General features: G+C 42.2%; 7 protein-coding genes and 3 long non-coding RNA genes across 27 annotated transcripts; 6 read left to right on the top strand and 4 right to left on the bottom strand.

Moving 5' to 3' along the window:
* Positions 1–20,664: 20,664 nt before the first annotated feature.
* On the bottom strand, positions 20,665–45,200 carry DYRK2 (dual specificity tyrosine phosphorylation regulated kinase 2). Of its 4 annotated transcripts, none has more exons than XM_073327843.1 (3): positions 44,758–45,200; positions 43,953–44,089; positions 20,665–26,726 (listed from the first exon to the last, which is right to left on the bottom strand). In XM_073327843.1, the coding sequence occupies exons 1-3, from the start codon at positions 44,810–44,812 to the stop codon at positions 25,125–25,127; spliced, it is 1,794 nt and encodes a 597-aa protein (XP_073183944.1). In that variant the 5' UTR covers positions 44,813–45,200; the 3' UTR covers positions 20,665–25,124. The 4 variants fall into 4 exon arrangements, with proteins under 4 accessions (XP_073183944.1, XP_073183945.1, XP_073183947.1 ...); XM_073327844.1 differs by lacking the exon at positions 44,758–45,200 and adding an exon at positions 36,728–36,834 and having other exon boundaries at positions 43,953–44,037; XM_073327846.1 differs by lacking the exon at positions 44,758–45,200 and adding an exon at positions 37,850–40,461 and having other exon boundaries at positions 43,953–43,996.
* A 165,637-nt stretch (positions 45,201–210,837) lies between these two features.
* Positions 210,838–263,005, bottom strand: CAND1 (cullin associated and neddylation dissociated 1). The gene is made up of 15 exons (XM_073327847.1): positions 262,652–263,005; positions 258,266–258,409; positions 237,095–237,249; positions 228,942–229,065; positions 228,191–228,447; positions 228,007–228,112; positions 226,879–227,024; positions 223,165–223,457; positions 221,830–221,971; positions 219,398–220,891; positions 218,309–218,404; positions 214,614–214,783; positions 214,358–214,522; positions 213,943–214,050; positions 210,838–211,727 (listed from the first exon to the last, which is right to left on the bottom strand). The coding sequence occupies exons 1-15, from the start codon at positions 262,717–262,719 to the stop codon at positions 211,503–211,505; spliced, it is 3,693 nt and encodes a 1,230-aa protein (XP_073183948.1). The 5' UTR covers positions 262,720–263,005; the 3' UTR covers positions 210,838–211,502.
* LOC140905140 (uncharacterized) lies at positions 262,112–269,391 on the top strand. Its single transcript, XR_012156766.1, has 3 exons — positions 262,112–262,701; positions 264,460–266,476; positions 267,608–269,391. It is a non-coding gene; the product is annotated as an uncharacterized lncRNA (long non-coding RNA).
* A 21-nt stretch (positions 269,392–269,412) lies between these two features.
* Positions 269,413–270,965, bottom strand: LOC140909760 (uncharacterized). Its single transcript, XM_073339864.1, has 3 exons — positions 270,383–270,965; positions 269,469–269,794; positions 269,413–269,436 (listed from the first exon to the last, which is right to left on the bottom strand). Exons 1-3 carry the CDS (start codon positions 270,963–270,965, stop codon positions 269,413–269,415), a joined length of 933 nt encoding a protein of 310 aa, XP_073195965.1.
* Positions 270,966–357,719: 86,754 nt separating this feature from the next.
* Positions 357,720–908,438, top strand: GRIP1 (glutamate receptor interacting protein 1). 9 transcript variants are annotated; one of them, XM_073327855.1, is made up of 25 exons: positions 357,830–358,305; positions 363,804–363,931; positions 745,783–745,863; positions 789,900–790,035; positions 791,021–791,166; positions 794,852–794,935; positions 795,962–796,037; positions 797,420–797,565; positions 832,076–832,223; positions 834,151–834,320; positions 837,156–837,311; positions 837,977–838,129; positions 850,479–850,665; positions 851,274–851,419; positions 853,198–853,278; positions 866,032–866,101; positions 866,432–866,577; positions 873,909–874,086; positions 875,850–875,989; positions 876,161–876,346; positions 882,549–882,705; positions 888,709–888,820; positions 891,443–891,676; positions 903,517–903,663; positions 906,606–908,436. In XM_073327855.1, exons 4-25 carry the CDS (start codon positions 789,932–789,934, stop codon positions 906,837–906,839), a joined length of 3,201 nt encoding a protein of 1,066 aa, XP_073183956.1. In that variant the 5' UTR covers positions 357,830–358,305; positions 363,804–363,931; positions 745,783–745,863; positions 789,900–789,931; the 3' UTR covers positions 906,840–908,436. The 9 variants fall into 9 exon arrangements, with proteins under 9 accessions (XP_073183952.1, XP_073183954.1, XP_073183956.1 ...); XM_073327851.1 differs by lacking the exon at positions 363,804–363,931 and having other exon boundaries at positions 357,720–358,305; positions 906,606–908,438; XM_073327848.1 differs by lacking the exons at positions 357,830–358,305; positions 363,804–363,931 and adding an exon at positions 542,465–542,597 and having other exon boundaries at positions 906,606–908,437.
* HELB (DNA helicase B) lies at positions 908,342–946,470 on the bottom strand. Of its 7 annotated transcripts, none has more exons than XM_073327862.1 (16): positions 946,033–946,100; positions 939,822–939,915; positions 937,916–937,961; positions 937,035–937,415; positions 936,119–936,348; positions 935,100–935,123; positions 929,228–930,106; positions 928,046–928,217; positions 926,839–926,980; positions 917,393–917,523; positions 916,130–916,214; positions 914,237–914,296; positions 912,603–912,861; positions 911,306–911,440; positions 910,097–910,600; positions 908,343–909,516 (listed from the first exon to the last, which is right to left on the bottom strand). In XM_073327862.1, the coding sequence occupies exons 3-16, from the start codon at positions 937,920–937,922 to the stop codon at positions 909,427–909,429; spliced, it is 3,099 nt and encodes a 1,032-aa protein (XP_073183963.1). In that variant the 5' UTR covers positions 937,923–937,961; positions 939,822–939,915; positions 946,033–946,100; the 3' UTR covers positions 908,343–909,426. The 7 variants fall into 7 exon arrangements, with proteins under 7 accessions (XP_073183958.1, XP_073183960.1, XP_073183963.1 ...); XM_073327863.1 differs by lacking the exon at positions 939,822–939,915 and adding an exon at positions 940,957–941,146 and having other exon boundaries at positions 946,033–946,053; XM_073327861.1 differs by having other exon boundaries at positions 939,822–941,146; positions 946,033–946,053.
* A 52,268-nt stretch (positions 946,471–998,738) lies between these two features.
* Positions 998,739–1,009,364, top strand: TMBIM4 (transmembrane BAX inhibitor motif containing 4). The gene is made up of 7 exons (XM_073327865.1): positions 998,739–999,026; positions 1,000,442–1,000,550; positions 1,001,975–1,002,080; positions 1,005,099–1,005,132; positions 1,005,754–1,005,871; positions 1,006,350–1,006,395; positions 1,007,884–1,009,364. Exons 1-7 carry the CDS (start codon positions 998,924–998,926, stop codon positions 1,008,088–1,008,090), a joined length of 723 nt encoding a protein of 240 aa, XP_073183966.1. The 5' UTR covers positions 998,739–998,923; the 3' UTR covers positions 1,008,091–1,009,364.
* Positions 1,009,365–1,010,235: 871 nt separating this feature from the next.
* LLPH (LLP homolog, long-term synaptic facilitation factor) lies at positions 1,010,236–1,013,549 on the top strand. The gene is made up of 3 exons (XM_073327864.1): positions 1,010,236–1,010,345; positions 1,010,870–1,011,062; positions 1,011,897–1,013,549. The coding sequence occupies exons 2-3, from the start codon at positions 1,010,882–1,010,884 to the stop codon at positions 1,012,058–1,012,060; spliced, it is 345 nt and encodes a 114-aa protein (XP_073183965.1). The 5' UTR covers positions 1,010,236–1,010,345; positions 1,010,870–1,010,881; the 3' UTR covers positions 1,012,061–1,013,549.
* Positions 1,013,550–1,020,939: 7,390 nt separating this feature from the next.
* LOC140905146 (uncharacterized) lies at positions 1,020,940–1,027,291 on the top strand. The gene is made up of 2 exons (XR_012156768.1): positions 1,020,940–1,023,994; positions 1,024,618–1,027,291. It is a non-coding gene; the product is annotated as an uncharacterized lncRNA (long non-coding RNA).
* Positions 1,027,292–1,034,665: 7,374 nt separating this feature from the next.
* On the top strand, positions 1,034,666–1,037,810 carry LOC140906793 (uncharacterized). Its single transcript, XR_012157250.1, has 3 exons — positions 1,034,666–1,034,879; positions 1,037,335–1,037,487; positions 1,037,593–1,037,810. It is a non-coding gene; the product is annotated as an uncharacterized lncRNA (long non-coding RNA).
* Positions 1,037,811–1,112,862: the final 75,052 nt, after the last annotated feature.

Raw genomic sequence — 1,112,862 nt, forward strand, 5'->3', positions numbered from 1 at the left:
TCGAGGTCAGGCTGACCGGTCTACAGTTCCCCAGCTCCTCCTTTTCCCCCTTTTAAAAGATGGGCATGATGTTAGCCCTTCTCCAGTCTTCTGGGACCTGTCCTGTCATCCATGACAAATATTATTGCCAGTGGCTCTGAGATTTCTTCAGCTAATTCCTTGAGTACCCTTAGGTGAATGACTTGAATTCATTCAAATTGGTCAGAAGATCTCGGATGTGTTCTTTACTTATCCCAATCTGCATTCCTTCCCTTGTATTTTCCATGGTAACTTTGCTAGTTGTCCGGTCACATGTTATTTTTTGTGAGCAGACTGAAGCAAAGCAGGCATTGAGCAGCTCTGCCTTCCTATCATCTTCCGTTACCAGCTCACCTTCTTCACTGAGAAGATCACATCATCCCTGATCTTTCTTTTTTGCCTGACATATTTGAAGAACCCCTTCCTGTTGTCTCTAACATTCCTTGCCAGCTATAACTCATTCATTGCCTTGGCTTTCTTGATTTTGTCCCTACATACTGGTATCCCTTTTTGTTTTTAGATACCTAAAAAGCTCCCTGTGCCTTATGTGGGCCACAGGAGGGGTTGGAGAAAAGCTTCCTTGTGGCCTCTCTGAAATCCCTTATACAGGTGCAGAGTATCTAGACAAAATCTGTCCTCAAATTGTTATTCATTGGTACCATCTCTGGTTTGTATTTCTTAATGCAGTAGCTGCAATATTTTAAAGGATAGCATGAACAATTTTACTGCAGACTTTCAGCACCTAAGATTTGCAAGCATATCTGTTTACTGAATACTAATAGTCTCTGTGGGTTAGACAGCTTGACTTTCTAATATCCATGCTCATCCAGCACTGATGATAGTAACTCCGTAGGGAAAAGAGTCATCTCTGCCAAATCTAAAAATCCGACTATTTCGCCTTCTTTTCCTTATTACAAACTCAATTCTGTATTTTAAAAGCCATAGAATCATAGAATCATAGAATCTCAGGGTTGGAAGGGACCTCAGGAGGTCATCTAGTCCAACCCCCTGCTCAAAGCAGGACCAATGCTCAACTAAATCATCCCAGCCAGAGCTTTGTCAAACCTGACCTTAAAAATATCTAAGGAAGGAGATTCCACCACCTCCCTAGGTAACGCATTCCAGTGCTTCACCACCCTCATAGTGAAAAAGTTTTTCCTAATATCCAACCTAAACCTCCCCCACTGCAACTTGAGACCATTACTCCTTGTTCTGTCATCAGCTACCACTGAGAACAGTCTAGATTCATCCTCTTTGGAACCCCCTTTCAGGTAGTTGAAAGCAGCTATCAAATCCCCCCTCATTCTTCTCTTCCGCAGACTAAACAATCCCAGTTCCCTCAGTCTCTCCTCATAAGTCATGTGTTCCAGTCCCCTAATCATTTTTGTTGCCCTCTGCTGGACATTTTCCAATTTTTCCACATCCTTCTTGTAGTGTGGGGTCCAAAACTGGACACAGTACTCCAGATGACGCCTCACCAATGTTGAATAAAGGGGAACGATCACATCCCTCGATCTGCTGGCAATGCCCCTACGTATACATCCCAAAATGCCATTGGCCTTCTTGGCAACAAGGGCACACTGCTGACTCATATCCAGCTTCTCGTCCACTATAACCCCTAGGTCCTTTTCTGCAGAACCGCTGCTGAGCCATTCGGTCCCTAGTCTGTAGCGGTGCATGGGATTCTTCCGTCCTAAGTGCAGGACTCTGCACTTGTCCTTGTTGAACCTCATCAGATTTCTTTTGGCCCAATCCTCCAATTTCTCTAGGTCCCTCTGTATCCTATCCCTACCCTCCAGGGTATCTACCACTTCTCCCAGTTTAGTGTCATCTCCAAACTTGCTGAGGGTGCAATCCACACCATCCTCCAGATCATTTATGAAGATATTGAACAAAACCGACCTGAGGACCGATCCTTGGGGCACTCCACTTGATACCGGCTGCCAACTAGACATGGAGCCATTGATCACTACCCGTTGAGCCCGACAATCTAGCCAACTTTCTATCCACCTTATAGTCCATTCATCCAGCCCATACTTCTTTAATTTGCTGGCAAGAATACTGTGGGAGACCGTGTCAAAAGCTTTGCTAAAGTCAAGAAACAATACATCCACTGCTTTCCCCTCATCCACAGAGCCTGTTATCTTGTCATAGAAGGCAATTAGATTAGTCAGGCATGACTTGCCCTTGGTGAATCCATGCTGACTGTTCCTGATCACTTTCCTCTCCTCTAAGTGCTTCAGAATTGATTCCTTGAGGACCTGCTCCATGATTTTTCCAGGGACTGAGGTGAGGCTGACTGGCCTGTAGTTCCCAGGATCCTCCTTCTTCCCTTTTTTAAAGATGGGCACTACATTAGCCTTTTTCCAGTCATCCGGGACTTCCCCGGATCGCCATGAGTTTTCAAATTCCCATCATCCATCTCTCAAGATATTTACCATAATCTGCTTTCATCACTATGGTTTCTGAGCACGTGTATCAAAGAGTTAGTCTGAAAAATAGAAAAAAAGGTATCCATTTAATTATGATCTAAGAAGAGGGGAAAAACACATTGGTGGTGCACTGGATTGCTGAAGGGAGCGGTAAAGGGACAGACAGCCTCTCCCCTTGAGATTGCCTTCTGAAATGAATGATTGTTCAGTGGTTCAGGTGAAGTGAGTTTGATGGTATGATGGAGTTTACAGACCCCTCTCTGCGACTTCCAGAGTGATGGAGCAATACTGGACCAAGAAGGCCCTGGTCCTCCTGCAGAGCATGCTCCAAATGGAGGACTGGCTTAAAACGGGACTCTGGCAAGTAAGCAGGGGGAGAGTGAAGGAGAGGCTGTCTGCAGGAAGGAAGCCAGTTAATGCTTCTGGGACAGAGAAATTCATAGAGGAAGAGCCTGCCTGGACTGTGGGTAAGACCTGGCTGGGTAGCCAAGGACCAGACCCCATTTTCTTTCCCCTTCTCCCTGACAAGAGGGGATAAATGAACACTGAAAATGAAGCTGAGAAGCCCCTCCTGACTAACTGAATAACCAAAACTGTTTGAGCAAACCTCTACTGAGAGGGAAGCAGAGTGTCCCAAACTGAGGAGAGGACAGGGGAGGTCAGAAATGGCCCAGGGGAAGCTGGTCTGGTTTAATCAGATAGGGGGAACTGAGTCACTCCACATCCCTTCAGCCTTGGGCCCAGACATAGTAGAGAGGGAGACCCCAGGTCCCCCGACCCTTCCCTCTCCCCTTTGTCTGACCGGGACAACCTGGGAATCACCGAGGGATGACAGACTGTAACTTGGCCGCCAGGCCCTCAGATTGTTCAGCAAGGCCACCCCAGAACTTTGGGGATGGTTAAGCTGCAGCCTGCCCACTAGGCCTGCTAGTCCCTAAGTCCGTTACAGGTGGTCTCAGCCAAGCTCCTGTTAGGTGGTTGTCCACCTCACAATTGACACCTGGTACTATCAGTGAAAAGCCCAATAGCTGAACAGCCCAGGAAACTGATCTATTACCAGCTCATTCTTAGAGGCGGACAGTTCAGAACAGGGTGAGACATCTTGGTCAATTTTGTGGGGAATCTTTCCCTGTCAATGGCTGGCTGGGCTGCACCTGTACTGGGGATAAATAGACTTTGTGCTCCAGGGCTGTCAAGCCAGCATTCCTTGTAAGAATTAAGTTAGTGACAACAGTTTTTAAAAAAAGAAAAGAAATCCCATGTGCAAGGAATAGCTTTAAAATAGCAACATTTAAAAAGCATGAGATTCAAATCTTTTGTATTATAATGTCTGTAAATTGCTCAAAGTCTAAGTTACATCTCACATACAGCCACGGCAGGGGAATCCAATTACAAACAAGATATTTCCAGAATTGTAATGCACGCTTCCATTTTATACTACATATAGGACATTTCTGGCTTAGAAGATACTATTGCTATACAAATAAGAACTAAGATAAGGGTAAACTAAAATAAGGGTCTATTTGTAACATGGATGGGCCCAAAGATTTCTTTAGGAGGCTCCACAACAAAGCAGAGGCCACATGAGCTGTCCTACAAGTCCTTAGCTTTGAGAACAAACCATATGAATTCTATAGTGCATTATTGATATAGGCTAGATTTTTAAAAAATAAGTCCAAATTTAGGCTCCTAAATAAGGTGACTGATTTTTAAGTGCTGAATATTGGCAACTGTCTTTGGAGTCAATGGGTGCAGAAAAACGTTGAAAATTTAACCACTTATTTAGGAGCCTAAAATGTTAGAAATTTTGTCACTGAGTGTTTAAATAGGTGTCATCTACATGACATAAGCTAATTAAGAGCCACTATGTCTTTCTAAATAAAATACAATAAGAGCATAAACATGACAACCTGAAAACCACTTAAGGGTTACATTTGCTTTCTATAACATGAGGCTACCCTGAAACAAAGTGCATTTCTGTAAGAATTGTGCTCTGACCTTCCTGTGCCCCAGTTGTCCTGGAGACTGTCCATCTCCACAACTGATAAGAATAGAGGAGCAGTGCTCCACTTCATTTACATACCAGAACCTGAGTTTGACCTGGGAATTTTGAGACTAGAGAAGCCGAGTTTTGCTTAGGAAATGCTCCTGAAAAAGAAGAGTTCTGCAATCTATGCACAGAAGGAAAAGCAGCATCTTAGGTTGGGAACTTAAAGACACGCTTGGCAGGTACCAAGGCAAGTTTATCTGGGTATTTTAACTGGCAGAGTGAAACTATTTTGAGAAAGTCTGGAAAGGCCCATTTGTTTCAAAATGGACTATTGCCAGTTGTAACGTTGCACTCTGTATGATTTTATGAAAACATGCTAATGAGTGTGAATATAATATAACTGGAATATGCTTCATGCAAAAGGTCTCTTGTAAGGTATCATTACAAAGCTTATAATCTATTGAGTGTGGTCATCCTATTTGTATAAATGTATCACTCTTGTATCTGAAACTAGAAATATGAAATATAACTCTGAGGGCCTATTGTAGTTATGCAAAGTGTGGGCCATTAATGGTTTGGAATCTTGATGGCTCCCATCAACCAGGACAATCGACTGTGGATGGCTCTGTTTGCTTGCAAGCCTTCCTGTGAGTCAGGCTGGGAGGCATGAAGGCTTGGAGTCTTACAATGACATGTGAACATGTTATCTGAACTGGAATCCATCTTAAACCTGGTGCTTTTCCATTTAGAAGGAGGGGTGGCAACCCAGAGAGGGACAAAGGATTCCCACCTTGTGCAAAGCTATATAAGGGGGCTGGAGCAGAACAAAGGGGGCTGCAGTCATGAGAAATCCCCTAGCTACCACCTGAGCTGGGACAAGGACTGGACCAGGGGAAAGAATTGTTCCCAGACTAGGAAGGTGTCCAGTCTGTGATAGAAGCTTATTGAAACATCTCTGAGGGTGAGATTTTATCTGTATTCAGTTTTCTTACTGTATTAGGTTTAGACTTGCGTATTTTATTTTGCTTGGTAATTCACGTTGCTCTGTCTGTTATTACTTGGAACCACTTACAGCCTACTTTTTGTATTTAATAAAATCACTTTTTACTTATTAATTAACTCAGAGTATGTATTAATACCAGGGTGGAGGTGGGGGGAGGGAGAAACAGCTGTGCATATCTCTCTGTGTTATAGAGGGCGAACAATTTATCAGTTTACCTTGTATAAGCTTTATAAAACAGATTTATTTGAAGTTTGGACCCCATTGGGAGCTGGGTATCTGAGTGTTGGAGACAGGAACACTTCTTAAGCTGTTTTCAGTTAAGCCTGCAGCTTTTGGGGGACATAGTTCAGAACTGGGTTTGGGTTTGTAGCAGGCTAGTGTGTCTGGCTCAACAGGCATGGTTCTAGTTGGCAGGGAAAACGGCTCAGGGGTAGTCTCAGCACATCAGTTTTCAGTTCCCAGGGGGTTTTCTGTGATCCAACCCATCACACCAGCTTCTATGATTTTCTCATAAGTCTCATAATATTTGGTATTTTTCTTAAAGTCTGAGATCTTGGAGTCATGTGATTTCATACCCTGATAGTTGTAGAGAAAACCTTGCAAACATGAAGCCTAAAGGCTCAACAATCAAGACAAATAAGAAAAACTCATTCATATAGGTCTCAATTTTTAAGCCAGACTTAGTTTTTTGAACATTTGAGGTGGGCAATACTCCAATGACAGCCCCTTTGCAGTCAATGAGTGTAGGTCTGCACAAATTAAACACATAGGATCCCGGCCTTAATGACAACTTCACTACAACTGAAAAGAAAAAGGAACTTTGGTCTTCGGTCTCTGCCAAATTCCAACCCATGGCTAGGAAAGTTACCTCCAATAGATTTACCTTTAACTGTAGAGAGATGAGGATGTACCTGTGTATGTGGTATTACTGCATTTATTCTCTCTTTAGGTTGTCCCCACCTTCCCTCCTGCAACTACACTTTACACTCTCTTGGGATTATTTCTTTTTGTTTTATATTACTAGGTTTCCTTTATAGATTTTTTCTGTTTATTTCCCCCTGTCTTGTGTTACAGAAGACAGCACACTAAGTTTTTCCCTTTATCAGCCTCGGTTATTTAAAACCAAAGAAAATTAAACAAACCACTAAAAACATTGACGCATCCCATTTTAATATAAAAAATACAAACTAAATTATATATACAATTAATAAAACATACAATTTACTCTAAGTGGGGATGGAGCAGTTCGCCTTCCATTTTAACTACTACTGCGTTAGTACCTGGCCCAATGGAGCTCTTACTAATCCTGCCCTTCCAATGCAACTAATATTGAGGTAGAAAGAGGGGGAGGAGGAGGTAGGCATACCCAGCCCTCCCCAAGCACAATGACAACATCACTCAGTGCTAGCATTGTGATGGATCCCTAAGGCAGAGGGACAGGCAAAGTGTTTCACATGACTGAGCACCTGAAGGATGATAACTGATTTGTATGTACATAAATGGTGATACCAAAGCACATTTCTTTAGCCACAGAACAAATCCAGGACAGTCAGCAAGAGTGCTGCAGCTGCCTACAAACCCTGCTTTTCAACCCCGTCTGAGGGGATTACTTCTAAACATAAGAGGCAGTTCAGTCTATCCTTTTAGTCCCTAGCTTCTTTATTCAACCTGCCATTCTGTTCCAATGGCCCTGGCAGCTTTGCGAGCTGGGTGAGAGGTAGGAGTTCGACTGAGACCATCAACTCATTTCACATAGGCCAAGTTACCTTTAGAGTAAAAGGACTTTAACAGTAAAAGATGGTTCCCAGTGAATGTATGACTCTAAATCCCATTATGAAGCGCCTAATCTAGCCAACTCCTCTGATAATGGATATTCTGTCATATATACCTTTCTAGTTTTTAATTCCATGTTACATGAAGATCTCTATTATACTGGATCATTAAGGATTCCTCGACCCATCCTGCCATTACCATGTACATTTTCAGATTAGTGTAGACCATAATGAAATGGACACAATAAACAGATTCCCTGCATCATAATTCAATTAGGCCTTTCATTGAGTGAGTTTACGATTATCTCCTATGAGATGGGCTAAAATGATCTGGGCTAAAAGAAGGCATATACCACATAATGAGGCTCTCCACTTTTCCGTGATGTGCATAGTATTGTAAGAGGGAACACACCATGCAAAAAAAGTTATGAGATTGAAGGAAGGTCTTTAGAAACTTTATTTACAGAAGAAGCTGAAAGATAAGTGATATCAGGCAGACTGCTACTTCACTAGATGAAAGGCAGACACAGCATATTACAGTAGAACCTCAGAGTTATGGACATCTCGGGAATGGAGGTTGTTGGTAACGCTAAAATGTTGGTAACTCTGAACAAAGCACAGTTCAGGCTCTAGATCCAACAGCTGACACTCCAGGCCAGACTCCAGCAGCTTCTGACCAACCTCCTCAGGGCTGGCAGCTTCCTTACAGGCAACTTCTTTCCCTGGGTTGAACTGAGTTTGGAAGCTTGTCCCCCTCCCAGCCAGAGGGGAGGGAGGATGAAAACAGTGCATCCCCCACCCAGCTGGGGGGAAGGAGAGGTGAAAGTGGCACAGATCCCAGGGCTGCTCTTGCTCTGCTGGCTCCAGCTGCCTTGGGCTGGCAGCCCCAGTGTCTTCACCTCCTAGCTGTAAGTGGCTGCCCCGCATATGGGGGTGGAGGTGGGGTAGGGTGGGGACAGGCAGCCCAGATGTACCTGTCTTTAAGATACAGTGCAGTATTTGCTTTTTTCCCCTCTGCTGCTGCCTGATTGGTTACTTCCTTTCTCACAGGGTGCCCAGTTGACCGGTCAGTCCATAACTCTGGTGTTCGTATCTTTGAGGTTCTACTGTACTTGGCATCTTTTAAAAACACTGTTCTCTTGGACAACAGGGGTCACCTTGCCAAAGTTAAGTAAGTTTGTTGGCAATAGGTTATACCGCACTTCCAAATTATTCCTCTGAAGCCAGAATCAGTGCTGCCTACGGTTCTACAGCTAACAGATTTCCTTCTGGAAAACTCAAGAGTTAAATCTCCCTCAGAGAAATGTTTACAACAGTTACCAAGGAGATGTACTGTAAAAGATACAAAGTTAATATTTCTCTTGAGAATAAGGAACAGAGCACTGTAAATAATTTAGCAACAGGACATCACAGTGGCAAATGAAATTGGGTGTACAGGATAATAAATAAAAAGAATCTAGCTCTTATATACTATTTTGTATCTTCTGCAAAGTCCACATGCCAAACTGCCCTATAAAAGGTATTAGAACTAATAGTTATAGACTGCCTTAATCACTTAAAACCGTGTGTAAGTATTTTCCATGAACTCTTAAGAAATGTATCTAATTTCAAAAATGAAATGTTGAATAACACTGCGATAAGAATTTTAACTTATAGGCTTTCACACAAGGCATCAGGCATATGCAGAATCTGCAGCACAGTTAAATCATTGAATAATCAAATCTCTAATCGGACATCTTATTAGCCCTTCCCTTATGGGAACTGCCAGTTAAGCATTTTAAATATACTATATCGTTTTAGATAAATATGTTATAAGAGTGGAGTGCTATTAATGTATCCTAAAAAAGTCTATTCCAGCAAGATCAGTTACCTTATTAGGCAGGAATATCAGACTTGACGTTGCAGTTATTTATCTGATTTTCATTTAGTTCCAATTTTAAATGAAAGTTAAAATATAATTCCATTTAATTCACCCAGAGGGTGAAATGGTTCATTTAACAAAGGGCATTCTGGCTTTATTAAATGATAACGAAGGAAGTTAGGAATCGCTTGACAATACTATTCCAAGTCCCATGAGATTTAAGTCAAATATGTTACATACATTTAAAGGAGTCAGTTCTAGAACCCCACTAAACGAAACCATAAATTACACTTTAATTACACTGAAAGTGCTGCCTTACTCAAATGGAATTTGTCACTCTCAAGATCAAGACAGAGAAAGTGATACTAAAGGGGCTTTATGGACAGCAATTCACAAGACAACGTCATTATATTGTGCTTTAATCTGTCACATTGGCATCACTATTTAAAATAAAGAGCTAAACAGTGTATTTCAGTCCTGAAGTGAAGTCTAGATATAAATAATTTGCTACAAGTTAATCCTCAGATTCAGGGAAGATAATGGAAAATAATGTCAACTAAACTCGGCAAATACATGTGGAAAAAAAGCATCTATAAAAATTATTGAAGCATTGAACACTCAGTGTGATTGTCATGGCCCTTGCACATAAAAATCAAAATGAATATTCCTTTCTATCGTGATTCTGCAGAAAAGATATTTTACAAGGCCTGCTCTTCAAGAACATTAGAAAAGTGAAACTGCTCTCAAATAATGCACAAATACCATAAACCAGTGGGTTGACTGGATAAATCACAAATAGAAGGCGGTAGGTAGCTGACAGCTCTCCATTTACCTACATAGGCAGCGAAAGCAGAGAGCCATGAAGAGTCTATTCTTATAAGTGTTGGATTTTTGGTAAGTGTTCCCTTATCTGGACTCCAGATGTAAGTGCTTTACTTCAAAGTCATTTCACTCCAGTCCTTCTGTAGGAACTGAGGTGGTTTGCTAATATTCGTATGCTGAAGCACTGAAAGGTTAAAAGACCTGCAGCATAGGTCCACATATATTAGGTATATAGCTAATCTATTATATTGTACAGCCAACTATTGCTGATACATCTATACTATTTTAAAAATGAATTTTTGTGATTCTTAAAAATAAAGGATGCTAATATACTTGTACTAATATATGTAGGGCCTAGTTTTTAGAACTGGCCTCCAGTTTTGTGCCTGAACTTCATTGTGGGCAAAAGAAATCTTAATGTAAATTTTAACACTAAAATGTTTGGGGTGAGATTTTCAAAAGCACTCAGCATTGGCCTAACTCTGTTCCCCTGACTTCAAATAACTACCCAGTTGCACTCACAAATCAGGTAATTAGATTATGTCATTTGTGCGTACAATTAATTTTGTCCATTTCTTCCCACAACCACATGGAATGTGTAAGGGTATTGTTTCTGACATTCCGTAACTGGTTCAACCAAATAAATTCATCTTTAATAAGCACAGAATAGGTGTCACATAGAAATGAAGGCAACTTTGGCCAATGTAAAATCTGTCATTGAAAAATAAAATACGAAATGCTTCAATTCAAAATGTTTCCCTCCCTTTTTCCTAGTTGTCCTTTGATACTGTAAGACAGTAAACCTCCTTAGAACAATTGTTACAGTACCTATGGCTGATGTCACTGTTCTGCTAGGTATGTTTCCATGGAAGAGGCATCCACAATTATTAATGTGCATTGAATGTAGTGTTTTAAATGGGCTGATTTTCAAGTGAGAATTGATTTTCAAAAGGGAAGAGGGTTGATTTGCTAGTTTAACTATGAAAACCTTCTGGACAGAGGCAAGAATGCTGATAAACAGTCCTTTCATGAGTCAAAGTATTTATTTATAACACGATGGTTTCTCTTTTGGCTCTGATGATTGTACTAGAATTAGCATGAGAAAAGCTATATTTTGTCTCTTTAAAAAGATCCTGAATTTTCCTTGTGCTTTTTCACCCCCTGTAATGTTCAACTTGTTTGGTGTTAAATCAATAATTGAAGAGATTATTAATCCCATGATCATCCTATATTCTGAGCACTTCTGTCCGTCCATCTCAAGATATTTATAGTACACCTTCACCAGGATATCCTTCTATTCACCTTTGTAAGCTGATACATTACTACTAGCATGTCATTTTTCAATACAACAGTTAACCTATATTTACAAAATAGTACATTTCAATTTGTGGTGGATCAGAGAATGAAAATTCCTCATTATAAATAGGTGCAAGTGGACAAGTTTTGAGTTACTATGGGAAACATAATGCTTAGCTCACTGACTTTTGAGTTTAAAAGTTTCCTATGTGCATCACTGCATTTAAAATGGGTTTCCTTGTCTCCCCCCACTCCAAGCCATGCACAGAGGAGACTTGCCATGCATGCATTTCCCCTGGACTGCACAGAAATGAGGGGGTAGAAAGGTATGTAAGTCACCTTCATGGTATCATTGTCCCCTTCCCAAGATAACCACAGAGGGACACTCCACAGGGGAACAAAAAGCTTCCCTGCATCAAAACAACAAATTTATAGTGGGTTTTCTGAAGCAAGGGATTATTCCCCCCCCCACTAGTTTTTTACTTTATATTTCAAACCTGTAATTATATCTATCCAAGTACTTGTAAAGTCCTTAACATGATTGAATCTGACTAAGATTATTAGTAAGTACATTTTTCCTGAGAACAAGTGAAAACATGAAATAAAAGACGTCTGTGTCAGTCTCTGGAAAATAATGATTCCACAACCCCAAGTGTAGACACTCTTAATACCTTAGTTATTGGGGAAAATATCTGGTACTAGGGTGTTCACAGTTATCAGACAATAAAGAAAAACAATCTGGATCAGCATAACATAAGGGCTGCTATACGCAGTGAAGTACACCATCCTTGGGAAGCTATTCTTGGGAATTAAAAGTAGACACAAGTCAGGCTTGTGGGCAGCCAGCATCTCCATAAATCAGTTTCCAGGTATCTAAATCTGGGTACCCAAAATTAGAGGCCACTTTGAATCCATGAACGTTGGTGGAAAATCATGCCCTGCACATAAGTAACAAGCATTTATAACAGTTTATTTCTAAGCCAACACTTCTTCACATATGTCAAAAGCATGTGTCCTCAGCAAGGACAAAATTCATGGGTTAGTCAGAGCTTTCACATGTCAAATGCAAAACCTAAACAAAAGAAGTATCAGAACAATTTGTTGTTGCATGGAAAAAATACGTATATGCTAAGAGAACTCAAAACAGGACTTCATCAAAAACTTCACCTTTGTCCCAGAAACAAGAAAGGAGAGCTTTAGTTTAATTGATTTTTTTCCCCAGAAATGTTGAGCATCTGAAAGCGGGGGCCTAGAGTGTTGGCTCAAGAATGAATTTCATTGTAACTGAAAGCTAGAGTCCAAAAGCCTTATCAAAACACTTCATTTTGATTTTTTTTTCTCCCTGAAAAGAAGCTGACTTGTTCCCAACTGAACATCTTGATTGCCACAAATTTTCAATGGAGTTTTTTTTAAAACATGCCCTTTTTTTCAGATCTAATTTTTATTTCCTGTCTCTCCATTGGCTTTACCCAGTTAATTCCCTTTTCCATTAGGGCTAAGTGTCATTTTTTCCCCTTTCATTAGCTGATGTGCCACGTCCTCGTAGCCTCTACAAAACTAGCTTTTCCTTTAGAGTTCGCTTTCAAGCTGCCTTCCACTTTCTTCTGACCCCTACTCTAAAATGCACTTTTATAAATTATGAATATAGTCATCTCCCTGAGGAGTTAGCACTTGTCTCTTCTATAGTGTCTGCCTGTCACGGGCTGTTACTGAGTTACATCAGCTGGACAGCAGCTGCTAGTAATCAAAACTTGTCCATTCTTTACCTTTGGTTTCTGTACCACTCAATACACACACGCTGATATATTTTACAAGTTTCATTCCCTTGCCTGTGCTGAGGTTCCGGCTGGATTGACTATTTGTCAATTCAGTCCAGGTATTAAAGGCATGCAATGAAAATTAGATAGCTTCTTCTGCTGATTGTATGGGCTTGGATGGACAAATGCACATACCAAAACCAAAATCCCTCCCAGACAAAGACCTTAATAGCTTCATATCTAACCATAACTTTGATACTTCATGTCATGTTGACATTAACACATTCTCTTAGCTCAGCTGGGTTTTATTCAAACAGCATTCTAGGCAAGCCAAAATATTATAGCCCCTTAAGCCCTACAATAAAAAGAAAGTAATAGTGGTGTATAAATATTTATCTAATACCATGGATAAGCCCTGGTTTTCATTTCTTAGGTCACTCATCCCCAGTCCTCTACTCCCCAGTAGCAAGTGTAGAGCAGAACAGATGATTATGGGAGAAGAAGATTCCATTTGTGGATTTTTGCTTTTTACACTTGTAAATATCCTTCAAGATGTCAGCACAGTTAAGTATTTCTCACAAAAGGCATTATGGTTAAAACTTCTAACACTCCCGAACAACAGTGAAATCTAAGCACAGTGTAATGCTTTTCATGTTTGATGCCTCTAAATTACATTTCCGTTAATATATTAGGTTTTTTGTTTGTATCTTTTATCTCCCAAAATTTATAAAAAACAAGCTACAGGTAAATCTAAAATTGATTGGAAATACATTTTATTTTAAAAAACCTCAAAACAAAACATGCAATATTTTCATGAAATGTTTCCTCCCATTTTAAACTAGCTCTGTCGGTAACACTTTCCTGTCCCCTCCCTCCACAGATTAACATTTGCTTAGTTAGCATAGAGCATTGAAACAATTGTTTGTAGGTAAGGGGTTTTTTTTCATATTGAAAAGCAAGGTGTGGAGAATCCAAACCCACTGTACTTTATTTTAAAATCTGCTGTACACCACAACAAAAAAGAAAAGTTGTAGGATCTAATTGTGAGAATTCCTTCTTGGTCATCAGTTCCTGGGCACATGACTTTGTGAGAAATCTGCATGATTTTAAAATGCAAAGTTCTAGGGAACATGCGGTACTGTTGGTCAATATACCAACTATCACACCTTTGGAGATGTGGTTTCAAATCCTGGACAGAAGTCACATATGAAAGTGAGACCTAATTTAGTTCATATATGACCCAATGGCTCTCATAAACAATAATCTTTTCTTGAGTGGTCGAGCTGTGGGAATAGGCAGAGCCAGGTGCCAGCTTACATCACAGACTGCATGAATTTAGCAATAAGCCCGCACCATGAAGCTCAGCTTAGCTGTTCCCCCCTCATAATCATCAAAAACTAAATTCACCGACCATTTTAAAAACACTCCCTATTTTCCACATCTAGTTTATTGTTGGCCTCTACAATTTCTTTGGACTTACCTAAGAGTATAAAAACTGTATTCAGCTGCTGAGTTCAAGGAAGTGGGGTGCAGCATGGTCAGTTACAACCATAACAGGGAAAGTCTGTGTGGTCTCTCTCCACAGCAGAGGGATCAAACATTTGTGAATGAAACAAAGCAGGTGCAGGGCCTTAGAAAACCAGATGCAGCTTCTCCTTACAACTCCCCCCCCCCCCCCCCCCCGCTACAGCACACATGCTGCTTGGTGTCCTTTTGAAGACAGAGAACCCTTTCTCCTCACCCTGACTTTGCAGAGGGCATGCAGACCACAGCACAAACTATGAAAAATCTATCAAAGTTACAGCGCCTGTAGAATTGATCATAAATCTTGGTTTTTAAAAGCCCACAGAGTGAGACATTCACTGAGCTGCAGTCATTGGGCACCAAGCTGTCACACTTGGCCAGTGTCGGGGGAGAAACTAAATGTTGGTCTGGAAAATGTGTGATTTCAAGAAATATGAAAATGCATTAGCATACCTTGATGATGACACTGGCTAGATTTGTTGGCTCCACGCAATTCTCACTGAATATGTGTAGAGTGCTGCTGTTAGTTAATTCCTAATTATGTCATTTCAAATAAAAATATAGCTCCTCAACTATGGAAGTGTGGATCACTTTATCTAAAGAACCTCACATGGAAAGAAAATGGAACACTGCACTGGGACAAGGGTAGGGGAGACGTTTTTATTTTAACAGGGCACGAAAAAGAAGGCCGCAAAATCCCACGTGAGGCGGGATTTTTGTTGCACCTCAAAGGCGTGTCTGGGCTGCACCCGTGAGCAAATCTACCAGCCTGGGTAGACAGACTTGCGCTAGCTGAGCTCACCTTAGCATGCTAAAAATAGCCGTGTGGATGTTGTGGCACCGTCAAAGGCTCCGGCTAGTGTGGGTCTGAGCTCAGGTGTCTAGACGAAGCCTTTCATGTCCACACAGGTATTTTTAGTGAGCTAGCACGAGCACTACCTACTCAAGTCCATCTACCTAGGCTGGAAGGCGCCCTCCCAGCTGCAGTGTACACCCACCGTCAGTGGCACAGGCCAAGGAGAGGTGGTGCTTAATAGGCTTGGAGACACTGTTGCATCATCCTGATTCTGCGATGCTGCTTGCGCCACCACAGACTCTGGAATAATTTAGACACCCCTGAAAGGTTCGTTAGGGGTTTCCTGACCACAGCGGTTTATGGACAGAAGTACTGCCCTAAATCCCAGCAGCGCTATGCATGGCAGCCCCTCTCCATTTGAGTCCTGAAATGTCCCTCCCGCTCCACCCTGACATGCCCTCTATGCAGGGCCCCAAGCTGATCTGTGTAGGTGGACCCCAGCACCAGACTCAGTGGGGCTCCGTGTGGGATGCAGGTCGGGCTGTGCAGCTCCTGTGTTGCGCGCACACACCCACACATTCCTTCCACATTTGAGCCAGAAACACTGCCATTTCTACATAATGTAACCTAAGGCATTCTGTTCCTGTTGGTAACAACAGGTTCTGTGCTGGACAAAGCTGTGTAAATTGATTTCTGAAAATATATCTAAAGCTTTGGAGACTGTATGGATTGTTTACAAAAAATTAAATGATCTTATTTTCTGTATTGCAGATGACCCATTTTATCATGATGCTAAGACACAAATTTAGCTCTTAAAGGCCATTTTGATTTTGAACCTGGGCTTTAAAAGCTCAGCACTGGCTTAGGTTATTGTTTCTTTGGTTAAAAAGTTTATAGACTCCTTTTGTATTCATGGACTCAGGCTTTAATTATTAAGGAGTCATTAGTTGCCAAGTGGAAGAAGCTAGATGGACAAAATCTTTTCCCCAGCTGATTAAAAAAATTAACATTGAGAAAATATTACTAGTGACTACTGTTGTGAATACTTTGGCTTTATAATTGTGCCCTCCTAGTAACTAGACACACTCTTCTTAGTACTTGGGAAGCCAAACTAATGTCTGTATACTTCATCCAGTTAAGCGGCTGTTCGAACAGGTGTAGTTTTTGTTAAGGGGCTTATTCCTTCACCCACTTACTTCCCTGGTCCTTCTCGCATGCACAGAGAGCAACAATACCCGAAGTCCAAAGGTGCAAACAATTCTATGTTTATTGGGGTGAACTTCCAGCAAGCATGATTCCAGTTTCCTTCCTTAGTATCCTCCTTCCCAGCTCTGACACCACAGAGCCTTACACCTGTGTCCCTGTTCCCATTCCTGCCCTTAGCCAAACATGATTCCAACTTCCTTACTCACATTCCCTGTTCCCATTTTCCTCTTTAGCAAAACATGATTCCAATTTTCTTACCCCCATTCCCTGTTCCCATCTCACACACCCACATGCCCACCCCCACCCACCTACTTCCTGATTGACTGCAGACTATATAGTAAAACTTGACTTCTGCTTTGCTATACCTTAACCAATCATGTTCCTGAAATTTAACTAACCAATCCTAACATATTGTAACATGATTATGTACCCAATTATATCCCACCACCTTGAATTAGTTTACACCCAGCAAAATTAATTATACAGCAGACAGGAACAATCACAGAACCAGACAGAGATTATACAGACAAACAATAGCAAAGTGGGAACTATAATGACAAAACAATACAGAAGTGAGGATTTCACATCCCAGCTATTGATAAATGAGTTCTTGCCAGACAGGATGCCATCAAACTAAGTTTCCCCTTTTACATTTTCTAGGCACTTCCCTTTCTCTGGAGGCGATAGGCACTATCAGGGCAGGATTGTATTCCTAACAGCCCAATAGCACCTTATTTCAGTGTGACTAGTTTGGAATGTGAGGATGTGACTGTTCACTTCCTAGCTTATGGCTGCCTCTGCTGCTTAGCCAAAGGCCTTAGCCTAAGAACAGGGCCTCAGACTGTCACAGTAAGAGAAGGCCCTTACACCAGCAGACAGTGATTTTGATTCTTTCCTTTATACCTCTATCACTAGCCAAGTGATAAGAATACACCTAAATTCTTAAAGTACAGGCCTTGGCAGACAGGCCTAAATATCTATATCCTAACAGTTTTCTTTGGCATGCTGCATAAATGTAATGATACTGTACTTATTCTGAAACGTCAAGGTGCCCTGCAAAGGGAGGGGGGAACAAATGAGATTGTGCTAATTTTTGCTTCTAAGTTTTTTTTTGCTTTTAAGTGTTATAAAGAAAGCCTGTGTTTTTTAAACAATAATAATACATTCTGCTTGCTTTTAGTGTTCAGATCTTGTCTACCCGATTCCCCCTCTCCTCCATAAACACACACAAACACACCCCATCTGGGAAGACACTCTGGATGACTGGAGAACTGGAAGGAATATGTCATTAGAGCCAATGTGATTATTCACGTGAGACAAGCTAAGTAAGTACATGCACAAGAGTTTGGGCACCTCCTGCAGGGATTTGGACAGTGAAAGATATAGCTCAGAGGTTGGATCTGAATCTGAATTTCTCCAAAATTTTGAGGTGTTCAGATAGCAGATGTTAGTAATAACTTAGATATAGCCACCCATAAGGATCATCTTCTGTTTGTAGTCAGAGCAAAGCCTAATAAATATGATTTTTACAGTGCTCTCCATTACGCATCTCAGAGTGCTTTAAATTCAGTGAAGGCTCAAGCCTCACAATGTCCATAGGAAGTCTGAAAGTATTTCTTAAAAACAACCCCCGCCCCCCATGTAAAAAGGGAAAATGACACAAGGAATTTGAGTTTCCAAGAGTTACAGAAGAAGACTTTGATAGAGCCAGGAACAAAATCCAGACTCTGAATAAGTCATGTGCTGAATCTCAAGATTTCCATTCCTCTCTACTATATGATGTCACTATGAGACCTTGATTACACAGTACTTGAAACTATAGGAATTATACTCTTCCTCCCATAACTTTAAAATATTAACCAGAAGACTGTGCTAACAGTATCATTACAGAAGTTGGTCCAATAAAATATCTTACCTCACCCACCTTGTCTCTCCCATGAATAGCAATTACATTTTTAAAGGAAAGTTATAACAATGTTATGAAGTTTAGCATAAAAAAATCACACTTTAAAATTATCCTTTAATTATTAGCGTAGGATTTAAAATGTCAAGCCTCAAAAAGCAGAGCAGTAATACTAATTTTGAAGACACTTTTATACTGAAATAGTTTAGTCAGCAATAGTTTTCAAATACTTATCCTTATTTAAGGTTGATCCTATCCCAGCCCCATCTAGAAGTCTGACCAGATCCTGCAGTGAAGCCATAAAGCCGAATGTGTTACACCACATTCATTTCCAAAGGAAACACACTGACCTCAAACACAACTGTCTGGTTTTCTCCTATCAGTGTCTTTGTGCGTTTCCACGCACCTCATCGTCTGCACAGACAGTCCTCCCTGACCTGCTTGACCAGACCATTAGCCTTGCTTGTCATGTTTCGAAATAGGATACGGGTGAACTTTACGCTGATTCAGAATACTGAAAAAAGGTCTTAAAACTGGGATTTAAAAGAAAAGCAGCAGCAGTAGCACATATTGAGGAATGCTGTCCTGTAACGTCATGAATATTTATGCTTCTCATATTCTGTATTTGGATCAATGTATAGGAAACCTGGAGAATTATAACCAGCGCCGACAGTACACCCCAGTTACCTGGCCATGGAAAGTGCTGCCAAGATAGAAGCAGTCACAGGAAATCTGTAAGTGTAACTCAGCCGCTGAAGTGCCATGCACATTTATGCAGCTATCTACTGACATTTTCGCCTCCTGGTCTTGCGACTTTACGGCTCGTATTGAAAATGCTGTTTAATATGTAGTTACATAGTACATGAATAAGCAGAAGTAGCAGATAGAAAGAGGAGTTTGCATAGAAGGATATAGGGCTGGGGGAAGGAAGAATAAAGGCAAGGCAACGCATTTAGGAGGAAAAGGGAATCCTTTAAAACAAAATACAGCATCTGTCATGACCCCAAAAGAGCATGGAGATGGACCAAATGGTGAACTTCTACCTCTTATTTACAAAGCTTAATTTTTACTCTTATACTATAAAATTGTATTGGAATTCGTTATGTGAATGTGGGAATATAGACTTCATTTAACTGGCATTTAGATTTCTATGCATTCATTGTCCTATTGCAGAAATTACTTTAATCTGTTGCAGAAATTCCCCAGCCACAGTGAGAAAAGTATACTAAAAGTGCCATCCAATTCCATAGGCCCTCAATGTCAGTTTATTCTCAGTTATACCAGTGTCTTTCTTCAATGAATTGTATAGTGACAGGTTTCAGAGTAGCAGCCTTGTTAGTCTGTATCTGCAAAAAGAACAGGAGTACTTGTGGCACCTTAGAGACTAACAAATGCGTTTGAGCATAAGCTTTCGTGGCCAACAGCCCACTCCTGTTCTTTCTTCAATGAAGTTACCGTGGATATACACTGGTGTAACTGAGAAGAGAATTTGGCCCATTAACTGTAATTGGGGACCCATATAATCTGGCATTGAAGAATAAAGTTATTCTTGATTCACATCAATTTAACTAAGAGCAGAATTTGGCCCAAAACACATATTTAGCACTGAGGAATACAACGGTCTCTCTGCAAAATCTGACAAATACATTCGTACAGTCTCCAGTATCTGTTTGTTGTCATGTTGACCAATGCTGTAACTGAGTCTGACATTTATTTTTTACTGGAAGTTTTGAAGTAAAGAAAAAACAAATTTTTGTTTTCATAAAAGTCTTACAACAATCACAGAAGACACTTAAAATTATTTTTAAATAGTTTTTAAAAGCAACTAAAGACCAAGTCCTGCCTTCTTTATACAGACAAAACTTTCATCAAAGGCATATTTTCTTTGGTGCGTGGCAACAACTTGACTTTCAAAATCATTTTAAACATTATACTCCAGCTCCTGAGATGAACATTAGAAATTTCAAGCCAAAAGCTGCCTTTGGACAAACAACAACAAAAATCAGGATCCATTAATGTGTCGATACTGTATAAAGGTCCCGCTAACCATTTAGGCCCAGATCCTCAAAGGTATTAAGGTGCCTAACTCAATCAATGAGAGTTAGGGACCTAAATACCTTTGAGGATCTTAGCCTTAGGGCCTCGTACTGCACTGCTGAAGACAAAGGGCACTTTGCCATTGACTTCAATGGGCACAGGAAGAGGCCTTTATTTGTCTAGGAAATGCCAGCATTCCAAGGGCTCCATACGGTCAGAGAAAACCCAAACTGCAGTAGAAAGAGGAAAAGTAGGACATAAAGTTTTATTCTGAAATGATCTCTGGCCACAACAATAAACTGTAACAAATATGCACTAAAACAGTCTTACTCCTGTCATCAGCTGTACAATACATACAGTATCATAAAACTGGCCACTAGGATTAAAATCCACTACAACATATTTCATGTTAAGTGGCGACAGCAGCATCTCACAGAAAATTATACAAACATATATACACAGTCCACATTCAATCATTTTTCACGTTTTCAGTACACACAGTTGCAGCATATTACAGTCACGTGTCTAAGTCGTTGCTCAATACAAACCCAAGCTACTGCTTAGACGTAATTGTAGCAGTTGAGCTGAGTAATTACAATTTGTAGCAGAGATGTACAAGCCCCTACAAACAATAATTCACAAATGCTTTTTTTTATTTAAATGCTACCGCAGCATCAAGTTGGGCAATATTAAAATCTTTACTGACAGCAAGAATTTAAAAAAAAAAAAAAGTCTCCTACTTACCAGAAATATTCTTGATGGGGACAAAAAGGTGTTATAAAAATGGAGAGCATCAAATAATACACACACTTTCCTAAAGATTCAAATATAGCCCAATGCTACTTATGTCTAAAGTGTTTTAACATTCTTATGGAGTCCTTTATCGCTCCAAACCACCCACCAAGTTAAAAGTGGCTTAAGTGCCTTGCACCCAAATTGTAAAAATCCCTGGCCATCTTTATTAGAGCCAGGCACATATAAAAGGAATGCACTTTGGTTCATACCAAATGCCCTGGGATTAAATCACACTATAAAATTAAGCAGTTTGAGGTAAATTTTTACAAATACAGTTGATTTCCACTAGTGTTACCATAACAAAAACATATTAAAAAAATCAGTCTGATGTTAAGATACAACTAACCATGAAGTGCCATCTTTAACCCCTTAAGCAACATAGAAGTTACTACAATAACAGAATGTTTTATCTGACATAGTGTGATTGCCTTATGTTTTCTATTAAGGCTTTGAAAACGTACAGGATGTTTTAAGATAGATCTAGCATTTAAAAATAGATTTCATCCTTATTATCTAGTATTCAAAGGGTTAAACAGGCCAAGATGTCTGCCCTACAAAATGGCATTTATAACAAAAGGCACATTGTTAACACCAAGAGCACAATCTATCCTCTGTTGTTAATCTACACGTCTTGCATCACTCTGTTGTTCCAATACACTTAAGTGGTAATGAACACTCCAGTGGTGCAAGAAACTGAGCCCAATGAGACTGCAACCAAAGACAAGACAACACTGTGCTATTACTAAATCTGAAAATAGCTCAGACATCTCTAGACAATGGTAACATGTGAGACTAAGCACTGTTTCCAAGCCACTTCTATCAGCCTAATTATCAGAGCCCTTATCATTAAATCACATCAAAGCAAGAGGCAATATCAGTTTCTTCCCCCCCCCTTCTTTTTACATTTATAAATAAGCTACAATAACAAGAGCTATATCACTAAAATCCATAATATAGCTGCTCTTTTAAATGGAAAAGAAGTTTACTGTATTTGGGTTAAAAATAGCTCCGCACACTATATTTTGGCTTAAAAGTTTCCGGTAGCATTTATGAATAAAGTCCATCACAAATGCATTATTGGTATTTAAAAAACTGGTTACATGAAAAAGAAAATGTAGTGGTTTTAGTCTACTAATGACCCATGAACATTATGTATATTTTCACCTTAAATTTACATTAAAGGCAGGTACAGGTTCCAATGTTTAATTTAGAAAACATACGGGGCGGGGGGGGGGAATCATTTTTTCTAACAGAATGGAATTCCTGATTTATCCCTTGCTGATTTCCTAAACAGCTGGAGGGTAGGAGCTTAACTGGTTTATTTTACATGTAAATAAATGTTTTTCCAAACCTAGAAATTACCAATTGTCAATCACCAGATATTTAGATTCCAGAAGCCACTGTTACCCTATTTGTATTATATTTCATTTTTGAATATGATTCCATACATGTTTATATATTGCACTTCCACATATTGTATAAAATTGTTTACATTTAACACTTTCTAAATAATTTAAAATTTGACTAGAGGCAGGAAACTATAATTTAAAAAATATAGTAAGAAAAATTAGTTTATCAGTGTTTGAATGTTTAATGTTATCAATCATCAATAAACACCATCCTTTATCAGAAATTAATTTTCAGGATTTCTTTGTGTACTGACTTTTTGGCAAATAGTTGTATTATATGTTTCCTGAGAGTAGTGTCATTTCTTTTCCATACCCCGCCCCCAGAGTCTTCAGTTAAATAAAACTTATGTTGCTTTCTTTTCAAATGAAAAATCTGAATGAATATGAATGAGAACTTAACCGGAAACTTTCTTGGCCTCTCTGGGGACCATGCTTTAAGTATTTTTAACAACTTTTACAAGTAATTTAATGCAATCTGTGCATATAAACATTGTTTATAATAAAGTTATTGAAGTTTTATTCAACCCACCCAAACTTCTCTTGTTCTGACATTCGCAAATCCTTCTAGATTATGTTCTACTTTCTTCAAAATTTCCTTTTCATGTACTTCATACATCCAAGGTAGATCACGGTCATTGCTTGAGATATAATACTGATTTTAACAAACTGTTACTAGTGAAAACATATTACATGTGTGACCATTCTCATCCTAACTCTAGAGATCACTCCTTGAAAAAGACCATCTTCCTTCTCTGAGTTCAGTTTAAAAAAAAAACCACACAAATACAAATCTACTTAAATCTCTACCACTCCTTCAAAGTTTTCTTCAGCTACCATGCTAAAGATTAATTCAAACCACTTATCTTTTCCTTAATGTTTTGTCCCCTAGAGATGTAGTGCATCAGTTTATTTCACTGATTAACTTTATGTCTTCCAATCATTCTACTGAGGAAACAATTAACACTTGCAGATGCTCAGAATTAACAATCTTTAGGTTAGTGACTTTCTTGTCTAGTGTCTTGTTTTCTAAAAATGAATAGTTATCTTGAAGGAGCAAAACAACATTTGCCCTTGTACACTGATTTGATCTGAAGTTAAAATGTGCCAAAGAATTCATAATCCATCAAACAGATTATCTGGAAAAAAAAATCTGTGAAATTTGTGTTGCATTAACAGTCTGGAAGATACAGTATGAAAATGACAGAGCAAACAGCTCTGAATGTATGATGTAGTGAGGCCTAGCTGTACTTAAGCAGAGAGAGAAGAAAACAGGAGAAAAAAAGGAAACCAAACATGAATATAGGTTGTACACCTAAAGTTATGTGCAAAACATTTTGCTTTATATAACTTCATCTATAGAAAGTAGCTCATTTGTCACATTAACACATATTCCCACCTTCATTTATTCTCCCACTGTCTGTTCATCTTTCTCTTTTTTACATAATATGAATGCCACTTGGGTAATTTTAGTGCTGGACACAGCTTCTTCTCTTTTTTTTTGGCTTACATTTGAACATTTATTTTAATCATTAATGTTGTTTTTTCTTTTCAAAAAAATCTATAGGATGTAGCTATATCATTGTTACAAAATATCATTTCTTCCAAGCTACTATATGGAAAATGAAAACATGCTATGGCCCCCATTCCACAGGTGCTTGACTGTACTCATGTGACTAGACTCACCGGCATCAAATTAAGCACTTGTGTAAGTGTTTGTAGGATCAGGACTTATATCTGTAAATGAATTCAGAGAAGGAAGAGTATTGCAAATTTACCCCAAGGGCAGGGGTGAAAGTAAGATAAAAGACTTACCAGTATGGGCCCCGGGAAGGGGCGGGGCCTTGGGTGGAAGGGGTGGGGGTGGGGGGTCAGCCTCCCCCAGCCAGCCATTCCACGCTGCCTGGCCTGCACCACCCAGGGCTCCGGTGGCAACTGAAAGGGCCCGGGGCACCAGCCGATGCTGCAGTAGCAGCAGCTAGGAGCCCCGGGCTCTTTTAAATCTCTGGGCCCTGGGGCAGCTGCCCCATCCCCCCCACACTGGCAGCCCCGGGGGGGGGGCCGGGGAAAACGGGGAAGTGACTTTAAGGACAGTCCTTAAAGCACTGCTGCCGGTACCAGCCCACTTTCACCTCTGTCCACGAGAAAACTAACATGAACCATGTGGAAAAAAATGGTTAACACCTTTGACACTAAGCTGTAATGCATGACAGTCATGTTGTAACCAGTGGCCTGCCACTGATGTTTATTACTGTACCACACTAATTACAGTAAGGCTAATTGTACTTTAGAAAACAAACACTTTTAAAAATAAGTATAAAAACTTAAAGCATTGTCCCCATATTTTTATAAAAACAAAATCAAAATTTCTTACATTTAAAATGAGTGCTGAAAAGATACAAATGAATAAAGTTATTGAGCAAATAAAAATCTGAGCTACTTTTTCATACGAATAAGGCTCAGCAATGTAGCATTTCTCGTATGACCAGCATTGGGTTATTCAAACTCAGCTAACGAGTTTTGGCAACACTGTTCTCTGCTGAATATTCCCATTGGCATCTGTCATCTGTGCCAAATTAGTCCTAAGTTTTGAAGCCGAGCTTGATGTTGGAGGTAACTTGGAAATTGACGTTATAGCACCAGTGCTTTCTGTTATTCGTTTTGCCGATGCCTTCTCTCCAGTTGGAGGCTTTGGCAAACGTCTCCTAAGCCAGGGATGCCGTAAAGCCTGGCTGGGTGTCATGCGTATAGCAGGATCCCATTCTAAACACTGTTTTAAGAAGTCAAGGAAGAGGGGATCATCACATCCCTTTAATGCGTTCCCCCACTCTCGGCTCTCCGGTGGGCCACGCAATTTTCCCCTTCGGGAGCGGCCACCATTGAGTATTATAGAACCATCAGACAATGTGGTAATGGTACAATAACGGGGATAACCTTTAGAGCTCACAAAATTTTTGGCTCGTTTGGATGAATCCAGTAGTTTTTGGGACGGCATGCCCAGTAGCTCTATCATACAAGCCAGTTGGTCCCCTTCATCTTCTCCAGGTAAGAGCGGGTAACCGGTTAAAAGCTCTGCTAGAATGCAGCCCAAGCTCCACATATCGATAGGCATCCCATAACGAGCACCCAGGATCACTTCCGGAGCACGGTAGAAACGTGACTGAATGTAAGTATAGACACGTTGATGCTCATAACAACTAGAGCCAAAATCAATAACTTTAATACCACTTCTACCCTGTTGCTTCAACAGAATGTTCTCTGGTTTAAGGTCACAGTGAATGATTCTATTCTTGTGCAAAGCATCTAAGCACTGTAAAATTGAGTGGGCAAACTTGCGGACTAATGGCAGGCTGAAGCCCTGAAATTTGTTTTTCTTTATTAGCTCGTAAAGGTTCATGCTCAGCAACTCAAATGTCATGCAGATATGGCTGCGGAATATAAAGTTTTCCAGCATGTGAATAACATTCATGTTGTTATCCTTATCCTGTTTCCTTAGATGCTCCAGAATTCTAATTTCTTCTGCAGCTTGGCGGTGGAAACGTTTTTCATTTCTCACCATTTTTAACGCCACATGTTGATGGGTCTTGTGATCATAAGCCTTCACAACTTGGCCAAAACTTCCTTTCCCTATTACTTTCAGGACCTCATACCTGTATGCAATATGATCATGGGGTACTTGCACGTAAGACCCCTGGTCATCATCATAACCACTATTGTTTGGACCTTGAATCACACCTGGCCGCTTCTTTGCATTTGGACCCAAAAAGTATATTTCAGGGTAACTGAAAATTTCATGATGCTCAAAGGTTGTTAGTTTTTGCATGTATTGCTTCATTGCTTGCTCTGGTATCATAAAGGAGGCTTTCACCTTCCCTGTCCCATCTGTCGATTTTAAAGAACTGGAGCTCCCCTGTCGTCTATGAGCACTGTCTATCTGTCTGTCCGGCACCACTGACAATCCAGATTTGCTTACTGCTGCAAGCCCATTTGGTTGTGTTGTTAGAACTGTCCTCTTGTTGCTATTATCTTCAAACAGCTGTTGAACCTGAATCTGTCCGTGGCTACCAACGTGCAGGTGCTCATTCATTGTGTGCTTATTGCCTCCAACCTAAAATTCAAAATAATATTTTTCCAATTAGAACATTCAGTTCTACACATTTTTTAATGTTTCAAAATTACTTCTTCTGTCCCCCCACCAGGCCCAATTTACTTCAATTAATCATTTTTCTAAAGCTGCTTACAGCTAGGTTAAACATATGACCAATATCCCAGGATATCTTTCGTTACTGGTCCCATTTTAAAGATCTTAGCATCTCTTATACTTCTAGACTTTCCTCACTGTCATGACCATTTAAATAAGAGGTCTGCAGCAAGGCAAATAAGGGTATGGTAATATCATGGACTTAATAATTTCTCCAGAGAATCTGTAAGGCAACAGCCCAGTAATATCAAAAAATATGCTGGAGGGAAATTAAACTTGACTCTAGAGAATACAAAGTAGCAGTTTCAGTTATGCTTGAGATTCACATCACCGGCAGGAACTTCTATTGATAAGGCACCTTTAGTTCCCCCAACTCCACAAATTCTTACAAATCAGGATTTTAACTCCTTCCAAAATTTGCTGTGGGACAAAGGCTGTCATATACAATTTTAAATGGAAGGGAATGAGTTTTGACATTTCAAAAGAAAAAAAAATCTGGATGTTACGAAAGTGCAAGAGACCAAGTTTAACATTTATAGACTCTATAGTTACAATTCAGCAATGCATTTACATCAGTAGGACTTAAAGCACATGCTTAAGCAGTTTGCCAAACTGGGTACTGTATTTCTATTACTATAGCACCTCTCAAGATTGATTGCTGGACACTGGACAAACACTAAACCATAAAAAAAAAAAATCCATGCCTCAAAGGGCGTACAATCAAAATCTATTTTCCGCTCTCTGTAATTAAAAAAAATTAGGACTGGATTTAGAAATTATGTTTTGTTTTTGTATAGTTTGTATGATGGATTAAGCATGAATCTCAAGCATTTTCAAACAATAAAATATGTGATCAGAGTTGCGAAAAGCAACTATTTACGTAACAGCTATTTGTAATGAGAAACAAGAAATATATAAGCAAACCCTTGTTCCTAACACAGATATCTTTGTAATTTCTCATTTGCTTTATGCGGAGGACATTCTCTCTCGTAAAAAGGGCCTTAAACAATCCATAAATACATTAATTTCAAGCTGTAAATTAAAATAAAAAATAACTTTCTGTAACTTTACAACTCAAATTCATCCTTAGTGTAATTCATTTGAAGTCAATGGAAGAATAAATTTGAGTCTTAGAGTAAAAGGGTAACAAAACTAAGTTTTAATGTAATTAATTAATTCAAATTACAGTAACAAAAATGTAGTCAATGTACTGATGGGATAAGCTTGGGTCTAAGGACCTGATTTTTGAGTGGTCTCAGAGCCCACAACTCCCAGTGACTTCAAGTGAAGTTGTGGATACTCAGTATTTCTGACAAACAGGCCTTAAGAATCGAAATGCATCTTCTTCATTCCTGCCTGTAATGAACTTGGATATATCAGTTATAATGACGTGGGGTCTGATTTTTCTATATTAATTTCTTGGAAAAACTTGCAAGGATAAAATAGTGAAGCTAATGCTATGCAACCCTAAGTGTTTAAGATTCATTTAACAAATACGGGTTCTAAGTCATTAACACAACCATATCAATCTTTGAAGTCAATTTCACAACTTCAGTATCAAGACATGGGCTGTGAATGACACTCACGGATTAATTTCAAAAATATTATTGAAACCAGAATGCCAGACTACCTCTGTGATATTACTCATGTGGGACATAAGCAAAATAAAGGCATTGTCTTTGGTTAGTTTTCCATTAACATACTGGACAAAGATTATTGGATGAATGTCTTGATAAAATCTTGTCAATAACAAACTTTCAGTTTTTACCAGTGACAGACACTAAAAGGTAGAACAGAGAGGCAAGATGGTTTTGCAGATAAAGAACTGGGCTGGGACTTTGGAGATCTCCCAGCTCTACCACAGATTTCCTTTAATCTCTTTGACCCCTCAATTCCATATCTGTAAAATAGGAAGGAAATACTTCCTTTCTTCCACTCTTTGACTGCTTGTCTATTTAGAGTAAAAAGAAAAGGAGTACCTGTGGCACCTTAGAGACTAACAAATTTATTTGAGCATAAGCTATCAAGAGCTTACAGCTCACTTCATCGGATGCATGCAGTGAAAAATACAGTGGGGAGATATATATACACAGAGAACATGAAACAATAGGTGTTACCATACACACTGTAACAAGAGTGATCAGGTAAGGTGAGCTATTACTAGCAGGAGAGCAGGTGTGGGGGGGGGAACCTTTTGTAGTGATAATCAAGGTGGGCCATTTCCAGCAGTTGACAAGAATGTCTGAGGAACAGAGTGTGGGGGGGGGGGGAGGGGGAATAAACATGAGAAAATAGTTTTACTTTGTGTAATGACCCATCCACTCCCAGTCTTTATTCAAGCCTAAGTTAATTGTAGCCAGTTTGCAAATTAATTCCAATTCAGCAGTCTCTCGTTGGAGTCTGTTTCTGAAGTTTTTTTGTTAAAGAATTGTCACTTTTAGGTCTGTAATCAAGTGACCAAAGAGATTGAAGTGTTCTCCGACTGGTTTTTGAATGTTATCATTCTTGACGTCTGATTTGTGTCCATTTATTCTTTTATGTAGAGACTGTCCAGTGTGGCCAATGCACATGGCAGAGGGGCATTGCTGGCACATGATGGCATATATCACATTGGTAGATGTGCAGGTGAACGAGCCTCTGATAGTGTGGCTGATGTGATTAGGCCCTATGATGAGGTCCCCTGAATAGATATGTGGACACAGTTAGCAATGGGCTTTGTTGCAAGGATAGGTTCCTGGGTTAGTGTTTTTGTTGTGTGGTTGCTGGTGAGTATTTGCTTCAGGTTGGGGGGCTGTCTGTAAGCAAGGACTGGCTTGTCTCCCAAGATCTGTGAGAGTGATGGGTTGTCCTTCAGGATAGGTTGTAGATCCTTGATGATGCATTGGAGAGGTTTTAGTTGAAGGTGATGGTGAAGCTGAAGGTGATGGCTAGTGGCGTTCTGTTATTTTCTTTGTTGGGCCTGTCCTGTAGTAGGTGACTTCTGGGTACAATTCTGGCTCTGTCAATCTGTTTCTTCACTTCAGCAGGTGGGTACTGTAGTTGTAAGAATGCTTGATAGAGATTTTGTAGGTGTTTGTCTCTGTCTGAGGGGTTGGAGCAAATGTGGTTGTATCGTAGAGTTTGGCTGTAGACAATGGATCGTGTGGCGTGGTCTGCATGAAAGCTGGAGGCATGTAGGTAGGTATAGCGGTCAGTGGGTTTCCGGTATAGAGTGGTGTTTATGTGACCGTCACTTATTAGCACCGTAGTGTCCAGGAAATGGATCTCTTGTGTGGACTGGTCCAGGCTGAGGTTGATGGTGGGATGGAAATTGTTGAAATCAGGGTGGAATTCCTGAAGGGCTTCTTTTCCATGGGTCCAGATGATGAAGAGGTCATCAATGTAGCACAAATAGAGTAGGGGCATTAGGAGACGAGAGCTGAGGAAGCGTTGTTCTAAGTCAGTCATAAAAATGTTGGCATCCTGTGGGACAATGCGGGTACCCATAGCAGTGCCGCTGATTTGAAGGTATACATTGTCCCCAAATGTGAAATAGTTATGGGTGAGGACAAAGTCACAATGTTCAGTCACCAGGTTTGCTGTGACATTATCGGGGATAGTGTTCTTGACGGCTTGTAGTCCATCTTTGTGTGGAATGTTGGTGTAGAGGGCTTCTACATCCACAGTGGCCAGGATGGTGTTTTCAGGAAGATCACCGATGGATTGTAGTTTCCTCAGGAAGTCAGTGGTGTCTCGAAGATAGCTGGGAGTGCTGGTAGCGTAGGGCCTGAGGAGTGAGTCGACATAGCCAGACAATCCTGCTGTCAGGGTGCCAATGCCTGAGATGATGAGGTGTCCAGGATTTCCAGGTTTATGGATCTTGGATAGCAGACAGAATACCCTGGTTGCAGTTCCAGGGGTGTGGCTGTGCGGATTTGTTCTTGTGCTTTTTCAGGGAGTTTCTTGAGCAAATGCTGGGAGTGGATGGGTCATTACACAAAGTAAAACTATTTTCCCAAGTTTATCCTCCCCCCACCTGCCCCACTGTTCCTCAGAGGTTCTTGTCAACTGCTGGAAATGGCCCACCTTAATTATCACTACAAAAGGTTTCTCCCCCTCCCCCCGCTCTCCTGCTGGTAATAGCTCACCTGACCTGATCACTCTTGTTAGAGTACATATGGTAACACCCACTGTTTCATGTTCTCTATGTATATAAATCTCCCCACTGTATATTCCAAGGCATGCATCTGAAGAAGTGAGCTGTAGCTCACGAAAGCTTATGCTCAAATTAATTTACTAGTCTCTAAGGTGCCACAAGTACTCCTTTTCTTTTTGCAGAAACAGACTAACACAGCTGGTACTCTGAAACCTGTCTATTTAGAGTGTAAGCTACTCAGAGCATGGGCTTTCTCTATGTGTCTGTATGGTGCACCAATGGACAAAATGGAACACCACTCTGGGATATTCTATCTACTACCCAAGATCCATAAACCTGGAAATCCTGGGCGCCCCATCATCTCAGGCATTGGCACCCTGACAGCAGGATTGTCTGGCTATGTAGACTCCCTCCTCAGGCCCTACGCTACCAGCACTCCCAGCTACCTTCGAGACACCACTGACTTCCTGAGGAAACTTCAATCCATCGGTGATCTTCCTGATAACACCATCCTGGCTACTATGGATGTAGAAGCCCTCTACACCAACATTCCACACAAAGATGGACTACAAGCCATCAAGAACACTATCCCCGATAATGTCACGGCTAACCTGGTGGCTGAACTTTGTGACTTTGTCCTTACCCATAACTATTTCACATTTGGGGACAATGTATACCTTCAGATCAGCGGCACTGCTATGGGTACCCGCATGGCCCCACAGTATGCCAACATTTTTATGGCTGATTTAGAACAACGCTTCCTCAGCTCTCGTCCCCTAAAGCCCCTACTCTACTTGCGCTATATTGATGACATCTTCATCATCTGGACCCATGGAAAAGAAGCCCTTGAGGAATTCCACCATGATTTCAACAATTTCCATCCCACCACCAACCTCAGCCTGGTCCAGTCCACACAAGAGATCCACTTCCTGGACACTACAGTGCTAATAAACAATGGCCACATAAACACCACCCTATACCGTAAACCTACTGACCGCTATTCCTACCTGCATGCCTCCAGCTTTCACCCTGACCACACCACACGATCCATCGTCTACAGCCAAGCTCTGCGATACAACCGCATTTGCTCCAACCCCTCAGACAGAGACAAACACCTACAAGATCTCTGTCAAGCTTTCTTACAACTACAATACCCACCTGCAGAAGTAAAGAAACAGATTGATAGAGCCAGAAGAGTTCCCAGAAGTTACCTACTACAGGACAGGCCTAACAAAGAAAATAACAGAACGCCACTAGCCGTCACCTTCAGCCCCCAACTAAAACCCCTCCAACGCATTATTAAGGATCTACAACCTATCCTAAAGGATGACCCAACACTCTCACAAGCCTTGGGAGACAGGCCAGTCCTTGCCTACAGACAGCCCCGCAACCTGAAGCAAATACTCACCAACAACCACATACCACACAACAGAACCACTAACCCAGGAACTTATCCTTGCAACAAAGCCCGTTGCCAATTGTGCCCACATATCTATTCAGGGGACACCATCACAGGGCCTAATAACATCAGCCACACTATCAGAGGCTCGTTCACCTGCACATCCACCAATGTGATCTATGCCATCATGTGCCAGCAATGCCCCTCTGCCATGTACATTGGTCAAACTGGACAGTCTCTACGTAAAAGAATAAATGGACACAAATCAGATGTCAAGAATTATAACATTCATAAACCAGTCGGAGAACACTTCAATCTCTCTGGTCACGCAATCACAGACATGAAGGTCGCTATCTTAAAACAAAAAAACTTCAAATCCAGACTCCAGCGAGAAACTGCTGAATTGGAATTCATTTGCAAATTGGATACTATTAATTTAGGCTTAAATAGAGACTGGGAGTGGCTAAGTCATTATGCAAGGTAGCCTGTTTCCTCTTGTTTTTTCCTACCCCCCCCCCCCCCCCCAGATGTTCTGGTTTAACTTGGATTTAAACCTGGAGAATGGTCAGTTTAGATGAGCTATTACCAGCAGGAGAGTGAGTTTGTGTGTGTATGGGGGTGGGGGGGATGTGAGAAAACCTTGATCTATGCAGGAAATAGCCCGACTTGATTATGTAAAGAGTTGTCACTTTGGATGGGCTAGCACCAGCAGGAGAGTGAATTTGTGTGGGGGGGTGGAGGGTGAGAAAACCTGGATTTGTGCTGGAAATGGCCCACCTGTTGATCACTTTAGATAAGCTATTACCAGCAGGACAGTGGGGTGGGAGGAGGTATTGTTTCATGATTTCTGTGTGTATATAAAGTCTGCTGCAGTTTCCACGGTAAACATCTGATGAAGTGAGCTGTAGCTCACGAAAGCTCATGCTCAAATAAATTGGTTAGTCTCTAAGGTGCCACAAGTACTCCTTTTCTTTTTGCGAATACAGACTAACACGGCTGTTCCTCTGAAACCTAAGTTTTACTGTAATACAAATAACTTGTCATTCTTTCAGCTTGGTCTTACACAAATGTGTGAAGATTTCTCCTGCTATCTCACCACCTGACTTACCGGCCTCAAAATGTATGCCAAATCAGTAACCAAAAGTGCACTAATGTCAAAATGAAATTCAGAAATGATAAGAGTACACTCTGAGATCAAGCAATGTTTTAACTGCGGAGGAAAGGGCTTCCCCAGGAGAAAATCCCCCGTGTAGTGCACCGTTAGCAGATTACATTGTTTTATCAAGGGTTTTACTCTAATATGACAGACATTTCTTTGTAAAATCATTTGTTTCCTGAAGAGCAGACAACCTGGATGAAAGCTTGAGGTTTTGATGATATTCTTTCAGTTTGCACATCTTTAGTTTTCATAATATGGAAACCCTCTAGAATTCTTGGTGATTCTTTCTGCTGAGTTTATTGTTTTTCTACATACATCTTGACTCAGCTCTAATAACAGGTCTATTTTATTTCAAGATTGTAACATGACTGCATATGTTTATTTGCAAAGCCATTTGGGCCCGGACAATCAAATCTGACTGATCTTAAATGAAGTTTTACAACATACTGGCGTTCAGAGCAAAGGAGCTTGTATCAGTCAAGCATAGTGGAGAGAGACAGAATATTGAACTAACTGCTTAAATTCTCAGAAACACCATGAATTAAACCACCAAGAAGACTTAACTGCCCTGTGACCCCTCCGGACAATTCCTCCAGGTTAAGTATGAAGAATATTGGTGTGGTAGGGTCTGGAAAGTTGCTCTGCTCCTGAGCATGCTATATTTCTTTGGTGGGTAAAGACAGGACTTCAGTCCACATAGCTGTCAGGAAGGCATATTTCACAAGCACGAAATTACTTCGAGGGTTTTTTGGTTTTGGGAGAGGGCTACGGGGAAGGGTTCAGTATAAGCAGAATTAAAAGATTGTGTAAATAAGAATCACATAAAAAAGTGGCGTTAGGGCAAAGTGCAGGTTACAAACACTAAAGCCAAGAAATCGGAGAAGTTAAGGTTTCTTCTACAACATTAATCCAACCACATATTATGATGCACAGTAACAACAAAACTAGAACATACTTAAGACACGAGTAGAAAATACTTCTTATGAGCAGTGAGACTGAGATGGTGTTGAGGAAGAAACCATCTCTCTGGCAATTCTTTAAGTGCTCAATGCCACAATCTAAACCTTTGAATTCATTTTATTTTTTCATTTGATTCGCCTGGTTTTAAGGACTATTTGGCTTCTTCATTTTACAAGTACTGTAGGTTTCACTAGAGGATGTACATTGCTTGAACTGTAGCTATTTGTCTTGTATCAGGAGTTAAAAAACAAATCCATTTATCCACTCACCACCAGTAGCGAGTAGGAATTGTTTCCTAATAAAGCTTTCAGATAAGCTTTCCAAATATTAAATATAGTTCTGCCTTCCTGAGCCTTTAGACAGTTTCAGTGTTTCTCTTGCTGCACACAGGTTTTCTAAGCAGAAGAATGAAACTAACAAGACTGCTCAGTTTTTTTACTGCTTCTCACTGGATTCTAGATAGCACTTCCCTGGCTGCTGACCAGTCATTCAGTTTCACTCAGCTGCTTCTTGAGACTGCATGTACAGAAGCAGAAGTAAGTACTAGAAAGCTATTTACAAGGGAAGAGGGCTCAAAAATAGCTGACACACCCTTCCCTACTCCCACAGCATCACGTAGTTCTGGGGTGGGAGAGAGCTCTTTCTCCCAACCAACAGCCTAAACGGGGTTCAGATTTATCAGGCCCCTGCTAATCAGATATGAAAGATGGCACCTCCCTCTCCCACACAGGATCCAGGGATAGCATATCATAGGAATCACAGCACTCTTCTTCTTCCAACCAGTTTGGAGGGATGGGGGTTGAATATTCACCTGGGGTTTTGCCTCTGTGCATCAACCTCTGCCTAGCACAGGGGTAGGCAACTTGTGGCTCTGGAGCTGCATGTGGTTCTTTGGCTGCCCCCTTGCGGGCAGCTGTTTTTTGTGGGGTGCGAGTTGCAGGCTCTGCCCAGGAGGCACTTACCACAGGCAGCTCCCAGCTGGCGGTGCAGCAGGGCTTAAGTAGTCTGCCTGCCTGCCCTGGCCCCACGCTGCTCCCAGAAGCAGCTGGCTGCTGGCACGTCTCTGCGTGCCCGTTGTGGGAGGGAGACAGCAGGTCTCCATGCACTGCCCGCGCCTGCAAGCACCATCCCCGCAGTTTGCCAAAGGGAGCTCTGAGGATGGTGCTGGGGGTGGGGGCAGCGTGCGGAGCCACCTCCCCCCACACCAGCGGCACGCAGAGACGTGTCAGCAGCCAGCCACTTCGGGCGCAGCATGGGGCCAGGGCAGGCAGGCAGTCTGCTGAGCCGTGCTGCACTGCCGACCGGGAGCCGCCTGTAGTAAGCGCCTCCCAGCCAGAACCTGCACCTCACACCCCCTCCTGCACCCCAACCTCCTGCCCCAGCCCAGAACCCCCCCTGCACCCAAACTCCCTCCCAGACCCCTCACCTACTCCTGCACCCCAATACTCTGCTGCAGCCTGGAGCCCCCTCCTGTTTATATTCAAATGGCTCATTACAAGGCAACTGTTGTCTACCAATAAAACTCATGGAAGTTCTTGTGAAAAGCAAGTGGACCTGCTCTGTCTGTACTAGTATGTTCCAACATCCAACAGTTTGAAAAAGTTTAAAGTCAGAAATAAAATAGATCAGCTAAATACCTTCAGTCAAACAAATGACAACCACAAAGAGAATGACAGAAGAAGAACAGTGAGAATTTCAAAATGATTGGACTGAGTCTTACGCTTTTATAGTGAGTTCAGCTGGACTCCCATTGTGCCCCGTTTGAGACAAGAAACTACCCAACAATAAGCAATCAAACCTAGAAAGACATTTTGAAAAGAAAGCTTGGACGTTTGCTGAAACCTAGCCAGCTGGAGATGCAAGGAGAAAATCAGTAGAGGAACTCCGACGCAAAGCAGAGCAAACAAGACGTACGTTTGCTAAATGGATGAAGGCGTCGAGTGGAACCGCAACTGCTAGTTTCGTGGCAGCTCAAGAAATTGTCAAACGAGGGAAGCCATTCACAGGTGGAGAATATGTGAACGAATGTTTCATTAAAACATTTGAGCACCTCTTTGGCGATTTTAAAAACAAAGGTGAAAGAGTTAAGAAAAATTAGAGAAATGCCATTATCTACGAAGACTGAAAGGAGAGAACTATTAAGACGGCCGCAGACATAACCAGCCAGCAGGTTAGTGACATTAGATCAGCACCAGGTTTTTCTGTTGCCTGCAATGAGACATGCAATGTGAATGACATCACTCAGGTTGCCTTACTCGGCAGATACGTTAATGATCAAGGTCCTCAGGAAGAGCTGATTGCGTTTTTGCCACTCAAAGGACACGCCCCGGGCGAAGATATTGCATCTGCTGTCACTGAATGTCTGAAACAAAAAGATACTGACATCAACAGAATAATTGCTATTGATACAGATGGAGCACTGAGCATGAAGAGCATAAAGGTTTTGTTTCTTTACTTAAAAGAAGTATGGAACACGACGTAATTTCATTTCACTGCATAATCCACCAGGAGGCGCTGTGTGCACAAACCTTTCCAGAGGAAATCTCAAAAGTAATGGAAATGATCATGCAGATTATTAACAAAATAACAGGTTGTTAACAAAATAATGGCAAGCGCTCTCAATCATCGGCAGTTTTGCGAGCTTCTTCAAGAAGTTAACAGCCAATATTCTGATCTTCTCATGTATAACAAGGTAAGATGGCTTTCCAGAGGTGCAGTCCTGATGAGGTTTGCGTCCTGTCTGGAGAAAACTAGGGTGTTCCTCCAAGAAACGGGCCTTAAATATGCGGTGCTAATGGATCCTCACTCGCTGCAGAAATTCAATTTCATGGTGGATTTAACTTCTCATTTAAACGTGTTGAATAGGAAGCTACAGGGAAAAGGAAATACTACAATTTCGGTTTTGGAAGAAGTTCTTCCATTTGAACGAAAGCTGTCTTTGTTTGTAAGGGACACTGAGATGGGCATATTCGTGCATTTCCCAACACTGAAGCAATACAAACAAACAAACAAACAACTGTGACATTGACGTTAGGTTCCTTGCAGAAACAGTCATCAAAATGCAGGCTGCATTTGCTGACCAATTTCACGAGTTCAGAAGGAAAAGGCCACTTTGTCACTTCTGTTGAAACCACTTGAAGCTGACACTTCTGCATTGAATTTTTCAGCATTTGCGGGAATCAGTCGAGCGCAATTTGAACTTGAATTAGCGGACTTGCAAGACAAGGATTTATGGAATTAAAATATGAAAGATCTTATCACTGAACTTGAAAATCTGGAAAGGCAGAAATCCACCCTGGGGCTACAACACAAGTGGTCTGAAATAGACAACCTGAAACGGCAAGACCAGATTATATTCAACTTTTGGAATTGTCTACCTGATCTGTAGTCAGCTAAAGAAATACGAATTAGGGCTTCTCTCAATCTTCGGTTCAACGTACTTCTGTGAACAAGTGTTTTCCAACATGAATTTCATCAAAAACAAACTGAGGAGCCAACTGCACGATGTTAGTCTTGAGTCCTGCTTGAAAATGAAAATCACGGCATATTCACCAACCATTGAGCAACTCTCTAAAGATGTCCAACAGCAGAAGTCACATTAAAAGTATTGGTGACTAGTAATAACTTTAATATATTCAATTATTTAGTTGATAAATTCTAACTCTACAAGTAGCTTTGCATGTGATGCAGCTCTCGAAAAATTTTGGTCAAAGACAAAAACAAAAAAATGGCTCTTCTTCTTTGAAAGGTTGCCGACACCTGGCCTAGCAGGTATAGTCCTCTGGATAGCAGGTGTTGGATATTTTTTTCAAGATCAGACTTGTAGAACTTACATGCTTCCCCAGTGAAGCTTGTAAGTTCCATGAACCATGCTTAATGGGCCTGTGGCGCTATAAAGGGCTATATGCTTCGTAGTCCCGCAGTGAACTGCTTGTTGAACTCACAATCCTTTCATCTGACAGTGTAAGCCTGAGAGGTTTATAAACGCCTTCTGCTTCTGCAGATGTGTTTGTAAATTCCTGTAACCAAACAGCTAGAGAGTTATACATCTGCATATACCCGCACAGCATATACATCTTAAGAGGATGTTTTCCTGCCCATATTTTCAAAATCATAACTTTTTTTATACATCATTTCTTCTCACACTTATCAAAGCACACAGTGTTCACTAAAACTTATCTACATATCATGTCTGAAGCTGAAAAATTCCTCTGCTTGAGTTATTTGGGAATATAAATTACAAAAGAGAAAAAAATAAAAGTAAAAATGTTTTCTCTCTTTACCATTTCATAATTCTAAACTGGCTGCTGCAAAACTTTATTTGTTCGTCTTATGGAAATGGGTAGGATGGGGTACATAACATCCACATATCCCCTTAAATAGAGACCCATCATGGAAAAATTTAGTCCAAAATAAATATATGTTTCAGAAATGTATCAATGTGTGAGGACAAGAGGTTTCAAGGGAAACTGTTCTACAACCACAACTATACTAGCTGTAAATACTTTAATAGTATAAATTGTGTCCAGTGTTTTAAAACCAAATGGGACTGATCAGCAATCAGTTGTACATGTGTGGGCGATACCCAGTCAATACATAAATCTATTTTAGGATTTTCTATACTGCCCATCACTGTAGGATCAAGTAAGCCTTATCCAGAGTAGACCATAATTCTTCCTGGCATTTTCCCCTGTTAATTGCATTTCCCAGGAGCAACAAGGTGCTCTATGTAGTCAACACTGAGGAAATTATTTTTCAACTTCAGTTTTTAATCTCAGTTGGTCTCAGGCGCTGTACCCTATAAAATCACCCAAAGGAAATAGTTGCGCTATAATTATTTACAATGACTTAATTCCACCAAAGCCCAAACAACAGTTTATGTTGTCATCAGAACCCCAAAATGATAAAGTGAATCATATTAAACAAGCAATGTGACGGGCTGACAAAGGCTCTGATTGTAGAGATATCAAGTAGAACCAGGACTTGTCAATCTGATGTTACAAAAATAGGTGGGGGAAAACATTTTGTTAAGGCAATAAAATACTTCTAGAAAGACTGTTACACAACATACTCTTCTCTCTAGGCTAGGTCAAGGCACTTGGCTTTCAGCCTTGTTGCTCACAACACACCAGAGACATATGGGTATCATGTGTAGCACACTTCATTGCTTATTTAGTGGCTTACAACACAAGCACGCATATGTATGAATGCCCTTTTTTTTTATAGATGGATTCAAGTGCTTCTGTGGTTCATAACTTCTAAAAATATCTCCTTATTAGCCAATATTATACCAATGTAGCAGCATTATTGAAATGATTTTGATTATTATCATGTGTTTTACAGATCTAAGACCAAGTCCCTGCCCTGAAGAGCTTGCACTAAGTATCAGATATTTAAAGCACACACAATTTTCATAGCGTGGACCACATCTTAATAAAGAGACTGTCTTACGAATGCCTCTCCTCGCATTCATGATTGTATAGACATTTCCACTCAAATTCACATAACGTGAGCAATTGTGGCAATGAGAGTAACTGATTATATGGAAAAGTAACAGTAATAAAGTAATGTATTTTCAGCTGTCTTAATGAGATTTAGCAACCAAAAACAAGGAGAACTAGCAGCCTGTGACCAATCAGCTCTTCATGGACCACAATTTGGGAACCTCTGTTATACTGTAATTTAAGTTAAATGTTAGAATTATGAGTTGAGGCAAAAGAATAGGGTGTAGATGCAAGATGGTCAGTAATGGAAAGCTAACTACAAACTGGGAAATTTGGGGAGGGTCATGAAGAAGGAGAACAAAGTTGCTTGATGCATTGTAGAGGAAGGTCAATCCAGTCCTAGGCAGTGGGAGAAGGAGACTAAGAATTGCAATAATACAGGAGAAGCTGGCAGAGTGGTGCGTACAAGAGTGGGTGCAACAAGTAATAAAAGCACAGATGTAGATGGGAGCAGAGGGCAGAGATAAGAAGCTGGTAGACGGACCCTGTAAGACATAAAAAGTTGAATTAATTCAAAATGAATATATATATATATATAAGGTCATGTGAGGTTCAGTCTGTTGGCAGTAATAGGAAGGCCTTGAAAGAATATGGCCTAATTGGAAAAACTGGACCTGAAAGGTAACTGATAAGATAACTGGGGCCTTTTCTTCCTTCCATGAGGCATAGTAAATAATATGGAAGGATTGTGTGTGTTGAACCAGCAATAACTCCAAACTGGCCAAAACCTGGTTTTTAGCTAAGTTAGAAACAATGACATCACTTGTTTGATAAAGGGTATAAGAGGGTGAACTCTTTAAGGGTTCATTGATAATAGCAGCCTGATCAAGTTGGAGCTGACCAGCATGGGTCCAAGCACCCCTAGGGTTAGCCCTTTTGTGAGTATTATGATCAAATGCTTATAAATGCTTGTTATTGTATGGATGTATTAAACTGCATTTAATTTAGGCTTTTTAGATATGTTTAGAGCAATTGTAGAACTACTATTCAGCCGTGAGATTGAATAAAGGAATTTATGGTGAAACTGGCATTGTGGCAGTATTCTATATTAATAATAATAATTCTAACAGACTCACAGAGGGATGGGGATTTACATGATCAGGGCAGCAGGTAAGGAAGATTATCTTTGTTGCAGCATGTTAATTGGATACAACAGTGGAGAGATGAGAGACTGAAGAGAAAAAGTTACAGTAGTTTAGGCAAGAAAGAAAGGATTTTGAAAGTAAGGAATAGAGAGGAAAGGGCAGATTTTGGAGAAGAGAAGGACAAAGAAGAATTAGTGATGCTCCCATGTTTTTGAGCCTGACTGACCAGAAAGACAGTGGCAGTATCAGTGGAAAGGGAGAAGGAAAGAATTAGGAGGAAGCCACACACTCTTTAAAAACAAAACAAACAAACAAAAAACCCTCTACTTGGTGCATACACAACAGCCTGTCTGGTTAGCAACACAGATTGCCATGATTACACAACCTCTGTCCTCATCTTCACACCTCTATCTCTCTGACCATGATCCCCCATGAAGCTATACTACACCAACAATTAAATTGTTGACCAACAAGGTGGGAGACAGAATTTTGACAGGAGTTGGACCTAGACTACTTAACTCACTCCTGTAAGAGGTAAGAATGACAATGGACCTCTTCACTTTCAGAATTAAATGCAAAACTCATTTTTTCCCTTGATAAATTCTTCATATACACAACACACTCAAATCCAGTAAACCAGCCAAGCTATTTCTCCTACAGTCTGGGAAGGCAAAAGGGATAGATTGTTATTTTTATTTTTAGTTACTTGGGAGGCACTCAGACACTGTGGTGATGGGGACCATTTAAGTATACGGATAGAGGGAGGGAAGACAGTTCAGATAGAAAGATGAGAAGTTCCATTTTAGACATGACTGATTTGAGGAAGCAGTGGGACATAAAGTTAAAGGGATTTTAATCAGTCAGTGTTAACTGAGGTCACTGGGACTACAGTTCCTAGAATGATCATGTAACAGACATATCCAAATGGTTTTTAAAGTTACAATCCGCTATTCTAATGTCACATCTGATTCTTACTATAAAAAGTTATGTTAGCATCTTCTACCAACCACAAAATAACAACCTACAAAATTTAGAGGGACAGCCTGCAATATTTCTAAAACAATATTCAAGGCTAAATATGTTGTGTGCAGTAGATCATATATCCCAAAAGTACAGATTCTAACAATCAGAAGTTATAAGGACCCGAAAGCTAACAATATTGGTGGTTGGCCACCCTTGTGCATTAAAAAAAAAGCAAAAAAACCCACCCCACTAGATTGGGGGTCTGTACTGTCAAGACTATCTCCCAACTCTGTAAGTAGAACTATGCAAGTGGATCACTATATGCCCATGCAGAGCCTCAATTAAGTCCAGGGAGCGCCACAAGAATGGACGCATGAGTCTGCACAATCATTACTTGTGTTTTTTTGTTATTATGTCTTATGTTCTGTTCTTAAAAGAAAATTTTAAAAACTGCCTCTAATTCTTTTTAACTCAGTCAGCACTTCAACTCATTCACATATGTGTAACTCAGAACAAAATTTGGCATTTGAATTTGTGGACACATACTGTATTTTACGTATATAGTGATGTTGATTTTATGCATGCAGACACAAATTGTAGACTATCACATTCTTTTCCAGTGCACCCTAAATGTGTTATTTCATTAAAAAAGCCTATTCTTATTGTAAATGGCCAATGCTTTTAACACAAAAGCATAGAAAGTCAGTGCAACAGTAATATCCAAATGCAGAGTTTCACCTTCCATCAGCCCATAATCACATTACAGTTTAAAGCTCTGCCATATGTTTACCATGATAGCATGTGAGCATCCAATAAAGTAAGTATTAGCTCAAAGAAAAATATTCTAGCAATGCTTTTTAAATCATACATTTTTCACCCATTTAAAATCTATGAAATAAAAACATGAGCTATTTAGTGCTAACATATAATCATATAGATCTACTATCCACTCAGCCACACGTTAAGGAGAGAGAGATGCCCTCTTGCATCCATAAATAGTGGTACACTTGTGAATTTCCATTCCAATGGGATTAGCTAGGACTGGAAGATAATGTGAGATATCACAGACCTGAAAAATAAAAATCCCCTTTAGGTCAGGCAGCACACGCCTCTTTAGGTACACTGTGCTGTAGCAGCACTGTCAGCCTTTCATCCACCTATTGCCCCTGAATACAATCATAGTTGTTACCCTGGGAAAGAGCTATCAGCCTGAGCTAATCAGACAAATGAGGAAAGAGCAGCTTTCATTCCCCACTGTAGTAAAGGCCATCCTCTAATGACAGTGACTAACCTCATTTTCAAAGCAATGTCATTTCATGGGAACCCATGTACCAGCACAGGCCTTCCATGCCAAATCCACGCAAGGTGCCAGCTTCAAAAGGAGTCATGCAACATTTGACCAGACCCTTTCAAATGAAATGAGCCCTGTCTATACATTATTCGTTTTACAGAGAACCACCTGGGAAACCCTCCTACACCAGAGGCCTGCCCCCCTTCGCACAGGACTCATGGCCGCCAGGGGTTCTATCCCAACCATGCAAACTTCAAGTGACAAAAAAGTACCCTCCCCAGCCCCATCAGAATACCTGTTGAAACCAGGCTGGTAACAGGAATAATGAGACATGATGAGACAGGCAGGATAATTAACAGGGATCCTACCGCCTTCTGTCCTTTCTAGCCTCATTCACAGCTCTCTGGCAGACGGGCAGGCTGGCAGCCTGACGGCACCTAGCACATTTATTTCTATTAATACGAAGGGGGAGGCGGCTGGTGGGAGGTTATTGCATTTGGAGAATGAACATGCTCGGGCGCTGCAGAGCCCCAGGCACCACGGGGAGGATAGGGAGGGTCCTATGGCCCGCACAGGGTCGCTGCAAATAGATCAAGCCAGGCCTTTGCCCCCTGCCCCCTCCATTCCCGGCTCTCACCGTGTGGGCTGTGTTGCTGGACCTAAGCGGCGGCAAGGCGATGGGTGATGGCGGGCCGGTCCCAGCTCCCGTCCGGGATCCCCCGGCTCCGATGCCCGGGGAAGACTGCAGCTGGCGGCCACTGTCCCCTCCCCTGCCTGCCGAGGAAGGGAGAGCAGACGGTGAGCGAGGAGAGGAGCCCGGTGGGGCGGACCTGGCTGACAGCACGCAGGCTGGGGAAGGGGGGAGGAGGGGAAGCCTCCTGCCGCCGCCAGACTCTGTTTTGCCGACGCAGAAAGCCCTGGGAAGCGGCCCGCAAACGTGGCACAGCGGAGGGAGCAGGAAGGGCCGGGATCGGGCCCCGCGTGTGCGCGGAGCTTGTCAGCCCAGCGCAGCCCTGCGGGCCGCGATGGACCCCGCCGCCGCCGCCGGGCACATGCCAAGGGGCAGCGCAGCCCGGATGGGCGCCGCCCGCGCCGTCTGGCCGAGAAACCCCCCACGCAGCCAATCCGATTTCCGCCGCTTCCCTTACTCCAGATCCCCGCTCCCCACCGCCGGGGATCCCGAGCCTGCGGGGGGACGGGCTGGGGATCCGCGCCCCTTCGGGGGGGGGGGGATACAGGCAGCCTCTGGGCGAAGAGGTAACACTGCCCGGGGCCGGGCTTCCCTCCGTGCCCCGGCCCGGGGCAAATCATTGTTCCGCCGCCCCGCCCCGCGCCGCTGGGGCCGGGAGGGCAGCGGGCCGAGCCCCTTCCCCCGGCCCCCGAGCAAAGGCCGCGTGTCCCGGCTGGCCGCTCCCGGGCGCTGCGCCCTGCCCTCTCCTTACCCGCCGGGTAGGCAGCTCCCGCAGCCGCGCTCGCCGAGGCTTTCCGGGCTAACATGGCCGCTGGAGAGGAGGCTGAGGGAAAGGCATGTCAGGGCTGCTCCGCTCCGCTCCTCCTCGGCCTCTCCGGGCGGCGGCGGCGGCGGCTTTCCCTCCCCGATCCGCTCCCCCCCGGCCCACGCTCCGCTGCATCCCCCCGGCCCCGGGCCCGCCGGACAGAGCGCAGCCCCGCTAGCCTCCCTCTCCTCCGCCGGCAGCAGCAGCAGCGCCGCCGCCGCCGCCCCTGCCCAGGCACATCAGCGCCCCGATCCCCTCACATAGAGCTCAGCGAGAGCAGGGGAAGGCGGCCGGCCAGGACCCTCCCCCCCCTGCACACACAGAGCAATAGGAACAAACAGCTCTGGAGGGGCGATCTCCGCCCCCAGCCGCTTCTCCTCCCCGCCCTCCAACCCCCCCCCCCGCCGCCGCCGCCGCCCCCCACACACACACTCGCCCCGCCTGGCCCCGCCACTTTCACTTTCAGTAGCGAAGAGCCACACGAGCACGCCCCGAAAGTCCCAGCAACCCCAAAGGGGAACCGCTCCCCGCCCCCACCCCTCCCTCCGCTCCTTCGCTCGCTCCCCAAGGGCCTGGGCTGGGCGGCCGCGGTGACCGTCTCCTGCCTCCTCGTCTGTGCAGGTCCCCCCGGGGCAGGCAGAGCTCCAGTGACCGTGAGCTGCATGCCAGCGGCTGTTGGCTGCAGCTCGCCGTGCAAAAATTAGCCCCCGTCCCAAAGAAATGATTTCCTCCCCCTTTTCCCCACTTGCCTGGCTGAGGGCAGTCAATTCTGTGACACTCACAAACGGTGACAACTACAAACTATGCCCGCCCCCCCCCAAAAAAAACCAACCACATTCTCAATCACCTGCATTTGGATGATGAGCAGAACCCATCATCTGGGCTCAAACCTTGAGAGCGTCAAGGTGGCCAGGGCATCAATGGGGAGAGGACAGAGAGGGGGAATAGAAGTGAATGGGGTTGGGAAGAGCTGAAACAATGTTGGGATGAGAGCGGTACCAGCTATGATTAAGACTACGTTTATGTCACGGAGGTCATGGAAGTCACGGAATCGGGAATCTGTGACTTCCAGAGACCTCCATGACATTCTCTGCTTCAGCCCCAGGGGCTGCCGGACTCTGGAGCTGACAGCCAGTGGAGCCTTGGCAGAGTTCCAGCGACAGGCGACAGCAAAGTGACAAGTGACAGGGAGCCCCCTGCAAAGTTCCAGCAACAGGTGACAGACTCCAGAGGGGGCCCTCCTCACGGTTCCAGAGACGTGCAACAGCCCCACGTGGGAGGAGGAGGGGGGATGCCTAGGGCAAATGGCTGGGGTGTCCCATTTTCTCCTTGGGAAATATGGTCACCTTGCAGCTCCTGCTGTGAGTGGAGCCCCCCCTCGCCTCCCTCCACAGCTTCGAGCTGCTACGGGCAGAGGGGGAACCCCACAACTCCCCACCACCACTGTTTATGGCGCTGCAGCATCAAAAGTCACAGACAGGTCATGGCTTCCGTGAATTTTTGTTTATTACCCGTGACCAGTCCATGACTTTTACTAAAAATCATGACAAAATTTTAGCCTTAACTATGAGACCCCCGAAAACTGAAGCAAAATTAGAAGGACAAAGGAGGAAGGTCTGGAGGAAAAATAAACTGAAACAGAGTCCTGCTTCTTTGGCAGTTATATTAAAAATAAACTAAATAAAGTTGTATAAATGCTGGTGTCTAACTACCATTTAGGATTCCAATTGTTCCAAAAAGTGGGAAAATGTATACAAGCAATGAAACTGCACATCAGCAGCACCCAAGATGGCAGTCACCATGGGAACATTATCATTTCCCATAAAATGCACTGATAGCACAGCAGTTCAGGGAATGGTCAAGAGAAGTGCAGGATTACTATATATGGAGAGAGAGAGAAGTGTGAGCAAGAGAAATATTGAGATGAAAAAGTAGCTAGTTTAAATTCAATCCAGATAAGAAAGATATTATGCTGATATGAAGAAAACAAGGAACTAGCAGGAGCTCTGGTCTTACCTTACCTGCCCTGATTGCCATGATGAGGTACAGCCTTGTGCTCCTTCTGGACTCATTGGATCTCCAAAACACTCAAATAGCAGAAATAATGGCTTTTTCCAGTTTCAGCAAGCTAGGAGACTGCACTCTTTCCTATCAGGTGATCAATACCAGTGCCAGTTTAAGGCTTGTCTATTGCAATTTGTTCAGTGTTGGACTACTCTGAAGGCTACATAGAAAAGTCAGCTGGTTCCTCATGCAGGGAACAGCCATTTAGATAAGTCCGACCAACAAGAGCACAGCATATTGGTGCTTGATCCTCCCATTCGGCTCCCTATGCAATTCTACATCCATTTCAAGGTTTTAGGCTAATCTTCTAATATTTCAATGGACTGGGGCCTAGATATCTCAAAGACTCTCTGGACAACCCAGCTTGACAGCTGAGATCAATGGGCACACTGTGGCTGATGGAGTCTACAGTGAAACTGGAGATCAGGACAAGCCTGTCATAGAACACAGTGCCAGACACCTCAACATATGCCTTACTGCAATGGTGATTAACGAATGGCTGACAGCGTTTTTTCCAGGAAAAGAAGTGAGAAAGAACATATCCCTTAGAAAAATGGTGGTGAGATCACAGAGAGCAGGAGAGTGTTATCTTTGTGGACGAAATTTTGCATTTCTTAATTGGGTACTTGATGGTTGCATGCTAGGCTATGGTGATGGTACTTTAGGAATGACAGGCAGAGAGACAATTCTTGAGAGGTGCTGAGCACCTGTAATTTGCATTAACTGCAACTGAGAGCATCTCTGTGAATTTGGCCTATAGACAGGGAGATGGAGGATGAAACAGTTACAAATGACACTGTAAGTGGTAACACTCAACAACAACCTCCACAAGCCTAGGCACACATATATGGAAGGAAATGTGAAGCATAAAGGAAGTCAATATGAGCCAAGGGATCCAAATATGTCACAAAAGCTGAGGCTTTTGAACAGCACACAAGAGAGCGTGGGGGAACAGCATAACCCAGTGACGAGGGTCACAGCTAAAAGGCAAAGCCAGGCCTCTCTTCATTCTTTATATACAGATATGTGGATATCTATCCAGCTGTGTGGCCACATTTCCCCCTTTCTGTTGCTGGCCAGCTGCTTTTGCTCTCAAGTTCTGTGGATACTGCAGTGCAGCAAACATTTGCTGTTCCTTCCAAACCAATGTTGAAAATGCTGGCATGGAGAGGATCAGCCAAGTTCAATACCCATCGTAGTAAAGTATACAAGACCCCGGCTGGAAGAGACGGATACAAAACTGAGAGATTAGAAGGAAAAACTAATCAGAGTTTTCTTAACCCGGTCTCCTGTTCCCATACAGTCCATTGCCAATAATGAAAGAGTAATGTTCCCGTCATCCCATGTACACTAGTGTGTTATTGTGTGGTGATGAGCAGTAGACTATTTGCAAGGGATTTAGGGGAAAATAGCATTGAAGCATTTGTTTTTAAAACAGTTATATGAAGATCCTGATCTCAAATGATCTGGCCGCTTTGGGACTTACAGTGCTCAAGCTCCACTGCAGATGAGAATAAAGACAGCTTATGGGGAGGCAGACACTATTGGTGCACAAGGGCTCAGCACACGGGGTGGCCCCAGATTCATTATAGAGGGAAGTAGGAGCAGAGGTCATTGGCTGGAAGGGAAGTGGGGCAAGAAGGCTACTGGCTGCAGAAGAAGAGGAGAAAGGTAGCTGGTTGCCTGGGAAGTTGAGCAAATCGATCACTGGCTGTTACAGTTAAAGTCTTAATCTGGTAAACCAGCACACAGTCTCTCCAAATGCTTGGCCACTATTAGTCTAAATCACAAATGATTAAATAATAAAATACAGCTAAAATTCTATCTTAAAACCACAAAACCAAGATAAGCTAGAATCAGGAAAATCCATTAGGAAAGTCAGCCTCTTGTATGTGGGTATTGCTGATTAGATGATACATAAAAAATGTCATTATAGAATTTTCCACCAATGTCCCAGTACAGCAGGGAGAGATACAGGGCCTGATTGTCTGTTACATTATAGACCATTTGATCCTCTCCTGTGGCACTATGGGGGTCATAAAGCTGATAGATCTGCCTATTGAGGAATTCCCTCCTAAAAAGAGAATCCGCATGCGGCACAAAGCTGGAGTGATAACGCTCTGCCACCCCCAGTGTAGGCTGCCTGGGTGGGGAGCAGGGGAACTGCTGTGTTCTGGCTATTCTCAGCTGTCATAAACAGCCCATTCTGGCCATAGCCAGCCAAGCATAAAGTAAGGCGACTCTAACTTACACTGGGGGCCGAGCCCAGAACTGGGGGAAGTACAAAGGTGGCTCAAAGCTACCTTTACTACTAACCCTGCCCTCCCTGCCCATGCCAAGCAGAGCTTGGGGAGAACAGAAAATCTGGAATGAATTTCAACACTGGGTCTGAATTGCCTTAAGACCCACTCCTGATGCCATTGAAATGTCTGGGAATTTTCTTTGGAAGCAGGGTCAGGCCCATCCTTTCAGAGTCGTGTACACTCAAACCCGTAATTGATGACCCCCCTCCACCTTTCTTCCCAGCATCTTATTTTCCCAACACAACATCCATTGCAGCCAGGGTTAAGATTATATTTCAACACAATTTTGAAAAATGGGGTTGTTTTTTGTAATATATAGCATCAGACAGGAAAGTATTGTATTTGGAGGGCCATTCCCAGAGAACTGTAGAAAGTGTGTTGGGAAGCCCCAGTGCGAATATAGTACCAAGCTGAAATAATTTGCAAGGTTCAAATATCTGCTGGCACTCATAAACCACTCCAGGTACATTCCACTCCAGCTACACTATATTCTCACAGTGTTTTCATTCTGCACTCCAAGAACACATAAGCTGCCACTTTTACTATAGCATTAAGATACAAGGGATTTTTTATTGGTCTATGAATATACCCCTGAAGGCATGCTCTGAGGTACTGTATGAAACTGCAGGCCTAATGGTAATTTAATCCTTATATTATGAAAGCTATTTTGTGAAGCAAGTAAGCTTCCAGTATACTTGCATCTTAGGACAGGGCCACCATCCATTACTGGAAATGCTTTGCCTCCTCCCTAGGTTACTCCAACATTTCTAAGTCTCTGTATTGCAGATTTGCTGTATCATTTCTGGAGTCTTATAGCATTAATGTTCAGTCTCACAGGATATGTATACACTGCATCTAAGAGCAAGCCTCCCAGTGTGGGCCCACAGACTTGTGTTAGCAGGGCTCCTGCGAGCATGCTAAAATTAGCTCTGTAGACAATGGTGCTGGGGCTCTGCAGCCACAAAAAAGAGGGGGTTTCAGAGCCCCAGTTCCAGACTGAGTCCCAACTTCAAAGCACCAGCTACATTGCTATTTTTAGCATACTAGCATGAGCTCTGCTAGCACAGGTCTGTGGAACCAGGCTGGGAGGTTTGCTCCCAGACTCAGTGTAGACATACACTGTGCTCATTCTCTTTTGGTTTTGTACAGATTGTTGCGGAAACTGCTTTGCCCCAGATCTCCCTCCATTGCTTGTTGTCATTTCTTTTCCCATGTTGTCTTCTCAAACAATTTTAGATTTATCCTTTTAACATCTGTTATTGTATAAATTCTCAGCAGGGGTAATTTGGAGACAACAGGTCCTGTTTTCTTCTCAGTTACACCCCTATAAATGAGGATCAACTTCACTGGAGTCAAGGAAGTAGCACTGGTGTAAAACTAGTGTGAGTGAGAGCAGAAGAGGATCAGGTCCAAATAGTTTTTAACACTTGTAATGAATTAATGTGTTATATAAGGTCAGTCCATTGCCTTTCTCAACCCACCAAACACGGAAAATGCAGCAGAATCCTGGTCAATCATGAAGTAGGAATAGGAACAACTTGGTTGCTTTTCTTCATTCTTTTCCCATCTTCCTTTCCCCCACCATGAGTTTTGTTTTCTTAGTTGCCATCTGTATATGATTTATATTAACATGTATCAATATGCATGAACAAGCAACTTCTTTGGATCAAATGTATGGAAGAGGAACAGTAGAGCAAGCAGAAGGAGGTGAAGGATAACAAATAGAAGCAGATGAAGGGGCAAAGGGAAAATGAAGGGAAAGAAGGGATGGAAGAAGAAAGGGTAAGTGAAAAGGATAAAGCTTTAAAGGAGATGATAAAAGGAATGAAGAGAGGGAACAGGTAAAGGATATGAAGACATTTTATTTTCTCACCTGGTGGGTCCTATCACCCCTTCTTGTGGAATTTTTTTTTATTTGTATGAGGAGAAAAAGCCATAAAGTTCTCCTTATAGATCTTCCTCCAAATCTTGCTGTCAGAAAGGGCAGAAGGAGGTTGCTTCCCTGCAGAATAAGAGGGATTACAAACTCCAGGGATCTTCCAGGGTCCAAAGGAAACCATGGAAATTCATATAGAGCTCAGCCTCTATGCTGGCCGTCTCCTGCCACTATTGCTGTCCCTTTGCTTTTCTGAAGCAATGACTTCTAGCCACAGCTGCCTCTTTACCTCCTCTTAAAATAATGTTCCACAGCATAAAGTCTGTTGGTTCTTCTCAATAGTTGATACAGCCTTCATCTGCATGAACTCCTGAGAAGATGTACTGCAGGACTGAAGAGAATGACGCCCATCATCCTAGCCCTTCTGGTGCCCCATTCCCATGCATGGACACTGGATCCACAACACTTCCTCTACATGCCCGGGGCAGAGATGGCTTTATAAAGGTGGCTCGCTTTCATTTCCAGTCATGTAGACAAGAGCAGAACTCAGGGGTATGCTCTGGCTCTTAGGTGTGGTTGCAAATGACTGGTTCTCACCCTCATATTGACTTTTACTAAAATTTTAATCTGAAATAACCTAAGTAGGATAATAATCAGTTGGGATAGTAGGAATTTATAACAGATTATTTCAGAGAAAAATCACCAGCTTGTTATAGCCTGTTTTCCTCTAATTTCCTCTCTCCACATTGAAAGCCAGTTTAGAAACTCTGTGAAATCTCTCTTGCACTTGGTGTGTGGGTGAATTGGTTTCTAGGGCTTTGTTTCCAAACCAGCTGTTCACACAAAGGTAGGGCTCATCCCAGCAAAAGAAACTCTTGTAATCTTTACTCCTCCCACCTTATGTGTAAGTATGACAATCCTTCACAGGGAAGGAGAGGGAGAAGGGAGCTCTCTTCCACTGCAATATTTTGTAGAGATCGGGGCTTAATTCTGTATGGTGCTGTGTGTCCTCAGCTCCCTTTGAAGTCCCTGGAAGCTGAGGGAACTCATTACCTCACAGGATGCACTAAAACGGTGAAATTACAAATCTAGGCCACTTATGATAAACCTCATTTAAATGATCATGCTACAAAAGAACCAAAGTGAGACATAATTAAATCGTGTCAGAGACCCTCAGTATCCAAAAGGAACTCACTCCAACCAAATTCTTTCCTCAGACAGGATGTCTCTGAGCAGAATTTATTAATCATAAAAGGAAAATGATTCATTACAACTAGGGAATGAACTGTGTCCCCCAAGGTCCGCTATCATTCACTGATGTGATCTACTGCCAGGATTTACACACAGGCTTCTGAGTTAAGCTGTGAACTAAGCGCTGAAAATCAAAGGTAAGGGTTCCTGCTAAGAAACACCTTTTTCATTAAAATATATTCAGGGCTCATGTTAGGGTAACAAGAAAGGAATCATCCTGATGTACTGGGCTAAATTATGCCTCCCTCTGGTATATCTGAAAGGGAGCAAGAGTATTGGGAATTCTTCAAACCTCTACTTTGTGCACTTGCCAGGGTGCAATGCATAATTGGAATGTCTCTAAGCACTTTAAGGGTGGCTGGCTCAGAAACACTAGAGGGCATTTCTCAGTGAAGCAAGAGCATGGTCCTGGCTCCACCCCCTGTGTAGTCATGCTGTAGGAAATGCTGGCTAAACCTGTTGTATGGGTGTAGCAAGGGGATCCCTTACCCATGTTCCTCCAGAGCTCTGAATGTATTCTGCCATTCAGAGGCATCAAATCTTTATTTGGCAATATGCCGTTTTACCCTCGAAAGTGCAGCTCAGGATTGGAAGAGCCGTAAATTAGCCCACTGTTTTAAGTGAAGAGGGTCAGACTGAGATTTGGGTGAGAAGAAAGGTTATGTGCGTGTGCGTGTGCCTGTGTGTTAAACTGCAGGCCCAATTTTTTGTGACAGAGTGAAAATTAAAGTAGAAGGTTTTAGTTCATTATCATTTGTACTCATTTTCCTAAGTTGATGTGTACACCTACATGCTCAAACAAACTGTTTGCAATCAATCCACAGAGGAGGAAACATTGAAAAAATAAATGCATGAAATTTAAAAATCACTGAATAATAAATTAATGCAAGGGAATTCTTCTCACAGACATTCTGCAAACAGAAAAAGAGAATAAGGTTCTCATCCGAGAAACAGGTACGCATGTGTGTGCAACTGCACAATCCCATTGATTTCAATAGAACTAAGCACATGCTTAAAGTTACACCTATGGTTAAGAGTTTACAGGATCTGGACCTTGATTCATTGAACAAATTGTTTGCTCAGCTCTAATTTGCTTTCTCAACTGTAGAAAGGAGGAAGCATTGGCTAGTAATCAGAACCTATTAGCTGGGATTTAGACAATATCAGAAGGAAATGTGGTTCTATCTGCCAATCTGCCATTGACTTGCTGTGACATCTTAAAGAAAAGGAGTACTTGTGTCATCTTAGGCACTTATGACCTAATTTTCAGAGGTGCTGAAGTCAATGGGAGTTGTGAGTACACAGCACCTCTGAAAATCAGGCCAATAACCTGGCTGCACCTTAGTTTACCCAGCTGCAAAATAAGTATAAAAATATTATCTACCTACTCGCCAGGGATATTGTGAGGCTTATTAATACATGTCTTTAGAATATTTTGAGACCCTAAGATGAAAGGCACAATAAGAGCATTATATTTATTGTTCCTTTTTGTTTGAAATGGTCTGTCATGTGGGGTACAGCCCATGAATTCTTGTCCTTTCTTCCCCTTGTAAAGAACTGTATTAAGAATACTGCCTCATGCAAGCAGTGCGTAATGTCTCCGTCAGTCAAAGGTGTTGGAATGTGATAAGTATATTTATATATAGTTTAACTTCAGTACATGGAGGTTAATGATCCTTTATCTATCTCTCTGATTAGAAAGCACAATGATGACTAGGTGGTAAACAGCTCAGACACCGGAAAAGCACATAACAGGCACTAAGAATGCTAAGAAAAAGGAAATTATGGAGATCCAGGTAGAAAGAGGGAGGAAGAAGGGGAAGCTAATAGGTGAAAAGATAGTCACCTTTTATCTGCTGGCATGCGCTTTCCTTTTACCTGTGACCTCTGTCTCTTTCTCTCTCCTTTAGTCAGTATTATCTCCAGCTGTCCTCTCCTGTTCTGTGTAAATTCATTGTCTCTCTCTCTCTCCTGGTGCTTTCTATTCTATATTTTCTCTCTTTGCCTTGTCTCTTGGCCCTTTTCAATCCTTCATCTTTCTGCATATCACTCAGTGTCCACATAACAATGTGAGAGATTAATAGAATGCACAAAGAATATCTTCTCTACCTTGTGTTTTATGACACAGCATTTCCAATATCAGTAACTTACAGCAATAAAAGGGAGATAACAAGGATTCAGTGGCCCTTGCAAGGTCTGGTTTATATGGGTTCATGAACTGGAATGTGGGAGTTCCCTGGCATGGGTTAGCTGCTGCTAATATGCTGAGAAGTTTGGATGTTTTTCTTGAGCCCATCCTAGTTCACTTGGAGGTATGTGTTCTAGAAGACCTGAATCTCCAGGAAACTGCATCCCACAGGGATGAGTGGAGAGCTCACTACCACCCAGGAGGTCCCTCATCCAGGCCTTGGGACTCCCAAGACTCCCAAATCTTACCTTTGCCGTCTTCTGGTGAGGCCGATGGCTTGATCCCCTCCATCTCTCAATGGGCTGTTCCTAGCCCACCATGCCTTTTGCCTGGAGACTCCGTAATATATCAGGTGACTGATTTATCCATTTTCTTGCTTTGGGGACCTTCTAGCATTAGTCACTTTCCTTCAGAACCCACACAGTCTTCAGAGCCATTAGGAAGCAGCCTGCCTTCTCTGTATAGACAGTCGAAAAGAGGAAGCATTCCTCTTCTGCAGCGGCCAGCTCCTAAACTAACTGCAAGAGCAATGTAGCACCATATGAGGCTGAGCAGACAACTCTAAGGGAAGCCCTAGTATGTAGCTCTACTTGCACATCCAGTTCATTCAGGGAGTAACAGCAGTTGGAGGAGTGTTACCTCTCTCTCTTGCTCACTACTGGAGGAGGGTCAGTTTGATTTCTAACATTACAGAAGAGTCTCTGGATTTGAGGGAACAATGGACCATACTAGACAACTGCCATCAAATCTAGAGAAAGCAGCTGCCTGATGCCCTCTGAAGATTCAGGAGAGGGGGGTTAGGAATGAGCAGAGGACTCAAGACACTAGTGTCTGGAAGATAACAAAACAGTGGTTTGGAATGAGGGCCCAGGGCCTCGGGTGGGTGGTAGGGTGCTGTACTGTGCAAATATCGTAAGTGCAGTTCCACTAAATGTTCATGGAGGGTTGGACTAGCATTCAAACCCATTCTGGGTTCTGATGAGAATAATTTATACATTATGTAGGATAATATAACAATGCTTCCCGGACAAGATGCTTGGGCATTGTATGGCATAATCAGGGCTGGCCCTGTGTGTTCTGCCACCCAGGGCCGAAAACTGTGCCCCCATCACCCCTACCTGAAGTGGTAACTGTGAAAACAAAGCAAGATGGCCGTTCCCTCTCCTCATGTTGATTTGGCACCCTTCCCAGAATTTAGTGCCCAGGACGACTGCTCTGTTCACCCATTCCTAAGGCCAGCCCTGGGCATAACAAAATGTAAGTAACAATGTAAAAACTGAGCAGACAGGTCTAAAACAAAATGCTGGGTTTTAAATGGAACTTCAGAAAGTTTTGATTCAAAATGTGAGACATCACTGGTAAAAAATAATTTCTTATTAGACTGTCCTTCTCAGCTGTAATTCTCTTCTTTTGGTGTTGAGTGTCTCTCCCAAGCCCTCTATCCCAGTCTTCCCTCCAGTTCCTACTTTGTCATCCCTGGCTGCTCCACTCTATTTGCACCATAAAGTGGACAAGTTGTATATGAATCAGTGTCTCCATGTGGCTAGTGGAATGCTGACTGATTTTTACAGTATAACTATTGAGAGTGACATAATCGGGCCTACCCTGCCATGTGCATATGATACCAGTGCTCCATAACCTGAACTGGCTGCCTCTGGGTTTCTGGGTGACATCTGAAGCATTATCTTTGTCTTTGAAATGGGGCTGCTAATAGGGAATTGTCTGAAGGGAGTCCCATGGCTTTGCAACTCATTCTTCTGCCTGGTTTGAAATGAATCAGATAATAATAATAGCTCTTATACAGCACTTTTCATCAGTAGATCTCAGTGTTTACAAAGGAGGTCAGTATCATTATCCCCATTCTACAGATTGAGAAACTGAGGCACAGAGCAGGGATGTGATTTACGCAAGGTCACTCAGCAAATCAGTGGGTTTCAGGGCATGCTGAAAACCACATTGTTTCCCCTCAACATTTGATGATGTCAAGAAATTATAATTGCTGAAGAGGAAGAGTGTTTTTAACTTTGAATTTGCACAGCTCATTGGTAAGGAATTATATGGGCCAGAGCTGAATCCTTTACAATGGAATCGCTTTTGTATATGTATTCATGGACACCTAAAGCTCTTTTTAGTGTGTATTATCAAAACAAATAAATACATACTGTCTGGAGCCAAATTCAGGGGTGAGGTGATGTACATTAGACTTCCTTCTATTCAGTTTGACCCATTTACCGATGTGTGAATGAGTGTAAAGGAGCCTACGCTAGTGAAATGTACATCCTGAGGAAAAGGAAAGAGCTATGAGAACGTGTACGGTAAGAAGGGGCTGGCCTGCTTTCACTGCCTCACACCCTCCCGCTGGCCACTTTTCTTGCTGTATTTCTTTTGCTGGTGTCCTGGCTTTACACCAGCTTAATCTCTGCTGCATTAAGTGAGCTCAATTCAGAGGTGATCTGTGAGGGAGGTGCACATGACATGTCTGGGAGAGTAAGTTGGGGTAACAGACTGGGGAGACTAGGAGAAGGTATCTGTTTCAGCTCGACTTCCCCCTCCCCCTCACTAAAAACTCTACCGAAGTACAAAAATAAAACCAATCCTAACACCCCCATACAAATTCCCCTTGCCTCTGAAATTTGTATCTTCACTTCAACAAAGATAGTGAAAATGCTGCCAGGGCTTCTGTGCAGATTCCTGGCTTTCCAAAAGGAGTGTCAATGAGAAACAAAGGAAACAACTCAGCAACGTTTGTTATTGTCGTGGTGCTTGGTAATGGCACGGTAGCTAAGAGTCTGCAGCCCCTGTTATTAACGCTTTGTTTTGGAACTTACAATCGAGCTAGTTGATACTGTAACAGGTAGAAAGCTACGGCCTGTAAGTTTTGTACATTTACCCATATTGTAATTATATAGTATAACTTATTTATAGACCCCTCTGCTGTGCTTATCACTGTAGCATCTGAGTGGTTCACACACATGTCTGAGTGGTAGGCAACTAATGCTACATGTTGTGACATAGGAACAAGGCCTGGATTGTTGGCTTCACCACAGCTGTGCTCAGGGCAGGATCCGAGAGGTCCTGATTAGAGGAAGCTTTAGGCTGCTTTCACACACCTGCTCTCGCCACCCAATTCCAGGGCTGGCCAGGCAGTGCTTGACTTCAGCAAAAATTAGAACAACTCTAAGGCCATGTCTGCACTAGCGAGCTTACAGCGGCAGAGTGGCACCAATGTAGCTGCTCTATGCCAGCAGGAGAGAGAGCTCTCCCGTTGACATAATAAAACCACCTCCACGAGCAGCGATAGCTACGTCAGCAAGTGAAGCCCTCCCACTGACATGGTGCTGTCCACTGCGGCACTTCTGTCAGGGGTGTTTTTTCACACTCCTGAGCAACATCGGTTATACTGACAAAAATGGTAGTGAACACATGGCCTAAGTTGCTCTCCCTGAAAAGACCCCTAGGCTAGCATTATACCACAATGGGAATCTCCTGTTGGCTCTTTAAGCCAGTTGTACAGGATTAAAAAAAGGATGGTAGCATGGCCTAGTGGATAATAAAATGGGATGGCAGTCGGGAACTTGGGTTCTGGGCCTGTCTCTGCTACTGATATGACCTTGCCTAAGCCACTTCATTTTTCTCTCTCTGCCTTTAGATTCTGGTGAGGAGCCGGTACAAAAACCTACAGGGAATATAATAGCTATGGGTAAGGATACCTTATGATACTGCTGAACGTGAAATCATATATTTTTGAATGTGAGGTTTAAAAAAAAAAAATCTAAAACATGTAGCCTGGTAGCATCACCCATTTATCTGTATGTAACACAGACAGGACAAAGTACCATGCTCCAAATCCAAATCAAAGGCTGCGCGGGTTAAAAAAGAAAAAAGAAAAAAATGGGGAAGGGGGGACAATTCTGTGAAAATGTTACATTATTTTCATTGTGTAGGTTTGAAATGGAGCAATTTTTAGATTTCTTAATATTTTTCATGAACTACATTTCTGAAGAATTTTGAACTGTCAAATTTTCAGGGTTTCCCTTTTTCCCCCACTTACTCATTTTCTTTTTCTTTCAATTTTTCTTTCTGCTCTCCAATTTCTCCAACTTTTGCAAAGTTAGAGCATTGGCTCTATGATGTTTCATGATTCCTTTGCCAACCTGAAACCCTTCCAAAGTTCAGGAGTTTTGAAGTTAGTTGCGGGGGGGAGGGGGCACAAAACCAAACCCAGACATCATTCATTCTTTTGCATTCAGTAGCAATAAGCAATAAAGAAAAGAAAAGGAAAAAACAAAACAAAAAACCCACAAATGAACAAACAAAAAACACATACAGTTAAAGCAATACAAAAACTGTGTGCAGACCATCCCTATTAGTTTTAGGTTATTTTTCCTCCAGGTATAACTTGCATTTTTTAAAACCAAATTTATTTCTCTTCCTTGGGCTTGATTCCACACAATTTTACAGCGCTTCTATTCTGGTGCAATTCCACTGACATCAGAAGAGCTACACCAACATAAACCCAATGTACTGCCATGGAGGATCCAGCCCTGTACTTGCTGTAATGAGAGCTGGAATTCTGTTTAACTGAAAATGTCAGGAGCCAATAGTTCAGAGCTTACATTGTACACAGTATGTTGTACAGGGTACAGAGACAAGTGTTGCCATGTCTCACGGCTTGACTATGTACAGAGTTGCCCTGGCTTCAATTAAGATTGTGATTATAAACAGATTTAGTTAAACCAGTGGAAAATGCTGTAGGGGCACTCTTACTTCAGTTTCAACCACACTTATTTGGGTTTAATTTGAGGCCATGTCTACACTATCAACTGCTGTGAGGCAAGTAACGTCAGCATAAAGCCACCACAGCTAGTCTGTCGCTAACATGCGTGCACACTCGGCTGCTTATGTCTGCACTGCATGTATTCATGAGGAAAGTTTGTGTCAATGCACACAGTAGTGCACGCTGGGTAGGTATCCCAGTGTGCCACTTGCCACCTTCTAGTGCACTGTCCTTTGGAAAATTTTGGCAATGCATGGTGGGGCAGAAATGAGTGGCACAAGGGTGACTAGGAGCATGAGGTCAAGTTCCCGTCATGCAACTTTCTCCATCCCATAATATCATCCATATCTCATAATTTTCTTTTTTTAAAATCCCACAAAAATCACACGGTACTTTTCACTGTCTGCCATAAGCATGAAGCCTACAGAGCTCTGCACTATTCTGACGAATGCTGCAACACAGGTTGAACAATCCGCTGGTATTTGCAGAGCTGCAGGAAGAACCACAACAACTGGGGGAATGAGGATTTTATCAAGGCCAGGCTGCTGAGGGTCATAGCTTAAAGCCATTCAAGGTTGTTGGTGGAATTCATGGAGCAGCTGCAGGTAATGGAGCAGCACTTCTAGGCCCAAGAAACAAGCCCGGACTGGTAGGATTACATCATAATCAGATATACCAAACCCATGGGAAAAAAAAAGAAAAGAAAGAAATTGGGCTTGTTTTGGCTTAAGAGTTGGTTGTTGGCTAGTTTTTGGCTTGTAGCTTTTTGCTTGTTGTAGCTTGCTGCTTCTTTTTTTTTTTTTGATCAGCTCCTGGCAAGCAGGAAAGGGGGGGCAAGAGAGTTGGGGTGCACAGCAGGCCCACTACAGTCCCAGACTGCACACTGGGGGGATCTAGTCACAGAGTGTTGGGGTTCTTAGGGACTGGCTTGTTTTGAAATGGGATTACCTTGATTTTTGGCTTATTGTGAAAGTCAGGGGTGCTTATTTACCTTGTGAAAGTTGGCAGCTGTGATTGTAATGCAGGTTAGGGATGATAAGCAGTGGCTGCAGAACTTTTGGATGTGAAAGGCCACGTTCTGGGATCAGTGGGCCAAGCTCACTCCAGCCCTCCAGTGCAAGGACACCAGAATAAGAGCTGAACTGACAGAGAATTGAGTGGTGATTGTACCATGGAAACTTGCATCTCTGGTTTGCTACTGGTCAGTGGGCAATCATTTTGGAGTTGGAAATTCCACAGTGGGGGCTCATGTCATGCAAGTGTCCAGGGCCATTAAATCATCTCCAAAATAGGACTGTGATTCTTGGCACTGTGCAGGACAGAGTGGATGGATTTGCAGCAGTAGGGCTCCTGAACTGTGTGCCTCACTGGAACCCATCAAGGGCCGCACATCTGATGAGGAGAAGCAGCCACAGGGGCCTGGAGAGGAGAGACATGTAGGGTGAGGTAGGGAATAGAGGGTGGTCAGGGAGCTCATAGTGTACAGGGTTGTGGTGGGGAGAGATGCCTTTCCCCCAGTCCTGGGCTGCTGTGGTGGGAAGAGGGCTCTATGTCTAGTTGGCAGCCTGTATCAAGTGGAGTGCCCCAAGGGTCGGTCCTGGGGCTGGTTTTGTTCAATATCTTCTTTAATGATCTGGACGATGGCATGGATTGCACCCTCAGCAAGTTTGCAGACGACATTAACCTGGGAGGAGTGGTAGATACTACTCTACTCTGGAGGGTAGGGATAGGGTACAGAGGGTCCTAGACAAATTAGAGGATTGGGCCAAAAGAAATCTGATGAGATTCAACAAGGACAAGTGCAGAATCCTGCACTTAGGACAGAAGAATCCCATGCACTGCTACAGTGGCTAGGCAGCAGTACTGCAGAAAAGGACCTATGGGTTACAGTGGATGAAAAGCTGGATATATGAGTCAACAATGTGCCCTTGTTGCCAAGAAGGCTAATGGCATTTTGGGCTGTATAAGTAGGAGCATTGCCAGCAGATCGAGGGATGTGATCATTCCCCTCTATTTGGCATTGGTGAGGCCTCATCTGGAGTGCTGTGTCCAGTTTTGGGCCCCACACTACAAGAAGGATGTGGAAAAATTGGAAAGAGTCCAGCGAAGGGCAACAAAAATGATTATGGGGCTGGAACACATGACTTATGAGGAGAGGTTGAGGGGGCTGGAATTATTTAATCTTCAGAAGAGAAGAATGAGGGGGGATTTGATAACTGCTTTCAACTACCTGAAAGAGGGTTACAAAGAGGATGGATCTAGACTGTTCTCAGTGGTAGCTGATGACAGAACGAGGAGTAATGGTCTCAAGTTGCAGTGGGGGAGGTTTAGGTTGGATGTTAGGAAAAAATTTTTCACTAGGAGGGTGGTGAAGCACTGGAATGGGTTACCTAGGGAGGTGATGGAATCTCCTTCCTTTGAGGTTTTTAAGGTCAGGCTTGACAAAGCCCTGGCCTGGATGATTTAGTTGGGGATTGGTTCTGCTTTGAGCAGGGGGTTGGACTAGATGACCTCCTGAGGTCCGTTCCAACCCTGAGATTCTATGATTCTCTCTTCTGCCACAGCCCCAGGGCAGCCTGTATCCTGAACCCCCTCATCCCCGGCCCTACCCCAGAGCCTGCACACCCAGCTGGAGCCCTTTCCCCCCTGCACCCCAACCCTCTGTCCTAGCCCTGAGCCCCCTCCTGCATCCTGAACCGCTCAGTCACACCCCTGCCACACATCACCTCCATATTGGTGCACATAACAGAATTCATTCCACACAGGGGTGGAAAAAACTAGTGGGAACATTGGCAGGAATCTTTACTCACAAGATTTGAGCTCAGTAAGAAAAATATCCCACTGGTTACAGCTGTCTGTTGTGTCCCACATAACAGCTATGAGGCAAAGGTGGAAAAATTGCTGCCAGGGTGGAGGGGAAGCACCTATCTGCTGAGTTTGAACAACTAGACACAAGGGCCATTAGAAGAACTCAATGCACAGGTAGGCAGCTGAGGAGGCCTTGAAAGAGCCTTTAATGGTCAGCCACAGTAATGCTGTGTTGTGGACAGTGCTCTCCCTGGCCCTGAAATTTTGGGAGCTGTTAGGAATTGCTAGGTACCGCTTGGTGTACATTTAGGAATATCATGCTGTCTTTTAACTCACCTAGAATTATGTGGTGCTTGCTGTACATTTATAACTATTTCACTGCTTTTCATTGACCCTATGAGTTCTGTGGTCCTGGACGATTCCAAGTAGCGGGTTCTTTGAGCCATGCTAGGCATTCTGCAGTATATGTTATGAAGTAATAAAGATTAATTATTTCCAGAAAAATAGAATGTTATGGAATATCAAAAATAGTGCAAACTAATGTGCAATTAAAAACAAATACAATACCAACTTCTAAAATGAATTAACAAAACAGAACTTTAAAATCAGAAAGGTAGATAAACATTCCTGTTTCAATCAATTTTGGCACCACATGCATGCTGTAGCACTCACAGGTATGTGAGCTTGTGGCTTTCCTTACTGTCCCTTGGCATAGAGTGGTGGGGGTAGGGGTGCAGCCCCTGACGCCACATGGTACGTTATGGGGGTAGGGAAGTACTAAAATGGAGTTCTCCATTAACGTAAAAGGGAGGCAACCCCATGACTGTTGGACCTAAGACTAGAGGCTACAGCAGTGCTCTCCAACCTTTTTACACCCAACATCACTTTTTGAAATTAAGGGCAACCCAGGATCTACCCCACCTCTTCCCTGAGGCCCTGCCCTGCTCACTCCACCTCGCCCCCCAGTTGCTCCTAGATGGAGGCATGGCCAAGCTTCTTTTCCATTGTTTCATGTTCTCTGTGTATATAAATCTCCCCACTGTATTTTCCACTGCATGCATCCAATGAAGTGAGCTCTAGCTCACGAAAGCTCATGCTCAAATAAATTGGTTAGTCTCTAAGGTGCCACAAGTACTCCTTTTCTTTTTACGAATACAGACTAACACGGCTGCTACTCTGAAACCTGTCATTATGCAAGGCACTGCATTTAGCCGTATGGAGTGGAAATCTATCAACTTCATGAAAAAACTCATACAGATACAGACAGACATCATCTTCCTTTCCAAATGCAAACAGATGGACATCGTACCAAAAGGACTGAAGGTAAAAAATCCATTACAATCTAGATACCTCACAGACTATGCTGACAGCTTGTGCCACACGCTCTCAAAGAAACTGCGGAACCACCTGATCAACATCCTCTACAGCAAACAGGGAAAGATTAAGAATGAGCTCTCAAAAATAGATACTCATAAAAAAAACAACCTTCCACACAAACTTCCTCGTGGCTGGACTTTACAAAAACTAGACAAGCCATTTACAACACACACTTTGCTTCTCTACAAAAGAAAAAGGACACTAAACTATCTAAATTACTACATGCCACAAGGTGCCACAACAGTGGTTCCCTTAACCCAACCAGCAATATTGTTAATCTTTCCAACTATACTCTTAGCCCAGCAGAAGAATCTGTCCTATCTCGGGGCCTCTCCTTCTACCCCTCCACCACCACGAGCATGATACAGTTCTGTAGTGACCTAGAATCCTATTTTCGACGTCTCTGACTCAAGGAATATTTCCAACACACCTCTGAACAACATACTAACCCACAGAAACCTGCCTACCAAGGACTACAAAAAGAAGAATTCTGGGTGGACTCCTCCTGAAGGTCGAAACAGACTGGACTTCTACATAGAGTGCTTCCGCCGTCATGCACAGGCTGAAATTGTGGAAAAGCAGCATCACTTGCCCCATAACCTCAGCCGTGCAGAACACAATGCCATCCACAGCCTCAGAAACAACTCTGACATTATAATCAAAAAGGCTGACAAAGGAGGTGCTGTCGTCATCATGAATAGGTCGGAATATGAACAAGAGGCTGCTAGGCAGCTCTCCAACACCACTTTCTACAAACCATTACCCTCTGATCCCACTGAGGGTTACCAAAAGAAACTACACCATCTGCTCAAGAAACTCCCTGAAAAAGCACAAGAACAAATCCACACAGACACACCCCTAGAAACCCAACCAAGGGTATTCTATCTGCTACGCAAGATCCATAAACCTGGAAATCCTGGGCGCCCCATCATCTCAGGCATTGGCACCCTGACAGCAGGATTGTCTGGCTACGTAGACTCCCTCCTCTGGCCCTATACTACTAGCACTCCCAGCTATCTTCGAGCCACTACTGACTTCCTGAGGAAACTACAATCCATCGGTGATCTTCCTGATAACACCATCCTGGCCACTATGGATGTAGAAGCCCTCTACACCCACATTCCACACAAAGATGTACTGCAAGCAGTCAGGAACAGTATCCCCGATAATGTCACGGCAAACCTGGTGGCTGAACTTTGTCCTCACCCATAACTATTTCACATTTGGGGACAATGTATACCTTCAAATCAGCGGCACTGCTATGGGTACCCGCATGGCCCCACAGTATGCCAACATTTTTATGGCTGACTTCTTACAACTACAATACCCACCTGCTGAAGTGAAGAAACAGATTGACAGAGCCAGAAGAGTACCCAGAAATTACCTACTACAGGAGAGGCCCAACAGAGAAAACAACAGAATGCCACTGGCCATCACCTTCACCATCACCTTCAACTAAAACCTCTTGCATCGAGGATCTACAACCTATCCTGAAGGATGACCCAACACTCTCACAAATCTTGGGAGACAGGCCAGTCCTTGCTTACAGACAGTCCCCCAACCTGAAGCAAATACACACCAGCAACCACACACCAGAACCACTAACCCAGGAACCTATCCTTGCAACAAAGTCTGTTGCCAACTGTGTCCACATATCTATTCAGGGGACACCATCATAGGGCCTAATCCCATCAGCCACACTATCAGAGGCTCGTTTACCTGCACATCTACCAATGTGATATATGCCATCATGTGCCAGCAACGCCCCTCTGCCATGTACATTGGCCAAACTGGACAGTCTCTATGTAAAAGAATAAATGGACACAAATCAGACGTCAAGAATTATAACATTCAAAAACCAGTTGGAGAACACTTGGTCACTCGATTACAGACCTAAAAGTGGCAATTCAACAAAAAAAACCTTCAAAAACAGACTCCAACGAGAGACTGCTGAATTGGAATTAATTTGCAAACTGGATACAATTAACTTAGGCTTGAATAAAGACTGGGAGTGGATGGGTCATTACACAAAGTAAAACTATTTCCCCATGTTTATTTCTCCCTCTCCCCACCCACCCCCCACCGTTCCTCAGAAGTTCTTGTCAACTGCTGGAAATGGCCCACCTTGATCATCACTACAAACGGTTTCCCCCCACACACACTCTCCTGCTGGTAATAGCTCACCTTACCTGAATCACTCTTGTTACAGTGTGTATGGTAACACCCATTGTTTCATGTTCTCTGTGTATATAAATCTCCCCACTGTATTTTCCACTGCATGCATCCGATGAAGTGAGCTGTAGCTCACAATAGCTTATGCTCAGATAAATTTGTTAGTCTCTAAGGTGCCACAAGTCTTCCTTTTCTTTTTGCAGATACAGACTAACACGGCTGCTACTCTGAAAGAAGTGTTATTTACTCCTTCACATAACACAAGAGCCAGGGGTCATCCAATCAAATTAATAGGCAGCAGGTTTTCAAGAAACAAAATGAAATACTTCATACAGTGCACAGTCAACCTGTGGAACTTGTTGCCAGGGGATGTTGTGAGGCTAAAACTGTGACTGGGTTCAAAAAAGAACTAGATAAGTACATAGAGGATAGGTCCATCAGTGGCTATTAGCCAAAATGGTCAGGGATGCAACCCCATGGTCTGAGTGTCCTAGCCTCTGTTTGCCAGAAGCTGGGAGTGGACAACAGGGGATGGATCACTTGATGACTCCCTGTTCTGTTCATTCCCTCTGAAGCATCTGGGATTGGCCACTGTCAAAGATGACAAGATATTGGGTTAGATGGACCATTGGTGTGACACAGTATTGCCGTTCTTAGGGGGGCATTGTCTGGTTTTATGGAACCAATACAATTTCAGCCCTTATTTCCATGGAGTGCAGGGCCATGGCACTGAGTACTGGTACTATTTGTGATGGACCGTGGTGATTTTAGCTGAAATCTCACTCCTGAGGGTCACAAAGGCTCAGAGAACACGGCTCTCACTGGTGTCCCAAAGCCACCAGGGCCATATGCCCCTAACCCGTTTACTGCAGTGGTGCCTGCTGAAGTCATAACAGAGTGGTGTGGGAGTGTTCCACCGCAGAGGAAGAAATAAGGCTGCCATCCTCAGAAACCGAGGAGAGAGGATTGCAGAGTACCTCCATGAAAGTTTCATCGAGATCTCTCAGGAGGATACAAGGGACATTCCAATGTACAAAAACAAACTGCTCCACTCTCCCCTGGCCCGTTCCTGTAAAGGAATGAAAAGCAGATACCAACTCTGTCTCAGTTTGTTGCACCACTACCTCTTCTAATGCAAGTAAAACAATGAAAAGTCAATATCTGTGTCCTGCTAACTTAGGGTTAGGTTGGGCACCATCTTTACATTTAGACACTGTAAGGAAAAATGCATGCACATGCTTAACCCAAGGTTCCTTCCCCTTCATTGGCCAGGTCCATGCTCAGCTGGCAGGAATGGCCAGACTGCAATAGAGTCTCAAAAAGATATTGGCTTGCAACAGAGCTGGACCTCCCCCTAGTGTGTCCCTCCCACCACCTCACTGTTCTGGGCAGGGGGCTGTGTCTCAGGGTGCATCTACACTTCAAAACTTAAAAAAACCACAGCAGCAAATCTCAGAGCCAATGTCAATTGACTTGGTCCTACACTATGAGGCTATAAATAGCAGTGTAGATGTCCCCACTTGGGCTGGACCCCGGGCTCTGAGACCTATCCCCCCACTGGGTTTCAAAGCCTGGGCTCCAGCCCAATCAGTAATGTGTGCACTGCTATTTTTATTCAGGTAGCTCTTTTTAACCCACAAGTCCGAGTCAGTTGATCCAGGCTTTGAGACTCACTGCCACGGAGTGTTCTTTTTTCCAGTATAGACGTACCCTTTGGCTTGTTGGAGGTATCCTTGGGGGTCTGTGGCATGCTGGTGGGGTCTCCGCCAAATATAGCATGCATAGGGTTGCCAACCCTCCCGGTTTCACCAGGAATCTCCCAGAATCAGGCTCTATCTCCTGGAGGCTACTGAAGCCAAAACCGGGAGATTTTAGGCCGTTAAACATGCAGCGGCACAGTGGGGCTGTCTTCAAGGTTCCTTCCCCACTCTGAACTCTAGGGTACAGATGTGGGGACCTGCATGCAAGACCCCCTAAGCTTATTCTTACCAGCTTAGGTTAAAAACTTCCCCAAGGTACAAACTTCGCCTTGTCCTTGAACAGTATGCTGCCACCACCAAGCATTTTAAACAAAAAACAGGGAAAGAGACCATTTGGAGACATCTTCCCCCAAAATATCCTCCCAAACCCTACACCTCCTTTCCTGGGGAAGGCTTGATAAGAATCCTCACCAAATTGTACAGGTGAACACAGACCCAAACCCTTGGATCTTAAGAACAATGAAAAAGCAATCAGGTTCTTAAAAGAAGAATTTTAATTAAAGAAAAGGTAAAAGAATCACCTCTGTAAAAGCAGGATGGTAAATATCTTACAGGGTAATCAGATTCAAAACAGAGAATCCCTCTAGGCAAAACCTTAAGTTACAAAAAGACACAAAAACAGGAATATACATTCCCTCCAGCAAAGCTTATTTTACCAGCCATTAAACAAAAGGAAATCTAACACATTTCTAGCTAGATTACTGACTAACTTAACAGGAGTTCAGAGTAGCAGCCGTGTTAGTCTGTATTTGCAAAAAGAAAAGGAGTACTAGGGGCACTTTAAGACTAGTACTCTTTTTCTCTTAACAGGAGTTGTAAGTCTGCATTCCTGATCTGTTCCCAGCAAAAGCATCACACAGACAGACCAACCCTTTGTTTCTCCCCCACCCCCATTCCAGATTTGGAAGTATCTTGTCCTCTTATTGATCATTTTGGGTCAGGTGCCAGCTAGGTTACCTGAGCTTCTTAACCCTTTACAGGTGAAAGGGATTTATCTCTGGCCAGGAGGGATTTTATAGCACTGTATACAGAAAGGTGGTTACCCTTCCCTTTATATTTATGACAGGGGCTAAAGAAGGCTCCCTGCCTGCCCTGGCTCTGTGCCATTCCCGAAAATGGCCGGCACATCCCTGTGGCCCCAGGGTGTGGGAAGAGGTCAAGGGGGGTCTCTGCGCACTGCCCCCACCCTGAGTGCCAACTCTGCAGCTCCCATGGGCCAGGAACTTTGGCCAATGGGAACTGCAGAGGCTGTGCAGGCAGGGTAAGTGCATGGAGCTCCCTGGCCCACCCCCCAGAGGCCGTAGGGACGTGCCGGCCACTTCTGGGAGCGGCAGGGGGCCAGTGGTAAGGAGCCTACCTTAGCCCCACTGCGCCACCACCTGGGAACTGCCCGAGGTAAGCACCGCCAGGCCAGAGCCTGCAACCCTCACTCCCTCCCACACCCCAACCTCCTGCCCAAGCCCTGAGCCCCCTCCTGCACCCAAACTCCCTCCCAGAGCCTGTACCCCACACCCCAACCCCTGGTCCCAGCCCACTCCAGCACCCAAACTCCCTCCCAAAGCTTGCACCCCACACCCCTTCCTGCACCCCCACCCCCTGCCCCAAGCTCAGCCCGGAGCCCCCTCCCACACTAACCCCTCGGCTCCAGCCCAGAGCCTGCACTCCCTCCCACACCCCAATTCCCTGCCTCAGCCCGATGAAAGTGAGTGGGGGTGGGGGGAGAGAGCGATGGAGGGAGGGGGGATGGAGTGAGTGGGGCAGGGCCTCGGAGAAAGGGGAGGGCAGTGCCTCGGGGCAGAGTCAGAGTCAGGGCCAGGGCCAGGGGTGGAGCAAGGGTGTTTAGGTGTGTGTGTTTAGACAGTTGGCAACCCTAAGCATGCAGCTCATTGTAAAAGCAGGAGGTTTGCAGGTCAGCAGCAGCTCAATTGTTGGTCTCCCTGGCCTTGTGGTATGCCTGCTAAAGGTCCTGTGTTTTCATGCAGCACTGCTATTGATTCCTGTGAGACCCTAAGACGCTAAGCTAGGCAATCAGGAAAATACATTTAAAAAACACACAAGGGTTTTGGCGGGGAGAAGGGGTTGGCTTTTGGTGTCTGTGATCCCTGGGAGGTGAAATTCACACTTGAGATCAGAGAGGTCATAGTCGGATAGCTGCTGGAGGGCTATTAGGATCAACATAGGTCTTGCAGTATCTACAGTCACACTGTGTCACTCTCAATAGGTTGACCACAGCTCAATCCCATTCGGGAAGGTGATATTACTGCATTGCCACGAGAGGCTGTTTATGTCAGCTGCAGACAAATTTGAGTGTCGACATATGCACAAATAGGTAGACGCACAGTGACTTACTAACTTTGTAGTACACACCAGGCCTAAGTTGACTGAGAACAGATTGAAACTAAGTTGAAATAAAGGACTCTTAAACCAGAATGAAGAGAGTGTCCACTTAGGGGTTTTGCACTGGCTTAACTAAAACAGTTTAATTAAATCAGGAAAGTTTTGCATGTAGACAAGGCCTTGGACAATTTCCTCTTTAGGGCAATACATACCTGAAGTTTTCTATGAAAAACAGTTCATGACAATTTCAACTCCACTGAGCTGTGAATGAAAGAGACTCAGAAGCCCATCGCACCAGATTGCCAGTACTGTTGAGTGCTCAGGCTTGTGTGTTACACAAGACAGTTCTAGAAGATGAGAGGCACTGGGGAAAAGAGTGAGAAAAGCATTAGAAGAGACTTACGGCCCCTTGGGAGTCCCAGCAGATATGCGCCATAGGCGTAGGAACTAGCGGTGCAGGGGTGCTGCAGCACCCCCAGGTTTCACGTGGGTCTCTGCTCCCATCCCCGCATGAGGGGTCCCAGCTGTTGGCCCCGCACCTGTGCTCTGCTCCTGGCCCCACACACAGGCTCCCAGCCCTGTGCCCAGGGCGCCACTGCTGGCCCTGTGCCTCAGGTCCCAGCTGCCAGACCCATGCCTGTCCCCACCTGTAGCCCCAGCCTCGGCCCCCTTGCCCCGTCCGGATCCCTCACTCCTGGAGACACGGCACTGCTCCTGGCCCCAGCTCAGGGGGAGGTGCAGACAGGAGTAAGGGTGCTGGCTTTCAGCACCTCTGCTATTAAAAGTGTTCCAGTGGCACTGTGCTTTGCAGATTTCTGAGAGAATACTGAAGCCAGAGAAGAAGATTGTAAACATAAGCATCAATCTAGAGTAGGTCCTGAGTTGTTCTGTTCCTGGCCAGGACAAAAGTGATCTGAGATGTGATTGCACAAAATCATTTTGTGCAAAACCTCTGCTGTGCAACTGAAGGTTATATGGGTGAAGGAACTGCAGAGAATACAAATTTCCTGAGTTTAGCAAGTCTGGCCAAATGGTTGTTGTGCTAATATGTAGTTTTTAATATAGTACTCTTCATCCATAGATCTCCCTGTAGTTTACAAGTGGTCTCCATTTTACATATGGGGAAACTGAGGCAGAGATCTGAAGTGACAAAGCCAGTCAGTGGCAGAGCCAAGAACAGAACTGATGGCTCTGGATTACAGTCCAGTACCCTATCCACTGGCCCATGTTGTTATAATGTAACCTATACTAACTGCAAGGATTAACCCAGCAAATATAGCATTGGTGGCATAAGCAGATCAGCTATCTGCACTGCTGAAATAATTATGTCTCTTTGGCAATCCTAAAGGCTGATTACAGGACAACTGGAGGGTGGAGAATAGGTCTAAGTTACACATAGGGGTGAACGGTCACTCTACAGGGCTTGGCGCTAAACTTCCTCATTAAATCTTTATAAATCAAAAATAAATGTTGTTCTCCTACAAAGGGTTCAGTAATTATATCAGGTAATTAATAAAAAGTACATCAGCAGAGCTTTGGATGAAGACATACATGTAAAGTGACATTGATGTGCTCTTGGGTATGACGACATCACCAATTAGCTTTCCTCATAAGATTTTCACCCTTACATTTAAGTTTCAGACACACAAGGCTCATGTCACTGTGAGAGAACGTACCACGTGGCATTCTCCACACGCCTCCATTGCTGGGGAAGTGCTTTATCTCACATTAACACAAATCTTTGAGTATCTGACCAAGATAGCAACTAAAGTGTAACCAAAACAGTTCCTTTCGTAACCACTATGCCGCTGCTGGCCATTTTAAGTGCATGCAGGTAGAAAAAACATCGCTATGCTGCTAAAATAAAAATGGAGTTCACCACATTCTTAGCAGTGTGTGCTGAATGGCACCAATTCCAAGAAGCCTCAGGGCAACCCATGTTATCAGTGATGTAATTTCATAGCATAATGCATTCTGGGAGGTCCTCAGCAAACTAGAAAGTGCCAGTGAATTTAACAGAAAGGAAATCTATTTTTTAAAAAGGTTAAACCTTTTTTCCTCTGTGCTGAATGTCCCTTAGAGCCTAGTTAGTGGGATCATTCAGCATATAAATCTGTGATTAACTCAATTTTCTTCATTTTAGCTATGCAGGTCACTACCAGTGACATACCAGCTTCATGGCAGATGGAGTTTAATGAAGAATGGAGTAAACTTCCTCTAGAGAGCTTTAATTTTCCCCCCCAGAAACCTATGCTCTAAAATGGAAAGAATGCACTCTTCTTCTCCACACCTTTCCAAATTCTCTGAGAAAGAAACTGTTCTGGGGTAGTTTACAGAAATTGTCCATGGCATCCTTTTAAAAAAAAATTGCATAATTTCTACAGTGCAGAAGCCTGAATTCAAGGATCTGAATGCAAAGTGGCCTTATAAACAGTACCCTCAGGCACATGGATGCACTCCCATTAGCCATGGATCTGAACTGGATCCAGGGAGACTAATTCCTAGGGAGAAATATTATCTTTTCCATATATTTTGTTCTTTAAAAATGGAGACGTGAATCATCAGGACACATTGGTCATTTGAGAAGACCTGGAGGAGGAGATATTGATGTATCATGACCATGGGCAAGGTATAAGAATGATAGCTGAATACAACAGATTCTGCCTACTTACAAACATCCATGACAAGAAGCTCTATGAAAGGATGATCAGTCCTTTTTGGGGGTATGAATACTGCCTGGCTATTTTCTACACAGAAAGATCACTACAAGTTTGTTTGTTTTTTTAAGAGGACCTAATGTGAGGATGAGACCGCGCCTTCCCCACATGCTTCACCCCACATGCCGTACACAGTAATTCAAGCACCTTCTTTACCCCTGTGAAAAAACGTTCCCCCAACATCTACGTGAGTGGATAAAGATCAACATCTGCAAGGGCAGACAGAACACCTCAGCGCATGAAATATGAAAATCTTTGAACAGACATCCGGTCAAGAGTGTACATTTGTTTAAGGGGGAAAAAAAATCTAACCTCAAGCAATCTAATCTCTTATGAGGAGGCCTTTTCATCTCCTGTCTCCCCTGTGTGCTGTGATGTGAAGTCCTTGAAGTGACAGTAATTGCAGAATAGTACAGAACTGGTACAAGGGCTTAGCCAGAGCGATTGTGGCCTGGGGCATGCAGTTGTGTGAGCTGTGAAGAAGAGATTGGATTTACAGGACAGCACCCAGTGCGGCAGATCTGCAATGAAAATCACATGAAAAAAGAGACACCAAGATGCAGGTGATTGTTCATGTTTGCAAAAATGCAAAGCCACCAGCAACTTGTGAACAGCACAGTTGTCAGTTACATATTCAAAGACATCAATCATTTGCATACAAGAAGCTTGCATGATTCACTTATTAAATTAAGATGGTTGTAGCCATTTATCCATGAAAGCTAAGCACACATACGTACATTCTCATGGTTTTGGTTTTCTCTATTGTATTTTTATCAAGAAAAATGGAGGTTCGCTTTTCTTTAAGAACATATTCAGAAATATGACAACTTTTACTTTTGTGACTAGATTGCTTTGGACACCTTGGGCCTTGCTCTCTATAAAAATCACCCATGCAGTATGCTTGTCAACTTAGCCCAGACACATCATACAAACTTGTCATTTTTTTACCTAGATATGAACAAACCCTTAAAAAAAAAACCTGTAGAAGCCTGAAAAACAAACTAGAACACTGTTTTTGCTTAAGAAAAGGTAACGCAGAAATATTTTACTTGAATGGGTTTTTTCCTTAGGGCTTGTAAATTGTCAGTTTCACCACTTTCTCCTCCTAAAAAAATTTCTGTACCTGATATTGATCCCAGTGAAGTAAATGGGCCTCCTGCAATGACTTTGTCTAAAAAAAAAAAAAAATTCTGGTACCTTCTCAAAGGAAATGCAGTGGATCTAATTTACCTTGATTTCAGTAAGGCACTTGATACAGTTCCACATAGGGAATTAGCTGAATTGGAAAAGATGGGGATCAATATGAAAACTGGAAGGTGGATAAGGAACTGGTTAAAGGGGAGATAACAGGTCATACTGAAAGGTGAATGGTCAGAAGGTTACTAGTGGAGTTCCTCAGGGATCGGTTTTGGGACCAATCTTTTTATTGCTGACCTTGGCACAAAAAGTGGGAATGTGCTAATAAAGTCTGCGGATGACAAAAAGCTGGTGTCACACCTCGAGGGCCCCCTCCCTCTAGGGGTCCCCTGGGGAAGGCAGATCAGCATTGTATATTGCTTATGCTGTTGCAAACATTGCAGGATTTTTTGGGATGGCCAAAGGTGAGTGAATGAGTGTGGAATGAAGGATTCCTTTGCAGGTCACGAGAGGCCGGGGTGGGGGAAGGGGTTGGGGGAGAGATGGAAGAGAGCAGAGAACGGGTTAACTCCACGCTCCTACTAGGCCCGAAGATAAGACGCTAACTCGAGCCAGCTCAAGGCAACAGCACACATCTGACTCTCGGCCACCTGCCAAGAAAGAGGAAATCCACCAACCAGCTGTGAGAAAGGAAGATGCAACAAAATAGACCTGCAGAGTCAGCCCATAACACGCAAGGCAAGCAAAGGCTGCAGAGGAGGAAAACAGAGAACAACAGAGTCTAGCCGGTGTGTTTTGGGAAAGTCAAAGAGACCACAGAGAGACAGTTTTGACTGGTACAAAAAACACCAGGAACAGAGGTCGCGGAATGGAACACCCCCAAAGGAACCCAGGACTTAAAACCCTCCTGAGAGCCGGAGCAACTCGGAGATCACAGCAGACCCTGGACGACCTGGGCCTAGGACCAGAACTCCTCTCCACCCCTCCCCCTCTTCTTCTTACATTACACCCAGGCTTGGCCAGTCTCAGGGGGTTTTTTTGTGTGTGTGAGAGAGAGAAAGTCAGTTACAGCTTGGGGTACTAATGTTTTCTTCCTTCCTCTGAGTGATGTGGGGAGCACCTATCAATCTCCGCTGTTATTTTATCAATAAAGCTTTAAAACTTAGACTCTTGGTGTGTTCTGTTATCTCCTCCCTTAACAATCCTGTGGCCTTAGACTGATCACCTGATGCTTCAGGCAGATTGGTAACAGAAATCTGTCACGCTGGGAGGTATTGCCAATACAGAGAGGGACCTGAATATCATACAGGAAGATCTGGATGGCCTTGTAACCTGGAGTAATAGGATGAAATTTAATAGTGAAAAGTGCAAGGTCACATATTTAGGGATTAAGAAGAATTTGTTATAAACTAGGGATGCAACACTTGAAGGTAACAGAGGAGGACGACCTCAGAGTATTAGTTGATCACAGGATGACTATGAGCCACCAGTGTGATATGGCCATGAAAAAAGCTAATGTGGTCTTGGGATGCATCAGGTGAGTTATTTCCAGTAGAGATAAGGAGGTGTTAGTACAGTTCTACAAGGCACTGGTGAGACCTCATCTGGAATAGTGTGTGCGGTTCTGGTCTCCCATGTTTAAGAAGAATGAATTCAAACTGGAACAGGTACAGAGAAGGGCTAGTAGGATGATCTGAGGAATGGAAAGCCTGTCTTATGAAAGGAGACTCTGAGCTTGGGTTGTTTAGACTAACCAAAAGAAGGCTGAGGGGAGATACGATTATTCCTCTGATATATTTAGAGAGAGCAAATACCAGGGAGGGAGAAGAATTATTTAAGATCAGTACCAATATGGACACAAGAACAAATGGATATACACTGGCCATGGGGAAGTTTAGACTTAAAATTAGATGAAGGTTAACCATCAGAGGAGTAAAGTTCTGGAATAGCCTTCCAAGGGGAGCAGTGGAAGCAAGATATCTGGCTTCAAGACTAAGCTTGATAAGTTTATGGAGGGGATGGTATGATGGGATCTGAGTTACTACAGAGAATTCTTTGCTCAGTGTCTGGCTGGTGAGTCTTGGCCACATGCTCAGGGTTTAGCTGATTGCCATGTTTGGGGTCAGGAAGGAATTTTCCTCCAGGGCAGATTGGTAGAGGTCCGGGGGGGGGGGGGGGTTCTCCTTCTTCTGCAGGGTGGAGCACGGGTCACTTGCTGGGGGGATTCTCTGCCTCTTGAAGTCTTTAAGCCACGAGTTGAGGACTTCAATAGCTCAGACATAGGTCAGGGATTTGTTACAGTAGTGGGTGGGTGAGATTCTGTAGCCTGTGTTGTACAGAGGTCAGACTAGACGATCATAATAGTCCAATCTGATCTTAAAGTCTATGATACTTCAATAAGAAGAGAAGTAAGTCCTCTGAGACCGATTCACAAATATAAACCATCAGAGAAAATACCAAACACACAATTCTTAGCACAGTTCTCAAAAGCTGGAGAAGCAGCACTGAAAAAAAAATACAAAATATGTTAGATATTTAACAAATGGTGAATTTCATCTAAGCCAGGTTGCAGGGTGACTACTCATCTCATGTTTGCTAGCAAACAGCCCTTTATATGTCAGTTGCCTCAGGCCAGCACTACTACACATCAAAACCCTCCATCATGTGCTGCCACCCTTTGATGGCAGCATCTGCCGAGAGGCCGGGGCATGGGACCTGATCCAAAGCCCACTGAAGTCAATGGGAATCTTTTCATTGATTTCAGTTGGCTTTGGACTCAACCCATGGAAACTGAAGTACCCTTAGAACTCATCGCAGTGGTCCTTCCAGGCTAGAGCAGACACACTGGTGTGGGAGTGCGGGGAAACTTTATGCTAGCACTGCCTATGATGTATCTATTCTCTGGTGAAACAAAGGACTTATCTACAGGGCTGTCAATACGCCACGTTTAACATTCAATTACTCAAGGTAAGAGGGAAGGTGCTCTCATGGATTGGTAACTGGCTAAAAAAATAGGAAACAAAGGGTAGGAATAAATAGTCAGTTTACAGAATGGAGAGAGGTAAATAGTGGTGTCCCCCAGGGGTCTGTACTGGGACAAGTCCTATTCAACATATTCATACATGATCTGGAAAAAAAGAGGTAAACAGTGAGGTGGAAAAATTTGCAGATGATAAAAAACTACAAGATTGCAGTCTGCTTGAGACTTAACTAAGAGCTACAAAAGTCTCACACAAAACTGTGTGACTGGGCAACAAAATGGCAGATGAAATTCAATGTTGATAATGGAAAACAATGGAATAGAATGGAAAACAATCCCAACTATACATATAAAATGATGGGGTCTAAATTAGCTGTTGCCACTCAAGAGAGATCTTGGAGTTATTGTGGATAGTTCTCTGAAAACATCCTATCAATATGCAGCAGTAGTCAGAAAAAGAGAACAGAATGTTGAGAATCATTAAGAAATGGAAAGAAAGATATATAAATCCATGGTATGTTCACATCTTGAATACTGTGTACAGATGTGGTCCAGAAAGATATATTGGAATTGAAAAAGGTTCAGAAAAGGGCAACAAAGATGATTAGGGGCATGGAACAGCTTCCATATGAAGAGAGATTAATAAGACTGGGACTTTTCAGCTTGGAAAAGAGACAACTAAGGGGGGATATGATTGAGGTCTATAAAATCATGACTGGTGTAGAGAAAGAAAAATGAAGTAGTGTCATTTACTCCTTCTCATAACACAAGAGCTAGGGTTATGAAATGAAATTAGGCAGCGAGTTTAAAACAAACAAAAGGACGTATTTTCCCCCACACACAATGCACAGTCAACCCATGGAACTTCTTGCCAGAGGATGTTGTGAAGACCAAGACTATAACAGGGTTCAGAAAAGAACTAGATAAGTTCATGGAGGATAGGTCCACCAATGGCTATTAGCCAGGATGGTGTCCCTAGCCTTTGTTTGCCAGAAGCTAGGAATGGATCACTTGATGATTACCTGTTCTGTTCATTCCTTCTGGGGCACCTGTCATTGGCCAGTCAGAAGACAGGATACTGGGCTAGATGGACCTTTGGTCTGACCCAGTATGGCCGTTCTTAAGAATATATAGACACAATGTGAAGAGAAAAATCAAAAAGAGACACTGTAAATGCTTTTTCTAATCATGGGTTAAACGGCCACCAGCCTTCAAGAGTTACCAAATCTTTGTACAAATGTGCCCTCCATTCAACTCTGACTAGGAATTGCATTAAAATAGCGCAGGAGTACTTCATCAAGCTTATGCTCAAATAAATTGGTTAGTCTAAGGTCCCACTAGTACTCTTTTTCTTTTTGCGAATACAGACTAACACGGCTGCTACTCGGAAACCTGTCATTAAAACAGAGCTATCCCCAGCGGTATTACATCTCTCTTTTGTATTTCTCTGTTGGCACTAGGAGCGACAGAGTAGCCTTTTAATCTGCAGTTTTAAAATGTGCTTTAATTCTAGGACATGATGTCCACTCTTTAGTCAACAGTTCATAGTATGGACTTCAGTTGTAAAAAATATATATATATATATAGCATTGTTCTTTTAGGGGTTGTATGCTTCTTACAGGGCTGACATCTTTCCTAGGGTGCTACAGAACTCTATGAGCACTGCAAGGCTCCATCCAGCTCACTCCCTCACCTCTGCATCCCCACACCAAATATATCCTCCCTCCAACCTGTGGCAACCCAACCTTCCGTTTTATGAGACTCTGAAGCCTTTGTTGCTCACGTAAGTACACCAGGAAGTCAGGAACTGGAGTGAGCAGGGGAAGGATGAGGCAAGGAGATGGATGTGATGAGCGTGACAGTGTCAGAGTGAGACCAAAGCCTGGATGGGGAACTAGGGACTGAGAGAGAGAGAGATGTCTATATGCCTGTGAAGAAGGGCCCATGGGAGAGGAGGGCTCTTTGTGGCTAGATAGACCTAGCATGCTAGGTCTAAGGTCATCACTGACTTGTTATTCCAGCAGGCTCTTGTCAGTTGCCAGGAACACATACGAACAAGCCTTAAGTTTAAAAACCCAGGCCAAGATTTTCAAAAGCAACAAGTGATTTTAGGTGCCCAAGGTTTTTCAGAAAGTGGATGCTCGGTGCTTTCTGAAAATCAGGCTCCTTTAGGGTCTTTCCAGTTGGACACCCAAACTTCGGCAGCCAAAGTTATGAATCATTGGTCCCAAAGTGCACCTCCAAGGGATTTCAATACTGCACAGGGATCTTTGTTTTTACAGTAATTCTCAGCACAGCTCTTGCGTCTTCTGCTCTTTGCAGAGCATAGGTAACATGAAGGAACTACACAAGAACAAAAGCTCAATGAAAGTGACAAAAAACGAAAACACCTGTTGCCTAAGAATTGATGAGCATCACAAACTGTGCAAACAGGACTTCAGGACTCATTCTTGCTTTTGGCATGAAGGAAATGAGTAATTTGGATTAAAGGGAAATCCTGTGATGGTGACCGTTCCATTTTGTAATGTGAACTTCCTATGGGTTTTGTCTTTCAAACCTGTCAATCAAAAAGTAACAAAGCAAAAACCTCTAGGCAACTAGCAGGTGTTGATGGAGACACAGTAGCTGCTGTAGACAAGAGCAAGGAGACGTGCACTAGTTGTGACCCACGATATCCGTTACCATTTCTTTCATCATGCACACTTTGCTAAAAAGGATGGATGTATATAATTTTAGAAGAGTCTTTTCCTAGTTCAGTATTTGAAGATCATGTTAGATATTATCAGTGTATCTAATCTAGATCCACTTGATTGATCATTCCATTTTCAGCCTACAGGCATTTTTCTTGTTAGACAAATGAAGGTCAGCCTCCAAATCTAGGTACTCTTCAAAGTTCACCTTATTCAACAGGATCTCAGCTTCAGGCAAGAGAAAGATGTAAGAAAGTCCATCTATTATAGAAAATAGAGAGGATTCCACAAGTGCAACAAGAGGATTACTACAGCTGTAGTTCCAAACCCGGAAGCTTTCAGGATCAAAGTTAAAACTAATCCACAGCTACCAGTGTAGTGGACAACCAAACTTTTGAGGCCTAATTTTTAAACAGCTTCAATTCAGGCTCTACATGTGTGTGTAGCTTTGCATGCACCTATCACTGGCACATGATAATTTTTCCTCAACAAGTCTGAAATAGTCAATAAAATATATTTCAAGCTTGATTTTGAAATATTCTATAAAAACAGGAAAAGTGTGCCTTATCCACTACTGTAGATTAGCATTATTAGATATGGGAATCCACTTTGTCAAACTTTGCTTAAGTGATAGCTAGCCTGTGGCTCACATTGACTGCCATTGAATTCCACAGCCCTTTGAATGGATGGTGCACAAAAATCTGGGTTGTTTTGATGTAGGGAAAAAAATGACAAACTCAAGACTCAAAAAATATCTGAACACTCCACTGCATGCCATCACCTGTAAAAAGAGGTTCAATAGAGTAAATCAGAAAGGAACAATTCATTCTAATTCCTTCCACCACTCGATCAACTAAATTTAACTTGTAAAGTTATTTCAGAGTATAATCATAAATTATCCTTACACTCTTACCTTGATTTAGGTAAACCGCAAGATCTCCTTTAAAAAGAAATTTACAAAAAAAGCAACCAGCTTCATCCTGCAATTACCTCTGATCTCTCTAGCCTTGACATTCAGTCTTTTAGCAGGAAACCCTTTGTCATATAATCACAACATACGCAGTAATATTTTAGATTATATTAGATTCTGCACTCCACCCCTGGTTTGCAGTCTGTGCTTCACATACTTAGGGCTTGATGCTGTTATGTCTCGTGATCACAATTAACTCAGTTGACTTGGTTTTATGCCTTTTTAGTGAGCATAAAATGCTACTAACTCAGAAGCATAGTGTTTTATATTTACACTCCACAGACAGAAATGGCTTCACAAAGGGCACGACCATGCAGAATCAGACCCAGTGAGATTACTCAGGTAACCAATGTTGATAGAACTGGACCATGAGTTTGTGAAATGGTTTGGGATCCTTTGAGATAAGTGCATTAGAACCTTAGGAATATATGGCCAAGATGACGCATCTTCAAGAAAGCCCAAAGAGAGTTCATTGAGCAAATCTTGCCAAAATTCATAGTAGCCACCCATCAAAATGAAATTAGGAAGTATCAGTAGAGTGGAATGTCTACTGTTCATCTCAGAGAAATCTGTACACAACTCTAAAAAGTAAGATCCCTGAAAGGATTTTTGGAAGTACATCTTTGACAAATATAAATACTAAAAATATTACCAGAACAGACATGTTAACACAATATCTACCAGTTCTATAGCTTTATTGAATTAAGCAAGTCAAAGGAAGAACAAGCAGCAGCAAATGTTTAATTTTTTGCCTTTCCAGAGGTATTTATTTGTGAAAAATAGAGGGGAAAAAACAAAGCCTCATTCTTAGGAATGAAACACACGGGTCTGATTCTCATTTACACTAAGACCACCTTACACCACTTTGGCAATGAAAAGGGGCCCTAGAGTACACATAAAAAAATTTATTCTCACTTTAAGATCCCTTCACGCTGCCAGAATGGTATAAGAGGGATGGGGTTAGTATAAATGAGAATCAAGCCTGCTAATATCAATAAACACACAAAGAAAAGGAGTTGAAATAAATAGTATGGGTGGGAGGGAGGAAGAAACTAAAGGGTATAATATTAAAAAAGCATAAGTTCATGTAGTAAGGCAAGACTCACTGGTGCAGCACCTCCTGCTGGTTATCCTGGGAATTAGCTCAATTTCAGCCCAGAACACCCTCTGCAGGCCCATGGCTCACCTGCCTCAGGCCCTGTGTCCTGCCCAGACTACAGTGCCCTTTACTTCAGGGTTCTGCCCCTGCAGTACCCCCGCTCTGGGTCTTCCCTCCCAGGCAAACCCCCACCCTCTAAACCCACCTTGCCCCAGTGGCTACTGCTAGTCATCATCTAACCCCCACTCACAGGAGCAGACTGCAGTCTGTAAACAACTCATCATTGGCAAGGTGCGCATTTAGACCTGCTGCCTCTGCCTAACCCCAGGCTGCACCTTTGCAACCCTAGTACCTGTTTTGGCCTTTGACCAGGCTGGAGCTCCCCAGCCCTGCTATCTCAAGTACCCTTCACAACCAGGGCCTTCTCTCTCAAGAACTAGAGAGAGACTGCCCTAGCTCCTGGGCTCACAGCCCTTTTATAGGGCCAGCTGTGGCCTGATTGGGCATGGCCCCAGCTGTGGATTCCTTCCCAATCAGTCTATTCTTATTGGCTCTCAGACCCAGCCCTCTCCAAGGGCTGGCTTTTAACCCTTTCAGGGCTGGAGCAGGGTCACTGCCCCACTACAGTGCAGTTTGCAGCAGGTGGCTATAAAATAGTATAAGAGTCCATGTTCCTAAGCAAGTAGTGAGAAATAAAAGAGAAAAGTGACATAGTAGTTAGAAAAACAAAAACCCGTTGGGGCTGGATTATTCCATTTACCTACAGGTCTGTTTTAGGGATGGTACAAAACTCCATGTGGAGTTCTGTGAAGCATTCTACACAGCTTAAGTGACTCAGAGTTGGGCTGCCTCCATTTTGGGGTGCCCAAATTATAACCTTTTGAAGGGACCTGCACTTGCAAGGGTGGGAGCTAAGCTCTTTCGGAAAATCAGGTGATACCCAAAAATGAAGACACCCAAAACCACTAGGCACTTCTGAAAATAGGTGCACAGAAGTTGCATGCCTGCTACTACACCCTTTCTTGCGGTATGACTGATTCCCCTCCACTGCATAGTGGACCAGCTCTGATAGCTGGAGTTGGGAGGCCAAATCATTGCACCTCTTCCTCCACACCCCCTTTTGGAGCATCATGCACAGGGGCTGCAATTCAACATAGCACTTAAGTGGGCTGTGCACACCTCAACGTGAGGAACAATCTGGCCCTAAACTAGGGAAGAACAGGATAAAATTCTGAGTCTCACACATCAAAGTGGTGGGAAAATTGAAGGTACACTGGCATTAAAAGTTACTATGTAGGGATTGATTGTCACTGTAACCATTCATAACACTGACCAATAAGATAAACTAAGCAAACAAAACAGATGGCAAATTTAAAACATCACCTGATTTATGGAGCTACCGCTTCAGCAATCGAGGCACCTCCTCAAGGTATGGATGTAAAACCTTACTGCCCAGTTCTTCTTTCCTTGTGCACTTAAAAGTGCTGATTGTGTGTCTCATTCTTCCTGGATTTTCTAGGACCTGGTCCTCCCTCCTTTCCCTGATGTCCCAGGGTGAGGCAATAGAAAACTGCCTGGCTCTGCAGCACCAGCAAGAATGATCCCGGAACATGACTGCTCTGCTGGAGCAAACAACATTATTTTCAGTGAAAAAAAGCAATTTGGATTGGAAGTGAATCCAGTGGTGTAAAATTAAAGATGTGTGGTGTTAAATGACATTCAGCAATGCAGGAATTCAACCTTGTAACCCTACCATGCTGCTTTCTCGGCACAGTCACAGTTACAACGGCCAGATCCTCAGCAGGTGTAAACTGAGCGAGTTCCATTGCGATGGAGCAGCACCATCTGAGGAACTGCACCAATGTATTTCATTCAAAGGCACCTTTGGATTCCTCTTTGGGAACTAATTTTATGTTAATTGGTTCTGGGTTATTACACAGCATTCTGGAACATGGAATACATCCTCCCTTATGGATAATAAGAACTTTAATAACCAGACTCCTCATTCTCCTCTCACTTATACCAGTGTTTACTCTGGTATAACTCCACTAGGGTGGATCCTCAGCTGGCACAAATTGGTATAGCTCCACTAAAGTCAATGGAACTATGCTGACTTACACCAACTAAGGGTTTGGGCCCAGGGTTGCCAACTTTCTACTGGCACAAACCCGAACAATCTTGCTCTGCCCTGGTCCCGCCCCTCCTATGAGGCCCCGCCCCTGTCCCGCCCACCACCCATTCCATCCCCCCCTCCCTCTGTCGCTCACTCTCCCCACCCTCACTCTCTTGCTCATTTTCACCAGGCTGGCTCAGGGGATTGGGGTGCGGGAGCAGGTGAGAGCTCCACCTGGGGATGTGGGTTCTGGGGTGGGGCTGGAGATGAGGGGTTTGGGGTGCTGGAGGGGGCTCCAGGCTGTGGGGGTGGAGCTGAAGGGTATGGGAGTATGGGAGGGGGCTGCGGGCTGAGGCAGGAGGTTGGGGTGTGGGAAGGGGTACAGGCTCTGGGCTGAGGGTGCAAGTTCTGGGGTGGGGCCAGAAATGAGGGGGTTGAGGGTGCAGGATGGGGCTCCGGGCTGCGACAGGGGGTTGACGTGCAAGGAAGATGTGGGCTCTGGTGTGGGGCCAGGGTTGTGGGATTTGGAGTTTGGAGTGTGGGAGAGGGCTCTAGGCTGTGGCAGGGGGCTGAGGCGAGGGGTGTGTGAGGGCTCCAGATGGGGGTGTGGCCTCTGGGGTGGGGCTGGAGATGAGGGGTTTGGAGGGCAGGAGGGGGATCAGGGCTGGGGCAGAGGGTTTGGGACATGGGAGGGGTGAGGGCTCTGGCTGGGGGTGTGGGCTCTGGGGTGGGGTTGGGGATGAGGGGTTTGGGATGCAGGAGGTCACAAGTCAAGTAGGGAACCTGGCTTAGCCCTACTGCACTGCCAATCTGACTTTTAATGGCCCAGTCAGTGGTGCTGAACGGAGCCGCCAGGGTCCCTTTTCGATTGTGCATTCTAGTAGAAAACTTGACACCTGGCAACCCTATTTGGCCTCCTAATTCCAATGAACAAGACAATGTCAAACAGGAGACTGCAGGAAAAAAGCTGTTTTGACTTTCTCTAGGAGAGGGGGATCCTAGAGAGGCTGTGCCTCCTGGCTGATATTAAGACGACAGCCTGCAAGTAGCTCAAAAACGTTTCCAAATATAGCCCTACTGTTGGCTAGAAGGTTGATTGTGACAATGTGGAACAGCTTTGCATCAACCTTCACTGCAGAGGATGTGAGGGAGATTCCTACACCTCAGCCATTCCCTTTAGGTGACAAATCTGATGAATTGTCCCAGACTGAGGTGTCAGTAGATGAGGATTTGGAACAAACTGATAAATTAAACAGTAATACATCACCAGGACCAGATGGCATTCATCTAAGGGTTCTGAAGGAACAAAAATATGAAATTGCAGAACTACTAACTGTGGAATATAACCTATCACTTAAATCAGCCCTCTGCATCAGATGACTAGAGAATAGCTAATGTGACACCAATTTTTAAAAAAGGCTCGAGAGGTGATTCTGGTAATTACAGGCCAGTAAGTCTAACTTCAGTACCAGGCAAATTGGTTAAAACTATAGTAAAGAACAGAATTATCAGACACATAGATTAACACGATATGTTGGGAAAGAGACAACATGCCTTTTGTAAAAGAAAATCATGCCTCACCAATCCCTTAGAATTCTTTGAGGGTATCAACAAGCATGAGGACAAGGGAGACCCAGTGGATATAGTGTGCTTGGACTTTCAGAAAACCTTTAGCAAGGTCGCTCACCAAAGGCTCTTAAGTTAAGTAATGAGTCGTGGGATAAGAGGGAAGGTCCTCTCATGGATCAGTAACTGGTTAAAAGATAGGCAAGAAAGGGTAGGAATAAAAGGTCAGTTTTCACAGTGGCAAAAGGTAAATAGTGGGGTCCCCAAGGATTTGTACTGGGACCAGTGCTGTTCAGCATATTCATAAATGATCTGAAAAAAGGGGTAAACAGTGAGGTGGCAACATTAGTTACAAAGGGATCTAACAAAACTAGGTTACTAGGCAACAAAATGGCAGGTGACATTCAATGATAATAAATTCAAAGTAATGCATATTGGGAAACATACTCCCAACTATACATACAAAATGATGGGGTCTAAATTAGCTGTTAACACTGAAGAAAGAGATCTTGGAATCACTGTGGATAGTTCTCTGAAAACATCTGCTCAGTGTGCAACAGCAGTAAAGAAAGAGAACAGAATGTTAGGAACCATTAGGAAAGGGGTAGATAATAAGACAGAAAATATCAAAATGCCATTATGTTAATCCAGGCAGGGGTGGCCAACCTGTGGCTCCGGAGCCACACGTGGCTCTTCAGAAGTGAATATGCGGCTCCTTGGATAGGCACCGACTCCAGGGCTGGAGCTACAGGCGCCAACTTTCCAATGTGCAGGGGGGTGCTCACTGCTCAACCCCTGGCTCTGCCACAGGCCCTGTCCCCCACTTCACCCCTTCCCACGCCCTCCCCCGAGCCTGCCGTGCCCTCGCTCCTCTGCCCCCCCCCCCAGCCTCCTGCACGCCATGAAACACCTGATCGGGAGGTGCGGGGAGGGAGGGGGAGGTGCTGATGGGCGGGGCTGCTGGTGGGTGTAGGTGCTGGGAGCAGGGATGAGGGAGCTGATGGGGGGCTACTGACTTATTACAGTGGCTCTTTGGCAATGTACACTGGTAAATTCTGGCTCCTTCTCAGGTTCAGGTTGGCCACCCCGATCCATGGTATGCCCATATTTTTAATACTGCATGCAGTGCTGGTCACCTCATCTCCCTCCCCCCCCACCAAAAAAAAAGATATTTTAGAATTGGAAAAAGTAGAGACAAGGGCAACAAAAATTATTAGCAGTATGGAACAGCTTCCATATAAGGAGGTATTAAAAACACTGGGACTGATCAGCTTGGAAAAGAGATGACAGCAGGGCAGGATATGCGAGTGGTCTATAAAATCATGAATGGTTTGGAAAAAACGAATAAGGAACTGTTATTTACCTCTTCACATAACGCACGAACCAGGGGTCACCCAATGAAATTAATACGCAGGCAGTTTAAAATAAACATAAGGAAGTATTTCTTCACACAACACACAGTCAACCTGTGGAACTTGTTGCCAGGGGATGTTGTGAAGGCCAAAAGTATGACTAGGTTCACAAAATAATTAGATAAGTTCATGAAGAATAGGTCTGTCATGGCTATTAGCCAAGATGGCCATGGTTTAACCTCATTGGGTGTCCCAAAACCTCTGACTGCCTGAAGCTGGGACACGACAATGGGGTGGATTACACGATAAATTGCTGTGTTCTGTTCAATCCCTCTGAAGCATCTGGCACTGGCCATTGTTGGAAGACAGGACACTGGGCTTGATGGACCATTGGGCTGACCCTGTATGGCCATTCTTCTGTTCTTAGATAAATAACATAATAGAATGTGTCCCTTTTGAAAAGTGAACAGTTCTTAACCAAATTAAATAACAAATATTCAGACAAATTTGGAAACCTCCTTTTTTCTTTATGGGGAGAAACAAAGTCTGAGGATTAATTTTCAAGTGTAATGGCTTGGAAAAGTTGTACTTCATTAAAGGTCAAGGAATGTCTTCTTTAGTGAAGCCTGGATAGGTGATATCATAAGTGCCAACTCCATAGGTGTGCCAGGGCAGGAGCACCCCCTGAAAAAAATGAGCAGATGTTTAGCACCTCCCTGCAACCAAGCTTCCCTTCTTCCCCCCACTCCCGCCTGCCAGTGGCCCTGCCAATCAATTCCTCCCCCTCCCTCCCACCCGCCATGGGTCAGCCGTTCCGTGGCGTGCAGGAGGCACTGGGAGGGAGGGAGAGGAGAGGGGATGGGGCACGCTTGGGAGAGGAAAGAGGCGGGGCAGGGGCGGAGTGGGGGCAGGAAGAAGCAGAGTGAGGGTGAGGGCTTGGGAGAAGGGATGGAGTGGGAGCAGGAGTGGAGTGGGGAGGGGAAGAGGCAGGGCAGGGGTGAGGAGTTGGGGTCAGGAGTGAAGTGGGGGTGGGGTCTGGGGCTGAGCACCCCCGGGAAAAATTAGAAGCTGGTGCCTGTGGGTGCTATTATCATGTATGCCGAGCTGCGTGTGAATTGTTTCACTGGAACTGCCAATATGATAAGAATCAGCTGTGCTTTGCACTAGTTCTGCATTCCTGAACCAGCAATGCTTTGTTAGAACTTTCCTTTAGGCCTGCTAATGATCCACCAGAGCTTTTTGAAAATTGTTTGGTTTATTTTGGCCTCTGCATTTTTTTGAGGCTGTTCATGTTGCAGTTGGAGTTTGAGCTTGATTTGCTGGGATTGGACCCACAGGACAGATGATCTCACTTCCACCTATTCCTTATAATCTCATACTCTGTGTTTTGTAAGGTGCCATGTAAATGATTAATGATCAACAATAGCAGTGATACATGCATAGGTATAATATCAGTAGCCATTTCCCTTTTTTTAAAATTTCCATTTCATAATAGCCTTGAGACACGCTAGGCAGGGTAGTTTGTAATCGATTTTTAATGTGCTCCAATCACTCATTGCTGTACAAATTCATCAGTTCTGCACATTGCATCCATTACCAAACATGTTACTACTTCACAGAAGCCAATACTGCATGAGTGCAAGCAAAGTAATTCTACTTTCGTCACATCTACAGCTCTGAGGTATTTGTCTACTAGTGAAGCTGAGTTTTTCGTCTTCTTGACAGCCATGTCATCACACTGTGCTAGCAGGGCATTCACAACACTTATGTAAGGGACATGTTGACATTTCAATTTCTATCAGAGATGTAGGGCTTGATTCTCCTCTCACTAGGGCTGGTCTACACTAGAAAATTAGGTCGACCCAGATACATCGCTCAGGGGTGTAAAAAAATCCACGCTCCTGAGTAACATAGTTAAGCTGATCTAAGTCGCCATTTAGACAGGGCTAGGTTGATGGAGGCATTCTTTTGGTGACCTAACTACTGCCTCTCAAGGAGGTGGATTACCTGTGCCGACAGGAGAACCTCTCCTATCAGCATACGTAGTATTTATACTGAGTGTCACTTCACCACAAAGTCTGTCCCTTAATCCCCAACATCCGCCACCTCTGCTCTGCATCTCTACTACTGAATGCCTCTGGAGAAAAACTCATGACCACATGGACTTCATCCATTACCAGTTTGTTCTCTCCTCCTTCAGTTCTGTCATAGCCCTTGCCAAACAGCACTATTTTTCCCGCCTCATCAGGTAGGTCTACATAGCTCACAGCAGTGAGCCTCCCAACCCAGGTTGACAAACTTGGGCTAGCAGGGCTCATGCTAGTGCTCTAAAAATAGCTGTGTAAACGGCATTTTAAATTTATACCTTGGGCTCTGAAGCCTAGTGACGGGGGTGGGCTTCAGAGTCCAAACTCCAGTGTGAGCCGCAACTTCCAAGTGCTGTCTACACAGTTATTTTTAGAGCACTAGTGCAAGTCCCACTGGTCCAAGTCTGTCAGCCCTAGATTCGGAGTCTCGCTGTTGCGGGCTGTGTGAACATACCCATTGCCTCCCCCAAGTACAGCCCCATTCACTCCCTCTTAAAAATTCTCCCCACTCCCACTTCCTCATTTCTCTGCACAAAATCTTATTGACTTTTCAAATAAGACTGACAGGATGTGTTGCCTGTCCAACTAACCAGACGGTGAAAACTCCAGTCCAGGCCCTCATCGCCTCTTGCCTTGATTACTGTGACCTCCTCCCCTCTATCCTATAACACCCACAACATTCTCATTGGGTTTGTACAAAATACAGCTGCTAAGGTAGTCTTCCTTGCCAATCATACTGACCTCATCGCCCCCCTCTGAGTCCCTTTGCAGTCTCCCCCCTTCATTACATTGTTTTAAAGCATCTCAGCTTCATGTTCAAAGCCCTTCACAACTCTGCCCCTTCTTATTTATCCTTTATCATCTCTTATCTCATCAACCGTGCCCCACATTTTCCAGCCACAGGTCCAGCCCCATTTACCTGTTTGTCAGCTTCTCATACAAACATCTCTGTGCCTTCTTCTGTGCTCCCACATGGAATGATCTCCCCACAATTGATCCATGAGCCCTCTTGTCCTTTAAGTCTCCCAAAACCCACCTTTGCCATAATGCCTACTAGAAATCAACAAATCAGTGATGTCTCAACGGGCACAGAGTTGGCACTTATATCTCTATAAGGAGAAAAATTGCACTTGTTATATGTATGTGTGACGGGTTGCCCCCCAACCCCACCCCATCTGGGATGCCACCTGATGTACTGGGATTTCACTGAGCCTGCTTGTTCCAATAGCCTTGGCTCCCTCTCCCTGTGTCTTGCTGAATCAGGCTCTCTGGCACACACACACAGGTAGGGATGCACCAGCTGCAGAATTGCACAGAGTCTGCAAGCAGCTCTCTATGGGAAGATTCAGCTAGGAAATTATCCAGCACTCAAGTGCATCTCCCCTCTGGAAAGTACAACCAAAATAATATTGTCTTGTGCTATAGAGAAATCTATACAACATAAGCTCATAAATTCGCCCCCTCCCTCAATGTGGAGGAAGATATGCACAAATTCTCCCCTCCCTGCACCCCACCCCCAGTTATAAATTGTACAAACTGGGTTTTAAAACAAACAAAAACAAGTTTATTAACTATAAAAGGTAAATTTTGAGTGATTATAAGGGATAACAGACAGAATAAAGCAGATTACCAAGCAAATAAAACAAAACACGCATATTAAGGTTAAGATCTTAAGGAGATTGGTTTCAAGAAGTCATTTCACACCCTAAATGTTGTTTCAGGCAAGTTGCAGAGTTTCTGTAGCTTAGAGTTCCAGTTATTTCTCTTTACAGACTAGACTCCTGTCTTAGTCTGGACTCAGCCCGGGCCTTTCCCACCACTCAGTTCCTTTGTCTCTTCAGGTACTTTCAGCAGTCTTTCTTCTTGGGCAGGAAGGCAATGGAGAACAGTCCTGTTTGCCTTACTCCCCAGCCATAAATAAGATTTACATACGGAGGGAATCTTTTGTTTTCCAGTCTTGACCTCCCCCACCTTTTAGTGGAAAATTACTAGAACTCCAAGATGGTATTTAGTACCAGGTGACAGGACCATCTGACCTAGTAGCGTCACAGCTATGTCCTAGGATACCTCTCAGGAAGGAGAGAAATTATATCTTCAAAGTCTTTGTTTCTTCTTAATGGCTCATCAAGGCTGATGGCCTGTTGTCTGGTGGGTCTCCCAAATACACACACAGTTGTAATTGTTACATAGTCAATATTCTTAATGTTAGATACAGAAATGATACATGCATACAGATTGAATAATCACATTCAGTAAATTATAACCTTTCTGATGATACCTTACAAGACCCATCTTGCATAAAATATATCTCCATTATGCCACTTCCATATCATAAGCATATTTCCATAAAGAATATGGGGTGTAGCCTCACAGTATGTAAAAATTGTATATAATCGATTGTATTCCTCTCCTCTCACACTTTGCATGTCACATGTCTTCTCAGCCTGTAAAGTCTTTAGGGTAAGCACTGTATCGTCATAGGTGTATGTGCAGTGGCTGGCATAAAGGCGCTCCAGCCTCCAGCGCTAGGGTAATAGCAATAGTTTAATAATAAAATGCTTCTAATAATTCAAACCTCAAGCACAAATAATGCCTCTGACTTCCTGGGTGCCTGCCATTTTGAAAACATTTACTCCCAAGTAGAGAAAGTCCGGTCAAATTATCCCAAGTGTGTTAAGTGCAGCTTTGAAACTGTGCCATTGCACATAAGCTGTAATTTGTTGCAGGCAGTGCTCTGCTGTGGGAACAGAGGGATGCAGATGAATATTGTTATTAGTGCAGGAGACTGGGTGTTTCTCGGTGGCTTTATCCTTCAGGCTGCTCACAAGCTTGTCACCTTGCCTGAGGCCACAAGTGCTTTCTCTTCCAGCTCTAATAACCCAGTGAGGGACTCCACCCCAGCATTCTCACGCTACTTAGTGCTGCCATAAACAGCACCTTGCTTGCTGCCAAGTAAAGGCGTTCTTCACAGCTCATTTCAGCATCAGCGCATTGTAATTCAGTTCTGGACAGAGGTCACAATTGGAACACTGGCAACAACTATCGTTTATTCTTAACTGTCCACGTTTCTTCTGGAACGATTTCCTATGTTTGTTTGTTTCTTGGTGTTTGATAGTGTTCCTGCAATCAATCGCATATTTCAAAGATGAGAAGGGAAATAATACAACAGGATCAAGCGAGCACAAGGTCTACTACTGTGCAAAATCCTTGCACACTGTAGGGGTAGGGCAATTGATTGTGCCTCTCCCCAACTTGTGCAGGGGCTGAGCACAATTTTAGACCTTGGCTACACTTAAAGCTTAGGTCGACATAGCTACAGCATTCCGGGATGTGAAGCTATGCCAATCTAAACCCCACCCCGCCCCAGAATGTAGACACGGGTCAAGAAAATAATTCTTCTATCGATTTAGCTACCATCACTAGGGGAGGTGGAGTTCCTACAGTGATAGAAAAAGCCCCTTCCATTCCCGTGGTCTGCATCTACACTATAGGGTTACAGCAGTATAACTACAGTACCATAGCTATGCCGCAGTAATGCCCATAATGTAGCTATGGCCTTATTCTTTGGCCACAGAAGACTAAGGCCTTGCCTACCCTGGGACTTCAGCCACAAATGTAGATGCACCAATGCAAATCCCTAGTGTAGAAATAGTTTACACTGGTATAAAGTATGTATATGATAGGGGTTTACACCAGTGGCTAAAATCCAAGGGTAGACTAGGTTTTATCAGGGATGGGTTAAGGCATAGACAGATACCATAGTCCAGGGATTGGAGCCCCAGGAAGAAATCAGAATCTAATTTTTCATTAAAAAAATGTTTCCTGCCCTCATGGATACAATCAAAAGCTTGCCAACGTAAGCCACGTGTAACTTGTCCGGTTGAGTCTTCATACGGCGTGAGTCACCAGCTCCAAGAAGTGTAAACTACTCCGTTCATCTTAATGCAACCACCCCAAGGTGATAAATTCCCCCACTCCCTTTTGGAGTGACCTACCCTATTATTTTTGCTTTGTGTTTGGTCCCAAATTCAGTCCCTATTAGCATGGAGCTACAAGAGAAGCAAATGGGAGCAGGCAATTGTGTACTTGAGTCCTAACCTGGTACATTTATTGGACAGAGAGCTACATATATGAATACTTACATTTCAGTGCTTAGATTCAAGCTTCTTGTCCTCATCCTGAAGGCCCGTCATGATTCTGCCCATCTGTACTTATCTGCTCTTGCCTGTTATTACCTTCTCCCCTGCCCGATCTGCTTCAACAGTGGTGTCAGCCTTGAATGCCCATTCTCCTGCTTCTCCTACAAAGGTCTCAGTGCTGTTTCCACATGATCTTTTGCATATGGCACACCCTCCCTGAACTAATCTGTTAGGCTACTACCCTCCCTTCTAGACCCACTCTGATGTGCCACCTTCAGGAAATCAGTTAATGGTAGTAAGGGATTGTTTGGAACCATCAACTTGTGCATGTAGCTAATTCATGTGTACTTTGTTACTATTACCCTTGTCCTCCTTCCCCACTTTCCTCCTATTGCTGATTACACTTTCTTATGGCATCCTGTGTCAAATCAGAATGTCGTTTCTTGGGGCTAGGACCATATTTGTTCAGTACCCAGAACAATGGGGCCCTCATCCTTACTGAGGCCCCACAATACAAATAAATCATAGTATTAAATATAATAATAAATAATCATCATCATCACTGTATTGCAGAAAGCCAGCAGTGGTCTTTGAGCTACACTTTGGTCACCTCAGACGTAGAGTATAAACCCACTTTATTTTTGAAGCTCAGGGTACCAACAGTAGAAGAAAGAGTTTAAGAGGGATATAAAGGGAGAGCTCTCTGAGACCTCTAAGATGACACTGGTCTTTTAATGGGTAGCCACATCCTTTAGGAGTTTGTATGGCAGAGATCAAGGGCATAGATGACCCTGCCTGGGAATGAGACTATAGGAATACTGAGACATTTCCTGTACAGCAGACAGGGAAACACTGCACATTGCCTGCAGGATGTTGTTGCCATGGGGAAGGTCAGAAGAGAGAGTCAAAGAGAATATACATAGAATGAGAATGAGGAGAAAAGGAATTGTTGATGATGCTTATACAATTGGGGACTAAACATGGATATACGTAGTCTTGGATTCTGACAGACTGCTTCAGATACAAACAGCTGGTACAATACTTTTGATCTCATTGTCCAGATGCTAAGATTCCTCTGTGTGGTTTCTTGGAAATATTTTGGATATGATACACACACACCCCTCTAATAAATCAGGCAATCTCAGGTCCTGCCTATCCCAAACTCTCAAAGGATGTACAAATAGATATTTTTCAGGACCCAGTAATAATAACAAAAAACGTAATGCTCTTTCCTGCCCTTTGGATTAGACACCACCATGCTAAATACTTTAGAAATACTCTAAAATAGAATTGAAACTAAAAAGTCAAAATGGCTGTCTTCAGCACTGATGAAATAAACAAAACCATCCGTAGACAGAGCTTAATGTGAGTGTCCGAAAAGGCATAGTGCAGCCCAGGTTTGACACTAGTAGAAGAAAGGTTTTCCCAGCTAATATTTTCTTGTTTCCACACCTCAAGGAGGGTCTGGCTCCTAGTGCCAACCGGGTCAACTCCCAGAGCTTTCCATTTTCTTCTCTTCAGTATATAGGCGTAATTATTGAATTTGACCCATGCTATCCCAACAATCTCTTCCCAGAGGACATGTTACTGTCGTCTTTGTATTATGATGAGTGGGAGTGGAGAAAGAGGGACAGGCTTCAGGAGGGACCTCATTTGGCAGGACACCTGGCACTCAGGAATGGAAGATGGTGGCTAGGCTCCTTGCAGACAAGCACTAGCCTCTCAGGGTGTCTACACAGGGATAAAAGACCCACAGCATGGCCATGGCTGGTGCAGATCAGCTGACTCCGGCTTGCAGGGCTCAGGCTGTGGGGCTATATATTGCTGTGTAGACATTCTGGCTTGGACTGTAGCCTGAGCTATGGGACACTCGATCTTCAGAGAGTCCCAGAGCTTGGGCTCCAACCTCAGCCCAAACATCTACACAGCAATTTTCAGCCCCAGCACTGAAAGGTTGTATCCACAGGGTCTGTCTACACTGCAATGTAAGCCCAGGGTTAGAACGTGAGTTAGCAGACCCTGGGTTTGTTAACATCTACACTAATTTATAACACCAGGTTAGGAATTGTTGAACCCTGAGTTCCAACTAGGGGCTCCAGTGTCTACACTGCATTATGAGGGCCTAAGTCCAAACACCCATATTCCAGACTTCCTAGCTCCCTCCCAAAATGTGGCTGCTCTAGCCCTTTGTTCATGGTGCAGTATGGGGAAAGTTTGGTGGACAGTCAAGTTGACCGTCCAGAAGACAAAGTCCCCCCGTGGGATCATGAAATACTTTTGGCAAACTCCCAGAGCATGAGTCCTGTGGGGTTGTATCTACACTACAAAGCTATGGAACTTGAATCCTGGCTTGACTCAGGCTTAGACCCTCCATCTCCGTATGATCCTGCAACCCTGGATCCGAGCTTTGGGTTAGTGAGACTTGTGTGTATACGGAAGGGAGCTTAGGCTTGAGCCTGAGTTCAAGCCTAGGCTTACATTGCACTGTAAACATACCCTCAGCTTATAATAATGGCCTCTCTGCATGGTCAACAAATATCTCAGTCCTACAACTCTGCCTGCCTCCTACATCATGTATTGCTAATGAAACAGTCTGTCTTCTGCTGAGACACAAAATATCTCCTTGCCAATCCCTGGTGAAGCCTATATATTCTGTTAGCATGTACTTTGAGCTTCAAACTATTTATTTACGGGACCACATTGTCGCAAGCAGAGAAAGCTAATGAGCAATATGCATTTCAAAGAGATATAGCCAAGACATTTACAATGATTGGGTTGATCATTTGTTTTTCACTGAAACATCTTTTTCACTGTACATTACCTTGTTTTTTAAGCTCAGTGTGTTGTATGAAATATAGCGGTATGCTGGGGTTGATGCTAATTCTCCTTTAATACTCAGCTGGGCGTGGCACAATTTTGACCCTTTGCACCTGCGCCATACTTCTTTTTCTTGATAGGGCTAGCCTTTGTCATGTAAAGCCCACTCCAGAATTATGGAGGAATGATTCCTAGTGTAGATGTGGTTGATAGCCCTAGAGGAAGTTCCAAAAGAAAACTTGCAACTGGTTCCTACTAGTTCCAGTTGGAAAGCCAATTTTGGAACAGAGCATCAGATTTATTACTGGTCTCTGGTCATTCTGGAGATACTAGTCTTCCAGTAGAAAGCACTAGAAATCAGTAGTAATCCATAGATCAGCTGAAGGAGTCTAACAGAGACTATTGGAATTTCCATTAGGGGGATGAGGACAGTTTTGTTACACTTCACTTTTCCTGAATTAGTCAGACACTTCCATTTGCAGGAAGAAAGTCATCTCAAAGATATAAACCAGTTAATTATAAAACAGCTGATCAAAAAGAGGTTTAATGATGGGTGTTTAAGTGAAGATTGGTGATAAGCCATTGAGATAGAATTTCTTTTCAGAGGGAAATTGAAAATGTAGAACTAAGGGTGCTGGAACTATTTGTACAGTGAGGGTTCTGAGATCCATTGAACCAAACCATAAATCCTGTATATGATGGAAACCATGTCAAGCCAGGGGGTGCAGCAACACATCCCAGAACCCCTAGTTCCAGCACCTATGTGTAGACCAAATTCAGGGTCCAAATCAGCACAAGACAGAGATGAATTTTAGAGAAGAGCCAAACCAGAGAGTACAGAGCCACCTGTAGAATCTAGGGAAGAGATGCTGAGGAGTGGATTGATTTTACGTTGTTTGAAGCATATTGCTTAAATGACAAGCCTCAGTGAACCTCTAGGTCTTCTCCTGGCATTTGGATGTTCCTATGTAACACTAAATTTACATCTCTAATCTCACTTGGTGATCTTGAAGTTCTTTGCTTAGACGCTGGTTTTGTCCTTTATATCATTTTCAGAAGGTTTCATTGAAGGGCTCTCTGTCAGTGCCATTTACATTATCTGCTGGAGTACTACAATGTCAACAGCTGATGCCAGCCCCACCTCCTCCTTTTCAGTCTTTCTGTTCATGACCTACACGGGACATGTGCTGAAATCTAAAATATTTATACAGGGGGATGACATTGTTCTTCTAATTACTGCAAATGATATTTCTTGTGTCTTTCATATTGTCTCCCCTGGGAGAAAATATGTGATCAGCTCAGTAACAGACTTGGTCTCCTGGTCTGTCCCTTTCATTCTCTTTCTTTCTGTGCCATGCCTGAAGCTGGCTTTAATTTTGGCTGAAATTCCTTCTATTTAGCACTCTCACATTTACTGAGTATCATAGAGTAAAATTTGATCATGTTTTCTCCATCAAGGAACAGACTGAATGACTGAATAATAAGAATATTGCATACAGCATGAAGAATACTACACTACCATCCACACTGCTAAGGTTGAAGCCATGGCATTCAGTTAATTTAAACCACCTCATTTTAGCTATAGTAATCTAAACTGGGCATGTGCTTTCAAACAGTCTGTAAAACAATGGTTTAGGTTTAAGCAACGGGAGCAGTTTCTTTGGGGGCCCTGCTTTGGTAGGCACTCACAATCCTGCACTGATCTGGTACCTCACAGGTCTGAACTGGATCTTCCCCTCTAGCAGCAGCACCAGAGCCTGACTAAATTCTCTCCCTTATGGCAGCTTGGAGCTCTTTGCTGGGATCCTACAAATTGTAATATCATCCCTGAAAATGAAAATTTGGTTTGTCGGGTATCTAGGGTAATATTAAATTGCCACAAAACTCTCCTAACAGCCAAGAGAGTGCATAAGTAGACCTTGAATGGCTGCCATTCCATGCAAGGAATAAGTAACAATACTTTCGAGGCTGAGGATTCTCAAGGCACTCTGCAATAAATCTCACAAGAGCTGTAGGATGCAGGGAAATATCTTATAACCCATTTTACAGATGAATAAACTGAAGCACAAAAAAGTTAAGTGACTTGGCTAAGATCACAAACTGTGGCAGAACAAAGCCAGGAGTCTTATTCCCAGCTACCTGTTCCAACTACCGTATGTCACTAAGAGCCAGAGCCTTTGGTCCAGCTGTGCTGCTCTCAGTGCAGTTTAGTGAGAGGGCTGTGCATACAAGGGTCACTTTAAGTCAACGTTCTGATCTTGAAGCGGCTGGGTATAACTTAAAGCAGCCCAAAGGCCTGTCTAAACTGAACCAGCTGCCCATGGCCCCCAAAGGGGCCATTCTGACATCCAGCGATTACTGAAGTACAGAGGTGCTCAGGCCACACTCCCTTTCCTCAGCTGTGTCCTCTACATTTCCTACACCTAGGTTCTATGCCAGCCCGTCACCATCTGGGAAATCCCTACCCTGAAGGAATTTTGGGACTGACGAATACGCTGGCTTCATGGCCACTTCATACCATTTAACTGACATAAAAGTGGCTACAGAAGGAGAGAGTCTGGGCCTACTGCTCTAGTTTAGTAGTGTAGCTAGATAACTGCAGTACAGACAGACTCTCCTGCTTTGTTGTTCTGGGTCTTTAGCTTCTGATATGTCATATGCATAGAGGCAAATTCAGTACTGACTCACCCCCACGCAACCTCACTGAAGAAAATCAGTGAAGTCAACCAAAGACTTCAGTTCAATTGTGTCGGGTGTAAGTCAGCACAGAATTTTGCCAATCTTCTAGTTTCTATCAAATTTGTTACTCCTGAGATTTCTCAGTGAATATAGCATTTCCTTTTCACATCACAAATCTTTGAAATCCTGTACTGATATGTGCTGTATTCACAGAAATTAGGTTATATGCTTCTTTACAATGTTATACAGGGTAACAATGTATTTTTTCAGGCAAAACATTCATGTAATAATATTTAATTTGTAATGAGGTATGTGTTATGCGATTTACACTGTGGTCCTGACTCTGACTCTGTAGTTTAGTTTTGGTTTTTCATTTGATTTGTTTTTAACATTCTTTATGTGAAATTAGTGCTTTTGAAAGAGGCAAAACTGAAATTCCCCATTTACAGACAGGTACAAAATGGACTGGCCTGTGCATGTTTCTTTACACACAGCCATGCCAATGTGCCTCAATCCTTTTTGAAAAGCACACCAAAAGAGGTTACAGGGTAGTACCCAGGCCCATTCGATTCTTATGTTGAGTGGGAGCAGGGCAGTTATATTACCTCTGGCTTTGGCACTGGTGGGATTGCTACCCAAATACTATGTTCAGTTCTGGTGTCCAGAAATCAAGAGGGAGGTTGAAAAATTGGACAGGGTTCAAAGAAGAGTCATGAGACTGATTAAAAGATTGGAAAAACACCCTAATTTTGAGACCCTCAAGGAGCTATATCTGTTTATCTTAACTAAGAAAAGGTTTAGGGGTGACTTGATCACAGTCTATAATTATCTACATAGGGAGTAGAAATTTGATAAGAGAGGGCTCTTCAATCTGGCAAACAAAGGTATAACACAGGGGTCTCAGACAAAAATGACCACAAGGGCCACATGAGGACTGTATCACTGCTGCACCACTGACCTCCCCCGCTGCCCCGCCCCCACTCCACCCCTTCCTTGAGGCCCCACCCCTTCCCACCCCTTCCCTGCCCCCATTCCAACCCCTTCCCACCTCTTCCCTGCCTGCCCTGCCCCCGCGCCTCTCTGCTCCACTCCAGGAAGCGGCCGGAACCTGGCGGGGGCGGGGGCACAGAGGTCTGTGTGTTCCCCTGGCTGTGCCTCCAGGCACCGCCCCCCGCAACTCCCATTGGCTGGGAATGGGGAATCGCGGCCAATGGGAGCTTTGGGGGAAGTACCTGGAGGCGCGGCGAGGGCAACACACAGACCCCTGTGTACCCCTCTCCCCCAGGTCCTGGCCGCTTCACCGCTTCGGAGCCTGGGAGCCTGCCCTGCCCCCGGTGCATGCAGAGCCACTCTAGGTAAACGCTGGGGGGGCCATGGAGAGCTGGCGGGCAACAGAAAATCGCCGCACGGGCCGCGTGTTTGGGATCCCTGGTATAACAAGATCCAATGGCTGAACGTTGAAATCAGGCAGGTTTAGACTGAAAATACGGCATAAACTGCTAACAGTGAGGGTAATTAACATTGGAACAATTTACCAAAGCTTGTGGTGGATTCTCCATCACTGGTCATTTTTACATCAAGACAGGATGTTTTGCAAAACTTATGCTCTATTTCAAACATGAATTAATTCAGGGAAGTCCCATTGCCTGTGTAAAGCAAGAAATCAGATTAGATTATCACAATGGCCCCTTCTGTCTTTATAATCTATTAATCTTATCCTCTGCTATCAACAATGAATGCCATCTGTGGTGCACGAGTCATGTGGATACCTGTTGAATAGCAACCACCCCTGATAGGACTAATTCCTTTTACATAATGCAGTGACAGCTGTCAGATAGTAAAGGCTTATGGTTTCTGCCACCCTGGACCAGAGGCATATAGGTGGAAGGCCTTGGAACCCAATACCAATCCCCTGAGTCATGCAGTCCCCCTCTCTGGTTTTGTTTTTAAACTGGACCTTGTTTTGTTTGGTAAGAGTTTCGCTTCTTGTTTCTGTATCCTGTTACTGATGCTGATCACCCGAGTAGGTTGTCTTCTCTGTTAAAGAGGATGGTGCTATAAACTGGTGGGCTGCAGACAGTTTGAGTTACCCTGTGTGAAGGTCTTACACTATAAGTAAGTGGTATTTTATGAATGAATTTAAAATACAAAGATCTGCCCTGACAAGGGTGTGCAAGAGGCGGGTGAAGGCACAAGGAGCCTCTTTCTCTACCTTAACACAGAATGCAGCTAGCATGCTAAAATGGGAGGGGGGTGAGCTAACAAGGCACTGTACACCCCACAGAGGGTGTACTGGGTGCTGTGGGGATGAGGCTGGAGCCTCAGTCACTTTGGATAACTCCTAGTCCTCAGAGGTTGGTGTTAGGGGAAACATGTGCTGAACTCTTTTAAAGCTGAGTCTACTGCCCCTGAAAGCACTAAGCCTTGTCTCAACACTCCTTAAAACAAGTGTCTCCAGCAACTGCATCTAAGCCACAAAGCAATCAAATGAAGGCTGCTTTTAATTACTATCCCGGGAAATCAGCAATAAAAATTTGGCCTCCTTTATAGAAATGAACAAAGGGGAAAAAATGCCCTCTCTGAAGAGCCAGGGTTGTGGGAAGCTGGAATGTGAGTGGGACTCTCCTTCAAAACTATTATGTTGAAGAAACTTAAGGCACACTACAAAGCTGAAAATAAGCCAGCCTTGTCCAATAACCAGGTACTGTGATGTACAGCACTGCGGATTCAAATCTGATGAGACTCTCCCCTCCAAAACAGACAGATGGCAACTCTAAGTAACAGTAAAAGCATCCAAGCAAAATAAAGGTAGTTAGTCATCTCCTATATAACACTTAATCCTAATCTGGGCATCGGAAACTTTATGGTGATTTGTGACCTACCAGGCAATCAGCTCTCTACCTGGTATACTTTTTCTATAACATACAGAAGATAGAATGCTTTCAGCCTGCACCTTTCAGTCCAAAGTCCTGTCATACATAGACCTGACACTATTTCCATTTTCATTGACTGTGGATCTGCTAATGCAGAAGTTTAGAACTGCTAGTGCAAGCCAGGTTATATCCACTGTTTACTCAACTCTCTTATGTTTCGTCTGTTGGGGCCCCATCAAGTCAATGGGAGCCTTTCCAGTGGTATCCATAGGCTTTGAGAAGACCTTTCAGTAGTATCTTTTGTTTGTTTGTTTTAAATAGCTACATCTGGAGCATGCTGAAGTCTCAATTTAGGTTTCTAAATTGAAACCTGCCTACAACACAGGTAAATGTTACTGGAAGAGGCAACCAGTGATTTCAATGTTAAAAACCAGGAGAAGGAGGCTGAGCACTAACTGTGACAATAAGAAATAGCAGCAGGAGAGGAGCGTGTTTCAATTTTTAATAATATGGATTTTAAAAAAAAACCAGATAGTGTTAAACACAAAATAATGACCATGCACACCAGCTGTGACTCACTCAAGAAGCCATGTTCTCAAGGGACAGAACGCCCTCATGGTTTATGTTTCATCAGAGCCTCTCGACAGAGTAACTTCCCTGTGTTGCTTATTTTTTCTATTTTCACCTGGAAGCTTTCAGGCCAACTCTGATATCAAGAAATGAGTAAAGTGATTTCCAGTGGTCACGATTCTTATCCACAAAGAGCACTTCTCCTTCTATATTACAGGGCATTCCAAAGTCTTCCCAGGCCCATCCCTCATTCAGGAGTTCATCTGTTCCATGCAGAAAGAACTGCACCCGCACTAATGTGTTCATTTCTTATCTTCTGGCTTTCAGAGCCCATAATATTAGCATGAGTGTCTTCTCCAAAACCTAGCCTTTCCTTTCAAAGCCAAATATCAAAACCCCTGTCCATTATCTTGGTCATCACCCACCCAGAATACTGTAACCCTCCATGCTTCTCATCTTGCTCTCCACCAACCCAGTTCAAAGTGCTGGTGTCAAAATTATCGCCTTTTCGAACTGCGCTGACCACAAAACCCTTCACTTTCCCAGTGACTTCTGCATCAAGTTCAAGTTTTTTGTACACACCATTAAGACTCTGCACAGTGCCACTCATGCTTGCACTGTTGTAAGAAAACTGGATTTGACATAGTCCACAGCCGTCTTGTGCATTTTAGCCCTCACCCCACCCAAAGCTGGAAGCAAGGACATCACATAGGAATAACTTAGCCTTGCTGAGGCAGACAGAACAAATGCAAGCTGCAGTTTTACTGACTGGAAAAAGGGAAGGACGCATTCATGAGAAGGGGGGGAAATGTGGAAAACTGACCTTGATTTTGATTTGTAAGCTTTTTTGTTGAAGTTGCTTTACTGATACATAGAATAATGAATTGTTACTGGCTGTTGCTAGGGAAACTGTTAGCCTATTAGGGGCTCTTATGAGTTATGTGCTTTGTTTGGATAAAATCTATAAAAGTTTAGTTAGAAATTATGCTTTGAAGCAGTCTGAGGAAGCTTTTCTTTGGCAAGAGTCTGGCACCAAAAATCCCCAGCGCTCAGATAGAAGGAGGGCCCCGGAAGGCTGGCTGTTGATTCCTCAAAACCATCTTAAACTTTGGTAAATTGGTAAAGGTTTAGGAGGTTCTGAACCTACTGCTACAACATGTGTGTGTGCATGCGTGTGCTCTTGACACCTAATAAAAAAGTAGTTTTAGGTAAAAATAGTCTTGTTTGTGCCAATCATTTATCAGATTGAGAAGCTGTGTCCCCATTGATTTATTCCAGACACCGTCTGGAGAGAAACAGTTAAGTTACCGGTTTCAGAGTAGCAGCCATGTTAGTTAGTTAAGTTACCATTGCTTTGGGTTCTGAAAACCCTGGGTAACAGCATCTCTGCTCTCAACTCCTCCTCCTACTCTTCTTGCTGCTTTGGTTTTGTCCTGAAGCCCGTCTAACTCTGCCCTTCATGCTTCCTTCCAGGTCTCCCCTTATACCTCGAACACTCTCTCTTTTCTCTTTTATTTTATTCCTTTAAAAAGTTAAGACCAGTTCAGAATGTTATTGGTTTTCTTGGGCCTTGTTCACTGTGTTACACCACGTTCACAACATTGTCACTCCCTGGAAATTAATCATAAAACCAGAGAAACACTGTGGGGAATCAGGATTGTTGCATTTTATTACGTTATAATCACTGTGGCACAGCATTTTGTTGGGCGGGCTACTTTGGAAATAAAATGATTATATTTAGGACCCAACCCTGAATTCCTTACTCAGGCAGAACTTTCATTGAAGCATTTGGAAGTTTTACTTTAGCAAAGAGTTCAGGATTAGGTCGGTAGGCTGAAATTCACCCCACTCCTCTGCACCAAGCAAGCAAATGGGGAAACATGTGGTTTGGAGAGAGGGAATCTATATCAACCTAGAGACAAAGTGGAGAGCAGCCTCTCGGAATCACCTACTAGAGTCCTACGCTGGGATACGATTCACAAGTCATATAGAATCACAGAGTTAAAAGGGACTGCAAGGATCATCTAGTCTAACCCCCTGCCAAAATGCAGGATGTGTTGTGTATAAACCATTCAAGACAGATGACTATCCGGCCTCCATTTGCAAACCTGCAGCAAAGAAGCTTCAACAACCTCCCTAGGCAGACTGTTCCATTGTCCTACTGCTCTTACAGTTAGGAAGTTTTTCCTGAGACTCAGTCTAAATCTGCTATACTGTAGTTTGAACCCATTGCCTCTTGTCCTGCCCTCTGTGGCAAGAGAACACTTTTCTCCATCTTTTTAATGGCAGTCTTTCAAGTTTTTGAAGACTACTATCATGTCTCCCCTTAATCTCCTTTTTTCCAAACTAAACATACCCAGTTCCTTCAGCCTTTGCTCATATGGCTTGCATTTTATCTCTTTGATCATCTTTGTCATTCGCCTCTGGATCCTTTTCATTTTCTCCACATCCTTTCTGTACACTGGTGACCAAAATTGGACACAGTACTCCAGCTGAGGCCTAAACAGCACCGAGTGGAGTGGTATTATTACCTCCCATGCATGCTATGCCTCTGTTAATGGAACCTAATATTGCATTTGCTTTTTTTGCAGCAGCATTGCATTGCTGACTCATGTTGAGGTTGTGATCCACCACAACTCCCAGATCCTTGTCAGCAGTGCTGCTGCCAAGCCAGTTATCCCCTAGTCTGTATTTGTGCATTTGGTTTTTCTTCCCTAACTGTAGCACCTTCCATTTGTCTTTGTTGAATTTCATTTTGTTGTGTATAGCCCAGTTCTCCAATTTATCAAGATCCCTCTGAATCTTAGCTCTATCCTCCAAAGTGTTGGCAACCCCCCCAGCTTTGTATCATCTGCAAATGTGATCAGTATGCTCTCTATACCTCCATCCACGTCATTCATAAAGATGTTAAACAACTCCAGGCCCAGAACAGATCCCTGGAACCCCACTTGGGACCTCTCTCCAAGCTGACATAATTCCATGAGTAGCTACTGTTTGTTTGTGGTTGTTTAACCAATTATGTATCCACTTAATGGTAGTTCCGCCAAGCCTGCATTTCTCCAGCTTACTTATCAGAATGTCATGTGGGACTGTGTCAAAAGCCTGCTGAAGTCCAGGTATATTATGTCCACTGCATTCCCCCTATACATGAAACTAGCTACCCTGTCAAAGAAGGAAATCAAGCTGGTTTGGCATGATTTATTCTTGGTAAATCCAGGCTGGCCGCTAGTGATCACCCCTTCAGCCTCCAGGTATTCGCAAACTGAATTTTTTATACATTGCTCTAGTAGCTTCCCAGGTATTGAAGTCAGGCTGATTGGTCTATAGTTCCCCAGTCCTCCTTTCCCCCCCACTTTTTTTAAAGATGGGCACTATGTTAGCCTTTCTCCAGTCTTCGGGGACCTTTCCTGTCATCCATGAGTTTGCAAATATTATTGCCAGTGGCTCTGCGATTTCTTCAGCTAATTCCTTCTGTACTCACGGGTGAATAGCATCAGGCCCCACTGATTTAAATTCAGATTGGTCAGAACATCTCTGACGTGTTCTTTACTTATCCTGGTCTCCATCCCTTCCCCTATATTGTCTATGGTAACTTCGCTAGTCGTCCTGTCACATGTTATTTTTTGTGAGCAGACTGAAGCAAAGCAGGCATTGAGCAGCTCTGCCTTCCTATCATCTTCCGTTACTAGCTCACCTTTTCCATTGTGCAGTGGTCCCACGCTGTCCTTGAGCTTTCTTTTTTTGTCTGACATTTTTGAAGAACCACTTCCTGTTGTCTCTAACATTCTTTGCCAGCTGTAACTCATTTTTCACCTTGGCTTTCCTGATTTTGTCCCTACACTACTCACACTATTCTCATGTATACTTCCATGGGGACATGCCCCTTCCATTTCCTGTATGTATCCCTGTGGGGTTTTAGATAGCTTAAAAGCTCCTTGTGCAGCCACATTGGCCTCCTGTGGTTCTTCTTACCTTTCCTCTGCGTCGGAATAGCTTGATGTTAAGCCTATAGCGTTACATCTTTTCAGAACTGCCAGGCCCCTTCAACTCCTTTTTTCCTAATTGGTCTGTCCATGGGACCCTGCCTACTATTTCTCTGACATGGTTGAAATCTGCCTTTCTGAAGTCCAGTGTCCTTGTTTTGCAGGTCTCATGTCCTCCTCCTTTCCATAGGATCTTGAATTCTATCAGATCATGATCACATATACGCCCTTGTGCAGTAGGCCCTGGCTCCTAAATCTCCATATAATGGATCCTCTAGCCATCCCCTTGCCTATGCTCTGCTCCATCCCCAAACCTGAACTGACACTTTAAAACAATGAGCTTTTTAAAAAATACAGTATTCTAAAAATTTGGTCCAGAACACAAAAGGCAATAATTATTATAGTGTCTGACACATTAACTGTAGAATACTATAGTGTTTTTCCAGAAGGCAAGTTGAAGACTGACATTCTCCAATCCAAAATGTTCTTGGGGGAAAAAGATACATAGTCACTTGACATCATCTTGCACTTCACAATATACCTGAGATGTACTGATATCAGTCACAACACAAGGTGTGCTGGGTTTAAGTGTATGTGCGTGTTAGTACATACAAATAATGGAAAGGGATAAATTGCCTTTGTCACTTTTAGAAGTGTACAAGTAATTTATCATGGGCACAGACATCAAAATAGTGCAAACAGGTTGCAAATACAATTTTGTGATAGTTGATTAACTTTATTACCCTGAACTGAAAGCCTAATTAGCTCTGACAGTGGTCGCTATGTCATGGCCTCCCATACCCCATCCCTGCTGCCACCTATGTTGATAACATTGCATTTAAATAAACATCACCTTTTGAAGTCAATACTGTTTCAGTAAAAAGACTGATGGAAAGAATTTGCTCAGGACTATGTAACAAAGTGTAATGCATGCTATTATCATCTCATCTAAGTAAGCATGCATATAAGCAGCTTGTTAAGTGAATCAGTCTTTTTGTAATGAATATATTTTCCTGCATGGTCAAAGAAAGCATTATGAATAATATTTTCATCTCTTAGATGTATCTCTTTTAAATAATGAATTACATTAAAAATTCATTTAAAAAAATCTGTCACTTGTTCTTTTGAACAAATTCTAACCATTTTGCTCTGTTCTTGGAAGGTTCTGCCAAACTATCCTGACATCATTTATGTGCTACGATTCTTGAATTCTCATGCAGTTTTAAAACAAAATTGTTCATGTTATACATTTCTCATCCAACGTAGCTGAGATCAATATTCTGACCTCCCACCTCCAGAAGATGTACAAAAAATGTTGAACATATTGTACCACATGCAGACTGACTTTGCTTTAGGAACAGCCCCAGAGGTTATCATTGCCCTTTGATTATACATCTGACTTTGTGCCTGGATTATAAAAGGTGAAAGGTTGGTCTCCTCCTGAATCACTTTGAAATACCAAAAACAGCAAAATGTACTCTAAACAAATTCCCACCTAGGTATTAGACCCATGCTTTGCAGAACACTGTGCAGAATTACACCCACTGGAGCAATGTACCCCCTGCCTGCAGAATTAATGTAGATAAGGCATGTCATCTCAATGTCAAACATATCACTGGCAAAGCCCATGAATTTTAAATCACATAGATGGCAGTGAAAACTGAATTGCAAAAATTTAGCAATGGGAAGAACCATGTGGTCAGCATTGCTGCTCAAAATAAGCTTGGTCCAAAAGCCCTCTGAAGTCAATGGGAGTCTTTCCATTGACTCCAAAGGGCTCTGGATTAGGTCCAATGTTAGCATTGTGGAAACAGAGTGGAATATGAAGGATTTTACCATGCATATGAGGAGACATGCAGCTCTTAACTTGCCATGCTATAAAGATGGAACAACAGGGAGTCTGAACAACTGCTCCAACTATGTAAACAAAAAACACCTGAGATTCACAGTAGGGGGGTTGTGAATTCATATAATCAGGGCACTTAATCGGTTAAAATTTGTACACTGCTTTGAATACCTAAAGCACTATGTTAAGATTTATGAACACTGTTAGGACCAGAATTTGTTCAGGGAGCTGCTGGCTCTAGAGTATCTACTATATCAAAAAGTATATTTATGTGGTTGTACCTTTATATTACTTCTGAACTATGTATTGCATTCATTCCCATCCACATAACTTGCTTAACTGCTGTCAGCACACTCTTCAATATGTTCCACTAACTTGTTCTGGAGAGTTGTACAGACTCACAGAAGCCTAGTAAATGTAAATGTTAGGAATGCATTGGCCCTGGAACTGTGATCGTCTGCTATGTTTAGTATCTCAGGAAAAATCAGTGAATTACTGCAGAGGCCAAAGTAAAGGTGCCGTCAGGGGACTCTATGGAACTTGGGACCCTAGATTGTTTGGGTTTCCTACTAAAGTAGTTAAAGTATACAAACAGGACATCCAAAGACCACACATTCTAGTTCTGCGTTGTCTGTTACTTGGAGACAATTGGCCCTGTTACACTGAACAATATTTTTTTATGTCAGCTCAGACAAATATCTCCCAGAAAACAATTGAAACATCTCCAGGCTGGTCTTCACTACGGGGAGATCGATGCTGCTGCAATCGATGCAGCAGGGGTCAATTTAGTGCAGAGGTGGACAAACTACGGCCCGCAGGCCACGTCCGGCCCACGGGACCCTCCTGCCCGGCTCCTGAGCTCCTGGCCGGGGAGGCTAGTCACCAGCCCCTCCCCCGCTGTTCCTCCTCCTACTCCGCAGTGTCAGCGTGCCGTGCAGCCGGCACAATATTCTGGGCGGCTGGGAAGCACAGTTGCAGAGCCGTGGCCTGACCCAGTTCTCTGTAGCGGTGCTCCAGGCAGTGCGGTACGTGGGGGGTGGGACAGAGGGCAGGGGAGTTCGGGGGCAGTGGTTGAGGGTGTGGATGGTGTTAGGATATAGATATTCAGGCCTGTCTGTAAAGGCCTATACTCTAAGAATTTAGGTGTATTCTTATCACTTGGCTAGTGATAGAGGTACAAAAGAAAGAATCAAAATCACTGTCTGCTGGTGTAAGGGCCTTCTCTTACTGTGACAGTCTGAGGCCCTGTTCTTAGGCTAAGGCCTTTGGCTAAGCAGCAGAGGCAGCCATAAGCTAGGGAGCGAACGGTCACATCCTCACATTCCAAACTAGTCACACTGAAATAAGGTGCTATTGGGCTGTTAGGAATACAATCCTGTCCTGATAGTGCCTATCACCTCCAGAGAAAGGGAAGTGCCTAGAAAATGTAAAAGGGGAAACTTAGTTTGATAGCATCCTGTCTGGCAAGAACTCACTTATCAATAGCTGGGATGTGAAATCCTCACTTCTGTATTGTCTTGTCATTATAGTTCCCACTTTGCTATTGTTTGTCTGTATAATCTCTGTCTGGTTCTGTGATTGTTCCTGTCTGCTGTATAATTAATTTTGCTGGGTGTAAGCTAATTAAGGTGGTGGGATATAATTGGGTACATAATCATGTTACAATATGTTAGGATTGGTTAGTTAAATTTCAGGAAAATGATTCGTTAAGGTATAGCTAAGCAGAACTCAAGTTTTACTATATAATCTGTAGTCAATGAGGAAGTGAGTGGGTGTGGGTGGAAGGGTGGGTGGGGGAGGGAAATGGGAACAGGGAATGTGAGTAAGGAAGTTGGAATCATGTTTGGCTAAGGGTAGGAATGGGAACAGGGACACAGGTGTAAGGCTCTGTGGTGTCAGAGCTGGGAAGGAGGATACTAAGGAAGGAAACTGGAATCATGCTTGCTGGAAGTTCACCCCAATAAACATCGAATTGTTTGCACCTTTGGACTTCGGGTATTGTTGCTCTCTGTTCATGCGAGAAGGACCAGGGAAGTAAGTGGGTGAAGGAATAAGCCCCCTAACAGATGGGGTCGGGGCTGTCAGAGGGCAGGGAATATGGGCGTTGTATGGGGCAGGGGTCCTGGGGGGGGCAGTCAGGAAGGAGAGGAGGGGTTTGATGGGGCAGCAGGGGGCAGTCAGGGGTGGAAGATCTGGGGGTGGTCAGGGGATAGGGAGCAGGGGGTGGTGGATGGGGCAGGAGTCCCGGGGGAGCCATCAGGGAGCGAGAAGTGGGGGGGGTCAGATAGGAGCCTGGCTATTTGGGGAGACACAGCCTCCCCTAACTGGCCCTTCATACAATTTTGGAAACCCGATGTGGCCCTCAGGCCAGAAAGTTTGCCCGCCCCTGATTTAGTGGGTCTAGGGAAGACCCGCTAAATCAACAGCAGAAAACTCTCCAATCAACCCCGGTACTCCAGCTCTCTGAGAAGAGTAAGGGAAGTCGGCTGGAGAGCATCTGCCATCAACACAGCACAGTGAAGACACCAGGGTAAGTCGACCTAAGCTACTTCGACTCCAGCTACATTATTCATGTAGCTGGAGTAGCGTAACTTAGGTCGACTTACCCTGGTAGTGAAGACAAGCCCTCCATCTCTCACTATAGGGCCATTCATTGTAAGGTCCCCTCAAGGATCCCTTTCTTCCCATTCCCAACCACTGCTTCTCCTTCTCACCGTCCTCCTCACCCCACAAAATCCATTCCTCCCCCTTCAGCAATCTAGCTCCCAATCTCACCAAAATCCACTATAAACTCCTTCTTAATAATTCACACCTCATTGTAATAATGAGCAAACTGGCTGGCTCCCAAATGCAGAGACAGAGCACTGGAACATAGCTATAAAATGAAAACATGTAAGGCACCAGAGTATACGAAATATTGATTAACTTATATATCAAATAATCATTCATTTTGCCCTCTGTCATTTGTGTTGCTTGTACAGGAGGTTCTTTAAACGTTTGGATTTATCAATTATCTTAATTGGTTCAAAGAGATATTTTCCTGCCATTTAATTAGCTGGATTCATTATTTCAATTCTGACTCCATTATTGTTATGAACCCGCTGCCTGACTGTCTCATTACTTGTTTTTTTCATTCTTTTGGAAAGGGTAATCAGCCAACTCTGGAGCATTGCAGTATGGGCACCTGGCAGTGCTCTGACAAAGGCAGAACATTGCGCTCTCCATGAGAAAATCATCACGGTGAGGAGTCCCACAATTAGAACCGATTCTTCCACAGAACCACACAACCAAGTTGTATAAACTTGAATGCAGAAGTTATTTGGAATAGAGGGCAAAATGAATTAATTAGCTGCTATATCAATTAATCAGTAGTTCATTCTCTCTTGTGTCCTATCTAGTTCTGGGATTCACAGCACTTTTTACACTCAATATAGCTTCTGCAAATAACCATTTTAAGTAGAGCTTGGCTTCCTCCAGCTCCCTTTAAACAGTCCTTCCCTCCACTTCCTAGCCATTGCTTCCCCTTCCCACAGACCTCTCCAAATGCCCGATGCCTGTTCCTCTCTCCCCGCTACTGTATCTCCCTCCCATTCCTATAGCTAATTCCAAAGACCCCCTTCTCCCTGTGCATCTCCTGACAGTGCACTGTGCCTAAACCACAAGATCATCCTTTTATCAAATCCAGATCAGCATTGGACATGATGGCTGGCAGCTGGGACACTACAGTTCCTAGAAATGTGGCTTAGTCACATCTGTATTGATAAAATATAGGAGAGGACGGCATGTGAAGAGAGTTGTCCTTTTAGGCCCTGGTTCAGTGAAGAACTTAAGCCTGTGCTGAAAGGTCCTTAAATATTTAACATCTGAGCTCTGCTTGGAAGATCAGATTGGATAACAAATGCTCCTGACAGGGCAGAACAGTGAAAACATGTGTCAGGTCCAGGACTGTGACCCAGTGAGCCCGTCAATGCCAACTAGCAGAGGGAGTGCCTTTTCATAACTCTTATCAGACCTGAAACATGCATTGCCCCAACTTGCTGTGGTCATAATCTGTATCTAAAAGGAGTCATTTAAGGCATCATATGCAAACTGGTAACACGCTGGTCATTATTATGATTGCATGACGTACATACGGGCAGTGTATAAAGAATTATAGATGTGTGCTGGAAATATGTTCCTAAAATGAGTTTGGCAGACAGTGCCTAAGCCCAGCTGTCCTAGATCACGGAATGTTTTGCAGGCTTGACCGTGTTTCCAATGTAAATTAAGCAAAGTCAGACCAAGGACAAAGAAAAGGACATTTACATGTAAGGTAAATAAAATTATCAGGTGAGCAAGTGGGGAAAAGATGACCACTTAACAATCTCAATGGGGGATGGAGGCTGTGCCCCCCAGGAAGCCTCCCTGCCTCTTGAAACAGAGTCAATGAAGTTTGGGAAAATATAAGCAAAAACAAAAAAGCCATTTTGCTAGCCATGACTGGACAGACACCAGGGAATAGAGCTCTTGTAATCTGAGAAAGTTGGCTCTTTCAACCAAAGGGGTTGAAGTCTGTGGGAACTGACTATAGGTGAGAAACCTGCTTAGACCAAGATCTTAACTTGCTGAAATTAAGTGTTATTCACTAGAAAGCATGCTTTGCTTTACTTGTACTCATAACCATGTCTTCTGTTCTGATTTATTATCACTTAAATATGTGTTTTGTTACTAAACTTATTCTTGTTTTATTAGAAAGCTATCTCAATGCTATGTATTAAATTAACAGGCTGGCACATGTTCTGTCTCTTTGGAGGCAGTGAACTTGATAACTTCTGTGAGAGGAATTGGACCTTGCACAAAGACATCTCTGGGCAATTTGGCGATCACTGATTGTTACCTGCAGGGCAAGGCTGGGACTGGCAGAGTCCTGAGGAGTTTATTAGGAAGGCAGACAAGCTGGTGGGTCAAGGAGCGGACTCATAGCTGAGCAGCAGCAAAGCTCACTGTTGCTGAAGCAGAGCAGTAACACAGTGGCTCAAAGTTTTGGGTGACCTAGGTTGGGCAGCATTTGGCTATGCAAGTGAGCTTTGTGCAAAAGGACATAATTCCCGCAGTGAACTGGCTGGTCCCCAAACTGCCAGTAGATTGGAGAGCAATGATATCTATCCTGACCCTGATCTGTATCAGCTACACTTTCTACACTGTCTCTTCAGGAAACCTGTATAGTAGCAAAGCTATGAAGTCATAGATAGTACTAGCATTGAAAGGACCTAAACGAAGCCCATTCCCCTGTGCTAGTACAGGATTGTCTCTTACACTAATCTGTAAAATCACTGCATGACCAATAGTGCCAGGTATTTGTGCAGTGATGCCACTTGTTCCAGTGTGCAGCTCACTGGGCACAGCCCCACCAGGAAAGAATCTCCTGCCTGCTTTGACACACTGAAAAACTAAATGGAACAGAAAGGTTGATCGGCAATAAAAACAATTGAATCTTTGCTGCTAAGTGAAGCTTTCAAAATGTATGGAGTAGTGGTTTGCTTATAATTGTCACGGATTCCCTGAGGCAACCTTCCGAGCTGTCCTATCTGTAGGAAGCCATGCGTTTCTCTCCTGAGAAGAAACGCACCATTAACTAAGGGCATAACACAAATCATGACTACACTGTAAATGGTTTTCTGAAACCTGCTAAAGAAGAACTCATTGTAGGGGTAGGTGAACTCAGCAAGGCTGTGATTTAGTTACTAATCTTTACTGAAGGTAAGCAGAAGTGTTGATGATACAAGTTATTTCCTTACACAAGCAGAAACAGAGTGTGTCAGATATATAAGATAGAGATGAGATGAGGCTAGACTACAATAAGAGCCATAAACATTTTAGGGGGCTAGATAAGGCTGTGTGGGTGCACAAAAGGAAGGGGTAGAGGGAGACAGCATAAAGAGCCTTCCCTACCTTCTTAAGCCTGTTTGTTGACCAGCCTTAGCACACAACAAACATCAACACTAGTGCTAGAAACCTCACAAGGATGGAGTAAGGGTGGCATCATGACCCCATTACTTCCTGGGCAGGAGCAAGAGGAAATGGCTCCGCAAAGTTCACACACTGCTTTCCAGAGAAGGGTGTATAGCAGCAGTGTCACAGGGCATTTCTTCAGCTACCCAGCAAGCAGCACTGCCTCGCCCATTTTCAAAAATGGTCTCTCAGTCACAAACACACCCAGGCTGTTTCCCTTTCACCACATGTTGTTCTTCAGATCCCAAGCAGAACAGAACATTGCACAGAAACAGCAGACTCAGGCCTTCATCTGCTTTCCCCTCCACCCCCAAGCATTTCCTGTTCCTCCAAGTTATATATCCTCCCAGTTACTGAGCCACTTCTCACCAGCCCAGCAATTACCATCCAGGTGTCAGTAATATCCCCAACAGAAACTGATAAATTGCTTCCAATTAAGCCTGCAGACTTTTTTGTGCTGCAGGAACCTCAGTGAGCATGGTATTACAGCTAGCACTCAGTCACAAGTACTCCTTTTCTTTTCACAATTTTAGTGAAAGTCTTGCACTCTTTGGTGTTTTTCTTACAGGAGATTCTCTTCCAGGTGTGATGAATGAGATGAATCTGAATAGCTTTGTCCTTAATTTCCATTCAGTTATCACTACATCTCCTCTGGGCAGAGCCTTCTGCTTGGAATCTCATCTTAATTTGCAAGTAGATTGTGAAAGACATCTGATTCTCACACCAAATCTGTGAGGAGTTTATTGTGGCCTTGTTAAGGAGGAACCACTTGTTGTGGGAGATTTATTTTCAGGTTTGGCTTAGTTGTTGACTTGAAGAATTTAACAAAAAGCATATATAATGGGTTTCTTCCTCCTAATGTTCAACTGCTTCTGCTCACTGAAATGGGAATATGGAAAAGATTAAAATTATGCTCATGGGTTTTATTATTTTGCCCAAAGGACACACAAATGTAATCACAAAGTGTTTACTGTGGGAAAAAAAATTAGCCTAATCTAAGAGCTTTATAAATTATCCATGGAAAATGGTAAACAGTGAATATGTTAACTTTTGATCCTTATAAAGAAAAAATGTTGAGGTATACCTATTGCCCCCCAAAAAATCATAGATTTGCAGTGGGATGTAACTGCAGTCTAATTTTGCATCATTTCTTTCCAATCATCTCTTTGCTTTCCTCTGCATGAAATATGATTAACATTTTATATTACATACAGAACTCAATGGTATGAATACAACCGTGTTTGGGGTTTTTTTATTGCACTTTTCTACAAAAGTGACTTGTCAGTTGTCACAAGATGCACGCTATTATAAATGCAGAGTAGACACTTCAGTCTGACACCTAGAATGCCAGACACACTGCATCCGGGAATTCTGCCACTGTTCCAAATCAGTTTCTCCATTGAAAGTACATGGATTCTGAAGTATTTTTGCATCACTGAGAGCTTATAGAAGAACTTCTATAATTCTGCACCCTAAGATTTCCCAGTAGGTTACAGAATTTCATGAGCTTTGATTGCTCATATTTCTCAAGCCAAGAATCACTTTTGGATATGTTTGTGCATATAAATAATCAAATGGCTATCATGGTATGTCAAATGGATTCCAGAAATGTAAAAACAACAAGTAGTAGTAATCTGGAGATTTCATATTCATATAATCAGCCCCTTTCATATTGTGATGTGTTGAAGGGGTTAAGAAGTATTCCGTCACCAATGACAAGGAATACCCATCTTGCATTCCTAATTTTTGTTTATATGCCAACCTCTTCATGGGCCACCTTGAGGAAGAATTTCTGGACAAATGTACCACAAAACCAATTATAAGATCATAAGAACATAAGAATGGCCATACTGGGTCAGACCAAAGGTCCATCTAGCCAAGTATCCTGTCTTCTGACAGTGGCCAATGCCAGGTGCTTCAGAGGAAATGAACAGAACAGGTAATCATCAAGTGATCTATCCCCTGTTACCCATTCCCAGCTTCTGGCAAACAGAGGCTAGGGACACCATCCCTGCCCATCCTGGCTAAGAGCCATTGATGGACCTATCCTCCATGAATTTATCTAGATCTTTTTTGAACCCTGTTATAGTCTTGACCTTCACAACATCCTCTGGCAAGGAGTTCCACAGCTTGACCATGCGTTGTGTGAAGAAATACTTCTTTTTGTTTGTTTTATACCTGTTGTTTATTAATTTCATTGGGTGACACCTGGTTCTTGTGTTATGTGAAGAAGTAAATAACACTTCCTTATTCACTTTCTCCACACTAATCATGATTTTATAGACGTCTATCATATCCCCCCTTAGTCGTCTCTTTTCTAAGATGAAAAGTCCCAGGCTTATTAATCTCTCCTCATAAGGAAGCTGTTCCATACCCCTGATCATATCCACTCTCAACCTTCTTTTTTCTAGGCCAAACAAGCCAAGCTAGACTAAAAAATCCAGCCTCCTCTCATAAAATAGGCCCTCCATTTCCCTGATCATCCTAGTAGCTTTCTCTGCCCCGTTCCAGTTTAAATTCATCTTCCTTGAATCTGGGTGTCCAGAATTGTACACAGTATTCCAAATGAGAGCTTACCAGTGCCTTGTACAATGGCATTAATATTTCTGTATCTTTACTGGAATTGCCTTGCCTGAGACGTCATCCTACAATCTCATTTGCCGAAATCTTGTACACCAGCCTGCACTTTCCTCGAGGGCCCATTGTACAGCCAGCATAACTCAGCTTTCTTTTTGCCTCTCAGTATCCTTTTTGAAGATATAGACTGTGGGATCATATCTCTTTTGAAAATATAAATTAAGCTTTCAAGTTACCTGTGCAGTCCCACATACTGACGAGAGGATCTGACCCATGACACTGTCTCTGGCCAGATTTCTCCCCTGCAAAATACCTGTAATTCAGTACTTGATATCTCTCAGCAGGACATGATTTCTACAAAATGGAGTCTTTTGTGTAATGAAACTTCAAGAAGTTCCACGCATGAGTATAGAGCATTCATATAGAGAAGAAGCTTTTAACTGAAATGCCGGGGGAAAAAAACATTTAATTGTAGTTACTGTGCAATGCAAAATATTGCAGGAACAACCTGCTTTCATTTCCCAGTAATTGCACAATAGCCGCTCTTCCGAGAAACTCAACAGGCTCACACTTGGCACTAATTGGCACCTTTGTTGGCAGTCTAAGCAGAGAAGACAAGGCTCGAATGAGTACAGAGGCTGCACTACTCTCGCAGCAGCACTATAAGTGGTCTCTCCTGAAAAGGGCTGAGGGATGCACATTGGTGGGGCCGGGTAGGGAAGCTTGCCTTGCTGCTCTGTGCTGTCCTTGTTCTGAGGATAACCAGAGGCTCAGTCTCATGGGCTCTGGCACCTTTCGTGAGTTCTAAAATATTTTTTACAAAATATAAGCAAAACAACTATTATCAATGCCATACTAATATCAGATGGGAGAATCATGCCAGGAATTTTACTTTAGTTAGTAACCTCTTAATATTCATGGACACCCAGACCCCAATTCAGGAAAGCATGTAAGTATATAAGTGCTTTCCTAAACTAGGGCCCCAAGTAGGATATGAACACTTCACTTGCTTTCTAATAGAATCCAAGAAGATCACAATGTTTCCCTGTCCTAACCTTTTGAGTCACTATTTTCTACCTTTCCCCTCTTCCAATTAACCTCCTCCTCTCACTTGCCAATTGGCAGTGCATCAGTTTCTCTTGCCCCTGAAGAAAAGTAATTGGCTTCCTCTGAAGTCTATGCCATTACTACTTCATGAGTCAGCCAGCTGAGGATGTCTCTTTAATTAGAAAACCACCAGCATTCTTGATTTCTTTGGAGACCAAATAAGCTTCCTCACAGCGTGACTTGTTTCCACCAGAATGACAGCCTCTTCCAGGGAAGTGCTGGGCACCCTCAACTCCCGTTGAAGTCAGGACCCAAGCCATTTTGAAGAAGAGTTAATTTATGAGGGTAAATGCTAAAACGGGATTCCCATAGTACTGGTACCACTTATGAGGTCACTTGTTGACCTAGACGGGCTCTGCCGCTATTAGGCTAAAATATGTTGCTTTTAATTAAAGACCTTGGGCCACGTTCTCATCTCAGATGCATGCAAACTTCACACTGACTTACATGGAAACCACTCACACCTTTCCTAGCTAATCTATCTTTACCAGATATTTCCAGGGTGTTCATCACTAGGCTTCCTGGGCACTGAAGCCTGAATCCACAAAGGTTCTTAGGCATTGCCATGCTCAGTGTCACAACATCTAACTTTTGGGTGCCTAGAAAAAATCACAAGAACAACACTGTGAACCTCAGAGCCCAATTTAGGTGCCTAGGTTCCCAGTGCAATAGACAGGCATCTCAGAATGCGATTCACAAAAGCCAGCATGCTAGGCAGGGAGCTGTCTAAGCTAGCCAATAGAAGATGCCGATGACAGAGGTGTGTCCTGAGGCATGCCCCTCTCACACAGTTAGACACCTAAGTGCAGTCTGCAGGGAAGTGCCTATCTCTGCTTAGCTGAGAGCCCTGCTCCTGGACTCAGGTGGTTTAGGTGCCTAATTCATTTTTGTGAGGATAAGTTAAGTGCCTGACTCACTCCACACAAAATGGCAGCAAGAGGAGGAGAAATGGTGATGTCTGTACCCACTTTATAATTTTTAGCCCAGTGGTTAGAGCACTCACCTAGCGCCTGGGAGACCTGGGTTCAATTTTCACCTCCGCTTGATGGGGAGAATGGATTTGAAGGGGAGTTTCCTACCTTGCAGGAAAGCACTTTAACTACTGAGCTTTGGGATATTCTGATGCAGGGGCACCCTCAGTCTCTCCTGTTGAAGCTGCTCCACTGTGGATACATAATTAAAGAGTCATTGGAGCTAGGGGACCCTGAGTCTTTCATTTCCCAGATGGGTATCCCACCCACAAGGTTACAGAGTCATTCTCAGTCTCTTGCTTTCTAGCCCAGTGATTTTCTACTACCAGTTTTTGAACGGGACCCAATCCAGTAGGCAGCTTCTGAGCATGCCTACCAGATCGGGCCCAACAGACACCTCTCTGCCTATCTTCCCCTGCTTCTTAGATCACTTAGGTGGCAGATAGGTGTCTGGACATCTAGAAAGAAAAGAAGTACTTGTGGCACCTTAGAGACTAATCAATTTATTTTAGCATAAGCTTTTGTGAGCTACAGCTCACTTCATCGGATGCTCGTGTAGCTCATGAAAGCTTATGCTCAAATAAATTGGTTAGTCTCTAAGGTGCCACAAGAACTCCTTTTCTTTTTGCGAATGCAGATTAACACGGCTGCTACTCTGAAACCTGGACATCTAGAGTGAGGCAGCAGCGTGCATGCCCAGAGCCAGAAACTTAGGCGCCAAGGGAACTATTACCTTGAAAATTTAGGCACCAAGTTTAGGCGCCTACAGGATTAAGCAGCTGCCAAGCAGGGGTTTTGTGGATTCCAGTGGGACCTAAAACTGAGACTTAGGTGCCAGAGTCTGGGATTTAGATGCCTAAATACGTTTGTGGATCTGGGCTTGAGAGTAGAATTAGTTTATGTTTTAATTTCATTGAGATGTGTTGTCCATTGGTATTCCACCATCAGGTACATACCTGTGCCCACATTTGGTCCTCTTGTGAAAAGGCCTAACCTGGAACTCATTGACAGGAATGAGAGTCTGTCCATTGACTTCAATGGGCTTTAGAACAGGCCAAAATGTGCAACTCCCCTAGGCTTCAAAGAAAGTTACATGGCAAGGTAGGGGAAGAACTATCCCCCTTGCTTAAAAGCTTACAGTTTATTGAAGGTGGGAAATGAGTCTCAGCTCCTGAACTGTCACTTAGCCATGGTGACAAAGTCTATATTATATATAGACTTTGAGAGAGAGAGAGAGAGAGAGAGAGAGAGAGAGAGAGAGAGAACTAGGGCTGTCAGAAATGTTCTGTCTAACCTGTTTTTGATGGAAAATTGTTTGTTTGAAGAAACAAAATTTTTCATGAAAAATGTGTCCATAGAAAATGTCACTTTTTGTCAAAAACTTTCTGGCCAAAAACCTTTGGTTTTTTGTTTTGTCTTTTTCAATAAAAAGTTGAAATTTTCCCACAAGGAATTGAAATTTTCCTGACAAGCTCTAATCATTGTACTACTATCTGTAATTACTAAAAATTCATACCTTTATGTGGAACTCAATTTTATATATACTCTAAATACTATTTTGACTGAAGATGTGATATGAACAGCTGTATTTTTAATAGGTATTCCTTGTGCATGGGGGCAAAATTTGTCTGCAAACTCTGTATTTTTGCATGCAAATAGGCATTTGCATCTCTAATTTCTACACAAGTTGATTACAATGAGATACTCATAAAGGAAGATACTTCTCAACAGAAGTAAGGATGGCAGATCTGGGAAACCAGTTTTCATGAATAAATATTTCTGTGTGTGCAAAATTTTGCAAATAGGTGTATATGCCATTTTTTTACATACACAAAAAAGGAAGGCCCTTTAAAAAATTGGACAAAACGTTTAAGTGCTACAGAGACAAATTACTAGTTAATAAAAAGGCAACATGATCTAGTATGCTGACCATAGGGCTAGGATATAAGAACTCCAAATTCTAACCTCAGCTCTGTCAGTGAGTCACTGTGTAGACATGGACAAGTCATTTAGCCTCTGACTTGGTTTCCTATCTATAGAATGAGGAATTAATGTTGAAAAATACTGCTATAAGGTATCATAAAAATTCAGGAAGTCAAGGGGAACTGCTGGGTGCTTGGCAGTTTTGAAAATAAAACCATTCATGTAGATGCCTGGACAGGGATTTGGGAGCCTAACTCTAGGCACCTGCTTTTGAAAATCTTAGTTCTAGTTTACAGATAAATCTGATGGCATTTTATATGAAAAAACTACATTAGCAATAATTGCACTGCAGGTCATACTAACTGGACTAGCAAATTATATTATGAACAGTGACAGTGAGCAAGGGGAATAAATGAATGTAATCAAGCATGACTTGTTCGTTGCGTTAAATGCTACCAAGTCTATTAGAACAGCATCGAACAAACAGGCACTGAAAATATTTTATATTTAGCACACTAGTTTTAGATTAAACAGATTGTGCTCCCTGTTCCCCAGTAATTACATATAACTGAGAAGCACAAAGGAACATACATAAAGCCACAATGAAGCAACAACTGTGTGAGCACTGGCTTACTTTAGCTCACTACTGTTGGTAAACTTCGTTTTGTTAAGATTAATTGATGAAAGGTTTGATGATGAGCACATGACAGGGGCATCTTTCCACAATGCTTTAATAAAGAGACAGAAATGAATGCTTTCTTTCAAACTCTCCAACACAAAAAAATATGATTAATTAAACAGATCCATCTAATTACTGCATGAATTCTTGGGAGGTAAAAAGGCATTCCAAGACAGATATAGTGAGTATCATTTCAGGAATTAGATTCAGTTTCCTATTTTATTTTTTTAAATGTAAATATAAAATTTAATTTTTGAGATATGTTCCCAAGTTTGATCATTTCCCTGCAATGGATCAAAACTGATTCTAATCATCATGATTAATCAAAGCTGCAGTAACTGCAGGCCACCTTGTAAAAGTTCTTCCTTTGGTGTCATCTTGCTTTTTTGCTATTGTACATCACCACAATCAAAGATAGTTATGAAAAAGTGCAAAAAAAATCATTCATTCTTAGCAACATCTTACTCAACCTTCTACCAGCCTCTATGTGAGCTGTGTTGGGTCAATGAAATGTCATAGGTAGTGTTCACCTTTTCTAATTCAATGCAAAAAGGGTGTCATATCATCAAGTTTGATATTGTTAGCAGCCCTGCGTTAAAAAAGCATAACAGGAATTTGGTATTGCTAAGAGTGATTTTCAAACATAGGAGTGCATTAAATTAAGGTCCTAAATCCAGACTTAGGCACTTAAGTGGCCTGATTTTCAAAAGCACTGATTACCCAATACGTCTCACTGAGTGGGAGTTCCTGGGTGCTCAGAATTAGGAGCCTAACTTTCGGCTCCTATTTTTAAAAACTTTGGCCAAGTTTTTCACTGGGGGCAAGATTCACAAAGGGCGTGATGCTGAATGCCTAACTCTTAGGTGCCTAGAAAATCATTGGGATTCCCAAAGCCTGGTGCCAAGTGTAAGCTCCCTATACAATATATGGGGAGAGCTAGGCACCTCAAGAGGGGATTCACAAAAGCCAGCATGCTAAGCAGGGAGCTGCCTAAGCTAGCCAATGGGAGATGCTGAGGAGAGAGAGGTGTGCTAAACCCCCATCCCTCTCAGGTAGTTTAGGACTTAAGCCAAGGCTGCAGGGAGTCACCTATCTCTGTTTGGGATTCTGTTGTGAACCCTCTTCTGGAGTCAGGCATTTCTTGCAAGAAGGAGGAGGAATTTAAACAATGATCTGCTACTTCTCAGGTGAGTGCCTGAACTGCTGAGCTCTGGGACATTCTGAGGCGGGGATCCCTCTGTCACGCTTGTTGAAGCTGTTCCACTTTGGAGAAACAATTAAAGAATCATTGGAGTAGGGGAACTAGATCCTGGGTCTCCCACCTCAGTGCTCTACCCACCAGGCTATCGAGTTCTTCTCACAGGCCCTATGAATATTTAAGTATTTACCCAGAGTGGACCAGCTTCAAAAAAAATAGATTGAAAGAGATCCCACCCCCTCACACCTACAGACATATCAGACAGCTGAGTAGTTAGGGCACTTACCTGAGAGATGGTAAATCCTAGTTCAGATCCCTTCTCCTCACCTGGTATAGGGTGGAATTAAACCAAGAGTCTCCCACACCCCAGGTGAGCACCCTCACCATTAGGGGTTTTTGTGAAGTTAGGCAGCCTCTGAGCACACCTACTGGATCCAGTCCCACAGGCAAGGTAGGTGGAGGCGTGACTGTCTTCCCCTTGTTTGGTGCCTACGGGGAGGTAACAATGTGCAGGCCCAGAGACAGAAACCTATGTGCCTAAGCAATTTTTACAACAAAAAATGTAGGCACCAAGTGAATTTAGATGGCAGCTGAACAAGGGTTGTATGAATATCAGTGACCCCTACATCTGGGACTTAGGCACCTAAGTCCTTATGTGAACCTAGCCCTGTATGCCTACATCAGCTCATTTCCCAAAGCCTGTCAGCTGAAAGGAATTTGAGGATTTGTGAATAGGATGTGAAAGTCCTTCACATACTGTAGGCCCCTTTAATGAAGACGGCTGTTTTCTTACCAAGAATGTTGCAAGACTATAAATACCCAGCAAAAAGAATGAGGAGTACTTGTGGCACCTTAGAGACTAACAAATTTATTTGAGCATAAGGTACATTGGCCAAACCGGACAGTCTCTACCCAAAAGAATAAACGGACACAAATCAGACGTCAAGAATTATAACATTCAAAAACCAGTTGGAGAACACTTCAACCTCCCTAGACACTCAATTACAGACTTAAAAGTCGCAATTATTCAACGAAAAAACTTCAAAAACGGACTCCAACGAGAAACTGCAGAACTGGAATTAATTTGCAAACTGGACACCATTAAATTAGGCTTGAATAAAGACTGGGAGTGGATAAGTCATTACACAAACTAAAAACTATTTCCCCATGCTAATTTTCCCCCTGCTGTTACTCACACCTTCTTGTCAACTGTTTGAAATGGGCCATCCTGATTATCACTACAAAAGGTTTTTTTCTACTGCTGATAATAACCCACCTTAATCGATTACTCTTGTTAGAGTTGGTATGGCAACCCCCATTTTTTCATGTTCTCTGTATATAGATAGATAGATAGATATAGATATATCTTCCTTCTGTATTTTTCACTGCATGCGTCTGATGAATTGGGCTTTAGCCCATGAAAGCTTATGCTCAAATAAATTTGTTAGTCTCTAAGGTGCCACAAGTACTCCTTGTTCTTTTTGCTGATACAGACTAACACAGCTACCACTCTGAAACCTATAAATACCCAGTCATCCAACAAACCATCACAATGCCTGCAGTAAAAAGAGATCCTTGACATCCTAATCTTTCAGTCCATGAATAAAGATCCAACAACGCTTACTTTATAAACCTCACCATATTTGCCTAATAACACCTAACAGTTCCTTGATCCTTTACTACCTTATCCATTTTTGTGGTCTATAAACGGCTGGTCCCAAGTGCATTCAAATCAATGACAAGACTTCCACTGATTTCAGTGAGCTATGGATTCATAAGGTAGGAAGTAGTTTCCTGCTAAAATATCTTTAAAGCAAAAAACTTAAAACACAACAGTGGAATATTTTTAAATGTACAGCTGTACACCGAACACTAGATCTGGGCAAATATTTATAATTTGGCCTTATTAAACTTCTCCAGGATTACACACAGTAGAAGTTTATACATATATATGATTTGCAACACAGACCATTTTGCATTTCCTTCCCAGCTGGAGGTAATACAACCATGAAGCTCAGGCACAACATAAATAATAAATGAAAGCAAAACCTTTCTTGGTCAGACAGGCAGTCTGCTGGCATTTCTGGTTTGCAGGAGAGAGAAGAAAGCCCCTTGTTATAATGCTTGTAAGGACACGCCTTTAAAACTTCTTAAATGCCTATCTTATACTGCATGCAATATCCATCTCTTCTTCTGTACAGTGTAATTCATTGCATTACTAATGCATTGAAAGGAGGGAAAATAAAATAATTGCTACTGATATAATTATGAGAATACAGTATTCTTGTAAAGACAATGGAGATGAGGTCAATGGAGTTGCATCTGCTTGCAATCAGGACTGTCTCTGGCACTGAGAGAACTCACGTTAGCAAACAGAGATCTAACTTGCTGACTTTATCCCTTGGAGTCTCCCACACCCTGAAAGCAGACAAGCACAGCATTACTAAGCTGTGTATGCAGGAGGAGTGGGTGAATAAATCTGCTTGTAAGGCATATGAGGGTGACTTCTGTCATCATGATTACAGTGCAATCAGTCCTTTATCATATACTTAATAACTATAGAATTTCCTAACACTGGCATAATAACTAGTGCCACTTCTGTCCTGCAAGCCCAAAATGGGAAACACAAGCCTGTCAGACCAGTTAAATGAATCAGTCTGAATGTGTGCCAATGGTCACATGCCTATGTGATGAAACTTTTTCAGGTGATCTCCTGGGAAAGAAAGAACCCTAATGAAGAAGTTTACTGTACACAAAAGCTGTGTGTTCATGAGCTGACTACTGCTGTATTCCTGAAGTACCTAATCATTGGCCAAACTCAGCCCCTCAGCTACTATCAAATCTATTCAAGAATATTGACATATTTTATTATTAGTGTATTAATTATTATGTATTTATTATTATTTAGGGTGACTATACAGCTCATGAAAGTTGCCAGATTGACAATGCATAGCCTGATGTCCTCTACTGATCCTCCAAACAGGGAGAGCACCAGTGTGAGCTTATCCATACGCCCCCATAGATCAAGAAGGAACTAGCTTCGAATCCATGTGGGGCTGTATAATCTACACATCCTTCAGAGGCAGTTAAATTGGATATCTTGCCATGAATTGTGTCAGTGTTTTGGATGAGACCAATGATCTTCCTTACATAGAAGACCCCAGGGGTTTTTTGCCCCCTAAGAGTAAAGCTTTGCCTCAATGACCTTGGCCAAAGTTGCTGTTTCCCACACTGTTGTACTGTTTGCTGATTTGCTACTTTGCACCATTCCAGAGGTGGCTGCATTTCAGGGGAGCTCCATGTGCATGTATAGTCTGAGAAGGACTTTAAAATGAACTATACAATGTAAATGTCAAATATATGCCTGTGGGTGAGGTAAGATCTTTTACTGGTCCAATAAAAGATCTTACCTCACCCCCTTATCTCTCTAATATCCTGGGACTGACATGGCTACAACTACACTACATACAAATACATGCCTGTGTTAATGTTATTGGATATATAGGAGCCAGTTCCATTTGCAGCAGCCCGGTGCAGAGAACAGTGTGGTCTTTTTACTAGTGGTACTGGTATTTTACAGAATTGTCTTTCTCCCCCTCTCCCTCTCCTCCCAATTAGTGTTTATTTAAGGACTAGATTGATTTTGCAATAAAGTACTGTAGGAGGTGTGGTTAGAGATATAACAACAGAATGAGTCACAACACAGATGGGAGAAAGTCTAAAGCAAAGGTGTGTTCTTATCTCACGATGGGTGTGACAACCCCTGAATTTGCCTGACTGATATTTTAAGTAATATATGAAGGTACCATACAAGGGGCTCTCACTGCCCTAGAGATTTCACAAGTAAAATCACTGTGTATGCCCCCCCCCCCCGGCACCCCAAAGTTACTGTCAAATGGTTTGAAACATACAACAATACAATGGCATAATCACATTTTGATGTAAGAAAATACTACACAAGAGAACTGTAAGCTAAGGTCTAGTGCAGTGCCTTTTTAATACTTGGTGGGGAAGGGTTGTTGCCTGTCAGGGAACTATTCTGCCCACGACCAGACACGTCCCTTCTTGGGTGAGCAAAGCCAATGGCAGTAGTGGTGATCTTTACTGTCAACTAGATCCCGTTGTTTATGTGCAGTGATGCACGCCTGACAACATGCACATTTTCAGATTGCTGGCCCAAATGAAGTGGAATTCAGAAAAGATCTATAATGACTGAAACCAGCTTTGGGCTGGGAGTTAAGGGCTCAAAACTCATTGCTACTCAATGGGATCTGGGTACCTAAATCCAGTATTTTCCTTTGAAAATCCCAGCCCAAAATGCTAATAGGTAAAAAGAAAATTACAGATCGGTCCATTTCACTTCTGTGATAAGAAGAATATAGTACTAACCAAGGACTCTTCCCACATACTGATGTTCATGGTCTTGTATTTCTCCCCTAAATCTTAAAGGGTTCAGATATAGTAAAAGGTCTCAGATATCTTCTCTACATGTTCAGTTACTGACGTCTCAGGTCTTTTTCCTTAGAAACCATGAGACTCCAAATATAAGAAACCTGATTCTTTTCTCATTTACACTATTTTGCCTGTCCCAAATTTCAGTCCCATGCTCACTGACGGATTCAGTCTGCAAGGGGGATGGGCAGCAAGGTGTGTTTGTGGAAAGAACGAGAAGAATCCAGACACTTACTGCCACAATGGATCCTGCTAGCAATGACATTTATATACACACATATGTCTTATGGTGTGGGCTGCTTCAGAGTGGGAATTAAATAAGGGTTTTTAAGGGCAACTCTCACACAAAATCACAGTCTTCAACAGCTCAGAGGAGGAGTCCTGTGGAGCCAACATTTGTTGTCTGTTCCCAATATAAATGCCGAGCTAATTAGCTCAAGTGGGGGAACAGGTAATGTTTTGAATTACTGGATTTTCAAACATATTTTAATTTAGTTCTAAGGATCATAGCAGAAAAGGATTCTGAAAGCTTAGATGAGGGTTAAGCACCTGTGTGTTTGTGCTATACAGAACAGTACATTTAAAAAAGGCCCTGCCTCTTTAATGGCCAAATAGAAATACAACAGAGCATCCCCAACCCTGGCTTACTTAATCCAACTCCAAAAAAAGGCCAAAAGTGTGGCTTTTTCAGCCACATTCCAAAGTGAAAAAGGACAATCTCTTGCTTCCCCTCTCATCTCCAGCCCACTTTATAAAGATCTTGACACGCTGCAAGACACAAGATCATTCTCCCCTGCACATCCACCTTACAGCATGCTGGGAAGAAGCAACAAATTCTCCACTGCTTGCCCACTTCTGCTAATCCGCAGATCACTACACTGCAGGCAGGCGACTGGGTTCTTCCTTTCAGCAGGAGGAAAAGATTAGCCCCTTGTCTGCCATTCTGCCTGGATATGTATTTACATATTTCTTCATCATCATAATATGTGAACATCTCTAGATGAGGTCTCCATCCTGTCACTCAGGGATTCTACAGATTTTACATTGGATCCTAATTTCCAACATGGAAATATAAATCCCTAAATCACTATAATAATCTTTTCTCCCAATTTAGCAACCTCAAAAAACAACTGCCTTCCCTAATAAAATGATAAATAGAATAACAATACCTCCCTAGTGGAAATTCCAGCTGAAAGTTTTCTACTGTTTTCATTAGCCAACTAGGATTGGATCATTTCAGTAGGTCTTGGTCTATTGGCTTCTGGGGCTACTGATATTCCAAATAAAACCAAAAACTCAGTGGAAATCAGGAGAGACCATTTAAAGGATTCTAATAGTCTATTGGCATTTCCACCAAGATTCCCTTATCTCAGCTAAATGTACTGCACACTGTTGTATAGTAATATTCTAATACCAAAATGTTATGGTAACACTACTGCTAAGCTGCAGTTTTGTACCATTACTGTAGAATAGCGTAGTGTATTTTTATAAAGGTTAAGGCATCATCCTTTATCTGAGAGATATGATGGGTCAATGAGAATTATGAATGAAAGTTCAGAAATTCTGGGCTCTGTTGCTTATCTGAATTACCCAGATATATTGTGTACTTCCCCAGCTCAGACTGCCCCCTCTCTTGTCCATACTCTCTCTGGACTTGGTGGCAACTCAGTGCTTTCCTTCCCCCATATCAATCTTTAGAATGAAAGCTCCATATGCTCCTCCTAGCCTCAACAAGAGATGGAAATGATGCCTGGGCCCAGAGTTATCCCAAACCAGTGTCATGCTCTGCCTCTGGGACTGTCTTAATATGTACAGTGTATTGGGGAAAACCCAGATTGCATGGCATTTAGGGTTTCACAGCACTCTTCTGAAGTGTCATAGTGGAAGTGCCAAAGTGAAATAGCAGGAAAGATCCTACCATCAGACAGTGAACAGTCAAGCAAACTAAACTTTTTTGAACTTCAAAAATATGTTTTGCTCAGTTGAAGCTGTGACACAGACATATGCAGGCAGGCATATTACCCATGTCCAACTATCTTTGCAGTATTGCACTGAAGGGTGTGCGTACGGATTCTGTTGAAAACTAAAAACCAGCTAATTGTCATGGTTATTGCGCGATGTTTGTATGGGAAATAGTTTCAGAGAAATGTAAAATATAGAATATTAGTTTGTAAAACAGTGAAGTGAGGCTTTTCACCTGACAGGAGGTGGGATCTCAGGATTAACTCAAGCCAAGTTACGAACAGTGGACATCAATGGAGACAGCACTTTGTTTGCCGTCTGGACCAGGTGGACACTGAGGTATTTACAAAGACAAATGAACCCCAGGAGAACTCTCTCAAGAGGGGGGCCCCTGAGCTAAGAGACAATAGCCTGTACCTGTATCAGAGCAGTTCTTAACCATTACAGAGGAGTGACTCTACCCATGGAGGGTCTCATGAAAGGTGGATTCCAGCTTTCTGAACTGGACAAGCATTGACCATTGGGTGAGAAATACCTATTAGCTGAGAAAGTAGCTTTTTAATACATATAGGCTGCAAATTAAGTTTTATATTTTTCTTGTACCTGTAATCTTATGTTTCCAAATCCTTTTACTTGCTTTTACTTGACTCTCTGTCTCCCACTCTGTTAAATAAATTTCAATTAGGTTTTACTATAGCCATGTCTATGTGCCTTGTGCTAAGGAAAGTGTTGAACTAAGGTGGAACCAGGGAACTGAGATGCACTGCTTCCACAGAGGCAGCAGATCGGTGTATGTTGTGGGTATCCAAACGATAAGGGACTGGGAAATTCCAGCATAACAAAGTGAGGTGTATACATTGCTACCCACAAAGGGGTAGCAGGGCTCAAGGAGGCCAGAGAGGAACATCTGTGTTGCCAGCAGCCAGTGGTTAGGGAGAATTTCCCTCTGTGGGGACAGACAGGGTTCCCACCCGTTGTAAGCAGGTGGCAGTGATTCATCTCAGACACCTCGGGTAACCCTGAAAAGTGTCACGGAAGGGAAGGTCAAAGTTTGGCTCCATTTTTATGTTGCCTAAGCTGGTTAGTCAAGGATAAGGCACTAGAAGGAAAACGTGGCTCATCCTCCCTCTGAAGGAAAGGAATGAGACACGCAGAGGCAGAAATGGTTTGTGCGCATACTAGCTAATATTACTTTAAGGAATTCCAAAGCTATCCACCTCAAAGGTTATTTACAGTACCCCAATGGTGTCGCCTCTCAGCCCTTGATCAACCATAATTATAACTCCCCCTGCAAAAATAAACTTTAATGAGTGGTTATCACAGACAGTCAGTGTTAGGTAAAACACAAACAGTTTGGCTATTGCTATGTTTTCCTGTTGGATACTCATCTTCCAGCCAGGAAGGTTACGGCTCTTAAGTACTGCCCTAATGCTATGGGACTCATATTCATGTCACTGTGCTGTAACTTCTTATCTTCACTTAAGCTGCTGAATGGTATGAAATTACATCTAGAGACAGACCACTCATCATTACTGGTGTCAGCCAAATCAGCAGTTCTTTCTAGCAGCAGTATCTTCCAGATGAAAAAATTCTCCTTGTTTACTTTTAAATATGTCACTTATTTCACATTCTCAAGGGGTCAGATGTGTCTTATCAAGTAGTAATCATATTCCCAGCTTCCCTGGAAATGCATTGCAAAAATACTGCAAAAGAGCAGCTTTCAAATACTTTACAGAAGCTGTATTCAAGTCTGACTTTTTTATTTAAAAAAACCCAAACAACCTATAAATCTGTGAGGTCAAAAACCAGCTTTCCAGAAAGGTCCCAAACAAAGGTTTACACAATACAATGTAAGGGCCAATTTTTTTCAAAAACACCTTCTGTATCTGCAGTCACAATGAAATATTCAGTCATCTGTGCTGGCAAAGGACAGAAGCTGCAACTGTTGAGCACGCATTACAAGTCAGAGATACAAAGGAGGCCTTAAGCCATCTTTGCACTACCCCAGTCCTGGACCAGTCCCCTTCCACGAGAGCCTCCTGAAGGCTGCTCTAAATTACACAAGCTGTCAATGGCCCCAAATAGCTAATATGGTACCCGGTAACCAGTGGGACATAAGGCCATTGGGGCATCAGCTCCATGGGATGGATAGTGTAGAAGCCATTATGCTAACTTTGCACTAGTAGAAGTTCCCCTTGATCCTCCTACAGCTTGGGTCTGTCAATTTTAGGACCATTTTGATCCAGTGGAAAAGTGCAATGCAGTCCTAATACTGGGGATAATCTGGGTAAAAACTTGCAGGATAGAGCTGTTCAAAACACATATTTTTCCCCATGAAAAGAATTCAAAACCAAAAAATATTGATTTCCAATTTATCCCTTGCACAAGAAATTTCTAAATGAAACATTTTTGCTTCATTTTGATTCATATCAAAGTTTTTGTTTTAATCCAAATAAAACATTTCTTTTCATTTAAAATTTCCTCAACTTTGGAAAAGTTTTAGAGTTTCGGGAGAATGGGGCATGGGCTGTAATTTTTCCAAAAATGGAGCCATTTTGCAATGTTAGAGTTTAAAAAGAAGAAGTGGTAACAAGAAAAACTAGGGGGGAAAAGCTCCCCTCCCCCTTCCAACACACACACACCACAAAAATAAAACAAAACAAAACAAACAAAAATTCTTGTAAAGGGAAAAATGGGGGCCAGGGGACAAAAATGCCAAATTCTGAGATTTGGAACATTTCTATTTTGAATTTTTCAATTTTTGAAAATGCAAATCAAAAATGTTTTTATTTCATTTGGCTTCTAAAGTTCTCAGTGAAAAAAGTGTTACCAGAAATGACACTTTTTCACAAAACAACCCAGTCACTTTTGATGAAATTCCATTTTTCAGTAGGAATATTTTCTAGCTGAAGAATTTGGACCAGCTTTACTATAGGGGAAAACAATGTATATGCATAGGTGCAAGTTTGTGTACACAATTTGTCCTTGTAGACACATTTAATTGTGCCTGCAAAATTGCAGGTTGAAAATTAAAGGCACCTTTGAAAATTTGGGAGTATAGGCTGTGTTGTCGTCACTAGAACCTATTTGAAAAATGAGATGCCTAATAAACAAACCTAACTATATATTCACCTAGCCATGAGGCAGGGGTTACCCCAGTTTACAGTGAATTGGCTTGCCCCAGTCCACACCAGAAGGTTGCGGTAGAGCTGAGACTTGATCCCTGCTGTGCTGAGTCTCAGTCCAGGGCCTTAACCACAAGACCTCCCTTCCACTTCCTACATAACACACTTTTTAAAAGTCGACAGTATCTGTTTACATGACAGGCGGTAATAGTTCCACTGGCAATATAGCTGCTAAATAATGGGGGGGGTAACTCTAAGCCTTCAGCTGTATAGCCAGGAAACATGGTCTTGTGGTTTAAAGCATAGGACTGGGAATCAGAAGACCTCAATTCTAATCCCAGCAATACAGCTAACTTTCTCTGTGACTTTGGGTATGTCTACACTACAATAAAAATCCTGCAGAACTGAATTTCAGAGCTTGTGTCAGCTGACTCAGGCTGTGAGGCTAGAAATTGCAGTGTAAACGTTTGGGCTCGGGCTGGAGCCCAGGGACTAAGACCCTCCCCACTTGCAGGGGCTGAGAGGCCAGGCTCCAGCTCGATCCCAAACATCTGCACTGCAGTGCAGCCCAAGCCTGAGTCAGCCTACCCAGACCAGCAGCGGCCATGCTGTGGGTCTTTTAACACAGTGTAGACATAGCCTTAGCTTCTCTGTTTCCCCATCTTTAAAATGAGGATAATAATATTTACCTATTTTCACAAGTATGCTAACAGGTGTAGCTTAATATTTCTAAAGTGCTTTGAGGTTCTTGGATAAAAGGAATTGAAAAGTATTATTGTATCTATGAGGGGGGGTTATTTAGAGATAATAAAACAATGCTAAAATATGATTAAGGCCTTGTCTACAGTAGAAAGGGCTTGCTGATGTAGCCAGACCAGCAAAACCATCCTAGTGGAGATGTTGCTTATATTGTCAAGTTCTTAGCTGTGCCAGCAAAAATTTTCAATGTGGACCAGGCCTAAGTAACAGTAAGAACCCATCTTAGATACAAAAGCATGAAACACAATAAATTTATATCTTAATGGAAGCTCCTTTATCAAGGTATCTTTAAAAAATGGGTGATTTTACACAATATATGTGATGACCCTATACCCATTTAGGAGCTCAGACAAGATGATCACAGTGGTCCCTTCTGGCTTTCTAATCTATGGATTTTCAGTCTTCTCTCTGAATTCTCTTGGATTTATTGATTTAAATCATCTCCTGTTATTTGAACCTATTTTGTATGTGCATGCTCACATAAGCAGGAAAAGGAAACTTAGTCAGTGTTAGCTGCCAACAGTTGGCTGACAACCCAGAACACTGGGTATGTTGGCTTTGGTTCAGAGTCTTGCACAAGGAGTTTATTTCGGGCTGGGAGAGAGTGGGGAAAGGTGGACTCAGCTGAGATTTTGTTACATGAGTACAGGAGCAAGGATTTAAGTTTTGCTTTGGAGGGCAACCCTGGAGATTCATTTATAGAGCAACATTTGAGGTTTGCGTCTTTGTAGTTCTGTTATGCACAGCAGGATACTCATCAAGATTATTTCTAGGGCTGTCGATTATCGCAGTTAACTCACACAATTAACTCAAAAAAATTAATCGCGATTTAAAAAAATAATCGTGATTAATCACAGTTTTAATTGCATCCTTAAGCAATAGAATACCAAGCTATGTTCCCTGTACGTTGTGTGGCCGCTCAGCACCCTATTTAGTGCGGCGCAGACACTCAAGGAACCTGCCCAGGGACCTGCCGCTGCTGATAAAGAGATTGCACTACAGTACTTGCAATGGGGGAATTGAAAAATACTATTTCTTTTGTTTTTTACAGTGCAAATATTTGTCATAAAAAATAAATATAAACTGAGCACTGTACACTTTGTATTCAGCATTGTAATTGAAATCAATATATTTGAAAATGTAGAAAACATCCAAAAATATCTAAATAAATGCTAATCTATTATTGTTTAACATCACGATTAATCACGATTCATTTTTTTAATATTCTTTATTGCAGAGATCAGGAAAGAAAGATTTCCAAAGATTACAACATTGATAGTCTGCAAAATTGTTAACACCTCTGGTTTTCATGCCTTCACCTCTGCCTCTTCTAGCTTGACGGACTAAAGAAGTTAGCAATAGGATAAAATGGGATCGTTTATTTATGCAAACTCAAACAACATACAGTAATTCCCTACGTGTCCTGATGGCCCCCTTCCCTAAGAGAACCTACAGGCCGGGACAGAATCTCAGCAAGGTTCTCCTCACTGATTTTCTTTTCCCATTGTTCTGTCAGTCCAGCTGGAGATTGATCCTCTTCCAGAAGGAGATTTAGGGACAGAAGACCTCAGAGAATCCTCTCATTGACGTTCCTTAAAAATCAAGACAGTGGGGGTGGGAAGGTTCCCCCACAATTTTCCTCCTAAAACTCACAAATCCCAGGTTACCTGTTTGTGCAGGAGGCTTTTAACCCAAGTCCCTGTGTCTCCACAATAGCACTAAGAACCCCAGTACCCTCTGTCACTTCTCTGTCAGTGCGCTCCATCAGAGCCATGCTACAGGGTTTTCCTAGAAACAGCTGGCCCCTGAAGTCCCTTTCAAGTGGGTGGGGGAATGCAAAACAAGTTAATACAGCCTTTTTGAGTAGTCTCTACAGGGTTGGCATGAAGACACAGTGCCATACCACTCTCTGCTACAGCTACCCAGTTCCCATCATCCACTCTGTCCCAGGAAGGAGGGATGGTGGCACAAGAGTGGTGCTCTCACTCTCAATCAACAGGGTCATAGGAGATCCATGCACGAGGGGCTCCCTAGATTAACTAGATTAGAAATATTAATGATACCTAATTAATAGTGGCAGTACCCCTTTGAGGTAGGATAAACAGGACTGTCCCTGTTTTACACAAGGGGAAGAAGCAGTCAGTGACAGAGCCAGGATCAGAAGACCAGGTCTTCTAATAAATGAATAGAAAAAATTGTAAACCTCAGAATGTTTTTGGAGGACCCTGTTTGTTCCGCCAAGCAGATTTAGCTAGTCAGAGGAGTGCACAGTCCTGTACTCAATGTTCACAGGTAGTTAGGGCTTTTATAAACACAGTATCTCTACCATGAGAGCTGGAGGCAAGGCTCCTTTAGCTCTTCTACAGGGAGCTTCTCAGTTTAAAGCTCCCCTTCCATAAATCACACCTACTTGTTGAGCATGAGGACCAAAGCTGCACTGTGTGCTATTAAGGGTCTGAATTAAAAACACACAAGTCAGTTAATTCATAGCTCAGGTTTTCAGCTAAGAACGAAGCTCAATAACTCAGAGTCATTCCACTCCCGCCTCATTTAGAAGCTCTGCCTAAATGAAATATAAGGGAATTGGGATTTCTTAGAGAATCAGTGTAGCCCATTCCTATCAATAAAATCATAGGGAAATCATTTCCTTGGCTGTCTACCTACTTGCTTTTTCTGTGTAGGTTATTTTAAATATTACAGGCCAGACCTCCAGCTGGTAAAAATCAGCATAGCTTCATTTACATCAGCTGAGGACCTGACCCATACACGTAGATTGACAAAGGATGTGAAATTAGTCTTTGATCTGATTCCAGTTCTTTATTTTGTTTTATCTTTTGTCTCCATTTCAATTATTTTACAACTGCCGTCTATAATTCTATTGTTAAACCCTTGCAGTCAATATACTTCTATGCAACATGCTTGACTGACATTTCTCACAAAAAGATACATTTACAGTTGTATAGAATCCAGAGAAATCAGCAGCTATCACTTAGCATGGGATCCCTATACTTAACCTGTGCAGTAAAATTTTGTTGAGCACACAATGGTGAGCAAGAGGTTAAGGAACAGCTCTGGGTCCAGGCAGCCCTGCCCAATCACACCTGCATTGCTGGCACAAGCTGCAGGAAGGGCTTAAAAGGAGATGCAGAGCATCTCAAGGGGAGCCAGGCTGCTGTGCGCTCTGGGGAGGAGTGCTGACAATGCAGACCTACAAAGGAGAGGCAGGTGACAACTATGCAGGTCGAGGTCAGAGACTTTATTTGAGATTCTTTGATTTACTCTGGGGGGGAAAGGAGACTTGGGTCAGAAGTGGTCCACGGTGCTGAGCCCTTTTGACCCTTTCCCTTCCCTTCCCAGCCTGATCTTCTCTAGGATTGTCCAGGCCAGCATGGCAACAAAAGCCGTGGCGAGAAAGGGGTCGTTGCACTCTTAACTGTGAGGTAACTAGTGGGTCAGGCTTTGGCCTGCTATAGAAATAAGCACTTCACGAGGTGATGTACTCATATGCATTATATAAAGCATTTGAGTACTGCTATAGCACCTACTTCTTATTTGGGATTTGTGGAGCTGCTGACGGCTAGGAAGAAGAATGTGCAATTAGCAGTGAAAGGCAGGAATCATTATTCTTCGTCTCACTGCCTCTACAGGGGCCAATGTGATTACTGCAGTCCTGAGTAACCCCCATAAACCTACTGCAAGGCAGGACACGAGGTTGGATCTCTGTGTTCCAAACAAAAAATTCCATCTTGCCTTGCAGGGGCATGACAGGCAGCCTGACGGGTGCTGACTCTCTCTAGGTCAGATGGAATAACCATCAGTGCACATGCACTGTTTCCTCTCACCATCATCCCCAATTTAACAAGCTTTGCAACGTCCTGCATTCCCTGGATATCAATCCATGCTGCATCCCATACTGCGACAGCTATAGGCTTCGGAGGGTCAGTGAGAGACTCTGCCTCCTGTCCAGGAGGCAGAGTTTGGTGCCCAATTAAGCACAATGCAGCCATCCTGAGAGGGAGAAATACCCTGAAGATCTGCTTGGTTACAAAGCCCACTTTGACCCCTCTGCATTACTCAGACCGCTTCCTCCTCCTGTCCTACATTTGGAACTGCTGCAGGAATCTATGACATTCTGATGCCTTTTGTTTTTTATGTTCTGCCCCTTCTGACTTCTAAGAAACCTCCCTGTGTGCAAAGTTCAATAGATATTTTGCTCTGAGCTACAGCAGCCTGAAACAAAGGATTCAGACTGTGTTCTTTCTTAGGGAGACATTCTTGTTTTTGTTTTCCTTAACCTGTCTTATAATAAGCGAAGATGATTTGGGACTCCAGAGCCCTGGAGTCTGTCTCTTTCACACACATCATTTTTTTAACAATGTGCAGACTCATCCACTGTGATGCTGGTTGCGCCTCCTATACTCAAGATTGCCAGACATTTCCCATTACAAGACCCTGTTTTCAGTTGCTCCTAACTTTGCCAAATATTAACTGTTCAGGCTGAAATTTTCCATATCGGATGTATGCTTCTGACTTAAATTTAGGGGGAAACTTCAGCAAAAATGATCGAATCACTGGGGGAAAATACATGGCTTTGCCCACATTAAAAAAAAAATTCTTACAAGTTTCCTTGAGACTCTCTAGCAACCCAACGCTTTTGAGCAGGGACTTGAAATTTGCTGGGGGGGAGGGGTGTCACACTGCATTTTGCTGGACTTGTTGGGGGGAAATCACAAATCTGGCCATGTTATAAGTCTTTGAAAAATTGCACTTTGCAAAAGCTGAGTAGAGACTTGGTAGTGTTTGGAGGCCAATCTCTGAAGATTCCGCCTGCAGAGAGCATGCCCCATTCCTAGGGTGGCAGGGAGTGAGCAAAACCATCCCTGCAATTACTCCTTTTGGCTATTAGGGGCTGCTGTGGCACCAGGCAAAGGAATTGAAAGCAGGGAGACTATCTACCCTGTGCTATCAGTGCTCCTGCTGCTGACTCCCGGGACAGCATTCAAGGCATTGACAGCACAGGAGAGACTAGCGTGGCCAGATGAAACGGACAAAATATCGGGACACATGGGGGAAGCAAAAAAAAAAAAAAAAGTGGCCGGAGCCGAGTTGCCGAAGCAAAAAAAAAAACAACCGCCGGAGCGGCCAAAGCTGTAATGTTGGGACAAATGGTCGAGACGTGGGACAAAGAGCTAAAAATCTGGACAGTCCCGATTTTATTGGGACATCTGGTCACCCTAGGAGAGACAGGAGGAGGTGGTTGTAAAATAGGAAGCAACCTGACTTAAATATAGAGGGGACAAGACTCAGACCTAGATTTGTGGGAAAAAAAACACTAAGATGTAACTGAATTATAACTCCTATGCCGACGTATGATTGCACAGCCAGCCTTAATTCATAGAATCTCAGGGTTGGAAGGGACCTCAGGAGGTCATCTAGTCCAACCCCCTGCTCAAAGCAGGACCAACCCCAACTAAATCATCCCAGCAAGGGCTTTGTTAAGCCGGGCCTTAGAAACCTCTAAGGAAGGAGATTTCACCACCTCCCTAGGTAACCCATTCCAGTGCTTCACCACCCTCCTAGTGAAATAGTGTTTCCTAATATCCAAACGAGACAGCCCCCACTGCAACTTGAGACCATTGCTTCTTGTTCTGTCATCTGCCACCACTGAGAACTGCCGAGCTCCATCCTCTTTGGAACCCCCCTTCAGGTAGTTGAAGACTATCAAATTCCCCCTCACTCTTCTCTTCTGCAGACTAAATAACCCCAGTTCCCTCAGCCTCTCCTCGTAAGACATGTGCTCCAGCCCCCTAATCATTTTCGCTGCCCTCCGCCGGACTCTCTCCAATTTGTCCACATCCCTTTTGTAGTGGGGGGACCAAAACTGGATACAATGTTCCAGTTTTGGAATTTCCTAACTTTTTAATACTTGATTTCGCATCCTTACCAGTCTTAATGTAGCTTGTGTGTTTATATATGCAAATACAAACTAGCTCTTATAAACCTGCGTGTATAATTCACTGCTTTTAAAACAGTGCATTTTGTACCAGCAAATCAAATCCACAAATTCTTTTTGCCCAACTCCTTTTGAAAATTCTAAAATGCATTTCCACATCACATTCTACTTAATGATCTCAGCCATGCTTTTTACACAGTCCATGAATCAAGATCTATAATGTCTGTATTTTGCAGAGCAGGAAACTGAACATAGATTGCATGAGTTGATCAGGGTGAACCATGAAGTCTGTGGCGAAGATTGGATCTGAGCCCGTATCTTTTGGTTTCTAAAGGCGCAGGCCTTAAGCACAAAACCAAGTCTTCTTCTTTGTAACCTTAGGTGCCTATTTTTAGAACGCTTCCATTTTCCTCTCCCGTTTTAAAATAGTTATCGACTGATGGAAATAATTTATACAGCGGAAAAGGAGATTCACTGATATGGACTGGTCTTATGATACTAACGTGACTAATAGTAACACCAGAATTCACTAACTACTCATCCTTTTTCTGAAAAAATTATTCGGGGTGGGCAAACTTAAAGAGAAAAGCTAGAGTGATCTAAAAGGAAATGAACTGTTTCGCCTGATGGAAAAACAGCAGCAGGAGGTTTGATGCTACTTTTGTTTAGATAGCTACAATATTGAGTAGACTAGTCTGGAACTCCTTTCACTAGGCAAGAGGCTGTAAAATAAGTTAGCGTCAGCAACATGCAGGCTGGCGCTATTTTTTCTTTAAAGAATCAAACCTGCTTGCTTGAACTCAGATTAAAAACAGAAGCATGATCTGCGAGTTATTTTAGTGTGTGGGAATGGAAGTGAGGGATGAACTAGAACAATAAATGAGTTGCTTGCTTAAAATAATAACGGGGGAGGGAAATCACATTCTTAGTATCCTGGTCGTGTAATCCTGTGACGGTTTTGAACAAACTAAAGTGGATTGCTTTCTTTCTGTGCATTCTAGTAAAATGGATTTTGTGGCCAGCAGACGTTGAGTTTTCCTGGCTAGTTTCTGGATTCTGGCCACATGTCGTTAGTGACCTATTTTCACTGCAGTGAGATCAGCTGTGTCTGCAGGACCCTGAATCAGCAGCTTTCTCCTTCAGTCCCTGGCTCTGTCTGCCAAGGCCTGCCACCAGTCCAGGTTTTCCGAAAGTGCTGCTCCTGTCTTCCTTGTATGGATTTGTAGGCAACAGCACTCAGTCATAAAGAAGTCAGATTGGAACCTGTGACTTTTTTCCAAGCAAGGCCATCCACTTTCACAAAATATAAGCAGCTGAGGCAGCTGAACTTGAAATTCTTTGTCTAATTAAAAGGGCCTAAAAATAGCAGAAGCCTGCTCTGTTCCAGGGAAATTATAATCCTTCCCGGGTGGTGATATTAGAAAAACAATTGATGGCAGTAGCAGCATCGAGAAGGATTATGGAGCTTCTGAGTACACTAGAATAATCCTGGGTACAACCCTCTTTAGAAAGAATTTACTAAGACTCAGCTCATTGTAAATTGTGCATCGTCCCCCACAATACATTAGCCATGTTGTCATTTCTGAATGAGATTTTGGGGTCATTACAGAGCATATATTCCTTGGTTCCTATAGCTTCTGATGGCTTAAATTCACCAATATAAGGCAAGTGCATAGTCTATACAAGGCCTTCTGTACAATTTAAACCCTATATTAAGGACTAATTAGTAGTAGTAGTGATCTTCAAGTGCCTTTCTGTACTGGGGTAAATTTCAGCTTTTGTGAATATTTTTAAATGCATCTGAAGAAGTGGGCTTTTTACCCACAAAAGCTTATGTCCAAATAAATCTGTTAGTCTTTAAAGTGCCACCGGACTCCTCCTATTTGATGATAAGAGTGTCTCTCTAATCCTGTAAGGCTGACACCACTGACCCAGCCAACATACATCAAAGATGGTTTTAGATGAAAAAATGTGATATGCTTGGGAGGATTTTACTGTAGCAGCTGCATACAGGAATCCCATGCTAAATGATAACAGCTAATTTCTGTGGATTCCACACAACTGTAAATGTACCTTTGTGAGAAACAGTTGTGTGGCACTCTGTCTTCTTTCATTCTTCCCTCCAGTTGAAACTTCACCTTCTCATGCAACTGTCTTCCTCCATGACCTCCCACCGAAGACCCCAAGAGTCTATCAAAATACTTTATTAATACATTTTAAAGTAAAACAAAGCAGGCCAAGTTCTCTGCTGGTATAACCCATTGATGCCAGTAGCTTAGTTACTTTTAAACTATTTAAGCACATTCTGAAAATGTCTGAGGTTTTTTAAATTCACAGTGTATTCCTTTTTGGCCACGCAAATGTTCTTGCTGCTGTCACAATGAAAACCAAGTTGAAATAGCTGCCTTCAGGCCTGTGGCAATAATATGGGACATGTGAGAAACCAAGTTCCTTCTCGTTCAAGAGGAATGATTACATGAAACAAGTCTTTGGAGAGTTTAATTTCGGTAGATACAATAATAAAAGTGACAAAAGCCGATAGGCTGTGGGTAGTAAAACATATGTGCTACTGGAGATTAGATGAATACCAATGGTCAAAGCATGCAAGCCTTCCTGTGCCAATTCACCTCACTTCTTGAATAGACTTTGGAAGATGCCCTTGAGTCTTTGAAATGATTTTATAATTAACTTGGCAGTATGCTCAGGCTTACTTTTGAAATGTAGTATTATTTTTGTGATTTCTTTGTTGTTTGCTGCCTCCAACAGGATTACTGCAGAATTTTTCTACAGAAATGGCAAATGTGCCTGTCACAATAAGCATAGCTCCCTTATATACTGATAAGGGATATAAATGGCCCTGAGATACAAGCCACATCTAAGATCTCCTTACACTACTGTTCATCTACTGAAATAACTGCAAAAGAGACTCAGATCTGCTAAAGAAGAGAAAACAATCTTCAAAATGAAAAAAAAAAATCACCATTTTTCTAAGGTCACTCTTGAAAGTTTCATTGTTGCTAGAGGAGAGAAGTAGATGGGAAAAGGGTTCCTCCTTGAGTTAAAACTCACCCTGGCATCTGAGCTTGCATATTGTGTGCAGAGTCTTCTGTCACTGAGGGCTTGTCTTCACTACCGGGGTAAGTTGACCTAAGTTGTGCTACTCCAGCTATGTGAATAACGTAGCTCGAGTCGATGTAGCTTAGGCTGACTTACCCCGGTGTCTTCAATATGCTGCATCGACAGGAGATGCTCACCAGTCAACTTCCCTTACTCTTCTCAGATAGCTGGAGTATCGGGTTCAACCGGAGAGCGCGCTGCCATCGATTTAGCAGGTCTTCACTAGACCCGCTAAATCAACCCCTGCTGCATCTATTGCAGCAGCATCGATCTCCCTGTAGTGAAGACCAGCCCTAAGTTCACTGAGACAGTGAAATCCAACTACAAGTCAGAAGCTCTAAGAAAGGTCAAACAGATTACTGGGTATTTGGAAAAAATAATAAGCAGAGTTCTGTCCAGTTCTCTTTGACTTGGAGAGTGACTGCCATATGTGGTTGCATGTATGATGGGAGTGAAATAAAAGCATCAGGTAGGGACATGGAATACCAACTCTTCTCCCTCTGTGAGAAAAAGTGAGCCTGGATAAACAGGTAAAATTAAAAGGGATTTCTCAGAAGTGGAGCACAAACGTTGGGTGCAGAGTATTCTTTGATCAGCTTAGGCCCAGGAGTGGCCCCAGAACTGAATCTGTGCCATCACTACCGCTCAGCATGAACAGTGCAATAATTCTTTTCACTTTCTTTTGAGAACAGTTATTATCTTCCCACAAAAACATTTTATGTAGAAAAACAAAACCAGCATGAGAACTTGGAAGGGCCAATAAAGAAGCAATCCTTAATTCTGCATTTAGCTCTGATTTTTCCATTGTGTAAGCAATTATTTTGGTGAGAACGCCATTCTAAGTTCCACTGAGGTATATAGGAGCAGTGTAGTTGTTATAGCTGTATTTAGATTAAAATGTTTATGACCTGTTAATGTTAACTGATCTAAAATTACATGTTTTTCATCACAGAGAAAGCTATAGTGACAAACTCCTTTTGTTCCAAGGCCACACCCAATGCCTGATATTACGTTATATGGGGTAGTAACAGTGTTTAGTGAAAAGCAAAAATGCCTTAATTCAACTGAGGACTTGTCTACATGGTGTCGCAAAGCGTGCCAGAGAGGTGTGATCTGTAATGTGTATTAACATGCTACGCTCTGATTGCTCCATGTAAACTGTGCTGGTGCTCTCTGAAAGCTCATATTAATGGAGTCCAATTTCAAACAGGACTAAGTTAACATAAACTAGTTACATTTTGGAGCACACCAGCAGAGGCTACAGGGGGCAGTTAGAGTACAACACCCTCCAGTGCTTTACAAACACAACACTGTAGCGCACTTTGCCAGCATGGCATAGACAAGCCCTCACACATGAAACAAAGGTTAAAGGTAGTTCCAAAGGCCTGGAGTATCCTCCATGAGGAGATATTCACTGTTGTGTTGTTGCATTTATTTTTACATTACTATACCTAGCCGGATAGACTTCCAAAATAGAATAAAAAGCAGTATAAATGAGAGATCAAACTGAGGAGCTGGATTATCTTTCATTGCACTCTTGCATTAGGGGCAGATATGGTGGGAAGGGAAGGTGGCTTCAAGCCATCTTTGCATACCCCGCATTCTGAGGTCATGAGAGGACATTCCTGGTCCCCAGTGTAACCAGGGGGAACCTCCAGGCCATACTAACTTATGCTCTGCTCCCTACAGGCACCTATGGGCCTGGGAAATAGAGAACAGTTGTAATACAGTGCTTGTCTGGCCACATGCCTGAACCATCCTCTTATGCTTGGGGATGGAAGCAAGGCTTGTGAAGAGCCCTTCCACCAGCCATGAAGACCTAATGTATGGGGAGAATGTGCAAGAGGGAGATTCTGCCTATTTTAAGGCCACAGTGGCATAAGAGGACAACATTAGTTTGCCTGAGACTCAGGCTCCAGCTGTGAAACCACAGCAAAGCTTTGAAAATGTTAATATCTCGGTTTAAACTTTGTGGCTGGCCCATGTTTTCATCATGGGCCAAACCAAACTACTGAATCTGAGCACCTCCAAACTTTCTGGCTCGGGTCCATCATGAGCTCCGCAGAGCAGCAACTATGTTTGTCCTTGTTGGCTTGTACAGCACTGAGCATCTTTTCAACACTTTCCTATGTACTGTGACAAAGTTCCTCCTCTACCTTGGTGGGCCTTGCGCTTATTAGCAGATTTGCTCACCTCAGAGATTCACGGCAGCCTCAGTTTGGCCGTTTTCGTGAACCCACAGTCCAGGTCAACTCCTCCCGTGTCTGATCAGCAGTTGGGAGGTTTGGGGGGAACCCGGGCCCGGCCTCTACTCCGGGTTCCAGCCCAGGGCCCTGTGGAATGCAGAGGTCTGGAGTGCCTCCTGGAACAGCTGTGCGACAGCTACAACTCCCTGGGCTACTTCCCCATGGCCTCCTTCCAACACCTTCTTTATCTCACCATAGGACCTTCCTCCTGATGTCTGATAATGCTTGTACTCCTCAATTCTCCAGCAGTACGCCTTCTCACTCTCAGCTCCTAGTGCCTCTTGCTCCCAGCTCCTCACACGTTCACCACAAACTGAAGTGAGCTCCTTTTTAAACACAGGTGCCCTGATTAGCCTGCCTTAATTTATTCTAGCAGCTTCGTGATTGGCTGCAGGTGTTCTAATCAGCCTGCCTGCCTTAATTGTTTCCAGAAAGTTCCTGATTGTTCTGGAATCTTCCCTGTTACCTTACCCAGGGAAAAGGGACCTACTTAACCTGGGGCTAATATAGCTGCTTTCTATCATTCTCCTGTAGCCATCTGGCCTGACCCTGTCACAGTACCCAGAGAGCTGTTGGAAAAGTTAACACGGCAAAAAAAATGTCCAGGAAGTTCTTGGACTGTACTGGGGACAACTTCTTGTTACAGAAGGTGGAAAAAGTAATGAGGGGAACAGCCATTTTTGACTTGATGCTGGTAACAGGGAGGAATCGGTTGCGAAGCTAAAGTTTGAAGTCAGTTTGGATGCAAGTGATGATGAAAATGATACATTTTATGAGTAAGTAAGCAAGATTTGAATGAGCTCTCTCCTGACAGCTAGTGATGAGCTGGGGAGGGGAAAAGACTTCAAGACGAGACTGTATTTACCTGAACACAGCCACTCTACCTAGATATAAACAGACAAAACTGTGTTGCCAAAGTGTTCCATTTTGGCTGGTGTTGGGTTACAAATCACTTTAGTATTGAATGCGGGGATGGGGGGTGAAATGTTATTCTTATTGTCTGAATAAGGGGCAACAAGACTGTACTTAGCTTGTCCTGATTGACATGATCACCTTCAACTGAATTGAACTCACTAAGCTGTGACGGGTTAGAGGGGTTGGGGACTGGTGTTCCTGCCTGGAGCTGGGGGCTCTTCCTAAGAATACTAGGCATTCTGTCCCTCTCCACTGTTTAAAGATAGAGATCATTAAGGCTCCTTAAGGGGTCTTTTTGTTTTGTTAAGTGATCACTAGAGCTGAAAGACTCTTCTGAGAGACAGTTTTTCTGCCCAGCTGACATCAGCAGTAAGGTTCCCCCACTAGGAGCTGAAATCACTGACAGCTGGGTAGAACCTCAAGAGACCAACTTGCAGAAGTCACCGTAGAGCGGCAGGAGGCAGCAGAAGGTGAAGGCGTGCAGCTGCATGGTGGAGTGAACTGTGGCATGACAGACAGCAGCAGCAGCAGAGCAAACGATGGCACAGGGGCAGCAACAGGCACCGACACAGAGTGAGGGGCAACAACTGGGAGCCAGTTGCAGCAGCAATGAAGGCGTTGCTTGATGTTTCTTTCTTCCCCCCTCCCCTTCCGGGTGGGAGGTGAACTCACATGAATGCACCTCTGGACTCTAGCTATGCGTTGACCAAGTTGACCAGCTGTGACTGGGGGAGCGGGGTATAGTGGAGGGAGAGGAGAGTAGCATATTAAAGGGACATTTGTTTGTTGCACTTTCACACCATAACGTGAGAATGGAGGCAAAGGGCACTGCTCAATGTACTCTGGGGCAGGAGTTTTGTTCATGTTTGTGGTGTTTTCCCAAATTAATGCCGGTTTCCTTTCCTCTTTTATTAAAAATTTTCTCTGCTATACACGGACTCAGTGCTTGCGAGAGGGGAAGTATGGCCTCTTAGAGGTGCCCAGAGGTGGTGTTTAATTTTCCCAGATTAGTGGGTGGGGGCTCAAGCCAGCACCACCTGGAAGAAGGGTTACAATTACAAGGAAAGAAAGGAGTGAGAACAACAGAATTAGAACAATGGATTTCAAAAAAAAAAATCAGACAAGCTCGTAAAACTGATAGGTAAGGTTCCATGGAAAGAAAAACTAAGGGAAAAGGGAGTTCAGCAGAGCCACTAGTTTCTGATGTAATATGGAAGGCACAACAGCAAATCATCCCAACGGAAAGAAAAGATAGGAAGAATAATAATAGACAATGTGGCTCTATCAGGACCTCTTTAATGACCTGAAAATCAAACAGCAATCCTACAAAAAATGGAAATATTAACAAATTGCTAAAGGGGAGTACAGAAAAACAGCACAAGCATGTAGGGGAAAAAACAAGACAGGGTAAGGCAAAAAATGAGTTACACCTAGCAAGGGACATAAAAGACAGTAAGATGATGATTTATAAATATATTAGGGGCAAAAGAAAAATGACAGAACATGTAGGTCCACTACTTAGCAGGGAGGGAGAGCTAAGCATATTTTGCTTCAGTAGTCACTAAAAGAGATTAATGGTGATCACATGCTGAACATAATTATATTAGCAACAAGAGGGAAAGAACAAAAACAGAGTAAGGAAAGAAAAGGTTAAAGAACATTTTGATAAGTTAGAAGTATTCAAGTAGGCAGCACTGATGAAATTCATCCGAGGGTACTAGCTGAAGCAATCTCAGAACCATTAGTCATTATCTTCAAGTAGTTATGGAGGATGGGTGAGCCAGGGTAAATGGGTGAGAAGGACAAGCATAGTACCTATCTTTAAAAAGTGGAACAAAGAGGACCTGGAAAGATACTGGAACAAAATTTTAAACAAACAATTTGTAAGCACTTTGAGGATAATAGGATTATAAGTATCAGAGGGGTAGCCATGTTAGTCTGGATCGGTAAAAGCGGCAAAGAATCCTGTGGCACCTTATAGACTAATAGACGTATTGGAGCATAAGCTTTTGTGGGTGAATACCCACTTCGTCGGATGCATGACATACATCAAATTGGGTATTCACCCACGAAATCTTATGCAGGATTATAAGTGATAGCCAACATGCATATGTCATGATCAAATCATGCCAAACCAATTTAATTTCCTTCTTTGACAGGATTACTGGTTTAGTGGATAGGGAAGAAGCTGTAGATGTGATATATCTTGATTTTGGAAAGGCTTTTGACACAGTCCCACATGACATAAACAAAACTAGGAAAATGTGGTCTAGATTAAATTAGTATAAGGTGGGTGCAGAACTGTATCCCTGCTTCCAGAGCCTTTCAGTAAAACTACACACCACAGTTTGGACACAGCCTGCTTTTCCCTGTGGCATGTAGTGTGGCAAATTGCCGGTATGATTATGATGGGTCCCGCAATTCCTCTTCTTGGTGGGGGTTCAGGGCACAGATTCCTGCCCCTGAACTGGGGTATTTACTGTCCCACTAGTAACCCAGAGAAGGGTAGTGGAGAGGGAGGGACCCGGGCCCTTGAACTAGTGCTTCCTTCCCCTGGGCTACTTCCCTCTCCCGCTCTTCAGCTTGTGGGGCTTCCGCCCTCTCTCTCTGCACAAGCCTCTTTACCTAGGGTCTTGGTCTTCTAGCCAGCCACGGCACTTCTCCAAACTCTCCTCTACTTCAATTCCTCCAAACTGCACTCTGCTCCAACTCCAAACCACTCTGCTCCAACTCCTTCCCCTGGCTGATTGAAGCAGGGGGGTTTTATCAGGTGACTGGCTTCAGATGCTTTTAATTAATCTATAGAAACCTTTCTTCCCTCTACAGGGAATAAGGCTTCTCCTCATCGTGGGACTTACATATCTCTCCTATATCACTCTCCTGCTGCCTTCTGGCCATGCTGTATCATAGTAGCTACAAATACCCTACATGCTGCACCAGTGGTGTGTAGTGTAGACATAGCCTTTAGCAGTTAAACAACTGAAAATAGGTGCATACAATGAAAATGCTGACAACTTTGCCAGTGCTATTGGGCATGACTAAATAAGGCCACAGTTCATGAGCTGTTAGAGTGATTGCCAAGGACATGCCATTGCTGCCCATATGTAACTTACAGCAGTGCTGTATTTTTGGTACTGTCAGCTTCTGGCATTATCTTTGGCTTCAATTGAGCCTAAATTAGCGTATAGCCAATAAACAGGCAGCTAAAGGCTTGAGAGAATGGTGGCCTAATTACATTTCATTGCCGCTGGGGCAAAATTCCCAACATGAAGTCCTAGGCAGATTTTTATAGCACTGCTGCCTTTCTAAATGTATTGTTGCAATTGATGGCACTCAAATACCTATTAGGAAACCAGCAGGTAAAAATCAAGTACTATATTTATAGCTGGAAAAAACCTGTCCTTCAATCAGTGTTCAGCTACTGTGCAGTCGCTGGAGGCAGGGATCCTGAATCTGTGCTAACATCTTGCTATGCATGTCACAAAGCAAATTTTCCCCACCTATCTGCTAGACCCAGATCTCCTGCCTACCACTGGCTTTATTATGGTTATACTTGAAACTGAATTGGTTGACTGTATATGGAACTGATATCTTATTTATTTCAGTCCTGAATTATCTGTCACCATTCCTTTGTCACTGCAACCACTGCAGTGTAGCACTTCCTTCAGAAAAACTCTCAAAACCTTCTTTCCCTGAGGGCACTAGGAACCAGGTGATGCCTCCACTCCTGTCCCACATGTGGCCTTGGGATGGAAGAGGGGGGAAATTCAGGGAGGAACCAACCAGAGACCTCAACCAGTAAGAGCAGTTGCAGAGGTAGCCAAAGCAGAGACTGCTGCACTGAGTGGTGGGGATAAAATGGGTCCCAGCCAGGTGTACTAGCTCCCTTCCCACCAAGAACTGTGCAATGGAGAGTCCCACACTCTGATGGCACTAGAACCTATGTGGTGCCTTCCTCTCCTCCCCCATGTGGCCTTAGAGAAAAACTTCAGGGAAGAGCCAGCCAATGATTAGCCCCTGGGAGAAGCTACTGAGTTCCCGGCGGGGTGGGCTTGTTCCCGCCCACATCTCAAGGCCCCTCCCCCAGCCTAAGGGGAGGAACCACTGAACTCAGGGCTCAGGTAAAGTCAGGGGACAACAAATGAGAAAACAGGGAGGGGAGTGAGGCAAAGCAGAAGCAGCCAAAGCAGGGACCTTGGGACATTCAGAGAACCATCTTCAGTTGTGGTTGGACTTTCTCTGTCCAATGCAGATTAGCTGTTTGCTCCACCCTCCCTCTCCCTCAATTTCTTCACATCAGCTTCACTCCACGCCGCCCTCCTCAATTCCCTTCCCTTCCATGTCTCCTCTCTCTCCCCTGGGCTTTCCGTGTAGCCGATCCCTTCCTAACTAAAACTACACACACACACTGAAAAATCATGGCACTGACATGATCTTTGCTGCCATCACACTGTTCCCTCTGCTTGTGGGTTCTATCCCTTCCCCCATCCTGTGTTTGTCTTGACTGTTTAGACTCTCAGCTCATTGGGGCAGGGATGGGCTGCTACTCTGTAACTGCCTGGCACAATGGGGCTCTGCTCTTGGTTGGACCTTACGCACTGTGGTAATAAACATGGTTAATAATGATGAATGGCCCTTTTCCCACAGATTATGCTGGGTTAAAGGCTTTTAACCCTTCACTCTCCACTTGTCAGGATAATCAGCTGCTTTTATTAGTTTTTTGTTGTATTATGGCAGTTCCTAGAAATCCCAGTCAAAGGCTCAATGCTTCATTTTGCTCAATGCTTTACAGTCAAGTAACAAAGATGACAGTTCACCGTTAGGGTGGGTGGAAGGCAGTACTGAATATTTGCACCAAGTAATGGCTGCCATGGGCCTATGCAACCTATTTTAGCTGAATAAGGCTAATTTGGAAGGGGCTGTTGGCTCCACATAAGGCTTTGGGGTCTAAGTAGGGACAACAGCTGAGCCTGCAGAGCCTAACCCAATCATGGGACCGGGGGCGGTTCTCCTAACCCAAGGAGGCTGCAGGCAAGGAGATAAAGACTAACAATGATATATGAGGCACAAAGATCCATCTATGGGGGTTGAGAAAGTTGAACAAGGCCCCACATGTCACTTTACATAGGGCTCTGTGACAGAACACAAATTGCAGTGGCGTGAACAGAGGACAAGACCAGTAGCAGAGCAGCTACTCAAGGAAAACTCTAGGTATTTTTTCCACATTCTAAATCATTTCATATTGTTTTAAAATATATTTCTAAATTAACAAATATAAAATTAAAGAACCTAGAGGCTTAGCAAGGAACCATTTTAGCAAGAATGACAGAGTAAGATGAACGGACCCTCAAACTCCATTGCAACATCTTGGGGAAAATAGGAGACCCTGATGTCTTTATTCAGGTATCACATTTTTTTCTCTTAGTAGCAGCTTTGGTCTAATATAAGCTATGTTTTCCCTCTGCAGCTGAAGTCCAGAATTTTTTTATGTGAAAAGAGGGGGAAAAATAAAATTGCAGAGTACACCACACTAGAAATGTCAGCTCATAGAACACTAGAGGTCGCTCTTTACAAGGCTGATGACTATGCATGCTGGATAGTTTCTTATCATGTACCAGAGCAGCCAACTTCCTCTGGACCAGATATATGTACTTTTTTCTGCCAGGATCATAATGATCTGAAAACTCCCTCTAGCAAATCAATAGAATACTTGAACTCTTGATCTTTACGCCTTTCTGTCCTGAGATGATTGAACCTCCTTGTGCATTTCTATCCACTTGCAGGTCACCTTTAGTTTACTGGGCCCTGTAGCAAAGATAGTATTACAAGTGTCACTTTCTTTGTTTCCTATTTAATGGATAGTTTATTATTTTCTTTGCATTTGTAATTTTGATGTTGCTGTTAAGTCAATAAATAACCCATAACAGGTGCCAGCCTGTCAGCCCTGGAGAATGAAGTCCTGGAGCTTGAGCTTCCCAACTTTGTTGATTGTCTCTCAAGCCACTACCGATGAGTGAGGATGCTCTGCCCACCACAGATGTGGTAGTATAGAGGAGGACAGAGATGGAGTACTTCTATAAATGTGTGGGTGTTTATTACACCAGCTGGCGAAGCTGCATAAAATCCAGTCCCCAAAAGGTTTCAGGAGAGCAAAGTGCTAATGGTTCCCCAAAGGGGTCTTGAAAAAAAAGTAAAAAAGCTTTCCAGTCAGGGAATCTCTAGTTCTGTGTTTCCAACAGGTCATTTGGACACCACCTCTTCCCCTGGTGCTGCTTTCTACAGATACCAAGAGGTAGCAGAGCGAGTATTATATAGGGAACCAGAATCCTCCCTGGCCCAGTATGCCCAGCTAAAAGGACATAATCAGGCCTCTCCTCCCCCACTCTTTCAGCATGACAAGTATTTTCTATATCATACCCTGAATCTTTCTCTGAAGTAGGGACAGGCTTTCCAAGATCTTGTTTTTTCCTGACAGAAAAGTAAGGTAACATTTGTGGAGAAGGGGAGCCTTGCCGCTTTCCCCACTACTCTCAGGGCTCCAACCCTGGGGCCTGTCATAGTGCAGCCCCCCCGGTGCACCCTCCAGGGAGAGGCTGCAGCACAACAGGCGTTTCTGTTTACCTTCTTCAGAGTCCCCAGTAACTCCATGGCTCCTTGGGTCTGGTTTATTACCAAACCATAGTTCAGATAATCCATAAAAAGACACACACAGTCCATTTCTTACACCCATTGTTTAGTCTCCTTCAAACCCCACACCTTCTAGTCCATCAACACAACACTCCAGCAACTTCCATCACACCCAGCTCTTCTTGGTCCTCTCCAATCCTTCTACCAACACAGTCACCACAGCCCTTCCAGCTGGAGTGCCACCTTGCTCTTCTCATCAGGAACCAACCCCTGATTAATTTCACACAAGTCACACAAGTCACTAACAGCCCTCAGATGGCAAATGTCTGTGGTCACTCAGCCTCAGTTCTAACCACTGACCTAGATTTGAAATGCTCCATATATTTTATTCCTTTTTGAAACAGACATATATTTTTTAAATGATGTGTACCAGTGCAATACAATCAGGATATATTTTCAATGAGGAGTATAGAGAATTAGACCTGTAATTAACTCAGAAGCAACTTGAACTCAGAAACTACTGTACGCCATGCTGAAATTATATTCTAGCCTTCTACAAAATTACACGTACCACATCAAAAGTAAGCACTCATATTTTAATTGTTTTTAGTTATACTTTGTCCAAGTTATAAATCATTTTAATGAGCATGTAAAAACAAGCAAATACCACATTATATTTTTATAACCTTTTTACCTGCTTTTGTATATAGTGCAATTCATTTTCAGCCAGTTCTGCAATATATAGCATAGGTACTTAAAGGGTTGAAGTCCTATAGTCTGGGGTATTTAGCAAGCTTTAGAATAAAGCCTTGTCTACACTACACAGTTTTGTCAACAAAAGTCAGTTTTCATCAACAAAACAGTGGAGGTATACACACAACAATACTCCTCCAGGTGATTTAACTCTCTTGCTACTCAAACATAAGAAAACCACCTCAACAAGCGGCATAGAGCTTTCTGTGACAAAGTTAGAGCAATGCAGTGTCCATGTAGACACTGTGCTTGCTTATATTGCCCTAAGTGGCCTCCAGGAGGTGTCCCACAATGTCCATCATGACTGCTCTGATAAGCAGTTTCTACTCCACTGCCCTGCATCCAGACACAGGTATTTGCCCTTCCTCCTTTTTTAAAGCCCTGGGAATTTTTGAAATTCTACTTCCTGTTTGCTCGGCATGGACAGCTCACATCGCATCTTCCCAGGTGACCATGCCAGCTTTCTGCAGCAAACGTGCTCCCACATGGAGTACACCAGTTACTGAATCTGTTGGGTCTGTGGGGAGAAGAGGCTGTGCAGTCAGAGCTCTGAGCCAGCCACAGGAACTTTGACACCTACAAGGAGATTGCTCATGGCATGGATGAGATTAAACAGAGTTAAAATCTCAGAGGTAGGATATGCAAAACCTTGAATGTAGATAGTAATAACAGCTGCCATCAGCCTTAGAGATACATTACCATACAGTTTCTTAGTGAACACAATATCTAATACAAACACATTTGCAAACTGCATTAAGCATATTTTTCAATAATTTTTTAAACATTTTATTAGAAAATAAGCCAACTGGTGTTTTGATACAGATGTCGCCACCGTGATGCTTGTACATATATTTCAGTGTGAGGTTTTGACAAAACATACGCACTTCTAAACTTTGGTACACACTTACAGACACGTTCCATTCTGATCTCCCATGGATGATTTTTCAGTCTTTATAATGTAGCTTCAAAATGCACGTGTGTGTTTCACCTGGACACTCCAGAACCTGAACAGAATGCAGCCTCCCAGACTCTTCCAACCACTCCTGAGTCTTCTCATCAAACAGTCTGAAGATCCTCACAGCCACAGCAATTTCAGTCCATTAAGCCAATAGCTGACTCTCTCCTCAGCTTTTCAGCGACATTTGGGAATCTGCAGCCTGTATCCAAAGTGGTACAGGTAGAGGGACACAGCCTTCACAGCAGCCAACTCTTAGTCCGGGACTAATCCGCCCCTGAGTTCACAGGGCTGGCTCCAGCTCCAACTGCTGCCCTTCCCTGGCACACACACACCCTTAAGCTTAGTTCTCAAAGATGGTGAATGTGTGAAACCTATAAGAAAACTTGCCCTCAATGGCAACCCGCTCCACAGATTCAGAACAGCTACTGAGTACATCTAATAACTGCCATACACTATTCTGGAATGTTTCTGGGCTCTTCTAACTAAGTTGTCCTGCACTGCTCTCTGCATGTCTGAAGAGGCGCAGAGGATTCAGTTAAAATCCATGTCTCCTCCCCACTACTTACCCCCCTTCGTGGGAGAGAGTAATGATTCTGTTGATTATGTTTTGTTTTCTTGTTACATACCTCCAGGCCTCTGCTAAGCCTGAATTTGTGTGCTCAGACCAGGCCACCATATGGATTGTTGTGCTTGTGCCCTGTTCTGCACTTGTTTACACCTGTGTGTCCTTCATAAATTTTGGAGAGCATCTCTTTCTGAAGTGCCATAGGGATAAAAATGTTCTGGCCTTTCAGAAGCAGGCCATTGATCATGTTAAGGTCGTTTAGGTACTGCCACTATGGTAGTAGGTCTGTGGGAAGTTGACTCCGTCAACCCCACCCTCGTTAGCAAAGTTGAGTATGTTTCTGGCAAGTCTCATCCTTCAGTGGTTCATCTCTAATTTGCTGAGGTCAGCTGGCCAATGCTGGAATTGTTGCTGGGACAAGGTCAGTGTAGATTTTAACATCCTTCTCTAAATCCTTTCTTCATCCATTGGTTATACTTAATCAGGGCTCTAGACAGAGTGTCTGCTGCCATGTTCAATGTTGACAGAAAACCGCATCAGTCATAGTCAAAATCTTTGACTCCTAGGTGGGAGTTCATTGAGAGGTTTTGAACCCAATCATGCTGCCAGCGGCTTGGGTGTCTATTTCTATGTAAAAATCCAAGCCATACAGATATGCCCTCACTGCTAGAGCTTCCTTTTCCACTTGAGACTGCTACTGCTTGGTTACTGTGAGGCTTTTTTATATGAACGCGACAGGACTCCGGTCCCCTTCTGGCTGCCTTTGTATGACCACTACTCCTAAACCATATGAAGATATGCCTGCTGCTACTGTTGTTGCATACTTTACTGAGTACTTTACCAAAACAAGGGGCAGTGGCAGTCGTTTTTTTATTTTATTAAATGTATTTTGTTGTGTGCTTCCCCAGAGCCACATATCGTGACCATTAAGGAGATCTCTTACACATTTTGTTAGATGAGCTAAATTTGGTATGAATTTTTCAAAATGATGAGTCATGCCCAGGAATCTTCTTAACGCAGAAATGTCTTGGGGTTTAGGTAAGGCAAGTAATGCCTTCCGTTTGTCTGAATCTTGCTGAATTCTCTATTTGCCAATTATGTGTCCTACAAATCCTAGCTGCTGCTTTCCAAAGTCACATTTCTTGTTCATAGTGAGGCTGGCTTGCTGGAAGTGCCTCAAAATTTTATTTAGGTCAGTCACTCATCATGTTCATTTTTATCTCTGCCTTATACCAACACACCAAAGGCTGCCAGGCAAACCTGACACAATCTGAGAGATTCTCTTTTGGAAATGTTCATGTGCTGAAGATATGCTGAATGGAAGCCAATTGAAACGGTACCTTCCAAATGAGATGATGAATGTAGTTAAAAATATAGATTCTTTACTGAGGGGGGATGAGCCAGAAGACTGCTGTAGCACCTAACTTTGAGAAGACTTTGACCTCTGATAATTGAGCTAATGTCTAAGTTAATTGCAGGAATCAAGAGTCTTTCTTTGCACATACCTTTATTAAGTTGTGTAGGGGTCCACACAAACGTGGATTTTTCCATTGAGTTTTCGTACTACAATTACCCCTGCACAACAGACAGTGGGCTCTTTAACCTGGGAAATAACCCCCATATCATTCATTTTCTTTAATTCTTCTTTGACTTTCCCTAGAAAGGATACCAGGATGTGGCATGGGGCTATCAGAGCAAAGAGAGTCGCTGATGGCATCAGTTTTATTTTGTACTTTCCTGACAGCTTTTCCTAGCCCTATGAAGACATGTGGATATATCTCCTGTATAGTTTTGCTTTTTTTGCCATTCATGCATTCCAGTTTTTCTAGTAGCTGTAGAGCTTGTTTTGCTGGCAACCCAAATGGGAGAATTGTTGGCTCTTGTACTACATATATTATTTGTTGAAGAATTTTCTGTCCTTCAGTTTCCCAAGGAACTGGTCATAAAACAACCAGCATAGCATTACTAGCCCCACAAAGAACCGTGTTTGGTCTTTGCACATCTGCATCCCAAAGCAATTTTTTTTTTGTTTGGAATTGAAGTGATTGCTGCACCGGTATCAATTGGAACTACAAGGTTTCAACCATTTAGATTCATGTTTGTGTACCAAGGTATTGTCTGTTCTATTGAGGATGTAAAACACATATACCAAAGAAAGGCATTAGGTATTGTGTTGCTCAGCATTTTGACTTTTTTTCAGTGGGCGGGTTTTAGGGGTTTTTTGGGTGGGAGCGGTTTTGAGTTGTTTTGTTTGTTTCTGTAATAGATTTCATTTTCTTCACACTCCTTTTAATGTAGGTGAAATTTTAGGGTTCTGGCAAGGTTTTCTTTGTATGCAAAGAAATGACATACTGCGTAAAAATTAACGAGCAAAATTTAGAACTTTAAAAAAGAGACTAGCTGCTTGGCTGTTTATCTCTATAAAGACTTATTGTGTAAACTGAGGAAGCACATTGTTGAGAGACAGGAATTTATTTACAGCTCAAGCCCGAACTTTTTAACATTTAGTAAAAGCACATTATGGAGTTGTTTGAAGATTTATCTCCATTGAGCAAGGCTGATATTTTGTGTTTATTGGCTCTAGAAACGATATCAGCATTGTCTGACAGAGAACATTCAGAGGTTACTTCCTGGAAAATAGCTCTTTTGTCCATTGTGTTATTGCAACAAAACTCTGATTTTTCAGATTTGAGCACCAACAACTCTCATTAATTTAAATTGGATGTGTGGGACTCAATATCTCAGCAAATTAGACTTTAAGTTTAAAGGGGGAAAATATTCTAGACTTAATGCAATCAAGAACAATTATTGTCTGGCCCAACGGTCTAATGGCACAGATTAACTAGCTGATTGAAGTCAATGGTAAAAATTTCAATGACTTCAATGGAAGGGTCATCAGGTCACAAATTGGCATATGGTTAAAACAAGGGGTTTGATATCTGTTTGCAGTTCCTTGCTTTTTGCCTTGGCAAGAACTTATATAGTTAAAGATACAGTAAAACATCTGCAAATGTCAATAAAATATAACTTAACATGTCATTTGGGACTATGTCCAGAAAACTACTGCCAAATTGCTTTTTATTTGGTTTGGGGGGAGAAACTTTATAGGATTGGATTTCAGAGAATCACCATTTCTCATCCCGCAGCTATTAAATACACCACCCCACAGCAAAATATCCTGATCCTAGTATCGGATGATACTAAACTGGGAGGAGTGGTAGATACGCTGGAGGGGAGGGATAGGATACAGAAGGACCTAGACAAATTGGAGGATTGGGCCAAAAGAAATCTGATGAGGTTCAATAAGGATAAGTGCAGGGTCCTGCACTTAGGACGGAAGAATCCAATGCACCGCTACAGACTAGGGACCGAATGGCTAGGCAGCAGTTCTGCGGAAAAGGACCTAGGGGTGACAGTGGACGAGAAGCTGGATATGAGTCAGCAGAGTGCCCTTGTTGCCAAGAAGGCCAATGGCATTTTGGGATGTATAAGTAGGGGCATAGCGAGCAGATCGAGGGACGTGATCGTTCCCCTCTATTCGACATTGGTGAGGCCTCATCTGGAGTATTGTGTCCAGTTTTGGGCCCCACACTACAAGAAGGATGTGGATAAATTGGAGAGAGTCCAGCAAAGGGCAACAAAAATGATTAGGGGTCTAGAACACATGACTTATGAGGAGAGGCTGAGGAGCTGGGATTGTTTAGCCTGCAGAAGAGAAGAATGAGGGGGGATTTGATAGCTGCTTTCAACTACCTGAAAGGGGGTTCCAAAGAGGATGGCTCTAGACTGTTCTCAATGGTAGCGGATGACAGAACGAGGAGTAATGGCCTCAAGTTGCAGTGGGGGAGGTTTAGATTGGATATTAGGAAAAACTCTCTCACTAAGAGGGTGGTGAAACACTGGAATGCGTTACCTAGGGAGGTGGTAGAATCTCCTTCCTTAGAGGTTTTTAAGGTCAGGCTTGACAAAGCCCTGGCTGGGATGATTTAACTGGGAATTGGTCCTGCTTCGAGCAGGGGGTTGGACTAGATGACCTTCAGGGGTCCCTTCCAACCCTGATATTCTATGATTCTATGATCCACTTGAGTACATATAACACATTCTTGTGTAACCTTCATATATGGCCTCTGATTTTTCTTCCATCCTCTCATTGTTCCATGTTTCATTTCCGTTTTTTCAAATGTTACCAGCCTTACTTTGACGAATGACCTTCCATTTTGTACCTGTAATTTTGTGGGTGCAAATAACTGGATGCGCAGTTTTGTCTCATTAACAATTTGTAAGTACAAATGACATCACTTGGAAATCTTGTCACATGGTTAAAGTAAATCTCAAATCTCTCATATCATTGGTTGAGACTGCATAGCTCTTGAAATACATGTGTCTCTGATACAACAGTTCTGTAGGGCTCATTTGTGTCTTATTTCAGTTGCCATGTGGGGAAGATTGGAAACAACCTATTGAATAGTGGAGAATTTATAGATTTTTGCAATTTATGGATTCTCATTAATGAAGCTATTAAAAATCCATCAGAATAGCAACATAAACTATTAAGAAATGAAAGTATAATCACCATAAAAAAAATCCTGTTTTTCAGACCCAATATATCCCCAGAGTTATAGACATTGAAAACCTCAGGATTTTTAATGAAGTTGTGTATCTATAGACTTCATGGCAACCACGTGAAATATGTAATAGCTTTATAGGTTAGGCATCTTCTAAGCTTAACAGAAAGTATGAAGATTGTTCTTTAAACAGGCATTTCATGTTCTTAAACACTCAGATATTAAACGTAAACATTTGTGGGTTTAGGGAAGTATGATTATCTTTGGAACTGTTCAGTTAAATATATTGAATAACCTACCAATATCATTTTATAAAGGCATATTGTGTCAGCTAAGGTCCAGTGAGTCTGGAATCCAATTAGGTCTATGCCAAATTTAGTTGAATGTTAAGATATGTTCCTTGTAATAAATCCTATTTAGGCATACATGCCACATTTGCTATTGCAGAACAAACTCTTACAATAATTATTGTATCAGCATCAAAGAGATGCTGCAGTGTGGGAAATTTTCAATTTCTTACTGCAAAGCTCATGGTCATATATGGCTCTGTACAAGATTGATATGAGGATGGAACGTAAAAGTGATTAATGAGGAAAAAAAACCCAGACCCATTTATTGATACAAAATCTTTCGGGACCTGGTTAATGGCTATTTCTACCTATCAGTGATGTTTACAGTTGGCTTGTTCTCATATAATCTTTCTCCAAGATTTCTGCAAATCTGGATTTTCCTTGTAACTGGGCATGGGCCTTCAAGTTAAAAGACTTAACTTGAAGATTTAATTGAATGCTTCTAATTTTGGCACTTTGAACTGATTTTCTCTGTAGCATTTAAGTACTATGTAATTTATGAAGATGATAAACATTAATAATTGAGCTTTCATGAGCTACAGCTCATGAGTGAGCTGTAGCTCATGAAAACTTATGCTGAAATAAATTTGTTAGTCTCTAAGGTGCCACAAGTCCTCCTTTTCTTTTTGCGAATACAGACTAACACGGCTGCTACTCTGAAACCTGTCATTAATAATTGAGTCATCTTAAACTGAGGGCCCTGTATAGTGTAGCTCCTGCCCTCCTCTGTATGCCCATCTCCTTTTGCTACTCTCCTTGCCTCCTTCATTCCATCCAAGCCAGGACTAACTACCACTTTGTATCCAGGCCTTCTTCCATGCAGCCCCATATGGCTAGAACCTGCCCATTTCCTCTGCCATGATTCCACATTCACCTCTAAGTCATTTCTTAAAACATACTTCTTCCAAAGGCCTGTAATCCCTAGACCCCTTTATTACTCCCCAACCGTAGAAGTGTTAACTGATCGATGTTTGAAAATCAAATTCTAAACATAACAAAATGGGGAGCAATTAAAATATCACATAACTAACAAGACAAGTGCTTAACTCCACCACCCTTCATACCTCTCTGTAAACGCCTACAATAATGTTGGCATTATACATATAATAATAACTTAAACACAATAAAAAAATACCTATCTGCATGGTGCAGATGGTGCTTCTTCATTCTTTAAAGTTGCTCTGTGTTTCTCTCCTGTTAGATCAAGCAAGGTTTGGGAATAATTGGTGCCAATAACCATCAACCGTGCTTTGTTTGCCCTACAAAATAAACAGCAAGGTATGTATAATAAAATAATGATCCTAGTGTAATTTAATTAAAATGCAGCAACAGCTAAATAATTATTACTTTGTCCTATTAGTATACATTCATAAACCAAAGGCATCAGCATTCAGTGACCACTTTGTCAATTATTTTAATGGTTTTTAAAATGTGTTAAAGGGGAAAATGTATGGTGCATTTCTAAGGCACTGTGATTATGAAAAACCTATTCATCAACTGCTCTGTGCTAACACTAGAAAGTCAGTTTTGAAGGAATTTACGCATATTTCCATTCATAATAAATAAGCAGCATTTTTTAAATATATACCAATAAATTGGAGTGGTGTTTGGGGGGGGAGAATATATTTGGTACTCATTCAAGAAAAACACCTACGTCAAAAAGAAAAGTAGGGGGGAAAGGGAGGTATTGGATACAGCTGGTTGATGTAAAAAAAATTTTTTTTACTAGAGACAAAATCCCAGATCAGACCACCACCAAACTGATTCTATCAATCCATTTTGTTTTCCTAAATGTGCCAGCACCATAGAATCTATTGCTAGTATCTGGATCTGAATTTTGTAGATGGCAGGGTTACCATACATCCGTATTTTCCCGGACATGTCCAGCTTTTTGGTTCTTAAATCACTGTCTGGGAGTAATTTTTAAATATCTAAAAATGTCCGGGATTTTGCCATTATTATTTTTCCCCAAAGAAGAGTTGATCATTCAAGAAAGAGTGAATGTTGATCATTCAAGATAGTGCCTGCTTTTTCCCCCTAGCTCCCAGTACTTGTGCCCCGAAGCAGCTGTTTTGCGTGGCTGGGAGGGAGGGGGGAGGAGGGGGAACGCGGCACGCTCAGGGGAGGAGGCGGGGCCGGGGCGGGGATTTGGGGAAGGGGTCCAATGGGGCAGGGAGGGGGCGGAGTTGAGGTGGGGACTTTGGGGAAGGGGTTGGAATGGGGGCAGGGAAGGGGTGGAGTTGGGGTGGGGCAAGGGGCATGAGAGAAAATACCCTCCCCCCCCGTGGAGTGTCCTCTTTTTTGAATGGTCAAATATGGTAACCCTAGTAGATGTCACTATCCCTTTAATGGGCTGAAACAAGTTCCCAGGTCTAAATATCTCAACTGGGGGCGACTAACCAAGGCTGCTTGACATGCTGAAAGAAAAAGATAAATTAGGAAAAATTTAGCAACACTCCCATGTTTTGTTGTTAATTAATGTTTGCCAAGATTAAGAGCCACATTAAATGTGCTCAGTTTAGACACTGAGCCAAGGCTTATTTTCTTGCCTCACACAATCGAGCCCCAGTTACTTCAACAGGGCGAGTTGCCTGAACAAGGTCAGCAGGATTAGATCCACTGTCTATCTAAGGGCATGTGCCAGTGCAGCCCGTCTGGAGAAGACACTCTGTGCTGATGGGAGAGAGCTCTTCCCCTGGCATAATAAAACCACCTCCATGAATGGCAGAAGCTAGGTCGGCAAATGAAGATCTCCCGCCAACATAGCGTTGTGCACACGATTGCTTATGTCAGTGTAACTGATGTCGCTCATAAATTTATGCCAACGTAAGCTGTAGTGTAGCCATAGACTTACTTTTTGAGGCATGGTTAGACAGAGTGAGGAGGGAAAGACACTGCTAGATTGCATATTGTATCACTGTTCAAGTAGTTACTGGTGGGTTTTCTTTAAAAGATTTCCTTCCGTTATTCCATTAAGTGTTGATGTACTGGGCCTATTCTCTACTGATTGAACTATTAGGGAAAATCAAGGTACTATCAGGACATCAAGCATTTTCTAGTACACTCATCGCCCTGATATTGGAATACAATGGAACACAGGTGAAACTAGTCAGGGTTGGACATTTTATACTATAATTTTGTATGGCTTTTAAGATAACACAACACAAAACCCTAACAGGAATCCACCCCTTGCTCCCCCTCTCCCCCCGGCAAAAAACAGTATTTGACTTTACAACTGTACAAGGTACACACATATATAAGTTGTAGCTGTTTGCATGTTGTCTAGTTGATCTCTTATTTAATTTCAGGTGATTTTATGCCCCTGAAATGTTGCTTTTCTGCAGAATTTCAGGGCAATTGTTGTTGGCTGATCTTTTTTCCTGCTTCAAAACGTACAAAAATTTGAGAAGTCACCTTCCATTCAATTTGTTGTTCAAAATTCCAAGTACAAGTGATACTGTTACAGAGGTATTCTTTGACATTTTTCTTTTGCACACTGTGAAGCCCTAAGTCAGTAAAACAATTATGCCCAGGCTTAATTATAAGACAGTGAAGTCAATGGGATTCAAGTGCTTTGCAGAATAAGAGACCAAGGCCCTGTCTTCACTGCAGAATTAAGTAAACCTAAGTTAGATCGATGTACAGCCACCATAATAATTACAGCAGTTGCGTGCATCCTCACTAGGAGTGTTTCAACCAACTTAACTATGTGAGGCATTGTGGGCACTGACAGCCGGAGGGCCCTCCCCTCTCTTTCCACCCCGCCCCCCGTGTGGGGCAGGGGTCTCCAGCTGTGAGCCCTGTGCAGGCTGCCAGCCAATAGGCGGTGTAAGTAATGTAATATCTACACAGACACTGAGTCATCCTAAGTGCTATACCTCTCGCATTGGTGGAATTATTAGGTCGGTGTCGTGGGCAACTTACATCAGCGAGAGCAATGTTGTAGACACTGACCAAGTTAGATTGGCATAAGCTACCTTACGTCAACCTAATTCTGTAGTGCAGACCAAGTCTAAGCAAGGATGGAGGTTTAAAGGAAGAAAACATTCTGGTTTGGGATTTTGCTGCTGCTATTCAGCCACTTACCTTCAGTGTCAGGGAAGAGACTTGAACAGGGAATGTCTGCACTTTGAGCTGCAGATGTAAATTCCAGCTCAAGGAGACATCCCTACACTATCTCTGATGAACTAGCACGCTAAAAATAGTGTAGCCACAGTGACACAGGCAGCAGGAGTGGTTAGCTGCCCCAACTATTTACCCACCCAAGATGCTAAGTATGGACCCAGGGCAGCTGTCTCCTGCCACCGCTTATGCTGCCACAGTTATACCCTATTTTAAGTGATTTAGCAGGGGTATGTCGTCTCGAGCTGGGAATTGCACCTCCAGCTCAAAGCATAGACATACCCTTAGTCATCAATAACAAACATGTAGTCTGGTCTGACCACTGACCCACGTGTCTGTTTTGAGGTGACTTGTCTTACTTACACATCCCAAGTCAACAACTGAATTTGCAGTCGAACAATCACCAGTACATTTATAACCTGCTTCCCATTAACCGAAAGGACCGTTATTTACATATGATAGAATGTTATGTTCCTAGCATACAAACAGAGAAATTAGATAAAAAACACTCTTTTTGGATGGTTGCAATGTAACACTACTTTGTTTCTTTAAATCCAGAACCTTAACACACAAAAACCCAAAACAGAGAGACACAAAGCAGACTGCTCCATAAAACAGAGGCACAATTTACCCCACCTTAATCTAGGCAGATTCTCTGCAGACTGACTGCTGAAAGACCAAGATGGCATACTCCCTACAGAGCCCCTGTCCCCTGCAAGAAGGATCAGAAAAACCTTTTGTATTTAAAATAACAGCTTACAATTTTTACAGGTTTTCAATACCCCAAAACAGGCAGCTCATAAATCAGCTTCATTTAGCAGAAAATACCACCAACCGGATTGACAGAACATGCAGAGTTTCAGGGGAGAGATGAGATATAGCCATTTTCCCCCTTGAAATTCAGGACAGTCTTCAGGTGAAATAGTAAGCAGTTTCATCCACGCCCCACACCCAACTGCAGCCAGGAACAACACAGAACAATTTCCTGTTACACCCACTAGCTAAAAGGAATCTGATACTAGGTTCTCTCTTAGTGATTCAGAGAGCACACAAAGTGACTTCTGGTGATCCTCCTTCTGGTGATCTGGTGATAGGTCCAGCCAATCGGAACCAGAAGAAATACCATATGACTCAACAATGACCTGCGAAAAGGTGCCTCATAGTTTTCATACATTTTCACTAGATCTTGAGAAAAACACTGAATGTTTATAAAAACAATGAGGAGTCCTTGTGGGACCTTAGAGACTAACAAATGTATTTGGGCATAAGCTTTCATGGGCTAGAACCCACTTCATCAGATGTATGGATTGGAAAATATAGGAGCAAGTATAAATATATGGAAGGATGGGGGTTGCCTTACCAAGTGTGAGATCAGTCTAACGAGATAAATCAATTAACAGCAGGATTCCAAGGGAGGAAAAATAACTTTTGAAGTGGTAATGTGAGTGGCCCATTACAGACAGTTGACAAGAAGCAATGAGTAACAGAAGGGAGAAATTAGTATTGGGGAAATTAGGTTTAGGTTTCGTAATGACCCAACCACATACTCCCAGTCTTTATTCAGGCCTAATCTGATGGTGTCCAGTTTGCAAATTAATTCCAGTTCTGCAGCTTCATGTTGGAGTCTGTTTTTGAAGTTTTTTTGTTGAAGAATTGCCACTTTTAGATCTGTTATTGAGTGTTCAGAGAGATTGAAGTGTTCTTCTACTGGTTTTTGAACGTTATGATTCCTGATATCAGATTTGTGTCCATTTATTCTTTTGCGTAGAGACTGTCCGGTTTGGCCAATGTACATGGCAGAAGGGCATTGCTGGCACATGATGGCATATATCATATTGGTAGATGTGCAGGTGAACGAGCCCCTGATGGTGTGGCTGATGTGATTAGGTCCTATTATGGTGTCCCTTGAATAGATATGTGGACAGAGTTGGCACCAGGGTTTGGTTCCTGGGTTGGTGATTTTGTTGCGTGGTGTGTAGTTGCTAGTGAGTATTTGTTTCAGGTTGGGGGGGCTGTCTGTAAGTGAGGACTGGCCTGTCTCCCAAGGTCTGTGAGAGTGAGGAATCATCCTTCAGGATAGGTTGTAGATCCTTGATGATGAGCTGGAGAGGTTTTAGTTGGGGGTTGTAGGTGTTTATAGAGGCACTGAGAACTTGTCAAAGGGAAGATTTAGACCTTCTGATTTAAAGTCAAATATTTTGCCCAGTTCTACAAGTAGCCATTTATTCTATACTGTACCCCACAAAAGACCCAAGGCATTTTTCATAGTAATGAGAATGCACAGATACTAGGTTCTTCACTTGATCTGCATGCAGAACGCCCATGAATGTAAATGTGGTAATTAGCCAACACATGGAATAATAGGAACACATGCTCCTTGGTTAACATAAAATCACCATTAGCTACACTGATTAATTGGGTGCAAAGATATACTTCAGTAACATCTTGAACCTCAGATATGAAGAGTGATTTTCTTATTGCTTGTAAGTCATTATATCATCACCCACTTCATTCTGTTACCTTCAACGGCTTGCTCCCAAAAGAGCTGACTGTTCATCAGATTGGTGTTGAACTTTCCTTCCAGAGTTTCTGAGCCTTAGTCCACTGGCCAGTGAGTCAGAAGTGCTTCTCATATTCCTGATACTGAACATGCTTCTTACTCGCTTCATATTTTTCATGCTTTTTCCTCTGCTCTCAGTTTTACTCTAAAAGACGTGAGACACAAGCATACGCTAGTTCAGGGGTAGGCAACCTGCGGCACGTGAGCTGATTTTCAGTGGCACTCACACTGCCCGGGTCCTGGCCACTGGTCCGGGGGGCTCTGCATTTTAATTTAATTTTAAATGAAGCTTCTTAAGCATTTTAAAAACCTTGCTTACTTTACATACAACGGTTTAGTTATATATTATAGACTTATAGAAAGAGACCTTCTAAAAATGTTAAAATGTATTACTGGTACGCAAAACCTTAAATTAGAGTGAATAAATGAAGACTTAGCACACCATGTCACTACATTAGATTTTATTTTTAAAAGCAGACTTAAGTATTAATCTAAAATTAAATGAGTTTAATTTCAGCCAAACATTTTGCCAAAAAAACAATGTTTTTAAAGTGACTAAAGAATATGTTCTCACTCTCACGTAGACATAGTAGTGAGAAAATATTTGGCAATCCTAATTCTTGCCTGTTTATGTATTTGCGTTGTAAAACCTGGAGATCTGTATGCAGTCTACATGCATAGGTCCCAGGATATTATAGAGACAAGGTAGGTGAGGTAATATCTTTTATTGGGACCAATCTTTTGGTGTGAGAGATGCGCTTTCAAACTTACACAGAGCTCATCTTCAGGACTGGAAACTTACTCAGTGTCACTGCTAAATACAAGATGAAACAGATTGGTTTTAGCATAATTAGTTAACACATATTTCAAGGGACGATTCAAAGTGAAATGCCCAGAGAGATCTTTAATTGAGCTAGACATGCTTGGTAACAGGAAATAAAACATTTATTCTGAGTTCACTGAAATCAATCAGCTGTTCTCCACAAAACATTGAATTTGAATGTCTTTTTTAAAATGTAATACTAGGACACTATTCCCAAATATATCAACATGCCAAGACATTTTTTTACTCAGTGCTTTTATATGGATTTAATTTATTCCTTATTTCCTTTTCTCAGCCTTTGTAACCTAGTAGCCTTTGTAACCTAACCACTAGATCACCAAAGGTAACAAAAAAACAAAAATATGCAAAACATTTTCATATTGCATTTACTCACCCTGGGTCCCAGGGGAGACAATTGAGGCCACTCAATTAGGGTGAACTGCAAAGAATGAAGCAGGCAATCCCCAAAGCTGGTGGATATTCCAATACTTAGATTTACCAAGCCAGCACAAAACAGCTTCTATAATACCTTACTGGTTACCTAGAAGCCAACAACACAGTTCCCTTAAAGTAACCCAGCCTCAGGCCACCACCCAGACACCCAAGTCAAATATGATGAGGATTACTAAAAATCTTATTCATCATATAAAAAAGTTCTATCAATCCTAAAGGATCAGACTGACACATTACCTCCCAGGTAAATGAATATTCCAGATCTTACCCAAATACACATTTACAGCTAATTCTTTTTAAGTGAACTGAAATTTATTAATAAAAGAAAAGAGAGAGTACTGGTTAAAAGATTAGTATACATACAGACGTGTACAGTTCTTGAGATTCAGATTCATAGCAGAGATGGTGAGCTTTGTAGTTGCAAAGAGTTCTTTTAGAATTTAGTCCATAGGTTATAGTCCAATGTCCAGTATATTATTCAGGGTGTTCCAGCTTAGGACTGGGATCTCAATCTTGCAACTCAAACTTACTCTGATGAAGCTCAAGCAGATCTGAGATGGGTCTTTTATACAGTTTTCTAGCAGCCTCTTAACAGCTCAGAGTCCTTAGGCAAACAGTAGGCACTCACGGGAACTTTTGAAGTAGATCCATTTCCTAAACATCACCAGTAATTAGTTACACAAATTAACATAAGGCAATTTGTTCATTAGGGAGTCTATCACAAACTTCAAAGGCACATATAGACAATGACACCATTGCATTCAAGATTCATCTAAACATTAATATTCCCTTTTGATCTCTGAATCAATAGCTATAGTAACAGACAGGAACGGTCTGTTTACATGGCTAACATTTAACAAGATTAATAAGTAAACACATGCAATTAGTATCACCTCTAATTTCTAACAATGTAGGTTTGCATTTCAAAGCTCTAGCCTGTCTACCACGGAGTGGCTCTAATCACCAGTCACTTGCCTCTATTGGTTGACTCTGTGTCATTTATCCTACAGGATGCTTACCCCTTTCTGGCCATACATCACACTTTGTATAAGATTTGTTGTAATTATACAACAGTGGTAGCAACAATGATCTGCATGGTCATATTTTAATTAGACAACGTCACACTCACATTCAAATGTGGGAAGCTATTTGTGCTGTTAGTTTCATGTCCATTATTGACAGGCTTCATAGAATTCAATTACTTGTTTTATTTTGGTGGATAATATCTGTTTATTTTTAGCTTTTTTTAATCTTTAAATTGTCACGGGGAAAATTATGGGGGTCAGACAATGGAGAGGTAAAACTAATTCCTGATTAACAGTAGACACAAATTCAGAAAGATTAAGCTTTATAACTATGAAAACACATATTATAGACCTATGTCAAAATATACAAGTAAATAGCATGAAAACAAACTAAGTTTTCAATCAGCATTTTTCTTACTTTGCCTATCTGTAAATTTCAATTATTATTGAGGGAGATATTTTTTCAGTGGTTTGTGCGTGTGGTGAAATTAACGTTAATCGACATTTATCAATTAAAAAAAATCAAATCTTCCCATACTTAATTATAGAAAACTTCATTCATAGTCAGCGGTGCGTTAAGCACTGTGCAAGGTCCCTAGGGCTTTGTTTACACAAGCATAACTACCAATGTGTTGCTGACCTAGGGCAGAACCCACATTAGCTGTAAATATAGGCCATGTCCAGTGCCAGTTCAGAAACTGAATAAAACTTGCTCAGGTTCTAATTAAAAATGGCAATTTTCCCCCTCTTCTCATCAAAGCATTAAAAGTTACATGCTCTAGGTCAGTGTTTCTTCCACCAGAAGCTTTTCTTACAGCCAAAGCCACCTTGGAGGTGCGGGGGGGGGGGGGGCACAAAGCAACAGCCCCTCCTCTGGGGCTGCCAGGAGTGGTTGGGCCCTGCCCCTCTCTGGAGGCACAAAAGCTGGAGGAGCAGACAGCCAGTGAGTTCCTCACCTTCCCAGGGGTGGTGGGGTTGGGCTTCAGCCCTGGGGTGGTGGGTGGCAGGCTCCAGCCATGGGGCTTTAGGCTCCATTCCCTGGCTGCCTAGTGGCGGGCTCTGGCCCCAAGCTCACCCCCCACACATATACAATCACCCAAGCCCCCACTGCCTCCCCCAGTGCCCCATCACCACTGGACCCCGACTGCTTCCATACCCGCCTCCCCATCCAGGGCTTAATTTGTCCCCAAGCTTGCCGGGGCTGAGTTAGTCTGCTGTGAAAAGTGATATTTGTAGGTATATTCCCTCAGATGAAATGTCTTGGTTCTGTACAGGATTCTCCAATAATGTATTGATTCTGCCCGTGAATACTGAAATGGCATAAATGAGGCTTGTCCATCAAGTGAAATAACTAATATCATACTCCTGTTTGACCTCTGGGGCGGAACCCAAGTACGCAGTTTTCCCTTGAAATGGGCCAGAGGATTCTTACATTTCCATTGGTTTTCTTTGTAACTGAGACTTTTGTTTAAAAAAATAAATTAATAAAATAAAGCTTAAAATAGAATATATTAAAATCCTGACAAGGTATAATCTGCAAATGAAATATCATGATTTTCTTATGGGCAGGGGGGACATATCAATGATTGCCACTGAAATCTATACAATTGCCTGTGTAAGTAATTAAAGGGATTTATTTTTAATTGAGTTATTAGAAAAAATCCAGTTCTTACAGTACTCTTACTAATTGTTGTGAAAGAATTTCTAAAAATTAAAGAAGAAACTTATTATAGACAGAAAACAGTGAAACTGGCTTTACACAAAGTGATGTAAAATGCACTAAATAGAAAAAAGAAAATGTGTTTTCATTAACTTTCAGTACAAAGTTTTCAAATAAAAATGTGATATTTTTGAGTTGCGTCCCTTTAAAGTAACTGCAGCATTGCCTCTGCTATGACTTTGATTTTCATTCATACCTTTGCAAGTAGATGGGATTACAGCAGTAATCCCTTAATTTAATATCGCCCAACAAAATTGTCCCAGTGCATTGCAATGTGCAAATTTCCATTATATTTATTACACCTGCTTATAGAGTGAAAGGAGAAATCTCATCCACATGAACCATTCTTACATTCCAGAGTCAGAATTTACTGGAAAGCCAAATACATGAATTCTGGAAGTGGACTTGGCTTGTGTTCAAGGTACTGTTTCTCTTCATGAGAAAATCAATGTCGTCAGCCAGTGATACTTTTTTCTTTTTGGCTGTCTCTGTTAATCATAGTCATGTTCACTAGTGGAAATGGAGGGTTTGAAATTGGCATAGTTCCAGGTTTTGTTTTCACAGACCTCAGAGCACTGAACTGAATTGTTAATGAAATGGACAAGGATTCAGTCAGCATTTTGTTTGCAGTTTAAAGATTCCAACCTGTGAAACTTGTCATTCTAATTACAAATCATGACAGAGAAGCAAAAATACCTTACCAAGAAACAGTGACACATGGCAGCATGGCAGAACAGTGCAGCATATGAAACAGATGTAAGCAGAGTCAGGATGAGCTCCATCCTGACATCTGGTGGTGAGGTGTGGCAAGTTGTGGAAAAGAACTTCAGGGGCCAATCTCATTTGCATAGGCACACCCACCCCGCCTAGAATGAGACCATAGCTGCCCAAATGGTCACTTTGGCTGCTGTGGGATCCCCAGTGTCTCTGTTATTGGGGCAGGAATAATAAATTATTACCCTGATTATGGGAATCAAGGACCGTGGAACTGTACTTGGCCTTTTGTTATGATGGAGGGACTCGCCATCAAGTAAGTAGCACTTGCTAGGCAAGGGACATGAGTTCCAAAACTTTGTGAATTGAGAGAGGTTGGAGACAGGTATTAATGCTTGGTGGTGTGGGCACCTTTGTGAGGCCTGAAATATCAATTGCACCTCTGTCTCTCTCCACTGTGGAATGTCAGAGCTAATTTTGGGTCTATTAAAAGTCTAGCTACAGGTACTGTGCTGAATTCACTTTGGCCTTATGGTGCACCAGCACTAAGGCTCCCACTACTGCAAGCTGAAATCACTGTGTCAAGTAGTGGGGAGCCTGAAGATCTAGAGCGCAGCAGAGCTGCTGGGGGAGGGGCTGGTGGAGCAGTTCATGGGATGGCGGGAGCTGCTTGTGATGCGGAGCAGTTTGTGGGACAGCTGGCAGGGCAGAGTGGCTTGTGGAGCGGCTCAGAGTGAAGCAGAGTGGGGCAGTCAGCTTCAGGTCACGTAAGGTGCCCCTTACCTCTTCTTTCCTCCTCTCCCCCCCCTTTGACACATGCACATTTTTACCCAGACTGGGGAGTAACACTCTGCAAATGAACTTTTGAACTCTGGGGCTGGACTTTTGGGATTGCTGGACTCAAGAACACGAGGGAAAGGACATGGCCCAATTTGCTGCGGTGGGTCTTTACTCATGGTTTGGTTGATGAACCCTAGTCGTAGTGTTTTCCCAATTTAATGCTGATGTCATTTACCTCATGTTATTAAAGATTCTCTGCTACACCGAGACTCTGTGCTTGCAAGAGGGGAAGTATTGCCTCTTTGAGGCGCTCAGGGGCATGTTTAAGATTTTCCCAGGTCACTAGGTGGGGGCTCGAACCAGTTTTGCATTTGCTTTGATGAGAGGGAACCTGTGTACTGAACCCGGCCCTCACTGCTATCAACTCGGCCTGGCAGAAAGGTTACACACTAAACCCACACAGAGAAAGCACACTGCAGAACATGTCACTTACTTGTATACAACAATGAATGTATATTTTGTCAGTTCACTTTACCAACAAAGGGATTTATGTTTAACATGGATGTGCAATAGTGCCAACTCTCAACATTTTATTTTGAGTCTTGCAATATTTGATTACTTAAGGCCCTCGCTCCTAGAGGCAAATGATTATGTGAGAATCTCAGCTTTGTTCACAAACACACCCCTCTCTATCTAAGCTTCTAATCCTCAATGTTGTGGAAAAAAGCTTGAAAGTGACCCAAATGTACCATAAAGGATCAAAAACCAGAAAGCTGGAATTTTAAAAACTCATGATTGGTTAGTTTTCAGTCTCAGGATTTCTGAATCATGACTTGAATGTTTAAGGTTGGCGATACTGCATATATACAACCACTAACACTTTCAGAGCTTCATGAGGTGTCTTAGACATGCAAACCAGTGGTAGCCATGAGGCTAAAGAGCAACAAAGACTTCACAGTATTTGCAATATGCAGGATATTGGAATCGTGTTCTGAATTCAAATCCACACTATATTGAACTATGGCTTAACAGTTTTATCTTTATGCATGTCAAGAAGTGTTTCTCACATCAATTTACAGAATGCTACACTGAGCAAAACAGGTGAACAGTCTCTTTACCTTTAGGCAAACAATAACGCTACAGTCCAAGACAAGTTCCACGCACAGAAAAAACTGAGACAGCATATGTCCCTGTTTAGGACACCTACATGTTTATAACAGAGCACCAGTCTTCAAAGGTTCAGTTTCTTAAAGCTGTTCATGTCATCTCTCTACTGTCAGTTTCAGGAGTTGGAGAAGAGGTTATTTTGATTCAAAAAGATCAATGGTGTCAAATTTGTGCCGTACTTGATGTACTTATATGGTCCACATGACTTTCAGATTCTGCAGAATCTAAATTCTCATGATTAAGAAGAGATCTTCCTAAAGTTAATTGAATGTAAACTAATGCAGGATTGTCTTCCTTAGTCTGAAAGCAGCCTGAAACAGTAGCTCAGAACACCTCCTAATCTCCTCTGAGGTTAACTCTAAAACCTAAAATATCAGAATTAAATTAGGTATTTCAGTGTGGATAACTTTAGCAAATGGGATAGGAAAGGCTATGGGGAAGATCTGGATGTCATTGTAAGGGAGGAAATGCAAAGGAAAATGACAGGGAAGGAGAAGACAGTGTGCTTCAATGGACAGGGACTCTTGGAAATCTGGGTTTTAGTCGTGTCTCTGCCACTGAGATGCTGTGTGACCCTAGGTGAGTCACTTCACCTTTTGGGGCCTCTGTTCCCCGCCCCCCCCCAACCCTTTGTCTCTCTTGTTTATTTAGATTGTATACAGGGACTGTATCTTATGTGTTTGTATGGTGTCTAGACAACAGGGCCCTGATCTCAGCTGCAGGCCTTAGGCAATGCCGTGATACAAATATTACCAGCAAGAGAGAAACAGTGAAAGGAGGATTGGAAGGAAGAGAAACAAAGGGCAAAAATAGCACTATATTGTCCAACTAACTAATGCTCAGTGTCAGAAGGTATGTAATAATCAAAAGATTGGTTATTCTAAGAACCATATTCTACCCTTGATGTGTGAGTAAATCTCCTTTTGACATCAATGGGTCCTCTGGTGTGAGTCAAAGGCAGTATTTAGTCCCAAATGTATACCACCACAGCTCATAAACAACAATGAAAATTGGCCCTCCCTACAGAATGAGTTCACTGGTGCATACAGCACTTTAGACATGTGACGTGCTACATAAATACTAAACGTTGTTAATGCTTGAAAACATGAATCCACAGTAAATAATTTAAATATTATACTTTCTGCTTCAAACATTCTAGGACTCCAACCAATATTGCGTTTTTTGCAGTTCTCATACAGGATAGACAGGATATGGACAAATCTCTCAGTTGGATCGATGTTCACATAGGCATCAAAAACCTAACAAATCTCTCAGTTGGATCGATGTTCAGATAGGCGTCAAAAACCTGACATGTTTATATTCAATTATTTGTAAAATTACTTACCTACCACGTTAGAGGAAATGGAAAATATACAACAATTTGCAAATATAAGATTAATTTAATTAAATGTGATAAATTACCCCTTGACAGCCTTCTGTCTTCCCAATTGGCAATACAACAAAATAAGCTGATCATTCCATCATTGGCACCTCCCCATTACAAGTGTGTCATGAATAATCATCATCTCTTTGCTACCAGTATGTATGGCAGGAAAAATGCTTGGTTTAGTTCCTGAGCATTTAACCATAGTCTTCAGCATTTTAGTTAATCATTTAATATGAAATCTGATGCCCTTAGTGCCTCATGAAAAACACATTTGGGGATGCACTTTCTTCTTTTAAGGCTGGCATTAATTTATTAAAGGGACCCTGACTTGGCAAGTAGTGCAGTAATGCTTCATGACAACAGCTGAATGAAAGGTAGGGCCCAAAATTAATAGAGCAGTACTTGCCTGATTTGACAAATCAGCTCAGTTGATTTTAAAAACTAACCTCAAGGGGTTCCAGAGTAGCACACAAAGGAAAGCATATGAAGGGAGCTGCAGTAATTCTACTAATCAATATTTTCATTCCACAAGAAAGGATATTATTTGATTCCTCTGTGTAGAATAAATTTTCATTGCATTATTAACAGTAAGCATTTCTAAAATGAAAAGCATGCAAATAAACATGCATGCCTAATGCTAATGGAATGATGTTTGTGCCTAAAACACTGGAAAATATTACTCCAAAATAGTTCACGCTTGTGAAAATATTACGTCTGGTACTGCAAGATCACTGCGCAACCTGTTGCTCAAGGGGTGGGTTTAATTATTCAGATTGTCCAGCCTGTTTTCAGGAAACATTTAAGCTCTGCATGGTGTCTGAGCTCTGCTCAGGTTCAGTGGAGAAAGGGCCTATCAGAGTCCACCTTAACTCCCTGATTCCAAGCTGCCCAGCGCCTGCACAAGTTAAAGCTGCAGAGTAGCAGTTTATCTCATGGAACTTATGCCAGTGGAAAATTGGGTGTAGGAGAACCTCACTTCACCATGCCCCTTTCCCTGTCCTTCACTGCCAGGCTCTAACATGCCCTGCCTGTCCCAATACAGCTCCACCTGACCTTTACACTGGTGGAACTTCCCCATAAGCCCTGGTCTACACTAGGACTTTAGGTCGAATTTAGCAGCGTTAAATCGATGTAAACCTGCACCCGTCCACGCGAGGAAGCCCTTTTTTTCGACTTAAAGGGCTCTTAAAATCTATTTCCTTACTCCACCCCTGACAAGTGGATTAGCGCTTAAATCGGCCCTGCCGGGTCGAATTTGGGGTACTGTGGACACAATTCAACGGTATTGGCCTCCGGGAGCTATCCCAGAGTGCTCCATTGTGACCGCTCTGGACAGCACTCCCAACTCAGATGCACTGGCCAGGTACACAGGAAAAGAACCGGAAACTTTTGAATCTCATTTCCTGTTTGGCCAGCATGGCAAGCTGCAGGTGACCATGATGGAGTCCCAGAATCGCAAAAGAGCTCCAGCATGGACTGAACGGGAGGTATGGGATCTGATCGCTGTATGGGGAGAGGAATCCGTGCTATCAGAACTCCGTTCCAGTTTTCAAAATGCCAAAACCTTTGTCAAAATCTCCCAGGGCATGAAGGACAGAGGCCATAACAGGGACCCGAAGCAGTGCCACGTGAAACTTAAGGAGCTGAGGCAAGCCTACCAGAAAACCAGAGAGGAGAACGGCCACTCCGGGTCAAAGCCCCACACATGCCGCTTCTATGATGAGCTGCATGCCATTTTAGGGGGTTCAGCCACCACTACCCCAGCTGTGTTGTTTGGCTCCTTCAATGGAGATGGAGGCAACACGGAAACAGGTTTTGGGGATGAAGAAGATGATGAGGAGGAGGAGGTTGTAGATAGGTTTCAGAGTAACAGCCGTGTTAGTCTGTATTCGCAAAAAGAAAAGGAGTACTTGTGGCACCTTAGAGACTAACCAATTTATTTGAGCATGAGCTTTCGTGAGCTACAGCTCACTTCATCGGATGCATACCGTGGAAACTGCAGCAGACTTTATATATACACAGAGAATATGAAACAATACCTCTTCCCACCCCACTGTCCTGCTGGTAATAGCTTATCTAAAGTGATCATCAGGTGGGCCATTTCCAGCATAAATCCAGGTTTTCTCACCCTCCACCTCCCCCACACAAATTCACTCTCCTGCTGGTGATAGCCCATCCAAAGTGACAACTCTTTACACAATGTGCACGATAAACAAGTTGGGCTATTTCCTGCACAAATCCAGGTTTTCTCACATCCCCCCCACCCCCATACACACACAAACTCACTCTCCTGCTGTAGATATTGTAGATAGCTCACAGCAAGCAAGCGGAGAAACCGGTTTTCCCGACAGCCAGGAACGGTTTCTCACCCTGGACCTGGAGCCAGTACCCACCGAACCCACCTAAGGCTGCCTCCTGGACCTGGCAGGCGGAGAAGGGACCTCCGGTTAGTGTACCATTTAAAATATTATACATGGTTTAAAAGCAAGCATGTGAAAGGATTAATTTGCCCTGGCACTCGCAGCTCTATTAGATGTACTCCCAAAGCCTTTGCAAAAGGTTTCTGGGGAGGGCAGCCTTATTGCATCCTCCATGGTAGGACACTTTACCACTCCAGGCCAGTAACACAACTCGGGAATCATTGTACAACAAAGCATTGCAGTGTATGTTTGCTGCCGTTCAAACAACATCCGTTCTTTATCTCTCTGTGTTATCCTCAGGAGAGTGAGATATCATTCATGGTCACCTGGTTGAAATAGAGTGCTTTTCTTCAGGGGACACTCAGAGGTGCCAGTTCCTGCTGGGCTGTTTGCCTGTGGCTGAACAGAAATGTTCCCCACTGTTAGCCACGGAGAGGGGGAGGGTTGAGGGGGTAAGCCACGCGGTGGGGGGAGGCAAAATGTGACCTTGTAATGAAAGCACATGTGCTATGTATGTAATGTTAACAGCAAGGTTTACCCTGAAAGAGTGTAGCCACTGTTTTATAAAATGTGTCTTTTTAAATACCGCTGTCCCTTTTTTTTCCCTCCACCAGCTGCATGTGTTTCAATGATCACAGGATCTTCTCCTTCCCAGAGGCTAGTGAAGATTAGAAAGAAAAAAAAACACACTCATGATGAAATGTTCTCTGAGCTCATGCTGTCCTCCCACACTGACAGAGCACAGACGAATGCGTGGAGGCAAATAATGTCAGAGTGCAGGAAAGCACAAAATGACCGGGAGGAGAGGTGGCGGGCTGAAGAGAGTAAGTGGTGGGCTGAAGACAGGGCTGAAGCTCAAATGTGGCGGCAGCGTGATGAGAGGAGGCAGGATTCAATGCTGAGGCTGCTGGAGGATCAAACCAGTATGCTCCAGTGTATGGCTGAGCTGCAGCAAAGGCAGCTGGAGCACAGACTGCCACTACAGCCCCTGTGTAACCAACCGCCCTCCTCCCCAAGTTCCATAGCCTCCACACCCAGACGCCCAAGAACGCGGTGGGGGGGGGCCTCCAGCCAACCAGCCACTCCACCACAGAAGCTTGCCCCCCAAAAAAGAAGGCTGGCATTCAATAAATTTTAAAGTTGTAAACTTTTAAAGTGCTGTGTGGCATTTTCTTCCCTCCTCCACCACCCCTCCTGGGCTACCTTGGTAGTCATCCCCCTATTTGTGTGATGAATGAATAAAGAATGCATGAATGTGAAGCAACAATGACTTTATTGCCTCTCCAAGTGGTGATCGAAGGGAGGAGGGGAGGGTGGTTAACTTACAGGGAAGTAGAGTGAACCAAGGGGCGGGGTTTTCATCAAGGAGAAACAAAGAACTTTCACACCATAGCCTGGCCAGTCATGAAACTGGTTTTCAAAGCTTCTCTGATGCGTACCGCGCCCTCCTGTGCTCTTCTAACCGCCCTGGTGTCTGGCTGTGCGTAACCAGCAGCCAGGCGATTTGTCTCAACCTCCCACCCCACCATAAATGTCTCCCCCTTACTCTCACAGATATTGTGGAGCACAGAGCAAGCAGTAATAACAGTGGGAATATCGGTTTCACTGAGGTCTAAGCGAGTCAGTAAACTGCGCCAGCGTGCCTTTAAACATCCAAATGCACATTCTACCACCATTCTGCACTTGCTCAGCCTGTAGTTGAACAGCTCCTGACTACTGTCCAGGCTGCCTGTGTACGGCTTCATGAGCCATGGCATTAAGGGGTAGGCTGGGTCCCCAAGGATAACTATAGGCATATCAACATCCCCAACAGTTATTTTCTGGTCTGGGAATAAAGTCCCTTCCTGCAGCTTTTGAAACAGACCAGAGTTCCTGAAGATGCGAGCATCACGTACCTTTCCCAGCCATCCCACGTTGATGTTGGTGAAACGTCCCTTGTGATCCACCAGAGCTTGCAGCACTATTGAAAAGTACCCCTTGTGGTTTATGTACTCGCCGGCTTGGTACTCCAGTGCCAAGATAGGGATATGGGTTCTGTTTATGGCCCCACCACAGTTAGGGAATCCCATTGCAGCAAAGCCATCCACTATGACCTGCACATTTCCCAGGGTCACTACCCTTGATATCAGCAAATCTTTGATTGCGTGGGCTACTTGCATCCCAGCAGCCCCCACAGTAGATTTGCCCACTCCAAATTGATTCCCAACTGACCGGTAGCTGTCTGGCGTTGCAAGCTTCCACAGGGCTATCGCCACTCGCTTCTCAACTATGAGGGCTGCTCTCATCTGGGTATTCATGCGCCTCAGGGCAGGGGAAAGCAAGTCACAAAGTTCCATGAATGTGCCCTTGCGCATGTGAAAGTTTTGCAGCCACTGGGAATCGTTCCAGACCTGCAACACTATGCGGTCCCACCAGTCTGTGCTTGTTTCCTGAGCCCAGAATCGGCATTCCACAGCATGAACCTGCCCCATTAGCACCATGATGCATGCATTGGCAGGGCCCATGCTTTCAGAGAAATCTGTGTCCATGTCCTGATCACTCACGTGACCGCGCTGACGTCGCCTCCTCGCCCGGTATCACTCTGCCAGGTTCTGGTGCTGCATAATGCGTGTGGTGTTTAATGTGCTCCTAATTGCCAAAGTGAGCTGAGCAGCCTCCATGCTTGCCTTGGTATGGCGTCCGCACAGAAAAAAGGCGCGGAACGATTGTCTGCCATTGCTCTGACGGAGGGAGGGGCGACTGACGACATGGCTTACAGGGTTGGCTTACAGGGAATTAAAATCAACAAAGGGGGTGGCTTTACATCAATGAGTATTTCAGGCAGGACTTCACGGAGGGTTCCAATAAGAAATGGTGCACTTAAGTAATTGTTCTTATTGGAACAAGCAGGTTGGTCTGGCCTCTGATTGATACATGGCTAGATTTATCTCGCTGCACCTTCTCTGTGAGTGACTGCAGTGTGACCTAGAGGAATGAGTCCCCTAGACGGGGAAGCGGGGGAAGCAAATGAGTACAAAACAAATCTGGTCTATTTCTTGTTTTGATCCACTCCATCTATCTTTTACATCTTTGGCTGGCAGCAGACGGTGCAGAAGGACTGCAAGCCATCCACATCTCATGGTTGCTTGGCGGAAGATGGTGCAGTAGGACTGCTAGCCATCCTCATCTCTTGCCTGCCTGGCAGAAGATGGTACAGTAGGACTGCTAGCAATCCATATCGCCCGCCTGCTCACCATAAGATGGTTCAATAGGACTGACTACAGGACTAAAGAGAATGACCTGGTCAAGTCACTTCTAATGTAGTCCCTGCACCCATGTCTGCCCAGGCGCTCCTGGCTGACGTGGCCAGGAGCACCTGGGACATGACGATGACGGCTACCAGTCCTACTGCACTGTCTGCTGCCACAAGGCAAGGGGTTGCTGCTCCTGTGTAGCAATGCAGTACCACGTCTGCCAGCACCCAGGAGACATACGGTGACGGTTACCTGAGCAGGCTCCATGCTTGCCGTGGTATGGTGTCTGCACAGGTAACTCAAGAAAAAAGGTGCGGAACGATTGTCTGCTGCTGCTTTCACGGAGGGAGGGAACGGGGGCCTGACAATATGTACCCAGAACCACCCGCAACAATGTTTTAGCCCCATCTGGCATTGGGATCTCAACCCAGAATTCCAATGGGCAGCAGAGACTGCGGGAACTGTGGGATAGCTACCCACAGTGCAACACTCCGGAAGTCGACGCTTGCCTCGGTACTGTGGAAGCACTCTGCCGAGTTAATGCACTTAGAGCATTTTCTGTGGGGACACACACACTTGAATATATAAAAACGATTTCTAAAAAACCGACTTCTATAAATTTGACCTAATTTCATAGTGTAGACATACCCTAAATGCGGAGAATTATCCTCTGGCAATTTCTGGCCTTTGTAAACTTGAGGCACCAGATAATCGATGGGAGTTAGCGGCCTAAATAGCCTTGAGGATCTGGCCCCCATTGACAGAGATTGTCTGTCTAGGGTCCAGATTACCTCTGCCCCGGGGCAATGAAATCTCTGGTAAACCTCCCTTGTGAAGTTCCTCCCTAAGAGATTCAGCAGGGAAGATTGGACCTCCCACCCATTTCTTCACCCCCCTCACCCACACACACAAAGAAAATGTTGTGGGATCCCCCCAGAAACCATGTGATTCCAGGGGATCCACAGAAGGCCAATGCCCTCAGTACCTCCCCTTCTCTGTCAGGTGGTATGTCTCTGGCTCAGGGGACTTCCCCCCCATAGAGGATCCCTGCCATGAAGGGGGCACTGTAAAATAGGTAAGATGGCCCAGGTTGTATCATCTGTTCCAGATAAGCTCTGTGGGGACAGAAGAGAGGAACAATGTTTCCATTCCCAGCCACGAAACTCACTGAAGTCAAAAGACCAATGATTTAAAAGAGGGAGATATATCAAAATATGATTGCTGGGAAATAAACTCAATCAACCTACAGAAGGTACAAGGCTGCTATAACCGTTGAGGCATGGCTCAGGCATACCCACACAGGGCAAAGTTTTACTCTGACATCTCTCGGCAGGTTAACTAAGGTAAGTGGTATTCCTTTATCAGTCAATCAATATAAATATGAGGAAGGAAAAATTCCAGCTTCAATATTAATTATTAGAAAAGTCAATGAAGTTACACACGGACAAGTGGAAGCAGAATTTCCCGACATATAAATCAGTATCAGCGCCCACAAAGGGCCATGTTCTGCTCTGACTTACACCCATGCAACCCATAATTCAGAGTTGCAGAGTTATGTAAAATCAAAGCAGTTTGGCTAAATGGCTCCAATTTATTCTTTGCCATTATAGGCTGGTTTATTGAACCATCCTCCAAAGCAGCTGGTGCTGGTCATTGTTCAAGACAGGATTATGGACTAGATGGGCCATGAGTCTGATCCATTATGGAGTTCCTATGGTCCTATTTAAAAACAATCACATATTACACAATATCTCTTGAAATCTCCTGCTTACTGAAATAATGTGTCTTTTTGGCCAAATGATTATACAAAAAACTCAGATTTTTTCATTTCCTAAATTATGTGCTTCAGGTACTTCAGCTCAGAAGAGACACAGAAATAACTTCTGTCCAAGTGAGGAATTGTTCTAGTTAGCGATTGATATGAAAATTCACACTCAGAGTTTAACCCTCTAATAGTCAGATGCTGCCAGTGTTCTGGGTCAGTACTTTTCCAAAAAACACCCTCACTTTCCTGAGATGTGAAAGTATTCAGAAGAGCAGAGTGGGTCAATTGCATGACTCACTTGATAAGCATCTGGGCTGTTAATTATTTAGCATGGAATAGATGTGTGAAAATGTTTAGATATCACACGTCACATTAATCCCAATTTTGCAAACACCCGTATGAAACTCACTGGAAGCAGACATCCATAGTTTTGGACCTCCGCTTTAATATTTCTACCCTTCCCTTCTGTGACTGTTCCTGCAACCCTGCCTCAAGGGCGGGCCCCGATTTGGCCATGCGCAAGGCTTACTCTCTCCCATGGACAAAGCTGTTGGGAACTGGATCTGGGGGGATCCCCAACCACCTCAGCGTTCTCCCCCCTCCATCATCACAGCTACAGCCACCAAACACCACTGCTGATACCACCAGCACCCCCACCAAGGTGGCAGCAGCAGAGACAGGCAGGGTCTCCACTACCAAACCTCCTGCCACCACCAAGGGAACACCCTCAGGCAGCCAAAAGAGCCAGGGGAAGAAAAAGGGCAAGTGGGATGCAACAGGGCTGCCCACTGGCCAGCCAGTTGTACACCATTGCTACTGAGCCCTTCCTCCATCTTCTCTACAAGAGGATGACTGGACTGGTGCAGCAGCAGCCGGACTTGTGGTTGGTCCTCTCAATGTATGCCAACAACATGCTCCTCATTGGCCCAGGACCTGGGAGACCTGGCATGGGAGGAGGCTTGCCAAGCCATCCATTCAGCAGCCTCCTCTGCCTGGGTCAACTGGGCCCAGAGCTCTGGCCTGATAGTCGGAGACAAGTAGCAGGCAAGCTCTCTTCCGCCTACACTTCAGAGCATCTGTTGGGGCAAGGGTCTGCCGGCTCAACGTGGGCATGTACCTTTCTGCTACTGATCCCTGGATTCGGACTGAGCAGGACCTGGCTGTATAGAATGGAGAGTGAGCAGGAGCCATTAGAGACAAATGACCCATTGGCATCAGGGAGGTCTTAGGAACTTTAAGAGTTACTAACAGGGGAATATTATACACCTTTTAACAAAGGAAGCACTGGTGACGTTAGTTTTCAAATGCTAGTTTACCACAATCTGATGGCTATCATTTCTAGCGCTAAAGGCTAAAACTCATGCATGAGTCCAGTGCTAAAAGCGTGGGGGAGAGGAGAAGACAACTAGCAAGGGGAGTATGTAAATTATGCCATAAAATTGCCTTTTCCTACCATCTGTTTTTCAAATTTTAGCCTAGAATTTAGGAATGGCCCTAACCTAGTTTCTCTAGGCACTAAAATGGAAGAGTGTGTCTCATGGGTTACAATCCAAGGAAGAACATGCATTTTGGAGAGAGAAACATCTGATAAAATTCAATTTTACAGGCTAGTCTTAAAAATGTAGCTTACATTATTTAAATGCAGTGCTTATGAAAGAGAATGAACCATTGAAATAGTGACTGGAAATTGTAAAAAACTCTAATAGATCAAAAAACCTTTGTGTGGTGGGCCTAGTACATGCTACAGAAATTAAGGTTGTAAATGACTCTTGAAAGCTTGAAATTGATCTTCATATGAGCCAGCCACAATGAGGAACTTCAAGAGCAGATGCCTGGTGAAAAAATAATTATTTAATAAAATTTACTGAAAGGCTGAGATTGCACATGCACTAGACTTATTGGTGTAGAAATCTTGCAGAGTTGTTTAGTAGCTTGTGGTCTGTTGATGAAGTTATATCGCCATCTTCTGGAAGAAAATATAAATAACTCATGTTTTGAATGGCTGCTGAAATTCAGTTGCTAATTTAAATTTCCATTGTGATGTAAATTGGTATTGGAATTATGCAGCACTTGTACAGCAAGACTATATAATTTGGCAGATTGTAAAGGAAAAAAGCATTATAAATAGGTTTAATGTTAGTAGATTTGTTCCACACCATTACAATGACTACAACAGAACAGTGATGATGCTGTGTACATGTTTTGTAATAATCCTCTGAGAGGAGAACTTTATGCTCCATATTGGAAAGGTGACATCAGATTCCATCCTGGTGGAGTGAGCAACACTGTGGGAGCACAGATCTGATCTCAGGGGGCTAATTTTTCCAGTAGCTGCTCCAAACAGAAATTAATCAGGGTTTCTGCATCTGAGATTATTGGACTGAGGAAAAAATCATAACCAGAGCTCAATTTTAAAATGTGAGAATTAAAATAAAAATAGTAAAGATTATAATTAGCTTGTTTCAATGTATTTTAAAGGTCTGTTTTGCATTGCAAAATCTTTTCCACCAGTGTAATACTGATCATTTGTTATTGCTAGTCTCAAAGAATCACATCCAAGAAAGAATAATTTGGGGAACAAATTACAAATTAACAAAAGCTCACCAAAGAATGAAAAGGACACAGACAGTGGTGATGCCACAGTGATAAACTGCAGAGCCACCTGGTAAGCAGAGAATCCATGATGGTGGCATAAAGGTTTGCTCAAGAAATTGGAATAACTGTTATTCATGCACAGTAAAGCAGGTGATCCCAAAAGAGTAGAAGTAAAGCTTGATGCCACACAATCAAGTATTCTTTAGGCACCACACATTTAACTAGTTTAGAAACACTGGAGAGAGTTCTAAAAACATTTCTAAACACTAATTTTGTATTATCCCATCGACATAGCCAGATGCATTAAAGTTACCATGTCCAACCACACAGGAGTCAGAGGAAGAATGAAATATATACCTAAAACAGCTTTTCCACAGGTAAAAATATCACAACTGTAAAGTTTGATATTGAAGAAAGAAGTGTAAAACAGCATAAAAAATGAAAATAAAATTATATACATGAAGTTGTTGTAGTGTTCAGAGGGGTCCTCAGTTAACAGCACAGGCAAGGAATTTGCTTGTGCTTTAACATACAAACAGCCAAATCCTGTAATCCTCAGCCAGGAACCAGGGGGATCCTTTGTGGCTGGATCTCCCCGTCCTTAAGGGAAATGGATATTATCTACCTTCTTTCCCCAGGCCCTGCAAAAGGCTCTGTACAATAGCAAGGAGGCAGGCCAGGATTACACCTTCACTGACCAAGTGGAGAAAAGTTAATGGAACCAAAGACTATTTTTTGTGGGTCTCATGAGGAACTACAGTCAGGGGAGTCTAAGACGGCTGAGCTGAGCAGCCAAATTATATGGGCAAAACTCTGCAAAGGAAAACTTCAGAGTTTTCTTCAAGTTATGTACTTTTTATGGGACTTTGGAAGCCTATATAGTTAATCATTTGGACCCTTCGCTCTTACTCAAGTAAAACTCACATTGACTTCAAATGAAAGTTTGCCACACATGGCTTTCAGGATTTCGGTCTATTATTTTAAACCTGTATATTGTTAGTTTATGGATCTCTGATGTAATAGTTCAATTTCTAGTTAAATATAGCATTAAGCATTTTATGTTTGCTACCTAGCTAGAAACAAAGTCTGTGAATTCATCCTCTTCTTTCTGATCCCCAAGGTAAGCGAACTGAGCAGAATTTGCAGGTAATTTCTTTTCTTTCAGTGTTGTATATTGGATTTTGCTTTTAAAAAAAAAATCACTGTAGCGAGGCAACGACTCACCAGCACGGTATCTCCTGCATGTCATCTGGGAATTAGCTCTTTTCCAGCATTGGAGCGCCCCCTGCAGGCTGGTGTCTCACCTGCCACTGGCCCCATGTCCCTCCTGGACCCCAGTGCCCTTTACCTTGGGGTGCTTCCCCAGCAGTACCCCACCACGCTCTGGGTTTCCCCTCCCAGGGGAACCCCCAACCCTCTAAACCCACCTTACCTCAGTGGCTACAGACAGTCATCATCTAGCCCCCGCTCACTGGGGCAGACTGCAGTCTGTAATGGCCACTCATCACAGGCAAGTGTGTAGGACCAGCTGCCTCTGCCTAACCCCAAGCTACACCTCTGCAACCCCAGTACCTGCATAGGCCTGGCCCTGCTCCACTCCAGGTACCCTTTTCTTTCAGCCCCAGGCAGCCAATTCTTTCTCTCTCAAGAGCTAGAGAGAGACTCCTCCCCAGCTCCTGGCCCACAGCCCTCTTATCAGGGACAGCTGGGCCCTGACTGAGCTGGCCACACCTCTGGTCAGCTAGGCAGTCAGTTTCCCCAGCTGTTCTTACTCCCCTTATTTCCAGCCACAGCCCTCTCCAGGGCTGCTTTTAACCCACTACAATCACAAACTTGAAAATATACTCAGCAATGACTAAAAAGGGATTTGGTAAATATTTACTTGTACTTACAAATGAATACATGTGTCAGTTCTTGTACTACACTAACATGTACCATTCTGTAACCATCCCAGTGTCTGCCACACCTACAAAATTTTATCTGTAACCAGTATAAAATTAGCAAATTAGCTCTGGTAACACTCTTACACAACGCAGCAAGCAGCTTTTGAAAACAAAATAATCTTCAGCATTGTGCAGTCTTTACCAATCCACTATATTCTGTTCACGAATACAATCAGACAGAAAAATTCATTTTTTTCTATAATCAAAAACAAAGACCAACAAAGTGACTTCACATTGAATAGTCTGTTTTTTGGCCACATTATCAACCAGCTGTAAAGTACAGATTTAATCAAGATTATGCTGTTAAAGAAAAATGTCCATTTCATGGACTAATATGATGTCTGTACATAATATAATATACACCCACTATATAAAATGGAAAGGAAATGTATAAACTGATTCACAGTTGCAAGATTTTTTCATGGTTGTTCCATGCTTGTGTGTATATATGAATAGTTCTTAAAGAAACTATGAACCATTATGGCAGCAAAACAATTCTGAAGGAAGGAAGAAACAATGGTGTCCAGGCAAGGATCCTTGCACTGAATCCAAGAGCTTTCATCATGCCTTGTGGCTGCCGTTCCCTCAACCTGGTTGTGTCAGATGCAGCGTCATCTTCTTTAGATTCAGTATCACTCTTTAGAGTACTGCAAAGGACGTACATCCTGTTTTCAGCATCAGTTACCAGGTGGAAGATCCTCACGGACAATGTTACAAAACTGTCCATGAAGCCAATGAGTGACACTCGCTGGGAGAGTCGCATTGACAACGTAAGGCCAGTGAGGTACCAAGTAACTGAGGTTTACAACGCCGTGAGGGAAATGACGTAGTTAAGTAAAGCAGAGGTCAGAATCCAACGAGGTAAAAAGCCTGGCAAATCAGATCACTGACTTCAAATTTCTGGTCTCAGTTGTGGTTTGGCACAATACCCTGTTCTAGTAGACGTCGTAAGAAAGCATTACAAACTCAGTTGATGGACATTGTGACCACTACTACTTTGCTGAGAAGTAGCCTTGATTTTGTTGTGACCTACAGAGACAACGGATTTGAAGATGCCATCACTACTGCTGAAGAAATGGCAGAAACTTTAGGAGTTGAGCCTATCTTCAAGGAAACTCAATCATTGGAAGAAGAGATAGTCTGGTTAGGAGAACAGAGATGAGGTGATGGGAAGCTTGGTAGAAAAATTCAAGAGGGAGATTTTTTTGGGTCACTCATTGACACCGCTCAAGTGTCCATCGAAGAAAGGTTTGGACAAATGAAGTGCCATGAAAAGACCTGGAAGGTTTTTATGACCTTAGTAAGCTGTTGGTGGACAGGAAAACACTCTTGAACAATTGTACAGACCTTCCCCAGATACTGACACATGGGGAATGTTCATAGGTCAATGATAAAGACCTCTATGTTGAACTGGACAACATCCGTCACATTTTGCAACACAGGAAGCACTCTCCACTCCAAGTTCTCCAGTTCATTCATGATGCAGGCCTGAAGGACACTTTTCCTAATGTGTGGATAGCTTTGAGGATTCTGCTCATGCTGCCGGTCACAGTTGAGCATGGTGAGCACAGCTTTTTGAAGCTCAGGCTCATTAAAACATATCTTCGATCTTTGATGGATGAGAGACGGACATCGCTTGCTATTTTATCCCTTGAAAATGCCCTTGGCCAATCTTTGGATCTCTCTAATGCTGTGCTTAGGTTCACAAGGGCAAAGGTGAGAAAAGTGACCTTTTGAATTAAAGGACCAGGGTTAACATTCTAAGGCTGTCTCCTACTGTAATATTAAATATTTAATATCCACTTAATGTTGGTGCACAGTTCAATTTCTTGATGTTTGTACATTTCAGTTATTCTTAAAATTAAAAAGTTTCTATAAGCTTAGAGGAAACGAATGTATTTGCTTATATATGGCATGAATAAGTACAGATTTACAAATCCTAGTGTGCAAATGTATCATTTTATATGACAGGGGTAAACCATGCATGCAAATTGTGCATCAAAGTTGTGAAATGGGCTACTAATACAATAAAAAACAAGGTATTCAAAAGCTTAACAAGTGGGGGGAGGGGGGTGCCAAAGATGCTCCTCGCCTGGAGTGCCTCTTGGTCTAGGGCCAGTCCTAGTGAGCGCAAGCATGTTGTGCACAGACCTGCCCATGTGGTCGCTGCTGGCACACACTAGAAGTTCCCTAGTGTGGGTTAACGTGGAACTGTTTGAAACAGGACTACATTAGCTCACAAGTGGGAACTTCTAGTGCATGCCAGCAGGATCTACACAAGCCAGTTAGTGTGCAACATGCTAATGTGCAATAGAATTTATACCCCGCTAGTGCAGACTAATTCACCATGTAGACAAGCCCTTAGTGCTTAAACATTAACCAGTTAATCTACTCTATCAGAACTCCTTGAGAGAGCATTATCCACATTTTACAGGTGAATAACTAAAACAAACACAGAGTAAGTGATTTCCCTAACACTATACACAAAGAGTCAGGAATGAATACTAGATCTAATAATTTTCAAAACTTGCAATTCTCTAAGTAAAACAAGTATATAATTATTCAGTTCTCGTCTAATAATTAGGTAGACTTACCCCTCTGATATCCACACCCTTCGGTACAGATACTCTTCCCAGTTTATGTACTGCATCAAATATCTAGCCTATTATGAAGTTTCAATGCTTACATACTACGGTTATAAGAATAATAAAAACATATATTAGAAAACCCACTGGCAGCATCAATCCATGAACTAAAAACCAGCCTCTGACTGATGCTAAGTTTAAAAGGATGCAGGTTGGGTTGTTTTGTTTTTAAAAAGACAATTCTGAATTCAATTGTGATTTTTAATTCTACAATTTTCCACTATTTCAATCCAAGCAGCAGTGAATCAAATTCTACACCTACGTAGATCTAAAATAGAAATGTGAACCTTCAGTTTTAAATGTTAGAAGGGAAGCAATACTCAAGTATGTTCAATCAGGTACATTTCAGCCTCTTCTTCCTATCCTGGGCTTACCCTGTGATGTTCATATTTGCAATCAGTCATATTGACTATGTTCCATAGCTTCTTTGAATAATTTTTAAATTTTGTCCTTGTGTATCATTAGAATACCAAGGTTGGAAGGGACCTCAGGAGGTCATCTAGTCCAACCCCCTGCTCAAAGCAGGACCAATCCCCAATTTTTGCCCCAAATCCCAAATTGCCCCCTCAAGGATTGAACTCACAATCCTGGGTTTAGCAGGCCAATGCTCAAACCACTGAGCTATCCTTCCCCCCTATTTCTAGTTGTGTTTGTAGGGGATGGTTTTTTAACTAAATCAAGGCAGATTTCCACTGAGACTATGACAGTAGTTCAGTCTTGTCAATTCCCTGCAAAACCACTTCCAAATGCATTTGTAAGCGTAATGCATCTCTGAAGAGTACCTTGTGTAAAACGGATGGTAAAGGGATTTTTTTTAAAAAAAATCATAGCCCTACTCTTACTGTATGCAAGTTTCACATTTATAGTAGTTGGATGAACGTAAAGGGGAAAAACCTTCTGGAAAGTTCCACCAGGCATTCTTGGGAATCTTGGAGAAAGGAAGGGTGGTCTTATGGGAAAAATATTTTGGGATTCAAGAGAAATGGGTCTGGTTCCCCATTCTTCAGACTTCCCCTAGACTTCCTGTGTGACCTTGGGCAAAACAAAAATCACTTTATAAAATGAAGATATTTCTTTATCTCACAGAGGTATAGCAAAAACAAAACATTATTTGTGAAGTGCTTAGTTACTACAGTTATAGGAACAATATAAGAACATATATTAGACAGACCCACTGGAGGCATCATTCCTTTTTCAATAAGACACTCATGAGGCTGATGGAGATTACAGAAGAATTCATGAATTTCCACAATGTGTTTAGGCATAAATGAACCTTGATGTTCTCAGAGTGGTAGCCATGTTAGTCTGTATCAGCAAAAACAATGAGGAATACTTATGGCATCTTACAGACTAACCAATTTATTTGGGCATAAGCTTTCGTGGCCTAAAACCCACTTCATCAGATGCATGGAGTAGAAAATACAGTAGGAAGATATATATAGCCTTACTCAGTGGGGCGGGGGGGGGATCAAGGCAAATCAATTAAAGTGGGCTATTATCAACAGGATGAAAAATCACTTTTGCAGTGGTAATCAGGGTGGCTCATTTCAAACAGTTAAGAAGGTGTGAGTAACAGTGGGGCAAATTAGCATGGGGAAATCAGTTTTTTTAGTTCTTGTAGTGACTCATCCACTCCCAATCTTTATGTTTCATGTTTTCATGTTTCATGAATCTTTAAGCTTCATGTTGGAGTCTATTTTTGAAGGTTTTTTTTTTGTTGAAGAATTGCCACTTTTAAGTCTGTTATTGAGTGTTCAGAGAGGTTGAAGTGTTCTCTGACTGGTTTCTGAACGTTATAATTCTTGACTTCTGATTTGTTTCCATTTATTCTTTTGCATAGAGACTGTCCGGTTTGGCCAATTACATGGCAGAGGGGCATTGCTGGCACATGATGGCATACATCACATTGGTAGATGTGCAGATGAACAAGCCCCTGATAGTGTGTCTGATGTGATTAGGTCCTATGATGGTGTCCCTTGAATAGATAGGTGGACAGAGTTGGCAACGGAGTTTGTTGCAGGGATAGGTTCCTGGGTTAGTGTTTTTGTTGTGTGGTGTGTAGTTGCTGGTGAGTATTTGCTTCAGGCTGGGGGGCTGTCTGTAAGCGAGGACTGGCCTGTCTCCCAAGGTCTGTGAGAGTGATGGGTCACCCTTCAGGATAGGTTGTAGATCCTTGATGATGCGTTGCAAAGGTTTTAGTTGCGGACTGAAGGTGACGGCTAGTGGCGTTCTATTACTTTCTTTGTTGGGCCTGTCCTGCAGTAGGTGACTTCTGGGTACCCTTCTTGCTCCGTCAATCTTGACGTTCTCATTATTTTCTTTTTTAAAGTAGTTATGTTTACATTCACAGACTGAAATTAGAAACGAATGTTTCTATTCTTAACACCAAAAAATTCATGTGCCTTGTTAATCTAGTAATGCAAGCCAAATTTCCTGTTTAGATGGATATGATGATCCCTTTGAATCACTTGGTGGTAACACAGCAGTTTCTATCAGTTTGTTTACAGTGAAAGAAAATGAGCAAGTCATTGAACCAGTTGGGACTGGAGTCTCTGATGTAAAGTGTTGAACAGTCTTACAACCAAATTCTAAGGGAGATGAACTTGACAGTAAAGACTATCCAGTGATAATGGGGATAAGATGATGTGAATCAAGAATTCTTGTGATAGCAGATCTTACTCTGTTCTTGGAATCTGGTGAAAATAAAAAATTCTTGGTACAATCAACTTTCTGGCTGCAGCACCTCTTTGTAACACGAAGAGGAGTCTGTCAGTATGGGTGTAGGTTAAGACCAAATAGATGAGGTAAAATAGTTATTTGTTCTGGCTGTCAGGCATAACATTCTTGTTCTCAAACAAGATCTTTAAGGGCTCAAGTTGAAACATTTCCTGTAAATGGCACCTATCCAGCAATGGGAAAGGCTATTAAACTTAGAACTTATCTCTAGCCCATGATTTCAGTGAGAGGTCTCTGTACTACACCAGCATATCCATAAGGCAGGTAGGCAGCCAAATGGAGTCTACAAATACTTCAGAGCCATGTCTCCAAAGGTGAAAGCCTCTAGCACATTTTCAGAAGATTATTGGATGGAGATAGCAGTTCTGACACCCATTGAATTGAAATCCCCCCCCCATCTCCCTGCCTCCAAAAATAAAAACACCTCTTGAATGCAGGAACACTAACGTCCTCTTTCCATGGTTTCCACTAGGATCCCTGCAGGAGGGAATTTAATTAAAAGCAACAAGCCAAAACTATCAGAAATTCTCTCGAACAATGGCTTAGAAGCTTTGAGTACAAGACATGCTAATATAAACTTACACTGCCTCAACATAAAAGGATCGTTTATTGGTTTTCTGTACTTTTGATCCTTTTTTCTTTTTCCATTTAATATCTTCGTAGTCGATTGGGAAAACTAAACCAAGACCTCTGGAAGTTAGGTGTAGAAACGTACAGGTCATGGTGACTTTTGAGAGGCAGATGAGACAAGGATACCTGGCATGCTTGCAAAATATATTGCAGTCTGATTACTCATACCTGTCCAAATGCAATGTAAGGCAAAATCCCATGAAGGTCACTTGCAGAAACAAGGAGGGTGAGGAAATATCTTTTATAGGACCAACTTCTGTTGACAAGAGACACAAGTTTTCAAACTACGCAGAGCTCTTTTCCAAGGCTGGGAAAGGTACTCCCAGAGTCTCATGGCAGGTCTTCACTAGAAACTTGCATCGCCACTGTAGCACTTCTGGTGAAGACGCTCGAAGACAACGGGAGAGAGTTCTCCCATCAGCTTAATAACTCCACCTCCACGAGAGGCAATAGCTGTCAGCGAGCTTCTCCAGCTGACATAGCACTGTCGACATGAGCGCTTAGGTCAGTATAAATATGTCTCTCTGGGGTGTGGATTATTCACACTCCTGAGCAACATAGTTATACCAAAGTAATTCTGTGTGTAGACCAGGGCTCAAGCAAAATGCAAGGTAGAACAAATTGTTTAGTATAAGTAGTTAGCACATATTCTAAGGGATCATTCAAAGTAGGGTGGCCCATTACCACTTCTGCAATCATAAGACAAAAGGAGGGGGTTAGTGGGTTACGGAGTGTTGTAATAACCATAAATCCAGAGTCTCTGTTCAGTCCATGATTTCCAAGCCATGTCTACACTACAGAGTTAAATTGACTTAAGTTATATCAATGTTCATAAACTGCTGTAATTACATCACTTGTGGATGCTCACACAATGCTCCTTGTGTCAGCAGAGTTCATCCACAGTTGGTGCTCTAGCACTGACAGGGAGAGCAGTGCATTGTGGGTAGCTATCCCACTGTGAAAATTGGCACCTTCTCCTGCTAGGGTTCTGGGAATGGATCACAGTGCTTCATGGGGGTAGAATCACCATCCCATGATGCAGTTTTCTCCATCCCCTCATTCCATGGACTTCTGACTATATTTCTCACCATTTTTCAACTGTCCCTTTAAACTTTGCACCCACCAACTCTGCCGGAAAGCATGGATCCTGCATTGTTCTTGTGATGAGCGTTGTGATGAGCGTTATGAATACAACTAAGCTGTTCCTGCAACGTTTCATGAGCTGCAAACCCAAATAGGAATCCATGGTGCCTGCCCTGCTGTGTACCATGGAAAGAAACAATTCAAGACTGATGCTAGCATTCAGAGAGCAGCTGCACATGATGGACCATCACTATTGGGCTTGAGAAACAAACACTGATTAGTGGGATCAGATCATGATGCAGGTATGGAATGATGAACCGTAGCTGCAGAACTTCTGCATATGCAAAGCCACCTTCCTGGAACTGTGTGTGGAGCTTGACCCTGTCCAGTGGCGCAAGGATGCCAAAATGAGAGCTGCCCTCACAGTGGAAAAGTGTGTGGTGATTGCTGTGGAAGGTGGCAACTCCAGACTGCTTCTGGTCAGGCACAAATCAGTTAGGAATTGGGAAATCCACCATTGGGGTTGCAGTGATACGAGTGTGCAGGTCATTAATCACCTACTACGACAAAGGACTGTGACCACGGACAATGTGCAGGAAATGGTAGATGGCTTTGTGGCAATGGGATTCCCTACCTGCAGTGGGGCAATAGATGACACACATATCCCAATTTTCGCCCCAGACCATCTTGTGACAGGGTACATCAACAGAAAGGGCTACTTATCTGTGGTATTGTAGGTACTGGTGGATCAACAGGGGCGTTTCACAGACATCAAGGCAGGGTGGTCAGGGAAGATGCATGACATACCCATCTTCAGGAACACTGGACTGTATAGAAAGCCACAAGCAGGAATATTCTTTACAGACCAGAAGATTTCAAAAGGGGATGTGGAAATCCCTATAGTGATCCTTGGAGACCAAGCCTACCCCTTACTTCTGTGGCTCATGAAACCTTACCCCGGAAACCTTCACAGCAGCAAGCACTTCAAAGGCTCAGCAGTTGCAGAACGATATTTGAATGTGCGTTCAGCAGATTAAAGGGTCGCTAGCACTGCCTTTTTGGCAGGTTAGACCTCAGTGAGGAAAATATTCCAATGGTCATTGCAGCCTGCTGTGATCTGCATAACATTTGTGAAGCCAAGGGGGAAATGTTTCCCCAAGCATGGAGTGTTGAGGTAGATCGCCTGGTGGCTGATTTTGAGCAGCCAGATACCAGGGCTATTAGAGGGGCTCAACAAGGGGCTATTCAAATCAGGGAGGCTTTGAAGCAGCATTTTGACAATGAGCCCCAGTAATGTGTCTTTCTGTAAAGCATTCATCTAGGTTTTTACTTGCCACTTTGAATGACCCTTGTAATGATTTCTGCCTGAGCACTAATTGTAGTCTGCAAATGTGCTGACTGCTCCTGTGTATGAATTTCTGTTGCAACCCACCCTGTGTAGGACACACATAAAAAAATCATTGTATTTTTAAGACTAATTTTTTATTAAACAGCAATACACATATTTCCATTTTTTACAAGGGACATGACACTAAGCAGCACTCTCTCAAATGAGGCTCTCACAGCTGTGTGTAAGTCCAGCTGTCATTATGAAGCACGTGCCTAGGGGTAGAGTACAAGGGGTACTGTGATGAGCCAGAAACATGTGAGAAATGGGCAGAGGGGACCTTGGGGAGGGCAAGGAAGGCAGTTCTCTATGGGCTGCAGGGGAAGTCAAGCACACAAAAGCAGGGGCATCAACTTCCTGAGTTCCCAGAAGGTGCTCGACCCCGCTCTGCCCCAGGCCCTGTCCCCACTCCACTCCATTCCCCCAAACCCACACCGCCTCTTCCTGCCCCACCATGCCTCTTCCCCTCCCGTTCCGCCCTCTCCCCCGCCTCTTCCTGCCCCTGCTCCTTCCCCCAAAGACCTCCTACACTCTGCTAAACAGCTTATCACTGACTGGTGGTAGGCGCTGATCGTAGGCTTCTGGTGGGTGCTGAGAACACACTATTTCTTTTCCGTGGATGCTCCAGCCCCGGAGCATCCACAGAGTTGGTGCCTATGTGCATATGATCTGCCTGCAGCACAGAGACCTGAGCAGCTCTGATTGGTCCTCCATGAACTTTATCTTCGCTCCTGCCCCTTTATTATCCATGCCTGCCCCCGTCTCTTCTCCTGGCTATCCATTCTGAGGTTTTTTTGTTTGTTTCTCTCCATGCTCTGTGCTCGCCATCTGCATAATCAGACAATTGAGGCACTGCTTGAAACATGTCCTCCTTACTCCTCCTCGTTCACCTCCTTATTTGATGGAGGTGGTCTGCCAGTGTGTAGGAGCTGGCCCTCAAGGGCACATCTGCAGAACCAAAAGAAACAATACACAGAATCAGTATTGTGAGTGCACTCACAGTCTTGAATCATAAAAGTTACATAAACATCTCTCTCATTTTCCCTTGGCAAGGACGTAGCATGGCAAGAGCAATAAACATGGTGAGTTCAGACCAGGGGAGAAAGGTGCAAGATGGGATAAAGGGTCTGAGTGGCTTCAAAAGGGAATCACAAGCATCTAGGGACACTATTCTGAATCCTGACACCATTTTCCGGGGGGAGAGGGGGTGATCGATGCCGACATCTCACTACTGAGAGTAACCAATGATGCAAGGGTGTATCTCCTGCATGCTTGAGGCTTCAGACTGGGTCTATATGCTGCTCTCCTGTGTGCTGCTTTTGCTCCTCCAGAAGCAATTGCCGATTGGTGCAGCAAACTTTCCTACAACAGGTAAAGAAACAAAGCAGCTCTGCCAGGGAACTTTTAGCAGAGGATTGCAGAGTATCTGCAGGAAAGTTTCCTAGTAATCTCTATGGAGGATTCCTGGGAAATCCCAGTGTGCATTAACAAACTTTTCCACAGGGTCCCTGATGCATAGCTGCACAGGGGAATGAGAAGCAGAGGCAAACAGTACCTCATGTGCACCATGTAACAAAATAAAAAGACACCTCTACTTCATGTAACTATGCAGTATCAAAGTAAAATGAGTACTTACTGGAGCTCCCTGCTCCTGCTTCAGGCATGCCAGAGCCAGCCTGCTGGGACTGGTTAGACCCCTCCAGAATCAAAAATAAGTCCTTGCTCAACACACCACCGGAGAACCCTGTCACCTACCCCACATCCTCCACCAACATCCTCATCCACATCCTCCTTGTCCACCACTTCCTTCTCAGAGTTGAGACTCTGCTAGCTGCTGCCTCCAATCCCCCCGAAGCATCCAGGGGGCTCTTGGCAGTGGAGGTGAGGTTGCTGCCGAGGAAGATGTGCAGCTCCTTGCAGGAGCAACATATTTTCGGCACACCAGAGAGTGACGGTTGGCCTCCCTTGCCTTCTGGTATGCCTGCCTTAGCTCCTTGATCTTAACACAGGACTGCTGCATGTCCTTTCATGCCCTGCTCATCCATGCCATGAGCAACCTGCTCATAGGTATCAAAGTTCATATGGCTGGATTGGAGCTGCGACTGCACAGCCTCCTCTTCCTACAGATTCAACAGATCCAACAAAACTGGTGTACTCCAGGTGGAAGCGTGTTTGCTGCGGAAAGCCAGCATGGTCAGCCTGGAAGTTGCAATATGAATTCTCCATACTGAGCAAACAGGAAGTGGAATTTCAAAAATCCCAGGAGCTTTTAATGCCACTCATCAAGGTGTTTTATTAGGTCAGTGTAGCAGGAGAGTTAAATTAGCTGGAGGAGGATTGTTGTCTGTACGCCTCTGCTGTTTTGTCAACGAAACCTGACTTTTGTTGACAAAATTATGCAGTATAGAAAGGCCTAAGTGTCTTGAGCAGAGCAATGAATTTAACCTCCCAGACTCATCTTTTCAAAATGTTGTACAGGTTTCCTTTGATGATAGGAACTGATAGATCAGATATAGAGTGATCATTCTGTGAAATCACACACAGATGTGATGGGGTGTTTTTGTCTTATCATTTTCCTGTGAGAGTTCATTTGAGAGTGTAGTGATTGCCTCATTTTACCCACTGGGGCATTTAATGCACTGGATGGTATACGTTGTGATAGGCATGTGTAAGATCCATGAATCATGAAAGGTGTGTTGTGTGGGGGTGTTGATCAATTCAATAAGGAAAAATGCAAAGTACTCCACTTAGGAAGGAACAATCAATTGAATACATTCAAAATGGGACATGACTGCCTAGGAAGGAGTACTGTGGAAAGGATTCTGGGGGTCACAGTGGATCACAAGCTAAATGAGTCAACAATGTAACACTGTTGCAAAAAATGCAAACTTCAGTTTGGGATGTATCAGCAGGAGTGTTGATTGAAAAAACTGGGTTTGCTTAGTCTGGAGAAGAGAAGACATAACGGTTTTCAAGTACATAAAAAGTTGTTTCAAAGAGGAGGGTAAAAAATTGTTCTCCTTTACTTCTGAGAATAGGACAAGAAGCAATGAGCTTAAATTACATCAAGGAAGGTTTAGGTTGGACTTCAGGAAAACTACCTGTCAGGGTAATTAAGCACTGGAACAAACTTCTTAGGGAGATTGTGGAATCTCTGTCATTGGAGGTTCTTAAGAACAGGGTGGACAAACACCTGTCAAGAATGGTCCAGCTATTAGCAGTTCTGCCTTGAGTGCAGGGGATTGGACTAGGTAATCTATTGAGGTCCCTCCTAATCCTACACTTCTATGATTCTGTGGTTGTAGCAGTAGAGATATGTCTGCAGGTTATATGGGTTACCTCAAAGAAGAATTTCTGGACAAATGCACTATAAAAGCAATGATAAACCTGAGATACCTCAATGATATTTTCAACTTCTGGACAGACACCTTAAACTCCCTCATAGAATTCCACCATAATTTCAACACATCCATTAAATTCTCTCTGGAACACTCCCAAACTAACATCAGCTTTCTGGATACCACGATCAGCTTGAAAAAACGGTTACTTTCTCGTAACTGTTGTTCTTCAAGATGCGTTGTTCACGTCCATTCCACATTACATGTGCGCGCGCCGTATGCCCCAGCGTCGGAAACTTTTTCCCTTAGCGGCTCCCGTCAGGCTGGTGGGGCCCCCGAGTGGTGCCACTATACCGTGCATATATACCCCTGCCGGCCCGACCCCCTCCAGTTCCTTCTTGCCGGCGACTCTGACAGAGGGGTAGGAGGGTGGGTGGTTGAATGGACGTGAACACCACATCTCGAACAACAACAGTTACGAGAAAGTAAGTAACCAGTTTTTTTTTCCTTCAAGTGCTTGTTCACGTCCATTCCACATTAGGTGAATCACGAGCTTACCTCTGGAGGAGTCATGGAACAACCGCTCGGAGGACCGCTCTGCCAACCGCCACGTCCTCTCTGGCCCGCTGGTTGACCGTGTAGTGGGTCGTGAAGGTGTGCACCGAGGACCAGGTGGCTGCTCTGCAGATCTCCTGGATCGGGACCTGTGCCAGGAACGCCGTGGAAGTCGCTTGTGCCCTGGTCGAGTGGGCCGTGACCGGAACACCTGCAAGCTCATAGCAGGCCCAGACGCAGCTTGTAATTCAAGACGAAATCCGCTGCGCCAACACTGGGAGGCCCTTCATCCTCTCGGCTACAGCCACAAACAGCTGTGCGGATTTGCGAAAGGGCTTGGTGCGCTCCAATAGAATGCCAGTGCTCGACGCACATCCAGGGTGTGCAAGCTGCGGTGACTTGAGTCCGTATGGAGTTTTGGAAAGAACACACCGGCAGACAAATGTCCTGGCCCAAATGGAATTGGGAGACCACCTTAGGGAGAAACTTGGGGTGCGGCCGGAGTTGCACCATGTCCTTGTGAAATACTGTATACAGTGGCTCAGAGATGAGGGCCCTCAATCTGAACACCCTTCTGGCCGAGGTAACGGCAACCAGAAATGCCACCTTCCAGGAAAGGTGGAGGAGGGAACAAGAAGCAAGGGGCTCGAAAGGGGGTCCCATGAGTTTAGAGAGGACCAGGTTAAGGTTCCATGGAGGGACTGGTGGGTGGGAGTACGGGAACATCCTCTCCAACCCTTTAAGGAAACATCCCACCATTGGGTGGGAAAACACCGAGCCCCCCGAGAACCCCGGATGGAAGGCGGAGATGGCCGCCAGGTATACTCTGAGTGAGGACGGGGCTAGCCCTCGCTGCTTGAGGTGCAGGAGATACTCCAGGATGGCCTGAACCGGGGCCTGGCACGGCCGCACCTGTCAGGGTTCACACCAACACGAGAACCTTTTCCATTTGGCCATATAGGCCACCCTGGTAGAGGGCTTCCTACTGCCAAGCAGAATCTGCTGCACTGGAAGGGAGCACTGGCTCTCCAGGGCGTTTAGCCACAGAACCTCCACGCTATCAGGTGCAGTGACTGTAGGTCGGGGTGGAGAAGCCGCCCGCCGTCCTGTGTAATAAGGTCCCGGTGTAGGGGCAGGACTACTTGGGCTGCCACCGACAGCTCTAGGAGTGATGTGTACCAGTGCTGGTGGGCTCAGGCTGGGGCGATGAGGATCACCGCCGCCCTGTCCCTGTGCACCTTGAGTAGGACCTTGTGCACCAAGGGGAGCAGGGGGAAGGCATACATCAAGCCCCCCCTCCACGGGATCGCAAACATGTCCGTGAGCGAGCCCAGGCTGTGGCCCTGGAACGAGCAGAAACACGGGCACTGGGCGTTGGCCCTGGTGGCAAAAGCACGACGTCCGCCCTGAGCGTCCACTCGTGCATGCGGTACGACCACCAGCTTGTTTCATACCCCCGGGAGATAGGACGCCTCAAGGTGAATTGCATGGGCTATGCAAAGGTCCCAGAGGAGGAGAGCCTCGAGACGGAGTGGCGAGGAACGAGCCCCACCCTGTTGATCATATCAAACATGGCAATAGTGTTGTCTGTCAGAACTGTCATGCTGTGACCACTCAAGAGTGGTGTGAAAGGTCTGGCAGGCGAGACAACCGCCCTGAGCTCCTTCACATTTATATGGAGCAACCTCTCTGCTCCGGACCACAACCCCTGCATCATGAGGTCCCCCAGGTGAGCCCCCCATCCATGGTCTGATGCGTCTGTCACCAGCGTCAGGTCCGGTTGTGGGGCGGCAAAGGGGATGCCTTCGCTAATCACAGGCTGGGACTGCGACCACAGCAGGGAGTCAAGCACGTCCCTTGGGGCTGTCACAAACAAATCCAGGGGGTCCCTGCCTGGGCGGTACACCCAAGCGAGCCACGCCTGCAGAGTCCTGAGCCTCAGTCTGGCATGCCTGACCACATGCATGCATGCTGCCATGTGGCCCAGCAGCCGCAGGCAGCACCTGGTCGTTGTCATTGGAAACTGGTGCAGGGAGGCCACCGCTCGCTGGATAGCCCAGAATCGGGATACCGGAAGGCTTGCCCTGGCCTGCACCGCGTCCAAGACCGCCCCTATGAATTCCACTCTCTGCGTGGGTACGAGCGTGGACTTGGGGACGTTGACCAGGAGCCCCAGCTCACGGAACAATCTCAGGGCCACCTCCACATGGCCCCACATTTCCTCCTTGGATCGGCCCGCCAGGAGCCGGTCGTCGAGGTACGGGTACACCTGGATTCTCTGCCTCTGTAAGAAGGCCACCACCACCACGCACTTCGTGAACACCCTTGAGGCCGTGGCTAGACCGAACGGGAGAACCACAAACTGGTAATGTTCTCGGCCCATGGTGAAGAGTAGGAATCGCCAATGTGCTGGGTGGATGGCGATATGAAAGTACACATCCTTCATGTCGAGGGTGGTGTACCTGTCCCCCGGATCCAGGGAAGGGATGATGGTGCTCAGAGAGACCATGCGGGACCGGGCCTTGACCAGGAATTTGTTGAGACCGCGCAGGTCTAGGATGGGGCCCAAGGCCCCCTTTGGCCTTGGGATGAGGAAGTACCAGGAGTAGAACCCCTTCCCCCTTAGGCTGTGCGGCACCACCTCTACTGCCCCCGCCTCTAGCAGCAAGCCGACTTCCTTCTCTAGGAGATGTTCGTGAGAGGGGTCCCTGAAGAGGGACGGGGAAGGGCGGTGAGAGGCGGGGAGGGAGGCGAACTGTAGCGACTACCCGTTCCGCACCATGCATAAGACACAACTGTCTGATGTAATGGTGGACCACGCACGGGAGAAAACGGGACAGGCGGTTCAGGAAACAAAGGGACTGATCCAGCAACTGGTCTGGTACGCTGTCCTCAAGCGCACCTTCAAAAGCCTGGCTTAGTGCCCGGCTAGGGTTTGTGCTGGCCTTGGTTGTGGCCTGGTGCGTTATTGTTGTTGTGCTGTCGGCTGTTATCCCTGCCTCGCCTACAGTAAGGCTCATACCTATGGTACTTGTGTACAGGGAGGCTGCAGCTAAAAGGGCTTCCTCTGGGTCACCGGGGCGTGCATACTCAGCGACTTGAGCGTAGCTCGCGGGTCCTTGAGGCTATGCAGCCTTGTGTCTGTCTCGTCCAAGAAGATCCCAGACCCTTTGAAGTGGAGGTCCTGGAGTGTATTCTGGAGCTCGGGTGGCAGGCCTGACTCCTGGAGCCATGCCGAGCGCCTCACAACCACCCCGACGCGATTGTTCTAGCTGCTGCGTCTGCCGAATCCAGGGAGACCTGGAGAGAGTTCTTGGCTACTGCCTTGCCCTCATCCACCAGTGCCGTGAACTCCTGTTGGGAACCTTGCGGGAGGTTGTCCTTAAACTTCTCCACGGCCGCCCAGGAGTTGAAATTGTGCCTGTTGAGGATGGCCTGATGGTTCGCAATCCTCAACTGAAGGCCCCCAGATGAGTACACCTTTCTGCCAAAAAGGTCCCGGTGTTTCGCCTCCAGGCCTTAAGAGCCAGGCCCTTCTGTCCATGGCGCTCCCTTTGGTTTACCGCTGAGACCACTAGGGAGCATGGACTTGGGTGCCAGAACAGGAACTCATAGCCCTTAGATGGGACAAAGTATTTACACTCCACTCCTTTGGCCATTGGCGCACTGGAGGCTGGGGTCTGCCATATAGTCTAATAGTTGCACTGAATGGTCTTAATGAGCGGGAGCACTATTCTGGATGGACCTTTGGGGCTCAAAATGTCCACCATGGGGTCCTCCTGCTCAATCATCTCCTCGGACTGAACCCCAAGTTTTGGGCGACCCTGAGCAGCAATTCCTGGTGGGCTCTATGGTCTATCGGCGGAGGGCCAGACACCTCTGTACCTGCCACCGCCTCATCGGGGGAAGACGAGAAGGTTAGCTGCTGTTCGACCCCCTCTGGTTGGTCCTCCTGCTCCCCATCTCCCGTGGGAGGGGCCTCCGGCTCAGGCTGGGCAGGGAGTCCATGGGACGGCACCAGGATCGGTGCCGGTCTCTCCGGTCCATGCTGGGGGGATGCTGGAGGCCTGGATACTGTTGCCTACGGCACCGTCTGGAGTCGGTGTGGGAACCGGGACCGCTGCACTGAGTAACTTGCCCTGGACAGGGCCCCTTGGCGCTCCTGATAGGCCAAGGGGGTCCAGAAGGGCCAATGGCTTGGCGGCCCCCATTGGAGTTGCCAGCTCCTCTGAAGGTCCCTGCTGTCCAGGGCCCAGTGCAAGTAGTTATAGTGGCCGGAGTCGGCGCCGGACTGCAGTGACACCGATCGCGAAGGCTACGGCAGTGCCAACGATCTGCGCCAGTGGGAGAACGAGCGGCTCCTGGCTAAGCGGGAGCAGGAGCGGTACTGGTATCCCCGGGACCAGGACCAGCGTTCCCTGGAGTGGGACCGTCTGCGGGAGTCCTCTGGAGAGGGCCATCTCAAATCCTCCTGGTGCCAGTCTCTGGCATGCCCTTTCCAGTGCTTCTTTGCATCGACCCACTGCCGGTGCCGCATCCTCCTTCTGGGCCCCTGGCAAGTGTGAGTCCGCAGTGTCGGAGCTCAACCGGGATCAACTCTGGGAGCGGTGCCAGGACGGTGTCCTTGAGCGGCACACCATTGCCAGCTTACCCCTCGACGGCACCCGAGGCATGGGTGCCGGAGGGTTCTCCCCATGCGGGAGGGGGCTTGCCGCTGACAGCTCAATGAGGTCCTTTGCAGCCTCAAAAGGTGCCAGGCATAAAGGGCTGATCCGTTATGCCCTCAAGCCCATCGTCCGTGCTGAGCTCATTTAGGTCTGGGCTCAGTGGGGCTTGTGCTGCCAGGACCACCAGTGCCAGTACCTCAGCCTTCCCGCTCTTATCGGCGCTTGGGGCCTTGGAGGCGCCGGTCTCCTGTGCGGGGAACGACCGCGCCTTTCTTAGGCTGCGCCGGGGGGCTGTACCAGGGGCCGCACTGGGGAGGATGAGCGGTGCTACAGGGCCTGGCGCTCCAGGGCCCACGTTTACGGTGCTTAGCCAGTGCCGGGTCTCTTGACAGCTCCGGGGCACTACACACCGAGGAAGCCTGAGCCGGCATCAGGTGCTCCGGGCCCGGCGGCTGCAATGCGGCCTCCATCAACAGCTGCTTTAGGCAAAAAAGTCTCCTTCTTTCCTTGTCCTTGGCTTAAAAGCCTTCCAAATCCTACACCGTTCAGTTTGATGTCCGTCCCCCAGGCAATGTAGACACGAGTCGTGGGGGTCACTAACTGGCACAGGTTTGCAGCATGTGGCGCAAGCCTTGAAGCCGTGGGCCTGTGGCATACCCCGTGGCAGGTGCTGGAGGCCTCCAAGGACCTAATGACTTAAGTGTACACAATCTGTATGTAAACGAACTGATAATAGCTACTCTAAAGGCTAAGGGACTGCTCTTCTACGAGAGAGAGAGGGGTTGTTCCAATGCCGTCACCAACGGTAAGAAGGAACTGGAGGGGGTCAAGCCGGCGGGGGTATATATGCACGGTGCAGTGGGGCCACTTGGGGGCCCCACCGGGAGCTGCTAAGGGAAAAAGTTTCTGACATTCATGCACGCGGCGCGTGTACACATAATGTGGAATGGAAATCAACCCAGGAAATCACTATGGAACGAAGGCTTTGGTCCCTTTTGGAATCTGTTTCTGGCTGTCTGCTTCAGTAATTCAGCACTTAATCCACTTAGCTATGGAAAATTTAGATGCTTTCAGACCCAGCAATTGGATAAAAGGAAACAAACAATTCTTTTTTTTTAATCAATGGGTTCAACTAAGTTATATTTTAACTGTTCTTCACGGACAACCATCTCTTATTGATGTTTAGGTTTGGGGAAAATGAAGAAAAAATGTTCTTCAGTGAGATATTGAAAAAGAGTTCAGTAAAGGCTTGTACTAGCGATATTTCAGTTCAATAATTAACAGAAAGTATGTCTTAATTAACAGAAGTACAGGGAATTAGATGCCATTGGTTCAAGTGGATGGGTGATGAGAACTTATAGTACTGTAGGCAGGTCCCAGGTAGGGAATGTAGGCTTAACTGTTTTGAAAAGACCAAAAAATGTCTTACCTGATAATTTTCTGTTAGCAGTTTCTCTCCTCATTTATCCGAAATGGGTAAGGCCTCTTGTGACTGCTGTGAGAAGGGTCAAAAGACTAGTATTTAATTGGGCCAGAAGCTATAGGCAGAGATTATTCATAAACTTTTGTCTATTAATGCGATGTGTAGCTTTGTGAGCTAGAGATTATATTTTAGCTCCATGGTGGGGGATTAATGAACTTCCTCTGGGAATTAAAATTAGTTGACGGTAATTACTACAGATCCAAAGACAGGTAAACTCCTCCAGAGAATTACCACCCCCATCCAGGGAATTACATATACTGGTTCAGATTGGGTCAAGAGCCCTAGCAGACAAAGAAAAAGCTTTGGTATAAAGCGTTAGTCCAAATTGGCCGAGACACCCTCTTTTTGAGCAAAGAACTGACATGATCCTGTAACCAAGAGGGCAAAACCCTGCTGGGAAGGTTGTGAAGGACTGGAAACCAGCCAAAATCTCCATGTGGACAATGGTTACACTGTGTAAGTTTAGCATGGCTGTAGACTAGTTATTGCTTTTTGTTTTCTCTCTGCATTTGTCGTAAAATAAATATACAGTGGTTTGTGAAAGCCGACTGGTCACTGGAAACCACTGTCACAGCCCCAGGGAGAGAGCAGAACAGCAGGTGCTGTACTAAAGTCAGACCTACCAGAATAAACTCAAGTGTATTGCAGGGGAACTGCAAAACTAAATCCCTGGTTTGGGAGGAGAGGAGCAGCTAAAGGCCTGAGACTTAAGAGGAGTGACATTGAGCAGACAGAGGAGCAGCTAACCCCAAAACTGAGACACCCCTCACCAATAGAATTCACAGACCGTCTAATGTTGTTTCTGGAGGCTCCAGGACTCAGTAAGCCCTGTCCATCAACTCAAGCCACCAAAAGTTCTTCCAAAGCTGTAGAAACCAATTATTAGTATTAAGTCAACTTGAAATTATCCAGACTAATCTTAAATCCGGCATAAATTTGTTTGCCCTCTAGAAAAAAGTTCCAATTTGTATTCTAGTCATTTACCAGACTAGCAGTGTTGATTGAATAATGAGGGAAGCTGCTAGCAGAAAGAAAATCAGGTAGAAAAATGAACAAAAAACCCCCTTCATTCTGCTGCACAGATGCTTAATTTAAATGGAAAGTAGCAAGCAGTAATTCACAGACATGCGAGCGGGGGGGAGGGAGAGCACAATTTCAATGAATACACTCGGCAGAAATAGAAGTTCCACCCCATATGAAGCATATGTTTTGTAATTTAAGAAATTATTAGGGAACCAAACCAGCAACACCTTTTTACCAACGCACGCCCCTGCAGATGAATGGAAAACTACTTTGCAGTTCTTACTTGTGCAAGGTGCAAGACTTTCCCTAACGGTCTGCTGATGGGTGTAATTCCCATGCTCCTGATAGGCCCTTCCTATGGTGAATTGTGACTTTGGGCCAGGGCCAACGCCCTGGCAGGCCAGTGTGTCTCAAAGCTGTATGTCCTAGCTGAGCAAGAGTGAGTTTGTGGCAGCAGTGCATATCTCACCCTCTGAAGCACCCGGAAAGCTGCTTATAAACACATGCATGCATTCCCCCCACCCTTGGGTTATGATTTGATACTTGCAATGTTTCTCTGCTGCAGGGGAGTTTGAGAGACTCTACCAGAAGAATGCTGCTCTGGTAATTCCTCTGCTCTGGAAAGGGAGACTGGAGCTAGAAGTTCAAATGAAGTAACTACTCATTAAGCACCAAAAATGAATAAAAAGTTATAGAACAATGTGGTCAGACAGAACTGAACCAGTAACTTTTTTTTTGCACCCAGAGGTAGCAATTCTGTGGGCCCTAGTTGAAGAGCAGGCCTTAGTCCTGGAACCTCCAGCAACACTGGATGAACTCTGAATTCCACAGGTTAGATGCATTACCCATTTGTGACATATGAGGAGAGAAGCTGTGCCGCAGAAATGCTGTCATACGGAACTTTGATAAACATTGGATGATCTACCAGAGACTTAGAAAAGCTTGCATTTATGACATTACTCAATCATGAAATGGGAGATATGGTAAAAGGTCTTAGGCACAGGTCTAGATTTTCCTTAAAAGAAATTTAAGTGGAGCTAAGATCAGTAGGAGGACCTGGATGCCCATATTCCTGCATAGACCAAAAACACTGAAGGTCTGCAGGAAGCCAGAAGCATTTCTGCTTTGGAGTAGTATACCATCTTGGTTAGGACTTGTCAGGCAATACTCAAGATGTCAAGTTCAAATCTAAGTTAGAATGCAAATGACAACTGTAGGCTAGAAGATCATTCCCACTGGGAAGATGGATCAGAGACTATATTCTTGGCCAGTCTGAGATAAATTTAACTCGCTTTTTGATTCTTTTTTTCAGGTTGTTTTAACACAATCATCATAGTTGTATGTATCACCTTCTCATTTTGTCTCAATTTGAGTTATGGAAGATGACTGTTACATCTCATTTGAAAGAGGTAATGTTCCCTAATACAAACACTGACTGAACCAGCTTTCTACAGCTGAGTTTTTTCTTGTGTTTAAGTAAACAAGCAAAATGGAAAGATGACATAAGTCAAACCTCAGCATGTAGTATTTACCATTATAGTCTTATTATTTTGTATCATCACACAGGTTAAGTACAAAGAAAAAACTGCAGATTATTTATTAGCAGATAGGCCAAGCTCATGAATTTGAAGGACCAGAGAAAGACAGTATGATTTAATGGAGGGCTTGTATAGTGTTATCTGCAATCCTGTTGCAAACACTATTTTTTTATTTTAAATAAAGACCAACTCAAAGCAGTATAGTTTAGACTGCATTTGATTTGAACCCACTACAGAGAGAAACTCAACACAGGCCCCTTTTTATTTTCTGGAATCTGTTTTACTCACGTTTACCTATTTGAAGGTAGTCATGGGCGATAAAGCCATTTAAAAAAATAGGCAAGGATTCAGCCTGAATCTGTTGTGTAGCTAGTGGGCATGATCTCAGTCAGACATTCCTGTCTGACTCATACAGGAAACTAGGTTTGGAGTAATGAAAAGTTTCTAATAACTCTCACTTATGAAAGGGCTGCTCCAACCCAGATGCTATAAACTGCCACCTTTTTAACAAACAAGATATTTAGGGACTTGATTATCATTTGTTCTGCAGCTCCTTTACTGTTCCAATAGTGTAAGAGAGTCTGAATCACATTTATACTCACTTCACTGCCAAAGCAGCATCAGAAAGCCTGTGATTAAATGAGAATAAAGCTCTATGGTGTTTTGAGCTAGTCAAAAAGAGAGGAGGGCAACTGACAGGTTCCAGACATGAGGAGAGCCCTGTTTAAACAGGAAGCACTTATTTGTCCCTGACACAGGGTAAGTAAAGCAAGTACCCTGAAGGATTTTTAAGTGGTAGAGAACCTTTTCAAGTCAAAACAGAAAAGGTGAGGGCTGCTGCATCTGGGCCTGGAAGACAAAGGATGCAGCATCCTGGCCCAATAGAAATCTCAGTATATAGAACCCTAATAGTTTCAACAGTTTCTCTACTGCTTTTGCTGAGTTTAATTCTTTTGATCTTGTCAACTATTGTATATTGGGTGTTATTCTTTGTTCAACCTTTTTGTGGAGGAAAGCTAAAATGTGGCACCATTAAGATATTCGCAAGTTTCAGTTTCTATTTCCAAAAAGGACCTCATTGTCAGATGTAACAGTTTATTTCTACATAAGACTAGAGGTTACTGAACACCTTTCCCATTTGAGATGATCTCATTTTGAAGACAGACAAAAAGCAGTTTAAGCACAATTTTTTACTAGTGGCAGGCCTCTTCACAACTTCTACTACTACTTGTATGTCACTTTAGTAAATTCCAGTCAATTGCACATGTGCAAATTCAAGGATGATAAGATTGTATAAGTATAACTAAGGACCTTATTTGGTCTGTCGAACTTTTATTAATGATGACGTGGGAGAAGAAAACCCACTTTAACAAAATATTTTTTAAATTGATTAGTAAAAGTTATTCAATAGAAGATTCTATTCTGGAAAGTAACTAAAAAGGGCACTGTAGTTTCAAGTTTCTTGATTCAGACTTCTTCATATCAAGTGTTTAATTTAGAAATTAAAATGTGTTTCTTCTATACTTCCAGTCCTGCAAACCAACCTGGCTTCTAATAGTGAAACAGGGTTCTTTTCTTCTCATATCACCAGTAACAGAAGTTCTGCAGGTCAAATAAGGTCCTCACAGTTATAGCTGTGAGTTCCCAGTATCTTCCGTGAGTCCATACAGGTTTAACAAGGAATTTAGTAAAACACTGATGCAAAATTAGTAGATGTATCCAACTCAGTTTCTTAAACACACTGGCTCTACAGCGATAATAGGAGCAAAAGGCATCAAAAACCTGTTGCTGAAGCAAAAAAGTGACAATACACAGGAGTATTCCTGTTGAACAGGAAGATGCCATTTTAATGGTCACTTTTGAGAGAACCATGCCTTAAATTGTTTATCAAAAAACACTTTGCATCCCAATGTTCCTGGTGCAGGCTTTGCAGCAGTCAAATAATGAATAGGGTTCTCAGAGCTGTGCTGTCCTTGTGCACTGGTAAACTAACTAAAAACAGCTGTTAGTTTCGGTGACATTCAAAAACTGAAAAGTCAGTTTGCTCACTGAAAGGAGGAAATAGATAGGGAAAGATCTGTAAGCAGATAATCACTCAAACAATGGGGAAAAAAATAAAATATTGTATGAGAATACTTTTCCAAAGCTTTCATTAAGTTTCTCTTTCCAATTCTCCTACCGCAGGCAAATTCATAATAGCCTAATGCTAAGACATTCAATGGAAAATACAATCACCAATTCAGCTATTTTTAGCCATTATATTTAAACAAACCAGGAAGCTAACTAAGGCTATGTCTACACTGCACACTTTACAATGGCGCAGCTGTGCCGCTGCAGCCATACCGTCGTAAGGTGTGCTCTGTGGCCACACTGTCACCAGGAGAGCACTCTCCCGGCTACCAAATAAAACCACCTCCAATGAGAGGCAGTAGGTTCACACCAGTAGGTCCACACCAGTACTTTTCATCGTTAAAACTTTTGTAATTCAGGAGGCATTTTTTCACATCCTTGGGCAACAAAAGTTTTAGCGATGAATGTGCCAGTGTAGACAAAGCCTACGTATGGAGATTTTTTCAAAAGATTTTACAAACACTCACCACTGTTTCAATTCATTCAAACTGAATGTTGCTTCAGCGACAGTTGCCATTTTACTGATACTTCCTAGCAGAAAACAAGTCTGACAAATTTGAGGGAGAAAATGTCAATCAGAATAGAAAACAAGCATAAGCTTTCAGAGTTGTACGTTATTTAATTTTTTTTAACAGTGGTTTAATATACATATTGTCAAATACTTACCTTAAAGTTTGAAAAACTCCTACATCATCCTTTCATATGATAAATAGCTCTGTCTCCATCACAAACTATGCTAGGAAAGAATGATGGGGGGCAGATTTACAAAAAGTATCGAGGTGCTGAAGGAGCAGACAAGCACTTTTGTACGCCCCACTAGGTGACTGTTTGCATCATTACGCACCTAAATACATGTTTAAATCTGATTTAGTGACTTCCTGCTTTGATGTAAGACCTTGAGTTTCGTTGTAATTACTGATCAGAAATCTTACTGAAGTTTAACTTCTGTAGTTTTGTCCTATGAAAGTTTTTTGCTGCATAAGAAAATTTAGTTCTCTCTTCCTTCCCTACCTGCAACTTCAAGGGTCAAAGTGGAAAAAGAATAGCTTATATACTGTTTGTTCCGCTTAATAGGCTACGCTTTCTTTCACATCTTTCAATGTTTGGCCTTGAAACTCTGCACTTTACAGAGAAATGTCAACCAAATAGAATCTCAAGCTCCTGCTTAGTCCTGGAGCTTGCTGTATTGCAATTTACTGTGGAACAAGAAAACCAAGTAAGTTTGAGTATCCACAACATCAGATACCTTGTAATACTGACTAATACGTAGCATACCAGTTTCTCCAAGGAGAAGTCTTATTACACTTATATCTAAATTTACTATTTCAGCATCCCTTACTAAGTTTAAATTTGAATTAATTTTCAGACTGGATTCCTTTCCTATGTCTAAGTCTATAAACCCTTCTTTCTTATTTTGAGTGCACGTTAGACAACATAAGATCCTAGTATTTTGCTGTTAACTAATAACCACAATACATTCTTAATTAATACAGTTGTTAAAACAGATAAGGTACACAGCAGAGAAAATACTCAATTCATGGTTCCAATAATAAAAAGGTGCATTTTCCAAATATGTAATTTCTCACTAAAATCAGCCATCACTACTTTTCACCCTTGATTAGTCCCCTTCCACTACATTTAAATATATTGGTAGCTCAAGGAGATAAACTGATAAACTCCATTTCCAGTCAACTTCCAGTTACATAAGCCTGAAGATTTTGAGGCTAGATCAGAAGCTACAATATCAAATGATGCTTCTGCACCATTATTTGAAATTGTAACTACTGTATGAGTTCATGTAAACTTTTCCTCTCAGTTCAGGTCCCTTTAAAGTAAAAGGCATCAAAACTCCACCAAGGTATAATCTGGTAAGTAAAATTAAACAATTCACCTCTGTTAGCTAACAAATCCTGACAACCTACTAAGCTCCACAGAATTCTTTGACAGAGCATGATACAGGTAGTCCTGTAAGAATTAATGTGTGCCAAAAAGGTGGTAGTATTGGGCTTCAAGAATTTCTAAATGGCGAAAAGTTATCAAGCCAAACGAAACTAGAGAAAAACCTGAAACAGAGATTGGAATTTTACATTAATCAGTTTAAGGCAGTGGGTTTCCAATCTTTTTCTGATGAAGCCACTTCCAACGAATTGAGGGACAAGCACTCACCACTTCAGTGTCCCCTTTCACTAGGCCCTGGCACAGTTGCTGCAATCTTTGTCCATTTATTACTACTTATTTTCTTGCGTATCTTTTTGCTGTCTAGTTTTCCAGTTTGGTCTTATTTCATGACTGATCCTCTGTTTCCCACTCACCAGATGCTTGAGGTATGGGAGTCCATTGATGGTTCAAGGTGGCCAGAACACATGTGCTATACCTTCTGACCACTACTAAAGAGAAGAGAAGAGTTTCCTCTGCACATTACTTGCACTATTAAGAGCTGAGGGATGGAAAGCAGACGCCTTTCAAGAAGCCACCTCTGGCACGTATTTATAACAGAGGGAGAGCTGGGCCCACGGTTATGCAGTTTCCTCCCACCTACTATTCTCTGCCCAACCATCCCAACCTCCTTGCTTATCTACCCCCACACCTCCCAGGGAATCCATCCTCCTTGTTGGGAAACACTGGTTTAACAGACAAGATTACTTTCACTGTAAAAATACCTGTAAAAATTCACTACACCTGCACCTAGAAAACCAGATTAAAATTTAACCCTCTCCCCTTCCTCTATGAATGCATTTTCTATGTAAAAATAAATACCTGAAAATTGCACTGATACAGTATTACTTATTTTAACATGTATTATGAATAAACTGCACATGCTGTTTTACAGACAATATATATTTGTAAACTTGCTCATGCAAAGTTAGTGTGCACAACAGGGATATTAATTTTCTAATCCCCACACCTTTAAAAATGACATTTACTTATGTCTGCACTTTTTAAACTGTGCCCAAACCCTCTGTAATATAATAAATCTTACACAGAACAATTTCTTATCGGCCAGCCAAATCAATTTATGTAGCTGAAACACAAAAGAATAAAAGTTATACAAAAACATGGTGGTTTTGTTTTTACAGAAAGAAGAAAAATTAAAAAAAAAGAAAAAAACATGGTCACAAAATTTTAACATTTTAATCCTAAACATTACAGGGCAAATGGATGTTGGAACCTATTTCCATACACCATATGTTTTAATCTTTTATTTTCATTTCAAATGTGGCCAAATCCACTAAAACATGAGTGGTTTACAACTTCTGGATCATGGAAATACGTATTTCTGGAATAAATGCTAGAAAAGCAACAATGGGAAAAAGCCAACTGTCTCCATAAAGGTAAATAAAGTGGAACAATGTGAAGATTAGATATTTTTCTGTTTCTTACTCTTAACCTGTCAATTCAGTGCATCATATGGTTCAACGTAATGGTCCCCATTTTGAACAAACATCTAACTAGTGTCCATTGATTCTAAGTTAGTGGATGATGAATCTTTCTGGATACTTTCAAAGATGGCTGCCAGCTCAGGGTTAGAGCTTATCTGTGATTGAAATTCACTCATTAACGGACTCTTCTCTGCTTCTGGAATGGTTAGAAGGGCTGCTACTGCCCTCATGGCAGACCGCTTCAGTTCATCTTGTTTTTCAAACTCCTGTTTCACTGAGTTTGCCTTTACCTGTAGAAAAAGTAGTGTATGTAGGAAGTTTACATTTAAAACTGAGCTCTTCTTAAACCAGTCGATGTAAGGTATCTTTCCTTCCATATTACCACTTTAATTTGACAAGCACTTGAAATAGTTTATACTGCACAAGATACTTTTTTTAGGATGAAAAGAATATAAAGATAACCACAGGAGACTGGACAGCTATAGTGCATCTGATGCTTAGCAGTCTTAATTAAAAAAACCTTACAAATAGGTTAGAGCCTGAAAATTGCAGATTAAGCAAAAACATTCCTTACAGAAAAATAAATAAATTTGATTTAGCAATTCATTACACAGATTCAAAGCAAATAGCAGCCAAACTGGTTCAATTTAGTAAGGTCAGTAATATTATAAAAATGACCACGAGTTGCTGAAGCACAAATTATAATACAGCAATGGACATACTGACCAAAGCATATTCTTGATCAGTTAGAAATTTTTGATATCATTCCTAAGCAAGAACTTTTAATGGTACACAGACAGGACTTCATCATTGAAAGTAATACTCCCTAAATCAATCAAGTGAAATAAGGAGCAGATTATTGGTGGAAGATGGGTAACAAGAAACTGTGTAGGTGATATGAAGGTGGAAGTTAATTATTACTGTATCTTAGGAGCCCTAGTCACAGACCAGGAACCCATTGTGCTAGGCACTGTATAAGCACAGAACCAAAAGATGGTCTTTGCCTGAACAATCTTAAATTTTTAAATAAGGAAGTTTTCAAAAGACGGGGTGAAAGCACCATTTTACACTGCTCTTCTCCCTTCAAACTGCTTATTTCACCTTCTAGAAGCAAGTTGTAAGTTTCTAGTAACTTTTAAACCTCTATAGTTAAAAATTAAAAACTATTTAAAATTCCACATTAAGTTTCTTCAATGAAATTTCAGTTTTTACATTGCTTAAATGGGCAGCCTGGCTTCTGAGGGACAGAGAGTAGACCAAATAATCCAAAGAATTTAAAAAAAATTAGAAAAAGTGAACAAGTATATTCAGATTAGAAAAGGGATTTATACTCTTTCCCTCCCTATCTTCTCTTATAATTTTACTAGGAACTATTTTTCATATGATGTATTACATGAGCCTCCCAAATTATTTTTGATCAACAACATTTTAAATTAAAGAGCCATACTCTAACTCAGGGGTGGGCAAACTTTTTGGCCCGAGGGCCACATCTGAGTGGGAAAATTGTATGCAGGGCAACGAATGTAGGGCTGGGGCAGGGAGTTGGGGTGCAGTGTGCAGGAAGGGGCTCAGGACAAGGGGTTGGAGTGCAAGACGGGTATGGCAGGGGGCTCAATGAAGGGGGTTCGGGGTTCAGAGCAGGGGACTGGGGTGCAGGAGGGGGCTCAAGGCAGAGGGTTAGGAGGCTCAGGGCAGGGGCTTGGGATGTGGGGTGCAGGAGGGGTTCGGGCTCCAGCCCAGCGCTGCTTATCTCAAGCGGCTCTGGGTTGGCAGCAGCATGCAGCAGGGCTAAGGCAGGCTCCCTGCCTGCCCTGGCCCCACGCCATTCCCAGAAGTGGCCAGCATGTCCGGCAGTGGCTCCTGGGGGTGCAGTGGGGTGGGGAGGGCGGGGCAGGCGGCTCTACTGCGCACAGCCCTTGCCTGCAGGTACCACCCCCGAAGCTCCCATTGGCTGCAGTTCCTCATTCCCGGCCAATGGGAGCTGCGGGAGTAGCGCCTGAAGATGAGGGCAGCGCACGGAGCCTTCTGCATCCCCCTCCCCCAGAGGTCACAGGGACATGGTGCTGGCCGCTTCCAGGAGAGACGTGGGGCCAGGGCAGACAGGCAGCCTGCTTTAGCCCTGCTACTCCACGGGGCTGGCAATCCCGCGGGCTGGACTGAAAGCCCTGACAGAGCAGATTCAGCCTGCAGGCCCTAGTTTGCCCTGCCATGCTCTAACTCAACCATGTCAGGGTATGCATAAACAGACTACAGGTGCACTTTACATGAGTGAAGCTACTATTTTGGGCATCTTGCCTTAAAATGCAGTGGAGTCATGCACAAAGTCTATGGATATAAATCTATTGTGGATCAGTAGTCCAGAACTACAGGTAATACTAAATTCATATGGACAGCTTCTCAGACACTAATATACTTAATATTCAAGTCTCAGGTTCTTAACATTTCTATAGAACCAAAAAGTTCAAAGTATTATTCAAGAACATAAGCATCAGTTTAAGACAGTACCTTTGTTGTACATGTGGCACGTAAGGGTTCGACAAGCCTATCCAACCTCTGCAGTACTGCACTTGGACAAAGAGTAGACAGTCTCACCAACATTAAAAATGTTAACATCTAGTTGGGGAAGATCAATTCAGAGATAATTAAGTTTTGCACAATTAAGGTCTTTTTTTTAGTTCACTACAAAAGGAGTTTTAAAACAGCAACATCCTAGTACAAGTATGATTCACTATACATCCCACTATATATTTAAAAACAGTTTTCAGGTAGTATTTATATCAGCTTTCTAGTCATCTGAACAATATTTGTACAGCAAAAACATTGCAAAATATTTAAAAGAAGTCACTGTTTAGCCAATATTTCATATTAATTGGGTCAGAACGCTCAAGTTTAAGTGTAAATGTACAAGATGATAATTTACCTTAATGTCATAATGATCCTTCAAACCATCTTCAACATGGTTTAGGAATTCAAATATGTCTAGCCTATCCAGACAGCTATCTAAAAGAGTGTACATGCACTCAAAAGCTGCCTTTCTAATGTCCAGCCCATCATCAACCGTATGCTTGAATGGTCCCATTTCCACCTGTACACAAAAAACATTAGACAAGAATATATTTACTAAAATTTAAAATCAGCTTATACAAATATTTTGCAGTCTCACCAAGTTCACCTACCTCTCTTATTAGTTCCTTTCTGACTTTTGTTTCATTGTAAAGATGAGGAAGCACAGTATCTAAAAGGTCTCTTATTAATGATGGTTTATTGTGTGCCGCTGAATTAAACGTCACTAGGGCCACTCTCCTTACATTGAGATCTGGGTCTTCCAATGTTTTTAGAAAATCACCTGTAAATATGCCAAGAAATTAATTACCACGACATGTTTCTATTTGCTACTCTCAGAAACCTGGAAATATTTCTCCACAGGGGATTTATTTTTACCTGTTAACAGAGAGCTTTTTACTGTGCAAACTGTTTTTGATTGAACTGACATTGCTACATTTAGCAGCAATGCTTTAAACTATAAACTAACTAAAATCAGCTTAAAGATTTTAATAAGTTTCAGTTTACACAGCTGCATAACTGCCTAGAACAATGTGTGATGCAAGGCATGACTGCAGAAAGCATGTACAGCACACTAAGGTGGCTGGGGAAATCCCGAGTAATATTCATATTTGAATATGAAAAGAGAAGAAATTATAAGAATCAATATGAAAAACACATGTACATGTAATCTATGGTGTGTCTCACAATTTGAGAGACACAACCAACCAAATAAGGTTTTATACCTTAGATATTTAAACTGAGCAGACAATATGCACTCAAAACAGCTACAAGGCCATAAAATCACATTACTTTTACAGAAGAAAGAAATATTAGTTATAGGGTTTTTATTTTCTTTGGGGAGTGGCATGGGAGAAGAAATATGGCAAACTTCCACATGGAATAGTAAAGCATATGCCTGTAATGCTGCACAAGATTGTGAGAACTGGATATAATTCTATGACGTAAAACTGAAACTATATCTTATATATAATATACTGGTATTAGTGTAATGAAGTTGAAACAGAAATGTTCTGTTATGCAAAAGTAAGTTTCATGAGTTTTACCAGCATTTATACTCATTTTTAAATTGGTAAGTTTTTATTGTTGAAAGGTAAGCCCTGTATAATTACGGAAAATTGTATTAAACAATCATGAAGACTGCCATCTCTCTCCTTATTTCTTTGTTCCAATTTTCTTAAAACATACATATGAGACAGCCATTGTAAACTCTGGAGTTAAAGATGAATTCTCTAATATAAATTCCTGGAAGTACCTTCCAATGTATATTTTAAAATACCCTAGCAGAATCATCCACGGAATCCTCTTAAAATTATCATGAAAACAAGGATAATTCAACATATATTAAGATAAAAACACCTCTACGGACGATCCGCTATCCAGATCCTGTGGAGATCAGTAACACAGTACTTCCTAGACAGAATAAATACACTAAGGATCGCATCAGTACTGCTTACTAAATATTATGGGACACTGCTATGAAGGAACAAAGTAAAAAGGGGGAAAAACAGGATGGATGAAAAGCAAAACAAAAATTCTAGATACCATCTTTCTTTTTGTGTAACAAAAAATAAAGAGGAAGCAAGGCTGACTAAGGGAGAGGAACACTGCTGGGTGTCCAGGAACACAACAAAAACTGGGTTCCTAGCTCTCTGGCCCAGCAAGATAATTTTGAGTTACTCTAGACTAGGGGTGGGCAAATTTTTGGCCCAAGGACCACATCTGGGTGGGGAAATTGCTTGAAGGGCCGGGGATGGGGGTTGAGGTACGGGTATGGGAAGGGGTGCGGTGTGCAGGAAGAGTTCAGGGCAAGGGTTGGGGCAGAGGAGTGGTGCAGGGTGTATGAGGGGGCTCAGGTCAGGGGGTTGAGGTGCAGGAGGGATATGGAATGCAGGAGGGGGTTTAGGCAGGGGTTTAGGCAGGGGGTTGGGGTGCAGGAGGGGTGTGGGATGTGGCAGGAGGCTCAAGGCAGTGAGTTGGGGTGCAGGGTGCAGGAGGGGTTCAGGCTCCAGCCTGGTGCCACTTACCCGCGCCGTGTCACTCCGGGAAGCGGCCGGCACCATGTCCCTGCGCAGTCCCTGGGGCGTGGGAGGGCCGCAGAGGGCTACGCGTGTTTCCCTCGCCTGTGGATACCTCCCCGAAAGCTCCCATTGGCTGTGGTAACCCATTCCTGGCCAATGGGAGCTTAGGGGGAGGTACCCACAGGCAAGAGCAGTATGCAGAGCTCTCTGCCACCCCACCCCCACGGGCTGCAGGGACGTGGTGTGGCCACTTCCCAGAGCGGCATGGAGCCCGCGGTGGTGGCAATCCCGCGGGCCGGATCCAAAGCCCTGAGGGGCCAGATCCAGCCGCAGGCCGTAGTTTGCCCACCCCAGCTCTAGACAAATTCAGACTGGAAATAAGACAAAGGTCAGAGTAATTAAATATTGCAACAAATTTAACCAAAGGTCATGGTGGATTCTCCATCATTGACAATTTTTAAATCAAGACTGGATTTATTTCTAAAAGATCTGCTCTAGGAATTATTTTGGGGAAGTTCTATGGCCTGTGTTGTACAGGAGATCAGACTAGAGGAGTACAATGGTTCCTTCTGGCCTTGGAATCTACGAATTTCTTCTGGCCCTATGAAAGAAGGACACTGGCTGATTCTGAAAGAAGGCCCCTCAAAAACTTCTAGGCCAGAGGCCTTGACGCCATGCAGCAAGGAGTTTAGACAACAAATAGTAAAAAAGTGACTAAATGAAACCGCTTGCCTCAAAGAATGCAGTTCTCAAAGAGAACTTGAGAAAAACAAACAGTAATGGAAGGGAGAACAAAATACAAGTAAGGCTGTAGGAAAAATGGACTCAAAGAAGGAAGGTAGTGAATTACTTAATTTCAGAGAAGGAGACTAACAAAGGCTTTTGGACTATCATATCATTCATGGCTATAGTTTCTTTTGGCTACCCAACCAATTTATGAAAGGCTTTACTAAAACTTGAGGAAGTGTAATAATAAAGCATAAGTGTAATACAGATACACTGTAATACCTATTCCAGATACAGTCTAAAATAAAGCCCAGTCGTATCATAAGAAAATACTCCATTTGGAAATATGAAAATCATACCAAGGTTTGTATTTGCTTTAAAAATATATGATTTTATAAAGACTGAAAAGCTTGAGATCTAAAATAGAGTACTAAACACATGTGTAGAAATGATTTACTTAATAGATTCTATAAATGTTCTCTCTAGTGGGTTTGACCATACTATACAATGCTAGAGGGTCGTGAACAAGAGTGGATCTAGAGGATCAGAAAGTCATGTGACAATGCAAAGCTTGTTTTTCCCCCTAAAGATTTACTGGATTCTCCAAGTATCTTGGCTATTTATGGATCAATAACACATTTTGACAGCTGACTGGTTTCTTCAAATAATGTATAAAAATTATATGTAATAGAAATCTCTCAGTTTCTAATGCAGTACATGACTGTATATACATTTTAATGTAAGATTAATCACTTGAAAAGAAATTTAACAATTAAAAAAGTCAATGGTTAGCAATCTTGCAGCTACTGCTATCTAGTTTGGGACCTCAGTGGTCTATACTGAAGAATTACCATTTCCTTAATGGCATCCAGTAAGCTTCAGTCTGCAGTCTTTAATAACAGCTCTCACTAATAGTTGTTATTGGTGATTGCTTAATTCAGATACTTGCAAAGCATTGTTTTAAATGGATTTTTTACACTGCACACCTGATATAAAAGTCTGAATATTAACTGCTTAAAAAGAAACTTGGTTTTAAATTTTAAAAAACATAAGAAACTTACCTATGCAGTTCTTTAATAGTGGATCTATGGGTTGTGGATGATCAGAAATAGTGAACTTCACAGCAGTAACAACTGAACTTCGAGCATATGATGACCCTAATACCAAACATGTTATTTTAGTTAAAAAAAAAAAATACTGAAATTGCTAAATAATTTAATTAAATATATTTAAATATTATAAGTCATCTTCTCTCTTCACAACAGGTCTTCTTTCAAAGTACTAAAATTAAACGTTACTGATTGGCTCGCAAGGTGTTAAGTTTTTTTTATAATTTTCCATTATTACATTGTAAACAGGGATTAATGTTAAATGTTAATTAGGAATACATTAAATAAACTTGTCTTCTATACCAAAGTCATTACATAATGAATGCCTTAATTAAAGAAATTCTTAGTTCTAAACAAATGCAAATATTTATTTCAATACAACCTTAGAGGTGGAATTACTGTGTTGAACTATGTACCATGACCATATATATCCCTCAACCCTTATCCTTATATTTCAGAAGTCTTTTGATTATGTCCCAAAACTATATGCTGCTTTTGAAAAAAAACATTGCTGTCTCCATGGTCTTTAAAACTATTTACATGATTTAGTTTACAACTCTTCACAAATAAAACCACCATTACATTATTTTGAAAGCCAGATTCTCATTATCAAAGTGTAGAAGCAATTCACATTACACACTATCTACTGCCTCCAGTGTAAGGAAAATGTTATTTTAAAAACAACGGCCATTCAAATACTTATTTGTAAAGTACAAATCTAATAAAATCTATACAATGTTCAACTGGATAATTAACAAAAATTTCAGATCACTGCTTCGTAATGTATCATGAAATTTAAATGTCTTATTTCTTACGCCTTCATGCATAATATGTAAAATCAGGTGGCAAGAGGTAGCATGATCTCATTTTCTGAAATTCTCTGGAAGCAGTCCACAATTCAAGAAGAGATTTTTCATACATTAAAACTCAAGGGCAAGCTATTGAGTATAACTTAAACTCTTTGTCAGAAGTACAAAAGTTCTTCCCTTCTCTTAACACAGAGCCTAAATATATATATATTTATTTTGAATGACAGCCTACCTGATGCCAAATATCCCTTGAGCCGTGGTAGCAGAGTTTCTGGGTCTATTAAAGTAAGTTTGCCCAAGCATTCAGCAACAACATTCCTGGTACCCTCTTCTGCACACTCACAGTGTTTCAGCAGTAAGGCCCAGATGTTCTCAACATATGGTTTGAGGCCTACCACCGACGCAGAGCTAATTATTTCTTTCAAGGAATGGAGAAGTAGGTATTGCCTCTTAGGCTGACTGGTTATTTCTTGTAAGACAAATGGTAGATATTCAGGAAGATTGCCGACACTAATACTGCCTAGAGCATAAGATGCTGCAGACTTGACTTCTTCACTAGGAGAGGAGAATGCTTCTAGTATTACAGACTTGAGCTCAATTTGTCCACTTAGGTCAATGTGATGCCCAACTTCCCCAAGAGACAGCAAAGCTAAAAGACGAATGGAATCTGTGGACCTTGAATTCTTGACATCTTGAATGAACTGACCTACTACAGCTGGTCCCTCTTTAGGGCAAGCGCGTGTAAGGGCAGCTACACATTTGGCAATGGAATAATAAGACTGCTTGTGAGTAAGTGCAGTGCTCTGCGAGTACACTGGACCTGTTAACATGCGTAATAAATCCATATATCCTAAATTATTTGTTCCAGTCACAACCAGAGCTTGGAAAAATTCTAGCATGGCACTAAGTGCTCCACCTTGCAATAATGGTGATCTCACAAGTCCAATAAGTTCATTAAGAATGGACCCACTGATCTTTGAGAGGGAGGAAGGATACACTTTAGCCAGTGTAGTCAGAAAACTGATGGCCATCTGGGAAACATGCATATCACTTTCACTGATAAGAGGTGGAAGCTCATCCAGGACAGCATCAATCATGGCAGCTGTCAAGCTGTCACTGTAATTTTTAATTAAGATATCTAGAGCAGAAAGCGTGCCTAGTTTCAAAGCTCGCTGGTTCTTTCTGAGGAAAGAGGCAAGGATAGGAACTCCTTCCCCAAGGATTGGCCTCAGATCTATCTTCAAAGGAGAGCCAGCAATCAGCGTCAAAGCCTTCACTGTAGTTAACCGAGTAATCTCATTCTTTAGTCTCTCTAGGAAGATCTGAAGAGTAGTAGGCAAGTCAGTGCCCAGATTATCACCAAGGCTGCAGATGATCTGGCCCATGCAGGAGATTGCCCTCTCTTTTACTTCCTGATCAATGTCAGCAGCCTTCAGTCTCTTGATGGTGCAAGTAAACAAATCTTTGATGTAAGGTGTGGCATCAAAGGAAGAAGGCTGGTCTAAAGGACGAATGACCTTCACAAGCTGCTGTGTAACCAGAAGTGCCTCTGATGTTATCTTGTAAAAAGGGTCTCCAACACAAGCTACAACTGGAGGCACCAGTGCTTGAACATGAGGATGGAAGACTTGGGGAGAATGGTTACACAGGATCACGTACAGACAAGACAAAGCATCAATCTTCAAATTAGAGGAACTTGATTTGTCATTCAGTGAAAAAATTATCCCTGTAAAAGAAAAGAGGTTGTGTTATTTATGTATTTATTTTTAACATCAGAAATAACAAGACCACCTAAAAAATGCAGCCAAATCATGCTAACATTTTCTGCTCTTAAACATTTCCTTCCAGAAAGCCTTTCCCACCTTTGATTTAAAGTAATACACTTTCCAAACTTCTTCCACTCAGGCAGCACACATAGGCCGTTCGATGGCTTGTGCTCTCTTTTTCTTTTAACTACTAGAGGAAATTCTGAACACAACTGCTCAAAATGACCATACTTAAAACATGTATGTGTACACACACATCCCTAGCTATTTCATGAGACTGAAACAAGTTAGAAGTTTTAGCTGCTTCTAAAGACTGACACATACTTAATCGTTTTATATAAAAAGTGTCATTATTCTCTGAAAAGTGATATAGAAGATTACATATTTGTAGCTTCTCAGTAGCGTCTATCAAAATTCGTCTAGTTTACCAATAAGAGCTTTCTAGCTACCAGCCCTATAAATTCTACAACAAATCTGAAAGTATAGCTTTTTTTTGGCTCATCCACCACAACCAGTGGTAAAGATTCTGCATGGGTGGTAAAGGGGAAAAATAAGGGCAGTATTTAGCCCTGCACAAGTGGAAATGTGGGCAGAATTTGGCCTTCTAATTAGACACAAGTTAACAATTCTGATTATAGACTAGACAAAATGAATCTAGCTTACAAGCCCAGGACATTTTACTTTGGTTCTCCAGAGCTAACCAAAGTAAAAATGCCACTAAACTATGCATGTGGATTCACAAAGAAGCTAAGCTGCCAATTACAGCTGAGTAGTATTGTCTTAATTTAGAACTACACTTCAAAAGCTTTTTCTTAAATATCAGGATTTAAGGTTTAAAAACTTTTGAAGTCGAAGTCACAGTTAACCTGTAACAGATTTACTAATACATTTTTCATACCTGGCACAAGTACAGGAATGTGTTGTGTTAGGGCTCCAGGTAAAACATTTACCAGCTCAGTTAGCATGTTAAAACAACACTGACGAGTCTTCACACTCTTCTCCTTCATCTGTTTGTGCAAGGCTTTAACTATGTTAGGAACCTGTAGCAATTACACACCTGTTAACTAGTTGGGCAGTTAGCATTTCCTTTACAGTTATCCTAAATTACAGAAAATAAAATGACAGGTTTCAGAGTAGCAGCCGTGTTAGTCTGTATTTGCAAAAAGAAAAGGAGTACTTGTGGCACCTTAGAGACTACCCAATTTATTTGAGCATAAGCTTTCGTGAGCTACAGCTCACTTCATCGGATGCATTCAGTGGAAAATATAGTGGGGAGATTTATATACATAGAGAACATGAAACAATGGGTGTTACCATACACACTGTAACCAGAGTGATCACTTAAGGTGAGCTATTACCAGCAGGGGCGGGGGGACACACACCTTTTGTAGTGATAATCAAGGTGGGCGATTTCCAGCAGTTGACAAGAATGTCTAAGGAACAGTGGGGGGTAGTGGGGGGGAAATAAACATGGGGAAATAGTTTTACTTTGTGCAATGATCCATCCACTCCCGGTCTCTATTCAAGCCTAAAATGTCTCTCTGGGCTTTGATTCTTCAGAAGAGCTTTATTTCTAGCTACATTGACAGCTTTAAGTTTCAGATCTTCAAATCAATTACTATTCCAGGAAATTTTAACTTGAAAAATTAAGGTCAGATTTAGCAAAACATGTTTTCCATGTAGCTTTTCTCTCAAATTTCTAGAATCAGATATATTAATTACATACTTACCCTATTAAATCAATTTGGAAAATGATTCTGATAGTACCGCCACTTCTCTCTATTCTGCAGGTAAAATGTGTTCTACTGATCAAGTGTCTCCTTTTTTTATTGTGAGAATTTAATTTTTCTCCTATTCTGAATTTAGCTAAACAGCTATAATAGGTCGCAGACTATGAATGTTTTGTTTTATAAAAGTGGGGCAAATAATAACTAGGTTCATAGACTCCACAGCATTTTTAGAGATGAGCAACCAATAATTAAAATAAAATAAGCACTCTATGAGTCCAACAGGTAATTCCAGTTTCCAGAGCAGCTGCAGGTATCTGAGCCAATTTACCATACACTCCCTCTCATATGAGTTAGCAGAGTCAGAACCCATAATCTGTGTACAACTATAAGAAGCTGGTGACAAAGTGATTTCACCACTTTCCACATGAACCCAGAGCACAATGAATAATCAAGCATCGTCTTCTCTCAAAGTCAAAGAACTAAAAAAAATCCTGACAGCTAACCTGACTCTGAAGCATTGTCAAAGGTGTCTCTCCTTGTTCCATTGCATCAGGATCACACAGCCAACTCTGCACAGGTCGAGTTTGTTTTAAAAGAGAAAGATATGCATGGAAAACATCTGCTTTTACGTTCTCCTCACGCTCTTTGAATCTGGCTATTAAAGCAGGAGACACGGTCTTGTAGAATTCTGGAAGCATTTCATGTCGTGTGCTAACCACAGCATCTAAACATTTAGCTGCTGCACGTCTCACTTTCCAGCTCATATCGTCATCATCACTATATTCATCATCGCTCCCTTTACAAAATAAAATGAACTTCTATTATACACAAATTCACAAATAGACATTCCATGCTAGCAGATTTGTACAGAAAGTTTTGTTGCAAAGAACCCAAATTTATTTGATGCAACAGATTGTTAAATGTGTAAAACTTACCAGAGACAGATAATATAGTAGCTTAAGAAATTTAAGAAGCAGTCTATAATCAAGATAAAGCAGAAGTATACAAAAGGTCGTTCAAAACTGCCTGAGTCCTAAAACTAATTATCTACTCTGCCAGCTTCCTCACACCAGCCCCTCTCATACATCCCCTCCTCAACTTCAGTTGCTAATTGGACAAAGTCATTCCCACCACACTTGTGGCCTTACTAAATTTTTTATTTTGAATGTTTTCATATATATTCATCACATGAGACAATAAGGCAATAATCAAGAGCACATCAAAATTCTGAAAACTAGCCTCTTCACATTTTACTCCCGTTGGGGGCATTATTACACCAGCAAAAATTGTGCACGGGTTCAACATGTGTGGTTGGTCCGATCACTTGTACACACACTACAATTATGACAGGTTTCAGAGTAACAGCCGTGTTAGTCTGTATTCGCAAAAAGAAAAGGAGTACTTGTGGCACCTTAGAGACTAACCAATTTATTTGAGCATAAGCTTTCGTGAGCTACTGCTCACTTCATCGGATGTAGCTCACGAAAGCTTATGCTCAGATAAATTGGTTAGTCTCTAAGGTGCCACAAGTACTCCTTTTCTTTTTACACTACAATTATGTGTGTAACCCATTCCATAAAAAAGGAGTCATGTCAATCTGCAGCAGTGACTTCTACAAGCCAAAACTTACAAGTCTCGGGTTCTTTCCGGGGTAAGAAACTGTACAGATTTTAATAATTTTACAAAATCTACATTGCTTTGCGAACAGAGACAAGATATTGTCTTTCAAAGTCCTAAATACTCCACAGTTTTGTTAAATCTCTCCTTATATCTCTACATCTTTGTTGTACCACTCTGGACTGCGTATTACAGTCAATTTCTACTGCAGTAATTTGAGTTAAATTGACCAATTTAGAAAGAACTAAATTATGTTTAATAGTACATAAGATTTTGTAACTCTTAGAATATATACTCTTACAGCCTAAACATTTAGTTCCCCTAAGTCAGACATTTATATTATAGACCTGATCAGAATATTCCATTTAACTCTCTTTTACTGGAGAACGAAGCCCTCTGAAGCAACTTCTATAGGACTGAAGAGGCTCCTTGTAAAACTATTTAGCAGCTTAAGAGAGCAAGACACTTGTTTATCAACAAACTCAACCACACTATTTCTCACAAAGAAAACAGAACAGAAGCAGAGCATTCAAGAAGTAGATTATATTAATATTTAAAAATTAATTTAAAGCAGAGCTAGATGGCCCAGTAGGAGAATGCTCTACCTTTCCACCTGAGACAGCTTAGGTTCAAATCTACCTGAGTCACAAGCATGTGAGTTCACTGTTCTTATGCTCTGAAATCCAGATTAAGTGATGGGCCAAAGTTTCAGTAAGTATGGCAAGCTACCCAGCAGCAATATAATCATTTTATACTTTTTATACCCAACCAAAAGAGGAACTGAGAAATGAACCCACTGATGGCAACTTGGAAACTTTCCCTGGCAAAAGTGGTGGCCTAGTCTCTGTTTCAGAAGAATTTAACATCTGATTTTTAACAAAAATCAAGTTTCTAGCCCTATAGCTGATAAGATAACCAAATGTAAACTTGGTTTCAGAGTAACAGCCATGTTAGTCTGTATTCGCAAAAAGAAAAGGAGTACTTGTGGCACCTTAGAGACTAACCAATTTATTTGAGCATGAGCTTTCGTGAGCTACAGCTCACTTCATCGGACGCCTACCGTGGAAACTGCAGCAGACATTATATACACACAGAGATCATGAAACAATACCTCCTCCCACCCCACTGTCCTGCTGGTAATAGCTTATCTAAAGTGATCATCAAGTTGGGCCATTTCCAGCACAAATCCAGGTTTTCTCACCCTCCACCCCCACACACACAAACTCACTCTCCTGCTGGTAATAGCTCATCCAAAGTGACAACTCTCTTCACAATGTGTATGATAATCAAGGTGGGCCATTTCCTGCACAAATCCAGGTTCTCTCACCCCCTCACCCCCCTCCAAAAACCACACACACAAACTGACTCTCCTGCTGGTAATAGCTCATCCAAAGTGACCACTCTCCCTACAATGTGCATGATAATCAAGGTGGGTCATTTCCATCACAAAATCAGGTTCTCTCACCCCCCCCCTTTTTCCCAGGGACACAGACACACACACAAACTCACTCTCCTGTTTGTGTGTGTGTCTGTGTCCCCGGGAAAAAGGGGGGTGGGGGTGAGAGAGCCTGGATTTGTGCTGGACATGGCCCACCTTGATTATCATACACATTGTGAAGAGAGTTGTCACTTTGGATGGGCTATTACCAGCAGGAGAGTGAGTTTGTGTGTGGGGGGGTGGAGGGTGAGAAAACCTAGATTTGTGCTGGAAATGGCCCAACTTGATGATCACTTTAGATAAGCTATTACCAGCAGGACAGTGGGGTGGGAGGAGGTATTGTTTCATGATCTCTGTGTGTATATAATGTCTGCTGCAGTTTCCACGGTAGGCGTCCGATGGAGTGAGCTGTAGCTCACGAAAGCTCATGCTCAAATAAATTGGTTAGTCTCTAAGGTGCCACAAGTACTCCTTTTCTTTATGCAAATGTAAACTGATGACGTTATCTCTTGCAGACTTCTCCATCTCTCTGCTGCTGCTCACAGCTTTGTCAAACAGCAAAGTGGTATTAAGACCTTCTGAGTCTTCTGCTCCACACCTCTACAACTGCAGCATTGTTTTACGCAATATTTTGTGGTGCTTTATCCAGTCTAACTGGACATTCTTTTGGTTCTGTGTTTGTACAGCAGCTAGCATGAGATCCTCATCTCTGACTAAGACTCTAAATGCTATGGTAATACAAATAAAAACAATACTCATCTCATGCAAAGAAGCAGCACTTTCCCTGATATACATCTTAAATTCATTCTCTAAATTTATTTCAACTTCTAGTCATGTCACACTAAAGAATTCCTATGCCTTCCTCATGTTTACACCATTCAAGTACTTTTAGACAGTTATGAGATTCTTTACTATAATCCCTCTAAACTCACAATACAGGCCAATGGATGCACTAAATACCTATATAAAATGTCATGCTGTTCACCTTACTGAGTGTAGTAAATGGCCATGCCCGCAAAAATAAAAGAGCAAAACATGAAAATGCCATACAATCATTTAAGTTTTGGAAAGACCTGAATTAAGATTTATAGAATTGATCATTTCCATTTCTTCTCAATTTAGGCTCACTAGCTCTTCTCCCCAAAACCAAGAGAAAATATACCTTGATCATCATCATCACCACCATCAGCATCCATCGCATTTTCATCTTCATCTTCATCATCATAATTGTAATTAGGATCATAGGTAAGGTATTTAAGACAAATGTTTATAATGGTAGACACATGAGGATAAACTTCCTTAGGACATCTGCATAATAAATTTAACAAATTAAGTTTAACGTACAATATTAATATTGAACAATTAATTAACAATTCTTCTTTAACAGAAGAAATGTTTATCTATATGCTTTAGTACTGATTCCACTAGCAAATCTAATACTATCAGAATTCCCATTACATATCATATTTTTTCTCAGAATTCAACTCAGTTACAAACATTCAGTACAATCTGAAACTTGCTATACAAGAACTCAGGCCAAACTGACACAGGGTAAGTTAGAAGATTGGAAAAAATACAGAGTTTCACCTCCATAGATAGAATCAAACAAAATATAAATGTAGTACACTAGCCACTTTGTGGTCCTGTAGTTCAGTTCTCATAATTCAGCTCCCAAAAGGTACTGTGAAAATTATTGCTGTTGCAATCTGTCAAAGCAGAGGTCAAGGAAACAAGAAGATCCTCTCACCTCTTCAGGGAATGCAAAAGTAGAGGGACAGGGAAGTATGCTCTGCTGCTGCCTATGATTTATATTCATAGATTTTACGGCAAGAAGGGACCATTATGATCTTCTAATCTGACTGCTATCGAATCTTATGATGTACCTTTGGAAATAAGAACGTTCTGTCTCCACTAATGGGAATCTAGCACTTTCCATAAGCATTATATTTATAAAAACAATTTTCTTATCTGTCACTATATACGAATAGCAAATCATGGCCTATTGTGCCAGTCTGTTTACATATTACACTGATTATCAGTTAAATTACAAGATAGTGATAGAAAAATCTGCTTTAGCAATTCAGGTATGATCTCTGATTCAAAATCAGCAAAGGTATTTTGCACCACAAAGACCATCACTTCCATAAGGAAAGGAACACATTTCTTGTGGCTTACCTCAACTCTTTTCAATTGCTCAAGGACTAGCAATGACTTCTTATACAGTCAGTCAAATGACAACCAGTCAACTTGTAAGAAGGGGAAAAAAAAACATACCTTAAAAGTAGCTTACCTCCTAACAAAAGATTCAAAAGCTTGAATGCAATATTCTCTTAGTTCATCATCATCTACATTACAAAATTTTACCACTAAAGGGATTATTTTCTCCAGATATTCACCTGAAAAAGGAAAATTAAAAATGATCATTCACATCTAAAAACATGCAGAATGAGAGAAAAATATATAAATTCTCTTACCTATTCTATGACCTGCTTGCCTACTGATAGCAGCAATACACTGTATATACGTCCTAGTTGTTGACATGGAATCATTTTTAGACAGCTCTGTCAACAGATGTTCAATGAGGTCAACAAAAACTATATTGCCACAACTCATAACCAGGTGACCAAGAGCAATGATGGTTCTTTTCCTCACAGCAAGCCTGGGACTAGTCAGCTGGGGGAGCAGACAGGTCAGAATTGAAGGGTGGAAGTTAACAAGCAGTCCTCCTTGCCTTAAAACAGACAAAACACAAACTCAAACCAACTGAATCTAGAACTGATTTCTTTCTTCTATTGTATCATTCTTATTCCAAGTATTCCCAAAATGCCATAGAAAATATATCAAGTGCAAGTAGAATTATTTGGAAAAACTAAGAAACTAATTAACTGCTTTCAGATATACCTTTAAAGTATACTGACAACTGAAACTGGTAACTAAAGAAGTTCTCAACAGCTTCAGAAGATAAATAATGAGTTATTTGATTAATCAGCTACGTTTAAATTAAATATATTTTAAATGTAACATTTGTATTCTGGTACAAAGTTTCATTTGTGTTCAATTTTCCTCATTTGAAACAAGTTACTCAACTGTTTCACATTTACAAAGCCTAAATTATAATCACCTAAAATTTAATTACTAGAAAAATCAAGTTCACAGTGATTTAATCAGTTAAAACATAGCATTAACAATTACATTCTATCACCATTTTGTAACAAGGATGCTTACCTGCTCAGCATATCAGCCATGATATCCAAGGCCTCTAATTGTACAGACACATCTTCCTGCTTGGCTATAGCGCTTGTAAGACGCCCTGTGATCTTTTTACAAACATTAGCCGCTAACGCAGATCCTGAAAAGTACAACGAAACCTTAGCATTTTGACAGTAAAAATGTGTAAATCTAATACCAAATGTCATATACCAAATGTCATATTTGCAACAGTTGGAAATTACTTAGCAAAAATTCCTCCCAATGAAGACTATTTAATTGTCCAACATAAGCCTAAATTGACTGCTTTACACTAAAACTGAAAGGTTGCTCTACCTAGAAAAAGTTACTGAGCAAGGTGTTCTTTCATTAAGAAATCTGCATCCAACTCAAAGGAACAGAAAGCTGCTGGCATGGAAGCAGCAGAAAGTAGAGGCCATTGAAAGCCTACAACAGGGGTATTTGTTGACTGAAAGTGTGTGGAGCCAGAAGTAGATTATAGGTGGGAATAAAGAGAAACAACAGCAAGAAAGTTTACTGGGAGAAGTAGGGAGGTAACTTGACCTGGCTGTGAAGAACAGCTGGTATAGTGAAGTGCCAAGGAGTTTAAGTAGGTCATCATTAATTTTCAGCAGGGCAGATAAAAATCAATGAATTTTATTTTTAAAAAATTGCTTTTTATTTAAATCCATGTTTGATAAAAAATGCTTTTTGAGGAAAAAACCTATCTAAAGATAGTTTTAATTAAGATACACTAGAGCTTAAAGATATCTCATCATGGAATAGGGATTATAAATTCTAATTCTATAGTATGAGACAATATATTCATGTAACGTTTAAGAAAAGTTTTGTAAATGAGTTCCAATAGTTCACGGATTGGGGACCCAATCTTATGGGGTTTCAAGGGCTTCTGTATAGATTATTTAGGTTAATCTTTCTATCTACCCAATGGGACTCAGTGCTCAGTCTAGAAGATACCACCAGAGATGCTTCGGTTTTTTTGCAGTTCTCATACTGTGGATTTGTGTCTCCAGAGAGAACATGTTTGTTAACAGCAAAAATGTTTTTAAATAAATAAATAAAAATATATAGAGGTGAGAAATAACAAACCTCAACCGTATTGTCCCTCTGCAAGTTTGTGTACACAGAGTCAATCCCTTACCTCTCTCTAAAAGTGCAAAGTTTCAAAAAGTTCAATGAAATTGTTGGGGGCGGAATAGATCTGGACAAGGAGAAGAAGTCTGGAGATAAATGTGAGAAGGGAGAGACAGGCCGTAGAAACGAAACTGAAACTGTTTGAGCAGCATATTCCAGAAGTCTTGAGGCTTTCTGAGTGTAGCCTTCATTGACTTGAGATCTACCATACCATTCTCGCACTAGAAGGGAAAACCTATAAATGGCAGCAGGCTGTAAAAGAGATCCAGTTTGTTAATATTTTAATGAAGTTGCTCTACCTGTGGATAAGACAGGCATGAATGCAAAATGCCAACAGTGCAACAAAGAAATGCAAGGCCTGATTGCCCGAATGAAACATCATAAGAAGTGTTACTTCTCAGGAGGAAGCTGTGTTGAAGATGATGAAAGGAACATGTCTGAACATGCAGGATCTTCAGGTTGGTAAACATTTTTATTTCATACTTCTTTTTAAGGACTGCCTGTCTTCTTTCTGGACTATTCTTGAATTCTGTAGTTGTTACTCTATGGTACTATCATTTCACATGCAGCTGTCATAAAAAAATAAATAGCTGAAATAGGCAGATCTTCCGTTTACAATTTCATCTTTAAAGTAATACTGTCAGTGAATGCAATCAGTAATACTAAATGAGAAGTATGGTAATAATAATTAAATAACTGCACTGACTTATTTTGTTTCGAAGACTCCATCCTCAACATACAGGATTCTGAAGACTACAGTAACTCCTCACTTAAAGTCATACCGGTTAACATTGTTACGTTGCTGATCAATTAGGGAACATGCTCGTTTAAAGTTGTGCAATGCTCCACTCTTACGTTATTTGGCTGCCTGCTTTCTCCACAGTTGGCAGCCTCCCTATGCCCCCGCCTTCTCCTCCTCCCCACAGCGCCTCCCGTCCACCGGCAGACCCCGCGGATCAGCGCCTTCCCCCTCCTCCCCCCGCCCGCAACAATCAGCTGGCTTGCTTTGGAGGCTGGAGCGAGGACTTGGCATGCAGGCTCCCCTCCCTCTGGAACACCGCAAGCCAGCTGATTGCCCCAGGCAGGAGGTGGGGGGGAGGAAAGAGGAGCCCGCACGCCAAGTTCTCGCTCCTCCCCCCACCCCGCCTCCTAAACGCTGCAAGACAGCTGATTGCCCCGGGCAGGAGGAGTGAGGCCTCAGCGCGCCTCCCCCCCCTTCCCCTATCTCCTGTCTGCGGCAATTAGCTGGCTTGCGGCGTTTTGGAGGTGGGGGGGAAGAGGACTTGGCGCACAGGCTCACCCTCCCTCCCCAACGCAGCAAGCCAGCTGATTGCCCCGGGCAGGAGGGAGGAGCGAGGACTCTCCCCTCCCTCCCCTGCCTCCTGCCCGCGGCAATCAGCTGGCTTGTGGCGTTTAGAACGGAGGGGAGGGAGGAGCAAGGACGCAGCATGCAAGGTAAAGGGAGAGGCGGTGTGGGGGAGAAGACGCAGGTCAAGGATGGGGACTTGGGGGAAGGAGGGGAGTGGGCGGGCTGAGGGTTGTACCCCCCGGGTGCTTGCAGAGTAGGGGAAGCTGCCGCTGCTGCGCAACATGCTTCTCCTAGCCTACAACACCTTCAGCCTCCTAGCCTCCTTGCCTGCCTCATCTCCAGTGCCAGTGGGCTATGCCTGTGTAGGGTAAGGCAGGGGCACCTCCTCTGTTTAAAACTTATACCTGTATTAAATTTCTTGTTTAAAATGTATATAATGCCTTTTGTCTGGCAAAAAAATTTCCCTGGAACCTAATCCCCCGTATTTATAATTAATTCTTATGGAGAAATTGGATTCGTTTAACATCGTTTCACTTAAAGTCGCATTTTTCAGGAACATAACTACAACGTTAAGTGAGGAGTTACTGTATCTACCTTCAAGATCACCATCATTTTCTATAGTTTCAGAGTTATCTGCCAATGACAGTGTTTCAGTCACATCATGTATGTCACATAGCCACAGTATATCACCTGTAGCAAAAAGAAAAAAAAACTCCATCATCCAAAAACCACCATAGATAAATTTGTGATAAGAACAAGCAGATTACAAAAAGAGGTAATTGGTGAAAAAATTGCCCAGTTTGTTTATGCAACAAACTCTCCTTTCTGTATGATTGAAAACCCACACTTCATTAACACGGTACATTCATTAAGATCAGGATACAGTCCACCCAATAGAGCAGATGTCGCAGGCAAATTGCTGGATAAAGTGTATGAAAGAGAAATTGAGCACTGTGCAAAAGGTCTAGCGGGTAAAATTGTTAACCTGAGTCTTGATGGGTGGAGCAATGTCCACAATGATCCTGTTGTATGTGCTTGTGTGACAACAGAAGAAGGGAATGTCTTCCTTATAGAAACAATTGATACAACAGGAAACGTACATACAGCAGAATACTTACAAGAGGTAGCAGTAAAAACTACAACAAATGGTGAAAAAAAATTCAGATGTCTAGTACGCAGCTTGGTCACAGACAATACTGCAAATGTATCCAGGATGAGAAGAAATTTAGAAGAGAGTGAAGAGAGTCCCAAGCTAATAACGTACAGTTGCAGTGCTCATTTGATGCACATCCTAACCAAAGACTTCAGTGTCCCAGAAATAAAGTCTAATGTTGTTGAAATTACAAAATACTTCCATAACAACCCACTTTGCAGCAGCTGCTCTGAAAAAAGTGGGAGGAACCAAGCTAACTCTCCCACAAGACGTGCGATGGAACTCAGTAGTGTACTATTTTGAGGACTAAACCTCTAACCCGATATAACGCTGCCCTCGGGAGCCAAAAAATCTTACCATGTTATAGGTGAAACCGCGTTATATTGAACTTGCTTTGATCCACCAGAGCGTGCAGCCCCATCCCCAGGGCGCTGCTTTACCGCGTTATATCCGAATGCGTGTTATATCAGGTAGCATTATATCAGGGTAGAGGTGTATATCAAGACTGACCTAATCTGATGACAGTTTGTGAACAAAATCGTGAAAAAACAGATGGCACTGTCACAGTCAAAGTTCTCAACACTGGGCTGAAGAGAAATGTTGAACACATGCTGAGTGCCCTGAAGCCTATTTCTGTAGCCTTGAACAAAATGCAGGGAAATAGCTGTTTTATTGTTGACGCTGTTGAAATCTGGAAGGAACTGAATGAGATCTTAAAAAGAGAAATATGCAATGACAGAGTTAAATTACAAGCATTAAAAAAAATGAATGGGACAAGCACTATCTCCATCTCATTTTCTTGTAAATATTCTCAATACTCAGTACCAGGGTAAACCTTAACTGCTGTAGAAGAGAAGTTGGCTATGATATGGACATCCAGCAATCATCCCTCCATAATGCCAACTATAATAAACTTCAGAGCTAAGGGTGAACCATTCAAGAAATATATGTTTGCTGATGATGTTTTTCAAGAAAGTCACACCAGTGGACTGGTGGAAGTCACTTAAGCACTTGGATTCAGAGACTGTTGAAGTGATAAGTTCACTTTTAACAGCAGTAGCTTCTTCTGCCGGTGTAGAAAGAATATTCTCTTCCTTTGAACTAATTCATTCCAAATTGAGAAATCGTTTGGGACCCGAAAAAGCAGGAAAGCTTGTTTTTCTTTTCCAGATTATGAACAAACGGGAAAATGAAGCTGAAGACAACTGAGTTAGCTGCAGAAGCCAATATTTTAAGTTTCTCATGATGACCTGGCTGACATAGTCGATTTAATAATTGTTGTTGTTGGGTTTTTTTAATTTTTTTTTTTAAACTATTTGAGTTAAAAACAATTTTAACAAAAACAAACCTGATTTTAAAAAACCTGAATGTTTAACTGAATTCAAAAATTCATATGCTTGTTTTGTTAAAATATTATATGTTTGCTGTTGAAGAGAAAAATCCAGAATACATAACAGTGTTGTTTTAGTTAAATAAAACAATGTAAATGTCTTTCTGGTGATGTTTTCCTCCTAATACAGCATGGCAAGAAAATCCTCCAAATATTAATGATTAACCTGTTGAATTGGAGATAGTTCACCTCCCAATGACTTCATAAATATCTGCTTCAATTACCTTTGGTAAATGAAATAACCAAACAATCATTCATTTTCTGATATAGCTGTAAAACTAAACTGAAAACTTTGCAGATCACTTTAAAAATGTATAGTGTGTACCTTCTAAAAAAGAAACCTACATCTATCTCTGAGTTGTGAAGAATATGTATTAAGGTTATAACAACCAACAAGAATGCACTTTTATGTAGGAATCCATGATTAAATCGAGTCTTCCTGACTAGTGATTTAAATCAAATCTACCCTGATTTTCAGGTTTTATTTTTCTGTTAATTCAGTTTTCTAAAAGTTAGTTGAAATAATCCTATAGCAATTACCTGGGGCATTTTATAGCGGAAAAGGTGTTTAAAATATTGTATCCGTAAAATTGAAATTACTCAGAGTGTGTTTTGAGTGGTTAGTTTATGCAAGATGCTAACAATTCCTTTTTAAACAATGAGAATAAGTTGAACTGTGTCCACTGTATCTTCACTGTGGCTCTTCCCCCAGCATGGACTGCTCTAAATTTGTACGTACAGTTGCATGAACTCAAGTATCCTTTGTGGTGATGGTACTCAATTGCCTGGTGGAGGCTTTGTATTTGTAAAAGTATTGACAGCCACCCAATGGCTGAAACTTTCAATGCTACCTGATTGGCCGTGTGTGCAATGTCTTCAGTAAACATGGAACATTATGAGCTACAAACAAACAATTTTAAAACTTAGGTTTTAGACACAATTTGGAAAATTATATCAGGCAGAAGTAACAATTTTACTGTTTTGACCTTAAAAGCCAATCCATTTCTTTATTAATTTAACAGATCCCTAACAACACTACATAAACTAAAAAATTCACCTCGTAAGATGAGCCACCTATTGGGTGATATATTTGCATCACCATGCAGGCTGGGGAAAAGGAAGGAAGCAAGCAGTCCAAATGCATTGTATTAAAAGAGCTATAAATCATAAGGCTGTATTTGACTCTTTGCAATAGAACCTTTAGTTTAATGAATATTCATTTTTTCCTTTGCCTCTAGATTAGAGAGAGCAACAAAACTGACTTATCTTTTTTTAAAAAACAGTCCAAATCTATTATCTATGAAATATCTATTTTCTCCCTCATTTCATGATTATTAGCTCTTTGTTTAGGCGTTTTTGCCAGAAGATTCATTAACCAGCATAAAAGCCTAACTGGAAATCACTTACTATAACTTTCTTCTTATAAATTATTGTATATGCTTATTTCTGCTAAAGGTTAAACAAGCATGACTGTTTTTTGTTTTATTTGAGGACCGTAAAGGGATGTAGGCACATCCCTGGGAAGGATTTTTTAAGTTAACATATGCTTTAATGGTGAGTCTTGTAATTTAGCATAAAACATCTTTAAATTTTAAAATATTTAATAGGATGTTTAAGAGGATTTTTCCTACATAATGCAAAATAGGTAACATTTAGAGAGACTGCTTCCTAATGTCTAATTAAACACGTGTCAGAACACCTAGCATACATCCAGTGGCTGTAGGTAAGTGGGAGAGGACACATAGCATGGCCTAGAAAGAGGCACAAAACCAGTTCTAATCCAATAACTAGGGACTGACAAGAAAATACGATGCCATAATTTCTTTCTGAGCTAGGACTGGGGAGAAAGTTGGGGAAAAGATTTGCTCCATATGATACCCAAACGCTTTAGAGACTACCGTATTACAGATTTCAGGAGAGTAGGAACGAAGGCCTGGTAAAACAGAGAAATTGGAAGTAAGTTCAAATCTTTCTGAAGATTTGAGTCAGCTTCTCCCCTGTAAAGAACAGGTGGAGGAAAGACGAGAGACTAAAAAGGAGACAAAAGAAATTGTATACCAGGGAATAAAGAAGCCAAGAAAAAAACAGAAATGGAAGTAGTCCTAAAGAACCCCTAAAGAATATCATCTGCGTAAGTGAGTTATGCTGAATAAAATTAAAATGTTAGATACTACATTGTGGCCATATTCTACCATCACTGTTTATGCTACTACAGTTGAGAAACTGTGCTGTGGATCAAACATAACAGAGTATTCATTTTTGGCCTGCAAACCATGGTTAAAAAGAAAGTAAATAGAAATTCTCCATCAGTGCTATTTGAAAAATTTCAAAACAAGCAATTTTTTGCACATTTTCTTCCAGTTTATAGCATAGTCAAAATTTCAGCACTTTTTTTTTTTTTTTAACCAATTCTACTTATCCAGTCTTATAACTGTGTTAGACTGTTTAGTTTTTCTGCAGGTTGCCCTTTGTAATCAACCTAACACAAGAACTCCAGTCCCCAAATCCATTTTGAGTTATCATTCCCTTCTAGCCGAGTCAAATTAACATACTGCACTCACTGTGGTATTTGAGCACCTTCTAGGTTTAAAAGAACAAAGTGACGAACATTTGGCAAGTGGCATTCCTCGAGATTGCCTTGTTAATTTTATAGTGGAAGTCAGGCTGTTTGAAGTTCTGTAATTCTATAATTAGAAACACTAGGTACATCTCAAAACACATACTGGGAAAAGAAATTATCACAATCCCATTAAAGAAAAGTCATCTCAATTTAAAAGTGTATTGTCAATTTTTTAAAAATTTACCCAAATGAGATTTAACTACTATTGTTAAAAAGCCTAGGAATATTGTGCCCGAAAATATTTAAGGTAGATATCTATAGCAGATGTAATCTGAAATTACTTCCAGCTGTTTTTACAGTGACTTGACTTCAAGTTTACCCCATCTCTTTACATATCATAAATAGGTAACAGTATGTATAACAGAAGCACCACACAAATGATTGTCTCCAACAAAAGTGAATTTCAAGTCAACAGTCACTGAAGGACAACTGAATCTTGTTCACTGAAGGACACTAGCTTACAATGAAATAATTGGATATAGAGAAATAAAGTCAGACCTCATGTTTTAAAAACAGAGAAGGGGAGAAGAATGTCATTTCTTACCACTGGAAGCTGGAGGAAGTTCTCCAATGACTGTTTTAAGGCCAATGCTTGAAATATCACGTAGCTGCTCTTTATCTGAAAGCATATTGGTACAGAGGGTATCCACAATGGTCTCCACTTGATATTCCTTCACTTTACTCACCAAAGGACCAAGACTGAAATAAAACAAAAAAATGATGCAAATAAATCTGCAGGTTTAAACAGAAGTGATATCCAGCTACATATACCACTTTTATATTAAGAATCCTTCAAAACATATTAAAAAATGTATTCACAGAGCCATTGTTAATACTGATGTTTGCAGGGTTGAGATATTGTTGCTATTATTTCTGCATTATTTCTATTTAGTAGTATTCTTGATGTGAAAACCAAGTTTCAGTTACTTAGGGTACAATCCTTCCCCACCCACCCCCTGTAAATCTTCTGACACAATGAATCACTGTTTTAGACACATTTGCTTTGTATCAGGAATTTTAAATCCTCCAGATCCAACAGACGTTGTATCAGTGTTGTTACTTCTTCATACTCTCAAACCCTGGAGTAAAAAAATAGAGTTGTCAGCTAATGCCACAACTTGTAACAAAATTACCATATCCACTGACATTAGTTTGTATGCTTCACCATCAGTACATAACATATTCATAGACTCACAGACAGATTCCTATACTACAAGGAACCATTGTGATCATCTAGTATGAAACTCCTGTATAAAATAGGCCACAAGACTTCTCCAAAATAATTCCTACAACACATCTTTTAAAAAATCATCCAACCTTGATTTAGTGAACCTTGGTAAATTGTTACAATGGTTAATTACCCTCACTGTCAAAAATGTACATCTTAATTCCATTTTGAATTTGTCGAGCTTCCATAACATTGGATCATCTTATGCCTTTCTCTGCTAGACTGAAGAGACCACTATCAAATATTTGCCCCATGCAGGTACTTATTAGGGATGTAAAATATTAAATGGTTAAATGGTAAGCATTAGTCTTACTGGTTCACCCACCCTGTTAACCCCCAGCCCCGGGCCACACCGGTTGGAGCAGCCCTGGCCCCAGACTGGCCAGAGCAGCCCCAGCCCCTCTCCCTTTAATCAGTTAACTGATTAAAAGATATAATTTTAATTGTTTAAACAGTTAACTTTTAAAATTATATTTACATGCCTAGTACTTATAGACTGTAATGAAGTCATCCGTTAACCTTCTCTTTATTATGCTAAATAAATTGAGCTCCTTGGGGGGTTTATCACGCTAAGGCATGTTTTCAAATGCTCCTCATGGTGGTTCTCTGAACCCTTTCCAATTTATTAACATCCTTCTTGAACTGTGGGCATCAAAACTAGACACAGTACTTCAGCAGCGGTTGCACCAATCCCAAAGACAGAGGTAAAATAACCGAACTATTCCTACTCAAGATTCCCCTGATTATGCATCCAAGGATAACATTAGCCCTTTTAACTACAGCATCACACTGAGAACTCATGTTCAGCTAATTATCCACCATGACCCCCCAAAAGAGTCACAAAATCAAGTATATATAGACATAGCAGGGTAACAGTGAATTATTTGATTGTGTCATTACTCTAGACATGCTCCGAGCAAGGTATAACCACACAAAGACTCCTTCCAGTGCCTTAATGTGTGTCAACATAAAACAGATGGAAGAACAAAGGCAATGAAACTTTGCATCCAAGTTCTGTTGACTCCAAAGAAAGCCCAGTAACTGGTGGAGTGGTTGTCTGGTTACATGCCTTCTTTGTTTTTTGAATCTGTGATGGTTCTTTTACTCAGTGCTTTACCCATTTGGGTGGCGATGCAATCCCATATTCTTTAATCAGCAACATCTATTTGCACAGAATGTTGTGATCATGAGTTTCTATATTAATGGGCCAATTAGCATTACTACTGGAAAACCTAGTATAGTGGTAAAAAGTAAAGCATGCCTTCCTTAAACATTTTCCCAGCCTTCCCCACACTATTACCTCTTCTAATGTATTTTCCATAATTGATGTGGTGGTTCTCCAAAAGGCTACAATGTAAAGTAAGAAGGTGCTGCTGTTTTTAACAGCTCTATTTCCCTCATGCATTAAAATGCATCAGTTTATCAGTGAAATATTAATTTTCTACTTTTTAGTTAGCATTCCAAAGTAAAAAAGACAGCTGAAGAATTAACTGGATTTTTTTTTACTTGCCTATCAAAAGGCTTCAGCACATTCCAACTATATGGCCAAGTTCTGTTCAAGTTACACAGAACTTTTAGAATTTGGCTGCAATCATTATTACTAGTGATAACCCAAGCCAGAAATCCCAGCTTGACTTTCAGATTTAGTTTGCATGGCTGACTACACCACTGGTGTGCTGAGACCACTACCTACCTAAGCTGATCAATTAGGTCTCACTGTTGCTTGTACAGAAACTCCTCACTTAAAGTCGTCCTCGTTAAAGTTGTTTTGTTGTTATGTTGCTGAGCAATTTGGGAACATGCTCATTTAAAGTTGTGCAATGCTCCCTTCTAATGTCCTTTGGCAGCCACCTGCTTTGTCCACTGCTTGCAGAAAGAGCAGCCCCTTGCAGCTAGCTGGTGGGTGGTTGGAAGCAGGGTGGACCAGCAGCCCCCCCATCAGCTCCCCGCTCCCCTAAGTTCCCTGTGCAGCAGCTGCTCAGCAGGCTATCAATTGCCGGCAGTTCAGCTGTCTCTCCCCCCACTGCCATGTGCTGCTCCTGCCCTCTGCCTTGGAGCTGCTCCCCGAAACTCCTGCTTGCTGTGGGGGGAGGAGGGGAGGGGAAGAAGAGGGAGGTTAATGTCAGGGTGTCCCCCTCCCCCCGCTTACCCCATCTTCCATAGAGCAGGGGGGACACACCGAGATAGGGAGCTGCTGCCTTACGCAGCAACTGCAGCTGCAGTCCGGTTTCAGCTTGCTGATTTAATTCACAAGGCAGTGTACTTCTGACCCCACTCTTCATACTTAAAGGGGAAATGTGCATCTCTCTCTCAAACACACACAGGGTGTGTGTCTGTCTGCCCTCCCTCCTTTCCTGCTGCCTTGTAGTGTGTGAGAGTTAACCCCTGAGGGCTCAGCCAATTGCTAGTTCATCATTTAGCAGTAAGGCATTCCCTGGGAAATATCCCACCCTCTAACTCCTCCACCTCAATCAAGCTTCACAATCATCACCACTGTGTAGCTGTATTAAAAATGAAAAAAATGGTGAAAAAAATGTACCTGGAACCCAACCCCCTCATTTACATTATGGGAAAATTGATTATGGGAAAATGGGATTCGCTTAACATCATTTTGCTTAAAGTTGCATTTTTCAGGAACATAACTACAACATTAAGTGAGGAGATCCTCTAGTCCTCTGATTGTAGCAATCTGTTGCCTCTCATTTTATAATTATATTGTAAACTCTTTGGAGCAGATACCATTTTTTGTTTTGTTTGTACAGTGCCCACCACAATGAGGTCTTGGGTATACGACTAGGGCTCCTGGCCACTATGGCAATGCAAATTATAAGTATTGATAGTTAGGAAAAAACCCTATACTTCAATATAGAGAAAAATTGATTAGGTAAATCACTGACACAATCATGGAACACAATGGGAACACAATGCTGTTTTTACATAGTCACTTTTTACACTAGAATCATACAAAGCAAATCTAGCTTGTCTACACTATGCAGCTTTTAGCGACAAGGCTGTGTCGACACAGCCTTGTTGCTAAAAGTCAGCGTGTGTGAACACTCTGTCGGTATTTTGTCGGCACTTTTGCTGACAAAATACTTCCAGCCGACAAAGCCGCATTCGCACTGCCACTTGCATCAGCAAAACTTTTGTCTTTTGCAGGGGGCTTTTTTAAGTACCAGTGAAAGACAAAAGTTTTGTCAACAATGGCGCAATATAGACATACCCTTAGTCTTGAAATAAAGGGGGGGGGGGAGTAATGTATTACTAGTATTCGTATTTAGTAATGTATTACTAAAGTAATGTACCACCTATTAAAAAAGACTCCTTGAAAAATTCTACTCATCTGCAGCAACAATGCATTAGCAAATGACAAAACTTCCTCCCCCATAAGATTTGTCAAGTCACCCCTTTCTGTCTCCCCCTTCCTGTTTTGGATTTGTGCATTTATTTTCTTCACCTTCTTATTTCTGCTAGTGCCCCCCAACAATGCATAATGTCTCTCCCAAGTAGTTAACCTACCTTGTGGATAAAGGACCCCCATTCTTTGAAGCAGGAAAACTTTCCAGATCCCTATTACCAACTCTTTAACCTCCCATACTACTGTCAAACATACCGCATAACAATCAACCTACCTCACTCCAGGGAACAAGTGTCATTCCCCAGAGTGTTCCAAACCCAAATTGGTCCCGACAGCAAGAGAGAGTTTGGTCCCCAATTACCATACACAATAACCAGGCTGTAAGTAACAGAGCTCCCCCCTCATTTTGTCAGCTTCCTGCCCCCTCGTTTTTGGTACACCTCTTATCGCTGCCAATTTTCTCCTTAAGATCAAGCCTACAATGCTGCTCTGAACAGAGTCCTTTGTCAGCCACGCCTGCAGACACATAGTATACACTTAACTCAAAACTTATTTCACGCCAATGCTGCTCTCCTCAAGCTAGTATTTGTTTTTCTCCCTCCAAATGAGTGGATGATTGTGTCTGTTTTGGCTGCCCATATATAGAGAGCTTCCCTAGTAGTTGTGCTTTGCAGCTGCCACTTCTGCAGAAATGCTATGGGTTAGTTCAAGAGCATATGGGTGTGACTCACCCAGGACTGGCAACAATAGCGAGTTGCACTCCCAGTTAATATGTAGCTACACCAGAGCAACTAAAGCCAAAACTAGAGGAGGCAAAAGACAATCAAGAGGTCGTACACAATGCTATCTTTAAGGACTGTAAAGTCAAGTCAGAGAGCTTACAACTGCTCAACAGGTGTAAACAGTTTGGTTAAGCCTGTGGGTGAGTATTCAGGAGGGGAGAAGAACAGTGTCTGACATATTTGCCAGGTCACGATTTTTACCCAAGTATTTCTCAAAGATTTCCACCACTTTGTTGCCATTGTTGCTCCTTGGGAAGATCACAACTACAAAGAACTGTAACTTGCTGATATCAAAATACGTATAACCACTGTAAGAGAAGAACACGATAACAAAGCAATTCAATCTAAAGACACTATCTGAGACCACATTACAAATGTTGGGATGGAAGCAAGATTTCTTTTTCACACTGAACTCAGAATAGCAGCTCTATATACCTGCTTCTCACACACGTTTGTTTTAGTTGAGGTATTCAGAAAACTAATATTTTCTGAGTTGTGTAGGGGCACTGAACATTAATTTTGAGTAGCTTTATTTTATTTCACTAACAGTCGAACTGAAAACCACCATGAAGCTTGAGTGAACTACACAGTGATCAAAGCAATTAAGAATAAGGAAAACACAAAGACAAAGCTTAAGTTTTCAAACCTTGACCGGCTCTTTCTTAAAGCATTTCACACTCCTGATACTACAAAGAAGTCTGATCCCCACACCGTGAGTCAAAAGCTTATTAAAATACGTGTGGCACTCAGAAGTTTAACAAGCTGATATCTATGGAAAAATAAAATAGAGATTATAGTGTATAGAGCCCTGTGCAGAAACAGAATTTGTATCCGCATCCGATCCGCAAACATGGTCCACAGATATCTGCATATATAGTGTATATCCACAGATTTGCAGGGCTCCAAGCATAGTCAAGGCAGTGACTATTTCCTCCTCTATGCTTGAAAAGCTCCTACCAACTTTCTGAGGTCTACTGTAAAACAGTAATAAACATCATGCAAATGACAAATCTAGAAGGACAACAACAGTGATTAAACTATCACACTTTTGGAAAGTAAGTTCAGACACAAATTAGTTTTATCTGATTTAAAGTGTGATACTTGCTTCATTTACATATCACAGCATTTGACAATGGGAGCCCTAGAAAAATCAAGATAAAATAAAAAAAAACTTTAATACCACAAGTTGCGTAGGTGTAGAAAATGTCAACCTCATACATTTTAGTTAACAAATAATACTGAAATTACAAGATCATTATACAGAATTTAATCTGATTTGCTGAATGTTGCGACACAATTGCAGTAAGATCTAGTGAACAAACAAAACACTTCTATACTTGAGCTGTAACTCTTTGAGATTACTAGAAAGATATACTATTTGGATGGGCAGAGTCCAATTCCTTTCAGACATTGATCTAGCCACCTACGAGAGATTGACACACTGCTTCCATGTAGACCCCCGCAAAGCTCCTGAACTTGAATGTCTTCTTTGGAAAACTGTAGTCCCACCTGGAGAAGAGTCACTGAAAGGCAGACATCTACAACACACTGTCAGAGCAAATGAAGAAGATGGCACTCCCATACCCAGTCCCAGTGCCAAGTGAAAGCAAAAGGCTCCAGCAGAAATACTAGAAGGAAAGAACCTCTGACAAAACTCCCACTATCTGCCTGTACTATGAGGAACTGTACCATATTTTTTTCCAAGAGATGCCACTGTTGTCTGAGATCCCTTGAGGTCGAGGATGATCTTTCACAGGTTTTATTTTTCATGGGTCCTTTGGTCACTGAGGAGTCCGATCCTTGAGCCACAGGCTCGTTGACAGACATTGCAGGTGGTGTTGGGCCGGTTGGGCCGTGATTGCTGCATGACAGTTGTCTTTTCTTTCCTTTCTTTTCTGGCGTTTTTCTGCAACCAGGGCAAGGTGATCTTCCTCAAGAGTGGACATTCCCTCTCTGGCAAGTCTTGGCCAGTTAACCATATCCTGGGCTGCTGTCTCCTAGTGTGTGCTGCTGATGCCACATCTCTTGATGTGTATCTTGAGGATGTCTTTAAAGCGTTTCTTTTGGCCTCCCCATTTCCTTTCTCCCTTGGTGAGTTGGGTATACAGCAGTTATTCTGGTAAGGGTCTATCAGGCATGCACACACAGTGCCCACTCCACCTCAGCTGGTGCTGGATAATCAGGGCCTCAGCACTGAAGATGTTGGCCTCTGTGAGGACACCGACATTAGTGCAACGATGCTCCCACTTTATGTTGAAGATCTTCCGAAGAAAGTGCTGGTGCTGGCATTCCAAGTTTTTCAGGTGTTTTCTATAGGTCACCCAAGACTCACACCCATAGAGGAGATTTGGGATTACCACCACTTTAGACACTAAAAGTCTAGTATGTGTTCTTATGTTGTGATTGTTGAACACCCAGTGAGACAGTCTGGCAAAGGCAAAGCTGGCACAGCACATTCTGTGCTGAATCTCGATGTCTATGTCTGTCCTCTGTGAAAGAGGGCTGCCAAGATACGCAAAGTTTTCTACATTTTCAAGTTCTTCTTTGTCAATGTAGATCTTCCTTGCTGGGCCTGATGATTGACTGGGCACTGACTTGTAGAGAACTTTTGTTTTGCCAGTGTTCAGAGTTAGCCCTAGGCTTTTGTAAGCTTCAGAGAAGCAATTAAGGGCTGTTTGTAGATCCTCCTTTGAGCGTGCAACTACAGCACAATCATCTGCTTAACCGAGTTCGGCTATTGTTGCCGATATTACTTTAGTGCTGGCACGGAATTGAGAAAGGTTGAAGACGTTGCCGTCAATCCGATATTGGATGCCAATGCCCTGTGGTAGACGGTCTGGGGTTAATGTTTTTATAGCTGCTAAGAAAATGGAGAAAAAGGTGGGTGCCAGTACAAAACCTTGTTTTACGCCAGTTCGAATGACAAAGTGCACAGAGGTAGAGCCACTGCACAGGATGGAGGCAGTCATCTGGCCTGGAGGAGTCTTACAATGGTGATAAATTTGCTTGGGCAGCCAAACTTTGACATGATTTTCCACAGAGCCTAGCAGTTAACAGAGGCGAAGGCTTTGGTCAGATAAATAAAGGCCATATACAGTTCTTGGTGGTGTTCTTGATTTGCGCAGTCAGGCAGATCCAGGAAAAACGTCATGTTGGTGGTGTCTTGTGATGTTCTGAAGCCACACTGGGACTCTGGAAGTACTACCTCTGCAAGAGGGAGCAGGCGATTCAGTAAGATTCTAGCAAGAATCTTCCCAGCGATGGAGAGGAGGGCAATGCCTCCATAGTTGCCACAGTCGGCCCTGTCTCCCTTTTTGAAAATGGTAATGATGTTAGCATTATGTAAGTCAGCAGAGATTTCTTTGGTGCGCCAGATTTTGAGAAGCAACAAGTGAAGCTTGTTAGTGTTTCTCCCCCACTTTCAATACTTCAGCTGGTATGCCATCAGGACCTGGTGCTTTATTGTTCTTCATTTGTTTAATTGCTTTGCAGACCTCCTCAGGTGTTGGTGGGTTGGCAAGAGTTTCCCAGATTGGGTGCTGAGGGATGGAGTCGATGGCGTCGTCAGTCACAGTGAATTCTCAATTTAGAAACTTTTGGTAGTGTTCCTTCCAGCGCTCTTTGATTGATTTGTTATCTTTAAGAAGGGTACTACCATCTTCAGATATCAGAGATGTGAGGCCACATGAGCTTGGTCCATACGGGGTCTTTGTCTCACAAAAAAAGCTCCCCATATCATATCTGTCAGCCAGGGGTGAAAATAAATTAGAGGACTTACCGGTATGCTGGAGTCCTGAGCAGGGGGTGTGGCCTCAACCAGAAGAGGCAGGGCCTTAAATCCCCGGGCCCTTTAAATCTTGATTTAAATGGCCAGAGCTCCAGCTTCGGTAGTGGCGGCTGGGAGCCCGGGGCCTTTAAGTCACCCCCGAGCTACCAGCTGCAAAGACGGCTGGGAGCCCCAGGGCTCAGGGGCGATTTAAAGGGCCCAGGGCTCCAGCTGCCGCTACCGCAGTGGAGCCCTTTAAATCACTGATCAGCCCTGGGGGCTCCCGGCTGCCACCACTACCCCAGGACTCTGGCAGAGCTTTAAAGGGCCTGGGGCTCCGCTGTGGTAGCAGCTGCCGGAGCCCTGAGCCCTTTAAATCCCCGCCTGAGCCCTGCTGCCCAAACCCTGGGGTAGTGGTGGTCGAGTGCCATCGGGTATTTAAAGGGCCCCGGGGCTCCAGCTGTCGTTACCGCCCCGGCCCTTTAAATGCCCGCCGGAGCCCCACCGCCGCTACCCCAGGGCTTTGGCAGCAGGGCTCCGGCGGGAATTTAAAGGGCCGGGGCAGTAGTGGTGGCTGGAGCGCCGGGGCTCTTTAAATCCCCGTCAGAGCTCCCCCACCCCTACCCTGGGGCTCGAGCAGCAGGGCTCAGGCGGGAATTTAAAAGGCTTGGGGCTCCAGCTGCTGCTACCGCCCCGGCCCTTTAAATCTCCTCCAGAGCCCTGCCGCCGCTATCCCAGGGCTTCGGCAGCAGGCTCTGGCGGGGATTTAAAGGGCCCTGGGGGGGGGGGGGGGGGAGGAGAGCGGTGACTGGAGCTCCAGGGCCCTTTAAATCCCCGCCGCAGCTACCCCAGGGCTTTAAATTGCCCTCTCGGAAAGCCGGACCTGGTACGGCGCACCAGCTCTTACTGGTACGCCGTACTAGGGCGTACCAGCTTACTTTCACCTCTGCTGTCAGTGAACATTTAGATTTCTTTTGCTTTGTCCTCCCATCATTGTTTTTAATTTATCGGATCCTCCTTTGAACTTCAGCTTTGAGCTGATGGAAAGAGCTCTGCTTCCGACTGGATAGTGGTTGCATCCCAAACTGATCTGGTGGACAGTTCTCCACAAAGCACTCTAGACAATACAGAACACAACCAAGACATCACAGAAAGTTCCCTTGACCTCACATGTACCATTGAGCCCAACCAGAAAGGGTTCTTGGCTGCCCAGAAAAATTATGACAGCAGATTCAGAGATTACACAAGAACCCCATGTAGACAGCCAGATTGAAACTGCTGTGGAGGAGGGCTCTACGAGCAAACAGCCTGATGATAATGCAGAGTGGAATTCTACCAGTATTACGTGCTGAATTACAATACAATGGTGTAGGAGGATTTAAAGTATTTTTTCCCCACGTAGTACCTGTCTGCCACCATGTTGAGTGGAGACAGAAGCATCTCTCTACCTGCCTGGCTGAGGCTGACAAATGTTTTTGTTTGTTTGTTTGCGGGGGGGGGGGAGGGGGGGGGAGGAGGGAGCTGACAAGAGGAAATGTTCAAGGAACTACTGACTGCATCCTGACAGAGAGCCATGAAGACAGAAGGGTGGAGAAATGGTTTCCTGGAGCAATCACAGAGACTTGAAAGGAACCTCATTGCCCTGGAAAGGGACATGATCCAGACAATGCAGAGGTGAAGAGCTGTAATGAGCTACAAAGGTCAAGCACTGCACCCCAACTTTTCACTGTACTGTACTGGTAAGCCTGGTGATCATACCATATTGGGACATCCATTTTAATCAACCTAACTGCACACCATTCCACAGATCTTAAGTTTACATGACATTCCTATAATTTGTTACCTATGGCATTTGTTAACTTTTTTTTTATACAACTCAAATGAAAAATTTCATGGAGGAACATTCCGCTTCCCATCCCCCAATAGAATCAATTCCTTATAAAACCAACACACAAACATTACGGTCATTTCCTTGGTTGTAGTACATTAATTACCCGCAGCTAACCCCTGGTCCAAATAAGAACACAATGGATTCCTGGCTGCTTGGAACACTTTTCTAAGACACACTCTCCAGCTTCCCATAAGGTACAAGAAGTCTGTCCACCTCCTGCTTCCGCCCACCACTGTTCAGGCTCTCTTGCTTCCTCTCACAGATGTGAAAAATACAGCAAGCACTTATCACGAGTCACATAATGATGATAAACCTCCAAACTTGTCACGAGGCACCATCACCTTTCCTTCAGTCTTCCAAACACACCCTCCACTGTCATTCTGCAGCTACTCAGGATACACAGTAACTCCTCGCTTAACATTGTAGTTATGTTCCTGAAAAATGTGACTTTAAACAAAAGATGTTAAGCGAATCCAATTTCCCCATAAGAAATAATGTAAATGGGGGGGGAGGTTAGGTTCTAGCGAAATTATTTTCACCAGACAAAAGACTATATTTTATACACACATACACACACACACACACAGAGTGTAAGTTTTAAACAATTTAATACTGTGCACAGCAATCGGTTGAGGTGGTGAAGTCAGAGGGTGGGATATTTCCCAGGGAACGCCTTACTGCTAAATGATGAACTAGCACTCGGCTAAGCCCTGAAGAGTTAACACGTTGTTAATGTAGCCTCACACTCTACAGGGCAGCACAAACGGAGGGAGAGGAGACAGTATGGCAGACAGAGACACACTGTGTGTGTGTGTGTGTGTGTGTGTTGCACATTGCCCCTTTAAGTTGTTTACCCTACTCTAAGTACATTGCCTTTTTAAGTAAATCAGCAAGTTGAGACAGCAGCTGCTGCCAGCAAGCTCCCTCTGTCCTAAGCCCTGTTGTCTCCCCACCATGGAGATGGGGTGAGCGGGGGGCAGGAGCAGGGGGATACCCTGACGTTAGCACCCTTCTCCCGCTCCTCCCACCCCACCCCACACAACAAGCAGGAGGCTCCCAGGAGCAGCTCCAAGGCAGAGGGCAGGGGCAGCACATGGCAGTGGGTGGAGGGACAGCTGAACTGCCGGCAACTGATAGCCTGTTGGGCAGCTGCCGCACAAGGAACTTAGGGGAGCGGGGAGCTGACAAGGGGCTGCTGGTCCACCTTGATTCCAAGCCCCCACCAGCTAGCTTCAACAGGCTGCTCTTTCTGCAAGCAGTGGACAAAGCAGGTGGCTGCCAAAGGACATTAGAAGGGAGCATTGCACAACTTTAAATAAGTATGTTCTCTAATTGATCAGCAACATAACAACGAAACAACATTAACCAGGATGACTAAGTGAGAAGTTACTGTAGTTAATCCACTCCTTTCCTTTGGTCAAGTGTCCAGTGAAAGGTTTCATAAGCTGGGTCTCCCAGAATCAAAGGAGGAATAACTTTTTTAATGTCCAAAGTTGTCTGGGAAGCAAAAATTCCCTTGATTATTTCCAGCAAACAGGCCTGAGTTTCTAAAGATCCTGTCATTGTGGATCTTTCGAGATCATGCACATTAATACTGGGGAACCTTCACAGTGAGCAACCGGGCCTGGCAGCACCCTGGAGAAATAGCCCTCCTTAAGGTGTTCAGCTTGATGCTGGGGAGAGGGAAGTGTGTGGAAAGAATAGGTATCTGGGGCCCATCAATAACCACTACAGAGTTCAGGAACTCTTTCTGTGAAAAACCATCAATCACCTGTGTATTGCCAAGCTTTATGATTTGGCAATGCTCTTAATAGCCCTGGAAACCATCATGACCACACCCATAGCAGCTGATCTACCAACTCCAAACTGGTTAGCTACTGATGAGTAGCAATTGAGGGTGGTGAGCTTCCAGATGTTGAGGGAAACTCTTATGTTGATTTTCTGCTGCTGCAGCTCCAGAGTGAGTTCCACACAGATCCCTACAAAAGCAGTCTTCCACATCCTGAAGTTCTGCAGCAACTAGTGGATGTCCCAGTTCTTCATCACTAGCCTGTCTGACCAGTCAGTGCTAGTTGGCCAACCTTAGAAGTGGTGTTCCACTGTGTAAAGCTGATCCAAATAAATGCCCTGCTCAATTTCATCTTCCTGCTTCTCCTCAACCTGTAGCCATATCACATAATTCAAAGACCTTCAAAGCTGCCAAGCCAAATATATCCACCTGCATGACTGCCAATACTGGTGCATCATCATCCTGTTTGTATTAATGACTCATGATCACAGTGATCAGCATTGCATCTTCCATGCTGCCTGATAACAGTTCAAAAATGGCACTGGCAAAATAGTTAGATGATGGCATGCCAGGAGAGGAATAATACGTGTTAGTTTGACCCCATGCCCCATATTTCCTGCAGGTTCTGGTGGGCATTTCACCATGTACTGCAAGAAAAATCCCAGTGCACAGACCAATCAGCAGAATACTGAACCATAACGGTGCAGCATTCTAAGCAGATAATCAGAACAAACGCAGAGGTTTGTGGACACAACGATTAACAAGGAAAGTACCTTAAGCCAGTATAACAAAGCAGTGTGGATGCACTTCAAATCAATATAGTTACTATGCTGCACTTAGAGCAAACAAACTAATCCAATATAACATCCTCATGTAGACAAGCATTTAATTATAAATAATCAAACCTAGAATTTACAAAAGCATGAATCATCATAGCCAGATCTGTGACCAATAGAAGGGAAGATGAGCCAATCATAGGTAAGGTTGCAAGTATGTCAGAGGTCTCAGAAGTCACGGATTCCGTGAGTTCCATGACCTTTATGACACTGGGGCCCCACACCTCCCCAGCCTCTGCCGGGGGGCCCCCACACACCTCCCCAGCTGCCACGGGCAGTGGGAGACTTTCTGTTTCCAGTCATGCAGATGGAGGGGGACAGACCCCTGCTCCTAGCCCTGCAGGGCAGCAGGGAATCCCCCCAAAAACTCCTTGCCCCGGGGTCAGGGATCCCTCCCAGCACATTAAGCAGGGGCGGAGGGTCCACAGCTCCCTGCTGCTGCATGCAGTGGGGCAGGGTGATAGATCCTCTTCCCTCTCCATTTTGTCAGGGATATTTTTTTGTAAAAGTCAGGGACAAGTCAAGGCTTTTTTGAACCTTTGGTCCTTGCCCGTGACCCGTCCATGACTTTTACTAAAAATATCCATGACAAAATTGTACCCTTAATCATAAGCAAAAGTGGGTGTTTTTTGCTGCTCTGACAATATGACATTCGATTATATTTAGATGACACTTAAGATTAAAAAATTGACATTTTTATTAATATGAAAGTTTCCGTTTCAACCTGTCTTGTCCAAAACATTTGGAATCTGAGACCACACAAGATATGTGAAATTTGATTTGTTATAGTGGTCTCAGTCCCAGCAAATGGAGACTGAATGGAACCTAAACTGATCTTTCTGAAGATTCCTCTTTGTCATGCACAGACAGTTCAGTGCTGTTTTGTGGATACACTGGGCTCCCCAACAAGTTAAGAGCCCATCATAATTGTCATTTAATCATGAAAAATTTCAGATCAACCTTACTGGATAGTTTAGGCCTGCCACCATCACTTCAAGGAATTTAAAGTCTGAAGGAGGATGCTGGACAAAGAGCCAGGCCAGCAGATAGTTACTAGTCAACACAATCCAAGCTTTACGTATACAAAGCTGGACATGCTGGTGATGAAAACATGCCAATCCATTAGACCCAGACTCAATATCATGGGGCTTAGAATGCAAAGATATCTAATTGCAACAAAATTGGCAGGCTCAAGGTAATTACTTATTTCACTGAGGATCTGAAAGGAACACTTTGTCAACTTAATGAGCTTACCCACAATGTGGATTAATTGCAGAGATGGGAAAAGAGCTCTGGGCTCAATTTATCACTCAGCTGTGAGATTCCAAGATGACAGCACCCTTCTCACGGTCAGGTATCCTCTCATCTATGCCAACCAATTGTTAAGGCACTGACGGATAGAGCCATAGCCAGACTCGCCACCACCTTTATGAGAAGTACAGAATGCCTAGGCAGACTGAAAAGAAGAGGCCTAAGCTACAGTGCCAACAAAATAACAAACAAGAATTTATCATAACATTTTGCAAGTCAGCAGCACATAAAACACTTCTTGGTTGACAACATGAACGTTGTAAATGAAGGATTGCCATACAAAAAGACACCAAAGATGTTCCAAGTGCTGCTGTGCTCCAAAAAGCGACTGTGCATCCATAATCAGATTTTTTTAGGGGTGCATTGTCAGAGTTCTACCTGTTGATTTCATTAATGATAAGGATTTACTGAATTTACACTCACGTCTGCTCCGCAGAGCCAATACAACTCAGGTAGGCTGTATTTTATTCCAACACTGTATCAACAGAATTGTTAATTAATGTTCTATCAATTAAACCTGTACAACTTAACATAATAGGGTTGCACAGGTATAAAGGAAGGCACAAAGTGCCCTGCAGAACCTTTTAACTGGTACTGTTGTGTGCAACAAGTAAAGATCCCAGTCTGACATTCAGATCCCAGGCTGAATCTGCAGTGCTGGCATTTTCCTGCCAACTGAGCGCATCTCATACAAAAGTAATTTAGAAACAAACATGAAAACCAACAGAAATAATGGGGATTACAAAGCACAGAAAACATGCACTTGGAGCCTGCTTTGTGAGGGAAGACATCAGACACTATTCTGAGCTTTAAAGGATGCTCCTGTATTTCCTTAATGGTCTTCCTCTGAGCAGATCCTTGGGGATAGGGAGGGAGAGGAGTACTAGCCTTGCTGGGGGTATTATGAAAAAAACGCAGCAAAACTGAGACAATACCAGTACAGCCCTGTGCAGATATAAATTGGTATCTGCGGAACCGCAGGGCTCTCCTGGGAACCGCAGGGGCGAAAGGAGTATAACATGGGGCTGCCGCTCCCAGGAGCCAGCACCCCGCGCCAGCAGCTCCTCCAGCACAGCTATACCTCCCCCAGCCCTGTCCTCCAGTGTGGCTGTACAGATCCCAGACAGGAGACGCAGTCATGAAGAAAGCTGCATGGAAGGGACAAGGTTGAGGCTGGGTGCGGTACAGCCGCATAGGAGGAGCTATTGGCATAGGGTGCTGGCTCCTGGGAGAGGCGGCCCCACGTTCTACTCCTTTTGCTGCTGCAGTTCCTGGGACAGCCGTGCAGTTCCGCATATACCGATTTATATCAGCATCTGCAGATATAAATTTGTATCTGCGCAGGGCCCTAAATATCAGTCTTACATGTGACTACATATCAGAGTCTTGCTGCCATTCTTGTCCCTTTTCTAGAGGAGCCAGAACAGTCTCATTCTGAAAATAACTGGGTTTGGGTGGAGGAGAGACAAAGGGTTCTTTTCGCCCTGGCCTGTAGGGTTCAAACCTAAAAACAGATCATCCATCAACACTTTGTCCAAAGAGTTACCATATTAAAGGACTTAACCTTTGGGAGGTGACCATCAAGTTATTCTTAAAAACATTTCATAAGATCCCCTTAGGGATGCCCAAGTTTATGTCTACTCTGCAATTAAACACCCATGGCTGGCCTGTGCCAGCTGACTTTGCAGATGAGACTTTGCAGGTCTCAGGCTCAGGGGCTGTTTAATTGCAGTAGATGTTTGGGCTTGGGCAGCAGCCGGAGCTCTGTGATCCTCCCACCTCACAGGGTCATAGAGTCTGAGCTCCAGCCTGAGCCGAACTGTCAACACCACAGTTAAACAGCTCCTTAGCCCAAGCACCGGAAGCCCGAGTCAGCTGGCTTGGGCCAGCCTCAGGTTTAAACTATAGTGTAGACATACCCCAAGACGACATTTTTCCCTTGTAGGGGAGCACTATTAAAACAGGTGCAGATGAAAGGTCACTCAAACAACTGTAGGGCCTGTGGGGCTATAAGTAAAAGAGAGGCAGCAGAAAGGAATCTGAATTACACCACAGATGATACAGAAAACACAGGTAAATGCAGAAATGAGGCAACCTGAAAGAAGGAATGTTCCCCAAAAGCCAGTTTTTGTAACCACATTTTACCCAGAATTGGGTTGTACAGACAACTATCTTGGAAGGAGCCCCCAGAACACTTGTAAACTCTCTTTAGAGTTTGACATTTATTCAACCAGCCACAGAATATTAGCATCCACCTGAGCAGTATAAGAACCTTAATAACGTATACTTTGAGGTGGAAAAAAAGCTCCTTGAAATATTTAAAGGAGTTTTGTTTCTTAATCGAAAGAATTCATTTCCTATTCAAAATGTTCTGAATAGAATGGTCAACAGGGGGAAAACTTGGAACCCTGCACATATGAGTCACTTTTACGTTTAACCAGAAATAGCCCTCCTCTTTAAGCTCCAGAGGTATGTTTTAGATTCTATGTGTAATAGAAGAGATATTAACTTCAGAAGTCTCAAGAGATTCTCCCCTCTTCAGGGTTATCAGTGACATCATCATTTATATCTATTGTGTCCACATAAGGATATTGGTCTATCTGGAAAGGAAAGCTCCTTTAGGCACTACTGTAATGCAAATAATGACGACAGACAATATGGTCACACATCCTTCCATATGGTGACCAGACAGCAAGTGTGAAAAATCGGGACAGACGGTGGGGGGTAATAGGAGCCTATATAAGAAAAAGACCCAAAAATTGGGACTGTCCCTATAAAATCAGGACATCTGGTTACCCTATCCTTCCACGAGCAGTACAACAAGCCAGTGGCGGATTAGCCAATCGGGGGGCCCTGGAAAAATGGGCACCCCCTACACCCCAACCCACTCCACCCACCCACACCTCTCCAGCCGGGGAGCGGGGTCAGGGGCTTGCCCTGTTCTGGCCAGCACTGTGGTCAGGGAGTAGGGTTGGGGCACGGGGGCTTGCCTGGGCCGGGCACAGAGGATGAGTCCCCATGCCCTGACCCATTCCCTGGCAGGAGCACTGGGGGCAGGGGGATGACTGCAGGCGCAAGGGGTAGGGAGAGGCCCCACTTGCTCTGGCCCAGGGGCCCCACAAAACCCTAATCTGCTCTTGCACCAAGCAGCTTTGGAAAAATGGCAACAATCACATCTGAAAGAGGTCCTTTCGGAAAAGCATGCCACTCCCTCCTAGAACCACTGCACCTATTACAGAGCCAACAGTGACTGCTTAGCATAAAATGTCCTTTGGCTGTTAGCCAATGGATTACTCTTCCATAAGGTACAGCAATGAACCAGGAGCCTATTTACCCCAACAGTGAGAAACCACAACCCGAAGGACCAATTTTGGTGGGGAGATTCCAGCAAACAAGATACCACTGTAGTGCTGCACGTTTTTAGAGCTCCGGGGGCAGAAGAAGAACAAAAGAAGAAACTTCACTAAGACATACATAAAACTATGTAACCTAGGAAGAAAGGAAAGGACTGAGCAGACAAGTAACCAACACAAAAAGTTAAAAAAGTTAAGTTGAGCCTACCCTCCAAAGGAAGAGGGCCTCAATCTGCTGAGAGACAAAAAACCACTGAGCAGGACATGTCAGAGAGCCCCCTTTAAAGGAAAGTGATATCATAAGAGTTTATAACTTCTTTCCTGCCTCATGCAGGAATTAATATAATGTTAATTAAGCAGAATTAATATAATGTTCTGCAATTGCTTGATAACCTTTTCTTTAATGTTTCTCTTCCCCTTTATGATAAATTGAATATTGTTCTGTAAGACTGATTGTTCTACAAAAGGTTACAATCCATTTCACAGAGTTAATTAAATAAAGTAAAATACAGGTACAAGCATTATGCCAATTGAACAGGCTGAAGCTCTTAAAAAGGGTAGGTTGGTGACTATGCCCAAACTGTGAACGACTGCCAATATTCCAAGAGATATTATGCAGGTAGTGTCTCACTTACACCAGCAATAATGTGGAATATTTGGTCAGTGCAATGATTTAGTTAAATTCCCTAACCTGCAAAATCATTTGTATTAACACTGAGCTCCAAAGACATTTGTAAAATTGCTTTATCTGAAACACAAACTGCTGCTAACACTCTGCTTGATCCTGTGGAAGTCAAAGTTGGCTACTTTTCAGAAGTAGAAGCCGTGTTAGTCTGTATTCACAAAAAGAAAAGGAGTACTTGTGGCACCTTAGAGACTAAGTTGGCTACATCAGTCTTGTTTCCATTTCACCTCTGAAGATGTCTGAAGAGTAAATTCAATAAGACCTTCTAACATAAACCAGTTACCATAATATTACAATGTTATTTGCATATGTGAAACAATGACTATAAGGTAAGACACGAGCAGAAATTTTCTTCCATTCACTGTCTGCAAGTGCTGCTACAGTAAAAATGCAAGAAACAAGCAGTATCTTAATGACTTTATATTTCATTGTTCTGTTTACTTCCTTAAGAATGAGGAATGAGAATGTAAAAGGTCAGCCTGCTAAACATTAGATTTGCAGGTTATTGAAGCAGGTTCCTCCAGAATCCTTGTGTTTAATATGTCCAGGATTTGAAAGAGTAGGAAAAGTGGAGATTTCATTTGAGCCTTTTAGTTACAGTGTGTCACCTTTGGTTTACATGTACTTGCATCTCTGTTGTTCCCTTTCAATTTATGCTCGGGTCTTTCCCTGCGCAAGGTTTATGCTTGCATCCTTCTATTTAACCATCACCACTTGTTTTTAAGTATTTAAGTACACATTCACCCATTCCCAAAGCAGTTTAGAAATAGACACTTTTGGCATGAACATTAATTTTTCAACACCATTGTGTCTAAGCACTTTTCTTCCCTTTTCTAACAAAACAAACAACAAATAATTGGCTAGAAAAATGGGATCAAGATCAGTTTTACATGGTTGCTACCAATGCTGGTGTACCAGAGTTAATGGAAAATGTAAGAAGATGCCTGGAAAAAGCTACTTCCATCATGCCATACACAATTTAATCCATTATAGCTTCACATCCTTCACCTTTCCTAAAAGGTTGCCTTCTATTGCACCAACAATGCTCATTAACACAAATTAAAGCTGCAATTTTCAAATGTGTGAGACTAAAGTCAAATTCCTAATTCCAGACCCCAGGTTTGAAAATTACAACCAAAGTGTTGAAATGTACACAATATGCAGCTGTTTTTTCATTTTTGTTTCCACAATAGCACATTTCCAGGCCTCAACTGAACTCCCATAAACAAACTATTTGTGTTTCAAATTCTGAAGCTATTTTCTTTGTGCTGTTGTCAAATCTGGTCATAAATACAATGTGCAGACTCTATTAGAAGGGGGTACAGCTTCAGTTACCACAGGTAAATTAATATTTCAAAAGTTTAAAATTCAGCCAAAAAAATGGCACTCTTCGTTCCCCTGAAGAAAGCAGTAATACTATATAACATGCTAACCTAGCATTGCCACTTCTGTGGGCTACAGTGAAAAGAATATTGATAATTGTATTACTATAATAAAATCATATGTCTGAGACAAAGTTCATGTTCCCTCCTCTGTTGCCTACAGTTCATTTTCCACTGTTTTGGCCAGCCTAATTTTAAATATCACAACTGAAGAAAATTCCATCACTGCTAGAATATTTAAAAGAAAGTAAATGTATGCATTAAATTTTATACCTTGTTCAAACTAAGGCTGACAAAGCCTAAAGAGGATCAAGCTCAAACAAACTAGACAAACACCCAGGTCACAGGGCGAACTGGCTGTTTAAGGGAGTCCTGGGTTCAGCCTCACCTGTAATAAGTTTACCTCTCAGTAAAGGAGTCACGTGATACAAGCATGTGACTAGGAACCAAGCCAGTTGGAAGGTATAAAGACAACCTGGGCTCAGTCAGAGAAAAGACTTAAAGGAGCAGGAAGATTGTGTGAGTTACTCCACAGACTAACTCCTTAGAAGGCCTAGGGAGTATAAGCCTGAAGGAAACAGGAGCCAACTAAAAAGAGCTGGGTAGAAAAATGTAAGTTGTTTTGAAATCTATGTTAATAAACCAGACTCCAAAAGGGGGAGGGAGAATTAATGAGAAAACACCCATAATGTGAAGACTCCTTAATTGGGGAAAAAAGGGAGACTGAGGCAATGGAGGTACATAAAACCAGACCAGTTGAGCTCCTGCTACTACTCCCCTACTCTTCCATGCATTTATCCAAGCCTACGCCTGAAATATTTTAAGTTTTGAATCTATTAACTGTGTGTTTTGATACCCAAACCTAGTCATTTGTTAGCATTCAGGTTTCTATTCTGAACTTTTCACAATACCATACTTCACCTCCCCAAATCCCAACTGCAATTTGAACCTTCCCACAGATCAAACAACATCCCTGTGGCAAATGCAGCATTTTTTAACATGGAAAGGTAATAGGAGGTCTAAGCTTCTTTTAATGATATTTAGCAACTGAAAATTAGGAGAGCCATCACCATTGAACCAGCTAGCTCTCCACAGACCACCAGCAAGTGCTATGGAAACTATTTGTGATCTCTGGATTGTAATTTGGATCACTGACATAAACCAAAAAGCTGTGTAAGACTAGGATTAAGGCACATCACTTATAAGGGTCTCTTGAAGAGATGTTAAATTTAAGAAGAATATTGCTATGCAACTTAATTTGAACAATGAAATTAGAAGTCAGTTATATTGTTCAAAGATTAGACAATTGTTTATACTGCAAAAAGAACACATACCATTTGACAGCCAAGTTTTGCACCTCACCATTCTTATCTTCCAGTAACTTCAGAATCATCTTCACTACTTTCCTTTCACTGTCATCATCCAACTTGATGGAATCCTTCTGTAGCTCAGTCATCAAGTCATTTGTAGCCATAAACCTATCCAAAAGAATATCCAAACCATTATAGCTAAACAGATATGGACTATTCACAATGTGCTACAACCCAAGCTCATCAGTTTCAGTCACGCATGATAAAATTTGTGCAATTGTCACTGTATGCATCCGATGAAGTGAGCTGTAGCTCACGAAAGCTTATGCTCAAATAAATTTGTTAGTCTCTAAGGTGCCACAAGTACTCCTTTTCTTTTTGCGAATACAGACTAGCACGGCTGCTACTCTGAAAAGTGATCAAATTTAGTATTAACATTTAATGCTACCACTATTCTGGGGTAAAAAGCACCAGTTTTAACTAATTATAGTTTTAGAATATAACAAATTGATACAAGAAAAGATTCTTACAACATTTCTAACAGCAATAATCTTTCATTTATCTTGTAATTTCTCCTCAAGAACAAAAGCAATCACAAACTTAATTTACTTCTACTGTTTACACTATGTTAAAGTAAAGGTCTGAATAACTATCCAAAATGGAATTCACAGGAAGCGTGAAGACAGAAATGTATCAAAGTTTAAAACAATACTTTCATTTGCTGCAAACAGATTTTGTAAAAGCAAACTTTTATAAACATAAAACCAACAGAAGTGTAGCTACAAGTCTTTATTTTAGAAAGTATCCTTGAGTTTCTTCAAGCTGCATGTGGCAAGTTGCTGAATATGTCACTGGGATCCTGCAGAACCAGAGAAAGACCTGTTGGGAACCAACTTTAACATGAAGAAGGCCAAGGCTGGAACTTAGTGAAGGAAATGGAAAAGTAGGGACATGCTGACCAGGGGTATGTCTATGCAGTTATGGCACTGTAATACCACAGGGTAGATGCTTCCTAAATCAACAGGAGGGATTTTTCCATCCATGTAGTTAATCCAACTCTCTGAAAGACAGCAGCTAGGTCATTCTTCTGTTGACTCAGCTGCATCTCAACCGAAGGTTAGGTCAGTCTAATTGTGCCACTCCGGACACAAGATTTTTCAGAGAACTAACCTAGCTGTGTTTCAGAGTAGGAGCCATGTTGGTCTGTATTCACAAAAAGAAAAGGAGTACTTGTGGCACCTTGGAGACTAACCAATTTATCTGAGCATAAGCTTTCGTGAGCTACAGCTCACTTCATTGGATGCAGCTCACAAAAGCTTATGCTCAAATAAATTGGTTAGTCTCTAAGGTGCCACAAGTACTCCTTTTCTTTTAACCTAGCTAAATCACTCAATCTAATTTTCCAGCATAGACCAGGCTTAAGACAGTCAAGTGAACTGTACACAAGTTCTCATGCCCTTTCTACATCTTTCCCCTAAGCCCTCTTAACACCTATTTGGGTTCGCTTTTCTTATTAGCAGTTCCCATTTATTTCAGCTCCAGGTTCTATAGACTCCCTCAGCACCTGTCCCCAGCAGCTTCCCAATGCCCAACCCATCTTGCACGTCAGCAGTGCAACAGCAGCCTTGACTTCCAACTGCAAAAAAGATCACCTTCACCATAGCTATCATCCCACACTTCCTGGGGAACAGAATCTGTCTGCTACAGCATGGGCTGCATCCAGGAGCTCCAAATTCTAAAAAGAGCATTTTGAGATCAAAACATGACAAATGACAGTATCAAAAAGGAGCTGAAGAAGAGCTCTGTGTAAGCTTGAAAGTTTGTCTCTCTCACCAACAGAAAGTGGTCCAAAAAGAGATTACCTCAACCACCTTGTCTCTCTAGTATCAAAATATGTAAAGTTTAGGACAAAATCTTGATTGGACAGTTAAAGCAAATGGCTACAAAATACTACTAATGTAACAAGTAAATCAATTTAATGTAGTTAATTCTGTCCTTCCTTGGTAATAGAAAGTGTGCATCTCCACCATCCCTCTTTAAGGTATGGTTTAAGCATTACTAAAAAAATCTACAGCACTGGGGGACTTAAAAAGCAGATTCTTAATGTACGATTCCATTCAATATGCAAATACATATTCCGAATATTTTACTGGATTCACAATACATAAAACTGAATTAAGAAAAATTGTTAGTACTTAAGTCACTTCGCAAACCTGAATTGTTAACCATATCTTTTATGGTTTGGGAATTCAAACATGCTTTAAACAGTCCAAAATTATTTTTCAATATAGACAAATGAATAAAATGTAAAAAACACTTAGAACAAATATACTTCTACTGTTTGTACTCAAACTGTCAAAGAAACTTTAAACACATTTGGCTGGAAAAATGCACTTTCTAGGCTAATACTGTATGTCAGTTTTCACACAGGCCATTTTTTTGTGAAAACTTTAAACCCATCAAAATCAGTAAGTATAGTGGTAAGCTATATCGTTAGAAGCTACCCACTCTCCTCACCAATGCAAAATATAAAACATTTAATCGCATGAAAAGAATTAATTTGGAAAAGCTCTAACTTAAACAGTTCTTAACATGAAGAAACAAGATTTAACAGAAAACATTTGAAACACCATTTTCCATGTTAGATTGTACTGTTACAATATTAGTCTTCTAAATCATTTAGAAAGGAAAAAAATATTAAACATAGCATCACTCCTTTGATTTGTAGAGCTATAGCTTTATTTTTAAAATAACATTCTAGGCCAGTTATCTAATCAGGCAAAAGACTCACCTGAAGAATCTGACCACTAAGTATCAATAGTTAAATCTAATAAAGCTTGTCTCTAAATGCTATGACTGCTTTATCGAGTGCACAAAGTTTTCTATATACTGTAAATTGAAAACCAGAGCTCACCTACCATCTTTATTATACAAAGATCTTTGAAATAATTTAATTAAATGATCTTTGAAATAGTTTTATTTGGATGTATGTATTCTCTCTCAGTGATTGCAAGCTAAACAATGTAGCACTGTGGTAATCCATGAGAACCAGGAATCAGATTTACCAGAAAATTCCTGTTAACAAAAATAAGTGATTAATCTCTTGTCCATGTTGAGTTAAATGCAAATGTACCATATACACAAGATGTAAATTAGATTTAACTTTGATTTTCTAAACTATTTAATACAAGCAAAGGAATAATTTTTTTAATTATCAGGAGGTAGCACCTTAAAGACTAACAGATTTATTTGGGCAAAAGCTTTCATGGGTAAAAAGCCGACTTCTTCAGATGTCTGAAGTGGGTTTTTTACCCATGAAAGCTTATGCCCAAATTTTTTTAATGATTTTTAACCTGATGTATTCAGTAGTTGACACATTTAGTCTTCCACTGCTGGTTAAAGAAATGTTTATTTTAAAAAAATTAATGCATGGAGACAAAACCTCAACTTTGTTTTCTACAATATATTTATAATGAAACAAATCAAATATTTTATGTCTTTATGTCGTACTGAAAATTGTAATTTCACTATCAAATATTCAAAGTTTATATGCACAACTTCTTTAATCTATAGTTATGTACAATTATGATTACTAGCAAACAGCTACTATTTGAGTGCACCTGCACAATTCTAGTTCTGTTGTGACAAATCCTAAACTGTAAGTCACTTTCTCCTCCATCAGCTATAATCTTCAATTAGGCTTCCTTTACAAAAACTTTAAGCATGGACTTTCGTGGTCGGCCTTGGAGCAAGGAACCCTCTGCCCACCGAACAGGTGCAACAAGGCTAGTAGGCACCAACGCTTTTCTATCCACTTCAACCCTACCCTCGTGGGACAGCCTCCCGATGGACCTAATGGACTGAAATCACAGGCAGGTCACCAACTACTGAGGTCAGCCCTTTGTGGCTCCCCACGTCCCAACCCCAGCAGGACTTCTGAGCGCGGCGCACTCAGCTCTGTCTCCCCACTTCACAGACACCGAGAAGAAGCCAAGCAACTGAGACTAAACTTTCATTGGACGCCAGAAAACTCGGGGCAATCCTGGGGGGCGGGGAGGCTGGGATTTCTCCCTGAGCCCAGACCCCGGCTCACCGCCCCCTGCAATGCTTCCAGACAGGGGAGCGGGGGAATGGCGCACTCCTTCCGCACATCCCTCCTGGCCAGCCCCCGCCGCGGCCCTGACAGCCGGGCCTCTGCCCACGAGCCACAGGCCCCGGAGTCATCGGCCTCCTGCCGCGGGGGCACAACAGCCAGGCCCGGGCTGAGACACGAGGAGGGGCAACAACAGCAGCAGCAGCCTCGCGGGTCGCAGGCGGAGAGCGGGCTCGGCAGACAGGGGCGAGAGAAGGGGCCTGCGCGGGGAGCTCCGGGCGGGCGGGGAGCAAGGAGGGGACGGGCCCGGCGCTCACCTGAAGTCTTTGTCGCTGGATGTCATTTTCTCCAGCAGGTTGGAGATGTGGTAAGAGGCGCTCGCCATGTTGATGGTCCCGGTGGGGGGCGTCTTCTGGGCCTCGCCGGCTCCACCTCGCCCGCTGCGGGGGACGGCGCTGGCTGGGTGCGGCGGCTGTGTCCCCGGGGGCGGCGCGGAGCGAGAAGGGAGGGGGATCAGTGAGGCCGCCGCCGGGGGGGCAGGCTCATCGCCACTTGGTGACACGGGTGGGGGGAAGGGAGCGGCCTCGCTCAGGCGGGAGGAGGGGAAAGGAACAGAACCCGAGACGGCCACAGCTCGCGCTTGGGGCGAGGTCAAAGTTCAAGTAGGCTCTCGCGAGCCGCCCGAGCGACGCGATTTTGTAGCCGCTGATTGGCTCCGGCAGGCTCGCGCTGTTGTTCGGGCGATGTCACAGCGTACGTGGCGCAGAGCGTGCGCGGGACGTTGAGGCAGCGGTTACAGAGGGGAAGAGGCGGAGGGAAGAAGCGTAAGCTTGGAAGACTACGAATCCCTGCATGCAATGCGCCGAAGCGCGCGAAGTGATCTATAACAAAGCACGCTGGGGCGTGTAGTTTTTCTAGAACATGCGGCGCATTGCATGCTGCGGTATAGAAGTTGCATTGTGAGACGCTGGCGGAGCATTGCATGCTGGGACTTGTAGTCTCCCACTGGTGTGGGGGCGGGGCGATCATTTTTCTGGTTTAGAACATGGCTTTGTATTGGGTGTCCATTTATTGTGATGGCAAAAAGGAAATGAGGGAGCTGGGAGAGGAGGTGTTAACCAACCTGACCTTTTTGCCCGTGTTCGAAGGCTGTGAATCCAAAAAAACATTTTCCAACAGTCTGAATAAAACCAATTCCCTTCTGTTCCTGACAGTTGTTTTTGTCTTTAAAACCCCAGCTCTAGCCTAAACGTGCTAACCTGAGCACCTCAACTTTTATTTAAAAACAAACATAACTTTCTAGACCTTCTGGTTGGCAAGACTGGAGCTCGAAAATCTGACCCAAGTGCAGTTTAAGGGGTCAGAAACCAGAAGGCAAATCAAAAGAAACCCAATGTATTTATTTTATCTTATTATTTTGTTAAGAGCTGACTCATGATTTTTGACTATCTGGATCATAATACTGGTGTCTACACTGGGTTTTCATTGCTAAAATTCTCTCACCACTACTATCCCTGATTTAGCTTCATTGGTGGCAATAATGGTGGTACTCTAGTGTAGACAGAACTCCTGGAGGTGGGTGGCGTTTCAAGCACTCTAATGTTCAGACATTGTCTACAGCCTGGTAGCAGCTGAACACCTCTATCGCAGCACTACTGTCTCACGGCATCCCTAATCCTCATGATTTTATTGTGAGGCTTCTAAAATGTTTCTAACCCTCATGGTTGAGGAGAAAAGCTTGAAAATGTAAACCCTAAAGGTTCCAAGACCAGTCAACTGAAAGGAACACAACATTTATTATTTTTTTAAATCTCATAATTATATAAGTGACTCTTGTAAATTGTATGAGCCTGATCCATTATTTTTGAATATTTGGTGGTGTTAATACTGCTGTTAGTCTAAACTGATGGGAAATATTGTGAAGACTTCCTAATTTAATGTAGATCAAGCTAGTCTCCTCATGTTTTTACATTGGAAGTGCAGGTATTGTACACCTTAGAACACCCGTCTTCACCTTTTCCAACCATTTATAAAAGAAAAAAAAAACAGAAATACCTTTCAGGCTTTATTGATACAAGAAAAAGAAACAAAAAAGGATTCAATCCCAAATATTTTTCCTTTTCAGATTATGTTACATGCTCTCCGACCATGTTGCCAGGATGGACAAAAACAACCCAGCATGCCAGGGGAAAGGAGCAGCAGGACACCTGGCAAGGGTGTCTTTGCTGGAGCAAAGGGAGTCTTTGCTGGAGCAGCATGTAGCTGCCTCTCAGAGGTCAGCAGAAGAGGGGAAACATGTTTTTTCCCTGCACCAGATGTAGATATGGCCTGTGCCCTTAGCACACTAGTCTTGAACACTTTGTAAAACTGGTTTTAACATCATTTAACATCTCCGTATGTTGGCCTCAGTAACTCATTAGTTTTAAAGTCAGGGCACTGCTTAAAATATTGTTTAATACTGCTCCAGGAAACATAAGCCATTGTGGAGAGACAGTGCTTCCTGTTCAAGACCACTTATTACAACTGGAGATCAGCTACAGTAGATGCAACTATTCTAGGGAAATTTAGAAATGGATAAGGCTAATGTGGAAGAGATTATTTTCCAAATGATCACAAACAACTTAACAGATGGAGTGGGACCCTAATCTGCTCCTGATGGACACAAGTGTTGGATCTTGTCCATTTAGTCTCAGAGATACTTCAAATCTTAATTATATATATGCTGGACGCTGAAAGGATTTATGTTGTCTTAAATTTTGAAATATATTTACAAAGTGTTGAAGGTGAGTGAAAAGTAAGGTTGGTTTACAGATACATTCACGGAGTTCACATTTGAACACCCAGGCGCTTGCACTTTCACTTGTTACAAGAACTCTGAATCCACCAATCAGGAAAGAAAAAGATGCACTGCATCTCTATATATCTGTGTAAAGAATTATTCTATAGTTCTGTATAAGGCTTTAAAGCTAATCCTTTAGGATGACAAATTTAAACCTGGTTATCAGTTTTTACAACTGGTTGTGCAGGAATAAAAGGAAATTATTGCTGTAATTCAAATGCACCTAGCTGCTACAATTTTGATCCAGAGAAAATGTTACCCTAACTTGTTTTGTCATTTATAAAGGGTGTTTTGCTTTGTAAGTGTGAATTTTGAATCTTGATAAGACACCTAGGAAACTCTAGCTTATTACAATAATGTTTCTCTGTTGATGACACTAAGGAATTATCTAGGTTTAAATCTGAAAAAAAAATAGTTTGGAAAAATAGAATAGAGAGAAATTCTAAGCTAAAACAAAAAATCACCAGTAATAGAACGCTATATTGGGTAGGGTACATGTGTGTTGTTGTAGGTGTCTGAATAAATAGGCATTATGGTTAACATACTATATAGAATACTATGTGCCAGTAAACAGAGTTAGAGTAGGTATAGCAACAGTAACTGAGTTTCCTGACTTTAGCATCTCAGCTAGAACATCACATTGTAGAGGGTTCATTTGGTTTGGTTTAGGGGGTTTTTTTGTTTAAATTTTCCTTATTTTTGAACTCAGGCTACATACCATGGCGAATCACAACAATTCAAAGTAGGCCATATTATAGGACTAAACAACCTGACAACTTCCTTTGACCTGTTAAAGAAAAGTCATTTTAAGTTTTCCTTTCTCCTGCACAGCCTCTACCTTAAGCTAATGAATTATTCATCTGAAAGCTAGGATGATATACTTTGGGATTCTATCTCCAGAAGTGCTTTTAAAATGTTGTGATAGTAAGAGATTTCTAGAAATTTACAGAGGAAAAGAAGCAACTCACACAACTTTAAACAAAAATGTCATATTCAGATAGTCCAGATACGCCCCTCTCAAAAGCAAAGGAAACTGTTTGAGGGGCCTGGTGATTCCATTGACTTCAAAAGAAGCAAGATCAGGACCAAAGTGCTGTAAATAGTAAATGCATGTGATTAAGTAATTGACTGAAAGGAACTGTCAAAATGTCTGAAATTGCTTTGCAAAAGTATCCAGCTACAATAAACTTTTCATCATCAAATTAAGTTTCAGCAAACAAAATACCATAAAGAGAGAAGTTAGAAGACTCTAGACAAGTGGTCTGGAAGTGGTTCCACCCTCTGGTTATTTTAAAAAAAAAAAGTAAGTATATTCTCAGGGTATGTCTACACTACGGAATAAGGTCGAATTTTTAGAAGTCGGTTTTTTAGAAATCGGTTTTATATATTCGAGTGTGTGTGTCCCCACAGAAAATGCTCTAAGTGCATTAACTCGGCGGAGCGCTTCCACAGTACCGAGGCTAGAGTCGACTTCCGGAGCGTTGCACTGTGGGTAGCTATCCCACAGTTCCCGCAGTCTCCGCTGCCCATTGGAATTCTGGGTTGAGATCCCAATGCCTGATGGGGCTAAAACATTGTCGTGGGTGGTTCTGGGTACATATCTTCAGGCCCCCGTTCCCTCCCTCCCTCCGTGAAAGCAAGGGCAGACAATCATTTCGCGCTTTTTTTCCTGAGTTACCTGTGCAGACGCCATACCACTGCAAGCATGGAGCCCGCTCAGGTAACCGGCACCCTATGTCTCCTGGGTGCTGGCAGACGCGGTACGGCATTGCTACACAGTAGCAGCAACCCCTTGCCTTGTGGTAGCAGACGGTACAGTACGACTGGTAGCCGTCATCGTCATGTCCGAGGTGCTCCTGGTGGCCTCTGTGAGGTCGATCAGGAGCGCCTGGACAGACATGGGCGCAGGGACTAAATTTGGAGTGACTTGACCAGGTCATTCTCTTTAGTCCTGCAGTCAGTCCTATTGAACCGTCTTATGGTGAGCGGGCAGGCAATACGGACTGCTAGCAGTCGTACTGTACCATCTTCTGCCAGGCAGGCAAGAGATGAGGATGGCTAGCAGTCGTACTGCACCATCTTCTGCCGAGCAGCCATGAGATATGGATGGCATGCAGTCCTTCTGCACCGTCTGCTGCCAGCCAAAGATGTAAAAGATAGATGGAGTGGGTCAAAACAAGAAATAGACCAGATTTGTTTTGTACTCATTTGCCTCCTCCCCTGTCTAGGGGACTCATTCCTCTAGGTCACACTGCAGTCACTCACAGAGAAGGTGCAGCGAGGTAAATCTAGCCATGTATCAATCAGAGGCCAGGCTAACCTCCTTGTTCCAATAAGAACAATAACTTAGGTGCACCATTTCTTATTGGACCCCTCTGTGAAGTCCTGCCTGAAATACTCCTGGATGTAAAGCCACCCCCTTTGTTGATTTTAGCTCCCTGAAGCCAACCCTGTAAGCCGTGTCGTCAGTCGCCCCTCTCTCCGTCAGAGCAACGGCAGACAATCGTTCCGCGCCTTTTTTCTGTGCGGACGCCATACCAAGGCAAGCATGGAGGCCGCTCAGCTCACTTGGGCAATTAGGAGGACATTAAACACCACACGCATTATCCAGCAGTATATGCAGCACCAGAACCTGGCAAAGCGATACCGGGCGAGGAGGCGACGTCAGCGCAGTCACATGAGTGATCAGGACATGGACACAGATTTCTCTGAAAGCATGGGCCCTGCCAATGCATGCATCATGGTGCTAATGGGGCAGGTTCATGCTGTGGAACGCCGATTCTGGGCTCGGGAAACAAGCACAGACTGGTGGGACCGCATAGTGTTGCAGGTCTGGGACGATTCCCAGTGGCTGCGAAACTTTCGCATGCGTAAGGGCACTTTCATGGAACTTTGTGACTTGCTTTCCCCTGCCCTGAGGCGCATGAATACCAAGATGAGAGCAGCCCTCACAGTTGAGAAGCGAGTGGCGATAGCCCTGTGGAAGCTTGCAATGCCAGACAGCTACCGGTCAGTTGGGAATCAATTTGGAGTGGGCAAATCTACTGTGGGGGCTGCTGGGATGCAAGTAGCCCATGCAATCAAAGATCTGCTGATATCAAGGGTAGTGACCCTGGGAAATGTGTAGATCATAGTGGATGGCTTTGCTGCAATGGGATTCCCTAACTGTGGTGGGGCTATAGACGGAACCCATATCCCTATCTTGGCACCGGAGCACCAAGCCGCTGAGTACATAAACCGCAAGGGGTACTTTTCAATAGTGCTGCAAGCTCTGGTGGATCACAAGGGACGTTTCACCAACATCAACGTGGGATGGCCGGGAAAGGTGCATGATGCTCGCATCTTCAGGAACTCTGGTCTGTTTCAAAAGCTGCAGGAAGGGACTTTATTCCCAGACCAGAAAATAACTGTTGGGGATGTTGAAATGCCTATATGTATCCTTGGGGACCCAGCCTACCCCTTAATGCCATGGCTCATGAAGCCATACACAGGCAGCCTGGACAGTAGTCAGGAACTGTTCAACTACAGGCTGAGCAAGTGCAGAATGGTGGTAGAATGTGCATTTGGACGTTTAAAGGCGCGCTGGCGCAGTTTACTGACTCGCTTAGACCTCAGTGAAACCAATATTCCCACTGTTATTACTGCTTGCTGTGTGCTCCACAATATCTGTGAGAGTAAGGGGGAGACGTTTATGGCGGGGTGGGAGGTTGAGGCAAATCGCCTGGCTGCTGGTTACGCGCAGCCAGACACCAGGGCGGTTAGAAGAGCACAGGAGGGCGCGGTACGCATCAGAGAAGCTTTGAAAACCAGTTTCATGACTGGCCAGGCTACGGTGTGAAAGTTCTGTTTGTTTCTCCTTGATGAAGCCCCCCGCCCCTTGGTTCACTCTACTTCCCTGTAAGCTAACCACCCGCCCCTCCTCCCTTCAATCACCGCTTGCAGAGGCAATAAAGTCATTGTTGCTTCACATTCATGCATTCTTTATTCATTCATCACACAAATAGGGGGATGACTACCAAGGTAGCCCAGGAGGGGTGGTGGAGGAGGGAAGGAAAATGCCACACAGCACTTTAAGCACAGCACTTTAAAAGTTTACAACTTTAAAATTTATTGAATGACAGCCTTCTTTTTTTTGGGCAATCCTCTGTGGTGGAGTGGCTGGTTGGCCGGAGGCCCCCCCACCGTGTTCTTGGGCGTCTGGGTGTGGAGGCTATGGAACTTGGGGAGGAGGGCGGTTGGTTACAGAGGGGCTGCAGAAGCAGTCTGTGCTCCAGCTGCCTTTGCTGCAGCTCAACCATACACTGGAGCATACTGGTTTGGTCCTGCAGCAGCCTCAGCATTGAATCCTGCCTCCTCTCATCACGCTGCCGCCACATTTGAGCTTCAGCCCTGTCTTCAGCCCGCCACTTACTCTTTTCAGCCCGCCACCTCTCCTCCCGGTCATTTTGTGCTTTCCTGCACTCTGACATTATTTGCCTCCACGCATTCGTCTGTGCTCTGTCAGTGTGGGAGGACAGCATGAGCTCGGAGAACATTTCATCGTGAGTGCGGTTTTTTTTCTTTCTAAGCTTCACTAGCCTCTGGGAAGGAGAAGATCCTGTGATCATTGAAACACATGCAGCTGGTGGAGAAAAAAAAAGGGACAGCGGTATTTAAAAAGACACATTTTATAAAACAGTGGCTACACTCTTTCAGGGTAAACCTTGCTGTTAACATTACATACATAGCACATGTGCTTTCGTTACAAGGTCGCATTTTGCCTCCTCCCACCGTGTGACTACCCCCTCAACCTTCCCCCCTCCCTGTGGCTAACAGTGGGGAACATTTCTGTTTAGCCACAGGCAAACAGCCCAGCAGGAATGGGCTCCTCTGAGTGTCCCCTGAAGAAAAGCACTCTATTTCAACCAGGTGACCATGAATTATATCTCACTCTCCTGAGGATAACACAGAGAGATAAAGAACGGATGTTGTTTGAATGTCAGCAAACATACACTGCAATGCTTTGTTCTACAATGATTCCTGAGTACGTGTTACTGGCCTGGAGTGGTGAAGTGTCCTACCATGAAGGACGCAATAAGGCTGCCCTCCCCAGAAACCTTTTGCAAAGGCTTTAGGACTACATCTAGGAGAACCGCAAATGCCAGGGCAAAGTAATCCTTTCACATGCTTGCTTTTAAACCATGTATAGTATTTTAAAAGGTACACTCACCAGAGGTCCCTTCTCCGCCTGCTGGGTCCAGGAGGCAGCCTTGGGTGGGTTCGGGGGGTACTGGCTCCAGGTCTAGGGTGAGAAACAGTTCCTGGCTGTCGGGAAAACCGGTTTCTCCGCTTGCTTGCTGTGAGCTATCTACAACCTCCTCAACATCATCATCTTCTTCGTCCCCAAAACCTGCTTCCGTATTGCCTCCATCTCCATTGAAGGAGTCAAACAACACGGCTGGGGTAGTGGTGGCTGAACCCCCTAAAATGGCATGCAGCTCATCATAGAAGCGGCATGTTTGGGGCTCTGACCGAGAGCGGCTGTTCGCCTCTCTGGTTTTCTGGTAGGCTTGCCTCAGCTCCTTCAGTTTCACGCGGCACTGCTTCGGGTCCCTGTTATGGCCTCTGTCCTTCATGCCCTGGGAGATTTTCACAAAGGTTTTGGCATTTCGAAAACTGGAACGGAGTTCTGATAGCACGGATTCCTCTCCCCAAACAGCGATCATATCCCGTACCTCCCGTTCGGTCCATGCTGGAGCTCTTTTGCGATTCTGGGACTCCATCATGGTCACCTGTGCTGATGAGCTCTGCATGGTCATCTGCAGCTTGCCACGCTGGCTAAACAGGAAATCAGATTCAAAAGTTCGCGGTTCTTTTCCTGTCTACCTGGCCAGTGCATCTGAGTTGAGAGTGCTGTCCAGAGCGGTCATAATGGAGCACTCTGGGATAGCTCCCGGAGGCCAATACCATTGAATTGTGTCCACAGTACCCCAAATTCGAGCCGGCAACGTCGATTTAAGCGCTAATCCACTTGTCAGGGGTGGAGTAAGGAAATCGATTTTAAGAGCCCTTTAAGTCGAAATAAAGGGCTTCATTGTGTGGACGGGTGCAGGTTTACATCGATTTAACGCTGCTAAATTCGACCTAAAGTCCTAGTTTAGACCAGGGCTCAGTGTTCACCATCCAAAACTTTTCAAATATACATCATCCAGAATAAAATTTGAAACCTTTCAAATAAAATTTTACTCTAAAATTGGAGTCGGGAATACAGTATATAGTTCTATTGTTTCAGAGTAGCAGCTGTGTTAGTCTGTATGCGCAAAAAGAAAAGGAGTACTAGTGGCACCTTAGAGACTAACCAATTTATTTGAGCATAAGCTTTCATGAGCTACAGCATCCGATGAAGTGAGCTGTAGCTCACGAAAGCTTATGTTCAAATAAATTTGTTGGGGTACTTGTGGCACCTTAGAGACTAACAAATTTATTTGAACATAAGCTTTCGTGAGCTACAGCTCACTTCATCGGATGCTCAAATAAATTGGTTAGTCTCTAAGGTGCCACTAGTACTCCTTTTCTTTTTAGTTCCATTGTTGACATTGCTCAATTATTTCTATACCAGATGAGTTCAGTTTACTGACACAAAGATTTTTTTTCTTAGGGCGAGCCCTGCAAACTCATCCTGGGTTCTGAAAGTCAAGCCAGGTTCTTTATTCACACACATCATCAGCTGATCACCAACCACTTGCATCTGCACTCTTTGTAAGACCTCTAAACCTGGAGTTTCTGAAGGCCAAATTATGCTTTCATTTATATCTATGCAATTCAGCTGACTTCCCATTATGTTAGAGAAATAAGGGGATTGAGGTAATATCTTTTATTGGACCTGCTGCTGCTGGTGAAAGAGACAAGCTTTCAAGCTTACATAGAAGAACTCTGTAAGCTCTAAAGCTTGTCTCTCTCGCCAATAGAAGATACTACTTCACCTACCTTATCTCGCTCATATCCTGGGACCGACACGGCTACAACAACACTGCATACTCCCATTATGTTCTCAGACACCCGTGTTGTCCCATTACCTTCAGTGAACTTGCAGATATCTATAACTGATTGGAAGTTTCTGCAGTAAACAACCCTGTTTATGATTCACACAAAGATAATGAAAACAACTCACACTTTAGCTGTGTTGATTGTTAAGACTTTTGTAACAGGGTTAGCCAAAATGCAGCTCCGATGACCTGTGCACAGCAGCTAGGCCAAAGTTTAGCAGCTCAGCATGAAATGATGTGCTTCCATTTGTTCCTGTTGTTGCTGTGAGTTACAGGCACAGAAGAAGTTTGCCTCAGTGCTGTAATAATGGAGTGTTTCACCCCAAAATTGTGTATATTTCTTTGGATATAAATGCAGCAACATAAAAGAATGTCTTTGCTGGGCTGTAAGTGACCTTGCCATTTTAATTAAAAAATACAATCTAGAATCATTACGAAACTAAACAAAAGTGAAGCACATTTCTCCCTCTACCCCACATAACCATTAGTGACCATACACACACACACACAATAATCTTCCACCCTCAACATCCGCCCCTCCCCCCACATACAGTCCAAGGCAGCTTGCTATGGTGGTGAGAAAGCAGCAGCCCTGAAAGTTACTTGCAACTTGAAGTCTCATTCTTTATTATTCTAGGTTTCACATGTCAAAAAGGTTTGGCCACACCTGTCCCTAGAAAATCCTATGTAAATAGCCAGTGTGTGAATCAAAGCTCGTCTCAGGACTAATCTGCTTTACGGGCTAGCATTTTTAAAGAATTGCTAGTTTTGGTTCTAAATTAGGGACGCTTCATGTGAGGAGGATATGGGTATGCTTTCCACCTCTTTTGTGGGGCTACAACTGATAGCCTGTAAAGATGACAAAATACACCAAAAGTACACTTTCATGAACCAAGCAGAATGCAAATGACTAAAAATAAATTGGAATGTATAAGTCAGATAAAACTAGACAGCATCTGGAGCGTGGCTTCAGGGAGCAAAATTGACTCATCAACAGTCACACAAGGTAAAGTGACTCAGTGCCACGTTACTTCAAGAGCAAATGATGCTAGTTGCCAGCATACATCACTTGAACAATAAAGGTAGTCCATCGCTTGTCAAGATGTGTCTCTGTTCACTGTCACAAGAAGGCTCATGTGGTTTTTCCATTCCCCGTGGATGTTTCAAAAAAGGGATATAGTAGCTCACAATTCATCTACGGCCCAGAAGGGAAGAATTTCTCTCTTGGTAAATTTCAGAGTAACAGCCGTGTTAGTCTGTATTCGCAAAAAGAAAAGGAGTACTTGTGGCATCTTAGAGACTAACCAATTTATTTGAGCATGAGCTTTCATACTCAAATAAATTGGTTAGTCTCTAAGGTGCCACAAGTACTCCTTTTCTCTTGGTAAAACCACATTCAGGATTTTTTCTTTTAAAAATGTTATTTGAGACATAAACTCAGAGAAGTAGTATTAACTCATTAGGCACTGTGAGCCAAATTCAGCCCTCAGTGACACAAATGTAAATCTAAGAATCTCCACTGATGTCAATGGATTTTCATCTGCGTATAAGATCACTGCATGCATCTCTATGCACATTTCCCAGGGAGCCTTAATCCTGACATCTAACGCCTGTACTATTCTGCACCTTGTGAGCAGAGATTTAGACCTGCCAATCATATTAGAATGGCAATTTAATTATGTGAATTAAATTTCACATTAATCTTCATTAGGGACAAGAATGGGATTACAAAAACTCATTGTAATTCTGACCAAATCAAGATTTTCTTGAATTTTTGGACTAATGGAAAAAGTTCATGTAATGTATAGGTCTAGGAACCGGATAGTATTCCTGTAGAAGAGTATGCTAACCTCAGGTTTGCCCCTTGTGGCTGGGCTTGGCATAGCTGCTCATTCATTGTTTCCTGCCTCCTTCCCAACAGCTGCTCTGGCCCTGCAGTGGTCTCCCTTCTTGTGGCTTGACCCAGCAGCAAGGTCACTTCAAAGTCTCTCCCCTTCCAGGGTATCAAAGTCCCACAAATGAACAATCCAGTGCCCTTATAACAAGGTCTTCAGCCCAAATTCCGGGCCCCATTGTCCTCCCACCCTTCTCTCAAGGCACTCTGTCATCCTTGTTTCCCTCTCTAGACTCAGGCCACCTTCCCAGTGACTGGTAGGGGGACCCAGGCCCTCTTACTACACTGGGTACCACCCCAGAGGCCCTATAACCAGCAGTCAAGGTGTGGTCAGTCCACCTCCTTGCTGCTGCTTCCTGGGCTTCTTCTTACTCAGCCTCTCTTAGGATTCTCCAAGCTTATCTTTCGTGCAGAACTAAGATTTGCAGAGCTCTCCCCTGGAATCTCTGAAGCAGTCCCAGCATGTAAATATAAACTTAAAAACCCTTCCGCCCTCCTCGGGCTCTTTTCACTCTGATTAATTAAAATTAACCAAGGAACTAAAGGACATGAAGAGAAGAAATTCTTGAATTGCCTATACACCAATGCTAGGAGCCTGGGTAACAAACAAGAGGAATTGGAATTGCTCATTTAAGAGCATAAATTCAATCTAGTTAGTATTACTGAAAACTTGTGGGATGATTCACATAATGTTGGCATTATCTGTTTCTGAGTCACTGATAACTCAGAAGGAACTGATCTTGAATACTGATGGATCAAGGTCCTAACAAAAGCATAAGAGGGGTATTAGTTGGTGTCTGCTACAGACTACCAAATCACATTAGGGAACAGGATGACCAGCTTTTTATCTATCTATCTGTAGTGTGTAGGGGAAAAAACTGTGGGATCATAGGAGACTTCAATTTGAGTGACATATGCTGGAGGTCTCATGCTGCCAGTTCTGAAACTTCTCTGGAATGTCTTAACATTACAAAATGACAATTTCCTAACTCAAAAAGTGTTGCAACCAATGAAGGGGAAATCTGTATTAGGTCTTATCCTAACAGATAATGAAGAACTGATCACAGAACTAAAAATTAATGGTAACTTAGGTACAATGATCATGAGGTAAATGATCATATTTATAATATGCAAGCAAAATAAAGTCCAGACCAGTACTATATGTACTTGATGCTTTAACAGGGCCAATTTCACAAAGCTGTAAATAATTATGAGCCAAATCAGCTGAGAGGAAGCATTTAATTAGAAAAATATGAATGATAATGGGGAATCCTTCAAGAACACCTTACTAGATGCCCAAAAAGACACAATTGAGGAAGAAGGCTGTGCTGGTTTAAAAATTACCTGGATAGGAGGGGAAGTGAAGGTATCTATAATAAATAAATTAAATAAATAAATACAACAAATGGAAGATGGGGAAGTTGATAGCAATTAATATAAATCATAAATTAGAAATTGTAGAAAATTGACAAGGGAAACAAAGGAACACAAGAAGAAATCTATGGCCACCAGAGTTAAGGATAATAAGAAAGAGTTTTTCAAATATATGAAGAACAAAAAGAATCCTGACAATGTTATTCGTCCATTACTAGATGGAAATGGATCCATAAAATAACCAATAATAATGCAGAAAAGGCAGAAGTGTTCAATAAATATTTCTGTTCTGTGTTTGGGAAAAAACAGATGATACAGTCTCCTCATATGGTGATGATATCACTCTTTCTATTCCACTAGTGTCTCCAGAGGACATTAAACAAAACCTACTAAAGTTAGATCACCAGGTGATTTTTAAATCACCAGGTCCAAATAACTTGCATCCAAGAGTTTTAAAAGGCCTGGCTGAGGAGCTTGCTGGACCATTAATATTTATTTTCAATAAGTCTTGGAGCACAGGAGAAGTTCCCGAAGACTGTAAGAAAATGATTGTTGTGCCATTTTAAAAAAAGGGTAGATGGAATAACCCAGGTAATTATAGGCCTTTCAGCCTGACATTGAGCCTAGGCAGGATAATGGACTGGCTGATACGAGACTCGTTTAATAAAGAATTAAAGGATGGTAATTTAATTTATGCAAACAAACATGATATCTTTGGTTGATAAAGGAAATAGCGCTGATGTAACATACATGGGCTTCTATAAGGCGTTTAACTTGGTACCATGTGACATTTTGATTAAAAAACTTGAATGATATATAATTAACATGGCACTCAATAAATGGATTAAAAACTGGCTAACAGATAGGTCTCAAAATGACACTGTAAATGGTGAATGATCATTGAGCTGGTATGTTTCCATTGGGATTCTACAGGGATCAGTTCTTGGTCCTAAACTACTTAACAGTTTTTATCAATGATCCAGAAGAAAACATAAAATCATCATTGATAAAATTTGGAGATGACACAAAAATTGGGACGTGGTAAATAATTAAGTGGTCAGGTCACTGATGTGACTAATAAAGTGGCCAAAAGAGTTAATGCGATCTGGAGAAGCATAAAGAGGGAAATCCTCAGTAGGAGTAGAGAGGTTGTTTTACCTTGTATTTGGCACTGGTGCAACCACTGCTGGAATACAGTTTCCAGTTTTGGTGCCCACATTTCAAGAAGGATGTTGATAAATTGGAGAGGGTTCAGAGAAGAGCCATGAGAATTATTAAAGGATTAGTAAACATGACTTATTGTGATAGACTCAAGGACCTCAATCTATTTATCTTAACAAAGAAAAGATTAAGGGGTGACTTGATTAAAATCTACAAGTATATATGTCAGGAACAAATATTTAATAATGGGCTCTTATATCTAGCAGAGAAAGGTATAGCACAATACAATGGCGGGAAGCTGAAGTAAGACAAATTCAGAATGGAAATAAAAGCATAAATTTTTGAAAGGGAGGGAAATTAATCATTGGAACAATTTATCAAGGGCTATATGGATTCTGCATCACTGACCATTTTTAAGTCAAGATTTAAGGATGTTTTTCGAAAAGATCTGCTCTAGGAATTATTTTGGGAAAATTCTATGACCTATGTTCTACATGAGGTAAGACTATATGATCACTTTGGTCCCTTCAGGCTTTCGAGTCTATGAATTGATGATCCCAGAAAGTGACTGCAGACTTCCTGTCTCTTGCTCCACAGCTCCCTTTTTATTACAAACTTCCTCTCTTTATAGTAACCCCCAGCTCCTCCCTCAGTTGGGATTCATCATCATATGGGGCTGGCCAACCCACCCAAAGTGTCCAGGTACTTTAAGTGAGCTCTCTAGCTCTAGTCAGCCTTTTTCATGCCAGTATGGGGTATACACCCCATCACAATCCCTTTAAATAGTTTGGAAGGCATCTAGTGGGCCTCCCTGTGTTCTGTTGCAGAAGCCACCACAATCCTGCTAGGCCTTGTATATTTATATATAGTTAGTAAACACAGTTATTTGGAACCCAACTGTGTTCATTAGGTTTCCTCATATTATTAACGTTGTGTAGAGAACAAAGACAGAACAGTATAGTAGACTGAGACTATGAGACTATGCTATGAGACTAGAGCAGGGCTTCCCTACCTTTTCCCATTCATGACTCCAAAACTGCCATTTCTTCCTCTGAAGCTCCCATAGCCAGGAATCCTTTGCATCTTATGCAAACAAAGTTTTAAAATGCAGCTGTCTCACTGCTCCCAATCATGTCTCTGGCTGCTGACCAAGAAAAATGTGCGTGCGTGCGCACACACACACAATCTCTGGCTCTGTCTTCACTAGGAGAAAAGGTGTGCTCTTCACTTGAGTTAGCTAAGTCATGGTAAAATCCAAGTGAAGACAAGGCAGCTGTAGTTTTTATGAGTTAGCAGGTCAAGTTAATAGTCTATAATTCAACCAGCTACCTTGTGAGAAATCTACAAATCTACAAACTGCCTTGTCTTAGTTACTGCTACGATTTTACCTTAAGTTAGCTAACTAATTAAGAACACACCTTTTTTCCGAGCAAAGACAAGGCCTCTGGGGTGATGGATTGCTTGACCACCATCCACAAAAGTCTCTGCATATCCTGCATGCCAGCAATCTAAACGGTCTGTGATTGTCCTGGGAAGGGAAAGCTGTACCTATAGGAGGACAATGGAGAAATTCAATTAGCCTGTCACTCTGGGTTCCAATGGATCCTAGCAGCCATCCAGATACTATACAGGATTATTTTTAATTGGGAAAATCTTAGCTCTGACCCCATACAACTAATTCCTTAAGGCACACCTTGGGGTCATGGTTTCTTTCAAAATTAATTTTCCTCTTGGGTACAGCCCTTTGAGTCCATCTTTGCATATTCAAGTGTTAATAGATAATTATAAAAACATTGATATGAACAGTTTTTGAAATCCATTTGATGATGATTCTCTTATGCCTTTGGCAATAGGAACAAAGTATAGGATTGATTAAACAATCCACTTCCCCAGCCCTCTCAGGATAATATTAAACTGTAAATATTTAAAGCTGCCAGGGCCACTGTTAGAATTGGTCCATCCATAATACATATGTATAAATTTGGTGGCTCATTTGTGAATTTATGTATATGAATGACAAATAGAAAACATGGTATCAAAAATGCAAAACCATGTAGCCAAGAATCTCTCATATCTCCCATTTATTACTCATGTGGGAAAAGCCTCCTAGAGGAATACTGCTGTGATTAGTTATACTGTCTTCAACAGTAAACAATCATGTGTTAAATAAGAATAAATGTATATTGAAAATACATTATCATCAGCGATCCTTCAAAGTCGAGGAGGATTGTTTTTCATGGATTGTCCATTTGTCCATAATCCAAGTTATCTCTGGATCTGCTGATGGCTGATAAGGCCTATTCTAGAGCCACAGACTCTGCCACATTGCAGACTTGTATTACCGAGCAGGGTGAGTGAACCTGGGAAGTTGGTTCGAGCCATGACACTCTCTTTCTGTCGGTCCTGTTTCTCCATTACATGTAGTCACATCTGGTTCTCAAAGTGCTGAGTTCCCTGTCTCAAGCAATTCCTCCAGTGTTGTCAATCCTGAGCTACAGATTCCCACCAGCTGATGTCAATATTACATTTCCTCATATTAGCCTTGAGGATGTCTCTGTAATGTTTCTTCTGCCCTCCTCTAACATGTTTGCCTTGGCTGATTTGAGAACAGAAAAATTGTTTTGGCAGTCTGGAATCAGGCATCCGAACAACATGACCTGCCCAGCAAAGTTGATAGATAATCATTCCTTGATGCTCATGATATAGCGAGAGGATGCTGATGTTAGTGTATCTATCCACCCATTTAATTCAAAGAATCTTACGCATACAGCATTGATATTTCTCCAGAGCCTTAAGATGCTTCCTATATGTTGTCCATGTTTCAGCCCCATACAATAGGGTGGGGATCACAACAGCTTTGTAAACCATAAGTTTGGGTTTAATTCTGATGTCGCAATCTTCAAACACCCTCTCTCTCAGAAAACCAAAAGCTCGGCTAGCACATTTGAGCCGGAACTAGATTTCTTCATCAGTGTCAGCTGCGTCTGAGAGGTGGCTTCCAAGGTATGGGAAATGCACAACATTCTCCAGGAGGTGACTGTGGATCTGTACGGCTGGTGCTGTGAGTTGTGCCCAGGAGCTTGCTGAAAGAGGACCTCTGTCTTCTGGATGTTGAGTGTCAGTCCCATTTTCTGGTATGCTTCAGCAAAGACACCGATGATCTCCTGAAGACTTGTTTCCAAGTAAGCAAACACTACAGCGTCATCAGCATACTGATGATTAACGACTAGGGGCGGCAACATTTTGGTTCTGGATCAGAAGCAGCCCAGTTTGAACAGCTTACCACGATCTGCCACCTGTGGATGCGCTGGGTAGTCGTGCAGCTCTGCCCCCAGTGAAAATACATACTTAAATTTCAAAAGAATGTTCAGAAATACCTGCTGCTGTTTCAATATCTCCATAAGTGTTAATGGTGTTGTTAGTTCACATTGAGAGCTGACATGTATTAATCATTTCCAGCAGAAAGTCACATCTGATGATATTGTTCGGGACACAAAATGCAGCTCTAAAAATAAGCAAAAAACATCTTTCAAAAACTCTGTGCACTAAAATATTCTTATTGCTCTCAGTGTGGTTCCTGAAGTCCTTCCCAGTCATGATATGCCTTCTACTTCCCCAAGTGGCCATATTTTACTCTAGCAGAGGTCTAGAAATAGCATAAAAGCCACATTTTTCTTCTTCAAAAGCAGAGGGCCTCTCCCTCTTGGGCTAAAGAAGAACTTTCACTAGCTTTCAGCAGCATAGGGCCTAAGGCATACAGCTAAGTGGTTCTGATGCCATCTCAGAGAAGTAGTTTGTACACATATAAAATTCAAGTTGAACATATAGCTAGTTTATTACAATAAAAAAGTCAGAATTTTGCAATAGGCACAAGCCAGGAGATTTATAGGAGGCCAGGGCTATTTGTGGGAGTCAGTTTTCTTTTCAAAACAATTGAAAGACATTTGTCCACAAACGAAAGAAGAGAACTTTAGCTTCAGGAAATCAGTTCCCAACATACATTACCATGCAGTGAGTTGTCTAATATTGTAATATCTGGAAGGTGGTCAAAATAGATTGGCAGTGATCCATGGTATTTTGTATTGCTGAGAAAAAGGTGAATTAAATAACTGGGTCAGAGTGTGTCAGCCAATTCAGCTGATTCATCATACTGAAACCCACTGACTTGAATACAGCAAAGCACTTAAGCATGTGTTTAGCTTTAAGCTAATAGGACTGTTCATGTGCTTGAAGTTACTCACCTGCTTAAGTGCTTTTCTGGTTCAGGTATATATTGCAGGTCCATAAAGCAAAGAGAAAAAATCTCTCAGTTCTTGTTCAGCATATTATATTTGAGCCTGAGAGGTTTAGCTTTATTTAATGAATATATTTGCTTTGCTCAGTGGTTTGAACACATCAGTTCAGAGCACAATAGAAATCATCACCTTTTAGTTCCCTTACTAAGGACCCGATTCTGCATAACACTGAATCAAAGGGGAGGCAATGATGCTAAGCAGATCACAAGATGTGCTCAGAACCTTGCAGAGGTGAATCCTACTTGTCAAGTTTTCAGAAAAAAATGAAGCCATGACTGGAGACGTGGTGGATAAATTTCTAAAGCTCCAAATTTTCATGGAAGGCAGTACTAAGCACATTTGATTTTCCTTTGTTAGTGCCCACTTGAATCTTCTAGATAAATAATTCATAACTAATTTACTCATTTGAAAGATTAGAAATAGAACTGGAATGAAGCTCCATTTTCACATGAACTGCTAGACATTGATCACCGCAGCAAAGAAAATGCTGAACCATACTCTCAGGGGATGGCGCTTGAAACGAAGTGTCTTTCAAGGCAAGGCACCAGGCCAGATTTGGTGCAGTGCTGCAAAAGAGAGAGAGAGAGAGAAATAGCAAATTGCAACTGTTGCCATAGTCTCCCTCCTTGTACAGTTCTCCTCACAAAATCACACTGTTTGTAGTTTCAGCCTTAAGACAATTTGTGCATCTGCCGCTCAAAGATTAAACCATGTCTGTTAAAAAGAAACAGGCTTTGGGGATCACATTAGTTAATCAATGACATGTTTTCTTTATTTGTGCAGCTAAGGATACAGAATTAGCACATTTTTCTTTTTGTGTTGTAATAAACTGCTTGCTATAAAATTGTTCTCTGGAGCCAGTGAAAATGCCCAGCCTGGCAAGCTTTACAGCTGGGGAAAAGGGAGAAAATGGCCTGATTATTCCTAAATTTCTCTACAACAATATAGTTTTCAGTCCCCACCCCACACAGGAAAGTACTGCTCTCTGGTTTCCACAGTTGAATCCTTCATTCCTTCAAGGACAGACAGCCTTGGTATTAGGCTCCTTTGTTTATTTTCTGCACTTTTTAAACATTGTTATTTTATTTTTATATTAAGCACCAACACAGCACCCTTCTTTGAGTGTGATATCCTAAAAAACCAGTTGAGCAATAAGAAAGTGGGAAATGTAGCTCAGCTGGAGCTTTTTGCTGAATAAGGGTTTGTACATAATTGACTATCATAGCTATTCCAAATAACTATTCTACAATAGCTATTCCACACTAGCTCCCCATGTGGACACTCTTATTCCAGAATAAGATTGCTTTTTTCTGGTTTATTTTAAGTCACTTCCAAAGTGACTTAAGATAAACCAGAAAAAGGCACTCTATTAACAAATGCAATCTTGCATATGTTGATCATGCATAACCATTCCGAATGCTGCTGCAAAGATCATTCTCCTAGCCCATCACTTTCAAATTTTCCACTGGCTTCTCCTTCTCTATCGCATCAAACATAAACTACAGAATAACTTGCCCAGATAGACAAGCCCTATAGGACTATAGGACACCATAGGACTACCTTCTTCATCTGATAATTCTCTAAAACGAAATTTATTTGTTAGAAATGGACCTACCTGACTTGGAAATCTCTAAACATGAAGGTACCTATTAACCAGAGCCTTTGACAGCAGGATGAAGTGGATCACGGATGCATGCCATGGTGTTGAACAAACTGATGGGCAGATAGGTCATCACGGGAGATGATAGCTTCAGGCACTCAACATAGCTGCTAGTAAATCATCTGGCACCCACTAGTAGCTTGTTAGTATAGATATACTGGTAAGCTACAAGGCCTGTAGTCCTCTTTCACACCAGGAACTAAGATTTCTATGAAGAAATAATCAGGGTACTGGTACAAGATGGCACCTTATAATGAAAGTTCACCTTATAAGAGCTCACTCTTGGAGTCCAGTCACAATTAATGCATACTGAAATCCAGTAGATAGCTATTTATTGCATATTTGCTTAATTTATCAGCAACTCCTTTGAGTCCCCAAAGTATATGAAAACTCCAAAAATAAATTCAAATTAAGTCACATGAAAGACAATATCTGTTTCAAATCTCCAAAGAATAAAAAGACCACTCTTTTGGGGTGGGGGAGGGAGGAGGAGTACAGTAGTCCAGCAGTCAACAAATTCTGAAGATGGGAAGGTGGCTAGATGTCAAATTGTGTAAGCAGTTCCAAAGCATTTCCGATGATTACAGACTGCAAATATCAATTCACGTAGCTGATGATGTCATAAGTACAAAATGATATCAAGAACTAATGGAACAATCAGCCCCTCTTTATGTCACAGTGTCCCCTTTTACAGAAGAAGCAGAATTATGTAGCAGTCCTAATCCCTTATGTGATGATAGAAGACTTACTGAAAGTGATATTCTGTTACAGTTCATATTTCATTTTTCAGAGTTGATCAACAAGTGCAACGAAGTCTGGATTCCAAATGCTAAAGACAGTCACCATTTCATCTGTCATTGCTTTTTCATTACTTGCAGTCCGTAAATAGTTTCTAATGAGAGATTCAGTTTTGCCTCCACGGTGTTCCCCTCATGAGCCCAGGCACATTTAGAAAGGAAAATATTATGTCAAAAGAACATTTAATAAACAGCAATTGAAACAAGGGGAAGATTTAAAGAAAATAATAAAATTGTACGCACTGAATTCCAAGGATTAAATATTTTCTGTTTGACAGTAGGACTATATGAAAATAAGGACCCAAAGCAGTAGATGTGTTTCAAGTCCAGTTCATGCTGCCAGGGTCAGGGACCCCAATATGTAAAGTTTATCACTCTCTTGTCTACACTATGAAATTAGGTCGAATTTATAGAAGTTGGTTTTGTAGAAAGTGGTTTTATACAGTCGATTGTGTGTGTCCCCACAAACGCTCTAAGTGCATGTAGTCAGCGGAGTGTGTCCACAGTACCGAGGCAACCGTCGACTTCCGGAGCGTTGCACTGTGGGTAGCTATCCCACAGTTCCCGCAGTCTCCGCTGACCATTTGAATTCTGGGTAGAAATCCCAGTGCGTGATGGGGCTAAAACATTGTCACGGGTGGTTCTGGGTACATATCGTCAGGCCCCCGTTCTCTCCCTCCCTCCATGAAAGCAAGGGCAGACAATCATTTTGCACCTTTTTTCTTGAGTTACCTGTGCAGATGCCATACCACGGCAAGCATGTAGCCCGCTCAGCTAACCATCACCGTATGTCTCCTGGGTGCTGGCAGACATGGTACTGCATTGCTATACAGTAGCAGTTTATTGCCTTTTGGCAGCAGACAGTGCAGTATGACTGGTAGCCTTCGTCGACGTAGTCCTGGGTGCTCTTTTAACCGGGCACCTGGGCAAACATGGGAGTGACTCAGCCAGGTCATATCCCTTGTTTCGTCTCATGGTGATTGAGTCCTACCAGCAGTGCACTGTCTTTTAATCTGCAGCTAGCAGAAGACGATGGCCAGTAGTCATACTGCACAGTCTTCTGCTGAGCACCCAGGAGATGAAGATGGCTACCGGTCGTACTGCACAGTCTGCTGCCAGAAAGATGTATAAAGATAGATGAAGTGGCTCAAAACAAGAAATAGACCAGATTTGTTTTGCATTCATTTTCTCCTCCCTCCGTCCCCCTGTGAAATCAACGGCCTGCTAAACCCAGTTTTGAATTCTGTCCTTGAGGTTTTGAGTTCTATCCTTGAGGGGGCCATTTAGTTTCTTGCAAAGCCACTCCCTTTGTTGATTTTAATTCCCTGTAAGCCATGTCGTCAGTCACCCCTCCCTCCATCAGGGCAACGGCAGACAATCGTTCCGCAGCTTTTTTCTGTGCAGACGCCATACCACGGCAAGCAAGGAGCCCGCTCAGATCACTTTGGCAATTAGGAGCACATTAAACACCACACGCATTATCCAGCAGTATATGCAGCACCAGAACCTGGCAAAGCGATACTGGGCAAGTAGGTGACATCAGCACGGTGACAAGAGTGATGAGGACAGGGACACAGACTTCTCTCAAAGCACGGGCCCTGGCAATATGGGCATCATGGTGCTAATGGGACAGGCTCATGTGGTGGAACACTGATTCTGGGCCTGGGTAACAAGCACAGACTGGTGGGACCGCATAGTGTTGTAGGTCTGGGACGATTCCCAGTGGCTGCGAAACTTTTGCATGCATAAGGGCACTTTCATGGAACTTTGTGACTTGCTTTCCCCTGCCCTGAGGCGCCAGAATACCAAGATGAGAGCAGCCCTCACAGTTGAGATGCGAGTGACGATAGCCCTGTGAAAGCTTGCAACGCCAGACAGCTACCAGTCAGTCGGGAATCAATTTTGAGTGGGCAAATCTACTGTGGAGGCTGCTGGGATGCAAGTAGCCCATGCAATCAAAGATCTGCTGATATCAAGGATAGTGACCCTGGGAAATGTGCAGGTCATAGTGGATGGCTTTGCTGCAATGGGATTCCCTAACTGTGGTGGGGCCATAGACGGAACCCATATCCCTATCTTGGCACTGGAGCACCAAGCCGCCGAGTACATAAACCGCAAGGGGTACTTTTCAATAGTGCTGCAAGCACTGGTGGATCACAAGGGACGTTTCACCAACATCAACGTGGGATGGCCGGAAAGGTGCATGACGCTCGCATCTTCAGGAACTCTGGTCTGTTTCAAAAGCTGCAGGAAGAGACTTACTTCCCAGACCAGAAAATAACTGTTGGGGATGTTGAAATGCCTATAGTTATCCTTGGGGACCCAGCCTACCCCTTAATGCCATGGCTCATGAAGCCGTACACAGGCAGCCTGGACAGTAGTCAGGAACTGTTCAACTACAGGCTGAGCAAGTGCAGAATGGTGGTAGAATGTGCATTTGGACGTTTAAAGGCGCGCTGGCGCAGTTTACTGACTCGCTTAGACCTCAGTGAAACCAATATTCCCACTGTTATTACTGCTTGCTGTGTGCTCCACAATATCTGTGAGAGTAAGGGGGAGACGTTTATGGTGGGGTGGGAGGTTGAGGCAAATCGCCTGGCTGCTGGTTACGCGCAGCCAGACACCAGGGCGGTTAAAAGAGCACAGGATGGTGCGGTGCGCATCAGAGAAGCTTTGAAAACCAGTTTTATGACTGGCCAGGTTATGGTGTGAAAGTTCTGTTTGTTTCTCCTTGATGAAACCCCCCTGCCCCTTGGTTCACTCTACTTCCCTGTAAGCTAACCACCCTCCCCTCCTCCCTTCGATCACCGCTTGCAGAGGCAATAAAGTCATTGTTGCTTCACATTCATGCACTCTTTATTAATTCATCACACAAATAGGGGGATAACTACCAAGGTAGCCCAGGAGGGGTGGTGGAGGAGAGAAGCATCAGGAGGGGTGGTGGAGGAGGGAAGGACAAGGCCACACAGCACTTTAAAAGTTTAAAACTTTAAAACTTATTGAATGCCAGCCTTCTGTTGCTTGGGCAATCCTCTGGGGTGGAGTGGCTGGGTGGCCGGAGGCCCCCCCACCATGTTCTTGGGCCTGGGTGAGGAGGCTATGGAACTTGGAGAGGAGTGCGGTTGGTTACACAGAGGCTGTAGCGGCGGTCTGTGCTCCTGCTGCCTTTCCTGCAGCTCAACCATATGCTGGAGCATATTAGTTTCATCCTCCAGCAGCCTCAGCATTGAATCCTGCCTCCTCTCATCACGCTGCCACCATCTTTCAGCTTCAGCACTCTCTTTAGCCCGCCACTTACTCTCTTCAGCCCGCCACCTCTCGTCCCGGTCATTTTGTGCTTTCCTGCACTTTGACATTGTCTGCCTCTACGCATTCGTCTGTGCTCTGTCAGTGTGGGACAGCATGAGCTCAGAGAACATTTCATCACGAGTGCGTTTTTTTCGCCTCCTAATCTTCGCTAGCCTCTGGGAAGCAGAAGATCCTGTGATCCTTGAAACACATGCAGCTGGTGGAGAAAAAAAAAGGGACAGTGGTATTTAAAAAGACACATTTTATAGAACAATGGGTACACTCTTTCATGGTAAACCTTGCTGTTAACATTACATACATAGCACATGTGCTTTCATTCCAAGGTCACATTTTGCTTCCACCCAGTGCGTGGCTAACCTCTTCCCCCTTCCTCCCTCCCCGTGGCTAACAGAGGGGAACATTTCTGTTCAGCCACAGGCAAACAGCCCAGCAGGAACGAGCACCTCTGAATGTCCCCTCAAGAAAAGCACCCTCTATTTCAACCAGGTGACCGTGAATGATATCACTCTCCTGAGGATAACACAGAGAGATAAAGAACGGATGTTGTTTGAACGCCAGCAAACATACACTGCAATGCTTTGTTCTACAATGATTCCCGAGTACGTGTTACTGGCCTGGAGTGGTAAAGTGTCCTACCATGGTGGATGGAATAAGGCTGCCCTCCCCAGAAACTTTTTGCAAAGGCTTTGGGAGTATATCCAGGAGAGCCACGAATGCCAGGGCAAATTAATCATTAAACATACTTGCTTTTAAATCATGTATAGTATTTTAAAAGGTACACTCACCAGAGGTCCCTTCTCCGCCTGGCGGGTCCGGGAGGCAGCCTTGGGTGGGTTCAGGGGCTACTGGCTCCAGGTCCAGGGTGAGAAACAGTTCCTGGCTGTCGGGAAAACCGGTTTCTCCGCTTGCCTGCTGTGAGCTATCTACAACCTCATCGTCATCATCTTCCTCATCCCCAAAACCTGATTCCGTGTTGCCTCCATCTCCATTGAAGGAGTCAAACAACATGGCTGGGGTAGTGGTGGCTGAACCCCCTAAAATGGCATGCAGCTCATCATAGAAGCGGCATGTTTTGGGCTCTGACCCAGAGCGGCTGTTCGCCTCTCTGGTTTTCTGGTAGGCTTACCTCAGCTCCTTAAGTTTCACGCGGCACTGCTTCAGGTCCCTGTTATGGCCTCTGTCCTTCATGCCCTGGGAGATTTTGACAAATGTTTTGGCATTTCGAAAACTGCAACGTAGTTCTGATAGCATGGATTCTTCTCCCCATACAGCGATCAGATCCCGTACCTCCCGTTCAGTCCATGCTGGAGCTCTTTTGCGATTCTGGGACTCCATCATGGTCACCTCTGCTGATGAGCTCTGCATGGTCACCTGCAGCTTGCCACGCTGGCCAAACAGGAAATTGAAATTCAAAAGTTCGCAGGCCTTTTCCTATCTCCCTGGCCAGTGCATCTGAGTTGAGAGTGCTGTCCAGAGCGGTCATAATGGAGCACTCTGGGATAGCTCCTAGAGGCCAATACCATTTAATTGCATCCACAGTACCTCAAACTCGACCCAGCAAGGCCAATTTCGGCGCTAATCCCCTTGTCGGGGGTGAAGTAAGGAAATCGATTTTAAGAGCCCTTTAAGTCGAAAAAAAGGGGTTCGTCATGTGGACGGGTGCAGGGTTAATTCGATTTAATGCTGCTAAATTCAACCTCAACTCCTAGTGTAGACCAGAGCTCTGTGACAGTTGCAGTCAAATTTTTTATGCCCATAATAAATCTTGTGAGTCCAGTAATAAAAACAATTTCACCCAAATTCTGGAGCTTTATTCTTATCTCTTCAAACAAAATGAGAGGAACTGACTGCATAGCAGATATGGGCATTATACATCACATCAGTTCAGAATGATCTGATCTGCTGTGATTCAGAAGTCCTGAAGAAATACACTGTTAAGATCCAATCAGTCAGTGGGGTTGTTTTTTTTCTGTTCTAGTGTAGAAAAGCTGAACATTCATCAGAAAATTAATGCTATGCCTTCCAGAGAGTTAACTTATCACAAAATCATTTGAGGATGGAGTGCAGACAACTTTCAGGGCGGAAAATAGATACTGAATCTACCTCATCATTATGAACATTTCTATAATTATTATTTTAATGATATTTTGTCAGAGGCATTCGTAACAAGCCAACAAAAAACAGAAATAAATAAGTTTCAATACTAGTTCACACCATATAAATCTAAATAACAACCCTCACTATAAAACACTCCACTGTAATGATGGGAAAAAAACATGATCTCCAAACCAAAAAGTGTCCAAATGATCTTCCTGGCATAAATGCAGCACAAAGAATGTCTTCAATGTCCAGTTGGTAAAATACAAAGATGTTGAAGTGTGTGTGCCCGTACAGAATAATAATAAAGTATTAGAGTTTAGAGAGCTCAGTGGATTCGTAATGAGCTCAGGAACCTTTGTCACCATGACATTGGTTCATATCCAGCCCAAGTTCATACAACAGTGATTGAATTCTGTTGCCATCTGATAGCTATTTAGTGACCTGCTCTCAGGATTCCTAGTGAAGAAGTGTGCATATCACACACGCACACAAAATTCTCCACATAGTTGTCACCCTTCGTAAGCTCCTCTGAATGAGGAAAGACTGAAAAAGACATAGAGAATGAAAGACCTTCTCAATCTTTGAGATGCTTCCCCCTCCTTTGGGTTGTGGAATATTGGCTGGGCAGCACAAGGAAGTTTGCAATGCCATTCCCCACCCACAGCCTTTCTATCAACTTTTTACTTAGTCAAATGAATTACATATTTCATCATTACTTCACTGTGGGAAATGGGTCACTATAGAAAAGGCATACTCAAATCCATCTAGTACTATTAAACATTAACTGAGATCATTAACAATAAAAATTAAAAAGATACAAAGCAAAAGTCTTTTTTCTCTCCTCAAGAAAATAAAAATCAGGCCTTGATTCTGCTTCACTCTTTTGGTAATAATTTCTTTTTTAATCTTTTGCTCCATGTCATTAGCTTGCTTAACAACCACCACACACTCGTCTGGGTGTGTAGGAAAGGGGCCGTATAGCAGAGGCAAAGTTAGAGCAGCTCTAAAACCTCGATGACAATATTTTGTGGAACCAAATCCAAAACCACTCCTTGGTTTTGACCAATTGTAATTGGTCCTTTATTAATTAAATAATTATTATTTATTTGTATGATCATTACTTCTAGAAGCCCCAATAATAGACCAGGACCCCATTGTGGTAGACACTGTACCAACATAGAACATTCTTATTAAGCATTGTTAAGATCTTGTATATTCTCCTCCACATGTTCAACCTTGTTCTCAGTGTCATCAACATTTCTTTTCAGATGCTTAACCCCAGAGGCTATGGCCCAAACTTTTCTGTCTTTGAAAGGCACTTATCATTTACTCTATTTTAAGGAATATTTAAACAGAGTCTGGATGAGCTCTCCCCTGACATCTAGTGATGAGCTCTGGAAAAAGACCTCAAAAGCTGATCTCATTTGCATGGACAGACCCACCCTGCCTAGGTGCTCAGCACGATGGGATTGCTTGCCCAAATGATCACTTGTGGCTGGTGTTGGATCCCCAGTCTCCTTGTTATTGGGGCAGGAGTAATAAAGGGTTGTTATCCTTGTGTGAACCGAGGGCAGCAGAACCTGGCCTACCCCAATGGAGGGACTCACCCTCAACTGAACAGCTCTCGCTAAGCAGGGGACATGGGTTCCAAAGTCCAATGAGTTGAGAGAGGGTGGGGATAGGTACTTGTACATGGTGGTGTGGGCTCTGTTTAAGGATCCCAGACACCATTTGACCCTTCTTCTCTCCATGGTATAATAAAAGAGCTAATTTAGAGTCAATTGAGAGTCTTGTTACATGTTGCAGAGCTGAAATAACTGATACTTAGGGTCTAAGTATTAAACCTACTTTGGGATAGTGTCTCTATTGCAAGAGACTGCCCAGTGTGCACCAGCAGTAAGGCTCTCCCATTAACAGCTGAAATCACTGAGAGCTGAGATTACTGAGAGCTGTGTTAAGTGTGGGGGAGGCCTTGAAGACATCTTGGTGAGAGGGCAGATGATGGAGAGGTGTGGCAAGTGGCCAGCAGGGTGGTTGGCGGAGAGGCGTGGCAAGTGGCCAGCAGGGTGGTTGGTGGAGAGGTATGGCAAGCGGCTAGCAGGGCGGCTGGCAGAGAGGTGTGGCAAATAGTTAACAGGGTGGCTGGTGGAAAGGTGCGACCAGCAGGGCGACTGGTGGAGAGGCATGGCAAGTGGCCAGCAGGGTGGCTGGCAGAGAGGCGTGGCAAGTGGCCAGAAGAGGCGCGGCAATCAGCTGTTAGGGTGACACGCAAGTGCCTGAGCAGTGCAGCCTGAAAGGTGCCTCCTTACCCCTCCCTACCTTCCACACAGCGTGGGAGGTGAACTCTGCAGATGAATCTCTGAAGTCTGGGGCTGCACTGGCCAAGGACGGCAGCTCTGAGTGGGGCACAGAGAAGGGACGGGCACGTTAAAGGGACTTTGGGGTTGCTGGACTTAAGAACCTGAGGGGAAAAGGACATTGCCCAACTTACTTGGGGGTGAGTCTTTTGCTCATGGTTTGTGTTTATGAACCCTAGTTGTGGTATCTTCCCAAATTAATGCTCAGTTAATTCCTTCCTTTTATTAAAAGTTTTTGCTACACTCAGACTCTGGGCTTGGAGAGGGGAAGTATTGTCTCTTAGATGCACCCAGGGGGCTTATGTGTAATTGTCGCAGTTCACTGGGTGGGGGCTTGAAACGGTTTTGTGCTGTATTGTTGAAAAGGAACCCCTCGATACTCAACCCAGCCTTTGTTGCAGCTAACTCCACCTGGCAGAAAGGTTACACTTACGAAAGCTCTCTTGGCCAGAGACACTCACTGAGAGAGATATAAGCAAATATGGTGTTCCAGCATTAACTAAAAAGTCTGACCACCAAGGGTTTTTGTTGTTGTTTTTTAAGGCATTTTTTCCCCAGCCTTATTTTTATTTTTTGGCATGTAGTGATATTTCCATACTGATTAAATCTGCACGGATAATTACATGCAAAAGAGCAATTAGCACCAGATCATTTAATTGTGAGGCATTTATCATTTGAACTGTTTATGACTGACAAGTGACTTGAAATGATGACAACTTGTTACCAGCCTGTTGAAGGAGCCCCGGTACTACTGTGTTGGAGGCCCTAGAAATAGATGTGGAAAGTGCAGCAACTTAAACTTAATTTCAGTGACATTGTTCCTGTGGAGCTTCCAGCTGAGGTTACCATTTCTAATTCACTAATTCTCTAGCACATCTTTATATTAAGCAGGTCTTTAAAACTGTCCCCTCCCAGTAGGTATATTACCTAAGTGAGGGGATGCGGTAAGTCAGCTGCTGCCAGAAGGCCAAACCTGGCTCCAATGTTAATCACACTGATCTGTGTCTGAATGACCTGTGCACACTATCTCCACTCCAGTCCAAGTTTCATTACTAAGTGTAAATTACGTTTCTTATTTGCAGAACGCCAGCAGAGATGAAGATCATGGATGATTTCTTTGCTTTTATTAATAGAAACTTTAATTACCTGCCCAGAGAAATAGCTCCCGGGTTCTGAAAATAGTATTCCAATTGGAAGCACAGTCACTGGAATAGTGGGTATGGGACACTCATGCGCTAAAGAAGAAAAGAAACAGATGAATAGTAGTGGTATGAAAAGCTGGCCATCCTGAATGACGAGCTTAGCAAAGATTTTCAAATACCACTCCAGTATACCAGACATCAGTAATCATATCTTCCATTTATACAGTGTCTTGCATCCCAAAGGGTTCCAGAGCACTTTGCGCATTAAAATACAAACCTGCATGAGGATGCAACAGTACTACCTTGTCCCTAGTTGTCCGGGAAGGTTAACTCAAGTTTCCTTGGCCCTGTCTTGCACAAGTTTTCAGGGGACAGGATCTAAAAGGGCTACTGAAGATACAGTAAGGGCGGGGGAGAGTGCCTGGGGAAGGCAGGGCTCCCTCCTAGGCTCTGAGGGGAGAGGCTTTAGTTTGTGACACTTTTTACCACTGTGCCTTGTTTTGATTTGTCTTTATGAAAAATCTCTCCTCCTTAGTAAACTTCCTGACAAATGCTAGGATTTCTGTGCTCAGTCATCCCACCAGAACCGTAGGATCAGTATATCTGTCATTGAAATGCAGCCACATCTGCAGTGAAATACAGAAACTATTTAGCATGGTAACAGTACACATCAGTTTAGAACACTAAGTGAAGAATGTAATACTATATCCATTTAAAACTGCAGATTTAGGAAGGTCAAATGTAATTACTCACAGTGGAAGTTAGCCAGGGCACCAGTTAATACCCTCTCTCTTGTGAAAAGTCCTGTGGATATTAATAAAAAGAAAAGGAGTACTTGTGGCACCTTAGAGACTAACCAATTTATCTGAGCATAAGGTTTCATGAACTACAGCTCACTTCATCGGTTGCATTCAGTGGTATTTTCCACTGAATGCATCCGGTATTTTCCACTGAATGCATCCGATGAAGTGAGCTGTAGCTCACGAAAGCTTATGCTCAAATAAATTGGTTAGTCTCTAAGGTGCCACAAGTACTCCTTTTCTTTTTGCGGATACAGGCTAACATGGCTGCTACTCTGAAACCTGTGGATATTAATGGTATCACTCATTCAAAAGACCTTAAGGAACACTGGTTCAGTACTCACAGAAAGTGTGCGATCTATTGATTAACTAACTCCTTCACTAAGTACCTTATAGTTTCATGAATATATCCCACCTAAGTAATGCTCTAAATAATACTTGCTTATCTCAGGAGATCTGATATGACCAAGGCCCAGGAGGGATCATAGAATCATAGAATCATAGAATATCAGGGTTGGAAGGGACCCCAGAAGGTCATCTAGTCCAACCCCCTGCTCGAAGCAGGACCAATTCCCAGTTAAATCATCCCAGCCAGGGCTTTGTCAAGCCTGACCTTAAAAACCTCTAAGGAAGGAGATTCTACCACCTCCCTAGGTAACGCATTCCAGTGTTTCACCACCCTCTTAGTGAAAAAGTTTTTCCTAATATCCAATCTAAACCTCCCCCACTGCAACTTGAGACCATTACTCCTCGTTCTGTCATCTGCTACCATTGAGAACAGTCTAGAGCCATCCTCTTTGGAACCCCCTTTCAGGTAGTTGAAAGCAGCTATCAAATCCCCCCTCATTCTTCTCTTCTGCAGGCTAAACAATCCCAGCTCCCTCAGCCTCTCCTCATAAGTCATGTGTTCCAGACCCCTAATCATTTTTGTTGCCCTTCGCTGGACTCTCCCCAATTTATCCACATCCTTCTTGTAGTGTGGGGCCCAAAACTGGACACAGTACTCCAGATGAGGCCTCACCAATGTCGAATAGAGGGGAACGATCACGTCCCTCGATCTGCTCGCTATGCCCCTACTTATACATCCCAAAATGCCATTGGCCTTCTTGGCAACAAGGGCACACTGCTGACTCATATCCAGCTTCTCGTCCACTGTCACCCCTAGGTCCTTTTCCGCAGAACTGCTGCCTAGCCATTCGGTCCCTAGTCTGTAACTGTGCATTGGGTTCTTCCGTCCTAAGTGCAGGACCCTGCACTTATTCTTATTGAACCTCATCAGATTTCTTTTGGCCCAATTCTCCAATTTGTCTAGGTCCTTCTGTATCCTATCCCTGCCCTCCAGCGTGTCTACCACTCCTCCCAGTTTAGTATCATCCGCAAATTTGCTGAGAGTGCAATCCACACCATCCTCCAGATCATTTATGAAGATATTGAACAAAACCGGCCCCAGGACCGACCCTTGGGGCACTCCACTTGATACCGGCTGCCAACTAGACATGGAGCCATTGATCACTACCCGTTGAGCCTGACAATCTAGCCAGCTTTCTACCCACCTTATAGTGCATTCATCCAGCCCATACTTCCTTAACTTGCTGACAAGAATACTGTGGGAGACCGTGTCAAAAGCTTTGCTAAAGTCAAGAAAAAATACATCCACTGCTTTCCCTTCATCCACAGAACCAGTAATCTCATCATAAAAGGCAATTAGATTAGTCAGGCATGACCTTCCCTTGGTGAATCCATGCTGGCTGTTCCTGATCACTTTCCTCTCATGCAAGTGCTTCAGGATTGATTCTTTGAGGACCTGCTCCATGATTTTTCCAGGGACTGAGGTGAGGCTGACTGGCCTGTAGTTCCCAGGATCCTCCTTCTTCCCTTTTTTAAAGATTGGCACTACATTAGCCTTTTTCCAGTCATCCGGGACTTCCCCGGTTCGCCACGAGTTTTCAAAGATAATGGCCAATGGCTCTGCAATCACAGCCGCCAATTCCTTCAGCACTCTCGGATGCAACTCGTCCGGCCCCATGGACTTGTGCACATCCAGCTTTTCTAAATAGTCCCTAACCACCTCTATCTCCACAGATGGCTGGCCATCTCTTCCCCATTTTGTGATACCCAGCGCAGCAGTCTGGGAGCTGACCTTGTTAGTGAAAACAGAGGCAAAAAAAGCATTGAGTACATTAGCTTTTTCCACATCCTCTGTCACTAGGTTGCCTCCCTCATTCAGTAAGGGGCCCACACTTTCCTTGGCTTTCTTCTTAGAGTGAATTTGTGTGGGGGGGTGGAGGGTGAGAAAACCTGGATTTGTGCTGGAAATCACTTTAGATAAGCTATTACCAGCAGGACAGTGGGGTGGGAATAGGTATTGTTTCATATTCTCTGTGTATATATAAAGCCTGCTGCAGTTTCCACGATATGCGTCTGAAGAAGTGAGCTGTAGCTCACGAAAGCTTATGCTCTAATAAATTGGTTAGTCTCTAAGGTGCCACAAGTCCTCCTTTTCTTTTTGCGAATACAGACTAACACGGCTGTTACTCTGAAACATACCTGAAGAAACCCTTCTTGTTACTCTTAACATCTCTGGCTAGCTGCAGCTCCAGGTGCGATTTGGCCCTCCTGATATCATTCCTACATGCCCGAGCAATATTTTTATACTCTTCCCTGGTCATATGTCCAACCTTCCACTTCTTGTAAGCTTCTTTTTTATGTTTAAGATCCGCTAGGATTTCACCATTAAGCCAAGGATGGCTAGTGTTATTTCAGAACTCAACAAACAAAAACACACATTTCTTTACATTAGCGTCTATTTGAAACATTCAGCTTTGAACATGATTGTCAATTATTAGGAACAAATATGCTGTTGCCTTCAATAGGATAGCAGTGAAGATCTGATGTGAGACTGTGGTATTCTTTAAACTTACCTACTCATGTGCTGTATTTTATCAAGCTGTTTTACACAATGGGAAACAGTTACCGTACCAAGCAAAGAGAAATATATTGGAAAGCTTCCTGCAGCACTGATTACGAAGACACAACTTGTGGCTCTGTAATAAGTTTTCAAGTCATAAGGTAGGAACCTGGGAGTTTTGGGTCTGACTGTAACTGTTGCTTCATATGCCATAGATCATTTGCCCCTCCCTGTACGTACAATGGATTTGCCAGTTGTTCTGTGGTACCATTTCAGAAAAGTTTGCAATCTTCGAGCCTATGACCCATTGCATAGGCAGAGTTACAATCATTTAGCTTTACCTCCTTGGAGACCAGTGTTCAGTTCAGTTTTTGCTTGGTTGTGCCTGCTAGCAGATACCTGAGGTAACTGTCAGACACCCAGTTTAGTTTGGCTTAAACAAAGGAAATTTTTATTGGCTATTTTACAGAAAGAGACAGAGAACCTAAAATAAGACAGCTAAAGACATAGACGCCTTGACAAACACTTTGGAAATCTTTGCTAGGCGATTTATTTATATTACATTCAGGCTTGGGGGGCCCAATCAGAGACTGAGGCCCCCTTTTGCTAGGCACTGTACATGGTCAAAGCAAAATGATGATCCCTACATCAAAGTATGTGACAAGGCACAAAATTAACAGAATAAATACTTAGACCTGTAGTATTATATATTAGCAGTGTTCTTGTAGCCTTGTTGGTCCCAGGATATGAGGGAGATAAGGTAGGTAAGGTAATATCTTTTATTGGACCAACTTCTGTTGGCCGAAGGTACAAGCTTTCAAGCTACACAGAGCTCTTCTTTAGTTATCTCTGGGGAAGAAAGCAGAGTCTCTGAGTTAAATACAAGAAGGGACAGATTGTTAAGCAGAATGGGCACTACCTGCGGGAGGTGGTCACTTGAAATGGAGAGAGCATTTGGGGGTTAGATTGTTATGCATAAGGGTTTGAAGTGGACAATTAAGGGTAGCTGTCAGTGCCTTGTGCTATAAATTGTTGTAAAGAGCCATAAAACCAGTGTCCCTGCCCTGTTAAATCCATGGCTTTTGGTGTCTAGCAGAATTATAAATTGAAGTTTCCAGGGTTGCCTTTTGTATCTTTCAGGTTCTCAAAAAGAGGACACTGCCAAGGAGGTGGGGGGGGGGGGAGAGGGAGAGGCAGCTGGAGGAGGGGTACATTTGGAGGATGCTGGAGGGAGTATTTGGGAGGGTGCTGGAGTGGTGTGTGTTCTTGTAGAGGTATGTGGGGTGTGGGGGAGGGAGTTTTGGGGGTATGTAGGAAGGGTGTATGTGTAGTGGAAGGGGTATTTGGGGGTGTTGGAGTATTTAGGGAGTGCTGGAGGGATGTGTGTACTGGGAAGGGTATTTGGGGTTGCTGGAGGGGGTACCTGCAGCTTCACTATTAAGCTGGGGGGCAGTGTTGCTCCCTGTCATGCTGGCAGGGCAGCTCATGCAGGCCCAGGACATAGCACCAGCCAGCCATCAGTGCCTCCCTGCCTCTCCCATCCCCAGAACTGGATGCCAGGGCCAGGGTGGGTGGGATCTGGTAGCTGCAGCTGCAGCGGAGGGACCAATCGTGACACGGAGCCTGCTCTTTTTGCACTGCAATGTCTGCTCCACAAAAATCCTGGACACTTCCTGTTATTTGAAAAATCCACCCAGAAAGAGGGCGGAGGATCAAAAAAGAGAAAATGTCCACGACAACCCGGACATATGGTAATCCTACCTTTTGTAGAGGTTGTGCAGGTTTCCCTTGAGGACAAGTATTGAAAAATCAGTCACAGAATGCAAAAAGAAAAGGAGGACTTGTGGCACCTTAGAGACTAACCAATTTATTTGAGCATAAGCTTTCGTGAGCTACAGCTCACTTCAGCATCCAAAGAAGTGAGCTGTAGCTCACGAAAGCTTATGCTCAAATAAATTGGTTAGTCTCTAAGGTGCCACAAGTACTCCTTTTCTTTTTGCAAATACAGACTACCACGACTGTTACTCTGAAACCAGTCACAGAATGATCGCTTTGTGGCAAGTGTTTGCCCACAGGTGATGTGGTGTTTTTGTCTTTTATCATTTTTCCGTGTGAGTTCATTCAAACGCGTAGTGATTGTCTGACTTCACCTACCAAGTTGTTACTGGGGCATTTCATCCACTGGATGAGGTAGATCACATGTTGTTATAGGCATGTGTAGAACCCGTGAATCTTGAAAGGTGTTTTGTGGGGGTGTTGATCATTGTAGCAGTGGAGATATGTCTGCAGGTTTTGCAACTGTTATTCTGGCAGGTGCTGGTGCCACTTTGAGTTGGTGTGTCCTGGTCAATGAGGAGCTTGCTTCTGATGATGAGCATGGTGAGGTTGGGGGGTTGTTTGAAGGCTAGAAGAGGAGGTTCAGGAAAGGTTTCCTTCATCATGGGTTTTAACTGTTTGATGACACCCCCTATGGGTTCTAGTGGGAGGTGGGTGGTGACAACTAGGAGTGTGCAGTCAATGAGTTTCTTTTTTCTGTATTGAAGCAGGTTCTCTTGGTGTATTTGGGTTGTCCTTTCCATACTGCACTCTACTTCTCAGGTGGAGTGTCCTTGTTTAGTAGTTTAGCCCCCTCCAGCTGCCCCTCTCCTGCCTTGGCAGTGTCCTTGTTTAGAAGTTTGCCAATGTAACCAAATTAGCTTTTAGATGCTAAATCTTTTTCATGTCTTAATTGCCTTACATTATGTATGCGACTATGTTCAGTTAACCTTAAGATCAAAGATGCAAGACACTCCAGGAAACTAATAATATTATCTACATTGTCTTCAGTTTATCTATCCCTGTTAGAATGAATGCCCAGCTGTTGCCTTATGTAAATGAGTGTAACTAGATTACCTGTGTATGCACAGGAAATTGAATGTTAACTTCAAAGTAGTGGGTCAGTGTGTGTTCAACAAAAAACAATCCTCAGTCATGTGCTGTGCTCAAAACACTTGACAGCCTGATTCAGCTATACAAGTGAAGCCTTGGGCCTGATCCCACATTTCTGGTCTGCTGAACTTTAAACAGGGAAAGGTTCAAGCTGGGGTGGTGGGTATCATAGGCAGGGGAAGGCTGTACCTCCTCAAACAGCCTGGTGTGGGCCCCCCCCACACTCCACCCCCAGGCCCTCTCCTGCCTGCTGTTCCCTTTTGTGGCTGAGATGCTGAGGCAGGCAGGGGCCGCGGTGCACAAGACCCCCAGGCTGGAGCCATGTTGCATCATGCCACTCGTCCTCCCAGTTCTGGGACCATGCTGCCTGTCCAGCGCTCTGGGGCTGGGAGTACCCCGGCCACACCGCCTGCCCACCCTCCCAGTGCTGGGGCTGGGAGCACTCCGGCCACGCCGCCTGCTGGCCCAGTGCTGGGGCTCAGGGTGCTCTGGCCATGCTGCTTTCCCAGTGCGCTGGGGTTTGGGGTGTGTAGGGGTGGGCGGCAGCCATGTGGGGGGGGGGCTGCGCTGTGGGCTCTGGCAGAAGTGGGGTGGGCAGAAGGGGCGGGGTCTCGGGCAGAGAGGGAGGGACTGGGGGCTAGCCTCCCCCAAGGGCGCATTCACCTACCACCCATGGTTCAAGCCATAGGACTGGGATCTCCAATTACTTTCTTGGAATACTCTGGAAAATGCAAGGAAAGACTCTAACAGACTCTATATCTAAGCTGTATTTGGATTCTAACCTTTTGGGATGATCCCAGAGAGACTTTTGCAAGCCAGCAGACTCATCCATCACTGCTACAAATCTGATATAAGGACCTAGCAAGCATTTGTAATATATATAATCTTTTAACCATTCAATAACTTTCTTCTTTCTTTTATTAATAAATTTTTAGTTAGTTTACTAAGGATTGGCTGACAGTTATATTTGAATAAGATCCGAGATACATATTGACCTGCGGGTAAGTGTCTGATCCCTTGGGATTGATAGAACCTCACATATAGTGAACTGGGTTTTCAGTAACCTCTCAGTATATTAGATCAATTTGTCTAGATGGGAACCATGGGCTGGAATGCCTAAAGGGGACTGTGTTTGGCTTCTTGTTAACCAGTGTGTGCTACAGAAGCTCTTTTGTTAATGGTTTGGTTAATCTAATTATAGAATAAACCATCAATTTTTTTGGAATTGTCATCCTGTTTCTTGCAGTCTGCCCTGCAAACCTCTAGGTTTCTCTTCCTCGTGACCCCCATTGGGGATTCTCCTCCTCCTCCTGGCTCCAATTTCTGGTTTCTTAAACCCCCACCCTGGGCAGGAAAGGGTTAAAGGACAGTACTGGGCCCAAGTAGCTCTGCTCCTCCAGCCCTGCAAGCATGCTCCAACTGGAGACAGGATTGAAAAGGGAGCATCCCAGCTCAGATGGGGAAGGCTGGGGAGGAGGACAGACCTACCCTGAAGGCTCCTGCCTCCCTCAGAGACTAAAACTGTACGGTGAGCCTGGTTGGAGCTGACAGCTTGGTTGCCTTTTGTTTTTCTTTTCATCTTATATTGGACTGGAAGCTGGGGGAGAATAGCATATGGTAGGAAATGATCCAGGGTGGATAACTCGGAGGACAGCTTCAGGGGTCAGACACTATCAATCCTCCTAGTGCCGTGGGTCGGAGCCCAGTAGAGTGGGTGGGCTTGGGCTCCCCTACCTTTGCCCACCTCCTTGCACCTCTGATTAAAAGAGGGTCTGGACAGTAAGGCCTGCCCAGTGGGAGGCAGCATTAGGCCACCTAACCTACCAAGGATTCTATTACATCTTGGCTGTTGGTGTCTAGCAGAGTTATGATTTTAAGTTTCCAGGGTTGCATTTTGAAGATGTTGTACAGGTTTCCCTCAAGCACAAGTACAGAAAAATCAGTTATAGAGTGATCGCTTTGTGAAAAGGGTTTGCCCACAGGTGATATGGTCTTTTTATCTTTTATGTCTTTTCCTAGTACTCATGGGAACACCTGTGGGTACTAGGATGGTTCTCCAATATGCCATTCTCCTCATGGGCCATCTCAAGGAAGAATTGCCAGGAAAATGCTTCACAAAACCCACAATATACCTTGTGGTCAGATGTTCAGCTGCATGTGTGTGTTCTCCCTGTGTGCTGTCCCAGCTCTTCGCAGACAGCTGGCACAGCAGACCTCGCGTGAACTGCTCAGTGACCACAAGATCCGTTAAGGTGTGAAGGCATCTAGCCAGGTTTATTGTCAATGAAGTTCCCAGGATCAGTGTCTACAATTATACTAGCACATGTATGCCCGTGACAATGGATGCAACTCAGTGAATGGTGGGACTTTCCCTTCCCCCCTCAGCTGGCCAAAGACACTCCCTTTGAGATACATCTTATTACACCAATACAAACAGGTTACGTATTGCTTCTGACATATCAGGGCGCCACACTCTGACGTATTAGGGTGCCACCCAATGCCTTGTACCTGTAGGTTCGATCAAAACATCTCCATACCCTGCTGTGGCCTGGGCTGTGGCAGTCCATACAGTTAGATATATGTGGAGAAATGACTCCTGCCCCACAGCACCAGTGGTTTCTCTTAGTAGCCTGCAATATTTTTTTCTAAATAGCCAGAGGTAACAGCACAAGTCATCGGTGATTGACTGAAGGAGTGGTTTTCTAGTTGGGGTTATCCCTACACAATAACTACTGATGATGGACTCCAGTTTGTTTCTGCTTGTTTCACCTACTTCCTAGCAGATAAAGAGATCTGGCATATCTGCACTTCCAGATATCACCCTCAGGCTTATGGGGGTGTAGAGAGATTTAATCGCACATTAAAGAATGAGCTTCGGGCTCATCAGTCCCAGGGTCTGCCTTTTCCGTATGCTTTCTGCTCACTATTAAAACATTACCGGCCTGTACTCCAGAGAGCTACAGGTCAGTCCCTAGCTTGCTGGGGTGAGACTTGTGCTTATCATTAGACTTATTACTCCCCTTTCTTAAAGATCCCAGGAATACAGGTCCGTGGGAGATTCACAACCACATACAGAAGTTTCAGGCACACTACAAAGGTTACACCAATGAGAAACAGAGGGCTACAGTGAAGACCCTGGTGGTGGGGCAATATGTATGTGCACACAGACCACACAGAGGGTCCAAGTTTGGGCCATAGCTTTCATTCCAGTGCAGGTTACGTGGCATCCAGGAGCGCTAACATATGAATTGCACGATGGGTCCCATCGGTATATCAAAAAGAAAAGGAGTCCTTGTGGCACCTTAGAGACTAACCAATTTATTTGAGCATAAGCTTTCGTGAGCTACAGCTCACTTCATCGGATGCATACTGTGGAAAATACAGAAGATGTTTTTATACACACAAACCATGAAAAAATGGGTGTTTATCACTACAAAAGGTTTTCTCTCCCCCCAGCCCACTCTCCTGCTGGTAATAGCTTATCTAAAGTGATCACTCTCCTTACAATGTGTATGATAATCAAGGTGGGCCATTTCCAGCACAAATCCAGGTTTTCTCCCCCGCCAATGGCGGCTGAGTGGTCTGTGTGTATAAAAACATCTTCTGTATTTTCCACAGTATGCATCCGATGAAGTGAGCTGTAGCTCACGAAAGCTTATGCTCAAATAAATTGGTTAGTCGCTCAGGTGCCACGAGTACTCCTTTTCTTTTTGCGAATACAGACTAACATGGCTGTTACTCTGAAATTGGCATATCAGTAATTTAGTGCAGGTATGGGAGACCATCACAGGTGAAGTAGGTCTGGAAATCCTCCCTGCACAATCAGCAGCTGAAGAGGTAATGCCTGCTCCCAACAGAGGCTTTTCCTGTCCCAGCAGTGGCTCCAATTTTACTTCCAACTCTACCTCCCCCATCTGCTGGTGTGCCAAAGGTGATGTGCATAGCCTTTTATGCTCCAGTGGGCCCTCATGTTGGCTGCAGGACTTTGTAGTTTAACATCCAAAGGAATTACTTGAATTTTGAAGGTTTAAATTGGATAATTTGTTATTGTATGGCTGTTAAAAAAATGTTTGGAGAGGGGAAAGACAGCATTTGTGAATGACTGTTTATGAGATGTGGCTTCTTTAAGAAACCAGGAGGAGGAGAAGGGGGCTGTGGGTGGGGGAGTGGGGAGGAGGAAGGCTATGTCATGAGGAACAGAAACCTAGAGAAGGTGCCAGTAAGACCCCTGGAATAAAATTTGTTGTTCTTTGCATTTAAACCTGAATGGTCTTCAAGTTACTGGGATACCACAACGATAATGAGTCTAAACCACATCTTGAAACCAGCTTTGATTAGCATGATAGTTAGTTAGTAGCTGACAGCCACCTTGAAATGATTATTTATACTTCCAACATCAAATGTTCAAAGAAAAAAGTTCCAAATATATATGAATACGTTTTTCCTAGGCATACAGGGCAACTATACCCACTTACCAAGATTTATTGTGGTTTACAGCAGTGGTTCTCAAACTAGAGCCGCCGCTTGTTCAGAGAAAGTCCCTGGCGGGCTGGGCCAGTTTGTTTACCTGCCATGTCCGCAGGTTCGGCCAATCGCAGCTCCCACTGGCTGCAGTTCACCGTTCCAGGCCAATGGTGGCTGCAGGAAGAGCAGCCAGCACATCCCTCAGCCCACGCCACTTCCCACAGCCCCCACTGGGGCTTGAGCGGCGAACTGCGGCCAGTGGAAGCCGCAATCGGCTGAACCTGCGGACGCAGCAGGTAAACAAACTGGCCTGACCAGCCAGAGGCTTTCCCTAGTTTGAGAACTACTGGTTTACAGCACATACAACTGAATGGGAGGTAGGCAGTGGTGCTGCAACAGCAGTAGAGAAGGTTATCCATTAAAGGCTTATCCCAAAGCTGATCAAAGCCTTTAGGAGCCACTGACTTCAGTGGACTTTGGACTGGTCCATAAGAGGGAGACTTTAGACTACCCAGGAAGAAAAGACTCATGTAGCTTTACTAGTACAGAGGTCAGCATTTGGGACCCCTATGCCAGTGCATTTCTGCCATTATCATAATCTTCAAAATTCAGCAAATTTGGACCAGAACTTCAGCGTCTGGGTATCACCCCATTGAACTCAACAGAGCTGCATCTGTTTTCACTAGCTGAGGACATGTTCTTATTTTCTTTGCCAGTTTTTAGGTGTTGGAATAGATAAATATCTAATGATAATACGTTTGTTATTTCTAATAATGTATGACACACATGCGTGTAAGAGACTGTTCTGTACTTCTTGGCACTAGCCTCATGACATAGGTCATAGTTTCAAAGACTATATTGCTATCATGAGGCAGGGGAGAGTAGCCACTGCCTCCAGCAGCTATTCTTACAATATTCACCCATGGTGATGAATGACTTGGCTCATTATTGTCTATTTAAAAAGTTAAGTAGAACACACTAACTTTCAATTTGGGATTTCTGTTTGTTCCATTTTTTGGAGACTGGAAATGAAAATTGCCTTATTTTAAATATGATTTAATTTAAATTCATTTTTAGAACATTCATGTATATTTTTGGGAGATTAAAGGAATGCTGATAAGCTAAGCAAGTGTGTGACTAATAGCATTTTAGGAGTTTCAGCAACTACTAATTGCAAACACACGGGACCTAAAGAAGCTTCATTCCTTTAGGGACCACAATTAGGTTTCCGTATTTAAAATGTGTATAGCTGACAACCCAAAGAAGAAAGCATGGACTCATCACTTATACTGCAGAGCCAAGACCAGATGGATTCAGCAGAAACATAAAGCATTGATCACTATGGGAAGAAACAGTATATAACATACTCATGAATACCATGTACTCTGAGTTGATTATTTTAAAATATCAAAAAGCCTTACAAACAAGTAAGCAGGTTTTCTCTAGTAATATAAACATAATAAGGTCACTATATACTTGGCACAACATGTTCTAATGTATTTCTTAGTGTGACTATCATCTCTATAAAGTTTTTCATCAGAGTATTATGTCATTTCTAGCCTAAAGTTCAGTATAATTGGATTCTCCTCTATTGGCAGAGAGGTATACTATTTTAAATGTCAACCACAAAATGGACAGTAGCTAGTAAGTCACTTGACTATATATATTTTTTGTTGTTGCAATTTTTTAAAATGTCAGTATTTGGTTTTTACTTTTAAATTTGAATGATCAGTTATACTCTGTTAATAGCCAGTATCAGGAATGTTGTAAAGAGATCAATTTTGACTTTTTAGGAAGCAACAAATTCATTAAAACCTGTCTGTAAAGCTCATCCTTTTGAATCAATGATCTTCTTGGCTCTTCCAGTTTTTATTTTTGTATAAAAATGTAATTACTGGCCTTTTAACTACCAAACATTCTGTAGAAGCATGATATTAGCAGTGTTCTCAGCTCTTGATGGAAAATTATCTTTGAGTTTATGTTCAGTAAAATTTCCTGATCAGAAGCAATATTTATGGCCACGGTTTTAAAGGGGCCTCAATCCAATCCATAATTTTGAACCCACAAAATTGCAGGTGCACTATCCCTTTCACAGATTCTTCAATTCAAGCACAGTGCTCTACTGCCAATATGCTCAGTGTTCTTACAGTGAAGAAAAAAAAGTGTAAAGGATTCTTTGTAAAGGAATAATCTGTTATTTCATCCCCTTCCTTGAGGACCACTTAAGATAAATGGAATGGTCCTCTTTGGGAATGTTTATTATGAATTATTTATATAGCATCATAGCATGCGCAGTCCTTACCAACATGCAGGAAGACAAAATTACTGTATTAGATGGAGATTACAGTCTACAAGTGGTGAGATACCATGCTGGAGAGGAGATCAGTGATCTTGCCCATATGCTCAGGGTTTAGCTGATTGCCATATTTGGGGTAGGGAAGGAATTTTCCTCCAGGGCAGATTGGAAGAGGCCCTGGAGGTTTTTCTCCTTCCTCTGTAGCATGGGGCACAGGTCACTTGCTGGAGGATTCTCTGCTCCTTGAAGTCTTTAAACCACGATTTGATGACTTTAATAGCTCAGACATAAGTGAGAGGTTTTTCGCAGGAGTGGGTGGTTGAGATTCTGTGGCCTGCATTGTGCAGGAGGTCAGACTAGATGATCATAATGGTCCCTTCTGACCTTAATATCTATGAATCTATGAAAGGGAAAGCAAAAGAAGCACATGTAAGGCAGGATTTGAGGAAGAACGGAGAGGCTGAATGGTGCAGGAAGTGTCATGGGAAAATAAAAGAAGTGGAATATGTCTTGGCAAGAAAGTATTGTTCCATTGGAAATGAGATGCAAGCAAAAAATCCTGTGCTGGGATTTAGCATGGCTTTTCCAACTGCTTTACAGTTTAGACCCTCCGGCAGAGGCTCTTCTTTGTGCATATATAGTTTCAGGTGTTCTGAGCTTTACTGTAGTATTCAAAGAAGCCTATGCTTGTTGTCCAGCGATTCAAACTGGACTGTCAGCAGATTATAACACAACTGAGTGGGAGGCGAGCAGTGGCGACACACCAGATGTTCAATACGAAGAGCCAGGCCTTGCAGCCCTGTGTCTGCTGAGCAGCACCTATTCTTGTGACTATTTTCATTGAAGTCACTGTGAATCAGGGTTGTAGAATCAGACCTCAAGAGAGAGGGAGGGAAACTGCCATGACAATCACAGAATCTGAAGCATTGTATAAATGCAGGTTTGCTGGAAATCACAGCACTTGTGGATGACCTGTATTTCCTCCCTTTTCTCCAGCACTGTTGAAATATCAGTACAAGAACAAATCTTTGCTAATCAAGACACTTGTCCTTCCCTCAGTGATACCAGAGGCCAGCAGTTACACACTTTCAATGGCTTTCGCTTACATAACAGACTTACTCTGACTGCACACTTATGGTTTATGTGAAATTACAGTAGCTAGCAGGCCTACAAATCTGAATACATTTCTGGGTAGCGAATAATATATAGCCAGATTTCCAAGGTGATGAGCACCTGTAGTCCCGTGGACTTGGATGGGGTTTGTGTGTGTTCTGAAGAAGAGCTCTGTGGAGCTCAGAAACTTGTCTCTTCACCAACAGAAGTTGGTCCAGTAAAAGATATTACCTCACCCCCACTTGTCTTTCAGTACTTCTGACAGCCAGACCATAGTCAGTAAAGCCCCAGTTCAGGAAAGCGCTAAAGCAGTGGTTCTCAAACTAGGGCCGCCACTTGCTCAGAAAAAGCCCCTGGCGGGCCGGGCCGGTTTGTTTACCTGCCGCGTCCGCAGGTTCGGCCAATCGCGGCTCCCACTGGCCGCGGTTCACTGCTCCAGGCCAATGGGGGCTGCGGGAAGTGGCACGGGCCGAGGGATGTGCTGGCTGCCCTTCCTGCAGCCCCCATTGGCCTGGAGCAGCGAATCGCGGCCAGTGGGAGCTGCGATCGGCCGAACCTGCGGATGCGGCAGGTAAACAAACTGGCCCGGCCCGTAGCTTGAGAACCACTGCACTAAAGCATTTGCTAATCCATCCATGCTCAGCACAACACTTAAATTTAAGTCCCACTGGTCTGTCCTGAATAGGGATTGTTTCTTGAATCAGGGCCTGAATGCATCTCTCAGTGAACTTGGTTTACCAGGATGCAATATGAAACTCAGTGAGTATGGGACTATCTTGTACTTATGAAATTGAAATTAACTTAGAAAGAGGAAAAGTAATACATGTGTATTTCATGGGAAAATACTGACACACTTAAACCAAGCTGATAATAGTACTCCCTTTTTCCCATCCTTTGTCTTGTCTATTCAAATTGTAAGGTCTTTGTGGTAGGGACTGACTGTCTTTTAGTATCTAATGCAGCGGGCCCTGATCTCATGGGATTTCTAGGCACTGCTATAAGATAAAAAATAATAATAACAATAAACTATTATTATAACAATTATAACACTATTAGCAGCCATTCAGAAAACTCCTATTGTGCAATACTAAAGATAGTTCACACCAAGACCTGTAGGACATTCAGAATGAGAGTGTGAGTTAGTTAACATAGGCTTGCGGGTTAGTGATCACAGTTTATTTAACAAAAGCTTTAAATCAGCTAAAGGGGTTGCTATTGAGTAATATGAAGCAGTTCCCTTCTTCTAGTGGCTGAGTGCTGCCTCTGCAGTATGCTGAGCATCTGCCAGCCTGGGAAGTGTGAGACTGTGAAAGAGAAAAGGGAAACCCTTTATCATAGTAGATCCATTTGGTAACGCATCAAAGATTGCATTTTAAAGACAGTTAATATTGGGAGACAGTGATGACATTTTTCATCCTTATTTTAAAAAGTGACACACACACACCCCTTAAATTAAAATGGAGACTGTCCTCTGTTCACATAAGAGTCAGACAGTTCTGGTCATGGGGTTGCAAAATACATGGTACACATTCCATGAAATGGTTGTGTGTGAATTTTAGTGCTGATGAAAGATGGTGCACTAACAGCCCTGGTGACTAAAAGCTTTTGTTTATCCACAGAACAGAGACAGCAGGCAGTAAGAGTGTGAGCTTTCCTATGCTGTCTTCCAATGTGCCTCAAGACTGTTCTGGAGGGGTGAGAGCATAGTTCACTGTGGCCCACTGAATCTTTGATTTCACTGCCAAGATTGCCAATAAGATTAGTAGTTAGGGCTTATCCACACGTACAGCGCTACAGTGGTGTAGTTGCTCCACTGTTGCACTTAATGAAGATGCTACCCATGCTGATGGGAGAGCTTCTCCCATTGGTGTAGATATTCCACTTCCCCATGAGGTGGTAGCTATGTCGATTGGAGACGCCTTCCTGTCAACATAGCACTGTTTACACCGGGTCAGTATAACCACACCCCGAGTGATGTAGTTGTACCTACATAAATTGGTAGTGTAGACCAAGCCTTAGTATCAAACATGTGCGGGGAGGAGGAGGGGACTTTCCTACAGACAGTGGATGGAGGCCACCAAGCTCATTTCACATAGGTCACTGAACAGCTGTTAGATGTTAGTAGCCTTAGGTTATTAGTAACATTTGATGGGGTTAAAGTGATAGTTAAAAGTCTCCTCAATCCATTACCAATACTCTGAGCCATCAGGTCCCCCTCCAAAATATGTATGGAAAGTAAAACAGAGATCCACAATTAATGCTTTGATAATAACACATTAATTCTTTCTGATAACTTAGTACCTTTTCTAACATGTCATTAGACTTTTTAAAGTACTTATTTATAGGAGTTTCCTTTATTTTCTTCTAAGATTATGAACCTTAAAAATGGCTGCTGACTTTTATTACAAAAGTTGATTTATGTTGTACAGTAGTTTAAACCTTCTCTTTGGAGAGGATTATTCTTTTTACTGCACACTGCTGGTCATCTGAAGCTATGGATAGATTTATATCTGAGATAACTCAGCTTCTGACAGATATCTAAAGGGACTCTTCTCCCCAGGGCCATTGCATATGTATTACTCACACATGCCATGCATAAAATCTATTCCAGAATGGAATCTATTAAGTTTGTGGAATGATTGATCAAACAGTTGGTTCAATTTGTTATCTGATTATCCTACTCATAAGGTGAATCTTGACTCGCTTAGCTTTGCCCTGGTGGACCAAGCATGAGATGGAGGTTGAATACTTTAAATCCTCACTGTAAGATTGTCAAGGTTCCTTCCCCACTCTGAACTCTAGGGTACAGATGTGGGGACCTGTATGAAAGACCCCCTAAGTTTATTCTTACCAGCTTAGGTTAAAAACTTCCCCAAGGTACAAACTTTGCCTTGTCCTTGAACCCTATGCTGCCACACCAAGCATTTTAAACAAAGAACAGGGAAAGAGACCACTTGGAGATGTCTTCCCCCAAAATATCCCCCCAAGCCCTACGCCCCCTTTCCTGGGGAAGGCTTGATAAGAATCCTCACCAATTGGTGCAGGTGAATACAGACCCAAACCCTTGGATCTTAAGAACAATGAAAAATCAATCAGGTTCTTAAAAGAAGAATTTTAATGAAAGAAAAAGTAAAAGAATCACCACTGTAAAATCAGGATGGTAAATACCTTACAGGGTAATCAGATTCAAAACACAGGGAATCCCTTTAGGCAAAACCTTAAGTTACAAAAAGACACAAAAACAAGAATATACATTCCCTCCAGCACAGTTTATTTTACAAGCCATTAAACAAAAGAAAATCTAATGCATTTTCTAGCTAGATTACTTACTACTTTACAGGAGTTGTAAGGCTTTTTAACCCTTTACTGGTGAAAGGGTTTTGCCTCTGGCCAGGAGGGATTTTTTAGCACTGTATATAGAAAGGTGGTTGCCCTTCCCTTTATATTTATGACCAAGATAATCAAGGAAAGGCTCAACATTACTAGCCATTTCTTTCAGTAAGTAGTTTAAGTAACATTCTGAAGCTTGATCCCCTACTACTTCTAGCAGTGTGGGATCATTAATGCCTGTGAAAAGTAAATGCAGATCACAATGGTACACCCACTTTGCTTTGGTATAAATGACTACACAAAGTGCAGTGCAACAGTGAACTGGGCCCAATAAGAGCATTTTAGGAGGAAATGGTTTTAGTTCAGATAATTCTGGCTACAGGTGTTCTCTTCATAAACTAAACAATCTTTGGGCTAACAGTAAGGCTCTGAATTAGAACTGATCTAAGGATGGTGCTGGATAGTGCACCAACGGTCTGTTAAGTACTAAAGCCTAGATCCACAAAGGGACTTAAGTGTTGTAATGCCTAACTTATAGGCACATAGAAAATCACTGGAACACCACCACAATCTGCAAATTCTGTGTTAGGCATTTAGACTCCCTATACAATGAATGGGGAGAGGGAGGTGTTTTAGAATATGATCCACAAAAGTGTGCAAAGCTAGCAGCCTAAGCTGACCAATGGGAGATGCCAATGAGAGGGGTGTATGCTAAGTCCCACCCCTGTCACAGATCGAGAGAACTCAGTTCCTGCTGCAAGGATGTGCCTATCTCAGTTTAGCGATCCAAGAACAGGAACCTGCCCCTTGGAGTCAGGCAGCTAAGTGTACAACTATGCTGCAATAAAAAACACATGGCACTCAGTTTCAGAGCCTGGGTCAGATGATTTGGGCTCACAGGGCTTAGGCTGCAGGTCTAAAAATTGCAGTGTAGACATCCAGGCTTGGGCTGAAGCCTGGGCTCCAAGGCCCCACAAGGTGGGTAGGTCTCAAAGCCCAGGTCTGAATGTCTACACTGTGATTTTTAGACCTACAGCTGGCACCTCACAAACCCAAGTCAACTGACCCAGTCCAACGATGGGTCTTTTATTGCCATGCAGCTTTACCCTCCAGGGCATAAGGCATTTGTTGGGGAAGTGAGCAAGGTGTCTCCCTTGCCCCACACAAACCAGCTGGAGGAGTGGCTCACCTTATCGCTCTAAGCCCAGGAGTTAGCGCACTCACTTGCAACATGGAAAACCAAATTCAATTCACCCCTTTCTACTTGAGGTGGGAGTAAGGATTTGAACAGAAGTCTTCCGTTTCTGAGGCGCATGCTCTAACCACAAAGCTATAGGATATTCTGATTTGGGGCTTTCTCAGTCTCTCCTGTCGAGCCTGTTCCACTGTGGAAAGTGAATGAATGAATGGATGGAGCAGTAGGAGTGGCCTTCAGATTCCCATGTGCATGTCCTAAGCACTAGACGACAGAGTCATTTTGTCTATCTCTCTGGCCCAGTGACTAAGTATGTATCCACAGTGGAACAACTTCAACAGGAGAGAGTGAGGGAGCCTCACATCAGAATATCCCATAGCCCAGTGGTTAGAGCACTTTCCCAAGCAGTGCGTGTGACCCCTGTTGAAAACCCTTCTTCCCCCTCACACAGCGTCTCCCACATCCCTTGGTGAGTGCTCTAACCACTGGACTATAAGTTATCTGTTCTGGCCAGATTTTGAATAGAACATGACCTGATAGGTAGCCTATGAGCACAGCTAGCAGATCAGGCCCCACTTGCAACTTAGGTGGATGAATGCTTATCTTTCCCCAGGTTATGAATTATCTGGGAGACAGTGTTTGGACAGTAGAGTGAAGCAGGAACTTAGGCCCTGAGTGAGTTTGGGCACCTACTGTCAGGGGGACAGTCCTGCTCAATGAATAGAACCAGGCTAAGGGGGCCAGAAACCAGAGCCAAGAGTGGGAACCAGAGTCAGGAACAAGGCTGAATCAAGACCAGCACTCATGCAGAACAGGAACAAAAGCAACCATAGCTACAAGCCAAAGCTTTGAGCAGCCAGCAGTTTGCTGCTATTGAGCTTAAAAGCAGGCCAATCAGGTGGGCTGGCCAATCAAGCAATCTGACTGCAATACAGTTGAGTTCATTAATACGCTTGGTGGTTGGGCTGACTTGTCCTCAGGCTCAGCTGAAGGTGCTCACTCCGGACACTTACAGGGTTTGGGGGGAGTTTTGTGGATCACAGTGAAGCCAAAACTGGGACATAGGCACCTGTACCCAATATTTAAGTGCCTAAATCTGGAGTTTCTGTGCCTACGTTTCTTTGTGGATCTGGGCCAAATTTTAGGATTTTTTTTGTAAAATGTTAGAATAAAACTTCATATCCTCTTCCTTAAGTCATTGTATTCCAGTCATTTTCCTTCTTTTTAGTAAAAATGAAATACAGTATCTAATTTAGAGTCATAGTTTAGGCATCATACTAGCCTTTCTTTTTCTTGCTACTTGTAAGTACAAAAGCATTTGAAAGAGTTAAATGGAAATTAATGTGTTGTATTGTGCACAAGATTAATGTCAATGATGAGACAATTAACTGGAGCAGTGCTTTTTATGATTCTTCTTTGGCCTCTGTTTTGACTGATAAAGATTCTTCTGTGCCTCTCTCTTGATTAAATAGCATCCATTGATCTATCTTTCCATGGCAATTCAGCTCCCTGAAAAAGATTGAGTGTATGTAATGGTGTATATTAGGAAGTGCATAAATAAGGGGTTAAAAGCTACAGGGTAGTAGTATCTAAGAGATATAACTGCAGTGCCCCTGTATGTTGAACTAGCTGCTAACAGGGTAACTGAGTTTGCTTAAAGAAAAGGAGTACTTGTGGCACCTTAGAGACTAACCAATTTATTTGAGCATAAAAAAAGCTTTCGTGAGCTACAGCTCACTTCATCGGATGCATACCGTGGAAACTGCAGCAGACTTTATATACACACAGAGAATATGAAACAATACCTCCTCCCACCCCACTGTCCTGCTGGTAATAGCTTATCTAAAGTGATCATCAAGTTGGGCCATTTCCAGCACAAATCCAGGTTTTCTCACCCTCCACCCCCCCCACACACAAATTCACTCTCCTGCTGGTAATAGCCCATCCAAAATGACAACTCTCTACACAATGTGCATGATAATCAAGTTGGGCCATTTCCTGCACAAATCCAGGTTCTCTCACCCCCTCACCCCCCTCCAAAAAACACACACACAAACTCACTATCCTGCTGGTAATAGCTCATCCAAAGTGACCACTCTCCCTACAATGTGTATGATAATCAAGGTGGGCCATTTCCAGCACAAATTCAGGTTTTCTCACCCCCCACCCCCATACACACACAAACTTAGTCTCTAAGTTAGTCTCTAAGGTGCCACAAGTACTCCTTTTCTTTTTGCGAATACAGACTAACACGGCTGTTACTCTGAAACCTGAGTTTGCTTATAAAAACATAAGATAATCAAGAAATTTTTGTTATAATCAGAGCTCTTTTATGGCCTGCAAATAGATTACTGAAAATGTAAAGTGGAAAAAAAGAATAAGTGCTCACCTGAGTTGTTAAATAATATAATTTTATATTTGGAATTGTCAACTTGCCTTTTGTGTTTGGTTTTTATGTAAAATAGATGCATAGAGTTATTGCTTATTGTATTGGGATTAGCCGAAAACCTGACACTGTCCCTTTTTGAACAAAACCCCCAAACAGCTTTGTGGCTGTATGGAACATTTTAATTACTTGTATCTATGAAAAAATGGTTGTGTTTTTGTTTGATTTTTAGTTATTTAGTTTTCCTAAAGATAAACAGAATTGTTTAATGAGAAAAGCTTTTTAAAATGTATCTTTAATATTTTAATTGAAATAAGAGAAATTTAAACAAGCAAATGCAGCACTTAATGGATTAGCTATTTGCTTTCTAATAAGCTTTAATTATATGTGATCATCATCATTCATTTAACCACCCATGCTATCAACTTTTGCATCATCAAAAATAATATGTTTGCTTCTTTGGTTTCAAAATTAATTCTAGCAAATCAAAGTTGTGTTTATTTAATATGAATGTGAAGTCACACTTCCTGAGGGTAGTCAAACTATTCTCCAGTCTAATTACCCTTCAGACTCTACTTTGATATTTGATATTTGATATTTGATACTTAGATATTTGTTTCTCACTTTCTCACTCTCTGTAAATGATTTCCAATCTGAATTACTGTTATGTGATAGAGGATCTATCAAAATTGGAATTGTTGCTCTTACTTAGTCTGTGTCACATACACAAGTAACCAAAGTGAATATATCTCTCAGCCTCAGACATCTTTATTTTTGTTTGAACAGAAGCCCTGTTTTCCTATACAAATCTTTATTAAGAGATTCTTATATGATTTTTTAAAAAATCATGAGCCAGCAGGAGTTAATTAAAAGGTATTTATCACTTCCTGAATTTAAAATTTCTTATTTAGGCTCCAGGCTAGATCAAACAATTCTGTCTCTTAAATCCAATTTTTCTTTTGTGATTAGGTTCAAACAAATCTCACACCTCCAACTCAAAATAGCGGAAAAGGAAGATTATCACCCTTATAATCCCTTGGTTCTTTGCAGAAGTTTCTATATGGAATGAAATGTACAATATGGAAAGAAACTCTTATCTTGTCTTATCTGACGTAAGGAAATAGCAATGGAGCCTTAGTTCTATATTGCTCTGGATTTACTACATGGAGAAAATATCACATTAACTAATGGGGGAAAGGGATGATTCTACATATGAAATCCATATCCCTATGAAGGCCAGCATCTTGTCAATATCTCTATTTATACATCAAATGGAAAGATGTATTTTTTGATACTAAACCCAGATGCTGTGAAGTGCTTGAATTGTTTTTGGCACCGTTTTCCCACAGCTTCCTGAAACTATCCAAATCTCTCTTATCTCCCTCAGACTTTTACGTTGAGACCCCTACCCTCTCCACTCTGGTTGTCTTCCACAAGTTTGGGTGGCTACAGAGAAGACAGAATGAGAGAGAGAGAGAAACATGTTGATGACCTTCACACTTTACATATGTAAATGTTTATGCACATTTTTATTATTCTAGTCTTCCAAAAATACAGACTTCAGCCCTGGAGCAGTTAGCCATTAGCCAGCACTGGAGCAGCTAGCCATTTTAGAAACCTGCGGTCCCATCACAGGTAATCCCTCCATCTGTCTAGAATCCCTGCTGCCCCCCTTCTACCTTAAGGTCTTTCCAACCCCACATCTTCTAGCTGCCACAAGGCTGGGGGGAAGTGAGAACAAGGGAGAGGAGAAGTATATACCTGCTGATGTCTTCAGAACATGAAACAACTGAGCAGTTAAAGACTATGGGTTTTATTGTGAGACATGTTGAATGCCCCCCACTCTCACTTACTTCAGGAGATGCTCAGCACGTTGCAGGATTAGGGACTTTAAATGTTGAACTCTTAGCTCAGTGACTAAAGACTTAGACTCTGAAATATTTATGTGCTGAAGACACGGAGTCTCATCTGGGCCCCCATATGGCCCCTTTGAACCACACCATTATTAATTATTATTTGTATTGCAGTGGTATTTTTGGGAATTGGGGGCCCACAGACCAGCAGCTTAAGCATATGATGAGAGATAAGAGGTGGTGAAAAACTAACAAACGGGTGGGAGGAGAAGGTAACAGTGAAGTGATGGAGTTTGGTGACATGAATAGCATTCAGAGCACGCTAACCTCTTAGCCATTGCTCTGGCAATGCAAAGAGGACATAAAGCTGCCCTAACTGGGCATCTGAGTGTTACTCTGGCATGAGTAAATCCCTACCTAGTCAGATTTGTTACCAGCAGTTGCAAACTGGAGCAGCCCTGAGGAAGACTGGTCCCAGGGGACTGGTGGGGGCATAAGGGTGGCACACAGTAATGTTTGAGTGTTCTTTCCCTACCCCTCTCAAGCCCTGCACCAAGTATAGTTCAGCCAGACCCAAGGATTGTATCTTTCATATACACTTTAGTATATACACTGAATTAGGGATCAGTACCAGGCAAATCTGCATCCTTAAATGCTTAGCATCCAGTATGTCTACAAATAATAGAATCATCCCATCCCAAGTCAAGCAACTGTTTGAGGATTTTTGCTAAGCTTTTCAAATCCATTCCAAGACAAAACTTCCTTTCTATCATATTTAAATCTTTTGATGGTCAGGAAAAACTGTAAAACAAAAAACAAAAAACAACAAACCCAAAACAAACTCTGTCACCCTGAACATCTTGCAACAGTGGCCCAGACTTTTACATGTATTTAGGCACCTGATTTCCATTGAAATCAGTGTGAGTCAGGTGCCTATATACCTTTTATTTTAGACTCTTGAGAATTTATCACAATTTTCCTTTTATACAACTTAGTTACAAAGAAATTTGTGAAGAACAGCTTTGAGATTCATCTTTTTGAGTTTAAAATATCCTGGTGTTTCAATGAGAACATATCATAGAATTCAAAACACAGGCTTATGCATTTCTTTGCAGCATATCATCTGAGTGACGCCCTGTTTAATAATACATACATTCAACACAGGACGGATTCCACAGTGCCAAAAATGTATGAAGCTTTACTCTAGCATATACTCTGGTTGTTTAATGAAGTCATTGTAGATACGCTACAGCCTGATTTAATCACATTCACTCAACTATCATGACTTTTTTTGTTATTTGTTTTAAACAAATATTCCCGCTTCAATTCAAGTCTATGCTTCTTTTGCTAACTAGCGCATTGCTATTTCCTGGAAGGCGCCATCGCCCAGCATAGACGTGGTTATTATAATTCTATACTTCATATGACAGTCTTGACTGATGTGGTCCATTTATTGCCCTCCAGTACATTATCTCCCAGATGTAGAATGAATTATTACCTTTGCTCTAATGTAATAATGTATTATGCTACACCATGAGCCTAATACTTTCAGTCTACTTTCCACAAGATGTTCCTTCATGAAAACTTTGAGTCTCTAAATGTATTCACATTGCTAATTGGTCTCTTTAGATATTGGTGCCATTTTTTCTATGATGTTAATAATCTTACAGTTGTATAGAGATTTTTATCTAAGTGGTATCTTTACTGTGCTTTACAATCTGAGAGTGAAATTCACCCCTATGTAGAGGCACATCCAGGAGCAGATTTACCCCGAAACATATGATGCTGCGGCACTGGGCCCCCAATGACAGGGGCCCCCAAAATGTAGGAGCAGCAACTAGGGGTGCGGGGGGTGCTGCAGCACCCCCATGCTTTATGCAGGGCTCCGCTGCTACCTCGCACCCAGGCTCTTTGGGCTCCGCTTCTGCCCCATGCCCAGGGTCCTGGTTGCCTCACCACACCCAGTGTCCCAGCTGCCTCCCCGGGGCACCCGAAGCCGTGCTTGGCCATGAAGATCTTGGTGCCTCCTGTGTCCTTCTCCAGCCCCATGGCGGCTCCGCTCGTGCACTGCCTCCAGGGCGCCTGGGGTGCCGGCTGCCAGCCCATGCCCAGGGCTCTGTGGGCTCTGCGGGCTCTGCTGCCACCCTGCTGGCTGGGCCGTAGAAGTGGGCAAAGACCTGCATGGGCTGAACACCCACCTGACGGTGATGGGTGGGGCACGGCTCCATCAGCGGCCACCTGAGCGCCCTGCTGCCTCTGCGCGCTGATCTCTGCTCGCCTCTCCTGGCTGCTGGGTCCTTGCAAAGGAGGCGGCTGTGATCACCCTTAGCTTCCAGGGCCACACTGCAGCCTCCGTGGCTGGGCTTGGGCACCTCCCTGTCTCCCCAGGACCCTGGGTGCTTCTGTGCTCCTAACAATATGTTTTAACATAAGTGGTGCGGGACAGCAGTGGAGCCCCGCAACAAATGTGGCCGCACCTAGGGCGGGCAAAAGGGGCAGCTGCCCCGGGGCCCAGTGATTAAAAAGGCCCGGGGCTCCCAGCCAACACTGCCACTACTGCAGCAGTGGCTGGAGCGCTGACCCCTTTAAATCACTGCAGCAGCCTCGGGAAGCGCAGCCCGGGCAGCGCTGAAAGGCTGGCTGCAGGAGGCTGACCCCCGAGTCCCGCCCTTTCTGCCTGAGGCCCCCCCACCTTGCCCAGGGGCCCAGCAATTCTGTCGGCAGCCCTGCCCACACCCCTAGTTCCCGTGTCTATGGTCCCGGCTGCCACCCCGCAGCCCACGCCCAGGTCTGGACCCACGCCTGGGGTGGACAGGGGTCTGGATTTCAGCACCCCCACTATTAAAAATGTTCCAGCACCACTGGCATTAAACCTAACTGGGTGGTCCACGGCCCACCCGGGCCCACCCATGGCTATGCTCCTGCTCTTTCAGACATTTTTAATCTGCCTAAAATCGAGGTCAGTTTTTTAGCAATAATGAAGCGACACTATGAGTCTGTGTGACGAAGTGGGGGAGTTTCTTGTTTTTCCTTGTTTCCTATGAGGGATTTTCTTGGTTTTCCTATGGTTTGCATGCAGAGGGGGTGGGACTCAGTTTCCCTAAGTGCTATGGATTTAACAAGGTGATGGGAGAGGGAGTTGTTGTTACAGAGGAGCGGCGAGGGAACTTGGGACCCCAACTACTGGCGTGGAGAATGGAGACCCCAGTGACTTGTGACCTGGTGACCTGGAGGCCCAGCTCAGGAGTCACAGCCAGTGGGAGGACAGTGGGCTGCGAAGAGAGGAGAGGAGGCCTAAACGACCCTGTTTACGACCCTGTTTACCTGGAAATAAGATAATGCACAGAGGCGGGGCTTGGGGCCGGTGATATCAGATGCCCAGCTGGGAAGCAGAGGGGCTCTGGGGTGGAGGGAGGGAGCTGGCAGAGCCCACCTGGATGCAGGGGAGACTTAGATGTGTTGTGCTGAGGGAGGCCAGGCCTGAGGCCCTGAGAGTTTCCTGTGCTGTGTTCAGCACTCAGTAAACCCTCCTGTTTTACGCTGGCTGAGAGTCACTCTGGTCTAGAGAACAGGGTTGCATCATCCCCTTTTGGGGGGTGGAGGCCCCGGTGGTCCAGAGTGAGTGGACTCCCTGAGGGGGCCCACGGCGAGAAACAGGTGTGCTAAGGCTCAGAGAGGTGTGGCTCCAGGAGGTAGAGGGGATTAACCCCGAGAGAATGTGGTCCCCCGGGAGAAGGGCTGTCTCACTGAAAGGGGCACTCCACCACGGACCGCACCGGCCAAGAGTGAGCACAATTTGTGAGTCTGTGACAGTCTGGCAGTCAAAAACACCAAAAAATTAAGGCAAGGCAAGAAGATGAAGCTAAGCAAAAAGACAGTTTGTCATCTTATTTTAATAAGCTTGAAGTATTGGATAGAGGACATTCATCAAAAAGTATGGGCGAGGAAACATCTGAATTATCTGATCACTTGACAAGTTGTGGGGATACGACGACGACTGCAAAAGTTGAACAAGTGGACACTGAAGTGACAGTGGCAGGAGGGGATTGAGCATGAAACAAACCATGCGGTGGCACAGGGCCCCCGACGACATGGGAGCCCCCAAAATGCAGGACAAATATCTGACAACCAGCCCCCGAGTCCCGGCCGGGGGCGCAGCAGGGCTCAGGCAGGCAGGCTACCTGCATGCCATGGCGAGTGGCCCCACGCCACTCCCAGAAACAGCCGGCTGGTGGCATGTCTCTGCGCGCTCTGGGAGAGGGGGAGGCAGCTCTGCACACTGCCCCCACCCCGGGCAGCGCACAGAGACCCACTGCCCCCCCCCTCAAGGGGCGTGCAGAAACATGCCAGCAGCAGGGCTAAGGTGGTTCCCTACCCTCTCTGCCTCCCTCCCTCCACGCCGCTTCGCTCCCGGAAGCAGCCGGCATGTCCCTGCAGCCCCTGGGGTCGGGGTTTCCGCATGCTGCCCCCACTCCAAGTGCCGACTCTGCAGCTCCCATTGCCCGGGAACTGTGGCCAATGGGAGCAGCGCCGGTGGGCAGCAGTGCATGGAGACCCCCTGGCTCCCCCTCACCTAGGGGCTGCTTCTGGGGGGGGGGGTGTTGGTCACTTTGGGAGCCCCTCTGCCTGAGGTAAGCACTGCCCCCTTGCTCCCCTTCCGCACCCCTGACCCAGCCCAGAGTCCACACCCTGTACCCAAACTTCCTCCCAGAGCCCACCCCCTGCACTCCCTCCTTCACCCCAACCCCCTGCCCCAATCAAGGTATCTCACTTGGGCCCAGGAGTGAAAAATAACAGATTTACTTGAAACTACAGCGGGGATGTAGATAGGTAGAATGTAAGTACCCAGACTGAAACTGAGTTAGGCTTTAGGGCAACAAGTTGACAGTTCAACTTTAAGAAAAAGTGGCATAGGATTTTTAATGACCATAAGACACCAGAATTGTTAGTTTTACATCTCATCTGAAAGCCAATACATCTAAGCACCACAGTGTGTCCTATAATCATTCTTGGTATTGCTTTATTAATGAGTCAGATTGACACTTTCTGAATCATCAACACTACTTCCTGCAGCATCTGGGTTTTCTCATCCAAATACTGATGCAGCCCAATCCTGCTTAGGTTGTGATATGTGATTAGATCACAGCTTGAGAGGCCCACTACTATAATTGTTACCAACTTAATTAGTTTGCCTTCCTATTAAATACTCTACTCCTTTCCCACTATGCCCTTCTGTACAATTAATTTGTTATCTTTCCAGTTAGAAGAATCATCCAAAAGCCATCTAACACTGAATAAAAGCCTACTAAGCCATCATTGTTGCTTATTCATTCTGATTTCTTTATGTGAAGGAGACTTCAGAGTTTCAGAGTAGCAGCCGTGTTAGTCTGTATCCGCAAAAAGAAAAGGAGGACTTGTGGCACCTTAGAAACTAACAAATTTGTTAGTCTCTAACGTGCCACAAGTACTCCTTTTATCAGAGTTTTGGGTAACATATGGCTGCCCTTAGGTTAATATACTTACAGATCATTTCATTTTGTTGATATTGTAAGGTGGTTTGGAAGAATTGTTTTCGTTGTTTCTATTTTGCATCCTTATAAAACTATAAATCCTAGCTATTGTGGAGGCTTATGTATAAATAGATGTGCAGAATTGATATTAATCACATCATTGTATATATTCAGTTAGAAAATCAATACACATATTTTGTAAAGAGAAATAGCAAAGTTTGGGAAGGATGGAGCTCACATGGGCCATTAAAGTCTATCTATCTAGCCAGCATGTGTATCTTATATATCTTCTTTCTTCTATGTACTTAACTCTTTTTTCTAATTCTGTTTACAATGGCAATTTCTTTTACTGACTCCTCCCTTTGCATTGGAAGCATTAGCAAAAATGCAAGGGAGAAAAAGGTCAAGACCACATTGTAGAATTAAAAAGATGCACAGCTAAATTCAAAGCCCCTAGTACTGTGAAGCACATTAGGACTACATTATATGTCAAAGTCCGCTGATTTATGCAGCAGAGCCATGCCACATTATGCACTGGTTCTAATTGATTACAAAATTATTTTATAACTTTCAGTTATATTGCATTAATTCTAAAAGCATACTACTCTAACCACTGCAGGTTATTTATTTGAATAGTAATACTGGAACATTTCTCCTCTGGGGTTTGGGAGCTCTTTGGGAGGGGCTTCTGTTTGGTCTGGTTGGAGAGACAAGTTGAGAATACAGCAACATGACGAACTACATACTACAGTTTCCAAAATGAAAAGGAGCAGAGATCTCTAAAGATTAGTAGTTCCACATGGCAGTGACCTTTCCCTTTTCGCATTTCCTAACCTGCACAGGAGCAAGGGTCCACTCTTGCAGGGTTTAGATTGTCACAAGGCAGGCCCCCTTGTCAGCTGCATAGATCTGAAAATTTTACTTCGGGACTGAGTAGCAAGAGAAGGTCCACAGCATACATTGTGAGTAATCGCCACAAGAGTAACTCCACTCCTGTATAATTTAGAAACCCTGGAGAGCAACCAACTCCTTCCTTCATTCTCTATCTGCTCCCGTAAGTGATCCCTTTCATTGCTTTTGCCCACTCTGCCTTTTAGAGAAGGCCTGATAGAACAGGTCACTCTTGTCTTTGCTGTTTTCCTTAGTGGGTTGAATCTTTTGTTGCTTCCCACTCTATTATTGAAAGGGCAGATGCAGGTAAAAGAAACTCACTGAACAGAGCAGGTGAAGAAAATCCACTGAACTATCCCGGTTATGGAAGACACCTCTTTGTGTGGAGAAGGACTGGCAGGCAGACATGCAGAGGAGTGGAAGATTGGGGAAAATTGACATTTTTTTGTGGATTTATGTGGCATCTCAGCAAAGAGGTCGACTAAGTAACCATTTGCACAGCCACAAAATCACAATGGGCATTGGCTAAATGTCACAAGTCTGCCACTTTTCTGTTTGTTGCATCCAATCCCCTATCATCCATCTTTATGTCATCCAGGACACAAATTGGGGGCAGAGGGGAGAAAAGTGGTAGTACTTTTCCAGGGTCTGCCCATAAAATGACACCACCATGAAACAGCACTCACAGTAGATTGTGCAAGTGCTGAAATTAGGATTACATGTGCTGGGTGGGGTTCCAGTGGCCTTTGTGGATTTGGCTTCTCCTCACTGGGGATCAGCTATACCCATGGGTTCTACTGAGCTCCTCCTACTTGACTCCCCTCAAGTGAGGCTCAGATACTCTTAGGCTTGACTGCTTGACTGATAAAAATAAACAATGGTAGTGTCTCCTGTGTGCCACCTACTCATGGAACCTAAATAAGACATCATGCTCAACAGATTGCAATCCTCCCTTTCCTTTCCTACATTCTTTTATTACCAATGAAATAGTTAACAACGCTGATATTTCTATTTTCATCATTTGACATCTGAGTTAACACTTACTGAGATGAATAGTGATAGTGTTCACCTCTCAGAGTGATTGTGCAGACATCACTGTATTGCTACACTCAGTTTGTGTTTTGAAAGCTTTCTTTGCAAACTGAAGTGGAAGAGACTTCCTTTTAAAATGTATTATGATGACAGGAAAGAGTTGATTCTAAAATACAAGATGGCATGTTGGGTAAGGTTATGGTAACCGTACCCTCATACACCCACTGATCACACCACCACCTCCCATTTAAGCCCTGATATAATGTATTTTGACTGTAAGTTCTTTGAGAGAGTGATCTTATCTTTAAACTTGTTTAGCACTACAGATATTAATGAATAATAATTTTGATAGTCCATTCCTCACAATAAATACCCTCTTTGTAAGGAACAAGAACAAGAAGCAATGGTCTCAAGTTGCAGTGGGGGCGGTCTAGGTTGGATATTAGGAAACACTATTTCACTTGGAGGGTGGTGAAGCACTGGAATGGGTTACCTAGGGAGGTGGTGGAATCTCCATCCTTAGAGGTTTTTAAGGCCCAGCTTGACAAAGCCTTGGCTGGGATGATTCAGTTGGTGTTGGTCCTGCTTTGAGCAGGGGATTGGACTAGATGACCTCCTGAGGTCTCTTCCAACTCTAATATTCTATGATTCTATGAATGTGTCTGAAATTCCTTAGTTCTAGTCCTTTCTTAATTTCAACTTGGAGTTTCCCAGCATATGTTTTATAAATCTGAATAAATCCCCTCTTTCTAATTAATATAATCCTAATTTTCTTAACCACTCCTAATAATAGTGGTGCAGACCTTTCCTCAGCATTGGAGACTGATGGACCCAATGTGGTTCTGAAATGGTCTACAGGATATTTACTGCAAAGTCATCAGGTCACCAGGCTGCAACAGTGGACAATTGTAACTATCTGTCCTCAAATATTGAAATGGTGGCATCAGGACACTTTCTTCCCTGCATCATCCTTTTAGGGAGTCATCATTTACAAGGTGACATGAAGCAGAGGAAGTGGAAGTTGGAGTTTATGTGGTGGACCTACCAGAATCCTACCAATAAGTCCAGGAGAGTTTGGAGTTTAACTCTTCTTGGGTGGCCTAGGCCCTGATGTCCAACTCCCTGTTCAGACCCAGGTAAATAACATTTCCCAGCACTAGAGCTGGTTGGAAAACCCAAAAATCTTCAAAGAAAATTGTTGGAAATTTGAAATTTGGAACATGTTGACCAGCTTTCTTTCTTCTGACTTGTTAGACAGACCCACATTCTTCATGGCTTAAGGCCAGTAAAAACTATGGGACCCTAATGGAGGTCTCTTATGAAGGGCAAAGTTCCACCTGACTTTAAATGGTTGATGGTGGTTAGATATTAATGACCTTGCTAGTACCATCCCATCTCAAACTTCCTTTTCTTAGGAAAAGTTATTGAGAAAAAGGCTACTGGGCAGCTCCAACCATATTGGATTCTACAGATTTACTGAATCCCCATAGTTGATTTCAGGTCTGGGTGTGGAATGAAGGTTGTATTGACAGTCTTGGTTGATTATCTCTTTCTGACAAAGGACCATGGTAAAGTGTCCATGTTGATTTTATTAAATTCACCAGGTTTTTTTACACCAGATATTACTGACTTGTTGGCAGGATCTGGTGGTGCTAATGGAGTGTCCCTCCAGTGTGTTTCTCTTTTCTTCCATAGAGATCATAAATGATAATGTTGTTTTTTTGCTCCCTGAAGACTCTTACCAGCAGACTTACAAAGGGTTCCATTTTATCACCCCTTCTGTTCAATGTATAAGTGAAGTGAGCAGAGAGATTGAGAGACATTTTGGACATCATTACTCTGAAAATATTTAGCTCTGTGTTTCCTTTTCATCAAATCCAGTTTTCTAGCTATGAACTCCCCTCTGTAAATCCATCAGACTATCTCTAACCACTTTGTACATCTCAAAGTGTTCTATTTTACCCCTTAGCAAAGATTTAGAATCTTTCCCAAAATCAAGGTCAGATATACAACATTTCCCAATTCTTCCCTTTGATGTCCATATTGTAAAAAAGGATTGTATTAGCTTATTTCCAGTTCTCATTTTTACTCTTCTTTAATACCATTATCTTGAACAAACTAGTTTTCTTAATGCTAATTCCAAGAGATTAGTATCAATATTTATACTGAATGTATTCTAGCAGAAGCACAGTGAACATTAGCTATCTGTAAGAATTAACCCCTTAGTGAAATGGATGACTGATAACCTGAAAATGTGGCACTTAGCCAAGAAAGATCAGTATATTGTGATCATTCATTTCTGCCTCTAGGAGGTACATATTCTTTACTCATGCTCTCCATGGAACTGCCCATTGACTGTATGTGAGAATAAAGGACAATATCCACTAAGTTATCATTACATTTAAGGCCCTAAATTAGCACTGTGAAACAAAAGGAATCTATTTAACAAACGCAAACATAACTAAACAACAGCATGTATCATATGATACCTACTGTGACACTGCACCCCATATTCTTCATAGTGATATTATTATGATATGATTATGACATAAGTATAATGTATTTTATGCAAGATAAGTCATGTGAGGTGTCCTTGGAAAAGTTATGATTTGCTAAATATGATCATCCTATTTGTGTGCATGTATCATTTTTGTATCTGAAGTTATGAATATTGATTATGTATCTGTATTTCAAATGTAGTTACATGTGGGCAACACCCACTAGGCAAAATGCTTCCACTCTAGATAGCTGTCTGTGAAGGGCCTATTCAAGGTAATGGATCATTAGGAAAAACAATAGGCGTTAGGAGAAGCTTATCCCCCACTTGGTAAACCTTTCTGAGAACATTCCAGATAGCCTGTAAGTAATGGTTGCTATGACTCAGTAAGTATAAAAGGGCATGTGACCAGGCCACATGACATGGAACTCCATATTGGATATCAGTGTTTTTCCACAAACTGAGTTTGGGACAAAGGGTTCCTACCATATGCTAAAGCTATATAAGGCAGGGACTGACATCACTAGTTGTTCTTCACTCCCCCATAACTGAATGCCTAGGAGAAGCTCCAAAAGAAAAGGACTTGAAACGGGGGGTGGGGATCCCAAGCTACAAAGCAAGTGCAGCTTGAGTTTTGAGAATCTGCTTATATCATCAGTCAGGGTGAGAGATTGTTAATTCAAATTCTATCCTTCTAGTATGTTAAACTTAGTTTGCATTTTTGTTTGCTAGGTAATCTGCTTTGATCTGTTTGCTATCACTTATAATCACTTAAAATCTATCTTTTGTAGTTAATAAACTTATTTTATGTTTTAATCTAAACCAGTAAATTTGGAATGAAGTGCTTGGAAATCTTAGCTCAAAGGGCAAAGGCTTATGCATTTCCTTCCCACATTGAAGGGGAGGTGAACTGGATAATGAATTCATACTGGTCTGGAGTCCTAGGCTGGGAAGCTGGTGGTTATTTTAGCTGTAGCCTCTCTATTGTTGGTTCACGCAGTGGCTAGTCAGAGTGCCTGTATGTAACTCCAGCTGGGTGTATCCCTACCTGGGTGAATGCTGGTGGAAGTGTAGGATCAGGAGCTGGTCTGCAGCTTGTCACAGCAGCACAGTGTGAGAGGGAGCCCAGGCTGGTGAGTCAGAGGACTCAGTGGTACCCCAGTTTCAGGTGGCACCCCAGGGGAAACCCATCACACCTACAAAAGCAGCTGTTCATAATAGTTTAAAGTTAATGTGTAAGAGCTTTAGAATTTTTTTTCTTAGACCAGTGGTTCTCAAACTTATTTGATCACACCCCCCTTCTTTGGGTCTGTAGTAGTTTATGCCCCTCCTCCCACCACACAAATACATATACCGATTTAAAAAATCAACATGAAAGTCTCACTAAATATTAAAAACAGTAAGGCATTCACTCAAACTGAGCCAACAATCCATTGTAATAAGAGCAAAAGCAAAACTGTGATTGTGGTTAATGGTTATAATTAAATGTTCACACCGCATCATAGCAAACAAATTAACTTACAGATGGCAACGACTTTGTATAATGCTATGCAAGCGTAACAGAAATCTGTCAAAATGCACAGTGCCACCTAGAATCAAATGCACAACACCACCTGAGGACCTGATATGTCTGGAGGAATCACCTCTGCTAGTTATTCATTGCTGTGGGTAAAATGTACACAGTACATTTTTTCCCCTAAAGTGTCTCATGCACCCTCAGAATACATTCTGCATTTTCCTAAGGAGGCCCATCCCCAGTTCAAGATCTCTGTATTGGACTAGCTGAAATATCCCTGGTACTTTGAAATTTTCAGCAATTAGCTTTCTCTTTCATGGCAACTAAAAATGTTCAGTTCAGTTTTTAATTTAGGATTTTACCCTGGGAGTTTCTATTGCAGCATCTTAAGATACCGGTAGAGATTCGAGAAAGCATACTCTTCAATTTGGGCTGGTAAGGAAGAAGTTGGAACTACTATTTGCTGTAACAGAGTAACTAGCATTACTATTATGTTGCCATAATAAAGAACTGCCCTAGTAAAACAGATTTCAACATTTCCCAGCTTTTTATTCAGAATTAATTGACATTTAAAATGTGTTGAAATCTACATTCACTAATTGCAGCAGAAGATCTGAGTCTCACTGTGCATTCAAATACATTGATAATACAATGCAAATTTAAAAGGAGAATTTTATAACTTTATATATAAACAGCAAGGACTGATTAAAGCCAGCCTATGATCATCTGTGAAGCCACAAAGTTGCGGCCCCATAAGCATCTACAGTGGCTACTGTTTCCATGAATCATAGGACACTTTATTCTGAAATAAAGTGATAAGAGTCAGTATTGGCCTCAAAGAAGAGTAGGGTGAAATTCAAAAGCTAGTTAAATGGAATTTCAAATCAACACATTTGTGGTTTTGTTCTGCATAGTTAGGTATATAGGTAGCCCTAAGAGTTTCAAGGATATGATATAAGAGGGAATGGAGGAAGGAGGTGTGTCTGAGAGAGTGAAATTGAATTGAACAGATCTTAAAAGCATCTGATAGTGCATACTTAATATATTAATTGGAACAGAAAAGGTATCTTATTTTCATGATGCCATCCTGATTCCTCATTGAATTGTAAAGCAAGCACTTTACTGACTAGCTATAACATACAAGTGAGAAATTGATTTTTCAGAAACTACTCTTTCACAATGTACTCACATGTATTGGAATTTTAATTTTTTACAAAAACATACAGCACAATACAGTCTATTTAATCTCAAAATAATGCACAATAAATAACACTATTGTATAGTTAATTTAACTATCCACAATGAATCTCTTTTCACTTAAAGAAAAGGAGTACTTGTGGCACCTTAGAGACTAGCCAATTTATTTGAGCATGAGCTTTCGTGAGCTACAGCTCACTTCATCGGATGCATACTGTGGAAACTGCAGAAGACATTATATCTCTGTGTATATAATGTCTTCTGCAGTTTCCACAGTATGCATCTGATGAAGTGAGCTGTAGCTCACGAAAGCTCATGCTCAAATAAATTGGTTAGTCTCTAAGGTGCCACAAGTACTCCTTTTCTTTTTGCGCATACAGACTAACAAGGCTGTTACTCTGAAACCTATCTTTTCACTTAGTTTTGCAAAGTACATGCTTTTCATACTTATTTAAAAGCAGTTCACATACAATCATACTTTTTTCCTGATAAAAGACAATTAAATTATTTTACATTTGGTATGATTTCTATTTGCTCAGTGTAAAAGGTAAGCACTCTGTATACTCAAGTACTTCAGAGCAAGCTCACACATGAATCTTGCAGGCTGCCAAATGTCAACTGAGACAAAGTGGGTGAGGTAATATATTTCACTGGACCAACTTCTGTTGGTGAGGGAGACAAGCTTTTGAGCTTACACAGAGCTCTTCTTCAGGTCTGGGAAATGTACACAGTGTCAGAGTTAAATACCAGGTGGAACAGATTGTTTAGCATAAATAGTTAACCCAGTGGTGCCCAAACTTTTCCCGTCACGATCCCCCTTACCAGTAATGGAATATGTCTGTGGCCTGCCCCCCACCCCCTGCCATTACTGCACAGTTGGCTCAGCAGAGGAGCTTGGGCTGAAGGTGAAGCTGGGGGCACAACTGGGGATGGGGGAAGAGCTGGGCTAGATCAGAGCTGGCCTGGGGGCAGAGAGGGAATCAGAGCAGAGCTGGGCTGGCGGTGGAGCAGGGGACAGAGTGTAGCTTCAGCTGGGGCCAGAGCTGGGCTGGGGGTGGAGTGGAGCTGTGTCTTGGGATGCAGTGGGGCTGGGTGGTGCTCCCTCCCTGCCCCCATGGGGGCTGGCCCAGGCCTGCTGCGCACTCCCAGGGTGATGAGCCGCACAGTTTGGGAACCACCGAGTTAACCCTTATTTCAAGGTATGCAGTGTTGTAGCCATGTCAGTCCCAAGATAGAGACAATTTGGGTAAGGTAATATCTTGTATTGGACCAAGGCAAGCTTGTAAGCTCAAAAGCCTGTCTCTCCCACCAACAGAAGTTAGTCCAATAAAAGATATTATCTCCTCCACCTTCTCTCTCTCATATTTCAAGGGACCATTCAAGGTGAAGTGGCCTGTTAACACCTCTCCAGTCATGGGAGGATTGGGAATTGGTCAGTTATAGATTTGTTCTAATAAGCCATAACTCCATTGTCTCTATTCAGTCCATGCTTTTTAGTGTCTAGCAAAGTTATGAATTTAAGCTCCCAGTCTTGTCTTTTGAAGGTGGTTTGCAGGTTTCCTTTGAGGATGGATAGGTCAGATATAGAGAGTATGAAAAGTGATCACCCACAGGTGATGTGGTGGTTTTGTCTTTTATCATTTTTCTGTGTGAATTCATTCGAGAGCATAGTGATTAATTGGTTTCATCCACATAGTTGCCGTTGCATTTAGTGCACTGGATGAGGTACACTTCACATTGTTATAAGCATGTGTAGGATTCAAGGATTTTGAAAGGTGTGTTGTGGGGGGTGTTGATCGCTGTAGCAGTGGAGATATGTCTGCAGGTTTTGCATCTGTTGTTCTGGCAGGGTCTGGTGCCACTTTGAGTTGGTGTGTCCTGGTCTGTGGGGAGCTTGCTTCTGAGGATGAGTTTGGAGAGGCTGGGGATTTGTTTGAAATCCAGAAGAGGGGTTCAGGAAAGATATATCTTTCAGCATGTGGTCCCCATCAAGTATGGGTTATAACTGTCTAATGATACTCCATATGGTTTGAGTGTGGGGTGGTAGGAGACAACTAGGGGTGTGAGGTCAGAGGGGGCTTTATTTCTGTATTTAAGGAGGTTGTCTTGGGATATTTGGGTGGCATATTCCATGGTGCTATATACTCTGGTGGAATGTTTTGGTTTAGTGAAGGCAGTTTTAAGTGTACTACTGTGTATGTGCCGGACTTTCTCTTAGGAGCATATTCTGTGGAATCTGAGTGTCAGACTGTAAATAACAGATTTTGTAGTGGTTACTGGATTTGTGAAGTTTCTTGTATATAGTTGTCTGTAGAGGTCCCTTGTTGAAGCTGTTTGTGGTGTCCAGGAAGTTGATACTAGTGAGGGATTGTTCTAGACAACTACAGTTGTAGTGAAAATCTGAGGGAGTTAAGGTCTTCTGTCCAGAAGATGAAAATATCATTGGTGTATCTGAGGTATATCATTGGTTTTATGGTGCATTCGTCCAAAAATTTTCTTCAAAGTGGCCCATGAAGAGGTTGGTATACTGGGGAGCCATCCTAGTACCCATGCCTGTTCCCATGATTTGGGCAAAGTGTTTGCTGCTGAACATAAAATTGTTATGGGTGAGTGTGATGGGGTACACAAACGCCACGCATTGGGCCAGAAACGGTTAAAAGACAATACTGGACCCGGGTAGCACCGTTCCTCCAACCTTGCAGAGCATGCTCCAACTGGAGACAGGGTTGAAAAGGGAGCAACCAAGCTCAGAAGGGGGAGGCTGAGAGGGAAGACAGACCTATCCTGAAGGCTCCTGGCAAAGGGGCCAGAGAAGCCTCCCTGAGGGAATAGGACCATATGCTGAGCCCTGTTGGGGCTGACGGTTTTGTTTCTTTTACCTTATCTGGGACCAGAAGCTGAGGAAGGAAAGTAGTGGTAGGAAGTGACCCAGGGAGGGTAACTCAGGGGGCCCCCTTGGAGGCCAAACACTGTTGACCCTCCAAGGGCCCTGGGTTTGAGCCCAGTGTAGTGGGCAGGTCTGGGCTCCCTACCACTGCCCCCATACTGGCTAGGCCCTAACCACTAGACCACCCAGCTCAACAAGGATCCTATTACATTTGGTAGAAAACAGGAGCACAATAGTGTTCCAAGCCTTATATCAGGTCAAAAGAAAGAAAAAAAATAAACCACACACTCAGCCATGGATGGATATTGAGGAACTGATAAAATGGTTCTTGAAACCAACAGCAGCATCAGCAACAGCAGAGCCAACTGCTCCAGCAGCTCTCTGCCCAACAGCGGCAGCAGATGATTAAGGATATGGCAGCATGACAGCAAGAGCAACAATAGTGGTTTATTCAGGGTGACCGTGAGACTATCCATTAGAGGGCGAATGCTGATCCAACCCCAGTAAAGCTGACAAAAATGGGGCCCACAGACAACCCCAAGATGTTCCTTGTCACTTTTGAGCAGATGGTCATCAGATTGGCCCCTTACTTTGACCGGACTGGCCCAGGCTGCACACTGGAGTCTCACCACAATGACTGCCCCAGACTACTTGCATGTCAAAGCAGCCATCTTTGATATCTTCAACATCTCATCAGAAACCTATCAATACAGTTCCACCTGGAGAAATTCCTCCGGCACACGGCCATGGGCAGTTGCTCAGAGCCTGAAGTAACACTGCTGGTGGTGGCTCCAGCCAGAGGGACATACCGGTGTTTAGGTGGCAGAAAATACCATCATAGAACAATTCCCCCAAATCCTTCCAGCAGGAAGACACAAATATGTGGTGAGACATTGGCTGGAAACATTGGCAGAGGCAGTATTGAGTTGGTAGAGAAGTACCTGATGTCCCTTGTGGCAGAGGCTGAAACAAACTGAAAGTTGGTCCTGTGTGCCCTGGGTCCCAGAGGAGCATCATACGCAAATACTGACAAGGTTAGCTGAGGGAACTTGGATGCACAATCCACTGATCAGGAAGGGCTCACCTGGCATGGCCAAGCAACCCTATCTAAGGGCATTTTCCCCCTTGGGAGAAACTACCGAGAAACCCACTCCGCTCACTGGGAGCTGTTTTGCATGTGGCCAGCATGTACACCTCAGAAATGCCTGCCTGTTCATGGACTTTAATTACGAGCAGACCTGGACAGCCGATAACAGGGCTTGAAAGAGGAGCCCTGGGAAGATCTTCATCCCGACACAAGTGGATGGAGTAGCAGTACAAGGGCTGGTAGACTCAGTCTATAGCCAGACCTTAGTCCAGGAGAGGTTGGTGGAAACAGGAGATAAAGCTGGTGACATAATCTACCTCCAGTGTATCCATAGGACATATGACCCTACCCAATGAGAAAAATATGACTGACCACACAAGAAAACCCAGAAACAGTACGGGCCATAGTGACAAAAGACCTGATCTACCTGGTCATACTTGAGTGCAACTGGAAGTTCTTCAAGGAAATGTGAAAGGGTGGTGGGATGCCTCAATGGAGAAAGTGGAGCTGAGGCCGGAAGACCTGAGAAGGCAGGAGATGGCCGTAGTAGCTGAGAGGAAGCCTTGGGAAGGGGGCTCAAAGGAAGATGAAGATAAGGACAAAGAACATCCTTACAGGTGAAGGACCTGTTGCCTAGACCCGAACAGGGTCATTGGGACAAGCCACCACCCATCAACTTAGACCTACTGTCCAATGAAGGGGACTTTGTGGAAGAACAAAGAAATGATCCCACCCTGAGCTGGGTTTATAAGCAGTTACAGTGAGGATGAAATTCAACATTCAACACCACTCTGCCCATACCATGGGAACAGCTATGGATACTAGGAATTTATACAAGGTATCATCAAGCAATTATAATCTATATTTGATGAGGATCACATCCTGAAATAAATCTTTCCCAAAACCCTTCTTCTAGCCTTCAAACAACCCCCCAGCCTTGCCAAGCTCATCATCAGAAGCAAGCTCCCCACAAACCAGGGCACATGAACTCAAAACAGCACCACACCCTGCCAGAACAACAGATGCAAAACCTGTAGACATATGTCCACTGCTACAATGATCAACAGCCTCCACTACACACTTTTAAAAATCCATGAGTCCTACACATGCCTATCACAACATGTGGTATACCTCATCCACTGCTCTAAATGCACCACGACCAACAATGTGGGGGAAACCAGACAATTGCTACGCTCTCAAATGAATTCACACAGAAAAATGATAAATGACAAAAACACCATATCACCCATGAGCAAACACTTTTCACAAAGTGATCATTCTATATCTGACCTCTCCGTCCTCATCCTCAAAGGAAACCTGAAAAACACCTTCAAAAGACAAGCCTGGAAGCTTAAATTCATAACTTTGGTAGACACTAAAAATCATGGAGTGAACAGACACTAGATTTATGGCTTATTACAACAACCTATAACCCACTCGTGATGCTTTGTACCCCAAAGCAAAACCTGGCACCCCCACATTTAGCATGATATAATTATGATGTATCTTTTACAAAGCATATCATGTGAAATGTCAATGGAAAAGTTATGGTTTGGTGAATACGATTATCCTATTTGTATGCATGTATCACTTTTTTGTATCTGAAGTTATGAATATTGACTAAGTACCTGTATTTTAAATGTGTTTGTTCCTGTGGTAACTCCCACAAGATAGTTTCACAACGTGCTGGCAAGATTGGATGTAATGAACTATTCAAGTTGATGACCCATCAGTGAACACAATGGGCCATGGGTGAAGCTTATCACCACCTGATGGACTTTCCTGTGAATATTCTAGCCAGAATATGGGTAATGGCACCTACTATGATTTATCAAAGCATGCAAGAGCATGTGACCAGCTCATGTGACACTGTACTCAATCTTGTGCCTATACTTTTCTACTAGCTATATTGGGGGCTTTCTCTGGGACAATGAAGTTCCTGCCACATGGCAGAAGTTATAAAAGGGGAAGTGACATCATCACTTGGCCTCACTCCCCCCAAACACCTGGAAACACCTCAGGAACAAAGACTGAACTGGGGAGGTAATCCCAGGCTGAAGGGATTTCTAGCCTGTGTATGGAAGATCTATGACTTGCTTGTATTATCTATCAGGGTGAGACACTGCTTGATTCAAATCTTGTCTAGTTAACAGAATTCAGATTGTGAATTTGTTTTATTTCTTAGATAACCAACTTTGATCTATATACTTATTACTTATAATCACTGAAAATCTATCTTTCTGTAGTTAATATATGTGTTTTGGGTTCGTTTGTTTGTTTTTTAACCTAAAACAGTGTGTTTGAAGTGGAAAAGGAAATCTGCTCAGGAGCAGGGGCTGGTGCATTGTTCTCTCCACACTGAGGGAAAGGTAGCTGGATAATAAACTTACACTGGTCAGGCTTCTGGGAGAGATATTAATGAGCCACTTCACTTTGAATGGTCCTTTGAAATATGTGCTAACTATTTATGCTACACAATCTGTTCCACCTGGTATTTAGTTGTGACACTGAGTACATTTCCCAGACCTGAAGAAGAGCTCTGGTTAAGCTTGAAAGCTTCTCTCTCTCACCAGCAGAAGCTGGTCCAATAAAAGATATTACCTCACCCAACTTGTCTCTCTAATATCCTGGGACCAACACAGCTACAACGCTTCATACAAATGTCTTTACTAACATTCCTCCACTGATATGCAGGCATGTTCATTAAGGAAAGGCTCAACATATATTCAGTAAAATAAAAAAATGGAAACAAAGTTGCTGTGTGTGTGTGTGTAATATATATATAGGTAATGTTTAATGTATAGAGTATGCTTTTTTTACAAGCATAAAAACTAACCCATCTATACAAACCACTGTACATTTTCAAGACTTACTAGTGGATATGTTCCTCTTCCTCAAGCAAAGTTGGGGGAGGAACACATTTGTTGACATTTAGCAACATATTCCATCATTTCCTAATGACTTTACTGTCTCTGATCTGTTTCCTCCTCCTTTCCCCTCAATAAGTTTTTGGCATGAAGAAAAGCTTGTAAACACCTCATACAAAGCATAGAAGAATAATTTATTTTCCCCAAATGTGATTATATACTCTTGATATTTCAGTAGTCTAAGAAGAAACATCTTATATGTTCATGCACTGACTTAGAGAAATTAACCTTCTTATTGGCTTCGAGCTGTTCAATAAAAATATGTACCTACCAATAACCAAACTAATCATTTCAAGCTTAAAATTCATTATCCATGATAAGTTAAATTAAAACTTTTAGCTTTTCTTCCTGTTAGACTAAAGAAGATTAATAAGTTTCTTCACAAGAAAAACTGGAGTAATTTGGATGAAACAATATTATGACATGGAAATTAAAATTCCAGAATTACAAATGAGCACCACGGTATTTCTTCATAGGGTTGCCAGACATCTGGTTTTCGACTGGAATACCTGGTTGAAAAGGGACCCTGGCAGCCATTAAAAGTTGAGTTGGCTGCACAGCGGGGCTAAAGCACGCTCCCTGCCTGCCCTGGCTTTGCGCAGCTGTCAGAAGCAGCTGGCATGTCCTTGCAGCTCCTAAGCGCAGAGGCGGCCAGGGAGGCTCCGTGCACTGCCTCCACCCCAAGCGCTGGCTCCGCAGCTCCCACTGGTTGGCAACTGCAGCCAATGGGAGCCGCAGGGGCAGTGCCTGTGGGTGTGGGGGCAGCATGCGGAGACTCTTTTGCTGCCCCTACACTTAGGAGCTGGACATGCCAGAAGGGGTGGAGAAAGCGCAGGACAGGGGTAGGGTGTTTGGTTTTGTGTGATTAGAAAGTTGGCAACACTATTTCTGCAATATGTTTTACATGTACCTCCATTTCCTACCCTGCTTATTTTGTGATATATTCCAAGATTTTGGGCATTTTATGTAGATTTTTTTTTGAGAAGTTACTCTAGCTGGACTTTCTTTCTTTTCTTTTGAAATAAACAATATATAGTATTTTGATGACACTTAACAGTACTCAGAATTGCACACACCAAAAAAAGCAAAATACTTTTTGTCATCTGTCTTTATTTAAAAAAAAAAATCTGGTGTATAAAATGCCACAAGGGAAAAGCATCACAAGCAAAAGTAAAGAACAAGATGGAGTAAGATACAGTGTAGGCACTTCATACATGCATGGTGTTCTCTTATGGTAGAATTTTCATTGTTTTTCTTTTTCAGTTATTGATCCGAGGTGTGTTTATAAAACTGTGATCAATCAATCCTTATTTCATATTTACATACGGTAGCACTAAAGGGCTGCATTGTAAAACATTCAAGGATACAGTCTCTGCCACAAAGAGCTTACAACTTATATCTCCTTAAGTAGAGTGGGAAAACATTGGTTTGCTTAAGTTGAATGGCAAAACATTAAAACAACTTTAATGAGCTTGTGGTCCCAGTTTTCAAACAGCAACATCCAAACCCTTAATTTGGGTACTTAAATGTAAATTTAAGTCCAGAAAATAGTTATTTATGCACCTTTCGATGGGGTTTTCACCCCACACCAGCTCTAAAGGGGTTAAGATGGACCAGAAGAGGCCAATTAACCTTCAGAATTGCACCTGAAGGGAGGCCCTGGGATTTATAAAAAAAAAAAAAAAGTTACTAACCTTTCCATAACTGTTCTTCGGTTTCAGAGTAGCAGCCGCATTAGTCTGTATTCGCAAAAAGAAAAGGAGTACTTGTGGCACCTTAGAGACTAACCAATTTATTTGAGCATAAGCTTTCATGAGCTACAGCTCACTTCATCGGATGCATTCAGTGGAAAATACAGTGAGGAGATTTATATACATACAGAACATGAAAAAATGGGTGTCATACACACTGTAAGGAGCGTGATCACTTAAGATGAGCTATTACCAGCAGGAGGGCGGGGGACGGGCAAAGAAAACCTTTTGTAGTGATAATTAAGGTGGGCCATTTCCAGCAGTTAACAAGAATATCTGAGGAACAGGACGGGGGGGGGGGGGGGGGGGGGGAGTTAATGTTCCTCAGATGTTCTTGTTAACTGCTGGAAATGGCCCACCTTAATTATCACTACAAAAGGTTTTCTTTCCTTGCCCCCCCCCCACTCTCCTGCTGGTAATAGCTCATCTTAAGTGATCACGCTCCTTACAGTGTGTATGACAACACTCATTTTTTCATGTTCTGTGTGTATATAAATCTCCTCATTGTATTTTCCACTGAATGCATCCGATGAAGTAAGCTGTAGCTCACGAAAGCTTATGCTCAAATAAATTGGTTAGTCTCTAAGGTGCCACAAGTACTCATTTTTCTTTTTTTTTTGTTCTTCGAGATGTGTTGCTCATGTCCATTCCATGACCTGCCCTCTTACCCCTCTACATCAGCGATTGGCTGGAAAGAAGGAACTGGAAAGAAGAGCACAGGGTCAGCTGGGCCCTTTATACCACACTATATGCTTGTGGCACTGGAGGGTGCCTGAGCTGCCCTGATGGGTACCACTGAGGGAAAAATTTCCAGTGACTCTGCTCAGGGCACGCACACACCTGCAGTGCAATGGACATGTGCAAGCACTTGAAGAAATTCTAATTTCTGATGAAGCCCATCTGGGGGCAAAGCTATGTAAGGAATATAACGAGAGGAAGTTTGTAGTACGGGGTCGAACCTGGAGTCACTCGCTGGGTGGGAGAAGAAGACAATGATGATAATGACAGAGATTGAAGCAACAACAATTCACAGGGGGAGAATAAGCCCTGGGATCCTAGCCTGGGAAGAAGCCCCAACCCCAGAGGAGTTGTAAAGAATAAGGACCAGAGAAGAAAGAAGCCCAGGAAAACAGCAACAATGAGGGGGGCTGTGTAGACCTTGCCTGCTGGTTATAGGGTCCTTGGACTGGAACACAGGGGAATCCAAGTTTTTCCTTTATCAGCCACTGGGAAGTGGCACAAGACTGTTGGAGGTGCCATCCAGGCAGTTGGTCTGGGGAGATTTGGATACCCTGGAAGCACGGGGGGGATGACCATATAGTGACCTAGTTGGAGGGCTGAGTTGTGAGAAGGGAACACTGATTTATGGGATGAGAGACCACTGCAGCAATGACCATTGATGGGGTTCCATATGGGGAGAAAGCTGCTATGCCCGACCAGGCCTAGAGAAGTTGCTGTTGTGGTTGGTGAACCCTGTTACACACCTACTGCAAATCTTCATTTCGGGGGAGACCAAATGCAGGGTTTGGATCTCTTATGAGAGTGCCCAGGTTGGAAAACTGAGATTCCTGTATCAATGACAGAGGACCAGTGTAGTGGAAATGTGATAACATCCTCAGTTTTGGAATTCACAATTTCCCTAAAGATGTCCAACACACGTTTTGATATACTTTTTGGTCAGAATTATTGATTTCTGTGGGGGAAAACCTGTGCTAGAAGGAACAGTCCTTAGAACTCAAAAACACAAGTGGGCAAGTACATACTGGTCAATATTGACTATCCTCCTCTCTCCCCCTGATTTCAAAGTGTGTTGCAGATGGTCAGCACTCTCCAGTAGGAGGGGGGCCAGCACCTTGTGGCAGCAGGCTTTTAGCGATAAGGTGCTATGATTTAATTTTGTTCATAATATCCTCAATAGATTGACTCCTCTGTTCTCATAAGCAGAAGGGAGTGAAAATCAGTAGATCTCTCTCTCCCCCACCACCCTAGCAGGAGGGGTGTGAGAGAGCTGCAGCTTGATGGAACATTCCTTTAGGACCCTGAAGATAACTCTGAGCTTCGCTGGGCTTGAAGAGGCAGGGGGAATGATACACAAGTGGAGCAGGGACCAGTTGCTCTCCACTGCATAGTCCCTTGCTGACCCTGTGGATTTCCATTAAGGAAGTAAAAATCATCAGAACCTCTCACATAAGCCTTGCCTGTATGAATAAAGACTGCAGGACTGGGGCCTTGGTGGACAACAGGAATGCAATATATGTTCTATGTTTGAATTTTTGTAAAACACTTGATTGCATCTTCTGAAATATTACTCAAAATTGTCAAACTGATTTGAATTCAAATATTGCCATAGTAGGACTGTAAACAAAGGGTAAAACTAAATGACAGTATATTGAGGTGGAAGGGAGACTTTTAAGGAGGAATTGCAGGGATCAGTGTAAGGTCCAGTTTCATTTAGCATCTTTATTAATGACAGAGTGAACATTAATGAAATTCACAGATGATCCCAGTTGAGGCTGTGCTGCCAGAAAGCCAAGAAGCTCCCTGGAGGTCACAGCCACTGAGGAAACACAGAACCTCAGCATGGATGGCTATCTCCTGGGATCATGCAGGTTTGGGAATGAGCCCAAAATCCTTTCCACAGGAAGGGAGCAAACCCTCCAATGGGGTCATGGGTGGGGGAAAATCTCTGTGAGGGAACCTTTGTGTAGATTTCCTCCCTGAAAGGCACTTCATGTGAATTTTAACATGGGTGGAGATGATCTGACCCTAAGGTTTTTAAGCCTGTCTGGAAAATTTGAGCTGGGGTATTATAATATCCCTCAGGAAGAATCTGATATATTAGAATCATGGGTGTTTGGAGTGGGGAGAAGGGGGGAATCATCAGGGATCGTGAGACACTAATTAATGATTGCTGACACTGTTTGTTGATCTGGGCATAATTAGGGGTAGTTGCAGCTTACCCAGCTAAATAGGTTGTGTTACAGTTTATTTAATGAGACATTTTATTGCACTGTAAAATTATAGGTCACCTTATTCGTAGTGTTTCAACTTCTTTAGTGTTATTGTTGGGACACTATTATTAGCTCGTTTTGACGGTTAATATGTTCTACCACTCACAATCACACATCAAAGGATCTTCTTTTGTTGCGTTATTCGGTCTTTGTTGTTACAAAAGGCTGTGATACATTTTATGGTATTTTGTACTCTGTTCCTGGAGCTTTCCAAGAAGAGAGAGAGTGAATACACTGTAAAATGTAGTTCTTCTTCTCCAGGTAGCACAATATTGTACTATCATCAAAGTACATCACAGTGAAAATTATTAGCTAGGGAGTTTCATTAAAAAATAAATATATACACTTGATATAAATCTGCCTATTGTATGATGCGAGAGAAAGGAACACAGCACAAAGCATCAGTGTTTGCATTCACTAACACAAGTGCTATTTTCTCTGACTACAATATATTGATTGATTTATTTTTAAATATGCTTCAGTTCTTAATTTTCAAGGTACTATAAAAAAATCTTAATGAGTTCTCCAGAATCCCAGGGTTTAATTCTCTGATGTACTGAGCATTCTCCTTCTGTAGAGAACTGAGAAAGCTCAGCATCCTGCAGGGTTGAGTCTTTACTCTGTGTAAGCTCGAAAGCTTGTCTCTCTCAACAACAGATGCTGGTCCAGTGGAAGGTATTAATTCACTCATCTTGTCTCTTTGCTGAGAAACAACCAATTAGTTTTCCCAACAGGTTCAAGTTTTTCAAAAGAATGTTACTTTAATGATTTTTTTTCAAATGTTTGGTCTCTTTTTTCAGGAAAACAGCAAGTTAGTTCCAAAGTTGCCTCACCCTACCTCCTTTTTGAAAGGTTACAGGGACAGTTTAAATACATTCCAATTAATCTGAGTTTAAACTTTTTAATGTAATTTTCATGTACAGTGATCCCAGTAGTTTGTGAAATGCTTTGGAATTCCCATGAGGGTGAAATGCACTACATAAATGTAAACTATTCTATAATTAATGCAATCAGTTGTTATTACAGCCATCTGTTATAGCAATCAATACAAAATACATTGTGAAGAGAAGCAATAAAATGTTCAAGGAAAACCCAAACCTACAATACACTTGTTACAAGATTTTTAGGAGGAGTATAACAGCATGGGAGTGGTAATGGTGATTGTCAGTCCCAATACATAAATAAAAATCAGCAGGTAAGCCAATTACCAATTCAAAATGAATCACATCATAAATATCTTCTTAATTTGTATTAGGGACTTGATCTTGTTCCTTCTTGGGTAAAACACACTCACAGAAATCAATTATCCAATTTTTGCAGTTCAAGTAACTTCAGTGGGTTTGCAGGGGTGAAACTGAGGGCAGGATTTGTCTGACTTATTTTTTATTTTTTGTCTCAGCCAGGATTGCAGGATAGGGTACTAACACCTTAAATGAATTTACCACAGTTGATTATTATTTTGAGTTCACAGCTCTGCATTAAAATATTTGGGCAGTGGATCTCAAAATAGATATTTCCTAAGTGCAACGGAACTATCGTATACATTATTCAAGTTAAAGAAAGTACCTAATTCTGCACAAACCTGCACCCAGGGTCCCTTGGCAGCAGTTGCGCTTGCCTTCCCTGGCTTATTATACCTGCCACCCATGCCTCTCTACTTGTATTTGATATTCCCCTGTTGATACAGCCAATGATTGCATTAGCCCTTTTAGCCACAATATTGCACTGGCAGTTTATGGTCAGCTGAGTATCTCAAGTCTTTTTCAGAGTCACTGCTTCCCAAGATATTCCTCCACCCTGTAAGAACGGCCTGATTCTTTGTTCCTAGCTGTATGACTAGTAGAAAAACACCTTCTTGTGGGAATTAACCATTTACAATTACAATTTCAGACCTGCCAGTTTTTAATCCATTGATATGTGCCATATTGATTTTATACCCATTGTCTAATGGCCTCATCATGTAGAGTGCCTATATTTCTAAAGGGTCAGTATTAACCATAATAAATGTGAATGTGTTACTGCTGTCCGTCATGTTGGGCCCTGGCATTCAAGCCCTCAGTGTAACAATAGCCACTCTTCCAGTGGATACAGACCCTTGTCCTGGGGCAGGATTTTTTTCTCCTTTTGTAATCTTGTCCCACATTAGGTGACTAGGGCCAGGAAATAAAGTTTTCTTATCAGCACTCTTCTGTATTACATTTTTTATTTACCCTCAGTGGATGAAACTCCCACTGACTTCAGTATGAGTTTGGCATATGGAGGCCTTGCTGGATTGACCCAATGGTACTGATTTAGGCCCTGATCCAGCAAAGAATTTAAGGATGTGCTAATTTTTAAGCATGTGAGTAATACCATTGAAGTCAGTGGGAATATTCAGATACTTCAAGTTACGCACATCCATAGTCTGTTGCTAGATCAGGACATAAGCAGGCTAAAAAGTAATGAAGTCTTACCTCAACATTCATAATTAATACTAAATCTCATTTTAAGGTGAGCATGCTTCAAGGCTTCTATTGTTGTGCATCCTTATTCAATGTTCTTCTGATGTATTATCATATCTATGTAAGAATGCAGTTGTTTTCAGTTATTAAATGCACATCTAGCATCCTTTTATTGGACTGTACATATAAAGGTTAGAAATATGTACTCTAAAGAGTATAATACTTTTCTTGATATACATGGAAAGGTCTTTCTATGATAATTTCAATACTGTATAGAGTAATAGTACTATAGAAACTATAGTAAGAATTTAATAAGGTTGGGTTCACTTACATTTATTTAATTTAATGAAAAATGCATCTCATTTACATTTGGGGAAGAAATGTGTGAAAAAATTCACCATGGTGGGTTTTCAGCATTAATGAACATCCATTTTTGAGATTTGGCGTAAAATTTTCAAGCATACATAGGGCCCAGATCCTCAAAGGTATTTAGGTATTTAACTTCTGTTGATTTCAATGGAAGTTAAGCACCTAGATCCTCAAAGGTATTTGGGTCTAAGTGACTAGGGACCAGATCTTTAAAGGTGTCTATGTACCTAACTCCCACTGAAATCACTAGAAGTTAAGCACTCTTTAAAATCCCACTATAGAAGCTTAAGTCCCATTTTCAAAAGAGACTTAGTCACTTAGGCACCTAAATCTCATTGAAAGTCACTTCAGAGCTTTTGATAATTTCATTCTTTATCCATTTTAGCCACTAACGCAAACTCTCTATGGTACAAGAGTTCTAAGTACCTTTATTTTTAAAAGACTGTTTCTAGTTAATAATCTACTTAAATTTATAATTCAATATCTGCATAAAAAGAAAGTAGTAATTTGGATTGCAAATATTCATAATTTAATGTTTTCATTAAGCTGATAGTTTTGTAAGTCATTTAAAGGGCTACAGAACTAATTTTCTGAAAGAACAAGATAGTTAGAGTCTAATTAAAGTATTTTATTTTAATGGTACACCAAAGCCAAAATTTTCAAATCTGGGTGCCTTAAAGTTAGTCGCCTGGCCGCTGAATACGTGCAGCCAAACACCAGGGTGATTCAAAGAGCACAGCAGGAAGCGCTGCGCATCAGAGAAACTTTGAAAACCAGTTTCGTGACTGGCCAGGGTACCGTGTGACAGTTCTGTTTGTTTCTCCTTGATGAAAACCCGCCCTCTTGGTTGCCTCTAAATTCCCTGTAAGCCACCATCCCCACCCTTCGATCACAGCTTGCTTGCAAAGGAAATAAAGTCACTATCGTTTAAAAAACATGTATTCTTTATTAACTGATTATAAAAAATAGGGAGATAACTCACCAGGTAGCCTGGGTGGGGTGTGGGAGGCGGGTAGGAGGGAAGGAAAAGGCCACTTTAAAACTTCTTGAATGACAGCCTTCTGTTGCTTGGGCTGTCCACTGGGGTGGAGTGGTTGGGTGTCTACAGCTGCCTCCCCGCCCCGCGTTCTTGGGCGTCTGGGTGAGGAGGCTATGAAACTTGGGGAGGAGGAACGGTGGTTAAACAGGGGCTGCAGCAACAGTCTGTGATCCTGCTGCCGTTCATGAACCTCCACCAGACGCCGGAGCATGTCTGTTTGATCCCGCAGTAGCCCCAGCGTTGCATCCTGTCTCCTCTGATCTTCCTGTCGCCACCTCTCCTCCCGTTCATGGGCCACTTTCCTGTACTCTGCTATTGTGTCCCTCCACACAGCTCTGTCAGTGCCAGATGACTGCATGAGCTCAGAGAACATTTCATTGCACGTGCATTTTTTTTCACTGCCTTATCTGAGATAGCCTTTGGGATGGAGGAGGGAGGCTTGAAACATTTGCAGCTGCAGGAGGAAAAAAAGGGAGTGAAGTATTTTAAAAGATACATTTTACAGAACAATGGCTATACTCTTTCACGGTGAACAACATTATTCAGGTTATATAGCACATGTAATTTTGGTACAAGGTCACATTTTGCATCTTATATTGAGTGCCTGGAGCTTTGGTGTTAGAGATCACACATGCAGTGCCGGGCAACAGAATTTGGCTTGCAGGCGGCCATGGTAAGCCATAGTCTTTCAGCTTCTGCAACCTTATAACAGCTGCGCCCTCCTCTCCCACACCAAGCAAAGCACGTTGAGTTGCCCATTGAGTGCTGCGGTTTTCCTGTTAACGTGCAGCAAGAGAAACCAAACTAACCCCCCCATCCCATCCAGTTATCTGGGATGATCGCTTTACCCCTCCCCCCACCGCATAGCTGGTATCAGGGAAGATCCCTGCTAGCCAAATGCGAACAGCTCAGCACCAATCCCCCCCCGCCTCCCCCCCAGCTAACTGCGGGGAGGATTTCTTTTCAGGCACAGGCAAACAGCCAAGTAGGAACAGCCACCTCTGAATGTCCCCTTAATTAAATTCCCCTATTTCAACCAGCTTACCATGAACGATATCACTCTCCTGAGGATAACACAAAGAGATAAAGAATGGATGTTGCTTGAATGCCAGCAAACACCGGGACCATACGCTGCCAGGCTTTGTCATGCAATGATACCAGATTACTTGCTACCAGCATGGCGTGGTAGAGTGTCCTACCATGGAGGATGGAATAAGGCTGCTCTCCCCAGAAACCTTCTGCAAAGGCTTTTAGAGTACCTCCAGGAGAGCTTCATGGAGATGTCCCTAGAGGATTTCTGCTCCATCCCCAGACACGTTAACAGACTTTTCCAGTAGCTGTAGTAGCCACAAATGCATCCCAAGTCCTCAGGGCTACTTAATCATTAACAAATGCTTGCTTTTATAACGTGTATTATATTTTAAAAGGTACACTCACCAGAGGTCCCTTCTCTGGCTTGGTTGGGTTGGGAGGGTATTTCAGTCAGGGTGAGAAAAAGATCCTGGCTGTCGGGGAGAACGGTGTGCTGTGTGCTTTCCTCATGCTCATCCTCCTCCTCATCTTCCCCATCGGCAAAATCCTTCGCCATAGTGGAGAGTATCCCATCATCAGAGTCCATAGACAGGGGTTGGGTAGTGGTGGCGGCCCCCCATAGAATTGCATGCAGCTCAGCGTAGAAGCGGCATGTCTGGGGCTCTGTCCGCTTGATTCTTTGGTTTTCTGGTATGCTTGTCTGAGCTCCTTAAGTTTCACGTGGCACTGTGTTGCGTCCCTGCTGTAGCCTCTGTCCCTCATAGCCTCGAAGATTTTTTGAAATGTTTTGGCATTTCGTCTTTTGGAACGTAGTTCTGATAGCACAGATTCCTCTCTCCATACAGTGATCAGATCCAGTACCTCCCGTTCGGTCCATGCTGGAGCTCTTTTTCAATTCTGGGACTGCATGGTCACCTGTGCTGATGAGCAAGCCTGGCCAAACAGGAAATGAGATTCAAAAGTTCTCAGGGCTTTTCCTGTACACCTGGCCAGTGCATCTGAGTTCAGAGTGCTGTCCAGAGCGGCCACAATGGTGCACTGTGGGATAGCTCCCAGAGGCCAATACCTTTGAATTGCGTCCACACTAACCCTAATTCGAAACAGCGATGTCGATTTCAGTGCTAATCCCCTCGTTGGGGAGGAGTACAGAAATCTGTTTTAAGAGCCCTTTATGTTGAAAAAAATGGCTTTGTTGGGTGGATGGGTGCAGGGTTAATTTGATGTAACACTGCTAAATCTGACATAAACTTGTAGTGTAGACCAGGCATTAGTCTCCTAACTAAGACCCCAATTCACTAAGGTTCTTAAGCACATGAAATCAATGCTGAAAATTAGGCAAATACTTAAGTGCCAAGCTGAATCGGGGCTTAGAAGTGGCCGTATTTTTTCAAGGTTGCTGAGAACCCACTGAAATCCAGGGGAGGTCAAGGTGCTCAGTCCTATAGAAGATTATTCCATTTTTATTTAGGAATTGAAATATTGATTTAGGAGCTTTCCTTTATGCATCTGGGTTTGAAAATTGGACCGATCTTATTAATGGTTTAGAAAAAATCAAAATAAATATAAAACGCAAACATTATTCAGGCTAAAATATGAAACATGCAGTTACTGTAACACAAAGTTGTTTATAAACTAAAGTTGAATTTAGATTAAAGATTAATACAAACAATAATAGCTTGCACTACATAACACACCAACTTCTCTCAGAAATATCAAAGCCTTTTTTTTTTTTTTCATATTGCCACTTGCCATTATCTGGACAAAAAATCCTTTAAAGTCAGAAGTAAATGAGACAATTCTGAGAGAACATGTTAATAAATGTTTAATTGTAAATCTTCACATTAATTGGTGTTGTCTTGTGTATATCATTATGGATGGAGAGGGAATCATTGGTTTTGTTTGTGTTAAATTAGTGTTTAAATTACATACAAACTATGTTAAAAAGTAGTAGTACTTTACATCAAACTTTTTTTTTTCATAGTGGATTCATTTGGATAAATTCTGAATTGTGTTTTAAGTATTTTCCCCATGTAAACATATAATAATTTAGTTGAACTGGCTGGGTTAGTTACTGCTGATTGTGGTCCCAATTCAGTAAACCATCCCTACTCAGCAAAGCACTTAAGTATGTGGGTGCTTAATTTCAAGCATGTGCTTGAGTCCCATTTACTTTAATGGGACTGAAGCAAATGCTTAAATACATTGCTGAACAGAGATGGAGTTAAGCCCATAGTTATGTGGCATGTTGAAGTGGGGCTAGGTTTGCCTGCACGTCTTTATAGTATTTCACTGTCTTTCCCCCAACTTAGTACCTTTTTGTATAGATAGTAAAGGTGTATGAGAGTGAAGAATCAAAATCCTAAAATGGCGAGAAATACTCTAGTTGTCAAACAGGGCAGCATAGGAGGCCATCAAATTTTTCATGGGATATAGGTTATACTGGTAAGGTGCAAGCACCTTAAGGCTGGGACGATGCCCAAGATTTCCTAAAATGATTAGTCATATTGACTAACTCCGTTTTTGGGTGCCCAACCTCACATACCTAAAAGATCTGACTTTTTTTCTCAGTACTTTCTAAAAAAACAGGCTCTTTTATGGTGTCTCAGGTTGGACAACCAAATATTGCAGGGCCAAAAACACTAGTCAGCCTGGAAAATCTTAGCCCCTATTTTTATTCTTTTTGTAAAGAACCATGCACACCTTTCATAGAATCATAGGGTTAGAAGGGAATGCAAGGGTCATCTTTGGTGCTATACTGCATATATAAAGACTCCACGTTTGGGCCATTGGTGGCTTTTGAACTCAGGACCTTTGGCACTAGCTTCTTTTGCTGAAGCTGGACTCCAAACCCTTCTAGCGTAATCTTCTACCTAAGGGTATGTCTATAGTTCAATAGTTAGCCATGTCTTAACAGCTATGAATTAACAAATATTAACAGAATTAGCAGCAGGGGCGGGGCCTTTGGGGAAGGGGTGGAGTGGAGGTGAGGCTGGGGCAGAGCAGGGGCAGGGCCTTTGGAGTGGGGGCGAGACTGGGGCAGACAAGGGGTGGGAAGAGATGGGGCTGGGGTGGATCAGGGGCTGGGGTTGGGGCAGGGGGCCATGGGGAAGAGGCAGAGCAGGGGCTGGAGCAGCATGCAGCTGCATAGGGCACTAGGAACTTGGTGACCAAAATTTCCTGGTGCCTATGCAGCTGCGTACTTTGCGTATGGGTAGGGACGGCCCTGTATACATTCTAGTGTGGACAAGATACAAGTATTTGTTCCTTGGTACTTTACGGTTCAGTACAGCTAGCAATACATGTTTGGGTACACAATTAACAACAAACATTAGTGTTTGCACTAGAATTGTAGTACTACCATTTTTGTTAACATTCAGGGGCGTGCACAAGAATTTAAATTTGTCCGCTTTTGGTGGGGCATGTTCTGTGCCCCCACGTGGCCCTAAGGGCAGAGGAGCTCTGTGTCCCTGATGATCATTGGGGGAAGGCGTGCCCCTGCTTGCCCACCATTAACATTTGCTAATTAATGTGTTAAAAAACACTGAAAACTTCAAATGTAGGCATACCCTGAATGTCTCATCCATGAACCTTTTGATCTGATCTGCTACACTGTGACAAACAGCTTTGAAGATAAGCAGCCTTTTTAATAAAAGAAAATACAAGAGAAGAAAAACAAACAGAAGTATACAGAGAAGACAATACTGTATACAATAGAGTTTCCGTGTGCCCAGTACTCAGGTATGACAAGATTTGTATCTTCCTCTTAATGAACTAACATCACATTATTAATGATTTATACATGTATATATGTAACCATTTGCTAGCACAATGTGGGTCTCTGTCCCCATATAAGAGGATAAGAACCTAACATAGCTGCCAGCTATAACAGTTTAGAGTGCACAGTGTAAATTACAGTGCCATCACTGTCCTAGTCCTGCAGCTGGATCTTCATGGGTGGACCCTTCCGTCTGTGTGGCGTCTCACTGAAGTGAATGAGCTCTGCATGGGCATAGGTGTCTACCTGCACAGATCCAAATGCAGTATCAGGGCCTGTAAGAACTGGAAGAACTTACCACAGAAATTTGCAAATGCCATTTTGGATGTCCTCTTTTGGAGGAGGGGTTCTCTTTGCTTTTGAAGCTTTGTTTTTAATCCCAAATGCCTGTGCGATACTGTTAGGTATTTTGAATACAAATATGTTTAAAGCTCCAAATCCTCAGATTTATTTATTTCAGTTTAGATGCATCCACATATTACTCCGATCACATGCACAGTTATTAGAAAGCTACTAAAATCCCACCCAATTTCCAAAAGCAATACTAAATTCTCTTAAATGCCCTCAACCTTTCCCCCACAGCTGAACTATCACCAGCATCCAACTACTTATTCCTCCTACTTAAGCTTTTGGAGAACAAATGGACTTTGCTGTGTGACTAGAAAGTCAACACATTTAGACTCTTAATTGAAATAGGTAGGACATTTCACATATGGGGACCTCATCAAGAATATCCTACCTCCATCCCCCTTGATCAAATCAGGATTTTTTTTATTTTAACGTCTCAGAAGAGCTCAGTGCTGAAGGATCAAACAACGAGAAAGGCTGTCTCTTTAGAAATCAGGATTCAATCCACTTGAAGCTTTTTAAAGTTAAAACATGTACATGCAAATGAACTGGAAGCCAGTGCACATAACAGTATTGGTGTGATATGTTCACTGTAAGAAATGTATCCTAACAAATGGACAAGCACTTTCTGGCCATCCAAAGCCAGTTGTCAATTCAACACAGCTAATCTGTTGCTAATCTGAACAACAAAAATGCATTCAAACTCACCTACATAAAGCAGTTGATATCACCCTGTAATTTCCTCCAGTGATTCCATGGAGATGCTTGTCAGAAAGAGCAAATAATTGGTTAAGAAGACTCTACAAAAATAAGCAAAAATAAAAATCTTGAACATTATAGAGGTAATGTATTAGTTCTAGTCAGTGGCAGAAATAACATCAGATGCTTCTTTAATATTCAATGTGCTTGTTCCTAAAAAGTCAGTCCATATTTAGAATTTTTTAATAGCTCTGGAGCAAATCCAAAACAGCAGCTGGGATTTTATGACTCCTGTGGGACCCTGCAAAATCCAGCAGTCAATCCCAAGGAATTTTTACTCTTTAAAGTGATGGCACTATGAATTAGGTGGAAACTAGGTGGTTGTAAACTGAAGACAAAAACATGGCAATCCACTACAAATTTGTATCACTGAAACGGAATTCTGCAGAAGTCTGACAATGGCAAAGAGCAAATTGCAGGATCAAAAAGGGCAATGTTAGGGCTCAATGGAGCTTTGTTCCATCCATAATGTGGAAAACCCATTGGAAAGGCAAGGAATTAGTGGTAGTGGAGGAGACCCAGTGATTTGGAATCTGGATGGTACAAAAGGATCTTGAAGTTTTATTCCATTTATTCTCCTGAGTACACAAAAATGAGGAAATGGGTTAAATAGAAATTAAAAGGTACAGTGCCAAAAGTGAAATCCCTGTAAACTGCAGAGAAACTTTTTTAAAGACACCATAAGAAAGGCTCAACTTAAATATATACCTTAAATTTAAAAACATAGCAATAGGACAAAAAAATACCACCGTGGCTAAACAACAAAGTAAAAGAAGCAGTGAGAGGCAAAAAGGCATCCTTTAGAAAGTGGAAGTTAAATCCTATTGAGGAAAATAGAAAGGAGCATAAACTCTGGCAAGTGAAGTGTAAAAATATAATTAAGAAGACCAAAAAAGAAATTGAAGAACAACTAGCTAAAAACTCAATAGCAAAAACATTTTAAAGTATATCAGAAGCAGGAAGCCTGCTAAACAACCAGTTGGGCCACTGGACGTTCGAGATGCTAAAAGACCACTCAAGGACAATAAGGCCATTGTGGAGAAACTAAATGAATTCTTTCCATCGGTCTTCACGGCTGAGGATGTGACGGAGATTCCCAACCCTGACCCATTCTTTTTAGGTGACAAATCTGAGGAACTGTCCCAGATAGTGTTATTAGAGGAAGTTTTGGAAAAAATTGATAAATTAAACAGTAATAAGTCACCTGAACCAGATGGTATTCATCCAAGAGTTCTGAAGGAACTCAAATGTGAAACTGCAGAACTACTAACTCCGCTATGTAATGTGAAACTGCAGAACTACTAACTCCGCTATGTAACCTATCATTTAAATCCGCTTCTGTACCAGATGACTGGAGGATAGCTAATGTGACACCAATTTTTAAAAAAAGGCTCAAGAGGCAATCCTGGCAATTACAGGCCGATGAGCCTAACTTCAGAACCAGGCGAACTGGTTGAAACTATAGTAAAGAACAGAATTATCAGACACATAGATGAACATAATTTGTTGGGGAAGAGTCAACATGATTTCTGTAAAGGGAAATCATACCTCACCAATCTACTAGAATTTTTGAAAGGGTCAACAAGTGTGTGAACAAGGGGGATCCAGTGGACATAGTGAACTTAGATTTTCAGAAAGACTTTGACAAGGACCCTCACCAAAGGCTCTTAAGCACAGTAAGATGTCATAGGATAAGAGGGAAGGTCTTCTCATGGATCAGTAAAGAAACAAAAGGTAGGAATACATGGTCAGTTTCCAGAGTGGGGAGAGGTAAATAGTGGTGTCCCCCAGGGATCTGTACTGGGAGCAGTCCTATTCAACATATTCATAAATGATCTGGAAAAAGCAGTAAACAGTGAGGTGGCAAAATTCGCAGACAATACAAAACTACTCAAGATAGTTAAGTCCCAAGCAGATTGCAAAGAGCTACAAAGGGGCCAAGGGATGTTGTGAAGGCCAAGACACTAACAGCGTTCAAAAAAACTAGATAAATTAATAGAGGATAGGACCATCAATGGCTATGAGCCAGGATGGATAGGGATGGTGTCCCTAGGCTCTGTTTGCCAGAAACTGGGAATGAGGGACAGGGGATGGATTACCTGATGATTACCAATTTGTTTATTCCCTCTGGAGCACTTGTCATTGGTCAATGTTGGAAGAAAGGACACTGGGCTAGATAGACCAGTATGGCCATTCTTATGTTCTGGGTGGGCTTGAACGCATACACTTAAAGTGGAGAAATTTCTTCCTGAAACAGGAAAGGAGCCTGTAGCCTTGAAATAATGTTTTCAAAAGCACCAAATGACATTTGCAAACAGGACTCAGGCTCCTAAGACACTTTTATGTGATTTTAAAAATGTTGCTCTTGGTGTATACTAGAACTAATGGCAGAGGGAGAAATATAGCCCACATGTTGTCTTTACAAATTAGAGCCTAATCCTTCCCCTACTGAAATCAATAGCAAACTTTTTTCAATTTTCCACTGACTTCAATGGGAGCAGGACTGGGCCCATAGAAAATACACAGAAGAATATGATCTCATGCAATAGGCAACTTTTACAAAAAATATATGGCAGGTGAAAGTAGGTACCTTAGGGACTTATATGCAAAGTTGAAACTGTCTCTACGTGCTTGGACTTCTGTTTTGTAGCCTATTGGGATTCTGTTTAGCATTTTAAAAAAATCAAAAAGAACTAAAACTGAAGCATAGTAGGGCCCTTCATTTTTTTTTTTTAATTTTTCCTGTGAATTTATCAGTGTTTATTTTGATGATAACAAAAACAGGTGAAAATCAGTAGAAAAAAATTAATAATTTTTCTGGATAAATATTGGGGTTTATTTTGGTGGACAGAAGGACAGGGAAAAAAGTATTCAGTAGATTAATGTTTTGGTGAATGGAATTCAATGTAGTTTGCTGCAGAACTAAAACAGAACTCAAAACACAATGCCACCTCTATTTAAGAAAACAATGTATCTCTAATCCCTAAATAAAACTTTTCATTTGAATAAACAGTTTACTGTTGTAGACTTAGAACTATAAGCCTATAAGTATTTACATTTAATAATTGGACCACATCATTTGCAGCGCATACATTCAAACTTCATCCTTTTCTCCTGTTTTTGTTTCTTTAAATTTTCAAATACTTCCTTGTATTCTGAAACATATTCTGATACAGATTTTCATTTTCTTCCCATTTTAGTGTGTCAGATCTGTAAACCAATTTATTTGAGCATGAGCTTTCGTGAGCTACAGCTCACTTCATCATGCTCAAATAAATTGGTTAGTCTCTAAGGTGCCACAAGTACTCCTTTTCTTTTTGCGAATACAGACTAACACGGCTGTTACTCTGAGATCTGTAAACGGTTATCTGTTAAGAGCATGAAACGTGTACATGGTGGGCATGAGATTCATCAGTACTTTAAGATCCGCATGCACTTCAGAGCTTGTGTGCGTATCTGTTTGTTTATTGTGTGTATCTTCTAAACCAGTGGCTCTCAACCTTTCTAGACTATTGTATCCCTTTTAGGGGTCTGATTTGTCTTGCATACCCCCAAGTCTCACCTCACTTAAAAACTACTTGCTTAAAAATCAGACATAAATATACAGAAGTGTCACAGCATAGTATTACTGAAAAATTGCTTGTTTTCTCATTTTTACCATATATTTATAAAATAACTCAAATGGAATATAAATATAGTATATAGAGCAGTATAAACCAGCCATTGTCAGGATGAAATTTTAGTTTGTACTGACTTCGCTAATGCTTTTTATGTAGCCTGTTGTAAAAATAGGCAAATATCTAGATGAGTTGATGTACCCCCTGGAAGACCTCTCAGTACCCTCAGGAGTACATGTACCCCCGTTGAGAACCACTGTTCTAGAATAATACGTAGCCTTGCTGCAACAGGTAGCTTTGCATATACACAAAGACTATTGTATTCTCATAATATATATATCTCATGCAAGGTATTGTATTTTCATAATTAAACAAGTTTTTTTTATATATTTGAATGATAAAAAAGTAGGGTGAAAATCGAAAAAAAACCTGAATAATACTTTTTGTAAAACCCAGGGTTTTGGTTTTTTTTAAATAAAAATTGGTTTAAACTGAAAACAAAGGGGCTTAAGCATAGTACAGATGAAAGCAAGATACCTTTGGAAGATTGTTTACATTAGCAGGATGAAAGCTAAGAAATATTGGGAAGGGGTATACAAGAAGAAGCAGAAAAAATGGAATGAGAAAATAATAGGCATAGATGGGTGGGAGGGAAGGGGAATCCAAAAAAGTAGGGTATATGAGTGTGTGAGTTTGAGGTAAAAGGGCAGATTTTAGGCACTGATCTACACTACAAACTGGCACTAAAATAAAAACCAGTGAATTAAAACAAAATTAGCTTTTTCAGTGCAAATGTGTGTGTGCAGACACTCTTATTTCAAAATAGGTGGCTAAAGTCAATTTAGCTTAATTTGTTACTAACCTTAGCATGTAGCCATACAAATGTAAGAGGTGTGATAAAGTAAGGATCTAGAACTGTATCTATTCAGAGAGGATTTCTTTCAATAAAACAGTTTTTTACATAGAGAGCATAGGCATGACAATTCTGCCTAAACCCGATGGCTGGCCAACATTAGATGGGGGAAAAACAGACAAGAAAATAGACCAAACACTGGTGGCTTTACACTATATTTTATATGTGCTTACTAAACAAATTTGGTCCAGAAATCACATTGGGAATCAGAGGGGAGGAGAACACCCCCCACATCTACCTTTGCAAGGTCCAGATTCCATATGCAACCAGAACCTTTCTTATTCTGGGGGAGTAGCACCACTATAGTTAAGGTTGAGACTAACTTAGAGTTTAACACTCAATTTTCAAAGTACTCTAAAATCTATATGCTTATCCAGGTTGCTTGAAAAGCGCTGTCTCATGAGAGTCTGGAGGAGGTCATTAGAGCAAAGGATTCCTGAGATTCATTTCCTTAAATCAAAATTGTATCTGTCCATCCATGCCCTATACCTGGGATCAAACTATGGCTCTGATCCTCCCTAAACAGGTATCATCCACTCAGAACTGATCTCAGCTAGCGTCCAGCACTTACTGTCCCTTTGGGGAAGCAATATTTAAAAAGTTATTCAGGGTAAAAGTTGGATCTATAATGTGATTTGGGCCAAGTTGACAAACTAGAGAAAGTCATTTGCACCTGTATAGCAGGATGGGGGTTGTGTTGCAAGCCAGTGAGTTTGCAAGCAGCCTGAGATCAGTGAGGGCACCCTCCATGGTGCGGGGAAACCAACCTTCTTCCTGGGCGGGGGCCCCACTGAAGATTGTCCACCTCCTGATGCCATGGCTGTCACACCTGCCATAGAGCCTAAGCCCGAGCCCAGCATCACAGAGAGCCCCCTTGCCACCCCCCAGACCCCTGAGCCCAACCGAGAGGGGCCACCTCCCAGCGGCCCAGTTACTGGGGCCCAGGATCCCGCCTCTGCCCCTCTCTCCAACCCTGTTCCTGACCTAAAAAAAAAACAACGGTGAGTGGGTGACATTGTGTGGCCACTGAACCTGACTGGCACCCATGTACTGTAAGTTTGAATCCTCACCTGGACAGCTTACTAAGAATATCACTAAGAATAAGAATATGTATTGTGCATACTAGTTGCTTTCTGCCTGCATTCTGCAGGAGCACCTTCTGGACATCTTGCCTTGAGAGCAAAGCTTCTAACTTACGAGTCAATATTTTGGAGTGCTCTAAAATTCAAATGTATACTCCAGTTTTTCTTTAGAAGTATTGGGAAGGAACATAACATTACCTAAAGAGAAGCTGAAAGACTCTAGGAAGCAGTAGCATTGGGGGAATGAAATCATGCTGCATGCTCTTTACCCTTTTCTTCAACAATGGGCTGGAGATCAAAGAAAAGCAAGTAGCTGTGACTCTCTTCAATGTCAATGTGATTCAAGGGGTATCTGAGCATCAGGAAATGCACCCATAAGAGAGCCCTATTTTAAGGACTGGTTTACTATCAACATTGACAAATGTGTTGGTAGGATGCTGTCATCAGTTGAAACACTAATTTGTTTATCATGAAAAATAAACAGGGATTTTCCCTTCCCCCAATTTTCTACAATAATTCATCCAATCTACACAAAGCAAAGGTTCACACTTATCAATTTCATCCCTCAAAATACTGTGGTTTCTGTGAAAAAGGAGTTTGAAGGGAATGTTAGACACTAGAAAAAGATTAGTTATGTAGCTCCCTTTTAAAACAGTCATAGAAAACATCTAACAATATTTTTCCCTCTACAACCTGCCTTAGAAAAATTAAGCAGTGCTCAAACTACAGTAAGGATTTTAAAAGGACATGCTACCGCCAAACCCAGAATTTTTGTAGCTCTTTTCCTCCCGCTAAAATATAAAAGCTGGAGTAACTTTAACTGTGGTGGTACTTCTGCCCCATCATAATATTGCTGTGCCTGGCATAGAGTCAGCAGTGCAAATTGAGGTCATTTGATTAAGGGGTCCCCAGATACAGCTCCCCTAATAAGGAGCTGGCTCTAGTAATCAAAGTGTTCTAAAATCTGCAGGCCCGAGGAGGTTGTCCTGAAAACTGGTATGCTGCAATAGGTCCTAGGAGACTGTGGTGCAAATATGGGTCTTTTAATCTTGGGGCTGTCAATACTATTCCCAAAGGGTGGTGTGTACCTTTGATTTATTTCTTGTTTTTTTTTCCCAGATGGGCAAGTATAGATGCATTCAGTATTCTAGGGCAAGGGGCACTGTGGCTCAATCTTAAATGTTAATGAAATTTTTGGGCATTGATTTGACTAGAATCTAAGCTGTGATTGCCAGTGCACAGTGACTCACCACAGTATCTCCAGGTTGTTTTTGGTCATTAGGAAAGGGATAGATAATAAGACAGAGAATATCATACTGCCTCTATATAAATCCATGGTACACCCGCATCTTGAATACTGAGTGCAGATGTGGTCACCCATTTCAAAAAAGATATATGGGAATTGGAAAAGGTACAGGAAAGGGCAACATAAATTATTAGGGGTATGGAACAGCTTCCATATCAGGAGTGATTAATAAAACTGGGACTTTTCAGCTTGGAAAAGAGATGACTAAGGGGGGATAGGATGGAGGTCTATAAAATCATGACAGGTATGGAGAAAGTAGATAAGGAAGTGCTATTTATTCCTTCTCATAACAGAAGAATTATGGGTCACCAAATGAAATTGATAGGTAGCAGGTTTAAAATAAACAAACGGAAGTATTTCTTCTCACAACACTCCTGTGGAACTCCTTGCCAGATGATGTTGTGAAGGCCAAAACACTAACAGATTTAATAAACAACAAGATAAGTTCATGGAAGATAGGTCCATCAATGGCTATTAGCCAGGAGGGGCTGGGATGGTGTCCCTAGGTTCTGTTTGCCAGAAGCTGGGAATGGACAACAGAGGATTGACCACTTGAAGATTCCCTGTTCTGTTCATTCACTCTAAAGCACCTGGCATTGGCCACTGTTGGAAGCCAGGATACTGGGCTAGATGGACCATTGGTCTGAGCCAGTATGGCTGTTCTTATGTTATTCTGGCAAGAAATCTCCTCTCCCAACCCACCTGTTTTGAAAGTGATCAAGTTATCTCATGATTTATGCTGTCAGAACAGATTTAGACCCTTCCCCCCCTTGGAGACAATGTAAGATGAAACAGCTGTTTCAGGAGAGGAGGGGAATCGAGATGCAGATGGCCTCTTTCCATCCTAAAACGGCTTTGATAATTGTTGCAGGCAGAAACAATGTCTCCAAATACATTTTCCATTACAAATGAGAAAGACCCAGTGCAGGACCCTTTGTTCAGCTGTGCCTGTAGTAGCTCCTTCTAAAAGGCCAAAATGGGCTGTGGGGGGGATGTCTTGGAAAGAGCAGTCCTGCCCTACAGCTGTAGGAGTTTTCCGAGCTGCAGGCTCTTGTTGATCTGTTTGTAGCTGTACACTCATCCTCGACAGGAGCAGCTTGATTGCCTCTACCGGCAAACCACCTGCCTTGCGTGGGCAGAAGTTGGTGTTTTGATAAATACTTTGGCCCGGGGTGACAAGGAAGCCAGGCGTGGGGCTACGGATTCGGGGCGCGCTGTTCCCCAAGACAATACACCGCTCTGCCTGCAGGCGGGGGAGGGAGAGACCCGCGGCGCTCGCCTCTTACCTGGAGGCCAAGGGGGGAGGCGCCGCCGCCGCCGCCCTCCCCAGCCCTGCGCGGCGCCTGGTTCACACCCCCTGCCCGCCTGCCTTGCGGAGAGTCCGCCGGGGGCCCCGCCGCCAGGAGCCCGGCGCCGCTCGTCCTCTCCATTGTGCGGCGGAGCGGAGAGGCGAGCGCCCTGCCCACCCCGCCCTGTCCCCGGCTGAACCGGCCAGAGGAGCCCCCCGCCCGCATCTAGCTGCTCCTCCCTCCCCGCTTCCCCTCCCTGCCACAGCGAGGCTGCCGCTGCCCAGAGGAGCCGCCGAGTTCCCCCGGAGCGCGGGGGAGGGAGGAGGAGGGGGCGCCGCCGCCGCCGCCGCCTCGCACTGCAATGTGCCGCCCGCCGCCGCCGCAGCCGTGAGGAGCCGGGTGCGCGCGGGAACCATGCCGGGCTGGAAGAAGAACATCCCCACCTGCCTGCAAGCCGAGCCGGAGCGAGGTGAGCCCGCGGTGGCGGCGGGCTGGGACCGGCGCCTTCGGCAAGGCAAGGGCGGGGGCTGCCATGCCGCCGGGGCCTCCTGCTCTGCCTCCTTCCCCGGCCGGCAGCCGCGGAGACCGGGCTCCGCCGGTTTGCTGCCTGGGCGGGTGTTGGGGGAGGGAGCGGAGAGCTGCTCCGGGAGCCGGGCACAAAGGGGGAGCGGGGGAGTGACAGGCATGGAGGCGCACCGGGCACGTTTCCCTGCTGCTGGCTGCTAACTTTCCCGGCCGGGGCAGCGCGCCAGCTCCCGGATTTGTGGCTTCTCCCTCGGGCCTCCCCCTCCGGCTGGCTGTGAGCCCGGGGGGGCTCGCTGTCTCGCAGAGAGGCTTTGCAAACTTTCCTCGTGCTCTCTGGAGCCCGACCCCTGGCTGGCCCTGCGCGGGGGGGGGGATTACAAAATTGCCGAGGCGGTGTGATCAAGGAGAAACCCGGGAGGGGAGGGGGCTGTAGATGGTATGTGTGAAATTCAATATCGGAGTGCTTTTGTAAAGGATGGGCCTGATTCGCTTCCTACTTATACCAGGGTAAATCGGCAGTAATCTCCTTAAGGTAATGGCATTACACTGGTGTAAACGGGGAAAATCTGGTTCAATGGGTGTAAAACTTTAATGCAATCCTATTGGTAAAAGTTGCTGCAGTTTTCAGCCTCTCAGTGGAGTTGCATAGGTACTGGATTGCAATTTTTACATGTCTACACGCAGAAAGTTGCACCAATGGAACAGTATCTTCATGTAACTCTTGAGAATGTTTGCAGAGTACTTGGCTTATTTTTGCGGTGTCTTGCAGGTCACGCATTTTATAAATTGCCATTCAGGAAGGTAAATTATAGGGTAACTTTTAAAGTGAAGCCTTTACCTGCTTTTGTGCAAACAGTGGCCTTTTTATTCATGATCCTTACTGGTGATCGATGTTTGTAACTTCTAGATTCTTAGCTGAACTTAAATTACAGATCGCACCTAGCTCTCCAGGAATATGTGGAAGTGGCTAGGAGGAGTGGGTCTAAAGGACTGGTCCTTGGAAGTTGTCAGAATTGCAGGACTTCAAAACTGTAAATTCTGAAACCGGGAAAAAATCCGGCAATTTACTTTCAGAGGGAATGATGGCATCTTAAGTATTCATACAGTTTTAATAACATTGGGGAAAACAAATGCAAATCCCATTCAGAAAACTCTAAGGAGATCAACAAGGGATTGTAGCAACATTCTTAAATAAAACCTTATAGTGCAGGATTATTTGCTTAAAGTTAAATCCTGTTACAAAATGATGGATCTGATGTTTTCTGGTCACTCTTCAAAACCAGCAATGCTTTGATTTCATTTTATGTGGAATAAAACAGCAACTTTGTCATTGTAACTGCAAAAACAAGTTCTGTCACCAGGGATTACTTTGTCACTGTTTCATGGAAGGATTATGTGTATGCAGAAAAAAATCCAGTAAAACATTAACATTTGGGAATTTTAGACTGCACTTATTCCATTATTATATGTAAAAAGTTGTATGTTATTACCACTTGTTAATCAACTTTCAATGTACAGTCGCATATACTCCTCTAGATGGTAGAGAAGGTCTTTGGTTTGCCTATAGACTAATGAGCCAGGGAATTTATTTCTTTTGACTGTTTTCTTATTGGATATATCTATGTATTGCTAAGAACAAACCAAGAAAATATTCAAAGTGAGATTGCTTGATCTGCTCTAAGGAAGAGACTTCTGGTCTCAGGCTGGATATTGAAGCCTGTTTCAGAAGTGTTGTGTGTGTTGTAAGTCACTAAAGTAGTGAAGATTACAATGTATGGTAATTAAAAAGGATAATTGAAATGTTAGTTTCTCATGGTTGAAATGAATACTAAGTATTCTCTTACATACGTTAATATAATTATTACAGGTGTATGCTAAACTCTAGATATTTTTGACATGAGTAAACATGTGTTGTGTTCTGGAAAAACACAGAAATGAGTAGGTGACTGAACTGTCACAATATGCTAGCTGTTTCTTAGAAATGTGGGAACTTTCAAAGATGATCTAATCTGTGTATTGCAGAGATAGTGAAAGCAAAAAATCCTTTATGTGCTTAAAAAAATCAGTCAGGAATGGGTATTGTGCTTTCTGCCTTAAATTTTTTTAGTAGTGTGCACAATTACTATTATCTCTTTTTTTAACTTTCTTTCTAAATCCGCTAAGATGCTGATTTGTAAACCGTTCATATCCTTGTTCATATTTTCTATGTAGTATCTTTTATTTTCATTATGACGCTGAACAAATTAAAATTTAGAAACTCTTATCATTGATGCTTTTGTTTTGTATTTTATTTTCATAGGGTAAATAAAGCTCTTCAGAACCTACAGTAAATAGTTTATTTCTGATGTATGTTTCATTGTATATTGCTCAAGCTTAGCTAATTAATTTACCAGAATTTCAGTGCTACTTAGAATTTGATCATATTTTTCTTTTTTGGAATTCAGGAAAACATAAAGTGATCAAAATAAGTAATCATTGTTGAAGCAGGTTGTCCTTGAACCTGAATGGTAGAGTAGATTAGATAAACCTTTCAAACTGGCCAGAAAAATGGCCAGTGTAGTATAATGAAATGAAATCAGATGCATCTCTAGCTAATGTGGCAGTTTGGTATGGCATTGACTTAAAAGGCAATTACAAATACAGTTAAATTCTGGTTTAGGGCCAGTTGTGCTAATATCCCCCTCTGCTGTTTTCAGACATTTTTATTCAGATAGCCTACAATCCACTTATATATACTTCATGTTAGTATAATTTTTTTGTATATAAGCTATTTATTCTAACCTAATATCACAACCATCTTTTACATCCAAATTAACAAAAAATTACAGAATAAAATTGAATTTCATATTAACTCTTAAGGAATAATTCATAAATACATATGTACTTTATTTTTAAATTGTATTATATATGTTCCTGGATGTACGGGGGTTTGTTGCGGGGGAGGGGGGCTTCCGGGTGCAGGGGCAATGGGACTCCACAAGGGATCCAGGTGAAGGTGATTTGGGGCTCAGCAGGGGGGACTGGGTGTGGGGGACTCAGTGGGGGGGTCCAGGTGCTGGGGGAGTGGGGCTTGATGGGGTGGCGGTCCAGGTGCAGCTGGTTGGGGCTCCGTGGGGTGGGAGTCTGGGTGTGGGGTCTTGTCGGGGGGATGGGGGGGTCCAGGTGTTGGGAGGTAGGGCTTGTCAGGGTGAGGGTTCGATGGGTCTGCTTAGTGGGGGAGTCCCAGCTGCTGCCAAGAGGACTGTGCATGCTGCGCTCCTGCTTCCCCCCACGATTCCCCTCTCCCCTTTTCTTCCCCATCTCATCCCCCTCCGCCACGACCCCCATTCCCTCCCCTCACTCCCACATTTCCATCCCCCGGCCCTATTCCATCCTCCCTTCCTTCCCATCTGCCTCTTCTCCCCACTTCCTCACCCCTCTTTCTTCATTTCCCCTGCCCCCTCCTTACCCAGCCCCACTGTGGGCACTCGCTGTGGCACAGAAAACAGGAAGGCTCCCAGCACACAGAAGGGGAGCACGACTGGCACTAGGACCCCACGTTCAAGAGGCCGCGTTCAACTACAGAATCAGGGGAGCCGAGACACAGCCTCCTTCAGCTGGGCAGCTCTGTGCTGGCAGAAATTGGGGGGGGGGGGCAGTGGCACATAACCCTGTGTCTCCCCCATGCCTCACCTCTGTTTGGGGGAGAGCAATGCCCTCACAAACTGTGCCCATGGCCACATGGCTTCCCTGTCCTTTTCTACAAAGAAGCACAGGAATTCTGCGGAGGGTATTTTCTGTGGGCACGCAGTCCTGCAGAATTTCCCCAGGAGTATGGTGTGTGAGCCCCAGTGGAATTATCAAATTAGGCATTCCCCATCTATCTTGCCTGCAGGGCCCAATCCCGGCATTCTTAGAGCATGCCTAATCCAAAGAGAGAAGGAAGTAGTGGTGGTCCACTTATGAGCTATAGCCCAGTGGTTAGAGCACTCACCAGGGATGTTTCAGAGTAACAGCCGTGTTAGTCTGTATTTGCAAAAAGAAAAGGAGTACTTAGTCTCTGAGGTGCCACAAATACTCCTTTTCTTTTCACCTGGGATGTGTGCAACCCAAGTTCAAATTCCTGCTCTGCCTGTTTTGGAGCAGGGACTTGAAGCTGTGTCTCCTGTCTCTTAGATAAGTGGCCTAACCACTGCTTTACAAGTAGTTTGGGGTACGTCTCTCTCAATCTCTCATGTTGTAGTTGTTCCTCTCTGTAGGAAATACGTAAATGATAATTGGACCAGAGAGAGAGTGAGAAATAACTCTAGCCACGTGGTTAGCGCACACTCTCTTTTTCTGGTCCAGTGAATATTTAAGTAGTTCCTACAGAGTGGAACAACTTCAATAGGAAAGACTGAGAGACCCATCCTACAATACCCTATAGCCCCATGGTTAGGCCACTCACTCAGGTTCAGATTCCACTTCCAAATCAGGCAGAATGGGGATTTGAACCCTGGTCTCTCACATCCCTAGTAAGTGCTAACTGCTGAGCTGGGGGTGTACGGGCATCGTGACCCTCCCCCTGCTTTTTTTTTTTTTTTTTTTTTTTTTTTTTACAAGAACGGGGTGACCTGGCTTAGGCATCTAATTGTAGGAGACGATTCATGGCTGTAAATCTGAAGGAGAGATAAGTACATAACTACCTTTGTGGGGCAGGGCTCCTCACCGTTTCCTACTGGTTACCTTAGACAGGTCCCTACTCAGTGTGCTGACGTCTAAGAGTCCCATTCTTAGGCACCTAACTCTCCATATGCATTGTATATGGAGACTGGGTGTCTTAAGTCAGAGATGAGGATTCACTGGATGGCAGGGCACCTAAAGTCAGGCATTTAAAGACTGAGCCTAAGTCTCTCCTCCTCCTTTCTTGGCTCTAGCCCTTATGTTTGTTTCTGCCCCAGTTCTCTATTTGTAAAATGGGGATAATACTTCCTTTCTCATAGATTCAAGTGTCAGGAGGGACCATTGTGATCACCCAGTCTGACCTGTATAAAATAGAACTTCCCAAAATAATTCCTAGAGCACAGCTGTTTAGAAAAGCATCCAGTTTTGATTTAAAAATTATCAGTGATGGAGCATCCACTGTCTTGTCTATTCAGAGTATAAAATCATTGGGCTAGGGACTGTCTCACAAGAACATAAGGATGGCCAAACTAGGGCAGACCAATGGTCCATCTAGCCTAGTATCCTGGCTTCTGACAGTGGCCAGTGCCAGATGCTTCAGGGGGAATGAACATCACAGGGCAATTTATCAAGGGATCCATCCCCATTTGTCCAGTCCCAGCTTCTGGCAGTCAAAGGTTTAGGGATACCCAGAGAATGGGGTTTTGTCCCTAACCATATTGGCTAATAGCCACTGATAGTTCATGGAGGATAGGTATATCTAAATTTTTTTTAACCCAGTTATATTTTTGGTCTTCACAGCATCCCCTGGAACTGAGTTCCCCAGACTGACACTGTGTTGTGTGAAGAAGTACTTCCTTATATTGGTTTTAAATGAGCTGCCTGTTAATTTCATTGAGTGACCCTTGGTTTGTATATTATGTGAAAAGGTAAATAACACTTCCCTATTCAGTTTCTCCACCCCATTTATGATTTTATATACCTCTATCATCTCTCCCTTAATCATCTCTTTTATAAACTGAAAATCCAAGTCTTATTAATCTCTCTTCATATGGAAGCTGTTCCATATCCCTAATTATATTTGGTGCCTTTCTTTGTACCCTTTCCAATTCTAATTTATCCATTTTGAGATAGGGTGTCCAGAATTGCATGCCATATTCAAGGTGTGCGCGTACCGTGAATTTATATAGTGGTGTTACGATATTTACTGTCTTATCTATCCCTTTCCTAATGGTTCCTCACATTCTGGTCACATTTTTGACTGTTGCTGCACATTGAGCAGATGTTTTCAGAGAACTATCGACATTGACTCCAAGATTTCTTTCTTGAATGGTGGTAACTAATTTAGACTCCCTCATCGTATGTACAGGGATTGTTTTTCAGTGTGCATTACTTTGTATTTACCAACGTTGAATTTCATCTGGCATTTTGTTGCCCAGTCACCCAGCTTTGTGTGATCCCTGTGTAACTTTTCACAGTCAGGTTTGGACTTAACTATCTTGAGAAATTTTTTCTGCAGATTTTGCCACCTGACTGTGTACCCTCTTTTCCAGATCAGCTATGAATATTTTGAACAGCACTAGTCCCAGTGCAGATCTTTGGGGGACCCTGCTATTTACCTCTCCATTGTGAAAACAGACCATTTATTCCTACCCTTTGTTTCCTATCTTTTAACCTGTTACTGATCCATGAGAGAACCTTCCCTCTTATCCCATGACTCCTTTCTTTGCATAGAACCTTTGGTGTGTGACTTTGTCAAAGGCTTTCTGAATGTCCAGGTACACTATAATCACTGGATCGCCCTTATCCACATGTTTGTTGACCCCCTCAAATAATTCTAATAGATTGGTGACGCATGATTTTCCTTTACAAAGGCTGTGTTGACTCTTCTCCCAACATATTGTGTTCATCTGTGTTTGATAATTCTGTTCTTTACTATAGTTTCAACCAGTTTGCCTGGTATTGAAGTGTATGTACAGTGCCTAGCACAACGGGATCGTGAACTCATTTGGGGGCTTGTAAGGGCTTCCATAATACATGTAATAAAAATTATTTGTGGTGTTAATATTGGTAGGTTATGTGGGCTAGCAAACTGAACTCCAAAGTTTAATTTCCCAATGCCTTACTATCTCAATGCTTATTAGTTTATTGGTATGGATAAGAATGATTTCCTATTGAGATCTGATGTTTCCCATGCCCCTCCACTCTACAGTTTCCCTTGCCCCTTGGAGAGCTGCACTCTTTCTCCATGTTCTCTTGTAGAACCCAGTCCCGCACAATGTTCTTTTAATTCTCTTCCATGTTTAGCTTTAACCATTAATGTGTGCATATCATATGCACAAAGTTGTTGGGTTTTTTTAAGCTGAATGTAATAGGGAAGTAGGAGGCATGATGGGGAGTATGTTGAGGAGCAAGGATCTGGAGAGTTTGGGGAGCAGTATACAGGAGTGGGGCATACGGGGATGTTAGGTGGGCTCCTGTGACTATGGAGCCATGGGATATGTGGTGATGTGGGTGGATGGGACTAGTAGGGAAGAATGGGGGGAAAATTGAACTTAAGGTAGGAGAAATGTTATTGAGAGAAGTGGAACAGAGAGGTCAAGTATGACGGACCACCTATGGCTTGTCAGAACATAAATCTTGTTTCCCCAGGCCCTCCCCCCCCCTCAAGTCCTATATTTTTCTTCTGTGATCCTACACACATTTCTTCTCACCCTCTCCTCAACATTCCTGCTCAACACACAAGCTCCTCTTTATATGTAGCTGCCTGTTCATCTTTGGCTCCACATGGAACCTCTTTGGTTCCCCATGGTGTTGTATACTTGGGAAATCAAGGGTGTGTGGATGGGCATGTTGTGGGATATACAGTGAGGAGAGAGAGAGGCCGTGCTAGGAGAGTGGGGAGCTGTGTGACAGTCCTTGTATGTCAGTCCCAGTGCATCTATGTTGAAGGATTAACTTTTAAAGGGCTTCCTGCTCCTGTTGCTTCTGCTCTCCACCACACCAATGCAGCAGTATCGGGGAAGCATTGCTGTGAGCAACGCTTCAAATGCTGTTGCATCAGTGCAGAGACTCCTCTTGTCCAGTACGCCAGAGGTGTAGTGCAATAGGCCCAGTGTAACCATGCCATAATTCCTGCTCTTCAGACTGTCTCCTTGGCTCAATAGAGTTATGTACAGAGAACATAGATGCTGAGTCAGGGTTACAGCTCGTCAGAAGAGTTGGAAAACAAAATTTCAATGGAAATTTGTTTTGACTTCAAATAATGTAACTGAGTTTTGCCAATGTTAGCTGATCAAATCTATCTCTATTCTGAATGAAGAGAATAACTTTTTGTGTTTAAGTTTCAAAGAATACCGATGAGGTAGGGTGGGTGTATGTATGTGTGGCAGGGAGTGACACGGGACTTTTAGTTTGTTTATTTAGAAGATCTAAAGCAAAGTGAGGAAAACAAGTTAACATTTAAAAATTCTCCTTTTTTAAAATGTCTTTCCTGCAAAAGTTGGTAAATATTTTTCTTTGTAAATTGTATGGAACATTCACTTGGCCTCTGGAGAATTATTGTGTCAAATCTAGAGACTAAATCCAGTAAATTAAAATGTGAAAGAGGGATTTTAGTCTTGTTTAAGTGCAAATTGCAACAGATCCTTTAACTGTGGAGTTGGTACTGCTGCCTCCATAATTAATACCATAATGAAACAGCATCTGTAGTGACTGGTCTTTCTTGGATTCCACTAGTAAGCTTACCAGGAGTGAGCTTCCTCTTTTAGAGGTCTGGAATTATGCTCTATGTTGAGTAATGAAACTAACATATGGCTGTTGTGGTAAACCTTGTCACTTCAGAAATGACATGTGAAGACTCACCAGTGTAAGATGTATCATTAAAATTCAGGGCACGCTTTCCCCAGTTTTTCTGTCTAAGCTACTAAACCAAATCCAGTTATAAAACGCTTTCTTAGGTGACATTTGAGCAAATACTTTGATAAGAAAAACATTTCTGGAATTCATACTATTCAATATGCCTTCCAATCAAGTTAAATTAGATAAATAAAAATATTTTATGGGACTCCAGTGTCAGCTTCATAGCTGATCAAGTTTGACAGGAATGTAACAGATAATCTAAGAACAGCCATATTGGGTCAGACCAAAGGTCCCTCTAGCCCAGTATCCTGTCTGCCAACAGTGGCCAATGCCAGGTGCCCCAGGGGGAATGAACAGAACGGGTAATCATCAAGTGATCCATCAGCTTGTCTTGTGTGTTCCCTGAAGAACTGCTTGGTATCACTTAGTGTATACACACAGTTTAAAAAAGTGTATTTATTTTGTTCTGTATAAAATAAGTGAGCACCTATTCTTAGTTCTAGGAATGCTTGACAGGTTAAATATACAGTTGTCATAACTGACTCCCACAATCTTGCCCCACTAACCAACACAGTGCTCAGTATCAGAAAAAACAAAAGACAATAACCCCTTTCTTTTCCTCTGCTGCTCCTCCAAAGACAGAAAAAATAGATGGATTTTGCAGCTTGGTTTGAAGGTCAGCAAAATTTGCATGAAGGGAGAAGGCCAAGTCCCAAAGCTGGCAGGCCCCCACGACACCATTCCCCTGTTTGCTAAACTGGGGATTGCTCCAGCTTGAGCATTTCCGCTGGCTGCCTCTCTCACTGAGCAATACTGCCACTTAAGAAATTTATCATCTGAGAGATTGTAAGTCTTTTGTGGCTTTGTAGGTCAAACCCAACACCTTGAAGTCTACCCAAAAACCTATGGGTATCAAATGCAGATTAGAGCAGTGGTGTAATACAACAGGATCAAGTGCTTTAACAATCGGGCTACAGACTTTGCACTACCTCCATTTCTGGATGATTTTAAAATGTAATCTCATGCAAAGCATGTTGCAATAGTCTAATCTGGAGGTGAGAAAGGAATGGATGACAAGGATTATATCTGAAAGAATATCTCCTAGCCATATATAAAAAAGAAAAAGATGGCTTGTCTGTAGTTGCCACCTGAAAATTTAACCTGACCCCTAATTTGCAAACTCAAACAACAAAAGGCAGATGCTATCTTTGGCATATCTTCTGATTGCTTTTCCCGGCCAACCAACATTTCAGTTTGATTTAATTGTTTCTCTGACAGCTAGTCCTCATCCATGCCTTAATCTTAACCAAACACTGGGTAGGGCCAAGACTGCTCCAGCTAGCTAGCATGAGATGGAGATTGAAAAACTGGGTGTCATCAGCATACTGATCTCATTGCCACACATGTCTTGTCACTAATCCTCCCAACAGCTACACATTAAACAAGATGAGACCTTGTGGAATCCCACACAAGAATCCCTTCAGGGATGCAAGAACAATTTCTCATTATCATCCTTGTAGCAGGAGAGGAAAAAAATCATACAAGAGCAAACCCCATTCACCTCCCCCGTGATCTGCTGCAGCCAAATCAAGGGCACTTCCTGAGCAACATCACTGTACATCCACATTCCTTCAATGATCATCATGTGTTCCTGATTTTCATCCATCAGCCAGAAAAGATCATCTACCATAGCTGTTTCTGTGTCATACCCAGTGGTATCCATATAAGACGAGGAACTCTGAAACCAACAAACACTTGGTGGTTTTACCCTAACTTTTTTCAGTAATATTAACCCAAAATGGAAAGCTAGATACAGGGTGTTTTGTCACCAGTTAATGATGGTTTATTACAGGGATCTGCAACCTTTGGCACGTGGCCCGTAACGTGGATTAAGCTATCCATTATCCAAAACAAATCCACTGTTCTAAGCCCTTCAAAGGGGAAAACATCAAAAGAGATCCATCACCTTAATAGGAGAGGTGCAACCTCAAAATGCAGGAGTTAATGGTCACTCCATGATCTAAATAAAATTTCCAAATTATTCATCTCAAATCCTGATTTAACCAATAGGTCAAGAACACAAATAGCTGTATGAAGTGAGCCAACAATGTCTGGGTTGTTTTATGGTCAACATGGTGGCAATAAAATCCTCAACTCTTTCAAAAGATTTGTTTTCCACATGTATGTTGAAGTTACTGAGCACTGACTGTCTTAACCCGTAGAACACCACACTGGTGAAGTATGTAAGCAGTTTGTGATGGTACTCTGTAATGTGACACGACAATGTGCACCACAGCTGGTTTTAACTGCATGCTGGGATTCTCACAAGATGAACTTCCTATATTCAATCTAGCTCGGAATAGGAGAACTGTATTTCAGGATGGATGCTCGTAGCACAGCCCTGCTGCTTCCTTGCTGATTTTCCTCCTTTGGCTTGTGCTAATTTTTCAGCTAATACAAACTACACTATAATAGCTGCTGCAGCATTGTCTACCTAGATGTCACTGATATATATGAAGGTGCACATCTAGTGTTTTACCGAATTGTGGGCTGTTATAACTTTGACCACCAACTTTACATTATTAATCAAAGAGAATGGAAGACCAGGTTCCTTGTACACTAACAAACTAATCTTTTGAGAGTGCATGCCAATCAAAACTACTGGCATCTTTTTGTGGGGAGATAAACTGAACATGAATACTCGCTCCATAATAGCAAAACACATTTTTGTATGTTCTAATATATTGCCAAACATGTACTCAATAACTTCTTCTTTTTTTACAAAACTTCTGATAGAAACTAATACTCCACCCCGACAAGTGGATTAGTGCTTAAATCGGCCTTGGCAGGTCGAATTTGGGGTACTGTGGACACAATTCGATGGTATTGGCCTCCGGGAGCTATCCCAGAGTGCTCCATTGTGACCGCTCTGGACAGCACTCTCAACTCAGATGCACTGGCCAGGTAGACAGAAAAAGAACTGCGAACTTTTTAATCTCATTTCCTGTTTGGCCAGCGTGGCAAGCTGCAGGTGACCATGCAGACCTCATCAGCAGAGGTGACCGTGATGGAGTCCTAGAATTGCAAAAGAGCTCGAGCATGGACCGAACGGGAGGTACAGGATCTGATCGCTGTATGGTGAGAGGAATCCGTGCTATCAGAACTCCGTTCCAGTTTTCAAAATGCCAAAACCTCCCAGGGCATGAAGGACAGAGGCCATAACAGGGATCTGAAGCAGTGCTGAGTGAAACTTAAGGAGCTGAAGCAAGCCAACCAGAAAACCAGAGAGGCGAACGGCCGCTCCGTGTCAGAGCCCCAAACATGCCGCTTCTATGATGAGCTGCATGCCATTTTAGGGGGTTCAGCCACCACTACCCCAGCCGTGTTGTTTGACTCCTTCAATGGAGATGGAAGCAACACGGAAGCAGGTTTTGGGGACGAAGAAGATAGCTCACAGCAAGCAAGCGGAGAAACCGGTTTTCCCGACAGCCAGGAACTGTTTCTCACCCTGGACCTGGAGCCAGTACCCCCCAAACCCACCCAAGGCTGCCTCCTGGACCCGGCAGGCGGAGAAGGGACCTCCGGTGAGTGTACCTTTTTAAAATACTATACATGGTTTAAAAGCAAGCATGTGAAAGGATTACTTTGCCCTGGCATTTGCGGCTCTCCTGGATGTACTCCCAAAGCCCTTGCAAAAGGTTTCTGGGGGGGGGGGGCAGCCTTATTGCATCCTTCATGGTAGGACACTTTACCACTCTAGGCCAGTAATACGTACTCGGGAATCATTGTACAACAAAGCATTGCAGTGTATGTTTGCTGGCATTCAAACAACATCCGTTCTTTATCTCTCTGTGTAATGCTCAGGAGAGTGAGATATAATTCATGGTCACCTGGTTGAAATAGGATGCTTTTCTTCAGGGGACACTCAGAGGAGCCCATTCCTGCTGGGCTGTTTGCCTGTGGCTGAACAGAAATGTTCCCCGCTGTTAGACACGGGAGGGTTGAGGGGGTAGCCACGCGGTGGGGGGAGGCAAAATGCGACATTGTAACGAAAGCACATGTGCTATGTATGTAATGTTAACAGCAAGGTTTACCCTGAAAGAGTGTAGCCACTGTTTTATAAAATGTGTCTTTTTAAATACCGCTGTCCCTTTTTTTTTTCTCCACCAGCTGCATTTGTTTCAATGGTCACAGGATCTTCTCCTTCCCAGAGACTAGTGAAGATTAGAAAGAAAAAAAAAATGCACTTGTGATGAAATGTTCTCTGAGCTCGTGCTGTCCTCCCACACTGACAGAGCACAGACAAATGCGTGGAGGCAAATAATGTCAGAGTGCAGGAAAGCACAAAATGACCGGGAAGAGAGTAAGTGGCAGGCTGAAGACAGGGCTGAAGCTCAAATGTGGCAGCAGCGTGATGAGAGGAGGCAGGATTCAATGCTGAGGCTGCTGGAGGATCAAACCAGTATGCTCCAGTGCATGGTTGAGCTGCAGCAAAGAGAGCTGGAGCACAGACTGCCACTACAGCCCCTGTGTAACCAACCACCCTCCTCCCCAAGTTCCATAGCCTCCACACCCAGACGCCCAAGAACATGATGGGGGAGCCACCGGCCAACCAGCCACTCCACCGCAGAGGATTGCCCAAAAAACAGAAGGCTGGCATTCAATCAATTTTAAAGTTGTAAACTTTTAAAGTGCTGTGTGGCATTTTCCTTCCCTCCTCCACCACCCCTCCTGGGCTACCTTGGTAGTCATCCCCCTATTTGTGTGGTGAATTAATAAAGAATGCGTGAATGTGAAGCAACAATGAATTTATTGCCTCTGCAAGCGGTGATCGAAGGGAGGAGGGGAGGGTGGTTAGCTTACAGGGAAGTAGAGTGAACCAAGGGGCGGGGGGCTTCATCAAGGAGAAACAAACAGAACTTTCACACCGTAGCCTGGCCAGTCATGAAACTGGTTTTCAAAGCTTCTCTGATGCGTACCGCGCCCTCCTGTGGTCTTCTAACCACCCTGGTGTCTGGCTGCGCGTAACCAGCAGCCAGGCGATTTGCCTCAACCTCCCACCCCGCCATAAACGTCTCCCCCTTACTCTCACAGATATTGTGGAGCACACAGCAAGCAGTAATAACAGTGGGAATATTGGTTTCGCTGAGGTCTAAGCGAGTCAGTAAACTGCGCCAGCGCGCCTTTAAAAGTCCAAATGCACATTCTACCACCATTCTGCGCTTGCTCAACCTGTAATTGAACAGCTCCTGACTACCATCCAGGCTGCCTGTGTATGGCTTCATGAGCCATGGCATTAAGGGGTAGGCTGGGTCCCCAACGATAACTATAGGCATTTCAACATCCCCAACAGTTATTTTCTGGTCTGGGAAGTAAGTCCCTTCCTGCAGCTTTTGAAACAGACCAGAGTTCCTGAAGATGCGAGCGTGATGTACCTTTCCCCGGCCATCCCACGTTGATGTTTGTGAAACGTCCCTTGTGATCCACCAGAGCTTGCAGCACTATTGAAAAGTACCCCTTGCGGTTATGTACTCGGCGGCTTGGTGCTCCAGTGCCAAGATAGGGATATGGGTTCCGTCTATGGCCCCACTACAGTTAAGGAATCCCATTGCAGCAAAGCCATCCACTATGACCTGCACATTTCCCAGGGTCACTACCCTTGATATCAGCAGATCTTTGATTGCGTGGGCTACTTGCATCACAGCAGCCCCCACAGTAGATTTGCCCACTCCAAATTGATTCCCAACTGACCGGTAGCTGTCTGGCGTTGCAAGCTTCCACAGGGCTATCGCCACTCGCTTCTCAACAGTGAGGGCTGCTCTCATCTTGTTATTCATGCGCTTCAGGGCAGGGGAAAGCAAGTCACAAAGTTCCATGAAAGTGCCCTTACGCATGTGAAAGTTTTGCAGCCACTGGGAGTCGTCCCAGACTCGCAACACTATGCGGTCCCACCAGTCTGTGCTTGTTTCCTGAGCCCAGAATCAGCGTTCCACAGCATGAACCTGCCCCATTAGCACCATGATGCATGCATTGGCAGGGCCCATGCTTTCAGAGAAATCTGTGTCCATGTCCTGATCACTCACGCGACCGCGCTGACGTCGCCTCCTCGCCCGATATCGCTCTGCCAGGTTCTGGTGCTGCATATACTGCTGGATAATGCATGTGGTGTTTAATGTGCTCCTAATTGCCCAAGTGAGCTGAGCGGCCTCCATGCTTGCCTTGGTATGGCGTCCGCTCGGAAAAAAGGCACGGAACGATTGTCTGCCGTTGCTCTGACAGAGGGAGGGGCGACTGATGACACGGCTTATAGGGTTGGCTTCAGGGAGCTAAAATCAACAAAGGGGGTGGCTTTACATCAAGGAGTATTTCAGGCAGGATTTTACGGAGGGTTCCAATAAGAAATGGTGCACCTAAGTTATTGTTCTTAATTGGAACAAGGAGGTTAGTCTGGCCTCTGATTGATACATGGCTAGATTTACCTCGCTGCACCTTCCCTGTGAGTGACTGCAGTGTGACCTAGAGGAATGAGTCCCCTAGACGGGGGAGTGGGGGAAGCAAATGAGTACAAAACAAATCTGGTCTATTTCTTGTTTTGATCCACTCCATCTATCTTTTACATCTTTGGCTGGCAGCAGATGGTGCAGAAGGACTGCATGCCATCCACATCTCAGGGCTGCTCGGCAGAAGATGGTGCAGTAGGACTGCTAGCCATCCTCATCTCTTGCCTGTCTGGCAGAAGATGGTACAATACGTCTGCTAGGAATCCATATCGCCTGCCTGCTCACCATAAGATGTTCAATAGGACTGACTGCAGGACTAAAGAGAATGACTTGATCAAGTCACTCCAAATTTAGTCCCTGTGCCCATGTCTGTCCAGGCGCTCTCGGACAACGTGGCCGGAAGCATCTCCGGCATGACGATGACGGCTACCAGTCCTATTGCACCGTCTGCTGCCACAAGGCAATGGGTTGCTGCTCCTGTGTAGCAATGCAGTACCGCGTCTGCCAGCACCCAGGAGACATACGGTGCCGGTTACTTGAGCGGGCTCCATGCTTGCCGTGGTATGGCGTCTGCACAGGTAACTCAAGAAAAAAGGTGTGAAACGATTGTCTGCCCTTGCTTTCACGGAGGGAGGGAGGGAACGGGGGCCTGACGATATGTACCCAGAACCACCTGCGACAATGTTTTAGCCCCATCAGGCATTGGGATCTCAACCCAGAATTCCAATGGGCAGTGGAGACTGCGGGAACTGTGGGATAGCTACCCACAGTGCAACACTCCGGAAGTTGACTCTAGCCTCGGTACTGTGGAAGCGCTCCGCCGAGTTAATTCACTTAATGCAGTTAGAGCATTTTCTGTGGGGACACACACACTCGAATATATAAAACCGATTTCTGAAAAACCGACTTCTATAAATTCGACCTTATTTCGTAGTGTAGAAGTTTGTGTAATTTTTTTAGTGAACTATAATAATAAACTACGATTCCTGTGTAATGTAGCACTTCCTGCAAAACTTTAGTGCCAGCTTTATTACTTTTTATTACCTGTGCAGCAGAGACATCAATTGGTTTGAGGTTCTGGTGGGTGCTGCATGAATATACAGTAAGAGATGGTTTCCTGTCCCGAAGACCTTACATTGTGAATTAAAACAAGGCAAGTGCAATGTGGATGTAACAAATGAGGGGAGAATGAGTGTAACAGTGACTGGAACATCTGGTTATGTGGATTAGCTGTCAGTCCAATTTTCAGGTTTCAAGACTTTTTTTTTTTTAAGGATACAAATTAGCAAGATATAAATTATATAACTAGTCCCTTTACAATTGCACTCAATAGTCCAGTTGTCCATGGTTCAAGGGTTTTTTTTTGTTGTTTAAAGCCTCTTCTGCCAGCCAGAGAGTATTGGTGAGAATTATTTTTTGCATTGGTGAATTATTTTTTAACTGGTGAAAAATGAAGTGTATATATATGATTTGGTAGGAGCTGATAGTGTGCCCAACCCTGTACAATGTCAGAAACAGTCGATTTCTATAGAGTAAAATGGAAAAAAAGGTATTGGGACGTCCTACCTCCCTGCACCTGAATTTTGCTTATTCTTGGAACGAATAAGCAGGCTGCATTTTGTTTTTAAAGAGAGCCTACTTAAAAATGAGAGAGATAAATCTGTTAAGATGTAGGGAATTCTTGAAACAGACGTACTGTTTTAAAACAGAATCACAGTTTACCATCACATCCAGTCAGCTTTATGTGGTAAATACTATAGCAACAGATGCCTCCTTTAAAGATTGGTTATATATGGAGTGTTGTAACCTTTCCAGCTCTAACAGATAAATGGCATCTTTTAATTTATCTTTGTAAAGGTAGACTTGCATCTCAATTAGTTTATATAGTAGGTGCTTGAATAAAACAAGCATTTTAAGCAATAGGTAAATTGTAACACCTCTCCTATTGTTTCTACTTCCCTCTTTCCACCCTCCCTTACTCCCCCCCCCCCCCAAAAAAAAAAAAAAAAAGAATTGGCAGAGGGATTCAGGCAGGTGTGTGACCTGAAACTACTTTGAATTTCTTTTTTAAATTAATTATATTTTGGATTGACACTGTCCTTTAATACTACTCAAATGTGTGCCTACACTTGAACCCAGGGAATATATTTTAGCATAGACAGGAAATGTGTATATATATGATATTCATGAATGACTCTTCATTCTGTGAGATATTGAGTGGCAGGATAGGAATGGTAGCAGTGGCCAGAGGATACTGTGAGCAGGAACTGGCCATGGTCACGGTATGCTTTCTCTCACTCTGTAGTAGGCACCATTTGATCAGCTGTTTCTTCTCCCATTCCCCTCCCACCCTGTGCCCAACTCTGTGCTGTAGGTTAGCAGGATGAGGGAAAGCACATTAGGTCAGCAAGGGGTAAAGCAGCCTCTGTCTGGGATAGCTGTGTTTTGTGAGGGAACTAATTTATAGGAAATTGGGAAAATACATAATAATTCATGTACCTTTGACTTGTTTGTCTTGTCTATTTATAGTGTAAACTCAGTCCATCAAGGAGTGTGTACTATGTGTTTGTATAGCATATCATGCAGTGGAGCCCTGATCCTGACTGGGTACTACTGCCATACAAATAAATAAACTTTGTATTCTTTAACTGTCAGCTTTTTAAATTGGAGAAGGGTTGGCCTCTTCATGGAGCTTGTATATTTCTCTGTCATCACCAAGCACTAGGAAGTAAGAATGGTCAAGGTATAGGCAATCTTGGTCATCACTAGCTAGTTGAGAAATTGCTGGCATCTGGACTTAACAAGCATAATTATAAGTGCAATGGATTGACTCCTCTGCTAAAATGTCGTTCTCCATCTGTCTTCTTGATATCTGTGCATAAACCATGGGCAGATGGCAAAGCAAAGGATCTAATTTTGTCCTTGTTTGCACAAACCTCTTGTTGACATCAGTAGGATGTGTCCAGATACAGTGAAGGCAGTATTGGGACCAATGTTTAAGGTAAGGTTATTCTTCTGGAGTAATCAGACCATTTTGTTACTCAATGAAGAATTAACTTCAATGATAAAATGTGTGTAAGTAAAGCATCTGTACTTTTATGTAGGGAATGGATTATTTACATGATAGCTTGAATAAAAGATCAGTTTGAGGATTTGTGATATAGTAATTCGTTCTGTTAGAGAGAAACTATGCTGAAACTAGATTGGTGATCACATGGAAAATATTGCCACAGAATCAGAGCTAAATGCACTGCTGGTAGAAGGTGAGTTTAACTCCATTGACTTGTGTTCGGTTGTGTTTGCTTATTCAGGCACTGAATTACGGTGAGTCTCTTGTTGCCTGTTCCAGTGAAGTCAGTTCCTTATATTGTTCCAATATCTCTTTCAGAGAAGGCCAAGAGAACTGTTAGCAAATTACATTGCCTTCACATCTCTTCCTGCCAGATTTGTGCCTTTTATTTTTTGTTTTTCTAGCATAGTTGTAGATAGCGTGATATCCTGTGTGTTGGTTAAGGAAACTTAGGCATACAACTCTTTTTCAAGATAACCAGATAATATATTCAAGAGACTTTTCATAGTTATTTGAGGAGTACATCGGTAAACTGCTTAGGCCTGGTCTACACTACGGGGTTAGGTTGAATTTAGCCGTGTTAGGTCGATGTAAAAATTAGTGCATCAACACAACCAACCCCGTTCTGTCGACCTACAGGATTCTTAAAATTGACTTCTGTACTCCTACCCGACGAGGGGAGTAGTGCTAAAATCGACCTTACTGGGTTGAATTTGGGGTAGTGTGGACACAAATCAATGGTATTGGCCTCCAGGAGCTATCCCAGAGTGCTCGATTGTGACTGCTCTGGACAGCACTTTGACCTCTGATGCACTAGCCAGGTACACAGGAAAAGCCCCAGAAACTTTTGAATTTCATTTCCTGTTTGGTCAGTGTGGTGAACTCAGCAGCACAGGTGACCATGCAGTCTCTCCAGAATCATAGAGCATAGAATGTTTCTACGCTCCCCCTATCATCTCTGTCTCTGAGGTTATCGCAGATTAGAAGGCGAAAAAAAATGCACTCGCGATGACAGGGCACAACTTAATGCATGGAGGCATTCAGTGGCAGAGGCCAGGAAAGAATTAAGTGAGTGCGAAGAACGGAGGCAGGATGTGATGCTGTGGCTAATGGGGGAGCAAATGGACACGATGAAGCATCTGTTGGGGGAGCAAACAGACATGATGAAGTGTCTGTTGGAGCTGCAGGAAAGCCAACAAGAGCACAGACCCTCGCTGCATGCGTGGTATAACCATCTACCCTCCTCCCCATATTCCATAGCCTCCTCACCCAGACGCCCAAGAAGGTGAGGGGGAGCGGGGGGAGGCTCTGGGCACCCAGCCACTCAACTCCAGAGGATGGCCCAAGCAACAGAAGGTGGGTCATTCAAACAGTTTGATTTTTAGTGTGGCTACAATAAGCAATGTGGCCTTGTCGTTCCCTCTTCCCCCACCCTACCCGGGCAACCTTGTCCATTATCTCATTCTTTTTTTTTAATTAATAAAGAAAGAATGCGTGGTTTCAAAACAATAGTTACTTTATTTCAAAGGGGGGAGAGTGGTTGGCTTACAGGGAATTAAAATCAACAAATGGGATGGGTTTGCATCAAGGAGAAACACACACAACTGTCACACCGAAGCCTGGCCAGTCATGAAACTGGTTTTCAAAGCCTCTCTGATGTGCAGCGTGCCTTGCTGTGATCTTCTAATCGCCCTGGTGTCTGGCTGCTCAAAATTGGACTCCAGGGATTTGCCTCAACCTTCCACCCTGCCATAAACGTTTCCCCCTTACTTTCACAAGTATTATGGAGCACACAGCAAGCAGCAATAACAATGGGAATGTTGGTTGCACTGAGGTCTGACCTAGTCAGCAAACAGCGCTAGCGAGCTTTTAAACGTCCAAAGGCACATTCTACCACCATTCTGCATTTGCTCAGCCTATAGCTGAATTTCTCCTTACTACTGTCCAGGCTTCATGAGCCATGGGAGCAAGGGGTTGGCTGGGGTGGGTGCGACCACGCGGTGCTGCTGGCTGGGAGAGCAGCCTGAGGCAGAAGCCTCCAGCTCACATGATATTCCAGGCAGGACTGAATCTCCATGAGACGAAACTTAAAGAAGAGAATGACCTGGAGTCTCTGGCTCCCATTTGGTGCTCTAAGAGGAGAATAGCCATGTCTGTCCATGTGCCCCGATCGACCTCACCAAGGTCTGCCAGGAGCACCCAGGAGACGTACAACAGCTATCAGTCCTACTGCACCGTCTGCCATGAAGGCAAGGAGCTGCTGCTGTGAAGCAATGCAGTAACGCGTCTGCCAGCAGCGCCCAGGAGATGTACGGTGATGGTGAGCTGAGCGGGTTCCATGCTTGCCGTGGTATGGCATCTGCACAGGTAACCCAGGAAAAACACAAAACGATTGTCTGCTATTGCTTTCACGGAGGGAGGGAGGGGGGCCTGATGACATGTACCCAAAACCACCTGGACAATGTTTTTGCCCCATCAGGCATCGGGAGCTTAACCCAAAATTCCAGTGGTCAGCGGAGACTGCGGGAACTGTAGGATAGCTACCCACAGTGCACTGCTCTGTAAGTCGATGCTAGCCACGGTAGTGAGGACACACTCTGCCAACTTAATGAGCTTAGTGTGGACATACACAATCGACTGTATAAATCAGTTTCTAAAAATCGACTTCTATAAAATCAACCTAATTTTGTAGTGTAGACATACCCTTAGAGTTGTTAATAACAACCCCCCACCCCCAACCACACAAATAGTATATAAGATAAAAGTTTTTGACTGTTTTGTAGTAGAAGCTTGTATGTGTACTATGATCTGGTAGAACCAGTAAAGTTTAGACTTTGTATTACACAAACACATTTTGAAATTAGAATTTTTAGTCCATTTAACTCTCCATGTTATTCACTTAGAGACTGATAAGTCTGTTCACAAACTGTGCAGGAGCTAGATAAACATCCAGGATTTGCAACTCAGCAGTAGAACAATTGGTTAAATGTATATGGGTGTGCGGATGGAGGAGGGACAATGCAACTGATCAGCTAATAGTATAATTTGGTAGCTTTAAATTTGGGGCTTTTGTGTTTCAGGCTCTTATTTGACAAATTAGAGGATATTTACCAGTAAGTAAACACTTAAGTCTAACGCATGCCTGAGATTGTCTTGTTCTCTTGAACAGTGCACTAAATTGCATAGGTGACTGTAATTTTCACATGGGTAAGATTGGGAAAGTATAGATGGTGGTATTTTCCCAAGCTCTGCCCATCCATGATGCCAAAATGAAACACCACTTAGATTCTCAAAAGAAAAGGAGTACTTGTGGCATCTTAGAGACTAACAAATTTATTTAATCATAAGCTTTCGTGAGCTACAGCTCACTTATTCAGATGTATTCAGTGGAAAATACAGTGGGGAGACTTATATACACAGAGAACATGAAACAATGGGTGTTACCATACACACTGTAACAAGAAAGTGATCACTGAAGGTGAGCTATTACCAGCAGGAGAGCGGGGGCGGAGGGGGGGGACCTTTTGTAGTGATAATCAAGGTGGGCTATTTCCAGCAGTTGACAAGAACGTCTGAGGAACAGTGCGGGGGTGGTGGTGGGGAATAAACATGGGGAAATAGTTTTACTTCGTGTAATGACGCATCCACTCTCAGTCTTTATTCAAGCCTAAGTTAATTGTATCCAGTTTGCAAATTAATTCCAATTCAGCAGTCTCTCATTGGAGTCTGTTTTTGAAGTTTTTTTGTTGAAGAATTGCAACTTTTAGGTCTGTAATTGAAGGATTCTGGGTGGACTCTTCCTGAAGGTCGAAACAACAGAATGGACTTCCCCATAGAGTGCTTCCGCCGTCGTGCACGGGCTGAAATTGTGAGAAAGCAGCATCACTTGCCCCACAACCTCAGCTGTGCAGAACACAATGCCATCCACAGCCTCAGAAACAACTCTGACATCATAATAAAAAAGGCTGACAAAGGAGGTGCTGTTGTCATCATGAATAGGTCGGAAGATGAACAAGAGGCTGCTAGGCAGCTCTCCAACACCACTTTCTACAAGCCATTACCCTCTGATCCCACTGAGGGTTACCAAAAGAAACTACAGCATTTGCTCAAGAAACTCCCTGAAAAAGCACAAGAACAAATCCACACAAACACACCCCTAGAACTCCAACCTGGGGTATTCTATCTGCTATGCAAGATCCATAAACCTTGAAGTCCTGGATGCCCCATCATCTCAGGCATTGGCACCCTGACAGCAGGATCGTCTGGCTACGTAGACTCCCTCCTCATGCCCTACGCTACCAGCACTCCCAGCTATCTTCGAGACACCACTGACTTCCTGAGGAAACTACAATCCATCGGTGGTCTTCCTGAAAACACCATCCTGGCCACTATGGATGTAGAAGCCTTCTACACCAACATTCCACACAGAGATGGACTGCAAGCCATCAGGAACAGAATCCCCGATAATGTCACGGCAAACCTGGTGGCTGAACTTTGTGACTTTTTCCTCATCCATAACTATTTCACATTTGGGAACAATGTAGACCTTCAAATCAGCAGCACTGCTATGGGTACCCGCATGGCCCCACAGTATGCCAACATTTTTATGGCTGACTTAGAACAATGCTTCCTCAGCTCTCGTCTCTACTAATGCCCCTACTCTACTTGCGCTACATTGATGACCTCTTCATCATCTGGACCCATGGAAAAGAAGCCCTTGAGGAACTCCACCATGATTTCAACAATTTCCATCCCACCATCAACCTCAGCCTGGACCAGTCCACACAAGAGATCCACTTCCTGGACACTATGGTGCTAATAAGCAATGGTCACATAAACACCACCCTATACCGGAAACCTACTAACCGCTATTCCTACCTATGTGCCTCCAGCTTTCTTCCAGACCACACCACACGATCCGTTGTCTACAGCCAAGCTCTACGATACAACCGCATTTGCTCCAACCCCTCAGACAGAGACAAACACCTACAAGATCTCTTTCAAGCATTCTTACAACTACAATACCCACCTGCTGAAGTGAAGAAACAGATTGACAGAGCCAGAAGAGTACCCAGAAGTCACCTACTGCAGGACAGGCCCAACAAAGAAAATAACAGAACGCCACTAGCCATCACCTTCAGCCCCCAACTAAAACCTCTCCATCCTCATCAAGGATCTACAACCTATCCTGAAGGACGACCCAGCACTCTCACAGATCTGGGAGACAGGCCAGTCCTTGCTTATAGACAGCCCCCCAACCTGAAGCAAATACTCACCAGCAACCACACACCACAGAATAGAACCACTAACCCAGGAACCTATCCTTGCAACAAAGCCCGTTGCCAACTGTGTCCACATATCTATTCAGGGGACACGATCATAGGGCCTAATCACATCAGCCACACTATCAGAGGCTCGTTCACCTGCACATCCACCAATGTGATATATGCCATCATGTGCCAGCAATACCCCTGTGCCATGTACATTGGTCAAACTGGACAGTCTCTATGTAAAAGAATAAATGGACACAAATCAGATGTCAAGAATTATAACATTCAAAAACCAGTTGGACAACACTTCAATCTCTTTGGTCACTCGATTACAGACCTAAAAGTTGCAATTCTTCAACAAAAAGACTTCAAAAACAGACTCCAACGAGAAACTGCTGAATTGGAATTAATTTGGAAACTGGATCCAATTACCTTCGGCTTGAATAAAGACTGGGAGTGGATGGGTCATTACACAAAGTAAAGCTATTTCCCCATGTTTATTCCCCCCCTCAACCCCCAACTGTTCCTCAGACGTTCTTGTCAACTGCTGGAAATGGTTCACCTTGATTATCACTACAAAAGGTTCTCCTCTCCTCTCCTCTCCCACCCCCCCGCCCCCGCTCTCCTGCTGGTAATAGCTCACCTTCAGTGATCACTCTCTTGTTACAGTGTATGGTAACACCCATTGTTTCATGTTCTCTATGTATATAAATCTCCCCACTGTATTTTCCACTGCATGCATCTGATGAAGTGAGCTGTAGCTCATGAAAGCTTATGCTAAAATAAATTTGTTAGTTTCTAAGGTGCCACAAGTACTCCTTTTCTTTTTGTGAATGCAGACTAACATGGCTGGTACTCTGAAACCTGTCACTTAGATTCTGAAAGTCTTCATAATTATCCCTCTTCTTTCTTACATGTTTTGATTAGCAGTGACAAAGTTAACAACGTTGTCATAATTTGACTTGAGGGGGGAGTTCATGTCTCTCTGAGCTATTGCTTAAGGCTGTCTGTACATTCAGGCAGACATCATTGCTCTGGTTTATGTTAATCTTCAATATGGAAACCCTATCCTAACAACCATTCGGGGGATACTTGACTATTTTTTTTAAATGAAAGTGTAGATTCTTGAACACAAGATGGAAGGCACCAGGCTAAAGTTTTGAGTCTCTGTGCAACCCAGCCCAATATGACCAATGATTATTGTCATGGAGTGGAGCTATGGGCAGCCATGCCTAGTGGTCGGAGCCAGAGACAGGCACTGAGCAAGGTTGGGAAAAAGGCAGGCACAGGAGTGGTTGCAGCTTTGGGCACAAGCACTGATCAGCTGCAGCCCTGATACTGTTGCTGGGTTTAAGAGCAGGCTTGTCGATGCCTCTCAGCCAATTGGGGTATGGTCAATCAGGTTGTACATCTGTTAGGTCAGTTAGCTGGTCCCAAGCTTGATTGCTGGTAGTTAGGATGTAGGTCAAACATGGGCTTTCAGGTCAAGGAAATGCAAATAAATCTGGACCTTAATTTTGGTGGTAAATATGTTGGTTCAAACTTCAAAAGAATAAAGCCTATGTAAGTCGTCTTAATGGCCTTTTGGCTTGTGGGATATATGTATCTACACACACATGCACACTCCCTATATTCTTTCTCTATATAATTTTAAAATAAAAAGCTGATGGACTCAATTTATTTTTCATTGTGTTTGAAAGAGTCGGGACAAATAGATGGAAAGACTCAATCCAAGCATTTAGATATGAGATGGTATCAGCTTTGGTAAACTGTTTCTTTGTACTGAGGTACACTAATCTACACTTTTGTGGTATGTGGGAGAGAAGTATGATCTGTATCCCTGTATAAGTTATATTAGTTCTTCATTCTGCTTAGATACATTTATATCTCTGTTTCCACCTGTTGGAGTACATTTATTTAAACATTACTGTAGTATGAAATGAGACAATCTGTGTACACACATGCATTTTTTGAAGATTATCTGCCATTAATTGTCTGCCCTGGAAATAGGGTAACCAGATGCTCCGATTTTATAGGGACAGTCCCGATATTTGGGGCTTTGTCTTTCTTATATAGGTGCCTAATATCCCCCACCTCTGTCCCAATTTTTCACACTTGCTGTCTAGTCACCCTACCTGGAAATAGGAAGAAAAGGGTCAGCTGGGGACTCAAGTGCATTTTCTTTCTGCTTTCATTTAACAGGCTAGTATTGATTAGTCACCCTGACCCCCATTTTTATAAGAAGTGATGGTCAGTAAACAATGAGTGAAGCCACACTTACAAAATAAAATTTACCTGGAAATATATTACTACAACATTACATACAATTAAAAAACAAACAAAAAGCCACAAGCAACAAACTCTCAGAATTTTAAGAAAACAACTTCCTCAAGTAGCTGGCTTAAATATAAGCAACTCCTTTACAGTTGAATTGTGGTGTACCAGACAATCTGAAAAATGTGTCTCAGTATGTTTCTTGCCCTTGACATCACATTGTATTTGAAATCTTTTTCTCTTCTTGCACTCCTTGCTCAGTTCTTCATGATCTTTTCAGGGTTGACAGTGTGTTTTTTTTTCTGACAGACCTCATTTTGTAACTAGATGTGTTTGTTTGGTTTTCTATGGCATAGATGCAGATCAGTAAAACAAATAATACAGTAGCCTGATATGCCCTGTTTCTCAAAATCATACAACTCCTTCATGTTTAGGCTAATACTCTAGAGAAATTAATTAAAAAGTAATCTTTAATTTACTTGTTTAATGTGCCTTTTTATTATTTGATTAATAGTAAATGCATACACTAATTATAAACAGTCTGTTCCCTGCAATTTTTAGTGTTGCTTCCAGTCTTCCAATTATTAAAACTGAAGTCCAATATATTTACGTGAAATGTGTGGTGCAAAAAATGTTTAATACGTCAGTTGGTGAATGGGAAAGCGTTTCTAAGTTTTATGTAATTACATACATACATTATCTTTCTGCAAAACATGTTTTGTAATCAGTTACATAGAATATATAACCTTTTTTTTTAAAGTGTACTTTTGGCTAGATTATTCTGAGCCGACAAAATCATTGTAATGTAAATGTAGGCTTGCAAGTTTAGTATTTTGAAGTTTAAATTTGACCTACCCTAAAAATATAGCAATCCGATTGATTAATATTTTCTTGATTCTATTTTTAAAATTTTTTGTTCTATGCTGTCACTGAAAATTATTGCAGATAAAGGTCCAATCCTGCAATCGCTTGCACATATGTTTAACTTTACTACTGAGACAAGGTGGGTGAGGTAATATGTTTCATTGGACCAACTTCTGTTGGTGAGGAAAAACAAGATTTTGAGTTTACACAGAGCTTCAGTTTACAGGTCTCGTTAGAGTACTCATAGTAAAGTTAAACATGCATAAGTGGTTATAGGATGGGGAAAAACATTTTAACTGTCTTTAAAAATGTACCCACTGTTTTTGTAGACTTGGGGTGTTCTGTGTGTTTCTGGTGGAGAATAGCAGAAGGAACACAGTCAAGCCCTGTCCCTCAAATTGTGCTGATATTATCAATTGTGGTAGTACATTTTTTAAAATGTAGTAAGCAAATCTGGGTGTATAATTTAAAAACTGAAATTTTCCTACTTTCACATGGATTCTCTTTGCAATCAATGAATGTTTTTATTCCAGCATTTAAAAAAACCCCGCAAAATGAAAAAAAGCTGACATGATTTACAGCAGGGGTAGGCAACCAAAGGCAACACAGCACGCAAGCTTATTTTCAGCGGCACTCACACTGCCTGGGTCCTGACCATTGGTCCGGGGGGCTCTGCATTTTAATTGTAATTTTAAATGAAGCTTCTTAAATATTTTAAAAACCTTATTTACTTTTACATACAACAATAGTTTAGTTATATATTAAAGACTTATAGAAAGAGACCTACTAAAAACGTTAAAATGTATCACTGGCATGCGAAACCTTAAATAGTGTGAATAAATGGAGACTCGGCACACCACTTCTTAAAGGTTTCAGAGTAGCAGCCGTGTTAGTCTATATCTGCAAAAAGAAAAGGAGTACTTGTGGCACCTTAGAGACTAACAAATGTATTTGAGCATAAGCTTTCGTGAGCTACAGCTCACTTCATCGGATGCATGCAGTGGAAAATACAGTGGGGAGATTTATATATAGAGAGAACATGAAACAATGGGTGTTACCATACACACTGTAACAAGAGAGTGATCACTTCAGGTGAGCTATTACCAGCAGGAGAAGGGGGGGGCAGGGAAGGAGGGAGGGAGGAAAGAGGAGAAACTTTTGTAGTGATAATCAAGGTGAACCATTTCCAGCAGTTGACAAGAACATCTGAGGAACAGTGGGGGCGGGGCGGGTAAACATGGGGAAATAGTTTTACTTTGTGTAATGTCTTTATTCAAGCCTAAGTTAATTGTATCCAGTTTGCAAATTAATTCCAATTCAGCAGTCTCTCGTTGGAGTCTGTTTCTGAAGATTTTTTGTTGAAGAATTGCCACTTTTAGGTCTGTAATCGAGTGACCAAAGAGATTGAAGTGTTCTGCTTGCCAGCCCTTGATTTACAGTATTGTTACACAGACCTGTTTAAGTGGGATACATCCAGCAATTTGCCAGACACTGGGGTAATCCAGCAAAGCACTTAAACGCATGTATGTGTGTTTTTCTGGATTGTGACATGGTGCTCCACACTTTGTCAGGTTTGAGCTGTGTGACAGGATAGGACACGTTGGGACTAGTTTGTTGTTAGTTTTAAATCCCCTGTACATTTTGGTTATATTTGATTAGGGCCCTGATCCAACAAACCTCTCAGAGCTCTTGTGTAATTTTGAGCATGAGTTGTTCTTTTTGAAGTCAGTGTGCTTAAAGCTATGCACAAGCATAAGTGCTCTGCTAGATCAGAGGCTAGTTACATAAAGAAATAAACAGTTTGTTTCATGTTAGGATCGCTCTTGTCTGGGGGCTGGTGGCTGGGGTTCCCGTTGTCAGCCTGACGTATGGCAAAGCTTACGCTTTTTAGCCCCGAGTGGTTGGTGGCTGGGGCTCCCACTGTCAGTCTGGTGCATTAAATATAACTGCAACAAAATGTCTGGTTATCAAAATAAATAAATAAATTTAAAAAAATTAGCAGGCATAACATAAATACTTGAGTGTTTATATTGTTCCAGCAACTTTTAATTAAACAAATAGGTCTCCTCTGCCTTCCAAATTGCCACAATTAATAAAAGGCCATTATTACTTTTCTGTGATATTTTTCCCGTGTTTTGTCCGCAACTCCGCTGCAGTGATTGACAATCATCCGTGATTTAAGTAGGGCCTTGAAATATATATATAGTGGGTGAGAGGAAAGGCACGGAGGTAAAAGGGAATGAAAATATCTTTAAACTTTTACCTTAGAAAAAAATGAGAGGATTTTTTATGAATGAAAAATCCATTTTCAAGAAAGGCATGTTTTAAATATTTCTTGGTGTCTCTTTAGTTATTCCTTGTTTACGCTGTAAGAAAAAAGTGAAACATGTTTAACTCTTAGTCAAAAATACTTTAAAAATGTTTTTAATTAAACTTATTGTGTTATGAGTGACGGATATGTGTAACAAACATACATTAAATGATAAAATAACACACAGACAGAATTTCATCACCATAGGCAACAAAAATTATATTACCGAGAATGAGTCTGAGATTTCAGTATGCTTAAGTGGTGCCTAATCATCAATAATTACACACAGGCTTTTAGAAGTCATTATCTAGTTGGGAAAGGGAGAATTTTTTTGGCAGGATGTTGGACCCACTCGAAAATTAAGAGTTCTAGATCTGGAACAAAACCTAAATTTTAAGTTTGGGTTCCATTTGGTTCTTACAAAACACAAGCTTTCATTTACTATTCAGTAAAACCTTAGAGTTATGAACACCTCTGGAGTGGAGGTAGTTGATAACTCTGAAATGTTTGTAACTCTGAACAAAACATTACGGTTGTTCTTTCAGAAGTTTACAACTAAACATGGATTTAATACAGCTTTGAAACTTCACTATGCAGAAGAAAAATGCTGCTTTTAATCATCTTAATTTAAATGAAACAAGAACAGGAACAGTTTCCTTACCTGGTCAAATCTTTTTTAAAAACTTCCACTTTATTTTTTTTAGTAGTTTACATTTAGCTGTACTGTTCAGTATTTACTTTTTTTGGTCTCTACTACCTGATTGTGTACTTCTAGTTACAAATGAGGTGTGTGGTGGTTTGGTCAATTTGTAACTCTGGTGTTCGTAACTCTGAGGTTCTGCTGTATTTTTTTTATGTATTCCCTTGATCAGTCTAGAAACTGGACAGATGTTAGTATTAAATAATTAGAGCGAAGTCTTGGCCCCTTTGAAGTTAATTGGAGTTTTATCATTGTTTTCAATGAAGCCGAGAGTTCACCCAAAATCTCTATTGTCCTAAAACAGGATTCCATTTAATGAAAATTTTACTTGGAAAGACTGCACTTTTTACTTCATCTTATGAGTTAAAGCATTTAATTACATGGTAGGAGAGGATCAAATGTTGGGGGGGAAAGTACATAAGGAATTGGGACTGAACCTGGGAACTGGTGTGAGTAGAAGAATTGTGAAAGAAGAATAAGGACAATGGAATCTAGTGCATTTAACTTAAAAAACAAAAGGTATCTAGGAGTTATTCACACTGTTACTTTGCTATATGTTGTACCCCTTTGTCTATTGCCTTTTTAGATTTTTTTATTCTTTGGGCACATTGGCTCTTTCTTCCTCTGTGTGGGAAGTGCTATAGCACGCTACTGCAATCTAATTGTATAAAAATGATTTCAAGGAGGAAAAAAGCTATTAAAAATTGAAGCTGCTTGGTCCAAGATACGAACAGCACACTCTAATAATAATTTATATTTATTTAGCATCGTTCAGTTTCTGAAATGCTTTATAAACGTTATAAAGTAACCCTTGCTATAGTGATGACAGGTAGGTAGTATCTCCTGGGGAAATGCAGACAGATAGTATGACTTGTGGAAAGTCATGGAGGAAGTCAGCAAATTGAAATTGGAACTTGGGCGTTACTCAACTCTATCTTGTTCTCAAATCAGTAGAATACTCTTCTCAATCTGTGTCCACGTCCTTACGTTGGTAAGGTTTTCTATTTGCTGCTTCTGGGAAGGTATAGGTAGAGCAGAGGTGGAGGAATGGATGCCTTTTCCGAGTAAAGTGCATAACAAGTGTTTCTGCCAAGGAAAAGCATTGGCATTTATCCTTAGGAGCAGAAAGTGAAGGTGAAGTGGAAAGCTGATTTGTAGAATCCAATACATTAGGCTTAAGACACATGAATGGCTTTATGTGTTGGCCCTGCCTCTTCGCCCATCAAACATAAATATGGTCACCAGACTTGCTAAATGCATCACACCATTAGCTGTGTTGAAGATGGAATCATATTAAATCATGGAGAAGTTGTAAAAGTAATAATATTTTGGGAAAGATAGTATTATTTTTTTTGTGCCCCAGACCTTCCCAGTTGATGAAAAAATGAGATTAGTCTTCTACTTAGCAGTTAATATTTGTATGTATTTGCAGGGTGGATAGATTTAAATCAAAGTGGATTTTAATTATGAATTGTATCATCAAGCAGGAGTGTTTGATTTAAATGATTGATCTTAATCTTATTTTACATTTGTACTTGTTTTCATAAAGAAAGGTGGATTCTCATTGGCTGGTAACCATTAAAACAAAGTTATAGTCTGTATAGTAAAATGGGTATTTTTTGCCAACCAGGATGATACAGTGCACTTATATGCACTTATTTAAATACTTAAATAGTTTAACATATATATACTAAGATTCATAATTTTTATAATCTTGGAAAGTGATGAATAATATGTTTCTTATTTACTAGATTTTTTTTTTTTACTTGTGATTTGTGTCAAGCTCTACTTGGATGGAAATTGTGATTCAATTAAAATGCACAAAACATTTATTATTTTATTAAATAAAACTAAAATGTGCTGGATATATGTGGAAAAAATGATCAAAACTTGTTTTGCATTTAAAAAGGATTTATTAAGCAAAGCAAGTATTATCTGTAGTTAGTGAATTGAACGGTTTCTTTAAAAAGAAAAATGTATTTAATTTAAATTTAAAATCCTAGTTAAATAAACTGATTTTTTTTTAAAAAATTTAATTATTGATTTTTATCTATCCTGTGGATTTGTCTCGAAGAAGACTCAAGTGTACAATATTAAGGATCCTCACTCTGTAGCTTTTATGAGCACACACATTTATTCATATGTATACCTGCTCCAACAAACCTCTAATGGTGCAGCTGAAAGTACTGAAAATTTTGCTAATAAAAGTTCTTAGGGAATCTCTTTGGAACTCTGAATATATTTTAGAACTAATGTCACCAGGACTAGATAGTAGGTGTTCAGCCCAGGAAGAGAATCTGTATGAAAATTTTTACACGCACTGAAATTATCTATAAAAAGGACAAAAGTGCACTGCTCACGTGAGTCTTTGCCAAGTAATAGCAAAACATCAGCGTTCCAGGGTAACATGGGGCGGGGAATACAGGAAAAGATTTGGAAGACCAGCAAGCCTCTTCTCATGAAAACCAAACTGTTTTAGTTTAATTGCAAGTTTTGAAAACTCCCAGACAATTTAGAGAATTGTCCTATGAAAGTTTGTTCCGCTCATATTGGGTATGTGTACTGGGAGGCACTGATATATGTATGGAACATGAGGAATGATATTCATTTTGACCAGATTTATACTACCTTGTCACAGTCATGGCTGATGAGACCTCTAACTAGGTCATCCTGGACTCTAACACACTGGGAATAAATTCTGTTGTTGGGCTATATTAATTTTCCTGATACTTGAGCCCCTCTGTGGTAATGTGGAATGGGGCATTTCAAGGTTGTGGTGAGCTAGAGAAGCTATAGGAAAGAGCTTGGGCCTGAAGAGTAGAGAAGACTTGTGGAAAAATGCTTATAAGTACCCAGGTAAGGTAGTTAATTATAAAGGTATTATTAAAGGTGTATATTACTGTATATGAAGACCACATTGCATATTTAAATCAATCCCCCACATTTGTGACATTTCTTTAGAAAGTGATTGTTTTTATTAAAATGTGTCAATTCAAGCATCTTTTTTTTAAAAAAATCATGAATTAGCAAAACTAAATGTTAGGTGTACTGTGATATGCAAAGATACAATTTTTGTATCTGCCCCTTCTTCCTTTCTCTGCCCTCCCTTGTTCCTATTTACTCACATGAGTTTCTTGTCATTCAGCTACATCTACTCATGCCCCCTGTCTTTATTAAAAATAAAGTAAAAATAAACTTAAAAAAGAAACCCATTTAATGTCTATCACCATTCTGATTTATCTTTATAACTTGTATCCTTTTCTCCAACCACATCTATTCTTGTCGGCTTTGGCTCCAGTCCTGCAATATGCAGTGCATTGGCCCACATAGAGCCCCACTGACTTATGGTGCTGTCTAAACAGGTGCAGTGGTTTGCCTGTGCACTGTACATTTCAGGATCAGGGCTTTAGACTGTAAGATCTTAGGAAAGAGAGACTGCTATTCTGTGTGTTTGTACAATGCCTGGCAAAACATGGCTAGAATCCTGACTGAGGTCCTTGGCACTGTTCAGTATTAATTTATTTTAATTTTATTTTATGGGGAGGGAATAACCGAAGGTTTTGAGTGTTGGGAAAGGAATACTTGAGGAGGCTTCAAAGGCAGTTATGCATTCTAGGAGAGTTTCATAAGGTGACTGTTTAGTCATAAGGTGATTAAAACATAATACCCACTGTCTGTCTGTCTGCCTCCATAAAATACATACACACAGTAGATTTCAAAGTGCTTTACAAAATAGGTCAGTATCATTAGCCCCAGATGGGGAAACGGAGACACAGATGTTAAATTACTTGCCCATGGTCACCCAGCGGACCAGTGGTAGAACCAGGAATAGAACAAGGACTCCTGAATCCCTGTCTAGTGCTGTATCCACTGGACCACACACAACACAGACGTTTAAATTGTTGTCTTTAGGTTCAGAGTTAAATTCTCTCACTGAGAATAGAGGAGCTGACAATTCTCAGGCTGACTGCAGACTCATATTGAACACAAAGCAAGAAGTGGATTTCTCAACTAATTCTGTGGACAATAATACATGAAACCCCGACACTCTGTGAATTTCAATACTGGGATGCCTACAAATGTAAGCTGTATCTGTGGTGGATGAATTACTTGTTTGTGTATGGCAATGATGGTATCTTTTCACTAAACTTATTAAAATATATATGTGTGTGTGTGTGTGTATGTATGTATGTATGTATGTATATCAGGCTAGAATACTGAAACCATTGTGTGTCAATCTTAATTCAGATCACTTTGCGCATATGCATTATAATATAGTCTTTAATTACATGATTGCATACAATTTTTGCCATGGGACTTCTGCCTCATGAAGTGCACCTGCTTTTGAGTGCTTGACTTTGTAACCTTAATACTCTGTGTGTGTGCGTGCGTGTTTTATAAAAACCCTGAAAATACAGAAATGCCATCGTGGCATTGCATCAATACCCACATGGTTATCAAGAGGGTTGGAACCTTTAGAACAATCGCTTGAGCTAACAGCGTAACAGATAGCAATAGTTAGTTGTCATTCTTTTTATGTGAATCCACACTAGAGGGAATGAGAGAAACACTTAATGGATTTCACACTACTCAGGAATCGTGGGTTCCATTCCAGGCTCTAGAGAGGAGTAATCTCTAGGAGTCCCATACCCACCTGCCTGTTGTCCCTCAAGTATGACTCTTCTGTCTCATCGCATTGTTGATTTAGTCCTAAGTGGAGCACAGGATCTGGTCCAAGAGGTGAAAATAGCTGGATTGTTTGGTAATAGTGACCATAATATAATTAAATTTTTAATATCCCTTTGGCAGGGAAAACATCACAGCAGCCCAACACTGTAGCATTTAATTTCAGAAAGGGGAACTTCAAAAATGAGGAGGTTAGTTAAACAGAAATTAAAAGGTACAGCACCAAAAGTGAAAACCTGCAAACTGCATGGAAACTTTTTAAAGACCCCATAATAGAGGCTCAACTTAAATGTATACCCCAAATTTAAAAATATAGTAAGAGAACCAAAAAAGTGCCACTGTGGCTAAACAACAAAGTAAAAGAAGCAGTGAGAGGCAAAAAGGCATCCTTTAAAAAGTGGAAGTTAAATCCTACTGAGGAAAATAGAAAGGAGCATAAACTCTGACAAATGAAGTGTAAAAATATAATTAGGAAGGCCAAAAAGAATTTGAAGAACAGCTAGCCAAAGACTCAAAGTAATAGCAAAAACATTTTTAAGTACATCAGAAGCAGGAAGCCTGCTAAACAACCAGTGGGGCCACTGGATGACTGAGATGCTAAAGGACCACTCAAGGACGATAAGGCCATTACGCAAAAACTAAATGAATACTTTCCATTGGTCTTCATGGCTGAGGATGTGAGAGAGATTCCCAAACCTGACCCATTCTTTTTAGGTCACAAATCTGAGGAACTATCCCCAATGGAAGTGTCATTAGAGGAGGTTTTGGAACAAATTGATAAACTAAACAGTAATAAGTCACCAGGACCAGATGGTATTCACCCAAGAGTTCTGCAGGAACTCCAATGTGAAATTGCAGAACTACTAATTGTAGTCTGTAACCTATCATTTAAATCTGCTTTTGTACCAAGTGACTGGAGGATAGCTAATGTGACGCCAGTTTTTAAAAAGGGCTCCAGAGGTGATCCCAGCAACTACAGGCTGGTAGGCCTGACTTCAGTACCAGGCAAACTGGTTGAAACTATAGTAAAGAACAAAATTGTCAGGCACATAGATGAACATACTTTGTTGGGAAAGAGTCAGAATGGTTTTTGTAAAGGGAAATCATTCCTCACCAACCTACTAGAATTCTCTCAGGAGGTCAACAAGCATGTGGACAAGGGGGCACATAGTGTACTTAGATTTTCAGAAAGCCTTTGACAAGGTCCATCACCAGAGGCTCTTAAGCGAAGTAAGGTGTCATGGGATAAGAGGGAAGGTCCTCTCATGGGTCAGTAACTGGTTAAAAGATAGGAAACAAAGGGTAGGAATGAATGGAGAGAGGTAAATAGTGGTGTCCCCAAAGGGTCTGTAGTGGGAGCAGTCCTATTCAACATATTCATAAATGAGCTGGAAAAAGGGATAGATAGTGAGGTGGCAAAATCTGCAGATGATACAAAACTACTCAAGATAGTTAAGTCCTAGGCAGACTGCAAAAAGCTACAAATGGATCTCTCAAAACTGGGTGACAAAATGGCAGATGAAATTCAATGTTGATAAATGCCAAGTAATGCACATTGGAAAACATAATCCCAAATATACATATAACATGATGGGGTCTAAATTAGCTATTACCACTCAAGAAAGAGATCTTGGAGTCATTGTGGATAGTTCTCTGAAAACATCCCCTCAATGTGCAGCGGCAGTCAAGAAAGCGAACAGAATGTTGGGCATCATTAAGAAAGGGATAGATAATAAGACAGAAGAAAATCGTATTGCTTCTATATAAATCCATGGTACACCTACATCTTGAATACTGCCTGTAGATGTGGTTGTCCTATCTCAAAAAAGATATATTGGAATTGTAAAAGGTTCAGAAAAGGGCAACAAAAATGATGAGGGGTATGGAACAGCTTCCATATGAGGAGAGATGAATTAGATTGGGACTTTTGAGCTTGGAAAAGAGACAACTAAGCGGGGATATGATAGAGGTCTATAAAATCATGACTGGTGTGGAGAAATTAGATAAGGATGTGTTATTTTCTCCTCCTCATAACACAAGAACTAGGGGTCACCAAATTAAATTAATAGGTAGTAGGTTTAAAACAAACAAAAGGAAGTATTTCATCACACAACTCGGTCAACATGTGTAACTCTTTGCCAGAGGATGTTGTGAAAGCCAAGACTATAGCAGGGTTTACCAAAAAAAAAAAAAAAAAACCTAGATAAATTCATGGAGAATATATCCGTCAGTGGCTACTATCCAGGATGGGCAGTGAGTCTGGTAGCTTCTTCTTGCACACTGCTTGGGTGGGTGCCAGCTGTGGGTCACTGAGATCAAAGGAGAGAGAGAGGCTCCCTGCTGTAATTTCTGCAGCCTGACTACATGCTGGCCTGGAGAAGCCATTGCAAGGGAAACCTTCTAGATTTGAACAGAGCATGCACAGCTGTTCTCTTGGAGATGGTGCATGCGTAGTCTGATCATATGTAGGTGTTGTGTGCCCAGTGTGGATAGAATCCTTGTGGAATTTAGCTGTTAATTTTTAAGCCTCTACTAAGCAGGTGCAGATTGCGACCCCCCCACCCCCACCCCCCAGAATCTTATAATTTGGCCAGTTTGGGGCAGATTTTCACAGGGACAGCAAAAGGCACATTCCTTACACAAAGGCCATGACCCTGCTTCTTAAGGAGCTTCTCAAAGAAGAGGTAACCAGAATTTTAACTTTGGCAGGGAGGAAAAAACCCACCAACATTTTGTAACCTCATTCTTGGAAATGGTTGACCATTTTGGCTGTAACTTTAAAAAAAAAAAAATGAAGCTTGAGACAAACTAGCATGGAAAACTTCAGCCCAAAAGATTTAAAGTTGGCAAGTTTGATGAGCAAGTCAGCAACTGGAGAAAGATCTCTTCATGGAAGCCTTAATAGGTAGTGGTAACAACACAGCAATTATACTGGGAAATAGTTCTTAAATGGCTAAAGAAGCTAGTCTTTTCTGTAGTCTATGGAATCTTATCTAGATAGAATTTATCTGCCAGTGCAAATACAAATTCCATTGATCCAGTATCTTCTGTTCATGTTAAGAGGTAGAAGTTCCTCATTTTCTCCTAGAATAAAAAGGGGGTAATCCAATAATATTAAAAATAATAATCAAACCTGGGTATCCTCACATTCATCCTGGAAGGAGGAAATGAGAGTTATCTGACTGGTTTTAAAAAATATTTCATTCTGATAATGGCCAAAAATGTAATTAAGATTCTTGGCATTCAGAATGAACAGGAGGTGATAAACAATCATTCTGGTAAAAATTTCCCCTTAGGAACCAAAAAGGAGCCTGCTATTTCTCTCCACTATGCTTTGGGAGGCTGTAATTAAAGCAGAATGTGAGCTTCTGAATAAACTGGGAGATATAACAGGCAGTTCATGAAACATTACAGATTTGAAACCGAAAAGTCAGTTCCCTAAAGTTGATGGGGCAGTGGCTTTCCTTACAAAAGAAATTTATATCTGCAGTGTGAAAGGGGAGGGAATTTCATAGGGAATAAATAGTTAAAGACATAGAAGCAGATCTCAGGAGAAATGATGTAGTATCAGCTACTCTTAAGACAACAGTCCTGATGAAACATGCAGAAATCACTGTAAAAATCTAATATTTGGAGCAACACACCCAGTTTAATGTGTGTGAGTGCCGGTGTGTGTATATATCCTGCAGTAAAGTAAAGCATAGTCTCTTGGAACAAAGAGAAGAATTTTGTGCCACAGCAGCAGAAATTTGTGAAGTATCTTCTGTTTTGGAGTGTGCGTGTACACATGCATGTGTATTTTCACAAAACTTTTACAAGAATACGTCCAGGCATATGCAGATGTTTGGGGATTCAACAGGCTAGAACCCCATGTGTTGCAGCCAGCTTAAAGATAATGGTGTGCTTAGGGCCTGAACCAGCACCATCAATGAAATGGGAATTTTGCCATTGACTTCAAAAGGAGGAGAATTGAGAATTTCTTAATGAGAAATTTTTGTGTTATGTATTATGTTTGCTATACTCTCTCATACTTTCTGCCTCTGTTCTGTGATTCAGTGGTAGAGATGTAAATGTCAGAGGATTTTCCTGTCTTTGTTCTCTTAAATGGTGTGCCCTTTAGTTAGTTCAATCCACCCTTAAAACTAGGGGTGACTTCTTGGACAAATTATTTATTCTTGATAAATTGCAGATATTATCCCTATGACTTAGCTTTGTTTTGCATACGTGCCGTGAAGGATTATATCTCAAACCTCTAATTACTTATTCTATGTCCCACTGGCATTCTGCCCTCAACGCTACTCTTTGCTTCTAGGGGCTGGTTACCAAACTTCAAATTTTGAATTTTTTACCCAAGAAATAACGAGCAGTTTTTCACAAAAATGTTCACTAAAAATCAATTCAATTTTTTTAAGCAGCTTTGACTGATTTTCTGCCTTTATACTAGACAGAACACGCAGAATAACATTTCTGTAGTAGAATATTTTACTTGTACTTGGGAATCTTTTTGTTGTTGTTGTCATTCTCTTAGAGCTGTTCTTCTGGTGTTTTATCTGACAGAACTAAAGCAAATATGAGTGTTTTCTATGGAAGTCCAAGTTTTAAAACCAAACTGTATCCATTTAGGCTAATATCATGTAAGAACATCTAGTGGAAATACAGAGACAGACATGTTTGTTGTCATAGTGCCTGGGGCCTTTTTTAGTTTGTATGGTTTAGTTTAGTTGGATACATTTAATACGTTTAATTAATTAGTTTCAGTTTTCTTATGAAAATTATGATGTAGATATATAATGTAAGAACACATCTTTACAAATTACTTAGAAATATCTGTATTCTCAAAAGGATGGGGCTGTGTGGCTTTCTGCAAAGCCTTTTATACCAATGTGATATATGTGTCTCACTGTTCCTTTAAAATATTCATCAGCACAATCCAAATAAAATCTTATTAAAGCACTGGGTCATCTTCCACATTGATAACTCATTCTTACATTTATTGAGATAAACCACGTATCATTTACAGAGACTGATCTAATTTCAAGGACAACATGGTTCTTTAATTCCCAACAATTTATAACATTACACTTTTATTAACATTACAGAGTAACTCCCCTGTAGAGAACTGGAATGCTTTAACAAGACTACAGGGAGACTTCTCATCTATAGTCAGTGCTTGACTATGGTTGTTATGAGGAAGAGTTCCCCAGTGACTCAGTCAACTGGAAAATCTAGTGTGCTTAGAAGTGTTTGCCACTGGGTTTTTTTTTATTTAGTCTTATGGCGCCTATGACAAGTAATGCTTAATAATTATTGAAAACCTACAGATGTGAATGTTGCTGATCATTGACAGGGCTGGCTGAAAACATTCCTCAAAACTGTTTTTTCAGTGGAACATTGGGTTTTCAGCTAAATGAAGTCTTTCACAAAATGTGTCTGCTTTCCATGGAACATCTTGACTTTTTGTTGAAAAACTGAACACCCAAAACTAAACACTCTGGGGTTTTCAATTGGATACTGAATAATTTTAGTTTGAAAATGCAGTTGTAGTACGGATACCTTGTGGCCCCATTCCCCTTTATGGGTGGGCCTCCCTGGCTGGACTACATCCCTCATGGCTTACCACAGCCAGAGAATTCCCTGGTGTACTCCTGCGGTTCAGATAGAGGGGAGAGTCTGGTGCATCATCTGAAATGTAGCTGAGCCAGGAAACCTGGCCCACAAAGAACGGGGGCATTATTCCTATACATTTTGGGGCAAGCGCATTGTTTATTATATTCTACAATATAGCTCTTAGTTATCAGCCTAGCTGTCAGTTTGTTGAAAACATATTGTGAAGTAGTAACATTTATTTGTCATTGTCTTTGAGTATCCCATCTATTGACTGTGTTTTGTGGGTGCACATTTTCTGTATTTCAGCTTCTTTTTTCTTTATTGCATATTTACTTCAGGCATTTGAATTGTCTGACTTCATCGCTTTTGATTTTGGAGTTGCTGATTCTGTGTCTTTTAGTCTAGACTCTGTCCTTTTAAATAAAAGTAAGAAAGTGCTGTCATGACAACACTGTTGAATCTTTGGAATATGAGAGAATATTTATTCTGAAAGTTTTTTATCTGAGGTTGTTCAGGTATAACTAACATTTTAGACAATTGTTTGAAGTTTATGCTTCGCTTTTCCACAGTTGTTCTACATATTGAGAACCGTTTAAAATTAACTGCATGAAATTCTGTGTAATAAGTCCCCCCCCACACTTCGCTAATGGCCTGTTATTACATGCACTGAGGCTTCAAATATGCCTTGAGACGGGCTCTTCTTAACACGCTGAATTAACGAAAACTCGTGCTTTCATGGATGCGGAGGGGCAGAGCTGTTAGTGCTGGTACGAGAAGGTGTAGGTTGCACCTCCTCGTGCCCTGCAGGAGACTGGCTTAAGAGGAGGCAGATGTTGAAGTGCCTCCATGAGGATTTCTGGTTTGTGCTAATACAGTTTATTTAAGTGCCATTTGTAGAAGCGGTTTTCATATCGTTCAATAGAAGCTGGCTTGAGTTGACAATGTGGATAGCCAGTAGTGAGACTTCAAATACCTGATTAGAAAATCCAAGCCATTCATTAATTACCACATGGTTGTGAATATAAAGTTCTAAATATTATAGAATCCTCTGTTCACTTGCTTTTTTCAAGTGAATGCGTCAGAAGTCCCATGCATCTACGCCTTAGCTCTTCTTTGCCTGTTATGTGACCCTTTATCGTAAGGGAAAATGGAGCTGTCCTTTGTTTTCATAGAAATTAGAGCTGGAAAAGATCTCTTAGGTCAGACGGGGGCAAACTACGGCCCGTGGGCCACATCTGGCCCGCGGGACCGTCCTGCCCAACTCCTGAGCTCCTGGCCTGGGAAGCTAGCTCCCAGCCCCTGCCATGCTGTTCCCCCTCCCCCGCAGCCATGCCAGCAGCACTCTGGGAGGTGGGGCTGCATGCTCATGCAGGGCAGCGTGGCAGCGTGTCTGGCTCCGGCACGGCTCCCAGACATGCTGCTCTGAGTGGCATGGTAAGGGGGCTGGGGCTGCGGGGTTGGATAAGGGGCAGGGGGGGCAGTAAGGGAGCAGGGTCCTGGGAGGGCGGTTAGGGGACAGGGAGTGGGGGGGGGGCTTGATAGGGGGTGGAGTCCCTGGGGGCGGTTAGGGGTGGGGATCCTGGGAGGGGACAAGGAGCAGGGGGCGATTGGATGGGGAGGTTCTGGGAGGGGGAAGGGGGTGGGGGTCAGGCTGTTTGGGGAGGCACAAAAAAAAGTCTGCCCACCCCTGTCTTAGGTCATCCACTCTATCACCCTGCAAATATAGGAGTTGTTCCTTGCGATACACTTTATTTTCAAATTTCTTGTCCAGCGTAGTTTGACATCACAGGCAATGGGGCTTCCACTACTTCCCTTCGGAGACTATTCAACAACTATTTTTCATGGTCAGGATTTCTTTTTAATTAATTTTATTACGTTATTCCTAATTACCTCCTTTCCTCCGGAATGTCCTAAATAAATCCTGTCTTTCCTTCAGTGTTATGAAGTTATATATCAGGGTTGGCCAAAACTTACTGACTATCAGAGCCGCATACAACAATCTTCAGAAGTTCAAGAGCCGGGGCTTGGGGCTTCAGACCTGTTCCCAAGACCCTCCTCCCTGCTGGGCAGAAGCCAGAGGTGGTGCATGAGGGCGGCACGTGGGGTCCCCCCATGATTTTTGTCAGGGTTTGCTGGCCTCTCTTGGTCACATGGTGCCACCGGGCCACCTCCCTGCATGGCAGCTGCTGGAGTCAGCGAGCTGGAGCCAGCAAGCTGGGAGATGTGCAGTCCTGGGGAGAGGCAGCAGCAAACAGCTGGGAGCTGCAGGGAGAGCCTCTGTTTTTTCTGCTGCCTTTCCCTGCTGAGCTAAAGCAATGGCCCCTCCCTGCAGTTCCCAGCTGTTTGCTGTTGCCTCTCCATGTGGAGCTAACAGCTGGGAGCTGAAGGAAGGGGCTGCTGAGGGTAAAAGGGGGGGCATGCTTACAAATGTGCTTGTAAATTACTGGTACTTCAAAATTCTTGTTTATATATTCACTGGAATTTATAGCCTATCTAGCCTCTCATTTTATTGTGCACATCCAAATGTATGATGCTAAAAAACCCCCCAAAAAACTGCTCGCCAACTAAAACTGAGAAAGCTGAAGACCCAATAAGTTGAAAATCATATTTGGCTGAAAATTATATTCCTCTTATAATTAGAAGTAACTCGAGATGGCTTTAACCAAAATAAGCTAGTGGATTTTTTTTTTAGTTCACTTTTGTGCATTTAGCAGACCTTTGTATGTAGTCATCTTCACTGGTTCCTTGGATGCACAGTGAGGAATTGCCAGTAGTGCCTGGAGTAAGAAACAGTCCTTTACAAACTAGTTAGACAAGACTGACAAAAAATGGGAGCAAAGAAGCCCCACATTATCCCCATTTCACAGATAGGAAGTTGCGGCACAAAGATTAAGTAACTTGCCCAAAGTTACATAAGAAGTCTGTGGCAGAGGTGGGGATTAAACACAGTTCCTTAACCATAAGACCAGCTTTTCTCACATCTGTTGCTGAAGAGATCCTTACAAATATCAACAGGAGTGGGAGTGTATTGATAAAATTTGCAGATGTCACAAAATTGGGAGATTTTGCCAATATGGAGGAGGACCGAATACCATACAGGAAGGACTATTTTGTAAACTGGAGTAATAGAAATGGGATGCAATTTAATAGTGTGGAGTGCAAAGTCACACACTTAGGGACTAACAACAAGAATTATTGTCATAAGATGGGGAATTATCAGTTGGAAGCGACGGAAGAGGAGACCTGGGTGTATTGGTTGATCACAGGATGACTATGAGCTGTCAATGTGATGCGGCCGTAAAAAAGGCTAATGCACTCCTAGGGTGCCTCAGGCGAGGTATTTCCAGTAGAGCTGGGGAAGTGTTAGTACCATTATACAAGGCACTGGTGAGACCTCCTGTGGAATACTGCATACAATTCTGGTCTGCCATGTTTAAGAAAGATTAATTCAAACTGGAAAAGATCCAGAGAAGGGCTTCTAGGATGATCGGAGGAATGGAAAACCTACCTTATGAGAGGAAACTCAAAGAGCTTGGCTTGTTTAGCCTAACCAAAAGAAGGCTGAGGGGAGATATGATTGCTCTCTATCAATACATCAGAGGGATAAATAGCAGGGAGGGAGAGGAGTTAAGTGCCAATGTGGACACAGGAACAAATGGATATAAATCAGCCATCAACAAGTTTAGGCTTGAAATTAGGTGAAGATTTCTAACCATCAGAGGAGTCAAGTTCTGGAACAGCCTTCCAAGGGGGAGCTATGGGGGCAAAAATCCTAACTGGCTTCAAGAGAGAGCTTGATATGTTTATGGAGGGGATGGTTTGATGAGACTGCCTAAAATGGCATGTAGCTGATCTGGCACTGCTAGTAGCAAATGTCCCCAGTGGCTGGTGATGGGACACTAGATGGATAACAGAGAATTCTTTCCCAGGCTTCTGGCTGGTGGGTCTTGCCAAAATGCTCAGGGTCTAACTGATCACCATATTTGGGGTCGGGAAGGAATTTCCCCCTGGGTCAGATTGGTCCCTTGAAGGTTTAAACTAGTATAAATGGTGGATTCTCTATAATTTGAAGTATTTATAAATTATGATTTGAGGACTTCGGTAACTCAGGCAGAGATTAAGGGTCTATTACAGCAGTGGGTGGGTGAGGTTCTGTGGCCTGCAATATGCAGGAGGTCAGATTAGATTATCGTGATGGTCCCTTCTGGCCTTAAGTCTATGAATGGCAAAAAAACCCAACTCTTTAAATAAAATATTTAACACATTATTGCAATTTAAAGGGTGCTCAAAAATATGCAATTGTGTGTCCCTTCTAAGGGAATAATTTTCAGAATTAGCTGCAGTTGTACAAAATGTAAAATATTGTTTATACAGATGTTACCCTTACTGTACCTGTAATAAAGGTAATGTCTACATTTTAAGCTGCAGAAGTGATTCACAGTTCAAGGAGACTACACACTGTAGCGCTGTTTGAGCTAGCATGCTAAAAATAGAATGTAGCTATGGCAGCATCAGTGGCATACCCGAGTACATACCCATCCAAGATGCTAAGATTCAGGGTGGCTAGCATCTCATGCTACTGTGACTGTACTCTTTTTAGTGCACTCGCTCAAACAGAGCTAGAGTATGTCTCTCCGATGTGGGACTCTCATCCCCAGCTTGCAGAGTAGACATACCCTTAGAATCAGCTGAGGGTATTGCTTTCCTTCTCTAAGCTTGAGAGAGGATCTGTGCTTTATTCTCCAGGCAGTAGTATTGTAGCTATACTAGATGTAATACGATTTGTCTCTGTGGAAATTAGTCCACTTGTTTCATCAGGAAGTGATTCTAGCAAGCTACTGGTAAATATTAGACACACTGTTGCCTTTCTAATATGTTTCTCTCAATTTGTGTATATAAACTTGCAATCTATGTTTCTAAACACACCACAACCTATTACTTTTATTGACAAATATGGCATACCCATCAATTACAAGCTTTAACCAGTCACCACAGCAGTAAGAATTTCAGGTAGAAAGCGGTAATTCAGTAAGAAAGCTACTTCATTGGAGAACAGGAAATTTCTGAATGTGAAAGTCTCTTTGACAAAGAGTGAGCGTATAGCAGTCCTACGAATATAGCAGTGATCTTTATATAATCTAAAATAAAAAGGAAAAAGTGAATTTTGGAATTTTAGGATTTTGGCAGCATCATAAACCACTTAAACTTGTGTTCTCTGGTTTATGAACTCTCCTAAAGTGTGAAGGAATCGTTGCCCCATAATTAGTTTTCTTTTGTTTGTTAGATGTGTAATACAGAAAGCAAATGTCAGCTTTATTCAGACACAAGAAGATCCTTCTCCAGGCCATAAGTGATTTTACCCTGGCACAACAAGTCATATATTTCCACTGGACCTGAAAAGGAATTTTTTTTATGTGACAGCTTCAAGCCACATATAACCTCATTTGCAGCAGAGCAATTTAATGCAAAGTGCTTGAAGCCTTTTGATGATACTTTTGACCTAAGCATAGAAAAATGTTTGTCTAGCCTCTAGATAAGGTAAAGTAGCAAATATAAGTCAGCAGCTATTAAAATATTTTGAAATGGCAAACTGTCTCTCATAGTTACAGGATTAGCTGCACCTATGGAGCTGGATACCCTTTCTCCCATAGGGGAAATCCCACAATTCTCCCACTCTTAGACCAGGTCAAAGGCTACAGTACCTTTTCCTTTGGGAACTTGTGACCAGTGGGGAATGAAGTGACCCAAAACAGCATTCTTAAAACAAAGTAGTGTTTAATGTTAACAGTGGTACAAAGCATAACAAGAGAAAAGGTTTTTAAAATGAAAGGTCTACAAACATGTGTATCTTACTTAAAGTCCTGTCCTCCCTTAGCAGTGGCTCCTGCTCTTGGCATGTTTAACTTTCCAGATACCCCAACCTCTGGAGTCTTGGTTCACCTTAGTTTTCTCTCCCCTCATTCTTGCAAAAGAGTGACACTCTTTTTAATCCAACTCCAGGTCCTGTTGTATCCCTTTGTTTTCCAAGTCTTTGGTTAAACCAGGTTGAGCAGCTCAGGAGGAGTTTGGGGGAGCAATATTATCTGGTCTGTTGTCCTCCTTCCTACCTGTATTTCCTGATAGTCTTGCTATTGAATTAACTCAATACATGCATACGGTAAATAGTCCAATAACCAGCTCACACATTTCATAAATTATTACAGAACAGCCCTCACATCGGCTATGGATTATGATAAATGTAATTTCAGTTGTAGCAAAATTCTTTCAGGAAGTTTAGTATTGATCAAAATTCTTTGGTGGAAATATTGTTACTGTTGTTGACCTGTTAGGGGTTCCTCAATGTGCGTGTGTGAGACAGTGAGAGAGATTCTTAACAGATTTGATTATAGAAGACCTATAAATTGGGACAACTGTTCTTCACCAAAGCATTATTAGGACTCAATACCATTAGAAGTTAGCTTCTTAACCCTGGTAAAAGTGGCAGTTCATGGGGGCGGGGGGGAACATATATATCAACACCTTCACCTCCTGAAAAATGCCCCTCTCCTCTTATGACCACAGAGAATGAAACCATGATTCTATTCCACAGAGAATGAAACCGTAATTCTGTTCAACTTTAGTATTCTATTATAGCAATCTTGTTACTGCTAGGTTTCAGAGTAACAGCCGTGTTAGTCTGTATTCGCAAAAAGAAAAGGAGTACTTGTGGCACCTTAGAGACTAACCTCAGAGACTTATTTGAGAGACTGCTCAAATAAATTGGTTAGTCTCTAAGGTGCCACAAGTACTCCTTTTCTTTTTGTTACTGCTAGTTGTGGAAGAGGGAACCTGGTAACATGGTTGGGAACACAGCTGGCTCTAGATTGACAGGGCATTATGTGCAATAACAAAGGACTGGTCTCATTCCTTTTTCCTACCTCCATATAACAATATTCAGCCATCCTGCTGCATCCTGCAGGCTGTGTCAAGCCTGTATTTGAGGCCTTCCATAACCCACAAGGCCAAAGAAACCCAGTGGTAGAGCTGAAGTACAACTTTTCAAAGAGGGAAAGTTAGAGGGCTCAGTCTCTCCCATGGCACACGGTTACTGGAGTCAGATGAGACCATAAGACGAGAAAAATGGGATGAAACTCTCATTTGCTCGGCTGGTTGGGTGGTAGAACACTGGCCTAAAGCTGTGACTGCTTTAGGAATCTCCTGGATGTTGAGTGTGGAGAGTTGGCTCTTCTCTGGCTGGCAGCGGGTCAATTAGCCAGGAAACACATTTAAAGGAGGAACTGCTTGAAGAGAGAACATTAGTAGCTCCAGTCATTTAAGGCCTTGCATCCTCTTCCGCCTGTTATTAGTTACTAGGCAGTAGGAGCAGATAAACCCTTCCAAAAATTCAGTGAATATTTGCTCAAATAAAAAAAATTGCATTTTCTTCTGCTGTGATTACATCCTTTTTGAGTTTGCTTTCTTTGACTAGTCTGTTGGACAAGTTTAGTAAAATAAATATTCATAGAAACATTACATTTTAAGGTAATTTAGAGAATATACAGGGAAAGTGAAATTTGAGCTCAAATTCAAGTCTTCTCACATGAAACCTGATTCTAAGAGTTAGTCATTTACATCCAGGAAGCAGAAATAATATTATATGATTTGTGTCCAAACTAAACAACATAGCTACAGCTTTTTATATTGCAAATACCTGCAATGAACAGCTTGAAGTCTACAAATCTAGAGTTATTTATAAAGCACTCTGGGATCTATATATGAAAAGCGCTGTTTGAGAGATCATTCTTATAATCTTCTTGTTCATATAGCTGATGTAGATATAGAGCAACAACTATAAATTCTTATAAGTTCAAATTAGTTAATTTGAGAATTGTAAAATGCTTGTGGGCAATTTGCAAATATAGCAAGGGGCCAAATTCATTTTATTTGCTACAGGTTATTTATATAGCTGAACTACACAGGGTATTGTTTTTACTAGCATTTAAAATATAGCAGCAGGTTGTTTTTGAGCTCTCATGCAAAGGTACAAAGTTTTGTGATAAAATAATTCCCAACTTATCAATGTACTTAACTGTGTGGATGCAAAAAGAGGGACAAAATGCTAAACAGCTGTGTTTTAGGAGAGAAGGCTCCATCTTATGATAAGACTTGAAACTTTCCAAGCCTTATTTTAATATAAAGTGTATTTTCTTCCTTTTCTTTACTGGATTTGTGTCAGGACAACCTAAGGAATAAATTGTCTTGCCACATGGTCCGGAACTGTGACCTCCTGCAATGTGGAATGCCTGAATAATATACACAAAATTGAGCCACTGGACTCTGATCCTGAAAACCTTTAAGCATGTAGCCAAGGATTGGAGCCTTTAGTTAAAGCACTAACTCCCTATCCTTTACAAAATCTTAATTGATTCACAGCATTTATACATTTCAATTAATGAGTTGTCTTATCTCTTGAACATGGACCAGAGAGAGTTGAAGATTCCATGTGTAAATTTGTAGTGTGTGGGCCTGAGCTAGTTGTGCAGACCCACAGAGTCACACACTGGCTTCAGTGGGACTATAAATCACTGTCAAGGACTTGTTCTAGTGGATCCTGGTGCAGCAACGTTGGGCCGCCTTAAAAGTTTATGGGCCTTGATATTCCGGAAATACGTTATTTAATTAAGCATAGCAGAAATGCAAGTTGCTGCCATGTAAAGGCTTAATGGTGATCTCAGCAATATTAGACTAATTTTCCAAATTAATGGACTATTTAATACTCAGATGTCTGTTTATGAGAGTATGAAGTTTCTAGCAAGGTTTTGCATGACAGAGTTAACTGGATAAAACTGGGGTACATATTGCTTTTTGGAATGTGTTAGAGATGGAAATGATTTGCCTTTTTGGAGTGTGTTATGTACAGTGCGGTAGATCTGTGAAGGTGGCAAGGAATGCTGGAGGCTTGTCTGTTAACTTGTTTCCATGTGTCTCAGATTCTAGTGAGTGGTCCCTACTGGCTACCCACTAGAACTGCCGTGAGGGGGAGCCAAGCCCCTGCAGCTCTGAATCCAGGTGTTTCAAGCTCCTGGAGCCTTAACAGAGTCCAGGAACAACCCTAATCTTGGGGTTTCTAGGCACACACTCAAGCACAAACCTTCTATCTGGCACCTCTTCCTCTGCGTTGGAACCCTCTGTCCAACGACCTAATCTCCTTGACCTTCAGACTGCTCGGAGTCGGTACTTAAACTCACCCGTCTCCCAGAACCATACTGGCTAACACTTTCAAATTAATTTCTGGGAGATTTGTAGTGGTACTTAATTTGCTAATAAAGCCTATCTGAATAGACACAATATGAGTTCCCTTGTATTACTCTGCTAAATGATCACATAGAAACGTGTGTTTACCTTATTTATGATCTTGCTGAAGTACAGTGAATGTAGCACTCTTTGCCCCTACACCTACCCCTCCAAATTAGAGTGAGTGGCATTGCATTGTGGTGCACATGGTATAATCGTGCCTTTGTGGGTCACAACTGAGAATGCCAAATTCAGGACAACTGCTGAGAAATAGGACAGACACACCCCAAACTGGTGGTTATTCCTCCATAAGATATACCTAACCAGCAACAACAGTAAACTTCTGTCTCATCACACTGGCTGACAAGAAGTCAGGTAAGCAGTTTCCTTAGATATTCCCGTCCTCGTATTCCCCCCAGAACACTGGATTTAAACACTGGTTCTTTACAACCAGTCTCATCAAATAAAAGGTTCTTCTGATCCCAAGGGATCAGCCACACACTGAGGTCAATATATAACTCTGATCTTACCCAATAATCACGCTGTTGCCAATCCTGTAGTATCTAAAATCTAAAGGTTTATTCATAAAAAGAAAGAAAGGTGAGAGTTAAAGTTGGTTAAAGGAATCGGATACATACAGTAATTGCAAAGTTCTTGGTTCAGGCTTGTAGCAGTGATGGAATAAACTGCTGGCTTGTTAAGTCTCTGGTTGCTTCCAAATCACTGGAAGGTCCTCAGTCCATTGGTTAGAATGCCCCCATTAGTATAAGTTCATAGTCCAGAAGCTTGAGCAAGAAAGAGGCAAAATGGAGGTGTTTCCAGGGCCTTTTATAGCTTCTGCCATGTGGAGGGAAACCCGTTGTTTCAAACAAAGCCTTCAGCACGGCTAGTGGAAAATCACAGGTGGCAAGATGGAGTATGGAATCACATGGGCAAGTCACATGTACCTGCATACTTTTGCTTGTCACGGGAGGTACTCATTACCTATACCCCAGACAGTACATTTGCAGGGACAGTCCATTCAGTGTAGATTTGTGTCTCCCATGGTTGTTTGTCAGTTGTTTGTCAGTTAAGTGTTTCTTGATGAGCCACTTAATCTGAATAGTCCCTCCAAGATGTGCTGGCTAACTACCTTGTGGGTGTTGTCCCAGGAGCAAACATTTGCAATCCAGGTATAGAGTCAATATTCATAACTGCAAATACAAAAATGATACATGCATACAGATAGAATAATCATAAACAGCAAATCATAACCTTTTCATAGACATCTTACATGCCACATTTTGTACAAGATCTGTTGCAGATATATAACAGTGGTTGCAACAATGATCTATATGATCATATCTTTTCATAGATTCATAGATATTTAGGTCAGAAGGGACCATTATGCTCATCTAGTCCGACCTCCTGCACAACGCAGGCCACAGAATTTTACCCACCATTCCTACAAAAAACCTCACCTATGTCTGTGCTATTGAAGTCCTCAAATCGTGGTTTAAAGACTTCAAGGAGCAGAGAATCCTCCAGCAAGTGACCCGTGCCCCATGCTACAGAGAAAGGTGAAAAACCTCCAGGGCCTCTTCCAATCTGCCCTGGAGGAAAATTCCTTCCTGACCCCAAATATGACGATCAGCTAAACCCTGAGCATATGGGCAAGATTCATCAGCCAGATACTACAGAAAATTCTTTCCTGGGTAACTCAGATCCCACCCCATCTAATATCCCATCACAGGCCATTGGGCCTATTTACCATGAATATTTAATTACCAAAACCATGTTATCCCATCATACCATCTCCTCCATAAACTTATCAAGTTTAATCTTAAAGTCACATGGATCTTTTGCCCCCACTGCTTCCCTTGGAAGGCTGTTCCAAAACTTCACTCCTCCGATGGTTAGAAACCGTCATCTAATTTCAAGTCTAAATTTCCTGGTGGCCAGTTTATATCCATTTATTCTTGTGTCCACATTGATACTGAGTTTAAATAATTCCTCTCCCTCTCTGGTATTTATCCCTCTGATATATTTATAGAGAGCAATCATATCTCCCCATAACCTTCTTTTAGTTAGGCTAAACAAGCCAAGCTCCTTAATCAGATAACGTCATACATGGTCACAGCACTGGTCTGGTTTGGCCAAAAAGTGGTTGGCATGGCCTGGGTGGCCCCCTGCCCTGGCTCCGCAGACTCTGCTGATTGCACATGTGGCTGACATATGGGTAACATAGCTGGATTTTTTGAATCTGGCATAAATGGATGCTTTTGTATTACTTTTATGCGGGAGATAACAGTATTAAATTAAGGGGGGATTGTAAATAGGAGTCTCTCTGACATACAGGATGGCTTGGTCACTGTGCCTGGAACTCCATCCCAAAGGTGTGAAGCTGCTGGTTTACTGTTTAACTCTTTCAAGGGTACACAGCTGTTGTGAAGCAATCAACATATGCACACACACTTTTCACAGACTAACACTTTTATGCTCTTTACCCTTCCCAGCTTCTGTGACCATGCTTTCTTTTGTCTCATGCATTGTCTTCTTGTTTGGCACCCTCTGTTCCTGTGTGGTTCTTTAATTAAATTCCTGTTAATCACCTGGTTCCACTCCAGGTAAGTTTCCATTGCTTCTGCCTTCTCTACCATCAGGAGTCAGCTAAACTGGTTTTCTAAGGAGGAAGCTTACCCAGTGTTCGGGATGTTTGTACCTAAATAGGATTGCTAAATCCTAAGCACCTTCTCATTGTGTCTATCTAGTGCAAGGGTGAGCAAACTATGGCGGGGGGCTGCATCCGGCCCTTCAGACATTTTAATCTGGCCCTTGAGCTCCAGCCGGGGAGCGGGGTCTGAGGCTTGCCCTGCTCCAGCCGGGGAGCGGGGTCTGGGGCTTGCACTGCTTTGTGCATGCCGGGGCTCTGTACGGCTCCTGGAAGCAGCAGTATGTCCCCCATCTGTCTCCTACGCATAGGGGCAGCCAGGGGGCTCCGCACATTGCCCCTGCAGTTCCCATTGGCCGGCAACCATGGCCAATGGGAGCTGGAGGGGCAGTGCCTGTGGGCGGCCACGCCTGGCCATGCCTTTGCATAGGAGCCAGAGGGAGGACATTTCACTGCTTCTGGGGTCTGCTTGAGGTAAGTGCCGTCTGGAGCCTGCACCCCTGACCCCTCCTATGCCCCATCCCCCTGCCCCAGCCCTGATCCCCAACTTGCCCTCCAAACCCCTCAGTCCCAGCCTGGGGCACCTTCCTGCAGCCCCTCATCCCCAGCCCCGCTCCAGAATCCCCACCCCCAGCCGAAGCACTGACCCCTTCCCGCACCCCTGCCCCCAATTTCGTGAGCATTCATGGCCCGCCATACAATTTCCATATCCAGCTGTGGCCCTCGGGCCAAAAAGTTGATCTAGTGTATACATGCTTCAGGGTCTGTCAGCATTGGTGGACACACAAATGTTTAGCACAGACAATACAGCAGATTTTGTAACGCAACTTCAGAATATCTATCAGAATTCAAAATTATACAGTCATAACCCCAATTCATCATACTGTGCTTTCAAGGATTTGGGTTGGTGGCATATGTGCTCCTGGAACCTTAGTTGCCAGTAGGGGTGTGTGTGTGTGTAATATAAATAAAATTGTGAGAGATTAAAACTGTGGAACCATATGACAAATTGCATAGCCATGTGATAAATTTATTTATCATCCAATTTTTTGACTATCTCACCTGTGCCCTGTTCACTAATCCATTTCCCCAGGTCTTATTCTAACATTTCAGACCTCTGTTCATCTTCAAACATCCACTTTTTAAAAATAATAAATCAACCTGCAAAAGAAATATTTACTCCCCTCACCCTGCCCCGCAATATGAAATGTCCAGACAAAATTAAATTGGTCTGAGGTGAAATATATAGGCAACTGTAAGTCTTGAAGCAACAAGCTGTCCGATGTCTTGCAACCATACGCGGTTAGGATTGGAACTTTATGCCATTGGGAAGAGGAAGTTCTCAGTTTTTCAGTGGGATACATGACATTTTGATGTCTCTGGAAGAGCTGAAAAAACTTATTGGCTGAAAAAACTTACATTGCAATGTACATAAAAGCCATTTTAGGACGTTTTGGAGGTGTTTTAAATTTATCAGTTATAATTTTTCTTTCCCTGATTCTTGTACTTTTGAATTCCTGGTGGAAAGGGAAACTGAGTTTCACAGGTGGAGAGATTAAGAAAATAGTCTCAATAACATTTTGTGTAAAATATTAAACCATTTCTAAAGTAGCTTTTTCTGTAAAATATTTTGTGTAGAAAACATGATGGTGTACTGGCATATAAAGTTTTTAACAGGAATGTAGGATGACTTGCATAACTCTTGTGAATAATAAGGTCTTGCCAAATTATTGTTGATTTTAAAAACCTGTATTCTACATCACCGCACACCATGTATGATCTAATTTAATATACTTTATATTTTTCATTTTGTGCCATAAAGGTGATTAATTTTTTCTGCAGCAGTAAGCTGTATGCATATTTTATTCATGACTTTAAAATGTTTGTTTTTAATATTTTATTTTGTTAAGAGTGCAGTGTGTTAACTTGCTTCCAAATCTAGCCTTGCCTTGTATCTTTCATTTATTGAATGCTGATGGCTGTTATGGGGACTAGAAAGCAGTTGTAGATGAGCATTAATGACTCTTGCATGCTGTGTATACCTCCTCCTGAGTTGGCAATATTTCTAACATTTAAATTGTCTTTATTTCTACTGGGATAGCCACTATATCAACTGCAGTGAAAAATTCAACATTTTTCATATTTGGCAAGACAGCACTGTAATTGTGAGCCTAAATCCCAGAGCAGTAGGGTTTAACAGTAGTAGTTCAGCAATGAAAGCATTAAAGTGCTGAGTCAACATACCACTCAAAGAAACAAAAATTTAGTAAGGTGGCTGCCAACATAATGTTGGCTTGCCATTCATTTCTTCTTCCTCCACATCACAGGGGGGTGAGGGAAGCAAAAATGCAAATTTGATAGTTGTTCTCCCACCCCCCGCACCATTAGAATCATAGAATATCAGGGTTGTAAGGGACCACAGGAGGTCATCTAGTCCAACCCCCTGCTCAAAGCAGGATCAATCCCCAATTCTTGCCCCAGATCCATAAATGGCCCCCTCAGGGATTGAACTCACAACCCTGGGTTTAAAGAAAAGGAGTACTTGTGGCACCTTAGAGACTAACCAATTTATTTGATGTTGCATCTGATGAAGTGAGCTGTAGCTCACGAAAGCTTATGCTCAAATAAATTGGTTAGTCTCTAAGGTGCCACAAGTACTCCTTTTCTTTTTGCAAATACAGACTAACACGGCTGCTACTCTGAACCCTGGGTTTAGCAGACCAATGCTCAAACCACTGAGCTATCCCTCCCCCATATTTATTTAATACAGATTTTTTGAGGTGGAGCCCTTCTAATTGCTATGACTTTCTTACATATAAAGATGTGCTCTATTACTGTAGTACTTTTGCTATTATACTAGAATATACTGACACAAACAGTAAAACTAAGATAATCAAAATAAATGAGGAAGGTACACTTTTGTGACATATATTCTCCCTGCTTTTTTCACATGATGTTCACTTTCTCACTAATTCCCAATCTTCAGTAATTTGGATGAACATTACAGTGCCAAGTGTGACTTGTGAGACACCTTTGTACTTATATGTAATCAACATAAAATCTCAAATTGCATGTAGGTGTGACAATACTTCGCATTCCTATAGCATCTTTCACCCACATACCTCAAAGTACTTTGCAAACATCATCAGCTTATACAGTTCCCTAGTTTTTGCAGCGAGACACTGTATTATCTGATGGTGTTTGTAAAGTACTTTGAGGTATGTGGGTGAAAGTTGCTATAGGAATGCGAAGTATTGTTAAGACAGTAGTAGTAGTTTAATTGTCAGATAAGAAATTAACATTTTCCAACAGTTGCCTCTAGAAGATAGAGTGATGGCTTGCTTTATAATATTTAGGTCAATGAATTGAGATATTTTTCTAAATCCCCTATGAATATTCACTGATTGAAGTACATTGCTCTAAGGTGTTTTGTGAATTTATTTGGCTGACTGACACTACAGTTTAAAAGTACTTATATTTTAGGTAGGAAAAGAATTACTTTATGGGATCTTTTGAAATAAGCAACTTTCATCTTTCAAAGTGACAGTTATTATGCTATAATAGCAAAGTACTGAATTTGCTTCAATTGATTTTGAATTGTATACTGTTCATTTAATGTTTGGGCTTCTAGGAGTCTAATCTCCATGTTCTTCTCATGATTTATGGTTCAGTGCAGATTTCCCGTGGGATATTTTTTCTCACTTCATATATAAAACTTGATTTTTTTTATCATATGCAGTAAATCCCGTGCTATAGTACCTACTGTGCTGTCAGCTAGAACAATTCATAGTCTAAAAACAGCATTTTTGTATGACATTGTCTTTGTCCAGAAAACTTCTATACGAGTTTGTTACCCATAAAAGGTGACTTTATAGCGAATGTTACTAAAAAGCTTTATTTTTAATTTGACTGCATTTAACCAAGAAATCTTAAATTTATTATAGCATTAATTTCCTCCCCTTTTGCATCAGTGTGAATATGGGAACACCTCAGTGCAATGTAGCTGTAGAGTCTGAACATTCTATCCCCCGCATCCTATCCAGTGGTCTGCAAAGTTGGTGGGGTTGTGAAATGGACCTGGTGTGGGGCCAAAAAAAGGGAGTGGATGGTCAGGGATCCAGGCCTTCAAAATTAGTGTGTGCCCAGCTGCATGGAAGGAATTTGACCCTTGCACTTGGACAGCTCCTGTTCTCTTATAGCCCGGGTATCACAGCAGGACTGGCAACCATGCTTCCAGCCCTTAGCTGTGCTCTGTGACTCTGCAGAGGAGGAGAACTGAGATGGAGAAACAATGCTGTCTCTTAAGTAGAGCTGACCAACATTTTTCATTGAAATGTGGGTTTCTGTTAGTTTTTTGTTTTTTGTTTGGACAAAAAATGGCTTATTGACCAAATCAAAAATTTAAGCAGAAACAACATTTTTTTTTAATCATTTCATTTTTGAAGGAAAATCCCACTTTCTCTCACCCTAACCTCTTCTTGTCCCCTTCGGTCTCTTTTTCTGGAGGGGGAGAAGTCAAAATTAAAAAGGGTGTGAAAATGGTATCCCTCCCACTGAACAGAATTTTTTTTCCAAAAAGATTTGTTTAGAATTTTTGTGTAGGAAAAAAATTGTCAGGAAAAATTGAACAAAAGGAAAATAAACATTACTTAATCAGCTGTGAGCTGTCATCGGAGGAGAGCTCCGGTCCTACTATAGCCAAGAGATGAGCCCTGCTACCACATCTGCTTGGAAAGGTACTTGCTATATGAAACTCCTAAGCTCAGCAGGAGCAGGGATTTCTCTTCCAGCTCTGGTGGCTAGGGACTTTATTTACTCTCTAAGAAGAGTGTATATCTAAAATGTTGTTGTGAGCCAGAGTTCTAGCGTGCAAAATTGTAAACATCCCTTCATTTAATGAAAGTGTTTTGTCTACTTACTTGAGTAGGAACAAGGTGGGTGAGGTCATACTTTTTATTGGACCAACTTCTGATGGTGAAAGAGACCAGCTTTTGAGCTTAACCAGAGCTCTTCAAGTGTGGGAAAGATAATCAGTGTCACAGCTAAAGACAAGGTGGAACAGATTGCTAAGCATAAGGAGTTAGCATGATGCAAGAGACCATTCAAGGTGAAATGGGCAGTAAACACATCTGCAGTTGTAGGACAAAGGAGAGTTAGTGGGTGACAGATTGGATTTATGGCTCATTACAACAGTGTCTTTATTGAGTCCATGATTTTTAGTGTCCAGCAGAGTTATGAGCCTGGGAACTTAAATTCATCTTTTGAAGGTATTGTGCTGGTTTCCTTTGAGGACGAGGACTGAGAGGTCAGATACGAAGTGATATTTTTATGATAAGTGTTCACCTACGGGTGACATGTTTTGTCTCATAATTTTTCTGTGTGAAAATCATACTGTCATTTTGAGCATAGTGATTGTCTAATTTCACGCACAAGGTGGTTCTTACACCGCATGTTGTGATAGGCATGTGTAGGACCCATGGATCCTGAAAGGTGTTTTTTTTGGAGGGGTGGGGGTGGGGATTGATGACTTTACCAGTGGAGGTATGTCTGCAGGTTTTGCATCTGTTCTGGCAGGAAGGTGGGTGTGCCATTTTGAGTAGGTGTGTCTTGGTCTGTTGGGAATTTGCTTTTGATGAGCTTGGGGTGTTTGAAGGCCAGAAGAGGGAGTTCAGGAAAGATTTTTCTTTGAGGATGAGGTCCCCATAGAGCATGGGTTGTAATTGTTTGATACCCTGTGCGGATTCTGGGGCGGGTGGGGGTGGGTTGGTGCAGTTGGTGAGGTTTTTTTCCCCTTGTATTGAAGCAGATTCTCTTGGGGTATTTGGGTGGTCCTTTCCATGATGCAATCTATTTTTCAGGTGGAGTGTCCTTTTTTGGTAATGATGGTAAAATATGTTAAGGTGTGTATCCCAGACTTGCTCCTTGGAGCATATTCTATGGGTATCTGAGTGCCTGGCTGTAGAAAACACGTTTTTTGGTGTGTTTGGAGTGATTGCTGGATCTGTGAAGTAGGTGTGGTGATCTGTGGATTTCTTGTAAATAGTCATTTTTAGCGTTCCATTGTTTAAACTGATTGTGGTATCCAGGAAGTTGATGATGTTTGGGAATGTTCTAGTGTTGGATCATATTAAAGAAGTTCTGTATTAAAATCACAAATGAGTTTGATTCCCCATAGTTTAAATTTCAGGGTATTACTAATTAAGAGGTCTCTTGGTTTTTGGTACTATTTCTCTCCCTCTATGTGTGAAACTTGCAAGCTGCTAATTGTGTTAGTACATTCTAAGACAGAGTCTGTTCTCAAAGCAGTTCTTTGTAACAACAACCACTCACACGGAGAGAGACTCAAAGCAATATTCTGTAACAACAGAAACAGCACCCAGAGACTCCCTGCCCTTTTGTTGTATTCATCTCGCTTTGTTAACAATTGTGATTAAAATAGAGATAGAGGATGTATGTGGATGGATGCTTGGTGTGGATAATAACTGAATGATCAGGGAGGTGCCAGCCTAAGAATGCAGTGTCCATCAGCTGAAGAAGGCGTCAAGTGGAAATAACCAGAGGACCCCCAGAGGGCAGACTGGAATCCACCCAACAGCCTCAAGAATGGGAGAACCAAAGAACAAGATAACATCTGGCAGCACGGAGCTGTCAGGAATGTGCCATCTGCTGATTGATTCAGCAACAGCATGATGAAGCAATTCCCATAGACTGGCATAGGAATAAATTCCTATAAAAATGGACTCTAGAAAGTGAGAACTTTGGGGTCTGATTCTGCAAACCAACTTCCAGGAGCATCAGATGTGCATCTGACGAGGCCCTGCTCCCTCCTCATGTCCAGGCCACCTGGCCAGTGGCTTGGCATGAGCAACTTTAAGGCTGGTAACTATGATAACAACCTTGCAGAACCTGTGTGTGTGTGTGTGTGTGTTTGTATGAATGAATGTGTGAATAAATATGAGATTGAATGGAATGTTATAGCTATAACTAACTGCTTACTATGATTCTTTCTGTATTCACAATAAATATGGTATTTTGCCTTTTCCCCTTTAATAAGATTCTGCTGGTTTTTATTTTATTGGTATAATACTAGAGAGAGTGTGATGGATGGGTGGTGGAAATATGAGGCAATTTAGGTCATCTCTCCAGAGGATGAAAATATCATGTATCTGAGATACACCATGAAACCAATGATATATTTGTCCAGATAGTCTTTCACAAAGTGGCCCATGAAGAGGTTGGCATACTGGGGAGCCATCCTAGTACACATAGCTGTTCCCATGGTTTGGACAGAGTGTTTGCTGAATGTAAAATTGTTATGGCTGAGTTTTATGATGTGTTTGGGGTAGATATCTGAATGTTGTCCATTGTCTTGTAGATATTTGAGGGAGGCAGCAAGGCCTTTATGGTGAGGGATGTTGAGGTATAGGGAGGTGTGACATTCATCGTGGCAAGGAAGATGTTCTGAGGGAGGTTGTTAATGTTGTGTTTCTGGAGGAAGTAGGTTGTGTCCTAGAGGAACTGGCCCTTTGTATGGTGAGTGGTTTGAGGATGGTTTCTATGAGTCCCGATATTCCTCTAGTAACAGTGCCACGGCAAGATATGATGGCTCTGCCTGGGTTCCCTTGTTTATGTATCTTGAGAAGCATATAGAAGGTCTCTGGAATGGGTTAGCTGGGGGATGAGCTTGGAGTTGTTTCAGGAAGGATTTGATGGTATCCTTAAATTACGGGGTGAATTGTCGTGTGACGTTGTCTTCGAATTCTTTGTAATAAGCAGTGTCGATGGGTTGTCCGTTGGCCTCGTTGATGTAGTTGTAATGGTTGAAGACTACGATGGCACCATCTTGGCCTGCTGGGTTTGATCTCTGTCTGGTGATTTGTTTTCAGGGACTGTATTGCTATCCTCTTGGCAGTGCAGAGATTGTGCTGGATGTGATGTTTAAGGATTTCACAGTCAGGTTTTTCCCCTGAAACAATCAGTGTAATGATTAAGTGTGTGGTTTTGTCCACTGTGGGTTGTCCAATAAGATTATTCTTTTTTCTAGTGACTGCCAGTGGGGACGTGATAGTTGTGGGTGGTGTCATCTTTCTTGTGAAATAATTCTTTGTCAGAGAATCTTCACATGTTAGTACGGTATCAGGTTCTGTGATGGGGAAGAAGTTCAGTCCTTTGGAGAGTACATGGCCTGTCTTGTGCACAAGACAGTATATGAGATATTAGGTGATCTCTTACTCCCTTGTCCTGTACCATCGCTTACTGTGTGCTGGGTGAAACACGCTTTGCAAAACCACTGCATTCAGCCATCCCCATGCAGGTAGGTGGAGACTTGACTCTATCTCCATCAACATGCCCTGGGTTGTAGTGACGCTGGTGAGTTGGGGTGTATGCTGCGACAGGTGGTCACCTGTCAAAATTCACTCCCTCTCCAAAGCAGCAGGGACACAAGGAGGGAGATTAACTCTTTGAGGCACAGTCTTCATCCTGGGATACTGTAAGAACAGCACCATAGCATAATGCCCCTTACTATGAGCTAAATCACAAACTGATCATCCAGCCCATAGTTTTTGGAACTAAATATTTTTAAAGGAACAATAGAAAGCATTATGTTTGTAGAGAATCAGCTAGAATTACTCTACTAATTTTAAAATATATATTTAAAAATCCATTTAATGTCTGTATAATATGTCAGAGGAATTAAATTAATTAAATTAAACAAATAATCTGCAAACTCGCACAGAGATAGTGTATCTTCAAGGTAGTGAATTATAGAATCATAGGATTGGAAGGAACCTCGAGAGGTCGTCTAGTCCAGTCCCCTGTAGTCATGTCAGGGCTAAGTATTATCTAGACCATCCCTGACAGTTGTTTGTCTAACCTGCTCTTAAAAATCTCCAATGATGGAGATTCAACAACCTCCCTAGGCAATTTATTCCAGTGCATAACTACACTGACGGTTAGTAAGTTTTTCCTAATGTCCAAACTAAACCTCCTTTGCTGCAATTTAAGCCCATTGCTTCTTGTCCCATCTTCAGTGATTAAGAAGAACAATTTTTCTCCCTCCTCCTTGTAACAACCTTTTATGTACTTGAAAACTGTTGTTATCATGTCCCCTCTCAGTCTTTTCTTTTCCAGACTAAACAAACCCATTTTTTTTTCAATCTTCCCTCATAGGTCATGTTTTCTAGACCTTTAATCATTTTTGTTGCTCTTCTCTGGATTTTCTCCAATTTGTCCACATCTTTTCTGAAATGTGGCACTCAGAACTAGACACAATACTCCAGTTGATGCCTAATCAGGGCAGAGCAGAGCGGAAGAATTCCTTTTAATGTCTTGCTTACAACACTCCTGCTAATACATCCCAGAGTGATGTTTGCTTTTTTTGCAACAGCGTTACACTGTTGACTCATATTTAGCTTGTGGTCCACTATGACCCCCCTAGATCCCTTTCCGCAATACTCCTTCCTGGGCAGTCATTTCCCATTTTGTATGTGTGCAATTGATTGTTCATTCCTAATTTGTCCTTATTGAACTTCATCCTATTTACTTCAGACCATTTCTCCAGTTTGTCCAGATCTTTTTGAATTATAGTCCTATCCTCCAAAGCGCTTGCAACCCCTCCCAGCTTGGTATCATCTGCAAACTTTGTAAGTGTACTCTCTATGCCATGATCTAAATCATTGATGAAGATATTGAACAGAACCGGACCCAGAACTGATCCCTACATCACCCCACTTGTTATGCCCTTCCAGCATGACTGTGAACCACTGATGATTACTCTCTGGGAACGGTTTTGTGAATGTCTGTCTGTAAAGAGCTGTGCAAGTGTACAGAGCTAGATATGTTTGTGTATATATATATTTTTTTACTAATGAGCTATTAAAATCAGAGAATCCTTTTCATTACTGTAAGTTTGAGACAACTACGTGAGAGTCACAAGAAGGAGTACTATGAGCCTGAGGGGAAGGGAGAACAGCTTATCTCAGTGTTCATGCAATTTATCTCCAAACTCTGTGGCTCAGTGCTGAGCAGTCACAAATATAGCAGTTTTGGCATGTTTATGAGAAGAATTCATTCTTCACCCCAAATTACTCATTTGGTTGTTATTTTGTACTGAAGTAGAGTGGGTGTACTGAATTAAGATTACATCTGGTCATTATAAAGACATATTTGACATCAAAATTCAAAAAATAAAATGGTATCAAATGCAAAAACATGATCATGTGGTAAGGTGAAGAGCACGTCTCTTATTGATTTATTTTTTTGCACTCCCAGAACAGGTGTGTCTGTTGTGTCGTCTTTTCTGCTCTTCATTAAGGGGCACCATCTCAAGTGCTCACATGCAGACAAGCCCACACCCACTGGTTTTGGCCAAGCTAACTTCTGTGACACTGCACCCTATATTTGTCACAGTGATATTATTATGATATGACTATGACATAATTATCATGTATTTTATGCAAGATAAGTCATGTGCGGTGTCATTGGAAATGTTATGATTTGCTGAATATGGTTATCCTATCTGTGTGCATGTATCATTTTTGTATCTGAAGTTACGAATATTGACTATATATCTGTATTTCAAATGTAGTTACACCTGGGTAACGGCCACTAGGCGAGATGCTTTCAGTCTAGACAGCGGGCGGGGAATGGGCCATTAGGAAAAAACAATAAGCCTTAAGAGAAGCTTATCTCCCACCTGGGGAGCTTTCCTGAGAATGCTACAGACAGCCTGTAAATAATGGCTGCTATGACTCTACAAGGATATGCGATGAGACCACATGTCTCTGGACTCCATCTTGGGATGTCAGTATTTTTCCACAGACGGTTTGGGAACCAAGCTTTGGGAACAAAGGGTTCCCGCCATATGCAAAAGCTATATAAGGTAGGGAGTGACATCATTTGGTGTTCTTGACTCCCCACCCAAGGAGACTCCTGGAAACACCTGAGAAACAAAGACTGAACTGGGGGAAGTGCTGGATCCAAGCTAAAGGGATTTTTAGCTTGTGAATGAAACACCTGGGAATTCCAAGCTGTAAAGCAAGTGCAGCTTGCCCCTTAAGAATCTGCAGCCTGCTTGTATCATCTCTTAGGGAGAGAATCTGCTATTCATACCCAATCTATTTATTCGATCCACAATGAAAATTAAGATCACCCCCAAATGGAGGGTGCAAAAGAAGCAGGTCAGGCACAAGTTGAAGATTCAAGATTTGAAGGATGCTATTAAGCGTGACCACTTCCAGGTAGTCTTAGAAGAAAAGCTTTCATCACAGTTTCTGGAAGAAATTGAAGAACACTGGAGCCAGCTGAAAGCAGTAGTCATCAATGTCTGTGAGGAACTATAGGCTACCAAACCAGAAAACATCAGGACTGGTTTGATGAGAATGATGCTGAAATTGAGCAACTCATTAAATGAGAAGAGAATGGCATTTCATGCTTGGCAGAATGACACAAATTGTAATATAAAGAGAGAAGCGCATGCCAAGGCGAGGGCGGAAGTCCAACATAAAACCAGAGAACTCAAGAACAAATGGTGGACTGAGAAAGCGAAAGAACTCCAACGTCTCGCGGACATGCACAATACATGTGGTTTCTTTAGTGCCACCAAGGCTGTTTATGGGCCAATTTGCCATGGTATGAATCCTCTTCTCTCTAAGGATGGAACCACACTTCTGAAGGACAATAAAGCCATCAATTCTCTCTGGAAAGAACATTTTGAAGCTCTCCTTAACCGTAATTCTATGGTTGCAGATGAAGTCCTTGAGCAAATCCCTCAACGACCATTTAGGGATGAGCTCAGAGACCCTCCTAATTTGTATGAGGTACACAATGCCACCAAGCAGGTGAAGAACAACAAGGCAGCAGGTCTAGATGAGATTCCCCGCTGAAATCTTTAAAGACGGTGGACCAGAGCTAATTCAGCATCTTTACCTGCTTATCCTTAAAATCTGGATAAAGGAGAAGATACCCAGTGAAATGAGGGATGCCCTGATTGTCACCCTCTTCAAGAAAGGGGATAAAGCAGATTGTGGAAATTATTATGGTATCTCCCTCCTAGCCATTGCAGGCAAAGTTCTGGCGCAGATCCTTGCAACTTGCCTTCTGCCCCTGTCAGAAGAAATTTTACCGGAGTCACAGAATGGTTTCTGACCATGTCGTGGAACTGTGGATATGATCTTCGCAGCACAGCAGCTGCAAGAAAAGTGTTGGGAGCAAAACCAACCACTGTACATGGCTTTTATTGATTTAGCTAAAGCCTTTGATCCAGTGAATCGCCATGGGCTCTGGACTGTACTCTCTAAGATTGGATGTCCTGATAAATAGATCAATATCCTAAAATTGCTTCATGATAATATGAAAGCGACTGTTCTTAGCAGCGCTGGCTCCCAGAGCAAACCTTTCAAAGTACAAACAGGAGTAAAACAAGGCTGTATCATCGCTCCAACCATGTTTGCGGTTTTTATCGCCATCATTCTTTACCTCCTTTTGGGAAGTTTTCAGCTGGCATTGAAATCACTTACAGAATGGATGGAAAGCTGTTCAGGCTTAGCAGGCTGAAAGCCAAGAGTAAGATCTCCACAACATCTATTGTGGAACTTCAGTATGCTGATGACAATGCAATCTTTGCCCACACTGAGAAGGATCTTCAAACTATCTTGCATGTGTTTGCCAATGCTTACGCATGTCTTGGTCTCACTCTTAATATCAAGAAGACTAAAGTGGTCTGTCAGCCCTCTCCAAATGAGGTATCACATGCACCATCTATCAAAATCAATGGAGTGGCACTGGAGAATGTTGATAATTTCCTCTACCTTGGAAGTCATCTTTCATCCAAGGCAGATATTGATGCAGAAATTCAACATCCCCTGAGCTGTGCCAGTGTAGCTTTTTCTCGTTTATGGCACAGGGTTTTTGAAGGTCACAATATTTGAACAGACACCAAGCTTCTTGCTTATCAAGCCGTTATTCTCCCAACATTATTGTATGGGTCCGAAACTTGGACAACCTGTAGACACCACTTGAAGTCCTTGAGAGGCACCATCAACGTTGCCTTCGTAAGATTCTGATGATCAAATGGGAAGACAGGTGCACCTAAATTAGTGTCCTGGAAGAGGCAAAGACCACCAGTATCGAGGCAATGATAATCTGTCAGCAATTCCTCTGGACTGGTCACATTGTCCGAATGCCAGACCATCGCCTCCCAAAACAGGTCCTGTTCTCTCAGCTGAAAGAATGGTACCGTAATGTGGGTGGACAATGGAAGCGATATAAGGACTTACTGAAGGACAACCTAAAAAAGTGTAATATTGACATTGACACTTGGGAGACACTTGCCCAGGATTGCTTAAAATGGAGTGAAGTCCTATGTGATGGTCCCCTGCATTTTGAACTTGTTTGCCAACAAGCTGAAGAGTACAAGAGGCGCAGAAGGAAGGAGATACTGACTTCCAGTCATGATCAACAGCCTTCTGCTGAGCCTGAAAACATCTGCTCTCATTGCAATAGAACTTGTGGTTCAAGGATTGGCCTTATTAGGCACCTGAGGATCCATAATTCCCATGGAAGATGGTCATACTTGGTAACGAGTGATCTCCCATCATTTAGTATATTAAGCTTAGTTTGTGTTTTTTGTTTATTTGCTAGGTAATCTGCTTTGATCTGTTTGCTATCTCTTATCACTTAAAATCTATCTTTTGTAGTTAATAAACTTATTTTTGCTTTATCTAAACCAGTGAGTTGGAGTGAAGTGTGTAGGAATCATAACTCGGGGCAAAGGCTGTTGCATATTCCTCTGTACATTGAGGGTGGAGGTGAATTTTATGAGCCTACTCTGTACAGTTCCCTGTGCAGCCCAAGAAGGTATAATTTTGGGCATGCCTGAGGAGCTGGGAGTTGCCTTGGCTGAAGCCTTCCTATGCAGGGACTGGTCAGAGAGCCTGCATGTAACTGCAGCTGGGTATGTCCCTACCTGTATGTGTGCGGGTGAAAGTGCAGGCTGGAGGGCTCTGCAGCTTGTCACAGCAATACAGTATGAGTCAGGCTGGTGGGGCAGAGGGCTCAGTCGTACCACAGTTCCAGGTGGCATCCCGAGGGGAACCCAGCACAACTCCCTCTTTTCTTTCTGTCCTGCTGTCATTTTTCTTAGATCCCATGGTGTCTCTCCTAAAAAGTCTTGACTCACCCCTCCTGCCATAGTTTTCATCTAAGAAGGAGAATCTGGTGTGAGTGCTCCTCTTCTGAGGCCATGAGAGTCGTGTGTGTGCGCCCATGCCTGTCTTCCTGAGCCAAAGCAGGGGAGGGGAGATCCTGAGGCAGCCAGAGCTAGGGAAAGCATTAAGATTAATCAATTTCAAATTAAGAATACTTAGCTGTTATATAGTACTCTTATCAGTAGATCTCAAAGCGCGTGACACAAGAGGCCAATATCATTATCTTCCCTTTACGTATGGGGAAATGGTGACACAGAGAGGTGAAGTTACCTCTGAAGGTCACCCAGCAGGCCAGTGGCAGAACAAAATTAATGAATTTGCATTTAAAATGTACATACATTATATGTAAAATGCGCTTTCCTTGGCTCACCATAGCTTGGATGCCTTACTGTCTCCCCTATCTAGGCTATGCTCAGAGACCGCCTACACCCTCCTTCCTGCTTCAGGAAAAGAGAAGACTTTTAGTTGGCTTAAGCAGCTCTCCTTTCCAGCTCCCACCACCTCAGCAAGAATGGCGGGTAGATATCTAAGTTAGGTCTAGATAGGAGAGACCCTGGACCTGCCTGTAGGGGGGAACCAGTAGACGTGATATACCTTGATTTTTGTAAGGCTTTTGACTCAGTTCCTCATTACAGTCTCATAAGCAAACTAGGGAAATGTGGTCTAGATGAATTTACTATAAGGTGGGTGCATAACAGGTTGAAAGACTATATTTGAAGTCTGGTGACACCTTAAAGACTAACAGATTTATTTGGGCATAAGTTTTTGTGGGTAAAAAACCCACTTCTTCATGCATGGATGCATGGAATGAAAATTACAGATACAGGCATAGATATACTGACACATGAAGCGAAAGGAGTTACCTTATAAGTGGAGAACCAGTGTTGACAAGGCCAGTTCAGTCAGGGTGGATGTGGTCCACTCCTAATAATTAATGAGGAGATGTCAATACCAAGAGAGGGAAAATTGCTTTTGTAGTGAGCCAACCACTCCCAGTCCCTATTCAAGCCCAAATTAATGGCATTAAGTTTGCAAATGAATTGTAGCTCTGCAGTTTCTCTCTAAAGTCTGTATTTGAAGTTTTTTTTGTTGAAGAATGGCTACTTTTAAATCTGTTACTGAATGTCCAGGGAGATTGAAGTATTCTTCTACTGGCTTTTGTATGTTATCATTCCTGATGTCTGATTTGTATCCATTTATTCTTTTACGTAGAGACTGTCTGGTTTGGCCAATGTACATGGCAGAGGGGCATTGCTGGCACTTGATGCCATATATCACATTAGTAGATGTGCAGGTAAATGAGCCCCTGATGGTGTGGTGGATGTTGTTGGGTCCTCCGATGGTGTCGCAAGAGTAGATATGGGGACAGAGTAGGCAACGGGGTTTGTTGCAGGGATTGGTTCCTGGGTTAGTGTTTCTGTGGTGTGTAGTTGCTGGTGAGCATTTGCTTCAGGTTGGGGGGCTGTCTGTAAGTGAGGACTGGCCTGCCTCCCAAGGTCTGAGAGAGTGAGGGATCGTTTTCCAGGATAGGTTGTTGATCGTTGATGATGTGCTGGAGAGGTTTTAGCTGGGGGCTGTACGTGATGGCCAGTGGTGTTCTGTTATTTTCCTGGTTGGGCCTGTCCTGTAGTAGGTGACTTCTGGGTACCCATCTCACCTGGGGAATTGAGGAAACAGATTGACAGAGCGAAGTGTAGTTATCAGTGATTTGCTGTTAAATTGGGAGGGCGTATCTAGTGGGATCCCACAAGGGTCATTCCTGGGTCTGGTACTAGTCAATATTTTCATTAATGACTTGGCTAATGGAGTAGGGAGTCTGCTTATAAAATTTGCAGATGACTCCAGGCTGGGAGGGGTTGCAAGTGCTTCAGAGGACAGGTTTAAAATTCAAAATGACTTTGACAAATTGGAGATTTGGTCTGAATTAAACAAAATGAAATTCAATAAAGACAAGTGCAAAGTAATTCACAAAATAAAATGCACAGCTACAAAATGGGGGAACTACTGTCTAGGTGGTAGCACTGCTGAAAAGTAGTTATAGTGGATCAAACTGAAAGAGTTGCCAATGTGATGCAGCTGCAAAAAGGCCAATACTGTATGATTCTGGGGTGTATTAATAGGAGTGTTGTATGTAAGGCACAGTAGTTAATTTCCCACTCTACTTGGCACTGGTGAGGCCCCAGCTCAGGGGTGGCCAACCTATGGCTCCGGAGCCACATGCGGCTCTTCAGAAGTGAATATGCGGCTCCTTGCATAGGCACCGACTCTGGGGCTGGAGCTACAGGCGCCAACTTTCCAACGTGCCAGGGGATGCTCACTGCTCAACCCCTGGCTCTGCCATGGGCTCTGTCCCCACTCCACCCCTTCCCGCCTCCTCCCCTGAGCCTGCCATACCCTCACTCCTCCCACTCAGAGCCTTCTGCATTCCACGAAACAGCTGATTGGGAGGTGCGAGGAGGGAGGGCGAGGTGCTGATCGGCGGGGCTGCCGGTGGGTGGGAGGTGCTGGGAGCGGGGGTGGGGTGAGGAGCTGATGAGGGGCTGCTGACATATTACTGTGGCTCTTTGGCAATGTACATTGGTAAATTCTGGCTCCTTCTCAGGCTCAGGTTGACCACCCCTGCCCCAGCTGGAGAACTATGTCTAGTTCTGCGCATCACAATTTAGGAAGGATGTGGACAGATTGGAAACAGTCCAGATAGCAACAAAAACGATAAAAGGTTTACGAAACCTGATCTGTGATGAAAGGCTGAAAAAAAGCTGTCAGGGCTGGGCTGGTTTACTTGGTCCTGTCACAGCGCAGGGTGCTGGACTTGATGACTTTTCGAGGCCCCATCCAGCCCTATGTTTCTATGATTCTGTACCTGCCAAATTTTGTGCAGTTCCATGTGGCATTTTAGACATGTATCTATTTTCTTATATGACAGGTAATTTGCATAGAGCCACAAACATCAGTTTTTAAAATCCTGTATAGATTTAGTGCTGGTGAAAGGTGTTCCCTTGAGGCTTTATTTCCCTGAAAGGGTTCTCCAAGCATGAAGAGCAAGTATGGAAGAGGCAAGGTCCTTGTTCCTTGCACTCCTCATAAGAAGAGGTCTAGGTCTCGGGCAGGGGGGGCGGGGAGGGGGACATAGGCATCTTGTGGGGGAGCTGAGGGAAGCAGTGGTGCTTGAGGGAGGTGTGGTTGCTGGGCAAGAGGGAACCTGTGTGAGAGCGGCTATAAGCTGGCATTGGCCCCTTTCACCCTCATGTTGTTCCCCTATTAACCCACGCTCCCCATAACAGCTCCAGTTCCCCCAGTAGCCCCTGTGCCTACCTTTCCTTCAAGTAACTACTCATTTCAACTACCCTTTTCCTCAGTAGCTCTTGTCCCCATTTCCCCTGCAATAATTCTTTTGTTCCCCTCCCCCCACTCATTCCCCCACTTGCTCCTCGTCCCTTCTTCCCATGGCAGTAGCTCCTCTCACCTCCGCTGTTGTGACACTGACACACACATCACTGAAGCAGGGGTGTCATTTCCTATGGGGCTGTGGTGTAGAGGTTTTCTTAAAAAAGTCGATAAACTAACCTAACCTAAGCTTCATATTCCTCAGATGAGAAGTGGATAAACTCTTTGCATTGACCCTAGACTACACGACTGCTATGGGGCAGGGGGGCAGTTGCTCCCCTAGACCTTGGTTCCTGACTCCTCCCCCTGATTTTTCCTAGCTCTTCACTGGCTGGCTCTGTGGTGCGTCCCCTGGAGATGTAAGGGCTGTTGTGGGGTTGACTGATCACTGCATTGTCAGCGCTGCTCCTCACTGGCTGGATGGGAAGCAGCAATGACAGTCTGCGCCGGAGCTGAGCGCAGATCAAGCCGAGTCCTGATCCCTGCCCGAAACTGGCCATCAGTGAGCAACTCCCACCCCAGACTGTTCTCCCTTCTCCCCCTGTCACCTCTAGTCTCTGGGTGGGACCTGCTTCAGGTAAGCGCTGCCCAGAACCTGCACCTCTGAGCCCCATCCCTGATCCCCCTCCCACTCTCTGAACACCTCGATCCCAGCCCGGAGCACCCTCCTGCACCCCAAACCCCTCAACCTCCCCACACCCTAAACCCCTGCCCCAGCCCAGAGCCCCCTTCTGCTTCTGAACCCCTCAGCCCTAGCCCAGAACCCCCCTCATTTCTGTCCCCACCCCAGAGCCTGCACCCCCAGCCCCCTTCACCTCCTCCTGCACCCCAGCCCCCTGAGCCAGCCCAGTGAAAATGAGCTAGTGAGTGAGGGTGGGGAGAGCGAGCGACAGAGGGAGGGGGGATGGAGTGAGCGAGGGTGTGGCCGCAGAGAAGGGGTGGGGCCTGGATGGGTCCTCAGAGGAGGGGCGGGGCAGGGGGGCAAGCATGTTTGCTTTTGTGTGAGTAGAAAGTTGGCAGCCCAAGTGGGACCAGTTCACTAACTCCCCACATGCAGCTGCGGCCTGTTGGGGTGGAAGAAGCAGGGATACTGACACAACTTCGCTCCCCTTCTCCCACACTAGAATTTTTCTGAAATGAAGCCCCTGTGCTGAAGCCACCTCCCTCTCCAGTGGGGTTCCCTATGGCTGGGGTTAACAATAGAAAAGCCATCTTGCTACATAAGTGCCGTGCTGGCCCCTAATGGTGGCCAAACTAAACTGCAGTCCAAACCCTTGTTCAGCCCAGAGTCCCACTGAATTCATAACATTTCAGCTTGTGCAGTGGGAATGCATGAAATGTCATGTGAGATGCATGATGCCTCAAAGGTCTGTGGGCTGAGGCCAGTGGATTCATGCTAACCTGGTTCCCATCAGTGAAAGTATAACAGCTTGGCTGACTTGCTGTCATTCTCTCTGAAATTGTGGCTGCACTGTGTGACCTTCTAAAGGGAGTCACAAACCATGAGTCAGTCCATCTCAGAGCAGCACTAACTCATATTGTTTATTTTTAAATGAACCTTCTTAGTTACAAGTGTAGGAGTGAGAATGCTTTTTAGAGCAGCTGCTGCTCTCTAAAGGAAGGAACTTCTCCTTCCCCTCTTAATTTTTCCACCTGTTCCAATGACTCCTGAAGTTTTGTAGAGGAGATGGTTTAGTGGCTATGCCCAAGTGTGGGTAGTTGGGAGAGTGGGCTCCTTATTTAGCCACATTTCTCTCCTGTTTACACACATACCCCGTTTCTGTGAGGTTAAAACGTTTTTGATCCTCTGAAGTTTACAATGCCAGGGCACATTTGAGCCATATTGCAACAGAACTGTGGTAAGGAAAGGTAAGTAGCTTCACAAACCTGAGCGCCTTAGTCTCTTTAAGGAGGAAGGGAGGGCAAGGAAGAAGAGAAGAGCAGCTGGTCCAGTAAGAAGAGGGAAAGAGCCAATGAAGATACCTGAGTTCAGAGCCCCAAGAAGATTCAGGATGACTTGCGGAAGATTGCAAGGGAGAATAAAAGACGAGGACTTGCAGCCAGAAAGAATGGGAGGAAGGCTGGAGAATCACACCATCACCAGGAAAAGGCAGATATACTAAGAAGAACAGATGGGCCTGTCACCATAGCTGACCCAGAGAACAGAAAGGTGTGCTGTCGGCCAGGAGCTAAGATACGGGATGTGGACCAGAGGCAGAAGAGGATCCTAATGGGAGCAGGAAAGAATCCACTGATTATCCTTCATGTGGGAACAAATGACGCAGCTAGCTTCTCGCTGGAACAGATCAAGGGAGACTATACCAGGCTGGGGAAGACGCTTAAAAAAATGGAGGCTCAGACTCAGTGGGATTCTGCCTGTCCCTACAGAGAGTGAAGACGAGAAAAGATTATGATGATCAACAAATGGCTCAGGCAATGGTGCTATGAGGAGGACTTTGGAATGGTTGACCACTGGGAGGCATTCATGAGCAGAGGACAGTTTTCATGGGATGGACTCCACCTGAATATGGAGGGAAATAGACTTCTAGGATGGAGGTTGGCACAACTCATTAAAAGAACTTTAAACTAGGAGCTCGGGAGATGCTGTTGTAATCTCCATGCCTGATTTTAACGTTGAGAGGGAGGAAAATCAAGTAAGAATGGATGCAGCAATGGAGAAAGGAACAGCAGAGGGTAGGGGCATGGACCTTAAGAGAAATGATAGTGCTGATACCAGTCAGATAGGCGATACTGACAGCAGAATGACTGTACTTGGGGTGAGGAACGTGGGCGAAGCCAAGCAGCAACAGTTAAGATATTTGTACACCAATGCAATGATCCTGGATAACAAAAGAGCTTGGGTTGCAAGTGTTTGGAGGATAGGTTTAAAATTCAAAATGATCTGGACAAACTGGAGAAATGGTCTGAACTAAATAGGATGAAATTCAATAAGGACAAATGCAAAAGTACTCCACTTTGGAAGGAACAATCAGTCACACACATACAAAATGGGAAATGACTGCCTAGGAAGGAGTACTGCGGAAAGGAATCTGAGGGTCATAATGGACCACAAGCTAAATATGAGTCAACAGTGTAACGCTGTTGCAAAAAAAAGCAAACATCCTTTTGGGATGCAGTAGCAGGAGTGTTGTAAGCAAGACATGAGAAGGAATTCTTCTGCTCTGCTCTGCCCTGATTAGGCATCAACTGGAGTATTGTGTCCCATTCTGGGCACCACATTTCAGGAAGGATGTGGACAAATTGGAGAGAGTCCAGATGCTAAGAGAAGTCCAGATGAGAGAAGAGCGACAAAAATGATTTAAAGGTCTAGAAAACATGACCTATGAGGGAAGACTGAAAAAATTGGGTTTGTTTAGTTTGGAAAAGAAAAGACTGAGAGGGGACATGATAACAGTTTTCAAGTATGTAAAAGGTTTTTACAAGGAGGAGGAATTAAAATTGTTGGGCAAAAGTCAACATGGTTTCTGTAAAGGGAGATCATGTCTTACTAATCTATTAGAGTTCTTTGAGGGGGTCAACAAACATGTGGACAAGGGGGATCCAGTGGACATAATGTATTTAGATTTCCAGAAAGCCTTTGACCAGGTCTCTCACCAGAGGCTCTTATGTAAATTAAAAGTTGTCATGGGATAAGAGGGAAGATCCTTTCATGGATTGAGAACTGGTTAAAAGACCGGGAACAAAGGGTAGGAAAAAATGGTAAATTTTCAGAATGGAGAGGGGTAACTAGTGAGTTCCCCAAGGGTCAGTCCTAGGACCAATCCTATTCAATCTATTCATAAGTGATCTGGAGAAAGGGGTAAACAATGAGGTGGCAAAGTTTGCAGATGATACTAAACTGCTCAAGATAGTTAAGACCAAAGCAGACTGTGAAGAACTTCAAAAAGATCTCACAAAACGAAGTGATTGGGCAACAAAATGGCAAATGAAATGTAATGTGGATAAATGTAAAGTAATGCACATTGGGAAAAAATAACCCCAACTGTACATACAATATGATGGGGGCTAATTTAGCTACAGCTAATCAGGAAAGAGATCTTGGAGTCATCGTGGATAGTTCTCTGAAGATGTCCACACAGTGTGCAGTGGCAGTCAAAAAAGTGAACAGGATGTTAGGAATCATTAAAAAGGGGATAGAGAATAAGATGGAGAATATCTTATTGCCCTTATATAAATCCATGGTTTGCCCACATCTTGAATACTGCGTACAGATGTGGTCCCTTCATCTCAAAAAAGATATATGGGCATTAGAAAAGGTTCAGAAAAGGGCAACTAAAATGATTAGGAGTTTGGAATGGGTCCCATATGAGGAGAGATTAAAGAGACTAGGACTTTTCAGCTTGGAAAAGAGGAGACTAAGGGGGGATATGATAGAGGTATATAAAATCATGAGTGGTGTGGAGAAAGTGAAGAAGGAAAAGGCTTATTTACTTGTTCCCATAGCATAAGAACTAGGGGCCACCAAATGAAATTAGTGGGCAGCAGGTTTAAAACGAACAAAAGGAAGTTCTTCTTCACACAGCGCACAGTCAACCTGTGGAACTCCTTGCCTGCGGAGGTTGTGAAGGCTAGGACTATAATGGTTTAAAAGAGAACTAGATAAATTCATGGAGGTTAAGTCCATTAATGGCTATTAGCCAGGATGGGTAAGGAATGGTGTCCCTAGCCTTTGTTTGTCAGAGGGTGGAGATGGATGGCAGGAGAGAGATCACTAGATGATTACCTGTTAGGTTCACTCCATCTGGGGCACCTGGCATTGGCCACTGTTGGCAGGCAGGATACTGGGCTGGATGGACCCTTGGTCTGACCCAGTATGCCCATTCTTATGTTCTTGCGTTATGTTTTTCTTAACCGCTGAGGATAGGACAAAAAGCAATGGGCTTAAATTGCAGTAAAGGAGGTTTAGTTTGGACATTAGGAAAAATTTACTAACTGTCAGTGTAGTTAAGCACTGGAATAAATTGCTTAGGGAGGTTGTGGAATCTTTTAACCTGCTTTTAAAAATCTCCGAACACCTGTCAGGGATGGTCTAGATAATACTTAGTCCTACCATGAGTTCAGGGGACTGGATTAGATGACCTCTGGAGGTCCCTTCTGGTTCTATGATTCTATGAATCTATGAAAATTAAGGAACTAGAACTACTGGTGCGGGAAGTGAAATCAGATGTTACAGGGGTAACAGAACATGGTAGAACACTAGTCATGACTGGAGTACAGGTATTGAAGGATATGTGCTGTTCAGAAAAGACAGAAATAAAGTCAAAGGTGGTGGAGTAGCATTGTATAGTAATTACGAGGTAGACGTAAAGAAATTAGAAGTGATGGAATGGATAAAACAGAGTGTGTTTGGGCCAAAACCACTTTAGGGAAGAAAGCTACTAAAGGTTCCTCTGATATAGAGCTTGGGATGTGCTACAGACCACTAGGATCCAATTTGGATATGGACAGAGATCTCTCTAATGTTTTTAATGAAATAAATACTGCTGGGAATTGTGTGATTATGGGAGACTTTAACTTCCCAGATATATATTGGAGGACAAGTGCTACAAATAATAGTAGGGGTCAGATTTTCCTGGATGTGATAAGTGACAGGGTTCTTCACCAAATAGTTGCTGAACTAACAAGACGTGATGCCATTTTAGATTTGGTATTTGGTGAGTAGTGAGGACCTCATAGAAGAACTGGTTATAGAGGACAACTTTGGTTCAAGTGCTCATTAGCTAACTCAGTTTAAACTAAATGGAAGAATAATCAAAAGTAGATCTGCAACATTTTTTCCATGTTTAAACACATCAGTTTCACCCTGAAACAAAGTCTAAATTAAAAAACAAAACAAAATCCAAGCTCACTCGCCAGTTTCACTGGAAGTAGAGATTTTTCCCCTTACACCTTCTAAATGAGAATTTACCCTATAAAGTTCTGCATTTTGGTTTGCCACTGCTAGGAGACAGAGTTAATGCTTGGCTTGGGATATTACAAAATACAATTTTTATCAGAGCTGTGCAAAGTTTTTGCAAGTGGCCTGAAACTCAGTGCTGCTTTCTCAAAATTTTCCCCAAAAAACATGAGAAACTCAACATTTTTTCTGAGTTTCACAGAGATTGAATTCAGGGACAAACACACACAAAGTCTAACTCAAGGAGTGTAAGCTCAAAGTGAGTAGAAACCAAACAAACTGTTCATACTGCTTGCTGTTTGAACCTACCAAGATTCATACAATTCCATTTACTGTTTGGGGAAATGTGAAAATATAGTTTATCTCCTCCATTTTTTTCTCTAGTCCTAAAGTGAAAAACGAATTTGAAAATCTGAATAGAGAAATGTTTTGGTGTGTTATATTTAAATATTAACAAAAACATTTCTTTGTGGGAGGAGGGTTAAACATTCACCTGGACTGTTGGGCATCAAACACAATGCCACAATTCTAAAAAGGACAATAGACTGAATAGAGAACTGAGAACCAGCAACTCCTGAATTATAATCATGGTTCTGCCACTGACTCTCTTCATGATCTTGGACAAATCATTTAAGTATCTCTGCTTCAACTTTCCTTCCTGTAAAATCAGGACAATACTTGCCAACCAGGCATAGATGGTAAACTAATTATTTGTGAAGTACAGAATGCACTTTGTAGAAATGGTGAGTAAATATTATTAGGGCATAAGAAAATGAAACTGATCTTCTGATTTATGAAGCCGACTTATTCCAGGGCTGGGTATTTGACTGGGAATCAGGAGACTTGGGTTCTATTCCTGGCTTTGCCACTGATCTGCTGTGGGACCTCAGGAAAGCTGTTTCTGTGCCTTAGTTTCTCTTTCCACCTTTTGTCTGTCTGGTTTAATATAAATCAGAGTGTTAGAGAAAACAGCATCAATTGTGAAAAGTAAATTATACAGAAACTTTTTAAAAAAATAGGTTTAGCATGACAATGTTCCTTTGAGTCAAACAGGCTTCATTGCAAATCTATTGCAGTATCTTTGATACAAAAATCTTAAAGTACATCTTTCAAGGACTGTACAAAAAATTGTCAAATCAGTAAGTCCTCCAGGAAGAATTCTTAAATCTATAAAACAAATGCAAGTTATTTTAAACAAAATAAAATACTTGCAATGAAATGTCTACAAATAAACATATTTCACTTAACAAGCTCCATTATAGATTTCCAATAATCTGGAGGGATAAAAGCTGCTTTAAAAGTAACTTGAAAGTAAACTCAAAATGGAAGACAATTCTTCACAAACATTAAAATACCATATTATATTAAACTTGGACTGGTTTTATTCCTTAAAACAAAACTACTAAGCAACAGCTACATTTAGAAAATCATTTTCTATGGAACAAGTGAAGTCTAGCAGCCATATAAGTTTTCAAATAACTTCCTCTCTCAAATAGTCTGTCATATAATCAATAACCCAATAAATAGCAAATTAAATTCATCAGCTACAATTTGTACAAGGCAGTATTGACTACAGTGGCTATACAAAGTTTATAAGAAAGTAGATTGTTTCCCTTGTCCAATTAAAGAGAATGTCACCATATTGTTGATTGATATGCTGTAGAAACTTCTACTGTAATTAAGGAGAAGACTGTTTATTAAAAAAATTTACTAATTCATGCTAGATAAAATCCAAACTTCATGGCCTATGAAGCATGATAGTATTCGATTGTGTATATATGCAATAACGTCAGCTCCTGTATGAACTCCCACTGACACAGGACCATCATAAAATTAAAAATGCAGACAAATTACTCAAAATGTAGATTCAAAATGGAAGATCTGTCTTTCAAAGTAAAATATATGTGACAGACTATCAGTCAAAACAAAATTATATTTTTACCATGTCAATTAAAAATTTCATTGTCAGATCTGTCTTTCCTTGATAGTGATTAAAACTCAGGGCTTTAACATTTGAGATATTTCATATTATAGACTTTAAAGTCAGAAGGAACCATCATGATCATCTAGTCTGACCACCTGCACATTGCAGGTCACAGAACCTCACCCATCCACTCCTGAAATAGACACCTAACCTCTGGCTGAGTTACTAAAGTCCTCAAATCATGGTTTAATGACTTCAGGTTACAAAGAATTCACCACTTACACTAGTTTAAACCTGCAAGAGACCTGTGCCCCATGCTGCAGAGGAAGGCAACCCCCCACCCCCCCAGGCCAGGGTCTCTTCCAACCTGATTCAGGGGAAAATTCCTTCCTGACCCCAAATATGGAGATCATTTAGATTTGAGTATGTGGGCCAGACCTATCAGCCAGACACCTGGGAAAGAATTCTCCGTCGGCACTAAGAGCTCTCCTCATCTAGTGTCCCGTCTCCAGCCCTTGGGGATTTTTGCTCCTGGCAGTTGCCAATGGCCACACGCTATTTTAGACAGTTTCATCATACCATCCCCTCCATAAACTTATCAAGCTCAGTCTTGAACTCAGGTATGTTTTTTACCCCCCGCTGCTCCCCTTGGAAGGCTGTTCCAGTACTTCATGCCTCTGTTGAAATTTCACGTCTAAAATTGTTGGTGTCCAGTTTATATCCATTTGTTCTTGTGTCCACATTGGTGCTTAACTTAAATAATTCTTCTCCTTCCTGCTGTTTATCCCTCTGATGTATTGAGAGAGAGCAATCATATCTCCCCTCAACATTCTTTTATTTAGGCTAAACAAGCCATGCTCTTTGAGTTTCCTTTCATAAGGTAGGTTTTCTATTGCTCAGATCATCCTAGTAGCCCTTCTCTGGATCTGTTTGAATTGATCTTTCTTAAACATGGGAGACCAGAATTGTACGCAGTATTCCAGATGAGGTCTCACCAGTGCCTTGTACAAACATTCCTTCTCTCTACTAGAAATATGTCACATGAAGCATCCTAGACTGCATTAGCCTTTTTCATTGCCGCATTGTATTGACAGGTTGTAGTCATCCTGGGATCAACCCATACACCCCGGTCTCCTCATCTGTCCCGTCCAACTGATAAGTCCCCAGCTTATAACAAAAATTCTTGTTGTTAGCCCCTAAATGCTTGACCTTGCATTTTGCACTACTAAATTTCATCCCATTTTTATTACTTCAGTTTACAAGGTCATCCAGATCTTCTCATATGGTATTCTGGTCCTCTTCTGTATTGGCTATACTTCCCAACTTTGTGTCATCTGCAAATTTTATTAGCGCACACTCCCTTTTTGTGCCAAGATCAGTAATAAAAATGTTAAATGAGATTGGTCCCAAGACCCAGTCCCCGAGGAGCTTCATTAGCAACCTCAATCAAGCCTGACGGTTCACCTTTCAGTATGACCAGTTGTAGTCACCCCTTTAGCCATTTCCTTATCCACCTTTCAATTCTCATATTACATTTTCTCCAATTTAACTAATAATTTCCTAAGTGGAACTATATCAAATGCCACACTGAAATTAAGGTAGATTAGATTTACTGCATTTCTTTTGTCTAAATAATCAGTTATCCTCTCAAAGAAGGAGATCAGGTTGGTGTGGTACGATCTACCTTTTGTAAAACTATGTTGTATTTTACCCCGGTTACTGGTCAACTCTATGTCCTTAATGATTTTCTCTTTCAAAATTTGTTCCAAGACCTTGCATACAATTGAGGTCAAACTAACAGACCCGTAGTTTCCTGGATCACTTCTTTTCTCTTTCTTAAAAACAGGAACTATCTTAGCAATTCTCCAGTCAGAATGTATGACCCCGAGTTAACAGATTCCTTAAAAATCCTTGTTTTCAGGCTTGCAATTTCATGTGCTAGTCCTTTTAATATTCTTGCATGGAGACTATCTGGGCCCTTCCAATTTAGTCCCATTAAGCTGTTTGAGTTTGACTTCCACCTGGGATGTGGTGATTTCTACTTCCATATCCTTGTTGCCATGAGTGACCCTGCCATTACCCATAAGCTCTTCATTAGCCTAATTAAAAACTGAGCCAAAGTATTTGTTTAGGTTGGGCCATGCCTACACAATCTTTAATCTCCAGCCCATCCTTTGTGCTTAGTGATCGCATTTCTTCTTTCCTTGTTTTCTTCTTATTTATATGGCTATAGAACCTTTTACTATTAGTTTTAATTCCCTTTGCAAGGTCAAACTCTGCTTGGCTTTTGGCGGTTCTCACTTTATCCCTACATTTTCTGACCTCCAAGAGGGAGCTTTCCTTGCTGATCCCTCCCATGTTCCATTCCTTATATAGGCTTTCTGCTTTCTCTTAATCACCTCTTTGAGATGCTTACTCATCCAGCTTGGTCTGCAACCCTTCCCTACAATTTCTTCCCCTTTGCTTGGGATATAGGGTTCAGATACTTTAAGTCAAAGTTGCAGAAGCTAATTCCAAGTCTCCTCCACATTCAGATCCTTGGGTTCTTCAGTCCAGTTTAATTCCCATAATTTTTTGATGCACTTTGTGCATGGTTAAACTGGCAAATTCTTGGGAAAAGAGAGAGCTTTGGGCTGCATTGTTCTTGTATCTTGGGATTTATGTGCCTAGATACTGAGGGGAGACTATTAAAACCCTAGTGAAGAAAATGAAAGAAACCAAACTGAAACTAACTTTTTTACAAGTTTATTTTATTGTTTGGATCGGTTTGTATCCAAGAGCAAATGTTTTTAAATTTAGTGTAAAGTGAGCACTGGGCTCTCGGTTGTAAGTGTTTTGTTATAAACACATCTCCATATCAGCCCAGTTTTGAGCAGTGCCATGTATATTTTTTCCAAATGTATTCATGATCTGTTGTGCCTATTTGAAGATATGCATGTGGTCATAAACTACATCTTAAATGTAGTGCTGGTGAAAGGTGTTGGTGTGAGAGGTGGACAGCAAGTGGGCAAATTTCCCAGAATACATCAAGACTGATGTTTGGGAGATGTCTATGGGTAACATGCATAGCTTGGTCTCAATGGCCCAGGCAGTTCTTGGCCTTTCTGAATCTGCCAATTTAATGCAAAATGTGATGGTGAGTCTGTCATGTAGGAGCTGGAACATGGACAGGTGGCAACCCTACTATGCAAGGCCACCCTTTTTCCTAACCTGAGAGGTTCAGCTGTGTTTGGTCCTCTTCCTCCCAGAACCTGAGACAGCAACTGATTTAAAGTGACTTAAAAACAACTTATTCAAAACAAAGCACTGTTTATTCACCTACAGGTGCATAGCATGCAGAGCAAAGAGATAAACACACAGAAGGCCTACACTGTATGCATGGGTTTTACCTACACTGTAATCTTTCCCTGCAAGATTCTGTAAGTTCCATTCATCCTCGTTACTCCCATCCGGCTGGGAGAGTCACTCTGCTTGCTGCAGTTTCTCCCTGCCTGTGCGTCAGCATTCCTCACTGATGGCAACAGCTGAAAACCCATTCCCATCTGCCTTCCTTCCTATGCCCAGTATCTTCTAAGTGTTGGTATCCCCTTTCAACCTGGGTTCAGAAATGGGAAGAATAAAGTTTGTCTGCTTAGCTGGAGCCACACAGGGAGTATTTCTCAATTAATAGCTTTTCCCATTGTTTTCTCCCTGATATTTTCTTGACTGGACTACATTCACCCTGATCGAATTGGCCCTATCAACACTGGTTCTCCACTTGTGAGGTAACTCCCTTCTTTTCCTGTATCAGTATAATAATGCCTGCTTCTGTAATTTTCACTCCATGCATCTGAAGAAGTGGATTTTTTTACCCATGAAAGCTTGTGCCCAAATAAATCTGTTAGTCTTTAAGGTGCCACCGAACTCGCTGTTGTTTTTGTGTATACAGATTAACACGGCTACCCCGTGATACTTAACTTATCTTTGTGATTGTTTCATTTCCTGTTTCCCCACTAACTGCTTCTTTTGTTTTAATTTCTTGCAGTTAGGCAGAATCATATCAAAAGGTAAACTGAGGTGCACCTCATAACTCCCTCATTCTCCATAGGCTCTGTAGCTCATTAGTTATTCCTGAGGGAATTCTGCGCCAAAAATAAATAAAAATAAATTCTGAGAGTGATATTTTAAAACTCTGCAAAATTCTGCAGATTTTGTTTGTCAATAAATAAATGTGGAGGCTTCAGCATGTCAGCGAGGAGCACAGGCTGCTGGCTGCATGGAGGTGGGAGATCACCCTGCAGACCACCCCCTTTCCCCAGACAGGAACTTGGTGGTGAGGCTGCACCCGACCCTAACACAGTGCAAGGGCTGGGCCTGCCCCAGAAACACTCTGGGTCCCTGCCCTCTGTGCCAGGCACACCAGGTGTGGGCAGGGAAGCTCAGCCCAGCAGGATCCAAGTGTAGAAGGCCAGGTGTGGGGTAAGAGGGTTCTGTGTGGGACAATCTGGGTACAGGCAGCTCAGTGGGGGATATGGATGCATGGGGCTCGTTGGGATGGATGCATGTTGCAGTTGCATAGGCAATGGGATTCTCCAGGGGCGTCTCCAGGTGAAGGTGGTTGGGGCTTAGTGGGGGGGGGGGGTGTCTGGGTGTGGGGGGGAAGGGACTTGGCAGGGGTTCTGGGTGTGGTGGGCTCAGTTGCAGGGAGTCTGGGTGCTGGGATACTTGGCAGGGTAGGGATCTAGGTGTAGCTGGTTGGGGATCAGTGGAGTGGGAGTCTGGAGTCATTTTCTGCGGGGAGCAAAGAATTTGCAGGGGGGGCATGAATTCTGTGCGGTGGTGCAGAATTCCACCAGGAGTAATAGTGGTGTATGCACTGAGGCATCGATTCCCCCATTGAGTAGTAATGATATCTTCTATGAGTCTTGTTTTCTTTAATAAACATATCTTCCAAGCAAGTTCTGAGCTTTTTGGAGTTTATGCAGGCAGGATCTTCCATTCTCAATTCACACAGACATAATCTTCTGCAACCACTCACTGCAGTCAAGTGCCCCCACCCTTTCCCCATTAAATAAAATACAATCAATAAAGATGCAACAAGAGAACAAATATTAACGCAACATCCAAGTTCACTTCTAAATATGTTTTGCAATATAAAGTAATTTCAGCCATACTTTTTTCTCCCTTTTCTATCTCCACTAACATTCAAAAAGCCGGATGCAATTCCTTTTCCAGAGCCCATTGACATTGCTCCTGAGTCAGCCATTAATGGATAATTTGAGAGTAACATGAGGTGTTCCCTTTGCTCCTACTGGTCTAGGAATGAAGAAACAAGCTACATTATTAAACTTGTTTTCCAAATAGTGTCACTTTTTTCTACACAGTAAGTTCTGGGACTGGCCATTACTGAGCATTTTTTTTCATGGAATTAATAGGGATTGTTTTCTGTCGAGGTTTTAGTTTTCTTATTTGGAGTGATGTAATGTCCTGCGTATTACAGGATCTCACATGCTATACTGGGGTTTCAGTTTAAGATTTGGTGTATGGCTCCTGAAACTAAGAAACCCGAATGGTGTCACCGTGGGCTTATTAGGCCAGGTGTCCTGGAGGAAGAGCCGAGACAGTGAAGTGAGACTGACCTTGCATCAGCAGCTGACACACAAGATGCTGAAGTTGTGCATCATGATCCTCAATTTCTCCTCTCTTCTCTGTGGTCATTTGAAAGTCATGGACAGAACCTTCCAGGGTTTGATGTTTACTAAGTTTAAAAAAAGATCTCCCTAAACAAATGAAAGACCTCTCAGCTACCATGAGTATAAGAAGGGTATGCAGGGAATCTTCTCTCTATTGCTCACAGGAAAGTGGAAGATTATCATTATGTGTATCATATATTTATATTACAGTGGATCCCAAGTGAAATCAGGGTCTGATTGTGCTAGGTGCTGTACATTAACATGATGAGAAACTGTTGTTCCCTGAAGTCCTTGCCATACAAATGGACAAGACATTATATGTCCCTCCCTTTCCTGCTCTTCTCCTCTTTTCATTGCCAGGCTGAATAGCTAGTAACATGGCTAGCAGTTTCCTGATAGAACAGATTGGGTTTTCCCACTGTGGGTAGAAAATGGGGCAATATACCATTACTGGGTCAGACCAAAGATCCATCTAGCCCAGTATCCTGTCTTCCAACAATGCCAGGTGCCCCAGAGGGAATGAACAGAACATGTAATTATCAAGTGATCCATTCCCTGTTGCCCATTCCCAGCTTCTAGCAAACAGCGGCTAGGGACGCTGTCCCTGCCTATCCAGGCTAACAGCCATTAATGGACCTATCCTCCATGAATTTATCTAATTTTTTTTTAACTCTGTTAGCGTTTTGGCCTTCACAACATCCTCTGGCAAGGAGTTCCACAAGTTGACTGCACTGTGTGAAGAAATACTTCCTTTTGTTTGTTTTATATCTGCTACCTATTAATTTCATTTGGTGACCCTTAGTTCCTGTGTTATGAGAGGAGTAAATAACACTTCCTTATGTACTTTCTCCACACCAGTCATGATTTTATAGACTTCTATCATATCCCCCCTTAGTTGTCTCTTTTTCCAAGCTGAAAAGTCCAAATCTAATTAATCTTTCCTCATATGGATGCTGTTCCATACCTCTAATCATTTTTGTTGCCCTTTTCTGAACCTTTTCCAATTCCAATATATCTTTTTTGAGATAGGGCGACCACATCTACAGGCAGTATTCAAGATGTGGACATGCCATGGATTTATATAGAGGCAATATGATATTTTCTGTCTTATTATCTATCCCTTTCTTAATGATTCCCAACATTCTGTTAGCTTTTTTGACTTCTGCTGCACATTGAGGGGAGTTTTCAGAGAACTATCCACAATGACTTCAAGATCTTTCTTGAATGGTAACAGCTAATTTAGACCCCATCATTTTATATATGTATATTTGGGATTATGTTTTCCAGTGTGCATTACTTGGCATTAATCAACGTTGAATTACATCAGCCATTTTCTTGCCCACTCACCCAGTTTTGGGAGATCCTTCTGTAGCTCTTCCCAGTCAGTTAAGTCCAAAGCAATCTTGAGTAGTTTTGGATCTGCAAATTTTGCCACCTCACTGCTTATCCCTTTTTCCAGATCATTTATGAATATGTTGAATAGTACTGGTCCCAGTATAGACCCCTAGGGGACACCACTATTTACCTCTCTCCATTGTGAAAACTGACCTTTTATTCCTACCCTTTGTTTCCTAACTTTTAACCAGTTACTGATCCATGAGAGGACCTTCCCTCTTATCCCATGACAGCTTACTTTGCTTAAGAGCCTTTGGTGAGGGACCCTGCCAAAGGCTTTCTGAAAATCTAAGTACACTATATTCACTGGAAAAAAGAAAAGGAGTACTTGTGGCACCTTAGAGACTAACATTTGTTAGACAAATGTTAGTCTCTAAGGTGCCACAAGTACTCCTTTTCTTTTTGTGAATATAGACTAACACGGCTGCTACTTTGAAACCTATATTCACTGGATCCTCCTGGTCCACATGCTTGTTGATTCCCCTCAAAGAATTTCTACTAGATTCGTGAGGCATAATTTCCCTTCACAAAAGCCATGTTGACTCTTCCCCAACAAATTATGTTAATCTATTTGTCTGACAATTCAGTTCTTTACTGTAGTTTGCCCAGTACTGAAGTCAGGCTTACTGGCCTGTAATTGCCGGGATCACCTCTGGAGCCCTTTTTAAAAATTGGCATCACATTAGCTATCTTCTAGTGCAGAAGCTGATTTAAATGATAGGTTACAAACCTACCTACAAACAGTTAGTAGTTTTGCCATTTCACATTTGAGTTCCTGCAGAACTCTTGGGTGAATACCATCTAGTCCTGGTGACATATTCTTGTCTAATCTATCAGTTAGTTCCAAAACCACCTCTAATGACACCTCAACCGGGGACAATTCCTCAGATTGTGACATAAAAAGAATGGGTCAGGTCTGGGAATCTTCCTCACATTCTCAGCCATGAAGACTGATGCAAAGAATTCATTTAATTTCTCTGCAATGGCCTTATCGTTCTTGAGTGCTCCTTTAGCAGGTTGATCGTCTAGTGGCTCCACTGGTTGTTTAGCAGGCTTCCTGCTTCTGATGTACTTAAATTTTTTTTTGGTATTGCTTTTTGAGTCTGGCTCAGGGCTGGCCATACCATGAGGCGAACTGAGGCAGCCGCCTCAGGTGCCAGACTGTCGGGGGACGCCACTAGGACCCAGAGTGTAGAAAATTGGTTCTGCTGCTGGTGCATATGTATTCTCTCTGCTCTAGGTGCACAGAGATGGTGGAGTACTGTGCTGGAGGAAGGAGGGCACAAGAGACATAACAGGCAGGCAGGAGAAAAGGTGAGAGGGAATAACAGAAAGTAGCAGGAGCTGCAGGGAGAGAGAGGAGGTGGAGGAGCCTCTTATATACCTCTCTAGCACCCCCAGGAGCCTGGACTGATTAACACCAGCTTCTCAGGGAGCTTCCTGTTTCCTGCTGCTTCCCTGAACCCACTTGAGGAGAACAGGCAGTCAACTGAAGTAGTAGGAGCCAATTAGGCCCTTAAGAGGCTGATATCTTCCCTCACTCAGGCCCTGCTACCAGCCTGCTTATTTATCCACTTCAGTTGAGTGTTGAGAGCCACTATAGCTGGCACAGAACAGCAGTCATGAGTGAAAGAAGAAAATGCCCCTCTGGGGCAGCATTCAGAAAAAGAAAGAAAGCAAAGGAAGCTTTTCTATCTAAGCAGGAAGGAGCTCTCCTGACATACATAGACACAAATGTTCACGGTGAGCCTTCTGGCCCCAGTGAGGATGTGAGTGGTGGGGAGATGCCTGATCTTCCAGTTAGTCAGAGTGCAGGTGAGCTGGCAGCTACTGCAGCATCCATATCTCCATCTCAAATGGATGTAACCGCGCACATTCCTGAAGAAAAGTGTAGATCAGAGAAGAGTGTGGTGGAGGCGCAAGAAACAGCTGCTGCTGAGTTAAGTTCCTTAAGTCTAGATGATCCAGGACTGTGGACCCACTTGAGCAGTAGTCTGAGGGACTTTCTTGTATTGAATGGGCCACAGCAAGTGAAAAACTTCATGTTCCCCAAAGACAGTGAAAATAGACGTTTCCATCCAACACGTTACTGGCATGAAATCCCCAATGGTGACAAAGTGGAGAGACCATGGCTTATGTACTCAAAAACCCAGAATGCTGCATACTGTTTTTGTTGCAAACTCTTCCAGTCTAACGTTCCAGCCACATTGGGTTCTACAGGAACAAAAGACTGGAAAAATCTGGCTAGAAATCTGGCATGCCATGAGAAGGCAGCAAATCACCAGAGAACATTCCATAGGTGGAAAGAGGTTGAGATGAGACTAAGATTAAAGGCCACCATAAATGATCCGCATCAAGAGAAGATTGCATCAGTGTCTCTTTACTAGTAAAAAGTTCTGAAAAGGCTCATTGCCATTGTGAGAATGCTTGCTACCCAAAACCTAGCACTGTGTGGCACTTCAGATCAGCTGTATGCGCCAAACAACGGAAACTTCCTTAAAATTGTGGAGCTGATGGTTGAGTTTGATGCTGTGCTCCAGCAGCATCTGCAAGTCACCACCCAAGAAATGTATACACACCACTACCTTGGAAAAACAATTCCAAATGAGATCATACAGTACTGGCAACAAAAGTCAAACAGAAGATTATGGCAGATCTGCAGTTAGCAAGATATTACTCTGTTATTCTGGACTGCACACCTGACATCAGCCATACGGAACAAATTACTTTAATGGTGCATTTTGTAACAACAACAGAACCTAGTGAAAATGTCCCTGCAATGGTGACTGTCAGAGAGCATTTTCTAGAATTTATTGACATTGATGATACTACAGGAGCTGGTATGACAAATGTGCTTGTTAAAAAGCTGGAAGATACGGGAATTGCGATAGCTGACATATGGCATCAGGGCTATGATAATGGTGCCAACATGAGAGGAAAGAACAGAGACGAGTGCAGACACGGATCTGAGAGTTAAACCCTCGAGCTTTTTTTTGTCCCATGCAGTTCTCATTCATTGAACTTGGTAGTCAGTGATGCAGCATCAGCTTCTAGTGAGGCTGCTGAATTTTTTAATGTAATTCAAAGCATCTATGTATTTTTCTCTGCATCAACTCATCAATGGCAAATTTTGAAGCAACATCTGGGAACATCCTCTTGGACACTGAAACCACTGAGTGCCACATGATGGGAAAGTCGAGTGGAGGCGATAAAGCCTATCAAACACCAAATTGGGAAGATAGCTGATGCCATAGTTGCCATTATGGAGGATAATGCTATGACAGGAAGGGTCGTGGGAGAACAGTGGCAGAGGGAAATGGAATCACTAGAAACATACATAACTTCAAATTTCTGTGTGGCTTAGTGTTGTGGCATGACATACCGTTTGAAATAAATGTTGTAAGCAAGAGACTCCAAGGTGTTGACCTTGACACATCTGGAGCAATGGAACAACTGGACAAAGCAAAGTCATACCTACAGTCTTACTGGTCAGATGAGGGATTTCAAAACGTTCTGAAGAGTGCACAGAAGTTAGCAGAGGAACTTCACACTGAAGCTATTTTCACACCCATTCAAGAATACAAGAGTCACCGAAGAAGACGACATTTTGATTACGAGGCATGAGATAATCCCATAAGAGTCCCAAACAACAATTCAAAGTTGAATTCTTTAACCAGGTGCTAGATTATGTAATACAGTCAGTTGAAGAATGTTTCATGTAGCTCAAGGAACACAGCCGTATATTTGGGATGTTGTATGATTTTCCAAAACTCCTCACTATACCTGAAGAAGACCTACACCAGCAATACAGGGCACTAGAGACAGTGTTGACACATGATGACATGCGCAATATTGATGCGAGTGATTTAGGTGATGAACTGAAAGCCCTTTCAAGATACATTTCAGCAGGGTCAACTGCAAAGGCTGTTCTGGAATATATGTGCACAAATAAGATGACCACTCTCTTTCCAAATGCTTTTGTTGCTCTGCGCATACTTCTGACACTTCCTGTAACAGTTGCCAGTGGAGAATGCAGCTTCTCCAACCTGAAGTTAATAAAAACGCTCCACAATGACACAGGAGAGGCAGTCGGCCCCGCAACCATTTCAGTAGAGCATGAGCTGGCCCAGACTGTGGACCTTCAGGAAGCAGTTCAAATCTTTGCAACCAAGAGGACACGGAAAGCATCACTTTGATTATTCAAACAGATAAAAATGCCAGTGTTTACTATGCAAACAAAAGTTACATTTGCTGTTCAGGCATTTGAAAGTTAAGTGTTACTTAAAATTTTTGAACAAGGCATTTTAAGTTGTTAGTTCTCCTTTATTGGGATAGGTAGCAGAGCAGTACCATGAGAGGAGTCGGACAGGAAGAAGGCAGAATTGAGACCTTTCAAAGTTTTGGCCCAAGCGAGGAGGCATGGGGGTGTCATTTGAGCTCCCCGCCTCAGGTGCCAAAATGTTGTGGGCCGGCGCTGGTCTGGCTAGCTGTTCTTCAAATTCTTTTCTGGGCTTCCTAACTATATTTTTACACTTCACTTGCCAGAGTTTATGCTCCTTTTATTTTTCTCAGTAGGATTTAACTTTCACCGTTTAAAGAATGCCTTTTTGCCTCTCACTGGTTCTTTTTCTTTGTTGTTTAGCCACGGTGGTATTTTTCTGGTCCTGTTACTATGTTTTTAAATTTGGGGTATACATTTAAGTTGAGCCTCTATTATGGTGTCTTTAAAATGTTTCCATGCAGCTTGTAGGGATTTTACTTTTGGCATTGTACCTTTTAATTTCTGTTTAACTAACTTCTTCGTTTTTGTGTAGTTCACCCTTTCTGAAATTAAATGCTATCATGTTGGGCTACTGTGGTGTTTTCCCCACCACAGCGATGTTAAATTTAATTATATTATGGTCACTATTACCAAGCGGTCGAGCTATATTCACCTCTTGTATCAGATCCTGTGCTCCACTTAGGATGAAATCTAGAATTGTGTCTCCTCTTGTGGGTTCCAGAACTAGCTGCTCCACGAAGCAGTCATTTAAGGTGTGAAGAAACTTTATCTCTGCATCCCGTCCTGAGGTGACATGTACCCTGTCAATATGGGGATAATTGAAGTCCCCCCATTTGAGAGGCTATAAAAATTAAAAACTCACTAATCTTCCCTCGGGGCAGGTGGTCGGTAGTATATCTCCACTGCTATATTCTTATTATTCAAGCGTGGAATTACTATCCATAGAGATTCTATGGTGCAATTTGATTCATTTAAGATTTTTACTTCATTTGATTCTATGCTTTCTTTCACATATAGTGCCACTCCCCCATCATCACGACCAGTTTTGTCCTTCTTGTATATTTTGTATCCTGGTATTACCGTGTCCCATTGACTATCCTCATTCCACCAAGTTTCTGTGATGCCTATTATAGCAATATACTCATTTAATGCGAGGCGCTCTAGTTCACCCATCTTATTATTTTCTAGCATTGGTATATCAGTACTTTAAAAAATTGTCACTTTTTAGCTGTCTCCCATTATGTGATGTAATTGAATAGGACTCTTTTTTATTTGACTGGTTCTCATCAGATCCTACCTGTATTTTATCATCTTCCATCCTCGCCTCCTTACTAGGACATAGGGAATCTCCATTAATAGATCCTCTCCTAAGGGATGTCTCTGTCCGAACCACGTGCTCCTCCACACCTGTCGGCTTTCCTCCAGCCCTTAGTTTAAAAACTGCTCTATAACCTTTTTAATTTTAAGTGCCAGCAATCGGGTTCCATTTTGGCTATGATGGAGTTATACATTCTAAAATGAAACCTGCATCCATCCAAATATCACTCTGCCTGTTACTGAGAGGACAGAATATAGCCTTCAAAGGAGGGTATTGAAGAGATACTTTCTTTGTCATACAAAAATATTGTCATCTGCATGTATGCCTAATTTTCTTTAACCCAGAAGGTGGGAGTGCTTTTAAGATTTTTGTGTGTGATATCTGTGATTTACTACAGGAGAACCTTGCTGAACTTCACACTTTATCATGTATACTAAAAGCTGCTGGTGAAAACTCAACTCTCCGCAAGGCTTTTGTAGCATAGTTCTATAGAGACTTCTACACACCATTATTTTACAAAATATACTCTATAGAATGATGGAGTATCAGTAAATATTTTTAATTACACTTATGAAACTAACAAGGTAAACTTATTATGCATCATCCTTGAGGGGTGGTTTTTGTTTTTTGTTTTACCTTCCTTCCTTCCTGATTTGCAGTGTGCACAAATTCATGGAGGGTCTCAGTCATGAGTGTGAATCAGTGTGTTTTTTCTATGGATGAAGTACAGATTAAAAATCTATCACTGAGTATAAAACAGCTGATTTACCGGCAGAACTTTGCCTTATGAAGATCATCCAGGCTGGAGCATAAGAGTTCTAAGATTCCTACACTTTTCCAGACATGAGAATGAAAGTCTTTCGGTAATATTTATGTATCTTGTCTGATTTTGATCTGGGCTGCCTCTGGACATGTTAACCTGACTTCTTCTTTTTCTCCCTTTGACGGTCGAGCTGCTTTCATATCTTGGAACATTATCACCTGCTGGGTGCCCATATTTAACAGTCAAATCCAAATTATAGATGAAGTGAAACAAAATAATGTTTGTTTGTGAACTAACGAGCATGGCTGCAGCTGGGGGCTCTGGCAGCCAGGAGGGTGTGGCAGCTAGGTCAGCCCCCCCGGCCAGAGTATGGAGCTGCATCCGTGCTTGGTGCATCTTGTGCACCCGCTCCGACGGCTCTATGTGCCTGCTCCGCCTCCCTTGGCGGCGTCCTGCCCGTGGCACTGAGGCTGCCTCTTGGAACTTCCCTGGTGCCCAGCTCCTCCTGCCCCACACTGTGCCCTGGCCACATGGTCCCGTCCCCATTTCCTGACGCCTTACCCCTCTTCTTGCTGCCAGCATTGGGGAGTCTCTGCCTCTTCTGGGCCTCCCAGGGAGCAGCAGCCTCCTTGTGGAAGACCCCGAGGAAGGAAGGGGGCACTGGCAGAAGTGCTGCTTGGAGGTGGTGTTCCCGGCCCCGAAGGACTCATTGCCCAGGGTGTGGGAGCTCCGCTTGCGCTGATTTAGCTGCAGCTGCACCGACTGGGCATCCAGCAGGCTCAGGGTGCTGCTGGCTCGTGCAGGAGTGCCAGGGAGGCAGTGGTGCTGGAGCCTGTGGTTGAAGCAGCTGGAGCCTGTGGTTGAAGCAACTGCAGCCCCAGCACAGAAAGGCACTCTGCGGCCTGCATGAGCCTTCTGCTGCCCATGCTGGAACTTGTAACTGACTCAGCAAGCCTAGAGGTGCCAGGGCTCAGGCCTGGCAAGCCCTGACACAAATTAAGCACTGGTAGCGGTCGGCATGAATAGATAATTGCAGATTGTAGGAGCACAAAGGTAGTGTACAGTTACGTTTGTATCCCTTCTCAGGTTCTGCACTGAGCACAGCTTGGTTGGAGCCAAGGGCTGGTGTTTGTGGCTAAAAGGATCATTGTGCTCTGATTTGAGTGTTTACTAACATTTTGTTATATAACTAAAATCTAATTTCCATTCTGATAGGACTTTGAGTATTGAAGATGTTTGGATTGTTATAAACTGCAGAAAGCTCAAAATAGGAGAGCAAGGCATTTTGCAAATCGTTACAAATTTTTCTGTAACTTACTGATGCAGCATCCTATCTCCAACACGCTAGCATCTTGCTTTGTTTTGCACTTGGACAGGATTAGTCATGTGGTGTTGCTATTTCCATGTGGATGACACGCAGTTGCTGTTCATTTTGGCAAATGTCAGCATGTTGATCACTGCAATTTTTTGACTAGCCGACTTTGGTGACAGCTGGTTTGTGCTCACCAATCACCTTACACAGTTGCAGCTCAAAAATATTTTTTTAAAAAGCCCTCCAAATCTCTGTCTAGCAGCTCTAGCGAATAATCTCTTTCCAGTTTCTGGCTGTAACATTAGAAGTCTGGGAAGATGCTAAGAAACTGCCAGGAGTGAGAAGAACTAGCTGTCCTTGTCAAGCATCCTAAGAGTTATTGTTATTTTCAGGATCTACAAATTCATTTTAATTATGTGTAAGACGTTTCCAAACACTAGATAGTAGCTATAGTGAGACCCAGTCCTGATTCCACTTTTCCTATTCCTAAGATCCAGCAGCACAGAAGCATGTTAACTGTGTCATCTTGTGTGGTGTTTAACCCAAGAAATCAAAAATTTATTTTCAATACAATCTACCAGGCTAGAGGGATTTTTTTTCTCCATGGACCGAGGATCTAGATATTTGTAGCCCTGGCAATGTTTTTTCTTGGATTCTCCGTTTTATGGTCTGCTAGTAGTCCTTGCTTCAGAATCTTTCTAATGTAGAAAACTCTCAATGTCCTTTTCCCCTGCTGAGCACTTTCATCTCCACTTGTTTAAATTCATAGACTCTCTTCTGCCCTCAAGCATATTAAATTTTGATGTACAATAAATGTGTCTAACTTCTTCTTTTAATGTCTCCCATTTATCCAGCAGTGTATTTTGTATCTTCTTAGTTTTATTGTTCAAGTAGTCAAGTAAATCTCACAGAAAATGCTTCTGCCTTCATGTTATTGGGGGAGGCAAGAAGGGCCTGTCTGACCCATTCATTGTTGCACAGCTGAACTGCAGCTGGTGTTTGTCTTAAAATTAAATTCTTTTCAGCTTGCTTCCCCCTCCCCACTTTTATTCATTACTAGTCACAGTATGCTAGCAAAGATTTAGCTTCTCAAAGATTGCAAGCACTCAAACTAGTCAGGAAAAGATTAGGGCACTAAAATGAAGAGAGCATGAGTAGGGTGAGGAAGAGCAGCAGTCACATTCCTTATTTTTAATAAATAAAATATTGTTTCCTGTTTTTAGTATCTAGCCTTTGCCTTTATTTGTGTAGTTTGTGTGTGTGTAGCCGTGTCAAGGGGCACAATGTGCCATGCAAAGTTTATGTTGTAAGTAGATAATAAAACACATCCATTATTAAATAAAATGGGTCAGATTCTCTTTTGTCTTCAACCCTGGGTACTCATTTACATAAGTGCAAAGTAGGTGTAAAATACTACTGAGTAAAGTGATACAGCTTGTGCCCCCTTTGCTCTGGTGTGAATATTTACACGGCATAGGGCTATAGAGAATCTAGCCCTAGGTCTAAAGACAAACGATTCTAGAGACTGGAGTTCAAAAAGAATCATGACATTTTTCCCTTACCAAGAATGGCACTGTTGGTCATTGGCCACATTATGTCAATCATACTGTTAGTCCCAGTTAGGTAGAAGAGTGGCAGTTCCGCCAAATAAATTATCTACTGAATATCAATAACTGATTGGAAACCTATAATTAAGACATAACCCTATTGGGCGGTATGTGGTCCACGAGGTACCCTTTGAAGATTTGAAATGCTTAAACAATAGTTCAATAAATTATAAAAGCAGATTTTGTTTAATTTTGTGGTAGCAGATGCAGGGATTCTAGCAGACCAATTAATACTGTGTGCACAGTATTAAATTATTTATCACAAGATAAGGTCATATATTACAGTTACGGAAACCAGTACAAAATCCTCATAGAAAGCACTATGGCACGATAGTTTAGTGACCCTTGTTTTCAAAAGATTCATAGAGTAAATAGTCATGATAGGAGAGCTTCAGAACGGTTTAGAGGGTTGGCATGGATGTTCAGCCAAAACTGAGGCCCTCAATCAGGCCTGCAGCTGCCTTTCCTAATCCTTGTAACTTCCTACCCTTAACCAAATTTGCATCCCCCTTGTCAATAGTGTTTTCTCTTTGATTAACTCAGTGATATGTCCTCTGGTGGGTGTTCTTCTACTTCGGTGAGATATTTAGGGGTCTCCAATTCCCACAGGTGTAGGTGAGGTCTCCTTTTTAGAGTTGACTTGGTGATTCCAGTCTAGTATTTGGGTAGCCCATTCTTCCCAGTACACTCGGTATCAACTTATAAAAGTGCCCCATTCCCAGAGCATCTGTGTGGCAGGATTTAGCCCCCACAGTGCTTGGTTCTGCTAACTTGCTATTTTAAAATAAAAATTCCAGATCCGAAGCCCTAATGTGCACAACCATGTTTTGAAAACCCTCAAAGTCCATCAGATTTCTCCCATGTCCTACTAGCTTAGTGGTTCTGCACAAGAGTGAGGGAGTGGGCTACCCAGCCATACCTATAAAGTGATTCCCAGTTGGACTGAGTGGAAGGTACTATCTGACTTTCCTTTAGAAGAGACCAGACACAAGAACTCAGGAGCAGGCTAGCTGATCATTTCCTGAAAATGAGGCTCCATGACCTTGGAATTGGGGATTACAGTTCCCGAAGGCTGCCTCTGACAAGAAAGGAGAGACTCATCAAGGAGAATAGTAGACCATTAGGCCCTTCTAGAGCCTATAATACAAATGGGTAGGATGTGTGGTTGTGTCTGGGTAAGGGAAGGAACTGGCAGAAGGTGTAGGCATCCATATCAAGAGGAAGATGGACATTCTTAAACTGTTCCAAACGCCATAGCTGATTAATTGGAGGGGGGTGAGAGAGACAGGCATCTCCTCATTGTTTGCTCCAGCCCTAGAATGTACCACCCCAGCTTTATTTTTTTCTTCTTCTAAATCACTTATGAATCACTTGTATTATATTTGCGTGCAGTTCTCATTAATGTCAGTGGGAGTGAAATATATGAATTGCCAGAAGACTAGACCTCTTAGTAATTAAGTAAATTGTGTGCATATATGAATACATAAACATATTCCCGTGTTCCTTTATCTAATGTGTAATAATTTATACACATGCCCTGTACATATACTTTTTTGTAGAACGTAAAGCTTTAAGCAAAGCAAAATGAGTGAACAAAATATACACATTTGTCTCTGAGAGTGAATTTCTTATGATCACTTTTTATGGGGATCAAACTAGTGTAGTTTATGAAATTTATTGCCAAATAATGTTCTCTCCTGATAGAAATCATACCATGAAAGCTCAAATTGGGATAATTTGATACTACTGAACCAGAAATATGTATGAGCAATAAATTTAACCTGACAAATCTGTCATAAAATGTATATTTTAATAGAAGCTTAATCTGAGGTTTCATGACTTTGTCAAACCCAATAATATATCATCAGCTAGTTCTAAAACTGAGCAGAATTGGGAAGGTTAACAAATTTTAAGACCCAGTTATGGAAAAGTTTTTATACTGCGAATATTATTTTTAAATATATTTGCAGCAGAAGACAGAAGATTATTTCCTTAACTAGGAAAGGATATTCATTCTTAAATACCCTGGAAGTTCGTTAATTCATTAGTGTTGTTTTCCTATTAGCTTATAATACAATCGTTTGTTTAACGATCAGTTAAGTAGACATTTTGATATGTGTTGATCTCATAGAACTTTATGTCATGGAACAACCAACAAATTTAAGATTCTTGCAGTGTGTTTCTCCCCCTTCTATCCTTCTTTTTGACTCTCTGTGTATCAGATTTGTGTCCCTCATTTGAAAGCTATGCCGAACAGCAATAACTGTGGTGTAGATTTAGCCGATATATGTGGGCTCCTGAGATTTCAGTCTGTTTTCCTTGATCTCCTTCCTTCCCACTTGTCAAGATATTATTTCCCTATTTTTTCTCCTAAAACAGGACTGATTCTACTTTCTCATGTACCTACTAAGTTAGATAATCTCTAATGAAATGGCGACATTCAGGAGCAGCCCTAGCGATTTTGCTGGCCATGGCAAATATGTTTTTGGTGCCCCCTTCTCCCCAGTGGCCAAGCCAAATAAATAAATAAAATAAGCTAGCTAATCCGTAGCAAAAGAGCAAAAATGGTCAGCTCATCAGAGCGGAGCAAAAAAATTAATAGTGACCACCCTTCTTGCTCACCCCTATAACGGCTGGCAACACTACCCTATAAGAGTTGTAGGGGTGCGATAAAATGTAATTTAATCTGAATGATGGTGGTGATGATGATGATGATTCTCTTTTACCTAACTGACATGAAGAGATTGTTTAAACATTTCTCCAAAACTCCCATAGTACACATGGTAAACATATAGAACCATTTGTAGGCTTTTGTAGAAGCCCAAATATACATGGATACAGCTGATACTACAATTTTCTGCTAAAATGATTAATACCAATACTTTTGTCAAATGAAACAGGCAGAATCATGAAGTGGCTTCAGAAAAGTCTTTCATCCTTTTAATCTAGCAACAAAGTGAGTTGACTTACAGCCAGTGCAATGCATTTGATCTTAAAAAAAATTATGTTTTGGGTATGTCTACATTGCAAATTTCTTTTGGCATGTAGTTACATACCCGCATAGCCCCTGTAGCATGGGTGTAAATAGCAGAGTAGTCAGTGAGGCCTGGATTACACATCTGAAGGGTGTGGGTATATACCCAGGTACATATCGTAAACTCTCTCTAGTCCCCCAAACCGTGCCCCCCTGTCTACACTGCTATAGTTAGGTGTGTAGCACTTGGGTGCCACCATAAGAAATATCAAACTGACTATTCATTTTGGGGTAGGAGCTGAGCTTACTCAATTTGGACAGCTGTTTCTGGGTCCTGATTTGATTATTACAGACCAAGAGGTATGTAATAATATAAATGTAAGCGGGGGAATAGTCCCACTATTGTGGGGAACTTTCCTGGCTTCTGTACTACCCCAGTGAAGTGGGCTAGCGAAAGGATCTGACTCCTCACTCCCACTTCCTTTACCTAGTGGCCTCCCTGCCCTTGAGGACTCCACTTCCACTTTCCTGTCTGGCAGAGTCCTTGTAACCCCAACAAGGCTGGGCCCAGGATTCCTGGGGGGCTCGACCCCCAACCCTGCTGTGGTCACCTAGGACAGGGGCTAGGGTGTCCCCACTCCGGGGTACTCTCTCTGCACTGGGCACTTCTCTGACCCACTGACCATTACATACAATTTAAAGCAAATGCAAGTTATTTAATCAACAATTAATTTTAAAAAGAATAAGGAAAAATGGGAAAGGTTAAAGGAAACACATCAACCCGCTCTGTGGCAGGGAACATCACAAACAGTGTCTCTGGAATGTCAGGGCAGTTCACAGTCTGTTCCTTGTAAGTCCCAGGCCTCCTTCTCAGGCCCTGGCTGTGCTGCAGGGATGCTGTGGGTTGGACACTTGCTCTGGTGGTGGCCACACGCTCCCAGGCTCTAAGTGGTAGGACCCTTCTTCCCAGTGTCGCCCCTGCCATGTTGGGGTTATGACCCAAGCCTGGCCTGCAGAGCCCCTTGGCTGAGGCATCTCCCTGTGCTGGGCCCGCTGCCCAGGGTCCCCCTCGCTCTCCCCAGCTGCTCACCGCACCCAGTTCCAGACTGCTCCAGCTCCAGCTCCACCACGCTGTCTCAGCTGCTCTGCCTCCAGCTCCCTGGGCTGCGTCTTTGGCCCCTCTGCCTCCGGTTGCTACAGCTCTGTTCCCAGGACAGGTCTGCTCTGCAGGCTGCTTCTGTGAGACTGCTCCCAGCACTGACCTGCTTCCCGGGCTGCTTTTCTGGCCCCTCTGGCTCTGGTTGCTGCAGCTCTGCTCCCAGGGCAAGTCTGCTCTCTCTGGGCTGTGCCTCTGGCTTTGGGGCTGCAGCTCTGCTCCCAGGACAGGGTCTGCTCTCTCTGGGCTGCTTTTTGGGTCCCTCTGGATCTGGCCCAGCTCTGCTCCCCAGCTTAGCTCAGGCCCCTGCTTTCTCCTTAGCTCGGTCCCACTCTGTCTGACCCAAGCAAATCCAGCTCACACGGAGGACGGGACCTCCGTGGCCTCCTGACTCTCTGATTAGCCTGCCTGCCCTGTCATTCTGGCTGACCTGGAGCATTGGCCTCTCCCCATTGTTCCTGGGGACTAACAGTCTCAGGGTCCTGGTTTCCCATAGACCCTTCCCCTTTTAGTACTGGGAGCTAGCAACTAAAACACCCCCACTGAATGTTAGTAAGGGGCAACAGTCCCCTTACATAAATACTGTAAAGATCCCATATTTTCAGGTCATAAGTTTTATTGTGAAATCTGGATATGAGGCAGCTCTGTCTAGAGCTTTAACTATGTTTGAGGAGTCAACTCAGGAGCAAGCTGGAAGAAAACATTTAATTTCTAAGATGTATACAATTTTGATTGAAAAAAATGTTAAGAAAACAACCTGGATGAAAAGATGGGAGAAGGATTTGGACAAAGAAATTGATATGGATGAATGCGGGTCTCTATGGGAAAAGAGATACATATCTTCAGTTTGTGCAGCTTATAAAGATAATTTTTATAAATTACTGTATAGATGGCATTTGACTCCAGTTAAAATCCATCATATTTTTTCTACTAGGGAGATGCTCTGTTGAAGTGGTTGCAGAGAAGGGGGAACATGCTTGTGTGGGCATTGCTGGAGCCCTGGGCATAGCTGACAAGGTGAACCAAAGTAGGTCTGGCCTTGGCAGAATAGTAACACACCAGGTATTAGCTAACTAAATGCAGTCCTGATCTGAGAGGATGGAACAAGAACACTAGAGTTCTAAAATAACTATGTAAACAAATGCCCAAGAGATGGTATAGGAACACCCTGACCCCTCATAAGATAAGGATGGACTAGCAGGATTATGAATGAAGCTGTTTTGTTTGAACTAGCAGGTACAAGAATAAGGGTGGTAACTAACAAAATCTAGAGCAGGGGGGTCTCAAACTCAATTTAGCTTAGGGCCAGGGGCAGTACTCAAATCCTCCCAGCGGGCCAATAACGTCACTCATGCCGCCCAGAACCCACCCCCCAAAAAAACTCTGCCCCCCACCTGCCTAAGGCTCTGGGAGGGAGTTTGGATGGGAGAGGAGGTCTGGGGTAGGGTAATTGGGGTACAGGCTATGGGAGGGAGTTTGGGTGCAGAAGGGGAGTGAGGTTGGGCTCTGGGAGAGAGTTTGGATGGGGGAGGGAGTCTGGGGTGCAGGCTCTGGGATGGAGTTTGGATGCTGGGTGCAGGCTCTGGGATGGGGCAGAGGTTGGGGTGCAGGCTCTGGGAGGGAGTTTGAGGGCTGGGGATGTGTAGAAATGGGGAGGGGGTGCAGGTTCTGGGAGGGCATTTGGGGGTGGGTATGTGGGGAGGGAGTGGGGGTGCAGGCTCTGGCCGGGGGTGCTGCACTTACCTGGGGTTCCAAGGCGGGGTGGGGTGGGGTGGGCCGGGGGGGCCTCTGCATGCTGCTGCCCCAAGCACCACCCCCGCAATGTCCCATTGGCTGCAGGGGCGTTCGGTGCGGGGGCAGCGTGCCAAAGCACAGTCCCGCCCCAGGGCCGGCAGCCACTGGAACGAGCTGCTCACTCTGCTGCGCTGCTGGGGCCCTTGGGGTGACAGGTGGGGCCAAGGGAGAGACCCGGCCCAAAAACTGCTGGAGCCCCACGGGCCACATTGGGGAGGCTCGTGGGCCGCAGGTGGCCTGCAGGCCGGGAGTTTGAGACCCCTGATATAAAGTGTGATACCTAACTTGTTTGTATCAATGTATAAAAGGAGAAGTCATAGGAGGAACTTCTTTGTAACGGTTTAGGGGATAGCATTATGTTATGCTGAGCTGATATCTTGTTGAGGGCATAGATGTGTTAGTGTACCTGTCTGTGACCATTGAGCCCATGAAGACAATAAGCCCGGATGAGCATCTTTGCCACCGATCTGAACCTTTCTTTATGAGTAACATCAAGGTTTGATGAACCAACACACTAACTTCACTGAGAAATTTGCTTTGTATGTCTTATACATTTGGAAAGTGTACAAAAAATAGAATTTACATTTTGTGCCAATATGTAATCAATTTATCAGCAATACCTGTCATGATATTTTGAAATGACAGTAAAACAGGAAAATAGCATGAATGAAGAGACCCTGATATAATAAATGAAATATTAAATTGTTTTTAAGGTGCAGAATCAGGACAAATGTGTAACTTTATATTTGAAAATATTCCTTTTAAAGACTGTAGATTAGAAAAGAAAAAATGAGTTGGAGACTCCATTAAATTAAGACAAAATAAAACAAGTGATTGAGGAGCTCCCCTCAGTTCATTGGTGAGTTTAAATTAAATATAGATTTACTGACTCTGCTGTTACTAATCTCATTTAATTGTGCTTTAACAAAAGCCTAATTACTGGAGTCTATAATCATTTATGTCATGTGTGATACTGTCAAGGTTGGGCATATTTAAGGGTGTTCAGTGATCCTATAAACTCTCAGTGGGCTAAATTCTGTGATTCTTAGACAAAAGTTTCAATTGACTTCAAGATAATTTTGTATGTTTTTAAGCATTGCAGAATGTGGCTACCATTAGGACTTCATTTCAGGGAGACATGCAATGGAGCACTTTCTATTGCCATTCCAACTGGGTGTTGCATTGGACCTTTCTGAGAATGGGTGGTATACTTTTAAGACAGGGACATGGATTAAAATGTAGACAACTGGGTGAGGAAAAATATGCATTGCAATATTTATTTACTATTTGACTGGGTGTTTTATCTCATTGACAATCATATTAAAGATACTGGTTATCAGGAGGAATAATGGTACATTCCTTATAGGCTGGTCCATAATCGATCGTTTTAGTCTCTATGTTCTTTATCCAGATACCACCGAAATTAGTGAAAAGATTTCAATGAGATTTCGATTATGTGCAATGAGGCATAATTTATAATGTGTGTCTGTGCTGATATGGCTCTTTCTGTTCCACTGCTGAATGGTTTCTAGAATTAATTATGACTTTTTTGTACTATTATATCTCTGGGATCCTGTCACAACCTGGAACTGGGGTACCGCTGTGCCCCCGTAACTCTCCAGCCTGGGCTGTTGCTCACAATGCTTTGCTAGTGACAAGCAGCAAACCCCTCCAGGCGCTGTCATCACTTAGCACAACAACATGTTGAACCCCACACCCAGCTAAATTCCGTGAATGCTTCCTGAGCAACTCATGAATCACGCAGAGAAAGGCACCAGCAAATCTCCTAAGCTCCCAGTTTTGTACCCCCAAAATATACTGTTTTGCCCTTGTCAGAAGCCTGACCCATTCCCCCCCTCCCTCGATGTGGAGAGGACACACATTAGCCTTTGTATACTGAGCTGAGATTTGTTAAGGACTTGAAGCAAAGCACACTGTTTTAGGCAAAGTATAAAAGAGATTTATTGACTACAGAAAGACAGACTTTAAGTAATTATAAGTGGTAGGCACAAAAGGTCAGAGATAGTTACCAAAGAAAATAAAAGGTAAACACACAGTATATACAGTATATATCTTTTCTATATACAGTATCTTAAACCTCATTAGACAAGGCTTTATTTGGATCAAGCAGTTTTCTCACCCCCACTGGATGTTGCAGGTAGGTTATAGTTCTTAATATGCAGGCTTCCCCTTTAAGCATGGGACCAGTCTCCTCAGTGCAAGTTTTTGTCTTCCCAGCATTCTTGTTGCTTCCAGCATAGGTGGGGGAGGAGAAAGGTCAAAACATGATGCCACTGTCCCCTATTTTATATCCTTAGTCTATGTGCCTGGAAAACACTATCCCAGACATGTCCTTGTGGGCTTTGCTGAGTCAGAGTTGAGCCATCCCCCATTGTGTGATGCTTGCGAAACCCTCCTACAGCACTGAAAATCCCTTGTTTACAACTCCTCTCTTGATTAATGGTTAACGCCCTCCTGGGAGTGGATCACCTCCTTTGTTGTCACTGGGGAACTAGCAGTGGGGACTCTCAATCTTCCAATATATTTCAGTAATAACCCATACAGCAAAATCTTATAACTTCATGCAAACTAATGATATACATATTTTGACAGAACAATGGGTTTCAGCAGGTCATGACCTTTCATATAATATCTTACCATGGCATGCTTTCTATGAAATATACCATAATTATATGACAGGTGAATATGGGGGTTCCAGATGTGATATGTTGGGTTGTCACCCCCAGGGTGGAGTCTGGGCCCAGACTGTACCCTAGGGGTGACAACCCATCATACCAGGGTGCTGCTTTGAGGTACAGAGTGCCACAGCTATTAAGCCAGCTTGTTATGGTGTTTGACAATCTGTTTTGATATCTATTTAAAAGAACTAGCCAATCAGTTTGAGTAATTTATCACAGAATTAGCGAATGAATTAATTTATATGTAGTCACAATTTTCTATTTTATATATAAAATAAAAGCAGAACGCTGTGACACTTTGATTCCTTAGGAAGGTTTTCTTCTTCCATTTTAGTGTGCGCTATTCTTGCATCTGCTGACACATGTATCCTTAGGAAAAGAACAATCTAATTGTGATGTTCCCATGACATGACAAGAAATCAGAACCTATATAGATGATGGGCCTCAAGGTACAACAGTAGTCTTATAGACAAACACTAATATCAGATTTAGCACTGGTGGAAAATGAGTGTCTGTATTCAGTAAATGGTTATTCCCACTCAGAGTAATGTGGTTTGCATGACCTGGTGGAGAACTTAAAGCAGCAACAATCCAAATGTGCCTTAGCTGTACTTCAGCATATTGTCTTGCTTCTTGACCCTGCATAGAGCTAGCCAGATCTGAACAGCTTTATATAAAATACATGTCACTATTCGGTGTGGCTTTTGTGGTTTGACAATTCCTGTCTAGTTATATTCTATATGAAGGAAGATCTTTGCTAAGGATGTTTTCTGTTTTAGTTCTGGTTTCCTGGGCTGACCGAGTAAATTGCATATCAAATATTGTGTTCTTGCTTACTATCTCCCTTCTAGTATTGATCACATTCCATCTTGGGGGGTTTTTTTCTTTCAGTTTTGAACAAATATTTCTCAAGTTTGTGTAACAAATATTGAAGTACTGGTTCTGCTCTGAAAAATGTCTGTTTAATAAAGCCATCAGGAGCTTCCATGTTTGTCTCTTTGGGTGACTTTAGGAAATCTTGTAATTGTATTTTCAGCAATGATGTGGCAGCAGCAGCGCTGTCAACAGATGTTTTCATCACTTTTGTCATGTCATACTCAGTGACTTCCATAACAAATCTGCTCATCTTACAAATAAAAAGATGCTGTTTTAGGGCTAGCTGCCATCCCTACACATTCAAAATGAGATGAGAAAGGCAAACTGTTTTCCTTCTGGCTTATACATAATCACTGGCAGGCCAAATTTCTTACTCCGTATTACCATTGCTACCATATTGTCAACTTTTCATGAGGTTGTCCTAATATAACTGGAGACAAAATTTGTCCCAACATTTATATCAATTCTACGTATGATGTGTGAGCCAGAACAGAATCCAGCTAACTCTACAATAACTGTGCTCCACTTTTAATGAGAATAAGAAGTAGTAAACGTATTAATTACTGAATCAAATAGATGTGACTGAATACACAGGAAGTAGATCTGTGGAGTAGAGAGGTGCCATTTTTATAGTCATTTTTCAAAGTAAAATGAGACATTTAAAGTACTTCATAGTGGGAAAAACAAGAAGATGGCATGGGGAGCTAAGAAGATCTAGCTTGCCTGGATTTAGCTGAAAAGGGCTGGAAAATTGTAAGGTTCATTTGAAGGCCTTTTATTTGCTACCTGGCTGTCAGGTAGCACTGAAAATTTAAGCCATCAAAATCAACATTGGTGGATATGCAAAATCATTAGCAAAACCCCCCAGCTATGATAGTCGCTAGCTGTGAGCATATTTTTTTAAATGGGTATATATGGGGGAGGGAAAGAGGTTGACTTTCAACTATAATTTGATATTCTCCCCACTTCTAGCCCCCCAAAAAGCCACCACTTCAAGATGTGGCATTTGGCAAAGTTTCTGTAGTTAGTAGTGTGTCTGTTACTTGTATGTTTTGCACCTGTGCTCTGCCTTGACTCCAGCTTCTAAAACACAGACGACTACTGGCACTTTTGAGGCTGGTCACAAAATTTCAAATTTCAGTGGTTTCATATTAGAAAGTGGTTTTTTTTAATGAAAACTGAAATTTTCCATGAGAAAAGATTGATTCTAATGAAATTTTCCTGTAACCCCTTTGGGGTTTAGAGAGCAAGGCCCCTTTAAATCTTTTTCCTAATGGGGGAAGGGGAGCAGTGAGAGAAAGGAGGGAAAGTTCAGGGCGTGGCTCTGGAGCTCCAGAGAGCAGGCTGCAACAAGCAGGAGCTTACAAAGTGAAGCAGCGGAGAACCTGCCTGAAGCCTGAGAAGGACAGGGCAGCTGATCGGGGACACCCCAGGACAGGAGGAGCACTGTGCCAGGGAGGAATCGTCCGAGAAGGACAGGCTGGAGCTGGACCCACTATCACTGCTGCCCAGAGCTGCATGGGGCTGTGAGTCCTGGGGCTTGTGACTTTGCATTGGGAATAAGGAGGGAGGCTGTAACTAGTTAAGTGGGGAGGTTCTCGCTCTGTGTGGCTTTGCAGAGAGTGGCAGAAGAGAGCACCAGAGGGGTTTGCTGGGGAAAGTTTACTGGCGCTGAAGAGGACCAGGAGCACCCAAGACTCACCACTGGACTGGAACTTTGCTCAGGACTCCTACACTCTGTGTGCAGACACATTGCTCGGAGTCTGCCCTTCCAGACTGTGCTACCACTGGGCCTATGGGCTCTTGGTTTGGATGCAACCCTGTTTTACTGTTCACCCTATATTTTCCGCCCCGTTTTTCTCCTCCGATCTCTCTGGAAATAAATATTTCCCTTTCTTATATCCATTGTACTTTTCCAGTGGGGGTGTGTGTTCACTCTGCGGGGTTTGGAACAGGTGCCCCTGGGGTGGAAGGGATTTTTCCTGCTGCATTCCTGCGTGCACCTTCTCTTGGCCAGAGCTGTCTGCAGAGCAGACTCCGTCTTGGCTACGAGGGTGCTAAAGTTACATTCCATTGGGAAGATTGAAGCAAAATGTTCAGTTTATTAACCCAAAACTAAATGTTTTGTTTTGAGAAAGTCAGAATGATTCAACTCGGGAGTGTCATTCTGTGAAAAATCTCAGGTATTTAGATTTTCGTCTCAATTCTGTGTAAGACCAAATAGTGAAATACCAGAATTTCCCACGGGACAGAACTTCCATTTTCCCATCTGCTCTTGTCACTCTATGCAAGCAAATGTGACAGCTCCCCCCCAATAATGTGATGATAGAGATCAGTGTCAGTCCATTTAACATAATCCATTGTCAAGTTAGGACCCAAGTCTCCAATCCAACAGGCTAATGAAATTATCATAGAGTCAGCCACCTTATGGCTATTTGTCAAATAAATACACAACTAGAGAAGGGATCAGGGTTTACTCAGGCCTTGTGTACGTTGCACAGTTTTGTTGACAAAAGTCAGCTTTCATTGACAAAACAGTGGAACACTGAAATGTTCCTCCTGCTGATGTAACTCTCCTGCTATGCTGACATAATAAAGCCACCTTGACGAGTGGCATTGAACTATTTGTGACATAGCCTGGTTATGTTGCCCTTATTGGCCTCAAGGAGGTGTCCCACAATCCCGTCCTGACCGTTCTGGTCAGCAGTTTGAACTCGGCTGCCCTGAAGGTACATAAGTATGCATCCCTCCCCCATTTAAAGGCCTGGGAATTTTTGAAATGCCTCTTCCTGTTTGCTCGGTAGCATGCATAGTTCACACAGCATCTTCCCAGTTGACCATGCCAGCTTTCTGCAGCAGATGCTCTCTTCAATGGAGTACACCAGAGCTGTGGGATCTGCTGAGTCCATGGGGAGAGGAGACTGTGCAGTTGCAGCTTCGCACCAGCCGTAGGAATTTTGATACCTCTGGTCTGATTCAGGGGTCAGCAGCCTTTCAGACGTGGTGTGCCGAGCCTTCATTTATTCACTTTAATTAAAGGTTTCGCGTGCCAGTAATACATTTTAATGTTTTTAGAAGGTCTCTTTCTAGAAGTCTATAATATAGAACTAAACTATTGTTGTATGTAAAGTAAATAAGGTTTTTAAAATGTTTAAGAAGCTTCCTTTAAAATTAAATTAAAATGCAGAGCCCCCCCCAGACTGGTGGCCAGGACCCGGGCAGTGTGAGTGCCACTGAAAATCACCTCACGTGCCATAGGTTGCCTACCCCTGGTCTGATTGCTGGTGGCATGCAGGAGAAGGGGCATGAAAGGGATACGCACCAGTGTTGTGCTAAAATCAAGAAGCTGAGGCAGGCGTATCAGAAGGCAAGGGAGGCCAACCGTCACTCTGGTGCTGTGCCGCTTCTATAAGGAGCTGCACGCCATCTTTGGTGGTGACCCCACCTGCACTGCCAAGAGCCCCAGGGACTCTTCTGGGAGACTGGAGGCAGCAGCCAGTGGACTCAGCCCTGATGAGGAAGTGGTGGATGAGGAGGTGGAGCTAGGGGACGAAGTGGAGCACATGGCAGAGTCGTCTGGTGGTGTGGCAAGTCAGGACCTCTTTTCCGCTCTGGAGGGTCTAGCCAGTCACAGCACTCCTGCGCTGGCGCGCAGAATGCAGGAAAAGGGAGCTCCGGCAAGTGCTCATTTTGCTTTCAGGCTACACGGTGAGAGCAGATTGAGCTCTCATGTACTTTGTTATATGGTCGAGGCGGGATAACAAACAGAAATTAACAGAGCCTGTCCATCTACGCAGTGGGGCCACGGAAGAAAAGTTTGTTAATGTACACCAGGATGTCCCAGGAAACCTCCCTAGTGATCTCTAGGAAATTTTCCTGCAGATATTCTGCAATCCTCTGCTGAAGGTTCCTTGGGAGAGCTGCCTTGTTTCTCCTTCCACTGTAGGAAACTTTGCTGCACCACGTGGCAGTTATTTCTGTAGGGACCATAATGGCACACAGGCGAGCAGTTAATAGTGTGTAAAGTTACAACCTTTTTATTGTCCAACTCAGTGTGATTTCTCTAGTGTTTGAAGGATTGATCTTGGTAATCTCTGTCAGACCATAAGTCTCCCATTCCTGTATAAATGCATAAAAACAGATTTTAAAAAGAGAGAGAAATCAAATCTCGATGGTTCGTTATTAATTTTTTTGATCGTCTAAACAATACAACATCTTTAAAAGTGGGCAAAAGTAAATAATCCCTATAAATGCAGTAGTGAACATTTTTGCAGTTCTCCGGTAGTAATTAGTGTTGCAAATTTCTTGTCTGGTATATTTCAAGTGTTAGATAAATACTGATTAAAATGAAGTATTCTGCTTACTACTTATAATTAAAAGAAAAGGAGTACTTGTGGCATCTTAGAGACTAACAAATTTATTAGAGCATAAGCTTTCGTGAGCTACAGCAGGTATGCATCCGATGAAGTGAGCTGTAGCTCACGAAAGCTTATGCTCTAATAAATTTGTTAGTCTCTAAGGTGCCACAAGTACTCCTTTTCTTTTTACGGATACAGACTAACACGGCTGCTACTCTGAAACCTGCTTATAATTAGAAATTACTGTTTTCTTTTCTGTTAGTGTTTTATATCTCAGCTCCAATGCAGTGAAAGTATGTGATAAGAAACTCAAATTACTTCTTAATATGCACTGTGTTATAACTGGGAAATAACAGGTGATAGACTTTTTCCATAGTCTTTCTGTTTTTTAGTAGTAATTATGAAGGTGGGAAAGCTTTAGGTTTTCCAGACGAAACTCTTTTCCAGCCATGATCAGCAGGCTGTTCATTAAGAGTGAATATCGTTCCTACCTGCACAAAGTTTGAGTGAACCGGTTTTAATCAGGAAACCTGTTGGATTTAGTTGGGATGAAAGTCCATCCTAACCCATCAGCATGCCTCAAGGCTGCAGCACAGCTCCTTCACAGCAGCTTTTACCTAGCCCCTCCTCGTCCTAGCCTGCAGATTAGAATAGTAGCCAGTGCATCACTATGCCCTCTGCAGTGGGGGTTTGGGGCCTCTGGATCAGTGACAAAGCAGCTCAGTAGTTAATTTCCTGTGAAGATGTCACTTTGGAGATTAAGCCTGAAAAATAACAACATTCTGGTGTATAAGCAATCACCATATTCAAGGTATTTGATTTTCAGTGTTGCTTTGGAAAACGACCCTTTAGATGTGGAATTATTTTGCCTAAATAATATTGTAGAAACATCAAATGGATTTGGCCTTAAAATATGGGAGTTTCCAATTAAAATTTTCACTAAGTATTTTGGTGAAGGAAAAACTGTCTTGGTTAACTGAAATGGGACTGTATGGATTAAATTGTGGGATTAGAAAAACCCTGTAAATAACTGATTTTTATTTTAGTTTTATTTTTTTCTCTTTTTGCAATTTTGTCAAGATTCTATACTTAGGCAAAGTACAGTATTGTGTACTGAAGAATCACTAAACTTCCATTTGGATTATTTTAGTAAACACTGAAGTAAGAGATTCCAAAGAATGAAGGATCAAAACAGCAGTCCAACCAACTTCCAGATAGTTCTCCCCTGATCAGGAGCAATTCTTAATGCAGCTTTTCCCACCAATAGGAAAACAGTGATTTACATACTTTAACCCGGGGTTCCCAGTATGTTCCCTGCCTCAGAGACCTGGCTGCTCCCATAGTGCTATCTCTCCTTGTTTTGAGCTGAGAGATGCAGATCATATGGGAAGTGGGGAGACATTAAATGAAGAGCAAAAGCAGACAGGAAGGCACTTAAAATAATTGTAAGAAACAAGAAACACTTTAAGGGGCCACACTTAAAACAAGGGCTAATATAGTCTGCCCAGAAACTAACATCTTGTGGGTGGAGGGTTCCACTTGGTATTGTGACCAGGAGTGTGTGTGTTTGTGTGTAGTGGTGGGGGGAGGGGGAGAAAAACTAGAGTACAGAGACAGAAAATAAGTTAGAACAGAGACAAAAAGCAAGAAAGCCAACCAGCAGCCTGTGAGCACAGTATATGACCCAGGGAAAAGCTACAAAAAGAAAAGGAGGACTTGTGGCACCTTAGAGACTAACCAATTTATTAGAGCATAAGCTTTCGTGAGCCACAGCTCACTTCCTCAGATGCATCTGAGGAAGTGAGCTGTGGCTCACGAAAGCTTATGCTCTAATAAATTGGTTAGTCTCTAAGGTGCCACAAGTCCTCCTTTTCTTTTTGCGAATACAGACTAACACGGCTGTTACTCTGAAACCGGAAAAGCTACAGAGATTTTTTTTTTGCGGGGGGGAGGTCTGGTGTTGGTTAACAAGGCTTGGGGACTGTCAGCTAAGAAACTATTCTTATTTTTCTAGTCCCTCCTGCATTTGGAGAAGCAGAACTTTATACATTCCTTGTAAATAAACAAGATTGCATCAAAGAAAATACCAGACTCTTTTGTCAATTTCCATCCCCAACTGAAACATCCGCAGGACCCAATCTTTGACTAGCCTCTCGGCTCAAACAAATCAAAATAAACTGTTGAATTCAAGAGCTTGGAAGACAGAATGAATTGTTTGTTTAAAAAAAACCCTTACTATGTCAGGAATTCCACCAAGCAATTTTAGATTATTCACCAAAATATCTTTAGACATTTTTAGAATAAATGTAAATAGTTACTTTTTCAAAACATCTTAACTGGGGTCTGATTTTTACCAAACTTCCCAGACAAACCTTACCCTTAGATGAGTTGTGACACATAACATTTCAGGGAGAGCTGTTTCTCTTGGGGAAATTTGAATTCCGAGGCCTGTAATAGATGGAAAGATTCCATAAATCCTTGCTAAACTTATCCTGTTCTTCATTATTTTTTGTTTCTGATTTTATTGAGCAAATGAAACGCCCTATATTCTCTTTTTAATATTACTAATTTTCGGATTACTTCGACACTGGGGTTTAATCTACTGTTGATTCACAAGGGATTTGTGTAAGTAACTTCAATTAATGCTAATGTGAATTACACATGTAAAGGGTATGCATACGGTTGGGAAAATAGATGCTAAGGCTTAAGGAACCAAGATTCACCATTAACATTTTTTCATCAGAACTGCTTTCCTCACTTTCTTGGGTTAAGACAAACATTTAGCCTCTGTGACTCTTTCAAAGCTTTCAAATTCTCTGTAAAGAGAATGTTGATTTGTAAGTGACTTCAATAACGGAACTGCATATATTTCATGGTTGGCAGGCTTACTGTGTGGCCCAGGAGAATTTCACCCTCCTATTGCTTTTTCTGCACATGTTCAGTTTGTAGCAAATCAATTATCTTTCTTTCTGTGATATTTTAACTTAAGCATCTTTTGTCACTTTGGAAAAGTTCTTCCTCATGCCCGTTGCTCAGGCAGTGGAGATTAGAACTCCCATCATCATCTTCCTTGCAAACTTGAGAGTCATGAATTGGCACTGTTATTCTTCATAGTGTTGTGATCAGTTAGGTGCAGGGACTGTGTCTTTTAGCTTGTTTAATGTGATTTGTAAACGGTCGTGTACCTTGATGGCCTGGTATACAAATAAAGATATACATACAATGTTTGTTCTAGAAAATTCCAGCCAATCAAGATGTGCAATTTTCAGTTGGTTCAGCTTTTTCGCGGTATGTAGTAAAGTGAATGATCAAGACGTTGAAGTAGTCTTGTTAATTGAGGGCACCATGCAAAAAGGCAGGTCACCTCTTACATCAAGGTGTTCTTGATGGAATATTTGACAGTATTTTGATCGTGGTCAAATAGTAGGTGGTCACTTGGTATTATTGGACTAGTTCAATGTACCGGCTTGCCAAGCCTATGCCTGGCCCTTCTAGACCTCTGAGGGTATGTCTACACAGCCCACAGAATTGAGCCTCCCAGTTTGGGTTGACAGGCATGAGGTGGTGGGGTTCATGCTAGTGTTCTAAAAATATCTGTGTAGAACTGCGGCCCGCGGGACCGTCCTGCCTGGCCCCCGGCTCTGCCCCTGCTGTACCTGCTTCCTTGTAGTAACGCTGTCGCGCTGGCAGCACTTTGGGCGGCGGGCTGCGCGCTCCTGCTGAGCAGAGCGGCAGCGTGCCTAGCTCCGGCCAGGTGGCGTGGCTGCCAGACATGGCGCTCTGAGCGGCATGGTAAGGGGGCTGGGGCCGGGGGGTTGGATAAGGGGCGGGGGGTTCTGGGGGCAGTCAGGGGACAGGGAGCAGGGGGCAGAGGTTTTGTGGGGGTGGTCAAGGGATGGGGAACCGGGAGCGGAGGTTGGATAGGCGTGGGGTCCTGGGGGGCCTGTCAGGGGGTGGGGGTGTGGATAGAGGTCGAGGGAGGGGGAACAAGGGAGTTTGGATAGGCATGGGGTCCCAGGGGGCCTGCCGGGGGTGGGGGGTGTGGATAGGGGTTGGGGGACTGTGAGCACTGGGATTGGATTGGGGTTGGGTCGCAGGGGGTCCCGGGAGGCGGCGGTCAGGGGACAAGGAGTGGGGGGGTTGGATGGGTCGGGAGTTCTGAGGGTAGCAGTCAGGGGGCGGGAAGTGGGAAGGGGCGGATGGGGGTGGGGGGTCAGGCTATTTCGGGAGGGACAGCCTTCCCTACCCGGCCCTCCATATAGTTTTGCAACCTCAATATGGCCTTCGAGCCAAAAAGTTTGCCCACCCCGGTGTAGAAAGTGCTTTGAAGTTGCAGCTTGGGCTGGACCTCAGTCTTGGATGCCCATCCCTCTCCCGAGGCTTCACAGCCCAAGGTCCAGCCAGAACCACTTCAAAGTGCTGACTACACAGCCATTATTTTTAGAGTGCTAGCATGAACCCCACCACTCAGAGTCTGTCAACCCAGGCTGGGAGGCTCAATTCTGTGGGTTCTGTCAACATATCCTGAAGTAGGGTGACCACTCATCCATCTCCCAAATACCAGAGATTCTGGTACTTCTAGCAATAGCGTGACTCTGCCCCCGCCTGTGTGACTCCCACCGCCACTGGGGTGACTGCATGCAAGGTCACACCACATGGAGGAGGCCATTTTGAAAATTGTGGCAGCCCACCCCCACCATTTTGACTTCACACACATTGTGCTAGTGGGGGTGGAATGGCACGCTCTTCAAAATGGCATCCCCCGTCTGTGATACTAGACCAAGGGTAGGCAACCTATGCCACACATGCCAAAGGCGGCATGCAAGCTGATTTTCAGTGGCACTCACACTGCCCGGGTCCTGGCCACCGGTCAGGGGGGCTCTGCATTTTAATTTAATTTTAAATGAAGCTTCTTAAACATTTTAAAAACTTTATTTACTTTACATACAGACTCCAACGAGAGACTGCTGAATTGGAATTAATTTGCAAACTGAATACAATTAACTTAGGCTTGAATAGAGACTGGGAGTGGATGGGTCATTATACAAAGTAAAACTATTTCCCCATGTTTATCCCCACCCCCACTGTTCCTCAGAAGTTCTTGTCAACCGCTGGAAATGGCCCACCTTGATTATCACTACAAACGGTTGAGTCTCCCCCCCGCCCCCCCACTCTCCTTCTGGTAATAGCTCACCTGAAGTGATCACTCTGGTTACAGTGTGTATGGTAACACCCATTGTTTCATGTTCTCTATGTATATAAATCTCCCCACTGTATTTTCCACTGAATGCATCCGATGAAATGAGCTGTAGCTCATGGAAGCTTATGCTCAAATAAATTTGTTAGTCTCTAAGGTGCCACAAGTACTCCTTTTCTTTTTGCGAATACAGGCTAACACGGCTGCTACTCTGAAACCTAACAATAGTTCAGTTATATATTACAGACTTATAGAAAGAGACCTTCTAAAAACATTAAAATGTATTACTGGCACGTGAAACCTTAAATTAGAGTGAATAAATGAAGACTCGGCACACCACGTCTGAAAGGTTGCTGACCCCTGTACTAGACAAAACCAAGTCCGATTTTGTTTTAGTACTGGACTGGGAAAAAATGTTTTAAAACAGGACAGTCTGACTTACAACCAGACAAGTGGCTTGTCTACGCTGAAGGAGTAAGTCTTGTTAGTAGCCTGGCCGCAGTGGGTTTTTCTTGAATAGGGGGCTGTCAAGGGGCCAACACCTCCAACGGGGGGCAGAGAAGGCCTGATAAACCCTGTCATGCTCACCTAATCATATAATTCCAGGATCTGGGACATTAAAAAAGATAATATCATAAGACTCATGATAAAATTGCAAGAGTTGGCAATATCTGAAATACTAAAAAACAAACAAAAAACCATTGCAAACCCAGCAGTAGCCTCCTTGAAATGTTACATCTACCCAGAACATTTTAGTTCCTATAGACATACAAAGGATCTTAAGACCAGTTTTTAAAGCATAAAGCAATGTATTGATACATTCTGAGTTTATTCTAGTCTAATGTAAAGTAGGAAATTGGGGTTTGGGGAGCCCAAATGCTCCTCAAAATGACAATGTACATGTGATTTATATTTTGTATTTTAAGTTATTACTGTAACACACTGATTTACAGCAATAAGACCCTTACTTGAGTCAAATACCCAACATACACCATTCTTCTTTAGAGATAAGAAATGCAAAACATTTCCAGAAATTATTTCATTTTGGCAGCATGGCAGTAGAATTTAATATCTGATTAGTGCATCTTAGCATGCCTCTGCTTCCTGTAGAGGACTGTGCCCTCTCGCCAACTACAGGGGGATCTTCAGTTGTTTGCAAAACCATACTGGGTCATTATAGATCATTCTAAGAGGTGACTGTTTTGACTTTACATGTGTGGTGATGCTAGGTTTGAACTGTCTCAAGTCTTGTGAGAAGCAAAATAGTGGACCTCAGTTGCTTCAATGTGTGCTCACGTGAGCAAGTGGTATCTTGTGGCTATTTGCTGTTTTAACATCTCTTGTTGGTTAATCTATGGGAACGTTCTTGATATCAAACTCTGGAGAGGTAACTCCTCTGTTCTCCTAGCTAAAGAGAGCCTTTTTTGGCCATTGAGAAGGAAAGTGAATTTAGAGTTTAACAGGAAGAATGAAATTGTTGGAGAAAAGGGTAAGGGATCCTTGAGAGCCTGTAAGGATCCTTTTGATAACAGGAATATCAATAGCATGAATATCAGTAAATAATTCAGGTTGAACTCCCTATTTACTCTTCATGTTCATCAAAACCAGTGATAAAGCGGTTATATTGCACAGTATTACCTCTAAGATGTAACATGCAATCATATTTCAGTGAGGTCTTCCAACTTCCTAATAGTGCTTACCCCATTTTTTTCTTCTCCATTTTCTCTAAAAGATATTTAAAAAAATCAGTATGTGTTTATGAGAGAATTTGTAAGCAAGAAAAAGCTGCACGAAAACTGGCAGCTTTCTTGCCATCTTTGGCATAATTCATTGTTAATGAGGGAATGTAGCAAAATGTGCATATTAGTATTTTATTGAAGAAGGCTCATGTAAATTCCAACTGTGACCAAAACAATCAGTTTTTCTTTGGGAAATAGAAGCAATGGTGCCCATGGTCTCATTTGATTTCTGTGTTCAGCAGTCACCCTTGTGCTAGCTAGCATACATAGAGCTTTTTGTATATTTGCAGAATTGAATATGTAGTGCTCAGTCTTATTCTCATGTAAAACATCAGTGGCGAAATTACTGTAGGGTAGCCTGTGTGTTAAGTATTTTGAAAACCTACATATGAGTTTTTTTGTTTTATATTTTGGGTTGGAAGTTTTGTCATTTGTACAGCAACAAATGTACAGCAGGTGGCACTGTGTTATAACTGTATGATGGAATTTTTGATAGAAAATGTGTTCATTCTGAGTTCACATAACATGTATACTGAATTTCTTTCTACTTGTAGAACAAGACCTTATACTGTCTAAATACAAGGCTTGAAAGGTCTAATTTTTGATGCAGACTTATGGATCTATGTAGTATAATATGTTAAAAAACAAATACAAGTATATTTTATCCTCAGTGTCCCTCCTTCATATCTAATGATTTAGATGTCATAGAAAGTATACGTATAAAATTTGTGTACAGTACCAAGCTGGGAGGGGTTGCAAATGCTTTCGAGGATAAGATTAAAATTCAAAATGATCTGGACAAACTGGAGAAATGAAATTCAGAAAAGACAAATACAAAGTACTCCACTTACGAAGGAACAATCAGTTGCACACATACAAAATGGGAAATGACTGCCTAGGAAGGAGTACAGTACTATAGAAAGGGATCTGGGGGTTATAGTGGATTACAAACTAAATATGAGTCAACAGTGTAACACTGTAACAACAGTGTAAACATCATTCTGGGATGTATCAGCAGGAGTGTTGTAAGCAAGACACGAGAAGTAATTCTTCCACTTTACTCCGCGCTGATAAGGCCTCAACTGGAATACCGTGTCCAGTTCTGGGTGCCACATTTCAGGAAAGAGGTGGACAAATTGGAGAAAGTCCAGAGAAGAGCAATAAAAATGATTAAAGGTCTAGAAAACATGACTTATGAGGGAAGATTGAAAAAATTGGGTTTGTTTAGTTTGGAGAAAAGAAGACTGACAGGGAACATAACAGTTTTCAAATACATAGAGTTGTTACTAGGGTTGCCAACTTTCTAATTGCACAAGACAGAACACCCTTGCCCCACCCCTGCCCCTTCCCTTCCCTGAGGTCCCACCCCCTCTCACTCCAGCCCCGTCACTCACTCACTTTCACTGGGCTGGGGCAGGGGCTTGGGGTACAGGAGGGGGTGAGGGCTTCAGCTGGGGGTGTGTGCTCCAGGGTGGGGCCAGAAATGAGGGGTTCAGGGTGAGAGACGGGGCTCCGATCTGGGGCAGGAGTTCGGGGTGCAGGAGGAGTCTCAGGGCTGGGGTAGGGGGTTGGGTGCGGGAGGGGTTGTGAGGTGCAGGCTCTGGAAGGGTGCTCAGGGCCGGGGTAGGGGGTTGGGGTGCAGGAGGGGATGTGGGGTGCAGGCTCTCGGAGGGAGTTTGGGTGCAGGGTCTGGGAGGGAGTAAAGGTACGGGAGGGTGTTCCGAACTGGGGCAGAGGGTTTGGGGTGTGGGCTCCGGCCGAGCGGCGCTTACCTCAGGCAGCTCCTGGTTGGCATTGTAGTGGGGCTGTAGCAGGCACCCTACCTGCCCTGGCTCCATGCTGCTCTCGGAAGTGGGCGGCATGTCTGGCCCCTAGGCGGAGGGACCAGAGGTCTCTGCACGCTGCCCACGCCTGCAAGGTGCCACCCCACAGCTCCCATTCACCGCTGTTACCTGCCAATGGGAGCTGCGGAGCCAGCGCTGGGGCAGCATGCAGAGCTTCCCTGATCGTCCCTGCACCTTGGGGCTGCACATGCCGGCCACTTCTGGGGAACTGTGTAGAGCCAGGCAAGGCAGGGGGAGCCTATCTTAGCCCCGCTGTGCCGCCGACCGGAATTTTAACAGCCTGGTCAGCGAGCCGCCAGAGTCCCTTTTCGACCAGGCATTCCAGTCAAAAACCAGATGTCTGGCAACCCTAGCTGTTACAAGGAGGAGGGTGAAAATATCTTTAACCTCTGAGGACAGGACAAGAAGCAATGGACTTAAATTGAAGCAAGGGCAGTTTAGGTTGGATGTAGGAAAAACTTCCTCACTGTCAGGGTAGTGAAGGACTGGAACAGATTGCCTGGGGAGGTTGTAGAATCTCGGTCATTGGAGGTGTTTAAGAATAAGTTAGACAAATACCTTTTGTCCTGCCTTGAGTGCAGGGGACTGGACTAGATCACAATTGAGGTCCCTTCCAGTCCTACACTTCTATGATTCTATGTGGTGTAAATATTGGGTAGAGAGTAAATCCTTTTATAGTACGGTACTTATCTGTACTACCCCAGCTTCAGAATGTATTCATTTTACTGTCTATTGGGAGCATTGTACTGATCCCAGTTTAGGTGTGTTGTGTTATTTCTTTTTTTTTTTTTAAAAAAAACCCATCATACATCAGCTGTATTTTGATTTCTGAAGCATATTAGTTGTTTTAGTGAAAGAAGACCTGTTGAAGTGTTTAAGAGAATTTCTACATGAACTAGTTTAACTAGATGGTCAGGCAGGGAGCAGGTATGGCTTGTTCAATTTTAAATAGTTAATAAATTACATGCTAATGCAAAGCTATCTTTTAATGGCCTGTAACTGGAGATATTTCAGATATTGTTTTACTCTTAGTAGCAAAAACATTCATTAGTAGCATTTTATCTCTTTTGTTGTTGTCACTATTGTGGTTGGCAAATTCCTCTGTTACTTTTCAGTGCCCTGAAACTATAACCAAAAACATTTCACCATATGTGTTATCTCAGTACTGATAGTACATTTCAATTATGAATCATAACCCCATTTAGAAATCATTATCTCAAATGTGGAAGCAGTGTGACCTCTTCCCACTCCATGTATAAAATGTATTGATGCTTGTCTGGGTTAGAATTACAATAATAAATGGTTTTGCATTTTTAAGTAACTAGTGTCCTGTCTTTCTGATGGAAATTTTTTCCCCCTTAAATTAGGTAAATTAATTAGTACTGTTTTTAGATGAACTCCAATTGCTTCTCTCTTGGCTTAGATTCTTGGTGGTGTCCAAGGAATAGTTAAGAATATGTGCAAAGGTGGCTTTAAATCATGCTGCAGGGAGCAGGAGGAGTGATAAGCTCCACTGAGGTAGCTCTTTATCACTGGAGGAGCCTCTAAAATGAGGTCAACTGCTCCTACTTACCACATTAGCAGGCATGAGGGTAGTTATGTGCCAGCAGATCAGCACAAAGCTACCCTAACGTAAGGAGGAATCTGACTCTATAGAGCGCCACATCTAATAGCTGTGTAGTCAGACTTTAGTAACTGTCTAAATCATTAGCTTACCAAGTGGAAATCAGATCATAAACTGCTTATAAGGTTTTTGCGGGATTATTGTTTAGATTAACTATTGTGATTAAGTGTTGTTGGCTGATTTTTAAAAATGCACACCTCTCAGGGTCTCGGGGTGCACATACACGTTAACTTAATTTAAGATTAGGTAAATCAAACAAAACCTAAAGAGACTGAGGCTATGTCTACACTAGAGACCTTACCGTGGCACAACGGTACCAATGCAGCTGCACTGCTATAAGGTCTCCCTTGTAGCTGCTCTATGCCGACAGGAGAGAGCTCCGCCATCGACATAATAAAATCACCCTCAGTGAGTAGTTATGTCGGCAGGAGAGCATCTCCCTCCTACATAGCTCAGTCCACACCGGTGCTTCTGTCGGTGAACTTATGTCGGTCACGGAGTGTGTTTTTTTCACACCCTTGACCAGCAAAAGTACTAGTGTAGATATAGACTGAATCTCCACAAAGAGAAATAAGTAGAGATTCACCATCCCTGAAGGTCAAGACATGGGCTATGTCAGATCAATATGAGAAATCATAGAATATCAGGGTTGGAGGGGATCTCAGGAGGTCATCTAGTCTAACCCCCTGCTCAAAGCAGGACCAATCCCCAACTAAATCATCCCAGCCACAGCTTTCTCAAGCCTAACCTTAAAAACTTCTAAGGAAGGAGATTCCACCACCTCCCTAGGTAACGCATTCCAGTGTTTCACCACCCTCTGAGTGAAAAAGTTTTTCCTAATATCCAATCTAAACCTCCCCCACTGCAACTTGAGACCTTTACTCCTCGTTCTGTCATCTGCTACCACTGAGAACAGTATAGATCCATCCTCTTTGGAACCCCCTTTCAGGTAGCTGAAAGCAGCTATCAAATCCCCCCTCATTCTTCTCTTCCGCAGACTAAACAATCCCAGTTCCCTCAGCCTCTCTTCATAAGTCATGTGTTCCAGTCCCCTGATCATTTTTGTTGCCCTCCGCTGGATGTTTTCCAATTTTTCCACATCCTTCTTGTAGTATGGGGCCCAAAACTGGACACAGTACTCCAGATGAGGCCTCACCAATGTCGAATAGAGGGGAACGATCACGTCCCTCAATCTGCTGGCAATGCCCCCTACTTATACAGCCCAAAATGCCATTGGCCTTCTTGGCAACAAGGGCACACTGTTGACTCATATCCAGCTTCTCGTCCACTATAACCCCTAGGTCCTTTTCTGTGGAACTGCTGTCTAGCCATTCGGTCCCTAGTCTGTAGCGGTGCATGGGATTCTTCCATCCTAAGTGCAGGACTCTGCACTTGTCCTTGTTGAACCTCATCAGATTTCTTTTGCCCCAATCCTCTAATTTGTCTAGGGCCCTCTGTATCCTATCCCTACCCTCCAGCATATCTACCTCTCCTCCCAGTTTAGTGTCATCTGCAAACTTGCTGAGGGTGAAATCCACACCATCCTCCAGATCATTTGAGGATATTGAACAAAACCAGCTCCAGGACCGACCCTTGGGGCACTCCACTTGATACTGGTTGCCAACTAGACATGGAGCCATTGATCACTACCCGTTGAGCCTGACAATCTAGCCAGCTTTCTATCCACCTTATAGTCCATTCATCCAGCCCATATTTCTTTAACTTGCTGGCAAGAATACTGTGGGAGACCGTGTCAAAAGCTTTGCTAAAGTCAAGGAACAACACGTCCACTGCTTTCCCCTCAACCACAGAGCCAGTTATCTCGTCATAGAAGGCAATTAGATTAGTCAGGCATGACTTGCCCTTGGTGAATCCATGCTGACTGTTCCTGATCATTTTCCTCTCCTCCAAGTGCTTCAGAATTGATTCCTTGAGGACCTGCTCCATGATTTTTCCAGGGACTGAGGTGATGCTGACTGGCCTGTAGTTCCCTGGATCCTCCTTCTTCCCATTTTTAAAGATGGGCACTACATTAGCCTTTTTCCAGTTGTCCGGGACCTCCCCCGATCGCCATGAGTTTTCAAAGATAATGGCCAATGGCTCTGCAATCACATCCGCCGGCTCCTTTAGCACTCTCAGATGCAGTGCATCCGGCCCCATGGACTTGTGCTCGTCCAGCTTTTCTAAATAGTCCCAAACCACTTCTTTCTTCACAGAGGGCTGGTCACCTCCTCCCCATGCTGTGCTGCCCAGTGCAGCAGTCTGGGAGCTGATGTTGTTCGTGAAGACAGAGGCAAAAAAAGCACTGAGTTCATTAACTTTTTCCACATCCTCTCTCACTAGGTTGCCTCCCTCATTCAGTAAGGGGCCCACACTCTCCTTGACTTTCTTCTTGTTGCTAAGATGCTTGAAGAAACCCTTCTTGTTACTCTTAACATCTCTTGCTAGCTGCAACTCCAAGTGTGATTTGGCCTTCCTGATTTCACTCCTGCATGCTCGAGCAATATTTTTATACTCTTCCCTGGTCATTTGTCTAATCTTCCACTTCTTGTAAGCTTCTTTTTTGTGTTTAAGATCAGCAAGGGTTTCACTGTTAAGCCAAGCTTGTCGCCTGCTATATTTACTATTTTTTCTACACACCGGGATGGTTTGTCCCTGTAACCTCAATAAGGATTCTTTAAAATACAGCCAGGTCTCCTGGACTCCTTTCCCCCTCATGTTATTCTCCCAGGGGATCTTGCCCACCAGTTCCCTGAGGTTGTCAACATCTGATTTTCTGAAGTCCAGGGTCCGTATTCTGCTGCTCTCCTTTCTTCCTTGTGTCAGGATCCTGAACTCGACCATCTCATGGTCACTGCCTCCCAGGTTCCCGTCCACTTTTGCTTCCCCTACTAATTCTTCCCGGTTTGTGAGCAGTAGGTCAAGAAGAGCTCTGCCTCTAGTTGGTTCCTCCAGCACTTGCACCAGGAAATTGTCCCTTACACTTTCCAAAAACTTCCTGGATTGTCTGTGCACCACTGTATTGCTCTCCCAGCAGATATCAGAGTGATTGAAGTCTCCCATGAGAACCACAGCTTGCAATCTAGTAACTTCCATTAGTTGCTGGAAGAAAGCCTCGTCCACCTCATCCCCCTGATCCAGTGGTCTATAGCAGAGTCCCACCACGACATCACCATTGTTGCTCATGCTTCTAAACTTAATCCAGAGACATTCAGGTTTTTCTGCAGTTTCATACCGGAGCTCTGAGCAGTTATACTGCTCTCTTACATACAATGCAACTCCCCCACCTTTTCTGCCCTGCCTGTCCTTCCTGAACAGTTTACATCCATCCATGACAGTACTCCAGTCATGTGAGTTATCCCACCAAGTCTCTGTTATTCGAATCACATCATAATTCCTTGACTGTGCCAGGACTTCCAGTTCTCCCTGCTTGTTTCCCAGGCTTCTTGCATTTGTGTATAGGCACTTGAAATAACTTGCTGTTTCTCCCGCTTTCTTAGTATGAGGCAGGAGCCCTCCCCTTTCGCGTTCTCCTGCTCGTGCTTCCTCCCGGTATCCCACATCCCCACTTACCTCAGGGCTTTGATCTCCTTCCCCCTGTGAACCTAGTTTAAAGCCCTCGTCACTAGGTTAGCTAGCCTGCTTGCGAAGATGCTCTTCCCTGTCTTCGTTAGGTGGAGCCCGTCTCTGCCTGGCACTCCTCCTTCTTGGAACACCATCCCATGGTCAAAGAATCAAAAGCCTTCTCTCCGACACCACCTGCATAGCCATTCGTTGACTTCCACGATTCAACAGTCTCTACCCAGGCCTTTTCCTTCCACGGGGAGGATGGACGAGAACATCACTTGCGCCTCAAACTCCTTTATCCTTCTTCCCAGAGCCACGTAGTCTGCAGTGATCCGCTCAAGGTCATTCTTGACAGTATCATTGGTGCCCATGTGGAGAAGCAGGAAGGGTAGCAATCAGAGGGCTTGATGAGTCTCGGCAGTCTCTCTGTCATATCGTGAATCCTAGCTCCTGGCAAGCAGCAGACTTCTCGGTTTTCCCTGTCGGGGTGGCAGATAGATGACTTAGTCCCCCTGAGGAGAGAGTCCCTGACCACTACCACCCGCCTCCTCCTCTTCGGAGTGGTGGTCGTGGAACCCCCATCCCAAGGACAGTGCATCTCATGCCTTCCAATCGGTGGAGTCTCCTTCTGTTCCCTTTCCTCAGATGTATTGTCTAGTCCACTCTCCGCATTAGTACCTGTGGCGAGAACATGAAAACGGTTGCTTAACTGAATCTGCGCTGCTGGTACATGGACGCTCCTCTTTCTTCTTCTGGAGGTCACATGCTGCCAAATTTCTTCACCGTCCTCCTGTCCCCACTGTGCAGCTTGCTCTGAATCTTCAGAACATTGTGCCCGTAGAATCATATCCTGACGTCTGTCCAGGAAATCTTCAGTTTCTCTTATGCAACGCAGGGTCGATACTTGTTTCTCCAGACCTTGAACCTTCTCTTCCAATATGGAGACCAGCTTGCACTTTGTACAGACAAAGTCGCTTCTGTCCTGTGGAAGAAAGACAAACATGACACATCCAGTGCAGGTCACAACAGCTGAACGATCCCCATCCATATTACCTTCCTTCTACGAGCTTCCTCAGGAGTTGTAGTAACTACTCAGAGAAGCCGGCAAGATGTAAGCCTCGGTGGGCTTTCTCCAGGCAAACTCCCAGGCAAACTCTCTCTTTTAGCCTCTCTGCTGTTTGCCGCTCAGCTGGTTCGCAGCTGACTGGATTTTATAACTGTCAGGCCCACTCAAGGCTCACCTGGAACAAAGCACTCCCAATTCACACTTTTCAAACAGACAACCAATCAAGCACACTGTCAAACTGTCCGCACAACAGACTCTCAGATACTCACCAACACAGTCTCCCTAATGCAGCCCTTAGTGTACCTCCTCTCAGACAGATCCCAGGCAAACTCCCTCTGTTAGCCTCTCTGCTGTTCGTCGCCAGAGTCTTCCACTTGAAAATACTTTGTGTCCACGTCCTGGACATTCAGATGGAGGGACTGTTGTTGTGATGTGGAGGGGAAAGGCAGTTTCTCATGTAGCTAGGACCCGAACCATGGAGAACTTTAAACATTGTATCGGTAACTTGAATCACACCCAGAAACGCATGGAAAGCACTGAGAGACTTTAAAGGGTATATAATACGCTGTCTTCTGCTATTGCTTTTGAGCAAATACCAACCATATTATGCATCAGCTGTCGCTTCCAAATAATCTGAAATGCAAGAACCATGTGTTGTGTGTTTGACCTCCAGATAGCAGTAGTAGTAGGCCATTGTTGCTGCTGATGATTATATTGTTTCAATTCTCCTCTGTGGCTATGCTGGTGGCTCTGAAGTCCAAACACTGATGCACAGAGTCAGCCTAACTGAGGACATGGGAAGTCCATATCCGTCATATTTGATGATGCAGCTCTGTGGTGCCTTTCATGTGCAGCCTGGAAACAATTTCTTCAATCCCACTCGAACCTGTTGCATGCTAATCTTGTCAGAGACCGCCAGTGAGTCCTTTTCTGAGCCATTTGCTCGAGTTCTTTGATGCTAACTCACTGGAGATTGCTCTTCAAGTTCTCTTTGAAGCGCTCCTACGGACGACCCTTCTTTCTTTTGCCCTGACTCAGCTCCCCATACAGGGTCTGTTTTGGAGTCAGTGGTCTTCCATTCTGATGACATGTCTGGTCCACCTAAGTCAGCGATTCTCAAACTTCATTGCACTGCGACCCCCTTCTGACAACAAAAATTACTACATGACCCCAGGGGGAAGGACCGAAGCCTGAGCCCACCCAAGCCCCACTGACCTGGACGGGGGGGCCAAAGCCGAAGTCCGAGCCCCACTGTCCCGAGCGGGGGCTGTAACTTGAAGTTGCCCAGGGCTGAAGCCGAAGCCTGAGCCCCGCCTCTCAGGGGTGCTAGACTTACTTCAGTACCCTCTACCAGAAAGAGCAAGTTAGGAATAATATCAGGAGATGATGTCTTTAGCCAAAGCCTAACAACTTGTCGTTTGAGAGAAACTGGTTTCTTGCCTTTGCTGAGGGAGGCACGAATGATCTCATTCAACTGTGTCTGCAGCAGTTGCTTACCGGATTTACCATTTTCTGTAAGGGGTCTAGGCCCAATTTGCTAGTACAAACCCCCACATATCCAAGAACTTAGTAAGTGAAATTGAAATCACAGGGTATGTCTACTCTGCGAGGGGGGAGGGTCTCAGAACCTGGGTTCCCGAACATCTACATGGCAGTTTTTAGCCCTGTAGCCCAACCCCATGAATGAGTTTTTAATTGCAGAGTAGACATACCCACAGCACCAAGTCTTGGAGCCCAGGTCAGCTGATTCACACGGTATTTTATCACAGTATAGACTTACCCAGAGATTGTCATTTGTCCACTTCAGATACTGATCTTCCCCATGTGAAAACAGGCAATCCAGCTCGAAAAGGATCATTTTCCCTATTCCCAGAATTGAATATGTATGGATCATGCTGGTGTAACCAAGCAGGCCCTGTCACCTTATTTCTGACAAAGGGAGTCTGATGTGCTGGGTTATAAAGTTAAACCTATTTGCTACCAGTAGTGGTAATGCTTCAGATGAACACTCGGATGGGAATTTAAATTAAATTTACAAAAACACAAACCTTTCTATGTTTTTCAGTATTTTTATTTACCATTTATGAGAAGAATTATTAATTTCAAAGGACGATAATTTGAGCTTCTTGAGCTCTTAAGTATGTGTGAGGTTCCATAGCCACATTGCCATGTCATTACCAGACGTAGTGCTTTGGGGTGGAAAAGCTTCCAGGAATGTGAAAAAAGTGAATAACTGCTCACAATCAATAATTAGGTAGGGGTGCTGATTGGAAAATACATGCCTCATCTTGTGGAGGCTTCTGAATGCTGCTAAACTGATTGAACTAGACCATATTTTCGGTACAGTTGATGGCCTGTTTCATTGATTGAAATTAATTGTATGCATGACATAAATCATGAAGCACTTGTGAGGATTCTCCATTAAGAAATGACAGTTATATAGAAAGGCAACTTCTTATGTGCAAATCTATTACTAAATTAACTAACTGACCCTGAGAAGGTACGGTAAAGTGCTTTATTGGATTCCTGTTCATTTGATTGATTATTGGAGATCTTTTAAATACATTGCTGTGAGAGCTGGTGCTTGCAGATTTGTCAGAGACAGAGTTAAATAACATTTTGCTAGCTCAGCACACTTTTATACACACTGTTCCTTGCAATAAATGAAGGTAGTCTATGTTCGGAATGGTCCTGATACTTTAGACAAATACATGCTGATAACACTAATGATATGCAATAGTGTAACAGTAAAACTGTTTTACTTTCATTATAAATTGAATTATATAAAGTTTTTTGGCACTAGCAGAAATGCACAGGAAAAATTAGTATAGATTTTAAAACATTGCAGGTTTCAGAATAATAGAAATCAGGTGATTTCTGTATTCAGTTCTAGTGAAAAAAATATACTACTCTTTGGATATACTTTTCTGAAGGATTAAAAGCAGTTCTGAAGCAGTTCTGAAGGATTAAAAGGTTTAAAATAAAAAGCATTGTTATTTTTGAAGAAATATTTGTTCCAACTTTTTATTTTATCTTGGACTTTTAAAAAACTGTACTAGAGAAGTGTTTAGAGCATATTTGTTTTTTGTGATGAAATTTTAATTGGTACTGCTTTTTCGTTTCAATCTAGAATAGGACCTGACTCTGTACCACTTAAGGCAATGGGAGTTTTGCAACTGACTTCAGTAGTGCAGGCTTCTGCCTGTAGAGAGTTGTACATTCTCTCTTATCATTGTTCAAGTTCTGAAGGATGGGGTAGGGGTGTTTTTCTCTGCCTCTAATGGGAGTTATTCTGATACAAACGTACTTTTGAAAAGCAATACTTTAGTGTTTGGAATGCACTAGATGACTCTGAATTGCATGTGTATAAATGGTATTTCATAAGGGCAAAGTTTTCCAGGATTGCCTACAAGGCATTTATTCCCCATTTTCACAAATTACTGTTCAGGTGTACTCTCTTTTTACTGGACTCTCTCTGAGTTTGAGAGTTAGAACCTTTTAAAAATAGTAACTTCATGTGTCACCACATTAAATATTTTGGCATTATATACTTTTATAACAAAAGCAGCAGTGGCCAGATCATTTCCCCCTTTGATCTGAACATGGAAGGATCATCCATATATGGATCCCCTCCATGAAGAAGGGGAGCTCTGCCACCTCCAGGACAATATGCCCTCCCCTCTTCCTGTATCATTTGGAGGGCTCTCTGTGTGGTCTGAGCTTGAATTGGAGTCAAGCTGTGGACAAGACATAGGGGATGCAAATTGTCCCCACTCTGGCTCTTTGGAAGATACACAGAAAAGTAAATACAGCTGTAGCTCTATTAACTTTTTCTCTAGATCTCATATCTTCCCAGGGTACTCAGGAACTACTGCACCTGGGTGGGGAGGTTTGAAAGCCCCTGGTAGTCTAGATTAAAAGGCCAGACAGGACCATTGTGATCATCTAGTCCAGAGAAGGGCAACCTACGGCCCGCGGGCCACATCCAGCCTGCGGGACTGTCCTGCCTGGCCCCTGAGCTCCAGGCCGGGGAGGCTAGCCCCGGCCTCTTCCCCGGTGTCCCTCCCTCCCCCACAGCCTCAGCTTGGTGTGTCGCCAGTGCTCTGGGCAGCGTAGCTGCCTCTGGCTGGGCTGCGCGGCTGCAAGCTCCTGCTGCTCTGAGTGGCATGGTAAGGTGGCAGGAGGCTTGGATAAGGAGCAGGGGGGTGTTGGATGGGGTGGTCAGGGGACCAGGAATGAGGGGGATTGGATAGGCATGGGAGTCTGGGTGTGTGTGTGTCAGGGGGCGGGGGTGTGGATAGGGGTCGGGAGGTCAGGGGACAGGGGATGGGGTAGGGTCCCGGGAAGAGGCGGTCAGGGGACAAGGAGCAGGGGGAGTTGGATGGGTCAGGGATTCTGAGGGGGGCAGTCAGGGGGCGGGAAGTGGGAGGGGGTGGATTGGGGGTGGGGGCCAGGCTGTCTGGGGAGGCACAGCCTTCCCTACCCGGCCCTCCATACAGTTTTGCAATCCTGATGTCAACCCCTGATCTAGTCTGACTTCCTGTATAACACAGTCCATAGAAGTTCCCCAAAATAGTTCTTATGGCGCATCTTTTAGAAAAACATTCCATCACGATTTTAATGTGTGTCAGTGATGAAGAATCCACCACAACCCTTGGTAAATTGTTTGAATGGCTAATTACTCTCACCATTAAAAATGTATGCTTTATTTCCAGTCTGAATTTGTCTAGCTTCATTTTCCAGCCATTGGGTTGTGTTATACCTTTCTCTGCTAGATTGAAGAGCCTGTTATTAAATATTAGTTCCCCTTGTACTTACTTATAGATTGTAATCAAGTTACCCCTAAATGTTTTCTTTGATAAATTAAATAGCTTGAGCTCCTTGAGTCTGTAACTATAAGGCATGTTTTTTAATCCTTTAATCATTCTGGTGGCTCTTCTCTGGAGCCATGATACAAAGGAGTGGGGAGACAGCTGCCGGGGTACAGGACTACGTGTGGATGGGTCTGGCCTACTGTGGATCCCATAGATGTCTTTGATGTTTGTGGCAGTTTTCTCTGAAACAAATTGAGGTAATCTCCAGGAAGAAATCCTTTTAGAGACTTCCTCATGTAAAGCTCCCTCCTATGCCATTTATCATGAGAGAGACAGAGAGAGAGAGCACTCTTGGCTACTATTAGTATTATTATTTAATTTCTCAATATGTAAGAATAGGGTCCTCTGTTCACACAGAGCTACAGGGATTGCTATATTTTTAACTTGCTGCTCAGATGAAATTATTTCTGGTAAAAGTTTAATATAGGAAAGTTATTCATACCTTTCTGATTTGGAGTTTTTAGTATTGTACATGCTATTCTTCTGTTCTGTGGAAATATTATGTTGTTGGTGATACTTTTGTTATAGTTGACCTGAAAACACAGGCATAATTTTTGTGGGGGGTGGGAGGTATTTACGCTTTGGGCTCAAGTGTCTCATCACTGTTCTGAATCCAAAGATGGATGTTTCAGGGAAGTTTTATAAAACTCTGTTTGGCGGTTTTTTCAGTGATCCCATATCTCAGTATTCTAAATAAAAGTGTTTTTTTCAGAAGCTCTTTGTGATCAGATAACTCCAAAGCAGCTAATTTTAAAAATGTCCTACTTCTCAATGACTTCGTTCTCAGTGAGGACAAGTGTCTGTTACTTCTAAATCAGATATCTTCAAACGTGACAAACTTCTGGTAAACCATGTTTGAAAAGCTTGCAAAGTGCACATACAATACAATATCCTGGGTCCAACATGGCTAACCACCGCTGCACAATTGCAATACTTTACTTACTATTGAAAATTTAACAAAGAGCTAAGATTTTGCTGAGCCCTTATAGTATGACAGCTCTTTAGATAGAAGCCATACAGAAATTAAAAACAAATTTTTTATAACGCATTGGCTCATAAGATTATAACTCGTATATCTGGCCAGAGTGATCTGTCACACCTGGATTTCTCCTGTGAATTGATTAATATGATGATATGCTTTCCCTGGGCAATACACAATTTTATAATTCAAATGAGATAGCTGCGCTAACCATGAAGCCAGCTGTCCTTGTGGATGCTGAAAATTCTGCAGTCTCCTCAGGGATGTGTGCTACATCCTCAGGGTAAACCATTTCCCCAAGAGATAATGCATGAAGTGTCTCATAATGGTCAGTACAGCTAGCAGTTTATTTTGCGTGTTTGTGTGTGTGTGGGGGTATATGCTGTACTTCTCTGGACAGATAGAAGCTTTATGATATAAACATATATCTTTTCTTTGCCTTGTATCACTTGGGACAAGTAGGACCTGCCATCCACCTCTCACTCCCATTCCTCTTACTGTTTGGTTCCAAATAAGCTAACACGGGAAAAATGACCACACAGGACTTTAGCTCTACAAAAGCTTCTTGACAAGTTCGAATGACACAAGCATGGTTCCACTATCCACGACCTGGGTGGAAGGGTTCTTAGATTATGAAAAGCATCTAAATAACACCCCTGTGTAAAATACCAGGAAACTCCTTGTGTCTTTCGCCCTAAAGGTCATTGCAAGGAAGTTCTGCCTATATTTTAAATGGGCAAGGTGTGGAGGAGCACACAATTTGAGCAGACATATCCCCTATGGATGAATTTATTAAGGGCGGAACTGTATATCCTCATGAAAAGGAAAAAGAAAAGGAGTACTTGTGGCACCTTAGAGACTAACACATTCATTTGAGCATAAGCTTTCATGAGCTACAGCTCACTTCATCGGATGCATTCAGTGGAAAATGCCTTATGCTCAAATAAATGTGTTAGTCTCTAAGGTTCCACAAGTACTCCTTTTCTTTTTGCGAATACAGCCTAACACTGCTGCTACTCTGAAACCTGTCATAAAAAGGAAAGAAATTGATAAAGTACAGATAGGTGCTATTGAAGAACAGTCAAATGTAAAAGAGTCCCATTTAACTGTAACACATGAAGGCAAGCAACAGAATAGTAATAAAATGTGTAAGGGCTTATATATAAATACTAGAAGTCTAAATGGACAAATTGGGTGAGGTAATATCTTTTACTGGACCAACTTCTGTTGGTGAGAGAGACAAGCTTTTGAGTTTACACATAGCTCTTCTTCAGATCTGGGAAATGTGCTCACAGTATCATGGCTAAATACAAGGTGGAACAGATTGTTTAATATGAGTAGTTAACATGTATTTCAAAGTACCATTCAAGGTGAAGTGATGAGTTAACATATCTCCAGTTATGGCGGGAGGTGGGTGGTAGGGGAGCTTAGTGGGTTACAGGTTGTTGTAATAAGTCCTAAATCCAGTGTCTCTATTCAGTCGGTGAATTTTAGTATCTTGCAAAGTTATGAATTTAAGCTCCCAGGCTTGTCTTTCAAGGGAGTTGTGCAGTTTTTCTTTGAGGATGAGGGATGAGAGATCAGCTATAGAGTGATCGCTTTGTGAAAAATATTCACCCACTGGTAATATGGTGGTTTTATCTTTTTATCATTTTTCTGTGAGAGTTCATTTGAGAGCCTAGGAGTTGTATAGTTTCACCCACATAGTTGTTCTTGGGGCATTTAGTGCACTGGACAAGGTACACCAGATGTTGTACCTCATGTGTGGGACCCATGAATCTTCAAAGGTGTGTTGTGGGGGGTGCTGATCATCGTAGCAGTGGAAAATGTCTATAAGTCTTGCATCTCTTGTTCTGGCAGGGTCTGGTGCTGCTTTGAGTTGGTGTGTTCTGGGGAGTTTGCTTCTGATGATGAGGCTGGGGGATTGTTTGGCATCCTTTAAAAATTGGAAGTGAAATTTTAGTGAGGAAGATAGAAAGGAGCATAAACTCTAGCTGGTCAAATGTAAAAGTATAATAAGGCAGGCCAAGAAAAATATTGAAGAGCAACTAGCTAAGGACACAAAAACTAACAAAAAAATTAAGTACATCAAAAGTAGGAGGCCTGCCAAACAGTCAAACTGGACCATCAATGTGCTAAAGGAGCTCTCAAAGAAGAGTAGGCCTTTGTAGAAAAGCTAAATGAATTCTTTGCATCCATCTTCACTGCAGAGATTGGGGAGATTCTCACATGCTAACCATTCTTTTTAGGTGACAAATCTGAGAACCTGTCCCTGATTTGAGGTGTCAGTAGAGCAAGTTTTGGAACAAATTGATAAATTAAACAATTATGAGTCACCAAGATCAGATGGTATTCACCCTACAGTTCTGAAGGAACTCTAATGTGAAATAGCAGAGCTACTAACTGCAGTATGTAACCTATCACTTAAATCAGCCTCTGTAACAGATGACAAGAGGCTAGATACTGTAATGCCTATTTTTAAAAAAGGCTCCAGAGGCAATCATGACTATTATTTAGAAAATAACATGAATAAATCTATTTAAAAAAGCTGGACGTGCACAAGTCCATGGGGCCGGATGTGTTGCATCTGAGAGTGCTAAAGGAGTTGGCTGATGTGATTGCAGAGCCATTGGCCATTATCTTTGAAAACTCATGGCGATCGGGGGAAGTCCCGGACGACTGGAAAAAGGCTAATGTAGTGCCCATCTTTAAAAAAGGGAAGGAGGAGGATTCTGGGAACTACAGGCCAGTCAGCCTCACCTCAGTCCCTGGAAAAATCATGGAGCAGGTCCTCAAGGAATCAATTCTGAAGCACTTAGAGGAGAGGAAAATGATCAGGAACAGTCAGCATGGATTCACCAAGGGCAAGTCATGCCTGACTAATCTAATTGCCTTCTATGACGAGATAACTGGCTCTGTGGATGAGGGGAAAGCAGTGGACGTGTTGTTCCTTGACTTTATGGAAATATGGGCTGGATGAATGGACTATAAGGTGGATAGAAAGCTGGCTAGATTGTCAGGCTCAACGGGTAGTGATCAATGGCTCCATGTCTAGTTGGCAGCCGATATCAAGTGGAGTGCCCCAAGGGTCGGTCCTGGAGCTGGTTTTGTTCAATATCTTCATAAATGATCTGGAGGATGGTGTGGATTGCACCCTCAGCAAATTTGCAGATGACATTAAACTGGGAGGAGAGGTAGATACGCTGGAGGATAGGGATAGGATACAGAGGGCCCTAGACAAATTGGGGGATTGGGGCAAAAGAAATCTGATGAGGTTCAACAAGGACAAGTGCAGAGTCCTGCACTTAGGACAGAAGAATCCAATGCACGCTACAGACTAGGGACCAAATGGCTCGGCAGCAGTTCTGCAGAAAAGGACCTAGGGGTGACAGTGGACGAGAAGCTGGATATGAGTCAACAGTGTGCCCTTGTTGCCAAGAAGGCCAATGGCATTTTGGGATGTATAAGTAGGGGCATTGCCAGCAGATCGAGGGACGTGATCGTTCCCCTCTATTCGACACTGGTGATGCCTCATCTGGAGTACTGTGTCCAGTTTTGGGCCTCACACTACAAGAAGGATGTGGAAAAATTGGAGAGAGTCCAGCGGAGGGCAACAAAAATGATTAGGGGACTGGAACACATGACTTATGAGGATAGGCTGAGGGAACTGGGGATGTTTAGTCTACGGAAGAGAAGAGTGAGGGGGGGGATTTGATAGCTGCTTTCAGCTACCTGAAAGGGGGTTCCAAAGAGGATGGATCTATACTGTTCTCAGTGGTAGCAGATGACAGAACAAGGAGTAAAGGTCTCAAGTTGCAGTGGGGGAGATTTAGATTGGATATTAGGAACAACTTTTTCACTCAGAGGGTGGTGAAACAGTGGAATGCGTTACCTAGGGAGGTGGTGGAATCTCCTTCCTTAGAAGTTTTTAAGGTCAGACTTGAGAAAGCCGTGGCTGGGATGATTTAATTGGGGATTGGTCCTGCTTTGAGCAGGGGGTTGGACTACATGACCTCCTGAGGTCCCTTCCAACCCTGATATTCTATGATTCTATGATTATTACAGGCCAGTAAATCTAATTTCAGTTCCTGGCAAATTAGTTGAAACTATAGCAAACAACAGAATTATCAGACACATAGATGAACATGATACATGGGGAAGAATCAACAGGGACTTTGTAAAGGGAAATCATGCCTCACCAATCTGTTAGAATTCATTGACGTTGACAGCAAGTATGTGGACAAAGGTGATGCACTCAATATAGTGCACTTGGGCTTTCAGAAAGCCTTTGACAAGGTCCTTCACCAAAGCAAAGTAAGGAGTCCTAAGATAAGAGGGAAGGTTCTGTCATGGACCAGTACCTCATTAAAAGATAAGACATGAGGGGTAGGAGTAAATAGTCAGTTTTCACAATTAAGAGAGGTAAGTATCTGGGTCCCCCAAGGATGTGTACTGGGACCAGTGCTGTTCATTGTATTCATAAATGATCTGAAAAAAGGGGTGAACTGTGAGGTAGCAAAATTTGCAGATGATAAAAAATTACTTAAGATAGTTAAAGCCAAAGATGACTGTGAAGAATTACAAAGGGATCTCACTTAACTGGGTGACAAAATGGCAGATGAAATTCAACGCTGATAAGTGCAAAGTAATGCACATTGGAAAAAAATAATCCAAACTATACATCCAGAATAATGGATCTAAATTTGCTGCTTAATTGAGACTTGTGAATTGCTCCTAAAATCAATCTTAAGGTTAGAGAGCAGTTCTTAAGCCTTGGTCAAATAAAGATTAAATGTAAGCCAGTGAGTCAGGAAGATATGAAAAACATGTCCATAGAACACTCACACCATCTGAGCACAAATAGCAGCTTACACCGCAGTTGTATTTTGAAAGATGGTTACATACCAAAGGACTCCCATCTTATGAATCAGAAATGCTCTGAGTGTATATTCAACTGATATGGGTGACAAAAAAATAAATTTTTACTCTGGAAAGCAATGCAGAGCCAACAAGTTTTTCTAATTTGAGCACCAATCAAAACATGTTCTGTGTCATAGCTAGATATGGACTTAAATTATAAATTTCAGATCTGTATCTGAGCTCCTCAAAGTCCAGGGGTGTTTAGAATTTCAGTTCAGCCCAGAGATAGGGAGCCAGCCTAAAAGTTTGGATGTACAGCTGGATCCAGTTTTCCACAAGTTTGAGAGTCTTCTGATACACGGTTTTGTTTTTGACCTATCTTAAGTTATAGTTTATAATATAATGGAAATAATTTCTCTTGTTTTGTTATGTATGTGAAATGAATAGCTTTTGGGAATTAACGTCTGTTTTGCTTCAAAGGTGCTAGTTCTTGGCAGCTGTTTTTTTGTTGTTGTTTTGTTTTTTGTGTGTTGTAAAGAAATGGAGATTATCTCTTTCTTACCTGTTGAGGGAGTTTGTCCTCCTTTCAGTGATTGGGGCACTTATGCATATAGTTTATGAAACTCATTGATTTATAGAGTTCTAAGACCAAAATGGACCATTATGATAATTTAATTGACTTTCTGTATAACACAGATCATAAAACTTCACCAAGTGATTCTTCCATCAAGTCCTTAACTAATTTAGGCCTCAGTCCTGCAAGTTGATCTGTGTGAGTGGACCCATATGCTCATGCAGAGTCCTATTAAAATCATCTTACAAGATAGGTGGTTCAAATCCCAGCATATCAATAGAGAAGAGACTTCCTGAACCCTTTAAGATAGGGTTTCTGCAAACTGATTCTGCAAACGCATATGCGTATGCTAAACTTTCCACATGTGAGTAGTCCCATTGATTTCACTACTATGTTCTATTTTTATTTACCATTAAAAAAACCATTAGCTTTTTTGAAGACCCTCCAGGAGTCTGAATGTCTCATTCTTGACATTTCTCAAGGTCTCTCACATACTGCAATGTTTAGCACAGTTGCCAAACCTCCAGGCTGACATCATTGTATTTTGCCTTTCACTCTCTTTATGAAGGTGAACACACTTTGTCTTCATAATATTAACATACCTTAATCAAGTGGCACTGACATTTATTAGGCTGCTGCTTATTGGCAGAACAAAATGCCTATGGATACTGTCATCTAGAGTGAGTCTTCATTATTATTTGGCTTGACATGCAAGTTGTAGAGCATCCATTTGGGCAGTGTACTTTAATACTTTTTCCCCAAGCTGGTATCTAATTGTTTCTGTAATGATCCCAGCATCATTACTTCAGCACTGCTGACTGCTAGACTTTTCTCTTGTGGATATATTAATATATCATAGAGGCTAGGAAGAGTGCGTCCTGACCACTGCCCTTCATATTTCTTGTCCATTTTGGCCCTAAGTTCCTGTTTTATGACTGTAACTAAACTTTGAAACATACTTAACCAATAAGACGAGAGGAAAATGTGGTATTATTGCTACAGAGGTGGAGAAGGCCTTTGATCTGTCTTGAATTCTTGTGGAGGGAAGAGAGGATGAAAAAGTGAAGGGGCTGGCATTGCTTCTCTATCTTTCTGTTGATCTCTGTTGTAGATGCAGTGTAAAGTAGTAAGGGATTGGCATGTAACCATCCTGCCAGGTGTCAGCAGCAACAAGGGTCAGGTTCAAATGTCTAGATGTTCCTCTTAAAATTAATGAACACCACTGGCATATGCCCCCATCCAATATTTATTGGATCACTAAATACCTTCCGTAGACACCCTTAACAGGCAATACATCCCTCCTTGCAAGCACTGAATCATAGAATATCAGGGTTGGAAGGGACCTCAGGAGGTCATCTAGTCTAACCCCCTGCTCAAAGCAGGACCAATCCCCAATTTTTGCCCCAGATCCCTAAATGGCCCCCTCAAGGATTGAACTCATAACCCTGGGTTTAGCAGTCCAATGCTCAAACCACTGAGCTATCCCTCCCCCCCATATAGCATGTAAGGCCCTCACCAGGGGGCCCATGCCACCAAGTATTAATACCCAGCCTTTCTCCCTGAGTCTGCTTATAAAACAGGGCAAAACTTTATTAGGGGCACAGGAACACCAAATCAACTTGGGAAAAACATCTGCTATATATATAAATTGATAATACATAAAACACACACTTACATGCTATCTTTGGCAGTAGATCTTTAATTCAGATCCCTATATATGCTAGTCAGTGTCTGATAAGCAAATGTCCTTTAACCTGTAATTGTCCCCCCTGCTGCCTCCACTAAACCCCACTCATGGTTTGGTGTCAGTGGGTAGTTTAGTCCCAGAACCTGGGAGTGCACTCAGGCAAGCCAGTCTCCAGTCCCTAGGAAAAATGCTGCCTGACCTGGTCTTGAGGCTCCAACTCCTAACCCAGCAATAGTCATTTCAGCTTTATTGGTGTTGGGTAGGTGCTTTGTTGATGCCTTCTGTGGCTTCAACAAAAGATGCCTCTATGTTAATTCTTGGTGCAGAAATGAGACTGCAGTATCTCATAAAGTCTTCAGGGGTTCCTGGATACCTGAGCAGAGTGCTTGCCACCAGGAAGCCATTCCTTGCCACGAGTAGGAGCTCCTTACTACTTCCTCTCGGAGTTCAGTCCCATTACCCCATCAATTTGGAGTTTGTACACAGTTCTTCTGACTCTCCAAAGTGTCACTGGAGAATTTTTAGGTAGACAGATTATGTAAATAAACGCTCTATACCCATACTTTTCCTTGTTCGCCAATAGATGCTGGTAGAGAGCCCCATCCTTCTAGAGCTTCTGTCCATCTGGAGTTCTGACCATTTATCAAGTAGCTCTTAACTGTCCTGATGCAAGGTGTGTGTAAAAATTACAAAATGGGTAGAGATTTAATATCCATAAACTCTGAAAAATGCAGGTAGAAACATGGCTATGCATAGCTGATGCCACCTGTTCACATGCTATTGACTAATATATAACCAGAATTCAACTCTCGTAGTTGATTGAGACTGGATTTATCTTCACTTAATAATGTGAATGAAAAGAACCATTGCTGAGCTGGCAGTTGGTTGAGTCTTATATAATACAAATTAAATAGGGAAGAGGCATTAAAACCAAAGGAGCAGTTTAAGTTTGCAGTCTAAGTTCTATTAAATGATGTGCGTGCACGCTGAGTCGTGTGGAAACATTTATCTTCTGAACCTAAAAAATAAACAAGCAAGAGAGACAGGCAAGATTGCTGTAGTCATGGGTCTGTCAAGCTTTCATGAATACCAGCATGTACATTGAGCTGCACCATTGGGAAGGTGTAGGTCTGTATACATCTGTTTACAGATAGTGACTGTGATGGGGTGGACTACGTCCTGAGGCCCCCTGCTGGAGGTCTTGTGGCCCTGTTACACTCCACCCCAGAAAAGGGCAGTAGAGAGGTCCTCCATGCTGCCTAGAGCAGCTGTGTGGGAAGCAGCCAATCAGGGCCTGGTAGGCTAGTATAAGAGCTGCAGGGCCAGGGCAAGTTCAGTTCCCTGCTAGAGCTGGAGGAGAGTGGATGGTGCTCTGGGCTGGCTGCTGGCACTGTAGGCACCAACTTTTTGGTTCTTGGGAGGTGCTCAACCCCTGCTCCAACCTGGGCCCCGCCCTCTCTCAATCCCTTCCCTTAAACTCCTCTCCCCCACCTCTTCCTGCCCCCACTTCTCCCTCTCTCCCCCCAGCACCTCCTGCACACTGCAGAACAGCTGATCGCTGTGGGCAGGAGGTGCTGGGAGGGAGGGAGAGGTGCTGATCGGTGGGGCCACTGGTGGGCGGGAGGAAGAAGTGCTGATCGGGGAGGCTGCTGGTGGGTGCTGAGCACCTACCATTTTTTCCCCATGAGTGCTCCAGCCTTGGAGCACCTGTGGAGTCAGCGCCGATGGCTGGGACTCCACCAGGATAAGGCCCTGAGGTAAGGGTGAATAACATGCTGGAGCCGTGGGGAAGTGACCAAGGGAATTGTAGCAGCAGCACAATTTATTTAAAGGGACATGGCTGACAGCTGTTGGGTATAAGGTCCCAGGGCTGGGACCCAGACTAGAGCGCGGGCCTAGGTCACTCCCACCAGCCACTGGGAAAGTGGCCTGGACTTTGATGCGCCACAGAAGGGGGAACTGAACTCTTTAAGTGGCCCAGCTGAAGAGGTGGGGCCAGAAAGGCATAGAGAGGTGAAGAGCCTCTAGGGAGGGAGCCCCGGGGGACATGGCCTCACACCAAGCCGGGACTGCTCAAAGAGCAGGGATAATTTGAGGGAGCCCAGAAGGGGCTGAGAAACAGTTTGGCCAGGGTACTGTGATAGGCCGTGCTGGACTAATTGAAGAGTGAGCCCCAGGATAGGGCTGCAGATCAAAGGACCTTACAGAGGGCACTGAAATAGGCCCGCAGTTGGACTTATACCCTGAAAGGGGTTTGCTTTGCTTTTGTCACACAGACCACGTGTGGCTTGGGCTGAGTTACCGAAGACCCACCACAAACAGGTAGAGAGAGAGTGCAGTCACATGTACGCAGCCAGAGGGCACTTGCGAGAGGTGAGTGTGACCCCGTTACAGTGACCTTTACTTAAACCCAACAGCGTAAGCACCATTTTGAAGAAACTTACATTTTTAGTATGTAACTGCAGCTGCCTAGAGATGTCAGCGACAAAGTAAGAGCAGCTTATTGTAATGCAGAGGTGGGCAAACTATGGCCCGCGAGCCACATCTGGCCCGCGGGACCATCCTGCTCGGACCCTGAGCTCCTAGCCCAGGAGGCTAGCCCCCAGCTCCTCCCCTGCTGTACCCCCTCCCCGGCAGCCATGCTGGCAGCACACTCATGCAGGGCAGCGCGGCAGCGAATCTGGCTCCGGCCAGGCGGCTTGGCTGCTAGACATGCTGCTCTGAGCGGCATGGTAAGGGGGCTGGGACTTGATAAGTGGGGTTGGATAAGGGGCAAGGGGTCCCGGGGGGGCAGTTAGGGGCCAGGGAGCAGGGGGCAGTTGGATGGGGTGGAGGTTGCAGGTGGGGGTTGGTCAGGGGACAGGGAACAGGGGGTGGTTGGATAGGGGGCGGGGTCCCGGGGGTTGGTTAGGGGGCGGGGGCTCTGGGAGGGGACGGTCAGGGGACAAAGAGCAGGGGGGTTGGATAGGTCAGGAGTTCTGAGGGGGGCAGATAGGGAGCAAGGCCCAGGCTGTTTGGGGATGTACAGCCTTCCCTACCCAGCCCTCCATACAGTTTTGCACCCCAATGTGGCCCTCGGGCCAAAAAGTTTGCCCACCCCTATTGTAAAGTCTGACACCTCCCTGTGCGGATAACACAAGAGTCATCAGCTATGATTGTCTTAACAATGTTACATACAGTGGCCAGGCTAAGGAAGCTGGTTTTCCCAGTTTGGGCTCTAGGACTGGTCCCCTGATGGGTGGGGACAGAAATCTTACTGAAAGGCTTGAGTCTCTCATTCACTCGCTGGTTGAAAACTGTCAGGCAACAGGACTGCAAGAGGCAGAGGACAGGATGAGTCTACTCACCTGATGTACGCACAGGGCTCAGAACTCACACAAAGTGGGTAAGTATTAGGCTCTGCAGAGAGAGCATTTAGGCTGTAGTTGTTTACTTAATGGTGTGTAACTCCTGTATACTTTGAGAATAAAAGTGACTTTGTCGTTTTAAGAACTTCTGTGAAAAGTCTTTGTTAGTTTACCACCCACGTAGTCCCAGAGGAGTTAAACTATAAACTGGAGTGCTTCGCAGTGCGGTGGAACTCTGGGGGAGTCTGCGTAAGGGACTGGGCAGGCATGGGAGATGAGAGCACTAGTCAGGGACTAGGGCAGTTGGACTGCAGAATCCCACATCCCAGGGAAGGGGCCAGAAAGGAGGTCTGTATATTGTCAGTGTATCCTGGAGGCTGTGATGCTTCCCAGGGGCCCCCAAGGATGCGAGGCACTCTGTCACCACTTGCCCTTAACATGAAGAAGTCTTGTCTGTGCCTGCTGTGGATCAGCTCCCTGTAACCCCCAGCCTCTGACAACACAAGTTCGACCATCCAGGCCCTCCATCAGCCTTGTTGTCTCTGTATGGGTTAGAAATAGGCACACACTACCCCTGAGTCCTCTGAGCACGCTCTCTTCCACTGAACACTCACAGAACTCTGATTCAGTACTCCCAAAGGAATCTATAAGTACCAGATTAAAGATTTAGCTCATAATCCACACTCTGTTGAACACACTATACTTAGAGGGGGAGAGAGAGAAAGCTTGTGGAAACACAACTAATTTTATTATCAAAAACAGAGATTTAAGTGAGAGAGTGAAAATATTGGAAACAAATGGTTACATATAAAACAAAGTAATAGCATGCTTTCTAGAGCCTAAACGGAACTAACAAGTCATTCCCCTATCTCCTACAAAGTAGCTTGCTCCAGTGTTTTCAACCACTTTGGCTGAGATCCTGTATCATAAGATCAAGCCTGCTGTGGCTTCGCCTCACAAAGGGTAGGAATGAGGATATACCTCCATAGCCCTTAGTTATGCCTCCAAAAGTTCATTGTCCTTACTTGTAAATAGTGTCTCCCTTGCTAGTTTATTTCTTCCAGTAAATATCCTCTCTTTGAAGATTTCACAATCCTTCATTAACATTTGGCTCAGACTGTAGGTGAAGGCCCATTGTGAAACATACAGTACTTAATTTACATGTAAACAGACAGACAAACATTTCTTACAAGAAAGAATATCTTCTTTTCACTTTTCTGCTGAGCCGTCCCAAGTCACAGACCTTAAGAACATAATTTTCAGTACATATACATAACTCCCCTCACAACAGCCATACATATGGTTTGCAGTGATTATGATGACCATTGAGACAATGGTTTCATTAGAGACCTTACATGACAGTCTTTTGGTAAATCTGGGGGATCCTTGTACCCCTCTGCCAGTTGGCATCTAGAGGCTCTTCGGTTACAGAGGTCCAGAGTTAGACACTGCCTTGACCCAGCTGGCTTGGAAGCACATGAGTATGGCTTCTGATTTTCAGTTTTAACTGATAAACATGGATAAAACACCCCCTATAAAAGAAAAAAATTAAACTGGTGTTTATCCAATAAACCCCAGAAAGGTTACTTATATCTAAGGGCTTGTCTACACAGAGCAGTAGTGCAAACTATGTGAGTGTGATTTCTAAAGTGCACTAACGTGCATTAATTGGTCCAAGTAGACCCTACTGGTGCGCCCTAAAGGTTCCCTAGTAGTGCATTTTAGCTTCGTGCTCTTTGAATCAGTACTGTGTTAAAGAGCTGAGAACTAGGAACTGAGCACTAGGGAACATTACAAAGAGATTACTCATTAACGTATATACTACTGTAATTATGAATTTACATAATATATACATCTATAACATTATGTTATGTATAGTATACATTACTCATTACAGTGCATACAAAGAGAGAGCCCTGAAAACCCCTGATTTTTGGACATCTACATAAAACTAAATGTCATTTTTGGTGGTTTATTTTTATCAATTTAACAACTCCCGCAAGACAGAAGCGATACTCCTGAGATTCAAAGATTGGGTCCAGTTTCAATGGACTGGTTACCATCCAGTAAAGGGAATTGGTCAGGTCTGTAACATACATTTCAAAAATTGCTGAGAAAATGACACATGCTCTAAATACATACCTTAAGAAATATGCCAGGCTTAAGGAAGAAACAAAGAGACATAAGCCATGATGTTAATATGTATTATAATAATAATATGTGAGAAATTAGGAAAAATAAGCAAGCAGTTTTTCCCTTTTTGTTAATAAGCAATAAAATGGAAATAAATGAGCCAATCTGAGAGTTCCTGTTATCACACAGGCATTCTCAGACCTACCTAGTCTGCAGGGAAAAAAGAGAGACCTGCTTTGTGTATGTGCATGTGTCAGAAGGAGGGTAAGCTGACAGCTCTGTAGCTTTATTTACTCAAAATTAAAAAATAAAATATTCAGTTACTCAAGAAATCCTGCAAGTTAATTTAGCTTTGGCCATTAAGGTCCTGTTCCCATTGACTCTGATGACAACATGCCCATTATTTCAGTGGTGCAGGATTAGCCTTACATTGTCTTGTTTGTGCTGCCTTACTTTCTATTATAGTGTTTGACAAGTCATCTTGGACAGAGGTTGACTATTCTAATTTCTGTGTCCTGTATTTTACTATGATTAGCTTCCAATTTATTCTGAAGGTTCAGTCTCTGGTTTAATTGAAATCTCTAGTTTTAGAGATCCATGTGTCAGCAATATGTAAAAACATTTTCTTGCTTATATTAAATAGCCTTATTTGACTTCTAAAACAGACAAATTCCCTCCTAAAACTATTCCTTCAGGAGGTTGTTTGATAACAAATGGGAAAAAATATTGGAATAAATTCAGATTTCTAATATTATAAAGTTTTGTGGGTCAACATGTTGGTGTCCGAGAGTGAAAAATAAGGCAGAGCTGGAACATCTTAAAATGATATTTTATGTAACCCTTCTGCCCGTCAGAGTTGGCAGCAACAAGGGCCGGGTTCAGTATCTAGGGGTTCCATTCCAATAACACGATGCAAAACCGGCTCGAGCCCCCATCCAGTGACCTGGGACAAATATGTGCCTCTAAGAGGCAATACTTTCCCTCTCGCAAGCACAGAGCCTGAGTGTAGCAAAAGCCTTTTAATAACAGAGAGAAACAATGTGGCATTATGTTGGGGAAACACCACAAACAGGATTCATAACACAACCAATGAGCAGAAACCCACCCCAAGCAAATTGGGCCTTTGGTTCTTGAGTCCAGCAACCCAAAAGTCACCCAAAGTCCCAAAAATCCAACAACCCAAAAGTCTCTGTCCCTGGTCAGTGCAGCCCCAGAGTTCAAACGTTTATCTGCAGAGTTTTACCTCCCACCTGGGTGGAAATGGGAGGGGGGGAGGGTAAGGGGCACCTTACATGGGCCGAAGCCAATTGCCCCACCTCTTTGTGGGGCTCTGCTCTGCTCCACCGGCCATCCCACGAGTTGCTCTGCTCTGGCAGCCGCTCCACTCCACCAACCATCCCGTGAGCAGCTCTAGCCGTCTCGCAACCTGTTCTGCTCCACTCCGCTCCACCAGCCATCCCATGAGCTGCTCCAGCCGTCCCGCGAACTGCTCTGCAATATAGCTTCGGGCCTCCCCACTACTTAACACAATGCTCAGTGATTTCAGCTCTTAGTAAGTTTAGCTCTTTAGTGATTTCAGCTTGTAGTAGGAGAGCCTCAGTGCTGGTGTACCATTGGCCCAAAGTGATTTCAGATTAGCAGTCTGTAACTAGACTCCTATTGGAATCAAAACTAGCTCTGATATTCCACAGTAGAGAGAGGAGACAGTGCAATTGGCATGTAGGACCCTCACCAGGGGCCCATACCACCAGGTATTAATACCTATCCCCTGCCTCTCTCCATTCACTGGGTTTTGGAACCCATGACCCTTGCCTAGCAAGTGCTGCTTAGTTGATGGTGAGTCTCTCCATCATAACAAAAGGCCAAGTACAGTTCCACTAACCTTGATTCACATAATCAGGATAATAACAGTTTATTCCTGCCCCAATAACAGAGAAACTGGGGCTCCTACAGCAGCCAAAGTGACCAGCTAGACGGGGTGGGTGTGCCTATGCAAATGAGATCAGCCCCTGAAGTTCTTTTCCACAACCCACCACGACTCGCCACCAGATGTCAGGGTAGAGCTCATCCTGACTCTGCTTACTTCTGCAAATATGCCCAATGGGCTGAAGCTCTATAGCCACTGGAGGGTAGCCTGTGCACTCTGATATTCAGAAGTACTTGTGGCACCTTAGAGACTAACCAATTTATTTGAGCATAAGCTTTCGTGAGCTACAGCTCACTTCATCGGATGCATACTCTGTGTGTATGTATGCATGTATGCATCCGATGAAGTGAGCTGTAGCTCACGAAAGCTTATGCTCAAATAAATTGGTTAGTCTCTAAGGTGCCACAAGTACTCCTTTTCTTTTTGTGAATACAGACTAACACGGCTGTTACTCTGAAATCTGATATTCAGATTATTTTTAATGTACTCTAAATATGAAGGCCTCTAAAGGTCAGGGTTTCAGATATGTAGCCAGATGTTTGGATGCTGATCTGCAGCTATGAAAGCCTTCGTATAAGGACCTGTGATCCTTCAAACCCAAACAACCCAAGTATCCTGACAGATTTCTTCCTTCAGCTTTTATCTTGATATGAAAGCCTAGTGGTCTACTGCCCCTTTCTAGAATCTTCAGATCCTCTGGTAACTTTTGGGGGACTTGTGTCTTACTATGTGTTTGAATAGTGCCTACCCCATTGTGGATGCTACTGTATGACAAATAAGTGGTAACAGGACAGGTCTGTTGTTCTTACACACACACCTTGCATCTTCAGACAGTACCTTCCCTCTTTCTTTGAGGAGAAAAAAGATCATGTGGGGCTTCTTCTTTCTTTTTTCTCCTTTCAAGCATTGGGGAGGTTCAGGGCTCCCACATCCCCATGTGTCCCTTTACGATATGTCCCTCCTCCTTCCCATATTCTCCCATACCTACATCTCTGTCTCCTTTCCCTGTCTGTGTTAACCTCTCCTTCCTCCCTTTGGGTCCCCTGGTGGTAGTGTTTTGTAAATGGGCAGGTACTGCTTATTCCCCAGTCACTCTTTGGGCTTGTCTTCACTATTGCGCTACGCTGACGGGAGAGCGCTCTCTCATCGGCATAATTACTCCACCTCAGTGAGTGGCAGAATCTATGTTGGTGGGAGAACGTCTTAAAGCGGTGTAGTCACTGCTTTAAGTTGATGTAACTTATGTTACGCAGAGTGTGTGTTTTTTTCACACCCCCTGAGTGACCTAAGTTACATAGACTTAAGCAGTAGAGTAGACAAGCTCTTTGTTTCTCCTCTTCCTGCTCTGCAGCCAATAGACTTCACCAGTGTGCCAAGTGGCTGAGTCAAGGAGGGGAAAGGAGAACAATCAGGCGAAAGCTCCTGCCTGCTCTGCACAGTGGCCCTAGTGGTGACAGGTGTGTGTGTGTGTGTTTTTTTCCCAGTTTTTAAACTGAGCTAGCTGCTGTGACTTTCACTGAGTATACATTTAAAATCCTTGGGATAGTTCTGGCCCATACAGGCCTTATGGTGGGTCTGAAGAGGAGCAAAGAGGGCAGGAAATTATGGACCTTTCTATTCTGCAGGGTGGTAAAGTGATAACAGCACTTAACATGATTTTTTCAAATGGTTTATGAATAAAAATCCTGCCATGAAGAACCTAATGGAAGATGCTGTACACAGGAGACTCATATATGATACAGTATCTTAGTCTCTTGCTTTCTGAGCAGACAGGAACTGTGAACACTGTGGCAGCAACGTGCTTCTCCTTAGGCTGCTGGTCACATGACTTGTCAGAGTTGACAAAATGTGACTTGGCAATCAGCTACCAACATTTGTGCTGAGTTTGTCATCCAGTGCCTTTCACCATTAAGTAGATGCAGAAAACCAAGGAGCTAGATTTTTTTTTTTTGGTGGGGAATAGATGGTGTAAAAGAGATGTGAGCAAAATGTTTGTCCAAATGAGAAGTTGGATGTTTTTTATATATAAGCAAAATTCCAAATTAGTGAGGGTAAGTACTGGCTGTCATGGAACATTGCCAAGATGAGGCAGACCAAGCATATAATATTAATGCTGGTACGTGAGAATTACTGATTCAGACATTCTATCCCAGATACTCACTCCCATCCCCCCAGTATTTCTGTTTGCATTCTACCATGCCTGTTCCATTACCTGACTTCCAGTTCTGAAGGAAATCCTCCTTAGCTTTTCTAAGCTGCGTTTTCATTACTGTCTTGTTATCCTGGAAGTTCTGTATTACTCACAGAATAGATGTCTAACCAAATTGACAAACTGAACACTCTGGGCATATCCCATAAAACACCATGAGATTTGCAGCACTAATACTCAAAGAAACAAACTGTGATAACCCATCTAACAACACATTTCACCATCTTCTGCCCATCCAAACCAGATCAACTTAACTACAGTTGGGCAGGTAACAGCTGCTGGTTGCTGTGTTAATGTAACAAAGCACTAGGAATGTCCTTTCTTCAACGGTGTTAGTGTCATTCTTACGCTATTTTGTTTTATCATTTCATTTCTTTCTGTTAAAAAAGCAAATAAGAGAGCGAGAGAGTATGTGAAGTATATAAATCTGAGTTTAAATCTAGTGTGATGTTTTACTAAAAATTAAAAAACAATGCCCTGCAGTTAGTGGATGGTAGCTGAGCTTTGAAAATTTCGAACTGGAAATAAAATGCAGAGGTTATACAGTGAGGGTTATTATCCATTTGAACATCTTACCAAGGGATGTGGCAAATCCCCTATCATTTGAAGTCTTTAAAGATTGGATGTCTTTCTAGTTCAACCACAGGATAGTGGGCTTAGGGCAGAAATTGCTTTGAAAATCTGTGGCCTGTGTTAAGCAGGAGGACAGACTTGGATAATCATAATGGTCCCTTGTTGCCTTCAAATCTATGAATGTCTGACATATATTAAAGGAGATTTATGCTACTGTTAACGTCCTACTTTAACTATCTGCTTTGAAGACAATATAATAATTACATAACAAAATTGTAGTCTTTTTGCTGTAGCTGATCCTTTCCCATTCTGGGGTTCAATTTGCTCTTTTTCTGTTTCTCATACTTAAACAATCCTCCTGAATTTTGTGTGTTGGCTGACTTACAACATTTTTATTAGATGTTGTAAGGCATTTTTCCTCAATGATTTTGTGTGGAAAATGGTTTCCACAAAATTGAAATTCTGATTTTGTGGGGTTTTTTGTTTTTGTTTTTTAAATTTTCCATCAGGCAAATCAAAATGAAATATTTTTTTTCAGGTTGGGTTGACCTGACAAAGCATTTTGGTTTCTCAAACTGTATTGAAATGTTTTACTTTGGGTCAGTTCAGCATTGAACTGCAACTGCTTGGGCTGCTGTAGTGTCTCTTGGGAGTTGTATGTTAATGAAGACTGCCAAAGTAGGGTGTCTTGTGCAATCTTTAACCATGCAAAAAAACCTGTAATTTTTTTTGGAGTGAATATATCTCCAGCAGTGATACAATTGCCAACCACTTGATCAAATAAATATTTGAAATAAAGACAAATTGTTGGTATAATCTGGAAAATGACTTCATACAATGTTCTTTTTTGTCTGTTTCCCTGATGTCAAATGGAAGAGAGTGTCTTGATCGAAAGCTGGTTTTTATTTTAACAATATTCTAAGCAAGTATTTTTTGGTAATTGCCATCTTTAAATAGCAGGTAGGATAGACAGTCTGTCTTAGTTTCTAGGGAGAAAACCTCTGTCTCTCATCCAAGAGGATGACTCGCACTGTATTGGGACTAGCATAGTTTTGGAGTGCTTGTTATATGGTGAACCAAGAAAATATACAAATATTCAGTATTTAAGTGGAAAGGCTAGCTTGAAGGAGCTTTCAGTAATGCCCATATTTGCTATGTAATACCGAACATTTTAATTATGATTCTGGTACTGTAAATTTCCAGAATTATGTTTTGTTTTTTAGTTATACGAAGTTTGTGTGTTGTGCATACTGGCTAGGGAATGTATTTGTCTTTTCAAGATAGGAGGAAAAGGTGCAAGTGACAACCTGTATATCAGACAGTCATAGGTGTGAGGAATGCTGTGGTCAGTCCTCCAAAGCAGCACCTACTGGTATAACTGGGTGAACAGGAGGCTCCTAAATTACCTGAGAATGTTAAGTGACCTCAGACTTCCCCAGCATTATTTTAATAGCACAATTAATGCCTGTTTTCCTCAGTTCCGTCTCACAATCAACCATTTCTTTAACCTCCTCTTCTCAAAATCATAAATCAACTATTTTACTTTCTAAAATTGACATTCACTATGTTTCTTTCCATCGAGGTGCTAATACAGTAGCCACTAGTGCAAGGGTGGGCAAACTTTTTGGCCTGAGGGCCGTATCGGGTTTCTGAAATTGTATGGAGGGCCGGTTAGGGGAGGCTGTGCCTCCCCAAACAGCCAGGCATGGCCCAGCTCCCACCCTGTGACTCCTGCCCCATCCAACCCACCCACCCCCCACCCAGTCCCTGATGGCCCACCGGGGACCCTTGCCCCATCCACCCCCCCACTCTCGGTCTCCTGACTGCCCCCGGACCCCCCACCCCTAACTGCCCCCCGCCATCCCATCCAACTCCCGCCCTCCTTCCTGACTGCCCCTCTGGGACCCCTGCCCCATCCAACCACCCCTTCTCCCTGACCGCCCCCGGACCCCTTGCCCCTAACTGCCTCCCCACCCCATCCCCCCCTCCGCTCCATGACCACCCCCTGCTGCCCCATCCAACCCCTCCTCTCCTTCCTGACTGCCCCCCCCCCAGGACCCCTGCCCCCATTCAATCCCCTTGTTCCCCGCCCTCTGACCGCCCTGATCCTTATCCATGCCCCTGACCACCGCCTGAACTCTCCTGCCCTCTATCCAACCCCCCCTCCCCAGCTCCCTGCCCCCTTACCGCGCTGCCAGGAGCACCAGTGGCTGGCAGCGTGGCTGCACCAGGAGAGGCAGCCGTGCCATGCAGCACAGAGCACCGGGTCAGGCCGGGCTCTGCAGCTGCGCTGCCTTAGGAGCTTGCCACCCAAAGTGTTGTGCCAGCAGCACGGTGAGGTGAGGCTGCGGGGGGGGGGCAGTGGGTGGGGGTGGGGGCTAGCCTCCCGGGCCAGGAGCTCAGGGGCCAAGCAGGACAGTCCCGCGGGCCATAGTTTGCCCACCTCGGCACTAGTGTGTATTTTTTTCTATTGTGAAGGTTCCATCATGAAAGAAACAATGGAGAACATGGTATTAACACACTGTTCACTTTTCTTTTTCTTTCTTTTTTTTTTAAATTAGTGCTATGGATTCTTAGGTTAGGTCTATAATAGAAACTTTAGTCAGTATATTAACGTTAGCTATGGGCCTGATTCTTTTTTGTTAATGACATCTCTATCAGCAAAAGTGCTAGTGTAAACATAGGGGTGTAAAACAAGGGCTTTTGTTCTGGGAACTGGTGTAAACTGCATCTACAGTAGGAAGGTTTGCTAATGTATCTAAACTGAAAACTTTTCTAATGTAGGCTAGGCCTTAATTAATTTCAAGTTGATAGCTTTATCTTTATGTATACAATGATATGTCTGTTGGCACTGAGCCCTGTGACTCCAATAAGTTTCCGTTTAACATACATTGCTATGCTTTGGTTCAAGTGTAAGAGCTTGTAATGCATAATAGCTATTGTTGCTGGAGGGTCTAGTGCAGGGGTTCTCAAACTGGGGGTTGGGAAAAATTGGGCTCAACAGATATTGGGTGCTGTGCCGTGTATCATTGTTCCAGCTGGCTCCTTCTGGCAAACAGACATACTGCTGTGCAATGAAAAGATTAACTGTTCATCATACCACCTACACAACAGTTTATTGATGTGCAAAAGTTAAGCAAAAATAAACAAGAACAGCAGCTGTATGATAGGAGAAATACATAGACCTGCTCCTGGCAAGAAACTTCTTGGGGCTTACTGGGGCCAACGGAACACACTTCTCTAACCTAGGGTCAGAGACTGGGGCATCAGTGACTTCCTCCGTGGCCATGGTTGCAGTCTTACAGGCTGGAACCATGGCCACAGCCCTTTAATTCCCACACATCAGATTTTAGTCTACTGGAAATGCCTACATAAGGATCTGTAGCTATCTCATTTGACCCAAGCTCATAAGCATAGTATCTGAGCACCTAACAAAATTACAAAATCCAATACACAAAAAAACAAATTTCCAATTCTCTCCCGTCTTCTGCCAAATCAATAATTGCCCCCACCCGAACTTCTATCTTACTCACTGGTGTGAGGAAATGAAGTCAAAGAAGTGAGTTTTATATTTTGTTCTGAAAGCAATAAACTTTTGTGCTGATTGGGGTCCATAACTCTAGACCAGACACCAGGAAAGCACTTTCTCTTGTTCCCATGAGTTTCACGCTTAACTGATGTCTGTTAGTTTTAAACCAATATGAGTGCATCCCCACAGAGGTTTGCAACAATTTAAATCAGTCAAAAAAAATCATACCTTTTGCTAAACTGGCGCAGCTTTGTATGTAGAACAGGCTTGAGAGTATAAAAAGCCAGATCCTGTGGCTGTGGTCTAAAATATGGCAATCTAAATTAAGATAGTAGATTGTAAGTTTCAATGGGTTGTACATTTTTATATTGTCAGAGAAGACGAGGCCACATCACAGTCTCCTTGCCTAAGAGGGAAGTGGGATCCCTTTGTTCTAAATTCAAGATAAGGCAGGATTTCTCACACACTTTGGGGTTAAGATTTCAGGCTGTGTCCAAAGGTTGAGTGCTGAACAAATGTATTGAGGTGGTAGAGAAAAATATGTGAAAGGTTCTTCTGATTTGTGGGGAATCCATAGCAGCAAGGAAAACAAGGGAGTTTTACATCTGGAAATAGTAGTCTTACTGTTGAGCTTAAGCAGAAATTCGTTTTCCTTTAGTCAAGTGTCAATGCTGCAGATATCCTCTTCCAGGCATTCTTCCATACTCCTGAAAGTGTAATGCTCTCTGACTCTCATAATTTATTCTTGCATGAACTTCTGACTGCTGTATCCTTCTTTGAGTTTGTAATACCATTTGCTTAAAAATTTTATAAACTGCTCGGTGGATGATCAGATGAAATATTTAAAAGAAGGAAGCTGTTTCAGGATAAGCAGTGTTTAACTGAAGACACTGCAATGTGAGCCCAGGGTTTTGAACTCAGGCTCTAGACTAACCCCCCTTTTGTCTATGCATAAATTGCACTGATCCTGGGCTTGCACCCAGGATGCCAGGATCCCTCTTCTCTCCCCCGGGGGTGGAGCGTGAGTTTAGCCAGGACCCAGAGTTCAAGCCCTATTGCTTTGCTGTGTAGATGCAGCCCCACTGGACACGTACTCTAGGAGTCTACCAGAAGTATCCCACAGACTGACTTTCTTTGTCCTCTGAACAGTCAAGTTTGGTGGACAGTCAAGTTTTCTGTGTACTGTGAACAAAGGACTAGAGCAACTACATTTTGCGAAAGCGCTAGGAAGTTTGGGATATGGGTGATTAGAATTGGGCCTGCATAATGCTATGTAGATGCTGGAGCCCCAGGTCGAGACCCAGGGTTCAACAATTTCTAACCTGGGGTTACAAATCAGTGTGGACTCTCAAGCCCTTGGTTAAGAAACCCAGGATCTGCTAACCTGAGTTCAGCCAATTTTGGGGTTATGGTGCAGGTTATATGTACGCTGCAAAAATAAACAAAAAAACCCCAATCCTGCTCTGAGTCTCAGAGCCCAGGTCAGCTGACTCAGACTTACAGGGCTTGGGCTGTGGGACTGTAGAATTGCAGTGTAGACATTCGGGCTTGGACTGGAGCCTGGCCTCTGAGACCCCTCTCGAGAGGGGAAAGTCTCAGAGCCTGAGCCTGAACATCTGCGTTGCAATTTTGTAGCCCTGCAGCCTGAACCCCGGTAGCCCGAATTAGCCAATCTGGGCCAGCCATGGCTGTGTCACGTGTGTCTTTATCGCAGTGTAGACTTACCCTAAGGATACATTGACACAGCAAAGAAAAACCCATGGCTGGCCTTTGCCAGCTGACTCAGGCTCAGGCTGCAGGGCTCTTTTACTGCTGTGTAGACTTCCATGTTCGAGCTCTCAGACCCTTCCACCTTGCAGGGTCCTAGATCCCATGCATCAGCCCAAGCACAGCAGTGAAACAGCTCTGCAGCCAAGCCCTGCGAGCCCAGGTCAGCTGGCACAGGCTAGCCACAAGTGTCTAGTTGCTACGTAGGCATACCCTGAAAGTTCCAGCCCTGACTGGTGAAAGAAAAAAGTAATTTTTACCAAATTATGATTGTTGTGTTTTAAGCCTAAAATAATAAAATACTTGATTCCATAACAATCAGATTTATACTAGATAATGTTTACTCCCCCCTACCCGTTAGTCATGAAATAGCGATGGAAATAAATTATTTATAGAAATGCTGATTTTTATTTTTTGTGCTTAAAATATAGGGGACTTGAAAAAATATAACCTAATTTTAGAACATGTAGTTTCAGCCAAAACTTTTTGAATATTTGATGTGAATTGTACATGCGTTCTTGACTTGACTCCTAGGCAATAAACAATTATTCATGTTCTACATAAACAAATCTTTTGCATAATCTAGAAGTTAAAAAGTTAACCTTGGAAAAACCCTGAAATACCAGCATCATGTTGTCAGCTTGTTAAACTTTTAAAAACTGGGTTTGTTATTTTTATACAATAGCTATCTTGTAGGTGGGTATGTAGAGAAGTAAACACACCCACGAGGGCCCTGACCTTGCAAAGACTTATATATTTGTTTAAGTTAACTTGCATTCTTTGGAACTGCTCACTTGCTTAAATTTAAGCCAGTCCTTACGTTTTTGCAGAACTGAGGCTTAGGCTGTTTATCAGCCTTATTCTGAGTTTGAGGGTATACTTGCATGTTTTACATATCTGAAATCAATAAAATTTGATGTAATCAATGGATAAAGGAGACGTAACTAACTACAATAGTTTTTTTAAAAATATTTGGATTGAAATTTGGAAGCTGAAATAGGAACATTTATTGTTTAAAGACAGTAGAACCTCAGAGTTATGAACTGACCGATCAACCACACACCTCATTTGGGACCAGAAATATGCAATCAGGCAGCAGCAGAGACCAAAAAAATTTAAAAAAGCAAATACAGTACAGTACTGTGTTAAATGTAAACTACTACAAAAAATAAAGGGAAAGTTTTTAAAAAAGATTTGACAAGGTAAGAAGAACAGGAGTACTTGTGGCACCTTAGAGGAAACTCTTCTCCAAAACCTGCTTCCTTGTTGCCTCCCTCTCCAGTGAAGGAGTCAAAGCAGACGGTTCGGGTAGTGGCAAGGAGCTCGTCATAGAAGCGGCATGTTCAGGGCTCTGACCCGGAGCGACCATTTGCCTCTCTGGTTTTCTGGTAGGCTTGCCTCAGCTCCTTAAAATTCACAGGGCACTGCTTCGGGTCCCTGTTATGGCCTCTGTCCGTCATGCCCTGGGAGATTTTGACAAATGTTTTGGCATTTCGAAAACTGGAACAGAGTTCTGATAGCACAGATTCCTCTCTCCATACAGCGATCAGATCCCATACCTCCCGTTCGGTCCATGCTGGAACTCTTTTGCGATTCTGGGACTCCATCATGGTCATTTCTGCTGATGAGCTCTGCATGGTCACCTCTGCTGATGAGCTCTGCACTCACCTGCAGCTTGCCAGGCTGGCCAAACAGGAAATGAGATTCAAAAGTTCGCGGGCCTTTTCCTGTCTACCTGGCCAGTGCATTTGAGTTGAGAGTGATGTCCAGAGCGGTCACAATGGAGCACTCTGGGACAGCTCCCGGAGGCCAATACTGTCGAATTGTGTCCAGAGTACCCCAAATTCGACCTCACAAGGCCGTTTTCAGCACTAATCGTCTTGGGGGTGGAGTAAAGAAATCGATTTTAAGAGCCCTTTAAGTTAAAAAAAAAAAGGGGAGGGGCTTCGTTGTGTGGACGGGTGTAAGGTTAAATCGATTTAACGCTGCTAAATTCGACCTCAACTCCTAGTGTTGACCAGGGCTGAGTTACGAACAACCTCCATTCCCGTGGTGTTCTTATCTCTGCAGTTCAATTGTAATAGTTTTGGTCCTCAAATTCTCTTGGAAAATATGGATATTTTATTAGTTTTGTTTTGTTTTCTGCTTACATAACAATTAGATTTTATACCTATATTGACTTCAATCTAAGATGTCTTTTAATGTATGATTTGATTGCCGTGGGTGGGTTGGTTGGTTGGGTTTTTTTGGGGGGTGTTGTTTTTTAGGAGCGTAGCTGGGGGGAGATGGAATATCTTTTTCTTTTTGAAGGGACACTTAATCTTTATAATGATTAAAAATCTATAAATTCTGTGTATGTCTAGTTTGTTAGCATCTACTCATCCATTGTGGAGAACTGTACAACCAAAATGGAAACATGTAATAGGTTTGCTCATGCCATCATAGAAGTTTAAACTTTTTCTTTCTTCTCTGATTTTTACACAAGTAGAGTTGCAAGCTGATTATTAATCTTTTTGGTATCGAGACATAAAGAGTAAGGACCTGATCCTGCAGTCACTACTTATATAACTCCTATTGAAACCAGTCACATTGGGTTACCGTTTCCAGGAGGGCTATTCACATGAGTAAGAATACATACAGATGGGCTCCAGATTGCTTCATGCTTATTCAGGTGAATTACTTTAAAATGTTATTAACATTATTGCCAATTTCTTTAAATAAGTGAGGGTGAAGCATCTGGTCCTCAACGTAAATAATCCATTTCCTGACCATGAGGAGGTTCAGCAGAGACTATTTTTATGTTTATCATCATTCTGCTAGCCAAGTGCTTGTGAGTTCCATACACAGATTCAGCTAGAATAAAGAAGTATGAAAAATGTTACTTTATCGAAGAATGACCTTGGTTACACAGGATTTAGTTTTTCCTCAGACTCTCACCCCACCTCCCCAAAATGGCTTTTTGTTTAAAGTAATGAGGATTTTTTTAAACATATAAACATCTGTTTATTATAAGTATGCAATAAAACAAAACACTGATGCAAATCCTTGGTGAAAAATAATTTCTAGAGGCTTATTCTGAATTTTTCTTATGTAGCCCTATTGGAAAGGACATAGCTAATAATAGAATCAGAATAACAGAACGCTTAATTAGTAAATAGTTTTGGAATTGACTCTGAAGAGGTGTAAGTCTGAACAGCACTGTGGTTTTTTCAGAATGTCTTAATTTTTGTAAACCCTAAAACAGTTGAAGCCTAAAATGGTTTATTATCTGAACAGATGGGGAATACATAAAGCAAAACATGTTTTGTTCTTGTCTTTAGTCCACAGTAGAGAGACATGGTGGGGGAAGTAATATCTTTTATTGGACCAGCTTCTGTTGATGAGAGAGACAAGCTCTGTGTAAGCTCGAAAGCTTGTCTCTGTCTCTCTCTCTCACACACACCAGCAGAAGCTGGTCCAATAAAAAATATTACCTCACCCACGTTGTCTCTCTAATATCCTGGGGCCAACACTGATACAACAACACTGCATACATTTAATCCATGTGTCACTTCATTGGTCATAAGGGACAAAGAAATAGATTTTTTTTCTAGTTCACTCTGGAAGGTACAGAACATTTTGTCTGGATACATAGGAGGAATTAAATTTTGTGTACAGTTTAGCAACTATTTGACCACTGTAACTGATGAGCCTTTGAGATATTCCGTTTGGGAGCCACATGAGCTCTAAAAGTAGCAAATGTGTATAAATTCATAAAGATGTAGAAAAGCACTAATTTATGATGTACAGTGTACAAAGATGTTACCTGAAACAGGTGTGATTCTTCTGTTTCTGAAATTAATGCGTAGGGCCCTACCAAATTCAGGTCCATTTTGGTCAATTTCACGGTCATAGGATTTTAAAAATTGTAAATTTCATGATTTCAGCTATTTAAATGTGAAATGTCACGGTGTTGTACTTATACAAGTCCTGACCCAAAAAGGGTGGAGGGGGCACAAGGTTAGTGTGTGTGTGTGGGTTGCGGTACTGCTACCCTTACTTCTGTGCTGCTGCTGGTGGGGTGCTGCCTTCAGAGCTGGGATCCTGGCCAACAGCCACCGCTCTCTGGCCGCTCAGCTCTGAAGGCAGCGCAGAAGAAAGGGTGGCAATACCGCGATCCCCCTAAAATAACCTTGTGACCCCCTGAAACTCCCTTTTTTGGGTCTGGACCCCCAATATGAGAAACTCTGGTCTCCCCCATTAAATCAGTACAGTATAGGGTAAAAGCACACAAAAGACCAGGTATCATGGTGGGGAACCACGTTTCCTGGTGTGTGATGTGTTTTTCATTGCCATGAATTTGGTAGGGCCCTATGAATGAGGAACATAGCAAGGTCCTTTTGCTAGCAATGGGATGCTATATGCCATGACAAGACACAGAATAGGTCTTAAGATGTAACAAAAGAAAGGTAATATTTGGGTTTCTACACGGAGCATTCAAATATCTCAGACTTCATGCTAGAAATCTTATGGCTGAGACAATGTAAGAAATTCAATCATCCATGCTGGTTTAGAACCCAGTTTGTTTTTGCTGGGATGCTGAAATGGCACTCCATTGCCCAAATTGGTCATCAGTAAGGCTACCTTTTTAGTCATGGGTATTTTTAGTAAAAGTCATGGACAGGTCAAGGGCAGTAAACAAAAATTCATGGTCTGTGACCTGTCCACGACTTTTACTATATACCCCTAACTAAAACTTGGGTGGGGTGGCCACAGGTGCTCTGGGGGAGTGCGGTATGGTGACACCTCAGGTGTTGGGGGAGGTGGCCTGGGGCCCCTCTGGGGATGGGGCAGGCAGTGGTGCGCAGCCTGGGACCCCCACTGGTGCTGGGGAGGAGGGGGCGGGCAGCAGCATGCGGCCCAGGACCCCCACTGGTGCTGGGGGGGAGGGTTGGCGGGGCTGGCAGGGGCTCCCTTCCTGGCTCCGTGAGTCCCTGCAGCTCCTAGGCATTGGAGGGGTCACAAGCATGAGCTGTGCAGCTCTCCTTGGCCGGGAATCCCATCCAATGGGAGCTGTGGGGGCGGGTCCTACGGGCATGGGCAGTGTGCAGAGCCCCCGGCCCCTCCGCCATCTAGGAGCTGCATGACCAGAGCCCCTGGCCCCTCTGCCGCCTAGGAGCTCCCATGCCAGTGGGAGCTGAGGAGCCCCCCACCCCGAGGTAAGCGCCCCCCTACAACCTCCCTGCCCCATGTCCCCTCCCACACACCCAAACTGCTGCTGTTGGCCCAGGGCTGCCCGGCTCAGGCAGCCCCTAAGTCAGCACCGGTCACTGCAGAAGTCATGAAGGTCACAGAATCCGTGACCTCCGTGACAGACTCGTAGCCTGAGTCATCAGTAATTACAGTAATAAATTCCACCTGTCACATTATGATTAAACTATAGGAATGAAGCATCTGTGTGGTGCACTTCTATCTAATAGTAGTCCCAATTAATCTGCAGTACTGCTAGGCCTTGTGAAGCTTGCCAAGTTGGGTACACAATGGGATTGTAAATATTTTTCCATCATAATATTTTTTGTTAATTTTTTCTTTGTTTATAAAAGTAAACAAAAAAGTTTTCTAGTACTCTAAAATTTTTTGACTATAAATTACAAAACACAAATAATCAAACTAATAATAGAAGCTAACCTCTACTATAGTCCTCAAAAAATGCTTGCTCAGATCATGAACTTAAAAAAAAAGAAAAAAAAATTAAAGTATGAGTAAATCCACTTCTCCTGTGCACACTTTTCTTTGTGACCCCAAAAGCAATTGGTTTGAGTTACACCAGTTTTTTTGTTCGCGTCTTTATTGGTTGACAGTGACTTGCAAATTAGTGGCCATAATGGATGGGGAAGTTGACTTAAAAAGTTAAACTGAAGAGCATGAAGAATGAGAGGGGGCACTGGGTGAAGCAAGGTCATTTTTTTTACCTCACTACAATACCACTATTTCAGGAGCTGGAGATCTAGCCGCAGGGTCTGTCCACCCCCATTTTCATCACCATCTCTTGCTGCTCCAAAGCTGGCACACAGGTTTTACCATCTAAAGGAAATGTTAAATGGGAAGATGAAGTTGGAAGGAAAACTGTGTTCCTTGTAGAACTGGATTCAATACCAACATAAATATAAAACCTATCACACACACTGTTAAAAGAACATTGTTGGTTTCAAAGTCAAGCACTCAGAAGTTAAGAAATAACTGAATTAAGGTTGCTTTTGCAACCTTAATTTGCCCATCTTGTGGGTATGCATTATGATACAGGCTTTAATTATGTGATCACAAATCAGGAAACCCCAGGATCCCAAGTTGAGCACGCAGAAACTGAAGAGAACACATTTAATGACCACTTGTGAAAAGTTTAGGTTAAGTGACTTGTCTAGCATCAGATTTGACAGAGCCGGGGAAGAATTAAATTCCCCAGGGCAGCAAATCAACTGCATTAACCATGAGCCCATCCTTTTCTTCCTACCATATGCTGCCTCATTTACTACACACATTCCAACTTCTGCAACAAACGAAGCAGGGACCCCGCAGACAAGTATCCTTCACATCCTGAGAGCAGGTCCATCCTGTACACTGTGCTGGAAGAATCAACTAGGGGTTGTGGTCCTCTTGACCGGCTGCTCACAAACAGGGAAGAACTGGTAGGGGAAGTAGAAGTGGGTGGCAACCTGGGCAGCAGTGACCATGAGATGGTCACGTTCAGAATCCTGACAAAAAGAAGAAAAGAGAGCAATGGAATACGGACCCTGGACTTCAGAAAAGCAGATTTTGACTCCCTCTGGGAACTGATGAGCAGGAGTATAAAAATATTGCTCTAGAATGAAGGGGTGTAATCAGGAAGGCCAAAGCACAATTGGAGTTGCAGCTAGCAACGGATGTGAAGGGTAACAAGAAGGGTTTCTACAGGTATGTTAGCAACAAGAAGAAGGTCAGGGAAAGTGTAGGACCCTTACTGAATGGGGGAGGCAATTTAGTGACAGATAATGTGGAAAAAGCTGAAGTACTCAATTTTTTTTTTTGCCTCAGTCTTCACAGACAAGGTCAGCTCCCAGACTGCTGCACTGGGCAGCACAGTATGGGGAGGAGATGAGAAGCCCTCAGTGGTGAAAGACCAGGTAAGGAGTATTTAGAAAAGCTGGACATGCAAAAGTCAATGGGGCCGGATCTAATGCATCCAAGGGTGCTGAGGGAGTTGGCTGATGTGATTTGCAGAGCCATTGGCCATTATCTTTGAAAACTCATGGCAATATGGGGAGGTCCCGGATGATTGGAAAAAAGCAAATATAGTGCCCATCTTTTAAAAAGGGAAGAAGGAGAACCCGGGGAACAATCAGCCTCAGCTCAGTCCCTGGAAAAATCATGGAGCAGGTCCTCAAGGAATCCATTTTGAAGCACTTGAAAGAGAGAAAAGTGATCAGAAACAGTCAACATGGATTCACCAAGGGCCAGTCATGTCTGACCAACCTGATTGCCTTCTATGATGAGATAACTGGCTCTGTGGATATGGGGAAAGCGGTGGACGTGATATACCTTGATTTTAGCAAAGCTTTTGATGCGGTCTCCCACAGTATTCTTGCCAGCAAGTTAAAAAGTATGGATTGTATGAATGGACTATAAGGTGGAGAAAGCTGGCTAGATCGTCAGGTTCAACGGATAGTGATCAATGGCTTGAAGTCTAGTTGGCAGCTGGTATCAAGCAGAGTGCCCAAGGGTCTGCCCTGTGGCCATTTTTGTTCAGCATCTTCATTAATGATCTGGATGATAGGATGGATTTGCACCCTCAGTAAGTTCATGGATGAAACTAAGCTGTGATGAGAGGTAGATATGCTGGAGGGTAGGGATAGGGTGCAGAGTGACTTAGTCAAACTGGAGGATTGGGCTAAAAGAAATCTGATGAGGTTCAACAAGGACAAGTGCAGAGTCCTGCACTTAGGACAGAAGAATCCCATGCAGTGCTACAGGCAGGGGACCAACTGGCTAAGAAGCAGTTCTGCAGAAAAGGACCTGGGGATTACAGTTGATGAGAAGCTGGATATGAGTCAGCAGTGTGTCCTTGTTGCCAAGAAGGTTAACAGCATATTGGGCTGCATTAGTAGGAGCATTGCCAGCAGCTCAAGGGAAATGATTATTCCCCTCTATTTGGCACTGGTGAGGCCACATTTGGAGTATTGCATCCAGTTTTGGGCCCCCCCCACTACAGAAAGGATGTGGACAAATTGGAGAGAGTCCAGTGGAGGGCAACGAAAATGATTAGGGGGCTGGGGCACATGACTTTTGAGGAGAGGGAACTGGGCTTATTTAGTCTGCAGAAGAGAAGAGTAAAGAGGGATTTGATAGAAGCCTTCAACTATCTTAAGTGGGGTTCCAAAGAGGATGGAGCTCGGCTGTTCTCCGTGGTGGCAGATGACAGAACAAGGAGTAATGGTCTCAAGTTGCAGTGGGGGAGGTTTAGGTTGGATATTAGGAAACACTATTTCAGTAGGAGGGTGGGGAAGCGCTGGAATGGGTTACCTAGGGAGATGATGGAATCTCCATCCGTAGAGGTTTTTAAGGCCCGTCTTGACAAAGCCCTGACTGGGATGATTTAGTTGGGGTTGGTCCTGCTTTGAGCAGGGGATTGGACTAGATGACCTCCTGAGGTCTCTTCCAACCCTAATCTTCTATGATTCTATGACTGAATGAGGCTGGGGTCCTGTGGAAAAAATACTCTGTGATCATGTATTAAACACTGTATCATAGAGCCTGTGACCATGGGTTCTTTGATATTTGGAATCATTTTATTCTCAAAGCTATTCCCGCCCACCCCCCCCGGCACGTTTAATATCTAGATCTTTCCATTTTGAAGCTATGCTTCAAAATCATGTACTGTATCTTTGTATAGCAGATAGCACAATAGAGCCTCTTACCTGCTTGGTCTTTAGGCACTACAGCAATATAAAAGTTAAATAACAAAATGTAAACCCATCACTAGAATTGAAGGTGCTCAGTCATTTACCCATTCTGTGTATGTTTATGGGAAATGGTATGATATTTGTTTACCAGATAACCTTGCTATTCTCTTGAGTGAATACTAGCATGTGTTTGAATAACCTTTCATGAAAAACCAATTTTTAAAATGACCAGCATACAGAAAAAAATTAAGTATATAATAACCTACACTTCCTTATTATGGCATTATGTCCACCATGCGCTAGACATGGTACAAATAAAGAGGAAGGCAAGTGCTTTCATCTTGTTGTATCACCAAGCTCTTCATGGACTCTGTATAAAGGGATTATTTGTTCATCAATGAAGTGCACCCCTCTAGGGTGAAACATTGCAGCTATTGTGCACCAGTTACCAGTTGTACACAAAATTTTTTAACCCAGAAAGGAAGATGAAGAATAACTTCTCCAATTAAAACAATAGAAAACTTTTATTTAGCAAAAATATAATGTAATTTCCCACAGTAAATTGGATTTTTGGCCAAGACACCATGATTAGCAACCTGTCTTGTACAAAAGTTCCATGGACTTTTATAATCATAAGTGGTCTAGGCCTTGATTTTGGGTCTCATCATAACTAATGTAAGAGTCTGAATTATACTAACCATAATTGGAAGAATGCAAAATTAAGTACAGCTCTCTATCTTTAATGCATATTGATGTGCCTTTTAAAAAATACATCCGCATGAAATTAGAAGGGGGTCAGCCTCTGCTTTGGCTGTTCAGTCTCTTCCCTTGAAATCAGACAGTTAACATTATTTAAACATTGTTTTGCATTCCATTTTTAAGTAAATGTACATAGGCATAAACATAGTCTCTTTCATCAAACAACCTCCCATGAGTACTAATATGCTGCCAACTTAAAAATTTTATGTTGAAAAACACAGCAGATAGGTATTTGCATCTCACTTGATAGATTATTCCTCAGAAGTTAACTTGCTAACAGTCTGGCGAAACTTACAATTGAGGTCTTCCACCGGTGAGTAACCATTAAGTGGAGTGCTACTACTAAATAAACATTCCTACCCACCTACATATATAGACCTGTAGGGGACACACACATATATGAGAGAGATCATTAAATTTACTTTCTAAGGCCTAGATTGTGACAAGCCCTAACAAAGTTACAAAAGGAAGGTACCCAACTACCCTCCTCAATCATGTTAGGTTATTGGGTCACTGGTCCCTCTAATTTTTCCCCTGCATGTGCGGAATGAATTTTGTTATGTGCACCAATGTGGAAATGATGTGTCACACATCACCTCCATATTATTGCACATAACAAAATTAATGTGGTGGGGGTTGGGCCGAGAGGATGGGAGTGTGAGAGGGGGGCTCAGGGCTGGGGCAGAGGGTTCTGCGGGCTCTGGGGTAGGGCTGGGGATGAGGGGTTTGAGATGCAAGCTGCCCGGGGGTTACAGTGGGGAGAGAGGACTCCCTGCAGCAGCACCTCAGCTGGGGGGGAAGGGAGCCTCTCCCCCAACTGCTCTAGGTCCCTGCCGGTGGTGGGTTGGGGCTGGGGGAGGGCTGGTTAAAATCGTTCTTTTAAAAAGGCAGCCTGATCCAAAGATTTGCTTCTCGTCACATTGGGATTATAGAAGTTTAAACCTAAACCAGTCACCTCTTGATTGTTAAGTCCAAGAGTTCAAAAATCATGATGTAGGCACCAAAAAACATGAGTTTGGTCTTAAAAACCAGGAGATTAAAAGAAAAAATAGGGTTCTTTTTGTCTTCTGGTTTCTGAGCCTATAGAATATGCTCAAGTCACATTTTCAAGCTTTTCTGTGCAATCATGAGGGCTAGAAACTTAAAACCTCAGATTCTCATTTACTCATTTGACTCTGAGTTGGGTCTTTAAGAAATAAAGCAACTACCATGAGCCTCACAGTAAAATTGGCAACAACCATCTGCTGGTTGGTATCCAGTATTGGTGTGTTCCTTTCTTCTCTTCTGTGTGTGGGGCACCAGAAGGGTCTCTGAGAAGATGGTCTGCATTGACATAAATTAACTGTCATATTAAATCTAATTTAAATCCTTATTTGATGCACTTAAATATGACTCATAATTCTCTCTCTCTCCCTCAAGACATTTCTTAATATGCTATGCAAAATAAAAGACAAGACTGTCCATGAATCATTTATACATCATTAATATACAATTTAAGTTTTTTTAACCTAATCAGCATACATAATATTAAGGAATATAGCATAATTTTCCAAAAACAGATGGTCTGTCCTCCTCCATGATTAGTGACAGAACTATTTTAATTCCAGAATGTGTTTTTGTTGCAAAAATGGCATCTTGACACTCATCAGTGCTGTAATACATATTCATTGTATTACAAAATTGGTGAATCTTAAAGTCGGAAGCACAAAGTGGCAGTTTTCCTCCAACTGTCTTAAGATTTCTCTTTCATTTACCTGCCATGTCACAGAAACAAAAGAACGGCCATACTGGGTGGGACCAATGGTCCATCTTGTCCACTATTCTGTCTTCTGACAGTGACTGGTGCCAGATGCTTCAGAGGGAGCAAACAGAACAGGGTATTTATCAAGTGATCCATTCCCTGTCATCCAGTCCCAGCTTTTAGCAGTCAGAAGTCTCAACATCAAGATTCCATGTTTCCCTTGGAAGAGCTGGAATTGCAAACACAATAAACATGCTAGGGATTTTGCCCTGCGACACTCTGCACTACTATTTTTGATATCATTAAAATGCTGCAGGGGAACCACACAATCCTGAATTCAGAACTCAGGATCTGATTAAGAGCTCATTGAAGTCCACTGAAGTGTTGTTGTAGGTGTGTTGGTCCCAGGATGTTAGAGAGACAAGGTGGGTGAGGTAATTATCTTTAATTGGACAAATTTCTCTTGGTGAAAGAGACAAGATTTTGAGTTACACAGAGCTTTTCTTCAGATCCTGAAGAACAGACCTGAAAAAGAGCTCTCTGTAGCTTAAAAGTTTGTCCAAGAAAAGATTATGTAACCCACTTAGTCTCATTGAAGTCCATGTAAATCTTTCTATTGACTTCAGTAGGCTAAAGTTACCCGAAACCCCTCCGGTACCCCAATCCCCTGCCCCAAGCCTGAGCCCCCTCCTGTACCCAAACTCCCTCCCAGAACCCCAACCCCCTGCCCCAGCCCTGAGCCCTCTCCTACAGCCAAACTCCCTCCTGCACCCAACCCCCTGCCCCAGCGTTGGGCCCGCTTCTGCACTCCAAACCCCTCATCCTCATCCCCAGCCCCACCCTAAAGCCCACACTGCCGGCCAAGGTCCTCATCCCCGCCTGGCACCCTAACCTCCTGCCCCAGCCCAAAGCCCCCTCCCACACCCAAACTTCCTCCCAGAGCCCACCCCCTCATACATCCCCTTCTGCACCCCAGCCCTGTGCCCTTGCCCTGAGCCCTTTTCTGCACCCCAAATCCCTCATCCCCAGCCTCACCCCAGAGCCCACATCCACAGCCCAGATCCCACACCCCAACCCTCTGACCCAGCCCAGAGCCCCCTCATGCACTCAAACTCCCTCCCAGAGCCTGCACCCCTCATCCCCTTCCGCACCCCAACCCCTGCCCCAACCTGGTGAAAGTGAGTGAGGGTGGTGGAAAGTGAGTGATGGAGGGAGGGGGGATGGAGTGAGTGGGGGGTGGCCTCAGAGAAGGGGTGGGGCTGGGGTGTGGCCTCGGAGGAGGGGTGGGGCAGGGGTTGGTGCAAGGGTGTTTGGGTTTGTGCGATTAGACAGTTGGAAACCCTACATACAGTTATTCCTGTATATATAGTTTCCCATTGATTTTGATAGGACTTCAGGAAGGAATAACAGCACTGAGAAGAATAATTGTATGTAGCTTTATTATTACTGTAGTGCCGAGGAGTCCTAATCATGGACCAGAAAAGATGGTCCCCATCCCCAAAGTATTCACAATCTAAGTATAAATCAAGAAACAACAGATGGATAAGATGGACCCACGGGCGAGTACAATGAGACAGTAGTGCCAGCATGATAGGTAGTGGCATCAGCACACCAGTGTGAGGTCCTAATTTAGATAAGAATAACAAGAGACATAGAGATGGGAAAGGGAAGGATGGGAGAGAGAACAGTGTTCCCAATCCTGTGTGGATTTAAGCATATGCTTCACTTTACGCAGTCCAAATATTTCCAGTGACTTCAGTGTAACAACACACTATGTGAAATGAATTATAGAATCATAGAATATCAGGGTTGGAAGGGACCTCAGGAGGTCATGTAGTCCAACCCCCTGCTCAAAGCAGGACCAATCCCCAATTAAATCATCCCAGCCAGGGCTTTGTCAAGCCTGACCTCAAAAACCTCTAAGGAAGGAGATTCCATCACCTTCTTTGGTAATCCATTCCAGTGCTTCACCACCCTCCTAGTGAAAAAGTTTTTCCTAATATCCAACCTAAACCTCCCTCACTGCAACTTGAGACCATTACTCCTTGTTCTATCATCTGGTACCACAGTGAACAGTCTAGATCCATCCTCTTTGGAACCCCCTTTCTGGTAGTTGAAAGCAGCTATCAAATCCCCTCTCATTCTTCTCTTCTGCAGACTAAATAATCCGAGTTCTCTCAGCCTCTCCTCACAAGTTATGTGCTCCAGCCCCTTAATCATTTTTGTTGCCCTCCGCTGGACTCTTCCCAATTTTTCCACATCCTTCTTGCAGTGTGGGGCCCAAAACTGGACACAGTACTCCAGATGAGGCCTCACCAATGCCAAATAGAGGGGAATGATCACGTCCTTCGATTGCTGGCAATGCTCCTACTTATACAACCCAAATCGCAGTTAGCCTTCTTGGCAAGAAGGGCACACTGTTGACTCATATCCAGCTTCTTGTCCACCATAAGCCCTAGGTCCTTTTCTGCAGAACTGCTGCTTAGCTAGTCAGACCCCAGCCTGCAGCATTGCATGGGATTCTCCTGTCCTAAGTGCAGGACTCTGCACTTGTCCTTGTTGAACCTCATCAGATTTCTTTTGGCCCAATCCTTTAATTTGTCAAGGTCCCTCTATCCTATCCCTACCCTCCAGAGTATCTACCACTCCTCCCAGTTTAGTGTCATCTGCAAACTTGCTGAGGGTGCAATCCACACCATCCTCCAGATCATTAATGAATATATTGAACAAAACCGGCCCCAGGACTGACCCTTGGGGAACTCCGCTGAGTGCATGTGCATGAAGCATGTGCGTAAGTTTTTGCTGGATTGGGGCCAGTATGCAGACACTGGGGAGACTAATACACTTGTCTAAAAGGTAACAATGAAGATTTTTAATTATCTTTTAATTTACTTTTTGTTACCTTTTTTATTTTAAAACGTGTACAGTGCATATTTTAAAACTGTCCAGGTGCAGTATTTTGCCACTTATTTTGAATCTTAAATTATTTTTCACAGTTTTGCAATTCATATTAAATCAGTCTTAATACTTTGATTGAAGACTTAATACTTAATAGAGTGAACTGAATATTTATTGTCCTTCAAATGTGATTAAGTGTATTTACTATAGGGTGGAAATTGAAGTGATACTGAAATATGCTGCAGCCTTAAGTATTGCAGCTTATACCATTGAAAATGTATTGCAGTTTATACCATTGAAAATGAATATATAGCTCTCCAAATATGTAAGATATATAGATCATGAGAGTTGGCACATATTAATACTTGTATGTTTGCTTGTTTAATTTGCTTAGCTGATTAGTCCTGTGTTTCAAATGGAGTGGCAGTATCTGAAAACCATAAATAATCCCTTGGGTAAATAAGGCTTGTAATTTTTCTTTTTGATGTGTAGGTGCAATCCATGCAAAAAATGGATGAACAGTGTCTTATGTCAGCCTGCCATATCAATTAATCATCCTTTCCCACACAACCATGTATTTTCCATAGTTTAATAAGGTATTCTTGTAGTTTTGTGAAATTATTAGAAACCCTGCAAAGAAATTTATTATGAAAAAATAGAAACCTCTAAAAGTATTGCTAAGAATATTATATACAAAGAACATGATTTTCACATTCTAAATCTCTATCAGGATTTCTCTATCAGGATTAATATACACTAATTTTCTGACATTTTGCTGCTGTATTCCAGTGACAGTATTCTAAAATGTGGCCTATAGTCACCTGCCAGAAATTACAACAGTAAATGTGACCTAACTGTCCTGGTCTGTAAATTTCATAACAGAGTGACTAGCAAACCCAAGCCAACTCATCCATCTGTGAAATATTTCAAGGTCGAACCTTTATTGGCTACAAGATTTCTAGCTAAAAAGACAAAGGATGACAGTGCTTATAGTTTGGTAATGTTTGCTTACTGAGCGTGAAATGAAATTTAACAGTGTGGCAAGTCTACATTTGTAAATTTATTGTGGTTGTTTAGACATCTTGGAATATTAAATGTCAAACAGTCACCTTTAGCTTCCAAAATGCACTGTATTGTAAGTCCTCACACCTGAGCTCATTCTTTCTACCAACATAAGATTATTTCTACTTCATCAGCATATATTTTTTCCCCATATAAACCTACAACTTATGGTGTGAACATGTCTGAAAATAGGACCTGGCAACACCAGTGTAGAATTAGGGCTTGATGTTGCAAACACTAACTAGCGTAGTACATACTGCCCTGAGCAGTCTTATTTAATTCAGTGGGACTGTGTACAGTGGTGAGCAGTTATCAGTATTTGCATAATCAGGCCTTATATTATGAGAGTGTAAAGGTAATAGCCTCCATATAAATAATGAAGTATAGCAGGGAATGTAAAGAACAACTTCCAGACAAAAAAAATTGAATGCACAGTTAAGTTTGTAAATACTTCTGAAAAGCCTTCTTTAGAATGTTGCAATAATAATTCAAAAGTTATATTTGAAAGGTTAAGCTAAGGTGAAAAGGTTTGGGGAAAAAAAAATAGAAAGTGTAGAAATTCAGACTTTTATGAATGGCGTTAACTCTCCCTCAGTAGTCTGACACCTTGTGCAGTAGGACTATATAAAACTGGGGGAAATGTTTTTTTTGTTTTTTATTTTTTTTTGTAAATTTCTCATGTAGTTTTTAATAGTTCATTCCAATTTAGAATTATAGAATTCTAGAGTACTGCTAGAGAATTATAGAATTATAGAATTCTAGAGAATTCTATCACTGCTCATCAAATTTGAGGACTCAAGCATGTTTAAGCAGATCAGCTTACAAAGTCCTCTCCTAATACAAAATTTCATATTTTTTAAATTTTGTATCTTTATATATTGGGCCTGCAAAATGGTAACGATGCATCTGATCTGGAAAGGTTGAAGCAAGCTGGACAAAGTATTTGGGATGTTTGAGGTTTTAAAATCTGCTCTTTCCTCTTAGACATTGGTTCATCACAACTCAAATGGTTTGTTGTAAAAACTTTCAATTCATTTTGGTTTGCTGGTCTTGGTGAGAACTGGAGCCCTAGACCAGTTTTGAGCTTTTGGATGTTATATACTTGCTCTCTGTGGGCTTCCTAAACAACATATGAGTCTTTTACACCCTTCAGAATGCACACAGCTGAATGCTGTGTGCTTCCAAAACTGTTGGTTGTGACTCATGGCCTGAATAGGGCTTAGAAAGCACCTACCTCAAGTAGTCCCAATGCAGACAGCCACAATGGCTGGCAGAGAACCACATTTGATGGCATGCTGGCTGCTCTGGGGGATCAGGAGAAGAGAGAACAATATAGGATGATAAAGTGACTATTCTGGACAGGAGAGATTGCTCATCTACCTGCCTAGAACTTCCCAAATAAATCCACATAATATGCATATTTCTTTGCCAATGATGCAGGGAGTGACAATGGGGAAATAGCGAGGATTATGAGGTTGGAAGCAAAATGGAGGGGAAGCATGGGGTGAAGAGAACATTCTGCATAACTTGCAAGCTCAACAGGAAAAAATGTTAAATATTTTATAAAATCCAAGGAAATTCCCAGTCAAAATAGTCTTGTCTGGGAATTATTGTTTTTTTAAAAAAAGAAAGAAGAAACACGGAATATCTAAGCGTTATTATTACTATGATTTCAAGGATAAATATTACTTTAAGGATAATGTTCTTAAAAGCTTGTATAGAAAAGAATAAAGAGATATTTTTATCTTGTATCGCTACTATATTTATGTGTAAAATATGTACAAATCATTGACTCACATATAAATCCATAATCTTAAATTATGCAAGTATTATGATGATAGAGGGAGCTGAGAGCAGAAAGCACTCTGAGAAGGGAATCTCCCAGGCATATAAAGATGAGGTGATGGAGTTTCAGATGTTCAAAACATTATACTATTTACCTCTTCAAGGTAGTACTCAAAGGCTCTAATTCCTACAGAGGAGAACTGAAGAAACCATTCTGATCCTTGTAGAGCTTGAGGTTCCAAATAAATCCTTGGAAACATTTCAAACATGAACTAGCTCCAAGTTTTTCAAGCTCTGATATCTCTTGAATGCCTTGGCCATTTTCTTTCTAACTTTCTCAAATATTCTCCTATGCAGAAGATCACACTGAAATTTCAGAGACATTTTTGTTTTTTTTCTCTCTCTCAAATGAAGTTTTAAAAAAGGGGTCATGATTGGATGTAAATTACAACCTTAAATATGGTGTTACTTCTGTGGCTCTGGAGTAGAGACCAAAAGGAAGCCAAAGATTCTCTATAAAGATGTGTAGAAACCTCCATTCTACAAATTCCTTCTCTGAAGTGTGGGAGCTAGTCATTGGGCCCTTTTATTGTGCTAGTGTCATGTGGTCATTGTCCATGGTTTTGTGATATGAGATTAACTGAGATGCTTCCTACTGGGTTCTCCTTATTGTGATTTTACATCTTTTTATTTCTCCTTATACCTTTCAAGTTGCCCATCTAATCTGTATTTTTTTTACCCAAATTGTTTCTCACCATTGATGTCCATGCGAGGACAACAATCTGTTAAAAATACACTTACTTATTTAGAAGGATTATTAGGTACATTCAGATATTTAAAAAAGAAAGGAAAGATTGGGATTTGGGAGTGGATGAGATGGGTTAACCTGCCTCAACTGTATTCTTTATTACTCATTTTGTTGGTCTATGCCTCTGGGGCAGGAGATTGTAGACAGATTACCTAATTTGGATAAATATTAACATATTTTTAGTCACAAATGCACTCGGTCATAATAGTGTGTTCGCTTGCACTTCTCTTTTTTGATCATTGAACAGAAATTGCTTGTTTGAGTTCCACAACAGTAAAATCCTTCTGTTCATCAGCAGTTTATGACTCTACAGGTTGCATTTTGCCTTCAGGATCTAGAGAGCTTTTTCCAGTGCTTTAGTTTCTGATTGTTGGCTTCCCTGTCTTGTGGTCAGACTCCTCACCTTTACCTATCCTCTATCCCTTTTAGCCATTCCTTCATTATTTTTAAACAAATGACAAAGGCCTCTTGTCACAGCACGTATTCCTCTCTGTGGTTAACCACGCAGTGTAATTTGGTGGATGTTTTCCATAGAAGGACATATCAATTAGATTTTCACTGCTGTCAGGTAATTACTGTTATTGTTAGTAAACATTAAGCAGGATTATATTGCATCTGAGGTGCGCATGATGCTTTAAAAAAGAATAGAGACATGGGCCTTGTGCAGAAGAGTTTATAATCTGGTCTTGATATGATACAGAGAGTCGACATCAGACAATGGGGAGGCGGGGAAGAAGGGTTACATCAAATAACATCTGGAAGGTATTTGTGCAACACATTATGCTAGCTCTCTTCATTTTAAAATTATTCTAGATTTTATATGGGAGAGGTGAGGTGAGAGACTATGGAAGTAGTGGCCTGGATCCTGCAGTGAGTTTCATGTGGGCAGACCCCAACACCCAGTTGGTGTTTATTGCACGATCAGGGCATAGAACAGGATCAGGGAGGACATTGGTTTATTGGGCAGGAAATGCTTGTGGTAGAAAGATACACAGGATGACTAAGTGAATGCATCCATCTACTACTTTTCCATAACCATTTCTGCTATTTCCACAAAGAAAAAAATTCTTTAAAAGCCAGCTAATGTTGCATAAGAGGAACAGTATCCTACACAAACCTTTAAAAGGAAAGAAATGTCCAATTAAGGTATTCTTCTGTAACATACTTTAACACACACACACACCACATTTGTCAATTTCACTTAAACTTTATTCAGCTAAATCCCTGTCACCTTCCAGATATAAAGTAACACAATGCACATGCCCTCAGGATTATGGTATGATGCAAAACCTTAATTCTGACCTCAACATCATCAATTTACATATCTGTTGGGCATTCATGTGCCAGTGAAATGTCTAATGCATTTTTTCCCTTTCTTCTTCCTTCCTTCCCACCTTCATGTTGAACTTCAACTTTGTTTTGGTGTTTTTATTTTTAATTAAGTGGGGGAAAAAACAATTTTTCAAGAAAAGGGCTAAAAGATTTGTTGGAAATGGAAGTTCATAGTTCAAATGAGGGACATATTTACTTCTGTATGAACTTAGAAGTTGGTACAATGTACACTTTATGTGCAAAAGGGGTACAAAATTGAGTGAGACATACCAAGCAAGATTTCAGAAGTGTTCTTTTTGACCATTTATTTCTTTTCCCAGAAACACTTGCCAGGGATCAAAATACCCTCAATTCAGACCCCTCAAAGAGTATTTTTCACTTTTAGGTTTTTTTTAAATAAAAGCAATCTACTGTTTCAGCTCTAGAGAATTTGTAAAGTCCTGTCAGAGACAAAACCTAGTTAATTCTTAACAGTAGAGCCACTGTCAGTAAACTCGAAACACTAAGCAAATCCAGACTTTTCTGGTGTTTATCATGGCAATGGGTGTCTCTGTGGTAGTGTCAGGTTAGATTCTGTTTATCCACTTTTGTGTGTTTCAGCTATTAGTGTCAGGAATCAGGCCCTGTAGCTGAACCTGCTCAGTCGCCTGATGGCCTAATGAGCAAAGCTGGGGCACATCAGCCAGGCAGGCTAAAAGACCGCCCCACCTGATTGCCTGAGGAAGCTAGCTAGCTTGTTTTTAAGCCCAGCAGTAGCTCTCTGGCTGCTCAAGGCACAGACTGATGGATTCTGTCTCCCTGTGCTTGCCTTGCTTCTGTCCTGCTCCCACCTAATCCTTGCACTGGACCTTGTTCCAGTCCTAGAATCATGGAAGGGACCTCAGGAGGTCATCTAGTCCAACCCCTTGCTCAAAGCAGGACCAATCCCCAATTTTTGCCCCAAATGGCCCCCCTCAAGGATTGAACTCACAACCCTGGGTTTAGCAGGCCAATGCTCAAACCACTGAGCTATTTCCCCCTGCTCCCACCCCTGCGCCTGCACAGGAACCACTGTTGCTCCTGCCTTCCCCAACTCCAGGTAATCCAGTTCTGACCCTTTGCACTGATTCCTCCCTCTGCCTTGATCTGTAGCTCTGGCATTTGGACAGACTTCGATTCTGACCTTTGGCTCCAATTCCTCAGTCTGACCCTCTCTTGACCCTGGGCTCTGGCATTGAGACTATGACTCTTGTTCTGACTCCTGCTCCACTTGCTAGGCTGGACCACCCGCGACCTGGTCTTGAGACAGTTCATCTAGCAGGTACAGAAAAAACAGATAAAGGGATAGAATAGGGGTTGCCAACCTGAGCCTGAGAAGGAGCCAGAATTTACCAATGTACATTGCCAAAGAGCCACAGTAATACATCAGCAGCTCCCACTCACAGCGCCTCCTGCCCACCGGCAGCCTCGCCAATCAATGCCTCCCCCTTCCTCCCCGCACCTCCCGATCAGCTGTTTCATAGCATGCAGGAGGCTCTGGGGGAAAGGGGGGGAGCGAGGGCATGGCAGGCTGAGGGGAGGGGGCAGGAAGGGGTGGAGTGGGGGCAGGACCTGTGGCAGAGAGAGGGGGTTGAGCAGTGAGCACCCCCCGGCACGTTGGAAAGTTGGCACCTGTAGCTCCAGCCCTGGAGTCGGTGCCTATACAAGGAGCCGCATATTCACTTCTGAAGAGCCACGTGTGGCTCCGGAGCCACAGGTTGGCCACCCCGGGATAGAATGTATAAATTGTATTTCCACTGAAACTTTTTTAAATGGAGAAAAAAAAAAGGCTTAGAATTCTTTTCCCTCAGAACATACATTTTTCACCAATTCTAGTTGACAGTGACCCTTTTAAATAGGGTTATGAAGATTTCACAGCAGTTTGCAGCACATCTACGAGCTATGTATAGGCTCACTTGCTCTTGCGTGCTCTTTCTCTCTCTCTCTCTCACAAAATTAACCAGTATTTTTGTGAGTTAATCCCTTCTCCACTACCTTTCCTCATTCCACAGCATTAGCATTGGTCATACGCTGATTTGTGAGTGTGTATTTGTTTGCTAGAAAGCTTGCAGAGAGCAAAAGCAATCAGGAATGCTAACATTTATGAATAACTCGGAGTATATGTTGGAAGTGCTTGCACAGAGATTTTGAAAAACTGGTTATTTGCACAATAGATCTGTCAAATAATTATGAATGGTTACGGATAATTTATTAACAGAAAAGGTTTATAAAGTTTGTATCCTCTAATCAGAAAACAGAAACAAACAACAGTGTGTGACTTTGAGTGAATAATTAATAGTAAATACTTACAGTGACCAGTCATGAACTGAAGTAAAGTAGGCTAAAATTGGCACAAAATACTTGCTGAAAGGTCCATAGGCCGCAGAGCTGGAGAGGCAGTGGCCCGACCATGTTTAGGCATTGGGCCCCTACTAAATCAGTATGGCTAATGCCGGAGTGGTCTGGTGCACTGCTCCTGTGGCACAGACGGAATGCCACTAAAATTTGGCCCAGCCACCCCTCTGTCCAGATGGAGGTGTGGTTGAGCCAAATGGTGGGCTGACCAGATGCATGAGGAGTCTGTTTCTGGAGTGCAGGGGAGTCCACCGATTGCTTGATTCCTGCAGCCCCGGCTTATGCACTGTAGAGGTAAGAGAGGGGGGAGACTCCCTGGCATGGGAGACCCAGGGTCCCAACGGGAGGGAAGAGGAGGGGAGAAGTAAGGACTGGAATGGGGTCTCTGCTGGGTGATGAGGTGGATGGGGACTGGAATTTTCTCCTTCTTTTCCCCCCACAAGAATGTCTGAATTGGTGCCATTGCTAGGGAAGCTGTAGCATAGAGGAGGCTCTTCCTGTAATACTGCTTAGGCCATTAAGGACTTCGAAGGTGAGGACCGACCAGGATCTTGAAGTTGATCTAATATTGAATGATAGGGTAGGTTAGTATAATATTTCAAATAGTCAACACTTTTATGATGGTCTCAGCAGGCAAATGTTGGAAGAAGATTGAACCTGTATTCAGAAGCCTCCTTGAGATGGACTGGTTCTAGAGGCTATTAGCTCAGGGTACGTGATCACCCACAGTCTCTCCTGAGAATATATAATTCCACACCTGCAACTGAGAAACTAGAATGTCAGGAAAGACAAGGCTCTTACAGGGAAACAACTTCTGGAAATCAGGATGTCTGTGATTTTTGGTCTCGGCATCGAAAAACTGTAGATTCAGATGTTCATCCCACAATTGCAAGAGGGCTGGAAAAGATAAGCCCTCCCCTCCTGTCTCTTGGATCTCTGCAATACATTTAAGTTTTTCACATGGAAAATCTATGCTGTAACTCAAGAGATTTGTACTTTGGAGATTTTCTGTGTTCAGTCGAATTCCAGAAACCATTTAAATGCAGCTTTATTTTTGTCCCAAGAGGGGTAATATTAAGCAAGAATCTTGTGCCAACTTGTTGCATTCTCTTGCTTGTGTGTTCTCCAGTCAGAACTCAGTGAGGCAAACCCAGTGTTCCCTCTCGATAGCAGAAATGTTATATACTGGCTTGATCAGGTATGTGGAGCTCACCTGTCTAAAGCTTTGACTTTTTTTGCTGTGAACTATATACTGTAGGTGAGGAGTGAAGCATTATGCAGGTCTGCTTCTCTCCCTTGCATCCTGATGGTCTCAAGGTCCACGTCTTTAAGCCCAATGAGGTGTCAACCTCTCTTAAATGCATAATATCTTAATGCCATGCCTATTTTATTATGGACAGAAATACCAATCTAACCCTCCTCCCATTCTTTCCCCAAATACCTTTTTAAAAGTGGATTTATGCTTTAGTAAACAAGTCTATCATTCATGAAATGTCATGTACATTATTACACTTCTAATGAACTTTCATCAGGAATGTTTAACTCTAAAAAAAATAGGTAGAGCTCGGTGACGAGTTTCTCTCCTGGGCACCTATAAACTTTCTTTATGCTAGTCAGATCAAGGTTCTACAGGCTGTTTTCTGGTATCTAACTTGTCAAGCTGGTTCATTCTCATTCACTCACTATGAAATGTTAGACTTTACAGAACAGTTTTCCTCTGGGCATCTATGAATATATTGATTTTATTATACCACATTCCATTCAGAACCAAATATTTGCTTATGCTTCCGTGAGTGGTGAACAATAATTGTATGCAAACAGGGGTGTTAAATGTAGAGCTTTTACTGATAGTAACAACTAATATTTGCTATGGCTACCACAGATGGGGAGGTGAAGCTTATACATCTTAACCCATATTTTGAAGCAGTAGCATTCTCTGATCCTGATTATATGGATCTCATGCTACATATCTGCAGAGGTCTTAATTCAGCTCTCTCAAGAGCATAGTATCTTAATGTCATGTTTACTTTATTGTTGTCATGAAGCCTTTGGCCAGCAGGTCACTGATTTGAATCAGGCCCAGGTTTGATATTATCTGAAAGGTATCACTGTGTGGGTCTTGGTAACCTATATGAAATGAGTTAATTGTCAGAGCAGACATATATCTACATTACGAAATGCTGTCATCACCAGAGTTTCATAAGGGCCAAAAATTGAATTGTGAACTGTATTGTATTCATGGAAATTACAGTTAACATCTAAACAACTAAATGCCTGAACTTTCATGGCTTCCCCCCACCCCAAGCTAATCAAAGACACTACTTCTAATCAGGACCAAGAGAGTACAACACATGTAAAGATTTTTGGCTAAGTCTTTTGGAAATGTGATCATCCAAAAAGCCTGACTTGTCTACATTACAACTTCCAGCTGTGGCTTTGCACCTGTTGGGAATTATGGGTCCAAAAATTCTAGTGTCAACACAGCCCAGAGTGTATGCCACATTTAACCTGCCACATCGTACTCAGATTTACACTTTCAAAAACGAAGTCATTTAGGAGCTAATGTCAATGGGACTTAGACTTCTAAGTCACTGTGGCACTTTTGAAAATTTTACCTCAGTCCTTTTTTTTTCTAGCTAAAACTCTAGAAGGATTTTATGTGGGGATTATAAAAACCCCATGGTGCCAAAACTTTGAAAAGAGTTCCCGGTGTTGTCAGTGAGAAATGAAATTTTCCCAAGAGTGGGCTACAGATTGGTGGATAGATATGGAAAAAGAAATGACAATTTTTCACTTTAGGATGCTGTATTTGTAACATTTGATTCAAGATGCAGTACTTATTCATTTGAAAATGGGATGGTGATAACATTTACTTCACAGGTATATTCTGAGTCTTAATATTTGTAAAACACATTGAAGACATTAAAAACATTAAATATAGTATGGGCTATGTATTAAATATATATTTCATATGCTATGTATCAAATATATATTTCATATGCAAAGCGTCCTTTGAGGTTTTTAAGGTCAGGCTTGACAAAGCCCTAGCTGGGATGATTTAGTTGTGGATTAGGTCCTGCTTTGAGCAGGGGGTTGGACTAGATGACCTCCTGAGGTCCCTTCCAACCCTGATATTCTATGATTTTATGGTTCTAATATATTGCTAAAGTTACACAGTGAAGCACTCAGTAATCAGGAATTGTTACAGAACTTTTAGCTCTACCCCCTTTGTGCCTATATGTTTTGAAATAGTCTTCATTTTGTAATATTTCTCAAATAATGCAATTCCCCCTCAAATGTACAGGCATAGGTGAAGCATCTCATGTTTATTTTACATATTTAAAATAACTTCATTTCACATTGGTCCAGTATATATTTTATTAGATAATTTTTAATATTATTTTCTGTTCTTTAAGGAGGTTCTCAATCTTTTCCATTACAGGACTTTCTCCCCCCTGTCATCTAGCTGAGATGTCATCCCATTTAGCCTATGAGAAGAACAAAGTGGTCATGACCCCTTTTTGCTTTTTGCAGCCCACCTGGAGGTTATGACGCACAGGCTGAGACTCCCATAACTCTGAACTGTTGTATTTGGCAGTAACTGTTAATAGCTCCATAGTTAAAGCTCTGGTGAGACTTGCAGTTATAACTTGGGGGGTAGAAGTTAGATACAAAAATTGGTATGTATCTCTAACGATATTACACCACTGCCTCTAAATATACAGTTTTCTGGAAAGTTAGAAATAACAGTAAATCTGTTCAGTGGTTTAAAAATAACAGCGGTGTGAAATTGGAGGGCTGGTAACTTACATCATTTTTGGATTGCTGTAGCTTGGTTTTAATACTTGAAGCTTTAGCTGTGTGGAAGTCCCCCACAAAAAACATACATGGTCTAGTAAAAAATAATTAAAACAAGGAGACTGGCAATATTAGTCATTGCTATTGGTATTTATACAAAGGGGAACAGATGAATAAAGTAGTTGTCAGCAAATCAAGTAGCTCTTTGGCTAGAGTCCACTGGAAAGCCCTATTTATGCACCTTAGATATGAATAGTTGTTGTAGTGATACACTAAGGTGCATCCGTAGGGCCCTACCAAATTCATGGCCATGAAAAACATGTCACGGACCATGAAATCTGACTATTATAGGGGAGACCAGATTTTACAGAGTTGGGCGGCCGGAGAGCAGCAGCTGCTGGGCGGGAGCTCAGGTCTGAAAGCAGCGCTGTGGACAACAGCAGCATAGAAGTGAGGTGGCATGGTATGGGGGTGGGAGGGTTTGGTCACTTTTTGGGGAAGGCAGGACTAGCCTTACAGGTGGGCGAGTGGGCAACCGCCCAGGGCCTCATACTTGGGCGTGGGGGGGAGGGAGAGCGCTTTGGTCACTCACCTCCCTCCCCCCGCAAGGTCACTTTAACTCCCAAGCGCCGGGCTCCAGGTGCTAGTCCTGAACAGGCTGAGGAGGGACAGGACTTCCTCTTCCTCTACATGAGCCACTCCCAAGGTCGGGTTAGACCCATCTCCGGGAACCTCCCCTGGCTGCAGGAAACATAGCGGCTGCTGTCTGGGAGTCCAGCTCTGAAGACAGTGTGGCCTCCACAGCAGTGCAGAAGTGGGTGTGGCATGGCATGATGTGGTATTTCTACCCTTACTTTTGAGCTGCTGCTGGTGGTGGCGGTGCCTTCAGAGCTGGGTACCTGACCAGCAGCTGCCCTCCAGCTGCCCGGCTCTGAAGACAGCAGCACAGAGTAAGGGTGGCAATACCGCAACCCCTCTACAATAGCCTTGCGACCCCCCATGACCCTATTTTGGGTTGGTACCACCCACAGTTACAATAGTGTGAAATTTCAGATTTAAATATCTGAAACCATGAAATTTATGATTTTTAAAATCTTGTGACTGTGAAATTGACCAAAATGGGCACTACGTATCAGGGTATGGGCTCTCTCCTGCCCATCTTAGAAATTGCACAGGTACCTGCCCTCAATCTTCTCATGCCTTACAAGGAATGCAAGAACCTCTTCCCAGCTCGTGGTCTCCCTCTCAGTTTGCAGGGATGTATTTTAGTATATTTTTTTCACTACCTTGCTAAGTTAGCCATACACTTGTGCACAATGAACCGTTTCTTAGCTATGTGCTTTACAAGCTTTGTGAGGAAAAAATCTACTGTGGAAGCTCAGTATGCAGTTTTCAAAAGCTCAAAACTTCAAGTAAAACCAGTTTTCTTTAGAAAATCGGCAGGCAGTTGGTGTGCTAGAACTGTGCTTATTACACGATTCAGTGGTGGTGTAGCTGTGTAAGTCCCAAAGTATTAAACACGGTGGGTGAGGTAATATCTTTTCTTGGATCAACTGCTGTTGGTGACAGAGAAAAGCTTTTGGGCTACCCTGAGCTCTTCTTCAGGTCTGGGAAAGTTCTACGGACCTAAATCCGTACAACTGCATCACTCAGGGGGGTGAAAAACCCACACTCCTGAGTGACCTCGTTATAGCAACCTAACCCTCTTGTAGACAGCGCTACATTGACACGGGAGCGCTTCTCCCGCTGACATAGCTACCACCTCTCGGGGAGGTGGATTAACTATGTGAATGGGTGAACCCTCTTCACTAAAGCACTGTATGGGAACTGTAGCACTTTACAGGATCACAAACATTAAGAGTGTCACAGCTAAATACAGGTTTCAGAGTAACAGCCGTGTCAGTCTGTCTTCGCAAAAAGAAAAGGAGTACTTGTGGCACCTTAGAGACTAACCAATTTATTTGAGCGTAAGCTTTCGAGAGCTACAGCTCACTTCATCGGATGCATTCAGGGGAAAACCACAGCTAAATACAAGATCAAACAGATAGTTTAGCATAAGCAGTTAGCACATATTTTAAGGGACCATTCAAGGTGAAGTGGCCCGTTAACACTGCTGTAGTCACAGGACAAAAAGGGAGGCTAGTGGGTTACAGAGTGTTGAAATAAGCCATAAATGCAGTGTCTTGATTAAGACCCTGATTTTTAGTGTTTGGCAAAGCGATGAATTTAAACTCCCAGCTCATCTTTTGAAAATGTTTAGGTTTCCTTTGAGGATGAGGCCTGATAGAACAGATATAGTGATTGCTTTGTGAAAAGTGCTCACCCAGAGGTGATAAGGTGTTTTTCTCTTTTAACATTTTCCTGTGTGAATTCATTTGAGAGCTTAGTGACTGGTTTCACACACACAGTTGTTGTGGAGGCATTCAGTGCACTGGATGAGGTACACCACGTATTGTGATAGGCATGTGTAGAACCCATCATAGGCGCTTATTCTGTGGGTGCTGAGCACCCATTGGCAGCCCCCCTACCAGAACGTCCCCAGTGCCTCCTGCCCACTGGTGGACCCTACAGATCAGTGCCTCCCCCTCCCTCCCAGCACCTACTGCCTGCTGTGGATCAGCTGTTTCATGGTGTCAGGAGGCGCTGAGGGGAAGAGCGAGGGTGCAGTGTGCTCAGGAGATGGGGCGGGGAACTGGGAAGGGATAGCGGCAGAAAGAGGCAGGGCGGAGTGGGGGTGGGAAGAAGCAGGGTGGGGGTGGGGCCTGGGAGAAGAAGCAGGGTGGGGGCAGGGCCTGGGTGGAGCACACCCAGCAGATAAGAAACTTGGCGCTTGTGGGACCTATGGATCTTGAAAGGTGTGTTATGAGGGTGTTGATCATTGTAGCAGTGGAGATATGTCCGCAGGTTTTGCATCTGTTGTTCTGACAGGGGTTGGTGCCACTTTGAGTAGGTGTGTTCTGGTTAAGGTTGCCAGGTATCTGGTGTTTGACCAGAACACCCAATCGAGAAGGGACCCTGGCAGCTATGGTCAGCACTGCTAACTGGACCATTAAAAGTCTGGTTGGCGGCGCTGCGGGTCTAAGGCAAGCTAGTCCCTAGCTGTCCTGGCACCATGCTGAACCCTGGAAGCAGCCAGCAGGTCAGACTCCTAGGCAGGGGGCCATGGGGCTCCACGTGCTGTCTCCACCCTGAGCATTGGCTCCACACTCCCATTGTCCGGGAATCGTGGCCAGTGGGAGCTGGGGGTTGGTGCCTGTGTGTGAGAGCAGTGTGCAGAGCCTCCTGGCCCTCACACCTAGGAACTGGACCTGATGGCCATTTCCGGGGTGCAGTGCAGAGCCATTAGTCCCGCTGCACCACTGAGCAGGAGCCGCCCAAGGTAAGCCTGAGCTCCAGCCCCCAGGCCTGAGCCCCCCACAAACATGGAGCCCCCTAACCCCAGGCCCACTCCAGAACCTGCACCCAGCCAGAGCCCTCACGCCCCTGCACCCCAACCCCCTGCCCCAGCCCAGGGCACCCTCCCACACCCTGAACCCCTCATCTCCAGGCCCACTCCAGAGCCTTCCCCCCAGTTAGATCCGTCACCCCCTCTTGCACCCCAACCCCCTGCCCCAGGCCAGTGAAAGTGAGTGAGGGTGGGGGAGAGTGAGCCACCAAAGGAGGAGGAATGCAGGGACTGGGGGGCGGGGCCTTGGGGAACGTGGGTGGGGCCTCATGGAAGAGGCAGGACTAGGGTGTTCGGTTTTGTGCAATTATAAAGTTGGCAACCCTAGTTCTGGTCTGTGGGAAGCTTGCTTCTGATGATGAGTTTGGAGAGGTTGGGGGGTTGTTTGAAGGCCAGAAGACGGGGTTCAGGAAAGATTTCTTTTAAGATTGGGTCTCCATGGAATATGGGCTGTAGTTTGATTATATGGGTCTCTGTGTGGGATGGTAGATGACAGCTCAGGGTGTGCTGTTGGAGGGGTTTATTTCTGTATTGAAGCTGGTTCTCTTTGGGTATTTGGATGTCCCATTCCATGATGTGATCTACTTCTCTGGTGCAGTGTCCTTGTTTTAGTGAGGGCGGTTTTGAGTGTGTTAAGGTGCATATCCTGGAATTTTCCCTTGGAGCATATTTTGTGGCTTCTGAGTGATGGGCTGTAGATAACAGATTCCTTAGTGTATTGGGATGGTTACTGGATCTATGGAGGTAGGCATGATGATGCCAACTTCTTCATGGGCCACCTTGAGGAAGGATTTCTGTACAAACACACCATGAAATCAATGATATACCTGAGATACATCAAAGATATTTTCATCTTCTAGCAAGACCACTTAAACTCCCTCAGATTTCCACCACAAATTCAACAACTATAGCCCATTCATTGAACTCTCTCTGGAACACTCCCACACTAGCATCTACTTTCTGGACACCATGATCAGTTTCACTAGTGGAATCCTACCGACAGCCCTATCTAAGAAATCCACAGATCCCCACATCTACCTTCATAGATCTAGTTACCACCCCAAATGCACCAAGACATCTGTTCTCTAAAGCCAGCCACTTTGTCTCGCTTATTACACTAATCATGATTGTTTTGTTGTTACCTTGTCTCCTCATATTTGTTTTCTCAACCTGTTATCTCTAGTCATGGGATTGACTTCAAGCTCTTTAGGGGTAGACTGTCCATGGGTGTACAGTGCCTAGGACAATGGGACCCTCATCCCAGAGTGAGGCTCACTGTTACAACAGAACTAATAACAATAATAAAGAGAGGCCCATTTCCTCAGTGAAGGCCATATCCATGCCAAATTTCAATTTTCATCCCTTAGCCAATCGTACAGTAGGGCAGTTAAAAAGTCTCAAAGTTTGTTTTATATTGGGGAAAGTTTTCTTCACTCTCTCATATTTAAAAGTGGCTGAACCATTTTTACTTAGTTGCTTAAAAAAAAAATCACCTTTAGGTAGAGCCCGAGTCTGGAAAATTTCAGTCTAAAACAGGGGTGGGCAATAATTTTTGCAGGGGGGGGCCACTCAATGAATTTTGGTAAATCATCATGGGCTGCAGATTTCTACTATATTAGTGGAGGGGGTGCAGGGTCTGGGAGGGAGTTTGGGTGCAGGAGGGAGCTCTTGGCTGGGGCAGGGGATTAGGGTGCAGAATGGGGTGTGGGGTCTGGGAGGAAGTTTGGGTGCAGGAGGGAGTTCTGACCTGGGGCAGAGGGTTGAGGTGCAGGAGGGGGTGTGAGATGCAGGCTCTGGCCGAGAGTGCTTACCACAGGTGGCTCCCGACCGGTGGTGCAGTAGGGCTCAGGAAGGCTGCCTGCATGCTGTGGCCCCACGCCACTCCCGGAAGTGGCTGCGGCCGGCTGCTGCTGGCAAGTCTCTGCGTGCCACCTGGGGGGAGGGGAGCAGTAGGTCTCCGTGCGCTGCCTGCGCCCGCAAGCACTGCCCCTGCAGCTCCCATTGGCTGATTTCCGGCCAATGGGAGCTCTGAGGACGGTGCTGGGGGCAGGGGTAGTGTGCGGAGCTGCCTCCCCCCGCCCCTCACCTCCCCTGCCAGGGGCGTTCAGAGATACGCCAGCAGCAGCCGGCCACTTCTGGGAGCAGCGTGGGGCCATGGCAGGCAGGCAGTCCAGAGATCACAAGGGGACAGCCAAAGAGCCCGACGGGCCGGACAGAAATGTTAGATGGGCTGGATCCAGCCCGTGGGGCATATTTTGCCCACCCTTGGTCTAAAAGGTGAATGTTGTTAATATCTAATTGAAAAAGGGGCTGGGGAGAGAGTTATAGACTGGGACCACGTAAGCAATAATAATAATAAGACTTAACTCTTCAGGGGGGTCTGCCTCTCCTGCTCTAATACTCTAAATATTTGCATAAAAAGTGTCACAATTTTCATTTAATATGTTTTGTACTGTTTGGAAGCAGAATAGCAAAAAGAGAGAGTAACTAAAATTCTGGAGGGTGCCATGATCTGTCCATAAAAATGCCTATACAAAGTTTTATTACTTTTTAAAAAATCAGTCATGTTGTTTTCCATCATTTTATCACACAATCTCAGTGCTCAGGAATGTAACAAAAAGTAACTTCCATGTGAGAGCTGTGATACTTGGCTATGTCTGTACTACGAACTAAGGGTGTGATGATTCCCTAGCTTGTGTACAAATACTCCCAGTAGCTTGACAAGAGCTAGCATAAGTATAAAGAGTAGTGTAGCAGCAGTAGCATGCATGGGCAGTGGCAGCAAAGACATGGTTTAGCTGTGCCAAGTAGGTACCCTCTGATTTCGGGAGTGTTTGTACTGGGCAGGGTTCAGTTGCACCTCCACTGCCCCGGCTATTGCAGCTACACTGCTACTGATACTCACGCTTGTTGTAATTGAACTACCATGAGTATATGTATGCAAGCAGGAGAATCACACCCCTAGCTCGGAGTATAGACATAACCTAAAATGAATTGAATTAGTGACTTGTTCATCAAGTAACTCTAGTGACCAGGCTTTCAAAGTAATCCTCTCGTAGAGTAAGGAGGAACAGGATATGTCGGGGTGGTAGGTAAGTAGGTACAAGATAATTTGACTGATGTGATTAATTGCATTCCAAACAGGTGTCAGCAGACTGGAGGTTTCCTACTTGTACAAAGAGCTCACTCAGTTTACTGGGGTGGTGAGGTTAAAAAACAAACTGGTAAATGTTCAACTGATTGGATTTGAATGGACATTTGCTTTTGTTCCCTATTAAAGGAGGGGAATTTTGTCAAAAATGCTTGTGAAATTCCTGACTTATCTTAGAGAATGCTTGTGGAGTGCAGAAACAAGTAGTCAGAAGAATGTGGGCACCTTTTCAGGCTTTTTGCTAACAGAACAGTTCTGCTGCCTGGTTGGTTTGCTCTGGGTTATTTTTCAAGTTTTACAACTCAGCTAGGATTTTAGATGAGTACAGTATAGGGTAGGCAGTACGGTGTGGTCATGATATAGCTTTCTTTGTTTGCATTACTGTATAGCCGTGCTGGATCTATAAGGAGCCTTTCTGTGAAGTGCATTTTAATATTTAGATCAAACAATGATTGGAATACATGAATGCCCTGTGGGTAAACGTGTCATTTTTAAGCAGCTGACCAGCTTTCTCCCTGCTGCTCCAATTAACACATTCAGCATGCACTCTTATCGGTGAGTAGGCTATCTATATGGATTAAACCACTTTGTTGTTTATTCATCCACCATGTGAGGTATCGGAAATGGATCAGCACGGTGAACATTTTTAAAACAAATGAAATGAAATGAGGTCTTGAGCATGTGCCACAGTAAACATCAGGGTAGTTATTAACAGGCTACAGAAAACCTGTTTTGCCTTCAGATATGGTTGAGTCCATTGACTAACATGTATCCCCGCCCCCCAGCTCCTCTTCAAATGATGGAGACATAGGATAGTGAAATTCTAGTGCTGGGATTCCTCTTGCTGTCAGGCAGATCTTCTGAACTTTGTTCTGTTTTGTTTAAAGGCTGATTGTGATCAAACACTTCTCTTTATTTCCTTCTTTACCTTGATTGCAATTTTTCAACATAAAAACAATGGATTTGATAAAGGTCCTCTTAAAGGTAAAACAAAATGCTTTGTCATAATTGAAACTGTTGGTGTTTTTTTTTGTTTTTTTTTTTTTTTTAATGGTATCAGAGTGGCTGTCAAAGGGTGCAGCTCTCCATCTATATTTGCTGTTCATTCATGCTCAAACAGCTTTTTGTGAAGCTTAGCTGCTAAGACCAGCAAAAGGTAAACTGGGCTGTTAACTGTGTGCTGGTGAAAGAGATGGAACGTTTCTTGGGCTTTGTGAAGCAGATAAGAAGATCGAGAAGAAGAAAAGGCAAAAAGTACCGACCTGAGGAGGATTACCATGAGGGCTATGAGGATGTCTATTATTATGCTTCAGAGCATTTTCGAAGTAAGCACTGTGTAACCTAATGTTTTCCTGTTGTGATAAATATTCAATATTGTTTTTATTACAAAATGCTAACACTGGATAGATATCTACATGTGAGCCTCATGCAGGTATTATAAGCATTAGACTACTATTATTTATTTGTCTAAATTTTCTGGTAGGAAATTAGAAACAAAAGCTATCTTAGCTTTCAAATCAAGCAGGGTCTGTAGCAGTGGTTAATATTTCAGGTGCAGTTAATTGATTCTTACTGTTGCAAGCCTTTTGTTAGACGACTTTGTGTTGTAAACTGATATGATAGCCTTTTTAGAACACTTTTATATATAAATGTAACTACATTCATATTTCTACTACATGGCTTTTAAAAAATAATTGCTCCTGCATAAGTTCAAGTTGATGATTAATATTTGTTGATTGAAAGTCCTTTGTGTCTGAACTGTGCCCTGATCTTTACAGTAGAAAGTAACTCAAGTGGGCTTCTTTGCTGCTGCATGTTCAGAATTGCTTCAGGAATTAAGTAATCAGGGTTCCCCACCCCCCCTCAATTTGCTGTCAGACATCTGCAGTAGTAGCTATACGTCAAAATAGAATGGCTGTTTTTAAGACCCCTGCAAAATCTGTATTATAAACTGCAATGCACTTGAAAAATTCTCTCTACCTGTCAGTGTTCTGAGTTCCTGGTCGCTCTCTGACTTATCCCAATGGATTGGAAATGCCCAGAAATGCCTGAGGGGATAATGGGAAAGAAGCTACTCACAGACATCTGAGTTTATTATGCCATTCTCTAATGGAAGGTGTTGACAGTATAATCAGTCATGCACAAAAAATATTTTTAAATAGGGTTGCTATTCTTTTGACTTGTGATTTGGGAGCTTTTCTGCAAAGAGTTTGTATTCTGCCTTTTCCTGGCAACATAAAGGTTAAATGTACTCTTATGTGTATGTACCATTCATGTAGCTGTCAGCTTCTTTTCCATCACTTCCTCTTGTTTCTGTCTGAGAGAAGTGTAGTTTTTTCATAATATAATCTTTTTAGGGTTAAATGCTGAAAAAGTGGATTTTATGGAAATGCAAGTAGTAAACATGTCTTAGACATAGTTCTGATCAACTGCATCAAACTTTTTATGCTGGTCAAACAAGATGGCTCACTTTTGGAGATAGGTCTAATATTTGTTGAATATATGATGTGTATATTTTGTTTGGGGGTTTAATGGGGCCGTCCTTAGTAATATTCTCTGAGCTTTTTTTTATAAGTGCTTATTGTTATGCAAATTACATTAAAGTAATGTGGATGATTTATGTGCAACTGATTTGAGATCTGTTAAGCAAAGCACTTTCTTTTTAAAAAAGATTATCATGGCAAGGTACCATCTTACAATTGTGTACTCTACATCAGGAACATCAAATTTAAAACTACAAAACATTGTAGAATTTTAAAATGAAATAAGTTAATGAAAACATGCAACTTTTTTGCTTTCTTCAGCTTTATTCGTGTCACGCAAATCACATGGCTATATATCAAATTAGAAGTGTTAAGCTAGTGTTTCCCTAACAGATTGTAATAGAACATATTTTAACAAAAACAACCAAGCAAACCAACATCAAATGTATGTACCTATGATTTTATTAGCTTTTTTTAAAAAAAAAATGGCATGAGACAACTGTGTGACTAGACCAAATGCTTAAGAGTGAGTACTCCTTTCATTTTGACTCCCCTAATAGAATAAAATGATAAACATTTTTTCTACACACTTAAACTTGCCAAGCTCATGTACACAATAAATATTTTCAAGTGGATAGGTAGGCATGTTCTCTGCCACTTTCATCAGTGCTCATAATCCAGAGTTAAATAACCACCTAAAACATAATGCATAATTCTGCCGTTGGATGCACATGGGGCTTGCAACTTCAAACAGCTACTTAATAAAATGTATTACAAGATACTCAAACTCTAGAGATTTGACTATTCATCAGTCATCAAACACCAGCGTCTTTTATTAAGATATCTCATCGAATATAATTGCTTCTTAATGCTTCTTTTGTCTACTCTTTCAAGTAGGTTGTGTGTCACAGTTTTGGTGGATAGGTGTGATATTCACTTAAATTATGTTGTACAAAATGTCAAGGCATGCTCCTGCTGTCGCTAAAACTTTTGCTCTTTAACCTGCATTTCATGTAATTTATAAAATTAAATGTACATTCCATGTTTAAATATTACTTAACTATGCACCAGCAATTCACTGTTTACAGTGCAGGTTAAGAGGAATGACAAGCCTTTTAATAATGATTCCTCTGGCATTCCTTTATGTTTAGAAAATTCTTTGCATTGTTGAAATGATCTTCTAGTGTATTTACTGATACAAATGTCAACAGCTCAGAGCTAATGGAATCAAGGACCTGTTGTTCACTCAAATAGCTTAAGCATTTTTGGTATGCCCTCTTCCTCCCCTCCTCCCCCCAATAATATTATGTATTTGGATTTTTATGTCCAAAGAAATGTAAACATTTTAATTCCATTTAAATTTACCTAGTGGAGCTGAGGATTCATTCAAACAGTTATTTCACATGTGCAGTAATATCTCTCATGTTCTTACTTGATGAAATGCAAAAACTGTATTAAAATAACTCCAGGATCAAACAGCCAAACAAAAAGCAAGAAAATCGAGTTAAAAATGGAATAGGCCTCTGGGGATTTTGGATAAAAGTTGACCTTATTCTGTCCTTAACTTCCCCTTTTGTGCCTGGTATTGTAGCTCAAGCTAGATGGTATATAGCATAGCCACTCTTCTGAAGCCCTCTTCGTGGAAAATTAGATGAGCTATACTGCTTTGGCACAATAGGGTGAACGAAGGGTAGTAATAGCGAAAGCTCTCCTGGTAAAAGGATGGTCCCAACTTTGAATTTCCCCCTTTTTATCAAGTTTTTACTACAGCTCTATTTAATTTCATTTCCTTTAAGCTTTATTCATAAACGGCTAGCCTTATTTTGAGATGCCGCATCAGCTACCTTATTTTTATTGAGATTCTCTGACTTCACAGTGTTACATACTATTAGTATTGCTGAGTGGTATTCTTGTTACACACATTCATAATGATATTGCAGGTGTCACATTCATTTAAATGAGATGTAACATGACAATAATGGATAATGAAATTACTGCCCCACGTACTCAGAAAACTTGGTGATTATTACATAAGATGCCTGAGCAAGTGTTATATTCATCTTGTGCACCATTAAAACGCCACCACTCAACTTGTTCCTTTTAATGAAGCTTTGCATAATAAAAATACTTATTACATTATCTAGACTGCTTCTGAACAGTAAGAATGTTACATAGTAGAGCTTCTTGGAACATTTTTGACATTGAAATACATTGTTTTGCCAAAACCAAAACCTTTCACAAAGACGTATTGGTTTGATGAAATTTCTGATGGGAAGATTTCTGAGTTCCAAGGTGCTCTATTCACTTCTGACCAGAGAGGTGTAGACACTAATCAGGAACTTAATCTTTTCAATCTGAAAATGGAGGGTTCCACACCTTTCCGTTTTGTAAAAAAAATACAAAAGGTTTTATTTTCATTCCAATGCAGAATGAAAATAACGTAAGAACTGCCATACTGGATCAGAACAATGGTCCATCTAGCCCAGTATCCTGTCTTCCGACCGTGGCCAATGCCAGGTGCATCAGAGGGAATGAACAGAACAGGTAATCATGAAGTGATCCATCCTCTGTCTCCCATTCCCAACTTCTGGCAAACCATAAGCTGGGGACACTTCAGAGCATAATTTTTCATTCCTGCCCATTTGGCTAATAGCCACTGATGGATTTATGCTCCATGAATTTATCTAGTCCTTTTTTGAACCCTGTGATAGTCTTGGCCTTCACAGCATCCTCTGGCAAGGAGTTCCACAGGTTGACTGTGCGTTGTATGAAAAAATACTTCCTTTTGTTTGGTTTAAGTATCTTGAGTAGTTTTGTATCATCTGCAAATTTTGTCACCTCACTGTTTACCCCTTAATGGAGTTGGCATGCTCTAACCTTCTCTGTTACATAGTCAATACGGAGGCACCATTTTGTTTTACTTTTTTTTTTTAAAATAGCTACTCAAAATCCTGAATGATCCATGATTTTTGCCTCTGTTAACCAGCAAGTTTCAACAGATTACAGTTTGAAATGGCTGATAATAAATTGTGAAACATAAAACTTTTACAGAGTATTTGTATTTGTCGTAACAATGCCCTAGTGGCATTTGCAATATAAAAGGATCACAATTTGTTTTCTGAACTGGGCTGTGACTTTCATTGCAGATGGGTTATGGGATGCTATTTATTGTTTGTATGCTCAGTACTCAGGACAGGGTAATACCAGAAGTGAGTATATAACTAGCCTATGCTACAGTTTTGTTAGCCTCCAAAAAGCATCTGCTGGTGGCCATGATATTAGGTCTTTGTGGAGATGATGGTTTTAAAGGGCGGGAATTTTAGAAGAATATCACATCCTTATCTCAGATGCAGAGGGAACTACTACAGGATATACAATAAACAGTTAGTAAAAATTATGTGGCATTATTGCATGGTGCACTTTTAGAGCTAAAGTACTTTGAAAAGTACGTAGGCATGTGCTTAGCTATTTCTCAATGTAAACTCAAAAGGCTCTAGTTTATAGAAAGTAAATGTATAACTATAAGGTCTCATTTTAAGACAAAAGACGTTGTGTGCATGTTTTGTTATATTTTGTTTTGTCTCAATTCTTGCACATGTCCAGAGTATAAAATTTACATTTATTAAAGATTAGGCCACTGGATTACCAGAAATCTCACAGCATAGCATGTATAATTATATAAAGATATGTAATATTTCTTTTGATGCCTTAATACTGTTTTTTGGAACAATAAAATATTTTAGAGAGACCCTTTGGTCATCCCCCCCCCCCCCCCAAAAGCCATTTTTAAGTGATAGAGCAGAAATGATAATGGATTGTTTGCTATGTCAGTGATTTAACCAATTTACATATTTTTGCCTCATTAGTACAAATCCATATAAGTAATTTTACTCACATGAGTAAGGTCAATAGAATTATTTGAGTGGGTAAAGTTACACACACATCTGTTTGCAGGATCAGGAACTTATTTGGTAGAAAATGTCACATCCAAGTGGCAATCTGTAGGTCAAATTTTAGCCTGCTGTCACTTGTAACGGTTAAGATATTTAACACCGAAAGTTAAGAATTCTAAATGAGTAGTATAAACATATTATGTAAAGATTTTGTTGTATATACTTAATAGCGACTATTAAAATTTAAATTATTTGGTAGTTTCAGAATATCATTCAATATTCAAAAACATCAAAGAACATCAAATAGGTGTGTGGGGGAAATTGCTAATGTACAGAATGGTCATACATGAGTTTTTGTGCTTAAAGATAAGTATGTGCTTAAGTGCTATGCTAAATCCATGTCTAGCTAAGCACTCACTTAGGGAACCATAAAAATGCTAATGTTGCAACAGTTTGCCAAACCTGATCTGAAATGTACAGAATTAATTCAGAGGCAACTTGACTATTATGTGTACAAAAATTAATTGGATCAGTTAGATGTTTTCAAGCTGAAATCTGCCTAAAGCTGGCATCAGCTACTTGTAGCGGAAACTCAGGCCCCGGTTCTGAATTGGAGAACTCCCTCCAAGCCATGCTAGAGCAAATCTATGGTGAAAAAGAAGACCTAAAGGCCTTTCCAGGGGATATAGATGCAAAATGAATAAATTTGAGATTGAGTCAGAAGTAGCAGTTCTCAGGCTATCTGGAGGGCCACTTGGTGCTGACTGTTCTCCTTGTTTCCAACTGCTTCAGTGGGCTCTTTGTCTGGCAAAGAGGAGCTTGGACACCTCTAAAGGCACCTGGAAATGAGGACCCAGTTTAGCTGTCTTTACTAGCTACCGCTGCTACAAGAGCTGCTCTCAGAGTCAGCTGTGGGATGGTAGCCCCCAGATGGAGACAACTATTGAGGGGAGACGGGAATGAAGCAACAGGGAAGTATGTGCAGTAAGAGAAGAGCAGCCCTTGCCAACAACAAAACACGCATACAGTGAGACGAGGCGGAATTAATATTAAATAGGGTGACCATATTTCCCAAAGAGAAAACGAGACACCCCCAGCCACTTGCCTGGTACTAATGTGAGATTTCTAAAGATAGCTACAGCACTCAACCCAAGTTTTGGAGTTCTGAAGTGCCTTCCAAAATCTGAGAGGGACGAGGTATGGAGCATGCTTTCAGAAGTCTTAAAAGAGCAACACTCCAACGCAGAAACTACAAAACTCAAACCACCAAAAAAGAAAATCCACCTTCTGCTGGTGGCATCTGACTCAGATGATGAAACTGAACATGTGTTGGTCCACACTGCTTTGGATTGTTGTTGAACAGAACCTGTCATCAGCATGGACGCATGTCCTCTGAAACGGTGGATGAAGCATGAAGGGACATACGAATGAATCTTCAGTGCATCTGTCATGTAAATATCTTGTGATGCCGGCTGGAACAGTGCCATGCAAACTCCTGTTCTCATTTCCAGGTGACATTGTGAACAAGAAGCAGCAGCATTATCTCCTACAAATGTAAACAAGCTTGTTTGTCTGAGTGATTGACTGAGCAAGAAATAGGACTGAGTGGACTTGTAGGCTCTGAAGTTTTACATTGTTTTATTTTTGAATGCAGTTATTTTTATACATAATTCTGCATTTGTAAGTTCAACTTTCATCATAAAAAGATTGCACTACAGTACTTGTATTAGGTGAATTGAAAAATACTATTTCTTTTGTTTTTAGAGTGCAAATATTTGTAATCAAAAATAAATATACAGTGACCACTGTACACTTTGTGTTCTGTGTTGTAATTGAAATCATTATATTTGAAAATGTAGAAAACATCCAAAAATATTTAAATGATATTTTATTATTGTTTAACAGTGCAAATTTAATTGTGATTAATTTTTTTAATCACTTGACAGCCCTTATATATATTGTGCAGAGGAAGGCTATATAGTTTTAGAGCAGTGGTTGTCAACTGGGGTACGCATACCCTTGTGGGTACGCAGAGATTTTCCAGGGGGTACATCAATTCATCTAGATAATTGCCTAGTTTTACAACAGGCTACATAAAAAAGCACTGGTAAAGTAAGTACAAACTAAAATTTCATACAGACAATGACTTTATACTGCTCTATATACCATACACTGAAATGTAAGTACAATATTTATATTCCAGTCAATTTATTTTATAATTATATGTTAAAAATAAGAAATTAAGCAATTTTGCAGTAATAGAGTACTGTGTCCCTTTCGTATTTTTATGTCTGATTATATAAGTAAATAGTTTTTAAGTGAGGTGAAACTTGGAGATACGCAAGACAAATCAGAAGAATCCTGAAAGTGGTACAGTTGTCTGGAAAGACTGAGACACTGGTTTAGAGTTATCAGTACACATTACCTCTATATCTAGGAATTAAAGCATTTTTGTTTTGCTTTAGATCTTGTTTTTTTATATTATAAAATTAAAGGGAAAAAATCTGAACTAGTTTACTTTAAAAATGAAGCTAAACAATGACAAGAAAGAACCCCAAACTACTACAGATCTGTTTTTTTGACTTGTATAACTTCACAGATTAAATGTTCAATCACTCAGTGTCGACCTCGCTCTGCTCCTACAGAATTCAATGGGGGAACTTTGTCTTGGACTTCAATGGAAGCAGTTACTTCTAACTGCCAAGTTGTGCTGGAAGCCCAAATTGTGTTGCTTTGCACTGCAAGACAGACTTAATAAAGGGAATGCCTAAAACTTCGCAGTTATGGTAGTGCTACTGAGTTCTGTTATGATGATAATGGTGGTGGTGACCTATGGTGCAGTATATGTACTGTAAGTCAGACTGCCTTGCAAGTGTCTTTCTGGGAGGTGCAGTGATGCTGGTGCTGTTTCTGGATAGCTGTAGCTGTCTGCCTCTCTTGCTGGTCAAGTTGCCATGGGCCAATCCCACCTGACTCTGTTGGGAGTTTGGATTATCAGGGACTTTTTAAAAATCAGGCTGTGGTCAGAAACAGCCTAGTTCTTCCCTGCATGGAAGGTTCTCCCACCTTCATTTCACGAAGGGTGTAAAGAATTCTTGTTTGCATTACATAGGTGGGTTTGTCATTGTTTTATTTTGGTCTTGTTTGTGGTTCTAAAAAGTTTGACTTTGTCATTTTGTGTGATAATTAAGGGGTTGTACATCGATAGCTCAGGTTGTATGTATTGAGGTTAAGGTATCTATTTTTCATTATGCAAATAGCAGCATTGCCAACTTTTGTGATTTCATTACAAGTCTTGTGGTACTTGATTTTTTTCCCCCTAAAGTCCTAGTGTCTGGAGTCAAGTGAGTAGTTGAATGAATCTCAGCTTACATTTTTAAAAATATTTTTTCTCCCTCCTCCTTGTAACAACCTATTATGTACTTGAAAACTGTTATCATGTCCCCTCTCAGTCTCTTCTTCTCCAGACTAAACAAACCCAATTTTTTCAATCTTCCCTCATAGGTCATGTTTTCTAGACCTTTAATCATTTTTGTTGCTCCTCTCTGGACTTTCTCCAATTTGTCCACATCTTTCCTGAAATGTGGCACCCAGAACTGGACACAGTATTCCAGTTGAGGCCTAATCAGTGCAGAATAGAACAGAAGAATTACTTCTTGTGTCTTGCTAATAGACAATCCCAGAATGATGTTCACTTTTTTTGCAAGTGTTACACTGTTGACTCATATTTAGCTTGTGATCCACTGTGACCCCCAGATCCCTTTCTCCAGTACTCCTTCCTAGGCAGTCATTTCCCATTTTGTATTTGTGCAACTGATTGTTCCTTCCTAAGTGGAGTACTTTGCATTTGTCCTTATTGAATTTCATCCTATTTACTTCAAACCATTTCTCCAGTTTGTCCAGATAATTTCAAATTTTAATCCAGTCTTCTAAAGCACTTGCAACCCCTTCCCAATTCACAGACATTTGCTGAGTAATGGTGTCTGTCCCTATACCAATCCTGTCTTTTCTCTCCATCAGCTTCTCCTATTCTACATCCTGCCATCCCCCATGCAGCGTCTTGTTCCAGTCCCAGTCTCCTTGCCTAGCCAATATTAAGTCATTCCTCAGGACTCCCCATGTAAGTCCCAGTCTTCCCCCATCCCAGCTCCCAATCTCCCTCTTCTCCTTCTCCCACAATCTCCTTTTCCAGTCAGTCCCTGTCCCCACTGACTCTGGCTCCTCATCTGATCTTTCTGCTCCCCACCTCACACCCCGATCCCAATTCCACTCTTCCTCCCTGAAGCTTCTTGTCCCAATCTACTTCCTCTGCCACATCCCCCACCTTAAGTCTGTCTCTTGAGACCTCTGCATCCAATCAGGCCACTTCTGCCTCCACATTGCTTGAGCACCAAAAAGCAGTGAGAGTACAGGGGAGACAGGCTTCCTTGGTCTCATTTTCTTTGCCAGGTGTTAACAGTGTGGCCCACAACAACCCATAACAATAATTATAGGGAAAATCCACTGTGCCTCTGCAGCCCCATGATGGCAAATGGCATCCTTAGATCGTTTAGCCAACGAATTAATTTGGCATGTGCAAACTGTGTCGCCCCCCACAGAGGCTTATAATTTGGCCAAATTTGCACTGTTTTTCATGGGGAAAGCAAAAGGCACATCCCTGCTATCAGGATGATATTCCCCCCCCCCCCCCCCCAACAAATCTCAAGTCCCTGTCGCCAAAGAATGGAGGCACTAGAGTGTCTCAGTGGAATGGTTGTAAGCATTTTTTCACATGGAAAGAAACATTCTCCCCCAGTCTGTAACAGATTAACCATTTTCACTGAAACTTACCCCAAAAAGCCTGAGACGGACACTCAACAAGGAGAATTTCAGCCTAAAACATTTTAAGTTTGGCAATATTCTAAGTGAATGAAAACAAGATCCTGTAATATAAATTATTGAAGAACTTTAAATATAGATAGCACTATCAGCTTTGCTTATAATATATTTTAGTGGGTAAACAATGTCTATATAAGGTAAATGACAAAATATTTTTAAGACAAACAGCTGTCTATTCTTTTTGATAATGTACTATACATGGCAGTTGTACCCTATTGAAGAAAATAGTAAAAATCCATTCAATCTTTAGAATTTCAGAGCGGGATGGCTGTAGCAGAATAGATAAAAAGCAGTAGGTAAAGTGTCTATCAGCTTAACTTTAGTTCATATAACTCAATGTCAAAATCAATTCAGAGTATCCAAAGAGAAAAATAATCCTGTCATTTTATATGCATGATGTAAGTTCACATATCGATGATAAATACTTGCACTTACACATTCACCGCAGGAAACAGAAAGTTCAGTGGCTGCCCACATCTCTAAATTCCTTTCTTTGAAATTGGGTTATCAGAAAAAAGCTGATGTAAATATATTGGACAGTAGCAACACATTGGCCGCTCACCATTCTAAATGATTAGATGTGCAGTGTCATAGCAGCAAAGTAATTTAAAGAGAAGAGTAGCAACAGGGTGACATTTCTTATAAAAATATGTTTCTTGAGCTAAGGCATATGAAAATCTTTATTTTAACAGACAAGGAACAAGGGTTGGAATTGAGGGTGAAAGAAAGAACAATAGTACTGATAGTCTACATTCCTAATTGTCAGCAGAAAGAAGTTCCAATAGCTGGTGCAAAAAATTGAAGTACTGATGTCTCAGCCTGTTACCATTGTAGGCTTCTTAAAACTACATAAATAAACCAGTCTCCTTTAAATAACTATATAGAATAACTATAATAGCATAAATCCAAAGTTCTGTTAAACATGCAGTACAGGAAAGATTACACTTTTGTTCCCCCAAGTGACCTTCAAGACTTGACTCTACTCCTAGCACAACAGAAGTACTGACAGGTTTCAGAGTAGCAGCTGTGTTAGTCTGTATCCGCAAAAAGAACAGGCGTACTTGTGGCACCTTAAATTTGTTAGTCTCTAAGGTGCCACAAGTCCTCCTGTTCTTTTAACAAGAAGTATTGTTTTCCTACTTGCAGAGAACTATACATGTTACAGTGTCTCACTGACCAAATTGTATTATAAAACTGCATTGCTGAAGCAAGGACTCTATATAAATTCATATTTAATTAAACTACATAATTCATCTGTAGTTACTATTCAAACATTCATACACATCTGTGAGCACAACAGAAGACAAAATCCTCTTGGCTAGACATTTTGATAAACATAAATGAAGAAATAAAATAGCACATTTTCTCCACAATTCTTTACTGTTTGGAACATGGAAAATGTTTTACAGAATCTTTTAAAAAGACTCCTAAGTTTCTAAGACTTTCCCTGGATGAGCTATTACCAGCAGGAGAGCGAGTTTGTGTGTGTATGGGGGTGGGTGTGTGTGTGAGAAAACCTGGATTTGTGCTGGAAATGGCCCAACTTGATTATCATGCACATTGTGTAAAGAGTTGTCACTTTGGATGGGCTATCACCAGCAGGAGAGTGAATTTGTGTGGGGGGGTGGAGGGTGAGAAAACCTGGATTTGTGCTGGAAATGGCCCAACCTGATGATCACTTTAGATAAGCTATTACCAGCAGGACAGTGGGGTGGGAGGAGGTATTGTTTCATATTCTCTGTGTGTATATAAAGTCTGCTGCAGTTTCCACGGTATGCATCCGATGAAGTGAGCTGTAGATCACGAAAGCTCATGCTCAAATAAATTGGTTAGTCTCTAAGGTGCCACAAGTACTCCTTTTCCTTTTATGACAGCCTCCTAACAATCTCTATCTGTAAATGAGGATAATAGTACTTGCCTAACTCATAGGGCAGTGGCCCTCAAACTGTGGGGCATGCTTCCTAGGGGGGCACAGAGGAATGTTCAGGGGGGTAGACAGCAGGGCCAGGGCCAGCCCCCACGGGGGGCAGGGAGAGAGCGGCATGCTTCCAGCCCCACTCCACCCACAGACTAGCTCAGCCTCCAACCCCATTCAATCCGCAGTCCTGCTCTGCCCCCAGGACCAGCTCCACCCTCCTATCCTCTTGTCTAACTTGCTCTTAAAAATCCCCCATGTTGGAGATTCCACAACTTCCCAAGGCAATTTATTTCAGTGCTTAACCACCCTGACAGTTTGGAAGTTTTCCTAATGTCCAACCTAAACCACCCTTGCTGCAATTTAAGCCCATTGCTTCTTGTCCTGTCCTCAGAGGTTAAGGAGAATAGTTTCTAGCCCATGAGCTCCACCCACAGACGAGTTCCAACCCCAGCTGCAGCTTCACTCTGCTGCCTGCTCCGCCCCCAGAGCAGCTGTGATCCCAGCTGCAGCTCCGACCGCAGCCCTTTCTCCAGCGCCAGCCCAGCTCTGCCCTTATTCCATCTGTGCCTCTAGCCCCAGCTCCACCCCATCCCCAGCTCTGCCTTTAGCCCAGGCTCCACTGCTGAGGAAGCCTTGGCTGTGCAGTAATGGAAGAGGGCATGGGCAGATTCCGTTACTGCTAAGGCGGGGCATTACTGGAAAAGTTTTGAGCACCACTGTCACAGGCTGCTGTGAGAATAAACATATTAAAGATTGTGAGGTACTTAGATTCTATGATAAAGTGGGCCATATAGGTAAAAGTACAGTACTATTGTCATATTTTGAAGCATTTCTCTATAAGCAGGAGGGCTAGAAACTATTCTCCTTAACCTCTGAGGACAGGACAAGAAGCAATGGGCTTAAATTGCAGCAAGGGTGGTTTAGGTTGGACATTAGGAAAACTTCCAAACTGTCAGGGTGGTTAAGCACTGAAATAAATTGCCTAGGGAGGTTGTGGAATCTCCAACATTGGGGATTTTTAAGAGCAAGTTAGACAAACACCTGTCAGGTATGGTATAGATAATACTTAGTCCTGCCATGAGTGCAGGGGACTGGACTAGATGACTGCTCGAGGTCCCTTCCAGTCCTACGATTCTCTAATGCTGTGATTCTGATTCCACTGGCAAAGTGTGTGTCTCATCTCCCTCTAGTGCAGGTCCACATAGAGGATAGCAACCTAGTACTGCTGTCAGTTACTCCACGAGCTCAAGTGGAAGTAGTCTGCTGTAGCTCTAAATGTTACAGTCTGGCTTATGAACCATTTGGGTGTCCATATGGTGCCACGTGATTACATTTTCTGATTTTTAGTTTCCTTTTTTAGAAACGTAGGAAATGACACACACAAAACTACCTTAAAACATTAAGGTTGCAAAGTCAAGCACCTAAAAGTTAGGAAACCATTTGCATATGCATTATGATACATCCTTTAATTACATGATTATATGCTATCTTTTCCCACAGGACCCTGCATTATTCAGTGCACAGGATATATTGTGCTCTGGGGATTAATTGGGGTTGTGTAGTGAAGGAGGGTGTTGTCTGTAGAAGCCCTACCTCATTTGTTGCAGAAGTTGGAATGTCTGTATGAATGAGGCAGAGAATTGCAGGAAGAGAAAGAATGGTTAAGACACTTGATTACTGCCCTAGAGAGCTGGATTCTGTCCCTGCCTCTGCCAGTTCCTATGTGGTGCTAGGCTAATCATTTATAGGGTATGTCTACACTGTATTTGGGAGGTGTGGTTGCAACTCGTGTAGGCATATCTGGTTAGTTTTAATTGAGCTATTTCACTAAAAATAGCAGTGAAGCAGCAGCGGCACAGATTAACCACCCAAGTTACTTGGGTGGCTAGCTCATGCTGCTGGGGAGGGGGATGTGACTGCTCTTGTGGCTTACCTTTTCTTCACTATTAGAAGTCATTTTTCTGCAGGGAAGCAAAGAAATCTGCCTGGGACCTGAATTCTGTGTGCACACAGTGGCACAGAACTCTCCTAGGAGTATATTTTTAGTGAGTAGCTCGATCAAAGCTAGCTTGGGTATGCCTACGTGTGCAGCCATCATATAGCAGTGTATATATATCTTCAAAACAAACTTTTTGCTAGTGGTCATTAATAGTGTATTCTCATTGTCTGAGTGCTGAGCACTCACAACTGCAACTGAGGTCAATGGGAGCTGTGCTTTGCACATATAAAGTGCTATATAATGCTATATACTCTGAAAAAATCAGGTCCTATGCATGTCAAATGGGGCACCCAAAATTAATGCAGCCCTTTGACATTAATCGCTCTCTGCCTTAGTTTCCCATCAGGAGCATGAGGATGGTAATAGCCTCTAATCTCAGAGATGTATTGTGAAAATTAATTGTTTATAAAACACTCAGATATTACAATGATGAGAGCCATAGAGAAGTTGATAAGGAAATTAATTATTCTCTCTTTAGAACAGGACTTGAATAGTGTGCAGTAAGCAAGGCATGGGGGCCACATATTGAACAATAATAATAAAACAAAATATTGAATATCCATTCAGTCCTGGTCATTGACAGAGACAAGGTCCTGTGATTTAGAAAAAGTATGTGATCATGTAATTAAAAACTGTATCAGAAATGCATATGTTCAAAGGGGGGAGGGACAAATTAGGGTTGAAGAGTCCATCTTAATTCTGGCTTCTCCTAACTTGGTGTACTTAATTTTGCAACCTTAATTTTTTTTTTAGTGTACTGTTTTTTGTAATAGAAAGAATATAGAATTCTTGACTAAGAAATATGAAATATAAAATTTCATATTTCTATAATGTGTTATGAAAAGTCTGTATGTCGAGGGTAAGAAGGAAGCCTTTTTGGACAATTACTGCCAATATATGCAGCATCTCAGCTTTCATTTAAAACAATTTAAAACTAGAAAAAGTTCTAGCTCTTATGGTTCTGAAAGTAATATTTCAAATGTGATCATGCGACCTGAGTGCAAACTGACAGTTCTAGAGCTTTTGCAGTGCTTTCCCTTGCTTCAGCTTCTATTGTCACTGCTACCAATCAGAATACTGTGGGGAACAGTGAAACAGACAAGAATCACATCAGTTTCACTCTGCTGCTGCCTAGGAGAATGCTGAGCAGCAGCAAAGGTAGGCACTGCTGATATTCATTAGGAAGGTAGGTTGTTGGCTGCTGAAGGAGGTGTAAAGTAGTGGAAATCTCAACCAACTCTGGTAGCAATCTGAAGGCTGTGGTGTGAGAATTGGGAAACAGAATGTGTGAGACAAAATACGCTCCTTATTTCTACTAGCTAGCAGTCACCGAGGAATTGATGTGAACATAGGCACTTCAGTTTTGTCAGATACTTAGTTTCCAAATACTGATAAAAAAGATAGAGCTGCTGAGCAAGTTCAGGGACAAGCACCTGGATGGAACTGGTTTCTCAATTGGGTGTTGCCCCGGGACACTGGATGCATCTTTAGTAGCAGAATGTGGCTTGTAGCTCTAGTCCTCATGCTTTTAGGTATTGGGTAAAATTTCCAATACTCATATATCGGGGCAGGGCTTTCGAGGCAAGAAAGGCATGAGAGAGGGAAGAGAGGGATTGGTAGCATAAGTTTAGAAAAAAGTGAATTTTGGAGGGAGGTGAGCGAAAATATAGGAGGAGAGGTTGAAAGGAGGTAGAATGTAGGTAAAGGGGGAAGAGAGAATGATAATAGGCTGGGGGGAGAGAGGAAAAATGAAAAGAGAAAGAAACTGAAGATGACAGGAAAAGATGTTAGGAAAGGGAAAAAGTTGATACCAAAAGTGAAGGGATGGCCAAATAGCATTGAGAAATAGCTGGGGTCCAATTTGTTCAAAAACGCTCCTCCCCACTCTGTATTCATCTAGGCCTATAGTTGGTCAAACACCATTTGCTGAATGTTATTTGACAAACACCAATGAAATTCTCTGGATAACATACATTACCAAAATTCTGCTGTTCTATCAGTTTTTGTAGTAAGTTGTGTTTACAAAAGAAATTGAAATTGACAATATATTACAAATCAAGAAAATACACAGTAAATAGTATACAAGTGTTTTACTACTTTTAATTGCAGGCTAGGTTCAGTGCTGAAGGGAGAGGGGTGGGTGAGTTCTGAAACATTGAGACCAAAGCTGTTGAGGCCAATGGTTATAACTGTGCATTAATCATTAAATCCAGTGGAATGTGTAGTAGGATTGTGGAATCACTGGGCTCTTTGAAACACCTCTGGATATAGTGACAGTTTGATAGTCTGACATGCTGTGCCTAGCACAGCCCCAGGAAGATATCCACAAAAGTTATTCAGAGTTCCTAGCATTTGTGTTATTGGAGGTCCTCTTATGAACTTTACTCTTCCCCACACCTCCTCAATGCAAGGACAGTAATTTTGTAAAGAATCTTTTTGAGATTAGAATACTGATATTCTGTTGAACCTTTTCTTGATTCTCCATAAACTTTCAATCATTTCTCAAAAATCTTTAAAAATATTGTTGACACATCAGTGTAAAGATTTTTTTCCTTCTTATTTTTGTTACAGTTAAAGATAATTTCCTTGTCTTAATATAACTTTATTCAGGCATGGAATAATGGACAGTATGTTGAAAGCAACTGTGTGTGTGGGGGGGAGGGGCAGCAATGTGAGAGGATTTGCCTATTGAAAGGTTTCCAGTTGTTCTTTTAGACTGCTATTGGTCCTCAAAGTAACAACGTCGGGTTTGATTTGTAATTCATTAATTGATCTGTGCTTGTGTTATTGGGCAGCTAGAAAACAATGCCTTTTTCAACTACTCCTTTAAAGTCAGCCTATTGTAAAGAACCTTAATGGTTCGTGGATTTCATAGGATAGATTGTGTGTCACAAAAATTGTTTCCGGAGACTGAGCAAAACAGTAGAAGGTCATTCTAGTTACAGCCCAAAGGATTGGTGGTCCATTGTGTTTTACAGATAATTGGACTTTTTACAACCACTTTTCCAGGCATGATGGATTATTTTCTTGAATAACAGATAATCAGTGAATTTTATTAGACTCTTAAGCATATTTCTACATTAGTGCTGTTAGTATGATTAATATAACTCAGATTTACATCAGTATTAATAAGAAAAAAGTGGTGAAAAAAGACACCATTCAGTTGTATGAAAAATCATTTATACTGTGTTTCCAGGAAACGTGTAAACCCTATATATTTCCCACATTTCACTAAGATAGTGTTACAGGGTCTTGTGTGAAAAGATTTATCTGTAATGGCTGCTGGGCTACTTAAATATAGTTTGACTACGTTGGTATTTTTACTAACTATGGCAAATTGTTAGTGGATTTGCATGGGAGCAAATGCAGTTTGATTAGTGATCTTTTATTTAAAGATAAATTGAGGCATGTCTTATCTGATAACTAGTAATGGGAGACAAAACAGTTACAGCTTTCTAGCCATAGGTAGATGTATAACACCACCAGCTGGAAATGGGATTCACACAAATAAGAGGAATTTCAAATTATGTACAAATTTGCAGTATAGTTTGTCTGTGTAAAATGCAGAGCTTATAAAAAAAAACTTTTCTAAGAATAATTTTATTTTTAATGATCACCTATTATTTAACAAGTTAAAATGTGTTAATCTGTAATTGCTATTCATTGTTAATTTGTAATTGGCTTTTTAAAGTGACCGGCCATCATATGATGTCTAAAACCAAAATAAAAAAAAAATCCCTGTAACTCTCAGGCATTCAGAAAACTAAAATAAATGGATGAGCTATGCTGAATTGTTCTTTTTTTATTACCGTAGGAGAGGTGTTGGTAAATAGTGAGTTTCCGAGAAGCACTAATTATCTTGTTTATCTCCCTGCCAGGCCTATACTTTCAGTTTGCAGCACTTACAAGGTGGAGGTCTGGTTTAATGTAATACAGATCACAATGTGGGGAAAATGGCAAAGTAACAGAATACCAAGATGATAATACATACATTTTGATGTTAGATTCAGCTAGATTTGTCTTGCTGTATGTCACTTTTCTTTTTTATTTTTTGTATTGCAGGTAATTGTTTGACTTCAATTTTTAAAAATATTATTTTTTGGCCTTGGGGAACGGGATGACCCTGCTTGTTTTTCCCAAGTATAATTTTTATGCATTAAGAATTATAAATCTTTGTGTGTGTGTGTGTGTGTGTGTACAGGAGCAAATAGTTGAGGTGCAGTAAAACTAGGTGTATGGGACAAGGGAACCACACGAATCCCTGTCCCAAGAAACAGTAACAGCCAGCATTTTTCCTGCACGTCTGTGGCCTACAGCCACATAACATTCGTCTGCGGAGAAAAAAAGCTGAACATATCCCATACACACTCACTCACTTCCTTGATAAATTGAGGTTTTTTATTTTTCTATTTACTGATTGAAAATAGTAAATGGATAGGTTTGCATTTGAACCTCAACAACACATGTAAAAGTAGATTGTAAACTATGGGCTTTCTCTCATTTACAGTGTCTGAGCTTTTGTTTTAAGAAGTGTGAGCTGTCAGCGTCATGACTGTCTTTGCTATTTTTTTATTGAACTGAATTTCTGTGGTATTCAGCAAAGTGTAAAGATGACAGTTAATTGATTTGACAGGTGAGTCCAGAGTTTGAAACGTATAGACGACCTGTCATTGGGCTTGCCAGGCGACAGCTGGGAATGTCTTAATTCAAGGCCAAGGCAAAAAATGTAAATGGTGAACTACACAGAGAATAAGCACAGGAAGTGAAATTTAAACAGTCTTCTGATCTGCAAATTCAGCTCTTTATATTTAGTCTGTAATTTTAATAGGTTCTTCAGTGTGTCTCCAAATGCGTATGAAGATTAAAAAAAAAACTACCATGCAAAAAGTTAAATTAGCTATCTCCAAAAAATATCTGAATTAAGTGGTCTGTTTGTATGACTCTTTTATGATCTAGAAGATCGGTAGGGTTTTTTTCTTTTTTTAAATTCTTGCTTTGGATATGCTAAACTGCGCTGCCATAGCATAGCTAAAGACTTGATCCCCCAAATGCTTGTGCATGTGAGTAACTTCACTCACGCGAGTAGTCCCATTGACTGTAATGGGTTACTCATGTCAGTAAGTGTTTGTACCACTGGATCCTTAAGAAAATTATGGGGAAAGTGCATGCCTGGTTACAAATAACACATAGGTAGAATGACCATTTTAAATCATAAAGGTTTGTTGTTTATTACAAATTTATGTATTTTTATATATATGTCACAATGACACTTTAAATATTTATACATTGTTTCACTCTCTGTTAGGGAGATGGATTTTACTTGGATTGAAAAAGTGTTTGTTTTTAATATAATTTTGTAAGTATTTGCTATAGTGTAGTATTTTAATTATGAACTGCAGGTGGACTCTTTCAGAGTTGAAAAACAAAGAGTTTATTCTGCATTATTTCATTTCAATTCATGATTTCAACCATATTCATTAAAGCTGAAGTAGAAAACCTGGGTCTGAAGGATCTCTGTTGACAGAAACACTAGCCTGGAGCACAAAATTCAATAATAATTGATTACCCAGTCCAGTGCAATTTACTCTTAAGTTCTTTTCTTTGAAAAATTCAGTTATTCTTGCCAATATAGTTTTATGCATGAGCCTGCCTATAGAAATTAAATAATGTTGTTTTTAAATAAATAGCATAAAACTAAAAAAAAAACATTTAAGTTAAGTAAAGCATATTTAGCTCTGTCTCCAAAATGTTGATCTATTGAAATATGAAGAAAAGAGAGCAGCCTTGTAATGGAAAAAGTTAAGTTGGAGGGACTGCCAAATGCAGTAAGCAGGAAATATTTTTTTTACTCAGAATAAAATAATTTTAGGTAAAAAATAAGATCAAACACAACTTCTACCTGTTTTAATGTATGAGAGCTACCTGTTCTTAAAATGTTCGAGATAAAATTGCAGCCACTGATCATACTGAAACAGCAGTTTGATATTACACCTAGTTCTCTTGGACAGAAATTAAACGCATTTATAAGCACACACAAAAACAAGTGGGAGCACTACATGCACAGGTCCCATTCAGTGAACACAGAATGGGGCTCACAATGGGGCATGGTTTGTCAATTGTACTCAGAAGAATGGAAAGGGTGAACAAGATGCTGTTTCAGTATGAACAGTGGCTGGAATTATATCATGAATATTTTATGTTATGGCAGCTTGGCTTTATTTCTTCAGGTCCGTGCAAAGTAAGACCTAAATAGGTTGCAACAAGGTGGATGTGTGAAGTGAAGTAGGTGTAAAACAGGACTTTAGTTCTTTAAGATTTCAACAAAAGCTCAGTATGCCACATTAATGCACCTACTTTGTTTCCATGTCACCAGTTATACTTAGACTCCCCAGACTAACTTATCCCCTAAATTAAGAAAATTTCAGTATGATAGTCATAGTCATTCTGAAAGGAAAGTGTTCATCTTTGCTTCCAGTGATAATCAGTCACTAAATAAGTTTATATTGTGGGAGAAAGTATGTGAAAGCAAAGTCAATAGTGTAGAAACTATTAAGGCCACATCGTCAGTTCTGACTCAGAAAATTTCCCTTTGAAGTCAGTGCCTGCTCAAGAACTCTGCATGCGAAAGTGGCTACTGAGTTAGATCACTATATTCATTTTGCATGTTAGACCAAAGTAGTGAGCTTATTTGACTGAGAATTAGCCCGACCTTGGTCCCTTCCCCTGAGGATTAGGTGGAAGCAGAGGTGTAGGCTGAGGTGATGGAACATGTCAAGTAGTTATAGAGTTATCAGGATGTATTGCAGCGGGGAGCTTAATAAATGTAGGAATGTCCTGCTTGGGAAGTTCTCTGGTTGCTGTTTAAGGCATAGCTCTTTGTGTTTATGTCCTCACTCTACATGATGTCAACAGTGAGTGAATCCCTCTCTCTAAAGGAGTAAAGGGAAGAAAAGAGAGACCCCTCTGTCAAACTGCCAGAGAGGTGAGTAGGGTTGCCAGGCATCCAGTTTTCAAAAAGGGACCTTGGTGGCTCTGGTCAGCACTGCTGACCAGGCTGCTAAAAGTCTGGTTGGTGGTACAGTGGGCCTAGGGCAGGCTCCCTGCCTGCCCTGGCTCCACGCAACTCCTGGAAGCAGCCAGCACATCCGGCTCCTAGGCGCAGGGGCAGCTACAGGGACTCTGTGGACTTCCTCCACCCCAGGCGCCAGCTCTGCAGCTCCCATTGGCTGGGAACCGTGGCCAATGGAGGCTGTGGGGGTGGAGCCTGCAGGCAGCGTGCAGAGACCCTGGCCCCTCCGCCTAGGAGCCAGACATGACAACCACTTCTGGGAGCTGCCTAAGGTAAGTGCTGCCTGGCTGGAGCCTGGACACCAACCCCCTGCCCCAGCTCTGAGTCCCCTCCCACACCCAAACTCCCTCTCAGAGCTCACACCCTGCACCACATCCTGCGCCCCAACCCCCAGCCCTGAGCTCCCACATCCAAATTCCCTCCTGGAGCCTGCACCCCCAACCCCCTGTCCCAGCCCTGAGTCTCCTCCTGCACTCTGAACCCCTTGGCCCCAGCCCGGAGCCCCCTCGTACACCCCAAACCCCTCATCCTGGCTCTACCCCAGAGCCTGCACTCCCACCCGGAGCCCTCACCCCCTCTCATACCCCCGTGCCCTGCCCCATCCTGGAGCCCCCTCCGACACCCTGAACCCCTCATTTTTGGCCCCACCCCAGAGCTCACACCCCCACCTGGAGCCCTCACCCCAACTCCCTGCCCCAGCTTGGTGAAAGTGAGTGAGGGTGGGGGAAAGTGAATGACAGAGGGAGGGAGGATGGAGTGAGCGGAGGCAGGCTTTGGAGAAGGGGCAGGGCAAGGGTGTTCAGTTTTGTGCGATTAGAAAGTTGGCAACCCTAGCTCAGGTGAGTGAGTGGAGAAAGTTAAAAATCAGGGAGGATACCTGTGAAAGCTGTCGCAAGAGGAAGGCGCAGCCTTGTGGCAGTGCAGCAATGGAGACCGTAGCACAAAAGCCTTTTGTTAGAGAAGTTTGATTTTTGGCAACTCCGCAGCTGGCCTTGCTGGATCCATAGATTTAAGCTAATCCATATGACTTCTGATTTAACAGAGAAACCACAAAAATACCAGGTAAATGCTTTAATATTTGCCATGGGTGATGCTGATGATGATATGCTATGTGCCTACTCATTACTGATGAGGAAAAGAATGAATATACCAAACTGACAGAGGCTTTTGATGGCCATTTTATAGCGAGACAGCATATTATATATGAAAGGGCCAAATTTAATAGGAGATACCAGGAACAAGGGGCAACAGCTGAGACTTTTATTACTGAGGTTCATAATCTTGCTGAATGTTGCAAATATGAAACTTTCTATCTGGAGAACAGAACCTCTTGACCTCAAGTTCATAGGTCGAATCTAGGATAAAGTCCCATTTGAATGACATCTTGACAATAGCCTAGAAGGAATTCAGATATAATTAATTGTGTAGTGATTTGAAAATGGCAAGTCTATGTAAGTTTTTTGAACTGTCAGACATTTCTAATGCTTAAAAGCTAATTTAAAAATTTCCATCAAAGTTCTTTTTTGATGGAAAATTCTTTTTTAACCAAAGCAAAGAATTTTTAAGAAGAATTTTCAGTTTGTTTTTAAAAAAAAAAATTTATTTTGGTGGTGGTTGGAAATGTCTTTCTCCCCTTTATTTTCTCTTTTTCACTGGAGAAAAGGTGGAAAATGTGTATTTTCCCCTCCCACTAAAATTAAAGTAATAATTTTGAAAATTATTTTGAAATTTATTGTAGAAAAAACAAAAACTTTCACAGAAAATTTTGGATGAAATTATTTTATGTCTTTTGACCTCCCCCCCTTTTTTTGGTCCAAATCTAAATAATGCTCATAACAAAGAGAGAAGGGGATGATGTAATTTTTTTTTTTTATTGAAGCAACTTTGATTGGTGAGAAAGACATGCTTTCAAGCTACACAGAGTGTCCTGAAGAAGAGTTCTGTGTGGCTTGAAAGCGTGTCTCTATCACCAGTCGAAGTTGGTCCAATAAAAGGTATTACCTGACCCACTTAGTCTCGCTAATATCCTGGAACCAACATGGCTACAACAAAACTGCTCATATTTTGATATCTGTAATCTTTATGAAGTCATTTTGATTTGTTCTTCCATGGGAAACCTATTGTCTAAAGGAAACAAATATTTAGTATTTTCACTGCAATTATATATTTACACTGATTCTTTAGCTTTTCCATGATATTATACTTCATTGACTAACTGGCCATCATGAATTGTGTTCTCTTGGGTGTATTTGTGCCTGAATAGAATTTTTGTTTGTGTCTAATATTTTTAATTGACTCCTGGATACTTTAAAATGTGATAAAGTGGTTGGGTGTATTGCATGAAATTAACTGTGGATGCAGTGGATTACTCCTGAGGGAATTCTGCACCAAAAAAAAATTGTTGTGAATAATGTATTAAAATTCTGAAAATTTTATGTGCCAAATAAATGTGGAGACTCCAGCATGTCATTGGGGAGCACAGGCCACTGGCTGCACAGAGGTGGAAGATCACTGTGCAGCTCCCACCCGGGACTACAGACCAAGCGGTGAAGCTGCACCCAACCCTGACACAGTGCAAGGACAGGGCCTACCCCAGAAACACCCCAAGGCCCTGCCCCTCCATGCCGGGTGCACCAGATGTGGGCAGGCAGGCTCAGCAAGGCAGGATCCAAATGTGGAGGGGCTTAGTGTGGGGGGATCCAGATGTCAGTTGAGAGGGTTATGTGTGGAGCAATCTGGGTGCGGGCAGCTCAGTGGGGTATCTGGGTGCGGGGGAAATCTGGGTGCACAGGGGCTTGTTGCGGGGTTGTGGGTGCAACACTAATGGGACTCTGCAGCAGGGTCCAGGTGAAGATTGTTGGGGCTCAGTGGAGGGGGGGTCTGGATATAGGGGGATAGAGCTTGGCATGTGGGTCTGGGTATGGGGGGCTTAGTGGGGGGGGCAGATGCTGGGGGAGTGAGATGGGAATCTGGGTGCGATTGGTTGGGGCTTGGTAGGGTGGAGATCTGGTTGTGGGTGACTCATTGGTGTGATTCAGGTACAGGATAGTGGTGCTCGTTGTGGGATTCTGGGTGCAGGTGCGGGGAAAGACTCAGCAGGAGAGTCTGGGTATGAGGGGGTCTGGATGCACAGGGGCTGGGCAGATGCGGGAGCAGCTCCCCCAACAGTGACCCCTCCCCCTGCAGCAGAGGAGCGATGCGTGCGCGAAGTGCAGGGAGGGGGAGTTTGTAGAGCTTCCTACAGCTGGGGGAGACATCTGGGGGTGGGTCTGACATGGCCCTGGATGCCGTGCAGGGGAAAAGGAAGTCCCATCCTCCGCAGCCAAGCTAGGACTAGCAGCTGAGCCCTGTGCAGGGTAGAAGCCACCAGCTGGGTCTTCTCCAGACCCGCCCCATGTCCTATAGTGATTTACCTCTCTGCCGGCTGCCCTGGGCAACCAAAACATACTGCTGGGGAGGGTCGCATGACCACTCTTGTTGTTTCTTTTTGTTTCCCTGTTAGAAAGTCAGTTTTCTGCAGGGAAGCAAAGAAATTTGTGGGGGACATAAATTCTGCACATGCACAGTGGTGCAGAATTCCCCCAGGAGTAAATGGATGTAGAAAATTGAGACAAATTTTTTTTTTTTGATAATTTAAGATAGGCAAAGTATTGGGTGCGGAGGGGTGGAGATCTGTTGTAACACAGAGAAAACACACTTAAAGCTTTAGAGGAAATCGGTATTGAAAAAACCCAAGTAAATTAGGTAGCCTAAGTGGAGGCTATTCACATACTTTAAGCATGTCATTGTTGCAAGTAATGGTTGCCAACTGCCAAGAGTAGCAGTTAATTTGCTAATGGGAACACTGGACCCTTTGAAAAGCCATTTCAAGTACCAAGTATATATCAGTGGTTTAATAATTAATCAAAGCAGCTATTTTCAGTAGAATATGCCTTTGCTTTCCTGTTTTACTTCTCAACACTAAGTTCCAGCTCATACTGGAACACAGAGAACTGTAAGGTAATAGTAATATAAATGTATCCTCTTTGAAGTACAGAATAATTCTTTTTCCAGATTCTTGTGCTATATTTGTAAAGAATATTTATAAAGACTTTTTTAAAACAAATTACAGCATAGCCAATTTAATAACTTGACTAGAGAATTAATCCCCCTGAATATATAGCGTCAGATCTTCAAGCCACCTACCATCCCCCAGGGCTACTTTGTGCTGCTCTAGTGGAACAGAGATGCTGGAAAGGCAGGTCATCAGCTACCTGGGGATTCTCCTATTGTAAGGAAAATCCCCAGGTCACTCAGGGTATGTCTACAGTGCAATTAGACATCTGTGGCTGGCCCTCGTGAGCTGACTTGTGCTCGCAGGGCTCAGGCTAAAGGGCTGTTTAGCTGCGGTGTAGACGTTTGGGTTTAGGCTGGAGCCTGAGCTCTAGGACCCTGTGAGGTGGGAGGGTCCCACAGCTCGGGCTGCAGCCTGATGGTCTCCAGTTGCTGGACTGGCCTATTAGGGGCTGTTGTAGATGGGTGCATATTAGAGCATCTCTGAGGTTGTTCCAAGTTGTGCTGAGGCTAAACCGGCCTCTGGTGAGCCCCAAGGCTGCAGGAGGGGAAGACGGCATAAAAGTGACATACTGCCACCTTTGCTTGCACAAGTACATGCCTCTCAGCGGTGCTGGGCAGAGCGCCGTAGACTATAGAACATTTCAAATTGTATGTGACTTCACATGTTAATGCTGCACCTTAACTTGTCTCCTTTAGCATGGCTCTTCGTGTCCATGTTCACTTACTTCACAGTGAGCACAAGAAGTGACAAATCTTTCGTACTGATACAGGCTTCTTTGTAGCTGTGCTCTGCTGATGGCAGCTATGTATTTCAATCTATTTGCTGCGTGTGTGTGTGTGTGTTTATATGCATGCGTGCATGCATGTGGACTAATGGAGACTCACTCTTCTGAAAAAACATCGCACTGTCTGCTGTTAAAGCTGAGCACAGATGCACAGTAGAATGTAATTTCCTATTCCAGTATTGGAGCCATGACCAGATATGTGTTACTGATGGTCTCTAAGGGGCTAATTGTAAATCAATGTTAATTTGCTCTGCCTTTTTTATTATACAGTACCATCTTTTGAGAGAGGCAAGCATTTGGTGTGTTTATGAAAATGTGACAGTGTAATGACAGTGTAAAGGTGCACTCTCACCCTGTGAAAGATTAGGTAGCCAGAAGATGCACTGGGGAGTAACAGTACAGTGTCACAAAGCTCCATGTCAATAGCTGGCTAATGAGTGACCCCGTTACAGACAGCATAGAAGTAAGGCCTTCTCAAGGATTTCAATAGCTGAATAGAGATAGTTGACTCTGTCTTGCTAATTTGTTATTTATCTTGCTCTCTAATGTGAGAGCCAGTTTCTTATATTTTGGAAAAAGAATCTGGAAAAACAGAACTTGAAGTTCTAAATCAGTTTGTTTTTTTTTAAAAGCATCAACTCTGTGTAGACACAGCAAACAAATAAAAACTAACATTGCTGAGAGTGTGTGGCAGGACTTATGACTCTGCAGGAATGCTGGGCTCTTCTGTTGAACCACTCCATTACTTTTAATGCAGGGTTCTAACTGCTGCTAGTGGGTATGTTCTGCTGATTCAAAATGGTAGATATAGCATATTAATTCTACCAGAATGTGAGGGATGCCTCCCCACGCTCTGGTCAGAGGAAAGAAGGGACATCTTACAGGTGATTCTACAAATGGCTGGGCTTTGGGAAGAAAATGAAGGCTAGTTTTAATCTTCTTTTACTGTTATCTGAATTACCAGTAAAGTCAAACTCGGGAAGCAGATGTTTGACCTTATGCAGCTTGTGTAGATTTTATTTGAAATCCACCTTAAGGAACAATGTATATGTGAAAGTTTGCATGTAGCACAAAATAATGGGCATCTAGTTAGGGGAAAATATATGAATAAATTATACAGACATGGACATTGTGAAAACAGCCCAAGTCATGCGATGCAGCATATAAAATACCAGAAGATAAAAACAAACATAAATTTTGAAACACTAGTACTAAAAGTAAATCTAATTTCTTTATATTTAAATCACTAAAACCCCACTATAATACAAAAAGTTTGATGTATGATGACCACTCAATAGTAAAACTGATCATATATAAATAGGGCCAGATCCAGAGCCCAGTGAAGTCAGTGAGTTGTTCCAAAATCCTTCAACTTTGAATCAGGCCCATAATTAATTAACCCAACTAGCCAATAAATCAAAGCAGCAAAACAGTCCCTTTACCCCACCAGGAACATACCTTCTCTGAAAAAACCTGTTTCATAAATGGCTTTTGCAACATGCCTGGAAAATCATCAACATTATTTATACGAGAATACAAGATTATTTCTTACTATTTATTGGACTAAAAAATTGAAATTGAAACATATCAGAGATAACTAGTGTTGGAGATGTAATGTAATATAGAATATGCTGAGCATACGTATAATTGTGTAAACTATAAAAGTAATGGGAAAATATGTAACAGAGAATGTGCTATTGAAACAAAGGAAAGTTCTCCACTGGATTCAAACATAGCTCTTTTCCACTTATTATAAATAGAGTTTTTTTCGCACATTATTTCTTCATGTGAAATTTTTATGCATCCCATAACAATAGACATTAGAAAAGGTCTGAACCACTGAATGGATTTCAGAAATTTCACAGGTTTCAGAGTAACAGCCGTGTTAGTCTGTATTCGCAAAAAGAAAAGGAGGACTTGTGGCACCTTAGAGACTAACCAATTTATTAGAGCATAAGCTTTCGTGAGCTACAGCTCACTTCCTCAGATGCATATCGTGGAAACTGCAGCAGGCTTTATATATACACAGAGAATATGAAACAATACCTATTCCCACCCCACTGTCCTGCTGGTAATAGCTTATCTAAAGTGATTTCCAGCACAAATCCAGGTTTTCTCACCCTCCCCCCCCCCACACACAAATTCACTCTCCTGCTGGTGATAGCCCATCCAAAGTGACAACTCTTTACACAATGTGCATGACAATCAAGCTGGGCTATTTCCTGCACAAATCCAGGTTCTCACATCCCCCCCACCCCCATACACACACAAACTCACTCTCCTGCTGGTAATAGCTCATCCAAACTGACCACTCTTCAAGTTAAAATCCAAGTTAAACCAGAACATCTGGGGGGGGGGGGTAGGAAAAAACAAGAGGAAACAGGCTACCTTGCATAATGACTTAGCCACTCCAAGTCTCTATTTAAGCCTAAATTAATAGTATCCAATTTGCAAATGAATTCCAATTCAGCAGTTTCTCACTGGAGTCTGGATTTGAAGTTTTTTTGTTTTAACAAAACTCTCACAAATCTTGGGAGACAGGCCAGTCCTTGCCTACAGACAGCCCCGCAACCTGAAGCAAATACTCACCAACAACCACATACTACACAACAGAACCACTAACCCAGGAACTTATCCTTGCAACAAAGCCCGTTGCCAACTGTGCCCACATATCTATTCAGGGGACACCATCACAGGGCCTAATAACATCAGCCACACTATCAGAGGCTCGTTCACCTGCACATCCACCAATGTGATATATGCCATCATGTGCCAGCAATGCCCCTCTGCCATGTACATTGGTCAAACTGGACAGTCTCTACGTAAAAGAATAAATGGACACAAATCAGATGTCAAGAATTATAACATTCATAAACCAGTCGGAGAACACTTCAATCTCTCTGGTCACGCGATCACAGACATGAAGGTCGCTATCTTAAAACAAAAAAACTTCAAATCCAGACTCCAGCGAGAAACTGCTGAATTGGAATTCATTTGCAAATTGGATACTATTAATTTAGGCTTAAATAGAGACTTGGAGTGGCTAAGTCATTATGCAAGGTAGCCTGTTTCCTCTTGTTTTTTCCTACCCCCCCCCCCAGATGTTCTGGTTTAACTTGGATTTTAACTTGAAGAGTGGTCAGTTTGGATGAGCTATTACCAGCAGGAGAGTGAGTTTGTGTGTGTATGGGGGTGGGGGGGATGTGAGAACCTGGATTTGTGCAGGAAATAGCCCAGCTTGATTGTCATGCACATTGTGTAAAGAGTTGTCACTTTGGATGGGCTATCACCAGCAGGAGAGTGAATTTGTGTGGGGGGGGTGGAGGGTGAGAAAACCTGGATTTGTGCTGGAAATCACTTTAGATAAGCTATTACCAGCAGGACAGTGAGGTGGGAATAGGTATTGTTTCATATTCTCTGTGTATATATAAAGCCTGCTGCAGTTTCCACGATATGCATCTGAGGAAGTGAGCTGTAGCTCACGAAAGCTTATGCTCTAATAAATTGGTTAGTCTCTAAGGTGCCACAAGTCCTCCTTTTCTTTTTGAGAAATTTCACAGTGTACCAATAATGATGAACTGGTTTATACAGGGAGGAATAATACTTCTCAAAAAGTTGGAATCCTTGGCTAGTTACAATGAGATAAACTATTCTTTTTAATGTACTCCATATGGCCCACAAACACATAAGTCACATGTGAATTATGGAAACATATGTGCTGGTTTTCAGGATGAGGGCCTATGTTTGTAACCTTGAAATCTTGCTAGATGTAGCAGAAATCTCTGATACTTACTGAATACTTATTTAAATAAATGTTTTTAAAACACCCAATAAAGATGAAGAACCAAAAGTTGGTACATGAATATAACTATCTAACTAAAAATGGAGTCTGGAAAGGTTTATAAAATAGACAAAATGGAAAATGTGATTAAAAGAAGGGTCAGTTGGGAAGAATTAATAAAGCACAGCAGAAAGGAGTCGTATGCTACAAAATAATACTATTTTATGATGTAATTTTTTTTTTTAATTTGAAGATATCAAAGTGCATTACAAAGATGGGAAAATATTCCTGTTTTATAGACAGAAAACAATTCACAACTCTGGATGTAGCATAACACATATCTAGAAAAAGAAATAAAACAATGCAGGATATATTAAACTGAGAATAAAGTTGGAAATTATTGCTTTTTGTGAGACCTCCTTACTCTGATAAAATCTCAAATAAAAGGAATGATATTCAGAATCTCAACTACCTTTTCATTTTCCTCTGCTAAAATTTCACTATAAAATCATATGTTTGCATTTTATCTATTTTTACACGATGGTTCTACTCTGAAAAGTGTCTGTGTAAAAATAGGACTTTCTTAGTTATTAAGCTACTTGTATATTCAGAATCACAACTGGACTGAATACAGAAAATATTTTAAAGTGTAGACTGCTCTATAGGATTCTGAATTAGTGTTACTTGCCTTACAGATGTGATGTCATCATGGGGTGATTTGTTTAGTCAGCAGACCTATTGGTCTAGGCCTCCGACTCCAGCCTTTCTGTTAGTTCATGGTGTGTCCGCCCTCTGGATGACGTCTTAGCTGGACTGGCCTCTTCGATGGTAATCCTTAGCCCTTCCCTGCTTGGGGCCAAGGGCATAGCTCTATGATGGGTAGGGAACTCAGTAAGTGAAGCAGCATGAACCAGCCTAAGTTTGGCTGGTCCACTTGCTCACCTTCCCCTGGGCCAGTTCCTACCACCACAGTGTCTCAGTTTGCGGTGCAGTCACATTGGACTTAGGGTCTTTCTTTCCAGTCCCCCACAGTCTAGGGCCAATGCCTACAATGCCTTCTCAAGTCCTTGTCCACAGTTCTCCCTCCCTCTTGGGGAGCGCCTGGTGGCAGGCGGGGGAAGTTTGTGGAAATTTCCTTTCCTATTGCTGCAGACTGGTGCTCCTCCAGGAAATGGTCTCATTTCTCCCCACACCTGCCTTGGGCTGCTGAAACGTCCTTTATCCTGGTCTTCTTGCAGGAGCATGCTTGCCAGTGCCTGAGGGGTGGGGCCTTCCTGGCCCCATACTGCTCCAGCACTTCCCCTGTCTCTGCCATAGTGTGGGGTGTGTAAACCCCATCACAGATGTGTTTGTTTTAAATTGGGTAGCAGTTAGATGTAATGTCTCTGGAATAAGTTAACCTTTGTGGATGAGGCTCAAGAAAAAAATGTATAACCTAAATTAGTTCTTTTGACTGTCTTTTTCTAGCTATCCTAGTCTTATCCAGTTTCATCAATAAATTGAAATGGAAAAACAAGTGCATATTAAAACAGGACATTGCTTCATACACTTTGCAAAGCAAACTGTGCATACCAAGAACCTAGAGAAGCTAGAATTTACAAACACAGATAAATTTAAAAAAATCTTAAACTATGTTCAATCACAGATTATTTTTAAAGGATATCATAGAATATACCAGCTGTAGAAAGGACCATATAATAAAGTCACCATATATTAATTCCCCCCTCTAATTCATTTGATACCGCATTCACTAGTTATCCTATTTCTGGAAGGCTTTGCAAAGCCCCTTCCAAATTTGTCCAGGATTAGCTAAATTGTTTAAACAATTTTTTCTGCCTTTTGGAGAATATTACTACAAGTCTGCATTCCTTCTCCCCTCCCTCTCCTTACTTCCATGTTGTTGTTGTTGTTGCTATCTTGAGATACTGGAGCCATGGAAACCAAGGTTTTCTTGTTTGTATGGTTGAATGTCATTATCTGAACTTCAGCTTCAGTCAGTTAAATATCCAGATTTTTCATAGACCATTTTAAAACAAGTACAAGGGTCAGGGTTAAAAATGCTGTGCTAAGGTAAAATCAAATCAAATCTCAAGCCTTAAATAATGTTAAGGGTCTGGTTTGAAGGAAAAGCTGTGATGATTTGTATTTTTCCATCTTCCAAGTCTGTAACTCACCTGTTGTGCTGAAGTCTCAGATTGTCATGTTACATGTCATGGACCAGATTTTAACCATCTCATAATTGGAAAAAGAAATGTCACTTTGGGTGTGGACTTTTAAAATTGTGCAGCAGAGATTAAGATATGGCCCTACAGCATACATACAAAACACAGATGCACAAATATGAATGAAGACCCTCTGAAAGCTTTAACTTGAATATTTGTGTTGATTCAAGGAGCATCATCATAATCTGAAAACAATCGTAGTTCTGCACTACTTTTGTTAGAAGCAACACCTAAAACTATTAGAACCAAAAGTGAATAGAGGGAAAATATTTTCCTGTTTTTTCCATATATCTGTTTTGGGTAGTTCCTCTTTGTAGTCCATTAATCCAGTTTCCCTTGTTGTCTGTTTGGGTCTTCCATATAGCAGGAGGAGAAATAGGGCTTTCAAACGAGTAAAAAAAATTAATCACAATTAATCATGAGATCAAATATATTGATTTCATTCAAATACAACACAGAATACAAAGTGTACACTGCTCACTTTGTTTGATTACAAATATTTGCACTGTAAAAAAGATAATCAAAAGAAACAGTATTTTTTCAATTCACCTCAGACAAGTACTGTAGTGGAATGTTAGCACACCTGGCATGTGAGTATTATTCAACACTGGCTGCAACAGTGCCATGCGAATGACTGTTCTCACTTTCAGGTGACATAAATAAGAAGCAGGCAGCATTATCTCCCGTAAATGTAGAAAAATTTGTTTGTCTTAGCGATTGGCTGAACAAGAAGTAGGACCTGTAGGCTCCAAATTTTTACATTGTTTTGTTTTTGAGTGCAGTTATGTAACCAAAAAAAAAAATCTACATTTGTAAATTGCACTTTCACTAAAGAGATTGCACTACAGTACTTGTATGAGGTGAATTGAAAAATACTATTTCTTTTGTTTGTCTTTTTTACAGTGCAAATATTTGTAATAAAAAATAATATAAAGTGAGCACTGTGCACTTTGTATTCTGTGTTGTAATTGAAATCAATATATTTGAAAATGTAAAAAGAATCAGAATATTTATAATAAATTTCAGTTGGTATTCTATTGTTGTTTAACAGTGCAATTCTGCAATTAATTATGATTAATATTTTAATCGAGTTAATTTGTTTTGAGTTAATCTCTTGAATTAACTGCGATTAATTGATCATCATAGTAAAAACAGGACAACTTGACTGTAAAGCTCAAAGGTTTGCTAGGGGGAACTAGAAGTGGGTTTAGAACCTGAAATTACTTTTAACTGTTTTTTAAATAACTGACTTTCAATCTTACCCTTCCTGTTCTTACTTTTCCTTTTTCAAATATATAAACCTAAGATCTTGGACTTAGTCTCGCGTCACTTGCTCAGTGCCAGGAGGGAGGTGAGAGACGTTGAAGCTGCCACTGGCAAGTGTCTGCCCTCAACCAACCTCAATGAGCCATTGCACATAACCCTAGTGCTGGGGCAGCAAAGTGGGAGGTTGCACTGCTGAGAACAGTGGGGGAAATGTTACTTCCATCCTGTGCAACAACCAGGATGCTCTTGCCCTGTGGTCCTGGATGTTGTCTGGCCTCCATGATGGGTAATAGTACAGCAGCAAATCCATCATTGATGATTTCAGCTCCCATCAGTACTCCCTCTCCACATCCTTTCCAGCACTGCTACCATGAGCCCCTTTAAATCCTGTTCCTTGCCATAATGGTAGAGTGGCTGTGAGAGATGGACTGAGTTGCCAGGGTTGCCAAGGCTAAAGGAGAGTGCAGAGTTCACCAGCTGGCTAGAAGAGCAGTTTTCTCCCCACAAAGAGACCTTCTAATGCAGCAGCAGCTCCAGCTCCTATCAGGCCCCCTTTTTCACTTACACTGTAAACTTTTACAACAAATCTCAAAAAGAAAAAACAAATTCCCAACCCTGTGACACTCCTTTCCCCTGCCTGTAAGCAGCTTTCAACACCTAAAAAAGTGCTCTCTGAACTTCACCTCCCTTGATCCTATTCCTGAAGAGGGGCAGCCCTAGAAATGTTCTAGCTTAGTAAAAAACTTCAGAGAGGTGGTTCTTTGTACAGCATGCTGTCTGCCCTGTGACTGCTGCAGCTTCCTGGACCAGGGAAGTGCAGTGCTGAGGAGCTGCTGCAACAGTGGGGAAAAAACCCCACAAGATAAATTTTAAAAAAAGTAGATGGAGGTTCTAATGATAGCAAGTTGAAATAATTTTCAAAATGTTCTCGACTCATTCAAGTGTTGCTTATGTAGTTTTACATCACCAGAACACCCCGATGGAATTACAGCTCTGGGATTTGCAGTGACCAGTTGTTCGTTGTATAGGCAGTATAAAACTCCTTATATTTTATGCTACTAGTGTTAGCTAAAATGGTAATTATTCCTTATTACAGAAATATTAGTCATATTATGCAAAATCCCATGTGATCTATAGACTGCATCATCCTAAAAGTTGCACAGTATTGGGACATGCAGTAAAAGAAGAAAAAAAGTTAAGGAAAGTGTCTGCTAAACATATACAAATTACTTTTAAAATACAAATATTGTTAATGGTGGCTGGAGAATAACACAGATGGATTCTGCTACAGTAACAAGGTTTATTTTCTGTAGCCTTTGGAAACCATTTTTGGGATCTGAACACATTGCAGCTGCCAAAGCCTCAATTTGCCTGTGCCTGGAAGAATTGAATTTCCTCTCGTGCATCCTCCTTCCCCCTCAAGCAGCCTGACTGCTTATAGTTGTGGTACCTGACCTACTTTTTCATAATTTCCCCAAAGGTAATAAGCATCCTCCGTAACTTCCCAACATATGAGAAACAGCTAACCATGACCATCCATTCACTTTTGTAAAGACAGTCTATAGCTTATGCTGTACCAAAATCCCAGCAGCTCTTACTCAGGGTTGCATTGAATACTGGGTCATACAATACAATAGTTTGTCTCAGCAGTATCTATTCAGGAGCTCTCCACAATAATTTTCATTTAGAGGGACCTTAAATTACATCCTGTAAACTACTATAATCATGAGGATGAGAATAATTATTTATTATGTTTAAGAGGTCAAAATACCACCTGAAATTTTATTTTTATTTTTGCCATCCTAATGTATGTAATTATGGCAAGCCAGAGCCTTAACAAGATTTTATGAATAAATAAATCAAAATGAATATTTTAGAAAGACCCCACTGACCTTAGTTTACATTTCAAGTTGAAGTTGTTGAGCAGAGCAACAAGATCACTGATTTATCCTTTTCTGTTTGCTGCACTGCTAGAATATTAATTCTGTAAACTGTCTATTTATTACTAGGTCATGTATTAGAAGCAAGTGAGTCTGAGTCTTCTGTGATTTATGCCTGTGACTGTACGCTGCCCTTGACCTGAAAGATGCTTACTTTCACACATTGATATTTCATGGTCACAGTTGCTACGTTTTGTGGCTGGGACCATCCACTATCAATTTGCAGTGTTCCCTTTTGGCCTAGCAATGGTGCCAGTGGTGTTTATGAAGTACATATCTGTGGTGGCAGCCTACCTCAGATGCCGGGGTATCCTGATCTACCTGTACCTCGATGATTGGCTCATGAAGGGCCGGTCCAGGTCCAGTGCAGCATCGAGATGTTGCGAGCCATTTGTCAAGTTCTGGGCCTGTTGATAAACAAAACTCAATGTTGATCCCAGGCCAACAGATAGAGTTAATCGGAGTGGTACTCAACTCTACCCGAGCATTCCTGCCAGAAGCCAGTGTGACATTACACTCCATATTCTTTATGAAAATATGCTTATGATATGGATATGACATAACTGAGATTTACTTTATGCAAGATGGCTCATATAAGATATTATTGGAAAGGTTATGATTTACTGAATCTGATTATCCAATTTGTGGGCATGTATCCTTTCTGTATCTAAAGTTAGGAATATGGAGTATGTAACCATTACAACTGGGTGTGTATTGGGAAAATACCCACCAGACGACCAGCCATCAGATTTGATGGGCCATTAGGAAGGAACAACAAGACTCTGAAGATACTAATCTCTCTCCCTTCTAGAAGGTGTCATGGAATATAACTGTGACACTACTAGGTCAGGTGGTCTTGTCTCCTGATACTAAACATTATCTTGGGGTTCTTGTAACTTTCCACTAAAAGGGGAGGGTGGTCAAGTTTGGGAAACAAAGGATTCCCACCTTATGTAAACCATAAACCATGGGGAGGAAGGTAAACGGGACTCTACTCCATGGCCTGTCTGCCCAAGAAGAAAGACTGCTACAGACACCAGAAGGGCAGGCAAGGGGGGAGTCCAGACTGAGATAGGGATCCAGTCTGAAAAGAAATATAACTGGAACTCTAAGCTACTGAAACTTTGCAATCTGACTAAAATAACATTTAGGGTAAGAAATTATATTTTGTAACCTCTTTCTTAAGTATATTGAGCTTAGCTTGCGTATTTTGTTTTATTTGCTTAGTAATCTTCTTTGTTCTGTCTGTTATCTGTTATATTCACTTAAAATTCACCTTTTGTAGTTAATAAAACTTATTTCTTGTTATAATATAACCCAGTTTGTGCAATTCATAATTGGGGGGAGGGAGGGGAATAGTGCATACCTTCCTCCACATTGAGGGAGGAGGCGGATTTCATAATATACCTTTGGGTCTGCACTCCAAGGGAGGTGGACACCTGAGTGCTGGGGCAAGTCCCTTAAGCTGAGTCTTCCCAGAGCTGATCTCAATGTCTGTGTCATTCTGCAGTTGGTTGTGGCCCTGCCTGTGTGTGTGCTGGAGAGCCTGGCTCAGCAAGACAGGTAAAAAAGGTGCCCAGGCTAGCGGAACAGGTGGGCTCAGTGGTATCTCTGCATTGTGCAGGTGGTCAGACTATATGATCAGAATGGTCCCTTCTGATCTTAAAGTCTATCATCTCAGCACATCAGGTTGCATCTTAACCGGGGGGCAACCTGTCACAGCCAGATTCAGGGCAATGTCAGATCTGATTGCCAGCGTTACTGCCTGTCCGCTCACCACTGCCCGGGTCTGTCTCAGAATATTGGGGCACATGGCAGCATGTGCGTACATTGTCCAACATGTGAGACTCAGACTGCATCCCCTCCAGATGTGGCTGGCATTGGTCAACTTCCCAGGCAGACATCACCTGGACAAGGTCATCACAACCCCGCCGCAGGTACTTACCTCTTTGCAGTGATGGTCCGACCTGATTCTGATGTTGGAAGGTGTGCTGTTTGCGAGCCTGCAACTCATGGTCTCTGTGGTTTCAGATGTGTCTGACCTCGGTTGGGGAGCACATCTTGGTATACTGCGGACTCAGGGGTTATGGTCTTGAGAGGAACTCGCGTTACATATATAAGTCAGGGAGCTCAGACCCATCTGTCTGGCTTGAAGTGTCTTCCTTCCCTAGCTGTCCAGTCAGGTGGTGCAGGACAACACGGCCTCCATTTTCGATGTCAGCAGGCGGGGGGAGCTCGTTTGTTGCTTCTGTGCCAGGAGGCACTCCGTCTTTGGGTCTTCTGCGTTCAGCATGTGATCCACCTGGAAGCCTTGCACCTCCCCGGCATTCAAAACATGCTGGTGGATCACTTCAGCGGGTGCTTCTTCTCTCACCACGAGTGGTCCCTTCACTCGGAGGTCATCAGAATGCTCTTCAGGAAATGGGGAGCTCCCTGGGTGGACCTGTTCACCCCCAGACAGAACAGAAAGTGTCATCAGTTCTGCTCTCTACACAGCCTCAGCAGAGGCTCACTTTCCGAGGCCTTTCACCTGTCTTGTTCAGGAGACCTGATGTATTCCTTCCCACCAATTCTGCTCATCAGCAAAGCCCTCCCAAAAATCAAGATGGGCAGGGCACAGGTCATTATGATTGCCGCAGCATGGCCTCGCCAGCATTGGTTCAGCATGCTCATGGACCTGGCCATAGCAGCTCCGTGGCCACTTCCCAGCCACCTGGACCTACTCTCGCAGGATCACGGTCAGCTCCTTCACTTGAACCTCACCTCACTCCACCTCATGGCTTGGATGCTGCATGGCTGAATCCAGAGGAACAAGTCTGCTCTAGTCAGGTACAGCAGGTTCTCTTGGAAAGCAGAAAGCCATCAGCCAGAGCAGCCTACAAAGTGGAAGCATTTCTCCTGCTGGGCACTGGAGCAGAATATCTCCCTGACCCAGTCGTCTCTGCAGTCCATCCTGGATTACCCGCTTCACTTAAAGCACCAGGGCCTTACCCTCTCTTCGATCAAGGTGCACCTGGCAGCCACATCGGCCTTCCATCCTCGCATCCAAGGGAGATCGGTATTCTCGCATGAGATGTCGATCAAGTTCCTGAAGGACTTTGAAAGACTTTTTCTGCCAATCTGGGACCCAACGGGACCTCAGCCTGGTCCTCTCCATGCTCACAGGTCTACCCTTTGAGCCTGTGGCTTCTTGTTCCCTTTTCCACTTGTCATGGAAGGTTGCATTCCTTGTAGCTATTATGTCAGTGAGACATGTCTCTGAGATTAAAGCCCTCACTTTGGAGCCCCCATAGAAGGTATTCTACAAGGACAAGGTCCAGCTGCAGCCTCATCCGGTCTTCCTGCCAAAGATGGTGTCACACTTGGATGTCAACCAGGATATTTTCTTCCCGGTGTTCTGTCCAAAGCTGCACATGACCAAAGAGGAGAGGCATCTGCACACTCTAGATGTCGGATGCGCCCTGATTTTTCTGCCTGGAGCGCACCAAGCCCTTTCGCAGATCGACCCAGTTCTTTATTGTGATAGCTGACAGGATGAAGGGCCTTATGGTGTCCTTGCAGAGGATTTCAAATTGGATGACCACCTGCATCTGTACTTGTTATGAGTTCGCACAGTCTGTGCCTCCATCGATAGTGAAGGGTCACTCGACTAGGGCTCAGGCATCTTCAGTGCCTTCCTGGCACATGGCCCTCCCTATCCAGGACATCTGCAGGATCACAATGTGGGCTTTGGTACACATGTTCATGACGCATTACGCCATCACCCAGCGAGCCAGAGATGATGCTGGATTTGGCAGAGCTGTGTTGCAAATGACACATTCATGAACTCCTACCTGCCTCCCGTGGTACTACTTGGGAGTCCCCTATAATGCAATGGACATGAGCAAGCACTTGAAGACCAAAAGATGGTTGCCTTTTGTAACTGTTGTTCTTCGAGATGTGTTGCTCATGTCTATTCCATGACCCACCCTTCTTCCTTTCTGTTGGAGTTCTGGCAAGAAGCAAGTGAGGGAGGGGGAGCCGGCGGCGCCCTTTATACCAGTGTATATGCATGCCACTCCAGAGGCCACTAGAGCTGGTCCCCTACGGATACCACCGAGGGGAAAAACTTCCAGCACCGGTGCATGTGGTGAGCACATACACCTACAATGGAATGGACGTGAGCAACACATCTCGAAGAACACTAGTTATGAAAGGTAACCATTTTTTCCAGTGAATGACAGCCATAGAGCAGGTGAGAAATTGCTATCTAGGAAGCATCATTACAGAAGATGGAAAATTGGATATTGAAGTCTGCTCCAGAATAGTAAAAGTGAAAGAAACTTTCTGGAAGAACAAACATTGGATGAGGAGGAATATAAATCTGAAAACTAAGTTCTGACTTTAAAAACTTACCTTTGGTCTGTGTTAAATTACAGCTGTGAAGTATAGGCATCCAAATAATCGAAAATAAAGAAATTACATTAATTTGAAATAGACTCATAGATATTAAGGTCAGAAGGGACCATTATGATCATCTAGTCTGACCTCCTGCACAATGCAGGCCACTGAATCTCACCCGCTCACTCCTGCAATAAACCTTTCACCTATGTCTGAGTTATTGAAGTCCTCAAATCATGGTTTAAAGACTTCAAGGTGCAGAGAATCCTCCAGCAAGTGACCCATGCCCCATGCTGCAGAGGAAGGCAAAAAAAAAAAGAAACCCCAGGGCCTCTTCCAATCTGCCCTGGAGGAAAATGCCTTCCCGACCCCAAATATGGCAATCAGCTGAACCCTGAGCATGTGGGCAAGACTCACCAGCCAGATACCCAGGAAAGAATTCTCTGTAGGAACTCAGATCCCACCCCATCTAACATTCCACCACAGGCCATTGGGCCTATTTACCATGAATATTTAACATTCAATTAATTGCCATATTGTGTTACAATAGAATTCTGAAAATATCGTGGACAGACTGCATAACCAACCAAAAAAACTGGAGATGATTGGAACTCAAATGCCACTCAGTTCTCTGAGTAGTACTTTTTAAGAGGTTCAGTGGGCAATACATGTTTATGAGCACTGGATGGAAAAGTTGATGGCAGAAGAACACAAGGCAGAACAGAAAGATCTTGGATGAATGATGTGGTATCCTGTGTTGATCAAGTGGACTATTCATCCACAAAGAGATTAGCAGCGGATCATACAGAATGGGCTACCATGGTTGCAAAACTCCAGTAATGGAGACACCACATAAGAAGATGGAGTGCAGAAGGAGAGAATAAGAGAAACTGTGGATTGGAGGGATTGAGAAATAGTGTTCTCTCACACAAGAGTATTTCCTTCCTATCTTTGTCCCCTGGGGGCTCTCCATATCTTCCTTTTCCAGCCCCCCTTTTCTATCCCTTACTCTAGGGGTCCTCAATCTCTCTCAGGACCTTGAATGCACAACAGTGTATGGGCTTTGTCATAAGGAAAGCAGAAGTGGTCAGCAAGAGTGAAAGAAAGGAAGAGAGTGTATTTCAACAGAAGATGTAGAGGATGCCAACAGAAAAATAGAATGAAATAGAATGACCCAAGGAATGAAAAAAGGACTCGAGGAGAGGACAAAAGAGGCTAAGGAAGAGGATGGAGGAATTTAGTTAGGGCTCTTTCAATGAAACGCCAACTCCCAATAGGGTTGGTATGGGGTCATGGAAGTAGGACTGGACAAGAACTCTTGCTATCTTCTTACAACTTTCACCCTTTTCAACAATAACCACTTCTTTCACTGCTGCTTCCTCTCCCACTGACCTCAACCACCAAAAATCCTTGTGTCCTGTAATGCATCTGGCTTAAACAGGTTTGCCAGAACTCCTTCCTCCTACTTGACACAGCTGATGAATCAGCTTTGCTTGCAGCAAGCTTTGTCCACACACTCACTGATGACTGCAGCAAGAAGCCATTCCACTATGTGCATGAAGTGGAGGTGGGAATTCTTAAGTGTCTCAAACTCGTCTCTTTAGTGTGTTTCAGAGTAACAGCCGTGTTAGTCTGTATTCGCAAAAAGAAAAGGAGTACTTGTGGCACCTTAGAGACTAACCAATTTATTTGAGCATGAGCTTTCGTGAGCTACAGCTCACTTCATCGGAAAGTTTCCACGGTATGCATCCGATGAAGTGAGCTGTAGCTCACGAAAGCTCATGCTCAAATAAATTGGTTAGTCTTTAAGGTGCCACAAGTACTCCTTTTCTTTAGTGTGTGTGTGTGAATTCCTGTAACAGCCCCTCTGAAAAGTATGTTGTTGGATACTGCAACTCTCTGGTATATCTTGCTTAACAAGCAATATATTTGATGCTGTCCATAATGGTACAATTAATCCTAAAAGTGGATTTGTACAATTTCCATTGTAGTTTCCCCCATGTGGATTGGTGGGTTTCTAGTTGCACTGTGGTGGCTTCCCTCCTTTCCCTCACTGCCCGTTCAGTGGTTCCACCATCTAGCTAAACAGAAATGGCTCTTGTTTTTGACTTTACTATCAAGAAGATGAATCAGTGAACTGATCAGACAGGAGCTTCTCCCAGCTCAATTTGTTAGAATGGGCAAACTTTTATTCGAAGACTTCTGCTCTCTCATCTTAAACAGCACTCTTCTGTAGTCTGGTAAAATTGCCTGCCCATTCTGAATGACGAGTCCAACATCAATTATGTGGTAGGGAGGGGGGATGCAGCTCTTCTGGTCTATCCAAATTGAATTGTCTGGCTCTGGGCATGCACTCAGGGAATGTGCTTCAAAACAAGAAACCACAAAACACAGGGCCATTAGTGGCTATACATTGTATGTGCTTAGGGTTCGTCCCGCTATCATAATCACTACCACAGGGCAATGGAATGCAGTGCAGACAATGTACCCTATGCTGTAGAGAGAAACCCTATGAGCAACCCTCCATACACCACACCATGTGTGGTTCAAGACCCGAAGCTGCTATTACTACCCCATGGAGATTCTTTTAATGAAATAATTTAAAGAAAGCACTAAATTTATCTTAAAAAGAGTTATATTAGCTAATATTTAATGTCAGGTGGTTAAATCAAGTAAGCTATTTAAGCTTCAGGGACCAGTTTCATTTGAGATTTGAAGTGGTTGTCCTACCAAGGGACCATATGCAAAGTATTGTTGTGATTGTAAGAGTTAAATATGCAAATAGTAATTTACAGCTGAACTAATTTTAGCACAACAACCTGTTCAGCACACACAGACACACTCACCAGTCACTAGAGGAGGAAGATTAAGTGCATTCTAGGTTTTGGCCACAGTGGGCATATTGCATCATTATTTACTGCCTACTTAAAGCCCCAGAGTTTCCAAAACTCATTCTTCCCCAATAGAATGAGCAAATAGATGGGATTTGCAGTGTTCCCTGAAGGTCAACAGATTAAAACTATTTTGAATATTTTTAATGAAAGAAGGGTCTAAATCTCCTTACAAAGATCTGAATATATGCATATAGAAAAGGGAAACTGCATTTAAGGAAACAAACAGGTAGTGATGTGCAGCAGTAAGTTTTCTATGTGGGACTTCCTTTCACACAAGTTCTAATGTCTGTTATGTTCTTCATATAGGTCAAGTTAACAACACAAAAGTACAGCTCAGATTGAGGAGGATAATACTTGGAGGAAACAATGTGGGCATTTTACAGCCAGATCACAAGTCTGCTCCCATATATAAACTTTACCATGGTGATCTTGAGTCACAGTATAGGCCAAGTGCTTTTGCCCAATTCAAAGTAACACTCAACCCTCCATTCTTACTTGCTCAATCTCTCCTTTTTATGTGAATCAGATCAGCTGTTAATTAAATTGCTAGGCAAAGACTATTAGCCTTCAATTATCACTGAGTGTATTTTCACCTTCACTACTTGCCAAATAGCTTAAATTTCTGTCTTGCCTCATTACCATGTTCTGTCTCTTCTTTTGCTGACATGGAGTGGGGAAGCAGCTCCTCCTTTAGGGGATTAAACTTTCTTTTGCTAATCATTCACATTGTGATTCTGTTCCTGGGATATTTGTTCCTGTAGGTGTTTGTACGGCCCAGTAGATATGAATCTGTCCCTGGAATCAGAGGCTCCTCTGGACATCAGAGCCACCAATAAATGCCAATTTACTAAACACTCCCTAGTATTGAATTTATCACTGCAGAAGTGATTTTGCAGTCACAAACACTGCATTGTAACATGCCAGGAGGAGAAGGCTGTATATAAACACAAATGACTCTTCTAATCAAATATCTCTGTCAAGGGTTGGAACAGGAATACAGGAAAGTGCTAAATACAGGTTTGATAGAATATTCATTTTTGTAAAGTTACTGTGTGAAATAGTGGTTATTTCAATGGGGTCCTGTAATGATGAAAGTTCCCATTTTAGCTTTCCACCACAAGACCCCCAGGAACATAAAGGCAATGTTAACCTGACAGCTGCAATAAAATGTACAGTAAGAAAACTCCTTAATAGTATCACTGTACATTGTTGTGACTATAGCATTTCATGGAGTGCATCATCAAAGACAGAGAACTTGTGCATCGTTGTTGAGGCAAATTGATCTTGGTTTTACACACAAACAAATTAAATATAAATGTTGGACAGAAAATTCTGTTGATTTTGTGACCTTCACTTCTCAGCTGTTGTGATTTCTAAGAGTGCTATCAGTGTTTGTCACAAAGACATGATTGCATCCTAAATGCAGCCAGGAAGGTTATAAAATTCAGCGTGCTCTTGTTTGAAATGGTTGAGGTACAGAGCATCTGTTTGTGTAGCTGGGAGAGGGGGAAACGAACATTAAGCCAGCACTGCTGCTTCTCGGTTGACTGGCGTATAAATTATATATGCTTGTCTTCTGGTCCTATGGTTAATTTTCCTCCATGGTAGTGTTTTTTGTTTTGTTTTGTTTTGTTTTTTGCTGCTATTCCCACCAAAGGGCAGTTAGATCAAATTATAGCTGCTTGTGCAGTTCTAGTCTAAAACATGCTTCTTCAACAGCTTTTCTCTAACTACGCGCTTTAACAAAATCAGGATTGAGGTCTCATTGTGCTAGAGAAAGACACAGGAACACACGTGCCATAATCTAGCAAAAACCTGTGTGTTTATTTAACTTTAAGCATGTGAGTAGCTCATTATTTTCAGTGCAATAACTTGTGTTCTTACAGTTACGCATGTGATAAACCCTTACAGGGTTGGGCTAATTACCCTGATCCTGCATTTGGGCCCAGACAGGAAGATGTTTGCCTCTACAGGGACCTCCATAGGCTTCAGTAGAATTCGGTGCAGATGCAAGGTTCTGCCCACACAGATCTAATTGCAGTGTTTGTGGTACAGCTTAACTATGATGTAACAAGGGGAAACAAGGCAATGGGAAGGAGAGGAGAAAGAGGTTATAAGATTAATTGGTTATTCAGCCAAGACTAATTCATGGCATAATATAATACAAGTAGATAGTTTTGTTGGTTTGCTTTTTTGGGTGTGTTTGACTTAGTGGACCCCTTGTTCAGCTATTTTTCTGGTTTTACATTTAAGTATTTATTAGTTCCTATATCATTAACCTAATAAAATGCTACTTTTTTGTGTGCCATAATGGCCTTCACATCAGCCCATGAGAATTTTGTTGAGAAAAGTTATTTGCATATAAGCAGTAGCCAGTTTTTAAACCTCAGAATTTTACTCAGTGATAAAAATTAAACATTTTTCTTCTTAAACACTTGTATTACCTAAAGATGACAAGTCAATTTATTTGAGAACTGTCAACATAAAATCTCTAAATGAACAAAAACAATTTTTTCCAGATTGATAGCTTAAATCCAGTGTTTATAGTGGCGTTATAGTTCATGTTACAATTATAAATTACAAGCACTTATCACATCTTAATAATGGAAGTGAGAACACACAATTAAATGTTCCATTTGTTAGTGCCTGAAATACCAGGTGCTATGGACACATTCAGATGGGGACAGATTTCAGTGTTGTTGGAATGAGCAGACTATAATAATTTTATTGAACAAGGCCCTGATCCCGCAAGCTGTTCCTTGCCATGGACCCTTTGAAGTCAGTGAGGCTCTGTGCATTGGGGGGGGGGGGGGGGCGGGGGATGTCTTTAATGGCAGATAGTCCTTTGTGAGTAAATTCAGATGATCCCAGCAGGGAACCAGAGAATACCCGGAGCATGGATTCCACAAAGCTACATGTTCTGAGGTGTATTGCTGTGCTGTATTTGACCATCCTTTCTTGGGTACAATTTTGTGCTGCACCCCTGGAGGAGCAGCAAAAAACTAGCAGCCCAGGTGCTAAGGGCCTAAGGTGGCCTCTGAAGGTATGTCTGACTCAGGCTCATAGGGCATAGGCTGTGCAACTAAAAGTAGCAGTGTAGACATTTGGGCTTGAGCTTGAGCTTGGGCTGGACCCTGGCCTCTGAGACCTTCCCCTCTCACGGGGTGTCAGAGCTCAGACCCCAGCCCAAGCCCAAACATCTACACTGCAGTTTTATAGCCCCTGAGCCCAAGTCAGCTGGCCCAGGTCAGCTGTGGTGTGCTGCAGGTCTTTCATTGCACTGTAGACTTACTCTGATATGCACCTTAAGCCAGAGCTCTTGACTACCTTACTCAGTTTATATGGTGGATGAATTCTGCCCTGATCAGTTTGAAGGTTTCTAAGGTCCCTTTATGCAGCTGCAGTGACATTGAAGGACAATGTCAGAAAGAAGAATCCCACCTCTTTTGTCTAGAAGTCAGATCTTCTGGCAAGTAAGCTGCCATCTCTTTTTAAAGGAGCTTGCCTTCCTTCTTGTCGACTACATGTGTAATATCTGAAAACCTAAAGCTACTTTCTCTTTCCCAAGTGCCATATCATAAACTTGTCCTAAGTCCAGCAAGAATTGACAGCTGCTTATCTGGTAAATAGCATATATGAATCTGTATATAAAAGTTATGATTGCATCATATAGGTAAGAAGATAATTACTTGTATGATAGAGAGAAGAAAAATTTTAGGCTATCTACAACCACAGTGTAATTGTATGGCATAAAGAAGGAAAGATAACATAGTTCCCTATGTACAGTATTCTGAAACTAGTTCATGTGAGGTTGTCAAGGTTCCTTCCCCACTCTGAACTCTAGGGTACAGATGTGGGGACCTGCATGAAAACCTCCTAAGCTTACTTTTACCAGCTTAGGTTAAAACTTCCCCAAGGTACAAATTAATTTTACCCTTTGCCCTTGGATTTCCACTGCCACCACCAAACTTTATCTGGGTTTACTAGGAAACGTAGTTTGGACACGTCTTTCCTCCCAACCCTTGCACCCCACTTCCTGGGGAAGGTTTGGTAAAAATCCTCACCAATTTGCATAGGTGACCACAGACCCAAACCCTTGGATCTTAGAACAATGAAAAAGCATTCCGTTTTCTTACAAGAAGACTTTTAATAGAAGTAAAGGAATCACCTCTGTAAAATGAGGATGGTAGATACCTTACAGGGTAATTAGATTCAAAACATAGAGAGTCCCTCTAGGCAAAACCTTAAGTTACAAAAAAGACACACAGACAGGAATAGTCATTCTGTTCAGCACAGCTCTTTTCTCAGCCATTTAAAGAAATCATAATCTAACACATACCTAGCTAGATTACTTACTAAAAGTTCTAAGACTCCATTCCTGTTCTGTCCCCGGCAAAAGCAGCATACAGACAGACACAGACCCTTTGTTTTTCTCCCTCCTCCCACCTTTTGAAAGTATCTTGTCTCCTCATTGGTCTTTTTGGTCAGGTGCCAGTGAGATTACCTTTAGCTTCTTAACCCTTTACAGGTGAGAGGATTTTTCCTCTGCCCAGGAGGGATTTTAAAGGGGTTTACCCTTCCCTTTATATTTATGACAGAGGTCATGAAGCAATTTTTAGACAAACGTTGTAGAGAGGAAAACAGTTCTCTGTTAAATCCACAGCTGCGTACTGTGGCCTACCGTTTCCTGTTATCTTGATTGTAATAACAAAAAGCCTTTTCTGTTGTATTGGTTCAGTAAGAAAACAGAACTTCCTTCATGTAGGTGAAGAACTGGATGCAGATGTTGAAATCTCTGATAAAGTACATCTTTGTTAAATAAATGTTAATATCTGTAATGCTTTATTTTTCTGTATATTTCTAGATTTTATTTTTTTGCCAAAAGTCTCTAAATTACTCTTTTTGACAGTTGCTCATTAAAAGATGGCCCAATATTTTTTCTACACTTAACTGTGTCTGTGGTATCAACCTTTCTAGCAGAATTAAGTATTTTTTTTAAAAAAAGTATATTCGTGCATGATTAATATTTTGACTTTTTTGTATTCTGTCTTTTGAAGAATTCAGACTTGTACTTCATAAGATTAAAAAAAAAAATTAAATGGAACTCATTCATGAGCAAAGGAAAATGACAGAGGCAGGAGTTCCAAAGAATCAAATCTCATTAACTCAATTTGCATTGGAAGATCATTAGTTAATACATGTATTTATTTAATGTAAATATTCTGTAGCCAAAATCTAAGTCAGTTTACCAACAATGCATGTTGGAATGTGATCCAAAGGAAAATTTTAAAGGAAATGGAGAAGATTTTTCATTAATTTTTAATGTATTATTAATAAATGCCTCATCCCAGATAATGAACAAGAACTGAGCTTGTTTTTCAAATTTCAGTTTCTATATTTTGAATTAGGAAGGCAAAAATGCCTTTCTCTATTGTTGCTCTCCAGTGTACATCTGCACCATCATCTTGGTATAATGAGTAGTTTGGGGAATTGCTATGTAGTGAGCCACCCATTGGAGCCAGCATTTCCCTTGTTAGGCAGTCTAAATGCTTGCTGCACTACTTTGTAATTTATGTCACTTGAATAGAAAGGAAAGATTTTCAGCAAGTTTTAGGCAAAAAATGTAAAACAAACCCACTGATAGCATGAGAGCATAATACACACTTTGCAGATGGTGATGCCATTTGTGATTTGTATATAATTATTATTCAGTTTTAGGTGGTACTTTGTTCTTTGCTCATGATGAGAAGATTCATTTGAACACATCATCATTATCTCCTCTGACATGTGCTTTAGTGACATTAAGCTGTGTTTTATTTCCTGCAGAAATAATAAGAGGGTTGTCTTCCCTAGCATTATTATGTTGTCATGCTTTCTGAGGTTGTCCTCACAGTACAAAGGAAATGTATCACATAGGGATATACTCCAAAATAACTAACATTTAACAGTCATGCTGCAAAGCAACTAGTTTTTTAATACTTCATTGTGCCTTCTTGCCAAGATGTGTTGGAGTATATCCTCATTTAATATTGGACAGGCAGACAAATAGTTCTTTGTAATTGTCTTCTCAAATATTAAATTTTATAAATTACTTTTAAAGAGTGTCTTGAAAGATTGTACCAATGGAAGTTTTCTTATGTTTCTAATAGGAACATTTCAACCACTCTGACAGTTTATTGTAGAAATGTGGAAGATAATTTGGGGACAATAAAGATTGACTCACCTTTCAGGTAACTTAAGATGGCTTCACCATGTTCCTTTCAGGACAAGAGTGGATAAAATGAATGACTGCTCTGGAGTCTCTAGGGTGGTGTCTTTCAGAAGTATTGTCCTTCTGAATGCCTATAAAAAACTCGCTAGTTGACGTTGTCATGTTTGAGGAGTAAATTTGGGTAATTGGCATGTCTGTATTTCTGTTTGCTAACGCAAAGGTGTATTGCACTTCCTTCTACACATTGTCTGTCTTTACAATACGAATGCTTTATGGGTTGAGATCAGCCCTTTATCTCTAGTTAGAAGAAGCCTAGAATGTTGTTGGAGCTACTGAAAATAAATACTATTTGGTAACATTTTTCTAATTTGTGATTCTAATAGCATGAAACAAAATAGCAGAATTATGGTTTATCTGGAGGACAGTTGGGTTTCACCTCAACCTGTTAAAATTCTCACTTTTTAGTAAATGACCTGTCTGCCCTTACTTTTTATCCTTCTCTTGTTTCTACTTAAAAGTGCTATATTTGAAGATGAGGTTACAGTATATCTCCAGTAAAGGTAAAGGTATTAATATCAAAGAATAGAGCATGGAATTCTTTATTTTTTTTCTTTGGGCTTGTCTACATGGTGGGATAATGCATAGGCACCGACTTCTAATTTTCCCCAGGTGTGCTCCATCCCTGCTCTTCCCAAGGCCCCACCCCCACTCTACCCTATTCCCTGAGGCCCTGCCTTCACTCTGCCTAACTCATCAGGGGTGCCGCAAAACAGCTGATTGGCTATGGCAGCCCCGAACAGCTGTGGCTGGTGGGTGCTGAGCATACATATTTTTTTTCCCATGGGTTTTCCAGCGCTGGAGCACCCATGGAGTGGGCGCCTATAGGATAATGCGTACCATGGGGATGTGATTTCTTACATAGTAATGGTTTAGTACCAAGTTAAAGTGCACTAGGGAACCTTTAGTGCTCACCAGGAGTGTCTATATAGACCAATAAATGCCCAACTTTAGAACAGTGGTTCTCAACCAGGGGTACATGTACCCGTATGCAGAGGCCTTCCCCGGGGCATATCAACTCATCTAGATATTTGCCTAGTTTTACAACAGGCTATGTAAAAAGCACTACCGAAATCAGTACAAACTAAAATTTCATACAGACAACAACTTGTTTATACTGCTCTATATACTATACACTGAAATGTAAGTACAAAATTTATATTCCAATTGATTTATTTTATAATTATATGATTAAATGAGAAAGTAGGCAATTTTTCAGTAATATATGCTCTGACACATTTTTGTATTTTTATGTCTGATTTTGTAAGCAAGTAGTTTTTCAATGAAATGTAACTTGGGGGTACACAAGACAAATCAAACTCCTGAAAGGGGTACAGTAGTCTGGAAAGCTTGAGAGCCACTGCTTTAGAAATCATACTCCATAGTGTGCATTGCCCTACTGTGTAGACAAGCCTTTTGCCTGTGGCCTGTTTACTCTGTTTACTACACTGTTCCCCTCCAATTTTACCTACTTGAAATTTAGTCCTTAGCTAAAGCCTCATTCTTTTGAAGTGAGTCACTTTGGAAGTCATCTGTAGTGGTTGGGGAAAAAATAACCCTTCTCCATTATTTTGGAATGTTTCCTGAATTACTTTCTCTTACTAACCACAAAGCAAAAATGACTCACTTTAAGAAATTCTAGATACTAACCATTCAGGTGATAGCCAAAGGGCTTTGAATAGAAAAAGAATCCAAAGAGCTACCTTGTATCTGGAATTGGATCCTTTCTGCATTTCCCCCGAGGGATTACTTTATGACTAATGAACTAGTTCTCCTTGGGCCTGAGAATTAGTATACGTGTAAGTATAGTCAGTAAAAGATTATGCAATACTAATGGAACAAGCCAAGTATCCTTCTCTTCACTGAAGAAAATAGAGGACGGGACTTCATCTACACCCAGAGAAGACAATGTGTGGGATTTTCCAAAGAGTTTAAGTGAAGTAGGAGAACAAGTCCCATTGAAAACCAGTGGGACTTGTTGCTCCTAAGTCACTTAGGCACTTTTGAAACTGCCACCCAGTATATTTTTCCTATGTGTGATGGATTGGTTTGAGTAATTCTTGAGTGAGATGCCTAGAGTCCTGGTTGCATTGAAAATTAAAATAATAAAATCAGAGAAATGTAGGGCTGGAAGGGACCTTGAGAGTTCGTGTAGGCCAGCCCCCATTGTGAAGGCAAAAATGTATTCTTCTTAGTGTTGTTCCTTATTTTCGTAGCACAGAATGCAAATGTAATAAAATGGCCTAGCTTTTTTTCTTGTCTCCGAGGGAACAAAACCCTTTTACTTTGTTTGCATTAAAGTTGTAAACCAGTTTAATTACTTGTTTGGCATGTGCTTAACTATTCAGCACTCTTAAATTATTCGGGGATTCTGAATTACATGATTGTTTAAAAACTGTGATAGGCATCTTTTTATACTGCGACTATGTAGGGAATTGACACTGTGGACTGAATTTTTCCCTGGTGTAACTCCATTGACTTCAATAGTTATACTAGGGGGAAAAAAATTCCCTTGTGGTATTATATATTCTCAATTACTACAGTCTTTACTATCTTTACTGCAGCTATTACTATCTATATTTTTATCACTAGTGTGCTGTTGTATTTAAATGATTATTGGATTTGTGGAAGCATAAATAGTTTGTTTACTGCAATAAAAATAGTTTGTAGAAAATGTTTAATAGCTTATTAGGGTGTGAGAATACTGCTACTTTTTTACAATATGCATCTGTGAAAGAAATAAAGGTGGCATAATGTCCTGGTTATACACTGTAATGTATGGAGTAGTACTGTATATACTATATTATGACCTCAGTAGATTAAAATTCATTTGATCTACTGTAGATAAAAGTTTTTTGATAGTCACATTTAGGCAGTTGTTTTAAAGAGCATTTCATCAGTTTGTTGCGAAATTTGTTTGAATGACTAACAGAAACATCCACCATTCTGACTGTCAGTAGGAATAATGCTGCTGTTCTCAAAAATCACAGCAGATCATAATTGTTTACCATCATTCTGAATGTCTACAAACAGTCAGGTACAGAAAGCATTGTCAGAGAAGAGGATTTACGCTGAAGGGGTTCTTTCTCCTAATACATAAAATGTGTGTCAGTGTACTGTCTCTGTGTATGCAAGTAAAGTAGATGCTATCTAGAGGAAGTACTTATGGGGAAGAATAAATAGGAATCAAACATAATATTAGGTGAAATCAAGGCTATAAAAGAGGAGAAAGAGACCTTGTGACAGCAAATTTCCTGGGCCAAGAAGAAAGGTTGTAAATCCATTAGGGCAAAAGCTCCCCATAAACAGCTGATCACCAAGTGTGCCTGGAAAAGTGCCTTTGACACAAGGGAGGGGTAAAGAAACCTCACCAGTTATATCCAGTGGTGAGCTGGAGCCGGTTCCCACTGGTTCGCTAGAACTGCTTGTTAAATTTAGAAGCCCTTTTTGAACCGCTTTTTCCTCGAGGGACAACCGGTTCTAAAAGGGCTTCTAAATTTAACCAGCCAAAAGTGGTGCCTTAGGCACCGACTCCATGGGTGCTCAGGGGCTGGAGCACCACGGGGAAAATTTGGTGGGTGCAGCACACCCACTGGCAGTTCCCAACCCAACCCCCGGCCCCAGCTCACCTCCGCCCCCTCCCCTAAACGTACCGCCCCGCTCTGCTTCTCCACCCCCCCAGGCTTCCCACGAATCAGCTGTTTGCACGGGAAGCTGGGGCGGGCTGAGAAGCAGGCGGCGGTTTCGCACTCGGGCCCAGGGAGGCGGAGGTGAGCTGGGGTGGTTGGACGCGAGGGGGCTGCCCGTGCTGCAGCAGGTAACCCTGGGGGGAGGGGGCACTGGGGAACCGCTCCTCGCCCCAGCTCACCTCCGCCACCCTCGGCCTGAGTGTGAAGCTGCTGCCTGCTTCTCAGCCCTCCCAGGTTTCCCGCCGAACAGTTGAAGCAGAGCGAGGTGGTGCGTTCAGGGAAGGAGGTGGAGCGGAGCTGAGGTGTGCTGGGGCCGGGCGCAGGGCGGGGAGCTGCCGGTGGGTGCTCTGCACCCACCAAATTTTCCCCATGGGTGCTCCAGCCCCAGAGCACCCAAGGAGTCGGCGTCTAAGGCGCCACTTTTGATGTGATCAGTGGGGGGAGGTCCCTGCTCCCTCCCCAGCTATGCTACTCCACCCCTAGGAGCCAGAGGGACCTGCTGGATGCTTCCTGGGAGCTGCCCCAGGTAAGCACCACTGGGACTCCCCACCTCGCCCCCTGGCAGGTCCCTCTGGCTCTTAGGGGTGGAGTGGGCACCCACTACGGTGGCCCACAAGACCCTCCTGCCCAGTTCTGAGGGCAGTCAGGGGAGAGGGGTGCATGGGGCAGAGGTCCTGGGGGCAGGCATCAAGGAACCCGGGGAGTTGGATGGGGCAGGAGTCCTGGGGGGCAGGGGTGGGCAACGACCCCCTCGTGGGGTGAGGAGGGAACCAGTTGTTAAGATTTTGGCAGCTCATCACTGGTTATATCCCAGCTGAGTTGCCCATGGGAGATCCATTTCTGACCAAAATCCACCAAGCTGCTCTCCTGCAAATTGCCCTTTCAGGGCCTGGTGGAAGGAATCACCTAGCACTCTTAAGACTTGCTTATACTGCCGCAGCTCAGCTGTTGTGACAGTGCTGGAAGCTATTGAAGCTTACCTGTTGGGGCTGTTGAAAGGACATATGTGTCAATGTATCAGTGTTCTCATCGTGCCACCTGTCAGTACCCGGCACTGTCTGGGGAGGCTTGTGATCCTCCTAGCCAGCCAAATTCCCCAAGCTCATACTTGAAGAAGCCTGGTATCGCCGCTTCCAGTAACCCTAAAAATGTGCAATCCCATGGCTTCCATACCATTGGGGCCTGCACTCTGAGTTTTACAACTCAGCGTTGAGAGTTTATTGACAGCCAAGCAGAATTTAATCAGCGCTCTTGCTCATCAACGTGCTATTGATGTGATCTGCATATAGGGAAACACACTGTTGAGCAGTGCCCACTAACCACATTCAGCAGTGGGCTCCAAGAGCTCCATTTGGCCACTAAGAATGCTGTTGCTTGGCTTGATGAGTATACAGCCACTAAATAAAGGACACCAATCTGTGTGACATTCCTGCTAAGAGAGTCACTACCCTCATGCTTCCCTTTGGAGTTTACGTATTCCAGTGTGTCAGCTGCCTGCCCGCTCTCCTTTCAAATTCTCCCTCCAAAGAGGCTAAATGCTAACCCGTGTAAACAAAGGGGATTGCCACCCACTGATTGACCAGAAAATTAAAGAAGAGAGAAAAAAAAATTTCTCTCTTGTCTTTGGGGCATTTGTCTGTAGAGCACTTGAGCACATTGTTGACACATAACAAAATAACTCATGTTAATCTCTAACAGGAGAAAATAACTTGGGGCCATATGGTCCCCATTGTGAAGGCCTTGTAATGTGAAGAATGCCCTGGAAAGGCAAAAGCTCTAATGATAGAATAGTCCATACCACCACTTAAATATACCAGGCCCTCTGTACCAAATCTGTGAAAAATAGGGTGCAGTGAGTATTGAGGAGTCTTCAGGGAAGACATGCTGTGTGCAGTATTTCCCCTTAATAAAGGGGGAGGAGTTGCACTGAAATTTGCTGTACAAACAAATGCTGATTGAGTTGCATTAATTCCTCCCACTATGCCTGTGTGAACCCCTTTGGAGCTGTCATGTAAGCAGAGGTGCAACAAATACAAAAGGCAAAAGAGCTAGTTCTGAGAGTCCGCAGTGGGAGTTCAAAGCTAGGTGGTGGTGTTTGTTGTTGTTTTATTATAGTAGTGTCTAGGCCCAAATCAAGGATCAGAGCCCCACTGTGCTAGGTGCTGTGTACACATGTAATTCAAAGAGAATCCTTGCCCTAAATAGATTACAATCTTAACATAACATGGGACATGGAGTTAAAAAAACAAAACAGGAGGGATGATAAAATAACAGCACGGGTATACCTACCTGCTGCCAAAGAGTTTCAGGTTTTTGACTACAATCCACAGGTTACTGGTCTGCTGTAAATGTGTTTTTTCAGAGACTTTCACTGCCTGCATTTGGGAGGGTAGGTTACCGGTGTTCTTAAAGAATCAATAGCAGAGACTCTGTTTAAGAAGTTATCTGTCATTATTTATAATTGTGCCAACCATCAGCCTTTATCAAATCTTTCATTTTGGGGAAAACTTGTTAAGCAAGTTGTAGTGAAACATCTGTATCATCCTGAGATTTCCTTGTCTGCAGGCATTGGAAGGGGACAGAAGTCTAACTGGTAGTATTCATGGACAATCTCCTCCCAGTGATCAAAACACATGCCCATATTTTCTCTCTCCATGTATCAGCAGCATTTCATACCATTGTCAAACCTGATTCTAAATCCAGCCTAGAAAAATGTGGCATTCACAGTAATCACTGTGAGCTGCAGGTCTTCAGCTCCTTTGAAAATCAGACCACTTATATATTTCAGTTCCTAATTTTAGGCACCTAGTTTTCACAATTTTGACAATAGTTCTTGGCTCAGTTTAAACCAAAATCTTACTTTTATTTTAATACCTCTGTTTTTTTAACATAATTGATAAAGAATAAAATACAATCTCTCAGAGGGATACATGCCACTGTCCCCTATTCCTACCACACTTTCATGGTCACTGGGCTTTCCCCATGCCTGTGTTGGCTCAGATACAGGCTGCAGTGGCATTTCTTATGGGTTGCCTCATCTCAAGGGTGTAGGGTTGGTACAGTTTTCTCCCTGACTATATCTCATTAGAGGACAAAGGGTTTCCTTCTTTTCAAAGATGTATCTCAGTGGCATTATGAAAACAATCTAAGGCTCAAATGCTCTCATTAAAAACCATGTTTATTAAGAGTAGGCAAAGAGAAGTAGATTAAAACAAAAGAAACAGTATGTGTAGCCTATCAAATATTACACTCTGCAAATGCTAATCTGGATAGATATCATTCTTGTAGTTACAGAAGAATAAGGATTACCTGCAGGGTAATCAATTATTTTTTGTCAAGGTCCACACTTCTTGGTCAAGCTATAGTCAAGGTCTACACCCCAGAGAAAATAATACAAAATAATAACAATAATGGTAATAATAAGTAAATAAAAACATTTTCGGTCCATTTAAAAGTGTCTGGCAGTCCAGATTTGGCCTGCAGTCCACCTATTGACTGCAGCTGATTGTGTATCCTTTTCCCATTCTAACCATTTGGCAGACAGCAAGTCAATGACTCCAATTCAGGTGTCTGTATCATGTCTTCTCCCACTCAGATGTTTCAGTATACTCAGTGATATGTCTAAGATAAAAAGCAAGCAGTAAAAGTACTTAGAAATGTCTTTTCTGATGTTTTTTAGATATCATGATGAAGGAAAAAAGGGCATGATTACCTTTTCTTTCTTTTTTTGATTTTAAATATCCATTTTAGGTCACTCATAAACATTGTCAATTTAAATTTTTCTTACTTTTGTTTTTTACTGTACATTAAATTTTAAAGTCAAATTATCACAGGCACAGCCGAGAGTGTTTAAACAATTTAAAACATGTATCTTCCATCCAATTAGGAGTTACAATATTGATCATATAAATACTATTATGGAGAGGTTAATCTCTTCATTTATGCAGGTGGCCACCAATATACTTCCATTAGTATAAACTATGCAAGTTCCCCTATGTATTGATGGAAGAATAGGAGTTGTATGTGGAGTGCAAAAATATAACCTCATTGCCACTACATAAATCCTTTCAGTGCCTTTTTCAAGTGTTTAGTTCAATGCTTTTTTCAAGTGGTTAGTAGCTTCATATGTGTGGTTGCACCACTATACTGTCAGCTGAAATTGATTTCTTAGAACAGAATTTACTTATGGTTGGATGTTGAAAAGAGTTTGTGAACAACAATAATAATAAAAAGGAAAGATGGAGTTGTTTGATGAGAAATAAATGTTAAACATGAAAATCCTTAATAAATGTTTAAACCAATCTATCATCTGGATCACAGAGAATGGAGACACACTAGTAAAGTTATACTGTGCATAAAACTAAGTTAAAACAATCAACATTAACCTTGTTTTTCTGAATTAATTGAAGAAACAACAATATATAAGTGGTTTTTTGAGCAGCACAACAGAAAAAAAATTAATCTGAGCTAAACTGGAGAAGATTTTAGATTTAGTAACATGTTGAGATGAACAATAAGGCCTTTAAAAAACTGACTTCAATTCAGGGTAACAATCTTGCAATAATTGAAGAGACAAATGAAAGAAGTAGTTGTCAGAGAGGCGCAACAGAAAATTATCTGAGAAAATGGTTGCTAATTTGGGATTTTGGTTAAATGTGATTTGGTACGAAGGCATTCATTGAAGCGTGCCAAGGAAATACTATAAGATTTAAAGGATCAGGGATACCACTGAGTAGTTTGTAGTGTCTTTTTGTTTCTGTTGTTTGTTTGTTAGCTGTTAACTGGGTAGTCATCTTCACTTTGAATTACTGTTTGCCCTTCTGAATCTTGACATTTCAAACTGACTGGTTCTTGGATGTCATTCTAATCTGGTTTTAGTTTGATTATTCTGTGACTTTGAATATATTGTTCACCCAATTTTTTAATTGTTTCTCATCAAATCATTTTGGCATTTGTAATCCAAATTCAGCCCTGGGTTAAGTGGGCCAATTCCCATAGACTTTTAAAGAGAGCTGTTCCTACTTTGGTCACGTGTGAAGTTCCCTCCCTTTTTATTTTTTTTTTTCTGACGTGTTTGGTATTTGTTTTATTTGTAATGGTTTTGTTAACATTTAATTATGATTGTATGTACTTTTTCAATTATTTTCAGAATTATATAGCTACTTGTATTTTGTCAGTTTAAATTATGATGCTTAATTGTGTTCATTTCTGGGTCAACCATAGTATTTCTGGGGGTGGCTAACCACCCTCAAATAGTCTTTGTTGGGAAGCCTTTATGGTACCCAAAGACAAGCCATAAGCAGCTGAAGGGGTGACAGTGAATAACCGATGATGGATGAGAAAAAACTATTGTGATTAATCCTTGATTTTAGCAACAAGTTTACGTCTGAAGGCTACCCTGATGACCAAAAAACTAGAAACTTATATTTTTTAAAATGAAGAAAAAAAAGAGTAAAGCATTGGCTTTTTTTTCTACTATTTCCCTCTGGTTTTCACCACACCTTCTACATCTTTTGTTTGCGCCAGGCCTTTCCCTGTCCCTATACTCTCATCCCTCAGAATATATACTTTTTTCTAACCTTGTCTGTAAAGGTGACCATCTTCATATATTTGCTTGTTAGTAAAAGACTTCTTGTATATTATTGTCACTCAGATACAATCAGTATTCTTATTTTTACTTGGCCAAAACCTGGCATATATTTTCTGGTGACTGTTTTGTCTCTGTAGCTGATCCTGGTGGGTATTCTTTTCTTGAGCAGATTTGCCCCTTGGGTGCTGTGCAGTGTGGCTGTTATATTTAACTCTGTATTTAAATTGTCTTCCTTTTTTGTTTCATTTGAATGGCTCACGGTTCAGCATGTTTCACCCAGCCAACTTAAATTATCGTTTACATTATCCATTATCCTTTGTGTATGAGCAGACTTTTCTTCCAGTGATATTATAGTTGTGATTTTTTTTTATTATCCATATTAATAATTACTGTATTTGGATCCCCTTTAGTTTTCTTTATCCCTGGATTCTTTCAGTTTTACACAAATTGTCAATTCCTCTTATTCATAAGCGTTATATTTTTTTCACTTTCTTATCCCAATTTTTTTCTTCTCTCCCATCAATGTGTGATTTAATGTTTAGGGACCACTTTTTAGCCTAATTCTTTCTCACCTTATAAAATGCTTCATCACACACGTAGTGTATCTCCTATATATCTTGATTTTATTCAGTTTTATGACAAAATATAGGACCTTAATCTTGTGGGTGGTTGATCCTTTTCATGTTGTTGTTTAATCTTTCTTGTTGATCCTGCATTTCACATGTGGTAGCTTAATTTTCCCCGTAGCAACTGCTTGTAATGTATTTGCTCTCTTCAAAACCCATTCTATTTTTCATTCTTCTACGTCACCTTGGTATAATGATTAAATTGAGTTTTTGAAATATGTTATCAGTCACCCTGAAAAGAACTGGCACACTTCTGACTTTTATTTCACAATCAGATCTGGAATGCTCAGTAGGTACATTGCAGTGACTTTCTGGACTCTGGAAAAAAAAAATCATCTTCAAGCACTGGTCCCTATAGGTATTCCACCAGTGGTACCCAGGCTCTCCATGCACCTAAGACCAGAAGATTCTTGCTAGCCATGTCTGTTAGTCTGTACCTGCACCCTTGCTCTTCTTGTGCTCTGTTGCAAGTGTGTAAGGGCCAGAGCAGACCAACTGCCTCTTCAGTTCCTTCGTATTTCCACATGGTCTGAGACGGAACCCTCCAGTGCCCAGAGCTGATCCTTTGTCTTCAATCTGTAAATATTAAAGATTTGTTCTGCTATTAGTGTTAGTTTATTTAGTTAAAAGCCTCCTCCCACTAGGGGAACCTGCCCTGCAGACAACCACCAATGGTGCCTTTACTGCTTAGGAGATGCCCATGTCTCTGCAAAGTGCAGTATTTGCCCCTGCTTTCCCAGCCAAACCTGACAAGTGCAGGAACTCTGGCTTAGTAAACATTTTATGGAGAATGCAATGAGTCCTCAGTCAGACCCTAGTTAGGGGGTCCCCCCCCAGGACTTCAGGAGCAAACCTTCGAGCACCACATTGTGTGACTCAGGAACAGGGAGGAATAAGGCTAAGGACTCTTCTTCTTGATCTTCCCATGAGAGCAGGAGACACTCTGGAGAGCAGGAGACAAGGAAAAGAGCAGATCCCCTGACTAAGTCCACCTCTAAAAGGATGGTTTCCCTCCCCAACTCCAAAGTTGGATGACTCTTTTCATTTATATCCCAAAGTTTAATCTCAGAGCCTCATTGCCCTCCACAGAAGGCTTAAAAGAGCAAGGCTACCTCAGTACCAGCCTCCACATAGACAATGGCTCTGGCTCTGGCTCTTGTACCAGCCACATGTAAACACTGGGACTAAAAGCAGAGAGAACCACTGGTTCCAGTCAAGGACAGTCAGTGGGATGGCCATGCATCATCGCTGCAGAAGGAAACAATGATCACTGAGAGCTCTCGCAGCACAAGGAGACAAGACTCTATATGCCCCAAGAGGGATAGAGACATATACTGCTCTAAAGGGATATTTTTGTCCTCCCAGTCCTACAATCTCCCTTACTGGTGGAACCAGTCCTTACCAGTGAGAGTCTGACTCCAACAGATGAGACAGACTATGGGAAGAGAAGTTCATCCCCTATCCAGTCCACGAGCTGTACCTGACTTCATCGCTAATGGAAATGGACCTAACTTTTTCCTCATCAGGCTGATTGGATGGGGCTGAAGGATAGACATCACCTTCACCAAGAGAGGTCAGCCCAGACAGGAGATTGATTCTTTCCTAAACTCAGTCTCAACCTTATATACTGGGACATCTTCCTCAGGACTTCTTGGGGACTTCTCTGGATTACCTTCAACCTTGGGGACTTGTGCCTTGGGGACTTCTCTGGACTACCTTCAACCCCTCATACTGGTCCTATTAGGGTTCATGGAACCTGTATACATGGTACCTGGAGTCCATGAGGCTCTACTGGGAAGCACATCACCTCTCCCCTCCAAGAGATCAGCCAGAACATCCCCCAGAGCCCAGGAAGTGGAGGAGGAGTGTGATGAACAGGTAGTGACAGAGGTATTATCCTCATCTCCAGATGAAGCAGTTGCTCCAGCTTCATCAGATGACCGCAGACAATTTCAAGAGCCGCTAAGAAGTGTGAAAGATAAACTCCAAATCTCTCTAGAAGAGGTTCAAAGGAGATACGTCACAAGCTCATGGGCATCTTACAAACAACAGAATTTAGTCAGGTAGTGCTTCTGGTGAATGAAGCCATCTTGGATCCAGCAAGAGCCGTGTGGCATATGCCAGCAACCTGTGCACTTGCTCCCAAGAGGGCAGAGAAACAATACTTCATCCTCACTAAGGAAGCAGAGTTTTTATTTACTCATTCTGCCCTAATGTCACCTGTTGAGGCAGCCACTGAAAGAACTAGGCAACAGCACCCAAGGGCTACTTCAGTGGATAAAGAGGCCAAGCACTTGGAACTTCTAGGGAGGAGTGGTTTCCCTAGCCTTCAATTTTGAATATCCAACTACCAAGCAATTCTGGCCAAATATGATTTTATGAACTATTCCAAGTTGTTGGACTTTGATAAAGATAAGCTCCCTCAAGAAGATAGGGCTCAGCTTCAAGCCCTTATTGATGAAGGCAGATTGATAGCCAGAAACATTTTACAGGCTGCTGTCGATGCAGCTGACATGGCATTGAGATCAATGGTAATGGCCACAGTTATGGGCTGTGAATCCTGGCTACACTCTTTGTGGTTCTTAAGGGAGGTCCAAAATATGATAGAGGACATGCCCTTTGATGAAACCAACCTCTTCAGTGAAAAAAACATACAAGTCTTTACATTCACTCAAAGACTCCACAACAACTCTCTGCTCCCTGGGTATGTATATACCCCAACCCCAAAGGGGGGAATACCACAAGCACAAGCCCATTGCCACAGCCCTTCTGTCACCAGCAGTCTCATGAGCTGCCTCAGAAGCAACAGAGGGTGCAATAATCTAGATGAACTGCTCCTATCATTTCATCCACATCCAGTCAACCTCACTTCCCAGCCAATAGATACTTTTGACAGGATGATCGGGAGCTGCAAACCAGTATTGATGCCATCTCCACTCAACACTGATGTCCATTTTGGCATTTAGCTAATACAGTTTTCATACACTGGAGGATGACGACAGACAAGTGGGTTCTGGGTACCATTCTTGCTGTCTATACCATTGGGTTCATCTCCTTATCCTTCTTCAGGAACTACTCTCATGAGGAGATCCTCCTGCAGAAAGTGGAATCTCCTCTCAGACAGAGTAGTAAAATGAATATGACTGCAAAATCAGGGGAAAGGATCATATTCAAAATATTGCCTGATTCCCAAGAAAAATGGAGGATGGAAATCCATTCTTGACCTCCATCAGCTCTGTTTATTTGCAAATTGGGAATCTTCATGGTCACATTTAGCATAAGTAATTCTGTCCCTGGATAAAGACAGGTTTTTTCACAGCTCTGCACATGAAAGATGCGTACTTTCATGTGGATATCCACCCTTCTCACAGAAGGTTGCTCAGGTTTGTGGCCTAGTACAGAATTGTGCCATTCCCACTTGTAATCGGTGCTGAAATGCCCACTGAGGCTGTGTGCCTGTGAGTACCAGGAGATACACTGCCAACAGGCTAGCATGAAGTAGAACATACCATTTCTACAAATTGATCATTTATATGTCCCAAAACCCCAGATTTCAGAGTAACAGCCATGTCAGTCTGTATTCGCAAAAAGAAAAGGAGTACTTGTGGCACCTTAGAGACTAACCAATTTATTTGAGCATGAGCTTTGGTGAGCTACAGAGTGTTTCTGGAGTGGAATATTTTATTTAATTTACCAGATACTACTGTGAGGTTCTTGCTTGGAATTTGATATAGAAGATGGAAAGAGAATTAAGTTATTTATGTATTTGGTTTCCTCATGGAAATAGGCAATGCTTAAAAAGGCTAGCATTACACTGTAAATCAATGAGGTGCACCACAGCGTCTGACTGCATAACCATCAACTGTACCAGGATTCTTAGTACAGTAGACAGACATCATGCATCTATATCCTGGATTTACTGTGCTTAGTTCTCCATTATAATCCTTCTTTCCCTTCTCTCATTTTAAGAAAATCATAGCATTATAATCCCAAATCTTTTTTTGTCATTAACATACATGAATGATTTCTCATACTGAGTTTCTCCATGCCACTAATGTTAGGGGGGATCAGTCCTTTTCCAAAAATGACATACATCTGGTATTAGTAGTTGTGTTACCAGTGGGACCGTCCCTGAGTCAACAACCTCCTTTGGACTGTAACCTAATAAAAATGCTATGGGTTTTGTGAGAGAACTCTGGTTATCTTAAAATTCTATTTGTTGTTTTCCTCCAAAATTTTAATCTGAGGGCATTTCCACTGTGTATGCAGAAAGGTCCCTATTTCCCCTCATTCTCTCCAATATTTGTAACTTTTTAAAATATATTTTCCTTAGTTTAAATCAGTGTTCCCAAAACTTTCTACCTCGTGCCCTCCCTTACCCCTGTCCCTGCCCTCCACAGCTGCTGTTGGGATCCAGGAGCGGGGCCAGGGTCCAAGGCTGGGGCCACAGCTGGGGAAGGGGCTGGGCTAGGAGCGGAGCTGCAGTGGGGCCTGAGGGTGGGGGCGGGGCTGGGGCGAGGAGTGGAGCTATGGCCGGGCTGGGAGGCAGGGGTTGAGGCCACAGCTGGGAGCGGTGCTGGGAACAGAGCCGGGAGTGGGGCTGTGGCTGGGAGCAGAGCTGTGCCTTCCATGCCAAGAAACTCAGTGTGCTTTACAAACATTATCTTTTAACCTCATAACACTATCTCCAGGTTACAGATGAGAAACTGAAGCGCAATGAGAGTAAATGACTTGCCAAGGGTTACAGAGGAAAGCAGTGGTGGAAGCAGGAATAGAGCTCAAGCCTCCCAAAAACCAGTCTGTGCCTAAGCTGCAGGGCCATATTTGCTTGTATTACAAAATGGAGACAGGAAAAAAGCAGAGAGGCAGGAAAAAGGCAAATTTTGGAGCAAACAATGGAAGCAGAGGAGAGAAGACAAAGAAGGGAAGTCCAGGCTGGTTAACCATGAAAGTTGGTTTTAGTAGTAGAGGCAAAAAAACCCCAAACCAAACAGAAAAGGCAGAGAAGAGTTAAAAAGTGAGGAGCAGAAGTGAGAGAAGGGGGCAGAGGGACGCATCAGAGGCAAGAAAGGAAAAAAACAACAGGAAGACCCAGGAGAGAGGCAAGAAGAGACAATCAGTCATGTCTAAATTGCAGCCTAATCAACCAGACCTCCTATGAGGTGTGGGTGGGTAGAGCAGTGACTATAAAGGGACAAGTATACCTTTTGTCTGCACGGTGCTTGTGATTCCTCCATTCTGGATAGTAGCGCATACCATCTGAGAATTCACCTGAAAATAGCCAACCATCATTCAAATAGAGCTGAATGAGGTTAAATATAAGATATCTGCTTAAGTACAAATATTTAGGCTAATCTATGTAGCTCAGTGAATGAATGACTAGAGGAGTATTTTGCATAATGACAGCTTTCAGAGTAGCAGCCCTGTTAGTCTGTATCGGTGAAAAGAAAAGGAGGACTTGTGGCACCTTAGAGACTAACACATTTATTTGAGCACAAGCTTTTGTGAGCTACAGCATCTGGTGAAGTGAGCTGTAGCCCACGAAAGCTTATGCTCAGATAAATGTGTTAGTCTCTAAGGTGCCACAAGTCCTCCTGTTCTCTTAGAGGAGTACTGTTGTTTTCATAAGGATTCATACTGAGGCAGAAGCTTCCCTTTACTAGGTATGATCGTTTCAACACAGGTTATGAAAATGGTTCTGAGTGTATCCCACAGGATTTCAAGGAAGGGCCTAGTTCAGGGCCTTCCGATTGTGAGCAGCATGAGGAATTACTGAGGAGGTCTGGGGCCCTGCTTTCCAGACACATTTTTTAACATGTCGCTATGTCTGATCTTGCTAGGTTTTTTAAAAGTAGCTATTCAATTATTCACTGAAAAGTGAAGTTAGGACAGCGATCTCTAAAAGTTGGAGCCACATAATTCTCAGTGGGGAAATTGCAGGAGTGGCATGTCTTCCTTTCTGCTCACTTGTCCCAAATAATTTTCCAAATGTAAAAAAAAGCCAACGGAGTACTTTCTGCCTGAGTCTGCAGACAGTTTCAGTATTACCATTATTAATTAGTTAACATTTTAGTTTGGTGGCACCTATGACCATATGCAGGTTGGAGTCCTATGGTGCTAGGTATGGTACTGTACATAAGAGATAAGTGAAACAAACAGGCAAGCTGGGATGGGGGCAGGGGCGAAAGGATTACAAATATAATAGGATGTGCCCAGTTCTTAGCTGGTCAGTAGCAGTGCTTGCAACTCACCAATTGCAGTGTCTTGTGCTGCTGCTCAGAGGTTTGCGAAGTTGTAGCCAAGTGAAAGATTCTGTTATTCAGGTCCCTGTGGGCTTCTGTGAAAGTGACTAGAATCAAGTCATTTTCACGCTGATACTGTTTTGAAAGCTTTGAGTATCAGCAGTGCCAAATGCTTGAGCTCCTGGCTGGAGTGGAGGACTAATAAACAGAGAACGGGAAAGAGAGAGAGAGTAGCAAAGATAGAAGCCAGGAAGCTGAGGGTGGGGTAGAGTCGCTGAGCTTATTTACCTCTGGGGAAAGAGGCTGGGTTCTCACATTGGCATTACCCCTGGATGGTACACTCTTCCCTCTCCATTTATATAGGATTTTGGGTTAGTCCTTTGGCTACTATGTGTCTGATAACATTTCCAAGCCCTGTTGTTTGAGGGGATGAGGTGTGAGGGGGGAGTTTCATAGGATAAATGAGAAAGTAAAACTATGTAATAGAGTGAGATGTGGGTAATTTGAGGGGGGGGGAGTGAAGTAGGAGAAGAAATGAGAAAGACAAAAGATGGGAGAGGAGATAGAGAACACATTGCCGGGAAGAATGGAGAGAGAGCAAGAGAATTAAAAGGAGAAACTGACACTGAAACAGAAAAAGATACAGTGTGATCTTTCATAGAGAACAGAATAAAGACAGGAAAAGGAAGACAATATAACAAAAGCAAAAGTTGTACTAAGTTAAATTAAAAAAAACAACAGTGGATGGGCCATATGGTGCAATTAAATGTAGTACACAATGGAATTGTTTTACTTCTTTAAATTGCATGGCTTTGGGGCACGGCCTGATGGCCCAGGTATTTTTTATCCTGGCTAATAACCCCAGACTTTGTCCTCAGAAGAGTGGGTGTTGGGTACATTTTTCAAGCCCTGTATTAATCTGTTCCCAACACTTAAATATAGGGTTTTGGAGGAAGAGGGGAAATTCTTGGAGGTTTAAATTCTATAATTTAAGAACCCTTTCTATTTTGTTTTCCTTCAAGTTTGTTAAATAAATAAATAAATAAAAATAAATTATTCATCAAAAATGAACAGCTGCTTCCAGGCTGAGACTTGTGTGCCAGTTTTCAGCACACACTCTTTTTTGCAGTTGAGTTATAATCTGCTGAAAATAGGGGTATAAAAATGAAAGTGCTGACACAACTTTAACGATGGTAATGAGAATGTGCTAGTATAATAAAAAAAATTGAGTGGTTTTGTTGCACTCGATGTTATGGAGTCCAGCAGATGTAGTCTTCATTCCCCCATACTTTCAATGCAGGGTCCTGGCTTCCTGCTGTTTTTTACTTTATGGTATATCACTCTTGCGTGCTCATTTCCTTCCCATTCCTTCTAAGTACTTTCAGCCTCTTCGCCGGCCTTCCCCTCGCCCCAAAGGCCTAAGAAAAATTAACCAGCACTGCTGCCTTATATTTCATATCAAAATCCTACGGTGCACTTTTTAATAGTGATGAAAGGCCTTCAGCTTCCAGTGTAATTGCTCTTGAGATGACATATAATTTGCTGTCTAATGATTCTCTTTGTCTTCCTTCAGAAGTGCTGAAGAAACATTAAGTTGCTGTGCTAGGAGATTAAATTGCCTGCTGAAGGTTTATCACCAGTGAGTGTCTCCAGTCTGCACCTGCACCAGCACTTTTTCTTTTTGCCAGACATAAGTAGCAGGTGGATTAACCTCACAAAACATTTTTTTTATAGAGGTCAAATTTTAAATTCTTAGCCTTGTTACTGCCTCGTAAACCCAAGTTTACACAATATTCAGCTCCTCTAAACTTTGTTCTAGGAACTAGCTGCAGGATTATATGGTGGAGAAATGTTTTAGTGCTTCCTACAAGTGTTGAAGAGTTAAATAAAGGCCTCCATTTAGCTCAGCCTAAGAACCGTACATATCTGAGGAGCAAGACCTCAGCTGAATGGGGGCACATATAATTGAACTAGTAGCTGAAAGCCTGTGCTGTTGCGTAGGCGTGGCACTTGAGCCACTCCATTCTCCCTCTGTGCAGTCACCCTCATACGGCCAATTAAATTGTTGCATGCAAATTAACTATAGAGTAAAGGTGGTGGTTAGTTTAAGTTACCACTGAAATCGCAGTGATCTGATTCTTAGCATGGCAGATGCCTTTTACTGTAGCTGTAACACTACACAGGTGTAATTCGTAAAGTCAAAATGGCTGACAACTTAAAAATTGGATGGTGGCAGTCCGCGAATCCCAGTGATGAGTCGACGTGGTAGTAATCTAAACAAAGAGGGCTCTCAGCCATGTTGGTAGCTGTTTCCATTGCTTCACACTGGCTCAACAGATCTTGTAGGCTTCAGAATTACTCACACCTTGACCATCCTGGACTCTAATTATGTAGATACATTTTTTTCCTTTCTCATTTAAAAGGAAAGTTGAATCCATTTTGCTTAGCTCAACAGTCTAAAGGTTCAAAAGGTTAGAGTAATTGGTAGGAATGAACTGAGGTGTATTTGAAATAAAGTTTCTAATTGACACATCATAAAAGGAATGTGGCTCCCACTAGTAGCAGATTCTGACATTTCATTTACTTGAAGATAAAAGGCAAATACAAGGTGGTAATTTTAATTATTGTTTTGTGATTCTGACCGTATTAGAGCTCAATGTAAAAGACCCCAATTTTACTCAGTTATAGCTTCATTGACTTTAATGGTGTTATTCCTGATTTAAAACAGCATAAATGAGAGGGGAATCTGGCACTGTAAATCAATTTGCAACTTACTTTGATACTGATTTAATAGTGAAACTACATATTCAACATGTGAAATTGCTTTTTAAACATTAACGTTCTTCTTGTTTCAATATTAGTGTTCGGACAGTGTTCCTTGGCCTAAATCATACTGCCATTGGGCTAGATCACCCCCCTGGACCTCCGGAACCAGCCAGCACAGGCCCCAAAGTGCCTGGGTCAGACCAGTGGGAGATGTGCTCATTCAGAGCGTACAGCTGCTCCCAGAATACTCAGGAGAAGATGGCAGCAGTATTGCTGCCATCCTTCCCCAGGGATGAATCCCCCCTTTCCCAGGACAGCTCCTTCCACAGATACAGGGTGAAATCTGCTCACACGGCATGTATGCCCACAGGAATGAATCTGGCTCATTGCCACAAATCACAGTTTAGACGGTCGATACCACCAGCAATCAGCTAATAAATGCAAGATGGAATAAATATGTTATAAAATAAAATTCACAGTTCAGGGTGAGAAGCTGCAAATCCTGATCCCTGTGATGAACCTGAGTGAAAGGGTTTGGTGCGGGGGTCTTCTCTTCAGTCAATGGAGGAGAAGGAATCGTATACCCAAAGTATGGCTAGTATTGCAGCCTTAGGGCTACAGTAACTTCTGCTTGCCTCTCCCCTGGGATAGCTGGACTGGTGGATCTATATTACCACAGTCAGCCTGCTTCCAAATACCCAGTGCAGAGAGTCCCATCCCCCCATGGAGCATAGCTCCACACTGTGCAGAGGTGCAGACCACCGTGTGGGATCTCCACATCCTGCCCTTACAGCTGCCCCCTCAGTCCATGCAGTAGAACCATATCTGCTGAATACCAGATCTGCTGGATTCAGGACCTTATGTACATGTCAAGGTGAGGCTCTATCTGAACTTAGATTGTAGGGCTGAACAAAGGAGCAGAAAATTATGGTGTAACTCTGCTTCAGAGAGCTGCTGGCACCTGATGGAAAAGCTTAGAAAAACATTATTTTCTAGAAATTTTATTTTGTTAGTAACAGAATTTCAATCACATTATTGATACTCCTACTGCTTCTTCCCCACTGGAACTAAGAGTCCTCTTCTGATCATCATGATTATTTACACTAATTGTGATGTCACAAACAGAGTTTCACTCCAGATGACTGATTTCCAAACCCCTCTGTGATTTAGTGCCCACCGTACTTATCCATGCTGTTATCACGAGGTCAGGTCCTGCCTTATCTCTGCCAGCTGTGCAAGCCTTGATCACCTGCTTCCCCAAAACATCTTGAGGCTTTCTCCTACATCAGTCCCTACATGTGAGAAAAACTCCAAGTCAAAATTCACAAAACTACCACCTTATCCTGTTCTCAAGTCCCTCCTTAGAACTCAGGTCTTCCATGATGCATACAGAAAACTGCTATCATACGGTAATAGTTGGTAATCAGCTAGGGATTGTGCAGCCATCTAGTCTGTGTTATTATTTTTGTTATCCCCTCCCCTCATCCTTCCCTCTGCCCCCAGGTAATGTCTTTTCAATTGTGAGCTCTTGAGGAGGAGACCGTCATTTACTATGTTTCTTTGTTCAAAGCCTGGCATGGTAGGGACCTGAGCTGGTTGAGGACTTTAGCTATTACCACAATATAAATAGTTAACGTTAATAATAGTTATATTAATATTAATTAATTGTACTAATAGATAACAAGCTGAAGAATAAGCAGCCAAAAGCTACAAATATGCCTAATAAGAAAGATGTGGGAAGAAAAATGACAAAAAATAGAAAACATAAGGCAAATAATATCTGAAATAGAATAGGTGTTTTTCAGCACTTTGTGCAGAATCAGCAGGTCTTTAAGAGAGAGCCTAGTTCTGCAGGTTTCATTCTGCTCACGCTGGCACTAATTTTACTCCAAACTTTACCTATACTGTGTGAGAAATAACTATGGAGCATTGTGAGCTGGCAGGATGACTGAGCAGAGACATAGTAACACGCTGTTAAGTCTCTTCAAGGGAGATAAACATAAATCAAAACAAGGCAACATAAGCAAAAAGAGTAACAAAAACTTCCTGTATCTGCAGATCAATTCAGCCATCAGAGATGGGTGGGGGTGGGTGGGGAATTCCTTCCCAATGCACTCTCCCCCTTTTGTCCTTTCAGCTACTCCTGAACACCTGTAGAAGGAAGAGACAAAGGAAGTTTGGGTTAACCCCTTGTTTACTAGGGTATTGTTGCTTCACCCTGTCACAAGCTCCTACCACATGCTGTCAAAGCCTCTACTGTTATGTTTTGTGCAAACCCATGGTACTTCCAGCTGGCAGCGTGGGCTGAAAGGAACATGCAGTGGGGCCTGATCCAAAGCCCATTGAAGACTGTCACTGACTTCAGTGGATTTGGGATCAGGACGCAGAAGAGTACACAAAAAATAAGGAACCTCTTGATCTTTTGTTTATGCAGTTAGAGACCTCTTTGTTATAGCATGCAACAGGTTAGGAAAAACAATGGAAGAGATGATCTTTTATTCAGGATAGCTAGCCCTTTTTCTTTAACAGCACACAAGTTAGTTGGTCTTTTTTTCTGAGAGCTGTTATGAGGCTGCTGCTGTACAGTATGTTGTTGTGTCAGTTAATGATGTGAGGCAGGTCCCACAGGAGCACTTGTAGTCTGTAGGGTAAACTTGTTTAATGTTGCTTTCCTGATAGCGAATGTCAGTGCATTTCAGGGTCTAAATGGAATTAGTAAAGAGGGGAAGATGGCATCAGTTGACTGTTTGCAAGTAGGGACTCTCTTGCCCTTTTCATCTAAATTGCAGGTTGCCATGGACATTAAGGTAAGGTCAGGTATGTTTCCTTGCACGGCAGTTGTGCCTGTGAGGCTCTACTGTCCCAAATTTTCTTGCCCTGTGAAGAAAAGGCTACAGTATTTACTTTGAAGTGAACTTTTCATAAGCACTGCAAAGCCAGCATCGTATGAACTGGATCCTTTCCCATTTTGTGAACCTTCACAATTGTTTACTAAATTCCAGTCAGCTACACTGTGCAAACCCACTGACAGCAGAGGGCTTAAACAGCTGTTATCAGTGCTTTTATTACTGGTGATAATGTATGGGACGGAAATAACCCAGCCTGCTGCTCAAAGCCCAGGCTGAGTTTCCAGGGCTGGGAGATAGGTGAAAAAAAAAATCCCATCCTTTTAATTTATAAACTTAGCATATCTGACACAAATTATTGAGACACAATAAACATGGAACCTCTATCATGCTATTTTAGAGTCAATGTTCAGAATACAGCTTCTTGTTAAATATCGTTTGACTAATGTATTCTACTGCTTAAGCTGCTCTTGAAGTCTTAGTGGTTTACTAGTGTGGTTTATTACAGCTAATGGCAGTGCCAATGTTTTCTGATAAACTGCAACATTGTACAGATTTTCCTTTTACGCACTGGTTCACAGTTATTCAGATTATTAAATGGAGAATTGCAGTGGTGGTCCATATGAACTATGTATCTGAATTTGAATCTTTATCCAGGTATGTAACTCTAAAGGGCACACTATTGTAAAATAAAGTGGGTATGTAAATTGTCAATGAAATTCACCCTTTGCATTACAGAATTTGACAAGACTCTCTTTGGTGTGGACGAAGCCAGCCCACGCTCTAGCTCAGGGGTAGGCAACCTATGGCATGCGAACTGATTTTCAGTGGCACTCATACTGCCTGGGTCCTGGCCACCGGTCCGGGGGCTCTGCATTTTAATTTAATTTTAAATGAAGCTTCTTAAACATTTTAAAAGCCTTATTTACTTTACATACAACAATAGTTTAGTTATATATTAAAGACTTATAGAAAGAGACCTTCTAAAAATGTTAAAATGTATTACTGGCATTTGAAACGTTAAATTAGAGTGAATAAATGAAGACTCAGCACACCACTTCTGAAAGGTTGCCGACTCCTGCTCTAGCCCATCTTGAGATTGCCCTGACTTTGGGCCACTAACTTTTAGTCTTGGAGTATGGTTATAGAGGATCAAGAGCTCATCCTAAGGCCTTTATAACAATCCCTCCCTCTTCTTCTGCCCACTTCTACTAAGCATAGGTGCTGGGGGTGTGGGAGCACCCCCTGGCTTGTAGTGGTTTCCATTATATACAGACATTACAGTTAGGTTCAATGGCTTTCAGCATCCCCTCTATCCAAATTGTTTCAGCACCCCTGCTACTAAGTAGTGCTTTTGGTTTCTGCCTGGTCCTCCGGGAGAATCATCTTTGGCCTCTCCCTCCATCTTCATTGTGATGGAACTGAATCTTTCTCCAAACAACTGGGCAGAAAAGGCCACTGGCACTGTGGAGCAAACAATCTGTAGAGACTGAAAACTTTATCACTGTGACTTTATCTCTTCTAATACCAGCCAGTACTAAGTGCTGAGCTTGACGTCTTTAAAATTCAGATTCCTGTGATACTTTCTACTAGAATATCACGTTGGTGAACTCTGAAGCTTTAGCAATTTCCGCTGGGAACTGGGTGGCTCAAAATGCTGAAAACTCACTCCATTTGTGTGTCAGTTCCTGTCTGGGTATAGATAGCTACTTCCAAAGTTAAGTGAATTTCTTTCTGGTTCTTGTTACAGAGATCTCCTATCCCACAGGTAGCCACTAAAGATTTTTAGGAATTTGATATTTTCTTTTCTCTTAAGTTTACCTAGGAACTTTCATAACATAATTCTACAATATCTCTGTGACCTTACGAACAACCTTTTGTATTGCTGTGAAAGATGGGTAGCAGCCTGGACTGAGTCTGTGTAATATTAAATTATTAAAGTCTAAAAATGTGTTTATTTCTTTTCAACAGATTAGACTGTACTGATTTAGGCAAGCAGTCCACTTGAACTAAGTTTAAATTAGGGAAGCTTATTAGACACCCAAAACAACCCAACCCAACCCCACCCCTTCTCTACCCCTTTAGTGACCTGTTTTACCTTGGGCTGGGTATAGGTGATGGTGACTTATGAGATTTTACAATATTTGGTGTGGATGTGTCAAAACGTCTTGATTTTTCTTTCAAAATCTCTATCTCTATTAATACAGCCCCATTCCCATTTCATTTTCTTTTTTGCTTAGTAGTGTGACAAAATTCCTTCTCTGCCTTGGTGGGTCCTGCGCTTATTGGCAGATTTTCTTGCCTCAGATTCACAGCAGCCCTCAGTTTGGCCACTCCTGCTAGTGGCTCAAACCTGCTGTCCACTCAGCTAACCTCATCACTGGCCAGTATGGGGGAAATGGAGAACAATCCCCGCAGTCTCGGTGTCCCACCTAGTGGGTCGAGGACAGGGCAGATCCCTTTCCAATTTAGATCTTCCCTTCTGATGTTTCTCACAGACCAGGTCAACTCCTCCTGTGTCTGATCAGGAGTTGGGGGAATGCGGGGGAACTCAGTCTCACCCTCCACACAAGGTTCCAGCCCAGGGCCTTGTGGATAGCAGCTGTCCACCAGCTACAACTCCCTGGGCTACTTCTCCACTGCCTTCCCCCCAGGACCTTCTTTATCCTCACTGCAGGATCTTCCTCCTGAAGCCTGATCACACTTGAACGCTTCACTCCTCCAGCAGCATGCCTTCTCACTCCCTGCTCCTGGCACACCCCCCTACTAACTGATGGGAGGTCCTTTTTAAACCAGGTGTCCTGATTAGCCTGCCTGCCGTAATTGAATCTAGAAAGTTCTTAATTGGCTCCAGGTGTCTTGATTAGCTTGCCTGTCTTAATTGGTTCTGGCAGGTTCCTGATTGCTCTAGGGCGGTCCCTGCTCTGGTCACTCAGGGAACAGAACACTGTTCATCCAGTGGCCAATATATTTGCCTTCTGCCAGTCTCCTGTATCCCACTGGTCTGGGTCTGTCACAGTAGTTATTCCAAATGGCTTTCAATGTCCTTTAATATCTGTTTTCTCTCCGTATCTATTTGCATCCTTCCTCTGTTGGTGGAACAGTTTCTGCTGTGCTGTATCCACTTCAGAGGAGTTACCATTTTCCTTTTTTCCACATAAAGAGCCCAGATCTGTCATTCATCCTATATTATACAAAATATTCCCCATTTCAGGTTAATCTCCTTTCTATTTTGCAGCATGGTAAAGCCATGGGTTGTGCATGGATATGGCAGAGATATAGCTATTCACTCCCTACAGAACACCATGTAGCCTTAGGGCAGGGGTTGGCAAACTTTTTGGCTCGAGGGCCACATCAGGGTTGGGAAAGTGTATGGAGGGCCGGGTAGGGAAGGCTGTGCCTCCCCAAACAGCCTGTCCTCCACCCCTGTCCGCTCCCCCCACTGACTCCTTGTCCCCTGACCACCACCTCCCAGGATCCCCCGCTCCTAGCCGCCCCCCCGGGACCCCACCCCCTATCCAACCCCCCTGCTCCCTGTCCCCTGACAGGCCCCCCCAGGACTCCCACACCTATCCAACCCCCCCTGTTCCCTGTCCCCTGACCGCTCCTCCGAACCTCCACCCCATCCAACCCCCCCTGCTCCTTGTCCCCCTCCCGCCCCCTCCCGGGACTCCCGCCCCTAACTACCCCCCCGCCCGGGACCACACTCCCTATCCAACAGCCCCCTGTCCCCTGACTGCCCCCGGACCCCCCTGCCCCATAACCCCCCCCACTCCCCACCCCCTTACCATGCCGCTCAGAGCGGCGGGACTGGAAGCCGCGCCACCCGACCAGAGCCAGCCACGCTGCCCGCGTGGCGACGTCACTGCAGGGGAGGAGGGACAGTAGGGGAGGGGCTGGGGGCTAGCCTCCCCAGCCAGGAACTCAAGGACCGGGCAGGATGGGCCCATGGGCCATAGTTTGCCCATCTCTGCCTTAGGGGAATGTGCATTGAGCTGGGAGACAGAAGGTCATGAGTTCCAAGGTCTCGTGTTCTAATCACTGTTGTTTATATTTCTGTGCATTTACCTACTTTTGAACAGGGCCTTATACCAGGAACCTTGGGAAGAAAGCAAGGAATTCACCCTGTTTTGCAAATAAGTTCACTGAGAGGTTATTCTAGAACACTTGTAGTAGCACTTAAATAGGACCCTGCATTCTACCTGGGTTCATCTTACATATCCGCTAGTAGATTTTTGATAAACTTTGGAAGTGGCCCCAGGTACTCCAGTTGCTGAAAGGAAGAAGAAACATTCTCTCTTGCCCTCCTCTGCACTCCCCATCAGCTGCATCGGACACGCCTCTCTTCATCTTGCTCAGCTTTTTGGCTGCTTCAAGTGGGTTGTCTCCACTATTCTACCCCTTCCTTACCTCCCTTTTTGCATGTTCCTCCCCAGTGTGTAACTCTGGTGCCTGTCTCTGCTTGGTGTGAAACTTATGTGATTTTCTTCCTAGTTTCACTTCTGCCTACATGGTTGTCTCTGACTAGGGGACGCAAAAAATTGTTCTGCATTGGCTTATATTTGGTTCACATTTGGACTGCTCTCTTCACAGCATAGGGCTAATAATTTAAAAAAAAAATTAAATAAGTTTAGATTTCCTAGAGGTGGATGCACTGATGTACTTCCCTGGGAAAGCTTCCTAATCTCCTTTCAAGACCTAGGAAAAGCTATCTTAGAAATGTGCTTTGTATTGTCAGTCCAGGGGCAAAGCAGGGTTAATCAATTCTCTTCAGCCAAAGGAGATGAATTTCTTATGTCTTGGCACAAACCAAAATAGGAGGAGAATTTCTGTATGCCATTCTCTTAGATTTTTTTAAATCAGTGTTCTCCCCCACAGAATTATTCAAACTTAATTACATTAATCAATTAGGTACATAAGATTAGTATGCATTATCCGTTATAATTACAGAAAAGTCCCTGATAATTACTGGCTAATATGCATTATTGTTATAAGTAAATGCTGAACTCCTACAGTCAGCCTATAGAGTCAATTAAAAAAATGATCATCTTAAGATTAATTCTTCAGACTCTTTCTACTCAATTTTTCAGACTCTTTCAGCTCCATGAATATGAATCATTCTGGCGATACATTTCTTGGGTTTGCAAGATACCTGGGCTTGACAACACAAGGGGTCATTTATAATACATGCTCTGTTTTCCCCATACTACAATTTGTATTGTTTCTATGTGTTCCTTTGGGAAAGCTGCAGTGACATTTTGGTTCAGAATTTTTTATTGACTTGAGAGGATTAACATTTTACTAGGACCACATAATTTCTTTTATGCCAAGAAGAAATGTCAGCTAGAATAAAAGCAAGGTTTTGAAATCATGTACCTATGTACAGTCTGCTTCCTTTTAAAATTCCTTTCCTTAGCATCCTGGGGAATAAGAATTACCATCATACAAAGATCTTGTGCTCTTAGCGAGAGTGAAAGTTTAATTAAATCTGCACATAGTTCTGTGCCAGTGCTGTTGGTTGGATCATGCTGCCCTCTGTCTACAAAATTCAAGAAATATATTTTGCTACCCTGGTTTTCCAGCATTTCAGGAAAATCAGTATAAAGCATGCATGTGATTGACTTGAGAGATCTTTGGGATTCCCTCCCATTATAAAAGACAGTTTGCAGCATACTTTGTTAAAACTATCCTTTTGAATAGGATTAATTAGATGCCTCCCAAATGCTAACACTGCACTGCAGTGCTATAGAATGCTTCTCTGCCATCCTTAGGTTGAGACATATTGGCGTTCTCTTAGCCCATGTGTAGTGACTGTCCATGTGGAAGTTAAACATCCCATTGTACCTTCTGAAAGGAGTTTGAAATAATCTCAGCATGCTAGCCAGTATTCCATCTCTCTCAATGAAACAGATTGATGCCTGAGGCTCTATGTAAGCTATTGTTGTTCACATAATGGCTGCCATGTTTGCCTAAACAATTACTGCACTAGTAATTTCTAATTCCTTAGTTTGTGTAACGCCCTCTGGGATGAAAGGCACTACATAAAATCAAACTCTTTTTTCTATTTCTTCCAATAAAAGCTTTTACAAGGACATAGAATACAGAATGGTTTTCATACCATTTCCAGTAGAAAATAAAAATCAAATATATCTAAACTGTACTAATAATCAAGCAAACAGTCTTGGCACACTGTGTATTTTCCCCCTCTAGTTGTTGGTTAGGCATGACAGCTCTTTCCTTGCTCTGCCCTTTGATTTCTATTTTTCATGCAATATTTTGTAAAATTATCTTATTTTTAAATAGTCTGTGAATATTGTGCAAGACTTGTGCAAAACAAAAGTATGCTTCAGTTGGTCAAAAATGTGAGCCACTTTTTATATTGTTATTAAAATGGTGGTAATGCTCCAAGTTTCAGACTTACACAATTTGAAATAACTGAAAACAGTATTAACCCCCAAATGGCTATTTTATTGTGTGTTCCTACATGCGCGTGCACAAACACACACATTTGTTTGTGTATTATGTCATATATAGCTGCGAGAACATATATGTGATATAAGATTTACAAAATTACATAAGAATATAGGGAATGAACAGAATAGGCAATCATCATTCCAGCTGAGTTTGGGATTGCTGCAGTACCGAGGGCACAATCACTTCTTCTACATGTACAATTTATTTTACAGAAAATTTATTTCAAGACTGTTTCATAGTCTTAAAAGAATTTATTGGATTTTTTTTCAAAGTATCTCATTCCCTGTAGAGCAAGGTGCCTTAATTACCATGAGGCCAACTAACTCAAGGTTTTATCACACGTCTTGCAATAGCTGCCGTTTTGCTTAAAGCCCTGCTGCTGGAGTCATGTAATTAAGAAAGGATCTTAGCTTTCATTTTATAATAAAAAGTAAAGTTTCTACTCTCATGATTACAGGAAAAAACCTGGAAAATGTGACTCTCTACAGGATCCAAAACCAGAAGGCAAATAAAAAGACCAAACATATTATTTTTTAAAATATCAAGTGTTTTAAAGTAATCTCAAGTTTTTGGGGGCCTGATGCATTATTTTTAAATATTTGGGATTGGTGATACTAAATGGTACAATAGAACACCTTAGAGACCAGAAATATCTCTTCTCCATGTCATCATGTCTGAACTCTAATTAATCAGACACTTAGAAGGGTGTCTCTGAGTCAAAGTCAGATCTGGGGCTATGCGTATAGCGGTGCAGCTCATGCACCTCCCTGTGATATCAGAGTCGCAACCCTGGGCAAAATGTAATCCACAGAGAAATGTTTCTGTTTACAGTATGTTGTGATTTTTTTTTTTAATTGAACATGTGGGGTCTGAAGCAGAGATGAATGGAAGGCCAGATTTTTCAAAGGAGCTCAGCACCAGCAAGCTCTCATTTAGGCACTTAACTAAGTGCTCATGTTTTCAAAAGCATTTGGCTTTCATTATATATGTAAATAAATGGTCCAGAATTTAAAAAGTGTTAAGCAGGAAGCAGCTTCAATTGACAACAGTGGCAAATTCTGGAGGTTGAGCATTTTTGAAAATCTGACCCCAACTGTAGGTGCTGAACATTTATAAATATCCAGCCTTAATGTTCATGTTGTACAAAAAATGAGACTGCAAACATCTCTACATAAGAGATCATCGTTTCTCTCTCTCTCTCTCACACACACACATACACACACATTCTGTTTATAATAGAGGGATACAAACACTGTATTTACAGTAGAATTACACTGTTTAGACTATAAAGTTTTTACTTATTTTTAGTTCAAAAATATTATGGAGCCTTTAAAAACCTATATATCTAGGGAAAATACCATTTACTCTGCTGGAATTATTCTAGGGCTGAGCCTAGGGGTTCTGGGAATCCTGCCTGAGCAGCACTAGGTTGAAATCCTCCCTCCTTTTGGCCTTCCACTTGTTCTTGTCCTCCATTTCTTCTTTTTTCTGACTGGTGCTTTGTGCCACTTGCACTAATAGCACTAGAGTGAAAGTGAATAAAACTCTCCCTCTCTTTGGGGCAGTCCCACAGAGTACTTCGGAGATGGAAAGTTTTTACTCTCTTGCGTGCTGTGCATATTGGAGCTAGAGGCTGAAGCAGCAGAAAGAGAATGAGAGGGATGGGAAAATATTAAAAGGAAATCTTACGCATGCAGCGTGCTCATTTGACTGCCTCCCAAGATATTTTTAAAGTTGCCTGTGAATGGGTGTTCTGTTGGATATTCACATCCACTGAAATGGTACAAGGGTATTCCACATTTAAATACATTCATAATTTTGTGTTATTTTTAAGTAATTCAGCATTTTTTCCCTTTTTTAGAACTAGCCAGTTACCCTGCTATAACCTAAAAGAAAATGTTTTAACTCTTATTCATAGACTTGAAAGTGACTGTGGATAAGAATTACTTTGATAAACAGACAGTAGACAGTATAAAGTAACTAACCTTTCCGTCTCATGAGTGTAACACAGAAAGGTAACAGATTTGCTCAACTCTCTTGGATAGTCTTGCTGATTCACCTTGCCTCTCTGTTCAGATGGAGAGAGCAAAGCCAGACAGAAGGTACTGTTAAAATTACTTTGCAGTGATTCAGGTTCATTCATGCGTAACTATTTCTTCCTTTTAAAGGTTTAAAGCTGCAAGAGGCAGCTTTCTTTTTTAAGAATTCTATAAATATTTAAACTAAAATTCAATGTACTATTTCATGGATCTTTCATTATTTATTTTAAGACTCTCTTTAATAATAAAAATATAAAGTTTGTATGGAAAGGGAAAGCAGAATATATGTCATTTCATACCCGTGATAGCTAATGTACTAGCAACAGCTAAAATAAATTCTGAATATATTTTCAAGAGTTCTTGTATCTATTGAATTTGTCAGGAAATACAATTAAACTCCAGATTATTTCAATGTTGAACATATACTACAAAATATTAATTCATAATCCCTTAATGAGACTGGGCTCAATATACTGCATAGTTGTGATAAGCATTATCCACGTGCTATATGTTTTAGAATGTACTATATATATCTTCTAGAATCTACTGATTTTATTTCCTTGTTTTCAGCTGACTTCACAATGACCTTAGCTGAATGTAATGTAATGATTTAGTTGGGGATTGGTCTTGCTTTGAGCAGGGGGTTGGACTAGATGACCTCCTGAGGTCCCTTCCAACCTTGTTAGTCTATGATTCTATGAATGATATTGTCAGTTCACATGCATGTTCAAATCTTATACACTAGGAAGATGCAAATAGACACATTTTTTCCTGATGAAGTACCAGCTTTTACCAGTAGAGGGAGTCAATTAACACTAATTTGGGACTTGTGAACACTGCTTCAAAGGAAAAGTCAAGTATGCAGTATGTATCTGTTTTTCTGAAGTTTGTGTGTCTATAGATTCTTTTAAATACTGTTATATCCTTATCCTGAATGCAGTTAGTTTTTACATATGAGAATTCAATAAGATCCTGATATGTACTACTCTTCTATATCAAAAATACTGGGGAAAGTATATTGATTTTGTTGCTTGTTATTGACATATATAAAAATGGAGGGGGGGTTGAATAATTTTTCTCTGACATTCTGTAATTACAGTAATGCTTAAGGATTCAGCAAGTCAAATTAATTGTCATTGTTACTCTTCAAATTAAGAACTCTTTCTTAAATACAAGTTGGTAACTATGCAGCTTTTGATCTTTAAATGGACACTGGTAATTAACCCCAAATCAATATGCCTTACCCTTAAAAGTTGCTTATTCTGGCAGTTACAGCAATTATGTTTTCCCTGGTGGAATTCGTAAACTTTTCGTGCAGCAGGAATCAAATATTTTAAAAAAATCTGAAGAGTTTATACCTCTGTCTTCTTGACTTAAAGTACATCATGGTGAGGTGATGTACGGGACAGAACAACTGATGTAAGTATGTGTGTGTAAGGGTGCTCTGTCAGTTGCCATAGAATTTGATTGTGTGTACATGGCGTCTGTTATGCAGCTGCATGGTGTACATTGTAAAACGTCTTTTTCTTTCAGGCTAAATGAGCCAGATTGTGTCCGTCAGAGGCAAGGAGACATATTAGATTGAGGTAGTTAATGTAATTGGTGGTGGTGGACTGGAACCCTGGAAGGTTGTGTGGTGGCCTTGGTTTGGGAGTCTACATCTGGAAGCCATGTTTGTGGTTTCTCTGACCCAGAGATGACGCGGGAGACAGGAAGGGGGGCGGGGGACAGAGACCTCTGAAGAGTTTATTCAAGGCTGGAGCCCTTCCGTCTATTCTTCTATTACTGTTATTGCCAGAGGAACTAAAGCAGTGCCTGAAGGTTGGGGATATGAGAGAGAAGAACCTGGCCTCTGTGCAAGGGCCAGGGAAAAGGTCATTCCACTCTGCTGGTCCCAAGGAAAGGAGAGAAGAAACCCATCTCAATGGGGACTGTAGAGATGTCTTGTATGGTGCTTGGTCTTTCCTGTTCCCTGGAGGGGACTGAAAAGCGAATCTTCATTTGAGTGACGTGGTAGGATTGTGTATAGAGAGCAGATGAATGAATGGAAGTGGGAGATGTGTGGAAGGCTAGTGAGTCAGAGGTGGGTTCCCCCAGTAAAGAAGAGTCAACGAGAGAGCAGCCGTTGGTGGCTGAGCCAATCTTTCCTTGAGCAGCTCAGACTCCTGGCCTCCCAGGATAGGAGCCTGGCTGAGACAGAGTTAATGCATAGCCTGGGCAAGAGGAGCATCTGTCATAATGCAAGAGGGCCCTGAACCTAAAATCATCTTCTGCCTCTAGGTTATAGAGTCAGGGAAACCCATTGTTGTAGCAGACCAGGTAATAAAAAAACATTTTAAACTTGCATGGAAACTGAGTGTTATTTTCTACAGGAGATCCACATGCATCTACTCCCTTTCAATGAGAAGAGAAACATACTGGTTTTAAATTAAATATTTCTAGCAGGAGTGATATGGTAGAAGGACCACCAAAAATAAATAAGAAATATCAGGCTTGCTACTAAAATATCGTGTTTCTCACGTTTTGCCACGATTTTTTTTCTTCTGGTCATGGAGAAGACATTGTACCAATTGTGATGTTCCACTCTATATGATTTTATGAAAATATGCTTATGAGCGTGAATGTAATGTAACTGGAATATGCTTCATGCAAAAGGTTTCTTGTAAGGTATCATTACAAAACTTATAATCTACTGAGTGTGGGTCATCCTGTTTGTATAAATGTATCATTCTTGTATCTGAAACTAGAAATATGAAATATAACTCTGAGGTCCTATTGTAGTTATGCAAAGTATGGGCCATTAATGGTGGTTTGGAATCTTGATGGCTCCCATTAACCAGGACAATTGACTGTAGATGGCTCTGTTTACTTGTAAGTCTTCCTGTATACCTGTGTGCTGGCAAGTGGGTAATGAAATCTTACAGTGACATGTGATTATGTAAGTGGAATCCATTTTTGAGCTAGTGCTTTTCCATTTAGAAGGAGGGGTGGGAACCCAGAGAGGGACAAAGGATTCCCACCTTGTGCAAAAGATACATAAGGGGGTGGAACAGAACAAAGGGGGGCTGCAGTCATGAGAAATCCCCTAGCTGCCACCTGAGCTGGAACAAGGGCTGTACCAGGGGAAAGGATTGTGTCCAAACTCGGAAGGCGTCCAGTCTGTGGAAGAAGCTTATTGAAACATCTCTGAGGATGAGATTTTATCTATAATCACTTTCTTACAGTATTAGGCTTAGACTTGTGTGTTTTATTTTGCTTGTTAATTCACTTTGTTCTGTCTGTTATTACTTGAAACTACTTAAATCCTACTTTTTGTATTTAGTAAAATCACTTTTTACTTATTAATTAACCCAGAGTATGTATTAATACCTGGGGGTGGGGTGGGAAGCTGTGCATATTTCTCTATCAGTGTTGTACAGGGTGAACAATTTATGAGTTTACCCTGTATCGGCTTTATACAGGGTAAAATGGATTTATTTGGGGTTTGGACCCCATTGGGAGCTGGGCATCTGAGTGTTGGAGACAGGAACACTTCTTAAGCTGTTTTCAGTTAAGCCTGCAGCTTGTGTGGGACATGGTTCAGACCTGGGTCTGTGTTCATAGCAGGCTAGCGTGTCTGGCACGACTAGGCAGGGTTCTGAAGTCCAAAGCTGCCAGGGAAAACAGGCTTAGAGGTAGTCCCAGCACATCAGTTGGCAGTTCCCAAGAGGTTTTCTGTGATCCAACCTGTCACACCAATGTAACAAATTTGAAAAAGAAACCCTGATTTTTATGGTATCATTGGTATCATTTTCATGTGTATATATAAAGCAACATTTATTATGGTTTATCTGTAAATATTTGTTTATCTTATCACCAGCAGCAGCACAGCCTTCAGAGCTGGGTTCCTGGCCAGCAGCTGCTGCTCTCCAGCCACCGAGCTCTGAAGGCAGCGCAGAAGTAAGGGTGGCAATAACCCGACCCCCGTCAATAGGCTTTTGGGTCAGGACCCACAGTTTGAGAAACACTGTGTACTTGTGTATAAGAACACAAAAGACTAGATTTGAGGAGAAGACCAGATTTCATAGTCCAGGATGTTTTTCACATCCGTGAATTTGGTAGGGCCCTACACATAATGGACAGCAAAAAATGCCATAAGCTCTGGGATAAGGATCCACTTGAGAGCCCTGTTCTTTGGACACACTGGAACTGTTTGCATCAAGAGTAAAGCTTGTCTGTGCAGGAGATGGAGCTTTCTCTTGGGTTGGCCAAACTGTGGAACAAATTCCCGCAGGAGCTGAGAGCCACTTCAAACCTCACTGCTTTCTATTCCAAGTGAGAGAAGCCCCCCCCCCCACCTTTTTAAAAACTTATATAAACACCTTACATGGAACACAAATAATAAAAATATACTTATAAATATTTTCATGCAGCATTCCCTCAGGAGAGTGGAAGGGAGAAGGAAAGAAAGAGAATGAATCACACATGATTGTCTTAATGCACTTCTGGAAGGTATTCAGATGGGCATAGAATGAAAACCTGAATAGAAGAGTAAACAAGTTTTCCCACAGTAGTAACCTCATTCTCACCTATGGAACAAAGGATAGCTGAAATCCTAGAAGCCTCCCCTGAAGGGTGAGGGGGAGATTGTTATTGTTTTAACTTGTGGGAGGTACTCAGGCACTCTGATGATGCAGCTCGTATAATACCTAGACATATGGGTAGAAAGGAAGAGTTATTTTTGTCATTTATCATTTGTCAAAATGTTATGAGGAGAAGTTATATGGCAGCAAATTTAATTTTTCATTTGCCCTATAATATAAACTAACAAATTCCCATATTGTTATGGCAGACATTTGTGTCAGGAGAAGTCACCTGTGACAGATCCCCAATAGGGGAGACTCGGTTTAAAAAAGCAAGCAAGCAAGAAAGAAAAAAAATGTAATAACACTTGTCATTTGTTCTTGTTTAGGGGAAAAAATGAACCAGAAAGAATGGAAGGCTAGTAGCTTTGCAGTGGCCTAATAAAGCTAGCAATGGCTAATTTTACTTTACATAACAGCTTTATTTTCCTTTTTATGCTATCCCTGTGTTTCCTACCTATTTCGTCATTCACCCCTTTCTTCGCCACCACTCAGCGAGGAACTGTACATGGGGCAGGAGCAGCTGACAAAAGCGAGAGAGGAGAAAAGTAGTTTTGATTATATCTGTTAAGTTTGTTACCTCTACCAGCCAGTTGTTTTATATATAGTCCTGAGACTTGAACAAAAAAGTGTTCTTTGTGAGCCTTATGCAAGATGCTTTCTCCACTTAATGCTAATTCTCAGATCCTGTTGATCAAAGACGAGAGCCTTTCTTGTTAAAAATGATACATTAGCTTTTACATAAAAAATAATTTCTGGTATCCACCACCCAATCTGAGTTGAGATTTTGAAAAGGCTATTAATGTGCATTATACTGTATTTTTCTTTGCTTTGTTATGGTAACTTTTAATTGAGTTTATCTTTATTACAGTGCCTCTCTTTGCCATTTAGTTGTAACTTATTTCCTCTTAACTGGATATGTACCGTCTCTGAAATGCAATTTTCTTTGTGCTTGTAAAAGGCATGGAACAAGCTATACACTTGAGTCCTTTCATAGGATTTTTGCCTTCATTAAAAATCAAGATCAGAAACTATTACCCTGAAGGTAGGATTTTACAGGGCTTTCAGCATTTAAGGAAAATACACCATGACCCTGGGAAAAATTGTCAAAGTACAGAAGAAGGGGAGGCTATCCACGTGGGATCAGGAATTAGGGGCGAATGGTGCTGGAGAGTGTTTCTTATTCGTAACTAATTGATACTGTCAGTTCATCTCAGCAGTAGGGAGGGGGGAAATCTAGACAATCTCAAATTAATTTCCATTTGTAGGATTAAATGAAATGAGATTGGTCTCAGCTTAACCTTTAATGGGGAGGAATGAATATGATGCAAACCCCATCATTCAAATCCAGCACTAAGGGTAGTGTTTGTTCCAGAGCCTAAGACTGAGCTAAAATGTAACCTGAATATTCCTGTCCTTAAAAGACAGAAGACTGTGGGACACGTATTGATCATAGCTCAATAAATTGAAATGTTACACATGCTTCCATCAGGATTTATAATACTTAGCATATGATTGTGACTATCATAATTGCTTTGACTGGCTTGAACAGGAAACACTAGCTGCAATACCATTTTAAATAAAAGCCAATTATTTTCATATTTATGGTGTATTTGGAGCTACAGAATATTATTTAGAACCCATTAGTTAGGCATTATATAACTAATAAACCTTTCCTTGCAATAGCAAGAAATGTTAAGAGTAGCAAGAAGGGTTCTTCAAGTATGTTAGCAACAAGAAGAAAGTCAAGTAAAGTCTGGGCCCCTTACTGAATGAGGGAGGCAACCTAGCGACAGAGGATGTGGAAAAAGCTAATGTACTCAGTGCCTTTTTTCCCCTCTGTCTTCACGAACAAGGTCAGTTCCCAGACTGCTGCGCTGGGCAGCATAGCTTGGGGAGGAGGTGACCAGCCCTCTGTGGAGAAAGAAGTGGTTCGGGACTATTTATAAAAGCTGGACGAGCACAAGTCCATGGGGCCAGATGTGCTGCATCCAAGAGTGCTGAAGGAGTTGGCAGATGTGATTGCAGAGCCATTGGCCGTTATCTTTAAAAACTCATGGTGATCGGGGGAGGTCCCGGACGACTGGAAAAAGGCTAATGTAGTGCCCATCTTTAAGAAAGGGAAGAAGGAGGATCCAGGGAACTACAGGCCAGTCAGCCTCACCTCAGTCCTGGATGGAGCAGGTCCTCAAGGAATCAATTCTGAAGCACTTAGAGGAGAGGAAAGTGATCAGGAACAGGTGCATGGATTCATGAAGGGCAGGTCATGCCTGACTAATCTAATTGCCTTCTGTGATGAGATAACTGGCTCTGTGGATGAGGGGAAAGCAGTGGATGTGTTGTTCCTTGACTTTAGCAAAGCTTTTGACACGGTCTCCCGCAATATTCTTGCCAGCAAGTTAAGGAAATATGGGCTGGATGAATGGACTATAAGGTGGATAGAAAGCTGGCTAGATTGTCGGGCTCAATGGGTAGTGATCAATGGCTCCATGTCTAGTTGGCAGCTGGTATCAAGTGGAGTGCCCCAAGGGTCGGTCCTGGGGCTGGTTTTGTTCAATATCTTCATAAATGATCTGGAGGATGGCGTGGATTGCACCCTCAGCAAGTTTGCAGATGACACTAAACTGGGAGGAGAGGTAGATATGCTGGAGGGTAGGGATAGGATACAGAGGGACCTAGAAAAATTGGAGGATTGGGCCAAAAGAAATCTGATGAGGTTCAACAAGGACAAGTGCAGAGTCTGCACTTAGGACGGAAGAATCCCATGCACTGCTACAGACTAGGGACCGAATGGCTCGGCAGCAGTTCTGCAGAAAAGGACCTAGGGGTGACAGTGGACGAGAAGCTGGATATGAGTCAGCAGTGTGCCCTTGTTGCCAAGAAGGCCAATGGCATTTTGGGCTGTATAAGTAGGGGAATTGCCAGCAGATCGAGGGACATGATCATTCCCCTCCATTCGGCATTGGTGAGGCCTCATCTGGAGTACTGTGTCCAGTTTTGGGCCCTACACTACAAGAAGGATGTGAAAAAACTGGAAAGCGTCCAGTGGAGGGCAACAAAAATGATTAGGGAACTGGAACACATGACTTATGATGAGAGGCTGAGGGAACTGGGATTGTTTAGTCTGCGGAAGAGAAGAATGAGGGGGGATTTGATAGCTGCTTTCAACTACCTGAAAGGGGGTTCCAAAGAGGATGGATCTAGACTGTTCTCAGTGATAGCAGATGACATAACGAGGAGTAATGGTCTCAAGTTGCAGTGGGGGAGGTCTAGGTTGGATATTAGGAAAAACTTTTTCACTCGGAGAGTGGTGAAACACTGGAATGGGTTACCTAGGGAGGTGGTGGAATCTCCTTCCTTTGAAGTTTTTAAGATCAGGCTTGACAAAGCCCTGGCTGGGATGATTTGGTTGGGGATTGGTCCTGCTTTGAGCAGGGGGCTGGACTAGATGACTTCCTGAGGTCCCTTCCAACCCTGATATTCTATGATTCTATGGGTGCATATGTAGGTTAAAGCGTGTATACGTGTTACACATTACTGCAGATCTTGGTCTAAGGTATTTAGTTGAGCTGTGATATGGGTTTTTTTTTTTCAAACATTTAGACCTAAATTTTCAAGGGGCCTTGTAAAAGGCTGCTAGTGTTTCCTGTTAAGCAGGTATTGATCCTTCTGGGAAAGAGTTAAATAGGTTTTGCTTACTCACTAATACAGCTGGCTTGTCATTTGACATAGGCCACCAGGACACTCTTAGATAGTAGAAACCTTCAGTCATTTACTACCCGAGCCAGATCCAAACTGACAGCCCCAAAGCGAAAGGATCCAGATATTCATGCCAATCTTCTGAGTCGTCCAGTCCCCTGAAATAAACATTTTAAAATATGCTATATTATATGTGAGAGATACTGCAATCACATGGGCTATCTTTGGGACCCATTTTAAATCTATGAATAGTTTATGTATGATTGTATTCTTCTCCATGGGGGGTGAGTTACTGCAGTTCCTACACAATCTGAAAATGATGAAGGGTGATTAAGGCAAATCACTAAATAATTCTAGAGAGGTACTATCACCTGGAGTGGATTGCATATACTGATTCAAGCTGGGTCTTCCACAGACTGGAAGATGAAGAAAGGACTTTTGGTATAAAAGGATGAGCTTGAACTGGTACAGGGTCTTCTTTCTGACCCAGCAAACAAACAGAAACTTCTGTTCAAGGGAGGGACCCAACCCTTGCGGAAGGGTGGCCTACTAGTCCTCATAAGATCGATGGGTGACCTTTGGTAAGCTTTTAGCCTGCATACAGGAACTTTTATTGTTTAAATATTTTTTTTCTGTAAGGTTTTTACCTTAAGAATAAATGTGCTTGCTTAGAAAAAGCTGTATGGTAACCTTTAACTGCTAGCAATACACTGGTCATAGACCTTGGAGAGAAAGCAAAACAGGGGTGCTGGCTGTTAGGCAGACTGGCTTGCTGGGGATATCACAGTGTAAGGCGGTGAGCTGTGCAGCCTTAAATCTCCTCTGGTCGGGAGAGAGTGGAAGAAAGGTTCCTGCCCAGAGACAGTTGATGGATAAAGGCCTGAGACCTGACTAGGAACTCGTGGAGTGGAACACTGGTGGAGGGGGGAGGGAGGAAGACAGATACAGATAACCTGAAACTGTGACAGTACAGTCTGAGTATTCATCACTCTGATCAGAAATTAGTCTGTCTTGTTCTCTGAATAATTTCCTTCTTTATCACTAGTTCAGGGCAGAACTTGTATATGCAAAGCCTCATGTTGTTCTACCAATAAAATAAAAACCAGCAGGATCTTATTAAAGGGGAAAAGGCAAAATGCCACATTTATTGTGAATACAGAAAGAATCATAGTAAGCAGTTAATTATAGCTATAACATTCCATTCAATTTCATATTTATTCACACATTCATTCATACACACACACACAGAGGTTCTGCAAGGTTGTTATCATAGTTACCAGCCTTAGAGTTGCTCGTGCCAAGCCACTGGGCAGGTGGCCTGGACACGAGGAGGGAGCAGGGCCTTGTCAGATGCTCATCTGATGCTCCTGGAAGTTGGTTTGCAGAATCAGACCCCAAAGTTCTCAATTTCTAGAGTCCATTTTTACAGGAATTTCTTCCTATGCCAGTCTGTGGGAATTGCTTCATCATGCTGTTGCTGAATCAATCAGCAGATGGCACATTCCTGGTGGCTCCGTGCTGCCAGATGTTATCTTGTTCTTTGGTTCTCCCATCCTTGAGGCTGTTGGGTGGATTCCAGTCTGCCCTCCGGGAGTCGTCTAGTTGTCTCCACTCTGCTCATTCTTCGGCCGACCGATACTAAACTCCTAGGCTGGCACCTCCCTGATCATTCATTTATTATCCACACCAAGCATCCATCCACATGCATCCTCTATCTCTATTTTAATCACATTTGTTAACAAAGCAAGATGAATACAACACAAGGGCAGGGAGTCTCTGTGTGCTGTTTCTGTTGTTACCAAGTATCGCTTTGAGTCTCTCTCTGTGTGAGGAGTAGTTGTTACAAAGTATTGCTTTGAGAACAGACTCTGTCTTTGGATGTACTAACACAATTAGCAGCTTGCAAGTTTCACACAGAGAGGGAGAGAAACGGTTAAAAACGACACCAAAAACCAAGAGACCTCTTAATTAGTAATATCCTGGAATTTAAACTATGGGGAGTCAAACTCATTTGTGATTTTAATACAGAACTTCTTTAATATGATCCAACAATGTATAATGTAATTGTGCAGCTATGCAAATAACCAGATAATTACCTTTTTTGGAAACTTCCACGTGGTTGTGATCCAGAATCCAAGATTTCATTTTAAAAAGACAGAGTGAGATCCTCACCCAGCCCCTTTACACCAGGTAAAATGCCCAGAGTGGCATACAGGGGCCCTGTAGCTGGAGGAGTATTCTCCCCATGCAGGAATTGAGGAAGACAGGACTTCTCACAAGCCCTGGACTAGGAGATGTGCCAGGCATATGGCTTGAGAAGAGGAAGAGTGTCCTCAGGAATGGCGAGAGGGGCGTGGAGGGGGTTCCACATTATGTATACTGTGGAAGTTGCTGATGGTGTTTCTGCCTATACAGCACCCTAGGGAGGCTGCTGTAATCTACACAGTAGTCTCAGGGCTGTCTAAATTATATCGGGGCTGCTCTGGCCCTGAAACAGCCCAGTATCAGGAGAGTGCAAAAGTGGCATAAGCCATCTTGCCCTGCCAGCACCCCCACTCTTTCTGGTCTGTGGGGTCTCTTTCTGGTCTGCACCTCCTAGAGGCAGAGTCCAGAATCTCAGCTGGCGTTTCTATCCCTTGTGAAGATTAACCTCCAAATCTGAACTGAATGTAACGGAGGTGGTATTGTCTGCGGGAGTCTGTAGACAGCCTGAAATTTTAATTCTGATGAAGTCATCTGAGGTATCCCTCTTCATTTCAATGAACGATTAGCTCTGAAGCCTGCTAATGGCAAATTACATTTCAACGTTAACTACTACACTGAATCATTTTAAGGAAAATATCAGCGAATATACATATTCACCGCTGTTAGTAGTAGTGGCAGACATAGGTGTGCCTCAGTTTCTCCATCTGTAAAATGGTTATAATGAAACTAACTAACTTTTGTAAAGCATTGAGATCTACTAATGAAAAATACTATATAAGAGCTAGATATTATTTATTATTATTATTTTATTAAAGTCAGAGTGTAGTGAAGTGAAAGCGAGACAGCACTAGGGGTTGGTCCTCCATCTACTGCTTTTTATCATATTGATGGACTGTGTCAGCAGGAAGATCCCAATGGGAAAGGGCAAATAGCTGCTCAATGCAGTGGACATAACAGTAAGGGCATCCTCAAAAGAAGACTTAGGGGAAATAGCAGACCAGTGGTATGACCATATAAGCAGGCATGGGATGAAAATTAACATGACCAAGAGTGAGACCATGTGGATCAGTAGAGGGGCCATAGGGAAACTGAATATAGAGATTGATGGAATATGGCTAAACCAGACCGATCAATTCAAGTACATTGGCAGCTGGGTTAAGAAAGATGATGAGCTTGAGTGAGAAAAACAGTCCAGATTGGGAAGTGCTGGAAAATTGTGCAATAATATCTCCGCTATTGTGTATACCATTGAGACTGAAAACCCAACTGTTCAGAACAGTGGCGCACCCCACTGTCCTGTATGGTGCAGAAGACTGGGCAGTAAAGAGATGGCAGGTTCAACACCTATTGGTGTTTCAGATGACATGTCTTCACACTATAAAAAGTTACATGAAGGCACAGATTTAGAATGAAAGCATTAGAATGAAAGTCAACATCCATGATGTCGCTGGTTTAAAAGAAAAAAAAAGCGATTTTGCTGGTTCAGACCCATACAGAGAGGATGAATGAAGAGGTCCTTATGAAAAGAGCATGGCAGGAGAGGGTGGTAGGAAAGAGACCCCAAGGAAGCAATGGATGGATGATTACATCAAAGAAAAGAGTAAGCAGATGAAGCTTAGTGCTGCCCCAGACAGATGTAAGTGGCGAATTAGTGCTTGATAACCTGACCCCAGTTGGTGGGAGAAGGGGCAGAAGAGGTCTGAGTGCACTGGGGTTTGTAGTTGTTATCTATGGTTTCTGGGATGGTGAAAAAACTCAAACCGACATCTTCCAAAACTTAAAGGGACACTGTCCACATCAGTTTTTAAAAACTGACTAAAAATGGGGGGGAAATCACTTTTGATAGCATATCCTTTAAGTAGTATGGTCAGACACTAAAAAAAATCATAGACTCATAGAAATGTAGCATTGGAAGCGCCCTCAAGAGGTCATTTCATCCCCCTGCTCTGAGGCAGGACCAAGTATATCTTGACCATTTCTGACAGGTATTTGCCTAACCTTTTCTTAAAAACCTCCAGTGGTGGGGATTCCATAACCTCCCTTGGAAGCCTGTTCCAGTGCTTAACTGTCCTTATGTATAGAGAGAGATTTCCTAATATCTATCCTAAATCTCCCTTGTTGTGGATTAAGCACATCTTCTTGTCCGACCATCAGTGCTCATGGAGAACAATTGATCACTGTACTCTTTATAACAGTCCTTAACATTTTTTGAAGAATGTTATCAGGGTCTCCCTTCCCACTCGGCTTTTATCGAGATGATACCCAGGTTTTTTTAAACTTTTTCTCATAGGTCAGGTTCTCTAAACATTTTATCGTTTTTGTAGATCTCCCCTGAGCTCTCTGCAATTTATTCACGTCTTTGCTGAAGTGTGCTGCCCATACTTGGACACAGAACTCTAGCTGAGGCCTCACCATTGCCGACTAGAGTGGAACAATTACCTTCTGTGTCTTACCTACTACACTCCTGTTAATACAACCCAGAATCATACTAGCCTTCTTTGCAACTGCATCCCATTGTTGACTCTCATTCAATGTGTGATCCACTGTAACCCCCAGATCCTTTTCAGCAGTGCTACTGCCTCGCCAGTTATTCCCCATTTTGTAGGGTTGCACTTGATTTTGTGCTTTTGATTTTCCTTCCTAAATTAGTACTTTGCACTTGTCTTTATTGAATTTCATCTTGTTGATTTCAGATTTGTCCAGGTTGTTTTGAATTCTAATCCTGTCCTCCAAAGTGCTTGCAACCCCTTCCAGGTTGGTGTTACCTGCACATTTTTAGAAGCATACTTTCTGTGATGGGTTGCCACCCCGGGGTGCTACCTGAATCTGGGGTACCACCGAGTCCTCTGACTCACCAGCCTGGGCTCCCTCTCACACTGTGCTGCTGTGACAAGCTGTAGACAGCTCCTGGTCCTACACTTCCACCAGCATTCAGACAGACAGGGACACATCCAGCTGCAGTTACAGGCAGGCTCTGACCAGCCACTGCATGAACCAACAATAGAGAGTCTACAGCCAAGACAACCCCAAGCTCCCTAGCCTAAGACCCCGGAGTTGTACCATCCTGCCCTGGTCAAAACCCCAACCAGTTTGAATTTATTACTCAGTTTGCCCCTCCCTCAATGTGGAGAGGAGTATGCAACAAGCCTGTGTTAACCAAGCTGAGATTTTTCCCCAGACGCTTCACTCAAAGGCATACTGGTTTAGATAAAGCAAAAAATACGTTTATTAACTACAAAAGATATATTTTAAGTAATTATAAGTGATAACAAACCAATCAAAGCAGATTACCTAGTAAATAAACAAAAGCGCAAACTAAGCCTAAACTACTGGAAAGACTGGATATGAATTAGCAATTTCTCACCCTGGCTGATGATACTAGGTTTCCATACACAGGCTAGAAATCCTTTTAGCCTGGGACCAGCACTTCCCCAAGTTCAGTCATTGTTCCTCAGCTGCTTCCAGAAATTCTCTTGTGTGGGGAGGGAGGTCCCTAGATGATGTCACTCCCCACTTCATATAGCTTTACCATATGGCAGGAACCCTTTGTTTCAAAAACAGTTCCCAGCCCAGTTTGTGGAAAAATACAGGTACCCAAAATGGAGTTCAGTATCATGTGGTTTGATGTCCTTGCTGAGTCATAGCAGCCATTACTTACAGGCTGGCCAAAATGTTTACAGGAAGACTAAACTCTTCCATACCCTATTGTCTTTGCTGATGGGCCACCAGAATTGTCTAATTTCTTTGTTGTTGTACCTGAAAGACTAGCTGTGGACGTAACTCAGAGTAAGCACATATGAAGTACAGATACATAGTCAATATTCATAACTTCAGATACAAAAAGATTCATGCCCACAAATGGGATAATCATATTCAGCAAATCCATAACTTTTCCAGTGACACCCCACATGACCTACTTTGTACAAATTTCAGAGTAGCAGCCGTGTTAGTCTGTATTCACAAAAAGAAAAGGAGTACTTGTGGCACCTTAGAGACTAACCAATTTATTTGAGCATAAGCTTTCGTGAGCTACAGCTCACTTCATCGGATGCATAAAGTGAAAAATGCAGTGAGGATGTTTTATACACACAGACCATGAAAAAATGGGTGTTTATCACTTCAAAAGGTTTTCTCTCCCCCCACCCCACTCTCCTGCTGGTAATAGCTTATCTAAAGTGATCACTCTCCTTACAGTGTGTATGATAATCAAGGTGGGCCATTTCCAGCACAAATCCAGGGATTAATAAGAACGTCTGAGGAACAGTGGGGCGGGGGATAGGAAAAAACAAGGGGAAATAGGTTACCTTGCATAATGACTTAACCACTCCCAGTCTCTATTCAAGCCTAAGTTAATTGTATCCAATTTGCAAATGAATTCCAATTCAGCAGTCTCTCGCTGGAGTCTGGTTTTGAAGTTTTTCTGTTGTAATATCGCAACTTTATCAAAACCAGATTCCAGCGAGAGACTGCTGAATTGGAATTCATTTGCAAATTGGATACAATTAACTTAGGCTTGAATAGAGACTGGGAGTGGTTAAGTCATTATGCAAGGTAACCTATTTCCCCTTGTTTTTTCCTACCCCACCCCCCACTGTTCCTCAGTTAAACCCTGGATTTGTGCTGGAAATGGCCCACCTTGATTATCATACACAACGTAAGGAGAGTGATCACTTTAGATTAGCTATTACCAGCAGGGGAGTGGGGGGGAGGGAGAGAAAACCTTTTGAAGTGATAAACACCCATTTTTTCATGGTCTGTGTGTATAAAACATCCTCACTGCATTTTCCACTTTATGCATCCGATGAAGTGAGCTGTAGCTCACGAAAGCTTATGCTCAAATAAATTGGTTAGTCTCTAAGGTGCCACAAGTACTCCTTTTCTTTTTGTACAAATTGCATCATAATTATGTCATAATCATATCAGAATCATACCCCAGGATGAATATGGGGTGTAGCATCACACTTTCCACTCCATTGTCCGAGTCATTAATGAAAATGTGACTAGTACCAGATCCAGATCTGACCCCTGCTGTATTTCACTAGATACACCCTCCCAGGTTGATAGTGAACCACTGCTATCAATTCTGAGTATGGTTTGAACTCACCTTATAGTAATTTCATCTAGATGGTATTTCCCTAATTTTGTTTATGAGAATAACGTGGAACTGTGTCAAAAGCATTACTGAAAAATCAAGATATATCCTGTCTGCTGCTTCCATTAAGCTAGTAACCCTGTCAAAGAAGGAAATTAAGTTGGCTTGATATGATTTGTCCTTGAGGTGCTTACAAATTGATTGATAATTTGTTCCGGTATCTTTCCAAGTGTCACAGTTAGGCTGTCTGGTCTATAATTCCCTGAGTTCTCTTTGTTCCCCCTTTTTAAAGATGAGTACTATGTTTACCCTTCTCCAGTCCTCTGGGACGTCACCTGTCCTCCATGAATTCTTGAATATAATCACTAATTGTTCCAAGATGACTTCATCTAGTTCCTTAAGTACCCTAGGATGCATTTAATCAGGCCCTGTCAGCTTGAATATATCTAACTTATCTAAATACTCTTTAATCTGTTCTTTCCATACTTTGGTTTGTGTGTCTTCCCCCTTGTTGTTAATATTAATTGTATTGAGTATCTGGTCGCTATAAAACTTTTTAATGAAGACAAACAAACACCACAGCCTTTTTGATGTCATCAATTATTAGCTCTCCTGCCCTGCCATATACTTTCCTTCATCTTTTTCATTCTCCTGATGTATTTAAAGAACATATTGGCTTTTATGTCCCTTACTAGGTATAACTCATTTTGTGCCTTAGCCTTTCTGATCTTGTCCCTACATTCTTGTGCTATTCTTTTGTACTCCTCCTTAGCAATTTGCATTTCCACTTTTTGCAGAATTCCTTTTTGATTTTTCAGGTCACTTAAAGAGTTCATCATGGAGCCATATTGGCCTCTTACTATTCCTCCTTGCTTTCCTTTGAATCAGAATAGTTTGCTGTTGTGTCTTTTATATTGTCTCTTTAATATACTGACAGATTTCCTGAACTCTCTTATCCCTTAGATTTTCTTCCCATTCTTACCTATCAGTTCTCTGAATTTTAGTCTGCTTTTTGGAAGTCCATTGCCCTTATTGTGCTGCTCTCACTCCTTCCTTTCATTAGAATCATGAAATCTGTCATAATATGACCTCTGTAACAGAGTGGCTTGTCCCTGTAGGGACTGGAGCAAGCCAATGCTGATTCCTGAATGCACCACACCTAAAAGGGTATGTGTGACTTAATTAGCTGACGGAAGAGGGGCTGATGCTTTATAAAAGAGTAGCAGTAAATTGCAAGGGGGAGAGAAGGGATTACAGAGCTCTCTAGGAAGGGAAGCCTGAGAGAGAGACTGAACAAACAGATGGGATTATAAAGCTTTCCAGATAGGCAGGGCTGGGAGAGATCCTGAAGAAGCCCTAGGCCTTACAGAAGAAGCTGCAGCTGGAACCCAGGGTCTTTTTTGTTTTGAGAAGTTTAACTTTTGCTTGGGCACTGAGGTAAGAGCCTATAAATCATTCTTCTTCTTTGAGTAGTATTCCAACAGGTACTCAATTCTTGGTGCACGTGTGCTCCACACGCTCTTGATCAGAGATTTTCATTGGCAGTGTCTGTTTGGCCCATGCATGTGCTGTTGGTATCCTCATGACCTGCACCAAGGCTATACCAAGCTGCACAGACAAACCCCCTCCCTCAGTTTCTTCTCAAGTGCCTTGGCCTGAGATGGAGATAGTGTGTCCACTTCTTGCCTATCTTGGCAGTTATGGAGCTTTCTCTACTCAGTTAATTGGCTAGTTTGTTCATAGTTGGGTCAGTACTTGTTTTTGTTTTGTTTTAAAAACAACAACACCCACCCTTTTTTGGTTATAAAGACTTGTTCTATTCCCTCCAGGAAAATCCTCCATGTAAAGGGCCTGCCTTGGTCACCAGGATTTAATGCTGCCTCTTGTGCAAAGAGGCCATCCCAGTCAGTGTCTGGGCGAGTCACGTGCCATAGAAATGCAACTTCTGTCTAGCTCTGAAATCTAGGGCTTGGAAGAAGCGAAAAGTCAAACTTTGATTCCTTATGATGGAGAATTCCCTTCACTGCTCTTCAGAATCAGGTCAGAACCACCCTGGACATAATTCTCTGGGAGTTTCTAGCACCCCTTAGAATCATAGAATCATAGAATATCAGGGTTGGAAGGGACCCCAGAAGGTCATCTAGTCCAACCCCCTGCTCAAAGCAGGACCAATTCCCAGTTAAATCATCCCAGCCAGGGCTTTGTCAAGCCTGACCTTAAAAACCTCTAAGGAAGGAGATTCTACCACCTCCCTAGGTAACGCATTCCAGTGTTTCACCACCCTCTTAGTGAAAAAGTTTTTCCTAATATCCAATCTAAACCTCCCCCACTGCAACTTGAGACCATTACTCCTCGTTCTGTCATCTGCTACCATTGAGAACAGTCTAGATCCATCCTCTTTGGAACCCCCTTTCAGGTAGTTGAAAGCAGCTATCAAATCCCCCCTCATTCTTCTCTTCTGCAGGCTAAACAATCCCAGCTCCCTCAGCCTCTCCTCATAACTCATGTGTTCCAGTCACCTAATCATTTTTGTTGCCCTTCGCTGGACTCTCTCCAATTTATCCACATCCTTCTTGAAGTGTGGGGCCCAAAACTGGACACAGTACTCCAGATGAGGCCTCACCAATGTCGAATAGAGGGGAACGATCACGTCCCTCAATCTGCTCGCTATGCCCCTACTTATACATCCCAAAATGCCATTGGCCTTCTTGGCAACAAGGGCACACTGCTGACTCATATCCAGCTTCTCGTCCACTGTCACCCCTAGGTCCTTTTCCGCAGAACTGCTGCCTAGCCATTCGGTCCCTAGTCTGTAGCTGTGCATTGGGTTCTTCCGTCCTAAGTGCAGGACCCTGCACTTATCCTTATTGAACCTCATCAGATTCCTTTTGGCCCAATCTTCCAATTGGTCTAGGTCCTTCTGTATCGTATCCCTCCCCTCCAGCGTATCTACCACTCCTCCCAGTTTAGTATCATCCGCAAATTTGCTGAGAGTGCAATCCACACCATCCTCCAGATCATTTATGAAGATATTGAATAAAACCGGCCCCAGGACCGACCCTTGGGGCACTCCACTTGATACCGGCTGCCAACTAGACATGGAGCCATTGATCACTACCCGTTGAGCCCGACAATTTAGCCAGCTTTCTACCCACCTTATAGTGCATTCATCCAGCCCATACTTCCTTAACTTGCTGACAAGAAGACTATGGGAGACCGTGTCAAAAGCTTTGCTAAAGTCAAGAAACAATACATCCACTGCTTTCCCTTCATCCACAGAACCAGTAATCTCATCATAAAAGGCGATTAGATTAGTCAGGCATGACCTTCCCTTGGTGAATCCATGCTGGCTGTTCCTGATCACTTTCCTCTCATGCAAGTGCTTCAGGATTGATTCTTTGAGGACCTGCTCCATGATTTTTCCAGGGACTGAGGTGAGGCTGACTGGCCTGTAGTTCCCAGGATCTTCCTTCTTCCCTTTTTTAAAGATTGGCACTACATTAGCCTTTTTCCAGTCATCCGGGACTTCCCCGGTTCGCCACGAGTTTTCAAAGATAATGGCCAGTGGCTCTGCAATCACAGCCGCCAATTCCTTCAGCACTCTCGGATGCAACTCGTCCGGCCCCATGGACTTGTGCACGTCCAGCTTTTCTAAATAGTCCCTAACCGCCTCTATCTCCACAGAGGGCTGGCCATCTCTTCCGCATTTTGTGATGCCCAGCGCAGCAGTCTGGGAGCTGACCTTGTTAGTGAAAACAGAGGCAAAAAAAGCATTGAGTACATTAGCTTTTTCCACATCCTCTGTCACTAGGTTGCCTCCCTCATTCAGTAAGGGGCCCACACATTCCTTGGCTTTCTTCTTGTTGCCAACATACCTGAAGAAACCCTTCTTGTTACTCTTGACATCTCTGGCTAGCTGCAGCTCCAGGTGCGATTTGGCCCTCCTGATAACATTCCTACTACATGCCCGAGCAATATTTTTATACTCTTCCCTGGTCATATGTCCAACCTTCCACTTCTTGTAAGCTTCCACCTAAGCGCCACGTTTTCCTAAAAAAGGAGAAATTCTCAAGAGTCCTCCTCCAGATCTTCCAAGAAGAGGAGCTCTAGTTCCCCTTCTAGGGATTTTTCCTCAAAAAGACCTTGGTCTCCAGCCAGATCTACAGTCTCAAAGAGGACTTCCTTGAGGCTTGGGACTGGAGAGGCAAAAGGCTCTTCTAGCCCAGGTGAGGTGAGAAAACATGACAGTGCTAAAGGTAAACAGGGCCCTGGGAAGACTCTGGAACCAAGCATTGAAGATCAGTACTATTGGACCTGACTCCATTCTGTCCTTATCAACTGTTGCGGTACTGGGTAAGCCTCCAACCTCTTTGGCACCAACCTGTGAAGTGCCCAAAGTCTATGGTACTGTTGGGCAAGAACAAACGTCCTCTACCACAACCCTGCTTGATGCTGATGCCACACTTGGTGCTGCCACACCATTCGGTGCCACAACACCATTTGGTACCACAGGACTTTAGGAACCAGAGGGACTTAACTGTGACTGCTGAACTAGAGTCTCCATTGATGGTGGGTTCCAAGAACCTCTTGAGCTCCAGATCCTTTTGCATCCCCAGTACTGTCGCCTCCCTTTTCTGTGGGAGCTCCTCCATTAGAAGAAGAAGAGGATGATGATAATGACTTTCCCTCTATTTCCATTTCAGTGCAGGGTTCTCTTATGCACCCTTACACTGACCCCCCCGCATCCTGAAGGGGCAGGGAAGATGTTCTGGGGCCTCATCATTCCTGTTAGGAAAAACCCTGGATGCCGTCCTCTCTCTTGTAGGGACCTCTATGGGCATATTGGGATCCCTGGGCGGTTTATCGTCAGTAGTTCTCTCGGGCCCCAACTCTCGCCCATTGAGATGATAGAGAGGCCAAAGCAGGGAAGAATTTGAGGAGCAGAAGACCAGGGTGGACAGAGAAGCCATACCTCAAACCACCATCTCACTCTCTTCACCAGATGAAGCCCTGATGCCTCCTTCTCCAACCACGGATGCTGATTTTCAGTCGTTCCAGGACCTCATAAAGCGGGTGGTAGACTGTCTGCAGATACCCCTTGAGTAGGTCAGAGAATCCCAATATAAACTGTTGGATGTTCTTCCCTCTGCAACACCATCTAGAATTGCCCTCCTTATTAATAAGGCTCTTCTAGAACCTGCAAGGACCATCTGACAAACCCCACGTACACTTATAAGAAGGCTGACAAAAATGTTATGTCCCAATCAAGGATTTTGAATTCCTCGTCTCTTACCCACCTCCCAGTTCTCTGGTCATCAATATAGTGAACTGAGCAGGGCAAACAACACCGTTATAAATCCACCCCATATGACAGAGACCGAAAGCACCTGGACCCCCTCAGGATGAAGGGCTATTCATCGGCTATGCTGCAATTCCACACTGCAAATTACCAAGTGCTGATAGCCAAATACAACTTCACCAACTACACGAAGTTTGGGTCATTTATTGAACACCTTCTTCCAGATCAAAGGAAACAATTCCAGGCCAGAGTCACTGAGGGACAGTTACTGGCAAGAACATAGTTGCAGGCAGCTCTCGATGCTGCAAACACTGTACCCTGTTCTGTTTCTATGGCGGCGGTGTGTAGGGCTTCCTGGCTAAAAATGTCCGGTTTCCACAGAGATGTCCAGAATATGATGAAGACTTTGCCTGTTTGATGGACTAAAGTTATTTGCAGAGAACATAGCCAAGTCGTTACCTACCCTTAAAAATTCCAGGGCCACTTCACGCTTATTAGGCATTTATGCTCCTGCAAACAAACTATTACGAGCAGGAGAGCCGGGGTGGGAGGAACCTTTTGTAGTGATAATCAAGGTGGGCCATTTCCAGCAGTTGACAAGAACATCTGAGGAACAGTGGGGGGTGGGGGATTAACATGGGGAAATAGTTTTACTTTGTGTTCTCCAACTGGTTTTTGAATGTTATAATCCTTGACGTCTGTTTTGTGTCCATTTATTCTTTTACGTAGAAACGGTCTAGTTTGACCAATGTACATGGCAGAGGGGCATTGCTGGCACATTGTGAGAACACTTCAATCTCTCTGGTCACTCGATTACAGACCCAAAAGTTGCAATTCTTCAACAAAAAAACTTCAAAAACAGACTCCAACGAGAGACTGCTGAATTGGAATTAATTTGGAAACTGGATACAATTTACTTAGGCTTGAATAGAGAATGGGAGTGGATGGGTCATTACACAAAGTAAAACTATTTCCCCATGTTTATCCCTCTCCCACCCCCCACTGTTCCTCAGATGTTCTTATCAACTGCTGGAAATGGCCCACCTTGATTATCACTACAAAAGGTTTTATCCCTCCCCCCCTCCCCTCCCACTCTCCTGCTGGTAATAGCTCATCTTAAGTGATCACTCTGGTTACAGTGTGTATGGTAACTCCCATTGTTTCATGTTCTCTATATATATAAATCTCCCCACTGTATTTTCCACTGAATGTATCCGATGAAGTGAGCTGTAGCTCACGAAAGCTTATGCTCAAATAAATTTGTTGGTCTCTAAGGTGCCACAAGTGCTCCTTTTCTTGTGGGTGTCATCCCAAGAACAAACACATTTGAGATACATTACCAATATTCATAACTTCAGATACAGCCATGAGACATGAATTTAACTGGGATAATCATATCTGACATATTCTAACTTTTCCACTGACAACTTATGATACACTTTGTACAAGATTTGTTGCAATTGTATAACAGTGGTAGCAACAATGATACAAATGGTCTTCAGTCATACAGCACTACACCTTTCATATGACGATTGAGGGTTTTTCTCCCCACAGCCATGAGGTTCATGAAAGGCCTGGTAAATCTCTTCCCACAGACAAAAGTTTCTGCTCTTGTCCGGGACCTGAACTTGGTTCTCAGAAGCCTCACAAAACCCCCTTTTGAGCCAATGGCCACCTGCTGCTTATTGAATTTATCTGGGAAAACAGCCTTGCTAGTGGCTATTACCTCAGCCCTCAGAGTTGGAGAGATTGAGGCCTTAATGGCAGACTCCCCCCTGCCCCACCCTTTCACAATATTCTACAGGAATAAGGTGTCCTTATTACCACACCCCAGATTTATCCCTAGAGTGACTTTTGAATATCATCTGAATCAGATCAGACTCTTTTCAGGTGTTTTTTCCCCAAACTGCATATTTGTAACCTGGCGGCTGTTCTCAATACTCTAGATGTGCGATGACGTCAGGAGAGCATTATCCTTCTATCTAGGTAGAGCTAAACTATTTCGTAAATCCAGTAGACCCTTTGTTTCGATTGCAGGTCAAACAGCTCTGACATCTCTATCCTGATTCTCTGAATGGATTTCCAACTGTATTATCGCTTGCTACCAGGCCGGCAACATTCCGCCCCCATCAGCCTGTTGGTGTACTTGACCAGATCGCAAGCTACATCAATGACCCTCCTTAAAAATTTTCCAGTTTCAGAAGTCTGCAGAGCTGCTACGTGGTCTTTGGTACATACCTTGTCTAAACTCTATCGCCTGGTCAGTATATCCAGATCTGATGCTTCAGCTGGCAGTGCAGTTCTCTCCCATGTCATGGACTCCTTTCTGAGGCTCCCCGCCCTCCGCCCCCTTCCTATGGGAGATACTGCTCAGCAGCCACCAAGAGCGGAGCACCCATAGGTACACTACTTGAAGAAGTAACAGAGGTTACTCGCCCTGTGCAGTAACTGTAGTTCTTTGAGATGTGTGTCCATATGGGTACTCCACTGCTCACTCTCCTTCCCCTTTGCTTCAGAGTTTCCTGAGACGTGGTGGAGCAGAAGGAACTGAGGGGGCGGTTTGCCCACACAGCCTGATATAGCCTTGGTGCAGGCCACGAGCATACCACAGATACATGTGCAGGCCAAATGGACATTGCTAATGAAAATCTCTGATTGAGGGTGTGTGGGGAGCATGTGCTCCAATAGTGGGGCATTCATAGGGACACATCTCGAAGAACTACCGTTATTGCACAGGGTGCGTAATCTCTGTTTTAAGCACTCTTTCAGAAGGCTCCATTAAAGAGAGGCACCATGATGTAAAGTAGAGTGTTTGGCTTCAATTTGTGGGCTGTTAAAGTGAAGTCATTGTTACCTTACTGAGAGGGAAACAGAGGCAGGGCATTGCAGAGTGGCCACGCAGGGGCACGCTGCGGCACTCAGGAGGTGGCCAACCCTATAATAATCACTTTCTCCCAAATTGCCTTTAGAATCACAACTCCCTGTTAGTCAGAATTGAGTTTAAAATGACTGTTCCCCTAGTTACTACTTACACCAGGGGTCTCAAACTCAATTTACCTTAGGGCCAGTGCCAGTCCTCAAATCCTCCCAGAGGGCCAATAATGTCACAATAATGGTGTTCAGAAAAGAAAACGTTTATATTGTATTTTTTATTTTGAATTTCTTAGAAATAATAAAACTGTCCTACAATTTTATCCAATTCTTCGCCTGCCAGAGAGTTTAGTGTTTGCCAGACACCTGGCAACGCTTCAGTTCTGTCAGTTTGTTGATGTTTGGCCTCAGTGACTGAGCAGTTGAAACCTTCAGGATTGCAGCAAGGTGTGCATCAGACAGTTGTGTTCGGTATTTTGACTGGTTTATATTCATTGTGGGGAAAAAGTGACACTGCCTCCATGGCTGACTCTGCCCGGCAAATAATGATGCTGCCTCCCTGGCTGACTCTACCCAGCAGCTAGTGATGGTATCTCTGTTCCTCTTCCCCAGCCCTGGGAGCTGCGGGGGGCGGCACCTGCAGCAGACAGAGCTGGCAGTGTGGCTATGTTGGTCTCTCCTCCGCGGGCCGGGACTTTGAGACCCCTGACTTATACTTTCTGAAACAAGACATTGTCTTCATTCCAAGACCCTGTTGGACACTTCTTTTCACCATACTGCTTTTCAAACCGATGTCTGGTTAGTTAAAATCCCACCTTACTACCAAGTCTCATGTTTTGAATATTTCTGTTGTTTGTTATAGAAATGCCTCCTCATCCTTGTGATTTGGTGATGTGTATAGTAGACCCATACCATGAAGTTGCACCTATTGTTTCCTTTTATCTTCACCCAGAGGCTTTCAGCTGGTCTACCTTTCAGTTCCTCTTGAACCTTAGAACAATTGTATATTATATTGGTAATGCAACACCACCTTCCTTTTTTCCCTGCCTGTCCTTCCTAACCAAGCTATACCCCCATACCAATATTCCAGTCATGAGATTTATCCAACCAAGTCTCTGCTGAATACCAGTTGTCATAATTTAGCTTATGTATTAGTACTTCCAATTCTTCATGTTATTCTCCCTACTCCTTGCATTTGTGTGTGGACATCTAAGATGTTGAGCATTATGATGAGGTAGACCAGACCCTGTGAGACCCCCTCCTGGAGACCTCCTGGCCCTGCCACACCCTGCCCCCAAAAAGGGCAGGGGAGGGGGTCCTCCAAGCTGCCTAGAGTGGCTGTGTAGGACACAGCCAATCAGGGCCCAGTAGCCTACTATAAGAAGAGCTGCAGGGCCATACAGAGCTCAGTTCCTTGCCGGAGCTGAATGAGTGCGGATGGTGTGTGGACAGTTGACAGAGCTGCAGGATCTCTGACAAGGTAGTGCTGCCAGAAGCCAGGGAGAGAGAGAAGGAGCCCTGAGCTGGTTGCAGGGACTCCATCAGGACAAGGCCCTGAGGTAAGTGTGAAGACGGCACAGCCACGGGGAAGTGGAATTAGATCAGCAGCATGACTTAGATAAAGAGACACAGCAGATAGCTGCTATCTACAGGATCCCTGAACTGGGACCCAGAGTAGTGGGTGGGACTGGGTCCCCCCACAACCCTCATTAGCCACTGTGGGGAAGTGGCCTGGACAGTGAGGCACCCCAAAGGTGGGAACTGAACTATAGTGGCCCAGCTGGAGAGCTGTAGCCAGGAAGCCCCAAGACGGTGAAGACAGTCAGAGAGAGAGAGAGAGAGAGTACCTGCATACACTTAGCCAAAGGGGGCGCTCACAAGAGGTGAGTGCACCCTGTTACAAGCATATTGTCCACTGTTCTCCCTCCTGTTGCTGCTATGACCCTAATTCATTTTCCAACCTCCCCCCCGCCCGCCCGCCCTCCCGCACATAAAAACAACCTAGTCCTCTGTTAAGGTCACTCTTTTTATACCCACCTGTCACCTGATCCCTTTGAACCTAGTTTACAGCCTTCGTTGCTAGGTTGACGAGTCAGTGACCAAAGATGCCCTTCCTTTTCTTGGTTAAGTGGAACCCATCTCTTCCCAGCAGACCTCTGTCCTGGAACAGCATCCCATGGTTGAGGAATCCTTTAAATCTTGGAAAGGGTTTTTATGCTCCCAGCCTGGTGTTTTTAAGGATTTTATCAGAAAGCCTGAAACTGACTGACTGTCAAGAGGAAAACAGTGACATTGACATAAACAAAGTGCTACCAAAAGCACAAAATTAACCAACTGGAAATTATTTATTTTTGCTAACTTCCTTCAGCGATACCATCTTGAGGAGGAGATGCAGCTAAATATATTAAGAACAAACTTTTCAGAAAGAAAAGTGATTTCCAACATTACAGAGTCCACTACAGTCATCTCCATCCTTTCTCAAAAGGAAAGCACATTTGTCCATACCTCAGAACCAAAAAGTCTCAACTTGATGAGGATAAAGTGACAGCAAAGAGGGGGAGCCTGGGGCTTCCAATTAGCCAAAGCCTTCTCTGCAGATATGCTGCATAAATGTTGCAGGAGTAGGGTTCCCCTTGGTTCTTCCACATCTCCTTTCTGCTTAGTGGTAGCGTGTGTTTTGGTGTTGGGGTGAGACAGCGCAGGAGAGATGACTTGTGTGTGTGTGGGGGGGCCCCTTCTGGATAATTTAGATGTAATGTGCTGCATAGGATATGAGTCCCTGCGTCTTATAGCATCAATCTTCTTTAACACAGAAACTTGCAAACTGATTAAAATTCAAAGCCTGAAAGCCAGGAGATGCTTCTAGGGAGGCACGCGGGGGCAGCAGGCAGGGCTGGGGGAGAGACCCAGCCCCGAACATTGGTGGAGCTGGGTCCCAGGGCCCTGAATTATTCCTGGAGCACAGGCACCATGAGCCCATATAACTTGTCACTCCTTGCTGCATTAACATCATAAAGCCCATGAGGTACCAAGTGACTGAGGTTTATGATGCCCTGATGGAACTGGCGCAGTTGAGTAAAGCCGAGGCCAGAATCCGACACAAGGTGCAAAGCCTGGTAAACCAGATCACTGACTTCAAATTTTTGATCTCACGTGTTTCCTGTTCCAATAAAAAATAAGCAAGACACTGCAAACTCAGTCGATGGACATCATGACCACTACTACTTTGATGAAAAGCTGCCTCGATTTCATTGCTGCCTATAGAGACAATGGATTTGAAGATGCCATCACTGCTTTAAAAGAAATGGCAGATAACTTAGGAGTTCAGTCTTCAAGGAAACTCGTGTTCATCAGAAGAGATAGTTTGGTGATGAGGTGATGGGAAACTCAGAAGAAAAATTCAGAAGGGAGTTTTTTTGCTTTCTTGTTGACACTGCTTGAGTGTCCACTAAAGAAAAGTTTGGACAAATGAAGCACCATGAAAAGACCTGAGTTTTTTTGTCTGACTTAGTAAGCTGCTGGCAGACAGGAAAATACTCTTGAACAATTGTACGGACCTTCTCCGAATGCTGACACATGGAAAATATTCCAGCGTCAATGATAAAGACCTTTTGTCGAATTGGACAACATCCGTCACATTTTGCAAGAGGGGAAGCACTCTCCACTCCAAGTTCTCCAATTCATTCATGATGCAGAGCTGAAGGGCACTTTTTTCCTAATGTGTGGATAGCTTTGAGGATTCTGCTCACGCTGCCGGTCACAGTTGCAAGTGGTGAGCACAGTTTTTTGAAGCTCAGGCTCATTAAAACATATCTTCGATCGATGATGGCTGCCAAGAGACTAACATCTCTAGTTATTTTAGCACTTGAAAATGCCATTGGCCAGTCTTTGGATTTGTCTGAGGCTGTGCTTCAGCTTTTGAGGGCAAAGGTGAGAAAAGCACCTTTTGAACTAAAGGACCAGGGTTAACATTCTGAGGCTGTCACCGACTGTAACACTATTTAATACTGGTCCACTCAGTGTTGGTGCACGGTTCAATTTCTTGATGTTAGTATATTTCAGTTATTCTTAAAATTGAAAAGTTTCTATAAGCTTTGAGAAAATGAGGTTTTTATGTACTTATACATATATATAATCATAAATACAGATTTACAGATCCTAGCATGAAAATTTATCATCTTGTATAACAGAGATAATCATGAATGAAAATCATGCATCAAAGTTGTGAAGTGGGCTACAAATGCAATAAAAATAAGGTATTCAAAAGTTTAACAATTGGGTGGGGAGGTACGTGCTGAAGACTCTCCTTGCCTGGGGCACCATTAGGTCTAGGGTCGGCCCTGAGCGCAGGCATCTGTGTCCTGGAGCCCAGCCAGGGCTTGCTATTTCTTCATAAACACATGCTGTCTTAGTTGCGTTGCCCACTATAGAACTCCTCTCACCCAAAAAGCAATCTCACCGCTCATCGAGCTCTGGATTTCTGTATCAAATATAAACACTCTGTAATACCACAGCTTTTCAACAGTGACTTAAACCTGGATCTCCGATGCAGTAGGCTGTACTGAGATAAAGCATCCCAGCACTGGCCAAATGTAGGGTGAATCTTTAATGCTTTCTTCTTGAGCTGCAACTAATTTTCATGCATCACAGAAAATGCTGCATTCAATCTTTATTTAGATCTTTTTTATCTAATGAGCTGATGATAAATCCTCAGTTACCTCAGATTTCTAAATGATGGAGATAGATGGCTATAATCTTCAATCATCTGACACAGTTTTTACTGTGTTTCAGCACCTTGACAGAAATTACAGGAATTCATATTGTAATGAGATGGCATCCGGATGCATAGCACACACACGCAAATATTGATTTAAATGTTCTCTGACAAGCTATTCAAGCAGAGATCTCAAGGAAGAAAAACTTCTGAAGTGAAAGAGAAATAATGGTAATGAAGAGGTAGAACATTGATTTTAATATGCAGTAGCCACATAAAGTTCTGCATATGATGAATCAGAATGAGAAAGCCGGCACAAGAGCATACAGTGATTTGTTGCAAGCATTTGTTTCCATTTTTATCCATTAGCATCACTGCTAACATTCAAGCACTGCTGAGGGACCTGTAATGGGAAGTGGAAAAGGGGAAGAGTGTGAATTCACTTTTTCAAGCTGTGATAGATGGTGAATTTATATCAATCAACTTTCTAATTTCTTGTTAAAGTGTTTCCACCCCTCCCTCCACTTTATTTTAAAAATAAATAAATAAATTGTCCTGCTATTCTGCTGTTCTGCATTCTGAACAGCAGCTCTGGAGCATTTCCGTCATCCCAACCGTTTTATGGACCTTTTCTGTAAGCAGTAGGGCTTAAAGGTTGGTGCAGTGCTATTAGCATATGCCTCTGCAAAATATTTCATCGTTTGTGACTCCCGTTTGATCAATTAAGTAAATATAGCTCTTTCTAAACAAGTTCATAGAGAGGATCTGTTCATTGCCCTTCTTTGCGGTACCAAGTTTAGTTTCATTGCTGAAGTACAACAGCTGGCATAACACAGATTTTAAATGCACACCATATAGAGTAAAAAAAAAAAAAAAAAAAAAATCCCACACATGACTATTTTCATAAAGGCTATGATACATCAAGAAAAGCAGGGAAATTCAAACATAAATTCCAAACAGAATTCTACCTTTGGACAGGTCTTATTGGTTTAGGTCTGAGCTATGTATACATGTTCCAACGTGGTATTTCTATTGCATGAATGAGCAAATAGTATGAATAGCAAATTTGTATCGTATGAATAGCAAATTACCTATATGCTATGGGGTATTTTAATATGCACACTAATAGGAAACCTAAGTGGTCCCAACAATTAACATCTCTGAAATTTGTGCCCTATGAAAATGAAATAATAAAATAATTATTGAAAGGAAAAGTCACTGCCTTTTTGAGGATAACCATGAGCATAAAGTAGTTTGGATTTATATATAATATATCTTGACACAGTTACTGTTGTTTAAATATAAAAATTAGTGGACAAAGAAAAATAGTAGAAGTACTATTTGGGTTTTGGTAAAGCATTTGATACCCTGTGTCACAATTTTAGTTGGAAAACTACTAGGCTTTGATAGTGTAAGGGAACTGTTTCCCCCTTACTAACATTCAGTGGGGGTATTTTAGTTGCTGGCTCCCAGTACTAAAAAGGGGGAAGGGTCGATGGGGAATCAGGACCCTTAGACTGACAGCCCCCAGGAACAATGGGGAGAGGCCAATGCTCCAGGTCAGCCTGAATGACAGGGCGGGCAGGCTAATCAGGGAGTCAGGAGGCCAGGGAGGTCCCGTCCTCCATGTGAGCTGGAATTGCCTGGGTCAGACAGAGTGGGGCCAAGCTAAGGAGGAAGCAGGGGGCCCAAGCTAAGCTGGGGGGCAGAGCTGTGCCAGATCCAGAGGGACCAGAAAAACAGCCCCTGTCCTGGGAGCAGAGCTGCAGCCCCAAAGCCAGAGGCACAGCCCAGAGAGAGCAGACTTGCCCTGGGAGCAGAGCTGCAGCAACCAGAGCCAGAGGGGCCAGAAAAGCAGCCCAGGAAGTAGGTCAGTGCTGGATGCGGAGTCACAGAAGCAGCCTGCAGAGCAGACCTGTCCTGGGAACAGAGCTGTAGCAACCAAAGGGAGAGGGGCCAAAGAAGCAGCCCAGGGAGCTGGAGGCAGAGCAGCTGAGACAGAGTGGTGGAGCTGGGGCTGGAGCAGTCTGGAGCTGGGTGCGGTGAGCAGCTGGAGAGAGCGAGGGGGACCCTGGGCAGCGGGCCCAGCACAGGGAGATGCCTCAGCCAAGGGGCTCTGCAGGCCAGGCTTGGATCGTAACTGCGACAGGGCGGGGGCGACACTGGGAAGAAGGGTCCTACCACTTAGAGCATGTGGCCAGGACTAGAGCACATGTCTAACCCATGGCATCCCTACAGCACAGCCAGGGCCTGAGAAGAAGGCCTGGGACTTACAAGGAACAAGGAATGCATCCGATGAAGTGAGCTGTAGCTCACGAAATCTTATGCTCAAATAAATTTGTTAGTCTGTAAGGTGGGGGAAATAATAAGAGTTTGTTAATGAAGACACAGATGATACTAAATTAGGAGGAGATCCAAGTAGTAGTGAAAGCAGAGAAACAATAAAAGGAGACTTAGAGCAATATGAACAGACCAAAGCAGAATGAGATTTGACTTGGAAAACTAATACATCTGTGGGGAAGTAATTCAATACAAGGTGAAAGCCAGGAAAGCAGTAATGCAAGGAGACCAGCTATAGATAGGGGTCAGCATATTAAATTTGAGTTTGCAATGCAAAATGGCAGCTGAATTTGCAAAACAGCAACAGGGTTTACACCCAGATGCCGTTTGGCACAAACAAGGAAAGTAATTGTCCCTAGCTATTTTTTTCTCATATGACTGCATATGGAATATTGAATTCTGTTCAGGGTACCTCCTTACTAGAAAAGACATTGACAAAGTGGAGGAATGTCAATGAAAAGCAACAAGAAGAATCAAGGGGTTGAAACAAGGGGTGTATTTATGAGGAAAGTTAAGAAGAGTTATGTGTATGTCTTACCTGTAGCTAAGTAACAACTAACAGGGAGAGCATAACATTCTATGATGTTTAAAAGTGTTAACACCAAGGAGAGAGGAGAATTATTTAGGGAGGTTCAAAGGCTTATAACTAGCAGGTACACAGAATTTAAAAAAGAGAAAATTTAGGGTGAATATTTAAGAAAATCTTCCTATCAGTGAATTTTATTGGGCTAAGTAAAACATCTGCTAAGGGGATAGTTTTGGGCCTGTGGAACTGTGGAACCTTTGGGGGTTGGACTAGATGACCTCCTGAGGTCCCTTCCAACCCTGATATTCTATGAACTAGACTAGACAAAGCGCCAGCTGTAGGACCAATCCTGCATTGTCAGGGAGATTGGCTAGCTGATCTAATAGGTCTTACTCATCTCTGAATTGTGGGACGTGTATATTTCCTGGTCTGTGCATAGTGATGTCATCAAGAATATGCACTGGGTGTTTCACTCTTTAAAGTTGGGCAGAGCCGGCAGCAGAGAATTACAAACACCTTTTGCAAAAACATGTGCAAAGGTTGAAAAGAACAAATTGAGTGGACAATAGTAAAGTTGGGTGAGTGATGCAAGTCAGATGGGGAAGTAATGAGGGATGAAAGCTCTTGTGCCAATGGGGAGCAGGCTGTTTCCCTAACCTGTTTGTTCAGACATTCCAACTTTGAGTTTTGAATCTTTGTAAAGAAAGGTTTCAGAGTAACAGCCGTGTTAGTCTGTATTCGCAAAAAGAAAAGGAGTACTTGTGGCACCTTAGAGACTAACCAATTTATTTGAGCATGAGCTTTCGTGAGCTATATTTGAGCTCATGCTCAAATAAATTGGTTAGTCTCTAAGGTGCCACAAGTACTCCTTTTCTTTTTGTAAAGAAAGGGTAACTTTTACTTACATGTCGCTACGCCAGAGTAATATACAGGGCATCAGAACTGCAGCTACCTTCAGCCTGATCCCAAAAAAAGAAACCACAACAAGCAATATAGATAGCTTGAGATTCATTCAGCTGTAGGAAAACCAGAGTCTTTAATTTGCAAGTCTCTTTTAAGCAGTATTTTACTGACCTTCAGTTTTCATGTTCGTCTTTGCTTCCCGACTCTGTTGCATGGCTGGGTTGTGAAAGTTTTTCCTTTTCGAGTCAGGGCCTCTCCCAATTGGCTCCACTTTATTATCCCTGCTTTAATCAGCCCATTTTTGCTCACCACAGTGTAAGCCAGGGGTGGGCAAACTTTTTGGCCCAAGGGCCACATCAGGGTTGCGAAACTGTATGGAGGGCCGGGTAGGGAAGGCTGTGCCTCCCCAAACAGCCTGGCCTCCCCAAACAGTCTGGCCTCTGTCCCCATCCACCCCTTCCCGCTTCTTGCTCCCAACTGCCCCCCTCAGAATCCCTGACCCATCCAACCACCCTGCTCCTTGTCCCCGACTGTCACCTGCCAGGACCCCCTGCACCAACCGCTCCCCTGGGACTCCACCCCCTATCCAATCCTCCTCCCTGTCCCCTGACCGCCCCTACCCCTAGCCACACCTTCACCCCCTGACAGGCCCCCTGGGACTCCCACGCCTATCCAATGCCCCCTGTTCCCCATTCCCTGACCGACCCCCCCCCCCAAGAACTGCTGCCCCATCAAACCACCACCTGCTCCTTGTCCCCTGACTGCCTCCCAGGACCCCCTGCCCCTTATCCAACCCCCACTCCCCACCCCCTAACCATGCTGCTCAGAGCAGCAGGAGCTTTCAGCCGCTTGGCTTGGCTGGAGGCGGCCATGCTGCCCAGAGTGCTGGTGGTGCAGTGACTGGAGGCTGTGGGGGAGGGGGACAGCAGGAGAGGGGCCAAGGGCTAGCCTTCCAGGCCAGGAGCTCAAGGGCTGGGCAGGACGGTCCCGTGGGCCATAGTTTGCCCACCTCTGGTATAAGCTCTTTTTATTACATCTATATGATAAGATTCCAGGATTGTCTATCTACATGTCACACTGAAGGCTAAAATGTCTGAGTCAGTGTGAAGTGACGAAAGAAGTTACAAGCATGATTGAGAACTTTTTTTGTTCAAAATTTCACCAGTTTGAATCATCACTAGGTTTTGCTGTCTATTACTTTTCAGTTTTCAGGTTCTCAGCCATTATGACTTTACCAATTGTACCTGTGAAGTATACAGCTACAGTAAGGCATGTATCTATGCTGTGCCAGGAGTCCTACCTAGACTGTTATCATATCAGAGGTAAATTAAGCAACAATCACCCTGACTGCTGCAGGAGTCATTGGTTGTATGAATGAGACCACACAGATGGTGGATTAATTGGCTCAAGTGCCACAGATCTTCAAAATCAGCCTTTCGACAAAACAACCAGCAGATACAAACACACACAACTCCTCATGGCATTACACACCCCTCATTTGCCACATACACAAATCAACACAATTATCCCACCACAACCGACACACATGAGCACAGTCGCCCACACAACAAGACAAGCAGCAACAACAGTAACCCCAAATATCAGTCTGAAACCTGGAATATCTGTAGAGTAAGTGAAGCTGTGGAAGCAGCTATATGAATGGGTGAGAGTTCGTTTTGTTTAGAATATTACCAGCTTGCATCATAACCAGGATTTGAAGTCAGTTCCCAACTGCTGTGCAGTTTTTAAATTCTCAGCTGTTTTTGGCTTTTCTACACACAACTTTAGGAATTACACTTGTGTGACAACACAGGCTTTCATACATTTTAGTAATTGCTCTTCCAACCTCCATGAAAATGGTACAAGGTGTTTCTCTTCAGAAAGACTAGCAAAATAGAACAAACTGGGAGTTTGGTTCGTAAGCCCTAAAAAAGTTTTGAGTCAGTGTAACTGTGCCTCAGTGGGCCACAACTGAGGATGCCAAATTCAGGACAAACTGCTGAGAAATAGAAAGACTGGTGCCTAGTACCCCATAGGATATACCAACCAGCAACAAAAGTAAACTTCTGTTTCACCACATTGGCTAACAAGAAGTCATAAAAGCGGTTTCCTTGGGCATTCCAGGTCTTATATCACCACCAAATACACTGGATTTAAAGGTGAGTGTTACTTTACAACCAGTTTCATCCAGTAAAAGGTTCTCCCGATCCCACAAAACCAGCCATAAACCCAGGTCACTATATAGCTTAGATCTTACCCAAAAATCACGCTGATGCCAGTCATTTAGTATCTAAAATCTAAAGGTTTAATCATAAAAAGAAAGAAAGAAAGGTGAGAGTTAAAATTGGTTAAAGGAATTAGATACATACAGTAATTGCTATGTTCTTGGTTCAGGCTTGTAGCAGTGATGGAATAAACTGCTGTCTTAAGTCAAGTCTCTGGTTGTTTCCAAATCATTGGAAGGTCCTCAGTCCATTGGTTAGAATGCTCCCATTAGTATAAGTTCATAGTCCAGAGGCTTGGGCAGAAAGAGGCTGGAGCAGGATAGAGGCAAAATCGAGGTGTTTCCAGGGCCTTTTATAGCTTCTGCCATGTGGAGGGAATTCCTTTGTTCTTACTGTGGAAAATTACAGCAGCAAGGTGGAATTTGGAGGCACATGGGCAAGTCACATGTTCATGCATTTCTCCTAGTCACAACAGGAAATTCCATTAAGTGTAGATGGGCGTCTCCCATGGTCCATTGTCAGTTAAATGTTCTTTTGATGGGCCACTCAATTTGAATAGGTTTCAGAGTAACAGCCGTGTTAGTCTGTATTCGCAAAAAGAAAAGGAGTACTTGTGGCACCTTAGAGACTAACCAATTTATTTGAGCATGAGCTTTCGTGAGCTACAGCTCACTTCATCGGATGCATACCGTGGAAACTGCAGCAGACTTTATATATACACAGAGAATATGAAACAATACCTCCTCCCACCCCACTGTCCTGCTGGTAATAGCTTATCTAAAGTGATCATCAGGTGGGCCATTTCCAGCACAAATCCAGGTTTTCTCACCCTCCACCCCCCCACACAAATTCACTCTCCTGCTGGTGATAGCCCATCCAAAGTGACAACTCTTTACACAATGTGCATGATAATCAAGTTGGGCTATTTCCTGCACAAATCCAGGTTTTCTTTTTGAATAGTCCCTCCAAGATGTGCTGGCTAGCTACCCTGTAGGCATTACCCCAGGAGCAAACATTTGAAATCTAAGTATAGAGCCAATATTCATAACTTTAAATACATGCATACAGATAGCATAATCATAATCAGCAAATAATAACCTTTTCATAGACATCTTACATGCCACATTTTGTACAAGAATTGTTGCAAATATATAATAGTGGTTTCAACAATTATGTGTATGGTCATATTTTAATCAGATAACGTCACAGTGAACTTCATGACAATGTTCAAATCTCCATGACTTTACAAATCATTAGAAGAATTTTATCACACTTCCCAGAAAGTTCTACCTGTCATAGGATGAGATTTGTCATGCAATATTTCAGAAAGTACAGTATCTTTTGGGTGAAGTTGGAGGGTGGGGATGAAAACTGTGTTTGTAATGAAAAGTAAGCTTTAGCTTTAATTACGAAATCACATCTGCTGCTCCATAATTTACCAAATGGCAAACAAGGAGCAGTATATATTGATAAAACGCTACTTAGTACCAGTATCTGGGGCAAAAGGAAATCAGTGTACAAGTTTTATGTACAAAATTTCAAGAGAGCATTAGGAAAAAGGAATTAATGATTTGCCACAAATAATCAAATAATATAGCAGAATGGTATTCCTCTGAGTATAGATACCAGGATGACTGAACACTCTGTGGACAGATATTCAGATTTTGACATAGATTTTTATGAATCTTTTAATTTTCTGGGGAAAAACATTTGTTCTGTTGACAAATTGGTTTTGGTTCTTTATCAGGCCATTTATTAATACATTGCTAAAAATCGATATTTAGCTGCTCATGGTTTGTTATTGATCATATAGTGTGTGATGCTATGTTTATCTTGGGAGGTTATAGGTATACTGTGAGCAGTGGGGAGGACAAAAAATTGATCAGCGTATGTGCAAATTTCAGAGTGTTAGTGTTATATCTGGCCTGACTTCTATATTTTTTTAAAGGATGTTTTCAAAGGTGCTGTTAAAAATGTGATGAATAGCAGCGGGATGCCACTAAAACACTTAATGATCCATAGTGGAATGGTCCTAAAATAAGTTTGTGGGTTATCCAGCTTATACTCCCCTGAGAGGCCTGTTAGAAATATTGCAACACCTTGTCTTTGAGCATGCTAGCATTTGTTGTATGTGTGCTGTCCTAGTAGATGTCTGATCATTTTTTTTCAAATCCTAATGATAAGGTTTTCTAGCCATACTCACTACAGACATCTTTTCCTGACCTAGAGGATATGCTATGTATTAACTTGCACATCTTACTTATGTAGTATGTTTCTGTGGCTCTTTGCCCTTATTTTTACGATGAAAGGGAGGATATGACCCTATTGTAAACACTGTCACCTCTGGGATGGAAAGCATCGTTTGTTTAACAATTCACAGCCGCTGCTTCCCACAACTCCCACTGGCCAGGACAGTGAACCGCGGCCACTAGGAGCTGCAGGGGGCTGTGCCTCTGGACAGTGTAAACAAACTGTCTCTCAGCCCACCAGTGGATTACCCTGGTAGGCTGCAGGTTGCCCACCACCAGTCTAGGACAAAGAAAGATTAAATGAAAATACGGGGAGGTTTAAATAGTCAATATTTCTTGTTATACTTTGGCTTTTGAAATTTTGAAGAATTTTTAAAAATAAGCATATTAACAAACCATTTATTTTTGTTAAAACAGGTTTTGCAGATAATCCCACGTTTTAATCAAATCTTATGTGCACAGATTTCAGACTGGTACAACACAAGGCATTTCATGATCTGCCTAATGTAAATATTTCATGATGAGAATGGTCTAAACACCCTTTAGAGTTTTGCTTGCCCACTTTCAATTATTGCTAATCTCTACTGTTTAAGGGGGGAAAAGGAAGTATCAGATAGCCTTATGCAATCACATTATTATCTTTGCTCATAGGTTTTTAAAGGCATAGGGGACCATTAGAGCATCTAGTTTGACCTCCTGTATAACACAAACTGTAGAATTCCATACCTTTACCACTGCCCAGAAACTTGTTTGACTAAAACATATCTTCCAGAAAGGCATCCAGTCTTGACATGAAGACATCAAGAGATGGAGAATCCACTACATTCCTTGCTAGTTTGTTTAATCACCCTGTAAAAATTGTGGGTTTCAGAGTAGCAGCCGTGTTAGTCTGTACTTGCAAAAAGAAAAGGAGTACTTGTGGCACCTTAGAGATTAACAAATTTATTTGAGCATAAGCTTTCGTGAGCTAGAGCTCACTTCATCGGATGCATTCAGTGGAAAATACAGTGGGGAGATTTATATACATAGAGAACATGAAACAATGGGTGTTACCATACACACTGTAAGGAGAGTGATCACTTAAGGTGAGCTTTTACCAGCAGGAGAGCGGGGCCGGGGAAGGGGGGAACCTTTTGTAGTGATAATCAAGGTGGGCCATTTCCAGCAGTTGACAAGAACAACTGAGGAACAGTGGGGGGTGGGGCGGGAAAAATAAACATGGGGAAATAGTTTTACTTTGTGTAATGACCCATCCACTCCCAGTCTTTATTCAAGCCTAAGTTAATTGTATCCAGTTTGCAAATTAATTCCAATTCAGCAGTCTCTTGTTGGAGTCTGTTTTTGAAGTTTTTTTTGTAGAAGAATTGCCACTTTTAGGTCTGTAATCGAGTGACCAAAGAGATTGAAGTGTTCTCCGACTGGTTTTTGAATGTTATAATTCTTGACGTCTGATTTGTGTCCATTTTTTTACGTAGAGACTGTCCAGTTTGACCAATATACATGGCAGAGGGGCATTGCTGGCACATGATAGCATATATCACATTGGTAGATGTGCAGGTGAAAAAAATTGTACCTAATTTCTAATTTAAAATTGTCTGTCTTTAACTTCCAGCCATGGTTTCTGCTATATTTTCTCTGCTAGACTGAAGAGCCTTTTGGTACTTCATATTTTCTCTCTCTGTGGATGTACTTATACACCATGATCAAGTCAGGTTTCACTCTTTTTTTGGTAAGCTAGATAAATTGAGCTTTTTAAGCCTCTCACTATACGGCATTTTCTTCATCCCTCAAGTAATTTTTGTGGCTCTTCTGTGCACACACTCTAATGCACACCACAACTGGACAGAGTATTCTAGTGTTGGTCTCACCAATGCTTTATAAAGAGGTAAAAACACCTCCTGACTCCCACTGATTACTCACTGCATTGGCCCTTTTTGCCACAGTATCACACTGGGAGCTCATGTTGAGTTATTTGTCCACAGTGACCCTTTTCAGACTCACTTTTTTTAGGATACGATTCCCTTTTGAGTAGATGTGGCCTTCATTCTTTGTTCCTAGATCTTGCCTTTGGCTGTTTTAAGGCTCATTTTGTTTAATGGGCTCAACTTGCCAAATGATCCATATTGCTCCGTATGACTTCCCCTTGCTGAGCTATGCTGGATGAAAATGTTTAGTGCCACACAGTGTGACCTACGTCATTACATCTGCCGAGAAGCAAGCCATGGAGATAAACCTCAGTGAATTTTATTTTGTTTCTTTTTTCTCTTTTACTTTTATGTGCGAGGATTGAAATAATTCATTTTCAGTAGTTTAATTGATCAAAAGATGGTTCAAAAGATGCTATCAAACAGTTGTATTTTTAAAATTCATAGTGTAGGATAATGAAAGACATCACATTATTGGAAACTATGCAGAGAGGCGTAGAGTGACTATCCCTCGGGTGCAGTGTTGAGGATTATAAAAAGACACAGTGCACCCTCCTAAAAAAGCTATTAGGCTATGGAAACAGGATGTGTATGGTACACTGAAACACAAGAGACTTGGCCCTGTAAACAGTTTACTTACTGGCACGTAGTGTGAAGGTTGCCAAAGAACAGCCAATGCTGAGGATGTACTTCAGATAAAGAGACCATTTAAAAAAAAGTTTCAGACAACACATTTTTCTTTGCTTAATGTCCATCTTGTTGTATGCAGTATTGTTGTAGCCGTGTCAGTCCTAGGATATTAGAGAGACAAATGGGGTGCAAGATCTTTTATTGGACCAACCTCAAGTTGCAGTGGGGGAGGTTTAGGTTGGATATTAGGAAAAACTTCTTCACTAGGAGGGTGGTGAAACACTGGAATGCATTACCTAGGGAGGTGGTAGAATCTCCTCCCTTAGAAGTTTTTAAGGTCAGGCTTGACAAAGCCCTGGCTGGGATGATTTAGTTGGGGACTGGTCCTGCTTTGAGCAGGGGGTTGGACTAGATGACCTCCTGAGGTCCCTTCCAACCCTGATATTCTATGATTCTATGATTCCTGTGGGTGAGAGAGACAAGTTGCAGTGGGGGAGGTTTAGATTGGATATTAGGAAAAACTTTTTCACTAAGAGGGTGGTGAAACACTGGAATGCGTTACCTAGGGAGGTGGTAGAATCTCCTTCCTTAGAGGTTTTTAAGGTCAGGCTTGACAAAGCCCTGGCTGGGATGATTTAACTGGGAATTGGTCCTGCTTCGAGCAGGGGGTTGGACTAGATGACCTTCAGGGGTCCCTTCCAACCCTGATATTCTATGATTCTAAGTTTTCGAGCTACAAAGAGCTCTTCTTCAGACCTATGTCGCCCAAAAGCTTGTCTTTCTCACCTACAGGAGATTGGTCCAATAAAAGATATTACTTCACCCACCTTGTCTCTCTGTCCATCTTGTTGCATCCATTGCAGCTTTGTCTCTGCATAAAAATGCTGCTCCCTCAAAAGCCTAAATCCTGGTGTTATTTCATGGCATGATGTGGAGGGGTGTACGGTGGAGCTACATAAATGCCTGGATTAGTACAGAATATTGAGCATGTTAGTTACTCGTCTGCCCCACTTGCTGTAGAACTAAGTCAACATATTCTTAGCACAGTCAGCCTCCAAGTGTTAAAACTTGGAATGTAGTTCCCCTCTCCCCCTTATTTTCTTTGTCCAGTCTCATGTTTTGTATATTTGATCTCTCTCTCTCTCCACACCTTATTATGTACTGGACAGGTGAAAGAGGCATACAGATTCTGCTTCTCACCGGAGATGTCTGACAGGTGATACTTTGGGAAAAGAGTGACACTGTGTAGCTGGTTGGCCACTGTTCAAATAGCATCCAAAGCAACCAAAGGATTGTCCATCCAAGCAACCAAAGGATTGTCCATCCAAGCAACCTTGCCATCTTGCAATTTATGCAGAGATGGGAATATAATTCCATCAGTGAATCAGGTTTTCCCTTTCAATTCTGTATTTTCAAGGATTTATAACTCAGCCATCAGAAATTGGTGTGGGTTGAAACTTTTATTTATATAGAGTAACTTGTATCACCTCATCTTTGTACTGCATCACCTTAGTTATTATCTCTTATTGTCCTTTCAGGGTTTCTTGGACATAAAGTTTTGCCTATAAAAATCTTTAAAGTTCATACCTGAAAAACTCCTAGAACCTTATGCTAAATGCATTATGGGCACCAACATTTGGTGTATTTTATCTGTTCATATGGTGTTCACATTTACATAACTATTAAATTATTAAAATAATGTATCAAAATTAAATACAGAAGCCAGTAATAGAACTAGAGAAAGGTATAATTATTCTACTTTTTGTTTTAGTGGTATTGGGATAATCTTTTGATTTTAAATGGCAGAGTTAAAGCAGGTGTTTTCTCTTAAGTATAAGAGGCTTTACCCCACTTGAATGGTAATAGTGAGTATAGGAATTTCTTAACAGCATTTTATTTGTTTACAGTGTGTTGTGTTTAGCATCTGTACTCCACTGTATAAAGGATAAATATGTAGATTGTATTATAGTAATTTGGTTAGAACAGGTAAAATCCCCTAACCAGCCCCCAAAGGACTTTTCAAATCAAACACCTTTGGGAGCTAAGAAATGTTCTTAGTAGCCTAGCTTTTCAAAAGCTAACTCTGTTTTCCATAAAATAAAGGATGTTGCAACAGCAGGAAGGTCAGCTTTGTGACTAATTGAAAATGTAGGAAGCCCTTTAGAGATTGGAATTACGGAAGTCTCTAACCATGTACTACAGCATGTAGAAACTGCTTGTAAAACAGACATTCCTTAGTTTTGAGATTACATTAAATCCTAGAGGCTGTAATTATATGCATGCTGCTGGCAGACACCACCACTAGGCTGTGTGTGCCTGCTGGAGGGGGGGGATGGTTATTTATAGTTTCTCTCCTTGAAATCTACAAACATTGGTGCAGAATCCTTTTTGGTTTCAGTTGTATCATTTTCTTTCCTTAATGCTACTGCTTCCAATATTGGGGAAAAACTATCTGGGTGGTGATTTATTTAATTATATTTGGAAGACTACAGGTTGTTTATGAATCATTATGACAGAAGATACTAGGAAGATTTCTCAGCAGTGTTCTGGAAAGAAAGCACCCTCTTTCTTTTTCTTTCAATTTTATGAATCAAAACTAAGAAACATGGTGCAGTGTTATGGATTCATGTGAAAAGTGGTGCTGTATCCAAAATGGTTCACAGACTGCATCTTTTTCTTATGTAGGTTTCTGCCCAAATTAAAATCTCACATAGTTCAGCTTATTTTTAGTGATACCTTTGAAAGACAGAATTTAATAGAGCTGCTAAGATAAGGTTCTTTATTATTGTAGCACATATGGTATCATTTCATTAGTATATTACAATTCCTCTCAAGCCCCTAATTTTTTTTTAAAGCAAAGCTATGCGTTTGTGAAAGCATTGGCCAGAACAGCTGAACCATGCAGTTTACAGTAAATGAAATTAGGTTAAGAGTGAAAGATCTGTGTTGTAGTAAATATCTCAAAGGTCTGCAAAGGACAGTTCCTCCATGTAAACAAACAATTCTCAGCCTTTCTGCAATTGCACATTTTTATTGAAGAAGATGGTTTAAATTTTCTCACCAGTTATTCACGCATTTTTCGTGCATCTGTTGTACAGTTTACTATAAAGGACACAATGTATGGTAGAGCATTCACTGTAGGTGGTGTTCACTGGAAAATTAATTTTAGGTAGAAAAAGTGTACATTCTCTATAATTTAATATTATACTCAGTTTTATAAAATGCATTCAGAAAACCAGATTGTTTGTTTTTAATTCATGAAAGCTTAGAGGTTCCAGACAGTAGCTCCATGGTTTATGAATTGGAGAATTAACAAAAAGTGTTCAGGTTTTCAATACTGAAACATTTGTTCTTCAATGTGTCATTTTACAAGGCACCCCAGGGTGAGGCAATACTGACTAATCTTACATAGATTGACTCATAGGTGTTGAACTGGGGGTATCTAGGTTGCCAGTAGCCCCAAATCTAATCATTTTCTATCTAGATCTCACTCCCTACTTTTTAAAAAAATGGTTTGCTTTTAGGGCCATGTTAAGTGCCACTACTATGGTATTTGGACACCATATTTAAGTATTAAAAAGATTCATTGTTGTCTATGAACAGTCTAGTTTTTCTGTGAAGCAGGAGTATTTCCACATAGGACTGGTTATTTAGGGGATGGCTGGTGTGTGTGGATATATAGCTTCATTTAACAGAAGTAGAGGTCTGCAAAGAAGTCTGTTTTGGATTTTCCATTGAAGATGTAAAACAAGCTCATCCTGATCTCTGGATGAAGGGAGTTCCAAAACCATAGGCATTCTGCCAAAGTAGGAATGAGGGGGGGGGAGGGGGGGAAGAGTACTGATTTTTTTTTTAATCTTCTTAAACCACAAGGGCAGTATCTCAGTAGAAAGCAAAGCATTATTGCTCAGGTTGGAAAAAAGGTAAAATTATCAACCACCTTTATTCCAGTAGATAATCCTTTCACTGACTTAGAATCATAGAATCATAGAATATCAGGGTTGGAAGGGACGACAGAAGGTCATCTAGTCCAACCCCCTGCTCGAAGCAGGACCAATTCCCAGTTAAATCATCCCAGCCAGGGCTTTGTCAAGCCTGACCTTAAAAACCTCTAAGGAAGGAGATTCTACCACCTCCCTAGGTAACGCATTCCAGTGTTTCACCACCCTCTTAGTGAAAAAGTTTTTCCTAATATTCAATCTAAACCTCCCCCACTGCAACTTGAGACCATTACTCCTCGTTCTGTCATCTGCTACCATTGAGAACAGTCTAGAGCCATCCTCTTTGGAACCCCCTTTCAGGTAGTTGAAAGCAGCTATCAGATCCCCCCTCATTCTTCTCTTCTGCAGGCTAAACAATCCCAGCTCCCTCAGCCTCTCCTCATAACTCATGTGTTCAAGACCCCTAATCATTTTTGTTGCCCTTCGCTGGACTCTCTCCAATTTATCCACATCCTTCTTGTAGTGTAGGGCCCAAAACTGGACACAGTACTCCAGATGAGGCCTCACCAATGTCGAATAGAGGGGAACGATCACGTCCCTCGATCTGCTCGCTATGCCCCTACTTATACATCCCAAAATGCCATTGGCCTTCTTGGCAACAAGGGCACACTGCTGACTCATATCCAGCTTCTCATCCACTGTCACCCCTAGGTCCTTTTCCGCAGAACTGCTGCCTAGCCATTCTGTCCCTAGTCTGTAGCTGTGCATTGGGTTCTTCCGTCCTAAGTGCAGGACCCTGCACTTATCCTTATTGAACCTCATCAGATTTCTTTTGGCCCAATCCTCCAATTGGTCTAGGTCCTTCTGTGTCCTATCCCTCCCCTCCAGCGTATCTACCACTCCTCCCAGTTTAGTATCATCTGCAAATTTGCTGAGAGTGCAATCCACACCATCCTCCAGATCATTTATGAAGATATTGAACAAAACCGGCCCCAGGACCGACCCTTGAGGCACTCCACTTGATACCGGCTGCCAACTAGACATGGAGCCATTGATCACTACCCGTTGAGCCCGACAATCTAGCCAGCTTTCTACCCACCTTATAGTGCATTCATCCAGCCCATACTTCCTTAACTTGCTGACAAGAATACTGTGGGAGACCGTGTCAAAAGCTTTGCTAAAGTCAAGAAACAATACATCCACTGCTTTCCCTTCATCCACAGAACCAGTAATCTCATCATAAAAGACAATTAGATTAGTCAGGCATGACCTTCCCTTGGTGAATCCATGCTTGCCATTTTCTGCTGCATCAAATTAAAGTTCTTGCTCTCATCACCAGGGTCCTTCTTGACTCTGTCCACCTCTGTTTATCCACTCTTGTCTCCTGTTGTGTTTCTTCCTGTCCCACCTCCTCTACTCCCCCAAAGATGCTAGTCTGATCAGCCTGTTTGTCAAGTTCACCACAGATGTCTCTGATTTCTTTCATTCTGCCCTTTATGTACGGAATGCCTTGCTGGCATGAATATGTGAAGTCAGTGCCCTCTACCTCTTCTAATCCTTCCTCAAGACTTTCCTTTGCTGTAAATCCTAAAAGAAATAAGCCAACTGATTCTGGAAAGATTGAAACATCAGTCAGGCATAGCTGATATTTATTTAGTAGATATGTACATAAAAATCACCTTTCAAATAATTGGGAACCAACAAGCTGTGGACATAGCTGACCTATGCTACTATGGGATTTTATTACTGATACCTTCCCCCTCTCTCATCTCTACAGCTAAACAAAAATTTTCTGGCAGAACAGTTTATGGTTGTAAAATGCTGATTTAGCTAAATCAAACTGCTTTACAGGAATGTATTGATTTCACTGACATTTTTGATTAAAAATTATTGAAACATTTTGTTTTGATATGTTTGATGCATTTCATGTAAGATGGAAGCACTTTGGACTTTTATGAGATACTATATTAGTCAATATATAATATAATAGTTGAAAAAATTAAGTCAAAACAAAGGCTTCCAACTTATTGACATGAAGCACTTCAAAACATTAGGGGAGCAAAACATTTTGATAAGTCATTTTCAATATTTCAACATGAAATTTTTCATAATTCTGGGAATTTTTAAAATGTCAACTTTTTGATCCAGTTTGGGATGAAAGAAAATTTTAAAACATAAGAATTTCCCGTGGAATGGAAATTCCATGTTTTGACCAAGTTCTACATATCTCCTGTACTATGTAATATCTGCTTATTGCATTTTGTTTCCAGTTAGGAGCTTCAGGGCAAGGACTTTCTTCTACTATATCTTCATACGGGGTCTAGCACAATAGGCCCCTAATCTTGCTTGGGCGTTTGGGTGCTATAAATAATAAGTATAGATTTAAAAATTCACTTTTAGACTTCTGTCATAAATATAAAGGGAAGGGTAACCACCTTTCTGTATACAATACTATAAAATCCCTGCTGGCCAGAGGCAAAACCCTTTCACCTGTAAAGGGTTACGAAGCTAAGGTAACCTAGCTGGCACCTGACCCAAAATGACCAATGAGAGGACAAGATACTTTCAGATCTGGAGCCAGGGGGAACAAAGGGTTGATCTGTCTGTGTGATTTTGCCAGGAACAGATCAGGAATGCAGACTTACAACTCCTGTTAAGTTAGTAAGTAATCTAGCTAGAAAATGCATTAGAATTCCTTTTGTTTAATGGCTGGTAAAATAAGCTGTGCTGGAGGGAATGTATATTCCTGTTTTTGTGTCTTTTTGTAACTTAAGGTTTTGCCTAGAGGGATTCTCTGTTTTGAATCTGATTACCCTGTAAGGTATTTACCATCCTGATTTTACAGAGGTGATTCTTTTACCTTACTTTCATTAAAATTTTTCTTTTAAGAACCTGCTTGCTTTTTCATTGTTCTTAAGATCCAAGGGTTTGGGTCTGTGTTCACCTGTACAATTTGGTGAGGATTCTTATCAAGCCTTCCCCAGGAAAGGGGGTGTAGGGCTTGGGGGGATATTTTGGGGGAAGACGTCTCCAAGTGGGCTCTTTCCCTGTTCTTTGTTTAAAATGCTTGGTGGTGGCAGCATATGGTTCAAGGACAAGACAAAGTTTGTACCTTGGGGAAGTTTTTAACCTAAGCTGGTAAGAATAAGCTTAGGGGGTCTTTCATGCAGATCCCCACATCTGTACTCTAGAGTTCAGAGTGGGGAAGGAACCTTGACAACTTCTCTTGACAATCTCTAGCCATTGTCATTCATTTTTTCACTGGGCAGCACTCCCTCAGTTACCAAACTATTTCAGCAGGGACGATTGCAACCTCCTCTGTCTTTATTGTTAGTATATTTTAAATGTGGCTGGAAATAAATGCTATTACTTTTCAGGCACCTACAGTCTTTTTTAAAAAAAGAAAAGGAGGACTTGTGACACCTTAGAGGCTAACAAATTTATTTGCACATAAGCTTTCGTGAGCTACAGCTCACTTCATAGGATGCATTCAGTGGAAAATACAGTGGGGAGATCTATATACACAGAGAACATGAAACAATGGGTGCCACAAGTCCTCCTTTTCTTTTAGCAGATACAGACTAACACGGCTGCTACTCTGAAACCAGTCTCTTTTTAGTTAATTACGTACGCAATGGCATACAAAATAGGCCGTTGTACAAAGTACCAATACATCTGAATGAATCAAGATGCATGAGACTGAAACCAAGTGTTGTTTAATGACTTGAGAACTCTGGGTGTCTGAATTTAAGATGGAGTTAAGATCAAGAAAGTGGAAAAAAAAAATTGTTCTATATGAAGTACTCTTCCATTCTGGAAGTGCACCGTGACTTTAATAAAATGCTTTCCCCCACCCTCATTAAATGTTTGTAATAATAGGCTCATGAGCTGTGTATTTATGCTCCATTCCTGAAATGGGCAAACCACTGCAACTACACAGAACACCACTGAAATCCATCCATGCACATTACAGTGCAAGATTGAGGGTCTAGAGTGGAAATCACGACTGTTGGAATCAACATCAGTAAGGCAGGATAAAAATCAAATCCCAAATCAGGATAAAAGCCAAAATACCAGATTTTGTTGTTGTGCAGAGTGGAAAGTTCACAAGTTGCTGGTCTGGTGATGTTGAAATGTTTGTTTCACTATTTCCAACAGAAAAAAACCTGACATTCCTGAATCAAAATATTTCATTTTGGTGTGTTGAACCAAATCAAAAAATCTCATTTCAGCTTGGTTTGATATTAATCTGCCCCCCTCCTGAGCTGTCGTGATGCTTTGTTGAGGTCGGGGGGGGGGGATTTATAATATTTTTTAAAAATCATATTTTTCATTTAAATTAGATTTTTTATTTAAATTAAGTTAAAAATAAATATGAAATTGACAGCCTATATTAATGACTAGTCTTATTATAATCTATTAAAATAATTTACATTAATCAAGAAAATAATATTAAGTAGTATATATTTGCTGCCAAGTTTTAAAGAAGTCAGACAACTGAACTGGTGAAGTCACTAAGTATCTGGAACCAGAATTTGTTGATAGTTCAGTGGTTTGAGCATTGGCCTGCTAAACCCAGGGTTGTGAGCTCAATCCTTGAGGGGGCTGTTTAGGGATCTGGGGCAAAAATTGGGGATTGGTCCTGCTTTGAGCAGGGGGTTGGACTAGATGACCTCCTGAGTTGACTTCCAACCTTGATATCCTATGATTCTATGAATACAGATTAATGTTGAACTGACCAGAAACTAAATATTTCATTTAGATTTTTCCAACAGAAAACTAAACATTTTTGCCAAAATCAACATTTTTCCACATAAAATTTCAATTTCCAGAAAGCTCATTTTCCATCCAAAAGTCATTTTGACGGAAAATTTCTGATCACTTCTAAATATCAGCAAGTTAAATTCCTGCTTTCATATTGGAATATTATTTTTTATAAAAATTGCAATCTCCTATTCCATATAGAACAAGCATATTTTTCTTCATTTTAATTTTCTGTCTTAGGTTACTTCAGAGGAATTTAACTGATGTAGTGTTATGAAGCATTCTCCCTAGAGATGGGTTGGTAAAGATTAGGTAGAAGGTGACCTTTGAGAGGAAATATATATATTGATCATGTCTATTTTGTCACATAAAAATGAGCTGCTTCCATTTAATGACATGCAATAAAATATTTACAAATATAATCTTAGTTGTACAAATCTGTGTGTGGTACATATAATACTATATGTTTATAAGAGTAATTTATGACTTGTAAGGAAAATAATGAGGTCAGCAAAAAAGGCACTATGAGTTGACACTACCCAAAGGGATTAAGGTGAAAAAAAGTTTTCACAAATATATCAGGAGAAAACTCTGGAGAAATAGTTGGTCCATTAAGTAATAAGGAGGGAGGCCAAATCAGCAAAGATTCTAAGATGTGTTATTTACTAATGCATTTGTTGTTTTGTTTGTAATGAAAAAAAATAGTTATGTCCAATTAGGAAATAATGAAAATCTTGTAGACACAAGGGTAAGAAAAAATAATTGCATGCACACAATTTTATATTTTTATGTGTGTGTAGTTTTTCGAAGTATTCTCGTATCTGTTTTACCATTCACTATGTTGACAAGGCTTTCATTGCTTTGTCATTGTCCATAACCCTTTATTTTTTCCAAAAAACCAGTTAGATCAGTATCACGTTTAAAAGTCACACATCCCAGGAAAATCCCACAGAACTGGGCTTCTACCAGAGCATTTCTGCAACAACAAAAATTTGGTACCTATCATTAAGGCCCCAGTTCAGAAAAACATCCCAATTAGGGAAAGTGCTTACACACAAATGAGAATATGCTTATGTACTTTCATGAATCAGAGTCTAAAAGAAAAGAAGAGCCATCCTGGCAATTACTGTCCTGTAAAAGAGATTTTTGATTCCTAATAAAATACAGAAAATGGTAGAACCATGCACAACAAGTAGAAAAGAAAAGAGCTCTTGGGACAGCTGAAAAATCATCCAATAGCCTCCTCTGGTTTCTCTCAGAGTAGTGATTGGAGCTACTTAAACAACTCTATGTATCCTTGCCAAGCTTCATGGCATCAAAAGTCTCTGACACATCTAAAAAAACCAATATGGACGCTTGATCTTGATCCTCTGCCAGAAGGGCGTCACTGACCCACAAGACCAGTGCAATCTCCTCACCATAAACATGGCTAAAATTGGATTGACAAGGAACAAGGAAATCTGAAGTCTCTCGGTATTTCCCGGGTTGCTTTGCTGCTATTTCCTCAGAAATCTTTCCTAAAAAATGGAAGATTAAAGACAGGGTAATAATTGATGACATGATTGGTATTGAGACTTGAGCATGGGCCAAATCACATGCTTTCCTGAAGGAATGTTGGCAAGTTGCCCATTTGAAAAAGATAATGACAATTCCGTCAATGATGGATCCAGTGCCTCCCTCTTTGATTTCATCATTCTGTAAGGGCAAGGCTCCAATCAGCAGTTAATAGCTCAACATTTCACAAGTACTTTCAGGACCTCCATGAATAACACTGGCTGAAACCCATGTTTCCCCAACCCACCACACACACACACAGCCCATAACTTGTCACAACTCAGCAATTACTGAGACAGACCACCCAAATCCCACACACTGTGATATGCTCAAATCTGCAACCAGGGGACATCAAACTGACTACTGCCTAGAATAGTTCCATTATTTGGAACTTCGGGCTATGGGAGCTGAAAACAGGACTGGAAAAGAGGTAAGCAGATAGCCTCTCATCAGCTTCCAATGAAAACAAAACAATCTCTTGTCAGTGGGTCTGTCTACGACATTGTAGCTGGGTTGATAAACTATGTCTGGTCAGTCTCTTCAAAATGTGGCTGCTGCTACAACCAGGAGGGATAGGATGCCCCTAATAAGGAGAAAATAAAAAAAACAACAGAGGAGTGGAAATTCTGATTTAAAATTGAGAAAGAAACTGATCTGTCTGATGAAGTACTTAGGGCAGTGGTTCTCAACCTTTTTTCATCTGTGGATCTCTAGAAAATTTCAAATGGAGGTGTGGACCCCTTTGGAAATATATTCTCTGTTGTATAGCTGATTTCTGTTCAGTCAGTTTTCTGTCTTTCGCCGACCCCTTAGACATATTCCATGGACCCCCAGGGGTCCACAGACCACAGGTTGAAAAGCACTGTCTTAAAGAATAATCTGTTTCCCCTTTAGAGTTTCTTTGGATGGCCTTTTCCATGGCAGCTTCCAGAATTTTATTAACATTTACAAAATGTATGGCTTATGACAAACATTGTCCTATTCCTCCCTGCCACTTCCCTCCCATTCCCCAGAAATCTAATACTTCTTCTATCTTTTAATCCCCCAATGTAGCACATGTGCACCTTAGCACCAACTGATCAAATTAACTGCAACCTTGGTTAAAAATGTCAGAATAGACCCTCACTAATTTTAAAATAGAAGAAAATGAACAGGACATGGAGTATATGAAGCCATGTTAAATGTATTCCCAAAATGGAGGAGAAGGGGTGATAGATTAATTATTAATGTTTTAAATGAACAATGCTGACATTGTCAAGTGAACCATTTATCTTTTGGACACAAATCTGCCTTTAAAGTTTTATACAGCTTTGTTTAAATTTTTGCTTTTAAGTTCACAGATCCTATGTTGGGTTTTGTCCATTAGAAAAATTGTGTTTTTTTGTAAAGGTACAGTGGAGTTGTCATTTAAGCATCATGTTTTACTTCATTATTCTGCAAATGAAATGTTCAATTTCTTTGTGAATGGAGATAAGAGACTGTAAAACATCTGAAGTAATGGAGCAATATTGTGCCATACGTAAAATTTGGTAAGGTTTGGATAGATTTGTTATGAAATGGGACAAGTTGATTCTTAGATGCCCTAAAAGTGGATCTGAATTTCTTTCCTTTTTTTTCTTTTCCCCACATTTGAGTTGGGGAGATTGGGAATTGGTGAGTGAACCCGATTTATTGCATATTTTCTATGCAGCATCATTTTATTTATTTTGTGTGATCAAATGCTTTATGGTCCTGCCCACAAAACTATATCCCTCTGTACTCTTTCTCTCTGATCTCTTGCTTCCACTACCTTAATATAATTATTTTAAAATTATGAAAATGCTTTTCAGATGATAAAATCAGGTATGCAGATAGTTCGGTTTTTTTCCCCTACCTTCATATAATGTAAAATCTAAATCCTTTAAAACATATTTTTCTTTAAAATATTCCCCCTCAAAACTAGCATTTCTACTCTTTTGTCGTCTTGTTCAGTGCAAATCACAAAGGAAATGAAAGATGTGTAAGGGAGGGGGGGAAAAATCCCTAAATTTGCTGAAATGCATGGCCCTTTGCCTAGAACAGAAACCAGCGCTCCGTGCGCAGCAGGGGAATGTGAGAGAATGGCTCCGTCTAGTATCATTGTTCGCATTTTATACTATTTGATGCTTTGTAGTTGCTAAAGGAACATTGCATTTTAAGCCATTGATCTCGTCCTGCAAGTGGTGGTTGTAGCAGTAGTGAATGACACAGCTTTGCTGGATGACATGAAGCTGATCTCTGCATCAGCCAAGAGGAATTAAGCTTTGTCACTCCCCACTGGGACTACCTTTCTTCTGGTATGTGAGCGAGGAATTCATATGCTTCTGCTGCATCCAGCAGAGCAGAGCCAAGAGTATACTTCACCACTGAAGGCAGTAAGCAAGAATGATAGCTGTCTCTTTTAAATGCCGCTGTCAGATTCTGAGGAGACTTGCTAAAGGTATTGTGCTTTCCTTGTTACTCGTTCAATGGCTCTGTTGCAGCATTCCATGAATATAGCCTAATGGTTTTACTTTCAAATATGACTGCCCTTACAATTTATTGTCAGACAACAAAGAACTCTGTGAATATACAGGTAAGGATTTTAATTGAAAGAGTCCCATGTCCTGTGATGTGTTCATATTAGAAGCATAAGATAGATTTATGATTTCATGCCTTAAAAGGGAATTTGTTTTTAAGTCAAGTGCTAAAGTTATTATGGGGTATTATTGTTTTTGTATTCTTGCTAACTGATCAGTAGAAGTCTTGCATGTGTTACTATATATTGTATGTTACTGAAAGCAGCTAGATCTAGAACCTGTATCAAAGATGGAATTTTTGAATTGTTGGTGTATTAGTATTTATACTCTCTCATAAGGTGTTTCTCTGCATGTTTATAATATCTGAGCAAAAAAATGAGTTGTACATGACTAAATATGGGGGGGCTTGATAAATTGATGGCTTTGATATGTTGTTACCCTTGTGAAGTTAATTTGCCCATTATAGAAGCATTCCTTTTATGTTGTCATGAATCACTGTTGCCTTCAGTTTGATCTGTCAATACTCTGAAATGCTATTTGAACCTTATTTTGTGTCCTATTTGTTTTTTAGAGCAGCTATTTTTAAACCTCCTTGGGAAAAAAATGTTCCTTTTCCAAAATGAGTAAAATTTAGTTTGTAAAAAATAGCATTTTATATATTAAAAATGCCAATTACTATTACTATCAAATCCTTGTACCATCTCTGTGTAAAATATCAATGCTAAAGAAAAGTTTTTTGTAGTAACTTCTAACATTATAGTAACAATGTGTAGCTGCAAGAAAATGAGAAGCTTTTGTTTTCAGACTTAGTTGTGTGAAACAATTAATGGTTATTACTATATTTGAAGAACTGTAAAGTCCTAAATGTTAATGAAACTGTTTGTATGAGCTCAGCTTGAAATATCAAAATTCTTTAGTTAGTCAGCAGTACAGCTCAGAATCAATTAATATTTTATTTTGTAGCAGCATGAAAGCAAATGTGTGTGATAGGTCTAGAACAATAAGGGGGAAGAGGAGAATCTTGTAATCAAACTTACCTAATGCATTTTCCTACTGTGTAAAATGTAATGTAAAGGCATTAGAATATACTTTTTTTCATAGCACATATCTTAAAATAATCTATTCTTCGATTGAGGGGCTCTCTCCTTCAAATCTGTGCCTGGTAATGTTTAATTTAGTTTAGTAAGTTTATTCTTCATTTATCAGATTGAAATTCTGTGTTTCTCTTTTGTTGTTTTGAGTTAAGGGAATAATCCTTTTTTCTAGTGAACTCTGTATAAGGCAGATTTTGGCACAATAATTTAGTCTGTTAGTGTTGAGAGTTGTTACGCCACTTAAATACAGTTACCTCTGGAATTAATATTCTCATATATCATACCCATCTTAATTCTTTTACACTTCCCATCACTTAGCAGAACACAAGCTGATTTTATTCTCTGTTCACTCCTTGCCCCAGTAAGAGTTGGTATGAAACCACTGGTTGTCTGCTTTGAGAGAAGTGTGCACTACACTTGTCTGCTATCACTGCTATTAACAAACCATATGCAAAAAGAGAGAGAGAGAGATCCTCTTCTATTGGCTTCCAGTGCAACACATTTGAATCTTACTCTCTTAATCTTTGTATCTTTTATTTCCATTTCAGTATTTAAGACATCTGATAACCTCGTAACATTTTTTGGTTTTGACTGATGCTCCCCAATTAATTTTCCAGCAGCTTGTGTTTGTTTGTTTGGGTTTTTTCCCATATAACTCAGCTCATTTAAAAAACAAAAAACCTGTTCTCCAGACAATAAGCTTAACTTTGATGAAAAACAGTATGTGACCACAACAATATCCTGTCCACATGTTGTGAAAGAAGAAAATATTTTTCAAAGGTGTAGTTAGAAGAAGACAATATTTTTGTCAGGAGGGAAAAACATTGTAATTTTTTTTGTTGGTATCAATTTCTGTTGTGCTAAATCCAAGGCCAAAACCATTATTGTTCAGATAGACATCATAATTTTTGTAACTGAACCTTTATGCCAAATATTATTTAACAATCTAGACAACTTGTTAAATTGTTCAAACCAGTTTAGAACAATTGTTCAGATGTAATTTGATGGATGCAGTATTCTCTGCTAGAAGAAGAGAATGAATGATAGACACAAATGAAGCTCTTCACTGTGTTTGCAGGGCTCCTTGGCTTGGATGAAAAATGTTTGGAGTCTGACAGCAAAAAATAGGCCTGTGTTTCTATCATTGGGAGTCTTTTGTTGCTAGCATTTCCCCACCATGTTCTCATTTTTGATTAGGCCTTTATTCTAATAGTTAAATTCTCCGCATTCTCTGGCTCTGATTTTACTTGTCAGCCATCAGTTACGGATTCGTCAACATAATCAAGATGTCAGAGAACAATGATAGGTTTTTATTTCATCTATCTGGTCATAATATGCAAATAACTCTCCCATATGTAGTCAACAGTCTTTTGCTTTCTGCCTTCTCCTTCACTCTTGATCAAGCATAGCCTTTGCCACTGGATCCTCCACTTACTTGGCCTAATTCCATAGTTAAGCAGGCTATATCCCTTCTGTGAAGGCTTTGCTCCTGTTTAACTCTGTCTGTCTTTTCTGTATACCAATACTCATCCTCTATGAAGTCCAAAAGGTCATTTCTTAGTCCTTTCTACTCTTCTTCTAACTACCTTCAACTCTCATGTGGAAATGATATATGTATGACATATACTTAATTACTATATCATGTATTTTTAGTAAATGCTAGACGTGTATGGTAAATTATAGCATGAAAATTACCACTTTCACATTAGTTTGTGAGTCAATATATGATCTCATGTAAAATGTATATAGTATTCACATATAAGTTGCATATACATTTTAGTTCCACTTAATCCTATTAGTCACCTAAACATTAACTTTAGCTATCACTACCTGGTGCTCAGCTGTGTATATCTTTTGACACTTTTAATGTTTCCCTTCTATCTTGATAAAATAAATTTGTAACTTCATCCCTGTTTCTTTCAGCTAAATATCTTTGACTAAATTGTTTCTGCTGAGCAACAGGAGAAACTCCAAACATAATTAGTCTCATTTGCCACTCTAACAGGTTAGAGGGATGCTGAGGCAGTATTCTGGGTAATTCTATTATGCTCCCCTCGTTCCTGTACCTCAGCTTAATTCTTTGCTGAAACAGAGGCCAGAGTTCTGTCTTTTCAGAACTTTTCAGATAGCTTTAAACAGAGTCAGATTCAGGCCTATTGTATGTAAAAGCCTGAATGTAGCCATTAACAGTTCCCAGTTAGCTTCAAAGACAGAGTACCATAACATTTTTTTTTAGCAAACGGACATTTAATACACACACAAACATTGTAAATGGTATTTGGAATACTCACAAAAAACTTTTTGAATAAAATCTAAAAAACAGTAAATCTGCTGGTGTTCTTTGTTGCAGTTACACGTTTAAATGCAAGGTTTCAGCATAATGTTTACACTTCTATACATCAGCACATGCATATAAACACATTCCCCTCTAATCTTCTCGCACAGAGGATTTCTCAAACTCTAGCATGTAGCCATAATATTTAGTGTGTGTGTCACCTGGATTCTTCAGAGCTTGAGGGTTGATCTACACTGAAATGTTATATCAGCGTACTTGTGTTGGCCCGGGGTGTTAAAAAAACAAAACAAAACCCCAAAACAAAACAACCCCCCCCCCAAGTGACGGACATAGCTATGCTGACAAAGCCCCCAGTATAGACACAACTATGTTGATGGAAGAGGGCTTCTGTCAACATAGCTCAGCAGTTCTCACCCCGTGGGCCGCATGTGGCCCAGTTAGCACACAGCTGCAGCCCAGCTCATCTGTGTGCTAAAAGCCAGCCTGCATGGTGGGGTCTGAGTTCCCGGCTGCCCGGTGCAGTGGGGTCTGGGCTGCCCCAGCGCAATAGAGTCAGGGCTGCTGGCCCGCCCCCCGGGGTCGGGGATCCGAGGCTGTCACCCGGCCCTGCAAGCTCCAGGGGTCTGGGGCTCCCGCAAATTTCGGGGTCCGAGGTTGGGCAGCTGGCTAGCCCCCATATGCAGCCCACAATGATAAATAAGTTGAGAACCACTGATGTAGCTAATGTTGTTTGGGGAATTTGTGTTCCTAACACTAACAGAAAAACTCATTCTGTAGGCTGCGTCTACACTAGAGGGCAGTACTGGCATAGCTATGCCCATGTAGGCTCTGTAGTGGAGACATACCCCAAGAAGAATGGTAGCATCTCTGTTCTTTTCCAGAGCCTTGTCAACAAACAAAAGTCTGGGGATCCTTATGGCTAGCAGCGTTCCAGTCCTTGGGTTAACAGCTGACTGGTCTCTTCAGTTCTTGGTGAAACAGGAAATCTGTAGCCTTATCCAAAGTGATACAGGTATTGGAATCCATCCCACACAGCAGATACGTCTCTTGGTCCTTTGTCAATCAGTCACTGAGTCCAGTGGGCTATTTAAACTCCTATATTTATAACTTTCCCATCCCCACTCACCTCTCAGACGGTGAGTGTGTGGAACCTACAATACTGCTTGCCCTCAATGAAAACCTCCCATATACCTTCAGAAACTGTCACTGAGCATGTTTAGTAGCTGCCAGACCCTACTTCTGGATGTTTCCTGGCCTTTCTAGCGGAGTTGCCCAGCCCTGCTCTTTGCATGTGTGCAGAGACACTGTGTATTCAACCTGAAATCCTTGTTTCCTTCTCAGTGTTTCTCTTTCTCTCTTAGGACTTAAAAATCAAATGCTGCAGTATAAAGCATCTGTGTTACATGACTGCTGTCCTAAGCCTTGGTGTCACTTCTCCTCCCACCTGTCTTATATCTGCCTTAGCTATATTAATGCTTAATCGTCAACCAGGCCTTCATCCTTTTCCCTTGACTAATGCAGCTCCCTCCTCTATTGCTTGCGTGAGCTATAATTCCAGACTCCATCATGTCCATATTACTTCCACCTGCCTTCTTATGCTTACAGAGCATTCTGCCCATAACACCAATAACTTTTTCCTCAAACATTTCCAGTAGTTCCCCATTCAATTCAGGCTCCCATTCAACGTTAACTACCTTCCTTATTTTTAAAATCCACGGTTGCCTTTTCCCACTATTCTTCACAGACTTTGCCACTCTGCTCCCCTCCCTGGTCCTTCTGCATATCTGCCATTGACCAGCACATATCTAGCACTGACCAGTGTATTACCTTCACATCATTTTGCTTCATTTGGTGCAAAAGTCACTGTAGCTGCAGAAGCTGCTATCTAGAACAGCCTTCCTTTCTGTCACTCTGAATCTCCCTCATACCTCTCGACACACCAAGGGGCAAATGTGGGACCCAACATATGGCAGCATGGGGGGAACACAATTATTCATGAGGAAAACTTAATATGCTATGGGGTGATATTTTGCAGACATGGTCTTTGACAGTGATTTTTAAAACAATACTGGAGTGAAAATTGTTGAGTAGTTTTGGACTACATGGGTACAAAGTGGTTTCCAAGTTCCTAAGGTTTGCAGGGGAGGAGTTCCCACATTTTGATCTTTTAAAGTACACAAGACAGGTCATTGGAGTAGTGTCTAGTCACAACTTACAGAATGTGGAGTTTAAATGGATTGTCACCAATTTCTTGCAAACTTACAGAACTCTGAAGTCTTGGGGAGAAGCTGTTTCTTTTTATTTTATTACTTATCTTTTTTATAAAAAAGTAGAAAATTTTACTCCGTCCTACCAAGTTTAAAGGTTGCAGACTGGATTCCATTAACTAGTAATAGAGTTTAAGGTCCTCATATAAAGTCAGGATCCAAAAAAAACTATAAGGATCTAAACCAGCTCTCACTGAAGTAAATGGAAAGACTCCCATTGACTTCACTGAGAGTTAGACTGGGCTCTAAAAGAATGCTAAAATTGCACAGTTGAGTACTTGAAAATTGGGGAGCACCACAGTTGAGGTTAACTCTGCTGCTTTGTGCATATGCTTAGTCTTAAATTACCTGACAACATAGTATTTCTAAGCTAATACAATATGAAACCAATTTTTCCTCAACCTTAAATGTACATTTATAGCACTTTGCAGTATTGTGTTATTCTGTGCATGCCAAAGAGTTTGTGAAAGCCACTTATGTGAAGTGCACACAGTAAACCATAATTACACAATATAGTGCATGTTATACAGCACATAGCAATGATGAAAACTTGCTGCCATTTGTAGGCCACTGAAGTTCAAAGCTAAATAAGTTTCATGGTTAACTGCCTCATCCACCGAACAGCACATTAAGAAGGTTTCACTGTAAATTTGTGCTCAGCCAAGTTTCTCTGTTGTCATCATATTCCAAATACTTCGAGATGAGGCTAAAATGAAGGGCAGAGTGATGAGCTGTTCTGGAGTACAGAGCATGCCTTTGTTCCACAGATTTGCAGTGGAGAAGCTCCTATCTGATGACCTCTTATAGTATGTATGACAGGTCACTGGGGTAGCATCTAGCCAAAAACTTCTAGAATATGGTATTTAAATGGACTATTGCCAATGTTTTGCAAGCTAACAGAATTTTGAATTTCTGGAGAGAAGCTGTTTCCTTTTATTTTATAATTCCTTGTCTTTTTTCTTTTTAAAAAGCATAGCAAGATTCATGTGAGGCAGTCAAGATGGTCAGGCACTTACAGAGGGGATAGTAGAATTGGATTCAGGCCACAGGCACTGACTTTTGGGTTTGCTGGTGAGTGCTCCCTTCCTCTCCTTCCTCCCTGTGCGAGCAGTGGGCAGGGCCTTGGGGCAGGGAAGAGGCCAAGCAGGGGCGGGGCCTTGAGGCAGAGTGTGGGAGGGGCCTTGGAGGGAAGAGGCTGAGCAGGGGCGGGGCCTTGTGGCAGAGTGACAGGCAGGGCTACGGTCCAGACTCCAGAGCCCACAAGATTAATGCAGCCCTGTGGGTGCTTAGCACCCCTTGTATTTTTTTTTTTAAGATGGGTTCTTGAGCCCTGGAGCACCAATGGAGTCAGTGCCTATGATTCAGGTTATGTTTGGTTTTAATTTTTGTACGAGTAACCACAATAACTGATCTTTATGGCACAACTGTTACAGTAGCACTGAAGAGCCTCTCTGACCAAAGCCTCTGGAAATAAAGCATATTTTCCTTTACTGCAAGCCACGATTTTTACCAGACTCCATAGCTTAATTTCCAGGTTGTTTTCCTATGTATATAAAAAAACTTTTTTCAGCATACTGTGACTAAAGTCTGTGTACAGTAAATAAAGTCCCTAACAATGCTCTTGATATTTCTGTTGGTGCAAGAGCATGGGTTAATTTTTTGCAATGTGTTCACAGGTCAGGTGCCTGATTTCAGGGTTTGAAACATTTACCTGACAGTTAACTGGGCAAAGACTGAGTCCACTAGTCAGGTTGCAAAATACCCTTGGCAGTGTGCCTAGTCAAAGCCACGCCCTTATTTATTACTTATTATCAAGTAATAAAACAGATGTATCTCATCACAGAGTGTCATTTTCTGAGCTTTCTTCAGGGTTTGTTTCCTTTGCACTGCATTATATTTGTTTGTCTTGCTTTCCTAACCTTTTGTTGTCTCCTTCTGTCTTCTCTCTCCTTTTCCCACTGCCCACTAAATTCTGTCTTTCCCAATAACGTGCCTCTCTTTTCAAACCTTTCCATCTCTCTCTCTCTCGTTATTCCTCTAAACCCCACATCTATTGACATTTTCACTCTCATACACCTTTATGTGTATCACTTCATTCACTCATGCATGGGACTTGGAAGTCCTATCAGACACCTAACTAGCCAGAGGACTAAACCTGCTAGCTGAAGATGAGGAACCCATTATGTATGTTAATATCTATGTGAGAAGCAAATCCCACTCCATTCTTAGCTACTGGGAGAGAGGATCTCTCCTGAGTAGGGACAACTAACTCAACTAGTGCGATGATTTTGTGATTGAAAAGTACTGTTCACTAAGATTGTGTCACGTGTCTAAAGTTCTACAGAAGCAGTGGAAATATCTGCATAAATAAAACAAGAACTAAAGTTCAACCAATAAGTTCAATTAATTTTACTCATAGCCAGTAGGAATCAGAATGTTTAGCTTTGGTCTCCAAAGTTAAAGTTAACATGTTACATTGTACATGTGAACTCCATCCACATGACACATCAGGACATAAGTGCTGGAACTATGTATGTAGTTTGAATTAGCATCAGCATTTCCTAAAGGTTCTGTGAAATAGCCATTTTAACATTTAAAATGTTGGGTTCAAAGGTTCACTGTTGCTACTGATGCTACCTGCTGTTAATCATATAATGAGCTGACATTGACAAGGCTATATGCTGAGACAACATAATATGGGGGGAAAGTGACTCATTAAGGTTTGGCTTAAAAATCTTCAAAAGGATAAAATGAAAAGGGTGATAAAGGATTTAGAACAGATGAACAGGGGGACATATATTTTCCCCTAGAATTTCCACTGTTTCTGAGCATCATATTATATTGATTATAGCAGCTGATTACTAACATGTACATGGAAAATGATCCTGAATATAAATTCTAACTTAGCAGCCTTTTATTTTTAGTATATTTTTTGTAAAAAAAAGAGAGAGGCTCATCAAAATTTAAAAAAAAATAAGCATGAAGCCTGCATTGGAAGAAAGAAGAGTATGTGGAATAACAATATTTAAAATTTGTCACACACAGATAATTCTAAACATAGGACCAAATTTAGAAAGATAGGGACCCAAGTTACATTTTCAAAAAATTGCACATGTTGGTTGAGTTTTGTAAATAGGTACTTAGGTGCACAATTATTTGATTTGCATGCTCAGTTGGGCTTTTGCGCATATATCAGTGGGTTTGAGAGCAGCTGCCTAAGTATTTTTACATATATATTTTAAGTGCCCACATTTGGTAATCTAGGCCCATAGTGTTTCTGGTCCCTTTTTTGTTGTTGGAATAGGATAGTATAGAGAATAGAGGGTTGGAGCAAAATTTTGAAATTTCATTTGCAGCTGGTACATAGGAATTGCCACATAGACTGAAATAAATGGACCACACATAGTTCAGTAGCCTTTTGTCAGCAATGGCAGATACTTCCGAAAAAGGTGCAAGAAAGCCTGTAGGGGATAATCATGGAATAACAATAGGAGAAGTTTCTTCATAACCTCTCTGTTAGTGTTTGGTTTATACCCTGTATTATAAAAATTTGTCCCTTTTAAAAATATGATTTTTATCTTCTTTAAAGCACTGTGGATATTCCCTTTATTCATATCTAATCCTTTTTGGAATCCCATTAAGCTCCTGGCCCCATGGATACATTATGGCAGTGAGTTCCACAGGTTAATTATATTTTATGCAAAAAGCATTTATTTTATCAGTTTTAAATATGTTACTTTTCAGTTCCATTGGTCGTTTCCAAAAAGGAAGTTCTTTTGAGGTTGGTGAATGCTCATACAATTCCTGCTGCACCATTCCAGCAAGTAACATGGGTTGTCTTTTCTGGAAACATTACTTGTGTTACATTCCAGGAGTAATGGGAGCCCGGATTCTAGACCCCACCTTGCTCTTAAAAAGCCTATCTTATTCAGAGATTTGAACATGCTTCAGAAAGTTGAATAAGTATGATGATTTTTATTGCCATTTCTCAGATGAGGAAATAGAGATAGAGTACTCATGTGACTGGCTCAATGCCACACAGCCAGTCAGCAGCCGTCAGGGTTAGACTCCAGGCCTCCTGGCTCCCATTCCTGAGATGGCCACTAGCTTGGTAGATGATAGCACATTACATGATTACTGTCCTGGAGTTTTCTTTCTTCCTTCTCCCTTCCATTTTCACTTAAAATGCTGTTTGCTTGAAAGAATTGTTTTAAGGAAGCTTTGAAACCTGCAATCTTTGCTTTGTGGCAGCTGAAGGAGAAGGAAAGAAATAATTTTTTCTTAAGAAAATGTTCCTGCTGTAATTGCTGTTTAGGATTTCCAGCCCTGCCCATGTGAAGAACAAAAGAAGCAGATTTATTGTATTTAATGAGTACTAGTAGTTTGCAAGCATTGTCTTTTTGTTCACAAGAACACTTCGATTATGTTATGAAAAGTAATGGAGGAGGGAAAAATTGTTTTGTTTCCCTCTCTAACCTGACCATACTTCACAAGTTCAGACAACAAATTTCTTGGCCAATGATATACTTAAGAATTGCAAACTGCTTCACATTAATAATTCAGGACATTTTAATTTGCAGTTATACACTACCCAAGCCTGGTGAAAGTTTGACAGCGAGCAAGAAGTGAAATACATCCCTTGTCAGACACACAGTATTTCAAAGCAGATGACAGGTGGCTGATATACTCCAGTAGATAAGAAAAAGTATTTACATTAATATACATAATGAGTGCAGAGATCTTTTGAGGACACTAGTTCAAAATGGAATGCAGAATTGCATGCTTTCATATGGATTGCAAAGTTGGTTTCAAATTGAGGAAGGATGGTCCAGAGGTAAGAGTACTTGTCTAGGACTTCAGAGATACGGGTTCAAGGCCTTGTGCCACCATAGACTTCCTGGATGGTCGTTTAGCCTCTCTCTGCCTCAATTTCCTTTCTGTAAAATAGCACTCTCCTACCTCATATGGCTGTTGTGAGGATAAATACAGTAAAGTCTGTGACTGCTCAGATATTATGGTAATGGGAGCCAGAAAGTACCTAAGAGGAGAAAGTTGTTTAGAATATTGTTTTATTGATCTGGTAAATGTTGGGCTTGGGTGAAGGTGGCCCATCTGAGCTTTAAATAATAGGGGCCTAGAGTTGGCATACTGATGTTGTTATACATGCGTCTTTCTGGGTTCTGCTCTGAACCTATCACTCCAGTGACGAAAAGTGACCTGTAAACATTTAATGAATTTATCCTCACCGTCAATGCATGTTAGGGAAGTTTGCTCCGTGTTTTATGGAGAAGGAAAAGAGGCACACAGAGATTAAGCAATTAGCTCAAATTCACACAGGAAGTCTGAGGCAGAACCAGGAATAGCGATCTCCTGAGTCCCAGTCCAATACAAAAGCAGGAATAGAGTGCACTTGTCAGACATGATAGGGTAGATTTTCAGAAACTGTCAGCTGACTTGTACTTGTAAAAATGTGTACAAAACCTACCTTTGCGTTCTCAGTTACCCAGTTTGCGTGCACAAATGCAGGTTCTACATGCCTAACTGCAAGTGTTTTCTTTTCAGGCCAGATTGGCTTCCTGTTTATGCATATTTGGTGCTTAGAGGCATATCAATTTGTATAGTTGCTCTTCAGAATTAAGGGCAGAGATACATGGATGCAAAGGGAAAGGGAGGTGTAGCATGTGGGGAGAAGAGTGTAATCTTCAAGAATACTTGGCACCCTAGTCATCTGCTGGGGCCCCTTGCCACACGCAAATTCCAACTTTGGGGCTATTTCTAGTTAGCAGAGGAGAGATGTCATTGGAAGGATGAAAAAGAAGATGAGTCATTGTGGGCAGAATGGAAGAAGGAGGTGAAACATTGTGAGGAAGTATGGAGGAGAGATATGAGTGTGGAAGAGGAAAGAAAAAAGAGCAGAGAATGAAAGAGTGAAAATAGAGAAAATGAGGATATGACAGGAGGATACTGAGGAAGAAGGGAGTGATGAGGAACTCTGAAATAAAGCAGATGTTGCATAAGCAGAAAGAGAGAGCTGCTGTGGTGAAGTATAGAAGAAAAGAGAATGGTTCAAAGAAAAGTAATATGTGGGTGTATATTAAGGGTTACAAAAATGGTGGTTTCCCATAATAATAATTTCAAATATTAATAATTCCAACACTTCCCATAAACTAATCAAACACTAATTTAACCATAAATTTCTTTATTAAATCCAAAGGCCAAATGGTACTTATGCAATTGCTCTAATCATGCCTAGAAGGCCCAAATAATAAGTAATTTACTACATCCAAACAGTAACAAAACATTTATAAACATTTGATCAAGATACTTACAAACAATCTAACACCAGTGTGCATAGACCCATGTTGGTTGACTCCAATGTGGTCAGGCAGGCATGAGCAAGAGTTTACTTTTTTATACCCGTTAGCAATCAGATGATGTCATTGCCAAATACTGACTTCAGCTAAAAACCAAATTTGAGACAGTTCACTCTTATTTCCAGTCTTAATCCAGGTAAGGTTTACAACCACCTTTCCTCCCCTTCTTCTTGCTGCCCAATGGTTTTTCCACTACATCTGGGTTCACATAAGCTTTAATCTTGGTGTGTGGGATGGGAAAGGCCATGTTGGCTCATTTTAAGACAGATTCTTTCTGTCTTATGTAAAACCATCTGCAGTCACCCCATCAGTCAGAGGCTTTGTTTTTAGAAACTTTCCCATATCTCATTAGTTATTCTTTGAACCAGACATCCTCCTTACTTCATTCCTTCTGGCCTTATAACTTGTTGATTTTGAGGCCTTTCTTTTCTTTGCTAGTCAGGGCTTTTCTGTACAACACAGATGTATTTCCACCAAACTAACTAAACTTCAGCTAACTGTAATTCTTTTATTTCATATTTATCCTAAAGAAAGTTTAATACCAAAAAAGGGTAAAAGAGAAAATTTTGATTTTTATTTATCTAGAGATGTCAGAAATATATACAGATGGTGGCTTCAGGTTATAGGTGGGAAAAGGCACCAATTCCTCATATTTCCATACATGATACTGGAAGAACCTGCCTTAGTATGGGAAGTGGGACAGTTTTGCTTGCTATGAAATATGACATCAACACTGTTCATCATAATCTGTCCCCAAAGATGACTCCAGGATGTAAACAGACTGGGCAGCCATTTTCCAGCTAGTAGGAGGAGGTGGTGGTGGTGGATTGCCCCTCATTCTTTCAGAGGCCAAGAAAAGAATTATGTAAAAGGGATTCCTCCTTTGTATTTTAGACTTGCAGTAACAACTGCACTGTGGAGTGACAGAATTGTCTGGAACTTCATGGTGCCACAAAACATCTAGCGACTTAAAATGTAGCAAGAGATCCAATTACACGTAATCCCACCCCCCAACATTTTTAAAAGTAATTTCTAGTAATTTGTGGTCTTCTCGTTTTTCAAACATACACATTGATTGTTCCTCACTACAGACCATCCAGACATGAACTTTTAAACTTCAGTTGCTTTGAGTTATTTGTCAGCAAACAAACAAAAATCTTTTTTTTTCCAGTGGAAAAGGTACATATTAAATTAAAAAGTAGCTGAATATTTTGACTCAAATATTCCATGAATATTCCCCTTTGGGCTGTTTAGGGTGGTCTAGAGAGTACTTAATCCTGCCTCAGAGCAGCAAGATGGACTAGGTGACCTGCTGGGGCCCCTTTCAGTCCTACATGTTTGTGAATCTTTAAAGTTTCATCCCAAAAGGCAAAACATTCAGAAAGTTCTAATTATGGGGACACAGGGATTCATAATGCAAGTTTTTTTGCAACCTCTGTAAGATACCTTTGGGTACTTATGTGTAGCTTCCATTAATATTATTGTTTCTAAGAAACATCCTAAAAAGTGTCTTAAAATATCCAAATAACTTTAAAGCAGACTGATTACAACAAATATAAATTCAAACAGCAGGCAGTATTTCAGTGGAAAAAACCTTATTCTTGGACATTCCATACTCTCAGAAATGGATGTATGCTAATCACTTCAATTTCAGTATAAAGGTTAAACTAGAGATGGCTATTTAGCAAATAAATACCAACTATTCAAATGAATGAATTAGTGTCATCAGCAAAATATAATTCAGGCCCATGTTACTTCTTTAGGAGACACTGACTATTTTGATCAAGCAGGATATTACAAACTTCTTAAAATGGCCATATTTGGCAGGAGAAGCCACTTCCTATATTTGGATGTCATTTCCAAATGTCGAGCATGAGATGCAACCTGTAAGAGGTCAGGTGTGGTTTTGCCACAAGTCACATATGTGGGGCATCACACAGATGCTCAGACATAGCCAAGCCCTTTACAATCAATACTGCTGCAATTTCCTACCACAGTGCAGGATGTGAGGTAACATATCATTTTGTACTCTTCAGCAGTCAATCAAAGATTGTTTTTGAGTCTCTGAAGTGGCATGAAGGTGATCACCCCAGGGAAACAATTGACAGTTTGGGACTACTCGTGTGCTTAAAGTTAAGCCAGTGTGTCACAAGGTGGAGTGGGCCCTTGACGAGGGAGCTGGACCAGTCCACCTGGGCTTCATTAATAGCCTCATGATGAGGCCTGATGGGAGGACACCTGGTCCCTATAAAGCACAGCAGGAAGCTGCAGAGGAGAGGGGGATGCTCAGGGAGACCAGTGTGGAGTGGGATTCTGTGAGAAAGCTGAGACTGCGGGAGCTGCAGAGTGTTAGAAGGCTCCTGCAGGCTGCAGTGGAGTTTGAGGCACCAGGGGAAGAAGATTGCAGCCAGATAGGACTGGGAGAGCCAAGCTGAAGGCAGGGAACTGAGCTGGATTTTGTGAACTTTATTTTTGAGTTTTGTTTTGAACTTCTGTGTTGATAAATCCAGACCTAAAGAGGGGTGTGTGCACACACAGATGCCTTTGTGGAGTTCTTAAGGAGCCCTAAAGAGGGTAAAGAGAGGCAGGGTGCTGCAGAGGCACTCCTGGCCACAAGAGGCATGTGGGAGGCAGGCTGTCCTGTTACAAAATGTGTAAGTCTTTACAGGCCCAGGACCGTAATATTTATATTGTTGTGGCACCCATAAACCCCATTTTGGATCAAGGCTCCACTGCGCTAGACAAAAACATACAGTGACACAGTTCCTGCCCCTAAAAGCTAAAATCCAAATAGGCAAGACAGACAGACAGTATATGATGCACGACATATAGATACATTGCTAAATAAACAGATATTTAGAATTAATGGAGATATAGGCAAAAACTTAGTGACTCTGCAGCAAAGGGTGGAAATTGTGTTTTTCACAATTCTTTCAGGGAAAGAAAACACAAAACATAGGATCACATTATTGTTTTTTCAAAGGACACAAAACATAGCAAACCTGGGAATTCCAAGCTGAAAGTTCCACTTTACCAAATTAAACTAGACAAATCAGAGTTTTTGAAAAACGTTTTGCTTTGGAATTTCTTTGGATGTTGAGAAATCCATGAGATCATGTAGCAGTGTCCCTTCTAACTCTCCTTTTGTGGCGCTCCTGAGCTTTATAAGATAGTGTCTTCCTCCCCCACACTGTGGAGCTCCAGAGTTCTGTAGGAAAGGGTTCCTAAGCTCTGCAGAAGCAAATGAAAGCTGGGGAGCTAGGCTTCTGGGAGCCAAAATCCCACCAAGCCCTACACCCCCTTTCCTGGGGAAGGCTTGATAAAAAATCCTCACCAATTTGCATAGGAGAACACAGACCCAAACCCTTGGATCTTAAGAACAATGAAAAAGCAAGCAGGTTCTTAAAAGAAGAATTTTAATTGAAGAAAAAGTAAAAGAATCACCTCTGTAAAATCAGGATGGTAAATACCTTACAGGGTAATCGGATTCAAAACATAGAGAATCCCTTTAGGTGAAACTTGACTTTGTTTCTTGACTTTAGCAAAGCTTTTGACACGGTCTCCCATAGTATTCTTGTCAGCAAGTTAAGGAAGTATGGGCTGGATGAATGCACTATAAGGTGGGTAGAAAGCTGGCTAAATTGTCGGGCTCAACGGGTAGTGATCAATGGCTCCATGTCTAGTTGGCAGCCGGTATCAAGTGGAGTGCCCCAAGGGTCGGTCCTGGGGCTGGTTTTATTCAATATCTTCATAAATGATCTGGAGGATGGTGTGGATTGCACTCTCAGCAAATTTGCGGATGATACTAAACTGGGAGGAGTGGTAGATACGCTGGAGGGGAGGGATAGGATACAGAAGGACCTAGACCAATTGGAAGATTGGGCCAAAAGGAATCTGATGAGGTTCAATAAGGATAAGTGCAGGGTCCTGCACTTAGGACGGAAGAACCCAATGCACAGCTACAGACTAGGGACCGAATGGCTAGGCAGCAGTTCTGCGGAAAAGGACCTAGGGGTGACAGTGGACGAGAAGCTGGATATGAGTCAGCAGTGTGCCCTTGTTGCCAAGAAGGCCAATGGCATTTTGGGATGTATAAGTAGGGGCATAGCGAGCAGATCGAGGGACGTGATCGTTCCCCTCTATTCGACATTGGTGAGGCCTCATCTGGAGTACTGTGTCCAGTTTTGGGCCCCACACTTCAAGAAGGATGTGGATAAATTGGAGAGAGTCCAGCGAAGGGCAACAAAAATGATTAGGTGACTGGAACACATGAGTTATGAGGAGAGGCTGAGGGAGCTGGGATTGTTTAGCCTGCAGAAGAGAAGAATGAGGGGGGATTTGATAGCTGCTTTCAACTACCTGAAAGGGGGTTCCAAAGAGGATGGCTCTAGACTGTTCTCAATGGTAGCAGATGACAGAACGAGGAGTAATGGTCTCAAGTTGCAGTGGGGGAGGTTTAGATTGGATATTAGGAAAAACTTTTTCACTAAGAGGGTGGTGAAACACTGGAATGCGTTACCTAGGGAGGTGGTAGAATCTCCTTCCTTAGAGGTTTTTAAGGTCAGGCTTGACAAAGCCCTGGCTGGGATGATTTAACTGGGAATTGGTCCTGCTTTGAGCAGGGGGTTGGACTAGATGACCTTCTGGGGTCCCTTCCAACCCTGATATTCTATGATTCTATGATTCTATGAAACCTTAAGTTACAAAAAGACACAAAAACAGGAATATACATTCCCTTCAGCACAGCTTATTTTACCAGCCATATAAACAAAACAGAATCTAACACATATCTAACTAGATTGCTTATTAACCCTTTACAGGAGTTCTGACCTGCATTCCTGCTCTGGTCCCGGCAAAAGACAACACAGACAGAGAGAGAACCCTTTGTTCCCCCCACCCCCCTCCAGCTTTGAAAGTATCTTGTCTCCTCATTGGTCATTTTGGTCAGGTGCCAGCGAGGTTGTCTTAGCTTCTTAACCCTTTACAGGTGAAAGTGTTTTTCCTCTGGCCAGGAGGGATTTAAAGGTGTTTACCCTTCCTTTTATATTTATGGCATTGTCAAACTAGCAGCCATAGGATGTCCCAGTAGTTGTTAGTTCACTTCTCATGCTCCAGTGCCATGTAATGTGAATACAAGTTGCTTAATGTTGACTGAGAGTTATGAGGGAATAATAACTTTAGCCCCAAGGAAATCAGGTTGACTTCCCCTTTGTCATGCCTTTGACTGCAACACATTGCAGAGCAATTCCTCTTGCTTAACAAGAAATCTCCATCACTTCCTCTGGACATACCATGTATTCTGTCTCTCTTCATTCTCCATGGAGTCAACTCTTCGCAGTTTGCATGGCATAAGAGTTTGGGTAAGTCACACACAATGTCACACGTTCAATATGGACCTTTGCAACTGGGCCCTAAACAAATGACTTCACAGGAGCTCTTTGATTTGCCCCTTGGCCACGAGACGTTTCTCCTAACCAGACTAATTTGTTTTACTCTTCCATTTAGGCAGTATCACATCTACTGTGTTCTCCTTCTCCACTGATTTTGTATTTCTTTCAAAATAAGCAGTCTAGTTTGATGGCAAGATTTGTGACCTCATAATCAGATTTGGGTATAATGAGTAACAACAACAGTAATAAACCTGGTCTATCTATTGTTCACTGGTGATCATGTGGGTGCCAAAAACTTGGGTGGTGCAATGAGATCATCAGAGACAGACATGAACTGAACATCCAGCCAGACCACCTTAGGGACCTAGCTAGAGATGGATCTGTGTGGCGCAAAATCTGCAAGGAGGCAGTGTCCCTTTGGGATTTGCCCTGATGATGACTACCCATTATTCATGGTTCCTTTATCAGTCTAGATTCTTAGGCCTTGTCTACACTGGCAAGTTTCTGCGCAGTGAAGCAGCTTTCTGCGCTGTAACTCCCAAGGTGTACACACTGCCAAGCCACTTAGTGCATCGAAACTGCGCACTTGCAGCGCTGTAAAAATACCACCCGGACGAGCGGCGTACCGCTTTCTGCGCCAGGGCTACAGCACTGCGGTGCCACTGTAGACACCTTGGTCGATTTACAGCGCTGCGATTGGCCTCCGGGAGGTGTCCCACAATGCCTGTTCTCGCCTCTCTGGTCATCGGTTTGAACTCTACTGCCTTGCCCTCCGGTGACCAACCGTGAGCCCCGCCCCTTAAATTCCTTGGGAATTTTGAAAGTCCCCTTCCAGTTTGCTCGGTGACGCTTGCAGTGATCTCAGCATATCTTTCCAGGTGACCACGCCTGCTCCACGCGCCAGGTGATCCCTCGCTTGGAGGGATGCCGAGCTGCTGGACCTCATCAGCATTTGGGGAGAGGAGGCTGTCCAGTCCCAGCTGCGCTCCAGCCGTTGGAATTATGACACCTATGGCAGATTTCACAATGCATGACAGAAAGGGGACATGACCGGGACACACTGCAGTGCAGGGTCAAAGTGAAGGAGCTGCGGAACGCCTACCACCAGGCGCAGGAGGAAAACCGACGCTCTGGTGCTGAGCCCATGAGCTGTCAGTTCTACAAAGAGCTAGATACGATACTCTGTGGTGACCCCATCTCACTGCGAAGGCCACTGTGAATACTTCTGTGGCTCATGTGCCAGTCAAGAGTAGACTAAGCTAGGAGGAGGAAATCTTGGACAAGGATGTGGAGGGGGATCCAGAGGCAGAGGATGAGGTCAGAGATGCATGCAGCCAAGAGCTCTTCTCTACTCCAGAGGAGGCTAGCCAGTCAAAGCTGTCAGATCTTGGTGAAGCACAAACAGGAGAGGAGGCCCCTGGTAAGTGGCTTTGATTTTGGGAATCACTGAAGCAAGTTGTTGGGGGCAGGAGGGTTGCAGAAAGCAGGCTTGTCTGCATGTTATGCGTACCACCACATGCCTAGTCTGAGCGGCGGAACAGGGTGTTGATTGACTCCCTCACTTCACAGGAATCTGCCTCAGAGATCTCCATCAATCTCTCATGGAGATGCTTAGCAATCCGCTGCTGCAGGTTCTTTGGCAGAGCTGCTTTGTTTCTTGCCCCATTAAGGGTAACTTTTCCATGCCACTCTGCCATCACTAGGTGTGGAACCATTGCTGCACACAGGCGAGCCGCTTAAGGGTCAGGACGGAAGCAACAGGCTTGGAGAAGACCCTCCCTTGATTCCCTACTCACCCTCAGCAGCGAGATGTCTTCCATAATGAACACAGACTGTGGAAAATGTGGAAACTGGAATGATTATAAGGTCCCCCCTACAGTGCTGGCTCTCCCCAAGAGCAAAGTGCCCAGTGTACAGTACAGTCCTAGAACACTGATTTCCCCTGCCCCTGCAGTTACTCACCATTTTGGGGGTCTTGTGGCTCATGTATGCTTGCCTGGGGTCAACCAGTTAGTGATAGGTATGTGAATAGTGGCTGTGTTTTAAATCACTGAATCAGCAGTCTGTGTGTTGCAAACAATACTGCTTCTGTAAAATGTTGCATTTTGGCTTCACAGATATGACCTTGGGAGCCCAGCCTCCCTCTTCGTTATTGCCAGCTGAATGTCTGCGCAGAATTAGAAAGTGCCCACGAAGAACTAAAGAGGACTTTCTGCGTGATGTCATGATGCACTCCACAGCCGAAAAACAAGAACTGAAGGAGTGGTGGGACAGTGAGAAGAGGGACCGAAAGGAGAATGCAGCGCGCCAGAGTGAAGCCACAGAGTGGCTCTTACACATTATGAAGAACCAAGCAGAGACACTCCAAGCATTGCAAATCAAGCAGCTCCGCACCTGCCCTTCTCTGCAGCCGCTGTTGCAAAACTTTTTCCCCGTCGCCCTCCAGACACCGCCAACACACTCTTATCAACCTCCTGGCTCCAGTCTGTACCTGCTGCATTCCTCTCCTGCCCCATCATAGTCCAGCCCTGTGGACTCCCAGCACTCACTGCACTCAATACCTGTCCCTCTGCAATTTCGCCCTGCTGAAGTACAGTACCCGCTGCACTGTACTCCAAAGGACAAGGTTGCATATGATACCTGGACATACACAAATCTTTAAAAAAAGGAGGACTTGTGGCACCTTAGAGACTAACAAATTTATTTGAGTATAAGCTTTCATGAGCTAAGTGAGCTGTAGCTCACGAAAGCTCATGCTCAAATAAATTTGTTAGTCTCTAAGGTGCCACAAGTCCTCCTTTTCTTTTCGCGGATACAGAATAACAAGGCTGCTACTCTGAAACAAATCTTTAACCATCCCGGGACCCCATCTCCTCTTAGGACCCTTCCTTCCTCCATCCCCCACAGTGCTGATGTGTTTTTTTGTTTGTCTCTCTCCTCCGGCTGTTGTTTTTTAATAAAATAATTGTTTTGGTTTGAAAGCAATCTTTATTCCATTAATTGAAAGCAAACAGAGCCATGCAAAGCAACAGGCAATTTTCTTAAACCTTCATAGTGCATCGTCTGCACCAATCACAATCACTTCCTAGCATTACAAGCACTGCACTCCCGAGCATAGCAACAAATATTAGTGGATTTCAGCTTCAAATTGCTGCCTCAAGGCATCCCTGATTCTTATGGCCTGCGCTACGCCCCTCTAATTGCCCTGGTCTCTGGCTGTTCAAATTCAGCCTCCAGGTGCAGAACCTCAGTGGTCCAGCCCTGAGAGAAGCTTTCACCCTTCCCTTCACAAATATTATGGAGTGTGCAGCATGCAGCTATAAGCATAAGAATATTGTCATCGGCCAGGTGCAGCCTCCCATATAGGCAGTGCCAGCAGGCCTTTAAACAGCCAAAAGCACACTCAACAGTCATTCTGCACTTGCTCAGCCTGTTGTTGAACCGATCCTTGCTGCTGTCAAGGTTCCCCGTGTATGGCTTCATAAGCCACGACATTAAGGGGTAGACAGCATCTCCCAGGATCAGAATGGGCATTTCACCTTCCCTTATGGTGATCTTCTGGTCCAGGAAGAAAGTCCTTGCGTGCAGCTTCCTGAACAGGTCAGTATTCCGAAAGATGTGTGCATCATGCACCTTTCTGGACCAGCCGGCATTAATGTCTGTGAAATGCCCATGGTGATCCACAAGTGCCTGGAGAACCATTGAGAAATACCCCTTCCGCTTAATATACACTCGGTGGCAAGGTGGTCTGGTGCCAGAATTGGAATGTGCGTGCCATCAATCGCCCCTTCGCAGTTAGGTAAGCCTATTTGTGCAAAGCCATCCACAATGTTAGTACGTTGCCCAGAGTCACGGTCTTTTGAAGCAGGATGTGATTAGTGGCCCTGCACGCTTCCATGAACACGACTCCAATGGTCGACTTTCCCACTCCGAACTGGTTAGTGACTGATTGGTAGCAGTCTGGAGTAGCCAGCTCCCACAGTGCAATTGCCATGTGCTTCTCCAATGGCATGGCAAGGCAGCAGCTCATTCTCGTGTCCTTACGCCGCAGGTCTGGGGCGAGCTCATCACACAGTCCCATGAATGTGGCTTTCCTCATCTGAAAGTTCTGCAGCCACTGCTCGTCATCCCAGATGTGCATGACCATGTGATCCCACCACTCAGTGCTTGTTTCCCGAGCCCAAGAGCAGCGTTCCACTGTGGTCAGCACCTCCGTGAACGCCACAAGCAATCTCGTGTCGTAGCTACTACACTTGGGAAGATCAGTGTCGAATTCCTTTTGCCTTTGTAGTTTAAGGAATAACTCCACTGCCACTTGTGATGTGTTAGTGAAAGTGAGCAGCATATTGGTCAACAGTGCGAGATCTCTTCCTGCAGACCGAAGAGGCAGAGCACGCAGTATATGGACTGTTGAAAGATGGCACCAAATGCAGACAGAAGCACAGGGATTGCTGGGATGTTAAGCAATGCATCACGGGGCATTGGGACAGGACCAAGGATGCCCAACAACCTCCTCCGCCTTCCCACAACTCTTAGCGGCAGAAGAGGAAGAGATGCGCTGTCAGCTGCCAAAGGGCACCGCTCCGAATACCGCTGCAAGTGCCGCAAGCGGGAACACGCAATTGCACAGGGAGCTAACAGTGTGAACACACAACAGCGGTTTCCCTTCAGCGCTCTCTGAGCGGCGCTGTAACTGCCAGCGATATAACTCTGCCAGTGTAGACATACCCTTAGGATAGTAGCGTTCAGGGTGGGCAACAGCTATAGGTCCAGATTTAAGCTGGATAAGTAAAATAGCTGAGTTATCTACTGGTCTCTGAACGCACACCTGTTTACAGAAGTTTTGAAAATTCATTGAACAGTTTCTCATTTTTGCTGCATTTATTTTGGAAATAAGGAATCATATTGGGCTTGTAGTTGGTTGTGTCAAGAATAAAGGTGAAAGATACAATCAGGTTTGTGAAAAAGGGTGGTTTGTTAGTAATTGTGTTTTCTATGTTTTAATGTCTTTTGTATTTGGAGAGTCTTGAGCCCAGCGGTTAAATCTATATTACAAATAAAAGAGGGGGCAGTAGCCCTGTCTTTTTCATCTGCAAATTCTAGATGGAGCTGTGATTTTAAACCTATAGGTTGTTGATGCCACCGGGAAATGATGGATGGCTTTAATCTAGCTGAGAAGAAATAGGACGAAGTCCAATTCTTTAGTATTGCCCATGAAAAGTTCCATTCAGTATTTGCAGGTTTTTTGCACATCAACTGACACAGTAATTATTCTACTTAAAGTGTTGCTATAAGTCCACAGATAGTATCCTAATGAGCTTTTTTATTGTTTATCTCTAATTAGTCAGAGGGTAATGAAATGAGTAAAATTTTCTCTAATCTCTTGACAGCTATTTTTTTATTAAATGCTCATATCCATGTTACCATAAAAAGAGAAGTAGGATAAGAGCTACAGGGTGAGTGTGTCTTTATTTGGATCTAGAAATAGAAAACAGGGCAAACTTAAAGGTCAGGGAGGAGGAAAAGAGCTCTTAGAACGGACGTTGTATGAAATTGTTTGGAAAGGCCTATAAAATTTGAGGGTGAAGTCACAGAACCAAAAGTTTTCCTGAGACTTAAGAAATATCTTCTCGTCTGAACTGCTTCAGGTGTACATTTCTATTTCAGAGTATTCCTTTCCTCTGAAGAGAGGATTTGAATTGAAAGAAATGTATTCAAGATGCGCATCTAGCTGTGACTCACTAGAGGGATTATCTGAGTGATACAAATTTGTTAACATGACCTAAATATTTTGTTTCTGTACATTTAGGTGATTAATGGTTACTTGTGCAGATTTTCAGGTTATCTCTTAATCTGTTTATAATATGAACTTCCTCCTCTTTTTTCAAGCTATCAAGGCAGTGATTTCTCATTTACCCCATTTGTTGATGTGCACTTCACTACCTATACCAATTTGTGAGTCATAATATGCCACAGTTTCTCTTAGTAGTTCTGAATATCCTATTTCCTTAGTCATTTTGTGACAAATAGTTTAGTGACTTAATTTTCCAATTGAATTTTAGAACTTGGTTTTCATTATGGCAGAAAAAGAAAATGGAGCAACGCTTTGAACTACATTAATTACATCTGTTACATGAGAGACAAATACCTACTTATCTAATATATTGTAAATCTGTGCCACTTATCATTGTGGCATCTAAGTGTCATTATATCTGGAGTGTTTGTTGTAACAGAGGAGACATAAAAATATTGTTTGCTTATGCCAAAAATAAATTTGGTTAGATAGGAGGAGTAAAAAGTGGCAGCCTAAAGACAACTGTTGTTCAAAAACCGATTGACAAGCCTGGGTAAATACTGAACACAAGACTGAGGGCATGACACCAAATAACACTTGCAAAATTATTATGAAAAATGTACTAGCCCAGGCATAAAATCTGCTTGCTTACCCCTACCGTGATGACGCTAATGCTGTAAAGATTCAGTGTTATGTTATTTGTCTGTCAAAAAAACAACAACAAAACTTGCCTTAACTGAATGAGTGAGCAAACCTTGCAAAGCTACATTAAATTAAATCTTCATGCAGAAGTCTGAATCCTGTTGGCCAAAATTCAGGATACTTACCTGGGCAAGTAAATGTCAGGTTTCCTGCTTGGCTCAGAAAAACTACAAAGTCTTTTGCTGGAGTTGGAATTAAAGAAAATCTTATCTTTTGTGTCTAGACACTTATTCTTAGGAATGGCAGCTTAGATGGATTTCAGAGTAGCTGCCGTGATAGTCTGTGTCTGCAAAAAGAAAAGGAGGACTTGTGGCACCTTAGAGACTAACAAATTTATTTGAGCATAAGCTTTCGTGAGCTACAGCTCACTTCATCGGATGCATTCCGTGGACTGAATGCATCCGATGAAGTGAGCTGTAGCTCACGAAAGCTTAAGCTTAGATGGAGTACATGTTGCTGTGTCTTCAGAGGTAAAGCTGAAGACTAGTCAGCTTGAAGCTGCCATTGGACATGTGGATACCCTGATTTATCAGGTTACAACAACCATTCTGCTCGTGGATTCAGTGGTTGACTCCACATAGTAACATAGTTTAAAAAAAGAAAAGAATTGGCCGGCTGTGGAGCTGTGCAGATTGGCAATCTGCTACACTGATTTACACAAATCTGCTGAATGAAGAGAAGGAAAGTGACCTATATCACTGGCTGTCTTTAAAATTACATTGAACTACCATCAAATCCACCACAACTACACCACCGTGTAACACAGGTTTAACCAACTAGCTACCTGTATTTCTGTACATGTTGCTCTTAGTGGAAATACTGTACTCATCCTGTAGCATGGCTATGAAGGAACATGGCTTTTCCAACGTTAGCTTAATTACAGCAAGCCCACAGGCAGCAGTGTACACTGTGGGATTTGAGGAAAACAATAGTGAATGACCAAAGGTAAATACTTATCAGTCCCATCACCCTGTTCTCTGCTGGGGAACCAGTAACAAAATCTGTTCATGGATGCAATCATAATGAGCAGTCATTAGCAACAGCAGGCAGCGCTAGTGGAGGACTAGACTAGTGCTGTTTTACATGATCAGATCTAGACTTCAAACCAGATGGACGACATCCATCATATTATTTAAATATTAAAATGTTTGCTTGAATTTAATATAAATTACATTACATAGTCTCAGTGCTGACACTCTTTCATCTTTCTCTGGTGGTAGCAGTGATTTTGTAATTTACATTAAATTGAGGATCAGACTACATTTACAGGGCCAAGTGGGATTCAGACGCACAAAATAGAGAGAATTGGGATGGGAAACCCTGATGATAATTCAGAACCCAACCCAAACAATGCAGACAGATGCCTTTAGAGACACTCAGCAAGTGTTTATTTTTTATTTACTTGAGAGAATGAGACCACAGCCCAAAATTTAAAACAACCACATTTGCTTGGTGAATAACCAAATTTGGAATTTTACATACCTATGAGCAAATTATGAGAATTTTTCTCCCCTGCCTAAGATGAATGTTTACTACAGAGATTTTAAAAATATTTTAATATGAGAAAGGGTGTCATTGACAACTGAATAGACTGTTTCCACTGTGATTGATCAGAGGTCTGATGCTTTCAGAACCAAGCAAAGAATTGATTCTGCAATTCAAATATGGTTGTTGAATACTTGGCAAGTAGAGTAGCAGAAAAGAGAACTTTATTAATCTTTCACTGTACATCACAAAGTTGCAATTATTTCACAATTTTAAAGGCTTTGACAGTGATGATTAGCGCTCTTTCTTCATGGAGATTATTTTACATAATGTATCCTCTACATATTTTATAAATGGAAACCTAAATTATGTATTTGGAAAATTCTGTCAAGCGTAGGAATAAGTCCCAAAAGAATATTTTTAAAAGATTCCTGAAATGATTATGAGGAAAAAAAATTCAACACATACTTTCCCTGTCAAATGTCTCTTTACTGAGATTTATAACAAAAAGAACAAATTAAACAAAATGATTCCCATTGTTTCAAAGATGAAGTCTTCAGTAGTAAAAATAATAAAACAAACAAAAAACCAAATGAGACATGTGAGTGTGGAGTGGGTAAAACCCCCATTCATTCTCGTTTAGAGGAACAAATGTCATGTGGGATACTTGGGAAGAGTTGAGTGGGGAGGGAATCAAGTTCATATCGGTATTATTACCCGTACAACTGAAATACAAAGCATTTATGGTAATTTATTCTCTGACTCTGCAGGTTTTCATTATAAGGATTTTCATTCTTGATAAGCTTCTCCTGCAAATATTCTTCCTGTAAATGTAGGTTTTGTGACTTGAATCCATGGGGACTGTCTGTGTGACTTGTAGTTACTAATAGATTTACCATATTACTGGGGCAGTTATTCATCTGATACTATCTCCTTGAATTGTGAACTACATCAGGTTTTTATTCTTGGCCTGCTTCTTTTCAGTATTTATGAGATTCCACTCTGCAGCAACATGCTTCGTTTGGGTTTGATACGAAATTCTATGGCACTAATACACTCAACCCTGTATCTGAGTTTCTGCAGTCTTACTAATCTAGAGCATGATTTTTTTAAAAGCATTCTTCAGTTTTGAAGGTTAAAATTTTTCAACCAAATATTAATTGTAGTTGCAAATGTTACCATTTATTAAATATCTAATTACATGAATGAGCAATCAGATCATTTGGAACTGAAACAAACACAATGAAGAGAAATGCCAAATCAGGCCAATTAAGGTCCCAAACTGGAAGACTTACAGCTTTCTGAAGCTTACTGTGGGGTAATAGTATAAGAAAGAGTCATTTTGATGGCCCAAATGGTTACTTTTACATTAAGTGATTTTTTTGTTCCATTTGCTGTTCATTATGCAGTTCAGGGGGGTGCATTAGATGAGGAGTAATCAATTATTTTTTGTCAAGGTCCAAATTTCTTGGTCAGGGTATAGTCCAGGTCTAGAATCCAGAGAAAATAATACAAAAATAATGACAATAATGATAATAAGTAAATAAAAATATGTTATGGTCTATTCAAAAGTGTCTCGCGGTCTGGATGTGGTCCCCGGTCCACGTGTTGACTACCCCACACTAGATGACCTCTTGAGGTGCCTTACAGCCCTTCATTTCTATAATTCAGTAATTATTTATTGAGAAGCATATTAGCAAAGGATCTGAGGGTGAGCTCCTGGCCATGGTTAACTGAATCTGCCACCCATTTTCACACTGAGTAACACCTAACTATACTAGGAGTCCCACTGATTTCAGCGTGACTACTCCTGAGGAAATAATCTACAGAATGTGAGGGTGAAAGAATCATGTACAGAGTTATTAAAAATTCCTATTATCATCAACAGAGATTTTCCTGCTTTGGCTTTGGACTCATCTGGTTTAGATTTCTCTGGTTGACACTTAGGGCTCATCACATTCATGGTGCTAATGTACAGAAATTAAAAATAGTAATACTTTGGGTCTGAATATTTTAAATTCTTTATTGGCTGGTATTCCTTCTGGATGATCCCTAAATCATCTCCATTTGTAACAGAATCCTGCAGGTAGTATTGTAAGATGGACAAAACTGTTTTATTATACAGCTTCACTTGAAAAACATTGATTGTACAGTTTTTAATTATATACAAGACTCCATATTATATATCCCAAGTTCTGCAGGTGATTTGCTATGCTTTGTCTTTTAATGACTTCATGTTCCCTAACATATCAAGCCTTAAAAGGCCACACTTTATATTAAGCTCGTTTATAAAGAGTGAATAGATGATTAATTGATGCTTTGATAAGTGATTAGTTAATTGTTTATAGAGTCCAGGCAATCAAAAGATTGCTTATAACCATCTGTAATACTTTCTATTCAAGTGGTTATAACAATCTATATAACATGTACTACTCATGTCTGTAACATGCATCTATCAATTTTTAACTCTTTATAAACCATTTGTAAGTGGAACCTTAATGTAGAGTGTGGCCGTATTTAAAAAAACTTTTATTCTGACATGATTATTTGGTGTGAAATCCTTTATTTTTTTAAGCTTCTTGATGGTGGAATTCTCTAGTGTTTCACATTAGACACTCGTAGTACCTGACTGTTTAAAAAACCTTAGTTAAAATGTTATCTGTTTGGCTTTTAATTAATTATTTTGGTTTGTGTTCTGTTGTATCAATTCTGCTTTGTTTCTATAATCCTCTGGGGTGATCATATTAAGATCACTATACACAATACAGTACTTTCATTAGTGAGTGACACATTGTGTGAAACAAAATGGTCTTCCTGCCTCCTTCTAGCTGTTCAGCCCTAACAAAGATTTCAGTATGTACAAAGCAAGTACTTTTAAACTGGCAGTCTTAAAGCCTAAATAATTACAAAGCTGATTATATTTTGACTCACAACATTCCCTAGCAGTTTTATGTGACTATATATGATGATGATTCAACAAATCAGTACGGTAGTTTAAGTTCACCAAATGAAATGAACAGGCAGCAGGTTTTAAGCAAACAAAAGGAAGTACTTCTTCACACAGTGCCCAGTCAACCTGGGGAACTCTTTGCCAGAGATTTTGTGAAGGTCAGGACTATAACAGGGTTCAAAAAAGAACTTGATAAATTCATGGAGGATAGGTCCATTAGACAAATTAGAGGATTGGGCCAAAAGAAACCTGATGAGGTTCAACAAGAACAAGTGCAGAGTCCTGCACTTAGGACGGAAGAATCCCATACACCGCTACAGACTAGGGACCGAGTGGCTAGGCAGCAGTTCTGCGGAAAAGGACCTAGGGGTTACAGTGGATGAGAAGCTGGATATGAGTCAACAGTGTGCCCTTGTTGCCAAGAAGGCCAATGGCATTTTAGGCTGTATAAGTACGAGCATTGCCAGCAGATTGAGGGACATGATCTATTCGGCATTGGTGAGGCCTCATCTGGGGTACTGTGTCCAGTTTTGGGCCCCATGCTACAAGAAGGATGTGGAAAAATTGGAAAGAGACCAGCAGAGGGCAACAAAAATAATTAGGAGACTGGTGCACATGACTTGTGAGGAGAGGCTGAGGGAACTGGGATTATTTAGTCTGCAGAAGAGAAGAATGAGGGGGGATTTGATAGCTGCTTTCAACTACCTGAAAGGTGGTTCCAAAGAGGATGGATCTAGGCTGTTTCTCAGTGGTAGCTGATGACAGAACAAGGAGGAACGGTCTCAAGTTGCAGTGAGGGAGGTTTACGTTGGATATTAGGAAAAGCTTTTTCACTAGGAGTGTGGTGAAGCACTGGAATGGGTTACCTAGGGAAGTGGTGGAATCTCCTTCCTTAAAAATTTTTAAGGTCAGGCTTGGTAAAGCCCTGGCTGGGATGATTTAGTTGGGGATTGGTCCTGCTTTGATCTGGGAGTTGGACTAGATGACCTCCTGAGGTCCCTTCCAACCCTGATATTCTATGATTCTGTGATTCATCAATGGCTATTAGCCAGGATGGGCAGGGATGGTGTCCCTAGCATCAATTTGTCAGAAGCTGGGAAAGGGCAACAGGGGATAGATCACTGGATGATAACCTGTTCTGTTCATTCCCTCTGAAGCACCTGGCATCGGCCACTGTGGGAAGACAGGATACTGGGCTAGATGGACCTTTGGTCTGATCCAGTATGGCTGTTCTCATATAGATAAACTTTGTTTGAGTAGCAGTGGTCATCATTTTATTCATTAAAGTTTTTCCATATAAAATTAATCCTTCACTTTCAGCAACTTTTACCACAACGAGTTTTGTCTTTGACTAAAATCCTCATGAGATGGGGGAAGTGGGTGGGAAATTGATTTGGAGACAGATCCAAAGTCGTAAACCCTAGTGCTCTACTGAGTTGAAGTGTATTTTCTCTTAAAACTTATTTCTGCATTCCCTTGATAAATTAAAGATGATCTTTACTTGAAATATTCTTTACTCCCTTCAGTGCTTTTTCTATTGGTTTTCTGCATTCATAGCTGTGGAAAATGAGGAAAGAGTATGATCCAGTGGTGTGAGAAACTATTTTATGGACATGCAAGACTCCTCTCTCCCCCCTCTACCCCCTGATAATAGAGAACTGTAACTCTTTGTTTTGATGCAGGAATTATTTTAGAATAGTGGTCATATTTCATTTCCAAAGATGAAAACCAGAAAGAATCCACTAAGACTCAGGGAGTAGTTTTATGAACGCTTATATGTTAGAAAGCAGTTAATTATATGCCAATAATTATTGTTGATTACAACTGAATTGTGAAGCTTTAAGTGTGTTTAATGTGTAACTCAGCACAGAAATGTGGGAAACCCATGTGCAGGATTGTGAACAGGCCAAACCCTTACCCTCTCAACAAAGCACATAGTTCCTTACTCCAAATTCACCCCTTCCTCTCTCCAACGGTTTGGCTTTATTGGTACCTTACAAACAATGACATCATAAACATTAACCTAAACTTCTTCCTTCAGAGTGCGCTTGCTAGGGTTTCCCTCAAGGATCCTTCTGTGGCCTAGCTTCTTAGTGCCCTCACCATAAACAGTGGTTCCCAACTCCCTTCTCTTCCCAATGGAGTTAATGAAACACACCAGGCATATGTGAGTGGCAGAAGTTCAGCATCCTTAGGCAGGGTTTTAACACCTGCTGACAGACTGGTCAGGAGAGAGCCCTGCCATCCTGGTACAAGGAACTTTTTCCAGGCCTTCTTTTTCTCAGGCAGATGGAGAGCAGATGCATCATAGAAGGAAGTCAAATATCTTCTCTTGGCTGAAATTAGAGGTGGCTGGGTTCTTGCCTGCTTTCTGAACTAAAAGAATTGCACAACCCTAGTGATTTGAGAGGCTCAGAGAGGATACTTGTGTTTTTTCTAAAAATCTGTAAAGAAATAAGGGTAAAATCCTGATCCAATTGTACTTAATGGGAGTAATTGATTTCCTTAGGGTTTGGATTTCACCTAAGAAATTGAACCTAGGTCTTCTACATGTTAGTACAGAGTACAAACACCTAGGTTACAGCTCCTGACATCTCTTTGACTACCTGAAAGGGGGTTCCAAAGAAGATGGCTCTAGACTGTTCTCAATGGTAGCAGATGACAGAACGAGGAGTAATGGTCTCAAGTTGCAGTGGGGGAGGTTTAGATTGGATATTAGGAAAAACTTTTTCACTAGGAGGGTGGTGAAACACTGGAATGCGTTACCTAGGGAGGTGGTAGAATCTCCTTCCTTAGAGGTTTTTAAGGTCAGGCTTGACAAAGCCCTGGCTGGGATGATTTAACTGGGAATTGGTCCTGCTTCGAGCAGGGGGTTGGACTAGATGATCTTCAGGGGTCCCTTCCAACCCTGATATTCTATGATTCTATAGGGAGTGTGAACACTAACCAAAACTAAGCAGTAAATAGTAATAAAAGTACTTAGAACCCATATAACACCTTTCATCCAAGGATTTCAAAGAACTTCACAAACATTAAGTGATTAAGCCTTCAACCTCCTTGTGAGATAAATATGTATTCCAATTGTGCGGATCTCTTTGCATTTAAATTTGCTTTTGACCTGCTTTAGGTATATATTTTTTACTGGATGAATTATTTTTAGAAAATTAGTAGCAGTGTACTTGAGACAAAGTCTTGTTCCATTTCTGAATAGAGGTTCAACAGCCACAAATATGTTTCAGTTAAATCTTTTTCACTCTGAAGATTCCATTCTCTCCTAAAGAAGTTACTTCTTTTCTTTTGCCATGTTTAAGGCAATAGGTCAAAACTTTAGAGCCATGTCTTTTCCAGAGCAGACACTGGATCTTCAGTCTTGGGTGAAACTATTTAATGCATATTGAAAAGCAATACTGCATCTTTAGGAATTAGAATAGCTTTCCCATACTTTAGTAAAATTGTGATTTATATAGCCCACTCTATTAAACAATAAAGTAATTTGTTACAGCTATATTTTGCTTTGCTGTCCCTGTTTCACCCTCAGACTTTAAGTTGCATATTACATTTATTTACAACCTCCTAATTATCACCATAGTACATCATAATATCGTATTTACTAACACTATAAACTTGCATAGCATAGTCAAGCAAGACTTGAAGGCATGGTGGCTTCAGGTAGCAAATTGCTGCAGTAATCTTTACAAAGACTGATATAAAAAGTAAGACACCTGGAAATAATAGTGACAGGAAAAATATGCTGTATTAAATCTCAGAATTTTATTAATTCTACATTTTACAACTTTGTTTTTGAGAGAGAGCAACAGGACAGGTAGGTATAATTCATACACTTGTGTATCAGTTTATTACAACACAAAGCAACCTTAATGCCACAGACTTTTGCTTTGCACATGTCACTTTGCAACAATGTTCTGACTGGACATAGTCAATCAACCTGTCAGTTTTTGAAATCCAAGCAGAATTGAAAGCATGCTCCTTCCAAAATTCAAACATCTTTTTGCTATGTAGAGCACCTTCTTGATTCCACCTAAAATGTAATACATGGTAAAAACTCTGATAAAGTTTTTTCTAAAGGGATTTCCCTTTAATTAAAATGTCTGGAGAGTGAGGAATATAGTGCTGTATATGCTGCCACTAATGGCAAAGAAATCAAAACAAGCGGGAAAAAAAGTAGTAGTATAGATTTCTGTATTTCAAGTACCTTTAGAAATAGCCTCAGAAAAGAACTGATTGTTCAACAGTTTAATCCCCAGGAAATTACTTTTTTAAGTGGAAAAAATTGCAGTAGATATCGGACATGTTGTTGCACATCAAAACCTGAACATAAAAATGTAAATTCTTAGTTTGGATTGTATGGAAGACGTTTTAATGAAATTCAAGTTAAATTTAGTGTGCCAGTTGATTATTATTAACCATCAGCTATTCCTAGAAATAGCTTTGTTTCCTAAAGTTTATAACATATAATTCAGAGAGGGAGAAACAGAGGTGGTTCACTTTAAACGAAAAATATCAACCGTTTTATATATGTTTGAATGACTAAACCATGACATGCTAATGTACACTTTTGTATTTCATTTGAAGGTTACAGTGACCTTTTCCATTTACTAAAATAGCCAGTTATTGAATGCCTTTCAGGAATTTCAATTGTATGTATATAGCATAGGTTTTACTTTCTCCTTTCTTTCCTACGCTCCTTCCCCCCTGATCTCTATAAAGTTCATGTAGTAAGTCAAGGTTTTGCCTGACTGCTCTGGAAACAGTGGTCTAAGAGGCCATATGGAAATGGTCCAGTACTATTTGAAGGATGTAAATGCCAACGATAGAGAAGTATAATATGGAGTGATTGGATGAAATGAAGAAAATGAAAATTTGACCTGACTATCTGGGGAAAATTCTTTACAGTGAGGTGCAATAAGCTATGGTCTGGTCTCTCAAAGGAAGTGGTCAAAGCACCATAGATTTTAACTCTAGGGTGGCCAAAAAGCTAGAAGATGCACTATAGAGAACTCTCCTTGCAATGGCAGGGTGTGGGAATGGAACCTAATACTGTAGGATTTTTCCATCTCTTACTTCTAAAATTCCAAATAAGTATTTAATTAGGAGCCTGAAAATGTTTAACATTCAGGTAAGACTATACATGGCATTTGAATAAGAAGCTCTTTGATATACACAAAAATATTACATTCATTTCTATGGAAATTAAAAAACTGTACAATTTGGAACTATGAAACTTTAAAGTATTTTTTAAATAAAAATGACTGAGTTGTTAACATAGGAATCTGTACAGCAAAGCTAGGAAGGGAATGTTGCATAATATTGTCAGGTGAAGTCCTAATAATGATTCAAATAATTCACAGCCTCACGAAGAAACTAAATAACTTGGGATGAAGAGAAGGTTCAGGGGATTTATATGAACAAGTTAAAAACATGGTCCTGTTCTATATTTTAGTGTCTTACAATAACAAATTTTACTCAATGCCCTTCATAGTCCCATTATTTTCTGTTTAGTAGCTTGAACATACCTACCCTTCCAACATGTTTGTACATATTAGTACATTCAGAAATTGATTTTGGTATAAAGAATTGTATTTGAATTTTCACATGCATTAGATTCTCAGAGCTTGATTATGAATTGGGACTGTATAAGTGTTTACAGGCTAGAGCCCTTAATGAAAGTTGCCGCTGTGACTTATACCTTATTAAAAGCACCAGTACTGTCAGCTTGGAAAACCACATTAAAATAACATCCAGGGTTGCTGCTCTTGAGAGGTCACATGCTGAATTTAAAAAAAAAAAGAAAAGTATTCTATCTGTCTGTAGGTTTTTGGTGATAGTCTAATTCTGATAACTGTGTTAACAACTGTGAAATGCAGGTCATTACACAGATTAGGCTGGCTGCCAGTTGTATCGTTATTGCCTGTCAATCCTATGAGCTTTGTAGATTACGTACTGCTAGAGATATAACCGTATATCTGAATATTTCTTGCAGACTTCTCAGGGATATTCTAATAAGCTAAAACAAGCATTTTTAATACTGCCCATAGGCAGTCAATTTGACAGAAAATGTAACCGTACAACCATGAATTTCCATCACTAAAAAATGATAAATAATGGTGACAAAAGTTTTTCTGATGCAAATGTAATTATTGGTGGCAAAAAGAAATACTTCATTGTGCATTCCTTCTTTGTCTTTTGTATATGTTTCCAGCATCACAATTCTTATACATAATTATAACCACATTTTCTATTTGTTTAAAATCCTTTGTGCAGTGTGTATATATTTTAATACAATGTGTATATACATACTGGATATATGCAACTTATTATATATTCTCAGTATATGTACACATTAACTTCTGCAATGTATGCAATGTCTCTGAAACCTAGGAGAGGCTAAAACTTGCTGTAAGCAAAAAACATCCATGGAATGTCAAATTAGAATGGAAAGACCCTGGGGAAATTATTTTCTGTCCCCGAAGATCTACTCTCAGGTATTCCAGCAGGAACATATACAGAGCAATAAATCGAGACATGATGCATAGCAAAGTATCTTGTTCCAAAGAAACAAAATTGCCCACAAGTTAGAGAATAGAATAAAGAACTTGATCTATGAGCAAACAGAAGAGGATCCAGCAAATGGCAGGGAAGCTGGCAAAGCAAGTTAGACTCTTTTCAGATGCATAGAAGAGGAAAGAAACCAGTTGCACCTGACGGCATCAATTGGGCATTGCACAAACCTATTTATAGCTGTCATCCCAATCCAAAATTGATGGTCCACTCAGGACTTATGTTCCCATCCTGGATCTGTCAGTTGGGGTGGCCCACAAAGCAGTTGTAAAGAAGTTTTGGATCAAGTGACTGTCTCATCAAGCACGTGCTTGAGACAGGGCGTTGAGACTTAAACCTAGAGTACTAACATGCAGAGGGATTTGTAATGGACAGAGGGAAAGTGTCTGTGTGAAAGCCTAGCAAATCAGATTAAACTGTTTTGGGGGCCTGGGTAACCAGTCCAATGGTAAGATTTCACAAATCAACAAATGTTTCAGTCTCCTGTAATGAAGCAGATTAGCAGTGCACATGGATCGCAGTCAAGTTTGGCAAAGGCTTTCTGCGTGATTTAGGTCTGATTGTTTTTATTCTGTTATAATTACTAAAAGCTATAGCCAGTTGACTGACACACACACACGCTCGCTCACTCACTCACTCACTACAAGTCTCTCTCTGTTGGCAGCCTGATACTTGGCAATGATATTTGCAAGTTAATGTGGGCTTTTTCATGAGCTTGTACCTCTAGAAATCCTGAAGGTACTCTTGGGGTTTGGTAAAGGCAGTTTGAGAACTTTTAATGCAAACCATTTGCCAGTCCCAGCCATTTCACCCTTAGCTCCAGTTTGGTTGCCTCTGGAGACCAAGCAGATAGCAGATAGTCCATGTTATTGCCTCTTTTCTAACTTTTGTGGAACTTTCTCCTCAAAATCTTTTTTTTTCCTGTCTTCTTTTCTTTATGCCAGTGCTCTCCATGTCAGGCAGCTCTTCCCTGGCACAACTTGCCTGGTGATGGATTGAAGAGTGATATTACTTCTGCCATGTATTATGTTTACATTCCCAACTAATGGAAGCACCCTTTAAAGAGTACACTCAATGACACACGTGGTTTCTTTATAACTCATCCATACAGATCTCTTCTTTGGACACAGAAACTAGTTAATCTGGGAGCTAGACTAATGACAGAAGCTGGAATGATCTATTGATCATAAACTAGGGTAAAGTCTTGAGCCCATTAAAGTCAGAAAGAGTTTTGCCATTGATTTTAATGGGATCAGGATTTCACCCTACGTGTCTAAAATCCTCAGGACAAGTTGCTGTTTCGTATCTCAACAGTGCCTTCAGGTCCTAGGATCCGTGTCCTAGGCCACATAATGTTTAAGATCCCTTCAGGCTTGTCTTTGGAATCAATGGTATCCTGAAGGCAAGGGTATGTCATACAGTCTCCTCCTTCTCAACCATGTCATCATATCTTTTCATTGGCAGCTGTCCAAGCAACATGTTCCCCAGGAGAACCTTAACAAATATCCAGTGATTCAGACCTTGACAGATGTCTGTTTCTTAAGGACCTTAACCTCTGGGACCTGTGTTCCTGGTCTAAATCTCATTCAGTGTCACTTCCTAGAATGTCATGCAATATGGAAAATCCAAGAAGCACACCTCCTTCTAAATATCGGTGATGAAAATCTCTATATATTCTATTATTAAAGTTCTGTCATAAATTTATCTTGATGGGAGATACTGGGTGCTTACCACTTCTGAAAATCAGGCATGTGTTTAAATATGCATTTAGGAGACTAATCCTAAGCTTTTTTATTTTATTGTTTAATTAAATCTGTTGGACTAAATCTGTTACCATGGCAGCTGTGATGTCAGATGTTCAGCATTGTGGCTGAGATTTTCAAAACCACAAAAGAGATTTAGACATGCAACGATGCAAGAGGAATCTCCCAAAGGCTTACACTCATGATTTTTTTTTAAAGTGTCATATGGAGAATTAGCTGCAAACATTCAGCCTCCTGGAACCAGTTATAATGCAAATAGTGTCTTTGCCATATTGAGGATGTCCACAGGTATTCTTAAGTATCGTTGGTCGATACGCAAATACAGTGTACTCTTTTATTAACATTTTAAAATTTATTTGGCATGATGTATTGAAGGTGGTATGTGCATAACAGATTTAAATCCCAATTCAGACAGCACTTAAGCATGTGCTTAACTTTAAGTAGGTGTTTAAGTGTCATTGACTTTAGTATGCTTAAATTCCGCACTGAATAGCGATGTTTTCCTGAACTGGGTCCATAACTGTCTGGAGAAGCATAAAGGGGAAAGAGGTGGAAACGTATCTACATACAGTACTAGCAAGTTGAACTAGTGCATGTTAAGCTCTATTGCTTAAAATAGCTTTGCTTTTTGATAGATTTTTAGATATTACAAATAGGCATTAGAAAAAGTGAACTTAAGATGGGAAGATATTGGATTAAAAAAATAACTTTTTTCTATGTATATGTGAGGTATGGAGATGTAAAAAGTCATATATTGCTATGGTACATTAATACATTATATGTAGAAAATCTCAAAAGGGGGACACAGCTATATATTCCATCCTACATGAGAAAACACAGGACCAACAGATGGACATTTTCAAACAAAATCCCTTCTTTTTGAGTGTTTTTTAGGTGAAATTTAAAAAAAAAAAGTCTGTGTCTCTTGAATGAAATAGCATCAAGAGTCTAACAAATGGAACAATCATGGAGAGTTTTCAGTTCAGCTACTGTTGAGTAGCCTGGCAAATATTGTTAATGGTTCAAATCATAACTATTCTGCAATTCTCCCAATAGCTGTTGGTTCAAAAGAGAGCTTATTCAACTAAATTAATTAAAATACTTGAAAATATATCAGATATATAGATTGCCAATAATGGTACGAATGCCTTCAAAGTATAAATTTGTAACCATGACTGTACTGAAAAATAGGAATAATCTGCGAGCACTATGGCAAGAACAAGCCAATAAAAGGAAGAGGAAGTGTATGGGTTAATATATTTTCAGTCAGCTTATTAAACGATAGCTGTAACCCAGATTACTCCAACCTATTATGTAAAGATCAGTGAATCAGCTCTATTCTGTATTCTAAGGGACACCGTTAAATATGTTGGCCCATTAAATATGTTAGCCCCACTTGTATACTTTTCAAAGTTACCCAGTGTCCATCTGGTTGGGTTTAAAATAATCTCTCCAGCTCCCAGGAGTAGTGATCAAGCCACTCGTATGGCATTATTTGCAAATGTGCTGAGTACCCCCAGCTCCCACTGATTTCAGCGGGAGTTGTGGATGCTCAGCACTTATGAAAACCAGGCCATTAGCGTTCAGTAGGTTTCCTACACAAATGAAACTGCATGCATTTAAAGCTAGATATCTGAGTATAACCAAGGGCATTTGAAATTACAGATTCAGCAAAGTATGGAATTTAAATTGTGAAGCTCAAAATACTTGAAGATGGCCACAAATTAAATATTCTTATAACCAAAATAATTGTGCCATTCCACATCCTATGAGCCAGCAACCATGTTTTTAACTCAAAGCTTTGAATTCTAAATGCTCTGTAGTGCATACAGGTGCATACTCAGGAGATAACATCAATTGTTTATTTGGTGCAGTAAAAAAAAGTAAGAGAGTTGTAAACAGTGTATGAAATTTCTCCCAGCACCATTCTGTAGAAATAGATCTTCTGAAACAGAAATGTTTGTGTATCAAAATTTAATCTGCAAGTTTTACAACTACCTTTGCCCCATATCTCAGTAGTGCATGGCTTGAGTTGAACACTTTTGGACAATTTTATACTGTTAGAAGCTGACATAGCTCAGAACCAGTGGAAGACTGGCTTTTATTCCATTATAAGTCACTATAGTTGAATCATTGCAAACTACATTTTAAAAGAAATACACTGGGCTGGGAATTTCAACCCCACATTATTTGATTTTGTGACAGAAGATAAGAAGCCAAATCCTGCACTCCTCATTCAAGCTGTTATGTTAATGTAAGCAAGGCTTCCTGGTTGTAAACGTGGGCTGAATGTAGACTGAATCTGGCCTAATGGCCTTTATTTTTCTTAACCAATTCATTATGTACTAGATAAGAGCAGGTTAGATAAACACCTGTCACAAACAGTCTAGATAATAACCAATTTATTTGAGCATAAGCTTTCGTGAGCTACAGCTCACTTCTCACGAAAGCTTATGCTCAAATAAATTGGTTAGTCTCTAAGATGCCACGAGTACTCCTTTTCTTTTTGCAAATACAGACTAACACAGCTGCTACTCTGAAACTGGTCTAGATAATACTTAGTCCTGCCACGAGTGCAAGGGACTGGACTAGATGACCTCTTGAGGTCCCTTCCAGTCCTGTGATTCTATGATTGTGACATTGAGACAGTAGTACTCTGAGTTGGGGGCAGTGTGGAGTCAACCCACTGGAGAGGGAGTGCCCTCCTTTCTCTGGGAGAGAGCAATCTGTGTGACACCCTTTTAAATGATGCTGCATTGCCCTCTCTTCCCTTATTTCCCCCCCCCCCCCACCTCCCTGCCTGTAGCACGGAAGTGGGGTGGAGCTATAACTTTGTTCCCATGACCATTCCAGTAAATTACTCTCCAGGACTTGATTCGGCAGCAGTCACTAACTCCTCCAAGTGCAGGGATTGCAATTCTAGCTGTCCCTTATGTGTGGGCCACGTAAGGGGGATGCTCCTTATTCCCTCTCCCCACTGCACAACTGCCTAAGAAGAAAACTCACTCTTTGAGCCTACATGCTGCTGTTACAGGTTCTGTTGTTCATCTCTTCAGTAATATTATCGCCACTTTAAGGCTATGTTTACACTCTGAGTTAGGGGTTTGATTCCCCTACTCACGCACACATACTTATGGTAGCTCTCATTGAGCTACCGTGAACATAAATAGCCACAGTAGCACTGGTAGCAGCATCGGAGGCATGACTGTTCTGTGCCAAGCCCTTCTGAAACCAGTGGGTATGTGTGTAGCACAGGGCAGACATGCTTCTGCTAACAGTGGAATAGCTATGCTGCTATTTATACAAGTACGTGAACCAAGGACTCATACCCCTACCTTATAATGTGCACATAGCCTAATACATTTTAATCTTTTATCTTCCTCACAGATTTGCTCGTTTACCCTAGTTTTACAATTTTACTGATATTAAGCAATCCAAAATCCTGGGTAAGTTCATGAAATTTCATAACTGCTACACCATAGAGTCCTGTTTTCTATTGTACATGTCCATCAGTATCAATTCAACGTACCTTTGAATGAAAAGAAGAAAAGGAAAGTATGGTATACATTCTCCATCTGTTCGCTCTGATTTATGTATCCCTTGCTAAAGTGAATGTACAAAAGATATGTTACATTATTAATTTCTTTGTGCTTGAAATGCTTTTTTTAATTATAACATTTCTATAGTTTCTACCTCTGGACAAGGAGACATTTCCTTTTCTATAGCTGTAAAAATAAACAGTTGTTCAGTTCCAAGCAAACTTAAACTAAAGCACAGCACGCATACAAAATTAACTCCAGCGGGCCGTAATCCAGCAAAAGACAACCAATCTTTCTTTGTTGAAGTTTACAACATATCCTTTTTCTCAGTCAAATGGAAGGTTCTACAGTAAAACACTTGTCTTTAGCTTTATCTTTTTTTTTCTGATCAAAAGGGGATGGGAAAATCATTTCTTGTATTGCTTTGTTTATCACCATTCAAATTGTTTGGAATGTGACCTTGTTGTTTTGTTTTTGAGACTCCTGTTCACTTCATTGGGCTTTGGATCAGATCCTAAAAAATAATCAGAGGAATTACGTTCTATAGATTTTGATTTCTAGTTACTGTTTTAACAAACCAGGTGGTCCCTTATGTTAGGAGATGATGCATATGTGTTATGCTGAAGGTAAATAGCGATAGCAAAAAGTGAAGGTCGAAGTAATGATCAAGCAGATATCAATGTGAGAAACATATACAAATATAGTATGTGTGCATTTGTAAAAACATAAATTTAAAACTGTGACAAATAGAACAACTTTTGAACAGCATTCTTAGCATGTGATGTGCAGTAATAGTTGGACTTTCTAGCAGAAACACTGTTTTTACTTCAATAAACTCATATTTCCCAACTTGTGCTGATAGATATTTGCAGAGTGTTTTGCCAGAATGTTTAGTGAAAGCCAATGTGTTCTGTAGTGTAGTTACTAAGCATAGGAGGTAGTAAAAATATTTTTCAAATTCTGAAATTTTTCAAAAAACCAGAAGTGGCACATTTGTTTTTTGCAAATAATAATAATAATTAATAATAAAAATCCCATAATTTTTACCAGTTCTACTAACCATTCATTATGATAAAATAAAGTATACAGACTATTAGTATTAAGACAGCTATCTACAGGGTGTCCAGTACAATATCTGAACACACTCAACATCAGTTCAAAGAAGGTAACAATAAAATTCACAAGAATGGGGAGTGTATGTACATCATGAAAAGAAAAGGAGTACTTGTGGCACCTTAGAGACTAACCAATTTATTTGAGCATAAGCTTTCGTGAGCTACAGCGCACTTCATGACCTTCCATGGCATCTGGATCAATTTCCTCAAAGTCCCAAGGTAGACTCCGCTGAATGTTATTTGCTAGTTCCTGCTGTTTTTGAAGAGCCTTGATGAAGACATACATTTTATATCTCACACTGACTGTGGAGAGGGTAGTCTCAGCTTTGTTTATGGCAGGATTGAGTTGCAAAGATAAGGGCACACCACAGAATATGCCCATCTTCCAATTCCCTCATGTTTCATTGCAGGGCTAGCTAGCTAAAGTATTTCCTCCAAGTGTTGTTGCTGAGGGGAGGCATAGAGATGGAGGTAATTTTTGGTGCCCAGACTATGGCATTTTCCTATTGGGAGTGACAGTTTGAATTTCCCCCTGAATAGGCAATCTGAATAATAGTTGTGGTGTCTATCTGCACCAGTTGTTCCCCAACTTTTTATTAAGGCAACCCACTGACTGTAGTTTGTGTTTTTAAAATTTCAGACATAAAAGAAAAAACCACAGAAGTATGTGCTCCCACACTCCTAACACCCCTCCCTAGCCTGGTCCACAAGCCTTGGCTCAGCTTCTCTCAGCCCCCTTGCTCTCCCAGCCCTGCCCCTTCTTGTGGGCAGAGAACTCTAACAGGGTTCCTCCTACACCCTTGTAATTTGAGGTCACTATGCCTTTAAGTGGGAGCGGAAGACAGGCTACCACAGAACAGAAGAAAACACAAAGCAGCCCTCCAAGCTAGGAGAGAATTAGATTCTCAAAGATCTTTTTACATCTGGGGACCCTAACTGAAACAGACACCAAACACCAGAGATCCCTCTGCCACCCAGGGGGGTACACAATTCGAGTTTTCCCCAGCATCAAGATGGGGAGCAGGCTTGGCTCCTCTTAGCCCACTTGCTCTTGCTCTCCCTCTCCCTGCTCTGCCCTACAGCCCCAGATGGCTGGGGAGCCTGTGTCAGGGATGGTTGCACAGCTGGAGAGTGAGCCTGCCCCACACTCATCCTTCAGCCGCGGCTCCTGTCCTGCAGGGCTGGGCCCAGCTCCCCATTGCAGACATCATGACCAGGCATACAGGTCCCAGCATCACTCAAGTTTGGCCTGGCAGCCACTCTGTCATGACAGACAAAATGTTAAATAATGTAGGGCCAAAAACTGATCCACTTGATGATGATTTCCCCTTTATAGTTATGTTTTGAGACCTATTAGTTAATCAGTTTTTAATCTATTTAATGTGTGCCATGTTAATTTTATATTCTAGTTTTTTAATCAAAATGTTTTGTGGTACCAAGTCAAATGCCTTTCAGAAGTCTGTCTATTACATAAATATTGTTACCTTTATCAACCAAACTTGTAATCTCATTAAAAAAATGTTAGTGTGACAGGATCTATTTTACATAAACTCATGTTGATTTCCATTAATTATATTATCCTTCAATTCTTTATTAATCAGGTCCCCCGTCAGCCACTCCATTATCTTATCTGGGATCAGTGTCAGACTGACAGGCTCATAATTACCCAACTCACTTTGTTTACCCGTTTAAAATGTTGGCACAACATTATCCTTCTTCCAGTCTTCTGGAATTTGCCCAGTGCTCCAAGACTTTTTTGAAAATCAACATTAATGGTCCAGCAGCTCCTCAGCCATCTCTTTTAAAACTCTTGGATCCAAGTTGGATCTGGACCTGCTGATTTTAAAAAGTCTAATATTAGTGGCTGCTGTGAAACATCCCCCTGAGATGCTAGTGGAATGAAAAGAGTGTTATAGGATATGAGTACATCATCTGGATTTTTTTACCCAAATATAGAACAGAAATATTTATTGAGCACTTCTGCCTTTTCTGCATTATTATTGATAATTCTACCATTTCAGTCTAGTAATGGACCAGTTCCATTGTTAGGATTTGTTTTGTTCCTATTATACTTTAAAAACTCATTCTTCTTGTCCTTAACTATGCTGACTATAGCTTTCACCTTGTGTCCCTTTGCTCCTCTGATCAATTGTTTACAATTCCCAGTTTCTGATTTATACTGATTGCTATCAACTTCCCCTTTCTGTCATTTGTTATATACTGGTTTTTTAAAATTATTTTAGAGATGCCTTCACTTCCCCTCTAAACCAGGATGATTTTTTTTAACCAATCTGGCCTTCTTCCTCTATTGTGGGATTGTGGCTTTTGGGGCATCTAGTAAAGTGTTCTTAAACAGTTCGCAATGATCATTCACTTTTTTTTCTGATTAAAGTTTTCCTTCCAGCTGATCTGGCAGTTAATTGTTTTCAGCTTTGTGAAACTGGCCTTTTTAAAGCATCAAGTGTATATATTACTGGTTTGGACTTTATTCAGTTTGCACATTATAAGTGTGATCAAATCACAGTCACTTTTATCTAAGTTACCATTAATTTTTAGTTCTGTGATCAGTTATCCTTTATCTGTTAAGACAAAGGCTAATAAAGAATTCCCCTGTGTTAGATGCAACACTCTTTGAGTTAGGAAATTGTCATCTATAATGTTTAGAAAATTCCAAGTACTGGCAGCATGACACGTGTAGCATATGTAACTCAAATTGTAGTCCCCCGTGATCACACAGGTTTTTTTCCCCTAGACATTATGGATAGGTGCATATGGTGCTGATCATCTTGTTCCCTAGTGTGATTTGGTGGTGTGAAGCTGACACCAACTAATACGGCATTTTGTTAAAGCATTGATCCATAAGCATTCAAGATCATTTTCTTCCAAATTATCAGTCACTCAAAAACAGGTAATGACATTTCTGACAGTGCCACTCCCCCTTCCCTTTTGCCCATTTTGATTCTTCCTAACTAGGTTATAACCATTAACTTTATCATTCCAACTGGGCAGATCTTCCCAGCAGGTTTCAGTAATACCAACTAGATCAAATTAATGCTCATAGCTGAGTAATTCCAATTCCTCTTGTTTATTACTCATGCTCCTACCATTTGTGTGTAGGCAATTAAAAAATTGCCTTAAGATCCTTTGGTTCCTTGATTAATTTTGTTCTCAACATCTTGATTTTTATGCTGAGTGCTCATATTTTCCCTTCCTTTACCCTCCACTCTTGTTATTAGTTTAATGCCCTCCTGATTAATCTAGCCAGCCTGTCTCCAAGGAGATTGTTCCCCTTCAGCTGAGATGGAGGCCATCTAAACTTCTCCCTGTAGAACAAGGGTGGGCAAACTTTTTGGCCCGAGGGCCACATCGGGGTGCGAAACTGTATGGAGGGCTGGGTAGGGAAGGCTGTGCCTCCCCAAACATCCTGGCCCCCACCCCCTATCCGCCCCTTCCCGCTTCCTGACTGCTGCCCTCAGAACTCCTGACCCATCCAACCCCCCCGCTCCTTGTCCCCTGACCGCCCCCTCCTGGGACCCCTGCCCCTAACCGCCCCCTGATCCCCGTCCTGACCACCCGCCCCAAACTCTGCCCCATCCAACTGCCCCATCCCCTGACTTCTCCCCGGGACCCCTGGCCCCCTTACCATGCCGCTCAGAGCTGCATGTCTGGCAGCTGCGCTGCCCAGCTGGAGCCAGACATGCTGCTGTGGTGCCCTGCAGGATCGTGCAGCCCTGCCACCCAGAGCGCTGCCTGGGCGGCAATGTAGCTGCAGGGGAGGAGAGACAAGGGGCAAAGGGTGGGGGGCTAGCCTCCTTGTCCAGGAGCTCAGGGTCTGGGCAGGACGGTCCCACAGGCCGTAGTTTGCCCACCTCTGCCATAGAAGGTGGACCAATGGTCCACAAAACCAAAACCCTCCACTCTAAACCACTTTCCTTACCAATGGCTCACTTCCACAATCTTCTGTCTTCACTCATCGGACAGGGAGGATCTCGGAGAAGATCGTTGGCACACTTCTGAGGTCCCTAAAGTCATCTGTTATCTGTGAGAGATCCTGCGATGCAGTGTCATTAGTGGAGATATGAACAATGGATCCTTACCCATTGATTTCAGAAGCCTATCCATTCTTAAAGTGATCTCTTGTGTCTTAGCTCCTGGAAAAATAGCACATAGCCCTGTTGTCCACTTCTTCCTTGCAGAATGTTCTTTTGATTCTTCTGAGTATTGAATCTCCACAAGGATCATCTGTCTTTCTTGGACAATGGGAGAACTCTTTGTGGACAAACTTGCATTAGTTCAGTCCTGAGGTGGTAAAGGTTTGGATCTCTGTGGCCAAGAGGAATGACTACTTTCTTCTGGTTAGCAATAGATGATTGGTTAGATTTTTTTGGTCATTGCTGCTATCTGGTTATCTAGGACCAACAAGGAGTCCAGTAACACTTTACTCCTGGGGGAATTCTGCGCCACTGTGCTTGTGCAGAATTTATGTCTGCAGCAGATTTCTTTGTTTCCCCTGCAGAATAATGACTTTCTGATGGGGAAGCAAAGGGAAGCCACAAGAGTGGTCATGCAACCCTCCCCAGCAGTATGTTTCAGGTGACCAGGGCAGCCGGCAGAGAGGTAAATCACTGGGGCAGGGGGCAGAACTGGGGAAGACCCAGCTGGTGGTTCGTACCCTGCTCCGGGCTCAGCTGCTAGTCCCGGCTGGGCTGGGGAGGACAGGACTACTTCTTCCCCTGCACAGCATCCGGGGCCATGTCAAACCCACCCCCAGATTTCTCACCCGGCTGTAGGAAGCTATGCATACTCCCTAGCGCTCCCCTCCCCCCGCCCCCCGCACTTCCTGCACCCGTCTCTCCTCAGCTGCAGGGGGAGGAATACTGTACAGGGAGCTGGTCCCCCATTTGCCTAACTCCCGTGGATCCAGACCCTCTTATACCCAGACCCTCCAACCAAGTCTCACTCCCCCCACACCCAGAACCCCCCCCCCCCCACTGACAAGCCCCACTCAAACTCCCCCTGCACCTGGACCACACCAATGAGCCACCCACATCTGGATCCCTTCCCTACTGAGCCCCAACCAGCTACACCTGGATCCCCACCCCACTGAGTCCCACTCCCCCAGCATCTGTGCCTCCCCACTGAGACACCCCTGCCAAGTTCTATCACCCCCACCCCCAGACCTCACCCCCACTGAGTCCCAAACACCTTTACCTGGACCCCCCTGTAGAGTCCCATTACCGTTGCACCCAGAACCTTCCAACAAGCCCCTGTACTTCCAGATCCCCTGCACTTGGACCACCCACTGAGCCTCCTCCATCCAGATTGCCCCACACAGAACCCTCTCAACCCACACCTGGATCCCCCCACACTAAGCCCCTTCACACTTGGATCCTGCCTTGCTGAGCCTGCCTGCCCACACCTGTGCACCTGGCATGGAGGGGCAGGGCCGGTCCTTGCACTGTGTCAGCGTTGGGTGAAGTCTCACTACTCAGTCCGTGTCCCGGCGGGAGCTGCATAGTGATCTCCCACCTCTGTGCAAGCAGCGGCCTGTGCTCCCCAATGCCATGCTGGAGACTCCACATTTATTTGACAAATAAAATTTGCAGAATTTTAAAATATTGTGCGCAGAATTTTTAATTTTTTTGGCACCAAATTTTTAATTTTCTGGTGCAGAATGCCCTCAGGAGTAACACTTCAAGATTGCAAGCCACATTGACAGTAGGTGGGGAAATGGAATAGGGACTAGAGGTTGTATTTGGCAGTTCTTCAATGCTTCCCTTTCCTGGCCAGCATAATTTCTGTCTTACGTGAGGGGGACACAAACCAGCTGTTTTTTATCCAAATACCTATCTCTGCTAGACATTTCAGAAGTACGAGACATGGAGCTACATGTCATCAGCATATAGATTACACTGGACTATGTAACTCCATACAAATACTGTAATTTACAGAAACATTCATCAGGAACGGTAACGGAACAGGGAACTGTGGACTTCACAACTGAGTGTACCCTAGAAGGGTCAGGCAGTTCTCTACCAAGGAATGAAAGGAGAGTGCTGAGCCGCTTTAAGTCAATGGCATGCTTTTCTGCCAGGTCCTGTAGTCAAGTAAGTAGTGTCTCATCGCTGACTGGGCAAAAGGCCACTGACATATCTAGGCCATCTGGCCTTTGTCTGTTACTCTGAGATCACTGACCCCTGTGATTAATGCTATTCCTTTCCACAGCCCTGTCTAAACTATAATTGAGGATCCAAAAATTATAGAATGTCAGTTGTTGCCAAAATTGGCTGGCCACCATTTTTTCCAATGACCTTACCTAGAAAGGGAACGTTCAGGACTCGCTGTTACTTCATAAGGTTGTTACTGTGAATTGTTGAGTTTTGCACATATACTGCACAGTTTTGCGATATGAAGTTCTGAAAGAAAATTATATCCTCTCATCTGCTTCAGATCCATAGTCCTGGTGGATATGTGTGATTTTTCTGATTATCAACATCAACTGATGTTAAAATTTCTATCTGCAACAAAGCTGTGAAAATGGAACTGCAGTAATGTTACATCTGAATTGTTTTTTCTGCTTAGTCAGAGGCAAAAAAGCAAATTCAGGTTTAGACCCTTTATGCACATGTATGGTGCAGTTCGCTCTTGTCATGCATTTTACGTAGTTATTAACATCAGCGCAGAGTGGGTATAAACAGTAAAAGGGGGCTTGGTTCTTTTACATGCTTGTATGAAGAGAAAGTTCTTGCCCCCGTGATCTAAAAATCTAAATAAACATACTGGTAATGTAGAGGCAGTGTTTATAGGACAGGGTGTGAATACATGATGTTAGTGACTGTGAACAGAGATGGGAGAAATCCTGATTCTGGCCAGCATAATATGCTTGGGGGAAAAAGATTGTGTCTGTGTTATGCAATGTCCATAGCTGCTCAGAGTATAGTAGGAAGTATGTTGGTTTCATGGAGGAAAACCTGAAGAAGAGCTAGGATTTGCTCTTAAATAGTTGTTACTCATTTTATAGTATCCCGTGTCCATTGCGTGCATTCAAACAACGTTACCACCTTGATTTAGCTTCAAGATCTGATGCGCAGTTGGCTGGTATAATGCTAGTCTTTAGTACAGTCTTCCTCAGACTCACAACCTCTTACTTGTTAACAGATTTGCAAGAGTGTGGATTTGTGTAGGCAATCCTCAAAGAAGGAAAACAGGTTACTGCCGTGTAATTGGAATACTCTGAGATGGCTGTCTGCCCAACCAGCCTCCATTCCCATGTATTTGGTGTCCATATAGTGGGTTCTGAAGTAGTGAAAGGAACTGAGGGGCTGGGCAGGGCTGCATATTCTTATATAACCTTGATCCAGAATGGTCAGTACCCTAAAGGAACTATATGCGTGGCCCTGATAGTCCAAGCTTTCTAAAGGCTTTTGGTGAAAATGAGAAGCTCACAGGCATACCTGACACCATGGAGGCACTCCTGCAGGTAGCCATCTCTAAGAGCTCCCATTACAGCGAAGTAACCTTTTGTGCAGTATGTTGTTCACAGAGTTGTAACACGCAGCAAGTCTAGACCTCATCTTGTAATGTCTCTGTTGTCATTAAGACTGCTGTGCAAGAGAAAAGATGAGAGGTAAAGGGGAAAAAAAGAACAGACAGTTTGCCTACTAGCCTAAGTTGCTTCAGGCTTTCTGGCTTTTCTCCACTAAACTTCAGGCAACTTTCTCAATTAACCATGGAAGTATGTAATTGCATCTAACAGACAAGGCAGGTGGAAGCTTTATACTTAGCAGCTTTGTATGCAAGCTAATAGAGAAGCTAGCAAACAGCCTCCCATACCACTTATCAGCTTCCAGTACCTCAGATTTTACTCAGACTATGTCGACACCACAGAGTTTTGTTGACAAAATTTATGCCTCTTTAATTAAAGCATTTTAATTAAACCACTATTGCGTGTCCACACTATGCTCCTTGTAACAGAAGAGCACATCCACATTAGCAGCTCTTGCACTGACACAGAGAGCAGTGCGCTATGGGTAGCTACTCCACTGTGCAACTGGCTGCAGGGTGCTTTGGGAAGGGTTTGCAATGCGTTATGAGGCAGGCACAGCATGAAATGCTACAGGTTTCTCAATCGCATCATTCCATGGGCATCCTACTAGATTGCCAGCCACTTTTCAACAGAAATGTGGGGGAGGTGGGGTGGGGTGTGTGTGTGACAGGGACTAGGTGTGGAGGGAGAGACAGAGACCAGTGCGTGTTGGGGGAGTGTGTATGTCAGCAGAGAGTGAGTATGTTGGCAAGCGGTCTCTTTATGTTCAGACAGCAGCCTGAGCACCCAATCCTGGGGGAGAGGGAAACTCCCCCACGTCACCCCCCTGCCCTGGCTCTACACAGCCGTTCCCGCCCCCCCCCAAGCAACAGCCCACTCTGCCTGCCTGCTGATTCAACATTAACAGTTCTGTGATTGCCTTCGAGTTCTCCCACAGCCTCCTTCGCTTCCAGGAGAGGCATCCTGAGCAGTCCTGGGAGCTCTCTACCCTGAGGAATGGCAAAGCTTCCCTGAGCTTTTAAAGGGGAGGGGTGCATGCCTGCAGGGCAGCCGAGTTCAAAACAGTGAGCAGTGGGGTCACAGCAGGCATTGTGGGATACTGGGGGAGGCCAGTTATGTCAACATAATGAACGACAGTATCTACACTGATCCTTTGACATTTTAACTGTGCCGCAAAAGCTCTACACCTCTCATCGAGGTCATTTTATTTTGTCTGCAAAACAGCAGAGTTTTGTCGCCAAAAGTAGCTATATAGTATGTGCACCTCCACTGTTTTGTCGGCAAAAGGCAGCTTTTGATGACAAAACTATGTAATGTAGACACTTTAGTCTCAGGCCTTAGTCTAAAGGCCAGAGCATTGTACAGAGACAGCACTTGTTGCTCTGGTGAATGACTTCTTCATTCCGGAGAAGGAAATCACATCTGTACACTGTCTGCTGGACCTCTCTGCTACATCTGATACTTCTGATCTCCAAATACTTCTGTTGCATTTCCATAAGCAACAGAGAGGGGTGAACGGCGATACCCTGTAATAGCGGATGTCTTTCCTCTCAAACTGAGCCCAGAGAATCCTCATGGGCAGCTGTTCTTCCAACTCGTGTCCATGCCTACGAGTCCCACAAAGCTTAGTCCTCTTCCCCTTGGTATTCAGCATCCATTAGGAGCGTTGGTGAGACAATACAGGGTGAAGTGCCAGCAATACACGATCAGAGCAAGACTGAGGTGGTACTGATAGGAAGAGAGAAGTTTGGTGGATGTGGAGCTGCTATGTAATAATCTAAGAATACTGATCTGTAATAATTTTACAAACACTGTATGTGACTGGGTCAGTGAGGTAAAGTTATTGTATTGGGTTATTAGACTTTCGTATATGAATGCATTGGTCTAGTTTAATAGAGGTCTGTTAGAAAAACAAGAGGAAAGGAACATGATCCTCTAGATAAGCACCCTCCTAACGCTTGGGGGGCAGTTCCAAGACACTGGCTGAACTGTTAGCAGTGACTATGACTTCCATGCTCTAGCCTGAAGTTACACCGCCGTTTTGCAGAGGCTGGAAACCAAGAGCTCAATAGGTAAAAGGATTCTGTGTGGAAAAAATTGTGCCCTATTTTAGCAGATACAGACCTGGCCCCAGTGATCCATACATTTGACCTCTCATCTGGGTTGTTGCAGTTCATTTGATCGAGGAATGAAGCCCAAAAAATTCCATCTTGTACAAAATGCAGAAGCCCTTTTAATGTGCTTAGAAACATGGGCCACCATCAACACAATCTTTCTGTCCTCTGTTCTCTGTAGATCATTTTCACTGAATACAGTTTCAAGATCTCTGTCCTGGTATTCAAAGCCCTCCATGGGATTGGCCCTAACAATCTAAGAGAGTAACTTCTTCATCTGTGGCCATGACTTCCTACTACAGCTAGATTCCACAGGAACAGTAAAGCTGTTGAGCAGTTGGGAGTGGCTTATGAATGCAGGAATCCAAACATTTAATGAAGCTAAACTTAGACTGGTGGAACTCACTCCTGCAAGAGATAGAAATGAGCACAAACCTCACTGCACTCAGAACTAAATGGAAAATTATTTGTCCATTTTAACTCCCCCTTGACAAATTCTTTACACACACACACTCACACACACACACACACAAAAGCCCTATAAGCAAATCAAATGATATCTCCCATTGTCTGGGAAGGAAGAAAGAGAACGATTGTTATATTTATTTTTAAACACTTGATAGGTGTACAGATACTGCAGTGAAATTGGGCCATATCCTATAAGCAGCTAGAGAGAGAGTTAAGCTCTGGGCTTTCTTCGTCTGACACTGCAGTATCTCATAACTGGAATTAATAATATAGTCCTTTTGGAAGGAGAAGACACACATTTTACCCATAGATGTAGGACTATGGTGTGTGTTGAATACTTGGAATAGTTCAATTTCATGATGTTTATTTTGCACTGATGCTCTTGTTCATGCCCCAGTGCTTTAGCCAGTCCATTCCTAATGGTTAATAAAGCCTATTTTATTTGATTTTGTAACCAGAGTTGCTCATGTGCATTGTTTGCTGTGTATGCTTTATCTTACTAAATTCAGGCTGTCAAGTTAAAGATGGTCTTTAGCAAAATCCTGTAGAATTTAGCACATGAATTGTTAGGAAAATAGTTATGCAGCTATATAATATTCAGAAGCTACATTCAGATTAATAGGGATACATTTTAAATGCTAATCAGACCATCCACTAGACAGGCTGACTGCTGCACTATACTCTGTGGTGCTCCTTGACTTTGGACCATCGGCATAAATTAATTGCTTATAGACCGGGGGTGGTGGGAATAGAAAAACAGCTATGGAAAGGGGTTACGGCTGCCAAATATCTGCATGCTGAGCCCATAAGCTAAATTAAACAAACTGTTCTTTAGTGTTACTGTAGGACATAAAATATTATCCTGCTCTGGTGAGTCCCAGGGACTACCAGAGGACTGATTTGATCTGGCTACTTTTATTTAAATTCATTTAGGAGCTTAACTTTAAGCTCCCAGGTTTGAAAAGCTTGACCAGAGATTATAGTGAGATTTACACTATGCACAAGCTTAACTTTACTCATGGTGAAAAGACCTGTTAATTTCCATAGGACACTACAGTTAAGCATATGCATAAATCTTTGCAGAACTGGGACATATGATCCCAGTTCTGGAAAGAATCTGTATTCAGGACAGCACTCGTGCACATGTGTAACTTTTAAGCATGTGCTTACATGGCACAGATTTCAATGGGACTTAAGCATATGCCTAAATGCTCTCAGAAATAGGGATGCTTTCCAGAATTGGGGCCTAACATAGGAAAAGTGTTACTTCTGCTGTTTATACAAGATCTAACTTGTCTGAGAAATTTTCCTGGGAATAATATTTTTTGTGATTGACCTGTTTGTTCGGTTATCATATAGTAAAATATCCATTTTTGGAGAAATCTAATGTTTAAAAATGTAGGGAAATTTTTGTTCTTCGCCTTAGTTTTTTATTAAAGATGAAAACCATAAAATGACTTGTTTACATGACATTTTGCACGCATATAGATCTTTGTATGAACTAGGAACAGGCCTTGTTCAATCTTTGTCATCATTTTATTCAGTTTTTAAACTTGTAAGTCTCAATAAGCTTCTATTTTATCTTGGTAACAATAGGCAATATTGCCTATTGCTTAATTTAACAGCCAGTATTTTCAAACTTGGGAGTCTGCAGCAGCTACCTTATTGCAAAGATGTGTTCAAATTCACTTAAGATGGTTACTGACACTTATTTTTTATTCCATCAATGTGATTATAGATACATTATTGCTACTTTTTTGAGCAACAAGTGAAAGAAAATTGTATTTTATCCAAAATATTTTATGTTAAAAAAATAAGTTAGGAAAAAGATGACTAGGGTTGTAAATTTGTCATATTCTCCTAAATACAGTCCTCTCCAAATCACCTTGCATTGGCCTTTGGGGTCCTCTCCAAATCACCTTGCATGGGCCTAGACAAATAAAGGCAATAAACCCACCACAAGAAGCCTACCTGCAAGGAGCATGACCTCAGGTTCATATGGAGGAGAGGTGGCTCAGTGGCATGAGAGGCAGTATAGTGCTAGCTCTAATTGCACAAAACCGAACACCCTTGCCCCGCCCCCTGACTTGCCACTTCTCTGAGGCCCCACCCCTTTCCCATCCCTTCTCTGAGGCTCTGCCCCTGCTCCCTCCATCCCCCCTCCCTCTGTTGCTCACTCTTCCCCACCCTCACTCACTTTCACTGGGCTGGAGCAGGGGGTTGGGGTGAAGGGTGCAGGCTCTGGGAGGGAGTTAGAGTGCGGGAGGGGGTTCTGACCTGGGGCAGAACGTTGGGGTGCGGAAGGAGGTTCATGGTGCGGGCTCCGGCTGGGCAACGCTTAGCTCAGGCAGCTCCCGAAAGCGGCCGGCATGTCCAGCTCTTAGGTGGATGAGCCAGCGGGCTCCGTGCGCTGCCTGCAGGCGCCACCCCCACAGCTCCCATTGGCTGTGGAGCTGGTGTTCAGGGCCCCCATGGCTGCCCCTGTGCCTAGGAGCTGGGCATGCCGGCCGTTTCCAGGAACTGCGCGGAGTCAGGGAACCTGCCTTAGTTCCCCTGCGCTGCTGACTGGACTTTTAGCGGCCCGGTCAGCAGTGCTTACTAGAGCCACTAGAGTCTCTTTTTGACTTGGTGTTCTGGTCGAAAACTGAACGCCTGGCAACCTAGTGCCAGGACTGAGCAAGGGACTAATTCCAGCTGTGATATTGACTCCCTCTGTGTCCATTGTCAAGTTACATTAGTCAGTATTTTCAAACTTGGGAGTCTACATTTAGAATCCTAAATCTAAGGCTGAGCGTTTGTGGCTTCTGTTGACAGGTGACTAAATAGAGTCTTAGGACATGATTTACTGGCGGTCTGGGAGGTGAATGTAAGAGGGGTTAGATGCATGAGTTGGGGATGAGAGAAGGTTTTTTGAGCGGGGCTTCTTTCTTTCCTTTTCACTTTCTGTGCTTCTCCTTTCTCATCTCTCCTTGTCCTTGCTTTGTTTTTCTCTACTTTTACTCTTCCCTCCCTAGCTCTCTCCCTCATATCACACCCCCACCCCACCTCCATATGCCAGGCATATTTGTTCTCAACCATATTCACTTTCAGTCCTTTGCCTCCTTTTTGTTGCTCCCACCTTTAGTTCCTTGCCAAAGTGTGGTGCTGGTCTGTGGTGTGGAGGAGGTGAGGAGAAGCATGGACACTGGCATTCAGTCAGGATCAGTAGCCCTCTGGATATGTTAATGGTGTAGCTGGGTTCTCTGGAGGCTAAGCACTCTCAGCAGTGCTTGGAGTCTGACTACATGTGGACATCAGGAGGGAGAGCTGCCTTGAGGGAGTTGATCACTGGAGGCAGCATTTTCATATGACAAACCCTGAAATGCGTTTGTTCTCACCCCGCCAGCTGTCATTCCCACCAGCTCAATTGCCCAACAGATCCTTTGGGTGGCCAGTCTCCTGGGTTTTTTTAAATCAGGACAAAACACCATTTTGGGTAGAAATGACAAGAGTTTTGTGATCCAGAGTTGTTCATTCAAATTAATGCAGCTCAGGCTGTGAGCCTGGTGCATGAGAATCAATTTATTACTATTTATTATTTTGGGGCAGTGAGACAGAAATCAGAAATGGAGTTTTTGTGGAGTGTGGGCGCAGAGGGGAGTTTGCGGCAAAGTGTATTTTAAGTCGGGTCAAAAAACAAAACAAAAACCCCTAAGCAGGCTCTATATACTGTATTGTATAATAAAAGACAATTGTTTCTAGTGAAAAATAATTTTTCTATACTTTAAGAGGGAAATTTTGGAAAATGCCTATGGGATTTAGGCATACAAGTTCCATTGAAAGTCAGTGGGATTTGTGCTCGTAAATTCCTTCAGAGGATATTTTCAAAAGCACCTGAAGTCCTAGTCAGCCAAAATTATACATGTCCAGGTTTTATAAGGCCCAAAAGCCTGCATGTGATGGCTTTAGAATAGACTGAGAAGCTACGGTTCAGAAACTTTGTGTTGCGCTCCTGTTCTCTTTAGCCGTACATGCTTCCCAGGTCTTAGTTGGTGTCAGTTCAAGGCAACTGAAACCTGTATCCAACAAGGACACCCCTCTAGGCTTCCAGTTCCCCAGGTCATTGCATCTCTTGGGTGGAGACATGAGTCTCTCTCCCTTCTGACTGGGGCATTTCCAGGCTGAATAGTTCCCTGACTATACTGGTAATCTCCCCAGCAAAAGACAGGCCTGCTTAGCATTCTAATTCGCTTCTCTCCTCAGAGACGGTACACAGTATAATTGCCACAGTTAATTTACCACACACCCCTTTATAAGCAAACATATTTATTCTTAAGTAAAATGCATTACAGAGAAAACATTGTTTCAGAGTAGCAGCCGCGTTAGTCTGTATCTGCAAAAAGAAAAGGAGTACTTGTGGCACCTTAGAGACTAACAAATTTATTTGAGCATAAGCTTTCGTGAGCTACAGCTCACTTCATCGGATACATGTAGTGGAAAACACAGTGGGGAGATTTATGTACACAGAGGGCATGAAACAGTGGGTGTTACCATACACACTGTAACAAGAGTGATTAGGTAAGGTGAGTTATTACCAACAGGAGAGCGGGGGGAGGTGGGGAGGAACCTTTTGTAGTGATAATCAAGGTGGGCCATTTCCAGCAGTTGACAAGAACGTCTGAGGAACAGTGTATGTGTGGGGGGGAAGAGAATAAATATGGGGAAATAGTTTTACTTTGTGTAATGACCCATCCACTCCCAGTTTTTATTCAAGCCTAAGTCAATTGGATCCAGTTTCCAAATTAATTCCAATTCAGCAGTCTCTCGTTGGAGTCTGTTTCTGAAGCTTTTTTGTTGAAGAATTGCCACTTTTAGGTCCGTAATCGAGTGACCAAAGAGATTGAAGTGTTCTCTGACTCGTTTTTGAATGTTATAATTCTTGACGTCTGATTTGTGTCCATTTATTCTTTTACGTAGAGAGAGACTGCTGAATTGGAATTAATTTGGAAACTGGATCCAATTAATTTAGGCTTGAATAAAGACTGGGAGTGGATGGGTCATTACACAAAGTAAAACTATTTCCCCATGTTTGTTTCCCCCACTACCCCCACTGTTCCTCAGACGTTCTTGTCAACTGCTGGAAATGGCCCACCTTGATTATCACTACAAAAGGTTCCTCCCCTCCCTCCCCCCACTCTCCTGTTGGTAATAGTTCACCTTACCTGATCACTCTTGTTACAGTGTGTATGGTAACACCCATTGTTTCATGTTCTCTGTATATATAAATCTCCCCACTGTATTTTCTACTGCATGCATCTGATGAAGTGAGCTGTAGCTCACGAAAGCTTATGCTCAAATAAATTTGTTAGTCTCTAAGGTGCCACAAGTATTCCTTTTTTTAGAGAAAACATTAAAAATGATGAAAGAACCTACATACATGCTAATTAGGGTTGCCAGTTTTGGTTGGACATATTCCTGGAGGATTCATCACATGACATAATCTTTAATGAAAGATTAATCTTTTATTCCTGGAGACTCCATGACAATCCTGGAGGGCTGGCAACCCTAATGCTAATAAGCTGACCAAAGGTCACCCCCTCATTCAACAAAGGCTCTGGTTGGTGATTAATCCTTCAAACCCCACACAGGGGTTTTCCTGTGGTCACAAGTTCATCACATCTTCATTTTAGAACAGGCACTAAGTCAAGTGTTCTCAGGACAAATGTTTTGGTGGCCTCTGGGTGCAGCCACCAACTTTTGCTGGTGACTGTTCTCACACATTTTCCTAAAACACTTAGCTTTAGAAAAAACAAATAAATATGCACGTATGCATGTCCAACTCATTGTAATTTGTTTATTGTTAGCTAATAAGTCTGTTGTGAAAAGTGATATTAACAAACATGCAAGTATCGTTTTTCACAGTAGACTTACTCAGTCTTGCCAAGCTGGGGACAAATTAAGCCCTGGATGGAGGTTCGGGGGAGGCAGCGGGAGCCAGGGGCTATCGAGGTTGTGGGGCGGGAGCCCAAAGCTCCTCAGCCAGAACCTGCTGCTCCAGTTCCCCAGAGCTGAGGCCCAAAGCCTGAGTCCCACCGCCCCTGGGAAGGTGGGGAACTCACTGGCTGTCTGCTCCTACAGTGTTGTGCCCCAGGTGTCTCCAGAGCAGGGCAGAACTCATCCCCAGCTGGTGGTCCTAGCAATTACCACCAAGGCGGTGCATCCAGGAACAACAGGGAGGGGACGGGGCCTCTATTTTGCCACCCATCCCCACCCCATCTCAGCCCAGGAGACTGTGGCCACAAGAAAAGTCTCTAGTGGCTGCATGTGACCACGGTGGCACATATGAGAAACACTGTGCTAAGTCTTACGGGGCCTCAGTGGGCCAAAGACCTTTCAACCTTTCCCTAAGGATTGAGGCCCACTTTGGACCAAAGGTCCTGTCTGTTTGTTGGATCACAAAGTAGGCCCTGAGTCAATTTTGACTCAGGCTATTTAACCAAAAATCCTTTCTTTGTCTGTTGGTCCATGGAGAATCCAGTTTGAACCAGTATATGTGAACCTCTCTTCAGGCAGTGGTAGCTCTCTGGTAGTATTACAACCTGAGTTAATTTGCCTAAACATCCCCTCGTTGTTAGTTCATGGAGGGCTGTGGTCCTCAACTCCTTAGTACCTCATGGAAGCACCCACTTGCTAAAATGCCAAAAATAAAAAAATGTTAAAAATCATCATCTTAAAAACAAAAATGAAATCAGGAAAATTCTGGAAAATATTACTTCTGCTGTGATGTGCTAGACACCCAGCCTTCGTCATAAGGTTGACACGTGCATTTGCTGTTATATTATGCCATTTGTAGCTGTAACTGAAACAGCAGTTACATAAGATGAGGTGATGCTGACTGACATGGGGAAACATTCAAAAGACACACCTTAGAATATAGATTCCTCCTCAGTTGATCCCTGCTATTGTTAACAAGCTTTGCATTTTAGGGTATCTGTTAGAACTTCCATTTCCTCGAGAATTTCTTTGCTTGGCCTAGGTAGTTGTGATCTTTTCTTTCAGTTCTGGATCTTGCCACAGTTACTTATGCCTTTGTCGCTTCCAGGTGAGATTAATGCAATGTGCTCTGCATTGGGCTACCCAGGTAGAGCTTTTAGCTAGCATAGAATGTGGCTTCCTGCTTAACTAATGTCATTTTTTCAGGAGCATACTACGACTGTGCTCTGCAGACTGTGCTTGATTTCTGTTTCATTCGGGCGTGGGAATCTGTAAAGCCATGTATGGTTTGGGTCTTGTACACTGTAATTTATAAACTGGTAATCTCCCTGTGCTCTATCCCAGCTGCTGAAGTCAGCCTGGATTCTCTCACTGACAAATACTTAAATATAAAAATCTGGAGATAGGCCATTTTTAGTGGAACTCCATCAACTCTGGCATTCACTTCCCCTTGTTCGTCTGACAAAGCATGAGCGTTGTCCCTTAAGAACATGTTGAAAGTGCTATCTGTTTACTCAAACTTTTACCTGAAGGGCTGAATATTTTGTGGGTTGGTGAGGCCTCTAGCTGAAAATGTGTCAGTTTGGTTTATTTTTTTAATGCATGTGGTTTTACATTATATGTGTACATTTCCCAGTGGCTGTGTTAAGAGCATTTTATACATTGAATAACCCCATCACTAAAAATTACTGCTGCAGGCTGTAAATTTACACAGTATGATACCAACATACAATAAATAAAATATAATAATAATCCCCTGCTTTGAAAATTAATGTTGGATTTGAGAAAGCAAGCAACAAATTGTGTTTTCATATTATAAAGCAATGAGACAATAGGGGGTCTGTGAATACAGTTCTGATGATAGCGAGATAGTTTCAGAGCCAGAGAGATTGAGGACATATTGCAATGAATTCCAAGAGGAGCAACAATATCGATTAAGGAGCTGGAGGACTGATAGATTGGGAAAGATTAAAAGTTACTTGTACATTTTTCTGAAGGACATGGGAGCTGCCTATAATATTTTATGCGTATTATCTGTCCACCTGTTTGATTATGATATTATTTGGTATAGTATTACAAGCCATTAATTCAGGCATGAGTTAGACTGCAGGTAGACAGGAAAGTGGATAAACACTTCTGATAGCCTCTATTTATCAGGTCCTAAAACTTGGACAGAGGTGCACTCAGAGAGAGTCCGGTATGCCAGCTTGCTATATATCCTGAAGCCAAGTCAAACGTAAAAGGTCAGTCATACTTTCCAAAGACACAGAAGAGATTAAATAACCTAATAAAAATATTTCCTTTTATCTCCATTCCAGTGCAGGACTGATGTTACCTGCAGTAAATGATATGTTTTGCAATCTACTTTTAAATGTCTCTAGTGATAGAGTTTCCATTGCTTGCCTTGGGAGACTATTCCACAGCCTATTGCAAGTTAGCAAGTACTTCCTTTAGTCAGCCTACGTTTTCTTTTCTTTTTAAAATGCCATCCTCTGTTACTTTTTAAAATGCCATATCCCCTGCCTCTGTGAAAACCTTAACAAACAAATCTGCCTCCTGGCTGTTTGTTCTTCCAACATACATGTAGATTGTTATATTACCATTCCATGCCCATTTTGCTGTTCAAACTCAAATATATATAGTTTAAATGAGCAATAATATAAAGGGGAAAGATTTTTTTCTTAAATAGTTGCCTTTGTATTTAATTTCAGTGTGACAAACATTCTCTCAGCTGCCTTATATTATATTATTTATTTATTTTATTTATTCATTTTCAAAACTGGATTCTGTTTTCCTTGGCATGCTGTATAAAAGGTACCTTTTGACACACACACACACACACCCCCTACCTCAGATCTCTGCCAGATATGACAGTAGAATATTATTGTTTCATATTCTCTGTGTATATATAAAGTCTGCTGCAGTTTCCACGGTATGCATCCGATGAAGTGAGCTGTAGCTCACGAAAGCTCATGCTCAAATAAATTGGTTAGTCTCTAAGGTGCCACAAGTACTCCTTTTCTAGTAGCAGAAGTGAATATGCTTGTTCTGCTTTGCTGTGCACACAGGGAAACCAGGGCTGGCTAGTTCTCCAGCACGTACTGCTGAAAAGATGAGTATCCATATATAGCTATTCAGGGAAAATCCACTAGGCTTTAAAACAACCTTGTGGCAGTTTCAATCACCACTTCCGCTTTTTAAGTTCTAGGCAGCTCACTTGCAAGAAAGCTTTAGCAGATATCCAAGGAAGCATAGAGGACATCAGAATATGCGAAACCACCAGTACCGTAGATGTATATTTCAGGATCTGTACAGATCAAATATCCAGGAAACATTCTGCTATCACATTTTAACTGCAGGAGGGTAGATGTAATAATAGATTACAAGAAAACAAGATTATATCAAACCATACAATCACAAAAAGGCTTTATCAGGATGAAATGTTACCACACTACAAGCCTGTTATTTTCCCCCTAATAAGTCATGAACAAAGACCAAGGCTGCTCAGTCTCAACAGGTCAATAAAAACCTAGCTGGAGGGGATTTGAAGTACAGCTGTAGGGAGAGGGGGGAAGGACGCAAGAGGATCCAAAGCAATATTAAGGTTATTCAAATATAAACGTTTATGAAAGAAAACAGTAAAGTAGCAAAGGTAAGTGCCTACTAAAGTGGGAGAAAGGGGAGCAAAGGAGAGGACTGGTCTTTTCTCCCTACTCTATTGCTAGTGTCACAGTATTTACTCTATAGTTAAGAGGTTACAAACTTGCCAACATTTGAAAAAATTTCTAAGGACAGTTTTTCACAAAAGCTTCTGTTGGGGGGATCGCTAGCCACCAATGCCAAATGTTTTTTTTGTGGGTTTTAGTTAGTGTATAAAGATATCTTAGTTATCACACAGGATATAGTTTTCAGGTTGTGCTTAAAAAGCTGATGCACACATACTGTGATGTTGCATCAGTATGCAATGCTTTGTCAAAACAATGCAACATGGCTGCTCTCTGTGGATGTGTTTTGCAAAACCAAACAGTCTCTACAGCCAAAATACATTGTGATGAGAGGACCAGAAAGGTCTGTTGTTTGGATAAGCGTCCTACAGTTAGGAATCTAACTAGGAATGATGGGATGAAGTTCAGAAAAGGAAAATTTAGGTTGAATATCAGGAAAAGCTTCCTGTCAGTGTGAGCTATTTCACTGAGGAATTTTCTTCTAAAAGATAGTGGTGGAAGCCCCATCATTTGGGGCTAGACTGGCCACAGGAGTATAAAATGAACTATGCAGCACAATCATGCATTAGTAAAGAGATGGAGTAGGTGATATGAAAAGAAATTTCCATGCCTTACTACTGCGCGTTCTCCCCTTTTAGCAGATGTGAATAAACTCCATGTACTTCATTTTTGTGTTCTGCACTGTACATCATTTGCAGAGAAATAAACATGGCAACTAAAGACACTATTGTAGTACCCCACTTTACAACGTAAAATGGGGGTTAGATTATTTAATGGTTCAGTAATTATTCTATTTTATGGCACTGGGTTTAATCTTCTAGCAAACATTTGACATTTTTACAAACAGAAAAATAAATATTTATAGGATTTGAAGTAATCTCTGCTTGGTAGATTTAAAAACATGTTATTGTAATAGGATTTCTTCTTTATTAGAGAATTCATTGAAGGAGAGTTTCACTGTATGCCAACAGTTCCAGAGGCAACTTTACTATATCCAGTTGCCTTTTTACAGGCAATCTTAAAAAGATATGCATCTCCCATAGCGAAAGGGCTATATGAGAGCTCAGCAGCTTTTGAGAATCAGGCCATTTCTATTCAGGTGTCTAAATATTGGTTATGTAGCTTAATTTTAGGCATCTAAGTTTTTTAAGTGACTTACCTTTAGCTTACTTTTAGACAGTAAAATTCACTGCGTGTTTTAGATCTCAGTCGGAAGTTTAAGATACATAATTACAGAGTGCTGTAGCTTCCATTAGCTCAAGAGTATCATTGGGATGGTTTTGTACTAAAGAACCAGAAAATTACTAACAAGGTCAGCTCCCAGACTGCTGCGCTGGGCATCACAGCATGGGGAGTAGATGGCCAGCCCTCTGTGGAGAAAGAGATAGTTAGGGACTATTTAGAAAAGCTGGACGTGCACAAGTCCATGGGGCCGGATGAGTTGCATCTGAGAGTGCTAAAGGAATTGGCGGCTGTGATTGCAGAGCCATTGGCCATTATCTTTGAAAACTCGTGGCGAATGGGGGAAGTCCCAGATGACTGGAAAAAGGCTAATGTAGTGCCAATCTTTAAAAAAGGGAAGAAGGAGGATCCTGGGAACTACAGGCCAGTCAGCCTCACCTCAGTCCCCGGAAAAATCATGGAGCAGGTCCTCAAAGAATCAATCCTGAAGCACTTACATGAGAGGAAAGTGATCAGGAACAGTCAGCATGGATTCACCAAGGGAAGGTCATGCCTGACTAATCTAATCGCCTTCTATGATGAGATTACTGGTTCTGTGGATGAAGGGAAAGCAGTGGATGTATTGTTTCTTGGCTTTAGCAAAGCTTTTGACACGGTCTCCCACAGTATTCTTGTCAGCAAGTTAAAGAAGTATGGGCTGGATGAATGCACTATAAGGTGGGTAGAAAGTTGGCTAGATTGTCGGGCTCAACGGGTAGTGATCAATGGCTCCATGTCTAGTTGGCAGCCAGTGTCAAGTGGAGTGCCCCAGGGGTCGGTCCTGGAGCCGGTTTTGTTCAATATCTTCATAAATGATCTGGAGGATGGTGTGGATTGCACTCTCAGCAAATTTGCGGATGATACTAAACTAGGAGGAGTGGTAGATACGCTGGAGGGCAGGGATAGGATACAGAGGGACCTAGACAAATTGGAGGATTGGGCCAAAAGAAATCTGATGAGGTTCAATAAGGATAAGTGCAGGGTCCTGCACTTAGGACGGAAGAACCCAATGCACCACTACAGACTAGGGACCGAATGGCTAGGCAGCAATTCTGCAGAAAAGGACCTAGGGGTGACAGTGGACGAGAAGCTGGATATGAGTCAGCAGTGTGCCCTTGTTGCCAAGAAGGCCAATGGCATTTTGGGATATATAAGTAGGGGCATAGCGAGCAGATCGAGGGACGTGATCGTTCCCCTCTATTCGACATTGGTGAGGCCTCATCTGGAGTACTGTGTCCAGTTTTGGGCCCCACGCTACAAGAAGGATGTGGATAAATTGGAGAGAGTCCAGCGAAGGGCAACACAAATGATCAGGAGTCTGGAACACATGACTTATGAGGAGAGGCTGAGGGAACTGGGATAGTTTAGTCTGCGGAAGAGAAGAATGAGGGGGGATTTGATAGCTGCTTTCAACTACCTGAGAGGTGGTTCCAGAGAGGATGGTTCTAGACTATTCTCAGTGGTAGAAGAGGACAGGACAAGGAGTAATGGTCTCAAGTTGCAATTGGGGAGGTTTACGCTGCATATTAGAAAAACTTTTTCACTAGGAGGGTGGTGAAACACTGGAATGCATTACCTAGGGAGGTGGTAGAATCTCCTTCCTTAGAAGTTTTTAAGGTCAGGCTTGACAAAGCCCTGGCTGGGATGATTTAATTGGGGATTGGTCCTGCTTTGAGCAGGGGGTTGGACTAGATGACCTCCTGAGGTCCCTTCCAACCCTGATATTCTATGATTCTAATTCAGAACTCAGAGAATATAATAAAGATTTATTCAACTTTCTTTCACCTTATGTATGTCTTAGAGTGCTAGTAGTTATTTGCTGGATGCTAGTACTGTTTGAGAATGATGTCTGCAGATACAGCATGTGACAGTCAGCTAAGTGTAGGAGGAGAAATAATATATTCAGGATTTTTAACATCCTCTTCCTCCTGTTTCTCCCAATACACACACACACCCCCCAAAACTTCCAAATAAGTGGAAAATAGAAGGCCTTAAGTTTTCTTAATGATGATTTCTAGAGGGTAAGGGTGAGAATCACAGAGTGCAATAAAAAGTGAATAAAATGATTACATTCATATTTGTGCTGTTTAGAGGTATAGTTCGTTCATGACCATTCCGGCACTTAAAGTTTTGAATGTAAAGCTCTTTGGGTAAAATTTTTAAAATTGCTGAAGTCCCATTTTCAAAAGTGACTTAGGCACTTAGGAGCTGAAGTCTCATTGGAAGTCAGTGCCACTTGAGCCACTTTTGAAAAATGGGACTTAGGTGCTCGTGCAATTTTTACCCTTTGCACCACTTGATGTAAAATGGTGGATCATTTTTTTATGCTTAAACGTTTCATGACAAGTCTGAAAAAGGATAATATATGTGTGTAGTAGATTGTTGACATTGTGCTGTTCTATGAAACCTGTAAATTCAGACAGTGTTTGTTACACAACGTTGAAAACATTTGGCCAGCACTGCCTCTATTTTCTGCTGTTATAGGCCATCAAACTCTCCAGTACAGATTGAGACATTGTGGTAACCCTGGTCAATCCATAATATTAGTTCTAATCTGGGCTCTTGCATTATTTAAAAGTAAATATTCCAAAATGTTCTTCCTTCCAAGAACAGCCGCCTCCTAAATGTTTTTCTCAATGGCTTTATTAACAGCAGTTCTTACTGTGCTGAAAATGTTAATGCCAAGTGTAACATCAAGAATCCGGGTAGATTTTCTAAATACACAATAATTCCTAGAAAATTTCAGGACATTGGGGCATCACAAACTATTCCCACTTAGATACAGCTGTTTTTCATCCACTCTAAACTATACTTTATATTTAACATTGCATAGGGCTTTTAACCTCCAAAGCACTTTGCAAATATTAATTATACAAAGTAAAATTCACTTTCTGTATAAGGCATACTATTCTTGATTTCATCAGGTTGCTATGTAAAGTCGACCTTTTCAAAGATGTGACATTACTATCCATGATTTGCACATGAATATTGCTACTGACCTGTGCAGGATATTGCATACATGTTGTGAAATTACTTTAATATGTTGTCATCCAGAATGCCTTCATTTCAATTAGGGATAGATGGCTGCCATTGTCTTCAGTTGGATTACTCATAGTAGTAGGCTCTATCCTCAGTGGGCCCACTATCCCTAAGCATCCTCCAACCTTTGGGCTTGTAAGAAATAGCAAAGTTTCTTTATTGCTGTGAAGGGCTCTAACCCAGAGGTGGGCAAACTATGGCCCGCGGAACCCTTCTGCCCGGCCCCTGAGCTCCTGGCCCAGGAGACTTGCCCCCGGCCCCTCCCCTGCTGTCCCCCCTCCCCCACAGCCTCACTGCGCCACCAGCACAATGCTCTGGGCGACGGGGTGGCGAGCTCCTGGGGCAGCGCAGCTGCAGAGTCCAGCCTGACCCGGTGCTCGGTGCTGCGCTGTGCATGTCTGGCTCCAGCCGGGTGGCATGGCTGTAGCGCCGCCAGCCACCGGTGCTCCAGGCAGTGTGGTAAGGGGCAGGGAGCAGGGGGGTTGGACAGAGGGCAGGGGAGTTCAGGGGGTAGGGGTGTGGATAGGGGTTGGGGTGGTCAGAGGGCAGGGAATGGGGGGCAGTCAGGAAGGAGGTGGGGGTTGGATGGGGTGGCGGGGGGCAGTCAGGGGCAGGGGTCCGGGGGCAGTCAGGGAGAAGGCATGGTGGTTGGATTGGGCAGGGGTCCCAGGGGGAAGTCAGGAAGGAGAGGAGGGGTTGGATGGGGCAGTCAGGGGCAGGGGGTCTGGGGGCGGTCAGGGAGGGGTGGATGGGGCAGGGGTCCTGGGGGGGGCCGTCAGGGGGCGAGAAGCAGGGGGGTCAGATAGGGGGCGGGGGCCGGGCCACGCCTGGCTGTTTGGGGAGGCACAGCCTTCCCTAACTGGCCGTCCATACAATTTTGGAAACCCAATGTGGTCCTCAAGCCAAAAAGTTTGCCCGCCCCTGCTCTAACCACAAGCTATGGATGTAACCGAAGAGGTCCTAGCAACCCAACCCTTTAGCGTTTAACAGCTGCTACAAATGTAATACTCTGCAGAAAATGAGAGTTTTGGATAAGTCTAACAGATTCCCTTCTGGATCTGATGGCTGCAGAGCAGTAACAAACAGTAGAATTGCTAACCTAATGTTAGCTAGAGCTGACCGAGCAGAAGAAGTGTCATGTAGAGTGGAGTAAGATCTATGTTATTGCCTTTGTGCGTCTGAATTCTGTTCCTGTTATTCATAATGCTCTTCATTATGAGTTTCAGGAATACTAGAGCTGTCATCCTGTGACTCAGATATATTAGCTTTAGGAATTCCAAAGACAGAAAATGTGAGGCATGTGCTTGTTAATTTCAGTCGTTTTTGACAAACTAACTTGTTTGGAGACACTGCAGTTTCAGCAGTAGTGGACTAATTCTTAACAACTCAACACATCCTCATCATCATACTGTCTCTTTAAAAATTACACCAGGATCAATACTTTTTTGTACAGGCGAATATATGGATAAAGCATATGTTTCTGTACTGTTCCCCAAACATGCTACTCGACACAGAACAAGCAACTACAAATATAGAGCACTACAATTTTCTGGTGGGTGCCCAAAATACACTGGCCAGCTTAAGGTGTAATGGCATAACACTGTACACCTGTGTTGGGGTTATATCCCAAACTCCATGGGCTAACAGAGGCTGAGGTTACATCAGAACTCAACATGATGAGAACCTGGAGATGGGAACAACTGATGTCTCTTTGTCTGTGTCCTCAGGTCTACCCAAGAGCAGCATTATTAGGCTCTTGAAAGTGCTATGTTCAGATCTCCTAAATCAGAAGTCTAACTTAGCCCACTATGGGGCCTTTGTGGGAGAGGGGGTGAAGTATACGGGGAAAATGCCTTTAGAGGGACAGAACTCTTCATCCTAAAAAATGTCATCCAAGGTCCCTGTTGCTACAATTCCTTTTAGCTGTTATCTCCGGAGTCTTGAAGTAAAAAACAACCAAACTTGAAATGCATCAGACACATGAATTTGGGGTCAAATCCTCCACCGGCCTCTTTAGCAACAGAGACTTGTGAAACAGGTGCTTTCCCTCTGTGCAAGTAAGTGGTGGAGTAAAGAGGGGGTGTCCCATCAGATGCGAATGGAGAGCAGTTGTGCTATAGAGAGGCAACAGGGTGAGACTGAGGGATCATTGCATGTGAATCCCTTCCCCCCCATCATCTCCTTCCCGTGAAGGAGAGCTAAAATGGCAGCTCCATAACTGTGCTGCAATTTGGGGTAAGAAGATCCCCTTCACATCCTGTAGGGCAGAGCAGTGCACAGCCCAGTTCTCAGGCTGTGTGGTGCTGCCCAGGATTTGGGCCTTACTGTATATTGGCTCCATAGTTATTGCCCTAACAAGCTGCAGTAGCAGCTAAAGCACATACCTCAGGCTGGTTAATAAGGTTTTGGAAGAGGGACTCATGAAGTGTTGACACGGGGATTTGTCTTACAGATTCTTCTTATTGGTGGTATTACAGTTTCAGGCAAAGTTATGTTATCAGATACTTTCACAGTCATCTGTTGTGACACATAAATAATGTAGTCATCTTAAGCCAATTGATGTTTTGAATGCCTGTACTGTACTGTGGAGGAGATATCCTACAACTTTCCTCTTACTCACTGTCTTGTCACTGCTTAGTAATTTTTTTTTTAAGGAGGCTATCAAACTGAGTACAACAAACACCAAAGATCTCACGTAGTACACACTCTCTCTCTCTTTTTTTTGGGGGGGTGGGGGGTGGGGGACTAGGTACAGGAGCAGATACTTGAAATGGTGGGGAAGGGAACAAACAAGGAAGCCCCCATGTATGCATTGTACAGTGTATATGTTTGTAGAAAGAATTTATTATTTTTATTGCAGTAGAATATAGGAGCCCCCATCATGCATCAGGGCCATGTTGCACTAGGAATGATGTACAAACACAGAACTAAATGATGGTCTCTGTCCCAGAGAGATGGATGCTGATAGATAGACTGGGGAGCACAAAGAAACAATGAGACAATATTAATTATAATGATAGGCAGTGGACACATTGCACCAGTTGCCTATACAATATGCAGCGGTGGTGGTGGTCACTATAATCTTTGCAACTAGATATTGTGGTCTTTGCCCTCCAGTGCACAGGGAACGAGGAGGATCTCACTAATGTTAATTATTACAAAATAAGTCATTTGTAAAGATTTCAGTGGTGATAGTGATAGTGCTAATTAATTAGTGTATGTATGTATTGGGCTTTGAAGGTGTAATGTGATGTATATGTAATCACTAAATTTTACCATTGGCAGCAATAATTTTAGAAAGGACAGGTAAAAGAATGAAGGCTATTCTGCTTACCAATTTAAGAAGTTCATATGTCAGTAATCTGTGAGACTTTTCCTCAAAGATTAGTTTTGCATTCTGCTCAGGAAAGATGTAAATGAAAATGTTCTGGTAACTTGCTCAGTATTGTGTACAAACAACTACAAGGAATATGCAATTTGTCTGTCTTCATAGCCATGGAAATTGAAACCTGATAGCTAACATGAAAAGCTTTTCCTGTAGTCATTAAGTTAAGGAATCTGCTAGCATAGCAATTACCGCGGTACAACATAGTGACTTACTAAAAATTGTTTGTTTACCACAGACTGTCTAATCTCTCAGCCAGAGGAAATTTTTTTAAAAAATCCGTTGATGCAATGAATGCAGGTCAAGGACTGCATCTACAGAGCAGTGCTATTTCCACCGTAGTAAAAATGAACACCTGCAGTATGATCTCTCTAGAAATGGGAAACAGCTAGTGAATATAAGAGGCAAAATTTGTAGTTGTGTATATGAAAGTGCTGCAGATAAATGTTTTTGCTCCTCAGTAACAAAACACTTAGTTTAGTGTAACAGAAATTAATTAAAGGGTAGGAATATCTCCCTATGAATGTTAAATAATCAGTATATATTTACATTCAGGATTTTATCTAAATGATATTTATACTCCTGACTATAATCTAATCTGAATAATGGAATGCCCCTCTGCTATGCCACGTAACTCCTCTCCATATAACAAGCCTTGAAATCCACCACCCTTTCACCTAATCTTTAGTTAAAGGTTATGGAGATTATCTGTAGCTTTTTACCCTTTACATTTTTGGGGTGTTGGCTAGAGGTGCAGTGGCTGAGTCATTAAGGTGCTCAACTGCAATCCTGAAGGTTCAAGTTTCACTCAGTCTCACACTGAAAGGCCACCTCCAGTTTACCCCGCTGCAAAATGGGTACCTGCTCCTTTCAGTTAGGAAAGTCAAAGCAGTTGGATGTGATGCTGGCCCCAACACTCCCTTGTGTGTACCATTGGCTATGAAACTGATGTGCCTTATCAGCCATATGAGCCACTGGCTCCAGGAAACTTTGACTAACTGGCCCCTCTTCTCTTCTCTTCTCTTCTCTGATCTTCATAGTGCAACCATCTGCACTGCTTCTTCAAGGGGTCTGGCAACACAAAGTACCTACTCAAATCTACCTGGGCACCTGTGAGCCTTATAAACTTCACTTTGAGACCAGGACCCCCTAAAATGCAGAGAGATACTGGGAAAATCCTGTTCTCACAGGAAATGTTAGTTGATTTACTTATCTCTTTAGAAATAGGGTGTGAATGTCTACTTGTGAGAATTCCTCTTCCCTTTGTCTTCTCTCCAGTCTGCCTAAAGTCATTCATTTCAATTGAATATTTTAACAAGGAACACTAGGACAGGACTGTTTTGTTCAATGGATATTTTTTGTGTATAAGCCCCCTGTTCAGATATTGGTAGTAACCAGACGTCATCATTGTTCATCAGATTATGTGAAACTACATTAATGATCTCTGTTCATTTCTTAATAGAAAAGTTTCACTGCCACAATAGTTACCATCACAGTTGGCATCTTCTATAAGAAAGAGCTAAAGATTGCATGGATGGGGTATCTAAACTTCCCTCTATTGGCGTAGCGTGGGGAACCTTGTACTGCCAGTAGCTGTGCGTTGCCTTTTCTGTGGATGAGAAAGATCAATTCAGCTTCTTTCACAAGCACTAACTTCTCTCTCCAGACCTTCCTTTCAAAATCCAAGAGGACTGTATCCCCTCATACAATAAAGTAGCTTTACCAAAACTGTTTTTTTTTAAGGTGGAAGGATAGATGGTGCTTCCTCCAAAGTCCACCTTTGTCTTAACATAGGCATGACTTAAATCCATTTCAAATATCCTGTCTGTTTCTCTCTAGAGCCTGTTTGTTATGGTTTTTGGCTTCACGCTAGGGTACAGAGTAGCAGGGGCTGTGTTGTTTTTCTCATTATGACTGTATAGTTCTATGGCAATGGGAGTTAATCTTACTGTAGTAGAAGCAATGATATCTTGCAGACCTGATGCACTGAGATGCTTTTAATTATTCGCTCCATTCCCTTCCAGGGGCATGGCTGTACAACAGCCTTTTACCTTGTTGCTAATGTTCAGAAGCTTGTTTTTTGAGTCTGCCTTACTAAGTGGAATTTGTTGTAGAAGATCTGTAGTTTGAAAAAAATGAACTGTTCTTTGTAGTGTCTTTTATCTGAGACCTGGTTTTAAATTATACTGACCAAACCCTTATCTTATTGGAATAAAAATGAATGGTTTACCCTCCGATATAATATTCTAATGGAGTCTGAGATTTTACATGTCACAAATACAGTAATCAGTAAAGAGAGAAAAAAATCTCAAGAGGGTCCATTAGAAAGAAAAATTGATAGCCAAAAATATGTTTATATTATTCATCTACTGATTTTTGATGTATCTCAAGATGTCACTAGATAACTTAGGCTTAGATTCCTTTAGCTATTGATCTGTATTTACACATGGCTGTATGCATATTCTAAAAACTAATTGGTCCTTCCCAATTTAAAGAGAAAAAAGTATGCAAATAGAAATATTTGATAATGCATAAAGAGCTGGTCGAGAACCAGATTAAAGGACCCACAAAGTAGGCTCTAATTCCCTTTTATTTTTTCTTTTGATTGAGAAAGTGAAGTAAACACTATCAATACTAGTGCCTAATTAACACATATAGTTCCTATTGAAGTCTTTCTCTGGTGGTAATTTATATTTAAAGGTGCACTGTAAACTGTTTTTTTTTCCCCCATTGAGAAGGCTGCTATGGGGAAGCAGGAAGCAACTCATTTCTACCTGTTTCTGCCTTTAATGGATGGCCCATCTGCCCTGCTAGCCAAACCCAGTGACTCTCAGAAGGATCAAGGTTGATCAAGAGGAGCATCACCCTTAATCCCACTTAGGCCAGGTCTACACTACAGACCTGCATCAGTGTAACTACATTGCTCAGGGGCGTAAAAATCCACTCCCCAAATAACATAGTTATACCCTCTTCTCTCCCCCCCCCCCCCTCGACCCCCCATGTAGACAGTGCTAGGTTGACAGGAGAGCTTCTCCCATTGACATAGCTACAGCCTCTTGGGGAGGTGGAATAACTATGCTGACAGGGCTTCGTGAGGAACTGCAGGGCTTGTATGTCGCATAGTATATATACTGTTTGGATTATGCTGGAGGAATTCTCATTTATGGGACTTGTTTGTTATGATTTATATGGATGGGACTTTTGTATTAAATGAACCCCACAAGGGCTATATATACTTGGGAAGATTCTTTGGACTATTTCTGGGGTCTAAGAAGGAAGGAAACTGTTATGCCACAGGCTTCCTTACAAGGGTGGGGCTCTCTTATGACAATCCTATAGGACTAATAGTGTTCCTGGTATGTAATCAAATTGTTCCTTTTTGTGGGAGAGAAGTAAATTGCTAGTTAAATCAGAAATTATGTTGAAATACATCACTTACAACGTATTTAAAACTGAAACCTTCACTGTTTGTTTGTTTTGTTTGTTTTCAGATGAAAGTCCCTATACTAAATCTGCAAACCAGACAAAACCACCTGAAGGAGCATTGGCTGTGAGGAGACAGAGCATCCCAGGTAGACCAGCTAGTTTAAATTTTAATTGTCCTCACCCCATTTTCACAACAATACGTTACAAGTTAGAGAAGCCAAATCATTTGTTAGTTTTACCAAGCGGTTTATGGTTTATTATATGGAGAGCTCTAGTGATGCCTTACATTTTCATTATAAAAAAAAAAATAAAAAAAACCTGACTGCTTTTTTCAAGTATTATAATGCCCCCTTGGTTTGCATGGGGCACTTTAACATTCGGGTCAAGGAAGTGCTTTTTGTTGTCCTCTTGGAAAATCTGTTCAGACTGTCTCTGTAGGTGGCGTGTTGTGATCACTGCTTCTGATTGCCTAGGAATTGCATATGTCCCATATTATACCATCCCCACCTCAACTCTCTTGTCCATCTCCCCCATCGATCATGTCTTGTCTTTTAGATTGTAGCCTCTGTGGGGCAGGGACTGTGATTTTCTATGTGTTTGTACAGCCCTAGCACGATGAGGCCTCAATTGGGTTGACCCCCTAGGCACTACTGTAATATAAGTGTTACATAATAATAGTAACTGGGCCAAGTTATAACGTTTTAGAAGCTGACATTTCCCATTAGTCTTTTGTTCAGCAGAGCTTGCTTCAGGCTAACTGCTAAACTCGGTCAACATTACGTCAGCACTGTGCATACACGATGCTGGTATCTCACTCTAGCATGCCACGCAAAGCTGAACCTCCTCTGATGAGACACAGGCAAAATAAATGATGTGGCTACCCCCTCTCCCAACCACAATACCATTTGACCTCGTAGAAGATGCACAGTACTAGATACCAGATACCAGAAATTCAAGTCTCAGTTCTACTAACTAGTGTTTCTAAATCTGTGACTTCACAGCCTTTATTATTGAGCAAGGCCTGATATTCCACTAAGAGGTTCCACAAACTCAGAGCTGTAATATAACAGACCGAGTGCCACTTAGGGCAGGTCTACACTTAAAACACTGCATCAATGCAGCTGCGCCGCTGTAGCGCTTTAGTGAAGATGCTCCTACGCCAACAGGAGATCTTCTTTCATTGGCTTAGTTAATCCACCTCCCTGAAAGGCAGTAGCTATGCCAATGGGAGAAGCTCTACTGTCGACATAGCTCTGTCTACACAGGGGGTTAGGGCGGTATAATTGTGTTGTTCAGGGGGTGTGGATTGTTTACACTCCTGAGCAATATAGTTCTACCGATATAGGTCTGTAGTATAAACCTGGTCTTAGTCACACTGTCTCTGTGGTCTGTGCTGCAGTGCTGAAGGTCCAAGGTTCAAACCCTGATGATATAGTGATGGAGGAAAGCATTGCAGTTGGGCATAACAGAATTATTTTTTTTCTATCCAAAAGAACATAGGCAAACAACTCCCTTCTGCCCCCTTTCATTTAATGAAAGTCAAATTCTCAAAAGTTAGAAAGCTCCAGAATAAAGATTTCCTGTGCTGCCTTTATTCTGTGTGTATTATTATGCAATCTTTAATTACATGGTCCCATACTAGTTTTTCCAGTCCAATAAAAATCAAGATTCAGTGCTTCCTGAGGTGAATACAGATCTCTGCTGGTACCATAACTGGGTAGTATTTTACATCATGAGGCAATAAAACTCAACTTATTAAGTATCTATTTATTATATTGTATTCTTTTGGAATTTTTTTAATTGAAATTGAGAGAGGAGGAGAGAATTATTGAAGTTTAAAGTTATGTATGAAACAGTTTGTGCCACGTCCATCACAGACTTGCATTTAATATGCCTACTTTATTTGGGAGAAGAACGCACACTTATAAGGCTGTGTTCTGTGTTCCCAATATAATCCTTGTGGAAGAAGTGAGAAGAACCAGTGTCTAAAAGTCTTGTGCTTGGCAGAGATTCTTCCAGTTTCAGCCTTGAATGTGAGTAGCATTTACACCATCTCCGGTTGATGAGTGTGACGGGAGTGCTCTACTTACTGCTGCAATGGCGCCTCCTCCTGGCTGTTCTGGGGATTAGCTCCATGATGCCGACACCACTTCTGTTGCACACTGTCTCTCTCTGTCTCTCTTGGTCAACAGCTCCTCTCTCACTCCAGGAGCTGCTGCTGCCTCTTTGTTACTCAGCCTTCCAGCCAGGTCACTCAGCATTCCCCACTTCAAGCATATAATCTTTCAAAGTCTCTTCTGTTCAAGGGGCCTCCGGCAGTTCTCACACCCAGTGCCCTGACCCTGTCACTCCTCCAGTGACCCAGGCAATCTTCCAGTTCACTGCCCCACCAGTGCTACTTCCCCAGGGGCACATAGGGGAACCCAGGCCCACCCTCTACTCAGGTTCCAACCCAGGATCCCTAGAACATGCAGCCAAGCTCTGTTTAGTCCACAACCTTGCTGCTTACTCCCTGGGCTCTTCCTACTGTGTATCCCACTGGCTCTCTTCCCACCCTGCTTTCTTCAGTGTATGCCTTTCCCACAGGGCTAGGCCCCCAGGGTCCTACTATTTCCCTTGGTTCCCTCCTTTCCTCTGTACTAAACAGAGGCTGACTGCAAAATTCCTCTGGGAAGCCTTTGCTGCTACCAGATTCCTGGGTTTATACTGACTGTGCCTACTTCCTCTTCCTTCACAGGTGAGCTTCCTTGCAATTAGCTCCCCAAGCAGATTATCTCCCTCATTTGCGGCTTAATTGGCTGATTGGGCCCACCTGGCCTAATTCAACCCTCTCAGTACCACTGTGGGGGGTACACCCCATCACAATGAGCAATTAAAAAAACCTGGAAAAAGGAGGTCCTTATCTTTTGAACAAAGTACTCTTCTCCATCTGCCTATCCATTGGGAAAATAGTCTTCAAGAATCTTCGGTAGAGGAAGTCCCTTAAATTTTTCTTCGGCTTCTGTCTCTGTGTATAAGAGAGAATTTGTTCAAATCTGAAGGTGAATTGACCATTTCTGCCTTATTCGAGAGATGCCCTTGGCTCTTAAGACAAAAGCTGACAGGAGGCACAAACAAAAGGTGTAACCCTACTGGGGTGTAATGTATATCTCAAGTTTGAATTGGTAGCCAAGCTAAGAATGGTTGCAACAATCAACCTAACTTCAATGCCTAGAAAGATACTGGAATAAATTATTAAACAGTTTTAAGATTTAGAGGATAATAGGGTTATAAGGAATAGCCAACATAGTTTTGTCAAGAGCAAATCATGTCAAACCAACGTACTTTTCTTCTTTGACAGGGTAGTGGCCTAGTGTAGCGGAGAACAATAAACATGATATATCTTGATTTTAGTAAGACTTCTGAAGCAGTTTCACATGACATTCTCTGTCTTTTTATTTTCTTAGCAAGGAAAAATCAAATCCACAGCTACAAAATGGGGAATAACTGGGTAGATATAATATTGCTGAAAAGAATGTGTGGGTTATTGTGATCAGAAATTGAATATGGGCCAACAGCGATTCTAGTTAAGAAAAGGCTAATATCATTCTGGGGTGTATTAACAGGAGTGTTGTCAGACACAGAAAGTAATTGTCCTATTGTACTTGGCACTGGTGAGAACTCAGCTGGAGTACTGTGTCCAATTTTGGGCACCAGACTTTAGGAAAGATATGTGCAAATTGGAGAGAGTTCTGTGAAAAGCAACAAAAACAATGAAATGTTTAGAAAATGTGACGTATGAGCGAAGGTTTAAAAAAATAGCATGCTTAGTCTTGAGAAAAGAAGACTAAGGGGGTACCTGATACCAGTCTTCAAATAAGTCAAGGGCTTTTATAAAGAGGATGAGGATCAATTATTCTCCATGTTCACGTGCAGTAGGACAAGAATTAGTGTGCTTAACCTACAGCCAGAGAGATTTTGGTTAGATATTAGGAAAAACTTTCTAACTATAAGGGTAGTTAAGCTCTGGGATAGACTTCCAAGGGGAGTTGTGGAATTCCCATCATTGGAAGTTTTTAAGAACAGGTTAGATAAACACCTGGCAGGGATGATCTCTGTATACATGGTCCTTCCTCGGCATAGGAGACTGGACTTGATAACCTCTTGTGGTCTCTTCCAGCCCTATATTTCTAGGATTCTATAAGTTGGACTGGAGATTTGATCAAAAATTACAGAACAGTCAAGGTAAACTTAGTAAAAGTCACAGGTTTAAGGAGAAATGGAATGTAAAGTCACAGGAACGCCACTGAAAGCGATGGGGCCACATGATGGAGGGGGTAAAGTCCAGTCCTGCTGTTAGGGTGGGATGTCCTCTGGGGATCTGGTCCTGCCCATGGATGATGATTGGCCCTGAGGGGAGGTGGAGGCGCAGAACAATCCAACTCCTCACTCTCCCTGCAGCGGCAGCGCCTGTCTCAAAGGGCTGGCCCAGCTCCTGTCTCCAGCCCACTGGCTCTCACACAGCATGCATGTGGGGCTTTCTCCCATGATCCCCCACTCCTTTCCTGGCTCAGGTGCTGCTGGATCACCTGCCCTGAGCTTTTGTGACAGCAAACATGGTCAGCCTGTGGCTCGCATGACCCTTACACCTCTGCAGCCTGTGAAATCCCAGACACAAGGAAAAGTTGTGGACAAACTGTAAAGTCACTGTATCCATGACATTTTTATCAACGTGACAAACCTGCAGCCCAAACCAGGCATTTCATGAAATAAATGCCCTGTGTTTAATTCCATTTTATCACCAAAAGCAGGGAATGGATTAAACATCTCTTTGGAATAGAGCTTGTTTTAGATACACAGTGGATGCATTATTCATATGATGAGGGTATTTGTCAATTTTATCATGTCTTTGGATGACCCAAAAACAAATGACTGATTCTTTCATTGGGATTTATCGAATTTCTCAAAGTAATGATAGTTAATTAAAGTGATGTGTAGTAGTATTATACCCAAATTGCATTTTAAAACTTAGAATTCATGCTGTGTGTGTGTATTTATTTGAATCACTGGTTAGCTCTGCAGTTTCTTTTCTGTGGTAAAATTAATCCTGAGTATGGAGGTGGTGTTGGCACTGACAAACAGGTTACAGAGTGAGAGACAGATTATTTCCTCTCATCGCAGCAAGATGCCTGCATAATTCAAATTCAGACTGGCACCTGATGTATTATGCAGCTGAATTGTAATCTGTCTGTGTACTAGATTGCAACATCCTTTGGGCAGGGACTCTGGCCCTGATTCAGGTAATGATCCCTATTCAGATCAGCACTCCAGCACCTTCATAAAGCAGTGCTGCCAGCCCCATATTTTCAAAAATCACAAGTCAGCCCCACAAAACCATGAGACTTTACAAATAATACATTTTTGTTTTTTTTTCTTATTTGCTCCTGATGTTTGATCTTTTAGTGTTCATTGTCCAGCTTTTCTCTGCAAGCAGGAGGACTAGAAATCTACTTTTTTTGACTGAAAGCTGAGTTTCTCATCCTCTCTCATTTCTGCAGGAGATGGGAATTAAGAAAAACACCAAATATTGGGAGAGTAGTGATAAAATTGCAAGAGTGGGCAAAAGAGGCCCAATGAAGTCAATAGGATTTAAGCACATACCTAAAGTTAAGCATGTGCTTAAATGGTGTCTGGAAAGGGATGGACTCAAGCAAGTTCTGCAGTGCTTTCCTGAATAATAATGTATGTCTCCTTATCTGTTTGAGTAGCACAGAGGAGCAAAATAATCATTGTAAAATAAGGATTATATTTCTTTGAAAACCTATTAAGCCAAATGTGTTTAGCATGGCAGATTGTTCGTAATTTGACGTTTCAGTGCTTGAAATGTTCACCAAAATACTGGGGAGAACTTTTGAAAACTGTAATTTTTGGCAGGTGTTGTAATTATTTGCAGCTTTACTGACTTAGAGATGGGAATTATAACCATATTGCTTTCTCTTCTCCGAGTGAAATCCTGTACACAGCACTCAGCCCGAGTAATTGGGCTGCACAGTGGGGACCCTTCCTGGGCAGGAGAAATCTCCTTTGCTTTAGGCTACAGAGCAGTAATGTAGCTGCAGTAGCTTCTGCACTGCCTGATCTACTCAGCAGCAGTTCCATGCTGTCCTCCTTAACTCACTACTGTCCTACTTCCCCAAAAAATACTGTGTTCCTGCAGAGCCTGGGTCCATGATGTGCAGGGGGTGTTGGGCATTGTCAAATCTTGCTCCCAACTGCCTTTCTGTGCCAGAATGGCATCCGGTCCACTGAATACAAGGCCTTCTGCACCCATGGTGAGATCAGGAGTTACCTTCGTAGAGCAGAAGGAGGAACAAGTGTGCAGAAGATGAGAGCAAGTACAATCTGATTCATTTTATGTAAATGAGACGACCCTATTGTGCTCCTGGCAATTGTCACAATGGACAAAGTTTGGATTTTCTTCAGCTAGGTTGTGCAGTAGCAGCTTTTTTTAGACTTGCAAAAGGTCCCAGCACATCCTTTTAATCTTTATCAAAACAAGCCGGCTTTACTTTTGGCTTCTGTTTATTTCAAACTTTACAAGCGTTCAGGTATCTGGTGTGTTCGACAAACCACGTTCACTGATACAGTATTAGCCTGGCTAATATTTTATTCTTTATAAAAGTATTAGATATTCTTCATTGGCTATCCATGCTCATGCAGACTGAGAGAAAGTTCTTCCTTCAGAAATAAGTCACAATATCAGAAATTACCTGTTCCATAGGCCTTATCGGGGAAGGAAAAATTTAGAGCATACAAGAACTTGGTGTGACCCAATCACCTCTTGGTGCCAACTGGCAGATGGCACAGGGGGTTCATAGTCTTACAGGAATCCTCTGGATCGGAAATATACATAATAGTTCACTAAAGGGTGGCATGTAAGGTCCCTACCAAGAGCCAGTAGAACACTGGTCGTCATAATCACTGCAAAATGTATATACAGATAATATTTAAGGAGTTATGTATCTATGCTGAAAATTGTGTTCTTAAGGTATGGGAGTTCTTAGAGTATAGAAGGTGTCATACCTCGGATGTGTTCCTTTCAGACAGGAGATAACAGACACTTCTCTGTTTGGTCTTGTGTGTATTGTGCATTGTATGTCTGACAATGGATGCCTGTTGGCGTACCAAGCCAGGTACCAAGGATAAGATTGTGAAATCTACAAGAAAGAAAAACTACAGGAAAAGACAATCAGCAGGGTGATGTCTTGTTTATAACTAAGATCAACGGATTAGTTTTGTATATCAAGTAATGCAAGGAAACATACAGTATCCTTCACTGAGGAGACAAGCTAACAGACCGTTTGTCTTACAAATGGAGGGTCACACCAACCCTCGCTGTAAAATGATGAAAGGACTTTGAGTGAGCATTGCTCTATAAAACAGGAAAGTATCTAATTTAAGTAAGTCTAGGTTCTAGAATACATGTTATGGGTTTATTTTATATATAATCATTTGTTTCCAGTACTACTACTTGCTGAATTTATGTACTCTGTTAAATAAATTCTTACTTGATTTCACTATAAACATATCTAAATCCTCTGTGTTAAGTGGAGTGGTGATCTGAGGTGTAACTGGTAAACTGGGGTGCACTGCTTCTTTGGAGGCAGTGAATCTATGAATACTGCCAGTGTCCAGTGGGAGAGGGGCTGGACGTTCCAAGGAGATGGTCGGACGTTCCAAGGAGATTGCTAACCTGTAGAGCAGTGTTCTTCAATTAGCAGCCTGTGGGCCAGATCCTGGCCACAAGTGTTCTTCTGTTTGTCCCACTAGGCTTCAGCTGTTTTACCCTGCTTCCTGCTGGGGGCTCTGTTGTAAGAACAGCTCTGCTACCCCAACTTACCAGCTTACCCCAAGCTCCCAGTGGCTCCAGCCCTTTCCCTCCCCAGCTGCAGAACATCTTCCAAACTGGCAAATGCCAGCCAGGGCAGGGGAGAGGGTTGTACTTAGAGGCAGGACAGGGATGCTGCAGCCAGGACCAGTCAGGGGAGCACAGGAGCCGGAACTACCAGCAGCCTGGGATGGAGCTGAGTAACTGTATCGTCCTTGGTCAGAGCCAGGTGGCAGGGTCATCCTTACAGCAGTGTCCCTAGCTGGGAGCTGGAGTAAAGCAAAGGCAGGGGGAGCCATCCCTTGCTCCCCAGGCCTCCCGCACTGCCCTCCACTTCCTTGCAGCTCCCCCAACTCAAGCAGTACTAAGGAGGCTCCCGTCTCCTGAAGCTACTCCCTTTTCTCTGTCCACCCTCGGAACCAAAAATCCTGTTTTCCCATGTGAGCATGAGGGACACACTGCTCATTTGAATAATCAGGATTTTGGGTCAATTTAAAATTGGATACACAGACTTTACCTGTACATGGCATGACAGAAAACAGAGGGAAAATAAACTGAAGTGCATCCCAAAATGTGCCCCTGATTGGGCTAGCAGTCTGCATGACAATGTACCATCTTTGGTACATGTGCCATAGGTTGCCAGTCCCTGCCACCTAGGTGAAGAATTGACGTGCTTCCACTAGAGAGCCCTCCAAGATTTGGACATTGCCTTATACTGCGCCCCACCCCCCCTCGAAAATGTAATTCCATACCACTGCCGTAGAGAGAGCAAGAACAGGGCCTCCGCAGACCTGGGACGGGAATGTTTGTGTTGCCTGTGGCCAGTGCAGTCAGGGAGCTGACCCACGGCAGGCATGGACAAGGCTTCCTCATGCTAAGGGCAGGTGATAGCGAGGTGCCTCTCAACCTTGGGTATCCCTGGAAGCGTCACATGTGGGAAACGATTTATGGTGGTAAGTATGAGACTAGGAAGTCAAATGGCACCACCTTGGTCAGATTACAGATGTCACTGACCTTTTCTTGTGAGCAGACAAGTATATTTTTCTCTTTCCTTCTACACTGCATTTTATCAGCTTAAAATTCTCACACTTGCCAGCAACTGGAGAAATGTTTAGCACTTAGAGATCCATTAGTGTTCACCTAAGCAATCAGTGATACTGTGTGTTTTGAGTGATTTCCTACGAGAAACGGATTTTTTGACCTGTGAAATGCAGCTGACCTTCTAGTAAGTGTCTCTATACCTGCTGTTCTCATTATATTTGCAAAGACGTATTCTGATTGTCGTTTTTGATGACATACTGAAATTGTCATGTTTGTTGGCTTCCCTACTCACTATGTATGTCAGTAGTTTGACTGGAGGCTTTTGAAATAGTTTTTGAAACAGCTGCAGAGCTCCCTACAACACTGAAAACTCATCAGTTTTCTTTCAAGAATTTAACATGAAATAAAACATGATTTTCCCCTAAAATTTATTGTGTTGGTATCATTGCACAAAAAGCCACAAAAGCAATTTTATCTGTTATAGAAAATGAAAAAAGAAACCCCTTGATTGTTACATAAACAAGATCATTGTTAGGACTACATTTTAGTCACTGGTATTTTTAGTAAAAGTCATGGACAGTAAACAAAAATTCCTGGCCTGTGACCTGTCCATGATCTTTACTAAAAATACCCACAACTAAAACTTGGGGGGAGCTGCCCAGGGACACTGTGGGTGTTGGGGGAGGGTGGACCTGGTGCTCAGGGGGGCAGGTGGCAGCGCACAGCCCAGGACCCCTGCTGGTGCTAGGGAGGAGGTTGTCGGGGTTTGCAGGCTCCCTACCAGGCTCCCCCACCCCCAGCAGCAGAGTTTAGGTGTGGGAGGGGTCAGAGGGTTGGGGCACAGGACAGGGTGAGTCAATCTCTGGGTGGCACTTACCTGTGGGGCTCCCCAGAAGCGGTGACATCCCCCTCGCTCAACTCCTAGCCAGAGGCTTGGCCAGCTGCCAAACCTAGGGAGGGAAACAAGTCAGTGTCAATCTTAATGAATATATTTGCTTATATACTAATGTGATGGCTGCCTTTAGAAATACAAATAATAGACATTTCCTGGACTTTTTCGAAGGAGAAAATCCTCCTGAATTTGTCAGAGAAAGTGAATCTGTTGTAAGAAATTCTGTCTCCCTAATATGATAGGTAGAAATGTATAAATGGTAATAACAGCCAGCAGAGGTTCTGCTTTATTCGTTCAAGGTTGGAGTAATGTGGTGGTCTCCTGGAGACTTTTGGATTTTGTTAATCACGTACCTGCTTCAGTCTTCCTTCAATTGGCAGTTTTTCTCTCTTTTTTCCATTGTGGAGTTTTAGGTAATGAAGTTGTTCCTCTAAGGCATCCTCTACAAACTTTTTTAAAGACATTAATGGAACATTTATAAAAATCTCCAATTCAGTTTCTATATAATGATTATATGGGGCCTGATAATAGCAAGGGAATGAATAGTACGTTCACTCTGCTGAGCAGATCTGTATACCAAAGTATATTTACTGTTTATTCAATAATTTATTATGTATCAGCCTTTCCAATATGAAGAAAAAGTGACCTAATATGTATTTCATGTTGGAGAGGCAAAGTTAGCCAGTTTTTTCCAAAAGAGAATCTGCTACTTCCTTTTACTTTTGGTGGAATAAAAGACGGTAACTATATTTTTAGACAGGTTTCAGAATAGCAGTCGTGTTAGTCTGTATCCGCAAAAAGAAAAGGAGGACTTGTGGCACCTTAGAGACTAACCAATTTATTTGAGCATAAGCTTTTGTGAGCTACAGCTCACTTCATCGGATGCCTTTTCTTTTTTATATTTTTAGAGTTCATATGCCTTCCTTGATCGTGTGTGTGTGTGTAAAAGAGAGGGAGAGAATATGTATATGGAATACATAATAGTGTGAAATAAAGGTTTTATTGACAGAAGTTTGGGATGTCCACAATGAGTGGCAAAGCCACAAGTGAGTTAGGGGGTCATTCCAAACTAGCCTTTGCTTCCTTCACATTTAAATATACAATGGAGGAATCAAGGGCTCTTTTTTATGGAGTATACTTTTAACTCCACATTCACTTCATAATGTCACTAGACTCTAATACACCTAATTTTGATACAAGGGAATGTACAGTTCAGATCTCTATATTAGAATAGAGGGTGGCTTTGATAATTTTTGAAGTAAAATACAACATGTTTGTAGAATGTAGACATTTTTTTCTTTTGGGTACTGTTTTTTATCCTTGTGCAACCTTCAGACCTTCTCTTCACATTTTATCTACATGGCTGTTTATGTCCTCTAGTGTGATCATACAGTGAAGAACCAATGAAAGAGAGCTCTATCCAGTAGCCGCGAATTAAAACTGGTACAGAAAGTTAAACTGTCCCTGTTACAGAGGAAGTCTGACCAGAAGTAAAAGAAACACGAACACAACTTTGGGGGGGAGAAGGGCACCATACTAAAATCAAGAAAGGAATGCTGTAATTTATAAGCCAGAAACAGTATCCTGAATTTACTTCCCTAAAGTGGACAGAGTATATACTGTATTGATCAAGGCTGGGAGAGGTGCCAAGCTCCAATATTAATTGATTATATCAGTGGAGCAGTTAGAATCCGCGCTTGAAAGTTGATAACCATGAGACAACAATCCACCACACAGTACAACTTTCTCCCACAGTAGATGAGATTGTGACTCCGAGCAATTGGCAGATAAATAATATGGAAAATGAGCTAACCTCTGTCAGAGGAAAAACAAGGTTTTGGAAAACAAAGAACACACACGTTACAGCTGAATTATAGGTCTCCCAGAAAGCCATGAGTGATCAGATCCTGTCAATTTCTGTAAAGAAATGATCCTGGAAGTTTTGCTTATGTAAGCAAAACTGAGAGATCAAAATTGATAGAGCTCCTAGAACACCCACAGGGGAATGTTGCAGATGGACCAAGACCATAGTGAGACTGCATCATTACCATGAAATCTATTAATGCTGCAATATGTCTGACGTTTTAAAAACAACCAGGGCTGAAGCACCCACGGAAAAAAATTAGCAGGTGCATAGCACCCACCAGCAGCCAGCTCCTCCCTGCCACTCAGCACCTGCCAGCAGCTCTGCTGATCAACTCCTCGCCATCCCACCCAGTGCCTCCCACCCGCCGTGATCAGCTGTTCTGCAGCATGCAGGAGGCACTGGGGGGTAGGAGCGGGGAGGGGACGGAACTGGGTGGGAAGGGGCAGGGCAGGAAAAGGCAGGGTGGGAGTGGGGACTTGGAGGAAGGGGTGGAGTTGGGGTGGGGTCTGAGGCTGAGTGGGGGTTGAGTACCCCCAGGCAAAGGAGGAGGCCAGCGCCTGTGGGCAAATGTGTATGATTTTTCTAAAACCTTTCAGATTGAGTTCTGGCCAAAAGGGTGGGCCTTTAATAAAGTCAGTAAAAACTTAACATTTTCCCAGTGCATTTGAAACTCATTGCAAAATTGTGCCGGCAAAATCAGAGGCCCAACAAGCCATTCACATACCATCCTGATAAATGTGGTGTAAAGATCTAGCGAGACTGTTAACATTCTGGTCCATTACTCTCTATATGTTAACAAAAAGGAAATATATAATAAAAAGCAAATGGAGTTGGAGAACACATAGAAAGCATGAACTTCAGATTACCCCACAACAAAAAATAATAATATTTAAACAAATAAGCTTGAGTTAAGTATTATCTGAGATAACCTAGAAATGCTTGTAACTGATGGTACAAAGTGCTTTTCATAATCCAAGTTTCAAATAGTATGATCCTCACAACATTTCTGGGAGGTAAAAGTCCCCATTTTCCATATATAGAAACTGGAGTAGGAAGCTACAATATTCCATTTATTGACTGATAAATAGACAGATTTCAATATTTTAATGACACTAGTTACTAATATTTTTTTTCAATAGTAGTGGCTAATATAATACCTGAGAACCAGATGGCCTTTAAGCACAGCAGTTCATCAACTTGCATTTTAAAAAGACACCACCTCTCATTTATTTATTTATATCTGGTTTTATAACACATGTATCCTTTGCACAACTCTTTGGCTCCCTTAAAACATTATAAACATAAAATTAATTCCACAAGTTCATAACAACTATCAGCAATTAGAACTAGGCAGATGTTCTTTGGATTAATTCCCAACATCCTCCATAAATTGGAGGAGCTGAGAAATACCACACTAGCTTTGAGATATAAGATACCTCTTATCCAAAGAACTTGTGCCAAACCTCAGTAAGCTAATGAACCTTTGAAACATGGCCTAATGATCAGCTAACTAAGGCTTTGTCAAACCAACAAGGGAGCAAGTTCCAGAATGGAGCTTGCTGTATGACTGTTCTCCACGATGCTTAAGCCAGGTCCATACTAGAAACTTTTGCCAAGATAGCATTGTCGGTTAAGGATGTGGATTTTTTTTGCTACATTTTTTATACCAGCAAAAGCCCTAGTGTAGGCATAGTTATACTGGAATAAAAATGTTTTTGCCTGTATAGCTTATTTCACTTGACAAACCACTACATGGTGTATTTGCAAAAGCACTTTTTTTGCTAGCAGTGTCCACACTGAGAGGGTTGTCTGTACCAGCAAACCTTTTCTAGCACAGACCTGGCCTTTAGGTAGCTTATTTACAAGCAGAAAAGCTTCTCATGGGGGTGGAATCAGCGTAGAAGTTTATACATGTTTATTTTGGGAAAAAAGTTCGTAGAATCACTGACCATTTTCTACAAAAATCATGACAGACTTTTATTAGATGCTTTTATACAAGCAGGGGGGCACCACTTCTATCTACTTTTAGTCCAAGAACTCCTGGTGGGGGTGACCTAACATATAAATTTTAAAATGATCAGAATTACAGTGTGTTCTGTTGAAAAAACAAATCTTTAGATGAGGTAGTCTAGTGCTTCTTCAATTTAGACAGCTATCTCCTGTCAATATTAAACACAGTCAGCAGTCTCTCCTGATCCTCTACTACGGGTGTGAAATAAATTTAAGGGAAATCTTAAATCAGGCCTATAGGCAAAGGTAATCTTTCTGTCCATTTTAATGAGCTGATTATTACATATTTAGGAATAAAGATAATTTCTAATATATCATATTTTTGTGAGATAAATCTCAGCTCCATAAAACACATTAAAACTGATATGAACAAAAGGGATATGCTCCCATCAAGTGGGTAAGGAGAGCTGATGTCATAAAAATGGAAATAAAGCCGAGAATTATCTACATGCTTTTCAAATGGAATCCTTTATACTGGTGTCCTGACCATAAATGGGAATAAATTTGTAACTAGAAAAAAGAAACCACAAGTTACATTTAAGTACCTCATACAAGTTAAAGACTGGTGACCCTACCCTCACTGACCTAAACTTATACCAATGTGCCTTCAATCAAGAGCCAAGTCTGGGGACTAGCATTTCCTGTATCAGTTGGGTTAAAAATAGAAACAAATGAGCTCAACCCATTGTCATTACCTAAGCTTTTATGTAACAGACAAACAAGAGGGAGAAAATTACAGCGAAAATTGTCTTTTGTGATTTCAAAATCTGAGCATTGCATTAATATGCTGTTTTACTCTTCAAGTTTCAGTGGCAGGAGAAGGAACTACAAGGATACTAACAATTCATCTTTGCCTTATATGAGAATTCAAGGAAACAGAGGAGTTGAGCACCTGAAACTCCAGTTGAATCAATGGAAAGTACAGGTGCCCAGCACCTCTGGAAATCAGACTCTAGAGTGACGATAGAGAATCTCAGTGCAGAGGTGCCTCTGTCAATTTTAGCAACAACATTGCTAGTCTCCATGGGAGGGAGTAAGCTCAAAGATCTTTGGAGCTCAGTGCTGCCCTAGAAAAATTAAAAGTAATAATAAAGGGTAAAGTAAAAGCAATGGCAGAATAGACTGGCATGCTAGGTCTCACAGCTGACCTCAAACAAGAGTCAGATCCCAAATTCGTTGCTGGGAGTAAGGGAAAATCAGGTCATGAGCTGCCTTCTTCCACTTCTGGTCTTGTTCCTATAAGGTTGAGTGGGTGTGGCAGTATATTGTTTTAACAGTGAGACTGAAGTGGAGGAGAAGGAGATAGCGGGATCCTGTGAGATGCAGAGTTTGCATGGACAAGAGCAGGCCCTCAAGTAGACACTTGCTTTGCTTAAGTTTAATGATGTCCTTTCACCTCAAAGTGAAATCACCTGTTCTCTCATAATCCTTCTCTAAGAAAAGAAGAAATCATGTATTCTCATAGACATGCTTGAGCCACATCGCCGTAGATATGTTCCATATCTTAATGCTGCATCTCTAGTATATATCATATGTAAAACAAAAGAGAATTTCTGCTTCAGATTAAAGACAGCATCTTAACCTGGTAGATAACATTCAGTTGAAACTTTTACTCTTTCATTTCACTTGAATCTTTCAATTATTTCTTCCTTCCTGTTTTTGTCCGCATTGAATTTTTTCTTTGCATTAACCTGGATATTGAAAAAACAGAGTCATTGAAATGGATAAGATAAGCAAGACAGACGTGCTTGGGACATACATGAACCAGAATTTGTATCTGGTTGTTTTAATACTCTTAATATTGAGACAGACTGACATTAGTCTTTTCTATATTCCTTCTCTTCTAAAGTTTTCAGAGCTTAAGATTCTTCAGGATGTAATATGTGTGTGTGTGAGAGAGAGAGTGTCCATTTTCAAGGGACATGTCACATTTTGTACTTTGACTGGAAATGTTTTTACTTTTACCTCGAATAACAATATTGCTCAAGGATGATATAGGCATGTTATATTTGAGTCTTACGAGGAATTCTGGTTTGAGAACTGAATACTGTAGATGAAAAAAACCTTCAAATTTAAAGGCTTTTACTGCCTCATAGCCTAACATTCACTCTGTTATGTGTGCTAATATGGTACCACTTCAAATTTCTTGATTGATTTGGTGAGAAATATTTGCATTTTAAATTGCAGAAGAAAGCAACCTTCAGTACATTCTTATGGCTCAATGTTTCACTGCAGTGCTGTGTTCAGTAAGTTTGGCTATGTAATAAATTAGCTCATGCAAATGAATGCATCTGTCTTCATTTCTCTTTGCCATTAGTTCATTATGCGGACAAAAAACTCCAGAGAACAAGTAAAGAGATTGATTATGAAATACAGAGCATGGGCTAGTATGGAGGAAACTCCTGAATTATAGATTTTTTTTTTCCGTTGACAAACATCTTTAACAGAAATTGAAATCCTTCTGGATTTGAAATACTTATTGGCAGAGAAGGTCATCAGCACTTCTGTGATTCAGCACATTTTAATGTAAGCCAGTATTTTATTTTGTAGTGCTTTAACCCAGCCTTGGCCTTGATGATATCTTTTCCAAATGTTTTTTTGGTAGTACACTAATCAGTAACTTAATGGTCACATTGAATGGTAAAATATAGCCCTCTCTCACCATCAGCAACTCCTTTTTGTAAACCTTAAATTTCTCACATTTAATTTGGTGGTGCTGTTTCTGAATTAATGCTGTCATTTTATTAGTGACAATTTTCTATTTTAGAGTATCTAAAAATATTCCATTGCCCCCTATAAATCAATAATAGCCTATGGATTACATACAAAATTTCATCCTCAAATTCTCTATAATAGATAAAATTTAGTAGAAAAATTAAGTAATCTTTAATAATTTCCAAAATACCAGTTTCTGTTATGTGAACTGCTCATAGACGCGTAGGACTGGAAGGGACCTCAAGGGGTCTCCTAGTCCAGTCCCCTGCCCTCAAGGCAGGACTAAGTATTATCTAGACCAGAAGTTCTCAACTGGGGGTCTATGGCCCCCTGGGGGGTTGTAAGCCATTTAAGGGGGCTCATGAGCCCTAAGACTCCCTGTCCCGCAGGGCTAAAGCTGGGAGCCCTGGTGCCCCATGGGGCAGAAGTTCCAAGCTCTGGTGCCCCACAAAGCAAAAGCTGAGAGCCTGGAGCCCCGAGCCCCAGCGTCCTGTGGGATAGAAGACCTGGTGCCCCACAGCCCCCTCCCTGCCCCACAGGGCTGAAGCCCCGAGCCCCCCACATCCTCTGGGGCTGAACCCCAAGTCCCCCCCATCTGGTGGCTGAAGTCCTGAGTGCCCCCCCATGGCTGGAGCCCTGAGGCCCCCTGCCCTGTGGGACAGAAGCCCCATCTCCACCCCCCACCCCACAGGGCTGAAGCTCCAAGGCCCCTCTCTCTGGCAGCTGAAGCCAGGAGCCCCACCTGCTGGGCCCTGGAATTTGTATAGCATGTTAACCTCTGAAATTAAAACCATTGAAACCCCCTGAGCTAGACCATCCCTGGCAGGTGTTCGTCTAATCTGCTCTTAAGAATCTCCAATGACAGAGATTCCACAGCCTCCCTAGGCAATTTATTCCAGTGCTTAACCACCCTGACAGGAAGTTTTTCCTGATGTCCAACCTAAACGGCCCTTGCTGCAATTTAAGCCCATTGCTTCTTGTCCTGTCCTTGTGACTCTATATATAACTTCATTCTCCTCTCTTCTCTTCTCCAGCTGCCATTTTTCCAATGGCAGGCATTTCCAGATTGTGGCTTTCCATAAAACAAATGAGTAAGCAAACAATAAATGTGTTTGTGATTACCAAGCAAAAGCCAATATACCTCTGTGCCATGCTTGTCAGATCTCTCATATCCATCACATTCCCTAGCAATAATAGGTCACATGAAGTTTTAACAGTTCTGTTTAAGCAAATAGATACATCAGTATGAAAAATCTCTAATAAGGAAACATCCAATTCCAAGATAAAAATTTACATTTAAAATCGATATGATATATCTGGATCACACATAGCTCAAGGATAGTGCGATGTCTGATTGTAAATTGCATCACCACTAGAGATATCTTACCATTAGTTAGAAGCAAATTTTGCCTTCTGTGCTCCTGTATTTCATGCCACTAGATTGTCTCTGATGCTGTCCTTTTCTGTAACTGGGCTGTCTGACTTACTCTCTAGAAAGAGGATATCAAGCTGCTAGGTAACTTGACTAAAGTAATAATCTTTTTCCAAAAAGAAAAGGAGTACTTGTGGCACCTTAGAGACTAACCAATTTATCTGAGCATAAGCTTTCGTGAGCTACAGCTCACTTCATTGGATGCATGCTGTGGAAACTGCAGAAGACATTATATACACAGAGACCATGAAACAATACCTCCTCCCACCCCACTCTCCTGCTGGTAATAGCTTATCTAAAGTGATCAGTCTCCTTACAATGTGTATGATAATCAAGTTGGGCCATTTCCAGCACAAATCCAGGTTTTCTCACCCTCCGCTCCCCCCACCCCCACAAAATCACTCTCCTGCTGGTAATAGCCCATCCAAAGTGACCACTCTCTTTACAATGTGTATGAAAATCAAGGTGGGCCATTTCCAGCACAAATCCAGGTTTTCTCACCCCCCACCCCCATACACACACAAACTCACTCTTCTGCTGGTAATAGTTCATCCGAAGTGACCACTCTCCGTACAATGTGCATGATAATCAAGGTGGGCCATTTCCAGCACAAATCCAGGTTTTCTCACCCCCCCCCCCACACACACACAAACTCACTCTCCTGCTGATAATAGCTCATCCAAACTGACCACTCTCCTTACAATGTGTATGATAATCAAGGTGGGCCATTTCCAGCATAAATCCAAGTTTAACCAGAACGTTGGGGGGGGGGGAGGAAAAAACAAGGGGAAATAGGCTACCTTGCCTAATGACTTAGCCACTCCCAGTCTCTATTTAAGCCTAAATTAATAGTATCCAATTTGCAAATGAATTCCAATTCAGCAGTTTCTCGCTGGAGTCTGGATTTGAAGTTTTTTTGTTTTAAGATAGCGACCTTCATGTCTGTAATTGCGTGACCAGAGAGATTGAAGTGTTCTCCGACTGGTTTATGAATGTTATAATTCTTGACATCTGATTTGTGTCCATTTATTCTTTTACGAAGAGACTGTCCAATTTGACCAATGTACATGGCAGAGGGGCATTGCCGGCACATGATGGCATATATCACATTGGTGGATGTGCAGGTGAACGAGCCTCTGATAGTGTGGCTGATGGGATTAGGCCCTGTGATGATGTCCCCTGAATAGATATGTAGGCACAGTTGGCAACGGGCTTTGTTGCAAGGATAGGTTCCTGGGTTAGTGGTTCTGTTTTGTGGTATGTGGTTGTTGGTGAGTATTTGCTTCAGGTTGGGGGGCTGTGTGTAGGCAAGGACTGGCCTGTCTCCCAAGATTTGTGAGAGTGTTGGGTCATCCTTCAGGATAGGTTGTAGATCCTTAATAATGCGTTGGAGGGGTTTTAGTTGGGGGCTGAAGGTGACGGCTAGTGGTGTTCTGTTATTTTCTTTGTTAGGCCTCTCCTGTAGTAGGTGACTTCTGGGAAATCTTCTGGCTCTATCAGTCTGTTTCTTCACTTCCGCAGGTGGGTATTGTAGTTGTAAGAATGCTTGATAGAAATCTTGTAGGTGTTTGTCTCTGTCTGAGGGGTTGGAGCAAATGCGGTTGTATCGCAGAGCTTGGCTGTAGAGAATGGATCGTGTGGTGTGGTCCGGGTGAAAGCTGGAGGCATGTAGGTAGGAATAGCGGTCAGTAGGTTTCCGGTATAGGGTGGTGTTTATGTGACCATTTGTTTATTAGCACTGTAGTGTCCTTGTGTGGACTGGACCAGGCTGAGGTTGATGGTGGGATGGAAATTGTTGAAATCATGGTGGAATTCCTCAAGGGCTTCTTTTCCATGGGTCCAGATTATGAAGATTTCATCAATATAGCGCAAGTAGAGTAGGGGCATTAGGGGACGAGAGCTGAGGAAGCGTTGTTCTAAATCAGCCATAAAAATGTTGGCATACTGTGGGGCCATGCGGGTACCCATAGCAGTGCCGCTGATCTGAAGGTATACATTGTCCCCAAATGTAAAATAGTTATGGGTAAGGACAAAGTCACAAAGTTCAGCCACCAGGTTAGCCGTGACATTATCGGGGATAGTGTTCTTGACGGCTTGTAGTCCATCTTTGTGTGGAATGTTGGTGTAGAGGGCTTCTACATCCATAGTGGCCAGGATGGTGTTATCAGGAAGATCACCGATGGATTGTAGTTTCCTCAGGAAGTCAGTGTGGTGTCTCGAAGGTAGCTGGGAGTGCTGGTAGCGTAGGGCCTGAGGAGGGAGTCTACATAGCCAGACAATCCTGCTGTCAGGGTGTCAATGCCTGAGATGATGGGGCGCCCAGGATTTCCAGGTTTATGGAACTTAGGTAGTAGATAGAATATCCCAGGTCATGGTTCCAGGGGTGTGTCTGTGCGGATTTGATCTTGTGCTTTTTCAGGAAGTTTCTTGAGCAAATGCTGTAGTTGCTTTTGGTAACTCTCAGTGGGATCATAGGATAATGGCTTGTAGAAAGTGGTGTTGGAGAGCTGCCGAGCAGCCTCTTTTTCATATTCCGACCTATTCATGATGACGACAGCACCTCCTTTGTCAGCCTTTTTGATTATGATGTCAGAGTTGTTTCTGAGGCTGTGGATGGCATTGTGTTCTGCACGACTGAGGTTATGGGGCAAGTGATGCTGCTTTTCCACAATTTCAGCCCGTGCACATCGGCGGAAGCATTCTATGTAGAAGTCCAGTCTGCTGTTTCGACCTTCAGGAGGAGTCCACCTAGAATCCTTCTTTTTGTAATGTTGGTAGGGAGGCCTCTGTGGATTAGTATGTTGTTCAGAGGTATTTTGGAAATATTCCTTGAGTCGGAGACGTCGAAAATAGGATTCTAGGTCACCACAGAACTGTATCATGTTCGTGGGGGTGGAGGGGCAGAAGGAGAGGCCCCGAGATAGGACAGCTTCTTCTGCTGGGCTGAGAGTATAGTTGGATAGGTTAAGGGCTCAGAAGGTCAGATTAGTTGTTGAGTTAACAAATATCTGCATTTACTTGGGGGAAAACTGTGGCTCAATTGATCAATTTTACCCATAGTCTTCTAAATGGAGATGAGGAAAGGTGAGCTCACAGGGCAGACCAGGAGCAGACTGAGCGCTAAATGAGACCCTGTGCTTCAAAGGCATCTGCTAGGGATTTAAGCCCCCAGTATCTTCGTAAATTAGAAACCTAATTTATTTACTTGGTGTAAATCACAGGTTCATGAATCTTAGCTGCAAAGAAGTTATCCCAAGTGTTTAATCACAGCTTTTACAGGCCTTTAATTCCAAAGTGGGAATTTTTTGTAATATTTTAATGAAGCCTATGTGTGCTTCAGTTTCCCCATATGCTGCATTGTTACCTGGTGGGTGAAAAGTGATTATGTGCTCTCCAGGCAGGCTAAGACACAGGTGTGAATGGTGCCCAGCTGTCTGGAGTCTTAGATCCCATATCAATAGAGCTCTTGAGAAGGCAATGGCAAATCCAAATGCCTAGATGCGGACACCTAGCAACCAATGACCCAGAGAGATACGGTCTTCCCCATTTCTCAGCAGGGAAGCTAAGCTGCATTCCACAACTCAGGAACAAAGGATGCCTGGGGGGAAGGGTGTGAGGTTGAAGTGAAGTGTTGGCTGTGGGAAGCAATGGAGGGCACACCTGGGAGTCTGATGAGGGAGATCAGATGGAGGGACAGACAGGGCTTGAGCAATGGGGTTCATTACAGCTTGGCAGGGCTCTTGCTACCCAGAATGGGCTGTGCTTTAACCTTCATTTCTCTCTGCTCACCAAGCACTCCCTATGCTGTGTGCCAGTTGACTAACAAACCCTACTGTTTGACAGTGCTGGCTGAGCGTCACTGCAGATTCTTGCGGCATGCATTGCTCCCTAAGACCGTACAAGTCTCCCTCAGGGAGACTCACTGAACAGTGCTTACAGTGTGAAGCAGGAGTACTGAAGGCCCAGTCTAAGGAGACCGCGAAACCGACTGGGTTACCCTGGAGGAAAAGTGGGACCCCTGTGGGGTCTGACACACTGAAGGGGTCCTCCCAGAGACTGTTCCAAAGCTGAGGTCATAGCACTGATCCTGTGGATCCATGGAAAGTGCCTTAAGCAATTTGGTTCAATATTATTTTTCTCAGATATGTCAGTCACATGTAAGAATTTGCAATATAGTTATTATTAACATTTCACTGGCTAAATCCATTGGCATCTACATCGATTGTCCGCTAGATCAGACTTCTTTAAGCAAACCTGAGTTGACAAGTTATATATTAAGTTTCATAAATGGGAAAGAAAGCTCTCCTACCTTGTGGCATGCTTTGAGAGCAATATGTGATCACATTCCCCTTTAAATTAATCAAAAGAAAAATCTCTCTCTCATTAATATCTTTCCTCTAAAGGACAATAGATAACATCTGTAGACAATATGAACATTAATTTTCCAAAGTCTAGTCCTTCTAAACAGAGACAATGGCAAATATAATTATCATGCCAAATCTCCCTGAATACTAAAAAGTAGGAATAGAATAGTTTAGCTGTGTATAGCCTATAAATAATAGGAATCTTACATCCTAAATACTTAATATTCCCATTTATTAATCTAAATGGGGGAAAGTCTACTGCCTCTGCTTTCAGGACAATAGTTGCTATTTAAAACTTCAAATTTCATAATATCATTTTTAAAATTCCCTAACATTCTATATCTGTGAATAATAGTTTAACCCAGGAGGATATAATGCTAGTTTAGCATATTCTCCTCACATCCTCATACCATCGGTTCCATCCTCGTATGTAAGGGCCACAGCCAGAGGCTACAGAAATGAATGAGGGAAACTGCTGTCTTACAACCCCAAGTAAAATTAAAAAAAAAAGTCAGAATATATAATATTGGTAAGTATAGCAGCCTTAGGGGTTTCATAATACCCGCATCTAATGGAGGAAATTTGAGCCTAACCCTGGAGTCAAATATCTTCACATAAATAATGCCGCTCCACTCTGTCAAAGGCTATTTATGCATCCAAGGAAGCAACCCATCCCAGCTGTTCCCACAAATGCATAGAACCTACAAGTCTTCTAATATTAATGGCAGAATGACTTCCTGTAATAAATCCTGATGATTAAACATTGATGGTTGCCTAGCTGCGAGTGATCATGGCCTGATTTTATGTGTTATGTGGAGACAAAATATAGTCCTGTCCATAAGCCCATATACTGGGTGCTTTAAAAAGGCCAATTTCCCAAAGCTAAAAATTTTCATGAGAAAAATTGAATGGGGGAAAAAATTAACACAAAAATGTGAATAATAATTGGGACTTGTTTAAAAATGTTTTATTAGATGCCCAGAATAACACAGTTCCAAAATCACAAAGAAGGCAAGAAAAACATTCTAGTTAAGGGGGAAGTGAAATCAGCAGTAAAAAATAAATGAAATCTATGAAGCAAATGGAAAAATGGAGAAGCCGATAGCAGTGAGTACACATCAGCATTTAGGGAATGCTGATAACTGATAAAGGGAATTTGTGTCCAATAGGGTTAAGGAAAATAAAAAGAATTTTTTTAAATATAAAAGAAATCCTAGCAATGGTATAGGTAAAATATTAGATATGAATGGTAAAATTGTCAATCGTGATGTAAAAAGGCATTAGTATTCAATAAATATTTCTGTTTCTGTTTTGTATTTGGAAAGAAACAAGATGATGTATTCATATCTTTACAATGATATGGAAATACTTTCTATTTTATCAGTAACTAGAGAAGATGTTAAAAAGCAACTATTGAAGTTAAATCCATGGGTCTGGGTAACTTGCTCTGAAGAGCGTTAAAAGAATTGGCCAAGGAGTTCTATGAACCATTAATGTTGCTTTTTAACAAATCTTCAAACATTGAGGCAGTTCCAGCTGACTGGGAAAAAGTTAATGTCATGCCAATATTTTAAAAGGGTAAATAGTATGGCTTTTATAACTATAGGCTGATTAGCCTGACACAGATCCTGAGCAAAATTATGGGAAGGATGATATGGAAAGTAATTTGCAAAGAATTAATGGATGGTTGCATAATTAATGCCAGTCAACATCATTTTATGAAAAATAGGGCTTGTCAGACAAAAGCTATTGCTTTTAGATGAAACCACAAGTTTGGTCGATAAAGGTAACTGTTGTCATAATGTATTAGACTTCGGTAAGGCATTTGACTTATTCCTATAAGATGTTCTGATTTGAAAAAAGTACCACTATATAAAAGCAGCATAGCATACATTAAATAGATTAAAACTGCTAAATGATACATCGCAAAAAGTAATTGTAAATGGTGAATAGTCATTCAACAGGGTTGTTTCTATTGAGGTCCCACAAAGATCTGTCCTTGGCAGAATGGTTTTCAATGCTGTTTATCAATTTGCTGAAAGAAAATATAAAATCATTATTGGTAACATTTTCTGATGACAAAAATTGGTGGAGTGATAAATAGTGATAGTCATTTAAGTAGACTGACCTGGATTATTTTATAAGGGGTGGGATCAGTAGAAAAACATACATTTTAATACAGTCAAATGGAAGCAGGCTCTAAGAACAAAGAATATAAGTCACACTTACAGAATGGGGATTGTATCCTGGAATGCAGTAACACTGAATATGAGCTTCCAGTATGAGGCTGTAGCTGTGAGGGCAAATGTGATCCTCAGATGTCTAAGCATGGGAGATATCAAGTGGAAATAGGGTGGGGATATTACCTCTGTATACAGCACTACTGAAACAGTTACTGAAATAATATGTCCAATTCTGGTGTCGACATTTAAAAAGTGATGTTAAAAAACTGGACAGGGTTCAGAAAAGAGCTGCAAGAATGTCTTGAGATAAGAAAGATATGCCTTATTGTGAGATGTTTAAGAAACTCAGTCTATTTAGTTGGCCTAAAAAAAAGTTGATCATGGTGTACAAGTAACTACATGGGGGAAAAGATATTTGACAGTAGATGACTCTTTGATTTAGCAGAAGAAAGCATAATGAGATCCAATTATTGGAAGCTGATGCTAAACAAATTCAGGTTAGAAATTAGGCACAACCTGTAATACTGAAGTAATTAACTATTGGAAAAGTTACCTAGGATGTGGTGAATTGTCCATTACTTGATGTTTTAAAAACAGGACTGGATATCTTTATAAAATATATGCTGTCACTTAAAAAAAGGTATGGGTTTAATGCAGAGATTACTGGGTAAGGTTCTTTGATGTGTCATGGAGGTTGGAGGTCAGATTAGATTATTATGGTAGTCATTTCTGGACTTAACTTTTATTAATTTTTTCAGATCTATTTTGGAAATTATAGGAAGCAGAGAATCCAAACTATCAAGGAAGGTTTTCTGTAATCAGTGTAATATCAACAGTCAAAAGATCTAAAGAGCAGCATTTCTCCAGTCCCCAATATTATCTGGTTACCTAATACAGGAAATGTAGAAGAAATTTGAAGTGGACCTGTTCAAAAGTATCAGGATGAACCTTCACCATTGAAAATGCCAAATCAACTATCAAGAGTTTAGACAATTCTACAATAAAGCCATTCCAACCTAGGCATGACTTTAGATGGCTCAACTGCCCAATAGCATAATACCCTCTCATAGCTTAATGAGATCATTAAGCTTTGTGTCTGATTCAGACAGAAATGTGGAAAAACTAATGCTATCAAAGAGCTCCACTCCTCCCTCATCATTAGCACCTAATTGAGACATATGCAGTTGTTTATTAAAGTCCCATTTGTAATTTCAGGGCTGCTGTGGTGTACAGCTCACATCTCCCTATTTCAAAAACACAGGCCACTCTCACTTGAGATAAAGAAAACTTAGTTGTGAAAATTTTTGAAAGCAGCCAGTGATTTTAGATGACTTAATTTGTGAAGGTGCCCACCTTGAGACACCTCTCACACCTGTGAATGTTATGTCCATCCAAACCACCTCACGGACATAGTTACTCTCTAGACCACAGGAGAAGACTGACACCAGACAGAAGCAAGGAGCATTCAGTTTCTGTGGGCTCTGTGAAGTGCCCCTTTTCTTCCCAGGAATATTCTTCTCATGGCATGAAGGCCTTAAAGCTGGAGCGATATCAAGAATCTGGCTAATCATGAATACTTATCCTGTCCTGCCCTTCTGTGCCATCACTTTTGAGAGCTTCACCTTCCCAGTCTAACGTGCTACTCTGAGACAGTCTCTTCTCAAACATTACTGGGCATACTCACTGCTACCACCGTGACAAATATCTGCGAGTAGATAATCATGACTTTCCACAGCCATAAGTTCACTGAGACAAGAACAAAAACTATCAACTAGATGCTTTTAGTCAGTCGGGTTTGCCTTTGAAGTTAACCTACCACAATGGGAATCTGCAAGTGATGTAGCTAGCTTGGAGTTCATACTGTAGATGTGTTCCCAAACTGGGCTAGCAGCTAAGGTCTCGTCTACGCTGTCAATTGCAATTGCATTATAGCTCCTTCAGGGGAGAAGTGTGTTGCAACCAGGACCTCTGATTCATGTGTGTTTGTAGTTCATTTTATGACTTTAATCCCACTATCTTGCAAGTTACACTGCAGGGTAAAGTATCTTTTGTGACTATAGCAATGCAAAATAAATACATTCTTGCACCTAAAATGATTTCACTACAACTAGAGTGATGAACTTAGATCCTCTTCTAAAGATACATCAAAAATACATATTTATCAAATATCAGATTTTTTTATGTTTTATAATTTCAGTATTTTCTTTCTTTCTTTGCTGTGATTTACCTGGGACTGTGTATTCGAATTTTCTCACTATGACACTTTATATTTGGGCAAATCCTGCTTTTTAGATTCTTTTAATTACATTTGGTGGTTTCAATTGTAATAAATTCCTGAGAATTCAAACTTGTCATGTGATTCCCTTCTCCATTACCTCTAATAGAGATTTAAAGACATTTGAATCTTGTAAAATTTCCAATTTGTTTTTTCTTTTCCTAGCACTTCTGCTTTGCATTAGATGCCTGTCTTGTAGGCATCTTAAAAAATTAAATACAGAAAGTAGAAAAATGAAAAGTGAGAAAAGAAAAAAAGAAAATAGTTTGTATAAAAAAAGGTAACGTTCTTTTTAAAAAGGCTATATAGCTTGGGGGGGGAGGAAAGAAGATGTTTGCTCTCCAAAATACCTATGTAAAAGGTGAACAATGGAAAAGCGTTTCCAAGTTTCATGTCATATGGACTTTGAGAAGAGACTGGCTTAAAAATAAGAACCTGCACAAGAGTCAGTCTAAATTAAAATACAAAGAAAGCTTGCCGTTTTTAAAAATGTTCTGATTGTTTTCTCAAACATCTTTATTCCTTTTGCTCTCCTCTACACTGGCAAATAGTTTGTGGGAATAGCCATTTTTGTGACATCTCCCATTGTCCAATACCCAGGGGAATGGAAAAATGACCCGTATTTTTATGTTACTTGCTTTCTAGTTGCATGAATGTATTGCCAAATGAGTCTTGCTGCCTGCCATTTCATGCAAACATAGAGAGAAGAGGAGTCACTGTGTTTGTGTGGGGGTAGTCTCATATCCTTTCAGCATCAGAGCTATTTTTAGATTGAAAGGACCTTGTCAGTCCATGAAGTAGTTTTTAAAAAAAACACAGTAGTAAAGAGAAAGACATAAGAACGTAGTCATTCAGTAAGGGAAAGTATTGCTAGACATTTGTATTGCCAATCAATAGCTGATAGACAATGCATGGTTCACATACATCGGTGGTGGAAACAAAAGCCTGATTGATATGATGTTGGTGAGGAAATCTCAGTGGAGCTGAGTCATGGACTGCAAAGTGATACTTAGTGGGACAGTAGTTCAGCATCATCAGCCTCTTGCATCAAAGATTGCTGTGGTGCGTTAGACAAAGAGGGAACTAAGCTCAAAAGAAACAAGATTGAAGTATGGGAAATTAAAGGGAAGTTAAGCAGAGATCTTTATGCAAGCAGTACACAATAAGTATCTGGAAACTGATTTGGTGTCAAGTGAAGAGAAGTGGAACCTCCTCAAAAAGAATATGGGTAACAGAGGCAGAAGAGTTTTGTGGACAATGCAATGGGGGAAAACTGAGGGAAAGAGAGGAGTAATGGGGGATCGATGAAGTGCAGGTAGTAATCTGAAACAAGAAAATGGCATGTAAAGAAAAATAAGTGAATCAATCGAGTATAAATGAAAATGAATACAAAGAAGTAAAGTGAGCTGCCAAGCAGGCAGTGACAAAGACCAAAGACAGTGCCCTAGGCTTACATGATTTACACTTCAAGCTGGTAAACCATCCACAAGGGAAGGAGGGATAGTATTGTGGCACCATTTGTAAAGGATAACTGGGGAGACATCTAGTAAAACCTGAACAAGTAAAGGAGAGGTAGAAATAATACTCTGAGTCTCTTAAATGAGGCAAGCCACTTTTTGATGGAGTTTCCAACATTTGAGCCTAATGTGGGGCGTGCGTCTCAGAGGAAGATATGAGAATTGCAGTCTAGATAACAAAGCAAACCTACTTTGCTTTGCAGGTTAAAACTTGGTGTACCCCATCCCTAAGCTCCTCTGAAGCATCCTTCTGTAGTGTCCAGCTCCTGTCACTGGACATTTACAGTAATTACCAGGTTTGCTATTCCCAAGGGAACCGTATACACACAGCTTGATTGGTACAGCTCAGAATCAGGTCCTCTATAACACCTCAGTGTATAGATGTATTTATAGTGAAATAATTGTAAATTTATTGTCAAAGATAAAGAGATACTGAGAAAGGATAAGGAAGACAGAAATTGAGTCTAAATTAGCTCTTTTATTACACAGTGGTGAGAGAAAGGGTCAAATGGTGTCTAAGACCCTTAAGCAGAGCCCACATCACCAGGTACAAGTACCTGTCCACACCCTCTCTCAACTCACTGGGCTTTGGAACCCATGTCCCCTGCCTAGCGAGTGCCATTAAGTTGAGGGTGAGTCCCTCCATCGGGGTATGCCAGGTACAGTTCTGCTGCTCTCAATTCACACAATAAGGATAACAACACTTTATTATTCTTGCCCCAATAACAAGGAGTCTTAAGAACCAACACCAGCCACAAGTGACATTTGGGCAAGCAGTTCCATCATGCTGAGCACGTAGGCAGGGTGGGTGTGCCCATGCAAACAAGATCAGCTCCTGAAGTCCTCTTCCCCAGCTCATCGCTAGATGTCAGGGGAGAGCTCATTCAGGCTCTGCTTACACATGTAAAACAAAAGGTATAAAAATTTTATTAAGATGATATTTTTTAAAAAGTGGTACAGAATTTAAGCATAGAAGTTTCTGGTTATTAGGGAATAACATACAGATGATCAAGGGGTGCGAAGTTCAGTTTAAGATCAGATGGCGTAAGGAATACATAAACTGCAACATCCCCATTTGGGGGTAAACGGTTAACGGGTCAAAGTACAGACATTGAGATATGATGGTATGTTGTTCATATAATGGCTATGTTCAGGTGTGGAGTATAATGAGTGGATATGATGATGGGAATGGATTGAAGCTCATTTTGTGAGATTTAACATTCAGTGAGTTTTTGGTTCCAGTTCATATAGTCCAACAGACAAAGGCGCTCGGTCCCTTTCTCGTAGTCGATGCATGATGTCGCTCTGGCTCACACCTCGTGGTACTGTCGGTGGCTGGTGATGTGTTCGGTGTAGATGTCCCTGGACCATCAGATGGTGTCTGAGACCATGAGGTGCCGCATGAGCCGTGCGTAGCGCTGACCGATCCCGCAGGTCCACAGCACACGCTCATCCCAGGCGCCCAGGACTCCGATGATCTGGGCGTCCATCTGCACCTCGTAGCCCTTCACTCTCAGGGTGTTGGCCAGGGGAGCATACTTTTCCAGCTTACGAGCTTGGGCTTTGCAAAAAGCCAGTGTCCTGTTCTCAAAGGGGACTGTGACGTCGACGAGGATGATCTTTTTCTGTGCCTTACACTCCTTAGAGACTACACTTAAACATCCCTGTCTAAAGCATTTTTTTACCTAAAGATTCCTTCCAGCCTCACCAACCTACCTGGCTGGTATCCGCTGCTCAGAGATGCAAAATGACCTGTTCTTTTTGCCCCCTCAATGATGGACAAAGATGTGTCCTTTGCCTTCCCCTTTTATTCCCCCAAAGTCACTGTATTTGTCCACAGAGTCAGTAAAGCCCATAGCATATATTCTCTGGTGCCTGATGATTTTGTGTTGACTTCACATGTCTCTGTTCTTTATTAGCATTCAGTTTAAACCACGAATGTGAAGCCTGTTGTGACACAATACAATGCTTAATTTACATGTCAATTAGCTAGATAGACAAACACTCTTGGGCTGAGAGAAAACCTGTCTCTGCTGGTGACTCAGTGTCACATGAGGTTATGTGGGTCAGTAGAGGTTTCACAGGGAAATTGGATATAGAGATTAATGGAGCACGACTAAACCAGACCAAGTATTGGGCAGCTGGGTTATGGAAGATGGTGAACTCAAATGTGAGATACAGTCCCAACTAGAGAGTGCTGGAAGAGTGTGGAGTAATATCTCATATGTGGCATATGACAAGTGTATGCCACTGAGACAGAAAGCTCAATATATAGAATAATGGTTCATCCAGTAATGCTGTACTGTGCAGAAGCATGGGCAAATAAAAGACTGCAAGTGCAATGCCTACATGTGTTTGAAATTAGATGTCTTCATGCAATAAAAAGAGTTACACGAAGGGACAGATTGCAAAATGACAGCATTATGCTGCAAGTTAGAGTTTGTGATGTGGCTGACAAAATCCAGGAAGCGCGAACTCACAGTTCAGACACATACAGAAGATGAATGAAGAGGACCTTGTGAAGACAGCATGACAGGAGAAGGTGGTAGGAAAGAGGCCCCATGAAAGCTGAGGAAGCAATGTATGGATTGCATCAAAGGAGATGGTGAGCAGGTGGATCTCAGTGCCACCTCTGATAGAGGAAGATGGCAGATGCTTGCACAACAACCCGACTCCAGACAATGGGATAAGGGGAAGAAGAAGTAGTAGTCCCTGGGTAAGCATTCAAAAAAGCCCTAGCTCTTAAAGGAGTCAGGTACAGTCATCCAAGTAGCAGTAACTCCAGTTAACCTCTCTGTACTCTGCCCCTCCTTCTCTTCCAACAAACACACACACACACACACACACTTAGATTTTTGGAGAATGGATGTTTTTAGATTTTCAGAATTTTGGGGTGGGAGCGGGTTGTTTGTTTGTTTGCTTGAGATACTGTTTTACATTTTATTTTGAAGGGTTTTTTTGGTGCAGAGTCATTGCGAGCACTGTCACACAATCAAAGGCCAAAATTAAGAGCTCATTTTTTTCCATTCAGAACCCCAAACCATCTCTTCTTTTGGTATTGATTCCATGCACTATTTTTCTTCACAAAAGCAAAGCAACAGCACCTTTGTCCTCTCTTACAAAGAATTCATCATCTGTGTATTCTCTGGAGTGGGATCACTGCACATCAGCGTACCTGTCATGACTGCTGTTTGAGGTCACTTATTGATCAAATCCTTGATTTTATGTCATGCCCTATCTTTGTTCTGTGCCAAATGCACATGACTCTGAGAGGGGGCAATGGTAATCTAGACATTGGGACTTCAGTCTAATCACTTAGATCAAATATTTTACTCTACTGCTTGGGATGACATATCTCATCCACCAACTGCTGGATGGAAATATAATAGAACTTGCACTGAAAGAGAACAGACTTGAGGGATTCTTCTTTCTTTGTATACTACATTTTGTGTTGCTATCCTTAAGCTCTCCACATCCTACCTCAGTGTAGCCGTCACTAACTAGCAGCCAGAGTTTTCCACAGGATGAGAGTAGACAATCTTACATTAAAAAACAAAACCCCACAAAGGGTTGTTTCTTTCCTGAGGGGAGGACAGAAGACCTAATCTGCTATTCTCATACAAATTCTGCTTCTACCTTAATTGTGAGAAGAAAAGGAATACTTGTGGCACCTTAGAGACTAACAAATTTATTTGAGCATAAGCTTTCGTGAGCTACAGCTCACTTCATCGGATGCATTCAGTGGAATGATAAGTGAGCGGTAGCTCACGAAAGCTTATGCTCAAATACATTTGTTAGTCTCTAAGGTGCCACAAGTACTCCTTTTCTTTTTGCGAATACAGACTAACACGGCTGCTACTCTGAAACCTTAATTGTGAGGTTGATCATCATGGGTAATGCTCATTTGTGTTATCATCGGTTGTGTTATCCATGCTGGTGTTTTTGTTAAATTCTCCGAACATTGCTGTATCATCAGTGTGGCAATGATGGGAGCATTAGTGCAGAGTGGCAGATTGCATTTCTAGCACTGTCTATCCCTGTACAGACTGGTGTGGTGCTTCCCGGGCGGGTAACCAGTAACCACCTCATAATATGCCTTCTGAAGCCTAGATTTAATTAACAGGGTACTCTCGTGGCTTGTAGAGAATAGAGCACCCACTATCCTTGCAGCACTTTACCTCCAGACTTGCTGTGACTCTTCTTTCGTGAGACAAGCACATTGTCAATTTTCCTTCTAGGTAGAGGATTCTTTGCACTCCAAGATATACCATATCAATCCTGTCTTTATTCATAACCAGAACAACCCATTGCTGCTTGTTTCTTCCTGTAGATTTCCTCTCTTGTAAATGTCGAGTCTCTCAATTCACACCTCGCTCAGTATGCAAATAGGCACACAGTACATAAGTGGCCAGACAGGGAGATAGGTATCAGTTACCTCCTGCCTGAAAGGAACATCTCTTTGGAATGTCACCTCCTGGTGACCTGGCTTAAATCCAAGACTGTAAGAGCCTAATTTTCAGGAGAGATGTATAACTCGTTAAATATTGTCCAAAACTACATTTTACAATCATTATAATGTCCATTGACAACTGGCTTTCAGTAGTGACCTTACATACCACTATTGGTGGACTATTATAGAATCTTAGGATTGGAAGAGACCTCAAGAGGTCATCTTAGTCCTGCCATGAATGCAGGGGACTGGACAAGTATTACCTAGACCATCCCTGACAGGTGTTTGTCTAAGCTGCTCTTATAAATCTCCAACCTCCCAAGGCAATTTATTCCAGTGCTTAACCACCCTGACAGGAATTTTTTCCTAATGTCCAACCTAAACCTCCTGTGCTGCAATTTAAGCCCATTGCTTCTTGTCCCATCCTCAGAGGATAAGAAGAACAATTCTTCTCCCTCCTCCTTGTAACAACCTTTTATGTACTTGAAAACCATTATCATGTCCCCTCTCAGTCTTCTCTTCTCCAGAATAAACAAACCCAATTTTTTCAATCTTCCCTCATGGGACAGTTGCTAGATCTTTAATCATTTTTGTTGCTCTTCTCTGGGCTTTCTCCAGTTTGTCCACACCTTTCCTGAAATGTGGTGCCCAGAACTGGACACAATACTCTAATTGAGGCTTAATCAGCACAGAGTAGAGTGGAATTACTTCTTGTGTCTTGTTTGTAACACTCCTGCTGATACATCCCAGAATAATGTTCACTTTTTTTTGCAACAGTAATGTACTGCTGACTCATATTTAGCTTGTGGTCCACTTTGATCCCCAGATCCCTTTCCACAGTAGTCCTTCCTAGGCAGTTATTTCCTATTTTGTATGTGTGCCACTGATTGTTCCTTCCTAAGTGGAGTACTTTGCATTTGTCCTTATTGAATTTGATCCTATTTACCTCAGACCATTTCTCCAGTTTGTCCAGATCATTTTGAATGTTAATCCTATCCTGCAAAGTACTTGCAACCCCTCCCAGCTTGGTATCGTCTGCAAACTTTATAAGTGTACTCGATGCCATTTATCTAAATCATTGATGAAGATATTGAACAAACTGGACCCAGAACTGATCCCTGCGGGACCCCACTCATTATTCCCTTCCAGCATGACCCTGAACCACTCGTAACAACTGTCCAAGGAATGGTTTTCCAACCAGTTATGCACCTACCTTATAGAAGCTCCATCTAGGTTGCATTTCCCTAGTTTCTTTATGAGAAGGTTTATGAGACAGTATCAAAAGCTTTACTAAAGTCAAGATATATCACGTCTACCACTTCTCCCTATCCACAAGGCGTGTTATCTTGTCAAAGAAAGCTATCAGGTTGGTTTCACACAATTTGTTCTTGACAAATCCATGCTGATTGTTACTTATCACCTTATTATCATCTAGATGTTTGCAAATTGATTGCTTAATTATTTGCTCCATTATCTTTCTGGGTACAGAAGTTAAGCTGACTGGTCTGTAATTTCCCGAGTTGTCCTTATTTTCATTTTTATACATTGGCACTATATTTGCCCTTTTCCAATCTTCTGAAATCTCTCCCGTCTTCCATGACTTTTCAAAGATAATCCTCCTCCTCAGTCAGCTCCTTGAGTGTTATAGGATGCACTTCATCAGGCCCTGGTGACTTGAAGATATCTAACTTGTCTAAGTAATTTTAGCTTGTTCTTTCCCTATTTTATTATGATCCTACCTCATTTTCTACCTTATGATTTTATGATCCTACCTCATTTTCTCTGGCATTTACTATGTTGGACGTCCAATCACCACCAACCTTCTTGGTGAAAACTGAAACAAAGAAGTCATTAAGCACCCCTACTATTTCCACATTTTCTGTTATTGTTTCCCCCCTCCCCCCATTGAGTAATGGGCCTACCCTGTCCTTGGTCTTCCTGTTGCTTGTAAAGTATTTGTATGTTTTCTTGTTACCCTTTATGTCTCTAGCTAGTTTGATCTTTTTTTGTGCCTTGGCCTTTCTGATTTTGTACCTACATACTTGTGTTGTTTGTTTATATTCATCCTTTCTAATTTGACCTAGTTTCTACTTTTTGTTGGACTCTCTTTTTTATTTTTTGATCATTGAAGATCTTCTGGTTAAGTCAGGGTTGTCTCTTGCCATACTTCCTGTCTTTCCTTTGCAGTGGGATAGTTTGATCTTGTGCCCTTAATAATGTCTCTTGAAAAACTGTCAACTGTCTTCAATTGTTTTTCCCCTTAGACTTGCTTTGTTGGATCTTATTTACCAACTCCCGGAGTTTGCTAAAGTCTGCCTTCTTGAAATCCAGTGACTTTATTTTACTGTTCTCCCTCCTACCATTCTTTAGAATCACAAACTCTACCATTTCAGGATCACTTTCATCCAAGCTGCTTTCCACTTTCAAATTATCAACCAGTTCCTCCCTATCTGTCAAAATCAAATCTTGAACAGCCTCTCCCCTAATAGCTTTCTCCACCTTCTGAAATAAAAAATTGTCTCTAATACATTCCAAGAATTTGTTGGATAATTTGTGCCCTGCTGTGTTATTTTCCCAACAGATGTCTGGGTGTTGAAATCCCCCATCACCACCAAGTCCTGTGCTTTGGGTGATTTTGCTGGATGTTTAAAAAAAGCCTCATCCACCTCTTCTTCCTGGTTAGGTGGTCTGTAGTAGACCCCTACCATGACATCACCCTTGTTTTTTACCCCTTTTGTCCTTACCCAGAGACTTTCAACAAGTCTGTCTCCGATTTCCATCTCAACCTCAGTCCAAGTGTATACACTTTTAATCTATAAGGCAACACCTCCTCCCTTTTTTCCCTGCCTGCCCTTCCTGAGCAAGCTGTACCCTTCTATACCAATATTCTAGTCATGCGTATTATCCCACCAAGTCTCTGTGATGCCAACTGTGTCATAGTTGTGTTTATTTACTAGCATTTCAAGTTCTTCCTGCTTATTTCCCATACTTCACACATTAGTATGTAGTATTATGTATATATCTGACCCATCGGATTCCTGTATAGCTCTATGAACCCTCTGTGCCCTCTGCCAGTTGGTATGAAATGGTCTTGTGTCACAGCTAGGCCCAGACAAGACAGTAATTTAAAAACCTCACAGATTAGCAGTTGGTTAGAACTCCCACTGTTGCTAGCATTGGTGAAGCGGCATTGCTGCTTGGACACTATTGGAAGAATTTGACAAAAACCTCACTGTAGACGAGGCTTTTGTGTGGACAGGAAAGAAATGTTATGAATATGTTAGGGAATTATATTTTAACTTTGGTCAATATCAAAGCTAAAACACAGTTCCCTAATCTCTGTGTGTGGTTTTTAACCAAACAAACTAACAAGGATTGAGCTACACTCATGTTTCACAATCATGTTTAAACAGTTATTTTTGTAGAGTAGGGAGAACCTTACATGTCACCATTGTTAACTGTTTCACTTCTGAAATCTACTAATGGACTTATTCCAGTAGGGCTGGATGACCCTGTCATGTACTTAATGTTTCTTTCCTTCATTTGAAAGGACCTCCATAAAAATAACAGTGCAAATTTTACTATGCAGTGTTTCCAATAGTCTGCCAAATATATTTTTGTTTCCAGGTTAAATGATACACCTGTGACTCTTGTTAAAAATGTAGATGTGTTCTCTTTCTACTAGCTAAATTCAGTTGGACTCACCTGGCGCACATGTGGGATTTTTTTTTTCATTTCTTGATTTTTTTATGTATTTATGTTGGGAGTGAATTTATGAAAGAGGCCAAATTGACAGCCCTGGAGACAGAGGCCCTCTGTCCACAGAATGGGAAAGCACAAGTAACTTCACTATCTTTGCCATGCTGCTCCACCATCTCAGTATGTCATATTCCTGACCTGGAGAGGTGGCTTCAAAGGTATCAGTCTGCATACCTAAGACTTGCAGAAATGTACCTGACACCTATTAATCCGAGGACTAAGCCAGGGGTCCCAAAGTCCTGGCCTGCAGGCCATCTGCGGCCCGACAACCTCCCCACTGCAGCCCACGGAAACTTTTTAAAAAGTTCTTTCATCTGGCCCTTATGGCTGCGGCCAATGGAGGGGCAGGAGGGGAGCGGGCAGGAGAGATTCACATGCCCCTTCCCCGAACATTGCTCCGTCCTGCTGCTCCTGGGACTTTCCCAGGGGTTGCACTTGGCAACATGTCATTCAGCTTGGGCAGCTCCACTCACTGCAAGCAGTTCCCTATCCCTGCTGTGGCTGGCAGAGCCGCGGAAGAGAGAACCATGCAGCCACACTGCTGGCTGTCTGCTGCAAGCGCCGCCCCCTACAGTTCCCATTGGCTGGGGGAGAGGGACAGAGATACCATCACTAGTCGCTGGGCAGAGTCAGCAATGGAGGCAGCGTCACTGGTCGCCAGCCAGAGTCAGCCGGGGCAGCATGAGGCCAAGGGAGCGAGGGAAAAGGGTGGGAAACGGGCTGGGAGATGGTATGAACACCATCGTCAATGACATTATTGGCCCGCTGGGAGGATTTGAGGACTAGCACTGACCCTAAGGTAAATAAGTTTGAGACTGCTGGACTAAGCCTTTTAGCTGAGTGGGGAAAAAAAAAATCTGTGCTGCCATGTCCCAGAGTTATGTCCCTGGTGTTTTAAATGAATAAAACACTTGGGTCCTGTTTTCTGTGTATTATATTTTATTGTAAAATATTGTCTTTCAGCTCCTTAGGTACTACATGTGACTTAGGTCAGATCCACATGAGAAACTTTGTCCAGTAAAGCAATATCAGTTAGGGAGTATGATTTTTTTTTTTAATTACATGATTTCTCTGCTGACAAAAACCCTAGTGTAGACACAGTTATACCAACATAAAAGTGCTTTTGCTGGTATAACTTATTTTGCAGGGTAAATTATGCAGGCAAAAGCACTGTTTTGCTGATCTAAGCTACATCTACACTAGGAGGCTTTTGCCAGTATAGTTATACTGGCAGAAATTTTTAGGGTAGACATAGGCCTTAGTCGTCTCTCATTCTTTTACTGTAACATGACTTGTTAGTTTTCATTCTGCTGCAGCTTGACAAGCTGTGGTCATCAGGAGAGGCTCTGGAGCTGTCTGTCTGCAGACTCAGAAAGACAGCTCTGTATTGGTTGATGTTTGATTCATATTTCAAGGATTTCTTCACAGCCAGAAGGATTTGAAATTTTTTAAATGAAAGCTTGGATTTTGCAGAAATTAATGGTACTCATTCAGAAAAAGACCCCTATTCACCATACATGAATAAAGTTTTCAAATCCTATCCATAACTTTTCTATATTTGTCTCGCCTGAGACTGCCAGAAAACTCCATCTATCTTCTTATACTGGTACTCATGACCATTGTATTTGAGCACCTGTTCTGTTATCATTGAAATTTTCTTGTTCCAGGATGGTGGTTACTTACAGTTCTGTGGTGTGCAGAACAGATTTTGGCCTCAGAACACCAATAAGATTCTAATGAAAAGCAGACTCATTCAATTATGGGATTGCAGCAGTGTAACTGAGAGAAGCATTCAGTTCAAGAGTTTGTTTTTTTTTAAATAACATTGTTTTCAGAGCTCCGTTGTTATAGTAAATATTATATATTTGTTGCCTAAGTACTGTGCTGAGTAAAAATCAGGAAATGTAAAGGACACTTTTTGTCTTCAGTAGAATGGCACATATAAAAATATTGGTTAAATCCACACCCGTGCTGACGCTTACCTGGTAAGGATAACTTACTTACCCAAGGGTAACTTATTCACCTTACTTAGATTGTAAGCTCATGTAGACTACTCACAGTTTGTAAAACATATATATAAGTCTTTGCATGCTCAGCACCCTTATACTGTAACCTCTTTGGGGCAGAGATTTTCTTTTTATTGTATGTGTGTACTAAGTCTACCGTAATAGCACCCAATCCCTTACTGGGGCCTGCAGTAATATTTTATTAATATTATTGGTGGCTTTGGAAAACTTCTAAAACGTATTTGAAAAGCTGAAACATTGGCATTTACAAACTTTGTCATATTTTCTTTCTTAACTTTTGACCTTAAAATAACTGTTTTGGTTCATATCACAGATCTGTTTTGATGATATATTACCAGCTTGCTTAATACCTTTTAGATGGTGTAATAGGTTATTCAAACCCCCCACTGGACTGGAAGGGATTAAAAGAAAGTACTGTACCCAGCTAGTCCCACCCATCCAGCCCCATAGAGCATGGTCCAATTGGAGAAAGGGTTGAAAAGGGAGCAACCCAGATCAGAAGCGGGAGCCTGGAGTGGAGGACAGACCTCCCCTGAATGCTCCTGACAGGAGCACCAGAGAAGCCTCTCTCAGGGACTAAAACTGTATGGTGAGCCCAGTTGGGGCTGACGGTTTGGTTGCCTTTTTTTTTCTTTTCACCTTATAGTGGACTGGAAGCTGGAGAAGACCAGCAGATGGTAGGAAGTGACCCAAGGAGGGTAACCTGGAGGGCACCGTCAAGGGCAGATACTACCGACCCTCCTAGGGCCCTGGGTCAGAGCCCAGTGGAAGGGCGGATTTGGGTTCCCCTACCATTGCGCACCTCACTGCACCTCCGATTAAAAGAGGGCCTGGACTGCAAGACTTGCTTTCTCGGAGGGGGGTCCACTAATTGCACTAAGTGCTAGGCCAGCTAAACCCCACAAGGACTCTATTACATTTGGTGGAGAGTGTGGGCATCATAGTGTCCCAGGCCTGATAGTAGACCAGAAAGGAGGTGGGGGGAAAAAGACAGGGATGGATGTAGAGAAACTGCTAAAATGGGTTCTCGAAAACCTGCAACAGCAGAGCCAACTGCTCTAGCAGCTCGCTACCCAGCAACAGCAGCAGATGGCACAGCAGCCGGAACAGCAGCAACTAGTCCAGCAGGTGGCGATGCTCCTACAATCACCCGAGGCAGCCTTGAGTCTAACCATTGGTTGGAGGAACGCTGATGAAAGCCCAGGCATTCCGGTGAAGCTAACCAAAATGGGGCCCACAGATGACCCTGAGGCATTCCTGGTCATGTTGGAGAGCCCGGCTGTCATAGACAAAAGAGAGCTAGGGTGCTCTGTTGGCCCCCTACTTGACCACACTGTCCCAAGAGGTGTATCGGATCTCGATGCAACAACTGCTCAGGACTACTCTAATGTCAAAGCAGCCATTCTAGATGCCTCCAGCATCTCACTAGAAACCTACCGACAGCAGTTCCACCTTGAGTAATTTTCCCCCGCACAGACATGGGCCGTCACCCAGACTCTGAAGAAACACTGCTGGTGTTGGCTCCAGCCAGAGATGTGTACAGCAGACCAGGTGACAGAAAAGATCATTGTAGAACAATTCACTTAAATCCTTCCAGAGGGGGTGTGAAAGTGGGTGGTAAGACATTGGTCAGAAACTTTGGTCGAGGCAAGTGTCATTGACAGAGATCTACCTAATGTCCCTCGGGCTAGAGGCAGAAACTCCAAAAGTCAGTCCTATGAAGCCCCAGTCCCCACAGAGCACCAATGCCCAAACTCCGACAAACTTAATTAGGGAGGCTTGGATACCCAACCCTAGTGGACGGGGGCACAAAGGCCAAGAGAAGAGCCTGGAAGTCCACCCTCCACTGACCAAGAGGGCTGTGGTTGGCCTGGCTCAATGACCTTATCCAAAGGAATTTCTCCCCTTGAGAGAATCAACAGAGAGACCAATTCCTCCCTCCAGGAGCTGTTTTGTATGTGTTCAGTAAGGACATTGCAGAAAGGGCTTCTTATTCATGGACTGTGATTATGGGCAGACCTGGACAGCCGATAACAGGGCTTGGAAGAGGGGCCCTGGGAAGATCTTGGTCCCAGTACAAATGAATGGCGTAGCAGTATATGGTATGATAAACTCAGTCCGTAGTCAGACTTTGGTCTGGGAGAGGCTGCTGAGGACAGGAGGTACAACTGGGGACATAATCTATCTCCTGTGTATCCATGGAGATGTACAATTCTATCCAAAGAGAAGTACAACTGGCCATGCAAGAACATACTGAAATGATGCAGGTTGGATTGGCAAAAGACCTGGCCTACCTGGTCATACTTGGGCACAACTGGAAGTTCTTTGAAGAAGTGGTCAAAGGGTAGTCAGACGCCCCTGTAAAAAAGGCAGAGCTGGAGCCGGAAGACCAAGGAAGGCAGGGGAAGCCACGGTGGCCAAGAGGGGGCCACAAGAAGGTTGGGGCTTGGAGGACCAACACCCTCGAGTAGGACCATCTTCATGGATAAAGGACCCATTGCCTGAACCCAACTTGGGTCATAAGCATTCTCCACCACCTTTCAACCTAGACCTGCTGTCCAATGAGGGGGACTTTGTGGAAGAAAGAAGAAATTACCCAACCCTGAGCACTGTTTATGAGCAACTCACCCATGCAGGTGGCAAAGCACTGAACACACAGCAGTTAAAACAGTGGCCTCATTTTTAACTGATAGGGGAGATGGCATACCAGGCAATGAAGGATCCTAAGACAGGAAAAATAAGAAATTCTGGAAGGGGGTGCTGCAGTTGGCCCATACAGCCCCATGTGGAGGTCACTTGGGGAGGAAGAAGACTCTTGACAGTGTGACCATGAGGTTCTGCTGGCCAGGCATCCTTGAAGAGGTATGAGACTATTATGCTTCATGTCCATAAAGTCAGTGGACAGGCCAGAAAAAGGTCCCAAAAGCCATTGTGGAAGTACTCTTTAAGAGAACAGGCATAGACGTGATCCTGGCCTATAGAGAAGTCTGCAGCAGGGCACAAATACATATTGGTAATCTTGGACTATGCCACCAGATACTGCAAGACCTTCCTATCCAGTCAGGAATGGGAGCTGTCATTGTTCATGTTAGCAAATCCCCTTGACACCTAAGTCTAAAGAAGAAAAAAAGACCTTCTCTGCGAAACCATGCCCTCTAGACTTCATGGGGTCACTGTCTCCTTTCCAGTGGCTGATGGATAGAGTACTGTGGCCACATGGGTCATGTACTGTGGCCATCTGCATTGACGATATTGTCATGTACAGTGAGAGCTGGGCTGAGCATATGAGGCACATTGGTGCGGTGTTACGGGCTCTCAAGAAGGCAGGTTTGATGGTAAACACAACCAAGTGTTGGCTGGCGACCCAAGAAGTCACCTACCCAGAGTATATTGTGATGGGAGGAGGGCAGCTACAAACCCTGGTGGACAAAGACCAAGCCCTAAAGGGCTGCCCCATCCCTTCCACAAAAAAGCAAGTCCAGCATTTGGGGGGATTAGTGGGGTACTAGTGATAGTACATCGCAAACTTCACGACCATTGCTGCCCCTTTGACAGACCTGGTGAAGGAGAGCTGACTAAAAGGGGCCATTGGACCAAAAGCTGTGGCGAGGCATTTAGTACACTACAAGACCAGTTGACCCGGGAGCTAGTACTATTCCACCCAGACTTCTCAAAACCCTTTATTCTCCAAACAGATGCATCCAATGTCAGACTCAGAGTTGTGCTATCTCAAGAATTCAAAGGAGAGGAACATCCTGTTCTGTGTCTCAGCAGCTTTTTCTTTTCACATCATGTTGAACTGGAAGCTGGGGAAGAACAGCAGACAGTAGGAAGAGGCCTAGGGAGGGTAACTTGGAGGGTACCTGTGGGGACCAGACACTGCTGACCCTCCTTTGGCCCTGGGTCACAGCTTGGTGGAGTGAGCAGACCTGGGCTCCCCTACCGCTGTCCACCTCACTGCACTTCTGATTAAAAGAGGTCCTGGACTACAAGACCTGCCCAAGGGGTGGAGTTGGTACTAAGGGCACAAACCACTAAGCTACCTAACCCACTGAGGTCTCTATTATAGCTGATTATGGAAAATAGAACTATAAGTATGTTCAGCCTTAGGCTACGATTCATTGAATTTTCTAAACTCATGTCCTTTATTCCACTCTGAAGTTTGACAAATAATAGAACTTTCTTTTCTAATTTCAGTTCCCATATTAGTTGCGAATTAAAATAAGGTTGGCAGACCTTTCCTTGTCCTCATTTGTGCACATCCTTATAAACAACCGCACAATTGGCCACAATTGCCAGTCTCCTCCTCTCTCTTAGGACTGGAATAGCAGGGATGTTTACAAGTCAACGATATTGCATCGGCACTGCTCTATAAAGAATCTTACATCCTATCCAGACAAATGCACAATATGCTTGGCTCAGGCTAGTACCACCATTAACTTACTTTCATGGGCACTAAATTCACTCTCAGATTTTTATAAAGGGGAAAAAAAGCACAGCAATATTTTGTTCCATGGTGTCTCCTAGGGCTAGAATGTATTGATTTACGGGGATACGTTTTTCAGTGCATTTTGAGGAGTCTCACTGACTATTATGATACACTTTGTTGTAGATACACCCCACTACTTTTAAAACACACATTTATAAGGCTCAGAGTAGTAGCTGTGTTAGTCTGTATCCACAAAAGAACAGAAGTACTTGTGGCACCTTAGAGACTAACAAATTTATTAGAGCACAAGCTTTCGTGGGCTACAGCCCACTTCATCGGATGCATAGAATGGAACATATAGTAAGATATATATATATACATACAGACAAGTTGGAAGTTACCATACAAACTGTGAGAGGCTAATTACTTAAGTCTGTGTATCTTGAGGCCCTGCCTGTAAATGGGACCCCATTCAACCTCTGATTGTGCATTGGCAATTGTGGGTGCAAAATTGTGCCCAAATAATTATATTTGAGGCTACCTTTCAAAATCAGGCTTTAGAAGATAAGGCATTCTGTATGGCATTATTGGACACTTATGAGCCAGATTCTACCACCCTTAATCATAGGATTAGCACTTGACTCTGCAAGTGTCCCGTTAATATCAGTCAGACTATTTGTAGAGAAAGGTGATACTCAATATAAAGCTGACAGAACTGGATCTTACATTAATAACAGTTAGAATAGCATTTAAGAAACACCTTTCATCCGTAGATGAAAGTGGAACTCTGTTTACCTTAGAGAGAGAACTGATTGGACCTGATACATTTTATTTCTTCCTGAAATCTTATTATGCCTGATTATTCTGGTTAGCATTGACATATAGTAATGGCCTCAAAATTAGTCTGGATCCAAAATTCAGTTACATCATTTGCTCGCTATTTATTTTATCCCAGCAATTTGTTATCCAACAAAAGTGTATAATTTAAACCTTGGTTTTAGAAAGAGAAATCAAAGAAAAGAAAGTGATTTGAGAATGTGAAATAGAATACAGAAAAATTACCTTTTATGTAAGCCTTGGCACACTTTGTATTTATCGGTCTGGAGTATACTAGCCTATTGGTGCATTTTTTAATAACCTGTTATGGAATATCTACATCAGATTTATCTATACATAGAGCCCTGTGGCCCAAGCCTGTGAATTGTAATATAAAAAGCAGGCAGATATACACATTTTTCACTATTAAAATACAAAATTACTTCCTTGGGAGGTAGGTGAAATAGTTTTTAAAAAAAATAGCAACATCTGTGATACTATTTAAATTTTAATAATGCCAATAATTTTCTTTCAACAGAGGAATTCAAGGGCTCAACAATAGTTGAATTAATGAAAAAAGAAGGCACCACCCTAGGGCTTACGGTATCGGGTGGAATTGACAAGGATGGGAAACCAAGAGTATCTAACCTTCGTCAAGGAGGAATCGCTGCTAGGTAACCACATCTCAAGCCACAAAATACATTATAAGATGTGATTGCTTCAAAAAAATACATACCACATCAAAAAGGTCACTAATAAATAAGTGACTACCAGCATCTGTAAGGCAGCACATCAGAGCAGAGAAGCATATAAGAAACATTTCAGTAGTAGTTGAACCATTGCGTCCCTCAAGGCTGCTCTGATAAAAAGCCAGAAATACTGATGATGCATCATTTCAAGAATAATTTAATTTCTTATAAATGGTTTAAATTTAATGAATTGTTGTCCTCGAATAAAACCTACAAAAACACATTATATATAATGTTAAGGAAAAAATATAGTTGAAAAGCTCAGATAAGGTGGTATTATAGTTTCAAACGACTGTTGATGACCTGTTTATTGAAGATTTTTTTAAAAAAAACACCATAGTTCACTGGCTACAGAGAAAGCGGAACAAGTTGTAACTGGGGGGAGATGCAGCTGGAGAGACCCAGTTTAAGGCAAATCATTCCAAGTAACTGAGCAGAATATGTGCCGATGGGCTCTGGCTTACCTGCTGTAGTTGTGATGTTGGCTGTGGAGGCAATAACTTGTCCAGAAAATACTTCTGGCAGTAGCCCAAGCAGAGAGAGGTGGCGGGTGGTGTGTGGGGGGGGGGCGGGGGAGGGAGGTTAAAAGAGCACATGAAGGAAGAGAAATCATCCCAGGTATAGCTGAGTACTGTAACTGGCATGGTTATGCATTCCTGATTTCCTACATCAAAATTTAAGACTCTAATACTTCTCTTCTTTGTATATATTTTATGTATTATATTAGATTAAATTCTTGAAATGTCACTCTGCTATTTGGAAAATCAGCACAAGAAGGGTTTTGCTTGGTTGAATTTAGTTGTGTGGCAAGATTCATTTTTATCAACACTAAAAATGTAATTGAAAGCAAGTCTGCTAATCTGGCAACATGGCATACAAGTTTATGGAAGATAACATGTGTCTGTTGCAGAAGTGACCAGCTGGATGTGGGAGACTACATCAAATCTGTGAATGGAATCAACCTGACAAAATTTCGCCATGACGAAATCATCAGCCTCCTCAAGAACGTTGGCGAGAGGGTTGTTCTTGAAGTGGAGTATGAGCTCCCTCCAGTCTGTAAGTAATGGACGCGTAAACTGAAATCATCTTACACAAAGAATAACAGAACGTACATTTTCAATAAGAGGTTTTAAAAATGTGTGTTTCCACTACAATTATTGCAGAGTGCAGAAATGGTCAAATCAAATGATTATGTAGTGTGGATTTTCAAAATTGCCTAAATGGCTGAGGAGCACAAGTCGCATTGAAAGTCAGCTTTCAAATACAGACAACGTAAACAGTTTGTACCTACTTCTTATTCACTGCTTCCCCATAACTTTGGAGATGACCATTAACTGAGGGTATTGGGAAATACATCTGATATATTCAGAGGCAAGACAGCTATGGAGTAGGGTGGGGGAAGAGAACAGGAACTCGAACCTCCACTTTTGTTTCCTGTTGCCCCTGTACTTCTGTCTTCAGTTCCTCTCCATCTTTTTGTTTTAGCGGTAAGATATCTCAAGAAGATAATAGCGCCCATTAGTTTTACCAGTGCCCCTGCCTTCCTCCTTTTAAGATGCAGTCTCCTTCCATGCATATAGCCCCACAAAATCCTCTCTGCTGAATACCTTACCTTTGTGACTTCTGGGGTCATGATTGAGTAGTGACCTGCTCACCCCATAACATCGTCAGGGACTGCCAACTCACTCCTTTCCCCCTCCTGTCCTCTTCAAGTCCAAACCCTCAACAGATTCATGATAAGGATTTTCTGGGTGATAGGAGACCTGCCTGCCTCTCAGTGTACAAACATTGCTGTTCTTTGTGTCTCTGCCACTTCACTGACCTCTACCTCAGATTGAGGCTCAGAGGTATGTTAGGTTGCACTGGTATAATAGGCAAACTACAGAAGAGGCAAGAGGGATGATGTGGACCAGATGGTCCCTCCCTAAAGAGTTTAGTCATGGGGGAAAGGGTGAGTCTAAGAGTGAGGGAGAGAGCTGGCCAGCAGATCACCTGCCCCCTGAAGACATCAGGCATGGAGAGTTGTTTTAAGCAGACGGGGGGATGTGCTGGGAGCTGTGTGGTTGAGTGAGTGAATGGAGGACCTCAAGCTGTCCAAAATGGACTCCAAGATTCAAGTTCATGTTGACACCCAAAGCTAGCTGACTTTACCTAATTTGGGTGGTGTTATGAAAAAAAGTACGTGCAGACCTACTTAACATCTTCCTTCCCTCTTTCCTTAGCCCATCCATCCCCAGTTTTTTTAAGGTCTGTGTGTGAGAGAGGGAGAGAATTAGTGGCAGTTGGGAGGAATCGGGTGGGTAGTGGTAGTTGGAGTGATGATGAGATGGAACGGTGGGGACTGGAATTGGAGGGACTGTTAGTGGCAGCTGGCTGGCATAAGGCTAGCGGCTGAAGCTCTGACAGCCGACTACGAAAAGTAGGTGCTCCCTCATATCACCCATCAGGTAGGAAAGGTCTGTTTTCACGGATGCTGGGCAAGAAAAGGCAGGAAGACCTGCAGAACCAGCTTGCTAGGACTTTTCTGCCTGAACAAAGGGTTGCAGCATACTGGAAGCAGAGCATCCCATTGATCTCTCTACATTCCTGATGCATTATGGTGCCTCAAGGGGCAAGGGTTAATGAACCCCATTGTGTTCTAGCTGCTGGTAATTAACTCTCATTATTGAAGTATTTTTTTATGAACTTTTGGCAGCTTCCTTAATGTGCTTTGAATTTGAATTTTGAATTTGATTAGTGGTTGTTGAGGATAACTGAACTTCGTGTTCCGAATTAGGATATTTGAATTAAATAAATTAAGCAGTGCATGTGGTTATTTTACTAGCATTTTTTGTCTTTTGAAGCTAACCAAATCTAATTTCTAGTTTAGGCACTGTTGGTATATGTTGGTCAGTTGAAATGTGTGTCTGTCATGCTATGTTATAGTGGTAACCATAACCATTCATTTAAGTTTTCAGAATTTCTGACCTCTTTGTGCAAATGTAGCTGGTAACGAGACTAAATAATAGCATCCTAGCTATCCCTGTAGACATCCACTGAATGTTATATGTTCTATGCCTTGTAATATAGTAGGAATATTTCTGTATATCAACTTATGCTTTGCAGACCTTGTCATCCCCCCAGCATACTGAAACTGCACTACTGGGGGAGATGGGGTAGTTGTGGTTTCAGACTGTGGGGGCACCCCCCAGTGGAGTAGTAATGATGGAGTAAGCATTAATTTACTCACAGAATCCTTGTGACGGGGTCAGTGCTGCAGAGAATGGTACTCCCATTATTCCTGTCCACACCTTCCATTTTGCACAGAACCCAATATGTAGGTGAGGGACCCCTCTCTGTATTTCGTGGATGCACCAGAATTTTGTCCCCTCTGTCCACAGAGACCTTTAGTATGGCCTTTATTAACAGCATCCTGACCTTTTAACTATTTACACTGCAGCAATGCGAATTGCAAGTCCAACATGGAACAATGCTGTTAAGTAATTTTTTAATTCCTTGTGTGCTCCCTTGTTTGTAAGACCCTGGTAGAAACTTGCAAATGTTCCTCCTGTTGATTTTTGCGTTTTTTGGAAACAGTGAATTCCCCACTTCTTCCAAAGTTTTTTCTATTAGCAATTAAATGTAAATGGCTTTTTGTTTCTTAACAACAACATCTTCGACTTTCATACAATGGCTTATTGTCCCTAACCATCTTGGTTTATGCACCAGCCCTTTCAACTGATTTCAACAGGCCTCTGGAAACAACTGATTTTGCAGTGTCAAAAAAATAAGCTTAATGTTGGTGAGATTTGTATCCTAAAAATCTTGATTATACCTTTTGAGCAACAAGAGTGACGGGTTCTGGGTTGAGCAACTGACTCTTTAACTGACCTCAAGCAATTGACTTGATATCTTTGTCCCTCAGTGCACACCCCTGGCATGGCAAGTAGGGCATGTATAATAACACAGTGTAGTGAAAAGCAGGCTGTGTCCATGCTATGGTGTGTAGATGCACGCATCAGTGAAAGGCTCTGTCTGGGGTGAGGAAGTGAGGACAGGTTCATCAGTGGGGAACTGCCAGAGCCTTTCCATTGCCTCTGCCCTGCCAGAGGTTTTCCCTGCTGCTGGAGTCTTTCACTGCCGTGGGGAAAGGCTCTGACAGCTAGCTCCCGGCTGCTGGAGCCTTTCCCTGCCACAAGGAACTGCTGGACCCTTTTCCTGCAATAGAGAAGGACTCCAGCAGTGGAGAGGCAGCAGGACATTACACTGCAAAAAATAGCAGTGTATGGGGCGGGACGGGGGGAAGAGTTTGGGGGGTGGAAGCAGCTGAGAAGCACTGCCTGACCAAGTAGGGTGCATACCTACAGGGTTCAGGCATGTCCTTATCTGCTTGCCTAGGCAGTACCTCCCCATCTACACTGCTATTTATACCTGTGCTAGGCGGGTGTGTAGTATATGTACTCTACACACTGCTAAAAGGAGTGGGCAATGTAGACCTTCAAACACGGAGAGCCAGATCCCTCAGTGGCTGTCAGGTGGAATCGCTCTCCATTGAACTCAGTGGGTCTATGCCAGTTTATACTAGCTAAAGATCTGATCTACAATGTTCTCAGTAAGTTAAAATAGTTAAATTACAGCTTTTAAACACTATCTTTTGTAGTTGAATTCTTCCAGTTGTATGATCAGAAATGTAAGAGCTTGCTTGGAAGCAGTGCAGAGCTATGAGTATAATTAGACAAAGCTTTTCTTTTAAATCTTTCAGCTGTACAAGGATCGGGTGTCATATTTAGAACGGTGGAAGTTACTTTACATAAAGAAGGGAACACTTTTGGGTTTGTAATACGAGGTAAGTTATCCCTAAACATGAATAATCTGAATTTCTAGATGAACACAAGCAAAATAGCAATAAGTTTTTATGATACCATGCAATCATATTTCAAGATTTGTTGTCTACGGTTTGTAAATCCTGTGTGATTAATGCATGATTTCTTCTGTACTTAATGTACTGTGTTTATGAACTGGTATACATTTTTATTTATGGAGCAATAGTAATGAATCCACTATGCCAATAACATACCTGACTTTGGGTCGCACAAGGCCAAATCCTGGTCCCAGTGAAGTAAATAGGAAGTTTGCCATTTGCAATGGGATCAGGGCTCTTAAAGGAGATATCTTATACACTATTTGTATAAGCTAGCTATTAAAATTTGATTTATAGTTGAGAAACATCCCCAGTCTCTATAGTAGAATGAGAGTCTTCACGCTGAATTAGAGAACAGAAAATTTTTATGCAGCTTTTAGACAATGACACTCCTATGGTAAATTGTAGGAGTTTATTAGCTCATAGACTTCAATGTCCGAAGGGGCCATCATGATCTACTAGTCTGTCCTCCTGTACATTGCAGGCCATGGAACCTGTAACAGAACCCTAACTTCAGGGAAAGCAGTGTCCTGGGTCTTTTTCAATGCGTAGGGTCTCCCAGTGGTCATTGTTGTGCTCTTCTAAGTACAGATTTTCCCCTCCCTGGTACAGCGAAGTATCCAGGATACCTAGTGCTAATGTTGGCGTAAAGAGGGTGTACTGAGAACAAAAAAGGAATGAATTTGGGGGTGGAGGGGTTAAGAAATTAATATCCCCATTTAACAAATCCAATTCTAAAGGAGCAGTAGAGTAGGAATCACCTGTATTCTAAACTAGCATAGCACAATCCACATATGCAGCTATGTAGGTGTATTTCAGTGGCTTAATCATTCTTGCTTTTCTAACCAGTCTGTAAGTGTGCATGCTGCAAACCTTTGGAATTGTATTTTGGAAATGAGTTTTCATTTAAAAAAAAAAAAAAGTACGAGGGTGTTTTATTCCCTTTTCTAGGTGGAGCACATGATGACAGAAATAAATCTCGTCCTGTTGTAATAACATGTGTTAGACCTGGAGGACCTGCTGACAGGTACAATTCATTTTCCTCTGTAGCAAGAGAAAGAGAGAAAGGTTAGATTGTCTGGGGCAGAAGTTAAGGCAGACATCTGTGGAGTACAATAGACACATTCAAAACCAATCCTTTGAAATTAAAAAATTATGCATTTCATTGTAATAACAATAGGCAACCATAGGAAGTTGGCGCATGATAACATAGCATGAATTTTAATTAAGAGACTAAGCTGCTTGTTTCAGAATTGCCTGTCACACACTTAAAATATATATACATAAAGAGAGAGATGAATTAGAAATCCTAAAAAAATGCTATGATGGGATTATCGCATGCTCTTCACAGCTTTCAAACAACCTTTTGATGCATAGTGCAACCTTAATGTACAGTTTAATTCCACACTGTATTTCAAAATGTATTTCTCTTGCACTACAGAAACAAATGATCTAGATGTGTGGGTTTTTTTTCTGGGCAAACATTAGAGCCAATCCTGACCTGCATTCATGCTCAGTCCTTTCCAAGGCTTAACTCCCACTCTCCCACTCAGTCAGTCCTGAGTAAGGAGTTTAGGATGTGGCCCTATTAGCATATTTTCTCTCTCTCTCTCGGTATATACATATATATAAATCCCATGTCTGTAAAAAAAGGAGAAAAAAGCTATTTTGATGAGTGATTCTATATGTCAGTTACATTTTCAGAAATGGCACTGGTGTCCTTAAAACACTAAAGGAACTAAACGCACAGTTTCTTTAAAGGATGCTGAGTTCTCTGGCTTATGCTTAGAAATTTTGTCTCTGGCTAAAATTAATAAATAACAAAAGTTCAAGAGATCCGTCATCTTTTTTTTTCTGTTTCTCTCCCTCCCTGCCCTTTTCTCTGAAACCTGGGTTAAGAATAGGAATACTTTCATTTCCTCTTATAATTCAGGATATGTTGTGATATATGCCTACGAGAGTACATGGCATTGCTAGCCAATTTTCTTTCAGATAGCAAGCGGGGAAGAAGAGAACTGTCCAAATGGTGTTGAGGGATGAAAATCAGGAGGTGATCCCTTACAGTTAGCAATCTGCTTTTTCATGAGTGTGTGTGTGTGAGAGAGAGTGAGAGAGATAGATAGAGAGAGAGAGAGAGCATATTATAAAAAAACAATACCTAATAGCAGTCCACTATGACTTGATTATTTAGTGATGGGTAGTTTTTCCCATCACTGATTTTCCGATTAAAGCCATTTCCTTTTCACAATGACCCTTGAACCTTTTTACTGTCAAAGTAAATATTCAGAGTAAAGTCAAGTGGGATAGATGTCAAAAGGGACGTGAGTGAATTGCTTTGCATAAGTGGCTATTATCTCTAAACTACCTGATATTAAATTAATAAGGACTGTTCCTTTAATTTCTCTTCAGAGAGGGCACAATCAAACCTGGTGACAGGTTGCTGAGTGTTGATGGAATTCGACTCCTTGGAACGTCACATGCTGAAGCCATGAGTATACTGAAACAGTGTGGACAGGAAGCAACTCTGCTGATAGAATATGATGTCTCAGTAATGGGTATGTTGAAATTCTGAGCTTTAATTCTGGCAACCATCTGTGACATTCTGCTATCCATTCCTGATAAGCTACTTCAAAATTGGTTATGACCAGTTATACCTCAGATATTCCCATCAGCACCTTCTCATAAATATTTTTTGTTCCATGGAGAGGTGAGCAGTATTGTAATTTAGAGACTTGATATTTCATGGTTTGTACAGTGAAACCATCCTGTGGATCCTAGCAAAGGAACACTCTCAGTGACTACCTTACATTTGTACAAAGTAGATAAAGTGTGTAAGCATTTCTATCCAGATTGCACAAATGGGAGGTTTACTTGTTGTAGCAGGAGTCCTTATTTTATTTTGCCAGTGTAGCTGCCATCACGATGGCAAAAGTCATGCAACCACCAATATCTGAAACGGTTGTGCAAAGAAGGTATGTGAGAGAGCAGGAGGAGGTAGAAAGGAGATAAACTGTGAGATGCAAAATGAGCTTGAATTTTGATACAGGATGCAACAGGAATCCAGTGAAGATATTTGATGAGGGGCTGAACAGGGCCAGAATGTGAGACACAGTAGATTTTTTATTTTTTTTTTTTTTACAGCAGAGTTTTGAACAGATGTTTCATCTGCTTTTGGAGAGACGTTCCATCACCCTCATTTGTATCACTTAGATTGAAGGCTCTTGATGATGGGGAGCTTGCCTTTTTATATCAGCATATGTTTGTACGGCAGTGTGCACACCCATTACACTGTAGAAATACTAATATATCGATTTTCTGCCTTTATAGAGTACAGAGAAATTTGACTAAACTTGGCCCATGTCTGCCCCTGCCATTACATTCCTGGCTGGTTAAGACATATTCTGAAACATGCTGTGCACATCACAAAGTGCAGGATCAACAGCAGCAGTAGGCAGGAAAGACAATCAGTTGAACTGAAGCATCTCCACTCTCTTTGGGAGCCTTTCGTCATCCATTCCTCCTCAGCTGCCTCGTTCTGTTCCTGCCTGGCAGGAAAGTGACCTATTTGAATTTTGCCACGTAGCATGGATTCAAATGCCCAGGCTTTGGAAAAGATTGACATTTAGAAATAAAACTTCAGACAGGTGTTTATCCTAGAACAGCTCTCTTACTTCTGGAAGTACTTTTTCTTCACATAGCATATACTCTCATTTATTCATCTGCTCCCTCCACTATCAGCAAAGCAGTGGTGGCCTTGGATAGTTTCTGCTGGAGACCCACAATGGCCCCACAGCCAGAAAGGAGGTGGTAGCTCAGCCATTTGGGTGGAGAACTTCTCTGGAGAAAACATGAATGTAGGTGATGTTGAGGCTATAGAGGAGTAGAGGTCAAGTGTGTCCAAGCATCTGCCCTTTCACCTTTGGTGCTTGTCTGGATAAATCAATGATATCTGGCATCACAATTGAAACCAGATTCATTTTGTTCTCCACCTAAAAATAATCATTTAAAAATACTCGGGAATGCTCTGTGGGCTTTATCCAGAGCTAATGGAAGTCAATGGAAAGACTCCCATTGATTTCAGTGGGCTTTGGGTCAAGACCTAAGCCTCCAGCTGGGTCCCCATTTCAGAGGATGTGCCCTCTCCGCACTCCTCTGTGTACTGGACAGGACTAGCTTCAAATCCAGAGAGTATTTTCTCTGAAATTTGTACAGGCTTGGCAGAGGACAAGACTGCACTGAGAACGAATTTTCTCCTGGCTCCAGTCATCTCCAGCTGGCGATGCTCAGAAGGCAATGAGTCCTGACCACATACTGGCTGTGCAGAGTGCCTTGACAGCCCCGAGAGGTGAATAGAATGATGGCTCTTTGGCTTCTCCTGCACCCTCTCCTCCACCACCACCATCACATACTTCACAGTCAGAGTAGGGTGGTATTGTACTGTCGGCCAGTACACTAGAATCTCAGAGTTACAAACACCAGAGTTATGAACTGACCAGTCAACCACACGCCTCATTTGGAACCAGAAGTATGCAGTCAGGCAGCAGAGACCCAGAAGCAAATACTGTACAGAACAGTACTGCGTTAAAAGTAAACTACTAAAAAAATAAAGGGAAAGTTTAAAAAAAGATTTGACAGGGTAAGAAAACTGTTTCTGTACTTGTTTCATTTAAATTAAGATGGTTAAAAGCAGCATTTTTCTTCTGCATAGTAAAGTTTCAAAGCCATATTAAGTCAATGTTCAGTTGTAAACTTTTGAAAGAACAAGCATAATGTTTTGTTCAAAGTTATGAACATTTCAGAGTTACAAACGACCTCCAATCCTGAGGTGTTCGTAACTCTGAGGTTCTACTATATTACACTTTCATCTTTGGCGAGTCACTTCATCTCTTTAGCTGTGTGTACACTGCACACTAAGCCCAGGCTCTTACTCAGGTTTGAGTCCAAACCCCTCTTCCATCCACACACAAATCAGTCTGAAGTGAGTCCTAGGACCCTGCTGGGGAGGTGGATCAGAGCCTGAGTCTCCCTGTCATTTGGCAGTGTGGATGCAGCTCAAGCCTGAGAGCTGAATCAGAAGGTCTGCATAGTGTAGTATGGATATGTTAGCATGGCTGAGAGACCCAGATCCAGTAATTGTAAGCCCAGATTTACCGTGCAGTGTGGACGCTCAAGCATGGGCTTGGAAACACCAAGTTCACAAGCTCAAATCCCATTGACCTGGGTTTACAATGCAGTATAGACATGCTATCTGTGCCTCTCTTCCCTGCCCCCCCGCCCCCCCCTCCCCCGGTCTGTTTAGATTGTAAACAGCATAGGGCAGGGACTGCCTCTTCCTGTCTGTACGTAGCCGAACACAATGGGGCCCTGATCTGAGTTGGGGCTCTAAGCACTAGTGTAATACCAATAATGGTAATAGCATTCCTTGCCTGTTGATCAGACCATGTCACTTTCTTCTTGAAGGCCCTCCAGCTGCATTGAACTTTATGGGACTATGCATGTGCTTAAAGTTACTCACATGCCTAAGTGCCTTGCTGAGTTGGGCAAAGAAGCTTGTCAACCTACCAACATGAAAGGGATACTATCTGCATGTTGCTTCTTCTTTGGAAATGTGTCTTGTTTAAAAGACTGATTCATGGAGGACATTAGGATATAGTTTCTAGAGGACTTTGAAATAATAAGAATAAGAAATAATAGATTCATCTCTGAAAATGATAGGAAAATGTGTGCTACAGTGACAGCTGGAGGAAAACTGTCTTTACAGTGAATTCAGAGCATAGAAATGTTCTGGAGGAGTAGAGATGGCAATCTGCCAGGTGTCTTTCTTTTCCCAAAACCATCTCATTCTGTTTTGATGATAAAACAAGATGGTTGCTTATAAGATTTAGGGGAGACCACAGATATTTCTGATTTTATGAGAAATAAATAATGCTGCAAGTCCATGTGTGTCTGCTCAGGAGTAGGGTATGAAACTCTCACACTAAATTTAGTATCTTGCAGAGATAGTATAAACTGCATGGGTTTTATGGCTTTTTCATTTTTCACGGTAGTCCTTAGATTAAGCCATTGACGGGAGATTAACTGCACTTTCTTATCAATAAGAAAAGGAGTACTTGTGGCACCTTAGAGACTAACCAATTTATTTGAGCATGAGCTTTCGTGAGCTACAGCTCACAAATTGGTTAGTCTCTAAGGTGCCACAAGTACTCCTTTTCTTTTTGCGAATACAGACTAACACGGCTGTTACTCTGAAACGTTTCTTATCAATGAGTGATTTAAAAATCTCTTCAGGAAGAGGAAAACATATGAGCCAAGTCAATTGGCTTTGTGAGATAATACACAGGGGACATTTTTTCCCAGTGAATCTTGTTGTTCTGCACTGGAATGTTTCTGTTTTTAGAGGACATGGTGTATAGGGTAGAAGAACGATCTCTACATGGAGAATTAGTGCGTTAGATTGAACTAAGTCCTCAAATTGTTCAAGCTAGAAATATTGTACTGTAGTTAGCCAAGTGAGTTTCATAATGGTTTATTTTAGATAGTGGATGAGCACTAAATTATGCTTTCCCAAGGAAACAAATCTGGAGCTCACGTTTTCTTCAAGGAGAAGCTGGATTTCAGAGATTTTTTGGGTACAGATGAGAAATCTTGTAAAAGTGCCACTATAGTCACAAAACAAGATATTGACAAGAGTTCCAAATTAAGAATCCCACTGTCCCCATCCAAGACGAGGAATACAAGTTTATCAATAGATTTCTTTGATATTGAGCAAAATAGGGAAGATGCTTTTCAGGCTTTTCAAGAACATCTGAATTACATAATTATAATTACTATATTTACTCTGAAAGCTAATGAAAACATTTCTGAAAAGTTTGAAGAAAATAAATCAATCTGCTTAGATTTCAGGACATAAAAATAGTACCGTGATTTAGAATTTTGATCTCTATCTAACATTTTTGTGCAACTCTAACTAAAATATAACTTATTGTTGCCCCTTCAAGCTGTTTACCTTGTTACAGCTCCTTGACAATTCCTGCATAGGGAATCTTTGCAGTAAAGAGGTTGTAATTAAGCAAAAATATTATCATTTGTTAGATTATAGTGTCTGAATGTGCATTAGGTGGCGGGCTGCAGCTGTGAGAGAACATAAAGATCCTTCTGTAACCTACCTCTGTAATAGAGGCTTCCTCTTAGCTCAAGTAGTAGGGACCTGTATTCTCGTTTCTAGAACTAAAGGAACAGGATTCTAACTTGCATATTTGACTTGTTTGTCTAGCAATTACAGTACTTATTTGTTTGTAGCAATAGTTTCATTGAACAGTGGGAAGCAACAATTGTTTCCTGCGAAATGACAATGAAATTGGCCAAGCTGATTTTGAGTTCTAGGTCTTTAAAAATCACTCTGACTATAGAGCCACTGAGTAGCAGCTCCTTTACCAAAGCTGCACCCAAAGTTCTGAGATGAACATGATGTTTACTCCCTTAAATACTTTACACAGGGGAAAGTACTAATGTGCTTGTTTTCTGGAAAGTTTGAAGACAGGTACTCATAATATTTTAAAGTTATCAGTGCTTTACAATTACACTTTTTAAAATATTCTATCAAGTGTCTTACCTACTGGGTCACTTTAGCTAAAAGATTTGGTGCATAAAATACTTGAAGAGCAATCACAGTTTTAAAAGGATACATTTACAAAAATCTGCCTTGTTATTTAGTAACTCTTTATAAAGACTTACTAAGGACCCACCTGGCAGAAAGGGCACTGTCTAGCATCTGCATGGTCCAAGAGGCATGTTGTGTAATCTATACAACCTGAAGAACACTTTTAGAAACGAGTTCAGGGCAAGATGTGAAGAAGAAGAAAAAGGAACCCTGGGGATTGCTCTTAAGCATCACAGAGCATCATAAAGCAAAGGATCTAGAGTCCTGAGGAACTTTTAGAGCCCCCAAATTCTACAGATTAAGGGGAAGCCAAAGGAGCTGGGGACTCTGCAAATCTTTGCAGCAATAGGAGGAGCCAGGACCCTTGCAAAGGTTATGAATTTGGCAAGACACTGTGAGCTGGGGGAGCCAAGGGCCTGGTGCAGGTCCTATATTCTGCATTGGCTCCCCCTGTTTTGTTAAAAACTTAAAGTTAACAAAGATTGAGTCTATTAAAAACTTTGGCATGACGCATGGACAGGGATCTGGCATTTGAAAGAGACTGCTAATAGCCGCACTGTGAAAAGGCCTGGATCCCATGGTACTCTAAATGCAAATTATCTGATCCTTTAAATCTATTTCCCTAAGTTAAGTATCCTCACACCTTCTTGTCAACTGTCTAAACGGGCCATCTTGATTATCACTACAAAAGTTTTTTTCTCCTGCTGATAATAGCTCATCTTAACTAATTAGCCTCTCACAGTGTGTATGGCAACTTCCAACTTATCTGTATGTATATATATCTTCTTACTATACGTTCCATTCTATGCATCCGATGAAGTGGGCTGTAGCCCATGAAAGCTTATGCTCTAATAAATTTGTTAGTCTCTAAGGTGCCACAAGTACTCCTGTTCTTTTTGCTGATCCTTTAAAGTACATTATCTCTCATGTGTCCCTTCAGGGGCAGACTCGTTATGTGTGTCAAATTTATACTGAAAACTACTGTTATTGTCAGAGTAGCCTTAAGAGCTGAAATATTAATCTGCCTAGTTATCATTACACACTGAAAAAAAGTCCCCCTACATTCAAAGAACACTATTAAGTTTGCAAAGTCAAGCACATAAAAGTTAGGAAATGCCACTGCTAAGGTTGCCTGTTGTCCCGGTCTCCCTCCCCAGGTTCCTCATCCAGTCTCAGTGTCCAATCTATGGCTCCTTGTCCCAGTCTGTTTGACCAGCCAGCCGCAATCTCTCCCCTCAACTCCCAGTCTCCCCCCCCCATCCCCCCCCGTCCCCCTCACCCCAGGTTCCAGTGCAAGTCCCAGTCTCCTACCCACCCCAGCTACCAGTCCCGGTTTCCCTCTTCCAGTCCCAGTCTTCCCTCCACCCCAAGGATCCCTGTTTAAATCTGCTCCCACCTCTATTCCCACTGGCAGGTCTGGCTCTTCTCTCCTTCACATGCAAATCAGGCAGCTTCTTCCTTATTGCCTGAGCCCAGCAGGGCGGGGAAGGGGATGTCATTGAGGGAAAGTCTACACAGGGATAAAAGACTTTGGCTGACTGAGGTTGGCTGACTCGGGCTTGTGGGACTCAGAATGTGGGGCTAAAAATTGTGGTGTGGACATTTGGGCTTGGGCTGGAGCCTGGGCTCTGGGACCTTCCACCCCCACAGAGTCCCGGAGCTCAGGCTCCAGCTCGAGCTCAAACATCTACACAGCAAGTTTTCAGCCCTAGACCATGAGCCCCATGAGACCAAGACAGCTGACGCGGGCCAGCTGCAGGTTTTTTTATCCCTGTAGGCATATCCTGAGAGCACAGGAGACAGGTTCCCTGCTTCTAGTTCAGGTACCAGGATCAGGATCTGGCATGGCTCACAGCAGCCCAGAGGTGCAGTTGCAGGGAAAGTCTTGCTCAGCACCAGAATGGAGCATCCCCAGTGCAGACAGAATCTTTGGAGAATTTAGGTGCTAGACGAGGGGTCGGCAACCTGCGGCATGCATACCGATTTTTACTGACACACTGCTGCCAGCCGGGGTCCCGGCTGCTGGCTCTGCTCAGCCCGCTGGCTGCCTGGGTGTATGGAACCCCAGGCTGGCGGCAGGCTGAGCAGGGCCAGCGGCCAGGACCCCAGCTGGCAGGAGCCGGCGGACGGAACCCCAGACCGGCGGCGGGATGAGCCGCTCAGCCCGCTGCCAGTCTGGGGTTCTGTCCGCTGGCCTCACTCAGCCCACTGATGGTCTGGAGTTCCAGCCGCTGGCCCCTTGCCAGCCAGGGTCTTGGCCGCTGGCCCCGCTCAGCCCACTGCCGTCCTGAGTGAACGGAACCTCTGAACGGGGCCGGTGTCTGGGACCCTGGCTGGCAGGAGCCGGCTGAACCCTAGACCGGCAGCAGGTGAGCCGCTGCCAGTCTGGGGTTATGTCCGCCACCCAGCTCAGCCCGCTAACAGTCTGGGGTTCCGGCCACCGGTCCCTTACCAGCCGGGGTCCCGGCCATCTGCCCTGCTCAGTCTGCTGCCAGCCTGGGGTACCAGCTGCCGGCCCCGCTCACTTCGCTGCTGGTCTGGGGTTCCAGCCGCCCGGCCCCCTGCCAGCCAGGGTCCAGGCCTCCAGTCCTGCTCAGCCCTCCTGCCAGCTTGGGGTACCGGCAGCCAGCCCAGGGCTCTGCTCCTGGCCTGGGCCCAGCGCTCTGCAGCACTTATCAAAAATTACACTACAATTAGCTTAAAAACTTAAAAACTTTGTATATTACAGTAATCGTTAAAAAATGTATAACGTTAATAAATACAGAGGTTTGATGAAACAAAGTAGTTGTACTTATGTGCCTGTGCTTAACTTGTGTTTTCGATGATTTACCTTCTAAAAAAATCTCTCATATCTCGAACCCCCAGGGGGTATGTGCACCCCAGGTTAAGAACCACGGCACTAAACTGATAAGATCTGCATGTTAACTTATGAAGCTTCTTAAACATTTTAAAAATCTTGTTTACTTTACATACAACAATAGTTTAGTTACATAATATAGACTTATAGAGCGAGACCTTCTAAAAACGTTAAAATGTATTACCGGCACACGAAACCTTAAATTAGGGTGAATAAATGAAGACTCAGCACACCACTTCTGAAAGGTTGCCGACTCCTGTGCTAGACGCTAAGAAGTCTCTAGTGGGCATGTGCAAATTGCAGTTTTTCAAGGACTTATAACTTGTCCACATTCAGGCAGTTTTCATGAGGATGGCCAAACAGATGTCCCTGACACAAAGGCAACTCCTTTCCAAATTTCAAGTCTCTGCTCAAAGGCATGGGGGTGCTAGAGATTTTCAATGTAAAGGCTGACAAAACTTTTGAAAATGGGCAGAACAATGTTTTTTCCCCTAGCCTCGTTCTCAGAAATGGCAGAATTATTTTAGCTGAAGTTTTCAAAAGTAATAATTAATAAATAACAGCCTCAGGCACACATCTAGCATGGAAAATTTCAGCCCAAATAGTTAGTTTGGCAAAGTTATAAACAACAGAAAACAGGGTCTTATAATGGGAAGCGTCAGGCAACCTTAGTAATAGATGGTGTTACAAACTCCATGTGTTATACTGGATCTGCTAAATTCACTTGGCTTTCTCATTTGTTGTCTACTTTTGTTTGTTGTTCTAATTCGTTGTCCATGTCTGTGAATAGAAGATTACTGAAAAACAGGGAGGAATCTTTACCTTTTACACTTACGGCATTTTTTTTCTTTATAAAACTTCACAATTGTCCCTGAAGAGAAGTAAAAAGAGTTCATTGGTATCTTATAGCTTACAAATGATTCTAACGGGCCCAATTAACATTTCTCTCTAGGACTTTGGAAACCAAAGGCTCATTAAATGCCACTTCATGAACATTGTTCTGTATGAGAGGAAAACTGTAAAGGTGAAATAACATTTTATTATTACAGAATAAGTAAAAATAAAGTTTCATTATCTGAAATAATAAGAGAGAAGAGGGATTCATTCTATTTAGAGAGCCATTTATAATAGAAAAATGTTGTTCTGTGCTATACTTTCTGTTAAGTTGGACACAGAGAAGTGAAGACATCTGCTTTCAAAGATTCATTAGGAAGTTAGAACCCGTACTATCTAGTGCTGATCTAAATATTGTCTGATTTTTTGAAAATTCAATGTAAAGTACGTAGCATTTTTTCATGCAGAGCATCTGTCGCTGTGGAGGCCTGCTGGTATGTCTTCCCATGTCCTCTGAAGGGAGCTGGTCTGACTTTTTGGGTGCCAATTAAAGTTTCTGTATTCCTCAATGAGATGCAGGCAGCAACCCGTGTGAAACAGCTGCCTCTGCCTCTCTCGTTACTAAAAGAAATAACGGTTTTGGAGAACTTCTCATTTTCATTTAATTTTCATTTCACTCCCGGGAAAAGCTTTTCTGAGCACAGTGTCTTTCCTGCTATTCTCCCTACAACCAGTTGGCCCTGGAGGTATCAGCACCTACGCCTCTGAAGAGCTACATCAGTGCTAATGTGGCTTTGCCAGCCTACCATTTTTATTGTGCTGCTTTCTCTCAAGTATTCCGCAGCAGTGTAACTTAGTTTCACCTGCCAGCTACACACACTGAGGCAGGGTAACTAAAGGTAATTAAAACTCAACCTCTGCTCTTTATATAAAGATTGAATTCAGGGTTCTGGGTCTGTCTTTGAAAAGTGCTTGTACAAAGCACTAGAAGAAAAGCCTAGCCTAGCCCAACCTGTGCCTCTCAGGTCTCTCAAGTCTCTGAGGTATCCATTGTTTAGCTATCTGTAACTCTTTAACTGTGCCTTGTAGTCATGCCATGAGTGGGGAAAAAACGCCAATGTGTCTCTATAAAGTAGTTGAATCTAATCTGGGACCACAACGACTGAAATGCTTTAATCCTAATAATAGGTTGTTGCATGGTGTTTCAACAAGGCAAAGTTAAAATTGTTCGGGTGCTCTAACTGTGCGTTTCCAAACCCTAGGATGTTTGGATTTCTCTTTGGTTTAACCTTTACTCTGAATTTCCTGGGTTTATAGTGCTTGATTTGGGGATAACAACAGCATCCAGGTAATATATTTCACGTTAAATGACTGGTAGGCACTCTCAATCTTAACTCCATTTTAACAGGTTTTGGATGGGATCTATAAAATGGATGACTATGTAGTTATCTCAAGTTTTTAATTTCAACTCATTTTCTTTGTTGTCGTTCCACTGCTTGCTACTTCCCAGCAGTCCTCCTATTTGGTGGATGTCCCATATGAGAGTGCGGATATATTTGTACTGTTTATTTTCTCTTAGGTAGACATCCGCCAACCTGGATGAAACCACCCACCTCTAAAAATGAAGAGCATGCATTCTGTTTGGTTGGTGTTAGCATTATAGCTGCTAACTTTTAAGCCTTTTAGAATAGGCATGGAATTGCTGCCTGCTTCCAGCAGGTATATGCGAGCAATCCTCCAGCCTGAAGAATGTCTTCTACAAGGAATTTCCCTTACTGGTTAGAGAAAAATGTCCTCTTTCCATACCTTGTATGAAGTATAATTGTAGTGCCACAGGTGGGGAAAGGATTAATCAGATGTCTCGCCACTTTGAATGAAGACTATCCTGATATGCTGGGCATGGGGGTGGGAAGAGTAGCAGGAAAGAGGGCTGCAGTCCCAACCATACGCACACATCTAAACCTCAGTGGAGATTAAACAAATGTTCATTCTTTAGGATGGCTCATCTGTTACTTACTGAGTTGGATAAAACCAAACTAATTGGCATAATAAGTCCTCTCAGTTTATGAGAGTCTAAAAAATAATGGAGCAAGGCAGATGAAGTGCTTAAATTCAGGGCAAAAATATCATGATGTCACAAAGGCAGGCTGATAATTAAGCATCTCAAAGATTAAAAAAATGTCTCAACATAGAATACAGTTCAGTGCAGGAGAAGCTCTATAATCAGAAAAATCTAATTAAAAAATGTCAGCCACTGGAGCTGGCTTAGTGACACTGCAGCAAACCAGGAGACCAAGGACTAAGGATGGAATAGAATTCCTGCATGTTGGAAAGGAACATTCCTGTTGACTTCAGTGGCCTTTAGATGAGGCCCCAATGGACAAAGAGTATGGTCTTGTCTACATTTGAAGGAGTTTGCCATTATAGTTATCCTGGTACAACTATATCAACAACCCCCCCACTCACCCAGTGTGGGGACAGCCCAGATTGGCAAAAGAGGGCTTTTTTGCTGGTATAGGTTAAACTAGTTCCCAAAAGAAATAAGCTATACCATCAACAGAACATATTTGCTGGTATAACTGCATCAGCGCTAGCGCTTTTGCTGGCTGTGTCTGGCAAGGATATTAGGGGGGTGGGGGAACGCCCCCCTGACTGCATTGCTGAGGACTTAATTGTGGTGCACTTTAAAAACACAACCAAAACCACCTCACTCTATATGTGGTATGAATAGTGTCTGCAAAGATAGCGTAATGTTAAAAAGAAAAGGAGTACTTGTGGCACCTTAGAGACTAACCAATTTATTTGAGCATGAGCTTTCGTGAGCTACAGCTCGCTTCATCGGATGCATACTGTGGAAACTGCAGAAGATATTATATACACAGAGACCATGAAACAATACCTGGAATTTCTGGAAATGGCCCAACTTGATGATCACTTTAGATAAGCTATTACCAGCAGGAGAGTGGGGTGGGAGGAGGTATTGTTTCATGGTCTCTGTGTATATAATGTCTTCTGCAGTTTCCACAGTATGCATCCGATGAAGTGAGCTGTAGCTCACGAAAGCTCATGCTCAAATAAATTGGTTAGTCTCTAAGGTGCCACAAGTACTCCTTTTCTTTTTGCGAATACAGACTAACACGGCTGTTACTCTGAAACCTGTAATGTTAAAAGACTCCATTTGTTTCTTATCAAGAAAAGAGAATATTGTGCTTTAACGTTCTGTGCTTATAATTTAATCAGGATTTCTCTCTTGTGGGTCATTAGCACTAACTTGAGGACAGGATGTAGATGTATCAAATTGCCAGCTTCGAGACAACTTTTATAGTCCACCCCCGTTTTCATGTGGAGTTAGAACACTGCACAAACCCTTACCTAAAGCATACTTGAGAAACTGATACACTGGCAGCTACTGTGAATTTCATTTAAGTTTCAGGTTTTCAAGTAACAGACCAGATTTCAAATATCTGCCTTTGATGTTATAAATCACAGAGAAGTGTTCATGTTGCTGGTTTGTCTCACACAGTGTATTCTGTCATTCTTTAGCTTGTTAGAGAATAGTAGGCAGGTGTCAGCTGCCTTGTTTACATTAAAAGCCAACTGCAAAGCCAAAATCCGTGACCTCCGAGGCAAATTTGCAGCCTTAATTATAATGTATACATTCTCTTTATTATAGGTGCCTATTATGAAGGTTGCCGGACACTTCCCCTGTTTTCAGTTGCTTATAACTTTTTCAAACTTTAAACATTTGGGCTGATATTTTCCATATTGAGTGTCTGCCTCAGGCTGATTTTTTGGGAAAATTTCACCCAAAATGGTTCAACCAATTTCTAAGAATTAAGTTAGAGAAAAATATGTGCTCTACCCATATCAAAAAACAAAGAAGCAAAAAACCAACCAGCAACCTTTTCTTTGAGAAGCTCTAGTACCTCATGCTTTGGAGCAGGGACTCTGAATTTAGAAGGGAATGGCCTATGTGTCAGAATGTGCCTTGTGCTGTCTCTGTGAAAATCCACCCACTGAGTTATAAGCCTTTGAAAAATCACAGCTCAAATATGCTCAGTAGAAACTGTCTAGAGCTTAGCAGTTAAATTCCTTGAAGATTCCATCTGTACTGACCATGCTCATTTCTGGGGCTTAGCAGGACTTTTACTGTAATTGCAACTCTGGGCTACTCTGAGTTGGGCCAGTTCCAGGTCCAGGCACCAGAACTGAGAGTAGAAGGACTGTCTCTCCTGTACTTCCAATGTTCCCCCTGCTGGGTCCCAGCCATGAGGAGGAGCAAGCTGCCTGATTCAAATGCAGAGTGGGCAAGAATCGGGGCAGGGTTGAGGAGTAGATTAGGACAATGACCCTGAGGGTTATGGGGGGAAGACTCAGACTGGAGGCTGGTGCAGTGGGGAAGGGAAACTGGGACTAGGAGTTAGGGGGAGAGTGAGGCGGGCTGGGCAAGGAGACTGGGAGTTGGGGAGGGAAACAGGCAGGGAAGAACTGGGAGCTAATGTAGGAGGGAGACTGACAATGGACAAGGAGTCGGGGTCCGAGACTGGGACTGGCTGGGCAAGGAAACTGGGACTGAGATTAGAAATTAGAGTGTTGGTACTAAATGAGGAGTACAGGATTGAGATATGAGGAGCCAGGGTAGGGGACAGAAAGGACTGGTACAGAGATACATTAGAGAGGACAGAGCAGAAGGAATCAAGTTTGGTGGGAACAAGCAGAAGGAACTGTGACCACTAGAGAACACTCCCCTCCCCAGCTCACCCCCACACAAACTGTAACAGAACCTACTACGGGAGTGGTCAATAGGCGGACCGTGGGCCACCTCTGGACCACCAGCTCTTTTGAACAGACTGTGAAATCTTTTTATTGACTTCTTATTGTTATTGTTATTGTGGTGTGAAAAATGTTTCTTGAAATTTGGACCTTGACAAAAAATAATTGACTATCCCTGACCTGCTATTTCTGAGTATCTCAGTTCCTCTATTGTCAGCAAATACCTGTGAAATTCACTGGCAAAGGGTGTGTCTCATTCCCTTCTAGTGTTGGTCACACAGAGGATGACAACCTACTACTGCAATCTATTACTCTGTTAGGTCAGGTAGCAGAGGTCTGTGTGATGGATCTAAAGGTTCCAACCCTGCTGATGACCCTTTCCAGTACCACAAGGTGGAACTTCTGTTTTTTTCAGTTTGCTTTTTTCAAAACCTAGGAAATAACAGACAAACTATGTTAAATAGATTTTATTAAGGTTGGAAAGTCAAGCACGCAAAAGTTAGGAAATGCCAGAATTAAGGTTGCTGTTGCAAACCTTAATTCAGCCCCCTTGTGCGTGTGCATTATAATAGTCTTTAATTACCTAATCACTTTTTTTTTTTCTAGGCCTCATTCAGTGCACAGGCTAGACCTGTTTTTGGGACGAATCAGGATTGTGTAGTGAAGGAGATTGTTGTGTGTAGGATCCCTGTTGTCTGAAAGACCCTTGCTTCATTTACTGCAGAAGTTTAAAGATTTGTAGTGAATGAGGCAGGGGAGTGTAGGAAGGGAAATGATGGTCTCATGGCAGTTGAATGCTGCTCTGGAAAATTGAATTATTTTCCTGCCTCTGCCACAGGGTTCCTGTCTGATGCTGGGACAGTCATTTAAAGCAAACTTTTCATAGGTGGTCACTAATTGTGTGTTCCTCATATTCTGGATGCCCAGCATGAGACCCTGAGGTCTGATTTACAGAAGTGCTGAGCACTCTCAGATGCTACTGAAATCAGTGCGAGCTGTGCTTTGAATATATAAGGTGCTATATACTGGTAAGTACAATAGAACCTCAGAGTTACGAACACCAGAGTTACAAACTGACCAGTCAACCACACACCTCATTTGGAACCGGAAGTACTCAATCAGGCAGCCTCAAAGACAGACAAAAAAATAAACACAGTACAGTACTAAACTACTAAAAAAATAAAGGGAAAGTAGCATTTTTCTTCTGCATAGTAAAGTTTCAAAGCTGTATTTTGAATGTTCAGTTGTAAACTTTTGAAAGAACAACCATAACATTTTGTTCAGATCTACAAACATTTCAGAGTTACGAACAACCTCCATACCCGAGGTGTTTGTAACTGTGAGGCTTTACTGTACTCTGAAAAAATCATGTCCCAGGCATCTCAAATTGGCCACCCATAATTAGTGGATACTTCTGACTTTAATCTCTCAGCCTCAGTTCCTCTTCTGTAAAATGGGGACATTGGCCACCCTCTTCACCTCACAGGGACGTTGTAGTAATACATTCATTAATGACAGGTTTCAGAGTAGCGGCGGTGTTAGTCTGTATCCACAAAAAGAAGTGAGTAGCTCACAAAAGCTTATGCTCAAATAAATTTGTTAATCTCTAAGGTGCCACAAGTCCTCCTTTTCTTTTTACATTCATTAATGTTTGTGAAACTTTCAAATGTTATAATGATAAATGCCATAGAAAAGCCCATGTAGAAACTAATAATTCTGTCTTCAGAGCAGCGTTGGATAGTGTGCAGTAAATAAGGTCTGGGGCCACACACTGAATATGAGGATAACACAAAATATTGAATAACTGCTCATTAAATGAGCACTGTCCATCTTGTGCACGAAATGAGGCAGGAATCATGTGGAAAAATGGTATGTGTTCATATGATTAATGACTATCATGTTGTACGTGCACAAGGGAATCAAACTAACCTTAATTCTGGCATTTCCTAACTTTTGAATACTTGACTTTGCAACCTTAATAATAATCTTTTAACATCGTTTTTGTGTGTATGTGTAATAATGGATAAAGACTGTCTCAATGTTAATTATTTTTAAATGATTTGTCTGCTTTTTTCATGTTTGCATTTTTTGTGAAGCTCTAAGTGACCTTTTATACATTTTTTTTAATATAACCATATCATATAACTATAAACTGTAGCTTACAGTCAACACACTGTGCTCTTAGCAATGTCAGGTGTAGGATATGGAGGTGCCCAAACTTGGCAAATGGAGATGGTGGTTGCTGGAGGTTGTCTGAGGCGAAGCCGGTGGCTCTCTCTTTGGGAGCTAATGTTAGGAGTAATGTGGGGGCTATCTGACAGGCTAACTGGATGGGGACGCAGAAAGGAGATGGAGTGCTCAGGTGCTTGGAGTTGCTGGCAGTTGCTTGGCAGTTGCTGGCAGTGGGATCCTTGTGGCTCTTGGGGAAGGGTGAGGGTTTGCTAGGGGAGGAATGGTGTGTATTTGTTTTTGCTGGGAATCTGTGATTTAGGAAGGATCTTGGGGGCAATATTGGCCCCCTCACCTTGTGCTGCACCCACAACCTTCTCCTGGCTGCTCCTTGCTGGCTATAATCTAAAAAGGGCTGCTAAAGAGGAGGCCTGTGGCTACAGGCCACAGTGGCCCCATCAGGCTGGAAAGTACAACTGCAGGCAAATGCCTGCAGCCTGCTCATAGCTCAGCTTGATGCATGAGATTCCAGCTGACATACAGGCAAAGTGTGAAAGCTGGTGTCACTTGGCAGGCCTCTTTGTACATTAGAATTATTAGATCCTCACTTGCTTTGCTTTGCTATAGGTCGCTAGCAAGATTTGGAGACTTTGAATAGGGATGTTCTTGAGTCAGCATCCCCTCCCCACTCATCTGTGGCAGAAGAGATGCAGCTGAGGTAACAGTGTCATATGAAATCACTATCCATATTATCTAGAATAGACCTTGCCAGGATCCACAAGCAAAGTAAAGACAGTGAAATCCTGATATTTCAAAAGTAAAAGCAAACAAACACTCCCCATGTGCCCCTTTAGTTTAAAATAAAAAGAATCATAAAGGAGCAATAAAGGACAAAACAAGAAATTCTAGGTTTGCTTGGAGGTTCACCTTTAGGGTGGAAGATGGGCAGGAATTGGAAATTTTTGAATTTTTAAATTTTTTGTTATTTTACAAATTTTCTTGCAAAAAATTGTTTGCTGTTTTTTGACCAGCTTGTAGCATAGTTGGATTTTTTCAAACATTTGAGGTTTCAATGAAAATTTTTTGCAAGGGATTTTTTTTTTTTTTTTAATTTTCAGAAATGTTTCTGTGGTTTTTGACCAGCTCTGGTACCAGCTACTTGTGTGTGTAGTCAGGGGGAGGGATACTAATATATAGGCATGAGCTAACCCATACCCACCATTTTGTATCAAAGTGCATATATTATGCGTGCTTTCCAAGAGCAGCATTTTTTAATGTTAGATTGTAGAGCAATTTACCTAAATTCTGGACTGTCATTCACCCCTGCCATCTTTAGCTCCATCTGTTCTTCTATTGAATTGCTCCTGAGGCAATACTAGAAGTATGATTTGGAGAACAATTAACCAGCTTGTTTCTTGGTAAATACTACTAAAATCTCATTTCATCACTAGCTGGCATTTGATAGCCCTTCTTACCCTTTCTAGCATCCCTCGATACCTGCAACACTCTCATTCTAAACCACGGTCCATGAATATCAAATCCAGTCATGGTAGCACATCATAAGCCAGTGCACCGACTATTGAAAGAATACCAGAGTTTTTCAGTAACAGATATTTATGATGGTACAAGCTTATAGCTTCAGAAATTTACACTTGCAAACTATTCTCTTTTTTTATTTTATTTTTTAATGGTTTGTGATGTGCCAGCAGGCTTTTCCAACAGGTGTGAAGACATGCATTCAGTTGTTTAACAGATGAGTATAAAGTCCCTGCCCCAAACAACGTACAAACTGAGGGCCCATTCCTGATACTCTTAATTTCAATGAGAGCAAAAGCAAGTCTGAAGTGAACAGTCCAAGGCAGGGACTTTGCCTAGCTGCCCACTGGGGTTGCTATCAGAGTGTAAATTATAAATAATAAGTTAACAATCCAATTAATCTTACCTTCAAAATAATGTTCAGAGGCTTTATTTTATTTTTTGGCATATTAGCTATACCATTTTGGTTAATATCAAGAATTAGGAAGTTAGCAACATTGTCCAGTGCATACCTTGTGATTAGGAGCTTTCAGGAATGTCATTGTACTTGTAGAGTTGTGGGGTCTAATATAACAGAAGTGAACTCTGTCAGCTTCAGAGGGTATGATAGTTTGGGTATTCAAAGTGCTCCTTCCTATTTGTCATATTCTGGGAGTTAGGAGCTTTGTGTTCTGCAGGCTTTGTAAAAGGGCTCTAGGCTCTCTCTCTTTAATTACAGCTGTTGCTGTTAAATGGAAGGCTAGAAACATTGTGGCAACTGGACTTAATTTATGGGCATTGCAGCACTTTATATTCTCTCTAGCGGTGTGCGCTGAAAGGCACACTTTCCATGCTGGCAGACGTCAAATCAAACACCAGCTGTGTTTTAGTTTGCAGGCACACATGCAAATTGTGCTGACACTCTACTCTGCCTGTTTGCTCTATGCAAACAGGCAAGTACAGAACCTTGCAAGAACTTGGCTCCTTCTGAAGAGACCAGGATTCTTGTATATTTCAATTTCCTATTTACTCACAAGACTTTAACACCCGGGTAGAGCAGTGATATACGCATGCACACACCCTCTAGAATGGAGAAAACACTGCCCAATGGTTTGTTCTTGTAGGACCTTTCAGCAGAAGAGTTTAAATTGTATCTATACCGCTGTAAGATCCTCTTATTTCTTGGGATGAAGACATTAGTCAGGGTTGCAGTATTGTTCCACCTTACAGTTCCTTGAATCAAATGTAGGCTAAATTCTAGGTTCCACACAGGCTGTCTTTATGAGCTGTTTCACAGCAATCTAATTCTGTGTAACAGTTCTGGGCTGGCTGCAGGAGCAGCTAGTCATTAGAAATTGGGAGGCTAAACCACAGTCATCATGCCCGAGTTGTCAAATGGACTATAAACGGTTGTACCTATAACATGGGTGCAGTATTGCATGTTGCAATATCATCTCATGCCACTGAGAGAGTCATCGTAGGAGCGTGAGTTTCCCAGCCCCTGTGTGCTCCAGCCATTGTAGTGCACTTGGCTGGAACTGAGCTTGTGCCATCTGCACTTACCATGCAACATATGATTTTCAGGCAGGCAGCAGAGGGGGGCATATGCGGAGCAAAGAATGCAGGCTTGTTTGGGGTTAATTGAGATTAGCCAGAAAGAGGCAGGTATAGGACCCTCCCTCCCATCCCCCCCACACATGCTTCTTAAAACTAGAGTCTCTTTCTGCTGTTGCTTGTCCAGTTAAGCAACATATTGTTTGGGTTTGTGACCAGGAGGGCACTGAGTGAGAGAGCAGGGGTGTGAATAAAGTAGGAGGTTGAGTTTTGATGTTGGTTCTGAGCTGGTGGGAGGTGGAAGAGTGCTGAGCCTAAAAAGGGGGCCCTCCATGCTCCAACTTGCTAAAGATACGAAAACTAACAGTAAGATTTTTTTTTTAAAGTACATCAGAAGCAGGAAGCCTGCCGAACAGGTAATGGGGCCACTAGATGACCAGATGTCTAAAGGAGCACTCAAGGAAGACCAGGCCACTGTGGGGAAGCTGTATCAGTCTTCACTGCTGCGAATCTGGGGGAGATACCCACATCAGAGCTCTCCTTTGTGAGCAACATGTGAAATACAGTCCTAAACTGATGTGTCAATAGAGGAGGTTTTAGAGAAATGGATAAAATAAACAGTAATGAGTCACCAGGACCAGATGGTATTTGCCCAAGAGCTCTGAAGGAACTCAAATATGAAATTGCAGAACTACTAACTGTAGTATGTAACATAAGATAGCTAATGTAATGCCAGTTTTTAAAAAGGGCTCTAGAGGCAATCTTGGCAATTACAGTCCAGTAAGTCTAACTTCAGCTTTGGGCAAATTGGTAGAAACTATAATAAAAAACAGAATTATCAAACATATAGATAAACATGATTGGTTGAGAAAGAGTCAACATGAGTTTTTTAAAGGGAAGTCATGCCTCACCAATCTATTCAAATTCTTTAGAGGTGTCAACAAGCATGTGGACAAGAGTAATCCAGTTGATACGGTGTAGTTGGATTTTCAGAAAGTACCCAGAAAGCCTTTGACAAGGTCGCTCACCAAAGGTTCTTAGGACACTAAGTGGTCAGCAGATAACAGGGAAGGTCCTTCTATGAATCTGTGACTTGTTAAAAGATAGGAAACAAAGGGTAGGAATAAACAGTCAGTTTTCACAATGGAGAGAGGTAAATAGCGGGGTCCCCTAAGGATCTGTACTGGAACCTGTGCTGTTCAACATATTCATAAATGGTCTAGAAAAGGGAGTGACCAGTGAGGTGGCAAAATTTGCAGATGTTACAAAATTATTCAAGATAGGTAAATCCGCAGATGACTGCAAAGACTTACAAAGGGATCTCACAAAACTGGGTGATTGGGCAACAAAATGCCAGACGAAATTCAATATTGTTAAGTGAAAAGTAATGCACTTTGAAAAAAATAATCCCAGACATGCACATAAAATGGTGGGTTCTAACTAGCTGTTACCACTAAAGAAAGATCTTGGAGGCACAATAGATAGTTCTCCAAAAACTTCAGCAGTGGTCAAAAAGACAAGCACAATGTTAGGAACTGTCAGGAAAGGGTAGCAAATAAGACAGAAAGTATAATACCACTATATAAATGCATGGTGTACACACATCTTGTAATACTGTACCGAGTTCTGGTCACCCCATCTCAAACAGCAGATAGTGGAACTGGAAAAGTTCAGAGAAGGGCAACAAAGATGATCAAGGCTATGGAACGATTTCCATACGAGGAAAGATTAAAAATATTAGGGCTATTCAGTTTAGAAAAGAGACAAATAAGGGAGGTATAATAGAGGTCTGTGAAATCATTAATTGTGTGGAAAGGGTGAATAAAGAAGTGTTATTTAACCTTTCCCATAATACAAAAAACAGGGGTTACCCGATGAAATTAATAGGCAGCAGGTATAATACAAATAAGAGGAAGTACCTGTTCAACAAAGCATAGTTAACCTGTGGAACTCATTGTCGTAGGATGTTGTGATGTCCAAAAACATAACTGCATTCGAAAAAGAACTAGATAAGTTCATGGAGTATAGATCCATCAATGGCTATTAGTAAAGATGGTCAGGGATGTAACCTCATGCTTGGGGTGACCCTAAACTCTGACAACCAGAAGCCAAGAGGGGAAGACAGAAGAGGATCACTCCAACTGCCCTGTTCACTACATTCCCCCTGAAGCTCTGATGCTGGCCACTGTCGAAAACATGATACCGGGCTAGATGGCCCATTGGTGTGACTCAGTATGGCGGTTCTTATGCTCTGATTACTCATTCTGGAGCCTTGATGGACCACACACATTTTCCAAAATCAGAGGCACTGGGAAAACACATGTTTTGGAAGGTTATACAGTGGGCCTCTGAGGTTGCCACAAACCCTTTGAACAAGAATGCCTTTTAATTTTTAAATAGCTGTTATATTATTAAATAAACTTGCGTGCTTCACTACCTGAATACTGCTTGCAGTTGTACAGTACCAGCTTACTCCATTCCAAAATATATTTTGGGGCTAAAGTGTCAGACATCGTTAAGCATATTAATATTTTCTTTATTCCCGTTCTTGAGGGAGAATTAGAAATACTGTTGATGATCTTGGCTTTTCAGCCTTCATTATTAGTGCTTGCTGGCTGAGGATGTTTCTAATTTCCCCACAAGATCTGAAATAAAAAAGGTTATTCTGTTTAATGAAGCAGGAATGAAGCCAGGGTGCAAACATTATTTTATCATAGTAAAACTGAATATAAATGCCAGTACTGTATGGTTTACTCATGACCTTTATAGACAGTAGAATATGAAGAATAGTATAATATTATGATTGATAATGGTCATTGCTGGCTGTAATGTTGCTCCCCTGCCCTTGAGATGCTGCAGACGTTTTCTCTGTAACAGCTGTGCTCTCTCTCCCTGTTACTACTACCGCTTTTTTCCTAAACCATTCAGCCTCCACCCAAGTCCCATTTTTTAAATAGACCCATATTAGTCCATGGCTAACACTGACGCTAGCTTTTTTGCAAAGTGAGGATTAGAGAGACAAGCCACCCTGGAGTGCATTATGGGAGTTTAAATAAAATATATAACCCCCTTGAAAGTTGGAGTGATGACATTAAGGAACCATCAACCATGTGTGGGAGAGGGGATAGTGAGGCTAGGTTAATCATCTGCTTGACATTAAATCTGAATTAATGAAATGCCATAACAATTAAAGTAAATGAGATTGAGAAAGAGAGAGAGAAGAATGAGCCAAACAAAGGATGACCAGATGTTAGTAATGAAAAATGCAGGGCTTGAATGTATTGGTAGGCCTCGGTATAGCATGCCAATATTCAAGCTGCCTCTCCCCACAGGACCCATTACTTGTGTCAAAAGCATAACCAAACAAAATAAGTGCCAAGGGCTTCCTCTCTTCCTGTCTTTGATAGACCTGCAGGGGAGCAAGACAACAGGGGAAGAGACAAGGGCACTGGTCGAGAGGGGATTGAAGGAACTGAGCTGAGGAAAGCTACCCTACCCCTGGAACTTGCTCACTTCCACTACAAAAGCAATCTGTGGCTTGAAAATGGGCCGATGGTCCCTTTAACGGTTTCCCTTTATGCAAGTGACCATGGAAACAGCACACAGTTGGAGGAGGCTGAAAAGGAGCCACCAGATTAGGATCTGAAAAGGGGGTGTTGGGCAATTAAGGGATTGTGGCACGGCAAGGAGATATGATTATTGGATTGTCAAGCATAGTAGATGGGGCGTGATAGCAAAGTACCACCATGTTCCCCCATTTTGACCACTGAGAAAGCCAGGACAACTTCAGTGTCTCCACAGTATTACAGGGAGGGGGCAGAGTGTGTTTTTGAAGGACATCAAGTGGGTGATAGTTCTAAAACAATGATCCTTAAACATACAATAAACAAACCAGAGAAAAGACAGCAAGATATATTAAGTGCAGTTTAAGATACTCTCTGACAATAATGAATGGGTTGTGAGCTAATGAAAAAAGTGAACATGAAAGAGCAAAGATTCCCTGAGTGCTTTTATATTGCTCCCATTGTCTTCAGCAAAGAAACTATGTGTAAGATACTGTGAAATTATCTGTACAGTTACTCTTGCTGCTAAAGCACAGGCCTTTGAAATAGGATTCCTAGGTTCTACTCCCAGCTCTGCCACAACCCTCCGGGACGTCTAGCAAGTATTGAGGCTAAAATTTTCAAATGCGGCCACTGATTTGGGGTGCCCAAGTAGACACATCTTGGCCCCGTTTCAGACTGCAGCTTTCATTGATTTCAGTTGGAGTTGTGTGTGCCCAGCAGTTCTGAAAATCAGGGCCAAGGCATGTCTCAGATTGGGCACCAAATCACTAACCACTTCTGAAAAATTGCACCTGAATATATCTCTGCCTCAGCCCCTCCATATGTAAAACACGGAGAATGATATTCGTGATATACTGCAGGACCAGCTCATGCTACCAGAAGATTGGAGCTGCTCTAGCTCCTATATCAATTCAACTTTATTTTGGCTCTTATACCGTGCTTATCACCATAGTATCTAATTGTCCCCCAGTAATGGATTAAGAACATGACAAACGTCTCATGACAAACATGTCCTCTCGTCTGTGTTTTGAAATTTACACATGCATGTGTTGCTCTCTGTTCATGTTAGAGAGGACAGGTCAAGGAAATGTGCCTTGCACTTGGATCAGGAGGTGGTGAGGTTTGTGATGGACCTTAGTACCTGGAGGAGTTAATTGCCCCGTCCTGGTCTGGCCCTTGAGGAAGCTCTGTCTCCTGTCCTTAGGGGCTGCAGTACATCTGGTTGCCACAGGGGGCTCCTGGCAGGAGTCCCTGCAGCATCTGAGGCGGCAGAGGGAGGAGGCATAGAGGAAGAAATGCAGGTTTCTGTGGAGTGAGGAAGAGAGGGTAGGGTAAGAGCTAAATTGAAGGGGAAGAGTTTGGGAATCACAGAGGGATAAAATTCGTTTCTCCCATGCTGTCCTCTACTGTGAAACGTCCCAATTCTTCATTCTCAAAGTGGGAGAAAGTAGGAGAGGAAAGAGAGTGCTTCTTTTTCTTTCCACTTCACCAACAACCTTCCTTATTACCACCAAAATGCTGCTCTGTGACACACCCAGCCACAGTGTCCCAGCTTTTCACTTTGAAGATCAGAGGAGTGCTGACGGAAGATGGAGGGAGGGGACACATTGCCACCTACAGCACCCACTGATCATCACAGAAGCATGGTGACGCTTAATGCACTTGTGCATCTAATGCACGTGTGAAGAGCTTTGAGATACCTGAAAAGAAGGCTAGTGCAATGGGAGAGTTATACACTGACAAAGCACTCCAGTTGCTTTGGAATGCTCTCAGCAGAGAATATTTGAGGGACATGGGCTACAGGTGTTTTCTGCAGTTTGTGCTATTAGTATCTCACTATGCTGAAAGTGCTTCTGGAAGGCTCAAAAACTAGGCTAGAAAGAATACCCTCTCTTCTTCTTTCAGGCTCAAAGTTTGCCTTATTTGCTACTAGAGGAAGCCTGTTTTACATGTAAGTGGTAAAAATGTCTGATTTTCCCCTTGGTTTGTGTGAGAGCACAAAGCTTACTTTGATCACTATGTTATCATACGAGGTGGAGAAGAATTTTCTGCTAGGGAAAGTCCTTCTTCACACAGCACACAGTCAATCTGTGGAACTCGATGCCAGAGGATATAGTGAAGGCCAAAAGTAGAACTGGGTTCAAAAAAGAATTAGATAAGTTCATGGAGGATAAGTCCATCAGTGGCTATTAGCCAAGATGGTAAGGGCCACAACCCCATGCTCCGGGTGTTCCTAAACTTCTGATTGCCAGAGGGACTGGATGACGGGATGGATCACTTGATACTTTGCCCTATTCTGTTCACTCCCTCAGAAGTATCTGGCATAGGCCACTGTCAGCATGCAGGATACTGGGGTAGATGGCCCATTGGCCTGGTACAGTATGACCATTTTTATGTTTTTATGAGGGAATAGCATGTCTCAGTATGCTCCAACAGCTTTTGTAAGCCAGTGACTTTAGAGTGGGGTATGAAAGCAGATCAAGGGTGATCATTTCCTCTACTCTATAGAGAGCAAGATGAGATGAACTGAGGAATATTTTGCATTTCTCTGGAAACACTTATGTAAGGAAAGTTGTCTTTTGGGCAGTGTGCTGGTGCCCATCACCAATGCCCTAGTCACAGTAAATGATGTATAAATAACAATGATGTGCCCAAAACAAAACAAAAGGAATTTCTCCTCTGCTTTCCTCTCCACTTTTGGTGCAAGTTTGGTTATGTTTCTACTTAGTCGTAAGTGCAGTGGTACCTTATCTTCCTTTATTGTATTTTTTTTTAAGTGCACAGGAGTCTTTAATTTCAGTGTTGGTGCTGAAAATCATGATCATGATCACACCTATGTATGCCAGCTGCTTTTCCTTACAGGGCTGCTTGGAACTTCAGAAGGCATTACCACCCATAGTGGTTGTTGACTGATAAGTCTCACCACTGTGACTGATACCATCTAGAGGTCTCATTGCTTTATTGAGCTTTTTCACTTTCATGACTTATTTCTTCCCAGCCATAATGATAGTAAGTAAGAGATCCACAGCACTGACTTGCAGCAATTTTGGGGGATGCTATTTTGGTGGGCAAGGAGTAGCAATAGTGAGTAGAGCTGGAAGATAGAGGAGCTATTGAATAGCCCTAGTATAATGGAGGAGCTGTGCTGTGTACTAACCATACACAGCAGAGATGCAGCTTGTCAGCTTGTGAAAGGAGGGGCTATTTGGGATAAGAGGCGCAGAGGGCGGGTCATGGGAGGAGATGCATAGCTGGCTGTGAAGAACTGGCCCTGTAAAAACCTGGATTGCAGCATGATGCTGTGTTTTGTTTTGTTTTGAAATCTCTGAGCTGCTGGAACATTTATACTACAGGATTAAGATGATCCAGGGGAGAATCACAAAAGTTTAGGGCCTGTGTGAACTCACTGAGTGAACCTCACTTTGCCCTGAGTTTCATGGGTTATGATCTTTTGTAGCCAATTTTCTGTATTAACAATTGATGCTACACAGAAGCAGCCATTTGCATTGCTCAAAGACCAGTTTTGTTGGTGAAACCAGGTGAAATTATGCTACATATTCTTGAGCACAATCTATTGATACTTTGTCTACTGACTGACTTTTTTAGTAGGACTGTCAATTAATTGCAGTTAACTCAAGCAATTAATTCAAAACAGATTAACTCAATTAAAAAAATTAATTGCAATTAATCACAGTTTTAATCACACTGTTAAACAATAACAGAATACCAATTGAAAATTTATTATAAATATTTTTGGATCTTTTTCTACATTTTCAAATATATTGATTTGAATTATAACACAATACAAAGTATACAGTGCTCACTTTATATTATTATTTTTATTACAAATATTTGCACTGTAAAAAAGATAAACAAAAGTATTTTTCAATTCACCTCATACAAGTACTGTAGTGAAATCTCTTTATCGTGAAAGTGCAATTTACAAATGTAGATTTTTTTTTTTTGCATAACTGTATTCAAATACAAAACAATGTAAAACTTTAGAGCTTACAAGTCCACTCCGTCCTACTTCTTGTTCAATCGCCAACACAAACAAGATTGTTTACATTTATGGGAGATAATGCTGCCCGCTTCTTATTTAGAATGTCATGTGAAAGTGAAAACAGGTGTTCGCATGGCACTTTTGTAGCAGGTATTGCAAGGTATTGACATGCCAGATATGCTACACGTTCGTATGTCCTGTCATGCTTTGGCCACCATTCCAGAGGACATGCTACCACACTGATGATGCTTGTTAAAAAAATAATGTGTTAATTAAATTTGTGACTGAACTTCTTGGGGGAGAATTGTATGTCTCCTTCTCCCTGGTTTTACTCACATTCTGCCATTATTTTGTGTTATGGCAGTCTTGGATAATGACCCAGCACATGTTGTTTGATTTAAGAACACTTTCACTGCAGGTTCGACAAAACACAAAGAAGGTACCAATGTGAGATTTCTAAAGGTAGCTATAGCACTTGACCCAAGGTTTAAGAATCTGAAGTGCCTTCCGAAATCTGACAGGGACAAGGTGTGGAGCATCCTGTCAGAAGTCTTAAAAGAGAAACACTCCAATGCAGAAACTTACAGAACCTGAACCACCAAAAAATAAAATCAACTAATCAACCTTGATGGCATCTGACTCAAATGATGAAAATGAATGTGCATCAGTCCGCACTGCTTTGGATTGTTTCTGAGAAAAACCCGTCATCAGCATGGAGGCGTGTCCTCTGGCATGATTGTCAAAGCATGAAGGGGCATACCAATGTTTAGCATATCTGCCATGTAAATACTTTGCAACACAGGCTACAACAGTGCCATGTGATCACCTGTTCTCGCTTTCAGGTGATATTGTAAATAAGAAGTGGGCAGCATTATCTCCCATAAATGTAAACAAACTTGTTTGTCTGAGCAATTGGCTGAATAAGAAGTAGGACTGAGTGGAATTGTAGGCTATAAAGTTTTACATTGCTTTGTTTTTGAGTGCAGTTATGTAACAAAAAAAATCTACATTTGTAAGTTGCACTTTTACAATAAAGAGATTTCACTACAGTACTTGTATGAGGTGAATTGAAAAATACTATTGCTTTTGTTTATCTTTTTTACAGTGCAAATAATTGTAATAAAAATGTATAATATAAAGAGCAGTGTACACTTTGTATTCTGTGTTGTAATTGAAATCAATTTATGTGAAAATGTAGAAAGCATCCAAAACATATTTAAATAAATGGGGTACTCTATTAACGGTGTAATTAAAACTGCAATGAATCACGATTATTTTTTTAATCTCACAATTAATCACAATTAATTTTTTTGATCGTTTGACAGCCCGACTGTTTACATATATACAGACATGCAGCACTCCTGTAAGAGGGCAAGGTGCTTCCTTTTCCACATTTCTGGAAACTGGCAGAGCTTTTCCATCAGTTTGGATCTCTTTTCTGATCAAAGGAACCCTGGGAACTGACAACGATCTCTCCTTTCACTTTGGGAGGAATCGGATTTTGTGAATGCCTGCGATTCATGTACTGATGATCAGTTGCCATTAGAAACCCACATGTTTAAATATCCTGTTGACCTCGAACAGCTACTGTGGGTGGTTTTACTTTTCTTTTTGGCTCACTGCATTTTTACTGGCTTTGGTCAGAGAAGCACAACAAAAAAGAGCTATGCAGGCTTTGCTGTTTATCTCTCTCAGGTGAACAGATTGTAGAACTTTGGAGCACCTAAGATTGTAGAACTTTGGGAGATGCCACCGGAAAACCCAAATAACACACCGAATAACAGTAGTAGTCTTTGAGTAGCTGTGTGTTTCAACAGCTGCTGCCCTCTTAAGCTCAACAGACTGTGTGAAATCCCTCCCTCTTCTCTATTTTAAAACTGTTTTATAATGATTATTTCCAACTTGTCTTAATGGTGATGGTTATGCCTGTCCTTTTAAGATGATAGCCTTTTACCTAAAAAATCAGAGCTCCCAAACAAGCAACCTCCCTATCTCTTCCGTTTATACAAGAGAAAAGTGGAGAGCACATACAGTTAGAAATAGGGCTCGAAATCTCTCCAGAAACACTGTTCTCATGTCATTTCAGCACTTCCTAGCTGAAACCAGAGGGTACTAGTAGACTTTGAACAGAAAAAAATTAAAAGTTAACAAGACTTTTTGAACCTTGCAAATTGTTCACTTTGCATTTGGTTTGGGATGAGGGATGACTTATTTTATCCAGACCTGTTCGCCCATCGCTGTTTGAGTCAGGAGCCGCTTTACCTCGAAACATACCATTCCGTGGCACGGGACCCTCAACAACAGGGGCCCCCAAAACATAGCATGGGAACTAGGGGCACCGGGGGTGCTGCAGAACCCCCAAATTTTATATGGGGCTCCTCTGCCGCCCTGCGCCCAGGGTCCCTGCTGCCACCCCGCACCCAAGGCTCTGTGGGCTCTGCTGCCACCCCATACCCAGGGCTCTGCGGGCTCTGCTGCTGCCCCGTTGGCCAGCCCAGCGAAGTGGGCAGAGACCCGCGTGGGCTGAACACCCACCTGATGGTGAGGGGTGGGGCACGGCTCCATCAGCAGCCACCTGAGCGCCCTGCTGCCTCCGCACGCTGATCTCTGCTCGTCTCTCCTGACCTCTGGGTCCTTGCAAAGCAAGCGGCTGTGATCACCATTAGCCACCGCGGCCACGCTGCAGCTCCCATGGCCGGACTTAGGCACCTCCCTGTCTCCCCAGGACCCGGGCTGGTTCTGTGCTCCTAACAATATTTTTTAACATAAGCGGTGTGGGGCAGCAGCAGAGCCCCACATAAAACGTGGAGGTGCTGCAGCACCCCCTGCACTCAGGGCCGCTGATGGGGGGACAAAGGGGCAGCTACCTCAGGGTCCAGCAATTTAAAAGGCCCGGGGCTCCCAGCCACCGCCATCACTACCGTTGGGAGTGGGGGGGGCGGGCGAAAATGAAACTGCGCACAGGGCCCCACTAACTCTAAACCTGCCACTGGTTTGAGTAGTACATTAAATATGATAGGCCTTTTTGCTAATGATCAAAGTTAACAAGCAAAAACGGTTCCCTACTATTTATTTGAAGAAATATGAATCTAGGCAAGGTTGTTGTTAGCATGCAGAAAGTAATTTCAAAGCCTCTGGGAGGTTTTAATCAAGCCTTGTATACTGATTGAGATGCACTGCTCAGAAGTGGGGAAACTGATTAACGAAATAAAAATTCTAGAGTGTTTTCCATGCAAACATTCATCAGTATATCTTATATAATTACATAGCCAGGAAATCAACACGGTGTGTAAATGCTTCAGTCATGGTGTAAATATCTTAATGACTGAAACATCTTTAGACATGAATAATTTATATCTGTATGGATTCATTTTTCATACCCATGCTTTACTTCAACATGATAAACTAACCCTTCTCTGTCAGGGGATATGCACTTGATTATCCTTTCCAGATTTCTCTTTCTTGTGCTTATTTTTCTCAGTTGGACACACTCCATTTCTTTTCTTCTGCTTTCTCTAATGTAGTTATCTTATTTATTCACCTTGTCTACCTTAGTTTAGTTTACCTTCCCAGTACATCTCAACAGACATCTGGAAATGCTGCCAGGGCATAAGCTGATTTTTCCTTTTACAAGTAACTTTGCCAGCACTGCAGCAGCATCTTGAGACATTGACTCAGTATCACCAGATGACATTAGCATCTTCTTTTTTCCTTGTTGTTGTAGGGGAGACATAGATTATGGGAAGTACTTTCTAGTGACAGGCCAATGCCAGGTTAAAGTTTATCACTTGAAGAATCTTTATTGGTACAGCCCTTTGCCACAATATTTATGACAAAAATGGCTTTCTTATTTACAGAGTACCATAAAATACGGATGCTTAAATAATTTGTTTGTAGTTCCAAACATCAGTAGACAAAATTAGCTGAAAAAATGACAACAAGCACAGGACTGGGAGCCAGGAGTTCATAAATTCTAGTCTCTGCAATGAACACTTTCTGCCGCCATAGGCAAGTTAACTAGGGAAAAATTTTCAAAAGGATACTTCTGGGTGCCTCTGTTTTGGGAGCTCAACTTGAGTCATTTTTGGCCTGATTTTCAGAGTTGCTAAGTGCCTTCTACTTCCATTGATTTTAATAGTACATATGGATGTCCAGTACCTCTGGAAATCAGGCCCAAGGGGTCTCAGTTGGGCACAAAATTGAGGCACCCCAAATCAGTGGCCACTCTTGGAAATGTTAGCCTTAATTTCTCTACCTGAATTTTCCATCTGCAAGAAGGGGATGATAATATCAATCTACTTCACAGGAGGTTTTGTGAAGAATAATTAGCTAATACCTCTAACATAATGAACAATTCCACCCCACCCCTCTTTCTTCTCTTCACTCCCATTCATTCCTGTATACTAGTTATGAGGACCACCTGACCTCCATTACTTAATAGCATTTCCAGTTCTGTTTGTTTACTTCCCACACACGTTCTCCCCTGTATTTATGCTTTGGGACAATAATACAACATTTCACATTCTTAATCTTCGAGTACCTGTTTAGTGCTTTTTTCTTGGCCACTTGTTGAGTTACTGTCTTTGGCTTGTTCTTGGAACATCCCAATGTGTCGAAAGAATAGTAAATATGGCAGGGGACCAGCTTGGCTTAACGGTGAAGTCCTAGCGGATCTTAAACATAAAAAAGAAGCTTACAAGAAGTGGAAGGTTGGACATATGACCAGGGAAGAGTATAAAAATATTGCTCGGGCATGTAGGAATGAAATCAGGAGGGCCAAATCGCACCTGGAGCTGCAGCTAGCGAGAGATGTCAAGAGTAACAAGAAGGGTTTCTTCAGGTATGTTGGCAACAAGAAGAAAGCCAAGGAAAGTGTGGGTCCCTTAATGAATGAGGGAAGCAACCTAGTGACAGAGGATATGGAAAAAGCTAATGTACTCAAAGCTTTTTTTGCCTCTGTCTTCACGAACAAGGTCAGCTCCCAGACTGCTGCGCTGGGCATCACAACATGGGGAAGAGATGGCCAGCCCTCTGTGGAGATAGAGGTGGTTAGGGACTATTTAGAAAAGCTGGACGTGCACAAGTCCATGGGGCCGGACGAGTTGCATCCGAGAGTGCTAAAGGAATTGGCGGCTGTGATTGCAGAGCCATTGGCCATTATCTTTGAAAACTCGTGGCGAACGGGGGAAGTCCCAGATGACTGGAAAAAGGCTAATGTCGTGCCAATCTTTAAAAAAGGGAAGAAGGAGGATCCTGGGAACTACAGGCCAGTCAGCCTCACCTCAGTCCCCGGAAAAATCATGGAGCAGGTCCTCAAAGAATCAATTCTGAAGCACTTGCATGAGAGGAAAGTGATCAGGAACAGTCAGCATGGATTCACCAAGGGAAGGTCATGCCTGACTAATCTAATCGCCTTCTATGATGAGATTACTGGTTCTGTGGATGAAGGGAAAGCAGTGGATGTATTTTTTCTTGACTTTAGCAAAGCTTTTGACATGGTCTCCCACAGTATTCTTGTCAGCAAGTTAAAGAAGTATGGGCTGGATGAATGCACTATAAGGTGGGTAGAAAGTTGGCTAGATTGTCGGGCTCAATGGGTAGTGATCAATGGCTCCATGTCTAGTTGGCAGCCGGTGTCAAGTGGAGTGCCCCAGGGGTTGGTCTTGGGGCCGGTTTTGTTCAATATCTTCATAAATGATCTGGAGGATGGTGTGGATTGCACTCTCAGCAAATTTGCGGATGATACTAAACTGGGAGGAGTGGTAGATATGCTGGAGGGCAGGGATAGGATACAGAGGGACCTAGACAAATTGGAGGATTGGGCCAAAAGAAATCTGATGAGGTTCAATAAAGATAAGTGCAGGGTCCTGCACTTAGGACGGAAGAACCCAATGCACAGCTACAGACTAGGGACCAAATGGCTAGGCAGCAGTTCTGCAGAAAAGGACCTAGGGGTGACAGTGGACGAGAAGCTGGATATGAGTCAGCAGTGTGCCCTTGTTGCCAAGAAGGCCAATGGCATGGGATGTATAAGTAGGGGCATAGTGAGCAGATCGAGGGACGTGATCGTCCCCCTCTATTCGACATTGGTGAGGCCTCATCTGGAGTACTGTGTCCAGTTTTGGGCCCCACACTACAAGAAGGATGTGGATAAATTGGAGAGAGTCCAGCGAAGGGCAACACAAATGATTAGGGGTCTGGAACACATGACTTATGAGGAGAGGCTGAGGGAACTGGGATTGTTTAGTCTGTGGAAGAGAAGAATGAGGGGGGATTTGATAGCTGCTTTCAACTACCTGAGAGGTGGTTCCAGAGAGGATGGTTCTAGACTATTCTCAGTGGTAGAAGAGGACAGGACAAGGAGTAAAAAACTTTTTCACTAGGAGGGTGGTGAAACACTGGAATGCATTACCTAGGGAGGTGGTAGAATCTCCTTCCTTAGAAGTTTTTAAGGTCAGGCTTGACAAAGCTCTGGCTGGGATGATTTAACTGGGGATTGGTCCTGCTTTTGAGCAGGGGGTTGGACTAGATGACCTCCTGAAGTCCCTTTCCAACCCTGATATTCTATGATTCTATGATTGGATAGTTCCTTCTCCTTGTCAAGGATAGGACATATATTGCACATGTGTCTTGAATCACACCATCACATTCTTCCTCTTCTACAGAATTCCATTTTCTGTCACACTTTGTGTATTGGAATTACATGACTGATTCTTTAAGATTCAGTAAAAGACCTCATGTCCCCTTTACCTTTTCCTAGCTAGTTTAAATCCCAGCTAATAAACACTACCAATTTCAGTCCCAGCAGCTTCTATGTAGACTGTCACATCTAAACATGTGCCTCTCCTCACATCAGGCATCCCAGTGTTCTGTGAACGAAAACTCCTTCTTTACATCCATTAAGTTTACTGCAATGTTAATATTCTCCTTTCTCCACTGCTGCTTGGCACTGGGAGCACCTCTGAAAAAATCATTTACTTCGTCCCAGTTTTCAGTTGAGGTCTTACATCCCTGAAATGCATCTTCATTTTATCAAATCTCCCTTCACCTGTCTCATTTGTTGCCTGATTGTCAATAGTTGGTAGGGATTCCCCAGTTATTTTTCAGAATATACTTCACTCTTATTATCACATGCTTTATCTTGGCATTCAGGAGCCAGACTACCGTCTTTTTCCCTTGATCTGGGTAACAAATATTTTGGGCTTAGTTCCTCAACACAGAGTCACTAATTAGATTCATTTGCTGCTTTTTCTTTCTGTTTTCTATTCAGTGCTTTCTTCTTGGCCAGTTGTTGAGTTACTATTTTTGGACTGTTCTTTCTCCTTTTTAAGGACAGGGCATCTATGGCAGGTGTCTCTTGAATCATTCCACACACCTTTCTCTTCTGCTCTTCATATTATTTCTAGTTGCCATACTGTCACCTTCTTCCATTTTCTCCACAATGGTCTTTTCCGTTATCTCAGCCTGAGTCTCTGGTGATTCCACCTCTCATCAAATGTTCCTTCACCTTTTTCTCTCAGTCATTTCAGTTACTATAAAAGGCCCTCCACTTCTCCAAAACTAAACCAGCTTGCACTTTTATACATTTTATACTTTTATACCTATTCACTTCCTATATAGTTAGCTCTACTGGTCTTCATTCAGATATTGAAACATCTTTAACTTTTCACTGCCTTAGTTACTTAAATAGCATTCTATGTCCCTGATGAATTTTTATTTCAGTTGTTGTCTCTTAGCAAGTCATTCTGTTCTTTCTTTCCATCTCAGAATTGCATCTGTCTGCTGCTTCATAGGGTTGTTCGAGTCAGAACTCTCGTGTGCCTAACCTCCACACCTTGTTATCAACAATGACTTTACTGCCCTCTCTTGAGCTTTCAAGCAAAGCATCACAGCCCTAGAAACTCACCTGTTCTCACTTTCATTCATTCCACACTCACAATATAGGCTCCCTAGTTAATTCTTTAAACCCCATAATCGCTCCCTCTGGAACTCCCCAGTCCAATGTGCTTTTCCTGTTTGCGGCCTAGAGAAATACAGTAATGGTAGAGATTTTCTGTGAAAATGAAACATGAAAATGGCACAGATACCAAATTGGTGTAATACTGAAATACTCTTTTTGGTCTAATTTTAACAGATTCGGTAGCAACAGCATCTGGACCATTGCTAGTCGAAGTTGCCAAAACTCCTGGTGCTGCTCTTGGGGTTGCACTAACCACCTCGATGTGCTGCAACAAACAGGTCATTGTCATAGACAAAATCAAATCTGCAAGTATTGCAGACAGGTGAGTGCTACAGAAGACTCTAAATTATAGGATTACGCATCCATTTTATATCTTATCAGTATTTTTGTTGCTGTTTAAAAAAATTTCCCTTGGCATTTTAGATGAATTTGACTGAAGAAGACGCTCTCAAGCTTGTTAGTGTTTAAAATTAACCCCTCTTGGCAGACAGTAGCTCTGTAATGTAGAGCTTTTAAAAAGATTCTCAGACACCATTTTACTTTTGCTCATTCACACGGCATTAAACTACAGAAAAAACAAACCAACCCCCAACAATACCCTATGTCATCCCATAAACAAACACTATCTCCTCTTTCTAGTATGTCTGAACCTGTTTGCTTATGTTGTGCTGCACAGTAATTTGAAGGTTTGCTTGGTTTTTTAAAATATAATGCTGCAGCAGTGATTAGCATTAAAAATAAATACCCTGCTGCAATTCTTAAAGTAAGTCCCACAGTATGAAACCTCTGTCAAAGTAAGTACATTCTGAGACTTAGCAACCATGAAGTGCTCTTTTAGGGTGCATCATTCATTCTTGTGGCACAGTGAAATGGAACTCCTTATACTTGGATTTTTTTCTTATTAGTATTTTAGAATACCACTGAGGTATTAGAAAGACTGGCTTCTGTATTTTAGAGTTATTTGATAAGGAAAATCCCTTTTTCAGCTCCATTTGAAAAATTCCACGTGAGATAAAATTATATTTACAAATGGAAAAAAAATGATTAGATACTTTCCCCCAGATCAGTGGTGGGGAACTTGCGGCCCATGGGCTGCACACGGCCCGTCAGGGTAATCCACTGGTGAGCTGCCAGACAATTTGTTTACATTTGCACAGCCGCCCGCGGCTCCCAGTGGCTGTGGTTCGCGGTTAGTAGCTCCCAGCACAGCCCTGTGCTGCTTCCCGCAGCTCCCATTGGCTGGGAACGGTGAACCATGGCCACTGGGAGCTGCAAGCGGCTGTGCAAATGTAAACAAACTGTCCGGTGGCCCACCAGTGGATTACCCTGACAGGCCGCAGGTTGTCCACCACTGCCCCAGATGGTGTAATCGCTGTACTAAAGCTGTGGGATCTTTTTTTAAAATTTGCCTTAAATATTATGTTTCAGCAGCAAATTTCTCCTGCATGTCCCCAGCCACCCTTCCTTGTAATTCCTCTTTGAAAATGGTGCTGTTAGTAGCACCCACTTGTAACAGTGAGTCTACAGCTCCACTGTGGGCTTTACCCTACAGTAGAACCTTTGAGAGTGACGGCCATTGATCCAGAGGGGTTCTCCAGCTCAATGGTGCAGGATGCTTTAATTTTCTCCCTCTGTTTTTTTCCCATTCCACAGGGGGTAACCAATTAAAGGAGCTGTCCACTTGACTGGTACGTCGGGATGCTGACTGCTGTGTTTGCATTTCTCAACTCATCCAGTAGCCAGTCTCTTGAGTGCAGCAAGATGTAGCAGCTAGCCCCCTCCCCACCCCACTCCTCGAGTCACCATGCCAGCCCTGGTTTCATTATTTGTTTGACTACTGCATAATTTCATCATCATTTACAGCTTTTGTACTAATAAATGTTTAACTATGAATAACTCAAAAAATGATGAACTGGGTGCTTGTGTGAGGGATATGAGCAGGCTTGCTGAGTCTCCTTAAGCTCTTCTCATTTATTCTGCTGCCATTCACACATATACTAGTAGTCAACTAGTATCCCATTCCAGTTCTGTGAGTGATGTCTTGACATATACTGTATTTACCGACTTGTATTTAAGATTTGTACTAATTGACTTAAAGTTTGGCCAGTGACAATCCTTATAAAATATTAAATTTTTCTCTCTAAAAATACACAGTCTCATAATTGCCATGACCAATTTGAAGGCTATAAAACTCATATACCAAGCAAAGAGCACAATTTATCATACTGAGTTTTTCTCCCTTTGTATAGATGTGGTGCATTACATGTAGGAGACCATATTCTGTCCATCGATGGTACCAGCATGGAGTACTGTACATTGGCAGAAGCAACACAGTTCTTGGCTAATACAGCAGACAATGTCAAACTTGAGATCCTTCCTCACCATCAGACTCGGCTAGCATTGAAGGGACCAGAACACGGTAAGGGGATCTGTAACACTAGATCCTACTTCCTCTTTCTTGCATGTTCATATCTACTGCCATTGCTGTAACTCAGGGAAAAGATATTGAGGCAATTTTATCTGTAACCTTTCTTTTCAGCTCTCCAGGTTATGCTTCTGAAAACCCCTAGCAAGCTGTGTACTGTTTGTTTACCTCAATCTATCCTCAGAAATCCCTAAAAATAAGGAGAAAATGTTTTGCTGAAAGTGCCCCTGCATAGTTCCAGTCATATTAAAAAAAGAGAGTTGGTGAATATACCTTTGTAGTATATGCAAAGATATCTTTCTAGGGGAGCTCTCCCTAGACAACGAGGCAGATGCCTTAAATTAACCAGAAGAGCCCAAATGTTTTGAGTATAGACTCCCAGGTGGTGTTACTTAAAAATCACAGCCTACTCAAGAGGAAACATGCTTTATTGAAACAAATGTACCCTTGGGAACAATCCTTCATTGGCTGAGAGATGGACTGGATGATACAAGAGTACTTTGCATCACTATCTTCTATGATCTGTTGAGTCATTAAGGCTCTCACTGCTGAACGCAGTTATCGTTCACCCTAGAATGTGCTCTGAATTATGAACTGGCAAAAAAAAAAAAAACACACCCAACCCAAAACCAACCAAAATATCTAAAGAGAGTTAATGGATGAATAAAGGGTTTATCCAATAATAATAATAATAAAAAAAGCAAGAGACCCCATTTGTTTTTAAGGTTTTTTTCTTTTATATTGGGATGCCAAGCTCATTCCTTTGTCTACTGCTGCCCCATAAATTTTACTGCAGCATTAAGAAGTCCTGGACTGGAATAGCTCAATGAATTACTAATGTACATGCTATAGGTTTATACAGAATTCTTATTGAATTGGAATGATCATTCTGCAAGATATGGAAATGTAATTTGTATGGTTTTCCACCTCATAGGACACTTTTTACATCTATCCACAGTTCAAGAGAAAAAACAGCAAGAGCTGCCAGATAATTTCCTGCTGGAAGCAGCCTTTTTAATTAAACAGGGCTCATAGCAACCTGAATATAATGAAAATCCGCCTGGCCATATTATTCTTATCAGATTTTAATTTTTACACCATGGTTAAAGCTCAGAAATTGACATAGATTATCAGAAGAAGAATCAGTTGAATTTGAAAAGTTATGATAGGAAACTACAATAAGTTTGATTCATTAAAACAAAATATTGAGATAGATTGTTACTAGGGCTGCTGGGATTTTCTTGGCCGCATTACCCTGCTTGATATGTAAGTTTTTATAGACTTCTTCAGGGTTACTTTTATTAGAATTAGATCAGTGAGCTGTTCAGGCCTTGGTCTATTGGACTGTGAGGTGAAGCTTAGTGGTTCTGTCCAGGAACTGAATGTCCTAATTTCACTGCAGGTGACCCTCAGATGGTTTATAATGTGGTGTTGGCAAAACATCTTTTATTTTTTAAGTCCAATATATTCCTTTCCTTTTACCTTCCCTTACCTGCCCTTTGTTGTAGCGAAACATTCCACTGGGGTTGGGGCGGGCGAGGGAGGGCAATCTCTATTTAGATACAAAAGATTTAATGTATTCAGCCAAGAAAGAGATCCTACTTCTATAATATAAAATGGAGGAAAACTATAGCTTTTCCTCTGGCATTTAGTTAGGCCTTGGACCAAATGCAGCTCATAGTGTTTGACAAATCCCACCTGATCTTTTACTACAAAGGTGAAGCCAAAGGCGAATACAGGCAGTGCTTAATTTGTTCTAGGGTTTGCCAGGGCTCTAGACTTGGCAGTTCATAGCCTCTGCACCTCTGGTGCTGCGTCAGTTATGAAAGTTAAAAAATTGTTTGAGCCTGGCACCTGATTGTTTGCGCCACAGCACCTCTTTCATTACAAATTAATCACTGACTACAGGTCACAAAATACTGTGTTCCGTCTTGTTCAGAGTGAACAGACCACAGTGCATCTAGAGATGCATCTCTGTACTAAAAATGAGGGTGGCTATTATCTGTACCATTTTGTATAATTTAGGAGCAGCCCCCTAGGTTTTGGCAAATCGATCAACATGAGCCAGTCCCTTCTCCCCACCCCACCCCTCCATTTATGGTTTTGACAAATTTTGGCCATTCCCATTTTGAGCACAAACCTGAGAGTAGGAATCAAATATGGTCTTAATTTTAATCCGGAAAATGAAAAGATCTGACGATCATGCTGCAAAACCATAAATAGTGACTTTAGACTTTTGCTTTGTCCTTCTTAATCAAGCCCCAAGATAGGATTTTTGTGTTGAGGGTTGAGTGAAGTAGTTTATTGCCCAGGGTAATATAATGCCAGCGATGGATGCTGGCAAAATTAAAATGTCAAAGCAGAAAATTGAAATGACTGACATGTAAACCACTTCAAATCATTATGGGAAATGTGATTTATAGACCCTTTTTATTTTCTTAATATATACAAGTCCTGCTACTGCAGGTGGAGATTTGCAAACCTGTAATTACTAGTAAATATCATACATCTCAATAATGTTGACTTAAGTATTTTTCTAAAAAGTTTTTAATCTTAGCTCTTAAGGCCAAAAGAGATTAGAAATTGATTCAGTACTTATCTTTTGGGGAAAAAAAAGCATTATTTCTGGGAAGATGAAAGGTTTCCATCCCTGAAGTTGATCACAGTGTTTGCTTATCACCAAGAAAAGGGACAAAGCCACATTAATTTTTCCCCCTTTTCAAATTGCTTTCATTTTTGTTACTTTTTATTTATGCAATTTGGTTACCTCTCCCTCTTCTCTGGTCCCTTTTTGTTTTCTTATTTTCTGTCATTCCTTCATGCGGGCAGTGAAGGTTCAAAGGAGCAACAGGCAACTTATCTGGGATTCCTGTGCCAGCAACCACAGCAGCCTCATCACCTACCACCATTATAACACCTACCACCCTGACCATTGCAGGATGCCAGCCTGGAAATTCCAGAAAACGCCTCCTCAAAAAAACCTTCGTAATGTTCCATGCTTTTTCCTCCTGACATATATATTTTTTTCTTCTTCTTCCTCTCATACTTCTCTCATTTCAGTTTTATGAGTGTCACACTTTTTTTCATAACTATGACAAGGTTATTTCTGACAATGTATGCCTTTTTCTTTCTTTAATTGGATAGTCTTTGTAGATGGGGAAAGGCTTGAAAATTCTCAGTGGCCTGTTTTTTAAACCATATTACTAGATTGTTAGGTTTCAGCACCTTATGTGCAGTATAATATTAGAATAAAAAGAATGGCTTACAAATGTTATGTCAGAAATTACCTATTAAAAAGGCATTTCTAGAGTCAATATTCAGACACATTGATTTACATTGATTCATGATTGTGTATCAAAAATATTTATTTTATTTAAAATAAGGTGTATAGTACATATTTTTATTTTTGTGTCTACAGTGTTTTTGCTAGTTCCCAGCTCCTGCTTCCTTTTATGCCTCACATGGTGTTGAAATTCTGGCTATGCTGTTATCTATGGTCACACCTAAGGTTTGATATGTGTCTTTGTTATTAGATACACACACCATTTTTGTGCACCATACCCATTGATTCATGAGTGAGTTACAGGCTTATGCTGCACTGTTCCCTGCTATAGAATGCTGTGTACCAAGTGTCCAATTTTTTACAACAGCTTTGGTGTCTTCGTCCTTCTCTCCTACCTCCATGAGTGCATACAGCCTGAGTTCCCTGAACATGGGGACCTTACCTCGCAGCCTCTACTCCACCAGCCCACGCGGAACAATGATGAGGCGGCGAATGAAAAAGAAGGACTTCAAAAGCTCATGTAGGTGGTAACAGCAGTCATTTGAAGTGTGCAACAGATGGGGGCTGGGGAAACAAGATGAGAGAAAAGGCACAAAATTTACTGCAGTTTTACTTTGGTAAATATATTAAAGAGAAGTAGCTAGGAGAGCAGCAATAGTTTAGGTGTCAGTGTGTTTGATTTGCGGGGCAGGAATCAGCAATTGCAGTGTTGGCATCCAACACTAAAATGGGTTGATTACTTTTAGTTTGTGTAACCCATGATTAAAAATATATATCATTTTAGTGTAGTTTGCTTCGGTACTCTCTGGATGGGTATGCAATGCTAGTTTTGGACCCCTCCAATACTTGAGCACAGTTGGGTGAGTTTATTATTCAGTTTGTACGAGGAAACTATCTAAAATCATTACAGTCATCATAAAAATACATACCATTTTAATATACGAGGTTGCTCTGCCTAACAGCCATTAATAGACCTATCCTCCATGAATTTATCTAATTATTTTTTGAGCCCACTTATACTTTTGGCCTCCATAACATCCCTTGGCAACAAGTTCCACTGGTTGACTTGCGTTGTGTGAAGAAGTACATCCTTATGTTTCTTTTAAACTTGCTGCCTACTAATTTCATTGGGTGCCCCTGATTCATGTCTTCTGTGAAGGGGTAAATAACATTTTCTTATTCTCTTTGTCTACACCAGTCATGATTTTGTAGACCTCTACCATATCCCCCCTTGGTCATCGGTTTTCTAGGCTGAACGGTCACAGTCTTTTTAATCTCTTCAGATGGAAGCTGTTCCTAATCATTTCTGTTGCCCTTCTCTGTAACTTTTCCATTTTGAGTATATCTTTTGTGAAATGGGGCCACCAGAACTGCACGCAGTATTCAACGTGTGGGTGTACCATGGATTTATGTAGTGGCATTATGATATTTACTGTCTTCTTATCTATCCCTTTCTTAATGGTTCCTAACATTGTATTAGCTTTTTTTTATTGCTGCTGCATATTGAGCAGACATTTTCAGAGAACTATCCACAATGACTTCAAGATCTCTTTCTTGAGTGGTAACAGCTATTAAACCCCGTAATTTAGTATGTATTATGTTTTCCAATGTGCATTACTTTGCATTTTTCAAACAGTGAATTTCATCTGCCATTTTGTTGCCAGTCACATAGTTTAGTGAGATCTCTTTGTAACACTTTGCAATCAGCTTTGGACTTAACTATCTCGAGTAATTTTGTATTGTCTGCAGACTTTGCCACCTCACTGTTTATCCTCTTTTCTAGATCATTGGTGAATATGTTGAACAGCACTGGTCCCAGAACAGATCCTTGGGGGACCACACTATTTATCTCTCTCCATTGTGAAAACCGAACATTTATTCTTACCCTTTGTTTCCTATCTTTTAACCTGTTACTGGTCCACGAGAGGACCTTCCCTCTTATCCCAAAGACTGATTAGTTTGCTTATGAGTCTTTGGTGTGGGACTTTGTCAAAGGCTTTCTGAAAATCCAGTTACACTATATCAACAGGATCACCCGTGTCCCCCTGCTTGTTGACTCCCTCAAAGACTTCTAATAGATTGTTGAGGCATGATTTCCCTTTACAAAAGTTGTGTTGACTTTTCCCCAACAAATTGTATCCAATTATGTGTCTGAATATTGTGTTCTTTGCTATAGTTTTAACCAACTTGCCTGGTACTGAAGTTAGGCTTACTGGCCTCTAATTGCCAGGATCGCTTCTGGAGTCTTTTAAATAAATATTGGTGTTGTAGTCTCTATCCTCTAGTCTGGTACAGATGCTGATTTAAGAGATAGGTTACGTAACATAGTTAATAGTTCTGCGATTTCATATATGAGTTCTGTCAGAACTCTTGGATGAATACCATCTGGTCCTCGTGACTTATTACTGTTACCAAGTTGTTCCAAAACTACTTCTGTTGGAACCTCAATCTGGGAAAGTTCCTCAGATTTGTCACGTAAAAAGAATGGCTCAGGTGTGACAACCTCCCTCACATCCTCTGCAGAGAAGACCAATGCAAAGGTATTAATTTTGCTTCTCTGCAGTGGCCTTGTCTTCTTTGAGTGCTCCTTTAGCACCTCGATTGTCTAGTGATTGTTTGGCTGCCTTCCTGCTTCTGATATACTTTAAAAAATGTTTTGCTGTTAGTTTTTGTGTTTTTTATTAGATATTCTTCAAATTCTCTTCTGGTCTGGTTAATTATATTTTTATACTTGACTTGCCAGAGTTTATGCTCCTTTCTGTTTTTCTTAGTAGAATTTGACTTCCAATTTTTGAAGGATGCCTTTTGCCTCTAACCACCTATTTTATTTGGTTGTTTAACCATGGTAGACTGTTTTTGATCCTCTTACTATTTTTGATTAGGGTATACATTTAGTCTGAGCCTTTATTATGGTGTTTTTAAATAGTTTCCATACAACTTGCAGGCATTTCCCTCTTGTTACTGTTCCTTTTAATTTCTGTTTAGCTAGCTTCCTCATTTTTGTGTAGTTCCCTTTTTTGAAGTTAAATGCTACTGTGGTGGATTTCTTTGGTATCTTCCTCCCTACAGAGATGTTAAATTTAATTACATTCTGGTCACTATTACTGAGTGGTTGAGCTATATTTGCCTCTTGGACCAGATCCTGGGCTTCACTTAAGACTAAATCAAAAATTGCCTCTCCCCTTGCGGGTTCCAGGACAAGCTGCTTCAAGAACCAGGTATTAACTGTGTCTAGAAATTTTATCTCTGCATCCCGTCGTGAGATGACATGTACCCCAACCAGTATGGGGATAATTGAAATCCCCCATTATTACCAAGTTTTCTATTTTTATAGTCTCTCTAATCTCCTTGGGCATTTCATGATAAATAGGTACCAGATACATTCAGCAGAGGGGCCATTTTTATATAGTTATTTTGCTGATTCCAGGCACTTTAAGTAGAGTGTGTCAAACTACTGTCTTTCATTCTGAGAGTTTTTGCACATGATCCTGCAATCTGATACATAATGATGACCCTCCTGTGCCTACACAGATCCCTGCTGACTTGAATTGGACTCTGCACAGACATAAGGGTTGGCCCACATGGAGATCTATTGAGGTCAATGGGCGTTCCTGCTTGGTTCAGCTTGCAGGATCAGGGCATTAGTCAGAGATGAATTTTCACTATTTCCACTGTTGAACAAGTTTCTCTTGGGGATGGTGGTGAGGGAAATTGTGGGATTCCATCACAGCACAAAGCACCGCCCCCTCTCAAAAATCTGCCATTGTCACAACAAAATGGTGGTTTCTTACCAATGTAAATCATCTCTGATATTTGTGGGAAATAGCAAATAACAACATGTGACACTGGGGGAGGGGGTGTTGCCTGTTTCTTTAGCAGTACAACTCTTTTCATATAGTTTTGCCCTTCATCAGATTTTTTTATCTGATCAGCCATTTGATCCAATACATGTTTTGACATATCATCTGCTAATATATCCTTTGAGATCATTAGGAGATACTGTGTCAATCCATATTGTGGCGTTAATGGGATTAAGTATTATAAAATATCAATCTCTTTCTCTCTCTACGCATGCAGGTTTTATTATACAAATACCAGTTGAGTTGGAAAGGGATAGCAGTAAAATACTGCCCAAGGCAAAAATATTTCCTGAGATGGAGGTATCCTGTCAGACTGTGGTCATTCTGTGCAATTGAAGAAACTATTATTACCTGAGGCAATTTTATTACCGCCGTTGCCTCTGGAGACAGTCACTACTTATTTTTATGATATTTTTAGAATGTTTTTAATAAACATACATCTTTCAGTCAAATTCTCCCCTGTGCAGAGAGCCAACATAAAAGGGCATAAGTCTGCCCATGGGTGACTTTCACCCTTTAATCACATACACACTGCAACATATGAGAATGGTTCCTGCATTAAGGAGAAACTGGGGATTTAGCCAACCCAGGAAGCAATATTAAACCTCATGCTTCAGGTTTTAAACCAATCCCTAACTAATAGAGATTAGGATAACATCTAAAGTGGGGAGGAGGGGCTGATTACTCCACATCTGCCCACTGTGGGGTCTTTATGTAACCCACACACCTTCTGGGTGTGGTGTTCTGTCCCATCTAGTGGCACCAAGACCACTTAGAGATTAATGAGTTTGCTCTACAGCCTTAGCTAAGGGTCATATGGCTTTTAGCTCATGAAGTAGAGGCTCATGCATTTAGCTCCAGAGATCCCAGGTTCAATCCCACCCGCCAATGACCGGGGCCTGTTGGTGTTACATTTACACCTTCCTCTGAAGCATCTGGTGCTGGCCATTGTCATAGACAGAGCACTGCATTAGATGGCCATAGGTTCTGATTCAGTATGGCAATTCTTATGTCCCTCAGAGAGATGGCCACTTCCACTGCCAAGCGGAAGAATTTGGACAAGCCTGCCAGCTCCTTTTGTAGGGGATTAATGGGAGACTGGTCATATGTCCTTGTTTGACAAGAGTGATTTATGTCAGACATAGATTGTTGCCCTTTGCCTAGAAGAGCAATAGCACAATCTGTTTTGGGTTTAGTGACCAATTTCTAATCAGTCAGATTGTTGTGGGACAGTTTTAAATGTAAGTTGTAATAAGTCTGTCTGCTGAGGGAAGGGGAGAAGATATGTTGGTGAAGGATGCGATAAAGTTTGCATTGCCCTTTGTTAGAAAAACCTGCATAACTAATATGCTCATCCCAAACTCGTGGTAATAAAGGGAACCATAAACATTTTATTGTTGTGAGTTTACAATGACTGTAATACTTATACAGGGCTTCCCAAACATGTGACTGTAAAAATTTAAGACACCTCCATGCCATCACATACTTTATTTATGCCACTTATTTTTCCTCTTCCTCTGCTTTTTCACCTTTAAAGTATGTTACTTACTATGGAAACAATTACGTCACTGTTTGGGTAGAGTTTAAATCCCCAAATGCTGGGCAGTGTGGCTACGTAAATACAAAGCGGTTGGCTCCAAGCTCTCCCCACCTCTTACTGTTTCCCTGGCTGTTTCCTACCAGGCTTGTCCTGCAGGCTGTTCCTCCAAGTCACTCCTGTAGTCCCCTCCTCCAGAGGGTCTCGTCTCCTGGGTGGCTTTTCACTAGCCTGTTGATGAAGGTTCTTGTTTTCTGTGGCTTCTCAGCCACCCTGCCCTTCTGCTCTGCAGTCCTTTTACCATTGTAGTTGTTGTGAGTCCACCAGTTAGCCTTAGCTGAGCAAGCAGTTTGTTTCCCTATGAACTCTTTAGTGGCTGAAACAGAATGGGACACCCAGTGACAATCATCTACCACGTATTGCTATCATTGACTAATTTCTCCACTGCCTTTAGGAATATGGAGCATTTTACATTTGCCAAAGTTCCCCTGCTAACTTGTAATTATGCAGCTAAAATATCCCCTGTTCTCCTTTTAATAATTCTTGTCCTTCTTCTGTCACTATTAGGGGAATAAAAATAACAAATATGCTATCCCCATATTCAAGATTACAAATCTACATACTGCATAGCACACGGTAAACCAGTCCCCAGAAGGCCAACAACATTACACGTAGGAGAATTTAGTAAAATAGGTGCTTGCATATTCAATGTATGTATAAAAACATGCAATAAACTAGCCCTCAGAATTAACAAAGATTCACTGCAGCCAGTATCCTACATGCTCTTCTTGCAGAAATACACCAATAGTACCCAAAGCCCTAATACACCGTAGTCAAACTCCAGACAAATTTTAGAGACAGGGAAATTTCCAAAGGTTTGGACTCCAGTTCTCAGAAGCATCCAAAAGTTCAGATGTTCAGCCAAACTATCCCAACCAATGAAGGCCTTAACCAACCCCTTTGTCTCCATTCATCCTTGATGTCTTTTAAGATGGAGGTCTGGTGCTTAGTCCTCCCTCCCTTCATACCAGCCTCTTCAAGAGTGCGTCATGTGGCTGTTTCTACCTACATATCCTGGATTTCCGAAAGAGGGAGCTGCCATGCCAGGGCTGCCCCCTCCTCTATCCACAAAGCCTTTTACATGTCCCTCAAGTAGTTGGAAGTGGCAAAGTCTGATCCCTACTGCAGTTAAACTGCAGGAGCCAGAAGCCCTTGCACAGTTACTAAAGGTTTGGGGGCCTTCACTGCGCACACCCTAGAAGCTAGGCAGAGAGTATCCCTCTACTGGCAGCAGTGGGCGGCAGGTTTGTGCAAACCCTCCAGTGGAGTTTTATTGTTTGTAAGATTTTATTCATTTTTTGAACTTTGGTGGCACACTTAGACGCTGTACCTACATGAACAAAATATATATTTGGAAGTGTTTCAGCACTATAAGTATTAGGCCCTAATTTCAGTCGAATATCAGAGCTGTCATGAAGGAAGCTGAGGGAGGGAAAGAAGTTGAGTTGTTGGTGATGGGAGAGAGGGATGTGGCTAGTGAGTGGAATAATTGTCATTTGATGTTAAAGAAAGAGGAATGTGTGCAGTTATGAACTGTTAGAAGGTTTGCTTTGCAAGGACTTGGAAACTTCTGGCAGGTAGGTGGGACATCTGATAGCCATATAAATATAGACCCATGTTATCTAAATTTTCAGTCTTCAGACTATTGAAACCAGAGGTTTTTGTCTGTTTGTTTTTCATTCTTACTGCATATGGATGTTTAGTATTTAGTGATTACAAGACATTTGAGTATGAATTTATCTAACTCAGCATGTCTCAAGTTGAAAGAAGTGGTTAGAAAGAAGCTATGGGATGGGTGAATTAACAAAAACATAATTTTCATGAAGTAAAATATAAACATTATCAAGATTTGAGTAGCAAAAGAGAGAATATTCATTCTCATCTCAAAAAGTGCAGAAAACTAGCTTCAAAATCAACTGTCCTCTTGAATGAAACTTCAAAGTGAAAGAGAATAACACTGATGAGCTTGATTTCGCAAGTGAAATATTTTGATGCCATTGTCGTCACTGAATATACTACAGTAATCAGATACTATGGTAACAAGGACAGTAGAAGTACCTAGACAGATACCTAGTCATGGAAACATAATTGTGATCATAACTTTAATCACAGCTCTTCAACATCTGCTTCATTCAAGATGCCAGCCCATCCACAATTCTTCGGCTCCTAAAAAATGGCAAAGATCAACTGGTGATTATGCCATTAAAATAATTGAAGAATTTGAAATAAGACAGAAGCACTTTACCTTAGATATACTCCTCAAGACAGATTTCAACTTGCAAATGAAGAAACAAAAGGAAAAGTTAAAGAACAAAAAGAACTGGATTTGACATTAGCGCAAAATGCCTGGTTGAATATGAGAAGTGATCTGATAATGGCATAAGCAAGAGAAAAATGTGCACCTACTTAAAATATTGATTCTGTGTCTGAAAATAGACCCTCAGAATATTTTGCCTAAGTTGCTGATGATGCCACCCAAAAGGGCAGAGAAAACTATAACATGGAGGTCTTCATGATTTGCTTATAAAATGAAGAAAAATTAGAACTCTCAGATGTAATCATTCTCTGACCTATTCGTGGTTAGTACACTATTTAAATCTCATTGAGAAAGAAGCAATATCTAACACAATCCTAATGAACATTGTAGAAGTTTAAAAAAATTCTTCATCTGCCACCCTCAGTCTTATGGTAGGTTAATTGAAAAAGTTTAAATTGTATGCCAACAAGTCACAAATTTTTGAAAAACAAAAACATTGAAAAAAGCAAAATGGCCTCATAATTTTTAAAGCTATTTTCAACCAAAAAAGTCATTTGAAAAATGTCAGTCATCTGTTTTAGGAGTTTGTATTGATCAAGAGGAGAACTTTGATCAAAATATCGCACCCATTTTACATAGCAAGAGATTCTGCAAATAGGCACTACATTTACAAAATGACTAATGGAGGTTTAAGGGACTTGACAGTTTACACACTGATGATGCTACTGTCAACATCTCAGGGGAAATTGGCAATAAATTGCCAATCATAGCAATAAAGAATGAACCACACACTCACAAAATCGAAAACCAATTCAGAGAAGCCACAGAATCTTTCTGTTCCATAGCTTACAGAGTTCAACATAAACAAAAAAGTCAAAGGTGAAGCCAGGATAGAAAAAGAAGGCTGAAATATTACTGATGGAATGTAACCCCAGTTCCTTTCCTCTCTTCTAACATTCAACATGAAGCTCCAGAGATCTTCTCCAAATCTATATTTGTGAACTAGATTGTGGCACAGTTCATTACATCAAAATGGTGGAAAACTGTTGAAGTAAAATTGCAGAAGACAATTGAATTGAATTTGTCAATTTATAAAAATATGTGCACTTCTATCTAGCCAGCTTTGTTTTTCACCAAGCATGTTTTTAGTATATTCAGATTGATTTGGTCAAAACTTTATAGTAGTTTAGATGCCGGGGGAAAAACGTTGGTAAAAAGATATTGCTAATGAATGACAGATATAAAAGAGTGCCTAAGCAGTTGGTAGACTGGGGACTCCATTATTGCATTCTTGTGTTTTACTTGCAGAATTGTTAGCTTTTCATTTTGGACAGTGTGTGCCTTTTTGTGATTGAGGAAAAGTCCCTTTAAGCCTTCTATGTTTGCCCCTAAAGAGCTGGCTAGCTAAAATTAGACTAAACGGGAAGCTGATGCACTAAACAGGAAGATGATGACCCAAAAAAAAAAAAAAGAAAAGAAAAGATAAGGAGGGGAGAATTAAGGGAAGCTAATAAGAATACAAGGTACTTTTGGCTGAGGAAGCTGCTTGCGGTTATGGAGTGAGGAGTTTGTCTTTATAATATGTTCATAGTCCATTTCTTTTTTGGGGTGGTGCCTAAGTAGATGAGTGGAAGATAAGTGACATGAAAAAACAGTCTTGAGACCCTGATACAAAACCATTGAAGCCAAAGGACAGACTCCTATTGACTACAGTTTTTGAGTTTGCAAAATCATATTAACTTGAAACTCAAAGCAAAAAACTAGTGCTATAAACCTTAAACTGAAGGAAATGTTTACACAAACCCCAAGGAAGGAAAACCATTGTGATTTTTCTACAGCTGTACTAACAACTTGTAAAATGCAAAATGTATTTAATAACAGGGAGTAACTTTGTCATTTTTTAATGAGTAAAAACAAAGCAAACTGTCCCTCCAATGAGCCATTCAATTTTAGCTAATTCCTTGTAGGCAGAAATGAGCCTTCAAGGAATTTAGAGGAGGAGTGGGTAGTAGCCTAGATTTGTACTGGAAAAACACTTGCAGTGCCATAAGTGCTGGAGTATTTAGGGATACCACTGCAATAGTGCTTCACATGTTTGACTAGAAACAGAACGAATTGGTGCCTGTCCTCTTTGTATAAGATAATAGTGGCTTCCAGTGGCTACATATAAATAATGATAAAAGACCGCATTAGGCAGGGATCAAAGTACCCAAGGGCACCCTACTCCTTTTATGTAGGTATCAGTGTTGAATCTCAAAGTCATTTTTCTTTTGACTTGTGTCGCAGTGCAGTAAGTTGAGATGGAATGGAAATAAAGAGAGAGGAAAAATGTCTGTCCGAAACATAGGCATCTTGCAAGGATAGGGGGAGCTTTCTGTAGGAGTTAAAAGATTGGTCTTTTTGAAGAAGTATATAGAACTTCTTTCCCCAAATATGTTTGTCTATACTGTGGTATAAAGCAGGAAAGGGTGGTTAATTGGTATTACGTAGCTCAAATAGCCTGACATAAATGTTAATGAGAAATATACACCACAGGTGGTGAGATTTCCTACCTGTCGAGGACATTAGCCCTGTTGCTAATGAATAAAATATTAGAGATTTTCAAAGAACCCTACAGGAGCTAGCAGAGCCATAACTAAGCATTTGAGTGCCCAGGGTGAGCAAGTATATTTGCACCCCCTAGAAACGACACATGGTGGGCACCCAGGGTCACATGCCCCCCCACCCGCCCCAGATTTCTGCCTTCCATTTAGCACAGATGTTTTAAAAATGTGGGGAGCACCATTTAGCACAGGTTTCAGAGTAACAGCCATGTTAGTCTGTATTCGCAAAAAGAAAAGGAGTACTTGTGGCACCTTAGAGACTAACCAATTTATTTGAGCATAAGCTTTTGTGAGCTACAGCTCACTTCATCAGATGCATACTGTGGAAAGTGTAGAAGATCTTTTTATATACACACAAAGCATGAAAAAATACCTCCTCCCACCCCACTCTCCTGCTGGTAATAGCTTATCTAAAGTGATCACTCTCCTTACAATGTGTATGATAATCAAGTTGGGCCATTTCCAGCACAAATCCAGGTTTTCTCACACACACCCTCCCCCACACACAAACCCACTCTCCTGCTGGTAATAGCTTATCTAAAGTGACCACTCTCCTTACAATGTGTATGATAATCAAGGTGGGCCATTTCCAGCACAAATCCAGGGTTTAACAAGAACGTCTGAGGAGGGGGGTAGGAAAAAACAAGGGGAAATAGGTTACCTTGCATAATGACTTAGCCACTCCCAGTCTCTATTCAAGCCTAAGTTAATTGTATCAAATTTGCAAATGAATTCCAATTCAACAGTTTCTCGCTAGAGTCTGGATTTGAAGTTTTTTTGTTGTAATATCGCAACTTTCATGTCTGTAATCGCGTGACCAGAGAGATTGAACTGTTCTCTGACTGGTTGATGAATGTTATAATTCTTGACATCTGATTTGTGTCCATTTATTCTTTTACGTAGAGACTGTCCAGTTTGACCAATGTACATGGCATTTAGCACAGCTGTTTTAAAAATGTGGGGAGCAGGGGCGCCATTTCAGATTTTGGGATGGGGAGGCAACTTTCACCATGATTCCAGGGGCTACTTAGGCACCTGAAAACTCTAGTCTTTTTGCCGATAACTTAGAAATTAGCACTGAATCTAATTCCTATATAAAGAAAGAACAAAATGTATTCAAACACCAATTAAAGCCGTATTTTAAGTTTATATGTAAATTTAGAACAATCAGGAGATAATACAGCAAGATATTCCCAATCTCAAGCCTTGAGGTGGAGTCATAACTGCTCAGCTGTGTCCTGCTATTAAACCAATAAGACCCTCATTCAGCTCAGTTGGTGGTGGAGAGGAGCCTGTGCTTTGGGAATGGGAGGAATCTGTTTCAATCCCTATGGCCAGGATTGAGTCCCATATGAGGAAGAGGTGCCACAGTCAGCCTGTTGCTCTCGGGGGAGAAATCTGGATTTGGGAGTGACAGAGGAGAAAGATCTGGGTGTATTAGTTGATCACAGGATGACTATGAGCTGCAAATGTGATGAGTCTGTGAAAAAGGCTAATGCAATCCCAGGATGCATCAGGCAAGGTATTTCCAGTAGAGATAGGGAAGTGTTAGTACCATTATACAAGGCACTGGTGAGACCTCATGTGGAAAACTATGTGCAATTCTGATCTGCCATGTTTAAGAAAGATTAATTAAAACTGGAACAGGTCCAGAGAAGGGCAAATAGGATGATCCAAGGAATGGAAAACCTACCTTATGAGAGGAGACTCAAAGAGTTTGGCTTGTTTAGCCTAACCAAAAGAAGGCTGAGGGGAGATATGATTGCTCTCTATAAATATATCAGAGGGATAAATAGCAGGGAGGGAGAGGAGTTATTTAAGTTAAGCACCAATGTGTACACAAGAACAAATGGTATAAACTGGCCATCAACAAGTTTTGGCTTGCAATTAGGCGAAGGTTTCTAACCATCAGAGGAGTGAAGTTCTGGAACAGCCTTCCAAGGGGAGCAATGGGGGGCAAAAAATCTAACTGGCTTCAAGACTGAGCTTGATAAGTTTATGGAGGGGACGGTATGATGAGACTGCCTACAATGGTATGTAGCCAATTTGTAACTGCTAGTAGTAAATATTCCCCAACAGCCAGTGATGGATACCACATGGTGTGACGGGGGAGCTCTGAGTTATTACAGAGAATTCTCTCTTGAGTGTCTGGCTATTGGGTCTTGCCAAAATACTCAGGGTCCAACTGATCGCCATATTTGGAGTCAGGAAGGAATTTTCCCTTGAGTCAGATTGGCAGAGACCGGGGGAAGGGGGTTTGCCTTCCTCTGCAGCATGGGACACTTGCAGGTTTAAACTAGTGTAAATAGTAGATTCACTGTAACTTGAAGTCATCATGATCTGAGGACTTCAGTAACTCAGCCAGAGATTAGGTGTCTATTACAGGAGTGGGTGGGTGAGGTTTTGTGGTCTGCAATGTGCATCAGGTCAGATTAGACTATCATGATGGTCCTTTCTGCCCTTAAAATCTATACAGTGGATTATATTAGAAAGCAATTACATTTCTACTGTCTGTGTCTGAATGTCTTTCCCTCTGGTCTGCTCTGTTTTAGTGTCTTTAGCCTCTAGCACTGTTGGTCTGGCTGGGCAGGTTGTCCACACAGAAACCACAGAAGTAGCGCTGACAGCTGACCCCATTGTAGGATTTGGGGTACAGCTCCAAGGTAGCGTGTTTGCCACTGAGACCTTGTCTTCTCCACCTCTGATTTCATATATTGAGTGTGACAGCCCAGCAGAAAGGTGAGGCTCTTTCAGATGATTGCTTCTAACTATATCTTGCTGACAATGCCTGGGGATGGTTTGGTTTGATTGCTTTCAGATTTCTGAGAAATTCTGGACCACTGCTCAGTGGAAACGTAGCACATAATGAACTCCCTGTTCTGATAATAAAATGTTATATACTTGATCAGGTGTAAGACAAATAACAAGCAGCAGTGCCTTTATCTTGCTGATTGCTTCAACAGCAGACTAGAGGCTATATTAATTAAAAAGGAGAGAATCCATTTTTTAAAAAAATCTCTGAAATTCAAAACTAATAAACTCTTTGCAATGGAGGAACCACATCCATCTCTGCTAAGTTTTAGTTCAGATCACAGCATAGGAAATGCTTGACTTTTGAATTATTAATTACTTCTTGGAGCATTTCAACTGCACCTACATACGTTTTTGTAATACCATGGTTTCATGTAGAATCACATTCGTTCTATAGTAGATACAACTGCTAGCTGCCATTGCATAGAATGAGCTGATATATCATCCTTTTTAAAGGTCAGGTGGGATTTATTTTGTATAACTGGATACTGGTTACCTGTACATCCGAAGGCTAATTTTTATTATTGTGTATCAAGGTGTGGGGTTCTACAAATAGGAGACAGAGTAATGGCAATAAATGGAATTCCAACAGAAGACAGCACGTTTGAAGAAGCTAATCAGCTTCTCAGAGACTCTTCTATCACCGGCAAGGTCACTTTAGAAATAGAGTTTGATGTCGCAGGTATGAATGTATATGTATATGTATTTTTTGCAACACAGTATTAAGAGTGATTATCACGTGTATTTTATTTGGCAGGCATATGAGGCTTGAACTTTATTTTCACATATGCCATTTCTTTGGGAAGCTGCCCCCCCTGAAAATTGTGCCCGTAGGTGCAGCTTTCTCATTGCACATGGCCCTCCTCAGTGTGCTCCAAACCCCAGGGGAAATGGCAAATGCTGTAGAAAGTTATGGTGACCGTCCCTCCTCTTTGTTATTTGCAAACGTATTTCTGTCCAGAGTTAGAGTCTTAGCTCAGCAGAATATTACTAAATGTATTTACAATCTCCTGTAGAGTGTTACCTGTTAATGAGGTTTTGCTGTTCAGAAAAGTGTTATGTAAACAGTGGGTTAGTGGAGAAATCTTAATGGTTCCATTCTTGAGGTATGGACCAGAAAGAACAACACTAGAATTTAATCTTTAAAAACAACACTGTAAATTATATGCAAAAATTAAATTAAATAAAAGTAAGGAAATGCATAACATTGCCAATGCATCTTTTACTTTCCCATGGCTCCTCACCTTTTTTAAGGTATTGAAGCATGTAGAATACAAAATCACAGATTATATATGTAGTATGCACATTATATAAACAATGTACATCCCAAAACACCCACCAATCCACAATGTATATATAGATAACTTATTTTTTAAATATATTTTAAAATTAATATTATGTATCTATATAAAATATTAAGAACCATTAAGACAGCTCCACTAATTTAGTAATAGCTCCGTAGAAGTCATTACTGTGTCAGTTCTGCAGTGATTTTGCATGGTATAAATATTCTTACAAATGGAATTTCATATAATGGTCATGTTATGCAAAATCCCAGCTAAGGGTTGCTGTAGTAATAATTATGAGTGATACCTTATCATGCAAATTTCCATTAAAGTATGGTCAGACTATTGCATATTATCCATACATTTTTATACATAGCCAATGCAATATTCAAAAATAACACCATGCACAACTGGAGAGCAAATTTTAAATCTGTCTGAGGTCACAAATGAAAATGTGTTTTGTGTTGCAAACTTTGGGCCTACTCCTGTTCCCAATAATGCCTATGTCAAAACTCACCAGAGAAGAATCGGACTTCTAGTTGCTAGTGGTATTTATTTACATCTCTAAACCACTGCAGCATGCAGTCTGATTTATCTGGGGCAAAGGAGATGCCACAAGTCAGGACTGGGATGTAATGTTGTGTGTTCAAACTTTCATTGCCTCAGCTGGCTCCTTGCTTTCCCTCACTATGCTGTGCTTTTGTTCCTTTACTTTTCCTGAGAAATAAAATCCACTGCAGTTATTTAGGTGAATATTTCAAAATGTCTTAGACCTACACCAAAAAGTGCCTGAAATCAGAAGGACTTATTTTGTGTCTTTTTAATTAAAAGCTACCTGACAACAGTAAGTTTTTCATGTACGTGCCCGCACAAAATTGCACCTCAGCTGAGATGATGTGGGCTAAGCCACTGGTAGGCACATGCAGTCTCCATCAGTTGAGATTTAAACCTCAGAATAATGGAGCTACAGACCCTTACCTTATGCAGTGACATTACCATCACTGATATAAAATATGTTGCATGTGTCATGCTCCTTTCACATCAACTCCTACATTGTTTTCATGAAAGGGTAGGTGTGATGTAAGTGTTATTAATGTATTTTCATTGGCTTACACTTAAAACTCCACATCCTTGCAAGTACTGCAGCCTGTAAATCATCTACTTTTCATTACAGAATCAGTCATACCAAGTAGTGGAACATTTCACGTAAAACTACCAAAGAAGCATAACGTGGAGCTTGGCATCACCATAAGTTGTAAGTAATTATGGTTAATTTTAAGCCAACTATTGTAAGGTATTAAATAGCTAAAAGTGGATCATATAATCATGCGCTGTAATCAGTTTCAATTGAAACACCTCTTTGTGTGTGTGCTATTTCCAGCCAGTGTGATGGTTAGCAACATAGGCGTCAACTCTGTGGGTCTGCCAGGGCTGGGGGGGAAAATAGTGGGTGCTGAACACCCACCGGCAGCCAGCTCCATTCCCCCCCCCCGACCCCGCAAGCGCCTCGCACCCGCTGTCAACCCTGCTGATCAGCGCCTCCCCCTTCCTCCCAGTGCCTCCCACCTGCCGCGGATCAGCTGTTCCGCAGCGTGCAGGAGGCGCTGGGAGGGAGGGGGATAAGCGAGGGCAGGGTGTGCTTAGGGGAGCGGGTGGAATGGGACATGAAGAGGCGGGATGGGGACTTGGGGGAAGGGATGGAGTAAGGGCAGGGTGGGGATAGAATGGGGGTGGGGCGAGGCGGGTTGGGGCCTGAGGCAGAGTCAGGGAGTCGAGCACCCCCCGGCACATTAGAAAGTCAGAGCCTCCAGTTAGCAATGCTAATGCTATCTATTATCAAGTATCTCCTTCTAACACATTTGTAGTTTCCGTATTATGTTTATAGCTAGTTGAAGAGGCATGGTCAAGTTTGCCATTACTAAAACATAAGTCAAATTTAAGTTGATATGTGCTCTAATTCAGGAAAGAACTTAAGCAGATGCAAAGTCCCAGTGTAGTCAGTTTAAAAACAGAAGCCAATGGGACTTTGTTACAAGCAAAAGTTCTTCCCTGACAAGGGATGCTTTCTTGCATCAGGGCCAATTTTAGCAAAGCAAGGCCCCCAGTCCTGCAAGAGGTTTCTGTACTGACTTCAGAGGGACTCCTCCTGGGTGCAGGGACCCACACAAGGAGTCATTTGCTGCATCAGGGCCCAAAGGTTATGTGTGGGCTAAGCAAATAGCTTCAAAACTATTTATACATTTAAAATTGTCAGTGCCAGCCGATCAGCACTCATGTGTGACGCTTTAATGGCACACCAAAAATGGACACATCATAGAGCAAAATTTAATTTAATTAAGGAAACAGATTTCAGGTCAAAATAATAATGAGAGGAAATTTATTCATTTAATTTTTTTAACACTTTGACATTGTCATTTTACATTTGAAATAAAATATTTTTTTTATTTTCTAACTTTTTTTAGCAGCCAGTAAAAAGTGGCTCTGGTCTGTAACTTGATCTTGTTAGACCCCGCCCTTGATGCAAGCAGGCACAATCCCATTAAAGTTAATGGGTGTTATGCATAGAGCACGGATGCCAGTGATGAATCTGGCCTGATAGGAATTAAAATTTCATTGCTTTTTGTGGCCTTACTTAGACCGTTGGCTTTATTCAGAATTATGTTTATGCAAAATACTTTGTGAAATGTCTGTAGAGGTTTTTTTGTGTTTTAATTTATATTATCAAAGCTTTTAGCAGCACAACAGATTAAAATTAGTCAAAAATTCGGTGAGGAATGTAGCACTATGATTGGCATCTGAAGAACAAATGAGATGCACCACTGTAGGTTCAGATTATTATGTTCCCATTTGTTATATACGCATATCAAGAATTGTTAGACTCGATAAGGAATGCAGTTTGATGCAAATTAAAATCATAGATCTGCCAGCAGAAGGAGTGGTAACACATGAAACATTCATACAGATAAAATACTGAACAATGGGAAGACCTAGAAAGAGGTTGTTCTATTTAGTTATTAGACCTTGACTCAATGTTGATTTCCTGATTATTTATAAAAAAATAGTTTTTACTTGTATTAATAATGTTATTTATATGTATTTATATGAAGATGTCTTCTTTTCTCTTTCAATGTACTGTAATGCAAAGGTTTTAAAGTGTTTATCCTCCCCCTCATTAACTAAAACTTGGAAAATTTGTCTGGTAGATTTCAGACCCTTTGTAAAGCCTTGAATCATTTGTACTTGTGCTTGGTTTAATACTTTGTTCTGTTCTACCGAATTAACTCAGAAATGAGCCACTGTGATTTAACAGGGTGAATGTTTTATACTAATTTCACTCAGAGCATTTATAGCACATTAATATCTTCATGCCATTTATTGACATTACTGTCATAATGTTAAATGCTTTCATTTAAAAAACAAAATGAAAATGGCCCAACAAAACAACGGAAGAAACTGCATGCACTGTGGGTGAAATTCAACTCTCCACAAAGCTGGAGCTATCAAGCTTAGAGCATAAATACTACATGAGATCAGGTGATATAATATCCATTTGGGCTAGACATGGGTTAGCACTGTAGACACTCTGTAGTCAATACTCCTGCAGGCTCTCTGCTGCAGGAGTCTTCAGGGGTCATTTCTGCTACCCCTCTTGTTCAGTTCATATGTAAAGGTTCTAGAGGAGCTAGTGAGGTACTTAGTCTGAGGTGCCATCGGTATTATTACTGAGGGCATTCTGCGCCAAAAAAAATTAAAATTCTGCGCCAAAAAATTCTGCGCACAATATTTTAAAATTCTGCAAAATTCTGAACATTTTATTTGTCAAATAAATGTGGAGGCTCCAGCATGGCATTGGGGAGCACAGGCCACCAGCTGCACAGAGGTGGGAGATCACTGTGAAGATTCCCCCGGCACATGGACTCAGTGGTGATGCTGCACCCAATCCTGACACAACGCAAGGAACAGGCCTGCCCCAGAAACACCACAGGGCCCTGCTTCTCCATGCCAGGTGCACCTGGTGTGGACAGACAGGCTCAGCAAGGCAGGATCCAAGTATGGGGGGATCTAGGGGTGGGTTGAGAGGGTTCTGTGTGGGGCAATCTGATGTGGGCAGCTCAGTGGTGGATCAGGATTCGGGAGGGATCTGCATGCACAAAGGTTTGTTGGGGGGTTCTGGGTGCAATGGTAATGGGACTCTGCAGAGGGGGTCCAGATGAAGGTGTTTCTTTCATTTTTCTTGGTCAATAAATAAGCCTACGTGAAACTACTGCCTGGTTCTCAAAAAGCTTCTGAATCTGGACAAAGTACTCAATGAACGTGAGCTGATTTAGAGTTTTGGAGGAAATCATGTGCAACTCAATTTTGGGGGCTGAATTTCACTTTGTTTAAAATTCATTCAACATAGAAACTAAGCGGGCACAAATCATAATGAAGTAAAACCAGAAGAAAAGTTCATGTGAATCCCTGTAAACCAAAGCCACTGGCTTTCACGTAACTGTTATGTCAACTGTCTCTCAATACAATGGGCTTGTCAGATGCTGCTCTAACACACACAATTTTACACTCTTAACCTCCGAAAAGAAGGTCCTAGTTAAGTCTTTCAAGGTTCCCCAAAATTCTTTAATGGGTTACGGGTCCCCTTAGCATCCACCTAGGGCATGTGAAAGGCCTGTTTTCCATTTATATTAATATGCTTTGGATCAGGAACCTAGTCCATAGTCTGCCAAGATAAGTGACTCTATCTTTCATACTGCAGTTAGCACCAATTTCATACCCAATTAACTGCTTCTGGAAATTAAAACTTCTCCATTTTTTAAACCAGGCCACAGAAACTAGAACTGTGTAAATAACTGATTTTCTGGTTCAGGAGCTGAACTAAACACTCGGAGAAAAAATTCCTTTCAGGTTGACCCAAAAAGAAATTGTTCCACTTTTTTTCAACAAGACAAAAAAGTTGAAAAAAAATTAGTTTTGAATCAAAACATTTTGTGTGACCCAAAGGATTTGGGTTTGGGTTTTTGTTCTTTTTTACTTTTTGTAAAAATAAAACTGAAGGAAAATTTGAAACAAAAAGTCATTTCAAATTGAAACAATTTGTTTAAAAAATGTCGAAACAAATCTTTTCAACGTTTTCAAGTTTGTTTGTTTATTCCAGACAGAATAATTTGGTGAATTCCACTGACTTGAATATGCATTTTTTGGCAAACAATTTTTATCCAGTTTTTTTTCCTAGCTCTAATGGAACCATGTATGACACAACAATATGCTAGGCAATATCATCTTTTTTTAAACAGAGCCATTTCATGGAAATTACTAAGCAGGTCAGCCCTCAGCAATTGTAAGGTGCTTAAATTTGATTTAATTTATTTGCCATCTATATTGATTTTAGACAATGTAGTGGAATATAGATTTTTTCAAGATTGATTTTTGTGACACACCAACTATTTTATCAGAGCCACATATTTTAAAAATACATTGAAAGGTGTTAAAAAGATATATTTGCTAATGTAATATGAAAATTGTAATTTCCTATGTCCTGTATATCATACACCAAAAGATATATAGACCCCAGTCCTGCAAACACTTATGCACATGAATAACCGAGTTCAGTGGCACTCCTCTTATGTGTAAAGTTTCACATATGCATATATTTTTTTCAGGATGAGGTCCATATTTATTAAGTATATTTGAACGTTAGTCAAAAAATGTGAAAATCATACACCTTTGGCATAAAAGAACTGTTGCATACTCTCCCACTGTAGAAATTTTAAACTGGAAGAATATTGTGTACACACACACACAGTAAAGCCTGTCTTTAGCAGCCACTCTAAAATGAGTGACAAAAACTGTTTATCTATTAGAAGTGGTCTTCAAATAAAAGTGGGGCAGAATTGTGCTTTTTTTGAGATACCTCGTGGTGTTTTCATTATATATTAGAGAAAAGGAGGCTAATTGTGATATTTAGTGTCAAGGAGAAAAATATTTGAGGAGTTGTATGTTGAATAGTATTTATGTATATGTATGGGTGTATCTATACGTACCATCTATTTTTATTTATTTACTCTGTATTAGCCTTACGTTGTACTCAGGTATTGAACCATCTGTTCATGAGCATAAATCAGTTCTTGCAGTGTCTGTTAGTGCGGATACAGTTCTGGCATCATCAGAATTTTTATTATTAACCTCCATTCACAGGTGGGCCAGAAAAAAAATTTGTTTCAAGGGGCTTCAAAAGCAGTAGTTGTACAAGGTTTGAGCCTGGAAGCAAATTATCTTGACTCATTTTCCAAAAATCATTATGAGCTCTTTATGTTAGGCAAACCTTAAAAATACATAAAAGGTTAGCAGGTCATTTATTCTTTTTTGTGCTTATATATCATTAGTAAGATTCTGATACCCTTACTCACAACAAATTGTACCTTACTCCCTGAAGCTAATAGCTCATGGAATAAGAGTAAGGAATGTATATAATATTTCAAGGGTTTGCAGGATTGGGCCCACATCCACAATGTGCAGATTTACTTGACGGCTCTCAGCAGCCCCAAATAAGCCATTTTAATATTAATTATGCACTTTTAAGAACAAAAAATAATCAACTGTAAGAACTGCTTACGTATGGATTCAATGAGCTTTTTAGTCCCGTTAGTAAACAGTGTTCTCTAACAAGTAGGGGTTATCAAGAGCTGTGCGTCAACGATTTCAGTTTGCTGACTTGGTTTGTGTACAGCCTCTGAATTTTAGTTCGAGTTTTGAGTTCAAACAAAGTTGGAAACTCAAAGCCAAACTCAGCTGCAATTGCCTAGATTTGGCTGGACACTAAAGGGAAAAAACGCTTTTGCCTAGTTTCCCGGCCAAAATCATAATTTGATCCAAGTTTGTTGGAAACATTTTTGAAAAAAGTTCATAGATGTTTCAGTGACCACCGCCTGTGTTTCCTGTTTGCAATGATATGTGACAGCAGCAGTAGATTCTGATTTTGTCATAGCAGTAATGTTGAGGGGGCCGTTGCATTATTTGTTCCCATAGATTTCAGGGATTTTTATTTCCCTTTTCTGGTTTCAATAGTAATATCACAGTAGTACACAGCCCAGGGCAGTGAGCCTCCCAGCCCAGGTCGACAGACTCAAGCTCACAGGGCTCGTGATACCACTCTAAAACTCGCTCTGCAGGCGCTGTGCGTCAGGCTGGAGTTCAGACTCTGAAGCCTAGGGGGAGGGAGGTGGGTTTTCAGAGTCTGAGCCACAGCTTCAAAGCACCACATCTACACAGCTATTTTTGGTGCGATAGCATGAGCCTCACAAGTCAGAGTCTGTTAATCTTGCCTGGGAGGCTTGATTCAGCGGACTGTGTAGACAGATCCTTACAGACTAGGGTGACCACCTTTTCAAAAAGCAAAAGCAGGACACGTGCACAAACCCCGCTCCCGTCCTCTTCCCCCAAACTCCCACACCCTGCTCCTCCTCATACCTAACCCTAACCCCTCCCCCGGCCAGGTCAAAAGCCAGAGCCAGGCTGTGGTAAGAGCTGCCCAGGCCGCTGTGGGGAGCCCTGGATCTTCCACCTCCCCTGAGTAGGGTGATAGGGTACTTGAGAGCAGTCCCCAAGCCATATCTCCACCCCTCGAGGCACGTCGCCCAGGACAGGTGGAGGGTCCAGGACTCCCCACCAGCAGCCTGTGCTCCCTGGGCAGCTCTTACTAGTGCCTGGCTCCAGCTTCTGACCTGGCCAGGTGGTGGGGACTTGGGCAGGGGAGAGGAAGAGCAGGGGGCGGGGCCTTGTGATGAGCTGGGGCTAAGGCCCACCTCAGCCTCCCTCACCGGGAAGAGGCTGGTGCTGCCCCTGAGCCTTGGGCAAGCACGGAGCAGCACTGCAGGTAATCTGGGACAAACGCTGTCCCAGAGTCATTCAACCCAGGACTGGGACATTAGCTCTGCATTTCGGATCTGTCCCACCCAATTTGAGATGGGCAGTCCCCTATTAGAGATCCCAACTGGGGTCAGGGTCTCATATTTTGGCATGGTACAAACACAGGTTGATCAGTAGCTGCACCGAATAGTTTACTATTTAAATAGGTAAGACAAACAATAGATCAGGTACTGAGGCACAGAGACCGCCTATGTGATCTGCCTAAAATTCCAGAAGAAATCTGCAGCAGACCCAGAAAGTGAGCCCAGATCTCCAGAGTCCCAGGCCAGTATCTTAACCACAGGATAGTCTTCCTCTCTGGAATATTAAATGAGTGTAAAAAAATCAAAGGAAATTCCCACATGATGATTACAAATACAAAGTATTAATCATTTAATTTTATTTTAAAGTAGAATAAAAGCAGAATTTCAGCCTCAGCATTGAACTTACCATCTGTATCTTTTTATGCACTCTTATGCACCCTTCAGGTTCCAAACACGCTCTCCAACCTTAACACTAAAAAGGTCCTAGAGCAGTTTTTAAACTAAGGGCTGGGGGAAAGCCAACAGGTGCGGAGGAGCATGTGGTTCGGACATCCCTTAGGGGAGGATCTATTAATAGAGAATATGTCCTAGTGAGGACGATAGGATGGAAAATGATAAAATACAGGCAGGGTCTGATCAGAAACAATCAAACAAAAAAAGAGTCCCATTCAATTACATCGTGTAATGGCAGACAGCTAAAAGGAGACAAGTTTTTAAAGTGCTTATATACCAATGCTAGAAGTCTAAATAATAAAATGGGTGAACTAGAGTGCCTTGAATTAAATGAGGATATTGATATAATAGGCATCACAGAAACTTGGTGGAATGAGGATAATCAATGGGATACAGTTATACCAGGGTACAAAATATATCACAAGGACAGAACAGTGCTGCTGTGGGAGTGGCATTATATGTGAAAGAAAGCATAGAATCAAATGAAGTAAAATTTGGAAATTAATCAAATTGTACCATAAAATCTCTGGTTTCAGAGTAACAGCCGTGTTAATCTGTATTTGCAAAAAGAAAAGGAGTACTTGTGGCACCTTAGAGACTAACCAATTTATTTGAGCATAAGCTTTCGTGAGCTACAGCTCACTTCATCTCTATGGATAGAAATTTCATGCTCTAATAATAAGAATATAGAGGTAGGGATATATTACCGACCACCTGACCAGAATGATAATAGTGACTGTGAAATGCTCAGGCAGATTAGAGAGGCTATTAAAATAAAAAACTCAATAATAATAATGAGAAATTTCAATTATCTCCATATTGTCTGGGTACATGTCACCTCAGGATGGGATGCAGAGATAAAGTTTCTTGACACCTTAAATGACTGCTTCTTGGAGCAGCTGATCCTGGAACCCACCAGAGGAGAGGCAATTCTTGATTTAGTCCTAAGTGGAGCACAGGATCTGGTCCAATATAATGAATATAGCTGGACCACTTGGTAATAGTGACCATAATATAATTAAATTTAACATCCCTGTGGTGGGGAAAACACCACAGTGGCCCAACACTGTAGCATCTAATTTCAGAAAGGGAAACTACACAAAAATTAGGAGGTTAGTCATGCATCCGACTATTCACCCACAAAAGCTCATGCTCCAATACGTCTGTTAGTCTATAAGGTGCCCCAGGACACTTTGCCGCTTTTACAGATCCAGACTAACACGGCTACCCCTCTGATACTAGAAATTAAAGGGTACAGTGTCAAAAGTGACAGCTCTGCAAGCTGCGTGAAAACTTTTTAAAGACACTATAATAGAGGCTCAACTTAAATGTATACCCCAAATTAGTAAGAGAACCAAAGAAGAGCCACCATGGCTAAACAACAAAGTTGAAAGAACAGTGAGGGCAAAAAGGCATCCTTTAAACAGTGGAAGTTAAATCCTAGTGAAGAAAATAGAAAGGAGCATAAACACTGGCAAATGAAATGTAAAAATACAATTAGGAAGGCCAAAGAAGAATTTGAAGAACAGTTAGCCAAAGACTCAAAAAGTAATAGCAAATTTTTTGAAGTACATCAGAAGCAGGAAGCCTGCTAAACAACCACTGGGGCCACTGGACAATCGAGGTGCTAAAGGAGCACTCAAGGACAATAAGGCCGTTGCGGAGAAACTAAATGAATTCTTTGCATCGGTCTTCACGGCTGAGGATATGAGGGAGATTCCCAAACCTGAGCCATTCTTTTTAGGTGACAAATCTGAGGAACTGTCCCAGATTGAGGTATCATTAGAGGAGGTTTTGGAACAAATTGATAAATTAAACAGCAATAAGTCACCAGGACCAGATGGTATTCACCCAAGAGTTCTGAAGGAACTCAAATGTGAAATTGCAGAACTACTAACTGTAGTCTGTAAACTATCATTTAAATCCGCTTCTGTACCAGATGACTGGAGGATCGCTAATGTGATGCCAATTTTTAAAATGGGCTCCAGAGGTGATTCTGGCAATTACAGGCCTATAAGCCTGACTTCAATACTGGGCAAACTGGTTGAAACTATAATAAAGAACAATATTGTCAGACATATAGATGAACATAATTTGTTGAGGAAGAGTCAACATGGTTTTTGTAAAGGGAAATCATGCCTCACCAATCTACTAGAATGCTTTGAGGGGGTCAACAAGCATGTGGACCAAGGGGATCCAGTGGATATAGTGTACTTAGATTTTCAGAAAGCCTTTGCCAAGGTCCCTCACCAAAGGCTCTTATGCAAAGTAAGCTGCCATGGGATAAGAGGGAAGGTGCTCTCATGGATTGGTAACTGGTTAAAAGATAGGAAACAAAGGGTAGGTATAAATGGACAGTTTTCAGAATGGAGGGAGTTAAAAAGTGGTGTCCCCAGGGATCTGTTCTGGGACCAGTCCTATTCTACATTTTCATAAATGATCTGGAAAAAGGGGTAAATGGTGAGGTGGCAAAATTTGCAGATGATACAAAATTACTAAAGATAGTAAAGACACAAGTAGACTGCGAAGAGCTACAAAAGATTCTCTCAAAACTGGGTGTCTGGGCAACAAAATGGCAGATGAAATTTAATGTTGATAAATGCAAAATATTGCACTTTGAAAGGCATAATCCCAACTATACATATATAATGATGGGGTCTAAATTAGCTGTTACCACTCAAGAAAGATATCTTGGAGGCACTGTGGATAGTTTTCTGAAAACATCCACTCAATGTGCAGCGGCAGTCAGAAAAGCGAACAGAATGCTGGGAATAATTAAGAAAGGGATAGAAAATAGGACAGAAAATATCATGTTGCCACTATATAAATCCATGGTATGCCCACATCTTGAAAACTCTGTGCAGATGTGGTCGCCCCATCTCAAAAAAAGATATATTGGAATTGGAAAAGTTTCAGAAAAGGGCAACAAAAATGATGAGGGGTATGCAACGGCTTCCATAAGAGGAGAGATTAATAAGACTGGGACTTTTCAGCTTGGAAAAGAGATGGCTAAGGGGAGATATGATTGAGGTCTATAAAATCATGACTGGTATAGAGAAAGTAGATACGGAAGTGTTGTTTACTACTTCTCATAACACAAGACCTTGGGGTCACCAAATGAAATTAATAGGCAGCAGGTTTAAAACAAATAAAAGGAAGTATTTCTTCACACAACGCACAGTGGACCTATGGAACTCCTTGCCAGAGGATGTTGTGAAGGCCAAGACCATAACAGGGTTAAAAAAGAACTAGATAAATTCATGGAGGATAGGTCCATCAATGGCTATTAGCCAGGATGGGCAGGAATGGTGTCCCTAGCCTCTATTTGCCAGAAGCTGGGAATGAGCGACAGGGGATGGATCACTTGATGATTACCTGTTCTGTTCATTCCCTCTGGGGCACGTGGCACTGACCACTGTCGCAAGACAGGATACTGGGCTAGATGGACCTTTGGTCTGACCCAGTATGGCCGTTCTTATGTTCTTAGTTCAGAATACAGAGTGTGTAAGGGCTCTCACTGTGCAGGGATCTCAACAGCTACATAAAAAAGAATATACTAAGCATGAAGTTTCAAAAATAGAGCTAAATTTCCATATCGAGCAAAATTCAGAAAAAGCAATATTACGATAGCGTGGTGTTTTCATGTTTTCTTTTTGCAGATCCCATCAGTATGTTTGCTAAAATAATCTAGCAATCGGGAGGCCCAATGATTTCATTGGGACTCTGCACAGGCCTAAGGGTCTCCAGTGAATCCAAAGGCAAGATAGGGTCCTAGATATTAACCTCATCAAAATTCTTTGGTGACAGACATCCCCAGTCAGTTTTAGAATATAAGACTAATCTCAGATTGATTTATATATAAAATAATTATTAAAAGAGGGGCTGGTAGTATCACCTACTTTTAAAATTACCTGACACTTCCCATTATAAGACCCTGCTTTTAATTGCTTATAACTTTGTCATTCTTTAACCAATTGGGCTGAAATTCTCCATGCCAGGTGTCTGCCTTTTTGGGAGAACTCCAGCCAGGACAATTCAGCTGGTTCCAAGAACAATGCTAGGGGAAGATACAGTGTTTTACTCATGTTAAAAAAATCTGGTAATTTTTTTGCTTTGAAAACCTCTAGCGTCCCCATGATTTGGAACAGGGACTTGAAATTTGGCCAGGGGTGGCCTTTGAGTCAGGATTTGCCTTTGGCCATCTCCATGAAAATCTGCCTATATCTGGCCAAATTATAAGCCTTTGAAAAATCACACATGCTCAGTAGAGATTTCTGCCTCTAGTGCTGGTCCACATAGATGATGAGAATCTACTACTACCATCCATTACTCCTTTAGCTCAAATGGCAGAGGTCTGTGTGGTGGATATAAAGGTTCCAACCCTGCTGATGACCTATGTGGGTGTAAATATGATGCCACATGGTGGATTTTTTTTCACTTTGCTTTTTTAAAAATGTACGAAACTACATACAAAAAACTATGTTAAAAGAACGTTAAGGTTGCAAAGTCAAACATTCAATAGTTAGGAAATGCCCCCTTGTGTTTTTGCATTATGATACAGTCTTTAATTATATGATCACTTACTATTTTTTGCACAAGTTAGAGTTGCTATGGGGAGGAATCAGGGTTGTGCAGTGAAGGAGATTGTCTGTAGTACCCCTGGTTCATTTGTTACAGAAGGGTGGATGATGTGTAGTGAATGAGGTAGTGAATTGCAGGAAGAGAGAGGAGATGGCCTAATAGTTAAGGCAGTTGAATGCTGTCCCAGAAAACTGGATTCTATCCCTGCCTTTGCCACAGCATTCCTGTGTGATGCTGGGCAAATCACTTAAACCAGACTTTTCACAGGTGGTCAAATAGAATGTGATTATGTAATTCTAGACTGTGGCCATTATTTCCTAGACTACAGACATCAGCCAGCATAGCTATATCAGCCAGGTCCCAGGATATGATAAAGTGTGATTTGTGACCAGCATAGCTGTCCTACAAAAACGCCTGGTGTGTAGACAGTAATATCAGCAAAACTGAGCTTTTACCTGTGTAGTTTTTTTTGGGGGGGAATAGGGGCTGAAATAAGCTATTCTGACAAAAGCACAGTTTTGATGATATAAGATGCCTCCACACTAGGATCACTTTTCTGGTATAGTGGTATAGCTGGTATAGCTATACCAGCAAAAAGAAAAGGAGTACTTGTGGCACCTTAGAGACTAACAAATTTATTTGAGCATAAGCTTTCGTGAGCTACATTTTATGCTCAAGTAAATTTGTTAGTCTCTAAGGTGCCACAAGTACTCCTTTTCTTTTTACGAATACAGACTAACACGGCTGTTACTCTTATACCAGCAAAGAGTTCCAAGTGTAGGCCTGGCCTCAATCTTAATGCTTATGCATAATGGGACTAAATTAAGGTTGCATAGGCAACCTTAATATGGCATTTCCTAACTCTTGGCTGCTTGCTTTTGCATTGTTCTTTTAATTTAGTTTTTGTGTGTGTAATTTATGAGTGTTTGTTATGTATATTTTAGGTACATACAAAATAGTCTGTGTAGCATATCTATCAATCTACATATGTATATAAATAGTATATATGTGTGTGTGCTTTATTACAGCTCCATCCAGTAGAAAACCAGGGGACCCCCTTGTTATTTCTGATATCAAGAAAGGAAGTGTTGCTCACAGGTGAGATCTTTCAAACTTCCAGGGAAAATCTGTTGCCTTCAGCTTGTGCCCCATGTAACTTCTGTGCACATAGAAACTCTGTTACAAGAGTTCTGTGGTCTGTCAAGTTTCCAAATCAATTGAATCATTTTACTGGAAGAATAAATAATATATTTTCAATCTCCATTAATTAAAACTAATGATTGTCATCCAAAACCAAGATGAAAAAGATGTATTAATTTTTTTTCAAAGTAATTAAAATCCATTTGAATGGTACATGAGAGTTAACACTGCTTTAAAAAGCATATTTATATGTTACTAATTAATCATGTAATGTTCATTTGTTTACAGAACTGGAACGCTAGAACTTGGTGATAAACTGCTTGCCATAGATAACATTCGACTGGACAACTGCTCCATGGAAGATGCTGTTCAGATCCTTCAACACTGTGAGGACCTTGTAAAACTAAAGATCCGCAAAGATGAAGATAACTCCGGTATGAATGGTGACGTAGTTACATGCACTTTCATGTCTTTTAGAGCATAGGATTATTATTCTGTGTGTAGAATGCAGTTAGAAAATGTGTTAAATTTGACATATTTATTAATGTCATTTAAAGATGTTCAGAATAAAAGTAAACACAGGACTTTATGCAGTCTAAAATTGTCTCCATGGCTATATTACTGATAGGGGTTTTGCAGTAGTAGAAGTTACTCTGTATTCCAAGGCGATATTTAACCCCTCAGATGTAGACACATCATGTTGATTTTGCCCTTATGTGACCATGTAAGTCTTCCCTGTTTCAAGGACATAAAACAGAATCCTGAATTAGGGTCTGTTTCTGCAAGATGCTCTGGCCCAGATCCACAAAGGTTCTTAGGAACCTAAATCCAGGTTTTAGGCACTGCTGTGATCCACAAATCTCCCACTTGGCTGTCACCAAACACTGTAGGTGTCTAAACTTGGCACTGAAATGTTCAGCATAACAGATCTCTAGATTCCTATGTTTTTGCCTCTGGACTTGCACACTGCTGCCTCACTCTAGGCACCTAGATGCCTACCTCTCGCCTAAGGCCCAGAGCGACCCATGAACCAGGAGAAGATAGGTGAAGCAGTACCTGGCTCACCTATGGGACTCAGAAGCTGCCTACCAGATTGAGTCCCATTCAAAGTTTGTCTGGAGGAGGAGGTGGTAGAGCAGGAGGTACCTAATGTATGACTTTTAGTCCAGTGGTTAGAGCACTCATCTGCAATGTGGGAAATCCAGGTTCAATTCCCCCTCTGCCTCAGGGGGAGAAGCATCTCTCACCTGTCAGGAGAGTGTCATTTGAGAGTCATTAACTACTTAATCCCACGTCAGACAATCTCATAGCCCAGTGGTTAGAGCATCCTCCTGAGAGGTGGGAGACCCCAGTTCCAAACCCATTCTGCCCTAGGCAGAGGGGGGAGTTCAACCTGAGCAGAGGAGTTCTCTAACCACTGGAATAAAAGTTACAAGGCAGGTGGTGGCGGTGCTACCATCACCACCTCATGCTCCTCTTCTTCCCCCCATTTGGTGTGGAGTGAGGTAGGCACCTAACTCATCCTCACAAGAAATTACTTAGGTGCCTAAACCACCTGACTCCAGGAGAGGGGTCCCCAACTGTGGAACACTAGCTTCCTCCCTGCAGCCTGGACTTAGGTGCCAACCCCAGGAGATAAGAGGGTTTAGGACACACTCCTTTCCTTGGCATCTTCTGCTGGCTAGCTTAGTTGACTCCCCACCAAGCATGCTGGCTCTTGTGGAGCATGTTCATAGGTACCTATCTCTGCCCATTCGTTGTATAGGGAGCCTAGGTGCCTGACTTGGCTTTTTGGGTCACAGTGTTGTTCCTGTGAGTTTGTAGGGGCCTAAAAGATAGGTATTGCAACGCTTGGCATCATGACACAATGCATTAGTGCCTTTGATGATCAGGCCTGTGACCCTGATCCAGCAAAGTACTTAAGCGCATGCCTAACTTTAAGCACGTAAATTTGACTTAAGCAGGCCTACTCACACGCTTATAGTTAAGCCTGTACTTAAGTACTTTGCTGGATTGGGAACAGAGTGCTTAGCAAAGTGAAGGATCAGCCCCTAAGGGAGAATTGGGGCAAACACCATTTTGCACACTATGTCAGTTACTACATCCAGTCCATAAAACAGCAAACTTCCCAAATCAAATGTTCATGGAAGCAAAATCCTATCTTGTTGAGAACAGAGTGAGTTCTGCTAGGCATTTTAATGCCAAAGCAGGTCAGTCCAAATGTAGCTATTAATTATTTGTATTTTGGTAGCACCCAGGGGAGCTGCAGTCCTGGACCCCATTATGCTAGGTACTGGACAAACACCTAACAAAAACAAGGTCCCTGTTCCAACAGCTTGCAATCTAAGTAGCTACATCTAAATTATATGTTATAACTGACTAAACTAGCTCCCCACACACTATAATGTTCTTGTTCTGTAGCTGAATGCCAGCAAGGAAGTTCTTAAATTCTTTTCTACTGCTGAAAACTGTGAAGAAATGACTTCTGGTCTGATCAGTAGTAATGAGGGGCAAACCCAGCAGCATCTGCAGAAATTGGCTTTTGAAAAGTAACTTTGGATCCAGCCAGCCAAATGATCGCAAAAATTGAATTCTGTCCTACAGTATATGGTGATTAGGCTCATAGGGATGAGGATGTGGAATTGGTTAAACATACTCAGTACATCCTCAGACATCCTAATGTGGGAGAGGGAGGGACTAGCATGGCCAATTCATGTCAGATAGTTATAGAAATAAAGGATCATGTGGCCCAAAGAGATGCCTACCTGACACCTCTTTTACAGAGCTCAGTGAAACAGCTAATGGAAGAAAAGCAGGAAACTGCAGCCACTGTAGGCAGGTGATTAGGGGAAGGAGTTTCCATTCAACAATGGAAAGTGTGAGGGACACCTCCCCCCCCCACCGGGGCACAAGTAACTTGTGTTTTTTAGAGGTCAGAAACTAGAGCAGGTTAGAAATTTTTTGACAAAATGTTTTTTCCTTCAGAAAATGCCGCTTCGTTGACACTAAAACTGTTTACTGAAATGTATCATTTTTGACAAAACTTCCTTTGAGGAGATTTCTTGTGTCCAGGATGGAGTTTCTGGTCACAACAAAAGGGGCAGGGACACACCAGAATAACCAGTATTACAATGGGCAAGCCCCTGCACTGCCTGATTCAGCGCAGGAACTTGAATCTGGGCCTCTCACATCCCAGATGGGTGCCCTAACCACCAGACTGTTCTGGGGTGGGTCAGTCTCTGTCTCTCACCGCTCTCTGGTAAGGTCTCTGTTTTGTCCTGATGCAGAATGGGAAAAAATTTTGAAATCTCAAAAATGTTCACCAGACTGGAAAACTGTTTCCCACCCTGTTCTATTTACAACAGCACTGAATCCTGTCTCCTACCTTCCTCCTATCTGTTCTCCTAGTTTCCCTCCCCAGTCAAAAGTGTAGATTACTAGCAGCCTGTGCAATACCAATATGGGATGCAATTGGAATCTAAAATAAGAAATACCAGAAGGGCAGGAGTTAATTTTACATGTTCCCCTCTCAATTCTAAACATCTCTGCAACTCTCAGGTGTGGTGTTGCCCCAGAGCAAACCTAGGAATTTTGCTATTGATTTCACTTTAGCCAAGATTTTACCCTAGGTCTGCTCAGATGCAGCATATGTGGCCTTTTGGGAGTTGTGCACCCTGGTAGATAGTGTATATTTTAGTCTGAATAGGACCCTTACTTACTAAGTTACTTTTGCAAATGAATGTTTCTTAATTTTATGACTAAATTAATATGATACTAGAATATAATCAAGAATCATTTATTTTATCTACAAATTAAATTGTCTTCTTGCATGACTAACAACTATGATTAGTAAGTTTTAATTATCTATTATCTACTCTGTGTAACCAAATATATTCAAATTTTGGAACAAAGACAGATTGTAGACATAGTGAATATAATTTTCTATGCAGATTTTACTAAAAAAAAATGGAATGAGTTCCAGTCTGTATATGTTGTGATTAACAATTTTAAAAAGCAACTTTCAATCAATATCCCAAGAAATCAAAAAGGAACATTATGAAAAATGGAGGCAAAAAGTAAAACAAAACAAAATACCCACCTTAATTGAAATGAATTTTAACTGAGCATATTACTTATACCAAGGGTAGGCAACCTATAGCATGCGTGCCAAAGGCGGCACGCGAGCTGATTTTCAGTAGCACTCTCACTGTCCAGGGCCTGGCCGCCGGTCCGGGGGGGGCTCTGCATTTTAATTTAATTTTAAATGAAGCTTCTTAAACATTTTAAAAACCTTATTTACTTTACATACAACAATAGTTTAGTTATATATTATAGATTTATAGAAAGAGACCTTCTAAAAATGTTAAAATGTATTACTGACACGCGAAACCTTAAATTAGAGTGAATAAATGAAGACTTGGCACACCACTTCTGAAAGGTTGCCGACCCCTGACTTATACATATTTAATTATTTTCTCTCAACTTGGGCTGCATGGAACAACAATGTTCCTTTAAACTCAATAAAATTGATCATTAATTGGAAGTTCCCTAAGAGAAATGAAGCTTGATGTTTATAGATGAGTAGTCATAGAGCACTCTAAAACAGTTTCTATACCACAGTGTAACACACAGAGCTTGTCTATATGGGAACTTCCAGAAAAAGTAATCTGAATGAACTAAACATCTTAATTTGAAGTGGATTAGTTAAACCTCATTAAATCCCTGTGCTGATGCTGTTATTCGGAATTAAAGTGGCCTTACTTCAATTTAACTTAATTCATTTTGGAAGTGAACTAAACTAAACCAAAGTTGGAATTGGAAGGCCTCTTTAATTCTGAATGAGGTTGTTCATAGAGGATTTTAATGCGGTTTAACTCATCCACTTCAAATTCAGACTTTTGTTCATTCAGATTAACTTTCCTGGATGTCGCTGCATAGACAAGCCCTAAGATTTTTAATGATTATTTTTAAATTCTTCTGTTGCTCCATCCTTCATTTCTGTGTTGTTGTTGGGTTATTTTTCTCTTCTTCTTCCCTGTAAGGTTCTTTTTAATCATCTATTTTTGCAAATTATTTTTACCATCTTTCTTCCCCCTAGAATTTTTCTCCTTCCAATTTGCATTCTCTTTCATTTGGTTACTTTTTCTTTTTATGCATTATTATACCTTCAGCTTGGTTTTATTTAAACCTTTCACCCTTCTGTTTGTCTTTATCCTGCCTTTTTTCCTACCCCTTACTTCTTCAAGCAAAACAAAATGCCTGCCTTCTGCCACTCTCTTCAAAGCCAACCCAGGTGGTGAGGTCACTGGTGAAGTGATCCATGCTAATAGGGCTCTGTAGTTGTGTTTCTGCTTTACACTCCAGTCTGTATTTAGCAAATCTCACTTTGCAGAACAGAGACCAGCACATATAGCAGAGATAGTGCAGCATTAAGGGACTACAGTACTTGTATCAAATGCAAAATCAAAGAACTGTTACAAGTTGCATCAGTAGGTGAGAGGCAACAAGGGGAAATTTCACCAAGCTTAAGGAAATCCTAATATGTTTAGATCTAATATGATTCAGCCTCTTTACCATGGGGTCACATACGCACTTGAGCCCAAGAAATTATACTCGTTTTTTCCTGCCAACTTTTCACCCTGACGTTTATGTCATCACCTCTATTGACCTGAACCTGCAACCCTGAAAATCTTTACAAATCTAGGTCTTCCATTTGGCAGCAGAAACAGCTATCATTATGAATTCAGGCCAAATACTTTTCAGGTTGTTAAATAGTCAGAACTCAAGTTGTCTGAAAGTAACATTAACTATAAGTAATGCTGCAATTTTAAATCTGTTCTGCTATGTCATTAAATGTCTTAAGTTGAGCTGAGCAAAACAAACAGGTAATAGACTGGCCTCCTTTCTTATCATCCCCTAATAGTTATAAATCTTCTGTAGGAATGCAGACATTGGTTATCATATGAGTAATGTCTGATTACTCTTACACTATACCTCCTTATTGATAACTGGACACTACAGTATTTTGTCAACACCCAGTAAATACCAACTGCTGCATTTTCAGTTTGACCCATCATTTACTAGTTATTTTTTTAACAATATGGTTCATCTTTATTAAGTTCCACATTTATGTAGCTCTTTTAAGCCTGAGATCTCTAAGTACTTTGCCAACATTCTGTAAATGAGCAAACAAGCAATGAGTGGAGTCTGCAGTCCTTTCTGTTGTTAAAGTGGCAACAGTTTTGTGCAAACTCATCACATGACCATTGATCACTTCCAGCTGGATCTTGGGTGTTATTTATTTGTCTGTGATGGTGACTTTCTGGAAATCAGGTGGCAGGAAAAATGCATCCAATAGGAAATGTGAGCGGGCCAGAACCCATTTAACAGGTGTCCCAGCTAGGAAGCAAATGTACATGCTAGATATGAAAGGCATATATGCCAGCAGTGATTCTTTGCTGAATACATTACTAATTCTTCTCTCAACACAAGCCTTTGCTTTGCTTTGATGATATGTGTATTGTTTGTTTAAATCTATAGCAGGAAGCTAGGTAAAAGGGAACTGATGAAGATTCTAGACAGTAGCTTTACAACGAAGCAGAGAGAGACAGAATAGCTTTAAAGAAAATATCATTTCCCTTATTCTAACACAGTGCATTGTACAGTGTTAAAAGAAAGCTACTCTCTCTATGGACCTGTGCCATTGACACATGATATTTCCTTCTTTATTTTAAAGGTCTGTGATTTAAATGAGCAGAACATTTAAAAACTCTAGCCTGTCACGGTTTAGTTCTGGTAATGTTTGCTGAATATGCATCTTAAGGGTTATCGGTGCCTACTGAGCCATTTCAAAATGTCATTACCCACAGATCTGAGAATGCATGCCTGACAGACCAACCACACTAGGTGAATATCAATATCATAAACAAGGGCAAGTGAGCGTTTGTTATTTTGGTTTTAGGATAATCTGACTTTTAAGATTCCTCTCACAAATTACAAGCATTACAGTTGATTGCTCTCTTGCTGTGACACCTTTTGGGCAATGTGTAGAGAACTCCATTTTTGGTCACCCACTAAAATTTCCCTCTTCATTCCCTGATTATTGTGTGCTAAGACAAAAAACCAAGATGTCATACAAATGATTTCATGAAAATGACCCTAGTCAATTTATTGTTTAGCTTGATGTCTGTTGATACATAGACACCAGGAATTATTTTTAAATTATATCAGTAGTGTAGACTCAAAACATGCCCTTCAAAAACATTGACCTAATATCAGATTTTTCTTTAAAAAATAAATACATAAATAAAGGCTGCTCAACTCAAGGAAATTTTTGGTCAACTAAGACTGTGATGACCTCAAACTTCTCCCTCCTCACAACTCCTCCCTGTTTTAACCCCCCTACTGTCTACTCCAGTTAACAGAAAAACTGTCTTGGTTTTCCCCACAGCAAAGTGTCTCCTCTCTACTATTTAATCCTGAAATTACATTTGTATAGAAAACATACACATCAAGATTTTAAAACTTAAGCATCAAATCCTGGTTCCACTGAAGTGAATGGGAAATCCGCCATTTACTTCAATGGGACTGGCTTTTTGCCATAAAAGCAAAATAAATGAGAGATTCTCTTATTTTTGTTTTATGAAATAAACCAGTGGAATAATGAATAAATATTGTATCTGAACTGTAATCCTTTGAGGATGCTCTGTCTGATTTCCAGTCACTTGTCTGAATGTATTATTCTTTTCATTCCTTCTTTCATAAGAAACCAATTGCGTCCTCTTGGCATTTATTGCAGATGAACAGGAGAGTTCTGGAGCAATTATTTACACTGTAGAGCTCAAGCGTTATGGTGGTCCACTTGGGATCACAATTTCTGGTACTGAAGAGCCCTTTGATCCAATAATCATCTCAAGTCTTACTAAAGGCGGACTCGCTGAAAGGTAAATTGGAATCAATTATTAATATGACTTCCATTTACAAAGTTCATTTCTTTATTCATTCACATGGACATGCTAATTTTTTCTTGCTTAGGAATGTGTTCATTCACATGGACATGCTAATTTTTTCTTATTTAGGAATGTGTTGATTCTCCCAGCATCTATGAAAAAAGATAAACTAACCGTTTCCAATCTTTGTCATTGTTTTATGTTTCCTGTGATTTTGCCAAGCTCAGCAATATTATGGATATTGGATGTTATTGAACCTACAGCATGATTTTCCTAGAGTGATAAGGACTGCTGACCTTGTTGTAAATCACCTAAGAAAGCTCTGCCAGCCAGACTCCTCCATTACATGAAGATTTTATGAACTCCTTTTGAAAAGATGGCAGTGGAATAGCTAAAAGACATGTGTGTGTGTGTGTATATAAAAATATAAAATGCACATATATGCACACACAGATTGTGCAGATTCATATGTACGGTACATGCATACATACACAGTCTGCATTTGTGTATGTGCTTTTACACGTACATGTAGTGGCACCCTTAAAAGCTTGGAAATTACATTAGATAATATTAATTAAGGATGTTAAACATTCCCTACCGTAAGTGCTGTATAGGAAATAATGCAAATATTGACGTTACCTTATCTATTTATTTCATGGAAATTTGGCATGTGTTTAAGGGTAATCACTATAAATAACTGTGTGTGTATTATATCCAGAGCAATACAAATTTTATATATATATATATATATATATACACACACACACGAGGAATAAATCCATTGAACAAGCCAGTAATACTTATTTTTAATGCAAGTTATAAGTTTACTATTTTGTAAGAGCAATATTAATAGTTTATGAAGATACTATTTGTTTGACACTGTTCATATCCATAACCATCTCGTGGATGTTCAGAACCTCTATGAAATGAGTGGGTGAAGTTAGGTCAAGATTTTTAAAAGTGAGTAGTGATTTTGGGTGCCTAACTTGAGATACCTGAACAGAACCTGGGTTTTAGAAAAGTCTGAACATCGACCCTCTGAATATCAGGCCCATTTAAGGTATCCCAAACTGGGCACCCAAAATCTCAAGTCACTTTTCAAAATCTTGGCCTTAGATACTGATGGGGAGGTGTCCACTACATATAATCATTGCAACTGATGCCTTTGCTGGCCATCTTAAACAGAGAGGCCAAGAACTGAATGAACCAGAAAAGCAAATACATACAAGGGAAATGAACCATGTGCATTGACACACACAATGTATCTTCTCCTCTCTTGAGGTGATTCCTACAGAACAGGCATATTGGTGCGACGACGGGTGGTTGTTCATGCTACCACTGTACTTGCTGTATCTATCCTGTGATTATGAGACTTCAGTTTCCCGTGCTGTCAATGTGGTACTTCTGAAAACATTAAATTTGCTTTAAAGTTATTAAAGTATTTTAGGTTTTTTAACAAATGAGCACCACTCAGGCTCCTTAAATGATCAGCTCACCCACATTTTGCCACAGCAAAGGAGACAGAAATCTTCATTGCTGTGCATTATCTCTGCTGCTGGCTCTGCAGCAGAGGTAACTTAATTTATGCATCCTTAGTGGCAAATGTACTGATTAAAAGTAGTTCCAGTAATAATACTTTATATGTTAAATTAAAACAAACAACTGAAAATACACTCACATGTCTCAAAATATGCTAAGAAATTGGCTTTGCTGTTTTTGCTGTTGATCTTTTCAGTGTTTTATTTCTGATACTTTAGGACAGGTGCAATTCACATAGGAGACCGCATCCTAGCAATAAATAGCAGCAGTCTGAAAGGAAAACCTTTGAGTGAAGCCATACATTTGTTACAGATGGCAGGAGAGACTGTCACCTTGAAAATCAAGAAGCAGACAGATGGTGAGTATGGCTAGAGTCACATTTATGCTCTTGAACCAGTTATTTCTATACCTTAAATATTTAAACATGTATGTACCATGGGACATGTCTTGTCCATAGTGGAAGGAAGGGGAAGTATCTTTTTAGTTTGCAATGAGGCTATAATCACGTTTCTTTTTAAACCCTATTTAGCTGCAAGCCCCAAGAAATTTTCCATCTCTGGTCACTTAAGTGATCTGAGTGATGCTGAAGATGAAACCTCTTCTACACAGAAACCAAGTAAACTCTCGGACATTTATTCTACTACAGTTCCAAGTGTGGACAGCGCAGTAGAATCATGGGATGGTTCTGGTATTGATACCAGCTTTGGAAGCCAAGGTACAAGCAACAGTTTCAACCACTGCTTAACACAGAAGTGATTAGATGTATGAATCACCTTTCCCCACATTAGAAAAAATCCTACCCTCCAACTTTCAACTTTGTACTTCACAGTGTGAACATGTCTCATTACAACCACACACCTTGGTATCTGGTGTTATTTCTTACACTCAGGTGGCCTTGAGTTCGTTCTTTCATAACATTGTGATGGGTTATGAGGCATTTATCAATATATTAACAGGCTTGCATTAGCTTTACAAATGTCTGAATGGCCCAATCCATAGTTCATCCACACTAAATGAGTTTGTCCTTCAAGATTAGATTAATACAAGGCACAGAACACATTGAAGATGTTTGTTAATTTGAGCATCTGAGGTCCATTCTCATTGTTTTTTAAGCTCACTACAATGAAGATTTATTGTAAACTGCTGAAGGGGAACACGAGAGATCATTCAGTGATTTGTTACTCTTTTGTTTCTTCCTCATTCCCATGACATTAGACTCAAACTTTTAGCCCTCGAAGTAATCACTGTGTTTAAAGAGATTATTTAATTAAAGAAATAACAGGCTTCTTATTACCTTCAAACTTCTATAGCTATATTTGACTGTTTATTTAATAGTATTTTTTAAATAATTCTCTTTAAGTATGTAAGATAAGACGTAAGGTTTTTAGGCTATAGAAAATGTAGGCAGTTCTTTATTACTCTGAATTACAAAAGAACAAAGAGGCTTCCAAACATCTTCATATGTTTTCTTTGACTGTCTTTTAAATGATTATTTCTGTGCTACCACTGGTGTGCACAGTACATCTTTACACAGACAGATCCCCTAACCCAAAGAGATTTTCCTTCCTCCCTCTGATTTCATTTAATTGTTCAGTTGTGTCTTCATCTTTACATTTCTGTCAAGGCTTTCTGAGGTGTGGGCACTCAGATCAGTTGGTCTGCTGTGTTATACCCCCATACAGAAAATTGGGACAGACCTTGGCCCAGTACATTGCCTTGATTGCATTGACTACATTGCCTGAAATTCTTTGCTGATTACTTTAACTGCTTATATATAATTAATATATGTCTGGTTCAATGAAGCACCTGTCATTTTCTCTCTGATAACCTTCCTTTCCTGCCTGTCTAATAGTATTAGAGCAAGAAGTAGCTGATGTCACTATTGATTGCTGAGCTTTTTGTATTTAATTTTTAAGTATTTTATGGTCTTATTGTGCATATCCTGGCAGTAACTCTCTGTTGTACAAAAGGGTCTCTCAGCATTAGCTCATAACCCCTCTTTTCTGTGTTTTGTGGTTAATTTATGATTATATTTACATTTTCTTTGGCCTACAATATGATTCTCATACTCGAGCCGAGATATTACATTGACTTCACTGGAGTTACAGAAGGGATGAATTTGACCCATTTGTATCTTTCCCCTCCCTCTTTCTGCTCCCCCCCCCACCATCACCACTTTGATCTGATTAATAGAATAAATAATTTTATAATTTTTTTTTAGTTTTCTGATCATTTTAAGGGAAGATAGTGCTATGAAAGTTGCTAGATTGACAATGCTGTTTCCTCTTTGAATTGATCTGGAGAGAATCCCCTCTTTACTTACAGAACAGGTTCAGTGCAGGCAGTGACAGTGTAAACTTCCCTACGCTACCCCACCAATGTGCTTAGATTTAATCCTGAAGAAAGATGAGAGCTTAGTTCAGACTCCATGACCAAGAGGCCTTGTCCTCTCTGCTGAGATTGCCAAAAAGGTTCCGGAGATGGATTAAATGAAGGAATCACAACAATTCACTGATTAGACTTTTCAGTACTAGGAGAATGGTTGTCACCTGTGAAAGGGGGACTCATGTTGCCCCAGTGATTATATCCTTGTCAAAAGCCAGATCAACAACTATATATGATTCACCTTCTTAATCTAATAATTGCAAACAAATCTCCTCCATCTGCCTTAAAAAAACCGGCCCACTCTTGCATCAGTATATATCATGTCTCTTAAACAGCCTGAGTAGTAGGCAGGACTGCAGCAGGGAGGGGGACTGCAGCTTTTTACAGTGAGTGGGGCCACTGGGGCCCCATAGGGCTGAACTGGATCTTGCCCTATGTTCTCTAGGGTTTGGGCCTTGCTTCCTAACCTGTATGTAGTCCCCCACGCCCCCTGATCCCACCCCACCCCCAGCAGGTTGCAGACTGGAGAGTTCAGAGAGAGGTACCATGCAGCTCTGACATCTGGGCTGGACCCTCATTCCCACTACTGCCCTGTCCACAGCCTCGCCTCCCGGTGCACAGCCCTTTACCTCCTGTGTGGTCCCTGTGCGCAGGCAGGTTTGCCAGGCTGCCACCCCAGAAGGAAGTGCTGGGACGGACTGAGTACTGGCTGCAGGTAGGTTTGTGGGGCTGCCTCCAGGGAAAGCACATCCCAGCACCTCCTTCCCTGCCTGCAGCCTCACAAACCTGTCTGCAGGTGGGGCCTTTCTTTTAAAAAAAAATCAAATCATGAATAAGTGGCATGCCATTGCCAATATCCAAATCCCATTAACATTGATATTAATGGGAGGGGACTGGTTCCCAGCACAATGTTGACATTAACTGGAAGTTGCTTAATATCAGGATTGCTTTTAGAATCTACTGTACCAGGTGTTCATCATCACAATTCCTTAGATGCTGTAGGGATGTGTTGGGTCATTGCACAGGGTTCTTCGTATTTGGAATGCAGCCCACATTAAATTAAATAAGAAAGTTTCACTGAAATAATGTTAAGACATTCCAGCACATACAGGACTGAATTCTCCAGACTGTACAAGCAGCACACAATAAACGTTAAGTGTCTGGAGATGGCCAGTGGAGAAATACCCTTGTGCAAGGAAAATGTTCCACTGGTGTAAATGTGGCAGAGACTGCTCTGCCACCTTCTGTGCAAGGCAGTCTTCCCGACCCTTATCAGGAGGGGAGGCCAGGAGTGTGGAAAGGAAAGGAAGGAACCTGGTGGAAAGGAGCTGTGCCATATCTGATCTTCCACTGGTTTAAAGTTCTTTGTGGACCTTATTTCAGAGGCATATGTGAGGCCTGCCTTTGTGTAGCCCTGACTTGCACTCAGAGCACAGTTTGTTCCCTGTGCCACCAGTCTCCGCTCTGTCCCCACTGAGCTCAGATGCAGTGGAGAATTGGTGCCAGAGTGTTTACTGTAACATCATGCACTGTTCAGAGATCCCTGCCAATCCTGAGCATATTACGCTAGATTTAAGAAGGTTGGTCTAATGGTTAAATCACACACCTGGCACTCAGGTTATGTCTACACTGCATTTAGACACCCGGAGCTGGCCCGACCCAGCTGGCTCGGGCTAAGGGGCTGCTTAATTGTGGTGTAGATGTTCGGGCTCAGACTGGAGCCCGGGCTCTAGGACACTGTGAAGAGGGAGGGTCCCAGAGCTCAGGCTGCAGCCCGAGGAAACATCTACACCACAATTAAACAGCCCCTTAACCCAAGCCCTGTGAGCCCAAGTCAGTTTGCACAGATCAGTCTAATTGCAGTGTAGACATACCCTCAGAAAGCCTGGGTTCTATTCTTACCTCTACCATAAATTTCTTATGTGATCTTTGATAAATCACTTGACCACCAAGCCACTTCACCTTTTTATGCCTTGATTTCCCATATATGTTAAATGGGGATCATAATACTGATCTACCTCTTAATGGTATTGTGAGGTTAAATTCATTGTTTGTAAAGTACTTTGAGCTTCTGAGCCGGAAGGTGCTTTATTAATGCAAAGCAGTAATAGTAGTAAAATGCAACCGCAGCTATAAATTTGAAAGGCTCTGGTTTTGTTGTTTTAAATTGAATCCTTAATGATCTAATTTAAAAATTTAACTTAACCTGCTTAGATATTTATTTTGACTAGATTTTCTATCCAATTGAGCTCTGAGGTTAAAATCATGTTCAGAGGCATGACGGTGCACTATAAGAAGCAGGATTTTATGCTGTTCTATTTCAGTCCAGGGAAACAAATAGATTAGTTTGACAGTGTGCTAGAATGCACTGTACTGCTGTCATTTCATCTCCCTTACGGAGAGCAGAATGTTCACCATGCAGCTGTAATTTAGTTTGACAGTAAACTGTACATGCATCACACACATGGCTTCTTACAGACACGCCTCTCATATTTCTGCTTCTGTCAGACCAAAATAATGAAATATTGTAACTGTAAATAGTTCCTGAACCTAAAATAGTTCTAACTTGCAGGATCACAAAGAATGCTCAGCCCAGCCGTCAACAGAGACAATAGTTGTCATTATGGCCCAGCTGGTAGCATTCTAGCCTTTTAGGCCAGAAAATTTTTGGATAGGTGCCATTCTTAGAATAGGTTTCAGAGTAACAGCCATGTTAGTCTGTATTCGCAAAAAGAAAAGGAGTACTTGTGGCACCTTAGAGACTAACCAATTTATTTGAGCATAAGCTTTCATGAACTACAGCTCACTTCATCGGATGCATACTATGGAAAGTGTAGAAGATCTTTTTATATACACACAAAGCATGAAAAAATACCTCCTCCCGCCCCACTCTCCTGCTGGTAATAGCTTATCTAAAGTGACCACTCTCCTTACAATGTGTATGATAATCAAGTTGGGCCATTTCCAGCACAAATCCAGGTTTTCTCACTCCTCCCCCCGCTTCCCCCCCCACACAAACCCACTCTCCATTTGTGCTGGAAATGACCCACCTTGATTATCATACACATTGTAAGGAGAGTGATCACTTTAGATAAGCTATTACCAGCAGGAGAGTGGAGCGGGAGGAGGTATTTTTGCATGCTTTGTGTGTATATAAAAAGATCTTCTACACTTTCCACAGTATGCATCCGATGAAGTGAGCTGTAGCTCACGAAAGCTTATGCTCACATAAATTGGTTAGTCTCTAAGGTGCCACAAGTCCTCCTTTTCTTTATTCTTAGAATAAGATCTTTAACTGGGGCCGGTCAGTTCTGCTTGTTGCTGTTGACTTCTTACCTGGAAGTTAAAGGTCCCTTGGTAGAAAACTCTACAAAAAAGTACGGTTAATCCTGAGGTTCAGATCCAACCTTTTTTTCCCCCCCTTCAATAAGTCAAGTTATAGTTAGAATGATCAGACATTTTTATAGGGTCTTTCCTCCCAGAAGATTCCAAAGCATTTTCCAGGCTTCATCTAGGTCACAGACTGTATACAGGGAACACTTCCTCCACCAATGAAATGGAACAACAGTTTAATGAGGCACAACAGTACAGCTATCACCTAAGGATAGGAAGTAATGAATTCCTCATTCCAAATGCAGGGGAGTTTTAAGTGGTGGAAACTCTGGGGGAATTTAGGTAGGCAGAATGTAATTAACCTGAGATAGAATTTGGCCAGGACAGTGAGGTGAGCCCCTCCACTTGCATCAAAACTACCATGAGATCACATTGTATAAGGACTGTGCCCCCTGTGGCAGCAGAGTGCCCTGTAATGCTATGCTGGAACATTGAGAAGAGTGCCAGCTATTGAATCCCTAATACTGCTTCATAGGGCACGTCGGTGTTCTTTTGGGGGGCTCCCTTCCAAGTACCGAGTCCATCCAATCCAGTTTAGATTTTGAGATATGACAGGATCACAGCACAAGCTGGCCAAGTCTCTGTGTGAACTGGAGCTGAATGCATAATGGCTGCCACTTTGACTATCACTAGGATCTGGTTAATTTAAAATGCTTTTAAGGATACCTTAAAATATGAAACATGTAACACCCATAAACCATATACTGGTAATCTTCTTACGTTGCTTAAGGCAGCGCTGCTGTTGACTTTTCACTTTTTTACATTTAAACTCCATTGCCTCTTTTTTCTGTTTTTCTTGAAAATTCAAGAAAATAAGATACTTATCAAAGATACTAGATGAACAGCCCTGGAGTAGAGGGGCGGGGGGCAGAGACACAATCTAGGACAACTAGCTTCATTTGTATTGCAGGTATTTAATATCTGGTTTCAGCTGGTTTTCCAGGACCTCTCTTTTTGCTCACAATGAATTGTGAGTACAACTTAGACATCTAAGTATCTAATTGTACCCACAAAAACTTACCAGCGGTTGTGTGCCCACAAATTATGGGTACAAGTTTTTGAACATCTGCCTATTAAATATATGCATTTTCAGTTATTTGTACATCTATAGAGTCCCAAGTATATGATTAATTTTTTAGGTCCCACCTATCAGGCTTCAGGATACAACTTCAATGCATATGAATGGAGGAGTCCTAAGCAAAGAGACAATTTGTCCCCTCCCAGTAGACCACGAAACCACCCTTTTCATGACACAGGACTGAGTGATGATGAATGGGACAGACCAACAGCAAGTGGGTAAGTCACATGCTAGTTGTTATGTGAGATTTACAACTGCAGGAAAATTGCAGTGATTTTTCTTTTAAAAATAAGCACTGATCTTGAATTAAAATACCTTTAATAACCCTTTCTAAGATGCTACTTCATGCTGCATGAGATTTAGCTGGGGATTGGTCCTGCTTTGAGCAGGGGGTTGGACTAGATGACCTCCTGAGGTCCCTTCCAACCCTGATATTCTATGATTCTGTAAGGATAGATCGGTGACATTCATGAAAGGCTACGAAGCTGAAAGCAAGGCTTGTAAGTAACATGAGTTTCTGTGCATAAAAGACATAGCATTAGGTGTTAATGTCAAACTAAAAAATCCTTGAGGTGCTTTTCCTTTGGTAGGCTTCAGATGGTAGAAAAGAAGCCACCCTCCCTCTCCAGAAGGCAACCAAAAAAGCCCAAAACAGGAAAAGAAACAGGAAGTTCTACCAGCTCCTTCATTCCTGGGGTTCAAGCTAAGGACTCAGTAGTGCCCATTCTTAATTGACATACAGAATGCTGTCCAGGGATGTTTCAGGAAGTTGCCCAGAGGACACTTTCCGTGCTTTAGGCACATAGATTCATTAAAGAAGCATTCCCTTATCTCTCCTCGAAGGATTTTTTCTCCTAGGACTCGAAAAGGAAACAAGGAAAGCTAGAGTCTTCTCAATTCAGGAAAAGTTTAACAAGATCCAGACACTGGTCTCCATGGTGTCACAGAACAGAGCATTATCCATCCATCCATCTTTACCTGCAACACTTAGGTCTTCTGGTCTCATGCATAGAGATGATGCGATAGGTCAGGGCATATGAAAGTTCCAGGCACTCTGAAACCATTCCGAGCAGGAGATCTAACAGAAAGGGAACATACTACACAAAGAGGTTCAGTCCCTGAGCTGGAGAAGGCTCCTTTTATAATCTAGACTCCAAGTCCTGACCACAAATGTCAACCCTTCAGCTTGGGGAGCACACCTGGGCAAAACAATACACAGGAAATGTGGTCAGGGTCAGAAAGGTGACACAGCATCAACTGCCTAGTGATGAGGGCAAGAACATTGGTTCTTTGGGACTTCCAGGATTATCTGAGGAATGAGCATGTCTTGGTTCAATACAACACATAAAACAGCAAGGACACACAAGAATCTCAAGTCTAAACAGTGGTATGATGTAGATTCTTTCCTGGTAGTCTCCATCAGGGAAGTCCACACTGAGCATAAAAGCAAACTAGCTAAACCATTAGATAAACCATTTTTGGAATGGCCCCTGAACCCAGTAGTAATCCAGCTAATATCCAGTGAGCTAGGCCAGCTTCAAGTGGACCTACCCACATCCAACTGAAATGTGAAGCCTTCTCTTCACAAGGAAAGAGAATCACGGAACAGATGAATTAGCAATTCTAGGCTTTCCTCCATCTTCCACTGCTAGAAAGTATGGATACAAAGGGAGGAAAGAACAGAAATTCTTATCACTCCAAAGGCTGTAGCCCTCAGTCTTAGTGGAACTGTTGCAGAGGTCTCTGCTGCTTCTACCCAGGTGACAGGATCTTCCAGAGCCCACTTCTCATTCCAGTACAGACTACCTGAGCCTGACATCCTAAGTGGCAAGGCCTAAACAAGAAAGGATACTCATCCAAAGCAATAGAGATTCTCATAGCCCCATGCAGGCCTTTTACCCTCCTGGGCCGAGCAAGAGTTTGGACAAAGTTCTCCTGTTGGGTCAAGAGAGATAGAACAAGCCCAGGAAAATAGGTATGCCAACTGTTCTGGATTTCTTACAGCAAGGCCTAGATTTTACCCATCCATTCAAACTGATGGTATCTAATCCTTTCCATAAAAATCTCTGCTTTTGGAAGATATGAGCCATACTGTATCTTCCATGAGGCCAAAATAGTTCTCAGTACTCTGGAACCATTCATAACCAAGGTTAACTCCTTTTTCCATAACTTCCAGGAGATCATTATTCCTTTGTTTTACCCAGCTGAAAAAAGCAAGATGTGAGGAGAACAGTTAGTCTATATCTTAAAAAGAGCTGATTAACCCAATAAAACTTCATTCTTATTAATTTCCTTCCACCTCAAACACCTTATGATAAAAGTATCCAAGTCTTCCATTGCTAGGTGGATCAAGATTGCCTCTTGATACTTAACCAGAAGGATGCAACAAGTGTAGTCTGGTAGATGTGGAGATTTAGGCCTAGATTCTTGAAGATATTTAGGCATCTCATTCCCATTGATTTCCTCAATTTCACTGACTGATTGAGAATCTGGGTCTTAATATTCTACATACCGAGACACAAATAATTGAAGGTGTTGAATTGGTTTCTAATAGGACTTGGAATTGTTAATAGTTTGATTTCATCCATTCTAACTGAAGCTGTTCCAGACGTGATAAGTGGCATTAAACTATGGAAATACCATTCTTCACCCATCTACCAGCCAGATAATAAAACATCTAGTCCTGTTGGTGAAGGGATTTTAATTCTTCGCAGACAGTTAATTCCATATTAGTGCTCTGAAAAAATGAAAAAGTGAAAAAGACATTGACTCTACCGTCATGTGTGAGTAAACAGAAGACCAGGCTTCTTGGACACTGACTACTGAGATTACTAGTGTAAAACATTTAGTAAGGGAATCCCTCCATCCTTGCTATATGCTCCCAGTTGTTTTTAAATTAATAGCTTTATTTTACTAAAAGAAGCACATTTAGCATCCGCTCAAACTCATCCTTTGTTTCTCGGACCAGATATAATCATGGGTTTGATAAATCAACTGTTTGGGGACCAGTTAAATACCAGGCTGAAAAATTTAATCATAGATGAACAAGGAATCTGGGTAATAAAAAATATAATTTAATTTGTTGAAAATAAACATCATATTTTCCAGCTGTCCTTTAAAAGCAAAATCAATAGAACTATACTTCATACAAAAACTATTTCCTCCTTACCAATGTGAAAATCCTCTGAGACATGCAGCACAAATAAAAATAAAGATTATCTGAAGATAGTATCTAGAAGATGGACTATACCACTACTGATGGGATTCCTAAATGGAGCGCCAGACTCTTCTGAGGGACTTGCCTATCCTTCCAGTCAATCAGAGGAAAGGATAGGGCTCTAGCCCCTCTCTGCCACTGCCTCCAGCTAAGTTATTTTTTCCCCTCCCCTGAGTAATACTACAAAGTAGGTTTTTCTGCCTGCTGCCTGCTTTGTATTGTGTAGTGCAGCTGCAGAGAGGAGAAAGAACATGTGGCGACTGAAAGAAGTGAGAGCATTAGGGGCAAGTCAAGGAAACCACTCAGAGTAAACTGCAGTGGAAAGAGCAGGGAGGTACCTAAGGGAGCATGGTGAGAGAGAGGGTGAGAATTAGGGGAAAGAAGTGGCGGAAGAGGAAGGGAAAAGAACAAACCCCAGACTGAGCAATAGAGAGTGAAACCAGAAAAAAGGAGAGAAATGATTGAAATAAATAGCAGAATAAGAGAAAGCAGAGACAAAAAGCGACAGGCGAGAGAGAAATGGGGAGAAAACAGGCAAGACGCAGTAAATGCTTCAGGCAGGGAATGGCATTGAGACCCAACAGTAGGGGAGCTCAGACACTGATCCATGCGATGGGGGCTCAAGTCAAAAAAGGTCAGGACTCACTGCACTAGTAAAATACTGGATTAGATATGGATTACACACGTATTAATAAGAGACTATATTGGACATATTTGGTTGTTTGAAATCAATGCTAGTAATTAAACATAAGTGCTCAGGATGGTAGAAAAAGCCAATTTTTAAGCTCAAAGACTTTTCTGAAACAGCATTTGAAAGTAACTGCATCTGTATCTGAGCAGATATCCTCACCAGTGCTGAGCAATATCTTAGAATAGACACTAGCGCTCTATGGAAAGACACTGTGAAAGGAGACCCATTTGCTTGAAATGGCCAACCACAGTCTGCCTCACTGATGGTGGTTGTAAGAAAGCATCCTCGAAGCATAGATGCCACATATGGGAAGCATGTCAAGCTGTAATGTTTGTGGCATTAAAAGCTATTATGTTAATGGAGTACTAATAGTACTGTTTTGGCAATATGCTATTTGTCAAGGAAGCACAGAAATACCACCATAATGGTGCTTCACGTGGGTGTTTGCACGCATGCACATGTGCACTGCTTCTGAGCTTCTTGTCATTCCAGCGTCCTGCTAGCCCTTTAAAATACTGTGCTGGAGCCACTCTGTATTGTTTCTGCAGTAAATTGGTTGTTTTTATCAGAACTCTCTCTTACTGGCTCACTCTCCTACGTGTCACTGTTAGCAAAATCTTGCAGGAGAAAGTTGTTAACAAGACTTCAGCACTTTCGTGAAACAAAGCAGAAATCCTCAACAATAAGAATGGTCCTGGGAATGGACTTCATTGGGGCTTACGCACGTGCTGAAGCACTTCATGGGATCAAGCCCTAAGTCTGTGAAATAGTGCTGAAGTCCTGAAAGAGAATCTATACCCTGCAGGCTGTGGTTTGTATACAGCAATTGCAGCAGTTGCTCTGATGGAGGCAGGGATGGGTCTAAATTGATTATGATAAATGCAGCAGAGAATGAAGGAGACAGCTGAAAATGTCAGGATTCCTTCTTGGACTAGATAAGTTTGTGAGACATTATTTGCAGACATGAGGGCCCTCTTTGCATACCACAAGGGAAATTTGTAGATGGAAAAGCCTAATTACAAATATTTCATTGCTCTGATTAGCTATGAACTCTAATGATGCCTGGTTCACTAACTTTCATTAAGATGTCCCAGTTATTACAGGAGGAAATTTACATTAGATTGTTCTTAGAATCTACTTCTCATTCCCCTTATAAAACACTGCTCAAAATCCACCTCTTTTACAACCAGTCAGCTGCTAGTAATTGCCCGTGTATGGGAGACTGGCTATCGCCTACTTTTTGTATCCTACCTACTCTCGCGTTCTTACTGTAATGTTTTTCCTTTTTAATCTAAACAGCTAGACAGAGTTCAGAGCTCTGGGGATGTTCCAGTTGGAAGCAGAAATGGATGGAGTCTGGTATTCTTTTTTGGTGCAGTCGTCTTGTTTATTTACAAGGAATGCACAAAGTCTTGTTTCTCTGAAAATAGGAGGAACCAAGAACAAAAGGAGAAGTTTCTTAACTGACAGCCATAAGCCTCTTTACCCAACACCAGACCCAAAAGCTCCCTCTAGCTTTTTCCAGGGTCACACCGTGTTGACAGGCTCCTCCTTGGCTTCCTTGCTTTTTGCCTCTGCTGCTCTCTCTCTCTTTTGTGTGTTCTCCCTTGTCTACACTGCACATTAAGCCCAACCTCTGACTTATATTTGGGCCCAAGCTCCCCTTCTGTCTACACAGAAATCAGTCTGCTCAGGTCAGCAAGCACTTAAGACCCCAGGTCCCAGGACCCTGCTAAGGGGGTGCGTCAGAACCCAAGTCCCACTGTGACTCATGTCTAAGCTCTGTCATTTTGCAGTGTTGATGTAGCTCAAGCCACAGACGTGAGTCTGAAGGTGTGGGTAGCACAGTAGGGATGTGTTAGCACAGCTGTGAGATCTGGGTCTAGCAATTGTAAGTCCAGGTTTACAGTGTAGTATGGACGGACGCTCAGGCATGGGCTTGAAAACACCAAGTCTCACAGATCAGGTCCACAGAGTAGGTGTATCCCCCCCCCCACACTCACATACACAAAAAAATGCTCAGCAAAAGCCCTCCACCACTCAGTCCAAACTCCTGGACAGATTCACAACCCCCTTTTGTCTCAAGTAAGCTTCTGTTTAACTTTTCCTGGCAGTTATGTTCATTGAAAGGTGAATTAACATCCAATCTCAGAGGTTTGTGATTCAAGCAGTCACCGGTACCTCTCAGCATAACACTGACATCCTGTTGTTGTCGCTGCTGCGTGTGACAAGACACTTGTGTATCTGATACACTGCAAGGTGAAGCCTGTGTGTTGTTTGTACATTTGACTGAAATTCTCTTTGTGAACCCAGCTTTTCAGGTGCCCACGACAACAGTGAGACTGACCAGGAGGAAAACTTCTGGTCTCAGGCACTGGAGGATTTAGAGACCTGTGGCCAGTCAGGAATTCTGAGGGAACTAGAGGTAGCGCAATCTTTCTAATAGAGATGTAACTTTTTTGTTTGTCTGACATTCATTTTTCTTTTCTCTTCTTCTTTTTTCTTTAAGTTTGCATTAATCACACAAATTCATTTAAAAGCTCTAACCCCTTTCCACAGGACAAGGCTGACAGGCGTCTGTATTTGAGAAACATGACTCTCTCGGTACCTACCCTTTATGTTTATATTTTTGCTTGTGCAGCTGCCTCCCCTCCCCCAAATAAAGCTATTTTCTGTTATATTATGCAGTTGAAAGTAGATAAACATGATCACCCGAAAGCTTCCTGTCTCGTAGCTTTTGCTGTGCGCTCTGCTAATACATGCAGCATTTTGTGCAGAGTTTTTAAGTGGCCAGAATTTTCCAGCAGCAGTGCATCCCACTCCTTAGAGCCGCTTTATGAAGTTTTTTCTTGGCATGTTATAATTTGTCTCTGGTCCATAACTTACTTTAAGACGAACATAAAAGAAAAACAGCATCTCAAATGTTTTTAACAGGAAGCTGTCACCCTGTGAACAAAAACAGCATGAGACATGTTCACAGTAAAGAAAATTTGTTGTATTTTCACATTGCACCCTGAAGTTAATTGCGAATCTGAACTCCATGTTAACTGTGTATCAGATGATTTTGAGGGAGGAAGGAGGAAACAATAACTGTGCATTTGTAATACATTTTCTGTAAGTTCTTTAATCAGAACAATTAGGAATATACTGACAGTTTTAAAGCTGTCAAATGGAAAATCCTAAAAATATGTTCTTTTATGTTCTTTTCAATTTCCTGAGCTCCAAAGCTGGCAAAATCTCATTTTCATTTTTATGTCATATGAAGTCCCTTAGCAACCTCAAGGAATGTGAATGGCATAACTGGGTGAAACTTTTGCAGTTCTAAATGATTGTACATGCTCAGATTTATGGCTTCCGTATTGCATGTACGGTTACTTTAATGTGGTTCTGAAATACTTGTAATTACAAGACAGAGAAATTAAGAGAAAAGCTAATGTCAGTTTACCAGTAGTTTAATTCTGTGGTTATCTATGGCATGGTACCACAGGGTTCTCTTGTGATTTTCATTATTCAGAGCACAGTAAAAGGGTATGGAAATAGATAACAGGAATGGATATTTCAACAAATTGACATTCTTACAGTTTTGACCATCCATTTAAAAATTAAAAATCAAAACTGTAGTTGAGTGCTTTACTGCTATCACTATATGTAATTGTATGGCCAGCGCAATTCTGAACAGACATCTGTCCACATAACAATATAGAAGTAGATTCCCAATGGTTGACAAGATGTCTTTTTGCACCAGAAGGCTAAGATGGGCTGTATCTGTTTTTAAAGTACTGTCCCTACTTCCTTCATTAGGACTCCCTTCTCATTGCTCATTTCAAGGTCTTCAGCCAAACAACAAGGTGAAATACACTTTATCACGTCGTCTTGCTGCTGCTGTCTCACAAGGGAGCATCATAAGTCACGCTTAATGTGTTGGGAAGCTGTTACAACCATAGTACTGTCACATAATTAAGGCAGTGCTGGTGCTGACGGGAACATGGGCAGCACAGAATCCATCACCAGAACCAGTGGTTCTACTCAAAAACGTATCTGATTTTTTTCTCAGTTCCCCGTATTTGGGGAGGGCTATTTGCATCCTCTGCCCCCTTGAGTTGTGACTTTTCTTCCCTAATCTAAGAGGAGACTCCATTCCTCATCAAAATCCCTGCCCTGGCAGTGGTTACAACCCGTACCCCCAGTGCTTGCAGAAAGTAAAACTGAATGTCTCTAGGGCATCAGATTAGATTTTTACATTCCACAACACAGAGGAAACAATTCCTCCTCTATATTGATATTTGTTGATATTAAGCTATTCTACCCTAGGGATGAAGTGGGAGTTTTGCCTTTGACTTCAGTGGATCCAGGTTTTCACCCTTTGAATCCACAGCAATATTACAAGTGAGAAGGTTACTGTTCCTGGGAGAATGAAACTGATGCAGGAGACACAGCTTTGTATCTCTTCACATATGCCGGTGGTACTTCGGAAAGTTACTGCTACCGCATGATTATTATATTCGGCTTCTTCTCAAGCAGCTACTCTAAATGATCTGCTGTTCTGTGGCAGTGTCTAGTCACCATCAAAAGCAGTGCTGGTTCTAGGGTTGCCTTCACACTTTGCCGGCTCACGTATTTTTCCTTGTAATCTGTATATGCCACTAGAGTAAATGCCTTCTTTTGTTCTTTTGTTCAAGTTCTAGGGCAAGCTAATGTTCCAGAATTTGGCTGTCATTTTATTTTAAAAATATCTTCAGTGTAAGTAAACAGTTGTACTGTTCAGTCTTTCAGGGTGTTTGGCTTCATAAAAATAGAAGTTTTAATGCTTTCTTTGGCATTTTGGTTTAAAATGTCATCTGAAAACGTTTTGCTCACGGTTGGGCTTTTTTTTTTTTAGTGATTTACAACCAGTTTGTATGTCTATCCTCCTTCCTTTTGCTGTGCCCTGAAGTGATTTTGGTTTGACAAGAGATTAGAGAATTGTGCCTAGTGTTATAAAGTAACCCTTTCTTTAATCCAAGTTATAAATTAAAAAAAAACCAAAACCTGTTTGTTAATGCTGTAGGCAACAATTATGTCAGGAAGTACAATGAGCTTGAATCATGAAAATCCACAGCCTCGCAGCCAACTGGGAAGACAAGCCAGTTTCCAGGAAAGAAGCAATGTGAGGCCACATTACAGCCAGGCTACCCGCAGTAACACACTGCCATCAGATGTGGGGAGAAAGTCTGTGGTTTTGAGAAAAATTAAACAGGAAATGAAAGAAATCATGTCACCAACGCCTGTTGAGTTACACAAGGTCTGTAATTTTTATTTTAGCAGCAATCCTTGCTTTGGATTAATGCATGCAGCATAGGGAATCTAATTATGTGTGATATATTAAGTACTTTTCATAATGATCCCATATACAGGCTTTTGGGGCTGTATATATTACTTCTTGCAATACACTAATGATATATTTTTATGGGGGAACAAATTGAGTAAGATGCATTGTCATTTGCTGTTCGCTTTTAAAACATATCCTCAGTGGATACTGCTCTTTTCCAAGGAGAATCTGCTAATAATTTGATTTGACAACAGTGATCATTCATCTCTGCACAATGTATTTATTAAGACAACAAAGTTTAATTTGCAGAAAATATATTTCTTTAGAAATCTATGCACAATGGCTTGTGGCTCCCATAGTTGCTTTGCAACATATTACACTGTTTTAGTTGTTTCCTTCTTCAGATTAACATAGGCTAACATGTACTTGATAGACGACCAACTTGAAATCTATAGGACAGAGGTTAAACATTCACAGTTGCCACTCAACACATTGGGATTCCTTTTCTGTGAGAGGGATAAAATAATCTTCAGTCCAGGAAATAGTATCAGATGCATTAGTCTGAATCCACAAAAACAACCAGTCCAGTGGCACCTTAAAGACTAACAGATTTATTTGGGTATAAGCTTTTGTGGGTAAAAAACCCACTTCTTCAGATGCATGGAGTGAAAATTACAGATACAGGCATAAATATATACACTGGCACCTGAAAAGAAGGGAGATACCTTACAAGTGGAGAACCAGTGTTGACAAGGCCAATTCAGTCAGGGTGGATGTGGTCCACTCCCAGTAATTGATGAGGAGGTGTCAATACCAGGAGAGGGAAAATTGCTTTTGTAGTGAACCAGCCACTCCCAGTCCCCATTCAAGGCCAAATTAATGGTGTTAAGTTCGCAAAAGTCTAGGAAATGTGGTTTATATAAAACAGGTTAGCTTTTCATTTCCTGGGGACAGGTATTCATAGACATGCCCTGTGGCAGAAAGGTGACTGTGCAGCTGAAGGCAGTCTTTGGTAAAGCTGTCCAAAATACTCATCATAAACTTCAAGTCTGCTCTATTGAACCTAAAGTATGATGTGTCTACGAACTGCAACCAGTGTTTCCAGAAGTTTGTGAAACTTTGGTGGGAATCCAGTGACTCTCCTGTACTCCCCCTCAAGCTTTGGGATGTTTCCTTCCCTCGGAGGCATCTAAGGTAAGGAGGGAGGGGGGGTCTCCCCTTGACTGAAGGAGCCAGTTTATGAAGGAATTCCTCATGAGAGGTTAAAAGCCATCAGTCTCAAACCTGATAGAGAATTTGCACATGTTGATTTGCATCTAATCTCTGCACACAGTCATGCAGGTTTCTATTCCTGTACTGAACCTCCATGTCTCTCACAGCCCTAGCTTGTACCAAATTAAATGTTCCCAGATAGCGGCTGCCAGTGGATCTGTTATTTGGAAGAGGAGTTAATTGCCACTGTAATCAATCAGTGGGATCAGTTAGCTTAATACATGCTCATTCCAGAAATCATTTGATTCTCAGTTTGATGTGAAATGATTGGTGGACTTCAAAATTCTTGAAGACTGTACTTTTTACAGCTGTCCAGTTAATGTGAGACAGAGAATAAAGCTACATTGAAGGGATCCTTAAGGTCTTTTCCCATCAAGCAAAAAGGCTGTTTTCTTCTGTAGGGTATAAAAACCTGCCTTTCCTCCTTTTCAATGAAAAATTTGTTTTATCATGCTGCTGAGTCAGATTTCTGCTATTGGATGTTCAATTCCATTTGCTACCTCTAAGTCCCTGTCCTTCATCCTTCTCTCTCTTCAGCTGCTATTTTTTTTATTGTTGTAACTCTTACATTCTCTGAAAGGAGATAGACTAACTGAATGTTTTTCTACTCTGCACAGAAATGAAGTTGTTGAGTTTCCTAGTACTATCTACCTCTTCTGTCAAGATTATCTCATCCCACCCCCTCTCAAAATTTACAAGTCAATCTCCCTCCTAAAATGTTTATCTTGTATTTTTGTAAAAACTTCCAAGGACCGGATCCTGCAATATAGTCCACCCAAGGCAATAGGGACCCAGCGAAAACCTTAGTCTTAACATCACGTGCTATCCTTTTTTATTTTGTCACACTTGTTTTTGTAAATCATTAATTTTCTCAATTCTCTTAATCTGGTTCCATGTATTTCATTTTACGTAGCAATGAACCTGCTGATTTCTCTTTCTGCTGTGATTGTACCCATTAGTTCAGTGATCCTAGGTACAGATCACTTTTTATTTATACCATTGAGAGAAAAATATACTAGAAACATTCTCAGCTTTTAAAGGGAGTGGGGAAAGGAACACCAAAGGGTTGGAATGTAGCACAATCGCCAAAAGTGTTGGATTCCAGAACAAAATAGCATCTGGCATAAAGATGTTTGACATGAATACTCTGTAGCAACAGGTGTTTTTGTAGGAAACATTTGCTGTGTTTCAGAAGTTTGTGGCGCTACTAGCCGGTTTAAAAAGGGGGAGGCTATTTATATTTTTAATGGTAAAATCCTTTGGCCCAAGAACCTACTGTAAAGTGCTGTGAGGGTAACAAAAGGAAAAGGGCAGCCAAGTGGTTATTTTAAAATTTGAGATATTTTATCTCAAAGTTCTGGATTGCAACAGAAGATGAAAATTCCCCAGGGAGAGATTTTTCTCTTTTGGGCTTGAAAAATGCAGTCATAAGACATATACAGAATATTGGGTGCTAGGTAACATACTTAAATTCACTATTCCTACCCATATATATTAATCAAACCATGCTGAGGGTAAATAGAAGAATTATAGGAATGATTCTCCACCCAGAACCAGTGGTTTTCACTGATGATATTTATTGGCTTTGCTATGCAGCAGTGCAATAAAACAAAACGTGACTATAACAAAGGTGTTTTTTCCAGTAATAACATTGTTTTGATGGGAAAAGTATTGCTCTACTTTTTTCCCCCGCACTATCATGAATAAAGGGGAGGGAGGGAAAGTACAAATCAGCCCTGAAGTAAGCTGTACTTATTAAGTGTTCAATGGAAGAATATTGAAACAGAAAATAGAACCACCATCTTTGACTTGAAAAACTCCAACTATAGCCTTATGCAAATACAGAAGGCAAAGTAAATAAGGTTCAGAGTCTCCCTGATGGTTCATTTCCTTTGACAAAAAAGAACTGAAACTGATCCAGGAGTTAGCATACCAAGTAAGCTAGGAACAGAGCGGAGATCAAACTCATTAGAGACATTTCTCCATTCATAGAGACAGAAGAATCAGGATCTGGAGGAATGAGCCATATTGAGCTTTTCCACCCCAATGCTATCTAAGCTAAAGGTAATAATTAAAGATGGCACTGAGTGTTCCCTAACTGGCAATATTTTCATCCCACCCCCAATATATACATGTTTGTTTTCTCTTTAGCTTTCACCCACTCTAATTGTGAGTTGATGTTGTTAATGGGGAGAAGGTAAAAAGATGGTTCTTGTATTTGGATCTGAACAAGCTATGGCTGTGCCCCTCCCCCCTTCTCCGGCTTCCCTCCAGAAGAGTCATTCCAAAAGCAATGCACAAAGTCTTTGAATACGATTAGTAACAGTAATCTTAATAACAAACTGTAAATTATGTGCGATAGACTAAATGGCATGCAAACTGCATAGCTGAGGAGGCCCAAGACAACTAGGTGCAAAAGAGGCTAGGCCTGATGGAGTAGAGACCCCTAGCCAGGACTGCAAGGAGGAGGAGGAGGATCCCCCCACCAGGGGGAAGGCCACCCCACTGCTAAACAGCTCCTGCCTGGGGCTGGCCCCTCACTCTTGGCTGGTGAACAAGCAAGTGGGGTCGTGAGAGTGGGGCTGTAGAAGGCTCTCTGCACGGCCGGTGACACCTCATCCCAGCAGGTGCAAGTTGTAGGGAAGGGTGCAGGCCTGGCAAGGCAGAGCAGAGAACTGGCACTCTCAGGTGGTGAATGAGTGGGGCTGTGACAGCACAGCTGCAGAGGGCTTCCTGTGCTGCTGTAGGATCAGTGACACCTGATGTCTACAGGTGCATGGGGTGGGAGTGGGAGGCTGCTCTCATGCAGACTGTTACAGATGCATTCCCCACCCCCATCAATTTCAGTGTCAGCTGAAATTGACATTTACCAACATCTATTGATTTAAACTGAATCCTGCCAAGCCTCTGTATACCCGAGACCCATAGAACTTCCCAGTATTAATGCCTGCTTCAAGTCCAAGACCTGTGTTTGAGTTGAAGCATCTCTAAAAAAAAAAAAAAATCAATCCAATCTTGATTTAAGTGTCCAGGGATGGAGAATTCACCACAACTCTTGGTAAATTGCTCCAATGATTAAGCACCCTCATTATTAAAAATATGCACCTTATTTCTAGTCTGAATTTGTCTAGCTTCTCCTTCTAGTCATTGGTCATGTTATACCTCTATTGGCAAGATTGAAGAGCTTTTTATTATCAAATTTCTGTTGCACATGTACGTACTTACAGACTGGGATCAAGTCACCCCTTAACCTTCTCTTTGATAAAACAAACAGATTAAGCGTCAGCTTAAGCAGTGGCTTCTATCACTATAAGGCATGTTTTCCAATCCTTTAACCTTCATGGGGAAGTTGCAAGCAGCAAATATTAAATAGCTACAGATAAAGAAACAGACTGAAATAGAGAAATCTCCCTTCTGAAGTAAATCCCTGAATGGCACAGGTTTGGGTATTTTGTTGTTGTTGTGGTGGTGGTGTTTTCTTTGGTCCCTACATGCACTACTTTCCTTTCAAAGAAGGCCTCTGCAGAGGACAGAAAGTTCACCTTGTAATATTTAATAAATATGTTGATGGGCAACCATATTGCTGCCCTACAGACTTCCTCCATGTGCAGAAAAATCTTGTAATTTATCTTCATAGAGATCTTGTAGAGCATGCTCTGCTTTCTTCAGGACTAGGTTGGGCTGATGCCTTGTATGCCTCCAGAATGCATAATTTAATCTATCTGCCAGGGATAGTGGGAAGACCTTGGCCCTTTGAGTCAAAGAACACAAATAAGATGACAGATCAGCTTTGTCAATTCAGTGTGCTTGAGGTATATCTTTAGTGCTCTGCCTTGGTCCAGATTATCCCACAGCTTTTCAGTAGGGTGCTGTGGATTTGGACAGAATGATGAAAGCACTGTTCCTGATGAAGCATGGAAAGATCAATTCACTTTTGGTAAGAGGTCCTAGCACCCTTAGAACCATCTTGTCATTGAAAAACACCACGGATCCTGGATAGATAGAACTGCTGACTCCAAGACTCAGCTCGTAGACATGAGAGTGACCAAACAGCAGGTTTTGATAGACAGTTAGAATGATGTGAGTGTTGTCACTGCAGCAAAGGGTGGGAAGTTAGGGCTTTTAGCACAAGTGGCAGGCCCCACTTAGGAAAGGTTGTTCTGACTGCAAATCTAGCTGCTCTGACCACTCTAAGAAATCTTCAAACTTAAGGATTGTCAACTAAACAGACCAAGGACCCTGTGTGCAAAACACTTATGGTGGACACCTTATATATAGTGCTGGGCTGAAGTCCCTTTTCTATACTGTCCTGCAGAGCTGTGAGATCAGTGTCCTTGGGGTTTCTGTTGTTTTCTTGATATTAACTGTACTGTTCCCAGATGGAAGAATAGGTCTTTAGCATTAAAGTTCTTCTGGAGGTCAGCAGAATCACTTCGGAGGATAATCCAAGGGAAATTAGCGCTTCCCTCTCAACAGCCAAGCTGCCGGCTAGAGACTGCCAGTGTCTGAATGGAGGATGGGATGTTGGTGAAGGATGGCCTCTCTCACTGGAGGATGCAGTGGAGGTTCCAAAACCAGATCCTAAAAACATGGTCTCCTGATTCAAAATCAGGCCAGAGCACAGCCTGTTGTCATAGTGAGCTCTTAAAAGATGGTGCTGCCATCTCTGTTTTTGCTGTCTGATCCAGTTCCCCGAGGTCAGGATAGTTCTTGTCTAGGGCCGTTAGGTCATCCAGCCAGGTCACTGTGGCTCTTGCAAAGCAGGTCACTGCTGGGGATGCCCAGAGAGTAGCCAAGGAAGCTTCAAAATCCCTTCTGTTGGATGTATCCTTGAAAAAGGAAATCCATTCCAATGGTATTAGCAAAAAGAAAAAGGAGTACTTGTGACACCTTAGAGACTAACAAATTTATTTGAGCATAAGCTTTCGTGAGCTACAGCTCACTTCATTAGATGCATGCATGTCTTTTGCTAATGTTGCCACTGCAGTCTTGACCTTGGTATTTCTGTGATAGTATGATGCAAGAACCAAAAAAATGCCATCACAGAATTTTGGGAGTTCCTGAACTACAGAACGGCATACTAAGAACCAATGTCTGGAAATTAAAGCCAGAAAAAAATTAAATTAGAAAAAAGGAACAATTTTGTAACCAGGAGGATGATTAATCATTGAAACAAAACTACCAAGGGAAGTGGTGCATTCTCCATCTCTTGAAGCCTTCAAATCAAGACTAGATGCTTTTCACAAAGGGGTGCTTTAGTCAATCAAGACTAGATGCTTTTCACAAAGGGGTGCTTTAGTCAATCAAGACTAGATGCTTTTCACAAAGGGGTGCTTTAGTCAATCAAGGAATTCTATGACCCATGTTATAACGATCAGACTAGAAGATCTAATAGTCCCTCTTCTGAGCTTAAAAAAAAAAATCTATGAAATTCAAAATTATGGAACCAATTCAGTGCACTGCCTTAATTTTAGGTATGTTTTTATGTCCCATTAAGGTTAACCAGACTTAAGTACCTGCTTCAATATTTTCCTGAATAGGGGCCTAAAATAGCAACACCAACAGACACAATAGATTAAAAAAAACCCTCACTATTCAATCCCCAATTACAAATATAGTACAGGGAGCAGCACCTTTACACTGTTAGTTGCCACACCTTATATCACTGTGTGGAATGTGTTGGGTTTTTTTGCTCAGCAGTTAGTTCATTTAGCTATAAGCAATCAAATCAACGCCTGAAATTGGTTCTTCTACGGACCTAAACATACCCCAAAACAGTCAGTTTCTGTTACAAGGAAGTTAAGATTTCCTGTTCTTTGGCTATTTTGATATAGTGGAGGTGTCCTGTTAGCATAATGAGGAACATAGGCTATGGAGAGCGCCAACAGTTAGGTAGGATAAATCATAAGGGATATAAATTCTCATGCAGAGTTGGGAAGGAGCTATCCATATGGGCGGAATGTTACACAGTGAAGTTTCTAGCACATTCCTCTGAAGCATCTGGTGCTGGCCACTGTCAAAGGCAGGATACTGGAGTAGAAGAACCCTGCCCTGATCCAGTATGGAAATTCCTACAGACCTATAGAACAGAATGTGTGTGTGTTCTCTGTGCTAATTCTCACTTGCTAATCAAAGGAGGGATTTGGTTCCACTTTAGCTCCTGAAAGGAAAAGAGCTGCCTTCAAAGACTGTACCATCTTTTCTGGAACACTATAAGGCATTTTTGAGTTTCAACTGGTGTTGGACCCTGCAATGCATTTTTTTACATTGAATTTGTGTGAAGATTTCTCAGATGAGCAGTTCACTACAAAGGGATAGCAATGTTTCATGTGGAGTGGAGAGAAGGGAGCTCATTTAAAGAGAACGTGTCTTGGTCCAGCACTAATTATTTTCTTCTCACAGAAAAAGTACACAAAAAAATCTGTCTGAAAAATATTTTCTTCCTTTATTTTCTAGCCTTGCTAGAATGGCTTAGTGCTAATAACAGCTGGAAATATACTTGAGATCAAAACAATCAGACATAACTGCCATATAACAACCAAAAGTCTGTCAATAACAGATTTCTGGAGGAGTTTTCGGGACTCCTCCTTATATATCAAGTTGTCAGTACATACTAAATCTGTTTTATTCTTAATCAGACTATACATTTAGCAATACCTGAAATGCCTTTCCACCACTCCTGCTGTCTGTGAAATCTGAGGTGTGATAAGTAATGATACGAGTGGAGGAACAGAATTATTTGTAGTATTTAGTACTATACGTTTATCTGGAAGATTTAAGATCACATCTTACACAATGATGAAGGGCAAAAGGGTATACTTCACTGCAAAAGAAAAATATTTTAGGCTTTGAGATTTTGTGCTGGTCCTGTAGTAGTGTACTTCCCTGCAGGAGAGTGAGGGAAGGGAGGAGATGGTCTCTAAGCCTGCGGCTTGATGGGCAAAAAGAATGTGTGGTTTTTTTCAATGATGATATCTCAGTTGAGTTAGCTGAGGACCATTTAAAAAGACCCATTAAGATGCAGCATAAAAAAAAGTTACTAACCTTCTGTAACTGTTGTTCTTCTAGATGGGTTGCACATGTCCATTCCAATGTAGGTGTGCATGCCCCGAGCACAGTTACTAGAATTTTTACTCCTAGTAGTATCCGTCGTGTTGGCTCCAGAGCCCTCTAGTACTGCGCACTCATAGCGCCAGTATAAAGAGCCCTGCCGACCCTGCACCCCCCTCAGTTTCTTATTGTCTGACTCCAATAAGAGGGGACAGAGGGTGGGTCTGTGCAACACATCTAAAAGAACAACAGTTACAGAAAGGTTAGTAACAGTTTTTCTTCTTCGAGTGCTTGCGTATGTCCATTCCAATGTAGTCTACTCCCAAGCAGTTATATGGGAGGTGGGTTTGGAATTCAAGAAGAAGCTGACTGCAAGACTGTGTGGCTGAAATTGGCATCATTTCTGGCCTGCTATGTGATGGCATAGAGCATCGAGAATCTGCACCAAAGACCAGGTTACTGCCCTGTAGATGTACTGAATAAGGACCTGAGCTAGGAAGGCGGCCAAGGAGGCTTGCGATCTTGTGGAATGAGCAGTCAGGTTAGCTGGAGGCGGAACACCGGCCAGCTTGTAACATGCATGATGTAATCCAGGGTGAAATCCTCTGGGTGGAGATGGGAAGGAAATGGGTTGATCTGCAAAACAGTTTGGTTCTTTGTATGCAGAATGCCAGAACACATCTAACATCCACGGAGTGTAGGTGCTGTTCCTCTTTGTTCACTTGCAGCTGGTAGAAAGACTGCTTGACTGCACCGTATCCTTGAAGATCATTTACGGGGGTTCTGATGTGAGGGCACAGATCTCCAAAATGCGTCTGGCCCAGGTGATGGCCACTAAGGCGGCCGCTTTCCAGGAGAGCTGCACTAATGAGCATATTGCCAGAAGCTCGAACAGCGGACCAGTAAGTTTTCACAAGATGAGATTTAAGTTCCAGAGAGGAATCGACTTGCTTACCTGGTGGTCTAATCTCTCCAGGCCTTTTAAGAAAACGGATAACCATCTTGTGCAAAAAAGACAGACTGGTTGTCAACCCAGGGATGGAATGCTGAAATGGCTGCTAGGTGACTGAAGACACAACCAAACCCTGTTATTTCAGAAGCAAAAGATACTCCAATATGAATTGCAATGAGGATTGCCTGGGCAGAACTCCGCACTGGGAGGACAAGATGGAGAATCACTTCCATTTTGCAAGGTAAGTGGTTTTCTACTGCCTAGCAGGACTCTACAGACTTGCTCCGAGCAAACTTGCTCCTCAAGATTCAGCTATGGAGCTTACAGGCTGTCAAATGAAGAGAGCGGAGGTTCAGATGGAGTACCAACTGTGATCGTGGGAGATCAGGTCCGAGTGTAGCGGCAGCAGGAGCAGTCTAAGAGGATGGACTGCCCTGAGCTCTCTGACATTGATATCAAGAGATAAGATCTATGGTTTCCAGAGGAGCTGAGTCCTGAAGGACCCCAACTGGGCTCTCCAACCCAGCGCTGACACGTCAGAGACTAGAGACATCGATGGTTGGGGGCCGCAAAAAGGGCATTATCACACAGACCACACGGTGGTTCAGCCACCAAGTCAGTGAACTGAGGACTTGAGCAGGGATGGTGAACGCCCGTCCAGATGATGCCACAAAGGTAAACATACTGTCCAGCCAGGCTTGGAGAGGTCTGAGACGCAGTCTCACGTGTTAAACCGTGTAAGTGCATGACGCCATGTGACCCAGAAGACTCAGACATTTTCGAGCTGTTGTGATTGGATGAGTGTGAAGGGATCTTATCAAGACTGAATTGCCCAAAATTGGTCTTCCAGAAGCCTGGATGGAGTCGAAATCCACACCTATGAACTCTGTCCTCTGCACTGAGATAAGAGTGGATTTCTGTGTGTTTATCAGTAGGCCTAGAGCCAAGAAGGTCAATTGGATGAGATGGATGTTGGATTCCACCTAAGCTCTGGACTGGCCTTTGACTAGCCAGTCATTGAGGTACTGGAAGATATACACTCCCTGTTTCCTGAGAAAAGCTGAAACATTTGGTGAAAACCTGTGAGGTAGCCAACAGGCCAAATGGGAGCACTGCAAACTGGTAACGTACCTGGTTCACGACAAATCTTAGAAACCTTCTCTGGCCTTGGAAAATTGATATGTGGAAGTATGCATCCTTTAAATTGAGGTCAGCATTCCAATCCTCCAGATCTAGGAGGGAATGATGGAAGCTAGGGAGACCATGTGCAACTTTAAGTTCTTGAGATAGTGGTTGAAACCACACAGATCTAGAATACATCTGAGAACATCCTTGGGTTTCGGGATTAGGAAGTAATGGGAATAGTGATGTGGAATCTCTTCTATGGCTCCCACCTGAAGGAGGGATTGGACCTCCTTTCATTTGCTCATGAAAAGGGTCTGGGGGGAAGAGGGTAAGGCAGGGTAGACAAAAACTGGAAGGTATATCCCACTTTTATTGAGCTAAGAACCCAACAGTCTGAAGTAATGTGGGTGCAGGCACTGAAGAAGTGGGACAGATGGTTTGAAAACTGAGTAAATGGATTTGATATTGTGAGGATTGAGATGTCGACCTCAAGCATCTAATCAAAATGAGTGTTTCGAGCCGAGAGTCTGGAGGCGATGTGCATCGGCCCTGCTGAGGCCGGCGAAGGAGATCTATGCCTGCTTCTGCCTCTGGCTGGGCAAAGTAACAGAATCTGCTGGGGCCTGTAATTCTTCCTGGATACTGCTGAAGTATATAGCCCCTGGGATTTCAAGGTCACAAAGTCCTTAAAGCCATGGAGCCTAGCATTGGTTTGCTCCCAAAAGAGCATGGACCCTTCAAAAGGGAGATCTTGGAGGGTTTGTTGTACCTCTTGGGGAAAACCTGACAACGGCAACCATGAGCTTCTGTGCACGGTCACTGTTGTGGCCATAGGTCTGGCTGCAGAATCAGCTGCATCCAGAAGCTGCCTGTAAGGCGGCTCTTGCCACTGTTTTCCCCTCCTCGGTCAGGGAGAACTCGAACTTTTAACTCGAACCATTAATCACTCACACTGAATTTCTTGAAGTTAATAATAGAGGGATAGTTAAAAACTATCAAAACAAATGACACCACACATTTATTTAGCCAACACCCAAGTACTACATCTTAAAGGTGCTGAGTACATAACAAAAACTGATTAGCAAAGCATTCTAATTCATGTATCTAATGATCTGGGCAATCAGAGAATAAGATGAGAGAAACAAAAAGAAAAAGGCTAAGTCAGGGTAAAAAAGTTGATTAACAAGAGGTGATTCAGGATTATTACTGAAGTATACAAAAACATTAATATTCTCCTCACAGTTTTACCAAAGAAGTCTTCACAAATGACATTCCAAATTAGAAATGCAAAATAATAGGCAAATGATCATTCTAGTATGAAATAAACATTGAGAGAAAAACCTGTGACAGTATGCAGCAGTACAGAAATGCGGAAAAATCATTTGCTTTTGTTATCTCTAAATTATTTCAACAGGTAACTTTGTACAAGGAATCAGACGTAGAGGACTTTGGATTCAGTGTCTCAGATGGTTTGTTGGAAAAAGGCGTATATGTTAAAAACATTAGACCAGCTGGACCTGGGGATCTAGGTGGTTTGAAGCCATATGACAGACTTTTACAGGTAACACTATCCATACTTTGTACACAGTTTACTTTGTAAAAGGTGTAAGTGTAGTATGGGATTTATATATAAAATGTACATGTGATAGTATAATGTTTTATTGTCACTAGTTTGGAATGACCATATTACCCGTATTCTGTTTATACCACGCTCTAGAAAATAAGTGCAACTTTTTAGAGTTTTAAATATGTTTACTGGTACAATATTGTGTCTCTCAGTTATCCCGCATCATAGTAGTTAACGGAAATCAGACAGACTTCCAGGTGCGAAAAGTTTGTACCAATACATTTTAAACTCTAAAAATATCTAAGCTAGCGTTTCTATAAAGCCAGATACTTCAAAACACCAAGGTGGTGTACAAATTACTCCTGAGGGCATTCTGCGCACCATATTTTAAAATTCTGCAAATTTTATTTGTCAAATAAATGGAGGCACCAGCATGGCATTGGGGAGCACAGGCCACTGGCTGCACAGAGATGGGAGATGACTGTGCAGTTCCCCCCCACCCCCGGGACACAGACTCAGCAGTGAGGTGAACCATGTTTTTGTATACTTCAGTAATAACCCTGAATCACCTCTTGTTAATCAACCCTGACACAGCGCAATGACAAGGCCACCCCAGAAACACCACAAGGCCCTGCCCCTCTGTGTCAGGTGCACCAGGTGTGGGCAGGAAGGATCCGAGTGTGGAGGGGCTTAGTGTGGGCGGGGGGGTCCAGGTGCGGGCAGCTCAGTGGGGGATCTGGGGGGTGGAGGGGATCTGGATGCACAGGGACTTGTTGGGGGGTTCTGGATGCAATGATAATGGGACTCTGCATGGTGGGGGATCCAGGTGAATGTGGTTGGGGCTCAGCTGGAGGTGGGGGGGGGTCGGGGTGTGGTGGGCCAGATGCTGTAGGAGTGGGGATCCAGGTGCAGCTGGTTAGGGCTCGGTGACTCATCAGGGTAGTCCAGGGGGAGAGGGGCTCATTGGGAGGGTTCTGAATGTGGGCGGGGGGTGAGGTTTGGCAGGAGGGGTTCTGTATGCCCAGGGGTTGGGCAGATGAGGGAGCAGCTCCCTGTACCTGCAGTTGAGGAGTGATGGGTGCAGGAAGCTCTTCAAACTCTTCCCCCCCCACACACACACCTGGGGGAGAAATCTGGGGATGGGTCTGATCTGGCCCCAGCTACTATGCAGGGGAAGAGGAAGTCCCATCCTCCCCAGCCCAACTGGGACTAGCACAGGGGTGAACAAGCTTTTTGGCCTGAGGGCCACATTGGGGTTGCAAGACTATATGGAGGGCTGGGTAGGGAAGGCTGTGCCCCCCAAACAGCCTGGCCCCCACCACCTAACCGCCCCCGCCCGCCCCCTTTCCATGCCAGAGCCAGCTGCCCGGCCTGGCCAGAGCAGTGGGCCAGAGCGCTGGCAGCACTGCACCCTCAGACTGCGGGGGAGGGGCCAGCCTCCCCCACCGGAGCTCAGCGGCTGGGCAGGACAGTCCCGTGGGCTGTAGTTTCATAGGATATCAGGGTTGGAAGGGACCTCAGGAGGTCATCTAGTCCAACCCCCTGCTCAAAAGCAGGACCAATCGCCAATTAAATCATCCCAGCCAGGGCTTTGTCAAGCCTGACCTTAAAACTTCTAAGGAAGGAGATTCCACCACCTCTCTAGGTAACGCATTCCAGTGTTTCACCACCCTCTTAGTGAAAAAGTTTTTCCTAACATCCAACCTAAACCTCCCCCACTGCAACTTGAGGCCATTACTCCTTGTTCTGTCCTCTTCTACCACTGAGAATAGTCTAGAACCATCCTCTCTGGAACCACCTCTCAGGTAGTTGAAAGCAGCTATCAAATCCCCCCTCATTCTTCTCTTCTGCAGACTAAAGAATCCCAGTTCCCTCAGCCTCTCCTCATAAGTCATGTGTTCCAGACCCCTAATCATTTTTGTTGCCCTTCGCTGGACTCTTTCCAATTTATCCACATCCTTCTTGTAGTGTGTGGCCCAAAACTGGACACAGTACTCCAGATGAGGCCTCACCAATGTCGAATAGAGGGGGACGATCACGTCCCTCGATCTGCTCACCTCTGGACAAGCAGCTGACCGTCACAGGTTAGGAGCCATCTGATGGGCCTTCCCCAATCCCACCCCTACCCCACAGTGGTTTACCTCTCTGCTGGCTGCCCTGGGCACCTGAAACATACTGCTGGGGTGGGTCACATGACCACTTTGGTGGCTTCCCTTTGCTTCCCCATCAAAGTCATTTTTCTCCAGGGAAGCAAAGAAATCTGAAGGGGACATAAATTCTGCACATGCACAGTGGTACAGAATTCCCCCAGGGAGTAACAAATGCTCACTACTGAGCAGAAATTTCAACTTTCCTGTGGTATGTTCCTCCTCAGTTTGTGGTGCTTACTGTTCTTGAGATATTGCTGTATGTCATCTAGGAACGAGTAGTCAGTCACTGACCTGATCAGTGCAGTCCCTGCTCTCACCAGATATCAACTACCACATAAGCAGAACTTACTACAAACATTTCTTTTGAAACTGGAGTCTAAAATGGGTTGGAAAATTTTTTTTAAACTTCTCTCTCTGACCACTTTCAATATAAATATTTTATGTATTCAACAAACACAATTCTGGGAAAACCTGCTTAAGAGGACTGAAATGTTATAAGTCATCTGTTACATTTATATTAGTGAACTTAGTGCAAGTGAAAAATAAATCATATTTATTCAATATTTACCATATTGCAGTTAATGCTAGAACATGATTATCAATTAGAAAAAAAGTTTTCTGTTCTCCTTAAACCATACTGTGTTTTGTGTACTTTATGTAGAGGGCCACTAACATATTCCAGTCATATTTTAGATAACATCTGTGTTTTAGATACTTGTGTTATGTTGCTTTCTTTTCTACAGCTAAAACAGTAATAAAATTAAACCAACACTTTAAATCTTTCAGGTAAATCATGTTCGTACCAGAGATTTTGACTGCTGTCTAGTTGTGCCTCTTATAGCAGAATCTGGCAATAAACTGGAACTGGTTATTAGCAGAAACCCACTGGCCTCTCAGAAGATGACCTCAGATCAACAAACTTTAGCAGGTGGGGAATGGAATGACCAAAATAATGCCTTCCTTCAACAAACCGGACATACTGCTAGTGTGGAGACACGAGAACCTACAAACACAATATAGCAACAAGTTATTTTAGTGGGACACTCAGAAAAGAAAGACAATATATGGTGCTAAATCCCCTTTTCAGATTTCTGTGACACTTGAGGCACAGATGTCATGTGGCATTAAAAAGCACAGAGGGTCTAACTATCCCTCTCAAGGCTTGTGTTACTTCATGGATTACTTTAAAAACTGAGTTTGGTTTTTAATGTGATGGCCACTGAGTAGTGCCATTCCCAACTAAGCCTGATGTCAAAGAAGTCATCATGATATTGAGTAAAGAAAATGGCTAATGGCCTTACTTTTTTTTTTTTTCCTGAAGTAGCAGGAAGGGAGACCTTTAAAAGAGACTGAACTGCTCCTTCCTGTCTTAACCGCATCATTAGTTTTTGAGCAGAAAAACTAGGATTAGTCTTTTTCCACAGGTGTCTGGATTTTGGTTTTTTTAATAAAGCTAGCTGGCTACTGAGTGAGGGGATCATGAGATAGGGGTATGCTGCCCCAATACGGTTAGAGTCATGTGTTGTGAACCATTGTTCTACTGGTTGTGCTGCAGCACGAGGGGTGCAGCCATCACACTAAGTGCTGTTCAAGTGTTTTAGCAAAGATGCACGTAGGAAGCTGCAGGGTGGCATGGTAAAGTTTACTGCCCAACTGCGCTACAATTTTATTAGAAGTTACGTTATTCCCTATGCAATGGAAGTACTAGACAGGATGCGTCTTGAAACTGTAAGATTCATTTCAAGCAGAGATGTTTTAGGTAGTGGGAAACTTCTGATGAAGGATTACTGAATAAAAATTAAACGAGTTATTTAAATCAAATTAAAGGGTTTTTTTTAAAGAAAGTCAAGTGGAAATGTTTATATTATATTAACTACTAGTAGCAATGGAGGACTGATGTAAAATCCATTTAAATGAGAATGATTAATACAAGGACATACAAATCTAAATCTTTACTTACTAATAAAACAGTTTCTTGAGGGTTACTAATAGATTTATGAAGTCTATTAAAAAAAGGCTTTTTCAGCATTTTCATATTTACCCTTACAAGTTTTTAGAAATTGGAATTGTAAATACATTTTACAAATATATGACAAATTCTTTCCTGCCCACCCCCCTTGAAGCAATAAAATACTGCCAGTTGCTTTTAATGTTCACCAGCAGCTGCTTTGATTTGTTCCAGTATTCAAGTTGTCATCGGTAATTATTGTTATTTGGTGAATATAAAGATACTGAATTTGTATATTAATTGTAGAGTCTTCATATCTATCTTACAACCAGATTTGTTTTGGGTCAATATAAATTGTTTAGGAAGACTATCCCCCCATGCTGTTTTCCTTTATATGAACAAGCTTACCTGCCGTGCACACACAAGCGTAATGTTTCATTCATGTTTCAGCACTGCCAGAAGATCAGTCAATATGAAATTTAACCCCAAATCATGTAAAAACAAAGTTCATGAGTCACTTAAATATGTATTTTTATTTGTAACAAAATAAAGTATTAAACTGTAAAGTATTTTTGTACAAATTTAATACTTTAATAGCATGATATTTATCGTCTATGTATGGATTTTGGGAACTCAAACTTGCAAATATTTGTATGGAAAAAACTGTATAAAATGGAATAAACAGTGATTTGAAGACAATATTCTTAACAACGAGATGGTATTTGTATGTATTAGACAACAGGAAAAAATAGCATATTTACAAACTATTGCAGAGATAATCACATTTCAGGATCTTTTTTCAGTTTTTTGAAAGTATTTCTACCACAAGTGTATCTAGGACAAGAAATGCAAGCCTCTTTAGCTAAATATTGGGATTTTAAATAATCTATGATGAAATATGCAAAGTATTATTCCAGAACGTAGGAGTCCCCATCATGAACCAGGACCCCACTGTGCTAGGCAAATATAAGCCATCCAAATATCAGTATATATTAATTGTGCAAATTTAAAACTTGACTATCAAGCGAAGTAATTATCCAGGATAGTAAAAGGAATTCACATTTGGCACTTGACCACACTTTAAAAGCCCTATTTTTCATTACAATCTGTTCAGAGCAAGATCTGACTCAACTTCATGATCCTGTATGGTGGCAACATGCTAGTTAGTACCTATTTGTCACACCCAAACTTCCATGAAGTTATGTAGAGGACATGGTTACAGAAGAAAAATACACATAATAAGTAATACCATGCATTTTGACTAAAGACTTAACATGGTTATGAACTGACTGCCACTATCAAACCATAATACTTTGTGTTGCATCAACAATTTATATAGGCTTAAATACTATGGGCCAAGAAATTCCCTTCTTCTGAAGAACAGATCTTTAGGACCTCAAAGCGTCTATTAAAAGACATTTGTTCAGCTACAATAAAAAAAATATACAGACATCTTAGCATTCAAGAAAAAGTTGGCCATATCTTATGCTAAACACAAATTAAATTCTGAATATAAAAAGTCCATATTAAAAACGATGCTCCTAAAAAAACTTGCACAGTATTTTAAAAATTAAGACCGATCCTCCAGAATTTCTCTGTTCCAATACCTTATTGGGAGTTGTATAACATATTTAAGTGTCATATTAATGTACTTGATTGTTAAGGTCCAAAAAGCTGCTTGGGAGTTGGGCTCCTCAAAGTCAGATTCTGAAGTCTGGTTGATCCAAGGGGCGAGTCTTCTACATTTACCTGTCAAACAAACAGGGAGAGAGCGATGAGGCCTGCAAATAGCACTTAAAATATAGTAAAATGTTACTATGCAACAAGGATCATTTTCATAAAAAGATTTTCATTGATGACAGAGGTGTTTTTTGAAAATAATTTCTAAACTAATACACAAGTGGCAAACCCCAGGAGAGACTTTAGTAGAATTTAATGTGTATAAAAGAAATGGCACAGTTTATATTAATAATGTAGTTTTTGCACAGCAGGTCAGCCCCTACAATTTTTGTTGTTGTTTATAGCCATCAATTTTGAGCAAGTCAAAGAGCCAGTGCGATCAACAACAATTTATCAAATATTACTTCTAAGATCATAACTAGTTCAAACAGTAACCATTAATTACTCTGACAAGCTTCATCCTCTCATTCATTCCATATGTGAGACCTGAGGAAACTTTCCCAACAAAAGAGTAATTAAACTGATACGTTCCCCCCAAAAGTTTCGGTTTTGATGAAACTGCATTTTCTGCCAAAATGTTTAGTTGAAGAATTCTCAACCAGCTCTATGCAAAAGTTTTATTTTAAATGCTCTTTAAAGGGTTTCTTACCATGGTAAGTTTTGAAGGACTTTCAAAACGATCTGTAAAACTGCCTTGTCTTTTACATCGATTTGATTTAACAGGAGTCTCACTAACTGCACTGGGCAGTTCAGCAGTACTCCACCGCCCATTATTAGTTTGTATGTCATTAAGACCTACAGACTCTTCTGCTTTAATGAAGTCATCTTCAACAGGTACAGAAGAGAGGGGAATATCCTCAGTTACTGAAATAGGACCAGGTTGAACATCATGCCCTTGACTTTGCCAACAACCCTTTAGGTGAGATGACATGTGTTCTGGAAAGTCGCTCGTTTCTGCAAAGGTCTCTTTTAAACGTTGTTGTAAGCGAGTTTTTCTGGGAAAGCTCTTTGTAGAAACTGCTTTCCTGAGTTGAGTCGGTTCAGCCACAATATAGACCCGGCAGCGTCCTCTTGTCACAGCTGTGTATACATGCTGCCAGTGCTGTGGGCCTGCATTCCCGACTACATAGACAATTGTTTTTTCCTCTGAACCCTGAAACACACACAGAGATTTTTAAGAACTCTTAACAAATTAAAAGTATTTAAAATAACAAGAAACAAGGGCTTACTAGAGAAGTACCATCAGTTAACTATGGAAGTATGGGCATGAAGTTACTTACATAGGTGCATACTAGTGTGTAGACAAAGTTGGACTAGAAGGCAGGATTCTGAACAAGTCTGTAAATGAAGGAGATTCTTCTTTGCCTAAATTCTCAACGTTTTAGTTTCTCATAGGAATGGCAGTGGCCTCTCAAGTTTGTTTCAATTTCCATGTCCACAACAACAAAACAAGTCAACTACATTCACACATCCCACTTGCCTGCAGAAAATGGAGTAACTAATGCTTCATAATACTGGATGTCTATGATGGAATTTGATTTAGACTAGTCAACTTATGTAACATTTTTATTTTTTTTTAAGTATTACTGGATAGTAAGTTAATTTCCATTGGATCAATCAGTGCCTTCATTCAGACTTACTGTAAAGCTACTCAGCTAATCCCAGTGGGAGGGTAAACCAAAGAGCCAGTGTCACACCACTTCCTTCCCTCACACCCCAAAGTTGTTCCTATGTTATCTTTAAGGACTTTATGTCTTAAGGGTGCTCCTAAAACCAAATCTTCCCGTGAAATTACAGAGCAACACTGCAGTCAGGCTTTTTACTGGTTGACATAACTGTGCTGAATTACAGTTCTTACCTGAAATGTGTGAATAGTTCTGGCCCATGCATGCCTTATTTGACACTCTCTCCTCAGTGCCTCATACACCACAGTGAATTTGGAGCCATACGTGCTGCTGATGGTCAATAAACGACACCTATTGACTTCTACATCCTATAGAACCAGCATGTGAGGAGACTTCATGACTAGGTTGTAGTAGAAATCAGATCAACATGTACACAGTTTAAAAGGCTGTAGCTATGGAATCATTAACTGACCCAGTTCTTTCAACAACAACTGCACAATAGGCTTAATTCAAAGAAAGCATATGTGATGATAGAAGTCTCAGTTGACTCCTCCCCTATTTCAAAACAAACACCCTGTAAGGAAATAACTTGCTGTCCTTTATTCAAGTTTGTCTCCACTCCTGCTTTTTAGCTACTAGTCCCCAGAAGATCTGGTTTCTGACTGCTGTCCCTACCTGCAGGGGCCTCATTGGTGGGGGACCAATTGCCCCTTCCCAAAATTTCTCATATCCCCTTTCCAGCCAGTATTGCAGTATCTACCCCAGGCCCACAGGGGCCACTGAGGGGCAGGCTGGGCAGGGCCAGGCCAAGGTTCCTAATTCTCATGTTGGCAGCACCAGCTATATAGAAAGCCACAACAGCATCTGGAGCTGAGTGCAGAATGAGCTAAGCCCCTAGCCATTGGTGAGGACTACCCCATGCCCATATTCCTGAGGACAGAACCAGCCTACCATCTCCTCATCCTCTTCTGGGATGGGACCACCCTCTGACCCCCTCAAGCAACAGTGGCCTCAGCAGGAAAGTGAAAATGGGGATGCTGATGCAACTTTGTCCCTCCCCGCCCCTGAATTGTTGTGAAATGACTCCCTGGCCTACCTGGTCCCACTACCCGGCAGCCATAAACCCTCCTTCCTCAGCATTTCCTTCAAACCCAAGAGGGAGAAGCCAGTTCTCAGGTTTTTAACCAAGTGTTTGTCCTAAAGATAATACCATATTTACTGCAATTAAAAAAAAACAAAAAACAAACAACCCAGACACTCACATTTGAAAGAAACTCATAACAGCAAGGGGTTCATAGCACTGGACAAGTCAGGCCAGGTGCTGAAGAAGTTTCCCCACAACATTCTGCCAAAATCTCTGCTATTGCAATTCTAGTTCTTTTTTGTGACAAGAATGCTGAATCACATGAGCATGTTGTGATGTCAAATGTATACTGTGGGCTAAAGGAACTGTGCCTCAATGAAGACTGTAGCCAGATATTTTGTGTAAATCCTAACGATTAATTATTAATCTTTCAAAAGAATACATACATCTGTTATGAAAAATATTTCTCCATTGCACAGTCGTCTGTCATCCTCAGCACTGCCCCCAAGATCACAAGGTAGCTTTTGTCCACTCAGGAAGGCTTTTCTTCCACAGCATCCTCTGCATTCACATTGATTAGGATTCTGAGAGTCACTTTCCCTTGTGCAAGCTGTGCTATTTTTTGGAAGAAGGTCCTTGAGATAGGCATTTCTCGTGGAACAAATTTTGTCATCACATTGGAACACTATTCGATTTTTATGGTTTCTGAATCAGGAGAGGCAGGAAAAAATGAAACAAAACAAATATTTATTTGCAATTCATTCAACGTATTTGTGTGGCTCATATGACCAATTCAGATATGCACACTAAGCTTTCATTTAAAAATAAAATTGCTAGCCTTCGTAATTGTGAAGATAATCTTCTAAATATAAACATAGATGGGCTTCCTGACTCTATGAAAGGACCATCTGAAGTGATGGCTCCAAGAGGTAAGAACTCTCCTATCTCACTGAAGGGTTAATGCTGAAGTCATGACTATTTTGCAACTGATCATTTTAGCAACTTGCATAGAGAAGGGAGTGGAAGGGACTTGCCTTTGGGAGAGAAATGCACAGAGAAGAAAGGCAAGTAATGGGAGAAGATAGTTGGTTTGGGAGGCAGAGGGACAATGAGCAGGAACAGGAATCATCCTGAAGGTGAGCAAAATTTTCCCATTGGGTGATAAGCAGGGACAAGAAGATACTGGACGAACAATACTTAGAAATTTGGTTACTACACAGAGATCATAATCTACCCAAGCAATTTATTCAGTCCTCTCTCTCACTTATACCAACAGGAGATAAAACTATATACTACCCTTCAATCTGTAGTCTAAATTTATACCCTGGTGGACCTTGCTTCAGCACTCTCATCACTGTTAGCACCAATTAGGTTTCCTCAAGGAGGGCCTCATTGGTCACAGGTGTGCCTGGTAACTGGGGTTAAAAGAGCACAAGAAAAAGGTTCTGGAAGAGGAAAGGAGAGAGAGAAGCGGCTAGGGGAGCCTTCTAGGGGAGTTCTCTGAGTAGAGGCACTTCAATCCAACCCTTGTCAGGAGAGAGGCCAGAAAGCTGGAAAACAGTGCAAAGGTGTCAATGCACTGATCTGTATTGGTGGAAGGACAGACACTGTAAATAAAGTATATGCCAACGTTATCAATAAGAAGGTCTCAGAGTGGTCTGCGTTTGTGGAAGAGGCAGGAGTATGATAGGCATGTCCTGTCACAGCACCAAAAAATAGCTGTAACTCATTGTTTGCTGGTCAACTTTAATGCTGAGCAACAGCTCACAAAAAACTTGACTTTAGGACATTAACACCTCTTTTAACGAGAGAGAGGATCACTAGCCAAGACCCAAGGGTTTTCATCAAACTTCCAGAAATGTCACGGAACCTTTCTGCTGGCTGTTCAGGTGGCAATTAGAGGACATGCCAAACAACGCATTGTACAAAAAACAATTTTTCAAGTTTAAAATATTTTCATTTAGTGTATTTAGAATGTTGGCCCCTTGCATGAAACAATTTTAAAACATAAAATAAGATGAAGGGAGAAAAGGCAAATGTATACACACTATAAACCTTTAGACTCAAAACATTGTCTTACCTGGTTAAATGTTTTGAATAGTGCTGACAACAGAGTTCATTTATTAGATCACAATCTTGCCTACAAACATGAAAGAGGCACAATGTTACCAACAGAAGGCATGTACAAAAAATAATGGACATTTATCTAGAAACAAGTGTGTTCAAACTGAAAGAGGACACGTATTTAGCAATGACAATCTTCTACTGACCATTACAAAAAGCATTTGAATTCAGAGGTAGTTCAGAAGATGCTGCTGCAAAAAGAACAGTTTTGTTTTATTTTAATTCCAGAAGTTGTAAGGCAAGCAGCTTGCAAAAAGTATACCTAGGTAAACTGGGTTTGCTTCCAAGACAGCACAGCAAAACAAGAATTAGTATATTCAGGTATTAGTGCTCGTCTGTCCATAGACTCTTTGGAACTAAAAGGAGTCCAGCATTTTCATGTTTCTTTTCTGGAAACTTGGAGGTCTTAAGAACTCTTAAAATCTTGTCATTGCAGATTATGTTCCCACAAGATTTGCTAAATAGTACATTTAAATGGAGCTTAATCAAGAACAGTGTGGTAGAATTTAGAGGACTCAGGTCTGATGATAAATATTCTGAAAGATCCTCTTCAAAGCTGACCAGAGAAATTAAAAACAAACAACTTCAGAGCCACTTCGTGTTCACAATATAAATAAAATATAGGTAAAATATCCAGAAATCACTACTAATGTTTTAGAATTTGGGGTTTTTACAACTCCAAATTCTGCCCCTCCCCCAAGAAAAGCATCAGAAGATGATCAATTTTCTTTACAATTTAATGCTGCAGGCTTGGTTCCTATTGGATATTAGATCAACAATTTCTCTTATTACATGGTTTACATTAGAGGATCGCAAAGCATTTTACAAATAATCAATTTAGCTTCAAAGCACTCCTGTGAGAGTCAGGCAGATATTATCCCATTTTTGGAGATTAAATAACTAGCACAATGTCACACAAAAAATCTGAGGCAAAGTCAGAAATAGAGCCTCTCAACTATTGATTTTGTGTCTCATTTGCACTAGGCAAAAAGTTTTGGAGGTTGGAGGGGGCTTTTAAATTACCAGCCACCTAGATACTAACGCAGTCTGGAAATAAATAAAAATGCAATTGCAATCTGAAGAAACGTGCACAGGCAATGAACTAATCTTAGGAGCAACAGACCTGGCTGAAAAGACAAATAAGGCCATGACCCCTTGCAACAGCATTCCCACTGTAGATTACCTTGTGTGGTACAATGAATACTCCAGTAATTATTTGGAAAATTAAAATTACAAAATGATAAATATTTTGTAATGTAATATGGACAATTGAAAAACTGAGATATGGGTGCGTAAGAGACAATTAAGCTTGTAGAGAATTATTATTTGCTTGGCACTAGAACAGCTTAACAACGTTAACATGAGACTAGATTGTGAAGAAAAATAGATCATAAGGAATTTAGAAGACCAAGAATCATCTTAATTAGCTTATAAAGCTGGTCAAAAGGTACAAGCTGGGAGTCAGAAACTGAATAAGGAACGCTATTCCAATTCAAGTCTGAAAGACAGCTTGTTATCACTCATGTGGCATGTGAAATGTTGATGTCTACTGGCATGTGAAATGTTGATGTCCTCAAAGCACCCTGAGCAGAGAGCTACTTGTCCCCAGGATGAACATGAACATCCATGTGGATAGTTTCTGGCAAAGTACATAGTGCAAAAGGAACCACATAAATTAGCAGTAGAAAACTAAGCTATCAACATTCCATATTAAAAAAATAAATCTAAGCCAGAGAGAGAAGATAACTGGCCTATTTTCACCAGTACCACCTCCAGTCTCTTTTACTCTGTTTTTAGAACAAAGATGCTAGCAAGAGTTCTTTCAAAGTCTGCACACATGCTTTGATACCTTCTGAAAGCAATGAACTGTGATTGTTTGGCATCTTGTAGTCCAGGTCCTTTTTCAAGTAAAGTTTTTATGGCAGTTTGCAAATCTGATAATGGACAAAGAAAATTAAGTGTGTAGAACAATAAATAATTTAAGAGAAAAAAATACAATTCAATATGAAAACAGAATTTGCTTATTTAACCTGCTTCAATTCCCCAGTGTGCTAAATTTTGGTTACCTGAAATAGGAAGCTTCATTTAAACAAAAATAAATAAATAACAATTGTGGCAAGCAATGCAGATGTCCCATATCTCAAATCTGGGGGACGATGGTGCTGAAAAAGACATGGGAAAAACCTCTTGCTCCCCTAGGCTACATGGCTTTTTACAATATATTCCCCCCATTAAAAGAAAATAAACCTCTGGAGTTATCCTTTGACTGGACAGTTTATCGGGGATTTAAGTATTACATTTTGGAAAAAAAAGCCCTAAAACTAGACGTTTGAACTTTGTAACATAGCCCATATGAAAATAAATGTAAGTGTTCTGTCCACTGAATAACTTTCTTAAGAAACTGGAACACATTAATACCATGACAATTACTTTCCTTTCCCCATATTATATTTGGGGGTGGGGTTAGGAGGTCTTTAAAAAGAAACCCAAAACAAACCATAAGTGTTATCACTACAGTTGTATTTTGCTATATGTAAAATATTTCAAAGGCTAACAAACAAAAGACCCTAAAAATAAAAAAAATGAACGCTGTTGACAAACAGGATGGAAGCAAAATCTAGAGTTGATGGCCTTGCCACCAGCTCCCCAAAAAAACTAACCCATGGTGCTGTCAGATCAAGCACCTATCCTCTAGAAATCCAGCCTCATTTAAAGTTCTCTCAAATTGGCTCCTGATAATAGTGATAAACTTTTGAAAACAGTGGTCTTAAGCTATAGAGCCTTCTGCACCATTCCCATCACAACTACCTGGTGCCATGGTACCCCTTACAGTAATTTGATATAAATAACTATTTATCCATTTAATTGGGTTTTTTTAAACTGCTGTACATGCATTTAATTCCTGAAGGGTAAGCTCGTAAGTCAGAAGATAAATAACTGAAAATCTAATTTCATATAATTTAGACTAATTCAAATTTACTGAAATGGTTCATTCCTGCAATATAGTACATAAAACTGATTTTATGTCAGTTAAATATGTTACACTTTGCAAAAGGAAAAAATGAGAGTTTTTGCAATATTAACAAATTGTTAACTGAGTATACAAACATACAGTGAGCACCATGTCCAGAAGGCAAAACAACATAAATAAATTTCTTCTCGGGGCTTGGCATTGTCAACGTTTCACTCCAATCACAGACTTTGATCACTGAGTCAAACTCTGGGAATTTTCGCTGAGAGATTCTTAACCACAAAAAAAAAGACAAAAATAGTTTAATACTAAAGCATTCTAGCTGTGCAGCTCCACCGTTTGCATCACAGTTAAGTTTACTTATACAATTTTATGGATAACTCCTTTAACCTCTATAAAATATAGACAAATGGTAATCAAATTTTTTTTTTGTCAAGATTCAAATTTCTTGGTCAAGGTATAGTCAAGGTCCAGACTCCAGAGAAAAATAATATAAAAACAACAATTATAACAATAAGTAAATAAAAAGATTTTGTGATCCATTCAAAAGCGTCCAGCTGTCTGGATTTGGCCTGAGGTCCACCTATTGACTACCCCAATATAGACAATGAAAAAGCTTTTGATCATAACTAAAAATCACAGTAAAGTATTAGTATTTCTTTAATTTCTAAATCCTGCAATGCTGCAATTGTTATTTAGTAACCAGATAGTGTCCTGGTGTGGGAAGTCAGAATACTACAGAAGAAAACACACTAATTGGCAGCGGTAAATTTTGTGAATAACTGGCTACAGCACTTGATTCTCTATAAGGGCCCAGTCCTGAAAGTTTCAGAGTGCCCTGAACTGTTAAAGTCAAAGAGTGAAGAGGACACTCAACCCCTTGCATGACAGGGCCCCAAGACCTCAATTTTTCAAACACTTAGGCATGTTCTTTATTTTAAGAACATGAGTAGTCACACTGAAATCAACAGGATTACTTGTTTGCTGAAAGTTACGCACAAGCTTAAAGTATTCACGTGTTCAGAGCCTAAGTCAATAAAATGAATGACAATATTAAATGTTCGCAAAAAGGAGTACTTGTGGCACCTTAGAGACTAACCAATTTATCTGAGCATAAGCTTTCGTGAGCTACAGCTTACTTCATTGGATGCATACTGTGGAAAGTACAGAAGATCTTTTTATACACACACAGCATGAAAAAATGGGCGTTTACCACTACAAAAGGTTCTCTCTCCCCCCACCCCACTCTCCTGCTGGTAATAGCTTATCTAAAGTGACCACTCTCCTTACAGTGTGTATGATAATCAAGTTGGGCCATTTCCTTGGATACAATTAACTTAGGCTTGAATAGAGACTGGGAGTGGCTAAGTCATTATGCAAGGTAACCTATTTCCCCTTGTTTTTTCCTACCTCCCCCCCAGACGTTCTTGTTAAACCCTAGATTTGTGCTGGAATTGGCCCACCTTGATTATCATACACATTGTAAGGAGAGTGATCACTTTAGATAAGCTATTACCAGCAGGAGAGTGGGGTAGGGGGAGAGAAAACCTTTTGTAGTGGTAAACACTCATTTTTTTCATGCTTTGTGTGTATAAAAAGATCTTCTGTACTTTCCACAGTATGCATCCGATGAAGTGAGCTGTAGCTCACGAAAGCTTATGCTCAAATAAATTGGTTAGTCTCTAAGGTGCCACAAGTACTCTTTTCTTTTTGCGAATACAGACCAACACGGCTGTTACTCTGAAACCTGTCAATATTAAATGTTGAGTGTTAAGGGAAAAAATTAAAAAAACTTATACTTAAGCAGAAAGATATGGTTACATGGGTCTAATAACCTAAATATTAGTTGTATTTTAGTCAATTCTTAGAAGTTGCCATTTGTTGCATTTATCATTAGGATGGATTGATTTATTATTTAAAAAAAGTGTTGTAAATCAGCATTTAAATAATCGATTTTAATCTTGTTTTATATTTGAACTTTTTAATTACTTTCCTAAAGAAGAGGTCATTCTCATTGCTTGGTATAACAAATAAAACACTGATTTGCAACTCCAGTAGACCCTCAGAGTTATGAGCATCAGAGTTACAAACTGACCAGGCAACTACATACCTCATTTGGAACCGGAAGTACACAATCAGGTAGCAGCAGACAAGACCCAAAAAAAGCAAATACAGCGTAGTACTGTGTTACATGTAAAAATAAAAAGGGGGGGGGGGGGGGGGAAGGGCAGCATTTTTCTTTTTCATAGTAAAGTTTCAAAGCTGTATTAGTGAATGCTCAGTTGTAAACTTTTGAAAGAACCACCATAATGTCATATTCAGAGTTACAAACAACCTCCATTCCTGAGGTATTCGTATTTCTAATGTTCTACGGTAAATATATATACCCTTTTTATACTACATTTGGCACTTATTTTTGTTAACGAGGAAGATATAGTGTATTTATTTAAGCAATTATACATCTCAATGTACAATTACTCAGATTCTTAATTTTTAAATTTCTTATGTTAGAAAATGGTGAACGACAAATGTCTTATTTGCTATAGGATAATTTTTTACTTGGGATTTATGTCAATCTGCATTTGAATGGACATTAGAATTAAAAATGCACAAAAACAGCATTTTAAAATGGTTATTAGTTAAAGAAAAACTGTTGCTGGATAAAAGTTGCTGGATACATCAGAAAAAAAGGTTTACCAAAACAGTTTTAAATTCAAAATATAACTGATTATACAAAGGAGGAATTAACTGTAATTAGTGAATTGATTGTTTGTGGTCAACAGGGGCCATTTTTGAGCCAAAATCTTGTCTATGCCTTATCAACTCAATAGCACTAGTTGCTGTCTGTCTGTAAAGTGATAACTTTTGAATGCCACATATGATCAATTCGAAAATTTCAGTGAATATTCTAGGCATAATATGCAATAATCCTATCGATTTTTGGAAAATTGGAAAACTGAAAGGGGAAAAAATAAGATGACACATGGAGCTCTTGCCATCTGGTGAGCATAGCCCCTGCTTCAAGCACCTCTGCAACTGTCTATAACTCAAAGAACTGGTTGATGGCACCATTAAAGCTTTCCAGCATAACAATACTCAACTTCTCTCTGCACATTCTCCCAACATGTTGACACCTAAATTCAGGCAATAGAAGACGAGGAGAATGGTGGGGGCATGCACACAGCCCCTAGCATGGGGGGGAAGAAAGGGAGACCCTGGTATGTGAAGGAGGAGGGAATGAGGCACAAAGACCCTTGTAGTGAGAGGAGGAAATTGGAGGATCCTGGCATGTGACAGGGAGAGACAGAGCCCAGGCATAGGGGGAAAGGGCCACAGAGCCCCAGCTATGGTGGAGAAGTTGCAAGGATTTCCTGAAAGAGGGGAGTGCGAAAGTGGCACACAAACAGCTTGTGGGCTACAATGGAGGGATGCAAAAAGCCCCTGATGAGTGCAATAAGCTTAGCCCGCACAAGATACAAAACGTGAACCCTGCATAAAGATATTTAGGTCCCTAAAGATGCAGATAGACACTTCTGAAAATCCCACTGGGAGCCTAACTTCAGGTGCTTTTGAAAATCTCTCTAGTCCCCTATCTGCATGTTAAAGTGCCTAAATACCTTTCAAAATCTAGCCCTATCAACTTCACATTTGTAGAATTAGTAGAGCTCATTCTCACATGTTTTTTATTCATAGATTAGAAAAGACAAGGTTGGTTTCCTCTTCCATTGGTTTTTTTATTCCCAGTCAGTTTTTCAACTTTGAATTAGCTAGACCAAATAAAGAAAATATTGTCTTTGCACCTGCTAGCTAACTGAAACCAAAAGTAGTAAAGGAAAAGCTTTTCTTCACAACAAAAACTGAAAGTACTGATATTTGGAAAAATGTAATTACCAGCATTCGCTCCTTGGGTTACCATCTGATCACACAAACCCAAATGCTCTTACCCCGCTCCTGCCCTTTTCCTCACCCCTTCTCCGAGGACCTGCCCTGCTCACTCCATCCCATCTCCCTCTATTGCTCGCTCTCTCCCACCCACCTCGGGCAGAGGTTTGGAGTGTGGTAGGGGATGTGGGCTCTGTGCTGGAGCCGAGGGGGTTGGAATGTGGGAGGGGGCTCAGCTGAGCCTGGGGCAGAGGTTTGGGGTGCAGGAGATGGTGTGGGGTGCAGGGTCCAGAAGGGAGCTCAGAGCTGGGTCAAGTGATTGGGGTGCTGAAGGGAGTGAGGGGTGCGATCTCTGGGAGGAAGTTTGGGTGCAGGAGGGGACTCAGGGCTGGAGCAAGTGGTTGGGGTGCAGGCAGCTCCTGGTTGCACTGGCCCCGCGCTGCTCCCAGAAGTGGCTGGGATGTCCCTGCCCTGCGCACTGCCCATGCCCTGAGCGCCAATTCCACAGATCCCATTGGCCAGGAACTATGGCCAATGGGAGCAGAGACTACCTAGCCCCGCTGCACCACCAACTGGGAGCTGCCAGAGGTAAGCGGGGCCAGGAGGCTCCACACACTACCCCACCCGCACGCCACTCCCAGAAGCGGGCAGCATGTCCCTGCGGCCCCTATGCGGCTGCCCCCGCAGCTCCCATTGCCCACAGTTCCTGGCCAATGAAAGCTGTGGAGTCAGCACTTGGGGCGCGGGCAGCACATGGAGACCCCTGCCCCCCCTCAGGGGCCACAGGAACATGCTGGCCCCTTCTGGGAGCAGCGCAGGGCCAGGGCAGGCAGGCAGCCTTAGCCCTGGGCCCCCGCTGCGTCGCCAGACTTTTAGCAGCCTAAAATCTCCCAGTTTGGCTGCAGTAGACTCCAGGAGATAGAGCCCAATTCCGGGAGACTCGTGGCAAAACCGGGAGGGTTGGCAACCTTATTCACTCCATTTGTAAAGACTAGAAATAACAGATACTTACTGCAATACCCTGTGGCATATTAATAAAGCATGAATTGAAAGTTAAAGATGTTTCCCTGCCCCAATTCTGTATATAGTTAAAAGAGCAGGCAACCTGTAACCCATTAACATTTGAGGAGGGTTGAGTGCTACAACATATTATTTTAATTAAATTATTTTAACAGATAATAAATTTAGGCCTGATCATAGGTTGTCATCACTGCAAATTTCATTTGTAAACAGGTTTATTTTAAGATGACAAATGTCTTTCAATTAAATTTGAAAGTTTTTTCTTTTTAAGTCATTGATTTTATCCACCCTGTTTATAAATGGTAGTTTACCACAAATCCATGATAAAGGTATAATTGCAAATGAAAGGTCAGAATAAAGACAAGTGTACTGACCATGTTTATCAAATTTCATACAGCAATTCAAAACTAGTTGCAAACAAAACCTTCACTCTGCAAGCTTCTCCTGAGGATAGAGGGGTCCCCCTGCACAGAGCAGTTTGCAGAATCAAGGCCTATGGCATGTTAGGGTCTATAAGGGACTGTTTCAGGCAGCAGGCAGAGAGAGAATCTGATCAAAATTATTTGACTATTGGGTAATGTAATCAAAATCACTAAAGGATGTAAGGGGTTTCTATTGGAACTTAACTTGGCTGCTCCTGGTTGTGTCTAGTTGTACAAGGTGTAATCGAGGTACAGTTGTGTAAAAAGAGTAATCACAGTGCAAGGGATGTTAGGCAAAAGAATTGTGTGTGCGCGCACAGGTAAAAGAAAAGGAAAAGGGGAGGAATGATGGGAACACTGAGCCTTGGGATGGCTCTGGGGGATTAGATTGTTGCTTTGGTGGGTGTGCATGAAAACTCTGTGGGCATGGGGGAGGCAGTTACACCTTGTGTAAAATTAATATGGCTAATATAATGTTATGGAGGTTAAACTATATGGAAGGAATGTGCACTTTCCCAGGACATGTGCAGTGTATATTGGAGAAGGGGTAAAAGAAATGCAAATAAAACATGGTACTTCATTAAAATCCATATAGGGCTCCAAAAGGAGCCACAATAGGTTGTGCTTTCTTTTTCAGATCTGTTTGTTTTGGAGCAGGAGATGAAAGTGGAAAGTAATCAGAACGCTAGTGGAAGTGGAATGTTTCCCTTTTAAGACACTCTCTAAACGGCTAACAGCTTTGGATCCAGAAGCAAGCTAGTAAGCCTCTGTGTAAATGCAAATTACTTAGCTGATGGGCACAAAGGAGCTGCAAATAACGAATACATCTGGTCAGCAAACAAGCTACTGGAAGACTCAGATTAAGGCCCTCCAGGAAAGGGAGGTGAAAAAAACAAGTCAAGCCTGAAAATAAAGAGGACAGGTTAACCTTAAGGGGTGTGTGTGTGTGTGCATACAGTGCTAAAATCTGAAGCTGTGTCTCAGCTATTACCTGAGAATAAACTTAAAGCTTGGTACAGCAGAGAAACTATTGCAAACATGGCCTGTTGTACAAGAGGGGAAACTGAGGTACACCACCTCATGAATTTCATAAATGACCAGTGAGTGGGGTAATTCACTAGCCTGATTATAGAACAAAATAAGGACAGCCTGGAAGTAATTCTTCTGTTTTTCCTGCTATTAGCAAGGAAATTTGTAAAAGAAAGTTGGTATTATTATTATTATTATGCAATAGTCTGTCCCCACCAGGATGGTGGAAATTGTTTCTTTTCTTTTTCAGACACTCTACAAGCAAGCTGGCGCCAGCGGAAGAATAACTCAGAATACCATGGATCTATGTTTTGTGGCGTTTGTCTGTGGTGTTTGTCTTGTTGCTAGCATTGTTGTGTTTTAATGAACAGAAAACCTCATGATGTGGGTGGGGGATGGCTTCAAAAGGCTGACCTGGGGGTGGGGGGGGGGGGGGAAGATGTGTATGGGAATGCAAAATGCTCAACTAGGAGGCCAGCACCTGTGTAATAGCTACCGTGGTATCTGGAAATGGAATGGCAACTAAGGTGGCCCCCACAAGCCCTATGGAACTAATGAGGAGGGGAGGAGCTCACTGGGAATCAATGGAGGGGTGTGTAAAATAGTGTAAATCAATAGAAGATGTTTGGATGTGCCCCTCTCCTGTGACTATAGAGGAGCAAGATCAATAGCCTATGCTAGGGGTGGACAATTAGGTGTACTGTGTATAAGGTGTTTTGCTGGGAATGTACATATTACTGGGGGCACAATTATACCAGCCCATAACCAAACTACACACATTTACATGCTGCTGTCTGGACTTTGGTGCACAAATGGATCTGTAAAAAGAAAAGGAGTACTTGTGGCACCTTAGAGACTAACCAATTTATTTGAGCATGAGCTTTCGTGAGCTACAGCTCACTTCATCAGATGTTTACCGTGGAAACTGCTGCAGTTTCCACGGTAAACATCTGATGAAGTGAGCTGTAGCTCACGAAAGCTCATGCTCAAATAAATTGGTTAGTCTCTAAGGTGCCACAAGTACTCCTTTTCTTTTTGCGAATACAGACTAACACGGCTGTTCCTCTGAAATGGATCTGTGAATCTTATTGCTGTGAATAATCAAACCAGGGCATACTGCCCGATTCCATACCAAGTGGTCAAGCTGGTTTGGACAATATCCCATTTCTCTGTGAACATTCAATGGACTTATGATATGGAACAAAAGCATGCAAAACTTGCAGGAGCAGCTTGTTGCAACTACCAGCAACTGGACACACAAGATCGTGACCTCGTCGAAGGAGGAGAGGCAGTGTTTTGGGGATGTCTCGGATGTTGGACCATACTGCAGTGGTCAGGACTCAGTGTTGCTGTGGATTTTGTATTGGTAACTGTACTTATGTTACGTTGCATATGGAGATAATCTATAGGTAATGTAGTAAGCCCTCCAAACCCTACAGTGTACTAGACAACCCGGACCCAACCTTCTCGGGCCTGCTATAATGGGAAGTCTGGAACACTAATTGGAATAGGTGTGGTATGCCCGTATGAGAGAAGGTGCAGGGCACTATACTACACAAGGGGCAGTGGGACAGATGGAATATCGACACCTTCCACCTTGATGCCTGGCCCTATCAGGAAATGTGTCGCCATATGTCCTATACTTTTCCAGGGGTACCTGGGCAGGAGGATCCCAAAAGAAAAAGAAAAAAAAAAAAGGGGGTGGAGTGTTAGGATATAGATATTCAGGTCTGTCTGTAAAGGCCTATACTCTAAGAATTTAGGTGTATTCTTATCACTTGGCTAGTTATAGAGGTATAAAAGAAAGAATCAAAACCAGTGTCTGCTGGTGTAAGCGCCTTTTCTTACTGTGACAGTCTGAGGCCCTATTCTTAGGCTAAGGCCTTTGGCTAAGCAACAGAGGCAGCCATAAGCTGGGAAGCGAACGGTCACATCCTCACATTCCAAACTAGTCACATTGAAATAAGGTGCTATTGGGCTGTTAGGCACTATCAGGACAGGATTGTATTCCTATCACCTCCAGAGAAAGGGAAGTGCCTAGAAAATGTAAAAGGAAACTTAGTTTGATAGCATCCTGTCTGGCAAGAACTCACTTATCAATAGCTGGGATGTGAAATCCTCACTTCTGTATTGTCTTGTCATTATAGTTCCCACTTTGCTATTGACAGGTTTCAGAGAAGTGAACTGTAGCTCACGAAAGCTCATGCTCAAATAAATTGGTTAGTCTCTAAGGTGCCACAAGTACTCCTTCACTTTGCTATTGTTTGTCTGTATAATCTCTGTCTGGTTCTGTGATTGTTCCTGTCTGCTGTATAATTAATTTTGCTGGGTGTAAACTAATTAAGGTGGTGGGATAGAATTGGTTACATAATCATGTTACAATATGTTAGGATTGGTTAGTTAAATTTCAGGAAAATGATTGGTTAAGGTATAGCTAAGCAGAACTCAAGTTCTACTATATAATCTGTAGTCAATGAGGGAGGGCGTGGGTGTGTGGGTGGGGGAGATAGGAACAGGGAATGGGGGTGCGGAAACTGGAATCATGTTTTGCTAAAGGGGGAAATGGGAACAGGGAATGGGGGTAAGGAAATTGGAATAATGTTTGGCTAAGGGCAGGAATGGGAACAGGGACACAGGTGTAAGGCTCTGTGGTGTCAGAGCTGGGAAGGAGGATACTAAGGAAGGAAACTGGAATCATGCTTGCTGGAAGTTCACCCCAATAAACATCGAATTGTTTGCACCTTTGGACTTTGGGTATTGTTGCTCTCTGTTCATGCGAGAAGGACCAGGGAAGTAAGTGGGTGAAGGAATAAGCCCCCTAACATGGCACTGTGACTACTCATGTGCCTAAATGTTCACAGGATCAGGGCCTGCAAACACTAACTCACATGAATAGTCTCACTGAGATCAGTGTGACCAAATGTTATATTTATAAAGAGTGAACAAGAAAGTCTCCAATTTTGGTGGGTTCTTTTTATTTAATATGCATCTTTTATCATTCAAAAAAACTTTGCATACTTTACTCAATGTTTTTGTTCAAATTGCTCCTCGGTGTGCATATTTCAGCTGTAATTTCTTTTCCAGAGTTATAGGTTTATGAATATAAGAGATCTGCAACAGAAACACTGAGTCACAGAATTCTATTGTATGTCTCAGTGCCACTACCATTTTGCAGACTAAATAAAAAGGACTTCCATAAAAAAATTCCTCTAGCATATACAAAAAAATTCCTACCTTGTGGCATTGTCTACAATTAGCTGAGACTCAGCTCTGTGATTAGTTCTCAGTTCCACAGACCAGCCTCTAGATTTTAGACCCTCAAAAATATCAGCGAGCATGTTGCCAGGGTCAATGCTGGGTAACTGTCTAATATCACCTAAAGAGGAGAGAGATTAATAGCATTTGTGATCAGTGGTAACAGTGAACATAGTATCTGTGGGAAATATTCCAAAAATACAGTAGTGAAAAGAAATATGCACTTGACCTCCATTATAATATAAGACAGAGTTATCACATGCCTGCTCAATACAAATTATGCGAAATTATGCTTCTCTCCAAGAATCCCAAAATGGAATTTCTTTGAATCAGGTTTTTGCATAGTTCTAATTGTATTCCCTTCAGTATATAATACATTAAAATTATTGTTCAGAGCATGTTCTATATTCCCAATTCAAAAAGCCACTAGTACTTGATGACATGCCATCCTGTTAAGTCTCTTCTGTATGGTGAATGTCAACACTAAATCAGACTTGTCTATGGGAATTTATACATTTAAATCATGGCATTTGTGTTGGTGGGACAAAAATGCGATCTCCAAAAGTGGGCACAGGAGTACAAAATCCTAATTTCTTTTCATGCTACTTTGTTCTATTTGTTAGATTAAAAACAAGTTAGTTCCGGATCTGACTGGCTGAACTACCTTAAAAATCAAATATTTTACTTTTCTTCTGTCGAGTTCATATGCTGTCAACATTCTCTTTCAAGCGGGAGAATTGAGGGAACTGAGGGAAAAAACTTACTAACAACAAGATGTGTTATTTTGGTTGTTGAAAAATCTAAAGGAAAGTAAGTGGTGAAAGCCTCATTATCGAATACTTTTAGAACTAGACAAAACACTAGGAGATAGAAAATAATTACATCCTCCAGCCTACCACCCTGCCAGTGCAGGATTATTCTCTATTGTCCATCTCATCTATGATTTTATGGCAAGAGTAGCAAAATCTATGAAACAGAACATGCCTTTCAGGTGGCCCTAGAGATTACAGCCTCATCAGTTTACCTGTGATCATATCATACCTCTACTGGATTTCTTTCCACTAATTATTTTCAAACTACTACGCTTTATAAAACACATAACACACAGCAAGCTCTCTCACATATTGCATAACTCAGGAAATAATTTTCAAATTATACTAAATTTACACTATTGCTCCTCACTTACCAAGAATAATAAGCTTGGCAAGTTGAGCGTGGTCACACAGCAATTTTAAAACTGAACTAAGCGTTTGTACAGGTACTAAGCTCCCTTCATCCACAACCAGAACTGTCACAGTAGAAAACTTCCATGGCATTTGTCCGTCTTTTAACCTCCATGAATAAAAACTGTAGATGACCTAGAAACCAATCAAAATAAATAATTTAACTTCCATTCAAGAAACAACTGAAGTTATCAAATTTAAATAACTTCCTTATAACAAGTAAAATGTGGGATCTTCCATGCTGTATGTACTACAGCCATCATCTCAGTTTACATGATGAAACTGAATCATTACAGGTTCAAAAGGTTCAATCCTACTCTCCAATAATCACGTGCACACCTCCAGAGCACATTTTTAGCAGAGAAGAATCAACTAAAACTGTTTATAGAGAGGCATATACAAGAACATCCTCAAATATAGAGCCCTAAAACAAAAGGAGGTCAGCTGGCTTTCTCTTGATAATTTCTAGATTTGAAAATTGGAGACTAGTGGAAGGGCATATGAAGTGGAAGATCCTCAACTATGTAATTCACTTATTGCACTGGTCTGATATAACAGAGTCTGCTATCCTTTTGGGCAAAGAGCATCTATTTTCTTGATAAGAAAGGTGATTGGTAGACTAACAGTGTATTTGCTGGAGGCAAAGTTTGTGTTGTGCCTGATCTTTGTCAAGCCCAATTTAAAAACCTACAATAAATAGGAAAATATTACACATGGGGAATACATCTCTCTTAATATCCATGGGATTTTGGTGTATTTTGGGCACTGGAGAGAGATCTGCCACACAGATGTCAAGACAGAATTTTGCCCTTAATTTTAAATACTATGGACTTTTCAGGATATATGGAATTGGTGACAAAAGCCATTTGAAAGCCCCTCATCATTTTTATGCCTCTAGAAGGTACCGTAACACACATTTAAAACAAAAGGCGACCAAAAATTGCAGCTGACATGATATAAAAAGTCAGACTTGTAAACTTTTGAAAAACAAGGTTGATTCCTAAATGTGGACAAGCTGTGCTTAAACACCATTATGAACAGTTAAAAGATTTATAAGAGGTTCAGTTAGCAATCTGATTATTGTACAAAATAAGAAGGACTATACTAAAAGATCTGTGGAGAGAGAATGCACAAATATTATATACCTGATGGAGAGTGTAAGCAGGAAGTTCAGTTTTCTCATTCAGCAGGCTAGCTGCTCTTCCTGTAGGTGCAGTAAGTAAAACATTTAAAAAGTTTTTTGTGCAAATGTTTTCCTGACAAAAATGATTAAAGGTATGCCATTCAGCAGATGCATCCAGGTCCTTTTCAAAATCATTACAAGCACTTGCCACTTCTTTTTCCACCTGCTGTAAATACTGAAAAAGGCAGCTAACTACAGTAGTCTTCCCACAACCCCCTTTTCCACTTATGATTGTCACTGGATTAGAACAAATCATTTCCACAGCTTTCATTTGATCTGGGTCCACTTCTGCTTCACTTGTAGTTTCTATTTCTGATACCTGTTCATTATAAAGAAAATCACTGTCACTGTTTTGTATATCTGGGGCATTATTGCCCTCCACTTGCTCTGTTTCAGGAGGCTGAGTATTATTTATTTTAATATCTCCATTTGCTTTTGATTTGGTGGTATCTTTAACATTAAGTACTTCTCTCACATCAACATGTAACTGCCATGGGTCATTGGTCATTAGATGATTTACAGAAAGTGCAATGTCTTTTTCAGATTTGTAAAGATGAGAAAGAAATACCAGTTTCTTCTCACCGGTCACTATCTTCTCATCTTTCATAAATTTCAAGGATTGCCAGGCATGTTCAATGGACATATCTTTAGAAACCAAAGAAGTCAAAATGTCTTGTTCTTCATAGGTATGCCCCATTTCTCTACATCTTTGCTTGAGCTTATTGTATATTATTAATGCATTCTTCTGCAATTCAGGAATCTTCCCAAGGAGATGATCACACTGACAGAAGGCTTCCCAAGTTGCCTCACAATTGGAAAGGTTCAGTTCTGTGTAGGTTATCTTCCCACCAAAAAGGGAAAAAAGTTTAAATTATTCCACAAGATATTGGTATGTAACTGCAGAACTAATGCTTTTGTCAATAAATACAAATTTATAATTCAGAAGATATGAAGTATAGACAATACGTAAATTTTAACAAGTTCTAGCTATACTACCTTCTCAAACCAAACAAAGCAAGGAATTTCAAAGCAAGAGGGGGCTTGATCAATCCCATCTGTCATTTTGTTGTAGAAAACTGAACCATTGTACAAAAAAATTACTAACAGAAATTGGGTACTAGAAAAGAGGCTTGTATCAAATCTGTATTCTACCCAAACTATCACCAAGCCGAATAAAAGAGCAAACTGCTACAGAATAATACAATACATGTGATAATATTTGAGTGCATGTGTACACATTATAGCACACATGCAAATAAGATCTCATTTGCTGCAATATATTGATTGTGAATTAAAACCACTTCATCCTACTTTGCCATTTTCCTTCCTTTCGGTGGGCTTACATCTATTGCTTTAATATTTTTCCCCTTTCTTCTTATAGAGCAAACAAAGATTTAGGAAAAGTGGATTACTTATAAACTTTGGGATTATTTTATTTGCACTCAAATGGGACTGGACATCCTAATAAGTCATATCCTCATTGCAAAAGCTGACTTCACTTTAAGGACCAATAGCCTGTAAGAAAGAGTTCACAAAACAGCCATTTTGAAATTACAGACTAGACAATGGTAAAACAGTGATCGAGAATCAAATTGTTTCCGTTTTGAGATCTTTGTAAACACACCTCCACAAAAAAGTAAGCATTGACCTCTCAAATTATTTTACATATAAAAGTGTTCTAAAAGCATATTATAAAGTTACCTGGAAAAATTTTAAAAAGGGAACAGTAGTAAATTAAATTTAAAAAGAAAATTAAGATTACATCTCCACAGTAAAATGTCAAGGTGACTGCTCCATTGATTCCTGACATGTACACACCAGCTCTGCAGAGTCTGTTCAATGACATGCAATTAAACAGATTTAGTGGAGCTTCAGTCAAAAAGAGAGGAGACTGAGAAAAAGCTACTAACAGATGAAAAATAATGGTAAAGACTGTAAAAAAAAATAATTTTAAAAAATCCTTTGTTTCTCATTACCATCGTCCCTTCCAGAATTATTTTATTTCTTGTAGTTTAGTGCTGGCCTATTGCTATTTAAAAGAAAATTTACAATACCATAATGTTATTTCAACTGAATACCAAGCCAATACTGTATTGATCTCTCGATACCAAATTCACATTAAAAAAAAACAAACAGTTAAGTATTAAAAAGTTGAAACTGTTTCACAAGACTTCGTTTAAGAAAAAGTCTACATCTTTAAAGAAATCTTAGCCTTCAAGAAGTCTGGAAATGCACAGTTTAGGTATCCTGCTGATTCCCAATTTACGTATAAGTCATTCATCATTATCACATTAACTTTCTTAGGCTTTGTGTAGACAGAATAGTTGCATAGTTACATACATTTAACTATGACCTAGTCTACAGTACAAACTTAGGTTGGCTCAACTATATCACTCAAGGTTATGAAAATTTTCATACCCTGTGCAACATGGTTAAGCCAAACTAAGACGATGTCTACACTACAGACCTTACAGCAGCAAAGCTGTACTACGGCAGCTGCAAGGTTTCCCCATGTAGCTGCTCTATGCCAATGGGGGAGAGAGAGAGCACGCACACGCTCTCCTGTCAGCATAATTAAGCCACTCTCAACAAGCGGCAGCAGCTATGTCAGTGGGAGGCCGTCTCCTGCCAACATAGCGCTGTCCATACTAGCACTTTTGCCAGTGAAACATACGTCCATTGTGGGTGTGTTTCCCCCCCACACCCCGATGGACAAAAGTTTTACTGACAAAAAAGTGGTAGGGCCAACATCCTTAGCACCAGGGTAGACATTGCTAGGTCAACAAAAGCTTTTGCCTCTCAGAGAAGCAGATCTACTACAGTAACAGAAGAACTGTTTCCATAGCTGTAGTAAGCGTCTACACGAACATGGTGTATCTGCAGCATTTCTTGCTTAGACATACACTAAGCCACTGCAAACTTCTGTGAGAACACTTTCACTGTGGTTTAAGAGGAGCTTGCTTCAGTTTAAACTTAAACCAATTCCTAATCAATTTAAAGTGAACCAAAATATGCCTGTCTTAAACTGAAGTGCCCACATATCCATTTACACTGGTTTAGCTAGATCAGTTTTAAAACTACACCATTAAACAAACAGGTGAAACATTCTCTTTTAGACCTGCCCTTGCACTAGTCATTCAGCATTACATTTTGTCTCTTTAAATCACCAAATATATACATGCACACAGGTATTAAAATATGCATATTTTTTCTGAACCTGGAAGCTTTTATTCCCCCCTTTTAAATCTATAATTATTTGCTGCTGAAACATATGTAATGGACTACATAAACACACCAACATAGTATTTATTATTTTAACTAGTTATAACATGGTAGTGCCCAAATAAGAATACAGCCCCCACTGTGCTAAAAAGGCAAATACACAGGCTAACTTTGTTAACTCTTTGACTTGGACTAACCACAAATTAAAGCTGGTTGGAAAAATTCCAGCAAAACTTTGTCTAAACTTGCAGACTTGATTAAAATGTTTTACAGAAAGTTTGATTCTGACAAATTTCTGATGGAAACCTATCATCCAGCCAGATTTTGAAACTGAAGAGTTTCCTAGCAGTTCACACCCCCAGCTGTCCTGCAGCACGTCTGGTGGGCTGCTGGGGATCTGGGCTTCAAGGGTCTGCCACTCTGGGTCAGCCTGCAATGTGGACTGCCTCAGAGTCAAGAACCCCAAGGCTTTCAGGCTAATGGGTAACCCAAGCTGCCTGACTTCCAGGAATCTGGTGCTGGAGAAGATAACTACTGACATGACAACAAGAGTCTGGTCAGTTTCACTGCCGCTATTCAGTGAAACTAACAAGAATCACAATGTAAATTTCAGTCAACAGCATCCAGGGTCCCTGACAGAGGTGGGCAAACTACAGCCCGCGGGAGGTCCTGCCCAGCCTCTGAGCTCCCAGCCAGGGAGGCTAGCCCCAGCCACTCCCCCTCCCCCACAGCCACGCCGCCACACGGGCAGTGCTCTGGGCTGCAGGGCTGCACGCTCTTGCAGGGCAGAGCGGTGGCGTGTCTAGCTCTGGCTGGGCGGCACGGCTGCCAGACATGCTGCTCTGAGCAGCATGGTAAGGGGGTCGGGGCGTTGGATAAGGGGCAGGGAGTCCCATAGGGCAGAGGTTCGGGGAGCGGTGGGGGGTTCTGAGAGGGGCAGTCAGAGGGCAGGAAGTGGGAGGGGTCGGATAGGGGGCAGGGGCCAGGCTGTTTAGGGACATGTGCACAGCCTTCCCTACCCAGCCCTCCATACAGTTTCTCACCCCGATGTGGCCCTAGGGCCAAAAAGTTTGCCCACCCCTGGTCCCTGACTCCCTGCAAACCACAAGGGAGGCAGCTGGGAATCCTAGAGAGTGTTTCCAAAATGAAATATACCACATTTTAGTGTTTTTAAAAAGAAATATTGTAAGATTTCAGTTTCATGAATACTTACAATTTTTTCTAACTTTTGTTAGGATTCTTGTCAGGGGTTCCCTCCCCACTCTGAACTCTAGGGTACAAACATGGGGACCCGCATGAGAGACCCCCTAAGCTTATTTCTACCAGCTTAGGTTAAAAACTCCCCAAGGCACAAATTCTCCCTTGTACCTTGGATTTGGTAATGCTGCCACCACCAAGTGACTTAGACAAACTCAAGGAAAGGACCACTTGGAGTTCTTACTACCCCCTAATATCCTCCCAAGCTCTCACACCCACTTTCCTGGAGAGGCTTCAGAACAAACAAGATTAGCACAGACCAACCGTTGGTTTTTTTAGGACACTAAAAAAAAAAAAAAAAAAACAACCCACAAACACACAACAATCAGATTCTAAAAGAAACAGAACTTTATTAGAAAGAAAAAGGTAAAAAAAGCACTTCTATAAAATTAGAATGGAAGATAATCTTACAGGGCAATCAGATTCAAAAACAGAGGATTTCCTTCTGGGCCAAACTTTAAAGTTACAAAAAGAAAACCAGGAATACATGTTCCTCTCAACACAGAGAAAAAAAAAATCACAAGCCAAAACAAAAAATAAGCTAACGCATTCCCTTGCTAGTACTTACTAATTCTAATGGAGTTGGATTGCTTGCTTCCTTGATCTGAGTCAAGCAAGCACACAGAACAGACAGACCAAAACCTTTCCCTCCCCCCAAGATTTGAAAGTATCTTGTCCCCTTATTGGTCCTTTTGGTCAGGTGCCAGCCAGGTTACCTGAGCTTCTTAACCTTTTACAGGTAAAAGGATTGTGTGCCTCTGGCCAGGAGAGATTTTATAGTACTGTATTACAGGAAGGTTGTTACCCTTCCCTTCATATTTATGACAATTCTAGATTAAGTTTTTCTGAAAACTCAAATTTTTGCAGAACTGAAATCTGGTTTCCCAGCCAGCTCTGCTTATAATGGGAAGTAAGCTACAAAACTCAAACTACAGAGAAATGACTCACATCTAAAATATGTTGACTTAAGAAGAATAGCTAATGTGACTATATGGAGAATGCTTAAGAAGCCAGAATATAAAGTAGAGTAAGTTAGTATGCAATACTAGTAGCTGAAAGCCCATGCTATCACACAGGTATAATTCATAAAGGCACGTAATTCATAAGAGCCAGAAATGGCTGATGCAATCCAGTTTAAGTTAACAGACCATGAATTCCAGTGATGATTGAATCTGGTGATATTCTAAACCAATGGCTTTCAACCTGTGATCAAGGAATCCCTGGGGGTCTGCGAACTATGTCTATAGGGTCCGCGAAAAGTTGTCATCATCATAAAGTAGTGGTTTTCAACCTGTGGGCTGCAGACCCCTAGGGGGTCTGCAAACTATGTGTAAGATTTCCAAAGGGGTCTGTACCTCCATTTGAAATGCTTTAGGGGTCTGCAAATGAAAAAAAAAGGTTAAACAAATACTATTCTAAACTAAAAGAGCTCTCTTCCACACTTGTAGCTATTTCCATCTCTTCACACTGACTCAGACATTTTAGGCTTCAGAGTCTTATTATATAGATATGTAAATGGAAATCTACATTAACAATAAACTCTTAACTATGGTTGTCACAGCACCTTTACTCAGCCTCACTGTGCCTTACTGCAGTGGGAAACCAAGATTATCTTGAGGAGCTCGGTATCTTTTATTTGAAACTCCCCATGTTCACCCAACCGGAAAGCAACTTCCATTTCTTCCATGCAGTATACCAAGAAACTGAATAATTGCTTTATATTTAAAATTAGATTAGAAACAGTTGCACAGTGATTAGGAAGAATACTAACAAGAATAGATAAGGTATTCCTGGACCCAGTGGATATGTCTACACTGCATCTGGAAGCAAGCATTACAGCCTGGGATCCACAGACTTATGCTGGCACTAGAGTACTAAAGCAGCATGGACAGTGCTTCAATGTTGTGCCTCAGGCTGAAGCTCAGGCTCTGAAGCCCACATGGGGGGAGGGATAGCTCAGTGGTTTGAGCATTGTCGTGTTAAACCCACAGTTGAGATTTCAATCCTTGAGGGGGCCATTTAGGGATCTAGGGCAAAAATTGGGGATTGGTCCTGCTTTGAGCAGGGGGTTGGACTAGATGACCTCCTGAGGTCCCTTCCAACCCTGATATTCTAGGATTCTTCCCCACAACTGCAACATCTACACAGGTATTTTTAGTGCACTGGTGCGAGCCCCGCTACAAGTACTGCAGACATATCCAGAAGGTTTCCGTTTAGTGCAGCTGCCCAGGATGGTGTTGAAGAGAGAAAAATTCTCTCTCTTCAAAAACAAACATTCAGAATCAGCCTCCATCCAAATAACTAAGGGTCATAGTTTGAGCAAATATTACTGAATTCTATGATGATCAAAATGCAATTAATTCATGTTACTTACCCTGCTGAATCCAAGTTTCCATGGCTCATTTTTTAACATCTCATCTAATTTTGGCAGTGTCTCATCTTCAGGAGAAACGTTTTTTTTTTCATCACTTTTGCTGCTCTGTTTGGTCACTTTATGCCAGCTCATCGCCTTCATAATATTGCAAAAATGACGTGGTAGAAGTCTTGGCAGGAACTCCATTATCAACGGGAAACTCAAAGCTACCAAAACAGTCTTTCCTGTAACTACATATTCATCACAAACCAAGAAAGTATTTATTAATACACAAAAAGTGTTCGCAGAAGGCAATTCGATTACTTAGCTTAGGCTTTATTCCAAAAAACGTAAACAAAACTGGTTCTTTAGTTTTCTGTTTGAAAAAGCTTTTATATACTACTGATATGAGTAAGATTACTAAAATAGATTAAAAAAATATTTTTTTACTTTGATTAAATTGTGCATTTGACAGAATTATGTATATAGTCAGTTTCACATTCGTAGTCAAGTCTACCTGCCCTGATATGTACACAACATTCACAGTATTATATATATATAAAATCTGGTAACCTGAAACATCATCCAATCTTTAGTTCAATCAAATGTCAAGTTAAGCAGAACTGCCAGGACTTTTGAGTGAAATGGAAGTTAACTCTTAACAGATCTTCATTTAAGTGCGTTCTACTATTCCTTTTTTTCCCCTCCAACTGATTCCTGTTCCATCTATATGGTATAAGACCCAGGTCATGCAAAGACTTGCATATATGCTTAACTACAAGCATGGGAGTAGTCCCCTTTATGTGCTCAGGAAAAAATCTTTGCAGGATCAATACTGATTTACAAACATGCTCTACCAGCACATTAGCATGGATAAAAATCTTAAAAGCATAACTCTGTTATTTTTATAATCCAATAATATATAAGTTATACTTACATGATTGCATAATATAATAAAAAATATCAAAATTTTTCATCTCAATAGATTTGTTCCCTTTCTGAAGATTTAATTTCGACTCTTGAAACTGATTAAGTTTTTCTTCAAGGTTTCTGAAGTTCAGGGAAGATCTCTCAGAAAAACACTTAAAAAACTCCTCTATAAAATAGTCAGGAACACAACACTCTTTAAAAAAGAGTGAAAAAATTGCGTTTTGGTTTTCCCCTATATCAGTTCGTAGGAAGTATGACGGATATCCTTGCACAAAGTACTTTGATTCCACCAATTTAACTTTAACATTAACTTTCCACCAAGGGCCAACCAATGGAAAACATCCAACCACTTCATACGTCTTTTGGGATCTTTCATCCTGTATTATAACTGAAATTTTAAAAGTACAATTTGTTTAAAACTTTATTGCATTTTGCATAACAAATTCACTAAGTAAAAGCAAACAAACCAAAAAAATTTAAAAATTTTTCAGATGTAATATTGCTTTTAACAGTAGTAAGTTTAAAAAAAAAAGACACCTCAGACATAATCAAATAATCAATTTAAAAATCATGCTTATGTTCCTGTAGGTGGCTGAAGTCAACAATACATCAAATAATTTTTGTGGTATGAATTATTTGTATGAGCAGTTAAAGCTGCTTACTAATAGTCAGATTTTGCACTATTTAAATCAATTACAGTTTTATGTTTTTGGCGATATGCTTAAAACTAATTTTAACTTCATTATTTCAAAAAAATGACAATATTTTGTCCAAAATCATTGAGTTCTTGGACATTTTGATTGCAATAAAAGACATGCAACCCCTTGCTATATTATAGCTGTATACACTTTAATATAAGCTTTGTTATTAGTTTATGGTAATACTTTCCAAACATTCAAAGCAGAGACAGTCCCAGCTCTGAGAAGCTCACAATCTAAGGAAAGACAGACAAGTAGAAAGAGGTCAGGGAAAGAGAATACAGCTTAACTCTACTATTTTCACATTTTATTTTTGTTACAAAAGTGACAAGAATTAATTGATAATCACACTAAGTGAACAAAGTGTGTAATAAAAGTACAATCATAACTGGATTTGAACACACTATCTTTGCAATACACACCAGGCAGGCTCCATATAGCCGGTAAGCTACACATTTTTTTATTCCAATTGAAACAGTAAGAACTTAAAAAATATAATACAGTAGAAACTAAATTATTGTAAAGTCTCAGGGAAAATCCAAAACTTTTGGATAATCTGGTTCAGAAAAATCAAGAAGCAAACTTGGCAGACTCAGCCAATGGTCAGGTATTAGACATTCCCACCTAGAGACTAGGTCTATCCTATAGAGACTATACTGGCATAGCTACTTTGCCATAGCTATGCCAGCATAAACCCATAGAGTAGGCATAGGGAACACAAAGGTTTTTCCGCTAGAGTATGCTCACCACCTTCCCAAGGGATGGTAGCTACACTGACGGAAGCATTCTTTCATTGACATAGCTGTGTCTGCACTGGGGGTAAATCAGCATAGCTACACTGGTCAGGGATGTAATTATCCGACCCAAGTAGCTATGTTGACCTAACTTTTAAACGTACACCAGGCCAGACTGACTAGCTAGCAGCTCAGCAGAATTTCAGGGTACAACAGAAGTAGTTGTTTTTTGGTAGTTATTTCAGTCTAATGTCTTAATAAATCTTCTAATGTATATGCTAATCTGAGGTTTCAGGCAATGAAAACCATATATGTGGAAGAAACATATAAGGAGACAGGAAAACATTTAAGTCTGTGCTCCTGGGTGCTGGTAAAGTTGAAGACCTATCACACTGTGGGCCAATTTCTATATAGCTGGACTGATGTAATAGAGTAGAACTGGGGCCTATGCTTTTAAAGCATAGATTCTACCAGGAGCTCATACAGGACATTCAGTTCCCTGCTTTAAAATAATTTAAATAGCTAAAAAGTTGAAACAGGCAAGGACTAGTCTAGTGGCCATCTATGTCTATTTGGTCACCTATGTCTCTTTAGCCAATAGGGAACAAAAAAAAAAAAAAAGTCAGGGTGCCATTGAACTCTACACTTAAGTGGGATAAATATTTAATAACTCATAAAATAATGAGCCAAGTGAAGGAATTAGGAACATTTCCCATAATTTGGTTATAAATGAGTATTTATAAATGATATGGGAAAATTTGTGAGATTTTCACATACTGCAAAACAGCTCACAGGATGAGCAAATGGCAACAAACAAATATGACTTAGTATTGCCATAACAAGTCACAAATTCCTTATCTCTTCAGCCCCACAGAAATGGCAAAGGTTTTTTCTAACTTGACTTAGTCCTTATCAAAACTAGAAACATTATGCTGGCAAACCCTCCTAGTATAGACACACTTATACAGGCAGAGAATAATAGGGTTAAAAGGAATAGCCAGTATGGGTTTGTCAAGAACAAATTATGCCACACCAAATCTCATTTCGTAATTTGACAAGGTTACTGGCCTAATGGATGGGAGGAAGCAGTAGACATGTTATATCTTGGTTTTTAGTAAGGCTTTTGACCCAATACCACATGACATTCTCATAAACAAATTAGGGAAACGTAGTTTAGATTAAGTTACTATAAGGTGGGTGGACAACTGGTTAAAAGACCATACTTAAAGAGTAGTTATTAATGGTTCACTGTCAAAATGGGGGGGGGGTCTCTCATGAGGTCCCACAGGGGTCAGTCTTGGGTCTGGTACTACTCAGTATTTTTATTAATGACCTGGCTAATGGAGTAGAGAGTATGCTTACAAAGTTTGCAGATGACACCAAGCTGAGAGGAACTGCTAGCATTTTGGAGGAAAGGATTAGAATTCAAAATGACCTTGGAAACTGGAGAATTGGTCTGAAATCAACAAGATGAAATTCAATAAAGACAAGCGCAAGGTACTTCACTTAGAAAGGAAAAATCAAATGCAAAACTATAAAATGAAGAACGACTGGATAGGTGGTAGTATTGCTAAAAAGAAACTGGGATGTAGTGGATCACAAATTGAATACAAATCAACAATTTAATCCAGTTGCAAAAAGAGTTAATATTCTTGGGTGTATTAACAGGAACGTATTATGTAAGAGACAGGAGTTAAACAGTCTTGCTCTCTTAAGCACTGGTGAGGCCTCAGCTGGAATAGTGTGTCAAATTCTGGACACCACACACTAGGAAAGATGTGGACAAACTGGAGAGAGTCTAGAGGAGAGCAACAAAAATAATAAAAAGATTTAGAAAATCTGACCTGTGACGAAAGGTTAAAAAAATGGGCATGTTTAATCTTGAGAAAAGAAGACTAAGGAGAGATCTGATAACAGTCTTCAAATATGTTACGGACTGTTATAAGGAGGACGGTGATCAATTGATCTCCATGTCCACTGATGGTAGGAGAAGTAGTAACTGGCTTAAATTGGCAGCAAGGGAAATTTAGGTTACATATTAGGGAAAACTTTCCAATTACAACGGTAGTTAAGTTCAAGGAAGGCTGTGGTATCCATCTTGGAGATTTTTAAGAATAGTTTGGAAAGACACCTGTCAGGGATGGTTTAGGTTTATTTGGTCCTGCCTCAGTGAAGGGGACTGGACTTGTTGGCCTTTCAAAGTCCCTTCCAGCCCTTCATTTCTATGATTCTATCTTTCGCCAGTAGAGCTTATACCAATTCCCTGAGAGACAACATAAATTATAGCAGCTAATGCAGTTTTAGGATAGTATAAGTGCATCTGCACCAGTACTTATTCACCAGTACAGCTATGGTGTTAAAAATATATCACATTCTTAACCGACATACCTATGCCAATATCAGTTTTAAATGTAGAGCAAGCCAGATTCTCAAATTTACATTGACATAGCTAAATAACTCAGTTGTGTGGAAAAAAACCACACCCCAAGTGCCATACCTATGTCAACATAAACTTCAGTGTAGACAAAACTAGGTTGACAGGAGAATTGCTTCTTGGAGAGGTGATGTTCTTCTAGTGATGAAAAGATCCCTTCTTTCGCTGTAGGCTACATCTATACTCAAGGTTATGCTGACATAGCCATGGTGCAGCAGCTTTGCTGCTAAAGTACCCATATCACAGATGTGGCCTAGGAAAAAAAATGTAGGGCTTTTAGACCAAGTTAATTGACATATGAAACCCCACTTAGCGCCTAGCTCCTAAATGGAACTACTATAGTGTGGGTGCATAACTGGTTGGAAAACTGTTCCCAGAGAGTACTTATCCGTGGTCACAATCAAGATGGAAGGGCATATTGAGCGAGGGTCCTGCAGGGATCAGTTCTGGGTCCGATTCTGTTCAAGATCTTCATCAAATGATTCAGATAATGGAATAGACAGCAAACTTATAAAATATGCTGACAATACCAAGCTGGGAGGGGCTACAAGTGCTTTGGGGGATAGGATAAAAATTCAAAATGATCTGGATAAACTGAAAAAACGGTCTGAAGTAAACTGGATGAAATTCAATAAGGACAAATGCAAAGTATTCCACTTAGGAAGGAACAATCAGTTGCACACATACAAAATGCGAATGGGTCACAAGCCAAATGTGAGTCAACAGTGTAACACTGTTGCAAAGAAATCTAAAATTATTATAGGATGTACTAATAAGAGTGTTGCAAGACAGACATGAGAAGTAATTCTTCTCCACTCTACTCCACGCTCATTAGGCCCCCAACAGGAGTATTGTGCCCAGTTCTGGGTGCCACATTTCAGGAAAGATGTGGACAAAATGGAGAAAGTCCAAAGAACAAAAATTATTAAAGGTCTAGAAACCATGATCTATGAAGGAAGATTGAAAAAACTGGGTTAGTTTAGCGTTGGAGAAGAGAAGACTGAGAGGGGACATGATAACAGTTTTCAAGTACATAAAAGGTTGTTTCAAGGAGAAACACTGTTCTCCTTAACCTCAGAGGATAGGACAAGAAGCAATGGGCTTAAGTCACAGCAAGCACAGTTTAGGCTGGACATTAAGAAAAACTTCCTGTTGGGGTGGTTAAGCACTGAAATATATTGCCTAGGGAAGTTGTGGGATTTTTTAAGAGCAGGTGTACGGTACATAGAACAGTATAAACAAGTCATTGTCTATAAGAAATTTTAATTTGTGCTGACTTCTTTAGTGCTTTTTACATAGCCTGTTGTAAAACTAGGCAAATAGCTAGATGAGTTGATGTAGCCCCTGGAAGACCTCTGCGTACCCTGGTTGAGAATCACTGGACTAGATGACCTCTCGAAGTCCCTTCCAGTCCTACGATTCTATGATTGACACAGTTTACCACCTTTAAAACTGTGATGGTGTAATGGAGCGGACTCACCCGGCGGTGCCTCCTCCTGCTCGTCTGCGGGAATTAGCGTGTCAGCCTCTGGAGCACCCTCTGCCGTCTGGTGATCTGCCTTACCAATGGGCCTGGTGCCTCCTCCCACTGGGGTGCTGCCCCCTGGCAGTAAACCCCAACAATCCCTGAGGGTCTCCCCTCCCTGGGGAACCCCCACCCACTACCCCCCACCTCGTCTCAGTCTTGGCTACTGCCAGTCGTTGCTTAGTCCCACTCCCCAGGGCAGACTGCAGTGTATCAGCCACTCATCACCGGCAAGCGGGGGTGGGACCCGCTGCCTCTGTCTACCAATGGGCTGCCGCCTTGCAACCCCAGTACCTAATAGGCCCTAATCTAGGCCATGCAGCCTAGGGGTTTCCAGGCCAGAGCTCCCCTGGCCTTTCCCCCTCAACCTAGGTCCTCCCTCAGGTCCCTGCAGCCAGGCCCTTCTCTCTCTGAACGCAGAGAGAGACTGGCTAAGCTTCAGCCTAGCAGCCCCTTTATAGGCCCAGCAGCAGCCACCATTTCCCCAATCAGCCTAGATTTTCTTGCCCTCAGCCCTAGCTCTCTCCCAGGACTGACTTTTAAGCCCCACAGGGCAGGAGCGGGTAACCACCCCACTACAGATGGGCTAATATGATTTTAAAGGTATTAAACAATGTCTATATTAGGTGTTAAGTGGGTTTCAAAAGTTAGCTAATGCAAGTTTTAAAAACATCTGTTTCCTATACAGTACTCTAAGCAAAGCTTTACAAGCCACAGGACCGTGGGCAGGCCCCTGCAAAGGAGCCATGAGAAACCAGTGCCAGGGAAGCCTTGGGGGAGGGAGGGAGGGAGGCAGGCAGGCTGAGGTAGAGATTTCCCTACAGCACGCCCCCCCCCCCCAGTGGGGGCGTATACCCTCCCTGAATTTCCCCAACACTCCCCCTCCCCCAGTGGTTAACTAGTTACAAGCAGTGTTGCTAATTTAGTCTTTGGTAGGAAATTTGCATTGAAATTGAAACTGAAACATTAATACACACTTTAGAAGCCTATTCAGTGTAAGATAAAATACTTCTACCTGAAAAAGTATACTAGGTTTGAAAAGCCTGAACAAAGACTAGCTTCTTCACACAGCTGATGTTTTTTCTGACACTGTCAGCGCATTCATTTTGGCAATGTTGGCCAACATTATAATTTCAAATTATGATTTGTAAGCAAGGTCTGAATGAGCACTTGCTTGAGCCCCAGCACCTCTTTCATTACAAATTCAGCACTGGTCACCCTCAACTAAACTGAACTCACTAAGCAAGGGGTTTGGATGGCAGAGCCTGGGGGAGGAGACATGGGTTTTGCTTGGTGATGTGGGTTGTGCCTAAGAGTCACAGGCACTATTTGACCTGCCCCTCTCCCCTATTTAAAGATAGAGCTTATTAGGCTCCATAGAGAGTCTTTTGTTTTAAGTGGTCACTAGAGCTGAACTCACTAATAATTAGTTTTAAGTGCTTAGAGCTGCTGCAGGACAGCATTTCTGTCGAGGAAACAGCTCAGCCTGCACTTACTGTGAGGTTCCCCCACTGAGAACTGAAATCACTGAGAGCTGGGTGGAACCTCAAGAGACCAACCCGTCGAGGTCACAGTAGCAGATGGCAGCAGTAGCAGGTGATGTCTCAGGGCCATCGGCAATGGAGAGGTGGAGCAAACAGTGGCACGACAAACAACAGTGGCCAGAGTGAGCAGCCAGCGTAAGTAGCTGGAGGAATGAGCAAGAGGACTTCTCTCCCACGCCCTCCCAGGATGGGAGGTGAACTCATGTGAAAAGAAAGCACCTCTGAACTCTGGATCTTCACTGACCAAGTATTAAGTCTCTGCGTATATTATCTTGATGTCAGTGGTAGGCCAGTAGATGAATTTCTAGACGTTCAGGTTATAGAAGACACATTGGCTGCATCTCTGACAACCCACATCTTAGAAGAGTTGAATGCTTGTAAATTGAACCCCAAAGAGATGGCTGCTTATGCATTTGATGGAACTGCAAACTTCTCTGAATGTCATAATGAAGTACCAGCTTTGCTCAGAGAAAAGTGTAATTCTAATCTCTCCTATACACACTGCAGAGGCCATCTATTCCAACTAGAACTAATATGAGCTGCAGAATCTTCAAAAGGCACTTAAAAAGCTATAAATTTAATGTGTTCATTATACTTTTTTTTTTTTTGCAAGCAAGAGTCCCAAAGGATTGAATGTCTTGGAAAATATAGAAGATACATTGGGACTGAAGTTCAAATTAGTCCAACTTGGGAAAACCCGCCGGCTTTCTCATGAGTGATCCTTGGCTGTTGTCTTAAAATTACTGTAACCACTATTATTGGCTTTGGAAAGTATCTACCAAGATGGGACAGATTTAAGTGGTGACGCTAGTGGACTACTTTTGCTACTAAGTTCAGAGAAGACAATAGCCATTCTCCTTTGTAGGTCTACTGTGAAATCACTTGGGTCATTAAACAATGCCATCCAGGCATCTGCTACAACAGTAGTAGATCTCTGTCCAGCAGTGGAGCTACACTTGGCTCAATCAGGGAGCGATCCATTAAAAAAGTACTGGAAAAAGTAAAGACTTCAGTTCAGAAGTTGACTAATTAGGGCACTTAAATGAAGACAAGAAGTGTTTGTTAAGCCAGCTTAAAACGTAAAGTACACAGATTGATTCTTACATCTCTACAACAGCAACTTCTGGATTCTACTCAACCTTTATGCAGCTTTTACAGATGCCTGTCTCATAAAACACTGACAGTGTGACGCACGACCTGCAATGGGGTTGCCAAGTTATCAGGACAGAACAGAGAATTTGAATGCAGAGTGGAATATCATATGACAAACAAATGAAGATTGGACTTCAACTTCTTATCATCACCAGTGGTTTGACCCAACTTTTGTGCTGTTTCCTGGGATGAAAGTAGGAATTCATCTCTTGCTACTCCCAGTCACAACAGCTACAGCTGAGCGTTCTTTTTGCCTCATTGAATAGAATTCTGTGTTCTGAAAGAAGTCACCTTCTGTCTGACCATGAGCCTATCACGAAGGACTGGAAGTACCAGACACATGAGAAGCCACCAAAAATGAATGCACTGCATTTGAGAAGTCCATTAACAGAGCTGTGCAAAATTACAAGAAACCAAGAAGGATGTAGCTATAGCACATCATAGTGGGTGCTATAGGTGTAGCCAACTTTCATTTGTGTGATGATTTAAAAACATGAGTTAAGTCTAATAAAATGGTCATGAAACATTTTTCAGTTTTTACTCTGGTGCCATAAAGCCCACCTTCACCCTAATGGTCTCACCCCTCATCAGTCCTCACCCACCCTCCTCCATATTTTTGAGCACACACACACAATTTCAGTTCCTGGGGGGAAACACTGGGCTGAGGGAAAGGAAAGTGCCCCACCGCTGGCTTACTCCAGGCACTTAGGAACAGCGGAGAGTTGGGTAAATGTATCACCGAAATACACAACAAAACCCTCCCTGCCAGCCCCCTCAGAGGCACTGCCTGACACTCAAGCCTACGAGGGAGCGGGTGGGGGGGTGAAGGGACGAGGCGGGCCGTGCCCCGCCCCCCATAGGCGGGAGGGAGGCGGGCTCGCGGGGAGGGTCTCCCTGCCCTGGCGCGCCGCTCCTCACCCTTTCGGCGCGCGGGCAGGGAAGCCCGGAGCACCCGCCCGCTGCTGCACAGCTCGGAGGCGTCCAAGAAGAGCGGGTCGGGGTCCGGGTCCGGGTCGTCCTGCTCCTCCTCCACCTCCGTCTCCAAGCCCTTCGCCGGCAGCAGCACCCCGCACAGCTCGCTCACGGGCCGCGTCCTCCCGCGGGCCAGGGCCATGTTTCCTCCCCGCAGCGCCGCCGCCTCCTGGGCGCGCCCGCACTGAGGGGCCGCACGTCCCGCCGCTGCGCCCTGTTCCCTCTTCTCCAGCAGGCCAGGCCCTTCCGCCTCTTTCAGCGCCGGCCCCCCCAGCCACTCCCCCTCCGCGGAGGGGGCGGGACAGGGCTCAGCCACTGCCCCCGCCCCGTGGTATTGCCCGCCTTGGGGGGGCGTAGTGAGACGGTGGCTGCGCTTCCCCGTCCTACCCGCCCACCTCCCGGATTTTCCAATAAGTGCACTGGAAGCTGCATAGGGTCCCTCTCTCCTCTCCTCCCCCGCGTGCCAGGCCCTCCCTTGGGAGGAAGCTGCTGGCCTTGCGGGGGGGGGGGTCTGGCTTTCATTGATCTACACAATGGCAGCCACAGTAGGGGCTATAGTAGTGTGAGGAGGAAACCAAGCTGGCAGGCGAGTATCCTGTTCGCTACAGCTCACAGCCAAGGCCTAGCCCGCTGTTGGGCCTGCTCTGTAAAAGTGCAGCACCACCCCATGCTCACAAGCTATTTAAAGCTTTGCTGTAAGCTATTGGGCCCAAGCTATTAGAGAGAAATAAGGTGGTTGAGCGAATATCTTTTATTGGACCAGCTTCTGTTGGGGAGAGAGGTGAGGGACTAGTTACTGCTGATAGTTACAAAAGGTCCCGTTGCCCCCCTCCCCTCCTGCTGGTAGTAGCTCACCTTACCTGATCACTCTCCTTACAGTGTGTATGGTAACATCCATTGTTTCATGTTCTCTGTGTATATAAATCTCCCCACTGTCTTTTCCACTGAATGCATCCGATGAAGTGAGCTGTAGCCCACAAAAGCTTATGCTCAAATAAATTTGTTAGTCTCTAAAAGGTGTCACAAGTACTCCTTTTCTTTTTGCGGATACAGACTAACATGGCTGCTACTCTGAAACCTGCTGATAGTAAAGGGGCACCATTTTAAGGTTGTGGTGGTGTTGCATTGCCCCATACATGGTACTTGCAGCACAGTCCAAATTTAGCCTGAACAGACCTTACCAGGACACTGTGAAACTGACTATACACAAAGTGCCATCAAGACAAAAAACTGAACAAACTAGAAAAAAGAGGAGACTCTCCCCCCCACACACACCCTAATCTCTTGGTTTTCGTAATCCTACTTGTTAGTTTATACAAATTTTTCAGACAGAAATGTGATTTTTCAAGTTGACATTGTGACTTTAGCTGTGATCCTAAGTTTCTGCCCACCTGGAGAGGAATGCAGGACTCCTGGCCTCCTACGGAATTCCAGACATGCATGGTAAATAAATTTTTTGGGGGAAACAAGCAAATAAAATATTGCTTTCATTAAAATATTGTAAGTTCAGGTTAGTAGAATTTGTGCCTCCGCTGGTAAATTTTCATAACAATTTTGCAAGCATGACTCAAATGCAAAATGTATTCATAGCCAAGGAAGAATGAGTAACTTGCACCAAGTTCCTTGATATTGCTTACATATCAGTTCCTCAGTTCCATACCCTTGCATGACAGTTGCTCTTAAATGTTCTACAAGTGTTGGTTGAAGATTTTTTTAAAATGCCCAAAGAGTAATAATTGTTGCCTCAAAGAAGGCAATAACCGCCAGACATACAGCCCAAGACTCCCCACCCCTTTAAATATGTTCCCCAGTTAGGCTCCAAAATACATGACCCAATTTTTCAAAAATGAAACTGATGGGTGAAAAACTGGACCACTTACTTAGGAACCTCAATAAGGATTTAGGGCTCTGATCCTGTTCCTATTGAGATCAACAGCAATGGTAACCTTGAGTTCAGGGATGCAAGATAATGCCCTATGTGCCTAACTTAAGCACCCATTCTTTCAAGTCTCATCCCTAATATTTTAATAAATACTTTGTCCTTCTACAGCACAATCTTCCAAAGTTTCACAGACAAGTTCATCATCACATGCCCTTCTTAGCTAAGATATATCCCCATTTTACAAATAGGGAAACTAAGGCAGAGAGAAATTAAGCAACCTGCATAAAGGAAGTCTGTGCCAAAATAATAATAATATATAGGTCTTATAAAGAGAAGCCAGTGTTTTAACCACAAGACTATCCTCCCCCTACTTTGAATTTCATATCAACACACAACAAACATTTGGAGGATGCACTGGAGTTTTAAGTGCTCACCAGCTACTAGTAGGCTGGCCCAGATCATAGGAGAAGCTTGGTTTCCTTTCATGACATATGAGCCTGATTCTGCACTCATGCAACATCTGGAACTCAAGCAGGGCCTTTTTTACAGCAAAATACCTGTTTCCTACCCTTATGGCTTTAAAGGAATCCTGTGCATTGCTAAAAGCACATCAGGGATTACCATCCAGCTTATTGTGTGGCCAGAGGAACCCAGGCCAAGAAACCTCTCTCTCCCACAGAAATCCCCCATCCCCCATGGGTTTTGCCTCCCCCAAACACCCTCCCAATCGCTAGCCCCTGGCCCTGCTGCTCCCCCTCCCAAACATGGCTGATGGCTCCTTCCTTGCCCCACCCCACACCAGACTCCCAGCCCTGGCCTCTGCTGCCTCCCTGCCCCCTTCCCCCATGATCCCCATGATGATCATCCCCAGTGTCCCAGGCAGCACCTCCCTGCTCCCCTTCCTCCCTCCCATTTTGCCCAGCCGTTGCTTTCCCTCCCTAAGTAAGGAGGAGCTTCTATTTAAATGATTTAATTGGGGATTGGTCCTGCTTTGAGCAGGGGGTTGGACTAGATGACCTCCTGAGGTCCCTTCCAACCCTGATATTCTATGATTCTATGATTCTATGAAATGGGTCTGATGATTAAAGACGGCTGCACCTAGAAGGCCTTGGCCAACACCGGCAGCCAACCCTTTCATGAAGAGATGTTATACGGCCACTGCTATGGGACCCAAAGAAACAAACACATCCTTGTGGCAAACAGTGTTTGAGACAGATCATGGGAGCAGGGCAACAGGGCTAGCTAATGATGCCTGTACCCGCAAGAACGATGCAATGGAGAAACATGAGGCCAGACCGCTGGGCCATGATTTGTTTGAGACTCCGGACCCCAGCCAGGAAAACCCAAGCAAATCAAACAAAGGGCTGTACGGATACGAGGCACAGATATGTTGTATGTAAGAATGTTCAAGGGATGGTTTGGCAGGGAGCCGGTCACGGATGCTCGGTTGCCTAGAGCCTTTTGGATCAAGCCTGCATAGAGACATATTTCATTTGTTTGTTGTTTTTAAAAGATGCATGCAGAAGGGGTCTCTTGATACACGGTGTAAAAGGTTTTAGAATCATGTTATGAAAAAGTACAAAGATGCCTTACATGTATTTCTTACTGTCTATTTTTCAGCAGCTGAGTGATGGTTCTTCAGAGGACTTGGAGGTTCTGGACACCGACAGCTTCGAAGGGCCGAGTGGATTGGGCCTGATCTGTTTTTGCCCAGACCCCAAACCAGATGCTCAACAGACTGCCAAAACAGCAGGGGATGCTTATTCTATAGGCCTGTACTATATAAAGTTGAGGGAGAAATTCGGTATTAAGCCTGTGCAAGTTCATAACTGTAAAACTGTGATGCGTGCAATTGTGAGAGCGGCTGTGCACGGAATCATCAAGCACTGCCTGAGAGAGAAACAAAATGAGGATTGTCCTAGGTGTGCCATAGATGCCCCCGGTCAGAGGCATCACGACTGTGTGTACTGGTCTTTAGATGATGTGAACTGTAAAATTAAAGAAATTAGCAGTATCTGTGTTAAATATCATCATCACATTGGGATACATGCTGCAGTGCCTCTGTTTAACCCAGGAACATTTAGCTCTAGGGGCAAAATTGGTGGACAAAGTAACAGAGGCCAAGGACCCAAATAACGTTTTAGGTGAAATAATCAAACCAACAGATAAATGTTTAATGCGAAATGTTGAACATCTTTTTCGTTCAGCAAATTACAAAATCTTGCTAAGAAAAAACAGTACCAGTTAGAGCGTGTTTTGGGAACAAAACAGCCCGTGTTGTAAAATAAAATGTCAGTTGAAAATAACTGTGTGAAAAATGTTTTTATGGAATTCAAGGGGTGTGGGGTTTGTCAAAAGGACAGTAGGTTGCTCCATAGTATACATGCAGTTAGGTTACAATTTGTTAGCAACAACAAGAGGTATATGAGCAGTCTGTTCCTCTAACAAAGGCCCACCCAGCCCTGGCGCTTGTGCATGAGGGATATAGGCTGTTGGGGTATCTGGACCATTGCAAAGCAGCCCCAGAACCCCTCTTAAATCATACCATCTTCTGCTTCAGTTGTACCTTTTCATTTTCCACCCCAGGCCCTCTGCATTAGTACTTAATCATGACCTCTCTGATTTCAACAACGTCTTAGGTTGTTTCAACAATGCCTCCCAGTGGCCATGGTTCGCTGTTCCCGGATAGCTACCCACATTGCTCTGCTCTCTGTGTTGATGAAAGAGCTGTTATTGTGGATGCGCTGGACCAACACAAGGAGCATAGTGTGGATACGCAACAGTGGTTTAATTATAGCAGTGGCTGTCCATTGGCGTAACTTGCATCGCCAAAACTCTGTAGCGTAGACAAGTCCTAAAACAAAGACATCCCTTTGGGAATATAAGGAACAAAGAGACACTCTATCTTTATCTTTTACCTTAGGAGACAAAGAAACCAAGCGATTTGATCTCTATGATGGGTCCTGACCATGCTGTCCAGTAAAAGCTGGAAAGCAGCTGTGACTGAGAGAAATCAGCCTGAACAAAGCCTGCATCTTGCTAGATTAAGTTTAAGACTTTTAGATGTGTGTTTTCACTTTTATTTGCCTGTAGCCATCTCTGCCTTTCTCTCTTTTACTTGGTATTACTTCATCCATAATCTTTTGTTAACAAACTTGTGTGGCTTTCATTATAAATCATCAGCGCAGTGTATGTTCAGTAAAGTAAGGTGCTTCTAGAAAGCTGACAGGTTGGAGTGTTTTACTGTCTCTGTAAAGGCAGCAAGCCTAACATTTTGTCTGTTAAGGTCTAGTGAGAGGGACTGTTCCTGCAGTAGGCTGATTTGGGGGAAAATTCAGGGCTGGAAGGGTTCTGAGGTCAGTCTGCAAGTAGTAATCAGGTTGGGCAAAGCCACAATGAGGTTTGTGGACTTCTGGCAGGCTGCTTAGGTCAGAGTTTGGGACCAAAGCTGCACAGCCACAAGAAACCCAGGGTTACAAGACAGTGACCTAACCCCTTACTGGCCTGAATAAACCCCAAAACGTCACCCCCTGATACAAAGGCTTTTGCTTGAAGGAACAGCTTAAGGGGATCCAAATGGAATTGGTGATGATGCAGAAACTGCTGGAGTCTTCTGAGTGTCAATTTGTTGTATTAAATTATGTGTTTTTGTACATGTGCCTAGAACATATGATAGGTGCATTTCATAAATATAAAGTATACTGATATACCAAAATTCCATTTTGGCCCAAACTAAAGGCTGAGTAATGTAAAGGCATGTTGTGTGTATAAAAAGAAAGATTTAAATGAATTGGCCATTTAAAAAAATGTTTGACTTAAAAGCAGACATAAAAGATATATACTCATCTGTATTTGAAATAGTGGTCTCCTTATTTTATTTGCCCTAATTTTATGGTATGGCAGTTTTTTCTGTGCTGCGCTCACAGATAATTTATAGATAGTCCCTTTAGATGGCAGGCTAAAAACACGACATATAAAAGGGGGACAGGGTAGGGGCTAGGTAAGGGGATATGATACAGAGAATCATATCTAAATTAATTGCTTAAGGCAATTTCCAAATGGAAATACTTGGCTGCTTTGTATAAAACATATTTAAATGAATGCCCAGAGATGATTTTCACCTGGGAATACTTAGTTACATATTTGTTTTGTGTAAATGAGAGATAAATGTGCCTGAATCTACAAGTACATTCCTGAATGAGAAATTGGGATGCAAGTATGACATAATTTTCAACGTCTGATTCCTCTAGTCTCAGAATTGGTGTCCCTGGGACGTAGTTTAGGGCAAAGGTTTCTCTTGGCTTTTTAATACCTGTAGACAATAAAAATACTGTGTTTTACATTTAAGCCCCCCTGTCAGGCTGGTAAGGGAATATTATCCCCATTTTATAGACAGGGAGCCAAAAGCACATATTTAAAAGTGTCCTAATTTTGAGAACCTCAGATTTTGAGCACCCAACTTTAGGTACCCTGTGCCTGATTTTCAGAGATGATGAACACCTGCTGCTCCCATTAAGGAGGCCATGGTGTCTAGGGCTGGGCAGCCAAAAATTGAGACATGCAAAATTAGAGGTCCCTTTGGAAAATCTGGGCCTAAATGATTTGCCCGAATCAGTGGTGAAGTTGGGATTAGAGCTCAAGTTTTCTTGATATTTCTGTCTGCTCATTCCACACAGCTTTGTTCCCTGATATAAAGTAGCAAGTGCTTCCTCCCAGACAGTAGACAGAATGCAAATGTAAATCTTCCTGTTTTAAAATGGAAATTTTTTTACTTCGACTCAGAAATCACTTTTCAGAATGTTCTGGTAAGTACAGAGTGCAGTAACTATGAAGAGTAAGATTAATGCCACTTGCCAGAGTTAAGTGAGAAGACTGGTTGTATATATATATATATATGAGTCTTGTCCATGGGCAGGCTTCTCCCATTCACATTTATTTTAATCTCTCCAAACCATAATATGTAGACATGGCCAATGATCACTGATTTGCTTCAGCAAACTGTTGTAGTGCTGGATCATCTCTACAAAACAAAGTTATGCCTTGAAATTATATTACTTTTGTCCAGGAGCCACTCTATGGGCAAACTAGCCAGAGGCCTAGGGAAGCAGATTCTGCCTAGATTGGCAAGGCCAGACAGGCCAAACCTGAGTGGCGCCGTGACTCTGTGGGCCAGGTCTCAACTCCACTCACTGAAATTTGGCCCAGATACCCTTCTGTCACAATGGAGGGGGGGCTGGGCGAAACCTGAGTAGCACTGCAACCTGGTGCTTGGCTCCCACACTTCTACCATAACTAACAAAACCACCAGAAGGCTCGACAAACCAGCACCTCCAGCCCTGAAAATCTGATAGGGCATGCTCCCCAGTTGAGAACCTCTGTTCTAGGGATAGATGGGGTGGTGGTGACACTGAAGGTTTGCCTAGGGCAGCAGATTGTCTTAAGCAGCCTCTGCTTGCAGTAAATCCAGCACAAACTGTTAGTATCATGGAAACAACATTAATGTTGCCAGTTTAATGCCTAATCTAATAATTGCAGGATCTCTCCAGCTAAACTGGAAGATTCACTGCTTTGTGGATCTGCCATGTTTTTCTCTTCTGAAATGGCTCCAGGACCACCCCTAGAACTTCCATGGGTGCTCCAGAAAATAGGATTGCCAGATAGCAAGTGTGAAAAATCGAGACGGGGATGGGAGATAATAGGAGACCATATTAAAAAAAAGCCTCAAATATCTGGACTGTCCCTATAAAATCAGGACATCTGGTCACCCTACCAGAAAATGTCCTTATGTTTGCAAGAGGCTCTCTGTGCTCACATCCCCTCTGCTTGTACATTAGCATAACTCAGAGTAGGAGCCAGTTTAAATTGGTATTACAAATTCTCAACATATCAAAGCAGATCCTCACCCCTAAAAGAGCAACTGGGAATTCCCTTTGTGTAGAGGAGTCCCTAAGGATGTTCCAGGGGGCACAAGTTGGAGCTGCTCCAACTACTGCTGAGGACCAGATTAGCCCTCGGCTGTCAGTCAGATTGGAGTGAAGTAAAAGGATGACTGCAAGCCACCGATGCCCCTTTATTCTGATGAGACCATAACGGGATTGTTTCATTGCTAATAAAAGTAATTATTACAGAAAGAGCATTATGTAGTCTGTGTTCTGCACTATGGGGTCCCCCTTCTATTGATAACCGCTCTACTGTAGTTGATCATGAACTCAGAGATTAAGGTAGGTGTAAATCCTCATCTTGGGGTGGGTTAATTGGTTAAAGCATCCCATAATTACAGATAAGGGTAAAGAGGTTAGAATCTGGGGGCCCCCACAAAGCTGTAAACTGAAGTATTTAAAAAGATGAAAAATTAGGGAAGACATAGACCAGGGGGTCTTAAAGTCCCGGCCCACGGGCCATATGCGGCCCGAGAACCTCCCCACTGTGGACCGCGAAGGAGAGACAGAGGCAGACATGCTGCCAGCAATGTCTGCTGCAGGTGCCACCCCCAACAGCTCCCATTGGCTGGGGGAGAGGGACAGAGATACCATCACTAGTTGCCGGGCAGAGTCAGCCATGGAGGCAGCATCACTTTTTTCCGCAATTAATACAAACAAGTCAAAATACCGAATACAACTATCTGATGCCCCCCTTGCTGCAATCCTGAAAGTTTCAACTGCTCAGTCGCTGAGGCCAAACATCAGCAAACTGACAGAACTGAAGCGTTGCCAGGTTTCTGGCAAACACTAAAAGCTCTCTGGCAGGCGAAGAATTGTATAAAGTTGTAGGACAGTTTTATTATTTCTAAGAAATTCAAAATAAAAAATACAATATAAACGTTTTCTTTTCTGAACACCATCTTCAGTGACATTATTGTCCTGCTGGGAGGATTGGAGGACTGGCACTGGCCCTAAGATAAATTGATTTTGAGACCCCTGACATAGACACTGAAAAAGAATGAAGGACAAAATGAAGTAAAAATCTTAAATGAATCCACATGTTCCATAGAATCTCTATGGATAGTAATTCCATGCTCTATTAAGAATATAACAGTAAGGATCTATTATCGACCACCTGACCAGGACAGTGATAGTGACTATGAAATGCTAAGGGAGATTAGAGAGGCTATTAAAATAAAGAACTCAATAATAGTGGGGGATTTCAATTATCCCCATATTGACTGGGTACATGTCACCTCAGGATGAAATGCAGAAACAAAATTTCTTGATACTTTAAATGACTGCTTCTCGGAGCAGCTGGTACAGGAACCCACAAGGGGAGAGGCAACTCTCGATTTAGTCCTGAGTGGAGCGCAGGATCTGGTCCAAGAGGTAACTATAACAGAACCGCTTGGAAATAGTGACCATAATATAATAACATTTAACATTCCTGTGGTGGGAAGAACACCTCAGCAGCCCAACACTGTGGCATTTAATTTCAGAAAGGGGAACTATGCAAAAATGAGGAGGTTAGTTAAACAGAAATTAAAAGGTACAGTGACTAGAGTGAAATCCCTGCAAGCTGCATGGACACTTTTCAAAGACATCATAATAGAGGCCCAACTTAAATGTACACCCCAAATTAAAAAACACAATAAAAGAACTAAAGAAGAGCCACCGTGGCTTAACAACCATGTAAAATAAGCAGTCAGATAAAAAGTCATCTTTTAAAAAGTGGAAGTCAAATCCTAGCGAAGTAAATAGAAAGGAGCATAAACACTGCCAAATTAAGTGTAAAAATGTAATAAGAAAAGCCAAAAAGGAGTCTGTAGAACAGCTAGCCAAAAACTCAAAAGGTAATGAAATGTTTTTAAGTACACCAGAAGCAGGAACCTGCTAAAGAACCAGTGGGGCCCCTGGACGATTGAGAAACAAAAGGAGTACTTAAAGATGATAAAGTCATTGCAGAGAAACTAAATGAATTCTTTGCTTCAGTCTTCATGGCTGAGGATGTTAGGGAGATTCCCAAACCTGAGCTGTCCTTTGTAGGTGACAAATCTGAGAATTGTCACAGATTGAAGTGTCATTAGTGGAGGTTTTGGAATAAATTGATAAATTGAACAGTAACAGTAACCGGGACCAGATGGCATTCACCCAAGAGTTCTGAAAGAACTCAAATGTGAAATTGTGGAACTATTAACTATTGTTTGTAAAACTGTCCTTTAAATCAGCTTCTGTACCCAGTGACTGGGAAGATAGCTAATGTAATGCCAATATTTAAAAAGGGCTGTAGAGGTGATCCCAACAATTACAGACCAGTAAGTCTAACATCAGTACTGGGCAAATTAGTTGAAACAATAGTAAAGAATAAAATTGTCAAACACATAGAAGAACAAATTGTTGAGCAATAGTAAGACATGATTTCCCTTTACTGCAACCATGTTGACTTATCTATTAGAGTTCTTTGAAGGGGTCAACAAACATGTGGACAAGGGGGATCCAGTGGACATAGTGTACTTAGATTTCCAGAAAACCTTTGTCAAGGTCCCTCACCAAAGGCTCTTTGTAAATTAAGTTGTCATGGGATAAGAGGGAAGATCCTTTCGTGGATTGAGAACTGGTTAAAAGGCAGGGAACAAATGGTAGGAATAAATGGTAAATTTTCAGAATGGAGAGGGATAACTAGTGCTGTTCCCCAAGGGTCAGTCCTAGGACCAATCCTATTCAATTTATTCATAAATGATCTGGAGAAAGGGGTAAACAGTGAGGTGGCAAACCTTGCAGACAATACTAAACTCCTCAAGATAGTTAAGACCAAAGCAGACTGTGAAGAACTTCAAAAAGATCTCACAAAACTAAGTGATTGGGCAACAAAATGGCAAATGAAATGTAATGTGGATAAATGTAAAGTAATGCACATTGGAAAAAATAACCCCAACTATACATAGAATATGATGGGGGCTAATTTAGCTACAACTAATCAGGAAAGAGATCTTGGAGTCATCATGGATAGTTCTCTGAAGACGTCCACACAGTGTGCAGCGGCAGTCAAAAAAGCAAACAGGATGTTAGGAATCATTAAAAAAGGGATAGAGAATAAGATGGAGAATATCTTATTGCCCTTATATAAATCCATGGTACTCCCACATCTTGAATACTGCTTACAGATGTGGTCTCCTCATCTCAAAAAAGATATATTGGCATTAGAAAAGGTTCAGAGACGGGCAACTAAAATGATCAGGGGTTTGGAACGGGTCCCATATGAGGAGAGATTAAAGAAACTAGGACTTGTCAGCCTGGAAAAGGGGAGACTAAGGGGGGATATGATAGAGGTATATAAAACCATGAGTGGTGTGGAGAAAGTGAATAAGATAAGAACTAGGGGCCACCAAATGAAAGTAATGGGCAGCAGGTTAAAAACAAATAAAAGGAAGTTCTTCTTCACACAGCACACAGTCAACCTGTGGAACTCCTTGCCTGAGGAGGTTGTGAAGGCTAGGACTATAACAGGGTTTAAAAGAGAACTAGATAAATTCATGGAGGTTAAGTCCATTAATGGCTATTAGCCAGGATGACTAAGGAATGGTGTCCCTAGCCTCTGTTTGTCAGAGGGTGGAGCTGGATGGCAGGAGAGAGATCACTTACAAATTGCAGCTTCATTCAGGAAGAAAAGTGGAAAAGGAAAAAAACAAAGATAACTTACTGTAGTGGCTTTTTGAGAATTTTTTCCCCCCACAGTCTGTGTAGCGCAGGATGGACAAATCCTCTTCACACCTGAACTAATTTGGATGCTATAAATCTTTGTCATTCATCATTTGATTATTAATGATGAACAGGTCTTCCTTATGTTGCCAGCACTCAGTGTCAGAGGCAAGCAACAGCAGGGGTTCGTTGCCGGTGTGCATCACCCAATAAACACAATGGGGTGGAGAAGCAGAAAAGTTTATTTGGAGCTCCAAAGAAGGTACAGGGAGAAAAGAATCTCAAATCCTGCACACCGAGCAGGCAGAGTCACATACCTTTATACTCCTTATCTCTATTGCATTACACATCAGCCAAGTAAAACTGCTTTGCCGTATATGGGTTACAACAATACTTTTTCTGACAACCTTTAACAAGCATTTTAGCAATTCAAAACAACAGCACAGCCTGCTTAGCCTTGCGATTAATGAGGCAAATAAGTGGTTATGGCCTTGTAGCTGATTCCTGTCGTTATCCTAATGTGGCGTCAGCAAAACCTACACAAAACAGCTCTATCTGCAGCTGCAGCATTATTTTGGGAGTACAAGGGCTTTCTCAGGCCAGCCAGGACTGAATTCTGTGAAGGGGGGTTGAGAAGGGCACCTCAGTCGGTAGAGCAAAGAGACTTCCTTGACCACTCATGGTCTTCCATCCCCTCGACTTAACTAGTGGCCATGCCCTAGGACCCCAACACTTTCACCTACAGTTTTCCAGAAAGAAAAACATTACATTGGGTGTATGAACTGGTAATCCCCTTTCAAAAAAGTCAAGTAATGAATCATGATTTCTCACTTTGATTACGTTAGATGTAGTTATCTAAATATCTAGAAAGCCAAAATGATTTTTAAAGGAAATCCTAGAAAAGCTACATTCAGCCACTGAACTCAGACTTTGAATAAGAATGAAGAAGTGAAAGATAAGGAACTATATATTACCATGATACATACAATTTACATTATTAGAGAAAAAAACAAGGTTTGCTATTTTTTGGCTCTCGTTATTGTTCTTGAGATAATATGCGTTTGGAAGAGCAGCAGGATGCTATGCTGTCTTCTACATCATCAACAGAACTGCTAACTAAATTCTAGGGCTGTTGATTAATCACAGTTAACTCACACAATTAACTCAAAAAATTATCTGCAATTAAAAAATTAATCTCGATTAATTGCACTGTTAAAGAATAGAATACCAATTGAAATTTATTACATATTTTTGGATTTTTTTCTACATTTTCAAATATAGTGACTTCTGTTACAACACAGAATACAAAGTGTACAGTGCTCACTTTATATTATTATTTTTTACAAATATTTGCACTGTAAAAATAATAAACAAAAGAAATAGTATTTTTCAATTCACCTTACACAAGTACTGTAGTGCAATTTTTTTATCGTGAAAGTGTAACTTACAAATGTAGATTTTTTTGTTACATAACTGCACTCAAAAACAAAACAATGTAAAACTTTAGAGCCTACAAGTCCATTTAGTCCTACTTCTTGTTCAGCCAATTGCTAAGACAAACAAGTTTGCTTACATTTACAGGAGATACTGACTGCTTCTTATTTACAGTGTCACCTGAAAGTGAGAACAGGTGTTCACACGGCACTTTTGTAGCTGGTGTTGCAGGGTATTTCCGTGCCAGATATGCAAAACATTCATATGTCCCTTCAAGCTTCGGCCACCATTCCAGAGGACATGCTTCCATGCTGATGATGCTCATTGAAAAAATAATGCGTTAATTAAATTTTTGACTGAACTCCTTGGGGGAGAATTGTATGTCTCCTTTTCTGTTTTACCTGCATTCTGCCATATATTTCATGATATTACAGTCTCAGATGATTGCCCAGCATATGTTTGTTTTAAGAACACTTTCACAGCAGATTTGACAAAATGCAAAGAAGGCATCAATGTGAGATTTCTAAAGATAGATACAGCACTGGACCCAAGGTTTAAGAATCTGAAGTGCCTTTCAAAATCTGAGAGGGATGAAATGTGGAGTATGCAGCCAGGAGTCTTAAAAGAACAACATTCCAATGTGGAAACTACAGAACCCAAACCACCCAAAAAAAAAATCAACCTTCTGCTGGTGGCATCTGACTCAGATGGTGAAAATGAACATACATTGGTCCTCACTACTGTGGATCATTGTTGAGCAGAACCTGTCATCAGAATGGATGCATGTCCTCTGGAATGGTGGTAGAAGCATGAAAGGGCATATGAATCTTTAGCTCATCTACCACGTAAATATCTTGCGACACCAGCTACAACAATGCCATGTGAACACCTGTTCTCACTTCCGGTGACACTGTAAACAAGAAGCAGGCAGCATTATCTCCCATAAATGTAACCAAACTTGTTTGTCTGAGCGATTGGCTGAACAAGAAGTAGGACTGAGTGGACTTGTAGGTTCTAAAGTTTTACATTGTTTTATTTTTGAATGCAGTTATTTTTTGTACATAATTCTACATTTGTAAGTTCAACTTTCATGATAAAGAGACTGCACTACAGTACTTGTATTAGGTGAATTGAAATATACTATTTCTTTTGTTTTTTACAGTATAAATATTTGTAATAAAAAATAAAGTGAGCACTGTACACTTTGTATTCTGTGTGGTAATTGAAATCAATATATTTGAAAACGTAGAAAACATCCAAAATATTTAAATAAATGGTATTCTATTATTGTTTAACTGTGGGATTAGTCATGCGATTAATCACAATTAATTTTTTAATCACTTGACAGCCCTACTAAATTCAGATTGTAGTGGTCATGCATGCATTGGAAGGAATATGCTTAAATTTCAGATCCCAGTTTGGGTTTTCAGAACTGGCAATTGAAAAAATCTTTTTATTTGTCAATGAATCAAATCTGGTATTGACTCAGTTACAGAAAATAAACATGGAGCTCCCTCCCTTCTCCAATCTCATTGTTACACAGCCACATTTCATAGTAGAACTGCACTTTAAATCTTATTTTTTACCTTACGCTCAGGACCGTTCAGACAAAGCTATCCAACCTGTGGCCCGTGATGAGCTGCCAAAATCTTAACAACCTGTTCCCTCCTCACCCCATGAGGGGGTCATGGCCCACCCCTGCCCCCCGGGACTCCTGCCCCATCCAACCCCCCTCCTCTGTCCCCTGACTGCCCCCAGAAGCGGACAGGTGGGTCTCATGGGCCACCGTAGTGGGTGCCCACCCCACCCCTAAGAGCCAGAGGGACTTGCCGGGGGGCAAGGTGGGGAGTCCCAGTGGTGCTTACCTGGGGCAGCTCCCAGGAAGCATCCGGCAGGTCCCTCTGGTTCCTAGGGGCGGGGGAGCATAGCTGGGAGGGAGCAGGGGGAGCAGCCACTCCCCCCACTGATCACATCAAAAGTGGTGCCTTAGGCGCCAACTCTGTGGGTGCTCCAGGGCTGGAGCACCCATGGGGAAAATTTGGTGGGTGCAGAGCACCCACCGGCAGCTCCCCGCCCCACGCCCGGCCCCAGCTCACCTCACCTCTCCTCCGCCTCCTCCCCTGAATGCACCGCCCTATCTGCTTCTCCGTGCCCCCCCGCAGCTTCCCGCGAATCAGCTGTTTGCGTGGGAAGCCGGAGGGGTGGCTGAAAAGCAAGAAGCGGCTTCGCGCTCAGGCCCAGGGAGGCAGAGGTGAGCTGGGGCAGGGACTGGTTCCCCTGCGCCCTCCCCCCGCCCGGGTTACCTGCTGCGGTGCGGGCGGCCCTCCTCGTGCCCCCCCGTCCCAGCTCACCTCGGCTCCACCTCTGCCTCCTTAAGCCTGAGTGCGAAGCTGCCGTTTGCTTCTCAGCCCCACCCGGCTTCCCACACGAACAGCTGATTCGCGGGAAGCGGGGTTGGGGGGTGGAGAAGCATAGCGGGGCAGCGCGTAACTCGGGGGCGGAAGTGGAGTGGAGGTGAGCTGGGGCCGGGCGTGGAGAGAGGCAGGGAGCTGCTGGTGGGTACTCTGCACCCACCAAATTTTCCCCGTGGGTGCTCCAGCCCCGGAGCACCCACAGAGTCGGCACCTAAGGTGCCACTTTTGGTTGGTTGTTAAATTTAGAAGCCCTTTTAGAACCGGTTGTCCCTCATGGGACGACAACTGGGTCTAAAAGGGCTTCTAAATTTAACAACCGGTTCTAGCGAACCAGCTCCAGCTCACCACTGAGCCTGTAGCCAGAGGGAGTCCCTGAGACCCTGAGCAATGCTAGTGTGCCAACATGGTCCAGAGCTGATAGGTTTGGAGAATAAGTTGCTTTAGGCAAACAAGTTGCTTGGTGGTGATAACTACAGACCACTGGTGACTGGGATGTCTCTCCTGCTGACACAGTCCTGAGCACAGCATATCAAAGGATCCTTCTTGTATAAACAGGAAATCTTGATCCACTACTCCCCTATCTCCCTCCACAAAACCACAGCCATATCAATTCTGGATATGTTGTCTATGCTGTTATTCCACCCCCTTCATCTACTCTCATCGCTGGCTGGCTGGCATGGCATTGGATCTTGGAATGGGGGAGTAAATTTCACTCCAGGTCTTGGGACTTTTAGATGCCTTCTTTCCCAACTGAATAGTTTTGGGGGGAAACCTAGATTTGCTTGAAACAGCCTTTTTAAAATAACTTAAAAAGTATTTCTTGACTATCCTAATTATAACTTCTGATATGCAGATATTGTCCTTCATTCTCAGGTCAGAGATCTGAAACATCTCCCAGAAATAAAATAAAAGATCACCACAAGCCTCTCATTACAGTTAAGTATGTGCTATTCTATCAGAGCATCAAGTTCAGTGCTAAGCAATCTACCAAGTGGGGAAAATTATGATTCACTATTTAATTTATGAGTAACCAATTCATAAATTCAAGATAACCACTTCCTCTGAGATGACTCGGAAAAATCCTTTAAACCTGCCTCATTGCATTTAGCACCTGCAGTAGTTCAGCACAGTAAAAGAGATTTGTCTTTCCGCAGACAACTTCCCACAACTTTAACTTTTCAGCGGGCTGTAAGGAAGGATCTAGTAACAGTATATTTAGAATGTAGTGAATTGATGTTGGGTGGCGGAAAAAGGGTCGGAGGGCTTGACAGAGCCCCTGCTTCTTACAGGGGAATTTCACATGAGACAATGTGGAAAGTGAACTCTGGCTAGAGACCATACAAGATGCGTGTTAAGGAAACTCTTCCAAACTGTCTAAAATATTGTACAGATTTGAAAGATAAAAAATAAATGACTATCTTCAAACTATTAAATGAGATTACAGCTCCCCTGTTATCTGTTTATATTATCGCCGCAGGCAAGATGGAGGACTTTTGTCAAACTTCAGAGTAACAGCCGTGTTAGCCTGTATTTGCAAAAAGAAAAGGAGTACTTGTGGCACCTTAGAGACTAATCAATTTATTTGAGCATAAGCTTTTGTGAGCTACAGCTCACTTCATCGGATGCATACTGTGGAAAGTGTAGAAGATCTTATTATATACATACAAAGCATGAAAAAATACCTCCTCCCACCCCACTCTCCTGCTGGTAATAGCTTATCTAAAGTGATCACTCTCCTTACAATGTGTATGTTAATCAAGTTGGGCCATTTCCAGCACAAATCCAGGTTTTCTCACCCCCCACCACACACACAAACTCACTCTCCTGCTGGTAATAGCTTATCTAAAGTGACCAACTACAATACCCACCTGCGGAAGTGAAGAAACAGATTGATAGAGCCAGAAGAGTTCCCAGAAGTCACCTACTACAGGAGAGGCCTAACAAAGAAAATAACAGAACTCCACTAGCCGTCACCTTCAGCCCCCAACTAAAACCCCTCCAATGCATTATTAAGGATCTACAATCTATCCTGAAGGATGACCCAATACTCTCACAAATCTTGGGAGACAGGCCAGTCCTTGCCTACAGACAGCCCCCCAACCTGAAGCAAATACTCACCAGCAACCACATACCACACAACAGAACTACTAACCCAGGAACCTATCCTTGCAACAAAGCCCGTTGCCAACTGTGCCCACATATCTATTCAGGGGACACCATCACAGGGCCTAATAACATCAGCCACACTATCAGAGGCTTGTTCACCTGCACATCCACCAATGTGATATATGCCATCATGTGCCAGTAATGCCCCTCTGCCATGTACATTGGTCAAACTGGACAATCTCTATGTAAAAGAGTAAATGGACACAAATTAGATGTAAAGAATTATAACATTCATAAACCAGTCGGAGAACACTTCAATCTCTCTGGTCACGCGATTACAGACATGAAAGTCGCTATTTTACAACAAAAAAACTTCAAATCCAGACTCCAGCGAGAAACTGCTGAATTGGAATTCATTTGCAAATTGGATACAATTAATTTAGGCTTGAATAGAGACTGGGAGTGGCTTAGTCATTATGCAAGGTAGCCTATTTCCCCTTGTTTCCCCCCCGCCCCAGACGTTCTTGTTAAACCCTGGATTTGTGCTGGAAATGGCCCACCTTGATTATCATACACAATTTAAGGAGAGTGGTCCCTTTGGATAAGCTATTACCAACCGGAGAGTTTGTGTGTGGGGAGAGGGGGGCTGAGAAAACCTGGATTTGTGCTGGAAATGGCCCACCTTGATTATCATGCACATTGTAAGGAGAGTGATCACTTTAGATAAGCTATTACCAGCAGGAGAGTGGGGTGGGAGGAGGTATTTTTTCATGCTTTGTGTGTATATAATAAGATCTTCTACACTTTCCACAGTATGCATCCGACGAAGTGAGCTGTAGCTCACAAAAGCTTATGCTCAAATAAATTGGTTAGTCTCTAAGGTGCCACAAGTACCCCTTTTCTGTTTGTCAAACTGTATCTTTAATTTAAAAATAAAAAGACAAACATTACAAAAATAAAACCCAAATATATCTCAAGTTGACACTGGTTTGAAATATTTCTCAACCTCAGAACCATCCAGGGAATTATTTGATAGCCTCTTGACCTCTTCGTTTTTTGGAATTCTTTGATAACAATCCCAGATGTGGATTCCCTCATACTCCTCTCCTTATATTTCCTCTTCATGTAAGTGGAAATATTGGAAGTCCAAAATCTATCATATTGTGTTTCAAGCAGAAAAAAAAGGACACCAGGGAGGCACATGTGATGGTAACAGAAGTAAGTGCTTACGACATGTATTTTTATATATTATTGATATCTAACACATCAAAAAATCTAGTGATGTCTAGCTATTAACTTTTTGTGGAGGCCAGATTAGACTATTTAACTATTCCAAGCCTGCTGGAAGGATTATTCTGTCTAATATTCAGCTGGTTTTGTCTGCTGATGAAATGTGGAAACTTTGCCATCATTTATTACGGGTTCATCCTGACTGATGGCAGTGATAACTTCCTTCCTGGCTTCCTTCACTGTATCTGCATTTTCTTCTTTTCAGCTTTCCACTGGACCTTATTCTCCTTCTATTTGACTTTACAGTTGTTCTTACTGTTCCCTTTGACTTGGCTTTTTCCATCTGTTTGATTTAGAATGGCAGTTATGAGTGCTCAACTCTTACTTGGATCATCAGACTCACCTTGTTATTAAATTAAAATAAAAAGCTGCCAAGCTCTTCTAAATACTCTCCTAACATTTTCTTTGCCTCATTGATAATTTCTTCTGAAAACCTCAAAGGTTGTGAAAAAGAGTAAAAGTCAGAATTGTCCAGCTCATTACCACCTCTAGAGATCTCAGTATGAAAAGAGAAGAAGGTATTACATAGGTGTGTTGCTTTTTCCAGATCTATGCCCTAAGCTTCCCTCCAAGGAAACTGAGTTCTTGACATCACAAGTAGATCGGACACATCCACTGGGAAAACAGATCAAGCAGAAGAGATGTTTCTGAGTGAGAAAGGCCAGTGCCACACTGTGCCCCCACTCCCACATTTTTAAAAGCTGTGACAAGACCCGCTCTGTATCACTCCCCATCAGTGCCCCACAGAATCATACTGAGGTGTGCTTCCTTGCGTCTTTGCCTCAGGAGTGGCATAACTAAAGTAAATGTGAAGCAGAGACCCGATAAATATGGCACAGGGTCAAAATCCTTACCTGTTATTTTTGGCCATGCATACATACAGTGGAACAATTTTCCCAGGGAAGGATGGATCTTCACTAGTGTGATAAATGTATGGGGCTAGTAAATTTTCGTTTCATGCAGTTATCAGCACTGCAAAGCCAGAATAATTAGCTGATGTGTTGTGACAGCACAGCTAGTTAGTTTAGAAGTGTTTTGGTTCAGTCTGCTTTTTACATGACTAGGACAAGAAGGCTCTCTGGGAATTGTGCAACAGGGAACGAGGTTTCTTGTCATCTGATCCTTGGGAATGGGGCTCCTCAAGGGAAAGCGTGAGAGCTCTGTTCTTTCCCACCTTCAAGAGACTGATGATGTTTTCCCATCAAGCATTAGTTCTACTGCTTTGAGAATTCTCTTTCACATGGCATGTGTATGTAAGTCAATGCGATACTGGTGGGGTGTGACAGGTAGTTAAGTATTTTTCTTCCTTCTCTAAATTGCTGCAATGTTCTATCTAAACTCTTCCCAGAAGCAGAGAGAAAACTATTTTTAATTCCCCGATGAAGGGGTGAACTGATTGGTACAGTGTAACTACACCTCAGCTAACTTTGGAATTAAACTAATACTGTCTCCCAATAAAAGAAAGTCTTAGTTGAGGTTTTCCTTGTCTTTCCTGAAGTGGAAAAATAATGATAGGACCCTCTATAGCTAGTTTCAGAGAGAATGACTCTACCAGCTACCTCCTAGTTTCTATCAGCCATTAGAATTTAGCAAGCCCAGTTGTGGTTACATTAAAGTCAAGGGCAATAATTTGCAATCAGCAACACTTGAAGCAGCAGAAGTTTGAGAAAGAAGGTCAATATATGCAGGAGTTTTAAGGAGGGTGAACAGATAATGCTTTGGGAAGAAAATATCAAAACTTGGCTATAAAGAGCTTGCTTTTTCTTGTGTAATGGAGGAAAACTTTATCGTATAGAACAGGGGCGGGCAAACTTTTTGGCCTGAGGGCCACATCGGGTTTCTGAAATTGTATGGAGGGCCGGTTATGGGAGGTTGTGCCTCCCCAAACAGCTAGACATGGCCTGGCCCCCTACCCCCATCCGACCCCCACCTGCTTTTTCCCCCTGACAGCCCCCCCAGGGACCCCTGCCCCATCCACCCCTCCCTGTTCCCTGACGGCCCCCCGCCGCCTCATCCAACCCCCCACTCCTTCCTGACGGCCCCCTGGGACCCCTGCCATATCCAACCACTAATTCTCCCTGTCCCCTGACTGCCCCCGGACCCCCTGCCCCGGACTGCCCCCTGCCACTGCATCCAACCCCCCTCTCCTTCCTGACTGCCCCCCCAGGACCTCTGCCCCCATTCAACCACCCTGTTCCCTGCCCTCTGACTGCCCTGACCCCTATCCACACCTCCACCCCCGACCACCACCCCTGAACTCCCCTGCCCTCTATCCAACCCCCACTCCCTGCCTCCTTACTGCGCTGCCAGGAGCACCGGTGGCTGGCAGCATGGCTGCACCAGGAGTGGCAGCCAGGCCATGCAGCACAGAGCACCAGGTCAGGCTGGACTCTGCAGCTGCGCTGCCCTGGGAGCTCACTGCCCAGAGCGTTGAGCTGGCGGAGCAGTGAGCTGAGGCTGCGGGGAAGGGGGGACAGCAGGGGAGGGGCTGGGGGCTAGCCTCCCGTGCCAGGAGCTCAGGGGCCAGGCAGGACAGGCCCACGGGCCGGATGTGGCCGCGGGCCATAGTTTGCCTACCTCTGGTATAGAATCATAGAATCGTAGGACTGGAAGGGACCTCGAGAGGTCATCTAGTCCAGTCCCCTGCACTTATGGCAGGACTAAGTATTATCTAGACCATCCCTGACAGGTGTTTGTCCAACCTGCTCTTAAAAATCTCCAATGATGAAGATTCCACAACCTCCCTAGGCAATTTATTCCAGTGCTTAACCACTCTGACAGTTAGGAAGTTTTTCCTAATGTCCAATCTAAACCGCGCTTGCTGCAATTTAAGCCCATTGCTTCTTGTCCTATCCTCAGAGGTTAAGAAGAACAATTTTTCTCCCTCCTCCTTGTAACAACCTTTTATGTACTTGACAACTGTCATCATGTCCCCTCTCAGTCTTCTCTTTTCCAGACTAAGCAAACCCAATTTTTCCAATCTTACCTCATAGGTCATGGTTTCTAGACCTTTAATCATTTTTTGTTGCTCTTCTCTGGACTTTCTCTAATTTGTCCACATCTTTCCTGAAATATGGCCCTCAGAACTGGACACAATACTCCAGTTGAAGTCTAATCAGCATGGAGTAGAGTGGAGAAGAATTACTTCTCATGTCTTGCTTACAACACTCCTGCTAATACATCCCAGAATGACGTTTGCTTTTTTTGCAACAGTGTTACACTGTTGATTCATATTTAGCTTGTGATCCACTATGACCCCCAGATCCCTTTCCGCAGTACTCCTTCCTTGGCAGTCATTTCCCGCTTTGTATGTGTGCAACTGATTGTTCCTTAAGTGGAGTACTTTGCAATTGTTTTATTGAATTTAATCCAATTTACTTCAGACCATTTCTTTAGTTTGTCCAGATCATTTTGAATTTTAATCCTATCCTCTGAAGCACTTGCAACCCCTCCCAACTTATATATATATATATGTATATATCAACTGATCAAGTTGGCAAGAGTAAATGGGACAAATGCCCACTTTTGTCAAAAAAGTGGGGTGCAGTGCTGAGGAAGGTGCAGGGAGGGCGAGCAGAGATGCCGGCCCCATGCAGGGGGAGGCTGGACTGGGGTGGGGAGCATGGGGGGAAGGCAGGGTTCCAGAGACCAGCAACAGCCTCAAGCGGGGGGCGTCAGGGTTCGAATGACCAGTGAGAGTCTGGGGGGAGGGGCACCTTGGATGAGCAGCTGGGGCTCGCCCTGATTGGTGTTCTGTTTTCCCCTTGGGAAATATGGTCACTATATATATAATGTTTTGATTTATTTTGGAGTCTGTTACTCTCATATTTCATTTTCTCCCCTTCTCTTTGAAGCAAGAGGCTAATCCAACCACTCTGCATGTAACATGCATTATTAAAACTGGAATAATAATGGTAGGATTTAGGAATTTTGAAATGTGTGTGTGCTTTAAAAAAACTCATAAGAAAATATCAGCTATTTAAGACTGTAGATAATCAAGACCTCAAATAATGTATCATGTGAGTTCAGTGATCTGAATTCTCAACCCACAGAACTAAATGCCATTTTCAACTTTATTTTCTACTTCTTTATTGCAAATATGAATATCACCATTATCCACAAAGCCAGAAGAATCTGGTGACACAGCACTGCTTTCAGGCTTGTAAGCCATGGCAGGGTTTCAGCTTGCTTCCATTAAACAAATGGCAAACGACTTAAAAAATTAAACACAAAGGTGAATATTTCATGGTGACTCAATTTGCTAAAGGAGTGTGCTCTTTCACTAGAATGTGGAGAAAGTGACCCCTAGTGGCAGAAGAAGGTATATTAGTCTTAAAGAAGTCAATTTGCTAGCTTAAGGAAACATTTGTATTGCAGTGGTTCTCAGACAGTGGTATTCTGGGCCACCTAAACTGACACAGAATGTGATTAATGACAGGTTTGGTGTAATAAAAAGTTAGAGAACCACTGCCTTATCATTTCAGTGCCAGGTCTCTAAGGAATGGATTTGAAACCATGAAATTAATTTCACTCTGATCCTGTGTAGCTTATTTTTCAGTAATATAAGGCTACTCTGGACAGAGTTATATTTTGAGAAAATAACATTAGCTGACAGGCAGTTTTTTACTTTACTGTTTAGAATGGATCTGAAATTAATAGTGTTCTTTTTTTCCTAAACTGCAGTTTCACCTGGTGAAGCACTTATATCATGCTAAAACATTTTTGGACATCAGCTTTGTTGATGCCCTAGGAATGTTTCGTGTTTCACTGCTGCTGTGGCTATTGTAGATTCCACTAATAATGACTTATTGCACAGTGGGATTGTTCATGTTAAAACATGCCTGATTCTCCTCCTCTTTCATCAGTTTTTCATGGCTACGACTTCATTGGCTTCACATACTTATCAGTTATAACAAACTGAAGTCAATGGGGCTCTGCAGCAGTCTGCCCATACATTACCAGATCAGGGCCTGATTTGCCACTGAGTGATCCTAGAAGTTAAACTGAAGTAACACAGCGGTGAATCAAGTCCTAAGGACCAAAAATGTGCCTCTACTTTTGAACATTCACTGTCTATCCATTACATGCTCCTTAAATTTTGTTGATGTTTGAATTATCACACGTGTGGTGAAATGACACTGGTACCTCCTCCAACGTGTCATTGTTCTGCACGCTTGCAGGTTTCTTCTTTGGCTCGGGAGCAGGGGAAGCAGTTGATTCAGTGGCAGTGAGAAGACCATTCTGAAAAGTCAGTATAACTGTCCACCCACCTCCACAAGGTATGAGTTTAGTGTGACTTGTAGACCAGTGCCTGCTCTCCTCCCTCCTGGTTCATTTAGAGCTGGATTCACCTATAGCCTGCACTATCTGAAAAGCTGGTAATTCTTTGGTTCCTGGATCATAACATGCCTTCACTTTGGGAATGCTGAAAATTGTGGTTTCTGGTCCTTCCACATCCTTTGCCTGCAATAGTTTGCTGGCTGTTAGGAGCAGTGTATGGTTCACTTGGACATTGGTTTCTGTGTGTGGCAGCTATTGGTGCCTTTTTTTGAAGTAGTGCACTAGTTGAGAATCTTTTTCCATAAATTTGTACTCTTGCTTTTGCTTAAGCTTTGATTTCCGATTCCATTTCCATGAAATGGACTGTGAGATGTTGCTGAGGTTGTGTGCTCAGATTCTCATGTTTTATGAAACTGCACAAACTAATCCCTGGTGAACTGATATCAGTTGTCATTCTTTGGGGAACACCATGGCATACCAGTAGTTGACACTCCAACTGTAGCACAGGATTGGCCTCCCCAAAACCCATTTGCATTTTCTTGTCCTCTTTGCTGCAAATAAGTCCATACCAATTTTGAGTGGGAAATGTTACCTGATTACTTAAATATTCATTACATGTTTTACAGTCTGACTACTTCAGGCACACATTGCTGTTGTATCTGAGAACAATGTCTGATTTCTGAGCTCTGCATGTGGCCAGAAAAATATCTCATGCTTTGCAGAGACGCGCTTCAAGTGCCTACATCAGAAGTTCTTGAACATTCGAGTGAATTGCAACTTTATTGAGATGGTCTCATGAATCATTCTCTTCTCCATTCCAATTGTGCAGACCACCTGCCCCCATCTATGATTGTACCACTTCCCTGTGGCAACTACAGCTGTTGCTTAGTAGGAAAAGTAATATTATTTTACCTGTCTTAACACAATTTAGCAGCTGGATACAAGGAGAGCCAGCACCATGTGACCAGCCAGCTCTTCACAGACCACCAGCTAGTGCTGCAAGACTCACCAGTGGTCCATACTTTGAGAATGTCTAGTGGGGCCTAGATGACTAGCGTGCACCATTGCCTACATTTCAAGTCTCACAATTTTAAGTATGAATCTTGGTCCTTCATATAGGATTCCATTCTGCTCACCAATTTCCTCATGATATCTCTGGTGTTCCTGAGATTCCTGAGACCAGATCTACAATACCCACTGTATACCTGAAAAGAAAAGGAATACTTGTGGCACCTTAGAGACTAACCAATTTATTTGAGCATAAGCTTTCGTGAGCTACAGCTCACTTCATCGGATGCATACTTATGCTCAAATAAATTGGTTAGTCTCTAAGGTGCCACAAGTACTCCTTTTCTTTTTGCGAATACAGACTAACACGGCTGTTACTCTGAAAACTATATACCTGGTGTTCCTGAGACCAGATATTGTCCGTCAAGAATTCTTTCATATAGTCTGCTATTACTGAGGAATACAGGATTATTGCATTCCAAGGTGATGAAAGGAGATTAATCCATGTCTAAAAAGGCAGCAAGAGAATGCAAAACCCCCTTAGGGAGAAAACATTAACATGTAATAGGTTTCATTTTGACCAAGATGATCGCAAATAAAATATGTTATAGGCAGCAGGATCAAAGGAGATTTCAGAATGCTAGAGCACACCACAGAAAATAAAGGGGAGAATAAGTACAGTTTGGAGGGCGGGGGTTAACTTGTCTTTTTTTAACTATAGTGTACAATACTATTATTGTAGGGGAAATAAAGAGAAACGTCCTTCCTTCCTATGATATTCCATCTGCATAATCGCTATGGTAGTTATTCAAATACAACATATGACTCTGTGGCTTATATGGCAACGTATTGGTCAAACCTGATATTTCATTCAAAATGACTGCAAGGATTGTTAGACATGTTATAGGCAGGGCACCTGAGAAATTAATTATAGGAATGGTCACCATCTGAGTGTGAGCCTCTGAGATGCTGCTGCACTATGACGGACAAGCAGGGGAGACCTAAAAAGTAAGATTAGTTTGTTCTATGAATACACTTACATATATGAATTTCTACCTTTTCTAGCTATGCTGTTATCCAGACTTAGGCTTGATATGATTTTATACTCTTTATTTTGGGTTTGATAACTTCCCAATTGAACTGCTTTCTTTAAGATTCAGGTATAAGTTCTTTTGGGATAATTCGCTGTAGTCTGGTTTTGGGGAAAGAGGAAGAGAGAGAAGGGATTTAAGAGGTACCTGACTTGGAGCACTGTCAAAGGCATACCTCTGAACTCTAAATGAACTCATAACTCCCCGGACTCTAAAATGAAGGACAACACACCTTAAAACGAGGGACACAATGATGGACGGGTAGGCTGGATCGGAGTGCGCTTAGGGGAGGGAGGGGGCTGCAAGGAGCAACAAGGCACCTGCCAGGAAACTGCCCCGGTCCGGCAGCTGCACCTTGCAGAAGAGGATCTTGTTGATGAATGTCATGGAAGAGACCTCCTCCAGTTCTACATGGAACTTGGACTACTCCTACTTGTTGTATCAACCAGGTAAGGTACTAACAAGCTTCAACAGGACTTTATTTTCAAAGTGGAAACCTCTTTACCAAGCTGCTGCTGCACCCTCTGTAGTTTTGTCCCAGCCTCTCAACTCTTTCCCCCTCCTTCCTGTTTCCTGTCCTTTCAGACTCCCAACAGCCAGTGCTCCCAATTCTAATAATTACAAGCAACATCTAAACACCACATTCCCTCCTCTCAAGAAACTCTCCCAATTAAAATAAACATTATTGTTCTAACCACAGGAACAAATATGAAACAAGACACTATACTGTTGGCAGAAATATTATACTGAAAACACTGTAGATACTACAGAACATAGTCTCTAGTCCAGACAGGTGGTCGTCTGGGTCTGACAGGCCGTCTCTCAAGCCCCAGTTCCAGTGTAATGTCTTGTTGTGTTGGTACTACGGTGAAGTCATCCAATGCAGACTGGGTGTTGGCATAATCTCCTCTTGGTGCATAGGCAGGTGCAAGATAAGAAGCATTCCATACCCACCCATCAGAAAGTCGATAGGTGTAAGGTCCCTTCTTCTCTATGATTTTAAGAAGAGCTGTGAATTTATGGTCCCCTTTGCGTAAAATTCCAGGTTTTCGTATTCTAACGAAGGAACCACGCTCAAACTTTGGTTCCTTAGCATCCCGCTGCTTGTCTGTGAAAGCCCCAGACTTTGCTTGGTTCTGTTCAACTGTTTTTCTCACATCATCCTCATTTGGGACATCAGGTCGAGCCTTTAACAATCCAGCAAAGTTCAGTTTAGTATTCATATGTTTCCCATGCAGTAACTCTGCGGGTGATCTTTGCATTGTGGCATGTTGTGTATGCTTGCAAGAAATCAGTAGTGAAGGGTATCCACAATTGCCCTTCCAGTTTAGCAGTTTGCAAACTCTCTTTCAAACTTCTGTTAAACCATTCGATTTCCCCATTGGCTTAAGGGTAATATAGGGATGACCCTCTGTGTAAAATGTTCCTCTGTGCTAGAAAAGTTTCAAACTCCAGGGAAGTAAATTGACTACCATTATTCCCAGTCCTTTCATGGTGAGCAGCGTCATCAAAGGGCTGTGGTCTGTGCGTAACTTGAATGTGCGGCCCCACAGGTAGAGTTCTCCATTTTTCAGTAGCCCAGATACAAGCAAGTGCTTCTTTTTCGACTGTCAGCATTACTTAGTGTCCTTGAAGCAAATGCAACAGTCCTCTCTGTGTTGTCCTCATGCAGTTGTGTGAGAACAGCCCCAAGTCCATGATCAGAAACATCAGTAGTTACAATTGTGGGCAATGCAGGACTGAATAGTGCAAGTACTGGACTACGTACAATCAAGTCTTTCACCGTTTCGAAACTAGCTTGTGCATCCATTGTCCACACTCAGGTTGAACTTCTCCATAGTAATTCCCATAACAGTTCAATGACAGAAGTATAATTGGGAATGAATTTTGCATACCAGGAGGTAAGACCCAAGAAGGAACGTAAGGTTTGCAAATCTGTTGGGGGAGGAGCATTTGAAATTGCCAGGATATGATCTGGATCAGATTTTAGTCCAGCCTGTGAAATTGTATGCCCCAGAAAGGAGAGCTCAGTTTGTATAAGTTTGCATTTGGACCTATTGAGCTGGAGGCCTGCTGTGCTGATGCAGTTTAGTACAGACTGCAGATTATTGTCATGCTCCTCAGAAGTATTTCCAAACACAATAATATCATCCAGATAGCTCTGAATTCCATGTTGATTCTTCAGAATCAATGACACCATTTTTTGAAAGGCACTTGGGGCAGATGCGAGACCATATGGAACACGTTTAAAACGAAATAGTCCCTCATGTGTAATAAATGCTGTGAGGTCTCTGCTATCTTCATGCAACATAACCTGGTGGTATGCGCTCTGCAAATCAAGAGTAGAAAACGTCTTTGCTCCACGGAGTTCTGCAAATACTTCTTCTATGTGAGGAAGAGGATGGCTGTCAATCACAATAGCTTTGTTTGGCTCCCTTAAGTCCACACAAAGGTGAATGCCTCCACCTTTCTTCAGCATCACTACTATAGGTGAAACCCATTCCAAGGAGTCGATCTCTTCAATAATGTCCTTTTGAACAAGTTTTCTAAGTTCCTCTGAAACAGCTTCCCTGACGGAAAATGGCAAGCGCCGTAACTTCTGTCATACAGGCATCACATTATTTGGCATTTTAACTTTATGCAAAAACCCATAAGCTCAGCCGAGTTTCTCCTCAACCTGGTGTTGGGTCACAGCTGAAACTGGTGTGTGTACTGCAAGAGTGCTTTGCTGAGGAAGATCAATTCGTCCATTAACTACCCTGAGATTTAAAGCAGCCAATAAATCTCTGCCAAGGATAGGAGTGCCTTTGTGGACAATGTAGAACTTTGCAGTTACACAGCAATCACCAAAAGTAACTATTGCTGGCAGGCAGCTATGTACTGGAATATGGTTTTTCAAATAGCACACCAAGTGAAGTTTGGATTCAGTAAGAGGCACATCTTTAATGTAATGCAGATAGATGGAATCAGGTAGTTTAGATACTGCTGAGCCAGTGTCCAACATTAGCTGAATAGTGTGTGGTTTGCCTAAGGGTATGACGGAAATGTTTACAGTGCACTTTATCTGTTCTGGAATATGTGCAGTAGTGATTTTGTCCACCCTCAGCACAGTAACATCTGGTATTGTAACTGCATGCACCTGTTGATTGAACTGGCTACTGCGACATACTTTAGCAAAATGTCCAATCTTTTTGCAATGATTGCACTGAGCTACTTTTGCCAGACATCCAGTGTAGCTTGCAAGGTGTTGTGGGGATCCATAGCGAAAGCATGCATTTATTGTATTTTGAATTTGCTGATTCAGTGGTTTTTCATTAGTTTTCCTCTTGCAGTTATGTGTCTGCAGTGGTAGTGAACTTTTCTGCAAAGGAGTCACAGCCTGGCCTGAGCCTCCTGTATCCATTATTTTGGCTTCAGCTGTAGCTGACTCAGTCTGAGTAGCAATGGTTATTGCTTTTTCTAGTGTAAATTGTGGCTCTAGAAGTAAGCATTCTCTTACATGAAGCATGGTTGTTTTCTCAATGAGCTGGTCTGTAATCATCTCATCTACCATATTCCCAAAGTCACAATTTACAATCAGACTCCTCAGATAAGCAATATACTGCATTATAGTTTCCCCTGGTTTCTGCTCACGCTGGCGAAATCTGTAGCGATTAGCTACTACATTCACTTTTGGCATAAAAAAATTCTTTAATGCAGTGAGTGGTCACATATTTATCATCTGCAAGGGGAAAAGTGTAAAATATATGCTGCCTTTCTGCTCCAAGGCAGTGGATTAGCAGAGCATGCTTTCTTACTTCAGAAATCTCTGTAGCACTGATTGCAAGCAGATAAGTCTCATACATATGGATCCAGGTAGTAAAAGCAATTGGAGGCTCACCTGGGCTTTGCAGAAAGGGTGCAGGTGCGTTCAGAGGCAGAAGATCCATCCTCATCACCAAAATGTTGTATTAACCAGACACGGTACTAACAAGCTTCAACAGGACTTTATTTTCAAAGTGGAAACCTCTTTACCAAGCTGCTGCTGCACCCTCTGTAGCTTTCTGCCAGCCTCTCAACTCCTCCCCCCTCCTTCCTGTTTCCTGTCCTTTCAGACTCCCAACAGCCAGTGCTCCCAATTCTAATAATTACAAGCAACGTCTGAACACCACACTACTACTTCATTGTCATGATGGCCCGGCAGGGCACGCAGTGCCTCACACCAACCTGCTGCTGCCTGCCTACAGCACTCATTGCTGTTGCTGCTGCTGGGCCAGGGCAGACCAAACCACCTGGCCAATCTGCTCCCCCAGGTCATGGCAGTGCTGCTGTCTCCCAGACCCTCGTGGCTCCACCAGCAGCTCCTGCAGCCACCACGCAAGCTACTTACATGGCACCTGCTGCCTCCCTTTCAAACCAACCTGCCTTTGCTCCCACTGCTGCCTGAGGGGAGAGAGCCATGCTGTGCTGGGCCCAGTCACGGCAGCCAAAGCTGCTAACTATACCACCACTGCTGTGCAAGTGGTTCCTTGTGCAGGTGGGTGTGCCAGCAATCCCGACCCACAGCGCAGCCGGCAGAGGAAGGGACTGGGTAGATGCTTTAACTCACTAAATAACTGGCAGGTGGGAGCTGTGGAGGAGGTGGCAGCTGCAGAGCTGCATGGCCTGCATCGGGAACCTGGCAATGGCAATGCGACATTGTAGGACAATTTAAGAAGTCGGGATCAGATGAGAGGTATGGGCAAAGGACTGCCGACCCTCCAGAGGGGTTTACAAGACACGCTGACTGAAGTCAGCAAAGCTCATGGTGAAAGCCTGGTGACCACAAGGAGTGACAGCAATAGAGGACCAACACTTAGTTTCCCCGTGCTGTCAGGAACCTCATCTTTCCTTAAGAATTTCATCTTGCTGGGTATGTCTTTGTATCTGGGGTATATATTTATCTGACACACACAGGAAATCAGCACAGCTGAAGTTCTTTGGTAAAAATCTCTCTACTTACTGAACATCTCAGAGGCCTGGCAAGTCTGTACTGTCTGATTCTGAGGTAGTGCTTCTCTAGATCAGAAGCCTTTTATTTATGATCCTTTTTTGTAGTGTACCTTCAGATAACATTTCTCTAAATTGAACAGCATATGTTGAAGGTCCTTAAGAGGTTTTCTTGAAGATTATGGTCTGAAGTGGCATTGATCACATCTCAACTGTGCCGATGCTGATCAAACCTCTGGCATGTGAATACCAAAGCAAGGTACTCCTCTCCCTGCATATATCACTGTTCTGTAAGCAAAAGAGACCTGGATGCAAAAACTACAGGCTGCCTTTCCTGCAGCAGGCTTGTCTCTTCTTCCCACTTGCGTTACACTGTTGCCTCCTCATTGTCTTTGTAGATGGATCCTTGATAAAAAATGCTTTTACCTGTTCAACTGTTTTGCAATGTTGCAACTCCCATTTCTGATAGAATACTTCTCAGATATAGTCGCCTCACATACACATCAGCTGGGTACGACAGAAATTTTGCAAGATAATTCACAAAGCGCTGTACTGCTTACATGTTACGCTGCTTATGCATATCCAGAAGTGCTAGGCCATCTTCCGAGTCAGATGTATTCCCTCATTTGGGAGCAGATGTCAAATACAAATCAAATTAGTCAAAAGCCACTTTTTTTGTTCAACTTGAGGTTAATTCATTCTTGCTCCTTCTAGCAGTGGAGTCAATTTGTGATCATTGACAGCTATTGTTGCTTTCACTGTTTCACCCCAGCCCCACACTGGAACATAATCTGCGGTGACCTCCACCCCAGGCAGCCCTGCCAGGACTTCACATGTCACTGCTGATATTAACTAGACTGGCTGTAATTCCAAAGGGCATTCTGAGCCGCTACTGTTGCACGAGCAGGGTCCAAAAAGTTGTCAAGTAACTGCTTTGCGTGTCCAGCTTAACTTGCCAAGAGCCATTTTTGAACAAAAAGGGCTTTTGCTAGATTTAGCCATATTTCTCCAGTGATTGGAAGGAGATATGGTATGTGCTTTAGTGCTCTTTTCTGGTCTTTAGGATGGATGCAGATTGGCAGTTTGCCTGGCTTTTGCCTGGCTTTCTGTCATCATTCTGTTGATCCAATCAGTTGGTTCATTGACTTGGAGGGCAATATAATTAATTTCAGTCAATGCCGGTTTATGGAAAATGTAATCTTGTCAAATAAAGATATCAAGTTTGTTTGACAAGATCTAAGTTTGATAAGGTGATCATGTTGATATAAGAGACTCCTGTAAGACATTTGACTTGGTACCACACAACATTTTGATTAAGCAAGTAGAATGATTCAAAACCAATATGGCACACATGAAATGGATTAAAAAGTAGCTAACCTATAGATCTCAAAATATAATTGTAAACAGGGAATCATCATAGAGCATGTATGTTTCTAGTGGGGTCATGCTGGGGTCAGTTCTTGGCCCTACACTATTTTTAACATTTTAAAATATTACTTTTATGAAGAAAACATAGCATTATTAACGATAAAGTTTTCAGGTTACACAAAGATTGGCCCTGCCTCTTCTGTGCTCAGCACTATGTAGTCACATATCAGCCATGCATGTGGCTCTGGGCTAACTCAGTTCTGTGACATAGGCCCTGGGATCCAGCAAAATACTTAAGCATGTGTGTAATTTTAAGCCCTTGAGAAGTCTCAGGTTAAAACCAAAACATTTCAATTGACCCAAATAAAAAAATGTGGATTGTCGATTTGTGAAAATGTTATGACTTTTCAACTATGAGATTTGACTTTTTATCCTGATTCGGGATGGGAAACATTTTTGATATATTTAAATGTTTCCTGGGAGAGGAAAACCATTGCCCACCCAGCTTGAGCTTTGAGTGTGCTTCGTCTGTTGCTTTAAACACATGCAGCTCATATGTAACATTCCTAGAAGTTTCTCAAGTGTTGGTATAACATCTTCTTTTCTACATCAGACAGTGGGAGGCCTTATCTACACGATTTTTCTCTTGAAATCTCCCCCTGATGCAGCTCCACTGCTGGCAGCAACAGTAGGAGCACTAGTGCAGAAGAGACTGGCATTTGTAACACTGTCACGTAGGCTTGATCTGGGCAGGTGTCCATGACACACAGTAAAATCACCTGAACTCTGTCTACAGTAGTGCTCACTCTATGTTTAACACCATTGCAGCTACATCATGGCGGAAAATAAAGCGTAATTTTTTTACTGCAAGCAACACCTCAGATGCTTATATACCTTAGCAGTTTTTCCATTACTGAACATAAGGAAACAATCTGTGCCTTAGGCTTTTACTTTTCCAGTTCAGTTGCACCTTTGTAGTCTTCTCATTGTGATTGAATAAAAATAGCCAGAAGCCATTTTCAGTCTCAACATCCATGTCAGAAATGTCTTGCATTCCATGGAGATTAAACAATAGCTGCTAGCAATTTCCTCCCTTTTCTTTTTTCTGATCAGTTGAGGTTACTGCAAGTCCAACCTCCTTTTGCATTTAGTCTCGAAACTGGTTTATCTGGACTTGTTCGTGTTTTTAAGTGGTTTAAGCAGACTTTGGATGATATTACACTTTCCCATAATGTTTGGAACAAGGAACTTAAATCAGTTAAAATTGTTGTTAAGATGGTGGGGCAGAACACTTCACAAGAAAAAAACCTAATTACAAATACCAAGCTATGTGCCTTTTAATGCCAGCCGACTGAAGGTATTAACTTCTGTTAGCATGACGGTGTATTGGTGAAAATTACAACAGGCTGCACAATAAATACACAACTAATCTGAGATGCACACAATATCCTCCACATATATAAGGATCTTCCTTTTCATCAGGAACATATTTTACTGTGCATGTAGGCTCTGATCCCGCTAACTGTGTGCTTAACTCCAAGAACCTGAATAGTGCCATGGACTTCAATGGGAAGACTACTCAGGTGTTTTAAGTTAAGCACATGCTCCATCAGAGAGAAGTGTTCAGTATGTATAATTAGTAGATGACTGCTTCCCTTTCAGTTGCTCATACCTTCCAAAACCAAATTCATTTTGGTCTGATATTTCCCATGCTTAATCTCAGCCCAGAGGTGAATCTTATGTATTAATCTCAGCAAAATCAGTTCACTACTGCATTTGTGTTCTGTGAGGGGCAGAGAGAGGAGAAGTGCTGTTACTATACCATACCTTTGTTTTGGTTTGGTTTTGCGCTCATATAACTCAGAATGTCAGTGGCTAGAAACTGAAAAACGTAGATCCCTCTTCTACAGTGACCTCTGTGCCAGCAGTCTCGTGCTCCCATTCAGAGACTCACTGAAGTCAGTGGGGCTCCATGTAAGCCCCAGGGTCTGCCCTGGTAGAGCTCATTGCAGGATTGGAGCTTCACTGCACACTCTATCTTCATTTGTGGAGTCAAAAAATCCTCTAATCGCTAACAAGAACACATCTGCCAAATTAACGAATGCACTGTGGCTTTTCTAGAGGAAGGGGAAACCTTACTGGGCGCTCTAGCTGTCAGCACTCTTGTATTTATGCTTTGTCACCAATTCCATTATAAACTGCTATGTAAAAGGTTTGGGGTAAAAAGCCAGTAAATCTGCTGATCAAAGCTTCCCCTCAGGAGTGAATTAATTTTATAAATTTGGCGGGGGGGAGGGGGAGAGCGCAGGGGAGCGGAAAATAAAAAGGAAACCATTTTAAAGAGCATAAATCATAACTAGGTTAACCATTTTTAGATGCACTTTCGCTATCTCACAAATCAAAACTGACTTCATTTTCAACAGGTTGCCCCCCCCCGCCTTTTCCCCCAAGGTCTCCCCCATCCCTCTCCACCCTTTTCCCCCCTGTCGCTCACCCTTAAGGGGAGGGTCGGGGGCAGGGCCAAAGTCCAGCCATTGGTGCCCTCCCCCCCCCACACTCCTAGGGAGCTGCCGGTGCTCCTACTCCCACGGCGCAAAGGAGACTGACTGGCAGCACACCTCCAAAGGGAGATGACCCGCATCTGGCATTCGCCGCCTGCATGGCCAACCTTTTTTATTTTGGGGAGGCTAAGCCTCCCCATGCCTCTTATATGCACCATCCATCATGATTTGCAATTCTACTGGCCACATGCCACTTGCAATGCAGCCCGCCACAAATGCTGCTACTACAGACCTGACGTGCAGGGGAAGCTGCTGGGGGCGTTGCACAGATGCTTTGTGCCCTGGCAACAGGTTTGTAGTAGAAAATGGCAGAAGGATTCCATCCCCCCTGCTTATATAGTTCCTTTGCACACTATGGATCTGATTGCACAAAAACGTATGTGCATGCTTAGCTACAACTATCTGGAGTCTCATTGAAGGCTATAGGATAATTAACAGTGCATTAAGCGTGTGTGTGGAAATCTCTGCAAGATCAAGGGCCTATAAAACTAGGCAACACTGTAATATTTTTATTAGCAAAATGAATGCAACCCAATTATTTGAAACAGATTTGTAATATTTACTGTGAATGAATGTTTTCAGTATATATTTTATATTACACTGGCTCCTAGGGCTGTGTGTATTTGCATATTATGTAAGATTTACAGGAAGTTTGTTGTACAGTTTATCTCATTTATATTGATTGCCACACACGACAGAACAGGGTTCTGCAAATGTGCAAATACTCAACAGCTAGGGCTATTGCTATTAGGATATCTAGATCAGTTAGCCAACAAAGTGGAACACTGTTACCCTAAAACCAGAATAACTGTAGTTCGGTTATACATCCAAGAAAATATTCAACAGTGATTAAAACTCTTTAATAATGCATCAAATGCTTAATCTTTAGACACCAGGTATTCTCTTTTCCTTGAATATAAACAGGCTATGTATTGACGAAAGTTATTTTGATATATCATCAATTTCTTTACATTTCCCTCATTTAACTGGTTTGTTACTTTTCTTGAAGCTGAATACCTTTATCAATAAAATGATCAGACAACATTAATAGACAAACTTGATGAGACTGAGGGTCACTTTGTCCCCTTTATTTCAGAATAACTACAATATTGTCTAGGAAGCACAGGAAATATGCAACCTGAAGAGTCTTCAGCACATGCTGTCTGTGCATGTATAAACTCCTGCTTCTCCACTCTTAGGATAAGAAAAGAGCAGAGCTTAAAAACAGACATAGGAAGTCTGTGGGTGCATGGGAGTGTCAGTCAGTAATGTTGAGGGACTTTCACTGAGATATGCTGGAGACTCTTACAGCTCATCTGTTTTGCAAAGGTTGCAGCAGTTGTCAAGAAGGGGTTCTCCTGCACTCACCTTGAAAGTAACTTACCTACCAATGTGCACAGGACAAAACCATTTTCAACACAAAAGAGAGCAAGCAGATTGTACTCAATGACAGTTTGTGTATAAATGGAACAAAACCATTTACTCTAGCAATGAAAGAATCTTTAACACCACTACGTCATTTTCCTAGCATAAGTGGGGTCTTATTTTCATTGTTCTCACAGGGTTGCTGTGCACAAGTGGAGGATATGGCAATGCAGCACTCAAGTAAGCCATGTGTGGCCTTTGAGCCCTGATTTGGCAAATCATTTACATATATGCTTAAAACCAGACTTAAGCCCATATTTAAAGCTAAACATGTTCTTAATCACACTGCTGTATCAGGGCCTTAAAGCCCTTTCCCAGAGTCATTGCTCAAGCAAATCATGAATTAACATAATTCTTCTGGGAGCAGCATTAACTCCATCAAGGACTGTATAATTTTACTTGTTCTTAAATGGATCTACTTACCCTGATTCTCATATCACCAAATTACTGTGGTATGTGAACTTTTGAGCATGGCACAGTGTTATTGCCTAGCCTTTTCTGCCGTAAATTATTCCAGTTTGGTTCATTGCATGTCATGATGAAGAGGATCGTATGTAGCTCTAAATTAGGTGTGGAAGTGCTAAACATTAACTCAGATCAGAGCCTTAGGCTAAAAGCACACTACAAAAAGCTTCAAATTCTACCAGACAGATTTTTTTTGCCCTGGTGGATATTATCAATGTCTTTATTTATGCTGTGGAATGTTATAGAATCTGTCTTCTAAAAAGTCTGAGACACCTTTTGGCTGGTTACAGTTGTAATGGAATTTCAATAATTATCTCAAAATATTATTTTCTCTTAATATTATGCATAGTTCTTATCAGCATGGATTTGTCTTGGTTTACAGTGCCATGACTAAAAAAGCAATGTAATTTCTCACGTAAAGGTAGACCAAGCAGACTATCCCATTCTCTGAAAAGTATCCGACCAATTCAAGTACATTTGGGTGATGAAACCAAGGCATAAAATGTTTTTTGCACATGCAACTACTAAACAAAAGGGAAACCGCCCAAGTGTTTGAAACGGAGGTCATTGATGTCTCAGGAAAACTGCTTTAATGGACTAACAATTGAGCAGCCTACGGAGTTACTCTGTACCTCTACATTACAGCTGACATACTGGGTCAGAGCATGATCCATCTTGCCCACTGTCTTGTCTCCAGAGCTTCAGGGGGAATGTATAGACCAGGGCAATTTTGGAGCGATGGCCCCTGTCTTCCACTCCTGGCTTCTGGTAGTCAGATGTTTAGGGTCACCCAAGCATGTGCGACCCATGTAGAGCAAGCAGTGGTCTCGGGTCAGTTTGTCACAATTCTTCATCAGTGTGAATCCGATGTCCATTAAGGTCACAGAGAGTACTGATCATACACAGAAGCTTAGCTTTAAACAGACTAACAAAAATGATAAGAGGTTTAGAAAACATGACCTATAAGGAAGGGTTAAAAGAACTGGGCATTTTTAGTCTAGAGAAGGTTGAGGGCGGGACATAAGTCTTCAAATATGTAAAAGCTTGTTATAAAGACAATGCTTTATATAACAATGCTCAATTGTTCTCCATGTCCACCAAGGATAGGACAAGAAGTAATAAGCTTAGGGTCTGTTTACACTATGAAATTAGGTCGAATTTATAGAAGTCTATTTTTTAGAAATCATTTTTATATAGTCGATTGTGTGTGTCCCCACACAAAATGCTCTAAGTGCATTAACTCAGAGGAGTGCTTCCACAGTACCCAGGCTAGTGTTGACTTCCGGAGTGTTGCACTGTGGGTAGCTATCCCACAGTTCCCGCAGTCTCCGCCACCCATTGGAATTCTGGGTTGAGATCCCAATGCCTGATGGGGCAAAAAACATTGTCGCGGGTGGTTCTGGGTACATGTCATCAGGCCCTCCTTCTCTCCCTCCCTCCGTGAAAGCAATGGCAGACAATCATTTCGTGTCTTTATTCCTGAGTTACCTGTGCAGATGCCATACCACGGCAAGCCTGGAACCTGCTCAGCTCACTGTCACCGTATGTCTCCTGGGTGCTGGCAGATGCGGTACTGCATTGCTACACAGCAGCAGCAACCCATTGCCTTGTGGCAGCAGACGGTGCAATAGGCCTGAAAACCATCGTCATCGTGTCCGAGGTGCTCCTGGCTGCCTCAGTAAAGTCGGTCAGGAGCGCCTGGGCAGACATGGGTGCAGGGACTAAATTAGGAGTGACTCGACCAGGTCATTCTCTTTAGCCCTGCAGGCAGTCCTATTGTACCATCTTATGGTGAGCAGGCAGGAGATGTGGATGGCTTGCAGTCCTACTGCACCGTCTGCTGCCAGCCAAAGATGTAAAAGATAGATGGAGTGGATCAAAACAAGAAATAGACCAGATTTGTTTTGTATTCATTTGCTCCCCCCTCCCTCCGTGAAATCAATGGCCGACAATCATTTTGGTGAGGTCTGTCAGGGGCACCTTGAAAACTTTAATGGAGATACAGAGGGAGGGATAGCTTAGTGGGTTGAGCATTGGCCTGCTAAACCCAGGGTTTTGAGTTCAATCCTTGAGGGGGCAATTCTGTATGACAGTTGTTTTTGTTTCTCCTTGATGTATAGCCATCCCCTTTGTTGATTTTAATTCCCTGTAAGCCAACCCTGTAAGCCATGTCATCAGTCGCCCCTCCCTCCGTCAGAGCAACGGCAGACATTCGTTCCGTGCCTTTTTTCTGTGCAGACGCCATACCACGGCAAACATGGAGCCCTCTCAGATCACTTTGGCAATTAGGAGCACATTAAACACCACACGCATTATCCAGCAGTATATGCAGCACCAGAACCTGCCAAAGCGAAACCGAGCTAGTAGGCGACGTCAGCGCGGTGACGAGAGTGATGTGGACATGGACACAGACTTCTCTCAAAGCACAGGCCCTGGCAATGTGGGCATCATGGTGCTAATGGGGCAGGTTCATGCTGTGGAACGCTGATTCTGGGCCCGGGAAACAAGCACAGACTGCTGGGACCACATAGTGTTGCAGGTCTGGGATGATTCCCAATGGCTGCGAAACTTTTGCATACATAAGGGCACTTTCATGGAACTTTGTGACTTGCTTTCCCCTGCCCTGAAGCGCCAGAGTACCAAGATGAGAGTAGCCCTCACAGTTGAGAAGCGAGTGGCAATAGCCCTGAGGAAGCTTGCAACGCCAGACAGCTACCAGTCAGTCGGGAATCAATTTGGAGTGGGCAAATCTACTGTGGGGGCTGCTGTGATGCAAGTAGCCCACGCAATCAAAGATCTGCTGATATCAAGGGTAGTGACCCTGGGAAATGTGCAGGTCATAGTGGATGGCTTTGCTGCAATGGGATTCCATAACTGTGGTGGGGCCATAGACGGAACCCATATCCCTATCTTGGCACCGGAGCACCAAGCCGGCGAGTACATAAACCACAAGGGGTACTTTTCAATAGTGATGCAAGCACTGGTGGATCACAAGGGACGTTTCACAAACATCAACGTGGGATGGCCGGGAAAGGTACGTGATGCTCGCATCTTCAGGAACTCTGGTCTGTTTCAAAAGCTGCAGGAAGGGACTTTATTCCCAGACCAGAAAATAACCGGTGGGGATGTTGAAATGCCTATAGTTATCCTTGGGGACCCAGCCTACCCCTTAATGCCATGGCTCATGAAGCCATACACATTCAGCCTGGACAGTAGTCAGGAGCTGTTCAACTACAGACTGAGCAAGTGCAAAATTGTGGTAGAATGTGCATTTGGATGTTTAAAAGTGTGCTGGCGCAGTTTACTGACTCAGTTAGACTTCAGCGAAACCAATATTCCCACTGTTATTACTGCTTGCTGTGCGCGCCACAATATCTGTGAGAGTAAGAGGGAGACATTTAAGGCGGGGTGGGAGGTTGAGGCAAATCACCTGGCTACTGGTTACGTGTTACCATACACCCCCCCCCCCCCGCTCTCCTGCTGGTAATAGCTCACCTTAAGTGATCACTCTCCTTACAGTGTGTATGGTAACACCCATTGTTTCATGTTCTCTATGTATATAAATCTCCCCACTGTATTTTCCACTGAATGCATCTGATGAAGTGAGCTGTAGCTCACGAAAGCTTATGCTCAGATAAATTTGTCTCTAGGGTGCCACAAGCCCTCCTTTTCTTTTTGCGAATACAGACTAACACGGCTGCTACTCTGAAACCTTTAAAAATATTGTTTCTTCAAAGGGGCAATGCATGATGGCCATCAGTAAGATTAAAGCCAAATAAGTGACATCAGCTTGGGAAGGATCAGAGCCATAGTTTGAGCTGTAAGTGACGACAAAAAGCATTAAAACAGCTGTAAAATTTTGATGTCACATGAGTTTTAGGGGGCCTGTGTCTCAGAAACCCATAGCTCAAACAACCTAAATTTGGATAACTGATCCTTACCCCATTGCCCCCAGAAGCTTGCGGAGTTTACTTGGGCAGACCTGGGAAATAAGCCCTACATAGTATGGTTTGTTGTGGATAGTCTGTTTTTATCTGAGTAGCTATCCCAGACGTATTGGGCAGGGCATTTGAGTTTGTTGTTTGTTGGGTGCACTGGGACTGGAGCCCCGCCACACAGAGTCAGGGTATGTCTACATTACAAACCTAAGTCAACCTATATTAGGTCAACTTACAGTCACCGCAGTAGTTACTGTAGTGGTGCATGTCCATACTACCCTCCTTGGGTCGGGGGGGGGTGAGGGGGGTCCTCACCAGGAGCGCTTCCACCAACCTAAGAGGGGCAGTGTGGGGAGCTGAGAGTCCCATTTCTCAGCTCTGCTTGCAGTTCCCTGCCAGAAGCTTGGCTGCCCCTCAGACTCCCAGGCTCCCAGAGGGTTGCCCACCCACTCCACTCCCCATTCCCTGCAGGGAGCAGGGGGGAAGCTGCCTGGAGGCTTCTTCCTCCTCCATTCCCCTCTGGGAAAGCTGCTGGGGAGTTCTGCCCTACCGGTTCCCTGCTGGGAGCTGGGGGAAGCCATCGGGGGCTTCTAGTCCCCAGAGAATGGGGTCCAGCTTCCATGGCCCCCAACCTGCTCTCCCCCGGGAAGCTGAGCAGCCTTGTCAATTTCAGCCTAAAAATGACAAAGCTGCCCAGCTCTGGGATGAGGTGGGGGAGCACTCAGGCTTCTCACTCTAGCTCCCAGCCAGCAGCGGTGTCTGACGCCACCCAGGCTTCAGCTCCCAGCTGGCAGCAGGTCCCAGGCTGCCCAGCCTCCAGGGGAGCAGGGGGGCAGCAGGGCTCTAGCAGCTGGGCTTTCTTGTCAATTTCACGGCTCCTGCCGATGTAAGGGATGCAGTGTCTACACACACACTGCATCACCCTAACTCCATCGACATAAGCCTTATACCTCTTGTGGAGATGGCATTATTATGTGGTGTAGTAGGGCACTTACATCAGCAGGAGCAACGCTGTAGTGTAGACACTGATATAGTTAATTTGACATAAACTGCTTTATGTCGACCTAACTGTGTAGTGTAGACCAGCCCTGCCATATATCAGATTACTTTGGGACTTCAGACACAGTAGTGTTTTCTAAGGAATTGATGTCTTGAAATCCATCCATGAGCTGCCTCTGTCCATGTGAAGAATTTAAGGATATTCCTAAAGAATAGAAAAGAACATTTGGATATGAAATGCTAGACTTTCTTCTGCTTAAATTTATTAGGCTAATTATGTTAACACTTTCACTGTCAATTTTGTCACTCTCTTGAGAGGCTACTTAGGGAAGATTAACCAAAATTCTATCACAGAAGTAATTTTCTGCTAAGCAAAAAAATGATACTCTTCACAAAATTGCTGCTGTCTCGTGACATGCCGAGTGATTCAAAATAATTGCTGAAGAGTTGTGAAAGATTATTTATTTCAACCAGGAATCAAGAAACCACACCTGAAAAGGGCCCATTTTGCATTACAGTGATTTTGTTGGCAGGTATTAATAAATATTAAACATTTGTTCATCTATGAGTGTTAGATTTTATTCACTGAGTCATTAAAATATACCCTATGTAAGCAACAATGTGTTTTAAACCAATTTAAAATATATTTTTCTCACCGAAGGACCATGAGGAGCATTATTTGAACAAGATAGTGAGGATGTGGGGTGCCCCTCCTTGCTTCCAATACATTAGATAAAATGTTGTCCCCCACCTGGTGGTGCTGCTGCTCCTGCAGCAGCCTCAGAAGCAGCACAGTGCCAAGCTGCTAGGTCTCCTTCCCCACCCATAGAGAAAGGCAGCGGTGCAGGATCTTGGGCTGCTACTGCTGCTAGCTGGTGGGGGTGGTGTTGCCTCTCCCAGGCTCCCTGCACGCTGCCCGTGGGGGAGGGGAGATGCTGAGGATTTAGAGCTGGCTCTGGGGATGCTGTGGGGGAGAGGAGATGCTGACTAGCTAGCTCTGGGGGTGCTGGTTCCCGGGAGGGAATGGTGGTGCCTTGGGGAACAAGGTTGCCACAGCCAGGCCTTTTTTATCGCTCAGCCTGCGCAGGCCACACCCAGGAGCCTGACATCAGACGTTGTCTCCCAGCAAAGCCTGAGAGGGTGCAAGGATGGGCTGGCTCAATCCCTGGGATCTGGCCGGAACAAAGGGTCCAGCCCAGCCACTAGGAGGCACTAAGGAGAGATGGTGCAGAAAAGCGCAAACCCCACCTAGCAATTCAGCTTTGTAGCTTTGGATCAGATCTGCTAAGGCCAGGCCCCCATCCCTTAGCACACCCGACTCTGGCCCTTAAACCCACCCCCCAACTAGGGTAGACCTGCCAATCTCCTCCATCCACTGCTGATACTGTTCAGTAACATTTTGGGAAGTGTTCAGTAAATTTTTAAGACTTCACTCCTCCTGCTTGAGACCTCAAGTGCACCCCGCGTAAGGCTGTTTTATCATGTATGCACACTCAGAGTGACACACACATTCAGGAATGGCAAGAAAATGTCAAGTGAGGCCAAAGAATTGTTATTCTCACCGGGCCAAGTTTGCACGGCTAGCATACCAATAGTGTACTAGCTTCTAGAAATGGGAGGAAGGGACATGACCTCTCCCTTCCAACAATGGCCAGCGGAACTGGATGTGGAGGGAAACATGTGGGGCACGCTGTCTAACTCTAAAGGTATTGCAGCTGCTGAGTGTCTTGAGACACAATGCCTCCATCACTTCCAGCTGGACGAGTGATGCTGTGCACCAGCCCAATCCTGGCATCTGGCTTTATACCACAAGATATTTAATGTTTGTAAATTTCAGGTCACACGTGTAAAGGTGTTTGTAAATCTCATCATGACCCCATTTGTGTTTCATTCCCAAAGAGCGATTCAGGTTAAATGAAACAAGTAGAACTTTATTAAACTCTGTGCACTGCTTTGTCCATGTGGCTGAGTTGCTTCCAGCCTAACTCCCTCCATACTGTGTTCTCTGTTCCACTGGTGTCCCTCCAGGGAACATGGGCCCTTTGACTTCATTCCAACTGATCATGATACATCTTCCCTATTTTACAAACATTTTAACATTAAAAACAAATAATTGATGCCCACACCACCACCCTTGCCCCTTTGGCCAGAGGTTCCCAGCACATCACCAACTGGGAGTCTCGTCTTTACCACTGATTCAGCTGGTTACAGAGTCTTTGAGATGGTTTGGTATCAATAGCTGACCACACCAGGAGTGATCTTTCTGTATCCCTGTCACCTGTCTTCAAATCTAGCAAACTGTCTCTCTGGAGTCTACTCCATTCCTGTGGGGTTGGCCTCCGCATGGTTCTCTGTCTCTCCATTCTATGATGATCTTTCTGGCCATCTCCTCTCAGCAGACTCATACTGCTTCCCTTGCACTACCTGCTCCTACGGCTAGACTCTGATCTCCTGGTATCTGACCCAAACTGGCTCCCGACTCCTGTTCCAACCGCCCGCAACTTGGCCATGACAGTTGCTGACAAATTTTGATACCTAGGCAGTGTTGTTTCAGGAGTTGCAATGAATGATATTATGAAGTGCATTGGGGAAATCAACAATGTCTTCAGTAAACTTCAGCGTCATCTCTGGAATGAACAAGGTGTCAGATTGCAAACAAAAATTTATGTTTACCATGCCATTGTGATCACCACACTCTATGGCTGTGTTATATGGACTATTTATTGACCGCACATAAAATGCTTTGACCAATTCCACCTATGATGTCTATGGCAAATAATGGGAATTATGACAAGTTTTGGTTCCAAATATCAAGATCCTTGAGTGCTGCAACTTAATGGGCATTGAAGCTTTTACCATGAGAGCACAGCTGAGATGGTGTGGTCATGTGGTTGACATGTCTGAGAGTAGAATACTGCAGGCTGTCTTTTAAGGAGAATTGCAGACTGGAACTCGTTTTATAGGCAGACCAAGAAAATGTTACAAAGACACTCTCAAGGCTAATATCCAATCTTGCAATTTGACCTTAACACATGGAAAGCTCTGCCGCCCCATGACAAAGCCTGATGGCAGCAGCTCTGCCACCTGAGACTGAAAGACTTTGAGAGCTCACAGATTGCTGCAATCAAGGAGAGATGTGTAAGGTGTAAAGCAAAAAGCAGCACACATCCGTCTCCAGTTGTCTTCTCCTGCAGGAGCGCTGCAGGTCCAAAATTGGTCTTTGTGGGTCCTGAGGTGAGCCCAATCAGTGACTGTAGCTCATCTGTCAAACTTGCTGGGATACTCCATCATCACTGACCTCGACAGGTGCTATGATGCCCTCTGTTCTGTAGGCTTCCAAGCTCCTTGAATGTTGGATTATAGTGCCATTGGAATTTTCTTCCATAGTAATCATACAGGTTCCACTGTGGAATCTACTTCCAGTTGCATTTTTCCTTCGAGGCACCAATTGCATTTGAAATATCCCCATACACTTGCCTCTGCTGTTCATGGTACTCCTCCTTTTGTTTCTTGCACTACAGCTATAAAATTATCATGCTGCACCCTGATCTGATCCATGGCATGTATGGCTGTATTCCCCAAGAAGGATCTGTGGTGCTCACCATTCATCACCACAAACTTCAGTTGTATGTGTTATTTTTCACATTAGTTACTGTGAGGTTATATTTGCTACAGGATGCATTATACTCTCATTCTACATTATTAGATTTTGCCTACTGTTTGTAATGGGTATGTTCAAGTCCATCTCATCTTAAGGAATTATATTGCAGGAGGCCCCACTACCCAGCTAAAATTGCATAGGGCATTACACTGTTGCAGGCACAGAGGCTGGTATTGTCCCTCATTGCTTTCCTGTCCTGATAGCCTGAACCTGCTATGTTTGCACTCTTAAGGAAAGTCATGATGTCTCACTGTTGTTTGATGTCTGACTGAATCTTTCTGAGACCTTTTACTGCTAAAATGGTTCAAAATGTCACATTCCTTGCAAGGTGTCATAGTGTGGGGCACTTCTCCTTTACCTGCTCATGCTGTTTCCCACGGTTAATGCATCTCACTATAGGGATGGAATCCTGGCTCCCTGGCTCTTCTTTGCTACTGTCTCACTGCACGTACTTCTGGAGGTGTTGTGCCTCCAGTCAGGTAAAATAAGAGGTTTACTTTCCTGATGGTTGCCTTTTCTTGCATGGCCTGGTCTGAGTACAACTCAAAATGCCTCCTTCCATGGCTGGGCTAGGTTAGCGTCTGCAAAATCCGGGGCTTCAGACCAACTTCCATGGCTCACGCTGCCAGCTGCTGAACTTCACAGAACTCACCCCTCAGAAGCTACCACCATTTTTCCATCAGTAAAGATGGAAGCTGAATGAGATTAAATTGAACAAGTAGATCTTTCTTAAACTTTATGTGCTGCTCTGTCCTTGTGGCTGAGTTGCTTTCAGCCTAACTCTCCTGTTCCATTTATGCCCCACCAATCCCAGTCCCCAGGAAATTGTTCCCTCCAACTCCAGTTCCACTGATCATGATACAGTTTGTACACATTGCAAAGCCATCACACAGATTTTCACAATTGGTAGGATTTGCTCAAGTGATATTAACAATTGAAAAAGCAGGGATGTTGCAGGTGAGGGTGGAGATATATTGACAGGATGAATGGAGAAGCTTATCCAGTCTAGCTTCAGTGCTGTGATTAGTTCATCAGTTGTGCATGCATAGTGGTTTTGATACATGTTGTTTAAAGCGAAAACACACTGAAGGATTTGTTTGAAAGTAACATGAAATACATAGAATTATACAGGCCCTGATGTACAAACAAGGTAAGTTAAAGTTTTGGCCCATAAACTTTGACTGTGGCCTTTTGAAACAAACACCTCCCCCTTTGCAGAAGCTAAGTGGCTCTGAGGTGGTGGAAGGAAACTAAGAGAGAAAAAGAATGTTCCAGTTCATTTATAGCCATCAGAAAGGGATGGGAGGAAGGCTTCAAGTTTATCTGACACCTTCTAGCCAGTCAGTACAAAAGATGGTAGGGGTCCAGCAAGCTCACCTTGCTACCAATTCCAATACCTGCAGGTGGGGAGGAGGGAAAACTGAGATTCTTGTTAGGATGTTGCTACTAGGCACTAGTCTCCCTCTTTTTCCCCACTCCTTCCTCTCATCTTTTCTTATTGACCCCTGGCTGTTCATTTTCCATTAACTGCTTGTACATGCATGTGACAAGGATGGTTCCTGCCCCACTTTAGTGAGTGGGTTTATCCACCATTTATCTAAGAGGTTTGCAACTGGGTTATGCTTTTATACCCATGAGGCTCTTATTTTATTTTTTGTATTACAGTAGCCCAGAAAGGCCCCAATCAGATCCAGGGCCCAGTGTGCTAGGTGCTGGAGAAACAAATAGAAACACATGATCTTTGCCTGAAGAACTTACAATCTGATTTAAAGGGAGCTGGAATGTTTGCTTCTGGGTGAATTTCAAAGCATTTACTAGAGACTGTAAAGTCATGGATCCTGGCTGTGCAAGAGACCACCTCTCTTCCAGTTAGCTGCTGGGGCAATTGAGATTAACTAAGGCTCTAGCTAACAATCCTTATAATTAAACATTTGAGAACTAATGGCAGGGACTTTTTAGTGGCAGGCTGTAATAGAGTGGCACCCACATCTTGCGAGCACCCCGGCTGGGTATGCGTCTGCTCCTGACTGTGGTTTCTCAGGTGGTTTCGGTGACGCAGCCCTCCAGGTGGGTGTGCAGGCTCTGGGGTGGGGCCAGACATGAGGGATTTGGAGTGCAGGAGGGGGCTCAGGACTGGGGCAGGGGGTTGCGGGGGGTGGGCTCCAGCTGGGGATGTGGGCTCTGGGGTCTGGCCAGGGATGAAGGGTTTGGGGTGCAGAAAGGAGTGTGGGATGCAGGCTCTGGAAGGAGTTTGAGTGTGTGTGTGGGGGGGTTCTGACCTGAGGTAGGGGGTTTGGGTGCCGGAGGGACTGAAGGATGCAGACTCTGGGAAGGAGTTTGGGTGTGGGAGGGGGATCAAGGCTGGGGTAGGGGTTGGGAGGGGATGTGGGCTCCGTGATGAAGATGGGATGCGGGCTCTGGCTGGGCAGCGCTTACCTCAGGTGGCTCCTGGAAGTGGCCAGCATGTCCCTGTGGCCCCGAGGCGGGAGGGCCGTGGAGGGCTCTGCGTGCTGCCATCACCCACAGGCACTGCCCCTGCAGAACCCATTGGCCACAGTTCCCAGTCAATGGGATCTGCGGAGCCGGTGCTCAGGGCAGGGGCAGCATGCGGAGCCCCTGCTCCTGCGCCTAGGAGCCAGACATGCTGTATGCTTCCGGGAACCCCACAGAGCCTGGGTAGGCAGGGAGCCTGCCTTAGCCCCACTGCACCACTGACCAGACTTTTAACTGCCCAGTCAGCAGCTGCCAGAGTCTCTTTTCGACTGGGCATTCCGGTTGAAAACCAGACGCCTGGCAACCCTAACAGTAGCACTCTAGATTTCCCAGTCTTGTACATGGAATAAAATGGTGGTGCTCCTTTTTTAACTTCACTAGAGTAACTACTACTATAACAAAGGCTGAACTAAAAATAACAGACTGATCTCAACCTGCTTTTGACCCTAAAAACGCTCACTCCCCAGTTTGTCAAGGATCAAATGGGCGATACTGACTTAGAAAGATGCGAAAAGGACATAAAATTATGGATAAACACCAGAGAAAGTTTGAAGTGCTAATATTAACATACAAAAATTCATGATTCATCATTGTTCATATAAATAATGTGCAGTAATAAGTTGTGAGATAAAACCAGTTGTATATGGGATAGAGGGAAATTTGAGTCTAAAGTCACATTTAGAAACAGAACCATGCTTGGTGTAATCATGTTTCAACCTGTCAATTTGACCAAGTTCCATTAAATATGGTTCAGTGTGTTCAGGTCAGATTCCTTTTTCTGTCTCTCTCATGGGCTTACAAAGTTTGCTCATGCATACATAGCACCTACACAACTTTCTTTGTTCAGTGTACTCTAGAATAATCAAGGCAGCTGTCCTATCCTGCTTCAACTGCTGGTACCAGTCTAGAGGATTGTGGATGTTTTTTTCAAGTGCAGAACCTATGTCTTCACCGCTTGCATCGGTTTCTGTAACTGTATGCTGATACCAGAATCCATCAGCCTTGTCATACATTTTCATTTCAGTCATTGTAAGCATTTTTTCAAACCTGCCTGATGGCTCTGGTGCTGCATGCTCTGTTCCCCCCCCCAATGCTTGATCACTGAGTAACTGAACGGCCCAGAAAAGCTGCTAGAAGATGGGGTAATAGATTTCTCAGGAGAAGGTAGCTTCACACAAAGGCCTCATCTATACTAGAGAAATTTAGTGCATCAGCCCCCATGTGAAAAGGAGTACTTGTGGCACCTTAGAGACTACCAAATTTATTAGAGCATAAGCTTTTGTGGGCTACAGCCCACTTCATCAGATGCACAGAATGGAACATATAGTAAGAAGATATATATATACATACATACAGAGAAGGTGGAAGTTGCCATACAAACTGTGAGTGGCTAATTAGGTAAGATGAGCTATTATCAGCAGGAGAAAAAAACTTTTGTAGTGATAATCAAGATGGCCCACTTAGACAGTTGACAAGAAGGTGTGAGGATAATTAACTTAGGGAAATAGATTCAATATGTGTAATGACCCAGCCACTCCCAGTCTCTATTCAAACCCAAGTTAATGGTATCTAGTTTGCATATTAATTCAAGCTCAGCAGTTTCTCGTTGGAGTCTGCTTTTGAAGACTTTCTGTTGCAAAATTGCCACCCTTAAATCTTTTACTGAGTGGCCAGAGAGGTTGAAGTGTTCTCCTACTGGTTTTTGAATGTTATGATTCCTGATATCAAATTTGTGTCCATTTATTCTTTTGCGTAGAGTGTTTCCCCTAACACATCTGATACTTCACATCTTCACACAAAAGTGCTCCCAATGGTATGCAGGCAACAGACCTGTTTTGAACTAAGGTCTTGCTTGCTAGCAAGGTTGAACCACAGTATGAAATATATGTTCACAATATGTGATCAAAAACAAAGCATGAAGTCAACCCAGTTACAGTTCATTGGTTATATACAATGACAAATACTGTAGTGTAGACAGGACATAAGATGAATAGCAATGTACTGTCTCATCAAGTAAAGCTAAAGTGTATGTACAGCTAAAGGAAACATTCAGAGAAGTACTTCATCCTAGAAGAACGAAAGGCTGGCCTGGAAATCCGATTGCCAAAGGCCAGACCAGCAGTTTGTCTGTTTCATGAAGTGTTAAAGAAGATAAACTCTCATCCCCTGATTTGTGGATTTTCACAAATCACTATCAAGGATATTACGGCAGCAGATGGCACATCTGTCCTTGAGTTTCTTTGTGCTGACTTCCTGCCTCATAAGAACATAATTAAATTTTGTAGTTACAATGTAATGTATATGCTTGTAAGTGTACTTTGGACTAGCCTTGCAGTTGTGAAAGTGTCCAGTCCTCACTAATTCTCAGGCTCAAAGAATCCAGGAATGAAGCTGAATGATTTTGCTCCTCAGTGTCTAAAAATGCAAAATGACATTAATAGAATCATAATTTTGCAGAGTAGAAAATGATGTTAATTTTAAAATAAGATTTTCTCCTCTGAGACTGCCATGTAGGAACTTGAAACAACAACTGAATAACTGAAAAATATGCTTAGAATCATTTTATCACAGCATCGTAGAATTGGTATGTTTAGATTCTCATGGGAGAAGTACACAATTAGAAGCCACTGGGGTTAATTTTTTTTTACAATTTCAATTGTTTCTAATTTTTAAAAAATATTTTATTTAATTTGTATGTATTACATGTATTTATTACAGTATTTCTAAGGTGTCTAACACTACAGTATATCAGCATCTTTGGCATACTAATTATATAACTAATAATTATATAACTAAATTATTTTTTTTAAATAAGGGAACACCACCTTGCTTTGCCTGTCACATCATCCAGAATCACCTGCTTAAAGAGTTCACAGGCAGGAAATAACCAGCCAAAGGTCAAGTTACCAGGGGAAATCCAACATTTATAAAGCCTGATCTTGCAAACTGCTACGTGTCTTCTGTGAGATGCTGAAGACCCTCAATTTCCACTGAATTTAACTGAGGGTACTAAGCATCTTACAGGATCAATCCCATTATTAGGAGAAAGCCTGAACAAAGATCTGCTTTATATTGTACCATAAAATGGCACAACTCAGGCTTAGGGGGGTATACATCAGAAGCAAATTCTAGAGCCAAAGGCCTCCTTTACCTCTATTAATAATTTCTGAAAACTTCTACAGAACATAGTTGTTGTTTACTTTGACTCAATGAGGAAAGAGATGTACTACATAATAATTTTGAGGCAAACCATTTTGGAGAAGCTGCTTTTTCAACATTCACGTTTCCCCTTAGGCATTTCTGGCTTTAAAGCAAAAAACAAACAAACAAAAAAACCCAGGCTTCCAAGAGACAGGAACAAATCTAAAGCCTCACAAAACCATCACAGTGAGTGGAACAGACCTGTGTCAGTATAGTGAAAAACTTTTCCTACAAACACTAATTCTACTTATATTTATACCCCCTCCTTTTTTATATTCACTTTATATTCAGCTGTTAATGTGAAGTACGTTGTAGATTCTCATGGTACGTATTTATCCACATGCTAAATAAAATCTATTTTTAATCAAATTCAGCATTGCTATATCACAAAGGAACTTTAATAGAAATGGTGAGTTAGGGCTTAACCCTGCCAGGTGCTGCGCAACCCTGGGAGGTTCTGAACACCCTCAACTCCCACTGATGCTACAGACAAAGGTAGGTTTGCAATGCAGCTGGAGGTGTAATTGCCAGCTGAGGTATAGAATAAATATATAATTAGAGAATTAAAGTTAGGCTCAAGAAATGTGTTGTAATGAAAGGCCCTAACTAGCAAGAAAGACCTTGAAAGTATTGAGTCATAAGGAATGAAGTAGGGAGGATGTCTGATTCAAAGAACAACTAATGCAATAAGGGGAAGTTTTAAAAAGAAGGCCTCTTACTGATATAGGGTTGACTGCAGATGGTTTTAAATAAGACAGAGAGAATTTGTCTGAAAATAAGTCCAAATGGCCCACCCCACATACCAGTGTTATTTAAAAAATTAGGGCCTATGTGAACCCAGGTGCAAAGGAAAAACTGTTTGTCAGCAAGGAGGGGAAGAGATAGGAAACTGGAAATCTTATATGGATTCAGAGTCCAAAGAAGGGTGAACTGTCTTAAATTGGTTTTTAGCTGAAGTCAGTAATTGGCAAGGACTTTGCTTGTTTGTTAAAGGGTACAAAAAAGTAAACTTTTAAAGGGTTCCTTGCGAATACCTGCCTGACCATGTTGGAGCCGACCGATATGGGTCTCAGCATCCCTGGGTTGAGCCCATTTGTAAATATCTTGATCAAACGTTCATACATATTTTGCTACCGTCCGGGTGAAAGTCACCCGCCTATTCGTTAGGCTTCTGGGGCAGGGTTAGAGCAACTGTATAAACACCATCTGGCCCTGAATTTAATAAAGGACTTTAGGGTTGAATTAGTGCGGGGGAACTACCCCGCCCGCCTGAACACTAACAGCCCCGGGGGCAAGAACGAGTCTTCCCCGAGATGGGAGCGACGGTCGCTGTTCTCCTTCGGGCCGCACGCCAGGCGAGGCGAGGCGAGGCCAGGCCGCCCGGCGGCCCCACCAGGAGCTCCCGCGGCCCGGCCCCGCCCCGCCCCGCCCCGCCCCGCCCCGCGCGGCTCGCTCCGCCGGGAGGGGCGGGAGCCAGGCGGCCCCGCGATCGAGGCGCTCGGCGGTTCTGGGGCTGGCTCGGCGGCTCGGGGTTTGATTCTCTCACCCGGCAGCCCGCGGAGCCGAGGTCGGTTGCTGGGCTGCCGCCGCAGTCGGGCGGACGGAGGCGCCTGGCCAGGGGGCAGCGGCGATGGAGGCGGCGGCGGCCGATCCGCGGTACCCCCGGTCTTCCATCGAGGATGACTTCAACTACGGCAGCAACGTGGCCTCGGCCAGCGTCCACATCCGCATGGGTGAGACCCGGCCTCGGGCCGGAGCCGCCGCCGCCCCCCGCGAGCGGCTCCCCCTGCGGGGCCTGGAGCGTCCCCCTTTAGCGTGGACTCCTCCGTCCCCTGCCCCGCGGGGCCTTTGCCCCTCGGTCCCCCGGCAGCCACGGCGGAGACCCTCTGGGTTCAGGGCGGCGCAAACCCCCGTCCCTGCTCGGCGCTGCCGCGTTCACTCGGCCTTGCCCGCGTTTCACTTCCTGTTTTCTCCCTGCGTGCGCCCCGGGTGCTGCCGTCCGAGGGGCGGGCGGGCCTTTTAACCCAGCTCCCTTCGTGAGGTCTAAAAACACCATATGGCTCTTGTGATTAGTTAGTAGGCTTTCTCCTAGTACCCACTCTAGGGTAATTCACCAAGCACTCACTTACCCAGGATGAGTACGGTTCAGGGGAAGGTCAGCTTGTTTTATCATCAAAAGTGGATTCAAATATAATTCTGAGATTCATGTAAGAGGCATTTCCTGCTATCCCAGCTGCTTCATCCATCACTTGATGGTTATAGCTTTAATTTATAGTTTACTTTCTCACATTTTATCCAGAAAGTTATCTTTATCCAGACTTTGCAGAATTAGCAGAAAGTCAGTGCACCACTTAAATCCAATTTAAGCAGGACACCGGCCTTGCCCTGGCGTTCTGCACAAGGCGTTCCCCCTCCTGACTTGAGGTACTGTCTCTTATCAGAACGCGGGAAAGAGGCTGTGAACTCTTCTATTCAGATTTCACTTTTTTCTCACTAGGTGATTTAGTCTCTAGTATTCAGTTTGAACTTCAAGCACTGTTATGGAGGAAACATAAATGTCAAATTTGGCTTCTAGAACAGCTTTTAAAAAATTAGTCAGGGAGACTGGAGGTTTTGAATCTATTGGTGTAGAAAAACACATTTTTTCTTGATCTTAAGAATTCAGGTGGTGACATAAGGCTACTGATGTGAAGAGACTTTTTTTTGCTCTAAATGTGTGGCGTCTGTGTTTATAAACCTATTCAGTACACTTAAATCATTTGGGACCATGTCTCTGCCCATACAGGATTTTTCAGCAGTCTTTTTTATAGAGCTGTGTCCAGCCTAATTTAAAATCCCAAGTAATGGGTCTTTTACCATCTTGGGAGACTGTTTATGATCTAATAGCCTACATTTGCTTTCTTTCATCCTGTTGTACCTAGTTATATCTCCACATACTGCGCAGGTGCATTAGAGCTGTATGGTGAAAGGACTGTTACTGCTTTGCTCTGTGGCATGTTTTTATGCAGTTCAATAATTACGTCAGTTTCTGTTGCGTCCATATCACATTGCAAACTCAGATTGAATACTCATTGCTGAATCACATTTTAGGACTTAAAGTAGACAGCAAATTCAAAGTTGACATGTCATTTTTGTTTCTTTATCCTAGCTTTTTTACGAAAAGTCTACAGTATTCTTTCAATTCAAGTTCTTTTGACCACAGTGACGTCTGCAATTTTTCTGTACTCTACTCCAGTTCAGACATTTGTGCATGAAAGGTAAAGTTCTTAAATGAAATGGGAAATCTTTTCAAAAAGTAAAATGTAGCTGGTGCAATGGTCGCTTTGGAATTTGTGGGAGGGAAGTGAGAGAGGATATTTAATTATATTAATATTTTTTACATCTCCCAGATATATTCTGAGTAAAACATCCTCTTTGTCTTTGGTTCTACAATTCTCTAACTGTATTCCTGTACTAGAAATCTTGGAATCTGACTAGATCTTGTTTACTTTCTTCCCATATTTCTCTTTCCTATCTTCTTTCCTATCCTGATCCTCTCTCCGCTGAGATACATGCCTTAATCTTTTCACATCTCAGCTAATGCAGTTTTTTTTTCTTATGGTCTTCCTAAATCCCTGCTTTTTGACTCAGCGTTTGGAATGCTCTATAGTCAAACTGTCACTTTCGTGTCCCAGGAAGCTGGACCATATCTTGCCCAATCCTCAGTCACTGTTTGTGGCTTCCTGGCCATTGCTAACTCACTGAGAATTATCCTGAAATTCTTCACATACCTGATTCTTTTTGCTTCAGAAATTGTATCCATTGCTCTCCAATGTTCCTTACTGTTTCTACTAGTGTCCCTTCACCACAACTGATCCTATTTGAGTTGGTTTTCCATCTGTATTATTTCATCTGGAACTTTCCCTCTCAGGCACTGTGCCACATACACTCTTGTAATTTTGCCTTAACTTTTTTTTTCACTGTAATTTCAATAAAACAGCAGCACAAAATGCTATATAATGGATACCGTATAAAATCTTAATTATATTTATAGACCATGTCTACACTACAGCTTAAGTCAGTATAACTGATGTTGTTCAGGGGTGTGAACAAGCAACACAAGCCTCACCTAAGCATAGGTGTAGACAGTGCTATGTCAGCAGGAGTGCTCTTTCTATTGGCTTAGAGCATCTGCACGAGCGGTGCTACAGTGCTGTAAGCTCTGTAGTGTAGACATGGCCATACTTGGAAACACCCCGTCGAATTCTGAAACTTCTTATGTTTTGCTTGGGGAACTACTTTATCAATTTCATTTCAGCAGCAAATTACTAGTTAATGTTTATGTTGAATTCTGTGTGAATTAGTGCATAAAATTACTTGTATCTGTTTGCAGAATCAGAGCCCGCGTGTATAAGTATTATGGATTTGTTTGTTTACAGATAAAAATTTCTTCTTTTTGCATTTTGCATATGTGGTGGGCTTATTTTTTCCCCTCCAAACACAAGTGTAATAGATCACTGTTTTAGATCCAGTTAATAGATCTTTGAACAGCCTGTATCTTTTGGTAAAAGGAACTCTCACACCCCTCAGTTTAGTATTACTGTAGACATATGGTATAAGTATTAGCTTCTTAAGAAAATGTGAGAGAGAGCAGTGTTACTACTTTTATTTAACTCTGACTTTCTTGTGTTAAATTTTACAGCCCTGCTTTGCTTTTGGCATCTGTGCTTGGATCTTTGGTTATGATTTTAGCACTAACCCTGTATAGACATCAGCATCCTGTTAATTTATACCTACTCTTTGGATTTGTAAGTATCCTTATAATTTCATTCTTTACAAGAGTAATGCTTAATGTAAATTTTATTTGAAAATAACTTTTTAAAACAAACCAGTGGTGGCTAATTTATTTCATTGTACCTTTTTGCAAGGTATAGTATAAAATTCTCAGTCCTTCAGAATTTTTGTATGCTCCGGCCACACCTTGTTTCTGGATATCCTCCAATCAGTCTTCTGCAAGCTTCCTTATGGAAATAATACATCGTTTTGGGGCTTTAAACAGGTCTCAGCAAAGTTTTCTTTTTTTTTTTTTGTCTTCTTTCTTTTTTAATATCTCCCTTAACTTTAAGGACTTTTTCTTTTGTCTGTAAGGTGCTGAATAGGAAACATGGGACTCAAGGAAATTTCTGTGTTACCATACTTACTAAACCATTAAACAATGGATAGCTGAGATCAAGCACAGTCATTGACAGGGACAAATAGTGGTTTCTAGTGTATAAGATTAAAATCGATTTTCTCCTTCTTGGTGCTAAGAGTTTCGAGCATGTTTCCAATCCAAAGAGCATATGAATGAGCTAGTCTCAAATTTTGATCCCGTGCATGATAATATATAACTACCAGTCAGCCCATATGTAGAATTTTGTAGTTATCACAGTCACCCTCCAATAGCCTAAGGAGTTCTTGTCCCAAGTAATGGGACAGTTCAGTCTGCCAAAAAGAGATGCTTTGGTTGCACCATTAGCATTCCTCTGGCTTTGACATCTTGGAAGAAGTTGTGTAAATTGTATTCTTCAAATCTGAAGAGATCTACCAGGTTTTCCTGACTTATAAGACACAAAGATGTTTTCTCCAAAAGCCATGCAGTGGGTCCATTATCTTAATTGGAATGTAGATTTATATTTGTCTGTTTCTGTACTTGTGATGCAGAAAACGTTCAGGGTTTTATTCAAGTTGTTTAAAATGAAATAATTTTTGTAAAAGTTACATCCAAGCACAGTATGGAATGTTGTATTCCAATAGATTTCCTCAACAGTTTAAACATTACACACTGCAAAAAGGATAGGACAAAACTGTAAGTTTGGGACATAATAGATTTAAAGAAACTGAGGGCTCAGAACAGTTGATTTGATCCAACAGGTACTCCTGAAGAAATTCTGTGCCAAAAAATTATGCACGCAATATTTTAAAATTCCGCAAATATTATTTGTCAATAAATAAATGTGGCTCCAGTGGGGAGCGCAGACCACTGGCTGCGCTGAGGTGGGAGATCACCTTGAAGCCCCCCCCCCCCCCCTTTCCAGTACAGGGACTTAGCAGTGAGGCTACACCTGACCCTGAAACAGGCCTGCCCCAGAAACACCCCAGGGCCCTGCCCCTCTGCGCCAGGTGCATCAGGTGTGGGTGCACAGGCTCAGCCCAGCAGGATCCAAGTGTGGAGGGCCTTAGTGTAGGGGGATTCAAGTGTGGGGTGAGAGGTTTCTGTGTGGGGCAATCTGGGTGCGAGCAGCTCAGTGGCAGATCTGGATGCATGGGGACTCGTTGGGGGTTCCAGATGCAGGGGCAATGGGACTCTGCAGGGGATCCACATGAAGGTGGTTGGGGCTCAGGGAGGGAGGGTCTGGATGTGGGGGGCTCGGGAGGGGGTCTGGGTGCTAGGGGAGTGGGGCTAGGTGGGAGGGGTCCAAGTGCAGCTGGTTGGGGCTCAGTGGGGTGGTGGTCTGGTGTGGGAGGGCTCATTGGGGGGGGGGGGGGGTCCAGGTGTAGGGAGCTGGGGCTTGTTGCAGTGAGACCTGTTTAATGTGGGAGCCCCAGTTGCTGCTGAGAGGATGCCGCATGCTGGACTCCCGCTTCCCCCCGCGATTCCCCTATCCCCTTTTCTTCCCCATCTCATCCTCCTCCCCCACTGCTCCATTCCCCTCCCCTCACTCACACATTCCCCTCCCCTTGCCCTATTCCGCACCCCCTTCCTTCCAGATTGCCTCTTCCCCTCCCCCCCCACTTCCTTCCTCATTACCCCTGCCCCCCACTTACTCAGCCCCACTGCAGGCAGTCACTGTTGCACAGAAAACAGGAAGGGTCCCAGCACACAGAAGGAGAGCATGACTGGCACTAGGATCCAGGAGGTGGCATTCACCTGCAGAGTCACTGGAGCCCAGACACAGCCTCCTTCAGTTGGGCAGCTCTGTGCTTGCAGAAATGGGGAGGGCAGTGGCACAAAACCTCGTGTGCCCCCCATACCTTACCTCTGTTTGGGGGAAGCAAGCCCCCTTCCCTCCCCCCAAGAAAACTGAACCCATGGTTGTCCCCACATCCCAGCCCTCGGCTTTCCTTTGCTTCCCTGTCATTTTCAGCAGGGAAGCAAAGAGTGGGGGCATTTTCTGCCAGCATGCAGTACCACAGAATTCCCCCAAGAGTAAACAGGATAAAAGCAGCCAAGGTACTGTTCTGAAAACCTTTTTTCCCCCCTCATGTTTTCTTTAATGAATACTAAAACTAAGGAAAATTCCAAGTTTTGTTTCAGTCCTGTGTCAGTACAACAGTAGTGGATTTGATTTCAAGCTAGTTGGTCAAGGGAAAGGAGTTAAGGACACAAGTACATACTTCCACCCCATAGTCCTAAAATTCACCTAAGAAAGTATTTTAATACTGAAAAATATACAGACAGAGAAACTGAAAACAGTTCAGTTATAACAACAGTTCTGAGAAACCTATCTACCTTTTTATTGTTATTTAAAGGAAATTTTTAGCCACATAACTTAAAATTGTCATGTACCATAAGATAGGCTGTGAAATAAAAATTACATGTAACAATTATGCTCTCTCCTGGATAGTAAGACATACTGTAGTTTCCATTTTTTGACTTACTGAGAGCTTTATTTTTAAAAACTTTCAGTTTTTAAATAAACTAGCATGTTTCTATAGCACATGGTACATTCTGCATATAGTAAAAGATTATGTAGCAAAATACTTAAACTACAAACTGGTGAATGTGTACAGTGTTTTCATATGAATATCTTTAGTTTATGCTTTTTTTCCATTTCTTCTCATAGACCCTTTTGGAAGCATTGACTGTTGCTATTACAGGTAAACAAACGCTAGTCATTCTAATACTGCCTGTTGATTTCAGACAGAAATAGGGAAAGGAATCGGACATGTTGCACCCATTGCTGTTTAAAACTGCCAGATGTGACCTGACCGGTGACAGAGCTCTTATTTTGGATTTGCACACATGATTTCAACATGTGTAGCAAAGTCTTGGGAGCAGAGGGAGGAAATCAGATTGTCATCCTTTCTTCCTATTAAATAGAAGTTCTATATTTGCTTTGTATCCCTATGACTTGACTGTTAAAGAGTAGGAGAAAAGATACCACTTTCCCATTGCAGGGATGGGATTAGTACCCTGTCTTCCCTCTCTGCTCTTGGATCTGGCTTTCCTTGCACAAGTCTGAAAATGTTTTTTAGCACAGGTACAAAAGATTTGACGTGTCCATTTAAGAAAGCTAACCCTATACCAAAAATGTTAAGAACCAGCAAATGTAGAAGCATATGGTACGCGCGTACTGTATATATCAGTCTCAAGATTGTGAGGTCAAATCTAACCAGCTTTCTCACACTGACAATCTATAAATACAAAAAACTCATCACAATGTTTATTTATATGCACAGCATACTATTTTTAAATAATTGACTTTTTTCTGTTTACAGTGACTTTCTATGATGTATCAGTTGTCTTACAAGCTTTTATTCTGACTACTGCTGTGTTTCTTGGGCTGACTGTGTATACTTTGCAGTCCAAGAGAGATTTCAGCAAATTCGGAGCAGGGTAGGTTCCTTTATTGGACTATTTTAAAAGCACAAGTATTACAGATACAGGAATAAAAGCCAGGCCTACAGAAAGCTGAGTTGTGTAATTGATTTAAGGGAATCTTATGGGTGTTCTGAGTTTTAATTTTTGTTTTTATATAGGTCCCTCCTTTGGCAAATAGTTTATTTTGCAGTTGTGCTATTTATGTTAACAATTTTAAAACTATAATGTTACTATTACACTAGCAAACTATTTATTTGCATTTTTCACTGAAATATCAAGGAACTTTCAAATAGCAAATCATTAACGCTAGTTTTCATTGCTACCTGCAACAGAGAGATTGTGAGTGGATGGGAGGGGGTGTTTGTGTGTATTTGCATGTATATGCGAATAACTGTTAGAGTATTCAAGGTGTTTTTCTGTGGGATGGAAAAATTTGAAGAAAATTTTGAAATAATAGTAATATAGCTAATACACGAATGTCTTTTTTTTCCAGGCTGTTTGCTTGCTTGTGGATTTTCATCCTCTCCAGTCTCTTGAGGGTAAGATATATTGTGTTCAGGACTAGAAGTGATTGTTTGACATAACTAGTAATTGAAACAAAATACTTAACACCTAATTACATATATTTGTAAAAGAATACAATTGTTAGAATAGGACATGCTTGAGAACTCAAAAAATAAAAGTTATACAAATCTTGGAATAGACTTATCAAAAATGCCAAAGTGACTTAGGATCATCAGTCCCATTTTCAATACACTTTGACTTTCAATAAGACCTGGGTTCCTAAGTCACTTGAGTGCTGTTGATAATTTTATCCTTGATCAATAATAAGCCAATGTATCATGTACGTGTCTCCAATTGGCTAACTATAAAGGGAATTGACTACAAATTAATGTAGTGATGAATTATCTGTAATTAAACTATTAAAACGTACTGTTCAGTCACCATTTTGTAGAAATCTTTCATTTATATTGTAAGACCAAAAGCTGTGGGTATTGCTGATGCAATCTATGAATGTTATTGGCACAGGTTATGTTGTAACCTTTTGACCACATTTTTCAAATTGATTTCTGTAGGATGCTGGTTTTGGCAGTGTAAAATTGGGAGTATGTTTGATTGGGAAAGAACTTAACCAAACTAGATATCTTGATTGACTGGAACCAGGCAGGATGGCCACTTTTTTTTTTTCCTTCATTGTCCTTCACTATTACTGTCCTGAAAGCAGAGCTTCCTCTGAGGCATTGCTTCTAATGACACAAATTTGGAATGATAGGGAGAGACCAGTTGTTCTCAAACTGTGGGTTGGGACCCCAAAGTAGGTTGGGACCCCATTTTAATGGGGTCGCCGGGGCCAACATAAGCTTGCTGGGACCCAGGGCAGAAGCCCGAACTCCACCCCCACCTAGTGTGGCAGGTCTCAGTCTCCGCTCCCCTCCTGGGGTCATGTAGTAAATTTTTTTGTCAGAAGGGGTTCGTGGTGCAATGGAAGTTTGAGAACCTCTGGGATAGACAACATTGAAGGCTCTAGCATACAGCCTGCACTTTTTTGCAGAAAATACGTGTTCAGTTTGTCACTGTCTTACTCCTTCAGTTTGGAGTACTGCAAAAGCAGTGTGCTCAGCCCCTGGACAATACTTTGCATCACCCAGTAGCAACCCCCCCAGCTCATTTAGGCTCTTATCCTGCAAACACTTATGCACATGCTTAACTTCACTACTGTGAGTAGTCTTACTGAATCAGTAGTATATATGTATGTTTTGAAGTAAATCATATCTAATCCACATCTCCTAGAAGAATGGTGACACTGACCTAAGACCTCAAGGGTGGGGGTGTTAATTTGAGTGGGGAAAACAAAAGTTTGGAATTTTCTCTTCTACTACTGGCTTTTAGCAATATGTATATTCCTGTACAAGGGCAAAGTATTTACAATTGTCTAACTGTAGTTTTGTTTTAATAGTGAAGTGCCTTTGTATAAGAAATTTGAACTTACAAATGTTTTCCCTTCTCACGTTATCATTTGGTTATAGCTGTTTTTCTATAGTGAGACAATAGAGCTGTTGTTTGCTGCTGCGGGAGCGCTGCTGTTCTGCGGATTTATCATCTATGACACTCATTTACTGATGCACAGACTGTCCCCGGAAGAGTATATATTGGCTGCCATCAATCTCTACTTAGATATCATCAATCTGTTCCTGCACCTGCTGCGCCTACTAGAAGCATTAAATAAAAAATAACTGTAGGTGACCTGTAGTGAAACTCCTCCATAAATAGTGAAATGTGGTGTTTAGAGGGTTGAGTCTAAATAGGATTGGTTTTGATTATATACAAACTGCAGTATATTTTGAGATCGAATCTTACTATTTTTCCATTCCATGATTACTGAATCTTTTTCTCAGAAATGAAAGGGTTTTATGTAACTGATGCGTTTCTGCTCAAAATATATATTTTACTTTAGTTGCACCCTGCAGCCATTTCAGTTACTTTTGTAACGGCTTTATTTTTGACCAGGGTAGTTTTTGATGAAAATGCTTGTCAACTTCTGATAGCCCTAACACGAACAGTTAGAAAATCCCATCATTTTATTTCTGCTATCCTATAATTGTTGCGGATGGTTCCTTTGGAATCATAAATCTATCTGGATAATATAAGATCAAGTCTTTTCATTTTGTTAGTGTATAGTGATATTTTACATAAGCTAAAATTCTCTCATTCTAAAAATGTATATTAGTGGGATCTTGATTTGAAAGACTTGGAATTATTAACTAGTAAAACATAACTACACTTCCTTTAAAAGATTTTAATCTACTCTGGTTTAGAGCTATGAGATTATTTTATTTACCAAGGACAAGTATAAACAGAACAATACACAGTGTTAGATTGCTCAATTATTTATTGCCTATCTTTCAGCTGTTGATTAACATAAACATAATTGAAAGATGGAATGTGGTTTTGCACATATAAAAATGTTGAGTCTGCATAGAATTGTGAATGTTTGCATGCATTAAAATTGGAAAATCTTAACCCTAAAATCTGTTCATCTAGCTGTACGGATTGGAGAGCTCCAAAGATCAGATAGTGGAGAGAACTAAAAATGTAAACCATTGCTTAGCAGCAGCTCTTGTTACTTGGGAGACCTGGGTTCTGGTGTGAATGTGGGTTGTGTTTTCCAGGCTGGTGAAATTTTGGAAAGCCAGTGAGGGCAAAATAAGAGGAGGCAAAGTGAAAGTTGTTCTTAGCAATAAAGAACTGGGATAGTTTAGGACCAGGTATGCCGTTGGCTTGCCGAGAAGTTGGTCAAGGAGGACGGTCAGTGAATGTTCCACTTGCTCTGGTATTTGAGCTGTATTAAGAACTATAATGAAATTTTAAATGTTCGGTAACAAGATCAGATTCATGAGTCTTTGGAGTTACTTCTACATCGTGTGTGTTTCCTGTTAATTTTGTCTAGAAAATAGCACCTTATTTTCCGTCGGGTTTTATCCGCGAATAAAATGTTGGATGTGTTGAACACGTTTTTTAGTATCTGAATATGATCACTTATGAAACAAATGCGGGAGGACTAATTGAGCCATCCTCCAGTATAGCTAATGTGTACATTTATTAAGGCTGCTGAAGGACCAAGTTCTCCTAGGTATTTTCAACCTGCATCGTTGGGCTTTTTACTAGATAAAGCACTTTCCTCTGAGTAAACTAGTCTCTAATTCAACAGCTCAGATCTGCCTCTGTACTGTGGGGAAAGCAGCAGTGCCTTGCAAACGGTGACCCAATGTCTAGACCCTAGAGACTGTAGAATACAGGGTAATGTGTCAGTTTCTGTAGCTGGTCTCAGAGGGTTAAGTAGCCACCTTAGTCTGGATCTGTAAAAGCAGCAAAGAGTCCTGTGACACCTTATAGACTAACAGACGTATTGGAGCATGAGCTTTTGTGGGTGAATACAAACAGGTGAGTGAATTCACCCACGAAAGCTTATGCTCCAATACCTCTGTTAGTCTATAAGATGCCCCAGGACTCTTTGCCGCTGTTTCCGTAGCTGTGCTGCTTCAAGGCCAGCAGGGGTCTGGCCGCAGGGCTGCTGTTGCCGCACAGCAGCTCCCGGGGAGACAGTGACTGCGGAGGGGATCCCTGGCCCCAGCCAAGGTGGATGCCGCGCCAGCGACGGGCCCCGGCTTCGCGCTGGTCACCACGTGCCCGGCCCCGCGCACACTCCCTTTCGCAGGAGAGGTTTGCTACAACTGCCCCCGCCCCGAACGGGTTAACTCAGCGGCCCACAGGCCGCGGCCCACAGGCCCCGCCCCCGGCTTGTGGCTCTATACGTGTACGGGCTCCACCGTACACGTATAGAGCCCCGCCCCGCGGGACTGCGCACGCGCCACACAGACATCGCCCCGCCCCGCGGGACTGCGCACGCGCCACACAGACATCTGAAGGCAGGTGCTGTTGCGCAACTGGCAGTCGGGCGCGTGGGGGAGCCGGCTCCGTGCGACTCTCGGTGAGTGGATTCTGGAGCGCGCGCGCGCGGCCCCCGGCCCCAGCCCCCCGGTGCCCAGCTGCGGCCCCTGCCCTGTGAAGCGGCCGAGCCCGGCGATCGCGTGCTCCGCCGGGGCCTTCCCCAGTGGGGGGAGGGGTGCACGCGGCCGCCTGTGAGTGTCGCGGGGCGGTTGTGGGCTGAGACCTGCCTGCTGTAGCGACACCTCCTCCCCGCCGCCGCCGAGCCGCGCCGCGCCCCAGCCCACGGGAGGCGCCCGCTGTTACCTGGGGAAACCCTCGGCGCGCTGGCCGCCCGCGGCCCGGGCGCGGGGTCAGCCCCCGGCTGTGTCCAGCGAGTGGGTGGGGCCGCCTGGAGCCCACCCGCACCTCAGCACAGGGCTGGGGGCCGGGCTTCTCCTCGCCCGCTCGGGGCCCGGGGCTGGGGCTGGTCGGGGGGCGAGGGGAAGTGGTGGGTTTACAGGCGAAGCGTCCAGGTTCGGAAGATAAGGTGGTGGTTGTTGTTTGGTCACCTCTCCCTCATCTCAGCTAAAATCAAAAATGGCCAAGAGTTTAAGGAGTAAATGGAAGAGAAAGATGCGCGCTGAGAAAAGGAAGAAGAACGCGCCGAAGGAACTCAGCCGATTAAAAAACATCCTGAAAGCAAATGCGGATGTTGTAATGGAGGAGGTTAAAGAAATAGCCACGGTGATCACCCCCGAGAAAGTCAAAGATCAAGGGGGTGAGTTGGGTTTTAATTTTGCTGCGCTATTTGTTGGGCTCCAGAGAAAAACACAGCCCAGGTTCTGAAACCCACAGCTGTGAATCTCTGCTGCGGCTCAGCCCCTTCATGGGTTCAGTTGACTGAGCTCAGTGCACACCCAGGGGGCTCCGTGCGTCCCTCCATTTCTGCCACGAACTCCCTGTGTGCCCACCCTCCCATCCCCCTTTATTTCGTGGACTCCCTGCAACCATTTCCTCTCTCATGTCCCTCCCCACCACCACCACCTTTCTGGTTTTCAAGCCTGGAATGGAGTAGCAATGGGGGTGGGGAGGGGAATTGCCTTTTTTTAACCTTGTTTTTCATTGTAGTTGGTACTAGTGACCCTTCATTTCACCCATCAACACTACAGAAAAGACAGTATCTATAATCCATAGTAGCTCTGAACTGTAATATCATAGTCCATGTTGTTCCTCTCTCCTAACAACATGGTTCCATTACCAGCTCCTGCTCCTAAATTCCATGGGTTTGCACACTCCTTCCCCCATCCAGCAACTAGCTCCTGCTCTCAACAACTGGTACTTGGCTTGGGGAAGAGCATCTGTCCAAATGCACGCTCCAGACCCGCTCCTTTGCTGTGGCAAACAGCATTATTTAGAAGGGATCATCCTGTGTTGCATTTTTTTGGGGCCCGAAGAAATCCCTTATGGAAACTCCTGATACTGAAAAAATTATGGCATGTGTGAAGAGAGATTATATTGGTTACTGTTTGTAAATCTAGTGTTTCTAAGTATCCTGTATGAAGCTGATTCAAATATTTTTATTGACTTTTTTGTAAATGCTTTCTTTTTTCAGGCGAAGTTAAGATGGATACACAGATTAAAAGAAACAAAAAGAATCTTTTAGACCAATATGGACAGTACCCAGTATGGATGAATCCCAGACAGAGGAAGAAGCTTAAGGCAAAACGTGTTAAAGGAAAAAACAAATCCAAGGTGGCCAAAGGATTAGCATGGTAGCTTTGAAGAAATTTGAAGGGTGGAAAAGAGACTATGTAGAAAACGGAGGCCACCAAAGATTAAGAGTATGTGATCAGGCTGGGTCCAGCTACCAAGTGTAAATTATCATTAAGTCTGGAGACTCTATTAGATCAGAAATTGATGAAAGGGACATCAATTTTATATCTAGTTAATTTTAAAAGAAAATGAGTTAAGTGTTTTGCCTGCTTTTGAGTCCCCTGACCGATACTTGTGGTTGTACATTTTAAAATATTTTTCTCACTTGTTGCTGTGGTGTTCTTGAACACAGGAACAACTGGAGAAACCATGGAACCAACTATGCACTATAGGAGGTAAAATATTTTTAGACAGAAGCATGTTCTGTAAATTGACAGTATCCCTTTAATTTTCCTGTAGAGCTTCTTTTTTTGGAGTTCTGATGTTTGTTTTAATACTGAACTATTAAATTATGAAAACATATTATGTGACTTTATATAGACATTATAAACTGAAATTTGGTTCAAATCAAAACATAGAAAACCCAAACAAGTAAAAATGTTGTCAGTGATTATTTTTTAAAATTCCAATAGAAAAGGTTATTTTTAAACAAACGAACCTTGTGTTACAGTGTTTGCAACCCAAACATTACAGCACTGAGAAATTGAAAGTAAAATAGACTTAATGGATTTTCATTGTCCATCTGAAAGAATGCAAAGGCATAAACAGTAAAAAAAACAAAAAAAACCCCCGTAAACTGTACTTTAAACATTTTTGGTACAGTTGTAATATAGGTAAATAAACATGTTGGCAATACACGTGTGATTCTTTTTAAAGTAGACAAATATCTCCTTAATTTGATATTCCTGTATCATAGTTTACAGAGTAGACACAAGATCCCAAGTATCGTGTGATTACAAAGCAAATGCTACATCCAGTTACACATTACATATTGATCGACAGTAGTACATAATGACAGATATGAGAATGTTACCCTATACCTTTATGTTTTTAAGAAAGGCTCTTGTTTAAAAAATGGATATAATTAAGATCCCACTCGTGCAATATGTTGTCCATTGAAGGATCTTTTACCCACAGATCCCCACCCATGTAAAGTGTATTTCAGGACTGGGACCTAAGTATTCTGATTGCCCAATGGTTACATATCGGTATGTGTAATATGTGGTAACTGTGCAACACAAAGGGAATAAGATTTATGCTTTTTAAAGGAAAGAGATACCAGTTTAAGATACTATGTTAAAAACAAACAAATGTTGGGCAGCTTGGTGTTATTACTTAAGAAATTTTTCTAGATTCCAAGAGAAATTTTTGTTATTAATGAGTTGTGGAAGGAGGGATTTCTTTTCCTTTTCAGTGCTCAAGTAAAATCAGGTGAAAAGGTCCTGCAGGATAGAACACTAAATAGACAGAAGTTATTAGGAGGCAATAAGGGAAATGTATGCATAAAATCTATTTGAATATTGTCAGGTTTCAGAGTAACAGCCGTGTTAGTCTGTATTCGCAAAAAGAAAAGGAGTACTTGTGGCACCTTAGAGACTAACCAGTTTATTTGAGCATAAGCTTTCGTGAGCTACAGCTCACTTCATCGGATGCATACTGTGGAAAGTGTAGAAGATCTTTTTACACACACAAAGCATGGAAAAAATGGGTGTTAACCTTTTGTAGTGGTAAACACCCATTTTTTCCATGCTTTGTGTGTGTAAAAAGATCTTCTACACTTTCCACAGTATGCATCCGATGAAGTGAGCTACAGCTCACGAAAGCTTATGCTCATATAAATTGGTTAGTCTCTAAGGTGCCACAAGTACTCCTTTTCTTTTTTGAATATTGTGTATTTGTCTGTTTCCTATAATGAGACTTCAAATTTGACCTGGTTACTTAAGTAGATTAAGGTATAAACTTACCCAATATTGTACAGTTAATATATAGTATCCATCTGCTGATTTCATTACAGCTGTCATACTGCAAAACAGAAAATACCACATTTAGTTAAACTATTTGAATATTAAATGTGAAATGTCCTTTAGATTTGAACTATGTTTAAATTGGCTAATAAGGAAGAGAATATCCCATGATTTTTTTAAACAAAAGAATCACCTGTTTACTGAGAAATTAAATAACAGCCACATTGTATTTCTTTACAATTTTCATTCTGTGGCTCACATTCTGTCCTGTATGTGTTTGCCCCATTGAGGTTTAAGGGTTTCTCAGGTGTAACAAGAGGACAGAATTTGGCTCTTTCTAGGACCAGCAGAGGGAGCCCAGAGTTGTCATGTTTGTTTGCTCTTCTGCAAAAAAGAAAGTAGATAAAATCAGGGTAATTTCAAGCTCCAATATACATGCTTGTGGAAGAGGAATCAACGATTGCTAACTGCTCTAGATTTTATAGAGCTCTTTGTCAATTTCTTTCCTGCTCTGACAGGACCAGAAATGGGGCCATGTTCCAGCTGCTTCCCTGTTTTATTTATCTTGCCAGCTGTGCCCTGGCACTCTCCCTTTAACATCTTCCCCCATGTTCCACCTGAGCCTCTGTTGCTATCACCACAGGTGGGCATGAGCTGGAGGACTGAGCGTTTTTCAGAGGTTCAGTGGTGCCACAGGAAAATCGTCTTACTCTGAAGAGCATCTGCAAAGAATGTGCATGGGGCTGGACATTAATACTGTATAACTTTATTTTGCATTTACAGTCCACATAAACTGTTTTCTTGAACAGCTGTGTTTGTATACACAAAAGCTGTGAGAAGACTTTAATTGTAATAAAGTGAAGGTTTGTTGCAGCACAAGATTTATAATGCATTATACTCTTTTAGATGATGGAAGAATTTCAGCTCTTGCATCTTTGTTATAAATTTATTTTTATTGTTTCTATTACCATAGTGGCTACGAGCCCCAGGCTCTGTACAAACAAAACAAAAAGATAGCTTGTAAGCCCTTTCAGGCAGGAACTAAGTCTAAGTGTAAGACAAGACAACAGATGGATATAGCTAGACAAGGGGATATAAGAAATCATTCAGATAGTGTTGGACAGCATGTTAGGCAATGGTCTGTACAACAGCAGTCTAGTGGTTATTAAGCTTTTTGTAGACATCATGGGAAAGGAGAATTTTGAAGGAGAATGAAGAGTTAATTTTGTGGCTGTTTATGGGAAACTCTTTGTAAGCATGAGGGGCAGTCTGGGAGAAAACACAAAGTAGGGTTTATCTTAAATATCTCTGTTCCAGAAATGCAGAGGAACATTTTGATAAGTAGATGGTCTGAGTGGGGAAAAAAAAACAAAACAAAAACCTTTCCTTATAATTGAGTAGTGAGGATCTCTCATGTCAGCCAAGTGATAGTTTATTAGGTAACCTCATGATTGCATTTTTATAATTTTCCTTAATATTCAACACTGTGAGCGTTGAAGTCTTTAGGAGGTAGTTTCTGTTGTATAATAGCACAAGAAAAGGATAAAGATGAAGAACTTCAAATGGGGTTTTTAAAAAATAATTTGTCTGAACCCCCTGTGTGTCAGCTCCACTGGAATTTCCTGCTACTGTAGCCATGGCATAAGAAGTGCTATAGCAACAATTTCAGGGAACCAGAAAAGAGCAGGGGAATATTTTATGTAGTAATGAACTGAATTCATGTCTTAGTTCCAGCAGATGGGGAATTTTGAAATGTTTATTTTCAGTTCACTTTTCCATTTAAGTATCACTTAATTATTTCTTGGCTAGGGAGAGGTGGTGAATAAATGGTCTACCTAATAGATCTTTTCATCTCTAATGTGGTTAAGCACCTCATTGTTGAATGATATATTGAATGGTAAATATTTTATTACTCTACCAAAAAAACACAAAACCCCACATTCTCTGGGTTGAAATTAGTGACTGTGTCTCACTCCCACTACTGCAGGGCTAGGGAAAGGGCATAGGGTCAGATTTTAGAAAGTATTTAGGTGCCTAAAGATGCAGAGAGGCACCCACTGGGATTTTCAAAAGAACCTAAACAGGTTAGGGGTGTCTCATTGAAATTAAGTGGATTTCGGTGCCTGAATTGCTTTGGAAAATCCCATTAGGTGCCTTTGAAAATCTGGCCCATAGCCCTTATTGCCAAGTGTTGATCTTAGTTCCAGTAATTTAGTTGGAGGTAGGTTTATTCAAAGGAAGAGAAATATAAACACCAGGGCTTTCTGAAAATATTTAAAGGTATCTTTTAGGAGACGCCCCCCCCCTCGTAAGTAAAACAAATTGGAAGTGTCTAATCTAAACCTCTCGAGATTTGACAGTATGGAAAATGTTACAACCTATGACTTTTCAAACCATGTCTCACAAAGACTTTGTCTGATCTACTTTCTATGCAGGTGTGAGGCATTAAAAAATGGGGTTTATTATGGAATGTTGCTCACAGTCTTAACTTTAGATTAGTCTATAACTAAGGATGTTTTGTGGGAACTTTTGTCCAAGGTAAACCATTTCCTGTACAATTGTATGATTTTTCCTGATATGATATAGAAACAGAAAGGTAGGACTAAAAGAATTCTTCCTGGAATCCTTGCTGCCTCCATCTTTCTCTAAAATATTCTATTTAATGTTCTCTTTAGCATCTGCATTGGCGACAGTAGTTGAAGAAAGCATTATAGCAGGGGGCTCATTTTTGTACAAGAATCTCCTCTTCCACTGACACTGGTTACTGGCCATCAAGTTAGCGACTTTCAGGTGTTCCTAACAAAAATAGATAGTCTCTGCAATATATGAGATTTGCAGACTCTTATGAAGAAAATGGTAATGATGTGTTGGAAATCAAATACTCATGCTGCTTTTCTTTCAGCATTAAGTGCAATTTTGAGTATTTATTTGGTCCCTGTCACCATCATAAGAGTGTATCTCAATCTTTAATTTATTTACTGACAAAAGCTGCATTACCACAGTTAAGGTTTGTTAGCAGATTTGCCTGTTACTTTGGGGTATGCTCATTTATTAGGGTTACTCTGCTGGGGGTGGTTCTGTAATTCTGTCCATGTACTGCTTGTGTCACTTGTGTTCTCATATGGAGCTCTGCTTCTCCCTTCTGCATGCTCCTTCCCAGTGGAGCTATCCTGCAGGACCTAGGTTCCCTAGGGCTGGGTTCTTCCAGCCACAGAATCAGACAAACCCCCACACATTAACAGAGTATGGATTAATCAACACTCCCAAGCTGACCCCTCTATGTCCCCTGGACTCAGAAGGCTGGGTTGAGCCGCACTTCCAAGCTGCCACCCATATATGCCCCAGGTTCAGCATGTCCCTATCCCCACTTTCATGTTACAGTTGTTCTGGTAGTAACCCACTTGATGAGCAAACCCCACAAGATTTTTGGGCGCTGCAGGAATCTTTAGCTTAGGTACAAGGAGCGTTGCTGCAGAGCAAATGGGAAGGCAAAAAACATCTACGGTGGGGGGGAGGAGAGAGAGAGAGCGAGAGAAGCAACCAGCTTAACCATGAAAGTTATTATTGACAGGTAATAACCCTACAAGGGGAGCCAAACAAATAAAACCGTTATTAAATCTAACTTATATTTGATTATAAAAGCCAGGTTTAGAAACCTATAACTGATCACACAAGTCAGGGTCAGAAGACGATACCTAGAGAGAGAAGGAGAGAGGGTTGGGTTCTCAGCACTCTGGGAAGCTTGAATAGTTCGGGGTTCCCAGATGGTGGTGGAAACTGAGGGTGCGAAGTGCTGGAGACAGGCCAAGCCCTCAGCATGGTCAGTCAGTAGAAGATGAAGTCCCAATGGACCTGATGCAGATGTTGGTTACAGGCATCAGAACACACACTTGAGCGTGGATAGGGGTTTTTGTAGGGAAAGAACAGTGATTCAAGGGAGAACACTAGATTTGCTTATGGGTAAACTGATGGTTCAAGTGAGTACACGAAGGTTTTGTTCAGGCTCAACAATAGGAACTGATCATTCCTGGCTATAGGTGGTGTTCCTTTGAAGGAGCTCACAGTGTCAAGAGGCAGCTTCAGTATTTTGGATCCCAATAAAGGATTTTTTCTAGAATTGGTCTGATAACTACTGAGTTGGGTGGGTGCAGGCGTGAGTTCATTAACGTCTGGAGCAGAGATTCCCCATCATGCAGTGCTTCCCTGCTTTTCTGGTTCCAGAGTTCAGTGTGGTTCTTGCCTTGGAATCTCTGTTCTCCATTCTGTATTCTAATGGCGATGCCTCCCTGTCCCATCTTCGATGCAAATGAGGCTAGGGGAGTTTCCTTAATCCTGTCACCCTTGTCCGGAGGGGGTTAGGTGTGTCTTCCACCACCTTTTCATTGCTTTTTGCAAGTCTTTCTTATGATCGGCTTTGGTTCAAGCAGAGGCTGGGGGCGGGGAGGTCTTCCGTGAGTCAGACAGGCTGGCACTGCACCCTGGTTCCCCAAGTGCACAAAGCTAATAGGTAATAGGTTGCCCGGTCATGCCCCATGCCCTTCCAGAACATCAAGCTCAGCTACACTCTGAAAATCAGGAGATATATACAGGGCCGGCTCTAAGATTTTTTTAGCCCCAAGCAAAAAAATTTTTGGCTGCCCCTGCTTTTTTTTTTTGTGGCCCCCCTGGCTCCGCCCCAACTCTGCCCCTTCCCCAAATCCCCGGCCCTGCCTCCTCCACTGGGCATGCTGCATTCCACCCCTCTTTGCTTCCTGTGGCTCCCCCCCGCCGTAGCTCACCTCCGCTCCGCCTGCTCCCCTGAATGCGCCACTGCTCCGCTTCTCCCTCCCTCCTTCCCAGGCTTGCCACGCCAAACAGCTGTTTCACGCGCAGCAAGCCTGGGAGGGAGGGGAGAGAAGCGGAGTGGTGGCGGCACGTTCAGGGGAGTAGGTGGAGTTGACCTGGGGCGGCGGGGGGCACATTTCCAGGGGCGATATGGCCAGCTCCAGAATGCTGCCCCGAGAAATGTGCCACCCCAAGCACCTGTTTGTCTTGCTGGAGCCTAGGGCCGGCCCTGAATACTTAGTTAAGGTAAGCACCATCCTTGCAATGCAACCTTAATTCTGCCCTCTGAGTGATGCACCAGCTGGCCAATAAAACCCATACTAGTATTCTACCTTTACAGAAGTACAGAACACTTGGGGAACAGTGCATATGAGCACTGTAGAACAATATCTTGATCCTCTTTGCTAAGGTGAAGCTTGCATTTAAGTTAGGTATAGCAACGGGAGCTATCTACTCCTGGCCTTCACTCAAAACACTGAACGTACTCCATGCAAACCAGCCCAGCCTTGCTAAATGTTACGGCTCCTTCACCAGATTGCTGACAGTCTTCATCACAAGAACACTCCTGTTCACCACTACTGACGTGACCTACAGAACTCAGTGCTGAAATGGGACACGCTTGATGTCTCAAAGTACATGTACACCTGACCTCAAATCACAGAGACAGCTGTTCCAGCCTGTTCCAGCTAATCCCTCCATTCAATACGCCTACACCTAATGTAATGAAAGCAGCTACGTGCATGCAGATAATTGTGGTGTTAGATTTAAATTCCAGCAAACAATGGCATGTCTCTTTGTCACTCTACTTTTGCTTATGGCACCACCCTAACTGAGTCATTCCCAGTTGCTATTGCCAGCCCCAGGGGTTAGAGTTAAGATTGTGATGAAGGAGTGGCATGTACTTTAACTATATTTCATGCTTTTTCAGAAGTTTATGTTTGCATTACTGTAACCTTTCATTTGAATTGCCTAGTTTTTTGAACAGAATAAAGTGTGTTAAACTTAGGGAGGTATAGTTATGTAGGTGTGTAGATAGAACTGAGGACAGAACCCTAGTTTTGCTCCATATGTGCATTTCATCTTTTAGATGTAATTCTGACCTGGAGTTACAAACTTTACCCTTAACTTTTTCAATATTGCTTCCCCAAAGGAGCATTTGCTGAAGTGCAGTAGCTAAGAAAAATCCTGAGTGACTGGGATTTGTTTGGAGAGAATTGGAACCATCGTTTGAGCCCTAGCTGTGTCCAAAAAATCAGTTAAAGAACCAGGTGATTCTGTAAAATGCTGGGGGTTTTGGGGTGGGGGCTGTATCTCGGGAACCCTGTGCTTAAATGACCCGAATGTGGACCACTAACACTACCCTACATCCTCATGAGACAGCAAATTTTCAAGATGATCCAGGTAAACACGCATATTTTAGAAAACTTACTTTCTGCATCAACTGCTGTGATGTTCATTCTTAACTATAACAGATCAACTTCTCTGCTATAATTTATCCTCACACAACCACTGGAGGTAGAGATGTACTGTTATCCCTATTTTTATAATGGCGGAAACTGAAGTACATAATGCCCAGGATCTCACAGGAAGTCTATGATGCTGCTGGGAATTGTACTAAAACTCTGCCAAGTCTTAGGCTAGTGCTCTAACCACTGGGACATGCTTCCTCTCCTAAACAGCCTAAACATTCTTGTGTTTGTGTAAGACATCTTGTGAAAACACCCTAAATTTAGATATGATTAATCTAGTGTATTCTACTCTGGTCCTTAATCCATGTCCTCTAATGTAAAACCTGAGCATCTTCCAACAATGCATTAAGCAATGTGATTAGTATTTGTCAAGTGTGGGTCTTCTCTTTTTCTGTCCCCAAGGGGAAAACTGCTTGTGGATTTTTAATTTAATTGTTTTGCTTGTTTTAAAAAACAAAAATCTGAGTCCGGCAGGCCCTCAGACTCTCCAACATTTTAGAAGTCTAATTGCATCACTTTTAAAAAATGATTTGACAGACTGTCTGGAATTTTTTGTAGACAAACTGAAGAACTGAAGACATTATGGCCAGGCTGACAATCTGTGCGTGTGGCTGAAATGCAGGGGATCAGAGTTCATCTCCTTAGCATGGTCCCTTGCTACCTGGACAGTAGTTTGGAGGTAGTACATTTATCAGCATTGTGTAATTCCTGAGCAAGTTTCCCTGACCAATACTCCATACAGCACTGATATGCTCCTGAAGAAATGGGGTCAATCCCTCCATGGCTGGAAGTTGAGTTGCAACCCGAGGGTCATGGGAGGGAGAGGAAATGAGAGATTCCCTCTAATCTGTCTTCCCTCTTGTTATCCTCCCATCACTAAAAAGAAAAGAAAAAAAAAACTGTCTAGAGAAAGAGACTGGATGGCCTGAGTGATTGGTAATGAGAGATGGTGTTTTTTTCATCTCTAGGAGACTGATTCAAATTCATCCTAGTCACGGTCATTAGTGTCTGGTGGTTGCTCAGTGGCCTAAGTAGAATGAGTTGCTGGTCTCCTCTCAGTCTAGTTCCTAGAAAACATGTCACAATTGGCACTAATTAGAATATTTATTGACATTCTGAGTAAAGACGCCATGAAGAATGAACTACATTCTCACTCCAAGAAATGATTTAATCAGGAGCCAGTCTAGGAAAGTCTGGACTGCTGTACCCAGTGTTGTACCAGTCCGGTGAGTAAATAAAAACGTTGATCCTTATGTTGGTGAGCACTGTTTGCTTTAATGATAGTGTCCACTAGATGGCACCACGAGTATCAGATACAGTTTTGGGAACAGAGGAAAATTCTGATACGGTTTTCTTAATACGCTGCAAACACGAACTAGTCAAATTCTTTTAAAATAATTTTGTTTCTAATATTAAAGAAAATTAAACTTTTTTAGTTTAAATATACCACTAATTTTCAATCAACATTTTAAAATTTTATAAAAGGTCACTTATTTAAAAGAATAAAAAGTTTTACAACATTTGTTTGTTTTAGCCATATTACTATTTTTATAATTATAACTATAGCACAACACACTTAAATCACACTTGTCATTGGTATTTCATTCTCAAATTTTAAAATATCTTAAAATTATTATTTATTAGGAATACCTTCCAAATTCTTAAGATTTTCCCACACTGCCGTTTTTTTAAAAAACATATCATTCCATCACTGAAGAATGTAAAAGGAGCATGTCCCAAAATTTAGTATTCTGTTTTTTAAAGAAAAGTTTTTGCCAGACTCTAATATCAATCATTTCAAATGTTCCCATGAAATAATAATAAAAAAATCACTGAAAAGAGGGTTGTTTTGTTTGCTTGTCTTGTTTGGATTTTAAAAGTCCCATGTGGTAGTTGCAGCCCAGATATTCTGGCAGGAAAACCAGAAAGTGAAACTGACCAGAAATGTAAGTAAAAATGTCTGGGCTGTTTTCATTGTCCAAATGTAGATATATGCAATAACTTAAATCAGCAGCATAGATGATGAAAAGTAAATTGGATTTTTAAAATTCTTAAGGTGTCATTAGTAATGCAGGAAAGGACATTTGTTATTTAAAAATGAATTCTAACCAGATTACTAATTCTATAGTAAAAACACATTTTTCAGGAACCCACAGAAAACAAAACTTTTGTGCTTCCAGGACTGTTATTGAAATAGCAGGAATCTAGCAAACACTGTTGCTACAGCTGCACACATTCCTTACTCTATTATTAATGCTAATTGGGTAAAGTAATTTCATTTTTAATTTCCCATGAATGTATTATACATAAGGGAATATAAAGGTAAAGATAAAAACTATTTTAAATGTACAAAAATGTGTCCCTTTAATAAAATATCCAACAACAATATTTTACTTCTAAAAATAGTAATAATCCACAAAACAATTACCTGATTGTACAGTTCTATTAATTTATGAACTAGTGTTCAAAACAGAGGTGCTGTTTTCTAACTTTAATAAAAGAAAACAAATTTTGTTTAACATGGGGAAATATACTTACACAGAAAGATAAAATAATAACAGGCACATACAATTCATTTACATGCATATGTACAGTTACAAAGTAATTGGACATGTAGGCACTGTGGGACATGTATCCACTTCAGTGTCTGATGCTGTACCATTTAAATCAACAGGAATTTTGCCACTGATTTTTATAAGTGCAAGGATTAAAACCTAAATGCAACCCCAGTTTTGTTTAACAATAACATGAAAAGATATAAATAAAATACATGTAAAATCTTTTTTGAGACCCAAAACTTTTGCAGATTTGAGTACATAGGATGATTTAAAAGTTGCAAATATATTTGAAACAAAGTATTTGCAGATGACTTTCTCTTTTCCCTACACTTCCTTTGAAGACTTGAGTTTTGGGTTTTCCCTGTTTCTGTTGAAGACCTCACAAGTGCAAGAAGCAAACTAAGGAATACAGCTTCTGGCCAGCCCTTCTAACCCCAGTGATTGTTGCATGACAAACAAAGAACACTCAGCTGCTCTTATGGTGGGCTACCTCAACTTTAGATGCAATATGAATTTGCTATGGGGAAGAAATTAAATAATTTCCAAAATTATCTTTCTCAGTAATTTCTCAGCTAAATTGTGCTTGGATTCAGAGGCTCCTAATGAATCTGGATATGTTAATAGTGATTGGATCATATCCAAATATGACTTGATGGGAAACCCATTAGTTTTCTTCCCTGAGGTTATATTATGATCCCATCTGGTCATTGCTAATAAATCTGGATGCATTCTGAAAAAGGGTTGGTATTGGATTCCAGTGTAAATCAAGGAGACTGCAATTTCTTTAGGATTCATTCATACACTTCAATGAAGTTGAATCTTTCTTAAAACTTGAGGAAAATAGAACATGGTCATGTGATGTAAGCTTTGAATTAATTTATTGGTTCTATTACAATTGTTTTTCTGTTTTAATACCAAAAAGGTACCACTCTGCATAAATCATGATTGTGATTTAAAAATCTAATATTAAGAAAGCAAATGCAAACGAAACCATTAAAACCAATTTTGTATTTGACTCCAGCCACCTGTCATATGGTAACAACCTTGATTACTAAATCAGTGCTGGAGCAGGAATTGATATAGAGAGGAACAAAGAGGAATTTCAACAAAGAGGAATTTTTGTCAACAGTTTTCAAAAGCTTGAAAATTCTGGGGAAAATACTATGAAACATTTTAAAATAGGTAGGCTGCAATTTATATCCTGTGGGTGTAAATACTGTGCAGTATTAACTATACACATGAAGAATTAAATTTCATCTGTAAATAGATATTTTTCTATTGTATTAATTATTTTCATGACAAAATGTTTATTATTTAGTAGAATGACTGTACTTTTGATCAATTGAATCATTTTAAAATTCAGTCTGAGTTCTGAGTTCCCCCTGTGATGAGCAGCAGTAACTTCACTAAGGGAAGCTAAATCATTACAGAATAATTCTGTTATATACAGTATCATTTATACAAACCAAGTCCTAGCATAAAATAATACATAAGCAGAGGAAGAGAGAAATTAACAGGAATAGGAAAGGAAGAAAATATGCTTTCTGATTTTTAATGTATGATAACATATTTCATTCTTAGGTTATAATTTTAATTTCTGTAAAACTACAATGTCTGTGTATATTATATTAAGATTTATTATTTATATTAAAATAACTGTATTCTAAACATTTGCATATTTTGCCATTACACAAATTATTTTTTAAAATGTTTTAAAACGAAAACGAAAAAGGAACTTGGATAATTGTTTTTTATTTTCTACAAGAGACAGTTGACTAACTGATATGGTTTGTTTGTTTCTGTAGATCCAGGATTGTATAGTGACCCTCAGCTCTGATACTGAGGAGTAGCTCTGCGCATTCGTATCGTTTGTGATCATGAAAGATATTGGATGGAGAGCGCTAAAGACTGGAGCCCTCTGTTTACCCACAAAGCCAACAATGCAAGCTTTCCTCACATTGCTCCACGGTGTGCTTGGAGAGGTCAGCTGTAGAGATGATAGTGCAATTCATTTTGACACTCCCTTCATTTCCTTGGGCTCTTCTGGGATTGCCAACGCTGCTGCCAGTACAACCAACTAAATTACATGGGATACCAAAAAGCTGTCAGATGGTAATGACGTTTCACTCATTCCAACTGTGGCCGGATTCGGACCAATCATCTAACAATAATGGGAGGTTACTATAGATGACCATTTTGGCTCTGTAAACCATAAGTGAGAGGAATATTTTGGTCCCCGATTCAGCAAAGTACTTAAGTTCTTCCTTGACTTTAAGTTCTTTGACTTCAATGGGACTAATCATGTGCTTAAAATTAAGCAAGTACTTAAGTGCTTGGCTAGATCAGGGCAGCATGCTCAGCATCTCCCAGGATCACCCTTTAATTACCCTAGAGACTAAGGGCTCTTGTTGGTAACTTTTTCATGTGCCAGTGTGTAGTCCTTACTCATATAGGAAGTCATGCTGGCTTTGGTGGGATTGCTTACCAGATTAAGGGCAGGAGGATTGGGCTCTAAAGCTGCTGTTGTTTCTAATACAGGGCAGGCTGAAGCAGATACGCATGTGTTTGCATTACTGATAAATAAAAAACTAAAGCTTTCCCCTTTAAAAACAAAAGTTGTCTCTGATACTTTTAGTAGTGTCTGTTATCCTGGCATCACCACTAGTGCTCCCCTTACTAGCATGGCATCAGAAATGCCTCTTCCCATGGTCACAGAGCTGCTCCTGCTCTGCCACATGTTAGCTCCTTTGTAGGGGGAGGCTCAGCAGCAGCCCAACTAGAGACTAGTGGTGCAGTGATTTATACACAGAGGTGACTAAAATCTCAGTATTCCCACAATACCAGTGATGAGGACTGATGTCATGGTACTTGCAGAACTAATGCGATGAATAATTGCTGACCAATTAAGAGTATACATTTTCACCCTGTTTTCAAAGTAGATACTGTGGCAGTAACAAAATGTAGTTAAGTACTGTGGTCCTTTCCATTAATAGATGATGAATGTTGTTTTTGTATATGTTTATTTGCTTTTTCTGCGGTCTTCTAAAATGTAAAAGCTATTGCTATGAGTCACTAGGTGGAAGCATATACCTTAATAACTAGTTGCACAACTCATTAGTGAAGTAAGTTTTTCTGTTCCTAAATAATTTTCAGTTACGCTTCATGAAGTTAAATATCTTGCCACAAACCTTATTAAAATGCAACCCAATTATCCTTCTGATTCAGAAAAAGCACCTTCCCAAGGTCCCGATCCTGAAAACACTTATGTAAGAGCTTAATTTTACAATCTTTAACAGTGCCATAAGTGTTTGCAGGACTGGTGCCTTATTCAGCAAAGCACATAAGTATATTCTTAAATTCCATTAAAGCTATGAGTATATACTTATGTGCTTTGTTGAACTGGGGCTTTTAACAAGTCATTTTTGTCTTTTAAGCACCCTTAACAAATATCAATATTGTGCTAATTGTTGTTGTATTAAGGCTTGCCTTTAAGAAATACAGGGTTGAGAAGCCATGAAATACTCTTAGTGTCTGTGTATATGTGTATTAAATATATGAAAATTTAAAAAAAAACCACAGTGATATGAATATCTTAATATTAATACTCCTAGTTGAGGAAAGCACCTAAGCATACACTTAAGTTTGTCCTCATTCAAGAAAATCAAACTGTACTTCAATGGGACATAAGCAACTTAAAGTTAATCACCTTAAGTGCTTTTCTGAACTGGGGACAATGTGAGGATCTATTTGAAAAGCAGTTGTATATAAATAGCACCTTCTTACTCAACTGTTTATTCAGAGTCATTTCAATTTACTTTATTGATTAAAATAAGTTTTTATTACACTTGACTCCTTTTAGCTGTGTTGGCTTTGCACACAGTGTGAGCTGGCTACAATTCTGGCTTTTGCCTCATCAACATAATTGTTAACCAAATCCCAATTGCAGAATCTCTATTGTTGGTAATATGTGAAGCAGAAAGAACCAGCTTGCTTTTCAGATTGCAGATTGGATTTCCTGAGCGCAGGATATTTAAGAAACAAATTAAAAAATCCTGCTTTTTACTTGGTAACTGAACAATTTAGTTTGAAAATCATTGATAAACATGAAACATAGAACCCCACAATGAAATGTTTTCAGTCATATTTCAGAGAAAGACCACATTTTGATATGAAGTAAAACTATGTGGGAAGTTTTCAGAGGAGGGCTTGTACAGGGAGAGAAAATTATTAAAGCATGATGGAGCCATCAACATTCAGGAGTTAGGGAAAATTCTGGTATTCACATTCCTCATCTGTCTTCTCAGTTGATGAAATGATTCCCTTCCTTTTGTTATTGTTGGTCTAACTTTTGTCTCAATTCCCATGTACTTTCAATTTGCCAAATTTGACTTTGCATTTCTTTTTATTGTAAACAGCTGTAGTGAATTTTGGGGTTCTGAATGATTAATTGTAAAATGGACGAAGAAAATAATTGCTTTACATCTTTCTTCTATGTATTTTTCTTGAGTGAAAATATCCACTGTGTTTCATAGAGCACTGATGTGAAGTGCTATTTCAAAGTCACTCAGTAATTGTATTTTAATTTGATACAGATATACTTCATTTTCCTCCCACCGTTATTTCATGTTGCATTTTCACTTAGAGCAGTAAAAAGTGCTCTCCACTCTATAACTACAAAACAATACTTTATAAAATGTAACCTTCAGAAAGGTTTCTTATAGTACCTGTCCTATCTGCCTACTCCTGACAAAAACAAACAAACAAACAACATTTAACCATGACAAGAGAGAAAGTTACTTTGAGAGGTTAAAACTTTTTTTTTTTAATACACCTAATTATTCTATTTGTATAAAATTCTCTGTGCTCAGGGTTGTCTCCTTGTTCCTTCTATGTGCTAAGAATAACAGCCCCAGCCTATAACTTACGCATGCAAATGTGTAGTCCTTACTCATACAAGAAGTGGAGATTACTCAAATGAGCAAGGTCAGCAGGACTGGGTTCAAAAATTGCTACTGCTGCTAGCAGTGTGTTACATATCCGCTTCTATGCCTTATCAACAGAGGATATGAAGGAATCTGTTATGGGCCAAGCTACAGAACTTTGGTTCAAATTGTTGCATGTCGTTATGAGTTCGGTTGTGTTTGGATCCTTTGTTTCTCAGTTGACTGTTCGTTATATAGACTGAAGAAAATTAAAAGGCAAATTTTTTCTAACATTTAAAAATTACAATCGAAATATGAACTGGAAAAAAACAAGTCAGTATATGTGGGGAGAAATAATCTGAAACACATTCAATGGAATGCAGAAATATAGAAGCAGGATCATCAAGAGAGTCTTAGTGGAGACAGCAGACAGCAAATTAGACACGAATCTGCTGTGAGTTATGACAGCAAAACAGGCCACTGCAATTTTGGACTGCATCCAGGAAGCATCACATCATGGGACAAAGGGGGTAATTGTCATTCTCTAGTATGATCACACATGGGAATGTTGATTTCCTGGGTGATTCATTACCAGAAAGATATTAGCAGATTAGAGAGGGTTTAAAGAACAGCAACAAAATGGTAACGGGGTTGCAGGAACTGATCTATAAAAAAGTGAGTGTGATATGTAGAGTATGGTTATAGGGTCATGATAACAGTGCACATAGATCTGCAGGGTATACGCACCAAGAAGGGAGAGAATACTGTAATGATATGGGTGTGATAGAATAGCCTAAAAAATTAGGTATTTGGTCATATAACTGAAAGAATGAAATTAAGAAGGAAAATGTAGGCTGAAAATCAAGAAAAAACTTCCTGCTAGAAAGCTCTATTAACTTGTGGAATGATCTCCAGTGGCAGAAGCCTTGTTGCTTGGAACAAGTAAAACTAGTCTAAACAAGACCCTAATAAATGTTTGATAGAGAACAATTCTGTGCTGGCAGGAAAAACTAGATGACCTAATAGGTCCTTTCCTTCTGTAGATTCTATGAATAACAACAGAGGATACAAAAAGAGGTGAGAAACTTACACACACATTTTACAAAAGGAAAATCATTTTCCTATACAGGAAAAGCAACCTGAAATAACCCTTACTACACAAAGACACTTACTGCACCTTATCTAAGCTGATTTTTATGAAAAGTGTTTGCAATAGACTCACAGGGTGAAATCCTGGTCACAGTGAAGTCAGTGGAAGTTTTACCATTGACTTCAGTGGAGCCAGTATTTCACCAGGACAGTCTTGGTGTTCTTCAGAGGTAAAATCTTTTTCACACTGAGGTTATTTGAAATTTTGCCACTGATTTCAATGGGCCTAGGATTTCATCCCAGATGTCTGCTTTTATGAACTGGGGGGCCTTCAATTTGCTTCTTTCTTCTCACAAGGGCTGGCGCTATCATCAGAAGACTCCATTTACTGAGGCTATTCAGACTTCCCTAACACATCTTCTGCCACCCAACAAGCCAGCATGCCATGCATCTGGAAGGGTCTATGTCCTGCTCTTAACTGAGTTTGATGTCAGTTACTCGAAGAAAAAGATTATATACAATTCAAAAATATTTTAAAAATTGTCAGATAAAATATAAGACAAGTGTATTGCAGTTTGGGTAGTTATATGAGCAACTTACATTCACAGCTTCAGAAGTTGCCCGACCTCAGGACTTCTTTGGTCTTTATTGACTTTGCTTCTGATAGCATCACTGTGGTTTAGAAATGTAAGGCCTGTGGTGAGAAAGAGGGGTGAGCGTGTGTGAAGGACACTCCTCCTTGATGTTCAAGGGAAATAGGACAGTGCTAAACCAACACAGTCCCTGTTTCATGTACCACATTCTGGGTAATAACATGAGAGGGCTCCATATTTCTAAAACTAAACTGGCTCTTTATTAAGACAACTATTTACCAAAATGCTACAGTTTCAACCCCTCTGCTTGCAGACTGGCTTCTTGTTGCCTCCTCCAAACTCTTCCCTCCTGCAACCTGTGCTTCTCCCTCTAAGTTTCATGCAGGTTACACACATCTTTCCCTTTAATGCTTTGTTGTTGTTGCGTCTTTTGTGCCAGCCCACCATAAGGTCATAGCCATTGCTGCCATCCTATTGTGTCCTGTTAGGCCTCATAGTCCTTCAAGTGTGCTGATCTTCAAAGTAGACTCCCACGTCTTGTTTTGATTTTTCACTGTTGGTGAGGGACTTGCTTCAACCCTGTTGCTGTCTTCACTCTTGTCAAGGTTCCTTCCCCACTCTGAACTCTAGGATACAGATGTGGGGACCTGCATGAAAAAATCCCTAAGCTTATTTTTACCAGCTTAGGTAAAACTTCCCCAAGGTACAAACTATTTTACCTTTTGCCCTTGGAATTTATTGCTGCCACCACCAAGAGTCTAACAAATATATAACAGGGAAAGAGCCCATTTGGAAATGTCTTTCCCCCCAGAATCCTCCCAAACCCTACATCCCCTTTCCTGGGGAAGGCTTGATAAAAATCCTCACCAATTTGCATAGGTGAACACAGACCCAAACCCTTGGATCTTAAGAACAATGAAAAAGCAATCAGGTTATTAAAAGAGGAATTTTAATTGAAGAAAAAGTAAAAGAATCACCTCTGTAAAATCAGGATGGTAAATACCTTACAGGGTAATCAGATTCAAAACATAGAGAATCCCTCTAGGCAAAACCTTAAGTTACAAAAAGACACAAACACAGGAATCTACATTCCATTCAGCACAGCTTATTTTCTCAGCCATTTCATAGATTCATAGAAGGTTAGGGTTGGAAGGGACCTCAGGAGGTCATCTAGTCCAACCCCCTGCTTGAAGCAGGACCAATCCCCAATTTTTGCTCCAGATCCCTAAACGGCCCCCTCAAGGATTGAACTCACAACCCTGGGTTTAGCAGGCCAATGCTCAAACCACTGAGCTATTTAGGACAGAGTGGGGCAGGAATCAGAATCTAACACATATCTTGCTAGATTAATTACTAAGTTCTAAGACTCCATTCCTGTTCTGTTCCTGGCAAAAGCATCGCACAGAGAGAGAGAGGCTTTGTTTCTCCCTCCCCCCAGCTTTTGAAAGTATCTTGTCTCCTCATTGGTCATTCTGGTCAGGTGCCAGCGAGGTTATCTTAGTTTCTTAACCCTTGACAGGTGAAAGGGTTTTTCCTCTGGCCAGGTGGGATTTTAAAGGTGTTTACCCTTCCCTTTATATTTCTGACAACTCTGCTGGGTGATGTTCTGTTGGTCCTCTGTTGCTCATATGCCTCATTTCTTCTGACTCTCCTACATCAGCACAGCTGATGGCTGAAGATCTTTCTATGTTCTCCTGGTCCAGGCACTAGCATTGCTGGTGTGGGTGTGCCAGCCATCTGCCACTACTGTGCACTTGTCTTTGGTTTCATACGCTCTGTTTCCCACTACATTTTGGACTGTTGCTTTTTGCCATTGCTTTATGTGGCTATTTGATGCTTGGATTCAAACCTGCTCACCTATATGAAATAGCCTCAGATCCTTGCTCCTCTGCTGTAGTGAACTGCCTGCTTATCTTGATATTCTCCTAATCGCTTCTGTGTCCTATCCATCATTCCTCAGTGGGCTACAGCAGCCTCCCTTCTATAGGAAGCAGAGTCTTTTGGCCACTCTGCTAGTACCGCTTTCTTGACTGCCTGTGGTTGGATGTCTTTTTCTATAGCCTCTTTGATTTCCATCAGCCTCACTGTGGAAACTGGGAGACTGGGTGGTATGTTAATGAATTCGGTGTCCTGATCCCCGTCCCCCAACTTGCTAATGCTGAGTATATGTGCCCTGCTCAGGCTATCAGCTAACACTAGTAATCATCTTGGACAATATACGATCGCGGCTGGGCTGCACTGGAGGCACATCAACATGCACGTCAATCTCCTTGGAGCGCTAAGAAGGGGTTTTGCTGTGGTTGGGTCTAGGTCTGATTGCACTCTTACTGGGTGGCTAGTGGTGTCCTGGTGGAATCAACCCACTCCAAATACCACAGCCAGAAGACCTTTTTCTATTTGGGTGTATCCCTGTTCAGTCTGTGGCAGGGCTCTGCTGGCATCAGTAACCAACTGCTCCTGGAAAGGAATTATACGCAGTCCTTTCTCTGATACATCACACTAGAGCAGGGATCGGCAACCTATGGCACCAGGGCCAAAGACGGCACACGAGCCGATTTTTAATGGCACGCTGCTGCCTGCCGGATCCCAGCTGCTGGCCCTACTCAGCCCGCTGCTGAACCCAGGCCAGCAGGGGGCTGAGCGGGGCTGGCGGCCGGGACCCCAGCAGGTAGCAATGTGCCATTAAAAATCCTGCCAGCTCTTCTCCACACCCTGCGGGGGAAGGGTGAAGAAGCTTGGTCCTGCTGGTTGCTGCTGCAGGGCAGGCAAGGTCCCTCTTCCACCAGCGTGCTGGGTTCCTGCCCCTCCTCCTCTCCCTCCCTGCAGCCGATCAGCTGATGGCCCTTGGGAGGGAGGGGGAGAAGCGGAGCCCCAGCAAGCTCAGTGAAAGCTCAGTGAAAGAAAGTGATCAGGAACAGCCAGCATGGATTCACCAAGGGAAGGTCATGCCTGACTAATCTAATCGCCTTTTATGATGAGATTACTGGTTCTGTGGATGAAGGGAAAGCAGTGGATGTATTGTTTCTAGACTTTAGCAAAGCTTTTGACACGGTCTCCCACAGTATTCTTGTCAGCAAGTTAAGGAAGTATGGGCTGGATGAATGCACTATAAGGTGGGTAGAAAGCTGGCTAGATTGTCGGGCTCAACGGGTAGTGATCAATGGCTCCATGTCTAGTTGGCAGCCGGTGTCAAGTGGAGTGCCCCAAGGGTCGGTCCTGGGGCCGGTTTTGTTCAATATCTTCATAAATGATCTGGAGGATGGTGTGGATTGCACTCTCAGCAAATTTGCGGATGATACTAAACTGGGAGGAGTGGTGGATACGCTGGAGGGGAGGGATAGGATACAGAAGGACCTAGACAAATTGGAGGATTGGGCCAAAAGAAATCTGATGAGGTTCAATAAGGATAAGTGCAGGGTCCTGCACTTAGGACGAAAGAACCCAATGCACAGCTACAGACTAGGGACCGAATGGCTAGGCAGCAGTTCTGCGGAAAAGGACCTAGGGGTGACAGTGGACGAGAAGCTGGATATGAGTCAGCAGTGTGCCCTTGTTGCCAAGAAGGCCAATGGCATTTTGGGATGTATAAGTAGGGGCATAGCGAGCAGATCGAGGGACGTGATTGTTCCCCTCTATTCGACATTGGTGAGGCCTCATCTGGAGTACTGTGTCCAGTTTTGGGCCCCACACTTCAAGAAGGATGTGGATAAATTGGAGAGAGTCCAGCGAAGGGCAACAAAAATGATTAGGGGACTGGAACACATGAGTTATGAGGAGAGGCTGAGGGAGCTGGGATTGTTTAGCTTGCAGAAGAGAAGAATGAGGGGGGATTTGATAGCTGCTTTCAACTACCTGAAAGGGGGTTCCAAAGAGGATGGCTCTAGACTGTTCTCAATGGTAGCAGATGACAGAACGAGGAGTAATGGTCTCAAGTTGCAGTGGGGGAGGTTTAGATTGGATATTAGGAAAAACTTTTTCACTAAGAGGGTGGTGAAACACTGGAATGCGTTACCTAGGGAGGTGGTAGAATCTCCTTCCTTAGAGGTTTTTAAGGTCAGGCTTGACAAAGCCCTGGCTGGGATGATTTAACTGGGAATTGGTCCTGCTTCGAGCAGGGGGTTGGACTAGATGACCTTCTGGGGTCCCTTCCAACCCTGATATTCTATGATTCTATGATTCTATGATTCTCACTGCTCCCAGGAGGAGGCAGAGAAGAGGTGGGGACGGGGCCTTGGGGAAAGGGGGTGGAATCAGGGCATATCCCCTCCAGTCCAGCCCCCTGCCATGAGCCGCTCTGGGCAGGGGGCTGGGAGCACCCTCACGACCCCAGCCCACACCCCCAGCCCTCTGCCCTGACCCCTGCACCTCCCCACACCCCAGCCTCCTGCCCTGACCCCTGCATCCCCCCACGACCCCAGCCCTAACTCCGGCACCCACCTCACACCCCCCCCAGTCCCCTGCCCTGACTCCTGCACCCCCCACACATACCCAGCCCCCCACACCCTGTGCCCTGACTCTTGCACCCCCCACATTCCCACCCCCACCCTGAGCACCAAATGGGAGCTCCTGCACCCCTGCCCCCCACATTCCCAACTGCACCCTCGCACCAAATGGGAGCTGCCCAGGTAAGCGCTCCACACCCAAACCTCCTGCCCCAACCCTAAGCCCCCTCCCTCATTCTAGCTCCTGGCCAGACCCTACACCCCAACCCCCAGCCTGCTCCTTCACCCCCAGCCCTGTGCTCAGTGCACTCCCACCCTCAGCTCAGTGCAGAGAGAGAAGAAGAGAATGGGCTAGAACCAGGGAGAAGGTAGGTACCCACTCTATGTGGGCAGCGCCAGGATCCCAGACCGACAGCGGGCTGAGCAGGGCCGGCAGCTGGGACCATGGCTGGCAGGAGCCAGCAGACAGAACCCCAAACTGGCAGTGGGCTGAGTGGCAGCGGGCTGAGCCGCTCAGCCCACTGCTGGTCTGGGGTCCCGGCTGCCGGTCCTGCTCAGCCTGCTGCTGGTCTGGGGTTCTGACTGCCAGCCCCTTGCCAGCCAGGGTCCCGGCCGCAGGCCTCACTTGCCCGCTGCCGGCCCGGGGTAAGATCAGCATTTTAATTTAATTTTAAATGAAGCTTCTTAAACATTTTGAAAACCTTGTTTACTTTACATATGACAATAGTTTAGTTATATAATATATAGACTTATAGCGAGAGACCTTCTAAAAACGTTAAAATATATTACTGGCATGCAAAACCTTAAATTAAAGTGAATAAATGAAGACTTGGCGCACCACTTCTGAAAGGTTGCCAACCCCTGCACTAGAGTGTATGTGGCTCACTTGGTTGGTAGTACATCAGGCTAAGGGCATCTGTTATCTTTTCTTTCAGCATGTCAAACGCTTGCTGTTGGGGACCTGCCCAGTCCCACTCAACATCCTGCCTTGTGAGCTGACATATGGGTTCTGCTATTGCAGGTAGGTGTGGGCAGAACTTGGACAGAAAATGTATCAATCTTGTGAAGCACTGTAGCCCTTTCACATCCAGTGGAACTGGCATTTCTCTGACTGCCTTGATCTTGTTGGGATCTTGTTGGGACATGAGCTGTATGCAGATGTTCAATGTATGCCAACTCACGCTGTTTGAGTCACATTTTTTTCCTGCATTGAGTTTTATATTCTTGTCCCTGTATTGCTGTAGAAAAGCTTGTAGTTTTCTATCATGATCTTGTTCAGCTTCTGTATCATTGCTCTCTTCACCTACAATGAAGATATCTTCTACAATTATTTTCACCCAGGCAGTCTCTCCAGTACTTGGGTGAGTCCTCTTTGGAAGACCTCTGGCACTGGGCTTATGCCCATCAGCATGTGCAGACATGCGTGTCGAACAAATGATGTTGCAATAGTTGTCAGCATGTTGGACTCTTTATCCAGAGCTTATGTGCCAACACTCATTTCCTCAGATCACAGACTGTACAATTCTGGCTTTGGAAAATTCTGGCATGATATCATCACTTGTGGGAAATGGTTAGTGGCGTCTTTTCAATGCCTGGTTCAGTGGCTTTGGATCTATGCAGATGCATAATTTAGCTGATGGCTTCTTTACCACCACCATGCCGTTTACCCAGGCTGTATTGGCCTCTACAGGTGGAATGATTCTCCTGCTCTGCAGACTTTTGAGCTCCTTGCATGTTGGATTATGTAGCACCACTGGAATTTTCTTTTGTGGGAAGCACACAGTTCCACTGTGGGGCCTACTTCCAGTTGAAGCTTTCCTTTGAAACATTTGTCACCTTTGAAAACATCCCCCTATGTTTTTAAAATTGTCTCCACTGTTCCTCTTTTGCTTCTTGTGCACCAGCTATAAAATTCTGACACTGAACCCTGATTAGATCCACGGCTTCTGTGGCTGAATTCCCCCAGAGAGTTATGTGGTGGTCACCATCTACTATTACAAACTTCAGTTGGTAACATCTGTTATTTTTCAGGTTAGTTACTATGAAGTCACATTTTCCTACAGGCTGCATTATGCTGTCATTGTACATAGGTAGATTGTACCTGATGTTTGTAATGAGTGAGTTCCAGTCCAATTTAACCCGAGGAACCAAATTGTAGGAGACCCCACAACCCAGCTGAAATCACACAGGGCATTTCCCGATTAACATTGTTGCATGCACAGAGGTTGGTATTATCCCTAGTTGCTTTCCTGTCCTACAGCCTAAGCCTGATAAGCTTTCAAACTCAAGGAGAGACTTCTGATGTCTCATCACTGTCTGATGTACCATCCCCCTCTTGCAAGTCCTACTGCGGGACACTTCTTCTTTACCCACTCATGGTATCTGCCATAGTAAACGCATCTCACTGTGGGTATGGAATCCTGGACACTTACTGACCTTTGATGTTGTCTCACTGCATGTACTGCTGGGGTTGCTGTGTCTCCTAGAGCTTTCATCCTTTCTCTCAAGCTTCTGCTACATGTCCCATGTCTAAATATCTGTCCAATGTCAGATCACTTTCCCAAGGCAGCCACTCGCTCAGGTAGTGATCCCAAGTGCTGCAGACTCTCCTATCCTGAATTAGGGAGTCAAGTCCCTAAAATAGCAAGTAGCAGCCAATGTGTGTAAGGCAGTAGCATAGGGGTCTGTCTCCTCCCCTTTGGATTGGTCTCCAGTGAAAATTCTTTGTCATTCCACAGCTGTGTTCTGCTTTTGGGAGCAGTGGGTCCCCATGGCTCCTAAGGCTGCTGGGAGGCTTGAGGCAGTGGTGAGCTTCAGAGAAGTTCAGGCCTCTGTACCTTGTTTCCCAGTAAGGTAAAATGATAGTTTTACTTTCCTGCTGGCTGGCATCCTCCTGCATGGCCTGTTCTGTGTACAGCTCACATGCCTTCCATAGGGCCATTGCTGGGCTAGCTTAGTGTCTGCAAAATGCAAGGCTCCCAGGGCCTTCAGACCGAATTCTGTGGCTCATGCTGCCAGCTGCTGCACTTCATAGAACTTACTCCTCAGACGCTGCCACCATGTTTCATCAGCAAGGAGTAAAGCTGAATGCAGGTTGAGTTGAACAAATGGAACATCTTAAATTCTGTGCACGGCTCTATCCTCGTGGCTGAATTGCTTTCAATATAACCCCCCACGTCTGCATTCCCTGTTCCATTGGTGTCCCATCAATAACGGTCTCAATAACATGCATTGTGGTTTTTTGGGTGCACTCTCCTCCTGCCTGTGCTTTTCCACTTGCTGTGACTCCCTTTCCCTTTCTTATTATACCTATTTGTTGGCCCTGAACTGCATGTTCACGATAAGTTCATCATGAAAATGCTGCTTCTTTGACCTTTTTGCCAGAGTGCAAAATCTCAGGCTCCTTCTGGAGCGTGGCTGGGCTGTAGGGTGTGAAAGCAGACATCAAACTGTACATTAATGTCTCACTACTTCAGTGCATCCTCAGAGAAAAGTGACTGTGGACTCTCAAGGCCAAAAGTGATACTTTTGTAAAACTCAGCTTCGCTCTATTCTTAGAGGAACACTTCAGTTCTCAGAAGCTCCATGGACAATGAGTTAAGCAGAGTGAAAAGAGTGCACACATAATGGTAAGGGGAAATTCACAAATGCTATATATTTAAAAATTGAAGGCTGGAGATGTAGGGTTGTGTGTGTGCTGTGGTTTACTACCTAAGTTTTCTCAATCCTTTCAGGCATTCCACATTCTGGAGGACATAACAATCCTGGAGATTCCTGAATAGCAAAGGGACACTCTAGTCCAAGCAGGGTGAATTAAAATTAAAAACTGAGGATTTAAAAAAATATGAAAAATCAGATTTTTTAATTTGAATCAGATATTTTATTGTTAAATTGTAATTTTTTAAAAAATAAGCCTGTTTAAAATGAAATCTGAATTTAATATAAAACATGTTAAGGCCTAAACTTATTATAAACTCCTAAACATTTAAATAAAAAAATAAATATGTTGAATCCATAAGCCTCTATCAAAAACTGAGTTAAAGGCTGCTTTTCTATATAAAGAAAGAACCAGGGGAAAAACATCTAACTTTTGAGATCGAACTTTATAAATATGGCACAATGGATCATGCACTGTATTAAGGGCTTGTTTTGTTTAATAAAAATAAATGTTATATGGTGTTTTTTGTGTCTAATTAAATTCCAGTTACCTTCCTAATGCAACTTGACACAAATCCTGAGCAGAAAGTTAATTATCTCGTAAATAAGCAACATGTCATTCACCATAGCAGTCACCATTTTCTAACATACTAAAAATGTACAGTCAATTAATAAGAATCTGAAAATATTAAGCTAGATAATTGCTTATCGAAATGTATATAGTTATAGTGTTACACCTTGCTAGGTAGCAAAAAGAGGTACCAAATCTTGTGTAAAGGCTATACTTAGCTGTAAATCAATATGTATCATTGGCACTGGAACCCTTTTAATAGTGGAGGTGCTGAAAGCCAGCTCCCTCACCCCTGTCTGCAACCCCCCAGCTGGAACCAGGAGCAGAGCCATGTCTCTGGAAGGCGGGGACCCAGACAGGGATAAGGGGGAAAGGCTGGGGGTTGACACGGGGGCAGGAGAGGAGCCCCAGGCCTGGGGCCCACAGCTGGGACCCTGCACTCAGGGCCAGTAGTGGAGCCCCAGCCCTGGGGCCAGCAACCGGGATCTCAGGAGCGGGGGGCCTGGTGCAGGGCCCTGGGCATGAGGCCAATGGCCAGGGAGAGGGGCCAGAGCCCCAAGAGCAAAGCCCCGGGCGCGGGGCCTTGGGCTGGCAGCCGGGACCCGAGCCCTGGGTGCAGGACCAATGGCTGAGACCCAAGCCCCGGGCTCAGGGCTAGGGAGTGGAGTCACAGGCACAGGGTCCTGGCGTGGAGAGCCCTGGCGTGGAGCCTCAGGCGCAGGGCCAGTGGCTGGGGAGCAGGGCTGCCGGCCAGGACCCAAGCCCTGGAAGACCGGGGCATGGCCAGCAGCCTCGCGTAAAACCTGGGGGTGCTGCAGCACCCTCCACACCCCTAGTTCCCATGCCTATGACATATATTAATAGTTATATCAACCAATGAAAATGCACCTTTCTTTAGAAACTAACTGAAGTAAAAATGGAAAAATTGATTAAAATTGATTATTTAAACCAGGCTTTCCTCTTGGTAATCTAAACCACGATTTAAATGGCCTTACTTTAAAAATCAATCCACCCTGACTCCAAGCTACCAATGGCAAGCCAGCCCGGTGTGCTTCAGAGGTTTTCAAGCTTATGGTGACTGAGCAACACATCCATGAGTGGAGTGGGCTGGTGTCCTACAGAAGAGGGCCCAAAGAATACATCCTTCCCTAAAATGTAACTACCTATCTGGAATTCCTACCACTGGAAAAGTTTGCTGCTATCAGGGTCAAAATTCATGATGGAATCAACAGGATGCTGCGTTAGTGACCACATGGATTACTGCCTCTCTACAGCTTACAATACAACCTGCTCTGACTACACCTACCTATAGACTACATGCAAATGCACATGATAATGGGGATTCTCAAAGAACTGCACAGCCAACGCACATTCATCCAGCACATTTCTAGGCTACATACAAACCCCAGCCATATTTTGGCCATTGATTTTGTTACCTATGCACTACACTGAAACAAGCCGAGAGGTTCAGCAGCCTAGTAGCCATGAGAAAACCCTCAAGTAAACTAAGCATCTGCACTGATCCAAAATCACTGAATAGAGCATTGGACAACCTACCTTATGAGAGTATACTCAAAGAGCTTGACTTCTTTAGCCAAGAAGAAGACTGAGAGAAGATATGATTGCTCTCTATCAGTACATCAGAGGGATAAATATCAGGGAGGGAGAGGAATTATTTAAGTGCCAATGTGGACACAAGAACAAATGGCTATAAACTGACCATCAACAAGTTTAGGCTTGAAATTAGATGAAGGCTTCTAACCATCAGAAGAGTGAAGTTCTGGAACAACCTCCCAAAGGGAGCAGTAGGAGCAAAATACCTACCTGGCTTCAAGCCTGACCTTGATAAGTTTATGGAGGGGATGGTACGATGAGACTGTCTACAATGGCATGTAGCTGACCTGCGACTGCTAGCAACAAATATCTCCAACGGCCAGCGATGGGACACTACATGGGGAGGGCTCTGAGTTACAACAGAGAATTCTTTCCCAGGTGTCTGGCTGGTGGGTCTTGCCCACATGCTTAGGGTCTAACTGATATTTGGGGTCAAGAAGGAATTTTCCCCATGACAGATTGGCAGAGACCTGCGGGGGCGGGGGGTTGTATTCCTCTGCAGCATGGGGCATGATTCACTTGCAGGTTTAAACTAGTGTAAATGGTGGATTCTCTGTAACTTTCAGAGTAACAGCCGTGTTAGTCTGTATTCGCAAAAAGAAAAGGAGTACTTGTGGCACCTTAGAGACTAACCAATTTATTAGAGCATGAGCTTTCGTGAGCTACAGCTCACTTCATCGGATGCATACCGTGGAAACTGCAGCAGACTTTATATACACACAGAGATCATGAAACAATACCTCCTCCCACCCCACTGTCCTGCTGGTAATAGCTTATCTAAAGTGATCATCAAGTTGGGCCATTTCCAGCACAAATCCAGGTTTTCTCACCCTCCGCCCCCCCCCCCCACACAAATTCACTCTCCTGCTGGTAATAGCCCATCCAAAGTGACCACTCTCTTCACAATAAGAAAAGGAGTACTTGTGGCACCTTAGAGACTAACCAATTTATTAGAGCATAAGCTTTCGTGAGCTACAGGCTGAGGTTGGTGGTGGGATGGAAATTGTTGAAATCATGGTGGAATTCCTCAAGGGCTTCTTTTCCATGGGTCCAGATGATGAAGATGTCATCAATATAGCGCAAGTAGAGTAGGGGCTTTAGGGGACGAGAGCTGAGGAAGCGTTGTTCTAAATCAGCCATAAAAATGTTGGCATACTGTGGGGCCATGCGGGTACCCATAGCAGTGCCGCTCATCTGAAGGTATACATTGTCCCCAAATGTGAAGTAGTTATGGGTAAGGACAAAGTCACAAAGTTCAGCTACCAGGTTAGCCGTGATCCCACCACCAACCTCAGCCTGGTCCAGTCCACACAAGAGATCCACTTCCTGGACACTACAGTGCTAATAAACAATGGTCACATAAACACCACCCTATACCGGAAACCTACTGACCGCTATTCCTACCTGCATGCCTCCAGCTTTCACCCTGACCACACCACACGATCCATCGTCTACAGCCAAGCTCTGCGATACAACCGCATTTGCTCCAACCCCTCAGACAGAGACAAACACCTACAAGATCTCTGTCAAGCTTTCTTACAACTACAATACCCACCTGCAGAAGTAAAGAAACAGATTGATAGAGCCAGAAGAGTTCCCAGAAGTTACCTACTACAGGACAGGCCTAACAAAGAAAATAACAGAACGCCACTAGCCGTCACCTTCAGCCCCCAACTAAAACCCCTCCAACGCATTATTAAGGATCTACAACCTATCCTAAAGGATGAACCAACACTCTCACAAATCTTGGGAGACAGGCCAGTCCTTGCCTACAGACAGCCCCGCAACCTGAAGCAAATACTCACCAACAACCACATACCACACAACAGAACCACTAACCCAGGAACTTATCCTTGCAACAAAGCCCGTTGCCAATTGTGCCCACATATCTATTCAGGGGACACCATCACAGGGCCTAATAACATCAGCCACACTATCAGAGGCTCGTTCACCTGCACATCCACCAATGTGATATATGCCATCATGTGCCAGCAATGCCCCTCTGCCATGTACATTGGTCAAACTGGACAGTCTCTACGTAAAAGAATAAATGGACACAAATCAGATGTCAAGAATTATAACATTCATAAACCAGTCGGAGAACACTTCAATCTCTCTGGTCACGCAATCACAGACATGAAGGTCGCTATCTTAAAACAAAAAAACTTCAAATCCAGACTCCAGCGAGAAACTGCTGAATTGGAATTCATTTGCAAATTGGATACTATTAATTTAGGCTTAAATAGAGACTGGGAGTGGCTAAGTCATTATGCAAGGTAGCCTGTTTCCTCTTGTTTTTTCCTACCCCCCTCCCCAGATGTTCTGGTTTAACTTGGATTTAAACTTGAAGAGTGGTCAGTTTGGATGAGCTATTACCAGCAGGAGAGTGAGTTTGTGTGTGTATGGGGGTGGGGGGGGATGTGAGAACCTGGATTTGTGCAGGAAATAGCCCAACTTGATTGTCATGCACATTGTGTAAAGAGTTGTCACTTTGGATGGGCTATCACCAGCAGGAGAGTGAATTTGTGGGGGGGGGTGGAGGGTGAGAAAACCTGGATTTGTGCTGGAAATGGCCCACCTGATGATCACTTTAGATAAGCTATTACCAGCAGGACAGTGGGGTGGGAGTAGGTATTGTTTCATATTCTCTGTGTATATATAAAGCCTGCTGCAGTTTCCACGATATGCATCTGAGGAAGTGAGCTGTAGCTCACGAAAGCTTATGCTCTAATAAATTGGTTAGTCTCTAAGGTGCCACAAGTACTCCTTTTCTTATTGTGAAGAGAGTGGTCACTTTGGATGGGCTATTACCAGCAGGAGAGTGAATTTGTGTGTGTGTGGGGGGGGGGGCGGAGGGTGAGAAAACCTGGATTTGTGCTGGAAATGGCCCAACTTGATGATCACTTTAGATAAGCTATTACCAGCAGGACAGTGGGGTGGGAGGAGGTATTGTTTCATGATCTCTGTGTGTATATAAAGTCTGCTGCAGTTTCCACGGTATGCATCCGATGAAGTGAGCTGTAGCTCACGAAAGCTCATGCTCTAATAAATTGGTTAGTCTCTAAGGTGCCACAAGTCCTCCTTTTCTTCTCTGTAACTTGAAGTCTTAAAATCCTGATTTGAGGACTTCAGTAACTCAGTCAGAGGTTAGGAGTCTATTACATGAGTGGCTGGGTGAGGTTCTGTGGCCTACAGTGTGCAGGCAGTCAGACTAGATGATCACGACAGTCCAGTCTATGAGTCTGAGTCACTCCCCAAGACCAGTGATTGAGTCCCTACTACCTGATTTATGCAGAACAAAAGTGTTCACTGTTTGTGATGCCAAGAATAAGTTCTGGCATATTGAGCTAGATGAGCCATCCAGCCACCTGACAATATTTGCCACACCTTTTGGCAGGTATCGCTGGGTACAAATACCTAAGGGCATCAGCCCAGCCCCAGAGGTGCTCTGGTGCAAACTGAATCAGGCACTAGAGAAATTCCCAGGCAACAAGACTATAACTGGTGACATTATTATTGTAGGAGAAGGCAAGATTAAGGAAGATGCAATCCAGAGCCATGATACCAAACTGTGACAACTATTCCACAGGTGCCAGGACTGAATCTTAGGCTGAATGCAGAAAAGCGGAAGATTATAGGGGAACTGAGGTCCCCTATGTGACACTGTAGAAAAAGAAAGATTACCATGTTTTCACTAATGTATCACCACTGCTGCACAATTGAGACAAATTTTAAACAATGTATGCTTGTAAGGTATCACTGGAAAAGTTATAATCTGCTAAGTATCATTATCCTGTTTAAATGTGAGTATCATCTTTGTGTACGAAGTTATGACACTTTGCTGTATGCTTTTTACTAAACATATTATATTCCTGGGTAATACCCACAAGATAAATTTACATCAAGACTAGCCAGCCATGTGTCAATGGGCCATTAAGGACAATCAGCTTATCCAATGGGCCCCTCCTGAGGATGCCTCAGAGAGCATATGGACAGTGGAAGCCCAGTGACTCAGCAGGGCATGTAGATCATGTGATTCCTGACTCCATGTTTGAGCCAATAAATTTCCATGCACGTGGACGGGGAGGTATAAATTGGAGACTGTGACATCATCTCCCGGCCTCCTTCCTGCTCCACATTTCTGAACTGTGATTTCTAACAAAGGGAGCTTTGAACAATGGACTGAGGACTCCAATCTTTTGGATGTACTGAGAAACTTGCTACAAACTGGCAGATTTAACATCACTGCTATTATCCTGATCTACTGAGCCTGAAATCAACTGTAATGTATAGGATTTGCTTTAACCATTTAACAACTCTCTTAATTTCTTTTTTTTATTACTAAATCTTTAGTTAGTTTATTAAAGATTGGCTGCAGCATGGTATTTGGTGAGAGCCGGAAGTACATATTGACCTGAGGTGAGTGTCTGGTTCTTTCAAACTGGAGGAACCAAATATATGTGATTTCTGGTTTTAATAATCATTTATCACAGAAGTCTGGTTTGTCTGAGTGGTGCGTGAGGGTCTAGGGGGCCTGAAGGAGACTGTCTGTGGCTTGATAATAGCTAGTATAGTATTTTGGAAACACACATTTGTTACTGGTTTGGTGAAATCTTATGATAGAATATACGACCAGTCTTCCCTGTATTCTGGCAGTCTGATCTGAGATTGGTGCTCTTAGCTGTGTCCCACACTAGGCAGCGTGACACACGACATTGGATGTCTTTTGAGTTCTGAGGGATTCCAGTCAAACTCTGACAAACTGAGAGCCAATAAAGAAATGGCCAGACTGTAGGTGGCATAACCTAATGGTCAGAACAGGAGTTTGACCTAGTGGTCGGAGCAGAATCAGAGGGCAGAACCAGAGGCATAGCCAGGAGACGAGCCACTGGTTGGAGTCAGGAGTCAAGAGTTCAGAGGACGGTAGGGACTAGGGCTGGAGAGGGAGAAGGCCCGGACTGGAGCAAAGCCGGTACAGGAGGCAGGCCTGGTGCAGCTGTGGGCGTGGCATGCATTGAACAGCCACTGCACTGCTGCTGCTACAAGCCTTAAATGGTGGTCTCTTGGGCCTTCTGTCCAATCCGCGAGGAGAGATGTGCAGGGCGTGAAGAGAGATTTGCAGTGTAGTTGCTGGAGCAGGAACTTGCTTGAGAGAGAAAAACAGGGCTTTCTGCTGTGCTCTGTTGAAAGGCTGCTTGTGCGAATGGGCCAGAGTACAGCCTTCTGCTCCACACGCACCACGCCCTGGGTCCCCTCCGTGGTACCATGTCCTGCAGACCAGGAATGCATTGGACAATACCATCGTTGGGTGGCCCATGCAACCATGACTGAACACTAGTTAAACAGGGCAAATGTACCCCCAGCAATCCTTCATCCACTGCTGTCCCCCAGCAGTGTGTGCTAAACGTGCTAGAAAGCAGAGAGAGAAGGGGCGGAGGGGAGGAGAGGAGAGACGCAAAAGGAGGGAATTTATTGTTTGCACTGGTTTCACTGTTCATTGTTTGTGTTGTGCACTTTATTTAATTACTGGCTTTGTGGTTTATAACTGGTGCTGTGGTGTTGTAATGGCAGCTGGCCTGCCTGACATATCATCGTCCTCCTCCAACAGGTGCCTTTGCCAGGTCAGAAAACGCAGCCGAAATGTCCACCAGCAGCTTGTGGATGCTCTGCCTGTTTCATGAAACAGGAATGTAAGCCCAAGGAAGACAAATTCTTCCAATGGTGACTCCTCCATGTTGCTGGCTGTGGTTGCTGGTACCGTGCAGATCCAAAACCCTGGTGCAGACTCAGGGCTCAGCTGGATGTGTGTTGGTAGATTGCAACAGCGTCCTGTAAAGTGCCACAGGACGGACAGTCTAATTTTCCCACAGTGCACAAAGGGCTATGGTGAATACAGTGGGGGAGAGTGTGTGGAAGCCTGCAGTGTAGACATGTGAGCATGGGTGACAGTCGGGTCCAGAAATTGTAAACCTATGGTCTCTGTTCAGTGTGGATGCTCAAGCCCAGGCTTACAAGCATGGAGCTTGCAGACTTGGGTTCCATAGACCCTGGGCTTACGGAGCACTATAGACATAACCTACATGTCCAACTCCTTGTAATGTATCTTTATATGGGGTTAGAATGCTAGATGGAGCCCATGGTGACTGTTCTCCCTCCCTCTCACATTGAGGATATTCTGGTTTTGTGCTGTGATCAGATCCATGGCTTGCATTGCCCAGCTGCTCTACAGTGGATGGTACTCCTGTGCATCAACAGCTATAAACTCCAAGCAATAACATTTCTTCTTTTGTAGGTTTCTCACTGACAGTCTGCATTTGCTCACTGGCCTGGGTTGGTTTCATTGCATATCAGCAGCACCTAGTCATATTATTACAGTCTAATATTGCTGCTTATCAGTGTTGCTAGATTACATTGCAGCTGGCTCCACAATACAGGTGGAATTAAATTGGTCATTGAGCTAATAGAGAACTGCCTCCAAATAGCAAGGGTAGCTGGACTGTCCACAAAAAGGATCAAAGTAGTGCTGCAGAGCAAGTACATGGGCTCAGGCTAATGGCCCCCAGAGAGCAGGACAGAGACAGACAGGCCGACTGAGAACTCAGGCATCATGGGCTAGTGTGTATACTATGGAAAGCACACAAAGGGCAGAGAGAAAAAGACCCAGCTTACAGGCAATGTTGCAAGAGGTGTGGGAAACAGAACCATGTTATGTTCCAATGTTGTAGCTACCCCAAGAAGAAAGAAGCAGCAGTATCTGCTGTGATGGGAGATAGAGACTTGCAATTAAGAGGAGGGTATCTACAGAGTGACTTTAGCAGATCCAAAGATGCAATGTACACGCACTCAGAAGAAGGCTACCAGCCATTCAACTGCCACAGTTGAAATTATGCTATTAGATTCTACAGGAACAGCACTGAGAAAGGCCCTATGCATTCAAAGCTGTTAGCCCATTTTTGGATACTATCTGCATTTTAAATTATAATACATCTAGCTCTCGGTGAAGATTTTACCTTCAAGATTGCTCTGTTGCAGGTTCACTCTGGCCTATTATTTATCACTAGTACTATTTGATTATTATTCGAATAGTGCTAGCAATATGTTTGGAATTTTACAGGATAAAGACAAACTACCTGCCCCAAAGACCTTACCATCTAAGGCCTCAATCCTGCAATGAGCTCCACACGGGCCCATCAATTGCAGTGGGGCTCCCCACAAGAGCAGAAGTCTGACCATGAAGACCTCATTGCATGATCAGGGCCTAATTTTAGATGTGATGTGACAGAAGAGCTCTGATAGCAAGCAGCCGGGAGGGGATCAGGTGATGGGTTACAGTAATAGGTTTACATGGTTACTTATTTTGGAATGGTTCAATAAAATGATTTTTTTAATTTGAAATTTTATTTTTAAATATTAATATTGATTTGACTCCACATGGGCATCATGGAAGAAACAAGTCTGAAGAAATGATTTGATGAGTATAGGATGATGACTTGGTAGACTCAAATTGTCTTCCTTGGTTCTGCAGCAGGGAACTCAAACACTATCCACTGCCACAGAAAGGAAAGTAATTTTTATTTATAAAGAAAGAACATAAGAATGGCCATACTAGGTCAGACCAAAGGTCCATCTAGCCCAGTATCCTGTTTTCCGACAGTGGCCAATGCCAGGTGCTCAGAGGGAATGAACAGAACAGGTAATAAGTGATCCATCACCTGTCGCCCATTCCCAGCTTCTGGCAAACAGAGGCTAGGGACACCATCCCTGCCCATCCTGGCTAATAGTCATTGATATTCCATGAACTTATCTAGTTCTTTTTGAACCCTGTTATAGTGTTGGCCTTCACAACATCCTCTGGCAAGGAGTTCCACAGGTTGACTGTGCGTTGTGTGGAAAAAATACTTCCTTTTGTTTGTTTTAAACCTGCTACCTATTGATTTCATTTGATGACTCCTAGTTCTTGTGTTATGAGAAGGAGTAAATAACACTTCCTTATGTACTTTCTCCACACCAGTCATGATTTTATACACCTCTATCATATCCCCCCTTAGTCGTCTCTTTTTCAAGCTGAAAAGTCCTGGTCTTATTAATCTCTCCTCATGTGGCAGCCATTCCATACCCCTAATCATTTTTGTTGCCCTTTTCTGAACCTTTTCCAATTCCAATATATCTTTTTTGAGATGGGGTGACCACATCTGCATGCAGTATTCAAGATATGGGCATATCATGGATTTATATAGAGGCAATATGATATTTTCTGTCCCATTATCTATCCCTTTTTTAATGATTCCCAAAATTCTGTTCACTTTTTTTGACTGCCGCTGCACATTGAGTGGATGTTTTTAGAGAACTGCCCACAATGACTTCAAGATCTCTTTCTTGAGTGGTTACAGCCAGTTAGACTGCATCATTTTATATATATCATTGGGATTATGTTTTCCAGTGTGCATTACTTGGCATTTATCAACATTGAATTTCATTTGCCATTTTGTTGCCCAGTCACTCAGTTTTGAGAGATCCTTTTGTAGCTCTTTGCAGTCTGCCTGGGATTTAACTATCATCTGCAAATTTTGTCACCTCACTGTTTACCCCTTTTTCCAGATCATTTATGAATATATCAAACAGGACTGGTCCCAGTACAGAACCCTGGGTGACACTGTTTACCTCTCTCCATTCTGAAAACTGACCATTTACTCCTACCCTTTGTTTCCCATTTTTTAACGAATTACCAATCCATGAGAGGACCTTCCCTCTTATCCCATGACTGCTTACTTTGCTTAAGTGTCTTTGGTGAGGGACCTTGTCAAAGGCCCTCTGAAAATCTAAGTACACTATATCCACTGGATCCCCTGGGTCCACATGCTTGTTGACCCCCTCAAAGAATTCTAGTAGATTGGTGAGGCATGATTTCCCTTTACACAAACCATGTTGACTCTTCCCCAGCAAATTTTGTTCATCTATGTGTCTGACAATTTTGTTCTTTACTATAGTTTCAACCAGTTTGCCCGGTACTGAAGTCAGGCTTACTGGCCTGTAATTGCTGGGATCACCTCTGGAGCCCTTTTTAAAAATTGACATTCCATTAGCTATCCTCCAGTCATTTGGTACAGAAGCTGATTTAAATGATAGGTTACAGACTACAATTAATAGTTCTGCAATTTCACATTTGAGTTCCTTCAGAACTCTTGAATGAATACCATCTGGTCCTGGTGACTTATTGCTGTTTAATTTATCAATTTGTTCCAAAACCTCCTCTAATGACACTTCCATCTGGGACAGTTCCTCAGATTTGTCACCTAAAAAGAATGGCTCAGGTTCGGGAATCTCCCTCACATCCTCAGCCATGAAGACCGATGCAAAGAATTCATTTAGTTTCTGCGCAACGGCCTTATCATCCTTGAGTGCTCCTTTAGTCTCTCGATTGTTCAGTAGCCCCACTGGTTGTTTAGCAAGCTTCCTGCTTCTGATGTACTTAAAATTTTTTTTTTTTGCTATTACTTTTTGAGTCTTTGGCTAGCTGTTCTTCAAGTTCTTTGTCGGCCTTCCTAATTATATTTTTACATTTCATTTGCCAGAATTTATGCTCCTTTCTATTTTCCTCACTAGGATTTAACTTCCACTTTTAAAGGATGCCTTTTTGCCTCTCACTGCTTCTTATACTTTGTTTTTTAGCCACGGTGGCACTTTTTTGGTTCTCTTACTATGTTACAATTCAAAATAACTCCAATTATATATAACAACACTTATGGGCCCTTATCCCTACATCTTTCTAGAAATAATGTAGTATCAGCAGATTCATACCGTCTTCCAGATCACCCAGAAGACCAATGCCTGCTCAGAAATATTCACTCCTTTTTTTAAACTGAGGGTTCCAGCACAGGACAGCAGAGGTTTCCTAAGGCTATTCAGGAAGTCCCAACTTTTCCCAGCCACTTCTTCCACTACGCAGTGAGTGGAAGCAACCAATGTCCCTGATTGCCTTGGAGTACAGCTCTGAAGTGACTTAGAGCTCTGTTAGCTCTGCTTAGATTTGGGAGAGGTCTCTTCTTTAGATGTGTATACAGTGCCTAGCACAATGGGGCCCAATCCCTGACTGGGATCTCTAGGTACTACTGCAATACAAATAATAAATCATAAGGCACTCCAAAAAGAAAATATGCACAGAATTTGGATCTTTGTCTTGGAAATACTGTGACGACACCCCTACAGTTTCTACAGCATCCATATGAAACCCCTTTACATTCATTGGGTGAAATCCTGGCTCCCACTGAAGTCAATGATAAAGTTCCCCTTTGACTACAAGGGGCCAGGATTTCACCCATTACCTTGTCTAAAAATCCTTGCCATTCATGGTAAAACACATGCCACAAGTAAAGGAATATTGCTCCAAAATAAAATTATGGCCCTTTTGCAGGGGGCCCCAGAAGCCTAGAGAAACTGGCTACAACAGCATTGTGTGGGCTTCTGCATTATGGAAGCTGCATATATCTTTTGCTGACTTGTGCCGTCAAGAGATTATGGTTTGGAATATAAAATCGTTGACAGTAATATACCTTGAACAATCAGTTTTTATTAGGAGGTTAAATGGTAGTGGTTAACAAATTAATCGGGGAGTAGGGATACAAACATATGCCTTAATAGTTTATAGCACTGGTAGGACTCTTATTTTCTCTACTTAGTTAGGCTGTACGTTTTAAAAGGAATAAATTATAAACGTGTCATTTTTCTTGTTGTCCAAGATTCCAGCATCAAAATAGTAGGGAACTCCCATTACACATTTCAGCTCAAAAAGTATTCTTTTCTATTCTCTTTAAAATGCACAGATATAGCAGTCCAAGTTAAACATCACTGGAATTTCACCATAAGTCAAAAACAATATTAATTTTGAGCCCACATATTTTTCTTTTGGTAGGGTATAAAAGTTTAAAATAGGTATTCCAGACAATCTGTAAATTGTAGAGAGCACTGGATAACATAAGGAAAGAAAAACGAAACAAAACACATTTTTAACAACAAAGCATCAGAAATGTTTTAGTATGACAACAGGAATGAGAGTTTTTCCCCCTTTGTGGTCAGGTTCAAAGAGAAGCTAAGGTTGGCATCATGCCACAGAGCTGTGATTGAAGATTTCTGTACCATACTAATCTATAATCAGGGTTACTCCTTGATGGGAAGTACAGAGATTCTTACAGAATATTAGCGTGGCATACTGAGCTAATGTATCCCTTTCTCCCTCACTGTACGGGAGACTCTGAAGTGCTGTTTGTCTGAAGTCTAAAGATTACCATAGTCATCTTTTTCAAATTAAAACAGCCGTGTAAAGTTTTGTAAATGTTAGTTCTTCTAATTGACAGTGGCTTGTATAATTAAAATAAAATCACTAATATTTTCTCTTGTTTTCTTTTTTATCACTGACATTCATTTTTCAGTAACTCATACAAGGGCTTCATTTTTATGAAGACCCATGCTGACCTCTAAATATCTGATTTTTTTCAGTTAGTGTTTATGCCCATCTGGTTTGAATTTAGCATACTTATGAGTCATTGCACTTTGATAGGAACACTATGCTGTAGCAAACTTCTGTTAATATTTTAACATTCTAAATCAAACACTGCATAGTGCATTACCTAAGTTTAGGTGCAATTATGGAGACCCGTATGTTACATTTGTTCATGGAACATGCCTTTGCTCCTTTGTTAAATAAATATAGTTCATGATAGATAAGTCTATAACCCATATGTGTTCAAGTGTTTTACCATGGTTTTCTGTCACATCCTTTCCCAGACTTAATAACAGCATTTTGGAAGCAGTCTCAGTAGAGAAAGGATGAGTGATTCTATAGGAAGTAAGGATGTTCTGCACTTCCTTACATTTGACATTTAACCCAGGCAAAAATGCTATATTTATTTCTCTATCTCACTGACTTTATTGCCTTTTCTGTTCTTACTGTATGCATTTCCTGCTTTTAAAGATACAAATTTTAAATAGGAAAGTAATAATTCACAGGAAAGCATTTTAATAGATATTTCAAGCTCACTCTAAGGCTACGTCTACACTAGGAGTGATGGGTGTGATTCCCAGCTCGCTTGCTCATATTTGTGCTCTCACCTCAGCAGCAGCAGCAGCAGCATGGGCTAGCCACTTTGAAAACCAGCCCGCCTGGACCCTGTGGTTACATACTCGGAGAAGTTAGCCTGTGCTGCCCGCGCTACCATGGCTTCGCTACTGCTTTTAGTATGTTTGCTCAGATGAGAGCTGGCGCAAGTATGTGTACATGAGCTGGGCATCACACCCCTGGCTTGCAGTGTGGACATACACAAAGTGTTTAGAAAAAAAAGAGGAAGAAAAAAGTTATAAGCACTATATTAAAAATTACTGACATGGCTTAGAGACCACTTTTATTTCAAAACAAAGTCTGAGTGTATTGGTATGTTTTGTGAGTTATAACTGAATCATCACATGAAATGGAACATCCAGTTCCAACTTGAAAACAGACAGTATATTTTAAAGAGTTATTTGTTTGCATTTAGTGGAAATATGTCCTAGCAAGTTGAGTCTATGATTCCTTTGCCAGCTATTTTTAAATACATTTCAACTCTTTAAAAAAAAAGTTTGCTTAACTAAACAGAAAACTCATTTCAGAATATATGTAGAATAATCACATTAAAGCAGATGAAAGTTACTCTGAATAATGGACCTGATGGAGGAAAACATCCCTTTTTGGGAAAGTCTTTAAGCATGTGATTAATTTTACACATATGCCTAAGTTAAACATGTGCTTATATGTTTTTCTGTATAAGGATAAACTTAAGCACATGCTAAAGTGCTTTCCTAAATCAGGGTCAATGTTATTAGCCATATTTTTTAGTGCAACTGGAGTTTACTTCTTTTTATGGGCCTGATTCTCCCCTCCCTTACACTCACAGTAAATCAGGATTTGAAGAGTTCCACTAGTGTTAGCGAGAGGAATCAGTCTGCAGATAATCTTTAAAAGAAATGCATATTAACAAAATAATGCACCTTCACCAAGATTAAGAGCATTTATTTCCTTAGTCTCATTGATCCTGATTCATTGAAGTGCTTAAACTCAGGCCTTAGTCTATTCCTCTTCAGCAGAATAAAGCACATGTTTAAGTGCTTTGCTGAATCAGGGCCATTATGCTTATTGTAAGTCAGTCGCAACTGAACCATAAATGGAAAAGAAAAACCCTTATTCACAGAAACTGATTTTTGCAGTTACCTGTCATAACCATTCATGTTCAGCTTTGAGCGTGAAGAATACTTTTGTACTTCCCAGTGGCTGTATTTCTGTGATTGAATAATGAAAGCAAAAGGATGGCTTTTTTCACACAATTTAATTAGAGGTACCAGATGTGTTGTTGTAAAATATTGCACTTTTCTGTAAATACTTTATCTTAAACAACAAAGTAAATCACTATAACTGTTTTAAAAGCATTTCTAAACTGTGTAATATCTTACATTATTTTTGTCTTTGGTGGAGCAGTCATAGACAACTGCAACCTCATTAAGAAGTTAGGCTAAAGTATTAGATTGGATAACATTTGATTATAATTTGTCTAATTTGCAGTAATGACTCATTGCAGATTGCTGAACTTTGTGAACTAATGAATAAACAAACACAATTTTTTTTACTTTGTTTACCTATTTGACATGTATAGATTAGCAATGAGTGTTTATCATATTTCATAGTGTACTAGTAAAGGGTCTAACGTAGGGCTGGTGATTAATCATAGTTAACTTACACGATTAACTAAAAAAAATGAATTGTGATTAAAAAAATTAATCACGATTAATCGCAGTTTTAATCGCACTGTTAAACAATAGAATACCAACTGAAATGTATTAAATATTTTGGATGTTTTTCTACATTTTGATATATATTGTATTCTGTGTTGTAATTGAAATCAGCATATATTATTTTTTATTTCAAATATTTGCACTGTAAAAATGATAAACAAAAGAAATAGTATTTTTCAATTCACCTCACACAAGTACTGTAGTGCAATATTTTTGCCGTGACAGTACAACTTACAAATGTAGATTTTTTTTTGTTACATAACTGCACTCAAAATCAAAACAATGTAAAACTTCAGAGCCTACAAGTCCACTCAGACCTACTTCTTGTTCAGCCAATTGCTAAGACAAACAAGTTTGTTTACCTTTATAGGAGATAATGTTTCCCTCTTCTTATTTACAATGTCACCAGAAAGTGAGACCAGGCATTCACATGGCACTTTTGTAGCTGACATTGCAAGATATTTATGTGCGAGATATACTAAACATTTGTATGACTCTTCATGCTTCGCCCACCATTCCAGAGGACATGCTTCCATGCTGATGATGCTCATTAAAAAAATGGGGATGTCCCCTGCTCTGTTTTACCTGCATTCTGCCATATATTTCATGTTATAGCAGTCTCGGATGATGACCCAGCACATGTTTATTTTAAGAACACTTTCCCTGCAGATTTCACAAAATGCAAAGAAGGTACCAATGTGAGATTTCTAAAGATAGCTACAGCTCTCGACCTAAGGTTTAAGAATCTGAAGTGCCTTCCAAAATTTGAGAGGGACAAGGTATGGAGCATGCTTTCAGAAAACTTAAAAGAGCAACACTCCAATGTGGAAACTACAGAACCCAAACCACCAAAAAAGAAAATCAGCCTTCTGCTGGTGGCATCTAACTTAGATAATGAAAATGAACATGAATCGGTCCGCACTGCTTTGGATTGTTATCGAGCAGAACCTGTCATTGGCATGGATGCATGTCCCCTGTAATGGTGGTTGAAGCATGAAGGGACATATGAATCTTTAGCACATCTGGCTGGTAAATATCTTGTGATGCCAGCTACAACAGTGCCATGAGAACACCTGTTCTCACTTTCAGGTGACATTGTAAACAAGAAGCAGGCAGCATTATCTCCTGCAAATGTAAACAAACTTGTTTGTCTGAATGACTGGCTGAACAAGAAGTAGGACTGAGTGGACTTGCAGGCTCTAAAATTTTGCATTGTTTTATTTTTGAATGCAGTTATTTTTTGTATATAATTCTACATTTATAAGTTCAACTTTCATGATAAAGAGATTGCACTTCAGTACTTGTATTAGGTGAATTGAAAAACACAATTTCTTTTGTTTTTTTACGGTGCAAATACTTGTAATCAAAAATAAATATAAAGTGAGCACTGTACACTTTATATTCTGTGTTGTAATTGAAATCAATATATTTGAGAATGTAAAAAACATCCAAAAATATTTAAATAAATGGTATTTTATTATTGTTAAACAGTGTGATTAATTGCATGACTAAACATGATTTTTTTAAATTGTGCAATTAATCGTGATTAATTTTTTTAATCGCTTGACAGCCCTAGTCAAAAGTGTATTATGTAAAAGTAATAGTCAGTCTTAGTAATATGAGACCGCAGTATAGTTCTCTGCTATTTAATTTGTGCTGAGAAGTGGGGAGAGGTTGCACTTTTAGGTGTGTGAATTATGAGGGAGGATTATCAAAGTGTACACTAAAGGTTCTACTGTGTTTTTTATTTAATGTGTTGGCATTTATGGTTAGCACTTTCTTTTGGACATATGAAAATTTAGTGGTGTTTGTGTACTATTAGCAATTAGCGTGACATAAGGTTTAGCATGAGGGAAGTGGTAAACTGACTCACGAATTTCTTTAACACTGCCTGTGTCCTGGTCTCTCAAGGCTAGATTCTGATACTCTTATTTCTTTGAGTAACTCTATTCCACAAATAGACCCATTATCTTCAGTGGGAATATTTGAGAAAAAAGGTACAATTCAATGGGAATAAGGATGTAAAAAATACTGAGTAGACTGGAAGTTTGAAACCCTCTTGATGCACTCAAACACCGTGGCATTCAAAATGGCCATTAAGAACAGGCTGGTGATTAAGACGCTGGCCTGAAATTCAGAAGAACTGAGTTCAAGTCCTGGTTCTACCACACACTGCCTTTGTAACCTTGGGCAAATTGCTTAGGCTCAGATCCGCAAAGGTACTTAGCTGCTTAAGTCATCTTTTTAGGCACCACTGCGATCCACAAAATTGCTGATTAGCTGCCATCTAAACCCTGTAGGCATCTAAACTCACTCTTGCACCTAAATTTTTGCTATAAGAGTTCCCTAGGTACCTATGTTTCTGCCTCTGGCAGGGGCGCTGGAACAATTTGTTCAGTGGGGGTGCTGAGAGCCATTGAACCAAACTATAAACCCTGTATATAATGGAAACCACTTAACGCCAGGGGGTGCTCCTGTACTCCCAGCACCCCTAGTTCCAGCACCTATGGCCTCTCGGCATATGCAGTGCTACCTCGCTCTAGGTGACTAGATACTCATTTCATGACTAAGACCTAGAGCAATCCACAAAAGATAGCTACTCCTCCACCTGTCTAGCATCTAGCCCCAATCAGGTAGGTATTCTCAGAGACCACCTAATACCACATCAAACAGCCCAAGGAGACACGCTGTTGTAATCTTTAGCCAAGTGGTTAGGGTATTCAGCTGGGACATAGGAAACCACCCGTGTAAGCCCCTGGTCTGCCTGCTGAGGAGAACAGATTTGAAGAGGAATCTGCCACCTCTCAGCTGAGTGTTCTAACCAAGGGCTATAGGATATTCTGTTGTGAGGGGGCTCCCTCAGTCTCTACTGTTGAAGGTGTTCCAGTTAACTAATTTAATTATTAAATATTAGTTGCGCTAGAGAAAGAATGAAGATTGCTCATGAGCTCAGTGGTTGGCTGTTTAACTATCTATCCACACTGGGGTAGTCACTTGGCCAAAGAGAAAGTGGGAATGGGAATGACTCTGTAGCCCAGGAGTTGGGAGACCATGGTTCCAGTCTTGCTGCTCCAGTCATTCTTTCATTATTTATCTATGAGCTTCACTAGAAGACGTTGAAGGAAAATCCCCACCCTCATGTCAGATTATCCCATGGCTCAGTGGTTAGAGAGATGTGGGCACCCCTGTTTAAATCACTTCTTCCCCTCTGGCAGAGAGGAAGGAATTGAACCTGGATCTCCCACATCCTGTGTGAGTGCTCTAACCACTGGGATAAAAGTTATAAGGTGAGCACCTTCTCCAGCTGGATTCTGAATGGGGACCCAAGCCAGTAGGCAACCATGAACACACCGATTGGATCAGCCCTGCATGCAACTTAGATTGATGAAGGCCTGTCTTCCTTGGGCTCGTGAATCACTCCGGGGCTTATATGGAAGATAGATTTCTGGACACCTAGAGGAGACAGCAGTGCACCTGCCCAGGAACACAGGTGCCAAGGGAATTTTTAACCTGAAAAACTTAGGTGCCGCGTGAGTTTAGGCACCTATATGGTTTGATGGGAGTTTTGTGCCTTGCAATAGAGCCAAAATTGGGACTTCGGTATCTAAACCCCAGACTAAGGCACCTAAGTCTGGAGTTTAGGTGCATAAGTACCTTCGTGGATCTCACCCTCTTTATCTCAGGTCCAAGTCTGTACAAAGTGGTACTTCTCTACCTGACAAGGTTGTTCTGAAGGTAAATACATTAATGATTGTGAGGCGTTCAGATGTTATAGTAATGGGGACAATCTCAGTACCTCAATAAATAGATTAATTTTCATGTATCTTTTCCTCCCTATTCAAAAGCACAAATCTACAAATGTCTACACAGGGGCATGTCTTTGAAGCCAATGGGCTTGCAAAGTTACACACATATGTAAGTGCATGAAGGATTGGAATGGAACACAAACAACAAATCAAGGAGAAAGAGACTCTGGATTTTAACTGCTGAGCTGCAAACTGCATACGAGGTAAAACACATGAACGCCTATTTAATTCTCCACAAGTGGAGTGTGTTTGGATTATAATAGTAATTCCTTTCTGCAGAAAGTGCATCCATTGAAGGTGACCAAATACAGTTTTTATATTTGTAACTGCAATATATTTGTTTTTCCTGCAGTCAGTTAAGTGTTTCTTGTTTGAGTAGAAGCTGGAATTTCTTTAAAATTCAAAACAGAACCCAGTGTAAGCCTAAACAATACATAGTTTGTTCTTTATTCTTTTTATATCCGTCATAAACTGCGAGTGATTCTGGGTAAGGAGGTAGGCAGAATTAAATCATTGCCTGGCTTCTTTGAAACGTTTGTGATTGTTCAATGGGTTGTATGCTGTGAGGCATTTAGACCGTTTTGCTGCCAAGTCAGTGACTGTTGCATTAGTCATAGGAATCTCTAGAGATCATAAAGGAGGAAAGTGCTGAATAACCTGTGACTCAGCTTTATTAGAATTTCTAAGTACACATTAGTAACACTCAGCCTCTGGGTACACCACTCACACCCTGATACTACTCCTACGCTCCTTCCCACATGAAACCGGATTGGAACTGTCTCTTTCAATTTTCACTAGTTGCTAGGGACAATGGATTATTGCTCAGCTCCATCCACAATTTCTGCAGTCTAGCAAAGGCTGCTGAGTTTAATACTACTTAGCTTGTGTACAGTTTCTTGAAAAAAACAATAAGGACAGAAACCACTGAAATTTACAGTGATGGCGCCGGCTCTACATTCTCTGTATGTTGTAGTTAAAGCTCAATATTTTTCACCTTTGTACAAATCAGGAGTTATACACAGGATTTTTAAGGAAGAATGAAAATCGAGCCATCAGGAGGTTTCTGTGGTAGAAGCTTAAATGTGTGGGGTTTTTTTCTTTTAAAAGACAACTTTGTTTCTGTTGGCGTTATTGTAGATGAAGTTAATGGTGGGTGTAGGCTTCCCAGGAAGGAAATGTGTAGGGGTAAAAAATGAAATTGTGGTGGGCCACCACCCTGTAGGGCTTTGGTGGAAACCCTGAATAATTGTCTGAATGTTTTGTGTTATGGAATTTGAGTCGTCTTAAATAAGAGTTTTACAGAAGTGTAGATTTATACAGCATGGTCTATGGTAAAAGAGCACAGCCTGTTTTTCCCCATGTGGAAAGAAGACAGGACTTTATTCACTACAGCCAGATTCTGCCAGCCTTGCTCATAGTGAGTAGCTTGTTAATCCAGGAATAGTTCCATTGAAGAAAGAACAACTGTTTATAGAGTAAGATACGAAAGCCCTGAGTAAAGGTATTGGAACCTGGCCATAAAAATAGGGATTAATTTTTATTTGGGAGGTATAATGGCACATGAAAGGCATCCTCAACTACCCTGTACGGGAATGCAATGGGAGCATGGTCAGATGATCATAGACCTCCCAGCCTGTGATAAAAAATAGGCAAAATACGGAGGAAAAGCTAAAGGTCAGATCTTCAGCTGGTGGAAACTGGTGTAGCTTCATTGGAGTTTTTCTGATTTACAGCAGCAGAAGATCCAGCCTAGGATGCCTTTGGCCAGCCCAGAACAGGCATATGAACCCCACACATGAGCTGGTATGTCGTTTACATGGAATAGACTGACTCTGCTGTACAGCTGGTCAAAAAATTGTAAATATTTTTGGAGAAAGATTTTCAAAAGTAATTAAATAATTTTCATTTCATTTTTTAAAATGTTAGCAAATTGTACAGAGATTCACAGTATCTGCTATTGTAAGGCAGCTTCAAAAAGAGACATGTAATAGTTACATTGAAGCCAACTTAAGAATTCACAGTTGCATTGTCCAAGTTGTTCTTTGTCTTTGATCCCCTTTTTAATTGCCTGAGCATTACATGGTCTCTCTCTAGGTTTTTATTCTGAGCTAATTGCCATGCCAGCTGAGTTCCTAGTTACAGCGAAATCTAGTGCTAGTTATTGTAAAACATTTTAACATGTGTAAAACAGCAGCAAGTGTTAAAGAGTAAAGTCCAAATACTTTTAGGGAAAGGATTTATGACAGAAATAGTTTTATATATTTGCAGTGCAGGTTCTGGTTCAAAGTGCAGATCTTTGAAAACTCAGTAACATGAAATTCACTTTAGAAGTGGAAGGTTTTGGAAGCTCTATATAGGCAGAGGTCTGCCTGTGTGGATCCAATTTCTATATTATTTTTAATTGTTATTGTATCACCTAGAAGTCTTGAATGTTTTGGGGCCCCATTGTGGTAGGCACTGTACAAACTTGGGCCCCAATCCTCCAGATTTACAGGGATGCTTAATGGAACTTTGCACAGTAGTTAAGATAAACACATGTCTAAGTCTTTGCAGGATTGGGGTCATACAGTAAATGGCCCTGCCTCAAGCAGCTTGCAGTTTTGGGGTCTTTGGGGAAGCTGTGTCCTAAATCATCTAAAATAAAACCATGGGCCTTTCTTCGCAGAAGATATAAGATAGGATATATTATGAAGTGAAGTTTCAGCTGGATGGTCTCCCTTTTGTGGATGCAGTTTGCAGTCACAAAACTTGTGCCCACATTTTTGCACCCATAGTTGTATTGCAGGGCCAAAACCAAGTAGTTTTACCTTTAGCTAACTGATTGAGACTGCAAATCAGTCAGAGACAAAGGTACTCAGATTTGCACCCACAATTCATTTTTATGCGTGCAAGCTGCATCAACAAAAAGGATAGTCGACTCTGTCCAGCTGAACTTTATTTTACATTGTCTTTAGTGTACTTGACCGTTACATTGTTTGGTTTTTTTTTGTGTCTGCACAGGAATCACGTACACTCCAGTATCTATACATTTTGACATTATACCTGCAGTACAAAAGGAACTGTAGATGCCTGCAGTCTTGTTTGAATTAAAATTATGTTCAGCTTGGGTGCCATTGTGTATGGTGGTCAAAGGTTTAGGAAAAGTTGTTCACAATCTGTGAAACATATGAATTATATTTACATGACATTTAGAAATACTTGGCAGAGAGAGAAGTGGTGAGTGAAAGGTAATAATCCACAGTTACCTTACCTTGTAGTTTGCCTAGTGTTGTAATGTTTAGAAATTCTATTGCATAAAACATTTTTATTGTATTTCTTATTGGTATAGTAACCATTCACCCAATGTCTTTGTTATAGTAGCCATCCAGAAAACACATTAAACACAGGCACAACACTTATAATTTTTCAGTAAATCAAAGATAGCTTAAATGGAAAGACCTTCATGGAGCTCAGTCCAGGTAAAGATGGCTGTTATTTTATTGTAAAGAACTTGACAAGTCTCTCATGTTTCATTATCAATATCTGACCTCCAGGAATCAGTTTCCTGAGCTGAAGAGTGTTACAGGAGGAAAATGTAACAGTAGAGTACTTGGTATTCCAGCTGCTTTCCTTTCTGATAAAGGGGAAGAAAAAACAACTCATTTCTCTCCTAATCCCTATTAAAACTTTTGAAAGTACATACAGAAACACTAATTTATAAGGCGAAACCTGCAGAACTGAACTCTAGAAAACCACCCATTGCGGTGCCAGAATTTAAAATGTGCTACTGTTCGTTTCTTTTACAAGCATATTACAAGCCAGGGATAACTTGAGATAATTTCTGTGGATGAAATGTACTGCTATTTGGGAACACTGGATTTAGACCATGTACTATTTGGTTATATGGCTTATCTGTCATCTGTGTGCTATTTGTCTGACATACACTGCCAGCCATAGTATTTTTGGGCAGATCAGTGAAATAAATGTTCACTCCCCCTCTCAGTGTTCACACCCACACACACACACTGCACTCATTTCTGTTCCACTACTACACTTCCACCACAAATAATAAATGACAGTTAGGCCACAGGACTCATTGTTAAGCCAGGATTAGAGGGCCAGGGGCCTCTGGTCTTAGTCCCATGCTTATCCCAGGTAGTGGGCCACACTGCCTCTCATGCTATTCAACTGCCTCTTCTTGTAGGCACAGGTCACATTGGTTGCTCATCAGGGGAGCCATCTCAACTGCAGCCAGCCAGCTGGGAGGGTGCTTGAAGAAGCCCTAGTGGTGTCAGTTTGTGACTGGCAATGCTGTTCTACATCCCCACCCCCACCCCAAGTGCCACACATGAAGTGATGTGCTCCCTAAAATGGTGATTGTGACTGTGGTTTTCCCAAGCCCCAAAGACCAGCCATGGATAGATATTCAGTGGATGATGATGATAATAATAATAACATCAATAACCACAATGATAATAAATAATTATTAATAATTAATAATGTTTCATTAATAATAAATGATGGTCTTTAGGGGAAATAATTTTTAGGAACTTTGGAATACCAGTGATTGCATTACGTCACTTTACAATGCAGCCTCAATTCCACCTTTACCAGGAAAAGGGCTAGCAATTACTAGAAACAAAACAAAACAAAAAAGCAAGCGAAGATTAACCCTGAAGTTCACAGCTAAGATTTCTGTACTGAGGAGCTCCAAAAGCCAGCTCGGGTAACCTGGATCTAATATGTGACCCCCCCCCCCACCACATGTTCAACCACGTTCAAAGTTAGTATTACTTTATTATTTGTATTGCCACAGTGCCTAGAAGCTAGGGTTGATACCCATCTGTGTTTTACCGAGACAGTCTGGTTTTGGCTTCTGTGTCCGGGTGCCAGTTAGGGTTACCAAGTGCCTTTTTTTTTACCAGAAATTCCAGTTGAAAAGGAGACCTGAGTGTGTCCAATCAGATAGACTGACTGGACACCAAGAGTCCAGTTAACACGAGGTCGGGAAGGTACTGGGTCATTAACTCATGCCAGCCCCTGCTCAGCTGGGGCTACCTCCTACCTGCAGACAGGCTCCTTGTCAGGCTGCAGCAGCTCCCATCCCAGCCCTGGAGCAGAGGTAGCCCAGCTCAGGGAGGAGGGAGGGGGAGACGATCTAGCAAGTAGTGGAGGGACGGTGGTAGAGAAGTGAGCAATGGGGGTGGGGCTTTGGGGTAAGAGGCAGGGTAGGGAGCAGGGGGAGGGAGTCCGGTTACCAGCAATTAGAAAGGTGGCAACTCTACTAGAAGCCCTAGTCCTGGACCATGACCCTGTTGTGCCAGGTGCTGTGATATCTTTATAAGGTTACAGCCTGACAGAAAACAGGAGACTGAATGGAGAGGGGTTTGTGTTGCAGGTGGACCAGAGGACACATAGTACAGTAACACTGACTTCTGTGGTCAGTGGTTTCAGCTCTAATCATCTATTAATTGGGAACTATAGGACCTTAAGTCAAGATTAAGTAACTGATGGGTCTGTGAAGTGCCAATTTTTCCAATGCCCTTATTACTAGTTTTACCTTTTACTTTCTTTTTTACTGAATTCTTAATCAGTTTTAAAGAAAATGCCCTTATGGCCACAATGATTCCTTATTGGATTTTAAATTCTTCTACTAACTTTGAAGTTGTCACTTCCAGAATCCTGTTATCTAATTCTGGAAATGGGACGATTTGATAAACTGGTCCTTGCCCATTTGAAATGCTCAGTCCTCATACATTTGTAAATTACATTAATTAATTAGTCTTATTACTGGATTCTATTCACATAGCTAAATAGATGTAATTAAAAAGTAAGTTTACATGCCATCTCATCACAGCAGCATTAGGACTAATGAGTTCAATAAGTCACCTATGAAGACATCAAGCTCATTGTACAGCTGTAGCAGGTTTGAGACACTCAAAACTGAGGAAAAGAGGCTCTGCCAACTGAGATATTGTATCTGCACCAAGAGCATCTGTTTCAAAGATCATAGATAATGTTGTTGGGACTTAATGTGGGGATACTTTTAAAATGTAAATAAGAATAACTAATGGTCACATAAATTCCACTGTATTTACATCATACCTCAGTATTGGTTTATATATTGAATTAGAAAAAGAAGAAGCTAACAGCTTAAATGGCTTCCTCCATTTCAAAGGGTAATCTTGCTTGTAGGTGATGTGCTGTTATTATAAAAGGGCCAGATTGTGTTTACTCACATGTGTAATCCCATTAGCTTTATTTAGCTACTGCTCACTTGAGTAGCGTTTGTACAGACTGGCCCCAAACATTTTGTTGGTATCTTAAATAAATAAACAAAAGGTGGCTCGGTTTTGCTGCTATGCTTTTTAAATGTGAATGTTCTAAAAATTTCTTTGAGACCAAAACAACATAAAATTATGGTAACACTGCAAAGTGAATTTATTTTTATGCTGTGCAGGACCAATCATTATTCTTTAAAAGTTCACTGTTATTTTTACATGAAACATTAAAATGTTATGTGTTGAATTGGCAGATGCAGGAAATTTTTAATATGCTGAAGTAAAATGTGCTTAAATAACATTCCACAATACTCTTGCTTATATTGAGAACCAGCAGTCACTTTAAGTTTTAATAAGTTTCATATGTTTTGTACTGAACTGTGTTTGGTTAATTCTATCCTTTAATTAGTAGCCTCTGGACTGGTATGTATTACAGATATGGGGATGTTATTAGTGTGAAATGAAAGCTGTGTGTTACTCCATACGGATCAAAACATACCTGGTATGCTCTAACAGCATTAAACCCCACTGAGACCTGATGTAGAATACAGTTTTTCACTTGCAAAAGATAATTATCATTCACAAGTCCTTGCCACACGCTGGCCCCCAAAACTTCAGCTTCACTCTGTATGTACAGAGTAGGTGGTCACCTGAGGTAAAGCTAAATGTGCACTGTAGGAGAACATTTGTTAAACTAAATAATTTCTTCCAGCTTAAAAAAGTTAAATTCACACCATGGAAAATGGTTACATTTAGCACAATGGCTCTTCACTGACTTTCAGGCTTCTAGAAATAATTTTGGACTTACTGGGGCTCTGCATGGGCATAGATCCAGTTGTAGGATCAGGATTCAGATTAGAGGTTTTAACTGAAACTATGCTATGGAATTTTTGGATTTGTATCTCCTTAATGCTTACATTAAAACTAAAGAGTCCTGTTTAATCTCCTCCATGAGAAGAAGAGAACAGAATTTTTATATCCCCAAAAGGCAGAGGGGTTAAAGACCCCATGATGTCTACTAGGAACTTAGATATTGCTAATCAATTTTACATGAAAGATACCCAGATGCCAGATGATGTGTAGAAGTCTAAAACCCTAAGATGGACAGACAGAAAGTGAAGTGGTGAAAAAAATCTCTTTTGAATCCTGATTTCAGGAAACACTGTTTTATTATAAAAAGAAAAATTCACAGTACTGAGTGCAAGTTTTGTCTAGGTGTGTGGGGGAGAAGCAGATAAATGTGCATTTTCAGTTATCACACTTGTACCTCTAAGATGCTCTTCCTCAGAGTATTATCAACATGGTAGAAAGATAAAATGAGTTTGTACTAGCATTAAATTGTTATGATTATAGCTGGTCAGAAAATTTAGAGAAAAATGAAAAAAAATTACAAAAATGTTTTCAGTCAAAAGCTTTTGATTTTTCAACAAAAAGAAGAAATTTTCCATGGAAAGCAGAAACTTTTTGAAAACACAAGGGTTATCCAAACCCCCCCAATTTTTTGTCAAATAGGTTTGATGGAACTTTTTTTCAACCAGCCCTGGTTATAATTTTCCCACATGCTGAGTTGGAAAGCTCAAATCAAGCACAATTAGACCATTTATGTAGTAACTTTCTTCATATCTGTCTGGGTGTGTCTAAGTCAAAGGGGACATTTTGTTAAAGCACTGGAATAGGCTTCCAAAGGCGGTTGTGGAATCCTTATCACTGGAGGTTTATAAAAACAGGTTAGGCAAACAGCTGTTTAGTATAGACTAGGTATACTGGGTCCTGTTTCAGCTCAGGGTGCTGGACTAGATGACCTCTCAAAGTCCCTTGCAATCCTACCTTTCTATGATTCTATGATTTCCACTCTAGGACACATATATAGTTTTTATCTATTGTTACATTACTATACAAATGTGGCAAGTAACAACTGCAAGTATTTTTTTACTTGGTGAATAACCTGAAGACGTATTTTTAAAGCAAATTTAATTGCCGTTGGTCTCAGGAGTGTTGAAAGGTATTAGATAAAGTTTTAATGGTGGATGTATATGTTATACTTACAGCGTGATTATACTAAGATACAGAAATCCAATCTGTCACCATGCTTAAAACAAGCCTGTGAATATCTGAGATTTAATGGCATATTAACAGGATCTACTGTTGACTTTGTCTAATGCAGACTCAGTGATAAAGGGACAGACCCTGCAAACAAGTGTAAATGTGAGTAATTTTACTCATGTGCATAAGATTTGATGCAATAAGGCCCCAATTCAACAAAATACTTACATGCAGGGTTGGGGCTTTATGCACCTAACTTCACTCACATGAGTAGCCCAACTGAGTTCAATTGAGCCATTCCTGTGAATAAAGATATTCACATGCAGGGATCAGGGTCTTAATCTATATTTGTCATGCGAACAAAAGGAGTCAAAAGATTTTATTTGCAATAAAGTCTAAATGTAAAACAGATCATTTTGATGATTGATTTATAGTTAAAGGATTGTTTTTATAATTAATTGCCTAAATAATTATTAATAAAAATGTATAATTGAAAGCACATGTCCTTTCTTCTTGTTAAGTGCCTCAGTTCGCTTTTGTTCTATTGACTGGTTACTCTGTGCTCCTAAAGTCAATATTTGATGACAGAAACAGTCATGGAAGTAATTTAAAATTAGTCATACGGTAGGAACATCGCTATTGTATTACTGTAAAACTAGTGTATGTTTTATTCCTCTGTCCAGGGGCACCAGATTAGGGCACTGCTTTTAGGAGTACTCTTTTCAAATGGTCTAATAGGAAATTCCCTGTGATTAAAGTATCCCCATCTTTTCACACATCTTGAATTTGAGTGGAACTAAGTAATTGCATATTCTAAGATAGAATGTTTTCTTTCATCAGCACCAGGCGCAAAAGATTTAAAAAAACCCCTAGCTTTAAGGATCTCCAGTGCTAATTTGTATGTGTGAACAAAGCAATAAAACCTAGCAGACTATCCTGAGCTAGGCTCTGAGGTTTGGGAAGAAATCTGAAACTCCTTTTCAATTTCCCCTTTGGTTCCCCTGCCCCCACTCTTACATATGTCTCCTGAAGGAGCTCTACCAAGCGCTATTCAAACAGCATCTGAATCACTGTTAGCTTTACATCATAGTTAAATGTTGCTGGGGCATTTTCCACTGTGTGGTATTGCATCTTTTCCCCTCATACTCATTCATCTTTACAAGACTAAAATTTAATTAACCTCTTCTTTAGACTGATGATTTTCAGTTTCTTGACAACCACTGACCAGCACAAAAAGTGCTCACGTCAAGAACATACAGCCGCTATAACTCACAACCAATTCCAGGAGATTTCACCAGCATGATGAATGGCATTTTATTTGTTAATTCCATTGTTTGCCTCCAGAGGATAATCTTCCAACATATTAATTATGATAAAATCATTTAAAAACAATCCACAAAATCATGAAAAAATGCAAGGAAAGCTGCAGGAAAACGACAGTGTCCAATCAAACAGAAATTCCGAAGTTCAGTGTTTTACATTATTTGTTGATTCCTTCGACAGTTGTAATCACTGCTGAGTTGACAGTGCAAGTTAAATGGTACAAATTAAAAGAAAAGGTCAGTTGCATTTATCATGACATTGAATATAATTGTTTACAGGCATATTTTGTACACAAGAGAGTCTCGTCCTTAGAGTCAAAATTTTTGTACAAAAGTAACATGTTTAAGATCAATGTAACACTTTGCTACTACAGATACAGTCTGTAAGCAACATAAGCAAGGTATTTTTATATGAAATAGTTACTTTAAAAGAAGAAAAGGAGTACTTGTGGCACCTTTTCTTTTTGAGAATACAGACTAACACGGCTGCTACTCTGAAACCAGTTACTTCTTTGTGACCCTGCTGAGAATTTTGCCATTGACTTTAACAAAAGCAGAATCCTATTGGATTCAATAGGAACAGAATCAGCCCTAAACTTGGTTCTAAGATCTGACTTCAAACTTGATGTTCTTGGGTCAGTCTTCTGTGTAAAAGAGTTTCTTGGTTTAATGGAAATAACCCAAGTTTTGGGCCCTAATACAGCAAAGCACTTAAGTACATGCATAACAATAAGAATTTGAGTAGTTGTATTGAAACCAATGGGACTACTCTCATGCATAAGGTCACCCAGATGTTTAAGTGCTTTGTTGGACTGAAGCCTTGTATCATGGTGATTTCAAAGTATATTTATTTATTACATCACTGTGCTATTCGGGGTGCTGAATGAATAAATACATGAGACAAGGGTAAGTCAAGTAGAAGCTGATTAGGGAGGGGAGTACCACATCCCTTTCAAAATAAGAACACAGTAATAAGAATGTAGGAGATCTGAATCAGCCACATAAGAATTTATAAAAAACATAGAGTGGTATAGCCGGCTGAGATACCATTGCATTATGGTATATATTCTATAACACTAACATATCAGTGCTGTGTGCTTTGTGCTTTAAAGCTTCCCACAGCTTAGGCAGGAAACTGTTTTCCAAGGCCAATGGGGTTTGGTCTGTGGGAGAATTCAATCTCTCTCTCTGCATGAGATTTGATGCTATATGAAGTACAGTAGCTGGTGCCAAAACTGCAGACCACATTCAGGGCTTGGCATTAGATGTGGTATTGTTTTCTATAGTTTTCTATAGGCCAGGGAACATTATTATTGCTTATCCAGTACCATAAGTATGCATGGTGCTTTACAGACAAATAAAACCAAGCAATTTCTTTCCCTGATGTGCTTGCAAACTAAATTAGACATAACATAGCAGGGGATGCTGCCAGGGTTCCCTCCCCACTTTGAACTCTGGGATACAGATGTGGAGACTCGCATGAAAGACCCCCCTAAGCTTATTTCTACCAGCTTAGGTTAAAAACTTCCCCAAGGCACAAATTCTTCCTTGTCCTTGGATGTTACTGCTGCCACCACCAAGTGAGTCAGATAAAGATTCAGGAAAAGGACCACCTGGAGTTCCTGTTTCCCCAAAATATCCCCCCAAGCCCCTTCACCCTCTTTCCTGGGGAGGCTTGGGAATAATATACCAACCAAATAGGTAAACAAGGTGAGCACATACCAGACCCTTGGGGTTTTAGGACACTAAAAACCAATCAGGTTCTTAAAAGCAGAGAACTTTATTATAAAGAAAAAAGTAGAAGCACCTCTGTAAAATCAGGATGGAAGGTAATTTTACAGGGTAATAAGATTCAAAACACAGAGGGTTTCCCTTTAGGCAAAACTTTAAAGTTACAAAACACAGGAATAAACCTCCCTCTTAGCACTGGGAAAATTCACAAGCTAAACCAAAAGATAATCTAATGCATTTCCTTGCTTTACTTACAATTTTTGTAATTTTAGATGCTTATTTCAGGTAGGGTTTTAGGAGAGATTTTTTTTCCTGCCTGGTCCCTCTCTCTGTCCCAAGAGAGCACAACAAAGAGAGCACAAACAAAACCTTCCCCTCACAGATTTGAAAGGATCTTCTTCCCTTATTGGTCCTTTTGGTCAGGTGCCAACCAGGTTATTTGAGCTTTTTAACCCCTGACAGGTAAAGGAGGGTTTTTATGTTACCGTTAGCTGTAAGTTTATGACAGATGGCAATTAGCAAAGGGTGTGGGGAGAGGATAAGTAAGGCAAGGGTTACACTCTGAAAGGACATGAGATATAATTATTGGGCTAGATTCTCTGGAGAACTGGGGCCAGAGCCTGAAAAATGATTTGCAAAGGAAAAAAGTGTGTTCATGCCCTTTTCATTTTGTTCTTCAAGCTGTATACAGAATGAAAGCTCTTTTGTTAAAAAAGGTAAATTTTACTGATCGTTTTTCACCTTCGAAACATCAGGAATGCCAAATCTGGTTCTTCACTGGTTTTGTTGGGAGATGCCTTGGTTGACTTAGAATTATGTATTGGGAGTTCTCTTTGTGCTTAAGCAGGAGGAGCAGGGGTGTTGAATTCTTAGTATTTCTCCAACCCCTCGTCCCCACCTCACTCAAACCCCTAAAAGTTTTTAAAAGTTTAGGTAAAAATCATATCTTCTCTGTTACTCAGGTTTCACTTCCATAGTACTTGTGATTTGATATATATACCAGTTCTCCAGTCATCCATAAAATCACCTAAGTCAGACAAGACATGAATTACTGATGTCAGAAGGAAGGAGAAGGGGAGGAAGAACCCTAACCCCCTTCCCCAAAAATGCCTTTAAAGGTCATTTTCATAAATCATAAAGAGCAAAAGTCTGCTATTTTTCCTTTGAAAGTCCCCTTCAAGGATCCACTTCATTACAGATGTTGGCTTACAGCTGGAAATAAAAAAACCCTTCCACTCCTATGGTGGCTGATGGAAACAGAAGGCAAGCTTTCTGACCAAATATATCATCAGCCTTTTCTATTGAAAATATGCATCGATATGATCGCAAGGTCACAGATTTATTTATAGTTCCCTCTTTGAATCCTGCTAACAGTGCTGCCTCCTGAGTATTTTTCACCTTTTTGTTTAGTTTTGCTTATTGTTCACAGATTAAAAAAAAGATTTTCCTGGGATCATTTGTAACCTGAATATGGAAACTAATGACTAATATAATAAAATAAAGTTTTACGTATAGAAAAGGGCAAAGTTCCTACTATTTCCTTGAAGCTCTTAGCATCCGACTTCACATTGGATAGAATTTAGAGGCAAGATCTCAGCAGCAGCTTGGTCACATGCTGCTAGCGCACAACAGAGCAATGACACTTGCACTGTTAAAAGGGGATGTGCTGCATCCTTTTATTTCAGCAGCATACAGTATCACCACTGGAGTGAAGGCTGAGCTGCTCTTTTTGTTATAAACCTCACTGATATCATAACTCTGCCTGCTTAGCTAATAACTGTGTTGCAAAGAGCTGAGGGCGTGATCCAAAGCCCGTTGGAATCAATGGGAGTATTTCCATTGCCTTCATTGAGCTTTTGATCAGTTCCTAAGCCTGCAAATACTGACATATGAGTGACATTACTCTTGAAGGTAGTTCATGTGAGTAAACTACTACTCACATGAGTAAAGCTACTCACATGCATAAGCATTTGCAGGCTCTGGCCCTTCATCTGTTTCAAGCAAAAACTCTCTGCAACTGTTTGCTAGCTGGTGATTCAAATAACTGAATCTGCTAAATCAGTTTGTAGGGCAAAGGCAGTCTATAAACAAAACAAAATGCTTTTTTAAACTAAGGGCAGGGGAAAGCCAAGAAGTGCAGAGGACCACATGGTTTGAGCAGAATCATCCCTTAGGGATGAATTTATTAAAGGGGGAATTTCATATCTCAGTAAAGAGGACAGAAAAAAGTTGGTAAAGTACAGGTGGGAGCTAGTGAGGAACAGTCAAACATAAAAGAGTCCCATTTAAACATAACACATGAAGGCTGATTTAGTTGGGATGATTTAGTTGGGAATTGGTCCTGCTTTGAGCAGGGGGTTGGACTAGATGACCTCCTGAGGTCCCTTGCAACCCTGATATTCTATGATTCTATGATTCTAAGGCAAACAACTTAATATTGACAAAATGTACAAGTGCTTGTGTACTAATGCTAGATGTCTAAATACTAAGCTGGGTGAACTAGAGTGGCTGGTATTAAATTAAGCAGTTGATAGAATAGACATCATGGAATCTTGGTGGAATGAAGATAATCAATGGGACATGGTAATATCAGTGTACAAAATATATAGCAATGACAGAGTAAGTCATGCTGGGGTGGGAGTGGCGCTATATGTGAAAGAAAGCAGAGTCAAATAAAGTAAAAATCTTAAATGAATCAAACTGTACCATAAAACCTCTGTGGATAGAAATGCTCGAACAATAAGAGTATAGCAGTAGGAATATACTATTGACCACCTGCCCAGGATGGTGACAGTAACTGTGTAATCCTCAGGGAGATTAGCGAGGCTACAAAGGCAGAAAATGCAATAATAATGGGTGGTGTCTACTATCCTCATATTGACTAGGTATATGTCACCTCAGGACAGGATGCAGAGATAAAATTTGCAGATAACATTAATGACCGCTTTTTGGAGCAGCTTGTCCTGAAACCCACAAGGGGAGAACAATTCTTGATTTAATTCTAAATGGAGCACAGGATCTGGTCCATGAGGTGAATATAGCTGAACCATTTGGCAATAGCTACTATAATGTAATTAAGTTTAACGTCCTTGTAGGGGAAAAATTCCAAAGAAACCAACCACAGTAGCATTTAACTTCAAGAAGAGGAACTACACAAAAATGAGTAAGCTAGTTAAACAAAATTGAAAAGGAACAATTGTATGGGTGACATGCCTGCAAACTGCAAGAAGACTATCTAAAAACATCATAATAGAGGCTCAAACTACATGGAAAAAAAACAATAAGAGGGCCAAAAAATGTCACCATGGCTGAACAGCAGAGTAAAAGAAGCAGTTAGAGGCAAAATGGCATCCTTTAAAAATTGGAAGTCAAATCCCAGTGAGGGATATAGAAGGAGCATAAACTCTGGCAAGTCAAGTGTAAAAGTATAATAAGGCAGCCAAGAAAAAAGCTGAACAGCAACTAGCTAAGGACACAAGAACTAACAGCAATTAAAAAAAATACATTAGAAGCATTATGCGTGCCAAACAATCAGTGGGGCACAATCAAGATGCTAAAGGAACACTTAAGGAAGACAATTAAATGAATTCTCTGCATCAGACTTCACTGAAGAGAATGTGGGAGAGATCCCATCTTAGTCATTGTTTTTAGATGACAAATCTGAGGCAAAAAGAAAAGGAGTACTTGTGGCACCTTAGAGACTAACCAATTTATTAGTCTCTAAGGTGCCACAAGTACTCCTTTTCTTTTTGCGAATACAGACTAACACGGCTGTTACTCTGAAATCTGAGGCAGTGTCTCAGATTAAGGTGTCATTAGAGGAGGTTTTAAAACAAATTGATAAACAGTAATAAGTCACCAGGACCAGATGGTATTCACCCAAGAGTTCTGAACTCAGAAAGGAAATTGCAGCACTGCTCACTGTGGTATGTAACCTGTTGCTTAAATCAGTCTTTGTACCAGATAGCTGGAGGGTACTTAATATAACACCAATTTTTAAAAAAAATGTCCAGACTTCAGTACCAGGCAAATTGGTTGAATCTATAATAAAGAACAGAAAAGACACATAGATAAACATGATATGTTGGGGAAGAATCAACATGGCTGTTGTACAGGGAAATCATGCTTCATCAATCTATTACCATTCTTTGAGCATGTCAACAAGCATGTGGACAAGGGTGCTCCAGCTGATATAATGTATATAATGACTTTCAGAAAGCCTTTGACAAAGTCCCTCACCAAAGGCTCTGCCAAATGGAACAATGGTTTGGCAGCTGGTATGCAGAGACCAGTGCTGATCATGCTGATTAACATTAATTCATTTTCTTGTCCTCCTCAATCTGTCTGACTGCCTCCATTTGTTGTCGCTTGCCTTCTATTTAACTTGTAAATAAATTCTCTGGGCGAAGAAACTGTTTTCTCTTTGTTACGTCTTTGTACGGCATCTAGCACATTGGGTCCTGGTCAATGATTAGGTCTTTTAGGTGCTACCAGAATACAAATAATAAATAATAATACCAATAATGGGAATTGGGTGTCCTTCATGCTTTTGAAAATTGTCCCCAGAATAAATGTAAACACTGTGGCTATTCTGTAACTGATTGCTCTAATCCACAACACACATTCGCACAAGACCATTAGTTTTAAGGAGTTTAGGAAGCCTGCACAATGCCTAGCACTATGGTGAAGTTCTATGCTGAGGTCAATGGGAATGAAGCATATGCTTCAGGCAGGAAAAAGCAGCACAGGGACAGCCTGTGATTACAGCTGAACACACCTCTCAAAAAGGAAAGGTTGTTATATGTTGTTTAGGAGTGGGAAAGGCTGGGCAGAGGCAGAGGTCTGAGGTGGCTGGAGGAGTAGGAAGGAAGGAAATTTTATTGCATCATGGGATCAATCATCTGATCTTTTTTTATTGCTTGCCTGCATAATCCTGCCCTGCACTCCTTTCAAATATGGCATTTCTTCTGCATGATGCCATTTACGTTTTAGACGTACGACAAAATGACCCATTGAAAATCCAATTTGACACAATTAACAAAATGTCAAGTTTCAAGCTATCGCTGCTACTTAGAAACATGCAAGGCTTTTGCTTTTGGACATAATCAAGACAACATGTTGGGTATTGGTTTATCCTTTAAAAGCAAAGTAAAAGCAGATGAAGTGTATTTATAGACTTATCAACCAATAAATGGATGAAAGGGAAAGAGAAATTAATGGGAAAATGTAAGCCAGGATGGAGGAGGGACTTGCTGTGAAGTTCATGTCCAGACCAACTATTTGGAGTTAATTTTAAAGACAGAGGTCTCTTGATTTACAATAGAAGAAGAATTGACACTTTATCTGCAGAAAATTTAAAAATAAAACAGTAAAAGAGCCCAGTTTTACTAAGATCCCTTAACCAGGCTCCATCTTAGAAAGGGAAGAACTAGGAGGCACTTAAATCTGGCCATTTGGAAGTGTGTGGCTTTGATTTGAAACTCAAAAACCTTAAACAAATAGGGAAGGTAGTAAAACATGTTACAAAATGAATTGCAGAATTCCTAGCTCTCTCCAGCCCCAGATAACTGGAGAGTAAGGGGGAGAGAGAGAGAGAGATGAAAATGAAAGGAAAAGTAGAACTATAAAGGGATGCTGACCCATGTCTTTGTTGCTCTCCCACTAAGCCAAAAACACAGCTCTTTGAGAGCATAACCTCATTTTGAAAAAGCCATTTTCCAGCAACATTAGAAAAAGGTAAAAGCAGAAAGAAATAGAAGTCTCCATAATGCTGGGGGCAGGGTGGAGGGAGGCCGTCAAGGCAGCATGGCAGGACAGGTTTTTGACACAGAATCATCCCTCTTTAAAAAGAATATAGCTTTTAGGGGGTTTGGTAAAAATATCTCAAATTCCACAAAAATCCTATAGTCTATTCTAGTTCTCTCTTTAAAAAGGGGGGGTATTGCGGAGCCAGACATAATGAAACTCAGCTGCAGGAAATGAGGAGGTCAGAGTAATCTAGTAGGTAGGGTTATTGCTGATTTTATTTCAAGCTCTGCTACTGGCTCACCATATGATCTTGAGAAAGTCATTTAAACACTCTGTGCATCAGTTTAGCCATTTGAAAAAGTAAATTTTTACCTACTTTATAGGTGTGCAGTGAGGCTTAATTAATTAATGTTTGCAAACTGCTTTGAGTTCCTCTGATGAAAGACAGATACGTGCAATATATTGTATTATTACTATTTAGTGATTTCACTGAAAGAGAGCTTGCACATCTTCCATAACTACAAAAGAGCATTTCCAAAAATCCATTTTTCACAAATTTGACTACAGGGGTATTGCTATGAATCAACCCATGCTTTAAAATATAAGTGAGAGTATAGACTTCTGAAATAAAATGCAACTGACATAACAGCATACATACACCTGGCAATACTTCACAGGTCATGATCTGATGATGAACTTTAATGAATGTATATAGTTAATGGTGTAACTCAGTGTTAATTTAGATAAAGTAAATAGGAATCTTTGTGTTCACTGGGGAGATGAATGGAATAAAAACTGAACCACTTCCTTAATTCTTGTAGAACTCAGCGCTAGAAACAGCCCCTTCAGACCAGTTTCACATGAGCCATAATGAAGTTTTAAAAAGAATCCTTAAATTTTTTAAAGAATCCTTATTGAGATTACAGGGACAAACCATCCCGATGTGTTAGAAAGAATAGTAAATACGGCAGGCAACCAGCTTGGCTTAAGACTGAAACCCTTGCTGATCTTAAACACAAAAAAGAAGCTTACAAGAAGTGGAAGATTGGACAAATGACCAGGGAAGAGTATAAAAATATTGCTCGGGCATGTAGAAGTGAAATCAGGAAGGCCAAATCACACTTGGAGTTGCAGCTAGCAAGAGATGTTAAGAGTAACAAGAAGGGTTTCTTCAGGTATGTTAGCAACAAGAAGAAAGTCCAGGAAAGTGTGGGCCCCTTACTGAATGAGGGAGGCAACCTAGTGACAGAGGATGTGAAAAAAGCTAATGTACTCAATGCTTTTTTTGCCTCTTGTCTTCACAAACAAGGTTAGCTCCCAGACTACTGCACTGGGCAGCACAGCATGGAGAGAAGGTGACCAGCCCTCTGTGGAGAAAGAAGTGGTTCGGGACTATTTAGAAAAGCTGGACGAGCACAAGTCCATGGGGCCAGATGTGCTGCATCCAAGAGTCCTAAAGGAGTTGGTGGATGTGATTGCAGAGCCATTGGCCATTATCTTTGAAAACCCATGGCGATCGGCGGAGGTCCCGGACAACTGGAAAAAGGCTAATGTAGTGTCCATCTTTAGAAAAGGGAAGAAGGAGGATCTGGGGAACTACAGGCCAGTCAGCCTCACCTCAGTCCCTGGAAAAATCACGAAGCAGGTCCTCAAGGAATCAATTCTGAAGGACTTAGAGGAGAGGAAAATGATCAGGAACAGTCAGCATGGATTCACCAAGGGCAAGTCATGCCTGACTAAATTAATTGCCTTCTATGACAAGATAACTGGCTCTGTGGATGAGGGGAAAGCAGTGGACGTGTTATTCCTTGACTTTAGCAAAGCTTTTGACACGGTCTCCCACAGTATTCTTGTCAGCAAGTTAAAGAAGTATGGGCTGGATGAATGCACTATAAGGTGGGTAGAAAGTTGGCTAGATTGTTGGGCTCAACGGGTAGTGATCAATGGCTCCATGTCTAGTTGGCAGCCGGTGTCAAGTGGAGTGCCCCAGGGGTCGGTCCTGGGGCCGGTTTTGTTCAGTATCTTCGTAAATGATCTGGAGGATGGTGTGGATTGCACTCTCAGCAAATTTGCAGATGATACTAAACTAGGAGGAGTGGTAGAAACGCTGGAGGGCAGGGATAGAATACAGAGGGACCTAGACAAATTGGAGGATTGGGCCAAAAGAAATCTGATGAGGTTCAATAAGGATAAGTGCAGGGTCCTGCACTTAGGACGGAAGAACCCAATGCACAGCTACAGACTAGGGACCGAATGGCTAGGCAGCAGTTCTGCGGAAAAGGACCTCGGGGTGACAGTGGACGAGAAGCTGGATATGAGTCAGCAGTGTGCCCTTGTTGCCAAGAAGGCCAATGGCATTTTGGGATGTATAAGTAGGGGCATAGCGAGCAGATCGAGGGACGTGATCGTTCCCCTCTATTCGACATTGGTGAGGCCTCATCTGGAGTACTGTGTCCAGTTTTGGGCCCCACACTACAAGAAGGATGTGGATAAACTGGAGAGAGTCCAGCGAAGGGCAACAAAAATGATTAGGGGTCTGGAACACATGACTTATGAGGAGAGGCTGAGGGAACTGGGATTGTTTAGTCTGCAGAAGAGAAGAATGAGGGGGGATTTGATAGTTGCTTTCAACTACCTGAGAGGTGGTTCCAGAGAGGATGGTTCTAGACTATTCTCAGTGGTAGAAGAGGACAGGACAAGGAGTAATGGTCTCAAGTTGCAGTGGGGGAGGTTTAGGTTGGCTATTAGGAAAAACTTTTTCACTAGGAGGGTGGTGAAACACTGGAATGCGTTACCTAGGGAGGTGGTGGAATATCCTTCCTTAGAAGTTTTTAAGCTCAGGCTTGACAAAGCCGTGGCGGGGATGATTTAGTTGGGGATTGGTCCTGCTTTGAGCAGGGGGTTGGGCTAGATGACCTCCTGAGGTCCCTTCCAACCCTGATATTCTATGATTCTATTCTATGATATTCTATGAAGTTTGCAAACCAGGGCTAATAATACAATTCATGTTCCAGAAAAGCAATAACCTATGACACATAATAGAGGCTCAATACACACAGCTGTTCTTTTGTAATGTATTATTTGGGAGAGCTATTTCTTTAAAAAAATGGAGAGCAGGACTATTTCTTATCTTTCCCACATAGAACAAGTGGTGAAAGAGTTGTGGAAATCATTTTTATTGCTTTCATATGTTTTCTTTAAATGTTGCTATAGGAGTAGGTCTTTCATGGTACTTTTTCTAATATGCTATTGTTTGACATCCAACTTTATAAGTATATTTGAATAGTTTAGCGTTGTAGCATCCTTCATTTTCTTTGTGGATTTAATTTGAGATAAATACACCAATGTTTTCCTGGGGTTTTAAAAACTATTCTCACTGCAGCCGGGTGACTGAATATTAAAGAAACGGCATGGATTGTCTTGGTGGCCTACACTTAGCGCATTGCATTTTCAAGTGTGAGATCTGGCTTTGAATCTTAGATTTAATAGCTTTTGCCTCCCAGACCTCAAGGCAGCTCTCTGTACTGATAGTCCACTCATCGGCAGATGAAGGAGGGGCTATGTTGTGCCTCTGGGCTCTGGGCTGCTCCACTAAGCAGTGAGAATTCTCAAACCATTCAGCTGAGGCTCAGCCAGAGGTCTGCACCATATCTGGGAAAAAGTAACAGTCTTCTTAACATTTGTTTTCTTTAATGTATTTGCCTAATTGACAGACACGAACACCAAAGGGTCAAGGATTGTGCAGCAAAGCTGGTGATGAAAATTTCTGGCAGAATATTTTCATTGCATTGGAAATTTTCCAGGTTTTCAAAACCCGAAAAAAGCAAACAGTTTTTTTTTTTTGTTAAAGAAGACAACCAACCAAAACAAAAAATCAACCCAGACCAACCCACCCACTCTCTTTCTTTTTTCAGTGAAAATACATACATTTTCCTGTCATTAAATAAATACATAAACACATAAAAATGCCATTTTTTGAACGGTTTTGCTGAAAATACTTTTCATTTTCCAGCCAGCTGTATACCAGGTTAAAGACATATCAACTCATGTGTGGGTTTCATATGCTTCCATCTGCCTGTACTGGGCTGGGCAATGGCAACCTGGTCTAGCTCTTCAGCTGCTGTAAATCAGAATAATTCCATTGAAGTCAATGAAGCTACATCTGAAGATCTAGGCCATAATTTTTATTCCTAATTTTACCTAATTTTGTCACAGGCTGGGAGGTCTTTGATCATCTGATCAGAAATTCCATTGCATTCCCACGCAGAGTAACTGATGATGCCTTTCATATGTTGTTATAAATCACAGATAGATGCATAAAATTAATCTCCATTGTTGGGGTCAGAGTTTGACATTCTTACTCACACTGAGTAAGCCCTTCCTCCACAAACAGCCCCACTGCAATCCTTGGAACTAGCCACAGAGCCAGGATGGGATTTTCTGAAGTGCTTTAGTGATTTTGGAGTACAAGTCCCACTGATTTCCAAAGAAACATGTGATGCTAAATTATATAGACCCTTTTGAAAATCCCACTCTAAGATATTACTAAGTGTGACTAATAGTGTAAGAAACTGGCCCTTATTTTATTGCCATTAAGCCACATTTTTATTTAATTTAATATTTGGATGTTTGCACTTTTTTAACACTCCAGTGGGCTGCTAATCCTCAGACAGGTTTCAGAGTAGCAGCCGTGTTAGTCTGTATTCGCAAAAAGAAAAGGAGGACTTGTGGCACCTTAGAGACTAACCAATTTATTTGAGCATGAGCTTTCGTGAGCTACAGCTCACTTCACGATGAAGTGAGCTGTAGCTCACGAAAGCTTATGTTCAAATAAATTGGTTAGTCGCTAAGGTGCCACAAGTCCTCCTTTTCTTTTTGCGAATCCTCAGACAAGCCTCAGAAAAGTAACCCCCTGCCCCCAGATTTCTCCTTCCAGTGATGACTTCTCTGAAGTCCGCAATTGTTAGAAGAAATAACTCCTATTCTATGTATAGATAAATGGGGGGAAAGTCTGATCGCTTGAGCCTGTGTGGGATGCAGCATGAGCAAGGTGAGCAACATTTGTCCATATTTAGAGTGCCATGAAAACAAGAAGTCCCAGATTCACTGATGCTAAGTCAGGTGCTCAAAGGAATCTCTGGAAGGAGCCAAAGCCTCTTCGCAATGAGCAATCATGGACAGGACCTAAGTGATTTTGGGTAAATGCAATACTCATAAAGCTCTAATACATTAGTGTTGGTAGAAAGGCAGTGTGAAAAAGGCAACATAAAAGCTTTAATTAATTAGCAGTGAGGGAGGCAGTGTGGTCCAGGGAATGGGGTAGTGGTGTGTCAATCAGGAGACCTGAGTGCTATTCCTATCTCCACCCCAACCTGCTGTGCGACCTTGGACTCTCTATGCCTGTTTTTCCTTCTACCTTGTCTATCTTATAAGCTCTTTGGGGTAGAGACTGTCGCTCACGACCTGTTTGTATGACACATAGCCCAGTGGGGCCCTGATCTTGGCCTCTGGGTGTTATTGTGATACAAATAAAAGATTTACACTCCTATTATTATTATTTATGATTTCTACAGAGGTCAGGCCTGGTAAAGCATAGTTCTGTGTGCAGAATAATAGGACATTTCCCCCCTGAGCTCTATAAAGACTACTACCTCCATTTTGTACATGCTGTACATCACCAACTTCTATGGTGTGAAGTAATTTAGTCTCAGTGCTAGCTTTATTATTCTGGGTCTCTCCTTAGTGGAGCGATTGCCATTTGTGATTCATTATATGCTGCTCTTTGTCATGTGGGCTAGTGTCCACAAAAAACTGAACTGAGACCACAATCACAGAACTTAATTATGCTCAAATCGTGATCCCTGAGGTGGACGATTTATACTCTATTTGCTAAGCAACCCAATATTTTTAACAATGTTGATTTAATCAACTTTCTTCAGGATTTACAGGCAATGGAGCATAATGATAAAAATGTATCTTGAATAGTTTATATAAAGCTTTCATCTCATTTTCAGTAATCATTTAAACCGAAATGTTTAGTTTTAGATAAATGCTGACATGTTAAGCTGTATTCTACCTCTGTGTACTAACAAAGGTCATGAATAGAGTAATAAGTGTTTGAGGTTTGCTGGATTGCTTTGATGTAAATTCTATTTGCCACTGGTATTCTCCATTTACCACATATGTCCCTTGGGAATGGCCTGCCTGCACAGCTTATAAATTTGTTATAAATCATAATGTTTCTGTTACATCATTTCCAGCCTATCAGGATAAAAGCACAATGTGATTTCTTTTTCCTATGTGAAATTTCCAGTTTGGTGGTATTTCTGCTTCATAATAAATTCCAGATGGTCAATATTTCATAGAATATCTAAAGTCTGCATTTTGGACCCGATCTGGCTGACTGTTGAAAACTGTGGGAGTTTTGTTGGAGTTTTGGTTCCAATAGGAGCGGAACTGAGCCCTTTATGTGCATTACTTTGATTTGGTGCAGTAAAATGGTGTTTTGGTGTTGGCCTCTCATGAAATAATTTGTCTAGGTTTACAAACATCTGACGTGCTAATTGTTTGCTGAAATGTGGATTTTGATTCCAGCTGTAAGCAGTGGGTTTCTAATTTTAAAAATGTTTGTTTTTCTTTAAATGGTAGGGCTACAGAATGTAACCATTACACATCATAACAATGGTAAGTGAAGAAAATGTCAGCAGATACTGAGCAATCATGTCATATAGTAAAATGATAACAATGATGTAACATATTTCTGCTATATATATCTTCACCATCAAATAGTGGAGGTGATGAAACTATATAATTATCACATTTAAACTAATAGTCTATAGTACTTGGATTGAAAGGATATTTTGATTAGCTGAGTAAAGGCTAACATGAGCTCTAGTCCTGCAAATATTTACATACATGAGTATCTTTACGTACATAAGTAGTCCCTTTGAACTCAATGGGAATGTTCATGTGTACACCATTATTCACGCGCACGTTTGTATGTTTGGGACTTTATTCAGTAAGATGCATAAGGCTGAGGTAAAACTCCTGTCTCTGTACAGAATAATTTTTGGAGGGACAAATTCTGCCTGTGGATAGGTGCATGCATTGAAGTCACAGTGACTCATGGGCCCGTATCCAAGGGTCTGATTTGATACTTAGTCAGGTCTCTCTGCCTGTTTACCTGTCTATTCTCCCTCATGTTTTATATCAGTAAAACAAGTAGTGAGGTGTGTGATTGTGACACAATCAAGGGTAAAAAAAATCACGATGGAGTGTTGAGTAAGGTAGCAGTGTTACGACACCTCCATTATCACTAGAACTGATTGAAAAATGGGGGAGGGGGGAAGTATGTCACAATGTTCATGAAAAACTTGTCTCCTTTTTTTCATCAAAAACATTCAAAATTGGAAATGTTTTGTTCAGCTCTATAGCTTGTTTAAAAATGGGTTGAATTTTTCATGAACATTTTCACCAAAAGCGTGTCCCATTTGTTCATCTAAAAAAGTTGAAGTTTGAAATTTTTCGACCAGCTCTAATTGCCGCCACTCTTTTGTTACACCTGTTATTCTCTGGACATCCAGTAAAGATGCTGAGCCAGATTCTACTCTCAGTGTAAATCCTGACTAACTCCATTGAAGTCAATAGAGTGAAAGTGGTGTCAACTGAGAATCAAGCCCTTTGTCTATATGCATGGACATACTATGAGCAAGAGTTAAACTTACCAACTTTTAGCATATTTCCCCCATGAAAAATAGAAACAGCTGAATCTAAGTGAAATTGGGGAACATCTTAACAGAGAATAAGGAAACCTGCAAAAGTATAAACATTTTTATCTGCAAGGCTATTGAGTTTAAATTTTTGTTTTAAAAGCCCAACATATTGTATGAAGATCAAGAATATAAATGGGCAGGACCTGTTGGTATTAAAATCCTGACAGTGGCTCTGCAATAGCTCAGCATGGGTGACTTGTGGTCAGTGGAGCTCTTCACAGGTACAGTGGTCTTTCTGCACAGAGCTCATTGCAGGCTCAAGGCCTCTGATGTCATAAATAAAGGGGACAAGTGAGTCTACTACGCACAGCATTAATAATATACAGAAAAACAAAAACAATATTTTCCTCACAAAAACCCCCCCACCCTGAGGGAGTGGTATCTCTTTTGAAATGAGAGTTAAAAAGACATAACCAGCAATGGGTCAATGAGGTACATTTTTGTCACTGATTTCCTACATATTTCCAAGCTCCATTTAAAACAGAAGTCTCCTATCAAGTAATCATTTGCAATTATTCATTCTTTTATGGTTGTAAAGTATGGCAACAGAATACTTTTTAATGGAAACCCTAATAAACGACATATGCTGCAAAATATCTACAAATGAGCTTTATAGTCTGGAATTCTTACGTCACAAGCTGTTTACACTTATGATCCTAGTAAATGGGTCTGGGATGTGGAAGAGGATATATGAGGTTATAATGAAGGGACATACTAACAATATTTGTTTTAAATGTATATTGACATGCTGAGAGGAAAAGGTAAGGGTGCCTGTCATAAATACTGAAAATATGTATTGTTGGGAAGTACTTTACAAGTATTACAGTATATTTTAAAAAAATACAACAGTCCCCAGTAAAGGCCTTGTCTACACTGGGGCTTTGTCCCGACTCTGATGTGAGTGCCCATGTACACTGTAGCTGTACCATGGTTAACCCTGAAAGCCCAAGCCCTCCAGTTGATAGCAGCAGTTTGTCCTAGTGCTACTAATTGCAAGACTGGGGTCTAACTGTTGACAGGGACATGCAGGGGCTTGCACTGATTGGGTTAATCAAGATTTATTTCTATTGGTAGTTGCGGTAAATCCTGATGATCTCAATTGGCCCAACCCCCAGCATGCCCTTGTCTACACAGTACTGGTACAGCTAGACACAAAGGGCTGGCCATGGATTGGTTAATGAAGGCCACTGCCTCCACTTATTCCCAAGTGAAGACAATGCCAACGTATAGTCAGTTTTCTCTTTTTAAAAAATCTTTATGTGTGGTTCAGTGTTCAAGCTTTATTCTGATCCCCTTTTCTTTTTACAAAACGATTTACACAATACCAGAAGCATTATCCACTTTCTTATTGAAAGCTGACATGACATTACTTGACAACATAATATCAGTTTTAAGCAGGTTTTTCGTTACAGCATAGAGTAATTAATTGGACACTGTTCAGCAACATATTTCTCAATTGTTTATTTCTGATCAAGTATTTCTTGGTAGTTCTTTAGTACCTTTTATAGTTCTTAAATATGCAGTCAACTTAGATCCACCCAGGCATTAAACAGGTATTGTAGATCAGCAACATTAAGTTTACAAAAAGATTTGTTGAGGCTTTCCAGTTATGAGTCAGACCTTCTCTAAATGTCACTAGCGCCCCGACGCAGCAGTCCAGACCTATTCAGCAAAGGACTTAAACACTTGCTTACCTGACTTACTGAAGAGGGATAAACCTAGGAACATGCTTCAATGCTTTGCTAAAAGCATTACCCATGTGAGAGAATACTTACATAAGTAGTTACTCGCATTCATAAGTGTAATAGTGGCTAGTAAACAGTATTTATTTAATATAAAGTAGTAGCCTTGTTAAGTCAAGGGAGTCCAAATAGTTAATGTTGTTTAACTATTAATCAGTTATTGAATTGTATTTACTGAGATTAAGGGTTCAATTTGCAAAAGTGCCTAAATGATTTAGAAGCCTAAATCTCATGGGACTTAGGTTCCTAAGTCATTCAGGTGCTTTTGAAAATGTTAACCATAGCCACCACATGAGAGACACTACATGTTTCCACAACAAATGCTTTATTTCAAATGCATACTAGAGACCATTTGGCCAAATGCTGCTCTCTGCCTATGCCAGCATAAAACTGGAGTATCTTGGCTGCAGTAAAATTATACTGGTTTAAGATAAGAATTGAGTGCTTTGATTTTAAAGCCTCACTTTCATGGCTTATCATTTTCTTTGTCTCGTTTTTAAATGATCATATCACCAATGATAAAAATGCATCCCTAACCTATCCCAAGAATTAATCTCAATACTAGAGCAACTCCTCAAATGGAATTCATGACGCCTGGTGAATTTAAATGAACAAGTAGATTCCATTTCTGCAACTTCAGGGTTAAGCTATGATTGCATCTCAAATGATATGGGCTTGAGGATCGCAGCTAAGGCCCTGATTCTGCAAATGAACCATACAGGCAGATTCCTTTGCCTGCATGGTCATAGTCACCATAGTCAAAGGTGTTCTTCATGGATGCGAGTGCAGCATCAGTAATAGGTATTAGGTCGTCTTTTCTCAAAGAGGCTCAGTGCAACCTCTTGGAACACATACCTGTCTACCACAGGCAAGATGAAATCCTGGGCCTGCTGAAATCAAACTCTCATTGATTTCAACTGGGTCAAGATTTCTCCCCAAGAATGTACCTTTTTCTAATAGCACTTAGAAGATAGGTTTCTCTGTTGCTACTACAGCCCCCTTCATACCAGTCTACGATGTGGCTACTAAAATATTACAATATCAGCTTTCTTATAAAGCTGAAACTAATATTTATATACTTTTTCATAGTCTCTAAATGTCACTAGCGCCCCGAAGCAGCAGTCCAGACCTATTCAGCAAAGGACTTAAACACTTGCTTACCTGACTTACTGAAAAGGGATAAACCTAGGAACATGCTTCAATGCTTTGCTAAAATGAGACTTAAGGTCCCAATCCTGCAAGCATTACCCATGTGAGAGAATACTTACATAAGTAGTTACTCGCATTCATAAGTGTAATAGTGGCTAGTAAACAGTATTTATTTAATATAAAGTAGCAGCCTTGTTAAGTCAAGGGAGTCCGATTGTTAATGTTGTTTAACTATTAATCAGTTATTGAATTGTATTTACTGAGATTTAGAGACATTTAGACTATGTTTACCAGGACTGAGTAATTCATTTTTTATTAAAAAGCCATAAAAGCATTTTTCTAAATTGCCCCAAATAGATTTTCCCACCTAAAATATGCTGATCATTTTTTTAAGGATTTTTTTAAAATTATTTTTATGGATTGCTTTGATCTTTTGTTTGACTCCTGCTTCATGGAAAAATGCTCATAAACCTTTACAAAAAGGCTTTCTTTGTTTCTAGCTTATTCAAGAAATATAAACAATTGATAGATCTATAGCAAAGCTATTTTAAGAGCACTTAGTACTAGAATGCTAATTTATTTGCTCACCACCAGACATAAGGCTTATTTGTCCCATGAAGACTTAGAAAAACACTTTTAAGTGTATAGAAGTTTTTTTTATTTTGATTACAAGCTCTAATCTTTTGAATATGTGATAAAGTATGAATGAGGCCACATCCACATTAATTCTTAAAAGCCTTCAACAGTGCTATGGCAAGTCTATGCATAAACACAAATTCTATGGCTACAAACAAGTTACGGCCTTTTGTAACTCCAAGATAAAAACAGACCATAGGACATTAGAGTGCAAGCTAGCCATTTGCCGTAATCCAAGATTACTACAGTTTTATTGCAGTGACTCCACAAATTACAGATGTATGTGGAACTAATGGTTTTTCAAAGTGTTGTGATGTACTCTGGTTAAAAATATAGAATTAAAAACACCTAATCATTTAGCACTTATGATACTAATGGTGTAGTTTATTAATCAAACACAGAAAGAAACAATTCACTGTATCTGTTTTACTCTGTTTTACATTGTACTATTCTAATTCTGTTATGTATTTTTTCCCTCCTCCATTAAAAATATTCTTTGCTGATAAAATATAGACCTGGTAACCTAAAATAGAAAGGTTACGAAGCAAAGCTGGAGATTTGTTGCTGCTTCTGTTTTAACATTTAAGCTGATCGCAGTTACATTGTTTACTTGAGAGCACACACACACGTACACAAAAAAGGGTTGTAATTCCATAAGAGAATTCAGGCAAGTTTTGTTTCACTTGTATCCCAGACCAAAATATCCTAAATTAAAGTTTAACCTAGGTCCTTGAAGAAGCCACAGCTCAATGATCCTAAAATGGGCCCAGTCCTGCAAGTAGACTATTGGGTCCATGCAGAGCCCACTGAAATCAGTTAGGCCTCAACCATATTGCTCAAAGGAACCGCCTTTGACTGAGAATCATGTTTGACTGAAATTACCAGGATGGATGGGGCTAGGGAGTAACAAAAGTATGCTCAGTGACAGACTCTTGAGCCTGGAAAAAGAAAAACAAACTGTCATAGTGGCTTAAAAAGGGGATAGGTCACTTAAAATACAGAAATCTCCCTCGGTACTTCATGTAATGAATTATAGAATTAAACAGAAAATGATAGCCTTTTGATGACTTTTTTAACCTTCTTTTAGAATTTAGTGGAGTAGTGCCTACTACTGAATTCAACAGGATCGATAAAAAAACAATAGAAAAGATATAATTCTCCTTTACATTCCATAGTTTTTTAGGATAATTTCTACAGAACCTTAATGGGTTCATCTCTATTAAATCCTATAGGATTTCTCAATAGAGGATGGGTGCTATTCATCCCTGGTGTAACACCAGTGACTTCAGTAGATGAATTTGGCCTGTGTAGATGCTCTGGTGGGAGCTACACAAATAAATGAAGGGGGAAGCAGAATCTTTGTAGGGGTTGAGGATCTTTACTGAAAGAATCTTACACAATGCACCTATACAGTGCCTAGGACATAGAAAATTGTTCTCATAGGGGCCAGATTCTGAAACTACTCACATGCTTACAGGTTTGCAGGACTGGGCCCTAAAGTTGGCATACTGAACAGCTCCCTGTCTAGGTTTTACACTTACAAGTCACTTAAAATTGGTTGCACAGGCCACAACATGCTACTGATAATTCAGAGAAAATTTATCATTATTCTCCCCCATTCTTTCTTTTCTCCCCTCCCTACCAGTCCCCCTTTTATCAGCTGCCTGTGCTGTTTTTATCCTCTCAGTAATGTTCCTTCCAACACCTCAGCAACACGTATTTCACGTAGTGGGTGTAGGGATATTGTTTTAGTTGGTGCACAGTTGTGATGTCATCAAAAAGGCCCAGCTGGTCAATCAGAGTGTGTCTTTGGACAGCCATTGTTCCCAGCAGGAAACTGTATTATGACTTGAGCACCTGATCAGCTGAAAGTTCAAAGAAGTTAATGATTATCCAGGGCCTGTATTAAGGTAATTATATTGTATGACATTATAGCATCTTAGCAAGGAGATCAGTCTTTAAATGTTTGATATAAAGTTGTGAGAAATAAAAATCTGAGTAGCTAATAATCTGTTGGGCCTGAATAATGCTTGGAAAACATGAAATAGAAACTTGGATGATGGTAAGATTTAAATGTGATTTGCACTCTTACTAAGCCATTGTTTTTGCACTGTGCTCTTTCTTTGATACGCTGCTAGCCCACTAACAGTGTAGTATGATATACGTGCATGACATGACATACGGGTGCCCTTTGGACAGCTCAGTGAAGACATGAGGTGGGGTAGGGGACTACTCAATGGGGTGAAAACAGCCAATAAAATGTTTGTCTGTATTAAGACAGGTATAAAGAATAATACAGAAAATGTTGTAGAGGCATCATGTAAGTAAATGGTACGATCTCCTAAATACTGCATTTCATTTTCATAAAAAAAGAACTAAAGAAGGAAAAAAATAATTTGAAGGGTGGTACAAGACACATAAAGACAAATTAAGGGCTTGATCCAAAACCCTTTGAAGCCAATGGCAATGTTGCCATTGACTTCAATGGTCTAGCTCAGGCCCCAAGAGATTAGGGGTGAAATCCTGGCCCCGTAGAAATCAATGACAAAACTCCCATTGACTTCAATGGGACCAGGATTTCACTGTAGCGCTGTTTACTTTGGAAACGAGAAGAGGTGATATGACAGGTGTATGTGACATAATGAACCGTGCAGAGAAAGCGGGTTCCAGCACTCTATTTACCCTTTCTTGTACTGTATGAACAAGTGGGCACTAAATGAAATTAAATGGCAGGAAATGTAAAACACGTTAAAAGAAATATTTTCTTACACAATATATAACTAACCTTTGGAATTTTTGCTGCAGGACATAGCGTAGTAGAAATAAAAAAATTAGACATATGAATAATTACAGCATCTGCAGGTACGGTACTAGTGTAAAATTACAAAATTGCTAGTTGGACTCAGGATGAAAATTTCCTACATGGTCTAGTGTGATATAATCAGGTGTGTTATGGGGTTTACATCTTCCTCTTAAATGTGTAATAATGGCCACTGCTGAGAACTGACAAGATGGGCCCCTGATATTGTTTCACTACAATAACTCTTACATTTTTTACTCTGTAAGGTGTTTGAAAACTAGCAACATCACATGAAAAACTGAAGACATTTGGACTATAGGAACAATTTTCAGCAGCTGTGCTACCCTTGAGGCATAAATTCTGATTCTTTCCCATGAACAAAAACATAAAATGGAAAGGAATATATCTTAGCGATCTACCGGGCAAGTATGTTAGCACTGTTTTAAAATTCAGATGAGTGGCTATGTTTATTTAACATACACACACACAAAAACAGACACATACAAGGACATTAGCAGACAAAAAGAGACACTATGATCCATTGAGGTGTGACCTTGTAAACTCAGGAAATATAAATCAACCTATTTCTCATTAACCTAATCTCAAAAATCTGGTCGGGGTATATACTCTTCTGCTTGCTCCTTTTTCAAAAATGTCTCCCCCTCCAGAACTGGTGTTGTTCACTGCTTAGAACAAACTCCCAAAGTTAACAGTCAAACTATCTTCTCATTACCCCTTGTATAAAGAAATTCTTCTTGAATTGTTTATGGACTAGCTCCCTCCTCCATTTCAGTCCATGACCTCTGGGTTGTAAATTAGATACTGTGTTAAGCATTTTATCCCATCAATCTGTTACTCCCCACTCAGGATCATATATACCTCTATGGGACCCTCCCCTCTGCCCTTCCAGTTTCCTTTTATTCTAAAATAGATATTTGCCAAATCTGACTCACCTTTCTATATAATTCATTCCTCCCAAACCCTGAATCATTTTAGTTGTCATCTGCTGCACCTTTTTAATCTTAGCAATAGTCTTCCTGTAATAAGTTGACCAAAATCACACTCAGTACTCTAATTATATTCTCACCAGTGACTTTGATAGTGCTGGAATAGCTTTAGTTGATTTAAAAATCAGACTTCCTATATATCCAGAGAATTTGTCTGGCTTTCTGACAGCTGCCTAGCATGGTGCAGCTGGTTTTAGTTTATCCACCATTTACCACCAAGTGATTTCCCCCTTAAAATTAATAGAAGAAAAATATTTGGAAAGTGATAGCTGCTTGTTAGGTATCACTTCTAGTGTTCCTATCCATATTTTTCTTTTTTTCTCCCTCCAAGCCTCCCTTATGCATTTATCCCTGTGATGCTGTGGTGGAGGAGGCTGCGATTCAGCAAATGGTGGAAGCTGAGTTCCACTGAAGTCACTGACTTAAATGGGGCCAGGATTTGATCCAGGGAGCTCAATTCTGGCTTTGCCCCAAGCCCCAAGTAAGGGAGAACACATAATTGAGCAGACCAGGGAGCAGATGGTGTCTCAGAGCCCTCCCTTTGTCACCAGTAGCTCCAGGGGATTAGTCGTCTGCGCTAGCTCTGAACCGCAGGTGCAGATTGTTTCCTCCTGCGTGCTGGCTGGCATGTTGGAAAGGCAGAGTGGCTCCAGCCCTCCCGACTTCTGGGAGAGGGGAGAGAAAGGGCCCTGCAGAGGCTGCTGTCTCTACCTCTCCCTGCATGCTGCTAACAATGATACATGTAGCCAGTGTAAAGGAGGTAGGGGCAGATTACAACCCTTGACTGCCCTCCACAACGGTGTCCTTAAGCATGTGCTTAATTCTAAGCATGAGAACATTGCCATTGACTTTATACGGCTATTCAAATTTATGCTTAAAGTTAAGCATATGCTTCAGTTATTTGCTAAATCACAGGGATGTTTTTAAAGGCGAGGAATGCTATTAACATATAGCATGGCCCTTTCCCAAAGACCAGCATTTCATATTTTCCTTCACAGAGCTCTATTTTCCTTACTTGCCTGTCTTGACAGGGATGGGTTCAATTTTAGGAAGATCTACACCCTGCACTGTGCTATAACTAATGGGTCCCTGAAGGATTTTTAAAATTTGAATTTGTGATGCTACTACTATTTTAGGCCCACTTGAATGAGACCTGGGAATCTTTCATTTGCTTCTATACCGATTGCATGTGGCTATCAAGCAGAGCTGAGAAAGAGGGCACTTGAAGATTTCTCTCCTTTCTTTTTCTCCCACAAATTTGATAGGCTAGTTCTTTTTAGGTCCTTTTATCCTAGCCTATATGTTGTTCTCCAGCTGCTGCTAACATAAAGGGCCAGTGCTGATCACTCACAGTTCTCCAGTCATTATTGTGTCACAGTCTTGCAATATACCAGCTGCAAGAACCATTTGTCAGACTAGGATGTTATCATGCTATTTGACTAAAGCCATAGTACCAAGCAGACCTCCTAGAGGGAATGGCTGTGATATATTTGTATGGAGAATGGTCCTTCTGCATGGCCTGAGCACCTTACAACATCCCTTTCAGGTAGGGAAGCATTATCAGCCCCATTTTACAGAAGGTCAACTGAGGTGCTCAGTGACTTGGCAGAAAAGAAAATTGAATGCAGGTCTCCTGAAGTCCAGGCTAATGCTCTAATTATTGGTTTCAGAGTAACAGCCGTGTTAGTCTGTATTCGCAAAAAGAAAAGGAGTACTTGTGGCACCTTAGAGACTAACCAATTTATTAGAGCATAAGCTTTCGTGAGCTACAGCTCACTTCCTCAGATGCATATCGTGGAAACTGCAGCAGGCTTTATATATACACAGAGAATATGAAACAATACCTATTCCCACCCCACTGTCCTGCTGGTAATAGCTTATCTAAAGTGATCATCAGGTGGGCCATTTCCAGCACAAATCCAGGTTTTCTCACGTGAATTTGTGTGGGGGGGTGGAGGGTGAGAAAACCTGGATTTGTGCTGGAAATGGCCCACCTGATGATCACTTTAGATAAGCTATTACCAGCAGGACAGTGGGGTGGGAATAGGTATTGTTTCATATTCTCTGTGTATATATAAAGCCTGCTGCAGTTTCCACGATATGCATCTGAGGAAGTGAGCTGTAGCTCACGAAAGCTTATGCTCTAATAAATTGGTTAGTCTCTAAGGTGCCACAAGTGCTCTAATTATTGGACCTCCATTCCTGTCCTGAACTGGGTCCTGTGTGCCTAGACAATCATTTTATTTCTTTGTTTACTTAAGTAGGACTGGATCTTGTCTAATACCATGTAAGATGTACTTTTCCTTTCCTTTATTATTATTTGATCAATTATTATTGCTTACTTTTAAAGAAACCAAAGTAACTTCAGCAGCAATAAGGCAGCACATTTCACACACATACTGAAAAACTGGGCTTAAACGTTTACATTGTTTGTGCAGACAAAGACATCCTCTAAGTGCAGCAAAGCACCAGATGTCATAGAGCTGTTCCAGTCACCATTCTGAAGTAATACCCATAATGCACAAATGCCTGGTTCTCCATTGTCCTGCATCTTGTGCCTAGGGTGACCAGATAGCAAGGGTGAAAAATCGGGACGGGGGGTGGGGTGTCTATATAAAACAAAGCCCCAAATATCAGGACTGCCCCTATAAAGTTGGGACTTCTGGTCACCCTACCTTTGCTATCATTTACACCACTGCAAAACAATATCAAATCAGAACAACAGCTTTTTATACCCACTCTGTGCTTGTATGAAGAATCAGGCCCCTGGGCTACCTGAGAGAAATTAAATCAATTAAACCCCCTAGAAAATTTGTAGAACGCTTTTCAGCCAGTGACCCAATTAACATACAAATGAACAATAATTGGTAAGCCCTGTGGTGCTCCTTACAGTGATGCGAGAGTGTAAGTACCAGCGTCAGGGAAGACTGTTGAAAACCAGGGCACAAACCCCAAATTGGTTGTGAGTTCTAAACTTAGATTTCACCAATCAGCTGCACCATAGGCAAACTCCTCTGGCACCACAACAGCCTGAACACGGAGTCACAGACAGTCCGCTTTGGTCTGTCTTGCCACCCAGCTCAACATATCTCTATGATAGATAGACCCTTACATCAAGAATCACAGCAATGTTCTGATTACTCCTAATCTCTTACTCCTAGGGTATGTCTACACTACGGAATAAGGTCGAATTTATAGAAGTTGTTTTTTTAGAAATCGGTTTTATATATTCGAGTGTGTGTGTCCCCACAGAAAATGCTCTAAGTGCATTAAGTGCATTAAGTCAGAGGAGCGCTTCCACAGTACCGAGGCTAGAGTCGACTTCTGGAGCGTTGCACTGTGGGTAGCTATCCCACAGTTCCCGCAGTCTCCGCTGCCCATTGGAATTCTGGGTTGAGATCCCAATGCCTGATGGGGCTAAAACATTGTCGCGGGTGGTTCTGGGTACATATAGTCAGGCCCCCGTTCCCTCCCTCCGTGAAAGCAAGGGCAGACAATCGTTTCGCGCCTTTTTTCCTGAGTTACCTGTGCAGACGCCATACCACGGCAAGCATGGAGCCCGCTCAGCTAACCGTCACCCTACGTCTCCTGGGTGCTGGCAGACACGGTACGGCATTGCTACACAGTAGCAGCAACCCCTTGCCTTGTGGCAGCAGACGGTACAGTACGACTGGTAGCCGTCATCGTCATGTCCCAGGTGCTCCTGGCCACGTCGGCTGGGAGCGCCTGGGCAGACATGGGCGCAGGGACTAAATTTGGAGTGACTTGACCAGGTCATTCTCTTTAGTCCTGCAGTCAGTCCTATTGAACCGTCTTATGGTGAGCAGGCAGGCGATACAGATTGCTAGCAGTCGTACTGTACCATCTTCTGCTAGGCAGGCAAGAGATGAGGATTGCTAGTAGTCGTATTGTACCATCTTCTGCCAGGCAGGCAAGAGATGAGGATGGCTAGCAGTCGTACTGTACCATCTTCTGCCGAGCAGCCATGAGATGTGGATGGCATGCAGTCCTTCTGCACCGTCTGCTGCCAGCCAAAGATGTAAAAGATAGATGGAGTGGATCAAAACAAGAAATAGACCAGATTTGTTTTGTACTCATTTGCCTCCTCCCCTGTCTAGGGGACTCATTCCTCTAGGTCACACTGCAGTCACTCACAGGGAAGGTGCAGCGAGGTAAATCTAGCCATGTATCAATCAGAGGCCAGGCTAACCTCCTTGTTCCAATAAGAATGATAACTTAGGTGCACCATTTCTTATTGGAACCCTCCGTGAAGTCCTGACTGAAATACTCCTTGATGTAAAGACACCCCCTTTGTTGATTTTAGCTCCCTGAAGCCAACCCTGTAAGCTGTGTCGTCAGTCGCCCCTCCCTCCGTCAGAGCAACGGCAGACAATCGTTCCGCGCCTTTTTTCTGTGCGGACGCCATACCAAGGCAAGCATGGAGGCCGCTCAGCTCACTTTGGCAATTAGGAGCACATTAAACACCACACGCATTATCCAGCAGTATATGCAGCACCGGAACCTGGCAAAGCGATACCGGGCGAGGAGGCGACGTCAGCGCGGTCACGTGAGTGATCAGGACATGGACACAGATTTCTCTGAAAGCATGGACCCTGCCAATGCATGCATCATGGTGCTAATGGGGCAGGTTCATGCTGTGGAACGCCAATTCTGGGCTCGGGAAACAAGCACAGACTGGTGGGACCGCATAGTGTTGCAGGTCTGGGACGATTCCCAGTGGCTGCGAAACTTTCGCATGCGTAAGGGCACTTTCATGGAACTTTGTGACTTGCTTTCCCCTGCCCTGAGGTGCATGAATACCAAGATGAGAGCAGCCCTCACAGTTGAGAAGTGAGTGGCGATAGCCCTGTGGAAGCTTGCAACGCCAGACAGCTACCGGTCAGTTGGGAATCAATTTGGAGTGGGCAAATCTACTGTGGGGGCTGCTGTGATGCAAGTAGCCCACGCAATCAAAGATCTGCTGATATCAAGGGTAGTGACCCTGGGAAATGTGCAGGTCATAGTGGATGGCTTTGCTGCAATGGGATTCCCTAACTGTGGTGGGGCCATAGACGGAACCCATATCCCTATCTTGGCACCGGAGCACCAAGCCGCCGAGTACATAAACAGCAAGGGGTACTTTTCGATAGTGCTGCAAGCTCTGGTGGATCACAAGGGACGTTTCACCAACATCAACGTGGGATGGCCGGGAAAGGTGCATGACGCTCGCATCTTCAGGAACTCTGGTCTGTTTCAAAAGCTGCAGGAAGGGACTTTATTCCCAGACCAGAAAATAACTGTTGGGGATGTTGAAATGCCTATATGTATCCTTGGGGACCGAGCCTACCCCTTAATCATAGAATCATAGAATATCAGGGTTGGAAGGGACCCCAGAAGGTCATCTAGTCCAACCCCCTGCTCAAAGCAGGACCAATTCCCAGTTAAATCATCCCAGCCAGGGCTTTGTCAAGCCTGACCTTAAAAACCTCTAAGGAAGGAGATTCTACCACCTCCCTAGGTAACGCATTCCAGTGTTTCACCACCCTCTTAGTGAAAAAGTTTTTCCTAATATCCAATCTAAACCTCCCCCACTGCAACTTGAGACCATTACTCCTCGTTCTGTCATCTGCTACCATTGAGAACAGTCTAGAGCCATCCTCTTTGGAACCCCCTTTCAGGTAGTTGAAAGCAGCTATCAAATCCCCCCTCATTCTTCTCTTCTGCAGGCTAAACAATCCCAGCTCCCTCAGCCTCTCCTCATAACTCATGTGTTCCAGTCCCCTAATCATTTTTGTTGCCCTTCGCTGGACTCTCTCCAATTTATCCACATCCTTCTTGAAGTGTGGGGCCCAAAACTGGACACAGTACTCCAGATGAGGCCTCACCAATGTCGAATAGAGGGGAACGATCACGTCCCTCGATCTGCTCGCTATGCCCCTACTTATACATCCCAAAATGCCATTGGCCTTCTTGGCAACAAGGGCACACTGCTGATTCATATCCAGCTTCTCGTCCACTGTCACCCCTAGGTCCTTTTCTGCAGAACTGCTGCCTAGCCATTCGGTCCCTAGTCTGTAGCTGTGCATTGGGTTCTTCCGTCCTAAGTGCAGGACCCTGCACTTATCCTTATTGAACCTCATCAGATTCCTTTTGGCCCAATCTTCCAATTGGTCTAGGTCCTTCTGTATCCTATCCCTCCCCTCCAGCGTATCTACCACTCCTCCCAGTTTAGTATCATCCGCAAATTTGCTGAGAGTGCAATCCACACCATCCTCCAGATCATTTATGAAGATATTGAATAAAACCGGCCCCAGGACCGACCCTTGGGGCACTCCACTTGATACCGGCTGCCAACTAGACATGGAGCCATTGATCACTACCCGTTGAGCCCGACAATTTAGCCAGCTTTCTACCCACCTTATAGTGCATTCATCCAGCCCATACTTCCTTAACTTGCTGACAAGAATACTATGGGAGACCGTGTCAAAAGCTTTGCTAAAGTCAAGAAACAATACATCCACTGCTTTCCCTTCATCCACAGAACCAGTAATCTCATCATAAAAGGCGATTAGATTAGTCAGGCATGACCTTCCCTTGGTGAATCCATGCTGGCTGTTCCTGGTCACTTTCCTCTCATGCAAGTGCTTCAGGATTGATTCTTTGAGGACCTGCTCCATGATTTTTCCAGGGACTGAGGAAAATGCCATGGCTCATGAAGCCGTACACAGGCAGCCTGGACAGTAGTCAGGAGCTGTTCAACTACAGGTTGAGCAAGTGCAGAATGGTGGTAGAATGTGCATTTGGACTTTTAAAGGCGCGCTGGCGCAGTTTACTGACTCGCTTAGACCTCAGCGAAACCAATATTCCCACTGTTATTACTGCTTGCTGTGTGCTCCACAATATCTGTGAGAGTAAGGGGGAGACGTTTATGGCGGGGTGGGAGGTTGAGGCAAATCGCCTGGCTGCTGGTTACGCGCAGCCAGACACCAGGGTGGTTAGAAGAGCAAGGAGGGCGCGGTACGCATCAGAGAAGCTTTGAAAACCAGTTTCATGACTGGCCAGGCTACGGTGTGAAAGTTCTGTTTGTTTCTCCTTGATGAAACCTCCCACCCCTTGGTTCACTCTACTTCCCTGTAAGCTAACCACCCGCCCCTCCTCCCTTCAATCACTGCTTGCAGAGGCAATAAAGTCATTGTTACTTCACATTCATGCATTCTTTATTCATTCATCACACAAATAGGGGGATGACTACCAAGGTAGCCCAGGAGGGGTGGTGGAGGAGGGAAGGAAAATGCCACACAGCACTTTAAAAGTTTACAACTTTAAAATTTATTGAATGACAGCCTTCTTTTTTTGGGGCAATCCTCTGTTGTGGAGTGGCTGGTTGGCCGGAGGCCCCCCCACCGCGTTCTTGGGCGTCTGGGTGTGGAGGCTATGGAACTTGGGGAGGAGGGCGGTTGGTTACACAGGGGCTGCAGTGGCAGTCTGTGCTCCAGCTGCCTTTGCTGCAGCTCAACCATACACTGGAGCATACTGGTTTGGTCCTGCAGCAGCCTCAGCATTGAATCCTGCCTCCTCTCATCACGCTGCCGCCACATTTGAGCTTCAGCCCTGTCTTCAGCCCGCCACTTACTCTCTTCAGGCCACCACTTACTCTCTTCAGCCCGCCACCTCTCCTCCCGGTCATTTTGTGCTTTCCTGCACTCTGACATTATTTGCCTCCACGCATTCGTCTGTGCTCTGTCAGTGTGGGAGGACAGCATGAGCTCAGAGAACATTTCATCGCGAGTGCATTTTTTTTTCTTTCTAAGCTTCACTAGCCTCTGGGAAGGAGAAGATCCTGTGATCATTGAAACACATGCAGCTGGTGGAGAAAAAAAAAGGGACAGCGATATTTAAAAAGACACATTTTATAAAACAGTGACTACACTCTTTCAGGGTAAACCTTGCTGTTAACATTACATACATAGCACATGTGCTTTTGTTACAAGGTTGCATTTTGCCTCCCCCCACCGCGTGACTACCCCCTCAACCTTCCCCCCTCCCTGTGGCTAACAGCGGGGAACATTTCTGTTTAGCCACAGGCAAACAGCCCAGCAGGAATGGGCTCCTCTGAGTGTCCCCTGAAGAAAAGCACTCTATTTCAACCAGGTGACCATGAATTATATCTTACTCTCCTGAGGATAACACAGAGAGATAAAGAACGGATGTTGTTTGAATGCCAGCAAACATACACTGCAATGCTTTGTTCTACAATGATTCCCGAGTACATGTTACTGGCCTGGAGTGGTAAAGTGTCCTACCATGAAGGACGCAATAAGGCTGCCCTCCCCAGAAACCTTTTGCAAAGGCTTTAGGACTACATCTAGGAGAACCGCGAATGCCAGGGCAAAGTAATCCTTTCACATGCTTGCTTTTAAACCATGTATAGTATTTTAAAAGGTACACTCACCAGAGGTCCCTTCTCCGCCTGCTGGGTCCAGGAGGCAGCCTTGGGTGGGTTCGGGGGGTACTGGCTCCAGGTCCAGGGTGAGAAACAGTTCCTGGCTGTCGGGAAAACCAGTTTCTCCGCTTGCTTGCTGTGAGCTATCTACAACCTCCTCCTCATCATCATCTTCTTCGTCCCCAAAACCTGCTTCCATATTGCCTCCATCTCCATTGAAGGAGTCAAACAACACGGCTGGGGTAGTGGTGACTGAACCCCCTAAAATGGCATGCAGCTCATCATAGAAGCGGCATGTTTGGGGCTCTGACCCGGAGCGGCCGTTCGCCTCTCTGGTTTTCTGGTAGGCTTGCCTCAGCTCCTTCAGTTTCACGCGGCACTGCTTCGGGTTCCTGTTATGGCCTCTGTCCTTCATGCCCTGGGAGATTTTGACAAAGGTTTTGGCATTTCGAAAACTGGAACGGAGTTCTGATAGCACGGATTCCTCTCCCCAAACAGCGATCAGATCCCGTACCTCCCGTTCGGTCCATGCTGGAGCTCTTTTGCGATTCTGGGACTCCATCATGGTCACCTGTGCTGATGAGCTCTGCATAGTCACCTGCAGCTTACCATGCTGGCCAAACAGGAAATGAGATTCAAAAGTTCGCGGTTCTTTTCCTGTCTACCTGGCCAGTGCATCTGAGTTGAGAGTGCTGTCCAGAGCGGTCACAATGGAGCACTCTGGGATAGCTCCCGGAGGCCAATACCATCGAATTGTGTCCACAGTACCCCAAATTCGAGCCGGCAACGTCGATTTAAGCGCTAATCCACTTGTCAGGGGTGGAGTAAGGAAATCGATTTTAAGAGCCCTTTAAGTCGAAATAAAGGGCTTCATTGTGTGGACGGGTGCAGGTTTACATCGATTTAACGCTGCTAAATTCGACCTAAAGTCCTAGTGTAGACCAGGGCCTAGTCACTTACCCCAGGTCAATTGCACTGTAGGTCTCACACCAAAGACAATGTTTGTAGCCACTCCTATAGTAAACTATATCAAGATTTATTAAATAGGGAAAGGAAATTAGAGAGTTATTTACAAGGTTAAAGCAAGCAAACATAGATACACAAATGAGTTACTGTCCTAGGTTTCAAAAGGTAATACAGGCTTCTATAATCAGTTAGCTCTCTTTGACTTTTAGGACTAACCCAGGCTAAGCTTCTGGGTATCTCGTGCTTATGGCTAGAAACACCTGGCCTCCCCCAGAGTCCAAGCAGCATGGGGATACCTAGTGCCTTTTGTTTGGGGTTTTTAGCCCGCTCCAGACATGTGCTCTGAGCAGCAACCTCAGCTGATGAGAAGAGTCCACTTGTGTGACTCATCTTCACGGGGAGGAGAGCAGAACAACAGTAAGAATATTTAGTCTTTTTTCAGAGTAGCAGCCGTGTTAGTCTGTATCCACAAAAAGAAAAGGAGGACTTGTGGCACCTTAGAGACTAACAAATGTATTTGAGCATAAGCTTTCGTGAGCTACAGCTCACTTCATCGGATGCATTCAGTGGAAAATCCAGTGGGGAGATTAATATACACAGAGAACATGAAACAATGGGTGTTCCCATACACACTGTAACAAGAGTGATCAGGTAAGCTGAGCTATTACCAGCAGGAGAGCGGGCAGGAACGGGGATGACCTTTTGTAGTGATAATAAAAATGGGCCATTTCTAGCAGTTGACAAGAACGTCTGAGGAACAGCCGGGGGTGGGGGGAAATAAACATGGGGAAATAGATTTACTTTGTGTAATGACCCATCCACTCCCAGTCTTTATTGAAGCCTAAGTTAATTGTATCTAGTTTGCAAATTAATTCCAATTCAGCAATCTCTCATTGGAGTCTGTTTTTGAAGTTTTTTTGTTGAAGAATTGCCACTTTTAGGTCTGTAATCGAGTGACCAAAGAGATTGAAGTGTTCTCCGACTGGTTTTTGAATGTTATAATTCTTGACGTCTGATTTGTGTCCATTTATTCTTTTACGTAGCGACTGTCCAGTTTGGCCAATGTACATGGCAGAGGGGCATTGCTGGCACATGATGGCATATATCACATTGGTAGATGTGCAGGTGAATGAGCCTCTGATAGTGTGGCTGATGTGATTAGGCCCTATGATGGTGTCCCCTGAATAGATATGTGGACACAGTTGGCAACGGGCTTTGTTGCAAGGATAGGTTCCTGGGTTAGTGTTTTTGTTGTGTGGTGTGTGGTTGCTGGTGAGTATTTGCTTCAGGTTGGGAGGCTGTCTGTCAGCAAGGACTGGCCTATCTCCCAAGATCTGTGAGAGTGATGGGTCGTCCTTCAGGATAGGTTGTAGATCCCTGATAATGTGTTGGAGAGGTTTTAGTTGGGGGCTGAAGGTGATGGCTAGTGATGTTCTGTTATTTTCTTTGTTGGGCCTGTCCTATAGTAGACAATGGATCATGTGGTGTGGTCTGGATGAAAGCTGGAGGCATGTAGGTAGGCATAGCAGTCAGTAGGTTTCCGGTATAGGGTGGTGTTTATGTGACCATTGCTTATTAGCACCGTAGTGTCCAGGAAGTGGATCTCTTGTGTGGACTGGTCCAGGCTGATGGGTGGTGGGATGGAAATTGTTGAAATCAAGGTTGAATTCCTCAAGGGCTTCTTTTCCATAGGTCCAGATGATGAAGATGTCATCAATGTAGCGCAAGTAGAGTAGGGGCATTAAGGGACGAGAGCTGAGGAAGCATTGTTCTAAGTCAGCCATAAAAATGTTGGCATACTGTGGGGCCATGCGGGTACCTATGGCAGTGCCGCTGATTTGAAGGTATACATTGTCCCCGAATGTGAAATAGTTATGGGTGAGGACAAAGTCACAAAGTTCAACCACCAGGTTTGCCGTGACATTATCGGGGATACTGTTCCTGACGGCTTGTAGTCCATCTTTCTGTGGAATGTTGGAGTAGAGGGCTTCTACATCCATAGTGGCCACTACAAAAGGTCTTTTCCCCCCCGCTCTCCTGCTGGTAATAGCTCACCTTATCTGATCACTCTCATTACAGTGTGTATGGTAACACCCATTGTTTCATGTTCTCTGTGTATATAAATCTCCCCACTGTATTTTCCACTGAATGCATCCGATGAAGTGAGCTGTAGCTCATGAAAGCTTATGCTCAGATAAATTTGTTAGTCTCTAAGGTGCCACAAGTCCTCCTTTTCTTTTTAGTCTTTTTGTTGACCATTCCTCAATCCTGATGTAGGGAGTTTCCAGTTGTAAGACCCAATCAGAGCCCATCTGTTATCGATGGGTCTCCTCTTTTGAGAGGGGCATAATAGTTTCTGTGGAAGAGCAGCTCTTCAAGCTAATTAATGCCCATCTCCTGTATGATGATTCATGCAGTCACAGAAGCTCTCAATACACTTGCACAAATATTACATTACAGTATAGAACACAGATATTATAAGTAAGATTAATGCACGCAGCAACTCACAAGCATGCAATAGAGACGAAACACTTTCTTTAATTCTAATACCTATTCTATCGATACTAACCCACCAGCGATGTATCTGTCAGTCTCCAGTTGAGACATGGGGACCTTGGCATGAGCTGGCCCTTGGCTCACCAGTATCACAAGCAAAAACACTCTTTCAGCAGATTTAATAACTAATTAAAGCATAACCAGCTCAGCCTGAACAGACTTAGTGCTACTCTGGATGCAGGCAAGATGGAATGGTTCAGCTAGTCCTCTCACTATCACCCTACAGTGTACTAATGCCCTTGTGAAATCTCCCATAATGAATTTCTTCTGGAAATTGAGCCCGGGATTGTAGGATGGGTACCCAGGGAAGTCTCAGATCTCAAGGAGTAGTTATTACAGGGGAATCAGCCTAGAATGGGGGTGCTCTAAGTGGGGTTCTGCAGAGATTGGTACTAGGCCTGACACTGGTCCATATTTTCATTGATGATCTGGAAGCGAATAAAAAATCACTGGTGATAAAATTTGCAGATGACACGAAGATAGGTAGAGTGGTAAATAATGATGAGGACAATAGCCATATAGAGTAATCTGGATTGCTTGGTAACCAGGGCCCATTCAAACAACATACATTTTCATACAGTCAAATGCAAAGTTATACTTCTAGGAATAAGAAATGCATGCCAGACCTACATAGTGGGGGGCTTTATTCTGGAAAGCAGTGACTCTGAAAAGGATTTAGTGGTCATCGAGGACAAGCAACACAACAGGAGTGCCCAGTGTGATGCTGTAGCAAAAAAACACAAAACAAAAAAGCGGCGGAGGGGAGCTAATGCAATCCTTGGATGTATAAACAGGGGAGTAGTGAGTAGGAGGCGGGAGGGGATTTTACCTCTGCATACAGCACTGGTGAGACCAGTATTGGAATACTGCAGACAGTTCTCGTACGTACATTTTTAAAAGGATGTTGAAAAACTGGAGAATGCAGAAAAGAGCCACAAACCTGATTAAAGGGCTGGAGAAAATGTCTTCGAGTGAGAGACTTAGAGACTCAATCAGTTTAGTTTATCAGAAAGAAGATTGAGAGGTCGCTTTCTTACACTGCGTGAGTACCTTCATGGGGAGAAAATACTGGATACTAACAGGCTCTTTAATCTAACAGAGAAGAGCATAACAATGGCTGAAAGATGAAGCCAGACACATCCCAGTTAGAAATAAGCAGAGCCTGGTTGGAAAAATTGTCAACAAAATATTTTTTTCTTGGAATTTGCTGTTTTTTCACAAAGATGGTTCGATTTCGACAACATTCTGCCAGACACCAGGTTTGGAAACCTGTCTGGTTTCCTGCCAGTTTGTGCACCCAATTCCTTGGCAGCTTTTCTGGAGGCTGCTGGGGAGCTTGGACTTCTAGACTTCTTGCTCTTGGGCAGGCTGCCTAGCAGCTGACAGGCTCTGGAAGCCTAGAAGCCCTAGGAGTCCTGGCTCTCAGATTCCAAGGCAGCTCCTCAGTAACCCAGGTTCCCAATGCTTACAGACTCCATAGCTTTGCAGCAGCCAGGCAGGTGAGCTGCCTTGGAATCTGGGCTCTCAGTACAGTTGGGTGGAGTTAATTTTATTCTCTACCCAGCCTGTTCTAGAAATAAGGCACACATTTTTAACAATGAGGATGAATAGCCACTGGAACAAACTACCAAGGGACGTGGTGGATTCTCCATCTCTTGATGTCTTCAGCCCAAGACAGGACACCTTTCTGGAAGATATTCTTTAGCCATCCACAAATTACTGAACTCAAGGCAGCGGTAACTGGGTGAAATTTAGTGGCTTGTGATATACAGGAGGGCAGACTAGAGGAACCAATGGTCCCATCTGGCTTTAATCTCTATGGATGAAATAAGAACATAAGAACAGCCATACTGGGTCAGACCAAAGGTCTATCAAGCCCAGTATCCTGTCCTCTGACAGTGGCCAATGGCAGGTGCCCCAAAGGGAACGAACAGAACAGGTAATCATCAAGTGATCCATGCCCTGCCACCCCATCCCAGCTTCTGGCAGATAGAGGCTAGGGACACCATTCCTGACCATCCTGGCTAATAGCAATTGATGGACTATCTTCCATGAATCTATCTAGCTCCCTTTTGAACCCTGTTATAGTATTGGCCTTCACAACACCCTCTGGCAAGGAGTTCCAGAGGTTGACAATGCGTTGTGTGAAAAAATACTTTCTTGTGTTTGTTTTAAACCTGCTACCTATTAATTTCATTTGGTGGCCCCTTGTTCTTGTATTATGAGAAGCAGTATATAACACTTGCTTCTTTAGTCTTCCTATACCACTCATGATTTTATAGACCTCTATCATATCTCCCCTTAGTCGCCTCTTCGTGTAGGACAGTGCAAGCAGAGAGATTCAGCATCGTCAGTGTGGTTGCACTGAACTATTTGGGCTTAAATGAGTTCTGTACAACTGGTTCCGTTACAAATGGTTCATTTCTTTTGTGTAGACAAGGCCAAAATGCCAGTGCAGAAATCCAAATGAAATCAGAAATGGTGGTAGTGTAAAACTAGGCAGTTCCTTGTTTGGAGTCAACTCCAAAGGCTATCCAAATTTCCCTTAGGGTTCCGAGGAGCTCTTCAGGACACTTTTCTAAAAGTCAGGTGCCCTACATGGGTATGAAAATATTTTTCAATTGTGCAATTAGCACAGGCCATACCTTTATTTATCCCACAATGAACTTGCAACAGCTCTACTTCCCTTTTTGACCATGGAGCTGGGCTGCTGTAATATCCCCCTTGGTAGAGCTTCCAGCAAGATTTCCCCACCGCTTGTAGCGTGTTCAGAATACAGCATTGATTGAGAAGCCAGGATTCTATTACTCTCCCACCCCACTACATAGCTCCTGTAAAATGGGGATACAGCTACTCTTGCTATGGGTGTTATGAGCCATAGGGTGGAATGTTCATAAGTGCTTAAGTGAATTAGGAGGCTAAGTCCCATTTTCAAAAGTGACTTAGATACTGAACCTCAAGGATATTTAGGCCTGATTTCAATGGGAATGAGGAGCCTGCATACCTTTGAGGAGCTGGGCCCTAAGTCACTCAGGCCCAGATTTTCAAGGGTATTTAGGCATTGCTGCACTCAGCGTCGCAGCAACTAACTGATTTAGGAGCCTAAATCACATTGTCAAAATGGATTTAGGCACTTAGGAGTTTAAATCCCATTGACTGTCAGTGGAATTTGGAGTCCTAAGTGCCCAGATCCCTTCTGAAAATGACATTTAAGCTCCTAAATCAGTTAGGTGTTGCGATGCTGAGCACAGCAATGCCTAGATATCTTAAAAAATCTGGGCCTGAGTCACTCTTGAAAATTCATTATTGTTTATGTAGAGCCTGGCAGACCCTTGAATGGAAGGTGCCAATAATGCAAATTATGATTATTATTACTTTAAATTTTGTAATTGCCCTGTCTGTTCTCCAAGCATCTCTGTAGGGATGTTTTTAAGCATTTATCACTAGTAAATGATTATTGGGATTAGCTTTCTGCAGATTGAGTTGAATATTTATGGGTATTTATGTGTGCATAAGTAATGGGGCAGAGTCGAATGTCATTTGCAATAACATAAATTTGGGAAAGCTCAGAAAACTGAGATTCTGACATCATCCAGTGAGCTAAGGCCATGGGGCCTTAAAAAAATTAAGTCTATAGTTAGGTTTGCCAGGTGTCTGGTTTTTGACCAGAAAGTCCAGTCAAAAAGGGGACCTGGCAGTGTCTGGTCAGATTTACTGACCAGACACCAAAAGTTTGGTTACCGCGGGTGGAAAAGAGCAAGCCAATCAACCAAACATTCACAAGTAAACACTCTTCGCCTGTTTCACATTATTAGAGCTAATGGCCAGATAAAGCCTTAGATACTGTAGATAGGGTTGCCAACTTTCTAATTGCTGAAAACCGGACACCCCCTGCCCTACCTCTTTCTCCTGAGGCCCCAAGTCATCAACCAGGTGATCAACTGTCAGGTCATCAACCAATGCCAGTCCCTGCTTTAGGGTCGACTCCTACCTAAATCTCATGGGCAGGCAGGCAGCAGGCTCTGCATCAAGCTGCAGCCCAGGAGCAGGGGGAGTCCAGCTGGAGAGGTGGAGGCAGGGAGAGGGGAGAGTGCAGCAAGCAATGGAGGGAAGGAGGAAGAAGAGCAAGCAGGGGATAGAGTCTGGGGGAAGAAGAGTGAGTGGGGGATGGGGCCTCGAGGGTAGAACAGCACAGAGATGGGAAGAGGCAAGGGGTGGAGCTTTGCAGAGAAGAGGTGGGACAGTGGGTGGGACCTCAAGAGAAAGAGGTAGGACAGGGGGTGTCCGGTTTTCAGCAATTAGAAAGTTGGTAACCCTATCTATAATATCTAAGGCTTTATCTGGCCATTAGCTCTAATAATGTGAAACAGGCAAAGAGAGTTTATTCTGAATGTTTGTTTGATTGGCTTGCTCTTTTTCATTCTTTCTAGAGAATCTTGTAGTTAATGTGAAAACACTGCGAACATGAATTAATAACAGAATATCAAGTTCATTAGGAACAGCATATTGGTCTCTCCATATATGCAGTGCCTTGAAGAAGAGCTATGGTTCGTTAAGTATTAGTATGATATTAGCTTTTTTAATTCTTGCCACTAAAAAACAAAGTTTGGGAGCAATGCAGCCATCCCAAACTCATGGCAATCAAATATTTATACTACCAGACCCCAATTATGAGTGTCTATGTGACCGTGTATATACTCTCTCTCTCTCTCACACACACACACACACACACACACTCATTCATTCATTCAAACAGGTTTATAAGGAATACATAAGAAAAAATCTCCTACAGGAAGACATATGTTCATCATCTTGCGTCTTTATTGTCCAAATTACTTATGCAGCAACACAATGATTTGTGGTTTCAGCATTGCCAGGAAGGGCCTTTATTTATTCAAAACTAGTGACTTTTAGGGTTGCACATCCCAGAGGTGTCTATAGGACCTTGAGCTTCCTCATAATTTAGAGTTCAGAGGATCACAAAAGAAAATCCTCATACTACAGGCAGATGTATGTCGATGCTTAATTTTTTGAGCATGCGGAAAATGCAATACCAAGGTCAGCTTTTCCAGGTCAAGGCTAATTACGAAAAAGAATAGAAACAACCCTGAAGTTGTTCAGGGAAAAGAGATAGAAAGAAGATTGTGAATGCTTCCTGTGTTCCAGAGGAAATGAATGTTTCCTATATTCCTTTTTAAATCAATTTCTTATGGAAATCAGGACAGGAGATGCTTTGTATAATTTTATGTCACTGTTAAGGAGCAGGGAAAAACTGCCTTCATATCAGTTAGTTTGTACCATATAGTTAACTGGATTGTCTCCATGCGGGGTTTAATCTGCAGCTTTTCGATGTGTGTCAGGTAACGTGCAGTACACAAGCTGCACAAATAGCATTCACACGAGGCACTTGTGCCCTTTTTCCATGTGCATCATTCTGTAAATAGGGTGATGGCTTCCCATCCCATGGCCCTTTGCTTTGCTGCTGAACAGTGTGCATCATGTGATTTTTCTTGCTGCGCATTGTAAGATGCATAGCGGAAGCCAGGAGAGTTCAAATTTTTAAAAATTCCCATGTCTGATTTAGGAGCCTAAATCTCATTGTCAAAATGGATTTAGGCACTTAGGAGTTTAAATCCCATTGACTGTCAGTGGAATTTGGAGTCCTAAGTGCCCAGATCCCTTCTGAAAATGACATTTAAGCTCCTAAATCAGTTAGGTGTTGCGATGCTGAGCACAGCAATGCCTAGATATCTTAAAAAATCTGGGCCTGAGTCACTCTTGAAAATTCATTATTGTTTATGTAGAGCCTGGTAGACCCTTGAATTCCTCTGTCTCTGCCCCGTACTTCCTTCCTGGGTGGGCTAGCACCACTTTCACGTTACCATCGGCCAGCATAAACCTGGCAATGCTCTGCACTGCTATGCTGGCAACCTTGAATATGCAGAGGCCGTTTGGGCTGTATTTCAACACCCAAACCAGATGACTTCAGCTTGGGACGACACCTAGCACACCACCGAGCAGACGGCCCGGTGGCAGCAGCACCTCCTCCAGCTGTAGCAGGAGCTCCAACAACAGAGGAAGTGGGATGAGAATGAAGAAGAAGACACAGATCAACTGATCATATAGGAGCAGTTCCTGGTGCAGCTTCATACCCTGCAGTGCCATTTCTGGGCTTGGGAAACCAGCATGGCCTGGTCAGAAAGGGTCATTCTGCAGGCCTGGGATGACCGGCAGTGGAGAGAGAATTTTGGGATGCAGAAGGCAACCTTGTTGGAGAGCTGTGCTGCATTGATGCTGGAGCTGGGGCAGCAGTGCTCCAACAGGCAGTGCCTCAGACCTCTGACCAAGCGGGTTGCCTTTGCCACCTGGAAACTGACCAGCCCTGAATGCTACCGGTCCGTAAGCAACCAACTTGACATGGGGAGATTGACGGTTGGGGCCATTGTAACGCAGGTGTGTGATGCCATGGAAAAGAGGCTATTGCACGGGTTTATGAAGTTTGATAACACTCAGGAGATTATAGATGGCTTTGCATGCATGGGATTCTTCATGGGCCTGATGTGCCTATTATTGGTGCAACCCCTCCCCACACCACCAGGAATGAGAATTCATACACAGAAAGGGGTATTTCTCCATGGTGCTCTAAGGGCTGTTTGACCACTGTGGCAGGTTTCTAGACACACATTGAGGGTGGCTGGAAGGGTCCATGATGTTAGGATCTTTTGGAACTCAGTTCTGTTTACCTCAATGGAGAAAGGAAGGTTTGCCCCCAGGAACACTATGGACATTAATGGTGTGGCCCTGGCTCTGTCTATTCTGGGAGCTCCAGTTTATCCTCTGCTGCCTTGGTTAATGAAGCCATTCACAGCCTGCTTGGACAGAAGGAAGAACTGCTTAATTACCATCTCCAAGTGGCAGACTGGTGGTGGAGTGTGCATTTGGCCATTTGAAAGGAAAGTCTTGCTCTTTGTGGAATGGGTGGGAAGCAGCAGAAAAAACATGCCTAAAATTAGGGCAGCACGTTGTATTTTTCACACTATTTCTGAGCGTGAGGGAGAAAGCCTGAATGCTGGGTGGGAGGCTGAGATGCAGAGACTTACTCAACAGTTTGAGCAACCAGCAAGGTAGCCAGTACAAAATGGAAACAGCTGGAGCAGTACCGTCAAGTGCAGCTGTACGTCGAGCTGTTAACCAGTGCGGGATGGGCTGGACTGAACAGTTCAGTATTGTTTCTGGGTGGTGGAGGGGCACTGTGGTGGCACTCCTTATTTCACCTTGTGTCTTTGCCTAGATACTTTTGTAGAACCTTATGAACGATAGAAAACGTAGAACTGTTCTGGGTATGATGCATTGTCAACGCCTTCTGAATGATGCTGTCAAGGATTTTATTATTAAACAATCTATTATAGACCAAGCAAAACTAAACCTTTAAGTGAAATGATAATGAAACAACGCTTTAAAATTTTTTGAAACACTGTGTTAACCAACTGTGCAAGAAACCTTAGTGAAACCAAACTGCAACAATGCCATGTAAGGCACAATGCAAAAAGAGGGGAGGAGCTTAAAGTCACTGACGAGTAGCCGTCTTGGCCTCTGCCTCTTCTTGTTCGTGAGCCTTCTGGTGTTGAGTGGCGAGGCTCGAAGATACCAGGAGCGGTAGAGGCCTCAAAAGAGGAGATGCAGCTGTTCTCAGTGCTCTGATCTTGGGTGTGTGAAGGGGATGGCCTCTGGGAGCGCTGCTGTGGTACGGCAGGGAGGTGTTGCTTTTGTTCCCAGTAGCCTATATTGTCCTTGTGCTACATCACATGGCTGGGTGCGGGTTTGCCGTACTGCATTGTCTGCTGCCCTAACCGCAACATGCTCTGCAACAGGGCCTCCAGAAGCTGCCTCTCTAGCTCCCTATGTTTCAACACTGGCTTTTCCTATGGCAACGCTGTCCCTGGCACCCACCCTACTGGCCTTCACCACTCCCACGATTTCTCTGGAGAGCACCTGTCTGTCCACAGATACTGCCTCCGTCTCTCCACTGTTTTCAGGGGGGTTGGAGGGCACTGTGCAATGAAGTCTGTGAACATTTCCGCCTGACTTTTCTGTTTTCCCCACCTCACATTTGCCAGTTGCTCAGCTGTCGATAAAGGCCCTGCCCTTGAGGCTCAGGCTGGTGCAGGTGCATGGCTGAGGGAGGATTTAAACCTCTCCCCCAAAGGTGGTTCTTGGTTGTATTCTCCAGATGCTGTGATAGTATTTTTGATATGTGCATTTCTGAGTTTACCTCCCTGAGATTCTCCCCTGTCAGGGGCAGGGGGTACCTCAGAGATGGTAAGTGGTGTGTGCACTTGGCTTTTGGTCTGTGCGGAACATGCCGGGTGGCTTTGCTGTCGTGCCTTGGAGGCGATGTGTGTCTGTGTCTGTGGTTGAGGAATTATGTTTTCATTCTTGTGGAGAGGAGCGATGGGGGAAGAGGGAGGTTGGGAAGTATGTTCCTGGACTGACTTTGCAGTTTTGCTGTGCCTAGCAGGTGCCCTTAAGGTGTGGCAGGCGTCAGTGGGGTGAATCTGGGGGTGAGCTGGATAGCAATCCTCTCTACATCCCTTTTAGGCTGTCCTGGCTCTCAGTGACATTGCACTAGGGCTAATGACTATGAGGCAGAGAATGGCCTTACTGAAAAAGGCAAAGGGCAGATCAGCAAAATATGTTGCAAAGCTATTCACCAAGGTGGTCCCCCGAGAAATGCTGTGGGGAGCTATACCAGTGGGGAATGACCCTGCAGCTATTCCTCATCGTGTCCAGACAAAAGCTAAGCAATCTTTCAGTCTTACATTTTGCTTTATTTCCCCTACAGACATGATGAAAGTGCAGAGAAAAACAGATAGGGTTCTGCATTGATTGTGTGAAGCAGTCACTGTTATCAGTCGTTCTGTATGTAAGCCTGTGAAAAGCCACTAAGGGTATGTCTACACTTCAATAAAACCCCCACAGCACTGAGTGTCAGAACCTGGGCTCACCAGGCTCAGGGCTAGAAATTGCAGTGTAGATGACTAGGCTCAGGCTGGAGTCCAGGCTCTGAGACCACCTCCCATGTCAGGGTCTCAGAGCCCAGGCTCCAGCCTGAGCCCAAATATCTGGACAGCCTTTTTAGCCCTACAGCCTGAGCCCCAAGACCCTGACTCCACTGACCCGAGCCAGCCACTGCCATGCCATGGGTCTTTTATTGCAGTGTAGAGATGTACCCTAAGAGCTTTACTATCGCTACAGTAAAGCTTATAGGAATGGGGCCTTTATACCTCAGCAGGGACAGGGGGCTGTCCTCTTTGTAACTTTACAGACATGGAATGTCCACGTCTACCTCATGTAAACCGAGAGCACCAACTAAACTTATTGCCTTGGGACCAGTGTCTCAATAAACTCATATTTCCCCCAATGGCATGTTTTCATTATTCAAATTTGCCATGGAAGGAGGGGGTGAGATACAGGCCGTGGCTGCACCATGCTGCTGGCCGTCACTTTAAGCTGGTGAACGGGGTAGAGAGGAAGAAGGCAGGGGTTCTCTGGGAAGGCCAGATGAGGGAAGGGAAAATGAAAATAGATAGATGGGCATGTGCTCTCCAGGGCATAGGCCTAAAAATGGTTGATAGTCAAGTCTTTATCATGAGAAAGTGGCTGATTGCTCAGCTGGAGCAGCTGCCATTTTGGAAATGTGTAAGGGGAGGGGGCTGAATGGACAAAAAGAGCTGAGGGGGCTCGGACTGGAAAGTGTCCTAGCTCTCATCCATCTACATTGGCTGCGGCCATGAGGCACCTGGAACAGATGGTGTCCCAGCAGTATAACACAATGATGGATTGTGAAGCTAGATACTTACATGCTGAGGTTAGAACCCAATCATCCAGGGTTGGAAGGGACCTCAGGAGGTCATCTAGTCCAACCCCCTGCTCAAAGCAAGACCAATCCCCAATTAAATCATCCCAGCCAGGGCTTTGTCAAGCCTGACCTTAAAAACTTCTAAGGAAGGAGATTCTACCACCTCCCTAGGTAACGCATTTCAGTGTTTCACCACCCTCCTAGTGAAAAAGTTTTTCCTAATAGCCAACCTAAACCTCCCCCACTGCAACTTGAGGCCATTACTCCTTGTCCTGTCCTCTTCTACCACTGAGAATAGTCTAGAACCATCCTCTCTGGAACCACCTCTCAGGTAGTTGAAAGCAGCTATCAAATCCCCCCTCATTCTTCTCTTCTGCAGACTAAACAATCCCAGTTCCCTCAGCCTCTCCTCATAAGTCATGTGTTCCAGACCCCTAATCATTTTTGTTGCCCTTCGCTGGACTCTCTCCAATTTATCCACATCCTTCTTGTAGTGTGGGGCCCAAAACTGGACACAGTACTCCAGATAAGGCCTCACCAATGTCGAATAGAGGGGAACGATCACGTCCCTCGATGTGCTCGCTATGCTCGCTATACATCCCAAAATGCCATTGGCCTTCTTGGCAACAAGGGCACACTGCTGACTCATATCCAGCTTCTCGTCCACTGTCACCCCTAGGTCCTTTTCTGCAGAACTGCTGCCTAGCCATTCGGTCCCTAGTCTGTAGCTGTGCATTGGGTTCTTCCGTCCTAAGTGCAGGACCCTGCACTTATCCTTATTGAACCTCATCAGATTTCTTTTGGCCCAATCCTCCAATTTGTCTAGGTCCCTCTGTATTCTATCCCTGCCCTCCAGCGTATCTACCACTCCTCCTAGTTTAGTATCATCCGCAAATTTGCTGAGAGTGCAATCCACACCATCCTTCAGATCATTTATGAAGATACTGAACAAAACCGGCCCCAGGACCGACCCCTGGGGCACTCCACTTGACACCGGCTGCCAACTAGACATGGAGCCATTGATCACTACCCGTTGAGCCCGACAATCTAGCCAACTTTCTACCCACCTTATAGTGCATTCATCCAGCCCATACTTCTTTAACTTGCTGACAAGAATACTGTGGGAGACCGTGTCAAAAGCTTTGCTAAAGTCAAGAAACAATACATCCACTGCTGAAGGTTCCTTTCATAGGATCGGCCTCCTTAGCCCTGGCCTGGGTTGCTGCCTGGGAATCAGCAGGAGCTGCAGGGCTTGCCTTCTACCTGACCAGTGTCAGGGTCCTGAGTCCCAAAGAGATCTGACTTTCCAGGGAGATCTCTTCAATGTCTTCCTCATGCTCACTCTCCAATGAGTTTTGCTGGTTGTCCTCAGGGGACAGGGGAAGACAGCAGCCAGCAGGCTCCAAAACCTTCCTGGGTTCAGTAGTTGTGCAAAATCCTGTCCAGCTCTTCAAAAAAATGGACAGGAGTTTTTCCTGATGGATTTTTTCCTGTCATCCATGGTTTT

The sequence above is a fragment of the Lepidochelys kempii genome, chromosome 1 (genome assembly GCF_965140265.1).
Source record: "Lepidochelys kempii isolate rLepKem1 chromosome 1, rLepKem1.hap2, whole genome shotgun sequence".
Lineage (NCBI taxonomy): Eukaryota > Metazoa > Chordata > Testudines > Cheloniidae > Lepidochelys > Lepidochelys kempii.

Bases quoted from the DNA above. Each gene is read 5' to 3' on its own strand.
- DYRK2 (XM_073327843.1), bottom strand. From the start codon at position 44,812: ATGTTAGCCCGGAAAGCCTCGGCGAGCGCGGCTGCGGGAGCTGCCTAC. The intron at 44,090-44,757 runs GTAAGGAGAGGG...CTTCCTCGGCAG, and splicing joins GGGAGCTGCCTACCCGGCGG to GCAGGGGAGGGGACAGTGGC. The intron at 26,727-43,952 runs GTGAGAGCCGGG...TTTGAATTTTAG, and splicing joins CCAGCAACACAGCCCACACG to GTTGGAGGCAATAAGCACAC.
- CAND1 (XM_073327847.1), bottom strand. From the start codon at position 262,719: ATGGCGAGCGCCTCTTACCACATCTCCAACCTGCTGGAGAAAATGACA. The intron at 228,113-228,190 runs GTAAGAGAATTT...TTCCTTTTTCAG, and splicing joins GCAAGCAGGTCATAGAATAG to GTGAATATCTGGAGAAAATA. The intron at 211,728-213,942 runs GTACTGTCTTAA...CTTTTTCTACAG, and splicing joins GTGCCACATGTACAACAAAG to GTAAAGGCAAACTCAGTGAA.
- LOC140909760 (XM_073339864.1), bottom strand. From the start codon at position 270,965: ATGCAGAGCTCATCAGCACAGGTGACCATGATGGAGTCCCAGAATCGC. The intron at 269,795-270,382 runs GTGAGTGTACCT...TTTCTCCACCAG, and splicing joins AGGCGGAGAAGGGACCTCTG to CTGCATGTGTTTCAATGATC. The intron at 269,437-269,468 runs GTTGAGCTGCAG...GCTGGAGCACAG, and splicing joins CCAGTATGCTCCAGTGTATG to ACTGCTTCTGCAGCCCCTCT.
- GRIP1 (XM_073327848.1), top strand. From the start codon at position 542,465: ATGGAACGTTTCTTGGGCTTTGTGAAGCAGATAAGAAGATCGAGAAGA. The intron at 790,036-791,020 runs GTAACCACATCT...TGTCTGTTGCAG, and splicing joins CAAGGAGGAATCGCTGCTAG to AAGTGACCAGCTGGATGTGG. The intron at 866,102-866,431 runs GTGAGATCTTTC...ATTTGTTTACAG, and splicing joins AAAGGAAGTGTTGCTCACAG to AACTGGAACGCTAGAACTTG.
- HELB (XM_073327857.1), bottom strand. From the start codon at position 946,228: ATGGCCCTGGCCCGCGGGAGGACGCGGCCCGTGAGCGAGCTGTGCGGG. The intron at 928,218-929,227 runs GTATATAATATT...ATTGGTTTCTAG, and splicing joins CTGCTTACACTCTCCATCAG to GTCATCTACAGTTTTTATTC. The intron at 912,862-914,236 runs GTAAGACAATGT...CTCCTGATTCAG, and splicing joins TATTCAAAACATTTAACCAG to AAACCATAAAAATCGAATAG.
- TMBIM4 (XM_073327865.1), top strand. From the start codon at position 998,924: ATGGAGGCGGCGGCGGCCGATCCGCGGTACCCCCGGTCTTCCATCGAG. The intron at 1,005,133-1,005,753 runs GTAAACAAACGC...TTCTGTTTACAG, and splicing joins ATTGACTGTTGCTATTACAG to TGACTTTCTATGATGTATCA. The intron at 1,005,872-1,006,349 runs GTAGGTTCCTTT...TTTTTTTTCCAG, and splicing joins TTCAGCAAATTCGGAGCAGG to GCTGTTTGCTTGCTTGTGGA.
- LLPH (XM_073327864.1), top strand. From the start codon at position 1,010,882: ATGGCCAAGAGTTTAAGGAGTAAATGGAAGAGAAAGATGCGCGCTGAG. The intron at 1,011,063-1,011,896 runs GTGAGTTGGGTT...TTCTTTTTTCAG, and splicing joins GAAAGTCAAAGATCAAGGGG to GCGAAGTTAAGATGGATACA.